At 48.2% G+C, this 1,035,315-nt stretch overlaps 5 protein-coding genes across 10 annotated transcripts; 4 read left to right on the top strand and 1 right to left on the bottom strand.

Moving 5' to 3' along the window:
• The first annotated feature begins 74,465 nt into the window (after window positions 1-74,465).
• Window positions 74,466-95,117, top strand: S1PR4 (sphingosine-1-phosphate receptor 4). The gene is made up of 2 exons (XM_086946760.1): window positions 74,466-74,595; window positions 93,535-95,117. Exon 2 carries the CDS (start codon window positions 93,614-93,616, stop codon window positions 94,745-94,747), a length of 1,134 nt encoding a protein of 377 aa, XP_086802886.1. The 5' UTR covers window positions 74,466-74,595; window positions 93,535-93,613; the 3' UTR covers window positions 94,748-95,117.
• Window positions 95,118-135,342: 40,225 nt separating this feature from the next.
• On the top strand, window positions 135,343-181,482 carry NCLN (nicalin). The gene is made up of 15 exons (XM_086946759.1): window positions 135,343-135,669; window positions 150,262-150,452; window positions 150,713-150,857; window positions 162,667-162,761; window positions 163,562-163,642; window positions 163,783-163,886; window positions 166,641-166,729; window positions 167,400-167,539; window positions 167,927-168,105; window positions 169,996-170,083; window positions 170,161-170,199; window positions 174,804-174,967; window positions 176,288-176,341; window positions 176,520-176,598; window positions 180,799-181,482. Exons 1-15 carry the CDS (start codon window positions 135,489-135,491, stop codon window positions 180,856-180,858), a joined length of 1,689 nt encoding a protein of 562 aa, XP_086802885.1. The 5' UTR covers window positions 135,343-135,488; the 3' UTR covers window positions 180,859-181,482.
• Window positions 181,483-216,500: 35,018 nt separating this feature from the next.
• LOC147673074 (activated RNA polymerase II transcriptional coactivator p15-like) lies at window positions 216,501-232,427 on the top strand. 4 transcript variants are annotated; one of them, XM_086946318.1, is made up of 6 exons: window positions 216,522-216,657; window positions 219,529-219,617; window positions 221,106-221,214; window positions 224,653-224,739; window positions 231,209-231,317; window positions 232,038-232,427. In XM_086946318.1, the coding sequence occupies exons 2-6, from the start codon at window positions 219,589-219,591 to the stop codon at window positions 232,115-232,117; spliced, it is 414 nt and encodes a 137-aa protein (XP_086802444.1). In that variant the 5' UTR covers window positions 216,522-216,657; window positions 219,529-219,588; the 3' UTR covers window positions 232,118-232,427. The 4 variants fall into 4 exon arrangements, with proteins under 4 accessions (XP_086802445.1, XP_086802444.1, XP_086802446.1 ...); XM_086946317.1 differs by having other exon boundaries at window positions 216,556-216,618; XM_086946319.1 differs by lacking the exon at window positions 221,106-221,214 and having other exon boundaries at window positions 216,501-216,618.
• Window positions 232,428-364,426: 131,999 nt separating this feature from the next.
• On the top strand, window positions 364,427-909,515 carry CELF5 (CUGBP Elav-like family member 5). Of its 3 annotated transcripts, none has more exons than XM_086946756.1 (13): window positions 364,427-364,674; window positions 420,881-420,963; window positions 592,834-592,882; window positions 765,422-765,550; window positions 767,114-767,193; window positions 769,495-769,641; window positions 774,752-774,896; window positions 793,360-793,506; window positions 819,971-820,036; window positions 823,457-823,540; window positions 855,578-855,721; window positions 856,127-856,295; window positions 903,049-909,515. In XM_086946756.1, the coding sequence occupies exons 1-12, from the start codon at window positions 364,443-364,445 to the stop codon at window positions 856,252-856,254; spliced, it is 1,434 nt and encodes a 477-aa protein (XP_086802882.1). In that variant the 5' UTR covers window positions 364,427-364,442; the 3' UTR covers window positions 856,255-856,295; window positions 903,049-909,515. The 3 variants fall into 3 exon arrangements, with proteins under 3 accessions (XP_086802882.1, XP_086802881.1, XP_086802883.1); XM_086946755.1 differs by having other exon boundaries at window positions 592,834-592,885; XM_086946757.1 differs by lacking the exon at window positions 765,422-765,550.
• A 657-nt stretch (window positions 909,516-910,172) lies between these two features.
• On the bottom strand, window positions 910,173-928,200 carry LOC147673072 (repulsive guidance molecule A-like). The gene is made up of 3 exons (XM_086946758.1): window positions 927,954-928,200; window positions 922,001-922,494; window positions 910,173-911,595 (listed from the first exon to the last, which is right to left on the bottom strand). The coding sequence occupies exons 1-3, from the start codon at window positions 928,030-928,032 to the stop codon at window positions 910,921-910,923; spliced, it is 1,248 nt and encodes a 415-aa protein (XP_086802884.1). The 5' UTR covers window positions 928,033-928,200; the 3' UTR covers window positions 910,173-910,920.
• Window positions 928,201-1,035,315: the final 107,115 nt, after the last annotated feature.

Raw genomic sequence — 1,035,315 nt, 5'->3', positions numbered from 1 at the left:
TCAAGGGGTGCTCAGAGTCAGACTCTCTCCTGTTATTAAGGGGTGCTCAAAGGCAAACTCTACCCTGTTATTAAGGGGTGCTCAAAGGCAGACTCTACCCTGTTATTAAGGGGTGCTCAGAGGCAGTCTAACCCCCGTTATTAAGGGGTGCTCATAGGCAGACTAACCTCCATTATTAAGGGGTGCTCAGAGGCAGACTCTCCCCGTTATTAAGGGGCACTCAGAGGCAGACTAACCCCCGTTATTAAGGGGGGTTCCGAGGCAGACTCTTTCCCGTTATTAGGGGTGCTCACAGGCAGACTCTTCCCTGTTATTAAGGGGTGCTCAAAGGCAGACTCTACCCTGTTATTAAGGGGTGCTCAAAGGCAGACTCTACCCGGTTATTAAGGGGTGCTCGGAGGCAGTCTAACCCCCGTTATTAAGGGGTGCTCATAGGCAGACTAACCTCCATTATTAAGGGGTGCTCAGAGGCAGACTCTCCCAGTTATTAAGGGGTGCTCAGAGGCAGACTAACCCCCTTATTAAGGGGCACTCAGAGGCAGACTCTCCCTGTTATAAGGGATGCTCAGAGGCAGACTAACCCCCGTTATTAAGGGGTGCACAGAGGCAGACTCTTCCCTGTTCTTAAGGGGTGCTCAGAGGCAGACTCTCCCTATTATTAAGGGGTGCTGAGAGGCAGACTAACCCCCGTTATTAAGGAGAGCTCAAAGGCAGACTAACCCCAGTTATTAAGGGGTGCTCAGAGGCAGACTAACCCCCGTTATTAAGGGGTGCTCAGAGGCAGACTAACCCCCGTTATTAAGGAGAGCTCAAAGGCAGACTAACCCCAGTTATTAAGGGGTGCTCAGAGGCAGACTAACCCCCGTTATTAAGGGGTGCTCAGAGGCAGACTAACCTCCATTATTAAGGGGTGCTCAGAGGCATACTAACCCCCTTATTAAGGGGCACTCAGAGGCAGACTAACCCCCTTTATTAAGGGGGGTTCCGAGGCAGACTCTTTCCCGTTATTAAGGGGTGCTCACAGGCAGACTCTTCCCTGTTATTAAGGGGTGCTCAAAGGCAGACTCTACCCTGTTATTAAGGGGTGCTCAAAGGCAGACTCTACCCGGTTATTAAGGGGTGCTCGGAGGCAGTCTAACCCCCGTTATTAAGGGGTGCTCATAGGCAGACTAACCTCCATTATTAAGGGGTGCTCAGAGGCAGACTCTCCCCGTTATTAAGGGGTGCTCAGAGGCAGACTAACCCCCTTATTAAGGGGCACTCAGAGGCAGACTAACCCCCGTTATTAAGGGGTGCTCAGAGGCAGACTCTCCACGTTTTTAAGGGGTGCTCAGAGGCAGACTAACCCCCGTTATTAAGGGGTGCTCAGAGGCAGACTCTCCCTGTTATAAGGGATGCTCAGAGGCAGACTAACCCCCGTTATTAAGGGGTGCTCAGAGGCTAACTCTGCCCCATTATTAAGGGGTGCTGAGAGGCAGACTAACCCCCGTTATTAAGGGGTGCTCAGAGGCAGACTCTCCCTGTTATAAGGGATGCTCAGAGGCAGACTAACCCCCGTTATTAAGGGGTGCACAGAGGCAGACTCTTCCCTGTTCTTAAGGGGTGCTCAGAGGCAGACTCTCCCTATTATTAAGGGGTGCTGAGAGGCAGACTAACCCCCGTTATTAAGGAGAGCTCAAAGGCAGACTAACCCCAGTTATTAAGGGGTGCTCAGAGGCAGACTAACCCCCGTTATTAAGGGGTGCTCAGAGGCAGACTAACCCCCGTTATTAAGGGGTGCTCAGAGGCAGACTAACCCCAGTTATTAAGGGGTGCTCAAAGGCAGACTCTCCCCCATTTTTAAGGGGTGCTGAGAGGCAGACCCTCCCCCGTTATTAAGGGGTGCTGAGAGGCAGACTCTCCCCCGTTATTAAGGGGTGCTGAGAGGCAGACTATCCCCCGTTATCAAGGGGTGCTGAGAGGCAGACTCTCCCCCGTTATTATGGGGTGATCAGAGACAGACTACCCACCGTTATTAAGGGGTGCTGAGAGGCAGACTAACCCCGTTATTAGGGGGTGCTCAGAGTCAGAGTAACCCCCTTTATTAAGGGGTGCTCAGAGGAAGACTCTCCCTGTTATTAAGGGGTGCTCAAAGGCAGACCCTCCCCGTTATTAAGTGGTGCTCAGAGGCAGACTAACCCCCGTTATTAAGGGGTGCTCAGAGGCAGACTAACCCCAGTTATTAAGGGGTACTCAGAGGCAGACTCTCCCCTGTTATTAAGGGGTGCTCAAAGGCAGACTCTCCCCCATTATTAAGAGGTGCTGAGAGGCAGACTATTCCCCGTTATTAGGGGTGCTCAAAAGCAGACTCTCCCCCGTTATTAAGGGGTGCTCGAAGGCAGACTCTCCCCCATTATTAAGGGGTGCTGAGAGGCAGACTATTCCCCGCTATTAAGGGGTGCTCAGAGGCAGACTCTCCCCCGTTATTAAGGGGTGCTGAGAGGCAGACTATCCCCCGTTATCAAGGGGTGCTGAGAGGCAGACTCTCCCCCGTTATTAAGGGGTGCTCAAAGGCAGACCCTCCCCGTTATTAAGTGGTGCTCAGAGGCATACTCTCCCCCATTATTAAGGGGTGCTGAGAGGCAGACTCTCCCCCGTTATTAAGGGGTGATCAGAGGCAGACTCTCCCCCGTTATTAAGGGGTGCTGAGAGGCAGACTAACCCCCGTTATTAAGGGGTGCTCAGAGGCAGACTCTCCCTTGTTATTAAGGGGTGATCAGAGGCAGACTAACCCCCGTTATTAAGGGGTGCTCAGAGGCAGACTAACCCCGTTATTAAGGGGTTCTCAGAGGCAGACTCTCCCCCGTTATTAAGGGGTGCTCAAAGGCAGACCCTCCCCGTTATTAAGTGGTGCTCAAAGGCAGACTCTCCCCCGTTATTAAGGGGTGATCAGAGGCAGACTCTCCCCCGTTATTAAGGGGTGCTGAGAGGCAGACTAACCCCCGTTATTAAGGGGTGCTCAGAGGCAGACTCTTCCCTGTTCTTAAGGGGTGCTGAGAGGCATACTCTCCCCCATTATTAAGGGGTGCTGAGAGGCAGACTCTCCCCCGTTATTAAGGGGTGCTCAAAGGCAGACTCTTCCCCGTTATTAAGGGGTGCTCAGAGGCAACTAACCCTGTTATTAAGGGGTGCTCAGAGGCAACTAACCCTGTTATTAAGGGGTGCTCAGAGGCAGACAAACCCCGTTATTAAGGGGTTCTCAGAGGCAGACTAACCCCCGTTATTAAGGGGTGCTGAGAGGCAGACTTACCCCCATTATTATTGGGTGCTAAGAGGCAGACTAACCCCGTTATTAAGGGGTGCTCAGAGGCAGACTAACCCCCGTTATTAAGGGGTGCTGAGAGGCAGACTTACCCCCATTATTATTGGGTGCTAAGAGGCAGACTAACCCCATTATTAAGGGGTGCTCAGATGCAGACTAACCCCGTTATTAAGGGGTGCTCAGAGGCAAACTTTCCCCCATTATTAAGGGGTGCTAAGAGGCAGACTAACCCCGTTATTAAGGAGTGCTGAGAGGCAGACTCTCCCTGTTATTAAGGGGTGCTCAAAGGCAGACTCTTCCCCGTTATTAAGGGGTGCTCAGAGGCAGACTCTCCCCCATTAATAAGGGGTGCTCAGAGGCAGACTAACCCCCGTTATTAAGGGGTGCTCAGAGGCAGACACTCCCGCATTATTAAGGGGTGCTGAGAGGCAGACTCTCCCCCGTTATTAAGGGGTGCTGAGAGGCAGACTCTCCCCCGTTATCAAGGGGGGCTCAGAGGCAGACTCTCCCTTGTTATTAAGGGGTGATCAAAGGCAGACTACCCACCGTTATTAAGGGGTGCTCAGAGGCAGACTAACCCCCGTTATTAAGGGGTGCTCAGAGGCAGACTAACCCCGTTATTAAGGGGTGCTCAGAGGCAAACTAACCCCGTTATTAAGGGGTTCTCAGACGCAGACAAACCCCCGTTATTAAGGGGTGCTCAGAGGCAGACTAACCCCCGTTATTAAGGGGTGCTCAAAGGCAGAGTAACCCCCGTTATTAAGGGGTGATCAGAGGCAGACTACCCACCGTTATTCAGGGGTGCTCAGAGACAACTAACCCTGTTATTAAGGGGTGCTCAGAGGCAACTAACCCTGTTATTAAGGGGTGCTCAGAGGCAGACAAACCCCGTTATTAAGGGGTGCTGAGAGGCAGACTTACCCCCATTATTATTGGGTGCTAAGAGGCAGACTAACCCCATTATTAAGGGGTGCTGAGTGGTAGACTCTCCCCCGTTATTAAGGGGTGCTCAAAGGCAGACTCTTCCCCGTTATTAAGGGGTGCTCAGAGGCAGACTCTCCCCCGTTATTAAGGGGTGCTCAGAGGCAGACTAACCCTCGTTATTAAGGGGTGCTGAGAGGCAGACTCTCCCCCCTTATTAAGGGGTGCTCAGAGGCAGACTAACCCCGTTATTAAGGGGTGCTCAGAGGCAGACTAACCCCGTTATTAAGGGGTGCTGAGAGGCAGACTCTCCCCCTTTATTAAGGGGTGCTCAAAGTCAGACTCTCCCCCGTTATTAAGGGGTGCTCAGAGACAGACAAACCCCCGTTATTAAGGGGTGCTGAGAGGCAGACTCTCCCCGTTATTAAGGGGTGCTGAGAGGCAGACCCTCCCCCGTTATTAAGGGGTGCTCAGAGGTAGACTCTCCCCGTTATTAAGAGGTGCTGAGAGGCAGACTCTCCCCGTTATTAAGGCGTGCTCAGAGGCAGACTCTCCCCCGTTATTAAGGGGTGCTCAAAGGCAGACTCTCCCCTGTTATTAAGGGGTGCTCAAAGCAGACTAACCCCCGTTATTAAGGGCTGCTCAGAGGCAGACTAACCCCGTTATTAAGGGGTGCTCAAAGGCAGACTCTCCCCCGTTATTAAGGGGTGCTCAGAGGCAGACTAACCCCGTTATTAGGGGGTGCTCAGAGTCAGAGTAACCCCCGTTATTAAGGGGTGCTCAGAGGCAGACTCTCCCCCGTTATTAAGGGGTGCTGAGAGGCAGACCCTCCCCCGTTATTAAGGGGTGCTCAGAGGTAGACTCTCCCCGTTATTAAGGGGTGCTGAGAGGCAGACTCTCCCCGTTATTAAGGCGTGCTCAGAGGCAGACTCTCCCCCGTTATTAAGGGGTGCTCAAAGGCAGACTCTCCCCTGTTATTAAGGGGTGCTCAAAGCAGACTAACCCCCGTTATTAAGGGGTGCTCAGAGGCTGACTAACCCCGTTATTAAGGGGTGCTCAAAGGCAGACTCTCCCCCGTTATTAAGGGGTGCTCAGAGGCAGACTAACCCCGTTATTAGGGGGTGCTCAGAGTCAGAGTAACCCCCGTTATTAAGGGGTGCTCAGAGGCAGACTCTCCCTTTTATTAAGGGGTGCTCAGAGGCAGACTCTCCCTTTTATTAAGGGGTGCTCAAAGGCAGACTAACCCCCGTTATTAAGGGGTGCTCAGAGGCAGACACTCCCCGTTATTAGGGGTGCTCAAAAGCAGACTCTCCCCCGTTATTAAGGGGTGCTCAAAGGCAGACTCTCCCCCATTATTAAGGGGTGCTGAGAGGCAGACTATTCCCCGTTAATAGGGGTGCTCAAAAGCAGACTCTCCCCCGTTATTAAGGGGTGCTCAAAGGCAGACTCTCCCCCATTATTAAGGGGTGATCAGAGGCAGACTAACCCCCGTTATTAAGGGGTGCTCAGAGGCAGACTAACCTCCGTTATTAAGGGGTTGTCAGAGGCAGACTAACCCCCGTTATTAAGGGGTGCTGAGAGGCAGACTCTCCCCCGTTATTAAGGGGTGCTCAGAGGCAGACTAACCCTGTTATTAAGGGGTGCTCAGAGGCAGACTCTGCCCCGTTATTAAGGGGTGCTCAAAGGCAGACTCTCCCCCATTATTACGGGGTGCTCAGAGGCAGACTAACCCCCGTTATTAAGGGGTGCTCAAAGGCAGACTCTCCCCCGTTATTAAGGGGTGCTCAGAGGCAGACTAACCCCGTTATTAGGGGGTGCTCACAGGCAGAGTAACCCCCGTTATTAAGGGGTGCTCAGAGGCAGACTCTCCCTGTTATTAGGGGGTTCTCAAAGGCAGACTCTCCCCCGTTATCAAGGGGGGCTCAGAGGCAGACTCTCCCTTGTTATTAAGGGGTGATCAAAGGCAGACTACCCACCGTTATTAAGGGGTGCTCAGAGGCAGACTAACCCCCGTTATTAAGGGGTGCTCAGAGGCAGACTAACCCCCGTTATTAAGGGGTGCTCAGACGCAGACACTCCCTGTTATTAGGGGTGCTCAAAGGCAGACTAACCCCCGTTATTAAGGGGTGCTGAGAGGCAGACTCTCCCCCGTTATTAAGGGGTGCTGAGAGGCAGACTCTCTCCGGTTATTAAGGGGTGCTCAAAGGCAGTCTCTCCCCCATTATTAAGGGGTGCTCAGAGGCAGACTAACCCCGTTATTAAGGGGTGCTGAGAGGCAGACTAACCTCCATTATTAAGGGGTGCTCAGAGGCTAACTCTGCCCCATTATTAAGGGGTGCTGAGAGGCAGACTCTCCCCTGTTATTAAGGGGTGCTCAGAGGCAGACTCTCCCCGTTATTAAAGGGTGCTCAGAGGCAGACACTCCCTGTTATTAAGGGGTGCTCAGAGGCAGACTCTCCCCGTTATTAAGGGGTGCTCAGAGGTAGACTCTCCCCGTTATTAAGGGGTGCTCAAAGGCAGACTCTCCCCGTTATTAAGGGGTGCTGAGAGGAAGCCTCTACCCCGTTATTAAGGGGTGCTCAGAGGCAGACTCTCCCCGTTATTAAAGGGTGCTCAGAGGCAGACTCTCCCCGTTATTAAAGGGTGCTCAGAGGCAGACTCTCCCCTGTTATTAAGGGGTGCTCAGAGGCAGACTCTCCCCGTTATTAAGGGGTGCTCAGAGGTAGACTCTCCCCGTTATTAAGGGGTGCTGAGAGGCAGACTCTCTCCGGTTATTAAGGGGTGCTCAAAGGCAGTCTCTCCCCCGTTATTAAGGCGTGCTCAGAGGCAGACTCTCCCCCGTTATTAAGGGGTGCTCAGAGGCAGACTAACCCCGTTATTAAGGGGTGCTGAGAGGCAGACTCTCCCCTGTTATTAAGGGGTGCTCAGAGGAAGACTCTCCCCTGTTATTAAGGGGTGCTCAGAGGAAGACTCTCCCCTGTTATTAAGGGGTGCTCAGAGGAAGACTCTCCCCTGTTATTAAGGGGTGCTCAGAGGCAGACTCTCCCCTGTTATTAAGGGTGCTCAGAGGAAGACTCTCCCCTGTTATTAAGGGGTGCTCAGAGGAAGACTCTCCCCTGTTATTAAGGGGTGCTCAGAGGCTGACTCTGCCCCATTATTAAGGGGTGCTCAGAGGAAGACTCTCCCCTGTTATTAAGGGGTGCTCAGAGGAAGACTCTCCCCTGTTATTAAGGGGTGCTCAGAGGAAGACTCTCCCCTGTTATTAAGGGGTGCTCAGAGGCAGACTCTCCCCTGTTATTAAGGGTGCTCAGAGGAAGACTCTCCCCTGTTATTAAGGGGTGCTCAGAGGAAGACTCTCCCCTGTTATTAAGGGGTGCTCAGAGGAAGACTCTCCCCTGTTATTAAGGGGTGCTCAGAGGCAGACTCTCCCCTGTTATTAAGGGTGCTCAGAGGAAGACTCTCCCCTGTTATTAAGGGGTGCTCAGAGGAAGACTCTCCCCTGTTATTAAGGGGTGCTCAGAGGCTGACTCTGCCCCATTATTAAGGGGTGCTCAGAGGAAGACTCTCCCCTGTTATTAAGGGGTGCTCAGAGGTAGACTCTCCCCGTTATTAAGGGGTGCTCAGAGGCAGACTCTCCCCTGGTATTAGGGTGCTCAGAGGAAGACTCTCCCCTGTTATTAAGGGGTGCTCAGAGGTAGACTCTCCCCGTTATTAAGGGGTGCTCAGAGGCAGACTCTCCCCTGTTATTAAGGGTGCTCAGAGGAAGACTCTCCCCTGTTATTAAGGGGTGCTCAGAGGCTGACTCTGCCCCATTATTAAGGGGTGCTCAGAGGAAGACTCTCCCCTGTTATTAAGGGGTGCTCAGAGGCAGACTCTCCCCTGTTATTAAGGGTGCTCAGAGGAAGACTCTCCCCTGTTATTAAGGGGTGCTCAGAGGAAGACTCTCCCCTGTTATTAAGGGGTGCTCAGAGGCTGACTCTGCCCCATTATTAAGGGGTGCTCAGAGGCAGACTCTCCCCTGGTATTAAGGGTGCTCAGAGGAAGACTCTCCCCTGTTATTAAGGGGTGCTCAGAGGTAGACACTCCCCGTTATTAAGGGGTGCTCAGAGGCAGACTCTCCCCGTTATTAAGGGGTGCTCAGAGGCAGACTCTCCCCTGGTATTAAGGGTGCTCAGAGGAAGACTCTCCCCTGTTATTAAGGGGTGCTCAGAGGTAGACTCTTCCCTGTTATTAAGGGGTGCTCAGAGGAAGACTCTCCCCTGTTATTAAGGGGTGCTCAGAGGTAGACTCTCCCCGTTATTAAGGGGTGCTCAGAGGCAGACTCTCCCCTGTTATTAAGGGTGCTCAGAGGAAGACTCTCCCCTGTTATTAAGGGGTGCTCAGAGGTAGACTCTCCCCGTTATTAAGGGGTGCTCAGAGGAAGACTCTCCCCTGTTATTAAGGGGTGCTCAGAGGTAGACTCTCCCCGTTATTAAGGGGTGCTCAGAGGCAGACTCTCCCCTGTTATTAAGGGTGCTCAGAGGAAGACTCTCCCCTGTTATTAAGGGGTGCTCAGAGGCAGACTCTCCCCTGTTATTAAGGGGTGCTCAGAGGTAGACTCTCCCCTGTTATTAAGGGGTGCTCAGAGGAAGACTCTCCCCTGTTATTAAGGGGTGCTCAGAGGCTGACTCTCCCCTGTTATTAAGGGGTGCTCAGAGGTAGACTCTCCCCTGTTATTAAGTGGTGCTCAGAGGTAGACTCTCCCCGTTATTAAGGGGTGCTCAGAGGCAGACTCTCCCCTGTTATTAAGGGGTGCTCAGAGGCAGACTCTCCCCTGTTATTAGGCGTGCTCAGAGGTAGACTCACCCCTGTTATTAAGGGTGCTCAGAGGAAGACTCTCCCCTGTTATTAAGGGGTGCTCAGAGGCAGACTCTCCCCTGTTATTAAGGGGTGCTCAGAGGTAGACTCTCCCCTGTTATTAAGGGGTGCTCAGAGGTAGACTCTCCCCTGTTATTAAGGGTGCTCAGAGGAAGACTCTCCCCTGTTATTAAGGGGTGCTCAGAGGCAGACTCTCCCCTGTTATTAAGGGGTGCTCAGAGGTAGACTCTCCCCGTTATTAAGGGGTGCTCTGAGGCAGACTCTCCCCTGTTATTAAGGGGTGCTCAGAGGTAGACTCTCTCCTGTTATTAAGGGTGCTCAGAGGAAGACTCTCCCCTGTTATTAAGGGGTGCTCAGAGGAAGACTCTCCCCTGTTATTAAGGGGTGCTCAGAGGTAGACTCTCCCCGTTATTAAGGGGTGCTCAGAGGCAGACTCTCCCCTGTTATTAAGGGGTGCTCAGAGGAAGACTCTCCCCTGTTATTAAGGGGTGCTCAGAGGCAGACTCTCCCCTGTTATTAAGGGTGCTCAGAGGAAGACTCTCCCCTGTTATTAAGGGATGCTCAGAGGCAGACTCTCCTCTGTTATTAAGGGGTGCTCAGAGGCTGACTCTCCCCTGTTATTAAGGGGTGCTCAGAGGAAGACTCTCCCCTGTTATTAAGGGGTGCTCAGAGGCTGACTCTGCCCCATTATTAAGGGGTGCTCAGAGGTAGACTCTCCCGTTATTAAGGGGTGCTCAGAGGTAGACTCTCCCCGTTATTAAGGGGTGCTGAGAGGCAGACTCTCCCGTGTTATTAAGGGGTGCTCAGAGGCAGACTCTCCCCTGTTATTAAGGGGTGCTCAGAGGCAGACTCTCCCCTGTTATTAAGGGGTGTTGAGAGGCAGACTCTCCCCTGTTATTAAGGGTGCTCAGAGGAAGACTCTCCCCTGTTATTAAGGGTGCTCAGAGGAAGACTCTACCCTGTTATTAAGGGGTGCTCAGAGGCAGACTCTCCCCTGTTATTAAGGGGTGCTCAGAGGCAGACACCCCCCCCCATTATTAAGCAGCAATTAAAAGTGGCCTACAGCCAGAGTGCTTAGAAGCAAATTTTTCTGGTGTCCAGGCAGGACTTGCGTGAATGGCATGCACAGTACCCACACTGGCATTGCCCAGTGCACCCCCAGTGTGGCTTTAATGCACGATAGCGGCCTGCACCCCTCTCTCTTCAGAGGCAGGCTCTCGGTTGATGCTGTCGGGTGTGTCCCACAGGTCTGAGCCAAAACTGATAAGGTCATTCGGAAGCTGCGTTTTTTGCTTTTCAACTGAATACTTTTGACATAACCAGCGACTTCTTTCCATGCACGAGAGATACTTTATGTAATACGTCCCTGTTTCTGCACCCCCAGGGCACTTTATGTAATACAACCCTGTTTCTGCACCCCTAGGGCACTTTATGTAATACGACCCTGTTTCTGCACCCCCAGGGCACTTTATGTAATACAGCCCTGTTTCTGCACCCCCAGGGCACTTTATGTAGTACGACCCTGTTTCTGCACCCCCAGGGCACTTTATGTAATACGACCCTGTTTCTGCACCCCCAGGGCACTTTATGTAATACAGCCCTGTTTCTGCGCCGCCAGGGCACTTTATGTAATAGGACCCTGTTTCTGCGCCCCACGGCACTTTATGTAATACGACCCTGTTTCTGTGCTCCCAGGGCACTTTATGTAATACGACCCTGTTTCTGCGCCCTCAGGGCACTTTATGTAATACGACCCTGTTTCTGCGCCCCCAGGGCACTTTATGTAATACAGCCCTGTTTCTGCGCCCCGAGGGCACTTTATGTAATACGACCCTGTTTCTGCGCCCCCAGGGCACTTTATGTAATACGACCCTGTTTCTGCGCCCCCAGGGCACTTTATGTAATACGACCCTGTTTCTGCGCCCCCAGGGCACTTTATGTAATACAGCCCTGTTTCTGCACCCCAGGGCACTTTATGTAATACGACCCTGTTTCTGCGCCCCGGGGCACTTTATGTAATACGACCCTGTTTCTGCGCCCCCAGGGCACTTTATGTAATACGACCCTGTTTCTGCGCCCCCAGGGCACTTTATGTAATACAGCCCTGTTTCTGCGCCCCGAGGGCACTTTATGTAATACGACCCTGTTTCTGCGCCCCCCAGGCACTTTATGTAATACGACCCTGTTTCTGCGCCCCCAGGGCACTTTATGTAATACGACCCTGTTTCTGCGCCCCCAGGGCACTGTAATACGACCCTGTTTCTGCGCCCCCAGGGCACTTTATGTAATACAACCCTGTTTCTGCGCCCCCAGGGCGCTTTATGTAATACAGCCCTGTTTCTGCACCCCAGGGCACTTTATGTAATATGACCCTGTTTCTGCGCCCCGGGGCACTTTATGTAATACGACCCTGTTTCTGCGCCCCCAGGGCACTTTATGTAATACGACCCTGTTTCTGCGCCCCAGGGCACTTTATGTAATACAGCCCTGTTTCTGCGCCCCCAAGGCACTTTATGTAATACAACCCTGTTTCTGCGCCCCCAGGGCACTTTATGTAATACAACCCTGTTTCTGCGCCCCCAGGGCACTTTATGTAATACGACCCTGTTTCTGGGCCCCCAGGGCACTTTATGTAATACGACCCTGTTTCTGCGCCCCCAGGGCGCTTTATGTAATACGACCCTGTTTCTGCGCCCCCAGGGCACTTTATGTAATACAGCCCTGTTTCTGCGCTGACAGGGCACTTTATGTAAAACGACCCTGTTTCTGCGCCCCCAGGGCACTTTATGTAATACAGCCCTGTTTCTGCGCCGACAGGGCACTTTATGTAATACGACCCTGTTTCTGCGCCGACAGGGCACTTTATGTAATACGATCCTGTTTCTGCGCCCCCAGGGCGCTTTATGTAATACGACCCTGTTTCTGCGCCCCCAGGTTACTTTATGTAATACAGCCCTGTTTCTGCGCCGACAGGGCACTTTATGTAATACTACCCTGTTTCTGCGCCCCCAGGGCGCTTTATGTAATACGACCCTGTTTCTGCGCCCCCAGGGCACTTTATGTAATACAGCCCTGTTTCTGCGCCGACAGGGCACTTTATGTAATACGACCCTGTTTCTACGCCCCCAGGGCACTTTATGTAATACAGCCCTGTTTCTGCGCCGACAGGGCACTTTATGTAATACGACCCTGTTTCTGCGCCCCCAGGGCACTTTATGTAATACAGCCCTGTTTCTGCGCCGACAGGGCACTTTATGTAATATGACCCTGTTTCTGCGCCCCCAGGGCACTTTATGTAATACAGCCCTGTTTCTGCACCCCCAGGGCACTTTATGTAAAACGACCCTGTTTCTGCGCCCCCAGGGCACTTTACGTAATACAGCCCTGTTTCTGCGCCCCAGGGCACTTTATGTAATACGACCCTGTTTCTGTGCCCCCGGGGCGCTTTATGTAATACGACCCTGTTTCTGCGCCCCCAGGGCACTTTATGTAATACAGCCCTGTTTCTGCGCCGACAGGGCACTTTATGTAATACAGCCCTGTTTCTGCGCCCCCAGGGCACTTTATGCAATACGACCCTGTTTCTGTGCCCCCGGGGCACTTTATGTAATACAGCCCTGTTTCTGCGCCGACAGGGCACTTTATGTAATACAGCCCTGTTTCTGCGCCCCAGGGCACTTTATGTAATACAGCCCTGTTTCTGCGCCCCCAGGGCAATTTATGTAATACGACCCTGTTTCTGCATCAGCAGGATCTGCAAGGGAATTTCTGCTTTAAGGATATGTCACAATAAGAGCGTCTTTCTATGTCCGGACCTTTGGAAGTAATTATATCTATATAACTCATAAATTAAATTAATTCCAAAGGTACGAATCAGGAAGACTTTTTTTATATAGTGGGATAGTCATAAAGTATAGGAGGCCGCTGTCCGTCCTCCCCAGCCCCCTGTCTAAGAGGCCGCTATCCCACCTCCTCTGCCCCCTTGCATAAATATGACGTATCCCTCTGCTCCGAAACCGAGACAGCGCAGCACAGACAAATGTTTTGCAGCAGTACACTGCGTTGCTTTGTTGAAAATAAGGCCCTGACCCCTGAGTATGAAACAACCACCAACGAGAAGGCCCCAACCGGAAATCTTTCGTTCACTGGCCCCTTACCTGCATATAAAAGGTATTTGCACCGCTGCTTTGGCGGGTCCGGTTCTGGGGGAGTAGTTTTGGTGTCCGAGGTCGGGCGCCATCTTGGGAGGGGCTATTGACGCTTTTCGGGCGCCACCTTGTGTGTCCTTGTGGTGGCGGCTCACACGTGGGGGCCCTATTTAAACCTGCACTTTACCGTGCAGCGGGTGTGCCTTCGCTGTGCCGGAGTCGTGCCAGAGTCCTGCCCGTCTGCGCCCGTCAGCGCCTCGGAGGCGGCCGGGGCGAGACGGCAGGACCATCTTCGCCGCTAACCGCTGCTCTAGTAAGTATGCTCTCCTATTCCTCGGATGACCTCTTTTCCCTGCATGGTGTACATGGCTCTTGTCATCATGTTTTCCCGGGTGGTCGGGCTCTCAGGAAGGGATGCACGGAGTGTGGTTGGCGTCTTCCAGATCTGCGGGGTCCCTTGTCGGATATTCCTCCGCTCCACTACCACTGTCTCCTTCTCAATACCAGATCACTGAGTTGTCACTCCCTTAACATTTGGAATCTCTTGAGGGAATCGAATACATCTTGCCTATTCCTCATTGAGACCTGGCTGGGGGAAGGCTCTGCCCCAGATTTGGCTAATGCCCTACCTCCTAATTATAATATCTTTAGGAGGGACAGAGTGACTGGTAGAGGAGGAGGTGTGGCTTTGATCGTGGACAATCGCTTTCCCTGCACGACCTTTCCTGTAAATAATATTCAGGGCTGTGAGTCTTTAGGTTTTATCCTTCACCTTTCTCCCTCACAAGCCTGTACTGGGATCCTTCTCTACAGAACGCCGGGGCCTCTTGGCTCTTTTTTTGATGACCTCCAAGCGGCACTCTCTGTGCCGTGTCTTAGATCAGAGCAGTGTATCCTACTAGGTGATTTTAATTTACACATGGATAACAATTTAGACCCAGAGGTTTTAAAACTTGTTGATATAACGGCTCCGTTAGGATTGGTACCTTTTGTTCAGGGGCCGACTCATAACAAAGGTCACACCCTGGACCAGGTCTTTTCTACTAGACCACTAAATGTGTCTCCTCCGCAGCCGGTTCTCTGGTCCGACCATTTTTTTATTAACTTTGTGCTGCCTTCTACTGCTACATCTCGGATGAGGCCTCTAAAAGACATCATGAGGACCTCTCGGCCTTTTCACTTGATCTCTGCTGATATGTTATCTGAAGCCCTCTTTAATTTCCCTTGCCAACTTTCTGGCAATTTGGAAGAGAATCTTTTTCTCTTCCAGAATTGGTTTACGGCCAGATTGGAGGTGCTGGCTCCCGAGAAGAGGACTAAATCCACTGAGAGACGCAGCTCTGCCCCATGGTTTACCCACCATCTGAAGGCCTTACGTCAGGAGTGTAAGAAGGTGGAAAGGGCCTGGCGACGAGCCTATGATCCTGCCGAGAGACTGCGATATAGAATGGCGACAAGATCTTACCACAGGCAAATCTGGGTCGGGAAAAAGGCGTATTTGGAACGTAGAATAGACGAGGCCGATAACGCTAGTAGAGAGATTTTCAGAATCGTAAAGGATTTTATCTCTCCTTCCCTAAACACTCCTTCTCACACGCATTCAGAGGCTTGGATAAATCAACTAGCCGAGTTCTTTGTTGATAAGATTAAGTCCATTCAGGTTTCTTTCCCTCCTGCCTGCCCCTCGATGGGCGTTAGTTGTCTGTCGTCCCTGCCTTCTTTGGATGACAATGGTCCTTTTTTTGTGAATTCCCTCCTATGTCCCTTACTACTTCTTTTGACCTTCTGTCCCAATTGAAGTCTGGTTCGCCGCTGGACCCTTGTCCAGCGAAGTGTCTGGGGAGAGTGGCGTCAGTGCTTAACACCTTACTGAACCCACTTCTTAATTCCTCCCTGTCCACTGGTGTGGTCCCTCAGGCCTGGAAATGTGCTTTGATACTACCGCTGATCAAAAAGCCAAATCTTGACCCTCTTATTCATGCAAACTACAGGCCGATCTCTCTCCTCCCGGCGCTGGCGAAAGTAACCGAGAAGCATGTACATTGGTCGATCTCCAATTTTATCGAGGAGAACGACCTTCTTCACATGTCTCAATCTGGCTTCCGTGCTAATTTTAGCACGGAGACTGCCCTTCTCGAGGTCACCGACGCCATTAGGGAGGTGTTAGATTCTGGAGGTAAGGCCATGTTGGTTATGCTTGATTTGTCGGCGGCGTTCGAACCGTGCCCCACGAAGCCCTCCTTTTAAGACTCTGGGAAATTGGCCTTCAGGGGACGGTGTTGAGCTGGTTTAAATCTTTTTTGACCGGCCGCCGGCAAATGATCTGGGCGGCCCCTTATTCTGCTGATATGCCGCCGCTAGAGGTGGGGGTACCCCAGGGTTCCATTCTTAGCCCCATGCTGTTTAACATCTTCATGGCACCTCTGGCGGTGGTTGCGGAATCTTTTGGCGCCCAGATCATATCCTATGCTGACGATACCCAGCTTCTGTTCACATGTGACAGAGGTGGGATCTTCGACGGCACACGGATTAGAGACTGTCTTGATGCTGTCTTCGAGTGGTTCCGGTGTCATGGCCTTAAATGCAACTCCGATAAATCGGAGCTGCTTTTTTTCGGCTGTACTCCCGATCCCAGCTGGAAGACCTGGTGGCCACAGGATATGTTTCCCCCGGACAGTGCCTCTGACAAGGCGAAAAATCTTGGAATTCTGATTGACTGTGACCTATCCTTCAGGCCCCATATCATCGGGCTTTCTGGGAAATGTTTTGGCATTCTCAGGATGCTTAAAAAATTCCTTCCTTTGCTGTCACTTCACCACAAAAAAACCATTGTGCAGGCTCTAATATGGTCGCGTTTGGATTATGCGAACGCCCTCTATTTGGGTCTACCCAAATATGTTTTGACCCACCTGCAAGTGGTGCAAAACTCTGCGGCTCGAGCCATTTTTGGGCTCCCGAGACGGGCCAGTGCTGCCGAGTTACTTAAAGCTTTGCATTGGCCGCCCATCTCTAAGAGAATCTTATTTAAAAGCCTAACTTTGGTTTTTAAAGCCCTTCACGGTATTGGCCCGAAGTACACCGGGAAACGCTTCTCTCTCTACCTGCCTAGCAGGGCTCTGCGATCTGCTTCTTTGGCTAAAGTGGCTGTGCCTGCCATCAAGCGTTCCAGAATTGGAGGCCGGGCTTTCCGGTATCTGGCTTCGCCGGGCTAGAATGAGCTACCTTTGTCTTTACGAAGGGCAAATAGCCTCCTTGCTTTTAGGAAGGAATTAAAAACTTGCCTTTTTTCTGCATAGGGTTTCTCTTTTGGTCTTTTTTTCTTTCAGTTTTTAGTTGTTGTGTTGTTACTCTGTATCAAGTTCTCTTCGCCAAAGCGCCGGGATGCTCTTCGGAGTAGCCGTGCGCTATAGAAGAAAATAAATAACATAACATAACTATGGTGACCGGCCAACCATGAGGTAATGGCAAAGAAGTAGAAACAAGGTCAACGGAGAGCATGATTTGTCCCAGATCAAATAATTTGGTCAAGAAGAATCATAAGTGCAACACTGGACTGGTTTTTCAAGACACATAACTTACTAATCATAGCACATGCTTTAATGTGTTCAAAATGTAACGGGCCTCATTTAGAACGCAGTGTAGTGGTAAGAAAGCCCCAGATGGAGCTCAGCCAGCTTTAGTAATCCTCATGCAAACAACTTCTTGGTGAAACCACAAGTGTGTTAAGGGTCCTGAGAAGTGAAAATGGAAAGTTGACCTCCATGCTATGAAGGGGGGGCATAGGTATAGGGTGGGTGATGGTGGTACCAGATCTTCCCTTTCAGAAGTTAGGGGCTGACTCCCAGCCATGGCTCAGTTCTGCGAGGCCTGGCGTGTAGGGGTGTGTTCTGCCAGTATGTTGTCATATATTCGTGTACGTTTGTTGAAGGAAACTTTGACAAGACTATTACATAGGAATGTTGTAAGGTGGATGTGGCAGCAGATTGTAGTTCGAATATAACCTGGAATCATTATTTCTACAGGGTCAAACACAAGCAGAGAAGAGGCTTTTCTTGGTTTTGACGATTTTAAATGTATAGGTGATACCTATGCTGATAGATTCAATTCTTGTTTGTATCAAAGAAATGCCAGTTCTGTTTAGACATGAACATGCGAGCCATACTGGTAAAATACTGGCCGGGTGGCAACCTGGAAGTCTGATCTCCCTCCCCTGCACAGTGCAGCCCTGTAAGGCCAAAGGAAACGGGTGGGGTAGGGACCTAGGCTGGCAGCACCATTGACTTATATTTGGACGTGGGCTTTCCATGTGTGCAGAATCACTGTATGTAGGTGAAAGGAGCTATATCTCAAAACTGTTAATTAAAATGGCCTTGTGCTAATTTACAATAGGAAATGCTTGAAGGAACCGCCTCGGCGTATACTGATAATTAGTATCAGAACTTTTAAAGCTGCAGAAGGTGTGATGACATTATACCCTTTTAGCTTACAGGTCATATTCTGATAGCTTCTGGTATTTTACAACGACTTGAGTTAATCTATTTTCAATTGCTATTTTATTTCACATCTTTCTTGCTCAAAGCTCTTCTGTTCCCACTAACCTTATCTCTTACTGGCTATATGAGAAACATCATTCATCTGGAAATAATTTGTTAAGATTTCATTAAAGATATAAGTTTTGGGTAAGCCTAAGCTAAACATTTCCTCCTACTGTGACTAAAATAATGCATTTCTACTTTAAAAAGTTCGAACATATATGTTACTAGGGTTATTATTTATGTTTTCACGGTTTTACTTATATCTACAACAGAAAAGTTGCTTCTTGCAAAGTTGCATCAAAATGACGGTGGAATAATTGTAAATTGATGACCCTTCCTGAGATGTCATTTACTGGGTTGTCGCGCATTTGCAAATTAGAGGGGCCTTGCACATTCCCTCTCTGTCCAGGGCCCCTCAAACACTAGAACCTTCCCTGCCCAGGGCACACTGGCAGACTACCCTAGCCCCTCTGCCTACACCAAACCACCCCTACCAGTGTTGGGAAACACTATAGACAGGAGGGACCTATTGGCTTTGCCAGTGATTGCTTCAGAGACGCTTCTGCTAGTTACTCCTTCACGGTGGTAATAAGAAGCCAATGGCATCGTGATTAAAAGGTGTAAATATATAACTGTCCACCAGGTGGCAGACTAATACAGGAAAGGAAAGCAGGGGACACAGACGGCTGTTGAGAGGACTCCGAGAAACCAAGAAACTGTGTTCATGTGGGCATCGCAACAGCTGCGGTAGCTGTTTAGAGATACAAGGCAATAACGAGTTCACCATGGATAGAAAGCATATTCCCTATCGAGCTGGCATCAGTGAATCTAAATCACAAGCGGATGTGGCATAAAGGTCAGAGCTGCCGACTTCGACAGTGGGGACCCAGGTTGTTAAGCGGCGCAAAAAGGAAACATAAAATGATAAACACACAATGTTATCCCGTAATGTTTCAGTGGAGCCAGTCCAGGGTGGGGTGGGGTGGGGTGGGGTGGGGTGGGGTGGGGCAGAGGGGTGGCGGGCACCTTAAATGCTTTTTTGGTCTGGCCAGGCGTCTTGGGCTAACCAAACTGACATTCACACGTAACATTTCTCCACCTGGTTGTGTTACACAGCCAGGTGGAGAACAGCCCCAAGCTCCCAGGCACTATCGGAGCGACAAACCAGGCAGCTCAGACCAATCACGACGCTGCTGTCATTTTGGTAATACTATTACCAGCATGATAGCAGTGTTGTGATCGGTTTAGGGAAGTCTGGGAACCTGTGTGCTGCCGGGAGTCAGGATCAGAAGAGAAGAGAGAAGAGGCGGTGAACAGCTGGGAAGTCATATTTTTTTTTGCACCCCATCCCTGAACCCCTCTCCCACCACAACTTCTGTTCCCTAGTGGCCGCCACTGGTAATGTAACTGGTGCTCATGTAAAGTGCTCCAATACCTGTAGGTCGAGTTTGCGCCATATAAAACTGGCCTAAAAACAAGTCCTGTCTGGGATGTCAACTTAGGGGCAGATTTACAAGACCCTTGTGACACTTTACTGTTGCGTCACTTTTTGTGATACTGCGGCGGCATAAACAATGTGCCACGTTGCGGCCAATTTACAACATGACGCATCCAGGAAGATGTGTCACCTTTTAAAGCCCTGCACCACATTATACCTACGTCAGGTACAATGTATGCAGGGTGGGCGTTCCCATGCAAAAAGCCATGTAGAACTGACGCAGCAAAATTTACATAATTTCACTGTGTCGCTCTACGCCTTCACTGCATCAAAATCCCTACGCCTGCTCAAAGCAGGCGAAAGGAATGATGCAGGGATCTTTGAAGGGGACTCACCTCTCTGTTGTGGCGCATTGCTAGAGATGCATCCCTTTCATGGGAACTCCAGCAATGCGTCACTTTTGTGCCAACAGATGTGTCAGAATTTCTGATGCTTCTGTCAATCCTTGCACCATTGTGCGCCGTATTGTAAATACAGCTCATCCATGGTGGCGCAAGGGTTTCGTATGGAGGCGCAGGGAAACTGACACATCTCTACATATGCGTCAGTTTCTTGTAAATCTGCCCCATTGTTCTAACTGCAGAAGAGCAGGGTCTTAATCACTTTTTACAAGTAACAGCAGAATCTACTGTGGTTTACCTCCGACCTAACAAACCCCCACCAACCTGAGCAGTTCAGAATCTCCTGGTTCTCCAAAAGCAGCAATCAGACACTAAATCACCAGCTCACCTCTCTGAAACAAACCTGGACATCATCACTCTTTCACAGCACATTCACCCTTCAAACCAATCATCTTTCGCAAAGTAAACTACACAGGAAAAACAAGAATGGATGGTGGTACTAGCTCTCCATCCGAAAGACCGTGAAAAAAGAAGCTCTTTCTAAGATTAAGTTCAGAAAAAAGCCTGAGACGTTGTTCTCTCACGCCGGGGCAGACGCAGTGCTCCGTTCGCAGACCCAAGAGAATCACAAACGCAGGGAGTCATTCGCGGCTTGGCTGAGGGGGGTTTGTGCATAAATTGACAGAACTATACGTTTTATGAGAGATGGGAAAACTGCTGACCGGCTGTCAATGGAGCCTTGACCGTCTCTACTGGTGGTCAATCCCAGGTGATGGCTCATATACCGCAGGGCCACCACGCTGTCTGCACTGGTCGTCCCGAGCTCTTTAGGGTGTCCTTCCAACACAGACTTGCCCCAACCTCTTAAATTTCTGTAACTAACTTCAAGACAAAAGTTTAACCGCTGGTACTGTGCAGAAGTCGTTAGGGGAACTCCCTTCCTGCAGGCGTGCACCTGGTCCACCAAGCCCCATCCAAGGGCTCTCCATTGCAGACCACCTCATCGCCAGCATGTTCCACTGTGACCATAGCAGCCAGGTTCTGCTCTACCTTAGCCTGTTCCCCATTGAAGGTCGGCGTATGTTCAAAACTTACCACAAAACCGGTGCACACGCATAAGTCTCAACAACAAGTAATATGTTCGTAAGGGCTTTAGAAGAAAAACAGAGAAGGGAAGTTGAATGTTGTTGAACGTGTTGCTTTTAATGCGCCAGCGGACACGCGTTTCATTGGAGTGCGATACACTCCAAATCTTCAGGGCTAAATCCTAATGGATAGATCCAGTCAATCTCCCACAACTGGTGACAATTCCAACCCAGTCAGGGTGTTGGTGGATTGTTCAGCCGGTTATGGCCAGAGGAGTCAATTTGGAAGCACTGTCGCATGAATATTCCCCACGTCGTCGAAGGCCGAAAGGAAAATATAAAACTGTAGCTCTAAAAGTAAAAGGTAGCTACGCCGATTATAGGCTGGGACAGACGATAGTGTATCTTCCAAGATTGCTAATCTTCAAAGATTGATATGTGGAGTTTAATATACGCTGAGTCACTTGGTTGATTCTACAAAAAAGTAAAGCGGTATTGTATGGGTTGAAATCCCTTTGATAGAACTGCATCCAGAATCGGAGCTGAGTTCAAATCTGTAGTCACTCGGTCTGTCCCGCGGCGAATAAGGCATTTGACTCGTGGCGATGGGTACATCGCCACGAGTCAAACGCCTTATGTTACAGTTCCTTTTTTATATTTTCCTTTCGACCTTCGACGACGTGGGGAATTTTCATGCGACAGTGCTTCCAAATTGACTCCTTTGGCCATAACCGGCTGAACAATCCACCGACACCCTGACTGGGTTGGAATTGTCACCAGTTGTGGGAAATTGACTGGATCTATCCATTTGGATTTAGCCCTGAAGATTTGGAGTGTATCGCACTCCAATGAAACACGTGTCGGCTGGGGCATTAAAAGCAACACGTTCAACAACCTTCAACTGCCCTTCTCTGTTTTTCTTCTAAAGCCCTTACGAACATATTACTTGTTGTTGATACTTATGTGTGTGCACAGGTTTTGTGGTATGAATTGTAAATGTATGCATAGCATAACATTGACAAGGGGTTATTAGGGTCACCCCTTTCCTAGTAGCACCACACTAATAGACCCAGATTAGCTACCTGGCCAATTATCCAGTGGAGCGCAATTATTCCCTCATACTAAGAACCCTTTTCCTCAGTAGCAGTAAGTTCAAAACTTGCTGCTTTGTTCAAGAAGTTCTTTACTCCCACTCCACTCATAAGGTAGCTCAGAAAATGAAACATTCATGGTCTGGGCCACACTGGGTTTCTACACCTAGAGACATCAGCTTTCTAACAGCACCCGCCTTGGACTCAGTCCTTTGTGGATGAGCTTCCAGAAACCAAAGCTCCTTGCCTTCTGGCTTCCATCTCACTTCTTCCAGGGACTTCCGGTGACAATACCCTACACTCCGCGTCCTCCTCCCCCGGCATCTTTTCCCAGCTGCCACTACTTTTTGAATATTAAGGGCCATATTATCAAGAACAGCGATAACATTATTGCCACTTTATCGGCAGGAAACTGCTGCTGAAGCGGCGATAATGGGCTTGATAATATGCCCTTGTGAATTCCCATTGAAGCCCAGGTTCTGGTGTGCAGGACATCACACCTGGGCGAAGTTGTTATCGCAGTTCTTGATCATATGGCCCTACATTCCTGGTCTGGAGCTATCACTGCAACTGCTATTCACTGATCAGGAAAGTGTGAAAAAGTTTGATTTGATAATTCCTCAAGAAAACTTTTAAAATGTTATAATTTTCAAGAAAGCCCCACATACAGTGTCCACTGTGACAACAAAACATGTTAGTTTCCCACTGAAACTAGTGTTTGCAGTTTTGTGTGATTTCTGGTTTTGCCTCATTCTTACAGACTGAGCCACAGCAGGACGAATGACCATGGTAAACACTGCGCCAAGTGAAACAGTGACCCCCAAGGGTGCTAGGCTCTTGTATATTAAAAAGGGTTTATTGTGGCAGAACAATACTCCTTCAGGGGAGCTCTGCGCACTGTAGAAAAACTGTACCATGGCGCTGCACTAGAATGCAATAACAGCTGCCAACAAGCTAGCATTGACCTGCGCTTCTCCTCATAGTGGACAAAGACCGCCATGACATGTGTGCGTGACCTCTGCCCTCTCATGCTCCCAACCATGGTTTCCAGAGAGGCTTTTCTTTTACAGCTCGTGTTGTTGCCTGTGTTAAACTGTTTTTTATTCAAAGTAATTGAATAATACAAACCACAGAAAGCACTTTGTTAAATGATAGTCCAGGATTAGAAACATGGGGGGATATTCTCAAGTACTGGCGATACCTACCGCAAACGCCACTTACCAGCAGTTTTTTTATCGCTGCCTAACCCTGAAAACTATTGCCAATGTAGTACCAAGCCATCGCTACACGGCGATAGTACCAGGGAACGGCGGTGAAAACTGCCACTAACATCAGCGCAATGGCGATAGGAAATCAGGCGTTATCGTGCGAAAACTACCGATAAGCCCATTAGCGGCAAAAAAACTCCCATTAGACTGCCCAACGTGAGCTTTTTTCTCTCTAATGCAAAAAATAGCCTATCAGTCAACCTCCATTATAAAATAGGCATAAAAACCAATAAAATGCTGAATGGAGCAGCCAGTGCCAAGTGCAGCACACATCAACAACCCCTGCAAGCCACCCGACATCCAGGATGACCAGGATGAGAGCCTGAATGCCTCGCTTGAGCTGCGCCTGGAGCCTGGATGCCTCGCTGGACCTGCATCTGGAGCCTGGATGCCTCGCTTGAGCTGCGCCTAGAGCCTGGATGCCTCGTTGGACCTGCGCCTGGAGCCTGGATGCCTCGCTGGACCTGCATCTGGAGCCTGGATGCCTCGTTGGACCTGCGCCTGGAGCCTGGATGCCTCGCTGGACCTGCATCTGGAGCCTGGATGCCTCGTTGGACCTGCGCCTGGAGCCTGGATGCCTCGCTGGACCTGCATCTGGAGCCTGGATGCCTCGCTTGAGCTGCGCCTGGAGCCTGGATGCCTCGTTGGACCTGCGACTGGAGCCTGGAGTGGGATGTGGAGGAGCTGTGGAGTCCATGAGCCGTGCCGGTAGACATTGAGGCGCGACCATCCCCCGTACCTTGTGGTAACATCTGGCAGGTCACATGGAGACACGTTGCTGACCTGTGTAAGAAGACCACCTTGCGCACCTTGGGGCTGTTAATAGTAGAGGCGCTCCTGCGCCCCAACGTAGGGAGGTTTGCATCGCGTACTACAATCCACCACTACACCGGGGTGCACGGAGGGGATTACCGACAGTGGGTGCCGCCTCTCTGCATCACAGGCCAGATAATGTTGGGCTGGCCGGACGCTGTGGAGGGTGAGGCCCCTGAGCTGCGGCAAACTTGTGTGGCTGAAGCGCTGCAATTTCACGACTAAGGGGGCCCTGCTGCATCAACTGCATTGGGAGGTTCATCAGCAGACATGGCGGCGCCTGCTGTACCCAGGCTTGTGAAATCTCTCCTGTCTGAGGCTCCTGCTGGCTGAGTCACAGATTTGGAGAGGGTGCAGCAGAATGCCCCTCAGTGTCACTGTCCAGGTAAGGAGAAGGTGGGACGTGTAGCGCAGGACGCCTGGGGGTGAGTCCCCCAGGCCTAGCAAATGTAGATGACGTACCCCCGTGGCGGCTAATCCACTATGGCGGAAGAGCATGGCCCCACAGCTTCCAAGCAGTGCAGAGGAGGAACAATCATCACATGATGTTTAACTTACTGATGGAACAGTGCTATGTTTCCTTTGCAAGGACTGCTCCAAGCACAGGGCAAGGCATGGGCGGATTGGCATGCCCACTCAAGTGGGCAGTGACTGTTTGGTCGGCCCACTCAGGCCGCCCAAAGCAGTCATGCGCACTTTCTAGTATGTAATGCAGGCTGCATTACAGCCTGCATGGAGAACATGTCCACCTTTCCAGCCCCTGGCTGCTTGCCTTGTCCCGTTGCCAAATACCAATCCCACCGCCGCATCGCAGCGTTGTGATTGGATCAGGGGAGGGAGCCTGGCTGCCTTCTTCCTGTTCCAGGAAGCAGACACAGGAGAGCAGGAGCAATGAAGACACGGGACCCGGCTTCGAGGTAAGACTTCCCTAATTAATATTTTTACAACACCCACTCACACACACATCCCCGCGTCCCCGCCCCATCCAGTGTTCTTTCCAGCGTTTACCACCTCACAGCTGTTAAGGCCCCCCCAGCACTTCTCAATGGTGGCCGCTGCGCGCCCATGCACAGCAGGCGTACCACCCTTGTGCCAAAGGCACATACGTGGTTGCGACGCATGCCATAACATCGCATTCCATTCCCATGCATGCTAATACTAGGCACATTGCAACAGTAGAGTAGGTGTTGCATAAGGGAGACACCAATATCACTATTCCCAAATCAGTGAGTGCAACCCAAAACTAACCTTTGCACCCCAAACCCATCCATGAACCCTGGAATTCCTTTTTGAGCCCCCAAAACACACCCAAAAATAATATTTTACCCCAAAACACACCCCACTTTTCATATCCGACATCCGAAACCCATACCCACAAAAATTACCCCATTACTGACCTCACAATGCGTTGTACTCAAATGAGATGTAACGGCACTGGCATTGTCAGAGTTGCATAGTTAATGATGTACTACCTGCATTGTTCTGGACGTCTCCCATGCCAAAGGTAACCCATAGGCTAGCCCGTTTGCATCCGTCTGCCCCTGGACCACGCTCGGCACCAAGGAGCCTTCCTCTTGGACACTCCGCCGCAACGACGCCAGCGCCCTCCTCGCCATCAACCTTGGACGCCACCTCGCCTGCCAGGACCAACCTCTGCTCCAGCACGGACATCGCCATCGCCGTCATTGACTGATGATGTATCACCCTCAAGGAGCTATCCGACTGTCAGGGAGGAGGCATTGCCATTAAATACCAGAGAACACTCCGCCGGACCACGCACTCTAATGCTCCAAGGGGGACCATGAACCACCTCAACTCCCAGATCCGGACCAAGCCCAAGCACATCCACTGCAGCACCTTCCTGTGCAGACCCCCCGGACTTTGGCCACCCATTTTCAAATACCACTGTTGACCTCATTGCACCCCAGGGTCTCCCATCCACCGACGACATCCTACTAGGTGATCTCAAGTTCCACCTAGACAACCCCAGTGACCAGGACACCACCGCCTTCTGGGGAAGGTCCCCAACATCAGACGCAAGCAGCAACTCACCTCAACAGGCCACATAGCAGGACACACTTTCAAGCACGTCACCGCTGCCAGCAGGAGCTTCAACTTCAGCCACAACACCGGACTCTTCTGAACCGACCATCATTAGATACATCATATCTTCACCTTGCCCACCGGATGCCAACGCCATTACCACAACCCCTCGCAGCTGGATCAAGGCCACCGTAGGATGTCTCGTCAACTCTCTCAGCTCCAACACTCCACCACTGCTTCCAACCAATGTCACCGCTGCACGTAACCGCCACTGATGGATCTTCAACAGCACAGACATTCGGGCACCCCTAATGAACGGGTCTGCGTCAGTACCTTCCGCCTGCCTCATGGCAGGCATGAGGGTGCCGCAGTGCCACAGGGATGGACTGGCCCCATGCATTGATGGAGTTGCGTCATGGTTGTGACACGACTGCAGCAAGGCGTGACTTTTGCCCAGACAGATATGTCAGGATTCCTGACGTATCTGTTACTATTTGTGCCATGGAGCGCTGTTCAGAGAATACAGCGCATCCAAGCTGTCGCAAAAAGGGCGAAGTGAGAAGTGTTGCAATGCTGTCTTGTCGCAGCGCTTCAACACTTTTCATGACTGGGGCCCAGGAATGCGCACTATCTCATTGATGGTGCGCATTCCTGCACTGAGGTTTTGTCGCAGGACAGCGCTGCAACAATGTCACACATTCACCCCAGTACAGAGATTTTGCATTCCGAGTAGGAAGGGTATGCTCAGACGTGAGTCCCGTGCTCTCCACACCACTGGAGTCAAGCTATCCTGGCTGAAGACGGCTGATAGTCCGGTCCAGGGAAGACATGGCTTGGCAGTTCGGGCTGGACTGTTCCCATGAGGTACAGGGTCAAGACTGATTTGCAAATGGCCATGTCTAAACTGGGGTGGTGTGGAGTGTAAAAAAACAATGGATTTAGGCCCAGGTCTCTGTACTGGGGTGAATGTATGACATTGTTCTGCATTCTGTCCATCAACTGTTGTTTTTGCATTTGTCACCCCGAGTGGGAAGGGTATGCTCAGACGTGAGTCCAGTGCTCTCCACACCACTGGAGTCGAACTATCCTGGCTGATGACGGCTGATAGCCAGAAACCGGTCCTAGGATGCTTGATTCCGGTCCAGGGAAGACATGGCTTGGCAGTTCGGGCTGGACTGTCCACATGAGGCACAAGGTCAAGGCTGATTTGCATATGGCCATGTCTGAACTGGGGTGGTGTGGAGTGCAAAAAAACGATGGATTTAGGCCCAGATCTCTGTACTGGGGTGAATGTATGACATTGTTCTGCATTCTGTCCATCAACTGTTGTTTTTGCATTTGTCACTCCGAGTGGGACGGGTATGTTCAGACGTGAGTCCCGTGCTTTCCACACCACTAGAGTCAAGCTATCCTGGCTGAAGACGGCTGATAGCCAGAAACCGGTCCTAGGATGTTTGCTTCCGGTCCAGGGTAGACATGGCTTGGCAGTTCGGGCTAGACTGGTCCCATGAGGCACAGGGTCAGACTGATTTGCATATGGCCATGTCTGAACTGGGGTGGTATGGAGTGCAAAAAAACAATGGATTTAGGCCCAGATCTCTGTACTGGGGTGAATGTATGACATTGTTTTGCATTCTGTCCATCAACTGTTGTTTTTGCAACATTGCTTGCAGCGCTGTCCAGCACCAAAACCTGCAGTGATGTGAGCCCAAGTGCTATCCCCATTTTTAAGATTAGCTATTTTCTGGTCTTAAGTAACAGGCTGTAACTGCAGTTAGAGCCAGTTTTTTGGGTCTTCAGAAGCCCACGAGTGGTAGTAGTGGTGTTTGCGGCCGTTTTTGCATGGGAACGCCTCTTCTGCATATAAGTATCGCTAACAGAAGTGGCAATCATTTAAACTGACGTTTTCACCTGAAAACTGTTGCTAACGGCTGTTAGCTACAGTTTGAGAATAGGGCGATAAAATTATTGCCGCTTTAGCAGCAGAAAAGTGCTGCTAACACGGTGATATCGCCTTGAGAATATGCCCCATGGTGTCTTGTCAACATGGATAGATCTGGTAATACCTACATGTAATACTGCCAAGCATGGGCACAGTAGTTACAAAGCGGAGTCCGCCCTGAGCGTCTATAGGACAGACCGATGGTGGGTAACCTGACCAACCTACGTATATATTCATGATTTCAAGGACCACGCGGCTACCCAACCAGGACTTCCCAGTGCTGAATTACCCTACTGAATTTCATTGCTGACCCAGTGTCGAATCAGAAAAACAGGGCTTGAGCTATTTTTTAAAAGATGGCTCACGAAGGAGCGGGACCAGCAGGGGGTCCATAGTTTGGATGCTGGGAGCCAGAATAGGCCTTCCTGCTCGAGGTCTTCTGACCCTGGCCACACATGCAACATTGCTCAGGTCTCAGAAAGGATACATATCAGACTAATGAACACATTTCTGGTATCCCCATTTTGTTCAGATGGGTTTCCTTTGAAGAGACACATTTAAATTCGGTCTTCAAAATCCTCCTAGAAAAATTGCTCGAAATGTGCAGATTTGCTGGGTTTTGAAGTTTTATAGCTGTCCATGTCACAAATTCTTTCATGAGTAAATTTCCTAGAGAGATCTGTTTCGGGGGAGGTTTTTCCCACAGGAGAACCTTTCTGCTGGGTTTTTCTTTCCCATTGTTTTCCAACTCTCAGTAGTCTTTCTTAAGTTTCTGAGGTTGAGTAAGTTTTAGAAAACAAGTCCTGAAGGTGGGGGTCGTGGGTCTTACAAACAGGGCAGATGCCTGACTTGAATGGAGGCGAGTCAGGTAGACAAGGACCATTGAGAGACCGACAGAGACCAACAGGCCAGCAAGAGACAGGCAGGGGATGGGGCTGGTAAGGCGTAGGACGTTGTCTCAGAAAAGGTTGGGCGTTGTCTGTTCCTGTCTAGTGTTGGCGCCTGGTCGCTCTGTGGTTTGGGTGTATCTTCTACGTTTTCCTGTTTTCAGTTTGCTGACATTCGGGGAGTTGAGCAGGTATTCTGCCACCGCAGCATGAAGCTCAGAAACAACCACTCCATTTGGGACGGGGCATCCCGCCCCTGGGCAGCATCCATAGGGACCATAGGCCGGGCTGGGCCTATGGTCACCTCTAAACCTCTCAATGAAAGCCGCACCCCGGATGTTTGACTTCACATGGCTGCAGAGTTTTTACTTTTGGGAATCCACAGAATATTTTCAGGTAGGGCGTGGGGACCAGCGATATGGCAGGTTTTTAAACGTACTGCCTGGAAAACCTTTGTGAAATCAATTATTGGATGTGAAAATAGGCAATGTTTTTTCATACAAAAAACGTTTTATTTATTGAAAAACATTTTTTTCACGCGGAGAACCCCCTTGATCTGCAACATTTCTGCTTTGCGTTCCTTCCGCTTTCCATACAGAAAGTGGAGTCTCGCGCCGTACCTAGACGGGCGAGGAACCGGCATCCCAGGGTTGATGTAATCGCGCGCTGAAAGATCTAATAGGGCGATTGGTTAACCTATCTAAGGATTGTTTCCTTTACTTTTCAAATCCAGCATTACAGCTGGTTCTGACTGGGTTTTGGATACCCCCCCCAGTCGATTAACTGTACCACACCGCAATTGCGATGCGGACTACCCACCCCCGGGAGCTGGGAACAGGGTCATCAAACAACAGGTGCCTGCAATGGGTTGCCTCCCACACCTTCCTCTGTCCTGAAGAAGACCCGCAAGCGGAGGATCAAAAATACCCTCTACGCATTAAGTCGTGTCGAAACGTCAACATTTATCCCCAGTACGGCCTGTACCATATGTCACTACTACCCTGTCCAAAAAACAGATGATATCCCTCTGTAATCATTGAAAACTGTCTAGATTATTGACAAAAAGATGTACTGTGGACAGGCCACAACTAACTGGTGTTAATTTTACTTATAAACAGTTTAGATTGTAAATGCTTAAATCTCTTTCACAAACCCTTTTTTGTAAAAGTAGAATGATGGAGGATAGAAGGACAGTGTACCCTATAGTCTGCCATTATGGGAGAGTAAAAACAGCGTCTGCGTCTTTAAGGGCCCAGAGCCCACCAGTATCCCATAATGCCCAGCTGGTGGCAGTCGCTTCAGTTCTTTTTTCCGGCTCCTGGTGACAGGATCTTGGAGCAATGAGGTCGGACTTTTTAGCTTTTTCTCTTCAAAAATCTCACAAAAGTTTTGTGGCAACTGTTTCACTCTATGGTTTTCGACTGTCCCTTTCATTTTCTGTCTTTTTCCGACAGGAATTTTAGGTATTTAGTCAGATAAAATGCCATCTTTATTTGACAAAAGTCCTACCTGTGGGAGAAAGAAAGCCAAGTCAAACCCTGATGATGTCTGCATGATCTCCCTTACTGAGAGCCATGTTCCTGACAAATGCCAACACTGCAGGAAGTTCTTCAGGCATACCCAGAGGGAAAGGTAAAAAATTAGCCTCCATGGCACAGAAGAACGATGCAGGCAGCAGGCGCAGTCTAACGATGGGACACCAGGAGAGCAAAGAGTGGGCAAGTCCTTTACCAGGGCTCTTCCACCTTCCTCTGAGCACTGCATGCGCGGGAGAGCCAAAAAAAGAAGCAAAGCCCCTAAATGATGCAGTCTCAGTTTGACGTTGAGACAGGGTACAATTCCAACTTCTTCACCATCGAGGGCTGGGTCAATGGTGAAGACGAGACAAAGGTTGACGTTGAGACGGGGTAGATCAAAGCAGAGAAGGAGTTCCACGTTGAGGAGTGTGTCGTTGTTGAGACAGAGAGGAAAGTCGGCATTGAGGAGTGTGTTGATGTCAAGAAGTAGCAGAAAGTCGACGTCGAGGAGTGTGTCAGCATTGAGACCATCTAGGCATGTAGATAACTCAAGGAAATCATGTCAGAGACGCATTTTGTCATCTCCGGACCCTGTATATTCCAGAGAGTACTCTCAGATAGTGCTACAAGACTGTCCCCCTCCTCCATCTCCTCAACCACCTCATCCTCTAGCACCACTTCCACTGGTGCCAAGTACTCCACCACAACCTGTGGTAGCCGCTCTTCCGAGGCCTAGAGTGTCTCTGCAATGATCGCATTCTCGATCTCGCCATTATTGGTGCCTCTCCAGACATCACCGAAGGTCCCAGCGCTCTTCTCGACCATCCTCCGGATGCTCTCATCACCATCATGCATCTAGGTCTAGATCCAGGTCACGTACAAGGTCAAGACACCATTCGACCCAGATTCTACCTCCTCTTCCAGGGCAGACAGAAACACTCCAATGCTGTTGGACTCTCCCCAACCATGGGTTTCTCCAGTGGATGATGTCCATACCTTTCAGGAGGTCCTGGTGAGAGGTGCTGCAAAATTAAGCATCCCGATGTCGGTTCCAACACCATCCACATCAGTCATCTTCTAAATGCTTCACCACAGATCAGCATCCAGGCCTCTCCTCCCTTTGGCTCTGGGTCTGTTGGCACCAGCGATGATTTGTTCCTTACTCCAGCTTCAGTTAACCCGGCTCCATCGAGATACCAATGGAAAATAGACCTCCAGAGCAGGACCCGCTCTTTCCACCCCGGATCCTGTAGTCATACTGCTGGCAAAAAAGCTTCATTCTACAACTCCTTTGTTTACTGTACCACCAGACAAGGAAAGTATGACGCTGGATTCTGTGGGCCGCACGGTATGTGGTACAGCTGTCACCACCATGAAGACAGCAAGTGCATTGGCTCTTCTAGGCAGGTAAGACAGGGCCTTATGGTATTCATTGCAGAAATTTGCAGACGACCTCCCCAGCGACAAAATGGAGGACATCCTCGAAGTTGTCAACGAGGGGATGATGATCTCCAACCAGATCATCGGTGCTGCAGCGATTCATCCTTGCCCGCAGCCCACGAGTACTGCCACAGGGTGGCATCACGAAAACATTTATGGCTTCATCTCAGGGCCCTCAAACATGAATTCCAACAACGGATCCTTAATCTTCCATTCTCTGGCTCCACACTTTTCAGTAGTCACACGGACGATGAGTTGGCCCAGATGAAGTCTGAAATGGAGACCCTCAAGGCAGCAGGTCTCAAAAAACAAGACGAACAACAAAGGCCTTTTAAGCCCTACCAAGGGCTTTTTTTCCCCTCAGAATGTTCAAACCCCTAACTGGTATCCAGGTCGCCAGCAAACCCAATAGCAGACACCTTACCAGCGACAACAGCAGCAGCAGCCTAGAGGGAAAGCCACTCAACAGTCTGCTCAGGGGGGATGCATACAGCAGGCTCCAAGCCAGGAATATTTACTTCCTCCTCTTCCGTTACCCACTCCAATAGAGGGAAGTATTTCCAGTTTTCTGACTGAGAGGCAATCTATCGCAAGAGACATCTGAGTAATGAATATTGTTTGGAATGGATATTGTCTCAAATTTACCGATCCTCCACTGAATATTCCACCAAAACCATCCAATCAGCATCTACAGTTGCTGTGCTAGGAAGTAAACATCCTTCTGCAGAAGCATGCGGTGGAGACATTTCCTCCCAAACATTGGGGAACAGGTATTTATTTCCACAATTTTCTGGTGAAAAAGAAAAGTCTCAGACATGAGTTCAGACTCATTTGCAATTTGAAACTGGGCAACAAGTGGATTTGACGAGAACATGTTTCAATGCTGGCACTTCATCAGATCTACCCACAGCTACACAAGGGAGACTGGCTCTACTCGAAAGGCCTCCAAGATGGGTACTTTCATATAGCAATAGCCGAAAAGCATCGCACATTTTGGGGATTTATCATGGGTCATGATCATTACCAGTACAAAGTGCTTCCATTTGGCCTCCAATCAGACCTCAGAACTTTCTTGAAGTGTATGGCAGTGGTAGCTGCTCACATCAGAATGCATTGAATTTCCGTCTACCCCTAGCTAGATGATTGGCTCATCAAGGCGCCAACTCCTCAGGAAGCCCAACTGCACTACCAGGGAACAAGGGATCTCCTCCAAAGATTAGTGCTGCATATTAGTCATGGCAAACCAATGTATACTCCAGTCCAAACATCACATTATTTGGGGTCTCTGCTGCCATCAGTCAAGCAAGAGTGTGTCCTTCAGAGGAGAGACTGTTATCAATCTGTCTGAAGTGTCACTCTCTCATGAAAGCCTCTCACCCCACAGTGAGGACAGTGTAATCTCTCCTCGGCTCAATGACTTCTTGTACCTTTCTAACTACGGTAACTCCGAACCACATGCTTCCTCTTCAATGATGTCTCAAGGATCAGTGTGACCAACTCATGGGCAATTGGGAGTCCATCTTCCTGGACTCCTCTGGGTTCTTGGATGGCTCCCAATATGGCTTTAGGAAATTCCACAGCACTGAGTCTGCTCTTACCAAGGTGGTAGATAACATTCACCGAAAAGTAGATCTTGGCCAAACTACTGTGCTAGTGCTGTTGGACCTTACGGTGGCGTTTGATACCCTGTCTCCCTCTACTTTGACATCTCGGTTAAGGGAGGCAGGGGTAACAGGGTCGGCTCTGAGTCTCCTGAACTCTTTCTTACATCAGAGAGAACAGCGAGTGATGCTCGGAGATTTCCTCTCCCCTGCTAAATCGTTGCAATGTGGGGTGCAACAGGGGTCGGCCTTGAGCCCGACCCTGTTTAATATCTACGTGGCCCCCCTCGCGAGATTAGTAAGATCACAGGGGATGGAGGTGGTGTCGTACGCCGACGACACTCAGATTATGGTGCCCCTGGCCCACTCTGTGAGTACATCCGCGTCCAACTTTAGGTCTTGCATGCAGCTTGTTGCAGAGTGGATGATCCTTAACTCCCTAAAGTTGAACGGTGACAAAACAGAGGTCCTGGTCTTTGGTAAGGACCAGGACGTGTGGTCGGGGGAATGGTGGCCCTCATCTCTTGGCACCTGCCCCACTCCCGCCCAATCTGCCAGGAATCTCGGCGTAATCTTCGCCACCTCGCTCTCTATGGAGCTCCAGGTAAATAGGACAGTTGCCACCTGTTGGGGAGTTATTAAGACCCTTAAAAGAATCCTTCATTACCTTTCCCCCCAGGCACGCAAGCAGATCGTGATCACTCTTGTTGGCTCCAGGCTTGACTATTGTAATTCACTCTATGCTGGGGCCAACAAGTGCCTTCTGCAATGCTTGCAGGTGGTGCAGAATGCTGCTGCGCGATTTGTGTTGGCCCTTCCATGGCTGTCATCCGCTACTTTGGCAAGGAAGAGCCTCCATTGGCTCCCTATTCCTTCTAGGGTTTCTTTCAAACTCCTTTGCCTCACTTACAGTGCCCTCATGGCAGGCCCTTCTGATGCTCTTGGGTCTCTGCTTACCCGCTATGTACCTAGCAGATGTCTTCGCTCTCTAGAGCTGAATCAACTGGTAGTCCCCCGTTTTAGGAAGGCCAGATGGGGGAGTAGGGCATTCTCCATCTTGGCACCCCAATTATGGAACACACTTCCGTTGGAGATCAAATCTCAGCCCTCACTGGATCTCTTCCGGAAAGCCCTTAAAACTTGGTGTTTCATTAAAGCCTACCAGTAAGTTCCCGTCACCTTGTTGACTCAGCTAGATATTGAGCTAGGCGCCTTGACGCCCACTGGGCTAAGTTGCGCAGTTATAAATCACATTTCATTCATTCATTCAGGATACACTCTCCGCCCATACAAAAACAGTCTCTGAAATGGTGGTGCTGTCCCATGAATCTGCTTCAAGGGATGCCATTTCATCAGGTTGTCCCATCCCAGATCATAGTAACAGATACTTCGTTACTAGGATGGGGAGCACATATGGATCACCTACAAATCAAGGGAACATGGTCTCAGAGGGAGATGACCTACCACATCAATCTCATCAAGCTATGCCCCGCTCATCTGTAGTTGAAATCTTTTCCCCCGTCATTCAAGACTCACTCCCTGCTTCTTCAGACAGACAACGCAACAACCATGTACTACCTCAACAAGCAGGGGGAATGAGGTCCAAACCTTTGTCCCTCTATGCCCAGAAAATGTGGAAGTGGCTGATAGCCAGAGACCTGCGGCTCACTACAACTCATCTGCCAGGTGTTCAAACTGTTCAGGCAAGAAAACCATGAATGGATCCTTCACATCAATTGTCGAGAAAAACATCTTCAGGCTGTAGGGAGTGCTCCGCACATTGAATTGTTTGCCACAGCAGAAGACAAAAAAATGTCAACGTTTCGCCTCAAGGTTCATCCAACCAGGGACACTGGGAAATGCCCTCTGGATCGATTGGTCTGGCAAATTTCTCTACGCCTTTCCTCCGATCCCCCTGATCCCATCAGTCCTCATCAAACTGTCAAACTCGAGAGGCAGCATTATTTGATTGCTCCAGAGCGGCCACCTCAATGGTGGTTCATGGACCTTCTTCACCGGTCCGAGCATCCATGCCCAGCGCGGCTGTGAATACCGGATCTTCTCATGAAATTCAGAGGCCAGATGGTTCACTCCAATCAATCCTTCCTGAATTTGGCATCATGGCGTCAGAGCCAGTTCAGTATGGACACCTGAACATTCCGCAAGAATGCATGAACATTCTCAAGGAGGCTGAATGACCATCAACTTGTTCAGCCAATTCATTCAAATGGAAGATATTTTTCATTTGGTGTTCTAACAAGAATGGGGACCCAACAACCTGCCAAGAAGATGCCATTCTTCCATACATACTGCACTTGGCAAAAGTCTGGCTTAAACTTCTGTTTCATAAAAGTTCATTTGGAAACTCTTACTGACTACAGAAAATGTCCATCACAAACCTCTTTATTCAAATTTACTGTTATGAGAGATTTTTGTAGAAGGGTTGAAAAGGTGTTCCCTCCCATTAGCCATATTTCTCCTCCATGAGAGCTCAATGTAGTTCTCTCATGCAAGACCCTTTTGAGACCATTCACAAATAGTCCTTGCAACATCTCACTTGGGAAACGGGTTTCCGCATAGTGATCACATCAGCATGAAGGGTTACCATAATCCAGGCATTGTGTTCTCACAAACCATGCACCGTTTTTCATTCCAATAAGGTAGTGATCAGGGCTCACACAAAAATGTCCTTACCTACTTTCTTTCAGCATCCCTCCACACCTGGAGAAAGGACTCTCCATTCCTTAGACAATAAGTGAGTTTTAAGTTGTATCTGGACAAAACAAGAGGCATACGTAAATCAGCCCAATTATTTGGAAACTATGGCCCAGTCCGTACAGGTCCAGCCACGTCCGAAAACAGTCCATCTCCCAATGGATAGTATCTTGCATCCTATTATGCTACCAGAAAGCTAATAAGGTTTTGACTAGTAGATCTAATGATCAATCTACCAGTGGGAAAGCGGCTACAGCCACTTTGATGAGAAGTGTTAGCTGAAATCTGTAAAGCGGCTACATGGTGGTCCGTTCACATGTTTACCAAAAATTATAGTTTGGACTCGGATGCTAGAACAGATGCTCAAGTAAGACAGGCCTCCCTGAGAAATGTGTCTGCTTGATTTGGTAGTTTGGTCATTCTTGCCTTTCCCGCCGCTCTTGGTGGGGATGGGCTTGCTATTCTATTCAGTGCTTATGATTATCAATGGAGATTCCCTGAGAGAGACGGAATCGTTTTTTGCCTGTAGTCCCAGTTCTCTGTCACTGAAATCGTCATTGAAGTCATAAGCAACCCTTCTGCCTCCCATTTGGAGATTACAGAGGAAAATTCGAACCTATCTGATACTGCCACATCTCGCCAAAAAGAACTGAAGCAACTGCCACCTGCAGGGCATTATGGGATACTGGTGGTCTCTGGGCCCTTAAAGGAGCAGATGCTGCTTTTACACTCACATAATGGCAGCCTATAGGGCTACACTGTCCTTCTATCCTTCACCTTTCCACTTTTACGAAAAAAGGGTTTGTGAAAGAGATTTAAGCATTCTACTAAAGCATTTGGCTTTAAATATGTATATACATGGGGTTTTTGTTTTACCATTTTTAAGTACAATATGAAGAATTTGGCCATTTTAGCCTCCATTATAGGCTACACAATGTTGTCTTAACTGTTTCTACAGGCCTTCCCGAGGAAAGGCGAACATCTACACTTAAGAAGACATAGTATGAAAACGGGCTCCAGGATCCTCGCAAATGGGCCGAACTATTCAGTGCTAATGAGTTCAATGGAGATTTCCCTGAGAGAGACCGGGATTACCATTCCTTCTGGACTAATGGTTGCTAACCTGTAGCCCGCAGTCAGGGGGTGTAAAGAGTAGTGCCCACCCACAATCACAGCTGGGTAAACAGCCTTCTTCCCCAGAAATGTGAGGAAACTTCTGATTACACTATAATAAAGGCATAAATTGGACAAAAGTGGAAAAATGAGATGGATGTGCATAAATGAGTTTTGTGCCTACAAAACCCAGCTGGGTCTTATTTTTTATTCTTTATTGAATTTTCATAGGCAATCAGCATACAATACTTTAGCAAGAAAGGCAGTTCAGCAAACCCTAAATCACCATACAAACAAGCACATCTGAGAGACATTGGGAACATGAAAAATAATGCATAAAAGAACGCCTCCAGATATAGGTGACGCAGTCCAGAAGATTCCCCTGGATGAGCAGGGACGAAGGGCCAGGGAGAACAAAAGATGGAGGGGCAAGGAAATAGGATAGAAATGTTTGGGCACCAGGTTCACTGGCTGCCCCCCCGAAAGCCAACTTCCACCCCCTGAAGCAGCCAAGGGCCGGATACAAAGTGCGGAACCAGGTACACAGGTGGCAGCATCCACAGCTACCCGTGCAGGAAGGGACCCCCACTGTAAGTGGGCATGTACTATGGAATAGCGGCGTGGAGGATTTCCAATGACGCATGATTTCCATCTTTGCCGCCATGACGGCCGTAGCCAGCCATGGCTAGCATGGCATGTTAAACCCGGGAATATGGACATGTCCTGATGCAAGGCTAGGAGGGCTGTCAATTGAGTGGCCACCCCCAGGCTGATCATCAAGGTATCCCAAACACAGACCCAGTAGCGCAAACATGCACAATATCGCAGTCCGGTGCACCACACCTCCAACACCTGTAATCCTCTGCCATATGTGCCTGATATAGCTGTTCCGGCATCCAGTGCCAGGGGCGCAGGACCTTGAAATAGCTCATTTCCAACCTGGTCTCCCAGAGGAAACCATCATGGTCTTCTAAAAGATCATTCCAGTCCTGCTCAGAGAGTGAGAGGACTCGCCTCTCCTCCCACTAACAACAAAAATTGTGTGTGGTTGCGCACAAAACAAGCATTTGCAATGCAATAGGTCTTGCATTAAGAAAGTTTGAGCTATTGGTATTGTAAATGAATTTTTTTAATTTATGTTTTGTTTTTGAAAGTAGCTAAATTAATAGCTTTGTCATTTACAATGCCAATAGTTATAACTTTCGCAAATGAGACACCTATAGCATTTGTAATGCAATATGTGTTGTATTTACGAGACTTACATTTATTGATATTACAAATAACAATGGCTTTTATTTTTTTTCCAATAATTAATACTTAAATAAAAGTTATTGTAATTTATAATGGCAATAACTTAAAGTTATATAAAAAACTTTTGTGAAGATTATGTTCAGTGTATTTTATTGTGACGATAATCCAAAAACACAAGTGAAATATTAAGTTCTTTTTGTTACATTTGTAATAAAGCTTGAAACATTGAGAGACCATATTTGAACCAGGTGTTGTTGAATGGGTGCACAGATTGATGCTGTGGTGGCACTGAGTGATGTTGTGATGGCGAACGAGTGATGCTGTGGCGTTCAGTGATGCTGTGGTAGCGCATAGTGATGTTGTGGTGCCCCTGAGTGATGCTGCAGTGGTGCGGAGTGATGCTGTATGCTATGCTATGTTTTGCTATCCTGTTTTGTTTTGTTATGCTATGCTATGTTTTGCTATACTATGCTTTGTTATGCTATGTTTTGTTATGCTATGCTCTGTTATGTTTTGTAATGATATGCTATGTTTTGTTATGCTATGCTATGTTTTGCTATGCTATGCTTTGTTATGATATGTTTTGTTATACTATGCTATATTTTGTTGTGTTTTATTATGCTATGCTTTGTTTTGCTATGCTATGTTTTGTTATGCTATGCTATGTTTTGTTGTGTTTGATATGCTATGTTTTGCTATTATATTATATGTTTTGTTTTGCTATGCTATATTTTGTTGTGTTTTGTTAAGCTATGCTATGTTTTGTTGTGTTTTGCTATGTTTTGTTATGCTATCTGTTCTTGTGTTTTGTTATGATATGTTTTGTTATGTTATGCTTTGTTTTGTTATGCTATGCTATGTTTTGTTGTGTTTTGTTATGCTATGTTGTGTTGTGTTTTGCTATGCTTTGTTATGCTATGTTTTGTTATGCAATGCTATGTTTTGTTATGTATGCTATGTTTTGTTGTGTTTTGTTATGCTATGCTCTGTTTTGTTGTGTTTTGCTGTTTTGTTATGCTATGCTTTATTTTATGTTATGTTATGCTATGTTTTGTTTTGTTATGCTATGTTTTGTTCTGCTATGTGTTGTTGTGTTTTGTTATACTATGTTATGTTATGCTATGTTTTGTTATGCTACGCAATGTTTTGTTTTGCTAATCTATCCTATGCTTTGTTTTTTTATGTTATGCTATGCTATGTTTAGTTTTGCTATCCTATGCTTTGTTTTGTTATGCTATGTTATGTTGTGGTTTGCTATGCTATGCTTTGTTATGCTATGTTTTGTTATGCTATGCTATGTTTTGTAGTGTTTTATTATGCTATGCTTTATTTTGCTATGCTATGTTGTGTTATGCTATGTTTTGTTATGCTATGCTTTGTTATTCTATGCTTTGTTATGCTATGTTTTGTTATGCTATGCTAAACTTTGTTTTGTTATGCTATGCTATGTTGTGTTTTGTTATGCTATGCTATGCTGTGTTGTATTTTTTATGCTATGCTATGCTTTGTTGTGTTTTGTTATGCTATGCTATGTTTTGCTATGCTTTGCAATGCTATGTTTTATTATGTATGCTATGTTTTGTTGTGTTTTGTTATGCTATGCTATGTTTTATTGTGTTTTGCTTTGTTTTGTTATGCTATGCTTTGTTTTATGTGATGTTATGCTATGTTTTGTTATGTTATGCTATGTTTTGTTCTGCTATGTGTTGTTGTATTTTGTTATGCTATGTTTTGTTATGTAATGCTATGTTTTGTTATGCTATGCTATGTTTTGTTTTGCTATCCTATGCTTTGCTTTGTTATGCTATGCTATGTTTAGTTTTGATATCCTATGCTTTGTTTTGTTATGCTATGCTATGTTTTGAGGTGTTTTGTTATGATATGCTATGTTTTGTTGTGTTTTGCTATGCTTTGTTATGCTATGCTATGTTTTGTTGTGTTTTATTATGCTATGCTTTGTTTTGCTATGCTATGTTTTGCTATGCTATGCTATGCTGGTGAGGGTGTGTGAGTGTGTGTGAGGGTGAGTGAGGGTGTGAGGGTGAGGGTGAGGGTGTGTGAGGGTGAGGGTGTATGAGGGTGATGGTGTGAGGGGGTGTGAGGGTGAAGGGATGTGAGGGTGAGGGGATGTGAGGGTGAGGGTGTGAGGGTGAGTGAGGGTTCGTGAGGGTGAGTGAGGGTGTGTAAGGGTGTGTGAGGGTGTGTGAGGGTGAGTGAGGGTGTGTGAGGGTGTGTGAGGGTGAGTGAGGGTGTGTGAGGGTGGGTGAGGGTGAGGGGGTGTGATGGTGAGGTGGTGTGAGGGTGAGGGTAAGGGGGTGTGAGGGTGAGTGTGTGTATGGGTGAGGGGGTGTGAGGGTGGGTGAGGGGAGTGGGGGTGAGGGGTGTGAGGGTGAGGGGTGTGAGGGTGAGGGTGAGGGGGTGTGAGGGTGAGGCAGTGCGGGGGTGAGAGGGTGTGTGAGGGAGAGGGAGGGGGAGGGAGGGTGAGGGTGTGTGAGAGCGAGGGGGTGTGAGGGTAAGGAGGTATGTGAGGGTGAAAGGGTATGAGGGGGGTGAGGGGGTGAGGGTGTGAGGGTGAGTGAGGGTGTGTGAGGGTGTGTGAGGGTGAGAGGGTGTGAGGGTGTGTGAGGGTGTGGGGCTGTGAGGTTGAGGGGGTGAGGGTTAGGGGGTGTGAGGGTGAGGTTATGTGAGGGTGAGAGGGTTGGGAGGGTGAGGGGCAGGGTGTGAGGGTGAGTGAGGGTGTGTCAGTGTGTGTGAGGGTGAGTGAGGGCGAGAGGGTGTGAGGATGTATTAGGGTGGGTGAGGGTGCAAGGGTGAGTGAGGGTGTGTGAGGGTGGGTGAGGGTGAGAGGGTGTGAGGGTGTGTGAGGGTGTGGGGCTGTGAGGTTGAGGGTATGTGAGGGTGAGTGAGGGTTAGAGGGTTGGGAGGGTGCGGGGGTGAGGGTGTGAGTGTGAGTGAGGGTGAGTGAGGGTGTGTGAGGGTGTGTCAGTGTGTGTGAGGGTGAGTGAGGGTGAGAGGGTGTGAGGATGTGTTAGGGTGGGTGAGGGTGTGAGGGTGAGTGAGGGTGTGTGAGGGTGGGTGAGGGTGTGAGGGTGGGTGAGGGTGGGTGAGAGGGTGAGCGAGGGTGAGGGTGTGTGAGGGTGAGGGGTGTGTGAGGGTGAGGGGGTGTGAGGGTGAGGGGGTGTGAGGGGGTGAAGGTGAGTGAGGGTGAGAGGGTTTTGAGGGTGAGGGTGTGAGGGTGAGTGAGGGTGAGTGAGGGTGTGAGGGTGAGTGAGGGTGTATGAGGGTGAGAGGGTGTGAGGGTGTGTGAGGGTGAGGGGGTGTGAGTGTGAGGGTGAGAGGGTGAGGGTGAGTGAGGGTGAGAGGGTTGTGAGGGTGAGGGTGTGAGAGTGGGTGAGGGTGAGAGTGTGTGAGGGTATGTGTGTGTATGGGATGGGGGTATGGGGTTGTGTGTGTGGGGGAGTTGTGTGTGGGGGTGTGTGTGTGGGGTGGTGTGGGAGAATGTGGGTTTGTGTGTGGGGGGTTGTGTGTGTGGGGGTTTGGGGGTATGTGGGGTGTGTGTGGGGGGGGGGGTTGTGTGTGTGGCTCAGCAAGACCTAAAAAAACTCTAATCTCAAGAGTTCAAGACATGCGGGAGACTAAAACAGTCAAAATTAGTCTCCATTCTGATATCCTTACGGATTCTAAATGGTTATCGTTGGACAGGCCTCGTGGAAGGCCCGCTCCCTCCCCGCATGGCGGGGTCCGGACCCCTGCTCTCCCTGTATCCAAGACAAGAACTATCCCGGCAACCTACCGGGGCAACCCACGGTCCGTCCCCGACGGAACCCCAGCTCCTGAACACTCCGGTATCGGCTGGCCCGGGCCCCCGTCAGTACCACTGCCCCGGACCAGCCGCCATTTTTGGACACTACACGACAAGGCCGCGTGGCCTCGGATCGACCCCAACCCTGGGCCTGGCCAGGCCCCGACATCGAGGCACCACCATCCACCCAGGAGGTGAAGAGACCACTTGGCAGGTCAATGGGAGAAGGAGTGTCAATGGCTCCCCTCCGCCAGGTGTCGATCGCCCCCGGCCTCCCCGGGCGCTGGCTCCACCCCCCTGCTGGGTGTCTGGACTCCCTCATCCCGGACCTCCCGACCTCCAAGTGCGAGGGTCTGGACATCAAAGGATGCCAGACCTATAACTGGGGCAGCTCAGGAGCAGGAAGGCAGTTGTATCCTGGAGTCGAGAGGCACCGAGACGAACTCTTCCTTGGAGGCCTGCTGGCGCTGCCGCGGCCCTTTCTTGTTAACCATCTTCGAAGCCTGCTGGCGCTGCCGCGGCCCTTTCTTGTGAACCATCTTCGAAGCCCGCTGGCGCTGCCGCGGCCCTTTCTTGTGAACCATCTTCGAAGCCTGCTGCCGCGGCCCTCGTCATCGTGAACCATCGTCCAGGCCTGCTGGCGCTGCCGCGGCCCTCGTCATCGTGAACCATCGTCCAGGCCTGCTGGCGCTGCCGCAGCCCTCCTCGTCGAGAACCATCTTCGTAGCTTGCTGGCGCTGCCGTGGCCCATCGTTGCCAACCCCCAAGCTCGAGGATTGTGAGCTTCACCTCTTGCTGTTCCAGTACCGGCCCGGTACTAAGACTGTCCCGCTACCCCTTTCCCCAAGAGACTAGAATTGGCAGGATCCTTGTATCCTGGTCCTGCTGTATCGTTGATTACCTTGCCTCAAGATTTCTATATAAAGTGTGCAGAACTCATCTTTGTGTGGTGTCCATCTGTGGGGGGGAGGTTACTTGTCTGTACGATCACCGGAGACGGCCCTCACCGGAGGCCTCTCCCCCTGTACTCGGCCGACCCTCCGGGTCTCCGTCTAACATTGGTGGCAGCGGTGGGATCCGAGCCGACGCATAATCGTACAGAGAGTAACTCACCCCACGACACACAGCCACTATGACGACAAAGGAAAGTGGAACAACTGAAAAATTCCTGATGGAAAAACTAGAAGAATATAGCCACAAAGAACTAAAACAATTCTGCATAGAACTGGGCATTGCTACCACAGGACTGAGCACGAAAGAGGACCTCAAACACGCCTTGGAATCTTGGGCGGAGGCGGGAACGACCGTACCCCAAGACCAAAACCCAGAGACCCCCAAAACAAGCACCGCTCCTACAGAAGAAAGAAGACCGGGTCTCTCGCCGGAGGAGGCCTGAGAACGGGAGAAGAGCCGGCTCCACGAGTTGGAACTGGCCCGACTTCGCTTAGACGGAGAACTCAAGTTGGCGGAACAAAATATAACTTTAGAACACTTACGGCTCCGAGAGGAGCGAGAAGAGAAAAAGAGTCAGAGAGAGCTGGATGAGAAAAGACTAGCCTACGAGCATGAGCGCAACTTGAAGGAACTAGAGATTCCGAGGCAGAACAAAGACCTCGGAGTTCCCGGGTACCAGAACCCCCCTACTCCTACGGACCCCAAGGTCCACATCCCCAAGGATGTCGTCAGAGAATATTACCGGAACGATGATATCCAGCAATGGTTCAAAGCCTACGAAGTAGCAATGACCTCCCACCGGATCCCACGAAGCGACTGGGGAGCCGGGTTATGGGGGAGGTTTGTCAACGAAGGGCGAGACGCCCTGCTGCAACTCCCGGACCATCAGATGACGTCCTACGACCACATGAAAGCCGCCCTTCTCACTCGATACGGACTCATGCCCGAGATGTACCGCCAGAGGTTCCGTGACTGCAAACGGATCCCGGGTACGACTTGGGTGGAGTACGTGAACTTCTTTAGCCGAGCCTTCGAGGGGTGGATCAAGGGCAGCAAGGTGACCACTTACGAGCAGCTCTTTGACCTTATTGTATGGGAGCACCTCTCTAATAACTGCTTCGTCGAGCTCAGGCAGCACCTCCTTGACAGTAAACTGACTGAACCTCGCCAACTCGCCATCGAGGCAGACCGATGGGAGAGCACCCGAGTTTCCCGAAACTGGCCCAGCGAACAGAACCGAGCCTCCCAAGGGCCCCATCGCCCCCGAGGAGGAGGAGGAGGCCAGGGTCGGGGCAGAGACACCGTCCCGGTGGCTCCCACCAGCAACACCCTGCCCCCGGCCGGAAGAGGAAGCCCTCTGACGCGACCAGGGTTCCGCGCCAACGTTACCTGCCACCGATGCCAACGACCCGGCCACTACGCCAATGATCCCAACTGCCCGAAAAACCAGAGTCCCATGACCCGCCAGGTCGCTGCCGCCGCCCTGGGAGAAGAACAAGCCCAAGAAAACACTGAAGTACGAGCCAGACCAACCCGAGTGGGAACCCGCCGCCATGTCCCTGGTCTGCCTAGGGGAAAGAGACCTGATTCCGCGGGCACCCCTTCCGGCCAACACGCAGAAGTACAGCCAGTGGGTCAACATTAATGGGCACCGGGCTGAAGCCCTCCGCGACACCGGGGCCAGTGTGACCGCCGTCCGCTGCCATCTGGTGAGCCCGGACCAGATCTTACCAAATATCCTTTGCCCAGTACGGTCGGCCGATAACTCCGAGAGCCTGTGTCGGATGGCCTGCGTTCCCTTCGAGTGGGGAGGGGTATCCGGCATGCTAAAAGTGACTGTCCCCGACGATGCCCCCGTGGACTGCCTCCTGGGGAACGACCTCGAAAGTTCACCCTGGTCAGCCGTTGAGCGAAGAGAGCACCTGGGGAAGCAGGGCCTCCCTGAATGGGCCTGCGTAACGACCCGATCCATGGCCGCCCGCGCTATCCCCAGTCCCGAAGAACAAGAATGGCTGGAACCCCCTCCACCGATCATCCAAGAAGGAGTAACCCTGGAAGCCAGTTCCCAGGAGTCCAGCGAAGAAGGACTTGATCGGCTCCGGGACCTTCCCGAACTAGCCCAGTGGCGTCAAGAGGGTGGCCCCACTCAGGAACAATTCCAACAGGAGCAGAGGACATGTCCCTCCCTCGAGGGACTCCGACAGCAAGCCCTCGCCCAGAGCGCAGGAGACACCTTGGGGGCCCACTGGATTTATTGGGACAATGACCTGCTCTACAGTGAGCAAAAGATTGCTGAGCTGGGGGCCAGCCGGGTGCTGGTGGTCAACCTCCGCTTCAGAGACTTCCTCTTGAACCTAGCACACGATGTGCCTCTTGCCGGACACCTGGGACAAGACAAAACGTACAGCCGCCTGGTGACCCACTTCTACTGGCCCAAAATGCGGAATGATGTAACGAACCACTGCCGGGCCTGCCCCACCTGCCAGGCCAGCGGGAAGAGCGGCCGAAAACTCAAAGCACCCTTGCAGCCTTTCCCCATCGTCACCACCCCGTTTGAACGGGTGGGAATAGACATCGTGGGGCCCCTAGAGCCCAGAACAGCAGAAGGACACCGGTTCACCCTGGTCCTGGTGGACCACGCCACCCGCTATCCCGAGGCCATTCCTCTTCGGACTGTGACGGCGCCCGTGGTAGGCCGAGCCCTGATGGGGATCTTCTCACGGGTGGGCTTCCCCCGGGAAGTCGTCAGCGACAGGGGAACGAACTTTATCTCTAAATACATGAAGTCCCTCTGGCAACAGTGCGGGGTCACCTACAAATTCACGACCCCCTATCACCCGCAAGGAAATGGGCTGGTAGAACGGTTTAACCGCACCCTCAAGGGGAGGATCATGGGCCTGGAAGAACCCCTACGTCGCCAATGGGATGTGCTGCTCCCGTGCCTCCTGTTCGCATACCGAGAAGTCCCCCAGAAATCCCTGGGCTTCAGCCCGTTCGAATTACTGTATGGACACCCCATCCGGGGTCCCCTCAGCCTGGTCAAAGAAGGATGGGAGGTGGCCCCTCAGAAAACTCTTCCGGACGTATACAAGTACCTCCTGACCCTCCGTAACCAAACCCGGCGATTCAGGGAACTCGCCAAGGCCAACCTTGAAGCCAGTCAGAAGGACATGAAGAGATGGTATGATCAGCATGCCTCCTCCATCGAGTTCGAGCCAGGACAACAGGTCTGGGTGATGTCCCCGGTTGAACCCTGCGCCCTACAGGACAAATGGACGGGGCCCTTCAAGGTGGTAGAGCGCAAGGGTCCAGTCACTTACCTGATCGACATGGAGTCACCCCGGAACCCCCTGCGGGTCCTCCACGCCAACAGACTCAAACCCCACTTCGTGCGCTCGGAACTCAGCCTCCTGATGGCTACCGACAGTGCGACTGAAGAAGACTCCGAGCCCCTTCCTGACCTGCTGAGAATGCTAGAAAAGGACGGCTCCGTGGAAGGGGTCAGACTCTCCGATGCCTTATCCTCAGAGCAACGCCAAGACTGTCGAGACCTTCTGCTCCAATTCGCAGACCTGTTCTCCCTCATCCCCGGGGTCACCCCCTGGTGCCTTCACGACGTAGATACCGGGGATAGCCCCCCTATTCGACACAGGGCGTACCGAGTGCCGGATCGAGTGCGCGCCTGCATCCAGACAGAAGTCTCCAAAATGCTGGCTCTGGGAGTGATCGAGCCATCTGACAGTCCCTGGGCCAGCCCAGTCGTGCTGGTCCCCAAGGCTGCCAACCCGGGCGTAGCCCCCGAGCTCAGGTTGTGTGTGGACTATCGGGCCTGAACGCCGTTACCAGAACCGACGCTCACCCCATCCCCCGGGCGGATGAGCTGATTGACCGCATGGGGGCCGCCCGCTACCTGAGCATCTTCGATCTAACAGCGGGCTACTGGCAGATCGGCCTCACCCCAGGGGCCCAAGAGCGATCCGCCTTCTCTACCCCGGATGGCCACTACCACTTCAAGGTGATGCCATTCGGCATGAAAAACGCCCCAGCTACCTTCCAGAGACTCGTGAACCAGGTACTGGCGGGCCTCGAAGAATTCAGCGCCGCCTATCTGGACGATATTGCTGTGTACAGTCGCCACTAGGCAGACCACCTCCACCACCTCCGGGAGGTCCTGCACGCCCTCCGGCAGGCCGGGCTCACCATCAAAGCCAGCAAATGCCAGATTGGCCAAGGGTCCGTGACCTATCTGGGACACCAAGTGGGGAGCGGTCTGGTGGCCCCCTGTATCCCGCTGTATCGTTGATTACCTTGCCTCAAGATTTCTGTATAAAGTGTGCAGAACTCATCTTTGTGTGGTGTCCATCTGTGGGGGGGAAGTTACTTGTCTGTACGATCACCGGAGACGGCCCTCACCGGAGGCCTCTCCCCCTGTACTCGGCCGACCCTCCGGGTCTCCGTCTAACAGTTATATATTAAAATGTACTGTGCAATGTTGCACCAAAACCAAAGTAGAATGATAAAAGGAAGAGGCACGAATCTCATGCACAGCTTGTTATAAATCTATTGTTTCAGTTTTGCTCTTACTGGCATCTGACTACAACATCCAGAATGCATCTGGGGGTAAAAATAATAGCTTCAGAGATAGGAAGTAGTCTAAAGTGGAAGATGCTAGGACTACAAGCACGGACAATGTGGAGAAAGAGGGGTGGGGTATAGGAAATAGACTTAGAGAGGAGAGGTTGGAGGGCAGTGGGAGAGGGATAGTGAGGACAGGACAAGAGGGGATTCAGCAGGAAGGTCTGGGAGGAGGGGAAGGTGAGGGGAGAGGAGTGGAGGCTAGTTAAACTTTAAGAGGGAGAGAAAGAGAAAGTTGTCAGAGAATGGGAAAGAAGGAAACAGGAGAGTGAAGAGAGATGTCAAAGAAGATTGGGGTAGGGTTAAAACGGATGGGGAGAGTCGTAAAATAAGAGTGGGGCAGAAAATAAAAGAGGGCGCAAAGAGTGGGCAGGAGGTGCACTAGTGTGAGGCAGAGGCAAGAGGTTTGAGGGCAGACGAAGGCGGGAGGGGAAGAGGGGTCTAGAAGGAGGGGTTCCGTTTAACACGAGAAGGGGGTCCGGGGAAGAGCCGCCGACTGTTGGAGGAGTAGGGGCCGTCTGAGGGCAGGACTGGAGAGGGAGCGAGCAGCTGCTCCGGAAAGAGTGAAGTGGGGGACCCTGGGGTACAGAAGCAGAAAGTGTCTGAACGGGGCTGCAAGACGGGGCTGAGAGAGAGGGAGGTGTCTGAGGCCAGGACTACAGGGAGGGGTGAGCAGCTTGGGACATGCGGAAGGGAAAGTAAGCACAAACAACACGAATATCCTACCAGAAAAAGCCTAGCTGGTGGTGGACATCGAGCGGAAGCCATGGTGGGGAGGCAGTAGTAAACAAGTGGGATGGGGTGGGGGGCGCAGGGGAGTGAGCGAGTGGGAGGGAAGCGGTGGCGAAGCATCGCGCTTCAAGAGCCTGGTGGGGGGGCAGGGCAGCAAGCGAGTGGAGCGCATTCCAATGAAGTCTGGTGCGAGACGTGGGGGCGGGGGAGGAGGCATATGGGGTGTGACTTAGGCCAAGCTCGCGCCTGGGGAAGCTTCTTGCTCCAGTACACAACATGCATTATGAGAAATCCGCTTGGTCAAAGAAGTTGTTTTCAACTCAATAGGTTCAGAGCAATAAATTGCTCGACCTAAAGAGGCAGTCAGTCGGGATAACAAACAGTCCTACCATAGTGCCCTTGTAACCTTTCCACTTCAGGATAATTTGCAACAGGAGGTCAATCTCAATATCGTAAGGGGGGACCCAGTGTGTGTTGTAGGCTATGCGTGAGATGCCGATACCGCCAGTGCTGTGATTGTGGCAGCCCATAATCACATATGAGAGCAGCAAAAGGGACCAACTCACTGACCCGTACCATATCGTCCACAGAATGTATCTATTTGGTCCTCCAAAATCAATCTTCCAAACAAACGGTATTTCCCTATTCTGTTGTAGCGGCTTGGTGAGTGGTAAGCATTCCTCCAAGAAAAATTTTGCGTAGTGTGTATTATCCGGTTACCCAGGTGGCCAGATTGCCAATGGCCTGCGTATAGAGATGTGAGGGGCCCCTTTGATTGCAGTAGGTGGCATTCTAGAAAGACCCACATGGCATTTTGTTAGCCATTAGCCGGCTTCAGCATCTGCACAATGTGTGTTAGTTGCAAGGCCAACCAGTAGGACTCCGCGTGCAGAAGTCACAGCCCTGCTGTAGTTGTCTTGGCATGCGGCTTAGAGGCCATGAGGCAAGGTCTGCGTCCTTCTCACACAAAGGTCAGGGCTATGGTGGTGGGGATCTCTCTGAACAGGTTGCCCAACAGAGGCCCTATCAGGGGTTTGGTGATTTAGTAGAAATCAATATGAGACCATCGTCACTCGAGGCCTTCAAAGTGGCTATCCCGTCAGTGGCCTGTGCAACTTCCTCATCACTGATTTCAGCACCGATTAACTGTGCTTGGTAAAGTGACAGCCAGATAGCAGGTCTCATCAGAAACAGCTGATCTGTGGCAGCATGATCTTACACGGACGAGGAGTAGAGGGCTTCGTAAAATGTGGCAAACTTCCACAACATTGCAAACTGATTAGTAAGGAGCACATCATGAGGGGATCTAAGGACGGTATCGTGTGCAACTGCGCCCAGCATTACTGCATGGCCAACAGACGTCCAGTTTTTTCCCCTTCTCTAAGTGCCACTGCTGCAAGCAAAAGAGTGCGACTCCACTTGCACAGTGTAATGGGAATTCAGATAGTATTCGGTCCCAAGTAGCAACTTAAGAAGTTTGGGGGTCTGCGACAAGTTATACGCCTGAGTCAGGCAAAGAGTGAGGACAGTCAACCAGCGGCATTCCACCTCACAGCGGCGTTTATCGGTAACCGAATCGCTCATCAAATTACCTCTCAAAGGCCTTCCTGACCGCCCATAGAACTTGTACAGAAGAGATGGGCCCAGGGTTCTCCTCCAAGTACTGGCTCTGATATTGGCACTGTCTGCGTTTGTCCTCAGGGGCCTTATACCACGTGGTGTTCATAAGCCGACGTGCCAGAGGGGGTACAATAGACGGAGGTCAATATCGAGTAGCACAAGATCATGATCAGAGGTGTTGCTCAGTAGAATTGAGATGGCCCACCTACGAGCAATTATTCGACCTCATTGTATGGGAGCACCTCTCCAATAATTGCTTCATCGAACTAAGACAGCACCTCCTTGATAGTAAGCTGACCGAACCTCGGAAACTCGCCATCGAAGCAGACCAATGGGAGAGCACCCGAGTCCCTCGGAGCTGGCCCAGCGAACAGAACAGAGCCTCCCAAGGACCCCACCGCCCACGGGGGGGAGGAGGAGGCCAGGGTCGGGGGTGTCCTCCACTAGCAACCCCCCGCCCCCGGCCGGAAGAGGAAGCCCTCCAACGCGACCGGGGTTCCGCTCCAACGTTACCTGCCACAAATGCCAGCGACCCCGCCACTACGCCAATGATCCCAACTGCCCGAAAAATCAGAGCCCCATGAACCGCCAGATCACCGCCACCGCCCTGGGAGAAGAGCCGGGCCAAGAAGACGCCGAAGAGTACGAGCAGTACCAGCCCGAGTGGGAACCAGCCGCCATGTCCCTGGTCTGTCTAGGGGAGAGGGACATGGTCCCGCGGGCGCCCATCCCCGCCAACATGCAGAAATACAGCCAGTGGGTCACCATCAATGGACGCCGGGCTGAAGCCCTCCGTGACACAGGGGCCAGTGTGACCGCAGTCCGCTGCCATCTGGTGACCCCTGACCAGATCCTACCCAATGTACTTTGTCCAGTGCGGTCGGCAGACAACTCCGAAAGCCTGTGCCAGATGGCCCGCGTCCCCTTCGAGTGGGGAGGGGTGTCCGGCATGCTAAAAGTAACTGTCCGCGACGATGCCCCGGTGGACTGCCTTCTGGGGAACGACCTCGAGAGCTCCCCCTGGTCAGCCATTGAGTGGAGGGAGCACCTGGGGATGCTTGGTCTCCCTGAATGGGTCTGTGTAACGACCCGATCCATGGCCGCCCGCGCCATCTCCAGCCCAGAGGAACAGGAGTGGCCCGAACCTCCTCCGCCGGTCGTCACAGAAGAAACCACCCCTGAGCCTGGTCCTCCGGGATCCGGCAACGAAGAACCGGATCAACTCCAAGATCTCCCGGAGCTGGCCCAGTGGCGTCAAGAAGGTGGCCCCACTCAGGAACAGTTCCGCCAGGAACAAAGAGCGTGTCCCTCCCTCGAGGGGCTCCGACAGCAAGCCATAGCCCAGAGCGCAGGGGATGCCTCGGGGGCCCACTGGATCTACTGGGACAACGAGCTGCTCTACAGTGAGCAAAAGATTGCCGAACTGGGAGCCAGCCGGGTGCTGGTGGTCCCCCTCCGATTCAGAGACTTCCTATTGAACCTGGCACACAATGTGCCTCTTGCCGGGCACCTGGGGCAGGACAAGATGTACAGCCGCCTGGTGACCCACTTCTATTGGCCGAAGATGCGGAACGATGTAGCGAACCACTGCCGGGCCTGCCCCACCTGCCAGGCCAGCGGGAAAAGCGGCCGAAAACTGAAAGTCCCCCTGCAACCCTTTCCCATCGTCACCACCCCCTTTGAGCGGGTGGGAATAGACATTGTAGGGCCCCTGGAGCTCCGGACAGCACAGGGACACCGGTTCATCCTTGTCCTGGTGGACCATGCCACCCGCTATCCCGAGGCCATACCTCTCCGGACCGTGACGGCGCCCGTGGTGGGCCGAGCCCTGATGGGGATCTTCTCGCGGGTGGGCTTCCCCCGAGAAGTCGTCAGTGACAGGGGCACGAACTTTATCTCCAGGTACATGAAGTCCCTATGGCAACAGTGCTGGGTCACCTACAAATTCACGACCCCCTATCACCCGCAAGGGAACGGACTAGTAGAACGATTTAACCGCACCCTCAAGGGGATGATCATGGTCCTGGAAGAACCCCTACGTCGCCAATGGGACGTGCTGCTCCCGTGCCTCCTGTTCGCTTACAGGGAGGTCCCCCAGAAATCCCTGGGCTTCAGTCCGTTCGAACTCTTGTATGGACACCCCGTCCGGGGCCCCCTCAGCCTGGTCAAAGAAGGGTGGGAGGTGGCCCCTCAGAAGGCTCCCCCTGATGTATACAAGTACCTCTTGACCCTCCGTAACCAGACCCGGCGGTTCAGGGAACTTGCCAAGGCCAACCTCGAAGCCAGCCAAGAAGACATGAAGCGCTGGTATGATCAGAATGCCTCATCCATCGAGTTCGAGCCTGGACAACAGGTCTGGGTGATGTCCCCGGTTGAACCTTGCGCCCTCCAGGACAAATGGACGGGACCCTTCAAGGTGGTGGAGCGCAAGGGCCCCGGCACCTACCTGGTAGACATGGAGTCACCCCAAAACCCCCTACGTGTCCTCCACGCCAACAGACTCAAGCCCCACTTTGTGCGCTCTGAACTTAGCCTCCTGATGGCTACCGACAGTGGGGCTGAAGAAGACTCCGAGCCCCTCCCCGATCTCCTGAAAACGCTCGAGAAAGACGGCTCCGTGGAGGGAGTCCACCTCTCCGATGCCCTGTCCCCAGCGCAACGCCAAGACTGCCAAGAACTGCTAATACAATTTGCCGACCTGTTCTCCCTCATCCCTGGGGTCACCCCCTGGTGCCTCCACGACGTTGACACCGGGGATAGCCCCCCTATCCGACACAGGGCGTACAGGGTGCCTGATCGAGCACGCGCCTGCATCCAGTCGGAAGTCTCCAAGATGCTAGCTCTGGGAGTGATCGAGCCGTCCGACAGCCCCTGGGCCAGCCCGGTCGTGCTGGTCCCCAAGGCCGCCGCCCCGGGTGTCGCCCCCAAGCTCAGGTTCTGTGTAGACTATCGGGGTCTGAACGCCATCACCAGGACCGACGCTCATCCCATTCCACGGGCAGATGAACTGATTGACCGCATGGGGTCGCCCGCTACCTGAGCATCTTTGATTTGACAGCAGGCTATTGGCAGATCGGCCTCACCCCAGGTGCCCAGGAGCGATCCGCCTTCTCCACCCCGGATGGCCACTACCACTTCAAGGTGATGCCATTTGGAATGAAAAACGCACCCGCCACCTTCCAGAGACTAGTGAACAAAGTCTTGGCGGGTCTGGAGGAATTCAGCGCCGCCTATCTGGACGGTATTGCTTTGTACAGCCGCCACTGGGCGGAACACCTCCACCACCTCCGGGAGGTCCTGAATGCCCTCCGGCAGGCCGGGCTAACCATCAAGGCCAGCAAGTGCCAGATCGGCCAAGGGTCCGTGACCTACCTGGGACACCAGGTGGGAAGTGGCCTGGTGGCCCCCCTCCAGCTCAAGATTGCCGCCATCCAGGCCTGGGAGCCCCCGGTCACCCAGACAGAGGTCCGAGCCTTCCTGGGGCTCACCGGGTACTACCGGCGCTTTGTAAAAGACTATGGCAGCGTTGTGGGGCCCCTCACAGAACTCACGTCCAAAAAGAACCCCCAGAAAGTCAACTGGACTCCTGAATGTCAGGCGGCCTTTGAGAACCTGAAGTCCGCCATGTGCACCACCCCCGTGGGGGCCGTCCTCTCCCAACTCAACACCGAGGGAGTCGATCAGCCAGTGGCCTTCATCAGCCAACGCCTGCTGGCCCGAGAACAGCGCTGGAGCACCATCGAGCGGGAGGCCTTCGCCGTAGTGTGGGCCCTCAAGAAGCTCCAGCCCTATCTCTTCGGTACCCACTTCCGGGTGCAAACAGATCACCGACCCCTGCAATGGCTGATGCAGATGCGGTGAGAAAACCCGAAGCTGTTGCGTTGGTCCATCTCCCTGCAGGGGATGGATTTCACTGTGGAGCATCGTCCCGGCCAAGACCACGCCAACGCCGACGGCCTGTCCCGCTTCTTCCGCCTCGGCGAGGAGAGTACCCAAGAGGATGGGTGACTCTCCCTGCCTTCAGCTGGGGGGGGACGCATGTTGGACAGGCCTCGTGGCCGGCCCGTCCCCTCCCCGCATGGCGGGTCGCGGACCCCTGCTCCTCCTGTTCCCCGGACAAAAACCACCCCTGCAACCCGCCGGGGCAACCCCCGGCCCTTCGCCGACGGAACCCTGGCTCCTGAACACCACCGTATCGGCTGGCCCGGGTCCCTTCCAGAACCCCTGTCTCCGGCCCAGCCGCCATTTTGGACACTACACGACCAGGCCTCGTGGCCTCGGGTCGACCTCGGCCCCAGCCAGGCCCCGACATCGAGGCACCACCATCCGCCCAGGGGGTGAAGAGACCACTTGGCAGGTCAATGGGAGAAGGAGTGTTGATGGCTCCCCTCCGACAGGTGTCGATCGCCCCCAGCCTCCCTGGGCGCTGGCTCCACCCCCCTGCTGGGTGTCTGGACTCCCTCATCCCGGACCTCCCGACCTCCAAGTGCGAGGGTCCGGACATCAAAGGGCGCCAGACCTATAACTGGGGCAGCTCCAGAGCAGGAAGGCAGTTGTATCCTGGAGTCGAGAGACACCGAGACAAACTCATCCTTGGAGGCCTGCTGGCGCTGCCGCGGCTCCTCTTCGTGAACCACCTTTGAATGCCTGCTGGCGCTGCCGTGGCTCATCCTCGTCGTGAATCATCTTCAAGGCCTGCTGGCGCTGCCGCGGCCCTCCTCGTCGTGAACCATCTCCAAAGCCTGCTGGCTTCCGCGGCCCTCCTCATCGTGAACCATCCTCAAGGCCTGCTGGCGCTGCCGCGGCCCTCCTCGTCGTGAACCATCTTCAAGGCCTGCTGGCACTGCCGCGGCCCCTCCTTGCGAACCCTCCAGCTCGAGGATTGTGAGCTCCATCTCTGCTGCTTCTGTACCGGACCGGTACTCAGACTGTCCCGCTACCCTTTTCCCCCAAAGAGACTAGAATTGACGGGATCCTCGTATCCTGGTCCTGCTGTATCGCCCGCCACCTTGCCTAAAGATATATATAAAAGTGTGCAGAACTCATCTTTGTGTGGTGTCTATCTGTGGGGGGGAAGTTACTTGTCTGTACGATTACCGGAGAGGGCCCTCACCGGAGGCCTCTCCCCCTGTACTCGGCCGACCCTCCGGGTCCCCGTCTAACAGGGTTTCTCCAACTTTAGGAACTAGGGCTGCGTGTCATGCTTCCTTATAGTAATGAGTAGTGCACGCATGAGACTGCGTGTGCATCCCTGTGGGAAGAGGCACTCCAGGTTGGTTCGTAAAAAGATTCCAAGCTTAATCAAGAATGTGGTTTGTCTTTATTTGCGTACGTTTTTTTTCATGATATTAGTAGCATATCATAATCACACTCAATGATGGACAACTAAGTACCGCAGTCAACAGAAAACCCACAGCCTGTAATAGCCTTTTCCTATACAGCAGCCACCATCCAAAAGCCCTGAAAGATAACCCTCAGTTTGGACAATTTTTACGGCTGCGCAATGCAGGACCGCGACCCCTCTCAGATGCATCAGGAACTAATATATGATCTAATCAAAGAGGATCTCAATTCTGATCCATCAGTTAAAACTGATGACTCTATTGCTGAAATGCTCATTGAAACATTAAACTGGAAGTAACTGTGATGGTGGTATTCTGAGTTCAATAGGTATAGCAATGTATAGCAGAAGATATATAGGTGTGTTTCCTGAATATCAAAGATAGAATATCGTGGTATGGAAATATTGAGAAAAAATATTGACTCTATAATATGGAAAGAGAAGTATACATTTTCAATACATAACTCCACATATATGTACCTTTACAGTATGTATATCATCAAGATACAGAGATGTGGATTTAGGAATAGTAAATCTAGGCTTGTGTCTACGTGCACTTACCATTTGACATTTTGGTCTTTGAAACTCCTGTTCTATGATGTTCTTGGATCACGACATTCCTAGGCTCGATATTCAGTAGCACAATCAATAAACAAGAAAGATCTGTTTTACTCCCATAACCCTGAGATCCGCTCAGCACTAGATCCACAGATTCAAGGTAAGAAGCACAGGTCTGGCCAATGGAGGACTGTTGGGGAGTGAGGCTACGCAGAGACCCTGAGAGGGACTGGATTGGGAGCTAACCTGGGAGGAAATTAGAATGCAAGCCATGGTCAAAGGGGAGCACAGCGTGCTCCACCCTGCCATCTTTTTTTAACGTAGGGTCCACAGCAGTGGGCTTGAACTCTGCAGAGCCCAGCAGGCTCCAGGAGACGCTATTGGAGTACTGGAATGCTTTGTCCACTACCCATGGCGTGAAGCTGGTCATGGGTGGAAGTCTCATAATGCCAGGCAGCGGCTAGAGGGTCCTGGGCATAGAATATATTAGATCATTGGAATGTTGGGAGCTCCATTGCAGACAATGGAGTGCTCCCTGCTTCTACGGGCCGGTAAAGGCCTGCAGAGCAACATTCCATTGTTTTCCAAAGGCCTCTCGGAGCTCGAGGGGATTCAAATCCCCTCGAGATTCGAGAAGTTTTTGTTTTATTTGTTAGAACATTCTGCCCTCTAGTGGCAGAATGTTCTAATAGCCTTATAGCCCTTCGTACCAGGGCTATACAACTATTAAAGTTCCGCTCCCTTGTTAAAATCCCTCGCCTTCGGCTCGGGCCTCTAACGTGGAAGTGGGCCTTTAATGGAGAAGTGTGGCGAAGTGTGGCTCAAATGGTTAGAGCGGCAGACCCTGATGCAGAGGTCTGGCCCGGGACCATGGTTCAATACCCGCCTTGGCGGGTCTTGGGCTCAATTTCCTCGGACCTGATAATTCTCGCCTCAGTGCCTATTCTAATCATGGGTCCCACTCTGCGACTCTGGGCAATAGCTTGCTTAATCTCCACAACGGCCGCAAAAGCGCTGGGATGCCTGGTTTTACCCTGGGGGTACCCAGGAGTGGACACTCACAGGGAAAACCAGGAAGGGTTCCTAAGCGGTATACGTACAGCGCCGGGACACTACCTCAGGGAAGTAGCTGTGCGCTCTATAAATGCCGGTACATTTACATTAATTTATTTACATTTAATAGCCGTATAGCCCGCTACGGCGGGCTATAAGGCTATATTATACTGCTTCCCACTTTTTAACACACAAAGGCATTATATGGGGCTATAAGGACAGGATGATGGCAGGTCTTATAGTAACTTTGGTGGTGGTCTTGGTGCACCATCTTTGTAAAGCCAGGAGAGCTGTTAGACTCCCATGGAAAGAGGAGACACATAAAGACAGAGGCAGGCTGCGGAGTGCAATATGGTATGAAGAGAAGGACATGGTTTGTGAGGAAGGGAGGGTGCTGTCTGTGAGGGAGGAGGGCGCCGTCTGTGAGGGAGGGAGAGCATCATCTGTCGCATGGGAGGGCGCTGTCTGTGAGGGAGAATGGACGTCATCTGATTCCTTCTACTCTTCTCTCGTGAGGCTGGGTCGGTCTGTGGTCGGTCTGTGGTCAGGGCGTGGGTTTCACCTGTTCCTGTTTTCAGACTCTCGAGGTTCAGACAGTTTAACAGGTCGCCTGCAACCGACAAGGGCAGCGCAGAAAACGAAACTTCACCAACGAACAGATGTGAGCCTTCCGGCGGCGCCTTACATGCAGCTGACTCTGTCCCAGCGCCAACAGACCTTACATTTAGACTATATTTACTTGCGATGCTAAGACACCAGTACAAGGATTCTTTTGCTGCACATTATTGCCACTTCAAGTGCTGGCGAATGTCTAAAAATTGAACAGAAGGCTTTAAACAGGCGCAGTGAGATAAAATCTTATGGCCTTATTCACAAAGATAACTTATACTTTTGAGTAATTTGTTATGTTATGTTATGTTATAGCCGTACTTTTTGAGCGCACGGCTACCCCAAGGGGTGTCCCGGCGCTTTAGCAAAGAGGCCTGATTAAACCCAGAAACAGAAAGGCAGAAACGCAGCGGTCACACTGATTACAAAGAGAAAAGCACGGTCTTCAGCTCCTTCCTAAAAGCTAGGAGGTTATTAGCTTTACGGAGGGAGAGAGGGAGCTCATTCCAAAAACGAGCTGCCACATATTGAAAAGACCGACCTCCCATCCGGACTCGTTTAACAGCAGGTACAACCATTGTGGCCAAATCGGCTGACCGCAACATCCTCCGCGGAACATAGAAAGCAGTGCGCTTCCTAATGTAGTTGGGGCCAACAGAGTGGAGGGCTTTGAAAGCCAGCGTGAGGATTTTAAACCTGATTCTGCTAGAAATAGGTAGCCAGTGCAACCTATTTAGCAGCAACGAGGCACTAGCTCTCCTTGGCAGGCCAAATATGGCTCTGGCCGCCGAATTTTGGACAATCTGCAATCTGGACAGAAGGTACTTTGGCAGGCCTGCGAAGAGCGCATTTGCGTAGTCTAAACGAGACCCCACAAGCGCCTGGACCACAGTCTTGCGATATTGCAAGGAGAGCAGTGGGAGGAATTTCCTGAGCATCTTGAGGATGCCAAAGCATTTCCCAGATAGCCCCAAAACATGGGGTCGAAAAGAGAGGGAGTCATCAAACACCACTCCAAGGTTTTTAACTTGGGAAGATGATTTCTCAGGAGGGAACATGTCCTGGGGCCACCACGACTTCCAGCCAGGATCAGGGGCACAGCCGAAAAAAAGCAGCTCAGACTTATCCGAGTTGCATTTCAGGCTGTGCCGCTGAAACCACGCAAAGACTGCACTCAGACAGCCTTTGATTCTGTCGCCGTCGAAGACCTCTCCCTTCCTGCAGGTAAACAGGAGCTGGGTGTCATCAGCGTATGAGATGACCCGGGCCCCAAACGCCTCCGCTACCCTCGCTAGAGGGGCCATGTAGATGTTAAAGATGGTGGGGCTCAGAATGGACCCTTGAGGCACCCCAACCTCTAGCGATGGCATTACAGCGGAGAACGGAGGAGCCCAGATCACCTGTCGACGGTCGGCTAGAAAGGATTGAAACCAATCCAACACCGTCCCCCGCAGTCCTATCTCCCTGAGTCTTAAAAGCAGACCTGCGTGTGGGACGGTGTCGAAAGCCGCCGACAAGTCCAGCATGACTAACATAGCCTTTCCCCCTTGATCGAGCGTCTCCCTGATGGCGTCGGACACCTCAACGAGGGCTGTCTCCGTGCTATAATTAGCACGGAAACCAGATGGAGAATCATGGAGCAAGTTGTTATTCTCAATAAAGGTGGTAAGAGTATGCTGAACATGTTTCTCAACCACCTTCGCCAGAGCAGGGAGGAGGGAGATCGGTCTATAGTTAGCCAGCTGCAAGGGATCTAGCAGAGGTTTTTGATCAGCGGCAGAATGAGTGCGTGTTTCCATTCTCGAGGTACCACCCCGGAGCTCAGTGACAAATTGAGCAAGGGATTCAGCAAGCTGTTTAATGCCGAAGCCACCCTGGCCAGACACTTAGCTGGACAGGTATCCAAAGGTGAGCCGGATTGAAGCCGGGATAGCAACTCAAGGGATGTTTCACAGGACAGCTGGGGGAAGACAGATAGCGTGGGCCCGGACTCTACCTCTAAAGATGGTGTCGACCTCCATTTGCAACCTGAGGCATCAGCATCTATGGGGGGATCCACAGGAGGGAAGGAGTCTTGAATCTTTATAATTTTTGTGACAAAAAAGTCGGCAAGCTGCCTAATCCACTCTTCAGTGTGAGAGTGTGAGAGGGCACCTGCAGCAGGATCAACAAACTCTTTCACAATTCTGAACAGTTCCCTACTCATGTTGTCAGCTTGGTCTATTCTATGCTCGAGATATTCCTTTTTGGCTTCAGCAATCTGTTTATGGTACAGCTTTATGACACCACGGTACTTGATTTTCTCCACAGGATCGTACTTACGACGCCAGAGTCCTTCCACCTTTTTACAGTCTTGGCGCGTTTTTCGTAGTGTGGAGGTAAACCAAGGAGCGGAGTCATGGCAGGGGGCTGTTCTAGCTGACTTCCGTGGGGCTAACTCCTCAAATCTTGCTTGCAACCAGTTCTGAACCAATGATAGGTCAGTATCAAGGTTCCCTGTCAGTGTACACGGATGTTGCCCTAGAGCATCAGAGAACATGTCTTCTGTCACTAAGTGAAATGCTCTGGACTGACGAGGCACATCCTTCTGTGTTCTTTGGCTAGTCCTAGACTCGTGTGATATAACAAAGTTTATTAAAAAATGGTCTGACCACAGGACTGGGAGCGGCGGGGACACCTCAATAGGCACCGTAGAAAAAATTAAATCTAACGTGTGGCCTTTAGCATGGGTGGGGCTGTCAATAAAAGGGGCAAGCCCCAGCAGTGCAGTGATATCCCGCAATTTGGACGCTTCGGCGTCAGTTGTAGAGTCCATGTGCAAGTTTAAGTCGCCCAGCAGCATACAATGCGCTGATCGCATGCAGGGTACGGACAGAGCCGACTGCAGGTCCTCAAAAAAAGAGCCAATGGGCCCAGGTGGTCTATAAATGAGAATCCCTGTACAAGTCTGCGAGGCCGATAGATGGAGAGTGAAGCCCAGGGCTTCACATCCTGCGATGTTATCCACAGGGAAAGAAGAACATTCCAGGGCCTTGTCCACTATCAGGGCCACACCTCCTCCTCTGCCCCCAATTCTATCTTTCCTGAGGATGGTGTAGTTGGAAGGAAGGGCACAGGCAATATCCGGTTCCGAACCCGCCCCCAACCAAGTCTCAGTTAAGAATAGACATGATAATTTGGAGTATGCAAGGAGATCCCAGATGTCAGAGGAGTGGCAGGCCAAGGATCTGGTGTTCAATAGGGCGCACTGACAGTGCCGAGGGGGGGCTGATGGAGCAGGAGATGGCGAAGGCGAAGAACGCCAACCACATGCAGGACAGCCTTTACCCAGAAGATGGCCTCCGGGGAAAAGATATTTGCAGCCCAGCCGGTGAGGACGCAGAGCAGACAGGGCAGCAGCGCTGTAGGTAATCATCCTGGGGCTGCCAATGACAAAGGCCAGCCACCGTAACGAAGAAGCCCCCTGCTTGATGGATGAGCCGGAGGCCAGAGTCCCGCCTCGCACGCCTCCGAGACGCTGACGAGCGCAGACGGGCAGAATTCTGGCACGACTCAGGCGCAGGGAGGGCGCGACCGCTGCGCGTCACCGCTGAACTCCACTGGCGAGCATTAAATAGCGTTGTCTCGGCGTCCCAGTTGACCTGGACGCTCCAAGATGGCGCTCGCGCTTCTTCCCCAATCAAAGATGGCGCTGACACCCACAACCTCCCGGTAACCCGGACCCGCCAAACAGCGGTGGTGTTTCCACAAATTACTGTGCAGGTAAGGGCCAGAACAAAATAAGAGCAGGGGAGAAGGCTGTAGTTTAAAAATAAACAGAAATCCAAAAACGGGGATTTTTAAAAGTTATTCAAGAGCAGACGAGCGCGCGACCAGCGCGACCAGCAGCGAGGCGCCGACGTGATTCACGGCCTCAGGAACCCTAAACAGGCTCACCTCAGGGCCAGCTCGCCCTAAATAGCGTCGTCTCGGCGTCCCAGGTGACCTGGACGCTCCAAGATGGCGCTCGCGCTTCTTCCCCAATCAAAGATGGCGCTGACACCCACAACCTCCCGGTAACCCGGACCCACCAAACAGCGGTGGTGTTTCCACAAATTACTTTGCAGGTAAGGGCCAGAACAAAATCTGGCACTTTGAGTAAGTTTACTACTTTTTGCTTATTCACAAAATCTGAGTACAAGCTACTACAGAAAAAAATCTGTCGTATTTCAGCACCACACATGGCCAACCACTGGAACACCCTCCCATAGAAAATAATGGAGGTAAGGAATAGGACAAAAACCCATAGGAAATGATGTTAAATTAAATTAAATGACTTAAAATAGTTAAAAATACTAATAAGTGAATATGAATGTAGGCATGTTAACATATGCCACAGGAGAGAATAAGTCTTTAGTCGGCTCTGGGATTTAATGGCTGGGTGTTTCTGAGTCCTTGGTCTACTTGAGAGGGGTCCTGCTTCTGAATACCCCGCTCAGTAGGAACAAATACACAGGACTCTCATTATGAAAACCAGCATCTCTGGAGGAGTGTCCGGGTCCCCGGGGACAGGCTGAAAGAGGTGCCGGCTGCAGTGGTGGACATGAGCGTGGGCCTCGGGCGATAATGGCAGAGTGAGCCATGTGCAATGCGGCCCAATAACCAGAACAAGCAGGGCTGCCCCCTGGGGCCAGACTGCCCTAACCCGGTGTGCGGTCCTGGTCTGTGATGGGCACTCTGGCAGCTTGCACCAGATTACAGAAGCATTCTGTTTCCATTGCAGGTAAAACTCCTGATGACGCACCTGAGCTGGTGAAAGCACAGCGGTGAAAGACAGCACGCGGGTTCAAGCCCTGGCCCAGTCTTTGCCTCACAGCAGGCACTCCCTGGTATTCAACAGGGGGGCAAAGATACCTCTGCAGGAAGGGGCAGTGTGTGCCTTTACCAGCCTGAGTATTCAAGGTGGTGAACTCCATGGCCCAGTTCAAAAGGCCACCTTAGGGCTGCTGTAGCTTCTTCGGTGGTACATGATTAGTGTGCCACCCAATGCCCTACTTTCCCCCACAACCCATGTCTGTAATGAGGCGCGGGCACAGAGGCAAAAGGGGTCCATCGTTTTCAAGGAGTGGCTCTTGAGGTCACATGTGGAATGCTCTCTTGAACCGAAGTGGGTGCAAAATGTGCACCCCGCAATCTGTGTAACACAAGGGGCCACTCAACCATCAGCGGCTTCTGTAATACGAAAGTGACACAGAAACGCCCCAAAAGTACCCGTTCTGCCCCCTCCCAGGCACCTATGTGTTTTGGCCACTTGCCCTTAAACAGTCCAGGCGCTGTGAACGTAACATACTACGCTTATTAAGCACCACAGATTTAGAGTATCATCTTCCACCTGTCTGGAGTCATATTACATACCCCCCAGAATGTTCACCTTCTTCTGGGCCGTATAAATACCTGCACCTACTTCAGGGCCAAAGCTATGAGAGCCGGAGGGCCCCTGGGTCACTGTGCTCTTTTTCATACGTGCTCCCCCTGCTGGCTACTCACGGTCCTTGCGACTACCTTAGAATGAGTTACCTTCATGGTCTAGAGGGCAGTGGTTCTTAACCTTTTGACTGGGGACCCCCTTTTAAGCATTGGTGTAATCCAGGGACCCCTACTGAATTACTATTGGAATCTGGGGACCACCTCTGAGTCCTTATTGAAACCCGGGGATTCCAGCCAAAGCAGTTTCGATGATTTTAACTGCAAAACGGAGCACAAAAATGCAGAAACAAGGATTCATGAAACAAATACACAAATTATGAAACATTTTAATTCACAAACGAATAAAGATTTTTTATTTTAATGGGAAGGTTGGAGCTCTTTGAATATATTCTATTTGATGCACTTGCGCTGTTCCCACGAACCAATAGAAGAACACCAACTAAATTGTTAGCCTCCAATTTCAACTTCCTTCCCATTTACAGAATGTTTTTCATTTTTCAATTTCACATCTTTCTTCTTTATTCGTATACACTTTATTAGTTTGTTAATAATGTTTAATTTCCTACGCAGGAATGGACCCCCTGCATAGGCGTCACACCCCCCAGGGGTCCCCGGACCACAGGTTAAGAACCACTGTCTAGAGCACGGGTACTCATAGTACGGCCCGCGGGCCAATGGCGGCCCGGCAAGCCTTCCTTTGCGGCCCGCGGACCTTGCTGACATTGTACCTGTGTTTTGGGAAAAAATGTTTAGAGTGTCTGCAAACACTGAGGGCCTTATTTATGAAGGCATTGCGCCGCCGGTGCGTCACTTTTAACATGGGAAAAAGTGACGCACCGGTGGCGCAAGGCCTTCATAAATAAGGCCCCGAGTGTTTTAGCAGCGCAACTCTGAGAGACTCTGAAAGACTCTGCTGCGGGGCCAGGGCGATTCCAGTGATTGAGTCGAGCTGCAGGGGCCTAAGAAGAGGTGAAATGCCAACAAAGCCCCATTAACATGCAAATGGTCTTTTAAAGACCTGTTAATTTCTCGAGTGCGGCTGTGTGTGTCCCGGAAGCTGCCTCAGCCAGGGCAGCTGGTAGGAGGGGTCCTTTGGGAGAAGATCGCCGTGCTCCCTTAAAGCCATAAAACTTTTTTCATTGAAATGACAAGTGTCTATGAACCCAGGTCACGTAATCAGCACCTACAAGGCACAGTCATAATTAATATATTCTGAGTGGCAGAAAACCACTCTACCTCATGTGAAAATACAAATGAAAATACATGCTACAAAACAATCACATATTATCATAAGAAATTAAAATGTATATGTGTGTTTATTTACAAGTTCTTAACTAAACATCGTATGACTCACTGGTATGCTTAGCTCCTAAAATATATTCAAAAAGTGTTAAGAGTAAGAAAAGTACATAGTTATGCATATTTTAAAAACAGACAATGAAAAATAAAATGTATTAAAGTTGCCAGTCCCGGTTAAAGTCACTTTGAGTTTAAGGGGCAATTCTTCCATCAGACCCAAGGAACCTCGATGGGCAGCACTTTTGCCCCGTCGGTGGCATGTCTGTATATGGCCGACTTCGAGGACAGATTCATCACCAAAAAAAGTTCCCAACAGACACTATGGAACCTGCCACCGGTTACCGGTCACTACCCATGCGGTAACTGTGGGGTTTGCAAATACACTACCCCCCAGAAAACATTACAGCTCACCGACACCTTTAAATGGGTCATCCAGGGCCACACGAACTGCAACACCACTCATTGCATCTATATGCTGACTTGCCCATGTGGTCTCAAGTACATTGGGATGACTACACGTACAATTAAGACAAGGATCACTGAACACCGCAGTAATTTCCGGTGCAAGAAATCGCACACGAAGATGTGCAAACACTATCTTGAGAAACAACACAGCGCCGACTGCATACGGTGGTGATTCTTGAGGCAAGTCCAAATTGCCCAAAAAATGCCCTGTTCCGCAAAGAACAAAGGTGGGTACACCGCCTCCCCACAGATAGACAAGGTCTGAATGAAGACATTCCCTGGCATTCCCTGTAAACATCCAACCCCTTGTCACTGTGTCAACCCACGTCAGGTCAAACAATAATTACACCACTCCATCATGGCCGGTATTACCTTGGTTACCACGTGACCCGCACTGAGGGCGTTAACTGACGCTACCTTATGACGAGTCTACCTATAAATAGCCCACGCCCCGCTAGTTCATTACCTATTCGAGCTCGGCGGTGATGGGTAGGTGACTCAGCACGGACACGGATAACTTGAGGTAAGATCAAACAACTCCATAGGTGCCCTATACGGAGGAAAAGACACCAAGAACTTCCATAACTTTAGGTCTCTTTCCTTAGCCTGAACTTTAGGCAACTTCTGTTGTACCGACCTGCCGACAACTCAGGTGGCTTTTAGTCCAAGACCTTTAGGTGAGTCTGTAATTAACCACGTCATGATTTGCCACCTCTTGATTCGAGTTCTCTCCCTGAGATAGCAGTTGCGTTTTTAACTACTGGTTTTAACTACTGTTTTTAATCACAACGCACCCACCACGGACATAGGTATATGAGTGTTCACTACACCACACACTCACTATACATCACAGGCATGTTCGTATGTGTGAAACAACACACACCACTTCCACTTCACTGCACTGAGATGCTAGATTGGCTGATACCAAAGACAATTGTTGATATTTAACATGATACCTGCTCTAATGTCTCCTTTTGTCTCCATACTTCAGGCACAGGATTTCCCCTGAGGTAAAGCACACGAGGTTCATGACACTAGCATGTCCCTGTTTTAACCCCCCACCCACATTTTCACCAGGTCCTGACGAATCGCGGGAAATCCCCTAGCGAGAAACATGTTGACCGACCTTCACATTAGTCTAGTTTGAAACACGGCACGTAACTCTCCGTGACCCAACAAGCTAAACTACACCTTTTAATGATAGTAGGAGGACCTCCAGAATAAAGTCTTTTCAAGGACCCTCTACTATATTTTAAACCTCACCTTCCATTTCAGGATACTATTGCCCTGGCCCACATACCCGCACTTCATCAACAGGCAGCTGGACAAAAAGATCTCCGCCAAAGAGCCCCTCTTTGAGGTGAGCCCGTCGGGGATTGCACCGCCTCCCCGACGAGGAGCAACCGCCGATGATGAAGCATGACATCCCTCGGGGTGTGTGAGGCAAACATGTCCAACTTAATGGATGCCCAAGGGTGTTAACGTACACCTTCGGCACAGCCAGTCTCCTCCTTTTTTACTAGGAACAGTTAAGCAACCCCCGCTTGATGTTTGAGTACTCTGCACACGGGCACACGCTGGAACTGGACCTTCCACCTCCCCCTTGAGGTGGTATTTGGTGCCCGTTCGATCAATAGATCACACTCCCTCTTGTTTGATGACGATCCATTTTGTGTACGGCAGCCATTTTGTGGTTGCCCTCACATAGGCCGATGACTACGGCCGAGCGAGTCTTTGGGACACGTATACCTTTAGCTGACTTTTGTGTGACCTGAACTAACTGATTCCTTTGCCCGAAGCTAACCTTGTTGAGCCAGTTCCTTGTTAGGCAGCTGGTCAGATAGAGATCAAAGAGCAGGACTTGCTGAGTTTATGGTACACGCACACACCCTTCTATCTTGCTTCTCATCTGTTTCTGTTCCTTGTTTTATGGCCTATTTATGGTTTGGGTTGAGGTCCTTTTATTATGGGTTTGTCCGGCCTGTCCGAGCAAGAATGTTGGGTTTTTGCCTTGTCATTAATGGTGGGCTGGACAACTGAAAGTGGGTTTTTCGTTATGCGATACCTTCTGAAATGTCACTGTATGATTGGACAGTTCGCAAATAATTGATGCTAGCCAGGAATGTGATTTTTGGCATAAAAGACGATGTCTCGCTCTATGAAATTGTGCAGTCTCTAGCGAACCACCCGTGTTGTGCTTCGTAGACCTCTGTTCCTGGTTGCAGCCAATAAATGCGGTCTTTGACGTCACCGAGAAGTGTCCCGTGTCTCTGTTTGCCAAGACAGGAGAACTCGAAGACTTCGGGCGTTTCCCCTGCGCCGCTGGGTTCTAAAACCCGGTTCTTCACAGCCAATGGCTGAAGTGGGCTGCTCCATGGCCCCACACTGTATGCTATGGTGGATGGGAACAGGCTGTAAAAAAACTCTGAATGAATGTATTATTTATTTTTTATCACATGAGGCTGGCGTGTCAACAAAACCTGCCAGTGTGCACACTTAAAAAGAATATACACTTTATTTCTGTATGTAGTCTCTAAAATAACGTAGTGATAATAAAACTGAAAAAATACAAAAAGCTTTGGGATCACTTATAATTCCGATATTGCATTATTTTAAAAATAACGTCCAGAAAGTAATGTGAGCTAATGATATTCCTGACCTCTTCTAATTAATTCCGTTGTAAGTGTTTTGATCTGAAACAATCTGGAGGCCTTCATCAGGACATGACAATATATATATATATATATATATATATATAGATATATATATATATATATATATATATATATATATATATATATATATATATACACACACATACACATGAAGAGCTCGCTGTGTCACTTGTGTTTTGTCCAGTGGATGTCAAGCTGTTTTCACCAGATCACTCTCTCTGGTCTGATCCCTCGTGAGGAAACATTACTTAAGACTGAGTTGAGTATGTCTTTGGGAAACATTTTCCCCTAATCTCACTAAGGTGAAAAAGTCCAGAAAAAGTATCATGAAACTGGAAATGGCTGAAAGACAAGAGCCATATAAAAATCCAACATCACAACAGCTTCATGGGAGGGTAAGGGAACTGTACTTTGTTTCTTACAGCACAGAGAGAATTATCTTGGAACTGTTCCACTGATGAATGAGACTTGTCAACCCATTGCATGCAAGTATTCAACCTGACTTAAAGACACCACCCACCACAAAAACTTCTAATTCTCAAGGGGATCAAGAATGCCAAACCCCTAATACGATCAATAAACCATCTCAGAGGAAACCTACTATTACATTCTTACCCTTCAAACCCTACAATTAATATTACATAAAACCAAACGAAATTCTTCTCATTATGAAAGGGATCAACACCCCTGAACCTTTAATATTATCATTACACCACAAAAGAGGCCCTCTGCATTATTACAGGGACCACTCTTACCACTGAAACATACTATTGATCTTACAGAACAACAGAGAAAACCTTCTCGTTGTACCTCCCCCAACAAGAATAATATTACTAGGTCATTATAACAATAATACTATTACACCCCAAAAGAAATCCTTTCATAATGACAGATGACAACATACTTCAAACCCTATTAATATGATTACACCAACCCGGAGGAACCCCACTCGTCTTCAAAGAAACCACCACAACCCCCCACACTTTTAATAGTATGATTCTTACTGTATCCGAGGAAAGACAGCTCATTTCTAGTTACTATTATTATTAGGCCTATCCCAAGAAAATCTACTCCTTGCCGAATAGTTTCTGGTTCAATATCACAGCTGGACTACTGATGCCAGCATCTGACATGTTACCATCTCTACAGAGGGGGACAACCCAGAAAAGGGGCAGACTCTCATGTCTCTGCTGGATGTAGCTTTCAGAACACGAACCTGAGAAACTGGAGCAGGATCTGAAAGGAGCACCCGCCCCTCACTCGATGCAGAGCTGGCATTTAAGCTCACTATGCTCGCTTTTGGAAGCTCTGAACTCCCTTCTGTTTCACAACAGAGACAGTCGTATTACTCATGGTGACACCGGCCAGCTATGAACCAAACACCATACACCAAGCGGTTTCCCTAGAGCTCAAATTGTGTGACACTCCCACAACTGTCAAGAGCACCTCATCCTTGGTGTGGACTTTAAGTTTGTGAGTAAAGCAGGAGGTGCAGAGGACGCCTCCTCCCCGGTGAGGGCTGTAGGGCTGTGAGTAAAGCAGGAGGTGCAGAGGACGCCTCCTCCCCGGTCAATCAATCAATCAAACAATTTATAAAGCGCGCTACTCACCTGGGAGGGTCTCAAGGCGCTGGGAGGGGGGGGGGGGTTGTTACTGCTCGAAAAGCCAGGTCTTGAGTTTCTTCCTGAAGGAGAGATGGTCGTGGGTCATCCGTAGGTGGCTGGGGAGAGAGTTCCATGTCTTGGCCGCCAGGTAGGAGAAGGATCTTCCTCCGACGGTGGCTCTGCGGATGCGTGGTACTGTGGCGAGGGCGAGGCTGGTTGATCTCAGCTGGCGGGTGGGCGCGTAGAAAGTGAGGCGGTTGTTGAGGTACTTGGGACCCAGGTTGTGGAGAGCCTTGTGTGCGTGGGTGAGGAGTCTGAACGTGATTCTCTTGCTGACGGGAAGCCAGTGCAGGTCTCTCAGGTGGACGGAGATGTGGTTGTGGCGGGGGATGACCAGGATGAGTCGTGCGGAGGCGTTCTGGATGCGCTGGAGTCTTTTCTGTTGTTTGGCTGTGGTTCCTGCGTAGAGGGTGTTCCCGTAGTCCAGACGGCTGGTGACAAGGGCCTGGGTGACCGTCTTCCTGGTTTCGGTGGGGATCCATCGGAAGATCTTTCGGAGCATGCACAGGGTGTTGAAACAGGATGACGAGACGGCGTTGACTTGTCGGGTCATCGAGAGGGAGGAGTCCAGGATGAAGCCCAGGTTCTGTGCGTGGTCCGTTGGCTTGGGGGTGGTGCCCAGGGCAGGGGGCCACCAGGAGTCGTCCCAGGCGGAGGGGGATGATCCCAGGATGAGGACTTCCGTCTTGTCTGAGTTCAGTTTCAGGCGGCTGTTCTTCATCCAATTGGCGACGTCTTTCATTCCTTCGTGTTGGCTGGCTCTGGCGGTGGAGGGGTCGTTGGTGAGGGAGAGGATCAGCTGGGTGTCGTCGGTGTAGGAGATGATGTTGAGGTTGAGTTGATGTGCGATGGCTGCGAGGGGGCTCATGTAGACGTTGAAGAGGGTGGGGCTGAGTGAGGATCCTTGTGGTATGCCGCAGATGACTTCGGTGGCCTTGGATCTGAACGGGGGAAGGCGGACTTTCTGGGTTCTACCGGTGAGGAATGAGATTCCACTCTAGTGCCTTCTCTTGGATTCCGATGTTGCTGAGGCGCTGTATTAGGGTGCGGTGGCAGACAGTATCGAACGCTGCGGAGAGGTCCAGGAGGATGAGGACAGCTGTTTCCCCGTTGTTGAGCAGGGATCTAATGTCGTCTGTACCTGCGATGAGGGCGGTCTCAGTGCTGTGGTTGGCTCAGAAACCGGACTGTGAGGGGTCGAGGGATCCGTTTGTCTCAAGGAAGGCGGCGAGCTGTTTGTTGACAGACTTCTCGATGACTTTGGCAGCCCGGTGAGGGCTGTAGGGCTGTGAGTAAAGCAGGATGGGTGCAGAGGACGCCTCCTCCCTGGTGAGGGCCGTAGGGCTGTGAGTAAAGCAGGGTCTGAGTGGCGGGAGGGACCTTTATAAGGCCTGCAGGTCCATGGGAGTCAGTGGAGCCGGAAGTGGGAGTTACCGTTCCCCATCTCTACAGACCGACAGACAGAGCTGGCGCTAGGCATGAGCAGGTGTCCAGGCCCCCCCCCCCCCCGCCCAGCCGACCAACATGGGCCTCACACCTGTGATGTAGCTCTGCGAGGCCCAAGGCCTCACAATCATTTGTAGGCAGCTCTGGAAATAATAAGTGAAGGGGCCACTTTCCTGGGCCTTGCCGCACGGTGGCCATGACTGCCAGGCACTGGGAAGGGGCGCCTCGTCCCTGGGCCTCGCAGCTCTACACCAGGGGAGCAAAGAGCCTCTCCCAGGCTAATCAGGGCCTGTAATTGACCATCAGCACTGCTCACACAAAGGCACTGCAGGATACCCACTGTCCAGCCCTTTCAACCCTTTCAACTCTCTTTGAGCCCTTGCTGAGCGGACAGGTAGGCCGTGCAGCACACCAGGAGTCAGGATCCAAGCAGCTTCGGTAGAGCCTTCAGCAACTGGGATACAAACAACCTTAATTGAATGAACGAAACCTGGACTCAGGACCTGTACTGAGAGTGTGCCCTGTAAGGTTATATTAAAGTGCTAAAACAAAAAACACACAAGTTGAGAGGAGGGTCAGAGGACATTTTTAAAGAGCATGGATATGTAGCGGATGTATGACGTTACAACGCATACTTTTACTCCGCATACCATTACAACGCGGTATTCACAACGCATACCATTACAACGCATAGCGCTTTGGGGTGCTGGATAGTGGTAAGTATAATTTACTATTCTAACTCCAGTCCCCGTGGACCTTAGGGAAGGTGTTGGATAGTAAATTAAACTTACCTCTTATCCTAGAGCACCCCCCAGCGCTATGCGTTGTAATGGTATGCGTTGTAATGCCTGCGTTGTAGTGGTAGTGCGTTGTAAAAAATGCGTTGTAACAGGTGCATACCATATGTAGCCCCAAAGTTATTTGTTGAGACTATCTGTTGCACTGTTTTAGTTTGAGTTATGAGACACATCAATAAAGTATAGGTATCTCATATATCAATTTTAACTTCACTCTTTTCACCAGAGCACTGCCCTTTAATTTCCCATCCAGGATCATCATTCTCATCTGTTAGGATCATCGACTCTAAACATCGTCGGGCTCCTTGGCCTTGAGATAAGGTTTCAGCCGCAAAGTGATGATAAAAGAGGAGTCCCAGATGACGAAATGCCACCTAGCTTGGTGACTGAGGGGAATCCGCAATTTGTTCATAAACTGTTGTTATAATTCTTCTCTAGCTTAGTGCTGTCTCTCTTTCCCAGCTGGGTTAATTCACAGACTCGTCCAGGTTACACAATTTGGTTTTTAGACCCATGGATATATTTACTTGTGTGTAGTATTGATATATTAAAGTGCTGTCACAATTATAAATCACTAAACGTGGCACAGGGAGATTATTATTTGCCCAGGAACAAGCAGGAGATTAAATTAGTAGAGCCAAGAGTGTAGCAGACGTCTTCTTGGTTCAAAGGCTATTCACAGGCCCACCGTAATTATGCAAAAGAGGACGGGCAAATTGTGCGGCAGAGTTCACTTGATTATGTGGTACAAATTAATTATGCAGTGTAATGCAGGACATTCTGTCTTAGTATTACTTCATTATTTTCTCATTTTACACTTGGTAACACTGTTGGTGCATAGGCTGCCCCTCGTTAGCATCAGTTTAACACCCAAATATAGAAATAAATAGGTCACCAGTGAACCTTGGAAATGGGCCTTTAATTGCATGGCAACACGTCTTGCTGGGTCTTAGTAACTTTTGAACCGGTTGAGCAAGAAACATTTTTGGGGATAAAATCTGTAGATTATGTAGCAGATGTTGGATTATGTGGCAAATGTGATAAATCCATAATTATGGGAAAACCACCCTGGCCGCACAATTGCATACTTTCAGTGGCCCGACTATACATTTACCACTGCATTGCATTTAGGAGAATATACCATGTGACTGGGCACTTCTCTCCCAGGTAATATTAAGGGCCTGGTTATGACTTTAACGTTATTCCATTGGAGCGCCACACCAGCGCTCCGCGGTAGGACCGCCAAAGCCGTCCTCACACCGCCTGCCATATTACAACTGTATTCCTCGGCAGGTGAATGCACTGCAGCAGCCCCACTGCGGGGCCTTTCCAAGGCTCATAGGAGAGCCTTAGAACGGCACCGCTGTGGGACCACCGCTATACGTTCCTGCACAGGAAGGAGCGCACCATGTTATTCATTCCTTCCTGTGCAGGAACTGGGAGTGTAAAAATACAGGGGGGCACAATATGTGCCCCCTACATGTACCCCCATGCACAGAGGCACAAGGGCTCCTCTGTTATCTCACCACCACCCTCTTCATGGCAGTCTCACCGCCATGTAAAGGACGGTGGTGAGGCTACTCTTAACCCCTTTGCTGCGGCGGCTATTCCGCCGCAGCGCTAAGGGGGTGGGGCTGGCGCGCGGCGGTTCCGTGCTTGTGACGGAACTGCTCCGTCATGGCTCGCGGGTGAGCTGTGCTTGTGACGGAGCGGTTCCGTCACGAACCTGTCCGCCCATTAAATCGTCAGCGCAGGGGCGGAATTCGCGCCACGCAGGCGCGGCGAGCGGGCCGTGACAGAACCATTCCGTCACAAGCACAGCTCACCCGAGGCTTGTGACGGAACGGTTCCGTCACAAGCACGCAAGGAGTTAATATGCTTGGCGGTGCTGCAGCGGCTCCGCCAGCATATTGCAGCCTCTGAACGCTGTGCAGCCGCCGCAGGCTCATGGATCCCCAGCAGCTGCAGCTGTCCTGAGGCAGTCGAACCCCCAAAGCTGTAATACAGCGGGTGGACGCCACCGTGACTGCGGCGTTCCAAAGGACCGCCATCGGCGTAATCAAGCCCCGAGTCCGTGTTGTTATCCTGCGCTTTGAAGCAGTTTCTTAAGCGAATCAAAATACTCCCAATCTTGTCAAAAAGGGAGCACAGCAACAAGTTCGGAAAAGTGATGGCCCAAGAGCACACAATGTGTCCAAGTGGGAGTCCGGTGCAAAAAAAAAATGAGATGAACAAGACGTTAATATCATTTTATTTTTGTATGCTGTTATCTGAGCTAGGCCGGGCGGGTCTGAGCTCACCAGAGCAGAGTGAGGAGTGGGTTGCACTCCCTAAGTGTGCATGACTGTTTGGGAGGCCCTCTTGGGGCGGCCAAAGAGTCATGTGCTCTTAGCATGTTCTCCACCTGGCTGTGTTGCACAGCTCAGTGGAGAACATGCCCAGGCTCCCAGGCACTGCCTGAGAGGCCAAACAAGCCGCTCTGACCAATCAAGAGGCGGTTCTTGCAGAGTTGTGATTGGCTGGGAGAAGCTAAGTTTATTTTACTTATTTTTGTCACCCCGCCACCCCCGTTCCGAGGCGGCCTCCACTGCACTTCTTAAGATGTCATTTTCTGTGATTGCACACTATATGCAAATTAGGGGGGCTTCACACATTTTCTTTCTGCCTGGGGCCCCAAAAGTCCCCGGACTGGCCCGGCAGGCAGAGGCACACGCCTATCTCCCAGTAATATCTGCTCTGTGCCCAGGCCCCTGGGCCTCCCGCCGGGTTCACCGGTTGTTTTCAGTGCTCCACCTGGCTCAGACCCCCCTGGGTGCCTGCCCGCACCCTCTGCCCCCGGGGCGTGTGCCCCCTCGGCTGCCCGCCCTCACAGGCACCCGAGCCTGTGGCTTCGGTTCAGTCCCTGCGGCGGGCGGGGTGTGTCCATCCTGTGAGGATGCGGCTGAACTCATACCCTCGTAACTTCCTTTTTTCTGCGCACAGTGACAGGAGCGGCCGGGGTTCAAGGACACCGACTCTCACCTCCACACACCGGCCACAAGCTGCTGCCTCGAGGCGCTGCACCGCCGCCCCCATCGCGGGGCACTGGGACCTCTCGGCGCTTCAGAACCAGGTGAGTCAACAAAACCCCCCTTCAGGAGAGAAAGATCAGGAATGGGGAATAACATTATTCTCGGTGCAGCTCGGGAGCCTGCAATCCGCAGCATCGTTGCGTGATAGGAGCTGGCATGGGCCAGTCTTACAGCAATGGAAGGAGATTGGAAGTAGGGAGGCCTCCGCAGCAGGTGCACAAACCTTCCCAGCTACGTAACTGGGAAAATATGCGAAAGGCATGTTGTGGGGCGAGACGGCTGATCCTCTGCACCCGAGATCCTGGCCAAGGGCACCTCTTTGAGACGTCTCTGCATCCTCTCTCCTACCTGCCTCCAGGGGTCTCCGGGCTTCTGGTTGGAGGATGAGAGAGTGGGCGCCTGGGAGGGGGAATGGATGGCTGCAGGGCTTTTAATGGGATGAAACAACTGGGAGGTCTCTCAAAGCAGCACGGCCGATGCAATTAAGGGCATGGCTTAAAAACACGTAAGCTAAAAATCTATGCTCGGCATAGTGCGCCGCCCGACTGGTATTTTGGCGTTTCTGGCATTGCCTCCAAATACAACCAGTAACACGACACATACAACAAGCAGGAATATTGGCTTTGCCAGTGGTTGTTAGTTGCACAAGATAAATAAGCAACGACTATGGCTTCGTTGTGTACAATACTGAAAATGCTTCAGTTCTGAAATGATGAGACTGAAAGACCTATAACGAGTCTCTTTGAAGCTACATCTGAGGCAGTGAAGGGGGCGCCGCTGCTCACCCCGAGGGCAGAAATGGAGAACCCGATAGAGACCCGTCTCAGCACCTGCTTTTTGGAACGAATGTATGATGGTACAACGCACACATTTACAACGCATGCACTTCCAACACAGTTTTAATATCGCAACATCCACTACAAAATATTCCATTACATCGCATGACACTACATTGCATTTTTTAAAACTACCTTTACGACGCATTCCATTCCATTGCATACTACCTTTACAACGCATACCATTACAACTTACACCATTACATTGCATTTAAGGTAAGTATTGGATAGTGTATGGGTAAAAATTACTATTCTAACTCCAGGGGGTGCAGCAGTAGGGTAAGTATTGGATAGTGTAGGGGTAAAAATTACTATTCTAGCTCCAATGGTATGTGTTGTAATGGTATGCGTTGTAATGCCTGCATTTTAGTGACATGCAATGTAGTGTCATGTGCTGTAATGGTATGCGTTGTAATGCCTGCGTTGTAGTGTCATGCGTTGTAAAGGATGTTGTGATGTTATGCCTGCGTTGTAAGTGTAGTGCGATGTAATGGTTGCGTTAAAAAGATTTTTTCCCTTTTAAGACTGCTGGCGCTGAGCATCGGCAGGACCTGGCCCACTTAAAGCCCTGGATGGGTGGGTTGTGGTGGGGGGAGAGGGGTGGTATGAAAGGGAAAGGATGAGAACAGGAAAGATGGGATAGAGGAAGAAAGGGAAAGGCAAGTGATGGGAGAGGGGAGGGATGAGAACAGCGATGATGTGAGAATCACAGGATGAGAGAAGGATAAAAGGAGGAAAGGATGGGACGAGGGAAGGAGCGAGAGAAGAGGCACAGTGCGGGAACGGTGTGAGGGAGGAAGGATGGGAGCTTGGATGGTGTGGGAAGAGAAGTATGGGAGAGGGAAGGCACAGGAGGATTTTAGAGAGGAAGGGTAAGGGGGTGGAAGTAGGGAAGGTGGAAGAAAGGAAGGGTAAGGAGGCGGAAGTAAGGATGGTAGAAGAAAGGAAGGGTAAGGGGTGGAAGCAGGGAAGGTAGAAGAGAGGAACAATGAGGGGGATGGAAGCAGGGAAGGTAGAAGAAATGAAGGGTAAGGGGGTATGGAAGGTCGAAGACAGGCAGGGTGAGGGGGATTGAAGCAGGGATGGTAGAAGAGAGGAAGGGTGAGGGAGTGGAATCAGAGAAAGTAGGAGAGAGGAAGGACGAGGGGATGAAAGCAGGGAAGGTAGAAGAGAGGAAGGGTGAGGGGGATGGAAGCAGGGAAGGTAGAAGAGAGGAAGGGCGAGGGAGATGGAAGCACAGAAGGTTGAAGAGAGTGAAGGTGAGGGTAGCATAATCGGTTGTTCGCTGTTCCGGGACCGGTCCCGAGGACAGGGTGGCCGGTCTCAGGCAGTAAGTCACCAAAGGCATCAGTGAAAAGAAATGTCCCCAGACTTTCGGAAACCCGAGGCAGTCAGGCTGGCTTCTTAAGGCCCCCAGACCTTCAGAAACCAGTGGCAGTTAAGCTGGCTTCTTAAGGTCCCCAGACCTTCAGAAACCAGAGGCAGTCAGGCTGGCTTATTAATGCCCCAGACCTTTTGAAACCTGAGGCAGTCAGACTGGCTTCTTAATGCCCCCAGACCTTCAGAAACTAGAGGCAGTCAGGCTGGTTTCTTAATGCCCCAGACCTTTTGAAACCTGAGGCAGTCAGACTGGCTTCTTAATGCCCCCAGACCTTCAGAAACTAGAGGCAGTCAGACTGGCTTCTTAAGGCCCCGAGACCTTCAGAAACCAGAGGCAGTCAGGCTGGCTTCTTAATGCCCCCAGACCTTCAGAAACTAGAGGCAGTCAGGCTGGCTTCTTAATGCCCCCAGACCTTCAGAAACTAGAGGCAGTCAGGCTGGCTTCTTAATGCCCCAGACCTTTTGAAACCTGAGGCAGTCAGACTGACTTTTTAATGCCCCCAGACCTTCAGAAACCAGAGGCAGTCAGACTGTCTTCTTTTTTCTTTATTTTTTTTGATAAACTTTATTGTGCAATACCAATATCATTACAAGTATGGGCCTACAACCACAGGGGCCGGCCGCTAAAACATAAAAAGCAATCATAAAACATCACAGAGCAGCGACTGATCCCCTTGGGGTCCAGCGCAATACAGAATACAGTTCTCTGCAACCCAGGATGGAATCAGGATATAGTTATTTTCGATTTTTTTAGACAGGAACAAAAAGAAAAAACAGACAAACAAATCTCAAGGCGGAAAGCGTCATGGACAAGGTCGAGCTCCAACGGGGGGGACCTGCAATACAGGATAGATAATCAGGAGGGAAATACAGATGACCAGGGGGGGGGAGTCAGTGGGGAAGTCAGACAATCAGGAAAAAGAGTAAATACTTCCAGGAATGTCAGGATCAGGGAGACAGAGAAATGTCCGGATTGTCCTCAAACGGGGGTGTACAGATGTTCCCTCGATAAGCGTTCCATTGACCCCAGATTTTATTCCACGCACCTAGGTTTACCCCAAGCCAAATACACAGTCTTCTCTCTAAACATACACAAGTCCATATTCACCTTCCATACGGACACAGTGGGGGGCCGTTGGGAACCCCACAGCTGCGCAATATCCCTCTTTGCGATCATGTTCCCAAGGGCCGCCCACCGGGCCTGAGCGACGTTGTAATCATTCGGCTCCCATACATTCAGCAAGCACCTCCGAGCCTCAGGCAGCAGAGCGCCCCGGTGACACACTCCATTACCGCATGCACACGATTCCAATACTCCGCCACCTCTCGGCATTCCCAAATGATATGGAGAAAGGTAGCACTCAATCCACACCCGCGCTTGCATAACCCATCCGTGGAGAAGCCCATAGCAACCAAACGAGGACCAGTAACATATACCCGATGAAGAATTTTGAGTTGGATGAGACGGAGACGGGCGGGAATGGCGACCTCTTTCGGGGAAGACAGTGCTGACTGGGCTTATATGGGATTTCACAAGGGCCTATTATCAAGCCCATTATCGCTGCTTTAGCGGCAGTTTCCTGCCCATAAAAGCGGCGATAATGTATCGCCCTTTCTTGATAATATGGCCCAGAGTGACAATCTTTGCCCATCGCATATATCTGGCCAGCGTCGGCTATGTGCAAGCTGACTCTAGGGACTTTTGGATTCCATTGTCGGCGTCTCAAGGGGGGACGAGCTCCCTTAGGTAAGGTGCTCCCTCAAATATGGCGCTGAACTGGAGCCCTGTGTCCTTACGATTTGAGCTACGATGGAGATTCTCTCTTGAGTGGATGGCTTTGCAGGAGCCTCCTGGGGAGGGGTGGTGGAATGAGCCCCCTTGCTTCTGGATGGGGGGCACTAGCCAGCTTATCCTACTCTGAATGTGTGTGTGGGGGGGTCTCCTTCGATGCTGCATGTAGATGGGGGCGCAAAGCCTTCATACTTTTCCTCATCTGGCAATGTGACTGGGCACGTGCGCCCTGGAACCACACATGGCGAAGCGATAGTGCTGTTTTCTGACATGAGCAGCATTACGAAAACAAACTCTCGCTGAATAACAAATTACATGATAAAACGTGACGCTGCGGTAAATAATGGGAAGTTACTCAAGAAACAACGAAACTGTAGGGTAGCTCAGTGAGTAAAGAGCCCCACTACTGAGATGTTGTGTCACCTGCATGTAAGAGGTTTCTCTCCTCAGGTTCCATCCTTTTGAGGTCGATAATATGATTCGTGCAGAGTTAAAGGTGCCTTGTAAGATGACAGGGGTTTAATTCGAGTTTGGCACACAGGCCACAGTACAACAATGGTGGCAGATCCCATGGGTACCAGACGGACAGGCCGCCTGCACTATTGAGAGTTGGATGCACCGTCGTCTTCCTGTCAGTCCAGCCCGCAGGCTTCGATGGTGGAAGCCTTGATTCAACTGTCCGGCAGACACCAGCCCTTTGGAGTAAAGGGTGGGAAATCATCCACTCAACTGAGGATGGACTTTCTGGTGCACTTTTTTCCTGTTCTGGGCAGCCACGAAAAGCCAGTGCTCAACAGAAATGAAAGTACCCTAACACCCTGGGAGAAGGCTCCCGGGGTCATTAGGTATTTGATTTTCACAAACAAACTCCAGCTTTAGGAGTTTAGTTTTGGAAAATAAAAAGGTTTGCTGGAGGGCTGAATGGAAGATGGTTGCTGCTCAGGAAACTCACAGTGACTGAGGGTGTAATGAGAGGCGCCCTTGGACACTGAGGATGAAATGAGAGGCTCCCTTGGACACTGAGGGTGAAATGAGAGGTTCCCTTGGACACTGAGGGTGAAATGAGAGGTGCCCTTGTAAACTGAGGGTAAAATGAGAGGTGCCCTTGTAGACTGAGGGTGAAATGAGAGGCGCCCTTGTAGACTGAGGGTGAAATGAGAGGTGTCCTTGTGAACTGAGGGTGAAATGAGAGGTGCCTTTGGACATTGAGGGTGAAATGAGAGGTGCCCTTGTAGGCTGAGGGTGAAATGAGAGGTGCCTTTGGACACTGAGGGTGAAATGAGAGGTGTCCTTGTAGACTGAGGGTGAAATGAGAGGTGTCCTTGTAGACTGAGGGTGAAATGAGAGGTGCCTTTGTAGACTGAGGGTGAAATGAGAGGTGCCTTTGTAGACTGAGGGTGAAATGAGAGGTGTCCTTGTAGACTGAGGGTGAAATGAGAGGTGCCCTTGTAGACTGAGGGTGGAATGAGAGGTGTCCTTGTAGACTGAGGGTGAAATGAGAGGTGCCCTTCTCGACTGACGGTGTAATGAGAGGTGCCCTTGTAGACTGAGGGTGAAATGAGAGGTGCCTTGTAGACTGAGGGTGAAATGAGAGGTGCCTTGTAGACTGAGGGTGAAATGAGAGGTGCCCTTGTAGACTGAGGGTGAAATGAGAGGTGCCTTGTAGACTGAGAGTGAAATGAGAGGTGCCTTGTAGACTGAGGGTGAAATGAGAGGTGCCCTTGGACACTGAGGGTGAAATGAGAGGTGCCCTTGTAGACTGAGGGTGGAATGAGAGGTGCCCTTCTCGACTGACAGTGTAATGAGAGGTGCCTTTGTAGACTGAGGGTGAAATGAGAGGTGCCCTTGTAGACTGAGGGTGAAATGAGAGGTGCCCTTGTAGACTGAGGGTGAAATGAAAGGTGCCCTTGTAGACTTAGGGTGAAATGAGAGGTGCCCTTGTGAACTGAGGGTGAAATGAGAGGTGCCTTTGGACACTGAGGGTGAAATGAGAGGTGCCTTTGGACACTGAGGGTGAAATGAGAGGTGCCCTTGTAGACTGAGGGTGAAATGAGAGGTGCCTTTGTAGACTGAGGGTGAAATGAGAGGTGTCCTTGTAGACTGAGGGTGAAATGAGAGGTGCCCTTGTAGACTGAGGGTGAAATGAAAGGCGCCCTTGTAGACTTAGGGTGAAATGAGAGGTGCCCTTGTGAACTGAGGGTGAAATGAGAGGTGCCTTTGGACACTGAGGGTGAAATGAGAGGTGCCTTTGGACACTGAGGGTGAAATGAGAGGTGCCCTTGTAGACTGAGGGTGAAATGAGAGGTGCCTTTGTAGACTGAGGGTGAAATGAGAGGTGTCCTTGTAGACTGAGGGTGAAATGAGAGGTGCCCTTGTAGACTGAGGGTGAAATAAGAGGTGCCCTTGTAGACTTAGGGTGAAATGAGAGGTGCCCTTGTAGACTGAGGGTGAAATGAGAGGTGCCCTTGTAGACTTAGGGTGAAATGAGAGGTGTCCTTGTAGACTGAGGGTGGAATGAGAGGTGCCTTGTAGACTGAGGGTGAAATGAGAGGTGCCCTTGTAGACTGAGGGTGAAATGAGAGGTGACTTTGGAGACTGAGGGTGAAATGAGAGGTGCCCTTGTAGACAGAGGGTGAAATGAGAGGTTCCCTTGCAGACTGAGGGTGCAATGAGAGGTGCCCTCGTAGACAGAGGGTGAAATGAGAGGTGCCTTTGGAGACTTACGGTGAAATGAGAGGTGCTGTTGTAGACTGAGGGGGAAATGAGAGGTGCCATTGTACACTGATGGTGTAATGAGAGGTGCCCATGTAGACTGATGGTGTAATGAGAGGCGTCCTTGTAGACTGAGGGTGAAATGAGAGGCGCCCTTGTAGACTGAGGGTGAAATGAGAGGCGCCCTTGTAGACTGAGGGTGAAATGAGAGGCGCCCTTGTAGACTGAGGGTGAAATAAGAGGTGCCCTTCTCGACTGACGGTGTAATGAGAGGTGCCTTTGGACACTGAGGGTGAAATGAGAGGTGCCCTTGTAGACTGAGGGTGAAATGAGAGGTGCCTTTGTAGACTGAGGGTGAAATGAGAGGTGCCGTTGTAGACTGAGGGTGAAATGAGAGGTGACTTTGGAGACTGAGGGTGAAATGAGAGGTGACTTTGGAGAATGAGGGTGAAATGAGAGGAGCCCTTGTAGACTGAGGGTGAAATGAGAGGAGCCCTTGTAGACTGAGGGTGAAATGAGAGACACCCTTGTAGACTGAGGGTGAAATGAGAGGCACCCTTGTAGACTGAGGGTGAAATGAGAGGCGCCCTTGTAGACTGAGGGTGAAATGAGAGGTGCCCTTCTACTGACGGTGTAATGAGAGGTGCCTTTGGAGACTTGGTGAAATGAGAGGTGCTGTTGTAGACTGAGGGGGAAATGAGAGGTGCCCTTGTAGACTGATGGTGTAATGAGAGGCGTCCTTGTAGACTGAGGGTGAAATGAGAGGCGCCCTTGTAGACTGAGGGTGAAATGAGAGGCGCCCTTGTAGACTGAGGGTGAAACGAGAGGCGCCCTTGTAGACTGAGGGTGAAACGAGAGGCACCCTTGTAGACTGAGGGTGGAATGAGAGGTTCCTTGTAGACTGAGGGTGAAATGAGAGGTGCCTTTGTAGACTGAGGGTGAAATGAGAGGTGCCCTTGTAGACTGAGGGTGAAATGAGAGGCGCCCTTGTAGACTGAGGGTGGAATGAGAGGTGCCCTTGTAGACTGAGGGTGGAATGAGAGGTGCCTTGTAGACTGAGGGTGAAATGAGAGGTGCCCTTGTAGACCCACGGTGAAATGAGAGGTGCCTTTGTAGACTGAGGGTGAAATGAGAGGTGTCCTTGTAGACTGAGGGTGAAATGAGAGGTGCCCTTGTAGACTGAGGGTGAAATGAGAGGTGCCCTTGCAGACTGAAGGTGCAATGAGAGGTGCCCTTGTAGACTGAGGGTGAAATGAGAGGCGCCCTTGTAGACTGAGGGTGAAATGAGAGGTGCCCTTGTAGACTGAGGGTGAAATGAGAGGTGACTTTGGAGACTGACTGTGAAAAGAGGGGTGCCCTTGTAGACTGAGGGTGAAATGAGGGGTGCCCTTGTAGACTGAGGGTGAAATGAGAGGTGTCCTTGTAGGCTGAGCGTTGAATGAGAGGTGCCTTGTAGACTGAGGGTGAAATGAGAGGTGCCCTTGTAGAATGGGGGTGAAATGAGAGGTGACTTTGGAGACTGACTGTGAAAAGAGGGGTGCCCTTGTAGACTGAGGGGGAAATGAGAGGTGCCCTTGTAGACTAATGGTGTAATGAGAGGCGTCCTTGTAGACTGAGGGTGAAATGAGAGGCGCCCTTGTAGACTGAGGGTGAAATGAGAGGTGCCTTTGTAGACTGAGGGTGAAATGAGAGGTGCCCTTGTAGACTGATGGTGTAATGAGAGGTGCCCTTGTAGACTGATGGTGTAATGAGAGGCGTCCTTGTAGACTGAGGGTGAAATGAGAGGCGCCCTTGTAGACTGAGGATGAAATGAGAGGCGCCCTTGTAGACTGAGGGTGAAATGAGAGGTGCCCTTGTAGACTGAGGGTGAAATGAGAGGTGCCCTTGTAGACTGAGGGTGAAATGAGAGGTGCCCTTGTAGACTGATGGTGTAATGAGAGGTGCCCTTGTAGACTGATGGTGTAATGAGAGGCGTCCTTGTAGACTGAGGGTAAAATGAGAGGTGTCCTTGTAGACTGAGGGTGAAATGAGAGGTGCCCTTGTAGACTGAGGGTGAAATGAGAGGTGCCCTTGTAGACTTAGGGTGAAATGAGAGGTGCCCTTGTAGACCGAGGGTGAAATGAGAGGTGCCCTTGTAGACCGATGGTGTAATGAGAGGTGTCCTTGTAGACTGATGGTGTAATGAGAGGCGTCCTTGTAGACTGAGGGTGAAATGAGAGGCGCCCTTGTAGACTGAGGGTGAAATGAGAGGTGTCCTTCTACTGACGGTGTAATGAGAGGTGCCTTTGGAGACTTTCGGTGAAATTAGAGGTGCTGTTGTAGACTGAGGGAGAAATGAGAGGTGCCCTTGTAGACTGATGGTGTAATGAGAGGCACCCTTGTAGACTGAGGGTGAAATGAGAGGCACCCTTGTAGACTGAGGGTGAAATGAGAGGTGTCCTTCTACTGACGCTGTAATGAGAGGTGCCTTTGGAGACTTACGGTGAAATGAGAGGTGCTGTTGTAGACTGAGGGAGAAATGAGAGGTGCCCTTGTAGACTGAGGGTGAAATAAGAGTCGCCCTTGTAGACTGAGGGTGAAATGAGAGGTGCCCTTGTAGACTGAGGGTGAAATGAGAGGTGCCCTTGTAGACCTAGGGTGAAATGAGAGGTGCCTTTGTAGACTGAGGGTGAAATGAGAGGTGACTTTGGAGACTGACTGTGAAAAGAGGGGTGCCCTTGTAGACTGAGGCTGAAATGAGGGGTGCCCTTGTAGACTGAGGGTGAAATGAGAGGTGTCCTTGTAGGCTGAGCGTGGAATGAGAGGTGCCTTGTAGACTGAGGGTGAAATGAGAGGTGCCCTTGTAGAATGGGGGTGAAATGAGAGGTGACTTTGGAGACTGACTGTGAAAAGAGGGGTGCCCTTGTAGACTGAGGGGGAAATGAGAGGTGCCCTTGTAGACTAATGGTGTAATGAGAGGCGTCCTTGTAGACTGAGGGTGAAATGAGAGGCGCCCTTGTAGACTGAGGGTGAAATGAGAGGTGCCTTTGTAGACTGAGGGTGAAATGAGAGGTGCCCTTGTAGACTGATGGTGTAATGAGAGGTGCCCTTGTAGACTGATGGTGTAATGAGAGGCGTCCTTGTAGACTGAGGGTGAAATGAGAGGCGCCCTTGTAGACTGAGGATGAAATGAGAGGCGCCCTTGTAGACTGAGGGTGAAATGAGAGGTGCCCTTGTAGACTGATGGTGTAATGAGAGGCGTCCTTGTAGACTGAGGGTGAAATGAGAGGCGCCCTTGTAGACTGAGGATGAAATGAGAGGCGCCCTTGTAGACTGAGGGTGAAATGAGAGGTGCCCTTGTAGACTGAGGGTGAAATGAGAGGTGCCCTTGTAGACTTAGGGTGAAATGAGAGGTGTCCTTGTAGACTGAGGGTGGAATGAGAGGTGCCTTGTAGACTGAGGGTGAAATGAGAGGTGCCCTTGTAGACTGAGGGTGAAATGAGAGGTGACTTTGGAGACTGAGGGTGAAATGAGAGGTTCCCTTGCAGACTGAGGGTGCAATGAGAGGTGCCCTCGTAGACAGAGGGTGAAATGAGAGGTGCCTTTGGAGACTTACGGTGAAATGAGAGGTGCTGTTGTAGACTGAGGGGGAAATGAGAGGTGCCCTTGTACACTGATGGTGTAATGAGAGGTGCCCATGTAGACTGATGGTGTAATGAGAGGCGTCCTTGTAGACTGAGGGTGAAATGAGAGGCGCCCTTGTAGACTGAGGGTGAAATGAGAGGCGCCCTTGTAGACTGAGGGTGAAATGAGAGGCGCCCTTGTAGACTGAGGGTGAAATGAGAGGCGCCCTTGTAGACTGAGGGTGAAATAAGAGGTGCCCTTCTCGACTGACGGTGTAATGAGAGGTGCCTTTGGACACTGAGGGTGAAATGAGAGGTGCCCTTGTAGACTGAGGGTGAAATGAGAGGTGCCTTTGTAGACTGAGGGTGAAATGAGAGGTGCCGTTGTAGACTGAGGGTGAAATGAGAGGTGACTTTGGAGACTGAGGGTGAAATGAGAGGTGACTTTGGAGAATGAGGGTGAAATGAGAGGAGCCCTTGTAGACTGAGGGTGAAATGAGAGGAGCCCTTGTAGACTGAGGGTGAAATGAGAGACACCCTTGTAGACTGAGGGTGAAATGAGAGGCGCCCTTGTAGACTGAGGGTGAAGTGAGAGGAGCCCTTGTAGACTGAGGGTGAAATGAGAGGCACCCTTGTAGACTGAGGGTGAAATGAGAGGCGCCCTTGTAGACTGAGGGTGAAATGAGAGGTGCCCTTCTACTGACGGTGTAATGAGAGGTGCCTTTGGAGACTTACGGTGAAATGAGAGGTGCTGTTGTAGACTGAGGGGGAAATGAGAGGTGCCCTTGTAGACTGATGGTGTAATGAGAGGCGTCCTTGTATACTGAGGGTGAAATGAGAGGCGCCCTTGTAGACTGAGGGTGAAATGAGAGGCGCCCTTGTAGACTGAGGGTGAAATGAGAGAAACCCTTGTAGACTGAGGGTGGAATGAGAGGTTCCTTGTAGACTGAGGGTGAAATGAGAGGTGCCTTTGTAGACTGAGGGTGAAATGAGAGGTGCCCTTGTAGACTGAGGGTGAAATGAGAGGCGCCCTTGTAGACTGAGGGTGGAATGAGAGGTGCCCTTGTAGACTGAGGGTGGAATGAGAGGTGCCTTGTAGACTGAGGGTGAAATGAGAGGTGCCCTTGTAGACCGACGGTGAAATGAGAGGTGCCTTTGTAGACTGAGGGTGAAATGAGAGGTGTCCTTGTAGACTGAGGGTGAAATGAGAGGTGCCCTTGTAGACTGAGGGTGAAATGAGAGGTGCCCTTGCAGACTGAAGGTGCAATGAGAGGTGCCCTTGTAGACTGAGGGTGAAATGAGAGGCGCCCTTGTAGACTGAGGGTGAAATGAGAGGTGCCCTTGTAGACTGAGGGTGAAATGAGAGGTGACTTTGGAGACTGACTGTGAAAAGAGGGGTGCCCTTGTAGACTGAGGGTGAAATGAGGGGTGCCCTTATAGACTGAGGGTGAAATGAGAGGTGTCCTTGTAGGCTGAGCGTTGAATGAGAGGTGCCTTGTAGACTGAGGGTGAAATGAGAGGTGCCCCGTTAGAATGGGGGTGAAATGAGAGGTGACTTTGGAGACTGACTGTGAAAAGAGGGGTGCCCTTGTAGACTGAGGGGGAAATGAGAGGTGCCCTTGTAGACTAATGGTGTAATGAGAGGCGTCCTTGTAGACTGAGGGTGAAATGAGAGGCGCCCTTGTAGACTGAGGGTGAAATGAGAGGTGCCTTTGTAGACTGAGGGTGAAATGAGAGGTGCCCTTGTAGACTGATGGTGTAATGAGAGGTGCCCTTGTAGACTGATGGTGTAATGAGAGGCGTCCTTGTAGACTGAGGGTGAAATGAGAGGCGCCCTTGTAGACTGAGGATGAAATGAGAGGCGCCCTTGTAGACTGAGGGTGAAATGAGAGGTGCCCTTGTAGACTGAGGGTGAAATGAGAGGTGCCCTTGTAGACTGAGGGTGAAATGAGAGGTGCCCTTGTAGACTGATGGTGTAATGAGAGGTGCCCTTGTAGACTGATGGTGTAATGAGAGGCGTCCTTGTAGACTGAGGGTAAAATGAGAGGTGTCCTTGTAGACTGAGGGTGAAATGAGAGGTGCCCTTGTAGACTGAGGGTGAAATGAGAGGTGCCCTTGTAGACTGAGGGTGAAATGAGAGGTGCCCTTGTAGACTGAGGGTGAAATGAGAGGTGCCCTTGTAGACATAGGGTGAAATGAGAGGTGCCCTTGTAGACCGAGGGTGAAATGAGAGGTGCCCTTGTAGACTGATGGTGTAATGAGAGGTGCCCTTGTAGACTGATGGTGTAATGAGAGGCGTCCTTGTAGACTGAGGGTGAAATGAGAGGCACCCTTGTAGACTGAGGGTGAAATGAGAGGCGCCCTTGTAGACTGAGGGTGAAATGAGAGGTGTCCTTCTACTGACGGTGTAATGAGAGGTGCCTTTGGAGACTTTCAGTGAAATTAGAGGTGCTGTTGTAGACTGAGGGAGAAATGAGAGGTGCCCTTGTAGACTGATGGTGTAATGAGAGGCACCCTTGTAGACTGAGGGTGAAATGAGAGGCACCCTTGTAGACTGAGGGTGAAATGAGAGGTGTCCTTCTACTGACGCTGTAATGAGAGGTGCCTTTGGAGACTTACGGTGAAATGAGAGGTGCTGTTGTAGACTGAGGGAGAAATGAGAGGTGCCCTTGTAGACTGAGGGTGAAATAAGAGTCGCCCTTGTAGACTGAGGGTGAAATGAGAGGTGCCCTTGTAGACTGAGGGTGAAATGAGAGGTGCCCTTGTAGACCTAGGGTGAAATGAGAGGTGCCTTTGTAGACTGAGGGTGAAATGAGAGGTGACTTTGGAGACTGACTGTGAAAAGAGGGGTGCCCTTGTAGACTGAGGCTGAAATGAGGGGTGCCCTTGTAGACTGAGGGTGAAATGAGAGGTGTCCTTGTAGGCTGAGCGTGGAATGAGAGGTGCCTTGTAGACTGAGGGTGAAATGAGAGGTGCCCTTGTAGAATGGGGGTGAAATGAGAGGTGACTTTGGAGACTGACTGTGAAAAGAGGGGTGCCCTTGTAGACTGAGGGGGAAATGAGAGGTGCCCTTGTAGACTAATGGTGTAATGAGAGGCGTCCTTGTAGACTGAGGGTGAAATGAGAGGCGCCCTTGTAGACTGAGGGTGAAATGAGAGGTGCCTTTGTAGACTGAGGGTGAAATGAGAGGTGCCCTTGTAGACTGATGGTGTAATGAGAGGTGCCCTTGTAGACTGATGGTGTAATGAGAGGCGTCCTTGTAGACTGAGGGTGAAATGAGAGGCGCCCTTGTAGACTGAGGATGAAATGAGAGGCGCCCTTGTAGACTGAGGGTGAAATGAGAGGTGCCCTTGTAGACTGAGGGTGAAATGAGAGGTGCCCTTGTAGACTGATGGTGTAATGAGAGGTGCCCTTGTAGACGGATGGTGTAATGAGAGGCGTCCTTGTAGACTGAGGGTAAAATGAGAGGTGTCCTTGTAGACTGAGGGTGAAATGAGAGGTGCCCTTGTAGACTGAGGGTGAAATGAGAGGTGCCCTTGTAGACCGAGGGTGAAATGAGAGGTGCCCTTGTAGACTGATGGTGTAATGAGAGGTGCCCTTGTAGACTGATGGTGTAATGAGAGGCGTCCTTGTAGACTGAGGGTGAAATGAGAGGCACCCTTGTAGACTGAGGGTGAAATGAGAGGCGCCCTTGTAGACTGAGGGTGAAATGAGAGGTGCCTTTGGAGACTGAGGGTGAAATTAGAGGTGCTGTTGTAGACTGAGGGAGAAATGAGAGGTGCCCTTGTAGACTGATGGTGTAATGAGAGGCACCCTTGTAGACTGAGGGTGAAATGAGAGGCACCCTTGTAGACTGAGGGTGAAATGAGAGGTGTCCTTCTACTGACGCTGTAATGAGAGGTGCCTTTGGAGACTTACGGTGAAATGAGAGGTGCTGTTGTAGACTGAGGGAGAAATGAGAGGTGCCCTTGTAGACTGAGGGTGAAATAAGAGTCGCCCTTGTAGACTGAGGGTGAAATGAGAGGTGCCCTTGTAGACTGAGGGTGAAATGAGAGGTGCCCTTGTAGACCTAGGGTGAAATGAGAGGTGCCTTTGTAGACTGAGGGTGAAATGAGAGGTGACTTTGGAGACTGACTGTGAAAAGAGGGGTGCCCTTGTAGACTGAGGGTGAAATGAGGGGTGCCCTTGTAGACTGAGGGTGAAATGAGAGGTGTCCTTGTAGGCTGAGCGTGGAATGAGAGGTGCCTTGTAGACTGAGGGTGAAATGAGAGGTGCCCTTGTAGACTTAGGGTGAAATGAGAGGCGCCCTTGTAGACTGAGGGTGAAATGAGAGGTAGCCTTGTAGACTGAGGGTGAAATGAGAGGTGTCCTTGTAGACTTAGGGTGAAATGAGAGGCCCCCTTGTAGACTGACGGTGTAATGAGAGGTGCCCTTGTCGACTGAGGCTGAAATGAGAGGTGCCTTTGGACACTGAGGGTGAAATGAGAGGTGCCTTTGGACACTGAGGGTGAAATGAGAGGTGTCCTTGTAGATTTAGGGGGAAATGAGAGGTGCCCTTGTAGACTGACGGTGTAATGAGAGGTGCCCTTGTCGACTGAGGCTGAAATGAGAGGTGCCTTTGGACACTGAGGGTGAAATGAGAGGTGCCTTTGGACACTGAGGGTGAAATGAGAGGTGACTTTGGAGACTTAGGGTGAAATGAGAGGTGCCCTTGTAGACTTAGGGTGAAATGAGAGGCGCCTTTGTAGATGGAGGGTGAAATGAGAGGCGCCCTTGTAGACTGATGGTGAAATGAGGTACTGTTGTAGACTGACGGTGTAATCAGAGGTGCCTTTGGAGACTGATGGTGAAATGAGGAGCGCCCTTGTAGAGTGAGGGTGAAATGAGAGGTGCCCTTGTAGACTGAGGGTGAAATGAGAGGTGTCCTTGTAGATTGAGGGTGAAATGAGAGGTGCCTTTTAGACTGAGGGTGAAATGAGAGGTGTCCTTGTAGACTGAGGGTGAAATGAGAGGTGCCCTTGTAGACTGAGGGTGAAATGAGAGGTGTCCTTGTAGATTGAGGGCGAAATGAGAGGTGCCTTGTAGACTGAGGGTGAAATGAGAGGTGTCCTTGTAGATTGAGGGTGAAATGAGAGGCTCCCTTGTAGACTGAGGGTGGAATGAGAGGTGCCCTTGTAGACTGAGGGTGAAATGAGAGGTGCCTTTGTAGACTGAGGGTGAAATGAGAGGTGCCCTTGTAGACTGAGGGTGAAATGAGAGGCGCCCTTGTAGACTGAGGGTGGAATGAGAGGTGCCTTTGGGCACTCAGGGTGAAATGAGAGGTGCCTTTGGACACTGAGGGTGAAATGAGAGGTGCCCTTGTAGACTGAGGGTGAAATGAGAGGTGCCCTTGTAGACTGAGGGTGAAATGAGAGGTGTCCTTGTAGATTGAGGGAGAAATGAGAGGCTCCCTTGTAGACTGAGGGTGGAATGAGAGGCTCCCTTGTAGACTGAGGGTGGAATGAGAGGTGCCTTTGGAGACTGAGGGTGAAATGAGAGGTGTCCTTGTAGACTGAGGGTGAAATGAGAGGCGCCCTTGTAGACTGAGGGTGAAATTAGAGGCTCCTTCGGACACTGAGGGTGAAATGAGAGGTGCCTTTGTAGACTGAGGGTGAAATGAGAGGTGCCCTTGTAGACTGACGGTGTAATGAGAGGTGCCTTTGGAGAGTGACGGTGAAATGAGAGGTGCCTTTGGACACTGAGGGTGAAATGAGAGGCGCCCTTGTAGACTGAGGGTGAAATGAGAGGTGCCTTTTAGACTGAGGGTGAAATGAGAGGCTCCCTTGTAGACTGAGGGTGGAATGAGAGGCTCCCTTGTAGACTGAGGGTGGAATGAGAGGTGCCTTGTAGACTGAGGGTGAAATGAGAGGCGCCCTTGTAGACTGAGGGTGAAATGAGAGGCTCCTTTGGACACTGAGGGTGAAATGAGAGGTGCCTTCGGACACTGAGGGTGAAATGAGAGGCGCCCTTGTAGACTGAGGGTGAAATGAGAGGTGCCTTTGTAGACTGAGGGTGAAATGAGAGGTGACCTTGTAGACTGACGGTGTAATGAGAGGTGCCTTTGGAGAGTGACGGTGAAATGAGAGGTGCCTTGTAGACTGAGGGTGAAATGAGAGGTGCCTTGTAGACTGAGGGTGAAATGAGAGGTGTCCTTGTAGACTGAGGGTGAAATGAGAGGTGCCTTGTAGACTGAGGGTGAAATGAGAGGTGCCCTTGTAGACTGAGGGTGAAATGAGAGGTGCCCTTGTAGACTGATGGTGAAATGAGGTACTGTTGTAGACTGACGGTGTAATCAGAGGTGCCTTTGGAGAGTGACGGTGAAATGAGAGGTGCCTTGTAGACTGAGGGTGAAATGAGAGGTGCCTTGTAGACTGAGGGTGAAATGAGGAGCGCCCTTGTAGACTGAGGGTGAAATGAGAGGTGCCTTGTAGACTGAGGGTGAAATGAGGAGCGCCCTTGTAGACTGAGGGTGAAATGAGAGGTGCCTTGTAGACTGAGGGTGAAATGAGAGGTGCCCTTGTAGCAGAGCCTCCTCTCAAAGCGTCTAGGTCCCTGTAAGGCAGGCAGAGCTATTTAAATGTGCCTTCCCTGCCCTGCAGGAGCAAAGTATAAATTGTCACACTCAAAAACGGCCTCATAGTTATTACATATGCACTGTGCAACAGTACTGATGATATATTCCAGAGTGCACGTGGGCACTCTCAAACTAGTTTAGACTATTACAAATCTGCAGCCCCCAGTGACAGACTAAAAGCCTCTCGCGCCGCAGAGAAGTTGGAACACCTCGACTGGGATTGAGTCAATTACGAGCCTCTGCCTTCAAAACAGGAACCCGACTTTGGGAGGGTTTGAAGCTCGCCCCTGATTTCTCGTGTAAGTCAGTGACATGTCATTGGCAAGACTTTTCCGTTTGTGCAGCAGGTGCAGGGCACCGGGGCCCAGAGAGGCTCCCTGAACCCTGCAGCGGCCAAGAGGCCCGTTTCCTTCCTGGCACCTGGGCCATGGCACTCTGGCCATGCCTCGATCCATTCCTTGTGTTGGACCTCGTGTGGGAGCCACAGTGTGATCAGGGGCTGAAGAGCTGCCGCTGCTCTGGGTTCATGGGCTCTGCTTCTGGAGCGCAGACCAAGTTAACGCCTTTTGCGCTTGACTGGCACGGCAGCCAGACGGGGTGGACCAAAGCTCAATCATGGATGCCAGGCATCTCCTGGCACAAGAGCTGGTGTCCTGGTGCTCTGGAGCAGTGTGGAACTCACCATGGTCTCACAGGTCCTTGCAAGCTGATGAGATGCGTTTCTCCTCTGCTGGACAGAGGAGTCAAGGACACCTCTTCACAGCAGGGGTGTCCTTCCCTCAAGGCCTCACAGCAGCACTAGGAGTGGTGCGATATGTCCAGGCTACGTCCCTGGGTTAGTAGGAAGGCAGGAGGGCGCGGACTCTGCTGCTGGATATCGGTAACAACTCCTAGAACACGGACTGCTCATGGAGAGTGGTTTGTATACACAGAACCGACCAATCAGCTCTTGAGCGTTGTCCCTTCACGATAATCTAGGCTGCCAGCTCCAGAAACTTGCTCAGAGAGAGGGTCCTTTCAGTGCCCGCTCGACCTCCGAGACAAGCTCTAGATTCTCAAGCTCGACCCCCAGTGGAGCTGATATTGGACATGCTCACTGAATCGAAAATCTAAATTTTAACTAGCCAGGAGATCAACATAGGGTAGAGCGCAGACCTTCCAGAGCCACCGGGCAGCATCATTGTGGAAGAATAAAAAGTAATAGGGGGGGTGCTTGAATCGACTTTAGCCGCCGGTAGTTGCATAGGCCCTTGTTTATTACACACCGTGCCACTCCAGAGGCCAGTCAGATGCAGACCAGCCTTGGCCCTGCTCCAGTAGGGACAGTCAACCCCACCTCCCAGGCCAAGTTCCCTCCACATGGGCACACAACCACCGCAGGCTGATTTTGGCAGCACCATGGCTGCCATTGTTGTTGGGTGTATCCTGATACTTGGATGCGATGCCTTGTAATGGAGACCAGGCAGATGACATGTGATCTTTTAGTTTATCCACAGGTCACCAAATTCTGGGCTGTCGGAAGGCGTCTATTACTCCTCTTTTGCCGAACGCCTCGTTCTTTTGTCATCCCCTTCCAACGCTTTTCTTTTACCAAGATGGTGCTGCCTTTTGAGCAAAGGGGACCGACCCTTCATACAACAGCAGGACTAAACTGTGTGGTGCTGCTGAAGGGATGGCGTTTTAGGACACTAACTTTAAAATATGTATAATAGAGGTTTCTTTTGAGTATGCCAAGTTTGAAATGTTCAGGAACGCCCAGACACAGAGATGCAATAGGAATGCTTAGTTTGGACCTCAGGTCCTTCTCAAGGCTTTTTGGTATAATGGAGGGTGTTTCTCTCATTGGTTATTTCAGCTGATAATTGGCGTGAAAAAGAAGTTCCTTGGTTAAAGTTTTAAAAATGAATGAATATATTCAAACTAATTGATCTGGTGGGAGGTCCCTAGCAGCCTGACACATGCTTTGCCGGTAGACTGACCCTCTCTGCTGCCAGCTCTCTTGTCTTTCTAAGCAGTGTCCCCTTTCACTGTCTCTGTCTCCACAGACTGCTGGTGACCTGCTGGGAGCCTGGAAGAACCAATCACCTCCCTGGTTGTGGCTCCTTTGGTGCACCTCCTACAACGATGGGATTGGACCACGGCCTGGACATCTGCCTTCAGTTTGTGGCCAAGAGGAATGTCAATATCATCCTCCTGCATTACAACGTGACGGGGAAGTTGGGCCGGCGCAAGCCACTGGCGGACGGTGGCATGGACATCATGAAGCTACTCTTCATCGCCATCAGCTGCCTGATCGTGCTGGAGAACCTGCTGGTCCTCTTGGCCATTGTCAAATACATGCGCTTCCGTCGCTGGGTCTCCTACTGCATCGCCAACATCACACTGAGCGACCTCTTGGCCGGCATTGCCTACCTCTTCAACCTCTGCATGTCTGGCAGCATGACCTTCCGGCTGAGCCTGAACATGTGGTTCTTCAGAGAAGGGGTCCTCTTTGTGGCCCTGGCTGCCTCCATCTTCAGCCTCCTCATCACCGCCATGGAGCGCTACACCACCATGGTTAGGCCCATTGCTGAGAAGGAGATCACCAAAACAATCCGGGTCTACGGTCTCATTGGCCTCTGCTGGCTGTTGGCCATCATCATCGGAATGCTGCCGCTGCTGGGGTGGAACTGCGTGTGTGACTTCCAGGAGTGCTCCAGCCTCCTGCCACTCTACTCCAAGAAGTACATTCTAGTCTGCGTCATAATGTTCAGCCTTATCTTGCTTGGAATCATTCTGCTGTATGGCTCCATCTACCACCTTGTGAAGGCCAGTGCCACGCGGGTAGCCATTACCAACCAGCGGAAAAAGTCCTTCAAGCTTCTGAAGACTGTTCTGATGGTCCTCGGAGCCTTCATCGTCTGCTGGAGCCCGCTCTTTGCCCTCCTACTCTTGGACGTTTTCTGTCAATCCCTGACTTGTGACCACCTTCGAGGGATGGACTGGGCTCTGGCCCTGGCTGTGCTCAACTCAGCAATTAACCCTCTTATCTACTCCTGTGGCAGCATGGAGGTGCGCAAGGCCGTCCTCAAACTCCTCTGCTGCATCTGCATACGAGCCGGTGTCCGGGGCCCGTCAGACTGCTTAGTGTTCAGTGACATCACCTCAGGGTCATCAGATTGCTCACGACGCCACCGTGACAGCGTGAGGCTCTCCAGAGCACTTAGCATCAGATCCAAGGAGCCACTGACCAGCATCTCCAGCGTTCCAAGTGCCTGAGCCTGGAACCTAACTTTTACTTGAATCAATCCATTAGGGCTCTGGTGCTTCTCATCGCAAAGGCAAAAGGCTTGTCTCAGGGAGTAGGTTTGTGATGGAAGTGAGACTGAATCAAACACAAGCCTTAGTTTTTATTCAGTCAGACATTAAGTGGAGGAGAAATGGGTGGCACTGGACAGAAGTGATGAAGGACAATCGCTGAAACTGACAACGGTTTGGCGGCAAGTGGACGGAAAGTGTATGTTCTTGATAAGTAGCCTACATGTGTACAGAGAAATATTGTTATAAACTTCTTGTATGTCTCATAACTCCTTAAATGACATAATTCAGTATATTTTTGGTTGAAAGTGATAAATGTATTTTGACTCTCGCTGCCCTCTTTCATGTCTGTATTTTGAAGTCACTTCGAGGTCACCCTTCCTTTCTTTGGTTTAAAGACCATCATATTGGGGCTGGTTTGATCTGGGATGTCTTAGATATTGTGTTCCATGAGCAGGTTAATAAGGATCCAGCTCAAGAGCAGTTTCTCTTGAAAAACTGCCCAGCAAGCTGTGAATCGCAGGCACCACCTCGTCCAACAAACATGCGGCTTAGCAGACATGTCTGATGACAGTGAATCCCTCATTGGCATACGCAACCGACAAGGAAATCAGAAATTGTAAATTGATACTTGTAAGAAAGAGGCCATTCCAGTGAAGGGCACCTTGCTTAGCCCTCTAGGTAAATGGTAACAGGTTCACAAGCTCAGATATAATGGTTTGTACAAACAGTTTAAAGGGGACATATAAAGTCGTGTTAAAAATAAGGTACTATTCACCTATTTTCTAACAAATATAAAAATATAATTTAAATCCTATACATTTAGGCCACAATTCACCCTAACCCTAAAACCAACCGTGACTCGAATATTATCACAACCATAAGCCTTAAACCCCGGTTTCAACCCTCAGAATAACCAAAACCCCCACCCATCGCTAAGCCCCAACCCCAACGCTAAACCAAACCCCTGCCGTTTGGGGAACCCTTCTACGTGCCTAACCTTCAGCCCCAAACCACAACTCTTGCCCTTACGTTGAAAGTATTACGTTTCAGTCCCTTACCTCTAACCAAAATCTCAATTTATGTTTACTAAATTTTTAGTATTCAATAAATATGTTGAAATATACAAAATTGTTAGCTCTCTTAACAAGCATTTGCAATGCAATAGGTCTTGCGTTTACGCGAGTTTGAGCTATTGACATTGCAAATGACAATGCCTTTTATTTTTGTTTTCGTTTTTAAAACGTAAATAAAAGGCATTGTCATTTGCAATGCCAATAGCTTAAACTCGTGTAAATGCGAGACCTATTGCACCTTTTTGTGTCTGATCCCACCCTGGTCCCTGGATAGTTGAGAGCAGTAACCTTTGCAAACGCACACTGCACTTGAAAGATCTACCTAGGTTTAATGCCATGAATTTGGTCCTTGCTTTATTTGTGGAAGCGCATTTTCTCTCTACAGAAGTGTGAAAAACGATTTAATAAACCCCACTAGTACTGTACAAATATGAGTTAATCTCCCCCTGGAATGGATCCGAGTGAACCTGGTTATAGAGGGCGGAATTCCCTTTTCTGGAGGGGATTAACTCACATGTTTACTACCTACCTCTGTGAGCTGGGGTGGGGTTTAGCGGGTGTTGGGTGCTTGGAGGGGTGATGAGATGGAATCGAAGGGTGCGGCTGATAGGGTTGGGTATGGGTAGGGAAGGGGAAAGGGTACCGGAGTGGTGGAGCGTGATGTCCCACCCCCCTTGCTGAAAAAATGGTGTTCGTTCCCCCGGGTAATCTGAGTGTGTGAACAAATTTCCACTCTTGACGGAGTGGAGTAAAATCCCATACAGTAATCCCACTCTGCTCGGCTAGTAAGTGACCCTCAAAGGTTCGTCGTGTCATTTAAACCATCTTGTAGCTATGCTACAATCTGATTTATGTCAATTGTAAACAAACAGGGGGGTTCGAATCTGAAGAATTCCGATTTTCACGTCCTTTGTCCACACACGTGGACCTGCCTTATGAAAAGCTTCTGGTAAGAACAACTGTGTTCTGACTTCTGGTGCAACGTTTCATTTCTTTGTTTGTAGTTAGCGTTTGATTTTAATAATTGGCGATTTGGAACTGCTGCCAAATAATTCTTCTTCTTTTGATGGCAGTGAAGTTCTAAACCATGCATCCGTATTCTGGCTCACAACACTGGCTTTGAAATCCTTGCGACGAGGCAACACGAAAAACAAGTTAGGTTATGAAAAAAACTCACCGCCGCAGCCCGGCTTGAACAGGAAGCCAGGCAACCTGTGTTGGGACGGGGCCCCAAAAATACAGGAAGCTGACGGGAGCCTACCCCGCAGGTGCGAGACCTAAAAATGGCCCTTACACAGATGTGCACAGGTCTAAGTAAGTGGTCAGATGCACACAGGGTTGTCTTAGGGCCCAGAGGTACACAGAGCTATGTAAGGAAGCAGATGCACACAGGGCTGTGTAAGGGACCAGGGCCTGACCCCCTGGCCCTCCAAAAGCAACATCAGGCAAAAAGGTAATATCCTACACAAGCTCTCAGCTTGTGGATCTAAACAACACCATCAACATCCATCACTGTCCCCATTTTAGCTTGGACGTATTAACTAACAGAACATCCTCCAGACGCCCCAACTGTTCGTTCAAACTAGCCCGAACTACTGTGTCCCTACTCTCCAGCGCTCATCCGCCTCACTTTAATCCCAAACCCATTTATTTCGCTCTCATAAATGCTCGTTATCTTCCCAAGCATACATTTTAAATACATGAACTACTTAATAACCACAATTTAGATATTTTATTCGTAACTGAAACGTGGGGTGATTCTTCAGCTGGTCCTGACTTCTGCGCTGCCACCCCCGAAGGATATTGCGTACTTAGACAGGATAGACTTCTAAAGAAGGGTGGTGGGTTGGAGATTATTTATTGAGATAAATATGCAATAAAAATTGATACAATTAACTCACCGGTCTGCGAAGCACTGACCTTCTCTATCATGCTGTCAAATACCCAATCGTTCAGAGGAACACTGCTCTACCGCCCACCAGGCTCTCGAGCGGACTTTATTAAAGCATTAGATAACCTAATAGAACCAACAGCAGAAATTCCCGACTATACCATCTTGGGAGATTTTAATTTTCATTTAGAATCCTTAAATTATAAGGAATCTTCTTCCCTTATAACAGACCTACTATCAGTAGGCTTACATCAGTTAGTCACAAAACCCACTCGTATGGCGGGTCACACAGTGGATGGACTTTTTACTAGCAATAGTAACATCTCTCTATCCTCTGTTTCACCCCAGACCTGGACAGACCACTCTGCAATAATTTGCACTATTCAGATCAGAAATCCCAACTTTAGGTACACGGGCTCTCGCACCCCTAAACAGCTTCGGGCATGGAGGAACATCAACGTCCATCTCTTGCAAACAACTCTCTCCTCCACCCAACAGAAAGCTACAGTAGATCCTGATATAGCGGCCAATAACTACTCCTCCTAGTTACATAATGCCTTTAGTACTATAATACCACTCAAGAATGTCTCCACCAATCGAAGTGCCCCTTCCGCCCCCTGGTTTTCAGAGGCTCTAGGACTCGAGAAACAATGGTGCAGAAATCTAGAGAAACAATGGCGCAAACATTATGATAACAATGCCAAAGAACTATATAAGGACGAATTGACCAAATATAAACATCTCATCATTGCAGAAAAAGCAAATACTATCTTACACAAATAGAGTCAGCCCAAAATTCCACCAAGCAGCTATCTAAGGTGGTCACCAAACGTTCTAGTCCACCCACAAGCACAGCCATAGATGTTTCGCCGGTCCTTTGTAATTCTCTTGCTAACTTTTTTGAAGACAAGGTTAATCAAATTTACTCAAACTTTTCAACCCAGGCTAATCTAGACCATTTCATCACAAATATTTTAACTAATGCCCCCGCCACAGGGTTTGTAGAATTTAGTCAGGTCTCATCCGAGCAGGTAAGAGAGCTTATCCTCTCCATTAAATCAGGATCCCCCTTGACCCTTGTCCTCCTTCAACTTTGAAACTTATCTCTGATTCCAAAGCCCCTATCCTTACCAACATCTGTAATTCAATGTTTCACATTGGGTCTTTGGAAAAAGACCATCATTAGACCCCTACTTAAAAAACTTTACCTTGACCCTTCAGAACCGAAAAATTACAGACCCATTGCATGCCACCCTTTTCCATCAAAGATTTTTGAAAAAATAATGAATACCCAATTAGCTCAATTCATCCACCATAACAATCTTCCGGATGACACTCAATGTGGGTTTAGGAAGGGTCACGACACTGAGACGGCCCTCATCCAGGTATCTGAAGAGAACAGGATGATTCTAGATCAAGGTGGTGCAGCAGTCCTGATTCTATTACATCTGTCCGCGGCATTTGACACGGTCGATCATTCTATTCTGATCGACCGTGCCTCTGCCATTGGCATCAAACAAAAGGCCAGAGCGCTATTAACTTCATCCACCAATCGTACTCAATCAGTTAAACTTGGCGAATATTACTCTCCTGTGTTCTCTCTTCCCTGTGGGGTGCCTCAAGGATCCTCCATAAGTCCGACCGTATTTAATATCTACTTGTCTGACTTGGCCCGGGTCATCAAAGATCGCGGTATGAGGCATACCAACTGGTGCTGGCAGTACACAATGACGGAATGGAAGTTCATTCACCATGCGAACTCGGTTGTTTCCTCATCCTTCTATACCCTCAAAATGATAAAGAAACTCCTTCCTTTCCTCCCTCCTAGTGCAGGAAAAACCATCATGTGCAGATTGGTTATGTCGAAGATCCACTACTGTAACGGCCTCCTCCTAAATGCTCAGGAGAAAGTCTTAAAACAAACTGCAACTGGTTCAGAATTCAGCTGCCAGAATTTTGCCTGGCACACCTAAATTCAAATCGATTTCTCCAGTCATTCGCCAACTCCACTGGCTGTCAATCAGAAGCCGAACCAAATTCAAAGCACTTTATGTCGCAATCAAAGCGATTAACAACTCTGGACCGAAGTTCCTAAAAAAGGCACTATGCCTGTATATGCCTAACAGATCCCTGCGTTCTTCCTCAGCTCGCTTCCTAACTATACCTCGTACAAAGAAATCCTCATGGGGAGATAGACGCTTTACAGTTGCTACGGCTAGACTGTGGAACACCCTCCCTTTTCACATCAAGGTCAGCCCCTCTCTCCTGATATTCAGGAAGCTAGTAAAAACGTGGCTCTTCAACCAGTAAGCACATCCTAACGGTCTGTTCTTTCATTTCTCAGCGCCGAGACACCTCCTGGAATTTGTGCGCTATATAAATTACATAAATAAATAAATACACAGAGGGCTGTGTAAGGCACCAGATGCACATAGAGTTTTGTAAGGGACCAGGTGCACACGGGGCTCTGTCGCTAACTCACATGACCAGAAGTAAAGAGGTTCGAAAGACATGTTGAAGACCGGCACATTTTTTATTACACTGAACCCCACCAACCCCCTCTGCACTCACTGAGCGGGGATGTGAGAACACAGTGTTGGAAACACTATTATTTTAATATTCTCCCTCTGTGCAGAGCAATAGTATCATTTCCTGCACCTCTAGCTATGTCTGCTCATACCACCGGTGCATCTGGCAAGCTTTAATTAAATAATGTCATCGTTTTTAACACTATGGAGACATGAAAGGCTTACTGGACCATTGGGGACATATACATTTGGTAAGGTATGACGTGTCATATTTTGGTTATGTCACATGGCCTTTTAATTGCTCAATGCTCACCAAGGACTTGGCCTGTGCACTCTGATGTGGTGTCTGATGAAGTGTTTTTCTGCAGTTAGTGCCCCAGTGTACAGCCACGCTCATTATGCACCCACAACAGAACGTATATATTTAAAGCGCACGTTCACACAAAAGGGTATCTTGGCGCTGAATAACAGATGTTTACTGTGACCCAACTCAAGTGTACTCATTTTATCGACCTCCGAAGGATAAAAGGCTGAGAGGTACCTGCCGCAATTTGAACCTGTGTCCATGAGGTCGAACACAGGCCCCTACAGTGGTCGCATTAGTCCAGTAAGCCACCAGCTCCTCAAGGCTGTCAAGTGTGCCATGGATTAGTTTATCCAGTGTTTCCATTAAAATAGTAAACCAACATCCCTAATTGTCCAAACTTTCTGTTACACCACCTGTGCTATTCCATATGCTTTAAATTGCATTCCCAAGTTTAAATTCCCCTCTAATTCCTTTCTGCACGTCTCTCTCCTCAGGCTCATTCCAAACATTAGCTTTTTGTTGACATGAACTAGTAATAATGTATGTGATGAACAAGATACTTACCTATGATATGCCTTGTCTGGCAGAGACATGATTGAGCTGCCAATTCCTTACCTTTAAGTTTCCCCAGGTGTCAGACTGGATCCAGAAGATTTTCCATGCGCAGTGCCCATGCACACCGGTAGGTGGCATTGATCGGGCCTGCGTCCGATGTTGGCATCGTTCACGCCAGAAGTGCCATTGCAGTACCTATGGAGGCGCCACCTTGGCACGTCGACATCAGTTTCTTTTCATGACTTTCCACGCCAGAAGTGGAGCGCCATGAAGAACACTAACATCTGGTGCGTAAACCTAGGGCCCTGACAGAGTTCATCCCTGTCCCTAGAAATCCATTCACAGAAGTGGTAGGATGGGTGGGTCAGTAAGTAATCTGCGGCTAGATATAGCCTCTACCAGATAAGGCGTAATCGAAGGTAAGTAACTTGTTCATCTGATAGAGACTTCTAGCCACAGATTTCATACCTTTGAATAGATACCCAAGGCATACCATCCCCGGAGGTGGGTCTGCAGACCAATTTCACACACAAGCAAGTCCTACAGGACCAAAATGCCCACCCCTACTGACCTGTGTGTCCAGGCAGTAGTGCTTTGTGAACGTGTGCAAGGAGGTCCACCTTGGTGCCTGGCAGATGTCCAGGAACGCAACACCACATGCTAAGGCAGTGGTCTCTGCTTGAGCTCTGGTGGAATGAGCTTGCAAACCTTCAGGAGGTTGCTTTATTGACAATGTATAGCAGATTTTGATGCAGAGCACGACCCAGCCAGAGATGGTTTGCTTCTGCACTGCCCGATCTTTCTTTGCACCAGCATACCCTCCGAAGAGTTGGTCATCCACCTAGAACTCTCGTTTGCGGTAAAGGAAGAACGACAATGCTCTATTTGGGTCCAGTTGGTGGAGTAGCTCCTCTTCTTTACAGGGATTTGGAGGAACATAACAAGTAGGCAAAGTTATAGATTGGCCAACATGAAAAGGGGTGACCCTTTTGGTAGAAAGGAGGCCCTTGTGCGAGGCATCAGTTCATCAAGATAAACTGAGAAGTAAGTCAGATTTGATGATACGATCAAAACAAGGGTTAACTCCTCTTATAAGACAATATTCATCACAACAAGAAACCCCTGGGTCTACATCGAACAGAACATACAAGGTCTGGTACTTGTGGAGTGTCCCTTTTAAAGGACGGATTCCCTCACCCACTCAAAGGTGGGGTGCTTCATCATGCTCTGTGAAACCTATTCACGATGCGGACTACAACCCTTCTCTCTGAGACGGTGGAGCTCAGGGATGTTTTAAGAAGAGGTATACTAAGTAAGTACTAAGTACCTTAGACGAGCTAGGTGTGATGACGGAAGCAGAGCAAAATAAACTTAAAATGTGATTTTTAAAACTAGCTCCAGGGTACCCAAAAACTTTATTTTTGCGTCTCTGGGCCAGGAATAAAAACCAAGCTAGAGCAAGACGAAATTCAACCAGCTTCAAGATGAAAATCAATGGTAGGTCGACATGTTTCAGCCTATTACCCTCAACATAGGTGTAGCGACCTTCTTCAGGTCCTGTTATTTAAACTTCTGCATGTTAGTTGGCTCATATATGAAAAAGTGAAAAACACAAGGTTATAAAGAACCAGGGGCCAGATGTAGGTATCCAAATACCGGTCGATAACGGCCGAAAATACAGATTTTCGGCCGTTACCGACCAGTATTTGGATATTGAGATGTAGGGCATCTTAAGATACAGATTTGGTAATTTTACCGAATCGGTAATTTTACCAAATAGGTAAAATTACCAATTCGGTAAAATTACCAAATCTGTATTTTGAGATGTAGGTGGCGCTGTCAACAGTGCCAGAGGGCTTTAAGGGTTCGTTATTTACCACCAACTATTAGTTGGTGGTAAATAACGAACACCTGTGTATATGCAAATCTGTGCATGTACACCTGTGCCATGTGGCACACATACATGCCCTTAGGGCATGTATGTGTGCCTCATGGCAGACAAGCCCTAATCAGGGGTGCAACAGGGTGTCAAAATGACACCCTGCCACCCTTGAATTATTCGGTATGATAGGCAATTACCGAATCTTACTGATTTAGTAAAAAATACCGAATATTTACCTACATAAGATTTACCGATTCTAAAATACCGAATCGGTAAAATTCGGTATTTTAGAATCGGTAAAAATTATTTACCTACATCTAGCCCCAGGTCTTTGTGGCAATCCACATAATTGAGGATCCACTGGCGGTTTACCAAAAAAGAAAAAATTATAATGTCTTTGTTAGAAATGGGATCCCCGGCTGGCCCGGGCTGAGCCAAAGTCAGTCAGAGACCACCACTCCTAAGTCAGGGCAAGGGAGTTAAACGCCAAGATAACCCCTGCTCACCCTCTAGGTAATGTGGCGCGAGCAGCAAGGCTAAACTTGGAGGCGATATGAGTTAAGTATTTGCGCACGCACCCCAGCAACAACACCCAAGGCCCACCACAAAGAAAACTCCACACAAGGTTATATATAAAAATAGCCTTTGTATTACACCAAAACACATTAGATAAAACACACACTTTACAATGTGCCAACAGGCACGGGCAGAATTTACAGGGGATATGTACAAGACAGGGCCACATGGACCACTGTCAGGAATCAGCACTTTTAGAACTTAGCACTAGGTAGAATTAGCACTTAGAACATAGAATGTAAAATCACTTTAGCACACAACCAGTAACTACTGGTAACCAGGACCTCACTAGCACCACCTGTACTAGGAGAAAAACCACCTAAGTATCACAATACCTGTAGGGGTGTAAACATATAACACATGATGCATAACATACATTCAGAGGTGTAAGGAACAAGGCACATGATGCATCAACAACACATTCAGAGGTGCAGGACAAGCAATTGCGCAAAACTCACATGAGCCACAACCCGTGGCAGTCCCTAGGCCCTCTGGCCTTGTTGGGGCTAAGACGTCCTGTGTTCCAGAGTCAGGGCCTAAACGTGGCAGCTGCCCACGAAGTGCTGGGCAGCTGATAGAACAATATGATGGGGCCAACACGATGGGGGGGGGGGCCTTGCAGGCTCTAAACAAAAGAAATATGCCTCCTTTTCAGCCTCACTGGGCGGTGGGGTCCCTCACGGGGGACCCGAGAACACTTGGGGCGCCTGGAGCCTCTCTGGGCTCAAGCAAACAACTGGGGCGTCGTCGGAGTCCTTCCTGGACTCGAGGACAGATGCGGCACCGTGAGCCTCGTGGGCTCGGCTCAGATATGGCCCCAACGTTGGAGTCCCCCCTCCGGGGACTCAGAATGAACAAATGCCCCTGGAGCCCTCTTAGGGCTTCCCAACAAAAATGCTGCAGTCGCTGGAGCCTCTCTGGGCTCTAAATCAACAATGGCCCCCGAGCCTCTCTGGGCTCTATCAAAGAATGCGGGGACCGAACCTTGCAGGCTCGTCGGGGCAAAGGTAGGCGGAGTCCATCTCGGGGGACTCGATATCACAGGGGGCCCCACGGGCCTCGGCAGCACAACAAAGGATTCCCTGGAGGGGAGGGGCGGGCACCGGCAATGTGCCCCGACGTCCCTCCTCTCCCTCTCACGCTCCAGCACTCACCGGTTCTGGTGCGCCGGTCTCTCCTTCTCCGCCGGCCTCCTCTCGCTCTCCGGGACTCTCCGGGACTCTCCAGGCTCCTTCTCGTCCTGTCCCGGGCCGGCAGCCAATCAGAGCGCGGCCCGGGGAATAAGGTCACGTGATGTCCCGCAGTCGTGCCCCCGGCCTGCCTGACTTCCTGGTCGCGGCCGGGCGGCAACAGCGGGGACAATTTCAGCGGGCAATGCCGGGTGGGCACCGGCCTTAAAGATACATAAAGCGCTCCCAAAGCGCTAGTGGCAGAGTACAGCGCAAGATCCTTGGCAGGGTGGGCACCTGCCAGGGGACTGTAAAATCGGCAAAAAGCGGCGTGGGCAGCCGCGAAAGAGAAAGTAAAGCGCTCCCAGCCCTCAAAGACGATTTGCAGCGCTCTCAGTGCTAGGGGTGAAAATAAAGTGCTCTCAATCGCTAAAGCGAAATAAAGCGCTTCCAGGCGCTCCAGGGAAAGTCCAAAGCGCTCCCAGGTGCTGGGAGCACAAGCACAGCGCTCCTAGGTGCTCTCAGCAGGGCAGAGTTCCAGCAAAGTCCTTAGGTAGGCAGGGGGGGCAAGGCTGGGCCCAGAGCCAGCTCACTGGGTCTCCAGGCATGGAGACAGTCCAAGTGGCGGTCCTCTGGCCCAGGAACAGCAGCAGCCCCCTCAGGTAGGATCCTGGAAGAGAACAACCTCTGTGGGGACACAGCCCCATTTTTATACACCACATTCCTTTGTCTAAGGGTGCAGGGTGGGGGAGAAACCAGTCGCAGCTGGTTTTGGAGCACTCTTGATGGCTCAACCACCCATTTCATTCACTGGCAGGGCTAGGGTCATCAGTCGCACCACAGGGGGCGGAGCCAGCATTGCCTGGGGAAAACCCAGCCTCATTCAGGACACAGGTACACTCCTCCCCAGCCATCAGCATGCTAATCTCCCACTCACCACCGGGCAGACCCATCCAGCCTTCCTGGAGCCAGGCTCACCAGCCAGCTCCAGCCAATCACACGCCAGGCATATTTTACACTAATATGCCAACTCCTAGAAGTGGCATTTGTACACTCATGCCACATACACCATTGCGAAGCATTCACTCTCACGAGTTCGCACATATCAAATTCGAAACTGTACACCCCACGCATCAGGAACTACCAGGGACACATACATTCCCCATGCATTCCTATGGGCGGGCAGGCCTATCTCATCACATGCACTCGGAGTGCGCACGCACTTTCCACTGGGACACAGTGAAAGTGCGCAGAACCCAAAAAAAAACATCACCAGGTCACCATTAAAAGCAAAAAGTCTAGGGGTGAACCTGCCAGAAGGACCAAGTCCAACAGTCTTCATTAAGTCCACCAATTAAATAAACAAAACGAACAGTACTTGGATGAGCAGTAGTATGTCCATTGTTGAGCCTACTGAGAGGTCCAGATATGTATCAGAGTTTCACCTGACTAGTGATAACCTTAACGTGTATATAATGCACCCACCCTGTAGATGAGGCATCCTCATAGTGATATTTTAACCATAAAAAAATCTTTCTTTGAAAAGAAAGTGTAGGCTTAACCGCTAACGTAGAGCACATTGCCTCAACTTTCACCCTGACGTAGTGCTCAAGGAATCATTGTGTCCTTCATAGTAGTGGGAGGACAGAGGCAAAACAGAAATTGTAGAATATATAAATATATATATATATATATATATATGCAATCCAACTTGTCTCCAGTGTGCCTCGTGCACAGACAGGTACGCAGACCACAATAATCACAAAATCGCCAGAGTCAGACTTCTTCTTTTCAATTGCTTTTATTTATGCATTAAAGTGGTCCATATCGTCAGACGCATTTCGGGCACGTCCGTGCCCTTGCTCACAGATATATATATATATATATATATATATATTCACTGAAAAAACCATAGGTTATAGACCATATATAGTTAGGAATTCGCATTTACAAAACCTTATTTTACTCACACAAAATCATTGAAATTCCATATATAGTTAGTTACACTAACTATATATCGCGCACCCGCAATCCACTGCTGATGATGTCACATATTACATCATTCATGACATGGTCAGTGACATCACTGATGACATCACTGATGACATCTCAAATGACATCACTGATGACATCACTGATGACAACATCCAGTGACTGTATGTTTCTGTAAAGTTAAAATATGTCTTACATATTGAAGAATGAGTGGATGTATAAGTGTCTGGATGAAGGATTTAGTAGGTGCATGACTGACTGTATGAGTGAGTGATTAAATGTGTCTCACTGAGTGCATGGGTTAGTGACTAAACTGTCTTAATTTGTGCATCATTATGTCTGTTGTTCTGTAAACTGTTGCATGTGTTGATAAGTAGCTATATGAGTAACTATATGGGTTATTGATTGGTTGCCCAAGTATTTGTATGGGAGACTGTGTGTGTGGGTGGCTGGGAGGTGTATGACTCTGTGCATAGATGTGTGAGCAGTTGATTCACTAGATGTATGGTTTCAAAAGTGCATGTGGAAACAGCTGTATGGGCGGTTGACTGTGTGCATGAGTGTATTGGTGAGTGAATGGATATCTCAGTGCTACATGTCAAAGTAAGTACATATGTAAAACACAGTACATGTGAGAGTTGACATATATAAATAACTGTGCATAAGAGCCAGTGAATGTGTGAGTGGCTGTATGGATCATTGTGAACTTGTATCAGGGATTGTATAAGAGAGTAAATATGTGTTAGTATATGTTTGAATAAGTAAAGTTTGTATAACTGTATAGTTGAGGAAATGGAGGTGTGATTGATTCTTTGCATGACTGACTAGGTGTGTGAGTAAGTCCATGGATGAGTGACAGTCTGTGAGTGTCTGTTTACACTGATTGTATCTAAGGTTATATTAGAGTCTGAAGAGGTTCATCGTATTATCACATGAATGATATCATCAGTGATGTGATCAGTAATGTCAAATGAGATGTCATCAGTGATGTCATCAGTGATGTCATTTGAGATGTCATCAGTAATGTCATTTGAGATGTCATCAGTGATGTCATCAGTGATGTCACTGACCATGTCATGAATGATGTAATATGTGACATCATCAGCAGTGGATTGCGGGTGCGCCATATATAGTTAGTGTAACTAACTATATATGGAATTTCAATGATTTTGTGTGAGTAAAATAAGGTTTTGTAAATGCGAATTCCTAACTATATATGGTCTATAACCTATGGTTTTTTCAGTGAATTTTCAAGGTTTTGTAAATGCTAATTCCTAACTATATATGGTCTATAACCTATGGTTTTTTCAGTGAATTTTCAAGGTTTTGTAAATGCTAATTCCTAACTATATATGGTCTATAGCCTATGGTTTTTTCAGTGAATATATATATATACATACATATATAAACATATATCATCTGTATATCTATATAAATACAAACATAAATGCATGCATACATATACTTATATGCATACAGATGCATGTTATTTACATGAAAGTTGAAAAAACACTAATAAAAGCAAAGCTAAAAAGCCACCTCATTACAAACAGAATGGCTTTAACTTAAACGAGGGCGCGATCTATTGCATTTTCAATGCTTGTTTACTTTGGTTCCATCAAGAAGGCATTCAGATGTGTCACACATTTGCCATAAATTCTGAATGTTAGCACTCTAGTTGCACATTAGATCACTGTAGTAAAGCTACTGCTCACCAGGGACGTCTGCTGCTGGTATTCAAAGTGCATGTTTCAGTCTGCATGTCAGATTTTTTTTAATGAAATAGAAGAGGATTTGAGAAGTCACTCAAAATGATCCCTAATTTTTCTTTCTGAAGCACTAATCATACTTTCTATGGCAAAATTAACCCCCTCATGTTGTTCCTTTTTAAATTGAGTGTTTTCAGACTTACCACTTCATTCCAATCAAGATGGCTTCTGGTGTGCCATACTTTTGTCATAAGTAAGACTGTTAGCGCTCTAGTTGTTCTTTAGAACACTCTGGGACATTCTGTCATTGGGCTATACTTGGGGTACATCTGGGTGATATTTGGGCTACATTTAGGCTCTTTTGTCTCTGGTGGCCATCTTGGGAGACTGTATGTCAGAATTTTTTAATGAAATTGAAGAGGGTTTGAGAAGTCACTCAAAATGTGCCCTAATTTTTCTTTCTGCAGCACTAATCATAATTCATATGGCAAAATATACCCCCTCATTTTGTTCCTTTTTAAATTAAATGTTTTAAGAGTTACCACTTTATTCCAATCAAGATGGCTTCAGGTGTGCCATACCTTTGTAATAAGTAGGACTGTTAGCGCTCTAGTTGTTCTTTAGAACACTCTGGGACATTCTGTCATTGGGCTATACTTGGGCTACATCTGGGTGATATTTGGGCTACATTTGGGCTCTTTTGTCTCTGGTGGCCATTTTGGGAGACTGCATGTCAGAATTTATTAATGAAATAGAAGAGGATTTGAAAAGTCACTCAAAATGTGCCCTAATTTTTCTTTCTGCAGCACTAATAATACCTTCTATTGCATAATATACCCCCTCATTTTGTTCCTTTTTAAATTAAATGTTTTAAGAGTTACCACTTTATTCCCATCACGATGGCTCCAGGTGTGCTATACCTTTGTAATAAGTAGGACTGTTAGCGCTCTAGTTGTTCTTTAGAACACTCTGGGACATTCTGTCATTGGGCTATACTTGGGCTACATCTGGGTGATATTTGGGCTACATTTGGGCTCTTTTGTCTCTGGTGGCCATTTTGGGAGACTGCATGTCAGAATGTTTTAATGAAATAGAAAAGGATTTGAGAAGTCACTCAAAATGTGCCCTAATTTTTCATTCTGCAGCACTAATCATACTTTCTATGGCAAAATATACCCCCTCATGTTGTTTCTTTTTAAATTAAATGTTTTAAGAGTTACCACTTTATTCCAATCAAGATGGCTTCAGGTGTGCCATACCTTTGTAATAAGTAGGACTGTTAGCGCTCTAGTTGTTCTTTAGAACACTCTAGAAGGCTGCAGTAGAACACAAAGGAATCAACTGACAGTCTCTGTCCTTGTTGGATGTACATGTTTTACTGAGAATGTCAGACTTCATTTTCACATGACTGAGAAAGATAATGTGAATTTACAGAAAATATGCTTTCAGTTTAGCTTAACGATCCCCTTCCAAACCACTGTGGGAAAATCATGAGATATTAGTTTTCTTTCAAACAATATTCATGATATCACAGCAGAAGGTTTTTTCACATGGTAAAATCCCCTTAGAACCCACCACAATTCCTAAAACGAGTATGGTACCATCAACAAATGATTTATAATGTAACTAAAGTCCTAAAACCCTCTATTAACTACAATGCTTTTTAATGAGGTGCTATCATGTATATTGGTCCCAAGATGGCTGCCAACACTTCTTGGATGAAGTGCTGACAGCCAATCAGATCAGATGTGTGGTTAGGCTCCGCCCAGATATATATCTTTTTTTTAACCTAAATTACTCAAAATCCACTGGAGCACATATATTGAGACCTAGCAAAGGCACATCGGGCTAACAGTCCCTACAATTTTGCCAAGTTTCATGCAAATCCATTCAGCCGTTCGAGCTAAAAGTGAGGCCAAACGCCCTATGGAAATTAACATGGGAAAAAAGTGTTTTGGGACCCCCCTTTTTTCTCGGCCCCCCCTTGATGAAACCCCCCCAAATTGTCAGGGGCTGCTCAGAAACAAAATGTTCCATTTTCCTGAAAATTTCAGCCAATTCCGTCCACAAACGCCAAAGTTATTAGACATAGAATTTTCAAAAATCCCATAGAGAAAAAATCCTAACTATATATACCTACTGGCGACCGCCAGTAGGTAATATATATATATATATATATATATATCCCACATAGTAGTTCACACATGGATTTCACTACATGCTTATCTCCCGTCTAAGGGAGACGGGTAGATGTCCACAAAAAAGAATTGTGTAGAGGAGTGGAGTTTTGGTTATGCTATGGTGTCCCCAAAGTGAAGACATCTTATTAAAAAACTGTATCGAAATAGTATTTTATCGCTTGAAGAAATGAAAACAGAAGTGTGGTCCTCTTCCTTCTAAACACGAGAAGAAGCAGCCCTCATCCTCCTAGACCTCTCGGCGGCCTTTGACACTGTCTGCCACCGTACACTAGTGAAGCGATTCAGCAACGTCGGAATCCAGGAGAAGGCGCTGGAGTGGATCATCTCCTTCCTCGCCGGAAGGACACAGAGAGTCCGCCTCCCCCCGTTCAGATCTGAAGCCACCGAAGTCATCTGCGGCGTTCCTCAAGGCTCCCCGCTCAGTCCAACCCTCTTCAACGTCTACATGAGCCCCCTCGCAGACATCGCACGCCAGCACAACCTCAACATCATCTCCTACGCCGACGACACCCAGCTGATTCTCTCCCTCACCAACGACCCCGCCAGAGCCAACCTTCACGAAGGGATGAAAGAGGTAGCCGAATGGATGAAGAACAGCCGCCTGAAACTGAACTCGGACAAGACGGAAGTCCTCATCCTGGGATCCTTACCCTCCGCCTGGGACGACTCCTGGTGGCCCCCCGCCCTAGGCAGCGCACCCAAACCAACAGACCACGCACGCAACCTGGGCTTCATCCTGGACTCCTCCCTCTCCATGACCAGACAAGTCAACGCCGTCTCCTCGTCGTGCTTCAACATCCTGCGCATGCTACGTAAGATCTTCCGGTGGATCCCCACCGAGACCAGGAAGACGGTCACCCAGGCCCTCGTCACCAGCCGTCTGGACTACGGCAACTCCCTCTACGCCGGAACCACCGCCAAACTCCAGAAGAAACTCCAGCGGATCCAGAATGCCTCAGCACGACTCATCCTGGACATCCCCCGTCGCAGCCACATCTCCGGACACCTGAGAGACCTGCACTGGCTCCCGGTCAACAAGAGAATCACCTTCCGACTCCTCACCCACGCACACAAAGCCCTACACAACCAAGGCCCAGGATACCTCAACAGCCGCCTCAACTTCTACGCTCCCAAACGCCAGCTTCGATCGACAGGCCACGCCCTCGCCGCTGTCCCCCGCATCCGAAGAGCCACCACAGGGGGACGGTCCTTCTCCTACCTCGCCGCCAAGACATGGAACTCCCTCCCGACCCACCTCCGCCTGACCCAGGACCACCTCGCCTTCAGGAAGCAACTCAAGACCTGGCTGTTCGAGCAGTAGCGGACCCCCCTCCCCTAGCGCCTTGAGACCCTCTGGGTGAGTAGTGCGCTATATAAATGCTTTGATTGATTGATTGATTGTTGGTGCAAAGCCTAGGGAAGTTAGTATAAATGTATTGGCAGTTACTGTATATTAAAACAAGGGTTTATCCGCCTTCATGTGCCATGCTGGCTGTGCGGACTCATATATAAGCAATACCCAACTCATGGAGACTGCTCATTGCTATTACTTAATCCAGAATAAAAAGGGGGAAGGAAACATGCAGAATTATGTAACGGGTCAGAAGGAATTGGCAAGAGGCTACGACGGGGCAAAGAAGGTTTCATTTTAAGGTAGCCGCGTTTTCGGCGATCTGCCAGTTTGAACATAAAAAAATGAGGCTTGGGGAAGAACAAAATAAACAAGTCGTCCTCTAGGATAGGTTCATGGTCCTTCCTTAATAATCAGGCAGAGGCAGAGAAAGGTGCTCCGGGATCCCCAAAAGAAAACAACAGCAGAAAGGTAGGGAGCAATATCACGTCCACTTGGTCAAATCTTACGAGGAAAGGGGGTGAGGAAAACACTCTGGTGCACTAGTGATTGACAAGAGAAGAAACGGGAGGTGGTGAGGAGTGGCAGTGAGGGGAATGGGTATGTACACTATACAACGAGGAGGCGGTGAGTGGCAATGTTGTTAACCCTCAGGCTTCTCCCGCCTCCCGACCCAGCCAGAGAATCGTTCCCATACCTTTATTTATTTATTTATGCATTTTTATATAGCGCGGACTTTACCCGAAGGTGTCAGAGCGCTTCACAATAGGAACAGAACTGATACATGAGAACATTACAAGTGAACAAAATACAAAAGCAAATGTTACATTAAATGAAGCAAAAATGACAATCGTGAGCTAACAAAATACAAGAGGTAGCAAACGGTGCATTACAGTAGGAAAACCTGAATACCTGAGTCAGCCACGCTCCTCCGGGGGCGTGGCTCGGCGAAGCGTCGTCCCGGCTCCTGGTTTCTCCTTCCAGTCTTGGCACTCGTCCTCTACCTCCAGGCTGGTTGTCTTCTACGGGTGTCTGGGTTGGTCTTCACGGTCTCGGTTCCTCGATCCTTCGGTTTCCTTCCACTCGAGCCTCTCTCTGGTGTCCATGCACACCTGGTTCCGATTTCCGAGGCTCCTTATTGGGTGCCAGTCGACGACGTCATCAGAGGGGGCGGGTCTTCTCTTAGCGTGTCCCAGTTAAAGGGACCTGTATCGGAATCAGATAGGTCCGTTTGCGACGTCTTTCACGAGTCCTCCTGGCGAGAAGAAAGCATAGGTGTTGTAATTTCACGGGCTTCCCACCAGTCACCCCTTTGTCCTGCGGCTTCCCCGCTGACCTTGTGACAAATTACTTAGCCGTATCGGGATTGAAGTGGGCTGATGTCATGGTACCACGGCATAGTTCCGCCCAGAACATGCTGGCCATTATCAAAGTAATTTCAGGAATGTAAAAATGTGCGTGCCTCGTTAAACACATAGGTAGCACAGATGCTCTTACCTTGTCGACGCAAGAAGTTTGCAGCTCACCACGACACAGGAATGGCAAAGCCCGAAGAGAGCAGCCAAGGTCCCCTTTTGGGGAAAAATCATTGGTTGGACGCGAGCCAGCATCTCGAACATGTCCCAAAGCAGTGTGTGTGTATGGTTGACTAGCATGCAGTTCAAACCTGATGGGAGTTGTAGTGTAAAGACTATAGGATTGTTTATGACTCAAATCAAAGGTTTTTAAAGGTTGAGGAAGTTTAAACATTTTTTTCCACTGACTTAGATGATAAGACCTGCAGCTCAGCTCACTTACTCTACGGGCAGACGTAATACCCACAAGGGAGGCCGTTTTCAGAGTGAGTAGCCTGAGGGGACAGTTATGAAGAGACTCGAAAGGAGCACACATTTTAGAAAAGTCAAAAACAATTTGAGGTCCCACTGAGACATAATGAATGTTGAAGGAGAGAAGAGATGGGTAAGACCTTTGAGAAACCTAGGCACAATAGGGAATTTAAATAATGAGGGCTGATCAGGAAACTGCAAGAAGGCAGAAAGAGCAGATTGATAACCCTTAAGAGTGCCCAGAGAAAAGCCCTTCTGAGCAAGAGAAAGAGTGATGAGTAAAACCTCAGAAAGGGGGCAGAAAGAGAGCTAAGGCTAAGCTTTTATCTGCACACCATGCCACAATTGTTTTCGAATGGTAGGCATATACCATCTTAGTGGAGGGACGGCTGGATGCCACGATGACGTTATAAACTTCGGGAGGAAGGTCACAGCTGTCAATTGTCACAGCTCAATCTCCACGCAATAAGGCAGAGAGTGGACAGGTTTGGGTGGAAAACCGTCCCCTGCTGCTACGATAGAAGATCTTCCAGAATGGGCAACCTTAATGGACGATCGATGGCCATGCACAGTAGCTCGGGATACCAAACTCTCTGTGCTCAGTCTGGAGCCACAAGAATGAACTTGGGCCTGGCTGTTCCTTCTCTTGAGAACTCTGGACCGGAGTGGTATAGGTGGAAAGGAATACCGGTCGGCCTGAGCTCCACTCAAGACAAAAAGCATCTCTGGGTGAGAGCCGCCTTTGAAACTCCAGGGCGTAAAATTGCTGACATTACGTATTCTCAGCAGAGATGAGCAGATCAAACTAAGGCTCCCCCCCACTGCTGAAAGAGACCTTTCAGCACCTTCCAGTGGAGATACCACTCGTGATTTGCTAGGAATTGACGGCTGAGTTTGTCAGCCCTGTCGTTCAGAGAGCCCACCAGGTGTTAAACCAATAGGGATATGCCCTGCAGTTCCAGCCATGTCCTGAGGCACAGGGCCTCCTGACAAAGAGTCCATGACCCCAACCCGCCCTGTTTGTTGTAGTACCACATGGCGGTGGTGTTGTCTGTGAACACCTGCACTAGCCTTCCCTTGATGGAAGGCAGAAAGGCTTTAAATGCCAGTCAGATCGCCCTGAGCATCAGCATGTTGATGTGGAGTCTGGATTCCACAGGACACCAGAGTTCTCTAATCTCCACCTCTCCCAGATGGCCGCCCCAGGAGCGACTCATCTGTCACTACTGTGAGATCTGGTTGGGGAAAGGAAAGGTGTCTGCCTCTGATCCAATCGCGGTCCGTTAGCCACCACTGCAGGCTTTTTGCAAATCCCTCCAAGACCAGGACCATGTCGGAGAGATGCCCCTGATGCTGCGCCCACTGCAACTTCAGGTCCCACTGCAGAGCCCGCATATGCCAAAGGGCATGAGTTACCAACAGGATGCAGGAGGCCATAAGTCCCAGCACCTCAGAGTCAGTCTCACCGAAATCCAGGATAGAGGCTAAAACATTAGTATCATAGCCTGAATATCCTGGACTCACCACTATGAAGACAGGCCCAAAACTGCACCGTGTCCAGAACAGCTCAGAAGAAAGGAAGCGTCTGAGAGGGAGTCAGGTGTGACTTCGGCCTGTTGATGGTGAACCCCAGCGAATGCAGGAGGTCCGCGGTAGTCTAGAGGGGGGAAATGAAAGCCTGGGAGGGGGGGAGGGGGGCTGCATTCATCTGCCAGTCATCGAGATAGGAAATGACTGGCACCCCTGATCTCCGCAGATAAGATGCAACCACTGCCATCACCTTGGCGAACACCCAAGGGGTGCCTGTAAGGCCAACGGGGAGCATGGTAAATTGAAAATGCTTGTGGCTTTCCAAAATAAACGCAGATATGGTTGATGGGCAGGCAGGATGGGAATGGGAAAATAGGCATCCTCCAAGCCCAACCCTATAATACAGGCTTCTGGGTCCACGGCAGACAAGACCTGAGCCAACCTGAGCATTTTGAATTGTTCCTTCTTGAGCAAGAGATTGAGGGCTCAAGGATCTAGAATAGGATGAAGACCTTTGTCCTTTTTGGGAACCAGAACGTAGCAGGAATAGCAAGCACAGCCTACTTCTGGCATCGGAACCCTCTCTATGGCTCATTTAGCAAAGAGAGCCATGACATTCTTGCGGAGAAGGGACCGATGATCTGCCGTCAGCCAGTCGAGAGTTGGTGGCATGGAGGGACGGAAGTCTCAAAGAGGAGGGAGTAGCCCCTTCGGGTAACCTGCAAAACCCACCTGTACGATCTTATGCACTGCCATTGGGGCAGATGATGGCAAATACCACTGCCAACTGGATGCTCACCTTGTATCCGAAAAGATGGATGCCATCAAAGGAAGGATTGGACATCTCCTGAAAAAACAGTCACCCTCAATCAGGCGTAGTGCCTCAAGGCCACCATCATGGAAACTTCTCTGCCCAGTGAGTGGGCCGTGTTGAGTCCGCAGCAAATGTTGAACTTTTCTGCATCCCTCCCATCAGTAACTGCCTGGGAGATTATGGCCCATGCCTGCTCCAAGACCTGTGGCAGCATTTGTACAACTATGCCCCACAGCGTCAAGGAGTAGGGACCCAAATGGCATGCGGTGTTCACCGACTGTAATGCCAGGCAGGCGGGAGAAAACATCTCCTTCCCAAAGGATTCCAGCCTTTTGGATTCCCTATCCGGGAGAGCAGAAGGGAATGCACCCTGGGATGTTGAGGCTATAACCACTAAGTTCTCAGGAGTAAGGTGTTGGGTGAGGAAATATGGGTCCCCAAGTGTATGTGATGGTGGCAGGCAATCAATCTGTTCCCAATGTAGGGTTTAGACCAGGTCACTAAGAGGACGTCAGTGAGAGAGTCAATGAAAGGTGGTAGGGTTTGGATGTGGAAACTCCAGGTTGCAACACCTCTGTCAAGATTTTAGTTTTGACTGCCACCAAGGGCAGCTGAAGGTAAAGGACCTCAGCTACCCTACGCACCACCACTGCATATGAGGCTCCCTTCTCCATAGCCACAGTAGGGGGAGAAACCATACCAGTATCTGGAGAAGAATCCAGTCCACTGGCTTCTCCCAGTTCCTCACATCAGTCCATATTTGGGTCTTCCTCATAAGGATGGTATTCTGAAGGGACTAATGGCCTCTCCCAGTCTTTCCCAAGGCCTAGCCAAGGGTATTGGGCTCAGGCTCCGATATAGGCGGCAAGGCTCCTGTCGGCAATGCTCATAAGGCTCCCTGTCAGAGTCAGGGATGACAATGGGGATGGCGCTGCTAGTGGACGCTGGTGGCGACGGAAGCATCGGCATAGGGACCGGCGCCAAGGAAGGTCGAGATAGTCTGACCCGCGTTGGGCCAGATCCAAGGATAGATCCTTGGGGACCCACTGGAACAGGGACCAGAGCAGCAGGCACGGACCAGATGGGGCCCCCTTTAACCCCACTGGGACTCGGAGGTGCGATACAGGGGTTGGGCAGCCCAAAGATGAGGCGCTTGGCCCAAATTCCTTGAGTTTGGTGGGGGTCGCACCAGCTCATGAAAAATCAAGGAGGCGCAGTGTCGGCCCAGGTGCGGGGTCCAAGGAACAAGGACTTGGATGTTGATGCTCCTTCATTACGTTGGCCGAGGAGAAGGCAAAGAGCGCTTTGACTTCTTGCTCTTTTTCTTGTGTCTTGACTTACCCGAATGTTCTCAGAACTTGGAGTGGGACAATAATGACTTCAGGCTCCACGACCGGTCCAGGGACCTTCCCCTCGACTTGCGCAGAATCGCAGGCCCAGGCCGCAAGCAGATTTAGGGACCGCTCCCTCTAAGCCTTCGGTGCATGGCCCGCCATCAGACCATGACTTCGGGTCGCGTTCCAAACATCACAGACTACTTGTGGATGCGACACCGATATCGGCTGGTGACAGGATCCGCAGGGCTTAAAATCTTTCTGGATGACATTGCTACACACCAGGAGGTAAACCTAAAAAAATTCTCAACAATACGGTGAAAAAAATCCAGTAAAAAAACGACTCTCTTATAGCCCTTATCTTAGATCAGCACTGACTGGCGCGTAAAGAAAGGAACTGACGTCAGCACGCCAAAGTGGTGCTAATATAATATAATAATAATAAATTAAATTTATAGAGCGCACGGCAACTTCAAAAGAGGTATCCCGGCGCTTGTGTAGCAGATTCATAGTGAGAGGGCACAAGAAGAGGAGCTACGCCAGGTTAAATAACCAGGTTTTTAGAGCTCTCTCCGGGAGGCCGGTTCTGGCTCCGTCATGCGGAGGTGGTGAGGCATAGCATTCCAGAGCTTTGCAGCTATAACCGCTGTGAGAAGTTGGCCTGTTATATGATGTTCGCTATTCTAGTGAGCACCTTGCACCAGTCCAAACAACCCTTATGGTGATGGTTGTAAAGTCAACCTTATAGACCAGCTATCCTAGGGGTAGCATGGACAAAGCAGTCTTAGGCTAAACTCAAGAGGGCATGTGAAGCCAGCTGTTTTACCATATGTAACCCCTTGAATACCAAATGAAAGGACACCACACAGAATATATATTCTAAATATATATGTATTTATTTCTAAAGAAATCCCATGAACTCTTTATGAGTACAGAAGCACAAGCGCATAACAAGTAACTTAATATAACACACAAAAGTTGCACAAATATGGATAGGCCTGGGTGGCCCGCTGAACCATATACTAAAAAAGTGGTATAAGAACCACGTCACGAACAATGGTAAGGCCTAGGGCCTTGGGAATCGCTGGGGCTACACTGGACTAACAATGGTTAGGAAGCAGGAGGCCCACGGGTTGCGTGTGCAGAGTCTAAAGGCACAAGTGTGCACACATAGAAGTCTATGGGTGCGTAAAAATGGAAAGTTATAGGTTTGGGAGTCTTCCGACTTGACTTGAACCTAACCACTTGAAACTAGGACACTAGGAGAGTTAATCTTTACAGGAGCACCCCAGTACTCGCGTTACCTAACCCACAGGAAGCGGGTGCATAGATCCCAAAGTGTGTCGGGTTTCTTCGTGGAGTTCTATGGAGCCTTGGAGAAAAGATGCTGCAGGCGGCCAGGAGAGAAGAGTCCGGGTGGATCGAAGATGTAGAGGACCTGAAAGCAGAGGAGACAGAGTCTGGGTCACTAGCCAGTGACAAGGATGGAACCAGGAAGGAACCAGGCGATGTTGCAAAGCAAGTAGGTGCTGATGGGAAGTTTGTCTCTGCAGCCACGTGTACCAGGAGGCGTCGATGACGACTTTGAGTCAGGCACGGACTGTCCCACGAAGGCACTCGATGTCGGCGGTGTCGGCTTCAGGATTGAAGTCAACAAGCCTTGGCAAAGGCAACCCACGCAGGATACGATGTAGGCTTCTTACTCAGACCAGCAAGGTCTGAGGGGCTGCTTCTTTTGAGGGAAGCAAGGGCCAGTCTGGAGCAACCAGACCAGCGGTGTAGTTTTAAAGGATCGTCGCCAAGATGGCCACTAGCCAACGGGCAAGTGACCGGGCAGACGCGTCGAGCAGGAAAATGCAAAAGGGCCCAACGCAGAACTTGTGGAGGGTGCAGGGCTGATCTTTGGTGCAGATGCTGCTCAGGGCTGGGGCTTCTCAATCCCCAATGCACAGCTTCGAGGAGGCCTCGGGGGCTGCACAGTTAGCAGGTCGCAGACTTTTCAAGATGGCCGGACCCATGTCTCTCGTCGCCTCCACGGGTCTCAGCTTTGCAGGGACTGTGGATCGGGCTGTTGGATGTCTGGGAATCCGGTTTGTGTCAGGCTCTGGGCTCGGGCTCCGGCCGCGGCAAAGCAAGTCGTCGATTGCTGGATGGTGCCTGCTTGTGCAGGGTGGTCACTCCTTGACCACAAGAGAGATGCTTCAGTCGTTTTCTTCAAGTAGATCGTCAAAGGTCCAGAGTTTCATTTCTGAGTTTCAGTCAGGATTAATCTAAAGTCTCTAGACTCAGCTCCTACCTATATACCAATCTTAGGGGCTGGATTACCTGCTAGGTCCCTCCTATGGGTGGGACCAGGGAAGGGGGTGGTTACACCCCTTTCCCTTTGTCCAGTTTCGTGCCAGAGCTGGGGCTGGAGTGCCCCAGCACCGGTTTGAACTGGACTATGCATGGGACACCTTGTGTGCCCCAGGCAGTGTCTCAATCCTTTCAGCCCTCCCTGTCCCAATACACAAAATCCTGTCAGGGGTGGTGCTAGCACCTCCCAAGGCAGGAAACCTATTGTCCAAGCCTCCCTCGCTGGAAGGACTCCCAGCAGCAGGAGGTCAGACTTGTGTCTGTGGCAGCAGCATCCATTTTGTGATGCTGAGACTCTGGTTAACTTTAACCGGGTATACTAAGAACAGCATGTCTTCTCCCTCTAGAAGGGTGGAATGCTACCCCCGTCGCCAGGACTGGCGAGGGGGTAGTATTCCAAATCATATGACACCTTACTCAACATGTTTTGATAAAGCCAAACCAGAGTTAGAATTTAACCGGGAGGTTCATAATGCACTTAAGAGTATATGGTATGGCAATATCCTAGAACAGCTATAAGGACATGGTTCCGAAAGCTGCAGACAGGCTCAGCTCATGCTAGAGCACCATCTCACATAAAACCAAGCACTCTGCCTCCAGGATTGTTAAGGCCTGCCATAGGAGTGACTTATAAGTGTATATGTGTCTAGATATAAGGTTAGATATAGGTATACTATATCTAAGCAAGGGGTGATTACACAACCTTGCCCCAGCTGAGTGATCAGCCAGTTGTGCCAATGTGAATGGCCAGCTAGGGGTGGCATAATACATACTGCAGCCCCTGGTAGGCCTTGGATGCACCTATGCCCTGGGTACCTATAGTACACTGTACAGGGACTCATAAGGTGACCCAGTATCCAATTGGTAATGCACCTAGAGTGCATTGTAATGAATTTAGAGAGAGAGCAGCTGGACTTTGGGTCTGATTAGCAGGCCCACAGCCACATTAAGTCGAAAACCAGTGAAGCAAAAAGTGGGGTGACCATAGGAAAGCAGACCCTACTCTCCTACAACTGCGAATGTATATACTGCAATGTCACTTCCAGCGCAGCCGATGCCGGATGCAGAGTCAATCAATGCTATATATGGGTGCACAGTTGTACTGCTCACGAAAAAAAATTCAGAGCCAGCCTGAGGCCTGGGGGAATTCAAAGGTAAGGAATCTGCAGCTAGAAGTCTCTATCAGATATACTGATATACTACCATACATGATTACTGTTTCCGATAGTTTCCCAATCAAGAGCTGGAAGTTATATAAAATTTGAGAAGGCTCTTGTTAGCCAGCATGGACAGTGTAACTGTATGTCATCATCTCTCCTTGGCTGGGATACAGGGTATGGGAAATGGTCAATACAGATTTTTTGGTCCAAGTCCACTGCTCTGTGCGGCTTGGGGTGTATGCCCCCAATCCTGGCCCAATCTGCAAATGAAAGATGCCATTGTCAGAGCATTTTAGCTTTCTATTCTTTCTCTTGGTTTTCATGTCAACAATAACTAGTGGCTTCTTTAGACATGCCGAGCATCCAACTATAGATATTTAACTTCTTCTTCACGGTGGGGTCTCAGCCACCGAGTTAGGATACATTGGGCCCAATTTCTCGAAGTTTTTTTATTCAAATTTTATAAAGTTCTACTGTTTTTCCAGTGTTTGAAACATCTTCCTATAGGATGGACAGATTGGACCATTCCTTCCTATCTTGAGGAGGTTTAAAGTGCACACCTTTACCCTTCTACGCTCAGTCAGCTCTGCTGACATATCTGATATCAATGTTGTCGTCCAGTAGAGATAGCCAAAGCACTTGATGTTCAAGTTGACTAGTGGAGTACTTGTATCAAACAGAACTCTGAGTGGATTTATAAGAAAGTCTCTATGGAATTTCTCTTTTAATGCTCTGAAGGCCCTCAAGGAGCTCACTGACCAAGTGGCCTAAAAGATTGTTATGGTTACATTTATTTCTCATGCAGGCCTTATAGTGTGGCCTCAGATGTCCATCCAAATAACTTATATTGAACACAATTGTGTTTCACCTGCATAGTGCCTAGGCCACTGCAGAGAGGTGGCAAGACCCAAGTAGCTGGGCAATTTTCAGGATCCATGCATCATTGTTCATTAAACATAAGGGCATTAGTCTCAAAGTCAGGCAAACGTTTTCCATTTTTGGAACAACATGCGTGTACTACATTCATGAGCGTTCGTGTACTATATTCATGAGCGTTCGTGTGGAGATGCAATGTTTTTCAAACTAAGTCACAGATGTTCAGACTCTTCCATCCTTCTTATGTCTGGTGCTCAGTTTTTATTTCTGCAGCTATTGTCACTCTGAATGTTCCCATCTAGTAGACAAGTATGGTGAGAGTCTGCAAATACCCAATATGCACAGAAGGGCTCAGGAGGACAACATGCTTATCTGACTGCACAGGGTGTACCTGTGTCTCCTCCACTGTACATAGAGCTGAAGTTGGTTCAGGTGTGCCTGTCTGTGTCTTGACCACAGTACACATACACAGGGGTGAAGAAGCTTCAGATGAATCCTTAGGTATCTGAACTTCTAGACACAGGTAGGGAGAACCTGAAAATGTTTTTCAAGGTACAGGAAGCTCTGTACCCATGTGTGGGGAAGCCTCAAATGTGCCCTTAGGTACAGAATATTCAGTACACATGTGAGTGATTGTCGCATGCGAGTCCCAGGGTATATGGAGCACTGTGTTAGGTGTGCTCGAGGTTGTTATAGGCAGGTGCAGTTTGTGAAGTTTCTGAATATTGGGCTACTTGTAGTTCTCTCAATTTCTGCTTTGTCCCATGACTGCACACTCCTGTCGTTTGTTTGTCTCACAAGTGTTAGATAGCAAAAGGGACTTGCAAGCCTATTGAATATCAGCACATACCTTTTTCTGGTCTTTTTTTACTAGTTAGTACTCTCAAAAAGCAGCATCACAGATGCTTGTGTGCACTTTGTACAACAGTGCATGCCATGACTAGTTCTTCCTTCTGAGACCCTCAATCTCAATTACGCCTGCGTATAAAATGAAATACTGCTGAAAGTCCCAATTTTCACACAAAAGCCCAACTCATGAGGAACTCACTAACGTCCGACTATTTTTTTGTAGGTTTTCTGAAAATCACCTGGTTTGCAAAGAAAAACAAAATAACATCTTTAACTTGCACATCCTTACAGTATAAACAAACTGGACCTGGTTCATGTGTACCTGCAGCAGCACTGGTTTTTTGCAGATATGGGTTGTCTATTATATGGATGCTGGTGAATATTTTAGGATGTGGGTTAAATTCCTGACATCTCAAGGAGGTGTCAGTGCTAGGAACTCTTTCTCTTAGTGAGAGAATATTGAGCAAGACAGCAATTGCGCCACATTAAACAAAGACATTAAGACATGACTCACTGTATTTTTTAAAAAAACTACAGCTGTTAGCTTCCTTCCAAAACCACTTCAAAATAACATCTGGATCGGCATGCAGCCCATAAACCAAACTTGACTGAAAATGAACCTTGAAGAGAGACATGGAGAGCCCGCTCCACTCTCAGAAAGATGGGTATGACTGGGAGCATTCAGATGCCACACATAGTGCATTGGAATGGTAGGAAGAAACTGAGGGCCTTGTGCGTACTGAAAAAGTTCATGAACCTTTTAAAGGGGCCTTTGAGTGAATGATGCCACAAGAGATGTCAACGTCCAAGCAGACATCATCAAACAAAAGAATGCTTATTGTTAGTGACTGTGAACGATGCTGGACTGGATTTCTTTTTCTCTACATTGGATGGCCCCTTTAAAAGCCAGTCACGTTCAAGGCTTTGGCTGTAGATATGATGAGGAGATCAGGGCTTAGATAGGGGATTGACTGCTACTCAATGGCTCCTGTCCGCCACAAACTTTCAAGACAATTCTTTTAACAACCTCTGCTGCCATTCCAGTAAGAAGAATCATCAACAATTCCTTAACTACTGGAATATTTCCAGAAGAACTCAAAGAGTCATACATACGCCCTTTACTGAAGAAAACAAACTTGGACGCCCTGAACCCTGACAACTACAGACCCAGTACCAATGGACCATTCCTGGGCAAACTGATAGAAAGAGCAGCGTTCGCCCAGATGTCACAATTCATTGAAGAGAATTACATAATTTCAGATTTCCAAACAAGATTCCGTCCGGGAAGAGGCAATGAATCTGCCCTCCTTGCCATCTGGGATGACCTAAAGAATACAGTTGACCGCAACGGGGTTGCTGCGCTACTCCTCTTGGACCTCTCAGCTGCCTTTGACACGGTTGACCATGACACTCTGAAACAAAGACTTTATGAAGCCGGCATAGAGGGAACTGCTCTAGACTGGATCACGTCCTACCTTCGAAACAGAACTAATGACATCCACACCCCACTTTTCTCGTCCAAACCGTACTCAACAAAAGCAGGGGTCCCTCAAGGTTCTATAATCTCGCCCATGCTTTTCAACATCTACATGAAGTCTTTACCAGTACAGATCAATAAATTTCACCTCACGTGCTACAACTATGCAGATGACACGCAAATACTCCTTCAACTGGAATGCCCTAAAGACATTGGAAAATCACCAATTTTCAGCTGTCTCATAGCCGTGGATCAGTGGATGACTTGGAGCCATCTCAAATTGAATGCTTCAAAAACTGAAATACTCACGTGTGGCGATTGGAAAAAATACAACCCGCTTGCCGCATGGCCTGATGAACTGGGATCCCTGCCTAAAGTATCGAAGGAAGTAAGAAACCTCGGAATGACCATGGACTCCAAGCTGTTGATGAATGCCCAAGTAGATAAACTAGCAAGATCAAGCTTTGCTACAATAAGAATGCTGCAACGAATTTTCCCTCATTTGGGATTTCCACACAAGGTCCAAGCTACCATCTCCCTTGTTCTGTCCAAACTCGATTACGCCAATAGCCTCTACCAAGGATCACCTTTAACGACCATGAAAAGACTACAAAGGATTCAGAACTCGGCTGCCAGACTACTCGGCAATATCAAACCACGAGACCACATCTCCCCTGCCTTGAAAGCCCTGCATTGGTTACCGGCTGCCAGAAGATCCACGTTCAAGCTGCTTTGTATTGCTCACAAAGCAATACATGGAATAGGACCACTCTTCATCAGGAATAAAATCACCAAACACATTCAACAAAGGAACCTACGCTCTAAAGGAGCATCTAGCCTCCAAATCCCACCATACAAGAAAAAAAACATGGGTGGCACATCCTTCTCTGTTCAAGCAGCCAAACTATGGAACTCTTTACCCCCCAACATAAGATCCACCGACAACCACCTTATCTTCAGAAAACTACTCAAGATTTGGCTCTTCCCCACATAAGCACCATACGGAAACAGAAATTTACAGCATATCCCTCTGTATACAAGCATTTGTTTTCACTGTAGATATGTACCTATCTTTGTGTATTACGTTATCAAATATGTAAAATAATTATGTTAAGAGAAAAAATAATAATAATAATAATAATAATATTAATCAATACATAAAAATCTTCTTTGATCTACATGTACATACTTCCATTGTGCATCTATGAACCTTCCATGTACCTGGATCTGTGTGTCTGTTACTTTTCTCCTGAAAAAGCATATCCAATGCACTACCCTATTTTTCATGCTGTGCCTCTATCAATATATTTAATCTAAATTTACTTACCTCCTTTATGTATATATATATATACTTTCAATGTACTTATGGATCTATATATTTACCACTTTCTTCTAATTTAGCATTTCCAATGCACTAGTCTATTTCTCAGCCTATACTTCATTCAATATATCTTCTAGCCCAACCTGCTGACTCATCTCAGACTTCTTTCTACTACTCCTTCCAATGCACTACCCTATCTCTCATCCTATACATATATCAATATATCCTCTACATCCACTCTCATTTATCCCAAACCCCATACCACTACTATGATCGCCAAAATAACCCTTTCTAGACTCTCTCCTGCACTACCCCTCCTTGCATCACCTGACACCCTTTTACTACACCGATCCCCTAAAACAAACCTTTCTAAACTCTCCCCTCTGACTCCTCCCCTCCAAAACTCCTTTTTACTCACCCAAAAGCCTCTTCCTACTGCTAAGACCTAAAAAAAAAACATCCTTCCCTCTTTTATCCCTCCAGTATCCTTTCCAATCAAAATTAACAGACCAACATGTTCACTTCTCAAATTCCATATTCAACTATACTAATATACTGCCCAAATAACTGAATAACATATCTACTACTCAAATTACTTCATATTTATACTATATTAATTTTCAACACTAATCCTTTATGGGTTCCGGAGTGGCGTGCTACTCGCCAGAAAAGCGCTTCAACACCCATCAGGGGTAACAAGTGCTATATGAATGCAAATCTTTCTTCCCCTTTTATCCCTCTGCTATCCTTCTCACTCCAAGTAACAGACTAATATCCACCACTGAAATTACCTAATATTTCACCTATTTAATTCACCACTAATCCTTTATAGGCTTCCTGAATGCGTCAGAAAGTGATAAATAAATACAAACCTTTGTCCTCCTCTATCCTTCTGCTATCATTCCAAATCCAAATAACTGACTAACCTATCCACCACTTAAAATGTACTTGCATGTTTCACTATACTAATTCAACACTAATCCTCTATGGGTCCCGGAGTAGCGTGCTACCCGCCAAAACAGTGCTTTGACGCCTCGTCAGGGGTAGTAAGCGCTATATAAATGCAATTACAATACAATACAATACAACGTATCTGGCAAGTGTAATGACAGAATGATGCAGTAAGTATAGTTGGTTTTGCAAAGGTGTGGATGAGATAGAACAGATTGATCTATGTTAGGACAGGCAGGGTTGTTTATGCTGTGTTTGGACAGTTCGAACAACAAATTATAGGCCACAGCAGGTGTTAGGGAAACACAGTCGGGGTTCACTTTGACATGCTGTGAGAAGTTGGCCTGATATGCAGTGCTCACTATTCTAGTGATCACTATGTATCATTCCAAACGGCCCTTATTGATGATTGGTTGTAAGTCAACCTGATAGACCAGCTATCCTAGTAGCATGGACAAGAGCAGTCTTTAGGCTAAACTCTAGAGGGCGTGTTAAGCCAGCTGTTATACCATCACATATACCCCTTGAACACCAAGTGAAAGGACACCACACAAGTTGTTATGAAAATAAAAGGATATTTATTTAGAACACAACAGCCCTGGACTCTTTATGAGGACAGGGCGCTAAGCACAATACAAAGCTCTTAAAGAATTTCTGAAAGTCGCACAATTTACACAAATGCCCGAGGGGCACGAAAAACCATATACTCTAAAAGTGGAATGCGAAATACTAGTAGGTAAGTAACTAGTCTCAAAGGCTTTAGGATCGCTAGGACTGGACTACTGAACCTTCAGATTACGAGCAGGAGGCCTAGGGAGATCGGGTGCAGAGTGTGCACTCTCACGTGGGATGCGGGACAAAGTCTATGGATGCTAGATTTCGTAAAGTTAGTGTTATCGGACGAATCCGACTAGGTAGAGCTGAAACGAAAAAGGATCTGGACACTTAGATAGTTAAGCTATGCTGGAGCACCGAAATGCTCAGGTTACCTAGCCCAGGGGCTGCGGCTGCATAGGGCTGAAAAGACGTCGGGAATCCTCGTTGCAGTCTATGGAGCCTGAAAGAAGAAGTTGCTGGCCGGCGACCAGTGATGAAGTTCGATGTGATCCAAGCCTGGATCGATGATGAAGGATACCTGTAAGCAGAGGGGACCAAGTTCTGAATCACTATCCAGTGATTAGATGGGCACCAGGATGGCACCGGACGAAGTCACCTCGACCAGGTGAGTGGGTGACGCTGGGCTCTGCAGTCTCTCGGACCAGGAGGCGTTGTCGGCGACCAGGATGGAGGTGCGAGCTGTCCCACGAAGGTATCTGCTGTCGACGTCGCTGGACCCAGGATTGGGGCAACAACTCTTGGCAAGTGCAAGCCCACGCGGTGGACTCAAAATGGCGTCTGGAGTGGACCAGGAGGGTCCGGGGTGCTCCTCTGTTGGAGGGGAGCAAGGGCCAGCCTGGAGCAACCAGACCAGCGATGGAGATGACGTCGTTCGTCGTCAAGAGGGCTACAAGCAGGCAGGCAAGTGGCCGGACAACGCGGTGAGCAGCAAAGAGCAGAAGGGCCCCACGCAGATCTCGTGGATGCTGGGGGCTGGACTTCGGTGCTGGAGCTGCTCAGGGTTAGGGCTTCTCGAACCCCAAAGCACTCACTCAAGGATCCCTCGGCGGTCGTGCTGGATAAGCGTCGTGCAGTTCTGAAGATGGCCGGTCCCTCGAGGTCTCGTCACACCCACGAATCTCAGCTGGGCTGATGATGTAGGTAGAGGTCAGAGGTGCCAGGGAAGCCGGGTCTCGTCGAGCTGGGCAGTCTTGATCCGGAGGATGGACTTGCAGCAAACCGCATGCGCTTAGATGGTGCCCGCTGGTGCAGGGTGGCTACTCCTTAGCCACAAGGGAGAGTCTTCAGAAGGTTCAAGAGTTCTTTCGTGGAAAGTAGTCAAGATTCAGAATTATCTAATTTGGGAAGGGGGCCCGCTCCTACCTTTATACTAAAGAAAGGGGCTGGCACGCGACTAGGTCCTGCCCATGGGTGGGACCAGGAAGGGGGGTGGTTACACCCATCTCCCTTTGTCCGGACTTTCCCCAGCTCAGGGGCTGGTGTGCCCCTGTAACTGGTTCAAGACGGCACAGATCCGATGAGGCCAATCCACTTCCTGGGAGCCTTGGAATTTTTCCTCCCATCCTTGACCTCACTCCTCAATCTCTCATTCGCCACGGCCACGGTACCCACCTGCTGGAAACAGGCCTGGGTTACTCCCATTATAAAAAAACCTTCCCTAGACCCCTCCAAACCGGAGAACTACCGGCCCGTCTCATTGCTCCCATGGGTGGCGAAACTAGCGGAAGCCCACGCGAACAAAATACTCAATGATCACATGGCGAAAAACAACATCCTGGACCCCTCCCAACATGGGTTCAGGCCGGGCCACAGCATGGAATCCGCGCTCCTTACCTCCACGGAAAACTTTCGGGAAATTATGGACACCGGTAAAAGTGCCGCGCTGATACTGCTCGATCTCAGCGCGGCCTTTGATACGGTCTCCCATGCCATCCTACTAAAACGCCTGGAAAACATCGGGATCGTAGATTCGGCACTACAATGGTTCCGGTCGTTTCTGACTAACAGATCCTTCCGGGTATCTGCCCCACCGTTCATTTCCTAACCCCAAGACATAGGACAAGGAGTCCCACAGGGCTCTGCCCTCAGTCCATCCCTGTTTAATCTATATATGCAACCCCTGGCGGAGGTTGCCAAAAAATGGGACCTCACAATGGTGTCATACGCCGACGACACACAGTTGGTCATCAGCCTCAACGAGGCTCCCTCTTCCGATGCCACTAGATTCAGGGAAGGACTGACCGCCGTCGCTAAATGGATGACAGCAAACTGCCTCCAACTCAACGGTGGCAAAACCGAGGTGCTGATCTTGGGGAAAAACCCTAACAGCTGGAGTGACCTCTGGTGGCCCCACTCTTTGGGCCCAGCCCCCCCCCGAAAACTCTGGCAAAAAACCTAGGAGTTTGGCTGGACTCTGCACTAGAAGGTGCTCCGCGAGAGCTACCATTCACAGACTACATTGGCTGCCCGTGGAAGCCCGCATCCAATTCAAGGCCCTCATCTTTGCCTTTAAAATTCTGAATACCGAGGGTCCAGAGCTCCTCCGCCCACTGCTGACGCCCTACAATCCACAATGCAACCTCCGGTCCAAGGGGCAACATCTAGTCATGGTACCCCACACGAAGTTCTGTCGCATCGGAGGACGCTCTTTCAAACTACTGGGGGCCAAGTTATGGAACTCCCTTCCCCTCCACATCCGTTGTATCGACAACCTACTAGCTTTCCGCAGTGCTATCAAAACTCATCTCTTCCCCCCCTGTAGGTCTCCCTCTGTTCTCTACTCAGCTGGTTGTGTTATGGTTCTAGCGCTGGGACGCCCCGTTGCTGGGGCAGCTGTCTGCGCTTTACAAAATGCTTAACATAACATAACATAACATATGCACAGTGAGCACCGGGGTGCCACTTGCAGTTACCTTCCTCTCAGCCCTGCCTACCTGGGATACACAAAACCCTGTCTGGGATGGTGCTAGCACCGCCCCTGACAGGAAACCCTTTATCCAAGCTCTCCTCGGTGGAAGGACTCCCAGCAGCAGGAGGTCAGACTTGTGTCTGTGGTGGCAGCATCCATTTTGTGATGCTGAGGCTCGAGTTAACTTTAACCGGGGTTCACAGTTACATACATGTCGTGTCCCTCTAGAAGGGTGGAATTCTAACCCCGTCGCCAGAATTGGCGAGGGGTTAGTATTCCAATTTGTATGACACCTTACTCGACATGTTTTGATAAAGCGATACCAAAGTTGGCAAATAATCGCGAGGATTATAATGCACTTAAGAGTATATGGTACGCGTTATCATGGAACAGCTATTAGGACTTGGTTTCGCAAGCTGCAAACGGGCTCAGCTCATGCCAGAGCACCATCTCACATAATTCCAAGCACTCTGCCTTCAGGATTGATAAGGCCTGCCATAGGAGTGACTGATAGGAATGCATGTGCCCATTTTAGGGTTAGATATAAGTATACTATATCTAAAGCAAAGGGTGATTACACCACCTTGCCCCAGCTGTCGTGCAGCCAGTTGTGTCAGATTTGGATGGCCAGCCAGGGGTGGCATAATACATGCTGCAGCCCCTGGTAGGCCCTGGGTACACCTATGCCCTGGGTACCTAAGGTACACTGTACAGGGACTGATAAGGTGACTCAGTACCCAATTAGATATGTACCTAAGGTACGTGATATCCATTTTACAGAGAGAGCAGTGGGCCTGGGGCCCTGAAAAGCAGGGTCCCAGGTCAACTAAGTCGAAAAACCAGCAAAACACCAGGCAAAAAGTTGGGGGTAACCATAGTCAGATATCCACCTTCCTACACATGCCTAATAAAACATCATTAAGAAGATAATATTCTGTGCCATGCCATGCTAGTCCGTCCTCTCCCGCATGCCATTGACTGATATGTCTATATCCTACAAATCGCTGTGTGTAGGAACAAATATAAGAGGGAGACTAAGAGGAGGAAATTAGCTCTACAGGGAGAAGCGTGGGCAGACCTAAGAGAAGCGGGGGAAAATAGGGACATGTCCGGGTTCTGGAGAATTATCAACCAACCAACTTTCCAGAAAAATAACACCCCGGAGATAGGATCAAACATCCTACCAGAACAGTGGTTCTCTCATTATAAGGGGCTGTACAACTATGAGCCAGGAACAACTGAAGAGCATGTAGGGACCTCACATCAGGGCACTACAGTAGTGTTCACCATTAAGGAGATCACCGCTGGAATAGAGGGATTGACAAAAAACAAAGCCCCTGGCCCCGACGGGATCCCCCCTGATTTGTTTTTGAGCTGTGTAGAACTGTGGGCTCCCATAATGACTGGGGTCATAAATACTGCCATTACTTGTAGTCTGCCGCCGTCCTGGTCAAAGGCCATAATCGTCCCTATTTTTAAGAAGGGCAATAGGGACAATCCCAAGTGTTATCGCCCGATTTCCTTGATTGATGTGTCTGCCAAACTTCTGGGAAGGGCGATCCTCAACAGATTGTCCGAGTGGACCGAGGAAAATAACATCTTTTCGGACACTCAATATGGATTTAGGACGGGGAGGTCCACCAGTGATCAATGCTTGAACCTCTATATGCTGACTGCCAAATACACCATGGCCAGCAATGAAGCCATCTATATGGGGTTCATGGATCTGGCAGCGGCATTCGATCATGTTAATAGGGAGAAACTCTGGGTCATGATGTCTCTTATGGGGATTGAGGTTTGCCTAATTAATATTTTAAGGGAACTTCACAGTGATACCTCTGCTAAAGTCCGTTTTAATAGGGAGGGTGGGCTGACCGATTCATTTCCTTGCAAGAGTGGGGTACGGCAAGGCTGTATTCTTGCCCCATTTTTATTTTCACTTTATATAAATAATTTGGAGCAGTTCTTGTTAAATTTAAAGACAGATTGTCCAAGGGTGGGGACGCGTCACATTCCCGTTCTGCTTTACGCAGATGACGCGGTCTTGCTCGCACGTACGCCTAGGAGCTTACAGATTTTGATTGATGGATTTGTTAAATTTATGGGCTCCTTAGACCTTTTTGTCAATTTGGGCATATCATATGTGTTGTTGGCTGGTAACAAACCTTGCACCAAATTTACGTATATGATAGGAAACCATAAAATAGAAGAGGTTAAAACATTTCCCTATCTAGGTCTAATTTTCGACGGGTCTTTACAATTTAACTCCCTGGTTGAGGAGCGCTGTTGCAAAATGATCGCTACTAATGGCGCTATTGCAAGTTATGGTAGGAGGGTAGGCAGATAGAGTCCTGAACAGGTGATGAACCTGTATAGCTCCATATGCTGCTCCAAAGTGATTTATGGGGCAGAGGTATGGTGCTTTGTTAATACTGTGAAAATACAGCGGGAAGAAAATAAATACTTAATAACCATCCTGAGAATACCCCCAAGCACCGCTGGTTTCATAGCACACAGGGAACTAGGGAGGCCTTACCTAGAAGATGTGGTAAAACTTAGGCCAATAGTGGCCTGGTTAAAAATTTGGGTCAACCCTGAGGCGTCTCTGAGCAGGGAAATTCTAAATGATTGCTTAGAAAGAGACAAATGTATGAGAATACCATGGCTCAACTATGTAAAGAGTACCTTAGAGGCCCTTGGCTACAGGAACCTCTTCACTGACCCGGTAGCAATTGTATCCCAGCACAAGGTGTTAGTAAAAAAAGCTTTTTTAGATCAAAAAGCACTACAGAGAGCTGAGGCTGAAGGGCCCAAAAAGACTGTGAGGGCTCATAACCTGGTTAAGAGCATCGAGGGAATGGAGCCATACTTGTATCTCATGCATAATGCTCAGGACAGATTTCTGATGTGTCGCTTTAGATTAAATCTACTTCCACACTTATTGGCATCACCAGCAGGGTTTTTAACCACAACTGAGCAGAAGGGAACCTGCGGCTGCGACAACAGGTCTTCGCAGGATTCCCTTCACTTTGTACTCCTGTATCCTTTTTACTCTATGCCCAGGCGTAGATTTTTAGTGAAAATCTTAAAACAAGCCAACCTGAAACATGCTAAAGAGGCCCTAACCTATCTACAGAAAGCATCTGACCCTTTAACATTGTGTTGCATAATGAATTTTATTAAAGTGGCGGTCCGATTAAGGGTAACCAGAGGAGAGGAATGATGCCTAAAATTGTTATTAATCTTTTTTAAAGTGTCAAATCCCCTTTTCCTTTTTTGCCATGTGTATAAATAATTATTATAATTAGGATCCTGATAATGATGTAATGAAATTTTTAATCATGTACATATGTATGTGCTTTTATGGTGATTTTTAATCATCGAATAAAGAATCCTTGAATTGAATTGACTGATATGTCTAACCTGGGCAGGCCATACATATGTGGATGACTCTCGTTTCACACATGTCCTACTCAGGTGCTCTCTGCGTGGCACAGACCAGCACTCTCCAGGCGCTCCATGTCACCCTCAGTGCTCTCAAGCTCCACAAGTGAGTAACTCATCAGTACGGATATACTGGCAAGCATTAAGAAAAATATCTGTACTGTCGCAAAGGTGTGGATTCATTGGGTTGTGTTAGGGTAGGTGGGGCTATAAAGGGGCTCTGTATGTAATAGGGTTCAACAGGGGCATGAGAGACTATGGAGACAAATATGCCTGCATCATGGTGTGTGTGTGCTGTGGAAGATGTGGTTATTTTGGGCAGCTGCTGCTGTGCTGTGGTACGCCGGCCTGTGTTTGGACAAGGAGCTCTGTGGTAGAGAGGGGTGTGTGGAAACACTACCCTTTCTTTTTTTAATCGATGCTGAGTGCCCCCGGGCGTCCGGCCAACATTACAATACCTCTTGTTGCACAAGACAGGACGCATGTCCCCATCGTTGGTAAAACATACAGTAATTCTGAGAAATGTTCAGTGAAATGTTACACGTTCACAGCAGCTTTCCGCATATGTTGTTAGAAATAACTAATTTCATCATAGCAGTTCAGTGCTGTCACCATTTTCACAAGTGTATGAAGAAGTCTTCATGAGTGACACAAGCCAAGTTACAAATCCAGCCACATTGCTACTTTATGCACACATTCATTTGTATGTCTACCAGTCTTGCACTCTGGGAATATTTGAAAGACAATTATCATATCTACTAAAAACATGACATCACCTAAAGGGAATTCCAATAAGATGGTGTCTTGACAGCCCCTTTACACATTTGTCAATGTAGTATTTTATCTTACAGTTCTTTCTTTCATGGGGGATTTTTGCACACAGGCCACAAAATGCTAAGTTTGACGCCTCAAATATCCAGGTGAATTTACAGAAGCTGCTAAAAGAAATTAGCGCTCTATACTTAATCTGCCTGAAGACTTTTTTTTTATTTTCTCTAAAAGAGAGATAGCTCAATGTAAAAACCAATATAGTGACCAATGGACCAACCGATAGCATAGTTGCCAACATTTGAAAAACAAATACCAGGATACTTTGCAGCACAGGACTACCGCAGATAGAAAGTTCTTGTTTACATACGTGTGTGTGATAAAGAGGAACAGTTTCTGCAAAAATAGTACGCTGAACAATCTCCATCTTGTCGAGACAGTCCCTGCAAATACGGGACAGACACAGGTATGCGGTAGAAAGACCAATGGGTAGCACAATGGAAAGGCTAATCGATCGACCAATAGATAGACCAAAGGAAAGATCGATAGATAGGCGAGTACAACAACCAATGGCTGGGCTAATTTACTGACCAAGGGAAAGAGCAATGAATAGACTGCGGTAACCCCAATGGCTAGACCACAGAAAAATCAATGGATAGACCAATGGAAAGACTAACGGATAAACAAATAGCAAGATCAATAGGCAGAGTAATGGATAAACGAAGTGAAAGACTAATGGATAAACCAATAGGTAAACCAATAGGAAGTTAGATAGGAAGAGCAATGGCTAGACCAATGGAAAGATTAACGGGTAAAGTAATGAACAGACCAATGGAAAGACTATTAGCATCATTTCTATGTATTTGACCCACCCGTCATACATGAGCTAAATAAAGAAAGAAAAAATATAACAAGTCAGCCTTCTACTTCGTCCAAGGTGTAAAAGTAGCAGCAGCAGCATGGCGCGCAGCGCGTGGACTCTCTTTCAGCCTGGTCAGCGTTCTAGTTGTAGTACCGCCTGTCGCCTGAAGGGTACGGCGGCGCGCGGCCCTGTGGGCGCCAGTAGGACCCCGCTCGGGCTGCCCACTGTGCGCCTGAAGGCCCCCGCGCGGCGTGCCCTGAGTGTGCCTGAAGGACCCCGCCCTCCCTCCAGCTGTCAGCCGTGCCGTGCCCCACTCCTCTCAGCCGTCGCCTCGTCCTCTCTCGCCCCCTTGAACCCACTCTCCGCCCCGCCATGCTGGAGGAGGCGGGCGCCGTGCTGGAGCAGCTGCTGCGGGCCGCCTGCCCGGCGCTGGGCTTCGTGCTCTTCCTGCCGGCCGTGCTGCTGCTCGTGTCCCCGCTGCCCGTCTGCGAGGCTGCGCACGAGTTCACCGTCTACCGCATGCAGCAGTACGAGCTGCAGGGCCAGGGCTACGGTGAGCACTGGAGGCAGGGGCTCGGGGTGAGGCTCCAGCCGTCTCCCATGAATTCTGGGACTTGTAGTTTTATGTTATGCCGTTAATAGGGCAGGATTAAAAGCCCCAGAATTCAGAGAAAACCTGGACTGGAGCGGCACGCCGCCATGGACTTGGGAATCATGGTGTGGCTGGCGTTTCCTCTGCGGAAAGCACTGGTTTCTGAAGGTCGAGGTCTAGGGGTGCAAGGGCAAAGGTTTGAGGGCGGGGAGTCACGATGCTGCTGTAAAGGACCTGGTGTGGACAGGGCAGAGTGCTAGGTGACAAGGCACAGAAGGAGCCAAGGGTCGGAGAGGCATAAAGCGCCCATACTTTATTTTAACAAGAATGGATCCCCTACTTCTTGGGATAAGGCACCCGTCCTGGATGGTTCATTCTGACAGCCGACATCTCTCAGCTGGAGTGGGCAGGAGGGGTGCCCTGTGCTGGGGAGCAGAGGGAGGGACAGGCAGCTACACAATGAAGGCGCTTCTCGCCAAGGCGCCTGCTGACTGGAAGAAATGTAAATGTGTGCGCTTGCAAACGTAAAGGCTAGGAGCAACCAAGTTTGGGCTTTAATTGATGGAGTCACTTGTATCGAGTGACCGCAAACATTTATTCTTTTTGACAGGTACCGTACGGGTGACAGCTGAGCTTTGGTGTGCCTGTATTTAGTATATTTGTGCACAATGTACCTTGTGCGTATCATTAGAATGTATAGTTTGAAAAGCACTTTTGTTTTTACCGTGAATCTAAACCTTTTTGCACATTTCCTGGTAGCCAACAAAATAGTTAACTTCATACTCTGACCCACCCCCTTGCTCACTGACCCCGCACTGAGGATCATAGCTTCTTTCCCATACTATGGTTTTTAAATGCACTTTGACCGCTGTCAGGAGCAAGGCATGGCAGTATCAGGTCACGAGGCGCAGTTTTTAGGGCTAAGGGTTGACCACTCACCCTGCTCTCTCGTTGGATACATAGTATGAGTCGTGTGGCTACAGAACAGGTGTTGAAAACCGGTGGGGCTGGAGGTTTCACGACCTGTTACAGTAAACTTTAATCTGGGGGGAGGATAGCACTGTAGTATACAGATGTACTATGGATATATGGGAGAGGGTAGACGATTACCAAAATACAGCAAACCGCAGCGGGAGGCAGAAGCTTTTCCTATTGCACCCCAAGTTCACCAACTCGCTTCCTTTTTCGCTAAGAGCAGAAACTGACTGTGGGCTTAAATGCTTATCCTTCACCTAGGCGTTTCAAGTGTAGAAAACCTCTTTTCAGTCAACCAACCAGCTAGCACCACGAAACCTCAGGGTGTGCATGTGCTTTAGAAATTGGTTTAACATAAAACACCTCCCAAATGGTCAGCTGCGCATAAAAGTAAACAAACATCATTCATTTCAAACATTGCAGAGTCGCACATCGCAAAGAGTGGAGTTTTAGAAGCACAGTACTCGGTAATGCATGATACCGAACATGTACCTGCCAAGCGACCTACTCATTGCAAACGCAAAGGCTAAAACAGTCTTTTAATCCTAAATTCAACTATTCTGTATATTTGTCTTGTGTGCTTTGTGGAAGTACTTCCTTGTCTGAATGATACCACCAAATTACAGAGAGATTACAAAATTAGAGCAGTAGAAATACAAGTGAATTATATTAAAAACAAAAAAGACACACTCCTAAATAATTTCCCAGGTAATTTCAAAACAAGACCAAGGACGTGAATTTCACAATCTTGCCCCTACCTTTCATGTGATTGAGTTGAAAGAAAGAGCAACCTAAATGGCTGTCAGGGATTCAAGTTCAAGTTCGGGCATTTATATAGCGCACTACTCACCCAGAGGGTCTCAAGGCGCTTGGGGGAGGGGTTTGTTATTTGTTGAATAGCCAGGTTTTAAGTTCTTTTCTGAAGGAGATGTGGTTTTGAGTGAGGTGAGTGGGGAGTGAGTTCCAGGTCTTGGCAGCAAGGAAGGAGAAGGATCTACCACCCATGGTGGATTTTCGTATGCGCGGGACTGCGGCGAGGGCTTGATTGGACGATCTTAGTTGGCGGGTGGGTTTGTAGAAGGACATTCGAGTGTTGAGGCATTCGGGTCCTAGCTTGTAGAGGGCCTTGTGTGCGTGGGTGAGAAGGCGGAAAGTAATTCTTTTGTTGACGGGAAGCCAGTGGAGGTCTTTTAGGTGTCCGGTGATGTGATCATGGCGAGGGATGTCTAATATGAGTCTCGCTGATGCGTTGGAGTTTTTTCTGTAATTTTGCTGTGATTCCGGCTTATAGTGTGTTACCATAATCCAGTCGACTCGTGACCAGTGCGTGGGTGACAGTCTTTCTTGTCTCGAGGGGGATCCAGCGGAAGATCTTTTTGAGAATGCGGAGTACGTTGAAGCAGGAGGATGAGACTGCGTTGACTTGTCTAGACATCGAGAGAGAGGAGTCTAGGATGAAGCCAAGGTTACGTGCATGGTCTGTGGGTGTGGGTGCTGTTCCCAGAGCGGAAGGCCACCAAGAGTCGTCCCAGGCCGAGGGGGAAGATCCTAGGATGAGCACCTCCGTTTTGTCCGAGTTGAGTCTTAGGCGGCTATGTTTCATCCATTCGGCTACTTCTTTCATGCCTTCGTGAAGATTGGTTTTGGCGGTGTTGGGGTCTTTGGTGAGGGAAAGGATTAACTGGGTGTCTTCTTCGTCCGAGATGATGTTGAGGTTGTGTTGACGCGCGATGGAGGCGAGTGGACTCATGTAAACGTTGAAGAGGGTGGGACTGAGTGAAGATCCTTGTGGTACGCCACAGATGACTTCAGTGGCCTCTGAGTTGAATGGGGGAAGTCGGACTCTTTGAGTTCTCCCAGTGAGGAATGAGATGATCCAGTCCAAGGCTTTTCCTTGTATGCCGATGTTGCTGAGGCGTTGTATAAGGGTGCTGTGGCAGACTGTGTCGAAAGCGGCGGAGAGGTCGAGTAGAATGAGGGCCACTGTTTCTCCGTTGTCCAGTAGTGTTCGGATGTCGTCAGTCGCTGCAATGAGGGCGGTTTCGGTGCTGTGTTTGGCTCGAAACCCGGATTGAGATGGATCGAGGGAGTTGTTGGATTCAAGGAAGGCGGCGAGCTGGCTGTTGACGGCTTTCTCAATGACTTTGGCCGGGAATGGAAGGAGGGCTATGGGTCGGTAATTTTTCAGTTCAGAGGGGTCTGCTGTGGGTTTCTTCAGAAGGGCGCTGAGTTCGGCGTGTTTCCAGCTTTCTGGAAAGTTGGCAGAGTTGAACGAGCAGTTGATGACATCGCGGAGATGGGGTGCGATGATGGAGTCAGCTTTGTTGAAGATGTGGTGGGGGCAGTTGTCGGTTGGCGAGCCAGAGTGGATTGAGTTCATTAGGCGGATGCTGTCTTCAGTGGTGATTGGGTTCCAGGCGTTAAGGTTGTTAGTTGGCGGAGTAGGAACTGAGGGGGGTGGGGAGGGTTGATCGCTGGGAGTATTCTTGAAGCTGTTGTGGATGTCGGCAATTTTGTTGTAGAAGGAGGATAGCGCATCGCAGAGGTCATGGGAGGGAGTGATGTTGTTAGATACTGCGGTGGGGTTGGTGAATTCTTTGACGATGTTGAAGAGTTCCTTGCTGTTGTGAGTGTTGTTGTCGAGACGATCCTTGAATGCTGATTTCTTGGCGGATCGAATCAGTTGGTGGTGTTTGCGGGTGGCTGTCTTGAGGGTGGCCATGTTGTCAGTGGTTGGGTTTTTTCTCCATGTTTTCTCCAGGATGCGGCATAGCTTCTTGGATTTTTTAATGTCATCGTTGAACCAGGGAGCCTTTTTGCTGGCTGACTTGATTTGGTGCTTTTTCAGGGGTGCTAATTCGTCAGCACTGTGGGTGATCCATTGCTTGAGATTGGTGGCCGCTTAGTTTGGGTCCAATGAGAGGGTGGGAGGGTTTTGGTTGAGTGAAGTGAGGAGTTGGTCGGAGGTGATTTTGTTCCAGTTTCTCCGAGGAATAGGTTGTGGGCGGTTGTGGTTCAGGGTGGTTTTGTAGCCGAAGAGAACACAGCTGTGGTCCGTCCAATGGAGAGCTGTGGTGCGATCGAAGGAGATATGCTTGCTGGAGGTGAAGATGGGGTCGAGCGTGTGTCCGGCTGCATGGGTGGGGGTGTCAACAAGTTGTTTGAGTCCAAGATTGGCCAGGTTGTCCAGAAGGGTGGTGGTGTTGCTGTCGTGTTTGTTTTCAAGGTGGTAGTTGATGTCTCCTAAGAGAATGTAGTTCTCGGAGGCTGGGCATGTGGGCTGACTAAGTCCGTGATGTCATCGCTGAATTGATTGCGGGTACCTAGAGGTCTGTAGATGAGGGTGCCTCTAAGTGTGGTCCTAGGGTCGGTGTGGATCTGAAAGTGGAGATGTTCGGCGTTAGCAAGATTATCGTCGGAGCTGGTTGTGATTTTGATGGTGTTCCTGTGGATGATGGCGATGCCTCCTCCTGTTTGATTGGTGCGGTCTTTTCGGATAATCTTGTAAGCGTCCGGTATGGCTATGGCGATGTCAGGTGCTGATGTTGTGTTCATCCATGTTTCTGTAAGGAAGGCGATGTCCGGTGACGCAGTGTCGAGTATGTCCCAGAGTTCAGTTGCGTGTCTGTGGACCGAGCGGGTGTTAAGCAGGATGCACTTCAGGCGGTTAGAGTCGGAGCTGTGTGTGGAGGAAGTGGGTTTGGTGAGGGTCCTGAAGCAGTTGAACTTGCAGGGGAGGCAGGCGAATGGGCCATGGGTACATCCTGGGGTGGCTTCGCAGCATTGTGGTGTGCGTCCGGGGTTGAGGGCAAGGAGAGTAGCGGCATCATATGTGATTATAGTGGGTTGGGTGTGGCGGGGGCCAGGGGGTCTGGCGCTGGGCGCGGTCCAGGCGCAGACGGGCGTAGACAGGCTTACCTTTGGCGCACCTTCGGCGCGCATGGGGCGCGACCGCTGCGCGTAAAAACATCTGTCATATATGGATGGTGGAGGGGGCGGGGGCGAGGGAGGGTCAGCCTGGAGACGGGGCGGGCTGTGGGGGACGGGCTCTGAGGCAGCACCAACAACAACAACAATGGCGGCAGCGCCAGAAACACGAGACTGGAGGTAGGCTGGGGCACAGACACTCGGTTAAATGTGTAAGGCTAGCATGCCAGTAATAGAGTGTAACTCAAGCGGTGCAAGTCGATCAAGATGTACAAATCGTGCTGCAGCTGTGAGTGCGCGAAATAAAGCACAGGGATTAGATTTAAATTACCCCAGAAGCGTTTGCAAATGTCTACGAAATTATACAATGGCGCTCGCAGTACAGCGCTATGCTGTGAAAGAGGCAGCAGCAATGTCAGTACAAGTACAACAATAGCGCAGTCAACAATACCAGGCAGGCAGGCAGGCAGGAGCTGGGGCGAAGGAAGCGACCGCTGCTGAAAGCATCAGGACGGTCACATAAGGGGCATATCAGAAAATCAGAACGCATCAATAGCTAGTTTTCTAACACCTCACTGTTGTAAGAAAGTGTGTATCTTGAAAATCCACATTAATATTAATCACTTGTGTAAAGTTAAGACTGTTTGCTGTTGACACAACTGAGTGCCAGAAGGGTTAGAGTAGAGCAGGGATATTGGTTTATTTATTTTATTTATATAATTTGTAGAGTGCCTGAATCACCCCGGGTGGGGTATCTCTGCGCTGAGGACGTGAAGAGGTAAGGACCAGGAGCTAGAAAAGTGATGTCTTGAGTTTTTTTCTGAATGCCAGGTAATTAGTGCATAGTCGAATATCTAGGGGAAGTTGGTTCCCGATGTGAGGGGCTAGGTAGGAGAATGCTTTGCCTCCTAGTCTGGTTAATTTTATACGTGGTATGGTGAGAAGACCTTTCCCTTCAGAGCGAAGGGAACGTGGAGGGGAGTGCCTGACCAGTTTATCTGACAGATATGTAGGACCCATTTGATGGCCTTTGAACACCATACAGCAAATTTTAAATTGTATTCTCTTGCGTATAGGGAGCCAGTGCAACTCGTGGAGAAGGGGGAGTGATTGGGTACGAGGAGGGGCACTGGTTACAGGGCGTGCTGTTGTGTTCTGTACCACTTGTGGACAATTTAACAATGTCTCTTTGACAGAGATCAGCAAGGCATTGCTGAAATCCAGGCGACTGAGTACCAGGGCGTGTACCAGGGTTTTGCGTGTGGAGGAAGGGAGGAAGTGGAAGACTTTCCGAAGCAGGCTGAGTGCATGGAAGCAGGCCCGTTTAATTGCAGTTATGTGTTCATCCAGGTTAAGTTTGTTATCTATTAGAACTCCGAGACTTTTGACCACTGTATTTGGAAGAGGAGGAGGCCCTAGTTCCTCTGGCCACCAGTTTGGTGACCAGCTGGTGGTGGCGTTTTTAAATAGCATTATTTTTGTTTTGTCAGCGTTCAATTGGAGGACGTTGCTACTCATGTGAGCAGAGGATTCTTTTAGTGGCCAGGGCTCATAGGTGTGCTACTGTATCTCGGTGCCCAGTTTCAATGGGAGATTCAGCGTTACATTCGCATTCTGCTGGTTGCTAAGAGTGAGGGAAACCCTTTCTCCGGTCCGTCCAAGAGAGAAGGAAAGTTAAAAGACTTTTAAAGAAACTGCTGTTCACATGGCACTCTAGTTATCCAAATGCAGCCAGTAGTTAAGACTACACCAGAGACGATTTAAAGGTATTTTGTGTTGCTTTTCTCTATGGTGGAAAGATATATTATCTGTCTCTTAGGGCTAATGCTGAAGGAGGACTGACAACTGCACAGAATAAAAAGCAAATATGTTATATGAGGGCATTTGGAAACAAGTCCATTGCAGCTTTGCCCTAATCTAAGTTCCGATTTAGTTTCATGGTTAGAAATGGCGCTTTAGAAGATCCCTGATTGAAGTGCTTTTTATCCTGTTTCGTAACGCCTTTGTACAGTTCCTAGTGGGTTCTTTGACTAGGCACGCCTAGCGCAACTATTGGGCAACCACAGTGCCTGCAGCATGTTTGTTTTCACTGACAGGCAATTCCTGTTTTAATTATGGCACTCCATGGCCCGTATCGTGGTGTTGCAATACCGCACTGATTAGGACAGTTCTTCACATTGCGTCTGCACCAACTGCAAGTTAACCACGCTAATGGACCTGCTTTCTCGTTAATCTTTTGAGTTGACCTGGCGTACACTGTTGGTCTCTAGGTACAGCTTCATGAAATCTCTAGTGCCAGAGCCAGCTCCATGGTCTTTGCTTCGGGCCCCAGAGCTGTACTCTGTGCCTATTGATTGTCATTTTATGTAGCCAAAAGGTAAATTGTTCATTACTAGGAACAAAACTAATAATAAAAAATAATCGTATACATTTCATTTTGATAGTAACCGAATACCTCATTAAATGTTTTATTCATTTGGGATTTTTGCAAAGCACTTCTAACTACCCCAGGTTTGCCTCGGAGCCCTAGATGCACTAACAGTGTAATATATTGCTTAGTCCAGGTGACGTGAGCAAATCAGTGAACCAAGATTTAGGAAACTGGGTTTTTGTTGCAATTGTTTCCCCACTTTTTGCCCCCTTTATAGCTACTGGATGTTTTTTTAACTGACAGTGCACTGAGGCCTGCTAACCAGAACTTGGGGACAGTACTCTTTCCTTAACGCCTTAATTGCAGCGGCAATTCCGGGCGTTCTAAAAGGTGGGCGGACCTGCAACGGCCAGTGGTCGTTCGCAGCACCATGTTTGTACACAATTGGCAAAGGCCTTTAGTACCCCTGTAAAACCCTAGTAAATGGTACTTCTGGTACCTAGAGGATGAGTACTAAAGAGTATCCCTAATGACTGCCGCATATCTTATGCCACCCTAAGGGACCCACACACAGATTCCACACAAACTGCCATTGCAGGCTGCCTGACAAGGTGCGAACCACGTTTGACAACATTGGCCTACTCCCTGCGTGCCATGCCAAAGACCCTGCATGTGCTATATGTAAGTCACCCCTAGAGCAGGCCTTGGAGCGTTAAGGCAGGGTGCATTATAGCATATATGAGGACATAGCGGCATGAGCAGGTATGCCCCTGTAATGTCTAGTTCTATTGCTGGATAGTAAAAGTGAGCTGGAAAGCCATCTTAAGTTATGTACTAGGCACTGGTTAAAACTAGTTTTCCAGCTACATAATGGTTTTATTGAAACACATGGTGTTTGGTTTCAAACACCTCATATTAGTATAACCACACTGATTCCCGTTATGGATTTATTAATACATGCACCCAGAGGGCACCTTAGCCCCTTCGCTGCTTCTGTCGGCCAACGGCCATCGCAAGCAAAACCTCCGTAGTGCTGCCCAAGTCTGTTGGCTGCAGCGGCCCCACCCACTCTGCTAAATCGCTGCACGGCGGCGTAATTGCCGCCGCGGTTAAAGGTGCCCCCTGAAACCTACTAGTCCTCTAGTGTGCTGGCTGACTGGTCCTCTCCAGCCTGCCACCACAGATGAGTTTCTGACCTCTGGAAAGTGAGAGCCCTGCTCTGGTAGGAGGTGTTTACACCTCCTCCAGCAGGATGGCTAGTAAATTAGCATGTCAAGGCAGGGAACTTCAAAGAGCTCACTGCCTTTGATAAGCAATACTGGTTTCCTCCAGACCTGGGAGATGCCATCCCCGAGGCCCATTTGGCACCAGGATATGTGGAAAATTAGCTATGCAAGGAGGTGTTGGTTGTGGTGAAATTATTAACTCTGGAACAGGGTGATGCCCACTCCCCACAGTAAGTGGTCATCTAGGGGGGTGTAGTGACCCCAGTGGTAAGTAGCCAATTGGCCTCTCCCCCCTCACTCTCCTTGACACCCTAAATTGAGTATTTAGGTGGCCCTGTGACACCAGGAAATTAGTCTGTTTGGAGAAGAAAGGAGTTCTAAGAAGAGCCCACAACACAAGAATTGAGGCGCAGCATCTAATTTGGGGCCAACCCTCATTGTCTGCCTGCTGCCTTCAACAACTACACAGACCCGGCTCGTCCAGAAAGCGGTGTCACCCCAGAAGCTGTGTCGGTGACCCACAACTTCACCTGGCTAGCAACATCTCCCCTGGAGCAGTACGTCAGCCGGCACCAAAAGGCCTGAAATGAGCCTCTGCCAGCGTGACCCCGCCGGACAAAATAGCACTGTACACAAGCCCTTGGCCCAAGTTGCCATTAGTCGATGGTGCCCATGAGGCACAGGGACCATTAAGAGTTGAGGGCCCTCCCCCCACCACCACCACCACCTGTCCACCGGGCTTGTCCACCAGTCCCCACCTGCCTCCTCTTTTGCCGAACGGCAGAAACTGCAAGAGCCGCAGGCTACTGAAAACTGAGCCCAAGAAGCACCACTGCACCGAGCCCCGCAGCCCAGGGAGAAGTGGACCAACAGTGCCAACCGGTTCGGAGACCTTCAAGAGCTGAGCTCACCTTTAGATTTAGCCCAACTGGTCCCTCCATCTCTGCCTGCAGCCTATTTGTGCAGGCCCCTCAACAACCGCGAGAGCCTACTGCAGTATGACCTCGCTGGAGAAATCGCCACTAGAGCTGAGCCCACCAGCCAGAGTTCCAGTGGACCAGCAGTGTCTCTGCATTCCAGAGGAGCTCAGGTGCTGAGCTACCCTGTGGGTTCACCCGGATTGGCCCCCCAGTCCATACTTGCTGCTTCTTTGCTAACTGGACTGTTCCCAGTTGACTTCAACGGGGCAGCCAATGCTGAATTGCACCACTTCACCTGGAAGCCCCAGAGATGAACGAGGTTATCTGTTAGTGGTACCTTTGACCTTGTACTGTCGAGGCCTGGGAACACCCAGGTCTGCGAAGCGCTCAGCCTCAGTCCCTAAGGTTTTGTTTTGTTTAGTGTTAATTTAACCTGTATGTAAACAATACCCAATACTTAATCAGGACTTTAAAACAGCATTGTCATTGTACTTCAATAAAGATATATTGTGAAAGGCTTTCAACTCCTAATCAACAAGCATTTGCAATGCAATAGGTCTCGCATTTACGCAAGTTTGAGCTATTGACATTGCAAATGACAATGCCTTTTTTATTTTTGTTTTTAAAACATAAATAAAAGGCATTGTCATTTGCAATGTCAATAGCTCAAACTCGCATAAATGCGAGACCTATTGCATTGCAAATGCTTGTTTTTCGTTGGCTCTGGGGAAAGAAGGGGTGGGCAGATCAGAGGGGAACTCCCAACTGACCACATTTGTTTCCACCGGTGCAAATTAATATAACAGATTTCTTAACTTAAGTTATGAATATATGTGGCGCCTCCGGGAGCTTTCCATTTCACTTCTCCTTAAGAATGGGATTTATACAGAAAGAAACACGTCATGTTGGTATTTTGCTTACGTGTGGTCATGCCAAGCCCCGCCTCTTTTCTCTCGCCAGACTTGTAGGGTGACTAGGCCACTAACGGGTTCGGGCAGGTTCAGCCTGCCTCTACTTTCACTTTGGGGAGAAGGGCTGGAGTAGCCCACATAGAGACGTCTTGGTTCTGGGGGGCAGTAGATTAACCGTGTGCTGCCCCGCTGCAACCCCATGACGAGTCCTGCTCCCAGTGGGGTTTCCTCTCCACCACCTCTTTTGGTGAAAGTTCCTGCTCCCTGGAGCGCTCTTACACAGAGGGCTGTAAAGACAAGTTATCTTCTCTGAACAAGGGAGATCCTAACATCAAACAAGCCCCTCAAACCTGCCCCTCCTCCCCACATCACAGGCCTTCAGAGTCGGCAGGAGGAGAGGCTCCCGCAGTGGAAATCCCAAAGCAGCAAATACACCCTGAATACAGTAAGTGACCACGTGCCAGATAGAGAATGGGGTACGGGTTCGCCCCAAAGAAGACGCAGCAAACGGTGAGGATAAATGAACATATGGAAGAGACATAATAATGCAGAGGGTGCAGTGCCAGATAACATAACACAGTGCATCATGCCATAAATAAAATGTTAAAAGCACACCGATTACTCACAGCTGTCGCTTAGACTGACTGCAGAATTAAACAAGCCGTGAGCGTGTACTTCAGAAACCGGAAGTTCTGGAGCGTCATGCCTGTCGTGGGGCGGGACTTACGTCTTCTGCAGGAAGCCCGCACCCACGAAGTGGCTGGCGCAGAGGAGCAGTGGTTTCGCGGGGCTCCCATGCCTGAGGGAGAGCCCTGCGGAGGCTGCAGAAGTCCGGAGTGGTGCTGATGCGATGAGTGGGGCTTAGTTGTACTGGGGGGAGGGGTGCGCGCGTGTGTGTCTGTGTGTTTCTGTATACGTGCGCTTGTGTGTGTGTGCGTTCATGTGTTTGTGTGTGTGCGCGTGTGTGTAACGCGAAGCGAAAGCAGTGGGGGGTGTGGCTGTGTGTGTGTGTTGGCCGTTACTGCATGCGAGAAGTGCATGAGGCTTGCAAGGGAGATGGGAGATGGGCACAGCTCGTAAGCTTGCAAGGGAGACAGGAGATGGGCCCAGCTTGTAACTGTACACGGGGAACGCGTGCGTGCCTCAGTCCAGCCTGCGTGTGCCCATCTCCGGTCTCCCTTTCAAGGCCCTGAAAAGCAGGGTCGACAGCTATAGGTCTCGCTGGCGACAGCGCTTTTGCGTTGTTGCTAGATGCGAGACCTAAAAAAGGTTAAATCTGAATGACTGACAGTTACAAATTCACTGTAGTTACATGTCTTTGGTTTTTACACATCATCCATGACATTTCCAACAAAACACAAAGCCCAATGCATTTCGGGTTCTTTTAGAAACCCTTCTTCAGGGGTTGATTTTCAAAGATGTGTATTTCACATAATTACAAAGTTCAGTTCCTTCCTGTAGGCGATACAACATAAAAGAAAATTACCAAGTAGTTATCTTAGAGGTTACCAATGAATTAGATACAGATTGATAATTGGATTTGCACATGAATTACCTTGACCCATACTTACCATAAGTCCTGAAGAACAGTCCCTGATATCGCAAAACAAAGTAGTTACCCAATTACAAAGCTATATGTGTTAAAAATATATATATCACAAATGTTATCTTTCGAAATTGGTGTGGATGTCCTTTTTGAGTTTGTGCATCTATTATTGACTGTGTGTATATTATGAGCAAGCACGTAAGCGCTGGATTATCCCTCTTCTTTGTCAAATGGGGTTGAGGACCTGTCGGCCAGCACTCCTGGCACTTCAGCTGTTAGATTCGCAATTTGTAGCTAAAAACGTAGCTCTTTTTCTAAAATCATGTTTGAAGGCACGTAGTAAAATTGGGCTACCGTCTCTCTGATCCCATGTTTATCTGAATCAACTCGTAAATTGGTTTTATGTAAAGTCTTTTAAATGATATTTCGTAATGTAATAATGTGTTTTTACGAAGATTGTATTTAAATTGTATGATGTACTTTTTATGATTTTCCAAGCGTTAATTGAATAAAAGTTTTGAAACGACTGTGTGTGTGTAACACATGTCTAACACTCCTCCTTGATAAGCCTAAGGGTGCTTGACAACTCTACCACAAAAAGTGCACCTTGGGATTGTTCAAGCAAGTCCAGTCCACTAATAAGGGATATCTGGACTTTATACACAATTTAACTCTTTTTGTTATATAAAGAGCCAGCTTCCTTCACAAGTTATGAAGTGTCAGAAGATACCCCCAACATGGTGGCAAAGTCCTGATAGTCTAGGCGAGATGGAAAACTACTGGTCTTGAGCGTCTGAATGGTTTATGAAGCCCTTGCTCATGCTTTACATTTTTCATTCCTAAATGTGTATGAACGTGTGCATTTTTTTTTTTTTTTTTACCAGTCCTGTAACATTTTTTTGTTAAAACCTTATTGGTTTAGTTGTGCCAATGCAGCAAGCTACAGAAAACACCAAATTGGCTGAAAATAAACAGATTTAAAACAGTAATACAAAGTGCAAGAGATGTAGGTACTTGAAGCAAATCATGATAGAATGAGCCATGCTTTTTCCATCAACTCTCGCTCCATAATCTAAAACCTCTGTCAGCACATGTGTGAGAGATCCTTGATTCATTTTGTTGTGAAAATGAATACAACGTTGATCTGAGGCTGCTTAGGTCCTGGACTCAAGTCTCTTCTGTATCCTAACAAACTTTTTAGGCCTGATCTTTTTGAATCCTTTTCAAATTAAATTCGAGCCAAAATTATAATAAGGGAAAGGTCTGAAAGATTAGTAATATCTAAAATTGCATGTGGGGCTCTTGACTTAATGCCCCATATTATTAGATCACCCACTATAATAGATTATCATGTTAATAAAACAGTAAAGTGCAGCAGCCAATTGGGACAAAATGTGTTACTGAGAGTACGGCAAGACTGTGGAGTGTGTGGTGACCAAGCATGACGACAGATGCGTAGTTAACATGTTTATGAAGTTAAGATAAGCAGCACTTACTTTCATACCAAAGCCAGTTTCCCTGTACTAAGACGCCATATCCTGAATCCTAATTGTTCTTAAGTTTGCTAGTATGATGCCATGTAGAGGAGGGAATATTAATTTGCTGGGAGGTGGGGTCATGTGGGTAGTTACAGTCCTCCGTTTCCTCGCAGAATGTTATTGGCAAGTACAGCTGCACGTTGCTTACCTAGAGGAGGATTTTTGTCCTTTAGGAGGGTCCTTGTAGACGGAATTCCAACAATGAAGTCTAGAAAGGACTATAAACTGCCAAAGTGCACTTTATCGGTATACATTTGAAATGGAAAAATCTGATTGGTTTACGCAAAGCACAGGGTCTATGATCAAAGCTTGTATTTCTTCGATCGCCCAGTGAACTCTTCCATTTTAGTCAACTATACTAAAAAAGATCTGGAGATCCATGGTATCCATTTGAAAGTGCAGCTCCTCTCTTGCCGGGGTCGGCTATTTGCTGCATGGGAAGATTCGATGTGTATATATATATATGAACGAAGTGATTTTATTAAATTAGAATGTTACTATGCTCCGATTTAAAAAAAAAAAAAAAAAAAAATGGAAGTTAAGCTATGTGTATTTTGATGTGTAATAACTTTTTTATACCGCTGTGTTATGTTTTACTTGTTTTTATCAGGATAAGAGGTAAATTGCACTTTTATGGTTGTAACAAACCAAATAAAGTTTTATTTTGACTTTGACTTTGAAGTCGGCTAAAGGACCTAAATGCACATCCAGAGATCAATGATCTGTCGGAACCATGTGTGAAGCGGTTTATGATTATTGATTGGTATTTAATGCATGAAAAAGAAGCCTGCTATATAGGGTCAAGGTTTCCAATATGCAGATTCCTGTTAGTAATCCCAGTCTTGTTCACATTTTGAAGAGATGTGAGGCACGCTCACTTTCCATCATCACTGCCAGCACTTGTGTTGAGTCATTGGGGGCGTGCACTGTTGGCAGCAATCTGAGTGCTGATTAGATCTTGGGCAAGGCAGGTGTGTACACTCTCATCAAGAGTTGCAAGGAATGTGAAGATCTGCTCTGCTGAGGCCTGTCAACATCTGGGATGCATCGATGGCGAGTTTCAGGTCTTGTCTTAGTAATACCTATGTTGCTTCCACTATGAATAACATCACGCCGCTCTCTTCCGTGTCTCACTGCAGGTACTCGGAATGCTGTACTCAACACAGAAGCGCGCACAGTGGAGGCAGATGTCCTCAGTCGACGCTGCGTTCTGATGCGTCTCATTGATTTCTCGTACGAGAAGTACCAGAATGCCCTTCGGCAGTCAGCTGGGGCTGTGGTCATCCTTTTGCCCCCAAACCTATCCACCATGCCACAGGACATCGTGAAGGTACATATATCTGGATAGCTTAACAGAAGGACTTGTTAGCAAAGCTAGGCTGTGTGCCTCCCCAGCGGCTATTGGCTGTTTCTAAAGTCTCGCTACCCTGTTGGGGGATCTCCTTTTAATCCTTGTGCTCTTCAGAGGTAGCAGCACGTTGACTGCTAACTGTTGGGAACCTTTCTTGGAATTGCATTGGGCCAGTGTAACATTTGACGCTATTCCAAAACAACAAGTAACATGTCACCTTGTTTTATTTTTGTTCTTAGCAATTTATGGCTATCGAGCCAGAAATGCTGCTTATGGAGACGGTTGTTCCGGTGTACTTTGCAGTGGAGGACGAAGAGCTCATTTCTATATATGAGCAAACCCTGAAGGCATCTGCATCTCAGGGCTCCGCCTCCGCGGCTGAAGGTCAGTTCAGCAACTTGATGGAAGCCATCCTTTAGTAGCCACTGTTGTGACTCCATGTGTCACTTTGTCAGAACACTCGGAGGCTGCTGTGGTGTAATGTAAGCAATATACAAAAACACCTGCAAATAACTGAGTTGGTATGTTAATGTTTTTTTCACTGATGGTTACCGCTCCCCCCTCTTTCCAAGTAACCCAAAAGCTGTAATTAGCCAGAAGATAAAATGTAAATAAAATGACTATTGGTAGGTACCCGTATTCGCAATATCTCATCAGCTGAAGGTAGGCTATTGCATTTCAATACATTTTGAAATTCCCAGTTTAGACTGGTCTCTTTCCTACGAGGAGTTGGTTTTAGTTGATTTCAATTTTGGAGTTGTTAAGTTAATCAAGTAGTAAAATGATATCTAGTTAAGAGTATCTTGTAGCTCACCCTGTGTAACTGCCTAACATTTGTCCATATAAGGTCATTAGTGTAAGTATAAGAAAATAAGTTAAGCTACCTTTCATAGATTCACATGCTTGAATCCAGATAAATAGCAGTTAAATAGTGCATCATATATGAACGTTAAATATACGTGTGTGTGTGTGTGTATATGTGTGTATGTATATATGTATATATGTATGTATATATGTATGTGTATATATATATATATATATATATATATATATATATATATATATATATATATATATATATATACACATACATACATACATGGCACATAATGTAGAATGTGCACAATACATTAGCGAATGGCGGGATATACCTTACTATAATGACTCACTTTTACTGTTAAAAACGCTGTTAAAAACCCCTGGCCCACTACCGCCTCTCTGTGGACTGTGGAATTCAAGCAGTAGTGCTGCGTAAAGGTTTGTCTATTTTTCCAGGTTGCTGCTCTGCAGATGTTTTGGATTCACACACGCAAACAACGCTGTCAAAGTTGATATACTTCTAGTAGAATGAGCCCTCACCTTAGTTTGTAATGGTGTGCCAGCTTTTTGATGACAGAAATGTATGGCGGTAGCAATCCACCTGGCTATACTTTGTTTAGAGAGTGGAGAACCTTTCCTAGGAGCACTGAATGCCACTAGCAATTGACTTGATTTACCAAATTGTTTTGCTTTGTTAAGTTAAAACTTCAAACATCTCTTGACATCTAAGGAATGTAATGTTCATTTTGCTAAATTTTTTGGTTCGGGAAAGGATATCTTTAAGACTATTGGTCCACTTAAATGGAAGTTTGATGGTACCTTTAGAATGAATTGTGGGTTCTTTTGCAGAATCGCTCCTAAACCCTAGAAAGGGTTCTTGAATGGTGAATACTTGTATTTCACCTACTCGCCTTGCTGATGTCAGTGTCAGTAGGAGTGCCATTTGCCAAAAAAGCATTTTAATGTCCACTTTGTGTACAGGCTCAAATTGGTTCTTCATTAATTGTGAGAGTACTGTTTTGCGTTGCCAGAGCGAAGGAGGACGTTTTACTTGCAGGTAAACCTCATACAGCGTTTTCAGAAATTGTCTGATAAGCCTGCTGGACCATAGCGATGGTGATGTTGATAATCATCTGAAGTGAGATCTGGCCGCGAAGTGTACCTTAATGGAGGTATGACCAAGACCTGACTGTGCCAGATGTAACAACTGTGAAAGAATTTCGTCCGGTGTAGATGACAGAGTCCAAGATTGTCCGTTGGCGTCAAAAGTAAAACTGCTTCCATTTAAGACTATAAGTCTTGTTCATAGTATCTGCTCCAGCTAGAATATCTCTTCATTCTCCTGGGACGTCCAAATGTGAAAACCCATTGAATTCAGGACCCAAGCTGAAAAGTGTAAGGATATTGGGTCCAGATGAAGTACTTGGCCTTGATTCATCAAAAGCAGACTTGGAAGTGGTTGCAGTTAGATGTGCTGTCTCTTTAATAGGAGACATAGCTAAGTGAACCAATGTTGCCATGGCCATCTCTGAACTATAGGATTAAATCCTGAAGGTATCCGTCCTTCATCTTTCTGAGAATCCTTGAGGGGAGTCTTGAGGAAAAGCGTATGCAAAGAATCCTGACCATGCGACCGAAAGAGCATTCCCCCACAATCCTGGTTGTGGATGCCAGCTTGCGTGGAATCAGTGATTACAATTTTGGGACGTTGTGAGCAGGTCTAGATGTGGCATGTCCCATCGATGAAAAATGTCCTCTTGGACTTCCTGATTGATCTCCCATTCATGGCTGTTTTTTTTTATTCTGCTTGCCATGTTTGCTAGAACATTTTGCTTCCCAGGTACATGTTCCACTTTGAGGTTTATCTATTGACTGCTCCCATATCCTCTGCGCCTCATGACAGTGCTTGGGATCTTGTACCCCCCTTTCTTGTTGATACATTGTGCATGGTTGTGATGTTGTCTGTGCGAATGAGCACTGCATACCTTAGTATTCTCTGCAGAAAAGCTTGTAAGGCTAGGTGTACTGCTTTGAGTTCCAGAAGGTTGATCTGTAGAAGTAACTGAGATGGACTTGCAAGTCTTGGAGATGAGCTCCCAGCCCTCTAAGGAAACATCTGTTTGATTACAAACTGGGAAACTTGGGGTATGAAGGTTAGGCTGCTGGAGAGATTTGCCTCAAAACCACCAAGAGTTCCATACATATTCCTGCAGTGACACAAACTATATCGTTGCAAAAACGTAGCGTATGGTTCCATTGTTTGCCCAGTTCTTCTTGCAACTGCCGCATTTCGGAGGCAGCAGAACGGTCCCAAAGGAATGCCTTTTTTCCTTACACTAAGCGGGTAAAGTGGATCAATCTTGTTAGTCTTTCTGGTGTTGTATATGCCTTGTTCTGCACTGTATCCAGTGTAGGTCCCAACAAACGTTATCCTTTTGGACGGCGAAAGGCTTATTTTTGTGGGTTCAATGTATAGCCTAATTTATCGAAAAGACGTAAGCATGCTTTGGTTGAACTCTGTGCAGTCTGATGGGAAGGTGCCTTGACCAACCAATCTTCAAGTTGTGGAAATACTTGGTGTTATGCCTGTCTTAGAAATGCAGCTACTGGAGCCAGGTACTTTTGTAAAAGTGTGGTGGGGGTCTATTTAGAGGACTTCAGGCCAAATGTGAGAACTTTGCACTGATAATGGCTGCCGGCTACTGTGAAACGTAAACATTTTCGATGGCATAGATGGATTGAAACCTGGAAATAAGCATCTTGGAGCTGAATTGTTGTCAAATAATCTCTCTGGTTTACAAGACGTCTTGAATTGTGACCATGAGAAATGTCTGTTTCCTGAGATATTTGTTCTCAAATCCAAGATGGGTCTCCATTCTCCTGACTGCTTCCTGACCAAGAAGAAATGGGAATAGAAACCTCTTCCCGTCTGGTTTCCAGGGAATCGTTCTATGGCCCCGTTGCTGAGAAAGGTCTAGACTTAAAACCTTAGAAGATGCAGATGTTTTGATGGGGACTTCTGGGGTGGAGTCAGGGGGTGGATTTTGAATGAATTCCAGTATTTGACCGAACCTAATTGGAGCCAACACCCGCTGATCTGTTATTTCCTTCCATTCGGAGAGGTGATTGGATTTTTTTTGTCTCCGAAGCATGCCGAAGGAGATGGAACTGTAGCCGGTGCCTGTAGTTCGTCACTGTTGCCTTCTGTGTCTTTTCCCTGCAAACCCAGCTTTCGTCTCTGTCACTGTTGCCTTCCTGTGTCTTTTCCCTGCAAACCCAGCTTTCGTCTCTGAGTTTGCCTTGTGTAGGCTGCTGGAGGAGGTTGTTGCTGCTGGTATTGAGGTTGAAACTGCTGCGATCAAAGTTGGTATGTTGTATACCTGTATGGTTGGTAACCAACCATGTCAGAAAATTTACCTCTTCCTCGTGCACCACGAAATGGAATTTCTCTGTATTGCAGAGTGCTCAAAGACTTTGTGGTATCCGTATCAGTTTTTATGGATTGGAGGGCCTCGTCATTGTGTTTATCGAAGAGAGGTTCACCATCATATGACCAGTCTGAAATTTTTCTTTGTACCTCTGGTCTAAAAGAAGTGGCCTTCAACCACACCTGGCTCCGTAGGATTGCTGCTTCTTTAGCTGTCTGAAACCTGTGGATGCAAAGTCCATTGCGGAGGCAGTGATTTGTGAGGGGGCTTGCTATCTGTCTTGCAGGATCTTTTTGGCTTCTGCTTTGACATCCAATGGCAAAAGATCTATATATAATGCATTGTCTGACCACAGCTATTGGTTATATTATCTGAGCCCTGTCAATGAATTTGGTGCTCGGACCGTCAACGCTGACATAGAGGAGAAGCGCTTACCAATGTTGTCTAAACGCCTTCCCTCCTTTTCAGGTGGTGCCGATTATTGACACGGATGAATTTTTTTAATATCTCTGAGCTGCTTGGGTGACCAGAGCGTCAGGTTTCTTGTATCCAATCAGGCAAGCTGGAGAATTTTCTGGTACCTTATACTTTTTGTCCGGACGTGGCAACACTGCCGTCACTGTTGCCGGATTGGGGCCTCTCGCTTCCATGGAAGATGTTCCATGAGGCCCTGTGAATCAGTCAACCAGTGAGGTTGTGCTTTGGTGAGCCTTTCCCTGCACCTGGTGCGCGGGCTGTGAAGGTTATCGATGGAGACACAATTCCTCAAATCTGGGAAATTTCGGACCTGTCCTCTTCAGCAGGAAGCGGGGGCTTTTTGTCTGATGCTACAGTACTCCTGCTGCTTTGGAGGGCCAATTTCCGATGAGCAGATTTTTTGGATTGTTTGAACGAATCGGGGGAGAGGGGAGGAGGCAGAATTTTCAGCCCATGAAGAGTGTCAGGTGTGCCACTGGGGTTTGCTGTAAGTGAACTGAACATACGAATCACCTGGGTGTATTTCTTTATTGACTTGGTGGCAAGTTTGTGCATAACTGACTGAGTTTTATGGTCATCTCAACCTTCTTTCCTTAAGTGCGTTGAATCTCTGGCTTCCGTCGCCCCGCATCTGCCTCGTTTTGGAACTATAGGGGTGCCTCCATTTGGAGGAGGCATTAAAAAATGTTGAAGAATGAAGTCCTTTCGATTGTGGGTGTGCCCCAGTAACTTGGGCAGAGGGACCTGGGTGCTATGTACCCGCTGGGGTCGGCCCGCTCCCTGGTCACTGTCCTTCACCCCCAGGGGTACGATCAGCCAACCCTTTCCTGGGGGATCAACAGCAGTGGGGTGCCCAGAACCCTGCAGGGACCCAGATGGCAAACTCAAGCTTGGGCTCCCAGTCGACATAGTAAGGCCATCCTTAAGGTAAGGAAATATGACTTGCAGTGGTATGAAGGGGCTAGGTCGTTGTAGGGGATGGCTTTGGACTTATGGCGTGTTTATCCCTTGTGATTGTGCTAGTGCATTGCCACCACAGGCAATCAGCCCACCTTGCCGTGGCTGTGGGTCCGGCCCCTGCTGGACTGAACTCCCTGTGCTCAGCCAACCACCTGGTGGGGTGGCAGCAGCATCCTGATTTCCTTGAAGCAGATTGTGTGATGCATGTACGTTGTTCTGAACTTGGTTTTGGGACGGATGCTCTTTGGGGGCTGTCTTCATACTATACCATTCTGGTGGTTGTACATTTTTAGATGGGACCGGTTAGCCGGGTGACCCATTTGTAACAGTATTGGCACTCTACAAGGACTGTTTGCACCCAATCTCCCTGACCCCAGCCACTAGGACTGGGGCAATACCTTCTGGGGTCCATCATTGGAGCTCCCCTTGAGACAGGTGCCATCTGGACGTTTGTGGCTAACGCGCCACCCTCAAAGGCGGTCTTTTTCAGCTTATTTATTTTTATTTAGTGTATTTTGATATCGCGCGCAGCTACCCCAAAGGGGTGTCCCGGCGCTCCTGTGTGACTACATACAGCCTAAGATGGTTATTTGAGGCGTAAGTCGATCAACAGAACAGGTGAGTTTTAAGTGCTCTCCGGAAAGGTTGTTCATCCTTGATCAACCGGATGGCATTAGGAAGTTTTATTCCAGAGGGCCGCTGTCAACACCGGGAAAGTTTTCCCACCTGAGCGGGTTTTCCTAAATCTAGGAACAGTAAGGAGATTTTTTGACGAGGAGCATAGAGTTCTGATGTTATTATAAGGGGTCAGGCAAGAGGACAAGTAGGCAGATCCTTTGCCTTGCATGGCTCGATGGGCTAAAACCAAAGCTTTGAATTCTGCCCTTTTGTGCAGTGGTAACCAGTGGAGTTCACGACGGTGGGGAGTAATGTGCTCACGTAGGGAGAGACCTGCAACCAGTCGCACAGCCGCATTCTTATGTTGGCTCAGTTTGACGTGTCTCCCTGGGCCTGCTGCTGCTTCTCTCTGTCCCTTCCGATAATATTGTAGTATATGGGCCCTGTATTACCCAACAAGATTGGGTGTCTAGTCCTACTACACTGTCAAATCTGGGATGGATCTCAGTGGGTAGTACCCTCTTGAAGATGTTGTAGAATAATGCAACATGGGGGACCCGTGTCGGTCCTGTCTCCTGCCCCCATCGTTCTCTCATCCTGTTTAAGAATTCAATCTGTCTTCCCAGTATTCATGCTCTCCTCCATTGGTCCTCCTATGTCTGAGTGGTCATGGGAACATCTGCCTTGGAGCTGTCCAGGTCTGATGTCTGAATGAATTTGATGCAGCTCGTCACGCTTAGTGTTGATAAGCGTGACTGCAGGGTTGCAGGCTCAGGAAAACACTTTATTGGGCTGCTCCCCAATTAGACTGCTGAGCAGACATTTGATGTCACCTAAAGCTAATTTTATACCCAAGGTGTTCTTTTCAAAGCACGAGGTCCATTTTCCTGTCCTGTCCTTCAATCTGGGCAGTTTATTCCTGAGCCCTTCTTTGTACCATCTGTTACCCGAGCACGTAGATGGTTCCTTCTGCACCTTTCTGCAGTAATGAACATATCCTGACTCGGGGCACCTCTGTCTGTTTCTCTGAGATGTAGCGCTCCGATAGTCTCAGGCACTCCTGCATGTACGGTTAGTTCCATTTCAGATCTTCCCCTCCATGCCGAATGCAGTCTGCAACAGCCCTGTTTTTGGTTTCAAAGGATCCCTCCTCTGGCCAAAGACTGTCACACTGGTGGCTCTTCCTTTCAGTTCACCAGGTGATAAAAAGGCCACACGAAGGCCTTGCCCTCTTCTCTAAATACTAGCTCTCTTGGGGTTGGCATGCCTGACCAGCACGTTCAGGGGGAGCGACTGACGTCCTCTTTCTTCTTGTGCACGCGCAAAGATTCCATGCTCCTCCTCTTGTGTCTCAAAAGCGTGTCCCTGTCAGTCTTACCTGGCTACTTATTTCCTGGTCAGCCTCTTCTCTTGCGCCAACAGCTAGGTGATGTGTGTTACTTTCTCCTGACTCATCCATGAGCTCATCTCTATATGGAGCCCGAGGCTTAGCTCCTGTGCCTTGCAGGGGAGTTGTTTCCCCTACTTGCTGGGCTTCCCAGGTGAGAGCTTGTTCTCTCTCCCCATTCTTAACTCTTGTCCTTACTCTAACTCCCACCTGGGTTGCCTTCTTGTCTCCGTTCTTCGTGCTGTTCTTCTAGGCAATGTCTTGGCATCAACCTCACTCCCTGACACTTCCTCCATGCGATTGGCATGTGTGGCGAGTGTACAAAAATAACAAGATTCCCCCATGGTCTAGTCTTAGTTTCTTGTATGGCGTTGCTCTCAAAATTCAAACATTAACCTTCAATTTAGTACAGGGACAACAATATCTTTTCTTTCATTAGTTATATATATATATTTTTTTTGGTAGGTTTATCAAAATTATTTAAAATATTTTTATCTTTTTTTAGAGTGAACATCAATTCATCAACATTGGTATTAATCCAATCAATCTTAAAAGTGTAAAAGTGACTGACATAATTTTTACAATCTGTTCAGAATGTACTATATATTTTACAAAATAGGTGAAGAAACAACAATTACCCTGTCTAACACACTGACTCACATACACACCACTCATTCATACAATACCACAATCTTGCAAACTCTAAAACAATTTCTAAGGTTGAGGTAACTCAGATCGTCAATGTTTTTTTTCACGCCAGGTCTACGCGCGTTTCGGTGGGTTCATACCACCTTCCTCAGGATAGTTTTACTCTTCCCTCATCTCGTGTGTGCAGGGTATCTTCAACTAAGTGAAGACCAGCCGATGTGTGGTTTTTCTCAAGTATAGATAATGGCTTTCCTTTTTAGAGATACATCAACGACACTGCTAATCTCTCATAGATGAACCTGTATGGACTGCTTCTTATCATTATTTGCTTGACAGATTCTTCTTATGGTTATTCCCAATTATCTTGTTGAATGCGCTACTTGGGGGCCTATTCTTTTCTCGGTGCAGGGGAGATGCAGGTTGAGATGATTCTGTTCTTGTAATTCTTTTTCTATTTATCCTTTATAAAACTTAGCCTGACCCTCTTTTCCATACATAACTTTCAGGGTTATAGCGTCGGCTTCGGAAGGGGAGAACAGGCAGGAGGACCGTGCATGTCGCACATTACACTGCAATCAGAAACTACAATAACCCTGAAAGTGATGTATGGGAAAGAGGGTCAGGCTGGATTATAGATGAAGCAGAAGAAAATTCAAGTCTATCTCTGCCACAAGTTTTATGAGAGATTAGCGGTGTCGTTGATGTATCTCTAAAAAAGGAAAGCCATTCTCTCTACTTGAGAAAAACCACACATTGGCTGGTCTTCACTTAGTTGAAGATACCCTGCACACACGAGATGAGGGAAGAGTAAAACTATTTCTAAGCTGGTCCTGAGGAAGGTGGTATGAACCCACCGAAACACGCGTAGACCTGGGGGGGGAAAACATTGACGATCTGTGTTACCTCAACCTTAGAAATTGTTTTAGAGTTTGCAAGATTGTGGTATTGTATGAATGAGTGGTGTGTATGTGAGTCAGTGTGTTAGACAGGGTAATTGTTGTTTCTTCACCTATTTTGTAAAATATATAGTACATTCTGGACAGATTGTAAAAATTATGTCAGTCACTTTTGCACTTTTAAGATTGATTGGATTAATACCAATGTTGATGAATTGATGTTCACTCTAAAAAAAGATTCAAAAAAGAAAAAACTGTTTTAAATAATTTTGATAAACCTACCAAAAAAAAAATATATATATATATCTAATGAAAGAAAATATATTGTTGTCCCTGTACTAAATTGAAGGTTAATTGTTGAATTTTGAGAGCAACGCCATACAAGAAACTAAGACTAGACCATGGGGGAATCTTGTTGTTTTTGTATATAAGTGTAGTCCCCTCTTTTCCCTGGTCATAAAAGTAACCATAGAGGGGGTCCTAAACTCTGTCAATGTGTGTCGAGTGTAGCCCGTGGCTCCCCCTTCAGAGTCTGATTTTGTGGGACTGGCGCACCTTTCTTCCCCTCCACTGGTAGAATCATCTTCCAGGAGGGCCACAAACCTCCCTTTGACCTTATGGCGCCTGGTGTGGGTTTGAGCAGAATGTGCTCCTTGTCTGGCTTGGACCTGATGGGTCGGAACTGATGGGTCAGGGGTCAAACCCAGAGGGAGCTTGGCAGTGGACTGCGCACCAGGGCTGATTGCGTCCAGGCTGGTGGTACCTGTGATCCTCTTCCCCGACTGGTGGCTTGCTGCCCTGGGAGAGGTCCAGCAGCCTCCTTAACTGGTGGATAGGTGTAACCCAGTGCAGCGGTGACTGGGATGGCCGGCATCAGCAAGAGCACATCCCTCCTGGTGTATAGTGGGGGAGGTACAGGTGCCTTACTTACGGGTTCGGGGATAGGTTTGTTGGCTGAGGCCCCCTCGAAGCTGGCCCACAGTTATAGTAGAACCTCCAACTAGGCTTTCTTATGTATTGTATTGTATACCTGGTCTGTATGTGATTCTTTGAATACTCTATGGTGCTGGTGTTGAAAGTTTCCCCCTCATGCCAGGGAAATGCGTGGGCTTTGGTATGGACGAACCACCCTCTGAAGTGTTTCTCTAGTTTCCTAGCCTGTATGGGGCACCTCACTTGCATATCGTTTAGTGGAGTCTCCATAATGCACCAGGGAACATGTTTTAAGGATTTTGCAAATTTGGATTGTCTCAAGATTCTTTAACTACAAATTATACTCTACTTTTGAGGAACGGTGTACCCTGGGTGGTAACAAAAACAATTGAATGGTTACAAACTCTATAAAACTCAATGCATTAGAAAAAGGACATTTAACACTAAACGAGACAAATGCAGTGAAATAGTAACAACCTGTAACAGAATGCAATCGTTAGTTCAGAGCAGTACGAGTTGATTTGTAGTAGTAAACAAGCAAACATCAAATTCTGATCTGTAAAAAAAAAATTTAATAAAGCATAGGCTAACATGACATAACATTTAAACTTGCAGCATATTGCAAAATATAACAGCAATACAACATTAGTAAATGCATAAACTGGATAATCTAGAGGAGACAGAGAAAAAGATTGACAGAAAAAATTATTACTTTATCCAAAAAACCTTAGCCCCCTCCTAGCACCTGCAGCCAGAGTAGAGTGGATTCTCTATGTAAAACGCAGAGCTACGTGAGCATGATAGTCTGACACTGTCGGCTCAGTGGACAAAGGGAGCAGTATTTTTTGTGGATAAAGAAATAACCTGACCACAATCGCCCCTCTGTGGCCAGACACAAGCTACACCTTATCTCACCAAAGTCTGACAGTACCCAATGTTCTGAATTACACCATATGTCACACCCAGGGGTAGTGCGTACTGACTGCCTGACACCGAGCAGTCCAAGCAAAAAAAATCACCTTTTAACTTATTTTCTATTCAGCAGAAATGATACGAGTTCATTGGAACTCCTGAAAATAATATGGCAGTGACTGGTATCATATGTTTCGACATTCTCCACATTGTGCATACAGTTGTCACAGCGTACATTGACCTTACTGATCTTGACAATTATGCTTGCCTAGGTGATAGCATACATCAACATTGTTTCTACTGATAACCTTGTAATTCGTGCATGGATTATGGCATACAGAGGCATAGTTACTTCCAGTATCGACATGGTTGTGCGGGCATAGATTATGGCTTACAATGACACTTCATTTGGGGGCATTGACATTGCTATGCAGGCACAGGGAACGGCATTGCATTTATTGGTAATGCCGTCATTGGGCCTGCACACATCCTGATATTCATTGACATCATATTTGCTCGTTCTAACAAGATTGCTGTGTGGATTAAAGTAGGGATAAAAGATGTTGTATTTGTGCTAATTAACAGCAGCTGAATTCAAAAGGAAAGCAGAGCAAGCCGGTTTTGTTAGCTAGGAAGGCGAACTAATGTCAGGGGATTATTACGGAGGAGCAGAACCTGCGAAATAGACAAGAGATGAGAATTGGGAGAATGGAAGGTCAGTTTGTAATCGCAGAGAATCCTCATTCAGCTGATGGCTACACTGTGGAACTGTAGAACTTTTAAATGGCTGAATTGCGGCCCGGTTATGCTTCATGTAACATTTTCAGTGATTCCTTCTATAGCATATTCTTGAAATGACAATGATTCATAAAACTGGCTTGCAATCTACAGTACTGTGGTATTTGAGGTGCGATTGCCTCTCATGGATTTTCTCAAATTGTATACGAGAGAGTATGAATGAGTTTCCATACAGGTTTGATAAATTCATGTCTATTTCAGTTGTCTGTTACTAGTGTCTTGCTGTGGTAGAAGCTGTCCCACCTAGCAATGTTTTGAAAAATTCAGAGATGGAAAAAATAAACCTTTATTTTTGACATCAGTCTTTTTGTTTGCAGTCCTCCTTCACACCGCTACGGCGAACGGTTTCCAAATGGTGACCAGTGGTGGTCAAAGCAAAGCAATCACTGATTGGCAGGTGACCAGTGTGGAGGTAAGTTTGGCCTGTTGGTGGCACTGCCATGGCCTTCTAAACTGCAATGTTAGTTTGCGCGCATTGTCAGCAGTGCCAGTAAAGTGTGTGCGTGATTGCTCTGGATAAGGGCTTGCACACAAAGCTATAGGTATTCTCTACCTGGCCCCCTATAGTACTTCATGAACCTCTATACATTGGCCTTTTGGTGGTGTGCAATGAGGCACTCCCAAGAACGAGCCATTTCCTGGTACGGTCTCTTGTTTTATTAATTCAAAGTATCACGCTTGTACAAAGTACTTGAAGTTGCTGTTCCTCTGTACTTGTCCCACAACATCCCCTCTGACTTTTGTCTGAGAACGTTTTGCCTGCAGCCTGACTTCATTTACACGCAGGCCACAACCTCCAGTATATTCTGAAGAACTACGATCCACCTTCACACCCTGCTCTATTCCACCAAAGGCAAGCCTTTGTCATTGAGAAGCGCATAGTGTCTCGCTGTATCCTCTTTACGTCACCTGACTTGCATAAAATATCTAGGTTGATGCTGTGCTGGTGATATCCTCAATAAATAAATACATCTTTCATCAAAACAGTCTGTAATAGGACTTTCTTTAATGGGTTGCCTGTATTAACCGAGCTTTTGTTTATTAGGTTATTACAGAGGGTATGGGGTAGAAACTACTCCAAGATGGTTTACTAGTTCAAGACTAGTCGGAATAATGAGTTGGGCTGATAAGGTTCGGCTCAAAAACCCTCTTAATGCATATAAGATGCCAATATCTGTCCTTCGTGTTGAGTACCTGTTGTTCTTGTTGTAGGGAAGACTAGCAGGCCTGGGTGCTGAGGACATTCCTACCATTGTGCTAGTTGCACATTATGACTCCTTTGGCGTAGCCCCGGTGAGTGACTTCTGCTTTTGTTTCTAGAATGAATCTTACCCTCCTGTGGTGGGCTCCTTCCCTTTTTCCACAACATTGGACCCTATACTGCCATAATCTGGGACTTCCTGGCTAACCTTCTCGTTCATGTCTTCCCACAGTGGCTCTCCTACGGGGCTGACTCTAACGGCAGTGGTGTCTCTATCCTCCTGGAGCTGGCGAGGCTCTTCTCTCGGCTCTACACATACAAAAGGACTCATGCAGGGTAAGAAAATGATAGAATCAGGACAGAAAGAGAAATGTGCATGCAGATGCTTCCCACTTTGCTCAGAGCCTGTTCTTTTTAAATACCCCCAACACTTTTAAAGATGCTTCATTAAGAGTTCTTCAGAGAGGCGTCCTTTCTATTGGCGGAGGACACGTTGAAGCATCTATACTATATGACAGATGGTTTTGGGAATTTGTCTAGTGACACTGTAATAAAGTCCTCATTTAGCGCTCAGTTTGCAATAGGCCTAGAAGTTCGCCTAATCTTTTCATAGGGGTTACTGGATGCTCTACCAGGTTCTGAATGAGCGTTTCGTGGACTTCTATAAGAACAGCTCTTCCAGTACTGATATGTAGAAGTTGGGGCCAGACCACTAACTCTGGGTGGTCCCTCATAAGCTGGAGTAAAACACTGAATCAATCAAGTATTTGTAAAGCACAGCAAATCCCCCGTGAGAGTCTCAAGGCGCTAGGTTTGCTGCTTGTTTTGTGGTGAGATGTTAATTCGGACAGCCACGTCTTGAGACCTTTACTGAAAAGCTGGAGCGAGGACGAAGTTCTGAGCTGCAGGGGAAGGGCGTTCCATGCTTTCGCTGGCAGATGTGAAAGGGAGTGTCCTCCAGCGTTAAGTCTGCAGATCCGTTGGGGGTCTCTGCAAGGAAGAGAGGCGGATCATAGCTGTCTGGCTGGTTGGTGGAAGGTCAAGCTTTTGTTGATGTACGCTGGTCCTTCGTTGAGCAGGGCTTTGTGTGCGTTGGTCAACATCTTGAACTGGCATCTCTTCTGGATCAGAAGCCAGTGTAACTTCTTGAGGTGGTGTGCGATGTGATTTCCTCTGGGGAGGTAGAGGATGAGTTTGGCAGCTGTGTTTTGTATAGCATGTAGTTTCTTCAGAAGGTGTGTGGCAATTCCAACGTAGAGTTAATTCCCTTAGTCCATCCTCCTGGTGATGAAGGCCTGCGTGATGTTCTGTTTGGTGTTGACTGGGAGCCTCCTGAAGATCTTGTAGAGCATGCAAAAGGTGTTGAAGCAGGCGGGGGAGACTGCGTTTATCCGTTTCTTCATGGAAAGTTTGCTTTTCAAGAGAATGCTGATGTGGGTTGTCGGGCGGAGGATGGGCCAAGTTCAGCAGGCAACCAAGCATGGTTCCATAGAGAGGTGTTCTTCCCAAATATGAGGACGTCTGTCTTAACTGTGTTGAGCTTGAGACATTGTCCTTAATTCACTCAGCGACAATAATCATAAAACTGTGTCAGTTGGCTTTGGTTGTGGAGGGGTTTTCTGACAACGAGATGATTGCTGCTGGCATAGGAGATGATGTAGAGTCTGACATCTGATGATGCTGCATCATGTACATGCTGAAGAGGGAAGATCTTTGGGGGACTCTGCAGATGATCTTCTTGGGTTCCGATGTGAATGGTGCATGACTGATCTCTGGGTTCTCCATGTGAAGTATGAGGAGATCCATTTGAGTGCGTGTACCTGGATTCCGATGTGGGGCAGTCTGTTGATCAATATGTGATAGAAGACTATGTTGAAGGTGGCTGATAGGTCCAGGAGGATGAGGCCTTTCATTTTGGCTCGGTCTAGGATGGCCCTGATGTCGGTGGCTGCGATCATGGCTGTCTCGTTGCTGTAGTTATCTTGGAATCCGTTTAGAGGGGTCCAGAATGTTGCAGCATTCTAGTTAGCTGCTGGTTCGTTGCCTTCTCTATTACCCTTGCTAGAAAGGGGAGTAGGGAGATTGGTCAGTAGTTCTAGGGTTCTGCTGGGTCGACAGAAGGTTTCTTCAGGAGAGGCCTCACTCACTTTGAGCTTCTACTGGTCCTAGTGATGATCTGTGGCAGAACCATGGGGTGTGCTAGTAGGAAGCAATATGTTGCTTCTAGAAAATTAAAGCAGCTAGGCACACTTTAAAGTGACGCATTCCTGGCTGAGGTTCAGGTACCAGAAATTGCCATTGGTCACCTATAACATTATCAAGTTATGGAACACCGAATGAGGCATCATTATAAAAACCTGTATAGATGGTTTAATTTTACAGTACTATCCTTTGCTGTCTCTTTTGGGTAAGGGATGGATGATAAAAACATAGGCCCAGAGGAATGCTAATGCAATCAAAAGTATTTGTACGCCTCAAGGCTTCTCACCATTAGCCAAGATCCAGGGATCTCAACCCTGCTGCTGGTACAAGGCATGTGAAGTGCTGGAGTCGTTCATAATTTGTGATGGTTTTGGGTCCACTCTCCTCCCCATAGCATGGAAGGAGGATTTATTTTCTAAACCATAGAAGATGTTTAGTGCAAACATTAAACAGGATAAATGGGTGGGGAGAGGGTGGCATGGAGGTACATCATTTGGGGAAAGGTACACAAGAAAGGGAAAATTTAAAAAAAGACTGTGATGGGTTTTTACCAGTTTACCAGTTTGACAGTGACAAGTTACCAAGTAAGTGACTGCTTCATTTTGTCCGTCTGCTGTGCACCCTGAAGTAGTTGGCTGGTCCTCTGTCAAATGCAGGAGAGGTGAAGAGGGAGCGGGATTGTAAAATGACTCTTCACTGTCGAAGACAAGCTTTTGTCCAAAACCTGTCACCAGGCTGCTACAGTCTAACGTACCAGTAGTACACACTACTGGATTGAGTTTGGAATTCTGACCAGTGCATCTGCTTGATTGATTCTGCGCAGCACCTTGGACTCGGGCAGCTTTCATGAACACTGCTCACTTCTCTTTACCCCTTAACTTTGTGCAGGTACAACTTGCTGTTCTTTGCATCCGGTGGTGGAAAGTTTAACTATCAGGGGACGAAGCGGTGGCTGGAAGACAACCTAGATCACACAGGTGAGTGTCTGAATGATGTCCAAGTTGGCAGAGATTGATTGCTTTGAGTGACGCTGTTCTAGATAGGATGTGGGACGTGTTCTGTGTTATACTACGTAGAGGAAGCTCTAGTAGAAAGGATGTGCATGAGTGCTCTGTAGAATACTATGGAGGGCCCTCTGCAGAGTATCCAGGACCCCTTGGGTTCTGTGGGGAGATGGTGGACAGGTTTTACAACAGGATATGATGTGGGCAAAAAGCACAAACATATCAAGAGATGGAGGCAAAGGCAAGTCAGTATTTCCTATTATTGCATGGTATCGTTTTCAAGAGTGACGGTGTTGTTTCCTAGTCGTGAAAGGGTATCTACCATTAGCCTCTTTTCAGGGCTCGTGTGTTGGACTGCACAGCTGGTATGTCTTGTGTTCCATCTTCTATAGGATTCAAGCGATCGCCATTTACACTGAATCACCCGATAGCATTACCCCAGTCATCAAAGCCCTTTTTTCATTCTTAGTCACTCCATCTCTTGGGAAAAGGTCATAATCCAGTGTATGTGCACGGCAGGGGGTTGGGAAGCCAGTGATGTACCCCATAACAAGTGCTGTTGGAGGTCATTTGAAAGCAGCTTTGTCCTTCCTGACTAGGTTGCTGATCTGACGCATTCATCAGTCTGTTCTTTCTGTTCCAGATTCCAGTCTCCTACAAGACAATGTGGCGTTTGTACTGTGCTTAGATACCCTAGGCCAAGGGGACACCCTTCACCTGCATGTCTCGAAGCCTCCTAAAGAAGGAACACTGCAGCATACCTTCCTGAAGGAGTTAGAAATGGTAAGAACTGGTAATGTGAGCTACACATGTATTTGTAGGTTACAGGTGGAATATTGGAACGGACCTGGTAGTACTGGTTAACCAAAGGATTTTTTGGGGGGGGATAGTTGAAGTGGGGTTTAATCAAAAACATGCTGACCATTCTCTACTGGACACTTAAGGAAATCATACAAAGGGGGGTGGGGGAGGGTGTTGTGTGGAAATTCAGTGCCACATTAGATTTGTCTTGAACTAACTATAAATGTGGGGCTGATGTTTTTTGCTCTCCTCGAATGGATAACATCTGCGAGTTCAGATTGTGGAGATAGAAGGAATTCTCTCGTCCACTGGCATGAAGCAAGGTTTCAGGCTGCATCTTAATGATCAGAGCTTGGGTTCCCTTTGCAGGTTGTGGCAAACCAGTTCCCAGAGGTGACGTTCTCCATGGTTCATAAGAAAATAAACCTTGCAGAGGACCTGCTTGCGTGGGAGCACGAGCGATTTGCTATCCGCCGCTTGCCAGCCTTTACCATGTCTCATCTGAAGAGTCCCAAGGAAGGTCTCCGGAACAGCATTATGGATGACAGGTTGGTGATGAGCACTGGCGAGTCCCAGCCCAATCTGTGAGTAGTTTAGGGTCTCTGCGTAGAGTGGCCAAATCTTTGCGTAATTGATGGTATCTGCATAGAATAATTGAAGTGGTTGCTGACTTTCTGTATATTATGGCGCTGGTATCGAAGACCACCGCTGCTACTGCAGATCTGGTACTTCCATTCTAGTCTTATTCCAATTGATGCAGTGGTCTGTTGTCTTTCTCAAAGTTTATTTTCTTTGTTGTTCCAGATGGTAAGTCAATGCATCAGTGAAAGGATGTAGCACCTGGTAGTGGTACAGTGGCTCTGAGGAATCGTAATCTCTCGCATAGTATTAGTCACCCCCTGTTCATAAATGGACTGCCTTGGGCGTTTTGTATGCTGTCTGGTACCTTCTGTAATAATATAAGCACTTGTTCTTGAGTGGAAAATAAGCTCCATGGAAGACTATAGGTCCTTTCACTCCAACTCAAGCTTGTGACGGAAGTAGGAGGCTGCTACATGGTACGCAAGTCTGCAATCCCAGATGCCTGCAGAGAAACCTTTGTGTTTACACGTGCAGCTTTAATCTCCTGAAACAAAGTTCTTGATTTCTTGGAGTGGTGGAATGGAGGAAGAGGATGACTGTGGATTATTTGAGGTGAAGGGCATAGCAAATGAAACCAGTCCATCTATGGGCAAGGCAACGATTTGCTACCTCAAATGTTTGGCGAAGTCTCATGAGGCTAGAACCACAGGAAAGATATTGTTACTGAGCCAAAAAGGACACAAGCCATCATTATTCCAAGATACCACCTACTGAAACACAGTGGGTGTGTTGTGTACTATTCACAGATTTAAAGTGGTACGTGGGGGACAGTACCATGCTGGTTTATCTTACTGTGTAATGGGGTCAGCAGTGACGCCAGAACAAAGAGCTAGCCTGCTCAAGGAGCTAATCAGTAATACTTGGTAATGGCGTAACGCTCCAGTCTTGAACCAAACGCATCAAATAAGAAGTCCAAAATTTAAACACTGAATGGGTACCTTATCAGTGCCCATATTCTCAAGAAACTCAACCCACAGTGATAGATGTTACTGGGGACAGAGCGGAACAGTTCATTTCATTGGTGGGGAAAGAAGTTATACTAGAGTGACCTTTTACAAATGTTTGGGTCCTGTTCACAAAGGTAAATTTGAATTTACATTTTTCATGCCTGACAAAATTTAATTCACAAAGCTCTTCCTGGCAGTTGTAAAAACATTTACGGGCGTGGAGCCACAAGTGGGAATTCTCTGCGGTTGCATATCCAGCTCGAGGTGCAGAAGGGGCATTTCAAGATGTGATCTGCCTTGTAAGTTTAAGAATGCCCACAAACGTGTATGTTTGTGGGCATTCCTAAAATCTATGACCCTTTTTCACACTGGACATGGTCTGAAATATACTTTAACAGAGGACCTGAGTAACTTCCTTTCCAGGGTGTGAAGGAGAACTGATCACTCCCAGGTTTGCTGTGGGTGTAGAGTAAGGGGTTTCTTCATGGAGAAAAATATTTTCCGAGAAGAGCAGGGAAAGAAATGTGCATTTGAACAGGGCATCCTAGTTGTCTCCCTGCCACTCTTTCTATCTTGTACGAAACTCCACTCAGTGGAAATCGGATACCGCACAAGACGGCGCATGAACTTCTGAGAAGCACACCTGGAAGCTCGTTGCCCAGTGCAGTTTTCCAGGCATACTCCTGGAATTCAATTCCAAATGATGTGTAGGAAAGAGTGGCTCCTAATTATCTCTTAATCCTTTAAGTATAATGCATGATTGCACTTTATATATGGGGCGTTGTTTAGTAATCCCTTCTTTTGTTCTCCTCATGGTTATGGTGAAGGTTTGCCTCCCTTGTTTTACAGGTCACGAGTGAACATATCTATATTAACCCGAAACACCAGGATCATAGCAGAGGCTCTGACCAGAGTGATCTATAACCTCACAGGAAAGGTACGTGGACAGTTCTCCTCTACTGTGCCAAATATCCTACCCTGGGCATTATGCAATAATCCTTTCTCTCTTTCTAGGGGGCCCCTGAACAACTGCAGATCTTCACTGAGCAGATGGTAAGAACGAGAGAGCAGAGGGTGTGTAATGTCTTTGCAAAGGGTACTCGACTTCTCAGCTTGTGAGGAATGATGCAGCTACAATACAGGAGCTTAGGTTTAATATGAGAATGCAGATTCCACTCCAGGCCAGCCATGTAACTTCTCTTTCCCCCAATTCCACTGATACCCTGGTGAGAACTCTAGATACTGTGGAAAAGGCTAGTGTATTTTTTACCAGCCCTTCTTGGGGGTTGGCTTTCTTTCACCTGTAGAGCTACGCTTGAATACACTTGGGCTGAGATGAACCCCTCCTGCTGCATTGTGGAGTTATGCTCCATGACACTTGGGTTGAGATGGAACCCCTCCTGCTGCACTGTGGAGTTATGCTCCATGACACTTGGGCTGAGATGGACCCCTCCTGCTGCATTGTGGAGTTATGCTCCATGACACTTGGGCTGAGATGGAACCCCTCCTGCTGCATTGCTTTATCACTGGCGCTAGGACTTGTTGCATCTTTATTTCCGCTGTTCAGATGCTGGCATGCATGTAGCTTTCCTGGTCTGTTTTATTAGTTACCTACTGTTCCAAAGAGACGATTGTACTTCGCCCCACTGATGATCAGTGTTCATTCAGAAGGTGAAGTCTGCAGCCTCCTGTTGCTCTGTGTGGTGTGCTTTTCACATTTAGCTTGTCACTGACCGCAACCCCGTACTGTGAGGTTTTGTGCCCCTGGCTGTTCAGAAGAAGCTACGGGCAGGTAAAATTGTTCTCAGCACAGTGACCTCACACTGGCATATAACAAATACCTGTTTCCACTGGTGTTCTGTACCCTCGGCACTGCTGCACTTTGGTTGATTCACGACTGTCTCTCTCCTCTCTCGGACAGTTTCTTACAGTAGGAAGCTGCAGTCTGACCTCTGCCCTCCTGAGGCTAACCATATTGCCTCACCGATCTGGTCATGGAGGGCTTGAAATGCGTAGAAAGATGAGAAAGAGCAGACTTGTGTGGAAAATACAGAGATTAGGATGAAACCCAATCCCTTTTTGACACTTTTGTGTGGGGCAGACGAGATTTGTAGTCTTTGAAGGCCACGTCTCATCCTTGAACATGAAATATTTATTACGTTTTTGTATTAGATTGAATCAAATTATACATCCCACTTTTGTGAAAAGTACCAAAAGATATAAAAGCAATATGTGATAATTGCTTATTCACATTACAAGCTTCCACACTAGATGACCATTGCCCACATATCTGATAATGACAAAATGCATTTGACATGACTGATGATCGAATTCACAATTATTTTATAGCATGAAATATCCTTTTTTATGTAACATTCCGAAATGATGAACTGCTGATTCTGCAGCGATAGCCACCTATATTCAATCCGAAATGATGGGTCTTGGCAGCACGCAGTTTTTTCTCTCAGAAAATGTTTTCTGCACCCTGTTAATATTCTCATTGTAACACCATACCAATGGCCTCGTAGCTTTACAGAATTTGCCACAGCCCTAGAAAAATAATTAAAATGTTATTAGACCACAGGTCTAGTAACTTGAATAATCTACTTGACCCATCTGTAATGTACCTGACCCGTAAACTGGTCTCAAATTTTGTGACCCAAGGCAAGTATTTTATGGAGTTTCCTTTTTCTTCATTTTCACATAAGAGTACCTTCAATATGCACTTTAGCATTTCTGCTGTACTAAAGTTTTTACATTTTTATTACTGGTCTAAACGTTTGCTCAGTGTATAATAAGAATCATGCTGACATATAGGGTAGTCATGACCCTTGACTTGCCTCTTAATTCACTGATAGGATTGTTATCGGGAGTATTTCTCAGTTGTTTAAAATCTCACTTTTAATAAAAAAACATTACTAAAGCGTTATGTGGTAGTGCGCTGTCATTTACAGGCGGCACACTTTCCATTGAAATGGCCACACTCTTTCCCACCAACATGCAGTTCCTAAAAAAAAACTACATAGTGTGCAAACAATTTTTGGAAATTGGGTTTCAGTAAAAATATTTGATTTGCACATCATCAAGTAAAGTGTTCTGATTTGTTTTTATCCTATAAAATTCTTTTTTTATCACACAAATACAAAAATGTTCCTTCCTACCTACTGAAATATATTTTGAAATGTTTGTACAGTTCACTTATTAGGTATTTCAATATTAGAAAAAAAAGCCTGGTATCTTATTTGCACAGCACGATTGTCACACAGTTCACTTTACAAAATCCTATAACTTCATAGTCCGAGAAAGAAAGGTAAATGTAGGAATACTAACTGACTTTTCACCTCTGCCACTGAATGCAGAGCAAATGTAGCATAGAAATTGTATTGGTTAACACCCTGCAGTCCGTGAAAATGTGCGATTCTTGGTGCTAACCCATCCTGCTCGAAGCAGGGTATTGTCATCCTTGTGGTGTTGGGGAAAGGCTTGCATGGCTATTGATAACTCCAGCTGTGCTTTGGTTCTGTGAAGCATGACAACCAGCTCCGAGGATTAGCCAGAGTTCTTTAACGGTGCTGTAAGGCGCTTCAAAAGTGCTGTATTTGGTTTTTGTTGTTGCTTTTTGCAGTCTCTTTTTAGGTGTACTCCTTGAGCTGTCTGTCCTCCAGACTGACCATATTTACACTCTCCCTGAGATGTTGAACAGGGTTCTCTTCTTTGAAGAATGAATGTGCGGTTCCGTAGATACTGGTTTGTAGTTGAAGGCAGTGCCGTGGCACGTTCCACCACTATTCAAGCATATTCGAGGCACTCCAGTTCCAGCTCAAGTTCTCGTTCACCTTGGGTGGGATTGTTGGGAAGAAGCATCTGCTCTGCGTTCACATTGTCTTCCTGCTTTGAGAGTTTTCTCTTTTATTTGGAATGCCGCTGGGATGTAGGTCGATGTCGACTTTCACAGGGTTCGTTTTCTTTTCTCTTACTGTACCTGTTTGCATTGCTTATGGTTTACTTCATTTTTACTTTCACTGTTTAACTCTTGCATAATGTCAGCCTTTTGGTTTCTCTTTTGACTTATTGACATACCCTTCTTGCTTGCTGTTCTGTATGCTTTCAGTGTATTACTTTGCACATTTTTAAGGTTCCTCTCTTCTATGTGCTTTGCTCTGGTGGTAACATTTACCTGTACACCAGGCTTTTTTTAACCTATTTTTAACTGTGGTGGTTATTTTTGTGGCCCAGGCCTTGATTCTTAATTCACTGGGATAGGTTTAAACCTTAGTCTTAAGCGCCAGATGCTGGTTTTGGGTGCTTAAGACACACTTTTTATTGTATATTCTTTTGCCACCTTAATTTACATAAATACTTGCAATTGTGAGACCTCCAAAACGGGGATTATAGATTTGACCATGAAAACGATTTGAAATACAAATGTACTCTTATTTCAGGGTATACATGTGCTATTGTAAATCTTGATAGCAGTACGTATGACTTTGCATACCCTGCTTTCAGAAACCAATGCACTCTTTAAACCCTGAAGTCAGGGTATTTATTACACAGATGCGCCCCAAATGTCATGTATATTTCCTTCATTAAGCCCTGATTTACTGTGATGTCATTTCATTGCAATATGTTTCATATAAACCATTTCAAAGAAAGCATTTAAGTAAAAGGCAAAATACAGCTACTTGTTGAAATCGGGATGGTATTGAGTAGCAGATTCAGTTAAGGTAGGTAAACACTAGAGTAACATTTCGACTCCAGGATAGCCATGGATTGGAGCTTAGGTAAGGGAGAGGGCTTTTATTTAGGATTCGGGTTATGTTGGGGTCAAGGAAAGGTACGGTTTGCAGTTTGGGTTAAAGTCTGAGATCTGGACACATTTAGGGCTGGGGGAGAGTCTGGATAAAAGTCAAAGCTACAGGGGGCATACGAGGCTGTTTAGTTTTGGGTAAGCATCAGGCATAGTGCTATGTTGCAGTCATTGTTACAGTTAGTGGGGAGGTTGGGGCATACTTGGTGCAATTTAAGTCTGAATTGGTTATAAACAGTGTTGGAGCAAGGAACACAGTTTAGCAAGAGAAGGAGTGCAGTCATGGTTCAGATCACTAGATTAGGTCCTTGTGCTAAGATCAAAGTTTTAGGCAGGACTCTGTATCCGGTTTAGTGTTATGTTTTCAGAAAAAACCATTTCTAATGTTCAAAAAACATTTTGGCCAAAGAAGGGGAATATTGCAATAAAAGTAGATACTATTTTTCAGTGAAAACATTTCCAATCAAGTGATCTTAACTCAAGCGTCCATTATAGCCCTACAAGTGCAGGAAACGCAAAATCTCACCTTTCATTGAAATGATTTTAATGAAATATTTTCCAGGATGGTATTTCTCTGAAATGAACAGAGCAAATGGCACAGACCACTCTGTTCAGAGTGTGAGTGCACTCTGTGGTCCTTCAATTTAAAGCGCTCTTTAGATTCAACATAAATATAGGGGCGTTAATGAGACCCTGGCTCCAGGATATAAATTGCATGCATGAGATTTTAATTTAGTTTAGATATGCTCTGAATATCTTGACATATGTTTGAGATGTTTACCAGTGAACAGAGTTTTCACCCCACTCTCTCCTCCTTTGATCGCCCCCTTTAATCCCCACTTTTTTGTAGAAAATCCAGCAGGAACAGTTGGACTCGGTTATGCACTGGCTCACCAGTCAGCCCCGAGCTGCGCAACTGGTGGACAAGGACAGCACGTTCTTCAACACTCTGGAGTACTACATGAGCCGCTACTTGAAAGATGTCAAGCTGCACCATGTGAAGGCGGATAAGCGGTAATGAAAGCTTGGCCCAAGGGTTTTATGTCAACTAGCTCGCAGTAACATTGGGTTCACCTGCAGATTATGCATGTGCTCTCCGAGACAGTTACGGTGTAATTTAGGCATAGTTTAAGGGTTTTATGTCCACTAACACGCATTAGGTTGATTATGCATGTTTCCTCCGTGCCAGATAAGTGGTAACAAAGGCTGGGCTGCAGGGTTATGTATCGGCTAGCTCATCATAACATCCGGTAGAGCTGCGGCCATGCGCTCACATTTTTTGTGACAGGAATTCATGTTTTATTCAGGTGAGCTGGTATTTGCCTATTGTAGCAGGAGTCAGAGCAGTGGCAGCTTTGCCTTACTTTAAAAGTATGTGTCACATGTGGCTCTCAGACTTACATTGTTTTTAGTTACTCAAGTCCTATTTTATTAAGACTGAAGTTGCTGCTTCAACTTTCCGATTAGTGTTTGATTAGAAGGAAAAGTAACCCAACCTATGCTTTAATTGGGGGATTTATTTTTTTATTCCACCTTCTAAGTGGGATATGCCTTGAAACTGTTGCTGCTTTGTGCTGTCCATCCAGACTGAAACATCATCTGCCTCCCATCAGCTTGTCTTTATCTCTGACCTTTCCTAGAAAGAATTGTAAGCAGGCTTTATATTTTTATCTGTGAAGTCCTCACAGGCCAAATAACACTTTAGCTTGCAAACTGCTAGTTATGTTTTGGTATTGAGGCTTGTTATTTTGCACCTGAAGGCTTATTTGTCTATTTCATCCTCTTGGATTATCCATCACGGTGGAAGACCACCTGAGCCTAACTTTGAGATAACCATTGTGAGTAGTGAGAGTCTACCCACTCTCCTCTGCCCAGCATAGCCGGTATGTTCCCGAATCCATTCCTACAGTGCTCTTACATTTTTTGCCAAAAGATAAAAGCCAACTGATCATAGTGAAGATCAGGTATACACATGTGGAGCAATTCATCTTTTTTTATGCAGGACCAGCCGATCTAGAACCTGTTGTAGGCGGTGCACTCTGGCAAAAGTTACAAAAATATTAACAGCCCAATTCACAAATGCTATTTTATGGTTGAGATAATCCCGTCTGGAATGCCACAGACCGGGAAAACCTTTTTAGGCATGCTCTTCCCTTATTGTTTGCAAGGCCCCACTGGCAACAACGTTTGCAAACCCGTTATTTAAGAAAGTTGAACACTGAGTGACTGCATGTAATGGGGATTGAACTTGCTTGGCGTGGGTTAAGAGGAGCAAAGGTGGGTAGGTGTGCCACTGTTGTGACAAGTTCTTCAGAGCCCAATTCTCTCTTTCAGTGATCCAGAGTTCGTCTTTTACGACCAGCTGAAGCAGACCATGAACGCCTATAGGTAAGTTCTGTACCTTCATTTTTAAACTTTTTTTAATGACTTTCAGTGATGTGTACTTTTAACTGCCTGAACCGCAGTCTCTAAATTTTGCCTAATCCTATTTTTCCATGGCCTTTTTTTTGTGGTTTTCTGTTTCCGCAGAATCGGTTGATAAATGATTTTGCTTTTCCCCCTCCAGAGTGAAGCCTGCAGTCTTTGATCTCCTTCTGGCTCTCTGCATAGCTGCATATCTGGGAGTAACCTATCTTGCAGTCCAGGTGAGCAAGTGTATGAGCAAACCATAGACCGCTTGTGGAAGCCATTAGCTTTTCTCAAGTAGACTAATGTGACATTTATTCAAATTTTTCATTTAGATTTTTCTTATTAATCATTTTCACAGAATAAAACCTTTACATACATTTCCCTGTAGGTTAATGATACTCAAAACTCTGGGCCTGATTCACAAAGGTAGACTTACACTTTAGTGTAAGTTGACTTTTTTTTTTTTTTTTTTTTTAATATTCCTAGTCCCTCCCTGTCTTTGTGCTGAGACTAAAATCCATCGACGGTAGCTTAACCAGTGTGGGTGAAATATGCAAAATTGTAAGAACTGCTTGAAACTAGTTTCAGAACTGGCCCGTTGGAAGCCATAAACGATGGTCTGAAAATGTAGAATAAATCTGGGGTACTGGTCCAGGAATTCCTCAGCGAACATTGCCCTGGTAATAAATACCCTGGAGTGTGTTGGAGAAAGACCTTTGTGATCTTGAGCTGGTGTCCTTCACAGCCTTTGTCCTGTCCATGTTAGGGGACGTAACTAGGAGTCAAAGGAACGCAGCTGTTGAGGAACTGCTGCGAGTGGGGTTCCTGCCCTTCCTGCGGAGAGAAGTACTGAAGCGCCCTATGTAAACCAACTGTGTGCAGGAGGTCGTAGCCCCGTTCCATGGAAGAGAAAGGAGCTAACTAAAGCACTAGAGCCCCGGTCACCTGAAAACTACTCTGATCCACAACAGCAGAAACTGCGCTGCAAAACAAAGTGGCGAGCCTGTGTGCATTCAGTGTGCACCTGGCTGCTCTCCTCTGTGCCTAGTGTGTGCTTGGCCCTTCTACCTAGCCTGTGAGTGCTCTGTGGTGTCAACAGGTCGGTTTCAAGCATTTCATCCCTCAAGAATGAGCTGTTTTGCTCAGTGCTGTGACTACACCTGTGGATGGAAGAGTCTGCTATTCTGAAGAACTTTAGGAGCCCATAGGTTTCATAAAGTGTGCAGCACTTAAACTAAAATTGAGATCCGCGTTTTTCCCATTTACCAAACGTCCACGTAGGAAGCTGCAAATGCGCCTTTGTGCTGTGAACTGCGCCTCGATCATCACTGCGACATATGGATCCTGCACGAGCTCAAAGGGAAAGGGCTTCCCTCCTATGGACTCTCGCCGCACCTGACATGAGGCGTCCTCTTTGAACTAACTCCTGGGTGGAGGCCAAATGGGCCTGTGGCAGCTGCTGAACGCCGTAGCACCTGACTCCAGCGGTGCCTCCCTCTAAGATTGTTGAGCCATGCACATAAAAAGGTGGGCTAGGGATAAGGAGACCACAAGCCGTATCTCTAAGAGCAGATCCACATACGAGGGAATGTAAGGTTATGGCTTCCAAGAGACTTCACCCAAATGGACTAGTGAGACCCTGGCTCTAACCCTCATTATTCCTGACGGGCACAATAGGACTAAAATATATGGACAAACCTCAAAGTCAGCAGGCAGAATGCGTGGCTATTGCAAGTGCACTGTGGAACATGGCCTGTTATTTCCTAGTCCATAAAAAGGTAGTAGTTAATGCTATCATACTATATTTCTCTGTAATATTCTGTTGTGTGCGTAAAACAATGCAATTGTTCTTTAAGACGGACATTGATATAGTAAGTCTGTTCTGCAGTAGACTGAATCATGAGCCTCCGGCCCTCACCGCCTCGCATTGGTCTCCTCCGTCTCACCCTGTGAGTCCCTTGGTTTGTCCCACAGTAGGAAGCGCAGGGTGCAGCCGGGGGTAAAGTATTCTATTGATACAAATGAGACCCAGCAACCTCTTTGTCCTGTGACTTTGTTCCCACTCCTTGTTTCCCTTGGAATTTGGAATCTTCCCCCTGTAGCTGGTGTTGGAAGGCTAGCTAGGTTAGCATCTCTGCACAGGTTATTTAGCCTGGCCTGTGGTGGAGGATGGAGTCCACCGTGAGCTACTGAACAGCAGTAGAATTTGAATCGCAGTGGCTGTTTTCCACCCTTTATTCCTTGCTAGTGGTTGCAATCTCCATGTCCTCTCGATTGGTTTCTATCTGAGTGATCCTGGAGCAAAGTCTTAGGTTCTCCTCATTGCCTTTTCAGAATGTGCCCTCCTCCCTGTTCCCCGTTTTGCAATTCGCCAGTTACATTCCGTTTCAGTGCTCCACAGTTTATTCTCTTACTAATGACTGATCTATGCTACTTGCCTGTCTATGCCACACTGAGCTTGTTTATTCTTCTTATCAAGAGGGATGAATAAAAATGAATGGGCCTCAGTCCAGGGGTCCCTGATATCCGACCCACAGGTTTATGTCTGGTATCTGCCCGAGTAGCATTCTGCAGTTGCAAAGTATGTGTGGCACTTACTATCCATGCTGCAGACAAACTCGTAGGCACTCTGTAGATTTGCCACTTTAATCTTTAACTCGGAGGCGGGCACTGTGTCCTAGTACCACATTTTCTAGATACAAAAATAAAGACTTATGTGCAGTATTGTCCTGCTAAGGCAACCGATGCACGTCTTGTCAGGCTGGATAACCTTAGACTGGCATGGATAATTCCTATGGTCTTGGCATGGTAGAGGATCGCAGGGATGGCCCACGGTCCAAGCCTGCTCTACTCTCGTCTATCTAGGCAGTTGCTTCTCAAATACTAGATGGTTCGCTCATACAGTCGCCTGCATATACGGCCAGCCAATAAAACAGCAGCTCTAATTTAAGTTATACCAGAACCTATTACCTCATCAGCTCTTGCTTCATCCATCCTTCTATCCGACCCGGAGGAGGTATATTGTTAGCTTCCCCCTAGAGGCAGTGCTTTGCTGCTGCTCAAATACAGGACACATGTTGCAGTCCTGCAGTATTTGAATGTAGGCCTGCACATGTAGGCCTGTAAGCGATTAGCCCAAATATTTGAGAAATAATATTTGCATATTTGACAAATCTGGCAACCAAGTAAAATAGAAGTAGAAAGCGAGGAGCCACCTCCCTGCTCTGTGAGTCAGCCATGAAGAGGAATGGGATACACAGTGGAGTAGTAGCATAGGCTATTAGTTCGACTCTCTCTGAGATGGATCGAGTGATTCCCACTCTGCTCCTGGAGTTGCAGTGCTGCATCACTTGCTGGTATCACACTATGCAAGAAGGGCCCGTTTGTTAAAGCCCTCTATGGCCTCGGATCTTTGAAAGAGCGGTTTTTACTGTACTAAGATGTCTCCACTAGTGTCTGCGGTAGTGGAATTTGACCTGTGTGCCACAAGCTAGAGCATATTAAAATAAGAATCCAGTGCACTCCATACTGGGCCCTTTAAGCATACCCTTTCAGTCGTTGCTGTACGCGGGCACCATCTCTTTGGGATTTTGATCCTGGTGCTTATTTGCCAGTCTTTATGATAAAGATTTCAAGCTTGTGCTGGGTGCTTGGCCTTTGAAAGTGGTTTATCTTAAAGTTGTATGCAGGGAAAGGGATTTAACCCCTTCAGTGCTCATGACAAAGCCAGCTCGTCATGGGTGTTACCTGCGCTGCGCGCATGACGAGCTGGCTTTGTCATGTAAAGTGTTTTTTTTTCATTTTCAGCGCACAGCGGGAAAAGCTGCAGCACTCATGCAGTTAATATTTGTGCAGATCATTGGCCCTTGTAAATTGAGTTGATGAAATCCTTGTAAATGAAGATTAATGTTCTGATGGATGCCTGAGCACACGAATTGTGTAGGAATTTGACTTGTTGCAGGTGGTGAGGCCATGTGGTGATTGTTTTTAATGTGTGATGCGTACTGAACTGTTAATGCACACTCTGTAAGAAACAAGTTTGAGGAAACGCCTTCTTACCTGGAGTGCTGTTTTGAGGATGTGATGTTTAGTAATGAGCAAAGGTAGGTAGATTCAAGAAAATGAATGAGTGCAAATATTGTGAGCATTTATCTGTTAAAAAAACCAAACCTGAACAAGAGCTGTGTTTTGACACTTATAATTGGTGAAAAATGGCCTTGTGGGTTCTCTTCTGCCTTTTGCGCAAATTGCATTCGCTTCCTTTACCTTCGCCTATTAAAGCATCTCCTTTCCCTTTATGTGATTTAAATTTCAGGTCTAGGTACATTGTCTCTTAGAATGAAGTATAACCAGCCGGCTTGCAATAAAAGGTGAAAATAGACCGGCAGAATAGTGTGCAGAAGTGTGACTAACTCTTTCTTTCTCCTCCTGTTTAGAATTTTGGTCTTCTTTACAAGTCTGTGCAGAGGCTATCCATTCGACCAAAACAGCAGTAGCCACACCTTTCCTCCTCCTCCTCCCATCTCTGTGACTCGAACTGTTTTTCCAAGGGGCCTGAAGAAGTCCAAATCCGAGAGATTGAGGAGCGCTGCTGAGTTTGGGTGGCATCTTTCCGAAGACAATGTAGAAAGCAAGGAGAAGGAAGGTTGAGCCAGTCGCCTTTTTTAATGGCTTCCCTCATCATTGCATCACCGCATGGAAGATTGAGGCTCTGAATTATTAAAGGCTCATCGCCAACAAAACTACAAACTTACATAATCTGGGCTTCCTCGGTATCAGATATGTTTTGAAGAGAAGTCTGAGTCCTTTTCCATTTTATTGTGCCATACTTCTTAGTTCTACGTAGTCATCCATCGCCATTCATTTCCAATGAACCTCATGTTTCTGTAGGAAGCGACTCCTCGAGGTGTAGGTATCCTACATCATCTTTGTGTGCTATGATCAAAATGTCAGGGATTTCTTTTTTTATGTTTTTAATTACTGCACTGACCTTGTTTGTTGCCTCCCCTTTTCTTACTCAGAAGCGATAAATGCTGTGTGTCAGGGATGGGGTGGATTTTGAGATAAAGACTATAAATCTAACTTCCCCAGGAAAAATAAAATATTATTTAAGACAATAAGAATGAAAAGGCTTGTGTTTTTCTTTCACAATAGTTGATGGTGAAGCGAGGTGGCGACCTCCGACTGCTGTTGAAGGAAGCTGTGCACAGGACCAAATAAAAACTGAACAATAGAGGCATCTTGATTAGGGGTGGTAAATGGATTGAAAATAAACTGAATTACACCTCACTCAGCCCACTGCAGGTGCCTTCCACCTCAAATGCCAAATCCATCTTAGATGCAGGAGTCGCTATGCCCCCATCTTTCCAAAATCAAATCCGAGTTCTCTGTATAAGATGGATTCAACGCATGTTCCATGATCTAACACAAGCTGTTCTGGTGGATATATTATGGCGCAGATTGCTTGCCGCATCAAAATCCCTCCAGGTGCCAGACTAGATGTGGAAACGTTCTACGCAACAAAAGCTCTCCAGCATCACTAGGGCGAGCATGGAGGCTTCAGCCTGCCCGCTGAACATGACAATACTGGAATATATGATGCAGTTGTCATGTTGGGGTCACTCTTTGTTTTGACACAGATCTTACAATCTTCCCCTTCACTTTCTAGATCTCTACCACCTTCCAGGGAGGCATTTGTAAAGTCTGTCCTTTATGTTTGGTGAAAAACCTTCTTTGGTCTGGCAATCCACAAAAGATGGGTAAATGGCACAGGCCTGCTCTCTGACAAGTTCTGAGCGTGGCATCCTTCACTGGAAAAACGTGTTGTTCAAGTTGCCTCTTCAAAATTGAACCCATATGCATTTCTAAGGCCCCCCAGGTTTAGTCTACATACTGAGTTCTACTGAAAACATGCTTCTGGCAACCCTCGCCCTCTGCATGGAGAAGGCCATGTGCCTCATGGGCCGCTATGTCCATTCCCTGTAGAACTAGCAAAACCGTTATCAGTCTTCTGAACCACATGAAAAACACTTCTCTGCATTGATCCATTTTGGTCTTGACACTTTAAGAAGAAAAAATATCTTCAAGTGCCGCTTAAATTCAACTGAGACAGTGCTTTGATCCATAAGCATGGCTGCCCACCTAGGCCATCGAGCTTAGATATTTTCCACAGACTTCTCAGGAAATTTACAAGCTACACTGTTGGACATCTCCTTTGATGAAATTTTACAACGCTACACTGATGGAAGTGTCCTTTGATGGCCAGCAGCTATCCATCTACAAGGCTGACTCGCCCCTGGAATTTCAAGAATAGAGCTATGGCTCACTACCATTACCTAGCCTTCATAGCTTGGCTGTTCAATCAAGAGTATATGACGTTTTGAGTCTATTCAGTGGACAACTGTTTTGGCAGAAAAAGAGTCCTTTCTCACCCAATTCAGATGCTCCCACAAATATATTGCTCCTCTCAGGACAGGGGTGACCTAGGGGCGCAGTAACCAGCAGCAGCCAGTAGCTCTAGTTGCTTGACGTCTTCTGCTGGCTGTTACATCTATTGCTCTTTTGTGCCCTGCTGGCTGCACTTTTAACCCACCGGCTACAAGTGGGAGCTCTCCTATTTCAACCTAATGAAAGAACGATCTTCATAGAATACTGGACCATCCATGAGGGCGATGCCTTACCTTTCCTGTTCCTCACTCTGGACAGCTCCACTCCACTCCAGATGCCTGCCCTTTGGTAGTGCCTGCTGTCAAAGTGGCCGCAGAATCAGGACAGTCTTGCAGCTCACGTGCATATTCTGTTCATCCAGATCCACACTGGTGGATGAACCCCCTCGAGTCTTTTGGTGCATCACCCCGTCAGCCCCTCCACAGGTGAAGACTACAGTGTTTATGGACACCTTGTCACTGGACTGGGGTGCCCATCTGGGCGACATGATGGCATGGGACATTTGGTCTGCGTCAGACCAGCACCTGCTCATAAAGTGCTACAGCAGCAGGTGGTCTTACCTTGCTGTGAAAACCTGCCTTCCTTTTATCTTAGGGAGCGCTGTTCATGTTTGTCCGTCAACACGACCAATGGTCATACCCATAAAAAAAGCAGTGTCTCTTGTGGACCATCTTTGTTTCCCCAGGGGGGACACCCCACTGACTCCCTCATTGTGAGTGAGGAACTTTTCAGTCACCTGTCGCAAGATGACGAATGGGAAATTCACCCTGATGAGATGGATATGATCAACTTCAGAATGAGTTTCCACTTCTGGATCTCTTTGATACAGCCCATATAAGATGTCCTCAATTTTGTGCCATACACGTACCTCGGAGTGGTTCTTTGGAGGGTATACCTTTCACTTGGCCTGCTATATGCCTTTCCTCTCTCATATGGGGTGAACCTGCTATTATAGCAGTATGGTCAGGTCCTCCCCCCCCCATCTGCCAGCTCTGCAACTGTATGGGTGTAGATTCCACCATCTGAGGTTGTGGATGCCATCTTAGCTGCTGGGAAAATTGTTTAAAAAAATCCATTGACGCTTGTTGCTGGAATAAGTTTGTTCAAATGGGAGAGTCGCTGGGTCTGAATTAATTTCAGCACCTTTCCACTGTTCTCCATTTCGCACTGTTGGCTGCCCATCAGTGTCTAGCAGTAACTACTATCCGCCTTCATGTGGTTTTCTGTCCAACCTTCAGTTTAAATCACCACAGATTACACATTTTGTGAAGTTGCATCTCTTTCTCCAATGATTCTTCCCCGTTGGGATTTTAATCTTGTGTTGACTTTTCCTACAGCATCCCAGTTTGAGCCAGTGCACAGTTGCCTGGTTGTACTTCTAACTCTGAAGTATTTTTAGGTCGAGCGTATCGAAGGACCTATTGTCGGCGGTTTTGGGGGAATCCGAGACAGCGTTCGTGCACGCGCCTCTGCTGTCTCAGATTCCTCCTCGAGGGCGCGCACGGCGCCGTGCACATTCCCTGCCTCGCATTCGCAGCCTCTCTCAATCACACACAGCCACACTCACGCATGCGCGCACACACACATACACCCACGCAGGCACAATGCATCGGGACACACATATACACACGCACAGCTAACAGACACACAGCCACACATATACATACACATGCACAGCTACACACACGCGCACCCCCCCAAACCCCACTTACAGCATCGGTGCAACTCTGGAGTTCAGCCCCCACCGCGGGGCTCTCCCTCGGGCATGGGAGCCCCGCGTCACCACTGCTCCTCTCCTAGCCAGCCAATCCGTGGGCGCGGGCTTCCAACAGGAAACGGAAGTCCCGCCCCACGGCAGTTTTCCGCACGCACCCGTCACAGTGCTCAATTGGTTCATTAGTTTGTACACTGAGGGCTTGCTTGCCCTTCCTCACAACCGAACAGTAACAATTCCAGGGAGAACGTGCAGATCTCACTAACACCTGTCAAGCTAAACACAGCTTTCGGGGGAATCAGCCTGCCAACTTCATGAAGGGAATCTGGGGGCCGGAAAGCAGGTCTCCAGCTCAAGCTGTTAGGAGCCAAAATCAGATTAACGGGTTTCAGAAAACGACTGAGGTGAGAGAGATCTCACGCCGGAGGTGAAGTGATAACACACAATCATCCAGCACTGGAAGAAATGTGTTCACGTTGCTGTAGCATGCGGCCGCCAACGTGTGCCTGATAGAGATACTGGCTTCTTTGGGGGTTGTAGTTTAAATGGAGCCCTGGGACAGAGACGTGGGGGCTGTGATCCAATCCGTATCAACAACAGTCACCAAGAGAGATTATAAAAGCGCAATGCCTCTTTGAAAGCCAAACTGTAGAGCATTTTTCGGGGATGTATATAGACTGAGGGGGGAAGCAATGATCTTCTGTACAGATAGTAGCAGGTTTGCTTGTGTGTATACTGCGTACGTGTGGTGCAACTGTGCTTCTGTGTGTGACCACCCATATGCGTTTGGTACGCTTCCACACTATAATTAAAACAAATCCCTCTACCTAAAGTGCTTGCTGCCACAGCCTACTACTTCTAGGCATGGAGAATCACTAGGTGACTCTAGCCACCATGGAACATTCGGTGGATCTTGAGAGATGAAAGTAAGAGTCAGCCTGCCTGCCATGCCTCGTAGCTGTAAACTGCATGCAGCGCAAAAATGTCAGCAGCAGCTGCCATAACACCCTGAGCTGTCTTATCTTCTCACCAACGTGCACCGATGAATTAGTGTATATGCCTATTTGATACTTCATCTATAAAGACCTGTGTGATTTTGGTCTATGCTGTGTGGCTTGTGTGTGTGCTGTATGGCCGCGTGTACAGATGTCACTGCCTCTGTGTGGGTGCATGGGCTTGTGTTCAGTGGTCCACCCTTGCCTTTCCTTTCTCTACAGAGAGAGCTCCTGAAAGCCATTGCTTTAGAACACTGCCATGTGAGATGGACCCTGCTTGCAAATAGAGATGTGTGCAACTAGCAGCGCCGAAAAAATTGGGTGTTTGACGAAGCGGCGATGTCTTTGACATACTCACTCGACAGGGCTTAAGCACACCTGGTTGTTGTAATGCCCTTTTGTTTTTAAATGATAGGTTTGGAGGTACCCAGCTGACAAGTTGCACAAGTCATCGTTATAAGATGGGCTCCCAGTTATCTGCCGGTGTCATGCCGAGCCCTTCTTCAGCTCTCTGAACCTCTGGTGCTGTGTCCCTGAAGAATTGTTTCCTGCAACACACACTGTGGAATTCACCAGTTCTTGCAGCAGGCAGGCCTAGCACACCTGCTCTCAACCCTGCCACTAACAGGATAAGCTCCCCTTGGTGGTCCTGTCCATCGTTAGACATGGCAATACACTGCCTCACCAAGGCCTTCCTCCTACTGCAGAACAATGCAAGCCTGAGCCTGCAGCTTCTGGTCGAGCACCTGAGTATTTACTCCTGTGGCAGCCCTCCGCATTATTAAAGTTTGAGCTATTGGTGTTGCATTATTTAGCAATGCCAATAGCTCAAACTTGTTTAAATGGCTACTGCATCATGACGTACACGTCATCGCACTGGTGTCACTGGAGTGTCATGACAGATACATGCACATGTGAGATGCTAACGCCAGATACATGCACATGCGAGATGGGCATGTGCTTATTTTCTTTGTTTTTTGGAAATGCCTCTCGTCATTGGAAAACAAGCACTTACCCCCACACCCCCTTGCACCCCTCACACCCTTACGCCCCCTCACCCCCCCTCACCCATCCCCACAAACCACACCCCCTCACGCCTCCTCACCCTCACACCCCCTCACCCTCACACCCCCTCATCCTCCCTCACATCCCTCACCCACCCCCTCACTCACCCTCTCACCCATGCTCACCCACCCTTTCACCCTCACTCACCATCACCTTCACACAACCTCTCACCCACCCCTTCACCCTCACACACACCCTCGCTCTCACACACCCTCGCTCTCACACACTCTCACTCTCACACACCCTCGCTCTCACACACTCTCACTCTCACACACCCTCGCTCTCACACACCCTCGCTCTCACACCCTCGCTCTCACACACCCTCGCTCTCACACACCCTCGCTCTCACACCCTCGCTCTCACACACCCTCACTCACCCTCACTCACGCACCCTCACTCACCCTCACACACCCTCACCCTCTCACACACCCTCACCCTCTCACACACCCTCACCCTCTCACATACCCTCACCCTCTCACATACCCTCACCCTCTCACATACCCTCACCCTCTCACATACCTCTACCACTCTATCGCCCTCACTCTACCACTCTATCGCCCTCACTCTACCACTCTACCACCCTCACTCACTCTCGCCCTCACTCACTCTACCGCCCTCACTCACTCTACCGCCCTCACTCACTCTACCTATCTATCTATCGCCCTCCCTCACTCTTATCTATCGCCCTCACTCGATCTATCTATCGCCCTCCCTCACTCTATCTATCGCCCTCACTCACTCTATGTAGCGCACCACCACAGCATCACTCAGGTGTACCACAGCATCACTCAGCACCACCACAGCATCACTCAGGGGCACCACAGCATCACTCAGGGGCACCACAGCATCACTCAGGGGCACCACAGCATCAATATGCGCTACCACAGCATCACTGAACGCCACAGCATCACTCGTCGCCACCACAGTGTCAATCTGTGCAACCATTCAACATCAACTGGTTCAAATATGTTCTCTCAATGTTTCAAGCTTTATTACAAATGTCACAAAGATGTTAATATTTCACTTCTGTTCTTGGATTTTCGTCACAATAAAATACACTGAACATAATCCTCACAAAAGTTATTTACAAAAGTTTAAGCTATTGCCATTATAAATTACAATAACTTTTATTTAAGTATTATGTATTTTAAAAAAATAAAAGCCATTGTTATTTGTAATATCAATACATCTAAGTCACGTAAATACAAAACATGTTGCATTACAAATGCTATAGGTGTTACATTTGCAAAAGATAAAAGTATTGGCATTGTAAATGACAAAGCTATTAATTTCGCTATTTTCAAAACCAACACATAAATAACAAGCATTTACAATGCAACGGTCTCGCCTTTGCAAAAGTTAGCGCTTTTGGCATTGTAAATGACAAATGTTTTATTTATGTGTTGGTTTTGGAAACAGATAAATAAATGGCATTGTCATGAGCAGTAGAGAGTGAGTAGTAGAGAGTGAGTAGTAGAGAGTGAGTAGTAGAGAGAGTAGTAGAGAGAGTAGTAGAGAGAGTAGTAGAGAGAGTAGTAGTGAGTAGTAGAGAGTGAGTAGAGAGTAGTAAGTGAGTAGTAGAGTGTGTAGTAGAGAGTAGTGAGTGTGTAGTAGAGAGTAGTGAGTGTGTAGTAGAGAGTAGTGAGTGTGTAGTAGAGAGTGTGTAGTAGAGAGTGTGTAGTAGAGAGTGAGCAGTAGAGACTAGTGAGTGTGTAGTAGAGTGGTGAGTGTGTAGTAGAGTGGTGAGTGTGTAGTAGAGTGTGTAGTAGAGTGTAGTAGAGTGTGTAGGAGAATGTGTAGTAGAGTGTGTAGTAGAGAGTGTGTAGTAGAGAGTAGTGAGTGTGTAGTAGAGAGTGTGTAATACAGAATGTGAAGTAGAGAGATTGAAGTAGAGAGATTGAAGTAGAGAGATTGAAGTAGAGAGATTGAAGTAGAGAGATTGAGGTAGAGAGATTGAGGTAGAGAGATTGAATTAGAGAGATTGAGGTAGAGAGATTGAAGTAGAGAGTGTGGAGTAGAGTGTGGAGTAGAGAGTGGAGAGTCTGTAGTAGAGTGTAGTAGAAAGTAGTGAGTGTGTAGTAGAGTAGTAGAGAATGTGTAGTAGAGTAGTAGAGAGTAGTAGAGGGTGTGTAGTAGAGTAGTAGAGAGTAGTAGAGGGTGTGTAGTAGAGCGTGTGTGTAGCAGAGTGTGTAGTAGAGTGTAGTAGAGTGTGTAGTGTAGAGTGTGTAGTAGAGAGTGTGTAGTAGAGAGTGTGTAATGTAGAGTGTGTAATGTAGAGTAGAGTGTGTAGTAGAGTGTGTAGTAAGTAGTGACTGTAGTAGATAGTGTGTAGTAGAGAGTGTCTAGTATAGAGTGTGTCGAAGAGAGTAGTGGCTGTAGTAGTGAGTGTGTAGTGAGTGTGTAGTAGAGTGTGTAGTAGAGAGTAGTGACTAGTAGAGTGTGTAGTACAGTGTGTAGTAGAGTAGTGACTGTAGTAGATAGTGTGTAGTAGAGAGTGTCTAGTATAGAGTGTGTCGAAGAGAGTAGTGGCTGTAGTAGTGAGTGTGTAGTGAGTGTGTAGTAGAGAGTAGTGACTGTAGTAGAGAGTGTGTAGTAGTGTGTAGTACAGAGTAGTGACTGTAGTAGAGTGTGTAGTACAGTGTGTAGTAGAGAGTAGCGACTGTAGTAGAGAGTGTGTAGTAGAGTGTGTAGTAGAGTGTGTAGTAGAGAGTAGAGTGCGTAGCAGAGAGTAGTGACTGTAGTAGAGAGTGTGTAGTAGAGTGTGTAGTAGAGAGTGTGTAGTAGAGTGTAGTAGAGAGTAGAGTGCGTAGCAGAGAGTAGTGACTGTAGTAGAGAGTGTAGCAGAATGTGTAGTAGAGAGTAGTGACTGTAGTAGGGAGTGTGTAGTAGAGAGTAGTGACTGTAGTAGAAAGTGTGTAGTAGAGAGTGTGCAGTGATTTGAGTTTTACATCAAATTAAAAACGGGAACGGAACAAACTCATCCTATACATTATTGTGGTAGGTGCCCACGCATATAGGGTTAAATGATGCGTTAGATGCCACAGGTCCCACCAACACGCTTCCTTTATGATAGGAGAATGCCCAACATCGCGGAGATTTGCTCTCTGCTCTTCCCGGATATTTGTATTTTCAAATGTATAATGTTATCCTGCTAAACGAAGACGATGCTCAAACTATAAAAGAAGAGGGTTTCACAGATATGTTAGTCCTTCCGGGCAAACGAAATGACCCAAAGAAAGATCAAGTGACAGTTTAGAGCTCCAAGTGAGTCTTAATAAAATCAGTGTCTGGAACGCATAGCATCAAAAAACGAGCGGGGCATCAAACTGCAGTGTCATTCAATCAAAGCTTCAAGGCTTCTGAGCGCTAGCCGAGAATTATTTTTTGTGAAGCACTAATCACTGTGGAAGATGCCCCTGCTATCCCAGATGTGAGAAGTCAGTCTGATATGAAAATAAGCAGTATTTGGAATGAATGTATTTGGCAGGGGGAAGGTGGGGCGGCGCAAGACCGTACTGACGAGTGAACAGGAGCCATTTTGTACCGAGTGATTCTGCCTGTGTGCATGTAGACAAACCAGGCAGCAGCATGAGCATGTGATTCGGTAAAATAACAAGCATTTACAATGCAATGCTTTTGCCTTTGTTAAAGTTAGAGCTATTGGCATTGCTCTTGACACTCTGAAGCTCCACTCTGCACTCTGAAGCTCCACTCTGCACTCTGAAGCTCCACTCTGCACTCTGAAGCTCCACTCTGAAGCTCCACTCTGAAGCTCCACTCTGAAGCTCCACTCTGCACTCTGAAGCTCCACTCTGAATCTGAACTCTGAAGCTCCACTCTGAATCTGCACTCTGAAGCTCCACTCTGCACTCTGAAGCTCCACTCTGAATCTGCACTCTGAAGCTCCACTCTGCACTCTGACGCTCCACTCTGAATCTGAACTCTGAAGCTCCACTCTGAATCTGCACTCTGAATCTCCACTCTGCACTCTGAATCTCCACTCTGCACTCTGAAGCTCCACTCTGCACTCTGAAGCTCCACTCTGAATCTCCACTCTGCACTCTGAATCTCCACTCTGCACTCTGAATCTCCACTCTGCACTCTGAAGCTCCACTCTGCACTCTGAAGCTCCACTCTGCACTCTGAATCTCAACTCTGAAGCTCCACTCTGCACTCTGAATCTCAACTCTGAAGCTCCACTCTCCACTCTATATCTCCACTCTGAAGCTCCACTCTCCACTCTGAATCTCCACTCTGAATCTCCACTCTCCACTCTGAAGCTCCACTCTGAAGCTCCACTCTGAAGCTCCACTCTGAAGCTCCACTCCACTCTGAAGCTCCACTCTGAAGCTCCACTCTGAAGCTCCACTCTGCACTCTGAATCTGCACTCTGAAGCTCCACTCTCAATCTGCACTCTGAAGCTCCACTCTGAAGCTCCACTCTGAAGCTCCACTCTGAAGCTCCACTCTGAAGCTCCACTCTGAAGCTCCACTCTGAAGCTCCACTCTGAAGCTCCACTCTGAAGCTCCACTCTGAAGCTCCACTCTGAATCTCCACTCTGCACTCTGAATCTCCACTCTGCACTCTGAATCTCCACTCTGCACTCTGAATCTCCACTCTGCACTCTGAATCTCCACTCTGCACTCTGAAGCTCCACTCTGCACTCTGAAGCTCCACTCTGCACTCTGAAGCTCCACTCTGCACTCTGAAGCTCCACTCTGCACTCTGAAGCTCCACTCTGAATCTGCACTCTGAATCTGCACTCTGAATCTGCACTCTGAATCTGCACTCTGAATCTGCACTCTGAAGCTCCACTCTGAAGCTCCACTCTGAAGCTCCACTCTCCACTCTGAAGCTCCACTCTGAAGCTCCACTCTGAAGCTCCACTCTGAAGCTCCACTCTGAAGCTCCACTCTGAAGCTCCACTCTGAAGCTCCGCTCTGCACTCTGAAGCTCCGCTCTGAAGCTCCGCTCTGAAGCTCCACTCTGAAGCTCCACTCTGAAGCTCCACTCTGCACTCTGAAGCTCCACTCTGAAGCTCCACTCTGAAGCTCCACTCTGAAGCTCCACTCTGAAGCTCCACTCTGAAGCTCCACTCTGAAGCTCCACTCTGAAGCTCCGCTCTGAAGCTCCACTCTGAAGCTCCGCTCTGAAGCTCCGCTCTGCACTCTGAAGCTCCGCTCTGAAGCTCCGCTCTGAAGCTCCACTCTGAAGCTCCACTCTGCACTCTGAAGCTCCACTCTGAAGCTCCACTCTGCACTCTGAAGCTCCACTCTGAAGCTCCACTCTGAAGCTCCACTCTGCACTCTGAAGCTCCACTCTGAAGCTCCACTCTCCACTCTGAATCTCCACTCTCCACTCTGAAGCTCCACTCTCCACTCTGAAGCTCCACTCTGAAGCTCCACTCCACTCTGAAGCTCCACTCTGAAGCTCCACTCTGAAGCTCCACTCTGCACTCTGATTCTGCACTCTGAAGCTCCACTCTCCACTCTGAATCTGCACTCTGAATCTGCACTCTGAAGCTCCACTCTCCACTCTGAATCTGCACTCTGAATCTGCACTCTGAAGCTCCACTCTGAAGCTCCACTCTGAAGCTCCACTCTGAAGCTCCACTCTGAGGCTCCACTCTGAGGCTCCACTCTGAGGCTCCACTCTGAGGCTCCACTCTGAGGCTCCACTCTGAGGCTCCACTCTGAGGCTCCACTCTGAGGCTCCACTCTGAGGCTCCACTCTGAGGCTCCACTCTGAAGCTCCACTCTGAAGCTCCACTCTGAAGCTCCACTCTGAAGCTCCACTCTGAAGCTCCACTCTGAAGCTCCACTCTGAAGCTCCACTCTGCACTCTGAATCTCCACTCTGCACTCTGAATCTCCACTCTGCACTCTGAATCTCCACTCTGCACTCTGAATCTCCACTCTGCACTCTGAAGCTCCACTCTGCACTCTGAAGCTCCACTCTGCACTCTGAAGCTCCACTCTGAATCTGCACTCTGAATCTGCACTCTGAATCTGCACTCTGAATCTGCACTCTGAATCTGCACTCTGAATCTGCACTCTGAATCTGCACTCTGAATCTGCACTCTGAATCTGCACTCTGAATCTGCACTCTGAATCTGCACTCTGAATCTGCACTCTGAATCTGCACTCTGAATCTCCACTCTGAATCTCCACTCTGAAGCTCCACTCTGCACTCTGAAGCTCCGCTCTGAAGCTCCGCTCTGAAGCTCCGCTCTGAAGCTCCGCTCTGAAGCTCCGCTCTGAAGCTCCACTCTGAAGCTCCACTCTGAAGCTCCACTCTGAAGCTCCACTCTGAAGCTCCACTCTGCACTCTGAAGCTCCACTCTGAATCTGCACTCTGAATCTGCACTCTGAAGCTCCACTCTGAAGCTCCACTCTGAAGCTCCACTCTGCACTCTGAAGCTCCACTCTGAAGCTCCACTCTGCACTCTGAAGCTCCACTCTGAAGCTCCACTCTGCACTCTGAAGCTCCACTCTGAAGCTCCACTCTGAAGCTCCACTCTGAAGCTCCACTCTGAAGCTCCACTCTGAAGCTCCACTCTGAAGCTCCACTCTGAAGCTCCACTCTGAAGCTCCACTCTGAAGCTCCACTCTGAAGCTCCACTCGGAAGCTCCACTCTGAAGCTCCACTCGGAAGCTCCACTCTGCACTCTGAAGCTCCACTCTGCACTCTGAAGCTCCACTCTGAAGCTCCACTCTGCACTCTGAAGCTCCACTCTGAATCTGCACTCTGCACTCTGAAGCTCCACTCTGAAGCTCCACTCTCCACTCTGCACTCTGAAGCTCCACTCTGAAGCTCCACTCTCCACTCTGCACTCTGAAGCTCCACTCTGAAGCTCCACTCTGCACTCTGAAGCTCCACTCTGAAGCTCCACTCTGCACTCTGAAGCTCCACTCTGAAGCTCCACTCTGAAGCTCCACTCGGAAGCTCCACTCTGCACTCTGAAGCTCCACTCTGAAGCTCCACTCTGCACTCTGAAGCTCCACTCTGAATCTGCACTCTGAAGCTCCACTCTGCACTCTGAAGCTCCACTCTGAATCTGCACTCTGAAGCTCCACTCTGCACTCTGAAGCTCCACTCTGAAGCTCCACTCTGCACTCTGAAGCTCCACTCTGAAGCTCCACTCTGCACTCTGAAGCTCCACTCTGCACTCTGAAGCTCCACTCTGCACTCTGAAGCTCCACTCTGCACTCTGAAGCTCCACTCTGAAGCTCCACTCTGAAGCTCCACTCTGAAGCTCCACTCTGAAGCTCCACTCTGAAGCTCCACTCTGAAGCTCCACTCTGAAGCTCCACTCTGCACTCTGAAGCTCCACTCTGCACTCTGCACTCTGAAGCTCCACTCTGCACTCTGAAGCTCCACTCTGCACTCTGAAGCTCTACTCCGAAGCTCCACTCTGCACTCTGAAGCTCCACTCTGAAGCTCTACTCTGCACTCTGAAGCTCCACTCTGAAGCTCTACTCTGAAGCTCCACTCTGCACTCTGAAGCTCCACTCTGAAGCTCCACTCTGCACTCTGAAGCTCCACTCTGCACTCTGAAGCTCCACTCGGAAGCTCCACTCTGCACTCTGAAGCTCCACTCTGAAGCTCCACTCTGCACTCTGAAGCTCCACTCTGAAGCTCCACTCTGCACTCTGAAGCTCCACTCTGAAGCTCCACTCTGCACTCGGAAGCTCCACTCTGAAGCTCCACTCTGCACTCTGAAGCTCCACTCTGCACTCTGAAGCTCCACTCTGAAGCTCCACTCTGCACTCTGAAGCTCCACTCTGAAGCTCCACTCTGCACTCTGAAGCTCCACTCTGAAGCTCCACTCTGCACTCTGAAGCTCCACTCTGAAGCTCCACTCTGAAGCTCCACTCTGAAGCTCCACTCTGAAGCTCCACTCTGAAGCTCCACTCTGAAGCTCCACTCTGAAGCTCCACTCTGAAGCTCCACTCTGCACTCTGAAGCTCCACTCTGCACTCTGAAGCTCCACTCTGCACTCTGAAGCTCCACTCTGCACTCTGAAGCTCCACTCTGCACTCTGAAGCTCCACTCTGCACTCTGAAGCTCCACTCTGCACTCTGAAGCTCCACTCTGAAGCTCCACTCTGAAGCTCCACTCTGAAGCTCCACTCTGAAGCTCCACTCTGAAGCTCCACTCTGAAGCTCCACTCTGAAGCTGCACTCTGAAGCTGCACTCTGAAGCTGCACTCTGAAGCTCCACTCTGCACTCTGAAGCTCCACTCTGAAGCTCCACTCTGCACTCTGAAGCTCCACTCTGAAGCTCCACTCTGCACTCTGAAGCTCCACTCTGAAGCTCCACTCTGCACTCTGAACGGTCAGACTCCAAAAATCGGCCCTAATCACAATAGTATTATTTCACCTGCATGAATATAAGTCTTTGAAATTCTGGCCAGTGGTAATACACACAAGTAATATAAAATTGTTGTTCCAAAGAGCATTAAATGGAAATAAAACAAGTACCAGACCCATTGACACCTGCACCTTAAAAGCGAAACTGACTGAAGCAAGCGCCCGGGCCACGTTGAAAAAAAAAGCCACACACATTAGATGCAGTCAAGGCGCGCTCACGAACTCAGAAGGCACTCCACATGAACAACTACCAGACACATTGACGCCTGCACTTTGAAATGAAACAAAGTGAAACTGACTAAAGGAAGCACACGGCCCATTAGATGCAGTCAAGGCGCGCTCACGAGGTCAAATCTCCAAAGGAGAAGCTCGTGACAGCCTGACTACAGCAGAAAAAGCTCGTAACAGTCTGATGTCCACAATATTCCCAGAAAAGTGGCAACATAAGTTGTCTCGCATAGACAGCAAAAGCTTCGCTTTTGCTTTCGTCTAGGCGAGACCTAAAAAATGTGTCATCTACAAGACCAATAGCTCAAACTTTCATAATGCGAGACCTATTGCATTGCAAATGCTTGTTGGTGGCAATGACTTCACTCTGCAGGTAGGGAAGCTTCATGTCCTTTCAGCTGAATTTTTCTTTCTACTGAACACTGATAATTCCCTCAGAATACTGAACATATTTACACCAAATCATAAATTTACAAAAGTTATTTTGTAAGTGGCATTAACATTGTGCTTTTGCAAAGCACACACACTTCCCTTGGGATATGTCGGCACTAATAAACAAGTGTTACCAATTCAATCCAAACTGTCGACAAGTGGGCTTAGAAAGGGTCCTCCATCATAAATCCTGATATGAACTTGAAGAGAATAAGCTCAGTAAAAAGTCGGGAAAAGAGAGGGAGAAACCGAAATGTCAACAGCTTTGTGCAGGGCTCTCCTCAGAAGAGAAAAAGCCAGAGAGGTGGTGAATGGCAAGAAACAAACCATGAGAAGTGAGAAACTTGAGCCATATAAGAGCATTCAAGAGAGTTTTGGGAAAACTATAGATCTTGGAAATAAACAGTTTAGTGATGAATGAAATGTAGATGAGGACATATGCAGGTGAGGTAGTCATAGTTGCCGAGTTTACCAATTGCTTATGTGTGACATTTTCATAATTTGAGTGTAATTATGAGTGACATTCAACGACTGAGTAACACTTCCTCACGAGCAAAAGCAAGCAATGAAGAGGAGGAAACACATAAATATCAGTAATTAGACCCATTTGAGCAATGAGAAACTATAGTAGGGTGCAGACTTCACCACCCCTTCAGCCAACACCTTACAAATGCTGTTTCGCTTATGGAAAATGTATGCTCCCATAGTAACATCTTAGAGCAATCATTTTATGAATCTATTTCTTCAGAACAGAGTACAGCAATGTATCCACACTTTCCCTAGCATCAGCAATGAAAAAATGGCTGCCTGTTGAGTTCTCCAGCCACTGCTGTAGGAGGTGCGTGTCAGGCTGCCACAGATCCACTGAATGGTGTGTTTTAATAAAGTTCCTGTTTTTGACAGGAATTATGTGATTCTTATGTTTTGGAAAAGTTTGTGCATGTGCAGTGTAATTCCATGTATGAATGTATCGGAATTAACAGGTGCGATAAAATCACATGCATCTCCAGAATTATGACATTAGGATTTTTTTTGCAGCGCACTGTGAAGCTACGGCCAGCTGACAACTTGCTGCCTGTCTGTGTGCCCACCCTCACTCTGTAGTGTACATCATGTTGGGCGTACGTTCACTTCATGGGGGCTTGTGAAGGCTGATGGCTTACAGTTCCCCAATGAATAGACAATAGGTGCTAGCATTGTGTGATAAATAACGAAAACACTAAGTTAAGTGATAGCTACTTGAAGTCTCTCTCTGACTCTAGTGCTCGGTAACGTTCCAGGAGGAGAGGGGTCCCAGGGTGGCCAGGAGTACTCACCCCTGTCCCCCAGCGACCTCCCCCCTCCAATATATATATATATATATATATATATATATATATATATATCTACCTAGAAAGGGTCCCGGCACTGCTGATCACTTCCACCAACCGGGGCCGGTGCGAGATACGGAAGCCGGAGCCCAAAAATGATTAGCCATCTGCCATTGAATAATTTAGCCCCCCATAGCGCGGGTGGCCGGGCTGCAGTTGCGAGCTGCAGTCAGTAGTGCTGGGGGAGCACCGTGACCTAGGAGCCAGCCTGAGCTGATCATGGTGCAGCTCCATGATTACCGCGGTCGTCCCGGTGCCAACAGGCAGCCATTGTGCTGCTGGCCAGTCCGGACAAGACTTGGTTGTGAGAAAGTGCCCTCTTTCTTGCATGGTATGCCCCCACGCTTTTTGCTGAATTGTTGATGTGCTTTGACTGAGTGTGCCCTGGGCTCCTGCCTGTGCTCCTTCCCTAAAACTGTGTTGAAGCTAAAACCCAATTGGCATCTCTGGCCACATGTCAGCCCCTGTTAAATGGTACCCTAGATACCCAGGCCATTGTGACCAGAGAAGATCCCTATGGGCTGCAGCACTTATTGTGCCACGCTTAGGGGCCCTGCACCCTGACACGCACACACTGCCTTTGCCGGCTGAGTGTCCTGGTGCAGAACAAACCAAATAGTCAACACGGCACACATCCCTGTGTGCCATGCCCACAAACACACTGCCTTGGCATACCTCAGTCACCCCTCTAGTTGGGTAACCTATGCCAGTGGTGTGGGCACAGGTGCATGAGCCCTGTGCCCCAACAGTACCCAGGGCCAATTATGGGCACTCTAAGTGCAGTGATGCCATTAAGAGTATATGGTGCTGGGAGGTTATCATTATGAACTCCACAGCACCATAATGGCTCCACTGAAGACTGACAAGTTTGATATCAAACTTCTCAGCACGTTAAACCCACATTAAACCCACACTGATGCCAGTGTGGGATTTATTGTAAAATGCACTACAGAGGGCATCTTAGAGATGCCCCTGAAACCTAACCTACAGTCCATGTCTTGTCTGAGTGGCTGCCACACAGCAGACATGTTGCTGGACCCCTGGGTAGAGAGCCATCCGCTCTCCTGGGCCTGCAACAATGCACGTCCTGGGCGAGGTGCTAGGTCTCCTCCCCCAGGATGGGCAGGGGAAGCTTCACAGGCATGCCCCCTTTGCGAGCTTCTCCAGGCCGCTTGCTGTACTCAGCAACTGGCTCCCACCAGTTCTGTCCCCACTCTGGCGGGAAGACTGGCGGGAAACCCTCAGTGAGGAAATGGGGTGTGCCAGCCTGTGCCAACTCCACCCCTCAGGTGAGAGAGGCGAGGTGAAGAACAACTCCGGGCTACATTCATCTTAAGGATGGGGAGCGCTGCCCAATCAGAGATAGGTTCCTGCCCCCCTCCCACAGGAGAGGAGCTGGATAGGGGGTCTACTCACCCTTGAACAGGGACCTATTGATCCCTGCCCTTGCCCTACCTGTTACGCCCCTAAATTTAGTATTCAGGGGCACCCTAAACCTGCCTTCATCAGATCCTGATTTGAAAACAGGAATGAAGATCAAGAAGGCCCGTTGTGCAGCTGCTAACAAGTGGATGACACAAACTGACTTGGCCCCAGCCCTACAGGCCTGTTGATCCTTGAACCTGCTCCTGCTAAATCCCGGCGACTCCTGCGGACAGCAACCTTGAAACCCCCGGAGGACCTGCCTGCCTTGAACCTCTTAAAGCCTGGGACTCCCATGAGCAGTGGTTCTGCTCAAACAGCAATACACCTGGTGCCAACCACGAACCGCAAATCCAGCACCATCTGCACCCGCCGAACCCGACCTGTGCCTGCGTGGACAAAGACCCTGAGGACGTCCCCCCGGCGATTCTGACCTGGAATCCAGTGCCCGAGGACCCTCCTCGATGACCCAGACGACGCCTACAGCCTCGGAACAAGGGACCGCGACCAGCAGAGGGTAAGATTTCCTGACTTCAAAAGACACCCCTGCATCCAGCGCCCAACCCCCCCTGTCCCCTGGCCCTCTGTGCCCAACTCCGGGATGCTTACATATCCTTCAAGATCCCAACTTACCTCTCTGAGTGTTGGTCGCTCCTGAAGAATCTCCGTCCCCGATCCGGCAGCCTTTGTCCACTTTCCAAGATCTCCATTGAATAACATTGAGCGCCCGACGGCTCAAAAGCACCCTGCACCCAGCCGCCGGAGTGCCCCTGGCAGTGCAACCTTGGTCCTAACCTACTTCCCCATTTGCCCTGAGCAAGTGACCAGGAGCCAAGCTCCCACAGCTGTGTGGCCTGCTTGCTAGCCGCCACCAACCGAAGGCCCCCTGCCTCTCAATGGATAACATTGGGCCTAACTACCTCTGCACCCGGCTGCCCCTGTACCGCTGAGGGTGCACCAACTGTACCTACCTGACCCTGGAAAAACCCTGAGTCTATGCCCAGAACCCTAACTCTGCCAGTCGAGTAATTACCTAAAAGCCGATATCTCACTTTTCAACCATAAGCTAACATTGACTGGTTTCACTTAGAAATTCTTTTAAGTGTGGAGTTTTGGAACTTTAAAATATTCATCTAAAATCAGCAGAACAACGAATTCTGATTTACTCACCTGTTATAAGGAGAGAACCCAGTGATTCATCTTTTAGTCCAGCACTGACCCTGAAAAGTAATCCTAACCGTACTTACCAGTAACTTGAATTTCCTTCCATAGGGATCCATTGTCTGGTTTTAATCAGAAAAGTTTGTGTCGATTTTTAGAAACTACAAATATTCCTTAAAAATCGCCTGTATGACTTAAATACATTCTTTCAACTGTTTACAGGAGATGCACCAGATCCAGGATCCAACCCTGAGTAAGAAAAAGTAATCATAACACTACTTAACCTGCTAAGTGAATTTCCTCCCATAGGATAACATTGGGGATTCTATGTGAAAAAGTTTCTCAACTTTTAAAACACAATAATATTTCTTAAAAATCACTACTGTAACCAAAACGCTTTTACTTAACTGTTTACAGTAAATGTCTCAGGACTGAATCTAGGATCCAGTCCTGTGGTTAGTAAAGTAATCTACAAAGTAACTAATTGCATTTAACTAGACATTTCCATTAAGCTCAATGTTGCATTGTTTGAAATTGTGTTGCCTATTGAAACAACTGTAACTATTGTAATCAAAAAGTATATTGCCTATTTGAAAAGTATTTAACTACAGTAACTCATTCTGAGAAAGTATATTTTGATACCTTGTTGGTTCTAAAATAAAACCACTATATCTTTTGATACAAAACAATTGGCCTAGTGTTCAGTTCTTGAGTGTGTGAGACCGTTTGCTCACTGTGTACAACAAATGCTTTACACTGTCCTCTGATGCTGATTTACTGCTCGACCAAGCTACCACTTTAGAGAGTAAGGTTATATCTAACTTTAGCCTCTGCCAAACCTCTGGGGACCGTTGACTGGCCACTCACCTCCATTTCCTACATCACTCCCCACGCTCTCAGACTTGCTGTCATGTCTGTCCACCCCCCCTCCATCCTGAAGTGCCACAGTAACACAAAACCTGACTGGGGCAGGAGGCCTCTGTAGTGTAGCTATTGGCTGTGATGTCACGCCAGGCTTTGTAGTGACTCAGCAGCTGCCTGGAGCACCCCAAGCCTGCTGGAGCAGCTGGTGCAGGCCAAAGGCAGGCGCTGCCTGGCGTGGCCACACACAATTTGTTTCAGCTGCAGTGCTTGTGTGCGACAGCTGAGACTATGCATTAATATGCTTCAGTGCAGTGAAGCAGAGCACCACACTGAAATGCGTTACTCCAACACCAGATGCATGGTACTTGGCAGGACTGGGTAGTCACGGACATTCTGACTATCTTTTAATGGAAAACTGAGCGGGCCAGAGGAGATTTTAAGACCTACAAGGTTTGGCTCCCTTATTCAGTAACCAAAAACACAAACCAAACCCCTGGGTCTGTGAAAGAAAATGAAGGAACTATTGCTAGTGGAGTGTCCCTTTTTAAAGGACTGTTTCCCTCACCTACCCGAAGGTGGCATGCTTCATCATAGGGTAACCGCTTCACATTATGAACCTAGTCATGATTTGGGCTACAACCCCCTCACTGAGAGGGAGGAGCTATGGGATGTTTTGAAGAGAGAGGTATACTAATTACCTTGGATGAGCTAGGTATGGTGAGAAGTGCAGGGCAAAAGTGAAAAATTGAAAAAGAGACTAAAACTAGCTCCAGGGTACGCAATAAGATTTATCTGAGTGTCCCTGGACTAGGGTTAAAAATCAAGCTACTACAGTAGGGAATTCAACCTGCCACAGAGTGAATAATAGGTCTATGTGTTTCAGCCTAGTCCCCTCAACAGGGGTGTGGCGGCCTTCTTCAGAACTTTGTATGGAAGCTTCTGCAAGGTAATGTGCAAGAAAAAATTATGTATAAATGCAGTGAAACAAAACAAGTAGTTATATACAGTACCAGTGGTCGGAGAGGTAGTCCACATTATCAAGGATCCACTGTAGGTTTACCCGCAGACATCTGGTATCATGCCTCAACTTTAGGCATGGCGCAGAGCTCGAGGAGTTATCAAGTCCTAATTGGAGTGTGGATGCGGCCGCTCGACTCTTAAATCATGACATGAACTTGAAAAGAAGAATTGGAGCGAAGAGTCTGGAAAGGAGGGAGAAACTGAAATGTGAACAGCTTTGTGCAGGGTTCTCATAGAAGAGGAGAAAGTCAGAGAGGCTGTTAATGGCAGGAAACAATCTAATCTGTGTTAGCTGAAAAACTTGAGCATTCATCAGAATTTTGGGAAAACCATAGATCCTGGAAATAAAACTGATTAGCCAATGCCAAGAAGGAAATGAAGACTAGGACATCTGGACACTGGTGAGGTAGCCAGAGACATTCTGCTTCTCTTTTAAGGCACAGTACCTGACCTAAGCCCTGTCAGAATAGCAGAAGAAAAACAGGGTTGATTAATGTTGACCTATCCAGAGAAGAACAATGAGGTACACTAAGAAAAGAGTAGGGCCGGCTGCGATATGAGCGGAAGGTATCTAGTGGTGGGAGTTAGGATGTTTTAGCTGGTCAGCTTGGAGATCAAGGATACGAGAAGAGTACCATGCAGAACAAAGACATTTGGAATTAAACTGCATGTAAAATATGTCTGGTAAAACAAAAAAGGCATCCTAAGTATTGTCACTGCTCAAAGGCATAGTCTCAGTAGAGGGGTTTCCTCCTCCTCATCATCCTCTGATTTAAGTCTCAGGTGGTCTCGGCCTTCTCTGAAATGCCTTGCCAGGCATTTGTTAATGATTTTTACCAGAAACTGATGCCCCCTTGGCCCTGGGGAAGGGCTCTTGTATGTGCTTTATTTTCAAGCATCTTTTCCAATTTGCTGGCCTACCGGGAGACAAAAAAAAGAATGGGATGGGTATCAGATAAGGAGAGATGTCAAGACGGAGGTTAGTTCTGTAGTAGCAGTGCCTAGCGATGACAGAGTGGCGAAAATGTCATTGCTGTTCCATAAAGGAAACAGAGCCACACATTACAATAGGCACTCAATTGTAATACGCATTGGCAAAGCTTGAGGATTGGGGAGAGGATGTAGCCTTACGGCTAGAGCGATCGACCTCGAAGCTGGGCAACCAGATTCGAGTCCAGGTATCAATGCTCAACATCCTGTGATTCTGGGCAAATCATGTAATCTCCCCTTGCCTATAAAAATTAAGGCCATCTGTAACTTAACTGGTGCTCATGTAAAGCGCTCTGATACCCTATTTCTTGGGTCTAGTCAATAGGTCTCGCCCATGGGAGACCTATTAACTTTGTCAGTTGGGTGGGGGAGTTTAACAAGGGTGGCCAAGAAACAGATGAGGTGGGTGGGAGGGGGGAGAAAGAGACAGCGTTGAAAAAACAGGGAGCAGGCAGGAATAAGTAAAGCACCACATTTATAATGATTTGCTGGTGTGTTTTTAAGCAGAATTAACGGACTCACGTGCAGCCCCTCTGCTTTAGAAGTATTGGTGGCTTAGGCAGCCTCAAGTGTCAAGCGTCCCACTGTCCGCTATCGGAACTGTTGTGTAGTTCCTAAAGATACATAGGATCTGCGTGTTTGTAGGTAACAAACTCCAGGGATTGGTGTGTAAACTGATTCCGGACCCCCACCCCCCCCCCACAGGATATGTCAGCCTGTAGACCAGCTAGCTCACAGTGCCACTATAAGCCCCTGAACCTTACCAAGGAGCGAATAGTTTCTGGCAAACATTGAACATGATAATCCTTGACCTGTCAGTACTTCTCTCTCAGTGAACTGTGCTCACTTAGTCTCAGAGAGATACATAGAATAAACTCTGGGAACGTTTTCAACAAGCATTTATTGAACCAGCGCCATCTAGTATAAAACAAGTTTGCTGCGACAATCACTAGACAGAAGCCAATGTAAACAATTACAAGCACCAACAGAGTAAATAGAAGGTAGACCTCTACCATGGTGCTATTACAGTGAATATATGCAGGCATATAAACATGACCATAATTAAGCGTACTCCTCTGATGCGGACGCTACCTAAGTGTACTTAGCATGTATCTGGATGTAAAGCCAAGAAACCCCTAGGAAAGAGCCTACCCCATTACCTGATGTGAGAGAATGAAGAGCTCTGTCTTGGTCATGAGTTGGACACCCCGCAAGGGATGTCAGACTGCTGCGCATTGATGCTTCAACGTGCAGAGACCGCAGCTCCTCCTCTAGCTTCCTAGTGAAAGTGCAGTTCTTTTAAACCCCAAAGATAGCCTCTGGGTTCCTACCACAATGGATATGTTGGGAGTATGTTTATGGAAATGAGCCTGAATCAATAATTGCAACTATGCAAAGTAGTTGTCATGTGCAGGGGACTTGACTAAGAATCCTCAACCATAATAATGGGGGCTAGTTTCAAGGAACCCAATCGACATTTATTTAGCACATAACTGGGTAAAAGGTCAGTGCTAGAACAGTTATACAGAGCAAGGTAGGACCAATGTAAGTAAACGCTCGTTTTGCTACTTAGGCCTTGGTTGGGGGAACATAACACCTACTCCTCATCTGAAGGTCGACAAATTCAACTAATGTTAAAATACGCCTACCAAAAAGCATAAAAACAGATTCTAAAAACATTTTCTATGTAAAAAGGGTGCTATTAAAATTCAAAAGCTCTACAAGTCCACTAAAGAGTCAATATATGATCAGGATTACTGAAAGCCATGGTGCTTAGTGAGAGCAGAAAAATAAAAGAACAATGTTTTTCATTCCAATTTGGCTTGTTTTGGAAAAAAAAGCTGAATTGTTCCCATCACAAGGAGAGCCAAATGTTTGTGTCCTGTGTGGGAGACGCAACATAACTGTTGCTCGCATCCCTCCTCCATGCACAGATCGATATCCTGAACATTTTCTATGACTACTACACGCGCATCTATCAAAGCAGGATATACATAGGGAAATATCCCAATTCCTGCGCCCCAACCCAATGCCTTGCATCTAGAAAGCGGACAAGGATGCCTTGGGAGGACAAAATTAAATCCCCAGAGATCGTACAGGCCATTAGAGCATTAGCACGTAACAAAGTGCCCGGAATGGACGGTTTACCCTTAGAATACTAAGCTACCTTTTCAACACACTTGACCCCTCGCATAGTACTGATGTACAACACAGCATTAGAGAAGGGTGAACTCCCAGGCTCGCTCAGGGAATCCATCCTAGTCACCTTCCCAAAACCGCACAGAGAACCCACACTCCCAGCCTCTTACTGACCCATAACACTGTTAAATGCAGACTGTATGATTCTGGGGAAAATATTGGCGGACCGCTATGTCCAGGTGCTGTCATTTGAGATGTCATCAGTGATGTCACTGACCATGTCATGAATGATGTAATATGTGACATCATCAGCAGTGGATTGCGGGTGCGTGAAATATAGTTAGTACAACTAACTATATAGGACCAATTTCAATGGTTTTTTATGAGTGAAATATCCAGCTAACTAGAACACCCCTCAAACTTATAGTTTTTTGAGTGAATTTCTAAGGTTTTTTAAATACTAATTCCTAACTATATAAGGCCTGAAACCTATGTTTTTTTCAGTGAATTTTAAAGGTTTTTTAAATGCTAATTCCTAACTATATAAGGCCTGAAACCTATGGTTTTTTCCAGTGAATTTGCAAGGTTTTTTAAATGCTAATTCCTAACTATATAAGGCTTGAAACCTATGGTTTTTTTCAGTGAATTTCAAAGGTTTTTTAAATGCTAATTCCTATCTATATAAGGCCTGAAACCTAGGTTTTTGCAGTGAATTTCAATGTTTTTTTTAAATGCTAATTCCTAATTATATCAGGAATGAAACCTTTGGTTTTTTCATTGAATTTCGTAGGTTTTTTTAAATGACAATTTTTAAATGTATTAATTATTTTTTTATACTGATTTACTACATTTTTACATGCAGGTGTTCAGAGGGCATGCCCCCTTTTTACAATACTCTGAAGCGCAGCTCCATGGCGCTTACTGGAGACACCTGTTGGACTAGTTCCCTCTAGGGGACCTCTGGATTGAACAGGAATTAATTCCCCAACTTAAAATGTGCAAACGCACCCTGTAGAGTGTTCTAAACTGGGGGATCAAGTTCCCTTGCATACTGGGGGTCCCTGGGGACCAACTAGCCCACCATGAGCCTCCATTATGGGCAAGTGGGCTTCGTTGCTTTTCCCCGGGGGTGGCGGTCCCCGGGGCAGTGTAGGGCAAGATTCGGGCCCTCCCACACTTCTTTATCACTATGCCCCCGCGATTTTGTCCCCCCGGGGGGGTAATTTGACAAAATAACGCGTTTTTAAAAAAAAAATTGGGGCCTTGGGGGTCCTTGTGGGACCACCTGAGCAGGCCTAGGGGGTCAAGGTGCTTCTACCCTGCCCCCTTTTTGAGTTCTACACGTTTGTTTTTCTGCTTTCTTGTGCCTCAGTCTACCGAGGCACAAGATGGCTGCCATCAATTTCTGTTTTGGAGTGTTGACACAGTGGCAGCCAATCAGCATGCAGCTCGTGCACGGGAAGGTGCGCGCCTATAGATATATACATTTTTTCTCTTGATTTTCTCAGGAACTACTGGAGGGATTCACACCATTTAAGCAAAAGGGTGATCTTCGAATCACTCTACCATTTTGTCGAATTTCTTGCTATTCCGTTCAGCCTGTAGCCGTTTCTAATCGTCCTATGGAAAATAACATGGGGAAAACACGTTTTGGGACCCCCCTTTTTTCTCTGCCCCCACTTCACGAATCACCCCAAAACTTTCAGGGAAGGAGCGGAGTGGGCCATCTTCTTTGAGAAATTCGCAAAGATTCATCAATCTGCGCCAAAGTTATTCCCAATAGAATGTTGCGGATTTCCTATGGGAACTAGGTCCTAACTATATCTACCTACTGGCGACTGCCAGTAGGTAATCTATATATATATATATATATATATATACATATACACATATACATATATATATATATATACATCACACAAAGAACGCCCATTAGAGGAGCCTCAGCGGAAAGTTGACAGCCTTTATTTGAAGGATTGCAGCAGTACGGCACAAACAGAATGTCTCTCCAATTAATGTCAACGCCCAACGCGTTTCGAACAGCGAGTGTTCTTGTTCACGGGCACAGGAAGCAGTGATGGCAGCATTACTGGGGAACACACCTTGATAAGTAAAACTGGCTCCTCCTCCGTCATGAAGTGCTGCTAAGCATGCTGGAGCTGGTAGTTCCACATAGTGTTACCCTTGTCGGTGCTGTTCACCATCTGCAAAGTAATCCAAATAAAATCCTTAGTAGGCAGAAGATAAAGTCTTTGTTTGCCGCACTGTTGAATTACACATCCTTCAAATGCCCTTTCCGCTCCAACGCGCTCTGAGGTTTCGAAGCGCTGGATCTGCCAGGAAGGTAGCGGGCTTCCTCGCGACCAGGCATAGACGCTTTTTATACATTACACAAAGAACGCCCATTAGAGGAGCCTCAGCGGAAAGTTGACGGCCCCTATTTGTACGATTGCAGCAGTACGGCACAAACAGAATGTCTCTCCAATTAATGTCAACGCCCAACGCGTTTCGAACAGCGAGTGTTCTTGTTCACGGGCACAGGAAGCAATGATGGCAGCATTACTGGGGAACACACCTTGATAAGTAAAACTGGCTCCTCCTCCGTCATGAAGTGCTGCTAAGCATGCTGGAGCTGGTAGTTCCACATAGTGTTACCCTTGTGGGTGCTGTTCACCATCTGCAAAGTAATCCAAATAAAATCCTTAGTAGGCAGAAGATAAAGTCTTTGTTTGCCGCAGTGTTGAATTACACATCCTTCAAATGCCCTTTCCGCTCCAACGCGCTCCGAGGTTTCACGAAGCGGAACTACAGGCTCCAGCATGCCGAGCAGCACTCATTAAGGAGGCGGAGCCAGGTACACCTATCAGGGAGTTCCAATTCAACAATTGCCTTTGCACTGCCTAAGCCCGTGAACAAGAACTTTCCAGTTCGAAACGCGTTGGGTTTTATTTGAAGAGCGACTCTGTTTGCTGCACTGCGCTGTTATTCCCTGCATTAAAGACATTCAACCTTCCTCCGAGGCTCCACAAATGGGCAGTTCTTTGTGTGTGGAGATATATATATATATATATATATATATATATATATATATATATATATATATATATATATATATATATGTGTGTGTGTGTGTTTTACGTAAGCAAACAATATAGACGTAAATTGTTTTGTATTTTTCATGGTGACTGCAAGAGAAAGGGTTTATTTCTAGGAATTGTTTGGTCTTAAGCATACTATTTCCTGGTAAAGTGTGGTTGGTTTTTTTAGGTGTTGTGTGGTTTCTTTTTCTAGAAAGGTTTTTAGTTCTTCTGGTATATAACTAGTTTCTTAAATGTTCTAGTTTATCTCGTGCTTCTTATCTCCACAGGATGGAAGTTAAGGGTTCTGAAAACAAGACCAGTTTGTTTTTGGTCTGTGATTCATTAGAATCATAATTAGAAGAGATTTTAGTCTGTTTTGTATGACAAGCATAGCTCCCTTCCAACACATGAGTGTATTGATTCAACACATGAGTGTATTGATTCACTGAGAAGCATGAGACCAAGATTTGAGTAGATGTTAGAGGCCAAGATGGCAAGAGCATAGCAAAAGGAACTGAAGCGCTGATTTGGATGGCAGGATGGAGTTACAAAAGCAAACTGTGAGTATAGATTTTTGAAAAGAGGTACATGTAGGAGGATCAGGGTAATGGAAACGAGCTCTAGAGTGAAAAATATGCAAGTAAAAAATGGATAAACCTGGAATAGGTGACAGAGAATGGGATGCTAGTAAAGATGGAGAAGCGGGTGAGAAGGCTGTAGCATGTGTGGAATTACAGTAGGGAGAGCTAGATAGGTTGCAAGGAAAATAATTATATGTAGGAAGAAGGGAACACAAAGAATAGAGAGGGAGACAACCATATAAAAAGATTTGATATTTTTTACTATATGTTTTGTTGTATAAAACACTTTTTTTAATAAATATCCTGCATTACGGATAAGCAATTGAGCTAAGAATGAGAGGATCAGAGCATGCATGGCAAAGAGAGAAACGTTTATTCATCCGAAGGAACCTGGGAGTAGGGACAGAAGGACTGCACATTTGAGTATATTAACTATTGCGTATACTGTGGTTATAAGGTGGGATATTATAAATCCCCCATCTCCAAACTTTAGTAGCTGTCCTAGTTTATGAATGGCAACCTCTGACAGAGACAATCTTACTGTTGGGAAATCAAAATGTAACTATCTGTAGTGGTTCCCACACTGCAGGTGCTTAATGTATTTCAGCACCTCTCCAATGTTAATTGACACTTCAGAAAAACAATAAAAAGCGTGGCATAGGTGCAAAAATGCAAAGCAAGTAGAAGCAAAACAGATGAGAAGGAACAGTGTTATGTGGCAATAATGTAATGGGCTCACCCATCTTGTCCCCACCTGTGCACTGTATATAGCTTTGTTTAATATGATTTGTTGTATTTCCTAGGGTTTTTGGCTCCCTTGGAAGTTTTTTATTTTAATTGCCAATTTTGTGAATAATTTTAGGTATCATTGACTTCACTTATGAGTTTTTGGCCTTGATAGATTGTTTATGTAATTTAACTCATTCACAATAGTCATGAAACTAAAGCTGCAAAAAAAAAAATAATAATAATAAATAAATAAACGGGATTATACAAATTGACCTAGTTGTGGCAGAGGAAAATATGACACCCTTCCTTGAGAGATAGGGTGTTTCGTGTGTGGATTTAGTAAATACAAAAGTGCCTAAAAATGTGAGTATATGTTTAATTTTCACCTAAGTTGTATTTGAAAATGGTGAAGCATTTTAATCATTTCAACACTAAAATCGTCATTAAAACTAAGATGTAAATATCTGGTAGGATTGCGACCTGACCACTATTTCAGCAGCTTAGCCAGTGTTCTGAAGCTAATGCCAGTAAAACATTAGCAATGTTTGTAAAAACTAGTATTTTCCCTTTAAAAATATAAGATTAGTATGACAAAAAGCTGGAAACAGACTGAAAGGTGCCTTGTTAAAACGTAAGATAAAGTGACATGTTGCTTGGAACAGCTTCTGGTAATTCTAAACATGAATAAAAGTGCCCTATTTTTAGGTTTTGACCTGGCGAGGGGCAGTGCCCCTCCCAGTTTGAAAACTTTTGTTTTCAGTAGCGATGTTCAGACCGCCTCTGTTTCCAATTGGCTAGCTCCATAAATGGAGGCTAGCCATTGGGAGACAGAGGCTGTCAATCGCGCTTTCTCTTGAAAACGCGATTCGGGGGCGTTTCTGGTGCTTTTTTAAGCCCCGCCCCTTTGTCCCGGGCCGCGCTGCGATTGGCTGCCGGCCCGGGACACCCCCGTGACGTCATTCCCGGGCCGCGCTGTGATTGGCTGCCGGCTCGGGACACCCCCACACCCCCACACCCCCGTGATGTCATTCCCCGGGCCGCGCTGTGATTGGCTGGCCGGCCCGTGACCTGACTTGTTTTTCTTTGTATTTGATGTATGGCCTACCTCGGCAATATGAAGTATTAATATTTGCTATTAGTACAAGACATATTGTCATACTGTGAGGGTCAACACAGTGATGGTCAAATACTTTTTCCTATTGCTTAACCAATGAAAAAAGTCAATTGTTTTACTTTTTTTGTATATGAAGCATATTAAAATAAATATGCTAGATAGCATGACATGAAGACCATGTCGGAAATGAATCCTTTTAACGATTCCCTCATTGAGCAGAACCGATCTACCAAAGTCAAATTGTAGATCAGATAAAATGTGCGCATATGACAGAATAGAAGCTTACTTCAAGCCCTATAGCTTTGGAGGGCTGATGGTTCTGAACAGGTTAAACCGGACAGCCTCACGCAGCAGATGCCAGCCCTGCCACATTTGTATTTTTTACCTCTTTCAGACCACAGTGGAAGACCGCTACAGACTCACCCAGAAAATCAAATACAGCGAAGTTGTTTTAAGGAGCAAAGAATGAAAAATGCAGTTCCTCTCTCTCGTTGCAATTCCAGAACCAAGTAGAATTTACTTAAAAAGCGCAAATGGTGCATTTTGTTTAAAACAAACAACGCGCAAACCCGCAAGCCCAGTGCATGGATTGGTCTCTAGTAGAAGGTACAGTTAATGTCCCCGCCGACTGGTTGATTCGATTCCTAGGAACACGGTAAGTTTCCGCACGATTTATCTTGGGCTTCGGGTACCAGTAAACTGGCCTATTATAAAAAAAATGATAAAATTGGTTGATTTTTCAATTGCTTGCTTTTTTATTTTTGCATTATCCGTTAATCTCAGAAGTGGAGTCTGTTTGGTCAGGACTCCGAGTGAATATATTTTTTTCTTCCTCATGTCTTTCATTAGTAGAAAATACGATATGGCTTGTGTTTGCCACATTTGAATAATCCACTGCCGTCACTACTGAATATTAACGGTGGCGAATGGAATGGGCGGGAAATGGGTGTAACCTTTCCTCCCCTTCCGACACCCTTCCCACCCGGCATTAGATTGTAAACGGGTTTCTGTCTCCACCTCATTTGTTAAATGCTGGGTTCACCCCCACCTTCCTGACACATGGAGGTTTAATCTTCGCGCTTTCACCCCATGTCCTGAGGACACCCTCGCTGCTTTAAGCACGGCATTACGTCTAATTTTAGAGTAATTTATGATGTTGTGGCACGGGCCGCTAGGTGGCTAATATTACAGTGCGCCACTCGCTGAGGTGGTAAACAGCCGGGCTTGGCCCCCTGCCCGCTCGCTCCTGTCGAACTGGAGAGGATTGCCCACTCGCGCTGTCTGCAAAGCCCGGTTGTTTCTGTACACACATTTGAGCTGGCAGCGAGGCGGGCATAGTTTGGTGCCCGTAAACATGTCTAGTTTGTGGCAGGGCTTTAGTTGATTAAAAATGTGTGTGTGTGGGCTCTCCAGAACGGACGCGGCGTAAGAAACAAAACTAGGAATCCTTTGCTACGTAGTTAAGAGTATGATTACAAATTAAAACCTGTACATTAAAACCCCGAGCTTCCCATTGCAGCTACCCGACGACTATTATGGTGTCTCTGTGAGCTTTCGGTTATCACATCCGGCCATATAACAACTGACATAAGCCTAAAATAACCTGCATCTATTGGCTTTGCCAATGCTTAATAGCTGTATTAGATAAATAAGTGACAATGATCGATCTTGTGATTAATTAGAATTGCGAATATTTCTATTCTGAAGTTCGAATGTGTGAATTAAACATTACTAAGGTCTGTGTAAGGGTAGAGGTCTTCGGAGTCTTAATCACTTCCTTTCACATCTCTTTTCTTTAGTCTCTGTTTGAACAGTTTATACCCTTTTTCTAGCCACATCTTTCTGAAACACTCCACCTGTAAATCTCACACCTCATCTCTTTCCTCGTCAGCATTATTTCCACTGACTGCACATACTTCCTTGCACTTGCTTCTCCTTCACTTCACAATCGGCCTGCAAACACCCACTCACCTGTAAGCAATGCCTTTTTTGCCTTTTCTTTTACTTTCTCCCTATTTGTATTTTGATTGCTCTGTACCTCCTTTATGCACTTTTAATAGATTTGTTATTACTCTTTGCGCTCTGCAAAGAGGCCAAGGATTGAATGATTATAAACACTTTTTGTGAACCTCTAACAGGCAGAAGGAGAAACTTGCACTTGCTTCAGCACTCAATTGTGCCCCATCATAAACAGCCACCCATCCCTTGAACCAGAGGTTTTCAAACTTTTTTGCTGTGCTCCCCTAAGCAAATTGTTTTGAAGTCAGCCCCTCTCCAAAAATGTAAGGCAAGAATAGGGAGAGTGAGAGGGGCAGGAATGAGCTCAAGAACGCCGCTTAGGAAATCTTTCCGGCCTATTATTCTGTTGCTCATAATCCACACTATATGTGAGACATAAAAGTAAAAATATATCAAACTAAAACCGAAATTGATCAAAAACTGAAGGCCCCATAATTGAGGTGTTATGAGCCTGGGTACCAATGCAAGTGTACCTGCTGCACTAAAAGCCCTCACCCCTTCTTCAAGGTATCTCTGGGGAAGCTATCACTATCATTTGTAATCTAAAAATATAGAGCCAGTTCCTCTGGGCTATCTCTTTGATGCTATCCAAGGATTTCACTACGTTCCACTTTCTCCTAGACGTTACTCTGAAGCTCAAGAGGTCCGGACATTCCGAGCGCTTCTAACGTGACCCTGCTGGCCTCCTCTCTGTCATCCACTCGACTCACTTTAAAGTACATCTGCATTTAACAGGTCGAAGTGGACCGGATCTATGTGTACCCATATACTTCATGCTTTTTTAGGTTTCGCCTCGCGATCCGCTGCGCAGCAGCGTTCGCGCAGGACGAAAACTTTTGTTTACCAGTATGGCTGTTCGTCCCGCCTCTGTTTCCCATTGGCTAGCTTGATAAATGGAGGCTAGCCATTGGAAAACAGAGGCGTCAGTCATTTTGTGAGGCGACTCGTGGGCGTTTCTGAGAATTTTTCTCATCCGGCCCCTTTTGTCACGTCAGTGCGGTGGTGGGCGGGGTTTATTTTTTTGTTCGTAGAAGTTTTTTTTCATCATTCCGCGGCCGACCGCCGCCGGGGGAAGTCCAGGTGAGTGCTTTGCATGTGCCCATTCGTTCCCACACCCCCCTCCCGCTGTCCGTCTTCCCGTTCCGGCCCCCCCCCTCCCGCTGTTCGTGTCCCCGTTCCCGCCCCCCCTCCGGTTGTCCGTTCCCGCCCCCCCTCCCGCTGTCCGTGTGCCCGTAGGTGCTTGTTCATCCTTGTCTTTTTTTGCCCACGGCCTTTTGCCCCATTCTGCACTCCACCCTAACGTCCCCGTATTTTCCCCTCTTTAAAAGCAGCTGATGGCTTTATAGTTTTCTGCTTAAAGAGAGCCTCAGACTAGATAACCACCATCTTCACTCCCTCCTATCCCCCCCCACCCCCCTCCCTCCCTGATCACCGAGCAAGGCAAATTCCGAAGTCTCCTGGTGTGTGACGCTTGGCCAGCACTCCATCACAACAGAATATTGGGACGTGTGGTGTGTCTGCCCGCCCCCCTCCCGCTGTCCGTGTGTCTGCCCGCCCCCCTCCCGCTGTCCGTGTGTCTGCCCGCCCCCCTCCCGCTGTCCGTGTGCCTGCCCGCCCCCCCTCCCACTGTCCGTGTGCCCGCCCCTCTCCTGCTGTCCGTGTGTCCATGGGCATCTGGCTTCACTTTCACATGAGTGCACTGTGTGATTCAGGACTGCTCTGTAAGATTATCACGGAAGGCACTGGGTGTATTCTGTGAACATTTGAATCACTTAGAAATGGCACTTCCTTATAACGTATGTAAATTGATGACAACCATTGTCAAAGTTAACACTAGTCCGGACTGTTGTAAAGTCGGAACTCTGAAGATTTTATCACACTTCACCAGCGCTCAAAGAACAGGTACAGCGAAGAGGTGCAAGCTTCCCACCCTTGGAAAAGGTTAGGCAGAAGGAGCTTGCTTTACGTGGGCCCACCTATTGCAAACATCAAGCAAGCTTCCCTCAGGCACACTGAACACGCGCAGGCTCAGCTGTCCACGGTACAAGCTTCTCTCAGGACACATACGAGTGGACAAGACAGAAAGTTCACAGAGAGAGCAGAGGCAGAGCCAGGGGGCTGGCTTGACTCTATAAGCCAAAACACGAGCCGAGTCATAAAAGGTTATGCATGTAAAATACACAGCAAAAGTCTTGTAAAAACGCGATAAAGACTTTCAGGTTAACATTTTAATTCTACGAGCGAACCGAGGTGTCAATTTATCATGTGCACTGTATACATGGCCACCGCTGTTATATGTCGAACATTATCTATCAAACCACACGCGTGTGTTTTTTATATAGCATGCACCCAAGTTTCAAGTTTAAGTTTGTTTAGTTATTTAAAACCATAAAATTTGTGTCAAAGAAAACCGCTCTCAACTACATTTATCAGATAGAACAGATTACTTTGAATGCACATGATCCTGACTGGCCTTAACACAATATATTCAGACCTTTCATTCTTGATTTCGCATTCCTACATAACTAAAGTGCCATTGTGCATTATAAAAATAGTTAGTTCCTAATCCTTAGAAACACCTAATACTTCACAATCAATTGTACGACCTATTAAACCTTATTTAAACCTGAAAACAATCGGAAGCTTTCTTCAGCAAAGGAGACAAAAGAATGTGCAATAGGAGACATTTCGACCGCCTGAATATATTGCATTGGAGTAAAGGCTGGGCATACAATTAAAATCTGACATTTTGCTAAAGTGCCTTTGTGCATTACATAACATAACTCATCCTGCTGTTTCAATGTTCTTGGCCGAGTACTTTCTTGCCCTTACAGAACGTTTTAAAATACACAGTCAGCATTAAAGCCTTAGTTACGGGAGCGGGTGTGGCATAACGGCTAGAGCGGTGGACCACGAAGCTGGGGAACCCGGTTCGAGGCTCAGCAGAGAGGATCAACATTTTGTCCACCTCTCTCTGCATGCTACAGAATATCGTTGTGTACATTTACACGCCTGGGGTATAAGGGGTGGTTGACGAGAGTCTCTCACTACTTCAAGCATTAAATATTGGAGCGAACGGGACGCTCTGCAGCCCTCTTCTTCGGCAGCAGTTTACATTTTCTAGAAAAACCTTCTTTGGAGACTTGCATGTGCCGACAATCATTACGTTTTATATTTGAAATTCTTTGAGGTCAGATGTCATTCGGTGCTGTAAAGATATAAGATAAGCTTTCTCCACAGTACTGTAATCACCAGTACAAACGCAATGCTTAATAGTGCCTAATAATTCCGTCTGCCCGTTTGTCTATAATGCTTGCATTTGATTATGGGGCCTTCACGTTTCTCACTTCCTGCGAGGATCCTTTAACTTAAGGTCCGAGAGAGCTTCTAAATGACAGGAACACTTTGGCATATTAAGCGTCTGCTGCTTGTTTATTTTTCATGTGTGCTTATTTGCATAGTGCGATAAACCTTCAAGTGCACATCTTAACGTTTTTGAGTTATGTTGCTAGCTGGTGAAGGCTTCTTCCTCGGTAACTCCTTGTAGATCATGGAAATATGTGCTGTGGTCTGTAAAACTACGCAGGTTCTAATCCCTGTAGCAATTCAGGTGATCAGTGAAATTTGCCTGCAGGTTGCATGTTTACATCTGCGAGTTAATGCGCCTGCTGCAAAGATCTGCTTGCTACCCTGAGGTAGCTGATTCAGGCTTTCATCCTTCAGCAGTGGATAACTTGTATCATAAGTTAGGTAATAATAACAAACTATCTGTAAAACATTGCACAGCTCTACAAATCATTACGTTTTATATTTGAAATTCTTTGAGGTCGGATGTCATTCGGTGTGTGGCTCAGGGTGTGTGTATGTGGCTCAGGGTGTGTGTATGTGGCTAAGGATGTGTGTGTGTGGCTCTTAGTGTATGTGTGTGTGTGGCTGACTGGGTGTGTGTGTGGCTGTAATTGCTGTCTGCTGAGCTCATTTATAGGGTACAATAGGTCTCACATTTGCAAGAGATTAAGCTAATGGCAATGTAAAAAACAATGCCATTTATTTATATGTTTTCAAAACCAACACATAAATAATAATTTTGTCATTTACAATGCCAATAGATCAAACTTTTCAAAAGGCGAAACCATTGCATTGCAAATGCTTGTTGTCAGATGCTGTCAAAGAGTCATTAAAGCGCTGCGAAGCGTTACCTTTTTGGCGCAACGGCCCCTTCGACGCGCTGCAGTTTTTACCGCAGGAAAAAATGGCGGCGCTGGGCAGGCACGTGCTCCTCCTGTTCGGTCACGTGTGACGCAGAACGGTCCCGGGCGGTCCTATTACGTTGCTGATTGGTTAACACTTCGTCGAACGTGGTAGGTATTTAAGCGTGTATTGCGACGTCGCTCTTCTGTTTGGCTATAGCAGTAGCGTGGCGCTTGTCCGCGAGGTGTACGTCTGATCTGTGATTGGTCGGTTCATTGGCGGTCGTTTGGTGGTTCCGGCAGTTAGCTGCGCCTGGCTCTGAGGTGATTCCCGCGGAGGCGTCAGGAGGGCAGGGGGCACCGGTGAGGCCGGGAGAGGAGGGAGGAGCCGCCGGGCCACGAGAGAGTCCACCACGACGCTCTTCGGAGGGGAATGGGGAGCGGGGGGTGTCTGGAAGGCCCAACGGGCCCCTGAGAAGTGTAACCAGCCCGGGGACGAGGGGGTACGGAAGGGCCTGGGGTTGGAGGGGCCCGCGGCGGCCTCCTGAAAAAGGGGCTTTGAGGGGTGATAGCGAGGGTGTTTGGCGTGGCCTTCTATGCTGACACGCAGTGCATGCTGGGACTTGTAGTCCTGCTGTTCTAGCACGTGCCTGGGCCTCGTCGCCCCCACAGCCTCCCTCGGGGTGGCGGTGCTCGCACAGATGGACGCTGGGTCGCGGGTGAGGGAGTCACCATGGGGGCCTCTGGAAGGGAGGGGACGTTGGAACCGGTCCACGTGAACCCAGAATCCTTTGCTAAGAGATTCGTTTAGAAGACGACCTCTTGCCCTGGGAAATGCAGCGGTGAGGCCTTAGGAACGGAGGAGCGGTACGTTTATGGGGAGTTTTCGATTGAATCATGGAGGCCATTCACGTGAACCCCAGCCGGTGGCCTGAAGACTGATTGATTGCGGAGTAATAGACTTTTCTACAGAACAAATATATATATATATATATATTTTTGTTTAATAAGCTGTGAGGCGAAACGCGTCTGTTAGAGGGGTAGAGGGTTAGCAATAAACACTTGTAATCGGAGACCCGAGTGCTTTCCTTTTTCAATTTATCGGGTGCTGATTTGTTCTGGGGGGGAAAATATATATTTCTTTTTCCAGAACAAGCATACGTTTTGATGAGATATATCTATATATATATATATCATCAAAACGTATGCTTACGTTTACAAACCCGAAGAACGATCAATAAATGAAACTTCTTCCCATCTGGTCGCTAAATTAGTGACTTTATTATCACTCCCTCTTCCCTTAGCTTTGCTCAACATCCGTCCTTTCGCCATGTTTGCTCGACATATCACCATTCGAAACCTACAGCTGCGTGTTAACGAAAGCTGACACTGGCAGGGAGTCGCCTATAGGCCTCACAGAGGTGGGCTGGGACTCTGCAGGCTTTATAGATGTCCTTTTGAAGGTCATGGGCACATCCAGGCAGTTCTGGAATTGCAGTACGGCCATGTCTCTAGCCGAATTAGCCCTACCTAATCGGATCCTTTCCAGTCACGGCCGTTTTCAGACTCCTTGCAGACCAGCCTGTTGAAACGAATTCTTGAAAAAGTGGTTGTCAATGGCCTTCAGTTTAGTTGCGCAAGAGTCGATGGTGTTTGTGGCGTCCATCGGATTCGTCCAGTTTAGCTTGGACCTGGCTGCATGTGTATGTGTCCCTTCACCTGCGTGCCCGCAGTTGAAGTCGCTGCTATGGTGTATCTTTCCCAGTACTCTGAGCGTCTGCTAATCTGTAAACCGAGCTGCCCCTGTTTTGGGAGCGCCCGTGCGCCCCTGTTTAACACTGCAGACCTTTCCTGCGGGGTCGACACACCCCGTGTCTGGGCGAACAGCCAGTGCAACCCGTGCATGCGAAACTGTGCCAGGCTGCGTTTCTTCTCGTGGGAAGCGCTTCAAGTGTCCCAAAGCTTGTCCTTGGACCTTGGTCGCCGGGTCCCTTGCTGCAGCACCGGTCTCCCAAGTCTGCCTCATCACGAAGCTTCAGCTATGCTGCCATCTATCAGCGGGACGAAGAATTTCTGTTGATAGCGCAGTTCACGAGGAAATGCCGTGGGATCTGCTGAACAAGTGTCCCCGTTCTCCAGTAGATGAACACAGGCCGTAGCGACACTGAGACGCTGCTTCATCCAGACTACAAGTGGCGGGGTCTAGGACAGGATATGCACCTTTCAAGCGAGCTCGGTTCACTCACAAGAGGAACTGTTATCCATCTGACAAACTGAGTTAATAATAATTCGGGGGCGGGTAGTGGGAGTCATAGAGATGCACATACAAACTAAAAATCAATCATACAAGGTAAGTACTTTTTTTTATATTGTACCTGTATTTTTTCAGTTAGTATACATCTTCATCCCGTTTGTATCATACTCCCCAGTTTAATTCTAAATATCTCCCAAAATCAAGAGCAAAGTTTTGAAGTCGTATTACATAGAATTTTATCAGTGAAGACTGATAAGCAGACGCTGGAAATGCTAGCAATACATAGTTGTAAAGCAAAGGATGCTTAAGATGCCAGCACCTCAGATGGGACTTGATCCCACAATTGTCAACTCATCCACTATTCCTTTCTGTAGCTTGTTTACATTATGCAATCAAAATAAGACCATTGATGGATTTTTACATATTTTAACTATTATTGCACACTCTTTTGGCTTTTATGATTTTCGTTGTAAAAATCGAAATAAAGAGATTGATGTACTTTGGTGTGGTGTAAAATGTTTCCTTGCTTTTATCAGTTAGACAAATGCTGCCACAATGGGTACTTTAAGGAGCAGAGAGATGGTACTTTTTTCCTCTTTTAGGTCCTCCTATAAATACCGATTGTTTATGTTCTCGCTCTTCTGACATGCCAAAAGCTCTCCCATTGCTGGCTTTCAACCATGGCCTGCGTCACCATCTTTTCCCAGAACAAATGCACGTGCACAGTGCAGCGTAGATTTCATCTGCCAGCCCACCCTTTAATCACCAGATGACTCCTATCTCCTGCTTTGTCACGATGGTGCTTAATTTTTCTGTGCACTATTTTTGAGAGTAGAGTACTGCTCAATTGATGGGGGAAATGGTGGTATCTGATTGTTTGCTTTCTACTAACCCCCAGTTAGCGCTTAAGCATTCTGTATGTTGGCACATCAAACGTGTATTGCATTGTTAACAATGTTCTCATTTACATTATTTTCTAGCATTGGTTTTCACCACCATGTCCAAGAGCAAGGGGAAAATTCAGAGCTCTGAAAGCTCTGATGAGTCTTCGGAGGAGAAGGATGTTCAGGTACATTTTAGGTTGTGTATGCGTTCTGTGATTTCTAGAACAATCAACAAATAGCTTTTGGTTATTTTTGTCTATCCGTTTAGGTTGCTTGGTGCTTAGTAGAGGCGAAGTGGAGGGTGCTGATGAAAGGTTATTCAAATTGGAGCTTAGTGACTCAAGTCTGGTCACTGTCCACCAAGCCATGTGACCGTGTTCTTAATTTCTCCCTTCAAGTACTCTAACCATATGAAGTCAACCTCTGTGCTCCTGATCTTATGGAGTATTAAATCCCGTTTTGTCCTGTATTTTTTTCACTTTTCCCACATAGTCGGTGTGTTTAGGGAATTACATTTGAAAGAATTCCATAAATTTGTCATTGGTTCCCATGCTACTCTTAAAAAAATTTACGCTGCAACTTAAGACTCCTAGGCTTAATACTCCCCCCTCCCCCCACAAGGCTAAATCTGGTACCTTAAGGCAGTTAATTTTTCCAGTTTTTGATTTTCACTGTATCTTATTTGTTTAAAATAGCTCATTTTTTGCCGTCCTTATAAGACCGCTTTCCCCTGTTATTTGATTTTTTTTTTCCATGGATAAGATTTTATTGCTCTTTAACTTTCATAACTCCTTCCTCGCTCTCTTCAGTTATGTTTTTTCACTCTCTTGGTGAATGCCTGCTTTATTTCCTGTCAACATCTCAGTTATTGTTTCTCTTACTTATCATGGTGAGTAAAGACTGCAAGAGGGTAAATGTGGGACTTTTATCAATGCTATTCATTATTCTCCGCTTTGGGAAAGGATACGATTTAGGACTTAACCGGTGTTTGCTACCCATACTCTTGTGGGAACATCAGTCTTTGTTGCAGTTGTCGCAGTTCAAGCTGACTAGCACATTTAGGTGTCTTTTCTCCCAAAGATGAAAATACAGAAGATGCTCTTGCGACCCAGCATATTTGTATCTGTTTGCCTAAAAGGATCTTTCAGTTTGAAAGACTTTCGATTTGTTATTTCTAGCTTGAGATAACTGACATAACAATTCTTTATACGAGGTTGGTATGATTAGATTTAGCTTTTTGCGAGTTTATTCTTCCTTTGGGCAGTGCATCATGTAATCTCTTAAACAAACTTGAGATTTCTGGAAGCTGTCCTATTGATTAAACTAACCCCAGAGAAATGTAAGGTCTTCTGAACAGCTTTTCCTGTGAGTTACTTCTACTCAGCTAAACATTTGTCGAAGGCCTGGCAACGCTGTTCAGAATCCCCTCTACGAATTTGATTAAAGATCTTTAGTTTCTATCCTTTTTTGGTAAACCACCCTTTGAGTGTTCTTTGGTATAGTAACTCGCATCCTTTTTGACCCTGGAGTAATAATGCCTATGGGCCAAGTGGGATACAAGAATATCCTGAAATTAAAATAATGTTGACATTAGTTTTTTTTAAACGAATCTAAGGATTTGCAACTTTTAAAAGTATATGAAAGCTTTTTTCTTTTTTTCTTCACTTTGACAGACTGACAATCGCCATTTGCAATTGGGTATCCTGTAGACTGCTTCACAGCTTCAGTAACCAAGTTTGTTTCTTTAGTCACTGCAAAAAAGACCGCATTTTCCCCGCCGAGGTATCCTTTCACGTTTGTAATCGTTTCTGCTCTTAAATTGTGAAGTGTAAATTGATACTTATATAGCGCACTACTCACCCACAAGGGTCTCAAGGCGCTTGTACGAATACCGCTGTGGAACCCATCCTGGCTTTCCCTGTGAGGCGTCCACTCCTGGGTACCCCCAAGGTGGAGGCCAGGCATCCTTAGGGTTGTGGAGATTAAGCAAGCTATTGCCCAGAGTTGCAGAGTGGGACTCCATGATTGGAATAGGCATAGAGGCGAGAATTATCAGGTCCCTGGAATTTTGAGTCCAAGACCCGCCGAGGCGGGGAATTGAACGCTGGTCCCGGGTTAGACCTCTGCATCAGGGTCTGCCGCTCTAATCATTGAGCCACACTTTTCCACTGTGGGAATTTGAGTAAGGAGGATAGCCTTGCAATCAGTGGTTTCTTTTTTTCATCCACTCGCAATTCTCTACCCTATGTGGACAATTGAGATCTTAGGCAGTCCATGCTTTACATGACTATTGCTAAAAATCCTCAGTATTGCCCTCCCGCACAATGGCAGAATTGTAGGAGGTGCCTTAATCCTGCCTTTGCTTTTGACCGTTTCCTTCATGTAACCTGAGAATATGATTTTGTGACTGCCTACCTCCTTGACATTAAAGTAGACTGCATCAGCTCCACCGCGGATACCATGTTTGAATTAGGCCTAGATTAGCACCTGCCTAGTTATTATTGCGACATGTTCAGCTGTGAAGAATTTACTTCTGCCATCAGTTCCGAGAGCTTTGTCAATCCGTTCTTTGTGATGAAACCAAGTTCATGTCGGACAGGAGTTCATTGATGGCCTCTAGTCCTGCACCCTACCAGCTGTGCGTTCTCCTGAGCTGATTCTAGAGATGCCCACTGAACACATGCCTAGTCTTTGAGGGTGTGCACAGGATTTAGGTTTGGGCTTCTCTTCAAATATTGATCTCAAAAGGGAGTCTCTCCCCCATAAGGTAGATTGTGTTTGGAATAGTGCTCGCAACCTTTTATCTGGCATTGACTACAGGTTAGCATTGCTAAACTCCTTCGGAAGTGTAGGTATCTGGCTCCTTTTACACATGCTGCTCATAGAAGGCTGCTGAAAGGTAACCTACTTGGATGGAGGTCATCGCTGTCATTTTCCTACCATCGGAATAACCAGATCGGTTACGTTGAAATTTTGAAGGGAGCATCTGCACCTAACTAGTTGTTGCTGATCTATGACCTGGCAGACTCTGGAGCTGGGATTGTTGCAGTGAGTCCCGAACAGCCTCATTGACCAACTAGGTCTTGCCTGCAGAGGCAAGAAGGGACCTGTAAAGCCCTTCCAGTGAATCGGCTCCTTTTTATTTTTAAATCTAGTACATGCATATTTGGTCATTGTGTTGGCTGACAAGAGCTGGATGGCTTTAATTCAGATAGATATCTTTCTACCTAAAATGTTTTGAAACCAGATAGCCTTAAAATAAAACTTGTGCTAATGTTGCAGCTTCTGGGGCATCATGGGATACATCTTTAAAACAGGTTGGCAGGAGTACTCCATTATCCAACCATGCAATTGAGACTGCAGATTAACTTAAATGGATGATTTTAACGCAGTGCCTCCCGAGTCTCATGTTGCTCGTGAGTAGCATGATTGTGTGTGGTTTTTTTTTTTGACAGATGATGTAGATGTCTTAAGCTTGAGTCTGTCTTTAAAAGCATAAAATGAATTTGCCTCGAAATTGGAAGGATTCATAAAGCCTTTAAACATTACATTAAGCGGTCTCTTTAGAAGTGGAATATTGTTGGCTCTTTGCAACAACACAGAAGATGCCACTGGGCTAAATATGCCCCAAAACTACGTATACAGGCCTGAGCAAAGTCTTAACATTTTTTTCCTGAGATTTTTACTTTTACGTTTTTGACTCCCTGCATCTTCCGTCTGAAGGTGAAAACAGGTTTTCCACTTTCCACTAGGGTTGGAAGGAAATGTAACAAACTCTTTCAGATTTTTGACATTATGGGCTATTTGAGGTCTTAGAGCAATTACTTTTATTTTGGATCAAAAAAGTTAATACATTTTGAATTGATTATTTTTTTTCTTCCACAAAGGCAATTGGTTTTGCACAGTAGACCTCCAGGCTGCAGGTTTTTTTATAAACATATGGTGAGCTTGAAATTTAGGCTTAAGTGATCCTTGAGGATTTTTGTTTCCATGTCTGAACTGTTAACCCCTTGGGTGCTCATGACGAGGTCAGCTCGTCATGAGCCACGGTGCTCATGACGAGCTGAGCTAGTCATGACCGTGCCCATTCCCTGGAACGCTCGCATGCTGGGCTGATTCCCCTGCTTTGCTGAGCGTTCCATTGGAACGGGTGTGGCCGTGACAAGCTCAGCTAGTCATGAGCACCGGGGTAGCTCATGGCGAGCTGACCTCGTCATGAGCACCGGGGCGCTGTACGCGCCCCGGTGCACAGAGGGGGAATGTGCCCTGCACGAAAGGGGTAAACTGGAGGCGCCAATAGATAAACTGCCAGTAACCTTCACTTATAAACTTGCCCCCCATTCCCCACACTCGCACAAAAAAAGATTAGCGATGTTGGAGGATCTTTTCAGTGAAAAGCAGGCCAGGTGCTTCCTTTTTTTGCGATAGGAACTCTGCTGCAAAAAAGTAATATATATACTATACCGTTTGGGTATTTGGGAGGGACAACCTAAACCTGCCCCTTCTAAATACCAAATCACAAATTCAAAATGCGTTTCGCATTTAAAAAAAGGCATTGTTCCGGTCGCAAGTGGCCAGATTATGTGAATTGGACCATTTGCTACTGGAAAAATACTTTGCCTGTCTGTCCCTTAATATATAAACCAGTTGGTGCAGAGTCCTGTCCATAAAATAGTATAGGCTTTTCCGCCCCTGATGGAGAGAGAACTTGTGCAACTTGAGAGGAATGTCTGCTGGCTGTTCTGGGAAGAGCACAGGCAAGTTTAAAAAAAGTGCGTGTTTTAATTCATATTCTTGCCTCGGTTGAACATGAATTGTTGTTAAATTTAGATGTTTTTAGATGCCTGAGTACCTTACCATCAAAATAAGCACTCCTCTGACTGTCGCTTTCTGAGGTAGTGAGGGCCTTGGTGTTGCAGTGGCCAATATTAGCCCTTTTCAGATTCCTCTCCTCCCCCACCCCTCTTTAAACATGGTAGGATCTCTTGCAGTCTGAGCAGTATTTATTGTCAATATAAATTTGATCTAATTAAAAAAAAATGCAGAATGTGCTTTCAATTTAAATGTGTAAAGGGATCTTGAATCGAGCTCTCAATTGTTATATTTGTGAATTCCAGTATGGTAGCCATTATGGATAACTGAGATTACACTTGGATGACGCCCAGTTACACAAGTAGTAGAGCTAGAATGAGCTTTTACTGTGTTTTTTCTTCCCATCAGAAGAGAAAGCGAGAAGAGCCAAAAGGTAAAAAGGAAGCAAAGTCTGTGTCAACAGACAACGGAGACTCAAATGAAAAAATGTTTCAGGTAACGGATTCATAGATTTGATGTATTTCTTTATAAAACTTTTACCTAAATCCTCTAAGATTTGCAATTATGTGGAGCCTGCACAATCTTTGCAAATGTGCACATATGAGATACTTGGTTTAATTTAGAGCTTATTACATGGCATTCACGCCTCATCTGCTGATTCGTGCCACTTACATTGAATGCTGGCGCCTTAACCACTGCTCTTGAATTTTGAAGTGCGTTATTAATGAGGTAAAAAAAACATTGTTTCAGAATAAACCTGCTGTTAGCATCCATTTGTAGAATATTAGATTGCCCAGCATATGTGCTGTACTGAGAGCATCCTACATTTATGATTAGCTGCTTAAGAAGCAGTTGGTAACTTTTAGTGCAGAAGCACAGTATCGGCTTGTTAGATTTGGGAGTCTCTAGTTGGCACAGGTAGGTACTTGTGACAAATGGGGACCCTTGCTTCTAGTCAGGGAAAGGGGATACACTCCTAAAATACCCCCTGCCCACCCCTTAGTAGCTTGGCACGAGCAGACAGGCTTATCTCAGAGGCTGTAGTGTATTTTCTATATTCCCATAGGCTCTGCGCATTAGAATAACATAAACAATAGTTTAGACGTAGGACTGAAGTCGACTAGGTCTCTATTGAATATGTTAGACATAATTGTGATTGCCAGCTAGCTCAGAGGTCACTAGAAACTTACTTGAATAAACAAGAAGGGGTTAGTTTCTGACAACCATATAACTTTACAACTTTGTTCCCCAAGAATAAGAAATATATCTTCAGAGTCGCAGAAACAATAGATGGCTATTTCACTCAGTCAATCGTGCATGCTTCGTTTCACCAGGGTTTTTGCAGAGAAATAGAGAGACAGGCGTTTTCAATAAAAAGGTTATTTATTGAGCAGTCTTCTTTCTCATGCAAGAGAAGTGAATTGCTACAATCGTAATACTTGCTATGAAGTAAAGTGCGTACAGTAAAAGGAGTATTATGAAATAATACTGTAAAAGCATGATATAGTTTCTAAGCCATAAGATACATTAAATAGAGAAAATACATACAATGATAAATAATGACTAAAAGTACTCAACTGGTGCATCTAAAATATGCCTACCCGGTGTACCTAACCTAAGTCTAGTACAAGGGAAGAAGTGAGGTGTAGCTTGAGTTAAATAGTTTCTGCCAAGAATCTATCCAAGAATTCTCTACGGGTCTTATCAGCTCCGTACCTTGGTTATAAAATGAAGGAGGCCTTGTATCACTCTCTCAGGATTCGATCTCCCAGTAACCCGCATGGGTAGCAGGGAAACACTGGAGCTGGATTTCTCGGCAGGAGAAAAGAAAGCGTCTCTCAGTGCGTCAGCTGGAGGGTCGGCTTTCTTCGGCACTCGCTACAGCAGGGTGTTGGGCAAGTAGTTAGTTGATCTGCTCCAAACCACCGTGTGTTTGCTATGGCAGATGTGGTTATATTTATACCTGGAAGGTGCCGAGTTTGACGTAAGGGTGGACATAACGTCACTAAGAACTCTAAGTTCTTTACACTCTCCAGCAGTTCTGGGACAAATCTGAAGCAGGGTGTAGTCCTGTACTGCTGAAGGCTGGTTGTCTTCAAGAACTCGTTGTACTCTAGGAGCTTAGTGGAAGTAGCCATGCCGTATTTGTACTGCATTGGCTGTGTTTAAATGTGGTTAAGATTCTTATGCCTATATAAGGATATGATAAGTTATACCTATATAAGGGCATGAATCGGGAATATTACACTAGAGCCCTAGATTCGTTTACAACAAGGCAGTGTGTAAAACATTTGTGACCACATACAGTAACACTACAGATGGACACCACACAAGGTTGTATATCAAAAATAAGTATACTTTTTACCACAAGACCATAAACAACAATACTGTTTAAGATTGTAGTTTTAGTTTAGTACAATTCTTAAGATGCAACACTTTGCGTCAATGTACCTTACGATGCGTTGTGCTTCCACAACAAGCAATGTCGCAGAGAGGGAAATGCGACAAAGTTCAGGTGCAAAAAAATAAAGACGTGAAGATTTTCCAGATGCGGCATGCTTCTCCGGGGATGCGATAAGTTCTCGGTTCGATGCGTGGACTGCAGCGGTGACACCCTTGTCCAGAAGTGTGACGGCAACCGCTTCAGCTGCGATACTTTTCTCCCACGTTTGAGTGAAGCTTCTGCACGATGTGACAACTACAGCGGTGACATCCTTGTTCAGAAATGCGACTGCAGCAGCCCCGACGGCGGTGCGCTTCTTGAGGGATGCGAGTCGCTTTCCCCTATGCGGTGCCATGCAACAACTCCAGCGGCAACACCCTTGTTCAGAAGGGCGACGGCGACTAGCTTCTTCCTCCTTGCGAGACTCTTCTCTCGGTGCAGTGCGACAACTCAACCGGCGACACCCTTGTTCAGAAGTGAGACTGCAACACACTTCGTTTTCGTTGAGTCGTGCTTCCAGCTCCTTGCGGCACGCAGTTCCTCAAAAGGCCCAAAACAGCAACAGGCACTTCCAAAGAACTCTAGGGGGTTAAGGCTGCTCTCCTGAAAAATCAGCAGGAGGCACGTTCTTTTCCCCTAAGCAGCACTTCATCTTAGGAATAGTCTCTCCTCAGGTTCCTCTCCTCAGCAGAGGTTTCTTGTAATCCAAAAGTGATCTCATTTCTTGGGACCAGGGTCCCAATACTTATACCCCAAAATCCTTTGTTCTCTGAGGGGAGAGGGGCCTTTGCCCAGTCCAAACCAGTTCCTGAGCACTCTGTTTACAAGACTCCTTTTCTTTCACAGTGCAGGGCAGAAACATCAGCCGCCCCACAGGAGGTGGAGCCAGCATTGTGGAAGGAAAGTACAGCCCTGGAGCAGTTTGTTGAAAGGATTCCTTCTCTTCTTTCAGTGGGCTGGGTAGAGACATCAGCTGCACCTCAGGAGGTGGAGCCAGCATTGTGGAAGGCAGGCACAGCCCTATTTAAGGTTCAGGTGCAACTCCTCCCTCCCATGTAGGTCTCTCTATTCACCACTGAGCCGACCCATCCTGTCTCTTGGAATCCCCCAGCCCTGTCACTCAAACTCCAGACAAGGAGTACACAACCTAGCAGAGGCAGGCTTGACAGGTTAGACAAGAAAAAACCTACGTTCTAAAAGTGTTATTTTCAAACACAGAATGTTAAAATCAACTTCACTGAAAGATGTAGTTTATCATTCTAAGTCCAGGCATACTAAACTCAAATTTCTACCATGTTCTCTGGGTCAGTTAGGATTATAAGAATGTAACCATCTAACTGCCCATTCTGGCCTATGGAGAACAGGTAGCCTTGCAATAGTGAAACACGAAAAATGGCTGTACTTAACTATTAGGACATGCCACACACACCAGGGGATGTCCTACCTTATACTTACAATGCACCCTGCCCATGGGCCTACCATAGGGGTCCTTGATATGAAGAAAAGGGAAGGTTTAGGGACTGGCAAGTGGGTGCACTTGTCCAGTCAGCTTGACAGTACCAGACTGCACGCAGGTTCTGCCATGGCAGACCTTAGACACATTTTACAAGGCGGCTTCTGTGGGTGGCACACCCAGTGCTGCAGGCCCACCAGCATCATTTGGATTTACACGCCCTGGGCACACTCGGTTCACTAGACTAGGGTCTGACAAGTAAACCAAATAGCCAAACATGGAACCACTGATTAATACATCAATTTACAATGGGGAGCACTCACTGGACCGCAGTGGCACAGTGGTCAAGGCATCTAACACCAGCGAAAATACATGAGGCAACAGCAAAAAAATGGAAGGGAGACCCACGCCAATGTTGCCAGGTCTAACACTGCTCTACAAGGATCTAGTGTTTACAAAGCTGTATTTCAGAGGTGACTTTGTCATCTTTGTGTTTTGGTAAAGCCTTCCACTGCATTGTTACTTTATTGTTTCTACCAGGCACTGTTTGAATGCTAATTACAATTCTGTAATGAGTCCTGACTTCAGCATATGTGATATTTTAGTCTATAACTTCCCAGTTGGACCTAACAATCCTATTATCATCTGTAATTATGGTAAAGTTGTTTGATTTCAGGGAAGGTGGTCATTCTTTTATGCTGGGCCTCTTATCCTTAACAGGGACATTATGTGCTACTTGGCTGATCAGAGAAGTTATCACGTGTCTTATGGGTAGAGTGTGGGTTTATAACTTGGCTAGTGTATAAAGTGTTAGGGTTTAGTGCGTGAGTGGGGGTGCTGCAGTTATGTAGTCATGCACTATTGGCTTCTCTTAAGCATGAAGTGCTCCCAAAAGTAAAATGTTGTTGCCTTTTGCAGATGAGCATGACATCTAAGGCCTCTTTAATAAAATTTGAATTTCTTTATAGGAAATCTGTCTAAATGGTTTGGTAAGCTGTCCAATCATGAACTGAGATAATTACAGTTCCCTTTGCTAGACCGCTTGTAGACTATGCAAAAATTGTAACTTTGATAATGTAGGGTTTAATTTACTTTTGATTTTGCAGTACCATCGTTCGGCTGGGAAAGAAGCACCGATTGGAATGCTCGAGTGTGCGTCTTTCCCTATTGGAAAAGAAACAATGACTCTTTCCCTTTTGGGTCCCTTTCCGTCTGCACCGTTAGAACGTTGGTTGATTTGCAATTCCCGTTCTGCACAATTAGAAGATTACACCCTAATGCCTGGTGTCCATATTTTTATTTCTCCCTCAGTGGAAGAAGATGGTTTAACTGATCCAAAGTGGGCAGCATGGCTGGGAGCAGAGATACAGCCTTGGAAGAGATTGGTGGAACGAGTGGAGGCAAAAACATTAATATGAGATCTGGCAGCTCATCCCAGATAACCGTGCAGTCCTAACTTGGGCAACCAGTGAGTTAGTGTTATCCGTGCTGTGAACTGTCTGCAGTTGCAGACAACAGCAATGACTGGCTCTCCTTTTCCTTCATTGCTCAAGTGCCTATACTCAATGGCTGTGCGGTCCAAAGAAGAGAGTAGAAAAAGAAATGCTCTGTTGGAGAGAAGTACAATTAAAAGCAGATACAAAAACTCTAGTTCATCTTTCAAGTCCTGGAAGGCTGACTCTTGTGGCCTCTGAAGGTGCAGGATCTCGAGGGGAGGAGCCTCCTCGCAGGAGCGAAGAATGTTCTCTGAGGAAGATGGAGTACCAGGGACAGATGGCAGAGGGAAACAAGTACACACTACTTCTTTGAGAGTCCCACAACTTGGTACAGTCTCTCCTAATGGTTGTGTCTCTAACCCTGCTGCATGTCTCAATAATACGGAATAGAGATTACTTAATTGACCGGATGGCCAGCTTCCATTGCAGGTTTCACCCTTTGCACACCCGATGTCAGACGGCAAATTGTGAAGTCTTATTTGCAGGTTGCACTCATTGACTTTAACAGTTGTGCACAAGTGATTTTGGGCCCAAACTCCTCTAAGCATGGTGGTCATACCTAGTGCCTGCAAACCATGGGATTACTTTCAGACAGTGGGCAGGATTCAAGCGCAGCAGGACCAGTATTGGGATTTTAACACCTTGGTTGTAGGGATCAGTGCAAAAAGGAGTGATTTTAGCTGATTGAAGACCAAGGTAGACTGAGGGTGGCAGGCAGAATACAACTTAAAACCACACAACATGGCTGGAGTAATGAGCGGTAGATTAAGAACGAGGAAAGGAGCATGCTCGCCAACTACAGTGAAGGAAGCATCTTTGAGTTGTGGCACTTGGTTGGTAAGTGCAAGGTGTAGCATAACTTGTGTAATGAAGATGCAGCTGTCCTGTGCTTCTAGATTCTGGCAACACGTTCTCAACCTTGGGGTTGTTGGGCAGGGGACTGTTCTCAATTGTAACCCTTTTTTGATCATCACAGAAGACTCTCTTGCAGTGCAGAAGGAGATCTGATCACACTGGCTTCAGTGAAGTGTTAAATGCTGTAGTATTTCCTAGGACCCTGCCACACTTTGTATGGTGGTGGCACTAGTCACTCATTCAACGGAGCATTGTTCTTTTTCAGCCTTCTTTGCGCCCTTCAGATGTGTTAATCACCTTTTGTTCTTGTTTACAAAGGATGTGGTAAGAGTTAAATCGACCCAAATGTAATTTTCTAAATGTAATTTTAATACTGTTTTAAAAGAAAGTTGCCTGCAGCTGAGACATATTGTATTTCCCACCCCCCCACTCCCAAGGGGGAACAGTTTGCAAAAGGGCTTTTAATCACCCTGTTGGATGGGGTGTTCAGTGTTTGACTTTTACTGTCCCATGATCCAGAATTAAGATTTTTCTGGAACAGTTAAAATTGTATGGCTATTCAAAGGAGCAGAGTTAAAATTGTATGGATATTCAAAGGAGCAGAGTTAAAATTGTATGGATATTCAAAGGATGCTGTGCTTTAAAATACCTTTTAATGATGGGTGACAATCATTTTGTACTCTCTGTAAGCATTGGTGATTGCTTTCCCCCCCTCAGATTGGGAAGCTGCGTTATGTACGTGTATCTTCTTTCAAAAAGAAAACCCTGATAGACATCCGGGAATTCTACGTGGATAAGAATTGTGATACTAAACCTGGGAGGAAAGGTACTTTTGGTGTTAAGTCTTAAAAGATGTTGTTAAATGCTACATATTGCACTTCTAGAGCAGTGGCCGTGTGTCTTTGATTAAATGATTTATTGTAGCGTAGGGCTCGAAGCAGGACTCGAGTCGGGGTGCCATGTGGGTGGACGGCGTCCTTCCCCCTACCCCCCTTATTTTAACGGGGGGGGGGGGGGGCACCGTCCCCCCTGCCAAACAGCTGGACTTAACTCTTTGGCCTCTCTAGGACGAGATCAGAGCTCACAGCACACTGCTCACGCGTGCACAATCAGGGCCACAGCTCAGCTCCTGCAATTCTTCACACAGTGGAAATCCCCTTGTGCATCACAGCTACAGGAAAGTCATGCCTTCCGCATCTATGGGGTGAGCAATGAGCCCTATTGTGCAAGCCACCTTTCGTGACGTCACTTCCTGTCCTGACGTCACTTCCTGTGACAGTGTCCCTCCGCTTCTTTTAAGGCTTGTGCCCTGGCTGTAAGGATTACCATCTTCCTTCAAGATTGTCGATTTCCTAATGGCTGCAGTCTCTAGGAGAAACATGTACTACAATCTTTCTATTTTATAATTGATGGTCATTTTCCTTATCAAAGCTAAGGGTGGGCCTGACTTCGGTCTATTCCGTCATGGGAGTTAGTCCTAATCATTGTGTGTAATCATGTCTGCTGCAAGGACCAGTCTAATACTTGTCTGTTGGTTTTGTTTTAGGCATTTCTTTATTTCCCGAACAGTGGCAGAGCCTGAAGGAGCAAATTCCAAACATTGACGCTGCCATAAGGAAGTTTTGAACAGTTGTTCACAAGTATTTTATTTTTTGATCTTTCTGGCGTATTCTACTTTGGACTGGGATAGTTATCATGGTGTAGATCTGTGGGCTCTTTGAACATTGCATTTTGAAGAGCTATATAAAGCTGCATGAGCCTGTTATCTGTGTGCAGTCAGTTGAGCAAGCTGGAGTTCATTGCTTGTCTACCTCAGTTGTATGAAAAAATCTGTAATTAGTATTTTGTCTTTTTTTTGTTGCTAGATATGTAAAATTAGCGACATCAAATCTTGTTATTCACACTGATTTACAGGGCACTTATTAAAAATTGTTAATATCCAAGTGCTGATTTTATTTTGTTTGCATTCAATAGGTATCCTATAGGTTGGTGATGAACCTGTGTTAACAGGTTTAATTCAAATGTTGGGACCCTGCTGCACCATTACTACGTCTCAACTCTCAAACAGCTCGAGCTGTCGGCTTGCGAAATTCTTTTTGTGGGCTACCGAAAAACGTACAGTAGGTTTACAGCCTGCCCATTGGTTGGTTTTATCGCACTATTTGCTTACTCGCTAATTCAATGGGGTTTCTTCCTCTTACCCTCACCTAGAGCATAGCTTCATTGCCATTATTTTGATTGGCTGACTTGTATCCTTCAGTAGCTCACTCCTAAAGAATAATTTTTAAAAATTTCGTTTTGGTAAGCACTCCATGAGGGTAAATGTCTGACTCTCCCCTCTTGTGCTTCTTTCCCCACCAAATTGCTGTCCTTGCACCCCCTGATATTCTCTCTCCCAAGTGCATCACTCCTGGTCCCTGTGTTGCTCTTTCCCTTGTGTGCTGCTTTTCTCCATCCTGCTGCTTTTTTTTGGTCACCAAACCCACCTACTCACCATTTTGTTCCCCACCTGCTCCTCTTAAGAGGTACGGGTGTGGTTTTTTTTTGTTTGTTTTGCTTCTTTCTTGGAGTGGGTTTAAGCAAACTGGTGCTGGGCCCTCCGTTTTATAATAATAGGATTTTCTTGTATTACATTTCAATATCTTACCTTCCATCTAGGATCAGTAAATTGATTCTGCATCACATTTTGTAGGCATATGCTTGCCTCATCGGATTTTATTTATATTTGACGTTTTTGCAGATGCTGCCAAATATTTGACCAAAACGAGTTTTGCAGATGCTGTATAGCATTGGCAATAAACATTAGCAATGCCAATAAGTCACTCTGCCGCAACCTATTGTCAATGTTTGGTTTCTTTTTGATTTTCGGTTGCAAGGATTTTAAACACATTTTTGCATGTTTAGGGGACCTTCAGCCCTATTCCAGTATGGTACAGGAACAAGTATCTGAGCATTTCATTGCTGTACGTTACTAGAGGTCAAGCGCAAGTAGCTTCTACCTTCCAGGATCTATCCTGTTCTCCTGCTATTATATTGTAGTTGTCTTTTAATTTTTTTATTTTTTATTTTTTTGTCCTCATATATGCCACACGAAGATATAAACTCTAGAAGGGACCTCTCTGTGCCTTCCACACAAACATACTTGATTGCCACCCAGGTGTCTGTGCCCGGCATATTGTAGTTGTCTTGCTGTCTTCTCCTGTTCCTCTTTCATAAGTGGTTTGTGGTTCTCTACGCAGCAGGCAGATCCTGCTAGTGCTTAAAAACACAGCAATTGCATTGCTTGAGACACTTTGCAAGATGAATTTTTTTAACCTGACTCCTCTCCTTTACCCAGACTCCTCTCCTTTACCCCCTCCCTTCATCTCTGCCTTTTCCCCCCCAAAAAGATTGCTTTCTTCCCCCTCCCACCCCCAAAATTAAAGCTCTAGCAGTATTTCTTATTTTGAAGTAGGAGTTGTTTGATTTATTCCTCTGCCGACTAAAGAGAAGATCTGTTTGGGATTCTCTCTGATATTCGTACACAAGCAGAATCACAGATTCATTTTTAAAATTTTATAATGAAAATGACAGGCAGGTTTGTAGTAAGGGTGGGCGGAGCTCGCATAGTTGAACTACATGGAGTTGCAGTGAAACTCTGAAGTTCTGCAAGTGGGTGGAGTTGCTCCACTCACCCACACATGATAAATCACAGCCAAAAAGCAACTTCAGCGTCCACCCCTTCCTCTGTAGTGCGTGAATTCAGACAGGTGTAGATGAGACACCAACAAGAGTGGTTTTGAGCCTGCTGTTTGTCAGCCAGACAAGAGCGTTGTCTAATCTTCTCAAGGGCGTGTACCTGCACAGTTTACCTTCACAATCCACCGCATTTACTAGCATGGGACTTTTTAAAATGAGAGGTCTGTTTTTACCACAGGTTCTGCCTGTCGTCCTCTTTCCCTTAGCCATGGTGCGTGTCTATGCAGAGATGCCATCGAACTGTTTGGATAGAGTTCAGCCAGGAGGAAGAAAATGAAGCGGCTCACCCAGCATTCACATTAGACGATTAGACGCCGCCATGACTTTTTTTTTCCTTAGCTCACTCCCCTTTTCAGATGAATGAAAAGCTAGCGCCCTATCCCATCCAGATATTAGGAGTGTCTGTGCAAGATACTGGGTGTTAGACCTGGCACCATTGGCGTGGGTATCCCTTCCATTTTTTGCTGTTGCCCCCTGTGTGTTTGCTATGTTTTTGCTGGTCTAGATGCTTTGGGCACTTTGCCACTGCTGTTCAGTGCCAAAGTGCAAGTGCTCTCTATTGTAAATTGTTGTAATGGATTAGAGACTCAATGATTGGCAGTTTGATTTACTTGTTAGACCCTAGTACTGTGCACCATGTGTGCCCAGGGCCTGTAAATCAAATGCTGCTGATGGGCTCGCAGCACTGATAGTGCCACACACAGAAGCAGCTTGTGAAGTGTGGCTTGGGCCTGCCATTGCAGCGCCAGGGTGCAGTCTGTGACTCCCATGTTGCCTTGGCAAGTGCACCCACTTTCCAGTCCCTAAACCTTCCCGTTTCAACATACTAGTCACCCCTATGGGCCGGGTGCATTGTATGTGATTTCCCTATTGCAAGGCTACCAGTTCCCATAGGCCAGAATGGGCAGTTTTGACTATAACAACATCTTATAATTCTAACTGACGCAGGGAACAAGCTTATAATTCTAACTGACGCAGGGAACAAGGTAGATCAATACGTTTAGTATGCCTAAACTCAGAATGTTAAAATACATCTTTTAGTATGGGTGATTTTTAACCGCGCAAAGCGCGGTCTCGCCAGAGACCATTGGTATGGATTCTTCTTTCCAGGAGGGGGGGGGACAGGAGCTGGCCGCGCGCTCTGAATTGAGCCGGCCACACGCTCGCTGTGGCCAGCTCCTGTCTCCTCTCCTGGAAAGCTGTACCACACAGCCACACCTGCCCCTGCACGCATGCGCACAAACAGACGCACATACATACAGAGACCCCTGCTGCCGCACACATACACACACAAGCGCGCACACACACTCCCCCCCCCCCCCCCCCCCCCCCTCCCTCCAACTAAGCCCCACTTACCGGCATTCTGGACTTCTGAAGACTCAGCGGGGCTCTCCCTCTGGCATGGGAGCCCCGCGTCACCAGCACTGCTTCTCTGGCCATCCGTGGGCGCGTGCGCGGGCTTTCGAAGGCGGAAGTGCCGCCCCACGTAAGGTTTGTTAGGGCTCGCTGCGATAGCGTCTCGTTTCACTTTCAGGCGAAAAAGAACTGCTTTAAAACTCCTTCAGCCGCTATGGAAAGAAAACTGCACTCGCAGGGGCAGTTTACCGATGTTTTTATTACCAGCGCAACAAACTCGTTTGGAAGACTCCTTCAGTAAGGAAGCTGTATGGGAAAATGATTTCTTTTTTTAAAATAGAGATGTAATCACAATGTTGTTGCCGATACTCGGCTTGTTAAGGATTTCTATAGCGCCCACGAAAAGCGGAGCTGTCCATTGGCGCTTTAAAAGGCACCTATTCTCTCTCAGAAGAAGCTCTCGGGCGCAGGAGCGCTCACTCTCTAGACTGATCGCCTCGGCCGGCATAAGAGGAGGTAGCCCCCTCCACGCACACTCACGCCCCCGTCCTGGTTGCCCATCACTGCCAGGGAAGCTGCCGGTGATTAATGGTGGCGCTGCCACTCTGACCGAGCGAGCAGATCCTGGCATCAGCCCCCCCTAGGAGCCTTCGGGGCACCCGCTGCCCCAGCAGCAGCCCCCTTCCCGCTGCAGCAAAGCACCCCCTGCTGCCCCAGCCCCCACCCCTTCCTTGAGCCCCAGCACTTACCCTCCCCATACCATAACACCCCCACGGCTTCAACCTTGCCCCCAAGGGACCTCGTTTGTCCTAGAAATTACCTTTCCCTGGCCCCCCTGTATCCTCTTACAGCTTCTCCCCCCCCCCCCCCCCCCGCAGCCCAGCATCCTTTTACAGCTTCTGCCCTCCCCGCAGCCCAGCATCCGAAACCACCATCCGCTGACACCCACCCACTGGGGCACCCGCTGCCCCTTCATCTGTCCTCGCTAGCCCCCAGTGCTGCAGCCCTGACACCCCCTTCCCCAGTATCCACCATTCCCAATAGCACAACACCCACTTGTTGCCTCAGCAACCCCCCTTCCGCCGCTGCATAGAGCCCTCCCCTGACCTCTGTGACCCACCCCCTTGTCACCCCCCTCCACAATACCACCCCCATCCGCCTCGACTGAGTAAGTGCCCAGGAACGCACTCCCACCAGTGACCTGCAGGGGCCCCCCCAGATGTGCACTTGCAGGCCCTGTGCTCATTCAGCTGTTTTACTGGAATTCGAACCTAGGACTGGCCTATTAAACAGATCTGCGCAGTCCGTGCATCAACCCGCTCAGCTATCTGAATTGGAATTTTCTACCAGTAGTTCGCAAACAGAGGGCCGCATCGGGTGCAGAACGCACTCTGCTATCTTACCAGGACCGGCATTAATTTACAGGTTGCATTCAGACCTCTGCGGTGAACAGCTGTGCAATCTGACTGTAGTGGAAGCCTGGTAGCTGTTACTGCAAGCTCCAAACCTGCCGAACTACCCTGCTTGCCCTGGGCCTGCAAATGGTGCACCACTTCTGCAGCTGGCACTCTCGATTTGCACCGACGCTGTTGAACCCCCTCAGGGCACTCAAAGCTAAGACCTGCACATTGCACTCGGACCTTCCAGTGGCAGGTGCATTAACCCACTAGCCTTTCATATTGGAATTTGAACTGCATGTCGCTTTGATTTCCCCTCTGGTGCATTCCCCCACTGGACCAACATCATCGTAAAACTGGACCCCCTGATCCCGGGTCGCCGCCCCAGTGCATAACCCACTGATCTAGCTTCCCAGGAGCCAAGCCTGTGACCCGCGGTCTGCACCCGGATCTCCGCTGCAGGAGCCAGGACCCCCTGAAGATGTTGCCCGGCTCCATCGAGATCTCCGGGGAGAGCCAGTCCAGTGCGAATATATGATTTTTCCACGATTACAAGTTCCACGCATGGCATTACCACGCGAATTTTACATCGCAAGTGGCTTTACCACGCTGGAATTTACAACGAAGTATTATACCACGCGTACAAACGTCTTACCTGCACGTCTTTCACCAGCAGCCCTTACTTCCATCCACCATGGAAACAAGCGTCAAAACACGTCTTCCAAAATAAAAAAAGGACTGTTTTTTTGACGTACACTGCACGTCTTTGGGGGAGGCTCTTTCCTTTTACTTTAAAAATACTAAAGAGCGTTTTTTTTTATTTATGTAACTCGCTCCATAATTGTTGTTATTTTTGGGGGGGAGACCCCAGCCCCCCCCTCCCTCAACCCTCTCCCAGCCCCCCCAGCACGACTGGACGGAATACCACGTCTCCCCCCAACCCACGCAGAACGTACTTGCGTGGTAAAGACGGTCGTGGAAGGCACCCACGTTGAAAAAACGTTTGCGTGGTAAATGTACAGTGGTAAACGTTATGCGTGGGGATGCCTTCGTAGTAAATGATGTTTCCCGTCCAGCGCAGAGGTAAAGGACGTGGTGGACAGCCTGCGGGAGAACTCTGTGCGCCTGCTCTCGCTGAGGGGCTGCCACATCTCCGACCGGGACTTCGGGCACGTCTGCCGGGGCCTGTCCGAGCCCCACTCCCTGACCCAGCTCAACCTCAACCTGGGGGTGGTGGGCAGCCTGGAGCGGCTGCTGGCCGAGGCCCTGCGGACCAACCGCTCGGTGCAGTCCCTCTTGTGAGTATGAGTGACTCTGATTACCTCTACAACAGATGTGTATGTATCTATAGCGCCTAGTGCTGCCAGCTGCATTCATTACAACAGGCTCGTAGTATGTGCAGACCAATCGCTCTGTGCAATCCCTCTTGTGAGTATGAGTGACTCTGATTACAACAGATGTGTGTGTCCTGCTCATGCTCACCTGTAGCGTCCACCCCCTCCCCGCACGGAACTCAGCCTCTTCATCCCGGTGCACGTTCCCTCCACTGTCACCTCCAGTCCCCTCTAGAGGTCCTCCGAGACCTCCCTAATGATCCCCGGGCTCCTCTCGTCCTGACGGAGCCATGAAGGTGACAGTCGCCTTCGGGAGGACGCTGATCGTGGTGCCCTGCAGGGATGGCCAGCTCACGGTAGGGGACTTCACGCAGCAGGCTGCCCAGAGGTACCTGAAAAACAAGGATAAGGTGAGAGATCACCCCGCCCAAAAAATGACAAGTGTGTTTTTGTTGTAAGCCGGCTGCTTCTGAAGTGCCTGAGACCAAAGGGATAAAGACACAGGCGCGTTTCTGTGCACAGGCACTTTACCGTGGGAAATGTCCCAAAGATGCTTGTTTTTCGATACATCTTAGTAAATATTTCACTATTGTCAGCCGACTTTCTAAAAACAAAAGAAAGACAGTCCTGCATAGATTAAGAGACTTTTAATCACAAGAGTAACATAACCTGCTCCTGCTGAAGTATGCTCCGCAGACTACCTTTACTGTTTTCATGCTACATATGATCACTGTACTCCTATTCAACAGGTGTTTTTTTGTGTTGAAATTTTTTATTGGAGATTTTTCAGATAAAAGTACAGATACAAAAGATAAAGCAACAGGTGTTTTCATGGTCCAGTAAGATAATGAAATCACGAGTCACGTGTTTTTGATGTAGTAACACCAGAAAACCACCACTGCGTCTCTTCTTTTCCGGCGTGTTATATTGTATCTAGCCAGGCGTTTCAAGACACCTGTTGCGCAAAGCAAGCAAGCCCTAAATGGCCCAGCATGCAAAGTGCTCCTGGCTAACCTGCAATGCTCGTGGACAAGCATACCTATGTTTAATAAAAAATAAATTGCTTTAGCTTTACTTAAATTTAGAATTCAATATCTACTCGCCCCTAAGAATCCTTGTGCAGGGCTAGTACCTTATAGGATATGCCTATTTCACGTGGAATATATATTTGCAGAATATTCGTGACATTGTTGCACATGTAATGTCTGAATCGCCAGCCCGCGAATTAACAGAAACCGTGGAAACGTTTATTAAATCTACTCTGGTTACCGGCTGTTTTTCAAAACATAAACACTAATTTAATGTTTCTGCACAGCACGTCGTCCATTCTGTGTCCTCTCATCCGCTGAACATGTAAGGGGAACATTTACATGTTCTTTCCACAATAACGTCAGGAGACTTGATTGGCCAAGGTTCAGGAACCTCCTGTGTTTTTTTTTTTACTCTGGATGTGCTGTCCTCTCATTTTTAGGTCTCGTGGCGTTTACAGCTTACTTAACATATGACAAACTTTCTTCAGAGTTCAAAAAGTGTATTTCTTTAACTCGTGGAAGTTTTGCTGGTAATAGGGCACTTTATAGCACTGTACTGAGATGTACTTTGAAAGTGGTCGTTTTTTAGGTCTAGACGAGCAATGCTGTTGGGGCTAATTGAGCACTTGATCCTTCTTATGTCGATGGACTGCGCTCCACCTCTTCTTTAGATAGTGCAGGCGGCAGGGAGGGTTCTTACTATCCCTGCTACCTCGAGACTCAATTGGCTATCGTTTGTGTCTACATATCCGCCTACCAACAAATGTCAGTGCACACTTTTCCACCACGCAAACACACCAACAGCCTGCAGTGCACGCTTCCAGACACCCACACCATCAGCCTTCAGTGCACACTTTCGCGGGGCACAAACACCACCAGCGATCAATGCACGCTTCCACCACACACACAGCACCAGACGCCAGTGCACACTTTCACCAGGCACACCTCATCAGCCGTCAGTGCACGCTTTCACCAGGCACACACACACACACACACCACAAGTCGTCAGTACACGCTTCCGCCAGGCACACACGCCACCAGCTGGCAGTGCACACTTCCACCAGGCACACACACCATCAGCGCACATTTTCTACAGGCACACACACCACCAGCCATCAGTGCACACTTTCAACAGGCGCACACACACAACACCAGCCGTCAGTGCACACTTTCACCAGGCACAGACACCATAAGTTGTTGGTGGTGTTTGTGCCCGGTGAAATCGTGCACTGACAGATGGTGGTGTTTATGCCCGGTGAAAGCGTGCACTATCTGTCAGTGCACGATTTCACCGGGCACAAACCCCACCAGCCAATACAGAGTTTGCAAAAAAAGTCATGCATTACATTGTCATATACAATGCCAATAACTCAAACTTGAATGCTGCGAGACCTATTGCATTGCAAATGCTTGTTACATTCTGTGATTGAAAATACAACTTTTAGTAAGTAACTATTTTCTTGCCTAACCAGCCAGTATGCTTCTGCTAGGTTTGTGTATTCCATGTCTGGTTTGTGAGTGACTGAGCTAGAGAGGGCCATGGCTCAACCAGTCTTATGGGTCAGGGCTGGGCTGAATAGGCCCTGCATTGAATAGAGAGAAGGGGGGGGAGGGGATTTTCCTTTCACTTGCCTGAGCCTTCATAGAATAGAGAGTTGGGGGGAGTAGTTTTCCTTTCAGCTACCTGTGCCAGATCTGCTTAAAACAATGATTTCTCCACCCCCTGCCAGGAAACTGCACCAAGGAGGACAGAACTATTTTTAACTAGGTAGATACACAATGCCTTCAGAGAACAAAGGCTTTTGCAGTATAAATATTGGGGCCCAGACCTTTAGATCACTTCTGGAAATCAAGATGAACCTTTGTCAAGGAGAGAAACCTAGGAAGCTGAAGGAGGAGACTGCCCTCGTGGTGTTTGAGGTTGGCCAGCAGTGGTTATTTATTGCTAAGAAAAGGAACTTTGTGTGTACTTTAACTATCTTGAGGTAGATCTCCGAGGTCTAGGAAGTTGAGCTTGCCTCCTGTTCTGAGGTCTCTGTGCTACAGTAGTTACTTGTTGCTAAGAAAAGGAACTTTATGTGTACTTTAACTATCTTGAGGTAGATCTTCAAGGGCTTGAAGTTGAGCTTGCCTCCTGTACTGAAGTCTCGGTGCCACAGTGGTTACTTGTTGCTAAGAAAAGGAACTTTGTGTGTACTTTAACTATCTTGAGGTAGATCTCTGAGGGCTTGGAAGTTTAGCTTACCTCCTGTTCTGAGGTCTCTGTGCTACAGTAGTTACTTGTTGCTAAGAAAAGGAACTTTATGTGTACTTTAACTATCTTGAGGTAGATCTTCAAGGGCTTGAAGTTGAGCTTGCCTCCTGTTCTGAAGTCTCAGGGCCACGGATACTTTTGCACCAGCTTCCTGAATTCCCTTGCTGGGAATTCTACCTGTAGAGAGGAGCCTGCTGTTGATCTGGGTCCTCTGGAGACAGTGTGTCGCTGGAAGCATGATGTAACGAGGAAGAAGCCTCAGCTGTTTGCTGACGCATTGCCAAAGAAATGTTGCATCACCAAAGAAGCATGTTGCAGGGCTTGTTGTGGCTCGAGTTTACAGAGTTCGCCGCACGGCCGTTGGGTGTACACGCATCGCTTTCAAGTTGTCGCATTGCTTCAAAGACTCCATTTTATTGCATCGAGGCGCCATCTTGTGGCACCGTAACTGGAACGCAGTAAGAAACTGATGCATCACCACCTCTCCAGGAAGGAACCAACGCACACGCATTACTTCCCCGATGCAAGGAACAAACACATCACCTTCCCTGCTACCCTTTTGTTTGTTTTGTGTGACACATCCAAAGTACTTTGACAGTAAAGCGTCATTTACCATTTATCTCGAACTAAGCTATTTCTGCCATTTTAAAGTCATATTCTTGATAGTGTATTGTGGGTTTTTGTCATTTGGTCTGGTAAGTCTAGTCAAGATTACTTATTTTTATAAACTGGTGTGGTGTCCATTTGTAGTGTTTGTACTGTATGTGTTCACAAATGCTTTACACACTGCCTCTGAGTAAGCCTGTCTGCTCGTGCCAAGCTACCATGGGGGTGAGCAGGGGTTATTTTAGGAGTGTATCCCCTTTCTCTGACTAGAAGCAAGGGTCCCTATTTAGTCAAAGGTGCAAACCTTTGCTAACTAGAGACCCCCATTTCTAACACTGGGTGTGCATGTGTACAGAGGCGGGCTACCTGTACCTGACTCTGACTGCACATGACGCCCTGTAGCAATTTAACGTGATATCAGTATAAGAGAAGAGTGGGGAAAGACTGAAAAGTGCAGAGTGCGTAAGGTTCGATGCAGTTCCGGTCTGCCATTGTTGGGTGTGGGGAATTTTCTTTTTAAGAAGAGCAGCAAGGAACAAGGCACAGTGCAAGTAGAGGTCTACAGAGATGCAAGGGCCGAGCACTTGAGGTGCAAGGATGCCAACCGGATATCAAAACTAGCTCCAGATCAGCCTTCCAGCAGAGATGCTCATAGATGGGACTGGCAGATGGGAAGGGGGAAGAAAAAGCATGTTATTAGTCACATGAGCAGGTTGAAGAGCTTTCGGGGTGAACTCTGTGCAGCGCTGTAAAATTCATCTGTGGAGGGGAGTTAACTGCCCACCCTTAGTAGTAAGTCAACCTCGTAAGAAATGGTCTTTTAAAATAAAGGAAAATACATCCAGCCATATCGAGTGGAACAGTGAGTCCTCATTATTCTTATTCATTCATTTATCACAAATCGTTCCAGACTGGGCCTGCACATTTCAGAGTCCCACAACAGGAGGCCTTCTCATATTTTTGCAATAGGGGGTGGCAGGAGATTTCTCTATGGACTAGGAGAGAAAAGCCATGAATTAAGGGTTGCACCCAAGTACGTTTTCTTTCTGTCAAGGAAGTGGTGGAGAGCGAGCCATAAACTAGTATAGGTAAGCAAGATAAATAAACTTACCTGGGCAAAGTCATCTAAAACCATAGACCGAAGGAGTTGCCCTAACGTGGGCAAGCAAATTACAGAGGTCTGACTCACAAAAGTATCCTTGTAAGTGCAATTGTTATTCTGTGTTTGTACTGCTCTCCTGGGAGGTGCGGGGAGGGGTGCCGTATCCTACAAATTTCAATATTGGGAACAAAGCTCATGACTGCAGCAGGGTTGGCTTCTCGAGTGTAATAGGCATTAAGCGTCCCCATTCTTGGTCTTGGCTTTTTTATATCCTTTGATAATGCAGATGATAACCCATCTAGGTATGATATGTGAAGTGTCCCCATAATTAAATTATATTCCTTTACATTATTTGTCTTTCCTCAATATGGTATGGTTGGTCTTTCCTCAATATGACCTGTAGGAAATAGTCTATGCTATATCATCTCGTCGGTTCAGCAAAAGCACCAGTCTGCTCTTTCAGGTTGTTATTTTGGGGTTGGTGGCTCCCGGTCCCTCATAGCCCCATTTGGACACAGGCAACCATACTCTGGGAGGGACATCCTATAGACGGACACTCTGTAGCATGATCTAGGAAAGAAACAAGTGGAACTTCTTGAAAACAACATTTTTGCGAAAGCACATGTTCTTCCTTTCCTGGCTTTGGTCTGATGACAAAGTGTTCTCTTTTCCGTCTGCAGTTATCTCTACTGGTTCTGGGAAATGATTTGAGGATTCTACCCACATTTTGACCTTTGTTTTCCAGGACTTGGAAAATCCTCTCGATCTGACTGCAACCTACCTGACCTCTGTCGCTGAAAACGTAGCAAAGGTGACAAGATTTAAAGGCATCTTTATTGCTCATTCCCTTTATGAGCAATAAAAATGCCTTTAAATCTTGTTACCTAGTCACTTTTGCTCCGTTTTCAAAGACTTTAGTTTGTCTTCCTACTCGCCAGAAAGGGCGAGTAGGACCTAAAAATAGCTCGCCCTCATCAATTCTCCCTTGCAAATGCGAGCGGGCGAGTGGATTTGTCGAGCCCTGTGTTCTTGTTTATGGAGCCAAAGCCTCCTTCCCCACGCACAGTAAGGACTTGGGCAGTCCCTTTCCTGACTATCCCTCTATGCACTGCTGAATAACTACACCCATGACTATTTGGCATACACCCAATGTCATTAATCTGCCATATCAGTGCTGGTAATTTTCCTTTCTCCAACTGGCCCTCACCACTTGTGGAACTGATCGAACTACAGTTCTAATTAGGTCTGGGGAATATGCATCCCTTTATTCTCTGTCCACCTGTTAGTGGCATTCTCTTCCAGGTGACCACATTTTTGGTGTGTCCACCTCGCCATTGCCTCCGAATCCTGCGTTGTCACCTCTGCAAATTTATTTATTTATTTATTTATTTTGTCAGCAAGGGAATTAAACCAGCATACTAGTGAAGTAGTTGTGGGATACGGAGCATGTACATGATGCACAGTAACTGTGCTTTACGGTAGCGTTTCCCATATCTCTTGCCACAACTCCTTACCCGACTCAGACACTTCCTGTAACACCTCTGTATTTTCCACTGGGACGTGTGCCCTTTGTTCAAGGGCCACTGCAGTTTCTGCCTGTATGTACCACTTCCATTTGATCACATTTGCTTCTTGTGCATACCCCATTCTGTGTGACTTAGGGGAACTCATCACCCACTGCATTAGAGAAATTTCAGTATCAAAATCACATTGTGCTTTATTGTTGTCTTCCCAGTGTCTATCAGAGCACAGTAACACCAGCAACTGTTTTTCAAAGGGTGTATACCACCTTCTGCAAAAGGTTTAGTCCAAATTCCCCTGAGCACCCTTTTTTTATTTTTTCCTGTTTTTGCCACATACTCCAGTTGGCATACTGTACCTGGACTGTCACATGTAACTTAATGTCTCCGTCCTGTATTGCTTCAAAAAAAGAGGCGAGGTAGAGGAAAAGGTAACAGGAGCTTGTACTCCAAATAAACACGTTACTCTTGCCTCTTTCTCATTTTAATATTCCAGCTCTTCCTGACACTGATAACATATATGAAGCAATAAGGCTTTTGAACAGGCCATAACATCCACTCTGAATATAGTAGCGCCTATGTCAAGAGTTAAGACCAAGAGTAAACCATCCCCTTGATTTACCGCAGCACAAAAAGGTGAGAAATCGTTCAATAGGGCGGCAGAACGTCTCTGGAGAAAACCACAAACTGCCAGCGATCAAATTAAATATAAAGAAAGTCACCGCTCATATCTAAATAATATTAAACAGGCTAAAAAGCTGTATTTGAATGGAAGGATAGAGAATGCTGCAAGAAACACAGTTGATGGACAGAATGCAGAACAATGTCTTACATTCACCCCAGTACAAACATCTGGGCCTAAATCCATCGTTTTTTTGCACTCCACACCACCCTAGGTCAGACAATGGCTATATGCAAATTAGCCTTGACCATGTGCCTCATGGGAACAGTCCATCCCGAACTACCAAGCTGTGTCTTTCCTAGACCGGAATCAAGCATCCAAGGACCGGTTTCTGGCTATCAGCCTTCTTCAGCCATATAGCTTGACAATGAAATGTTAATAAGGCTAATCTCGCCTCACTTGTAGACCAAATTTTCCTCTTTACTAAATCCTCCGTTCCATAACCGTCTGCTAACTTCCTGCTACCTGATGTCAAATGTTCACCGTGACATCATTTCATGGCTGATCTACTAGAACAGATACGAGATTGATGGTACGTTTGGATTTCTACCTTTCATCATCGTAGATACTCACTGGAGACTAAAGGATAGACAAGACCTTTGATTGCAGTATTATTGGCTTTCAGCACCGTTTTTCACTACTCAAGAAGATTTCACACCGGTTTATTCGTGTTCAGGAAATTGCCCCTGATGAAGGGAAATCAGTTTCCCGAAATGCATTGGGCTCCGGACTCTATGAAAGTTACTATTCTATGAATACAAAGATCTTGTATATACGGGATTTCTTCAGCAACATGTTATTTGATTACTGATATGGCGAACTACTAAAAAATGTATCCATGTACATAGATAATTGACATTATGGATATAAGTGAATACTTTGAGATGTATATTTAGAAATAATGATGTAATTGTTTCTCAATTATGAAATATGATGGATTTTTCAGATAAAGACATTTTTGAAGCTACAATGAAATAGCTGTTTACCTTTATTGATTTTAAGTGGAAAACAGTTTCCCAGGGTACAGTGCACACTGCATGCAGACTGCTGTCTGCATCCCTTTTCATGATTAACACTGTCAGCCAACACCAGTATGTAGTGTAGCACCCCACATATAATTTGAGTAATTTGTATATAATTTGAGTACATATTAGAATAGAATGTGCACCTCTCTTCATCACAATTCATCTCCAAAACAAACCATCTGCAATTTGGGAATTACTATCGACAATAAACTTTCCATGAAAGCCCATGTTAACCGAGTACTGGGCACCTGCTATGGCATCCTACAGAAATTAAGAAAAATCTTCAAGTGGCTACCAATTGAAGCCTGGAAGCCTCTGGTGCAGGGCCTAATCGTAAGTCGCATGGACTACGGAAATGCCCCTTTGGCCTCTATAAACAAAGATCTTTGCTCCAAACTACAGATTCTACAGAACACTGCAGCCAGATTAATCTTGGACCTGCCTCCTAGATCACCATCCTGTCCCAACCTGAAACTCCTTCATTGGCTTCCAATTAGGAAGAGAGGGCAGTATAAAATCCTGTGCTTCACACATAAAAGCTTCTGTGGCATGGCCCTGGTTATTTTGAAAAACAAAAAACTGAAAAAATACCAGCCTGTCAGAACCCTGAGATCTAGCTCCAAACCTCTCCTAATTCCTCTGCGGTTTTGCACTATGCGAAACGGAGGCTGCTCCTTTTCCTATCTTGCCCCCCACCTTTGGAACTAGCTCCCGTCCCACCTCTCTTCTATCCCAGACAACCTACGCTTTCATAGAGAATTAAAAACATGGCTGTTCTCTAAATGATATGGGATAAAACACATGTAATGAAATTGTCCGGAAGCGCCATGAGACCTAACAGTGATATGTGCACTATACAAGACTCTCTGACTTTGACTATAATCCCTTCTTTCTGAAGAAAAGTTTTTTTTTCTTTCCACTTTGATGTTTGTTGGAAAACTGTGTTTTCCTTCGATAACCCTCACCCACCAAGGTTTCCTCTTGGTGGCATGCTTCATCATCGGGTTCTTCCGTTCCATTGTGGAACGGGCGTGCTTCGACCTATGAGTTGCGTTGGAGCACCTATTGTTGGTACACTGTTTGGATGAAGTGTTAAAGGTGTGGGGAGGGGAAATTAAAAATACTTGGCTAGTAGGAAAAGATTCTTTACTAATAGCTCTATATAGGAATTTAAAGGGGACATTGTGCCTTCGTTTCGCTTGTCGACATGTTTCTAGCCCTAACCCATGGCTATTCTTCAGGACCAAGAGTTCCCTGGTACCACCTTTATATCTCATTTCAGTCAGGAGGAAAAACATTGTTTAAAAAAGAAATGTAATGAATATATACAGCACCGGTAGGTGTTAATAGCACAATAGATCTGTATCAAATATTAGTTGCCTCGTAATTAACATGAGACTGTACTGGTGAAGGGACGCCTCTAGTCCCACTTGCCTCAAGGCTATTCCCTTTCTTAAGGGTTCGCACCCGCCATGTCTCCGTAGGTGTTAGCATCTTGTATAGGCTCTGTTGTCAACTCCAAAGTACATTGCAGCTGCTACTCTTTAAAAATAAAAGAAATGTCATTTCTTTCATAAGTCTCTGCTTAGCATCCCTCAATGTAAACCAAGGTTTATCATATACTTGCCAGTTTGACTTTTTAGGATACTTGTGACTACATCCAGCAACTGCTAATTGTAACGGGCTGATTTGATTATCTTTTCTATAATTCCTAAAATGTTCCTGCACAATGGAGTCAATGCTAAGCGTACAAAACTTTGCTGTATTTTCTCAGTTTAACATCACTTCAGAGACTCCTAAATCAAACAAACGCACTATAGCAAAGCCTCCCCTGGCTTCTGTTGAAATTGGTCTAAAGTACCATTAATCTCTTGCTGTAAAGTCCTCCAAAGAATTCATCAAAAACCTCCTGTGAGAATTGTGTATTAACCTGCAGTTTTCAGTGAAACACTGGCTGTGCATGAACAACATTTCTTTCTTCCGACTCACTCTGGTTGTCTGAACAGTCCGGTAAATTATACTGTTACACACAACAACCATCTCACTCTTGCACTGTCTGGTATATCTGCAGTTTATATTGTAATGATTTGTTTACACACATTAACATATTAGAATTTTATTTTAACTTCAACTAACTGCTGTTATATTTGATCACCGTCCTTTTCTAACTGCACATTTTTCATACATGCTATAAAAAGCACTCAAATATTCTAAGCTTTTTCCTCTTTGAAGGAATCTTTCCGCAAACATTTATATATCTGCTTGCTGCTCGTCTTTACACATGCATAAGGGGCATCTTTCCACCTCAATAGCTCAGTTGGCATGTGGGAGGCGGCAACTGAAAATAGTATTTTTGGAAAACCTTTTTCCCTTTCTCTTTTAAAATCATACCACATTCCTGGTACCAAAATGTCATGCTTTACACTCCCAAATAAAATAAATTTAGTGCTCCCAAGATGAGGCACTTGGTAAAGGAGGAAAAGGCATCTGGAAAGGAGGATCGCCACTCTCAAAATGAGGCAAATCAAAAGGCAGTTTCAAAATAAAGCATGGAGTTTTACTAATGCCACACTCTGTAACAGAAAGACTTTCCCAGATGTTCAATTAATGAGGTAAAACAATGTTACACTTGGAATCTTTTGGCGTGTTTCCCCTGAGTTTTTTGCTTTCTGTCCTCCCGGTTCTGACAGTTTGTGCTGGCTTCGTGTTTCTGCGCACTTTTCCCACTGCTAATCCGTGGTAAAGTGCAAGTGCTCCTGTGGTAAAATGTGTAATGGATTGGTGTTTCCATGATTGGCCTGTTTGATTAATGTGTCAGTCCCTAGTAAAGTGTGCTGCATGTGCCAGGGCCTGTGAATCAAATGCTGTTGGTGGGCTGCAGCACGGGATTGTGCCACCCACAGGAACGGCCCATCAAAGGTAACTCAAACCCACCATTGTGGAGTCTGCGCGCAGTTTGTAACTGCCATGTCGACTTGGCCAGTGCACACACTTGCCAGTCCCTCACCTTCCCTTTTCTTACATGTCAGCCACCCCTAAGGTACCCCTGTGGGCCGGGTGCGGTGTATGTGAAAGATAGGACATGCCCTGGTGTGTGTGGCATGTCCTGATAGTGAACTGTGGCCAATTACGTTTTTCGCTATTGCGATGCTACCTGTTCCCCATAGGACAGAATGGGGAGTTTGATTATAACATCTTATAAATAGAACTGGCCCGGGGAATTAGGTAGGACAATAAAGTTTAGTATGCCTGATCTCAGAACTTAAAGATGCATCTTTTAGTAAAGGTGACTTTTACATTCTGTGTTTGAAAATACCACTTTTAGAAAGTAGGTATTTTCTTGCTCAGTCATCCCATGTGCCTCTGCTGGAATGTGGATTGCCTGTCTTGGATGACCAAAGGCTGGGGAGCAGGAGTGGCACCAGATAGTCTAGGTGGGTCAGGAAAGGGCCGAATAGACATGGGCTGCAATTAGGGAAGGGGAGGAGTTTTCCACCTCAAGGGGCCTGGTCTGCCCCTGACCATGCCGCCTCCACCTCCTGCCAGGATGTCACACTAGAGAAAGCATAACTGGTTCGGACTGGGCACAGACACTCTCTGCCTAAGAGATCAAAGGATTTTGGGATATTAATACTGGGGACCAGACCCCTGAACTTTAGAACTCTTTTGGATCAAGAAGACTGCCAAGAAGAGCTGGAGAAGCTGTGAGGAGGAACTACCACTTTGCTGTGTGCTTTGTTGTGTTGGCCTGCAGTGGCTGCTTCTGTCTTGGGCAGTGAAAGGACTGGACTGAACTTTCTTCAATCTACTTTTGTGAGTTTCTCCAAGAGCTTGCCCCCTGTTCGAGAAGTCTCAGGAACAGCAAAGACTTCAAGCTCTTTTGCCCTCAGCACTGGGGACTGTGTGTTTTGTGCTGCAACAGAGGAAAGAGCAACCCAACACAGTCTATGACGCCTCTGCCGATTCCGTGTCCTGAAGGCACCGCAGAGGGCACATCCACAATGCCGCACCGCGACCTTGGGCTCAACGACGACGCCTGCTGATGCCGCCATTGAGTCGCTGCTCGCACCGCGACCTGTGGGAACCACACCGCCTTGCTTCACGACGAGACATTGGTATCCCCGACGCTGCTGCTCCATGCCAAAATCTACACCTCTGTTTGCACCGTGGTTCAAGGGCACTGCTCGTAAAGTTACTCGACACATCGCCCTCATCCCGCACCGCAGCCTTGGCCTACCAATGCCGACATCGACGATTCCATTTCGTCAGCTGACGCCAGAGCTTCAGACACGACGATGCTGTTGCTTGCACCGTGACCTGCCTGTTAAGGAACTATTTTTCAAGCATATTTTGATAAGTGATGATTTTTTTAAAGTATTGTATTGTGGATTTTTATTGTTTTTGGTCTTGTCTTAAATATATAAAGATATTGGACATTTTTAGGTCGAGCCTGGGAACACGCATCCGAAGGATGCGGTCCAGGTGGAGAACTATAGCTAGCTGACTCGGGGGAATGAAGGACAAGAAACTGCCACGCGCTTCTCTCCGGCTGGATTCAGCTGCGTGCACGCGCACCCACACTCACGCATGCGCACATCACAGCCACGCGCATACACAGGCACACCCCCCCCGCCCCGCACCTACACACACACTAGCGCACCTACACGCACACACAGAGACCCCCCACACACACACCAGCGCACCTACACACACACGCACGCACGCACACATACAAAGACCCCACTCCCCCCGCCGCCATCGTACACATACACACACACACACCAGCACCGGACCCCACTCACCGGCTACGCAGGATTTCTCTTCTCTGGGGCGGCCCCGGGGCTCTCCGTAGCTCACGGGAGCCCCAGGCCGCGGGAGGACTCGGCTTCTTTGCTCCATCCCGGCGGGCAGCCAATCATAGCCCAGCAGCAGGCGGGACTTCCTTCTTTCTTCTGGCCCGGCCTACGTCTTCTCTCCTGTTGCCTGGCTTCCTGCCTCAGGGGTCCGCCAATGGCAGCGCGGCCCCGAGCAGGGAGGCGGGCACAGCGTTTCCTCTGGAATCCCGCTTTGTCAGTGATAAATATATTTATACTTCTTTGAGTCTCTGGTGAAATAACATTTTTATCAAGAAGAAGAAACAGCAGTTTTTCCCTTCACCCAGAGCCTACTCAGTGCCAAGTCTTTGTTATTATCGCGGAAATGTTGCATTTGATGAGTAACATGCAAGATACTTTTAAATAGAATTACATCAGCAAGCTTTGCTTTCATTTCCGTGTTTCAGTGCTGGCGTTTTTTGAGCTTGAATTTAACATGTAAGAGACTTTTAAATAGAATTACATCATCAAGCTTTCGTGTTATAGTGCTGGCGTTCTGTTTTTTTGGGCGCGCTGAAAGCTTGCATTTTATAAGTAACATGTAAGAAACTTTTGAACCGATCTTGTAGCTTGCATTTTCGGAAAGTAGTTTTACGACATGCAAACATGCGAGAGGCAAGATAGTGTCATGCCCTATGACAGTTTCCTGCAAAAAGCACGCGCATGCATTGATTTAAAGCACGTTTGTTTAGTTGAAGGAAACAGGTATATTAGTTACTTTTTTTCTCTGTACTCGCAATCTAAATAAATGTTTTTACAGCGCTTTTACTCATCTGGTGTTTGCCGAAGTATAAGCACGTGCATGCATTGTTTTAAAACGCGTTTGTTTAGCTTAAGGAACAAGTTTATTAGTTAGTTTTTCTCCTGTACTCGCAATCTAAATGGACGCTTTTACAGCACTTTTACTCTAGTGGTCTTTGACAAAGTGTCAGTGCAGCTTCTATTATGTGCCTCTAACATTTATGAGCAAGCACACGCATCTGAAACCTTTTATGACAATGCAGTTTTAAAAAATTACAAGTTTCAATAAGATATGCACCCTTTGTTGTAATCACAATCTAAATAAGAGTTTTTACAGCAACGTTACTCATCCAGTGTTTGGCAGAGTGTCAGTGAAGCTTCTATTATGTGCCTCTAACATTCATGAGCAAGCAGGCGATGCACGCTTTACTGTACTCGCAATACAAAAAAAACGTTTACGTCAGCCTTACTCACAGCACCACTACATTATCCTTCAACGCCGCCACTGCACCAAGACAACACAACTGCGCATCACTACTGCAGTACTAGCACAGTACTACCACAATACAGCCACAGCACTGCCACAACATGACTTAACATCACTACAACACTACTCAATACCACCACATCACCACTCACCACAACATCACTCAGCACCACAGCATCATCACTAGTCCAAATATATTGTTTCTATATTACAAGAAAGTACATTACAAATGCTATAAGTGTCACATTTTAAATGACAAACCTATAAACTTTCCTATTTTTTAAACAAACAACTTAGTTAGAAATATTGTTATTTACAAGACCAATAGCTCAAAACTTTCTAATGCGAGACCTATTGCATTGCAAATGCTTGTTCTAAACTGGTGTTGTATCCTTTTGTAGTGATTACACTGTATTACTGTTGATTATGTGCTAATGCTTTACACACTGCCTTTAAGTTAAACCTGACTGCTCGTGCCAAGCTACCAAGGTGAGGAGCAGGGGTTATTTTAGGAGTGTAACTCCATTTTCCTGATTAGAGTGGTGGTTTCTGCCCGACTTTGGCACATGCCCTAGCCGACCAAAAATCCAATTTCTAACAAACAACATGCTAATATGCATAAATATATGTCTGTGCACATGCGAATAATATTAAAACACTCACACGTAATCAAATGCATGGGGTAAAATACAAGCAGATAATTGTAAAACACTTGCAAATAATAATGATTGGACACAAGTTGAATGCAAGGGAGCAAAGAATAAGCATATAATAATAATGGAATATTCATAAGTAAAATGCAAGGGAGCAAAACATAACCATATAATAATAATGGATGTCCAATGTAAGCAACGAGCACGGTCAAATACCAGGAATTACCAGTGTCACAAGCAAGTACCACATATAAAGAGCACAACATCAAAACATCACAGAGCAATTAACCTTTTGGCTTATATATACAAAATAAGCCAAACTAATAAATCACTGGACGATCTGTTAAAATTCTGGCAAGCTCGACTGGAGGAGTCCTTGACAGTCAGGAAAAAGTCTTGATTGGGACCATCAAAGTTACCTGCTGCAACACGTCTGGTAAATTATACTGTGTCACATACACAGCATCTCGCTCTTACACTGGTATATCTGCAGTTTATCTTTTGATGAATTGTTACACACATTAACATATTAGATTTTTTTTTTACTTCAACTAACTGCTGTTATATTTGATCACCTTCCTTTTCTAACTGTACACATTTTTCATACATGCTACAAAAAGTACTCCAAAGTTCTAAGCTCTTTTTACTCTTTAAAGAAAACTTTCTGCAAACATTTATATATCTATGCTTGCCTCTCATCTTTACACATGCGTGAGGGGCGTCTTTCCACCCCGATAGCTCAGTTGGCATGTGGGAGGTGGCAACTGAAAACATAGTCTTTTTGGAAAACCTTTTTCTCCTTTCCCTTTTAAAATTGTACCACATTCCTGGTACCAAAATGTCATGCTTTACACTCCCAAATAAAAGAAATTCAGTACTCCCAAGATGAGGCACTTGGTAGAGGAGGAAAAGGCACCTGGAAAGGAGGCTCAGCACTCCCAAAATGAGGGAAGTCGAAAGGCAGTTTTAAAATAAAGCGTGGGGTTTTATTAATGCAACACTCTAATAGAAAGACTTTCCCAGATGTCAAATTTTTCAGGTAAAACAACATGCAAATATACATAAATATATATATATGTGCACATGTGAATAATAATAAAACTCAAATAATCAAATGCATGAGCTGAAATACAAGCAGATAATAGTAAAACACTTGCAAATAATAATAATGGAACACACAAACGCATATAATAATAATGGATGCCCAGTGCAAGAAACAAGCACTGTCTAATACCAGGAATTACCAGTGTCAAAAGCAAGAACCAAAGATAAAGAGCACAACATGAAAACATCACAGAGCAATGAAACTTCTGGCTTGTACACACAAAATCAAACACATCACCGAACGATGTGTTAAATGGAGGCTGTCTGTCCAAGAAAACACAATAACAAATACACAGACAATTCAATAGGTGACTGTGGTGACATATAGTGGAAATGGATGACCTTCCAAATTCAAACAATAAACAAGACAATAACAAATTCTCCGTCCTTTTCTGGTCTTTCACTTTATCTATCTATCACTTTATTTTAAAAGATTCAAACCTGGTTGTTCCCTAGAAACTAACTCTGTTGGGCTTCAGTAATGCTCATTTTAGACCGCATCCCATCTTTAGTCATCCTTCTTGCTCCTGCTGGTCTGTATTTCACGTATCTTCTTTAGCGTCGGGGTACCCGTGGGGTGTTTGTTGCGCTCTATAAATGCTATATACATGCATGCATACATACATTCCTATTTCCTAAATTAATTGCTGTAGTGAGCCAGGACTTGCAATGGTTGTACGTCGATGTTTCGACCGGTAAACAGACAAAATAACGACTACAAAATATCAAATGGACATAATATCGAGAACAAAATATAGGCTGGACAGAATATCGAATGGACAATATAGACATCAAAAATATCGTTTTGAAGGCAAGTAATGTAATATCGAATTTTTAAATATAGATAGTCAAAATATCGAAGTACATAATATAGTTTAATAAAAATATCGAACATTTAATAATATCGAATTTTTTATAGTGTATTTTATGTGTTAAAAGTGTTTATGTTATAATGTAATTTAATTTTTGAATTTAATGTTATTTAAATTTTGCGTAATTTAATTCTGTAGCAGGTTGTGGGTTTATAGGGGAATAGGGTGGGAAGTAATTTAATTATAATTAAATATGTAAATTATTTATTGGGATTTGTTTATAATTAATTGTTAATTCATTTTTATTTTGTAATTAATTAAATTTTAATTGCCAATTATTTTTATTTAATTTATTAATTGATAATTATGTTATTTTAGTTAATTTAATTTCTGTAGCGGGTTGTGGGTTTATTGGGAAATAGGGTGGGAAGTAATTTAATTATAATTAATTAAATATGTTAATTTATGTAGTGTTATTTATTTATAATTAATTGTTAAATAATTATTTGGTAATTCATAAAATTTTAATTGAGAATTAATTTTATTAAATTGATTACTTGATAATTGTTAATTTTACTAATTTATTTTCTGTAGTGGGTTTATAGGGGAATAGGGTGGGAAGTAATTTAATTATAACTAATTACATATGTATTTATTAGATTTTAATTGTTAAGTAACTTTTTAATTACTAATTATTTAATTGTTAATTTGTAATGAATTATTATTAATAGATAACTAATTGTAATCATTAATTTAAATTAGTATTTTATTAATTATTATATTAAATTGGTAATTACTTTAAATAATTCTTTTAATAGATATTAATATATATATATTTTTAAATAATATATGAAGTATCTACTTTCCCTACTGTTGCACTCACTGGAGTGGGAATAGTAATTTTTACCCCTACGCTATCCAACGCTTTCCCTACTGTTGCACTCTTTGGAGTGGGAATAGTAATTTTTACCCCTACGCTATCCAACGCTTTTCCTACTGTTGCACTCTCTGGAGTGGGAATAGTAATTTTTACCCCTACGCTATCCAACCCTTTCTCTACTGTTGCACTCTCTGGAGTGGGAATAGTAATTTGTACCCCTACGCTATCCAACGCTTTTCCTACTGTTGCACTTTCTGGAGTGGGAATAGTAATTTTTACCTCTACGCTATCCAACGCTTTCCCTACTGTTGCACTCTCTGGAGTGGGAATAGTAATTTGTACCCCTACGCTATCCAACGCTTTCCCTACTGTTGCACTCCCTGGAGAGGGAATAGTAATTTGTACCCCTAAGCTATCCAACGCTTTCCCTACTGTTGCACTCTCTGGAGTGGGAATAGTAATGTTTACCTCTACGCTATCCAACCCCTTACCTACTGTTGCACTTTCTGGAGTGGGAATAGTAATTTTTACCTCTACGCTATCCAACGCCTTACCTACTGTTGCACTTTCTGGAGTGGGAATAGTAATTTTTACCCCTACGCTATCCAACGCTTTCCCTACTGTTGCACTCTTTGGAGTGGGAATAGTAATTTTTACCCCTACGCTATCCAACGCTTTCCCTACTGTTGCACTCTCTGGACTGGGAATAGTAATTTTTACCCCTACGCTATCCAACGCTTTCCCTACTGTTGCACTCTCTGGAGTGGGAATAGTAATTTTTACCCCTACGCTATCCAACCCTTTCTCTACTGTTGCACTCTCTGGAGTGGGATTATTAATTTGTACCCCTACGCTATCCAACGCTTTCCCTACTGTTGCACTCTCTGGAGTGGGAATAGTAATTTTGACCTCTACGCTATCCTACGCCTTAGCTACTGTTGCACTCTCTGGAGTGGGAATAGTAATTTTTACACTTTCGCTACCCTACCATAATAATATTGGATATTTTTTAATTATATTATGTTACTATATATATATATGTTTTAACAAATATGATTGTAAAACATTTTTTTATAACTTTAGTTAAATATTTAATCATTATAAGGTAATGTAAGTATTTTTAAGTATATTTTAGTAATTAATTTTTAATATTAATTTAATTTAACATTGTTTTTAATAAAGTAGATATTTTTATAAACTATATTTTTGTAAACGATATTTTTTACTCGATATTTTTGTACTTACCTGTTTCTAGATACAAAGTCGATATTCTGTCTGTCGATATTTTTTCGCCGATATTTTTGCTAGTCGATATGTCACTCGATATTATGTCAGTGACCCATTTCGACCATGTGTGTGTGTTTTTGTATGTGTGTGTTTGTAGATGCATCAAATATGATCTTCAGGACAAAAGAAGAAAGTGTGACAGGCTATTTAAAGGAAAGACATTTAAGTCCAGTTAACGTACCAGCAACTCAGAAACTGGTTTAAAGGCGCCCTCCCACAGACATCTGCTGTGAGACTCGTTCTGCTCAGCATAGAAAAGCGACTTGTCTGGTCTTAGTGACGTACACTCCACATCCCAAGATAGATGCACTACCAGTGGGTAAAGTCCGTGCAATATACAAAGACATAGTCAGGCTATACACATTGTCCATTTCATCATGAAAACATTAACAGTCCAACCTGTGAGAAATGCTCCAGTTGGTCTACACCAGACCACACTATAATTAACCCCCAGACACTGAAATCAATAATAGGACAATTCCTTCCAAACAACAGCAATTTCAGTTCTGGATAGCACAAAACATTGCACAGCTGGATGCAGAATTTCCCCATACGGGTCCGCAGGAAAAACAGAATGCTAACCATTTGGTTGTCACCCCTGGATTGAGGATTGTACCACTTGAGAAACAATCTTTGCTGCTGTTTACGTCAGAGTACACAGTACCCCTTCCTTAGCAGTTGTTCCTGATGTATTGAAACAGGACCTGCCCTGGACTTGTGAATGAAATTGAAGTGTAATTTTGCCTAAGTCTCCGCAATCATGCTGAGCAACATAAAGGGGGAGGCTACAGTAGTGGCCATGCACAGCCGCCTAAGGGAAATAGCTCCTATCAATAGGGGGCGAGAATTACCAAAAATGATTAAACAAACCTAGGCTGCATTAGGTACAGCTAATTTGGAAACCAAAGCTGGGAAGCCACAAACGGCAGGAAGTCCCAACAAAGACAACTAGAAGCAAACACCCTCTTCCTTTAAAAAGAAATGGGAAAATATAAATTATAAAAGTAATAATTCAGAAAAGAATTCACGATCACGGGGTGTGTCTCCCCAATGGGAGTCATCTGAAAAGGGGAATCGTGATAACATTAGAAAATCTGATACATGTCCCTTTTGTTCCTCTCAGGGTTCATAAAAAACTCGGAGAGGGACAGATGATCAGATCAAAAGCAAGAAGCTCGACCAAGGACAAAAATGTAACCACATCTAAATTCAGATTATATTATCAAACAGGAAGAGCAACCTAAAGCAAAACCTCAATTTAAAAAGAAGAAAGTAGCTGGCTTAAAAATTAGACCTGCCCAGGTCACGGAGGACTCCGTTTCTTAACGGGGAATGGGATCTGACGATGCTAGACAGTGAGGCAGAAGTAGAAGTAGCTCGCCAGAACCTGAAGGATTTTCTGGTGACAGCTGTATTGAATGAACAAATCATGGTGGAAACAACTGATACTAGTGTTTGTGCCAGATGTACAACAACCCAATTTGCGACTCGCGAATGACTTCACAATTGTGAGTCGCAATTTGCGAGTCACAAATTGGGATGTATAACCGTGTCAGAGACACTTAGCGATTCCCAATGAGGGCTCAAAATGTGAGGCTCGTGAACATTAATGAGACACTCGGAATTTGCGACCCCTTTGGGAATGGCAGGCCCTCCCAGGTCTGATCGCCTGCTGGGCTCAGCAGACCACCATGTCGGGGACTGCTTTTAAGTAAAGCAGTTTTTTTTATGCAGCATGTTCTCCTTAAAGGAAAACGGGATGCATTTGAAAATAAATATGAAACGGGAACCACTGCCTGCCCTTAAAAAATATTTTCAGAGCCAGTCAGTCAAATTTACTTTATTCGGTTTATGTGCAAACCATAAAAGCATACTAAAAGACATATAATGTCAAAAGAGATATAAAACCATGATTAACATGTAAAAGACATTTAATTTTTTTTTAAAGAATATGAGAATATTTACATACATAAAATAGCTACAAAGGCAGTTTGGGTAAATTTCATCAGGACATGACAATAGGTCAAAACATATGCAATCTGTACTTAACTTATTTTCCTTATGGTTCTTACAACAGCGGAAAGAAAATGGGCAATACTAAAAATTTCCCATACATTTGTCAACATCGGCAGATAGACTAGAGCTGGCTTGACTTGCACAAATCCCTTATTAACTAGAATGGGAAGAATAAAGCGCTTCCGAATACCAGTAAGATGCTCGCAAAAAAAATAAAGCGCATGATATCCTGCCCAGAGAAATTGTCACAAGTGCAGGCCCCAAGATCTTCAACCCTCTTCCAGCCTGGCAAATCACCAAGGAGAAAATGAAATTGATTTAATCTGAACCTAGTCAATAAAAATCGGTGGTTAGGGTTTGTGACAAATCCAAATATGGTTCCATGGACAGGGTAGTTTTCTGTAATTGATGAGCCCTTACTGTTGGCTTTTCCAGCTCTCTCTCTTCTCTTGCCATGCTGGCTACTTGCCGGTATGCGTCTTTAGTCCATTTTACATCTCCCCTCTGTAACTTTCCTGGTTAATTATATAATTCCGGTCTACCCAGCTTTTCTGATAGATTATGGACATATTTGAGCCAGGGAATACAATGCCCACGATCAAGTGCCATACAATCGTTCAGGATTTCGTGGTTTAGCAGTAATTCAGGGTTTAACCAGGTCACTATCCATTTTAACAAGGGTGCCACAGCAATTGAATCTTCAACAAAGCCTATTCCACATTCCTGATGGACAATGTAATTGGCTGTTGATTGCGGGACGGATAGAATGTTCCTAAGGAACCTATCTTCAACCATCTGGACTACCTTCGCGTTCTTAATGCCCCACAGATCGGCCCCATACATTGCAAGGGAAACACATTTAGCTTTATATATTTGAAAAAGGGCCTACGTTGGTCTGGCTCCAAGTTTGTGAGCAAAACCTAGGACAGCCGATGTTGCTCTGGACAAAGCAGTTTTCTTTGCTAAAATTTGAGTTCCCCAGGATCCCTGATCGTCAAATAGGACTCCTAAATAGGGGAACGTCAAGACCCTGGTTAATATATTCCCCTCACAATGAAGAGTTTTGACTCTTGTGGTTCTCTGGCCAATCGCCATCACATGGGATTTGGAAAAGTTTACACTCAGGTCCAGTGATCTCATGAAGGCCGCGAAAGAGTTTAAAAGCAATTGAAGTCCTACCGCTGTTCTAGCTAAAAGATTAAAGAGCGGCATTGTTGGCATAAATGTAAATGTGTTTGTATTTATATAGCGCCTTCGACCCAGAGGTCTCATAGCGCTGTATTCATACCACTGTGGAACCCTTCCTGGCTTTCCTGTGAGATGTCCCCTCCTGGGCACCCCCAAGGTGAAGCCAGGCATCCAAGCGCTGCTGGGGCCCTTGTGGAGATTAAGCAAACCATTGCCCAGAGTCACAGAGTGGGACCCAGGATTAGACTAGGTACCGAGGCGAAAATGATCAGGCCCGGGGAGATTGAGTCCAAGAGCTGCCGGGAATTGAACCCTGGTCCCGGGCCAGACCTCTGCATCAGGGTCTGCCGCTCTAACCATTGAGCCACGCTTCTCCGGGTGGCGGGATCATACGTTTTCCAGAACAGGGGATATCTTTACATGAGGCTCGTAAAATGGGATCAAAATTGTTAATATATAGTGTAAAAAGCAGGGGCGCCAAGATACACGCTGCCTAACACCATTAACAATGGATATTCTTTCGGTGCAGTTGTCCATCTGATCGTACCTCACAGTGGCGGACAAGTCCCTGTGTAGATCTGCTAAGAAGTGGACGATGTTTTTGTCGACTCCAAGGGTCAGGAGCATAGTCCACAATTTGGACCTGTTCACTCGGTCAAAAGCCGAGGACAGGTCCATAAAGGCCCGGAAAAGTGCACCCTTCCTAGCGACTGTATATTTCCCAATCAATAATTGCAAGTTTAGGCATTGATCTATCGTGCCCATCCCCTTTCTAAAACCATACTGCACGACAGAAGGTGTTCCCGTCTCTTCTAGCCAACCAGTTAGTTGGCTTAACACCACCCTTCCTAATACCTTAACTGAGGAATCGATGAGAGATATGAGGCGGTAGCAGCTAGGATCCCATCTATTACCTTTTTTAAAGATTGGGACTATAATGGATTTTGCCCATGTTTTTAGGCAGACCCAGTTTACAGGCATTGACAAAGACGATTATACAATAGATCTGAAAGAGACACGTTAGTGATAGATTCCTTACCTTAGAATATCCCCAGGCGTCAGACTGGATCCGGAAATTTTTGCGTAGCAATACCACTGCGCGTCGGTAGGCGTCGTCCGCGGCTCCGCGTCAGTCGTCTGCGTCGTTAGCGCCGGAATGACGTCGTCTGAGTACTTAGACGCCGCCCATGCGTGCTGACGTCAGTTCTTTTTTCCGCACCAGCTAGCCCAGATTCGGAGAAGCTCTACCCCTAGTCATTTTTTGACTAAACTTTTTGATCATTTCTTTCCTCGAGTCTTCGACTCTAACGGTGCCGGTAGGGATGCCTGGGTTCAAACCCTGTTCGAAGTGTGACCGACTGAGGTCGGTTACGGACCCCCATCGCCGGTGCCTGAAGTGTTTAGGCTCGCCCACGACGACCACACCTGCTCCGACTGCCGGGCCCTGATGTCTAAAGCTAGGCGGGAGCGGTCCCGCAAGCGACTCGAGCTCCGACAGTCGGCCCGCGCCGTTCCAGGTCCCGGTCCCACGGGAGGTCGAGGGACCGGTCACGGGGTCTGAGTCATCGCAGCTCCGGGAGTGGACATCGGTCATCAGGATCCAAGTCCTCAGGTAAGAGGCATGAGAGGTCGGAGAGATGTCAATGTTCCTCCGACCCACCCCGACGCTCACACGATGCGGCCGGGGGGTCGGGCGACACCGCCCATGCGGCTCCGAGGGAGTCGCAAGCGTCGCCGCCTGCCCCACACCTTCGGGTCCCTGGGCACGGCGCGACGCCGGTTGAGATAGAGTGGTACCTCATGGCCATGAGGTCCCTCCCTCCTCAGTCGGGTTCTGTGGCGCCTCCGGGCCAAACGGTCCCGGCTGGAGGCCCTAGCGGGTCGGGTGCTTTGGCCCCGACGCCGTCGGGTGCTTCGGCCCCCGACGCCACCGGCGACTTCGGTCCCGGCGCCGCAGGACCTCACCGGATCCGCTTCCCGATCCGGGTCGTCGCCGGTCGACCTCACAACCTCACCGGCGCCGGCCCCAGGGGTGTCGCCCCCGGCGCCCACTGTGGACGCCATCCCCAATGTTCTCTTCGGTCCGACTCTGGCGCCGGAACGGCGCCGCTTCTGACAGCCTTTGGAGATTTTTATTTCCATGAAGAGGCCCCGTCTGTTAATCCTGTTTTACAGGAGACGGGTCACGAGGGAGATTGGGAGGGGTCTGAGGACCCTCTGGCACTGGAGTGCCAGTCTCAACAGGACTGGACATATGAGCTTGGGGAGGCCAGTGGTATTGACACTTCGCCAGACACTGGATTTGTCTCCCCTCCAACCGTGGCTTCGGAGGAGGGGTCTACTTACAGTGTAGTGTTGACGAGGGCGGCCAAGGCCTTAAACCTTGAGCTCCCCATCGCGGCCGTGAGGACTAATTTCCTCACTGAGGTCCTCAAACCGCAGTCAAGCTCCAGCGAGCCTCTGCTGCTGTTCAATGAGGCCATGTGTGACGTTCTTGTGGGCACTTGGTCCAAGCCCGCCACAGGTCTGCCTGTGGATAGGAACGTGGCCAGACGCTACCGCCCGGCCCCGGGCGACCCTTGCTTTTTGTCCACCCATCCCACCCCCGAGAGCCTGGTTATCCAGGCCTCCACTTCCCAGACCGCATTCCCGTCGGCTCCGCCCGATCGAGAATCCAAGAGATATGAACAGTTCGAGAAGAAAGTTTTCTCGTCCCTAAGCTTAGGGCTGCGGTCTGTCAATACCGCCTGTCTCTTGGGCCGCTACACCCACACCCTGTGGGACGCGGTCGCGGACGTGCTGCAACAATGTCCGGAGGAGGTCCGGGCTAAACTCGCCCGAACCCTGGTGGAGGGCGGAGATGCAGCGCGATATTCCATCCGGTGTGGGCTGGATACCACTGATTCACTGGGCAGGGCGATGGCAACAACAGTGGCGGTTCGACGCCACGCCTGGTTGAGGTCCGCCAACTTTTCGGCCGATGTCCAGGCCTCACTTCTGGACATGCCGTTCGATGGCCGCCGCCTCTTTGGCGACAAGGCAGACCATGCGCTTGAGCGTTTTAAGGACTCCAGGGCTACGGCCAAGTCCTTGGGCCTCTCGGCCACACGCCAGCAATCGGGTGCCTTTCGCTCCTTTCGTGGCCAAGGAAGGGGCGCCCCCACACGTGCTGCCAGCCACGCACCGCAGAATGTTCAACAGCGAGGTGGCGGCCGTGGAAACCGCCATGGCGGCGGTCGGGGACAACGGCGATGCCAGCTCACACCTCCCTCCGCAGCACCTGCCTCAAAACCTTCCTAGTCCGAGTTTTCAGGCCCATGTGACGCCAGTGGGAGGCAGGGTTCGCCATCACCTCTCCCACTGGCGCACTGTCACGTCGGACAGGTGGGTGCTGCAGATCGTCCGAAGGGGCTACTCCCTCCCCTTCGAGGCGACCCCTCCAGCCATGCCACCGCAATTCTAGCGCGTGTCGGAGGATCACTTGCAACTTCTGCAAGAGGAAGTCACGGCCCTCTTGGCCAAGGGGGCCATCGAGCGCGTTCCTGGGCCAGAAGTAGGGTGTGGTTGTTACTTCCACTTCTTTCTGGTACCCAAGAAAGGCAAAGGGGCCTACGCCCTATCTTGGACCTACGGAACATCAACGGCTTCCTCTGGAAGGAGAAGTTCAAGATGCTGACTTTGGCTCAGGTCTTAGCTGCCCTGGACCCTGGAGACTGGCTGGTAGCATTGGACTTGCAGGACGCTTATTTTTCCTGCCGGGCCACCGGCGTTACCTGCGGTTCACGGTAGGCCACGAGCACTTTCAGTTTACCGTGCTCTCCTTCGGCCTTACCAGCGCCCCACGGGTGTTCACAAAGGTGATGGCGGTGGTCGCAGCTCATCTGCGCAGGTTAGGGGTGTCAGTCTTCCCCTACCTCGAAGACTGGTTGTTGAAGGCGGGCTCGCCCCAGATAGTCGTCAGCCACCTCCAGACTACGCCCGAAATCCTGCACTTGCTGAGTTCTCCATCAACGTGCCGAAGTCGCACCTGTATCCCTCTCAGAAGCTCCTCTTCATTGGAGCAGTTCTAGACTCTGCGCAGTTTCGGGTTTATCCACCCGAACAGCGGGTTCGGGATATTCAGGCTCTGATTCCGATCTTTCAGCCTTTATCCCGAGTCTTGGTCAGGTTGACGCTGCGGCTTCTGGGGCTGATGGCCTCCTGCATCCTTCTGGTGCATCACGCCCGGTGGCGGATGCGGGCTCTGCAGTGGGACCTGAAGTTTTAGTGGGCCCAGCATCAGGGCAACTTGTCCGATCATGTCTTGATCCCGGAGGGCACTGCAAGACAGTTGCAGTGGTGGCTCACGGACCGCGATTGGGTCAGTGGCAGATCCCTCTCCCTACCCCACCCGGAGCACGTGGTTGTGACGGACGCGTCCCTCCAGGGCTGGGGAGGCCACATGGGAGAGGCGGATATCAGAGGCCTCTGGTCTCCGGCGGAGTCCCGGCTCCATATCAACCTTTTGGAGCTGCGGGCGATCCGACTAGCACTGAAGGCATTTCTCCCCTCTGTACGGGGGAGTGTAGTGCAGGTGTTCACGGACAACACCACCGCCATGTGGTACTGCAACAAACAGGGCGGGGTGGGGTCGTGGCGCTATGCCAGGAGGCTCTGCCCCTCTGGCAGTGGCTGGAACATCAGGGCGTGACCCTGGTGGTTCAACACCTGGCAGGTTCTCTGAATGCCAGGGCGGACAAACTCAGCCGACGGTGCATGATGGATCACGAATGGCGTCTGAACTCTTTCAGCAATGGGGAGAGCCTTGGTTAGATCTATTCGCCACAGAAGAGAACGCGCAATGTCATCAGTTCTGCGCGTTGGAATTTCCAATGCGGCACTCGCTCGGAGACGCTTTTTGTCACGAGTGGACTTGCGGTCTATTGTATGCCTTTCCGCCTATACCACTTCTGCCCAGAGTGCTGAAGAAGATCAGGCGCGACCGGGCCCAGGTTATTCTTGTGGCTCCGGACTGGGCACGAAGATACTGGTATCCGGAGCTACTCTGCATGTCAGTCGATCCCCCGATTCGTCTGCCTCTTCGGGAGGACCTTCTGTCGCAGCAGCAGGGGACGGTTCTGCACCCGAACCTGTCCGGTCTCCACCTACAAGCTTGGAGATTGAGCGGCGGCAGTTGAGGCCATTTGACTTGCCTCCCGAAGTCTGTAATGTCATTCTGGCAGCCAGGCGTCCCTCCACAAAGTCGGTATACGCCTGCAGGTGGAACAGATTTGTGGCATGGTGCACAGCAAAGGCTGTGGACCTACTCTCTGCACCCCTTTCTGAGGTTCTCCTCTTTCTTCTTTCTCTTGCCCAGCAGGGCTCTGCTCTGGGCACTCTCAAGGGGTACCTTTCTGCCCTTTCTGCCTTCTTACGGCTACCTGATCAGCCTTCCTTGTTCAAGTCCCCCATTGTAAATAGGTTTTTGAAGGGCATCACACACATGTTCCCTTCGTGATGCCCCAGTGGGACTTGAATCTTGTACTTACTTACCTAATGTGTGCTCCCTTTGAGCCGCTCCATAACTGTCCTCTCCGTCTTCTTACTTTGAAGACTGCTTTCCTGGTGGCCATCACCTCTGCCAGGAGAGTGAGTGAGCTCCAGGCTCTTTCTTCTATACCTACTTTCCTCTCTGTCCATCCGGACAAGGTTGTGTTGCGGACGAGACCCTCTTTCCTGCCCAAGGTTGTCACGGCCTTCCACATCGGGCAGTCCATTACCTTGCCCACCTTCTTTCCGCCTCCGCATCCCTCGAAAGAGGAAGAGAGGCTCCACCGTCTGGACCCAAAACGTGCGCTCTCTTACTAACTGGATCGCACACGCCAGTTCCGGGTAGATGACCAACTCTTTGTTGGTTACGTGGGCGCTAAGAAGGGAAAGGCAGTGCACAAGCGGACCATTTGTGGTGGATCATCTTGTGTATCCAGGCATGTTACTCCATGGCTAAAAAGGAGCCCCCTGCTGGATTCCGGGCTCATTCTACTCGGGCCACAACGACTACAACTGCCCTGTGCCAAGGAGTGCCCTTGCAGGACATTTGCCAGGCAGCTACGTGGGCCTTGCTGCACACGTTTGCAAGACACTACTGCCTGGACAGCCAAGTCCGGAGGGATGGCTTCTTTGGCCGTTCCGTCCTCCAGGACTTTCTGGTGTGATTATTGGTTCGCAGACCCACCACCGGGGTTGGTATTGCTGGGGTATCTATTCTAAGGTAAGGAATCTATCACTAACGTGTCTCTTTCAGATGCACAAGTTACTACTTGTGTAACGATATATCTGTAAGAGACATTAGTTAGTGATAGATTCCTTACCGACCCACCCATCCTCCCCGTTGTGTGAACCGATATCTAGGGTTAAGGTCATCCCCTTTCAGGGCCCTAGTTTCAATGGCACCAGTGTTGGTTCTATCATGGCTCTGCGTATCTGGCGCGGAAAAGCTGTGTATCAGAACTGACGTCAGCGCGCATGGGCGGCGTCTAAGTACTCAGACAACGTCATTCCGGCGCTAACGACGACGGACGCGGACGACGCCTACCGACGCGCAGGGGTTTTGCTACGCAAAAATTTCCGGACCCAGTCTGACGCCTGGGGATATTCTAAGGTAAGGAATCTATCACTTACTAATGTCTCTTACAGATATATTGTTACACAAGTAGTAACTTGTGCCTTTGACCATGTCTTAATGTCGGATTTGAAAAGGTCTGCAGGCACTCCGTCCGATCCAGGGGCCTTATTGCTCGTCATTTGGATTATTGCCTCCGTTACCTTTAGCTCATTAAAGGATAGGGTATATTCATCAATATTAGGGTCCTGGTTAGCACACCTGTCATCCCCATCATCCCCATCATAGACTTGTTTAAAGTGACTATACCAACCCTGTTCTTGGATACCACAGTGAAGTTCGCTATTACAGGTTTCATGGAAAAAGGGCGTATTGACCACCGCCCAAACTTTTGCGCTATTATTGACAACATCAATAGATAAAAGCTCATTCCAGGCCTCCTCCCCAATTTCCTTCTTCTGGTTCCTTAAGGCCATTTTGTATGTTTGCCTTAGGCTGGCTTTAGCTGGTTTATCCGGGAGGGTAGATTTCAATGCTGAAAAATAACTTCTGGTGGGCTATGGAACAGTTGTGGTCAAACCATCTCTCCCCTACCCTTTCATGACCCTTATATGGCAGTTTGAGCACAAATTTTAGCATAGGCCACCAAGACCTCCTCATCCACCCTGCCCTCTGTCAGACAGATGGACATTTCATGACCAACCTTAGCTACTAAGTTGTCATGAAACTCAAGAGGTACAAAAGGGGGTGGTGATGGACGGAGCATCTGAATCAATCAAACACTCACACCCAGTCAAAAGATCTGGGTTTAATCCATCACCGTTCTTTAGCCCACTCTGCCACCCCAGTTCAGACATGGCTATATGCAAATCAGTCTGACCCTGTGCCTCATGGGAACAGTCCAGCCCGAACTGCCAAGCCATGTCTTTCCTGGACCGGAAACAAGCTTACGAGGACCGGTTTCTGGCATTCCAGCCGTCTTCAGCCCGGCTTGCTTGAATCCAGTGGCAAAGTGAGCAAGGGACTCACGTCTGAGCATACCCTGCCACACTTATGGTGGCCAAAAGCGGTACAAAAGGGGGTGGTGATGGACGGAGCATCTGAATCAATCAAACATTCACACCCAGTCAAAAGATCTGGGTTTAATCCATCACCGTTCTTAAGCCCACTCTGCCACCCCAGTTCAGACATGGCTATATGCAAATCAGTCTGACCCTGTGCCTCATGGGAACAGTCCAGCCCGGACTGCCAAGCCATGTCTTCCCTGGACCGGAAACTAGCTTCCGAGGAACGGTTTCTGGCATTCCAGCTGTCTTCAGCCCGGCTTGCTTGAATCCAGTGGCTAAGAGCCCTGATATTGAGACTACAGTATACAGATCGGGAATTCCCCACACTGATAGTATGCGATTCGTTTTACTGTGTGCAGTCATTCAATGAATATCTTCATTACTGGATCAGATTGAATTTAGAGATTCTAAAGGATTGCACAATTAAACATAAATTGTTATGGGAACAAGTGGCAAAGCTGAAAGCATGCCTGCTACAGTTTCAAGTTATTCACACCTTGAGTCACCAGCATGTTGGCATTCACGCTGAAGGGAATTCACTGGCTGATGAAGCCGCTATGGTGACAGTGCGAACTGCTGCCGTTGCTGCAATTACTCGTTCTAGCACGAGGATAGACAGAGACATACTGATAGCTGTTAGTGCCTCAAAAAACGGCTCTTCTGTTTCAAAGGATTTTCCACTCAACTATTCCTATAATTTAGATGCTCAAAACACCCAGTATACTCAAATTTGAGGAGCGGGGAATAGAGTTATACCAAACACTGATTGCAAATTAGGTTTAATGCTAGCTGCACACAAGGGTCTGGGCTCTGCATACGCAGGTGTTACCGCTACAGTTTCATTACTAAAGCAGGTATTCTGGTGGCCAAGTTTGTCTAAGCAAACCAATGCTTATGTCTTGAAGTGTGACATTTCTCAGCAGGAGGAAAGGTTCAACGGTAGCACGACCAACACAAACACAATTACTCAGACAGAACTCTTGCATGTCTATTTGAACCACTGCAGCCTTTAAATTCAGGCGGACTTACAAATACTTCTTGGTGGCACTAGATTCATGCTCTAGATTTCTACGGGTTTGGCCTCAGCGCTCGGCTTACACTCAAGCTATTATTAAGAATTTGCAATTCTCCAGTATTAGGGGTGTCTTTCATAGATTCACATGCTTGAATATTCCCCGTCGTCAAAGTGGGAGTCCCACGGTACATAAAATAGTAGTAAAATATATATATATACATATACACATAGAAAATTAAATAATTATACATATACATAAGAAATGTAATACATATAAAATATAAATATACGTAAAGTTAAAAGTACCATAGAACTGAAAGAAAACCCATAGAGGCTTTAAAGGGAGAATTCACTTTAGTAACATATCCTAGTCATTATAATAGTCCACATTCCAGCCAATCAGGCAACAGCACCCTCTAGAACCTTCTCAGAAGCTCAAGCCCTCAGATTTTCTCTCGCACGTCGTGTGAAGGGAGTCTCCCTGACCTCTGCTCAGTTTCTTCAACTCTTTTGCTTACTTCATCTCTGAAGATGTCTACAACTAAAAAATCTTTATTTAGACCTTGTTCATCCTGTGGAAAGCTTCGCCTTTTTCATGAAGATCCTCACAGTAAGTGTATTTACTGTCTTTATCCGGACCATGAAGTTAAGAACTGCAAGTTCTGTAGGACCTTCGCCGCTAAGACACTGAAAGATAGAGAGGCCCGTCTCCTTCTCTGGCTACAGAAGTTGAAGATTTCCGAAGACCCTGTTTCTGACGTGGAAAGCGTGTCTTCTTTTCATTCCAAAGCCTCTCTTAAGCGTGGGTCAGAGACTGAGATGCCATCTCCTTTTCTGAAGAGAAAAAAGCTTGTTGACGCTTCAAAATCTGTCTCCCCATGAGATTTGCAAGTCTCCACGCCTACGGGACCTGGTTCTCTGGCGTCGCAATCCCAAGCTGTGGCCTCGTCATCTAAGTCGGGCGCCAGCTCGTCGACGGGACCGTCGACACGTCCGTCGACGACCACGAGATCCGTCGACGCTGTGCCAACGTTGACGACATGTTCGATGTCTACGAGGACTGCGATGACGACAAGACCTCGTCGACGGCCAAGACCTCGTCGACGGCCAAGACCTCGTCGACGACCAAGACCTCGTCGACGACCAAGACCTCGTCGACGGCCAAGACCTCGTCGACGGCCAAGATATCGTCGGCGGGTACACCTTTGTCGACGGTTACGTTGACGGCAAGATCCTCGTTGACGGTGCCGTCTACGCCGACGATTCCTCCTGTGTCAACGGCTTCATCTTCGTTGACGACTCCGTTGACGGCACGGAAATCTACGTCGACTAAAGAGAAGATATTATCTCCGTCGAGGGCTCCATTGCCATCTGCAGCTATCTCGTCGACGGGACCGTCGACGACGCAACATTCACTCGCTACAGCGACTACTTTCACGGTGGTTACAGCTTCAGTGGTGAAACGGCCTGTTCCTTTGAGTCCTATGACGGAAACTCTGCCAACGAAAATATTTGAGTCTGCAGGAGACTATTCTGATGACGGTTCCTATGTCAATGAGGTTTTTCGTCCTGCAAATAGTCCATCTGAAGTCAATATCATGTGCCAGGAGGAAAATGATGAGTATGAGGAGGAAGCATGCGCTCTCTTTCCTGTCCACGTTGCTCATTCTGAGGCACTGCATGTGCATGGTACGACTCAAATACCGTCTTCTCGGGTGACAAACTTGCAAAATATGTTGGACGATTATAATCGCAGGTTCCCTCCATCTGCGACTACCTCACCAACTCTTCAACCTGCGGCGCCAACACCCGTACATATGGAGATGCCGCAGTCGCCAGTCCAACAACAGCAAGATACTGATGATGACACGGATGTAAATCAAGACACTGATCAAGATGATGTCCTCGCGGATTGGGACGATTATAGTGCTCAAACGGCATCTACGCCACCGACGTCGCCTTTGCCTTCCCCGCCGGTGGACATTGGAAGCTTCCATAACTTAATGGTGTGTGCTGCCAAACGCTTCCAGTTAACCTTAGAGATGCAGCAAACGGATTGCTTCCTCTACGACTTCAAAGATCAGCCTCTTAAACAGACTCATACTATCCCAATCATTGATTTTATTTGGCAGGAAGGCCTTAAACTTATGGCACGTCCAAACTCCATCCCAGCTGTATTGCCACGTCTAGACAAAAAGTACAAGGCCCCTACAGACTCTCCAATATGCCTTGTCTCTCACCCCAAGGCGGACTCCGTTGTAACGCAGGCTGCCCAGAAACGTTCAAGGAATCCGGCCACTCCTCTCACCTCCCCTCCAGACCAAGAGGGACGCCGGTCGGACTCTATTGGTAAGAAGTTTACCACCATGGCTGCCACAATGGTCAGAGCGGCGAACTTCCTGGCCATCCTCGGGAGATATGACCGCCAGATGTAGTCTGAGATCGCGGCCTTGATTAATCAGCTCCCAGATTCCATCCGAACCGAGGCCCAGATGATAGTCCAGGAGGGAGACTGTGCTGTCGACATCTCGTCAACAGGCTTCAGACAACTTGCTGGAGCCGCCGTTTTACGACACCAGGGCTGGCTCAAATCAACAGCTTTTCGGCCCGAGGTGCAGGCGAGAATTCTTGATTTGCCATATGATGGTGATTCACTCTTTGGCAAGAATGTTGACGACGCTCTTGAATCCATTAAAAAGGACACAGATACAGCTCGTTCCTTAGGAAGCCTCCAGTACAGGAAACTGCCTTTTCGTGGAGCATGTGGCAGAGATGGCTCCTCAACTTTTTGTGGCTCCTCCCAGTATCGCTCCTATAGCGACAACAAACAAAGGTACACCTATCAATCTCAGAATCGCCAGTCCAATTCAAGGCCTTATCGGAGGAAAAATAATTACAGAGGCGGAAACACCTCCAAAAAGCAGTGACTTCCCCATCAAGTGTTCTCCGACTCTGAAAATTGGAGGTCGAATCTCCCAAAACTTCTCCAACTAGTCTCATATCACCTCGGATCGTTGGGTCCTGGATGTCATCTCGAAAGGACATGTTCTCGAGTTTACAAAATTTCCACCCACCCGTCGACCTTCTGGTCCCCCACCACCTCATTTCAAAGATCTGTTGGCTCAAGTCAAGATCATGATAAAAAAAAGGGGCTGTCGAAGTGGTTCCTCGAGCTCAACAGGGCAGGGGCTTTTATTCCCGCTTCTTTGTAATCAAGAAGAAATTGGGAGAATGGTGCCCCATTCTGGACTTACGAGCCCTCAACAAATTCATCAAATCCCAAACTTTCCGAATGTTGACCTTCCTGGAAATTTTGCAATACCTCAATCCCGGAGAGTTCCTCTCCACTATCGACCTCCAAGATGCATATTTCCATGTGCCAATACATCACAAACACAGGAAATATCTTCGCTTCACTGTCGGATCGAAGCACTTCCAGTTCAAGGTGGTGCCTTTCGGCCTTCGTTCAGCGCCAAGAGTCTTCATGAAGATCATGGCTCCAGTCGCGGCATTCCTTCGCCTACAAGGCGTTCAATTTTACCCTTATCTAGACGATTGTCTAATAAAAGCTCAGACACGTCGAACAGCAAGACAGCATACTCAGATCTGTCTGTCACTTTTTCACGAATTAGACCTTTCCGTGAATCAGGAGAATTCTCATCTTCGCCCATCACAACAGAGAATCTTTCTAGGAGCCTTAATCGATTCTCGTCTGGCGCAGGTGTTTGTGTCCCAGGAGCGACAACTTCGCATACTCAAGATGGTCGCTTTTCTCAAATCTAAAAAGTCAGTTTCTGTCTGGATCTTGAAATCTATTCTGGGCATGGCCTCCTCTTGCATACATCTGATCCCACACTGCAGACTTCACGAGAGTCATACAGGAGGAGGTGGACAAACAATGGAAACAAGTGTCGGGGTCGGTTAATGACAAACTCTTCCTGACCCCCCCACATTCAATCAGCTTTGGAATGGTGGGCTCATCTTCCGAATATCGCCGGGGGTCGGCCCTTCCAGGAAACACCTCCTTCACTCATCCTCACGACTGATGCTTCCTTAGAGGGCTGGGGGGCACACCTCGAAGGCATGTCAGTCAAGGGCAAGTGGACGACAGCTCAACGCAGATGGCATATAAATCGTCTAGAACTCTTGGCCATCATCCTTGCCCTGAAGTCTTTCCGGATTCTGATACAAGGCCAATCACTGCTGGTGCGGACAGACAACACCACCAGCATGCACTACCCTCAACAAGCAGGGAGGTACGAGGTCTCTTCTGCTTTCCAAGCAGGCGCAAGAAATCTGGAATTGGGCGATTCAACACCAAGTTCACCTGACCACAGTTCACGTAGCGGGCATCTCCAACACTCTTGCCGACTGTCTCAGCAGATCTTTGGCGGACAATCACGAGTGGGAACTCCACCAACCCACTCGTGTACATCTTTCGCCATTCGGGACATCCACTGATGGATCTGTTTGCGACTCCAACCAACCGCAAATGTCTACGCTTTGCAAGTCGGCATCCCCACAGAGAGTCGAGCGGGAATGCGCTTTCGATCAATTGGTCGAGCGAATTCGTCTACTCTTTTCGCCCGCTCCCTCTCGTTCCGCGCCTTCTGCACAGGATAAAGCTCCAACCGTGCCACCTCATTCTGATTGCGCCCAGGTGGCCACGTCGCCCGTGGTTCTCGGACCTCCTACTGTTGCCTCAGTGCAATCCGATACCTCTTCGCCCTCTGCCTCACCTGCTCACCATGAACAAGGGGCCTATTTGCCATCCGGATCCGGCTTATCTCCAACTGCATGCTTGGAACCTGAACACAACGAGTTTGCACGTCTGAATATCACTCAGGAGTGCAGGAAGGTGCTGGCTCATGCACGTGCTCCTTCCACCATCAAAACATATCAATTGAAATGGAAGCGTTTTTGTGTCTGGTGTCACAAGGAAGCCCTTGATCCAATGCACGCCAAGCCGGAGCAAATCCTGCCTTTCTTCTTATCTCTAGCGAAGTCAGGACTTTCTCATTCCACTCTTAAAGTTTTTCTAGCAGCGATTTCCCGCTTTCGGCATGATGGCACCACCTCTTTGTATTCCTCTCGGATCATTCGACAGTTCTTCAGAGGCCTCTTTCGAATGTATCCGCCCATACGTCGTCCTCCGCCTTCTTGGCGCCTGAATCTGGTTTTATCTCAGCTCCTCCTACCTCCTTTTGAGCCCATACATTCAGCTGACTTAAAATTCCTTACGTGGAAGGTAGCTCTTCTACTTGCGCTTACGTCATCAAGGCGAGTAAGTGACATCCAAGCATTCACGATACAACCTCCATTTCTTCAATTCTCTAAAGACACTGTTACTTTACGGACAAATCCAAAATTCATTCCCAAAGTTCCTTCGGATTTTCACCTGAATGAGCCCGTCATTTTCAGAACTTTCTTCCCCAACCCTCAGTCTCCTGCTGAGTGTTCTCTCCATTCCTTGGATTTAAAACTTTGCCTGAAATTCTACATCCAGCGCACTGATCCTTTTCAAAAGTCAGACCAGCTCTTTGTAGCTTATGGCAGAGTTTGTAAAGGACAGGCAGTCACTAAACAATCTATTACGAGATGGATCTTTTCTGCCATTTCTTTTTGCCATTGCCGGGCAGGAAAGCCTCTCTCTGCTCAGGTGCGAGCACACTCGACAAGGGCTGTGGCATCATCTACCGCCCTCTTTGCTGGAGTGCCTCTGCGCCAGATCTGCAGAGCTGCAACGTGGTCGAGCAGACACACGTTTACGAGACACTACTGTCTGGAATCAGCGAATGCTGCAGATGCTGCTGTGGGCCAATCTGTGTTGCGAAATCTTTTTAACTAAGGTGAGCCTCTGTTGCTTCACGCCTCCTGTCATAAAAGGTTTTACCATATGTCTAATGTATGCTATCTAAATCATGTTATGGTTGTACTTACTTGGTTTTAAAATGCCTTTTATGACATATATGTATATTATTTTACTGCTTTCTACTCTTATTCAAGAATGTGAATCTATGAAAGACACCCCTAATACTGGAGAAGAACATTAGTTACTTACCTGTAAACTGTGGTTCTCCAGTATTGGTGTCTTTCATAGATTCACATGCGACCCACCCTTCCTCCCCTCAGAGGCTCTCTTCTCCTCATGCACTCTTGGTCACTTTGGTGCTATGAATATCTGAGGGCTTGAGCTTCTGAGGAGAAGGGTCTAGAGGGTGCTGTTGCCTGATTGGCTGGAATGTGGACTATTATAATGACTAGGATATGTTACTAAAGTGAATTCTCCCTTTAAAGCCTCTATGGGTTTTCTTTCAGTTCTATGGTACTTTTAACTTTACGTATGTTTATATTTTATATGTATTACATTTCTTATGTATATGTATAATTATATAATTTTCTATATGTATATATATATATATATATATATATATATATATATATATATATATATATATATATATATATATATATATATATATATATATATATTTTACTACTATTTTATATCCCTTGGGACTCCCACTTCGACAACGGGGAATATTCAAGCATGTGAATCTATGAAAGACACCAATACTGGAGAACCACAGTTTACAGTTAAGTAACTAATGTTCATCTTCATTAGGACATAAGCAATTGGCATGTTACATTCTGACCGTGGCCCTGCAATTAGCTCTCAGGCTTACAAGGAAGCCATGGAAAGTATGGGCGTGGCCTTGCAGTACTCCTTTCCCCTATCCTCCCGAGGGAAATTCGGTGGTGGAGAGGCAAATCTGGGACCTAAAGCAATCATTAACAGCAAAGGTTTTAGGAACGGGCAGTAGTTGTGTCAATCACCTACATGGGTCCAGAGGGCACTGAATACTGGGCCAAGAAAATCCTTGGTAGGACATTCCCCCATGAGATCCTGTTTGGGACAAGAATGTGGGTACCTGACCTCGATTGTGCCAGCACAGTGGCGGATGTAAAACCATTTGAATTGAATGATCGTTTGGCTGTTTTACATGAACTCAATGAATTCCTGTCATTACAAAGAAACGTCCAGGTAAAATGTAGCATGACTGGGGATGTGAAACGGGTTCCGGCAAGACCTATCTGGGTCCTGAAGGTTGGGGACCTAGTCCGAGAAAACTTCCTGGACAAGAAGGAGTTTGGGCCATCTTACAGAACACCTGTAACTGTCCTGGTGGTTCAAGGAACAAGAACAGTACTTCTTCTGCCTCTTGCAGGCCGAAAAGAAAAAAGATTTGTCTAAAATATGACCTTACGTTTAGATGTTTTTAAATATTTTTAGCCTTTATTCATTTTTGCCTTACTCTCTGCTGTGCCTTTTAAAATCTGTTCCTGCTACTTTTGCACCATTCTGCCTAATACCATCATGTGGAATAGTATTTTGCAGATTGTGTCATTTACCTTTTCCTGCTTGCTTTGTGTACTTTGTTCACTATCTCTGAGGTTTCCTTGCCTGGTTTCTGCCCTGTTCCACCATGGCTGTGTGCCGTTTGCACAGAGGGCGTCCTAAACCAGTCAGGCCAATCAGTCAGGCCACCCCCACCCACTTACGGCATTTCTAATGGTGCACGGTTGAGCGCCTGCCGGCACCACACTATTTAAATCCATGCCGTGGAGGACGCGTGCAGCGGTCGCGCCGCTGGCGCGCCAAAGGCAAGCCCGTCTGCACCTGTCGCCATTCGGCCGGGGCCAAGGGCCAGAATCCCTGCTGATTTTCCTCCACAACCACGTACTACCTATTCCTCTAAAGCCCTTTTTAGACTTAAATCCACCCCTAATAACCTGTTGTCAGGTCCTAGCTCCAGATACATGCATTATGCACTGTTCTAGCTGCCAGTTTGATGGTATTTTTTCCTCTCACCTACTGTCTGGTACGGAGGCTCCTTACACTCCGGTACAAATTAAGACAGATTCTTGTCTACCCAAGCAATTGAGCTGTTTTAGCCTTATTTGTCGCTCTCTCCCTAAACTTCCGCTGCATTTGTTTCACTTCCTTTCTGACACTGATCCTGTTGTGTTTTTTTTAACAGAAGCCCGGCTTCTGGCAATGGTTGAGCATTTGCGGATTGTGCTCGATGCAGGTCAAACGGCAGCGCTTATTTTATTAGACCTGAGCGCTGCCTTTGACACTGTTTCCCATCGCATCCTGCTACACCGCCTACAGGACATTGGCATTTGTGGTTCAGCTCTGCAGTGGTTCCGCTCCTTCCTCAGTGATCGCTCCTTCTGCGTTGCCACCCCTCCATTTCAGTCCAAGTACCATCCTTTGGACCTGGGGGTCCCTCAGGGCTCCTCGCTGAGTCCTACGCTTTTTAACCTGTACGTGCAGCCGCTGGCTGAGGTCGCCAGGCAATGGGGCCTAACCATGGTCTCCTATGCTGACGACACTCAGTTGGCGGTTACGATCAGCGGGGATGCCAAGCAGGATGCCCTCAGGTTCCGAAGTGGACTGAGAGAGGTGGCCAGCTGGATGAATAACAACTGTCTCCAGCTGAACGCGACAAAAACGGAGGTGATGATCGTTGGAAGGGAAGCGGATCACTGGGGGGACGGATGGTGGCCCCCGGAGCTGGGATCAGCGCCGGCCCCTGTCCTGGAACTCAGGAATCTGGGAGTATGGCTTGACCACACGCTAAGCTTTGTGACTCACACGAAGAGAGTGGCGGCCTGCTGTTTTGGAGTATTACGCGGGCTAAGACCCCTGCTCAGATTTTTTGATGCTCCTACAAGACAGCTGGTCATTCAAGCAATGATTATCTCTCGGCTGGACTACGCCAGTTCACTCCTTTTAGGAGCGAACCAAGCCGAGATTCTTCGTTTACAGCGAGTCCAGAACGCTGCGGCTAGGGCGGTGGTAGGTTTGCCCCGAACCTGCCCCACCTCTAACACTCTACGGTCCCTGCACTGGCTCCCGATAAGCAAGCGAATACAATTCAAGGCTCTTTGCCTGGTTTTTAAAATTCTTAGAGAGTTGGCACCCGTGATTCTTAACGAACTGCTCTCTCCCTACGTTCCCACCCGCTCACTCCGATCCCTTGGACAAGCCTTGGTGGTTGTCCCCCGTTTTAGACTTAGTTGGATGGGGGGTCGCTCCTTCCGCGTGAAAGCTGCAACCCTCTGGAATGCGCTCCCCTTGGAAATCCGCCTCTTGAATGATTTAATATCCTTTCGTAGGGCTTTGAAAACCTTCCTGTTTTAAATGTTCCCTGTTTTTAATGCTTCTGCTTTTTGTTACTGGATTTTGTGTTGTGTTGTGTTTACCTTTCCCTGCGCCAGGACGCTCCTTCGCTGGAGCAGCTGTGCGCATTAAAATGCAAATGCAAATAACATAACATGATGGGTCCTTGCTGGATGTGATTGCAGCGCTCCCTGAAAACTTTGGGCTGCTAGGTATCAATAGACCTAAAGAAATTAGCGGTGGTATTCTATTGTTTTTAAAAACGTAATAATTGTAAAATTGAGCAACGTATGATTTCAAACTGCGAAGCCTTGCTTTTTTCGATTCCCTTTTCTCCCAAATTCCCCTTTTCTGGTGTTCTTATCTATCACCCCCCCTGGACCATCCAACAACTGGGGCTCTATCCTTGCCAAATCACTATCCCCCCACATTCTTTGGGCAGCACATTTTTCAGTGCTTGCTGATTTAAATTTTCATCTTGATGATCCTAATAACAAATCAGCACTGACCCTTATGGATGATTTGAAGACCCTTAATCTTTTGCTTATTAATTCACTACCTACTCATTCAGCGGGGCATCTCCATGAGACCTCCTATTCTGCTTGGTTGGTCTGACCACGTTGCTGGTCCTTTTCTCATTAATTTTTCTGCCCCTCCTCTTTGACCATCCATCACGCTAAAATTGAGGAACTGATCTAAACTTGATATGGAAGTGCTTAATAAGCAGCTCTTGAACACAATCCCTAATTTTACATCTCAACCTGACCCGGATCAAATTTCAGTGCATCACTGGCTGTCTGAGGCTATTGATTCTACTCTTTCTCTCTCTGCCAATCCCCAACTTAGAGCAGACACACCAGCCCCATGGTTTACCAACTCCCTCAAGCTTGATAAAAAACACTGCAAAGTCTTGGAGAGACAGTGATGAAGGCACTACGCACCAGAGGCGAAGGCTGCCTATTTGGCGGCACTGAAAAAATACCATGTTCCATGCAGATCTGCAAGTGCTTCTTTTTATATGGCCAAGATAAAAAATGCTCAAAACCGAGAAAACTTTATTCAAAGTTGTGAAAGAACTTTCTGCAACTAGCACGTTTCTGCCATCTCCTTCGCTCTTGCTACATCAATGCAGTAAACTTGTGTTGTTCTTTCACAATGAAGTAGAGTCTATCCACCGTCAGCTTTACTCTGACTCTTCCCTTCAAGACAACTTTATCTTCCCTAACATGCCCTCTTCTGCTCAGGTCAATACTTTCTCTCAGGCCTCATCATTTGTTAGGTCTCATCAGATTTAGACCAGGCTCCCATTGGACTTGACCTCTTCATTGTTTGTTGGGAATAATCAAGTCCGGCTCTCCACTCGACCCTCTCCCCCATCCAAGCTCAGACTTTTGGACGAGTCAGCCTTTGGCGTGATTCTTACTCCTTAATTCCTCCCTAGGTTTAGGTCAGGTGCCCCGGAATTGAAAGCACGCTCTGGTGCTTCCTCTGCTGAAAAAGACCAACCTTGACCCCCTCTGTTGTTCAAAATACCATCCTATATCTCTTCTTTTAACCTTTTCCAAAGTTTTGGAACGACACATCAATTCCCAACTCTCCTCACATGTGGCATTGCACAAGTTATTTCAGCCGTCACTGTTGGGTTTTCGTCCTGGGCAAAGTACCGAATTGCCTCTGCTTGGTGTTACGGAGTATCTTAGGCAGGAGCTTGACTGCAGTGGTACGGCAGCGCTCATCTTATTGGCCTTGAGAGTGGCCTTCAACATGGTCTCACACTGGCTGTGAAGCACTTTGTTTTAAAAGAAATAAAATTTGGAATTTGTCTACACTACGTGATGCTTTTGGATTAAGAAGACGTGTCTGCGCATGCTGAATGCACATGGATCATAGAGACTATACATGATGTGCACTGGTGTTTTCTTGGTACATGGTCTCACACTCCATCTTGGTGGATCATCTTGAAGCCTCAGGTATTGTAGGAGTGGCTGATCTAGTTTTTAAAGGATCACAAATTCCAAGTCTTCTCACATACCACTAAATCAAACTCAGTAGCTCTAACATTGGGAGTACCACAGTGTCCTCTGGTTTTTAATCTTTACGTTCGCCCTTTGGCGGACATTGCAGAAAAGTCTGGGTTGACCATTTTCTCTTACGCAGATGATACTCTGATCATTTTGTCTCTTTCATCCTCTCCGCATCACGACTCTACCTTGCTCAAGCTCGGACTGCATAATATCTCTCTGTGATGTCCAGTAATGCTTTAAAGCTGAACGGCTCTAAAACTGAGGTCCTCATTCTGGGAAACAGGTCTGATCTCTGGGGAGCAAATCATTGGCCTCACTCTCTGGGGCCTCTACCTGCTCTGGTTTCCGAAGGTTAAGAACTTGGGTTTTATCATTAATAATAATCTCTCTCTCAGAGCCCAAGTGTCTAAAGTCAACGCAACTTGCTTTGCAGTTCTCAACTGTCTAAAACAAATCCTTTGGTTAATTCATCCCACAGCCCAAATAATCGTATTGCAGGCATTGGTGATCTTCAAACTAGACTATGTCAATGTATTGTACTTGGGGGCAGACAAGGGCGCCGTTTACCGTTTACAGCTCATTCAAAATGCTGCTGCTCGCCTGTTTTTTTGGTTGCCTCGACAAGCCTCTATCTCTCCTCTGCGCCATCAACCTCATTGGCTTAAGGTAAACAAATGCATCGAGTTCAAAGCTTTATATGTTTCGAGCTAAGTACGACTTGGCTCCCTCGTACATACAAAGCCTGGTCAAATTTTACCCACCTACCCGTCAGTTGAGATCGGCCAGCCTCTTTCTTTTTTCTGTTCCCAGATTGTGGCTGACCCATATGAGAGGCTGCTTGATCTCCTACCTTGGACATAACAGTGGATTTCCCTTCATTTGGAACTTAGGAACTGTCAGCCTCTTTAAGCCTTCTGTAAAAAGCTAAAAACCTTTCTTTATTACCAGGTTTAATACCTCTGTTTTAGCTATCTGCAATCTCACCTGCTCTGTTTAGCGCCGGGAAACCCATTTGGGTGGCTGTGCGCCTTATAAATCTTTTAAATAAATAAATATGGTTACCAGCAGTATGGTCATCACTTTTTGCACCGAGCTAGTGTATAGCACACTGTAAGTACTTAGCATCAATGGGAACATTGCCCACACCACTGAAAGGTAGTTTTGCCACATTCCCACAGAAATGTGCATAATTTTCAAGGTTTAATACTTCAGAGCCAATGTCATACTATTATAAGCTAGTGCAAACTAATGCAACTGCGAAGAAAATGATGCTGGCAAATACCAAGCTAATATATTCAGCACCTTTTATCTCCCAACTGTCTATACAAGGTTTACAATACTATTGGAGGGACACAATAGATACAAAATCAATCTGGGGGATGAAAGATTGGGAGGTTCAGGGAACAGAGGCTTTATTTAGAGCTTGCCTCATACCGTTACAGATGATATTCCTGAACAGAAAGTGCAACAGACTTACCTGTTCCGGGTTTGCAAAAATAAAAGACCTGAGCACACCACATATCCCCTCACCCATACCTATTGAATGTATATTGAATGAGACACTGATAAGTAAGGAGGTGCAGGGTGCAATAATACACAATGGTTCATACAATTCAACAGCTCCCAATTGGAAGGGATGGTTGGTTTGGGCTATCAACACAAATAGGTGTCAATCAAGATTCAAGGTTACCCCAGAGGGTTTAGTATCCATCGGCCAGACCCACGCTCTGTACACACTGTCGACCTAGGGGTAGTGAATTTTTATAGTGTTGGGAAGTTGGGCCTAGAATGGCTAAAAACCTCAACACTCCAACAGGTGAAACAGCACTTGTCCCTTCAAGCGGAACATGGATCTTAGGGATTTCTTGTTAGGCCCCAAGAAAGCGCACAAGAAGCGCTTCTTGCATGCCATCTACGATGAACTGTGGAAAGTCTCCCAACAGGAAGCTGCTGAGAGATTACGTGAAATTGATAGGATTAACCCAGAAAAGACCCTGGCTGTGGTAGACAATGGCATGACCACACTTTCTTCACATATTTATATTCACTGGGCAACATTGTGTCCTTGGCAATTGACATAATGGAACAAGATTAGTCTATTCTATAACATATTCCTCCATCCTCCCTAGATTGGCAGATTCAGTGGCACCCAATATTCGAATATTGTTCCTTCTAGATCTAGCCTCCAAATCTTTGTTCTTTGCTGCTATTACTTTCAAGAGGCATTCTATCTTTTTCATTTGTGCGTTACTTTGGGTGGTTTTGTCTTCCAATTCCGAGAGCCTATTCTCCGCCACGCCTATCCTCCCGTCCTGCTTCTCAAGTTTTTGGGTAATTAAATCCCTGCGTTTGCACATGGTGTCCATTTTCAATTCAATTGAGTTGAGTCCGCGTTTCATCATAGCCAAAAGTGATTTCATATCTTTCTCCTCCACTTGCTGGGTGGGTTCAGCTTCTTCTGCCCTCGTTGGGTCACACTTCTGCACCTGTACCCTTCCCGATTTACGGGGCTCAAAGGGCAATTTGGTGTGTTTGCCATCTGTTTTGCCCATCTTCCCAGCTTTACAAGTAGTTGTTTGTTTTTACCCAGTGCAATCTTCGCGTTAGATATCTGGTTTAACTCCTTTAGATGAGGAGGTTTTGCTTTAAATTCGAGAAGCGGAGCATTCCAGTTCGTGACTGTGTCTTTTTAGGAGGAACTATGTCGGAACTTGCACTAATTTCCCCCCCATTGGGCAGCCGTGCGATTATCTGTGTTTCTGCTTTCCACATTGATGAAAAGAAAATGTTTTGCTACCTTGCTTGTGCTTTGTTCCTACGTTGAGTTAGCATTCGCTGCACCATTTTATGTTTAGCCGCTATTTCAAATCATGCTGTCAGCCATGTATTCCCTGACTCGAGAAAGCAGGCTGTGGAAGTTTGTTTCTCCAAAGTTAGGCCTTGCTCTGCTACTGAATACACTGCTCTTATTAACGCATTCCTTTCCCATTTATAGAAGCCCTCTCTCACTAGTCTAATGGTAGGCATTAACAGAATGACCTTGGCACAGGGATAGTGTGTGCCCAGCCTCAGAGTCTAACTCATCTTTCTGTCCTCCTTTGTTTTAGCTGCACCTGCTAGTAGATTTCCATTATGGGCGGGGCTTTCTTGGTTTAGACATGTACATAATGTATGTCTAGGTTAGCTGAAGCCAGTCCCTCTGCAGCAATCCTAGGAGGCTGGTCAGACTGGACGCTGCTCGAGTGTACCTGAATAAAATATATTTGGTTTGTATTCTCTAATGACTGACCGACTCTTCATTTGTATGGAAGGCTGAGAGGTGGTCATGAGTAACCCAGGTGGCCCAAATTGTGTCACTTCCTTCAATATTTCTCTCAACACATGCTACCTTAACATTGATCCCAGTGCTCGCGAGTTGCACACCCTCACCTGTGGCCACCGACTGTCCAAATGTTTGTCTTTTGATTTCACCTTTCGCTTGAAGCCATAGTTGGTTAAAGGGCGCCACTTTCTATTATCCGCTTAGGCAGAGTGTGAGTGCTTGGCACTGGAACTGTAAACCACTTAATATGCTCTTGCCTGGCCTTAACTGGTCTCAGAGCACTTTACTTGAAGGAGAGTGTAAGATGTAATGAAGTCAACTCTGCGAGCTCCGCTCATCTTTTAGGGTTAGAAGGCTTAACCATTGATGATTGCGTGAGAGGGATTGCATTTGAAATCTGGCATAGATCAAATAAGTGCAGAAAATCCCTGGCCCCCACACTAAGTTCTCACGTTTGGTATCAGCCTTTTCCCGTTTGCTCTCCAGTGGCTTTGGCTGTCTGGACTCGTATGTATGTATGTATGTATAGGCATTTATATAGCGCACTACTTACCCGGAGGGTCCCAAGGCGCTTCGACCGCTGCGAAACCCTTCCTGGCTTCCCTGAGAGATGGTCCCTTAATGGGTATCTCCAGGGTGAGACCAGGCATCCCCGGCGGTCTGGTGGGGCCGTTAGTGAAGATGAGGCAAGCTAATGCCCAGAGTTGCCGAGTGTGAACACTGATCAGAGTGGGCACCGAGGCGAGAGAATTATCGAGTCCGCTGACCCTGGTCCAGAAACCTGCCGCGCCGGGAATCGAACCCTGGTCCCGGGCCGTCCTCTGCTCTCGGGTCTGCCGCCTCTAACCAGTGAGCCACACTGGTTAGACACCTTTCTCGCTGGTTCCTTGATGAGTGTTGCGGCGGCACAGATATTATGGCCTGTGGGCCTCAGCTCCGCTCCGGGGCCTCTCACGTTTGATTTCTGCTAGAGGGCTGCCACTCTATCACGCCAGTTCAGGCATCCTCCCGTGCTGCCCTTTGTCAGCCGCAGCATGACCGTCTGTGCTGTATGGGCTGTGCCGGATGGCTTGCAAGGGCAGCTCTGCAGATCCCCTGTCTCCCTGGGCTTTAGCCCTAATTATGCCAAGCTCTGTGCCCACATGTTGTGTGTCAACAAATGATGTTATCCCGAGCACTCTTTAAAACATATTCAACTGTTTTTGGAATTTGATGGTGGGTGCCCTTGTCGTCGCACGTAGCCTGAACGTGCCTTTACAAATCAAGCGAATGTTGAGGTTAGAAGCACTAGCCTCCAGACAGAGCTCTCCAATCACAACGAAAACAACGTTTTCTCTTTGAAGATCGTCAATGTTTATTCAGTTCAGAACTATTTTAAATCCATTCAGCTCTGCAACGTTATATTTTCTTTTTTGCCAACATAATAATCGTCTTATGTCGCATTACAATTAGTACATTAATCCACTTTATGGTAACACCCAATGCATTTCGGGTCAAACAACAACCATGACCCTTCGTCAGGGGTCTGAAAAAGGAAATCAAACAGGACCAAATTAGTCACCCTTCATAATCACCAACTGTACAATGCTATATTTCATCATCTCACAAACAACCACAGGGGAAAGGAAAAACGGAAAAGACGTGATAAAAGAAAGTTCCAAAAACACCAACAGATGAAATCGTCACACCAGCTATTGAGTTGAAGTTTGACGAGCAGAAGCATGCTCCACCTTCATGATGTGTAAACCCAATATACCGCTAGCTCACCTCCCACATAAACTTCTCATACTAATCAATATCCCACTGGGTGGCAATGAAACAACTTACGAGCTTTCACACGCATTCGCGCTTCCGTGGATTCTGAAGTTTACAACATCCTAGCTACAACAGTTCTAATAGGATGAGAAATCAGTCACATGACCGCGATCGCAACCAATGGTGTTGCGGTGCCCCGGTCATGTGAGATGGGTACTATGTACTATGTGGGCTGAAATATATAATAAAAGGAAATGGCAACCACAATCTCAGCAAAAACAATCAGCAACCACATCCTCACAAGAAAGCGTGGTATCCGACGCAGATATCGCGCAAAACAGACCACCATTAACAAAAACCAGCAAACAAACAGTGGTACCATCAACCAGTCAAACAGATGTTCAACAACCGACTTTTTTAGATATAAGTCCAGCAGCAAACGCTCCGCCCATTACACCACAACAAGAAGGGCAAAGAGGAAAAGAAACCGAGGAGGAAATCGCCAAGCGAACACGGAGTCAAGTACAGAAAACAACTTAGTGTTTAACATTTCTGCTAAACAGTTAACTCCTATGCAGCTGGCAGTATTAAATAAAGGGACCACATTTGTTCCAACTTATAGATCTAATGCTGGAGAGACGGAAATCTCACTGTTCAAGTTCTTCAGAAACTTAAAATTAAGGTATTTCTTTAAGGACATGAGTCAAACAAACGCTATCCCTACATGGGATCAAGAGTTCAAACCACCAAGTACTTTTTGTGCACCCACCACGCATAAGACCTTAGAGGCATTTGAAAGATCAGTAATGTCAGACATTCAAAAAAATTCCTTTCAGTAAACCCAAGAGGAACAACTTGAACTCCAAAGAATGGAATACTCTCAAAAATCTCAGTAACGATAAAGACTTAACCTTTCAGAAAGCAGATAAGGGCGGCGCCCTTATAGTAATGGACACAGAGTTTTACATTTCAAGTGTCAACAATCATGTTCAAAATCAAGAAATCTATCTACCATTAACCTCAGATCCCACACCAGAGTATCAAAAGGTTCTATATCAGATTTTGGATCATGCTCTTACCATGAAATGGATAAGCCAGAAAACACACGCTTTCTTTCATTTAAAATACCCAAGGAGACCGCAACTCTATATGTTGCCTAAAATACACAAGGACCCTATTAGACCACCATTCAGACCCATTGTCTCGGCCTGTGGATCTATCTCGGAACCAATAGGTAAATTTGTAGATAAATTCTTACAACCTCTCGTCCAGAAGAGTGAGACATATATCAAGGACACAACAGCTTTTCTGAACATGTTAGACAAGGTGAACCTGTTACAAGGTGAAACGTACTGGTTATGCACCATTGACGTCGTTGCATTGTACACTTCCATCCCACACAGGGAAGGCATTGAAGCACTCGAATGGAGCTTATTACATAGCGACCTTGAGGAACATCAGAGAATTTTGATATTGGAATTAATGCAGTACGCATTATACCACAGTTACTTCGAATGGAATGGAGAATTTTTCAACCAATCAAACGGAACATCGATGGGTTTTGGGGGTCCCCCTCATATGCTAATATTTTTATGCAAAAATTTGAAAGGGATCATATCCTGGAGAATCAAACATGGACAGAAGGTCTTACCATTCGATGATGTTTTTTTGATTTGGTGTGGATCAAGAGAAAAACTGGAAGACAACATCAAGATGCTCAATTGCCAAAATGAAAGGATCAAATTCACACATACCATTTCTTAAAGATACTATATCATTTCTCGATGTGCAAATCGTCATATGTAATCATTAAATCAGCACGAAAGTGTTCCAGAAGCCGACCGATAGAAACTCGGGTCTTCTCTTTCAGAGTTTCCATCCTGAGCCATTGAAAAAGCATTTGCCTGTGTCACAATACACACGACTCAAGAGAATCACATCAGATGGAGAGCAAGCCAAAAAATCCATTTTGCAACAAACCGTTAAGTACAAACAGAGAGGTTATCCTGATGATATCCTTCAACAAGCCATGACGAAAGTAGAAAAAATGAAGAGGATTGATTTATTGGCACCTAAAATCAAACCAACTGCTCAAAAAACCGTATGCGTATTAAAATATTCATCAGATTCAGAAAAAATCAAAAGAACCATCAATAAGCATTGGCATCTGGTACAATCTGAACCTGATTTGAAGGATTTATATAATGAACGCATCACGTTTGCCTACCAAAGATCGAAAAATTTGAAAGAAGTACTCAACACTCCTACCAAGGAGAAAAAAGTATGGAAAGGAATGTCTAAATGTTTTAATTGCACTCACTGCAACAATGTTATCTGTGGTAAAACATTGATGCATCCCACCAAAGGCTTTCCGATTGAACTACAACATTCAAGCAATTGCGACACCGCGAATTGTGTGTACTTGATCAAGTGCCCGTGTGGCAAGATATATATTGGGCAAACTGAACGCAAATTGAAAGTCCGTATCACGGAACACAAAAGTAACATCAGACTTAACAATCTTAAATCAGCAGTGGCATGCCATTGGAAAGAGATGAATCATCAAATATCACAGTTAAAATTCATGGTGATCGAGGCGATCCAACAGCGTCCTGACATGGATCCCACCAAACAAAGACTGAAAGCGGAGTTCTATTGGATCAAAAAACTGAATTCTACCCACCCCTTGGGCTTGAACGATCGTATTGAACATGCGTGGGTCTTATAACTCGCTTATCCCTCACATTGACTTGTGCAACATCCTGTTCCCCATGAACGCGGGACAATCCAAGGCTTAAAGTGTATTTCGTATATTCATTTCCATGAGAGTTGGGACTTAGCAGATCGATGCTTTGCTATCATTTCCTTTCCCTTACTGTTTATTTATATGTTTTCCGTTATGTGCACTTCGTGAAGTTTTTGACATCATGTGGTTTGTTGTATGCTTATTTCATAACGTAATCACACTCTTTGTTTTGAAGCCATAGTACCCGTCTCACATGACCGGGGCACCGCAACACCATTGGTTGCGATCGCGGTCATGTGACTGATTTCTCATCCTATTAGAACTGTTGTAGCTAGGATGTTGTAAACTTCAGAATCCACGGAAGCGCGAATGCGTGTGAAAGCTCGTAAGTTGTTTCATTGCCACCCAGTGGGATATTGATTAGTATGAGAAGTTTATTTGGGAGGTGAGCTAGCGGTATACTGGGTTTACACATCATGAAGGTGGAGCATGCTTCTGCTCGTCAAACTTCAACTCAATAGCTGGTGTGACGATTTCATCTGTTGGTGTTTTTGGAACTTTCTTTTATCACGTCTTTTCCGTTTTTCCTTTACCCTGTGGTTGTTTGTGAGATGATGAAATATAGCATTGTACAGTTGGTGATTATGAAGGGTGACTAATTTGGTCCTGTTTGATTTCCTTTTTCAGACCCCTGACGAAGGGTCATGGTTGTTGTTTGACCCGAAATGCATTGGGTGTTACCATAAAGTGGATTAATGTACTAATTGTAATGCGACATAAGACGATTATTATGTTGGCAAAAAAGAAAATATAACGTTGCAGAGCTGAATGGATTTAAAATAGTTCTGAACTGAATAAACATTGACGATCTTCAAAGAGAAAACGTTGCTTTCGTTGTGATTGGAGAGCCCTGTCTGGAGGCTAGTGCTTCTAACCTCAACATTCGCTTGATTTACACATGTTGTGTGTCCCCACCAGCGGTTCGTCTGCCAATATGCTGTAGAGGGGGGGAGCGTCTGTTGTGCACCCTGGGACTACCACCACCCAAAGTGGGTCCACGCTTGATAGTACTGTTGTTCCTTGAGACTACAGCTACTGCGGAGATGGCACATACAAATAAATAATGACATACGACATTGCAAAGAGTTGGTGCTAGCCAAATAAAGTCAGGCACCACAAAACAATTACCCTTCAGAAAGGAGAATTCCCAAATCAGTGAAATGTGTTGGTTATGGACGCTTTTGATACTAGTGGAAACAAAGCAAATATGTGTTTAATGTTTGTGGAAGTCTTACACCAAATTAAAAATAAAATATTTTGGTGTTAAAAAAAAGCAAAAAACCTTTTGAGTGCTTACAAATTGAAAGGTTTTGTTGTTTACAAATGTCACAGTGCTCGGTAAGAGGTGCACTTCTATGAATCTTTAGTGCTCGGCCAGTTTGCTAATTTCCATTACAGTACAGTCCTCTATAAACTGTTGACAGTGTACATCACGGTCGTGACTGAAGCGGTGCTCTTCTGCAATTCATGTTTACTGTGGTTGACATTTGGGTGTTGTTGCTGCTGCCTCAGTGATCAGCACATATGCAGCGCTACTGGTCCCAGTTGCCACTTGGTGCTTTATATAGTGCTAGTGCTTTTAGTCGCTGATACCATAGCCCGTGCTCAGCGCTGTAGTTTTCAGTAGCTGACACTAGGGGTGCCTGTATGCAAATTTCTAGTGCTTCTGTACTCATACTCTGGCAGCAGGTGGCGTGCTTCAGCACAGTCCCATGACTGCTGTACACAGACTCTGGCAGAAGGTTGTGCTCCTCAGCCGTTTCACAGTGGTAGTTCCCAGACTTTGACAGCAAGTGGCGCACCTCAGCACTGTCCCATAGCTGCAATACCCAGACAAGTGTAGAAGGCGGCGCTCCTGAGCAGTCACATGGCTGCAGTTTCCAGTCTTTGGTAGCAGCACAGTCCCATGACTTCAATACCCAGACTCAGGGACTAGGTAACATGCCTCAGCACAACCCCATGGCAGCAGTTCCCTGGCTCAGTCAGAAGGTGGTGTGTTTCAGTACAGTCCCATGACTGCAGCAGCCAGACTCGGGTACCAGGTACCAGGTGGCGTGCCTCAGCACAGTCACAGCTGCAGTTCCCAGGTGGTGTTATGTGCCCAGGTTAAGCCCAAGTAATGGAGCTACACACTTTTCTTACACTGTCCTAATTTTGCACAATAACATTTTTGCTGTGACATTTTGCACATATTTGCGTGCCCAACAATGTTCGATTCGTTTCTCTGAAACTACTTTGTTTTCACAGCTAGCTTCGCATAACATTATGATGATGCTTAGAACACCATGTACAAAGCCTCTTGACACACTATGTACAAAGGGTCGTTCTATCTTCATCCACGGGGTGACGGGGCTATCTACATATCCATAGCATCATTAATCTATCCGTACATCGGAAGGATGTTTTCTATTATAAATAATGAGCATATAAAAGATTGGTACAATAGACGCCTCAGCTGACACCAAGGGTCCCTGCATGCTGAGACTTCACCACGCAGCGGTCTGCCATCTCCGTGAGGAGGTGTCAAGTTTGTGACCACGACAGGCTCCTACATTCTTTCCCGCCAGGTAATGGGATTGGATCGTCTCTTGGGGTATTCTTGGCTTCACAACTACACACACTCTAGGTACACTCAGAGTAGAGTTGTATAGTAGGACTATGCCTGATTACTGCCTTGTTTATATGCCTGCATATATACACTGTTTAACACCATGATAGAACTATATCTACTATTTACACTTTGGTGATTGTAATCCCTTTCATCTGCTTCTGTCTACTGTTAAGTTCAAGATATTTGTTTGTTAATTAAAACCACTTCTGTCTACTGATTATCACAGCACATGTATTCTATACAAGGATAACGTTGGTTCAATAAATATATTGAAAATGTCCGAGTGTGTATTGTCTGAGCATGAGTAAGCACGAGTGACAGAGTGAAAGGTTCTGATCTGTTTCCACGATCCCTGAGGGGTCAGTGTTGTCATGTTCAGTAGTTGCCTGAAACTATTTGCTCTCTGGTAAGGTTAGGGGCGTTTATGATGGGACTGTGAGCTAGCCGGTCTCTAGACCAACGTATCCTACGGGTATGTCCGGCATCAGTGTAGGCACCTCACCCAAAGTTTATGTTGTTCAATAAACACGCAGATCTTACAAATTAGTAGGAACTACATGACATTATTGTATGACATGTATAATTCTAAAATCCAATAAATAAGTTTTGCAAAAAAAAAACATGACATGGCGCCGCCAACGTTGGTTGGGTTCTTATTTAATGGTCTATCTGAATAGTTCAATTGTGCTTTTCTCAGAGACCCCATCTCACCGCCAAACCGGAGATGTCTGTGGTGGGAAGGGCAATCCGCCTCAGTTGAGTAGGTATAACCTATGTAAGGCTGTAGGTGATTCAAGCTCGTTGGATAAAATTGTTCCCACATTGTGCTAACCCTATCGCCACAAATTAATGTAATACATTTCTTCTAACTTCACACAATCTCCAAACACATAGGTAATGGTGAAATGACACCACACAGGTTGTTATGAAAATAAACAATATATTTATTACTAACAAACACCTCTGAACTCTTTATGAGGTCAGAGGGCTAAGCACATAACAAGACTCTTAAGATAAATACAAAAAGTCGCACAATTTACAATGGTGCCCTAGGGGCACGGCAAACCATATACTAAGTAAATGGTATAAATATCACGATAGGAAACGTGAGTCTGCCCAGAGGCTCTACAATCGCTGGGGCTACACTACCCTAACCTTAGGTAAGGAGCAGGAGGCCCACGGGACGCGTGTGCAGTACTTGAACACACACGCGGGTTTCAATTCAAAGTCAATGGGCGCAAACAAATTACAAAGTGTTGGATTAAGGACAGTTCCAGCTAGTTACAACTGAAGCTAAAGGAGAACTGGACACTAGGATAGTCACCCCCTACAGGAGCACCGAAATGCTCACGTTACCTAACCCACGGGCTGCGGGTGCATAGGTGTGGAAGTGTGTCGGGTTTCTTCGCTGAAGTCAATGGAGCCTTGAAGAAAGATGCTGCAGGCGACCAGGATGGAGGTGTCCGGATGAATTCAAGGGCGGATCGAAGAAGATGGAGACCTGAAAGCAGAGGGGACAGTGTTCACAGCCACTAGCCAGTGACCGGGTGGAACCAGGATGGAACCAGATGATGTCGCACGCAATCAGGTGAAGAGGAGATGCTTGACTCTGCAGCCACGTGGACCAGGAGGCGTCGACGGCGACCAGGAGGTGGGCACGAGCTGTCCCACGAAGGCTCTCGCTGTTGGCAGTGTCAGCTCCCAGCTCGGAGACAACAGGCCTTGGCAAAGGCAACCCACGCGGGAAGTGAAGAAGGCGTCTGGTGAGGACCAGAAGGGTCTGGGGTACTTCTCTTTTGGAAGGAAGCGAGGGCCAGTCTGGAGCAACTAGACCAGCGGTGTAGATTTCAAGGTTCGTCGTCTAGGAGGCCACTAGCCAGCCGGCAAGTGACCAGACAACGCGCCGAGTAGCAATCAAGCAGAAGGGCCCCACGCAGATCTCGTGGATGCTGGAGGGCTGGTCTTCGGTGCAGGGGCTGCTCGGGGCTGGGGCTTCTCAATCCCCAAAGCACTCACTCGAGGGTGCTTCAAAGGTCGTGATGGAAGCGAAGTGCAGTTCTTCAAAGATGGCCGGTCCACGTGTCTCGTCGCACCCACAGGTCTCAGCTGTGCTGCAGGTGTGGGTAGAGGTCGGAGAGGTCTGGGAGTCCGGGTCTCGTCGTGCTCTGAGGTCTGGTTCCGGCAGGAAGGACGACAAAGTTAACCAGCCAGCTGTGTGTTTAGATGGCCAGCCAGGGGTGGCATAATACATGCTGCAGCCCCTGGTAGGCCTTGGGTGCACTTATGCCCTGGGTACCTATGGTACACTGTACAAGGACTTATAAGAGTGTCCCAATACCAATTGGTAAATGCACTTAAAGTACATGTGTGTCAATTTAGAGAGAGAGAACAGCTAGGCTGTGGGTCTGATTAGCAGGCCCACAGCCAGGGAAAGTCGTAAACCAGTGAAGCAAAAAGCAAATATTTGGGGTGACCATAGGATTGCAGACCCTACTCTCCTACATAACCCCCCCTCCCCAAACTTAGGGACATTAAACTAACCTTGACCAGGTGAGCCTTCCTGTTCTAAGTGGAAATACCTGGAGAGCCCATCTGCATTGCCATGGTCCGTGCCAGGTCTGTGTTCCACTGTAAAGTCAATCCCCTGTAGGGAAATGGACCACCTAAGAAGTTTGGGGTTTTCACCCTTCATTTGATTTAGCCACAAGAGGGGCTTATGGTCTGTCTGAATTTTGAAGTGAGTTCCAAACAAGTATGGCCTCAACTTCTTCAGGGCCCAAACCACAGCAAAGGCCTCACTCTCAATAGCTGACCAACGTTTCTCTCTAGGGGTCAGCCTTCTACTTATAAAAGCAATGGGCTGGTCATGACCATCAATATTCAGCAGAGATAGAACAGCTCCCACACCCAACTCAGAAGCATCTCTTTGGACAATGAATGTTTTGGAGTAGTCTGGACTCTTGAGAATAGGTGCAGTACACATGGCCTGCTTCAGGTCATTGAATGCCTTTTGACAGCTAACTGTCCACTGAACTTTCTTTGGCATTTTCTTGCTTGTCAGGTCATAAAGTGGGGTCACAATGATCTCATAATTTCTGACAAATTTCCTATAGTAACCAGACAGGCCCAAGAAAGCTCTGACCTGTGTCTGTGTGGTTGGAGGAGCCCAGTCCTTTATGGCCTGTATCTTGCTCTCCAATGGTTGAACCTGGCCTCCACCCACAAGGTGGCCCTGGTACACAACCTGACTCTGCCCTATCTGGCACTTGGTGGCCTTGATAGTGAGGCCTGCCTTCTGCAGGGCCTCCAAAACCTTCCTCAGGTGGATCAGGTGATCCTCCCAGGTGGAGCTGAAGACAGCAATATCATCTAGATATGCTGCACAAAAGTCATCCAACCCAGTGAGAACTTGGTTCACCAACCTTTGAAATGTGGCAGGTGCATTTTTCAAACCAAAGGGCATCACCACAAATTGTTAATGACCTCCTGGGGTAGAAAATGCTGCTTTGGCCTTGGCCTCCTCAGCTAACCTGATTTGCCAATAACCAGCTGTCAGGTCAAATGTACTCAAGAATTTGGCAGAAGCCAATTTATCTATGAGTTCATCTGCCCTAGGTATTGGATGGGCATCTGTTTTAGTAGCAGCATTGAGACCCCTGTAATCTACGCACAACCTTATCTCTCTCTTACCATCCTGGGTGTGAGGCTTTAGCACTAGAACTACAGGACTAGCCCAAGGGCTTTCTTAGGGTTCAATGACTCCCAATTCCAACATCTTCTGTACTTCTTTCTTGATACAGTCCCTGACGTAGTCTGGTTGCCTGTAGATTTTACTCTTTATAGGCAGACTGTCACCAGTGTCCACCTCATGGGTGCACCAGTTTGTCTGACTGGGGGTCAGAGAGAACATATGTCTGAAGGATTGAAGAACCTGTTTGCAATCCTTCTGTTGATGTTCAGAGAGGCTGTCAGAAAATACCACACCATCTACTGACCCATCATCAGGGTTCTGAGTGAGCAGGTCTGGGAGAGGGTCACTCTCTTCCTCCTGTCCCTCATCTGTGTCCATGAGAAAGCCCATGTCCGCCCTGTCAACATATGCCTTGAGCCTGTTAACATGAAGCACCCTGTGGGGGCTCCTGGGAGTTCCAAGGTCCACCAGGTAGGTGACCTCTCCCTTTAGCTCAATGATGGTGTGGGGTCCAGACCATTTGTCTTGGAGAGCTTCTGAGGCCACTGGCTCCAACACCCACACCTTATGTCATGGCTGGTAAACAGTTTGGACAGCCTTTTGGTCATGCCAAGCTTTTTGAAGTTCTTGGCTGGCCTCAAGGTTTTTGGTTGCCTTCTCCATGTACTCTGACATCCTGGAGCGGAGACCAAGTACATAGTCCACTATGTCAAGCTTAGGCTTTTTGAGAGGTAACTCCCATCCTTCCTTCACAATACATAGGGGTCCTCTTACAGGATGCCTAAGCAGAAGCTCAAAAGGGCTGTAGCCAACCCCCTTCTGTGGGACCTCTCTGTAAGCAAACAGGAGGCAGGGTAAAAGGATGTCCCATCTTCGCCTAAGCTTTTCAGCTAACCCTTTTATCATCCCTTTCAGGGGCTTGTTGAATCTCTCCACAAGCCCATTGCACTGTGGGTGATAGGGTGTGGTAAATGTGTAATTTACACCACACTCCTTCCACATTGCAGTCAAGTATCCTGACATGAATTTTGCACCTCTGTCAGAGACAACCTCCGTAGGAAACCCCACTCTAGAGAAAACTCCAAGTAGGGCCCTGTCCACAACAGGAGCTGTAGTGGTCCTAAGGCGAATAGCTTCTGGATACCTGGTGGCTTTGATCCACTACCACCAGTATAAATCTGTGCCCAGATGCTGTTGGGGGGTCCATTGGTCCAACAATGTCAATCCCCACTCTTTCAAAGGGTACCCCCACCACAGGTAGTGGTATAAAGGGGGCCTTTGTTGTGCCACCTGATTTACCACTGGCTTGACAGGTGACACAGGAGCGACAACACTCTTTTTTGTCCTCAGACATGTGTGGCCAGTGGAAGTGAGGGACAAGCCTGTCCCAAGTCTTGTTCTGGCCTACGTGTCCTACAAGGGGAATCTCATGGGCTAAGGTAAGAAGGAAACCTCTTAGAGACAAGGGGATGACCAGCTTCCTGGTAGCACAAGGCTTGGGGTCTCTTGCCTCAGAGTATAGGAGTCCTTCATCCCAGTACACCTTGTGAGTACCAGTAGCATTCCCTACAGCCTCAGCAGCAGCTTGCTGTCTGAGGGGTTCAAGGGAGGAACAGTCTAACTGTGCCTGTCTCAAGTCTGCCCTGGAAGGTCCTCCTGTCCCAAGAAACTCAACCTGTTTGGGTTCAAGTTCTTCTAGGACAGTTCCTTCTGGGGTCTTTGGGTCAGCCTCCTGAGAGGGCTGGTCCTCAACCTGAGGCAGGGGGGAAGGCACTGCCTTAACCCTACTGCTCTTCCTCTTGGGTGGTGTCTGGTCCATTGTTCCAGGATCCAGCACCTGTTCAGCTGGGTATTTTCTGGCCTGTGACCTGGTCACAGCAAGGACTTGTGCTGACAAACCTAACATTTCCACATGAGTCCTATACTCCACTTCTGACCATAAGGAGGATTCCAAATCATTGGACAAAAGACATTCCACTGGGAGGTCTGAACTAACTACAACCCTTTTGAGGCCAGTTACCCCTCCCCAGGAGAAGGTAACAACTGCCATACTGTGATTGGTAGTGACGTTGCTAGCATTGATCACTAGGTAGTCTGAACCTAGTATGATCTGATCAGGGTCCACAAAGGCTGATGTCACCGTAGTGACACTGGCACAAGTGTCTCTGTAGGCCTGAGCCATTTTTCCATTGATCAAAGGTGTTTGCCTGCACTTGCCTAGAGTACTGGGACTTACAGTAGGGGTCATATCCATGTCCCCACTACAAACAAGAACAGCCAGAGTGGGTATTCTGACTAAGTCAGAACCCACCTCAGTTCCCAGGGTTAACCCAACTATAGCCTTGGGGGGTACACTACCACTACTAACTGTACTAGGGGGTGGAGGTGCCTTAGGGGCAGTAGTGGTAGGAGCTGAGCCTTTCTTTGTGCACTCACTAAACCAGTGAGTCTTACTTTTACAGTATTGGCACCATGGTTTCTTCTGACCATCATTCTTCTTCTTTTGGGAATTCTGGGACCCACCCTCCTTAGATTGTTGCGGCCCTGTTGAAGACTTCTGGTCATTTTGTTGATTCTGATTACTACCCTTTTGGTCTGCTTTCTTCTGGCCACCACCCTGGTTCTGGTTCTGCTGCTTAACCCTGGTCCGACCCATCTGTCTGCCTTCTTTCCCAATTCTTGGGGAGAGATCAGATCTGAGTCAATCAGGTGCTGATGCAACAACTGGTTCTGACAATTATTTAAGATTTGTTCTCTCATTATAAGATTGTACAATCCTGTATAATCAGTAACTTTACTTCCCAGTAACCAGCCTTCCAAAGCCTTAGTGGCACAATCAACAAAGTCAGTCCAATCCTGAGCCTGAGTTTTCTGGGTATCTCTGAACATCAACCTGTACTGTTCAGTTGTTAGGCCAAACCCATCAATCAGTGCACTTTTCAGGACTTGGTAGTCATTAGCATCCTCATCTCTAACAGTGAGGAGCTTATCTCTGCCTTTACCTTCAAAGGAGAGCCACAATATAGCTGCCCACTGACCCTGGGGTATCTGCTGTATTTTGCAGGCCCTCTCCAGAGCAGTCATCCATTTGTGGATGTCATCCCCTGTCTTATAGGGGAGAACTATTTTACTCAGGTGTCTATTATCAAAACTCCCGTCTTTATCCATAGGGATACTGCTGCCACCAGTGGGTTCTACCCCACTCAATTTCTGCTCTCTGGCAAAAGCAAGTTTTTCCTTGGCAAGGGCAAGTTCTTCCCTTTGGATCCTCAGATTAACTTCCTTCATCTTTGCCTCGTGCTCTCTCCTGTGAGGGGTAGTCATCCTCCTCTGAGCAGATGCATGAGAGACATGGGAGTGAATAGAACTGATGGAGTCTCTGGCTTGAGACCTATCTCTTCTATTCCCAAGGTTAGGCCTGCCTGTGGCTGGGTCTGGGGCTCCCCCAAACCCATCCCCATGTAGGCTTAAGTTGGCCCTTGTGAGTCTGCTGAATACAGCTTGGCCATTATCTACCTCTCCATCAGATAAGTTTCCATCTTCCCTACCATCTACATTTTCAGTTTCAGGGAGGTTAGAGTCATCTTCTAAGGGGGGTATGTTTCCATCTGCTGGGTCTGAGGGGCCTGGGTTAGAGGCCCTTCTGGCATCATAGGTCTCTAAGAGTCCTAACAGAAAAGGAAGGGTAGGGTTGGAACCCTGTTTTAGTTTCCTGGAGGTACACAATTGTCTCATCTCCTGAAAACTGAGTGCTGCATATCTGGAAAGGACCTGTGGAGGGTCACTAATCACAAGGGGAGTCACTGTGGCCTCTCCTGTGATAGACATGCTTTGTAGTGAGGTGTGGTGTGTGCATCTACCTACACTATGGGTTTTCCTACTGATCCCTTGCTAAGAGTTGTAGTCAGGGTGTGCTAGGCCCTTTCTACTACAACAGCTGGTTCAGTAGAACTCAGAGTATTTCTAAGCTTGTTATATGTACCTATGGTACCTTATGTGATCTTTCAAATGATATCAAGATTATATTTGGTAAAAACAACAGCTGGGCACGAGCTGTCCCACAAAGGCTCTCGCTGTTGGCGGTATCAGCTCCCAGCTCAGAGACAACAGGCCATGGCAAAGGCAACTCACGCGGGAAGTGAAGATGGCGTCTGGTGCGGACCAGGAGGGTCCGGGGTACTTCTCTTTTGGAAGGAAGCAAGGGCCAGTCTGGAGCAACCAGACCAGCGGTGTAGATTTCAAGGTTCGTCGTCTAGGAGGCCACTATAGAGCCGGCAAGTGACCAGACAACGCGTCGAGTAGCAATCAAGCAGAAGGGCCCCACGCAGATCTCGTGGATGCTGGAGGGCTAGTCTTCGGTGCAGGGGCTGCGCGGGGCTGGGGCTTCTCAATCCCCAAAGCACACACTCGAGGGTGCCTCAGAGGTCGTGCTGGAAGCGAAGTGCAGTTCTTCAAAGATGGCCGGTCCCACGTGTCTCGTCGCACCCACGGGTCTCAGCTGTGCTGCAGATGTGGGTAGAGGTCGGAGAGGTCTGGGAGTCCGGGTCTCGTTGAGCTCTGAGGTCTGGTTCCAGCAGGAAGAACGACAAAGTGAACTGCTAGGACGCTTGATGGTGCCTGCTTGTGCAGGGTGGTCACTCCTTGGCCACAAGGGAGATTTCTTCTGTGGAGCAGAACGTCGAAGTCCAGAGTTTCTTCTTGTAAAGTTTCAATTCAGGATAATCTAATTTGAAATGGGACCAGCTCCTACCTTTATTCTGCTAAAGGGGGCTGTACTAGCGACTAGGTCCCTCCCATTGGTGGGACCAGGAAGGGGGGTGGTTACACCCCCTATCCTTTGTCCGGTTTCGCACCAGAACTGGGGCTGGAGTGCCCCAGCAACTGGTTTGAACCGGGTTATGCACAGGGACACCTTGTGTGCCCCAGGCATGTCTCATTCCTTTCAGCCCTGCCTATCTGGATACACAAAGTCCTGTCAGGGGTGGTGCTGGCACCTCCCCAGGCAGGAAACCCTTTGTCCACACCTCCCTTTCTGGATGGACTCCCAGCAGCAGGAGGTCAGACTTGTGTCTGTGGCAGCAGCATCCATTTTGTGATGCTGAGGCTCGGGTTAACTTTAACCGGGGTTACAGTTACATACATATCTTATCCCTCTAGAAGGGTGGAATGCTACCCCCGTCGCCAGAACTGGCGAGGGGGTAGTTTTCCAAAGCGTATGACACCTTACATGACATGTTTCGATAATGCTATGCCAAAGTTAGCAATAACCGCGAGGATTATAATGCACTTAAGAGTATATGGTATAGCGTTATCATGGAACAGCTATACAAGGACTTATAAGAGTGACCCAATACCAATTGGTAAATGCACCTAAAGTACATGTGTGTCAATTTAGAGAGAGAACAGCTAGGCTGTGGGTCTGATTAGCAGGCCCACAGCCAGGGAAAGTCGTAAACCAGTGAAGCAAAAAGCAAAAATCTGGGGTGACCATAGGATTGCAGACCCTACTCTCCTACAGTCGAGGCACAAAAAGCATTCAGAACAGATGTATTCTATTCTTGGGTAAAGTTCCCGGCTGCGGATGCATGTGCATAATTGTTTCACACTGACATTGAAGATGAAACACCAGGAACACATAAATTGGTTTAAAGGCGCCCGCCCGTATACTATAGAAAATGTAAGACTCAGTCCTCTCAGTAAAGAAGGAGCGACTTGGCCGGTCCTAGCGGCTTATCGCACCCTAATATTGCTAATTTAGAATCAGCAGAATTAGCAACACTGTGTGAAGATCTAGTAAAAATGTACAGGAACCTTACACAGTTCATAATGTGAACACTCACTGTTAACACTGCGTGGATTACTCGCTCTGCACAACCTCAATTGGCTACCACAGGTATCGGCCTGCAAATGCTGAAAGATTCCCACCAATTGGTAGCAAATTCCGTTCTGGATAGCACAAAAAACAATTCTGCTTTAAGCAGTTTTTTTCCCATTTGTGCCCACAGGAAAAACACAGAATTTTAACAATTTGCTTGCCAATGGGGAAGGCTCCCTCGGTGGATGATTGTAACACTTGGGGTAGAGTTTTTGCTGCCATTTACACCAGAACTTGTGGTATCCCTTCAATAGCAGTTTTACCTGAAATACTGAAACAAGTACAGAATGAGTACGGGTAAGCACCTGCCCTGGACTTGGGGATCAAACTGATGGGCAATTCTGCCACGGTATCAGCCATTATGTTAAGTATCATAAAGAGGGAACCAGTAGCATTGGCTATACACCAATGCCTGAGGGAGTTCACTCCTGCACAGCCGGAGCGGGCATTGCCTAAAATTATCAAAGAAACCTAGGCTACAAAATAATTTGGGAGCCAGACCTAGGACACCGCAGGTTAAGAGTAATTCTGAAAAGGAGACTCAAAGCAAGCACCAGATTCTTCAAAAAAGAAATGGGACAATAAACAAAGAAATAAGCCAAACAAGACACAATCACTGGGTGGGTCTCCTCAGCAGGAAACCGCTGACATAAAATATAATTTAAGAAAGCGTGATAATATTAGAAAGGCGGACGGGTATCAGGATACTTATACACGTTCCTCTCGTTCATTTCAGGATTTATCTGATACACGTTCGGTGAGAGCTGGACAGTCAGAGTGCTGATAAGAAGAGCGTGTTAAGCTGAAAAGGGAAGCACATCACACTTCAGACTAAATCCTTAAACAAGCAGACAAATAAAAGACTCCTAAACCTCAATTCAAAAAGATGACGTAGCAGGGATCAAAATAAGACATGCTCAGGCTTCTAGGACTCTGCTTCGGAACCGAGAATGGGCAGTGAGGATGCTGAACAGCCCAGAAGAAGTCACAAAACCTCGCCAGAACCTGATGGATTATCTGGTGGTAGTAGTGCTAAATGAGCATATAATGGTGGAAACACCTAATGCAAGGGTAAGTGTCCCACATCATTTATATGTGTAACTGGTCTCTGAGGCGGAAAGCCGGAGACATAGGATCCTGCTTTTATAATATTGATTGCTATTCTGCATTTTAACTGGAAGCTGGTATCTGAGTCGGTTAGCCGGCGACGTAGGTACCCGTTTAATTTAAAAAAAATACTGTTTGCCACTTTGCACATTGTTTTTAAACCGCATTTAACATCGCCTGCCTTATGATTGGATGCTCACCTAACTGGAGGTCTCCGTCCCCTCAGCCGACTTGACTCTGACGAGGGAAGCACAGCGGCCATATTGGAGGTAGGCTGGGGGTAGAGGTCTGGTTGTTTACCTCCCCCGCCCTCCTCAGCACAAAAAGACGAGCTCTGGTACTCGCGCACAGATTGTTTTGTGTAACTGGTCTCTGAGGCGGAAAGCCGGAGACATAGGATCCTGCTTTTATAATATTGCTTGCTATTCTGCATTTTAACTGGAAACTGGTATCTGAGTCGGTTAGCTGGCGACGTAGGTACCCGTTTAATTTTTAACCCCTTCCATGCTCATGACGAGCTGAGCTCGTCATGAGGCACAGTTGAGCTGTGCTGATGACTAGCTGAGCTCGTCATGAATACAGCAGAATGGCAATTTCCAGCACAGGGGAAAAATAACCACAGCAGCGATGTGGTTAAAACATACTGTTTGCCACTTTGCACATTGTTCTTAAACCGCATTTAACATCGACTGCCTAATAATTGGACGCTCACCTAACTGGAGGTATCCGTCCCCTCAGCCGACTTGACGCTGACGAGGGAAGCACAGCGGCCATATTGGAGGTAGGCTGGGGGTAGAGGTCTAGTTGTTTACCTCCCCCGCCCTCCTCAGCATAAAATGGTCCCATCCACTCGGCCGCGCAGCGGACGAGCGCAGCGGGCGCGCCGATGGCGCGTCGAAGGGAAGCTAAAGGGATGCCCGTCTGCGCCCGTCCGCAACCATAACGCGGCCAGGGCCAGGTATGCTGCTCGTTGTTCCAGTCAGATTAGATACACTTACTCCCAGGGGGAAATTTTCGCCCTTCGCCCTGTGGCCTGCTCTCATAGCCGGGTTGATCTCACCACTCCTCAAGGAACGCATATTACTTGTGGGCACTGTGGGTTCGCATTTATGAATCCTCGGGATCCCCTGCCCCTTACACGTGGCCCTACCTTGACTGTACCCATTAAGGGTGCCCTCATAAACTGTAGGTCATTGGTCAAGCATTCTCTCGATATACAGCACTCCCTTATAGATAATAATTGGGACTTTTTGTTCCTAACGGAAACATGGCAGAATGAGGAGAGTAACCCCGCTATTACCTTGGCGATCCCGAAAGGTTTTAGGATCATCTGTGCAAATCGTCACAGTGGGAAAAGAGGAGGAGGAGTGGCAATTATTTATAAAAATAAGTGGACCATTAACTCTCCCCATTTTGATCCCATTGATAATATCGAGGGTCTCCCTTTCTGTATTAATCTCTCAGCTTCTGTCTCACTTGCAGGCTTGCTGCTGTACCGTCCACCTAATTCCAGCCCTACTCACCTTCAGGCCTTGTTAGATTACATTACTCTAGCCAGTACTCGCTATGCTAATTACACTGTTCTTGGAGACTGTAATCTTCATGCAGAAGACCCCACTTGCTCTATGAGCTCGAATTTTTTATCAACTCTCTCTGCCTGCGACATGTCCCAGCTAGTGGCCCATCCTACCCACAGTGCCGGACATACATTGGACCTAATCTGTTCAAATCTCACGAGCATGAGAATTATTGATCCAATCCCAGTCCCATGGTCAGACCATTTCTTAATTCCTTTATTCGCCCTTATTTCTCGCCAAGACAGACCCTCTTCCACCCCTAGGGAATTCGGCAGAAACTGGAGTAAAATTACATCTTCGACTCTTGAAGACCACCTTAAAGACAGTCACCCAGATTTGGGCGTGGATTTGGATTCACGTATTGCTAATTTTAATCAGTGGGTCAGTAAGGCTATTAATTGTCTGGCACCCCTTAGACCGATAAAAACTTTCAGATCCGCCCCAACGGCCCCGTGGTTCTCAGACGAACTAGGTCAATTAAAGTCCGCCTGTAAAGTGTTAAAGAGACGCTGGAGATGAGACTACTCTAATGACAGTAAAACTAACTATCGTAAAGCCCTAAAGGAGTACCGGAAACAGATTATAAAACATAAAAGAGATTTTCTAGCCGAAAAAATTGACAAAGCCAGCAATGCTCCTAAGGAAATCTTTTCGATTGTCAGATCATTTACGGATCCTCAAGCTCTGATTCGTAAGCAGCCAGTCTCTCAAGAACTCTGTTCTCAACTTTCAGAGTTCTTTGAGGACAAGATTGCTCCGATCCATGCCTCCTTTCCGATTAGAGATGATCCGGATTTCCCTGTGGCTCGGATAGTACCTCATTCTGCTGGCCCTGCTCTTACTGAATTTACTGAAATCTCTATCGAGTCCTCCCTTCAAGAGCTACTCAGATGCAGATCAGGCTCTCCTGGGGACCCATGGCCCGCTAAACATTACAAAGCGTTAGCCTCCTTTTTAAATCCTTTCCTCAACTCTATTAGGAACACTTCCTTAAGCTCGGGGATTTACCCAGAGGCATGGAAACATGCGTTCTTGATCCCTATATTAAAAAAGGTCAATGCGGACCCGGAGGACACGGCTAACTACAGACCGATATCTCTCCTCCCAGCCCCTGCCAAAATCTTAGAATAGCTTGCCCACCAGCAAATCGCCCGTTACATCGAGAGGAATGGCCTCTATCATGATTCCCAACACGGTTTTCGCAAGGGCTGCAGTACGAAATCGGCCCTCATTGAGATGGCTGATTCAGTGCGTTGGACAATAGATCAGGGATCTAGGGCAGTGTTGGTGCTGCTGGATTTATCAGCAGCATTCAACACCGTCTCTCACCCCTTGTTGCTAAATAGATTGCAGGACATTGGTATTCAAGGTAAGGTCCTTAAATGGATCAGCTCGTTCTTGTCTAACGGTACACAACAGGTTCACACCCCTCCCTTTACTTCAACACCAAGACTACTGAAATGGGGTGTCCCCCAGGGCTCCTCTCTTAGCCCACTTTTATTTAATGTGTATTTCTCCCCATTGGCAGATCTGATCTCTCGCACAGGAATAAAAACTACGTCCTATGCGGACGACATTCAGCTGCTTTTTACGTTTAAAGAGCCATCTCCCAGTGCCTTTGACCCCCTTAAAACATGTTTGAGAGACATTGCTAAACGGATGGACCTTAACTTTCTGAGACTTAACGCCGGTAAAGCAGAGGTGCTCTTCTTTAATCAGCCATCCCCTCTCAGCTCGAACCTGTGGTGGCCGGAAGATCTGAGCCTAGCCCCGACTCTGAAGGACTCTGTGAGAAACTTAGGAGTTCGCTGGGACGATAAATTATCCTTTGGTAGTCAGGTTCAATCAGTCTCAGCTGCCTGTTTCTCTAAGATAAGGATCTTAAAAAAATTAATTAACTATTTACCATATGATAACAGGAAAACCATTCTCCATGCCCTTATCATTTCCCATCTGGATTACGCCAATGGGCTGTATTTGGGTCTCAACAAATACCTCTGTCAGAAACTGCAAATGGTTCAAAACGCTGCAGCACGATTAATTGGTGGCCTTACCCGCAGACAGCATATTTCCCCATACTTAAGGGAACTACATTGGCTCCCCATGTGCAGGCGAATTGAGTTTAAGGCGATGATACTTGCCTTCCGAACCACTAAGGGCCTCGGTTCCGCCCACTTACAATCAATCCTGCTACCCTACAGCAATCCGAGAGCCCTTTGTTCTAATACCAAACTTTTGCTGGCCACCCCTAGATTTAGGAGAGCCCGAGCGGGAGGAAAGACCTTTGAGCTAGGAGCCGCTCAAAGATGGAATAAACTCCCTCTGGATCTCCGCAGGAGTAACTCGGAACGAGAATTCCGCAGATCCTTGAAAACTTTCCTGTTCCGTCTGTAACTTCCTGCCCTCTGAGCTGGTTCCCATTCAATCAGCGCCGGGTCACCCCGTTGGGGTATCTGCGCGCTTTACAAAAGACACTATAATAATAATAATAACAACGCTCTAACTGGAGGGGGACATACCCAGACACATCAAGGCTTTTAGCTGAAAAGGATCGGCCACCTGAGTTCGTAATGGAGTGCCTACTGGGAGAAACTGTAATTTTACCTGCTTTCTCTGACCTTGTTCCAGAATCAGTTAAACATGAATGTGCCAAGGAGTGTTTTTTAGCTCTATCTCCTGCATTATACTGAAATCATGTTGGGTGGGATGATGAGTCACTTCGTCATGAAATTCCTTTGAAATCAGTTCCTGAACCCCAGAGACAGTAGCCGATAAAGTATGAAGCTAAAAACAAGTTTGGGAAATCCTAGAACAACTTGAATACCAGGGTGTAATAGAAAAATGCATCTCCTCCATGAATAATCCCTTGTTTCCTGTAATGAAACTGGACAATTCATACCATCTAATCTTAGACTACAGACCTTTAAACACATCCACATGCACGTTTGCAGTACAAAATGCACATAGTGCCACACTGATAAATAACTTGTGTGGAAAAAATTCAAAACTACACTAGACATTTTAAATGGATTCTTCTGCCAGAATATAGCCCCTGAAAGCCGATATTTGACAGCGTTTTCAGCGCTAGGTTCATAGCGTCAATTTTGGCATTTACCTCAAGGGTATAAGAACGGTCGCAGGCTGTTCTCGGCCAAGGTAGCAGAGTTACTTCAAAATGTTGATGAGGAGACATTGTCCTATGTAGATGATATTTATCTGACTAACAATGAGTTAATGGAACCCTTGGCTAGAGTAAACCACATAATCCTAGCGTTTGCTCACCTGGGTTACAAATTTAATTTAAAAAAATCAAAAATTACCCACATCAATGTCCTTTTTGGGAAAAATGCTTACTGCTCTAACGTCCAACAACTCTGAAAAGACTACAATCCATTTTAGGATTTTAAAATGTTGACAGAAGGTGGCGTGGCTTGACTGGCGGCGATGGCGGTCGTGTAGAGCGCTAGCTCCGACCAGCCGTCCTTGATCCTGATTTATTATCCTGGCCCTGGGCATCGGAAGTGGCCGCAAACGACTCCAGTGGTGCCCCGGACCGGGGGGTATACTCCGGTGGCGGCAGTGGTGCGTGGCTGGGCCAGGGGTGGCAGGGATGCCCCGACGAGTGGTGTCGGCCTGCGTCACCCGGTGGGGCCTAAAAGCCGGGACCTCAATTTTCACGCCGCCGACCCCGGGCGAGACATTGGCGGACCCCCGGTGGGCGGCGCAGCGGACCCGGACCGGGAGTGGACTGCCCGGCTGCCTGCGGCGGGCACGCATATCGCCCGAGTAGGGGCCTGATATCCTGGCGACTGGAGAGCTGGCACGGGCGGCACGGCGCCCATAGACAGCGGGGGCAGCCTATTTACGAAGAACGTTGCGGAGTGGCCGCCATTTCGCGCCGCTGGTGCATCCGTCATTGGATCTGGCGTGAGGAGGAGGCCAGGACAGTGCAGCGTGGCAATCCTTGCGAGGGACAGCAGTGGTGGTCTGGAGAGGCCGGAGGGTCCCCGGAGCTGCGGTGAGTCAAGGAGACGGGGAGCGGCGGGGCGTAGGGGAAAGGCCCCCCTCATCCTCCCCTTCCCTCCTGCATTGGGTCTCCTGGCCAGTGGCCCTTCTCAGTGATAGCTGGGGGCCAGATCGGGCCCCGGTGGAAAGTTGGCTGATCCTTGGCGCCCGTGTGGTGGGTGCGTGCCAGTGGTGTGTCAGAGATGCTGCCTGGGCTGGTCGTGTGGGCCCATCAAGGGGGGGACCGGATACCCTGATAAGCGGCCCCTGGTGCACTGCACCCTGTGGAGCGGCAGGGAATCTGCTGTCTGCGGACATTGGGGCTGAGTCTCCTGCTGCCCTCTGTGGTTGGATTTTCCTGCTGGGAGCACCATTCCTGCTTACGCCCGCGAGGCGGATGTCTGAGAGGGGTACACACAGCCCGGTGCGACCCATAGTAGTACAATGACGCGGGGCATTGCTGGAGGTGGACACACTAAACAGGGGACCCTGGACAAGTTTACAGAGGTTGGCCAAGGGGCTGGTGGCGGCGGAGGGAGTTCGCAAGTGGCCGCACCTGACAACGCGGCCTTGTTGGCAGCTATAACGCAGTCCCGAGACATGCTGGATGCCAAGATAGGGGCTGTTGGGGCGGATGTCACCCTGCTCCGTCAGGATCTGCGGAACGCGGTGGAGAGGATTACTGGCGCGGAGTCCCGAATATCCGAAGTGGAAGACGACGTGTCCGCCTTGAAGAAGAAAGTGGCAGCCATGGAGAAGGTACAAAAGGGCCTGGCAATGAGGGTGGAGGACGCGGAAGGGCGCGCCCGACGGAATAACCTCCGCTTTGTGGTGTTTCCGGAAGGCTGTGAGGGGGACACTGTGGAACGCTTCCTGGCCCAATGGTTGGGGGGCTGGCTGCCCCCGGACTTGCTGTCGCGTTGCTTTGTCGTGGAGAGGGCCCATCGAGCGCTCATGCCAAAACCCCCAGTTGGTGCTCGCCCGCGACCGATAATTGCTAAGTTTCTGAATTACGCTGATCGAGACGTTATCCTGCGGCAGGCGCGGGTAAGGGACTCTCTCCAGTGCAACAATGCCACCATCCTCATTTTTCCGGAATACACGCAAATGGTGCAGCAGCAGCGTCAATCCTTCTTGGCTGCCAAGGCTCGTCTTCGCAGCCTCAAGCTACAGTATGCATTGCTTTACCCGGCGCGGCTCCGTGCCATCTACAAATCCCGTACCCTGTTCTTCGATACACCGGAGGAGGTGTTTCACTAGACGGACGAAACAGTGAAAATCCGAGTCAATGAGGCTCGGGGGGGAGAATCCGACTCCTCTTCGAGCGGGAAGGCCCGTGAGGGGCTCCGGAGTCCGCAGAGTCATCGCAGGCGGTCGAGGTCCTGGCTCGGCGCCTTGCCGGGAGGACCCAGTGTCGACACAGCAATCAGACGAATCATAAAGTTTGGGACTGTCCCGTAAAACTGTGTGCATGATGTTGATTGATGCTCAGGTGCTCAGCTCTATTGGCTGGGAGCCTGCCCCCATAGGTGTGGGTGGGAGGGATTGAGAGCCCTGATCCATGGGCAATCACTGGGGGATCCATTGGAGGGTGTCGTGCTTGCTCCTCTGTTGGGGGCTGGGCCGCGATCCGACCGCAACAGGTGCTTCCATGTTTGGGAGGTACAGGGTGGTGGGTTGGGGGGATGGTTGGGGTTGGAGTTGGGGATGGGGGTTTATTTATTTATTTATTTATATGCTTCTATAGCGCAAGAATCGAGCCCGAAAGGGTTATCTCCGCGCTTTGACAACAACAGGCTACGAAGGTACTGTATAGGCAGCAATCCTAAAATTATTTCTCCATAAACAGATTCGTTTTTAGCATTTTTCTAAAAGTGAGGTGATTGGAGATCTGTCTTAGGCTAAGGGGCAGGTTGTTCCACAAGGCCGGCCCCACTGATGAGAGGGCTCGGCCGCCTTGTCTGGCTTTTTTAATGAAAGGTGGTTTGAGCAGGAGTAGGTTACTTGACCGTAATTCTCGTTCTGGTTTGTAGGGCTGGAGTAGTTTGGCTAGGTATTTAGGGCCATTTCCAAATAAACACTTATGTACAGTGCAGCAAATTTTGAATTTTACCCGTTGGCGTATTGGGAGACAGTGAAGTTTTTTCAACAGGGGTCCAGAAGATGTTCTGGGGGGGGCATTCAGAATCAATCTCGCTGCCGTGTTCTGGACCACCTGCAGGCGATTGATGGCATCCTCATTGGCCTGTATCAGAAGCCCATTGCAATAGTCAAGGCGACTTATTACAAGGGCTTGAACCAGAGTCTTTCTGTAGGTGTCAGGTAGCAGGTTGGGAAGTTTGGTTGCGCTATGTATGCTGCTGTGTATCTACTATTATTTTCACATGCCACGTCGTAGGGGCATTGGTGGTCTGCATTGTCATGTTATGCTATGTCTGCTGCTGCGACGGGAGGGCCGGTAGGCCCGGGTGCACTGCGTGTCTTGAGTTGGAATGTGCGGGGGTGTTGGACAAGGTGAAGCGGGGGGCGGTTCTTCAATATGCCAAGAGGGCGGGGGCTGACGTCTTACTGCTTCAAGAGACTCATTTGTTAGGTACCAAGGCCTTATGTCTCCAATGGTTTGGGTTTGCTTAAGTTTACCACTCTGGATTCACGAGGGGATCGAGGGGGGTTGCTATCCTTATCCACCGGAGGGTGTTCAATGTTCATGACAGGCTGTGGGCGGACCCGCAGGGCAGGTATGTTTTTGTGCAGGGTAGGGTGGGGGAAGACAGAATTACCCTGGGATGTGTGTACGCCCCACTGCCATTACAGTGGCCGTTAGTGGAGAAACTCCTGTCCCTCTGGTGCGCCATACCTGATGCCCTATCGATAGTAGGAGGGGACTGGAACGACGTCATGGATCTGGATAGCAACAGGTGGCGGGGTGGGGCGGCGGGAGGAAGGGGGAGTGGGGGAGGGGGGAGTCCCTCCACCAAACTGCATGTCCTGGTGATGGGCCTCGACTGGACTGACGCTTGGCGCTATAACCATGGTTCGCGTAGGGGATTCACATATCTCTCTTCTGTCCATGACTCCTTTTCTAGGCTGGACTATATCTTTGTCCCGCGGGGATTGGCCTGTAGAGTGATGTAAGCTAATATCCTGCCACGAGCCCTGTTTGATCACTCCCCGGTTGCTCTCACCTTTAGCGTTGGCCCGGCCAGACAGCCATTTCGGTGGCGGATGTCTTGGTTGCACCTACTGCAGGAGGGTTACAGGGACAATAGGGCCAAAGAAATAAATAGCTACCTGTCCCTCAATACAGGCTCGGTGGATTTCCCGACTACCCTTTGGGAGGCTATGAAGTCCACCCTGCGGGGGTGGACATCTCCTGGTGTGTGGCAGCCGGTAGAGAGCGGCATCGGGCGTTAGTGCAGCGCGAATCGGCCCTAGAGGAGCTGGAACGAAGGAGCCGCGAGGAGGAGGGGGGCCCTGTTAGGAGACAGTTGGTACTGGCCCAGCAGCAATACAGGGCAGCATTGATGGAGGAGGCTAGGCAGGCTTGGCTGGCCACGCGCAGTCGAGTGTACCAGTGGGGGGACAAATTGTGTAAGATGCTACACCGCCTGTGTCAGGGTGCTCTCCATGCTCAGCCGCTGCCTCGTATTTTGGATCCTGGGGGAACACCCATACTTGACCCCCCAGCGATAGTGGAGAGCTTTGCGGTATATTATGAGGGTCCCTATGCCTCCCAAGAAATCCTAGCGGCAGACGTAGTCCAGCGCTTTATAGATGATCTTCCTCCGCGGAGGGTCTCGGACGAGGTGCGCAATAGCTTGAATGTCCGTCTAACTGACGAAGAATTGGGCGCAGCACTGGGTGAGTTGAACCCTGGGAAGGCACCCGGCCCAAATGGGTTCCTGTTTGAATTCTTCCAGAGATTTCAGGTGCAGCTGGGTCCTCTCCTTCGTCCGGTCATTGAGGAGGCGTGTGAGAGTGGAGCTCTTCCTCCGGATTGGCGACACACGGAGGTAGTGGTTTTCTTGAAGCCGGGCAGACCTCCGGAGGCCCACGCGTCATATAGGCCGATCTTTCTGCTTAATGCGGAGGCCAAGGTCTTGGCAAAGGCCTTGGACAATCGACCCAAACCCCATATCACTGATCTAGTCCACCCGGATCAGGTGGGCTTTATGCCTCGGCGAGCCACTCAACATAATATTCGGCCTGGAGGAGGCTGGGGGAGCGGGCCACCCTTTTTTTGGCGGACATGGACCGCGCGTTCGATTCCCTGAGCTGGACCTACTTGTACCAAACAACGCTCTTGCTGTCCTGACGCCTCTTCGAACTGTTGGAGCCATCCGGATACTGGTGCTTGCCCTCCCGCCTCCCGCTGCCCGCCTCCCCTGCCATCTCGGAGTACGGTGGTAGCCGAGAGGAGTGCGGTCGAGGGGGTACAAAACTACCATACCCAGAATCCCAAGCGGCGCACGCCGCGTCACCTGCGCGCCTGGAGGCGCTGAAATAGCGCGTCACCCCGGTCGAGGGGGGAACCTCTGTACCAAACAACGCTCTTGCTGTCCTGACGCCTCTTCGAACTGTTGGAGCCATCCGGATACTGGTGCTTGCCCTCCCACCTCCCGCTGCCCGACTCCCCTGCCATCTCGGAGTACGGTGGTAGCCGAGAGGAGTGCGGTCGAGGGGGTACAAAACTACCATACCCAGAATCCCAAGCGGCGCACGCCGCGTCACCTGCGCGCCTGGAGGCGCTGAAATAGCGCGTCACCCCGAACGAGGGGGAACCTCTGTACCAAACAACGCTCTTGCTGTCCTGACGCCTCTTCGAACTGTTGGAGCCATCCGGATACTGGTGCTTGCCCTCCCGCCTCCCGACTCCCCTGCCATCTCGGAGTACGGTGGTAGCCGAGAGGAGTGCGGTCGAGGGGGTACAAAACTACCATACCCAGAATCCCAAGCGGCGCACGCCGCGTCAACTGCGCGCCTGGAGGCGCTGAAATAGCGCGTCACCCTGGTCGAGGGGGGAACCTCTGTACCAAACAACTTATGGACTCTCCACCTTGTGCCCAAATTGAACCACTAGGTGTAACCCAATCTGTCTATGATGATACAAACACTATTGACCTTATTGAGGAAACTAATGATTGTTCAATGACAAATGTTTCTACGGCATCTATTGCTCTACAACCCGATACTATTGCCGACTTATTAACTGTAGAAGAGTTAAATATTTCTGGTAACGGTGTAGAGTTAGACACTGAGAGTATTTCTCCACCTACTCCTGTCCCCGCACCAAGAGCTAAAAGAGGGACCACTAAGGTTCCTCCTAAAAGAGATGGATTGCGGTCCAGTAAGAACAAACCAGCAACCCCTCCTAGACTCCCCTGCCATCTCGGAGTACGGTGGTAGCCGAGAGGAGTGCGGTCGAGGGGGTACAAAACTACCATACCCAGAATCCCAAGCGGCGCACGCCGCGTCACCTGCGCGCCTGGAGGCGCTGAAATAGCGCGTCACCCCGGTCGAGGGGGGAACCTCTGTACCAAACAACGCTCTTGCTGTCCTGACGCCTCTTCGAGCTGTTGGAGCCATCCGGATACTGGTGCTTGCCCTCCCGCCTCCCGCTGCCTGACTCCCCTGCCATCTCGGAGTACGGTGGTAGCCGAGAGGAGTGCGGTCGAGGGGGTACAAAACTACCATACCCAGAATCCCAAGCGGCGCACGCCGCGTCACCTGCGCGCCTGGAGGCGCTGAAATAGCGCGTCACCCCGGTCGAGGGGGGAACCTCTGTACCAAACAACGCTCTTGCTGTCCTGACGCCTCTTCGAACTGTTGGAGCCATCCGGATACTGGTGCTTGCCCTCCCGCCTCCCGCTGCCCGACTCCCCTGCCATCTCGGAGTACGGTGGTAGCCGAGAGGAGTGCGGTCGAGGGGGTACAAAACTACCATACCCAGAATCCCAAGCGGCGCACGCCGCGTCACCTGCGCGCCTGGAGGCGCTGAAATAGCGCGTCACCCCTGCCTCGCGAAGCCCGGGCCAAGGGCGGGCCCATTTTAGCCCGTTCTAGACTGTGAAAGACTGGACTGGGCCACCCCTCTTGGCCCCCGACCCCAAGTGAGACTGTGGTAAGGCGAGATATATATCTTCGGGCTCCACATAAGTCTGTCTATTACTCTTGTTGCATTTCAATTTAGCTGCTGTATTGTACTGGGCTTGATTGGTTAACATGTCGAGACAGAAAACCCCGTCACTCCAGCTAATACCATGGACAACTATTTAGTCCAGGTGGTGGCTAAAATTAATAGCGATCGGAGGTCTTCGTTGGGACTTATGGACTCTCCACCTTGTGCCCAAATTGAACCACTAGGTGTAACCCAATCTGTCTGTGATGATACAAACACTATTGACCTTATTGAGGAAACTAATGATTGTTCAATGACATGTTTCTACGGCATCTATTGCTCTACAACCCGATACTATTGCCGACTTATTAACTGTAGAAGAGTTAAATATTTCTGGTAACGGTGTAGAGTTAGACACTGAGAGTATTTCTCCACCTACTCCTGTCCCCGCACCAAGAGCTAAAAGAGGGACCACTAAGGTTCCTCCTAAAAGAGATGGATTGCGGTCCAGTAAGAACAAACCAGCAACCCCTCCTAGAAGAACACATAGAAGGGCTGTAGAAGGAATAAGGGAGGAAGGGAATGGCAGTACAGGTTGGGAGGATATGTTATCAAATAAGCTTATGGGTATGCTGGAGTCTAAGATATCTGGGTTAATAAAACCTCTTATATCCAAAATAGACCACCTTACCAATAAAGTCAATAAATTAGAGACCCTCCTGAAAAAAACAAACGATGGTGTGGGGGAAATTCCAAATCTAATAATAAATAAACTTGAGGAAAAGCAAGACACAGGACACATACCCGGGGGGAACACGAATGAAGGTGCAGAAGACATACTAGCCCCAATTCAGCTAATTAGCTCCAGACCTGGTGATAATCCCAATAACCCCTCAACCATAGAACCTGTGCAAATTCTAGGCAACACCACAACCGTCGATTTCAATACAGAAACCAGACCTGTCGAATTAATTGTAGAGGCCTCACCACTGATCTTAGTGCTTGCTAATGTTCCACCACTGAAATTAGGGCAGATTGAGTCTCCAGATTCTCTACTAAATAAGGCACTGCAGTGGCTGAGTAATAATATGCATATATCTCCCTGGAGCAAAGAAAAGCTATCAGATGATCTGCTAACAGCGAGACGGGTAAAGTGGATAGGGACTAAAACAAAGAAATTCCAAGGGGATTGTGTGGTTTTAAACTTCAAGGGCCCTGAAGTATTACCAGATGTCTTGCGAACTATTTTTCCTCCTCAGCACAGAACAGTGGAAATTATACCACTAACGTTGGATTTCTTTTATAGTAGAAGAGGACTTGTAGCAAAACCAAGTATATTGAGAACCAAGTGGACAGTTGTGGGAAACAGAAGGGCTAGGAATGGCCCCATATGTGAGTGGGGGCTAAACTTGGAAAATCATTATTCTGCCTTATCCGACCTAAACGAATGCGACTGACTCGTAAGCTGTGACCCTGCCCCTCCTAAAAGACAGTTGCCCCTTAAGAATGGAAGGACAGGAAACTTAAATGAGCACTTAGCAGGAAAGCAGACAATAGGTCCTAGGGAATCCCAAACTCCCGCTCCTGAAGATCCAAATACAGACATAGAGGGTTCAAATAGAGCAACAGAGGTGACCGAGAGGATCTCAATATTGAGCGATGGAGTAATAGTAAACGTAGAAACTGAAGAAGTTGCAAATGCACCTGAAAAGGGCCAGACACAACACCAACAAGAGACATTATTAATGTCCCTTGTCTCTTGGAATATAGCCGGCATAGTAAACAAGATAAATACTCCGGAATGGGTTGATTTCATTGATCAATACGATATTATTATGCTGCAAGAAACTTGGTCACTGACCCCAACCTTCCGGCAGGGGTATTTGAATTTCCATATGCCTGCAATTAGAAATCGAGTGGGTCGTCCCTCTGGGGGCCTGTTAATTTGGATACGTCAGACATTGAATTGTACAATTAAACAAAGGTCCATACCTTCCAATGACATCATAGCCCTTGATATCAGTTGGGAAAATGGCCAACAACTTGCCCTGTTTAATGTCTATGCCAGGGGAGTTGGTGGTGGTAAATCCTCAGAGGTCATAACAACTCTAGAGCAACACATCGAAATGTTATCACTAACACCTCACGTAATAGTAGGCGGGGATTTTAATACCACCTTCGAACCCTTGGGTGAAGAGGATAGGATCCTGGCCGAAGAGGAGGATGCTAAATGGGGAATACCTCACCTGGAGGTGCCTGCTATCAGGAAATGGAGTACAGTGGCAATTCAGCTAAAGAGTCTCTGTCTTTCAAGAGGGTTGAGAGCAGTAAATGGACGGTCACCCTCTGATCTAATAGGGAAAAACACATTTGACAATGGCCGAGCAGCTAGCAGAATTGCCTACTTATTATTGGATGTAAGGGCTTGGAGCAAACTGGTAGATATGGTAGTGAAAGACAAACTAGAAAGTGACCATAATCCCCTATGCCTGACCCTTCACTCCTACCAAGATGCCATGGAGCTCTCCAGCAAAAATGAAATGGTGACGCAAGATGTTGTGTGCTCAAACAATCATCGCCACCTGAAGTGGAGTATGTTACTAGAAGATGTATCTAAATTGGAGGTCCTCAAACAACTAGTAGCGGATGAAGTTAACAAGATCAAGTCCCACTGTGGGAAGTTTGACTTCAAACACTACATGATGGAGGCCCATGAGAAGCTATTCTGTAAAATCCAAAGTTTCTTTATTAAAACTGTAGTACCCAATAAAAAGAAAAAGGATCAAAATAGTCAAGGATGGTACGACAAGAGTTGTAGGATAGCACAACATAACCTAAGTACGGAATTGAAAACTGGAAATGCAATAACAGTTAGGTTGGCAAGAAATCATTATAGACAGACCCAAAAACAGGCCAAGAAACGCTGGGATGAGGATTGCTGGCATGAACTAAAGGAGGCCTGTGCTGCCAAGGATTCTAAACGTTTCTGGGCCTCAGTAAAATGGGAGAAGGGAGGGATAGCTGCCTAGCCTCTGAACCATGTTGCGAAAAATAATTGGATAGAGTTTTTCCAACCACAGTATGCCCGAAATCCAGCCTTCATCCATGACCAACCCCCCCCACATGTTTATTTCAAAAATCCAATATTTGTTGAAAAGGATGTAAGTAATGTATTGGATTGTGTAGCGGGGGAAAAGCGCCGGGCATGGAGGGAATTCCGGCTGACATATTTCTATCGGACCGGAATTCCTGGTGTAGTTATTTTACAATGTTGGCCAATGCTGTGGCAATGGGAGGGGAAGTACCTGCCTCATGGAAGGGAGCTGAAATTATCCCTATATTCAAAAAAGGCGATAAAACTCTGGCTAAAAATTATAGACCCATTAGTCTGATTGACACAGCCCAAAAACTGATGGGCCGCCTAGTCCAGAATAAACTGCAACAATGGATCGATGAAAAGAACATACTGTCATCATACCAGGCAGGGTTTCGCCCCTTAACCAGTAGCGTAGACCAAGTCTTACACTTCCTAACCATCTATTGGAGAAACGTTACACTAAAGAAGGGGACATTGTATGCAGTTTTTGTGGACCTAAAAGCAGCTTTCGACCTGGTCCCCAGAGAAAAACTGTGGCAGACCCTGGCTGATGCAGGCCTAAGTCAGGAACTCCTTACTCTCCTTGTTCGTCTCCATGAAAATAATTTTGCCAAAATCAGATGGGGCAAGCAAGGAGAAGTAACAGATCCCTTTCCAGTAGAGCGTGGGGTGAGACAAGGGTGCGTCCTAGCGCCGACACTATTTTCAATTTATATAAACGGCATTGTCGAATACCTACAGAAAACCCCTAGCGACGCCCCAATTATAGCAGGTTCCCACGTCCCCGTCCTGATGTTCGCGGACGACACGCTCTTACTTTCACGCACCCCCAGCGGTCTCCAAAAAGTGGTTGATGCCTTTGGCGAATTTTGTGATGGCAGGGGCCTTGAATTGAATACTACCAAAACCAAATTCATGTGCCTTAACCAACAGTCCACCTTCAAAGGTGTAATAAAATATAAAGGTATTCCCCTAGAAAGGGTGGACTCTTTTTCCTACTTAGGCATCATCCTACAGGAAAATATGAATTGGAAATCGCACATTAATACAACAGTACTGAAGTTTAGACAGCTAGCAGGCGCAATTGCTTTAAAACATCGAGCCTCGCTAACTAAGCCGGTAAATTGTGCACTTGAAATTTACAACATGAAAGTACTGGGGGCCTGTTTATATGGATCCGAACTATGGGGGTTTTCAAACCTGGGAGAACTGGGACGTGCAGAAAATAGATTTTTGCGAGGGCTTGTAATGGTCCCACAAAGCACACCCATATCTCCTTTAAAATTGGATCTTGGTAGGAAAAGTATAGAGGACATAGCTAGGCTACGGCCTCTTTTATACTGGAGACGTCTTATGGTGACCCCTGAACTAAGCCACTATGCCGCACCCCCGACGGATGTTGTTAAGTTCGATTGTTTTCATTGTATTCCATGGCTAAAGGAACTCCGGGGACTTCTTGTAAAGCTGAAATTGGAACATCTATGGGATACTAAAGACGTGGCTAGTTTCCCCTCGAAAGCAAAGTTGAAAGAACTATATTGGGAAATGGTGTATCTTACAATGCTTTGTAATGGATCCAGATCAAAACTAACAACTCGCTTTCTGGATATAAAAATGTACCCCTCATGCGAACTATTTTGGGACGTAATTGAACGACCGCATGATAGAAAATTATATTTCCAATTTCGCATAGGTACACTACCAGTGAATGCTTTTAAGAAACACTGGTCCCCAGCTTGGGATGAACATTGTCACCATTGTAAAGATCAAACTGAGCACATCTCCCATTTGTTGTTCTGTTGTCCACTGTATTTGAGTCCAAGACGCAAATGGCTAAAGCCAGTGTGCCTAAACATGGGCACTCGTAGCCAATCGGTAGCCCTCAGGATACTTGAATCCGATTGTTCCACTCTGTTTGTGGTTGGTGTAGCAAAATTTCTGGCTTGGGCATAGACAATCCGTACTCGTTCGCTAATGTCAATCACATCATAATGAATTATGTCTATTACTATTCCTCCATTTCGTCATATGAATTACTATATTTTTTAGAATAATATCTTATATGAATTGTGGAAATCTTTTTGTATTTTAATATGTATTTTATTCGACTATCTATGTTTAATATGTATTTTAGAAAGTATTTTATCTGTAGTATTTATTGTATTAGGGCTAGGTGAATGCTTTTATGACAAATGTCGAATAAAGCTTTGAAACTTGAACCTACTTGTTCGCCCTGCTACGGAGGCTTAACCTGGGCCCACGATTCTTTGCATATGTGCAGCTGCTGTACACTGAGCTCACGGCTTCGGTGCGAGTGGGGGGTGCGGCGTCCCGATCCTTTTCGGTGCGGCGGGGGACGCGTCAGGGCTGTCCCCTCTCCCCCTACTTGTTCGCGCTCGCTATGGAGCCCTTGGCGGCGTGGGTGCGCATTGATGCTCAACTCAAGGGCTTTCTATGGTCGGCGGACTTGACCGACAAAATTGCGTTGTACACGGACGATGTCCTTTTCTTTCTAACAGACCTGGAGCGCTCGGGCTGAGGCTGCTGCGTATACTGCAGATATTCGGTGAAACGTCTGGCCTCTTTATGAATCCGGGTAAGTCCACACTCTGGATACTCGGGGACAAGTGGCAGGTGGGAGAGTGGGCGTCTGGTCTGACTGAAACTCGCGACTGAGGGAGTGAAATATCTGGGGGTCTACGTGTCCGAATCTGCGGCTGCATCCCGAGAGCGCAATCTTGCCCCGGTCTGGGATCGCACGCGGGAAGACATGAGGGTGTGGACCCATATGCCACTGTCCATCTATGGCAAGTACGCAATCTTCAAAAGGTGGCGCTCCCACGTCTGGTCTATCAACTCTAAAATCATCCGTACCGGATTCCACCCCGCTGGTTTCAGCAGGTTAATTCGGCTCTGGGGGGGTTTCTGTGGGCCGGGGGACAGGAGCGCGAGGCGCTGCGAACGTGCTTTCTGTCCTCCTATACAGGTGGGCTGGCTAGGTCCGATGTGCTCTCCTACTACCAAGCGGCACACCTGATGGTCCTCAATGATTGGTGGTGTGGCGATAGGAATGACCCGGCCTATGCGGTTGAGCGGTTTCTCATGGGCTCTGCGTCCGTACATACTCTGCTGTATTCGGCACCGCTGAAAGGGTGCCTCCCTGCGGCCACCCTGGTGGTGTTTCATGTTTGGTGGGCTGCGCTGCGCAGAATGGGATGGTAGAATGTGCTTACACAGGAGACCCCCCTCTGGCGCAATGGTCGCTTACCCCACCTGGACGCTCTGTTGGGCTTCGGAGGGTGGGATGCGATAGGTATCTCTACGCTGGGGGACGTGAAGTCCGGCCTTTCCCTGAAGTCGTTCCAGAATTTCCAGGTTGAATTTGGGATGCCCCGCTCGCTGTTTAAATACCTTCAGTTCCGGCATGCTTTGACACCTCACTTGGCTGCTCTGGAGAGCCTCCCTGAGTTCAGTCCCCTAGAGGCCAAGTTATTTATGGGGGAGCTGCCGGATAGGAAGCTCTCCCGTATTTACCAGTGATTAGTGCACCACTGCTCTTCTGACTTACACAGACTTAAGGCTGCGTGGGAAGGGAACGTGGGGGACTTGGAGGGAGAAGATTGGGCAGAGGCCTTGGCAAGCCCAAGGGGAGCTGCGATTTCTACGCGCTTGCGGCTTATTCAGTTTAAGTACTTACATCGCACATACTTCACCCGGCAGAGATTGTGGAGGTCCAGAATGATTGGTTCCCCTGACTGTCTCCGTTGTGGATCGGAGGTGGGTACCTTGTTACACACTGTCTGGGGGTGCACTGCGCTATCCAGATTCTAGGTCGGAGTATTTAGCTGCTTATCTGAGGTGCTGGCCTGGGAGCTTCCCCGGGACCCCAAATTGGCTTTGCTGCATGTTATGGTGGGGATTGGGGGCAACCTGTATAAACGTCACCTTTTACTCTTGGGACTTACCCTGGCCAAGCGAGACTTTGCCAGGGCTTGGAAGCCGTCCAGCGCCCCGCCGCTGGCAGCCTGGAGGAACGGCATGGACTTCTGCATGAGATTGGAGCAGCCAGTGTTTGTGGCCAGAGGGTGCCCTCTCAAACACTTTAAAATTTGGAAGAGGTGGGCAGATTACCGGGGGCTGGACTTGGATCCCCCGCCTGCGAGGGATGCCCTCCCGATGCTTTGATAATTGGAACAATGGTCAACCTGAGAAGTGTCCTCCTGAACTTGCCATGTTTTGCATAGATTCTTTCCTGTGTATATGCATTGGCAGTGGCGCAGAACATACATTTTGGTTCACGAAGAACAAGTAAAACTATACTTAGATTTAATTAGACCTGATTTTTCAATCAACCATTGGACACAGAAACATACAAACATTTTACATTCCATATCCGCTGATATGATAGCTTCCAAACATTTGTCCACACATGTAAACACAAGTAACCTGGTAATCCGCGTAGTCACTGGACCCACCGGGTACACCTATATCACTTTCAAGGAAGGTGATACAGAACCCATTGTATACTAATCTTATTTATATACAAATGCTCTAATGTGCTGTACACCCACAGAGAAAATTCTCACAGCAGTACAGACTGCTGTAGAGAGAGAGCACACCAGCTCAGGGAAAACGCATAATTGTTGTCACCCCTGTACCAAGCTTAGAGGCCATCACCAAAGTGAGCGTTCCAAATGCCAAAGCTTTACACCCAAGATGGATACAATGGGCTCTCTTCCTGCAACAGACATAGATTACAGATTTAGTTCTACACTACAAGCACAAGCATTCCTGCAGTACAAACAAGAATATCCTCTGCCAAATCAAATAATGCCTCTAGATCGATAGGGTTGCATAATTTATACTGATGGATCTGCTCAGCCTGCCGTAGGTACACAAGACCAACATTCTGCGACGTGCGCAATAGTAAAAAGGCGCATATATGATGTATATCACACCACTAGCTAGACTAATAGAAGATCATGGTCTTACGCTAGTGTCGTATGCGGACGACACCCAGTTAGTGGTGTCGGTTACGCAAAGTGTAGACAGGACGGCTGTTCGGTTCCACAATCGTCTCACGGCTGTGATTGTATGGATGAATTAAAATTTTATGCAGCTTAACACTAAAAAAATTGAGGTCGTCGAGTTTGGTCAGAAACCTTCGGTATGGAGCCAACTATGGTGGACCCCTGAGGCTGGAACATGTCCTATCCCTGTGCCCAAGGCCAAGAACCTAGGCTTTTTGATTGATAAAGATCTAACGCCCGCTCCACAATAAAATCAAGTCTCCTCTGCTAGCTTCTTTACGCTGAAAGTTCTGTGAAAAATTCTTCCATTTATCCCATTTCCACTAAGAACAAGCATTTGCAATGCAATAGGTCTCGCATTAGGAAAGTTTGAGCTATTGGTATTGTAAATGACAAATTTGTTATTTATGTGTTGGTTTTGAAAATAGCGAAATTAGTAGCTTTGTCATTTACAATGCCAATAGTTTTAAGTTTCGCAAATGTGACACCTATAGCATTTGTATTGAAATATGTATTGTAATTACGTGACTTAGATGTATTGATATTACAAATAACAATGGCTTTTATTTTTTTAAATAATTAATACTTAAATAAAAGCTATTGTAATTTATAATGGCAATAGCTTAAACTTTTGTAAATAACTTTTGTAAAGATTATGTTCAGTGTATTTTATTGTGCCGAAAATCAGAAGTGAAATATTAACATCTTTTTGTGACATTTGTAATAAAGGTTGAAACATTGAGAGAACATATTTGAACCAGTTGTTGCTGAATGGTTGCACAGATTGATGCTGTGGTGGCGCTGAGTGATGTTGTGGTGGCGACGAGTGATGCTGTGGCGTTCAGTGACGCTGTGGCAGCGCGTAGTGATGTTGTTGTGCCCCTGAGTGATGCTGTGGTGGTGCTGAGTGATGCTGTGGTGATGCAATAGAGTTAGTGCAATAGATAGAGTGAGTGCGATAGATAGAGGGAGAGAGGGCGATTTATAGATGGAGGGCGATAGATAGATATGTAGATATATAGATAGATAGATAAATAGATAGAGTGAGGGCGATAGAGAGATAGATAGAGTGAGGGTGATCGATAGATAGATAGAGTGATGGCGATAGATAGAGTGAGCGCGATAGATAGTTAGAGTGAGGGCGATAGATAGATAGAGTAAGGGCGATAGATAGAGTGAGGGCGATAGATAGATAGAGTGAGGGCGATAGATACATAGAGTGATGGCGATAGATACATAGAGTGAGGGCGATAGATAGAGTGAGGGCGATAGATAGAGTGAGGGCGATAGATAGAGTGAGGGCGATAGATAGATAGAGTGAGGGCGATAGATAGAGTGAGGGTGATAGATAGATAGAGTGAGGGCGATAGATAGATAGAGTGAGGGCGATAGATAATAGAGTGAGGGCGATAGATAGAGTGAGGGCGATAGATAGAGTGAGGGCGATAGATAGAGTGAGGGCGATAGATAGATAGAGTGAGGGCAATAGATAATAGAGTGAGGGCGATAGATAGATAGAGTGAGGGCGATAGATAATAGAGTGAGGGCAATAGATAATAGAGTGAGGGCAATAGATAAATAGAGTGAGGGCGATAGATAAATAGAGTGAGGGCGATAGATAAATAGAGTGAGGGCGATAGATATATAGAGTGAGGGCGATAGATAGATAGAGTGAGGGCGATAGATAGAGTGAGGGCAATAGATAGATAGATAGAGTGAGGGCGATAGATAGATAGAGTGAGGGCGATAGCTAGAGAGAGGGCGATAGATAGAGTGAGGGCGATAGATAGAGAGAGGGCGATAGATAGAGAGAGGGCGATAGATAGAGTCAGGGCGATAAAGTGAGGGCGATAGATAGATAGAGTGAGGGCGACAGCCAGATAGAGTGAGGGCGACAGCTAGATAGAGTGAGGGCGACAGCTAGATAGAGTGAGGGCGACTGATAGAGTGAGGTCGATAGATAGATAGAGTGAGGTGGCCTCGTGGTGAACGTGGTGGTGGCCGTGGTGGTGTACGTGGTGGTGGATGTGGTGGACATAGTGGTGGTGGGCATGGTGGTTGTGGACATGGTGGTGGTGGCGGTGGGTGTGGTGGTGGATGTGGTGGAGGTGGTGGGTGTGGTGGTGGTGGACGTGGTGGTGATGGTGGTGGGTGTGGTGGTGGTGGACGTGGTGTTGGTGGACGTGATGGTGGAGGACGTGGTGGTGAAGGACGTGGTGGTGCAGGACGGGGTGGTGGTGGACGGGGTGGTGGTGGACGGGGTGGTGGTGGACGCAGTGGTGGTGGATGTGGTGGTGGTGAATGTGGTGGTGGTGGACGTGGTGGTGGTGGACGTGGTGGTGGTGGACATGGTGGTGTTGGTCATGGTGGCGGTGGACATGGTGGTGATGGACGTGGTGGTGATGGACGTGGTGGTGGTGGATGGCGCAAGGCGACCGGGGTGGAAAACAGGAGGGCGGTGTTTTTTTACCGCCGCCATCCCCCCCTCCATCCTAATATGGCGGGGGGCATTTGTGCTTGCGATGTCGGGCGGATTGCCTCCGCCAGGCCGGCGGTGGCCACCACCAGCCTGGCGGAGGCAATCCGCCTGACATCGTAATGGACCCCTAGGTGTGTAGCAACGTGATCCTCAGGAGATTAGGTACAGCTTCACAGTAGTAGGCCCTGCCTAAGTGATGTGGAACTACAATTCAACTTAGACACCACATTACTATCAATGAAAAATGGCGTGTTGTTGCCTGTTGCGAGTCTCACATTCAAGCCCAGCAAGGGGGTGGAGAATACGTTTGTTATAGTGAACCTGCAGTAGCATCTACTTTACGATTTAAGTTTAACTTTCTTTAGGTTTTAAAGTGTTCATGCAATTTGTGACTGAAATTTTTAATTTTGTTTTATTGATTTCAAAGGCAAAGGCAGGCAATACATTGTAATAGGAAGGCAACATGCAAAGGAAGCATTAGAGACAGACATAGAAGGCTTCTCTACAAATCGAAATGCAAGCTAGACACATGAGCCAGGTCGCATGTATGATGCGAGAAACGTATTTGTGCAACGTAAGAGAAAAGTAGAATTTCAGAACAGGAACCACCCAACACCCACCCCCCCCTCTTCCCTCCCCCACCCCAGCCGGTGTGTCAAAACAGAAGAGCGGTCGTCAAGCCGCTCGTATTAGACAAAGTGCGCCTCGTGAAGAGGTCACGGAGGATCATGAGGGACCTCTGTGAGGCGTAGTAAGCATAGATACCTGGGGCATGTGATCTCATTGAATTCAGTGGAGAGGAGGGACAATAGTGGGGACCACACTTTCCGGAACGTGGCTGCGGACTGTGTGAGTGTAGCCTGGATGCGTTCCATGCCCAATGTAAACCAAAGTTTGTGTAGCCATCTCGTATGGTGCGGTTTAGTGGAGGACCCCCAGAGGGACAGAATGTGTTGTGTCGCCGCCTGTATAGCGATCCCCATTTGACGCCCTCGGACTGATTTTAATGGGGAGGTGAGTGCATTGGGAAGACCTAAGACAGCGTAGGCAGGGAATCGTGGGATTTCAGTGTCGAAAGTCTTATCAATATCATCTAAGACCGCAGTCCAGTAGTCCTTGACTTCCCAACAGTCCCAGAGGAGATGAGTCATGGTGCCTTGTTCCCCGTAGCCCCTCCAGCAGAGCGCACTACGAGCCGGATTCCCTTTGTTGAGCCTAACAGGGGTAAGATGCCAGTACAGGGCCAGTTTCACCGTCGCCTCCCTACCTATTGTGTTGCGTGTGGTGTGGGAAGCCTTAAAGTATATAGAGCTCCATTCCCGGGTCATCAGGGTCCTTCCCAGCTCCGCCTTCCATCGCCTCTGTCCCGCCGCTCGATCTGGGGCACTCGGGGTGTAAGCATCTTGTAAAGGTCCGAAATAAGGTGCTTGTCCGATTCCTTTGTCACCAGCCACCGCTCAAAACATGTCATGTGTCTGCTCACGAAGGGAGCATAATCTGGGCGCGTGAGCCAGTGCCGGAGTTGAAAGTATTGGAATCGGTGGGGGGAGATAACATCATAACCCTCCGTCACCTCGGATAGAGGGAGAAAACCCCTCAGGTCACAAAGATGGCCCGCTGACCTACAGCTCGTGCCGCGCCATTGCGGGAAGGCATGAGGGTCGGTACCCGGTGGAAATTCAGGGTTGTCCAGGAGGTGGGTGAGCGGGGAAGGGAAGGTAGTCAATTCTCTCTTAACGGCAACCGTGTCCCACACGCGCAGGATGGTGCGAGTGATGGGAGATTTCTGGAGATATTGCGGTCGGTCCTGGCGGCGAAGGAACGGGATTTTTCAAAGAGATGTCCGGGCCATGGCCCTGTCTTGAAACAACCACCTCTTTTCGGAGTCCGGTCTGTACCACTCCACCAGGTAACAGAGTTGGAAAGCTTGATAATACTGTTGTAAATTGGGGATCCCGAGCCTCCCTCGTCCAAGCCCCGGTACGCCAGCTGTTTGTGCAAGCGCGGGCGTTTCCCCCCCCCCCCCAGATGAAATGATGAAGGGCAGTCTGCAGACCAGCGAGAGCGCCCGCCGGAGGGGTAACCGGAATGGTCTGGAAGAAGTATAAAATCCTAGGAAGGGCCGACATTTTCACAGCTGCGACGCGGCCCAGCAAAGAGAGCGGTTGTTTAGACCACCGGGCAAGGTCGGCTCGAATCCGCGAGGCGAGGGACGCATAGTTGAGGGTGACCGTCGACTCTGTGGAGGAGGTAAGTGTAATGCCTAGGTAAGGGAGTCGCATTGTCAACTGCAGACCTCCCTCATACCGCAGATCGCCTTCTAGAGCTTGGGCATTCCGGCCTAGAGGCAATATCAACGACTTCCCCCTGTTAATTTTGAAGCCCTATATGACGCTAAAGGTGTCAATCTCCTTCAGAAAAGCAGGGATCGAGCACTCAGGGTGGTCGAGAGCTGCTATAATGTCATTGGCATAAAGGCCAATCGTATGGGGCTCCCCTCCGAAAGTGATGCCTTGGATATTGAGGTTGTCACGAATTTTCTGCGCCAGCGGTTCCACATAGAGAGCAAAGAGAAGGGGCGAGAGTGGGCACCCCTGCCTCGTGCCCCGCTGGATTTCGAAAGGGCCCACGCTGAGGGATGATAATAGCAACTCGCAACCCATGATTGAAAGCGCTCACCGAATCGAGACCAAGCCAAGACCTGTTGCAGAAAGGTCCAGTCGATGCGATCAAATGCTTTTTCAGCGTCGATGGCGACAAGAGCCGAGTCTGATTGTTGAAAGTGGGCTTTGTCGATTAGGTGGAGGATCCGCTTGGTGTTATCACTGCATTGGCGGCTCGGGACAAAACCAGATTGAGCGGGCTCTAGAATCCCAAGCAAGCACGGCCCGAGGCGAGCGGCCAGCAGTCCGGTAAAAAGTTTCAGGTCTAAATTGAGGAGGGAGATGGGGCGAAACGCCGAACAGTGGGTGGGCTCCTTACCAGGTTTGGGCAGCACCACGATTTCGGCTGTCAGTATGTCCGGGGGGATGGAGCCCGGACCAGTGAATGAATTGAAGAGCCGAGTGAGGATAGGAGCAAGTATCGAGCCGAATGTCTTATAAAAGCCGGCTGAGAAGCCATCAGGCCCCGGGGACTTAAGGGGGCGGAGGCGAGAGATAGCCGCCACCACCTCCTCCAGTCAGATGGGGGTTTCCAAGGCGTCCGCGGCGGCCGGGGAGAGTGCGGTAATCTCCACCGTCTCCAGATAACTATCAATATCCCCGCTCGGGACATTGTCGGCGCGTTATAAGGAGGCATAGAAGTCCCTGAACGTTTCCGTGACCCTCTCTTCCCCCTCGACAGCAATACCATTATCATCCCGGAGACCAGAAATTTTTGAATGTTGGGATTTGGCCTTCAACGTGCTGGCCAGGAGACGGCCTGTCTTATTCCCCCCAACATAGTACGAGTGGCGCAGTCGGAGAGCAGCGAACTCTGCCCTGTCTATATCCAGGCTGGCCAATTGAGCTCTAGCTGCTCTCAACTGCCTCCACACCCTCGGAGCCCTGGTGTGGATGTGGACTCTCTCTAGTTCAGAAACCTGGGCGGAGAGGTCTTCCCGCTTCGCCTTGTGAGTTTTAGCCTCTGCTGCCGCTATGGCGATGAGGTCACCGCGAACAACCGATTTCAGGGCCCCCTACAAAGCCGAGATCGACGTCTGTTGTGTCGTTGGTGGCTAAATAATCGACAATACATGTATGGAGTTGTTTAACAACCTCCAGGCTCTGCAATAGGGTCTCGCGCAGTCTCCACGCCACGTGGGGACGGCAAGGGCTGGGGAGCTCGAGGGATATCTCCACGGCATTGTGATCAGGTAGAGCGGCGGGGACTATGCTGACGTCCGCGATGGCAGTGGCGAGATCGGCGGAGCCGAGAAAGTAGTCTAGTCTGGCGTAGGTGTGGTGGACGTGGGAGTAAAAGGTAAATTGGGATGTAGTGGGGTGGTTAGCGCTCCATAAGTCCACCAGACCCCGCTCGTGCAGCCAAGCCTTGCCTGCGGAGGTATGGGTGCCCGTGTCCCTGTATCTATGCCCGGACCTGTCCCGTTGAGTGTCCAAAACCACATTGATATCCCCCGAGTAGCAAGAGAGTCTGGTGATTTAAGTGTCTCTGGGACGGCGCCCTTCAGAAAGGCCTCCTGACCTGTGTTAGGAGCGTAAAGGGAACCGATGGTCAGATGTTGGTTGCCAATTTGAAAGCTGTGAGCGTGGAGCCTGCCCTTGATCTCCCCTACTTTGTCCCCCACTCGCCCCTCGAAATGTCTAGAAACCAGGATGGCCACTCCCACTTTCTTAGATGGAAAAGAGGAAAAGAACTGTTGGGGAAAGGCGCGGGAGCGCATCCTATGCCAGTCCCTACATAGCAGATGGGTCTCTTGGAGTAAGCAGACCGCAGCCCCCGAGTTCTCTAGCTATGAGATCACTACCCTCCATTTGATAGGATTGTTCAAGCCCTTCACATTGAGAGTTAGCACCTTCAGGCCAGAGTTAGCCATCACGAGTCAGATAGAAGAGAGGCATTGTGCGAGGCTGACAGCGCTGCGCTCCGAGGCGAAGGCGGCAGGCGACTTGCTCAGCCCATTGAACCCCCCGTGACACACTGGCTCCCACCCTCTGTCCCCCCGCTTCTCCTGGCCCCCCCAACTGTGCCCCCCGCCACCCCTCCCCAACCCCCCATCCCGCCCTCCACCCTCAACATTCCCCTCCCTAACCCCAACCTCGAACACCCAGCAAACAGTCATAGTCCCAGGCCTATTCACACATTCCAGGCCCGTGGTAAAGTCACGAGATAAGGGAATAGGTGGCAATGGCGGCACCGGCGGCCCCCCGTCCCTCCCCCCTCCCCCCAACCCTATGCACTGGAAATGCAAAAGAAACCCCCACACTTGCTGCGTCTGGAGGTGAGTTAGTCCGCCGCATCCTTGGACACCTCCTGAATAGCAGACGCTTGTTCATGTGCAACCGTAGCTGGGTCCGGTTTAAGAGACGCTTTGGGGGAGTGCCTGGGGGGCCCACTTGTTGCCAACTGTCTCGTGGTGCACGCGGCGTGCCGTCGCGCAGGGAGAGTTGAGCTGCATCTTCTTTCGGCATGTCTTCGTCTGGCTCGATGCCTAGCAATGTGCAGGTATCCCGGAGTGACCTGAGCTGCTGTAGGGCCCTGTTCCACTTAAAGATTAACCTGAAAGGATGTCCCCAGAAGTAAGGGATGCCTTTGTCTCGCAGGAACGTGGTGGCCGGTCTGAAGGCCCTCCTCTTCTGCAGGGTGATTACCGACAAGTCCTGGAACAGCGCCACAGGTGCGCCGCGGTATTGGAAAGGCTGTTTCCGGCGTGCCTCTTTTAGGATTCTCTCTTTTAAGGGAAAGTTCGGCAGAAATGCAAGGATATCCGGGGGAGGGGCGGGTGCCCGCCGCGCAAGGCCCACCCTGTGCGCCCTGTCAATGCGGATTACGCAATCGTCTGTGTCCCCTAGGATCTCCCGAAAGAGGCCTTGTAAGAAATGAGATATGTCGCTCCCTTCTGCCTGGGAAGGCACACCCCGGACCCGTATGTTATTCCTTCGGGAGCGGTTTTCCAGGTCCTCCGCGTGGGCCTGCTGGTCAACCTGTTGTTCACGGAGGCAGACCACTTCTTGCTGGAGTTGCTCAATTTCTTCGCTCCTATTCTGGTCCGCCTCATCCACCGCAGCCACGCGTTCCCCTAGCCCATCAACGTCTCGGCGTAACTCTCTGAAGTCTCCCGCCATTTCTTGCTTTAAAATTTGAAAGTCTTCCCGGAGGGAGTTGAAAAGGGTCTCCAGGAACATTTTCGTGATGGGGGCCCCCCGTCGTCTCGGCCCGCTGCGTCATTCCCCGCTGCAGGAGGGGACGGGCTTTTCTCACTTTTAGGGGCGCTTTTCGTTAGCGTGTCCGATATTGTGCGCCCTCCAGTCGCCATGATGCCTCCAACCTCTGCCTCCAAAGGTATCCCAAGTGACCGGTTATCCAAAGGGAGTGGCGCAGCTGGTCAAGTGCTCTCCCCTGCTTGAGTTGGTGACTAAGTATGCCTGGCTGCCCCTCGCTTGGATGCACCACCCCGACGTAGAGATGCCTGTAGTGAAGTGGCTCTCAGCTTGTGTGTGGGGTCCTGTGAGCTCGCAGTCTCTCTGCCCGTGGGGCGATTGAGCCACCTCCGGCCTGGCGCACTGCGCCCCACCGCCGCACCCGGCTCCTTCTTAATGTCCCTTGTCCTTTCCGTACGCCCGTGCAGGTTGGAGCACTGCTGAGGAGGCTAGGATCTGGCCCCGGGCCCCGCCACCACGTCAGGTGCTGTGTGGTCGCCCACCGCGCCGCCGCGCGGATCCAATATAGCAGGCCCTCCACCGGCTGGTGGTGGTAGGCCCCACGCCGGGGACTCAATTGCTTCGCTGTCTGCTCCTTGCCGCCTCACCTCCCGGCCCTCCGGCGCCTCCGCTGCTTCTCGCGGGCTTTCGCTGTGGTGGTTTGGGCCCCCCGCCTCTGTGTGTGCTCTGCCTTTTGCACCAGAGCGCTGGCGCTGCCTGAGGGGGGACCGGAGCAGGCCCTCATCCCGGGCCTCGATTGCACAGCTCAGCGGGCGCCGTCACCTCCAGCAGTTCGCTCCGCTCACTGCCGCCTATAGCAGGTGCCCTCGTACCTCTTCTTTCGCCTGATCCAGGCGGGATGCACCAGGCAGCAGCCGGCCGTTGTCTGTGTCCTGGCAGGGCCGGGCGGAGCGGTTCAGTGCCAACGGTCGGCGGGGATCGCCGCCATTTTCTCAGGGCCGGACCTCGGATGGACGCGTGGAAGGCTCTCCGGCAGCTGCCGCCCAGTGTTTGTCGTCCCGTCGACTCCTGCGGCTGGTCCCTCGGCAGCGGCGGTCTAGGTATGGATCAATCGGGGGGTCTGTAGGCTATTTCACAGGCTTACTGGGGTTCAGGACGGGGAGCCTCCGGAGCGCACGTCCGCTCAGGCCGCCATCCAAGCCACGCTCCTCTGTGACTGTATTTAAATGGTGTTCTGAGATGCACAGCTGCTAAGATGATTCACATCATGTGTGCAGTGTTGTAGGAGTTGTGGGGGTGCGACACGAGGAGATTAAGTGTCGACAAAGGTGTAAAATAAAAAACAAAAAGCAGTGTTGTGGTAGGGGGTGTTAGCAACAATGTGCTCCGGACGAAGTGCCAACAAATGTTGCATACACCGGCCCTAGTGCACGAGTGCATGCTTAGACAGCCGCTTGCACCTGCCGCAGTACATCTTCTTACTCTTGGGATGATCAAAAACCTGCATTTACTGAAATGTGCCAGTGAAATAAAAAAGCATTTGTTATTTCAGACTGTAAAAACATTGTTGTGCTTAAACTTTCTTAGGCTGTTGCTTTAAGGCTCATAGCTGCATTGAATACTATATTATCACTTTTTAGAAATATTGTGTGTGTCCACTGTTTGCCAAATAACAACAAGCATTGGCAAATGATGAGTGAGGTGTGCCTAGATTGAGTGACCACATGAGGAGGAGGAAAGAGGGAGGAACAGGAGAGGAGGGATGCAGCGGCCGGATGTGGCGTAGCAGCCAAAGCAGCCGACCGTGAAGCTGGGGTACCATGTTCGAATCTCGGCGGTGGCTCAAGCATCCTGTGATTGTGTACAAATCACCTAATCTCCCTGTACCTGAAAAAGGAATGTGTCCATCTGTAATGTAACTGGTGATCATATAAAGCGCTCTGATCCCTTCGGGTCGAGTTGGTGCCATATAACACTGCAAAGAAATATAATTTTAAATAAGAGTGTGGTGAGTGGTATGGGGATGTGGCTTGGTGGAGGTGGCACAGGGATATTAAGTGGCGGCAAAGGTGCAAAAAACAACTGTGTTGGCTCAGGGGTCAGCACGAGGAGATTGTGGTGGCAGAAGCTTAATAAACACAGAAGCAAAGAGCATGGTAATTGAAACTGCAGCTGTAAGCCTTTCATGAAGCCACTGCAGGAAGTAAACAGTCCACTGAGCAGCGGTTACAACAGCAAAGGTGCACCACCACATTTAGTATTCAATGATAATAATTCATGAAGGATAACGTTCTTCAATTTGATATTCTTTATTTCACAAAACAGTTGAGGCACCATACAGCCAACGCGTTTCGTCCCAACGGGGGGACTTCTTCAGGGTTGTGAAGCAAATGTACAAAAAATAAACAATATTGTAAAAACTTAATATAATACACACAATTGGACACTTACAGATTTGTACATATAGACACATACAAAACAACAATGGGAGAGGTAGGGAGATTCAAGGACACTCTCTCAGTCCCCGGTTAGATACAAATAAACAATAAAAGAGAGGTCAGATCGGTCTAAAAAAAGCCACAGAGACGGAGCGAGATAGATAAGAATCACACTCCCACTTTGGGTGGATAGGAAAGCCCTCACACACCGACCTAGTCAGTGTCATGCTTCATCACCGGGCCCCACCAAAGAGGCCGAGTGCCTCTTCGGTGTGCTGCGACGCCAGAAAGACTGCGGAGCTGGTTGTGTGAGAAGGGCGTGCTGTGAGGGTAGCTAAAATTAAAAGTGCCTGAAAGGGTATCAGTAAAAAAAAGTTTAATGCGTGATCCCTAAGACACAAGTGAAGAGTATTATGTATCTGAATTTAGCTGCCAAGGTTTAAGGATTGGTTAAATTCAGAAAAAATACTTAAGTCAGTCAACATGTTTCTGCCATATGGGTGGTTTCAATTTACCAAGGCATTCGTCAGGACTAAACCCCGGCGGTATGGACTCTCTAATCGTCCACCCTGACCTGGGGACGTGAAAGTGAAAATCTTAAAAAAGGTGAAAAAAGTGCTTAGAAAAGGTGGAAGCGCGGGTCGCTCATTCCGAAAAATGCTCCAAATTATGGAGTATCTCAGCACCTGTAAAGTAAAATACACATACAAACACAAAAAGACATACACACAATTAGTATAAGCCATTGCGTTTGATCATGGTGCTCCATAGTTTGTGGCATAAATAGTGTTCCCAAAATAGACACTAGTTTTAACACCATCCAAGTAGCCCTGTGGGGATGATATTGTTAACTCTGGGAAGTGAAGTGGTAAGAGTGTCTTTAAAAACGAAAGCAGTGGATAGAAGGGTTAAAAACACTATGTGTGTACTCCTTATGAAGGGATCAATGGACCAAAGGTCTGTGACCCCCTAAGATGGTAACTTAGACTTATATCTCACTTTAAAACAGGGCGCTACTTGCACTGTGGGTCTCGGGAGGGGGGTTGGAGCGTGCCTGGCACATCCTGTAAAAGAAAGGGTTTGCTTTAAATCCCCGTAAAACGGGTGTACACTTAGCTCGTTTGTGTAGAATGCCAGCGATCCTGTAGCTGAAGTGCACTCACGCCCTCAACGCTCTCAGCCCGCTGTGAACCTGGGTTTCGCCTCAAAACCGGACCCCGACGATGGAGAGCGGGGCCGGTAACTGAGTCTTAAAGCGTTCGTGCTGCACGTCGCGCTCTTCCGGGTGGGCGTGTCCAGCCAAACCGAGGCTTGGAACGCACCCGCCCAGTGTGGAGCGGCGCGGCCGGAATCCAAATGGAGGCTTGGAAAAGTGAGCCAATAGAGATCCTGACCGGCGTCGATGCCGGTGTGAAGCTTTTTTGGGCTCATGCACAGACGGCGTTAACTTTCATATAGACACATAGACATTTTAAAAGTTTAAAAACAACACTTCGTAAAGGGTTTATCTATACATTTCATTATAAGCAAAAATAACGCGTAACAGACAGCTTGAGACAGAGTTTAGCAAATACATTTTATACGAGTAATCACAGTCTATTTACATTTTCGAAAAGATTTTTTGGGACGGTTTTTTGTTTTGATGCGCAAGAGGTAATTAACCCTGTATCTGAGAATATGATGTCCATACAAAGTTGGGAGCCAAAGTCTCAAGGAGATAGAGAAGGAATAATAGAGAGAGGAGGAATAAAGATAGGAAGATAAGTGAGTGAGCAGTACGGACGAGAATTTAGTAAGATACATCATGCAATAGGAATAATGATAAGAGTTCATATAATTATATATACCTTATCACAAACAATGTTTTTGGATATATGATCTATATAGATCAGACAAGATGGAAACTGAGGCCCATTGGACGACCGTATCTATCCTAGTATATAAACTATAAATGATAAAGACAATGTTTTAATAAGTTAGATGACCCTAGCAGTCTCACACATAGAATCTGTAAATGAATGAAAGCGAAACTCTTAGCCATACTACTCAAAAACTCTCCAATGCCAATCCGTCCCAAAGCAACTAACCTTGGATTGTGATTCTGTTTGTGTACACATAGAATCTGTCAATAAATGAGAGCGAAACTCATAGCCATACTACTCCAAAAATCTCCAATGCAAAACAATTCCAAAGCAAATAATCTCGGATTATGATTCTGTTTGTGTACAGGTTTATATCCAATTGTATAGAAAAGACGTGACTTACTGCCAAGGTTCGGATCAAAATGGGAAGGTTCCCTAGTGGGAAGTAATGCAATTGGTTAGATCTGTGAATATAAATCAATGTTAAAGATCACTACCATAAATAAATGGAATATATGCATTTAAAAGTGTACAACTAAGAGGTGAAATGCAACCCTCAAGACTCTTAATGTCCACTGTCAATGATTAACAGGAAGTACACCCTAATGTAATATTATACCATAATCTTTCCAGCATTTATGAGCCTATATTAATATAACTGTTTCGCGAAAGGAGTAATGTATTTTTACGGGGCAACAAATAAATACCGACCTTGAATCAATAATAGATGGGCGATCAAAATTAATGGAGAGAATATGTCCCACGATGCTAGGGAGTTGATTACGGATGAAACGCTTACTGTGAAAGATATAAATGGACAGCTATGAGTTGAGTGTGAACAAAATTATAGACCGTCTACTTAGATGTCCATCAATATAAACGGGCCAAAGGAGAGAAAGCCTTTATCTAATGGCCTTGTATCGTCTTGTTCATAGGTGAGTAAGGTAGAAAGACAAACAATAAAACACTAACAAAACCTGTAAGGGACTCACCCGTAAAGCTCTAGACATGTCAGAAAGGAGAGAAAGCCTTAATCTAAAGGCCTTGTATCATCTTGGTCATAGCTAAGTAAGGTGGATTTGATATGGTAAAGTCATATCTCATAAAGTTTAAAGACATGCAATAACACACTAACATAACCTGTAAGGGATTAACCTATAAAACTCTACACGTATCAGAAAGGGGATGCCAATCTAATAGGCTATACCCAATCAAAGGAAAGTATACAAAACAATTATTAAACCCAAAACATAACTTCCTAAGCTCACATCTATTACAAAGAAGGAGCAAGTCTCGCCAATGCTCCCAAGAGATCCAAACAAAACAAACAGCATAGGGGCAGCACAGCACGTCACTTACCGGTCTGTAATAGGACCGTGAAGAAATTCTCCCGAACCTCCAACCGCAATGCGTTCTTCAGCAGCATAATTGGTTCTGCTGAAGGCGCTGCTTATATATCTGAAAGAAACAGATTAGTATTAGATTCCTTACCTTAGAATATCCCCAGGCGTCAGTCTGGATCCGGAAACCTTTGCGTAGCAGTACCCCTGCGCGTCGGTAGGCTTCGTCTGCAGGCGTCCCCTGCGGCTCCGCGTCCGTCGTCGGCGTTGTGTGCTGTGATGACGTCGCTGGAGTATATATGACATAGCTTTAGCCAAGCTGAATGAATCTATTAAAAAAACCATCGACACTATTGCTCCCTTAAAAAGACATAAACAACATCCAGTGTCAAAACAAGAACAATGGTATACAAAGGAATTGAGAGCAAAGAAACAAAAATGTAGACGTACTGAGAAAGCCTGGAGAAAAACTAAAACCGAAAACAGCCGATTGATCTTTCTAAAGGCTCAATCAGAATACTACAAAAATATAAAGTTGGCGAGAAAACAACAATTAACACAACAAATAGCAGAAGCAGGCAACAGCCCTAAGGAACTCTTTAATATTCTGCAAAACTTTATAAAGCCTACGGCTTGTGAAAGCTCAGATGACTTCTCGCAGGATTTGTGCAACAAAGTCTCGTTGTTTTTTGAGGATAAAATCAACATCATCTATGAAAAAATAGTAGCTGCCAACAATATCAGCAAAAATAAAACTAAAATCTGCCCCACCATAGACAATAAACCCTCTTTGACGTCTTTCCCTTTTATTACTCACACAGAGCTTCTTACTCTCTGTAACCATATAAAAACAGGATCCCCCAATGACCTCGTTCCAGCTAAAATGGTTGGTCCTTTGATCCCTTTATTAGGTCCCTATATACTTGAAATGGTCAACATCTCCCTTAGGACAGGCCAGGTCCCGGTCCCGGTAGATTGGAAAAAGGCAGTGGTGAACCCGATAAGAAAAAAGGCATCATCTCCCTGGACAGACCTATCCAACCTACGTCCCATCTCTCTCCTACCCTACTTGGGCAAGATCACGGAGAAGCACGTGAACACCTATCTTTCCCAACATCTCGAAGCGACGGAAGGCCTGGACCATTCTCAATCTGGGTTCAGGCCGAACCACAGCACAGAATCAGCACTTCAAACAGTGACCAATAACATCAAAATGGCACTGGATGATGGTTGCTCTATGATTCTGGTGCTGCTGGATCTCTCCGCCGCTTTTGATACGGTGTCTCACAAGGTGCTTCTCCATTGCCTAAAGGAGGTGGGAATAGAGGGAGAGGCTTTGGCATGGTTGGAGAGTTTCCTGTCCGGACGTTCCCAAGAGGTTAGGCTGGGCTCCCATATATCCACACACAGGGAGCTCAATAAGGGGGTGCCACAGGGCTCCTGTCTGAGCCCCACACTTTTCAACATATATGTGGCCCCCCTTGCCAACCTAGCAAGATCTTTCGGGTTCACCCCCGTGTCGTACGCTGACGACACCCAACTCCTTTTTCCCTTTAAAAATCTTACACCTGCAATAAAAAGATCTTTTGCAGATGGCATGAGAGCCATTGCAGACTGGATGTCATCAAACTGTCTGCAGTGTAATGTCGGGAAAACCGAAGTTATGTTGTTCGGTCAAGCGACGACACACTGGTCATCAGACTGGTGGCCTCAAGAACTGGGTCCTGTCCTCACCCCCAAAAGTAAGGTCAGAAACTTGGGAGTATTATTTGACCAACAACTCACTTTCAAGGACCACGTCAATCAAGTAGCCGGCACCTGTTTCCGGGCTATAGGGATGCTAAGGCGTGTCTTCCCCTATCTTCCGGATCACCACAGAAAAACTCTGGTGCAGGCTCTTGTTATCAGTAGGGTTGACTACTGCAATGGATTGCTCCATGGAGCCAACGAGGAGCAACTCAAGAAATTGCAGGTTATTCAAAACACCGCTGCAAGGATCGTCATGAATGTTCCACCCAGGACACCATCCTGCCCCCTACTGTCTCAGCTTCACTGGCTTCCAGTGAAGAAGCGAGTTCAGTTCAAGACCCTGTGTACCATACACAAGAGCCTAACGGGGATGGGCCCCAAGTATTTCATTGACATCTTTCAGCCCTACATCCCAGGACGCTCTCTGCGTTCCAGTAACCAGCAACTACTTAAAATTCCCAGAATTAAGAAAACCAGACAAGGTGGCCGTGCACTGGCCTACACCGGACCCACACTATGGAACTCACTGCCGCTTGAACTGAGGTCAATCACCAACCATATGATGTTTAGAAAAAATCTAAAAACCTACCTGTTTCCCAGCTACTAATGTCACTTTATCCCTGGACACACTTTTACTCTCATTTCCATCTGCAGTTATAGCGCGGAGATACCCCTTTGGGGGTCTAGTCTGGCGCTTTATAAGCATATAAAATAAAATAAAATAAAATAAAATAGACGCCGCCTCCGCGCGCTGACGTCAGTTCTTCTTTTTTCCGCGCCAGTTAGCGCAGATCCGGGAAGTGCAGTACTCCGGTCTTTTGACCAAGTTTTTTCTTGATTCCTTGAATCTTCTAGTGCCAGTAGAATGCCTGGTTTTAAGAACTGTGACGACTGTGACCGCACGATGTCGGTCACGGACCAACACCGACTCTGCCTCCAGTGCCTGGGCCCCGACCACGACGTGGACGCCTGCGTCGATTGCCAGGCCTTGACGAATAAAGCTAGACGCGAGCGGTCCTGCAAGCTGCTCGAGCTCCGGGTGTCGGCCCCGCGTCGAGAGCGATCCCGGTCCGGCCGGAGGTCAAGGGAGCGATCGAGGGAGCGGTCGCGGAGCCGTCACGAGCGCTCCGGGAGTCGTCACCATTCCTCTGGTTCCTCAGGTAGGAAGCACAAGAAGTCGGGGCGTCGTCATTGTACCCCTGACTCCCCCCGACGCTCGCGCGATGCGGCCGGGGGTTCTGGTGGCCCCACCCCCGCGGCTCCGCGTGAGTTGCCGGCGCGGCCTGCTCCATACCCTGCGGTCCCTGGGCAAGGCGCGTCGCCCGAGGAGATAGAGGCGTTCCTCATGGCCATGAGGGCACTGTCTCCTCCGGCGGGGTCTACGGTGCCTTCGGGCCCTGTGGTCCCTTCCGAGGGCCCTAGCGGTTCGGGTGCTCCTCCCTCGACGCCGTCGGGTGCTCCGGCCCCGGCGCCGCCGATGGCGCCGGCGCCGCAGGGGCCTTCAGGGTCGACGCCGGCTGGTCAACCGGTCTCTCCGGCGCCGATTCCATCGGGGCTGCCCCTGGCGCCGCCCCCGTGCGGCGCCGGGTCTCCGGCGCCGGCTCCGGGCGGCGCCGCCCCCATTCCCTCTCCGACTCCGGACGCGGAGTCGAACCGGCGTCGCCCGACGCCGAGTCCGACGCCGATGGGGCCTGTGGACCCCGGGGAGCCGGTCTACATTGTTGACTCCGAATATGGTGAGGATGTAGATTACGGAGAGGAGTGGGAGGGGTCTGAGGACCCTCTGACCCGCGAGTGTCAGTACAATGTGGACTGGACGGGTGACTTGGGTGACGCCAGTGGTCTGGATGACTCCCCCAACCCTGGCTTTGTCTCGCCTCCTACCGTGGCTTCGGAGGAGGGGGCAGCTTATTCAGTGGTGTTGATGAGGGCTGCCAAGGCCTTAAACCTTGAGCTCCCCGTCGCGGCCGTGAGGACTAACATCCTCACTGAGGTCCTCAAACCGCAGTCATGCCCACAGGAGCCACTGCTGCCGTTCAACGAGGCCTTAACTGACGTTCTTTTGGTCACGTGGTCCAGGCCCGCTTCAGGCTCGCCTGTTGATAGGAACGTGGCCAGACGCCACCGTCCGTGTACGGATGACCCCAAGTTCTTGTCCACCCATCTCACCCCTGAGAGCCTGGTGATCCAGGCCTCGACTTCCCAGACCGCATTCCCGTTGGCCCCGCCCGACCGGGAATCTAAGAGGTACGACCAGTATGGTAAGAAGGTCTTCTCGTCCCTGAGTCTGGGACTGCTGTCTTGCAACACCGCATGCCTCTTGGGCCGCTACACCCACTCTCTGTGGGATACGGTCGCGGACCTGCTGCCTGAATGCCCGCCGGAGGTACGGGCTAAGCTCGGCAAGGCTATGATTGAAGGCCGAGAGGCAGCAAGATACTCCATCAGGTGTGGTCTTGATACGACCGACTCGCTGGGCAGAGCGATGTCCACGACGGTGGCGATTCGTCGCCACGCCTGGCTGAGATCCGCCAACTTCTCGGCAGATGTCCAGAATGCATTGATGGACATGCCGTTTGATGGCAGTCGCCTGTTTGGCAACAAAGCGGACCACGCGCTGGAGCGCTTCAAGGACTCCAGGGTCACGGCCAAGTCCTTGGGTCTCACGACCCAGCGCCAGCAAACGGGTTCGTTTCGCTCCTTTCGTGGCCAAGGAAGGGGCGGTCCCACACGTGCTGCCAGCCACGCGCCGCAACAGACTTATCAACGCGGTGGCGGCCGGCGAAACCGCCGTGGTGGCGGTCGGGGACAGCGGCGAGGTCAGGCCACACCTCCCCCCGCAGCATCCGCCACTAAATCCTCCTAGTCCATGCTTTCAGGCCCATGTGACGCCGGTGGGTGGCAGGGTTCGCCATCACCTCTCCCACTGGCGCACAATAACATCGGACAGGTGGGTGCTGCAGCTCGTCCGAAGGGGCTACTCCCTCCCCTTCGAGACCACTCCTCCAGCCATGCCACCGCAGAACAACCGTGTGTCGGGGACCACTTGGCACTTCTGAGGGAGGAAGTTACGGCCCTCTTGGCCAAGGGGGCCATCGAGCGCGTTCCTGGGCCAGAAGTAGGATGTGGTTGCTATTCCCACTACTTTCTGGTTCCCCAAGAAGGACAAAGGGGGCCTACATCCTATCTTGGACCTAAGGAACGTCAACGGCTTCCTCCGGAAGGAGAAGTTCAAGATGTTGACATTAGCTCAGGTCTTGGCTGCTCTAGACCCGCAAGACTGGATGGTAGCGTTGGACTTGCAGGATGCGTATTTTTACATCCCCGTCCTGCCGGCCCACCGGCGTTACCTGCGGTTCACGGTAGGCCAAGAGCACTTTCAGTTTATCGTGCTCCCCTTCGGCCTTACCAGCGCCCCACGGGTGTTCACAAAGGTGATGGCGGTGGTCGCAGCCCATCTGCGCAGACTAGGGGTTTCAGTCTTCCCCTATCTAGAAGACTGGTTGTTGAAGGCTGGCTCGCCCCAGACAGTCGTCCACCACCTTCAGATGACGGCAGACCTCCTGCACGAGCTGGGGTTCTCCATCAATGTGCCGAAATCACACCTGTGTCCCTCTCAAAAGCTCCTTTTCATCGGAGCGGTTCTCGACTCGGCGCAGTTTCGAGTCTATCCTCCGGAACGGCGAGTCTAGGATATACAGGCTTTGATTCCCATCTTTCAGCCGTTATCCTGGGTTTCGGTCAGGTTGACGCTACGGCTACTGGGGCTGATGGCTTCCTGCATCCTTCTGGTGCATCACGCCCGGTGGCGGATGCGGGTTCTGCAGTGGGACCTGAAGTTTCAGTGGGCCCAGCATCGGGGCAACTTGTCCGACCATGTCTTGATCTCGGAGGGCACTGCGAGACAACTGCAGTGGTGGCTTATGGTCCGCGACCGGAGCACGTTGTTGTGACGGACGCGTCCCTCCAGGGCTGGGGAGGCCACTTGGGAGAGGCAGAGATCAGAGGCATCTGGTCTCCGGCGGAGTCCCGGCTCCATATAAACCTGTTGGAGCTACGGGCGATTCGTTTGGCACTGAAAGCATTCCTCCCCTTTGTCAGCGGGAGTGTGGTGCAGGTGTTCACAGACAACACCACCGCCATGTGGTACTGCAACAAGCAGGGCGGGGTGGGGTCGTGGACCCTTTGCCAAGAGGCTCTGCGCCTCTGGCAATGGCTGGAACGTCAGGGCGTGACTCTGACGGTTCAACACCTGGCAGGTTCTCTGAACGCCAGGGCGGACGAACTCAGCCGTCGGTGCTCGATGGATCACGAATGGCGTCTGAACTCGGACGTGGCTCAAGGCCTCTTTCTAAAATGGGGAGAGCCTTGGTTAGATCTATTCGCCACAGAAGAGAACGCGCAATGTCATCAGTTCTGCGCGTTGGAGTTTCCAAGACGGCACTCGCACGGCGACGCCTTTCGGCGTGAGTGAAGTTGCGGTCTGTTATACGCCTTTCCGCCTATACCACTTCTGCCCAGAGTGCTGAAGAAGATCAGGCGCGACCGGGCCCAAGTCATCCTTGTGGCTCCGGACTGGGCTCGAAGGTACTGGTATCCCGAGCTACTCAGCATGTCAGTCAGTCCCCCGATCCGCCTGACCCTTCAGGAGGACCTTCTGTCGCAGCAGCAGGGGACGGTCCTCCACCCGAACCTGTCCAGCCTCCACCTCCATGCGTGGAGATTAAGCGGCGGCAGTTGAGGCCATTTGACTTGCCTCCTGAAGTTTGTGATGTGATTCTGGCAGCCAGGCGTCCCTCCACAAAGTCGGTATACGCCTGCCGGTGGAACAGATTTGTTGCATGGTGCACAGCAAAGGCTGTGGACCCTCTTTCTGCCCCTCTTTCCGAGGTTCTCCTCTTTCTTCTCTCTCTTGCCCAGCAGGGCTCTGCTCTGGGCACTATCGAGGGCTACCTTTCTGCCCTTTCGGCCTTTCTGAGGCTACCTGATCAACCTTCTTTGTTCAAGTCCCCTATTGTAACAAGGTTCTTGAAGGGCATCACACACATGTATCCTCCTGTTCCGTTTGTGATGCCTCAGTGGGACTTGAACCTGGTTCTAACCTTCTTGATGTGTGCTCCCTTTGAGCCACTTCATTCCTGTCCTCTCCGTCTCCTGACTTTAAAGACGGCCTTCCTGGTTGCCATCACCTCTGCCAGGAGAGTGAGTGAGCTCCAGGCTCTTTCTGTCAAACCTCCTTTCCTGTCCATTCATCCAGACAAGGTGGTTTTGAGAACTAGACCTTCTTTCCTGCCCAAAGTTGTCTCTGCTTTTCACATCGGGCAGTCCATCACCCTCCCCTCCTTCCCGCCTCCGCATCCTTCAAAGGATGAAGAGCGGCTCCATCGTCTGGACCCAAAACGTGCGCTTTCATTTTATATGGATCGCACACGCCAGTTCCGGGTGGATGACCAACTGTTTGTTGGCTACGTGGATGCGAAGAAGGGACGGGCGGTACATAAACGGACCATCTCTCGGTGGGTCGTTCTGTGCATCAAAGCGTGCTACTCTTTGGCTCGGAGGAGCCCCCTGTTGGGCTGGATGCCCATTCCACTCGGGCCACGGCGGCTACTACTGCCCTGGGCCGGGGAGTCCCTTTGCAGGACATTTGCCAGGCGGCTACATGGGCCTCGCTGCACACTTTTGCGAGGCACTACTGCCTGGACAGTCAAGTCCGGAGGGATGGCTTCCTTGGCCGTTCTGTCCTCCAGGACTTTCTGGTGTAGGATTGTATTAGTTTGCAGACCAACCACCGGGGTTGGTATTGCTGGGGTATCTATTCTAAGGTAAGGAATCTAATACTAACCTGTTTCTTTCAGATGAACAAGTTACTTACCTTCGGTAACGATATATCTGTAAGAAACAGTAGTTAGTATTAGATTCCTTACCGCCCCACCCATCCTCCCCGTTCTGCGAACTGATACCTAGGGTTAAGGACATCCCTTTCAGGGCCCTAGTTTCAAATGGCACCAGTGTTGGTTCTCACATGGCTCTGCGTGTTCTGGCGCGGAAAAGCTGTGTACAAAGAACTGACGTCAGCGCGCGGAGGCGGAGTCTATATACTCCAGCGACGTCATCACGGCGCACGACGCCGACGACGGACGCGGAGCCGCAGTAGACGCCTACCGACGCGCAGGGGTACTGCTACGCAAAAGTTTCCGGATCCAGACTGACGCCTGGGGATATTCTAAGGTAAGGAATCTAATACTAACTACTGTTTCTTACAGATATATCGTTACCGAAGGTAAGTAACTTGTTCATCTGGTTTGATACATCTAATCGGCAACACCTGTATGGAATCGAAACAGAGTTGCGCGTAACCCGTACTGAAAGCGCAAAAATATTGCGGCCATCTTGTACTTCTCAATATGTACCGTTCATAAACAAAGGGTCAGTTGAGAATCATGCTCTGAAGCTGTAGTCGAAGTGGGAATGTTTAAAATTTTGGTGTGACTCATAATGTCATCAGCGGAATTGTATCAAGCCCAATCTTAAATAAAACGTAAATGTAAATCCTTAAGTTTAACAATTGTTCATTAAGGAACACGCCTTTTGATCAATTAATAATAATGATGATATGGAAACCAAAACAATTGACATAAGTGCCTGTAAAAAAGAAGAGTATATATAATTAAGTCGGTCTGAGAGGCATGACCTATGTGTCACAAGAGTACCTTTGTAAATGTCCCGGTCATAGTACGCGATAATATCGCGGCCATCTTGTAAGGGTCGATATCTACAGTTCTTGTGAGGGTAGTTGGTACAGTTTCAAGTTTTCACAAATACAAAGGACCCTTAAGCTATAACTAAGCTGGGTTTTTCAGAAGATAGGTATAGGTCCTCGTAAACATGAATCCCTCAAGTTTGATGAGTATTCATAAGAAAACACGCCTTTTAATCTATTAATAATAAGGATAGAGGGACCAAAACGATTGGCATAAGAACATCTAAACGGGAGATCGTATACAGTTTTATATAATTTTATGGGTCTAGGAGGCACAACTTATATGACCAGAGAACACCTCTCCAAGTGTCCCAGTCATAGTTCGCGATAGTATAGCGGCCATCTTATAATGGTCAATATATACAGATCTTCTGTCGGTGGTTAATAAACTTTCAAGTATTCACAAATACAAACGTGTGAGAGTTCTAATGCAACGCAAAGCGCAAGGATAGCAACCAAATTGGAAAGTCATGGTTATATGATAATATACAGGTTGTAGCGCAACTCGTTGCCTATTAGAACCGCTATAATGAAACCGCTATCTGTCCTGTCAAAGTGAGAAGGGAGAGCTCAATGGGTATGTCACAAATGACATCCAAAGTCAAGCGTGGTCCATAATTTTATAAAAGATATAATTACAGGAACATGGAGATCACGAGAAAGGAACAAGTAACATAGAAGTATATAGACAAAGAGAGAAAATTCTAATCAAACCTTGTGATCAACAAATTCACAAATGCAAGATTGGCGGTCACTTTCACTAGGCCAGTATCTCAACAGGTCCTTGCATGAGGTGCTGTTTAGAAAGAAGGTTCCACTGCTAGGCCTCTGAGTCCACTGAGCAGCGGTCAGGTGTGGGATAATGGCCAGAGCAGCCTACCTTCAAGATGGAGAACCAGGTTCGAGTATCGGCTCAGGCATCCTGTGATTGGTGCAAATCATTTAATCTCCCCATGCCTGAAAATGTAATGCGTCCATCTGTAATGCTGTTTATGTAAAGCGCTCTGATCACTTCGGGTCCAGTTTACGCTTTATAATTTTCCACAAAAAAATATATATACAAAAGCAGTGTTGTAGGAGCTGTGGGGGGGGGGGGGGGCACATGAGAAGATTAAGTGGCGTCAAAGGTGTAACAAGTTGCCAGATGCCTGTGTGCTGGGAGGGGGAGGGCTATTAAATGAAGTGGGATGAAGCGCTCTGATCCCTTCAGGTCGAGTTGGTGCTATATAACACTGCAAAGAAATATAGGGGGATATTACCAAGGGACTTATCGCCGCTTTAGCTGGACTTTTTCCCGCTAAAGCGGCGATAATTTTATCGCCCAATTACCAAGCTGTCGCTAACACCAGTTAGCGACAGCTTGTAGGAGATAGCGAGTGTTTTGGGGCCCGCTTTGCATGTCAGCGATATTTATCGCCAATGACATGCAAAGTGGGCGTGCCAAACTGTTAGCGACTGAAAACAGTCACTAACATCGCTATCGCCTATTACCTAGAAAGGCAAAGATATGGAATTATTCGCTCTAAGTGCGAATATCGCCAATCGCTAACGCCTGCAAATACCAGTTCTTAGCCATGTTATCCAATGGAAGGTGGATAACATGGCTAACAGCATTTTGCAAGCTAATGCGTGAACATCGCTGGTTTTCCAGAGATATTCACGCTAACGCTTGCAATATTATCGCTTTTGAGAGAAACCTTGGTGATAGGACCTTATCCCAGCGATAATATTGGGCGAAGCGCGGCGTTAAAAAAACTAACGCTAAGCTCAGTTAGCGATAAATATTGCTAACTGTTGGAAATATGCCCCTCAATTTTTTAAATAAGCAGTGTGGTGAGCGGTATGAAGGGGTGGCTCTTGTGGCATGCGTTTTTCACTGTAAGTATTTAATTGTGGCATGCGTTTTTCACTGTGGGTATTTCGGGCTGTTTTATAGTTTAATGTGGCTCTGTGGAGCTGTGGAAGAGACTGCAGGCATTTGTGGCGGTGACCGCGCACAGGAAGGAAGACTCGTCAAAGATAAAGATCGAAATGCAGATACCCATAAAAAGGAAGGGGGCGGAGAGGAGCCGGCTGGCGCACGAAGTGGCTCACAGATGTAGATCAAAAGACCATGAAAGGAAGGGGGCGAAGAGGAGCCATCTCGCGCACGAAGTGGCTCACAGATGCATGGTGGCAAATGGAAGCATGTGCACAAAGCGCGTGATTGTGCCCGTAAGCGACACACAATCAGTTGGCAGCACTTTCAAATGCCCCTCTTACTAAATCTCTTGCCATTACGATCGCTTACGCGATAGGCAAGGCAAGACCTAACAAGAAGAGCTAGTAAATATGGGAATGGGGTGGCAGATGACCAAGAGCCATTGGTGATAAAAGTAGCGCGTGAATGGGAAGAGCGGCCGTGGGAGGTGGGAGGGAAGTAGGAGAGTGGTGGGGGGCGTGGAGCGGCAGACCTTGAAGTGTGATTGGGGACAGACAAATGGTGGTGTGACGTGGCTGGTTCATTGAAGTCTGGTGCGAGGCTGATGGGTTTGCCGTGCACCCGCGTCTCACACGGGTGCACCACATGAACTGGACGCTATCCGCTTGTTCAAGAAGTTTGTTTCCCCTGCTTTAGGTTTGAGCTATTAATCCCTGTGGGATATAATAGTCAAGACCTAAAAACGGTAGTCTTAGCCTTAGTTCTCTCTAGAGTTAATTATTGCAACGCTCCATACTTAGGAGCTGACACAGGGCAGATCACCAAGCTCCAGTCACTTCAATCAATCAATCAATCAGTGACACTTATAAAGCGCGCTACATACCCGTGGGGTCTCAAGGCGCTGGGGGGGGGGGGAGCCGCTACTGCTCGAACAGCCAGGTCTTCAGCTTCTTCCTGAAGGAGAGGTGGTCTTGGGTCAGGCGCAGGTCGGTCGGGAGGGAGTTCCAGGTCTTGGCGGCCAGGTGGGAGAAGGACCTTCCTCCTGTAGTCGCTCTTCGGATGCGGGGGACGGCGGCGAGGGCGTGGTTGGCTGATCGGAGGTGGCGTTTGGGAGCGTAGAAGTTGACTCGGCTGTTGAGGTAGCTCGGGCCTTGGTCGTGTAGGGCTTTGTGTGCGTGGGTGAGGAGGCGGAAGGTGATTCTTTTGTTGACGGGGAGCCAGTGAAGGTCTCGCAGATGTCCGGAGATGTGGCTGGTTCGTGGGATGTCGAGGATGAGTCTGGCTGAGGCGTTCTGGATCCGCTGGAGTCTCTTCTGGAGCTTGGCGGTGGTCCCGGCGTAGAGGGCGTTGCCGTAGTCCAGTCGGCTGGTGACGAGGGCCTGGGTGACGGTCTTCCTGGTCTCGGTGGGGATCCACCAGAAGATCTTCCGTAGCATGCGTAGGATGTTGAAGCATGCCGAGGAGACGTTGTTGACTTGCCTGGTCATGGAGAGGGAGGAGTCCAGGATGAAGCCCAGGTTGCGTGCATGGTCTGTCGGTTTGGGTGCGGTGCCCAGGGCGGGAGGCCACCAGGAGTCGTCCCAGGCGGAGGGAGAGGAGCCCAGGATGAGGACCTCCGTCTTGTCCGAGTTCAGTTTCAGGCGGCTGGTCGTCATCCACTCGGCTACCTCTTTCATCCCTTCGTGCAGGTTGGCTCTGGCGGCGGCGGGGTCGTTGGTCAGGGAGAGGATCAGCTGGGTGTCGTCGGCGTAGGAGATTATGCTGAGGTTGTGTTTGCGTACGATGGCCGCGAGGGGGCTCATGTAGACGTTGAAGAGGGTGGGGCTCAGAGAGGATCCTTGGGGGACGCCGCAGATGACTTCGGTGGCCTCTGACTTGTACGGTGGTAGGCGGACTCTCTGTGTTCTCCCGTCGAGGAAGGAGGTGATCCACTCCAGCGCCTTGTCCTGGATTCCGACGTTGCTGAGGCGCCGTACTAGGGTGCGGTGGCAGACCGTGTCGAATGCCGCGGAGAGGTCTAGGAGGATGAGGGCCGCTGTTTCTCCATTGTCCATCAGGGCTCGGATGTCGTCGGTGGCGGCGATGAGGGCGGTCTCGGTGCTGTGGTTGGCTCGGAAGCCGGACTGTGAGGGGTCGAGGGATCCGTTCGTCTCGAGGAAAGCGGCCATCTGCTTGTTGACGGTCTTCTCGATGACTTTGGCTGGAAACGGGAGGAGCGAGATGGGGCGGTAATTCTTGAGGTCGGTGGGGTCCGCTGTTGGTTTCTTGAGTAGGGCGCTGAGTTCGGCGTGTTTCCAGCTCTCGGGGAAGATGGTGGTGTCGAGGGATGTGTTGATGATGTCTCGCAGGTGGGGTGCGATGACAGCGTCGGCTTTGTTGAAGACGTGGTGAGGGCAGGGGTCGGTCGGTGATCCGGAGTGGATGGAGTTCATCGTGCGGATGGTGTCTTCGGTGCTGATCGGGGTCCAGGCGTGGAGGGTGGTGGTGGGGGGTGGTTGTTCGGTCATGGTGTGCGTTGGTTGGTTGTTGAAGCTGTTGTGTATGTCCGCGATCTTGTTGTGGAAGTATGAAGCCAGGGAGTTGCAGAGGTCTTGCGATGGGGTGATGTCGTTGTTTCCTGCGCTGGGGTTGGAAAGCTCTTTGACGATGTTGAAGAGTTCCTTGCAGTTGTGTGCGTTGTTGTCCAACCGGTCCTTGAATGCTGTTTTCTTGGCGGCGCGGATCAGCTGGTGGTGTTTCCGGGTGGCAAGTTTGAAGGAGGTCCTGTTGTCCGGTGTCGGTTCCCTTCTCCAGACTTTCTCGAGGGCTCGGCAGTTCTTCTTGGAGCTCTTGAGTTCGTCGGTGAACCATGGGGCTTTCTTGCTGCCGGGTCTGCTGGGCGGGGTCCTCAGTGGGGCGAGTTCGTCCGCGCAGTTGCTGATCCACTTCGTGAGGTTGTCGGCGGCCTGGCTGGGGTTCGCTGAGCTGGCAGGAGGGTGCTGGCTCAGGGAGGTGGCGAGCTGGTCTGCTGTGATCTTGTTCCAGCTTCTGCGGGCGGTCTGTTGCTGGTGGTGGTGGGTCGTTGTTTTCTTGAAGGTGAAGTGGACGCAGCTGTGGTCCGTCCATTGAAGCTCTGTGGTGTGGCTGAAGTTGATGTCCTTGCTGGATGAGAAGACAGCGTCGAGTGTGTGTCCGGCGAGGTGGGTGGGGGTGGACACCAGTTGCTTGAGTCCCAGGTTGGTGAGGTTGTCGAGCAGGGTGCTGGTGTTGCGGTCGTTGTTGTTCTCCAGATGGAAGTTGAGGTCTCCCAGGAGGATGTAGTCAGCGGAGGGGAGGGCATGTGGGCTGACGAAGTCGGCGATGTCCTCGCTGAATTGTGTGCGTGGTCCAGGGGGTCGGTAGATCAGGGTGCCTCTGAGGGTGGTGTTCGGGTTGGTGTGGATCTGGAAATGCAGGTGTTCGGCGGTGGTCAGGGAGTTGTTGGTGCTGGTCGTGAGACGGATGGTGCTCCTGTGGATGATGGCGATGCCTCCTCCCATCTGGTTGGCGTTTCGGTCCCTCCGGACGATCTTGTAGCCCTCTGGGATGGCGATGGCGATGTCGGGAGCTGAAGAGGCGTTCATCCAGGTCTCCGTGAGGAAGGCAACATCTGGAGCTGTGGTGTCGAGGAGGTTCCAGAGTTCGATGGCATGTCTGTGGATGGAGCGGGTGTTGAGCAGGATGCACTTGAGGTGGGTACTGCTGGTGTTCGGCTTGGTGGGTGCTGGTGCGAGGCAGGTCCGGATGCAGGTGAACTTGCAGGCGTGGCAGCTGAAGGGTCCGTGGGTACGTCGTGGAGAGGCTTGATGGCATTCTGGGAGTCGGCCGGTGTTGAGAGCGGTGAGGGTGGCGGCGGAGTACGTCAGGCGGGTCGGTCGGGGTCTTCGTGGGCCAGGGGTCCTGGCGCTGGTCGCGATCCGGTCGCGGACGGGCGTAGACGGGCTTACCTTCGGCGCACAATCGGCGCGCCCGCTGCGCGTGACCGCTGCGCGTCCGCACGGTCGCCATTTAAGGCGAAGTGCGCGGGTGGGCGGAGCAGCTGGGAGGCGGGAGCGGGGAGGGAACAGAAGAGAAAAAGGGGCGGGGCCAATGGCGGTGGCGGGAAGCGAGAGCGGAGGGCGGCGAGGTAGGCGGCCAATCAGGAAGGAAACTGGACACGGCACAGGGGATACAAAGAAATTAACAGGCACAAATTTAGGGCAAAACAAATAAAAACGGCAAAATACGCGAGCAGACGGCAGAAACAGACAAGCACAAATTTAGGGCAAAACAAGGAAAAACAGCAAAATACGCGAGCAGACGGCAGAAACAGACAAGCACAAATTTAGGGCAAAACAAGGAAAAACAGCAAAATACGCGAGCAGACGGCAGAAACAGACAAGCACAAATTTAGGGCAAAACAACTGGGAAACCAGAGGGGAGCGACCACGGCGTCAGCGAGGCCGGCGGCGAGGCAGAAGGCAGGCAGAGGGGGAACACACGCAGCAGCTGGTGGCCGTGCGGCGCGGGGGTGTCCCACTTCAGAATGCGACTGCTCGGGGACTGCTTGATTTACCCAAACATTCCACATCCGCTAGTATTTTATTTTATTTTATTTTTTGGAAAACCTTTATTTATGATTCATAGTACACCGCTATTCAGCCATACATCCCGGAGGCTAGGCAGCATTAAAAAGCAACTTGGAAGTGTGCACAAAACAGTAGGAGGAGCAATCCGGTTTAATTTTGTAGTTTTGAAAGTGAACTCAATGAACAAAGTGAAACCAAGAGGGACAAGGATAGAAGGAAAAGGGAAGAAAGAAGGGGAGAAGGAGAAGAAGATGGCAAGGCGAAGGAGCATAGAATATCGGTAAGGCAAATATCCAGGGGGAGAGGCGGGAACCTCAGCATCATGAAATAACCATTTCGAATAAGCAAACATGTGTAAGGGGAGCAAAAGACAGGATCGCATCACGTGAAACCTGGGTGGAGGGAGTGGCTATGGTGAGAGACGAATTTCCGGTTGGACTTCCTCTGGAGGCACACAAATGTCACCTCTATACGAATTCCAGGCACCCCAGACCAGCCCCCACATCTTGGGCTTACCCCGGGCTAAGTAGACAGTTTTCTCCCGGAGCATGCACCAGTCCATGTTGGTTTTCCAAAGACTCACAGTGGGGGGGGCCGGAGCACCCCATCTCTGGGCAATGTCCCTCTTGGCCACCATATTACCCAGGGTGACCCAGCGGGTCTGAGCGATATTGTAGTCGGTCGGACCCCACACATTCAGCAAGCAGCGTCGAGCCTCCGCAGGCAAATTCACACCAGTCACGACCCGCATAACAGCATGCACTCGCTCCCAATAAGAGGCTATGCCATGGCACTCCCAAATGGTATGCATGAAAGTGGTCATCGCACCACAACCCCTCCTGCAAAGGCCATCTTGGGAAAGCCCCATACGAATCAATCTGGGGCCAGTGACATACACCCTGTGGAGCACTTTCAGCTGGACCAAGCGCAGTCTGGCCGAAATAGCCACCTCCTTAGGGGAGGAAACCGCAGACTGCCAGTCCTCGTCATCCATCTCAATCCCATCATTCATCCAGAAGTCTCATACTTTCACCAACGGGTCCGTCCGAACATTAATAAGTTTTTTGTAGGTCAGGGAGATGTCGCTGTCCGGCATGTAGCCGTCCAGAACTCTGTCCTCTAGCGGGGATGACTCGGGGACTTTTTCACCAACGGGCAAGGAGGACGTAAGGGCATGTCTCAATTGTGCATATCGAAAATACTCCGTGGCCCCCAATTGAAATTCCGCCTGTAAAACAGCAAACGATTTAATTTCCCCCCTGGCCATCACATCCGCCACCTTGGATATACCAATGAGGTCCCATCGGTCAAATCCCTTGGAATGCCACAATTTCCCCAGCAAGTCAGAGTCATAAAGGGGAGTAGCCATGGTGAGCCTATCCTTCCACCCCAGTGCCTTTGTAACCGCCCTCCACAAGTGCACCGCGGTCCTGGTGGGACCAGACAATTTCCGGTCCAGAGATCTAGAATACAGCGCTCTATAGTACATCCCGTCGTTCATGAGCCAGCGATCCATGGCATACCCCGGATTGACCACCGGTCCGTAGAAGCCATGATTGATGGCCGCCAATTGAGAAGCCCAGTAGTACCGGCGCACGTCAGGCAAAGCAATACCACCGTCATACCACGGAATGGTCAGTTTGACTACGGCAATGCGCGGCCTACCATCCCACAAGAGGGTACGCTGCAAGCCCTCAATCTCCCCGAAATATTTAGAAGGTACTGGGTCCTGCGTGTTTTGAAGCGCATATAGGAATCTCGGCAGGGACATCATTTTGAACAACGCCGCACGGCCCAACAGGGACAGCGGCAATCGTTTCCAACCCTCCACGTCACGCCGAAGGTATGTCAGAGGAGGGAGCAGGTTGTTTGCGTATCGTGCCCTGGCATCCGTTGAAATATAGATGCCCAGGTACTTGAAGCCCTGTTGCGAGACCTGTATTGCACAGCCCCTAGGGAGACGCGGAGTGTCTCCGCGTAGCACGTAGAGGTAGGACTTGGACCAGTTGATGACCAGGCCCGAGTAGCTACCAAAGGTACCCAGTACATCAACCACCACAATCAAGGACCGACAGGGGGAGGTGAGGTAAAGAAGAATATCGTCCGCGTATAGCGAAACACGATCTTCAAACCCCGGTGACCAATTGATACCAGTAATATCTGGGTGAGTGCGGATCCAAGCAGCCAGTGGCTCCAGCGCAAGGGCGAAAAGGAGCGGCGATAACGGGCAACCCTGTCTGGTACCCCTGCGCAAGGCAAAGGAAGCTGACATGCGGCCGTTGACCGTTATGTTGGCCATCGGGGAGGAATAGAGAAGCCGAACCCATCTGATGAAGTCAGGGCCGAACCCAAACTTAGACAGCACCGCCCAGAGATAGTTCCATTCAAGCGAGTCAAACGCCATTGTCGCGTCCAGCGAGGCCAGGACGGTTGACTCACAGAGCCTGTGCGCCCGCGCCATGACAGCGTGAAGTCGTCTAAGATTAAGATTAAGGGCTGTGTTACGGTGGGGTATGAAACCAGACTGGTCCGGGTGGACCAAGTCCGCGATCACGCCCACGAGCCGATTGGCCAGCAACTTAGCCAGGATTTTGGGCTCGGCGTTTAGCAAGGAAATAGGGCGATACGACCTACAAAGGTCTCTAGGCTTCCCCTCCTTGTGGATGACCACAATGGTAGCCAAGCGTTGATCCAGTGGGAGTTCACCGGCGTCTCGGGCTTCCAGGAACATATTCCGCAGGGGCGCGGCAATAGTGTCCGCTTTGATTTTATACAGCTCCACCGGGAGACCGTTGGGACCCGGAGCTTTCCCGGAGCGCAAAGACCCTATCGCCAGCGCCACCTCATCAACCGTGATGCCGCGGTCCATGTTATCGCGCTCAGTATCAGACAGGCAAGGGAGCTCAACCCCCTCTAAGAAGGAGGCCGAATCCGATTCAGTCAGAGCGGAGACTGATGTATAAACCATCTCAAAGTAGTCGGCAAAAGCCGCGGCAATAGCAGTGGGGCCAGTAACAACCAGACCATCTTCGCCCAGGATCTCAGGCACCACACGAGAAGCCAGCTCTTTCTTGTCCAGCCAGGCAAGGAGCTTGCCCGCCTTGTCTCTGGCGTCGTAAATCCTCCCTCGCTGTTCCCTGCCCATCGCCTTGGCCGCGTCAGTGGCAGTGGCACTATACTCCGACTGCTTCAGGGAGAGAGCATGTAACAGTTCAGGTGTCGGTCCCAGCGCTAATTGGGAGTCCAGGTATGCAATATCCGACTCCAACCGTACCATGTCTTCATCCCGTCGTCTGCGCACCTCGGCTATCAAGGAGAAAGCCTCTCCTCTAAGGACAGTCTTAAAGGCCTCCCAGAGGGAAAGGGCCGACGTTACCGTACCAGTATTCTCCGTGAAATACAGATCGATAGCTTTAGCAAGGAGGCCACGAGTCTTGGGGTTGCGGAAATACCAGGGATTGACCGGCGCCACCCTAGTCGCCGCCGCGATGCCAAAGTCAAAGGACACCCAAACTGGAGAGTGGTCCGATATACCCCTGGCCATGAGGCGAGCCCCAGAGACGGTCTGTGCCTGAGCCGCGGGTGTCAGGATATCAATTCGGGAAAGACTACCGTGAGCCCCCGAATGGAAAGTGTACTGTCGTTGGGCGGGATGTAAGAGTCGCCAACAATCAATGAGGCCCATGGTGCTCATGAAGTCCGGGAGCCATGATTGTGCGCTGCGTAGATCTCTAGACGGAAAACGATCCATCGTGCCCGAAACCACAGAGTTAAAGTCCCCACCCAGTATTAACAGCCCCTCCGGGAGACCCAAAATGGCGCCTCCAAGATCCTGGAAGGTAGCCGCTTGCAACCCCGGGGGGACATAAACAGAAACCAAAACCAGGGTACGTCCCTCCCATCTGCTCACCACGGCAACATAGCGGCCCCTATCATCAACCACTGTGGACTCCACCTCCAGGAGAAGAGACATGCGCATCATTATCCCCACCCCTCGGGATCCCGTAGAGAACCCGGAATGGGCCACCATTTTGAACCCCTTTCTATTCAGAGCCTTACAAGTATTACCAACGAGATGAGTTTCTTGCAGGAGAACAATATCTGGAACACAACGTTTAAACATTTGTATCACAACACCACGTTTAATACGATCCCCCAACCCATTCACGTTCCAAATGAGTACATTCAAGGTCTTACCCCCCATCGTCAAAGGTGCCCGGTCCCAGCCACCCCCCCCAGAAAGCAGCCACCGAAACGGTGTATTCAAGACAGTAGTTCCCTCGCCATGAGAAAAGTAGGAAAGAAGAGATAAAGAAGAACACAGAACCCAACTGACCCCCCACCCTGCACCCCTGCATTAGACTAGAAGCCACCCCAACTAGCAGTGTGCCTGTCGCCCCTTATAAACTAACCTACAAAAAGCCCCCAGAGGAGAAAGGAGACATCCTATCACCCCCCGTTACCCTCCAAAGTTGAGAAAACAGGAAAAATAAAAATAAAAAGGAAACAAAAGTCAATGAATGATGCCGTCCGCAGAACCCTTCGCAGAAAGAAGGCCAACATTTTTAAAGTTTATTCCTGGGAACCTGGACCTCCCGACGCCCATTCCGACAGATCCTCCGGAGTATTCCGACGCTGAGGCAAAGTGTCCAACCAGTCCCTTGCAGCATCCGGCAAATCAAAGAACAGCGTCCGATCACCATGTTCTATTCGCAGTTTCGCTGGGTAAAGCATGGAGTATCTCAACCCCATCTCCCTCAGTCTTCGTTTCACACCCATAAAACTTTGGCGGCGTTTCTGGACAGCCTGAGTGAAATCGGAGAAGAAATTAATGTCCACATTCTGAAACCGCAGCGGGCCGCCACTTCTCGACGCTTGTAGGATTGCGTCTCGGTCCCTGTAGTTGAACAGTCTGGCAATGATGGGGCGCGGGGACGCACCCAACTTTGGTTGGCCACCAGGCAGTCTGTGAGCTCTCTCGACTGAAAAGAATTTACTCAGGCCTCCCGGCGCCAAGTGCTTCACCACCAGGTCCTCCGCAAACAAGTCCGCAGCATCCTCCTCCGCACCCTCCGGCACACCTGTAATACGGACGTTCTGGCGCTGTGCCCGTCCCTCAAAATCATCAAGCCGGCGCGCAAGCATCACATTAGCAGCCTTCAAGTCCCGTACCTCGGTCTGCACGTCCGACACATCAGAAGTCAGGCTCGACGTCTTAATGTCGAGTGACTTGACCCTGTCGTTTGTTTTCCCGAGGTCGGCCCTGATGAGGTTAAGCTCGATCTTGAGGGTATCAACCTTAACAGACAGCGCTTTGTGTTGGCTGTGCATCTTGGCCTTCACGCCAGCAATGGCTCCCATCACATCCCGGAGGGTGGGTTCGGTATCTTCTGGGGACATGTCCCGCTGTGGGTCCTTGGTATGACCCGATGCACCCGGCGAACCTCTGGAGTGAGAGAATCGTTCAGGGATGGTGGACTGCGAGTGGAGGGGTTTCCTGCTGACCCTCGGGGGCTTCCCTTTGTCTGGATCTCCTCTGCCCGCCATGTTGGGCGACAGGAATCGTACGATCCAAGAGGGGGCAAGCCAATAACACCACCTCCACTCGATCAAAGCCAACAAGTCCCTCCACCGTCCCCAGGGAACAGGAAGCCTCCTGGGAGGTCAGCAGGGCCGCCGGACCTAGCAATTCAATTAGTCCCACTCGAAGTGCCACCGCACAGGGGCTCCGTCACCGCCCCAACAATGCCAGGCAGCTATGGCGTCGTCGTCATCAGGCTTTACGACGGTGTAACTCGGTCCAGGAAACTCGGATCTTCAATCTGAGACCAGGCGCCGGGTCAGCATCAACACCGCAACTGATTCCCACCGTCGTGGGACAGGATAGTTGGCAGGATCAATACGGAGGATCGGAGGGTCTTCGGAGCTCCGAGCTTACGCGGCCATCTTGGTTGCCCGCGAAGCTCCTCCCACATCCGCTAGTATTAAGCAGCTCCACTGGCTTGCAGGTCGGTGGTGAGTGGATTTCAAGGCCCTCTGCCTAGTGCATAAAGCTTTGTATGGAGGAGGAGCTGCGGATATTCAACTCCTCCTTCTCCGGTATGTGCTACCACGCTGTCTCAGGTCCACCGATGCTGGACTGGTACGTACCCCTAAGATAAGAAAAGCCAGACTGGGAGGAAAGGGTTTCGGGTTTCTCATATCAAGCTGCCAAACTGTGGAACTCCCTCCCCGTACAGTTCCAACTACAGTCCAACAGGACTCTTTTCAGAAAAATGATAAAAACATGGCTCTTCGCCAAGCTCTAGATATGTCAGCGTATGCCTGGTTTTCACTCCCTTCAGCGCCAAGACGCCTCGGCAATAGTGTTCGTTATAAATATGTCAGTCAGTCAGGAAAGGTCCATCCTGAAAAAACACACATGCAGTCCCTAGGGGACTGGGAACTGTCCAGCGCAGCTTGCAGAGCCTAAAGCCCTAATGCTGGCACTACGAAGTACGACTCAAGGATTCTCCACACTTACAGTGTGTGATTCATATTACTGTGTCCAAACCTATAATAAATATTTTCACTAGTGGGGCAAAATGGATTTTGAGATTCCAAAAGTTGCACAATTAAGCACAAGCTGCTTTGGAAACAGGTGGCAAAGCAGAAAGAATGCTTGCCAAGGGCTTATCATTTTATCCACACATTGAGTTATCAACATGTTGACGTTGAAGGGAATTCCATGGCTGATGTAGCCACTAAGGCAACAGGCCGCACTACTTCAGTTCCTGCAATCATTCAAGCACGAGATTAGACAGAGACATCTTGGGGCTGTGAAATGAAAGGAAAATGAAAAAAAGGCTTAATTAAGCGCACTGCGGCCAAGCGGCTTCCTGGCGCTGAGGGTTAGACCAGACTCACAGAGGGGACTCAGTAAAACTAACAGGGGAAGGCCTGGGAGAACAGAAAAGTTTTAAGGGCTTTGCGGAAGTGGGTATAAATAGGGATGGAACGGATGGACAAAGGAAGGCTGTTCCAGACTTGGGGGGCCAAAACCGAGAATCGGGTGCCTCCCGTTCTGGATTTACGAAAGCGGGGAACATGGAGAAGGGAGAGAGAGGAGGAATGCTGCCCACTATTGCACCCTACTGCTGAAAGGCTTTCCACTCATGTACTCCTACAAGACAAATCATTCTGTATGCTCAGATTCCAGAAGTGGGGGATAGAGCTATACCACACACTGATCGCAGATTGGGTCTTATACTAGCTGCACATGAGGGTCTGAGTTCAGCACACGCACGGGCTACTACTACAGTCTCTTTACTAAAGCAGTGCTATTGGTGGCCAGGTTTCACTAAGCAGACCAAGGAATTTGTCCTTAAATGTGACATCTGTCAACAGATGAAAGGCTCAACTGTAGCACATCCACCTCAGACACCTCTATTGATCTCTGAAAAGCCTCTGGCTGTTGTTTATTTAGATCATGGTGGTCTCTTAAACTCATATGGGGCCTACAAGTACATCTTGGTGGCAGTGGATTGATGCTCCAGATTCCATGTGTGTTTGGCCACAGTGCTCCGCTGATGCTTAAACTGTTATAAAGGACTTGTGAGTCTTCATCTGGACATACACAATTGACATACTATATTCCGACCAGGCCCGGCGTTTAGCTCTCGGGCTTACAAATTAGTCATGGGAAGTTTGGGTGTGGCCTTGCGGTACTTTTTCGATAGTTGAGAGTAAAAACCATGACTTAAAGCAGTCCTTAACAGCAATGGTATTAGGCTCAGGTCGCAGTTGGGTCAATCACCTATATGAGGTCCAGAGGGCACTCAATAACATCCCAAGAAAATCCCTGCGAGACGTACTCCATATGAAATCCTGTTTGGTGTGAGAATGTGGGTATTAGAGCTAGATAATGTCAGCGCTGTGGAAATACCATTTCACATCAATGAATGTTTAGCTGTTTTACAGGAACTCAATGAATTCAGGGGCGCTCCAAAATACCATCCAAGTAAAATGCACCACCACTGGAGAAGTGAAGGTCCGTACCGGCAAAAACCAGCTGGTTCCTGAAGATTGGGGTCTTGGTCAGGAAAAGATTGTGAATAAGAAAGAATTTAGGTCATCTTACATAGTGACTGTACCTGCCCAGGCTGTCGAAGATACCAGAACTGTACTTCTTCCGCTTCTTGTCAGTCACAGAGACAAATGGTTTGTCTTCATTGATCTGATCAAACCACACTATGTGGCCGATTCTCAACAGTAGGCCGCGTGGGCTCCTGGGTAGCCGCCGCACTCTTCTTCTTACTGTTCAGGAAGTTCAGATGCAATGTTTTATAAGTACAGAATATTCCTCACTCCAAAGAGAAGCTGTAAATCAATCAATCAATCAATCAGTGACACTTGTAAAGCGCGCTACATACCCGTAGGGTCTCAAGGCGCTGGGGGGGGGGGGGGGGGGGGGTGCCGCTACCGCTCGAACAGCCAGGTCTTCAGCTTCTTCCTGAAGGAGAGGTGGTCTTGGGTCAGGCGCAGGTCGGGAGGGAGGGAGTTCCAGGTCTTGGCGGCCAGGTAGGAGAAGGACCTTCCTCCTGTAGTCGCTCTTCGGATGCGGGGGACGGCGGCGAGGGCGTGGTTGGCTGATCGGAGGTGGCGTTTGGGAGCGTAGAAGTTGACTCTGCTGTTGAGGTAGCTCGGGCCTTGGTCGTGTAGGGCTTTGTGTGCGTGGGTGAGGAGGTGGAAGGTGATTCTTTTGTTGACGGGGAGCCAGTGAAGGTCTCTCAGATGTCCGGAGATGTGGCTGGTTCGTGGGATGTCGAGGATGAGTCTGGCTGAGGCGTTCTGGATCCGCTGGAGTCTCTTCTGGAGCTTGGCGGTGGTACCAGCGTAGAGGGCGTTGCCGTAGTCCAGTCGGCTGGTGACGAGGGCCTGGGTGACGGTCTTCCTGGTCTCGGTAGGGATCCACCAGAAGATCTTCCGTAGCATGCGTAGGATGTTGAAGCACGCCGAGGAGACGTTGTTGACTTGCCTGGTCATGGAGAGGGAGGAGTCCAGGATGAAGCCCAGGTTGCGTGCATGGTCTGTTGGTTTGGGTGCGGTGCCCAGGGCGGGAGGCCACCAGGAGTCGTCCCAGGCGGAGGGTGAGGAGCCCAGGATGAGGACCTCCGTCTTGTCCGAGTTCAGTTTCAGGCGGCTGGTCGTCATCCACTCGGCTACCTCTTTCATCCCTTCGTGCAGGTTGGCTCTGGCGGCGGCGGGGTCGTTGGTCAGGGAGAGGATCAGCTGGGTGTCGTCGGCGTAGGAGATTATGCTGAGGTTGTGTTTGCGTACGATGGCCGCGAGGGGGCTCATGTAAAACAATGAAGTACTACTTTTTCCTGTTGAAGCAACCAGAACTGTACAGTCAACAAGTACAGAAACTCAAATTTCAATGAGAAAAATTGACGACATTATGTGAATATACCACGGATCGAGTCGTCTCACAGTTATACAAAACCTGCTGAGCTGCCAAAAATAGGCCGGACGGTGTCTGGCTATTTCGTGCATTATGACGATTTCTCATCTGATTCCGGGGAACCTGAGCTACCACCAATGCCTCTCTGTTTCAAACTACGAGTGTGTGCTCTCATTCTTTGGCTGAAAAAAGACAGTTTGTTGGTCCTTGGGTACATCTCTGGATTACAACTAGTCCTCTGGATTGGTTTGGTAACTGTCTTATTCCTCCTTCTGTATGGACACTATCTCCCAGAATCCTCTGCAGTACAACTTTTGATCTTGGTTCTGAAACCAATGCATCATCACACCGTGAACCAAGTGACCTGTCCCTGGTGAACATTACTGCATTTCCAGTTCTGGAAGGAATAGTGTGGAATAGGGTATTGAATGATGTGTATGGTCCTACTGAACTTTTACAAATACCATATGTGTTTAAAATTTCCTTAAATTATATTATAACCTCTAGTACTTTCTTTGATGATTGGGACATTAAATCTGTACAAGTTTTGCTTGCAGATCTAGATCAATCAGCTGCTTTTTCTTTTTTAAATAATACTTTTTATTGATTTTGTTTAAAGACCTTACAAGGGATGGATGTGACAGAAAGCAATATATCACAACACAGAATTGTCAGGGTACCTCAATTATTATTTAACTTTAATACACCCTCCCTCCCGAGGCCAAGAACAGAGAAAAGATGATGGTTGTCTAATACCAACATTGTCCCATTCAAATTGAGCAAGCAAAATGGTTTCATCTAATGCAGTTATTTCCACCTCTAAACACGCATAACAACTTTACTTCTTGAATGTTCTGATCTCAGCATCTAATAGGTTCACGGCACCTTCATGTGTAATCAGCTGCATTTTCTAATGATGAATTGTATGAAGGTATATCTAACTTTGGTGACATATTTTGCTATCAATATTATGGCCCCTATTTTTTACACAAAGCTAGTATCCCACGCAATGTCCACAATTACACTCAATGGGAACACTGCCCAATGCCGCCAAAACGTAGTTCAAAAACATTTGCATGAACGTTTGCTTATTTTACTGGTTTTGACACATCAGACTCAGCCTCTTATTGTTATAGGGCTACACCTAAACCAGCAAAGAAAAATATGCTAGCAAACACCAAGCTGTTATACTCTGTTTCCTTTATTTCCCAACTGTCTGTACAGGGTTTCGACTTTTGGAAAGACACCATAGACACAAAATCTGTCTGGGGGACAAAGGTTTCGCAGGTTCAGGGAACTGAGGCTTTATTCCGAGCATGCTTCATAACACATCAAATGATTTTCCTGAATAAAACAGTGCAACAAACTTCCTGTCTTGGAATATCCAAGAGGAAGGATTTTAACACACTTCGTATTCCCGCATTCTCATGCTTCGAGAACTGGCAGCATTTAACACACTTCGGTGAGGATTCACTTGATACCATGATACTTAAAGTTTTCTTTTAATTCATCAGACCCCCAATTGGAAGAGATGGTTGGTTTGGCCTGTGGACACATGGTTGTCAATCTAGATTCCTGGACAACACCGAAGGGTTTAGGATCAATAGGCATGATCAGCGATATGCACAGTCAAAACCCTTCGGGTGTTCATATAGTGTTGGGAACTTGTGACTTGATTGGCTAAAAACCTCAACACTTTCTCAAGTGAAGCAAGACTTGTCCCTTCTTTCTGATGACATCGATCTCAGGGGTTTTCTATTAGGTCCCCAGAACCCACGTCAAAAGTGATTCTTGTATGGAATATACGAGCTGTGCAATGTTTCTCAACAGGAAACTGCTGAAAGACTGCACAAGATTGATAGGGTTAATTTAGAAAAGGCTTTGCTGTGGTTGAGACCGGAATGACAACATAGTATCTTATGCTGTTGACATAATACAGCAAGATATGTCTATTTTACAACATGGACAATCAAGTCTGTTTTTTCTGCCTGTGATGTAACGGAAACACAGATATAAATGGCACGAAGAGATGTGAAATATACCACGTTGAACATTGAAAAATTAGACCAGTTACCTTCCACCGTGGCTGAGACACCATCCACAGACTGGATAATTTATGGTTACATCAACATGCCAGTTATGACTTTCCAATTCCAATATTGTCTACATTACCAACAAGTAGGCAGATATGAAACTCTTGGGGAAGGTTATGTTCATGAGTCCTGGGAATTACCGTCCAGGTTTAGATGCAGGAATGGGGACACAGAAGTTTTCTTTAGTGATTCCGACAGTTTGGGTGCTTTAAGCGGGTCCCTTTTTTGCAAGGACATTTCACTTCATGGGCATGCAATACTTCAGTTGTGAATGTGTCCTGTTATCTGAATGGCTCGCCAGCTTTCGTCATTCATCCAGTTTTGCAACAGCTCTCAGATGGGAGCTATTTGATGGTGAATGATCAAGGTTGCTTCAGAATGGAGCAGGGCTTTGCTTATCTGGTAATGGTTATTTCCACAGTCATTTGTTTATACAAAAGTACTGTTTCCACCTGCTCGCACAGTAAGTGAGGCAACACTATGGCCTTCGATAAAAGTTTCCAACATATGTTTTGATTCTCTGAGTAAACTGAAATCCATGCTTTTTCAAAAAAACTTGGTCTCAACCTCAGCCAGAGTCGTTTAATCTCCAGGTTGCAAGGTCCTCGTCCGAGATACAGGCTTTACTCCACATTAACTTCACGCTGCATTTTGGGGAAATTGTCACCCGTATCTTTAATATGTCTGATGCAAATGGAATAGTGCACTTTTTAAAATGTATTGGCTCTGGACTGGTTAGCACCTTTTAGATGATTTTTGGAGTTATACCATCATTCATACACTCCATGTTGGAAAGTGTTTTTGGATGTCTCCCACTAGTCCTGCTACTTGTGGCGTGAATTCTGTTTTTAATTGTTCTGCGCCGAAAATGCGGTCCCAGTTCATCCTGGAATGGAGACACCACTGCTTGTGCTGCGATGCTGTGAGCGCAGGGTACTTTGCTTCGGCACGCCTCTGCTTCGTGAATTAAACGAGCACTGGTTATTGTCTTTCAGGCCTGTTTGGCTTCACTGCATTCAACCTATTTTCCGCTGTCTGCTGTGCAGCCATAAATGCGTATTGGATCAATGCCTCTAATCACAATCGGTTTCGCCACTAGACATTGATGTACTGATGGATTGTTGATATGCCTGCATATATACAATGTTTTAGCACCATGGTAGAACTATAGCTACAATTTACTTTTGGTGCTTGTAATCCCTTCCATCTGCTGCTGTCTTCTGGTTATCAAAGCACATATATTCTATACAAGAATAACTTTGGTTCATTAAATATATTGAAAATGTCCCAGTGTGTATTCTCTGTATAGTTCGCTGAGCACGAATAAGCACGAGTGACTGAGCAAAAGGTTCTGATCGGTTTCCACGATCCCTGAGGGGTCAGGGTTGTTATGTTCAGTGGTTGCCAGAAACCGTTCGCTCCTTGGTAAGGTTAGGGGGGCTTATGGTGGCACTGTGAGCTAGCCGGTCTCTAGGCCAATGTACCCTAGGGGTGTGCCTGAAATCAGTCTACGCACCTCACCCAAAGTTTATGTTGTCCAACAAACGCGCAGATACTTTGGATTAGAAGGAACTGCACAACAGTTTGCCTCAGCACAGTCCCTTGGCAGCAGTACCCAGACTCCGGTACTAGGTGGTGTGCCTCAGCACAGTGCCATGGCTGCAGTTCCCCGTCTCTGGCAGCAGGTGGCACTCCTCAGCACAGTCCCATTCCTGCAGTACCCAGATTCAGGTACTAGGTGGTGTGTCTCAGCACAGTCAGAGCTGTGGACAGCAGGTGGTGTGCCTCAGCAAAGTCCCATGACTGCAGTACCCAGATTCAGGTACTAGGTGGCGTGTCTCAGCACAGTCAGAGCTGTGGACAGCAGGTGGTGTCCTCAGCAAAGTCCCATGACTGCAGTACCCAGATTCAGGTACTAGGTGGCGTGTCTCAGCACAGTCAGAGCTGTGGACAGCAGGTGGTGTCCTCGGCAAAGTCCCATTCCTGCAGTACCCAGATTCAGATACTAGGTGGCGTGTCTCAGCACAGTCAGAGCTGTGGACAGCAGGTGGTGTGCGTCAGCAAAGTCTCATGCCTGCAGTACCCAGATTCAGATACTAGGTGGCGTGTCTCAGCACAGTCAGAGCTGTGGACAGCAGGTGGTGTGCGTCAGCAAAGTCTCATGCCTGCAGTACCCAGATTCAGATACTAGGTGGCGTGTCTCAGCACAGTCAGAGCTGTGGACAGCAGGTGATGTGCCTCAGCAAAGTCTCATGCCTGCAGTACCCAGATTCAGGTACTAGGTGGCGTGTCTCAGCACAGTCAGAGCTGTGGACAGCAGGTGGTGTGCCTCAGCAAAGTCCCATGCCTGCAGTACCCATACTCAGGCGGCAGATGGAGCCGCCTCGCTCCTCTTTGTGGTCCTGATGCTGCCGTGATGCTCTTTCCAGCTGAGAGCTCTGCCTCCGCCTCCTAATCCAGCCTGCGCTGGGGCTGGTGATGGCCAGACTGACGGAGAGCGAGGCGAGAAGGCAGCTGCAGCCCCGAGCCTCCTCCATGAGCGGCCCCGAGCCCCCCCAGGACACCATGAAGGATCTGGATGCCATCAAGCTCTTCGTGGGGCAGATCCCACGCAACCTGGAGGAGAAAGACCTGAAGCCGCTCTTCGAGCAGTTCGGCAAGATCTACGAGCTGACCGTGCTGAAGGACAGGTACACGGGCATGCACAAAGGTAAGGGAGCCGGGGGGGCTGGGCCGCGGTGACCCCTACCCGAGATGCAGCTGCGCGTGATCCCCGAGGCAGAGCATCCCAAACGCCACAGAGGCGGCCGCGCCTGCGACCCTGAGCCACCGCGGCCACGGCATGGGACATTCCCTGTGTCCTACCGGGCGCTGCTGCCCTGGTGTCCGCGGGGAGACCGCCACCTGCCTGGGAACTGCGACCACAGCACCCCGAGGCAGGACACATCCGACCAGGTCCAGCTGCCCTCGCATCCCTGGAGAGCAACGGGCCCAGGGATGGGGCTGCTCCGTCGCTGCCCCGCCCCCCGAAACACTGCCGCCGAGGCACCCCTGAGAAGCAACTGTCCCCAAGACCCTCTGAGAACCATATCCCCCCGCCCCGAGGGAAGCTACCCTAGAGGTGTGACCGGTAGCTGCCGCCTTAAAGGTGGCCCTCCTCCTGTACGAGCGCGAGCCCCCTCAACCTGTGAGAGACAGCTGAGCCTCCTCCTGTGAGGGGCACCAGTCCCCTCAAGCTCTGAGAGACAGCTTCCCCTTCATCCGGTGAGAGACAGATGCCCCTCTACCCCCTGTGATGAATCTACCTTACAGCAGCTCCCTCGTCCTCTTAGGGGGACCAACAGTCTCATTCTGTGAGAGACAGCTGCCCCCTCCTCCTGTGAGAGACAGCTGCCCCTCCGCCTGCGAGAGACAGCTCCCTTCCTCCTGTGAGAGACAGTTCCTCCTTCATCCTGTGAGAGACAGCTGCCCCCTCCTCCTGTGAGAGACAGCTGCCCCAGTACCCCCTGTGATGAATCTACCTTACAGCTGCCCCCTCGTCCTCTTAAGGGGACCAACAGTCTCATTCTGTGAGAGGTAGCTGTCCCCTCCTCCTGCGAGAGACAGCTGCCCCTCCTCCTGCGAGAGACAGCTCCCCCTCCTCCTGAGAGACTCCTCCTGTGAGAGACAGTTCCTCCTTCATCTTGTGAGAGACAGCTGCCCTCTCCTCCTGTGAGAGACAGTTGCTCCCTCATCCTGTGAGGCCGCCGCCCCCTCGCCCTGAGATGCACCTAATGGATTTTTGGTGCAGGTGTAACTGCTCCTCGTCCCCCCCCCCTCCCCTCCAGAGAGGTGAAAGGTCCAGATTCAGCGTCAGTGATAGGCGGGTGTCTGTCACCGACCCTTCACACAGCCATCATTGCCAACAACACGGATACTTTACAGCGCCTTGAAGGTAACACAGGCGTGTTTTCAGCACTTTACAAACACGCCAATATGTGTCCAATTCTAATCACGTACTTAACAAAAACTGGCGCAAATCGAAGCCCCTTCTGCATTTTAATCATCACTTACAAATTACGTCCTGCCCCATCCCGCCCCCACACTTACACACCCTAAGCATGTCATGCTGTCAACCAGAGCCGTGCTAACGATGCAACCGTGACAGGCACAAAACAGGGCTGGGGGCAGAGCCCTCCTCCATCCGTACCGCTCTCACCCCAGCATACCTGCTCCCACCCCCGCCCGCGCTGGGGTGTGTGTGGGAGGCACCCTCAGTACAGACACTGCCCCCCCTACCCCCCCCCCCCCCCCCCCAGGCCTGCAGGTAGAGGCCGTGCAGACGAGGGGCTGGGTGGAGGGGAGGCAGCAGGGAGCCCCCTGCCTTCCACCCCACCACTACACAGCCCGTGCCGCTCCCAGTACACCTGCTCTCCCTCCCATCCCCCCGCTACCGAGCCACGCATTCGCATGAATGGTGGAAGGTGGGGGTGGGCACGGCAGACTCCCCCATCAAATCTCTAGAATAAAGTCCCTTCGCCCCCATCCTCTGGCTTCACCGGCCCCTCGCGTCCGCTGTACGGAGACAGATCGGCGCACAAAGAGACCCCAAACATCCTGGCTGGGTGGGTGTGGGGGTACAACAAAAGCCCCCGAATCTGTTTACCCCTCGCTCCCCCGGCCCCGATAGACTGTGGGTCGAAGGGGCGGGCGCGGGTGCCTCCGCCGAGGCTGGGATCAGCACCGCGGAGAGCTCCCCTCGCGCCTGATGACGGCCTGTGGGGTCTTCCGGGGCACCTCCCACAACCTGGCTCCGTGCCCTGTGCGTGTACCCCCGTTTCCCCTCTGCATCGCCTTTTATTTCTTTACCTCACCCACTACACCCTTCCATCTCCCCCTCCTTATTTTACCTCACCCACTGCCAACCATCTGACACCCCCCATATTATATCTCACCAGCTGTCTCCCTCCCCCGCCCCAGATACATATGAATTTTACCCCCCTATACTGCCGCCCCATGTTCTTATCTCGCCGTGGCTTCACCCCTCCACTGCTCTACGCCCGTGGCCCCCCGTCACCCCATCTCATTCAGTGTATCCACACGCGACTCGCCCCCCAGCACTTTACCCCACTCACATTCTCACCTGGCATGCTCCATGTGCCCTCACCCCGCCCACTGCCGGCGCTCCAATGGGTCCCTCCGCCACCATATCTGTCCACCACAGCCACCATCGCAGCTTCACCCTGGCTCAATCCCTTATGCTACACTCCGCCACCATGTCTGCATCAGGCCCGGTTCCAGGAATTTTTATTTGGGTGGGCCAAGGGTGCATTCGGGTAGGCCACTGCGAGCTCGATTTTTCGCATATATGTCTAGGCAGACCTGCTTCAGGGCCCTCCTTTATCTCTTCTTAGTCTTACAAGGCCCAGTAAAACGCACTCTTTCCCAAATCTCTTTCTAAATATGATCACTCTCAAAAAGTGTTTTTTCCATGTAATGTCCCTTTGATGGGAAGATGAGGTTTTTGAGGTGGGAGTATCAGGCAAGTGACACTTCTCGGGCTCCCTCTGTGCGAGCCTTCAGGAAGAATCCCTTTTCATTACTACCTGCACCTGACCACAGACTCTGCAACACACTCCCTTACAGGCTTGATTATCCACTACTCCTCTCTAGTGCACCTTATTTCACAGATGACCTTGGGTCCCAGCCCCATATCAGGCACCATCAGGCTCCACTTTCATTTTTCCAGGTAAAAACATTAGGAAAATCACCTTCAAACTGAAAACATTGAATATAGCAGTAAATATAATTAGCACACACTTTAAAGTATTTTCAGCAGTAGCCCTTATGACCCGACTGCTAATTAAATAAACAAAAACAGAAAGGCCGGCTTCAGCACTGATGCGAAAGTCTTTTTTGGCGCTGCGCCAATAACCTCTTTCTCCGTAAATACTTTTACTCCCACCTTCCAACAGTGCCCCTAATCTCCCAATGCCCCCCTCTATTGACCTCCTCCTCAGATTCCCTCAAAGCCACACATCACAATTGCCCCTCATCTCCCCATAGCCCCTCCCCCTATTGACCTCCTCCTCGGATTGCCTCAATGCCACTCTCCACCAGTGCCCCTCATCTCTCCCTAACTCCGCCCTGCACCCCATGACATCTTCCTCGGATTCCCTCAATGCCATCCTCCACCCGTGCCCCTCATTGCTCCATAGCCCCTCCCACTACCTCCTCCTCGGATTTCCTCACTGCCACCCTCCAACAGTGCCCCCTATCTTTACGTAGCCCCTCTCTCATATGCATTTCATTTGTCGCATATTGCTACTCATATCAGTGTAGTGTGTGTGAGTACTTTACACAAAGCACACATTATACAGCTACAATGAATCATACAAGTATGTAAATCAGTCTATTGGAATGTCACATAAGCCAATGAGGATTACAAGGTGTATGAATCACACTTCATCCATACTGGTGGGCGGGATATTTTAAGAGGGTTTGGTCTGGGGAAACACAACCTTAGGATTTAAAGAGTATTCCATGGGGGTCAGCTTTACTGATAAAAATGTATATCTGCCCAAACATACTCATTTTAACGACAATAATGAATAATGAAAGACTGAAAACTATATCACACAACCAAAAAAGCGAAGTTCTAACTATACCATTCATGTTTGTATGTAGCTCTTTGATGACAGTTCATTGGTTACTGTCGTATGTTAGGATTGTAACTTCTGAACTGCAAGTAACACAAGGATCTCTGTGACAAAGGTAGTAACCCACTGAGCTATCCAGGGCTTTAAGTGAGCCGGGTCTCACTGGGTCTGAGCACCGGCAGTTTTTTTAAAGGGGCCTCGAAACGGGTCTCTATCGGGCTCTGTTTTGTGCGCTGGTCACAGGTAGTCCTTTTTTCCCGAACTGCAGTGACAGCAGTCTGCTTTCACTGCAGTCTGGAAAAAAGTGCCACGACACAAAACATAGCCCGATAGAAACCCGTTTCGAGACAGCAGGCACATCGGTGTACCCTGCTCACACTACTCACAAGTGGAATGTTATGGCATGATATCATGCCAGGTGAGCGTTGTAGGTGGAAGGGAAATCCTTTAAAGGGAGTCATTTTCTCTCTGGATTTCCCTTCTCTTTTTTGAAACTCAGAAGCAGCAACATTGTTTTGATGTCACCAGTGCTTTAAGTGCAAGCTTTTGCAATATTATATACAAGCCATAGTTGCTGTTATTTATGTTATGCAACTAACAACCATTGACAAAGCCAATAGTCCTGACTTGTAGGTTTGATGTTACTTGTTGTATTAAATACCTGGATGCAATGACAGAAACAGCAAAATACAAGTTGGGCCTCACACTGCTAAACACAGATTTTTAACGTACAGTTTTTAAGCCACGTTCTCAATTACATTGGCCACGCCCCTTTGAGAGACCCCCCCCCCCCCAGTTTTTTCATCCCACTCTACTAACAGACAAATGATTGCTCTCCAGCAGGATTATTAATCACCAGTGTTATCTGGGCATTTTGTATTCTTATTGTTGTCCTGCATCGTCCATGATAATGATAAAAACTGCTTTAATGAAGCACACGAAGTATGTGTCCTTCTGGGCCTGTGTAGATTTTAAAAAGAAAAATATATAGAAACACATTATCTCACCTACTACATTAGTCAAACTTTGTGTCACGGCCTGATGTGAGAAGCCGCTGCGGGGGTCAGGAAAGGTGAATATGAATAAACAAACCTCTTTTCTCCTGGCTGCACTGAAAAAGAAATATAAATGCAGCAGGGCCGTAGGCAAAGGTTACCAAAGGTTACCCTTGTCAAAGAAAGGATTTGTCGACTTTCACCATGCAGAGATGAAGGGGTGAAAAAATGAACAAAGCCTCGTTAACATTTAAATGGTCTTTTAAAGACCTGTGAGGTACTCGGGTGCGGCTGCGATCATCTCTAAAACTGTTTGTGTGTGTGTGCGCCCCTCAGCCCGGGCTGAGAAACGCGAAGGGGGAGGGTTGAAGCACTTAGATCCCAAAGACGCCTGCCTTCAAGCCCTCACTGCGAGGGCCAAGGATCCTGTTTGGGTGGGCCAGGCTCATGTTTGGGTGGGCCTGGCCCACCCGGCCCACCCTCTAGAACCGGGCCTGGTCTGCATCCCCCCCCCCACCCCACCCAGCCTGGCTTTGTAGTACTGCCCCCCTCCCTACCCACGTTAGTCTGTTTCTTCCACTTCTGTTGGTTGTAGGCACTCTGCCCAGGGTCACAGGTGAAGCTGCGCCTTCTGACTGCGAGCCAGGACCGCGGAGCCTCTTTGACTCTCGGGTGGTGGCAGTGGGGGCGCGCAGGCCTGTGGAGCTCATGGGTGGCGGGTGGAGGTGGGCACCTCCCAGATATACCCCAGCTTATGAAAGGCGATGCCCGTCAGGTGGTAGGTGGCCGCGCAGGCCTGTGTGGCTCATGGTGGCGGGTGGAGGTGGGCACCTCCCAGATATACCCCAGCTTATGAAAGGTAATGCCCGTCAGGTGGTAGGTGGCTGAGCAGGCCTGTGGAGCTCATGGATGGCGGGTGAAGGCGGGCACCTCCCAGATATACCCCAGCTTATGAAAGGCGATGCCCGTCAGGTGGTAGGTGGCCGCGCAGGCCTGTGTGGCTCATGGTGGCGGGTGGAGGTGGGCACCTCCCAGATATACCACAGCTTATGAAAGGCGATGCCCGTCAGGTGGTAGGTGGCCGCGCAGGCCTGTGTGGCTCATGGTGGCGGGTGGAGGTGGGCACCTCCCAGATATACCCCAGCTTATGAAAGGTAATGCCCGTCAGGTGGTAGGTGGCTGAGCAGGCCTGTGGAGCTCATGGGTGGCGGGTGAAGGCGGGCACCTCCCAGATATACCCCAGCTTATGAAAGGCGATGCCCGTCAGGTGGTAGGTGGCCGCGCAGGCCTGTGTGGCTCATGGTGGCGGGTGGAGGCGGGCACCTCCCAGATATACCCCAGCTTATGAAAGGCGATGCCCGTCAGGTGGTAGGTGGCCGCGCAGACCTGTGTGGCTCATGGTGGCGGGGGGAGGCGGGCACCTCCCAGATATACCCCAGCTTATGAAAGGCGATGCCCGTAAGGTGGTAGGTGGCCGCGCAAGCCTGTGTGGCTCACGGTGGCGGGTGAAGGCGGGCACCTCCCAGATATACCCCAGCTTATGAAAGGCGATGCCCGTCAGGTGGTAGGTGGCCGCGGAGGCCTGTGTGGCTCATGGTGGCGGGTGAAGGTGGGCACCTCCCAGATATACCCCAGTTCATGAAAGGCGATGCCCGTCAGGTGGTAGGTGGCCGCGCAGGCCTGTGTGGCTCATGGGTGGCGGGTGAAGGTGGGCACCTCCCAGATATACCCCAGCTTATGAAAGGCGATGCCCGTCAGGTGGTAGGTGGCCGCGCAGGCCTGTGTTGCTCATGAGTGGCGGGTGGAGGCGGGCACCTCCCAGATATACCCCAGCTTATGAAAGGCGATGCCCGTCAGGTGGTAGGTGGCCGCGCAGGCCTGTGTGGCTCATGGTGGCGGGTGGAGGTGGGCACCTCCCAGATATACCCCAGCTTATGAAAGGCGATGCCCGTCAGGTGGTAGGTGGCCGCGCAGGCCTGTGTGGCTCATGGTGGCGGGTGGAGGTGGGCACCTCCCAGATAAACCCCAGCTTATGAAAGGCAATGCCCGTCAGGTGGTAGGTGGCTGAGCAGGCCTGTGGAGCTCATGAGTGGCGGGTGAAGGCGGGCACCTCCCAGATATACCGCAGCTTATGAAAGGCGATGCCCGTCAGCTGGTAGGTGGCCGCGCAGGCCTGTGTGGCTCATGGGTGGCGGGTGAAGGCGGGCACCTCCCAGATATACCCCAGCTTATGAAAGGCGATGCCCCTCAGGTGGTAGGTGGCCGCGCAGGCCTGTGTGGCTCATGGTGGCGGGTGGGGGTGGGCACCTCCCAGATATACCCCAGCTTATGAAAGGCGATGCCCGTCAGGTGGTAGGTGGCCGCGCAGGCCTGTGTGGCTCATGGTGGTGGGTGAAGGCGGGCACCTCCCAGATATACCCCAGCTTATGAAAGGCGATGCCCGTCAGGTGGTAGGTGGCTGAGCAGGCCTGTGGAGCTCATGAATGGCGGGTGAAGGCGGGCACCTCCCCGATATACCCCAGCTTATGAAAGGCGATGCCCGTCAGGTGGTAGGTGGCCGCGCAGGCCTGTGTGGCTCATGGGTGGCGGGTGAAGGTGGGCACCTCCCAGATATACCCCAGCTTATGAAAGGCGATGCCCGTCAGGTGGTAGGTGGCCGCGCAGGCCTGTGTGGCTCATGGTGGCGGGTCGGGGTGGGCACGTCCCAGATATACCCCAGCTTTTGAAAGGCGATGCCCGTCAGGTGGTAGGTGGCCGCGCAGGCCTGTGTGGCTCATGGTGGTGGGTGAAGGCGGGCACCTCCCAGATATACCCCAGCTTATGAAAGGCGATGCCCGTCAGGTGGTAGGTGGCTGAGCAGGCCTGTGGAGCTCATGGATGGCGGGTGAAGGCGGGCACCTCCCAGATATACCCCAGCTTATGAAAGGCGATGCCCGTCAGGTGGTAGGTGGCCATCAGGCCTGTGGAGCCCATGGTGGCAGGTGGAGGTGGGCACCTCCCAGATATACCCCAGCTTATGAAAGGCGATGCCCGTCAGGTGGTAGGTGGCCGCGCAGGCCTGTGTGGCTCATGGGTGGCGAGGGGCACCTCCCAGATATACCCCAGCTTATGAAAGGCGATGCCCGTCAGGTGGTAGGTGGCTGAGCAGGCCTGTGTGGCTCATGGTGGCGGGTGAAGGCGGGCACCTCCCAGATTTACCCCAGCTTATGAAAGGCGATGCCCGTCCGGATGTAGGTGGCCGCGCAGGCCTGTGTGGCTCATGGTGGCGGCTGAAGGCGGGCACCTCCCAGATATACCCCAGCTTATGAAAGGCGATGCCCGTCAGGTGGTAGGTGGCCACGCGGGCCTGTGTGGCTCATGGTGGCGGGGGAGGTGGGCACCTCCCAGATATACCCCAGCTTATGAAAGGCGATGCCCGTCAGGTGGTAGGTGGCCGCGCAGGCCTGTGTGGCTCATGGGTGGCGGGTGAAGGCGGGCACCTCCCAGATATACCCCAGCCTTTGAAAGGCGACGCCCGTTAGGTGGTAGGTGGCCGCGCAGGCCTGTGTGGCTCATGGGTGGCGGGTGGAGGCGGGCACCTCCCAGATATACCCCAGCTTATGAAAGGCGATGCCCGTCAGGTGGTAGGTGGCCGCGCAGGCCTGTGTGTCTCATGCTGGCGGGTGAAGTTGGGGACCTCCCAGATATACCCCAGCTTATGAAAGGCGATGCCCGTCAGGTGGTAGGTGGCCGCGCAGGCCTGTGTGGCTCATGGTGGCGGGTGGAGGCGGGCAGCTCCCAGATATACCCCAGCTTATGAAAGGCGATGCCCGTCAGGTGGTAGGGGTGCCGCGCAGGCCTGTGTGGCTCATGGTGGCGGGTGAAGGCGGGCACCTTCCAGATATACCCCAGCTTATGAAAGGCGATGCCCGTCAGGTGGTAGGTGGCCGCGCAGGCCTGTGTGGCTCATGGTGTCGGGGGGAGGCGGCCACCTCCCAGACATACCCCAGCTTATGAAAGGCGATGCCCGTCAGGTGGTAGGTGGCCGCGGAGGCCTGTGTGGCTCATGGGTGGCGGGTGAAGGCGGGCACCTCCCAGACATACCCCAGCTTATGAAAGGCGATGCCCGTCAGGTGGTAGGTGGCTGAGCAGGCCTGTGGAGCTCATGGATGGCGGGTGAAGGCGGGCACCTCCCAGATATACCCCAGCTTATGAAAGGCGATGCCCGTCAGGTGGTAGGTGGCCGCGCAGGCCTGTGTGTCTCATGGTGGCGGGTGGAGGCGGGCACCTCCCAGATATACCCCAGCTTATGAAAGGGGATGCCCGTCAGGTGGTAGGTGGCCGCGCAGGCCTGTGTGGCTCATGGTGGCGGGGGAGGTGGGCACCTCCCAGATATACCCCAGCTTATGAAAGGCGATGCCCGTCAGGTGGTAGGTGGCCGCGCAGGCCTGTGTGGCTCAGGGTGGCGGGTGAAGGCGGGCACCTCCCAGATATACCCCAGCCTTTGAAAGGCGATGCCCGTCAGGTGGTAGGTGGCCGCGCAGGCCTGTGTGGCTCATGGGTGGCGGGTGGAGGCGGGCACCTCCCAGATATACCCCAGCTTATGAAAGGCGATGCTCGTCAGGTGGTAGGTGGCAGCGCAGGCCTGTGTGTCTCATGGTGGCGGGTGAAGGTGGGGACCTCCCAGATATACCCCAGCTTATGAAAGGCGATGCCCGTCAGGTGGTAGGTGGCCGCGCAGGCCTGTGTGGCTCATGGTGGCGGGTGGAGGCGGGCACCTCCCAGATATACCCCAGCTTATGAAAGGCGATGCCCGTCAGGTGGTAGGGGGCCGCGCAGGCCTGTGTGGCTCATGGTGGCGGGTGAAGGCGGGCACCTTCCAGATATACCCCAGCTTATGAAAGGCGATGCCCGTCAGGTGGTAGGTGGCCGCGCAGGCCTGTGTGGCTCATGGTGGCGGGGGGAGGCGGCCACCTCCCAGACATACCCCAGCTTATGAAAGGCGATGCCCGTCAGGTGGTAGGTGGCCGCGGAGGCCTGTGTGGCTCATGGGTGGCGGGTGAAGGCGGGCACCTCCCAGACATACCCCAGCTTATGAAAGGCGATGCCTGTCAGGTGGTAGGTGGCTGAGCAGGCCTGTGGAGCTCATGGATGGCGGGTGAAGGCGGGCACCTCCAGATATACCCCAGCTTATGAAAGGCGATGCCCGCCAGGTGGTAGGTGGCCGCGCAGGCCTGTGGAGCTCATGGTGGCAGGTGGAGGTGGGCACCTCCCAGATATACCCCAGCTTATGAAAGGCGATGCCCGTCAGGTGGTAGGTGGCCGCGCAGGCCTGTGTGGCTCATGGGTGGCGGGGGCACCTCCCAGATATACCCCAGCTTATGAAAGGCGATGCCCGTCAGGTGGTAGGTGGCTGAGCAGACCTGTGTGGCTCATGGTGGCGGGTGGAGGCGGGCACCTCCCAGATATACCCCAGCTTATGAAAGGCGATGCCCGTCAGGTGGTAGGTGGCCGCGCAGGCCTGTGTGGCTCATGGTGGCGGCTGAAGGCGGGCACCTCCAGATATACCCCAGCTTATGAAAGGCGATGCCCGTCAGGTGGTAGGTGGCTGAGCAGGCCTGTGTGGCTCATGGTGGCGGGTGAAGGTAGGCAACTCCCAGATATACCCCAGCTTATGAAAGGCGATGCCCGTCAGGTGGTAGGTGGCCGCGCGGGCCTGTGTGGCTCATGGTGGCGGGGGAGGTGGGCACCTCCCAGATATACCCCGGCTTTTGAAAGGCGATGCCCGTCAGGTGGTAGGTGGCCGCGCATGCCTGTGTGGCTCAGGGTGGCGGGTGAAGGCGGGCACCTCCCAGATATACCCCAGCCTTTGAAAGGCGATGCCCGTCAGGTGGTAGGTGGCCGCGCAGGCCTGTGTGGCTCATGGGTGGCGGCGGGCACCTCCCAGATATACCCCAGCTTATGAAAGGCGATGCCCGTCAGGTGGTAGGTGGCCGTGCAGGCCTGTGTGTCTCATGGTGGCGGGTGAAGGTGGGGACCTCCCAGATATACCCCAGCTTATGAAAGGCGATGCCCGTCAGGTGGTAGGTGGCCGCGCAGGCCTATGTGGCTCATGGTGGCGGGTGGAGGCGGGCACCTCCCAGACATACCCCAGCTTATGAAAGGCGATGCCCGTCAGGTGGTAGGTGGCCGCGGAGGCCTGTGTGGCTCATGGGTGGCGGGTGAAGGCGGGCACCTCCCAGACATACCCCAGCCTATGAAAGGCGATGCCCGTCAGGTGGTAGGTGGCTGAGCAGGCCTGTGGAGCTCATGGATGGCGGGTGAAGGCGGGCACCTCCCAGATATACCCCAGCTTATGAAAGACGATGCCCGTCAGGTGGTAGGGGGCCGCGCAGGCCTGTGTGGCTCATGGTGGCGGGTGAAGGCGGGCACCTCCCAGATATACCCCAGCTTATGAAAGGCGATGCCCGTCAGGTGGTAGGTGGCCGCGGAGGCCTGTGTGGCTCATGGTTGGTGGGTGAAGGCGGGCACCTCCCAGACATACCCCAGCTTATGAAAGGCGATGCCCGTCAGGTGGTAGGTGGCCGCACAGGCCTGAGGAGCTCATGGGTGGCGGGTGAAGGCGGGCACCTCCCAGACATACCCCAGCTTATGAAAGGCGATGCCCGTCAGGTGGTAGGTGGCCGCGGAGGCCTGTGTGGCTCATGGGTGGCGGGTGAAGGCGGGCACCTCCCAGACATACTCCAGCTTATGAAAGGCGATGCCCGTCAGGTGGTAGGTGGCTGAGCAGGCCTGTGGAGCTCATGGATGGCGGGTGAAGGCGGGCACCTCCCAGATATACCCCAGCTTATGAAAGGCGATGCCCGTCAGGTGGTAGGGGGCCGCGCAGACCTGTGTGGCTCATGGTGGCGGGTGAAGGTGGGCACCTCCCAGATATACCCCAGCTTATGAAAGGCGATGCCCGTCAGGTGGTAGGTGGCCGCGCAGGCCTGTGTGGCTCATGGTGGCGGGGGGAGGCGGGCACCTCCCAGACATACCCCAGCTTATGAAAGGCGATGCCCGTCAGGTGGTAGGTGGCCGCACAGGCCTGAGGAGCTCATGGGTGGTCACCTCCCAAATCTAACACAGTTGATTATGGCTCTCAGATGGAATTGTTTTTGAAACAATTGGGCCAGTGGCGCTGATGCCCTGGGGTAAGAAGCAGGACTCGCTGCTCATGAGTTTTAAGTGTCAGGAGCCCGAGGAGGTCTACTGAGCCGCGGTTCTTGAGGGTGCAGGGGGGGGGGGGGGCTTGATGCCAGGGTGAAGAAAGCGGGGCCTTCTCTCGGCCTCTGTCTGTCCTGGGTCAAACGGCGCGGGGCCCCGTTGCTGCCACAGCGTCGGCCACGGTAGGTCAGTACACAGCGGCTATGGGCCTGTCCTGTCCAGACAAACCGTGGGAGTTCGTGATTTGCAGCTTAAAGGCTCCGGGGCGGAGGGGGTGTTCGTAGTGGCGTGAGCTGGGGCGGTCTGTTTATGGGACAGTTACGTGCCCTGTAGCCTAGAACCCCTCAGAGCAAGTCTCATGAAATGATTCGTGCAGGGGGAGGAGGTGTGGGGGACAGCCCGGCCCCCTCCTGCTGCCCACGTGACCCTTTCGCCGCTGGTACGCGCCCTCCGGCTCCCTGTACGGTACACCATCGGTGGAAGAGTGGGCGCAGGAGGTGTCTCCCCTTCTCTCCCCAACTCAACAGGCGATCCCGCCCCCACTTCCCCTTTGTCCAACCTGTGGCTTTCATCTGGTGCATCCCTTCCGCTTCCACCACCCCTCGCCTGTCCCCTCTGCTGTGCCTCCCCCGCACCCTTCCTTCTTTCCGCTCCACTTTCACCCCTTCTCCTCTCGTGCACTCCCCGCCCCTCCTCGTTTAACCTGTCTAGTTTCCACAGCCCCGCCGTCTCCTTAATGCGTGCCTCACTTACAGATTCCCCCCAAAACCCCACAAGCATCTACTGCTCACTCGCTCTCTCGGCCTCCCCGCCCTTTTATCCGCCCGCTTCCCACCCACGCACAGGAGCGTGTGTGGGAGGTGCGGGGTGGAGAGCCATTGAAGCAAACGTCACGGGCGAGAGATTACCCGCCCCTCCCCTCCCATGGAAAGCCCTCTCTTGGGGTGTCTCCTCTGCACCCCCTCTGGGCTCTACCTGGACAGGAGGCCGGGCCTGGTCCCTACAATCATGATTCGAGGGGGATCGGTTACCATGACAGCATGAAGAGGGATGACTTGCACATGAATCTCTGAATGCCAGCAGAGTCCATGCCCGGGCCGAGGCCGGCGCCCTGGTGTGCCCGGGGGGCGCCTGGCTGGCCCTGCAGTGCGGCGAGGGTTCCGGCTGTAGCTCCTGATGCCGTAAAGCGTGTCATGAGGGCGGGCACGCGCCTGGCTTCTTGTACGGGCGCCTTCATTAGAGGGTTCCTTGACCCCAAGTGTTCAGCGGTACAAAGTCAGCCAGCGAGGCTGTTGTGCCCCTTGGTGGCTGTGTGTGTGATTACCTGTGTAGATGTATGAACATAGCAAGGAGGCACTGTGGACACAGGTGACTTCAGGCGGTCCCTTACCCTCCCAGGAGGGAGGTGTGTTACACACCGTGACACCACATAGCTCCCTTCAGATGCACAAGTCCACCCCCGGTGACCCGGCCGCATCTCTTGTGGGCGCTTCTGTGGCACCTGTAATGTCGACACTGCCCTAGACTAGACACCCCTTCTCTAATCCTACTGATTCGAGAACTAGCAACATCTCTTCCTAGTAATGGTCCTTTGTAGAGTCTGGGCACACCTCACAAAGCAATCACCAAAACATAAAGACCCGAGAACGAAGACGGCTCTGACGTCTAATATGAAATGTGTAAAAACATAAAATACTGCATCACTATATGCGGTAACTACTCGCACCGAAACAGATGTCAAAATCCGTCTCCATATTGGAAATTCTGAGCAAATACAACGTAGGACACAGCATTACAGGAACCTGTTTATGCTGCAGTCTGTGTAGCCTATCCATCTCATTGTTTGGGCCTTTTCTCAGACTAATGTAGGTAGGTTTGAAGGCCATACTTGGGGGACATCTTCAATTTTTTACCTCTTCAAATGCCTGCTCTACTCTTCTAAGCATTGCTATAGATTTAAACAGAAGGGCTTGATGAAATATTTTTTTTCTGTGTTTTGTGAGGGCTGGTGGGGACGGGGCTTTGCCTCGGCCTTCCTTGCACAGAGGATGCCGTTCCTGTGAGAGTGAAAACCAGGCACACTTTGTATGTAATCCATGAAACGCCCCCAGAGACCCCTTCCCAAAGCAGGGCTAGTAAAGCGCCTAAGTGGGCTTGTAGCGGGAGGCTCTGTGAATGCTGCTGAAAGGCCACAAAGCAGGAAAGTGTGAAGAAGCCACTTCAATCTCAGGCACCCCATTTAGAGAATAAATCAGTGGATGGTGGCTTTTTTTATATTCACATTTCTAAATCAATTTTTCGCAAAACAGTTCTTCGCAGGGATCACCCTGCCAAGCGTTTACCAAGTTTGTAAGGTCCTAACTTTCATGCGCCGCTGTTTCCTGGATTCATAGTTACCAGAAGCAGTAATACTTCCACGCCCTCCAATTCGGACTGAAATGCCCTGAAGAATTTGCAGCCATTGCAGGGTTGTGGCGGCTGCACACATCCGAGGGGAGAGGACCTACTTCTTTTGACCCATAGGCGAGTGGATCCCGCATGCCACCCTCGGAGGGATGTGCTGGGTCTCTCCTCCTCTCTGTGGGCCTGTCAGGGAGCACCAGGGAGTTGAGACTGGCCCTGGAGCGTCTTGTGTCTGTGGAGCGGAGCTTGAAGGAGAGCTGCTGTTGAGGCAAGGACGCGCCTGCTAGTGATAGTGCGACGAGCATGGGTTGGGCGATCTCCTGCAGTGGCCCCTTGGTCCTCAGTGCTAGCCCGAACAGAAGGGCTGTCGCGGGGCAGGGGAAGGACGCCCTGAAGCTCTGAGCTGATGGGACCATCGAAGGAGTCTGAGGGCAGAGCTTCCTCCTAATGGTCCAGGCCTCCAGTCTCCTCTGTAGATTCATCACATGCTGCTGGTGGTGGGAACCCAGCGAGCCTACGTATGAGGTTAACGGGTTAAAACACATGCATGTGCACTCTGCGTGGCTCTTCAAGCCTTCATGACAAGCAGAGTTCTGGTTGACTTCACAATTTCAATTTAGAGTTTTGGGAACATCTCTGACCTTTTCCTTAAAAGCACAAATCCTACAGAACCGAGCTAGCCAGAGGGTCAAACTGATCCCGACTGAGCGCCTCCCATGTACGATGCGTTAATCAAAGTAAGACCAGTGTGCCACAAGTGTCAACAAAGGATGCCCTTTGCGGCCTGGTTTGGGCCTCAGGTGGATCTATTCGCTGGCGCAGACCTGAAAACACAGTGTCTTCTCCAGTAGGTAATTGTGGCCTTAGAGTTTGAAGAGCTAAGGGTTGTGGATTGCCTGGTCAGGGTCATTTGTGACCCTCCAGTCCTCCAGTTCAGGTGGTTTGTAGAATCGTGGCGCAGCCGGACCAGGAGAGATGCCCAATGAGCCCAGTAGCCTCCACCCTGGACCAGGCCCGTCTGTTACTAGAAGTAGGGTTCAAGCCTCGCGAGCGTCCTCCCATGACCAAATACGAGGGGCGCCCGACTCCGCCAATGTTCGCCCTTTCTGGCGCTGCATGAATGGGGCATCGACTCCTCAAATATGGCCTACTCGACAGATCTGTTAAAACAATCGCGCATTCTGCACAGCACTGTCAACATGACTGAGCCCTTCCATGAGATCCGGGGACATGGCCTTGGCCTACCTTGCTGCACAATGAGCTGTTATCCAGCCCTTTTCAGAGAGGTACTTAGTTGTGGTACCAGAGTACAGGAGATATTGCAATAAAACATTAGAAATGATGCCACAAAAATGGCGGGATTCATGAAAAAACTATTTTAAAAGTTTTCACTTCTCCACTTGCAATACTACCCCCCACCCCCCTAAAAAAACACACACACACAGAAAACGAGAGATATCCACGCGTATCCAGGCTGGTGGTTCCCTTTGAACTGATACATTGAGTGAGGTAGAATTGGTGACTGTAGCTGTTTCCGCCTTGGACGCTCCCCTATGTTATGGGAATTGTGCTAATGTTGACAAAAAGTGAAAGAATATTGTTCAGTGGACACGGTGACAAGACTTTAGAACTGCAACTAGGCACAGAAGGATATAAAGACTTACGGCAGCAGTGCCTGGCCCCTGCGCTAGGGGGCGCAGTACCCACAGGTTGAGAATGGTAGAGAGAGCCGGTACCATCTGCGCCAGGGGGACTTCACCCTTTCTTTCATCTTACAATACAGACACACAGACCGCCTTCGGGGCCCCTACCGTCCACCCTCGCCTCACCTGCCTGCCAGTGTGTCCGGCGCGGTGGGGCAGGGTAAGGGGGGAGTTAAGGCGGGACATGGCCCTTGTAAGAGAGAAAATTGTTTCTCGTGCCCTCAGTGTCCGGTAAGGGGCTGCTTCACCCTGTGCATGATGGACACACGTTTCCAGCGCCTGGAGGCCTCCCGTGGAGGCGGAGCTCATCGCTTTCACACTCGTCCTGCTGCCCCCTTTATTTTACAGCCAGGCACCCCCCCCCCGTGGCCACGCCTCCATTCACCCCTAGAGATGAATTTTGTTTGGGGTACTGAGCAGTGCTTGTTCCAGAGGAGTCAGTGGGTGGTGGTGGTGGGGGGAGGGAGGGGGGGGGGGGATGATGTGAGCGTTGCATCGGAGCAGGTCATTCGTCGTGTACCATGTGAGGACAGGTGTGGGGCCTAGAGGTGACAGTCAGTACCGTGGAGAGGAAGGCTTCTCTCGTGTTCAGCACAGCCTGCTGTGCCAGAGGGAGTCAACCGTCTATGTGACCCCTTGCACTCGTGAGTGTTCACACGAGTGTGCCGGAGCAGTCTCTATACCCAGTTCACGCTGTCTAAAGTGGGTAGAATTCGAGGCGGAGTGGTCTCTGAGGGGCAGAGCTCGGCCTGGGCACAGGGGCTGTGATGTCTGCATGCTTTTCTTTTTATCTCGGACTTCGTTGCTGCCTGTGTTTGGCGAATCTTACATGGTCATTTCGTTGTTAGTTTTAAAGCACAGTCCTTGTGAGAAGATGAGCACCACCCACCGCAGCCATCTCAAAACAAGCAACTTCACCCAAGGGAACACCTGAGGCTGAGCATGCTCACTGCCAGCCGCCTCCCTACAGAGTCAACCCCATCATCACTCACCTGATGACGCCAGGGTTCTTCGTGCTTGGAGAACAGAGCCCAAGAAAGTGAAGATGGCATGGTGGCCTAAATCCCAAGAAAATGCTGCACGCTACCCTTCCACCGACATCCTAAAGTAAACATATTACCTAGACAACCATAAGACGACACTCCACCTACAAGCATCCCATCTCCCATAAGAGTTCTCTCACCGGCCAACATGCAAGCCATAAAGATTGTCCAGGTGGTTGACGGAAGCCTTTTGCTGATTCTATGTGACTTCAACTCCTGGGCCAACTCCACCAGCTCTCCTGCCCTAGACCTTCACCAGCTTATCAACACGTGTGCCAAATAAATACTTGAACGCTCGCACTACCTCCTCGCCAGAGCTCCCCGTCACAGTCTTTACACACATCCGCGATAGTTCCTCCCCGCAGACATCCAAGCTGAAACACCTCATCTCCCATCCCTACCCTCCAGGCCACTCCCACGTCCTGTGGCACAAAACTCCTGACCTTGTCTCTCAACGCGCTGTTGTTTTTTTCGGCAACTCTGAAGACTTGCTGGAACTCTCCTGTGTACTAATGTCCCCCAAGAACGGTTGGTTCTGACGACGGATGCCAGCAAGCTGGGTTGGGGGGCGGTGATTGCTCAGGATTCAGTTCAAGCGATCTGGTTGGTCCAGGAGGCTCGGATGTCTTCGAACTGGAGGGAGTAAAAGGCTGTGTAGTTGGGCCTGGTTTATTATCTTCCTTGGGCTCTGCAGAGTGATGCTCTGTTGAGGACAGACAATACTATGGTGGTGTGCTATGTCAACCACCAAGAGAGTGCAAAAGTGGCTTCACTGAACTTGTTAGCTCAGCAGATTTATCAGTGGACCGAAATGAATTTGTTGTCACTGAGGGCGTTGCATCTACCTCGGGTGTTGCACTCGGAGGCGGATCATTTGAGCAGGTTGTTTCTCTCACTGCCGGAAATGTGTTTGGATCGCACAGTGTTTGGGGTGCTCATGCAGAAGTTTGGGGTGCCCAAGGTGGATCTGTTCACGACCCTGGAGAATGTCTTGAGGGAGAGGTTTTGCTCTCTGTGCCAGTCGGATACTGTTTTGAGGGTGGATGCTCTCCTTTCTGCGGAGGACGGGCTTGAAGTATGCCTTTTCTCTGATTGCTTTAACTTAGAGGGTTCTTCTGAAGGTCAAGTTGGACAGGGCTTCTGTGCTCCTGGTGGCTCCAGTCTGGAGCAGGCGGCCTTGGTTTCCTCTGTTGTTACAGTTGGCTGTGGGGCCTTGCTGGAGACTTCCTGTGGACCCCTGTCCTCTGTTGTTTCCAGCTCTGTCTCTGGAGTGTCTGGTCTGGTTGCAACGGGGGCTGGCTGTTGAAAGGATGAACCTTGTGGCTCTGGGGTGTTCTCCTGCAGTGGCTCTTTATTCAGCAGTCTCGTAGGCCTTCTACCCTTAAATCGTATGCTTGCCATTGGGTGTCCTTTCAGGGTTGGTGTGCAGATAGGGCTGGTCTGCCTTGACTGTGGATCCTGTGCATGTCTTGGACTTTCTGAACAATGGTTAGGTCCTTGACTCTGGGTTGGGACCTCCTGTTGGTGTTGCAGGCGTGGCAGTCGGCTCCTCTTGTGCCACAGGGGGAGGTTTCCCTGAGGTTTTTAACTAACAAAGTGGTTTTCCTGGTGGCTATTACCTCGGCCAGAAGGGTTGAGGAATTGGGCTTGTTGCTTTGTGCAGAGCCTTTTTAGGTCTCGGTAATATCCGGTCGAAGACCGGAAGTCCGAGAATTATTGTGACTTAGTAGGCTGCTTTAGCCCCGCCTCGGTTTTCGTCTCTCCTTCATTGGCTGGCTTCCTAAACAGAGGCCAGCCATTGGAGGAGAGAGCCGTCCCTCGAAAGAAGCTCCGTCTTTTTCGGATTTGGGGGCGTGATTTTTTGCGTTCTTTAGACAGTGACGTTGTCTGTCAGTCAGAACCACAAAACCACGCCCCCAATTCCGAAAAAAATCAGACGCTTCCAGCCGCCATTTTGCAACTGTCCCTCCGAGCACCTACAGGCTCGCACGCAAGTCCGCTCCCCAAAAACTTGGTAATGGAATGTTGGGGTGCTGCAGGCAAGGAGCGGGGTGCACAGTTCAGCCTGTGTGGGCCCTCAGTGCTGGAACAGTACGGCCTTGCAGTATCGGCGGATGGCGGTCCGGGGCTCTGGGCTTCCCGACGAGCTGCCTTCCTCCATCCTCCGCCGCTCGGAGCAGGTACCTCCCCCTCTCAGCGAAGCTTGCACTAGTTGGGTTTTTTTTTCAGTGGAGGTCTGCAGCTGTTTCTTGCGAGCGCCCCTTTTGGCATGTCTTTTAAACAATCTGGAGCGGACCAGGCCAGAGATCAGCACCAGCGGGGGCTCTCCTGTGTAAAAAGAGCCCCGCTCCCCGCCTGCAGCTTAAGCGCCGTCCATCTGCCCTCTGCCCCACCCCCCGCTCTTCCTCCGGTGACCGAGCGCTCTGTCCCCCTGCTGATGTCTCCGGCCCTGGAGCTGCCGCCGCCCCTCAGGTAAGAGTTTGTTGGGGGTACGGGAGGGCCGGCTGGGACAAAGAAGAGCCTCGTGGGCTCCATTTCCGCTTACCCCAGGTGGGGGGAAGCTGTTCTACAGCTCGCAGGCAGCGATGCGCAGCTCCGGTCTCAGGAGCGGACCAGGCCAGAGATCCGCACCAGCGGGGGCTCTCCTGTGTAAAAAGAGCCCCGGGGGTCGGAAGGGGCACGTGGCAGCAGATGCCATGTGTATGCCATGTGTAACTCAGAGGTGTATCGGGCGCGCTAGGTCTCGAGGGCTAAATCGAGTCAAGGCGCTAGAGCAGATCTTGGGTATTGTGCCCCGCTCCTTACTGATGGTATAGAGCTTCATGTGGTTGTGATACCGTAGGCAACATGGTGGTGGCTGATGTCCTTCGAGCCGCATTTAGTAATATGGTAGGAAAGATTCCAGTGTGCTGGTGGACTCTGCGAGTAAGGTAACCTGGACATGGGTTCATTTAAAGTCATAAACCACTGGCGCTACTAAAGACGACATGCTTAGCCCACTCGTTAAACTAAAACAATTGTGTGACAGTAGGACTTTGAAGTAAAACGAATTGTACCTGGAAAGACGAGCTTTCCATCCCCGGCATCTTTGTCAATATTGGGTTTATTAGCGCAGCACGAGTGAACATCGGGCCCGTCCCGGATTAAGAGCTTCTCTATGGCTCACTTATTCACGCAATTACCGGCCGCATGCGAGCGGGGGCCGAGGCCAGAGTGCGGCCCTCCGCTTCCACGGGTCACCTTTAACAGGCGCGTGCCGTCCTCAGGTCACCCAGGCGCGTGCTGTAGGGAAAGTGAGTCCTTTGCGCATTTGGGAAGGGGACTTGATATGCTGTAAAGCTGGCTGATATGCTGTAATGCTTTAAAGACGGATGTCCGCACCGGCGCCAGTGTGATATCACTGGATGCGGCCTCCCTTCCGTGCCTGCGCCTATTTTTTTAAGACCCTGCCCGGTGGTTGGAGCTCCTCAATACAGTGAGTATGGTTACCCCGAGATTGGTGGGTGAAGCGCTGCTGCTACTGGACTTTGCTTCCCGTTACCGCATGTCGAGGCGCTCACGTGTATTAGTTTGATGCCAGAACCATTGCGGGTATTTTGAACTCCAGTCCGCTGCCCCGCCACGAAAGCCCATTGCTATTAATGCTGACGTAACTGATGCTGTTCTATTGGTCAAGAGCTGCGAGCGCCGTGAAACTTAGCCTGCGGTCGGCGCCCCTCGCCACCCCCCCTTTTTGTAATCATATCGCTGTATATAAAGTCTGTGCTGACACTGGCTAACCGGTGATTTGTTCCCAGTGCTATGTGTGTCAGCCCGCAGCTCCATGCCTCACATTTTTCATGATCGTATTGGCAGAGGCCCCTCTAATACCGCTCTCTTTGGCCCATGGATGGCAAATATATTGTCAGAACAGCGTCTTGATGCAGTCTATTGCTGACAGCTAGAGCAGTGCTCGAGGCCTCCCACTTCTGGCCTCTGGCTATGCCTCTGACCACGGCCCTCAGGTAAGAGTTTGTTGGGGGTACGGGGGTGGCATCTGTCAGTGATGTTGACCGGGGGAGCGTAGGCTGCAGGGTGTGACGTGAAGGGTTGTGTGTGCATGTGTGTGGGGAGGGATGCATGTGTGTGTGTGTGTGTGAGGAGGGATGCATGGTGTCCCCGGCGAGCTGGCATGTGTTTAATGTGGACCCAGGAGGCTCGAACAGCATTTTCACTTGGCCACATTGAGTGATCGTGGGCAAATCTCTTCATCCATTGTGGCTCACTTCCTTTATCTGCCAACACAGAGCGCTTGGAGTCAGTATTGAGCGCTTTATTGCACTAAACTGGATATATTCGCAATCCGGAGGGCTTACTCTATCGCAGTGTTAAGTAAGAGAGTGCAGTACACGGCACATGCTGTTTCTCGTGCTTTTAAAAGCACTACGGCTCGGGTGCCTTCTTTTACCTGTATCTTGGTCTGTGTTACTTTTATGTGCGTTTCGAGTGGCCACGGAGTCCAGCGAGAGTAGTTGGGGGGGGGGGGGGGGGGTCGGAAGGGGCACGTGGCAGCAGATGCCATGTGTATGCCATGTGTAACTCAGAGGTGTATCGGGCGCGCTAGGTCTCGAGGGCTAAATCGAGTCAAGGCGCTAGAGCAGATCTTGGGTATTGTGCCCCGCTCCTTACTGCCTTCATTGACGCTATAGCATGCCTCATTGTGTCCGCTTGAGCATCCTCGGGTATAGAGTTTGTCACACACCTTCGTCTCTTCGCTGCAAAGACACAGGCTTACATAACAGATACTATATAGAAACATGTCACTGTTGTGCCCCTTATTGTTAAGTAATGCACAGGGCAGATTTGCCGCAGACCTGACACCTCCGCCCCATTGGCTTGTACAGCGCGCGCAGGTGTCAGGGGTGAAATATCAGGCATGATGATATGCGATCACGTGCCATATGTCGCACCCTGAGCTTCCAGCACGATTTCAGGTTAGGGCTTATAACTACTGTCCCTCTGCACGCTTGGACTTGTTGCCCATGGCGGAAAGGAGAAAAGCGAGACTACATGTTCCAGAATGCACTTTGCCGTACATAGATCTCTAGTTCTCCAGGTTCTCTCTTCCTTCTCTCTTCACTTCTTCTCTCCTGTCTTCCTTCTCTCTCTCTTGCTTCTCTCCCTTCTCTTTTCTCTTCCTTCTCTTTTTTCTTCCTTCTCCTCCGTCTTCCTTCTCTCCACTATCCCCTCTCTCTTCTCTCTCTTCCTTCTCTCTTCTCTTCCTTCTCTTTTCTCTCCTCTCTCTTCCTTCTCTATTCGCTCTCTTCTCTCCACTATCCCTTCTCCCTTGTTTCTTACTTATCTTCCTTCTTTCTTCCTTCTCCCTTCTCCCTTTACTTCCTTCTCTCCTCTCTTACTTCTCCCCCCTCTTACTTCTTTCCCCTCTCTTCCTTCTCCCTTCTCTTCCTTCTCCTTCTCTCCGCTCTTCCTTCTCTCTTCTCTCCCTTCTCTTACTTCTTCTCTTTTCTTCCTTCTCCCTTCTCTTCCTTCTCTCTTCACTTCCTTCTTTATTCATTCTCTCTCTCTCTCCCTTCCCTTCTTTCTACTCTTCTTCTCTCTTCTCTCTCTTTTCTCTGTATCTGTCTCGAGACCGAGCGGGCACCTAGCCGGAAGTGCTGTCTGGAGCCTGCCACACTAAGCCCCGGCATGGCGTGTCGGATTATGGAGCCTTGTTAGACCACCAGGGTTAGAGGCCCAAGGGTACACAGGTCTAGGGGGTTACTGCAGGGCTCAAGTTGAGGTACCACGCGGGTGGACAGCGTCCCACCACTTATTTTAAAGGGGGGATGGCATCCCTCCTGCCAAACAGCTGGACTTCACTCTTTGGCCTCTCTGGGACGAGGAGCTCGGCACCTCTCACTACCTCACTTTCTCACTTTTCTCTCTCAAAACATCACTACCTCACTCTCTCACTACCTCACAACTTCACTCTATCTCACTATCTCAATCACTCTCTATCTCACTACCTCACTCTTTCTATCTCACTAACTCACTTTCACTCTCTTTCACTATGGGACTGGCCATCTTGGGGAAACTGCACTTCGCTTCCAGCACGACTTCTGAGGTATCCTCGACCAAGTGCTTTGGGGACTGAGAAGCCCCAGCCCCACGCAGCTCCTGCACCGAAGACCAGCCCTCCAGCATCTACGAGATCTGCGTGGGGCCCTTCTGCCTGTTTGCTGCTCGACGCGTTGTCTGGTCACTTGCCGGCTGGCTAGTGATCTCCTAGACGACGATCCATGACAACAACGCTACTGGTCTGGTTGCTCCAGACTGGCCCTTGCTTCCTTCCAAAAGAGAGGCATCCCGGACCCTCCTGGTCCGCACCAGACGTCTTTTCCACTCACCGCGTGGGTTGCCTTTGCCAAGGCCTGTTGACTCCAAATCCGGATCCAACACCGCCGACAGCGAGAGCTTGCGTGGGACAGCTCCTGCCTCCATCCTGGTCGTCGAAGACACCACCTGGTCCACGTGGCTGCAGAGTCAAGCGTCCACTCTTCACCCGTTCGCGACGACAGCCTCTGGTTCCTTCCTGGTTCCACTCCAGTCACTGGTTAGTGACTTTGAACATTGTCCCCTCTGCTTTCAGGTCTTCAGCATCACTGATACACCCTTGGATCACACCGGACATCTTCCTCCTGGTCGCCTGCAGCATCTTTTCTTTCAGGCTCCATAGACTTCAACGCCGGAACCCGACACGACTTTGCACCTATGCACCCTGGGCCTGTGGGTGAGGTAACAAGAGCATTTCGGTGCTCAGGGGTAGATTGACTCTCCTAGTGTCCAGTTTCACAGTCGCTTTAGTCCTAACTAGTCAGGATTGTCCGTACTCACCTTTTTCTTGAACTGTACTGTCCATAGACGTTGTTACGCATCTCGCGTGTGAGCTCACACCCTGCACACGCGTTCCGTGGGCCTCCTATTACTTACCTAAAGTTAGGATAGTGTAGTCCCAGCGATCCTACAGCCTCTGGACAGCTCCATTCCTTTAATCGACTTCCTTATACCATTTACTTTGTATATGGTTTGTTGCGCCCCTAGGGCAACATTGTAACTTGTGCAACTTAACGTATTTTTCTTAAGAGTCTTGTCATGCGCTTAGCCCTCTGACCTCATAAAGAGTTCAGGGGTGTTTTGTTAGTAATAAATATCTTGTTTATTTTCATAACAACCTGTGTGGTGTTCTTTCATTTGGTATTCAAGGGGTTATATGTGGTAAAACAGCTGGCTTCACATGCCAAAAGAGTTTAGCCTAAGACTGCTTTGTCCATGCTACCATTAGGATAGCTGGTCTATAAGGTTGACTTACAACCAATCGTATCGTATCGTAAGGGGTGCTTATAGAGCGCACTGACACCATGGGTTTCCTGGCACCTTAAGGGTTGTTTGGACTGATACAAGGTGATCACTAGAATTAGTGAGCATCATATATCAGGCCAACTTCTCACAGCGGTGTCTTAAGCCTTCTATTGCTACTCTCAGTAGGTGGCTGAGGTGAGCTATCTTGACGGCTTATGAGTCCAGTGATGTGCTGGTGCCACCTTTATATCCCATTATTGCCTGGTGGTGGGTGGTGCTCGGTCTGCCAGCTTTGGGGAGGCTGTGTTGCGCTCTGTTCATGGGGAGTAACTTTGCTGCTTGTTGTTCTAATAAAGTCAGTCTGCAGCTCTGTTGTTGAAGCTTATTCTTGCTTGGGTATCTGCTCATGTATGTAAGGACTGTGATGGGGAGGTCAAGTGAGAAGGTAATGACCGGTTACTTACCGGTAATACTGCTTACTCTAAGTCTTAGACCTCCCCATCACAGTCCTGGGTCTCATCCCTCCCTCCCTGTTTCGGCTTCTTGTGTTTTGTGGTACAGGAAGGTAAAGTTGGGGGTTATGTGCCACAGGATGTTGGCATGGCCTGAAGGATAGGGATGGGAGCAGGGGAGTTTCAGCTTGGGACGTCTCCGGGGAGGAGCTATCGCTCATGTGCGTAAGGACTATAACGGACCAATCTCACCATGCTGACCAAGTTTCCGGCTGCCCCTGTGGAGTAGGTTGAGGGCCTTATTGGTCAAATTAAGAGTGGTTGTCCATCAGATCTCATTCCAGCCAGAGTTATGCCAGTGGTTGGCGGTGGGTGGGTGCTCGGTTTTGTGATCCAGTCCCTGGTCAACCTCTCGCTGTCCGAGGGCCGAGTTCCACAGGATTGGAAGAAGGCATTAGTGAGACCTATCCGGAAGAATACCACCATATCCTGGACTGATTTGTCCAACCTCAGGCCAATATCTCTTCTTCCTTACCTGAGTAAACTAACGGAAAAGCACGTCAATAAACATCTGTCGAGCTTTATCGAACGAACAGGGAGTTTGGAATATTCTCAGTCCGGCTTCAGGCCAAATCATAGCACTGAATCCGCGCTTTTGTCTGTTACAGACGATCTTTGTATGTCCTTGGATAAGGGACATTCAGTGGTTCTGGTGCTATTAGATTTATCGGCTGCGTTCAATACCATATCCCATGACATCCTACTCAGACGTTTGGCAGAGGTTGGGCTTGAGGGTTCAGCATTGGCCTGGTTGAGGAGCTTCTTATCTGGCCGCACACAGTGCGTTAACATGGGTGCATTTCGATCTGCCCCAGTAAAAATCACAAAGGGGTTGCCTCTGGGCTCATGTTTGAGCCCTACACTCTTTAATATCTACGTGGCCCCCCTAGCCAGGATTATGAGAGCTTTTGGTTTCATCCCAGTGTCATATGCTGATACTCAGCTCCTCTTCCCACTTAAATCACTCACCCCGCGGTTAAACAGACCTTCTCCGAAGGCATGAAGGCGGTCTCAGAGTGGATGACCTCGAATTTCCTACAGTGCAATGTAGGAAAGACGGAGGTTATGCTCTTTGGGGAAGCCAAAATGCTGTGGACTCCGGATTGGTGGCCTTCTGATCTAGGTTCTGCCCCTAGCCCTAAACAGGTGGTGAAGAACTTGGGGGTTCGATTGGATCAAGACCTATCCCTGAAGGACCATGCGAATTATACAGCAGGGTCCTGCTTTCACGTTATCGGATTACTCTGTAAAATGTTCCCCCTACATCCAGACAGTACCAGAAAAACTTTGGTCCAGGCTCTGGTGCTCAGTCGCCTGGACTATTGTAACGGTCTGCTGGTATCGGCCAATGAGGGTGTACTTAGCAGGCTTCAAGTTGTACAAAACACTGCTGCAAGGTTGGTTCTAAATGCCCCGCCCAGATCCCCCTCACGTCCCTTGCTGGAAAAATTACACTGGCTACCAATCCGCCAAAGGGTCAAATTTAAGACCTGTTGTGTGGTCCATAAGGGCTTGCATGGGCTATGTCCTTCGTATCTGACCGAAAAATGTGTTCCTTATAACCCAGCTCGCACCCTTCGTTCCAGCAACCAGTTGCTCTTGCAAGTCCTTTTGGTAAAAAAGGTAAGACAGGGAGGCAAAGCCCTGTCCTCCATTGGCCCAGGACTATGGAACAACCTCCCTATCTTTCTTAGGCATTGTACAGACCACTTAACGTTCAGGAAAAGGCTGAAAACGTTTCTGTTTCAGTCTTAGTATCTCATCTAGGTCTTAGCTCTCTATTCCATCTGTCACGGGCGCTGGGCGCAGAGATACTCCTTCGGTAGTCGATTCAAGCGCGGTATAAACCCACAAATAAAACGGGAAGGTCTAAGTAACCAGTCATATACATACAACCATGTGCGCGTTGACTAAAATCACGCCATGATGAGCTTACTCAGAGCTCCTCCCACCGGCAGCCATCGAATCTACATTGTGGGCTGCATAGAGACAAACATTCTTCTGTCCAGGTGACTGCTTTTGAAGAATATCAATGATAAAACAAGGCTGGTCTCAACTAAAACAAGGCTGGTCTCAACTAAAGCAAGGCTTGTCTCAACTAAAACAACGCTGGTCTCAACTAAAACAACAAGGCTGTTCTTAACTAAAACAGCACTGAAACACCTCACTTCCACCCTCTTACTGGAGCAACGGGACACACTATAAACCGAAAGTGTCTAAAACTACATCCTTGCCTCAAAGCATTTATTTACAGAGAAAAATCAATGTGAAATAACCTTATTTAGTAAGACCTCCATAACAGCCTGCTTTAAGTCCGTTAATACTTTCACAAACTAAAATATATGAAAGTGGGCACAGACGATTAAGTCTAATTTCCACACCTTAACCCTGATTTCATCCACCCACTTGCACCTCCGCTCTAAAATGATGCCACCCTTTTTCAAATTATTTATTCTAAGAAGGCAACTAACCACAGCAGAGTTAACAGCCTCTACATGAAGCCAGTAGCATCTTGAATGGTCAAAAAACGACTTGAAGTTAAACAGAGATGAGAGGAAGGTATTGCTCTTTGGAGGTCAAGCCTTGATCTGGAATGGCAGCTGGAGGCTGGACACACTTGGCATTTTACCCACTCCTTTGACACTGCTAAAAACCTAGGAGCCCTTTTGGACATCGAATTGTCAAAGGACCGTCAGGTCAATCGTACAGTGTCAACCTGCTTCTGGCCGATCAGATTGTCGAGGAAGATATTTCTGTTTATGTCCCTTCCGGCTCGTAGACATGTCGCTCATGCTTTGGTCTTCTCAAGGATGGACTACTGTAATGCGCACTAGCTTGAGACCAACAGGTCAACACTAGCAAAGCTGCAACTCATACAGAATTTAACGGCAAGGCATATTCCTAAAATATTCCTAAGCAGCATCTGGTGTAGAAAGGACTATGAGAACTGCTCTGGCTTCCGGTAGAGAAGCGTATCCTTTTGAAGAACTTATGCACTGTTCATAAAGCTCTCTACATGGCAAGCCCAGTTGACATCAAAGCCATGTTCCAATGGTATGTTCCTGCTATAAATCTCTGCTCCTCACACAAAAACTGGGTAATGTTCCTTAGAGCCCGGAAGAAGAAATGGGAGGCAGAGCCTTCTCAGTCGCAGTGGCAAGACTCTGGAACACTCTTCCCTTCCATCTCAAATCCATGAAGCTGTATCTCACTTTTAGAAAGGCCCTGAACCTGTAGGTGGGCACAGCACAATTAGAAGTTCTCTAACAGTTTATTGTGCGGCATTGCAAGACTACAGCACCTATACGCCCACAGGCCGTTTTTGGTCATTCCCAAACCCTCAGGTGACTCCCACCCAAACAGCTACTTCCAGTAGCAAAACAATCAGACTCCCACATTTTTCTCAATATCCACCATCTGTGCTGCTGTGGCCGGCCTCTGTCATCAACTAGAAGAACGTATGACGTTATCTGCACCACGTGTCCAAAGATGGCGGCGATAATCCAGGCTCTCCCCCTCTGGCTGGTGCAGTTCCTCATGACCTTTAGTCTGTAGTCGTCACGGCCCTATGAAAAAGATGGACACCTTCCTTCCTCTAACAGCATGTGGCTACAGACCACTAGCAACCCTACCTCCCCCATCACCCATCACTTCTGCGGACATTGGCCAAATCTATATCCAATGACAAAATATTTTTGCAAACGATTATTAGGTCGTGATGTATCTGTCGGTAGATATGTCTATCGACTCCTAGGGCTATGTCCTGAAACAGAAGCTGCACTCTGGAGAGTGGTCTGTGGGCATTCTCCGAATTAAAAAAAAATATTCACAGTGTCAACAGGAAATTAATATCAAAAATGGGAAACATAGCCAAAGAGGGAGGGTGAAAGCGTGGATCGGCAGAGAAAAAGAAGAGCAGATGGAAGAACAAGGAGGGTTAGGGAAAAATGGTATGCGAGATTAATAAAAAAATAAGTAGGAACAACTATTGAAGAGATATACCAGGGCCACTGGAAGTATACAGCAGGTGAGGACCAAATTATGAGGCAAGATGAGTATATTTTGGTGCAAAAAAGGCAAATGATATGAGGCCTAATGCTGCACATTTTGTGATAGTATTACTTCGTTATTTTGTCGTTTTTACACGCCATTGCACTGCCCAGGCAATGTTTCATCTCATTAATACCAGTTTAAAAACCAAATGCAGCGACTGGCAACTGGAAGAGCCGCCAGTCATCCTTGGCAGAGGGCCTCTCGCTGCGAGGGAGCCCTTGTCGCAGGTTCTTAATGTCGTCCCATCTATGTGAGCCAGAGACACTTTTTTGGTTACAATCTGCAGATTCTGCAGCAGATGGTGATGGATTATGTGCCGAATGCAGCAAATGAATAACTATGTGAAAAGCACCAGGGCCGCAGATTCACATCATCCAAGGGTCCTGCTTTTACGCCATAACCCCTTACCAGTCAGCGCCCCCTGCAGCGTGGGCTGCTTTGACCTTTTTGTGATGGGGGCTGTTTTTGGTTTCAATCCCAGCCTTGTAGATGGTGACAAGTGGCCCCCTGCACATCTCTCCTACGTCATCCGCTACGGGGTTGCCAAGCAACAGTGCTCGAGGGTTGCATATGGATACCGCCTCGGCGGAACTTCATGTGTGTTCAGCATTCATTACATGTATGTGGTGAGCTCGCCTTGGAATGTTTGAACTGTGGCAGGTTTCCAAGAGGAGTGATTCGTATGTTTGCTCCACTAACACCAGAAGCAACATCTAATGACTCTTTCCCCTGAAGCGGGGGTGGAGGAAGGGTTGAACTCTACAATTACTTGTGGGGGGGTCGAAAATCAATGGCATCCCCCGACCACCCCCACCCCGTGGCGGCGGCCTTCGTCGCCACATGTCGAAGCCAGGGGGGAGTCGGAGCAGAGGGGAGATATTTATATCTGTAGATTTCTGTGTTTGAGAGCAGGTTTGTGTCTCCATGGAAACAGGCTGCACACATACCCTCGGTGCAACAAAAACTATCTGCTGTCAGATCCACCGCAAAAACGGGGGTTCTGGAAAACTATGCGGAGAGGATGGAGGGGGTTTTCCTGCCCAGCCCACGCGCGTGCAGCCGCTGACGTCATAATAAACCAATAGGCCAAAGGTCGAGAGGTTCTGATATGGCATACAGCGCCCGCAGCCCTACAGTATTAGGATAATGCAAGTCACAGAGGAGGCCTGTGACCATGCAAGGAAAGGAGGCCGAAGGGCGAGCTGCATTATAAGAAAGGCTCTCAGTTTTCGATTTTTACAGATAAATACCGACAGAAAATGTGTTTCCCTTCTGCATTTTTAAAAGCGGAAAACTGTGCTTCATGTGGGGGACTCTCTGTGCTGTCTTCGTGATTTCCAGGACACCAGATGAGCAGATACACAGCGTGGGGAGTTAAAAAAAATATCAAATACATACTTTATTCGGCATCAACGAAAACAACACCATAAAAGTACAGCTTAAAAACAGTTCATAGAAATACATTTTTACATATTCCCTCCGGTGTTCCTCAGTCGCATTGCAACTCCTAAAAAGTTTATAGTATAACACAAACTTAAAAACAATTCATGACTGTACAATTCACACATTCCCTCTGGTGTTCCTGAGACGCATTGCCACTCTTAAAAAGTTTACAGTACAGTACAAGGTTAAAATCTCAGAGGAGAGTTTCAAATACAATAAAGTCACTTTAGCCGGTCTAAACCCTGCTTTTTTAAAAATTCTTTAAAAAAAATGCTTCCTAGGGTGCATGTAATACGGCATAGCAGTACAAAATGAAGAGTGTCCTGCGGAGATCGTTGATCGCAGCCGCAGGGACCCTTCTGCTCCACCGTTTTAGTAAAACCTGCTGGCACCATAAGGCTTTGATGTAAGGAATCCAACCTAAAACGCGTCATTAGAAACCTATCTTGGGCACTGTGAATAAGATACAAATAAGGTTCAATGCCCAGGCAGGATTTGATCAGGATATGCCTTCTCACTGCAGGTTTTTTTTAATCTCCTGATCTTCCCTGCTGGAACCCAATAATTTCAAAAGCTCCCGCTTGACCATAACCTTGTCCTTGGCCAACAATTTCAAAGGGTGAGTAAAGAATTCCGGGCAACCCAGGTCCTCAAAGGATTCCCTAACATGTTTAAGCCATGGAATATTCATCCCCTTATCACGTGCCATGCAATCCTTTATGATTTCTCTTGTCAGAGTGGCCTCTGGATTTGTCCAGATTTTGACCCAGCAACTACCTGGTTTTAGTTTTATCCTGTCATTAATATAGGCGGCGCCCAATTCCTCATGCACAATGAAGCCCGGGGTACTTTGTGGCACTTTCAATAATCTTCTAAAAAATTTATTCTCCTCAATGTGAAGAGGCTTAGCGTCCACAAAGCCCCAAACGTCACTGCCATAGAGTACTTTAGCAGAACATATTGAATTATAAAGATTCAGGATCTGATCAGAAGACCAGCGACCCAACCTATACGCATAGTTCATGATCGCTCGTGCTTCTAATTAGGGTGCGACATTTTTCCTCCATCAAGGGTTTAAAATTAAGTCTAAAGTCGACTAGTATCCCCAAATAGGAAAAAAACTGGACTTTTTCTATGCAATGTGCCCCGATCGTAGATCTGTATTTCTTTTTGGGCACCTTCCATACCTCCATTACATATGATTTAGCAAGATTTGCTGACAGGTCCAGCCTCTCCATAAAATCGACAAAGCCATCCAACAATGACTGAAGGCCCGGGGGGTACGGGCCAGCAATACTGCTTCATCTGCATAAAGCAGAACCTGAACCCCCCTGGTACCTTTCCTTGGCGAGTCCACTCCCAGCCCGGCCAGCACTTTCTCCAAACCATTAATGTACAGGGTGAATAGGAAGGGTGCCAATATACAACCCTGTCTAACTCCCCCTGTGCAAGGGAACTGGGAACTGGTGAATCATGCTGCCCTCCTCGTTATACCTGACCTGGGCTATGGTGTTCGTATGCAGGGATCTCAAGATGTTTACTAGGCCCAGGTCCCCTCCCAGCTCCTGCGTGGGGAGTTAAAAACAGGTTGAGATTTCCCTAAATACCGACATACGTTAACATATATTTGTACTATAATGCTTATATTTACCATTGGTTTTAGTGTTTCGCTATATTTGGCTGTTTAATTTGCTAAAACGCGTCATGCTGAAAATTCTGAGTGCATAGTAAATTAAATGTGTAAATTCACCACTTTTCGACTCCATTCATTCTCAAAACACAATTTATATATGGATAAATACCAATACGGTGGCTAAAAAATAAATATGGATCAATAGAGACAGAAATGTTAAAAAATAAATACCCTAAAACCAGAAACTCTAATTGTAAGGGCAAAGAACTCTGAGGTGACCAGTGATATCTTCAAAGGAATGACGGGGAGTAATCTGTTCTTATAAATTCCTGGTCACACAAATACCCTCCCCCGAAGAGCATACATTCTTCTACTGTTCCTCTTTCATGTCGAGTATAGTTGCAAATATGTGGACTATCTTTGCAATCTGCAGTCCCAAATTAAACATACCAATACTTTACTAGTAAATTGTTGCAACAAAAATATTATATGCAGCTTACTGTAAGCCACTTGCAACATACTTATAGTTCATAGAATGCAGGATCAAGAGATTTGTGCTTTTTTATGGCGTATAACCTTCCCCCCATAATGGATCTTCTCCACGACTTGCCTTTCATTTCCGAAAACATGTGAGGAGTTAAAAAGTTAGTACTCGTTACAGTGTTTCGCAGTTGTATTTCTGCTCCTTGATCGGCTTTTCACCCACACCGGCTTTTGAATTGTGACATCACAACTCAACTGTAATACGTTATTACAATAAAGTGGCCACCTCAGGTTATGATTAAAGGTCATTAGTGATGTCACTATCAAGCTGTAATCAGAAAATTAAAGAGAGAGAGAGAGAAACTTGTTTATTTAGACCTTGGTCTTTTAAACAGTACATAACACACGCAATTAGGCTCAAAAAGTACAGACAAAATTCTACTACATCTTAAATAGGTAAAATTCAATACTTGTTAAAATTAAATTAAAAGAGGGTGACGCCCTCAGAAACACTACATACAATACGCCCTATTTTACAGAAATCTCACAATCACTAAAAGGATAAGAAGAATATTTTTGTTTTATAAAACATTAAAACAATTTAAAATCAGTGCCCCTCTTTCAAAATCACCCTTCCATATTCTTTTAAACTCTTCAAAAATGTACCCAATCCAATTGCAATTTCTAACGTGGGCATATCGGTAAGTAAACATATCGCCTGGGCACGTGAAGTTATCTTATGTGATAAAAATATCGGACGTAAAAACAGTTTCCTTATATCCTGTACAAATAAGCAATCAAGTAAAATATGTGGCATATCATGTCTTAGTCCACGTCCACAGTTACAATTATCTTCTGGGCCGATCAGTGTAGATTTTAATTTTCCATCTATCTTCCATGGGTTAACCCCAACCCGAGTCCTAAGAATTTCATATCTCAGCACTCGATTGGGCAGAATGCCCAAATACAGGAACCAGCCATCATTAACCCATGACTTTTTTAACCACTGGACCGATTTTTTCTCTGACATATAATCTTGGTCTTGCGCCCTGGAGAGCGACTGGCCTTGTTCCCTAAGGGTTTTCTTAGTAAACTCGGCTATCAAGGCGTCCTGAGAGAATTTCACATTAAGGCACCCAGTTACTTTCTGGAGGGTTTTATTCACATCTTTTGCCCAGGCACGATTACTTATTTGGATCTCATCCCTACACCACTGTGAGACCTTTAGTGTCACTCCTGGGTCTTGGCGCTTCCAGCATCTTACCAGGGCCATTTGAGATTGTACGGTCCATGAAGTTAGCCCAAGCTCCATTCTTATTGCTTGAACCATAGTACAGTTTGGTAAGGACAATAACATTTTTAAGATTTTTCCCACTTCCTGGTCCCACTCATGTTTACCGCTCAGGTATAACACCTCTGCGCCATACAATACTTGGGGGGGGGGGGGGGGGGATCATTGCACCAAATGCCTTTATCATTGGTTTATGAGTCATGTTGCCATATTCTTTATTAAACTTTTTCAGCCCACATGTGGATGAAAAAGCTTTGGCTCTTTGCGCCTCCAAATGGGTGCGCCAATTTAGCGCACTGTCGAACCAGAGGCCTAGATATCTATACTCCTTAACTGCCTCTAATTTGTTATTACCCAAAAACCAATGAAAATTCTTCTTGCTCTTTCCAAAACATAAGACCTTGGTTTTTTCCATATTTACAGTCAAAATTTTTCTATCACAATAACCTTTAAAAGCATTTAGTCACTCACCGCCCGCCAAACCTCTACGCCTCTTTTATCACCCGGGTTCCGCTGAGAGCGTGGGACGCGGTGTGCGAGCTTCGCGAGCTCACCACTTTTCCATCGCCGTTCACCCCCATTGCTGGCAATCCGGACTTCACTCCGGGCCTGGAACCGGGAGCCTTTTCCCACTGGGTGAGCGCGGGCTGCAGGGCGCTTTTCCAGATCTACGGGCCGGAGGGCGTAGTCCCCTTCCAGCAGCTCCGACAGGAGTTTGGCCTGACGGAGGGGGACAGACTGCGCTATATGCAAGTCCGCCACTGGGCTCTACAACCCCCAGTGCGCGACGTCGCTGCCCGCTCGATTACGCCCTATGAGCGTTGGCTGGTTACCCGGACCTCGGATGCCAAGCTTATCACCGACTTGTACAAGTTTCTCCAACCCCCGCCGTTTCATTACCATAACCCAGGGAGGGAGCGCTGGCACAGGGAATTGGGCAGGACCTTGAGCCACCAAGAGTGGGACAGGATTGCGTATCGGGCGAGGCATTCGGCGTACCACACTGGGCTGACGGAGACCTTTACTAAGGTGTCCACCTATTGGTATTACACCCCGGAGCGGCTTTACGAGATGCGCAAAATCGGCGATAGAGGTTGCTGGCGCGGCTGCGGACAGGAGGGTACCCTCACGCACATTCTCTGGGAGTGCCCGGTGCTGTCGGCCTATTGGAAAGAGGTCTTGGATGAGGTGGACAGGCATTTTGAGATTGAGCTCCCGCGCTTCCTTGCGTATGTCTTGCTAGGCCTCCCCAATGACCTGATGTACCCGCTGAAGTCCCGCAGGGGTAGGCAGATTGCGATTGCGCTGGGCTCCGCGGTTCAAAACATCCTGGTACTCTGGCGTACCCCCACTGCCCCCTCTGTCACTGGCTGGTTACACAGGCTCTGGCAGGTACTGGGCATGGAGAAGATGTCGCTGACGGTGGCTGGGAATGTTGACCAGTTTGAAGAACTCTGGCACCCCTTTTTGGCACTGCTATCCACGGAATTCCGCGAGCTCACATGCCCACGGTACCTGCGACTTCTTAGGCTGACGTCGCCGGCGGCTCCAGCGGAGTGAATGTGCGGGGTCAGGGGTTTGGGGCGGGGTTATATGCTTCTAATGCTGACCTTCGGACGGGGATGTTGGGGTATTGTTTTCTTCCTTTTCTTCCTTTGCTTCTCTTTCTCCTAATTTTCCGGGGTTGGGGGGCCGGAGGGATGGTGTGTTTTTTGACTGTGTTGCGGGACGCTATTTCAGCTCGGCCTTGCTAAGAGAATGGGGGTCTCCTGGGGGGTCATTCGCGATGCCTTATTGCCTTAAGACTTCTGCCTTGTTACCCTCTGGAGCTTCCTGTCTCCCTACTTTCCTTCTGAACCGCTGCAACATCTCGCTTTTTGTACTGTATGTTCGCTTGACCTCCTATTCCCTTCCCCATGTTTTTTATACCTTAATAAAATACTTTAAACCTAAAAGCATTTAGTTTCCTTTGAAGTCCTATTTCTGTTTGATCTAGGATCACTAGGTCATCTGCGTATAATAGGCAAGGAACTTTGTTCCCGCTCATTCTAGGGCTTGCACTTCTTTCTACTTCGAGTGTCGCAGGGAGATCTGCCAGAAAGATTGAAAATAACAGGGGTGCCAGAACGCACCCCTGTCTAAGGCCATTCCCTGTCAATATCTCTGGGTTAGTGACCCATGCGAATCTCTAATAACCTGGGCCCAGTTCCCTCTATGGAGATCTTTCAAGATCATCAACAAGCCATCCGGAATTCCGTATCCTATCAAATCCTCCCAGAGTTTGATCCGGTCCACAGAGTCAAACGCGGCCCGAAAGTCAACAAAACAACAATGCAACTTCCCATTTTGTTCTATTGACTTCCGGGCCAACGCCCATAGGGCAAAGCAGTGGTCTATTGTAGAATGGCCTTCCTTGAAGCCGCCCTGTTCCACTGGAATAATTACTCTCTCCTCTGCCCAAGTCTTTAACCTACCTAATATAATTTTCGCAAATATTTTTTCTCCTATATCGAGTAGGTTGAATGATCTATAGTTCCTTGGTGCGTTGACGTCCCCTTTTTTATGGATCAGTCGTATTATCGCACCCTTCCAGCTACTCAGAACTCTCCCTGATTCTAGGATTACTAAGAACATTTGGGAGAAGAATTTAGCCCACCAAGATGTCTGTGTCTTGATTATCAGGGCAGGCAGGTTATCTGGGCTGGAGGCTCTTGTTAAAATGAAAGTTTTGTTTGTATCAAGTACATTTCTTTCTGAGAAGTCTGGTTTTAGGTCATCTACTAGGCCACTCCAGTCCCCTTGTACTTCCTCTTCAGACTCACCCCCCAGCGGGTATAGCTCTTTCAAATAATCCGCCCAGGCACCCTCTTCAACCGCGCAGATCATTGACCCCGCTGAGGCTTCTGTTACTGAGCGAACTAGATTCCAGAATAAACGTATATTCTTGCATTCTATTGCCTCCAGCAATTTCTTCCAGCAATTATCCTCATGGGCTCTTCTTGTGCTATCAAGAAGCATGGTATACTCTTTCTTTAATTTTACAAGATGTTCAGCTCTAGATTTATCAAATTTATTACCCAGACTGCGCTGTTCTCGCCTTAGTTCTCTTTTCTTCTTTAAACAGGCTATGTTATACCAGTTTCCCTTCCTAACTTGGGTGGTTTGTATACTCTTGGTGTTCTTTACGTCTATTCTAAGTTCGACCTTGATACTTTGTACCACTTGGTTTAATTTTTCAATGTACCAGGCCAGATCTAGACCAACTGTGCATCCTAGAACGATTTTATGTTGGAGCCTGGTTAATTTCTCTATATTTTCTTCGGTTAACCGTGTTGTGATGCGTCTGGGATAGTCCATCTGTGGTATAATTACTTTTTCAGCAATGAATTGATGGGAAAATGCCAGTTCCACTTCTAGAATATTGTGGTCACTTTCTTCTATATGGTTAACCATAAAGCCCTTTATTATATCAAAGTTCCATGCTGGGATAAAGACATAATCTATGGGGCAATTTTGTGTACCTTGTTTAAAGGTTTTTTTGCCAGACGATCTTGTGGGTACCTACCGTTCAAACAAAAGAAACATTTATTCGCTAGGTAATTCCCCAAGTTTACGTCATTCATTGTACACAGACTTTCTGGAAAATTTGCTTGAATTATATCATAAGATTCTAAAAAATCCTGATACATGAGATCCTGCCGCATAGGATTAAGTTTATGGTTAAAATCTCCTACTAACAAAAACAAATCTGAAACGTACTTTTCACACAATAAATCCAAATCATTTTTAAAGTGCCCCCATTTCGACTCGATACTCCTCCTTGCCCCCCCATTGCATATATACATTTACAATCAACACATTTTCTTTCTTGTTACTGGCTGTAATTAATGTTATTCTACAGCAGAGCAGCCATTTACATGTTACAGTGAGCCTGGAGAAGTTTTTCACCAAGTTTGTAGATAGTAAAGTCAATAAACCCCTTGCCGGGCGACCTGATCTAGATTTTACTGCCGGTCGATAGGCTTGACAGAAGCCATCCACTACAGGGGGCTCGCCACATAGCCAGGTCTCCTGGATACAGATGATCGCATTATTTTTTGCTAGATCTTTTAGCAGTTCACGTTTTATTTGGTTACCTAGCCCATTTATATTCCAGGAGACCATTTTTAAGCCGTGTGGCTGCCCCTTTACCTATTCCACATCACTAAGCGGCCCAAACCTATTGGATTCTTCTAGGTACCGCTGTGAAGGACCTGGGAGGCTACTATTAAGGCTCCAATTCTTCCAAGAGTCATCCGAAACAGAATTATTTATTATAATATTAAAGTTTCCCGGGCCTTGCCCTAAGCCTCTTTCTATGAATCTTACTTGCCTTTTACCAAGTCCTGCATGGTACTTTAAGAACTCCTTTCCTTGCTGGACAATTTCTTCAGTCCCTACTTCTTCATTAGGTACTAACCAAATTCCTGCTTATAATATCTCACTATCAGCTCGTTCAATGGCTATTTTTACCAGCTCAGAATAAACTAGTACCTTAGTAAGCTCTTTTCCATCAAGGTTTGTTTGAAAACCCACCTGTCGGAGATCTTTTGTGCAGATTCCTTTCAAGTTAGGGCAATGGGCAAAAGCATTAAGAAGATGTTCTCTGTTTAGGTACGAGCGCTTCTTCGCTTTTTTCCCTCCCCTTTCCATTTTTACTTGCTCAAAGTATAGCCATTGGTTTCCTTTAGACTTCATACTATGTGTTTTTAATCCCCTTTGTGGATGTTGTATTTTAGTTTTATCCTCATAGGCTTTCTCATTAAATTGCATCCCCGTATTATTTTGTTTCTTACTGCCATTATCATTTATTACTCGATTCATTGCTAGCTTCTCTGTGTTTCCCATTCTTGTATTGCTTGCTCTCACTCTCTTATTATTTGGAGGTTTACGTTTTGACTCTTGTTCCATTAAATCTGATGATTCCTCCACCTCGGACCTTTTTCTCACTACTCTACCTTTACTCTTACTTTGTATGAGAAAATTAGAGAGTTTTGTACTAACATTGCATATTTGACTTGCCAAACAATTCAGTGCTTAAAATTCATGCACACTAACCCTTCTGGGTTTTAACAACAAAAGATGAACAACGCCAGACTATAAAAATGTTGTTTTTATCACACCGTCAATGCAAAACAAGGTGAACGCATAATTCACATTAACTTAAGTGGTGATTTACAATCACCCCTCCCCCGTCCGAGACTGAATGGACTCTATTTGGAAAAGCAGTAAATAAAGATTGTATGTGTTGAAATCCTGGCTCCTGCTTTGCCAGGTTCCTTTGGTAAATATGAATCTCTGTGTTGGTGACTTGAATGTAGAGTAGATCCTGCTTGAAGCGTTCTACCATTGAGCCTCCTAGGCTTCAATGCTCTCTTGCAACTCCCTCTCTTAAGGCAAATGATTATTCCACTAATGAGACAGAAATATGGTTGGATAATTAAGGGTAAGAGGGTAGGCCGAGTCAGCGAATTATGGAGATGAAGACATTGCTGTTATCCAATATTGGATCTTTCATAAATTCACATGCTTGAATCATTCCCTTTCGTTCAAGTGGAAATCCCACTAAACTATAATAAAGAAGTAAGTATAACTAACATAGGCTATAATGCACTGGACCATGTCTATGTCCTTTTTAAAAAAGGACCACACTTTGAGCAATGGCCAATCAGGTCGTAGCGTTTGAAAAGACGAATATTCAGGAACATGGATTTCAAATGGACGCTGACTGATAACAAAGAATACTGACTGTGGAATGACGGTACACACTAGAATATGTCAAAAAAGAGGGGGGTACTTTATTCAATAATATAATTGTTAGGGATCTGACTTTTTAACATTCATTGTCGATCCAACATTGATTATTACAGTATGCACTTTATATTTATCATGTGTCACAATACATTTTTTATATAGGAATATACATTTCATAGATAGATCCAAGGATTCTAATACATAAATAGATATATAAAAAACATATAAAAAAACATGGCTAAAGATAGTTTAACATTGCTACGCGCGTTTCGGCTATGAGCCTTCATCAGGAAGCCATGGTATATGTTTCGAGTGTACCTGCGTAGGATAGCGGTAATGCGTGACGTGGAGAGATCCGGGACTTATCACCGGAAGCGGGATATCTTGATTGAGGCTGTTATTGTACGGGTCACAGTGTAATATTTCCTTACTCCAGTTAAGAAAAGGTGGCGTGGAGATTTCCGGGACTTATCACCGGGAACGGGACATCTTGTGTAGGGCTGATAGTATGCGGTTCACTGTGATGTATTTCCCCGCTTCAGTAGGAAGAAGAGGGGGTGGAACAGGACGTTACTGTAGATAACGCGAATATCGTCCTCCAATGATGGGGTCTGGCTCTCCGGCGTCTTGACAGCAGTCGTAGCACCATCTAGAACCTTCCCAAAAGAAGCTGACTTCCTCAGATTTTCACCCCACGTCGTGTGTGAAGGGAGTCTCCGTGAGCTCTGTTCAATTTTCTCTTCTAAAAAGCTATTTCCAACTACTGTTCTACTATGTCTGACAGAAAATGCCTTTTTCATCCATGTGGGAAAAAGACAGTGGATGTGGATGACCCAGATAAGGGCTGAATTTATTGCCTTAATCCAAAACATGAGGTAAGAATGCAAGATATGTTGCACTTTCTCCTCAAAGACTCTGAGGGACAGAGAAGGGAGGCTACTTCTGTGGCTTCAGAAAACAAAAGCCCAGAAATCATCTTCTGAGGAGGATAGTGACCCCTCTTCAAGGTCTAACAAAAGGGCTGGATCCCATTATGGAGCGTCAGAGGTGCCCAGAAAATCTGTGAAGGCTTCTCGCCAGCCTCACAGCTCCAATAAAAAGGAGAAGAAAAAACATTTGTCCTCGGAAACATTCTTACCTGTCTCATCAACACCAGCTGGCAAGGATAGAGATCACCCTCATGCCTCTTCTGCTTAGCCATACACGAGGCAGAAATCCTCTTCCACATCCCTCTTGACTAAGCCTTCAACGTCAACACGAGATCGTCAATAACCACAAGTACCACCACCTCGTTGTGGAGACTGTCACCGGCCAAAACGACAATGACAGCTGCCATCAGCGCACCCATCACATCAACGAAGATTCAGGCATCATAGAAGTCCCTGCCGATGCTTCCATCAACAACGAGCCAGTTGTTGACACTGCCGCCAATGATGGTTTCATCGACGCTCTCGTCGAGGGCAGCCCCCTCGACGTTTATCTTGTTGCAGATTGTTCCGTCAACGGCGGTCCCATCAACGGCGGCCCCATTGACAACGTCGACCACAACACCAGAGAAGTACACCTGTATCCCTGTGACCACGACACTGACGATGTCTCAGTCAATGACGATTAAGATTTCTAAGGTTTCCAGAACCTGTCTGTATCCTGAAGTCACCTCACCCGGCAAAATCTCTTCTCTACGACCAAGCCACCTGCTGGGCATTGAGGAATCTGATTTTTTATTTTATTTTATTTTTAGAGTTTTATATATTGCAAAATAGACCCGAGACATCGGGTATCAGAGTGCTTTACATAGCACCAGTTTCGATGATGATGGTGGCCTGTTTGGACTAGCTCACAGTCCGTCAGAACTGAAAGTTAAATGTCAGGAGGAAGATGAGGATTATGAGGAGAAAGGGCATTATTGTCAACATTACTTCTCTCCACCTCCAAGACATTATGAGCCCAGAGGTTCTTATTCTGAGCCTCAACCTCAGCGAGATACAGCGCATCTTCCAGCTTCTTTGATACACGACCTCCTGGCCATGCTTACAGATTTTCAGAGGCTTTTCCCACAACCCCCTCAACAGCAGCCTGCTGTGCCATCACAACCTGTCACCCCTCTTGCTCCAGCACCTCTCCCTCCTCCAGCTTCTCCTAAAATGATGCCTGCCTCCCATCTGCCTGCGCCACTAAGGGATTATCCATCATCATCATCTTATGATGAAAGAGAAGAGGGTGAGATTCCTGACACACAGGCAGGGGTATCAGCAACAGTCCTACCTTCAATCTTTTTTGGCGGGTTTCTCTAAACAAGGGCCTCGCTGAAGACCACCTTGTGAGAGCCGCGACAGAGGCCACAAACAGTGACCATCTCCGGGTACCAGAAACTCCACCTTCTCATGGTATACAACGTTTAGCACGCATTTTTTACCACGCACTACCCTTACAACGCAGGCATTACCACGCATACCATTACAACGCATTGCGCTGGGGGGCGCTCTAGGATAGGGAATACGTTTAATTTAATATCCAACACCTTCCCTAGTGTCCACGGGGACTGGAGTTGGAATATAAAATTATACTTATCACTATCCAGCACCTCAAAGCGCTATGCGTTGTAACGGTATGCGTTGTAAATACTGCGTTGTAATGGTATGCGTGGTAAAAGTATGCGTTGTAACGTCATACATCCCCTTCTCATCCCATAAGTACGAAGATATTCAATTACCTCCATCAATGGCAAACCATCACTTCAGACAGATGGGTATTGGACCTTGTCACCTATGGCCATACCCTAGAGTTTACGGAGAAACCACCAATCAATCCACCAAGGGGAGTGCACCCCCCTTATCTTCAATTTCTATATAAGGAAGCTTTCTTAAGTGTTTTAGAAACAGACTTAAACAAGAATGAAAATGTAAAAGCAAGTGTAGGCGTACAAAAGTTAAACTAACAGATGATCTGTACAATAACATTTAAACAGGTAATAATAGAAAAACACATCTATTAATAGCACAAAATATATTTTAAAATTTTATATTTGAAATAAGTTATTTAGAATACAGTATATAAAATTGCTTAAGACTGTTTCTTAAACATTTGAATGTTGTCTGCTGGGGCCCCTGTTTTCTAAAATGACGAAGCTTTCTTAATACTTGCCAAAGCAGCAATAAAGAAAGTCCTTGTTGCCCGCAAATAATTTTACTCCTGTTTTTTCCTTATTCATAAGAAATCAGGGGAGTGGAGACCTATCCTGGATCTCAAAAAGTTCAACAAATACCTCCTCAAGCAATCTTTCTGGATTATAACAGACTGTGACATTCTTCATCGTCTCAACAGAGGAGATTTCATGACATCTCTAGACCCAGAAGATGCTTACTTCGATAGCCCCACCCATCCCAGACACCGTAAATATCTTCGATTCATGGTAGCTAGTACCCATTACATATTCAAGGTCCTTGCCTTTGTCCTCAAGTTAGCCCCTCTCATATTCACCAAGCTCATGGCCCCGGAAGCAGCAGCACTCAGTAAGCCAGGTTATCAGGTAGTCCCCTACCTAGATGACTGGCTGCTAAAAGCATCAACTTGAGGACAAACTGCCTGAGCGACAAAGGCCTGTCTCTTGCTTTTTCTAAAATTGGGCCTCATTATAAATTGGCAAAAGTCCTCCACCAGTCTCCGGCAGACTATGACATTTCTCGTAGCCGATCTGGACACTATGCAAAACAAAGCCTTCCTCTCCCAGGAGAGACAAGGGAGACTAGCACAAGTAGCTCAAAAAATTGCAAGAAAACAGTATGTTTCTGTGAGACAAGTCGCTCCTAGGCATGATCTCTTCTGTCATAAACTTGGTACCGTTGGCACGCCTCAAGATGAGGCTGTTATAAGAGGAGCTATAACTCCAATGAATACAGTCGGAAGGATCCTTCGAGGACATTGGTTTCGATTACCCCATGAATTGTACCCGTGGTGGCATGGTGGTCTTATAAACCACATCTTTCTTAAGGCCTCACATTCCTGCCCCTTGTACAAGATTTAATCATCACCGCTGATGTTTCCATGGAGGGCTGGTGAGGCCATTTGCAAGACCTGTCTATCCACATCAACAGTTCGGAGCTCAAGCCTATTTTTCTTACCCTACAAGCTTTGCCATGGATTGCAAAATCCTCGGTGCTGGTCCGTACCGACAATATATCTAGCATGCATTATATCAACAAACAGGGAGGAACTCGATCTCTAACACTATCTCAAGAAGCCCAAGAGCTGTGGGATTGGCTCTCACCCCACTGCATTTCCTTAAAAGCCGAACATGTTTCTGGAGTCCACAACATGCTAGTGGACTCTCTCAGCAGGACCAAGGACAGCAGCCACGAGTGGGAACTGGATCAACACCAGATAAACAAAATATTCTCAATGTGGGGGAAGACAGCGCTGAACCCCTGCGTGATGGACAGCAGTGCCAAATGCCAGTTCTACTCCAGTCAGTTTCCTCTCCCAGGGTCATGGAGAAATGCCCTTTTGATGTGCTGGTCTGGGATTTATGCATTCGCTTTTCCCTCCTGCCCACTAATTCTCAAGGTCTTCTCCAAGATGAAGATTGGAACGTTGCTGTTTCCTATTGATTGCTCCCAAGTGGCCCAGGCAGCACTCTTTTTCGGAGCTCTTCCTCCTGTCGGAAACAAAGGCCATTTGCCTGTAGTGTTTTTATCCACCGTCCTCTAAGGGCATTTCATTTACCTACAATACTGTTTGCTTTTCTGATTCAAGCTTGTGAATCTATGAAAGATCCAATACTGGATAAGAAAATAAGTTATAGACCTGTAACCTCAGTTATCCAGTATTGGTATCTATCATAGATTCACATGCGACCCACCCTTCTCTCTTGAGTGGCTTCCCTTCTCACTAGGGATATTATTCCCACTTGTGCTTGAAAATCTGAGGGAGTCAGCCTTTCTTGAGAAGGTTCTAGAGGGTGCTCCAACCTGATTGGTCATAGTTTAAAGTTTGGTCCTTTTTTAAAAAAGGACATAGATAGGCTATTAAAAAGGACATAGATAGGCTATTAAGTTTATGGCCTGGTGCCATTATAGCCTATGTTAGATATACTTACTGCTTTAATATAGTACTGTGGGACCCCCACTTTGAAGACAGGGAATGATTCAAGCTTGTGAATCTATGAAAGATATCAATACTGGATAACTGTAGTTAAAGGTAAGTAATTATTTTCTCCCACAGACTTAAGGTTCTGTTCACTAACAGTAGGATAAAAGGGAAGTCCTGGGAGCTGAGACTCAAAATGTGTCTGTTCTAGGCGTGTGGCTGCTGTTAAATTGCAATTTGTGAGCTTTGGGATCTTGTAACCCTGAGGCTGATTGAAAGTGATAATAGAATTCCCTTTTGGGGCAGTTATTTAACAAGGTAGGGTTTCTAAACAAGACATATATGTGTTTACAAATATCAAATACACATCCATGAAACACCCACCACAAATGTTCTTCAAAGGCAATGAGTGCTGTGTGATTGCGATGCTCGTCAATCGTGAAATCACGCATTCGTACTTGGTGAGAAATTGAGGAGGCGGAGTGTAAAAAAACTGAGAACAGAAAAAAATATCTTGGAAAGGACTGAAGTCAAAGACACATGCACAGAGACACACATTGCTCACCCTCACAGGAACATTCAAACAGAATCATTATATTTGTTTATGTATGGTTCTTTTTCAAAACTTTAAATTCAAGCTGATTCCATTCCAGAACTATGTTGCGTTGTCTTCTGTCAACAAAACTGAGTGGGGTCTTTAAAAAGCTGCTAAAACCAGCCAAGGGTAAGAGAGACCAAGTACCAGCCATGGCCCTGCATGAAAACGAGGATTTTTGCATCAGTAGATGGACTGCATATTGTGTTCCTCTCTGGTCACCTCTGGAATCAAACCTCCAAGAAGCAGTATCTTCTTGAACAAGTGATTTTGTTGCCCATTGTAGAACCTTCACATTTTGTAACAACTTTTTATCCTCTGCAACCAGATATCTTGAATAGTATCCCTGGTATCAGGGAGGTTTCCATCTCGTGGGAAGGGTCAGTCAGATAGTCAACCAAGGAATCATAGACTTCCACAGCAGTCGTACCCTGTGATCTGGCGCCTTTTCTGTGGTGAATGTAGATCACAAGACTGGGCTGTACCCCGTCTCGTTCCCTGGTCCATTGGCGTTTGTGCTGGCTGTTCATGAATCCACTCTTTAAGAACTTGCCAGACTAAATCTGTTCATGCATGAGGCAAATAATGTATCTTTAGCTGGTATTAAAGGTAGAATTACTTGTACACCCCAGCTTTTATGCTATTTTGGTAGTCACCTTATACTGGTTCGCATTCATTATTTCTCCAGTATTGGGGTGTCTTTCATAGATTCACATGCTTGAATATTCCCCGTCGTCGGAGTGGGAGTCCCACGGTAAATAAAATAGCAATAAATACTAAATATATAATAATATATAATAAATATATATATGCATAATAAGGAAAAACCCAAAAAATGCATACAGGAAGCATCTGGTACCTAACCAAAAATTTCCACATAGGAATGCATGGGGAAAAAGAAGTTCCAATGCAGCCTATCCTTGTCATTATGTTAGTCCAAACTGCAGCCAATCAGGCGTCAGCAGCCCTCTAGAACCTTCTCCTCAGAGCTCAAGCCCTCAGATTTTCTACCGCACGTCGTGTGTAAGGGAGTCTCCCTGAGCTCTGCTCAGTTTTCTTTCTTCAAGTGTTCCAGTTTCTACCAAAATGTCTTCAAGTAAGAAGTCTCTCTTCAGAGCTTGTTCCTCTTGTGGAAAGCTGAGATTATTTCATGATGACCCACACAGTAAGTGTATTTACTGCCTTTACCCGGACCATGAAGTGGGTACCTGTAAACTCTGTAGGAAATTCTCAGAGAAAACTCTAAAGGACAGAGAAGGCCGTTTACTTGTCTGGCTTCAGAGGCTTAAAGACAAAGACAATGTACTTTCTGACGCTGAAAGTCTTGGGTCAGGCCGTTCTAAAGCAGCTTTTAAACGTGGTAGTGTGCAGGAGGTTCCTTCACCATTTCTTAAAAAGAGGAAAGTTTCCCTCACTTTGACCCCTGCGGTGTCTTCACCTTTGCCTACCACGTCTGGGCCCACGAGACAAAGCTCTCAGGCTCCTTCTGCTTCAAAGTCCAGTTTTTCTGTGAGGAAAACGGATCTTCCGTCGACGACGGTAGTTTCAGCTCCGTCGACGAGAATGGCTGTCTCTGGTTCCAAATCGACGACGACAGTCACAACGACGCTGGCCTCTGGATCGTCGTCGGCTTTGGCGTCGACGTCTTCATCGTCGATGAGAGTGGTTCTCAGTTCTAAGACAGTATCTTCTGTAATTCCTATTTCATCTTCAACGACGAAGAAAGTTCACTCGTCGACGACCCGGTCGTCGTCGACTAGAAGTGTGAAGGCTTTGACTCCGTCGACGCCCTCGTCGACGAGCGCACCGTCGACGTCTGTCCCGTCGACGAGGGGGCCTGTGCCATCTGCTCCGTCGACGACCGCTCCGTCGACGACCGCTCCGTCGACGATGACTCCGTCGACGATGACTCCGTCGACGAAGACATTGAAAGTGAAGGCTCCGTCGACGATGGCTCCATCGATACCAATGAAGACTGCTCCGTCGACGGTCTCCTCGTCGACGATGGCATCCAAGTCGATCCCATCGCAGAAGTCAATTGATGTCATGCCGTCGACGCGTACGCAGGACACAATTTCGACGCCGGCCTCTTCATTTGCTACAATGCCTCTATTGCCTTTACAGTCCAGCAAACCACAGTTCGAGACTCTTACAGAGCAAGAGATGATTAATCCTCCATCTCCGCTGTTTGCTACTGATTCTGATCAAGAATCTGATGACCAAGCTCACAGTCTTTCGGATCTAAATATTAAGTGCCAAGACTTCAGTAACGACGAGGAAGATCATTATGGTCAACATCAAACGACTCACACTCAAGTGCCAACTGCGATGTTGCCTATCTCAATGATATCAAACCTCCAAAGTATGTTGGAAGATTACAATCGGCGTTTCCCACCTACGCCACAGGTTACAACGGTCCCTTCGGTGCTGAATCCAGTTTCTAACCCGGTTCTGGCTCCTCCTCAACCAACGTCGCCTGTAACTGTTCACCGAACTACCTCAGTTCGTGTTCACACTACCATCTATCCGGAGGATGATGAGGACGAGAATCCTCCAGAGCGTGAAGATGGTGAAGTTTCTGAAGTAGATGAGGATGGTGAAGAACATTTGGCGGAGTGGGATGACTATCGTGCTCAAACACCATCTCCCTCTCAGGTCCCGACAGCGGATTCTCCTCCAGTAGACATCGCGGGCTTCCACCAGTTAATGGACAGGGCAGCGCAGCGCTTCAAATTGCCACGAGCACACCGAGAGGAAGATTGCTTCCTATACGATTTCAAGAACCAGCCCTTGAAACAGATCCACACAGTCCCGATTATAGATTTCATCTGGTCTGAAGGGGAGAAAATAATGAAGACGCCAAACTCTCTACCAGCACAACTGCCAAGGTTAGAGAAGAAATACAAAGCTCCTGCAGGATCTCCAGCATGCCTTACAGGTCAACCTAAGCCCGACTCTGTCGTCACGCAGGCAGCTCAACGGGGTTCAAAGAATCCGGCGTCTACAATCACTGCTCCTCCGGACCGTGAGGGCCGTCGCCTAGATGCTATTGGGCGAAAATTTTCCTCCATGTCCTCTACAACAGTTCGAGTGGCTAACGCAATGGCCATATTAGGCCGTTATGACCGTCAGGCTTGGGCTGACATGTCCGCCTATGTAGCGTTACTCCCAGATGCTTCCAAGGCAGAAGCACAGAAAATTCTGCAAGAAGGAGAAAGGACGGCAGAAGAGCTTATAGATTGCGCAGTGGATGTAGCCTGCACTGGTTTTCGCCAGCTCGCTGGAGCGGCTGTCCTGCGCCGCCAGGGTTGGTTACGCTCAACTTCGTTTCGACAGGAAGTTCAGGCACGAATCCTAGATATGCCATATGACGGCGGGTCATTATTTGGATCGCATATTGATGAAGCGCTACAATCCATTAAAAAGGACACGGACACTGCACGTGCTTTGGGTACCCTTCAGTTTAAGAAGCAGCCCTTTCGGGGTGCTCGAGGACGTGGCACTACATCCACTTTTCGTGGAGGAAGCAGTCAATATCGGTCCTTCAACCAAGGTAACCAGCGTTACACCGGTAACCGCCAGCAGTCTTCCCGTCAGCAGCCTGCCAGAACTTACAGAGGGAAGTCTAATTTCAGAGGACAATCCAACAAACGTCAATGACTCCTCTATCGAACGGAGAATTGGAGGTCAAATCTCTCTGTTTGGTTCTCAATGGTCCTCCATTACTACGGACCGTTGGGCACTCGACATTGTGAAGAGAGGCCATGCATTGGAATTTGTCGAGGTACCTCCTCCAACGCCACCTTCCGGACCGCCACCTCCGCACCTCAAAGAACTATTTCATCAGGTTCGCCTTCTCATTCACAAAGGTGCGGTGGAAGTTGTGCCAAAGTCGCAGAGAGGGAAGGGGTTTTATTCCCGTTTTTTCCTCGTCATCAAAAAGAACGGAGAATGGAGACCAATACTGGACTTGAGAGCACTCAATCATTATCTCAAGGACCAGACCTTCCGTATGCTAACGCTTACAGAGATCTTGCGTTTGCTCTCAGTCGGAGATTTCATGACTACCATCGATCTCCGGGACGCTTACTTCCATGTCCCGATTCTAGCGGCTCATCGCAAGTTCCTGCGCTTCAAGGTGGGGCACCTTCATCTCCAATTCAGGGTCCTTCCATTTGGCCTCCGTTCAGCCCCCCGAGTCTTTACAAAAATGTTGGCTCCAGTCATGGCTTATCTTCGTCTCCAAGGCATACAGATATTCCCATATCTCGACGACTGCCTCCTGAAATCACAATCCCGCGCACAACTTATACACCATACTGCAGTCTGTCAGACAGTATTCCGTTCCTTGGGTCTGTCCATCAATCTGGAGAAATCTCAATTGCAGCCAACAACTCGCAAGGATTTCCTAGGAGCAACTCTGGACACCAAACTAGCCAAGGCATTTGTCTCCCGGGAACGTCAGCAGAGGATCCTCCGACTAGTTTCGCTACTTCTCGCAAAGAAGTGCGTTTCAGTCCGCTTGTTGAAGTCTTTTCTAGGGATGGCTTCGTCATGCATCGCTCTTGTCCCTCATTGCCGTCTACGAGCACGACCTATCCAACAGGCTCTGGACAAGCAGTGGCGTCAAGTCACCGGTTCCTTCAACGATCAAGTCTCCATCACCATTCCCATGAAGAAGGCGCTCAAATGGTGGGCACAACCACACCAGCTAGCAGCAGGCACGTCTTTTCTGTCCAACACCCCAGATCTGACACTGACGACGGATGCCTCTCTGGAGGGCTGGGGAGCTCATCTCCAAGACCTGTCCGTGAAAGGGAAATGGACTTTCCATCAAAAGACCTGGCACATCAACAAGTTGGAGCTTATGGCTATCTTTTTGGCCCTGAAATCATTTCAACCAGTGCTGCAGGGAGAGTCAGTTCTCATACAAACGGACAACACGACCTGCATGCATTATATAAACAAGCAGGGCGGAACGAAGTCTCCGGTGTTATCCCGCCTGGCAGAGGCGATTTGGGACTGGTCCATCAATCATCAAATCCAAATCACTGCAGTTCATCTTCCGGGGTTGTCCAACCTCCTGGCGGATTCCCTAAGCAGATCCCGATCATCCAACCACGAGTGGGAACTCCACCAGCCAACACTCGATATAGTCTTTCAACGTTGGGGATTCCCTGCAATCGACCTCTTTGCGACTCCAGAGAACCGCAAATGCCCCGCTTACGCAAGCTGGCATCCCCACAAAGGATCCCAAGGCAATGCCCTTTTGATGGGTTGGTCGAATCTCTTCGCCTACGCTTTTCCTCCGATCCCTCTAGTGCCTCGAGTACTTTGGAAGATGCGGAGAGAGCCTTGCCACATCCTTCTGATTGCTCCCAGGTGGCCACGACAGGCGTGGTTCTCAGAGCTGCTACTCCTGTCTCAATGCAAACCCATTCTTCTTCATCCTCGAATGGATCTTCTCTCCATGAACAGGGGTCAAATCTACCATCCGGACCCCTCTTCCCTGAGCTTGTCAGCCTGGAACCTGAGCACTGTGAATTTGCACATCTAAGCATCCCTCAGGAGTGTCGGAACATCCTCGCTCAGGCCAGGGCTCCATCAACTATAAAGACTTATAAGTTGAAATGGAAACGTTTTTGCCACTGGTGTGCAGACGCCGGAGTACATCCTTTGCGTGCCACGCCCGCTGAGCTCCTCCCTTTCTTTCTCCATCTGGCTCAGTCGGGTTTGTCACATGCTACTTTAAGAGTTTTTCTGGCGGCAATATCACGCTTCCGCCATGATGGCTCCGCCTCCTTATGCTCATCCAGATTGATACGTCAATTCTTCAAAGGACTTCTTCGGACTTTTCCTCCAGTTCGGCGTCCTCCTCCAGAGTGGCGCCTCAACATTGTCCTGTCACAATTAATGACTGCTCCGTTTGAACCAATCCATAAAGCAGACCTCAAGTATGTCACCTGGAAGGTTGCGCTTTTACTTGCTCTGACGTCCTCACGTCGAGTGAGTGATATACATGCTTTTACGATTAAACAACCATTTCTACAGTTCAAACCGGATTCTGTGCTTTTACGCACTAACCCTACTTTCCTTCCAAAAGTGCCGTCAGACTTCCATATTAATGAGCCTGTTATACTGAAGTCTTTCTTTGCCAACCCGCAATCACCTGCGGAACAGCGCTTGCACTCTTTGGACATTAAAAGATGTTTAAAGTTCTACATCAGCAGAACAGCCCAGTTCCGAAAATCGGATCAGCTCTTCGTGGCCTATGGCCGTTTTCAAAAAGGGCGACCAGTCACCAAACCTACAGTAGCCCGCTGGGTGGCTTCGGCGATTGCTTTCTGCCATCAGAAAGCGGGAAAGCCTTTACAGTCTACAGTCAGAGCCCACTCTACCAGGTCTGTGGCCTCTTCGACTGCACTCTTTGCCGGAGTTCCATTGCATCAGATTTGCAGAGCAGCCACGTGGTCCAGCAGGCACACGTTCACAAAGCACTACAATCTGGGTGCCATGGCTGAAGGAGATACCGCAGTGGGACAAGCTGTGCTCCGTAATCTTTTTCAATAAGGTGAGCCTCTGTTCTTCCCTCCTCCTATGGTTTCCAGTCTTATGCATGTCTTCCCTATGTATACATATAGTTTTATAACTTCTATGGCATGGGTTTACACCTGTTGATTCCAACCTTTTTGTGTATACATTGCATCCTGGAAACTTTGTGTTCGGATACGGACTGCTTACTATTCTATATTCAAGCATGTGAATCTATGAAAGACACCCCAATACTGGAGAAGAACAATTGTTACTTACCTGTAAACAGGTGGTTCTCCAGTATTGGTGTCTTTCATAGATTCACATGCGACCCTCCCATCCTCCCCTCAGAGGCTCGCTTCTCCTCATAGACTCTGTGGTCACTCTTGTGCTACGAAAATCTGAGGGCTTGAGCTCTGAGGAGAAGGTTCTAGAGGGCTGCTGACGCCTGATTGGCTGCAGTTTGGACTAACATAATGACAAGGATAGGCTGCATTGGAACTTCTTTTTCCCCATGCATTCCTATGTGGAAATTTTTGGTTAGGTACCAGATGCTTCCTGTATGCATTTTTTGGGTTTTTCCTTATTATGCATATATATATTTATTATATATTATTATATATTTAGTATTTATTGCTATTTTATTTACCGTGGGACTCCCACTCCGACGACGGGGAATATTCAAGCATGTGAATCTATGAAAGACACCAATACTGGAGAACCACCTGTTTACAGGTAAGTAACAATTGTTCTTAGTCGACTCGTTTGAAGGCAATGTTTTTGTTTTTTGATAATATTGCAAGATATTTCTGTTTGCACAAGATCACACTGTGAGATAACTTGCATGACTTTCTGAGGCTCTTGTACTAATGGAGGAAGCTGAGTACGCCATCAGTGATCAACAGTTTGAGTCGCGCGATCTGATCTCAGTGACGAGGTAGGGCTTGAACCTGGTGTCAATGCTGGGGGCAAGGTGGCTTGGTTGATAACTGGATTAGTATGGGCTCTACCTTTGAGTACCAAATTATAGTCTGGTTTAATTAGAATCCTATCACACCTGAAACAGATGTACTCTCAGGAGGTCACATCCAAAGCTTGAATAAGAATGCGAGACCCCCAAAAAGGATCCTGTCTTCTTGATGGATAAACCATTAGTGAGCGGTCGTGCCATTTTATGTGCTTTGGCCAAAATGCACTAACCTCCTGCTCTTGTGTTCAGACATCGAAGTAAACTGTCCAAAATGTCGCAGGACATACCACCTTGTGATGGCCACAGGCAGACTGAATACGCGAGACGAGATGGACAGCTAATCAGAACTCGCCCAATGAATGCCACTTGATAAGCATAGATGGCGAGACGGCGGGTGTGCAATGGAATCTAATGTCCAGGGGCCGCCTTGACTTCCTTCAAGGATCATCGGGCCCCCATGAACTGGCACCACACCAAGCCACGCTACTCTTCTCTAAACATAGAATGGGCAGCAAGAGGTCATTGGTCTGTCTTTCTTGGGACAGTTCAATCTTTTTAACCTTCAGTTTAAGACAGAGCATCTAAACATTTACTGCTATTCAGATAAAGCGATATATATATACACACACACACACATATAGTTATAGTGACTCTACTGCACCAGAACAGCTGCACCACAGTGGGAGACAACAATTCAAGTAAGCCGGGCACAACAGGATGTGAACATTTTGTTTATTGAATCCTATGCAGGCAAAAGAACAGGACGCCTACGCGTTTCGGCTTACGCCTTCAACTGGGCAACCCGTATTTCACCACCATTGGGGATTAAGAACAGTCCTTCCTCGATAGCACTGCCCTTGATTTTTTCAGACTAGACCGCTGCCTTATTTTCAGTTTGAACCCAAGTCAGACGCCATGATAGTTTTCCAGCTTCATTCCCTCTCACAGTTAATGCACTTGAAATATCGACCCAGGTGTTCCATTGGGAAATTATATTAATAAACTTTATTCCACTACCAAAAGCAACCATAATCACATTCATATTAATACTGATGTCTCATGTTGAACGTCAGTGCATGAAGGTATTCAATTAATATTGAATTAGTATTACCGTTCTGTGTAGTGCAATGAAGTAAAAATATGAAATAACATAATATATTGAAATTCATTCAAAGTAATGAGATAAAAATGTTTGAAAGAACATGACTTAATATCAATGATGTGCACCACAAGGAGAACATCACACTTCGTTTATCTCTACGCAGTGCAGAAATAAGATAGAAATGTGTGAAACAAGACGACTTCAATCAAATGCCCTGGTGTAGGTGCCTGAAAATCTGAACATAAGCCAACATTCAAAACCCTTGCATCATTGCCACTATATGTACCTTCACTTATGTCCAACCAACAGATGGAACTAGAGGCCATCCATTAGACAAAAGATGAGAAACTTCGCATGCAGGTGCATTGTGGCAGCAACTTGACATTTACAGTTCCAGTGATTAGGATCCTCAAAGGCAAATCATCAGTCCTCAAATGTGGCCCACCTCCCAGATATAAGAGTACAAAGACGAAGAAAAGCAAATATTGAGACACCATAAAAGCCAGAATCGCAATTAAAGCAGCGTATTTTAAATGAAAGGGTCAATGTGCAAGAACGTGATCAACAAATTGTCAGGCCAAGAGTATAGGCCACTAATTTTCCTATATTGTTTGTAGCGGAGGCCTGACAATTCAAGTACCTGATATACTGTGCCATAAAGTGATAACTATCAGGCCCATGTCGTACTGGGTTCAATGTATCCTGATCCTCAGCCTAATTGGAGACCCAAACTCAAATTCTCAAATTGCGGATGGCGATAAAGGAACAACCTGGATCGTACACCTCACAATCGCTGCCCGCTGACACTGCATAATGTTGCATGTCTGAGATAGTGAATGCACTAAATAAAGCATTTATCATCTACCCACCAATGATCAACAGTTGAGTCGCATGATCAGACCTCAGCTCTAAGGCGTCACGTTACCTGTCCCCTCGATTCTTACCCCCAGCGCTTGGACGCCTCCGGGCAGCAATCGCGCTCAATAAATCTATTTCCATTCCATTCCATTCAGTGCTGTGGTAAGGCTTGAACCTGGTGTCAGTACTGGGTTCAAGGGGGCTTGATTGATAACTGGATTGGTAAGGGGCTCTACATTTGGGAACCAAATTATAAATCTGTTCCACTCGCACCTCAACACTTTAAAACTGCTGGTCTTAAATGTGTGCTTTTCTAGTAGAGGTTTTAAGCATAGAATTATCATAGTGGTCCACGCTGAGCTATAAAAGTGACAAAGTCTTTTGCCGTTCTTGCAGCAACATCTTTAATCATAGGCTGGTGCCATCCACGCCGAGCTGAAAAATGACAAAAGCCTTCTAGCACTCCACACACAGTATTACAGCTTTAGATTGGTAAATTACCATCCAAGTCAACATCTCTCTCCCCAAATTTAGTACTGACCCTGATCATCTATTCCTATGAGAGGTTTCTCTCCAGATTGTGTATTATTTCACATCATATACCACATATTTTGGGAAGGTTTCGTGGGCACCCCTTAGTTTGTAAATGTCTTTCTCTGCAAGCATGCACCAGCCAATGCCACACAACCATTCTCTACAGGTAGGAACCCTGTGTCCACTCCACAGTTTTGTTATCTCTCATCTGGCCCGCACCAAGCCTGTGTAACAGAGTAACGTTTGGTATGCTGGGGCAAATTGTTCACCCCATATTCCCAGCAACATAATTTTGGGGTCCTCCTCTATGTGTGCTCCCATTGCTTAAGTCCGTTGCACACCCATTTTATGGCAGTATTTCAAGATTTGTGGTATTTCCCACCATGTGTGGAAAAAGGTTCTCGGGTGACCACGTTCGCACAGGTTGACAGTATATGCCCAAATGTATTGAGCCGGGCCCATGTGTGGTATATGTGGTATAGTAGTTTGTTACTAACTCTAGTTTTTACTTCACGAATATCGTAAATTTAACATTTGAGAAAGTAGTGCAAAAAACATGATTGTATCACTTGCTTTAAAATGTTAACATGCCTTGGCTTAGAGCTGTGCCAAACTTGATTTTTTGCATATAAAACCAAAGCTAAAGTCTGAGATTTCTTGCCAATTTGTCTTGCTTCTCTTGTGGCGTGTTCCTAAACCTTTCTCCTCTGTTTGTCCTTTTTCTGCAGGCTGTGCGTTTCTCACATACTGTGCCAGGGACTCTGCTATCAAAGCCCAAACTGCACTGCATGAACAGAAGACTCTGCCTGGGGTGAGTAGAAATCCAGCGCTGTAGACCGCGACCGCCAAGAAGGGTATTTCAAGGGGTTGCCGCTTAAATGCGAGGATGAGTGGTCTTCCTGCAAGGCTGCTCCTCACCTGAGGTCAAGCTCCAGGGGGGATTTAGAATGAGAAGGACATCCCCACTGTCCAGTGTGTACTAAGTCATGTTCATTGCCAGAAGGACGTACCCACCATCCAGTGGGCAGCAAGGCTGTTCATGACCAGAAGGACGTATCCACTGTCCAGTGGGCGCTATGGCTGTTCATGACCTTGTAATGGACAGACATTGAGCTGGTGTGATGTGAAATTAAGTAAATGTACCCCCTTCCACCTGCTTGTATTAGGGTTATACTCTATGCCTCTTTTTTTTCAGACTGCCTTTCTGGTATCACTTACAGATGGTTTGAAGGGTGGTTGGACCTGATGATTTATACATCTTGATATGTGTCTGGCAAAGTCTTTTAAATATTTTGTCTAATCCAGCTGATCTACACTCATCTCAGCTGAATAGCTTTAAAAATGTCCATAAGGAATTTATGATAAAGTACTAAGATATGACTGAGCGCGCGGACAAACTGCGATCTCCCTCCAGCCCAAGCACTCCAGGCCCGCTGACATGTTAATTTTGTCACCTGTCACATTGTTTTAACTCACGTTCCAATAAAAGACAGCACACACGTATGGAGGTGGAAGGCTGCGGCTGTCTAATATTATCACATGAAATACTGAATTAATAAGGATGCGTGTCACCAGTCATTGGTAGCAGACACAGTATCGGAGGGCGCGTGGTAGGAGTAGCCATACCAGTAATGTTGCTGTTAGGAAGGAAACGTGAAGGAGGTATATGAAAGCCCGCTGTCTAGTCACACAGAGCAGGCAAGGTGTAGCACTTTAAGTTAATGCTTTTTAGTTATCATCTATAGATAGCTTTAGCTGTTGTTTTGGATTTATTGTGTCTAAGATATTAAATAATTCATATAGACAAATATTTATGTATTTGGATCAGTCCCTTGCTCTTGATTGGATGAATTTCTTCTCTGTTTAATTTCCCTACTTCTTCATTGGGTTCCTCCCTTTCCTTTGTTTGTTTTTCCTCTGAAGCATTGCTTCTTCACCGTGTCCTGATTGGGTGACTTGTATCATTCCTTTGCTTGCATTCAGAACTACTTTTTTATTGCACTCCCTGGGAGGGCATGTGTGTTCATGCTCTTTACCTGGTGTGGTGCTTCTTTCTACAAATCCTCCCCTTCCTCTCTGTTGCGTGCCCCCCCCTGCCCCCACAGATATTCCCTTGCTCCCCCCTTCCTGTTTCTTTCATTGCCTCAGTCTGTCCCCCGCCGCCCTGCTGCCCCCACTGCTTGGCAGTGTAAATACTGTTTTTTTCAATCATTTGCAGAAACCTTTGGTCCAGCCAATAGATTTTCATTGGCAAAGCCAACAGGCGAATCGATGGTCTCTGTCAGTGCTTGTTCTAGACAGGTTTTTCGTACCTCGGCCCGTGTGGGGTGATGGTTTCGTTTTGCAGAATGGTGCCTCTGACGAGGTGTCGAGCAGACGCGTCGCCCCTGTGCCCTGGATCGGCCGTTCAGAAGCAGTCACCCCTCACTCACCCCAGCAGGTCTTTCAAGCCCTTCCCTGCGAGGGGTTCATGCGCGAAGCCTGAACCCCTCGCAGGGATGCAATGAGCAGCCGCACGGCTGCTGCTGTCAGAGCCACAAATAGAGCTCGTGAACACGGCGGCAGGCGCAGGGAAGCGGTAGTGTGTCAGGGCGTGACTGCCAGATGTGAGTGACGCGGACGTGTCTGTCTGTCTGTCCGCCCTGCACCCGGTTCACAAGGCTTCCTCGCTCTCTAGTTGCACCGGATTCCGAACGCCGTAGAACATGCCAGAGTCGTAACGTAGGCCCCCGCAGTGAGGGGGTACGAGCTGCAGGGCCCCCCCTCAGCACAGTACCCTGTGGGGCCCCCTCTATGTACCTATCAGGGAGGTCCCCCTGAAGTTTCGATACCTCACTGGAAGATGACACCGTAGCACCCCCCAAAAAAAACCCGACTAAATTGAACTAAACTTTGGATGCAGGGAAAGCCTTCAAAACATAACACTTAACGCCTGTAATTTGATGCTGATTGGTCAAAGACAGATCCCAAACGAGGGAGTTTTCCACACAACGTAGGAAAGCCACAAATGTGACTTTTCTGCCGGACTCCAGAAACAATGAACCAAAGTACACCAAATGTTTCGAGCATAAAGCTCTTGGTTCCATCCGTTGCCTTTTCTTGGTTTGGTTACTTTTGTTCATTCATTTTTAGGTCGAGCTGGCGTAAGCAGCGCTAAGCGCTGCTGTCTCCACCGAGCTCTTTTGTTAGGGACTTGCTTTGGAAGTGGGACAGGAGATGGGCCCGCACAGAGCCCTCGGCGATTTCAGCAGGTGTACGCGTACGTACAGCCATGCGCCGTGCACATCTCCTGTCCCCCTTCCTTCAAGCCAGCATGCAGTTTCACTTGCAGTTATTTCTTATGAAAACATTCTTTCCCCATCGTTGGAGCGGCCCACAATGGCGGGTACGCTCAGGAAATAAATCTCTGCACTGTGCCTTCATCAGCACAACCATTAGATTAATGGAGAATCCCCCACTGACCCAGTCTGCGGGGGCACTCCTCAACAGCAGCTGCCTGCGGCGCTTCTCCAGAGCACTCCAGCTCCTCTGCCAGCACGACGCGGGGCTCTCCCCTTAGGCATGGGAGCCCCGCAGTGCTATCAGCTGGTCTTCACTCGGGCCCCTTCCTGGGACCCGGGACTTCAGCTCCCGAACTTCGCTTTGTCACCGGGGCTCCCTCTCCACCACGCAAGTTAGAAATGGCGCGCATGCGCGGGCAGCCCCCGCTGTCCCAGGTCTCCTCCCAGCTCGGATACTGAGCTGCTTTCTGTTTCGCTTATCTCCCTGCCTCAGCTTGTTGTCCATAGTAGGCTTCCATGCTCGCTGCGGTGGCTGCTGTCTCTTATTTTTTTTTAATTTCTTTATTTAATGCGTTTTTATATAGCGCAGACTTTACCCGAAGGTGTCAGAGCGCTTGTTTATTAAAATGTATCCATGCTGCCTGCATTGAACATAGGATTGCTGCCATCTTTTTTACATGGCCTCCATTTTAAGAACACTGATAAAAAGCGGCGAAGGTGGGAAACCTATAATATGAGCAAAAGGAATGGAGCGTTTTGGGAGAAGCAGCAGAGCAGCACTCTTACTGGGCGACTCTCTGCGACTAGGCCTTAGGGTGAGTCTAAGTGGCAAATGTAGCCCTAATCTGAGTGCTTCTCCTAGCTACTGGCCGCTTTGGATAGGTCCAGCTTTCGCTTAAAGTCGGCAGCTCCGAGCACACTGTCCCCGTCCTAAACCGCTAGACCGGTGCCGCCATTCCACCCCTGCGGGCCAATGACTCCTGAACCATGCCGAGACCCACCTCCCCCACCCCTCCAAGGTCGGCTGTTCCTTAGAAACCCCACCATCACCCACTGTCTCTTTGCACCACCCCCTGCGCTCCCAAGCCCTAGTTCCCATCCTAAAACTGTTTTTCACTTGCGTCGCTTCCTTGCGTGAGCGCGTGATGCTCCTTGAGACTGCAACCCCCAGCCAGATGCACGCCGACCCGATGCTGGCCTTTGTCACCCTCTGCCAGCAAAACCTGGCTGTGCTAAGGAGGCCTGAACTCCACTTATTTGAGCAGTGGATTAAAAGGTGAGAGGGTTTTCGCGGACACACCAGTTTAGTGGGTGTACTGGCCGCGTTTAAGACATACATTTAGTATCAGCGCCGGTGAATAGAGGCACATAGAGGCAAATGGGGACTACAGATTTGGTGGAACATCTTCAAAACTACGACTACCTACCAACTTTAAAAGTTACTGATGGACTGGACCCCTCCGAGCCCCCTCTCTTCACTCTTCTACAACCCTCCCTCGGCCCCCACCTTCCGTCTTTCTCCCCTTGCCTTCCATGTCAGTATCCTCTCACCCTCCCACCACCTTGGGGTGCCTCTACACTCTGGTTCACTCAGCAGTCTCTCTCCCCTGCTTGGGCCTCTCTCCAACCGTCTCATCACCGCCTTCATTCTACTTCTTCCCTCCATTAAACCCCCACTCCTGCTTTTCATTCTCTTCCTCCCCTCCCTTGTCCTGACTCTCTCCTCGTTTCCTTCTCTGCCCCCCTCCCCGAGGCAATCTCTCCTTTCTGTTCACCCCATCTCTAGACTGACACCTCTGCCATGTGGCCTCATCTGCCCCTATCTTTGTGTCTAAGTCCATTGTCACTTTCACAAGCTCTCTTGCGTCACTCTTTAGTCCCTCATGTGCCCCCTATTCCTCCTCTGAGCTCCCAAAGTAACCTATTTCTCCTTCTTCCTCCATCCTCTTCCTCCTGCACCTCTCCCCCTCCAACCCCTTCCAGTTCCCTCCTCCTCGCTTCCTCCCTTACTCTGAACTACACATCTCCTTCGGTCTCCCTCTTCTATCCACTCCCAACCCCCCCTGCCCTCCAGTTCAGTCTCTCCTCTCTCTTGCTTCAGATCTCACTTGCATCTTTACTTTCAACTCTCTCTATTTTCCCTCAGTCACCCCATCTCACCTCTCTTGGTCGCTCTCCCTTCTCCACCTGCCTACCACCACCTCTCTATGTTACTCTATTTACTACATATAATAGCACACCACATGTCCATTAATTAACATGCTGCGGTCAATAAATGGTGCATATACATTTAGAATCGGTAGCAAGTAAACAGGATGTGGCTGGCCACTCTTTCTAGGAGGACAGTTCCAGATCCTGGGAGGAGAGAGCATGTGCGCGTCACCCAAGCCCGGCTCTAAATATCAGCTATCAGACGTGGTACCCTACTATGGAGGAGCTGGCCCCTCAAAATGGAGCGTCACAATGCAGACCATGCTGAGGCATGGGTGTTCGTGACAACACCCCATTCCGACTCCCTCGGCTTCTCATGAAAATAACTTGGTAACTTTTCCGAGATACCACCTCCCCGCATGCCGCTCACTGTACGTAAAACCCAATCCGCTTTCTGTATACACAGACCTGACTGGTAGTGCTGTTTACACACTCACCCCCTGTACGTGTTGCTACTGAAATGATTTATCCTGATTTTCCTTACCACAAATGCCTATGTAAATTTTGTGCTTCTGCAGCCCTCTATCATTGAGGACACCTTTCACGTAGGTTTATTTGGGAAGACTGGTTCTTTGTAAATTCATACCCTTTACCCACCAGACTTTGTTTGGTTATTGGCTCTGATAATTAGGCTATGCAAGATCTTTCTTGATGCTTCTAGTTGCATGTAAACGAGCATAGGTAGTGTAAACACTTATTGTGCTAGAGGTAGCAAACTTAGAAGTATAACAGATTTAGGATCAGGTGGCATATTTGGAGGAACAGCAAAGTGTCTATTACTTTTCTGAATAATCCGGTGGTTGCTGATTATCCGTATTGTCTTGGGAAGGGGTTGACAGAATTTTAAGGGTTGTATGAAAAAGGAGCTTTCACTTCTGTGGGTTCTCCTGAAAGGGGCGCCACGAGGAGCAGTGCTGTTCTCGATTCCTTCTTTGAGTCTACACTCTAAATTTAGACTGTTGAAAAACCGCCTTTAGTGTATGACTGATCTATTTCATTGGGCCAGGCTAATAACTTATGTGGCAGAGGCATTCTTGATTTCATGGTAGTGCATTGACTAAACACTTTATACGTGTGAAGTACAGTCCATTGGCTTAGTCAAGGCGTGATAGCACCAGGACCCCCAAGGGGTTAACCCAATATACAAGCAAAATCTGCATACCCCAGTGTGTTGCTGAAATGCCTATTTCTCTTGGTGTCCCGAGTAAATCTTCCTGCCCTCACAAGTTGTTTATACCGCTCTCTGAGTCCCATGCATCCTGTGTTTTCAAATGCCTTTTATTAATTTGCATCGCTGCGTAAACAAGCACTTTGTACTTATAGTCCATGCTTATGAGAAGCAAGGCTGGCAGTCTCTTTTACTTCCAGCCTTGCTCATCGTAAGTAAGGACTATATTTCCAAAGTGCGTGTTTATGCACAGATTGCTTTCAATGTATTTGGTGTGTTAATGAATAGTGCACAGTCTGCTCGTCAGTGTTTAAACAGCTTAAAAAAGCCTGCAATATAAATTTCACACACTCAGAACATTAAACCAATTGCCACACACACAGCCCCACACACACAAACACAACCCCCCACACAACCCCCCACACACACAACCCCACACATTATCTATCTATCGCCCTCTATCTATCTATCTATCTATCTATCTATCTATCTATCTATCTATCTATCTATCTATCTATCTATCTATCTATCTATCTATCTATCTATCTATCTATCTATCTATCTATCTATCTATCTATCTGACTCACTCTATCTATATATCTATCGCCCTCACTCTATCTATCGCCCTCACTCTATCTATCGCCCTCACTCTATCTATCGCCCTCACTCTATCTATCGCCCTCACTCTATCTATCGCCCTCACTCTATCTATCGCCCTCTCTCTATCTATCACCCTCACTCTATCTATCTATCGCCCTCACTCTATCTATCACCCTCACTCTATCTATCTATCACCCTCACTCTATCTATCGCCCTCTATCTATTGCTCGCCCTCACTCTATCTATCTGTCGCCCTCACTCTATCTATCGCCCTCACTCTATCTATCTATCTATCTATCTATCTATCTATCTATCTATCTATCTATCTATCTATCTATCTATCTATCTATCTATCTATCTATCTATCTATCTATCTATCTATCGGCCTCACACTATCTATCTATTGCCCTCACTCTATCTATCTATCGCCCTCACTCTATCGCCCTCACTTTATCTATCTGTCTATCTATCGCCCTCACTCTGTCTATCTATTGCACTCACTCTATCTATCGCCATCACTCTATCTATCTATCGATAGATCGCCCACACTATATCTATCTGTCTATCTATCTATCGCCCTCACTCTATCTATCTATCTATCTATCTATCTATGTATCTATCTATCTATCTATCTATCTATCTATCTATCTATCTATCTTTCTATCTATCTATCGCCCTCACTCTATCTATCTATCACTCTATCTATCACTCTACCTCTATCTATCTGTCGCCCTCACTCTGTCTATCGCACTCACTCTATCTATCTATCGCACCACCACAGCATCACTCAGGGGCACCACAACAACACTATGCGCTACCACAGCATCCTTGAACGCTACAGCATCACTCGTCGCCACCACAACATCACTCAGCGTCACCACAGTATCAATCTGTGCAACCATTCAACAACAACTGGTTCAAATATGTTCTCTCAATGTTTCAAGCTTTATTACAAATGTCACAAAAAGATGTTAATATTTAATTTCTGTTCTTGGATTTTCGTCACAATAAAATACACTGAACATAATCTTCACAAAAGTTGTTTACAAAAGTTAAAACTATTGCCATTATAAATTACAATAACTTTTATTCGAGTATTAATTATTAAAAAAAATTAAAAGACATTGTTATTTGTAATATCAATACATCTAAGTCACATAAATACAACACATATTGCAATACAAATGCTATAGGTGTCACATTTGCGAAACTTAAAAAAAGTTATAACTATTGTCATTGTAAATGACAAAGCCATTAATTTTGCTATTTTCAAAACCAACACACAAATAAAAAAATTGTCATTTACAATACCAATAGCTCAAAGGTTCCTAATGCGAGACCTATTGCATTGCAAATGCTTGTTTAGTTATTAATGGAAAAACGAGTTTCCAGTTGCACGGCCCAGTGCTATGTATGTTAAGAGATGAAAACAACGGATAATTGTGCTGCAAGAACGAACATTCAGGAATGGTGCATGCAGCTTGCGCGTGCTACCTGGACCTTAAAACACCTCCTGAAGTTGGTCAACATTGGCAGGAAGCGATAACCCTCGAGCAGAAGGGCTGATAATGAACACATGGCCTGGCTCCTGGTTTGCCGCTCTCTGCCTGATGTGGTTGGTTTGTTAGCCAGGTACGGAGGTGAGACATTTTTTCATGGCCCTGAAGGTAGTGCAGCTGGTCCTGAAGACGACGCAGGACTAGAGAGTGAGAGAATATAAATAGCCTTAAGGTTGGGGAAATATTGTCTAATGTCTTGAAGCCTTTTGTGAGGTACCCAGTTGTGTGTGGGATGTGTTTCAGGGTCGCCACATTGGTGTCTGATGGGCTGTTGAACATGGCATTGACTGCACTGGGGTGAGAGAGGAGAAACACTTGTGCCATCTTACAAAAGTTGTTTTCGAGTCGGGAAGGTCTAATATTTTTAAGAGGCAGAGTTCGTACTATGCTGCCTTGGTTTTATTTATATCTCTATGCTTCACTTAAATTGCATGTCTGCATTTTAAAGGTCTTAGAAATGGGTCTCATTTTGGTATTAAACAGTTGGTAGGACACTGGATACACACCTTTACTTCTACAGCATTTGTTGCTGGGCCTTTATGTGCTCTTTTTTCAGGAGTGAGCAGTTTCTCCCAGCCACTCTGCACCAGGGTGAGCGAAAGGCAGCCCTATGTCCTGCTTTAGGTGATGATGATTGTGTCCCCAGTGGTGGTCATGGGAGCTGGGACCGAAGGATGCTCCTTGGACCCTTTAGAACTGGTCACACTCCCTGAAAACTCATCACCCCTGCGGACAGAGGCCATTCCATGGGGTCACAAAAAGATGAGGGCAGATCTGGCCACGATTGCTGAAGGTCAGGATGCTGCACTTAACAGACTTGAATTGGCGTTGGGATGCAGGCAGCCTTAACATGCGTGGATGAGGGGCTGGACCATCCCTTGCTCAATGCAGATCTCTTTGAGGCGTTTCATGCCGTGGGCCACCAGGCATTGCTGGACCGGCTGGCCTCAGCCTCACAGGGATCCCTCTGACCATTGAATGGCTTGACTCTTTCCTAAGTCAACCCTCGCAGAGAGTTAACCTACTCTCCGTCATGTTCACTCCTACCTCGCTTGTCTGTATATGCCACAGGGTTCACCGTTATCCCCTGCGGTATCCGGTGCATACATCGACCCCTGATGGACCTCTTTAAGAAGACGCATGTGGGGGTCAGTCCTGTGCAGACAATACTCAGGTGGATGTCGGAAGGATTCCTACTGCAATCTAGTGCTACTACGTTCACCCCATTTAGGCCAAAGATGTGCCAATGTTTATCACTAGTAGTAATTATGTATTCCTAAAGCAGAGGTCTTTCTGCTAGGAGACAAAAGCCAGGTCATTACCCATGGGCATTCTGGGCCCCTCTAAAGTCAAACACAAAACTGGACTTTGCATTAAAGCGGAATTATCGTTTGATACCTGGGTGGGAAGTTGCCTCCATGAACTAAATCATATTAAATCTTTGTTTCCCCTACTTTTCCACGAATAAAAATTTGGTTTTGGTGTGAGTCAATGTCAGCCAAGATTATTCTAGCTGCTTACACCGGCTTCCGTCCTACGAACTCACCCGCTTACAGAGATCTGAGAACGCAGGAGTAGGCAATAGAGTAGTACTTAAGAGATCATATCATATAGGTTGGAAAAGCTTTACGCCGACTTTAGATCAAGGAATGTACATGCTTTAAATTGGGGGACTTGATATGCAAATGCTACTACAAATTAGCACCAATTCACCCAGCTAAGCCCAGCTAAGCCCAGACACTACTCACCATCGAGTATTGCGTAGTCAGTATGAAAATCTGATGGACAACCCTAAAGCGCAGCTGAAGCCTGGAGGGTCAGATTCTCTCTCTAGCAGATCTCGCTTTGGAATCCACTGTCTGAGCAGTTAAGGCCCACAGCCTCCTCTGCCAGCTTTGGATCAGACGTGAAGTCACGCCTGTTCATAAGTCCTACGCAAGACCAATACCAATGGACCTGCTTGAAGGGTGTGTGCAGCTTACTAATGCCATGATTGTTTGACTCTCATCTGTCCCAGGTACACGGATTGTTGCCAGGCTGCGCATATACTGGTGTGTGCAGCAGTATAGAGCTTTCGGTTGGTACTTCTTGGTTTAAGGGCTTTGAGTAGGATGCTTGCAGCTGTGTCGCACTCATCAACGCTTAACACTTAGCAAACATGTTGGTGTATTGCTTAGATCTAATGTTACTGCTGTAAAGTCAGCATAAAACGGGTAGGGTACGTAGGAGTGCTCTCTTTTTTCCTCCCTGTTACCTTTTTTTCGTTATGAGGTTCTGCAGACTTCCAGCACTTCCTTTTGATTCCTATTTCCCTTTTTACTCCGACTATATCGCACACAATTTCCCCATCCTTTTTAGAGGCCAGAAAGAACCTGTGCACGCGTCTCGCTTGTGAGACACTGTTGTATACATAGAAGCGCTTGTAGCCCGCCTGTTGCTTACCATTGATTGACTTGCATGGCACTCTTCTTTACGTAATTCGTCAAGGCAGGCCAACATAACTTCCGTTACTCTCTGTGGAGCCGGGACCAAACACTGATTGATTCAACTTAATCATTGCCTGTCTGCTGCTCTCAATGTGATTGAGGCACTATTTTGTTCTGTTTAACTTTTAGTGCCCTACAAATAGTAGGCGTGTGACTGGCGAATAACCAGCAGGGCAAACAAAATTGCAAACATTTACTTTTCTATAGGCAAGTATCTTTTTTTGCCATGTGTTCTGTTCTCACTCTGTACTTATGTATTCTTTTATTTTTGCTCGTGGGCGCTGTTCTCAAATATGAGGATTATTTTATTGCAAACCAACTGTTTCTTTCTTACGTGTAATTTCTGAAATGATGCTTTAACACATAATCGTAGAGTACACCACAATCAACTTCTCTCCAGTCCATGCCACCTCACCGCACACAAATCTGCCCCACTCAGTCAGATCCACCCCACACCAAGCCATCCCATTCCAGTCCTCCTAACCTACCCCACCCCACTCCAATTTGCAACACTCCAATCCAAAACAGTCTGCCCCATTTCAATTTTCCACGCTCCAATCTGTTCCCCTCCAATCCAAAACAATCTGCCCCACTTTAATCCAAAACAATCTACCCCACTCCAATCAAAAACAATTTGCCCCACTCCAAACCAAAATAATCTGCCCCATTCCAATCTAAAACAATTTGCCGCACTCCAGTCTGCCCCACTCCAATCCAAAACAATCTGCCCCACACCAATTTGCCCAACTTCAATTAACCTCACCCCAATCCACTCACTCCATCCCAATTCACCCCTCTCCAATATAACCAACTCCAATCCACCCCACACCAATCCATTCCACTCCAATCCAGCCCAATCCAATCTACACCACTTCAGTCCAATCCACCCCACCCCACTTGAACCCAAAACAATCTGCCACACTCCAATCCAAAACAACCTGCCCACTCCCATCCAAAACAATTGTCCCACACCAATCTGACCCACTCCACTACAGTCCAAGCCACCCCACTCCACCTTAAAACAATAGACCCCACCACATTAAACTCCACTCTGCTCAATCCAATCCATCCAGCCCACCACACTCCAATCCACCCCACTCCAGTTCAATCCAACCCAGTCCAATCCAGTCCACCCTAATCCAATTCACCCCACTTCAATCCACTCCCCTCCAGTCCAGTCCAATACACCCCTCCACTCTAATTCACCCCACTAGAAACTCTACTCTAATCCAATCAAACCCACCCCAAAACAAATTCACTGCAATTCTATCTACCCGACCCCAATCCAATCCACCCCCTCCATTCCACTCTCAAATCCAACCCACTGATTCCAACCCACCCTACCCCAATCCACCCCAATCTACTCCAATCCAATCTACCCCACTCCACCACCTCAATCCACTCCAATCCATTCCACCCTATTCCACCCCACTCCATTCTATTCCACGCCACTCTACGCCAACACCACTGTACACCACTCTGACACTGCACTCTACAACACTCTCTGCCACTGAGCCACTGAACTCTACTCCCCTCGACTCCACTTTACTCCCCCTACTCCACTCCACAACACTCTACTACCACAAATCCAGTCTACAATACTCTACTCCCCCCTACTCCACTCTAGGACACCCCATGCCTCTAACCTTTAGCCATGCTGAACAGCAGCCACACTGCTGCACAACATGGCAGAAACACATTGCCAAACTCAATAGCTTTGGTATAGGCGAGACCTATTGGCTTTGCCAATGCGTGTTAGTTTAGCAGCAAAATCACTGATTTATCTTGTTGCTGCCGCTCTGTGGGAGATTTCTGACCCAAAAGAATTCTAAATTAAAAACACAAGACAGGTTTTCTGTCGCAGTTCAATTCAGAATTATTTTTCCAATCATACTTTGACTTGCTGTCTAGAAAGTGGTCCTATTGTGGGATTTTGCTTTGAATAAGAGGTTGCAATGCTTACAGTGCTCCTTGAAGGGCACTGGCAATGATATCCGTTTTGTCACAGGTGATGCGATCTCATGCTGGGAAGAAATCAATACGCACTATGGGGGACAGTTCCTCAGTTGTAACCATGCTTTGGATGCAATTTAGTTTAATAGTCGCTGCGAGCGATATGTTCTGTGGTGTAAGGAATGGAATCCAGCACTGGTGATAAATCCCTAAGCTCTTTGAGTGATGTCTTCCGACCTAAGGGTTGTCACTCTCTCGGTAATGTAACAGGACCTCTGAGAAATGTCTCATTAAAATGCCATTTCACGCTGGGAATTGTTCGATGTTCGATGTATCCTGTGGTGAGAGGCGGTTGTTGGAACTGGCACTGTTTGCTAAGGCGATGCCCCAGCCAGGCAGATCCCACCACTCCCAACTAGGGCAGGTGATTACCCTCCTGTATAACCTGCGCTCACACTTGGGTAGCTTGGCACTGAGCAGTCAGGCTTATGACAGAGGCAATATGTAAAGCATTGGCACAGCACTCACTTGCGATTAATACACTGAGCGTCACAAAAGAGACTTCACACATATGTAAATAACGCTTGTATTCAAAACACACAATAATCAACACAATGTGATCATCATGTATTTCTGGGCATAAATCACACCTGGAATTATTAATAGCAGTACTAGGCGCACCTGTGTTTAAAATTACATCAGTAATATGCACACTTGGGAAGGATCTTATTTTACACCCCCCGCCCCAGCACTATTATGCGGTGCAATTCTTATAATTCAATACCGTACAGTTATAGGGTGCAACCCGGGTCACAACTATATCAGAAATTTGTACATACAAGGAATTATAAAACTTTTTTGCAGCACCGCAAGAAATCAACTTGTAAGTCAACACCGTTGGCCAGTGTTGTGAATCACAGGCAGTCCGCAGACTGTAACTCTCACACACATACTCAAGCCACACCGATAAGCGGCTCAACTGATATCTGGCAGGTCTGTACAGAATGCTCTTGCACACATACGCACTCAACACCCTAATGCAGTGCAACTGATACCTAGCAGGCCAATTTAGAACATACTGCAGAGCCCTTGCCTAAGCCTCCCTCCACTCTCCAAATCACTCTGACTATCCTACATCCACAGATTGGAAATAACCTGTCCCCCCCCCCCCCCCCCTCCCCCCCGGACACTACGCCGCACATGGCCAAAGTTACACTTAGGGTCCCAGGGAAGCAGGTGGGGGTAGGTGGCAGGATTAATTAGGAGGCAGCTGTCAAACTGGGGTAGGCCACCACTCGGGAAGTTCACCCACTGGATGTTGAGCAGTAGCGCGCTGAGGGCAATAGCCAGTCATTCAAAAGAGTTCCACAAGGGCCTTCTGGCACCAGCCCAGTTCTGCAAAGCACAGGGGGCACTCAGTCTCTGAGTCTTGACACACTTCCAATCATTCTCAGAAGCGTTCCTCAAGCCCAGTCAATCACTCTCACCACCCAGGCCGAGCCCAGCAATACTACCTGTCAACATGAGGTCGTCAGGGGTGGACTCGTGAAGAGAGGACAGTTGGTCCCCCACGCTGAGGGCCAAAAGTGGAACAATCGATTAATGGAGAATGAAGCAGGTAGCCTCTCGAAAAAGAAGGCACCCCGTCAGGTACATGTCGATCAGAGTCACACTCAGGCAATCTAGGCACAACGTCGGGTGCGTGCTAATACAGGTCGCACCAGACCGTTCCAGTCACTCAACAAAGAGTTGCAAATTCCGCACCTTCCTGGAAAGGAGGCACAACGTCTGGTGCGTGTTGATTTTGGTCGCACCAGACACTTCATGTCACACACAAAGGCGCAAGTTTAGCCATGCTTCATAAGGTAGAATGAGGCACTACTACGGTTACGCCCCCACCTCCGAGGGTCGCAACCTGTGACACCGCATGCAATGAGTATGCAGTGTGCATGTTGCCTGAGAGTTGCGGCACGATCCATGTTGCATGCCACACTACATCACGCAACCTTGAATCCACTCACCATCGACAAGACGCTTATGCGTGCCAAAGTCCCCATGATGCGGGGGCCACACGCCTTTGATGCGGGCAACACTTCAGGGCTCTGTACAAGTTGATCCGGTCTACAACACAATTAGTTCCATGCTACACTTCCTGTTGGGATCTAGCAGAAGATGTGGGCACTTAAGAGGTCACCGCTCTCCTGCTGTCACAAGTAGATGCTGTGGGTCCCTCTTAGGAGATCTTTGATGTCCCTGAGACCTCCGAAAGAATAGGGGTAGCCAACTAGCACTTGGAGAGCACACTTCAGGGTGCCACACATCAGCAGTCAGCCCAAGCCAGCCACTATCCAGGAAGGGCACGCAGTCCTTTTCAATGGTAGTAATCCTTCTTGTGCACAACAGATTCCTCTGGCAGTGTGCACCACGCAGGTTCGGGATCTCCAGTCCCATGTCCCCACACATGTATGTCAGCTCTGCTGAAGTATGGCACTGGTAGTAATGCTGTAGTATCCCTTTGAAGTTGGGGGGGTTCCGAGGGTTTCCCTTTGAACCACAGATGTCTCCACTAAATTTCAGTCCTGTCTGCTATGAAGCCGTGTAATGCATATCTTAATCTTTAGTGGGGCCATGATCTGGATCCAAAGACAAAATGTCAAAACCTCTTCCCCCAATCTATCCAGTCAGGCCCGCAAATGGTAGAGGTCTCATTCCAGTTGCATGCCCAATATTTTATAACTGTCTCTCGGGAATGCCCAGATGTGCTCCCTCAGCCTCCAGTGTGGACTGGAGCCTACCAAAAAGGCACACATAGTTTTAAAGCATAAAAATGCATACTCTCTAGAAGTGGCAGTTATCCACTACTGGGGTATCTTTCATAGATTCACATGCTTGAATCATTATCTGTCGTCGAAATGGGAGTCCCACGGTACCATAATCAAGCAGTATGATAAAAGTATTATAGGCTATAATGGCCCTATGCTATCAGAGTAAGAGCCTATCTATGTCCTTTTTAAAGAGGAACAAAGTTTAAAATATAGCAAATCAGCTGTTAGCACCCTTTAGAAGACTCCAAAGAGAAGCTTAGTCCCTCAGATTTTCACCACACGTTTTGTGTGAAGGGAGTCTCCCCGAGCTCTGCTCGTTTTTTTTCTTTTTCAATACAGCTTTTTTTGTTTTTCAACTTTAAATAAATTATGTCTGATAAGAAAGACCTTTTGTATCCCTGCCAGACATGTAGGAAGAAAAAGGTTTATGTGGATGACCCACATAGAGACTGCTTCTACTGCCTCCATCCCCAGCATGAGGTTAAACAGTGCAAAACGTGTCACACTTTCTCATCTAAGACTCTAAGGTATAGAAAGATCAGACTACCCTTGTGGCTTCATAAGATAAGGTCACAGACAACATGATCAGAAGAAGACAGTGACACCTCTTCCAGGTCACCCAAGAGAGCCAGGTCCCGTGATGGGACGTCTGAGGAGGCCAAGAAATGTTCCAAAACCTCCCAGCATGCTAAAAACTTTCATAAGAAGGAGAAGCTGACAATATTCTCCTCAGAGTCAGCTTTGTGTTTGCCATCTACTCCTTCGGCTAAAGAGGGAAAGCATTCTGCTGCCTCGTCGTCAGATCTGGTGAGGCACAAATCCTCTCGGAAATCCCTGTCCATGGAGATATCACCATCAATGCCGCATTCATCGATGACAACAATTACCACCCTCCTATTGTCAAGGCTATTGAAGGTACCAACGACGACTATGATGGCCATTGGTGCTCCCATCCTGGCTACGAGAATTCTGCCATCGACGGAGATCTCATCGACGCAGAAACCATCCACGAGACCATCGATGATAACATCGTTGACAACTGAACCAGCAACACGGTCAACAATGACTCCATCAACGATTGTCCCGACTATGAATTCGACAATGGTCCCATCTACTATGACATCGATGATTGTCCCATCGACGAGTACTTCTAGTGAAGGCGATTCCATCTTGCTGACGACGGCACTTTTGACACCTTTGTCTACAAGGCGTATTATCAAACTGTCCAAAACATTTCTGCATCCTGAGGTCACTTTCCCAAACAAGGTCTCATGTTGCCCCCAAGGTACTTGCTGGACATGGAGGAATTGGATGAGAATGGTCCTCTTGCGGACAGCTCATAGCCCTTCAGAGCCGCATGTTAAGTGTCAGGAAGAGGACAAGGACTATGTTGACAAGGCACAACCAAAATTATTACCTGCCTTCTCCAAGGCAATTTTAGCCTTTTAGATAATAGTTGAACCCTCCTAGAGAGGATACTACGCACCTACCAACCTTCTTGATCCAGGACTTACAGACTATGATGTTGGATTAAAGGAAGCCTTTCCTTCAACCTCAAAAAGAACGTACTGAGGCACCACCACCGCAGCCCACTGCCCATTTTAATTCACCTGTGCTTCCGCTGCCAACTCTTAGGCTGACGCCTTGCCTCTTGGCAGTACCTCCTAGAGACAAACCACCCTCTTCTGATGAGAAAACGTAAGAGGGCGTTTCATGACCCTCCACTGCTGGCAGATGACTGGGATGACTATGTCATTCTTGCACTGTCCCCACTTCCGCATCAACCTGTAGACTCTACTCCAGAGGCTATCGGAGGTTTTCACAGTCTAATGGAGAAAGTGACCACCAGATTCCACCTTCCTATAGCAGTGAAGCAACCATACTGCTTCCCCTGCGACTTTTAAGAACAGACAAGGAAGTCAGTACAATCCATTCCGTTTATCTATTATAATTGGCAGGAGGGGCCTAAAGTCATGAAAACTCTAACTACAGTAGTAGCAAAGTGACACAAAGTATAGGGCCCGGAGGAGTCCCCTTCATGCCTCAAAGGACACCCCAAGACTGAGTCAGTCATATCTCAGGCGGCGCAGAGGAGATCAAAAAATCCCTTGACCCCTATTACAACAACATCTGACAAGCAGGGGCGTTGCTTGGATAATATCGGCAATCGCTTCTCCACCTTGTCTGCCATAACTATACGAGCAGCTAACACTTTGGCTATTCTTGGCCGTTAAAATCACCAGATGTGGTCCGATATAAGTGCCATGTTGGACCTCCTCCCAGAGGACAAGAGACACGAAGCCAAGAAAATATTGTTGGAATAAGAGGTGCAGCCTCGGATGTGTTTGACTGTGCCATGGATATATTCACTAAAGGCTTTAGACAACAAGCTGGCAAAGCGGTCTTATGGTGCTAAAGATGGCTTAAGGTGCTCTCATTCAGACCTGTAGTCCAATCTAAGAGCCTGGACATGGCTTATGATGGTGATACTTTTTTCGGAAAGCATGTTGATGACGCCTTGCTCACCATTAAGAGGGGCACTGAGTTCGCCAAATCTCTTGGCACCCTACAATATCGGAAGATGCCCTTTCGAGAAGCACGTGGATGGGGTTTTTCAAGCAATAGAGATGCATACCAATGCACCCAGCAGTTTCAGCCATACCAGCCACATTATAGACAGAGTTGCCAGCAGCCAGCATATCACCAACCATGTACAGCGGGTTTCTCCCAACAGGGGTTTGTCAGAAGACCACTATCCCAAAGCCGCGACACAAGTGCAAGCAGTGACCTTAGACAGGTACCAGCTATTACCCCCTGCCGTCCAGTTGGTGCGAAAATTTCCAACCATGTCTATCTATGGCAGAACATCAAAACGGATGGATGGGTATTGGATTTAGTCACCTATGGCCATACCTTGGGGTTTACAGAATCACCACCAAACACTCTGCCCAGGGGAGTGCACCCCCCTCGTCTTCACTTACTAAAAAAAGAGGCCAGAATAATGCTCTCCGTGGAGCATAGAGAAGGCTCCTGTAGCTCAAAGGGGAAGAGGATTCCACTCCCGTTTTTTCCTCATATGCAAGAAATCAGGAGTGGATACCTATTTTAGATCTCAGGAAACTCAATAAATTCCTCAGGAAGCAAACTTTCAGGATGATTCCACCACTCACAAACATCCTTCAGCACCTCAAAAGTGAAGATTGCATGACATCTCTAGCTCTGGAAGATGCCTATTTTTATATCCTCATCCACCCCAAGCATCGAAGATACGCCAGATTCACCATAGCTGGTACCTATTAACAATTCAAGGTACTTTCCTTCCACCTGAAATCTGCTCCTCTGATATTCACCAAGTGCATGGCCCCAGTAGCAGCAACCCTGAGAAAGCAAGGTCAGAAAGTCGCCAACGTGGATGACTGGCTGTTAAAAGCACCAACCTCTCTGAAGGCAACCAACGCTACAGTAGCCTGCCTGGCACTTTTCACAACCTTGGCCTTACCATAAACCAACAGAAGTTTTCTGTCTTTGCCAGCCAAGCAATGACATCACTTGGAGCCGACCCGGACACAATCCAGAACAAGGCTTTCCTCTCTCAAGACTGACAAGAGCGATTGGCAAACTTAGCACGAAACATTGCAAGAAAACAGTATGTTTCTGTGAGAATATTCAAATCGTTTCTAATAATGCTTTCTTTGGCAATCGAATTAATTCCACTGGTTTCCATCAAGATGAGACTACTGCAAGAAGAGCTTCAACTTCAGAGGGTCCAGGTGATGAGGTCCTTCAAAGACGTAATCTCCATCACCCCACGCACGAGGGAAGCTTCTCAGACCCCTTCTTTCAGAAGGCTCACCTTTTTACCATTGGTTCCAGATTTCCACGTCACAACGGACGCCTCTATGGAAGGCTGGGAGGCCATTTGCATGACCTCCAAATCCAAGGGAAACGGTTCTTATATCAACGACTAATGCACATCAACAGCCTGGAGTTCAAAGCCATATTCCTTTCCCTGTAGACTTTCCTCCCAAGGATCTCCGGATCCGTGGTGCTAGTTCATACAGACAACACAACCAGCATGTATTACATCAACAAACAGGGAGGAACAGGGAGGAACAAAATCTCTAACACTCTCCCAAGAAGCCCAAGAGCTTTGGCTCATGGATCACAGGACATCCCTAAGAGCCGAACGTGTTCCGGGACTTCGCAATACTCTAGCAATTGCTCTCAGCAGGACAAAGGACAGTTGCCACGAGTGGGCACTGGACTACCATCAGCTAGACTAGGTGTTCTCGAGATGGGATAAACTAGCGCTGGACCCCTTCGCTACAGACAGCAACACCGAATGCCAGTTTTATGCCAGCAGATTCCCTCTCCCAAGATCATGGGGGATTGCCCTTTCAAATCGATGGTCCGGAATATATGCATACTCTTTTCTCCCCATCCCACTGATTACCAAGGTCCTCACCAAGTTGAAGGCAGAACACTGTTGTCTCCTTGAGGGGCGCCCTCAAGTGGCCCAGGCAGCACTGGTTTTCGAAGCTTCTCCTCCTCTCAGAGGTCAAAACCACATTCGCCTTCCACCAACGACATCTCTTCTTACCATGGACAGGTGCCAAATATGTCACCCAGAGCCAGCATCTTTCCAATTGCATGCATGGCTCCTGAATTCTATGAATTTCAGGATCTAAAGATTGCGCAGTACTGCAGAGATATTCTCTGCAAGTCTAGAGTGGATGGCACCAACAAGACATAGAGGTTAAATTGGAAAAGATTATGCCTTTGGTGCCAACAGAACAATCTGCATCCCTTCCACTCTTCTCCAGAGCAGATCGTACCTTATCTACTCTCCCATGCTAAGTCAGGCCTAGTCTGTGCATCAGTAAATGTACACCTTGCTGCAATTTCTCAATATGGACGTTCTTCTATGAATTTGTCTCTCTGTTCTACAAGACTCATTAGGTAATTCATTAAAGGATTATTCCAAACTTTTCCTCCAGTGAGAGCTCCTCCACCAGAATGGCATCTTAACGTGGTTCTCTTGCTACTCATGAAGCAACCTTTAGAGCCCATTCATTGAGCTGTCCTCCTATTTCTCATATGGAAAGTTGCTATTCCCCTCGCTCTCACATCTACCAAATGAGTCAGTGAAATACAGGCTTTTACCACTAAAGAACCTTTCCTTCACTTCACGGTTGACTCTGTGTTTCTCAAGACAAATCCTAAAGTCATCCCAAAAATTCCTTCACAGTTTCACCTCAATGAGCCTGTTGTCCTTAGGTCTTTCTTTTCCAATCTGGTAGACTACCTGAACAGGCTCTGCACTCTTTGGACATTAACCGATGTCTCAAATTCTACCTGCAAAGAACTAAGAACATCCGCAAAACGGACCAGCTATTGGTGGCCGATGGTTAATGTCGTCAAGGCACCGCAGTGAAAAACCAACCATTGCCACATGGATCACGGCAGAAGTTAACTTTTGCCATCTCAAAGCGGGCAAACCTTTGGCGATAAGGACTAAATCGCAATTAACAAGAGCAGTTCCCACTTTGGCTGCTCTGTTTGCAGGCATTCCACTTGAGAAAATATGCTGCCTCGATGTGGAAGAGGACCCACACGTTCCCGCAGCACTACTGCCTCAAATCAGTGCAGCGTACTGACACAGCCCTGGGCCAGGCGATATTGCGTCATCTATTCCAATTAGATGGGCCTCTTTAAGTAGAGGCTTTTCTTCATTATGTTCAAGATGTTAAATATGTCCTTGGTATATAACTGCTTAACAGTTCTCTCAATTTTACTAAGTAGACTTTTTTACACATAAATGCTTATTATCTCAGTGTAGATAATGAAGATGTTTGCATGTCATTTTTTAAATGCCCTTTCTGCAACCCACCATCCACTAAGGATAATTACATTTCACATGATACTGCTTGCTACTCTGATTCAAGCATATAAATGTATGAAAGATACCCCAATAATGGATAAGAAAATACCTTAATTACCTGTAACTACAGTTATCCAGTATTGGTATCTTTCATAGATTTACATGCAACCCACCCTCCTCCCCGGAGAGGCTCCCCTTGTTCCTGTGATATTACTCACTCTTGTGCTGGAAAATCAGAGGCACTCAGCCTCTCTTGGGGGTGTTCTAAAGGGTGCTAGCAGCTGATTGGTTATATTTTAAACGTTGGTCCTTTTTTAAAGAGGACATAGATAGGTTATTAATCTGATGGCCTAGGGCCATTATAGCCTATAATACTTTTATCATACTGCTTAATTAAGGTACCTCTGAACTCCCACTGCCATGAAGTGGAATGATTCAAGCACGTGAATCTATGAAAGATAGTAATATTGGATAACTGCAGTTACCGGTAAGTAACTTGTTTTTATCTACACTAGTCGTGACAAAACCACTCTTTGCCACATGTGTGAGTTTGTCATTGTGAATCCAATGATAGGAAACATTATGAGGCTGCTCCACTGCAAGTCATTACTGCAGCTTGAAGTATTTTTAACTTTTCCCCCATGTTAACCTATAGGAAGTGCAACCCTCATAGATAGTGAAAACACACATGGGTATTCTTCACTACCTGAGCAGGGAACACACATGTGTACCTGCCCTGCCTTTCGCCCACCACTCACATCATCCCTTAAGAGTTGCCCTTGGGCTACTCTTGTAGTAGTGAATGGTCCTCTCAGGGTGGCTAATGATTTTGAAAAGGCCCACCTGAATGGCTGTGCAACGGCACACACAGAGACCTGCAATGGCAGGCTAAATACATGTTTAGACACACCATAGGTGCAAATCCGCACACTGGCTTGCAGTGGCAGGCTGGACACATGTTCAAGACCATCTTCTGTGCAAGAGAGCAGACCATCCTGCAGTTGCAGGTGGGTCACTGGTTTTAAACGTCTTAGGCGCAAATGCGCACACTGGCCTGCAGTGGCAGGCTGGACACCGGTTTACAACCAAAATAGATGTGACTGCTCGCACACAAGGCCTTCAGTGACAGACCTGACCAACGTTTAGAAACCTCAGGTAAGCATCACTTCCTAAGATGGGTAGGAAGGCTGCGCGCAGTTACACACTGCAGTTACAGTGGGAGAGTACCCCATGCCCTAAGGCCACTGAAAAGGAATTAGCCACCCTTGAGAGGTGTCCCATGGGGCGAGCCGACCCCTAGGTAGGGAAACCGACATGGGGGTGCGTCTCTACCCGGGCAGTGAACACACAGGTGTACCTACCCGGCACTCGCCTATTCCGAGCTCCAACCCTCAGAATCTAGGTCTGCTCTGCTGGTAGTGAAAGGCCCCCTCAGGCTTGGCTGATGAGTGAGAAAGGCCACCCTGAGCATGACACATGTTTGACAGGGTATTCCAGTGGATGGCACAATCAGTGTGGCTTCCCACTACCAGGTAGTGCAGTACCCACCCTGGGTATGTAGTGTACCCTTTTACAGGGCACTCTCAGTTACGACGCCTAAACCAAGCAAGTAAGCACCCCTTCCTGACATGTTTAGGAAGAGCGCACCCTCTTTCCCGCTGCAGTACAGTGGGAAAGTCCCCAGAGTCCCAAAGTCATGAAAAGAGAGTTGGCAAGAACCAGGAAGACAAAAAGCTGTAGGGCGTGTCATCTCACACTGATTATACAATAATAGGTGCTAAATGTGATATGGTACACCAGGCATCATACACTGATTATACCATAACATAGGCACTGGTTGATGTGGAGGGGTCGGAGGCAGCGGGGGTGGGTGTGAAACACTGCTGAAGCCTTTGTTACAGGGGGTCGATATTGCAGCACATTTGCAAAACTGGCCCCTAGTAACAAAAACCATCCCCACCGGTCCAAATTTGGCCTTCGCCCTTTCTGCTCACTCGGAAAACGTCTAGTGCCCACTACGTCCAGTCTGGCCTTGTCTGGCATATATTTCCAACAGTAAACCTCTGGGTTTCAGTGAATTCCTGGAATGCATCTCTTCATATTAGGGTCCGCTTTTTTTGGAATGAAGCTGCTAATTTGGGATGTGATTCTTAATTTCAGTAGCTTAAACTCAGCTGATGAGTATCTTTGTTAACTCTGTCTTCAGTGAAGACATTCATATAGTGCAGCTTCTGCAAATCATATACTGTCTGAAAGATCATACCTTGAGAGCAACATGCGAGGAGACCCCATATAGTGGACAGACCAAAACAAAATAGGGGCATTTTGTTTTTTTAAAACACATTTTATTGTTTTAGAACAATATCATAGTCATTACAAACCAGTGCCCAATTTGATACCAACAATACAAAAACTAGAGACATGACCAAAGGTTTTCTTTGAGAGCCTCCTGCCAGTGCTGCCTATTGGTGAGGTGGATCAATACTATGGCTGCCTGGTCTTGATTGCGCCTTGTGCGTCTTTCTTCCACCCCTACACTTCCTGTCTCTTTATCTCATGAATACCGAGGCTGCCTTGTCTTGATTCCACCTCCCGCCTCTTTCTTCCACCCCTACACTTCCTGTCTCTTTATCTCATGAATACTGAGGCTGCCTGGTCTTGATTCCACCTCACACCTCTTTCTTCCACCACCCTACACTTCCTGTCTCTTTATCTCATGAATACCGAGGCTGCCTGGTCTTGATTGCGCCTCGTGCGTCTTTCTTCCACCCCTACACTTCCTGTCTCTTTATCTCATGAATACCGAGGCTGCCTTGTCTTGATTCCACCTCATGCCTCTTTCTTCCCCCTCCTACAGTTCCTGTCTCTCTTTATCTCTTGAATACTGAGGCCGTCTGGTCTTGATTCCACCTCACACCTCTTTCTTCCCCCACCCTACACTTCCTGTCTCTTTATCTCATGAATACCGAGGCTGCCTGGTCTTGATCCCACCTCACACCTCTTTCTTCCACCACCCTACACTTCCTGTCTCTTTATCTCATGAATACCGAGGCTGCCTGGTCTTGATTGCGCCTCGTGCGTCTTTCTTCCACCCCTACACTTCCTGTCTCTTTATCTCATGAATACCGAGGCCGCCTTGTCATGATTCCACCTCACGCCTTTTTCTTCCACCCCTACACTTCCTGTCTCTTTATCTCATGAATACCGAGGCCGCCTTGTCATGATTCCACCTCATGCCTCTTTCTTCCACCCCTTCACTTCCTGTCTCTTTATCTCATGAATACCGAGTCTGCCTGGTCTGGATTCCACCTCATGCCTCTTTCTTCCACCCCTTCACTTCCTGTCTCATGAATACCGAGGCCGCCTTGTCATGATTCCACCTCATGCCTCTTTCTTCCACCCCTTCACTTCCTGTCTCTTTATCTCATGAATACCGAGTCTGCCTGGTCAGGATTCCACCTCATGCCTCTTTCTTCCACCCCTACACTTCCTGTCTCTATCTCGTGAATACCGAGGCTGCCTGGTCTTGATTCCACCTCATGCCTCTTTCTTCCACCCCCTACACTTCCTGTCTCTTTATCTCATGAATACCGAGGCTGCCTGGTCTTGATTCCACCTCATGCCTCTTCCTTCCACCCCTACACTTCCTGTCTCTTTATCTCATGAATACCGAGGCTGCCTGGTCTTGATTGCGCCTCGTGCGTCTTTCTTCCACCCCTACACTTCCTGTCTCTTTATCTCATGAATACCGAGGCCGCCTTGTCATGATTCCACCTCACGCCTTTTTCTTCCACCCCTACACTTCCTGTCTCTTTATCTCATGAATACCGAGGCTGCCTGGTCTTGATTGCGCCTCGTGCGTCTTTCTTCCACCCCTACACTTCCTGTCTCTTTATCTCATGAATACCGAGGCTGCCTGGTCTTGATCCCACCTCACACCTCTTTCTTCCACCACCCTACACTTCCTGTCTCTTTATCTCATGAATACCGAGGCTGCCTGGTCTTGATCCCACCTCACACCTCTTTCTTCCACCACCCTACACTTCCTGTCTCTTTATCTCATGAATACCGAGGCTGCCTGGTCTTGATTGCGCCTCGTGCGTCTTTCTTCCACCCCTACACTTCCTGTCTCTTTATCTCATGAATACCGAGGCTGCCTGGTCTTGATCCCACCTCACACCTCTTTCTTCCACCACCCTACACTTCCTGTCTCTTTATCTCATGAATACCGAGGCTGCCTGGTCTTGATTGCGCCTCGTGCGTCTTTCTTCCACCACCCTACACTTCCTGTCTCTTTATCTCATGAATACCGAGGCCGCCTTGTCATGATTCCACCTCATGCCTCTTTCTTCCACCCCTACACTTCCTGTCTCTTTATCTCATGAATACCGAGGCCGCCTTGTCATGATTCCACCTCACTCCTCTTTCTTCCACCCCCCTTCACTTTCTGTCTCTTTATCTCATGAATACCGAGTCTGCCTTGTCTTGATTCCACCTCACGCCTCTTTCTTCCTCCACCCTACACTTCCTGTCTCTTTATCTCATGAATACTGTGGCTGCCTTGTCTTGATTCCACCTCACGCCTCTTTCTTCCCCCTCCTACACTTCCTGTCTCTTTATCTCATGAATACTGTGGCTGCCTTGTCTTGATTCCACCTCATGCCTCTTTCTTCCCCCTCCTACACTTCCTGCCTCTTTATCTCATGTATACCGAGTCTGCCTGGTCTGGATTCCACCTCATGCCTCTTTCTTCCACCATCCTACACTTCCTGTCTCTTTATCTCATGAATACCGAGGCTGCCTTGTCTTGATTCCACCTCACGCCTCTTTCTTCCTCCACCCTACACTTCCTGTCTCTTTATCTCATGAATACTGTGGCTGCCTTGTCTTGATTCCACCTCACGCCTCTTTCTTCCCCCTCCTACACTTCCTGTCTCTTTATCTCATGAATACTGTGGCTGCCTTGTCTTGATTCCACCTCATGCCTCTTTCTTCCCCCTCCTACACTTCCTGCCTCTTTATCTCATGTATACCGAGTCTGCCTGGTCTGGATTCCACCTCACACCTCTTTCTCCACCCCTACACTTCCTGTCTCTTTATCTCATGAATAGAGGCTGCCTGGTCTTGATTCCACCTCATGCCTCTTTCTTCCCCCTCCTACACTTCCTGCCTCTTTATCTCATGTATACCGAGTCTGCCTGGTCTGGATTCCACCTCATGCCTCTTTCTTCCACCATCCTACACTTCCTGTCTCTTTATCTCATGAATACCGAGGCTGCCTTGTCTTGATTCCACCTCATGCCTCTTTCTTCCCCCTCCTACACTTCCTGCCTCTTTATCTCATGTATACCGAGGCTGTCTGGTCTTGATTCCACCTCATGCCTCTTTCTTCCCCCTCCTACACTTCCTGCCTCTTTATCTCATGTATACCGAGGCTGCCTGGTCTTGATTCCACCTCATGCCTCTTTCTTCCCCCTCCTACACTTCCTGCCTCTTTATCTCATGTATACCGAGGCTGCCTGGTCTTGATTCCACCTCATGCCTCTTTCTTCCCCCTCCTACACTTCCTGCCTCTTTATCTCATGTATACCGAGGCTGTCTGGTCTTGATTCCACCTCATGCCTCTTTCTTCCACCCCCTACACTTCCTGCCTCTTTATCTCGTGAATACTGAGGCTTTTTCATCCTTGTTTTCTCCTGTTGTCCCTGTTTTCCTATCTTTATCTTCCTTGTCTATGTCCCTTTTCTTCCTTTCTCACTAAGTTGAAGTCTGATCATTAAAAATAAGTTGGAGCCCACAAAAATGAGCACTGACTCCTTCACCTACAACCACCTGCACACATTATTCACTGTGTGGTTTTAATATCACCTTTTATTTGCATTGTCAGGGCGCTTGCAATAATGTAATGACAGAAAGATTAGCCGTCAGTGTGAGATCCTCTTCCACAATCTGAGTGGTCTGTTTGCTGAACCCAGAGCCAGGGTTTGCCACCATATTTAGCAATAAGAGTGGGATCAGGCGGTTCAGGTCCCCTATAGGTTTGACCTTAAGAGCGCCTCTGCTATGTTCCTAACTCTGCTTCATCCGCATAATTTGTCAAACACTTGAAGGCCCTGCTTGTAAAGAAGGGAACCACCGCTTTATGAAACAATGCCCCAAACCCATGGGGTCCTAAACTTTTCCCAGGTTGGAGCTGCGGGGCTGTCCTTTTCATTTCCAGCATGTGTGTACAGCTCTGATATTGCCTCCTCGTCGGACGTAGTGAATGGGACCCTCTGATCCTCTGCATCTTGTCCCTGTTTTGAAGCGCACTGCCTGCTTTGGAGTTTGGGAATCTCCCCATTGGTGGTTTCTGTTCAAGCCCTGCTCTTGGTGCAGTAACGCAGCATGTGTCGCCTCTTGTTTTGCTCGCAGTTGGCTGCCTGATCCCCTGATCCTCTGCATCTTGTCCCTGTTTTGAAGCGCACTGCCTGCTTTGGAGTTTGGGAATCTCCCCATTGGTGGTTTCTGTTCAAGCCCTGCTCTTGGTGCAGTAACGCAGCATGTGTCGCCTCCTTGTTTTGCTCGCAGTTGGCTGCCTGATTCCCTGATCCTCTGCATCTTGTCCCTGTTTTGAAGCGCACTGCCTGCTTTGGAGTTTGGGAATCTCCCCATTGGTGGTTTCTGTTCAAGCCCTGCTCTTGGTGCAGTAACGCAGCATGCGTCGCCTCCTTGTTTTGCTCGCAGTTGGCTGCCTGATTCCCTGATCCTCTGCATCTTGTCCCTGTTTTGAAGCGCACTGCCTGCTTTGGAGTTTGGGAATCTCCCCATTGGTGGTTTCTGTTCAAGCCCTGCTCTTGGTGCAGTAACGCAGCATGCGTCGCCTCCTTGTTTTGCTCGCAGTTGGCTGCCTGATTCCCTGATCCTCTGCATCTTGTCCCTGTTTTGAAGCGCACTGCCTGCTTTGGAGTTTGGGAATCTCCCCATTGGTGGTTTCTGTTCAAGCCCTGCTCTTGGTGCAGTAACGCAGCATGTGTCGCCTCCTTGTTTTGCTCGCAGTTGGCTGCCTGATTCCCTGATCCTCTGCATCTTGTCCCTGTTTTGAAGCGCACTGCCTGCTTTGGAGTTTGGGAATCTCCCCATTGGTGGTTTCTGTTCAAGCCCTGCTCTTGGTGCAGTAACGCAGCATGTGTCGCCTCTTGTTTTGCTCGCAGTTGGCTGCCTGATTCCCTGATCCTCTGCATCTTGTCCCTGTTTTGAAGCGCACTGCCTGCTTTGGAGTTTGGGAATCTCCCCATTGGTGGTTTCTGTTCAAGCCCTGCTCTTGGTGCAGTAACGCAGCATGTGTCGCCTCCTTGTTTTGCTCGCAGTTGGCTGCCTGATTCCCTGATCCTCTGCATCTTGTCCCTGTTTTGAAGCGCACTGCCTGCTTTGGAGTTTGGGAATCTCCCCATTGGTGTTTTCTGTTCAAGCCCTGCTCTTGGTGCAGTAACGCAGCATGCGTCGCCTCTTGTTTGCTGCCTGATCCCATATTCATGTCAAAGCTGCATCCTTCGCTTGACTTCTTCCATCGTTTCTCATCTATCCTCCTCTTTGCGTCGGTCCCCCCGAGGGTCTTGTCATCACCCCCCTCCTCGGCTCGTGTGCTCTCTCTTTCATTCTGCCCTGCAGCGGCCTCTGCGCTGCTCTCTGGAGGAGGCGGCGCTGCCCCCGAGGAGGGCTCTGTGCGCCCCCCAGCGCTGGCATTAGCCTCTAAATATGATTCTGTCTTCAGCACTGAGGGATCGGAGTCAGCCAAGTGGAATGGATGTAGCCCCCAACCCCCTGAGGTTTTACACTTCTACCCCCCCACACACACACACACTTCTACCCACCACCTTCGATATCTGCCGAGAGGGTCTCTCAAAACGTCTGTCTCTCCCTTTACCGCCCAGTCTAAGGCACAAAAATAGTCAATGTGGGGAAAGTGACAGAGAAGGGGCTAGGAAATGTAAATTCACGAGCTCGTGGTTGTTGCTCACTCGAGAGGTGCAAGCCATGGAGACCACCCCTAGCCTGGAGGGGTCAAGCACGTGACCCCGAAGGTTAGGAGTTTTACCCCCGTTTTACAGTGGACCTTCTGAGACCCCCAGTGCCTGGTCAAGCGAGGGTCTTGGTCTTACGGTGCTTGTAGGTGCATTAACATTCATGCCATAGACGCTTCTCCTTGTCACCTTAATGCTCAGAATGCAGAGCTGTGTCCTAAATGTGTTGCTCTCTTGATTACCCTTGATGTTCGTTTTAAAGGTCAAAGCATTTTTTTAAAAATTACAACCACCGGTTCTCATGAGACTTGTCATTTCCATTAACTTTCCAGAGAGAGAGAGACCCTGAATATGGCAGCCGGGTCCCTCGCTTGCCCGGACGGATAGACCCCGTGCATATGAGCCCTCTCTGTTTAGCAGCTCGAACCATCCATCCATCCTCCTCCCGTCTGCTGCTCCTGACACTCGCTCAGTCACCCGCAGGAAGCGTCCTGATGGATCGGGGTGACTTCCGCACATGGCTGCCTTGATGAGCAGAGAAAGGCGCGGGGTTATTTGACGACCATATTAATGACGTCCTGGGAGAAGAGGACCCCGGTGCTGTGTCACACTACTCCTGACCAGAGAGAAAACCGGGAGGCCGCTCCTCACCGCTGACTGGAGGATAAATGTGAACCTGGTGCCACAACCCTTATTTCTGACCAGAGGGCCCTGGTGCCACATAGGCCTGGGCGGTAAATTCCGTTCCACTTGCGAATTTTTCAAAATTTGTGTAATTTCGTGTTTGGCGGAGATCACCGAATTGCCCAAAATTCCCCGATCCACGGCTTCGCAGAATTTTTTGCTTGTTCGTGCTTTCAAAATGCGTGTTCGCAAGATATTTTCCCCCGAGCACGCAAACAGCGTTCGCGAACAGGAAAAAAGCTTTGCGAACGGGCAGAACAAGCAATTCCGCATGTTTGCGGAAATCTGTGTGCTCACAGAGATTTTTTACTGTTTCGCAGAGCATTGCATAGCGCGACTACGCAAATTCCACCCACCCCTAGTGCCACATCCCCCACCTCTTTTTTTTTTAACTGAGTTTTATATAGCACAAACTTGACTCGGTTTCGGGTATCAGAGCACTTTACATAGCACCAGTTTCGTTACATGAGGACACATTCATCATTTTTGGTAGGCACAGGAGATTAAGTGATTTGCCCAGATTCACAGGATGTTCAGCATCATTGCCGGGACTCGAACCCGGTTCCCCAGATTCGAGGTCGACTGCCCTAGCCGTTAGGCCAACTTCTCTCCCTCTAACCAGACAGATGGATTGTGCCACACCCCTTACCTCTGACCCGAAGACCATGGGGCCACACCCCCCACCTGTGACCAGAGGACCATGGGGCCATACCCCCCACCTCTGACCAGAGTTCCATGGTGCGACCCCCTCCCCACATCTGACCAAAGGACCATGGTGCCACATTAAATTACCCATGACCAGAGCGATAACGAGGACCCCTATAGGCACACCACACTACTCCTGAGTATGGAGAGAGCGAGGAAGCCTGTGGTTCCCGTTGAGAGAGGTAAAGTAGACCTCATCTCAAGCCTTCCCCCGGCACCCTTGCAGCCTCCCAGAGCCAAACAGGAGAACCAGTGCTGGAGCAGTTGAACCAGTCAGTGATGCTCCTACAGGGGGAGGAGAGAGGTTTCAATCAGGGGTTTATATTGCGCACTACTCACCTGTGAGGGTCTCAAGGCGCTGGGGGAGGGAGCTCCGAATCGGTCGAAGAGTCAGGTCTTGAGGTCCTTCCTGAAGGTGTGCAGGGTTGGAGAGCATCTGATTTTTTTTGAAAATATTTTTTTATTGCAGATTTGTATAGTACATAATCTTTCTTTTCGACAGTCCTGCTTCCGACAGTAGCAATGCACAGGTCGTTAAACAAAACATTACACAGCCAGTGAACCCACATTCCGGAGGTCGGGTGGCGTTAACCGGAAAAGCGCTAGAAGCATAAAAACAAAAGACAATTGCAACTGTTCAGCAGGAAGTTCTTGCATCTGCTTTTCTTTTTCCCCCTTCCACCCATTCCCCAACGTATAAACTGTTATAACCCCAAGAGGCAATAGCAAATTGTCAGTACAATCTTAACTCGATAGCCCTTATCTAGCCTCTCTCCCTCTCCTTTATGAATCTCCTCGTGTACTAATCTCAGTGTGCCTTACCCAAGTTGCTAACAGGTTATCCCTTGTCCCTCCCCGGGTCCTCATCCTCTAACTGCAGGTGGTATCATCTCAGACAATGTGAGTGAGCAGGAGTCGCTGGAAAGTATGTCAAGTGATGCAATGTCACTGGCGTGTTACGGGGAAGCCCCGCCTCCTGAGTGCTGCTCTGCCTGGTCATCCTGCATATCATAGTCGCGCAACGCTTGTGCCAGGGCGTCCCATGCTTGAGCTGATTCTAATGCCTTTTCGTTATGTTTTCGCTGCTCGGTTTGGAATCTGATCGAACTCTCTCCATTAGCCCATTTGAGAAACTCGTTCCTCCATCTCATGCTATTCGGACCTATCGCCGCCATGCAGTGTTGTGTAATTTCTCGCTTGGCTAATACGAGCCCCATGTCTATAAATTTACTGGTAATCTTATTTTTGGGGGTGTGGGGGAACCAGTGTAGCACACCTACTGCTATGTCGAACACTATACTTCGTTCTGTGATCGCGTTCAGGGTGTCTCCCACCTCCTTCCAATATAGCTCCAGTGCCGGACACGTCCACAGCATATGGCCCAGCTCTGCTCCAACTAGTGCACATCTGGGACAGGCCGCCCCATCGGCATTGAAGTATTTTCGGATCCTTCCCGATGTAAGGTACGCGCAATGGAGGACAAAAAAGTGCACCAGCTGAAATCTGGCATTGCGTGTGCTCTTCTGGGCCCTCCGCACAATCTGCGCCCAAGTTGTCTCAGGTATAGGTCTTCCTATCTCTGTTTCCCACTTCCCCTTCAATGTCATTAGAGGAGGTAAATCCTCATTAACCATTCTGAAGTAAAGACAGGTCACTGCCTTGTAGGTTCCAGCAGAACTCATGGCATATTGGCACGCCATTGTCGTTTTCGGTTCAGTCAGGCATTCTTTCCAGTGTTTCTGTATCGCTTGTGTTAACGCGGCGTGGAGCAGGAAGTCCCCCCTAGGTAAGTCGTACTGTTCTAGTAGCGTCGGGTAGGGCACAAGGGCCCCATCCTCATATTAGTCTCCTACCATCTGTATTCTCGCCTCCTCCCAAACCTGCAGTCTCGACCAGTCGCCACCGTGCGGGAGCGCTGTCACCATTCCCAAAGGCATCTCAGGGGAGTATGGATGTATCACCCCTGCCTTGCGTTGAGTGCGGTTCCAGCATAGCCTTATCGTATTTTCTTCAAGAGATAAGACGCGTATTACTAGTTTTTGCTGTAGTGCTATGAAGGAAAGAACATGACGAGGGATGCCTTGATCTCTGGTTTGTTCCGGGCCTCTAAATTCCCGAGCCACCTCTTGAGTGTAAATCTGTAGCTGCGCTGCTAAGTAATATAGTTCCAAATCGGGGACCGCCACCCCCCCCTCTGATTTGGGTCTTAACAGAGTCCTCAGAGCCACTCTTCGCCGACCCGTCCCCCAAAGGAAGGACACTATCATGGATCTCAGGAGTCGGAAGGTGGCAGCTGGAATCCACACAGGGAGTGTCCTAAAGTAGTATAGAAATTGTGGTAGTGCCACCATTTTTAGTAGTGCCACTCGACCTGCTATGGATAGTGGAAGCGTGGCCCAAGAGGCCATGCTACTCTTCAGTGCTCTCATTCTGCGCCCTATATTCCCTTCCAGCACGTCGGTCGGTGTGTGATATGTGTGCACGCCCAGATATTTTAAGCAGGTGGGCTCCCAGCGCACTGGTCTGGCCGTAGGCGGTTGTGGTTCACCGTGGCGTACTGGGAATAAGCATGTCTTGTCCCAATTTACTTTGAGGCCCGAGATCATACCGAACCGCTGTAGCAAGCTGTCAGCGCCCTCCAACGCCCCATCGGCATCCTCAAGGAAGAGCAGGAGGTCGTCCGCGTATAGCGTTATATAGTGACGTCCTGTCCTGTCGCTCAGCCCAGTGTAGTGAACTCCAGATCGGATCGATATTGTCAAAGGCTCTATCGCTAGAGCGAATAATAGTGGTGATAACGAGCACCCCTGCCTCGTACCTCTCTCGACCGGGTATTGCTGTGATATTATCACGCCCGTTTTTACTCTAGCTACCGCCGATGTGTATAGCACTGAGGTTCACTTCAGGTATTCTTCGCCGACGCCGAAGCGCCGTAGTACTGCGTAGAGGTATTCCCACTCGAGGCTGTCAAACGCCTTCTCAATGTCTACGGACAATACCACCGGGTGACGGGCTTCAGGGTGGCTCTCCTCCAGCAGTCGGATCAGTCGGCGTACGTTTGAGGTCGTATTTCGCGTCGGGATAAATCCAGCCTGGTCTACATGCACTAGTGTGGTCATGTTGCTCAGTAGGCGAGATGCTAAAATACTGCTCAGTATTTTATAGTCAGTGGTGAGCATCAAGAGCGGTCTGTATCCTCACTCTCCCTTCCTGGTTTCAGTAGGGGTATGATTAGTGCTTCCCACATGGAAGGCGGTAGCCCTCCCAACCGCTTCGCCTCCCTGTAGACCTCCAGCAATCTTGGCGCCAGGAGGTCAACATGCTTGCTATAAAATTCTATTGGTATGTTATCCAACCCTGGGGTTTTGTTCTGCGCCATACTTTTAATGGCACCCCGAATTTCCTTCACTGTTATATCTCTGCCCAGCACCTCGGCCTGGTCCCGGTCTAACTCCGGAAAGCAGAGTCCCTCCAGAAAGGCTTCCTCAGCCGGGGCCCCCACCTCCAGCATGCTTCTATATAGGGACGCATAATAGCTCTCGAAGCACTGCAGAACCTCGGTCTGGGTGTAGACCTCCCTCCCGTCAGAGGTACGCATCGATACTATAGGGGTGCTCCTTTTAGTGGGGTTAGCAAGCCAGGCCAACAAGGGCCCAGCCTGATCGCACTCTGCATGCGTCCTGGCCGTGTATGCCTTACAGTCGTAACTACGCAAGCGCTCCGTTTCCGCCGCCACTAGTTCTTTGGCTGTAGTGACCGTGTCTTGTAGCTCCGGGTGGCTGGGCCTCCAAAGTTCTGCTTCTCGAAACGCCCTGTCTGCTCTGTCCAGATCATCTAGGAGAACCCTACGCATTTCTACCTGTGCTCCTATGCAGAACCCTCTCAAGACTACCTTGAAGGCATCCCATTCCCTCGCCTCGGTCGTGCCGGCATTATCTTCGAAGTATTGTGTGATTCTCTCTTCTAACGCCCCCTTAAACACAGGATCATCGAGCAATTCCGGATGAAGTTTTTTAAGTGGGAACACATGATACACTAGGGAGCCATCGCAAGGCCAATAGCATAGGGTTATGATCCGACACCGTTCGTGGTAAATATTCAGTTCGCACCACTACGGTACTAGGTCTGGGGAACAAAGTATCGCGTCCAGCCGCACATGGAGCTCTGAAAAATAAGAGTAGTCCCGGTCGTGCGGGTGCTGTGCGCGCCATATGTCCGTCAGGCCCCACCTCTCCTTACATTCCAATCTACCTTTAGTGGTACGGTGTATCTGGGAGTCCGTTAACGGTGGGTGCGATCTATCTATTGAGGTATCTAATACCGACTTAAAGTCCCCCCCCATTAACAGTGGTCCTGTCAGTAAGTGTGCTAGGGACCCAGACAGCCTCGCTAGGAAAGCCATCTGTTCAACATTGGGTGCATAAACACTGCAAATAGTTATATCTTTACCTCCCAGTCTGCCACTCACCGCCACGAACCTGCCCTCTGGGTCAATACCTGTTGGGTCACCTGAAATGGAACACCGGCCCTGATCCAAACCAATGTACCTCTTGCGAATGCTGAATATGTCGTATTAAAAACTTGTCCCCTCCACCTACGCTGCAGCGCTATACCATCAACTTGTGTTAGGTGTGTCTCTTGCAGCAACGCTACCTGCACTCCTCTGCGCACCAGATAGGCATGGATTTTATGGCGCCTTATCATGCTGTGAAGACCTCGCACATTCCATGTGATGCATCTTAGGTTAGTCTGATAACCCATTGTCCCTCAGCGCACCACACACTCCACCATCGTTACAATCTGATTCCCCAGAGCCTGGGAAGGTGTTAGTATCGAGGATGAGTCCCCCCGCCCAAATCCCAAAACTATAACTAAACAGTCCCCTCTTCCCCCCAGAACAGGACCCAGTGATCTCCAACTAGCACCCGTCCAAACAATCCCTTTGAAAACCATGGAATTAACCCAACAGGAGTCGCCAACGGGCAGCCGCCCGAACCCCAGGTTCGTCTTCGAGCGATCGAGCCTCGAACAGTGTAGTGCCCTACCGACAATCTCCCTCCCCAACCGCATGCAAGTCCCCTCCCCCACCAACCTCAGCCAAATGTCCCCTGTAGGCCACGTCTGGAACCCATACAGCTCACCAGTTGTCTTTAGCCTTCGTCCATCATTTCTTCCGCCGTGGCCGGGGTGACCACTGGTAGCGGCATGCTGTCCGTTTCAGAACGTTCAGTGTCAGAGTGTCCATCGCCTTTCTCGGATTCTTCTTCTTCCTGCGATGCGTGCCTTGTGTACCCGAGATGACCGATACAAGGTCCAGGATCTCCTTTCGCTCCGCTGTGGTTACGGATTGCGGGGGCTTCCTCTATCCCCTTTGTCTGTTCTGAATGCCTCGCGATTTCCGTTGCGGCAGGCCTTCGGGGTAATTGCTGGGTCGATGTCCAAGGACATCTTTGCCGGACTTGTATAACTCCAGCCAGGTGCAGGCATCCTCTGGAGTGTCGAAGAACCTGGTGGAGTCGTCAGCAATTACTCGGAGCCGGGCCGGGAAGAGCAAGGAGTATTGTAAGCCCTCAGATCTTACAGCCTGATTCATCATAGTGCCGTTTTGCAAGTTTGAAATAGCGAATCATAAGGAATCGCTATTCCAGACTCGCAAAACGGCATTCATGTAGGAATCGCAAAAACAAAAGCGATTCCTACATATTCCTTATTTGCGATTAGCAAATTGCTAATCGCAAATAAGGAATAACTCCCCATTCATTCCTATGGGCCAAAAGGCCCATAGGAATGAATGGCGAGTATTCCTTATTTGCGATTAGCAATTTGCTAATCGCAAATAAGCTAGCGATTTAAAGGGTGCCAGGGGTGTCCAAAGGACACCCTGTAGCACCCCTTAAAAGTAAATACGAACAGGTGTTGCGCACACACATGTCCATGTGTGTGCAACATGCAACTTAGAAAAATGCTTTTAAAAGCATTTTTCTAAGTTTTCGCTATTTACCACGAGGTTTGACCTCGTGGTAAATAGCGGGCCGAAATTGCGAATTCGCAATTTTAAAATGGATGATGAATTGCATTTAAGGAACCTCAAATTGAGATTCCTTAAATGTAATCCATCGCAAAATAGCGAAATCGCTATTACCGATTTTTGCATTTGGGATGATGAATCCCAAATGCAAAAATAGAGCTCGCAAAGGGCCAGATTCTCAGAATCTGGCCCTTTGCGAGCCCATTTCGGCTTGATGAATCAGGCTGTTAGTTCCCTTTTGACCGCTAGGAAGGAGTTCCGCCGTCTCTGCGTTTCGTATGTGTAATCCGGGAAGATGTTAACTCCGCTATTCTCCACCTGGAAGGGGCCGTTTGTTCTTGCTTTTTGAAGCAACAGGTCTCTGTCCCGATAGTGCAGCAGTCGGGCGACCACTGGACGCGGCGGACGGCCCTGCTGAGGAGGCCTGGCCGGGACTCTGTGAGCTCTTTCTAGCGTGTAGAAGGTGGATAATCCCTCCGGTGCCACCGTTTGCCTGAGCCAATCCTCAAGGTATTGCACCATGTCCGTCCCTTCCACTTTCTCCGGCAGTCCCACTATCCGGATGTTATTTCGGCGATTGCGCCCTTCTGCCTCCTCCGCTCTTCTCTCCAGCATGTCCATACGGTCCATCATATTAGTCATGGTTGCTCGAATTTCCTTTTGTGCCGGTTCTAGGGTGTGGACCACATCTTCCACCAATTTAACTCTATCGGCCAATTTGTCGTGATCAGCTCGGAGCAGCCCCAGGCTCGTGGTCACCTGTGCGATATCTTGCTGGAGCTCCGATCGTGTATCAGTCAGCGCTGCCAAGATTTTGTCTAGATGAACCTGCAATTGGGGATCCTGCAGCTGTCTGGGGCCTGTCTGATCCCCAGTGTCTGTTGGCTCAGTATCCCCCAGGGGCGGAGCACCACTTTTAGCTCCTTTGGGTTTCCCCATTGCCGGGGTGTGTGGGTAGCCTCCTCAGTGATAATCTGGTTATAATGTCTCAAAACTGGGGGTCCTTCGCAATATCTGCCCTCAGGCGTGGTCACCAGGGAACCGCTAGACCGCTCCGGCAGCCTACGGGGTTGAAGTGCCTCCACCTGCAGCACCGTAGTATCTGGCTATAAGGAGGTGTTTGTGCCACAGGGTTAGGAACTTCAGATTCAGGGAAGTGTGAGGGTGTAGGGTTCTTATCAGCGCCGCCAGCCGGCGCGAACCTCAGGCCCAAGGCAGCAGGCCCCGGTGATCTTCCGAGCAGCAGCCGTGTGGTTCAGCCACAAACCCCCATCTGTACCTTGTCGACGAGTGGGTGTCGCCGCGATGGTCCAACCTGTGGCCGTTCTGCACCTCAGCCACGCTCCTGCGCTCGTTGCAGTTCGTAAGATAGTCCCCCTCTGTGGCTGAGCCACGCGTTCGCCTTCTGAGTGCAAATGTGGTGCTCACTCCGCCAAGGTCTCAGTCACCCAGAGGGAAGGTGGGCTCGTGTATGGACTGCCCTTGTGGGGTTTGAGTGTCCGTGGTGCCCCCTGTGTACCTCGACCCAATGGACACCTCTCTTTCCACCTTGAGGTTTCCAGCAGCCGCTCCTGCGATCCGTGGCCACTGAGGGGGGGGGGGAAAGGCGTCGTGCCTCCCAATTAACGATCGGGTAATCCTCGTGCCTGTGTCCACTAGAGGGTCCCCCGTTATGGCGCCTCCTTCCTTTCCAATCCCCACTAGAGCGGTGTGTGGTGGCCGCCCTTCCCCCCTCACCTCTGTCAAACTTGTGCCCAGCAGCGTAGGTCACAGGAGCGGGATCGTCCTGCGCGTAAGCCGTTCTGCCGGCGTGGCCTCCTCAGGTAGCGTGCTCACCGCTGGGTCTCCTTGCGGGGTCGGGGCTGGATGCTGCCGACCCGCAGGCCGGTAGTGCTTTTCCCTGCTCCTGGTTCGTCGGAGTTTAAGCCAGTCCCGTGGCCGCCATTTTACGCGTTGCCCAGGGGCCTGCAAGCTGGGTGGTTGGTCGTTTATGCCCCGCAACGGCCAGCAAGTCGGGTCGGTTCCACCCGATCTCGATTTAGGGGGCGTTTCACTCCCTATGGGTCCGCCGGGCTGTAGGCCAGAGCCGCGAGCGCCCTCCGTGCAATAGCTTCTTCCCTGCTGGTCCTTAGCCGGACGTATAGCCGCCGATCAAATCCGCGTGGCAGGCGTGTGTGGGAGCCGCCACGCGGGTTTTTCCGAGCGTCGATTGTGGTCTGGGCAGCCACCTCACTCCTCGTCAGCGGTCAGGGGGGTCATGTCCAGGACTCAGGTCCCGTGTGTTCGCCGCTTGCTCGGGAATCATCACTCCCGCATGGCCGCCATCTTGGCCGCAGCTCTGCCCGGGGCAGCCGAACTGCGTTCAGGTCAGTTAGTCAGCAGCTGGCTTTGCAGGGACAGCCATCTGTGGGTCCGCCGGCTGAGAGACCCTTCCCACCCGATCTCAAGTAGGTTAGGGGTTGGCAGTGTCGATTTGTCAGGATTATTGGAGGCTCGATCGCCGAGCTGAGCGCTCAGGCGACCTCCTCCATCGGCGCTCAAGCCACGCCTTCTCGTTGGAGAGCATCTGATGTTCACGGGGAGCTCGTTCCAGGTCTGGACAGCGATGTAGGACAAGGTTTTTTAAGACCAGGATCTCGAGGACGGATACTTGACGTACACAAGGGTGGACCTCCTTCTGTCTCACCACCAGCGACCAAAGACTTAGGACCTCGGTGCCCGGCCTGAGAGCCTTCAGTCGAGATTGCTTGTCACCACCACCAAGTATTTCTCCACCATCTTTGTCGCAGAGGGGAAAGTGTGGGGAGTTTGGAAGGTTTTATAGAATATCAAAGAGCCATTTTGAGAAGGGGTGCTTCCGGCCCCCACTTTAGGGATAATGATGGTCTCCTGATTGTATTTAAGGATGAAGTACCTTCTTTTGTTAGAAGGGACTGGTATATGAGATAGCCTGGTGTGCAAGAGTGAGTGTGTGACTCAGCGGATATGCACGAGTGAGTACATGAACGTCTTAGTATGAGAGGGAGTGTGTCTTAGTGAGTGTCACCAAGTGCATCAGTGTGTCAAGGAGTTTCGGAGGCACGAGATGCTGCAGAGAAACCATCTACGTACAGGAGAATGTTTTAAATGCTGTATTGAAGTTAGCTCTTTATAGAAAGAAGAGTGCAGGCCACAGCCATACAAATTATACAAAGATTATGTCGCAAAAAAGGAGTTCTCAAGAAGCTGATATGATGTCATTTTCCTTGGAGAGGATCCATAGGCGTTGCACTTCAAGGTTTTTGACTCAGCACTGAAAAAAGTCATTAAGCAACTTTGTTCTTGTCAAGAAATGTAAGTCTGTGCTCACACTGGTGAGTGTTGTCCCTAAGGTCATTAGACAGGTCCTCATTTCTTTATTTTAAGGTTTCTTGGAATCTGAATCCGTTTCTTAGGGAACATCGATGGTCCTTTGTGCCAGGTGCTGAAGGCAAATGCATAAATAGGTAAGTTAGATATGGGGCTCTGACTGTCCGTTGCACCCAAGCGAAGCAGGCTTTAGACCCATGCAAGGAACAAGTCTGCCCTGCTGGCGTTGCCTGATGACATTTGAGGGAGTCTAGAGGGTGTTGATGTCTGCTCTCCCTTTATTGGTCTTGGTCTCAGCAGCCATTTTCAACAGGTGGACCATACAAGCCTTCTGGCCCGGCTGGACACAAGGTTGTCCGTGGCACCGCATTACATTGGATTTCATGGTATCTGTCAGTTCGGTGGCAGGCGATGAGACTTTCCGTGTTTAGCTGATCTTACAAACCTCTTGCGTGTGGAGGATTTCACTCCTCTTCTTCTGTCCATGGCTGTTCGGGCCCATTGTTTGTTTTATCCTTCCAGATTATTGTAATTTTTTGGTCACCTTTACACCGGTGCTAATTATACCAGGATTGTGTTGAAAGTGACACATCGTCCAGCGATTGCCACCTGCTTCTGAGTGCATGTCCTTAGTTTGTGTCTGGATGCTTGTCAGTGCCCTAAAAACTCATCTTATACCAACACTGATTGTGAGGAGACCGTCTGGCATTATGTGCTCACTTTGGTGACCAACATTGCAACCGTTCGCAGCTTGGATATTGGGTGTGACCCAAGTCGAAGTTTGATTTCAAAAGTCAGTGCGACTGCTGGGGCTTGGTGTTTTGCATTGTAGATTCTTTTTTTTTAATCACTCCTTTCTAAGACTATTCAGTCAATGGTGGACAATCCACAAATATTTCCTAAATTTAATTAGGGAAATAATTTATATTTGAGCTTCTTCAGCCTCTGCAGACAGATCACACCGTGGATAGCAGGAAGCTTTTAGGAAACTACTAACGCAACCATGTTCAGTAGCTGGATGGTATGTGTTTATTGATTCATAAAAAGTGGCCTTTATTTCTCTTTTTCTACAACAGGACTTCTTGTTCTCAGTATTGGTGTATCTTTCATAGATTCACAAGCTTAAATAATCCCTGTCATTGAGGTGGGAGTCCCACAGTAGATTCTAAAGCAGTTGCAGTAATTAACATAGATCACAATGGCATAAAGGCATCGAATTTAATAGCGTAACCATTTCATTTAGAAAGAACCAAACTCTAGCCAATCAGGCGACAGCGCCCTTAGAACACTCCCAACAGAGGTATCTTCTTTCAGATTTTCACAGCAGCTCTGCTCAGTTCTTCTGATTTGGTGATTCCAGATTACTTCAGCTGTGTTCCAGTATGTCAGAACTTATGAAGAAAGGACTTTGTAGACCTTGTGGGACCTGTAGTAAGAAAAGGCTACACTCTGAAGAGCTCCATAGAGAGTGTATCGACTGCCTTCACCCCACTTGCAAGGTGAGAGACTTTAAAACGGCAGGACTTTTTCAACCAAAACCGCCTGAGGGAAGGCTTTTTATTTGGCATTAGAAACTAAAAGCAAAAACTGCTGTCATTTCTGAGAAGGATAGTGAGAGTTCTACTAACTCACAAAAATCCAGGAAGAGAGAGAGGTCACGCCATGAGTTGCTTTAGGGATACAGATAATCCTTGTAAAAGACCCACCATAGGTCTGCAAAAAGCTCCTCTCATGAGGAAAAGAGCAATTGGGCTTCTAAAAACTCTAAATCTGAGCCTACTACTCCATTTGTACCCCTCCCGTAAAACCAGCATCCTCCTCTGAACCAAGGTCTGGAAAGCACAAACTGATTGTAAAAACATTGTTGACGGTGTCAACACAGTCGAAATCATCGTTGACGGCAGCTAAAACTAAGATGCAGTAGACAAGCAGCTTAGCATCTATGATCACACCGTTTACGATCACCATCCCTCCGACAACTACCACGTTAACGACAGCATTCGCGCCGGCGAAGACTACCTCCTCAACAATGAACACCACCTCATCGACGGCAATCGGCTCGTCGATGACGACAGTGACATTGACAGGAACAATTCCGACACCGTTGATGCCACAATGCAACTCACAGAAAAATGCTCCTCATCATTGTCGAAACTAAAACATAAGAAGCCAATTATGCTGATTTTGACCACACTGTTGTCGCTACCATTGATAACTGTGTCTACTAGACTTTTATCATCACCAGATAATATTCGTCCTGAATTTACAACACCTACCAAGGTGATACCACTACCACCCAACCACTTGCTTGATGTTGAGGGATCAGAGGAAGATGATCAGGGACCTTTTGGTGCAGCTCACAGTCCTTCTGAGTTGCATGAAAAATACCACGATGAAGAAGAAGACTATTATTTTGTGCCAATTTATCAAGGGCAACAATATGTAGAGCAGGACCATCACTTGGCTCCTCCTCCAACACCACAAGGAATGGTTCAAGTTCCTGCTACTTTAGACAAAGACTTACAAAGCATGCTCCAGGACTATTACAAGCATTTGCCAACAGCAGCCGGAGCACCACAGTATGTACAGGTGTACCAACTCCTGCACCAAGGTCACCAGACCCTATGCTGCCTCCACTTTCTCCAAGGATGACCCCACAGTCTCATATTGCCATGCCTCCTTGAGACGATCCATCATCTACATATGATGATGATAGAAATAGGGAGGAAGTTGAGATTCCAGACAGCCAAACAGTCACCAACGAATGGGATGAATATCTTATCCCTCCACCTTCACGCTGAGCATCACAACCAGTGGATCCTCAGCTGGAAGATATTAGTGGATTTCATACTCTCATGGAAACAGCGGACAAGCTTTTTCAGCTCCCAATCACTGTCAAGCAGTCAGACTGTTTTCTGTATGACTTTAAAGAACAGTCCAGAAAAATGGTACGGGCAATCCCTATTGTGGACTGTATTAGGGAGTAAGGAGTTAAAATACTCAGCGGTACTCAGACGCTAGAGCTGGCTCAAAGCTACATCATTCCGGTCGGAGGTTCAGATGAAGATTTTGAATATGCCCTTCAACGGCGATGCTCTATTTGGGAAGCACGTTGATAACGCCTTGCAGACTTTTAAATCAGATACTGAGACAGCTAGTTCCCTGGGAAACCTCCAGTTCCTTAAGTCACTCTTTAGCGTGGTTCGTGGGTGACGTTACCAGAGGTATCAACCACAATCCTTCCAGTAGCCCTTTTGCCCCGCCTAACAGCAACACCGGTCGTATTGAGCACCACCACAAGCAGCTAACTCCAAGCAGCAACCACAGAGAAAGCAGACTGCTTCAGCCAGAGACACCAGCAGAAAGTAATGACAGGCTCACACTGCCAGTTACACCATGTCCAGAACATCATTCGGCGTGAGAGAGAATTTCACAATACATACATCAATGTAGGAAGATCACTACAGACAAGTGGGTCCTGTATCTCATCACATATTGCTATACCCTGGATTTCATTCAGATTCCACCTCATACTCCACCAACACAATCCTTGCCATGTCATCTTCATCTACTTTGCAAGAAAGAATTGGCTATGATAGCCAAGGAGGCCATAGAAAGAAATGAGATTTTACTCCTGTTCTTTCCTAGTGATGAAGAAATAAGAGGAGTGGCATCCCATTCAGGATCTCAGGAAGCTTAACAAGTACCTAAAAAAGTCATCTTTCTGTATTATTACCCTCCAGGAGATCTTTCACCTCCTCAATCACAGAGATATCCTAACCAGTCTTAATCTCCATGAGGCCTATATCCATATCCCCATCCATCCCAGGCATCGCAAATTTCTAAAATTCACAGTAGCTGGCACTCATTACCAATCCGCTCCCCGGATATTTACAAAATGTATAGCCCCAGTGGCAGCCTACCTGTGACAGAAAGGCATGAAAGTTTTCCCATACCTCGACGACTGACTGATAAAGGCACCGTCCATTCATCAAGCATTGATGGATACAACAATGTTTCTACAAATATTTAAAACTTTGGGGCTTACTGTGAACTACCAAAAGACTCCCTCAATGACAATACATTCTCTAGGAGCCACTTTAGACACATTACTGGATAAGGCATTCTTGCCCGTAGATGGCAAATTAAGCTTTCTGCACTAGCCCGCTCTCTTTTTAAAAAAAACGTCCATTTCAGTTTGCCTCCTCAAGTCTCTTTTCAGCATGATGCAATCTGCCATCCTCCTAGAGTCTCACGCTTGTCTCAAAATGCATCCTTTCCGAGAGGAACTAGATGCACAATGGATTCAAGTTTAAGGACAATTCAACAACATCATTCAGATCACACCAGTGTAAAAAGCTCTTCCTAGGTGTACAACCTCTGACAATCTTTCAGCAGGATTGACGTTCCTCCCTCCCCTTCCGTATTATGTCATTACAACAGATGTTTCTCTAGAAGGATGGGGAGCTCATTTGCAAGATCTTCAGATTCAGGGAAATGGAGACTAGAACAGTCATGGATGTATATCAACTTTCTGTAGCTCTGAGCGATCTCACTGGGTCTCCATTCCTTCTTACCAAGACTACACAGATCATCGGTGTCGATAAGAACAGACATGACTACAAGTATGCGTTACCTCAACAAGCAAGGAGGTACAAGATCCCAGGTTCTATCCCAGAAAGCACAGAAATCTGGCAATGGGTATTAGATCATCAAGTGACTACAAGAGCAGAACATCTGCCGGGAATCAATAACTCTCTAGCAGAAACCTTGAGCAGAACAGCCCAGAGTTGTCACAAATGGGAATTAAACCAACTAATTCTGGACACCATATTCCAATAATGGGGCAAGCCAAAACTGGATCTCTTCGCATCTCAAGAGAACAAGAAATGCCCGTTTTACAACAGCTGGTACTCTCAAGAAGAGTCCTGGGGGAATGCCTTTTTGATAAGATAGTCACGAATTTATGCGTACCCTTTTCCCCTGATCCCTCTTATTCCCAGGCTTCTTAGGAAAATGGAAAGGGAACAATACTGGTTAATACTCATTGCTCCACAAGGGCCCAGGCAACACCGGTTCACAGAGCTTCTAATGTTATCGGAGGACAACCACATCCAGCTGAAGCTCCAGAAGGACTTGCTGTCAATGAAAAACGAGCAGGTCCTTCATCTGGATCTGATTTCTCTGCATTTAGCAGCCTGGCGCCTGAACACCATGAGCTCCAACACCTAGCTATTCCAGAGGACAGTAGAAATATCCTCGCAAGAGCCAGAACTGACTCCACCAACAAAAAGATTGTCTGAAGTGAAAGCTTTTCTATGTTGCAAGAAATCTAATGTTCATCCTATCACATCACCTTCAGAAAAAGGTGTTGCCATATCTACTACTTCGAGCCAAATCCGGTCTGGCACACTTGTCTATTAAAGTTCACTTAGCTGCTATTTTAAGACATAGATGATCTTTGGAATCTCATTTCCTGTGGTCTAACCGACTAATCATGCCATTTTTTAAAGGATTATTCTGGGTTGTTTCCCTAACAAAGTCACCCCCACCTGCATGACAGCTCAACGCGGTTATTATCCCAATTGATGAAAAGCCCTTTCAAACCTATCCAAAGGGCAGAACGTAAGTTCCTGACATGGAAGGTGCCTTTACTCTTAGGTCTATTTCCACAAGAAGAGTGAGTGAACTCCAGACATTCACTATAAGGGAACCATTCTTATAATTAAAAGATAGCATGGTAATTCTTCAAACTAATCCCAAATTCGTACCTAAGACTCCCACAGATTTCCATCTGAATCAACCTGTAATGCAAACGACTTTCTTTCTCAATCCTCAAACACCAATAGAACCAAAAGGAGGACCGGTCTCCAATCCCACCATAGCAAGATGGATTGTAACAGCCATACAATTCTGCCATTCTAAGGCCGATAGGCCTTTAAGACAAGAAAGTAAAGCGCATTCTACAAGAGCAGTGTCTACAACGGCGGCCTTGTTTGCTGGAGCGCCTATTGAAAGTATATGCTGTGCTATAACCTGGAAGTGCAGGCACACTTTCACCCAACATTACTGCCTAGATTTGGCACAGAGCAGTGATACAGCCGTGGGTCAAGCGGTACTCGGTCATCTTTTTCAAAAAGATGAGCCTGGCATCATAAAATGTATAATGGTGTACCCACAATCCACTGTGGTATTTATGTCTTTTTTTTATTACTTGTGCATTTAGCTGCTAGCTATTCTGAATCAAGCATGTGAATCTACGAAAGATACTCCAATACTGGAGAAAAAAATTGTTACTTACTTGTAACTCTCGTTCTCCGGTATTAGTATCTTTCATAGATTCACATGCATCCCACCCTCCTCCCCTTAGAGGTTCTCCTTCTTCACAGGTGGGGTCTATTCCCACTAGTGCTTGAAAATCTCAGAGTAAAGGCCTCTGTTGGTAGTCTAAGGGTGCTGTTGCCTGATTGGCTGGAGTTTGATTGTTTTTAAATAAAATGGATACGCTATTAAATTCAATGCCTTTATGCCATTGTAAGCTATGTTAATTACTGCTACTGCTTTAGAATGTACTGTGAGACTCCCACCTCGACGACGGGGATGATTCAAGCATGTAAATCTATGAAAGATACCAATCCATGAGAACGAGAGTTACAGGTTAGTAACAATTTTTTTCAGCAAAAACACTTTCATTTTTCTATGTGACTGTGCTTCAAATCAAGTCCCATGGACCAGTAAAATCAGAATGGAAGAATTTTTCATACTTTTTTCCCAGATTTGGGGGGAATTTATGTTCACTTTATAATACAAAAGTGACTACCTAACTTTTCTGAAAGGCTCCAAGACTTGACTTTTCCTCTAAAGCTGTTAATCATTTTTGCACCATGTACAGCCGTCAGCATCAACACTCATATTTAGGCTAGCATTTTTTTTTTAAAATCTTTATTGTCATTAAGGCATCAGTGACATATACAATCTTTCACAAGGATTCAACTTTGTTCTATTTAATAATAGATTGGTAACACAGTATGGCAATGCGTGTTTAAACATGTAGTAAAGATAGTCCCAACAGGTACATGGATTTGTAGCAGTGATCGTCCTTAGTACAGTAGTTGGAGCGTAACTATTCTGTCTCATTTATACGTAATGTGTACCCCTCTAACCCTCAATGTCCTGTTCAACAATGCGTGAAAGTTTTAATGATAATAATAAAGAAAAGAAAAGAAAATCTAACTCTTTGTCATCATGTGTAGTATATCTTCTTGTACACTTCAATAGTTATCAGCCATTCAGTGTAATTACAATTCGGCACATGAATAAGCCACAATCGTGCATCAGCCCGGTGTATGAAGAACTAAACACCCACCCTTCTAATCATCCTCCTCCTCAGAATCTGGATCATCGTTCTCTGGCAAAGGTTCACAGATCTCTCCTCTATACGTGTTCCAGGGAGCCCAGATCTTGTTCCATTTCCGGGGGAAAGCCCTAAGCACATACACCGCCCTTTCTGTTACCATCAACAAGTCCATATTTTTGGCCCATCGAGTTGCTGTAGGTAGTTCCGGAACACCCCATTTTTGTGCTATGTCCCTTTTGGATACTGTAATGGCTAGCGTGACCCACAACAGTCCATACCTGTCCAAATCATTGGGTTCCCAAATATTCAGAAGACACTTTCGAGGTTCAGGCAAGACAGAAATCTTAAGTGCTTGAGAGACAGTGCGCATAATTTGTTTCCAGTATTCCTGTATCAGCGGGCATTCCCACAGGGTGTGATACAGAGTCCCTTCCTCCCCGCATCCCCTGAGGCATAATGGGTGTGGTGTCCTTTGTATCCTGTGAAGTAATGTTTTAGTGTAGTAAACTCTGTGCAGAATTTTGAGTTGCACTAATCTGAATTTCGCCGATATGCCTACTTCCCTCGGTGAGGCTAGCGCTTCATTCCATTCTGTTTCATCAACCTCTCCTATTTCCCTTACCCATTTCTCCTTAAGGTGTAGTGTGGGGTCCGCCAGGTTGTTGACTAACTTTTTATATGTAAGAGAAGTTGCACTCTGGGGCATAAAATCCGTCAGCAATCTATCTTCTAGTGGTGAAGACTCTGGTAGCTCAGTGTCTGGTGGAATTGCTTGGAGTAGTGTGTGGCGTATCTGTACGTACCTAAACGTCTCGTTGGGGCCTAAACCGTATTGTTGTTGGAGTTGCGGTAATGCAATCACTGTGCCTTTCTCCCATAGGTCCCCTATCGTGGAGATTCCTATGCGGTCCCATTGTGTAAAACCTTTGCACAATCTGAGGTTCCCCAATGATTTTGTATCCCACAGTGGCGTTAGCTTGGTGAGTTTCCCCGCCCAACCCAGTTGTGTTTGTGCTTTATGCCACAATGCTGCTGTGTGTTGCGTCGGGCCAATCAGTTTTCCAACCTGGGAATTGTTGTATAGGACGGAGAGCATGCCGTCTGTCCCCAGTTGAGACCAGTCCGCTTTATATGCCGGGTCCTCTCGTGGGGCGTGGACCCATTGATTGATTATTTTAAGTTGGGCCGCCCAGTAGTATAATTGGACATTGGGTAGTGCAATCCCCCCCTCATACCAACTCTTCACCAGTTTATCATGTGCAATACGTGCCGGGCCATTATTCCAGAGTAAGCTGGAGACCAGCGCTGCAATCTGCTTAAAATAGTGCGGTGCAACCAAATAAGGGGTATTTTCCAACACATATAGGAACCTAGGGAGTGCCATCCTTTTATACAAAGCCGCCCTTCCCAGGAGGGTCAGGGGCAAAGTCGCCCAGTGCTTAACGTCAGCACGTAGACGTTCCATAGGTGGCTTTAAGTTTGTGTCAAAGAAGTCAGTGGCATTACCCGTAATGAAAATACCCAAGTATTTAAAGGAGGTTGTCGTTAAGGCCAAGGGGCAATCCTCCCGCAACAATGGCTCCGGTCCTTTGAGTACATACACCACTGATTTTGACCAGTTCAGGGTATAGCCTGATGACTCTCCGTGTGTGTTACAGAGGCGCAACAGGGCAGGGATCCCGTCGTCAGGGTCAACCATGTAGATGAGCATATCGTCAGCATATAGGGAGATCTTATCTTCCCACCCCTCCTCCCACCTGATACCTCGAAACAGTGGCGTTGTTCTAATCAGGATTGCCAGTGGTTCAAGCACCAGGGCGAAGAGCAAAGGAGACAACGGGCATCCCTGTCTAGTCCCCCAATTCAGTGGGAACGACGCTGAAATGTGTCCGTTCGCCACCACCTGCGCTACTGGTAGCGTGTACAGCAGGCGCACCCATGCTCTAAATTTTGGTCCAAAGCCCATACGAGTAAGCACTGCAAATAGATATTCCCATTCCACTAGGTCGAAAGCCATTTTGGCATCGAGGGAAAGGATCACCGCCTGCTCAGCAATAAGGTGTGCACGTGCCATCACCCCATGGACCCTCCTGAGATTCATTGCTGTGCTTCTGTGAGGCATGAAGCCCGACTGATCAGGGTGGATCAGCGTGTGCAGGTGCTGTGTCAAACGACCGGCCAGGATTTTCGCCAGGATTTTAGCCTCCACGTTAAGCAATGATATGGGGCGATAGGAGGTGCATGCAGTCGGTGGTTTATCCGGCTTAGGTATAGCCACTATGGTGGCAGTACGCTGGTCAAGCGGTAGTACCGCCCTTTCAAGACTGTTGGTATACATATTTAGCAACGGTTTACTTAGGATAGGGGCCATCGCTTTATACCACTCCACAGGCAATCCGTTGCGGCCTAATACCTTACCGGATTGCAAATTTTGTATCGCCAATTGAATTTCTTCTTCAGAAAGGTCAGTTTCCAATTCTTGCTGTGCCTCTTGTGTGAGCGCGGGGATGGTAATGTTCTCTAGTGAAGTTGTCGCCGTCTGTGTAGTGACGTCACGTTCTGGGGTATATATGTCCTGAAAGTGACGTGCCAGGGTGTGTACTATTTGTTCAGGGTGTGTCTGTAGTTGACCATCATGCGTGTAAAGTCTCTGTATGCCTCTGTTACTGCCCCCTCTCCTGTCCAGCCATGCTAGCATTTTCCCTGCCTTGTCTCCCACATCGTATATTCTATGTAACGTGTTTGCCTGATAACTTTTGACGGTTGTTGTGAGATGATCCCGGTATTGCTGTTGGCAAAGCTGTAAGAAGTGTGTTGTTTCCGTTGTGGGATTTGACATGTGTGCAACGTTCGCGTTGTGGAGTGCTAGTTCTAGTTCCGTGAGTTCACGTCTGGAATCCCGTTTGTGTCCCGTTATCGCTGCTATCGCTTCCCGCCTGAGGACTGTTTTATAGGCTTCCCAGAGTACTGAGGGCAAGGAGACGGTCCCTTCATTTTCTGTGAAATATTGCGTGGTTGCCAGTTTAAGTTTCTTCCTGATCTTAGGGATTTTCAAATAGTTGGGATATATTGGGTATGTTCTAGCACATTTCTTCCCTTTGGTGGTGAGTGATAGAGATATCGGGGAGTGGTCAGATACACCCCTAGGCAGGATATCTATTTTACCTATCGATCCCAGACCCACCCCCAGAAACAGAAAATAGTCTATTCGTGAAAGGCTATTGTGAACTGCAGAATAGTACGTGTAGTGGGTAGCCGCTGGGTTCAACTGTCCCCATACATCCGTAAGGCCCATCGCCTCTATAAAACCAGGAAGTGCGGCAGAACCCCTCGGGCGGTCTCTCACAGGGAAGGTGTCTAGCGCGGGGTCTATTATTGCATTGAAGTCCCCTCCAAGGATTGTGTCACCCTCCGGGAGGTCTAGGAGAAATTTACCAAGCGCTGGTAGTGCCGTTGAGTGAAGTGCCGGGGGGGATATACACGGAGACCACATTTAAAGGTCTTCCTTCCCATTGTCCGTGCAATGCCGCAAAGCGTCCCTGATCGTCCTTCCTGCGGCACTCCACCAGAAATGGTGATGAGTTTTTCATAAGTATCCCCGTTCCCCTGGATCCCGTTGTGAATTCTGCATGTACTGCCATAACATACCCACGTCTGTTAAGTGCTTTACACGTTGATCCTGCAAGGTGTGTCTCCTGGAGCAGCACTAGGTCAGGTCCCTGACGTTTAACTGCTTGAATGACCAGACCTCTTTTAATTTTATCCCCTAAGCCCCGAACATTCCAAGTTAGCATACGCAGGGGGGGCACATCAGCCGTTGCAGGCGCGTCCTCAACAGGTACTACGTTTAACTGTTGGGCCATTGGGTCGTGTAATCATTGTCGCAAGCGATCGTTGGCCGACATCAACACAGATGCTGCGCCGTGTGGTAGTGTACCATAATCGTGTGGCTTTTGGCATTGTAGCGTACCATAGAGTATAAGTGATGACAAATAACGATAACATTAACATTTGAACTCCCCCCCATCCCCCCTCCCTGCTCCCCTGCTCCACGGACCGCTCCCTGCCCGCTTCCCCAACTTGGCAGAGTGCTTTTCCCCATTCCCTACTATCTTACTTGCTCGTGGGGTTGGTGAGTCCCCTACAGGCACCGGCTAATGCCCACCCTACTCAGCTTAACCAACCTCAGGTCCCTGTAGTTCGTACGTGTTGTCTCTTATGAAGTCCACCTCTAGATCGGGGCCGGCCGCCCAGAGTCAAGAGGGTCCCGCTCCAAGTCAGATTCCAGTCCCGCAGCATCAGTGTGTTGTGAAGGACAATCGCTCTGGCTGTCCGTATGCTTATCGTTACGATGGTTTGGCCGATTTCTGTGTGGACGCCGCTGCTGCCCCGCCTGTCTCCATCCGTCAAGCCAGTCTCGCGCCACTTCCGGCTTATCAAAGAACCATGCTTTTCCATCGGTTACAATTCGTAATTTGGCGGGGAATAGCATTGAATATTGCAGGCCTTTGTCTCGCAGTGTCTTCTTTACCTCCGTAAAAGACTTCCGGCGCCTAGCCACCTCCGCCGTGTAGTCTGGAAAGAAGGCCAAAGTGGAGTTTTGGAGCTTGACTGGCGGTGAAACTCTTGCCGCCTGCAAGATTGCATCCCTGTCTCTGAAGTTAAACAGTCTAGCCAGTACAGGCCGCGGCGTCGCTCCCGGTTTGGGCGTCCCACCTGGCACCCGGTGCGCCCTCTCCACAGAGAAAAAATGGGACAGACCTTTAGGCTGCAGTTTATTTTTGATGAGGTCTTCGACATAGAGGTCCATTGCACCCTTCCCTTCTGTTTCCGGTAGGCCAGAATGCGTATGTTGTTCCTGCGGGAACGCCCTTCCTGGTCGTCCAGCTTTTCTTGTAGCATCCTGGTAGCTTTTTCCATACGTTCCATCGCTATTTGCAGTTCGAAAGTGTCTTCAATAAGTGATTTTGTAACCACTTCGACCTGAGATACCCTCTCGGTCATCTTCTGAAAGTCCGCCCGCAGCAGAGTTACTTCAGAGGAAATGGAGCCCACCGTTGTTTGCACCTCTGAGAGGGTCTTCATAATATCTTCCAGCGTCACTTTTTTGGTACCATCCATGTCCGGAGTAGCGCCTGAGGAGTTTCGCCCACTGACTTGTGAGTGGCCGTGTTGGCTATAGGCAAATTTATCCAATTTTGCCTGCGTCGAAGCGCTTCTGGTCCCTTTGCCCGCCATGACTCGAGGCAGAGCAGCCTCGTGTCCCACTGTCCCGTAAGCTTAGGAGTCGGCTGGGCGGCAGCAATGCCCGCTTCAAGTCTCTACGATTGCAGCCTCAGGAGCACGATCGGCATCTGACCGTTGCGAGGTCCAAAATGGCGCCTGATGGGGTCTCAAGGTGCCGCCCTCCGTGTGGAAACTTTCACTGTTCAGGCACCGCCGCGGTTTCTCTACGGGTGCTTGCCGCCCTGAGCAGCCCCCCTCGTCCACAGGTCTCAACGGCCCCACCAGAGACTCTCACCAGTAGTGCTTGCACTGGAGCGTCTATCACCACGTTTCGTTCCGCGGGGGCCGGCAGTCGCTACTGAGTTCAATCTGGGCAGATCACACTTCCGCCGGGGTTCGATGAATACGTCAGGCCGATGTTGCCGGTCCGCCGTAGGCCTCACTGCGCACAAGTTGAAAAGTGCAGTTCCCGGCACTCGATTTTCACCGGAGTCGGATCAGGTGGTACTGTTTCGGTTCCTGAGCAGGTACCGCCGCTTCGGGCAGGTGATGTGGCGGATTATATTATCGGATTTTACGAAAGGCCGTTATGCCGTGAGGAGCTCCCACTTCACGCTGCCGCCATGCTTGGCTGCTAGCCACGCCCCCAGGCTAGCATTTTTTTGAGAGCTATGCCATCAGTAGGCAATGGCTCTCCGGTGAATCTTCAACTCTTTGCCCATCACAAGAAGCCGTCTTCAGACCTTAGTTGAAGGTGATGGAATTTCCGACGATGGAATCTTTTGTGTTGTGAGATCTCCTCTCTGAACTTCTTGTATATAATCAGTTGGAGAGCATGTCATTTCGGGGATACCGACCTGAGGCTTGTGATTGGGTTGTAGGGTGCTGAATACCGTAGTCAAGATATTCGGGTGGTCCCTACAATGCTCTACCTTATGTGTAAGACCGAATATTTGAGTGAATGGTCCTTGATCAGCAGACTGTGCAAGGTTATAAGAGCCAAGGTGATGTGGTCAAAACGACAGTCGGAGGATGATGCAGGCATAGTAGTTATGGGCATGTGGTAGTTTGTTAATAGCCTTGATCAGGAGTGTCTTGTAAAGGGCATTACAGTAGCCGACGTATGAATAATGTGTCCTTGAGGGGTAGCATTAGAAGGCGACGAATCTCGTCATTGTTGCAGACTACTGAAAACAGTTTTGCACATTGCATTGACTTGTAAGATTGAGTTTGTTCTATGGTCAATGGTACCTAGGGTTTTCCAGAATCCAAAGACATCCCCTTACCACATTGGGTACTTATGGTGCGTGTTAAGTGCAGTTTGGTTTTCCATTTTCCATATATATATATTTTGTGTTAACAGTCGGGTTTGTTAAATTGTGTGGACTTCATACATCAAGGTTGGGTAAGTGCCGCCTACTTTATATCCTGCAAAATACGCCATACCCGATACCTCTAGGGGTGTTCAAGCAAATAATGCAAGAGATACGAGTCCTGCTCTGGGAGGGTGGCAACCCTAGGATAGCACTGCCTAAGCTAACGAGAGGGGTCTATGACGGGAGGCTGGCCCTACCGGACGTCAAGCTGTACTACTGGGCCTCCCAGTTGCAGGTGGTAAACGACTGGGTGTACGCAGATCTGTCAGGACCGGCTTACAGGGTAGACCGATGAGCTATGCTGGCTGGGAACTGCGAGCCCCTGCTTTACGCTCGGAAACAGGGAAACGATTGGCCGTCCCATACCGGGGTGGTGGTTCAATGCTGGAGGGAGGCCAATCAATTCTTGGGGTGGTCGGGCTCCCTGACGGGTAGAACCCCTCTGTGGCACGGAGACCAGTTGAGGGATGTGACCCGCTTGACAGGGTTCCGGGGCTGGAAAATTATAGGTGTAGAATACCTGGGAGACGTCTGCAAAGGGGAAAACCTGCAATCCTTTGCCTACCTCAAACAGGAGTATGACCTGCATGACTCCCAGCAATACCACTACATACGACTTGTCCATGCACTACGGGCTCATATAGTGAGCGACACGTCTCACCCAAAGTACTCCCCCATGGAAAATAGGCTACTCCTGGACCCGATAGTTGAGAAGCCCACCTCCACAATATATTGCAAACTCATAAACTCATAAACAACAGGGCGGACCCACTGGTGACACTGCGGGAGAGATGGATGGGGGACATTGGGGACTTGGAAGACGAAGACTGGAAGGACGCCCTACAGAGCCCACGGGAGATAGCAATCCGATGCAGGTTCCGGTTAGTGCAGCTTAAAATCCTGCACAGAGTATACTATCCCCGCACCCTTCTGTACGCTTGGGGGAGGAGTCAGTCGGCCCTTTGTGCACGGGGATGTGGGGAAGAGGGCACCTTCTATCATATCTTATGGGAATGCCCGGAGATAGTTCCCTTCTGGACTAAGGTTGTTGATATGATGAAGGCAGTGGTGGGTTCACCGGTCCCCCTAGAGCCCCGATGGCTACTTTTAATGATTAGAAGTGACTCAGACTGGACTAGGTACAAGGAGATCTGGCTGGCACTGGCGGCTGGGGTGGCGAAAAGGAATAAGGGCCTGGGGCTCGCGGACGTCGCCTCAGTGGGACCAATGGGTGTGAGACATGGACTGGTGCCAGAGGGCAGAGGAAACCATCTACAAAAGTAGGGGTTGCGCCAAGAAATGGCGGAAAATTTGGGGGCCATGGCGGAAATACAGGGAGAGGAGGGATGAATTGGGACTGGAATGTCAATTGTCATCTGTCTTATTTGTGCAATTAAATGTCCGTCATTGTCCTGTAAACTGCGATTTCACTGCATGCACTGTGCTAAATGTCCTGCATTGTTTGATGTAATGAGCAATGTTAATAAAAAGATTCCACAAAAAATGAAAAAGATTGGGTAAGTGCATGGATTAAGGTACCCTGCTTTGAATATGGTCACTAAAACTTTATTGGGGCAATGCATGTGCCTTTAATTACTCCAATCACACAAGGTGGCAGTAGGCTGCCTGTCAATAGCACCATAACATATTATGCCATCTCACTCCTCTTATTACTATAAGAAAGTAACTTAAGCTCATAACTGTATTTATTTAAACCTGTGCTAAAATTTTAATTTATTGTTATCTAAATAGTCTATTAATATCTGTATTTGATTCATACAGTGATTAGCTCTGTGACGTTGGTAATGCGGTAACAAGAATGTTTAACATAATATCTTGCATTAATCACATTAAATATGGAATGTCTTCTTGTGATATGTCCTGCCCTGAAGAAGGGTGTGTCAGAAGGAATTTCAACAGGGCTGAAACATAAAAGATGTTGATCATTAGCAGAAATAACTTTCTTATGAGGCATAATACATTCAAGAACCATAAATGGAACCTTCTGGTGGGGACACCTATTGGCTGTGTGTCAAGGTACTGTCAGTATTGTATGTAACACCTTCCAATGAGGCACTTGGAACACAGGAACCCGAATGACCAGCATTGTATATAGATTTTTGTTTCCAACCTTCTACACCAGAGGAAGTAGCGTAGGGTAATGGAGGCCTCTTCTGTCCGAATAGAGGATGCCATTTTAGTGTAGAAATTAATTATTGGTGCAGGAGCGATGCTTGTTGTACATCATGCCATCTTACATTATCCATTATGCAATCTTCTTTTACATTTGTAAACATTGCACATCTCTGCCTCTCTGAGCTATAGCAGGTGTGATTCCTGGCTATTGGTGGCTGCATACCATTTGCATTAATATTATGGCCTAAATGTTGTCCACAAAAACGTAATAATAACTTAGTAATAGAAAACATATACCCGGTGGGATGATGTGTTTGAAACTGATATTAAGGAAACAATATGTATGTAAAACGGGGAACATCCTTTACAACGGAACTTTTACAATGCTGTACCGTTACCACGCAGGTTTTACAACGAAAGTCGTAACAACGACTTGCACTGGAGGGCGCTGTAGGATAGGGAACAGTTTAATTTACTATCCAAAACCTTCCCTACTATCCACGGGGACTGTAGTTGGAATAGTAAATTAAACTATTCCACTATCCAGCACCCCCAACTCAAGTTGTTGTAACGACTTGCGTTGTAAAACCTGCGTGGTAACGGTACGCGTGGTAATACCACGCGTTGTACCGTCATACATCCATGTAAAATGATGCTTCTCTATATAATATTTTGGCATAACGCTGGATAGCAGAGCAGTTTAGCAAGATAGAGAAAAATAAACAATCTTCAACATACACATTTCCCTTTTTCAGCCTTTTATCAAACATGTTTTTAAATCTAAATTGTTACGCTAGAATAAGATTTGAATCTAATTTTAATCTCAGTTCATAAAATACAGAAAGAAGAGAAATTAGGAAGGAAGACATGTAGCACATAACAACGAGATTTGAATAAGTTCCTTTGGAACAGAGAGGAATTTTCCTAAATAGACTAATTGATATTACAAGCACAGTTCAAGAAGTTATTCCCTTTCCAAGCATACATTTGTTTCTCGCTGCTGTTTTGTTTTCCATATGAACATCGAGTAAAAAGCTGAGTGCCCCTTTAAGGCTGCTCTGGAGCTCTACCGTCCCACATATATCCTTGATTCCTTGTCTTTGCTCGGCTATCTTTTCTAAAAATAAAAACGATATTTTCAAAAGTTTTCTTTCAGACACCGATCAACATTCCTTTCTCGATTTTCTTAAAGTCTCGCACTTTGTGTCTGATTTTGATCTGGGCGAACAGACTACTCGATCACAACGGTGACTGATATCCCATTTGCCGAAATATAAGTCCCATAGGATATAATGGGATTTTCATTTCGGTGGATGGGAAATGCACGTTTAGGGGTTGTGAGGAATGTGCTGCAGGAAGTGTCTCCCCGGCAGAGAGTTTTTTGCTGTTCATTCTAGATTAGTTATCTCCTGGATTGCTGGGAGGTCTTTCGAGGTTCAGTGGTATTAGATTCAATTAAATCGCAGAAAGCAATATCCTGTAGCCATTGACTCTCCACCTTTCTGGACGTGTGAGAGGTTTGCAGGCGAGTCTACGTGTACCTGCAATAACCAACTAGATGATATCACCTAATAGAGGGATGATGGATGTCTATTGACTTAAAGAGTTTGATGTTGGAAGGAATCCTCCAGTTCCATAGACATGATAAAGCTGGGGTTTGATAATACTCCTTGCATTGTTTTGATCAGGGTAACTCTTGCTTCGGGCGATTACTGTACCTACAAGATTCAATCTGAAAAAGTGGTGTCATCTGCAAGAGGATTTCTGGTATGAGGCCATGCTTTGCTCTTCCAAGGCCTGTTGATTGCAGAGATACGTCTCCCAGCTATAGGAAAAACAAGTAGAAGATGTAAGCAGGTTATTGCAAAAAGTCAAGACTGTGTCATTAACCAAGAGCTCTCATAAGCACCTTTGTAAATCAGAGGGATTTTAATAAGCAAATGTATTGCCATGTCAGAAAAATCTGGCAGTTGATTCCACGCATGTGGATATGACACAAACAATTAAAGAAAGAGTGAAGTCCCTGGAAATACTCGGATTTGTCCTCAATTTCCATTCACATCAAATGGTAGACATGCGAATCTAGCTTTCTCTCCTTGAATTCAAGGTGGCCTCTGCAATTTGAAATTCCGGGCCGTCTTCATTTATTTTCTGTGATCCGCGATTCGTGACACATTTCTGCACATTGCAAATATCTAACTGTCGAGCTTGACTAGCTCGCGTTGGACATCTGCAGTGCGGCTGCAAAGCACTCTTTTGATAAAAAGCAACGGAAAAGATGGAGTGCACAGATTTTTGTTTGATCTTTGTCTTCACTCTCGGTTTATGTGTGACAAAGGATATGCATTTGATCTCTGTAGATGTGCAATAGGCCTTCCTTCCAACCTCCATACCAACACGTCTCAATAATACACCCACATGTCCAGCAAAGGTAGGCTCAGATGTTACCTGCATCAGTTTTTTGTGGCTTACAGAATGGTCTGCTCACAGTTCCAGTTTATTTTTGATTCTAATATTAATAGGCTTTGTAAAGAACTACAAAAACCATCTATCCCTAAAGAGGCGTCCTCCAACAGCGGCATGAATAAAGAACCTTCTCATTGCATGTGTTCTCCTTGGACCCCAGACACACATTCACCAGGCACTTCCACAGACAGAATTTGAACATATTGTTTCTGCTGTTTTCTCGTCTCTTAGAGGGCCAGGCCCTGGGTTCACTGGAAATTTATTTTTCTCCTTTGGGTTAGACTGGCGCAGCTTTGGGGAAAAATAATTGAAAAACGAACTTTATTTTAGCAAAAAGTGTATTTTGGATTTCCATGTTCATTATATTCTGATCTACTTATTTTGTTACGTTCTAGTCTTTTTCAAGGAGGGTTTCACCTAATGTATTTCTCATTGTAAGAGTTCTTCCTAATTATCTCCGTAAGATTAGAATGATACTTCTTAACTAAGACTTCTCTCTACTGGTGGTGATTCTCTTCTTTCTTTAGGTAGGTACACCCTTCCATGTGCCACATTATGTTTCTGTGGTGGGCACATCTGGCTTCTGGTGCAGTCTTTAGCAACATTTCTGTGGTTGTTATTAACCGAATACTTATATATAGGTTGCCTGTACCCTTGTGAATTATTATTACAAGTGACTTACTTTGAGGACAGATTCCCGAGAGGTCTTGCCTTTTTGGGGAACCTAGTTTGTTATTTGACTGTTTATCTTTTTTCATTTCCTGTATTTTCCATTACCCCTGGCTGTTCCACTTATTGGGGCAGGGAACTCGTTTGCTATTCTATTCAGTGTTTATGACTATTACCAAAAAATTCCATGATTGACTAGAAAAGGTTCTCCATCTTGGTTATCTTCTATGAAATCATAGATAACCCACCTGCCATTCTGCAGACAGTCATTAGTAATGGCTGAAGATCACTCTTTCCATAAGGAACAGTCAAAAGGAAGTGGCTTTGAACAGCAGCTAAACTGCATTCTGGGAGAGTGGAGTTGGCTGGCTGTATTAATGATACGGTGCGGGGGTTCACCCCAACCTGTGCTCTCGTTCGCCCAGTTCCTGTCAGTTCTAGCATCTTCTTTTTCAAAAATAAGATAAAGATTCATTTCACAGTGTTTCCTTGCTAAACCTGCCATATTTATTCTGTATTCGTTTAAAAAAAGTAGGGAAAGAAATGTGTCATATCATAGATTGCTGTCTTAAAAAGAGTCTGTATCTTTCTGAACAAAGGTGAAGATATTTACTATTTATAAATTTAAGAAATCTATCCATGATGGAGAAGAAGGATTACAGGCAAGAAACTTTTCCATGCTCTTTTACTTGTCGTGTACGGTTGGGAGCAAGTCATGTCCCACTGATTGGTATTACATACTTTGTCGCTGATGTCGCAGCTAGTAGACAGCGCGTCACCTCGGTCTGGCTGACGTTTATTTGGTCTGTCAGTGTTGTCACCTGTGATACAGGGCATGTCATCTCATGGTCCTAAGCTTTTTAATGTCACTGAGGCAGCAGGCGATGCAGGCCTCGCCCTCCCATGCTGTTTGCTGTCGCTCTTGTCACATACAGGACTGGGCATGTCGCCTCCTGCTCATAATCCATCATTTACTGTCACCGACACTATATATGAAAGAGGGTACGTGGTGCCTGCTGGCTGAAAGAGATCTGCCCTGTCACTGATGTCACATGGGTTACAGTGCACGCCATCTCATGCTCACCTCAAGTTATTTTCTCTGTCACTGTTATGGTGCAGGACATATAATCTCTCAGGGGTTCAATGGTAATTTTTTCAGTCTCTCTGTCGTACCTAGCTTGTCATCTGATGCTGCTACAAGTATTCGCTCGCTGTGTGGTGTCAGTTATGGTGCCTAGCATCTGTCACCAGTGTCAGGTATGGTGCACAGCATCTCTCACCAGTATCAGCTGTGGTGCACAACATCTCTCACCAGTGTAATTTATGGTGCACAGCATCTCTCACCAGTGTCACTTATGGTGCTTAGCATCTGTCACCAGTGTCAGGTATGGTGCCTAGCATCTGCCACCAGTGTCAGGTATGGTGCCTAGTGTCACCAGTGCCAGGTATGGTGCACAGAATCTCTCACCAGTATCAGTTATGGTGCACAGCATTTCTCACCAGTGTCACTTATGGTGCATAGTGTGAGAAGTTAGCCTGGTATATGATGTCCACTATTCTAGTGGGCACCTTGCACCAGTCTAATCGACCCTTATTAAAGGTAGGTTATAAAGTCAACCTTATAGTAAGCTATCCTAGTGGTAGCTGGGGAGAGCAGCCTTCAGGCTAAGACTTGGAGACGAGTTAAGCAAGTTGTTTTACCTTTTATAATCTCTTGAGTACCAAATGAAAGCACACCACACAAGGTATATATAAAATATATATGTATTTATTCTAAACACAACCCCTCTGCACTCTTTATGAGGTCAGAGGTAAAAGTACAATACAAGGAACTTAATTAGCATACGATAAGTTGCACAGTATACGTTTTGCCCTGGGGGCCTCACAAACCATATACTAAAATAGTGGTATAAGAACCACGTGAGGAATAGAAAGCAGGCCTAGGGCCTGTGGAATCGCTGGGGCTACTCTAAACAACCAAAGGTTAGGATTTAGTAGGCCCACAGGAGACGCGTGCAGTGTCTAAACACAGCCGCGGGTTACCATTGACTTTCTATGGGGAACGAACAAGTTACAATTTTAAAGATAAAGGGTACAAGGAGGTGAACTGCGATGGAACCCTTTTAGACTAGGACACTTGGAGAGTCAATACCCACGGGAGTACCAGAGTACTCGTGTTACCTCACCCAGGGAAGCCGGGTGCATAGGTGTCTTTTCGGGTCGGGTTTCGTCATCGATTCCAATGGAGAGCTGCGAAGAAGTGCTGCAGGCGACCAGAGGAAAAGTGTCCGGGTGGATCCAAGGGTGGATCGGAGATGTGAAGAACCTGAAAGCAGAGGAGACAGAGTCTGGGCCACTAGCCAGTGACCAGGACAGCAATAGGAAAATGCCACCGGATGTCGGGTGATTTCAGGTAAAAAGGTGAAGTTTGTCTCTTCAGCCATGAGGTCCAGGAGGCGTTGACGATGACCAGGAGCTGGATTCGAGCTGTGCCACGAAGGATCTAGTTGACTGCGGTGTCGGTATCCGGATTGGACCCAATAAGCCTTGGCAAACGCAGCCCACGCAGGACGTCAAGATAGGCTTCAATGCAGACCAGCAAGGTCTGTGGAACTTCTCCTTTGCAGGGAAGTTGGAGCAAGCCTGGAGCAACTAGGAAAGCAAGTTAAATCAAAGGTTGGTTTTCTTGGGGGCTCACTAGCCAACAGACTAGGAACCGCGAAGACACATCGAGCTGAAATGCATAAAGCGGGCCCACGGGACACTCGTGGAGTGTGGGCCTCTGAGCTTCGGTGCAAAAGGGGCTCGGGCTGGGGCTTCAAGCACCCCAATGCACAACTTTGGGATACCTCGGGAAGTTGGTGCAGGTAGCAAAATGCAGGATGTCCAGGAGTTCCGGTCCCACGTCTCTCATGTCCGCCACGGGTCTCAGCTTTGCTGGGAGAGAAGGTCGGGGTCAGAGATGTCTGGAAGTCCATGTCTTGTGTCGCAGATTCTTTGGGATCCGGCGGGAGCCTCGAAAATGCAGACCAGCAAAGATGATGTTGGTGCCTGTTTGAACAGGGTGGTCACTCCTTGACCACAAGGGAGATTTCTTCCATCTTCCAGTCGAAATGGAATGTTGAAGATCCAGGATGTATGTTGAAGAGTTTCGTCCAGGGTAATCTAAAGTCCTAGGGACTGGGGTTCTATACTTATAGTAAGTTTAGGGGTTGGACTAACTCTAAGGTCCCTCCTATGGGTGGATCTGGGGAGGGGGTGGTTACACCCCTTCCCCTTTCTCCAGTTTCACGCCAGAGCTGGGGCTGAGTGCCCCAGCAACCGGTTTGAACTGGAAAATGCATGGAGCACCTTTGTGCCCCAGGCAGTGTCTGGAAAGCATTCACTGAATGCAGCCCTCCCTGCCCCAATACACTAAGATCCTGTCTGAGGAGGTGCCAGCACCTCCCTGGACAGGAAACCTATTGTCCAGGCCTCCCCTGCCGGAGTTTCCTCCAGCAGCAGGAGGGCAGACTCGTGTCTGTGGCAGCAGCATCCATTTTGTAATGCTGAGGCTCTGTTTAACTTTAACCGGGTAAACCAGCAACTACATGTCTTCTCCCTCTAGAAGGGTGGAATGCTACCCCCGCCACCAGGACTGGCGGGGGGGGGGGGGTAGTATTCCAAAGTGTTTGACACCTTACACAACATGTTTTGATAAAGCCAATCCAAAGTTAGCATTAACCGCGAGGATTATAATGCACTTAAGAGTATATGGTATGGCTATATCATAGAACAGCTATAAGGAGATGGTTCCGAAAGCTGCAGAGGGGCTCAGCTCATGCTAGGGCACCCTCTCACATAAAACCAAGCACTCTACCTCCAGGATTGCCGAGGTCTGCCATAGGAGTGGCTTATAGGTGACTATGTGTCTATATAGGTATACTATATCTAAGTAAAAGGTGCTTACACCATGTTACCCAGGCTGTAAGAACAGACCTGTGGTGTCAGTTTGGAAGGCTAACCAGGGGTGGCATAATACATGCTGCAGCCCCTGGTAGGCCTAGGGTACACCTATGCCCTGGGTACCTATGGTACACTATACAGGGGCTCACAGGGGTGACCCAGTAACCAATTTGGTATGTACCTAAAGTACATGGTATCAATTTAGAGAGAGAACAGCTGAGCTGTGGGCCTGATTAGCAGGTCCACAGCCACACTAAAGTCGAAAAACCAGAGACTCACAGCAAAAAGTGGGGGTAACCATAGGAAGCAGACCCTACTCCCCCCCCCCCCCCCCAACGAAGGGACATTAAACTAACCTTGACCAGTTGAGTCTTCATGTTCTAAGTGGAAATATCTGAAGAGTCCATCTGCATTGGCATGGTTACTCCCAGGTCTATGTTCCACTGTATAGTCCATCCCCTATAGGGAAATGGACCACCTGAACAGTTTGGGATTTTCACCCTTCATCTGTTTTAGCCACAAGAGGGGCTTATGGTCTGTCTGAACTGTGTAGTGAGTACCAAACAAGTATGGCCTCAGCTTCTTCAGGGCCCAAACCAGAGCAAAGGCCTCCCTCTCAATAGCTGACCAACGTTTCTCTCTAGGGGTCAGCCTTCTGCTAATAAAAGCTCCTGGCTGGTCCTGACCTTCTTCGTTCAATTGTGATAGCACAGCCCCTACCCGCAACTTAGAAGCATCTGTTTGAACAATGAATTCTTTGGAGTAGTTAGGACTTTGCAGAATGGGTGCAGTAAACATGGCCTGCTTCAGGTCATCAAATGCCTTTTGACAGCGGACTGTCCACTGAACTTTCTTAGGCATTCTTTTAGAAGTTAAGTCATTCAGGGGTGTCACAATGGAACCATACCCTTGATAAATCTCCTATCGTACCCAGTCAGGCCCAAGAAAACTCTGACTTGAGTCTGGGTGGTTGGAGCAACCCAGGCCATTATGGTTTGGATTTTGCTCTGCAATGGTTGAACCTGGCCTCCACCTACAAGGTGGCCCAGGTACACAACCTGACTCTGCCCTATCTGGCACTTAGTAGCCTTGATAGTTAGGCCTGCCTTTTGCAGGGCCTCCCAAAAAATGTTCAGGTGGATCAGGTGCTCTTCCCGGGTGGAACTAAAGACAGCAATATCGTCAAGATAAGCTGCACAGTAGTCATCCAGGCCTGAGAGGACTTTTTTCACCATCCTTTGAAATGTGGCAGGTGCATTTTTCAGACCAAAGGGAATCACCACAAATTGATAATGCCCACTACGGGTTGAAAATGCTGTCTTGGGCTTGGCCTCATCAGCTAACCTGATTTGCCAGTAGCCAGCTGTCAGATCAAATGTGCTCAGATATTTGGCAGAGGCCAACTTATCTATAAGCTCATCTGCTCTAGGTATTGGATGGGCATCTGTCTTAGTGACAGCATTGAGACCTCTATAGTCTACACAAAACCTAATCTCTCTCTTACCATCTTGGGTGTGAGGTTTTGGCACCCGGACTACTGGACTAGCCCAAGGGCTATCTGAAGGTTCAATAACTCCCAATTCCAACATTTTCTGGACTTCTGTCCTGATAATCAATCAATCAATCAATCCATTTGTAAAGCGCGCTACATACCCGCGAGGGTCTCAAGGCACTGGGGGTGGGGGGAGGGAGAAATGGGGGGCTGCTACTGATCGAAGAGCCAGGTCTTGAGAAGTCTTCCGAAGGCCAGTTGGTCCTGGGTCTGTCGTAGGCCGGTAGGGAGAGTGTTCCAGGTCTTGGCGGCGAGGCAGGAAAAGGATCTGCCGCCCGTGGTGGTTTTCCAGATGCGTAGAACTGTGGCGAGGGCGAGGTTGGCCGAGCGGAGGCTGCGGTGGGGGTGGAGAAGCTGAGTCGGTTGTTGAGGTATGCTGGTCCGGAGTTGTGTAGGGCCTTGTGTGCGTGGATGAGGAGTTTGAAGGTGATCCTGTTGTTGACGGGGAGCCAATGCAGGCCTCTCAGGTGGGGTGTGATGTGGCTGCGTCGGGGGACTTGAGGATCAGTCGTGCAGAGGCGTTCTGAATGCGTTGCAGCCGTCTCAGGAGCTTGGTTGTAGTTCCTGCGTAGAGGGCGTTCCCATAGTCCAGTCTGCTGGTGACTAGGGCCTGGGTGATGGTTTTCCTTGTGTCGGAGGGGATCCATTTGAAGATCCTGCGGAGCATTCGAAGGGTTTTGAAGCAGGAAGCAGATACGGCGGTGACCTGCTTGGTAATGGAGAGGGCGGAGTCGAGGATGACCCCCAAGTTGCGTGCGTGGTCGGTGGGTTCTGGGGCTGTCCCCAGTGATGTTGGCCACCAGGTATCGTCCCAGGTTGAGGGGGTGGGGCCGAGGATGAGGACCTCCGTCTTGTCTGAGTTCAGCTTCAGCATGCTGTCTTTCATCCATTCGGCGACAGCCTTCATTCCTTTGTGGAGGTTGGCTTTGGCGGTGTGGGGTGTCACACAATCAGTGCAATCTCAAATCAACTGCTATTCCATAAAGTAAGGGTGAGCACATTTAAGACTAAACTTGAGTGTGTGGCGTTCTACATAGACACCATCTGAGGTCAGGGATTTTAACACATGATTAAAACTAACGAAGTACATTACCCCTATAAATATAAACATTTGATTCTCCATGTAGAGTGGGTGTATATGGCGTTCCAAATGGCCAACATCTTAGGATGGGGGTTTAAATCAGAGGTTGGAAAACGCCACACCCCTGTGGCATTATACTTTAGCTCCATCTGGGATAAAGGAGTGATAACCTTACTATTTCATACTCATCAAAACAAAGTTGTTACATTGGAGCAGGCAAGTCTTGTTCTGTCACCCTGAACTGAAAAAAATGTTTCCTGAAACCTGGCATCACCTCGACTCTCCCATCCATCCACCCTACCTTTACCCCACCCCACCCCGCAACCCTCGACTCTCTCACCTCCTCCTAAGACAGTGAGAGGTCTGCTGGTCTCCAGTGACGAGATCTCTTGTTCTCATGCAGGAGCAGAAGGAGGCGCCCCACATGTTGAGGCTGCTCCGACGGGTCCATTGTCATTCTTTATAAGACAAATGACAATGGACTGGTTAACAGCCTCTAAAAGCCTTAAAAGTAGGCGAGGAAAAACAGCTTACTGGCCTCAACCAATAGGCCTCTGTGCTGATCGAAAGATCAAGTTGCCTGTAAATCTTACTTTTAACAGGCAGACTGTACTCAGTGTCCACTTCATGAGTGCACCAGGTAGTCTGACTTGGAGTCAGTGAAAACATATGTCTGTTTGCCTATAGAACTTGTCTGCAGTCACTCTGCTGCTGGTCAGTGAGGCTGCCTGCCAAGGCTACACCATCAACTGAACCATCATCAGGGTTCTGAGAGAGCAGGTCTGGGAGAGGGTCACTCTCTTCCTCCTGTCATTCATCAGTATCCATGAGCAAGCCCATTTCTGCCCTGTCAACATATGGTTTCAGTCTGTTGACATGAAGCACCCTGTGGGGGCTCCTGGGAGTTTCAAGGGCAACCAAATAGGTGACTTCTCCATTCTGTTCGACAATAGTGTGGGTTCCACTCCACTTGTCTTGGAGAGCTGCTGGTGCCACTGGCTCCAACACCCACACTTTCTGTTCTGGCTGGTAAACAGTCAGTACAGCATTTTGGTCATGCCAGGCCTTTTGCAATTCCTGACTAGCCTCAAGGTTTTTGGATGCCTTTTTCATGTACTCAACCATCCTGGAGTGGAGACCAAGTACATAGTCCACAATGTCTTGTTTGGGAAGTTTGAGAGGTAACTCCCATCCTTTCTTCACCAGACAAATGGGTCCTCTTACAGGATGTCCAAACAAGTTCAAAAGGGCTGTAGCCAGCCCCATTCTGAGGAACCTCTCTGTAAGCAAACAAAAGGCAGGGTAGCAGGATATCCCATCTCCACCTGAGCTTTTCTGGGAGACCCTTAATCATACCCTTTACGGTCTTGTTGAACCTTTCAACTAGACCATTGAACTGTGGGCGATAGGGTGTGGTGATCTTATAGTTCACTCCACACTCCTTCCACATTGCAGTCAAGTAACTAGACATGAAGTTTGCACCTCTACCCGATACAACCTCCCTAGGGAAACCCACCCTTGAGAAAACTCCCAAGAGGGCTCTTGCCACAACAGGTGCTATAGTAGTCATAAGTGGTATAGCTTCTGGGTATCTGGTGGCATGATCTACTACCACCAGAATAAACCTGTTGCCAGAGGCTGTTTGGGGATCCATTGGTCCAACAATGTCAATCCCAACTCTTTCAAAGGGAACCCCTACCACAGGTAGTCGTATAAGGGGGGCCTTTGTAGTGCCACCGGCTTTGCCACTTACTTGGCAGGTTACACAGGAGCGACGAAACTCCTTGGTGTCTTCTGACATGTGGGGCCAGTGAAAATGAGGGACAAGCCTGTCCCAAGTTTTGTTCTAGCCAAGATGTCCTGCTAATTGAATATCATGGGCTAGTGTCAAAAGGAAGCCCCTGAATTCCAAAGGTATGACCAAACTCCTGGAAGCACCAGGCTTGGGGTCTCTACCCTCTGAATACAGTAGCCCTTCATCCCAGTAAACGTTATGGGTTCCACTAGCATTCCCTGCAGCCTCAGCAGCAGCTTGCTGTCTGAGGGGTTCAAGAGAAGGGCAGTCCAACTGCGCCTGCCTCAGATCTACCCTGTATGGTCCCCCTGTCCCAAGAAACTCAACCTGATCAGGTTCAAGCTCTTCTAGGACAGTTCCTTCTTCGGGCTCACAATCAGCTTCCTCAGAAGGCCGATCCTCATCCTGAGGCAGGGGGTAAGGCACAGCCTTAACCCTACTGCTCCTTTTCCTTGTAGGCATCTGGTCCATTATTCCAGAATCCAGTGCCTGTTCAGTGTTGCAATTTTTGACCTGTGACCTAGTCACAGCAAGAACATGTGCTGATATGCCTTACATTTCTGTATGTGTCCTAAACTCCACTTCAGACCAGACTGAAGTAACTAGGTCATTGCCAAGCAAACATTCTACAGGGAGGTCTGAGCTAACAACAACCCCCCCCCCCCCCCCCCCCCCCTCCCCACTTCACCCGTGGATGGAGGCGATGGGGCTGCCAACCCATTCTTACTTCTGCTGCCTTCAGATGGAGAGGGTTTCCGTTTTTGGAGAAAAAAAAACATGGAAACCCGATTGAGTCAGTGCACGAGAACTCCTCTCCCCTCCTCCACCCCTTCCAAAACAAGGCCCTCCCACCCTCCTGCTTGAAGCAGCGCAGAGGCAGTGGTACCCTCTTGCTGCATGGTTACAGGTTGCCATGGCGACGGGAGTTAATTAAGGCCTGCACTCCTAGGCCTGGGTGGGGTAGGCCTCCATCATGCCTCCGTCTTCAATCACAGGGTGTAGGGGAGCGTGCACCCCGGCTTCACGCCCCTCACAAAAGAACGTGAAATTAGCAGGGACCGGGCTTGTCAGAGAATAACTGTAATTAGGCAGAGAGAGAAAGGGGGCGCATGGCGCTGCCAGGTGCAGTTCAACTTCACAGCCCCTCTCAGGGGAGGGCTCTGGACTCCGCAGGGGGCTGCAGATGAACCACAGTCTAAGGACGCGGCCTTCACGCATGGGGCGAATACTCTCTTCCCTGTAGGCCTTCTCGTCCACTGCGCCTGTAGAGCGCCTAATTCGGTTTCTAAGCACACCACACGTTGGCCGGTGAGACCCCGAGGCGCTGCGGTACATCGGGATCTGTGCAGTGTAAAATCACTTGGTCTAGAGGGGATAATGGGGTTAGACTCGTGTTTTTATTTTTTTACATCTTCATTTTTGCAGTTTTCTGTAGTGCAAAAGATGCCCGCGGGCTACTCAGCGCTTGACAAAAGATCAGGATTGAGGTTCAGCCAATCAGTCAGCATGTGTATAGCGCAGCAATGTTACCCCGGGGGGGGGGGGGGGGGGCGCTCTCAAATGGGTGTGGCTGATGTAAGTAGGGCGTGGCTTAAAACACACAAGCTACACATCTGTACTTAGCATAATGTGCCGCCTGACCTGAATGTTGCTGCTTCAGTCACTGCGTCCATAATGTATAAATCAACAAGCAGCATTACACCTACGACAGGCATTGTGGCTTTGTCTATGGTCGTTAGTTGCATAAGATAAATAAACAACAACTATGGCTTCATTGTATAGAATATTGAAAATGCTTGAGTTCTGAAATGATGAGACTGCTGATAGAACTACGACGAGTTTAACTTATCTCAAAGGCAGTGAAGGGTGGTACTGCTGCAGAGTGAAGATGTTGGTTTCATCCTGAGGGTGAGGGCAGAAATGGCGAGCCTGATAGGGACCCGTCTCAGCACCTGCTTCTTAGAACTGCCGGCACTGAACACAGGAGGACCCAGCCCACTTAAAGCCAAGCCCTTAGAGGTACCCGGGCGCTGTTGGGTTAATAATCAGCAGTATGGTCATCCTCAGAGATCTGAATTACGGTGATGGATCTGAGAAAGGCGAATGGTCAGCAGAGTTCAGGGGGCGTGTTCAGCAGAGTTCAGGGGGCGTGGTCAGCAGAGTTCAGGCTCAAGTGAAGTGTATTTGAAGCAGGAGGGCTTTGAGCCTTTTTAGAACTTGCAAGATGGGGTGTTGCGAAAAGCCGATGCAAATGAACCTTGGGTCCTTGGGGTACTGCCAGTGAAGGACTGCTTCATACACCACTCTTGTTTACATATTGGGGGCCTCAAGAGGACCCCGTTGGCCACCTAAGATGTTCAGTTCCTCGGCCGGAGAGGAAGATGCTGGGGTGTGTAGGATTTTGCGACTGATGCAAGGGGTCTTGAATTCTGCTCTTGTGTGAGTGGGAGCCATTAGATAGCAGAAAGGATAGGGGGAGTTGTGTTCTCATTTCTTATACTCAGAAACAAAGTGAGCTGCTGTCTGAAGCCCAGCTCTGAATTTGGCCCGATGGAATTTTGGGAAACAGGTGAGAAGTGAATTCCCACAGACCAGTCTAGAGACAAGGATCACATGAATCTCAGACCTCAAGTCCTGAGCAGGAATGAACTCCCCGGTTTCCCTAAAGTAGCTCATGTTGGTTGGGTGTACTCTTGGCTAGGGCAGAAGTAAGCCAGTTGTCAAGGGCGGATCCATTGGATTTAGCTTTATCCCAGACAGCGGCTTTACAATCCAGGGTAGAACATGAGTCAGTCTACAACTGGACAGGAAGGTTGAGTTTTTAGAAGGAGTTGAACATAAATTTGATTTTCTTTGGGTTGAATTTTAGTTGGTGGTTTGACATTCATTTTTAGGTCGAAGCCTACCAGACAGCTCAGCTGTCTGGTTTGCTAAAGACATCGTGGGGACATTCACAAAGCTTCCCTGGGAATCCATTCTGCCCATTGCTTACTATTGGCTTTGTTGATTGTAACTCACATTTTCTGTCTTTCTATGTGCTGGCTTTATTTGTTTTAGGCTGCCCAAGTTTAGGTTGTCCCTTCCCTGAAGCAAAGCCTTTTCTCACTACCTCCTTATATTCTTACACTACTGCTCCTTTCTGTAAACAGGCCTGTAAATCGTGTTCGTATCTTGTTATATTTGCTGTGCATTTAAAGACAAGATCAAATGTGAGGTGCTTGTACTCTGAGGGAGCTGGGTGTTTACTTTTCTTTCTCCGACTTCCCTCTGCACTCTATGCCACTCTACTCTGCATCACTCAACACTACACTACTGCACTCTACGCCACTCCACTCTACATTACTATACTCTACTCTGCGCCACTTTACTCGGTACCATTCAACTCTGCATCACTCCACTCTGCACCACTGCACTCTGCAGCACTATACTCTACTGTGCTCCACTCTACATGGCCCATTTCGGGACACATGTCTTGTCCACTAACAACACCTTCATGGAGAACATCATTGTATGGAAGCAATAAATTGATGACATCCTGGTCCTCTGGAAGGGGGGCGAGACTAGAAGCGGTGAATTTGGAAATCGGATCAACACCTTGAACCTTTACCTTAGTTTCACATTATCATCATCCAGAAAATAGATACTGTTCTTGGACCCACTCATCTTTCTTGAGGATGGAAACCTCACCTCAAAAACCTAAAATAAAGCACATACTATCACAGTTTATTATTTGATAGTCACCATCCGAATGCTCTACGGGAGAACCAGCCATTCGGGCAGTTCCTGCGCTTGAGAAGAAATTGTAGCTCACTAAAGGATTATGACACTCAAGCCCAGACACTCAGTAGGAACTTATCAGTCAGACACTACCTGACTAAAGTAATAAAACAAGCTGAGAAAAGAGCCCACAACAATCATCAAGCACCCTGTTAGACGGGGACCCGGAGGGTCGGCCGAGCAAAGGGGGAGAGGCCTCCTGGCAAGGGCCCTCTCCGGTAATCGTACGGACGAGTAACTTCCCCCCCACAGATGGACACCACACCAAGATAGGTTACGTATACTTTTATAGGTATTCTTGAGCAGGTTAACTTGACGATACAGTGGGGACCAGGATTCGAGGATCCCGTCAATTCTAGTCTCTTTGGGGAAAGGGGTAGCGGGACAGTCTGAGTACCGGTCCGGTACGGGGGTAGCAGGGGTAGAGCTCACAATCCTCGAGCTGGAGGGTTCGCAAGGAGGGGCCGCGGCAGCGCCAGCAGGCCTTCAAGATGGTTCACGACAAGGATCGGCCGCAGCAGCGCCAGCAGGCCTTCAAGATGGTTCACGAAGAGGACGAGCCGCGGCAGCGCCAGCAGGCCTTCACGATGGTTCACGACGAGGATGGGCAGCGGCAGCACCAGCAGGCCTTGAGGGTTGGTCACGACGAGGATGAGCCGCGGCAGCACCAGCAGGCCTTCAAGATGGTTTACGACGAGGATGGGCCGCGGCAGCACCAGCAGGCCTTGAGGGTTGGTCACGACGAGGATGAGCCGCGGCAGCGCCAGCAGGCCTTCAAGATGGTTTACGACGAGGATGAGCCGCGGCAGCGCCAGCAGGCCTTCAAAGGTGGTTCACGAAGAGGAGCCGCGGCAGCGCCAGCAGGCCTCCAAGGATGAGTTCGTCTCGGTGTCTCTCGACTTCAGGATACAACTGCCTTCCTGCTCTGGAGCTTCCCCAGTTATAGGTCTGGCGCCCTTTGATGTCCAGACTCTCGCACTTGGAGGTCGGGAGGTCCGAGATGAGGGAGTCCAGACACCCAGCAGGGGGGTGGAGCCAGCGCCCAGGGAGGCCGAGGGTGATGGAAACCGGGCGGAGGGGAGCCATCGACACTCCTTCGCTCATTGACTTGCCAAGTGGTCTCTCTACCCCCTGGGTGGATGGTGGTGCCTCAATGTCGGGGCCTGGCTGGGCCCGAGGTCGACCCGAGGCCACGAGGCCTGGTCGTGGAGTGTCCAAAATGGCGGCTGGGCCGGAAACAGTGGTTCGGGAAGGGACCCGGGCCAGCCGAGACTGTTGTGTTCATGAGCCAGGGTTCCGTCGGGGAAGGGCCGTGGGTTGACCCGGCGGGTTGCAGGGGTTGTTCTTGTCCGAGGAACAGGGGTAGCAGGGGTCCGCGACCCGCCATGCGGGGAGGGGTCGGGCATGCCACGAGGCCTGTCCAACACACCCCTTTTGGAGACCCAATGAAGACGTCATGATGTGTGTGACCACCTTCACCCCAAATTCACACAAAATCAAACACATTCTCATGAACACTGGGGCATTCTCAACACAGGCTTAATGCAAATTTCCCAGCCACGGTTTCTCTTTAGGCGTACGCACAACCTAAAGGATCTCCTGGTACATACCAGACCACGGAGCAAGAAGAAGCCCACACAGAACACCCTATTGGCCCTTCCATCAGTCAAAGGGCACCGCCTATGTCGATCCCGTGGTGCATGCTGCTCCACTCAATATTCACAGGAAATCAGACTGGCCCACGATTTACTTGGGTACAAAAGCAACATAACAACTGCAACAATAAAAAAAACATTTATTTAATCACACGCCCATGCAATCTCTGACGAGCAGTAAAGACAAGGATCACAGAACATCGATTCACAATGCGCTGCAGACGCAGTGCCACTAGGATGTGCATCCCCCTCAGTAACCTCAGACATTTACCTGATGACCTAAGGTTGACCATTGTGGAGGCCAATTCCATGTGGAACACAACAAATCCCTTCAAGAAAGAACATCGCTGGGTCTTCCGCCTCCACACTAATAGCGGGTGTTGAATGACGAGATCCCATGGTGTGAGATATAATCCACATCTTAGGTTCTCGCTTGTATTGACTGATCATTTCCATTTACACCTTAATTTATGACACTAGCACATAGGCTAGCATAATTAATCATCGCCGTGGGGATATATACACTTCACATCTTTTGATGAACATCTTTTTCCTACTACTTTTCATCGAATGCCATGCCTTTCCCTGTCCCTGTGAATCTATATGTGTCCCTTTGTCCACAATGACACATATGCAGCAGACAACCTAACCATGCCTTTCTCATTCAACAATCCAGATAATTCCAACACTAGTGATTAGGGGTTTTATCTACCCACATGGTCACTTCACCCCTGTCTGTAATTTGGCACGTCACCAGGTACCACTTAATTGGACATTCCATGGACACCTAACATTACAAGATGGCCACCATGATAAGATAAGTAACCTATACATATTTCCTTGTTTTGAACAAACTTTGCTCTATATTTCAATCCGGTTACCCTAACTTATATGTGGTTTGCACCTCCTCTCCTTCATGCCACATAATAGAGCACGTACACCATAACATGTTATGGCTACTGGTGGACGCCCAATATACTGGGATTCTTTTAACGTGCTGTTACACTCTTTATGACAGATAATCATTTTGATATTTATATAGTGCAGCAGTCACCCGAGGGTATCAAGGTGCTAGAGAGAGGCCGTACATACCACGTAGTCCAGAAGCAAAGCTAAAGAACTTCAGCTCACCGTTTAGCTGTGAACAGCCAGGTCTTGAGGGCTTTTCTGAATGGGAGCAGAAGAGGGATAGATCTAAGCGCCAGGGGTAGGGAATTCCAAAGCTTACTCCCTGCCACTGAGAATGCCTTATCCCCCCACTTCCTCATCTTGGTTCTTGGTACCAGTAGTTGCATTTGAACTGAAGAGCGAAGTAATCGGCTGGGGGAATGCCATTTGAACATGGTCTTCAGCCTCAAGGGGTTGGAAGTGTGCAATGACTTATGGACCATACACAGTGATTTAAAACTGATGCGTTGTTCGATGGGGAGCCAATGTACGTGTTCTAGTCCCTTCATGGCGGATTGTTTTTTGGGTATGTCAAGAATGAGTCTTGCCAATGCATTCTGCAGTACCTTCATTTTATGTTGCAAGCTCTTATTAGCAGCCAGGTAAAGGGCATTGCAATTATCACGTCTGGACATTACCAGGGCCAGGGCTACCTGGATCCTAGCTGAAAGCTGGTTAAAAGGGAAGTTTTTTTTTAACATCCTTATGAGCCAGGAGCATGTAGAAATGGTATGATTCACTTGAGCCTTGAAGCTGAGTTCAGTGTCCATCAGGACTCTCAGATTCTTAGCCTTTTTTCTCGGAACAGGACATCATCCCAAAGATTGAGGCCAGCAGCTACTGTTCCATTTGGTTGCCCCTGATCCGAATATCATCACCTCAGTTTTTTCCCCGTTAAGTTTAAGGAAGTTAGCAGACATCCAGTCTGCCACCCCGGACATGCATCCACAGACATTCTCTGACCATGTGCCCAGCCCCTTGGGGATGGTAACCATAATTTGTGTATCATCTGCATATGAAACCACCTCTAATCCAAAAGAATGGATTACCGTTGAGAGGGGTGTCAAATACAGATTACATAGGGTGGGACTCAAGGAAGACCCCTGCGAGACTCCACAAGGTAGAGAATAGGAGTCTGAGTGAAAAGATTTTAGATTCACCCTTTGGGATCTCCCGGTCAGGAATGAGGACAGAAGGGCAAGTGCTTGATGAGAAATACCAAGACTCCGGAGTCTGTCCAGCAGCAGCGTAGGAGAGATGGTGTCAAATGCTGCTGACAGATCCAAGAGAATTAGCACTCTTGCTGCCCTTCATCCACCGTACGCCTGATGTGATCCGAGGCTGAAACCAAGGCAGTTTCTGTACCGTGATGCCTTCTGAATCCGAATTGCGACTCATTGAGCCAAGATTGCCGATCTGCAGTTTCCATGAGCTGCTTGTGGAGATGCAGTTCCAGGATTTTTGCTGGAACACGGAGTAGGGAGATTGGACAATAGTTTTTACAGTGTCTAGAGTCCAGATTGGGTTTTTTCAAAAGAGGTCTTATGATGGCTTGTTTCCAAGAGTGAGGATAGATTCCAGAATGGATAATGATATTCATTAATTTACAGAGGGGTTCTGCTATGGTATCAGCAGCCATATGTAGAATTGCTGGTGGGCATGCCTCCATAGGAGAGCCTGAATGTGTTCTCATAAGATAATGTACAAGAAGAGGTGGTGTGAGGTCACAAAATTGTGAAAGACCTCTGTGCTCACTGTTGGGCATCAGTGGAGCATCTTTGATAGGACTGTTGACTGTCGGATTTATAATGGGCATTTTTTAGTCTGACTCTAAACCAGTGTATATGTCCGTGATCTTATTTTGAAAAAAAGTTAGCTAATTGATTGCAGAATGTTTGTGACGTGTCAGGTTCTGCCAAGGATTGGGAAGATGAAAACTGTTGTACCAACTGAAACAGTTCTTTTGTAGATCTTGAATTATCAACTACGTGCGCGCAGTACATAGATTTTACTTCCGGAAGAGCGCATTTATATTTCTGAACCCTAGCTTTATATATAATTCTGTCCCGATCCTCTAGTGTTTGTCTCTAAGCTCTCTCAGCACGACAACAGCATTGTTTTAAATGCCTAAGTTTGTCATTGTACCATGGAGCTGAGGGGCGGCATTTTTTCTGAGTACATAATTTAAGAGGTGCCACTATATCCGCTGCCGATTTAAGCCATGTAGCGAACGCCTCAGCTCCCAGATTAGAGTTCTCTTGGATAGTACAGGACATATTTTCTAAGGAGTTAATCAGAATGGCGGCTGAAATACCTTTCCACTTTCCAAATTTACTAGGACATTGGGGGGGTTTCTATTCTCTGCTCGATGCTGGAGACAGGAAATCAAACTGAACTGCCCTGTGGTCTGATCAACAGATAGCTATTATGTGTTGGAATGTAATTCGCAAATCATTGGAAAAGATACCATCCAATGTGTGTCCTGCCTTATGGGTCGGGGCTGTTACTGGTTGGGCCAAGCCCATACTATCAAGTGTTTCTATAAGGGTATTTGAGTCTGTATTTAACATATACCATGGCGCATGATCAATTACTTATTTTACACACACCAACATTGAGCACATCACTACATTGTCGAGCACATCAGCTTGTTCAGTAGGTCGCGTGCACATCGTATGGCCGACGGCATTGCACTGAAATTGAACAGACGGGAGCCAGAGCCGCCTCCTCTTGTGTCAGCTCCAGAGTCAGCCTATCAACACACTTCATGGCAGTACACTGAAACAGCTGAAGGTGTTTTTTTTGGGTGAACAGCATTTAAAAGTTGAACACCCCCTCTGCTTAGTCTTGATCCGGGCGAGCAGAGGTGTGTAGGTCGTGTGCATCTCACGCATGAATCATGTAAGTACTTGAGTCCCTGGTGCCTGTCTGGAGTTTTGCCCACTAATGTTGGTGCTAGCACTACAGCCACCTTATGATACAATTACCTTTTTTATGTTGTAGTTAGCAGCTACGTGCTAACCTCTGTCTTGACCTATGAGACTAGACTGGTCGATCTAAAGGGTAAGATCAACTAGTCACTACGATAATGACTTGCCACACTATTAGTAATTGTGGGACACCTACACAGGTTTTTATGATGCAGTATATATATATTATGTCTGTCCACCTGCCTGTTTTGTATGTGTCTATGTCTCACTTTTTGTCACAATTTGGCAATGATCTTGCGCCAAACAACAGAAGGCATGTGTCCTTTGGATACATTCTGGTATTAGGAAAAGTGATGACACAATATACCAGATACGAAAATATGCAGAATTAAATCTGTCTGTTTTAAAAAAAAAATATTTTTTCTCTTTTCTGCCTCTGAGATTTGGATGACTGTTTTAAAATTTGAACCATGTATTTTTCCTGACACGGGGGATACCTTATCGACACATCATGACATAGCTGTGTGGTAGGTTCTTTACCTCCTTTTTTGGTCCTGAAGAAGCGCCATAGATCATTTTCACACTGTAGGGCATGAAACATGTTGATCTGATTACACTACACCCACAATCTTGCAGCTACTTGGGTACATCGTGCCCCCATAGTAGGACCAACCTCGTCTATGGCTTTTTAACCTTGCCAGGAGGAGCCTCACATTAAAAATTCTTTTGATATCTTCTAATCTGATAGAGACTACTAGCAGCAGATTCCTTAATGCAGAATTATCCCCAGGCATGAGACTGGATCCGTAAAACTTTTTGCCAAAGCATTCCTTGCGCGTTAGGGGGAAAGCCCCACGTGACTTCGCCCTGACGTCGTCCGCGCTCGTGACGTCAGCGGGGATACATAAGTCCCACCCCGGCGCGCCTATGTCAGTTTTTTCTCTTTTCAGCGTGCAACGCGGATCCGAATTGTGTCCTGGCCTGTTTACTTCTTTTCTTTTTCACGCTTTGGCAATAGTGGAACAGTGTGTGAATGCCGTTGGGCTTCAAGACGTGTACCTCTTGTGCACGTCCTATGTCAGCGACTGACTCTCTCCCGATTTGCATGTGGTGCCTGGGCGAGCACCACGACTCGAAGGTGTCAGCACCTTAAGCCTAAGTCACGGTGGGAGCGCTGGATAAAATTTCTGTTGGCCCGCTTGTACAGGTCGTTGTCGTCCCAGGGTCCGCCCCCTGCCTCGGAAGCAAGGAGCCGCTGGTTCCATCTGCAAAACAACATTTGATGGACATAATGCAGAACAATGTCATACATTCACCCCAGTACAGAGATCTGGGCCTAAATCCATCGTTTTTTTGCTCATCACACCACACCCCAGTTCTGACATGGCCATATGCAAATCAGCCTTGACCCTGTGCCTCATTGGAACAGTCCAGCCCGAACTGCCAAGCCATGTCTTTCCTGGACCAGAATCAAGCATCCTAGGACCGGTTTCTGGCTATCAGCCATCTTAAGCCAGGATAGCTTGACTCCAGTGGCGTGGAGAGCACGGGACTCACGTCTGAGCATACCGGTCCCACTCGGGGTGACAAATGCAAAACAACAGTAGATGGACAGAATGCAGAACAATGTCATACATTCACCCTAGTGCAGAGATCTGGGCCTAAATCCATCGTTTTTTGCTCATCACACCACCCCAGTTCTGACATGGCCAGATGCAAATCAGACTTGACCCTGTGCCTCATGGGAATAGTCCAGCCCGAACTGCCAAGCCATGTCTTTCCTGGACCAGAATCAAGCATCCTAGGACCGGTTTCTGGCTATCTGCCGTCTTCAGTCAGGATAGCTTGACTCCAGTGGCGTGGAGAGCACGGGACTCACGTCTGAGCATACCCGTCCCACTCGGGGTGACAAATGCAAAACAACAGTTGATGGACAGAATGCAGAACAATATCATACATTCACCCTAGTACAGAGATCTGGGCCTAAATCCATCGTTTTTTGCTCATCACACCACCCCAGTTCTGACATGGCCATATGCAAATCAGCCTTGACCCTGTGCCTCATGGGAACAGTCCAGCCCTAACTGCCAAGCCATGTCTTTCCTGGACCAGAATCAAGCATCCTAGGACCGTTTCTGGCTATCAGCCGTCTTCAGCCAGGATAGCTTGTCTCCAGTGGCGTGGAGAGCACGGGACTCACATCTGAGCATACCCGTTGAAGAACCGGGTTTTAGAACCCAGCGGCGCCAGGGATAACGCCCGATGTCTTCGGATTCCCCTGCCTTGGCAAACAGAGACACGGGTCACTTCTTGGTAATGTCAAAGACCAAATTTATTGGCTGCAACCAGGAACAGAGGTCTACGAAGCACAACACGGGTGGTTCGCTAGAGACTGCACAAATTCATAGAGCGGAGCATCGTCTTTTATGCTAAAATTCACATTCCTGGCTAGCATCAATTACATACAAACTGACCAATCGTAGGGTGACATTTCAAACATATCGCATGCCGACAATCCCAGTTTCCGTTGTCCAGCCCACCAGAAATGACCAAGCAAAATCCAACATTCCTGTTCGAACAGGCCGGACAAACCCATCGTAAAGACCTCAACCCAATCAATAATTAAGCCATAAAAGAAGGAACAGAAGCAGATGAGAAGCAGGATAGAAGGGTGTGTGCATGTACCATAAACTCAGCAATGTCCTGCTCTTTGATCTCTATCTGACCAGCTGCTTAACCCCTTCCATGCTCATGACGAGCTCAGCTCGTCATGAGGTAGCCTGGAGCTGTGCTCATGACGAGCTGAGCTCGTCATGACACCAGCAAAATGGCAATTCCCAGCACAGGAGGGGAATTGCCTTAGCAGCCATAGTGTTAACAAGGAACTAGCTCAACGAGGTCAGCCTTGGGCAAGGGAGTCAGTTTGTTCAGGTCACTCAGGAGTCAACTAAGGTGTACGTGTCCCAAAGACTCGTTCGGCCGTAGTCATCGGCCTATGTGAGGGCAACCACACAAAATGGCTGCCGCACACAAAATGGAACCCGAAGGTTCGAACGAAATCCATGAATACACAGTGTTCTCATTGATCGGTTATGACGAAAACACTCGTACATACCGCACTCGTCATTTACGGTCCTCTGACACCAAAATCATCTATATCCGACGACTTTCATTGAACGGGTTCAGAACCTACGGAACCACAGGACCGCAGAACCACAGACCCTCCTTTTGCCCTTACATAGGCAACAAACCCAAACCCATGTCAGTCTGAATCCAGGTCTATATTCATCAGATCATCAAGATGTTGCTGTAGCATCATCCTAGTACTTAGCAACTCTCTCCGGACAGGTCTCCTCGCACACGAAGTAGCACAGAGGCCACATATAGCAGGAGCACACTGTACACAAAGACAGAACAGGAAAAGGATAGCTAAGATCATCCCAACGACCATCAGAATCTTCCATCCCCACGTGGATAACAATCCCCAGAACCATCCCATCAACGACCAATCTCCCTCGTCTATATGTACAGACTCGGAGATCTTATGTAGCTTGGAAATGGCCTGGAAAACTGTTGGAGCGTTGTCTGGAATGAAAACGCACCAGCTCGATTGAATCAGTTTACACACTCCACCTCTATCTGCAAGTATGACATCAAGCGCAACTCTGTTCTGAAGAGTCATAAGTCGATCCGACTGGAGCTCAGCAGTCAAGTCACTAAGGGCACCGGCTGTTTCGACTATGGTGGACTCAACCACTCTCATGAACTTTCGAATGTTCCTGCTATTAGCCATAGGTCCCCAGAACGGCAGAAAACCCTTAAAGAAATCTCCCAATTCTTGTCCTGCGGTATCTTCCTTACTGAAGACACCTCTAGCAACTCTCGTCTTATGGTAATCTGCCGCAGCTGTAAAAGTGGGAGGCAACAGGAACAAGAAGAAACATGTGCCCGAAAAGTCAGGGGGCAACCATGTGTACGCTTTATCGTAACAGATGGAATAGGTACCCTTAGCTGCTAGGAACGCTGGGGAAGTCTGAGACGCAAATACATAAGTCTCAGTGCAAACACTCTTCCCTAACTGAGCTCTCTGATTCTTGCCATTACCTTGCAGACAATAGTGACCCTGATGGGGCACTATCCAAATCGGTGGAGAGCTTTTCGCTCGCTGGTTAACACTCAGACTAACTCCATATCCAGTAACATTCCAACCAATGTATGCTTGTGTCTCATCTCTCGGAATAGTCTCATAGGAACTAATTCCTCTAATCATGTCGACTATACCCTTGACCAGAGCACTAGTCTTCGGACTATCTTTCACGGATCGTTGGGGATAGACTCCATGAGCATAAATGAACATCGTTTTGTATGCCCAAATTGAACCATTGTAGCTAAAAGGCAAAACCAGGTAAGGAATACCTTTATCTGTAGTATGGGGCATAAGGCCACAAACCCAACAATTAGTCATGTTCATTACTAGCTGGTGTTGATGCAGGAGTTGAACAAAGGAATTATTAGCAAATTCCAATCTTCTAACAACTTCATGTTCGGGCAGAGGGTGAAAAGAATGAGAAGAAACAGTAGGAGGAGGCATAGGTTGTGTAGTGGGCATGAACGTCACTTGAAAAGAGAATGTCACATATCCAATTAAAAACATCATTAAGCTAAGCAATATAAGCAAACACAATATTAAAAAACGTTTTCTGCTCATTAATTTACACATTTTGCTCTTAAAGCTTATTCTTTCAACTGGTTTCTCCATCTCGAAAAACTCCATCCTCTCTAATTGCTGCTCGCGGCGGTAGGGTGTTCTGTGCTAAGGAACGCGTCTGTCAGTCCAGGGCAACTCCCTTAGACCAACCAGAACCGTCGACCTAACGTCTTTGGCTTGCACTCCAAAGACTTGACAACCGCGACCGTACAGCTGAACCCGGATGGCGGTTCGAAAAACAAAAATCAAAGTTGTTCCTCGGAGGAGAGCTAACCTTCAAAATCAGAAAAAGAAAAACTTCACTTTTTTATTTGTCCAGCGACTCTCGGTCGCAAATTATAACGCTCTTTGCCAGGCAATGTCTTTTCTCGGAATAGTAAATCAGGTTCAACAGTGTTCAAACGGTTCAATGGAGGCACAGCTTCTTGAAGAAGATCGTCACTTTCTTGCTCAGTGTTCGTCCCAATCAAACGAGCATCGCTAAAAGGCAGAAAACGAGGCACGGTTTCAGTTTCAGAATCAGGAAGTCCTTTCTGGACCCACCGGTCGTACGGCAGAGGCAAAGGAGCCCTCTTACAATGTACGCTGTGGATCCAGTTCTTTTTACCGTGCACTCGAACTGCAGAACAGGTAGACAACAACACCAGATATGGTCCAGCCCAGCGGGGCTGCTCGTTCTTGGTCCGCTGAAAGTTCTTCACCAGGACCCAGGTGCCAGGTTCGATGGCATGTCCTGGATCTTCAGAAGCTTGTGGCAGTGTATCGTGAACCTGTTGATGCAAAACACTCAATTTAGCCGTTATTTCATACAGGTAGTCAAGCAACACAGGATGTTCTATTTCGCGAAACTTTGTCGGCCGCGGCACACCCCAAATGTTTGCTGGGCAACCAAACACTACCTCGTATGGACTCAGACCCATTCGTGAATGCACAGTCATTCTAGTGGACAAAAGGGCTAAAGGCAAGGCATCTGGCCATTGTAAACCAGAGCTCGCTTGAATTTTGGCCAATTTCAGTTTAAGAGTGCCATTATAGCACTCGACTAGACCAGCTGATTGGGGGTGATTTGCAGCGTGGAACTTCTGCTTAATTCCTAATCCATCACATACTCTCTTCATCACTTGACCCACAAATTCACTCCCATTGTGACTCCAGATCATTCTCGGCAAACCATACCTAGGGAAGAATTCCTTAATAAGGGCTTTCGCTGTGGACAAGGCAGTGTTATCTTTCAAAGGGTAGGCTTCCACCCATCTAGAAAAAGAGCAAACAACCACTAACACGTATTTTAGGTTGTTGTACCTGTCCATGTGGATGAAATCTAGCTGCAAAGCCTCAAACGGATACGTTGGAGGAGCAAAATGACCAGCTGGAGTTGGAATTCCCTTACCAGGATTGTACATCAAACACACCATACAATTCCTAACCAGATTCTCTGCACACTTAGGAATTCCAACATTCTGCCATATTGGAGCTAACAACTTACAAATCCCTTTCACGCTGATATGAGCCAATCCATGAGCCATTGTAACCACTGGAAGCACATACGCATCGGGTAACAACCATCTCTGATGCTCTGACAAATCAATCCAACAACCATTCGAATCCAATTTACCCTTGCTCTCTCTCCATTCATTCAACTCTTTCTCTGTAGCTTCAGCTTGGATGGATTTCACACTCTTAATCGTATCTTCACTTCCATCCTGAACCCATCTCGCCGGACCCGCAACATACATTCGACTCATCACATCTCTTGCAGTTTCTTTCGCGACCTCATCTGCAAACGCATTACCACGACGAACATCAACCGTAACTTTCTTATGCGCACTGCATTTCACAATCGCAACTTGCAACGGCAAAGTAAGTGATTCAAGAAGTTCATTCACCAGCTGACCATGCTGCATCTTGGTTCCATGCGAAGTCAGGAACCCACTCTCTTTCCACAAACGTCCAAAACTATGAGCCACACCGAACGCATACTGGCTATCGGTATACACAGTCACTCGTTTTCCTTTCGCCAACACACACGCTCTCATTAATGCAATCAACTCTGCTGCTTGCGCTGAATTATGTGGGATACGTGCAGCTTCAACAATCGTATGCAAAGTCGACACAGCATATGCCACAGTCGTATCACCATTCGGAAGCTTAAAGCACGAACCATCAACCCATAAGGTACCATCACACTCTGGAAGAGGAGTATCCCTAAGATCTATCCTCTCTTTTGTTTCTTCCTCTGTCCTAAGGAAGCAATCATGCTGTTCAGTAATATCTGATTCAGTCAAAATCGGCAACAACATAGCTGGATTCAGTGTGTTGCATCTCTTTATAGGCACGTGACTCGCTAACAAGGTCAATTCGTAACCCGACAACCGAGCACTAGTTAAGTGATGTGTCTTGGTGCGATTCAACAGGGTATCCACTGCATGTGGAACCATCACAATCAGTGTATTATCCATCACTAAACCCGCAGACTGTCGAATCGAAACAGCCGCTGCCGATGTAGCTCTCAAACAACTCGGCAACGCTCTAGCTACCGGATCCAAGGTCGACGAAAAATAAGCACATGGACGCTGCTTATCGCCAAACTGTTGAGTTAAAACTGACAATACACATCCCTCTCTCTTGTGGACATACAATGTGAAAGGCTTACTGTAGTTGGGGGTACCCAACACAGGAGCCGAACGCAACGCATCACGTAATTCTGAAAAGCTCCTCTGACATTCGTTAGTCCAAGGAATAGGATTTGGAGTATCCTTAACAGTAAGAGCTATCAAAGGCTTCGCAAGCAACTAAAAATTAGGGATCCACTGTCTACAATACAACGCAATACCTAGAAAAGCACGTACTTCTCTCTGTGTCGTAGGCACACTCATTTTCGCAATCGCTTGAATTCTTTCTGGGGTCAGTTTCCTTCCCTCCTTCGGTAAGAGGTGACCTAAGTAGGTAACTTCTTGTCGACAATATTGCAACTTCGAAAGAGAAACCTTATGATGGAAATCAGACAAATGATGTAGCAACGACAAAGTAACCTCTCTACAAATCTCTTCATTGTCAGCAGCAACTAACAGATCGTCGACATACTGAATAAGAGCAGCACCATCAGGTAAAACCAACAAATCAAGTTGAGTCTTCAAAGCTTGACTATAGATCGATGGACTCTCACAATAGCCTTGAGGAGCGCGCTTAAACTGAAAACTTCGTCCTCCTAAAGAGAAGCCAAAAATATCTCTACTTTCCACGGCAATCGGGATGCTGAAGAAAGCATTCTTCAAGTCAATCACCGAAAACCATGTGGCTGTAGCCGGGATCAAAGTCAGTAAATCGGTGATATCAGGCACAACAGGAAATTGCGGAACTACAATCTTATTCACCTCGCGGAGATCGATCATGAACCTATACACAGGAGGCTGTGAAGAACCAGTCCTTTTCAGAACAGGCAAAACAGGACTATTGCACACATTACCTCTCGTTTTCTCAATCACACCTTTCTCAATCAGATCATAGATGATCGCCAGAAGTGCTCTTTCACCATCACTGGAAATTCGATATTGCGGAATGCGTGGCAATCTAGCATTCGCTTTCAATGTCACAACATATGGCGGAATCTCTAAGAGACCCACATCGTTCGGACCAGTAGCCCAAAGAGAATCAGGGAGAGAAGACAATTCAGGTGGAAGTCGATCTCTAGACAAATACATCAGAGAGATCACTATCTTACCCAATGTAAGATGTACTCCCGAAGGAGAACAATATAGCGTTGCATACAATCTCTTCAACAAATCCAATCCCAACAAGTTTTCACCACAACCTGTCGTCAGAATGAGGGGTGCTTCGAATTCACAAGGACCTACAGAAATAGACAACGGACTAGAAATTGGATTTGTAACCGGGGCGCCAGAAAAACCTACTGAAATATTCGTTAAGCCAGACAAAGGTGCGCCAGGGAGTTTAGAGTGCATAATAGAACTATTCGCAGCACCAGTATCCAACAGAAAAGGCTCTGACACACCTGATGCAATCACTTCAACATAAGGTCCACTCTGATCTACTGGAACTGAAACAACTCCCTCTCTTTGTCTACGGCTGTCCTAGCAATCATTACCATCCACATTCTCACCTTCGACATAGTAATCGTCCGCATAGTACTGTGCCGTCCTACCAGACGCACCATTCTGCTGATCAAAGCTATTCATAGAATTCTGTGGAGGCAAAGGACGCGCATTTTGGCTACGACCTCTACCTCTAGGAGCTTGTTGAACACCTCGGCCTCTCACACCAGAAGCACCATTTGTGCGCTGTAACAGAACCGGACAACTACTCTTGAAATGGCCCTCTTCTTTGCAATACGCACACTGATTAGGACCTACGGGAAAACGCTGTTGAAAAGACTCGAACCTTTGTGAGTTTCTCTGATATTGCTGAGGTTGCTGATAATCGCGCTGATTATTACGAGGCCGATAAGCTTGCTGTAGAAGAACTTTAGTCTTCAATTCCTTATTCTTCCTATCTGCTTTCTCTATCTCATCCTTATTTCTATTCTCATAGTACTGGGCAGTAGCCAAAATCTGCGCTGACGTGGAAACAGCCCAAGCACTCTCAGAATCCTTCAACCTATTGCACAATTCGGTAAGCAAATTATGAACAAATTTGTCAACGAACAACCGTTGACCACCTTCTGTACTCATGTCCTGACCACTGTGGTCTACAAAGGTCTCTTTGAACCGTGTGAAAAAGTCGGACACAGTCTCGTCTTTCTTCTGCTTGCATGCAGACAACTTGTCCCAATTGACACGCAACGCAGGCATCAAAGTCTTCATATAATCAATAATTCTACCAGGGAGTTCAGCAATCACATCCTCGGGTTTAGCACCACCTACTTGTCTATCATCTGCAGCTCTAAGATTATTCTATGTATCACCTAATTCATGCGCATGATCCGTATGACGAATCTTACCCCATATAGGCTGTGGAACAACATTCCTAAACAACATGTCTATGTCGGCTAGATTCATGATACATGAATCCGCAGTTTGAGATAGCTCCTTATAGTACCCTGCTGGTTTTTACGTGGATAAGGCAAAGTCTGTTTTAGGGCTAAGACTTCAGCACGTTTCCATGGAACATGTACCCAGACACGCTGAAAATGTGGCGGAATAATTGGAACAGCATTGGTATCACCAGGTCTCCAAACTGGGGGAACCTCACGCATCGGATATTGACGCGCCTTTCTCCTAACTGAAGAATCAGGCTCGAACAATCGCTGAGAAGGAGATTCACTCCTAAACGACAACAACGTCGCAACTGCTTTCTCAACCCCAAGACCCACAACAGTCCCTTTCGCAAATTCGGAACGTATGCGGTACAACTCAGGCGGAGTTTGTCCTACATCACCATCTTCCCATTGTTTGCGAAGGAAAGAACACATCATATTGAAAACATACCTTTGTTTCGGTGCTTCCCATTGATGGAAAACATCCATAACACCCTCGAGACCATAAAGCGAAGGATACGTAACCCATTTACGCGCTAAGTGATCTAACACTGTCCGTTCATCAGGACTAGGCAACTGACTACGCAATTGCTTACGCTCGACAACAGGAGACATACCCAATGAACCCAAAAGAGGAGAAAAGAGACCAGCAACTGCATCGGTCATTCTCTGTCGAGCAAAAGGAGAAGTTGACAAAAGAACAGGAGACGGAGCAGAATGAGAAGTAACCAAAGTCGGGACAGTAACAGGAGGAGTAAACAAGACAGGCGTAGGAGTAGCAGACGAAGGAGGTAGCAAATTTGGCGGCCCTTGAGAAGGCTGCACCAAAGGAATAGGAGTCAACGGAAGAGGGGTCGGCTGTTGAGGAATCACAGGGGCAAAGCAACTTGGAGGTTGTGCAACTACAACTTGCGGAGGTGCCGTAGCACTCTGCACATAAGGGGGTGGCTAACTCAATAGATGCGACATTAAAGGATCTTTCACAAGATCTTTCTTCTCTTCTTGCTGTTGAGGCGGCAGAGCTGGATAGCACTTGTCTACCGCAAGTTTACGCTGCCTAAGCATCTGTTCGCTTTCGTGTTATTCTTCGTTATCCCTAAACTGTATAGCAGCTTGCACCATTGACATACCTCGTTCTCGTTTATTTCGCTTAGCTAACTTAATTTCTTTGTGTTTGGCTTCCTTTCGCCATAAGCGGAAAGAGTCAAACATCTCCGGCCGGGCTTTCTTCTTAAACAGTTTCACTTCGAGATTGTCTAAAATCTCTGTTTCAAAGCTACCATAACGGGGCCACTGTAGGACACCGTCTTTCCTGGTATATTTGATCCATACTTCATTATACGCGATAGGGCCCACTCCATGTTTTACGTAGAGCTCATAGGTCGGAGTTCCAATCGGAGGAACCGGACACGAATCCTCCAATCGGGAATCCCTAGTACAACCACAACCAAATATCTTTCCAAGTCTGCTAAGACCAGGCATCTTTACTCACTAGTCTAGCTTCAAACTTCAAGGGAAATCTCAAAACGATAGTCTCGTGAATACACGAGTCCCTCGGCTTTGGGGCCTGCGGGTACCAAATCAAAGCGATCCCAAAGGATACCAAAACAAAACTAAGGACTGGGAGACGCTTCACTCATACTTAACTGAAATGTCGATGGCGTCACCAGAAGACCCGTCTATCGTCTTGCTCTACAAATCGTCTAATGGCTCCAAGACAGGGCGACAGTCAGGGCAGCAGTCCTTCGTAGCCGTCGGAAAGCGGGGAACCTCGTAGCAAAGACTTTCGGACCACGACGACATACAGGGGTCGATGAAGTGGCAGGCCTTCCTTCAGTATTTTCACACAAAGCTCCTCACGATCTTCAGGCTTGGACAGGTACCGCTGAAGTCGCCCAACGTTGGGCACCAACTGAAGAACCGGGTTTTAGAACCCAGCGGCGACAGGGATAACGCCCGATGTCTTCGGATTCCCCTGCCTTGGCAAACAGAGACACGGGTCACTTCTTGGTGACGTCAAAGACCAAATTTATTGGCTGCAACCAGGAACAGAGGTCTACGAAGCACAACACGGGTGGTTCGCTAGAGACTGCACAAATTCATAGAGCGGAGCATCGTCTTTTATGCTAAAATTCACATTCCTGGCTAGCATCAATTACATACAAACTGACGAATTGTAGGGTGACATTTCAAACATATCGCATGCCGAGAATCCCACTTTCCGTTGTCCAGCCCACCAGAAATGACCAAGCAAAATCCAACATTCCTGTTTGAACAGGCCGGACAAACCCATTGTAAAGACCTCAACCCAATCAATAATTAAGCCATAAAGGAAGGAACAGAAGCAGATGAGAAACAAGATAGAAGGGTGTGTGCATGTACCATAAACTCAGCAATGTCCTGCTCTTTGATCTCTATCTGACCAGCTGCTTAACAAGGAACTGGCTCAACGAGGTCAGCCTCGGGCAAGGGAGTCAGTTCGTTCAGGTCACTCAGGAGTCAACTAAGGTGCACGTGTCCCAAAGACTCGTTCGGCCGTAGTCATCGGCCTATGTGAGGGCAACCACACAAAATGGCTTCCGCACACAAAATGGAACCCGAAGGTTCGAACTAAATCCATGAATACACAGTGTTCTCATTGATCGGTTATGACGAAAACACTCGTACATACCGCACTCGTCATTGCGGTCTGCTGACACCAAAATCGTCTATATCCGACGACTTTCATTGAACGGGTTCAGAACCTACGGAACCACAGGACCACAGAACCACACCGTCCCACTCGGGGTGACGAAATGCAAAACAACAGTTGATGGACAGAGTGCAGAACAATGTAATACATTCACCCCAGGACAGAGATCTGGGCCTAAATCCATCGGTTTTTTGCTCATTACACCACCCCAGTTCTGACATGGCCATATGCAAATCAGACTTGACCCTGTGCCTCATGGGAACAGTCCAGCCCGAACTGCCAAGCCATGTCTTTCCTGGACCAGAATCAAGCATCCTAGGACCGGTTTCTGGCTATCTGCCGTCTTCAGCCAGGATAGCTTGACTCCAGTGGCGTGGAGAGCACGGGACTCACGTCTGAGCATACCCGTCCCACTCGGGGTGACAAATGCAAAACAACAGTTGATGGACAGAATGCAGAACAATATCATACATTCACCCTAGTACAGAGATCTGGGCCTAAATCCATCGTTTTTTGCTCATCACACCACCCCAGTTCTGACATGGCCATATGCAAATCAGCCTTGACCCTGTGCCTCATGGGAACAGTCCAGCCCTAACTGCCAAGCCATGTCTTTCCTGGACCAGAATCAAGCATCCTAGGACCGTTTCTGGCTATCAGCCGTCTTCAGCCAGGATAGCTTGTCTCCAGTGGCGTGGAGAGCACGGGACTCACATCTGAGCATACCCGTTGAAGAACCGGGTTTTAGAACCCAGCGGCGCCAGGGATAACGCCCGATGTCTTCGGATTCCCCTGCCTTGGCAAACAGAGACACGGGTCACTTCTTGGTAATGTCAAAGACCAAATTTATTGGCTGCAACCAGGAACAGAGGTCTACGAAGCACAACACGGGTGGTTCGCTAGAGACTGCACAAATTCATAGAGCGGAGCATCGTCTTTTATGCTAAAATTCACATTCCTGGCTAGCATCAATTACATACAAACTGACCAATCGTAGGGTGACATTTCAAACATATCGCATGCCGACAATCCCAGTTTCCGTTGTCCAGCCCACCAGAAATGACCAAGCAAAATCCAACATTCCTGTTCGAACAGGCCGGACAAACCCATCGTAAAGACCTCAACCCAATCAATAATTAAGCCATAAAAGAAGGAACAGAAGCAGATGAGAAGCAGGATAGAAGGGTGTGTGCATGTACCATAAACTCAGCAATGTCCTGCTCTTTGATCTCTATCTGACCAGCTGCTTAACCCCTTCCATGCTCATGACGAGCTCAGCTCGTCATGAGGTAGCCTGGAGCTGTGCTCATGACGAGCTGAGCTCGTCATGACACCAGCAAAATGGCAATTCCCAGCACAGGAGGGGAATTGCCTTAGCAGCCATAGTGTTAACAAGGAACTAGCTCAACGAGGTCAGCCTTGGGCAAGGGAGTCAGTTTGTTCAGGTCACTCAGGAGTCAACTAAGGTGTACGTGTCCCAAAGACTCGTTCGGCCGTAGTCATCGGCCTATGTGAGGGCAACCACACAAAATGGCTGCCGCACACAAAATGGAACCCGAAGGTTCGAACGAAATCCATGAATACACAGTGTTCTCATTGATCGGTTATGACGAAAACACTCGTACATACCGCACTCGTCATTTACGGTCCTCTGACACCAAAATCATCTATATCCGACGACTTTCATTGAACGGGTTCAGAACCTACGGAACCACAGGACCGCAGAACCACAGACCCTCCTTTTGCCCTTACATAGGCAACAAACCCAAACCCATGTCAGTCTGAATCCAGGTCTATATTCATCAGATCATCAAGATGTTGCTGTAGCATCATCCTAGTACTTAGCAACTCTCTCCGGACAGGTCTCCTCGCACACGAAGTAGCACAGAGGCCACATATAGCAGGAGCACACTGTACACAAAGACAGAACAGGAAAAAGATAGCTAAGATCATCCCAACGACCATCAGAATCTTCCATCCCCACGTGGATAACAATCCCCAGAACCATCCCATCAACGACCAATCTCCCTCGTCTATATGTACAGACTCGGAGATCTTATGTAGCTTGGAAATGGCCTGGAAAACTGTTGGAGCGTTGTCTGGAATGAAAACGCACCAGCTCGATTGAATCAGTTTACACACTCCTCCTCTATCTGCAAGTATGACATCAAGCGCAACTCTGTTCTGAAGAGTCATAAGTCGATCCGACTGGAGCTCAGCAGTCAAGTCACTAAGGGCACCGGCTGTTTCGACTATGGTGGACTCAACCACTCTCATGAACTTTCGAATGTTCCTGCTATTAGCCATAGGTCCCCAGAACGGCAGAAAACCCTTAAAGAAATCTCCCAATTCTTGTCCTGCGGTATCTTCCTTACTGAAGACACCTCTAGCAACTCTCGTCTTATGGTAATCTGCCGCAGCTGTAAAAGTGGGAGGCAACAGGAACAAGAAGAAACATGTGCCCGAAAAGTCAGGGGGCAACCATGTGTACGCTTTATCGTAACAGATGGAATAGGTACCCTTAGCTGCTAGGAACGCTGGGGAAGTCTGAGACGCAAATACATAAGTCTCAGTGCAAACACTCTTCCCTAACTGAGCTCTCTGATTCTTGCCATTACCTTGCAGACAATAGTGACCCTGATGGGGCACTATCCAAATCGGTGGAGAGCTTTTCGCTCGCTGGTTAACACTCAGACTAACTCCATATCCAGTAACATTCCAACCAATGTATGCTTGTGTCTCATCTCTCGGAATAGTCTCATAGGAACTAATTCCTCTAATCATGTCGACTATACCCTTGACCAGAGCACTAGTCTTCGGACTATCTTTCACGGATCGTTGGGGATAGACTCCATGAGCATAAATGAACATCGTTTTGTATGCCCAAATTGAACCATTGTAGCTAAAAGGCAAAACCAGGTAAGGAATACCTTTATCTGTAGTATGGGGCATAAGGCCACAAACCCAACAATTAGTCATGTTCATTACTAGCTGGTGTTGATGCAGGAGTTGAACAAAGGAATTATTAGCAAATTCCAATCTTCTAACAACTTCATGTTCGGGCAGAGGGTGAAAAGAATGAGAAGAAACAGTAGGAGGAGGCATAGGTTGTGTAGTGGGCATGAACGTCACTTGAAAAGAGAATGTCACATATCCAATTAAAAACATCATTAAGCTAAGCAATATAAGCAAACACAATATTAAAAAACGTTTTCTGCTCATTAATTTACACATTTTGCTCTTAAAGCTTATTCTTTCAACAGGTTTCTCCATCTCGAAAAACTCCATCCTCTCTAATTGCTGCTCGCGGCGGTAGGGTGTTCTGTGCTAAGGAACGCGTCTGTCAGTCCAGGGCAACTCCCTTAGACCAACCAGAACCGTCGACCTAACGTCTTTGGCTTGCACTCCAAAGACTTGACAACTGCGACCGTACAGCTGAACCCGGATGGCGGTTCGAAAAACAAAAATCAAAGTTGTTCCTCGGAGGAGAGCTAACCTTCAAAATCAGAAAAAGAAAAACTTCACTTTTTTATTTGTCCAGCGACTCTCGGTCGCAAATTATAACGCTCTTTGCCAGGCAATGTCTTTTCTCGGATTAGTAAATCAGGTTCAACAGTGTTCAAACGGTTCAATGGAGGCACAGCTTCTTGAAGAAGATCGTCACTTTCTTGCTCAGTGTTCGTCCCAATCAAACGAGCATCGCTAAAAGGCAGAAAACGAGGCACGGTTTCAGTTTCAGAATCAGGAAGTCCTTTCTGGACCCACCGGTCGTACGGCAGAGGCAAAGGAGCCCTCTTACAATGTACGCTGTGGATCCAGTTCTTTTTACCGTGCACTCGAACTGCAGAACAGGTAGACAACAACACCAGATATGGTCCAGCCCAGCGGGGCTGCTCGTTCTTGGTCTGCTGAAAGTTCTTCACCAGGACCCAGGTGCCAGGTTCGATGGCATGTCCTGGATCTTCAGAAGCTTGTGGCAGTGTATCGTGAACCTGTTGATGCAAAACACTCAATTTAGCCGTTATTTCATACAGGTAGTCAAGCAACACAGGATGTTCTATTTCGCGAAACTTTGTCGGCCGCGGCACACCCCAAATGTTTGCTGGGCAACCAAACACTACCTCGTATGGACTCAGACCCATTCGTGAATGCACAGTCATTCTAGTGGACAAAAGGGCTAAAGGCAAGGCATCTGGCCATTGTAAACCAGAGCTCGCTTGAATTTTGGCCAATTTCAGTTTAAGAGTGCCATTATAGCACTCGACTAGACCAGCTGATTGGGGGTGATTTGCAGCGTGGAACTTCTGCTTAATTCCTAATCCATCACATACTCTCTTCATCACTTGACCCACAAATTCACTCCCATTGTGACTCCAGATCATTCTCGGCAAACCATACCTAGGGAAGAATTCCTTAATAAGGGCTTTCGCTGTGGACAAGGCAGTGTTATCTTTCAAAGGGTAGGCTTCCACCCATCTAGAAAAAGAGCAAACAACCACTAACACGTATTTTAGGTTGTTGTACCTGTCCATGTGGATGAAATCTAGCTGCAAAGCCTCAAACGGATACGTTGGAGGAGCAAAATGACCAGCTGGAGTTGGAATTCCCTTACCAGGATTGTACATCAAACACACCATACAATTCCTAACCAGATTCTCTGCACACTTAGGAATTCCAACATTCTGCCATATTGGAGCTAACAACTTACAAATCCCTTTCACGCTGATATGAGCCAATCCATGAGCCATTGTAACCACTGGAAGCACATACGCATCGGGTAACAACCATCTCTGATGCTCTGACAAATCAATCCAACAACCATTCGAATCCAATTTACCCTTGCTCTCTCTCCATTCATTCAACTCTTTCTCTGTAGCTTCAGCTTGGATGGATTTCACACTCTTAATCGTATCTTCACTTCCATCCTGAACCCATCTCGCCGGACCCGCAACATACATTCGACTCATCACATCTCTTGCAGTTTCTTTCGCGACCTCATCTGCAAACGCATTACCACGACGAACATCAACCGTAACTTTCTTATGCGCACTGCATTTCACAATCGCAACTTGCAACGGCAAAGTAAGTGATTCAAGAAGTTCATTCACCAGCTGACCATGCTGCATCTTGGTTCCATGCGAAGTCAGGAACCCACTCTCTTTCCACAAACGTCCAAAACTATGAGCCACACCGAACGCATACTGGCTATCGGTATACACAGTCACTCGTTTTCCTTTCGCCAACACACACGCTCTCATTAATGCAATCAACTCTGCTGCTTGCGCTGAATTATGTGGGATACGTGCAGCTTCAACAATCGTATGCAAAGTCGACACAGCATATGCCACAGTCGTATCACCATTCGGAAGCTTAAAGCACGAACCATCAACCCATAAGGTACCATCACACTCTGGAAGAGGAGTATCCCTAAGATCTATCCTCTCTTTCGTTTCTTCCTCTGTCCTAAGGAAGCAATCATGCTGTTCAGTAACATCTGATTCAGTCAAAATCGGCAACAACATAGCTGGATTCAGTGTGTTGCATCTCTTTATAGGCACGTGACTCGCTAACAAGGTCAATTCGTAACCCGACAACCGAGCACTAGTTAAGTGATGTGTCTTGGTGCGATTCAACAGGGTATCCACTGCATGTGGAACCATCACAATCAGTGTATTATCCATCACTAAACCCGCAGACTGTCGAATCGAAACAGCCGCTGCCGCTGTAGCTCTCAAACAACTCGGCAACGCTCTAGCTACCGGATCCAAGGTCGACGAAAAATAAGCACATGGACGCTGCTTATCGCCAAACTGTTGAGTTAAAACTGACAATACACATCCCTCTCTCTTGTGGACATACAATGTGAAAGGCTTACTGTAGTTGGGGGTACCCAACACAGGAGCCGAACGCAACGCATCACGTAATTCTGAAAAGGTCCTCTGACATTCGTTAGTCCAAGGAATAGGATTTGGAGTATCCTTAACAGTAAGAGCTATCAAAGGCTTCGCAAGCAACTAAAAATTAGGGATCCACTGTCTACAATACAACGCAATACCTAGAAAAGCACGTACTTCTCTCTGTGTCGTAGGCACACTCATTTTCGCAATCGCTTGAATTCTTTCTGGGGTCAGTTTCCTTCCCTCCTTCGGTAAGAGGTGACCTAAGTAGGTAACTTCTTGTCGACAATATTGCAACTTCGAAAGAGAAACCTTATGATGGAAATCAGACAAATGATGTAGCAACGACAAAGTAACCTCTCTACAAATCTCTTCATTGTCAGCAGCAACTAACAGATCGTCGACATACTGAATAAGAGCAGCACCATCAGGTAAAACCAACAAATCAAGTTGAGTCTTCAAAGCTTGACTATAGATCGATGGACTCTCACAATAGCCTTGAGGAGCGCGCTTAAACTGAAAACTTCGTCCTCCTAAAGAGAAGCCAAAAATATCTCTACTTTCCACGGCAATCGGGATGCTGAAGAAAGCATTCTTCAAGTCAATCACCGAAAACCATGTGGCTGTAGCCGGGATCAAAGTCAGTAAATCGGTGATATCAGGCACAACAGGAAATTGCGGAACTACAATCTTATTCACCTCGCGGAGATCGATCATGAACCTATACACAGGAGGCTGTGAAGAACCAGTCCTTTTCAGAACAGGCAAAACAGGACTATTGCACACATTACCTCTCGTTTTCTCAATCACACCTTTCTCAATCAGATCATAGATGATCGCCAGAAGTGCTCTTTCACCATCACTGGAAATTCGATATTGCGGAATGCGTGGCAATCTAGCATTCGCTTTCAACGTCACAACATATGGCGGAATCTCTAAGAGACCCACATCGTTCGGACCAGTAGCCCAAAGAGAATCAGGGAGAGAAGACAATTCAGGTGGAAGTCGATCTCTAGACAAATACATCAGAGAGATCACTATCTTACCCAATGTAAGATGTACTCCCGAAGGAGAACAATATAGCGTTGCATACAATCTCTTCAACAAATCCAATCCCAACAAGTTTTCACCACAACCTGTCGTCAGAATGAGGGGTGCTTCGAATTCACAAGGACCTACAGAAATAGACAACGGACTAGAAATTGGATTTGTAACCGGGGCGCCAGAAAAACCTACTGAAATATTCGTTAAGCCAGACAAAGGTGCGCCAGGGAGTTTAGAGTGCATAATAGAACTATTCGCAGCACCAGTATCCAACAGAAAAGGCTCTGACACACCTGATGCAATCACTTCAACATAAGGTCCACTCTGATCTACTGGAACTGAAACAACTCCCTCTCTTTGTCTACGGCTGTCCTAGCAATCATTACCATCCACATTCTCACCTTCGACATAGTAATCGTCCGCATAGTACTGTGCCGTCCTACCAGACGCACCATTCTGCTGATCAAAGCTATTCATAGAATTCTGTGGAGGCAAAGGACGCGCATTTTGGCTACGACCTCTACCTCTAGGAGCTTGTTGAACACCTCGGCCTCTCACACCAGAAGCACCATTTGTGCGCTGTAACAGAACCGGACAACTACTCTTGAAATGGCCCTCTTCTTTGCAATACGCACACTGATTAGGACCTACGGGAAAACGCTGTTGAAAAGACTCGAACCTTTGTGAGTTTCTCTGATATTGCTGAGGTTGCTGATAATCGCGCTGATTATTACGAGGCCGATAAGCTTGCTGTAGAAGAACTTTAGTCTTCAATTCCTTATTCTTCCTATCTGCTTTCTCTATCTCATCCTTATTTCTATTCTCATAGTACTGGGCAGTAGCCAAAATCTGCGCTGACGTGGAAACAGCCCAAGCACTCTCAGAATCCTTCAACCTATTGCACAATTCGGTAAGCAAATTATGAACAAATTTGTCAACGAACAACCGTTGACCACCTTCTGTACTCATGTCCTGACCACTGTGGTCTACAAAGGTCTCTTTGAACCGTGTGAAAAAGTCGGACACAGTCTCGTCTTTCTTCTGCTTGCATGCAGACAACTTGTCCCAATTGACACGCAACGCAGGCATCAAAGTCTTCATATAATCAATAATTCTACCAGGGAGTTCAGCAATCACATCCTCGGGTTTAGCACCACCTACTTGTCTATCATCTGCAGCTCTAAGATTATTCTATGTATCACCTAATTCATGCGCATGATCCGTATGACGAATCTTACCCCATATAGGCTGTGGAACAACATTCCTAAACAACATGTCTATGTCGGCTAGATTCATGATACATGAATCCGCAGTTTGAGATAGCTCCTTATAGTACCCTGCTGGTTTTTACGTGGATAAGGCAAAGTCTGTTTTAGGGCTAAGACTTCAGCACGTTTCCATGGAACATGTACCCAGACACGCTGAAAATGTGGCGGAATAATTGGAACAGTATTGGTATCACCAGGTCTCCAAACTGGGGGAACCTCACGCATCGGATATTGACGCGCCTTTCTCCTAACTGAAGAATCAGGCTCGAACAATCGCTGAGAAGGAGATTCACTCCTAAACGACAACAACGTCGCAACTGCTTTCTCAACCCCAAGACCCACAACAGTCCCTTTCGCAAATTCGGAACGTATGCGGTACAACTCAGGCGGAGTTTGTCCTACATCACCATCTTCCCATTGTTTGCGAAGGAAAGAACACATCATATTGAAAACATACCTTTGTTTCGGTGCTTCCCATTGATGGAAAACATCCATAACACCCTCGAGACCATAAAGCGAAGGATACGTAACCCATTTACGCGCTAAGTGATCTAACACTGTCCGTTCATCAGGACTAGGCAACTGACTACGCAATTGCTTACGCTCGACAACAGGAGACATACCCAATGAACCCAAAAGAGGAGAAAAGAGACCAGCAACTGCATCGGTCATTCTCTGTCGAGCAAAAGGAGAAGTTGACAAAAGAACAGGAGACGGAGCAGAATGAGAAGAAACCAAAGTCGGGACAGTAACAGGAGGAGTAAACAAGACAGGCGTAGGAGTAGCAGACGAAGGAGGTAGCAAATTTGGCGGCCCTTGAGAAGGCTGCACCAAAGGAATAGGAGTCAACGGAAGAGGGGTCGGCTGTTGAGGAATCACAGGGGCAAAGCAACTTGGAGGTTGTGCAACTACAACTTGCGGAGGTGCCGTAGCACTCTGCACATAAGGGGGTGGCTAACTCAATAGATGCAACATTAAAGGATCTTTCACAAGATCTTTCTTCTCTTCTTGCTGTTGAGGCGGCAGAGCTGGATAGCACTTGTCTACCGCAAGTTTACGCTGCCTAAGCATCTGTTCGCTTTCGTGTTATTCTTCGTTATCCCTAAACTGTATAGCAGCTTGCACCATTGACATACCTCGTTCTCGTTTATTTCGCTTCGCTAACTTAATTTCTTTGTGTTTGGCTTCCTTTCGCCATAAGCGGAAAGAGTCAAACATCTCCGGCCGGGCTTTCTTCTTAAACAGTTTCACTTCGAGATTGTCTAAAATCTCTGTTTCAAAGCTACCATAACGGGGCCACTGTAGGACACCGTCTTTCCTGGTATATTTGATCCATACTTCATTATACGCGATAGGGCCCACTCCATGTTTTACGTAGAGCTCATAGGTCGGAGTTCCAATCGGAGGAACCGGACACGAATCCTCCAATCGGGAATCCCTAGTACAACCACAACCAAATATCTTTCCAAGTCTGCTAAGACCAGGCATCTTTACTCACTAGTCTAGCTTCAAACTTCAAGGGAAATCTCAAAACGATAGTCTCGTGAATACACGAGTCCCTCGGCTTTGGGGCCTGCGGGTACCAAATCAAAGCGATCCCGAAGGATACCAAAACAAAACTAAGGACTGGGAGACGCTTCACTCATACTTAACTGAAATGTCGATGGCGTCACCAGAAGACCCGTCTATCGTCTTGCTCTACAAATCGTCTAATGGCTCCAAGACAGGGCGACAGTCAGGGCAGCAGTCCTTCGTAGCCGTCGGAAAGCGGGGAACCTCGTAGCAAAGACTTTCGGACCACGACGACATACAGGGGTCGATGAAGTGGCAGGCCTTCCTTCAGTATTTTCACACAAAGCTCCTCACGATCTTCAGGCTTGGACAGGTACCGCTGAAGTCGCCCAACGTTGGGCACCAACTGAAGAACCGGGTTTTAGAACCCAGCGGCGACAGGGATAACGCCCGATGTCTTCGGATTCCCCTGCCTTGGCAAACAGAGACACGGGTCACTTCTTGGTGACGTCAAAGACCAAATTTATTGGCTGCAACCAGGAACAGAGGTCTACGAAGCACAACACGGGTGGTTCGCTAGAGACTGCACAAATTCATAGAGCGTAGCATCGTCTTTTATGCTAAAATTCACATTCCTGGCTAGCATCAATTACATACAAACTGACGAATCGTAGGGTGACATTTCAAACATATCGCATGCCGAGAATCCCACTTTCCGTTGTCCAGCCCACCAGAAATGACCAAGCAAAATCCAACATTCCTGTTTGAACAGGCCGGACAAACCCATTGTAAAGACCTCAACCCAATCAATAATTAAGCCATAAAGGAAGGAACAGAAGCAGATGAGAAACAAGATAGAAGGGTGTGTGCATGTACCATAAACTCAGCAATGTCCTGCTCTTTGATCTCTATCTGACCAGCTGCTTAACAAGGAACTGGCTCAACGAGGTCAGCCTCGGGCAAGGGAGTCAGTTCGTTCAGGTCACTCAGGAGTCAACTAAGGTGCACGTGTCCCAAAGACTCGTTCGGCCGTAGTCATCGGCCTATGTGAGGGCAACCACACAAAATGGCTTCCGCACACAAAATGGAACCCGAAGGTTCGAACTAAATCCATGAATACACAGTGTTCTCATTGATCGGTTATGACGAAAACACTCGTACATACCGCACTCGTCATTGCGGTCTGCTGACACCAAAATCGTCTATATCCGACGACTTTCATTGAACGGGTTCAGAACCTACGGAACCACAGGACCACAGAACCACACCGTCCCACTCGGGGTGACGAAATGCAAAACAACAGTTGATGGACAGAGTGCAGAACAATGTAATACATTCACCCCAGGACAGAGATCTGGGCCTAAATCCATCGGTTTTTTGCTCATTACACCACCCCAGTTCTGACATGGCCATATGCAAATCAGACTTGACCCTGTGCCTCATGGGAACAGTCCAGCCCGAACTGCCAAGCCATGTCTTTCCTGGACCAGAATCAAGCATCCTAGGACCGGTTTCTGGCTATCAGCCGTCTTCAGCCAGGATAGCTTGACTCCAGTGGCGTGGACAGCACGGGACTCACGTCTGAGCATACCCGTTCCACTCGGGGTGACAAATGCAAAACAACAGTTGATGGACAGAATGCAAAACAATGTCATAGATTCACACCAGCACAGAGATCTGGGCCTAAATCCATCGTTGTTTTGCTCATCACACCACCCCAGTTCTGACATGGCCATATGCTAATCAGCCTTGACCCTGTGCCTCATGGGAACAGTCCAGCACGAACTGCCAAGCCATGTCTTTCCTGGACCAGAATTAAGCATCCTAGAACCGGTTTCTGGCTACCAGCCATCTTCAGCCAGGATAGCTTGACTCCATTGGCGTGGAGAGCACGGGGCTCACGTCTGAGCATACCCGTCCCACTCGGGGTGACAAATGCAAAACAACAGTTGATGGACAGAATGCAGAACAATGTCATCCATTCACCCCAGTACAGAGATCTGGGCCTAAATCCATCGTTTTTTTGCTCATCACACCACCCCAGTTCTGACATGGCCATATGCAAATCAGCCTTGACCCTGTGCCTCAGGGGAACAGTCCAGCCCGAACTGCCAAGCCATGTCTTTCCTGGACCAGAATCAAGCATCCTAGGACCGGTTTCTGGCTATCAGCCGTCTTCAGCCAGGATAGCTTGACTCCAGTGGCATGGAGAGCACGGGACTCACGTCTGAGCATACCCGTCCCACTCGGGGTGACAATTGCAAAGCAACAGTTGATGGATAGAATGCAGAACAATGTCATACATTCACCCCAGTACAGAGAGGCATGGCTTGGCAGTTCAGGCTGGACTGTTCCCATGAGGCACAGGGTCAGACTGATTTGCATATGGCCATGTCTGAACTGGGGTGGTGTGGAGTGCAAAAAAACGATGGATTTAGGCCCAGATCTCTGTACTGGGGTGAATGTATGACATTGTTCTGAATTCTGTCCATCAACTGTGTTTTTTGCATTTGTCACCCCGAGTGGGATGGGTATGCTCAGACTTGAGTCCTATGCACTCCACACCACTGGATTCAAGCAAGCCGGGCTGAAGACGGCTGGAATGCCAGAAACCGGTCCTCGGAAACTTGTTTCCGGTCCAGGTAAGGCATGGCTTGGCAGTTCGGGCTGGACTGTTCCCATGAGGCACAGGGTCAGACTGATTTGCATATGGCCATGTCTGAACTGGGGTGGTGTGGAGTGCAAAAAAACGATGGATTTATGCCCAGATCTCTGTACTGGGGTGAATGTATGACATTGTTCTGCATTCTGTCCATCAACTGTGGTTTTTGCATTTGTCACCCCGAGTGGGATGGGTATGCTCAGAAGTGTGTCCCATGCACTCCACACCACTGGATTCAAGCAAGCCGGGCTGAAGACGGCTGGAATGCCAGAAACTGGTCCTCGGAAGCTTGTTTCCGGTCCAGGGAAGGCATGGCTTGGCAGTTCGGGCTGGACTGTTCCCATGAGCCACAGGGTCAGACTGTTTTGCATATGGCCATGTCTGAACTGGGGTGGTGTGGAGTGCAAAAAAACAATGGATTTAGGCCCAGATCTCTGTACTGGGGTGAATGTATGACATTGTTCTGCATTCTGTCCATCAACTGTGGGTTTTGCAGCTGGTTCCATCTGCAACATCGTCCCTCGCCATGCATGGCCCCAAGGGAGTTGCTCGCCGGCTGGTAGGTCCTTCAGCTTGTCTCCGAGGCCCTGTCCTCCTTCAGCGGTGGGCGCCGGCTCCCCTCGGGACATGCGCCCCCACCTGTCGTCTTCCTACCTGCCGTTTCCTGCTGTCGGGGCAACTAGGGCATAAATGACAGCCTATGCTGCAGCTCTGCAGGCTTCTTTGGCCCCTCCTCCACCTCCTGAGCCATCCGCGGATCCCTTGCCTCTCGCGGGGACTTCCGCTGCGTCGCTGGCGACTCCGGCCCCAGTGCCGAAGGTTTTGGATTCAGGTCATAGGAGGGTGGTCTTGTTGAGGTGTAGTCCTTCGGGGCTCCCCTCTGCGGCGCCTGGCGTCCCTGCCTCACCACAAATCCCTACGGGGCTCCCTGTGGTGTCGCAGGAGATCTCCTGGGGAGCACGTGGTGGCAGAGGTCGACCCGGCGCCCAAAATGCCCACGCTGGCGCCGATCGACGTTGATCAGGTGCCTCTGGCGGATTCCATGGGGCCCTGCCGGCGTCGGGTTCTTGATTCATCTCCTGAGGTTCCTTCCTCTCCAGAGGTCTGTCTTCTGTTGGTGTCTTCCTCCCCAGAGACAAGGCGCCGCATTGTTTCCTTATCACCGGCATCTTCCAGGGAGGGCTCCTCGCCGTCCCCACTGCCTAAATCCTCGAACCCTCCTTTCCGTGACTCACGGGTGGCTTTTCCACAGCCTCTCCGCTTTCCCCTGGGCCCCCTCAGGTTCCCTACTCATCTGTGGATCCCCCACTATTCCGGGGCTGGTCGCTTCCCTCCTGGATTTGGGGACGGACGGCTCAGTCTGCAGCTGTCGCCCACGAGGAATTACTTTATCCTCTGCGGCGCCCTACTGAGGCCAGTGTTGCCTTTGTTCGGGCTATTTTTACAGCTGCTGGCCTTCTGCGGATGGGTAAACCTGTCACTCCATTTCCGACAGATAACCTTTTGGAGGTTCTCCACCAGGGCTCTGGTGGATGGAAGCTGTTCCATCCTTTTGAAGCGTCGCTCCATAATTCTCTTCTAGGGGCTTGGGGGCACCCTGCCACGAGTGATCCGGTGCCTCAGCCTCTCCTGCATCATCACCGTCCGGCTCCGCACGGCCCTGTCTGCCCTTCCATCTGCCTTTCTACTCAAGGTTCTCTTCTACGGACGGCTTTTCCGTCCTTGCCTGTGGTGTTGTTTCCTCTGTCTCAGGAGGCCCGGTGGTTGGATTCATGGGGGCGTAACATCTTCACTTCTTCCAGTGCTGCCTTGCGGGCACTCAACACTGTGTGTGTTGGCTAGGGCTACTTCCAGCCTGTGTGATTATGTGGAGTCCCTTCTTTCTCATGTCTCCCATGATGGTGCCCGTGCTGATCTGCGGAGCCACGTGTTAGATGGTAGGGAGTTGGCCGCATTTATTCTTTGTGCGGCCTTGGATGTTGCCGATGCTCTAGGCCATGCTATGGCCACTTCTGTGGCTCTCCGTCGCCATGCTTGGCTACGTGATGCTGTTTTTCCTGAAAATATTAAGGACCATCTGGTTGACCTGCCCTTTGACGGGGTCCTCCTGTTTAACACTCACGCGGACTCCGCCATTCAGGGTCTTCTTGCGGGGCTCCGTCCACCTCCTCCTCCTCAGTAGGCTGTTTGGAGGTGTTATCCCACTTGCCCCTGGAATCTGGTGTTTGGAGTGGCCATTACACTTTCTGTGTGGTTTGCTGTGCCCTCGGGGTCCCTTGGTTGGCCCCTCTCTTCAGTTGGCTGCTGGTTCCGCCCCTTTTTGGCGGGAATTTACTTTTTGGCTGATTACTAAGCCTTCTATGGTTTCTGCCGCAGGTTTTATGGTTTTGTTCTCTGATGCAGGATTTTTTTCCCTAAGAATGGTTCCCATAATTTCTTTGGGACGTGTCATTCCCTAAGTGGGAACTTGTAGCTGTTGTATAGCTCTGTCTTACACTGGGAGGGTGTGGACTCCCCCTTGTGGGTTCCTCACCTTTCATGGTGTCGCTGTATTCCGCTGGTGCAGTTTCTTGGTCATTACCTGGCATGGCTTGGCCATCTACGGCATTGTGCAGCAGTGTTTTTGCCCTTTGTCCGCCGTTCGGCCTGGTCCTCTGTCTGGTGTTCCAGAAGGGATAATTTCCTGTGTTGACGGCTTGGTCCGTCCTACTTGTTTCTCCTTTTATCTTCCGGCTGGTCGCACTTCTTCGTGGATCAGTTCTGTCGGGAGCGGTCTCCTTCTAGAGGTCGTTCGGGATTTTTTCTGGCCTTGCCCTTGTTTTGAGCCCGGCGTGGCCTGGACGTTCGGTTTTGTGGTGCTTGTCAGTGGCCAGCTGCTTCCGCCTGCTCTACTGGTCTGCGGCCAGGGGCCCTGGCGCTCCTGCTTCTTGTTCTGCAGGGGCTTTGTGAGACTACGTCTTTCTTCTCCCGCCAACCTTTATTGCTGAGGCGCCGTTCTGTCTTGTCTGTTGACTTCAAGCTGTGATAGGTTCGGCTGCCCTCTTCACTGGGTGTGTTTTCCGGTGGAGGGCTTTGTCTTAGTTTCTACCTCTTCTCCTTAGAGTCTTAGGGTGGTTCTTCTTTCTCGGTACTCCTCTGCATTGCCTGTACCTCTTGGGCTTCTGGTGGAGGTCCCTGGTACCTTGGCTGGGCTTGGGGTGCACTGGCCTCCTTTCGCATTGCCCTTGCATCCTCCAAGATGATGAGGTTCTCTTCTGCCTGCGGGGCAACTGGGCTATTATCCCTGTGACTCATCCCCTGTTGGGACCCTACGTTTGACCAGGCTGGGGAGGTCCTCTCGCAGACCCTCCTTCCCCTTGGGTATGGCTAGGGTATCTATTCTACGTTAAGAAATCTGCGGCTAGTAGTCTCTATCAGATGTACGAGTTACTTACCTTCGGTAACGATGTATTTGGGAGAGACGATTCTAGCCGCAGATTCCTTCATGACCCACCCTTCTTCCCCATTCTGCGAGGACCCTTCGTTGGTCTTCTGCACTTGCCTGCCTCCTGGTGGTTGTCCTCTGCGAGTGCCTTTTCCTACTCCCTCCCTAGGGGGATGCTCATCCTGTTGTTTACTCCATTCCTTCTTTTCTGTTGATTGGTTGATGGTTTCATGGGTACTTCTGTGCCCCTGCACCCTGATCTCCAGTGTGGGATTTGCTCCTGCCCTTCTGCCTTTCATTGCTTGCACTTCTGACTCCTTGAAGTCCTTGGGGTTAAGGTCCCTTGGCTGGGTCTTGAACCTTAGCAATTTTCAGAAGATGTCTCTCTCTGCTGGTGTTCTCTGGGGATGAATTGTCATTGCTCTTCTGTTCTGGCCTTGGTGCCCTTCTCTGTTCTGAGCGGTGGTTGCAGACTTCTTCGTCTGTAGTGCAGTTTTTCACATGCTACTGCCCTCGGGAGGTTGTTGTATTTGTTTGCAGGCTTGTTTTGCAGTAGCTGTCATCTGTTCTTTCATTCCATTTCTTTTGTTGCCATAGTGCCTGGCACTGTTCTGGGTGGTGCTGTTCCTCACCATTCGTTTCTTCCCTTTTTGTTTAGCTGTTTTTTTTGTGCACTGTTCCAGTATTCTCACACTTTTTGTTTTGTGGTGGCCCTGCGTTGTGGCGTGGAAAAGTTCTCAGAAGAAAACTGACATAGGCGCGCCGGACTGGGGCTTATGTATCCTTGCTAACATCACAAGCGTGGACGACATCAGGGCGGAGTCACGTGGTGCCGTCCCCCCGGCGCGCAGGGATCCTGTGGCAAAAAGTTTTCCGGATCCAGTCTCACGCCTGGGGATAATTCTACATTAAGGAATCTGCGGCTAGAATCGTCTCTACCAGATACATTGTTACCGAAGGTAAGTAACTCGTACGATAGTTCTAAATGAGTCACTTTCACACACATGATCACCCCACACACATAGGACACCCTCAAACTTGCACTTTTCACCATACAGGTTAAAAATAAAAATGTCCACTAAAGTGATCCTTGTGGCGCTGGTCCTTCGAGGAGCAAACAGTCCAATGATGAAGCATGGCATGCCCCAAAGATGTGTGAGGGCTACAAGAAAAAGCTCTTAGGGATTCCCCCCAGGGCTCGTCCACCCTCTTTCTTCTTTCTCTCATCTTCTGACTTTCGGAGCCCAGGTACTGAACCTTCATTGGCTCCCATTCCACCCCACCCTCTTTATGTGTTTTTGTGTAACATTATATGTCACTGTGATTGTTGTAAAATCTGAAGCTCACCCCATCCCAAACTTACTGATCAAGCTACGCTCCGGCTTTAGTGTTGACTGGGCGGGGAGTAGGAGCTAGAAGCCAAGCGGTCGAGGGGTTGCCTCAGCACACCCAGCTTGCAGTGCTTGAGGAGCTGCCTGGGCTGAGTTCTAATTTGAAAACGATCATTATTTTAACATAAGCATTCATAAAGTTGTTAAAACTTCCTGCTCCTCTCACTGTCCCTCCTTTGAAGGCCAGACACCCCAGCCAAGGCAGCAGAGCAGATCACCCAGGGTGCCCCACACCTGCTTAGATGAGCCGAGCACAGGCTCTTCCTTGGTTCTGGATTTGGGGACAATTGAGGACAAGTAAAGGAAGCAGCTCTGGTGGTAATAGATGAACTAGGGTAGTACAGTCTTTTTTCGATAGCAAGGGACGAATCTGGGCACAGTACGTGCACTCTACAAGCGCAGCGCACGTAACCGGATTTCATTGCGGGAAGGCTCTGAATTAAATGCTTTTTTTTATCGCATCCGAGGAGCTCTTCACCCCAGAGGCAGGCAGATGGCACTTCTGTTTTGAGTAAACATTTTTCCATCTCCATCTGATACGCCAAGATGTTCCTCCTCGCGTCCACTTGGCTTTACCGGAGGGTCCAGGAGCTATCTTGATAATGCAAATAGTATCTTGGGTTAACATGAATGTATTATGTACATTAAAATGTCATGAGCCTCTCCCTCGGGCTTTGTGGGTAAAAAAGGAACCATTGGTAGGCCAGGCATCATGTGTAGTTGGAATCGGAGAAGCTTCTACGTGGAGATGCCAAAGCGCGGCCTTGCATCACGATGCCGCACAGCCCCCTTCTCCTTGGCAAACCTTAAAATCCTTTGACACTATGAGTCCTATCTGATGTGGGACACACAACTCACCTAACACACAAGAGTCAAAGATTCCAGCCTAATTTACATGATGTACCCAGAATGCACTGCAGAAAGATAACGTTTTTGTATGCTGATAATCATGCCTGTCAGCTGTCACAGTAAAAACAGTTCTTGTGTGGCGGAAATGAATAGATATGCAATAGTCTTTTGTTGGTAAACTGGAGGAGCAAAAGCGAGGTTCAAACAGTCTTCCATCAGTAAAAGGAGAGAGCTGTTGCTCTGGACACTCATGGTCATAGAGGTTTGGTAAGGCATTAGATCTCAAGACTGGCGAGGAGGAGGGCAACTCGCGTAATTCTGTGTAGCGTAATCAAGCGTATTGCAGGATTACACTAGAAGCGTGAGTTATATTTTAGCGTCTTGCGCTTGCTAAATGTGTGTTTGAGGTAGTATTTTCCCCCAATTTACTTCTGTCATTTAGCACTATTTTCTTAATCCAAAATGGATATGAGGACGCATTTTGCGCTAAGAAATAATGCTAAATGCACCAGAACACAGCAAATGCGAGCGGCTGCCTGTACTCGCTAAATGTGCTCTCGCGCTAGGATTTTATCCATCAAATTATGCAATAAGGAGTAAATGCGTAATTATCAGTAATTCTGCATCAAAGAGTAACACAGATTTATCGAAGTTGTTCTGGTGTCGTTTAAATTATGCCTGGGCCTTCTGAAGAGCACGTCTAGGCAAGAAACAAGAGGGGTCCACTTACTTTGTAGAGCATGCGCTGGGCAGAGTTAGAACTTCAAAACTGCCAATGGGTGCATCATTGGGTTCTTTTTTCATGCTCAATTTTCAGTGGTAACACATCCTTCTCTTCCAGAGAATACTCATCAATAGCCATAAGCACTAAAAAATCCCTGCCCACGTGCGGGCCCCAGAGAATATACAAAAATACATATATACGTCTAGGCATACTACTTCTGCCTCGAAGTATGTTGGTCACGAAAGACCTTGATTGACGTCAAAGTCTGGGCTGACATCGAGGAAACATCTGTCGTCGTCGAGACACCAGTCGACGTCTAGATCTCAGCTGCCGTCACGATGGTCAGCGTCGAGAAGATCAACATCAAAGACTCTGGTGCTGGCTCGCAGGCGGTCAACGTCAAGTACTTCATTGCAGTCCCGCAGACAGTCAATGTCGAGGGAACAGACATCAAGGGCATCGGCATCTTCTCACAGACGGAATTCCTCGAATACCTCGCCTCAGAAGCGGTCGACGGAGAAGATGGCTCAATGTGTGTCGTCGGCGAGAGGTAATCGTTCGACTTCGGGGAAAGAAATCCTACGGTGCCATCTGTGGAAGTGTTAGACAGGCCGAGTTCAACGTAGAGATCCATAAGGTCGACGTCAATGTCATATTCTCCTGGCATTAACATTGTACAAATCACACAGGAGGGCTTTTCTGTTCCGGGAGAGCAAACTCCACCTGCCAACCCTTCTCCAAGGTGTCTAGAGAGTACCCAACAGAAGGCTCTACGCAGAAGTCCGGCTCAAATTTCTCCCAAATATACTCTCTTTCTAGAGCATCTACTGGGCCTCCTCCTACAGCATCCATGAGGGCATCTACATGCAGGTCCTCAAGGAAAGCTAGGTCTCTATCGGCTCGACGTTCACGCTCACGAACACCACTTGGACGATCTGGATCTTGTCATTCTTCTACTCCAAGAAGGAGGAGACGGAGGTTTCCCTCATAGTCCTCATCCTCAAGATCATCTATGAGGGACTATCCACCAACATTGTCTGCAACACCCCCTGCCGGAGTGTCTCCTATTGATGATATCGGGACTTTTAATGAGGTTCTATGGGTGCCAACAAACTGAACATTGACATATCAGCTCCAACTGTTTCTTCATTAGTCATATTCGAAACACTCCACCACTGAGCTTCGGCAAGGCCTCTACTTCCTTTGGTGCAGGGTCTGCTTGAACCAGCGATGCAGACGTTCCTGACTCCGGCCACAGTGGGGTCAGCCCCCCACGTATTTCTAAGAAGTATAAGGTCCCGGATCAGAAACCCCTGTTCCTTTGATTGGATCCTTCTCCAGATTCGGTTATAGTGGCGGCAGCCAGGAACATGCATCCAGCAGCGACATCCTCCACAGTCCCTCCGGAAAAGGACAGTAAAAACATGGACTGGCCGGGCAAAAGGATATGCAGCACATCTGTCTGCATCCGCGATGAAGGTGGGTAGTGCCTCTGCTCTTTTGGGGAGGTATGATAAGTCTCTTTAGGACTATTTGGCCCAATTCACAGAGAAGCTGCCTAAGGAGGACCAGCAAGATTTTCAGGAAGTCCTGCATGAAGAGGGATTGGTCGCAAACCAGGTCATCAGTGCAGCTGCGGACTCATGGGATCTAGCAGTGCATGGTAACTCCAATGGCATTTTTGCAAGATGCTCAGCCTGGTTGCGTCTCACTTGTCTGAGACCTGATGCGCAGAGGAGGATTTTCAATCCTCCATTCAATGGCACGTCTCTCTTTGGGTCTCATGCAGATGATGAGATGTCAAAAATGAAAATGGAATTGGACAATCTAAAGGTTGTCGGCCTGGAAAAAAGCAAGGAGTTTCGGCGCAAGTACCGACTCTACGACCGTCGCTACTTCCAACAGGGAGTTCAAACCCCTCACTGGTCGACACAGCTACATCAATCCAGCTCTCACTACCATCAGTGAAGACTTGGTCGCGAAAGGGGAGCTTCAACACAAGCACCTTCCACAGCGAAACAATCTTCAAAGAAATTAGCTCTGGCTTCCTCCATCCCCGTTACCCACTCCAGTGGGGGGGAAGTATTATGTTTCACCTGGACAAGTGGAAGAAAATAACAAAAGACAAGTGGGTACTGAATATTGTGCAGAATGGCTACTTGCTCAGATTCAAATCCCCACCTCCATCAGTACCTCCTTGAGAAGGTTTTCTCAAGAAACACCACTTGTTGCAAGCGGAGTTAAAGAGACTGCTACTGAAAGATGCCATAGAAGCAGTCTCTTCTCTACAATGAAGGCATGGAATCTACTCATGTTACTTTCTCATACAGAAAAGAGGTCCTACCAGAGAGTACAGACAAATACTAGATCTGAGACTTTTGAACAAATTTATCCTCAAAGAGAAATTTTGGATGCTAGAGCTGCACCAAATAGTTCCTTCACTGCACCAAGGTGACTGGATGTGCACCATAGATCTGCAGGTCGCCTATTTTCACGTACCGATCTCCAGAAAACATCGGAATTTCCTATGTTTTCAGGTAGCTCTCCAGCATTGTCAGTTCAAAGTTCTCCCTTTTGGACTTAAGTCAGCCACATGCACGTTCTTTAAGTGCTGAGCAATCTGGGTCTGCAAGTCAACTACAAGAAATTGATCTTCAATCCGACTAAAAAAATCCACTATCTTAGTGCGTCTCTGGACACGGTAGAAGCATGTGTCCTTCGGAGAAGAGATTATCCTCAATCTGCCAGAAGTGCTGCAATCTTCTCCAGTCTCAACATCCCACAGTCAGAAGGGTATCTCTGTGCTTGGCTCAATGGCATCCTGCATCTTCATCGTGCCGAACTCCAGACTGCACATGCACCCTCTACAGCAAGCTCTGGATGACCAGTGGAACCAGATATCAAGTCGCTGGGAGGACCACGTGTTTCGTCCTCAGTCAGCCAAGGATTCCATCAGATGGTGGATGAAACGTTCACATCTGCGGAAGGCAGTCCCTTTTCACCAGGACTTGCCTACTCAGACAAACGTCACAGATGCTTCTCTACAGGGTTGGGGGGCTCATAAGGGCCCTCTTCAGGTTCAAGGACTCTGGTCAGAGACAGAGCAAGGGTACCAAATCAACCTATTGGAACTGAAAGCGGTGCACCTCGCGCTCAAATCACTGCTCCCGTCTTTTCACTCAAGTTTTCTGTTGGTTCAGATGGACAATACCACAACAATGCATCATCTGAACAAACAGGGGGGAACCCAGTTGAGACCTCTCTCTCTAGAGGCTCAGACCATCTGGTAATGGCTGCTCGCAAGAAATCTGACTATCACAGCGATCCATCTTCCAGGCACTCTCAACGTCCACGCAGACTCCCTAAGTCGGGATTTTGTTGAGGCTCACGACTAGGTCCTACACGACGACATAGAGCAGGACATCTTCCACCAATGTGGAGTTCCAGGCATCGACCTGTTTGCAGACGCGGCAAATGCAAAATGCCCTGTCTTTGCCTCCAGGTTTCACCAACCAGTGTTCTAAGGGAATGCGTTTTTGATAAAATGGTCTAAGACATTCCTTTACGCTTTTTCTCCAATCCCACTGATACCCATGGTGATCAACAAGTTCTACAAGGCCAACACCAGAATTATACTAATAGCACCAGAATGGCCTCGTCATTGGTGGTACCCAGACCTTCTGCAAGTATCAGAGGTACCGCAAAGGAGGTTACCATGCCGACCAGACCTACTATCCAAGAACGGGGGGAAGGTGTTCCATCCCAACCTCTCATCTCTACAATTGACGGTATGGCTCCTTAAGTCCTTCAATACGGGCACTTAGACTTGCCTTCTGACTGTATGAACATACTTAAAGAAGCCAGAAGGCCTTCCTCCAGACAGTCGTACGGATTCAAATGGAAGCGATTTTACTTATGGTGCATTGATAATGGTCATGATCCCGTTCGAGGTCAAGAGCAGGTGATTTTACCTTATTTTCTGTACCTGGCCAAATCAGGCCTCAATTTTCCTCTATAAAGGTCCATCTAGCAGCTATAACAGCATACAGAAAGTCTCCTATGCAGGTTTCCTTTTCCAGATTCCAGTTGTTAAGGATTTTCTCGAGGGGGTGAAAAAGGTCTACCCACCGATCAGAGCTCCTTCTCCTCCTTGGGAGCTTAATGTAGTCCTAGCTAGATTAATGAGTGCCCCTTTTGAACCTATTCACAAAGCTTCTCTGCAGCATCTTTCATGGAAGACCGCTTTTTTAGTAGCCATCACGTCTGCTTGCAGAGTTAGTGAGATCCAAGCTTTGAGAGCCCTACACTGTTTTTCATGCAAACAAAGTGGTTCTTAGCACCCATCCGAGATTTCTACCTAAAGTAGTCTCGGAATTCCATATTAATCAGAACCATCACTCTGCCTATGTTTTTTCCTAATCCCTCGAATCCTCCGGAGAGGTCTCTCCATTCACTAGACCTTAATAGGGTTCTGAAATTCTTCTTAGACAAAACCAAGGCGTTGAGAAAATCAGACCTTCTGTTTGTAAATTATGGTTCCATTAATACAGCTGTGCTACTTCCAAACATTCCATCTCTAGATGGATAGTCTCTTGTATAACTTTGTTTTACCAGTTAGCGAATAAGTCTCTTCCAGGCAAACCAAGGGCTCATTCTACCAGGGGAAAGGCCATGACCACGGCTCTCCTTAGAAATATACCTATTGCAGAGATTTGCAAACACAGCCACATAGCGATCTGTACACACTTTCCCTCACCATTACTGTTTGGACTCTGACACACAGGCGGATGCCCAGTTTGGGCAAGTCTCGTTAAGAAATGTGTTTGGATAATTCATCCTGAAGGTGTTATATTTCCTGTAATTATGCTGTTACTCGTCCGTGGGAAAGTGGGTATAGGCTTGCTATTCTATTCAGTGCTTATGACTATTGATGAGGATCCCCTGGAAAAGAAGGATAAGTTACTTACCTGTAATCCTAGTTCTCTTCCAGGGGTATCCTTGTCAAAGTCATAAGCAACCCTCCCTCCTCCCCGGACGAGTATTGACAGCATACTAGTGTGTTGTCTGCACCTTATGTCCTGGTTCCTACTGGTTAGTGCACTGTAAACAAGAACTGACCTAACTGTCACCTGTGGTGAATGATGGGAGCAGGGGGCTCCTGGGGGTCTTAAAGGCACAGTGTTCCAGGTGCTGGGAAGTATTAAAGGCAAGGTGCCAAGTGTTTTTTGCACTGTGATGTTCTCTCATCTATGCAGCCTATGGGCTAATTGCCTGCTATTACTTATTGTTTCTCTGAAAATAAAGGGCTGTCTTGGAACATTATTAGAGTGTATGTTCTCTATTACAGTATTTGTATGAAAAATCATTTTCTTATAGAGAAATCCATGTAATTTGGGCAGATTAGCCTATTTGAGGTATAATAGGCTGTATGTCTGTATATGTATACATGACTATATGTATATTTTTTGGAGGTACTCCGTATTTCTATCCTCAAATATGCACATTTATATGTATTTTTGTATATGCTCCGGGGTCCCGCACGTGGGCGGGGATTATTCAGTGCATATGACTTTGATGAATATACCCCTGGAAGAGAACTAGAATTACAGGTAAGTAACTTCTTCTTTTTCATTGTCGAAAAAACGATTTTTCCCATACTCTTATTTTATTTTGGAACATGGCAATGCCTGTGATCAAATGTACGGGAACAAGACATCTCTTCTTCGCTAATATTGTGTAGGGATTACAGCCAATCGCAGGCCTTAATGTATACGAACAAGCACAGTTCAGCCAATCAGCACGCTTCTCTAGTTTAAAATATTTTCCTGGTGTTTGCCCGGGTTTATTAAAGTTTGTACGTGCATGCCTAAGGACAGCTATGTGTTTTTACGTACAATTTCATACCAGATTAAATAAAACACACCAGGCTGTGGGAAGGTACCAGAGCGGAGCTGGGTACTCTGCGCCTGCCACGTCTGGTGTAGTTTCCTTCAACCACTGGTGGTATGTCTGGGATAAAGCTGCTTATGGGGATTCCCCTGTACAATTAAAGAGACGCTTGTAGGGGCCCTCTTATAACTTTTCACCCCTTTTTTCCAAATTTGCACCGTACTTAATATGGTGCAACCCTCAATTGTGAACAGTGGCCCTCTTCTGTTTGGTACAAATAAGTTGAGGGAGCAAAGTTATTAAGAAGGAAATGTGGCTTTCCTGTGACGTGCTGTGTCAACCTTAGCTTCTCAGGCATGAATGCTGGCTTTACTGTGACGGGTTATGCCAACCATAACTTCTCAGGCATGAATGCTGGCTTTCGTCTGACTTGCTGTGACAACCTTAACTTCTCAGTTATGAAAAACAGTTGGTCCTTCAAACGTTACAATTTAATTGACGATAAATATAGACCTGAATCAGTGCTATATTACAAACACGGTGTCCAGCCGTACACTTATTTAATGAATCAAAGTTATTCAGTGGTAATCAAACAAGGAGTGATCGACTGGGACACAATCCTGTATCCTTCGAAAACAACCAAAGTAACAAACAAGCATTTACAAATAAACATACATTTTTCAGGCAAAACAAGAAAAAGCTTTTAGCCAATACATTTGATTACGGCAAGCTTTTTCAGAAAAACAGCTGTTGCACTGGTTTTAACAAATCAGTTTAACGTGTGAGCTGTTACAAAAGTCGACGACGTCCATTAATTGATACTTGGATCATCATCAGGACAGGGAGATTTGCAAGCCTGAAGTGGTGATCTGCCTGGTTAGGCGGCGCGAACTGAGAAAAAAAGCGAGGAGCAGGAATAGTGACGATTACTTTATACACCGCTTGTCATTGCTTGTCAATGCATTCCTTAATGGTGCGGTTGCAGTCACCAGAAACATTTAGTGAAGGTAGGCGCCGCCATAAATGGATGGCTGGTTGGCGTCTGATTAGTTCATTCCCGGCTGGGTGCCGATCACACTTACGGCCGGTAGAATGAGTTGAACGCAGCACTTTTTCTCCGTTCACACTGGTGCACAAATAAACACAGGACAGAGCCCAGAAGATGCCACTGAATGGTCTTTTCCGGGGTGGTAAACACGGGCATGCAGTTCTCCACAGGCAGTCCTTGTTCCTCCTACCTTGTGGCAGCCAGGAAGTTCCCTTTCGAATACACGAGCGAGAACTCTACATTAAACCCTCACTAGGCGCTTTATTTGTTAATACAGATGCGTTAAGTTGTTGAGTTGGAAACCAGGGGCGGCGGTGTGGAACGGAAGCCTTCCAGAGTGTTTGTGGACAGTAGGGAAACTGAGCGGATGTGACACTTCTGCGCCCTGCAAAACAGAGTGATAGGTGGCACAGATAGTGCCAACTCTTTTTAAAGCGTTGTGGGGCAGATTTACAAGCCTCTTGCAACACTTTTAGGCCGCTATTGCATACCTTTTTGTGAAGCAAAGGCGGCATAAATAATGCTGTGTGGGTTGGTAGACAAGTGCACAGCAGGTTTGACAAAAGATAGAATGAATAGTTCAATCTTTAAAGTAGGTGCTCCTAAGGTGTCGTCCTCTCCCCGAGGGACGAGTAGGAATACAAGAAACGAGGTGCTGTCAATTGAGAATTGATTGCATCCTTAGGGCACACTGGTATCAGAGGATTGGGTACCTCCACACTCTTGAAAAAACAATCTTCACGAATTTTTTCAAATTTTGTAGGTAATGTTTTAATTCAATACAGTCATCGAAGTATGTTTCCCCACATACTCATTGTGAATCATAAATATCAGTAATTATTTCCTCCAGCTCCAATGCATTTCGGGCTGCTGCCCTTCATCTGGGAGCATCTAAAGAAAACGACATAAGAAAACACCTATGTATATTCCTCCTAAATGTTAAACAAATATACCATCATACATACAATAATAATACATATCTTGAAAATACGATAACTTTTGTATGATATCAATGGGCGGGTGCACAATAAAAACTAAAACGTGCTGTTAACTGATTACCGTTCGTGTACGTGAAAAGAGCAACTCTATAACAGGTGAGACACAGGCAGTGGTGTTACACGGTTGAATAATGCCGAGTTTACTTTGGTAAAGCAAAGGTTTCTAAAGCAATGCTGCTCGATGTACCTCTATGTTTAAAATCGGGCGCTGAACGCTGCCTATGCTAAATGTAACGGGGTCCGTGCAAGCGTGCTCGGCTCTTGTTAGTGATCCAAAGCGGTGCAGTGGTAACTTGCGTTTAAAGAAGATAATCAATGGGGAATTCCAAACGTGTTCGCCCTGGATCGAGGAACGCTCGGCAGTGGCGTGTAAAGTTAATGCGGAAGTGTGAATCTAACCCGATGTGCCGGTCACATGATCAGAAACATGGAGTTAAAAATAGGACTGTGAGTGGAAACAATAAGTGCTTACGAATATGTACGGAAATGAACACACAAATAATAAATATTAAATGTGATAAATGCAACTTAAGCAAAGGGTATAATAAGGTATGGGAAAAGCATAATGGGTGCATTAATGCTACAAAAAGGAGACTGTCCAGAACTAATGTCCCCGACCAGGGGGTTCATCAAAGGTTTTATAGGTAGCAGGAAAATTTGATCTGTTCATTTAACACATGAGGTTTCATGGATTGAAGTCTATTGATCCAGTAGTTCTCTCTTTGGAGTAAGTATTTATTGTTTTCACGTCCCTCAAAATAATGCGCCACATTTCGGCTGATTTACAATGTGACGCATCTAGGGAGATGCGTCATATTGTAAAGCCCTGTGTCACATTATACCTGTGTCAAGTATAATGTATGCAGGGTGGGCGTTCCCACGCAAAAAAGCCATGTAGAACTGACACAATGAAATTCACAACATTTCACTGCGTCACTCTACACCTTCACTGCATCAAAATCCCTTCATTTATTTATTTATTTTATTTGAAAAGTTTTATATAGTGCTACTAGACCCGGAGGTATCAGAGCGCTTTACATGAGTTACAGCGAGTTATAAGTTACATCACTTAAATCAAAGAGGCACAGGGGGAGGAGAATGGGGAGGGAGGCAATACACAATGGGAAAAACGAGGAAAACAATAACAGATGTCCGGCTGGGTAGGTGACGCCGAGGGGGTGAAACCTGGGACAGACTCCTCAATAGCTTCATATGACTGCTCCACCGGGCATCGGCCAAGGTTGCTCGTGTAACCAGGTGAGTACAAACAGTTTTGACGCCCATGGGGCATCATCAGAGGTCCATCAAAAGTTCAGAGGAATATTATTTAACCCCTCCCCTGCTGATGACGGAACCGCTCTGTCATCAGCCGCGGTGGCACTGTGCTGATGACAGAGCGGTTCCGTCATGGCCCGCCCGACGCTCCTGCGCGGTGCGAATTCCACGCCTGCACTGAGCGTTCTATTGAGCGGGCGGGGCCATGACGGACCCGCTCCGTCATAAACACAGCGCAACCGACGCTGGTGATGGAGCGGTTCCGTCATCAGCAGGGGAGGGGTTAAATAATATTCCTCTGAACTTCTGATGGACCTCTGATGATGCCCCATGGGCGTCAAAACTGTTTGTACTCACCTGGTTACACGAGCAACCTTGGCCGATGCCCGGTGGAGTTGTCATATGCAGTTCCGTCACCAGCATGCGCCCGCCGCATTTCCGCCCCACCCCCTTAGCACTGCGGCGGAATAGCCGCCGCAGTGAAGGGGTTAAGAGTTATATATAGTGCTGGCTAAACCCATAGGTATCAGAGCACTTTACATTAGGCTACACAATGTTATTGAGAATGAAAACAAATACACATTACGTCAAAAAATAAGCAACAAATTGGGAGAGGAAAAAAAGGTGAGACAAAGAGAGAGGAGGGAGGGGAAGTGTGAAGGGTAAGGATGAAGGAAAAGACAGCAGGAGAGACGAAAGGAAGTCTGCCCAAAGACCGACTGGGTAGGTGACGTCCGAGGAGGGAATCCACAGCCCATCACCCCAATAGCTAAACAGGTCTCACATATCTGTGGTGGCGCAGTGCTGGAATTATGTCACTTTCATGAGCAACTCCAGCAATGCATCACTTTTGCACCAACAGATGCGTCAGAATTTCTGATGCATCTGTCAATCCTTGCCCCCTGGTGCGCCGTATTGTAAATCCATGGTGGCACAAGGGTTTTGTATGGAGGTGCAGGGAATCTGACACATCTGTACAGATTCGTCAGTTTCTTGTAAATCTGCTCCTGTATGTTTTGGGGGTTCGGGTAATAGACATTAATAGAAGGGTACAGGGTGTCTTGGCATATGCGGCATTGCCTTGGGGTTCGAAGGAAAGATTAGCAGGGTGCATTATTAAAAGGGTACAGGGTGTCTTGGCGCATACGGTGTTGCTTGGGGGTTCGGAGGGATGGACAGGGTGTCTTGGCACATGCAGCGTTGCTTTGGGGTTCGGAGGTATGGACAGGGCGTCTTGGCGCATGCGGCGTTGCCATGGGGTTCGAAGGGATGGTTCGTATGGGGCATTATTAGAAGGGTATAGGGTGTCTTGCTGCACGTGGCGTTACTTTGGGGTTCGGAGGGATGGACAAGGCGTCAGCACACGCGGCAATGCTTTGGGGTTTGGAGGGATGGACGGCATCTTGGTGCATGTGGTGTTGCCATGGGGTTCTAAGGGATGGTTAGCACAGGGCATTACTAGAAGGGTACAGGGCGTCTTGGCGCATGCAGCGTTGCCATGGGGTTCGAAGGGATGGTTCGTATGGGGCATTATTAGAAGGGTATAGGGCGTCTTGACGCATGTGGCGTTGCTTTGGGGTTCGGAGGGATGGACAAGGCGTCAGCACACGCGGCAATGCTTTGGGGTTTGGAGGGATGGACGGCATCTTGGTGCATGTGGTGTTGCCTTGGGGTTCAAAGGGATGGTTAGCACAGGGCATTACTAGAAGGGTACAGGGCGTCTTGGCGCATGCGGAGTTGCCATGGGGTTCGAAGGAATGGTTCGTATGGGGCATTACTAGAAGGGTACATGGTGTCTTGCCGCACGTGGCGTTACTTTGGGGTTCGGAGGGATGGACAAGGCGTCAGCACACGCGGCAATGCTTTGGGGTTTGGAGGGATGGACGGCATCTTGGTGCATGTGGTGTTGCCTTGGGGTTCGAAGGGATGGTTAGCACAGGGCATTACTAGAAGGGTACAGGGTGTCTTGGCGCACGCTGCGTTGCGTTGGAGTTCAGAGGGGTGGACAGGGCGTCTTGGCGCACATGGTGTTGCTTTGGGGTGCAGAGGGATGGTTAGCCCAGGGCACGCTGTATTATTGCAGGGGTAGAGAGGGATGCAGGCCACAGGACACAGTCAATCAATCAGGATTTGTAGAGCGTGGCTCCTTCACCCATGAGGGTCTTGAGGCGCTATCACATGATGCTGCTAGTTCTCCTTTTGGTTGAAGTTTTGAGGTCCTTCCTGAACTGCTGGAGCAATGTCGAGGCTCTGAGGTAGAGGTCGTTCCAGGTCTGAGAAGGAGCGGCCTCCTCTTTTGGTCTGCTGGGTGTGAGGGTGGCAGCTAGGGCCAGCAGTCCGGAATGGAGTTTCCTGGTGGGCTGGTGAAAGGTCCTTCGTTGTGTAATGCCTTGTATGCATGGGTGGGTAGCTTGTACTGGCATCTCTTCATGACTGGCAGCCTGTGGAGTTTCCTGAGGTGAGGGCTAACGGGCATCCATCTGGGAAGGTCTTGGCACACGCGGCCTTGCCTTAGGTTTGGAGGGAAGGTTGGCACAGGGCATTAATTGAAGGATACTGGGCTTTTTGGTCCATGTGGCGTTGCCTTGGGTTTGCAGGTAAGGTTAGCACAGGGCATTAATTGAAGGGTACATGGCGTCTTGGCGCACGCGGCGTTGCCTTGGGTTTGGAGTGAGGGTTAGCACAGGGCATTAATTGAAGGGTACAAGGCATCTGGGCGCACGCAGCATTGCCTCGGGGCTCGGAGGGCTGTGTAGCACAGAGCATTAATGGCTTCCTGGTGAACGCTGTATTACTGCAGGGAGAGATAGGGGTGCATGCCACGGGGCATTAATAGAAGGACACTGGGCGCCTTGGCGCACACGGCCTTGCCCTGGGCTTCGGAGGGATGGTTGGCACAGGGCAGTAATCAGTGCTTTAAATGGGCCGGCACTCACCGGTACTGAGTACCGGCACTTTTTCCTTTTCTCCCCTTGAGTACCGGCACTTTTTCCGAGCAGGAAGAGAGTACCGGTACTCATGGGACCGGACTTCAGCCCAGGCAGCGCGCCCAGCAGCGCCTCCTTTATCACCTCCACTACCTTTAACAAGCACTGTCTGCATGGAATTAATCACGGAGCGCTTGTCACCAGGAACCAGCGTGAGGTGCTTTTGAAGTCTTCAGAGCGGGGAGGGAGGGGGGTTTGCAGAGTGCTTATCGGATCCATTGTTCTTTCACAGTGGGGCTGAGAGGGGCTGTAAAATCTAATGGGTGGCAGCGGGATGCACTGTTCTGGATTGAATATTCCGTGAACAGAACAGATGAAAAGTGGGTTTAAGTGTTATCTATCAGTGGCACGTTAAGGGCTCCTGGGGACAGGCGCCAGCTGGCCAGCCCCTCTCGGCCTTGGACCCCTCCCGGTCTGCCCTGGGTGTATGATCCAAGGGGGTGGGAGAGGGGGCACCGTTCTTCAGCACTTGTTAAATGAGTGCGTCCCTGGCTGAAAATTACAACACTTGATCGATATTTTCTAAAACTCTATCTTGTTTTGAACCGTGTTTCCGTATATTGGATACGTGACAAGTGTTTGTGTACCTTGGTTGAGAAAACAAGCTGGGGGAAGGCACTGAACTCTGGCTGCGTGAGTACAGGAATGAACGCAGCTCACTCAGAAGAACACACTCTTCGGATACCCTTCTATTTATAATTTTTTTTTTTAAAAACAAATGTTCATGAGATGCTTGATTTCACTGTTGCACAAATAAAACACACATTCCACAAATAGACAAGCACCATAGGCAAACACAGTAGTGAGTGACGCACACAACAGTAGCGGATACATGCACACAAACGATAATGGCAATTCACGGACATAGATGAGTGCATACTGCTGATGTAAATGCACCAAACATTCATGCCCAAGCATGCACATGCAAACATTTGCGAAAACCACAAGCACGGACACACAGCACACACATTCCATCGGTAGACACACACATACAACATGCACACATACAATTAAACACATACCAAACGCATACCAACTCACAAAATAAACTATGGAGCTTCTACTGGTCACCTTACAGTATCTTGCTGCGCCTTTCTTCACAGGATAACATTTGATGAAGTCACATTTCCTTTATGGTTATCTTGATAAATAACTACCATGTATAGTGTGTGCTGCACAAACTGAGCAAAAGACACACAATTGATGGACGGAATGCAGAACAAATCAAAACATTACAGTTTTTGTCGCATAGAGCCTTGTGTTGCCTGCAGGTCAAAAGTTAAGATCCTTGTAAAATAGCTTAGTGAGTTATGACCCTGTAGCAACGACATGCCTGCAAACAAGAAGGCATATATTTAGAACCTCGCTGTTATTTCCTCCATCTTTTCTTATTTCAAGGATGCTAAAAAAGCCTACTTTGGGTAGTAATAAACACTTATAATTAAGTGCCATATATATAGTTATTAGTGAGATAACTAATGGACAGATACATCCGACATTCTAACAATGCATGCAGGTTTTGTGCATACAACCTTGGCAAAGTCAAAAAGCTAACCCCGCCCCTTGTCCCACCTTAGCCCCTCCCTTAACTCCGCCCACTGCTCTTTTTGGTGAGTACCTGCACTTATTTTTTTCCATTTAAAGCACTGGCAGTAATAGACGTATACGGGGTGTCTTGAGGGACGCAGGCTGAGGGGCGGGGGCGGGGGCGGTCCAGCTGCCCAGCGGTGTTCTGGGGTATTTTGCAACGCTTTTTTCCTGGATTCCAGCAGGGCCCGAAGTAAGATTGGCAGGAGTCCAAGGCCTGGCACCGAGAGGGGGACGATAGGCGGAATGGTGGTGGATAAATGTGCACCTGGATGGACGGACGCAGGGAGTGACGGAGGTGAACGCGGATGGATGGACACGTGGGGTGCACACGGGGAGAGATGGAGGTGTCGAGGGCGACGCCCTCTTCTCTTCCCTCATTATGGGGTTTAGGGACACCTGTACCGTGCTGGCAGATGGATGCCATGGACGACGTGAATCTGGGGGTGGGGGCGCCTGGGCGGGGGAGGAAGCACCTGAGATACCCCCACCCCAGCAGCCCTGTCACTCCAACTATCAGAGCCTTGTGTAGAAGAGGGGTTGCCTTGGAAACGGGTTTTCGCCACATGGAAGCTGACATTTGCGGTTGTCATGGTAACTGGCTCTTCAGGGCATTCCGCTCTCCCGCTTTGTACCAGAGGGATGTTCCGCCGTGGTCTGTGCAGATGGACAATATTTGTGTCTGTTTGTGTGTGCTGGGGGGGGCGTGGATCGAGTTGGGATTAAGGGGGCGGGGGGGGGGGGGGGGGCAGGGATCGGTGCTGCTAGAGATTAGCACGCCCCCGTGCGATATGAGAAGGGACAGCCTCAGCGCGGCCTGTACTGTTATTTTATTGTCGTCTTTATAGCGCCTTGTACCATTAATATAGCGCTCTTGCTCCTTCCTAGCCGGGGCCTCATTTCAGTGCAGATCTGGATTGCCATCATCTGCGCGTGCTGTGCCTGCTCAGCGAGGTTGTTTAAACTGCTAGTAATGAGCATTTAGGTTGATGTGCGAGTGTTACTTTGCGTTTCCCGTTGTGCAGAGTGGTAGCGGGGGCTTTCCCTGAGGCAGCTCAGCATCCGACCACAGACCCCACGCCAGCAGGGCCCGCACACAGACCGCCATCATGTGCCGTTCAGAGCCAGCGGGTCCGGCTGGCCAGCTGCGCTCCGCCGACTACATGCCCGCACCCACCCCGCTGATGGCATCACCACCGGAATCTGCAAGCCGTGCCTGCTGAGAGGAAGTTCTTCTGTCACAGGCAGGCCCCCCAGTGCCAGGTATGAGTCTGTGGCCTACGAGAGGCGCGTTCAGATACTATAACTGCTATAGCATATGTATTTGTAAAGCGCACACGTACCCAAGGGTATCTTGGCGCTGGATAACAGATGTTTATTGCTACCCAACTCAATCATACTCGTTTTATCGACCTCAGAAGGATAAAAGGCTGAGTGGACCGGCCGAGATTTGAACCTGTGACCATGAGCGGAAACACAAGCCTCTACGGTGGGCGCATTAGTCCACTGAGCCACCAGACCCGGCACTCACATGTCACCAGTGCCAGACATGTTACCCTGGACGTTGGTCTGGCACAGGCTAACCCGCCACTGCTAGGTATGTACTGACGGTGCACTCTGAGGGGGAGGCTCGGGTGAGATGGTGTCACAGGCTGGGCTGTAGTGCCAGGTACGTGTCTTCAGTGCTCTCAGAGGGGAGGCTCTGGTGTGTACAGGCTGAACCACCGGTGCCAGGCATGTGTCCTCAGTGCCCTGTGAGGGGAGTGCGTCGGGTTGATGTGGTGGACAGTGCTGCACATGTATCTATCAGCTTAGCATTCCTAACATCCACTGATGCAAGCGAAGGAGAAACTGACCAATCTGGAGAAAGAACTAAAATAACTTTTTAGGAGACATGCGACCGGTACTCCCACCAACGCCAGTGGGAGCAAAATATGATCAGCCAGCGGCAGGGATATCGAGGAGGGAGAAGAGGCCATCCCCGGGGACAATGAGGAAACAAGCGAGAAGAGGAAAAAGTAGCAGAGGGGACGGAAAAAGGGGTCGCTTTGACGAGAAGCATGAGACAGAAGAGGATGTAGAAAGCGAGATACAAGATCTTACCATAGTCAACTTATCAAAGAGGTGTATGTCACACGCAGAAATATTGCTATTGGTCAAATGGGTATAGCACAGATAAGAATTGATTTATATCAATACATAAGGAAGATCAATTTGGCAAAAGCGTTTGCGGAAAATAAACAAATGTGAGAATATAAGAAAAAAATTGAAAAACCATCTTCGGACCTCACAGTAAAAGACTCAGTTGCTTTACTCACACTTTTAAATTTAGATGAAACAAGGGATGAAAACAGTATTGACCTTAATACAGCATGCCTTCAATTGTGGCAGGCCTAAGTGGTAAAAAAACAAAAGCACGCTTTTATCCGCAATTAAGGGCTGGTAATAAAATCAATACCTTTCATGAGTATACGCCTGCAGGTGGAACACATTTGTGGCATGGTGCACAGCAAAGGCTGTGGATACCCTTTCTGCCCCTCTTTCAGAGGTTCTCCTCTTTCTTCTTTCTCTTGCCCAGCAGGGCTCTGCTCTGGGCACTCTAAAGGGCTACCTCTCTGCCATTTCCGCCTTCTTAACCGCATCGCTGCTGCGGTGATTTTTGCGCTGTGCGGCAAATTGCCAATTTGCTGGTGTCATGACGAGCTCAGCTCGTCATCAGCACACGACACCCGTGGGTGATGACGAGCTGAGCTCGTCATCAGCATCGAACGGGTTAAGGCTCCCTGATCAGCCCTCTTTGTTCAAGTCCCCTGTTGTAAGTAAGCTTTTGAAGGGCATCACTCATATGTTCCCTCCTGTTCCTTTCGTGATGCCTCAGTGGGACTTGAACCTTGTTCTGACTTTTCTGATGTGCGCTCCCTTCGAGACACTTCATAACTGTCTTCTTCGCCTCCTTACTCTTAAGACTGCATTCCTGGTTGCCATCACCTCTGCCAGGAGAGTGAGTGAGCTCCAGGCGCTTTCTTCTAAACCTCCTTTCCTTTCTGTCCATCCGGAGAAAGTTGTGTTGCAGATGCGACCCTCTTTCCTGCCCAAGGTAGTCACAGCCTTCCACATCGGGCAGTCCATCACCTTGCCCACCTTCTTTACGCCTCCGCATCCCTCGAAAGAGGAAGAGAGGTTCCTCCGTCTGGAGCCAAAACGTGCGCTCTCATTCTATCTGGATCGCACACTCCAGTTACGGGTGAATGACCAACTCTTTGTTGGTTACGTGGGCGCTAAGAAGGGACGGGCGGTGCACAAATGGACCATTTCTCGATAGGTCATCTTGTGCATCAAGGCTTGTTACTCTCTGGCTTGAAAGGAGCCTCCTGTGGGGCTACGTGTCCATTCCACTTGGGCCACGGCAGCTACTACTGCCCTGAGTCGGGGAGTCCCCTTGCAGGACATCTATCAGGCAGCTACGTGGGCCTCGCTGCACACGTTTGCTAGACACTACTGCCTGGACAGCCAAGTCCGGAGAGATTCGTTTTTTCGTCGGGTCCGTTCTCCAGGACTTTCTGGTGTGATCATTGGTTCGCAGACCCACCACCGGGGTTGGTATTGCTCGGGTATCTATTCCAAGGTAAGGAATCTAATACTAACCTGTTTCTTTCAGATGCACAAGTTACTTACCTTCTGTAACGATATATCTGTAAGAAACAGTAGTTAGTATTAGATTCCTTTCCTCCCCACCCATCCTCCCCGTTCTGCGAACCGATATCTAGGGTTAAGGTCATCCCCTTACAGGGCCCTAGTTTTATGGCACCAGTGTTAGTTTTTATCATGGCTCTGCGTTTCTGGCGCGGAAAAGGTGTGTATAAGAACTGATGTCAGCGCGCAAGGGCGGCGTCTAAGTACTCCGGCGTCGTCATCTAGGCGCCAACGACGCCGACTACGGACGCGGAGCCGCAGACGACGCCTACCGACGCACAAGGGTACTTCTACGCAAAAGTTTCCGGATCCAGTCTAACGCCTGGGGATATTCTAAGGAAAGGAATCTAATACTAACTACTGTTTCGTACAGATATATCGTTACCGAAGGTAAGTAACTTGTGCGATACGACTATGACGAACTCATAATGTTTTCCCGTTTGGTGAAGAAATTTACATGCAAACAAATGGCACAGCTATGGGTTTTTCATTTACTCCAAGCTACGCCTGCCCTGCAATGGGCTGGTGGGTGCAGCAACTGGCTTGGCAACCAGACAACGACCAATTTGTAAACAAAATAATCATCTGGTTATGGTTTATTGATGACCTTTTTATTATCTAGGATGGGTCAAAAGAAGAGTTCAGAGAATATTTCAAAATCCTCAACTCCATGATAGCAAATTTCAAATTCACTTAAAATATCAGTCAATGGCGAGTGACATTTCTTGATACTGAAATGTACTTACATGATAATAAAATACGTACGCCGCTACATCGTAAGGAAAAAGCCACAAATGCAGTGCTACATGCTGGTAGCTTCCATCAAAATACTCTGATCCAAAATATCCCATATGGCGAGTTCTTGAGAATTCGGAGAATCTGCTCTGAAGAAGAAGAATGGGATAAACACAGTGGATTGACGTCACAGACATTAAGACAGAGAGGATATTCAGCTGGAATAATCAAAATAGGTCGTGAGAGGACCCAAAAGAAAACGAGAAAAGAAATCATTAAAGTAAAACACTGATTACCGATCGATCATGACATTTTCAAAGGAATCCAAAACAATCCAGGGAATCCTTGAAAAGAATTGGAAAATACTTCAATTAGAGCCAACTGTAGCAACAATAATTGGAAAACATCTTAACCCGTTCTGTGCTCATGACGGAGCCGCTCCGTCATGAGCCTCGGTTGAGTTGTGCTCATGACGGAGCGGTTCAGTCACGGCCCGCTCGGCGCGTCTGCGTGGCGCGATTTTTCGCGCCTGCGCGGCGCGTTCGATTGAGCGGGCGCGTTCGTGACGGAACCGCTCCGTCACGAGCACAGCTCAACCGCGGCTCGTGACGGAGCGGCTCCGTCACGAGCATGCGAGCGATGCTCGACCCCCCCGCCCCCTTAGCGCTGCGGCGGAATTACCGCCACAGCGAAGGGGTTAATGTGACATACAGAAGAGCAAAAATCTGAAGGACAAATTGGTTCAGAGCCATTTTCGGAAAGGAAATAACAAACAAACGCAATCGATGGACATAACAGGATTTATGAAATGTCATAATTGTACAGTTTGCCAAACTGCAAAAAATACAAAAGAAATCAGATTGGCAGACAATAAAATTTGGAAAATCCATAAGTTAATTAGATGCAAAACTCAATACTTAGTATACGTAAATGAATGTTTTTGTACTCTTAAATATGTTAGAAGCACCATCTGTGAGCTACAAAAACAGATACTAGAACTAGAACACTACTAGGGACCAATGCGGTGGCAAAACACATTGAATCTCAACATGGTGGATATTGGAAATTATTTAAATTCTATGGTATTGAAAGTGCGGACCGCCATGAGTTGAGTCGGAACAGAGAAAGCACATTGAGACAAAGGGAATCACGTCAGATATTGGCTCTTCGTACGTACACACCGTCTGGCTTAAATTCAAGATGAGGAACTATATGTACATTTAGAATAAATGAATTTATCACTTCGCGCTGCTTCTCAAATGAAACATATTTAATCACAAATACTTCACAATTTCACTTTTTTGCACATTTTTTCACATATAAATTGAAGAATTTGGGTCAGACTTCACTTTGAAGTTTAATAGGATGAGACCAACATTAGTCAATAGATAAAGATATCCATAAAAAAAGGAAATGTAAGCTAGAGACTACAGCAATGGTAACAACCCACTGGAGGGTTCCATCACACCAATTGCTGCTCTTAAGAGTTACCTCACACAATCAAGGTGGGAGATGAAGTTTGAAAATTGTCTCTATAATTAGCCCACTGGAGGGTTATATCGCACTGCATGGTCAATACCCACTGGAGGGTTTGACTTTGCTCTTTTGAGCGTTACCTCACAATCAGAGTGTGAGATTAAGTTTGAGAATTGTCTCTAAAATTGCATAAAATACCTTATCAATTGATGTATAATATACGAGTATACTATTAAAGATGTCTCGTTCCAATCCGGAAGTTACCCTTGGATGAAAATTAATTGAAACATATAATGTTTGTTTTGCACAATGTCACCTTTTTTCATCATTTTTCACGATTGAAATCATCATGTTTTTTCTTAAACTACATATCCCATGAAGCTTAGCGATGTATGGACAGGAAATGTCTACGAAGTTGTAATGCGCATCACTATATTTAATTGGTCCAAATAATTCGCTGAGTGTGAGCCATGAACAAGGTCTCAGGAAAACCGAAACGCGTTGGTTTGAGGTATTTGCTCGTAATGAATTGAAAAGTGCTGAGGATTAATACTTTTCAAATCTCCCCGTGAGTGCGATCCATTTTCCCGTTGTGGAAGGTTGTTTGATGCGACACGGCGTGGCTCAGCCGTTGGATGACGCACCGGCGAGTGCACCGAGGATGCCAGCATGAATGAGATGGAGTGTAAAAAAAATAAATATATGTATATACATACATACTGCTGCAACAAATGATGGACGGAATGCTGAATAAATCAAACATTCACCCCCCCAGTCAAGAGATGTGGGTTAAATCCATCGTTCTTTTGCTCACTACACCACCCCAGTTCAGACCCCAGCCATATGCAAATCCGTCTTGACCCTGTTCCTCATGGGAACAGTCCAGCCCGAACTGCCAAGCCATGTCTTTCCTGGACCGGAAACAAGCATCCTGGGACCGTTTTCGCGGTATTGCCCCTCATCAGCCAGGCTAGCTTGAATCCAGTGGCACAGTGAGCACAGAACCCACGTCTGGGCATACCCTTCCCACTTAGGGTGAAAATTCAGTGGCAACAAATGATGGATGGAATGCTGTGCCTTTTGTTCCATCTTCCCGGCACTACTGATTTGTTCAGTTCTGCCACCAACATTCGCTCCACCAACTCACACCAGTGCATGGCATGACCCCTCCCTCTACTTCGCAGCATGAGCCACTGGCCCCTGCGTGCAGGTTGCCCACTCCCCCACATTTGCCCAAATCCTTGGAAACTTGACACAGCCCTGTAAATGGTCCCATACTTGCCCCTTTTTCTTGCCATAATGCTTCACACTAGCCACAGGTGCATACATTTGTGCTAGCCTGGCACTTTGGAACGAGTCCTACTCTCTTATTTCTCCCATAGACACTTAAACTCTAATCCTGCGCAATAACCAGAGTCCTGCACATGTGTTTCAGGCATACACTTTTGTACTAGACATGCACTTTTACCACTTTCCTACATGCTTGTCTCAGCCATGCACTTTCTCTCTAGACCTGTACAATTACCTCAGTACTGAATGCTTGTCTCAGCCGTGCCCTTTCTCTCTAGACCTGTACAATTACCACAGTACTGAATGCTTGTCTCAGCCGTGCCCTTTATCTCTAGACCTGTACAATTACCACAGTACTGAATGCTTGTCTCAGCCGTGTGCTTTCTCTCTAGACCTGTACAATTACCACAGTACTGAATGCTTGTTTTAGCCGTATGCTTTCTTTCTAGACCTGTACATTTACCACAGTACTGAATGCTTGTCTCAGCCGCGCGCGTTCTCTCTAGACCTGTACAATTACCACAGTACTGAATGCTTGTCTCAGCCGTGCCCTTTCTCTCTAGACCTGTACAATTACCACAGTACTGAATGCTTGTCTCAGCCGTATGCTTTCTTTCTAGTCCTGTACATTTACCACAGTACTGAATGCTTGTCTCAGCCGTGCGCTTTCTCTCTAGACCTGTACAATTACCACAGTGCTGCATGCTTGTCTCAGCCGTGCCCTTTCTCTCTAGACCTGTACAATTACCACAGTACTATATGCTTGCCTCAGCAGTGCGCTTTCTCTCTAGACCTGTACACTTACCATAGTACTGAATGCTTGTCTCAGCTGTGCACTTTCTCTCTAGACCTGAACAATTACCACAGTGCTGCATGCTTGTCTCAGCCGTGCCATTTCTCTCTAGACCTGTACAATTACCACAGTGCTGCATGTTTGTCTCAGCCGTGCCCTTTCTCTCTAGACCTGTATAATTATTACAGTGTTGCCTGCTTGTCTCTAGACCTGTACAATTACCACAGTACTGAATGCTTGTCTCAGTCATGCGCTTTCTCTCTAGACCTGTACAATTACCACAGTATTGAATGCTTGTCTCAGCCGCGCCCTTTTTCTCTAGACCGGTACAATTACCACAGTGCTGCATGCTTGTCTCAGCTGTGCGCTTTCTCTCTAGACATGTACAATTACCAAAGTACTGAATGCCTGTCTCAGCCGCACGCTTTCTCTCCAGACCTATACAATTACCACAGTACTGAATGCTTGTCTCAGCTGTGCGCTTCGTCTCTAGACCGGTACAATTACCACAATGCTGCATGCTTGTCTCAGCTGTGCGCTTTCTCGCTAGACCTGTACAATTACCACAGTACGGAATGCTTGTCTCAGCTGTGCGCTTTCTCTCTAGACCTGTACAATTACCACAGTACTAAATGCTTGTCTCAGCCGTACGCTTTCTCTCTAGACCTGTACAATTACCATAGTACTGAATGCTTGTCTCAGCCGTGCGCTTTGTCTCTAGACCGGTACAATTACCACAGCACTGAATGATTGTCGCAGCCGTACGCTTTCTCTCTAGACCACTACAATTACCACAGTACTGAATGCTTGTCTCAGCCGTGTGCTTTCTCTCTAGACCAGTACAATTACCACAGTACTAAATGCTTGTCTCAGCCGTACGCTTTCTCTCTAGACTAGTACAATTACCACAGTACTAAATGTTTGTCTCAGCCGTACGCTTTCTCTCTAGACATGTAGAATTACCGCAGTACTGAATGCTTGTCTCAGCCGTGTGCTTTCTCTCTAGACCAGTAAAATTACCACAGTACTAAATGCTTGTCTCAGCCGTACGCTTTCTGTCTAGACCAGTACAATTACCACAGTACTAAATGCTTGTCTCAGTCGTACGCTTTCTCTCTAGACCTATATAATTACCACAGTACTGAATGCTTGTCTCAGCCGTGAGCTTTGTCTCTAGACCGGTACAATTACTACAGTACTGAATGCTTGTCTCAGCCGTGCCCTTTCTCTCTAGACCTGTACAATTAGCACAGTACTGAATGCTTGTCTCAGCCGTATGCTTTCTCTCTAGATCTGTACATTTACCTCAGTACTGAATGCTTGTCTCAGCCGTGCGCTTTCTCTCTAGACCGGTACAATTACTACAGTACTGAATGCTTGTCTCAGCCGTGCCCTTTCTCTCTAGACCTGTACAATTAGCACAGTACTGAATGCTTGTCTCAGCCGTATGCTTTCTCTCTAGATCTGTACATTTACCTCAGTACTGAATGCTTGTCTCAGCCGTGCGCTTTCTCTCTAGACCTGTACAATTACCACAGTGCTGGCTGCTTGTCTCAGCCACGCCCTTTATCTCTAGACCTGTACAATTACCACAGTACTAAATGCTTGTTTCAGCCTTGTGCTTTTTCTATAGACCTGTACAATTAGAACTGTGCTGCAGGCTCGTCTCAGCTGTGCGCTTTTTCTTTAGACCTGTACAATTACCACAGTGCTGCATGCTTGTCTCAGCCGTGCCCTTTCTCTCTAGACCTGTACAATTACCACAGTACTGAATGCTTGTCTCAGCCATGCAGTTTCTCTCTAGACCTGTACAATTACCACAGTGCTGCATGCCGTCTCAGCCGTGCCCTTTCTCTCTAGATCTGTACAATTACCACAGTGCTGCATGCTTGTCTCAGCCAGTACTGAATGCTTGTCTCATCCATGCAGTTTCTCTCTAGACCTGTACAATTACCACAGTGCTGCATGCCGTCTCAGCCGTGCCCTTTCTCTCTAGACCTGTACAATTACCACAGTGCTGCATGCTTGTCTCAGCCGTGCCCTTTCTCTCTAGACCTGTACAATTACCACAGTACTGAATGATTGTCTCAGCTGTGCACTTTCTCTCTAGACCTGTACAATTACAACAGTGCTGCATGCTTGTCTCAGCCGTGCCCTTTCTCTCTAGACCTGTACAATTACCACAGTGCTGCATGTTTGTCTCAGTCGTGCCCTTTCTCTCTAGACCTGTACAATTACCACAGTGCTGCATGCTTGTCTCAGTCGTGCCCTTTCTCTCTAGACCTGTACAATTACCACAGTGCTGCATGCTTGTCTCTAGACCTGTACAATTACCACAGTACTGAATGGTTGTCTCAGCTGTGCGCTTTCTCTCTAGACCTGTACAATTACCACAGTGCTGCATGCTTGTCTCAGCCGTGCCCTTTTTCTCTGTAGACCTGTACAATTACCACAGTGCTGCATGCTTGTCTCTAGACCTGTACAATTACCACAGTACTGAATGCTTGTCTCAGCTGTGCGCTTTCTCTCTAGACCTGTACAATTACCACAGTACTGAATGCTTGTCTCAGCCGCGCCCTTTTTCTCTGGACCGGTACAATTACCACAGTACTGAATTCTTGTCTCAGCCGTGCGCTTTCTCTCTAGACCAGTACAATTACCACAGTACTGAATGCTTGTCTCAGCCGTCCGCTTTGTCTCTAGACCTGTACAATTACCACAGTGCTGCATGCTTGTCTCAGCTGTGCTCTTTCTCTCTAGACCAGTACAATTACCACAGTACTACATGCTTGTCTCAGCCGTACGCTTTCTCTCTAGACATGCACAATATCCACAGTACTGAATGCTTCTCTCAGCCATGCGCTTTCTCTCTAGACCAGTACAATTACCACAGTACTAATTGCTTGTCTCAGTCGTACGCTTTCTCTCTAGACTTGTACAATTACCACAGTACTGAATGCTTGTCTCAGCCGCATGCTTTCTCTCTAGACCAGTACAATTACCACAGTACTGAATGCTTGTCTCAGCCGTGCGCTTTGTCTCTAGACCGGTACAATTACCACAGTACTGAATGCTTGTCTCAGCTGTAAGCTTTCTCTTGAGACCTATACAATTACCACAGTACTGAATGCTTGTCTCAGCCGTGCGCTTTGTCTCTAGACTGGTACAATTACCACAGTGCTGCATGCTTGTCTCAGCAGTGCGCTTTCTCTCTAGACCTATACAATTACCTCAGTACTGAATGCCTGTCTCAGCCCTGCGCTTTGTCTCTAGACCGGTACAATTACCACAGTACTGAATGCTTGTCTCAGCCGCACGCTTTCTCTCTAGACCGGTACAATTACCACAGTACGGAATGCTTGTCTCAGCCGTACGCTTTCTCTCTAGACCAGTACAATTACCACAGTACTGAATGCTTGTCTCAGTCGTGCGCTTTGTCTCTAGACCAGTACAATTACCACAGTGCTGCATGCTTGTCTCAGCAGTGCGCTTTCTCTCTAGACCTGTACAATTACCACAGTACTGAATGCTTGTCTCAGTCGTGCGCTTTGTCTCTAGACCAGTACAATTACCACAGTGCTGCATGCTTGTCTCAGCAGTGCGCTTTCTCTCTAGACCTGTACAATTACCACAGTACTAAATGCTTGTCTCAGCCGTAAGCTTTCTCTCTAGACCTGTAGAATTACCACAGTACTGAATGCTTGTCTCAGCCGTACGCTTTCTCTCTAGACCAGTACAATTACCACAGTGCTGCATGCTTGTCTCAGCTGTGCGCTTTCTCTCTAGACCTGTACAATTACCACAGTACTGAATGCTTGTCTCAGCCGTACGCTTTCTCTTTAGACCAGTACAATTACCAAAATACTGAATGCTTGTCTCAGCAGCACGCTTTCTCTCTAGACCGGTACAATTACCACAGTACGGAATGCTTGTCTCAGCCGTACGCTTTCTCTCTAGACCAGTACAATTACCACAGTACTAAATGCTTGTCTCAGCCGTACGCTTTCTCTCTAGACATGTACAATATCCACAGTACTGAATGCTTCTCTCAGCCATGCGCTTTCTCTCTAGACCAGTACAATTACCACAGTACTAATTGCTTGTCTCAGTCGTACGCTTTCTCTCTAGACCTGTACAATTACCACAGTACTGAATGCTTGTCTCAGCCGCATGCTTTCTCTCTAGACCAGTACAATTACCACAGTACTGAATGCTTGTCTCAGCCGTGCGCTTTGTCTCTAGACCGGTACAATTACCACAGTACTGAATGCTTGTCTCAGCTGTAAGCTTTCTCTCGAGACCTATACAATTACCACAGTACTGAATGCTTGTCTCAGCCGTGCGCTTTGTCTCTAGACTGGTACAATTACCACAGTGCTGCATGCTTGTCTCAGCAGTGCGCTTTCTCTCTAGACCTATACAATTACCACAGCACTGAATGCTTGTCTCAGCCGTGCGCTTTGTCTCTAGACCGGTACAATTACCACAGTACTGAATGCTTGTCTCAGCCGCACGCTTTCTCTCTAGACCTGTACAATTACCACAGTACGGAATGCTTGTCTCAGCCGTACGCTTTCTCTTTAGACCAGTACAATTACCACAGTACTAAATGCTTGTCTCAGCCGTACGCTTTCTCTCTAGACCCGTACAATTACCACAGTACTGAATTCTTGTCTCAGTCGTGCGCTTTGTCTCTAGACCAGTACAATTACCACAGTGCTGCATGCTTGTCTCAGCAGTGCGCTTTCTCTCTAGACCTGTAAAATTACCACAGTACTGAATGCTTGTCTCAGTCGTGCGCTTTGTCTCTAGACAGGTACAATTACCACAGTGCTGCATGCTTGTCTCAGCAGTGCGCTTTCTCTCTAGACCTGTACAATTACCACAGTACTAAATGCTTGTCTCAGCCGTAAGCTTTCTCTCTAGACCTGTAGAATTACCACAGTACTGAATGCTTGTCTCAGCCGTACGCTTTTTCTCTAGACCAGTACAATTACCACAGTGCTGCATGCTTGTCTCAGCTGTGCGCTTTCTCTCTAGACCTGTACAATTACCACAGTACTGAATGCTTGTCTCAGCCGTACGCTTTCTCTTTAGACCAGTACAATTACCACAATACTGAATGCTTGTCTCAGCCGCACGCTTTCTCTCTAGACCGGTACAATTACCACAGTACGGAATGCTTGTCTCAGCCGTACGCTTTCTCTCTAGACCAGTACAATTACCACAGTACTAAATGCTTGTCTCAGCCGTACGCTTTCTCTCTAGACCTGTACAATTACCACAGTACTGAATGCTTGTCTCAGTCGTGCGCTTTGTCTCTAGACCAGTACAATTACCACAGTGCTGCATGCTTGTCTCAGCCGTGCGCTTTCTCTCTAGACCTGTACAATTACCACAGTGCTGCATGCTTGTCTCAGCCGTGCCCTTTCTCTCTAGACCTGTGCAATTACCACAGTACTGAATGCTTGCCTCAGGCATGCTCTTTCTGTCTAGACCTGTATAATTACCACTGTACTGAATGCTTGTCTCAGCCATGCACTTTCTCTCTAGACCTGTATAATTACCACAGTGCTGCATGCTTGTCTCAGCCGTGCCCTTTCTCTCTAGACCTGTACAATTACCACAGTACTATATGCTTGCCTCAGCAGTGCGCTTTCTCTCTAGACCTGTACAATTACCATAGTACTGAATGCTTGTCTCAGCTGTGCACTTTCTCTCTAGACCTGAACAATTACCACAGTGCTGCATGCTTGTCTCAGCCGTGCCATTTCTCTCTAGACCTGTACAATTACCACAGTGCTGCATGTTTGTCTCAGCCGTGCCCTTTCTCTCTAGACCTGTATAATTATTACAGTGCTGCATGCTTGTCTCAGCCGTGCCCTTTCTCTCTAGACCTGTACAATTACCACAGTGTTGCATGCTTGTCTCTAGACCTGTACAATACCACAGTACTGAATGCTTGTCTCAGCCATGCGCTTTCTCTCTAGACCTGTACAATTACCACGGTATTGAATGCTTGTCTCAGCCGCGCCCTTTTTCTCTAGACCGGTACAATTACCACAGTACTGAATGCTTGTCTCAGCTGTGCGCTTCGTCTCTAGACCGGTACAATTACCACAATGCTGCATGCTTGTCTCAGCTGTGCGCTTTCTCGCTAGACCTGTACAATTACCACAGTACGGAATGCTTGTCTCAGCTGTGCGCTTTCTCTCTAGACCTGTACAATTACCACAGTACTAAATGCTTGTCTCAGCCGTACGCTTTCTCTCTAGACCTGTACAATTACCACAGTACTGAATGCTTGTCTCAGCCGTGCGCTTTGTCTCTAGACCGGTACAATTACCACAGCACTGAATGATTGTCTCAGCCGTACGCTTTCTCTCTAGACCACTACAATTACCACAGTACTGAATGCTTGTCTCAGCCATGTGCTTTCTCTCTAGACCAGTACAATTACCACAGTACTAAATGCTTGTCTCAGCCGTACGCTTTCTCTCTAGACCAGTACAATTACCACAGTACTAAATGTTTGTCTCAGCCGTACGCTTTCTCTCTAGACTTGTAGAATTACCGCAGTACTGAATGCTTGTCTCAGCCGTGTGCTTTCTCTCTAGACCAGTAAAATTACCACAGTACTAAATGCTTGTCTCAGCCGTACGCTTTCTGTCTAGACCAGTACAATTACCACAGTACTAAATGCTTGTCCCAGTCGTACGCTTTCTCTCTAGACCTATATAATTACCACAGTACTGAATGCTTGTCTCAGCCGCACGCTTTCTCTATAGACCAGTACAATTACCACAGTACTGAATGCTTGTCTCAGCCGTGAGCTCTGTCTCTAGACCGGTACAATTACTACAGTACTGAATGCTTGTCTCAGCCGTGCCCTTTCTCTCTAGACCTGTACAATTAGCACAGTACTGAATGCTTGTCTCAGCCGTATGCTTTCTCTCTGGATCTGTACATTTACCTCAGTACTGAATGCTTGTCTCAGCCGTGCGCTTTCTCTCTAGACCTGTACAATTACCACAGTGCTGAATGCTTGTCTCAGCCACGCCCTTTATCTCTAGACCCGTACAATTACCACAGTACTAAATGCTTGTTTCAGCCTTGTGCTTTTTCTATAGACCTGTACAATTAGAACTGTGCTGCATGCTCGTCTCAGCTGTGCGCTTTTTCTTTAGACCTGTACAATTACCACAGTGCTGCATGCTTGTCTCAGCCGTGCCCTTTCTCTCTAGACCTGTACAATTACCACAGTACAGAATGCTTGCCTCAGCCGTGCTCTTTCTCTCTAGACCTGTACAATTCCCACAGTACTGAATACTTGTCTCAGCCATGCAGTTTCTCTCTAGACCTGTACAATTACCACAGTGCTGCATGCCGTCTCAGCCGTGCCCTTTCTCTCTAGACCTGTACAATTACCACAGTGCTGCATGCTTGTCTCAGCCAGTACTGAATGCTTGTCTCATCCATGCAGTTTCTCTCTAGACCTGTACAATTACCACAGTGCTGCATGCCGTCTCAGCCGTGCCCTTTCTCTCTAGACCTGTACAATTACCACAGTGCTGCATGCTTGTCTCAGCCGTGCCCTTTCTCTCTAGACCTGTACAATTACCACAGTACTGAATGCTTGCCTCAGCAGTGCGCTTTCTCTCTAGACCTGTACAATAACCACAGTACTGAATGATTGTCTCAGCTGTGCACTTTCTCTCTAGACCTGTACAATTACAACAGTGCTGCATGCTTGTCTCAGCCGTGCCCTTTCTCTCTAGACCTGTACAATTACCAAAGTGCTGCATGTTTGTCTCAGTCGTGCCCGTTCTCTCTAGACCTGTACAATTACCACAGTGCTGCATGCTTGTCTCAGCCGTGCCCTTTCTCTCTAGACCTGTACAATTACCACAGTGCTGCATGCTTGTCTCAGCCGTGCCCTTTCTCTCTAGACCTGTACAATTACCACAGTGCTGCATGCTTGTCTCTAGACCTGTACAATTACCACAGTACTGAATGCTTGTCTCAGCTGTGCGCTTTCTCTCTAGACCTGTACAATTACCACAGTACTGAATGCTTGTCTCAGCCGCGTCCTTTTTCTCTGGACCGGTACAATTACCACAGTACTGAATTCTTGTCTCAGCCGTGCGCTTTCTCTCTAGACCAGTACAATTACCACAGTACTGAATGCTTGTCTCAGCCGTCTGCTTTGTCTCTAGACCTGTACAATTACCACAGTGCTGCATGCTTGTCTCAGCTGTGCGCTTTCTCTCTAGACCTGTACAATTACCACAGTACTGAATGCTTGTCTCAGCCGTACGCTTTCTCTCTAGACCTATACAATTATAAAAAAAAAAAATAAAAAAAATTATGAGATCCTAAACAAATTTCTGGATGAATTTGAGGAAGATATTATCCAAAGAAAAAATCGGAAATTTAGACGTGACCTGCAGGACTATCAACAAGGGAGGGTGTACACCTTTGCACAAAAATATGATAACATCAATACCTCAACAACAAGCAACATGGTTAGCGAATCCATACAGACACCATCGTCATCTGAGGCAGGGTCAGTAGAAAATCTATCCATATCATCCAATCTGAGACCGCAGGTAAATTTTCGGGAGGAGGTTCAACGACACCGCCTAGGAAACATACAAGACAACCGATCACGACCACCAAACCTGGGTACACCAAAACCAAATACACTGGGTGTACAAACCAGAGCAAGGAAAAGAGAACAACATCTGATCAAAACATAACCAATAACCTGGTACTCAATCTGTCTACTACTACTTTGTCGGAAACACACAATCAAATCCTAAATAAAGGTCTGTCCTTCTGTCCAACTGCTCAATGGGATCTAGTGAAAACCAAAATAGACCTCTTCAAATTCACTAGGAGATTAAAACTACATTCCTTTTTCCAGGAAAATCCGAGAAGACGGATGACGACCAACCACAATAATCAAACCAGTGACCTGTCTGCACAAGACTTGGAAAACAGTAATCTCCTACTTCACCTATCCTCTGAAGAAATACCGGATGACTTGGAATCACTCACTACAACTGCAGATGAACTAGGCATTGACATTTTCCATACTAAACCGAATCCCTTGAAGAAAAAATCAAGATTCACCCCGTCACTACCACCTGGAAACTCGATTGATATGTTTTTCTCTAAAGTAACTGAAGATCTAAATAAGGAATTTGAAAGGTACAAAGTCAAGCAAAAATATACCCCAAAAAACATCACAGCCAAAGAAAGACTTGCCTTGGCTGAAATACGACAAAATAAGGATTTGACAATAAAGGAAGCGGACAAAGGGGGAAATGTAGTTATTTTAAATACCTCAGATTACCTCCTAGAAGCACAACGACAATTGGATGACAATACATGTTACCAGGTTTTGGAAAAGAATCCCACGCAACAAATCCAAGAAAGACTATCTGCATTCAAGGCACTTCTCTGGTGCCACAGGATCATTCATCAAAAAGCCCCCTCCTACTTGTCTGACTTAGCCTCACTCTACGAACCCCATAGATCCCTACGTTCTAAGGGAACAGGACTGCTTAAAACAACGTGCCCTAAAAAGGCCAGACTAGGAGGCAGGTCCTTTCGTACTCTCGCAGCCAAAAAGTGGAACACCCTCCCCATGAATATCAGACAGGAAAAAAGCGAGACATCTTTTAGGAAACAGCTAAAAACTCATCTTTTCACTATCTAATTGTTGCCCGCTGCCTCTCCACCTTAGCAACACTCTCTCCTCAGCGCGGGGACACGCCGGGAGGCATCACCAGGCGCTTTATAAACTCCTATAAAAATAATAATAATAATAATAATTACTTGACCTATGGTATGAAAAAGGCCTCCTCAGCATTGAAGAAAAGAATCTCTTATACATCAAAAACCCAGTGGTACCAACTCTGTACCTATTACCTAAGGTGCATAAACCAGGACGAATACCGAAAGGAAGACCTATAATCGCTGGCATTGATTCTGTCTGCTCCAACTTAGGAGCTTTCATTGACGCAGAGCTACAGCCACTAATGAAATCTCTTCCGTCCTTTATCAGGGACACAAAGGATGTACTCCAAAAACTCGAAAATATAACATGGCAAGAAGACTTTTTCTTAATTGCAATTGACATTACCAGTCTATATACCTCAATTAAACACTCAGATGGTATAGCTGCTACTAGAAAATACCTGCAAACTCGCTCAGTTCATCTAACGGCGCGCAACAGAATGATCCTTGACTTTCTTGAGTTCTGCCTATTTAACAACTACTTCCTCTTCAATGGGAAATACTATTTACAACTGCGGGGGACTGCAATGGGGGCAACATTTGCACTCCCATATGCCTGCCTCCTGATGGGAATGGTTGAACAACATTGGCTGTGGCAAGAAAGATCGGAAGATGTGACAGACAACATAATAATGTGGGGTCGTTACATAGACGACATTTTAAGGATCTGGCAAGAAACCGAGGACAAACTCAGATCATTTATCAAGTCTATGTCACCGAATCAATGGGGTATTGAAATCACACATAACATCTCGAAAACAGAAATTGAATTTTTGGACCTGTCCATTTACATTTCAGAGAATCAGCTACACACCAAAATCTACAGAAAACCGAGCTCTGCAAACTCCATCTTACATGCCACCAGCAGCCACCCTGCCCACACCATTACAAACATCCCAGGAGGGGAATATAGAAGAGCACGCATGAACTGTAGCTCTGTGGAAGAGTATGAAACGCATTCAGTAAACATAACCGAACGTCTGAGACAAAGAGGTTACAAAGAACAACCACTGACTAAAGCACTCACCAAATTTAAAACATCTGATAGACAGAGCGTATTGCACAACAACCAAATACAAGAGAAGAAACAAACGATTCGCTTTACAACTGAATACAATAGCGGTCAACAACATATCCGTAAGACTCTACAAAAACACTGGCACCTGTTGAAAGATAACCCAACCCTGTCCGATACAATACAAGATAAACCTCAGATGGGTTTCTCGCGAAGCAGGAACTTAAGAGATATCATTTGTCCATCCTTTCTAGACATCCAACCAAAACCCAGAGCATTTCCACCGCAGACCATTGGTTTTTACACTTGCATGAACTGTTCAATCTGCAAATTGGGCAAATCCAGAACTAAAGAGGTCCTAATCAATGGCAACAAATATAAGATCAAGGATCTCATCAACTGTGAAAGTACCTATGTTATCTATCTAATAACATGCCCCTGTGGACAACATTACATTGGCAGTTCTAAAAGACCTTTGAAAGTCCGAATACAGGAACACTATCGGAATATCCATGGTACAGACACTAGACAGTCCCTTGTAGAGCACTTTCTACAGCATCATAAGAACAACTTGAGCTTCACCTTTGTTGGCCTAAAAAGACTAAAAATCCCCAAACGAGGAGGAGATTTTGACCAGATGCTTCGTCGAGAAGAGAGCTCATTAATCATTGGAATGGAAACTGTAACAAAAGGGCTTAACCAGGAATATGAGTGGCATCACTGGCTGTAACTGATCTCACGCTTCTTACTGTGAGATGATGCAATAACCAAATGGACATAGACACAGGTCTACAACAGTTGAGAGAAACTATAGACTATGATTTTTTCTCACTCTCCCGTATGCGAGATATTGAAATAATGCCATGGAAAAAATTACATGTATAACAGATGAGATGTACAACTACATCTGGGTTTGTAAAATTGTGCACTTTGTCTAGAAATAGCCACTATGTTTGATTACTTTTCTGACAAAATCCATTCAGTTTTTTTCTGTGTGAAAATGCTGAGACCTAATGTAGCAATACATTCTAAGTGAGATATTAAGGATGTTACAAAACGATAATAGTTTAAACCACTCTTATAAAAACGATCATTAGATGTGGACCCAGCCTGATGCACTCCTAGGTGCTCAAAAATGTGTGCTCATATCCCTGCTCTTGCATGCCTTGAGGCTAAACCATAACTGCCATTTGACAGATGATGCTAATGTAACTCAGAACTGAAAGGTCACATCTGTTATTCAGAACAAATCAGCTCATTATTTTTCCTGTGCTTTGAATGAGTACAAGATAATACATAAGCTGTTAAAACTTGACATTATGCTCAGCAGGTATCTATACCTCTTATAAATGGCGCCCGCTTTATCGAGCCGATTGGGACACCATTTCGAACAAATGCCGTAGCTAATTACTTCTTTCCTTTCGCTTAAACGTTTTTGTTGTTAAAAGCCAAACTAGCACGGTGTACCTTTCGCACGTTTATCTTGCTCCTTTAACCACAATAAATAAATAAACACTCCAAAATAAAGATTGTTCAAAGACTAACCCGTTCTTGAAGTTACTACTTCCGGGTCGTTTTCTTTAAGTACCGGGTTCCCGCGACTGTGGGAAGCGCTGGGATTCAACCCAAGACCCGCCATGCCGGAAGAACCTTAGGACCAGGGGCATCAGCCTAACAAGTAAGTCCCATGTGCATGCTGTTTTAATTCGCTCCATACATCTCCTGTAATTACGCATGCATACCATCCCCCTCCCTTGTGGACGGAAACGTCCGAAATCACGGTATACATCAACAACACGCCAACTTGGGTTGTTGTGTACACTTGTTTTAATTACCGCTGCACGCCGTCCCGTTTTTCCGCGCGCTATCAGCCCATAAAATTGTTCACGTCCCTCGTCCATTTCTCGTATAAACCCTAACACGACGAACGGCACTTCTACCCTTCTATTAATAACTATCTGTACAAACAGACGTACTTATCAGGGCGACAATGCCTTTTACATACAACTTTAATATTTGTACAGAGATGTGGCTTAGTACTTACCACATGTCTATTCTTTTATGCCGCAATAACAGCAACAAAATAACTGCACTGCTATGTAAATATTGTATGTTTTTGAGAAATGAACAAAATACAGGAATGTCTTTCCGTTTTAAAATAATGCCAAAAAATATATAATGAAGATGTATGGATCAGCTAATATTTTTTAATCATGTGCCTTCTGAAAATAGAAACTAAGCAAACCCTTTTTAATAGAGGTAACTAATGACTCTGCTATATGCACAGTATAACCCAATGTAAGTCACTAGGATCATCACCATTTTGAACCAATCGCTAATATATGATCCTTTGGATGGCAGTGCTCGAGATGCAGGCACAATAGCCACGCTTAAAACAAATTGAACAATAGCCACTACCGCCAATGGGTTAGATAAATCTCATGTAAGATATCACGAACCCGGATATTTACGTTTGCAAAAAATTGTTTCATAGACAGATGTTTTTATATAGTGCAAGTTTGTCTGGACTTCTTACAATGTTTTATCTAAACATGCTATATATCGGATGTTAAAACATTCGTACTTATGAATTGTTTTGTTTGAATTGGCAGAAATTGTTTTACCTTGAGGAATTATATTTTCGTATTTGGGACACTGTTAATATATGGAAACGACAACTGTCTACGTGATTTAGCCAACCTAGGTATTATGATTGTATTCCATTTATTAATTGCACTTTTTCTACCGATTTACCCTTCTTTGTTCTGGCACTTTGGGATCTTTTTCTTGATTGACCATTTGAATATCATGACACTTTTCTTCTACGCTTACTAGATCTTGCCGTCTTTTTAAAATAATTCTAAAAACACGTATATCGTTTCTCTCTGAATTTTCTTCTGCGCGGCTCTGGACCTTTCAAAATCACTACATTTGACTTAAGAATCATCACCTCTCTTTGAGCATGAAGATAAGCTTTTTTCTTACTATGGTATCACAAAATTATGTTAACCACTTCTCACACTAGGTGTTTCCTCTGTTTTCTCTTGGGGTCAACTGCTCTCAGACCACACAACTAAAACATTCTCTCTTATCCCCTTCAACAGCCTTGAGAAAGCCCCGGCGCAAATCGCCAAGAGGGGGCGAAACACGTGTCGGCTGTCCTTGTTCTATGAATAAAAATACAGAAACTTCACTGCAAACAAAAATGTCTCTGTCCACCATTTCATGATCTGGAAAGAATGGATATTAATCTTGGAAAACTGATGTAACTTTATGTGGAGAACACACTTACCACTTTTCAAAACAATTACAACAGTACTGAATGCTTGTCTCAGCTGTGCGCTTCGTCTGTAGACCGGTACAATTACCACAGTGCTGCATGCTTGTCTCAGCTGTGCGCTTTCTCTCTAGACCTGTACAAATACCACAGTACTGAATGCTTGTCTCAGCTGTGCGCTTTCTCTCTAGACCTGTACAATTACCACAGTACTAAATGCTTGTCTCAGCCGTACTCTTTCTCTGTAGACCTGTACAATTACCACAGTACTGAATGCTTGTCTCAGCCGTGCGCTTTGTCTCTAGACCGGTACAATTACCACAGCACTGAATGCTTGTCTCAGCCGTACGCTTTCTCTCTAGACCACTACAATTACCACAGTACTGAATGCTTGTCTCAGCTGTGTGCTTTCTCTCTAGACCAGTACAATTACCACAGTACTAAATGCTTGTCTCAGCTGTACGCTTTCTCTCTAGACCAGTACAATTACCACAGTACTACATGCTTGTCTCAGCCGTACGCTTTCTCTCTAGACATGTACAATATCCACAGTACTGAATGCTTCTCTCAGCCATGCGCTTTCTCTCTAGACCAGTACAATTACCACAGTACTAATTGCTTGTCTCAGTCGTACGCTTTCTCTCTAGACCTGTACAATTACCACAGTACTGAATGCTTGTCTCAGCCGCATGCTTTCTCTCTAGACCAGTACAATTACCACAGTACTGAATGCTTGTCTCAGCCGTGCGCTTTGTCTCTAGACTCGTACAATTACCACAGTGCTGCATGCTTGTCTCAGCAGTGGGCTTTCTCTCTAGACCTATACAATTACCACAGTACTGAATGCTTGTCTCAGCCGTGCGCTTTGTCTCTAGACCGGTACAATTACCACAGTACTGAATGCTTGTCTCAGCCGCACGCTTTCTCTCTAGACCGGTACAATTACCACAGTACGGAATGCTTGTCTCAGCCGTACGCTTTCTCTCTAGACCAGTACAATTACCACAGTACTAAATGCTTGTCTCAGCCGTACGCTTTCTCTCTAGACCTGTACAATTACCACAGTACTGAATGCTTGTCTCAGTCGTGCGCTTTGTCTCTAGACCCGTACAATTACCACAGTGCTGCTCGATTGTCTCAGCAGTGCCCTTTCTCTCTAGACCTGTACAATTACCACAGTACTGAATGCTTGTCTCAGTCGTGCGCTTTGTCTCTATACCAGTACAATTACCACAGTGCTGCATGCTTGTCTCAGCAGTGCGCTTTCTCTCTAGACCTGTACAATTACCACAGTACTAAATGCTTGTCTCAGCCGTAAGCTTTCTCTCTAGACCTGTAGAATTACCACAGTACTGAATGCTTGTCTCAGCCGTACGCTTTCTCTCTAGACCAGTACAATTACCACAGTGCTGCATGCTTGTCTCAGCTGTGCGCTTTCTCTCTAGACCTGTACAATTACCACAGTACTGAATGCTTGTCTCAGCCGTACGCTTTCTCTTTAGACCAGTACAATTACCACAATACTGAATGCTTGTCTCAGCCGCATGCTTTCTCTCTAGACCGGTACAATTACCACAGTACGGAATGCTTGTCTCAGCCGTACGCTTTCTCTCTAGACCAGTACAATTACCACAGTACTAAATGCTTGTCTCAGCCGTACGCTTTCTCTCTAGACCTGTACAATTACCACAGTACTGAATGCTTGTCTCAGTCGTGCGCTTTGTCTCTAGACCAGTACAATTACCACAGTGCTGCATGCTTGTCTCAGCAGTGCGCTTTCTCTCTAGACCTGTACAATTACCACAGTACTGAATGCTTGTCTCAGTCGTGCGCTTTGTCTCTAGACCAGTACAATTACCACAGTGCTGCATGCTTGTCTCAGCAGTGCGCTTTCTCTCTAGACATGTACAATTACCACAGTACTAAATGCTTGTCTCAGCCGTATGCTTTCTCTCTAGACCTGTACAATTACCACAGTACTGAATGCTTGTCTCAGCCGTACGCTTTCTCTCTGGACCAGTACAATTACCACAGTGCTGCATGCTTGTCTCAGCTGTGCGCTTTCTCCCTAGACCTGTACAATTACCACAGTACTGAATGCTTGTCTCAGCTGTGCGCTTTCTGTCTAGACCTGTACAATTACCACAGTACGGAATGCTTGTCTCAGCCGTACGCTTTCTCTCTAGACCTGTACAATTACCACAGTACTGAATGCTTGTCTCAGCTGTGCGCTTTCTCTCTATACCTGTACAATTACCACAGTACTGAATGCTTGTCTCAGCAGTACGCTTTCTCTCTAGACCTGTACAATTACCACAGTACTGAATGCTTCTCTCTAGACCTGTACAATTACCACAGTACCACAATACTAAATGCTTGTCTCAGCTGTCCGCTTTCTCTCTAGACCTATACAATTACCACAATACTGAATGCTTGTCTCAGCCAGCAGTTTTTCTCTAGACCTGTACAATTACCACAGTACTGAATGCTTGTCTTAGCCGTGCTCTTGCTCTCTAGACCTGTACAATTTCCACAGTACTGAATGCTTGTCTCAGCCGTATGCTTTCTCTCTAGACCTGTACAATTACCACTGTACTGAATGCTCGTTTCAGCCGTGCGCTTTCTCTCTAGACCTGTACAATTACCACAGTACTGATTGCTTGTCTCAGCTGTGCGCTTTCTCTCTAGACCTTTACAATTACCACAGTACTGAATGCTTGCCTCAGCTGTGTGCTTTCTCTCTAGACCGGTACAATTACCACAGTACTGAATGCTTCTCTGTAGACCTGTACAATTACCACAGTACCACAGTACTGAATGTCTGTCTCAGCTGTGCGCTTTCTCTCTAGACCTATACAATTACCACAGTACTGAATGCTTGTCTCAGCCGGGCGCTTTCTTTCTAGACCTGTACTATTACCACAGTACTGAATGCTTATCTCAGGCAGCACTTTCTCTCTAAACCTGTACTATTACCACAGTACTGAATTTAATTTAATTTAATTTAATTTAATTGCAGGTTTATATAGCGCTAGGAATCGACTCCCGGAGGAGTATCTCCGCGCTTCGACCGCTGGGGAACCCGTCCTGGCTCACCCTGAGAGATGATCCCTAATGGGTATCTCTAAGGTGCGACCAAGCATCCTCGGCGGCTTGGGGGGGCCGTTGTGAAGATAAGGCAAGCTAATGCCCAGAGTTGCCGAGTGTGGTCCCTGACTGGAGTAGGCACCGAGGCGAGAATTATCGAGCCCGCTGACCCTGGTCCACGACCCTGCCGCGTCGGGAATCGAACCCTGGTCCCGGGCCGTCCTCTGCTTACGGGTCTGCCACCTCTAACCAGTGAGCCACACCACTCCACTAATGAATGCTTGTCTCAGCCGTGCGCTTTCTCTCTAGACCTGTACAATTACCACAGTACTGAATGCTTGTCTCAGCCGTGCGCTTTGTCTCTAGACCGGTACAATTACCACAGTACTGAATGCTTGTCTCAGCCGTGTGCTTTCTGTACAATTAGCACAGTACTGAATGCTTGTCTCAGCCGTGCGCTTTCTCTCTAGACCTGTACAATTACCACAGTACTGAATGCGTGTCTCAGCCGTGCGCTTTCTCTCTAGACCTGTACAATTACCACAGTACTGAATGCGTGTCTCAGCCGTGCGCTTTCTCTCTAGACCTGTACAATTACCACAGTACTGAATGCTTGTCTCAGCTGTGCGCTTTCTCTCTAGACCTCTACAATTTCAAGTCCTGCTTGCTTGCCTCAGCCGTGCGCTTTCTCTCTAGACCTCTACAATTTCAAGTCCTGCTTGCTTGCCTCAGCGGTGCGCTTTCTCTTTAGGCCTGTACAGTTACCACAGTACTGAATGCTTGCCTCATCCGTACGCTTTCTTTCTAGACCTGTACAATTACAAGTCCTGCTTGCTTGCCTCAACCGTACGCTTTCTCTCTAGACCTCTACAATTACAAGTCCTGCTTGCTTGCCTCAGCCGTGTCCTTTTTGTTTCAGCCTGCACAATTACCACGCTACAGCTTGCTTGTTTCAGCCATGCAATTCATCTCTAGGCCTGCACAGCTACCTCAGCCATACACTTTTCTTCTAGACCTGCACAATGACCACAGTCCTGTGCTCTTGTTTCAGCTGTACACTATTATTCTAGGCCTGCACAAATACCATAGACCTGCACATTTGTCTTAGCGGTACACTTTTATTCTAGAACTTCACAATTACCGCATCAGCTTTGCTCCTGTGGCCGAGCCGTCCACTTTTATTCTAGGCCTGCAGAATTACCATACTCCTGCCAATATAACTGTAGGTTGATACTTTGGGGGTCGATATTGTGAGATACAGCTCCTGGAACCATAGTGCATTAAAAAGCAGCTATAGAGGAGAAGAGGTTGGGCTCCTAGGTATGGTGTCCTAATGAAGACACAATGATTTCAAGTACACAAGCCTTCATACCAGTCACTTGGCTCCTGTGTGGCATACCAACAAACAGTTCAATGTGATGCTGCACCACATTGGCACTGTGTGCGACAGTCGCATTCTCTGCATGTTTCCAGAGGAGAGAGGCACCTATGTCCTGAAGCTGCCAGTCTGGGCACCTTGTTGGTAAAACCTACCACCACCCAAGACCAGTTGAATGCACTTCACCCTTTCAGAGAAGTACCTCGAAAGTGGTGACACCAATGCTAAAAACATACACAGAAATCATAAGTACTACAAGTGGCGCGAATGAGATGGCGGACTACTCACAGTTGATCTTGTGCGATCATGCCTCAAGGCGCTCTCAAGCGCACACCTTTTTTTACATCACAGCAAGTTGTGACTCTCTGTCAGAATACCTTGCACAGATTATGAGAGAGGCATGAGCGTAGTTTTTGGTAAGGGTGGATGGAACTCTCTGAGTTTAACTCTGCAGAATTCAAGGGAGTTAGAGAAAAACTGTGTGAGATTCCATGGAATTCCACCAGTGGGCCGAAAATATGCAGGTCGCACCGCAATTTAGCGCCAGTAGCACGAGCAGTGCTAAAAATCAGCATGAACGTGATGTTCATGATGATACATTCTGCAAGAGCTCGCGACCATTCAAGTTGATTTTGCTGCCGCTCGAATAGAAAATCTTCTCGAGTGGCAGCAAATCTACTCAAGCCGCTGCCCTCTGCCCGCGACTCCTTGTGAACGGCTGCGTTAGAAAATCACGCTAGAGGACGCCAAATCTTGCTCGCACTCACCAGTTTGCATAGTCTATAGCCTCGCGGGAGAAAAATTCCACCACGTGGTGACTTGCTGAATTTGCAAGAACTCTGCATTGAAGAGTAACTCAGAGTGGCCAAAATTCCACCAGTTTCACAGGCGGAACAGAAAATACTGCCCACCCCTAGTTTTTGGCAATAGCTGATGGCGGAGGTGGAAGGAAATGCATGAAAAGAAAAGGAAATGCATGAAAAGAAAGGGTTAACATAATGCAACCCAGTACTGAAATCGTCACAAATGCTAATTGACACGACAGCCAAATGGCCGTCTGTGTTTCAGTAGTTTTCGAAATATTTGTCCGAAAATGGATTTGACTAGTTTGACTAGTGAATTATGCCATTTGCATTGTTGCTCTCTGATATTTTGCATGGACCACAGCAAGAAACTACTGAATCCATCTTCTGTTTCCTAACTTTAGGCCAATTTTAAATTCCTTTATTTATGTATATATTTTAATAAAATACCCTACCTTTGTGGCATGCGAATTTACATGCTGATATAGTATTCGTGAAACATTGTATTGATAAAGTACAATATAGTATCCTTCACAGTCTCAGCACATATTTCTAGAATGTGTCCAAGTGATCTGCTTAGGGGTCCGTGGAAGTTCATGGCATGAAACAGCATTATATCAAGTGATCAGGTATACCTATACTTGTAATCCACTCAAATACATATATTCATCTTAGAACTGGCTCCGGATGCTCACAGCATTGTATCACAACAAAAGGTCACAACATCTCCAAACCACAAAGTAAATAACCGCAGTAGAAACCATGTGTAAATGTTAACGTGGTCTCCCAACCCTGGTAGCTCATGAAACATTTATTAAACATGACATCTTTGTAATAACCATGAGATCAGGTTGTTTAAATACAGATGAGCGTTGATCTCGAACAAGCTGTACTATATTTTGATTTTATTTTAATTGTGGTCGAAGGTATACATCTTATTCATCCAGTCACGTTTTCTTATTCAGACATCTTGTAGAAAACGAAATTATCTTTAAAATTGTATAAAAAAAAACACAAAAAATGTTTTTGAAGAGGGTGCGGGGGCAATTGAAAAAAGATAGATTTGTAAAATGCATACTTGGCATCCGGTTAGCCACTCTGGGTGGTGCATTGATTTGGAGGGTTCGGGAGGTAGAGGTGTTCGTTGGGCCAGGAGGATGGGTCTGAGAGCGCGCCCTGTCATAAATGGTCAAGGAGGCTGCACAATGTACCTCACAAGATGCGCCCTATCAAGTGGGTGTGGATTGGTTCTTCCCAGAAAGAAAATGGTATAATATTGGACAGTGTATGTTAGACCACAATTTGCCGAAAATGATGGGTGAAAGCCACATCATTTCTACGCAGCTCTGAATAGTAAGTTATGAGATGTTACAATATTTCAGGGGCCTTCATGGCTGGGTAATGGAACACCAGGCAGTCACCCATCAACGTACACCGTAGGGTGGCGGCCCAACAAGAAACGCTCTAATGACCAGTACCTAGATGGAAGGCCGCGTAACGCCTGAAACCAAAATCCCACTGCGCGTCTCTGCGCTATCCGACTCAGCGCATTACTGTCGCTATCCAAGCGTTTAGAAGAATGTGTCACACTGAAGATGTGGCATCAGGACCTGCACGCACACATATTGCTCTCAGCACGTGCCGCCATCACCTCACTCTCTTCATCACTTCCTAGGGCAAAAGGTTTGAATCCGAGAATCCATCTAATGAACTATTAATCAATATCAAAATGACAGCAGCTGGAGCCCTGGAGAATGCCTCATCAGAGGCAACGCTAATTGTGTCCCCTCGTTAATGTCACCGTAATTGTTGGAAGTGTGTAGTAAGTGCGCCCCACCGTTCTGTGTCCAAAATGCCTTAATTAATGGAGCCATACCTTTCAGTGCATGTCATTAATTAAAAAACAGCTTCATGGGGCATGCTTACTGTAAACGAATGCACTTGCTGAAAGCTCCCACTGGCCACGCTAATATTTACTCTTCACAGCAGCAAAAAAAAAACACACCTGTGAAATATGTGGGTGAATACATACTACTCACTGCACATGTCATAAGGTATGTACCTATGTTAGCATGCTTGATGTATCTTCTGAGCCTACAAACCCCGGTAAACAACCAATGAAAGGTGGTTGTGTTGTATGCTTCTGAGTGTTCCTCGTTTGACCTATGTGTTCGCCCCTCCCCCGTATGCTGCTTGTCTCTTGTCACGTGATTGGACTTGGGGCAAGGATGGTCCTGGGAAGTAACTTGTCCTCCATTATTGTCAATACGTTGTTAGTAAAGAAAGAATATTGATTGTCTTATCACTCGCGCTGGTCGCACACATCTTGTATATATATGATTGGACACCAAATTCAAGAGGATTCTGGCAGGTCAGCCATCTTGTATCATGGACCTGAAGTGTTCGGTAGTGAAAGCCTTTTACTGGCTCTCCCGGTGTCTCCCGTGTCTGTTTTATGCCTTTGATAAGGTGCTTGGACATGAAGCACAGGTGGTTCTTGAAAGCCAGCCCTCTTGTGTTCTGGTGATTGATGTCATGTGTGATGGGAGGCAGGGGGTTCTTCCCGTGCCTGTCCCGTGATTGATGCCATGTGTGATGGAAGGCAAGGGTTTCTTCCTGTGCCTGTCCCATGATTGATGTCATCTGTGATGGGAGGCAGGGGGTTCATCCTGTGTCTGTCCCGTGATTGATGCCATGTGTGATGGAAGGCAAGGGTTTCTTCCTGTGCCTGTCCCATGATTGATGTCATCTGTGATGGGAGGCAGGGGGTTCATCCTGTGTCTGTCCCATGATTGATGTCATGTGTGAAGGGAGGCAGGGGGTTCTTCCTGTGTCTGTCCCGTGATTGATGTCATGTGTGATGGGAGGCAGGGGGTTCTTCCTGTGTCTGTCCCGTGATTGATGTTGATGTCATGTGTGATGGGAGGCAGGGGGTTCTTCCCGTGCCTGTCCCGTGATTGGTGTCATGTGTGATGGGAGGCAGGGGGTTCTTCCTCTGCCTGTCCCGTGATTGATGTCATGTGTGATGGGAGGCAGGGGGTTCTTCCCGTGCCTGTCCCGTGATTGATGTCATGTGTGATGGGAGGCAGGGGGTTCTTCCCGTGCCTGTCCCGTGATTGATGCCATGTGTGATGGGAGGCAGGGGGTTCTTCCTGTGTCTGTCCCGTGATTGATGTCATGTGTGATGGGAGGCAAGGGGTTCTTCCTGTGCCTGTCCCGTGATTGATGTCATGTGTGATGGGAGGCAAGGGGTTCTTCCTGTGCCTGTCCCGTGATTGATGTCATGTGTGATGGGAGGCAGGGGGTTCTTCCCGTGCCTGTCCCGTGATTGATGTCATGTGTGATGGGAGGCAGGGGGTTCTTCCTGTGCCTGTCCCGTGATTGATGTTGATGTCATGTGTGATGGGAGGCAGGGGGTTCTTCCTGTGCCTGTCCCGTGATTGATGCCATGTGTGATGGGAGCAGGGGGTTCTTTCTCTGCCTGTCCCGTGATTGATGTCATGTGTGATGGGAGGCAGGGGGTTCTTCCCGTGCCTGTCCCGTGATTGGTGCCATGTGTGATGGGAGGCAGGGGGTTCTTCCCGTGCCTGTCCCGTGATTCGTGCCATGTGTGATGGGAGGCAGGGGGTTCTTCCTGTGTCTGTCCCGTGATTGATGTCATGTGTGATGGGAGGCAGGGGGTTCTTCCTGTGCCTGTCCCGTGATTGATGTTGATGTCATGTGTGATGGGAGGCAGGGGGTTCTTCCTGTGCCTGTCCCATGATTGATGTCATCTGTGATGGGAGGCAGGGGGTTCTTCCTGTGTCTGTCCCGTGATTGATGTCATGTGTGATGGGAGGCAGGGGGTTCTTCCCGTGCCTGTCCCGTGATTAGTTTCATGTGTGATGGGAGGCAGGGGGTTCTTCCCGTGCCTGTCCCGTGATTGGTGTCATGTGTGATGGGAGGCAGGGGGTTCTTCCTGTGCCTGTCCTGTGATTGATGTCATGTGTGATGGGAGGCAGGGGGTTCTTCCTGTGCCTGTCCCGTGATTGATGCCATGTGTGATGGGAGGCAGGGGGTTCTACCTGTGTCTGTCCCGTGATTGATGTCATGTGTGAAGGGAGGCAGGGGGTTCTTCCTGTGCCTCTCCCGTGATTGATGTCATGGAGGCAGGGGGTTCTTCCTGTGCCTGTCCCGTGATTGATGCCATGTGTGATGGGAGGCAGGGGGTTCTTCCTGTGCCTGTCCCGTGATTGATGTCATGTGTGAAGGGAGGCAGGGGGTTCTTCCTGTGCCTGTCCCGTGATTGATGTCATATGTGATGGGAGGCAGGGGGTTCTTCCTGTGCCTGTCCCGTGATTGATGTCATGTGTGATGGGAGGCAGGGGGTTCTTCCTGTGCCTGTCCCGTGATTGATGCCATGTGTGAAGGGAGGCAGGGGGTTCTTCCTGTGCCTGTCCCGTGATTGATGCCATGTGTGATGGGAGGCAGGGGGTTCTTATCCAGTATTTGGGTGTCTTTCAATCAATCAATCAATCAGTGACACTTATAGAGCGCGCTACATACCCGTAGGGTCTCAAGGCGCTGGGGGGGGGGTGCCGCTACTGCTCGAACAGCCAGGTCTTCAGCTTCTTCCTGAAGGAGAGGTGGTCTTGGGTCAGGCGCAGGTCGGGAGGGAGGGAGTTCCAGGTCTTGGCGGCCAGGTAGGAGAAGGACCTTCCTCCTGTAGTCGCTCTTCGGATGCGGGGGACGGCGGCGAGGGCGTGGTTGGCTGATCGGAGGTGGCTTTTGGGAGCGTAGAAGTTGATCCGGCTGTTGAGGTAGCTCGGGCCTTGGTCGTGTAGGGCTTTGTGTGCGTGGGTGAGGAGGCGGAAGGTGATTCTTTTGTTGACGGGGAGCCATTGAAGGTCTCTCAGATGTCTGGTGATGTGGCTGGTTCGTGGGATGTCGAGGATGAGTCTGGCTGAGGCGTTCTGGATCCGCTGGAGTCTCTTCTGGAGCTTGGCGGTGGTACCGGCGTAGAGGGCGTTGCCGTAGTCCAGTCGGCTGGTGACGAGGGCCTGGGTGACGGTCTTCCTGGTCTCGGTGGGGATCCACCAGAAGATCTTCCGTAGCATGCGTAGGATGTTGAAGCACGCCGAGGAGACATTGTTGACTTGCCTGGTCATGGAGAGGGAGGAGTCCAGGATGAAGCCCAGGTTGCGTGCATGGTCTGTCGGTTTGGGTGCGGTGCCCAGGGCCGGAGGCCACCAGGAGTCGTCCCAGGCGGAGGGTGAGGAGCCCAGGATGAGGACCTCCGTCTTGTCCGAGTTCAGTTTCAGGCGGCTGGTCGTCATCCACTCGGCTACCTCTTTCATCCCTTCGTGCAGGTTGGCTCTGGCGGAGGCGGGGTCGTTGGTCAGGGAGAGGATCAGCTGGGTGTCGTCGGCGTAGGAGATTATGCTGAGGTTGTGTTTGCGTACGATGGCCGCGAGGGGGCTCATGTAGACGTTGAAGAGGGTGGGGCTCAGAGATGATCCTTGAGGGACGCCGCAGATGACTTCGGAGGCCTCTGATTTGTACTGTGGTAGGCGGACTCTCTGTGTTCTTCCGTCGAGGAAGGAGATGATCCAATCCAGCGCCTAGTCCTGGATTCCGATGTTGCTGAGGCGCTGTACTAGGGTGCGGTGGCAGACCGTGTCGAATGCCGCGGAGAGGTCTAGGAGGATGAGGGCCGCTGTTTCTCCATTGTCCATCAGGGCTCGGATGTCATCGGTGGCGGCGATGAGGGCGGTCTCGGTGCTGTTATTGGCTCGGAAGCCGGACTGTGAGGGGTCGAGGGATCCGTTCGTCTCGAGGAAGGCGGCCATCTGCTTGTTGACGGTCTTCTCGATAGATTCACATGCCTGAATCATTCCCCGTCGTCGAGACGAGAGCCTCCGGTACATAAAAAAGTAATGTCCTAAGACATACATGAAGAGATTAGGTCTAAGGGACTCACCTTAGTGACCTATCTAGGTCCTTATGCAGGAAGGACCAAATAGAGTAGGCTCCAGGGTCCCACCTTGGTAGCCTATCTGTGTCCTTTTGTAAAAAAGGACCAAAGTAAAAGGAACAACCAATCAGCTACTACCTCCCTCTAGAACCTTCCTGTGAGGAGCCTCAGTCTCTCAGATTTTCTACCGCACGTTGTGCTAGGGAGTCTCCACCTGAGTTCTCCTCAGGAATCTTGGATTTTCATCTAAACACGACAGTTTTTCGACTTTCTTTGCTATGGCTGATAGCAAAAAGAGAGGACTTTTTCGACCCTGTGCCTCCTGTGGCAAGTTGAGGCTTCACGTGGACGACGAACATGAGACCTGCCTATACTGTCTCTATCCTCACCACCAGTCCATAGACTGCAGGATTTGCCGTAAATTCTCCCACAAGACCCAGAAAGACTGGGAAGGGAGACTTCTAATATGGCTGAACAGGCTTAAGGACAAATCAGAAGGCGACTTGGTTTCTGAAGGTGAGAGCATGTCTGGCGCCTCACAGTTTTCCTTGAAGAGGCCTAGGGCTTCCTCGCCTGGCCCCTCAGACACCCCTCCTAAGAAGTCCAAAAGGTCTTCAGAGGGCAAGCCTACCGTGTCTAGCAAGGACCTTCCTGTCCCCAGGAAGCAGCCACTGCGTACTACGACGACGGCGACATCGACGACCACCTCATCGCTGAAAACCGTCTCTACGTCGACGACGACAGTGTCGACGACGACGGCATCGTCGGTGTCTTCCTCGTCGATGAGAATAACACCCTCATCGTCGACGGGTAGACCGCTTTCATCCTCCGCTCCGTCGACGACTAGGAGCACGCCGTCGACGACACGACCGCCGACGAAGACGTCGACGCCAACACCGTCGACGAAAGCCACACCGTCGACGAAGCCCCCACCGTCGACGAAGAGCACTCCGTCGACGACGGTGCCGACGACGAAGCAGTCGACGGCAGAAAAGTTATCAAAGGCAAAATCGCCGTCGACGAGAGCGTCGTCGACGGACATACCGTCGACGAAGACTAAAGTTCAACCAATGACGGAGAGCTCCTTGATGAAGCCATCGTCACAGGCGTCGACGGCGACTGGTGCCTGGAAGGAGTCTGAGCTCCTATCACATGCTATGGACGCCCAAACATCCCATGTTACCATCAGAATTACCAAAAAACCGATTACACCGGAAATGACATCACCTAGTAAGGTCCAGCAGCTAACGCCATCCTGCTTCTTACAGGACCAAGACATGGAGGAGGAAATGTTTACCCAGGCCACTAGCCCTTCAGACCTGATTGTCAAGTGCCAAAGTACTGACGAGGAGCAGGAGGTTGAAGAACCTGTGACTCCAGTTGTAAATACCCAGGTTCACACTCAAGTGACTCCAATGGTGTGCCTGCCAGCCTCCTTAGTTTCAGACTTGCGTTTCCTCATTCAGGACTACAAAGAGCGGTTTCCACAAAAGGCCACTCCTGTTGTTCCGCCAACCCCGCAGCCAACTGTGTCCGTTCCTGCGCCCGTGCCACGGCATAAGCCCCCTCCACTGGTTCTTCCTAGGACACAGGACCCAGCACAAGACCCCATCTCGTCCGATGATGAGGGAAGGGAACATGAAGAAGGGGAAGTCCGAGACGATGATACAGACGTGGACGCTGACGCTGACCAAGACTACGTCACTCACTCTCCAGCCTCTCCGGAGCCACAATCCTCGGAGTCTCCGCCCGCAGACATTGGAGGTTTTCATAACCTCATGGAAAGGGCAGCCAAAAGGTTCCATATGTCCATGGAAACACAGGAAACTGACTGTTTCCTCTATGATTTCAAGGAACCAACGAAGAAAACAACAAGATCGATCCCGATCATTGATTACCTACTAAAACAGGGCAAACAACTCATGCAGTCTCCAGCTTCCCTGCAGGTAGTAGTACCCAGACTGGACAAAAAATATAAAGCTACATCGTCGGCTCCAGCATGCCTCACGGGTCACCCCAAGGCGGACTCCGTGGTCACCCAGGCGGCGCAGAAGAATTCGCGCAACCCTGCATCCCCTTTATCAACTCCACCCGATAAAGAAGGCAGGAAGCTGGATGCCGTCGGAATGCGCTTTTCCACTACGTCTGCGAGGACGGTGAAGATCGACAACTCCATTGCCCTTCTCGGACGTTACAACCGTCAACTCTGGGCGGACATCGCGCCCTACCTTGCTGACCTTCCAGAAGATCTGAAAGCGGAGGCACACTCGCTCCTCCTCGAGGGCCAAACTTCGGCTTCCGAACTGATCGACTGTGCCATTGACGTGGCCATGACTGGCTTCAGACAGTTGGCAGGCGCCGCTGTCCTAAGACGCCAAGGCTGGCTTAAGGCCACCTCTTTCAGACAGGAGATCCAAACCAAAATACTCGATATGCCTTATGACGGCGATCATCTTTTCGGCGAGAAGATAGACGAAGCCCTCACCACAATCAAGAAGGACACCGACATAGCCAGAGCCCTAGGTACTCTACAATCTCGCAATCAGTCCTTTCGTACCAACAGAGGAAGAGGACAATCCTCCTATAGGGGTTCTTATCAAAACAAGTCCTCCTACTCGTACTCACAGGGCAAGACGCAGTTTCAACAGCGCCAAAACCAGTCGGGACGTCAGACCTCCTTCAACAAATCGTCCTACAGAGGAAAAGGACAGAAGAGACCCGCAGGCAATCGCCAATGACTCTATCAATTGGCCAGCCCCTCCACCATCACATTTTTTACGACTTGGAGGAAAACTTTCTTTTTACCTACAAAATTGGCGACAAATAACAACGGACCGGTGGGTTCTACAACTTCTTCAATTCGGCCACTCGCTGGAATTCCTCTCAAATCCTCCACAGACACCACCTGTCAAGCGCCCTCACAGACACCTACGGCTGCTTCTCCAAGAACTAGCTTCCATGCTTCAGAAGGGCGCAATAGAAAAAGTTCCACACGCCCAAAAGGGGGAGGGATTCTATTCCCACTTCTTCCTAATTCACAAAAAGGGAAAGCAATGGCGACCGATCCTCGACTTGAGAGCTCTCAATGTGTTCTTAAAGAAACAGTCGTTCCGTATGGTCACGCTACAAGAGATCCTGGGACTTCTGGAAAAAGGCGACTACATGACATCACTAGACCTACAGGACGCCTATTACCACATCCCTATCCTAAAGGGACACAGGAAGTACCTCAGATTTGCAGTCGCAGGTGTACACTACCAATTCCGTGTCCTCCCCTTCGGCCTCAAATCTGCCCCACGGATCTTTACGAAATGCCTTTCTCCTGTCGCAGCCTTTCTTCGCCAGCAGGGACACCAGGTCTTCCCATACCTGGACGACTGGCTGGTAAAGGCTCCGTCAAAAGAAGCCGCAGCCGCATCTTCCAGCGCCTGTCTGCATCTTTTCCGCCGACTAGGCTTGACCCTCAACAAAGAAAAGTAATCACTAATACCAACCAAAGTTATCACTTTCCTTGGAGCGACCCTAGACACGGAATGAACAAAAGCCTTCCCATCACAGGAGAGAAAATCGAAACTTATCTCCTTGGCCAAGTCAGTAGCATCCAAAAAGACTCTGACCGTCCGTATCTTCAAATCGCTCCTCGGCATGATGTCGTCATGCATTCTGCTCATCCCGCACTGCCGCCTAAAAATGCGTCCCCTTCAGGAAGAACTGACAAAACAGTGGATGCAAGCTGCGGGATCCTTCGAGGACCGCATACGAGTCACCCAACCTATGATCAACAATCTACAATGGTGGAGGTCAACCAAACACCTGTCGCAAGGACTGCCGTTCCTGCTTCCGGCGCAACCACATATAATCACCACGGACGCATCCTTGGAAGGCTGGGGTGCAGTCCTGCAAGAACTACAGACCAACGGAAAATGGACGCCACAGGAATCCAAACTCCACATCAACATTCTGGAGCTAAGGGCAGTTTTTCTGGCGCTCCAATCGTTCCTCCCGCGCATCCGAAACTCCCCAGTGCTCGTCAGGACGGACAACACCACGACGATGCACTACCTGAACAAACAGGGAGGGACGCGCTCTCTCTCCCTCTCTCGAGAATCTCAGAGAGTCTGGAACTGGCTCCTCCAACATGGCATAACACTCAAAGCCGAATACGTTCCGGGCAAAGACAACGTCCTAGCGGACGCCCTGAGCAGAGAACAGTCTCTATCCCACGAATGGGAGTTGGATGCGGGAGCGATGGACTACATCTTCGCGAAGTGGGGGACACCACAGATAGACCTCTTTGCCACCAGGGAGAACGCCAAATGCCCAAGCTTCGCAAGCAGGCTTCCCCAACCAGGAACACTAGGGAATGCATTTTCCATAGCTTGGCAGAACGTGTTTGCTTACGCCTTTCAGCCATTCCCACTGATACCCAGAGTAATCAGGAAGATGAAATCGGAGCCCTGCACCCTGATCCTCATCGCCCCATCCTGGCCGAGGCAGCACTGGTACACGGAACTTCATCGTCTATCTATCCATCCGCCTCTTCGCCTACACAGTCACCCGACCCTACTCACGATGTCTCAAGGACAGGTTCTCCAACTGCAGTTATCCAGTATTAGTGTCTTTCATAGATTCACATGCACCCTCCTGCCTCCCCTGGTAGGACTCACCTCTCTCTAACAGGTTTACACCTAACCAACTTGGTGCGTACGAAAATCTGAGAGACTGAGGCTCCTCACAGGAAGGTTCTAGAGGGAGGTAGTAGCTGATTGGTTGTTCCTTTTACTTCGGTCCTTTTTTACAAAAGGACACAGATAGGCTACCAAGGTGGGACCCTGGAGCCTACTCTATTTGGTCCTTCCTGCATAAGGACCTCGATAGGTCACTAAGGTGAGTCCCTTAGACCTAATCTCTTCATGTATGTCTTAGGACATTACTTTTTTATGTACCGTAGGCTCCCGTCTCGACGACGGGGAATGATTCAGGCATGTGAATCTATGAAAGACACTAATACTGGATAACTGCAGTTACAGGTAAGTAACGCATTTCTTCCTGTGCCTGTCCCGTGATTGATGTCATGTATGATGGGAGGCAGGGGGTTCTTCCTGTGTCTGTCCCGTGATTGATGTCATGTGTGATGGGAGGCAGGGGGTTCTTCCTGTGCCTGTCCCGTGATTGGTGTCATGTGTGATGGGAGGCAGGGGGTTCTTCCTGTGTCTGTCCCGTGATTGATGTCATGTGTGATGGGAGGCAGGGGGTTCTTCCTGTGCCTGTCCCGTGATTGATGTCATGTGTGATGGGAGGCAGGGTGTTCTTCCTGTGCCTGTCCCGTGATTGATGTCATGTGTGATGGGAGGCAAGGGTTTCTTCCTGTGCCTGTCCCATGATTGATGTCATCTGTGATGGTAGGCAGGGGGTTCATCCTGTGTCTGTCCCATGATTGATGTCATGTGTGAAGGGAGGCAGGGGGTTCTTCCTGTGTCTGTCCCGTGATTGATGTCATGTGTGATGGGAGGCAGGGGGTTCTGCCCTTGCCTGTCCCGTGATTGATGTCATGTGTGATGGGAGGCAGGGGGTTCTTCCCGTGCCTGTCCCGTGATTGTTGCCATGTGTGATGGGAGGCAGGGAGTTCTTCCTGTGCCTGTCCCGTGATTGATGCCATGTGTGATGGGAGGCAGGGGGTTCTTCCCGTGCCTGTCCCGTGATTGATGTCATGTGTGATGGGAGGCAGGGGGTTCTTCCTGTGCCTGTCCCATGATTGATGTCATGGAGGCAAGGGGTTCATCCTGTGCCTGTCCCATGATTGATGCCATTTGTGATGGGAGGCAGGGGGTTCTTCCTGTGTCTGTCCCGTGATTCACGTCATGTGTGATGGGAGGCAGGGGGTTCTTCCTGTGCCTCTCCCGTGATTGATGTCATGGAGGCAGGGGGTTCTTCCTGTGCCTGTCCCGTGATTGATGCCATGTATGATGGGAGACAGGGGGTTCTTCCTGTGCCTGTCCCGTGATTGATGTCATGTGTGATGGGAAGCAGGGGGTTCTTCCTGTGCCTGTGCCTGTCCCGTGATTGATGTCATGTGTGATGGGAAGCAGGGGGTTCTTCCTGTGCCTGTCCCGTGATTGATGCCATGTGTGATGGGAGGCAGGCGGTTCTTCCTGTGCCTGTCCCGTGATTGATGTCATGTGTGATGGGAGGCAAGGGTTTCTTCCTGTGCCTGTCCCATGATTGATGTCATCTGTGATGGGAGGCAGGGGGTTCATCCTGTGTCTGTCCCATGATTGATGTCATGTGTGAAGGGAGGCAGGGGGTTCTTCCTGTGCCTGTCCCTTGATTGATGTCATGTATGATGGGAGGCAGGGGGTTCTTCCTGTGCTTGTCCATGCTTTTCGGGATGTGTTAGCCACAGCAGTGTGGTTAGTTCTGGGAGGCCAGTTAGCTTTTATCAGGGTTCGTGATGTCATAAGTAATTAATTACTTTGATTGGCTCTTCCTGCTGTGTGCACCACGCATTCTGTAATGTAATTGGGCGGAGGTCGATCAGTAAGTTCCTCTTAGATATGGTACACTCTGGGTATCACCCAGTATCCGTCAAGTAATCCTTGCTTGACTCTAAGGCCTTCCGCTTTGCGTTCTGTGTTATTCTTTCTCGAGCTTGGGTACTGTGACTCCACTCGGCATTAGGCAGGCGATTTCATGCCTTGTCATGTATGAAATGTCAAGTAGAACCGACTCTACCAGGCCTTGGTCTAGTGGAAGTGGGCAGTCCACTGCCCGCTCTCCCTCAAGCATGCCGCCTAAGACTACCCCACAGATCAGGGAAGGGCAGAGGGGAAGCCCCCCACTGTGGGAGGCCTGTGCAAACTCGGTGCCTTCAGAAGGACGGTGTCAGCTCTTAGATTCATGCAAGGGGGTCGAAATAACTCTCTGAAAGTAAACATAGAAGTGCCTTTTCTCCAGTGTTTCAATCTCCGAAGAAAGAAAATAAACCATCTCCCAAACATGACAGGAAGGCACCCCGGGGCCATAAAACTCCCCCGTCTCATCAGCTGTTTTGAGACACAATCGGTATATTGACAAATACCTAATGCTTTTTCCAAATTGACAACCCCATTTAGTGCCAGTTACAATGCTAATTTTTTTTAATGCTGATGAGGAAATGTGTCAATTAGGTTTGTCCCATCGCAGTTAATCTGTTAACGCCATTATAAGTCGCTGGTAGGTGGCAAAAGACTTCTGCTGTACTGCTGTGGTCAATCGATGGACAGCTAATGGCGCGGTGTCTCCTCGCAGATTACGCGCTCCCTGATTGCAAGCAGCAGATGCGATATCTAAACTTTACCTGCATTACCATCGAACTTAAAATCAGATTTGGGTATTTTCTCTTCTTTGTCGAAGTCTCAAAATGGGACCTGGTTGTAATTGCTCAGAGCCTGTTTCGAAAAGACACACATGTCGGCTGTCCTCTGTGTGTATATATAGATATGTCAATATAAAGCGCGGCTAATCACCCGGTAGAGTATCCAGGCCTTTGCAGGCCCCGGATGCTTATTTGAATAGCCAGATCTTGAGGGCCATTGGGAATTCCGGAAGTGAGGTGATGGTCCAGAGGTGCGTGGGGAGGAGGTTCCAGGTCTTTTCTGCAATGGTGAAGAAGGAGCGTCCCCCACTTCTGCTTCGGTAGATGCCTACAGTATGGGCAATCGAGAGAGAGGGAGGCGGCAAGTACTCTTCTCAATGGTTGGTGGAAGTTCAGGCGGTAGTTAATGTAGGTTTGTCCTTGGTTGTGTAGAGCCTTGTGTGTATGTATTCATGGAAATTGACCTAAACAGCACAAACCCAGCTATAAAGGAAGGGAGTGGTGTACAGAAAGTGGAAGGAGAGGCAGTACAGGCCGGATATGGCAGAGTACCAGCTGAGGTCCCTCACTGCGAGTGATCCACTTGGAGGCGGCGCTACTTGGAGTGGAAGAGCTCCTCTTACTTTTAGAAGATCTGGAGTGAGCAAGCTTGATGGATCTGGGGGCAGAGGGAGTTCCCCGGGCTAGGAGCTCAACATGAGAATGCTGGTTGTGTGTCATCTCTTGACTTTTGTACATGTTCTTGTCTTGCATCTGAGGAGGTTGCTGTGAGTCTTATGTTATCCACCAGAGATCTTGGCTTGGCAGTGCATGGAGCTCGCTTGTGTGATTGCGATACATGTCACATGAATGTTCACATGACTGCACATTGAGTTGACTGTGTTGTAGCCCCAGGACATCACAGTTTACCGTACGTGTATAGTTGACGTAAATCTACCTTTACAACAATACAAACCAGGAATCTGGGAGGCTCATTTTAATCATAAAAGAGGCTGAAAAGAGGTTAATGTTCCTTGTATGTCAGATACATTTAGGTTGTCACACTGGATTATTATATTCACTGGATAACGTAGACAGAAAGGTCGATACTTAGCGAGGATGCTAGATACATTTTGAAAGTAACAGTGCTTGTGGGGACACTAGGTGGTTTAATTGGTGTGAAGACGTCATACTCTGACACATTCGATTTTGTCATTTAACCCATTGGTGGGTCAATAGCTGCTGGACCCGAGTTTAGGTCTCGCCTAGCAGACAGCGCAAACCCTATTGTGGGCTTACCAAGAACATACAGTGGTCTTTTAGACCATCACCCGGAGCACAACATGTATACCATCCCCTCGGTTTGACTGACTTGTTTCCTTCCACAGCTCACTTTTAGGGAACTACTTTTCTTGTTTTTGATTAGCACTCATGAGAGTGCATGTGTTTCTCAGCTCTCTCTCTCATGTGTTTTCCCGCAAATATCCAACCCCCAGCACTCCATGTTTTCTCTTGTTTACTTCTCCCCCTCTCTATTTTATTCTCTCACTCGTGTGTTCCTTCTCCTGCTCCCCGTGTTGCTGTCTCCCTCATGTGCTGCTCACGCTCTTGTGCGTTACACCCCCTTCCTTCAGCGTACTTCACTCCACCTTGTACTGCTCCCCCACCTCTGTGTTGCTCTCTCCTTTGTGTGCGTCCTTTCCCCTCCTCCCCCAACTGCTCCCCGACCACCCTCATCTGCTTTGCCCCCCACCCCGGTGGTCCTTTTTTAGGTCTCATTTCCTGGACAGCTCATACACTCTCTATTGCAGGATGTATTGTTAGCTTACAGTAGGTTTTGAGCCCTCCCCTCGCTTTCCATTGTATGGCTTCATTATCACTCTTTTTTTCTTGCTTCTTCCTCGTTAGCTTATGTGGGCTTTCCTTCCTCTTGTTGTGGTTGTCCCTCCCCTGGAGCATGGACGCATTACTTGTGTTCTTCCACTACTCGCATAAGCACTACCTTTTTCTTTAAGCACTCCACGTGAATGTGTTTTCTAACTGTCTTTCTTGTGTACTTCTCTCCACACCCCCCACAGCTCTCTGGTGTTCCTCTCTCACCCCATGTGCTTCTCCCCCTTTCCCTCCATTACTGTCTTGCCTGTGTGCTTCTCCCCACCAGCTTTGGCTCCGAATTTGCCAGTTGCTCGCCCCACTCTTGTTTGCTCTTTCTTTCATTTGCCCCACCACATCTGCACTCTGAGTGTTGCTTCCCCCACCCATGCCCCCATGTTACATTCACCCACCTCCCACCCACCCATGTTGCTTCTGCTCCTGACCGTGTCCCTGTACTGCTTCAGCCCTCTCCCATCCCCTGTGCTGCTTCCCCCACACTTCTGCAGCCTTGTTTAGGTCGAGCCTAAACAGCGCTTGCGCTGTAGGCAATCTGTTATCTTTACTTTGTAGGGCCTGACTCCTCCCATGCTCTGGATTGGCTTGTCTGGTTGTCCTTTAAAAACGTAGCCTGCAAATGGCTAATGGTGGCTGTTTATCCCACCTTTTTTCGTGAGTTCACTCCCCTGGAGTATTACCTCGGAAGCGAGTAGGGACGCGCACACTGCTTGCGTGCGGCCACCCTCTCCCCTTCTTTATTGGTTGGCAGCTCGTCTACTTTCATCTCAGTGCTGTCATCATTGCCCTGGGCGCCGCGCTAAACTGTCACTATTAGCAACACGGGCGCCATACTTAATATTTTGGCAGTCTCCCGCTTGACTTGCCGAGTTTGCCAATGCTTGTCTTTTTAGCTACTGACCTGGAAATCAAGGAGAGGGGGTTCTATGTACCATAGGGATGGGGCTCCCAATAACCATAAATTTAAAAAAGGTTTCCCTTTGGCCAGGACCTATTACATACCATTCATGCCTCCAAGACACTCAACCAACCAACACGTCTCAAATTTCACTCTGAACGTATTAAAGCACTTATAAAAACCAGATTTATACAAAATATATGTTTTTTAATCGATAAAAACCTGTCTAATCATACACGTTATATCATTGCAAAAGTTTTAAATACACGTTTTAAAAACACATACATCAAAAGACACAATTCTCAATGACTACAATGTTCCTAAAGGAGAATGAACATAGACATTAAACTCTGTCATATGCACGTTAATTTGGATCCATAATAAACAGCAGAGGGCACGGGTCTTGATTACCTGTCACTGTTTGACTGCTGAATTGTCCAAATTTAACAACAAAGTGGGGCGTCAACGCGTTTCAGTGGTACATTCTCAATAGGATCACCTTCATCAGGACAAGTAAAGATTTTTTCTCCTTAACACGACTTTTAATCTCACCTAATATGAGATAAAACAAGACATACCAATCTTTTTAGTGGGTTCATCCTTATAAATTATCCCAAACATAGCTCTAAAGCTTGCTTGATATAAGTTAAACAATAAACAACAACAACAATAATAATCCCATTATAAATTCCAACCCACCACTAAATTATATACATATATAATGTAGTGGTGGGTGCAAGTGCCTACAAAATGACGTGGCTGCATTCTTTTCTTTTTTGTCCGTGTCAAAAGTATGGTACACAGTCAAAATATCGAATTTTTAATTTCGACTTACACTTATATCGAGTTGCTAATATCGATGGGACAGAATATCGATGTCCAGAATATCGATGGCCAGAATATCGACCCTAAGGTAAGTAATATCGAAATTACTTATATCGATAGCATATATATCGATGTAAGTAATTTCGATTTACTAATATGTGTTAGAAATTTTAGTTAAGTATTTAAATTAATTGTTATAATATGTGTTTAATATGTTTTTATAAATAAAAAATATATAAAAGTAAATAATATGTTTTACTACCAGAGCGGGTTGTGGGTTTTTAGAGGAATAGGGTGGGAAGTAATTTATTTGTAATTAAATAATTATTTTTTAATGATTAATTTATTTTGCAATTACATATTAATTGGCAATGAATTATTTTAATTGATTAATTGATTAATTAATTGATAATTTATGTATATTTTAAGTAAATTATATGTTTTACTACTGGAGCGGGTTGTGGGTTTATAGGGGAATAGGGTGGGAAGTAATTTATTTGTAATTAAATAATTATTTTTTAATGATTAATTTTTTTTGCAATTAAATATTAATTGGCAATGAATTCTTTTAATTGATTAATTGATTAATTTATTGATAATTTATGTATATTTTCAAGTAAATTATATGTTTTACTACTGGAGCGGGTTGTGGGTTTATAGGGGAATAGGGTGGGAAGTAATTTATTTGTAATTAAATATTTTTTAATGATTAATTTATTTTGCTATTAAATATTAATTGGCAATGAATTATTTTAATTGATTAATTGAATAATTAATTTATAATTTATGTATATTTTTAACTAAATTATATGTTTTACTACTGGAGCGGGTTGTGGGTTTATAGGGGAATAGGGTGGGAAGTAATTTAATTGTAATATTAATTAATTTTGGGTAAAGGTGTATTTTTAGGTTTCAGGGTCAGTTTTGGTATTTTGGGTAAAGGGGTATTTTTAGGGTTCTGGGTCAGTTTTGGTTTTTGGGGTAAAGGGGTATTTTTAGGATTCAGGGTCAGTTTTCAGTTTTTGGGTAAAGGGGTATTTTTAGGGTTCAGGGTCAGTTTTCAGTTTTTGGGTAAAGGGGTATTTTTTGGGTTCAGGGTCAGTTTTCAGTTTTTGGGTAAAGGGGTATTTTTAGGGTTCAGGGTCAGTTTTTATTTTTTGGGTAAAGGGGTATTTTTAGGGTTCAGGGTCAGTTTTCAGTTTATGGGTAAAGGGGTATTTTTAGGGTTCAGGGTCAGTTTTCAGTTTTTGGGTAAAGGGGTATTTTTAGGGTTCAGGGTCAGTTTTCAGTTTTTGGGTAAAGGGGTATTTTTAGGGTTCAGGGTCAGTTTTCAGTTTTTGGGTAAAGGGGTATTTTTTGCGTTCAGGGTCAGTTTTCAGTTCTTGGGTAAAGGGGTATTTTTTGGGTTCAGGGTCAGTTTTCAGTTTTTGGGTAAAGGGGTATTTTTAGGGTTCAGGGTCAGTTTTAGGTTTTTGGGTAAAGGGGTATTTTTAGGGTTCAGGGTCAGTTTTCCCTACTGTTGCACCCACTGGAGTGGGAATAGTAATTATTGTTAAGTAAGTATATATTATATATGATTTTTCATTTTTTTTTATTAAATATGTATTATTATTTTTTTTATCATTATTACATATATTTAAATATGTTTAAGTAATTAATAAGTATTATTTACAGTATTTTTTATGTTATTTTAAATCCCCAAAAAATCGATATATTTGACAACGATATTTTTAACATCGATATTATTTTTTCGATATTTTGGTACTTACCATGTTGTACATAGGGCGTCAATATTTTTGCTATCGATATAATTACGCCGATATTTGTGTAGGTCGAAATTCTGTCTGTCGAAATTCTGTCATAGATCCCAAAAGTATATATATGTGTATATATATATATATATATATATATATATATATATATATATATATATATATATATATATATATATATATATATATATATATATATATATATATATATATATTATTTTTCATCTTTAGCCATGCAATATTGCATTGGGATGCTGTGCAGCATGGCTAAAAACTATTGACAAAGTGAACTGGTCCCAAAGGTGTGACCTATTTGCTTTGCCAAAACGTGTTTATTTGTGCTCTTTCACATTTTCTTTAGATTTACTGATCTAAGTGATGTCTACCATTTTTGATCAGTAAATAAGAAACTAAGAAAATGGCAGCCGCATAATTCTGCTGGCATGTGCATGCATTGTAACACATGCATTTGCCAGCAGAATGACATGACCGCCAGTAGCGGTTGCGTCATCCAGCCTTTTAAAAATATTTTTTTTTAACCCACGCTGTGCAGCATCAGGAAAAAGCAGTTTGCTTTTGCTCCCTACACTGCACAGAATCACCAAAAGGCATTTCTAAAACCAATAGAGCCTAGGGGAGAGACCTATTGACTTTGCCAATCCTTGTTCTTCCTTAAAAGGAAGGACGCTTGTACTTTGATCACAGGAGTTTCGTTCACCAGTCCATTCAATCACAGTCCATGTCTGGTCAGTTTCGGAATGCCCCATTTCTTTATAATCTGCCACTAATTTAATGGTCCGAGTACCAGACCGGCTGCTGCGAGGTGGTTTTGATTTTTACCTTGTGTGTTGTCTTGGCTGTGTACCTAGGGTTACAGGGGCATGGGGTATCCCAGTTGATGCTCCACTTGCCTCGAGGGTGTATTAAGCCCCAACTCTACTACTTTTGAGGGGGCTGTGAACCAGCAGGCTCCATAGTTCCCACAAGGCTAATGTCTTACTACCCCGATGAGTTAACAAAGCTTTGTTTGCGTGTGTGTGTGTGTGTTCAGTCAGAGGTTTGGGACTCGAATCTATAAAAGTCTCCTACACTTCTATATGTTTAGGCAAATAGTTGTTTCCCATGATTCATGAAGCCAGCATGCAATATTTCCGATGCTTGTATACACTCTTCTTGAGTCTGTTCCAGATCAATGTGTACATTGCTCTCAGAGGTATCTTCTTGTTTGAGTGCCTCAGTTTGTATTCCTGGCTCCCTCCCTGCAGTTCTTAATATTTTCTTAGGATATTTTCTGTCTGCAAAATTAGTAGTTAGGGTTCCTGCTTTCACAAGACCTGTCGAGAACAGTAGGTTTTCTTTCAAAGTTCAAGGATGCTGTCTGTCGAAGAGCAGTAATATTTTTTTGTAAGTGGTTTGGTAGAAAGCTTAACTAGTCCATCCACCCTCAATCCCTGTCATCATCAACTCAAGAAAGAAAGTTCCATGTCTGCTGCTGCTTGGTGTGAAATGGAACAAAAGAACAAAAAGAGTGGTGGAGGGTCCTAGGGGAGTTTGTTTATAGACCGAGAAAGTACCTTGTCCCCCAACTTAACAGCAACAAAACACGAGAGGTACTCAAAGTCTGGAAATGAAAAATCTACTGGAACCTAATTGTGTCCCGTATTCGTGTTCAGACCACACCGTTGATCTAAACAAATGACCATATTATGTCATAGAGGTGAGACAGAGAAGATACAGAGTCTAGAGGGCTAGAAAAAGTACCCATCAGCCCACTCGAAATGGAAGTCTGAATCCCATTGGTTGACCCATCCCTGGATCTGGTTCAGTTCTTCCGCTCTTCCTTTTGCGATCATTAGGATGTCACAAATGGATTTATTGATGTACAACACCAACTTCCGGGAGCTCCCGGGCTAGGGATCGCTGTTTTGGCGAAATATCCCTGAAAGTGGCTCATCTCGATTCCAACACACCCAGGGATTGGTTTGCTGTAGCACTGCGATTCCCCAGTGCCACCTGGCTGCCGTCCCCGCCGGTAATGAAGAGGGACCGCAGATGGCATCGGCAGAGCTACGCCATCCACCAACACTGCTGCCGGAGGCTGATCCACTGCCCGTGGCTGCCGGCACCTCCCCACACTACACACGGTGAGCTCGAGCGCTCTCGGAGACCTCCAGCACTTCAGCGTGCCTCGCCTAGCCACTCGCGGTCCGGGAGATCGGAGCGGAATTGGCGGCTGACGATGTGCTTCTTGAGGGGTTAACGCTCCGCTGTATGGTAGACGGTGAGCGGGGGCACTGCTGATCAAACTGTTCTGGTATTGACGGTGGGGTGCTCCGATGACCTGTCCCCCCACCCGCCTTAAACTCGCCAGGTCAAATGCGCGCTTGCTGAGCACAAGATGGCAGCGCTAGCTGTTTAACAATTGCTCCAGCTTCCCTCCTCGTTCATGGATTTTAGCTGGAATTTGTCACTGTTCCCAGCGAGGCAGGCAACGTGTGGGACGCTCTTCTATTTCGGTCTCTGTGGTCCCTACCTACTCTGAGACTCGCTCCAGTTCTCGGCTCTCCTTGATGCCTGTGCACGCAAACAGCAGACTTTCTACTGCCCTCCCTTGGTGCTGTGACTGCGTCCCCCGTCCGACACCACTTAATGAAACTCTGCTCTCCTGGTTTCCTGGATCTTGACCTGGGTGCATCTTGCCATTTTGAGATGGTTTCCATCGATGCCCACGACTCAGGTCCACCATTTTGTTGATTCTTGTCCTTTCCTTTGCTCCATTAGATTCCATCATGCAGACTTTCAGACATTTCTCTTAGCTGGACTGTCTTATCTCTTTCTCCCCCCAGGCCCCCTCCCTCCTCTCACCAATCTCAGCCTCCGACTCTTCTCCCCCACCTACCGCTCTCTACCCCTTTTGATTTAATTTTTATTTCTCCGTTCACTCTGTAAATATGTGATATATACTTGTCCAAGCCTAATCGCTGGCAAAATGTAATCCAGAGAAAATCTACTATTTGTATATATGTATATAGAGATAACTGTAACCACTAGTATATGTAGTAGACCTTTGTACTCAGTGCCATTCCTATGTGATTCTTAGAGTTTCTCCATTTGTATCCCTTACTTGAGTGACTTTACAACTTGTACATTTGCAATTTTTTCTGTTTGTATCTCTTCCTTGTGTGACTTTATAACTTGTACATTTGCAATTTTTTTCTGTTTGCATCTTATATGTAACTCATGTAATCCTAAGTCCTTATGTATTGCAACTAGTTCTTTTGTAAAGGGCTCTGACACCTTCGGGTAATGTTCGCGCTATAGAAAATCGCATTAAATAAATAAATAAATAAAAGTTTCCACAGGAGGATGTGATGTTGGAGGAATGATTACTTGTCTCAAAAATAAAATGTAATACAAAATTGTGAAAATAAAGAAAGGCTCAGCTGGGAGCATAGGTACAGCCCACCTGGTGGTAGATGTCCTTCTCATAATGGAAAGGTTTTTTGTGTGTGTGTGAGGGATACTTCTTTAAGATCCATGATACAGGAGCTTGGTGTCTCTTATTGCCACTCTGGTTTACTAAGCATGTCTTCTGCGACATGATGGGAGGATTTCTGTACAATATTCGTGTACATGACTTCTGTGTCTCCACTGTCCATTGATGCCCACCCTGTGCCTCTGTTCCACTAGTGCTGCGCCATGCTCCGCATGGTATTCTGGGGTGAACCCCAGACAGCCTCTGTTCTCCCATGAGTGCCCGCCCTGGAACATGGTGTCCTGGAATAGCCACGGTTCTCTCACTGGTGCCCACCCTGGTGCCGCTTCTGGTGTTCTGGGAGTGAAACCTCTACAGCATCAGTTCTCTCACTAGGGCCTGCCCTGTGCTCCTCATGGTATTTTTGGGGGTGAACGCTTGGCAGCCGCTGTTCTCCCATGAGTGCCACCCATGGGGTTCTCCTCAGAAGCCTCTTTGTGTCTGTATCTCATCAGAGTTGGGGTCTCTGACTCCTGAGTGCTTTGTTGAGTCATAAGCATCTTATTTACTTTCTCTCCTCTTCCTTTCCAGATGGCGCGACCCATCCAGGTGAAGCCGGCGGACAGTGAGAGCCGTGGAGGTAGTTGTCATCTGTCTTTGTCGTTCTTTACCGCCTTGAGGTGGGCTGTGGGTATGGGCAGAGGGTCTGGTGAGTGGGGCCTTCAGGGTTGCCACTGGGATGGGTATGGGGGTTGGGTGTATGGGGTCCGTCTTCATGGCATCCACTGAGGTGGGTGTGGTTTTAGTTAAAAGGAGCCCTGTTGGCTGCTGTTGGTGTGAGGGCCGGGGTCCTGTCAGTGGAGTCTTGATGGCAGACAATGAAGTTTTCCTGGTAGGCTTTTACCACCTACATCTGAGGAGTGTGGTGAGTCGTTAACAATAAGACTGGTGCATCTATCCTTGGATAGCCACACACTCTTTTTAGTTACCCAAGCCTGTTATTTCCGAGGTCGGTTCTGAATGTTCACTATTTACCGTAGTTATTGTGTTGCCGCTGTGGTTGGCGTAGGGGCAGGTGAGCGGAGTATCTTCATCTGCGACCTGCTTCTACCGCTGGCTTGATCTTCTGCAATGGTTTGCACTGGACCAAAGAGGCAGGAAATCGATTTTGGACCATGATAGATAGCAACATTCGATTTGGTGCCATTTTGTCACAAGACCCCTAACATGGGATGTTGAAAAACGTATTTTTTTCTTACCCCCCATTTTACTTGTAATATATGGGACAAATCTGTCTGCTGCATTCTGGATTAGTTTGTGGCAAAAAGGATGCAAAAGCAGTTTACTTAATTTTAGCCCATGTAAATGTGAAAAATATTTAGAGCAGGCCTTAAAGGGTCACAACAACCTTTCTATACAGTACAGTTTGGCTAAACCTCGTACACAGAGGCCCCTCTGTGTCTTCCTCCATATATGGTGTCCTGGGTAGAAGACCTCTCCACTACTGAGACCGTGGAAAGACTGGGGCAAAGGTGTTTTCTTGTGATAAAGCCTGCCCCTGCTTTTCAGCCCTTTCAAGGGCAGCAACAGTCTGGCATCCCCTTCATTTTCCAGTTGTAAGTGCTCCTCTGAGTTTCTTATAAATGTCATTGGTCACCCCATACAAGATTTTTGGCTAATTTGGTAACAGCCAACATGAAACTGGTGATTTACTGTTGATTCCACAAGATTTTGGTGACTTGCCACTAAGCACCAAGAGACATGAGTAATTTGGTAACAGATTCTACTAGAGTTTGGTTTTTTGGCCCCAGATGCCACAAGACCTGGGGAAGGGTACTAAGTACCAGAAATTCTCCAACATTGGATCTTTTATATATTCACATGCTTGAGTCCTTCACCGTCATCAGGCTGGGAATCCCCAGTACCTTATAACAAACAGTACATAATGAAGAATTGCCATAGGCCTTGAAACAACACATTATGTTTAGTAGCACATCTACCTCATTTGACAGAACTCAAACTCCAGTTAATGAGGTGGAAGCTTAAGCTCTCCTACTCCCCCTAGAGGCCACCATAGCTCAGAATTCTACTGCATGTCATTTGTGAGGGAGTCCCCTGACAAAACTCTGCTCTAACCTTTCAGTGAACCTGAAAATGTGTCAATTTTGGTCTGCCTTGGAGTTGAACCAGCTCTGTCTTTGGCACTACTGTACTGTGAGTTGTTTTAGGGAAGATTGTTACAATGTTTGGACTGGGGAGACCATGTTGGTCTGACAAGCAACTGTCAGCATGGCTGACAAAGAGAAGAGATCTCTTTTTAAAACCCGTTTATCTTGTGGCAGCATGATAATTTACCCTGTTGATTCACACTCTCATTGTTTTTATTGTCTTTATCCTAAGCGTAAGTCAGTGAATTGCAAGATCTGCAAGTCTTTATTCACTGAGACTCTTAAAGTCATAGAAAAAGAAGTTGGCTTTAATCTTTATGAAGAAAGATAATTTTACTCCTTCTAAGGGAGATACCCCCTCTTCGGGGGAAGATCTGTGAGAAGTGCCTACCAAGCACTTCCATGAATGCAGCGCACAAGAGGAGATTTTTATAGTTTCCTGAGCATGATCTCTTTGGTACAGAGCTTGCAGGCACCTCTTCTACTGACAAACCAGAGACTAAGCGCTATAGAGACTCACCTGTGACAAAAAAGCTGTCTTCAAAGGAACCCACGTCGATGACGAGACCGTCGACATCACAGACTTTAACTGCTTTGTTGACGACCAAGATGCTGTCGATGATGACACCTCCGTCAACGTCGAGCATTCCATTGACAACAGCACGGTCGACGTCGAACATGCCGCCGATGGTGAAAAGACCGTTCACCTCAAACGTGCCATCACCAATAACAATACCATTAAATCCATACCTATTCTTGATTAAGTCTGGTCATCATCTAGTACGCCAGAAAAGGATAACAAACATATTGACAATCTGGGCTGGAGAATTTCCTCTATGGCAGCAACCTCAGTTAGGGCAGCCAAATCCCTGGCGATTCTAGGACGGTACAATCACCAGATGTGGCATGGCATGGCATAGCTCCATTACTGTTGTGCGACCATTTCATTTTTGGAGTCTCTAATAGTGATTTTTTTGTGACTCGCAATTAGGAACTTGCAAAATGCAAGGTACTAATGTGTCTCAGACACATTTAGTGATGGCTAATGGGGTCACAAATGACCTACCTCATCAATATTCATGAAGCAGGTTGAAATTTGCGACCCATTGAGAATGGCCTGTAATCAGCAGACCACAACCATGTATGTGACTTCTTTTTAAATAAAGCAATTTTTAAAATTGAAATGCAGCCATTGTCTTAGAAGGAAAATGGGATGCATTTATAAAAGAAAATGAAAAGTTTCCTTTTAATTTTTTAAGAGTAGCTAGTGGTCTGCAAGACCACTACCTGCTCTTAAAAAACACGTTTTTGCTACCATTCACAAAGGGTAAGGATTCCCCTGGGGTCTCCTTCCCAGTTGCGACTGTCTTACCACCTACTTGAAGTAGGCAATAAACTGCAATTGTTTTGTGACCACATTCTGTTAGCAAAACAATCGTACATCTCCCTCTGACTCGCTATTAGGAAGGGACGTCCTTGGCACGCCCCTTCCTAATAGCGACTCGCAAACCCTATTTTGCAAGTTGGTAATAGCTTACCAACTTGCAAAATGGAGTTGGTACATGTGCCCCCTTATCCCGGAGTAAAAGAAGAAAATGCTGAAAGCTATCCTAAAAGAAGGAGAACTAACCTCTTCTTTCATTATTGATGAGACAATGGATGCTTCTAGCATAGGTTTTTGCCAGTTGTTGGGAGGGGTTGTTCTAAAGACGCAAGGCTGGTTGAAATCCTCTGCTTTCCGTATGGCTGTCCAATCTAAAATCTGAGACATGCCTTTTGAAGTGATGACTCTTTTTGGAAAACATATTGATGAAGCTTCGCAAGGCCTTAAAACGACAAGGCGTTAGGGCTGTTTCAGGATCGCAAATTTAGAACATTGACTTTTCATGGTTCACAAAGATTGCAACATTTCAGAGCAACATTCATCAAGTAAGGAGGTCAAGGACATCCTTATTATCCTCAAAGGCAGTCTTGATATGATCAAGGATATGCCTTTAATCGAAACTAAAGCACACCTACAGGTGTTCTGCTGAAAGGAAGAGAGATACCCCACAAGTATGAACTAAAGATAATCATAAGAGAGCCTGACTCCCAGCTTGTTTCACCTTTCCCGTCGGGTCATCAGAAGTGGCGGAGGAGAATTTTCCTTTTTGCTCCCACATGGAAGAATATAACATTATACAAATGGGTGTTAATTGTCCAGTACATTGTACATTGGAGTCCAGCCTGAGTCCCCCAGTTTGCCCACCTAGAAAGTAACCTCATCTTCATTTAAAGGAGCTGCAAATAGAAACTCTCATGCTTCTATCCAAAGGAGCCATAAAAATTGTCCAGAAGTCGCAAAGTAATCAGGGCTTCTATACCAGGTACTTTCTAATAAAAAGGAAGACAGATCAATAGAGGTTTATACTGGACCACAGAGAGCAGAACAAGTTTTTAAATAAACAGTCATTTGGGATGCTTACTCTGCAAGAAGTTCTCCTGATGATGTAGGAAGGGACTTTTTCATCTCCCTGGGCCTTTGGGATACTTACCTCCACATACCCATTCATCGAAAACACAGAAAGTACCTCTGTTTCTCAGTAGTGGGTCAGCAATACCAGTACAAGATGCTCCCATTTGGGCTCAAATCTATGCTGAGAATATTCACAAAATGTCTCACTCCAGTTGCTGCTTTTTGTCAGGAGAGAAGGTCACCAGGTGTTCCCATACCTGGACGACGGGTTAATCAAAGAGCCATCCAGAGAAAAAGAAAAAGCTTTCATGAATGTTGCATTAATCTCTTCCAGAGACTAGGCTTCACTTTGAACAGGGAGAAACCTTTGATGGTGCCACAAACAGAGATCCAATTTCAAAGAGCAACACTCGATATTCAGTTGGGAAAGCCTTTCCATCAGTAGAGAGAATAATAAAATTACAGACAATGTCAATCGGATGCAGAGAGGGAGCTCCACATCAATATGTTGGGACTCCGTGCCATAAGACTGGCGTTTACAAGCGTTACCTCCCAGACTGGCAGGCAGGCTGGTCGTAGTCAGAACAAACAAGACAACATCCATGTTCTACATAGGCAAGCAGGGAGGGACACGATCCAGGATTCTTTCGGAAGAAGCTCAGCTGCTGTGGAACCGTGCCATTTCTCACAGGCTAGACATTGCTATGGAACATCTGCCAGGCTGAATGATCAGGTGGATGTACTTATCTGGTAAATAATGGATTCTCACACGTGGGAACTATAACAGAAACAGGTGGATTATGTTTTCAATTAATAGAGTCCCCCTACAATCAATCTATTTGGCACTCCGAACAGGAATTGCTGGTGCTATGCAAGCAGGTTTTGGCGTCCAGAGATGATGGGCAATGTTCTTTGGATCAGTTGGTTCAAGATATTCACCTACGCCTTTCATCCTTTTCTCCTGATCCCCACGGTGTTGACGAAGGCAAAGATAGACCATTGCACTCTAATCCTCATTGCTCCAGCCTGGCCTCGCCAGTACTGGTGCAGCGAGCTGCTACATTTGGCAGTACGTCCGTCCATTCCTTTGATATTGAGTATCCCAGGATATTGTTCAGACATCAAGAGGGATTCTTCACCATGATCCCAAGTCTCTGAACTTGGCAGCATGGCACCTGACCACCTAGAATTTGTCCATTGTACAAGAGTGTAAACAGAGTCTACTGCAGGCTGATTCTCTAGCGACCAATAAGACTTACAACATTATATGGAAACTTTCCTGTGTCAGGTGCAGGAGTAAGGGTCATCATCCGCTTCAAATAAAGCCTTCTCAGATCCTGCAGTATTTGGTAAGTTTGGCCAAAAGTAACCTCAAATATTCTTCAGTCAGGGTCCATCTGGTTGCAATATCCAGATTCAGAAGGACCTACAGTTCGACATATACTTTGTTTTCCCAAATGGTCATTAAACAGTTAATGAAAGGGCCTTTTAGAACATTTCCACCTCTTTGGCATCCTCCGGTTCCATGGGAACTTAATACAGACTTCAGTCAGCTGATGCCACCTCCTTTAGAGCGATACATAGAGTGTTTTTTTTTAAAAAAATCATGGAAGACAGCGCTACCCCAGGCTCAGACATCAGCTAGGAGATTGTGAGAGATTCAGGCATTCACCATCAGAGAACCTTTTCTCTGGTTCACAGAGGACAAAGTGATACTCTGAACCAACCCATAATTCATTCCTAAGGTTCCTACTGACTTCCATCTGAATGAGCCTATCATTCTTAGATGTTCTTTCACAATCCATCTTCACCAGGAGAAAGATCGTTACATTCTTTAGACGTGCGTAGATGTGTGAAATTCTGTATAGACAAAAAAAAAGGACATATGCACATCAGATCATCTATTTGTATCATTTGCACAAACACGAAAAAGGCCAAGTCCTGTCCAAACAGGGGATAGCACGTTGGCCCTCAGCCTGTATTGCTTTCTGTCATGCCAAAACCAATCGTTCTCTTGAGGTAAGACTGGGGGTGCATCCCACCAGCGCATGGCTTCAACTGCAGCACTCTATGCGGGGGTGCAGCCACCTGGAGGAGCAGGCATACGTTCACGAAGCATCAGTGCCTAGATGTGGACGCAGAAGCTGACACAGCTGTGGGACAGACAGTACTGAGAAGCCTCTTTCACTAATGGTAAGCCTGCTTCCCGGTTTGTTGTATTTCAGAATGTGTACTACTTTCTATTCTGATTCAAGCACGTGAATATATAAAAGATAGAATGTTGGTGAACAGAATTAGTTACTTAACTGTAACTCCGGTTCGCCAACATTGGTATCTTTCATATATTCACATGCGACCCTCCTTCCACCCGGGTCAGAGATTTATTGTATACTATTCTCACACTGTGGTTTGAAATCTAAGCTATACTGGCCTCTAGGCGGAGGAGGAGTGCTTAAGCTTCCACCTCAGTGGCTGAAATTTCAGTTGTTTGAAATGAGGTGGATGTGTTACTAGACATACTAAGTTGTTTCTGGCCTCTGGACTTTTTACATTACATACCGTATATTGTATATTTTTACTATGTATACTCCTAATTTAATGTAGCGGGGATTCCCAGCCTGATGATGGGGAATGATCCAAACATGTGAATATATTTAAATATACCAATGATGGAGAGCTGGCATTACAGGTAAGTAACTAATTTAATGTAGGGGCTGATTTAATATTTGACGGACGGAATTGTACTCCATCAGGGTGATGGAGTAAATTACTCTGTCGCACTGACGGAGTACCTGCCTGCCAAATTTGGAAATATCCATCAGCGCCACTGACATTTCTTCCAATCAAAGGAAGCACCGGTGGAGCCTTTGAATGTATTGGAACTTTGCTGTAAGGCTCCATCAAATATAACATGAACATAATGTAAAGTTGCAAAAAAAAATTATTTTCAAAAACAAAACCTCAAAGTGGATTTTTGTCTGAAGATAAATTATAAATTCCCCCTTCCCTTGGCTGTCATCTCCATTGGCGAGGGGGCATTTTTAGTTTTGTTACTGCCCCTTGCTGTTGGGATGGGCAGTAAAAAAATCTGCTCTATGCCCACCCCTCTAAATTGGCTGGGCAGACATTTAACCTTTTCTCAGATAACCCTTACTCCATTAGGCTGTTGGAAAAGTCTGGCCGCAGTGGAGACAGAGAGCGTGGCTCAATGATTAGAGCGGCAGACCCTGATGCAGAGGTCTGGCCCGGGACCAGGGTTCAATTCCCCGCCTCGGCGGGTCTTGGGCTCAAAATTCCACGGACCTGATAATTCTCGCCTCTGTGCCTATTCCAAACATGGAGTTCCACTCTGCACTCTGCAACTCTGGGCAATAGCTTGCTTAATCTCCTCAACGGCCCCCACAACGCTAAGGATGCCTGGCCTCCACCTTGGGGTTGCCCAGGAGTGGATGCCTCACAGGGAAAGCCAGGATGGGTTCCACAGTGGTATTCGTACAAGCGCCTTGAGACCCTTGCGGGTGAGTAATGCGCTTTACAAGTATCAATTTACAATTTATTTTTTTTACAGAGTAGCCTCCGCCATTGCCGAACTTTGGTCTGCCTGCATATACATTTGGCAGGCAAACCATTATATTGGCAGTAAGGATAGTCTGTCGCCATTTCGATGGAGTAAACTTACCACCAATATATAAATCTGGCTATTAGTGATTCACACCAAACTTTGTTGCAGATCTGAAAGCTATGGTGAGTCCAGCTCCAAGTTCTGCACACGTCAGCACAAGCACTGTCTGCAGCGGCATTGTCAGGCATGGCTGGGACAGTGAGCATGTTTTCTATGCATTCCAGGGCAGGAGATTGGGGCATAGTGACAGATACAAAGAGAGCTTTAGAGGTGTAAAATAATCACAGCATATTCACTCGAAAGGGATTCTGCCCCTGGGTAACAGATGAACTTCCACATTAACATTTGAGTTTCTCTTTGAAAAGAAGGAGTGTTAAGTTCCACCTGTCCTTTATGTTGCAGCAATCACGTATGTCACAGCAGGTGTCTAAACTGCAGCTGGCCCATATGTTGTAACGGTCCTGTATTTTGCGGTTGCTACATGTGTTGCAGTCGGCCGACACTCTGCTTCAGGCCAGTTTGCCGTATGTGTCGCAGCACGGCCGTGCACAGCAACCAGCCGACATGCTACTTACGGATGGCCACATTGCTGCAGTATGCCATTCATTGCACTATGCCCTTATATTTGCAGTAGAACCATATGTGGCTTGCACATAGCGGCTGGCCGGGACAGTGATGCAGGTGTCATGCTTCTCTCACCACTGAACTCTGTGTTTCTCTCAGCACTTGCTTGGTTGCTTCTGCAGCACAAAACACGCTAGTGCCTCCGCTGCAGAGTCCAGCTCTGCCCCAATATTGGAATAAAGTGTAAAGGACTGCTCCCTGAGAAGGTATGTTGAGTCCATTTCTTGACTGCCCCGAGGAAAGTGTGACTCCTCAAGGTAACCACGGTGGCGCCCGACATTTAATGTGCACAAGAAAGATGGTAAGTGTCTCTGTAGGACCATACCTACCAGGAGGACAAACCGCGAAGAGTAGAACACCTTCTTTGCACTGCTGTAGCTCTTGATTGTAGATAAAGATTCATGTAGACGCGAGTAGCAAGTCAGAACCTTGAATCGATTGTACAGGATCAAAGCAGATCATACTCAAGGCTATGCATCCTTTACTCCTGATAGGGATACTTTGGAATCAGTTTGCAGAGCATGAGTTTTGCCAAAGCTTGGTTGTTTTTCGGGGAGCTTATCATTTGTAATGAATAAAGGAAAGGACCAAGTATTAAACAGCCTTTCTCACCCCATCTGGACTTTTTGAATCTTATATTATGCATTTAGGTTGTGTAATATTGACTTTTCCCAACAATCCATCTGTTCAGTGTTCCCTGATGTCTTGCATCAGTTTGTTTTGCTCTGTTTGGATAACATCTTTGTGTTTTCAAAGACTGATGCTGAACTTGTGAGTTTAGTACTGTCAAGATTTCAACAATATAAATTGCATTGCAAGCAGGAAAGTGTAAATTTAATAAGGATGAACGTAAATATATTGGATGTAGATTGGAGGCTTCTGGCATTCCTAGAGATCCCAAGAATGTTTATGCTACTTTGAATTTGCCTTCACTTTCTAATACAAAAGGAAACTGAAGGTCTCCTGTGATATTCAAGCGTTTGTCATCAATTCATTGGGAACTTTACTAAGATAACTAATGATATCGCTCGTGTTAATGTAGGGGAAGTTGAAGAAAGGTTTTGTTTGAATTAATAAGAAGAAAACGCTTTTTGTACACTCAAACAGATATCCACTCAGGCTCCAATTCTATGTCATCATGATGCTTCAAAACAGTTAACGCGGAAATTGGATCCGTTTTATTACAAAAGCAAGAAAATGATGTGCGAGAACACCTTTCCTTTTATCCGTCTCCCATTTTATCAGAACCAGAAGAGAACGATTCAGAGCACAATCCCTCAGCTCCTCAAAGAGAATGCATAGCCGTGGAAATGGCCTGCACTGAATGGAGAGATTTTTGAATGGCACTAGAGAACTGCTTTGAGTTTGAGCTAACCATCGGAATTTACAGTGTCTGACACCTTCGATGCGGGAATCATTGCCAGGGGACACAGTCTCTTTTTTGCACAGCATGATTTCACTATTATTTATATTTCTGTTCCAATAATCTGTCGTTCTCCAGAGACATCACTCACTTATGATAACCCTGTCATTTCTTCCCAGTGTGTGGTTGGAGTAGTTCTGTCTTTGTATATCAAGTAAAGATGGTTGAAAAACAGATGGATCCAAAAGAGCTAAAAAAGTTTCAACTAAAGATTCCTTTTTGTTTGACAGCATGAGTTTTATTGTAGCCAGTAAACCATATTTGTGCCAACTAAGGAGCTACAGTTGGATGTGATGAGAATGTGTCATGACTCAGCCATATCTGGTCACAGAGTTTGGGCCACATTGGATTTAGTATTATGAGCTTTTTGGTGGCCAACTGATGTTCAAGAATATGTTCTTGCTTGTCCAATTTGTGCTCAGTTGAAATCATTGCTCCCACTGTCTTTGGCTATTTACAGCTGTTTGCCCTTCACCAGTGGCTCCAGCACAATGGCATACAATTTCTATTGTAGACACCTTTTTAATGGTGGCTCATTTTTCAACGTTGTCCAAGTTACTAATAGCTGACGAAATGGCCCTTTGTTTTTTCACTGATATTTTTCGACTCTGGATTACCCTTTACTCTCATATCTAATAGAGGAACTCAGATTCTTTCTCGTTTGGGAGAGCCTTGTGTAAGGCTTTGGGAATTGAGCAAGCGTTTTCTTTTGGTTTTAGCCCCAGTTAAATAGTCAGACAGAGTCAACTAATTAAACCCAAGCTCAATATCTGTAATGTAACTGCCATGAAATGTATGATAATTGGTTTTGGAGTGGCCACTGGGTATTGGGAGCAGTTTCAGATGCATTAGCCGCATCATTGCTACAGCACATTCCCGTGCTGCGCTGCAATTTTAAAAATCCCTTGTTATGTGACAAGGTCAACTCGTCATAAGCACAGCGCAGGTAACACCCATGACAAGTTGACCTTGTCACAAGCATCGAAGGGGTTAACAGCTTGTTTCTTAAAGTTTAGACTATTTCAAAGTCAAGATGAAGCAAAATGCTGATAAAGCAAGATCAAATTCGTCTTGCTTTGTTCCTTTGAAGAAAGTTTGACTATCTTCTTGTTTTCCTACTTCTTAATTCACTGCCAGTTTCAAACATGATTTTGTAGCCCATATGTTATGAACTCCTCATATTCATTCTGCTCTTCCAACTAAAATTGCCTCATACTTGGAAGATTCATCCTGTCTTTCATTCATCTCATCTGAAACCATTTATTCTTGACTATCGTTGGTTTCCCTTTGTACTTCCAACAATTAAGGTACAAGGACAACTAGAATATGATGATGAAGAAATTTCTGATTCTTAAAAATGTTGAGGCCGCCTTCGATTTCTCATCCTTCTAATCTTCCAGTGAGTGTTCTTGGGGAGATGCTTCTATCGTCCACGGTCCTTTGTTAGTTTGTCCTTTCTTTCAATGACAACTCAACAAACCTGGAGCATCTAGAAGGGTCTCTACTGTTCCATCTGTACAGAGAATGCTAAGAGCATGAAGCGCTTCCAGCAGTTGCAGGCATGCAGGTGGCACACTCCATGAGTGCTTGGGTGGCCTTGCTGCAGAATGGCATGCTCCCACAGAAAAGACTTGATTAGCGTTGCCGCACTCGCAGTCACTGAGAAGTGTTCCGTAAGCTGTCTTGAGCGCCGGGTGGGAAGGGCAGCAAGGGTTCAATCCTTAATGGAGGATGTCAAGCTTGGACTTCTTCATATGCCTAATTGTGTTTTGGGAAGTCTTATAATCTGCCTTTGCAAGATGGCGATCCGACATGGCAAGCCTTATGATCTGCCTTTCCAAGATGAAGATTCTTCCAAAAATGCTGTGTGAGCTTCCGACTCAAGATGGAAGAGGTTTTTCTTGTGATGTCTGATCTTTTTTAAATCGCATATAAGGAGTCATCTGCAAGAGATGAATGAATCGCCACAAAATGTGATGCTATATTTTTTCATCACCTGTTTGCTAATATTTTGTCTCCGAAATGTTATCCTTTGTGACTGCAAAGTCTACTGGAATCCTTCTGCAGTCTTTCCTGCTTGGGTATTGTAGGGAAAGCTTGGGGCCTTGCTAATCACCTCTACACTATTCTATATCTACAATCAATGGCTACAATATTGCCAAAGAGGTTCTTTTGTCCTTTGTGGTTTTTCCTTCTTTTTGGGTTTTTCGTTAACAGACACTTGACACTTTTGTATGTGATGTTGAGTGAACGGTTGCGCCGTGGTGAGAGGGAGCATTCACTTTTTCCTCATACATCACTGCAGGCCCATATAGAGAGACATTCAGGAGATGTAAGCACTACAGTCTGATTTCCATCAATACTAGTGTACCCTCAGGCGGATGTACCCAATCCCCCTCCCCCCAGAACTACATGGTGCATGGGACTGTCACATTTATCCATACATGGGCCCCACCTGTTCATCTCCTAACCTTGCATCATCCATCTCTAGAGTTACAGAAGTGATGGTTCCCATATCCTTACATGGCGTCCTCCTCACCTTCTCACATCCTGATCTCTATGCTCAACATTTAGAAGTAGGTTTGGTGTGGTCCTTCCCTCCAGCCAGGGTCACTGTTTTCCCTGGTTTACATCAAAGTGAAACCCTGGGTCTGGCCGTGGAAACGCTACACTAGGCCTGGGGCCTACCTTTCGGCCTCATCTTCTGTCACTGGGTGCAAGCACCCTCTTTTTAGTTACAGAAGCATGGCCATCAGCTATAACCCTGAGTATCTAGTGCTTCGGTTTTAAAAAGAATGGTGGGTTATAATTTTAACAAGAAAGCAAGTAAATTTAACATAAATTAATTTCTCCCCTGCATAAAGCCCTTACTGATCTGAAGCGTCATGCTGATTAATGTTATCTTCTTCAACTCTCCACCAAGGAAAATGATAAAGCCGCTGAAATACTGGAGCATTTTGGGTAATTTGTGGTGTCCACCCATGATGCTTTGCCATGAAGTCCCTGAAGGGGGCAGCAGCTCCAGCCTTTACATGGTGGATCCCCAGAGCCTCAGCTGCTGCTGCCCCCTAGAGCCACTTCACTGCAAGAGCTCCTACTGGTCAAGATTCTAGCCGAGGTGACATCATAGATTGGCCATAATGCACCAGGCAGCGCCTAGCTGGAGGCAGGCGGGGCACCGACCTACTTGGATTAGTGAAATAAAACGCCTCCTAAAGGTCTGTCTGATAAGAAAAGGTGGTTGTTCGGATGAGTACCAGTTTCTTTCTAAGGGGAGAGAGTTTATTCTCTCTTCTTTGTTTCCCACAGCAGTTTGGTGCAGCTCAAGGTTCAGATTTGATTCTATTGACCTCATATCTGAGTCAAACTTCTACTGAGTGTTATTCAGTATTCAATTTTGCAATAGGGACTAGAGCAACAAAAGCACATTTTCTGAGGGGTTAGCCTGAGCGGAAACAATGCAATTGTCTGTTGTCCTTTTTGCCACTTACCTATCAAGGACTGAAGCAGACAGATTGAATTCTAGCTGTATCAAATATTGTTTTGATGTTGAAACCCTGTCAGAGGTATTCGATAGCTGTAAATAAAATGGAATGCGCTGCTTTAACAGAACTGCATGATACTCATTTTATCAACCTCAGAAGGATGAGTAGCTCACTTCTCACAACCAGTCCTCAACTCTGTGGCCTACGAGGTCCTTTTACCCATACTTCTTCATCAGTAATGTGCTGGGCCTTCTGAGTGGCTCGACCTGTTTGTTACCTCTGAACAACTCGCTCTTGTCAATTTGGTTCAATATCTTTGGTGATACTTACGTTGTACATCATTAATTTGCTTCAAACCTTTCAAAATCACCTACTCTCATTCAATGCCTATCTTTTCTCTGCTGTCCCATACTTCCATTAGTGTTACGTGCTCAACAAAAATGTTTTTCTGTCTATTTTGGGTTTTCAATTGTAGTTGTGTGGAAAATGGTACTGACTTTCCTGTGTACCATAGATAATGTGCTGAAGATATTGGGGCAATTAAGAAAGCTCTGGAATACTCGTATTATTTGTTCGAGGCATGTGTGACTGTAGATACACATGCTTTGCATACTCCTGTCATATAGTGTTTGGTCCGGATGTGTGAAAGTTATTATTCTTTGAAGAAGTCTTTCGAGTCACAAGGTAAGGTGACTCCTACTCTTGGTAATAGTGCGCATGGACATCGAATCCATATTTAGATTGTTTTCTTTCCGCCGGTGGGTTCGGACATGTATTATGGCACTGCAGTTAGAGATATTTTCAGGATCCTTTTGGTGCATAATTCACTCCACCCTCGTCTGTATTGTTTCGAATGCATTTTCCCTCTACTCTTATCGAAGTTCGGAAACCTCACGTTCGTCGGGTCGGACCTTTCCGATTGCGGCCTTCGGGCCTCTTCCGTCCGGGCTAGGCCCACTGGGCAGAAAAAGGTAGGGATGGGAAATAGAACACATGTCCGATATCTTCGGGCAGGTAGCTAGCGAGCCAGAAGAAGAAGAAGATCTAGAGGCCTCTGTAGCCACAGAAAAGGGGGCTTTTTGATTGGAGATTCGGACTCCGAATTGGAAATCCACTTGAAGTCACACGATCTGCCGCCATGTCAAGTTGACATGAGTACTCCAACCCCTCACCTGCCCACAAAAAATCACATGACCGACACTGCCACCTGGCCATGGTCGGCAATAAGATTCAGCTGCAGCTGCCCCGCCCATGGTCTCGGCACTGAAGCACATGTGAAGCCTGCTGGCTTCACACCGAGCAGAGCCTCCATCTCTTCGGCTCCAGCTGCTCCAGCTCGGAAAGTCAAAGCTAGTTCAGTTCCGAAAACCTTCAGCACCAAAATTGACTCCCGCTACATTCCCGTAGCCCACTTTAGAGGCCATGGAGGAAAGCCTTGATCCGAAACAAAAACGGATCCATAAACAACCAGAGACGGTCCCCATTATTACAAAGTCTGCGTTAGTGCCTTCTGCCAAGTGTCAAACCTCTTTCCAAAAAACCATTGATTTGCGGATACCTATCAAGAAGGAGAAAAAGAATAAGGCTTCCAATCCCTTGCACCCTGTTCCTCCTTCTCCATCTCACATTCCACCACCTGTACCTTCTGTACCTCACACACCACAGAATCCCTTAAATATTACACTTCAGGGGTCTCCACATACAGACCCAGATGGGAGAATGATGACACTTATGGGGCACCACCACCACCAGACCACTGGCAGGATTATACAATTGACCTCCAGGGGATACAGACACAGGCCTATACCCTGCCAAAATCCCACCTTCTGATGGTACTGCATCATACCAGAAGCTCATTGATAGGGCAGCAGCATACCATGGGGTTACACTTACACTACATAAAGAATCCATGGAAAAAGATGTTTTATTTGAGACATTATGCACTACACACAGCGTGGCTCAATCTCTTCCCGTGCTAAAAGGCAGATTGCGCCATACAGATGATATTTTTAACAATCCTGCACGGGCTCGCATTATCACCCCTAGGGTAGATAAGAAATATGAAGCTGCATCCTCTCACCCAAATTTTATTCAAGGCCAGCTTCCACTAGACTCCCTAGTTGTTTAAAATACCCGTAAACGGGTTAACTCACAAACTAAAGCTGACGCACCACCTCCTGATAAGGAAGCCAAACGTATAGATGCAACAATCCACCAATCATTGGCGAATTGCAATCACACAGGGATTGTTAGACAGCTATGACAGAGCTCAATGGGATGAGTTGATAGAACACCCCCAATAACGCCCAGAGGAACATAAAAAGAAAGGGCAAGGATTGGTTCAGGAAGGAAAGTTGATTTCCAACTCCTCCATTAGATCCGCACTCGACTCTACAGATACCGCCGCCAGAGACATCACTACAAGTGGCCTCCTACGGAGGCATGCCTGGCTGCCTATCTCTGGATTTAAGCCAGAAGTCCAGCAAACTTTACTTAATGTCCCATTTGATAAGTTGCATCTCTTCATCTCACAAATAGATGAGACCTTGGAGAAAATGAAAAAAGAAACTGAAGTTGCCAAATCCATGGGGGCATATCAAACACCCACTCCACAGGGCTCCTTTTGTTGCTCCTCTTATAGAGCGGGTTTCAAAGCTATGTCTGCAGATGCTTCCGCATCCTCCTACAGGTCACAAACCCAATCCGCTCCATCTTGAGGATATTTTAGAGGCAACTACAGGGCTAGCAATGTCAAAGGTCGGAGTAAAGGTGCACCAACCTGTAGCGCCCCATCCCATAACAAACAGTGACTCACTTGTCCTTCCCCCCCAAAATATTCTATGCCTGTTGGGGGTCGATTGTGGCAGTTTCTTCCCACCTGGCAGTCCATAACATTGGACCAGTGGGTGTTGAACATTATCCAACATGGTTATTGCCTGAAACTCACCAGCACTCCTCCCAATATTTCACCTCACACCCACAGACTCTCTGGAACATCAACAACTGCTCAAACAGAAAGTGCAAGTTTTTTTACTCAAAGGAGATATAGAGGCAGTTCCACAACAACATCAAGGGTCAGGAGTTTATTTTCTGTACTTCCTTATTCCCAAAAAGGACGGCTCCCTACAGCCTCTAAATCACTACATACTATCATAGCAATTCCATAAGGTCACACTTCAACAGGTGCTTCCACTTCTACAGCAAGGTGACTATATGTTAGCCCTAGACTTAAAGGATGCATACTTTCACATCACCAATTACCCAGCACATCGCAAAAACATTACCAATTCAAAGTCCTTCCATTCGGAGTCACCACTACACTCAGTGTCCACCAAATGCTTAGCGCTGGTAGCAGTGAATTTACACAGACAGAACATTCATGTCTTCCTGTATCTAGACGACTGGCTACATCAACTGGGGTTTACTATCAATGTTCCAAAGTCCCATCTTTGACCTTCACAGCTGCAACCATATCTAGGGGCTGTGCTCAATTGGCTTTAGCCTACCCAAATGCAGCCAGAGTTTAACATTTTCAAACACTGCTACCACAATTTCAAGCCAATCAACACTTAACCGTCAAACCTTTCATGCGTCTTTTGGGAATGATGGCCTCATGCATCACCACAGTGCCTCCTGCTACCCTGAACATATGTCCTTTACAGGAATGCTTAGCACAACAGTGGACTTAGTCACAGGGTCGACTGGACGGCTAGAGTTGGTAGACAGCCACAATCCTCACTCTCTGCAGTAATGGAACACACACAACCTGTTAGGTTAGCCGTTCATCAACCCTCTTCCACAGGTCATGCTAACAGCAGAGGCATCACCCATAGCGTGAGGTGCTCATCTAGTCTCTGGGACACTAGACATCAGAATTTCCACATCACCTACCTAGAGCTTCAAGCTGTTCACCTAGTGATGAAAGCATTTCGACCTCACATTATAGGCAAGGTTGCCCTAGTCTAGATGGACAATATGACAGCCATGTGCAGTTTACAAAAACAGGGGGAGGGGGACACTTTACCGTTGTCACGCCTAGGGGTGGGGGTGAACTCCGCTCTGCCGACGGAGGTCACAGAGTTTTTGGCACTCTGCACTCCACTTGGAGCGCGAAGTTCAGCAAACTCCACCAAGGAGCGGTGGAGCGGAGATCACTGGCGCACAGGGCTCACTGACCCCTGAAACAATAGTGAACCCACATAGCTGCATGAGTGTCAGTCGGGGTAACACATCATGAGCGGCGCGGTCCGCATCACTTCACTTACATCTCGGCAGACCAGCCGTGCGAACTCCTGTGTGCGGTGCAGGCATTCATCCTCGTGCCCCTCGTCATGCAGTTGGCGCCCGAGCTACCTTTCATAACTCTCATGAAGGCGGCCACCATGTGTTTGCTGGGTACCGGGGAAAGTTTGAATACTCTTGCTTTGGAGGGGGCGGTGGGTCACTCAAGACAGCCTTTCGCATAACATTTTGTGTTGTAGCTGGTGGGCCATATATATTGTTGCGCTGAGACCTGTCTTTGGGTGACGGTTAAAGTGGTTAGAGGCGTTGCAAGGGAGTGAAAAAACTTGCAAGGGACCCACCAGCTTGAGTCGTGGGATGAGAAATGGCCTCCTGCTGTCTCTGTGGACTCCACCCGCATCCTTTTATTTTCAGGCTCATCAGACAGTAAAGTAAATGAATGCACCGCTCTAACCCTATACACCCAGAAGAGAAGTGCTGGGAGTCGAAGACAGGTATTCAGGGTTTGCAATTTTAAGGTTTTTCCTGCATTTATCTGACAGGTATTGAAAATTACATTAAGGCAAACATTTTGTTGACAAATTATTGTGTTTTCTTCACACATTTCATTATGGACTACGTGGTTCCGCACTAACTGGGCAATTCACATTCAATAACTTATTTCTGTCTGTGGAGTAAATTGTGCAATGTGTTTCATAGCCAGAGAGAAAGGCACTGATTGTGGGCATCTGTTCATCGGTTGAAAAAGGAAGCAAAGAGCTGGGTTTGATGGGGGTTTCCCGCGAGTGACTCTGTGGATGATTCAAATACTGTTGATGGCCTCACTGCAGAGTGATAACCACCCAGTATGTTTATATGGCCATGTCTGTCTCGGACACCCAACATTGTAAAACAGCACTCACCAAGACACCTTTTTCCGTTGTCACTTATTATTTGCTCGTTTACTGCTTCTGTCCTAACAAGCTACTGCCAAGAAAAATCGGAAGGGCTGCTTATCTGGTGAAAAGGAAACTATGCAGAAGCACCCCTATGTAAACAGATCTAATGTGATGGAGGACCCAGTGATTGAAGTTTCTAAGTATGTGGTTTTTTTCTCACATTTGTTCCTGTTGTGCATAGGTCTCATGTAGAGTTCGTAAAAGCTGCTTTTATTGGCTACCGAGTTTATCATTTATTAAGTGTGATGATGAGAGCACTATCGAATACCACCACCGGGGGCACACTTTGTTTCCTGAGTTGTGGCCATCATACTTGATATCTTAAAATACTAGGGGTGGCCGAGCAATCCCTTCCCACTCGCAGAACTCTGCAGAATGTGGCGCCGTTTTTCAGCAACTCAGCAGAATTCCACAGAGTGAAACTCCATGAGCTCCGGCCAGGCCTAGTCACCACTCTCTCAGATCATTTGGCATTGCTCTCTGCATTACAGTATTCATCGCTTTGTAGAACACCTCCCAGAATGGACAATTACTTTGCCGATATCCTCAGCGGGATGCGGCAACAAGTCTATGAGTGGGAACTCCACCCCCAAGTCCTCCTCCCATACTTCCACAAGTGGGGGTTTCCACAAATAGACCTCTTTGCGACCACAGAGAACGCAAAATGCCAAAACTTCGCCTCCACATTCCCAAACCCCCTATCCAAATGCAGTGCACTATGGATGAGTTGGTCAAGGATATTTGCCTATGATTTTCTTTCTCTTCCTCTTCTTCCATTTCGGGTTCGGAGGCTCAAGCAAACGACTCTCATCCTCATTCTCGTGGCCCCCACATGGGCTTGTCAGCTGTGGGTCACCGCACTACTTGAACTTTCAGTAGTTCCACACAAGAATCTTCACCTCAACCCAAAACCTTCTCATTCAGAATGATGGCGAAATCAGACCTCCAAACCCAAAGGAGCTAAACCTTTGGCTCATGAAATCATAGAATTTGGGTATCTAAATTTGTCACCAGAATGCATGACCATCCTAAGGAAGCACGTAAGCCTGCCACTAGAGCTTGTTATGCAACCAAGTGGAAAAAATTTGTTTTTTACTGTCATAACCAACTAATTGATTCACTCAATGCATCTGTACAAAACATTATTTGTTCCCTCTTGCATTTACAGCACTCTGGCCTTGCTTACACTTCAGTACGTCTACATCTTACAGCAGTGGCTGCCTACCTTCAAAACAGAGAACACTTATTCTTGTTCAGAGTGGCAGACATTAATGCTTTCATGGCAGCCCTTCAAAGAGTGATCCCACTAAAGGTCCTACCTGCACCTCCGTGGAATCTCAATATTGTTCTAACAAGACGTATGCGCCCACCTTTTAAATAATTGTATAATTGCCCCCTCCAGTTTCTATCTTGGAAGGTTGCTTTCTTAATTGAAGAAGTAGTGTGGCTCACTGGTTAGAGGCGGCAGACCCGAGAGCAGAGGACGGCCCGGGACCAGGGTTCGATTCCCGGCGCGGCAGGTTTCTGGACCAGGGTCAGCGGACTCGATAATTCTCTCGCCTCGGTGCCCACTCTGATCAGCGATCACACTCGGCAACTCTGGGCATTAGCTTGCCTCATCTTCACTAACGGCCCCACCAGACCGCCGGGGATGCCTGGTCTCACCCTGGAGATACCCATTAAGGGACCATCTCTCAGGGAAGCCAGGAAGGGTTTCGCAGCGGTCGAAGCGCCTTGGGACCCTACGGGTAAGTAGTGCGCTATATAAATGCCTATACATTTACATTTACAATTGCCTTCACCTCACTAAGGCGTGCCACTGAGCTCCAGGCACTGACTTTGGAAGAACCTTTCTTCCAGCTTTACAGGAATAGTGTGGTTTGTTGTACCAAACCAAAATTCCTTTGAAAGGTAGTGTCCCCTTTCCACATTAACCAATCGGTTGAGCTGCCTGCTTTCTTCCCTCAATCAGATTCTGTGGCAGAAAGAGCTCTTCATAGGCTAGATGTCAAAAGAGTATTAATGCATTATATTGACAGGACAGAAGACTTTTTCTAAACAAAACAACTCTTTGTTGCTGTTCAACCCCCTCATAACGGAAAGCGCATTTCAAAATCAGCCGTTTACAGATGGATCATTAAATGTATTTAAACATTCTTGGTCAAAGCCTACAAACGTTTCTATACCCCGTAGAGCATATTCTACTCGTTAAATACGGGTATCTATGGCTTTCTTGGGCAAAATTCCCATAGCTGACATTTGTAAAGCAGCTACATGATCTATACCACGCAATATCACTGAGCACTATTATGTGAATGTACTAGCACGCCAAGAAGCTAATGTATGACAGGCGGTGCTACGTACACTTTTTCAAACAACTGCAACGTCTACTGGTTAGCCACTTCTTTTGGAGGACACTGCTGTGCAGTCTATGCAAAGCATGTTTATCTACAACCACACATGCCTTGAACAGATTATGTTACTTACCTTGTAAGCATCTGGTCTTGGCTCGTAGTACTGTAGATTCACATGTGCCCACTCTCCTCCCCAGTCACCTATGGTCATTGCAGTTCTTAGCTCTACTTTCATATGCATGGGAATCTCTTTACTAATACTTACTTATATTCCATTTTCACTCTCTTGCGGGAAAACAATCTAACAATGGAGTTGATGCCCATGCGCACTATTACCAAGGGGAGGGAGGAGTCACCTTACCTCGTGACTCCAAAAACATCTTCGTAGAAGAACAACTTTCCCACATCCGGACCCAGCATTAGATGGCAGGAGTATGCAAAGCATGGGAATTTACAGCACTATATGCCAAGAACAGATGCTTCCAGTGTAAGTAACATAATCCTTATATTTTTGCTTGCATTGCCTACTAATGTGTTTTTTCATTGGAAAGAAAAACAATCATAAGTGTAAACATTATCAGTGGAGGCTCCTCCAGAATGGCGGAGGAGCGTCGACCAACTGCTTTTAAGTAGTGCGAAGAAGAAGCATAAATGATAATAACTTTAAGTTATTAGAATTTTATGCTTTCTGCTGCTTTGCGAGTGTGCAAGTGGGTGGGGCTGCTCTTCTCTCGGAATAGGGCAGGGGAAGAATGGTTTGTCTACTCCTAAGTGCGCAATGACTGTTTGGTTCGAGCACTCTGGCCACCCAAACAAGTCATGCGCACTTTTCCCGTTCTCCATGCAGGCTGCATTACAGCCTGAATGGAGAACAAGCCCAGGCTCCTATTGCCTGGTTGAGCGTCCAACCAGGACGCTCAAAACCAATCACCACGCTGCATTGCAGCGTGGTGATTGGTCAGTGTGGCCTGGTTGTGCTTCCGTCTGAGACGGAGAAGAGCAGGAGCGGAGACGTGGGACCCGGCGCAAAGCTAAGGTTATTTATTTATTGAATATCAGCGTAATCCCCACGTACCCCCCCCCCGCCCCCACCACCACCACCACCCGCTCGACTCTCCCGCCCCGCCACACCACCCACAAGCCTTGCCGGCCACCGCTGAATATTTCTTTTTTTACTGGTTTTGGGAATTTTTACCTTTTCTGTTCCTGGTTTCTTTTTTGCTGCTTTGGGGGCATGCTCTTACATCTCTGAACATTGCTATAGTTGGGGCGATAGGGATGCTGGGGTCCATGTCACGCACGCTTCCTGGCTCTGAAAGCTATAAACTTTGCTCGCAGGAAGCCAAACGAATCAAACCTCTTAGAGGAGAGAGGGTGCGAGCAAGGGCGGCCGGTGGTTCCAGTGAGACAAGTTAGTGTAACTAACAGGCCTTTCATTAAATTAAAATAACACTGCAAAGCATAAAATAGAAGATTGGTTGAAATGGATGAAAGGTAGAGATAAGCCTTGGAATCATTAAAAAAAAATCTAGAGCTAGCAGTGGACGGCTTCAGTAGACATGGGGCCAAAATACTAGGAAGAAAAGTGCAGCCCAGGTGCTACAGCAGTCTCTTTCTAGAAACTCCTCTTTTCATTAATAATGTGAATTACGAGCCACAAACAGGAGTGGTAGTGTTCAGGTGGCATCTAGGTTATTAATCTCACACTATATTGCCCCCTCTCCTTGACCACAAAGGTGGACCGTGAGGGCGTGGAGGTCTTTCCAGTGCTTGTAAACTGTTCTCCTCTTTGACTTACATGCAACGCCCTTCAAGTGACCCCACCCTACTCGCCGAGACAGCCTCATTTATTTCCACCTGATCGTTGTTGTAGCACGTGCCTGCAGGATGGTGCTTGTCACTGTCGGCCATTTTTTTTCATCATGGATGGCGGGTGTTTATGCAGGACGGTAGCCATTGAAGTGATGGTGATTTGTATTTTAGCAGAGGACAAAGCTGCTCTGTGGAGACACTCCAAATGAGTTCGGTGGGCGGTCACTAGTACTTTGGAGAACCCCCTTCCTGAAGGCCTCGTTAGCCAGTGTTTCTTCTCTAGTCTCTTACTAAATGCAAGTAAAGCCCACTGCACCATGTGCCTAGAGGTCCTATCCAGCCGAAGACACGTCAGTGCCCTCCAGGCACACTACACTGTTCATGCACTGGCAGATCAGACCACCTTTTGCACTAAGATGCAGGGAGGGCAGGGGATCCAGCCAAGAATACACCGAGCGTCAGAGGGATGAGCGGTATCTCATCCTGGACACTGGCTAAAATGAGAAACCGGCATTGAGAAGGGTGAAGGTGAGGCTTTTAAAATGTATTCCCCCACAGAAACCTGCCTTTGCTCGACAGGGTGTGCAAAAAATTATCAACTCTCAAAACTGGCAACCAGAGAAGGAGGCGCCCACACAACCATAGGGCCTGGCAACTGATCCCCCGCAGCTACGTGCCTAGGACTCTATTCGCTATGACTGACGTCCTCTCTGCGCAGTTTGCCTGGCGAGCTGCTAGCAGAAAGCATGGCGCTGCCTTGGAACATGCATGCCTCCACAGGCAGCGTGCATTGCCAGGCTGCAGAGAGGACTGGTTTGGTTCTCTATCAAGGAGAACTGGTTCTACAACCGGGCTCTGGCCTCAGGGCCGGTAGGCAAGGTTCTCCTACTGAACCCGGAGTCTTATGCAGAGGCGTTGACTTCTTACAGTGGGCTGGGCCCAGTGCAGGTAGGGTTGGTTCTCCCACTGAACCTGGAGTCTTATGCAGAGGCGTTGACTTCATACAGTGGTCAAGCTCTTCACGGATCTTGGTTCTCCTTCAGGGCTCTGGTTCTCCGCAAGTAAGCACTGGCTACTCATACAGGGGCCTGGTTCTCAGACTGTTGACTTGTTCTCCCGTAGGGCCTGGTTTACCTGCAAAGAGATCTTGTTGTCCCTTGGAGTACTGCTTGAGAAGCAGTGGCTTGGTCTTCCTGCACAGAGCTCCAAGGCCCACCTACCCAGACACACATGTGTGGTTCCTGTTCTCCTGAAAGAATCACAGATGTCTGGTTCTTTGCATATGACTGCTTCTTTTGCAGGGCCTGGTTCTCCTGCAGAGAAGCCTAGTTCTCCCCAGAAACCTTGTTTGCAATCATATGTTCAAGCCCTCGCACCTTTGTATCTGGATAATGGTAGTGACCTCCCCCCACTGCCTTCAGGACTCCACCCTGGGCCCCATTAAGGGCATCCTACACTTCTCACCCAGGGCCAGAAGAAATATGATCACATCTCCCCCATCCTGCTGGAACTCCACCAGCTTCTCTTGCCAGCCGCACAGTCCTCAAAACCAGTTGCATCATTTACAAAGCTATCAGGACCGGCATCCCCGTTTATCCGACTGACAGGCTCACCATCTCTGGTGGCTCTCAGCACACCATCAGACTGTAGGCAAAGAAGTGTTAAAAAAGAAAAAAGCAGGAGGCTTTTTCCATATATGCATCGATGATCTGGAGCAAAATCCCTGTATCCTTAATTAATGGAACCCCAACAACGTTGCTCCAATGTACGAAAGAGCCGAAGACATACTTCTTTAAAGAAAGTTTAAATGTTGATTGTATCTGTGCCTATGATGCTGCTCAGAGCTGCCCTCCCTCTTGGCTATGTTAGTGCTATAGAAATACCACATACATAACATTCATAGCACGTAGACAGTGAATATTACAGTCCTGCAGTGGTTGGTTCCCTTTATAGCTGTTTTGAAGCCTCTGTATTATGCCTGGTCTTTTTTGTGCAGAGATAGACATGTGGATGTTATCTCTGCTTTTTCTGGTAGGTTACCTGGACGATACTGTAGGTCTGGCTGAAAGACCATTTTAGCTTTTGCACCGGAGTCATGTTTGCTAAAAGAGTTCATCCAAAAAAAGATTCTAACTTACGGGACCTTTTGGCAAGGACTCTTCATCCATTTGTCTGTTCAAGTGTCATTCACATTTTGCTTCCACCCACCTCAGCATACAGCGTGGAGCAGTGGGCAGCCTATTAAATCCTCTGGCTCTTTCATTGTAAGGAACTTTATTTTGCCTGAGCACATGCAGGAGATGCCGTATTTAGGCACTCGCTGCCTTGTTTATTCGGTTTATTATTTGGTTGACTTCCTCGCTTTTCTTTTAATTATTCTTACATTGCCAGTATTCCAGCAGTACAGGGGGCCCTGTTCTACATGAAAAGGATTGCTGGACCTTTTTTTGTGTTTTTATTTCGCCACATTGTTTTTAGCAAAGGCGCTCTAGCACATCTTCTCACAGCGGCACTAACCTGACACGCCTCCTCATCACGGCTCTCTTTAGTGGCTCAAATGCACGTCCACGTTGATGGCACGCCAAAGGCAAGCTCGGCTGCACCCTTTTACGACTGGACAGCACCAAGACCCCTGCCTCTTCAAATTCCCCCGCCAAAACTATACCTGAGCTGAACTCCTGGACATAGGCAATCTTGGTAAGTCTTGTTTCTGCTCCCCCCCCCCCCCAAAACAATTCATTTAGAAACGACTCATTATTGCTGCAACAAATGTCATTTCTCCAAGCTAACCTCCCCATGTATGCAACAAGCCATTGTTAACGGTCAATCCCAAACACACGCACAGATCATAGTCATGGGAGCAAAGACCGAGCTGAAGTGCCTACTCCTAAATACTCAGTCCTTCATCAAACACTATACGGAGTTTGCTGATTTGATGGAAGCCAAAAAAACAGATGTCTTCTTTGCCCCAGTATTGGAACTTTCATAGATTCCCATGCTTTGTATCATTCCCCCGTCGTCAGCCTGGGAGCCTCGGTAAATAGAAAATACCATAGCAGTATGTACCAAAGAGAAAGTAAGGCCTAGGCCTCATCTCATTTTGTAGCCTAACTACCTCTTTGTATAAAAGAGACCAAAACTTTTCAACAACCAATCAGATTAGCCTCATCCCATAGAACCCTCAGGAGAGAGCCTCAGAGCCCCAGATTTTCTACTGCACGTTTATGCTAAGGGAGTCTCCTCTGAGCTCTGCTCAGTTTTCTCTTCAGTGGATTTCTACAACCTTTTTTCTCTTCAGGATGTCTGAAAAGAAAGCTTTATTCAAAGACTGTGCCACATGTTCGAAGAAAAGACTTAGGGCTCCATTAGGATGACGGGCGGACTTGGCCCGCCCGTCATCCCATCGCAAATGGGGACCGCACGCCTAAAGGGCGGGGGTCCCGACATTGGCATTAGGATGCGCCCGCCACAGTGGCGGGCGCATTCCTCAAATTAACATTGTGGCGGGCGGTGCTCACTGCACCTCCCGGAACAATGTTAATAACAAATGCACGCATTTGCATAATCGAAGCGGCAGGCACCGCGCGGTGCCTGCCGCTGCGATTATGCAAATGCAGGGGGGTACCACAGGTACCCTCCGTGTGCCACCCCCCTTTGGCCGTCACTCTCTGAACACCGCATGCCTTTCCGTGGCGGCATTGCCGCCACGGACAGGCATTGAAAAATGCCTATTCTAATATGGCTGGCGGTGTCTGATAGACACCGCCACTATGTTATCCCTTCTCCGCCCCGGCCGCAAGGCGACCGGGGCGGAAAACAGGCGGACGGTGTTTCCCACCGCTGCGGTCCCCTCCGTCATCGTAATATGGCGGGAGGGAATGCAGGGAAGGATGTCGGGCGGATTGCCTCCGCCAGGGTGGCGTTGGCCACCGCTACCCTGGCGGAGGAAATCCGCCCGACATCCTAATGGAGCCCTTAATGTGGAAGATAAGCATAAAGATTGTATTTATTGCTTATATCCAGATCATAAGGCCACTGAGTGCAAGGTCTGCAGAACCTTCTCAATTAAGACTCTGAGAGACCAGGAAGGAAGACTTCTGACTTGGCTACAGAAGATGAAGTCTCGGAAAGAGGTTCTGTCCAGTGACAGTGGGGATTCTTCCTCAGCTGCATCTTCGAGGAGGTTGATCCAGCAGGCCTAAAGAAATTCTGTCTCAAAAGCATTAACCTACACCACGATACTCACCATTATTCATAAAATCATCACAAGGCCCATAAATGTCTGTGACAAGAATTGGCCAACTGAATCATGTGACCTAATTAATCAGAACTATTCACAAGACTATTTATATTTATATACAACTGCAGTTTATTATTATCATTTTTATAGAAATGTACATTTAATTAAGTCACCTAGGCAATGGATTAACTAATGGTAACTAGACTTAAAATAACCAAGACCAGCTTGTCATTTCAAAATCTATTTTATTAACTTTATTATCAAGTAAAGAGCATTTTCAAAATATTAAATCTTTTATTAGGATTTAATAAGCATCATTTTATTAAGTAAAGGCACATTAGACTGTCAGTTTTTAAACGAAATCGGCATGAAAAGTATTTTAGCAGAAAGAATCTCATTCCCTAAACCTTGCTTCCCTGACTAAACTAAATGGAACCTAGAAGGAAAAGCATAAGTTCATTCTCTATCTAAAACTAGCTAAAAGAATACTTTTAGAAAGCCATCCTGCGATTTCATTGGCTGACAGCCGCCAGTCCACATGAAGTCATTGTCTCTTCATTCCAAAATCATGCTCTTCTATAAGGACATTGTTCATTGTCTACAAGTGACATTAGCTTCCGAGGACCTTTGCAACATTTTATTGAATAACAGTTCGTTGCTTCCTCAGCTTTGGCTTTTCTGCCATATCTTGTCCTTGGAAAAGTTATACAACACGGAGCACATCCCGCACAGTTCCTCGTATTTTGTTTTCCGAAGATTATGAACGACAAACTTTTTTTTTTTACTCTTTGCTGTGCACGGCTCATCATGACAGGACTCCAAAACATCCATCTTAAAACTAGGCCTCAGGCCTCTTTTTCGTAGCACTAGTATGCAAGGAAACACAAAACATTATTTAATTTGAGTAATGAAAGTCATTCTGTTACCCAACCCCTTCACTAATGTTACCCCATTAGTTTATGTTACCTAGCTTTAAGCACAGAGAAAGCAGCAAACATAGAGACTTTTCACACGAGCCTCAGGATTCTCCACGAGCCTCAGGATTCTCCACAAGCTTTTGCCACATAAAAGACACAACATAAACGAAAACACATTTAAAAATAAGCACATGACATTACTTAAACAGCCGCAATTAATGTTGACAAAACAGAGAGACAAAGTTAATTTATTATTTTTGAACGAACTGGCAAATGCAACAAGAGCACATAATGTTAATTCCCTCGTGTTCATGTAAATGCACATTATTCTAGGTTGAATTAATATAAATCATGCAAAAACTCATTAATATTATTATTTATTATGGAAGTTCAACTCAGCAAGTGAAAACAAAATTAATTTTAAAAACTCGCTTCATCAACTCCCTCATCTGGTGATTTTAAAATCACCAAACAATACCAAAAATTTTACCAAAATTTTAACTTTTTGTAGACTTCGCATTTTGAACACTCTCTGTGTTAGTAATTCTAAACCCCTGTCTCAGCAGTTTGTCTGGAGCTCTCATATTGAGCTCTACGAAACTCTTCCATTTCTATCTCCTTCTCCTGAGCCTTTCTGAGTTTGTAGATTCTTCTTTTTTCCCTCACATGCTTCTTTCTCTTGTGAATCATGCAACTAATTTTTAACAAAAGTGTCACTATAACAATGATTATTACAGGATAAAGTACTTTGCCAATGATAGAACTGCCAATTTCTCCAAACCACTTCCCAATTGCCTCAAACCTTTTACTCAAACATTCTGAAAAGTTGTCGCTTTCCATGGGTTCTATTTCTGAGTGAAATTCAGTGATATTTTTTATAAGCATCTCTATATTCTGGCTCTTATCTGGGATATAAGTACAGCAATGCTGGACATGTAAAATCCCACAGACTCCTCCTTCTTTTGCTAACAGAATGTCTAATGCAAGACGGTTCTGCATAACCATACTTCTGGTGGCGACAAGTTCAGTGTTAACTAATTGGAAACCACTTGCAGTATCCGTGGACAATCTGTCAACAATTGTGGGGACCTTTCTGATTTTAATTGCATTCAGAGTTATTCCCACCATAGGAATTATTGCACCAAATATGTCACCCATGATCTCAGAGAAACTTTCTTGTATCTGTTTAGGTGTTCGCCAATTTCGAATGAACCTTCTCCATTTCTGTCCACATGAAAATTTTTGGAAAAAAGTAAACCAAGGTAACATGTCCCATACCAATGGTTCGGAAGACTAAAGTAAGCTTTGTTCCCACAAACAAAATAAATTCCAGGAAAAATTGGATCTTTGCCACCTTTAAATCCCCATGCCCCTATGATGCGATAAGTATCCTCACACTGGCTAGCACCGACAAAATAATTGCCGTATAAAGTGTTATCTCTCCTAATACAGAATTTCCCACTAACAGGATCATCTATGTGAATAGCAGCATAACTATTTCCACCATTGAGCCTCTCATCCTCGAGCTGCCAAAATTTGGATTTCGTCTGTTTCAGCATCTCATTTCTCTTATAAATCGCCCTTCTCTCCTCAACCATCTTTCTTCATCTCTCATTTTGCAAGTTAAATTGTTTTTGTAAGCATATTCATAAGTAAGTCCATTACTCACCAAAAAGAATTCCCTCATCTGCTTAGCAGGTCTAACTTTGTTTAAGCTATTTACAACTTTCAGATTAGCAAAAATTTCTTCGTAGTCTGAGTAATAGTACTCCAGACGACCTGTTTGATAGAACAAGCTAGCTATAACACTGCATGTAATGCCATAAGTAAGGGGAAGCATGTTATATTTGACCCCTTCTGAAACTGAAGAAGGAAGCTTCACACAAACATAACAACACTTCACATCCATAACTTTTACATATTCTGACAAGAGTCTTGAAAAAGAATTAGTAGAAAAATCACCAACAGATCTATCTTGGTGGATCTCTGGTTTGTGCTCTATAACTCTATTAGTTTTGCCTGCAACATCATGAACAGCTTGTTTAGATTCAGCTTTGCTTGTCATGTTAGCTTTATAGTCTTCCTTGTCTATGCCAAAAGGAAAGATGACTGCCAGAATTAACCAAACCAGGATAATTAGAATCACACAAATAGAAGACATTTTACAACATCTTCTTAAAATAGCACACCTCGAATTGTCCGTATTAGGCATCTTTTTTTTCCTTTACAAAGTTTTACTTAAAACAAAAATTTAAAAATATTAAAAATAGTACTATATACACCTCCCCTTTTTAATTTTTTTTTTAGTAACCCTCTAACAGCTTTTCTTCGACCTTGCGTCTTACAACAAAGTGTTTTTCCAGCTAACACAATTTCTTCGACCTTGTGTCACCTGACACAATTTCTTCACCCTTAAGCCAAAAATAAACCTCAACTTAAGAAAAATTACTCTTAATCAATGTCACTGGTTTCTTCCAGATCTTCCTGACTACTGCTACTGATTTCCACTACTGGTGGGATAATTATGTAGGTCCACTCAGGGGACTTGTACTTTTGATTTGGCTTCAATGGTCTTTTGCCTCTACTGCTAATTACTTCAATTTTCTTTCCTGCTTGACCTTTCTTATCAGAATCACCCTTTTGACTTGATATTTCGTTAATCTGTTCTTTTGATTTTTTCACCAATTTAAACTTTAAATTTTCTCTTGGCCAATTATCTCCTTTTCTTAAGAATTTCTTCTTAGGCTCAGTTTTGTTACATTCAGCTTTCCAAGCCATTTTTCTGAATTTTCTTATTCCAGACTCTTCATCACTCTCATACGAATCTGTTTCAGAGATTTCAATTCTATATCTAGGAACTTCTTCACTCGGCAGCTTCTCTCCGTTAGGAACATCATCCTTGTAGCTGGTACTCAGTAATTTGTCTTCTTCTTCTTCTGGAATTACTTCTAACTTCCCAGTTTCAGAATTTTTGTTCCTGCTTTCAGAGCTTTCAATCTGCTTTTCAATACTCTCCTGATCTTGAATCTCCTTTGACTTAGATTCTTTTTCTGTTTCTAGAACATTTTCATCATTTTCTGAATCTAGAATCACAATCTCTAGATCTTTCTTCTTGTCGATCTTCAGAATCTGGATTCTCAGGTTCTTCAGAGTCTGAATCACTTGTTGTGTCGTCACTATCCTCATCAGGATTATCAGGAGGTGGTACAGAAATGGTATGACTTGCATGCACCCACCTCTTCAAACCTTTGCATTTAACTGCATTTGTTGTGACTAATATCACCTGTCTTGCTTTCTGCCACCTGGGTACTAAACAGTTTCTTCTCCGGTGAACTTTTGTTCTGACCCAGTCTCCTGGTAACAGATCATGAGCTTGCTCCTTTTCTTTTGAAATCCCATCTGTTCCCACCTGATGGAATACAGAAGTTACCACATCAGAGAGATTTTTACAATAATCCATAATTGCACTTTCATTAATGCTCAAAATCTTCCAGACTGGAGTAAATGCTTGTCTCATTACTCTTCCCATGAGAATATCATGAGGGCTTAGACCTGTCTTTTTATCTGGTGTGCTTCTCAAAGACATTAAGAGAAGTGGAAGTGCATCTGTCCACTTCATTCCTGTAGCTAGGCACATTTTTCCAATTCTATTTTTAATTGTTCCATTAATTTGCTCAACAACGCCTGATGCTTCTGGTCTGTATGCACAGTGTAGCTTTTGCTTTATGTTGAAGGCTTCACAAATCAATGTTAGCAATCTGTTTTCAAAATGTGTGCCACGATCACTTTCAACAGTAACTGGAAATCCATACCTTGGTATGATCTCCCTTAAGAGCAATTTTGCCACAGTAATTGAATCATTGTGACGAGTTGGGAACACTTCCACCCATCTTGAAAACAGACAGACAATCACAAGGACATATCTCAGTTTATTATGAGGTGGCATGTCAATGAAATCCATTTGCAACCTGGTAAAAGGACCATCCTCCCGTCCTATGGTTACCATGCTTACAACTGTTTTTCTGTTTGGATTGATTTGCTGGCAGATCAAGCATCTCTGGCAAAGTGACTCCGCAATAATCCTAAATTTGGGATTATACCATGTCTGCCTGAACATTCTTATCATAGAGTCTCTTCCTAAATGCCCTGGACCATGGTACATCCGTGCCCTGTCAGCAAACATACAATTTGGCATTACAGGTCTGCCGTCTTTGTAGACCCAAATCTCATCTTCCTCCCTCTGTCTGCAACCTTCTTTCAGCCATGTGTTTTTCTCCTCATCATCTGCCTCATCTTGAAGATCTTTCATTCCCTGCCATGTTTCAACTACAGATATTAGCATGAGAGTTCAAAATGTGGTCATTGTCTTTTTCCCGATTAATTGAAAAATTGTTTTTCGCACAATAATGTGCAGTTTCATCTGCAAAAGAATTACCTTTAGTAAGATAGTCTTCACCTTTTTTGTGAGCTCCGCATTTCACAACAGCAATTTTCTTTTGATCAATTTTGCATTTCTGATCGGTGTTCCCGCAGAAGTTAAATAACTTCTTTGAGACCAGAGCTAGCCATAGTCATGGACTACACCATATCCATACTGACTATCAGTCACTATGGTAACCTTTTTTCCCTTAGCTCTTTCACATGCACAAATTAAAGCAATTAATTCTGCCACTTGAGCTGAACGAATTCCTTCAAGAGTTGAACCTTCAACTACTTCTGCAACTGTGCAAACTGAATATTCTCCTCTCAGAATGCCTTCATCTGTTCTTAGACAGGAGCCATCAAAAAGTAAACAATGTCTGACTCTGGTAAAGGCACATCTTTTATGTCCTTTCTAGGGTTGGTACAGTATTCCAAAACATCCAAGCACTCATGATCAACATCAGTTTCATTTTTGATTTCAGTAATAACACCATCTGGCAATAGTGTAGAAGGGTTAAGATTAACACACCTTGCAATCGATACATTATCCGATCCTAGAATAACCATTTCATATTTGGTCAGCCTGTTACTCGATAAGTGTTGTGTTTTACTTCTGGTAAGGAGAGTTTCCACTGAATGAGGTACATACACTTTCACAGGAGACCTCATTATGATCCCCTCACTTTGCTCAAGGCTTACACGTGTTGCAGCCACTGCTTTTAAGCAACCTGGCAATGCTTTTGCAACAGGGTCTAGAACAGCTGAAAAGTAAGCTATTGGCTTTCTCATTTTTCCATGTCTCTGAATCAGAACTGATAATGCACAACCCACCCTTTCACTGCAATACAGCTCAAATTCCTTGTCATAGTCTGGCATCCCAAAATGCTGGAGCTTCACACAGACTTTTCTTTAGCTTTTCAAAAGCTTCTAACTCAGTTTTTGTCAAAACAATCGGGTCTTTTATGTCTGCTTTTGTCAGTCTTTGTAGTGGTTTCGCAATTACTGACAATCCACTAATCCATTGACGACAATAACCTACCATTCCTAGAAACATTCTGACCTGTCTCTGTGTTGTTGGGGGTTGTATTGCTCGAATCATTTTTTTTTCTCTCAATTGTCACTTGTCTGATTCCCTTTGCAATTCTGTGACCAAGGTATTTTACCTCTTGTTTGCAAAACTGTAACTTTGCAGGTGACACTTTATGCCCCTCATCTGCCAATCGGTTTAAAAGTGTAATGGTGTCTGTTACACAATTTTCTCGTGTTTTTGCAGCCACTAAGAGATCGTCAATATACTGCACCAATGTTGATTTTCCAGGCAAATCTAGATCTTCCAAAGATGTCTTAAACAACTGATTAAAGATAGATGGACTCTCTGTATACCCTAGAGGGATATAACACCATGCTAAAATAAGATCTTGGAATCTGGACGCAAACATTTGTTGGCTCTCTGGATGCAGTGGAACTGTAAAGAAGGCATTACACAGGTCTATGACTGTGTACCATTCTGCATCATGCGGAATCTGATATAGAATTACCGCTGGGTTTGGTACAACTGGGCAACAAGGAACAACAATTTGGTTAACCTTTCTCAGGTCCTGAACTATTCTGTAAGTTCCGTTTGGCTTTTTGATTCCCATAATCGGTGAATTACATGGGCTGCTCTCGATTTCTTTTAAAACACTTGTTTTATGAATTTCTCAATCACAGGAATGACACCCTCAATAGTTTCAGCTTTCATTTTGTACTGGGGAATGTTTGGAAAATCTATTCCTTGCTTAACAGTAATTTTTACTGGGTCCACATGTTTCATTAAACTTATTTCATCTCCAGTCAAATCCCAAATTTTTGGATTAACTGCTTCTTTCAGTTCCTCGGGCAAATTGTTTTTATCAAAAGCAGGAAACAATTTATTTTCTTCCTCAACCATTAACATTGTTAATTTGTACAGACCATCTTCTTCTAAGGTTTGGAGCTCAATACCATCTGGTGAGCAATATATTTTGCAGTTCATCTTACACAATATGTCCCTCCCTGACAGGTTAACAGGACTGCTGTTACAGACAACAAATCTGTGTTTGTCTTTGTAATTTCCAATCTCTATTTTGACTGGCTCCGTCAAGTCTGTTTTAATCTGCTGATTTGCTACACCTACTACTTGGATGGACTCACCTGAGATAGGAAGGTTCTCAATTTCTACTGATCTAACAGTAGAACGGGTAGTACCAGTGTCCACAAGAAAAGTGATTTCTACATCATTCACTTTACCATTTACAAATGGACCTGACTGATCTACCTCAAGAGTGGCTCCAAGCACACACTCTTCCTCCTCTCTCAGGCACCGTCATGAGTAATCCTCTGAGTCACTGCTTTCATTTTCTTTCAGCCAAAATTGTTGAGAGACATTGGACACATTCACTCTTTGCGATCTATTTACCTGCTCAGCACCGCAGAATCCCGTCTCAGGACTGAACCTTTGTGCATTCATACAATTTGGAAGTGGTGGCTGTGGAATTTGGCTCTGCTGATTTAATTGGCTCTGCTGATTCACTAACTGTCGCTGTAGCTGTTGCTGCTGACTTATTTCATTTAACTGTCGCTGTAGCTGTTGCTGCTGATTTATCTCATTCTGCATCTGTGGATTTAATGATGATTTATTTAAAATTTCTGGGCGGATTCTTACACTCTCGCTTCCAGTGTTCAATCTCACCGCGATTAAAACATGGGAGCTTCTGTTTAAGCTCTTCAATATTTACATTAAATTTTGGTTTGTTAACAAAGTTCCCCTTAAATTTGCCTTGATTCTGCTGAACATTTTTATTTTCTAAGGTTGCTATTTGCTGTTCAGCTACCTTCACTTGTGCCCACATTGCCTTTTCCTTAAGCTTTTTCTGCTTAGCGCCTATCTCGTCACTGCAGTATTTTGCCTTTCTCAGGATGTCGTCAACTGTAAGTGATTGCCAGCCGACAATCCCATTTCTAATCATCTCACCAATTTCAGGTCTCAAGCCATAAACATATCTGTAAATGAAATGGCTCATATCCTTTTCACTTAATTTTTTGTATCCACTGTATTGTTTAAATACCAGCAGTAATCTTTCATAAAATGAATGTACTGACTCTTTTGGTTCTTGGTTTGTTCTGTCAATTTTAACCCAATCTACTTCTTTTGGAGGAATTTTGTTTTTCAGCCACACAATTACTTTGTCATAAAAATCCATGACATCAGCTGAAGGAGCATCTGTTATTTTATTTCGAGCTGGTTCTTCTCTGGGCCAACCTACAGAAATTTTACATTCTGTCCAAAGATCTGATGGGACAACAATGTCAAAGAATCCATCAAGATCAATCCACAGAACTTTGGAAACCTTTATAAATCTGTCTACCTGACGATACCATTCTACTGGTTTTTCTCTCATCCGAGGGAAATCATTTGTAAAGAGCAAAATATCCTGCCTTATCCATGGAACATGAACATAACCTCTGCCAGCTATTTCCCTCATAGGAAACTCATTTACAACTTCCACTCTTTCTCTTTTTTCTTCTTCTCTTTTCTTTGTCCATTTCACTCTCCATTTACTTAATTCACCTAATCTTTTCAGGAACACAATTAATTCTTTTACATGGGTTATCCTGCCTGTGGTATTCAGGTTTTCAATGTCTTTCTCTGAGAAATCCACTCTGTAATGTTTTTGCAATTGTTTCTGTCTGCTCAAATCTATGTCTAATTCAGCAGCCACTTCTTCAAATTGATCATATTTATTTTTCGTTTTCCATTGTATACTCTTACAGATAAACAACAATTCATCATCCTGATATTGTTTCAAACAGTCAGTTCCAATAATTAATTCTTCTAAATCTGCTTTTAATTTCGCAACATCAAGCTGTTTAGACTCAGGAACTTATGGAATTAATGGGGTCTGTGTCAAATCTGTTTTATTCATGCTTTTTTCTGAAGATCCAGAATCGGATCCTGCAGCTGATGGTGTCTGACCATTTGACAAACTTTGATTAAAAGTTAAATTTGGCATTGTTTTTTCTCGATGGATTTCTGATAATTCTGAATACAAATTTTCAGCCACTTTCTGAATTTCTGCATTTGATGGAACAGTCAGAGCTGAATGTCTATTTTCACTTTGCTCAAAAACTGGTACAACAGGACCAATTGTTACTGGTACTGTTACTGCTTCCATCCCTTTCGTTAATTGCTGTATTAATTCCCCTTTTGCTCTTAAATATTCTGAAATATTTGGTATATTTTCAGGTACTTCTGCTCTCTTTTCATTTCTCGGGAATTCATTTCTCTGCTCTGGAATTTCTGGATAATTTCTGTTTTCTATTGGAGTATTAGATTTACTTCTTGACCTTACTCTCTCAGGTAATCTTAAAAATCTGGGTGAATTTTCATCAGCTTCTCTAGGAGGTGCACTAGGAGAGGTTCCTGAAGAAACTCTCGGGGTAGACTGTGAACAACTTGGCTGACATGGTGGTGGATTAATAAAAATTTCTTCTAAAACTGCATCATCTAATTCTTCATCAAGATGACCTTTCTTCCGGGTATTCTTTTGACCTGAAGTTTCAACAACCATCTCCCTAACTGGGTACAAACCATCATACATGTCTGCTTTTCTCCAACGACGCACTCTATCTTGATGAGTTTCCCTGTTTATGTCTAATTTTGGGCCTCTTGCTATTCCCCTGCTTTCTCGTTCGATAATCTCAAAGATTGTAATGGTAAAACAACAGCAAGCTCAGATCCCAATCCGCTGCTCACCAATGTGAGAAGTTGGCCTGGTGTATAATGCTCACTAATTCTTAGTGATCACTTTGTACCATGCCAAGCAACCCTTATGATGATGGTTGTAATTCAACCTTGTAGACCAGTTATCCTAGTGGTAACGTGGACAAAGCAGTCTTAGGCTAAACTCTGAAAGGCATGTGAAGCCAGCTGTTATACCATACACAACCCCCTTGAATACCAAATGAAAGGGACACCACACAGATATATATTGAAAATATATATTGATTTATTAACTATAAAATCCCCTGGACTCTTTATGAGCACAGAAGCACAAGCGTTAAATCACAAGACAGTTTAAAATACACAAAAGTTGCACAATATGGATGAGCCCTAGGGGCCACCTAAACCATATACTAAGAAAGTGGTATAAGAGATACCAATAGGAAAGGGAACAGGCCTAGGGCCTTGGGAATTGCTGGAGCTATTCGAGACTAGCAGTGACTAAGTCGGGAAAGGCCCGCGGGATTCGGGTGCAGTGTTCAAAGTGCACGCACTTTCCAATGCAAAGTCTATGGTGCGTAAAAAGTACAAAGTTAGAAAGTTAGGAACCTTCCGAGTGACCTACGGAGCTGAGACTTAAGACACAGGCCCTTGAGATGTGTACCAGTGCAGGAGCACCGGCGGAGCTGAGTTACCTCACCCACAGGAAGCGGGTGCACAGGGTCGAAGTAGTGTCGGGTTTCGTCACACTGGTCGATGGTGCTTGGAGCTGAAGATGCTGCAGGCGGCTCGATGTGAAGAGTTCCGGTGGATCCAAGGGTGGATCTGAAGATGTGAAGACCTGAAAGCAGAGGGGACAATGTTCAAAGTCACTAGCCAGTGACTACCGTGGAGCCAGATTGGAACCAGGCGATGTCGGGTGCAAACAGGCGTTGTTGGGTAGCTTCTCTCTGCAGCCACGTGGACACCCGGGGTCGAGGACGTCCAGGAGTCGGTCACGAGCTGTCCCACGCAGGCTTCTCGCTGTTGGCGGTGTCGGCAACTTGATCGGAGCAAACAGGCCTTGGCAAATGCAAGCCACGCAGAAGTTGAAAGATGCTTAACACTCGAACCAGCAAGGTCAGAGCGGGTGCTCCTTTTTACAGGAGCTTGGGTAGGTCTGGAGCAACCAGACCTGCTGTGTAAATCGTTGGTTTCATCGCCAAGATGGCCGCTGACCACGTGGCTAGTGGCCGGGATGGCGCGTCGAGTGGCACAATGCAAAAGAGCCCCACGCAGATCGTGGAGATGCTGGAGGGCTGATCTTCGGTGCAAAGGCTGCTCGGTGGTGGGGGTTCTCAGTCCCCAAAGCACAACGTCGAGGATGCCTCAGAAGCTGCGCAGTCAGCTTTTCGAGTGTCTTCCAAGAGGTCCGGTCCCACGTCACTCGGTGCCTCCACGGGTCCCTTCTTTGCAGGGACTGTGGATCGGGCTCTGAGAGGTCTGGGAGTCTGGTTTTTGTCGGGCTCTGGGCTCGGGCTCCGGCGGGAGGCGGCGGCAAGCAGACGTCGAGTTGCTGGTTGGTACCTGTGTTCACAGGGTGGCCACTCCTAGGCCATAAGGGAGATTCTCTTCAGTCTTCTGAGCAGCAGAATGTCGAAGTCCAGTCTTCTTCTTTGTTTAAAGTTGATTTCAGGATGATCTGCTGTGCAATGGCACTGCTCCCACTCTTATTCCCAATCTGAGGGGTGGATCACCTACTAGGTCCCTCTTCTGGGAGGAACCAGGAAGGTGGGCGGTTACACCCCCTTTCCTTTGTCCAGTTCCGCGCCAAGCCTGGGTCTGGAAAGTCCCAGGACCGGTTTGGACTGGCCTATGCACGGGGACACCTTGTGTGCCCCGGGCATGTCTGATTCTATTCAGCCCTGTCCTACCCAATACACAAAACCCTGTCTGGGGTGGTGCTCGCACCTCCCAAGGCAGGAAACCCTTTGTCCAGGCCACCATCTGCCGAGTTTCGGTCAGCAGCAGGAGGCCAGACTCGTGTCTGTGGTGGCAGCATCCATTTTGTGATGCTGAGGCTCTGTTTAACTTTAACCGGGGTTAAGGCTACACACATGTCGTGTCCCTCTAGAAGGGTGGAATGCTATCCCCGTCGCCAGAACTGGCGAGGGGATAGTATTCCAATTCGTATGACACCTTACTCAACATGTTTTGATAAAGCCAAACCAAAGATAGCATATAACCGCGAGGATTATAATGCACTTAAGAGTATATGGTATGGCAATATCCCGGAACAGCTTAGGGAGTGGTTCCCGACCGCTGCAGACAGGCTCAGCTCATGCTAGAGCACCATCTCACATATTTCCAAGCACTCTGCCTCCAGGATTGATGAGGCCTTCCATAGGAGTGGCTGATAGGAACATATGTGTCCAGTTTAGGGTTAGGCACAGGCATACTGTACCTAAGTAAGAGGTGATTACACCAACTTACCCCAGCTGAGTGATCAGCCAGTTGTGTCAAATATGGAGGCCAGGCCAGGGGTGGCATAATACATGCTGCAGCCCCTGGTAGGCCTTGGATACACCTATGCCCTGGGTACCTAGGGTACACTACTACAGGGGCTCTTAAGGTGAACCAGTTCCAATTCGTAATGCACCTAAAGTGCATTGGCAGTAATATAGAGAGAGAACAGCAGGCTGTGGGTCTGATTAGCAGGCCCACAGCCACATTAAGTCAGAAACCAGTGAAGCAAAAAGCAAAAATTTGGGGTGACCATAGGATAGCAGACCCTACTCTCCTACATAACCCCCCCCCCCAAACGCAGGGACATTAGACTAACCTTGACCAGTTGTGTCTTCATGTTCTAAGTGGAAGTACCTGGAGAGACCATCTGCGTTGCCATGGTCAGTCCCTGGGTGGTACTCCACTGTGAAGTCCATCCCCTGTAGGGAAATGGACTACCTGAGTAGTTTGGGGTTTTCACCCTTCATCTGATTAAGCCATAGGAGGGGCTTATGGTCGGTCTGAATCTTGAAGTGAGTGCCAAACAAGTATGCTCTCAACTTCTTCAGGGCCCACACCACAGCAAAGGCCTCCCTCTCTAGAGCTGACCAACGTTTCTCTCTGGGGGTCAGCCTTCTGCTAATGAAAGCAATGGGCTGGTCCTGGCCATCTACATTAAGCTGTGAAAGCACTGCTCCCACTCCCAACTCAGAAGCATCTGTTTGGACAATGAACTCTCTTGAGTAGTCAGGACTCTTCAGGATAGGTGCAGAGCACATGGCCTTCTTCAGGTCATCAAATGCCTTTTGACAGATTTCTGTCCACTGAACCTTTTTGGGCATCTTCTTGGATGTCAGATCATTAAGAGGAGTCACAATGGACCCATAGTTCTTAACAAACTTCCTGTAGTACCCAGTCAGGCCCAAGAAAGCTCTGACCTGAGTCTGGGTGGTTGGAGGGGACCAGTCCTTGATGGTCTGGATCTTACTCTCCAGTGGTTGAACTTGGCCTCTACCTACAAGGTGGCCCAGGTATACAACCTTACTCTGCCCTATCTGGCACTTTTTTGCCTTGATAGTGAGGCCTGCCTTCTGCAGAGCCTCAAGCACTTCTTCAGGTGGACCAGGTGATCCTCCCAGGTGGAGCTAAAGACAGCAATATCATCCAGATAAGCTGCACAAAAGTCATCCAACCCAGTAAGGACTTGATTCACCAACCTTTGGAAGGTGGCAGGTGCATTTTTCAAACCAAAGGGCATCACCACAAACTGATAATGCCCACTAGGGGTAGAAAATGCTGTTTTGGCTTTAGACTCCTCAGCTAACCTGATTTGCCAGTAGCCAGCTGTCAAGTCAAATGTGCTCAAATATTTGTCAGAAGCCAACTTGTCAATGAGCTCATCTGCCCTTGGAATATGGTGTGCATCTGTCCTGGTGACAGCATTGAGTCCTCTGTAATCCACACAGAACCTCATCTCTCTCTTGCCATCTTTGGTGTGAGGTTTGGGGACCAGAACCACTGGGCTAGCCCAGGGGCTCTCTGAAGGCTCAATAACACCTAATTCCAGCATCTTTTGCACCTCAGTCTTTATACAGTCCCTGACGTGGTCAGGTTGCCTGTAAATCTTGCTCTTTACAGGAAGACTGTCACCAGTGTCCACCACATGGGTACACCAGTTAGTCTGACTGGGTGTCAAGGAGAACATATGTCTGTATGCCTGTAGAACTTGTCTGCAGTCATGTTGCTGATGCTCAGTGAGGCTGCCACCTAAGGCCACACCATCAACTGAACCATCCTCAGGGTTCTGAGTGAGCAGGTCTGGGAGAGGGTCACTCTCTTCCTCCTGTCCCTCATCTGTAGCCATGAGCAAGCCCATGTCTTCCCTGCTGACATATGCCTTCAATCTGTTTACATGGAGCACCTTGTGGGGGCTCCTGGGAGTTCCTAGGTCAACCAAGTAGGTAACCTCTCCCTCCTTCTCCAGAATTGTATGGGGTCCAGACCACTTGTCTTGGAGTGCTGCTGGGGCCACTGGCTCCAACACCCATACCTTCTGTCCAGGCTGAAATTCAACAAGGACAGCCTTTTGGTCATGCCAAGCTTTCTGTAATTCTTGGCTAGCCTCAAGGTTTTTGGATGCCTTTTCCATGTACTCTGCCATCCTGGAGCGGAGACCAAGTACATAGTCCACTATGTCTTGTTTAGGCTTTTTGAGAGGTAACTCCCATCCTTCCTTCACTAGACACAGGGGTCCTCTTACAAGGTGCCCAAACAACAATTCAAAGGGGCTGAAGCCAACCCCCTTTTGAGGGACCTCTCTGTAAGCAAACAAAAGGCAGGGCAGTAGGATGTCCCATCTTCGCCTGAGCTTTTCAGGTAATCCTTTAATCATGCCCTTCAGGGTCTTGTTAAATCTCTCAACAAGCCCATTGCATTGTGGGTGATAAGGAGTGGTGAACTTGTAGTTGACACCACATTCCTTCCACATAGCTGTCAAATATCCTGACATGAAGTTGGCACCTCTATCAGATATTACCTCCTTAGGAAACCCCACTCTGGAGAAAACTCCAAGTAAGGCCCTGGCCACAACAGGAGCTGTTGTGGTCCTAAGTGGAATTGCCTCTGGGTACCTGGTGGCATGATCCACTACCACCAGTATGAATCTGTGCCCAGATGCTGTAGGGGGATCCATTGGACCAACAATATCAATCCCCACTCTTTCAAAGGGAACCCCCACCACAGGTAGTGGTATCAGGGGGGCCTTTGTTGTTCCACCTGCTTTACCACTGGCTTGGCAGGTTTCACAGGAGCGACAAAACTCCTTGGTGTCTTCAGACATGTGAGGCCAGTGAAAGTGAGGGACAAGCCTGTCCCAGGTCTTGTTCTGGCCTAAGTGTCCTGCTAAAGGAATATCATGGGCCAAGGTGAGAAGGAAACCCCTAAATTGCAGAGGTATAACCAACCTCCTGGTTGCACCAGGCTTGGGGTCTCTACCCTCTGTGTAAAGGAGTCCTTCATCCCAATAAACTTTATGGGCACCTTGAGCATTCCCAGCAGCCTCAGCAGCAGCCTGCTGTCTGAGGGGTTCAAGAGAAGGACAGGTTAACTGAGCCTGCCCCAAGTCTGCCCTAGAAGGTCCCCCTGTCCCCAGAAACTCAACCTGATCAGGTTCAAGTTCTTCAGAGACAGTTCCTTCAGGGGTCTCAAGATCAGTTTCCTGTGAAGCCTGATCCTCACTTGTAGGCAGTTGGGAAGGCGCAGCCTTAACCCTCCTGTTCTTCTTCTTGGAAGGTGCTTGGTCCATTGTTCCAGGATCCAAGACCTGAGGTTCAGAGAGGCACTTTTTGGCCTGTGACCTGGTCACAGCAAGGACATGTGATGATATCCCTAACATCTCTGCATGAGTCCCGTACTCAACTTCTGACCATAGAGAGTTCTCCAGGTCATTGCCCAACAAACATTCTACTGGGAGATCAGCACTAACCACAACTCTTTTTAGGCCAGTTACCCCTCCCCAGGAAAAGTTAACAAGTGCCACACTATGTGTAGTAGTGACATTGCTGGCATTGGTCACCAGGTAATTATCACCTGGCATGTATTGTCCAGGGTCCACAAAGTTAGGTGTCACCATAGTGACACTGGCACATGTGTCCCTGTAAGCTTGAGCCACTTTATTGTTGATCAAAGGCGTCTGTCTGTATTTGCCCAGATTACTGGGACTTATGTCAGGGGTCAAATCTATGTCCCCTTCACAAATCAGAACAGCCTGTGTAAGGGTTCTGACTAGGTCAGAATCTCCTTCAGTTCCCAAAGTGATACCCACTACCCCCTTGGTTTGAGGACCAGCACTGCTAGCTGTACTAGTGGGTGCAGTTGCCTTAGGGGCTGCAGTGCTGGGGGCTCCACCCTTTTTACACTCACTTGTCCAGTGAGAGGTGTTCTTACAAGTTTTACACCAGGGTTTCTTCTGACCTTCTTTCTTCTTCTTCTTGGAAGTTTGGGACCCACCCTCTGTCTCAGTTTGGGGCCCTGTTGAAGACTTCTGGTCTTTAGATTTCTGCTCCCCACCCTTCTGGTCTGTTTTCTTCTGGTCACCGCCCTGGTTCTGGTTCTGGTTCTTTTGCTTAACTCTGGTTCTTACCCATTTATCTGCCCTCTTTCCCAATTCTTGGGGAGAGGTCAAATCTGAGTCAACCAAATGTTGATGCAACTGCTGGTTCTGACAATTATTTAAAATTTGTTCTCTCATCAGCAAATTATACAATCCTTCATAGTCTGTAACCTTGCTTCCCAGCAACCATCCCTCCAGAGCCTTAGTGGCACACTCAACAAATTCAGACCAGTCCTGAGTCTGTGTCGTCTGGGTATCTCTGAACATTAACCTGTACTGTTCAGTGGTTAAGCCTAACCCATCAATCAGAGCACTCTTCAGGACCAGGTAGTTTCTAGAATCCCCATCACTAACTGTGAGGAGTCTGTCTCGGCCTCTATCTTCAAAGGAGAGCCACAAGATTGCTGCCCACTGCTCCTGAGGGATCTGCTGTACTCTGCAGGCTCTCTCCATTGCAGTAATCCATTTATGGATGTCATCCCCAGCTTTGTAGGGGGGCACAATCTTACTCAGGTTTCTGTTATCAAAAGACCTGTCTTTATCCTTGTGGATATTGCTGCCACCAGTGGGTTTTAGTACCCCACTCTCTCTAGGCTGTCTTGCTCTAGCAAGTTTCTCTTGGGCCAGGGCAACCTCTAGTTCTTGCCTCTGAATCCTAAGCTCAGCCTCTCTCATCTTGGCCTCATGTTCCCTTCTCTGAGGGCTAGTCATCTCCTTCCTGGAGTGACCATGAGAGCCTCTAGAGACATGGGAGGTATTGGATTCACCTGAGTGATTCCTCCTCCTCCTATGCCCCCTGGTTAAGTCCATTTGGGTGGCTGGGCAAGGTCAGCCTTGCTTCAGTCCCAAACACACTTAAGTTAGCCTGGTTCAGTCTACTGACCAGCACCTGACTATTTCTGTCATCATCTGACTCACTGCTTTCCACCTCCTCCTCCTCTTCTTCCTCTTCCTCTTCCTCCTCATCTACCTGAGGAGCTCCAGTGGTGGATGCTTCCTCATCTACCAGGATGATAGGACCAGGGGTGTCTACAGTGTCATCCTCTGAAGGAGGGCCTCCTTCAGCATTCCCTGTGGGGTTTGCCTTAGAGGGCTTTAGAGTCTCAGACTGGTCTAAGAGCTCTCTTAGGTGACCTGTAGTAGGGGAAGGCCCTGTCTTCAGACCCCTTAAGACACAAAGCTGTCTTAATTCCTTAAAGGAAAAAATAGCAAATTTGGATGGTGCCCTTGGAGGGTCACTTTCAACAGAGACATTCCCAGTGGAACCCTCTGCTCCAGACATTGCTCTAGTGTGGGTGGATGTGTTGCAATCTACCTACACTGGTGTTTACCTACTAAACCTATCTAGTAGTTGTAGCTAGGGTGTGCTACTCCCTTTGCTCTACAACAACTAAGTTCAGTAGAACTTAAGTATACTAGTCTTGTTTTATATGTACCTAGCAGGTACCTGTATGATCTTTCAAATGATAATCTCAAAGATTGTAATGGTAAAACAACAGCAAGCTCAGATCCCAATCCGCTGCTCACCAATGTGAGAAGTTGGCCTGGTATATCATGCTCACTAATTCTTAGTGATCACTTTGTACCGTGCCAAGCAACCCTTATGATGATGGTTGTAATTCAACCTTGTAGACCAGTTATCCTAGTGGTAACGTGGACAAAGCAGTCTTAGGCTAAACTCTGAAAGGCATGTGAAGCCAGCTGTTATACCATACACAACCCCCTTGAATACCAAATGAAAGGGACACCACACAGATATATATTGAAAATATATATTGATTTATTAACTATAAAATCCCCTGGACTCTTTATGAGCACAGAAGCACAAGCGTTAAATCACAAGACAGTTTAAAATACACAAAAGTTGCACAATATGGATGAGCCCTAGGGGCCACCTAAACCATATACTAAGAAAGTGGTATAAGAGATACCAATAGGAAAGGGAACAGGCCTAGGGCCTTGGGAATCGCTGGAGCTATTCGAGACTAGCAGTGACTAAGTCGGGAAAGGCCCGCGGGACTCGGGTGCAGTGTTCAAAGTGCACGCACTTTCCAATGCAAAGTTTATGGTGCGTAAAAAGTACAAAGTTAGAAAGTTAGGAACCTTCCGAGTGACCTACGGAGCTGAGACTTAAGACACAGGCCCTTGAGATGTGTACCAGTGCAGGAGCACCGGCGGAGCTGAGTTACCTCACCCACAGGAAGCGGGTGCACAGGGTCGAAGTAGTGTCGGGTTTCGTCACGCTGGTCGATGGTGCTTGGAGCTGAAGATGCTGCAGGCGGCTCGATGTGAAGAGTTCCGGTGGATCCAAGGGTGGATCTGAAGATGTGAAGACCTGAAAGCAGAGGGGACAATGTTCAAAGTCACTAGCCAGTGACTACCGTGGAGCCAGATTGGAACCAGGCGATGTCGGGTGCAAACAGGCGTTGTCGGGTAGATTCTCTCTGCAGCCACGTGGACACCCGGGGTCGAGGACGTCCAGGAGTCGGTCACGAGCTGTCCCACGCAGGCTTCTCGCTGTTGGCGGTGTCGGCAACTTGATCGGAGCAAACAGGCCTTGGCAAATGCAAGCCACGCAGAAGTTGAAAGATGCTTAACACTCGGACCAGCAAGGTCAGAGCGGGTGCTCCTTTTTACAGGAGCTTGGGTAGGTCTGGAGCAACCAGACCTGCTGTGTAAATTGTCGGTTTCATCACCAAGATGGCCGCTGACCACGTGGCTAGTGGCCGGGATGGCGCGTCGAGTGGCACAATGCAAAAGGGCCCCACGCAGATCGTGGAGATGCTGGAGGGCTGATCTTCGGTGCAAAGGCTGCTCGGTGGTAGGGGTTCTCAGTCCCCAAAGCACAACGTCGAGGATGCCTCAGAAGCTGCGCAGTCAGCTTTTCGAGTGTCTTCCAAGAGGTCCGGTCCCACGTCACTCGGTGCCTCCACGGGTCCCTTCTTTGCAGGGACTGTGGATCGGGCTCTGAGAGGTCTGGGAGTCTGGTTCTTGTTGGGCTCTGGGCTCCGGCTCCGGTGGGAGGCGGCGGCAAAGCAGACTTCGAGTTGCTGGTTGGTACCTCTGTTCACAGGGTGGCCACTCCTAGGCCACAAGGGAGATTCTCTTCAGTCTTCTGAGCAGCAGAATGTCGAAGTCCAGTCTTCTTTTTTGTTTAAAGTTGATTTCAGGATGATCTGCTGTGCAATGGCACTGCTCCCACTCTTATTCCCAATCTGAGGGGTGGATCACCTACTAGGTCCCTCCTCTGGGAGGAACCAGGAAGGGGGGCAGTTACACCCCCTTTCCTTTGTCCAGTTCCGCGCCAAGCCTGGGTCTGGAAAGTCCCAGGACCGGTTTGGACTGGCCTATGCACGGGGACACCTTGTGTGCCCCGGGCATGTCTGATTCTATTCAGCCCTGTCCTACCCAATACACAAAACCCTGTCTGGGGTGGTGCTCGCACCTCCCAAGGCAGGAAACCCTTTGTCCAGGCCACCATCTGCCGAGTTTCGGTCAGCAGCAGGAGGCCAGACTCGTGTCTGTGGTGGCAGCATCCATTTTGTGATGCTGAGGCTCTGTTTAACTTTAACCGGGGTTAAGGCTACACACATGTCGTGTCCCTCTAGAAGGGTGGAATGCTATCCCCGTCGCCAGAACTGGCGAGGAGATAGTATTCCAATTCGTATGACACCTTACTCGACATGTTTTGATAAAGCCAAACCAAAGATAGCATATAACCGCGAGGATTATAATGCACTTAAGAGTATATGGTATGGCAATATCCCGGAACAGCTTAGGGAGTGGTTCCCGACCGCTGCAGACAGGCTCAGCTCATGCTAGAGCACCATCTCATATATTTCCAAGCACTCTGCCTCCAGGATTGATGAGGCCTTCCATAGGAGTGGCTGATAGAAACATATGTGTCCAGTTTAGGGTTAGGCACAGGCATACTGTACCTAAGTAAGAGGTGATTACACCAACTTACCCCAGCTGAGTGATCAGCCAGTTGTGTCAAATATGAAGGCCAGGCCAGGGGTGGCATCATACATGCTGCAGCCCCTGGTAGGCCTTGGATACACCTATGCCCTGGGTACCTAGGGTACACTACTACAGGGGCTCATAAGGTGAACCAGTTCCAATTCGTAATGCACCTAAAGTGCATTGGCAGTAATTTAGAGAGAGACCAGCAGGCTGTGGGTCTGATTAGCAGGCCCACAGCCACATTAAGTCAGAAACCAGTGAAGCAAAAAGCAAAAAAATGGGGTGACCATAGGATAGCAGACCCTACTCTCCTACATCGGGGTTGAATACATTTTTAAATTTCTGAAACCATGAAGGCTTCTTTTCCTCCTTATCGTACCAATAACTCATGATTTAAAACTATTCCGCTTAATTTAGAAAAGATCGTAAGTATTTCCTAGTTGTTCCGCTACTCTGACCAATCTGTGCGCGAAACTCACCAACAAGCCAATCAGGTTAAGCCACGTCACTACTTTGCTCAACAAATGGAAGTACTGTTTTCAGAAAAGACCAATCAGCTAACAGCTCGTTTTGGTCACATGAACCAATCAGTGCGCTTGCTGTGACGTATGTCAACCAATCACAGCGCGAACCCTGTGACGTATACTGCCGCTGCAGCTTCGCTGTCTCCGCTCCCCAAACTCACCCCTTCTTTACAACATATTTTCACAGCGCCATTTTAAAACAATTCTTTTCAATGAAATTCAGTTAGTAACTACAGAAAAACAAACCATTTGTCTGTTTCACTAAACAAAGTGATAGTTTTTATCAATCATTCGAGTACACACTCTCGTGAAATAGACGACGCTATTTTCATAAAATCATTTTTACGCATTCAAACAGAAAAACCTGAGCATGTATACATGAAATCTTCGGCAGGACTTTAACCAACCAATAGAAATCCTCAATCGCCAGTAAGAATAGACGACGCTTCCTTACCCTTCACTTAAGCTTGGAAAAATCCTATTACTCTTTTCACAACGAGTTTTAAAACCGGCTCCTAGTCCCTATACTCAAAGCTACGATTTCATAGGCAATCCTCACTATACATACAACCTGTCATACCTAAAAATCCCTAAACTTGTGCTGTACGTCCACAACACTAGTGATATGTCAATACCACTAATTTCAAACAGAACAAATGAACTGTGTAACTTCACCTGTCACACTACTCTGCCGGCAACTTAACCAGGAATTTTCACACTTATGGAAAAACCTTTCGACTACATATAACAACTAAACAAACTTAACATGTATCCTATGTATTTATCATGTAACATGTCAGTTACCATAGTAACCAAACTCTGCTACCAGAGAATTGATCCAGCGGTCCTAAAGAAATTCTGTCTCAAAAGCATTAACCTACACCACGATACTCACCATTATTCATAAAATCATCACAAGGCCCAGTTTATTATTATCATTTTTATAGAAATGTAAATTTAATTAAGTCACCTAGGCAATGGATTAACTAATGGTAACTAGACTTAAAATAACCAAGATCAGCTTGTCATTTAAAAATCTATTTTATTAACTTTATTATCAAGTAAAGAGCATTTTCAAAATATTAAATCTTTTATTAGCATTTAATAAGCATCATTTTATTAAGTAAAGGCACATTAGACTGTCAGTTTTTAAAAGAAATCAGCATGAAAAGTATTTTAGCAGAAAGAATCTCATTCCCTAAACCTTGCTTCCCTGACTAAACTAAATGGAACCTAGAAGGAGAAGCATAAGTTCATTCTCCCTTACGTGAGTCAAAAGTCCGTCAGCATCTCACGCTCTCAGGAATCATGAACGAGCCAGCAGAGCTCCTCCCAAGGGGCCAGGTTTTATACCCTTTCTCTATCTAAAACTAGCTAAAATAATACTTTTAGAAAGCCATCCTGCGATTCCATTAGCTGACAGCCGTCCGTCCACATGAAGTCATTGTCTCTTCATTCCGAAATCATGCTCTTCTATAAGGACATTGTTCATTGTCTACAAGTGACATTAGCTTCCGAGGGCCTTTGCAACATTTTATTGAATAACAGTTCCTTGCTTCCTCAGCTTTGGATTTTCTGCCATATCTTGTCCTTGGAAAAGTTATACAACACGGAGCACATCCTGCACAGTTCCTCGTATTTTGTTTTCTGAAGATTATGAACGACAAACTTTTTTTTTTACTCTTTGCTGTGCACGGCTCATCATGACAGGACTCCAAAACATCCATCTTAAAACTAGGCCTCAGGCCTCTTTTTCGTAGCACTAGTATGCAAGGAAACACAAAACATTAATTAATTTGAGTAATGAAAGTCATTCTGTTACCCACCCCCTTCACTAATGTTAACCCATTAGTTTATGTTACCTAGCTTTAAGCACAGAGAAAGCAGCAGACATAGAGACTTTTCACACGAGCCTCAGGATTCTCCACGAGCCTCAGGATTCTCCATGAGCTTTTGCCACATAAAAGACACGACATAAACAAAAGCACATTTAAAAATAAGCACATGCCATTACTTAAACAGCCGCAATTAATGTTGATAAAACAGAAAGACAAAGTTCATTTATTATTTTTGAACGAACTGGCAAATGCAACAAGAGCACATAATGTTATTTCCCTCGTGTTCATGTAAATGCACATTATTCTAGGTTGAATTAATACAAATCATGCAAGAACTCATTAATATTATTATTTATTATGGAAGTTCAACTCAGCAAGTGAAAACAAAATTAATTTTAAACCCTCGCTTCATCAAGGTCTACAAAAAGGGGTAGGTCTTCCCCCTCTAAATCTGCTGAACCTCCTACTAAAGCCTCTCAAAAGACCACTGAAAGGTCTAAAAGGCTAAGGGCCAGATGTAGGTGCCCTAATACCGGTCGGTAACGGCTGAATTCGGCCGTTTCAAATGTAGGGGACCTATATTTTACCGATTCTGTAAATTTACCGAATCGTTAAATTTACAGAATCTGTAAAATACCGAATCGATATATTTACTGATTCGGTAAAATACCGAATCGGTATATTTACCAATTCGGTAAAATACCGAATCGGTATATTTACCGATTCGGTAAATCCACATGTAGGTGGCACTCCTAAGAGTGCCACAGGCCCTTAAGAATCGGTATTTTGCCACCCAATCCTATTGGGTGGTAAAATACCGAATTCAGGTGTGCATGCACATCTGTGCATGTACACCTGTGCAATGTGACACACAGACATGCCCTTAGGGCATGTCTGTGTGCCACATGGCACACAAGTCCGGAATTGGGGTGCTAGGGGGTGTCAAAGTGACACCCCCTGCACCCTTGCAGGATTCGGTATTTACCGATTCGGTAAATACCGAATCGGTATTGCCCATTGATTCCTATGGGCTTCAAGGCCCATAGGAATCAATGGGCAATACCGATTCGGTATTTACCGAATCGGTAAATACCGAATGTTAACGATTCGGTAATTCACATTTAAAAATTAGCTACATCTCCCTCCTTCTAATTTACTGATTCATAAATACAGAATCAGTAAAATTCGGTATTTATGAGTCGGTAAATCAGAATTACCTACATCTAGCCCTAAGTCCCAAAAAATCTCCTCATCATTCAAAGGAGAAAGAGGGACTCCTCCCTTAGGTGCCATCTGGAAAAAAGGCAAGCCAAGGCCTTTCTGTGGCTTCTTCTCCATCAGAAAAAGAGAAGATATTAAAAAAACCTTCAAGCACGCCTCAGGAAGCAAAAAAAGAGAAGAAAATCCGTCCATCGTCGACGACGATCTCCTATGGCACGTCGACGACAACGACAAGAACTTCATTGGCCGGCGGGGAAAAAAGAAGTTGCACTCTTCTATTGGCATATTATAGAGGATGGAGAGCGAGACTTTAACCTTCCGGAAAAACTTTGGGGTGCGGAGGGAGAACCAGATAGGGGAGATATTTGGGAGGAATCTTTTATCCTCCTCTATAAAATCGTCAAGCCAGCATGGCTGAGGCGCAATCATTTCTTCACACTTCATAGAGCATATTACTCCCCCAAACGGTTGTCGAAATTCCAAACAGGGAAGTGCTGTAGTAAATGTTCCTTACCAGCAGCGTCAGACCTGCATATGTTTTGTGACTGTCCGAGTATTGCCACCTTTTGGCATGAAGTTAGAACAACACTCGAATCTATTCTTAGTGTCACTATCCCGTGGTCATGGTCTTTGGTCATCTTCGGATTAAATTATAACATCAAGGGATCAGAGAGAGATTTTTTGTTTTATGCCATCTTACTGGCTAGAAGAGAGATCTGTAAAAACTGGATTAACATAAATCCCCCAACACATGCAGAGTGGCTGTCTTCATTATACGCAACTTCAAAGCTGGACTTAATGAGAACATGCAGCCCTCGATCTCTTACATTTTGGCACCTTTTGATCGATTGGAGGAGGGATAGTTAGCCTACCCGGGGTTTTTTTTTTTTTTTTTTTCCCCGGGTCCGATGATTAGGCCTAAAATCTCTCTGTCCAAAAGGGTGGTATCGTACAGCAACTGGACAACTGGCCGAACTGGTCTGAAGGGAGTACGTCTATTCAAGCTCTGCTGGAAGCATAGGGGCCGGCTCTCTGGGCACCTGGAGCTCAGCATTGGGCTCCTTGGTGCTATGGGGGGGACGGTCCTCGTGTCTGAGAGGTTAAGAGCATAGTTGGATCGACTTTATGGCTAATGAGGACAAAAAAAAAGAAAAAAAAAAGAACTTCATTGGCTTCGGCCCGTCGACGAGAGTTTCGCTGACGAAATAGTCGACGATGACTTCGCCGTCTACAGTTCCTGCCTTGGTTTCGTCACCGAGGGTCTCAGCCTCGCCGTCGACGGTGATGTCGTCGATGATGACTTCGACGGCGGGGACGACGACTACTACGGTGACGACGGCGACGACAGTGATCCTGACATCCACCTCGTCGATGATCAGCCCTCCGTCGACGGCTGCTCCACCGTCAACGACAGGTCTTTCTCCAGCGACGACGATCCCCTCGTCGACGACACCATCGAGGACACCGTCCACGATCCAAAAAGTAAGGATTTCAATAAGGAAAAGCCTGATTACAACGGAGATGACATCACCCTGTAGGGTAACTCCATTGCCTCCACCTCTTCTACCGGAGTAGGAATATTCAGATGACGACGAAAGTCCATATGGGGATGCATATAGTCCTTCACAGCTTCAAGTGAAGTATCAAGATTCAGATTCAGACGAATATTACCCGGATCAACATCATCCAGAATCGCAATTCACTCCTCAGGACGCACATCAACAAAAATCTGGCCAGGATATGGTGGCCATGCCATCTTCATTGATAAATGATCTGCAGTTGATGCTGTTGGATAACAAAAAGAGGTTCCCATCTCAAACCTCAGAAACCAATCCACCTTCTCCGCCACCGTCGCAGCAAACTTCATTTACTCCTGTGGCTTCAACCTCTCAGACACAAGGTGAACAGCCTGGGACGGAAGGACGTAATGTGATGACAGTGCCTGATAATGATGATGATGATTCTTCTGATGAAGACCAAGATAGAGAGCATGTTCAAAAACCTGACACTGAATGGAACGACTATGTTATCCCTGATCCGGCATCACCATCTCCGGATCCTGTGGATTCGCCTCCAGCGGACATAGGGGGCTTCGATAATCTTATGGAAAGGGCATCCAAACAATTTGAACTTCTAGTTCCTGTCTTGCAGTAAGACTGTTTCTTATACGACTTCAAAGAGCCCTACAAGAAATCAATCCGTTCCATACCAATTGTGGAGTATGTTTGGAAGGAGGGAAAGAGAGTGATGCAGAATCCAGTACTGTAACTCCGGTTCTACCGTGGCTGGAAAAGAAATATAAGGCCCCGGAGGACAGTCTAGCATGTCTTATTGGTCAATCTAAACCGGACTCAGTTATTTCCCGGGCGGCACAAAGAAAATCAAGGAACCCTGCAGCACCCCTAACAGCTCCGCCTGACAGAGAAAGCAGACGCTTAGATAATGTTGGGAAGAGGTTTTCTTCGATGTCTAGCCTCCTGGTTCGGGCCTTGAACGCACTCGCAATCTTGGGACGATATGATCGCCAGATGTGGTGCAATCTCTCTCCTTTCATTGATCAGCTTCCAGAGAGTGCCAAGACGGAAGCGAGAAAGATTTTAGAAGGGGAAAGATCTTCATCAGAAAATATAGATTGTGCAATGGACATTGCTACAACGGCTTTTAGGGCCTTAGCGGGATCAGCGGTCCTGAGGCGTCATGGTTGGCTGAGATGTACCTGGTTTCGCCCGGAGGTGCAGAACAAAAACCTGGATCTGCCTTTTGACGGAGACATGCTGTTTGGCAAGCATGTAGATGATGCTTTACAGGACATTAAAAAAGACACCGAAACTGCAAAATCCTTGTGCACGCTCCAATACTGAAAAGTGCCTTTCCGGGGAGCAAGAGGCAGGGGATTTTCGACATACAGGGGAGGCTACCAGCAACGATACTCCTCCTATTCGCAATCCTCTTAATCATATAAGCCTCAGTATTCTTAGCGACAAAATCAATCGACATCTTACTCTCGCCAATCGTCTAGAGGCAAACATGGGTGTCAAGGTAGAGACACCTCTAAACGCCAATAGCAGCTTCCTTGCTCTGCCTACTGGTCATTCTCCTCTTGTTTCAAAGATAGGGGGAAGGATAACACATTTTCTCGATTGCTGGAAGATCATAACAACAGATCAGTGGGTCCTACAAATTGTTCGTTTCGGCCATACCTTAGAATTCCAAAATTTTACCACCTCCAAGAGCCCCTTGCGCCACAGAATCAAAACATCTGCACCTTCTCCGTCTCGAAGTCTCTCATCTGCTCGCCAAGGGAGCAATAGAACCAGTGCCTCCCACAAAAAGAGGAAAAGGGTTCTATTCCAGATTTTTCCTCATTCAGAAGACGGAAGACAAATGGCGCCCAATCTTGGACCTGAGGGAGCTCAACACCTAAATGGAAGCGTTTCTGTCTGTTGTGTCTTTGGGAGCACAGCCATCCATTTTCTTCAGCTCCTCATCAAATACTGCCTTACATTCTATCACTGGCTAAATCAGGCCTTTCTCATTCTTCCATCAAAGTTCATCTGGCGGCTATTTCAAGGTACAGGAGGTCAGCTGCGGGTCCATCACTTTGATCAGCTAGGATTATCAAACAATTCCTGAAAGGTCTGTTCAGAGTTTTTCCACCAGTGCGGCCGTCACCTCCATCCTGGAATCCTAATCTGGTTTTGGCTCATCTGATGAGACTTCCATTTGAGCCAATTCACAGAGCGGATTTGAAATTCTTATCGTGGAAATTAACTCTCCTTCTGGCTCTTACCTCAGCTAGGATGGTAGGAGAATTGCAAGCTCTCTCCATCCTAGAACCTTTTCTACAATTGAAGAAGGATTCTATGTTTTTAAGAACCAATCCAAAGTTTATCCCGAAAGTCCCTTCAGATTTCCATTTGAATGAGCCAGTGGTTCTAAAGTCATTTTTTCCGCGTCCTACGACGCCAGCAGAACATTCTCTTCATTCCTTAGATGTCCAGAGATGCCTCAAATTTGAACTTGAAAGGATAAAAGATTTTAGGAAATGATCCCAGCTTTTTGTGGCTTTTAGTGCACCCCAGAAAGGACTTCCTATCTCAAAGCAAGGGATTTCATGCTGGATTACAAGCGCAATTGATTACTGCCACAAAACGGCAGGAAAGCCATTGGAGAGGCATGTTTGAGCTCACTCCACAAGATCTGTCTCATCTTCAGCAGCTCTCTTCACTGGAGTCCCTATAAAGGACATTTGTAGGGCGGCCACATGGAGCAGCGCCCATACTTCACGACTCTTTCATGAAGAGCGAAGCGGCAGTAGGACAAGCTGTACGGAGGAATCTTTTCCAATGAGACGTGAGCTTTCCCTTCTATCCCTCCTTCCTATGATTGCACATTTTGTATCGCATAAGTTTTCTACATGTACTGTTACAAAGTATAGATGCTTATGTAAGTATGCTTATGCTGAAATGTTGGTATACGCTTGTAACAAAATGTGCAGGGATTTTTTACTGCTAGCTAATCTGATACAAAGCATGGGAATCTATGAAAGTTCCAATACTGGGGCAAGAAAACAAGTTACTTACCTGTAACTTTGGTTCCCCAGTATTGGTAACTTTCATAGATTCCCATGCGCCCACCCTCCTCCCCGGGGAAAGCTCAGCCTGCAGCAGAAGTGGTTATTGTTACACAACCGCTACGAAAATCTGAGGCTCTGAGGCTCTCTCTTGAGGGTTCTATGGGGTATGGGTAATCTGATTGGTTGTTGCAAAGTTTTGGTCTCTTTTACACAAAAAGGTAGTTAGGCTACAAAATGAGATGAGGCCTAGGCCTTACTTTCACTTTTGTACATACTGCTATGGTATTTTTTATTTACCGAGGCTCCCAGGCTGACGACGGGGGAATGATACAAAGCATGGGAATCTGTGAAAGTTACCAATACTGGGGAACCAAAGTTACAGGTAAGTAACTTGTTTTCATCTAAGGGAGACCTGGACAAGTGCAGCATCTGACCCAGATTTTAATGCAGGCATCCCTGATGGATACACTATAATTAGATTGCATAGACCGCTCGAAAGAGGCGGTGGAATTGTCATTGCGCATCGTAACCATAATCAATGTTACTCACCAACCCCCCAGTACATTTAAACTGAGAAGCACTTCTCTTTCATTTAAGAATACGCAACACCTTTACTTATAACGGCCTCCTTATTTACCGCCTGTCGGGCCCAAAGGTAGGCTTCATTCAGTCCTTAGTAGGATTCATGAAATCATGTATTGTTTACTCAAATTTCATGATTTTAGGAGTCTTTAATTTATACTTAGAACACACAGATGATAAAAATTCAGAGCTCTTAATTGATAATCTGCTTGGCTTTGAAGAATTACAACAGGTTAATAATCCTACTCATGATGGTTCAAGTTCTAAGAGTCCCTTGGACGTCCCTCCTCGTCTTGTGTTCTCCCTATTCCTGAAAGGAGGGGTTGGCTACTTGGCCTTTCAGAACTTGGTAGTGGAGAGCATTTAGTTGACTCTCCTTGATAAGATTACATTAACATAGGGTGAAAGTTGAAACAGGAGTTAGTCCTCCGGGAGCCTTATCATCTCCCAGCTTACAGTTCATACTAAAGGGATAAGGTACTGTTATACTTGGAGATTGTCATGAAATGACCCTGGAAGGTCCAGAAATTACACTGCATAACCCTAGCTCTGTTGTGTTGAGTGTTGGGCATCCTTTGTGTTGTTGCTGTACTCGTGTTTAGCTCAGGGGGTGTCCCATCCTTTTCTCAAACAAGGCGATCTCCCATATTTATTCTAAAGGATTTTTTCTAAGGGATCTATTGTAAGGGATGGGGAGCACGTCATTAAATAACTTGTGGGTACCTAATGCGAAAGGGAGCGCTCTCGTTCATATGGAACCCTTGAGGGCTCTCACCTACTGTTGCGTGGGAGAACGCGGTTTATGAACCTAAATTGACCAGTATATTGTGCCTTGTCACCTTTTAGGTTGTTTTGTGATAGAATTATATGCATATTGTATCTTTTGAATAATTAATATATCTCTTCCAATCTTAATCGTCTTTCAAGTTCTATATGAACAAGGGTTCCCTGTCCTAGCGGATAATCTTGCTCACTGCCACAAGCTTTTGAAGAAGTCCCTTACCCAGCACTTCTCTCCCTTTATAGAGGGCTCTTGACACCTTAGAACCTGTACAGCAGGACTTTGTTCAAGACGGACCACTGACACCAGCCTAGTCTTGGTTCCTGATGGCGCAAGTAGAATAATGGAGGTTGGCCATGTCGTTGGCACGGTACTGCTGGACTCATTGGCAACATTCGATGCCGGTGACCACGCCGTCCTCACTCCTCACCTGAACAATATTGGTATCTGTGGAAATATTCTTACATGAATTGCATCATTTTTCCAGGTCCTGATCGTTTGTTAAAAAGCAAAATAGTTCAAATATATATTTAGGAGATCTTACACTGCACCCTCACCTTCAGGAAAGGCCACTCTGTGTGGGATCTAGAACTTGTTTTGAGTGTGTGTCTAAATCAATATTTATCTGTACAATCTTAACTGATGCCAAACTGGCAGTCTGGGAATCTAATTTCTCCTTAGTAATCACTTTATCTTGTTGCCTCCAGGAGCGCTGGCTTGTGTCTGCTGGGGAGTTAAGGTCACTTAAATCAGGACTGGAAACATGGTCGTAATCTGGAGGGAGGTGTCCCGAATCTAGTTAAAGGCTGGCTCTGACTATTGTACCATCATATACTCTGGTCTTCCAAAGAATGACCCCAGCACACTGGAAAGAGTGCAAAAACAGACTGGCACACATTGTCTCCACTTCAGGAAACAAGACCATGTACAACTGACCCCGGGCAGAATAAAGAACTGCATTTAACGATTTTTGAGCAGCTCATGAGGCCTATTGGAGCAAAGTTCCATAATCCATACAAAAACTGAGCCCTCGTTGCATTCAAGAAACTTCTGCAAGAAGCTGAAAACATGGTTGCCCCAGTATTGGAACTTTCATAGATTCCCATGCTTTGTATCATTCCCCGTCGTCGGAATGGGAGCCTCGGTAAATAGTAAAAAACTATAGTAGTAAGCACAAAGTGAAAAAATAGGCCTAGGCCTCATCTCATTTTGTAGCTTATCCACCTCTTTTTGTAAAAGAGACCAAATTTCTGCAGCAGCCAATCAGAGCAGCCTCACCCCATAGAACCTTCCTGAGAGAAGCTCAGAGCCTCAGATTTTCTACCGCACGTTGTGCAAGGGAGTCTCCATTGAGCTCTGCTCAGTTTTCTTCAGTTTTTTCTTCAACTACTTGGATTTTTTCTCAGCATGTCGGAGAGGAAAGCCCTTTTTAGAGCCTGTGCCACCTGCTCTAAGAAGAGGTTGTTTGTCGAAGACAAACATGAGGATTGTATCTACTGTTTATATCCGGACCATAAACCAACAGGCTGTCCGATTTGCAGATCCTTCTCAGCCAAGACCCAGAGGGACAGGGAAGGACGTCTCCTCACATGGCTTCAGAAGATGAAAGACCGGAAAGACGACATCTCTTCGGACAGTGAGGGCTCCTCGTCTATGGTGTCTTCCAGAAGGTCTCAAAAGAGGGGTAGGTCCCCCCTTTCTGCTTCAGACGAGTCCCGTCACAAGGCCTTACCAGGGACCTCTGACAGGTCCGACAGGCCGGCTGCCCAAAAATCTCCTCACCGAGGTGAAAAGGAGAGGCAGGGTAAGCCTGAGGAACTTCCGGCCTCAAAAAAGGTGAGAAAGGCTTCTACAGTCTCTTCGCCTTCCTCAGAGAAAGATCGTGGGGTCAACAAGCCTTCAACCCCGACTCAGGAGGTCGCTTCAGACAAGAAGCAGAAACCGTCGACGACTAAACTCCCAGGTACGTCGTCTACGAGTGTTAAAAAGGACAGCTCTACCAAGGTTGCCTCGTCGACGGGCTCGTCGACGACGGCTGCGTCGACGCCTACACTGTCGACTGTTTTCAAGGCTCCGGAATCCTGCTCGTCGTCGACGAGGGTGACCACCTCCATGTCGACGACAATGTCTGCAAAGCTGCCGTCGACGGCGGTGTCGTCGACGGGAACGACTTCGACGACGACGATGTCGACGACGCCGGTTGCCATGTTGATGACGACGAGCTCGTCGACGGTCCCGTCGACGATTCCACCATCGTCGACGATGAGCTTCACCTCGTCGACGACGCTATCCTCGTCGACGAAGACACTTTCTATGTCTACACTTCCACTGTCGACACAGACACAGAAGACCTTCCCGTCGACGACGGCCTCGTCGACGACGGCCTCGTCGACGACGGCCTCGTCGACGACGGCCTCGTCGACGATGGAAATGGCGGGAAAACATGTTTTTTCACGGAAAAGGAATCAGATCACGCCAGAGATGACGTCTCCTCGCCAGGTTCAAAAGCTACCACCAACACTACTATTGGAGGATGACTCTGAGGAAGAGACTTTCAGTGAATTTGGGCAGGCCTATAGCCCTTCTGACCTCCAGGTTAAGGTGCAGGAGTTTAGCTCTGAGGAGGAGCAGATGGAACGACAGCACTATGCTCCAGAGCATTATTATGAGGAGGAACGTACTGCTACCAGGCGCGTGCCTCCACAACAACCGAGGCGTCAGTTGCCTGAGGGTATGGTGGCAATACCATCCACTTTAGTGACGGATTTACAACTTATGTTGCGGGATTACAAGCAACGTTTCCCGGCGCCTCCGGAAACCCAACATGTGCGCCCCACGACTCCTCCGCCTCAGACATTACGTCCGGTGGCAGACCATTCTTTACCCCCAAGGGAAGTGCGCCCTCAAGAGGTAGTACAGGTGCCCGATACTGATGATGATGACGCTGCGTCTTCTGATGCAGACCAGCAAGCGGATCCTGATCAAGATCAACAGGCGCCATGGAATACTGCTGACCCTATAGATCCGGACAACACCGACCCGGATAATATTACTTCGCCTCCAGCGGACGTTGGAGGGTTTCACAACTTAATGGACAGGGCATCCAAAAGATTTGGTCTCCCAGTGACCACAGTGCAATCGGATTGCTTTTTGTATGACTTTAAAGAACCATTCAGAAAGTCAGTGAGGTCCATTCCAATCATTGAGCATGTCTGGTCTGAGGGCTTGAAGGCTATGCATAATCCGGCCACAGTCCTCCCGGTACTTCCGAGACTAGAAAAGAAGTATAAGGCACCGGATGGCAGTCCAGCATGTTTACTTGGCCAACCGAAACCGGATTCGGTCATTTCGCAGGCTGCCCAGAGCAAGTCTAAGAATCCTTCTACGCCGATGACTACGCCGCCGGATAAGGAGGGCAGGCGCCTAGACAATGTGGGCAAGAGGTTTTCAGCTATGGCCAGTCTCCTGGTTAGGGCAGCCAATGCGTTAGCGATTCTGGGACGCTATGATCGACAAATGTGGTGCGATCTTGCCCCATTTGTAGACGAACTGCAGGATTCGTCTAAGGAGGATGTGAAGAAGATTTTGCTCGAAGGGGAGCGGGCCTCTTCGGAAGTCATTGATGTGGCAATGGATATTGCAACCACCGCATTCCGAGCACTAGCCGGCTCGGCGGTTCTGCGACGCCAAGGGTGGCTAAAGGCCACATGGTTCAGGCAGGAGGTGCAGAATAAGATCTTGGATCTACCATATGACGGTGAGATGCTATTTGGCAAGCATGTCGATGAGGCCCTGCAAGGAATCAAAAAGGACACAGATACAGCTAAGTCCTTGGGTACATTGCAGTATCGTAAGGTGCCCTTCAGAGGAGCTAGAGGAAGAGGTTTTTCTTCTTATCGTGGAGGTAATCAAAATCGCTACTCTTCTGGATCTCAGTCCAGCCAGTCGTATAAGCCTCAATACTCTCAAAGGGGTTCTTTCTCTCGCCAGCAGCCTAAAGGACGTCAGGGGCAGCAAAGGAGAGACAACACCAGGAAACAATAGCGGCCAGGTGGCTCTTTCCACTGTTCCTGTTCCCTCATTCACATCTGTGGGGGGCAGGATTTCCCATTGCCTACACAACTGGATGATTATTACATCGGATCAGTGGGTCCTCCAGATTGTCAGAGAAGGACACACATTGGAGTTTCAAGACCTTCCTCCAACAAGAGCGCCGGATGCCTTCCCTCCAAAACATCTCAGGCTCCTTCATCTCGAAGCCCACCAGCTTTTCACCAAGGGGGCGGTAGAGCCTGTACCCCTTTCGCAGAAGGGGAAAGGGTTCTATTCCAGGTTCTTCCTGGTTCGGAAGACAAGGAACAAGTGGCGTCCAATTTTAGATCTACGGCAGCTCAACACTTATCTCGTGAAGTTGTCCTTCAGGATGGTCACTCTTCAGGACATCCTTCGTCTGCTCAATCCGGGGGATTGTATGGCGACCCTCGATTTGGAGGACGCCTACTTCCACGTTCCTATCCATCCAGCTCACAGGCAATATCTGCGCTTTACAGTGGGCAAGAGTCACTTTCAATTCAAGGTACTGCCATTTGGTCTCCGGTCCGCCCCACGGATCTTCACAAAGGTTCTAGCTCCGGTGGCAGCTTTTCTCAGAAAACAAGCTATTCAGGTGTTTCCATACCTGGACGATTGGCTGCTGAAAGCTCCATCTGTTCAAGAAGCGTCCAGTGCAGTCCGGACGTGCAGGGATCTGTTCGAGCGACTAGGTCTTCGACTCAACAGGGAGAAATCGGTTTTATACCCATCCAGGTCAGCAAGGTTCCTAGGAGCCATCCTGAACACGGACAGTTGCTTAGCCCTTCCATCGGAGGAGCGCCAGACCAAACTAATGTGTTCAGCTCGTCTTCTCCAATCTCGAAAGACACTGACAGTTCGCAAGTACAAATCACTTCTCGGATCGATTTCATCTTGCATTCCTTTAGTTCCGCACTGCAGGCTCAGGATGCGTCCACTACAAGAGCAACTGGACAGACAGTGGCGGCAGGTCACAGGATCCTTCGACGACAAGGTTGTCATTACCAAGGAAATGAGAAAAGCAGGCGGCTGGTGGCTGGAAAAAGACAATCTTTCCAAGGGCTTATCGTTTCTCATTCCTCCATCTCCCCTGATTGTAACAACGGACGCTTCCATGGAAGGATGGGGAGCGGTCCTTCAGGAGCTGAAGGTCAGCGGTCACTGGAGTCCAGTGCAACGCAAGTTCCATATCAACCTCCTGGAACTTCTCGCGATCCGCTTGGCTCTTCAAGCTTTTCTTCCGAGGATCCAAAACAGGGCAGTGCTGGTTCGTACGGACAACACTACAGCCATGCACTACATAAACAAACAGGGTGGCACAAGATCCTCCACCCTCTCCAAGGAAGCCCAAACGATATGGAATTGGTTAATACAGAACAACGTCTCCCTCTCAGCGGAACATCTAGCGGGGACACTCAATGTCAGGGCGGACGCTTTGAGTCGTCAGAGGACAGTCTCTCACGAGTGGGAACTGGATCAGACCGTTCTGGAGGAACTCTTTGCTCGATGGGGGACACCATCAATCGACCTGTTTGCGACTCCCCAGAACGCCAAATGCCTGTCCTTCGCAAGCAGGGTTCACCATCGGGAATCCTTGGGGAATGCGCTTTTGATTGCCTGGTCAGGCGCCTTTGTTTACGCCTTTCCTCCCATTCCACTGATTCCGAGGTTGGTCAGCAAACTCAAGGTGGAACCGTGCAGGATGATTTTGATCGCTCCAGCATGGCCCAGACAAGTTTGGTACTCGGAGCTTCTTCTCCTCTCTCAGGACCAGCCAGTTCTCCTGCAGCCTGTTCCAACTTTGCTAACAATGTCTCACGGTCAGGTTCTACATCCGGACTTGAAGTCCCTGCGATTGACAGCGTGGCTCCTGAGTTCAGAGAGTTCCAGGGTTTAGATCTCTCAAATGAGTGTAGAGACATTCTAGCTCAGGCTCGAGCCCCTAGTACCAACAAGACCTATCGAGCCAAATGGAAGAGATTCTGTGTTTGGTGCCAGAAGGAAGGTTTACACCCGTATACTTCTTCTCCACACAAGCTCTTGCCTTACATTCTTTCACTGGCAAAATCGGGATTGGCTCCATCGTCGATAAAGGTCCATCTGGCAGCCATATCTAGATTCAGACGTTCATCTTCAGGGCCTTCCCTATGGTCGGCCAGGATTGTCAAGCAATTCCTGAAAGGTTTATTCAGGGTTTTTCCTCCAGTCCGGCCACCTCCTCCGACCTGGCACTTGAATCTAGTTTTGTCATCCCTCATGAAAGCGCCTTTTGAACCTGTGCATAAGTCTGACCTTAAGTTTCTTTCCTGGAAGGTGGCTCTTCTCTTGGCCCTGACATCGGCTCGCAGAGTAAGCGAGGTCCAGGCTTTCACGATTGAGGAACCATTCCTCCAGTTTAAAAATAATGTGCTGATTCTACGGACGAATCCTAAATTTATCCCGAAAGTTCCTTCGGAATTCCACCTTAATGAACCCGTGGTCTTGAAACCATTTTTTCCAAAACCTTCTTCACCTGCGGAAAGAACTCTGCACTCTCTGGATATTCACAGATGCCTGAAATTCTACTTGGAGCGAACGAAGCAGTTCAGGAAATCTTCACAGCTCTTTGTTTCCTTCAGTGCTCCACGCAAGGGTTGTGCAGTTTCTAAGGCTTGTATTTCCCGTTGGATTTCCAGTGCTATACAATTTTGTCACCAGGCGGCTGGGAAACCTCTGCAGCGAGCAGTTCGTGCTCACTCTACCAGATCCATGGCTTCCTCTGCGGCGTTATTCGCAGGAGTCCCTATCAAGGACATTTGCAGGGCGGCAACGTGGAGCAGTGTCCACACCTTCACCCGCCACTATTGCCTGGATTCTTCTGTGAAGGAGGATGCAGCAGTGGGCCAAGCAGTCCTGAGGAATCTTTTCCAATAAGTCGGTGAGCTTTCCTTTCTATCCCGCCTTCCTTTGCATATTTTGTATACTGCATTATTGTCATATTTCATGATCCTATGTGTTCTGCTGTTTTTTACAGATATGTGTCACATTTTCAGGTTCAGGTATGACAAAATATGTTTTCTTTACTGCTAGTTACTCTGATACAAAGCATGGGAATCTATGAAAGTTCCAATACTGGGGCAAGAAAACAAGTTACTTACCTGTAACTTTGGTTCCCCAGTATTGGTAACTTTCATAGATTCCCATGCGCCCACCCACCTCCCCTGGGAAAGCTCACTCTTCTGATCTTTGTGGATAGCTGTATACAACGGCTACGAAAATCTGAGGCTCTGAGCTTCTCTCAGGAAGGTTCTATGGGGTGAGGCTGCTCTGATTGGCTGCTGCAGAAATTTGGTCTCTTTTACAAAAAGAGGTGGATAAGCTACAAAATGAGATGAGGCCTAGGCCTATTTTTTCACTTTGTGCTTACTACTATAGTTTTTTACTATTTACCGAGGCTCCCATTCCGACGACGGGGAATGATACAAAGCATGGGAATCTATGAAAGTTACCAATACTGGGGAACCAAAGTTACAGGTAAGTAACTTGTTTTCATCTTTATATAAACTGCGACAAGGCTGAAGAACCCTTTTTATAGGCCCCGGGATACCCTTTTGGGTGATATGGGCCCAAACACATAAACATAACATAGTGTAACATCCAGGAATATATGGAAGATATGTGGTCTGACGGCCAGAGCTGGTGTTTTTGGAACTGCAGAACCAGGTTCAGGTCTCTGCCTCGGCTCAGCTCTCTCTGATTTTGAGCAAACCCCTTAATCCCACTTTGCCTAAAAAAATGTGTAGTGTAATCCGGTGCTCGTGTAAAGCACTCCAATGCCCTTGGGCCACTTTTGTGCTATGTAAAATGTCCCCAAAAAATCCCAGGTAAACACTAGACAGTCACCCCCAGTCTGATCTATCAAAGAGACTTCAGTCTGCTAAAACAGGGAGAAAGATTCCTGGGCGTGTAAGGACTCAAAGTCTGGAACAAGATGAACCTCCTCTTAGGGTTGAATCCTCTAGTCAACAGCACATCAGAAAATAAAGGAACACTGAAGTATTCAGACTGACCTTTACCCTCATAATCTCTCAGGCGTAGGTGGATGCAGAGTATAAGAGAGGGATAGCTTGCACCGCATTGGGCTCTCACGGCTCCTCACATCGTCTATGTGCCATACTGTCCTACTTCGTGTTCTCATTTTTTCTCACTGACCACGAGTTGAAGTTGTTCCACCTTCACAAAACTCTGTAAATAAATAAATATATTATTTCCTAGGTTTTTCCATGAAATGGAAAAACCATCCTCAGTATGATTGGTAAAAGAAGGCTGTTTCATGCGGACCACACTAACATTTGGTTTCTGATAGAATTAGTGTTATTTAGAAAGGTACTAATTTAGGCTTAGAGAAGCCTCTGGGTTCTGCCGCCTGTTGATGTTTATGTTCTTTTTAGAATGCTAAACTATTCAGAGCTCTTTGCCATTTGCAAGTGTTCATTCTCTGGATTAAGCACCAATGCAGCTTCCTTGGCTTTACATGGAAATGGCTCAGTTGATATCACCTGCAGGGCAGTAACATGGGCTCCGGGGCATGCTTTCCCTTAGTACTGCGCACCAGAAGTCTGCCCTAAACCCAGTATCTGCTTTAGCAAAGCTATAATGAAGAGCGTATATTTACAGAATATTCCAGTAGCCACAGCTGCCATCGCCACAGAGATGCTTAACTCTAGGGAATCTTCCTGCAACTCGAGTCGGAGGAAAGAAGATTGTAAGAATACAAAGCAAGTCACCTGCTATAGGAATTTCAGAGGTGTGGTATGTTTAGTCTTAGACTCTCAATGAAATGTGGGAGCAATACAATGAATGAGAACTAAAATGGACCCCCACAAACAAGCCCTGGTGCACTCTCTGCACACCTCAGAGACTTAAAAAAGCAGCATTGGCCAAGCCACTGCATCTCTCCTTTGGGTGTCAGTGCAGGCCTTTTGGCTTTGACAATGCTTTTTCCGATGCTGTTAGCATCACTAAAATGAAATGTTTTTTGCTGATGCAAAAGAAGTGCAATGATGTGTGCACAGCACTCATGAGTCATTACGCATGTTTGCAAATGCATCATGACGCTATAATAGCCCAGCATGATGATGTATGCATGCGCATAAAACATCACGTGCCTACAATTTTGTTAAAAATAAAAATTGATTGCAGCTGAAGCGGCGAAGGAGAAGCATTGGAGTGGGTGTGAAGACAATTCAACATGGGGTAGAATTTGGGAGTGGGAGGTCGGTAGAGAAATCGAGGAGCTTGATGTGGGAGAGGTTAAAATATATATCAAAATAAAGCTGGGCAGTAGATTTAGGGGAATCATTGTGCGAACTGGGGTAAGAAGCAGGAAGCAGCAACATGAAGCGTGCAGTCAGGAAAGGTATTTAATGGGAAAAGCACAGTACACAAAGTAGAAAGCAAGAAGATGAATGCACTGCCATTAATTGCTGAAAGAAAGAGAAAAAAGTTGTTTCAAGTAGAAGGACACAAGGAATCCAATTAAACAGTGGTGGCTGGCACTGATCAGAGGTAGGGGATCGGGAAGGGGAGAGGACGCGGGGGTAGTAGGTATAAGAAAATAATAAAACAACAAGCATTGGCATAGCCAATAGGTCTCGCCTTTAGGACCTTATAAGTATTTAGTTATGCAGCACAATATCCTTGGTGCAACAACATCAACTGTTGCATGGCTAAACACTTAGAAGGTCCCAAAGGCAAGACCTATTGGCTATGCCAATGCTTGTTATTGTCTCTGGGTTCTCCTGTCCTCAACACGGCTAGTAAATCAGACAGTAACCCGATTGAGAGGAGTTACAAAGTGTTAATAACTGACAAGAGCTACTTATGCCATTGAATGAAATGCAAGAGCAGCAAGGTCAATAAACAACTGAATACTGCACTGGCTGTAGGATGTATAACAGAGCAGCATAGAGGCCAGTTCACTCTTAGATTGAGGTATAAACAAAAAAATACATATGTACAATGTTTGGTCACCTCAAGTTAATATTTAACCACTTTGGTTTTCAAGAGATGGGCGTTTACTGTTGTTGAAAAATCTCTTAGTGTTGGACTGGCTGTGGTGTTTAGTAGGACATCTAGCGCATGGGTCCCAGAAGGCAGAAGGATCAGAATATGGACAGTGTGCAGGGTGGTTTTAGTGAGACAAGGGGGTGTTGACTGACTGATCTTAAGTTGCATGAGGCAATATATCGGAATAGGGCATTAAAGAGGTAATTTGGAGCTGACCCAAGATTAGCTTTGAAGGCTAGTATTAAAAGCTGTCCAAAGGCCTCGTTTTTAGCGTAAAGCCAGCAAGATTGATGGCAATAGTGTGAAGTGTGGGTGTTTCAAGGGAGTTAGAATACTATCTTCATGACAAATGTTAAGACTTTGTTGAGGGAGCTCAAGGCATGATGAGGATGGTCCACTAAAACTTTTGTAGTTGTACATTTGTTAATAGCCAATGAGCTAATCATTGCTTTGCCTTAAAGAGGTAATACGAGGTTGGATCGTGTCTATATTTAGGATTTCTTATCCTGTTGCAGTATTGTGAGTGGTGATAAAAGATTCCAGCCACATGGAAGGGTTTTAGAATATGTAGGTACAGTAGATGTAGCAAGACTTAGTGTGCCGAGCAGGAACCAGGTAGAGTAGGTAGCAGAACTAGTCCTGGAGAAGGGAAACTATTGGACCTCCATCTTGAATCATTTCAAATGAATAGCAGCAAGCTAATCTGCTTTAGGGGACTTCTGAAAGCATGAGAAAGTTGGGAAAGAGAAGTATTTTGGGGTGCAACCTCTGTGTGCGTGGTAGGAAAATCCAAAATAGGGGATGATGTGGAGGTTATGTGCCAATAACTGAGGGTAGAGTTAAAATAGGTGGAAAAACAGAAGCAGCAAAGAAAGATCTAGAAAAAAGGCCAGCATTAGTAGATAGAAGCTGACACTTGAAGGTGTAGGCAAAGTGTTGGACAGTAAACCTCCTCTTTATCTAGACATGTCAATGAATCTCGGCACTTGAAAAGACATTATGCTATAGCTTCTAAATTTAGGGGCCTAAAATTGATATAATCACAAGAAATCACGCAAGCTCACATAAAATGTCTAAAAGGTAGGCTTTGCCGAAAAGTGTAGGCCTGCACCGTAGTGCCTCGTGTTACATTTTGATGTCGTGCTATTCTAAGCGCAACTATATTCTGAAATGTCAATAACACAACGGAAAAATAATTATATTAAGTATAATGCTGCTGAGGAGGAATAGGTCTTTAGTCGGCTAGTGCTATGGAGAGATTTTTGGCAAAGAACACAACATCACGAATTAGCAAAATTGCTGCGTGCGTTAACTTGCTCTAGCAGAACACCAACCTGTGTCTGTCCTTTACAAGTTCAAAACCAGTAGTATTATTAATTGAAAGCCCAGCAGCGCGAATGAAAATAAGGCAGGCTTCACGCGCCAGGCTCCTGCGCCATTCTCCTGACACGTGGGCGCCATACACACGTTTAGGAAGGAAAATCCACGGGCTGTGAAACCAAATCAGGCATATGACCAGAATTAAATGTACATGCTCTCTCAAGGAATGCGGAGCAGAAACAGGGGATCTCATTGTACTTTTCGGTATGAAATTTGTTTTCTCTTTCATAGGCTTTAGGAAGAAACAAGCGCGCGCGCCTTTCACTGAAAGTTTTAAATAAAAGGTGTGCAGGCTGCAGCGGGAGAGAGAGGTTGAGGGGTGCACCCGCGAGTGGTGCGTGCACGCGCGCTTGGAAGAGCAGTCGGCTCATTTTCAAGCACTGCACTCGTGCTTGTGGCGCGCCCCTGCTCGCTCCCGCAAGGTGGATGCCGCCACAAGCACGAGTGTGTGCTTGAAAATGACCAGAGCGACGGCTAACGGTCCTCCTATCCAGCGCGTGCATGTTGCGTAGGCGAGACCTAAAACGGTACCTACTCGCTACGTCGCTCCTCTGTAGTCCTACCTCGCTCCGCCATAGAAAGCACACCCAGGCTACCAGTCAGCCAAGGACAATGCTGCCTTAGCAGCATTGTGATTGGTCTGAGCACTGTGTTATGGCGCTGAGACGCTGACTGGGAGCCTTGGCATGTTCTCCACTCATGCTGCGATGCAGCCGGCATGGCGAACATGCGAAGTGCAGAAGACTGTTTTGGGTGGCCTGAGAGGCCGGCCAAGCAGTCACTGAGCCCTTTAGGAGGGCACTACCACTCCTCCCCTGCCCCCTCACGCAAAGCTGCGTAAGTAGGAGAAAATAAAAGTATAATAACATGAGTTAAAAAACACACTGGGACAACGGCCCTCTGCCTTAGCGGAGGAGCTTTCACTGCAATCAAACTAACAAACAAAACAATTCCCAGAGCCTGGGAGAGTGTGTCTGCACACCTCACTGATAGGAGCTTCTCACTAAAAAAAGAAACTCATGACAGGACCTAACTAGTGCATGTCTGCCCACTTCAGAGGCAAGAATTCCTCTCACTAGAAAAGATCACCAGAGCCTAAGGCAGTGTCTGCACACCTCAGAGTAAACAAGAACAATTTCCCAACAGGTATCATGCAAAGGCAATTTTAACAATGTATGCAGTTTGCATTACAAGAATAAGGAACAAGGAGTCACTAGAGTTTTTTGAAAAAAAGGCGGTATTATTCACCAATAGAAACAGGAAGAGGTCTTTCACATGGCAATACAGTTAAACAGCACGGTACAGAACAGATCATGTGACAACCCAGTGGCACTTGGTGCGTAGTGATATATACAATTGGTGATTGTGAAGGTGCAAGTGCTAAAGTGAACAGCGTGATCGGCGCATAAACACAAGTTATATATCAATAATGGCTCCACAAGAACAAGTTGTAGTCACTTAAAACAAGATTGCATAAATTTAAACAGGAGCACAAAACGTAATATGCGTCATATAGTTATGCTGTGGAGTCGACGGCGTTTCGATCCCCGTTAGTCGGGATCGTCATCAGGACAGGGTTGTCGATGGAATCAGTGCTGTGGGGGAAGAGAAGGGCAATTGAGAAGGGGACTGGGGAGGAAAGCGCGGGGAAAGGGGGGGGTTGTGAAGGTAAAGGGGTGTGCACTAATAATGAGTAGATAGTGCTGGTGTGACATGAGTTACAGCTAGGGCAGTGAGCAAATGGAGTTGGATGTGACGTGATTTGAGCGTGGCGCGCAGGGTGACAAGGGGGGTGATTGGGGTGTGTACCAAGAGGAAGAGGCTACTTATGTGGCATGAGTTACAGCTAAAACATTGGGAGATTACCAATGGCCAGTGAGTCACTGTGGTAGGGGTGGCTAAGTGGCTGGTACAAAGCATGCACCGGGGCGTGAAAGGGTACAAATGTTGATTAAGAGGAGGGGTGGTGAGGGAGCGCGGAAAGAAATTGATAACTTACGGTGTCACCCAAGCGGAGGCGCGTGGGTGGCCGAGGTCCATGCGGTCGCTCAAAAGTCGATAGCTGCAGGGGAACAACAGGAGGGGGAGTGAGTAAGGGCCTCGGGCGTTAGGGAAAGAAGGCGTCTCAGTGCCAAGTGATTTACCTGATCGTAGATTGAATCTGACCAGCGGGTGGGGCGTGCGGCGCCTGTGAGGAAGGAAAAGCAGCGGGGGTAAGAAACCGGCCGTAGCGTGAGAGACCTATAAACTACATGGAAAGGAGATCGCACCAGTTGTGCGTGTCCTAGGCGTACCTGTAAGAATCAGGGCGGCGGAGGGCGATTAGGGCTCTTCTGGTTTCGGAATGCTCGCAATGAATGCTGGAGCTAAGTGGGGGTCCGAAGCCTCAGTCTAAATCAGGAAGCCGAAGGCCGGGGGCGGGATCGGATCGGCAGGGGAGGCGGGGTTAGGGGCGTGTCCCGGTGATGCCGAGGCAGCACTGGCAAACATGGAGTGGCGCGATAGGAGAAAAGGATACGGGCGTGTCAGAATGTTGTCAAGGCAACATTGACAAACAGGAGGCATCAGGGATAGTATAGGGGAGGGCTTACCAACAGGTCGGAGCCTGAAGGTTGGAGCAGTCAAAGCAGTCAGCGAGAAGGAACAGGGGTGGCATTGGATGTAAAAAGCATGGCAATAGGTTACAGCAAAACGATTTGCAGGACAAAAAGAGGCAATATGAACTACAAAATTCACAATATTGCGAAGTCAGTAAACATAACATTAGAGTCCCCTGTTTAGACAAAAAGGTATTGTTAAAGTGTCGGTCACACAAGGGCAAGAGTTACGGTGTGTTTACGAGGGGTTGATACATAGATGACATTTTACTGATCTGGAACGGAACAGCCGACACCCTCCCACCCTTCATTGATTGGCTCAATACCGCACAGCAACCGCACAGCAACACCTTAAATTCACTAGTGAGTCTAAGTCCAATGATCTTCCATTCCTTGATGTCACTATTCATGCAGAAGAAGGTGCCCTTGGAACATCCCTTTTCCGCAAACCAACGGAGCGTAACACCCTGTTACATTACTCAAGCCACCACCCAAGAGGCCTACATGATTGTCTTCCCTTTGGCCAGTTCTTGCGGATCCGCCGCAATTGCAAGTGGCGAAAAGACTACTTCAGGGAGGCAGAGATTTTGGTCTCCAAACTCATCAATAGAGGCTACCCACGACGCTTGGTCACGAAAGCAAAGAAACAGGCTTGGTACAATCACCGCGAGGACCTACTTGTGCCGAATAACAACAAAAAACCAATGACTAGAATTCCATTTGTCTCCGTTTTCAGCCCTGACAGCAATAAAATTGCCAAAATAATCAAGAAAAATTGGCCTATTTTACGCTTTGATGAACAATTTCACGAACCACCCCTATTTTCATATCAAAGAGGTAACAACATCGCCAACCATCTTGTACATGCGATTACCTGGCCGACCCCAGCAACGGAAAAACACACTATCACAGCCGCCTGGGGCTTGAGCCCAGTGATCGGACATTTTAAATGCCAATCTTGCAGTGTCTGTGAGCTCACAACTAATACCAAAGAATTCATCTACAATGGACACACTCATCAACTCTCCCACTACTCGAACTGTAAAACGCAAAATGTCATCTATGCCATCCGTTGTCCGTGTGACCTCATTTACATTGGCCAAACCACCCAAATGGTCAAACAACGGATAATTCAACACAAGAGCAGAATTAACTGCAAAGTACTCACTGCTCCTTTGGTCACCCATTTCCTGGAAAAATCACATGCCGACACAGATCTGAGATGGATGGTCATTGAAAAACCCACACTACCCATCAGAGGGGGGAACATGGCTACTCTACTAAATAGGGCAGAATGTAAATGGATCTCACGTGTTGACTCGGTTAACCATGGGCTGAACACTCTTGATGAGTGGACCAACACAATTACTGTTTAAGTTTACTCCCATAAACCGTCCACTTTTTATCTTGATGTAAATAACCCTCCGGTTTCAGACCATATGCCCAGTTGCACTTCAATTTCATGTAAACTCCATTGCTGTGCAAAATTACCTCCCCGGACCAATATATTTTGATGTTAAATACCCTACCGGTTTCAAACCAAGCATCCAACTGGGCATCAACCCCTTGTAAACACACCGTAACTCTTGCCCTTGTGTGACCGACACTTTAACAATACCTTTTTGTCTAAACAGGGGACTCTAATGTTATGTTTATTGACTTCGCAATATTGTGAATTTTGTAGTTCATATTGCCTCTTTTTGTCCTGCAAATCATTTTGCTGTAACCTATTGCCATGCTTTTTACATCCAATGCCACCCCTGTTCCTTCTCGCTGACTGCTTTGACTGCTCCAACCTTCAGGCTCCGACCTGTTGGTAAGCCCTCCCTTATACTATCCCTGATGCTTCCTGTTTGTCAATGTTGCCTTGACAACATTCTGACACGACCGCATCCTTTTCTCCTATCGCGCCACTCCATGTTTGCCAGTGCTGCCTCGGCATCACCGGGACATGCCCCTAACCCCGCCTCCCCTGCTGATCCGATCCCGCCCCCGGCCTTCGGCTTCCTGATTTAGACTGAGGCTTCGGACCCTCACTTAGCTCCAGCATTCATTGCGAGCATTCCGAAACCAGAAGAGCCCTAATCGCCCTCCGCCGCCCTGATTCTTACAGGTACGCCTAGGACACGCACAACTGGTGCGATCTCCTTTCTATGTAGTTTATAGGTCTCTCACGCTACGGCCGGTTTCTTACCCCCGCTGCTTTTCCTTCCTCACAGGCGCCGCATGCCCCACCCGCTGGTCAGATTCAATCTACGATCAGGTAAATCACTTGGCACTGAGACGCCTTCTTTCCCTAACGCCCGAGGCCCTTTCTCACTCCCCCTCCTGTTGTTCCCCTGCAGCTATTGACTTTTGAGCGACCGCATGGACCTCGGCCACCCACGCGCCTCCGCTTGGGTGACACCGTAAGTTATCAATTTCTTCACGCGCTCCCTCACCACCCCTCCTCTTAATCAACATTTGTACCCTTTCACGCCCCGGTGCATGCTTTGTACCAGCCACTTAGCCACCCCTACCACAGTGACTCACTGGCCATTGGTAATCTCCCAATGTTTTTTCTGTAACTCATGCCACATAAGTAGCCTCTTCCCCTTGGTACACACCCCAATCACCCCCCTTGGCACCCCGCGCGCCACGCTCAAATCACGTCACATCCAACTCCATTTGCTCACTGCCCTAGCTGTAACTCATGTCACACCAGCACTATCTACTCATTATTAGTGCACACCGCTTTACCTTCACAACCCCCCTCCTTTCCCCGCGCTTTCCTCCCCAGTCCCCTTCTCAATTGCCCTTCTCTTCCCCCACAGCACTGAATCCATCGACAACCCTGTCCTGATGACGATCCCGACTAACGGGGATCGAAACGCCGTCGACTCCACAGCATAACTATATGACGCATATTACGTTTTGTGCTCCTGTTTAAATTTATGCAATCTTGTTTTAAGTGACTACAACTTGTTCTTGTGGAGCCATTATTGATATATAACTTGTGTTTATGCGCCGATCACGCTGTTCACTTTAGCACTTGCACCTTCACAATCACCAATTGTATATATCACTACGCACCAAGTGCCACTGGGTTGTCACATGATCTGTTCTGTACAGTGCTGTTTAACTGTATTGCCATGTGAAAGACCTCTTCCTGTTTCTATTGGTGAATAATACCGCCTTGTTTTAAAAAAACTCTAGTGACTCCTTGTTCCTTATTCTTGTAATGCAAACTGCATACATTGTTAAAATTGCCTTTGCATGATACCTGTTGGGAAATTGTTCTTGTTTACACGACACAACCATCCCAACGTGGTCTATGGGTTTCCTCCTGTTGCTCTTATACATGCACACCTCAGAGGCAGGAAGCTTCTCTCACTAACAAACTATCACCAGTGACAGAACCTAACAAGTGCATGTCTGCACACCTCAGAGGCAGGGAGTTTCCCTCAATAACCCTTGCACTGCGCCCATTCCGTGGAAGACATACATATGCCCCCCACCCCGCCGACCTGCCATCAACCCAATAAAGTTAGCCAACAATGAGTGTATATGTTGTGGTCATTGTTGGCCACAGTTTTATTAGGATTGTACACATGCTGGTTATACATTTATCATTTGCGAGCTGCCGTATGTTGGTCATAAATCATACATGTCATAAACCATCCTGGTCCGATACTATTGTGGTACATTTCAGTTCTTAAATGGCACGCCCAAACCAGTTCCTTTTGTTAGTCCTTGGTAATCCTCTTTGTCTGGGTATTTCTGGGACCACCATTTGGTTGGTCACCCACGCCCTCTGCGTGTAGTGGAGGGGTAGCTTCTCACTCTGGAGTTAGGCTCCCAACTCGCTATCTTTGGCGCCCTGCCGTCCGGCCAGGTCTGGGCCGCGAGCCCCGTCTCCTTTTGCAACTGCCCTCCTTGGCGCAGCCACCTCACCCTGCCAGGCGGCATCCAAAAGTGAGTGGCCCTCATCCTACACATCGCCCGTCGGTGTGTCTCCCTAGCCAATCATTGTACCAATTTCCGCTAAACACCTGTGTTACTGTCCAGCACTAAGACACTGATGTTTCTTAGGTGTGGGTGGGTGGGTCTGCAGAACTCCGGTACTGTGCTCCGCTTTCCCTGCTCCACGAAGTTAGGAGCTACCTGGCAGGGCGGCGACTTATATCCCTAATTTTCTCACCTTAGCGCTCCGGTGGTGCTCCCTGATTGGGGGGTTTAAACCTAGTGCTGACCGCCCATTGGCCCTCTTTTGGCACCACTGGGCGCTCTTTTTGGCAAAGTGGGCATTTCTTTCGGACTGGCTTCTGCGCGCTTTAGGGCGCCCAGAACCAGTTTTTCCACTGGGGCTTGGCGCGGGTTATGGCGCCGGCCCCTGAGCCTCCCCCTTCCCCTTCGGGGGGTGAGGCGGCCTCTGCAACAACAAACCATCCTGGTGCCAAAGCCCAAAGCAGTGTGTCTGCACACCGAAGAGATGGGGAGTTTCTACAACAAACCATCCCAGCACCAGAGTCTAAGGCATTGTGTCTGCACACCTCAGGGTTAGAGAGCTTCTCTCAACAACATTTGTGGCACACATACAGAATCATATTTAAGCCCTGAAGAAGTTCAGTACATGAACGAAACTTGTTGGCTGTGGTTTTTTTCTGTATGACAATAAAGTAACAAAATAAAAAGAAAGAAGATTTTTGTTATTCCTGCTAGCCCCTGTGAGGCCCTTCTTCTCTTAATTTATACTGACCCCACACACCGTCAGATTTCCTTCTCAGTGGCCACCCCTGACCCCGCCTGTGACCTGGCAGCTGGGGCATGTCAGAGTGAAGTGCCAGACCTGTCAGGCAGTGAGTATTTGAGAGGAGAGGCCCGTCCAGCTCACACCAGCGAGGCTGCCAGGGTGAGACAGGCGTGACCCCTCACGAGCTGCCAGGGGGAGACAGGCGTGACCCCTCAGGAGCTGCAAGGGGGAGGCAGAGGCAGGTGTGACCCCTCACGAGCTGCCAGGGGGAGACAGGCGTGACCCCTCACGAGCTGCCATGCAGACAGGCGTGACCCCTCATGAGCTGCCAGGGGGAGACAGGCGTGACCCCTCACGAGCTGCCAGGGGGAGACAGGCGTGACCCCTCACAAGCTGCCAGGGGGAGGCAGAGGCAGGCATGACCCCTCACGAGCTGACAGGGAGAGGCAGAGGCAGGCGTGACCCCTCACGAGCTGCCAGGGGGAGACAGGCGTGACCCCTCACGAGCTGCCAGGGAGAGACAGGCGTGACCCCATACGAGCTGCCAGGGGGAGGCAGAGGCAGGCGTGACGCCTCACGAGCTGCCAGGGAGAGACAGGCGTGACTCCTCACGAGCTGCCAGGGAGAGACAGGCGTGACCCCATACGAGCTGTCAGGGGAGGCAGAGGCAGGCGTGACCCCTCACGAGCTGCCAGGGGGAGATAGGCGTGACCCCTCACGAGCTGCCAGGGGGAGATAGGCGTGACCCCTCACGAGCTGCCATGCAGACAGGCGTGACCCCTCACGAGCTGCCAGGGGGAGACAGGCGTGACCCCTCACTAGCTGCCAGGGAGAGACAGGCGTGACCCCATACGAGCTGTCAGGGGAGGCAGAGGCAGGCGTGACGCCTCACGAGCTGCCAGGGAGAGACATGCGTGACCCCTCACGAGCTGCCAGGGGGAGACAGAGGCAGGCGTGATCTCGTCCTCGCCCTCACCTGCCTCTACACAGAGGCCGGACTGAAGGTATCGGGTTTTTTCTGTTCGGATGTACATGGTGCTTTTCCCGTCGCGGCCGGCACCGCTAGAGAGTGGAGTCCCTCCTCTTGGGGGGTCGTCTCCCCCGAAGCTTATCACGGTCCACGACAGTGAACGGCGGCGAGAGCTCATGCAAGCCGGTCCTCTTTGCAGCGGCTCTTTAGTGTCCCTCCGCCCACACAAAGGAGGCTGGAAAGTTGAGCCTGAGTGACAGATGCATCCCTGGCTCGAAGTGTCTGCACTCTCCGCTCCCTGGGGTGGGGGCACCGTTGCCCCTGCCCAGGGGTGTAGGAGACACTAAATTTCTGGGGGGGACAGGGACAACCTTTTGGACTTTCCAGTGCCCCGATTCAAATCGACCATTGTCTGGGAACCGTACACTCCGTTAAAAGAATACAATCGCATAGTTTTGTAGTGTAACATTGATAAAGGCAGGCATGTAGTCACAGTTTGCAAGTATGCTTCGATTCACAAAATAATTAGACCAAATGTGAAAAAACATGTTTTTGAATCTTACATCTTCATGCACACAGTAAACAAAGATGGGATGAAAAAGGAAAAATAAACTGAATGCTCTTACGACATGTGCATGATTGTGAGGGACTGCACAATTTACTTGTGAGGAAGCCCATCTTTAACAACTGTCAAAATCAGCAACTGCACCAGTACATGGTGGACTCAGATCTGACCTCTCCCCAAGTATTGGTAAAGAAGGCAAACTAGTGGGTCTGTATCAGAGTGCAACACATATCTCATGGTAGTGCCGACCAGAAGAAGCAAGATTATTCTAAGGTCCACAAGAAAGGTGGGGACAAATCTAAAACCTCTTCCTACTCTAACAAGAAACCTTGGCGCTATTTGTGTAAGGAAAAAGGTAAAAGGGCAAAGGATGCTGATTGCTCTAAGTCTAGCACCAATACTGCTACTACTACTCCTAAACCTCCTAGTGCCCCTAGCAATAGCACTGGTAGGGCCCCCAAGAGTTTAGCTGGGTTAACCTTGTGTACTAAAGTGGGCTCTGTCCTAGTCAGGACACCCACTCAGGCTGTTTTAGTTTGTGATGGTGGCACTGAGCTCGCCACCCTTATTGTAAAGTCCCACTAACTTAGGCAAATGCAGACAACAGCCTCTCATCAATGGTCAGGAAGCTGTGGCATACATGGAAACATTGGGCCAGTGTCATTATGGTGACAGAAAGACTTGTCTCTACTGAGCAAATTCTATTTGGACAGATTTACCAAGTGACCAATGCTAACAATAGCAGGACAGATCATTCCCTGGCAGATGTCGATCTCAGCTGGGGAGGGGTAACTGACCCAAAGAGAGTTGTGGCATCCCCTGACCAACCTGTGGACTGTCTACCGGGCAATCATTTGGAAACTTCAGCCTGGTCTAAAGTGAAGTTCATGACTCATGTAGAAATGATGGGAATTTTAGCCAGTGTATTTGCTGCCACTAGGGCTGCGGCCAAGAAGTTAGGCACAGTGGGAGCCCTGGATCCTGAAGAAATGGACCAGCCAGCTCCCAACAGATGGAGCAAGAAGGTTAAAGATGTATCCTCCTCTCAGACTTACGATGAGAATCAGCCTCCTCAGGGAGATGTTCTCAGTACTTGTGTAGGAGCTGTACTAGAGGAGCTTGGGCCAGACAAGGCAGAGCAAATAGGGTCAGGGGTCCTTCAAGGGAAGACTTCAATCTGGAGCAGAAGGCCTGTCTCTCTCGTGAACAACTCAGTCATCAAGCTGCTGCTGAGGAAGCAGGACATTTCAGCAGGTCCCACAGGACTTATCAGGTAGAAGGGCTCCTGTTTTCTGTAAGTAGAGACCCCAAGCCTGGTGCTACCAGGAGGTTGGTCATACCTACGAAGTTCAGGGGGTTCTTATTGGCCCTGGCACACAACATTCCCCTTTCAGAACATCTTGGGCAAAGCAAGATGTGGTGGGGGCTTGTCTCTTACTTTCATTGGCCCCACATGTCTGAGGCACCAGGGAGTTTTGCCAGTCCGGTGTCACCTGCCAAGCCAGTGGTAAGTCAGGTGGCACTACACAGGCCCCCCTAATCCCTCTGCCAGTGGTTATGGTTCTCTATGAGAGGGTAGGGATAGACATTGCAGGTCCCTTAAACCCTCCAACAGCATCTGGAGATAGTTTTATCTTAGTGGTGGTAGACCATGCTACAAGATATTCAGAGGCTATTCCCCCTAGGACCACTACAGCTCCTGCAGCGGCCAGGGCTCTCCTGGGAATCTTTTTCAGAGTTGGGTTCCCTAAGGAGGTCTTATCAGATAGAAGTACTAACTTCATGTCTAGTTACATCACTGCTATGTTGAAAGAGTGCGGTGTAAACTATAAGCTTTCTACACCCTACCATCCACAGACCAATGGGGTTTTTGAAAGGTTCAACAAGACCCTCAAAGGTATGATCATGTGACTCCTAGAAAAGCTGAAAAGAAAATGGGATGCCTTACTACCTGCCTTCTCTTTCCCTACAGAGTGGTTCCTCAGAAGGGGTGGGCTACAACCCATTTGAACTTCTGTTTGGACATCCAGTTAGGGGTCCATTATGTATGGTCAAAGAAGGATGGGAGTAACCTCTCAAGCCTCCTAAAGACAGTAGACTATGTTCTGAGCCTGCGTTCTCACATGGCTGAGCATATGAAGGTGGCCAGCAAAAAACCTTGAGGCCAGACAGGAGCTTCAGAAAGCTTGACATGACCTAAAAGCTGTACTTACTGTTTACTGGCCAGGACAGAAAGTGTGGGTGTTGTGGCCTGTGGCCCCAGCAGCCCTCTAAGACAAGTGGAGTTGACCCCAGTTGACCTAGATACTCCAAGAAGTCCCCACAGGGTACTTCATGTGATACGCCTGAAACCTTTTGTTAACAGGGCTGACATGAGCTTGCTCATGGCCACTGATGAGAGACAGGAGGAAGAGAGTGATCTTCTCCCTAATCTCCTCTCTCAGGAGCCTGTTGACAGATCAGTTGAAGGAGTAGCCTCGGCAGACAGCCTCATTGATCAAAACCAAGCTGATTGTAGACAGTTTTTCAGATTTCTGGTCCCTTTTCTCAGACACCCAGTCAAACCACCTGGTGTACCCATGAAGTGGACACAGGTGACAGCATGCCTGTGAAAAGTAAAATATACAGACAGCCTGACCATGTCAGAGACTGCATCAGGACAGAGGTCCAAAAGATGCCAGAGTTGGGAGTCATTGAGGCTTGAGATAGCCCTTGGGCTAGTCTTGCAGTTCTTGTACCAAAATCTCACAGCAGGATGGTAAGATAGAGATGAGTTTTTGTGAGGACTATAGAGGCCTCAAGGGCTAATGCCAATCCAATTCCAAGGGCAAATGAACTGATTGATACTTTGGCCACAGCCAAATATCTCAGTACATTTGACCTGGCTGCTGGTTATTTGCAAATCAGACTCAAACCTAAAACAGCATTTTCAACCCCCAATGGACATTATCAATTTATTGTGATTACTTTTGGTTTAAAAAATGTACCTACCACATTTCAGAGGCTGGTGAATAAAGTCTTAACATGTCTACAAGCTTGTAGTGCAGCATATCTAGCATTTAGCTGTCAGAAGGCATTTGATAACCTAAAGCAAGAAACGTGCTCTGCTCCAATTCTGCAAAGTCTAGACTACTCAAAACCATTCATTGTCCATATAGATGCTTCTGAGATAGGGATAGGTGCAATAGTGTCACTATTTAATGCAGAGGGCCAGGATCAACCTCAGCTTTTATAAGCAGAAAGTTGAGCACCAAGGAGAAACGTTGGTCAGCTATTGAGATGGAGGTCTTTGCTGTGGTCTGGACCTTGAAGAAGTTGAGGCCATACCTGTTTGGCACTCACTTCATTTTTCAGAAAGACCATACACCCCTCTTATGGCTGAAACCGATGAAGGGTGAAAAACTAAAACTTTTGAGGTGGTCCATTTCCCTACAGGGGATGGACTTTTCAGTGGAACATAGACTTGGGAGTAAAAATGCCAACAAAGATGGACTTTCCAGCTATTTCCACTATGACAATGAAGCCTCAAATGGGAAAGGTTAGCCTCATCCTTATGTTTGGGGCAGGGGGTATGGGAAAGCAGGATCTGCTTTCATTGTTTTTTCCTGGGGTCAGTGTGTTTTGACTGTAGTCTGCTGGGATACTACTAATCAGGACGCCAGCAACTGTGCTCTATGCCCAAAATTGGCTCTGGTAAGTACTTTGGTACATCCACAATTTGCTACTGGTGTAACATTATACATCGCAAGTATATGCCACTAAGGTACCCAGGACATAGGTACACCAGAGGCTCCAATGGGCTGCAGCATGTATTTTATCACATTGGATAGTCCACTTAAACTTGACTACAGGCCTGCCCTTACAGCCTGTGTGAGATAGTACTTGCACCTCTCACAATAGCTATAAGTTACTTATATCTGAGGTCACTGCACTTAAAAACTATGTCACCCCTAAGGTAGGCAGGATGCTTGGTTCAAAATGTGAGGGTGCCCCTACATGAGAAAGACACCCATACAGGCCCCGGAGTTGATTCTACAGGCTTTGGAAGAGCAATCAGCCATTTTAAGGTATATAGTGGACATCAGTTATTATGAGATGTCTAATTAAATAACGGCTGCACTGGACCGGGTCATGTTTTGTATCAAACGTGTTGGAATCATACCCCAACACTGACTCTGGTGCTAGAAGAATGATCCCAAGTACTGGAGGCTCTTAAGATGACTTCCCTGTACTCCAAGTAGCAGCCTTTCAGGGTCTGCCAGCAACCTAGTGCTGCTGACCACAGACACGATTCTGCCCTCCTTCTCCTGGGCTGAACTTGAGCAAGGGAAGGTAGAGCAATAGGTTTCCTGTCACAGGGAGGTGTGACCACCTCCCAGAGAGGATTTATTGTATTGGCCTGGGGTGGGGCGCTTCCCAGTGGCACCAGACTACTTTGAAGGGCCATATTTGTGCCTGCCTTGCATACTTCTATTTGAGACAGTCCAGGAACCCCTGGTTTCCACTCTGGTGCAAAACTGGACAAAGAAAAGGGAAGTATCTTCCCCTCTGTCCAGCCCCTCCTCTGGGAGGACCCCCGAGTCATTCCAACCCTTTCCCTAGGGTACTTAAGGGTGCCCCCGTGGGTAGGTCCTCAGATTCTTTGCGGAACAAGACTCACCTCTGAAACCAAGACATTCTTGTACCGTTTGGGCACTTGGACTTCGTCGGACTTTGACTGGACCCGAGACTGCATCAAGGAAGACTCCTGCTGTTCCTGGTCTCACTAAGTCTTCTGCGTCGTCTGTGTCTGTGCATAACTAAAGTTCTCCAGAAGGCCTTTGGGCATCAAGGACATCCGATTTAATCTCCCTTGGCGTGAAGGAGTCACTCCACTGCATCTGCAGGTACCGCAACAAAGCTGACCGGTCTGCTGCTCCTGGCATCCAACGGACTTCCCGCAGCCCAGCAACACAGGTGGTGGTTCTACAGCCCCTAGAGGCCTGACCTGTATTCTCTGCAATTTTGGGGACTCATGTGCACTGCGATGAATTGCTGTTGCCAAGGCTTGTTGGCTATGCACTCTGGAGATATTTGGGCTACAAGACGATTTACCCTCTAGCACTTCATCCCTCAAAGATCAACATCCTCACTGCATCCTCTGCACCGTGGGCCTCCATCTTTTGTGAGCTACCTGAGGACTTCTTGCAACTCCTGTGCCTTTGGCATGTGGGTCCTTTCAAGGGTCTTCCTTTGCTTCAGTGGGCTACCCTGCTTGCTCAGGGCTTGCTCTGACTCTCCTGCACTTGGTGAGTCGCTAGGATCTCACTGGTCCCAATGTTTGCATCTTTTTGCTTTCTGCGTCATTTGCGGCTACCAAGGCTTGTTCGTCCTCCCGCTAGACACCGACCACGTGAACACCGACACCCAATATGGGACAGCTAGTGCATGGTTCATTTCCTGGTCCTTGCAGCTGCAGAAACACGGTCACCGTCTTCACTCTTGAACCTCCCACCATCGGTAGGGATTGTGCTTCTGTGCCTCCTGGTCACTTCTGAGTGGCGTAGACTCTATCCCCTCTGCTTTCAGGTTCTCTTCTTCAAGAATCCATTATTGGATTCCACCAGACTCCTTCACATGCTTCTTCAGAGGGGTCTTATTTGAAGTCTTCCTTTGTCATCTATGGCAGGTTCCGACATCAATCCACCCCTATGCACCCGGCTTCCCTGGTGCAGATAACCTGGTTCCTGTGCATCCATGGGTGGGATGACTCTCCAACCTCCCGAACTTCAAAAGGGTTTCTTTGGGGTCCTCTGGGAAGGGTCCTTCTTCTGTAAAACTACAACCGCGACTTCTCCATTGACTTCCATCAGGCATGTGGCTGTGTTTCTACTCTGCACACAGCCCCTGAGGTTCCTGGGTACTTACCTTGGGTAGTTCCTTGCGTCTCCATCTCCTATGAGTTTTCTGGTCCAAGTCCTGTTCTCCTGGAAGTTTGCATACCACTTTCTTCGCATATGGTTTGGTCTTCCCCTGGACACCAGTGTAGATTTGTGCTACTTGCCTCATTATTTTGAAGTATTCTTGTGTGTATTGTTGATATCTCTGGGTAGGAGATATACCAATGTGTTAGTGATTGTGTTGCATAATAAATAGCCTTATTTTTATAACCATGTATGGTTCTTCTTCATCAAATCTACACAGTTGATTAATTGTGGTAAAACAAGCTGCTTTACACTCCTTCAAGATAAGCCTGAATGCTTCTCTCCACAGCTACCACTTGGAGAGCTTTATATGGTTATCAAAGACCACTAAAATCACTATAAGGGTTGCCTGCATTAGTGCATGGTGCATCACTCCAGAGACTGTGCACCATATCCTAAACCTGCCTCCCACAACCGCCAACACCAGTTCTCTAATATACATCTCCCAACAGGGCACAAGTCCTAAAAAAAAGTGGTGGACTCGAGGCCCAGCAGCTAGTCTAAGCAGCCGTGCACCCTTGGGCTTCTGACAACAAGTCCGAGGGCCCTCGAAGGAGCAACCCTCAGATACAGGAGAGGAACAGCACGGGCCTTCACCAGAGCATCCTTCACAGGAAATTGAGGCAAAGCACTGTGGCTAAAAACAAACACAGCTCCTGTCTTTTGGTTTGAACAAGCCTTCCTTGTCTTGCCGTTTTTCATGCCTTTACGTTTTATTGTGAACAGTCTGCTTGTCAATGTTTTTACTTAACAGCCTGCCCCCTTTACACCGCTATTCTGATCCATACTATCTTACTTTACAGTGGTAGACAGTCTGCCTGTGCCTATTTACACTGCTCTCCTGCTACCAGAGGCCTATCGGTGTGTCATGGACCCCAGTGAAAGAAAGGAAATGGGCCCTTCAGGCCAGTGGGTCCTAGCAACCCTGTGTGCTGTGTACAGTATGCCCTCATCTCTCTTTACACTACTCTTCTGGTTTACAGCCTACTTGTGGGTCTACACTGCTATCCCTTATATGCAGTCTATTTTTTGACCCTCTTTACACTGATGTGGCTTGTCTTCATTTAGACTGCTGCTCTGGTGTGTACAGTCTGCCCTGTATCATTTTTCCGCTACTGTCATGGTGTGTACAGTCTGGTATGGACTTTTTTTATGCCGCTTTCATGCATATAGTCTGCCATCCAACAAATTCAAGTGGCCAGGATACCAGATGTGGCCTAACGTATAGAGCTTCTGACTTTCCAACTGGGCACTCAGGTTAAAAGCATATTTGTACATCTTTGGCAACATTGTATCGAGTTGAGGTCCGGCTGTGCCCCAGTTTCGGTTTATTACCGGGCGGCCATTTCAGAGTGTGTTTACCTCCACCCGTGTCTCCTCCCAGACCCCGCCTCCCAGCTGACCCTCCCACACACTGTCGACTACACCAGCCCCGTCCTCTCCTATCCTGTGACCGTCTGGATTCCTTCCATCACGGTCGCTCCCCCTGCTCCCTGCTCTCACGACGGAAGGCTCTCCTTGCTGCCTGCTTTGCCTGACCTGATTCCTGCAGCCTGCCACCCTGCTACAGCGCTCCACTCAGCGCCTGGTATCGTTATTAGCCCACATTAATTTAATCTAACTTGCACACAGCCACGAACTGCATAGCGGCTGAGAGATTTAACTTAAAAGCATTTTTGTACATCTTTGGCAACATTGTATCGAGTTGAGCTCCGGCTGTGCCCCAGTTTCGGTTTATTACCGGGCGGCCATTTCAGAGTGTGTTTACCTCCACCCGTGTCTCCTCCCAGACCCTGCCTCCCAGCTGACCCTCCCACACACTGTCGACTACACCAGCCCCGTCCTCTCCTATCCTGTGACCGTCTGGATTCCTTCCATCACGGTCGCTCCCCCTGCTCCCTGCTCTCACGACGGAAGGCTCTCCTTGCTGCCTGCTTTGCCTGACCTGATTCCTGCAGCCTGCCACCCCGCTACAGCGCTCCACTCAGCGCCTGGTATCGTTATTAGCCCACATTAATTTAATCTAACTTGCACACAGCCACGAACTGCATAGCGGCTGAGAGATTTAACTTATAAGCATTTTTGTACATCTTTGGCAACATTGTATCGAGTTGAGCTCCGGCTGTGCCCCAGTTTCGGTTTATTACCGGGCGGCCATTTCAGAGTGTGTTTACCTCCACCCGTGTCTCCTCCCAGACCCCGCCTCCCAGCTGACCCTCCCACACACTGTCGACTACACCAGCCCCGTCCTCTCCTATCCTGTGACCGTCTGGATTCCTTCCATTACGGTCGCTCCCCCTGCTCCCTGCTCTCACGACGGAAGGCTCTCCTTGCTGCCTGCTTTGCCTGACCTGATTCCTGCAGCCTGCCACCCCGCTACAGCGCTCCACTCAGCGCCTGGTATCGTTATTAGCCCACATTAATTTAATCTAACTTGCACACAGCCACGAACTGCATAGCGGCTGAGAGATTTAACTTAAAAGCATTTTTGTACATCTTTGGCAACATTGTATCGAGTTGAGCTCCGGCTGTGCCCCAGTTTCGGTTTATTACCGGACGGCCATTTCAGAGTGTGTTTACCTCCACCCGTGTCTCCTCCCAGACCCCGCCTCCCAGCTGACCCTCCCACACACTGTCGACTACACCAGCCCCATCCTCTCCTATCCTGTGACCGTCTGGATTCCTTCCATCACGGTCGCTCCCCCTGCTCCCTGCTCTCACGACGGAAGGCTCTCCTTGCTGCCTGCTTTGCCTGACCTGATTCCTGCAGCCTGCCACCCCGCTACAGCGCTCCACTCAGCGCCTGGTATCGTTATTAGCCCACATTAATTTAATCTAACTTGCACACAGCCACGAACTGCATAGCGGCTGAGAGATTTAATTTAAACGCATTTTTGTACGTCTTTGGCAACATTGTATCGAGTTGAGCTCCGGCTGTGCCCCAGTTTCGGTTTATTACCGGGCGGCCATTTCAGAGTGTGTTTACCTCCACCCGTGTCTCCTCCCAGACCCCGCCTCCCAGCTGACCCTCCCACGCTCCGCCCCCTCCACCATCCATTTATGGCCAATGCCCCCACGCGCAGCGTCCACGCGCTACGGCCACGCCAAAGGTGCGCCAAAGGTAAGCCCGTCTACGCCCGTCCGCGCCTGGACCGCGCCCAGTGCCATACCCCCTGGTCCTCGTAATGCCCACCCTCCCCGCATTACTTACGATGCCACCACCCTCCTAGCCCTTAACCCTGGCCGTTCCCCCAACTGCGTCCAAGCCGCTCCTGGACACACCCATGGACCCTTCTCCTGCAACTCCTGCAAGTTCGACGGCACCAAGAACAACTCCTCATCTACGATCACACAACAGACATCCGACCCCAACCACCTACAATGCATCCTACTCAACACCTGCTCGGTCCACAGGCACGCCTCTGGAATCTACTAGACACCATCTCTCCGGACGTCGCCTTCCTAACAGAAACATGGATGAACGCCTCCTCAGCCCCAGACATCACCATTGCCATCCCGGAAGGCTATAAGATCATTCGCAAGGACCGCACCGGCCACACAGGAGGAGGCATCGCAATCGTCCATAAGAAATCCATCTGCATCTCAACCAGCTCAGACGTCAATCTCGCCAACTCTGAACACCTTCACTTCCAGATCCACATCGACCCCAAGACCACACTCAGAGGCACCCTTCTTTACAGGCCACCAGGTCCCCGCGCACAATTTAGCGAAGACATCACGGACTTCATCACTCCACACGCGCTCCCCTCCGAGGATTACATACTTTTGGGAGACCTCAACTTTCACCTTGAAAAGAACAACGACCGCAACACCATCACCCTTTTGGACAACCTCGCCAACCTCGGACTTAAACAACTTGTCACAACCCCCACCCACATCGCAGGTCACACACTCAACCCTATCTTCACCTCCAGTAAACATATCTCCTTCAGCCGCACCACAGCTCTCCTTTGGACTGATCACAGCTGCGTTCACTTTACCTACAACAAGCCCACATCCAACAACCACCCCCAACCCACTCTGCAAAGAAACTGGAACAAAATCACCATCGACCAGATCTCCTCATCGCTTCTTCAAAAGCCCCCAGCCCACTCCTCAAACCCAGACCAAGCAGCCACCAACCTCACCCAATGGTTATCCAACAGCGCCGACATCCTAGCACCACTGAAAAAACGACAAATCAAACTAGGAAGCAAGAAGGCCTCCTGGTTCAACGATGATCTTAAGAAATCCAAGAAACTCTGTCGCTCCCTTGAGAAGGCCTGGAAAAAAGACCCAACCACCAGCACCAAGGACGCCTTCAAAAACGCCACCCGCACTCACCACCAACTGATCCGGAATGCCAAGAAAGCCGCTTTCAAGGACCGACTAGATAACAACGCCCACAACAGCAAGGAACTATTCAACATCGTCAAAGAATTTACCAACCCCGCAGCCATCTCCAACGACATCACCCCCTCTCAAGCCCTCTGCGACTCCCTAGCCTCATTCTTCCACAACAAAATTGCAGACATCCACAACAGCTTTGACAACCGACCCGTAGACCAACCCACCCAACCCCCTGCAGGACCCCCACCCCCCTTGAACATCCTCAATGACTGGAAGCCAATCTCCACTGAGGACACCATCCGTCTGATGAACTCTATCCACTCAGGATCCCCCACAGACCCATGCCCTCACCACATCTTCAACAAAGCAGACTCTATTATAGCACCGCACCTCCGAGACGTCATCAACTGCTCCCTCAACTCTGGAACCTTCCCGGAAAGCTGGAAACATGCCGAACTCAGCGCCCTCCTGAAGAAACCCACTGCTGACCCCACCGAACTCAAAAACTACCGCCCTATCTCACTCCTTCCATTCCCGGCCAAAGTCATCGAGAAAGCGGTCAACAACCAGCTCGCCGCATTCCTTGAAACCAACAAATCCCTCGACTCCTCACAATCTGGCTTCCGAGCCAAGCACAGCACTGAAACCGCCCTCATCGCAGCAACAGACGACATTCGAACTCTACTGGACAATGGAGACACAGTCGCCCTCATCCTCCTTGACCTCTCCGCAGCCTTCGACACGGTCTGTCCTAGAACCCTTTTACAACGCCTCAGAAACGTCGGAATCCAAGGAAAAGCACTGGATTGGATCACCTCGTTCCTTGCCGGAAGAACCCAGAGAGTCCGCCTCCCACCATTCAAGTCAGAGGCCACTGAAGTCATCTGCGGCGTACCACAAGGTTCTTCTCTCAGCTCCACCCTCTTCAACATATACATGAGCCCCCTCGCAACCATCGCACGCCAACACAACCTCAAGATCATCTCCTACGCCGACGACACTCAACTGATCCTATCACTCACCAGAGACCCTAACACTGCCAAAACCAACCTGCATGAAGGAATGAAAGAAGTAGCCGAATGGATGAAGCACAGCCGTCTGAAACTGAACTCAGACAAAACAGAAGTCCTCATCCTAGGCACCTCCCCCTCCGCCTGGGATGACTCTTGGTGGCCAGAGGCCCTTGGAAAAGCACCCATCCCGACGAACCACGCACGCAACCTGGGCGTCATCCTGGACTCCTCACTCTCGATGACCAGACAAGTCAACGCTGTTTCTTCATCTTGCTTCAACATTCTGCGCATGCTCAAAAAAACATTTCGCTGGATCCCAACTGAAACTAGAAAAACAGTCACCCACGCTCTGATCACGAGCCGACTGGACTACGGAAACACCCTCTACGCCGGTACCACCGCAAAACTCCAGAAAAAACTCCAACGCATCCAGAACGCTTCAGCCAGGCTCATATTAGACATCCCGCGTAAAGAACACATCTCTGGTCACCTGAAAAACCTCCACTGGCTCCCCATCAATAAGAGGATTACTTTCCGGCTCCTAACCCACGCACACAAAGCACTTTACGAAATCGGACCCGAATGCCTCAACACACGACTGTCCTTCTACACCCCCACCCGCCAATTACGATCCTCCAACCAAGCCCTTGCCACTGTGCCTCGCATCAACAAAACCACCATGGGAGGTAGATCCTTCTCCTACCTGGCAGCTAAAACCTGGAACTCACTTCCCACTCACCTTCGCCTTACTCAGAACCACCTAGCATTCAGAAAGCAACTTAAAACGTGGATATTTGACAAGTAATTCCCCACCCTTCCTCAAGCGCCTTGAGACCCTCTGGGTATGTAGCGCGCTATATAAATTTATTGACTTGACTTGACTACTATAATCTAGTGTTCACATGAAGCACTGTGATCCCCATCGGCCAGGTTTGCGCAATAAGAAAACTACAAAAGTGGATAAAATGATGGGTGGACACCCTGGGACATGTCTGAGTGCGCAGACTTCCCCTCGCAAGCCAGGACCTTCGTAATACAATATAGCCTTTCTAGCCACCAGTAACAGGCCTGCCACCCAGGCATCGTCTAAGCAGGCAGACTGTTAGGCTATTAGGCAAAATGTTACTGCTAAGAAATCATAGCAACCGAACATATCCTCCCACTCAAGAAGCCACTCTCCATCCATTTCACCACTGGGTATCTGTGCTCCTTTGCTTCGTGAAGGTCTGATAGATACACAAGGGCCTAACCTGCTAATCTTTGTCTTTGTGTCTTACAGAGCATCAGATGTCATTTTTTTGCCTTTCATTCTAGAATTCTCATTGGTTTAAGTACAGTGCACTAGCTGTGCTTCATGTAGCCTTGCACCTGTCACTGTGTGTGCCCCACAATGCCTTTCAGCAGTGTGCGCCTATTGCATTCTGGGCACCTCTTCATATTCCTTTACTTTGTGTGCCTCTAGCCCAAATACCTTTCTTGTTTTCAGGAATGCAGTAAATAGCACATTTTAAATCTCATGTGCTCAGAGCGCCATGAATCTGAGTCCCTTAATAAGCATTACACCACCTTTGTTCTCCTGCATAACTCAAAATAAAAAAGTTTGTTGAGGCAACCAACTCTAAAGCCAGCTCTGCAGTCAGCAATAAACAAACTACCTCTTCCTTGAACTGGAAATGAAGACTGCAAGCAGCGGTGGCGGCTAGGGAGAGGTGTGAAAACATTCCTGATGCTTTTGCTGAATAACAAAAGGGAAGGTCAGAACTCGCCCTTTGACATATTAATGGCCCTGCCACAGACAGGGGAGAGAGGGGAAATTCTTTCGCCCCCTCACCCTTGTCCCCCGCGTCCCCCCCACTACAAAATCTGGGGGGATATGTCCCCCGCATCCCCCACACTTCCTACGCCCATGCCCCTGCCCCCACCCTTCACTAGGAGGACTCCTGCCTCGTCCTCCCCCCCCCCCTCTCCCGTGATGGAGGACGTGAGAGGCTGTCAGTGTGAGTGGTCACCCCGTGACCTGAAGACCAGTTAAAGTGACACCACGCCCGGCAGTGATGAACAGCCCCGCGACCTCCCCGGGGGCTCATTGCCGCACAAGAGCCCCCAGGGCCGGTGGTGGCACGATGGACACCGAGGCCTCCCGGATCGACTCCCGCGCGCACTTCATTGGTTAAACCCCACAGGGGGTGCGGGTGGGGAAGTACTCTCCGATACCCGCATGTAGACTTTTATACAAATCATAAAATAAAATTTTAAAAAAACAATGCCGTACTCTTTTGCTGTTCTGCAGCTGAAGCGACCTGGCATGCGTTGTTTCCTAGAGCCGCGTTTTATGCTTCCCAGCGCTACACCGGAAAGCAAGGATTCTGAAATACAGAACGACATTGCTCTCAAGGTCTGAACATCACCCGGTGAGCCCCTCTCCACCACGGTGTCGTCTCTACTGTTTCCCACCAGAGGCCAAGGCAGGGTCACTGCTCCCACGCAGTGAAGGGACAGCAGAGCGTGTCCGTGCTGGCGTGACCCCGGCTCTCCTATGCGTGACATGCCTCGTTGAACTCTGGATGCTTGTATGCAGGGCTGAGCCTGTGCGCGGGACCCTCGCACGCGCCTCCCTGGGTACGTCCAGCCTTGCATGAGAGTCGGTCGGTCCTGCCTGCCCACTCCAGACAGTGCCCTTTCAGTGTGCACTGCAGCCCCCCCCCCCTTATCCCCCAACAGGTACCCAGTTAAGCCCTGAAGAAAAACCCGCCAACTTGAAAAAGGGTTTGGAAACGCGTCCGCTGTTTCACAATTTCCACATCCACAAACGGTTATAAGTGTTTATAAGTCATGATTAAAAATAACAATCCCTTGTGTGACCAGTCCTAAAATATTAACCAAACAAAAAGGGTATAGGATTGTTAGAAAAGAAGTACTAGGGTACTATTCAATTTGTTTGTAAATTGTGTCATTTGTTATGTATATCATTTGTTTGTATAGTAATGTTATATAAGTTTGTGAATTAGAAATGTACAGCAATGTGTAACACTTGGAAAACTTTCAATTGTAAATGTATAAATTGAACTAATTTGAACATTTGATGAACAATACATTGATACCCACAAATTAATTTAAAAGGGTATTAAGTCTGCTTTGAATAAAGAGCAGCTTGAAGGGCACTGGAGGGCACTGTGCTTAAATGGTTTGCTTCCTTCCTCTCTGATAGATCCCAAATGATCAAAATAGCGAACAGTCTTTCATCTCCTGTGACGGTAGGTCAAGGTGTTCCTCAAGGCTCTATACTTGCACCCACATTGTTCAATCTCTACCTAGAACCACTGGGAAATCTCCTAAGTAAATCCGGGATCCACTAGCATCTCTACGCAGATGACACTCAAATCTACCTCAAGGTTGCCTCCACTCATGATCTCGCCATCCTAAGCTCGACTCTCGACTCCATTCAAAACTGGATGTCAACTCATCAACTGATTCTGAATCCCTCCAAAACTGAATTCCTCCTCCTCTCTTCCTCACTTTCTCCTCCCCCGGTTCAATCATGGATGGATCAGATTAATCTGCTTAACAATAAACCCATCATTGTCGACAGCGCAAAATCCCTTGGTGTCATACTCTACAACAAACTCAATCTAATCCCCCACATCAACTCCATTGCAAAATCTGCACGATACCAACTGCGCCTTCTTTGGGGAATTCGTTGCTTTTTCCCTGAACAAGACCTTAAAACACTGGTGCAATTTCTGGTCCTCTCCAGACTGGACTACTGCAATTCTCTTCTTACTGGCCTCCCCAAATCCCACCTGTCCCCCCTTAAATCTGTCCTCCACTCAGCAGCCCGTTTCATTTGTGGGGCAAAAAGAAGCTACCACATCACACCGTTGTTATCCACCCTTCGCTGGCTTCCCATCGAGGCTAGAGCTATCTACAAGACTTCCTGTATCACCCACAAAGCCTTGCACTCCTCCTCTCCTCTCTACCTGTTGAATAAACTGAAACTGTCTCGAGGCTCTAGACCATCTCGTAATGCGGAAAATCTACTGCTTGAACCCCCCACTTTCAAGAAGGAAAGATCGATGGCCCAATCCTTTTCGGGCAACGCAGTGAGAATCTGGAACTCACTTCCGCCTCAGCTCCGGACCACCTCCTCCTCCCAGGCCTTCAAAATGGACCTCAAAGTTCTCCTCCTCCAAAGACACCTCCAAATCTAATTCACGCCCTCTCTATCATCTGAAGGAAGACCTCCCAATATTGAAAATTCTATTGTCCATGACTATTGAAGTGCCTTCCTAGTGTGTTCTGGCAATTTGAGTGTTTACCATTTATTGCAGTATTATCCTTGTACCTGTGTATGATACCCTTTTGTAACTTGCACACGTCACTTTTCTCTTGTAACACACTGTATGCTACCTCTCACTTTTTGTTTGCTTTAGATACTTGCACAAGTGCCACCATTGCCTACGTAACGTTTGTTCTTGTGCTTGAGTGTCTGCCATTTATTGCAGTATTATACCTCTACTTGTACTTTGTACGCTTGTGTAACCTGCACACATATCACTTTTTCCTCCTGTAATGTACCAATTGCTACCTCATGTATTTTGGTTGCTCACTATTGTCACTTTTGATTCATGCTTTTGTAATTTGTTCACTTGTAATTTTTCTCCTCATGTATCATTGCTGTTCCTATTGTGAAGCGCTCTGACACCTTCGGGTAAGGTCCGCGCTATATAAAATCGCATAAATAAATAAATAAAAATCGAGACGGAGTCGCCTTATTGTCAATAGTATTACATTGTCCTACTCGGTCCCGATAGGACAAACCCCCACTTGTTTCTAACTGCAGAGGGGTGCAGCAGTCTGCAGAGCTCCCCTAGTGGAGCCAGACGCCAGGGGGCACTGGGAGAGCACGCAGGTTGACCTTTGAACTCGCGTGGCGCCCTCCTCAAACAGCAGACTTGGGAGAACAAGCATGGAAACGCTCATCGAGAGTCCAGAAAACAAAACATGTTTCACACATTATAGTCGAATATATGCAATTAGTCCACTGAATAAACTTCGTCTTAGGTTTATTTAAATCAGATTATCGTAAATATTTCGTTGAAAAAAGCCCATAGATTTCACCTTACGGTTTGTGTTCTGTATAAAGTGCATCGAATTTCAGGTTTTTATCCAACAATAAAATGTAACGGACGATACATACAGCAGTTTCAAAGGATATTGAATGTCACTCCCCCAATTACACGTAGTATTACAGAGGGTTCTATTGGAAAAGTTACGTGAAGGACGCCTGCCCCCCTGCCCCTCCCCTGGCCCCCTCCCAGGGGCGGCCTTAGGCATGTGCAAGCTGTGCACCTGCACAGGGCCACCAAACCACAGGGGCCACCATGCCAAAATATATCCTTAATATAATAATCCTCTGAAGATGGATACATATTTGCGTGGCGGCCCCTGGCAGGGATTTGGCAGCCTCCGGCTCTGTTCCACTTCCAAACACCCTGGACCCCCCCTCTTCACTGGCCTCCGCGCTCCGCCCCGCCCGGACCCCCTCTTCCGGGGCCCCTTACCTACCCTCCCTGCCCAGGGCCACCATGAGCCTAGAGCCTCCCCTGCCCCTCCTCTTACAAGGATAGCAGCATTTCAGAAAAGGCAATTTGAGGGAGACCAGAGGGGTGGCATGGACTGCTCCTTCATTTGCATAATTTATTCTGTCTAGAAGGCACCTGTGCACTTGGTGAGAGGGGGATGGTCTCCCATTGCCGTCCTTTCCCACATATTTTATTCATGGCTTGGGCACTGGTGAAATAAATCTGTGGAGTGCGTTGCATCGAAGAAAGAAGCATGGAGGCCGAGGGGTGGGGGCGGGGTATCGGCCTCACCGTAGGTCTTCAAACATCTTCCTAGAATGGGGCCGGAGGTGTCCAGAGGGAACGAGATGTCTTCTTTTTGTGATTTCGTAGCTTCAAAGTGTTAGAGTGATTGTGCATTAGAGGGTCCTCCGGAGTGCCCAGTAAATCTGGGCTTTTACAAATATCATTGTTTTGGTGAAGTCGGTGTGGCTGAGGAGGAGTCAGTCTCATAGGTGTCCATACACCAAGGCAACCAATGAGCACACAGAACAACAAAACCTTTCAGCTCAAACCCCCCCATGCATCAAATTCCCTGTGTTGTCCATAGGGCATGAAATATGTTGTTCCTCACTCCTGCCACGTTTTCGTCCCCCGTCCATCTGCCCTCACACCTGTCTGGCCCTCTTCACACCCTCCTTCCTCCCCTCATGCGTGCATGACTCTCTTCACCTCTCCTTTCCCCCCCAGCCCCCGCCCCAGATCTCCCTGTCTTTCCTCTGTGCCTTCTTCCTCCATGCTTGCCTCTCACTTCTGTCATTACTCCCTCACACCTGTTCTTCAGTCATCCCTCCCTCCACCCCTCCTCCTCTGTCATCTTTATTTATTTTATTTTATTGTAGAGTTTTTATATAGCGCTAGCTTGACCCAGGGGTATCAGAGCGCTTGCAAGGCGACAATCAATGGAACAGGTTACATACGAAATGGCAAAGGAAGTGAAAGATTAGCGCAGATTTTGGAGCAAGGCAATAAACTTAAGACCCATGGTTACATACGCTTAACAATAAGGGAAATGTAACAGAGAAGGAACAGACATCAAATCAGTACAAATAACGATTTGTAGGGACATGGGGGATGAAGTTGCTGAAAATGAGGTCCAAACATTTAACAATTTAGGGGACATGAAGTGTTGGCTCGGCAAGAGCCAGCGGAATCAGAGCGATGAACAGACAAATGACAGAAATGAGGTTAGAACAAAAATAAATGGGGTTAGATTCAGGGGCTCCAGTATTTATTGAGGAGATGGCGTTTCAGGTCTCCTTTGAAGCCTGGGTAGGAAGGGTTGCAGTGAAGGTCCCTATGGGACACTCTCTTGTATTCCCTCTCACACATGCTAGTCTCGCTACCCTTTGTCCCTTCTTATCCTTGCACCCCTTCTCCCCTGGCATGCCCCACTCTCTTGTTTTCCTTCTCATGCCCTCCCGCCTCGCTACCTTCTATCCTTTCTCACCTGACACTTGCTTTCGTCTCACCCTCCTCTGCTCACACTTGCTCTCCCTCTACACAATAGTGGATCCAGTGATCCAGCGAGAACTCCAATGATGCTCTACCCTGGAGTAGTGTCACCCACTCGCACTGGCTTATCTTCCCGCACCAATGACCAAAAGTGTTCATCAAATGTCCAGCCCCCCCACCTGCCACTCTCCGTGCCGGGCAATGGCCGGCCCGGGTCGTGGTCACCTTGGTGGGGTGTACGGTGTCTGGAGGACCTGGGCTTTCTACAGGTTATGCTCTGTGTATGCAGGGCCTGAACCAAAGACATTTGGTAGTTGAAGTCCTCTTTGCCCTTACATCACACAGCCACATCCAAAAAGAACCCTAGAGATTAGGGACCACAGGTCAATAATGTTTCAGCATCAAGGAGTGGTTTTCAAAGTATCTTGTAATGATATTTCCCTAGTAGGTAGGTTTTTTGCCACAAACTGGTCTGCTGTTAGCAGTATAGCTCTGGACATCAAAATATTAAGGGCCTGATTTAGATCTTGATTCAAAAAAAGACAACTGCAGCTGACCAGGGCTTTGCACTTAAATTTCGAATCTCGGCAAGTCCGCAAGACACTGTGCACAAAGAACATCCAGAGCTAGCCGCAGAGAAGCTCCACTGTTGAAACAGATACAAATTCTTATGGGTAGGGATGGTGCACAAAAAGTAGAATTCCAAGAGAGTTGTAGTATTTGAAAAAATTTATTTTATTGTTCCAATTCTTTAAACGGTCTCAGCCAACGCGTTTCGTTCTCGTAGGAACCTCGTCAGGGCTAAAAAGTCTTATAGGGAGTCCCGTATGAAAGCCAAGTATATTCAACCAACATGTAATCTCCAAGTTGCTGGTTGATTAGGTTTCTAGAAAGTCTTATAGGGGAGTCCCATATGAATGCCAAGTGTTCTCAACACAAAAACCAAAACGAGCACCACTATTGCCAATTATTCATGTAAGGGTTTAGGAAGACCTACTGAACTAAACAGTAACTCTCAGGACACTTTTTGTCCAGAATCAATCAAATGACTTTAATCAGATTATTTTTTGAACACATTTTTAGAAAAAATTCACATTAATTAGAACAACATATTTCACTCCATATAAAACTTACAACAACAATTCTCTCATTCTCAATCTCTCATTCACGCACTCATCCAAACTATACTACACAACAGAAAAACGACTTTACATCAGTTAATACAGGGTCACTATTTACATCAGTTAACACAACAAACCAGCATCGGAAATTATTTTTTCAATGTTAAGCAAGCATTAAAATTTTTGCAACATAATCCTAATGCTGTATGAGGAAGATCTACGCGTTTCGATAACCCCTAATTTGGGGGAAATCTCGTCAGGACCACGTGGCAAAAACGTCAGACAGCCTCCGTGTCTTTCCTCAGAAGACTCACGTTTTTGCCACATTGATTGAGCTTCAGGCGGAAAAACGTGACCGCCCTTCACCATCCAAACGCTGGATCGTGTACACACCACAATACAAAGTTTCACTCCCCTTGAATTATAGACTACCATTGAGAGCGAAGCCTTTTCCAGTCAAGAAAAACAAGCACTTTTGAGCTACGTGGTCCTGACGAGATTTCCCCCAAATTAGGGGTTATCAAAACGCGTAGATCTTCCTCATACAGCATTAGGATTATGTTGCAAAAATGTTAATGCTTGCTTAACATTGAAAAAATTATTTCCGATGCTGGTTTGTTGTGTTAACTGATGTAAATAGTGACCCTGTATTAACTGATGTAAAGTCGTTTTTCTGTTGTGTAGTATAGTTTGGATGAGTGCGTGAATGAGAGATTGAGAATGAGAGAATTGTTTTTGTAAGTTTAATGTGGAGTGAAATATGTTGTTCTAATTAATGTGAATTTTTTCTAAAAATGTGTTAAAAAAATAATCTGATTAAAGTCATTTGATTGATTCTGGACAAAAAGTGTCCTGAGAGTTACTGTTTAGTTCAGTAGGTCTTCCTAAACCCTTACATGAATAATTGGTAATAGTGGTGCTCGTTTTGTTTTTTGTGATTAGTAGTGAGGCTTGGCCTTATTGCCCGTGAGCCCAGACCCAGTTTTGGTTACGGAAGTGTTCTCAACAAACACAAAGTCTTCAAGTTGCTGGTTGATACATTTCTTACAGCCTGCAGGGGAGACATAATCTGTAGGATTACGTTAACTATATTGTATCAATAGAAGACAAGGGTAGTCAAACTACGGACAGGCATAGATGACGTAGGAGATGGATCTGTTTATGTAGAGTAAAGTACTCAGTCAAAGCTGTGGTAATCGGATGCAGAACTGGGGGTAGAAACTGCAGATTAAGCAGATGGGCAGAAGAGCAGGGGCATCTATAACCCCACAACAACAAGTAAATATAATATAATCCCCGTCTGAAAAGGGACTTTCCACCTCCTACAGCTGTCTTGGCGTCAGTGCATTCGCACTTCGAAGAAAAAAAAGGCTCTTCTGCCCATCTGCTTAATCTTTATTAACCAGTGACTTGAAGACTTTGTGTTTGTTGAGAACAGTTGGCGGTGTCCCTGACGAAGTTCCTACAAGAACGAAACGCGTTGGCTGAGGCCGTTTAAAGAATTGCAACAATAAAAGAAATTTTTTAAAATACTACAACTCTCTTGGACTTCTACTTTTTGTGCACCATCCCTACCTGATTTAGATCTTGGCAGGACTACCGTCGTCCCGTCACGGCGGTTCCAAGTACTCCGTCGAGGTGACTATGTTCCTTCAACCATATTTAGATGTGGCATCAACAGACTGTTTCCCATCGCGTCGGTAGTCTTCTCTGCTGGCTAACAGTACTTCATCGTCGTCAGGCCGGCGAGTTTGCGCCAAGTCAATTTAGATTTCCCTGTTGTGTTGGCCGTGTCCTGGCGACGTATTCCTGATGGAGTAAGTCCCATGTGGTGTGGAGACAGGTAAGTACTACCACTATTGCCTCACTACACATATATGTTGTGATTGGGTCAAAATGTAAATGTAGGTTATGAGTAATGCCCTTTTTTAAACAAATAGCATAGTACTCCAACAACGTACACACACTATAGAATGTACACCCACAGGCATCACATGCACAACACCCAAAACCCCCACTACCAAATAAATATTTTTTTAAGTGTCAATACAGGTTGGTACATTTTACTACGATAAGTTGTAAGATGAACACTTATGTATGACACATAAAAAAATAGCATGTGAGAGCTATGTAAAAATACACAAGCCTAAAGCAAATGTTAACACACGATTCATAGTGAGTCAAGTGACACAAAGGCCTACCTTAGATTACGGCAGTAACAGGGTTGCTTAGCGTTGTGGTTAAGTAGAAGCAGCACAAAAAAACACCTGTACAATATGGTACAAGACAGAAATGGAAGTGGGAAACTGAAAAAAGGTACATTTTCACTTCTTTTTCTTCAGTTTCGCCAAGTTGAGTTTGGAGGTTTCTCTGCCGCAGTTGCCTCGACGGAAAGGCACATCATTATCGGCACAGCAGTAATGTTGTCGGGACTCCCTCCAACAGCCATTTTGCCTATGACGCTGTCGATTCCATAGACTCGCCAACATCTAAACACAGCGGGTGGACCGCCAAGCGGGCAGGAACCATCAGAAAAGCGACGGCGGGACTAGAGCCACCAACATCTAAATCAGGCCCTTTGTCTGTGGTGCCCGACTGTGGAATAATAGGCCTGCGAGGATCCAAGGTCTTGGGGTCACCAGAAGAAAATTCCTGGCAGGCCAGTTTAAAAACACTGGCTTATAGTGTACAACTGGTCACTCATCCTGTTACCTATGAAGCTAATTAAGTGAGAGTGTCCTGGGATAACTGGTGGGCCTCTGGAAAATATTATTTGGCAAAACTGTGAAAAATCCACATTTCCATATCAAACTTTGATTTTCTCCTTCATTTGGCTTATACTGTGTTTTCCTCTTAGTCAGGGGAAGTACCCTAAGCAGTTTAATCCCCTTGAACTAAAGTAAATACAAATTGTTTGCCTCAAGTGGATTTGCACCTCTTGCTTCTGTGTATCTTTTTTTAGTGTCTTGAAATGTAAATTCCGTTGCACCAAAAGGCGTGAATCCTTGTGGCATGCACAGAAAGCAAGTCCCCCCCTTTGAGTTGTGTTAATAATTTGTAGCTCCATTCACACAAGTTTACCAACTTGCTTTTTACTCTTCTGAATATTTCTGAAATGGCCCAAATAGTGTTTAAGCGTCTGATTTATTTTCCTTACAATTTTCTCTGTTGTTTTGGGCTCTGATTCAGTCAGTTCCATGAAAGACTCTCGACCTCTCCAAAGCAGGAGCTTAAATAAGTCTCTAGTCTCGCCTTCATCTCTCATCTCCATTACGGTACAACCCTGTTCAAAAGCAGGGAGCTAGGCCAGCTCATATGTTCCCTCAATGGATGTCCCATTTAGGTCTTTTGGGATGTGTCGTGTCAGTCACCACTCGAGGGGCCACGTGACAGACATGGCTCTGGGCCTCAATCATGGGGCTAGATGTCATTTAAACTGGTGTCTCATGGTCTGTCCTTTTATGGCTCTGCAAACTGGGCCAAGTTCAACCCTTCTGCACATGACTCTCAGGGTAGTGAGGGCGAACAGTCACAGGCTTCTCTGGAGGTATTGTAGGGGTGTTCGAGCTCAGCACTCACCAATCACACACCAGCATAATAAATGAATGCCTAAACCAGTACTTACCTTCAGGGCCGGACTGGCCATAGCGGGCATCAGGCGTTTCCCCGGTGGACCACTAGGGTGGGGGCTGGTTTTGGGCCCCTGGGGTGCCTTTTTTGTTACCTGGAGCCAGCAATGTCGGCCCCCTGTAACAAAATCGGCTGAAATCGGCTCAAGCAAACAGATCGTCGAACTCTGGGACCTCCTCGATACAACAGCACCGGACATCGCCTTCCTCACGGAAACCTGGATGAACGCCTTCTCAGCCCCCGACATCGCCATAGCTATCCCGGACGGCTACAAGATCACCCGTAAGGACCGCGTCAACCGAACCGGAGGAGGAATCGCCATCATCTACAGGAACACCATCAGCGTCACGACCAACACCGAAGACACCCTAACCACTGCCGAGCACCTACACTTCCAGATCCACACCGACCCCAAGACCACCCTAAGAGGAACCCTCATCTACAGACCCCCGGGCTCATGCACACACTCCAGCGAAACCATCGCCAACTTCATCAGCCCGCATGACCTCGCCACATCAGAATACATCCTCCCAGGGGACCTGAATTTCCACATGGAGAACAATAACGACAACAACACCACCACCCTGCTCGACAACCTCGCCAATCTTGGACTCAAGCAACTGGTGAACACCCCCACCCACCACGCCGGCCACACGCTCGACCCCATCTTCTCCGCCAGCAACCACGTCTCCTTCAGCCACTCCACCGGCCTACACTGGACCGACCACAGCTGCATCCATTTCACCTTCAAGAAGACTACCTCCCACCACTGCCCACAACAGATCCCCCGCAGAGTCACCACAGATCAGCTAACCACATCACTGAGCCAGAACCCACCAACCAACACCTCTGACACCAACGACGCAACCCGCAACCTCGCACAGTGGATCACCAACTGCGCCGATGCCCTTGCTGAACTGAAGAACCCCCCAGGCAAGACCGGCAACAGGAAAACCACATGGTTCGCCAACGCCCTAAAAAAAATCAAAGAAATCCTGCCGAACTCTCGTGAAAACCTGGCGCCACGAGCAAAAAACAGAAAACATGACAGCTCTCAAGAACGCCACTTGCAAACACCATCAGCTGATCCGCACCACCAAAAGGACATTGTTCAAAGAGCGGCTGGACAACAACACTCACAACAGCAAGGAACTCTTCAGCATAGTAAAAGAGCTCTCCAACCCCAACGTCAGCAGCAATGACATCATACCATCACAAGACCTCTGCAACTCCCTCGCCACGCTCTTCTACAGCAAGATCACTGATATACACGACAGCTTCGGCGCCCGGCAAGATCACCGATATACACGACAGCTTCGGCGCCCAGACTTCGCCTCCACTCACCAAACCAACGCCCCCCAGCCCCCACCAGCACCCTCAGCGCCTGGACCCCCATCAGCACTGAAGACACCACCCACGCCCTGAACACCATCCACTCTGGCTCCCCCTCTGACCCATGCCCTCACCACATCTTCAACAAAGCCGACGCAATCATCGCACCCCACCTCCGGAGCGTCATAAACAACTCCTTCACGTCCGCCACCTTCCCAGAAAGCTGGAAACACGCCGAGATCAACACCATCCTGAAGAAACCCACAGCGGACCCTAAAGACCTCAAGAACTTCTGCCCCATCTCTCTCCTTCCCTTCCCAGCAAAAGTCATCGAAAAGACCGTCAATAAACAGCTGACTACATTCCTCGAGGCTAACAACTCTCTCGACCCGTCCTAGTCTGGATTTCGAGCCAACCACAGCACCGTGACCGCCCTCATCGCAGCCACCGACGACATCAGGACCCAGCTTGACAACGGGGAAACAACCGCTCTCATCCTCCTAGACCTCTCAACCGCCTTTGATACTGTCTGCCACCACACCCTTATAACCCGCTTCCATGACACGGGGATCCAAGGAAAAGCCCTGGGCTGGATCACCTCGATCCTCTCCAACAGAACCCAGAGAGTCCGCCTCCCTCCCGCTCGCTCTGCGGCCACTGAGATCATCTGCGGCGTACCCCAAGGCTCCTCGCTCAGCCCAACCCTCTTCAATATCTACATGATCCCCCTCGCCGCCATCGCACGCAAACACAACCTCAACATCATCTCTTACGCCGACGACACCCAGCTGATACTCTCCCTCACCCAGCCACTGCCAAAACCAACCTCCAGGAAGGGATGAAAGACGTTGCGGAATGAATGAAGCTCAGTCGTCTGAAACTGAACTCAGACAAGACGGAGGTCCTCATCCTCGACATTCCCCATCCGCCTGGGATGTCTCCTGGTGGGCCACAGCAATGGGCACCGCACCGATACCCATGGACCACGCACGCAACCTGGGATTCATCCTGGACTCCTCACTCTCAATGACCAAACAAGTCAACGCCATCTCATCCTCATGCTTCAACACCCTGCGCATGCTCCGAAAAATCTTCTGGTGGATCCCCACCGAAACCAGAAAGACGGTCACCCAGGCCCTCGTCACCAGCCGACTGGACTACGGGAACGCCTATACGCAGGAACCACAGCCAAACTTCAGGAACGACTTCTGCGCATACAGAACGCCTCCGCATGACTCATCCTCGACATCCCTCGCCACAGCCACATATCCGCCCTCCTGAGAAACCTGCACTGGCTCCCCGTCAGCAAAAGGATCATGTTCAGACTCCTCACCCACACACACAAAGCGCTCCACGACATGGGCCCCGAATACCTCAACAACCGCCTCTCCTTCTACACGCCCACCCGCCAGCTCCGCTCCGTCAGCCTCGCCCTCACCACCGTCCCACGAATTTGCAGAACGACCGCCGGAGGTAAATCGTTCTCCTACCTGGCCGCCAAGACATGGAACTCCCTCCCCGCACATCTACGAATGACCCAGGACCACCTCACTTTCAGGAAGCACATCAAGACCTGGCTATTCGAGCAGTAGCAGTTCCTCCCTTCTGCGCCTTGAGACCGTCACGGGTGAGTAGCGCGCTCTATAAATGGATTGATTGATTGATTGATTGATCGCCTGCACCCCCAAGCAGTTTGGGCCAGTTTTGGTTCCCAGTCCAGCTCTGCTTACCTCAGTAAGAAAACAATTACTTTAATCATACAGTTGTACTAAATACTACACACTTCAATGAACATACACATGCCACTGACTCTGAGCGCTATCTCTTTTAGGTGCTGCACCCATCTCCATCCCAGGAGATCTCCCCATATTCCGAGTTTGTCGGTCTCTAAGAGCGATCATGTATAGTGTGGATTAGGCTCATGTGCCGTTCTGGTTAGTCGTTGATCAAAAATATGCTCGTTCTTTCTTACCCCTTCCTTGAGATAGGTAAGTTCTTGTTAGTCCTTTCTTCTGCTGCTGTGCACCCAGGGCTGCTCTTCCGTGCACTCGAGGGATATGGAGAACTGGCAAGTCCTTGCCAGAGTTTGTCAGAGCCTGGGGCGGGCCACGTGCAGCTGCGTGCCTGCTCAGCCTCCTCTTCAGAGGTTACAGTGCCAGGTCTGGTGGGGGTGAGATTGAGGACCTGGCCGTAGGGGTCTTGAAGGTGTGACTCCATTATAGCAGGTGCAGCCTGAGGGTTGGCTGACCGGCAGTCCTGAAGGTTTGCAGTTCTGATCGTAGCAAAGGCAGCTCAGTCCAGAGGGGGCCTTAACAATCACCAGTTGCAGCCCCTTCTGGAACTACTATATTCAGCAGATGCAGCATGGACTGAGATTTAGGTCAGCAGCAGTTGCAGCCTCCATCCAGGCCTACTTCAGTCAGCAGATGCAGCCCGGATCGGGCAGCGTCGTGATTGTGTCTAGGGGGGCCACAGACACAAGGTTCCCTCCATATTGTTATTGTGGAGTCTCCTTTTTTCCTGGGTGCCCCACACCCACTGGAGACCTTCCTCTCAGCAGTGCCAGGTATCCTCATTCCTTCTCCTAGAAAGCAGGCATGCTTCTAGGCCCTTCAAGGCAGGTACACCGAGCCACCAGCAGGAAATCCAAACTTCAGGCGATGTTCCCTCATCTCTGGGAGACTGACTGTCCGCCCTGGTTGCACAGCAGTCTTTCTAATTGTCTGTAGAGTACTCCTTTCCATGGTCATAAATGACTGCCAAATGGAACAAAGTGGGATGGGTTTTGGTCCCACTTTGAAACATCCTTTTTCAGACAGTGGATGCGGTCCCTCTGTCTCAGACAGTAGTACCTGTGCGGGCTCCTCTTTCAAGTGTCCTAATCATACTGCTCTCCTGACACAGCCTTTATGTAGAGTGATGCTCCTCGCAGCAGGTAGCACTGGCTGTCTAGGACTATCTGCAGCCTGGAGCACCTACAACCGAGGCACATGAAGGTGTGAGGTTTCTGCACTTGGCTTCATTAGCCCACCTGACAGATTATTTGGGGATCAACAAAAGAGCAGGCTTTACCTAGCACCTTCCTCATCTTTCAAAATCGTGTCTACAGTCCTGAAGTCCTACAGCTACTGGAATGCAAGCAATGCTCTTCCTCTGTCTGTGTGAGTACAGGCCTCCCCTTCCATCTTGTGTTACACCAGGGCTCGAGTATTCAAAATGGAAGCCACTGGACACCAATATTCTGGCTCACTTACACCATGCATGTGTTACACTTGCTACCCACACAAACTTGCTTAATATGCACTCAGGATGCAGGTTCGGACTGGGATAAAAATTAGGCCTGAGCTCCAAAATAAAAGTGGGTCCCCTTAGCGAACAAGATAGCTAATAAAGTGGCCCACATTTTAAATCAGGCCAAATTTGAACTTTTAAGTATAAGCTTTATGGGTATTTTGCATGATATGTGAGCCTGCCATGCATTTTTGTTTGCTGCAGCCAATGTTTGTGGTAATATCGGGGAAATCAACAGAAATAAAAACAGCCCACCGTGCCATAAAACCGTCCCACAAACTGTTATGAAACCAGCCCACACATTAATCCCTCAGACAAGCCCATCGGGCGCTGCCTGATTGCCCTATAGGTCAGTCCGACTCTGTCAGGATGTCAGCGCAAGGGTAGGAACATACACATTGGAGCAGAACTTTACACAGGCGGGCGAGAAGGCCTAAGCCCAAATGACCCAGATAAAAAGGTCTGGTTACTCTATTAATTCTCTTAACCGCGCTATGCTGCCAACATTGCTTTACGCTCTGTTCTCATGCGTGACACAAAAGTTCACTGTTGCTTCTGAGGGCGTGTTTGGTGATTTCCTCCAGAAAATTGCAAAAAACACAGTTGATGGACAGAATGCAGAACAATGTCTTACATTCACCCCAGTACAAAGATCTGGGCCTAAATCCATCGTTTTTTTGCACTCCACACCACCCTAGGTCAGACAATGGCTATATGCAAATCAGCCTTGTCCCTGTGCCTCATGGGAACAGTCCAGCCCGAACTACCAAGCCATGTCTTTCCTAGACCGGAATCAAGCATCCAAGGACCGGTTTCTGGCTATCAGCCTTCTTCAGCATGGATAGCTTGACTCCAGTGATGTGGAGAGCCTGGGACTCACGTCTGAGCATACCCAGCCCAGCCCACTCGGGGTGAAAATTGCAAACAAGCATTTACAATGCAATGGTCTCGGCATTATTAAAGGTAGAGCTATTGGCATTGCTCATGACATTTTTTTTCTTTTTTTTTTTAAACATAAATAAATGGTATTGTCTTTTACAATGGCAATAGGTGAGCATTAGAGAGTAGTAGAGAGTATTCACAGAGCCACCCACACTCACAGAGCTACACACACACACACACACACAGAGCCACCCACCCACACCCAGAGAGCCACCCACACACACAGAGCCACCCACACACACGCAGCCACCCACACACACACAACCACCCACACAGAGAGCCACCCACACACATAGAGCCACCCACACAGAGAGCCGCCCAGACACAGCCACCCACACACAGCCACACACACACCCACCCACCCACACACACAGCCACCCACACACACATCCACCCACACAGAGCCACCCACCCACACACAGAGCCACCCACCCACACACAGAGCCACCCACCCACACACAGATCCACCCACCCACACACAGAGCCACCCACCCACACACAGAGCCACCCACCCACACACAGCCACCCACCCAAAAACAGAGCCACCCACACACACACAGCCACCCACACACACACACAGCCACCCACACACACACACACAGCCACCCACACATACACAGAGCCACACACACACACTTAAACACCTCTAGCTAACACAAAGCCTTTCCACTTAGCATACATTTGCACGGACAGTGCACAGCCACAAACTGTCTCATCCTGCAGTAGATCAATGATACATGCCGCATCTGGAGCACCTTTCCATTCAACATGCAGGCACGCAGAATGCAACTGGGGAATTTCAAGTGCAGCAAAGCATTGTACTGTACAGTACTAACGTATCGTCCATGTTGAGTACTAAAACATACACATTCCAGCCATCATCTGGCTACTGTATGCTCCACCAGTGCCCCCTGCTGTAGAATTCAGAACACTGTCCCCAATGAATAGCGTGCACTGCACTAGAGACGAACCCATAGTCACAAGTGTTCACTATTCCGCACAAGCTTTCTTCTGTCAGGTGAGCCCTGACCCCCCCCCCCCCACCATACACACATACCCGTCGTGCAGGCACCAACAACAGCATGTCAGTGATGTGCGTGCAGAGCGTCAGAAGCAGTAAGAAAACCCTAGTGACAGGAGTGCACTGCATAAGAGACAACCTCCGTTACCAGTTCACAGCACCAGCACATCAGTGACAGGAGAGCACTGCAATATAAGCAGCACCCAGCTTACAGGCGTGCACGGGACACCGCACTAGAAATAATCCCCCCTCCCCCAGTGTCAGTCGTGATCTGCACCAGAGGCAAGCCTCGAGCACGGGCATGCACTGCACGATAAAAGATCATCATTGGCAGTCGAACACTATATCCGAGATAATCGACCCCGCCCCCAGTGGTTGTCCTGCACAGCACCAGAGACAGCACCTCACTGTATCACAGCCAAATCAACTCTTGCCTCAAGTGACTGAAGTGCACTGCACTATAGATACCCCCACAGTCATAGGATTGCACTCTACCATACAAGCCTCCCCGTGTCAGGCGAGCCCTGGATCAGCGACAACAGAAGCAAAAGGGCAGTGACAGACGTTCAGAGCCCCCAGTGGTTGTCGTGCACTCACCAGACAAAGAACCTCAGTGACTGCACTGCACAGCGCCAAGAAGCCCTTAAACCGAATCACAGGCAGGGCAGCACAGAGGCACAAAAACGGAATCACGGACAGGGGAGCACAGAGGCACAAAAACCGGGATCACGGACAAGGGAGCACATAGGCACAAAAACCGGGATCACGGACAGGGGAGCACAGAGGCACAAAAACGGAATCACGGACAGGGGAGCACAGAGGCACAAAAACCGGGATCACGGACAAGGGAGCACATAGGCACAAAAACCGGGATCACGGACAGGGGAGCACAGAGGCACAACAACGGCATCACGGACAGGGGAGCACAGAGGCACAAAAACGGGATCACGGACAGGGGAGCACAGAGGCACAACAACGGCATCACGGACAGGGGAGCACAGAGGCACAAAAACGGGATCACGGACAGGGGAGCACAGAGGCACAAAAACCGGGATCACGGACAGGGGAGCACAGAGGCACAACAACGGCATCACGGACAGGGGAGCACAGAGGCACAAAAACGGGATCACGGACAGGGGAGCACAGAGGCACAAAAACCGGGAGGATCCAGCGTCTCCGGTGCGTGCTGATGACGGAACCGGGAATCCAGCGCTAGCTGAGACAGATAGAGCGTCCTCCGCTCAAATGCTGACTGCGGTGTATGCCCTACGCTGGAGCCCCGTTTCTTATGACTTTAGAAGATAAACCAGGCAGGGAAAGAACAGAAGGAACGAGCCGTGTGCACGTGCGCACCTAGCTCAGGTTTCGTCAAAATCCTGCGACAATGCGTGCGTGGTGCAAGTGCTGTGACAGTGTTTGAATTGAAACAGTAAAGGATCGAGGTCTCGAGATGACTAGATTGTGTCGCCATGTTTGGTGAGGCAAGTGCGCATACCATTTCCAACTAAATTGGGTTTTCTGTTAAGCCGTGGCAGGGCCGTTGTCTACAATTTGAACAGGTTAAAGTTGTGCAATACCAGTGCTGGCATAGTATACTGGGCAGCAGGTAACTGTTACACCTCCGAAAGCTTTTCACAGAGGTTGACGGCTGTGCCTGGCTTTTAAGAGCCTGCTTCTCTCCGTCACATGACACTGACCAACTCGAGATGAAGCTATAACAAGCATTATCATAACTCGTACCATGATGCGGGTATCTGCTCTGAAATGCACACACGAGCGGGAGGGGGGCGGGAAACACACACACGGACAGCAAAAATACACGGAGAGCGGGAGGGGGGGCGGGAAACAAACAGGGGGCGGGAAACACACACGGACAGCGAAAATACACGGCGAGCGGGAGGGGGGCGGGAAACAGACGCTCTGAAATGCACACACGAGCGGGAGGGGGCGGGAAACACACACACGGACAGCAAAAATACACGGAGAGCGGGAGGGGGCGGGAAACAAACAGGGGGCGGGAAACACACACGGACAGCGAAAATACACGGCGAGCGGGAGGGGGGCGGGAAACAGACGCTCTGAAATGCACACACGAGCGGGAGGGGGCGGGAAACACACACACGGACAGCAAAAATACACGGAGAGCGGGAGGGGGCGGGAAACAAACAGGGGGCGGGAAACACACACACGGACAGCGAAAATACACGGAGAGCGGGAGGGGGGCGGGAAACAGACAGGGGGAAGAAGGCACGGAGGGAAACAGCCACGATCTTACCTTCACTGCGAAGGATCGAAAATGGCGGACACAAGCTCCGAGATTTTTTCCGATTTGGGGGCGTGGTTTTGATGTTCTGAGTGACGGACAACGTCACTGTCTAAAGAACATCAAAAATTACGCCCCCAAATCCGAAAAGGACGGAGCTTGTTTGGAGTGACGCATCTCTCCTCCAATGGCTGGCCTCCGTTTAGGAAGCCAGCCAATGAAGGAGAGATGGGGCACGGAGGCGGGACCTTCGCCGCTACTCAGACTCATTAAATCTCCGGCCTAAGACTGCGCAAGCGCAGCCTTTTAGGCCTTCGACCTAAAAACACAGTTGATGGACAGAATGCAGAACAATGTCTTACATTCACCCCAGTACAAAGATCTGGGCCTAAATCCATCGTTTTATTTGCACTCCACACCACCCTAGGTCAGACAATGGCTATATGCAAATCAGCCTTGACCCTGTGCCTCATGGGAACAGTCCAGCCCGAACTACCAAGCCATGTCTTTCCTAGACCGAAATCAAGCATCCAAGGACCGGTTTCTGGCTATCAGCCTTCTTCAGCCTGGATAGCTTGACTCCATCAACTGATGTTTTGCATTTTGTCACCCCGAGTGGGATGGGTATGCTCAGACGTGAGTCCCATGCTCTCCACACCACTGGAGTCAAGCTATCCTGGCTGAAGACGGCTGATAGCCAGAAACTGGTCCTAGGATGCTTGATTCCGGTCCAGGAAAGACATGGCTTGGCAGTTCGGGCTGGACTGTTCCCATGAGGCACAGGGTCAAGGCTGATTTGCATATGGCCATGTCTGAACTGGGATGGTGTGGAGTGCAAAAAAACGATGTATTTAGGCCCAGATCTCTGTACTGGGGTGAATGTATGACATTGTTCTGCATTCTGTCCATCAACTGTTGTTTTGTGATTTCCTCCAGACACAGGACAAGTCCAGGACCTCTCGTAGTGAGGGAAGAATCTAGGCCTCTGTGCACACGCATACCCTATCGTGACTTGGGGCCTAAAACAAGAGTTCGTTTACCAGATATACATGCAGTAGGACACTGATTCCTATCCCAACATATATTCTTTACTATGGTGTCTCCAGAACACAAATGGCGAGGAGGAAAATGTACGGTGGAGTCTCATCATCTCAGGCAGATCAACCAAGGAAGGTCCTTCTCCAGCTGAACAATGGATATTTCTTTCCCTTTTCCAAAGAATCTGCTTCCTCAAAAACCCTCTGGGGTTTATAAAAGGGTGTTTGAGGACCCTTTAACAAACCCATGAAGTTTTTTGAGCAAAAACAATATAATGCAATTAATCACTAAAACCAATAAAAACGGAGCAGCCAATCAATTGTCTTTGAAGTTGCTGTCTGGTACTCCGTAAATAGGAATACATATATGTAGGGTGAACATCTAGCATAAAGTAATCATGTATGCTATAAAGTCATGAACCCTCATAGGTTATGGAAAGGCTAGAGGTTATGAAGCGTTATAAAGGTGTGTATATGAGGCCAGGGAAAGGGAATAAAATGCAGAAAACTGAGCCCTGAACTTCCTGTAGGACATGCACCATTGCACTTTAGCATCTCTTCCCTCCATGCTCCTCTCCATTCCTTTCACGCGTACACCTCCTGTTTTTAGGTCTCACCTAACCTACCAGACAGCTTTCAACTGCCTCCACAAAATATCTCTTGTAGACCACAGCAACAACTGCCAATGGGCCTGGAGCCCGCCCAGAGCTTCCCTTTGGTTGGGTTTACTGTCAGGCAGGCTCACTTGCCTGCTTCTCGGTCTCTTCCTGCGTTTGGCCCTCTCATGGAGCATAGACTCTTGTTCATCCTTTTAATTGTTCTACTTGTATTGTTCCTCTTCTCACATTTCAGCAGTCTGAGAGCATGTGTTTTCCAGCCTCTCCCTCGAGTGCTGCTCCCCATGAACCCCTCCCTCCACGCACTCTGCGCTGCTCGCCCATGCCTGCCAAGCTCATCCATTGCTTTCTCCACCGACTTTTCTTCTTCTTCTTTTTGTGGCCACCCGGGGGGGAGCTCCAGCGCCTTCATTGTGCTGTCACCCCCTCACCACTCCCCGATGCTTCCCACCCACCTGGTCCCCCCACCAACTCCTCCCTTGCTCTGTAAGGCCCCCTCCCCAGTGGTCCTTTCCAAGTGTGTTTTATTTTTAGGGCGGCCATCAGCTGTCATTTGCTGGGACGTTGCTCTGCGGTACAAAAAGGGCTTTTGTGCAAATATGTTTTTGTTGTATTTACCACAAAAATTGGCAACCGCTATCTTGGATCAGTAAATATAAAAAATGGTGGCTAGAGAATAGCACACTTTTTTTTTACACACGGCCCTCTTCCCTCATCTTGTTTCCTTTCACACTCAGTCCTCTTATCTCCAGCTCTCTTCCTTGCACGCTTGCCTGCCTCTATTCCCTCAGCCCTTCTCCCTTCACATCTGCCTCTTCGCCCCTTTCCTCCTCCACTGACACCTGTCTCCTCTTTCCTCCTGCCGCCCCCTACAGGTCTGCGTCTTGCCCCTCCACACCTGTCACACACCACTCCATCCCATTCCCCACCTGTCGTCTCTCTTCCCTCAGCACTCGCCCCTCACACCGTTGTTTTCTCTTCAAATCCATCCCTACGTGTTTATATCTACACCAATTTCCCCCACGCTCTTGCCCCCTCCCCAGTCCCTCATTCTCTCCTATCGTTCTTACATCTCCCTCCCCGCTCCTCGTTTTCCCTTTCCTGTTTCCTCTCTTTCTTCTTCCCCTGTCCTCTCTTCCACACTCGCACCCACTCCTTTCTCTGCCCTCTTTCTCCTTTCCACGCACCTTCTCTTGCCCTCGCTCTCCTCCCCTCGCACCTTCTCTTGCCCTCGCTCTCCTTCCCTCGCAGCTTCTCTTGCCCTCTCACCTTTCCACGCACCTTCTCTTGCCCTCTCTCTCTCTTCCCTCGCAGCTTCTCTTGCCCTCTCTCTCCTTCCCTCGCAGCTTCTCTTGCCCTCTCTCCTTTCCACGCACCTTCTCTTGCCCTCTCTCTCCTTTCCACGCAGCTTCTCTTGCCCTCTCTCTCCTTCCCTCGCAGCTTCTCTTGCCCTCTCTCTCCTTCCCTCGCACCTTCTCTTGCCCTCGCTCTCCTCCCCTCGCACCTTCTCTTGCCCTCGCTCTCCTCCCCTCGCACCTTCTCTTGCCCTCGCTCTCCTTCCCTCGCAGCTTCTCTTGCCCTCTCTCCTTTCCACGCACCTTCTCTTGCCCTCGCTCTCCTTCCCTCGCAGCTTCTCTTGCCCTCTCTCCTTTCCACGCACCTTCTCTTGCCCTCTCTCTCCTTTCCACGCAGCTTCTCTTGCCCTCTCTCTCCTTCCCTCGCAGCTTCTCTTGCCCTCTCTCTCCTTCCCTCGCACCTTCTCTTGCCCTCGCTCTCCTCCCCTCGCACCTTCTCTTGCCCTCGCACCTTCTCTTGCCCTCTCTCTCCTTCCCTCGCAGCTTCTCTTGCCCTCTCTCTCCTTCCCTCGCAGCTTCTCTTGCCCTCTCTCCTTTCCACGCACCTTCTCTTGCCCTCTCTCTCCTTTCCACGCAGCTTCTCTTGCCCTCTCTCTCCTTCCCTCGCAGCTTCTCTTGCCCTCTCTCTCCTTCCCTCGCACCTTCTCTTGCCCTCGCTCTCCTCCCCTCGCACCTTCTCTTGCCCTCTCTCTCCTTTCCACGCAGCTTCTCTTGCCCTCTCTCTCCTTCCCTCGCAGCTTCTCTTGCCCTCTCTCTCCTTCCCTCGCACCTTCTCTTGCCCTCGCTCTCCTCCCCTCGCACCTTCTCTTGCCCTCGCTCTCCTCCCCTCGCACCTTCTCTTGCCCTCGCTCTCCTTCCCTCGCAGCTTCTCTTGCCCTCTCTCCTTTCCACGCACCTTCTCTTGCCCTCGCTCTCCTTCCCTCGCAGCTTCTCTTGCCCTCTCTCCTTTCCACGCACCTTCTCTTGCCCTCTCTCTCCTTTCCACGCAGCTTCTCTTGCCCTCTCTCTCCTTCCCTCGCAGCTTCTCTTGCCCTCTCTCTCCTTCCCTCGCACCTTCTCTTGCCCTCGCTCTCCTCCCCTCGCACCTTCTCTTGCCCTCGCACCTTCTCTTGCCCTCTCTCTCCTTCCCTCGCAGCTTCTCTTGCCCTCTCTCTCCTTCCCTCGCACCTTCTCTTGCCCTCGCTCTCCTCCCCTCCCACCTTCTCTTGCCCTCACTCTCCTTCCCTCGCACCTTCTCTTGCCCTCTCTCTCCTTTCCACGCACCTTCTCTTGCCCTCTCTCTCTCTTCCCTCGCAGCTTCTCTTGCCCTCTCTCTCCTTCCCTCGCAGCTTCTCTTGCCCTCTCTCCTTTCCACGCACCTTCTCTTGCCCTCTCTCTCCTTTCCACGCAGCTTCTCTTGCCCTCTCTCTCCTTCCCTCGCAGCTTCTCCTGCCCTCTCTCTCCTTCCCTCGCACCTTCTGTTGCCCTCGCTCTCCTCCCCTCGCACCTTCTCTTGCCCTCGTCTCCTCCCCTCGCACCTTCTCTTGCCCTCGCTCTCCTTCCCTCGCAGCTTCTCTTGCCCTCTCTCCTTTCCACGCACCTTCTCTTGCCCTCTCTCTCCTTTCCACGCACCTTCTCTTGCCCTCGCTCTCCTTCCCTCCAGCTTCTCTTGCCCTCTCTCTCCTTCCCACGCACCTTCTCTTGCCCTCTCTCTCCTTCCCTCGCAGCTTCTCTTGCCCTCTCTCCTTTCCACGCAGCTTCTCTTGCCCTCTCTCTCCTTCCCTCGCAGCTTCTCTTGCCCTCTCTCTCCTTCCCTCGCACCTTCTCTTGCCCTCGCTCTCCTCCCCTCGCACCTTCTCTTGCCCTCACTCTCCTTCCCTCGCAGCTTCTCTTGCCCTCTCTCTCCTTTCCACGCACCTTCTCTTGCCCTCTCTCTCCTTTCCACGCACCTTCTCTTGCCCTCTCTCTCCTTCCCTCGCGGCTTCTATTGCCCTCACTCTCCTCCCCTCGCACCTTCTCTTGCCCTCCCCCTCCTTCCCTCGCAGCTTCTCTTGCCCTCTCTCTCCTTTCCACGCACCTTCTCTTGCCCTCTCTCTCCTTCCCTCGCAGCTTCTCTTGCCCTCTCTCCTTTCCACGCAGCTTCTCTTGCCCTCTCTCTCCTTCCCTCGCAGCTTCTCTTGCCCTCTCTCTCCTTCCCTCGCACCTTCTCTTGCCCTCACTCTCCTCCCCTCGCAGCTTCTCTTGCCCTCTCTCTCCTTTCCACGCACCTTCTCTTGCCCTCTCTCTCCTTTCCACGCACCTTCTCTTGCCCTCTCTCTCCTTCCCTCGCGGCTTCTATTGCCCTCACTCTCCTCCCCTCGCACCTTCTCTTGCCCCCGCCCGCTCCATCCTTTCCTCGCACCTTCTCTTGCCCCTGTGCCCTCTCTCTTTCCTCGCACCTTCTCTTGCCCCTGACTTCTCTTTCCTCGCACCTTCTCTTGCCCCCGCCCGCTCCATCCTTTCCTCGCACCTTCTCTTGCCCCTGACTTCTCTTTCCTCGCACCTTCTCTTGCCCCTGCCTTCTTTCCTCGCACCTTCTCTTGCCCCTGCCCTTCTCTCTCCATCTCTCACGATAGCCTGTGTGCCTCCGAACGCCGAAGGATCTCTCCCTTCCAGGACATTTCTCGTCCAACCTCAGCGCTCTGCCTGTAAAAGCCACAGCAGCCCGAGGGCTGGCACCGCAGTGCCCCCTCCCCCAAAGCACACCCCCTTCCAGCTGCTGGCCATCTGACCTAATTCCCCGCTCTTGCCACGGGAGGCTGTCACACTGGCGTATGAGCCCCCGATGGCTGGCCCTGGAGTGGGCCTCAGCGCCATCAGGCGGCGTGCCTGGGAGAAGGCGTTGCCATGGCGACGCAACTCAACATCCAAGGATGCTACCCGGACATCATGAAATTAGCAAGCGGAGGGTGAAAGGGGCGGTAGGGGCACGAGCAGAGGGGGGATGCCTGGGCAACCGCACAAGGGGGACGTGGATTAGGAGGGGGTGAGTAGCTAGAACATGGAGGAAGAGGCTGTGAGAGAGACGTATGAGCAGGGTAGGGGTGGCGAGAGTTACGAAGAAGAGGTGCCTGGCACGTGTAAGGGGGGGGGGGCTCCCGACGGCCAGAGAGAGTGACAGGGGTCTTAGGAGGAGGAGGGGTTAGGGAGGGGGCGAGACCGCAGGAAGAGAGGCTGCCTGACTCTTAGGGAGGCACTAGGCTAGGGCGTAGGATGGAGAGGGCGTGCAACAAGAGCGGGTAGAACCTATGGAGACAGGTGCTGCCTAGCTAGCAGAAACATGCCAGTTTTTTTAGGGGGGGGGGCGGAGGTGGGTCAGCAGGGCTCACAGGAAGAGCTGCAAAAAGAAGGGCGACCCGAGTGTCAGTGGAAGAGAGACTGAAAGAAGATTGCCCAACAAGGGGAGGTCGTGAGACTTACAGGGAGTGGGATTTATTTATTTATTTATTTATTTTATTTGTGCGATTTTATATAGTGTGAACTTTACCCGAAGGTGTCAGAGCGCTTTACATAAGAGCCAGTTGAAAACATAAGGATTTAGGATTACATGTGTTACATAAAGGATACAAACAGACAAAATTGCAAATGTACAAGAGGTAAAGTCACAGAAGGAGGAGATACAAATGGATATACTCTAGGAGTCACATAGGAATGGTAGAGAGTACAAAGGTCTACTGCATATACTAGTGATTAGAGTTATCTCTATCTACATAGGGAAGGGATACACATGGATATACTCTAAGAGTCACATAGGAATGGTAGAGAGCACAGCGGACTACTGCATATTCTAGTGATTAGAGTTATCTCTATATACATAGGGAAGGGATAAGACTGGATATACACTAAGAGTCACATAGGAATGATAGATATTATAAAGGTCTACTACATATACTAGTGATTAGAGTTATCTCTATATACATAGGGAAGGGACACACATGGATATACTCTAAAAGTCACATAGGAGACTAGTCGTTAGAGTTATCTCTATATACATAGGGGGGATAAGACTGGATATACTCTAGGAGTCACATAGGAATGGTAGAGTACAAAGGTCACTGCATATACTAGTGATTAGAGTTATCTCTATCTACATAGGGAAGGGATACACATGGATATACCCTAAGAGTCACATATGAATGGTAGAGAGCACAGCGGACTACTGCATATACTAGTGATTAGAGTTATCTCTATATACATAGGGAAGGGATAAGACTGGATATACTCTAAGAGTCACATAAGAATGGTAGATATTACAAAGGTCTACTACATATACTAGTGATTAGAGTTATCTCTATATACATAGGGAAGGGATACACATGGATATACTCTAAAAGTCACATAGGAGACTAGTCGTTAGAGTTATCTCTATATACATAGGGAAGGGATACACATGGATATACTCTAAAAGTCACATAGGAGACTAGTCGTTAGAGTTATCTCTATATTCATAGGGAAGGGATACGTGTGGATATACTCTAAGGGTCACATAGGAATGGTAGAGAGTCTAAAGGTCTACTGCATATACTAGTGATTAGAGTTATCTCTATATACATAGGGAAGGGATATGACTGGATATACTCTAAGAGTCACATAGGAATGGTAGATACTGCATATACTAGTGATTAGAGTTATTTCAATATGCAAAAAAGCAGAGTTCCATAAGTGTGGATGCAGTCACAGCACAAAGGGAGGGTGGGAGGGATGCAAGGGTATGGAGAGAAGGCAAAGCAGAAAAGGGAAGAAACATTTGAGGATCATCAACGGGGAAAAGGGTTAAAGGACGAGGGAATGGATGGAGGGTCAGAGTCCAGAGAAAACTGTCCGAAATCAGCAGCAAAATGTCGGCCAGGACAGAACAAAAATTAAAGAAGTCCAGGAGAGAAGGTGGGAGCCCAGGTGGGAGATGAAACTGGAGGCCAGCCGCAGGCGCGTCACCATCTTGGAGAGAATGAGGTCAGCCGGCTCAGTGGGGGTGAGGGTGCGCAAGGTGGTGAAGGCCGTGTTGAAGCTGTTGGTGCGGTCACGCGTTGGCCGTGAGGCGCTGGCACAGCAGCCGGTGGGTTGTGTGTGTTTTCAACCGCCCTGGAAGATGTGTGGGAATCAGCGACGGGCTGGCAGGGGGGCAAGCAGTGTGGACTCCGGGAGCAATGCAGCCTTGCACGGCAAATTCACAACACTGGTGCTATGCGGGGGTGGGGGGGAGGGGTGAGTGATTTGGAGATCCGGCCCGTGTTGCAGGACTGCAGGGAATTCCGGTAATGGCAGTGGCCCCAAACCGGCAGCAGGTCGGGATGCAGGCCAGAAAATCCGAGAGAGGGCCGCAGGATTAACAGGAGGCCGGAGAGAAGTTGGGGCGAGCCAGTGGAAGCGGCGATCGCCATCTGAAGGTCACCGCCGGCCGCCATCTTGGAGTCAGGCAGGCGCTGGGAGGATTCCCTCGGTGGGGGTTGCCGCCAAAGTGAAGCTAGATAATATTATGTCCCGTCAGCTGCTGCGAAAATCGGCGAAAGTCTCGGCAGGCTGGGGGAGCGCAGGTCGTAATCCTACCTCCCAGCGGCGGCCGCAGTCGGTGGAGTCCACGGCGAGGAGCCGCCCGCCATTTGAGGTCACGCCTACCCCCTCTATAACGGCGTATGATACTCTTGTTTATTCCAGGAAGGCCAGGCTCAACAAAAGTGAGGTATTGCCCCTGCCGGCAAAATACGCGCAAGACCACGTGCGCACCATGCTAACGCTCCACGCGAGCGCACCTTAACTTTATCTCTCTATCTAAGCCCCATCTACCCCGCCTTGCCCCGGGTTCGACGGCGGGCTCCGAACCCCACTGTCAGAAGCTGTGATCCATAGCAAGCGAGGGCTCACATGAAAACATGCGGCAAGTTTCACCAGAGAAAGAGGGGGGCAGAGGATGAGGAGTGGTGCCTCAGAGAGGGGGTGAGGCCTGGAGAAAGTAAAACTGCCTCTCTGTCAGAGAAACAATTGGTTCTCTTCCAGGGGATACCCATCAATAGCCATAAGCACTGAATAGTCCCCTCCACGTGCGGGATCCCGGAACAATAGCCAATAATATGCATATATCTACATATATACACATATAAATACCCATATATATAGATAATATGCATATACATATACATATGCAGCCTGAAAAACACTATATTAGGCTCCAAAACTGCCATTATTGCATGTAAAACGTTTACATTTGACCAAATAAAGACATATAAATCACCATATATGATATATGTAAAGAAGAAAATTGGCCGAAGTATTTTTGACATAACAACAAAATTTCAGGGCTCCTTCGCCCCAAGAAACCATGGCGACAGCCTCTTCTTAGAATGCAGTTGCAACCTATCATTTTAATATTTTACTTCTTCTTCCTTTTTAAATTCCTTCTAATTCTCAAATGTGCCATTTTCAATTGTTTCCGCTTTTTTATCCATCTCGACATCATGCAAGGTAAAGTGCCATATTTTCATAGTTTCTTATATTCAGGCGGGCTGTTCACGCCCCTCTTCATGAATACGTACAAAAGACACCATGCCTCTCTTCTGTCATGTAGCAGTTTATTCATGGCCCAATGCATTTCGGACCACCCAGGGTCCTTCGTCAGGGGAAACTAGAAATAACATAAACAAAAGTTTTCTGTAAATGCTCGACTTAACATTTTAGTCACTGTTTAAACAAGAAACTTGTAATATGTGTATCTATTCATAGCTAGCATTCATTCTAGGCTCAGTCGTGATCGTTCTGAGGCAATCACGTTTACGTAACCGTTCCTAACCCTCACCTTCGTTCCATTCCTTCTAATTCCATTACATTTCTCCAACCCCTACTTCACCCTCCTCCCCTCTCCTAACGTCGTGACACTTTCTCATCCAATATTTCATGAAACATGCAATCCCTTCCCAACAGTAACTGCGTTTCCAATTCTCCCATTTTTCATCCATGCGTACCTGCTAAAACGATGACATCCTCACATCTCTAATCTTTCCACAGGATCTACTCCATCCAGTAGCCACTCCCTTTCCTTTAGCCAGCATCACCCGCCTTTTCTCATTATATCCACCCACCCTCTCCATGGGATTATTCACACCTGAGCCTACCGAACATCACCTGAAATACTACGATTCCCAGAATCCTGTTCTCTGGCCTAAATAACTTGTTCCGTAGTGTCCTAAGCTTGCTACACTCTAATGGCAGTATAACTAAACCTCATATCACATTTCAAGCGCTTACAATAAAAACATGATTAAAAATGTACTAAAATGTATTCAAAAATAGTTCCCACATGTTTCTTTAAAAAAACGTCCATCCAAACAAAATTCAATGAACGAGCTGCATCGACGAAGATATATCCTTCCTTGCATGAGAAAACGTCCAGATTTACGAAAAAAGTTCATCAAACATGTAAACTCGTGGGTGCCTACCCATTAGGGCTTTGGGGTACAAATTCACATGTTCGTGGGTAGCACTCCGATCTTTTAAACTTCATATTTTTATACAATTTTAACCATCTTTGTTTAAACGGGTGGCGTGCTCACATTAACGCGCTAAGCCCAAACAGCACGTGCTTAGACATAACAACAACATTTCAGGGCTCCTTCGCCCTAAGAAACCGTGGCGACAACCTCTTCTTAGAATGCAGTTGCAACCTATCATTTTAATGTTTTACTTCTTCTTCCTTTTTAAATTCCTTCTATTTCTCAAATGTGCCATTTTCAATTGTTTCCGCTTTTTTATCCATCTCGACATCATGCAAGGTAAAGTGCCATATTTTCATAGTTTCTTATATTCAGGCGGGCTGTTCACACCCCTCTTCATGAATACGTACAAAAGACACCATGCCTCTCTTCTGTCATGTAGCAGTTTATTCATGGCCCAATGCATTTCGGACCACCCAGGGTCCTTCGTCAGGGGAAACTAGAAATAACATAAACAAACGTTTTCTGTAAATGCTCGACTTAACATTTTAGTCACTGTTTAACGTCGTCGAGAACAGGATTCTGGGAATCGTAGTATTTCAGGTGATGTTCGGTAGGCTCAGGTGTGAATAATCCCATGGAGAGGGTGGGTGGATATAATGAGAAAATGCGGGTGATGCTGGCTAAAGGAAAGGGAGTGGCTACTGGATGGAGTAGATCCTGTGGAAAGATTAGAGATGTGAGGATGTCATCGTTTTAGCAGGTACGCATGGATGAAAAATGGGAGAATTGGAAACGCTTTTACTGTTGGGAAAGGATTGCATGTTTCATGAAATATTGGATGAGAAAGTGTCACGACGTTAGGAGAGGGGAGGAGGGTGAAGTAGGGGTTGGAGAAATGTAATGGAATTAGAAGGAATGGAACGAAGGTGAGGGTTAGGAACGGTTACGTAAACGTGATTGCCTCAGAACGATCACGACTGAGCCTAGAATGAATGCTAGCTATGAATAGATACACATATTACAAGTTTCTTGTTTAAACAGTGACTAAAATGTTAAGTCGAGCATTTACAGAAAACGTTTGTTTATGTTATTTCTAGTTTCCCCTGACGAAGGACCCTGGGTGGTCCGAAATGCATTGGGCCATGAATAACCTGCTACATGACAGAAGAGAGGCATGGTGTCTTTTGTACATATTCATGAAGAGGGGCGTGAACAGCCCGCCTGAATATAAGAAACTATGAAAATATGGCACTTTACCTTGCATGATGTCGAGATGGATAAAAAAGCGGAAACAATTGAAAATGGCACATTTGAGAAATAGAAGGAATTTAAAAAGGAAGAAGAAGTAAAACATTAAAATGATAGGTTGCAACTGCATTCTAAGAAGAGGTTGTCGCCACGGTTTCTTGGGGCGAAGGAGCCCTGAAATTTTGTTGTTATGTCTAAGCACGTGCTGTTTGGGCTTAGCGCGTTAATGTGAGCATGCCACCCGTTTAAACAAAGATGGTTAAAATTGTATAAAAATATGAAGTTTAAAAGATCGGAGTGCTACCCACGAACATGTGAAGTTTTTTTGAAACACACAACCTTTATTTTCAAAGGGAAAAACAGGCAGGATCTAGAGGCAGGTTTAGCCTAGACAGGCTGCATGGAAAACCATTGGAAAAATTGGCACCATGCCTTTAAGACCTCCAGGAACCCCCAGGCTCCCATCATGCACCACAGGTGACAGTTAGGTCAGCTATTTTTTCCGGCAGCATTGAGCTCGCCAGTTGGTGACATTTATCACTTTTTTCTGGTAGAAACTTTTTTTTTTTTTTTACTTCACTCGACGTCTTTAGTCTCTATCTGACTAATTGTACAATTTTTTCAGACTTTTGCCTATTTTTTCCAGTCAAAATGCCGGCCTTATTTAGTAAGTGCCCGGCCTGTGGTAAAAAGATGGCCAAGTCAGACCCTCATTCGGTCTGTATTGCTTGTTTGCCTTCATCCCACAAGCCAGACCAATGCTACCACTGTAGCAAGTTTTCCAAGAGAACCCTTAGAGAGAGGGAGAAGATCAAGATGCAGTCACTTCATGAGAGAGGAGAAACAGTGAGTGGGCGAGAAAAGCATCATTCCAGAAAGCCCTCTTCTCATCCTAAAAAACGCAAGGAAAGAGGTGAAAAAAGAAGGCATCGGTCTCCTTCTCCGCCAAGAGACAGATCTTCATCCAAGGTACCTCTGTGCTCAGAGTCGGCATCGAAATCGCAGTTGAGACGTCTGTTGACGTCGAAACAAGTTGAGAAGAGACAGAGGAGGAGGTCTCCATCCATGCTTAGGCGGTCCAAGTCCGGCTCGCCTACGACAGCAGGAGGTCGAGACTCAACGTTGTCCCATCGATGTCGAAGTTCGCTGCCGAGAGGCGCTGGACTGACGTCGGGATCGCCATCGACGGCGAGAGGTCCATGGGCATCGACGTCGACCCGAACACCAAGGGCTTCGATGCCGAAGAGAACCAGCCATTCGACGTTGAGACGCATGCCGTCGACGTCGTCATCGAAGAGATTGCCGTCGAGGAGATCGACGTCGAGATCAAGAAAAAGGCCTTCTGGGTCTATGAGGTCGAGATCCCGGTCGACGTCGAGGAGGTCGACATTGAGGAGGTCGCCGTCGAGGAGATCTAAATCGGCTTCTCCTCCAGCGAAGAGACCTAGGGCTGCGTCGAAGGAACGTTCGACTTGTGACGCCCCGGTGGTGACTTCAGGGAGTGCTTCTTCCTCCCCAGGGCTGCAGATCATTCAAGTATCTCCAGAGCCCTCACCAGCACTGTCTCCAGTCCGACCAACCAATATCTTGCCAAGATAGCTAGGAGATATTAGAGAGTGGAAGATCCGCAGAATTAACCTACCACGATCTTCTTCAAGATCATGGTCACCTCTGATACAGTCGGTTCATTCTTCGGGGCGATGCGAGCGTACCACGCCGAGAAGGTCCCCATCGGTGAGGAGGCAATCATCACGCTCTCCCAGGAGTAGAACATCATGCCACTGATCTTCTAGAAGGTGAAGCTATAGGTCTTCCACAGGGTCGTCGGATTCCAAGGGGGACTATTCTCTGACTCTTTCCTCATCTCCTTCAAGCAGAATATCATCCATTGATGATGTTCTAACCTTTAATGAGGTTCTCTGCCATGGGGCTGCTAAACTCCACATTGAAATGCCGGTCATTGATCAGTGATATTTGAAACTCTGCACCAAAAGTCCTCCTCCAGACCTTTGCTTCCTCTAGTACCTGGATTGCTGGAGTCTGTGTTACACAAGTTTCTTACTCCAGCAGCAGTGGGGGCTGTACCATCCTGGATCGCAAAGAAATATAAGGCTCCTGATATTGATCCCTTCTTTCTGAGGGCTGACCCTCCACCGAACTCTGTTATTGTGTCGGCGACAAGAAAGAACCAGACAGGGGCAGCATCATCATCTGTGCCCCCTGATAAAGACAGTAAGACTATGGACTTTGTCGGGAAGAGAATGTGTACTACCTCGGCTTCCTACATGAAAGTATCCAGCACCTCTGCTCTGCTGGGTCGATATGATCGCTCATTATGGGACTCCCTGTCACGCTTCAGAGAGAAGCTCCCTAAAGAGGACAAACAGGATTTTCTTGAAATCTTGCATGAAGGTAGTCTAGTAGCCAATCAAGTGATCATTACAGCGGAGGATGCCTCGGATCTAGCTGCACATGGCTACTCGCATGGGATTTGTGCTCGACTCTCAGCTTGGCTGAGGCTCACAGGACTGAAACCTGAAGTACAGCATCAGATTCTTAATCTTCCTTTCAATGGGTCATCCCTCTTTGGGTTTCAGGGTTCAAACCCCTCAATGGTTCTCGCAACAAAACCAAGGAAGGCCACAATTCTCCCAGCATCGTCCTGGTAGAGGAAGAGGTGGCAATTCAAGACAGTCCACACCTGCTGCCAAGGAACAGCAACATAAGCAGTGAGTGCTTGCTTCCCCTATCTCCGTTACCCACTCCGGTGGGGGAAAGTGTACGTTTTTACCTGGATCGTATAAATCTCTTGAGGGAAGAGGTGTCTGCTCTACCCCTAAAGAACGCCATCGAAGAGGTCCCATGGCAACAGCGTCGACAAGGGATCTACTCCCGATATTTTCTGGTCCCAAAGAAAGGTCCAAACAAGGAGTTCAGGCCTATATAGATCTCAGACTTCATTGGATACATCTGCCAGTGGATTCCTCACCTTGTGAATATCTCCCTGCGTCAGCAACGTTTGTAAAATTCTTTTGTAGCACGCCGGCGTGGATGACGTCACAGGAGCACGGCATCGCGCGCGACTCCGACTGACGTCACTGATTTCTTATTAGGCCTACGTCGGCGTGATAGCATCAGTTCCCTTTTTTCCGCGTCGTCAACGCTAACGGTTTCGAGGGATCTTCTGTTGAGTTAAACCTGCCTCTATGATCCTGCCTGTTTTTACATTTGAAAATAAAGGTTATGTGTTTCAAAGAAACTCAGGGCAGTTTTCTTCTTTAAATATATCATATATGGTGATTTATATGTCTTTATTTGCTCAAATGTAAAAGTTTTACATGCAATAATGGCAGTTTTGGAGCCTAATATGGTGTTTTTCAGGCTGCATATGTATATGTATACAAAAAACAAGAGAGGTACTGAGAGTCTGTGAAATGAAGAAATGACAGGACCAGGTTGTGTCCAGTATAAGTGTTCAGATCAAACCATTGATCTTGAGCACATGACACTATTATGTCATAGAGGTGAGGATAGGAAGATACAGGGTTTAGAAAGTAAGAACATAGTACCCATCCGCCCACTCATCAGTGGAATTTCGTCATCTGGGTTGGTGAAAAGAAAGGTGTCCTATGGGCTTCTCCTCAGGGAGAGTCTGAGGTAGCCAGATGTTGGACCCTTAAGAACCACATCCAACCAGCAGAGGATAGTGTGTGAGTGGAAGGGGCAAATAAATTTGCAGTGCTCAGAAAAGAAAAAGGAAACTAATCCTAGTGATTAAAAATACCTACTTTGATGACATAAGAAGACTTTTATTCGGTGTGACCATCAAAGTGGTATCGTTAAAAACAGTAAGCTGATAGCATGTAAGGAATTGCTATCTATCACGTGTATTAATCGGTCGACATGTTTCAGCCTATACCGGCTTTCTTCAGGACCTATGATAAGCTACTGCAACATATACTTATCGTGAGTTGGAGCTTGAACATGAACAATCTCCAACAATTGAAGGTGTATCTCCTCCTGTGCATAGAAATGTGGGAAACAAAAAGACACAGTGTTAAATATATACAAACTATGTAGTGTTTACCTCAACCTCTTGAAATGCAAAGAAAACATAGTCTTCACTCACCCCAATTGTAGGGAGAAAAAACCTCACCTCGCCTGGCAACAGCTCAGGTTGGAAGGAGGCCACGCACTAAAAAGATAAGTGCGAGAAAAGGAATTAGTAATGCAGTAACTAGATAAGTCCTGCATTTTGTTGTAGACTTTTACAAACAGTGACACCAAAAGGCATAAGGAGGCGGCTGGATTGAGAAGCTGATGTGAAATTCATCTCTAAAAATTATATCAAACCCCTTAATGTTTCAAGGTTGTACTATCAGTAGAGTTATTCAAGGGTGGCAAAAACCGCCATATTATGTTGTTAGCGTTAAGTTAAATCAAAGGGAGATGGAGTCTTCCTATTCAGAGCCCTCTCAGAAAGAAGCGCAGCATAGAGCGCTAAAGAACTCACCTCTCCGTCGTTACCTCGGGTAGAATCCTGAGCCGAGGGGGAGGTGACTGGCTCACTGAGAATGGCTGTTAATAACCGCCGGTGGCGGACCTGAGAGAGAACTCTCAGTATATGCGTTGTGATAGGTTGTGAGAAATCGACCAATGGTGGCGATGCAAGTTAAGCCTGCAAAGGCACAGACCTCTTGGCGTGTTCTCATTGGTTGAGACTTAAACCAATGACAGCGGATGTAGGCTATTTTGCGGAGCTGTGTAAAATGCGTACCGCTAGTCTTTTTATCAGTAATTTATGGTGATCATAAGTCTGTTTAGGCGAACGACCTCATCTTAGGACTGCATGTAGAGCATTCAGCATGGAAAACGTATATCACCCAATGACTCTGAGAATATCAGGGAAATGTCTAAATGGGCTTTGGCACAAGGTGCGTGATTGGTAAGCTTGCAACCAATCACGCAATAACAGCCGGTGGCGGACCTGAGAGAGAACTCTCAGTATATGCGTTGTGATAGGTTGTGAGAAATCGACCAATGGTGGCGATGCAAGTTAAGCCTGCAAAGGCACAGACCTCTTGGCGCGTTCTCATTGGTTGAGACTTAAACCAATGACAGCGGATGTAGGCTATTTTGCGGAGTTGTGTAAAATGCGTACCGCTAGTCTTTTTATCAGTCATTTATGGTGATCATAAGTCTGTTTAGGCGAACGACCTCATCTTAGGACTGCATGTAGAGCATTCAGCATGGAAAACGTATATCGCCCAATGACTCTGAGAATATCAGGGAAATGTCTAAATGGGCTTTGGCACAAGGTGCGTGATTGGTGAGCTTGCAACCAATCACGCACTGTTTAGTAAAAAAGGGGTTTTTGTTTTGTTTACTTTACGTAATGCCAGTGTAATATGTTACAGACCAAGTCCGCTTTCAATAAGAGCTCCGCAGTTGCAGAGAAGTGATAGAAAGCAAGGTGATGTTGATCTGCACTCCGTGGTTACATCAGGTGGTGTGTAACAAAAGAAGTTATCATGTCTAACCGGTCGTATCCGAGTGTGAACAAATGAATAGACAGATCGACCGGTAAATTGCAACCAAGTCGTGTATACCAAAGGGAAGGCAGTATGTCGGAGGCTTGTCCAATATTATGTGCAATCCCTAGGTTACGGCTGCGTGTGACAGTAAAGTTGGGCAAGATTAAATTAACGTGGTGTCAATACCAAATGGGAAGTCAATTCTATGGACCAAAGGGAGCGGGCCTAGACGCTGACAACCTCCCGTGTGGGACCAATGAGGTGGAGGTGGTGTGCACCCATGTTTGAGATGTTAGCCCCAGGTGCCCAAAAGCCAAGGTGAACTGTAAATCTGATGATGTTTAAGATGGATGCTCACAGTTGCATCCAGGGTATATCATCGTTGAGCCCTTGTGTGTCGCTTCGCAGTTTGTAGACCCACCTTTGCTCTTTTCTTAGAAGGAACAATGAAAATTGGAACCCCCATCCATTTTATAATGGAACTGGCAAGGATTGCCATGACCGAAAACTTTTTCGCCTTCGAGGACTCTCTGTATTTACAGATCTCGGGGACATCTATGGGCAGCAAATTCGCACCCAGCTTAGCGAATCTTTATGTCCATCATTTTGAGACCCAACAGGTACTGAACAACATCAATCCACATCTTCATCATTTGAAGATGTGGAAACGGTACATTGATGACATCATAGTGGTCTGGCAAGGAGATACACAATCCCTTTTGCTTTTTCAAGACTGGTTGAATGGACAAAATCCTTACCTTCGGTTCACTGTAGAGCATAGTAAAACCGAACTACCCTTTCTTGATTTAACAATCTTTCCACAAGAAGGGCACTTGGCCAGTTCTCTATATCGAAAACCTATGGCACGGAACTCTTTGCTCAGATTCGACAGCCATCATCCCCGCTCCCTGAGGGAAAACCTTCCTTTTGGCCAGTTCCTCAGGGTCCGGAGGAACTGCTCTGACACTGCAGACTTCCGTGCAAAAGCTAAGGATCTTACTAGCAAACTGAGAATGCGACGATATCCTAAATCTCTGGTTCACAAGTCTTTCAAACGTGCTGCCAACAATCATCGTGAGGCCCTACTTGAACCACCAGTTGCTAAACCACCCCTCGACAGAATAGTGTGTGTCACCACATACAACACCTCTTCGTCTAAAATACAGAAAATAATTAGACAGAAATGGCGCATTTTAAATAGCTCTGGTGAACACATTTCTCTACCACTGTTCTCTTTTAAGAGAGGGGCTAATCTTAGAGATGCTCTTGTACACACAAGACCTCGTGATGACATTGCAGAATCCACTCCTAACCTTTGGAATCTTCCTCCAGTGCAGGGCCATTATCCCTGTGGCAACTGCTCAGTGTGTGCCCAAACCAGCAAAATCCTGGAAGTTGATATTGGCACCACTACACCCTGGAAACTAAAACGTCACACAAACTGTAATAGTGACAAAGTCATCTATCAGATCACCTGTCCTTGTGGCTTAAGGTACATAGGGATGACAACAAGAAAAATCAAACTGCGCATCCAAGAGCACAAAAGTACAATCAGACGCACAAAACAGGCTACCCGCCTTACCTCACATTTTCTGGAGAAAAAACATCATCCTGATGAACTGAGGTGGCTAATCCTGGAACAACCACACATACCCAGTCACATCACAGACATTTCATTGTTCCTTCTAAGAAAAGAGCAAAGGTGGGTCTACAAACTGCGAAGCGACACACAAGGGCTCAACGATGATATACCCTGGATGCAACTGTGAGCATCCATCTTAAACATCATCAGATTTACAGTTCACCTTGGCTTTTGGGCACCTGGGGCTAACATCTCAAACATGGGTGCACACCACCTCCACCTCATTGGTCCCACACGGGAGGTTGTCAGCGTCTAGGCCCGCTCCCTTTGGTCCATAGAATTGACTTCCCATTTGGTATTGACACCACGTTAATTTAATCTTGCCCAACTTTACTGTCACACGCAGCCGTAACCTAGGGATTGCACATAATATTGGACAAGCCTCCGACATACTGCCTTCCCTTTGGTATACACGACTTGGTTGCAATTTACCGGTCGATATGTCTATTCATTTGTTCACACTCGGATACGACCGGTTAGACATGATAACTTCTTTTGTTATACACCACTTGAGGTAACCACGGAGTGCAGATCAACATCACCTTGCTTTCTATCACTTCTCTGCAACTGCGGAGCTCTTATTGAAAGCGGACTTGGTCTGTAACATATTACACTGGCATTACGTAAAGTAAACAAAACAAAAACCCCTTTTTTACTAAACAGTGCGTGATTGGTTGCAAGCTCACCAATCACGCACCTTGTGCCAAAGCCCATTTAGACATTTCCCTGATATTCTCAGAGTCATTGGGCGATATACGTTTTCCATGCTGAATGCTCTACATGCAGTCCTAAGATGAGGTCGTTCGCCTAAACAGACTTATGATCACCATAAATGACTGATAAAAAGACTAGCGGTACGCATTTTACACAACTCCGCAAAATAGCCTACATCCGCTGTCATTGGTTTAAGTCTCAACCAATGAGAACGCGCCAAGAGGTCTGTGCCTTTGCAGGCTTAACTTGCATCGCCACCATTGGTCGATTTCTCACAACCTATCACAACGCATATACTGAGAGTTCTCTCTCAGGTCCGCCACCGGCTGTTATTGCGTGATTGGTTGCAAGCTCACCAATCACGCACCTTGTGCCAAAGCCCATTTAGACATTTCCCTGATATTCTCAGAGTCATTGGGTGATATACGTTTTCCATGCTGAATGCTCTACATGCAGTCCTAAGATGAGGTCGTTCGCCTAAACAGACTTATGATCACCATAAATTACTGATAAAAAGACTAGCGGTACGCATTTTACACAGCTCCGCAAAATAGCCTACATCCGCTGTCATTGGTTTAAGTCTCAACCAATGAGAACGCGCCAAGAGGTCTGTGCCTTTGCAGGCTTAACTTGCATCGCCACCATTGGTCGATTTCTCACAACCTATCACAACGCATATACTGAGAGTTCTCTCTCAGGTCCGCCACCGGCTGTTATTAACAGCCATTCTCAGTGAGCCAGTCACCTCCCCCTCGGCTCAGGATTCTACCCGAGGTAACGACGGAGAGGTGAGTTCTTTAGCGCTCTATGCTGCGCTTCTTTCTGAGAGGGCTCTGAATAGGAAGACTCCATCTCCCTTTGATTTAACTTAACGCTAACAACATAATATGGCGGTTTTTGCCACCCTTGAATAACTCTACTGATAGTACAACCTTGAAACATTAAGGGGTTTGATATAATTTTTAGAGATGAATTTCACATCAGCTTCTCAATCCAGCCGCCTCCTTATGCCTTTTGGTGTCACTGTTTGTAAAAGTCTACAACAAAATGCAGGACTTATCTAGTTACTGCATTACTAATTCCTTTTCTCGCACTTATCTTTTTAGTGCGTGGCCTCCTTCCAACCTGAGCTGTTGCCAGGCGAGGTGAGGTTTTTTCTCCCTACAATTGGGGTGAGTGAAGACTATGTTTTCTTTGCATTTCAAGAGGTTGAGGTAAACACTACATAGTTTGTATATATTTAACACTGTGTCTTTTTGTTTCCCACATTTCTATGCACAGGAGGAGATACACCTTCAATTGTTGGAGATTGTTCATGTTCAAGCTCCAACTCACGATAAGTATATGTTGAAGTAGCTTATCATAGGTCCTGAAGAAAGCCGGTATAGGCTGAAACATGTCGACCGATTAATACACGTGATAGATAGCAATTCCTTACATGCTATCAGCTTACTGTTTTTAACGATACCACTTTGATGGTCACACCGAATAAAAGTCTTCTTATGTCATCAAAGTAGGTATTTTTAATCACTAGGATTAGTTTCCTTTTTCTTTTCTGAGCACTGCAAATTTATTTGCCCCTTCCACTCACACACTATCCTCTGCTGGTTGGATGTGGTTCTTAAGGGTCCAACATCTGGCTACCTCAGACTCTCCCTGAGGAGAAGCCCATAGGACACCTTTCTTTTCACCAACCCAGATGACGAAATTCCACTGATGAGTGGGCGGATGGGTACTATGTTCTTACTTTCTAAACCCTGTATCTTCCTATCCTCACCTCTATGACATAATAGTGTCATGTGCTCAAGATCAATGGTTTGATCTGAACACTTATACTGGACACAACCTGGTCCTGTCATTTCTTCATTTCACAGACTCTCAGTACCTCTCTTGTTTTTTGTAGTAGTAGTTGGGGGACAAGGTACTCACATTGTCTATAAACTAACTCCCCTAGGACCCCCCAATACTCTGTTGTATTTTTGTTTATGTATATGTATATGCATATTAGCTATATATATGGGTATTTATAAGTGTATATATGTAGATATATGCTTAACACCTTGGATGCTGAACTTTTAGAATTTCCATTATATGTGACGAGCTCAGCTCGTCATGAGCATGGAAGGTGTTAATATTGGCTATTGCTACGGGATCCTGCATTATTCATTGCTTACGACTTTGATGAGTATACCCCTGGAAGAGAACTAGGATTACAGGTAAGTAACTTATCCTTTCTGGGGTCCATATTCATCAGGGTGTCCCTGGAAAGTAGTCTACTACCAAGATATTGCCGGGGAATGTGGCATAGTAATAGCCATTCCCCATTCCAAAGGGGAACATTCGAAATACCGGGTTAATTTCACTTCCCATGTTTATCATTCCCTGCAGTATTGGTAATTCAGGGGACTACATTAGAGCATTCTAATTCCTGCTTATCTTGGAATTAGTGCCTCAGAGTAAGCATTACTTCTTCATCCTCCAGCCCTGGACTATTTAAGGATTTCGGGGAGCCTCAGGCTAAATATAACTCAGGCCCCCCTGCACGTAATGCATCATCCATTTTCATCTCAGTCATGCCCTTGGTAACTATGGTCGCATGAGTGACAGCCCTCTTCGTAGGCTGGCCCGTATGTGAGCCCAACCATGGACAGTCCCTCTCTGGCTGGCCAGCACCAGAGAAACAGAACAAGCATTTGTAAGGCAATAGGACTAGCATTTACGCGAGACCTACTATATTGGAAACGGGAGTGTAGGGGGCAAGACGGCGAAGCAGGAGTGGGGGGATGGGGAGGGCAGAGAAGTCATGGATTGCAGTAGGGGCAGGGGGGAGGTGGGGAAGAAAATAGTGTTAGGAGTAAAGGGGCAGTAGCCATGGAAGGATACTAATGACGACATGGCTGTCATGAGTAGGGACTAACAAGCCTAAAACCAATCAGAAGGCAGCATTTAGGACCTAAGCCAATGAAAAAGATGGGCGGAGAGTGGGCAGAGCTTCCACAAAGCTTCCACGCTATACTGAATATTGCATGCATCGCAAAGCGAGCAGCGCATGTGCTGCAATGCTAGGCTCGACCTAAAAACGAGCCCCTGGCGGTGCAGTAGAGTGGTCCCTCATCTTTTGTCCTAATGAAGGGTGTTTTATTTTGCTTTTGTTTACTATGCTCCGAGTGAGGAACAAGGATTCTTTGTCAGGTGGCATTCTTCTGTGATTGTACCAGCCCAGCAGTTCCATGTGGCCAAGGCCAATGGAACCTTAGAGGCAGCATATAATGCAGCTCTGCGCCGCACACTGACACCTAACTTACCCTCTGGTCCTTTCTTGGTGCAAGTTGTGTCCAGCTGTACTGTTACAGAAAAGCAGAAATACCAGTGTTCCAACCATGCCTTGTATCCACAATGTGTGGTGCAACTTGTCTGTGAACGGTGCTTTTGTTTATTGCGCTGCCTGAGCTGCGTTGCTTAGGATTGGTATTCAGCAACTGCAGCCCGTGCAGGTAAGAGCAGTGGAGCAGGTGGGAGAGTAGGGGGATTTCGGCAAACGATGATGAGGGAAAATGAAACAAATAATTAATTTTTCCTTGTTATCGTCCGTCGAAACCCCCCCACCCTGCCCCACCGTTCTTACCTGCACAGGCCGCAGCTGGTATTCATAGTCACGTAGCAGCAGGCTATTGTGACAACAGTCTGGCAGCAGCTCTAAAAGGACGATGCAGTCACAGAGGTACCACACAATGGCAGTCTTTACTGCACAGTAAGTGGCACATGCTGCATAAAGGCCTGTGGAGTTGGGCTCAGGTGTATGCACTTTTAAAAGGTTAAAGCACTTGCTGAATCTACCCAGAATCTCACAGGTATTTTTCTCTATCCCCACTATCTCTCTGTTGGGTGCGGTGCTGGCCGGACAGCCTAGGCTGGCCCCCCAAAAAAGCCTGAACCACATTTAAGTATTGGGAGACTATCTTTCATACACAAATAATCCTTTGACAAAGGCCCATCTCGGCCGAAATGCATTGGGATGATGGAAGTGTGAATCATGCTGTTTGTTGTAAAAAGCATTTGTTGATTAACGAAGGAATTGAATTCATGTTGTGAAGCAACAATATATGAATACCAGCAACTTAGCTCTTTGAGCATCGTATTTATTGAAAATACCTCCGCTGTTATTAACCTCATTTGAGGTCTCTACACCAGTGCCCTGGGGACACACCCCAATAGATATGGGGATGCAGCCAGTATAAAAAAAAGAACACAAACAAACAGGCTATTTTAAAACTCATAACAGTCCGGTACTGTCCCGAAAGCTTAATGATGGGGCCCCTTTACCAGAGCACACTTTGCCCGAGCCTTGAAATATCTCTGTGCTTGCTGGGGGTATCCCCTAGTGATGTGCTGGGACTTGAGCCAGGACCAAGAAGTGAGGTTTGAGGTCTAAGAAGCCATCACATTGTTATGTGTTACGTTATCTGTGTTTTTATAGCTCGTTAATCACCAGCGAGGGTATTCAGGCGCTCTGTAGCAGGTGTGCGAGGCCAGCCCTAGGGGCTTACTCGAAAAGCTAGGTCTTCAGCTTCTTACGGAAATGAAGACGTGAGGAAGAGGTTCTGGTGTGTTGTGGGAGGTCGTTCTAGGCATTAGGGGCCAGGTATGAGAAGGCGCAGCCACCTGCTCTTCTTTTGTGAACGTGTGAGGTGTGTGCTAGAGAGTGATAGCAGAACAAAGGCGTCTGGATATTTTGTGGAAGTGAATGCGACTGATCAGGTAGGGAGGGTCAGTGTTGTGGAGAGCTTTGCAGATGTCGGTGAGGAGTGTAAAGCATACACACATATATCTGGAGCCAGTTGAGTTCCCTAAATTGTGATGTGATGTTGACTTGTCATAAGAGGTTGAGGACTAGCCTGGCTGCTGTGTTTTAGACAGTTTGCAGTCTTTGTGTGAACTGGTTGGTAATCCCTGCGCACAGTGTTTTTCCATAGTCTTGTCTCAGGTGATGAGGGCTTTGGGTGATGGTTTTCCTGGTGTTGACTGGTAGCCACTTGAAGATTTTCTTCAGCATTCTTAGTGTGTTGAAGCAGGCGAGACCACTGTGTGTGCAAGGGAGGGGCTATACTTGGTAATATTTCAGCCCTCGCCTGAGTGTGCCAGGGAGAGACTGTACCTGGTGATACTCCAGCCCTCGCCTGAGTAAGCCAGGGAGAGGCTGTTCCTGGTGATACTCCAGCCCTTGTCCGAGTGAGCCAGGGAGAGGCTGTACCTGGTGATACTCCAGCCCATGCCTGAATGAGCCAGGGAGAGGCTGTACCTGGTGATACTCCAACCTCACCTGAGTGTGCGTGTTAGAAGGGGCGGCCCCAGAGGTCAGGTTATGTCTACCCGACTGCTCCGTGACCCACCTCTCCCGTCAATAACGCCAAGCCTGGACGAGAGGTCCCCACTCTGAAAGGACTTCAAGTAATGAATCGTACACACTGAGATCACACCACACTTACGAACAGACACCACATTGCAGGTTTTCAGTAACATGTTCTTTATGAACAGGAAAACAAATTAGCACTCTTATTTACAGGTGATCGAGGGATCGTAAAGTCTCAGAGATTCGGGTAACAGGGAAGCGGGACAGTCTTAGTTGTTTGGTCAGTACGATGCGTACCCTGCGCACAGCTCTCAATCCTCGAGCCGGGGGGATACGGGGGCTGATAGTCGTACTGGATGTCCTACTCACTTCAGGTTGACTCAGTTCGTGTTGGTAGCGTCGATGGTCTAGCCAGACCAGAGTACTCCTCGAGCCGCGACGAAGTCAGCAGGGCTCGGTTCCGTAGATAGTTCTTGAGGAGCCGCCACCACGTCAGCAGGGCTCAGGATGTTCGATGAAGATCTTTGAGGTTCAAGATCGAGCCGCAACGAGGTCAGCAGGGCTCCGATGTTCCGGTTCCGTAGGTACGAGGAAGAGCCGCGACAGCGTCAGCAGGGCTCGAAGAGTTCCAATGTTCAGTTTTCCCCAAGGGTCAGCAGCGATCAGATCAGCAGGGCTTTCTTGTCCAGGATACAACTGCCCGCTAGTTCTTGGGCGGGCCTTGATATGGTCCAGTGGCCCTTTGATGTCTGGACCCTCGCAGGAGGAGGTCTTAGGCCTTGGGGGCTGGTCGTTGGTGAGGTCCGGCAGTTGGCCCTTTGATCTCTTTGAGGATGCATCCGGGAATTCCCAGATGCCCAGCAAGGTTTGGAGCCAGCACTCGGGGAGGCCAGAGGTGCGATCGAAACCGGCTCCCAGGGGATGGCCAGAGGTGTGACAGAAACCAGTCTCTCAGGGGAGGCCGGAAGTGCAATCAAAACTCCCTGTCTTATCTCACTCGGGGAGCTCTCACCCTCCCAGCGGGGGCTGGCGTGTCTGGAGCCTGAGTGTTGCTGGGGCTGGGGGTCATGCTAGGCCCAGGGAGTCGGGATTTTGGGAAGGGAAAATGGCTGCCGGTGGGCCATGCAGGATCTGGCGCGCATGGCCGGGGAGGAGTACGGGGGTATGCTGGGGCTGGTCGTCGGCTTTTGGGCGGACAGGGACAGGATGTCCAGGGATTTCGGGGCGCGTGGCTAAGCTAACGGGGCGCTGAGGATCGGGGGGAACCACGCCACGAGGCCAGGTCCAACACGCGTCCCCACCAGCTGAAAGGCGGAGAGAACTACCCATCCCCTTGGGGGTTCTCTTCACTGAGGCGGAAGAATCGGGACAGGCCGTCTGCGTTGGCGTGGTCAACACCAGGCCGGTGCTCAACAGTGAAGTCCATCCCCTGGAGGGAGATGGACCATCGCAACAATTTGGGGTTCTCCCATCTCATTTGCATTAGCCACCGGAGGGGTCGGTGGTCGGTTTGGACCCGGAAGTGAGTACCGAACAGGTAGGGCCTCAGCTTCTTCAGGGCCCAAACCACCGCAAATGCCTCCCGCTCGATGGTGCTCCACCTTTGCTCTCGAGGGAGTAACCTCCGGCTAATGAAGGCCACTGGCTGATCCAGGCCTTTCTCGTTCATCTGGGACAGGACGGCTCCGATGCCATGCTTGGATGCGTCCGTTTGGACCACGAACTCTTGGGAGTAGTCGGGGACCTGTAACACAGGGGCAGTACACATAGCGTGTTTCAACTCTTCGAACGCCTCTTGTCAGGCGGGGGTCCAGCTAACTTTCTTCGGCTGGTTTTTGGAGGTCAACTCTGTGAGGGGAACTACGATGCTGCCATACCCCATTATGAATCTTCGGTAATATCCTGTGAGTCCTAGGAACGCCCGCACATCCGTCTGGGTGGTGGGGGTCTCCCAGGCCACGATTGCAACGATCTTGGGTTGAAGGGGGGCCACGAGGCCGCTCCCGACCTGGTGCCCCAGGTATACCACGGGCCCTTGTCCGATTTGACATTTGCTGGCTTTGATGGTGAGACCCGCCCTCTGCAGGGCTAACAAGACCTCCGGGAGGTGGAGGAGATGTTCGGTCCAGTGGGAGCTGAATACCGCAATATCGTCCAGATAAGCAGCACTGAATTCCTCCAACCCAGCCAGTACCTGGTTAACCAGCCTCTGGAAGGTGGCGGGGGCATTTTTCATTCCGAAGGGCATCACCCGGAAATGGTAGTGGAGAAGGCGGATCTCTCTCTGGCTCCCTCTGTCAGGGCGATCTGCCAGTATCCGCTGGTCAAGTCGAAGGTGCTGAGATAGCAAGCAGACCCTAGACGGTCAATGAGCTCGTCTGCTCGGGGAATGGGGTGAGCGTCGGTTCTGGTGACTGCGTTGAGCCCTCGGTAGTCCACACAGAACCTCAGCTCGGGGACAGCGCCAGGGGCGGCGGCCTTCGGAACCAGAACCACGGGGCTGGCCCATTGGCTGTCGGAGGCTTCGACCACCCCCAGGGCTAGCATCTTAGGGACTTCTGCCTTGATGCAGGCTCGCACTCGGTCGGGAACGCGGTAGGCTCTGTGCCGTACCGGAGGGCTGTCCCCGGTATCCCTCTACGGAGCCATCTTTTTCTTTCGCACACAAGAGATCGGGGAGAGGATCCGTGTCCTCTTGCGCTCCGACGTCGGTGGCGAGGAGCAAACTCAACTCGAACCGCACAAAGTGGGGTTTAAGGCGGTTCACATGAAGGACCCGCAAGGGGTTCCTGGAGGACTGCACATCAATGAGGTAGGTAACCTGGCTTTTTCGTTCTACCACCTTGAAGGGCCCTGTCCACTTGTCCTGCAGGGCGCAAGGTTCCACAGGGGCCATCACCCAGACCTGTTGTCTGGGTTGAAACTCGACCAGAGTGGCATTCTGGTCATACCACCTTTTCATCTCTTCTTGACTGGCCTCGAGGTTTGCCTCGGCCAGCTCTCGGAACTTCCGAGTCTGGTTTCGCAGGGGGGTCCAGAGACGCCGTCTCCCATCCTTCCTTGACCAGGCTGAGGGGCCCCCGTACGGGGTGTCCATATAGCAGCTTGAAAGGGCTAAACCCGAAGGACTTCTGGGGAACTTCTCGGTATGAGAACAGGAGGTAGGGAAGGAGGACGTCCCATTTGCGCCTCAGGGGTTCCTCGAGACCTATAATCATTCCCTTGAGGGTGCAGTTGAACCGCTCAACCAGGCCGTTACCTTGGGGATGGTATGGGGTGGTGAACTTGTACGTCACCCCACACTGTTGCCAGAGGGACTTCATGTACTTGGAGATGAAGTTCGTCCATCGGTCGCTCGCTACTTCTCGCGGGAATCCCACCCGGGAGGCCGTCACCGTTCGAAGGGGAATGGCCTCCGGATAGCGGGTGGCATGGTCTACCAGGACAAGGATGAATCGGTGGCCTAAGGAGGTCCTGGGGTCAAGGGGCCCCACAATGTCTATTCCCACCCATTCAAAGGGGGTACTGACCACGGGGAAGGGTTGGAGGGGAGCTTTGCCCCTCCCGCCGCTCTTTCCGCTGGCCTGACATGTGGGGCAGGACTTGCAGTGGGCCTCCACATCGGAGCGCATGTGGGGCCAGTAGAAATGTGTGACCAGACGGTGGTACGTTTTGTCTTGTCCCAAGTGGCCAAGGGCACATCATGGGCGAGGTTCAGGAGAAAGCCGCGGAAACGTAGGGGTACCACCAGCACCCGGGCTGATCCTAGTTCGGCGGACTTTTGTTCGCTATACAGTAGGCCGTTTTCCCAATATACGTGGTGGGAGCCGGACTGGTCACCGGCGGCCTATGCGGCGGCCTGCTGCCGCAGCCCCACTAGAGAGGGACAGGAGGTCTGTTCCAGGCACAACTCTTCTCGAGAGGGCCCCCACTCCTAGCGCCACTGGGCTAGCTCGGGGAGGTCGTCCGGGTCCGGGGTTGATTCACCGGCAGGGCCCGGAAATCCCGGGTCGGGGTTACTGCTCTCGCCGGGAAAAAGATCTAGGCCTTTGGTTCGCCCGCTGCCCTCTGGCTCGGCGGGGACAGGGCGAGGGTTCTCGGGTTCCACCCCCTCGGGGGCGGACGCTCGGGCGTCATGGATCGTGTGTTCACGCAGGCCCACCATCTCTAGGTGAGTTCTCCGTTCTACCTGCTTCCACGGAGAGCTCTCCAGGTCGTTACCCAGTAGACAGTCCACGGGCATGTCGGTGCGGACTGCTACTCGTAATTCCCCGGAGACGCCCTCCCACTCGAATGGGACCTGAGCTATTCGGCAGGTGCGGACAGAGTTGTCAGCTGAGATCACCCTGCAGGAGGCGTGGGGTATAATTTGGTCTTCAGTAACTAGGTGCCCCCTTACTGCAGTAATGCTGGCCCTGTGTCTCGGAGGGCCCCTATGCGGTGTCCGTTGACGGTTACCTGCTGTCGGTACTTTTCAGTGTTATCGGGCAGGAGAGCTCCGGGAACCATCTCTCTATCCCCCAGGGATACTAAGGTCATGGCTGCTGGTTCCCACCCCTCTGCATCTTCTCCCTCTTCCTCTTCTAGTGCTACTGTGGCTAGCTGGCGCGGGTGGCTCGCAGCAGCGGGTTTTCTGAGCATGGGGCAGTTAGGGTCACTGGCATAACGCCCTGTCTGTTGACATCGGTAGCAGGCGGTGCTTATTCTAGGTCCCTGTCTAGCTGGGGGGAACCCTGCCCTCGTGGCAGGAGGAGAGGTCCCGGACTGGTTTCTGGGGGGGCTTCGGGGAGGCCCTGTCTGGGGTCCCCTCTGTCTACTGTTGTATTCTCTGCACTTATGTTTCTCTGTACCTCTTTAAGTCCTGCATTCCATTTTCCCTGATGTCATCTTCTCCTGTGTTCTGCCCTGTCAGTTAGCTCCCTGCTTTCTGATGGGAACACCAGTTATTCTCTATGGTGCTTAATAAATAAGTATTAAGCCTTACTTCTGTCTACTAGCTTCATTTACAACACATGGCGACGAGGAGCAGAAGGAGCTGAACAACCATAGAGGGAGGAGAACTCCACTGGTGAAAAGAACCACGCGTATTTTTGAAGAAAAAGGAAAAAAAAAAAGCTCTCTCATTTCAAAGAACCACGCAAGTTTTGGAACAAAGAAGAACCTTTTATCCATATCAAAAGTACTGTAATAGAGATATCTTTGCTACCTTGAAGAAGAAGAAACGTTTTGAACTGAAGCCTGCAAAAGTTTACGTTTTGAACTGAAGCCTGCAACGTTTCCAAAACAACTGGTGAGTTTGGGAGAACATTTGCCTATTTATACCGTGTATCTGATTGTGACTTTGTCGAGTTGGGATTATAAAGAGGTGCACCTTGCTAAAGGAACCCTATTCAACGTTATATTTCAAAAATTGAACTAAAAAGAAATTCCTGTGCACGTTTAAAATTAAAGAGAATGAGAGCGCAACTTCTTGAAAGAAAACGGAGCGACTTGTGTTGTATTTATGCCATTCAGTAAATATTTGACTTTTCCCTCGTCTGAACCGACTTCACCAGTACAAACACACAGGGTGCATCTTTCAAAAGTCTCCTCGAGCAGAGAGACACACGAGCACACTCCTCGAGCGGAGAGGCACAAGAGCTGACTCACCGTTCGATTTCCCTGCCATTGTTTTCCTTTAACGGAGCCGCGTCAAGAAGGAAGCACTCGAACAAGAAAGGAACAAGCGTCACTGACGGAGGAAGTGACGTGCCGGCAGTGACGCGACTGCGCAATGCAACGTACGCGGCGGCCATCTTAGGATTGTCTGGTATCCTAGCAACTGACATCGCTCATTGAACATCGCACCGAGTTGAAACCGATACTTCAAACAACATACCGAGTGACTGAAAAATGCCTCTTTAAACAGAAACGAGTGTCAGCAAGAGAAATCAAAGGGTGAGAGTGCCATTTACTGATCGAATTTATATATATTTTTTTCTCTCTTTTGTTTTTGGGACTTTAAACAGCGCACATTGAAAAGTCACCACAGACACTATTCCCTACATTGGGGAAGCAGGTGTTAATGAGGAAAAATTGACATTTCATTCGAGTTTGACCATCTCTCTGTCAAAGAGAATAGTGCTTCTTTAAGAATGGAAAATCTGAATATTATTGCACCTCCATTGTTCTTACAAGCTACTGGGGATCCACCCATTGAGTGGGATGAATGGATAGACATTTTTGAGAATTATATCGAGGCACTTGATGGGAAAGATTTCAGTGCAATTAGGAAGAAAGCCCTCTTGTGAAGTGCATTGGGCAAGGAGGGTCAACATTCCTTTAAATATCTTCCCGTAGCAGTGAACCAAGATGGTAGGGCAATAACCAATGTATACACAGAAGCCAAAGCTCGGATGAAAAAACAATATGCTAAAGAAGTAAATATTGTTATGGCGAGGCACAAATTTTACACCCAACCCCAAAGGAATGAGGAATCAGTAGACCAGTTTGTAGCTAGGTTACGCGAGTTGTCAATAAAATGTAATTTTGGAGAGATAAGGGACGAAATGATAAGAGACCAGCTGATAGTACAGTGCCGAAACAAAAAGATGCAAGAAAAACTGTGGGCAGCAAAAAACCCTACCCTACAAATGGCCATTGACATAGCAAAAGTAGTTGAGGAATCAAATGCATGCATGAAAGAGATGGAAAAGAAAGATAACACAAAAGAAAATGTTCAAGGCAATGGTGTTTCTTGTGTTGATCATGATGAAGTTGCTGTTGTGAATAAGAAAAGTGTAGATCAGGGAGGAAGTGGTCAGAGGAGATTTAACAATGCGTTCTCAGGCAATGACAGGAATAGATTTCAAGGAAGAATGTGCAGTAGGTGTGGGAGTACTTTTCACAGTTCGGACTTCAGGAGATGTTTTGCAATTGACAAGATGTGTAGGAAATGTGGGCGGAAAGGACATTTTGCGAAGAAGTGTAGGGGTACAAACGTTGATAAAGTAGCTGTTGTTGAAAACAGGGATGAAGTAAGAGACATCGTTAGTATTGAGGGTGCCAACAAAATATTGTGTTTAGGTGGGGATGGTGTGAATGAGGGTGAGCCTGGAAGGAGATTCAGACCAAAAGCCCTGTTCCTTATTGATAAAATTGAGGTCCAGCTGATGGTTGACCCTGGATCCTTATGGACCATCATTCCCAAGGATATGTTTTTAGCAAATTGGAAGGATGTGCAGCTATCTGCTAGTGACATTAATGCCTGTGGTTATCAGGGTGAAAGTATAGATGTGATTGGGTTTATGGTGTGTGTAATATCATTCAAGGATCGCTCAGCCGAAGGAAAGGTGTATGTAGCCAAATCTGGTCCTGCAATTTTGGGATGGGGGCAACAGTATGACCTCGGAATAATAATAAATCCTAGAGCAGCACAACAAGTGATGGTGGTAGATAGCATAACCACAGATGCGATAGTTGAAGGGATGAATGGTCTGTTTGATGAGCATATAGGAGAGTTAAGGGGTTATGTGCATAAAATTGTTTTGCGGGATGATGCCATACCCATGCAACACAAAGTGAGAAAGGTTCCATTCATTGCACGTGAGGAAGTGAAGAAGATGTTGGAAGAAATGCTAGATCAGGGTGTGATAGAGCAGATCGAAACGTCACCCTGGATTTCCCCCGTAGTTATTACGACCAAATCCGATGGAAAATTTCGTTTTTGTGTGGACCTTCGCACCCTGAACCAAAACATTGTAGTAGACAACTTCCCCTTACCGAACATCAATGAGTTGGTCCTGTCACTAAAAGGTGGAAAGTATTTTTCCAAGTTGGACCTTCGCAGCGCCTATCATCAAATAAAACTACACCAGGACTCAAAAGCACTGACAGCGTTCATAACAACCGAAGGAATATACCAATTTACACGAATGCCTTTTGGACTCGCCTCTGCAGCTGGGGTATTTCAAAGGACGATGGGTGCTGTACTAAAAGGCGTGAACAATGTAGTGTATTTTCAGGACGATGTCCTGATATTTGGAGCGACTGTTGAAGAACACAATGTGATCTTGAAGACCGTTTTGGAGAGGATGGAACAGGCAGGATTGACTCTCAAGAAAGAGAAATGTAAATTTGCAGTGGAGGAGGTTGAATATCTTGGGTATACATTGTCTGTTGACGGGGTAAAACCCAAGAGAGACTTATTAGACTCCATTAGAAATGCACCACCTACGTGCGATAAAGATCAGTTGAGGTCTTTCCTCGGCCTCATCGAGTACTACGCTAAGTTTGTAAGGGATTTTGCAGAGAAAACCGAAAAGATCAAGGTGCTGTTGAGGAGTGGATGCAAGTTTGTGTGGGGTGTGGAACAAGACGAGTGTTTTAAAAGAATCAAGGTGGAAATCTGCGAGGCAGGCATTTTGACACCGTTCGACACCAACCGCAGGTCAGTTTTGACAGTAGACGCGAGTGCTGTGGGTGTTGGTGCGGTTCTGGCTCAAGTACACGATTCTGGTCTTAAAACTGTAGCGTTTGCCTCAAGAACACTCACTACAGCTGAGAGGAATTACTCTATAATCGAGCGCGAAGCTCTAGCCGCAGCATGGGGTTGCGAGTATTATAGGATGTATCTGTGGGGGTTCAAGTTCACGTTATTGACAGATCACAAACCCCTAGTTAAAATACTTTCGCCTGGCGGCGCTGGCAAGGGTTCTGCCAGGTTAGCTAGACTCGCTGCCAGGATCCAAGAGTACTTGTACACTGTGGAATATATTCCCGGTTGGAAGAATTGCCAGGCGGATGGACTCTCTAGACTTCCACTACCTTGGGAGAGGGTGGACAAGTTAGGAGTAGAATCTCTCAACTCAGAGGGCTCTGTTGCCGCTGTGGATGAAGTTGTAGATATGTGTGCTGGGGCAATTAGTAGAAGTTTGTGGAATACATCTATGGCTAAAGATGTGGTGTTGTGTGAAGTCAAAGACCTGATAGCGAAGGGTCCAAGGAGAGAGAGTTGCTTATCTCCTGCACTTCGTCCTTATTTAAAGGTTCTGGAACAATTGTCTATCTTGGACAAAGATGGATTCATGATTTTGATGGACGACAAATTCATTCCTCCACAAGAAGTGCGATTTACTTTATTTAAGCTGGCCCATGAGGGTCATTTAGGGCAGTCCCTTACCAAGAGGAGAATTAGGGAGAATTTTTGGTGGCCCGGAATGGACTCCGAAATCTCGCAGTGGGTGGAGAGATGTACCGATTGCTTGGAAAGCGAGAAGAGACTTAAAGTGGGTAGCCATACTGGTTGTGGCTCAATAGTAGATCCCGGGTGTCCTTGGCACACCATATGTCTTGATTTTATTGGCCCGTTCTACCAGTTGAATCAAGATATGAGGTTTGGGTTGGTAGTAGTTGATGTCTCTTCCAAGTGGTTGGTAGTCAAATTCATGAAGGAGATCACTACGAGCAACACTATTGCTGTGCTGAGTGAGATCTTTAGAGAGGAAGGTTTTCCCACAAGGATCATTACCGATAATGGGACGCAGCTCACCTCCCTAGAGATGGCTAATTTCTTGGGAAGGTGCGGTATTGTTCACTCAAGGACCTCACTTTACAACCCCCAGGGAAATGGCATAGTGGAGAGGGCAAACCGCATGGTTAAAGGTGCCATTCAAATGGCGATTTCTTCCAGAATGGATGTGAAGAGTTTGGTTAATGACCTGGTTTGGGCCTACAGGACTACTGAAAATGGTGTGACCGGTTTGATCCCGTTTTCTGTCATGAGGGGACGTTCAGCGGGTACTAAACTAGTGGCTGCGTGGATGAAAGAATATCTGAACGCTGACCTTCCTGCTGGTCCTGGTGAGCCTGACACCGTACGTGAATCAGATGGCGCGTGTAAATTTGCTGTGAATGATTGGGTGAAAGTCAAACCGGGTCGAGTGGGTGTCGGACTAACGAAGTTCAGGGGACCATTTAAGGTCAAGTCTGTCCATAAAAGATTTGTCACTTTATTTAACGGTGAGAGTTGGAACTTGAGGCGTGTGGCACTGTATAAAAAAGCCGAGCGAGAACCGGTGAGAACCAATGAGCCTAGTGCCAGTAGTACCAATGAGTCTTGTGCTAGTAGAATTCAGAGAGTGAGAAGACCTCCAGGTTATTTACGTGACTTTGTTTGTAAGTAAGGTCTCTCTCTGTAACGAAGAGCATGTTCTTATCATGTTTTTTTTTAGACTCACTTTCGTTTTTTTTGTGTTTCTCCATATGAAGGGAAGAGGATATGTTGTATTCTCTGCACTTATGTTTCTCTGTACCTCTTTAAGTCCTGCATTCCATTTTCCCTGATGTCATCTTCTCCTGTGTTCTGCCCTGTCAGTTAGCTCCCTGCTTTCTGATGGGAACACCAGTTATTCTCTATGGTGCTTAATAAATAAGTATTAAGCCTTACTTCTGTCTACTGGCTTCATTTACAACATCTACCCTGGCCCCTCTGGCGGGGAGACCCTTGCTCGTTTCGGCCATAATCCCCCACGGGGCCCCGGAGGACTCTGGTGCTCACCCATCGATCGGGTGAGCACTAAAATAGTTACTAAGTTAGCTTCAGCAGGAAGCACTAATAGATAAAATAAAGCAGGTGCTCGAGCACCTGCTTTATTTTATCTATTAGTGCTTCCTGATGAAGCTAATTTAGTAACTATTTTAGGATGGCGCTGGCAGCTTGCCGGCACCATCCTAAAATAGTTACAGGAAGATGGACAGCTCACTCAAGGGACCCCTGCGCACATCGGTGCGATTGCATAGTAACACACACATGGCCACTGGAACTAGTTGAAGCTTAAATTCAGTGACTCATTCATCAGCCCAAAAACAATCGTGAGCGTCGTTGAGGGTGGGCAGGTGTGCCTTCTTCCCAAATCTACAGTTGAAAATCAGCTGTGATGCTGGATAGAGGCCTTTGTATCCTTGACTTTCACGAGCGCAATCCTTGTGCTGTTCCTGTGACCAGGAGCTTCTTTCTCTTCATCTGCTGCTCTGATCGGTCTCTGACCATTTATACACACAAGAGGCACTTGAACTCGGTGCGATTGCATAGTAACACACACATGGTCGCTGGAACTAGTTGAAGCTCAAATTCAGTGACGCATTCATCAGCCCAAAAACAATCGTGAGCGTCGTCGAGGCTGGGCAGGTGTGCCTTCTTCCCAAATCTACCATCGAAAATCAGCTGTGATGCTGGATAGAGGCCTTTGTATCCTTGACTTTCACGAGCGCAATCCTCGTGCTGTTCCTGTGACTAGGAGCTTCTTTCTCTTCATCTGCTGCTCTGATCGGTCTCTGACATTTATACACACAAGAGGCACTTGAACTCGCACAGAAGACCCCCCCCCCATTTAAAAAATCCGCAAAATCCGCGAATCCGCATATTTGCGGATTTTGCTGATCCACGAATACGCAAATCTGCAAATTCGCGGATCGTGAATCCGTGAAATCGGCCCATGCTTAATAAGTGTGCAAGGGAGGGACTCTACCTGGTGATACTCAAGCCCACGCCTGCCAGGAAGGGTCTGTACCTAGTGAAACTCCAGCCCTCGCAAGCCAGGGACAGGCTGCACCTGGTGATACTTCGGCCCTCACCTGAATGTGCCAGGGAGAGGCTGCACTTGGTGATTCTCCAGTGCATCAGGTTAGGGAGTAACAGTGTTTACTACCCGCTCCACTAAGATTCTCCAGCCCATGCCTGAGTGAGCCAAGGAGAGGCTGTACTTGGTCCCATTAAGGATCTTTCCGACACGAGTAGAGATCAGGCGCTTTTTGAAGCTCCATATCAGGATACCTATCGTTGTCCATGTGACGTACCTCTTGACTCTTGGATTCCCCAAAGTCATAAATGAAATATCTGCTGCAAAATTGTTGTTGTGCTATATAAGAATCCTGTTCGAATATCCATTACACTTGTACCTCCTTATAAAATTACCTGTTGCTATCTCTAGACATAAGGAACCTAGAGCCTTTATGAAATACAAGATCTATGATGCCCACTCAGACATCTTATGAACTTCATCTCCTTGATGTTTATTGATCATCAAATTGCCATTGACCTTCACCCCAAGAGTGGATGTATGAAGAGCTTCAATGACATCTTAAAGATGTAGATTCTGACCCTTAGTGTCCATTAGAATACTATAGATTCCCCCAAACAGAAGGATTATCTGTTCAACGTCTTTCTAGGCTCCATGTCTTCATAGATACAGGAATCTCTGGCTTGATTTCCTGACGAAGGTTTCTCCACACGCCGAAACGCGGGTCAAATTATATTAAGTTTTGCCATACTGTTAATTATTGGATTATAGAAATAAACTGTTTTAACCAATTGTTATAATTGTGTACTGTATACTTTTTTCGCAAAAATTAATTGTCTTACCTTGATTTCACACTGTTGATATTTGCTACATTTTAAATAAAACAGATCATTTTGTACTGCCCTTACTTGCTTGATATTTTATGTATATAATTTCTGAATAACACATTCTTCATTCACCTATAGCGACTCTTACTGTCCAGGATGTTACCCACATTGTGTACTTGGTGATACTCCAGCCCATGACTGAGTGAGCCTGGGAGACGCTGTACCTGGTGATACTCCAGCCCATGCCTGAGTGAGCCAGGGAGAGGCTGTACCTGGTGATACTCCAGCCCATGCCTGAGTGAGCCAGGGAGAGGCTATACCTGGTGATACTCCAGCTCACGCCTAAGTGTGCCAGGGAGAGACTGCACCTGGTGATACTCCAGCCCATGCCTGAGTGAGCCAGGGAGAGGCTATACCTGGTGATACTCCAGCCCATGCCTGAGTGAGCCAGGGAGAGGCTATACCTGGTGATACTCCAGCCCATGCCTGAGTGAGCCAGGGAGAGGCTGTACCTGGTGATACTCCAGCCCATGCCTGAGTGAGCCAGGGAGAGGCTATACCTGGTGATACTCCAGCTCTCGCCTAAGTGTGCCAGGGAGAGACTGCACCTGGTGATACTACAGCTCTCGCCTGAGTGTGCCAGGGAGGGGCTGCACCTGGTGATTCTCCAGCCCATCCCTGAGTGAGCCCCGGAGAGGCTGTACTTGGTGATTCTCCAGCCCATGCCTGAGTGAGCCAGGGAGAGGCTGTACCTGGTGATACTCCAGACCATGCATGAGTGAGCCAGGGAGAGGCTATACCTGGTGATACTCCAGCTCTCGTCTGAGTGTGCCAGGGAGGGGCTGCACCTGGTGATACTCCAGCCCTCGCGAGCCAGGGAGAGGCTGTACCTGGTGATACTCCAGTCCTCGCCTGAGTGAGCCAGGGAGAGGTTGTTCCTGGTGATACTCCAGCCCATGCCTGAGTGAGCCAGGGAGAGGCTATAACTGGTGATACTCCAGCTCTCGCCTGAGTGTGCCAGGGAGGGGCTGCACCTGGTGATATTCCAGATCTCGCCAGAGTGTGCCAGGGAGGGCCTGCACCTGGTGATTCTCTAGCCCTCGCTTGCCATGAATGGGCTGTACCTGGTGATACTCCAGCCCTCCGCTGCCAGGAAGGCACTGTATGCAGTGACACTCCAGCACCCACCTGAATGTGCCAGGGTGGGTTGTACCTGGTGACCCCGCAGCCCTGGCCTGAGTGTACCTGGTGATACTTCAGCCCTGACCAGTGCATGCCAGGGATGGACTCCATGCACTGAGCCCATCAGCCCTGGCCTGTACGTGCCAGGGAGGCACTGTATGTGTCAAGCCCTCGCCTGAGTGTGCCAGGGAGGGGCTGCACCTGGAGACCCCGCAGCTCTTGCATGAGTGTACCTGGTGATACTTCAGCCCTGACCTGTGCTTGCCAGGGATGGACTGCATGCACTGAGCCCATCAGCCCTGGCCTGTGCGTGCCAGGGATGGACTGCATGCACTGAGCCCATCAGCCCTGGCCTGTGCGTGCCAGGGATGGACTCATCAGCCCTAGCCTGTGCCTGCCAGGGATGGACTGCATGCACTGAGCCCATCAGCCCTGACCTGTGCGTGCCAGGGATGGACTGCATGCACTGAGCCCATCAGCCCCGGCCTGTGCCTGCCAGGGATGGACTGCGTGCACTGAGCCCATCAGCCCTGGCCTGTGCCTGCCAGGGATGGACTGCATCCACTGAGCCCATCAGCCCTGGCCTGTGCCTGCCAGGGATGGATTGCATGCACTGAGCCCATCAGCCCTGGCCTGTGCGTGCCAGGGATGGACTGGATGCACTGAGCCCATCAGCCCTGGCCTGTGCGTGCCAGGGATGGACTGCATGCACTGAGCCGATCAGCCCTGGCCTGTGCCTGCCAGGGATGGACTCATCAGCCCTGGCCTGTGCGTGCCAGGGATGGACTGCATGCATTGAGCCCATCAGCCCCGGCCTGTGCGTGCCAGGGATGGACTGCATGCACTGAGCCCATCAGCACCGGCCTGTGCTTGCCAGGGATGGACTGCATGCACTGAGCCCATCAGCCCTGGCCTGTGCCTGCCAGGGATGGACTGCATGCACTGAGCCCATCAGCCCTGGCCTGTGCCTGCCAGGGATGGACTGCATGCATTGAGCCCATCAGCCCCGGCCTGTGCGTGCCAGGGATGGACTGCATGCACTGAGCCCATCAGCACCGGCCTGTGCCTGCCACGGATGGACTCATCAGCCCTGGCCTGTGCGTGCCAGGGATGGACTGCATGCACTGAGCCGATCAGCCCTGGCCTGTGCCTGCCAGGGATGGGCTGCATGCACTGAGCCCATCAGCCCCGGCCTGTGCGTGCCAGGGATGGACTGCATGCACTGAGCCCATCAGCCCTGGCCTGTGCGTGCCAGGGATGGACTGCATGCACTGAGCCAATCAGCCCTGGCCTGTGCCTGCCAGGGATGGACTGCATACACTGAGCCCATCAGCCCTGGCCTGTGCCTGCCAGGGATGGACTGCATGCACTGAACCCATCAGCCCTGGCCTGTGCCTGCCACGGATGGACTCATCAGCCCTGGCCTGTGCGTGCCAGGGATGGACTGCATGCACTGAGCCGATCAGCCCTGGCCTGTGCCTGCCAGGGATGGACTGCATGCACTGAGCCCATCAGCCCTAGCCTGTGCCTGCCAGGGATGGACTGCGTGCATTGAGCCCATCAGCCCCGGCCTGTGCCTGCCAGGGATGGACTGCATGCACTGAGCCCATCAGCCCTGGCCTGTGCCTGCCAGGGATGGACTGCATGCACTGAGCCCATCAGCCCTGGCCTGTGCCTGCCAGGGATGGACTGCATGCATTGAGCCCATCAGCCCTGGCCTGTACGTGCCAGGGATGGACTGCATGCACTGAGCCCATCAGCCCCGGCCTGTGCCTGCCAGGGATGGACTGCATGCACTGAGGCCATCAGCCCTGGTCTGTGCCTGCCAGGGATGGACTGCATGCACTGAGCCCATCAGCCCTGGCCTGTGCGTGCCAGGGATGGACTGCGTGCATTGAGCCCATCAGCCCCGGCCTGTGCCTGCCAGGGATGGACTGCATGCACTGAGCCCATCAGCCCTGGCCTGTGCGTGCCAAGGAGGCGCTGTATGTGCCGAGCCCTCGCCTGTGTGTGGTTGGAAGGGGCTGCACATGCTTACCCTCAGCCCTCGCCTGAGTGTGCCAGGAGGAGACGTGCCCTTGTTTCCAGGCTGCTCACAGATGCCAGTAAGGCTCTCGCTTGTAGACCTGTTGCCTTTCAGGTCACTGCACTCTCAAGCACGAGGCAGGCAGACACACGTCTCATGATTCCGCCTTGATTTGTAGCGAACAGCTTCGCATCCTGTCACTTGCAATAAGGGACATCTCCCGCCCACTCACCACGAGCCTTGTCACGACATGTGCTGTGCCTTAAAGGGGCCGGGGAGCCTGAGCACCGCCTCATTGCCTGCCTGGTTCTTGGTGTGGGGTCCTGTCAAGTGCATCTGTGCACACAGCTGAGAAGTGCCTGTATCCAGAGGCCGAGCCCTGCCTCATGGCTGTACAATGGCAGAGACCACTCTGAAGGTAAACACTGCAGCAACAGAGCCCTTCCTGTGTCTCTGAATGCGACAGGACCCTGCATAATGACAGAGTGGGAACAGTGCACACACCAGTATGCCTGTGCAACACAAAGCCCTGTGTGTATCTCTGTGAAGTGACAGCGCCCGGTCTGTAACGTGTTTGTGAGCAGGGACAGAGCACCCAGGGGCATATTACCAAGGGCCATTATCGCCGCATTAGCGGGTTTTTTTCCCGCTAATGCGGCGATAATTTCATCGCCCTATTACCAAGCTGTCGCTAACACCAGTTAGCGACAGCTTGTAGGTGATAGCGGGCATTTAGGGGCCCACTTTGCATGTCAGCGATAATTATCGCTAATGACATGCAAAGTGGGCGTGCCAAGATGTTAGCGACTGAAAACAGTCGCCAACATCGCTATCTCCGATTACCAACTTTTGGAAATATTTGCGCTAAGCGTGAATATCTCCAAAAGTTAACGCCTGCCCTGAGCAGTTCTTAGCCATGTTATCCAATGGTAGGTGGATAACATGGCTAAGAGCATTAGCTCGGTAATGCATGAATATTGCTGACTTTTCAGCGATATTCATGCATTTCGGCCGATTTTTATCGCTTAGGAGATAAACCTTGATAATAGCAAGGCTCCTAAGCGATAAAAATCGGCGAAGCACAGCGATAAAATTATTGCCGCTAACCAAGCATAGCGATAATTATCGCTTATGCTTGGTAATATGCCCCCCAATCTTTATCTTTGAGCAGTAACAACAAACATCTCTGTATCTCTGCACATGAGCAGTGTGATATATATATATATATATATATATATATATATATATATATATATATATATATATATATATATATATATATATATATATATATATATATATATATATATAACAAAATAAAGGTTACTGGGGCGTTATAGTTGGGCTCAGATTTCACTCATACAAGCCAGTGAAATGCAGCAATCATAGTTATCTGATCTAACTATAACTTAGGCCCGACACTGCACTGCTTATGACCTCACTTATTACATTATTCATGACATGGTCAGTGATTCAGTGATTACATCACTAATGACATCTCAAATGACAACACTGATGACCTCTCAAGTGAGTGTGTTTTTAAGAGTTTCTGGGTGTTATATAGTAACCCACTACAAATGTTACATTAGTATACCAGGTGCACTACTGCTCCCTGGTGCTACTAGTAACATATATTATGTGAGTGGCTGTGTGAATGTATGTATCCTTGTGTGTATGGTGTGTACGTGGCTGAATGGGTGTATAAGTGGGTGTGTGAGAAGCTGTGTGGGTGAGTGAGATGCTGTGTGAATGGCTGTGTTGGTGAGTGAGTGGGTGTGAGTGACTAAGTGGTAGTGTGAGTTGGTCTATGGGTGGGTATGTGGGTGTGTAGTGACTGTATGCGTGAGTGAGTGGGTGTCTGAATGGCTGTGTGGGTGAGTGACTCAGTGTGCAAGTGGCTGAATGGGTGAGTGAGAAAATATTTGAGCAGGTGCTTGCTTAAGTGAGTTGGTGGGGGTGGCTGTATTAGTGAGTAAGTGTCTGTGTGAATGTCTCTATGGGTGAGCGGATGTGTGAGGGCTTGTATTGATGAACCATTTGGTATGTAAGTGGTTTTGTGGGTGTTTGAGTAAGTGTGGGAGTGCTTGTATGGGTGAATGAGTGACTGTTTTGTGAGGCTGTATGGGTGAGTGAGTGGATGTGTGAGTGAATGTGTAGGTAAATAAGTGGGTGTGTGAGTAGCTGTATGGTTGAGTGACTGGCTCTATGAGTGGCTCTATGGGTGAGTGAATGGTTGTGTGAATGGCTGTACAAGTGAGTGGGTTGTGAGTGCCTCTATGGTGGAGTGTGGCTGTGCGTGAGTACTGGTATGGATTTGTGAAAGGGTATGCGAGTGGTTGTGTGGGAGTTGGTGTACGAGAGGTTGTATGAGGATGTAAGTGGGTGTGTGAGTGGTCCTGTGGATGATGTCTTCAATGATTTGTGGCCCCTCTTTCCTGAGTGATTTGGGCTCCACAGACCCCATCCCCAAGACCATGCCTTTTTGAAAGGGCGGAGGAGGGCTAAATATGCAGCTCCCTCTCTGTAAAAGCAATATGACTCCGCTTCCAAACGAGACCATATTTCATGACCTCGCTTGCTGGACACAGAGCAGAGTTTGCTGTGGCTTGGCACAAGTGGTAAAGCTCCCGCCAAGCCATAGCAAACAGCATTGTCCTAGGGGTGGGTTTCCCAGGACAAAGTAGGGGAGTGGCGGTCCCCAGGGCCATCTTTGGCTCCCGGAGGGGTGCCGCACGGCCCCTCGCCTTTCTTGATGTTGGGACAGCCCCAGGATGGCGGCAAACCCCTGGGCCGAGAATGTCCCGGGGGGGGGGGGCGCACGCCCCCCGTCCCATCTTTTGAAGAAAGTTGGCCCCAGGGGTGAGGTGGTCCCCAGGGCGGGGGGACCTTGAGGCCCCCAACGCAAATTGATTGTGCCCAGGGAGGTGGTGGTCCCGGGGCACAGGCGGGGGGTCCAAACCAGCCCCCAAATAATTGGTGACATGTGGCCCGAGAGCGGTGCTGGTGGTGCAGGGTATTTCTACCCTGACCCCTTTTCTTTTTTTAAAATGTTTTTTCTGGGACTCGTTAAAGTCAAGTCTAAAGATGGCTGCCAACAATTCCTGCTTTGAAGTGTTGGCAGCCAATCAGATCTCAGCATGAGATCGGAAGGGGTCGCTGATCCTCCAGATCCCTATATATACAAATTTGGATTTTATTTAATATTTCAAAAACTACTGAATGGATTTACACCAATTTACAAAAAGGTTGCTTTCTGGACCAAAAGCTACCTTTCTGCCAAATGTGATGTAATTCTGTTCTGCAGTTCCGGCTGTAGCCGTGTCTAAAGTTTCCCATTGAAATTAACATGGGGAAAAGGCGTTTTGGGACCCCCACTTTTCCTGTCCCCCGCTTGACGGATCACCCTGACACTTTCAAAACAGCAGAAGAATTAAGCGTGGAACTAGTATTGAAAAAGTTGCGAGGATTTGTGAAATGACGGCAAAGTTATTGGCAAATGAAAAAATGAAAATATGCTCTTTGTTTGAAAATTAGTTCCTAACTATAACTACCCACTGGTGACCACCAGTAGATATATATATATATATATATATATATATATATATATATATATATACATATATATATATTAAAGCTCTGTGGCCTGAAAACCCGCAAGAATCAGCACTCGTAGTAGGTTAAACCTTTTCCTTGGTTTATTGCACACAAATCGTAAACAACAGACGCGTTTCAGCACTTGCCTTCGTCACTGTCAGCTGGCGACGGCAAGGCGGAAGTTAAATAAGGCATTACAAGTGAAACAAAAAACGGATAACTCTACAATTCATGAGCGCCATCTTTGAATGGTGAATAGCTCGAACAATGAAAAAAAAACAAATGAAGGCAATGTTCATAATGTTGACTAAAACGGCGTATATCTACTGACTAACAATGTATAAATAGTCTGATGCTAACAATTAAGCCCATAGATGGGCTAAATTCATAGGGGTTCTCAATTATAGAACCAAAATTCAGTTAAATCAACATGATTCACAATGCACTAATAATCAATATATCCAGTGGTAACAGGTTTCAAAGGAAAAATTGTGTTCAATGTGACCCCTGATAAATTAATTAATCATTAAGGCCTGAATGGCCAACTAAGTGAAACTACAACTCATAATCACCAATATCCCTGTGCTACACTATCAAATTAACTGCTAAACATTAAATTCATCATAAAGGGTCAAAACTAGCTACCAACTAGATTTCTTAAAGCATTTGTAAAGGTAGATCAATTCTCAAGCAGTGACAAAGTTCAACACATGTACTTTCAATTGCTGTTATTATAAATGCGATAATAATTCCTCCCCTGCATTGAGTCCCTCTGGTGACTTCATTTGGAGATCTATGATGTACCTTGACTCTAATCTCCTGAGCTTCCGTTTCAGATCCCCACCTCTTATATCTTGTGGGACACAATCCAAACTAAAGAAGCTGAGTAATGTCCTATCACTATTATGGTGAGTGGCAAAATGCCGAGCCATCGGGTAGTTTTCATCCTTGTTCATGATGGCCCTCTGATGCTCAAGGATTCTCAACTTGACTGCCTTGGTGGTACTTCCTACGTACCGAAGTTCGCAGGGACAATTTAGACAGTACACCACAAATGTGGTGGAACAGGTGATAAACTTGTTGATTTTAATCTTAGAGTCCTTATGTGGTACCTGGTAAGCAAGTACCCTATGGCTGTTGCTGCAGGCCTTGCATTTCCCACATGGGTATGACCCATGCATGGCGTGCAGGTCTCCTTTAGGTTTCTCACTAGATAGATGGCTTGTGACTAGCCTGTCTTTCAGTGATCTTATTTTCCTGAATGTTATCATTGGACGTTTTTACAAATCTTTACCAATTATGGAATCAGATTTTAGAATCCCCCAATTTTTGGACATTATGGCTCTGACTTTATTTGCTGCCACCGAATATTTTTGTTAGTCTAATAATGCCACTACCACCTTTGGTTGGTTCCGTTTTTTTCTCAGTCAATAGGGTTTTCCTATCAATGGCTTACGCCTTCTCTTCTGCCAGTCGGAGTACAGTACCAGAATAACCCCGGGATTTGAAGCGTTTTACGCTTCTGCCTGCGGCCTCTGTAAAATCTTTCTCCAGGGAACTGTTGCGCTTTATCCTCAACAGTTCCCCATAGGGGATACTCTTAACTGCTTCGTCCATGTAAGACGGAGTTTCCTGCCGTCTCTTTTCTAAAGAGAGCGGTCTGTATGGTGCCTGAATCAACGAAAACCCTTAGGTCTAGAAAGCTGACTTCTTTCTTGCTCATATGATAAGTAAATTGCAGATTCAGATCATTCTGATTAAGGGCCTTTATATATTCCATTGCTGAGGATTCCGACCCTCTCCAGATAAGGAAGAGGTCGTCGATATACCTTCTCCAGCATATCACCTTATCGACCCAATCGATTTTATCATCCGCCCAGGCCACCTGCTTCTCCCACCAGCCTATGAATAAATTCGCATAGCTGGGGGCGAAGCAGGTGCCCATGGCGGTCCCCCTGACCTGTCTATACCGTTGATTCTGGAAAATAAAGATGTTATTATTAAAACAGAAAGACATAAAGTCCAAGATCATTCTGCTATGCTCCAGGTAGTGGGCCGGTCGTAGGTTCAAGAATGTTTTTACTGCTGTGATCCCATCAAGATGTCTGATGCTCATATAGAGACTGGAGATATCCATTGTTACCATCACCAGATCGTCCTCCCATTCCACGTCTTGTATCTGCCTGAGGAAGTCCTTTGTATCTTTTGTATAAGAGCTTAACTGATTCACCCATGGGGCCAGAAATGAGTCAATAAGTTTTGACATCTTTTCGGTTATTCCTCCAATGGATGACACAATTGGTCTCCCTGGTGGCTGTGTGGCGTCCTTATGTACTTTTGGGAGATGGTAAAAACTGGGCAGTCTCGGCTGCTTATTCTGCAAGAATAGATATTCCTCCCTTCCCAGTATTCCCTTTCCACACCAGTATTCAATAAGGGAATGATATTTACGAATGCTTTCCTGATATTCATATTCCGTTGTTGGCATGTAGTTGTCGCGGTCCTGTAGCTGTCGTAGGGCTTCTTTGCTGTAGTTTTCACGGCTCTGGATGACTACGTTTCCGCCTTTATCCGAAGGCTTAATAACGATTGAGTCATCTTGTTCGAGATTCGACACAGCGACCCGCTGTTGAAATGAGAGATTCCACTTAATGTCCCCCTTTCGGGACTCTTCTTTTTTGGATAACTCTTGCAAGTCATGGCTAACTGCGTCTGAGAAAACATCCACTGCATCTGTTGGTGTTTGCGGGAGGAAACGAGAGGTTGGTTTGAAGGCACTGTGCTCCCCTATTTGGATTATACCTATAGATGTACCTCTCCCTACTACATCTACTGGTGGTACCACCTGTGATCCAGGGCCCGATGTAGGTAGGGCGTTACCGATCGGTAACGGCCGAAAATACCGATTTTTGGCCCTTACCGATCGGTAAACAGCCATCGAGATGTAGGGAACCAAAAACATAAAGAATCGGATAGAAAACCGAATCGGAATGAGTACCGAATGGGAAAGAATCCGATACGTACATACCGAAAATCGGATATGTATCGAATCGGAAAAACACCGAATCGGATGCAAAGGCCGAATCGGTCCATGTACCGAATCGTTAGTGACACCGAATCGGAAAATCACCGATTCGGTCCATGTACCGAATCGTTAGTGACACCGAATCGGAAAATCACCGATTCGGTCCATGTACCGAATCGTTAGTGACACCGAATCGGAAAATCACCGAATCGGTCCATGTACCGAATCGGTAGAAAGACCGATTCGGACATGAGCCGATTCGGAAAACATGCCGATTCGTATGAATCGCCGATCGGGAAATTCCCCGATTCCGACAGTTGGGGAGATGTAGGGAGGCACAGAAACACCGAAATCGGCTCAAAATCGGTAGAAATCACTCGGTATTTACCATGGATTGCAATCAGGTGGTAACCAACTCCAACCCATATAAACAGTCCCAAAATGCATTGCAACTTGCAGGATGGCAGCTTTCTATGTCATTGCGAGGCGGCTACGGCTACAGCAGGAAGGACAGAGGGAATGGCTACGAAATGAACAGGTCTACAGACAGAGGATAACCCTGTTCATGCTCACAGAGGCAGAAATACTACAGAGATACAGGCTGGACTCTGACACCATACTTGAGCTCATCAGGGATCTCAAGCCATTCTTGGACCACCACACCCCAAGGGCACACGCCATCCCTGCGCACATCCAGGTGCTATGCAGCCTACACCTTCTAGCGTCTGGCAGCTATCAAAGTGGTGTAGCAGCAGCAGGAGGGGTGAGCCAGAGAAGCCTGTCAAGGTTCTTCCACACATTCCTTGACGCCATGATACACAGGATGGACCAATGCATCTCTTTCCCTGCAACCCACGCAGAACTGCTACAAACCAAAGCTGACTTCTACCAGATGGCACAATTTCCCCAAATCATCGGTTGCATAGATGGCACGCACATTCCGATTTGCCCACCAGCGGACACCGAATACATATACCGCAATCGCAAGTCTACACACACCATCAACGTGCAGGTGATCTGCAATGCAAAGTGCACCATCACAGACCTGGTAGCAAAATTTCCAGGGAGTACCCATGACTCCTATATTTTCCAACAGAGTGGCATATATGCACGGCTGATGGCTGGCGAATTTGGAGAAGGATACCTCCTAGGTGAGACACATCATCAGACCCCCATAACACTTAGTAGGTAGGTGGAATACATGTATGCATGGGTCTAATGTGACCCCTTTCTCTTCCAGGCGACAGTGCATATGCCCTCCGCTCTTTCATACTCACCCCCTACCTCAACCCCTCCACACCCAGCCAAAGGAGGTATAACCGGGCCCACATACGCACAAGGAATGTTGTTGAACGGACCTTTGGCATCTGGAAAAGTAGATTTAGATGCCTGCACAAGAGTGGAGGTGCAAGGCAGTATACCCCCATCACCTGCTGCAAGATCATAGCAGTATGTGCAATGTTACACAACCTTGCGGTGAAGAAGGGCACTGAGGTGGAGTTGTCTGACTACGAGGACCATGACGACGACGAAGCTGTGCCACTGACACAGCCAGCTGGGGTGTGTACGCCAAGTGATGGCAGATACAGACGTGAGGAGATAACTGAGAACTATTTCTGACTGAGTACAGATGCAAAGACAGCAAAATGTTGATTGGAAAAAAGCAAATTTTAATTGTGTTGCAACACAGTTACGGCACTGATGTGCAACAAAAAATGGTGTATGGGAAATAAAATAAAGTCCAAGGTTCAGGTTGCCTCACCCGCCCTTGCAAGGCTATTTCTTTGCCCGCTTGCCAGACCCACTGGGGTGTCCCTCAGCCCCCTCTGAATGCCCAGCAGCATCAGCGGAGCGCCTGGTGCTCCTCCGTGGCTCAGACGCAGCGCTGGCCGGGCTGCTGCGGCTGCTGCTGTCCCCAGCATCACCCAGGTCCAGGGCAGGATTGGAGGCGGTGTTTGAAATAATCATGGCCTCCATAGCAGTGGTGATCCGGGCCATCCCCCTCGTGAGCTCAGCTGTATGCTGACTAAGGACAGATTCCTGGTTGGCGCTGCGATGGCACAGTTGTGCCGTCGCCGCAGCAAGGCGGCCCATGGCGCGGTTCAGCACCCGGGCATCCCGCCTGCGCACCAGCTCATGCTCCTCCTGTCTGCTAGTTGAGTGGGTGATGGCAGTGGTTAGCCTGCCTAACCCTGCTGCCACCTCCTTGTTCGATTCCACGACGGACTGGAATCCCTTGACCAACTCTCCCATCTGCATGTTGTGCTGCAGGAGCTGGCGTTGGCAGGCCATAGTGGATCTTGCCTGTTGCCTCTGAATCTTCACCATCTGTCCCTCGAGGCCCAGGAATACACTGCCCTCCCGTGCTGGTGTAGCAGTGGTGGTGATGGTACGGCGCCAGGCACTGCTGCTTCCGGGCTGCTGAGTGGGCTGGGGTGCCACTGGTGGGGGTGTGGAGCTGGCCGGTCCCTGAGCCCCTGCTCCCAGGACAGGTTGAACAGGTGGCAAGGCCATGGTTGTGGCAGGAGCTGGTGTAGGCGGAATGGTGTCCCTTGTAGGGGAGTTCTCTGGGGAGAACTGCAAGGGGGGTGTGCTGGCCATTTCTGGGGAGTGCAGTGCATCGAAGTCAATGACCAGGACTCCCTCCATACCTAGCCCTGGGGTGTCTCCTTCCTCCTCCTCCTCCTGGCCAGCCTGGCTGGTGCTCGGCCCTGCGACTGCAGTGTCGGACGCTGCTGCTCCCGCTGATGTCACTGTTGTTCCGCCTGATGGGGCCCCTAGGTACAAAGAAGCATTTGTAAACTGAGTGCCGATGTATTACAGTCAGTACAATTATAGCATTCCACATGTCCTTGCATCTCCTTACACTGTGTCACACTGTTTCCTGTCTTGTGATTCTGCACTGCCATATTTAGCTAACTTCTGCTGACTACATGTACCATGATGCTTGTCTCTTGTATGTTGGTGACAGTACTGTGCTGGGGTTTGCCTATGCATTGTGTCTAATGGGGAGGTGTCTGGTAGGGTGTGTCATGATGCGCATGCTTCTTACCTGTAGCTGTAGCCCTCGCAGAGCTGTCCAGGGTCCCGATTCCACTGACACTCTCCCTCTCAATGGTGCTGGAGACCAGTTCCTCCAGCTCGGTGAGGGGTGGCGCCGGGTTCTTGCCTCCTCCAGTGCCTCCAGCCTGCCTCTGTATCTCAGCCATCTTCCTTTTTGTGAGGCTGCGGATGTCATAGAATCTCTTTTTTAGTTCTTCTACGGACCTGGGGGTGACACCCGCAGCATTCACCTTCTGGGCGATGTCGGCCCAGATCCTCCTCTTGGTGCTGTCTGGCACGTTGAGGGACAGCTTGCCAAACAGCTGGCGGTGCACCCTCACCACCTCCTCGACCAGCACCTGAAGTTCGGTGGTGGTGAACTTCGGCTTCCTCTTCTGGGAGGACTTCTGGCTTTCTGACTGCTCTGCCATGTTCCTCAGTTCAGTTCAGTTGGCAACCTCCTACTCCCACTGCTGCTAACTGTGAGTGTTGAGCTCAGGCTGGCTCTCCAGAAACTTCTTAATTAGCTGCACCTGCCAGGGTTGCCACTCCCTGTTTGGGTGGGGGAGGGGGAGCCACCTCATTGGCTGAATCGGCTTTAGCCGAATCGGCTTTTACCGAATCGGTAATATCCGATTCGGTAAAATCCGAATCGGTATTATCCGAATCGGTAAAAGCCGATTCGGTTCCTTCAATGCATTCCTATGGGCTTTTTCGCCATGGGTGTGTTTTCATGGCTACGAATCTCTGATTGCCGAATCGGATTTTACCGAATCGGCTTTTACCGATTCGGTGATCGCCGATTCGGGACTATCCGATTCGGTGTTAGCCGAATCGGTAAATTCCGATTCGTTGTTAGCCGATTCGGTACTTTCCTATTCGGACCGTGCCGATTCGGAACGTACCGATTCTCATTACCGATGCCGACCGATTCGGTTTTCATTCGCTTTTTTTCCCCTACATCTCGTTTTCCGATTTCAGAATACCGATTCGGCCCGCCTCGGTATTTTGAAATCGGAAAATCGCGTTTACCTACATCGGGCCCCCACTTTCTTCCAGTAGGTCCTCCAATACGGCCATACTTTCAAGATCTCTGATACTCATATCCATAGGGTCTAGTTGTGTTGTACTGCCCACCAACATTGGCCTTTGTTTGTTTGAAATACTTCCAGAGCTTGAGTTTCCGGATAAATAAAAACAAGTCTATGCGAGTTTGTGCATACTCGTAGTGGCCTGTTGGGCAGAATGTGAGTCCCAATTTCAGAACATTTTCTTCATCTGCTGTAGGAGTTCTTTGTGTGAGGTTGGTTATGTTCAAATCCTCTGTTAGTTCCTCTTGTTCCTGGCCTGTCGGTTCCTCAGTTTTCTGGTGCCTCTCCCTATGCCTTCTCCCTCCGCGCCTCGTGATGCGTCTCCGCTTGCGTTTGTGGATTGGTCCGGAGGGCGTTTTTTCCCATCCGTCAGCCAGTTCTTGCGGATTAGATCGCATTCCTCGCGAAAAGAAGGCGGCTCGCATCTTGGCCCCGTTTGTTGGCCCCCGCTTGTTAGTTCTTCTTCAGACTGCTCAGCGCTCGTTATCTCAGATTCTGAGGTCTCTCTTGAAGCCTCTGGCTTCTGTCGCCTTGCCCTCAGATCCCGGCGCGGTGAGTCGTACTTGCGGGCAAATGTCAGTATCCTTCCTTGCTCGTAATCGCGAGCGTCGCGTTCAAACTTCTGTTGTTTCCTCTGTTGTATCTTTTTCTCGTAGCCAGTCAATCTCTTCTTCATAGACTCCTTCTCCGTGTCCAGTTGCCCCTGATCAGTCAATTCCACGATCTCCTTTTCCAGCACCTCAATGTCCTGTAATGCCTTCTCACTGTCTTTCCACGCAAACTTAATGAGAAGCCTCAGCATGCCTTCTGAAGAGTCTGCAGTGTACGCTGCCCACTCGCTGAGTAATTCAGGGTCCGGGTTTTTGTAGGCTGGGATTGTATAAATGCGGAGACCGCGTGGGACCCGCTTCACCTCTACATAGTGCTGCAGCGAGGTGGCCTCCCACCACTTTCTCGTTTCGCGCTCATATAGTCTTTCAAGCTGATAGTATTTGCTTTTGAGCGCAGATTGTGCTGTGTCAACTGCCTGTGTGGCGTCTCGTGCCTGTGGCCCCGGTCGCCCTTTAAAAATGCCACTTGCCGCCTCCCGGCGTGCTGTGTCGCGGAACATTTATTACGTTAATCTAGTTCTTTAAACTTGGTTGCGCGTCCTACTTCACTCGTGCCCGTAGATTCAAAGTAAGTCGGGCGTCTCCTACCTCCCTCAGTCCGTCTTCGTCACACGCAGTTGCAATCGCGGTCCGTGTTCCTCGGGACTGGTCCAGGTCTGCCGACTCCTCTTGGCGGTGCGCTCTCCTTCTCCTTAGTTTCTCAGGTCCCGTGTCGCCATATGGAGTCCGCACTCAGCCGAGTGGGTGCCGATACAAACGGCGGCGTGCCGTTTAATATATTAAAGCTCTGTGGTCCGAAAACCCGCAAGAATCAGCACTCGTAGTAGGTTAAACCTTTTCCTCGGTTTATTGCACACAAATCGTAAACAACAGACGCGTTTCAGCACTTGCCTTCGTCAGTGTCAGCTGGCGACGGCAAGGCGGAAGTTAAATAAGGCATTACAAATGAAACAAAAAACGGATAACTCTACAATTCATGAGCGCCATCTTTGAATGGTGAATAGCTCCAACAATGAAAAAAACCCAAATTTAGGCAATGTTCATAATGTTGACTAAAACGGCATATATCTACTGACTAACAATGTATAAATAGTCTGATGCTATAACTATATATATATTCCAACAAATTGCCCCAAGCATTTTAAAGGGTCACTCGGCAGCGCCCCATACCAGCAGGTATTGTCAAGCCTCACGCAGCCTGCCTCTCAGCAGCCATTCGTTTTCTTCATGCAGCCGACGCGTTTCGAGGCTAATACGCCTCTTCTTCATGGGCTTCGAAGTAACAGACATCAGGTTTTCACTTCAGCCAGGTGTGTTTTTATTTGACAGTGTCCTCAGTGGGTTGGGCAGCAATTATCGGTGTGGCATTTCCTGCTCTGTTTTGAAATAAAGGTTTGGAAAAATCACTGGCTGGAGGAGTGCGTTCCTAAATGCAGGGCATTTTTGAGGAAGATTTATACACGGCAGGTCCAGCCGTGAGGAAGACGCACCGCCCTTCAAAATTAAATGGGATCCGTTTTTCCTGAACTATTTGGGGATGTCATGACGGCGCAGCCAGCTCGAAATTTTATAACAGGAAATGCCACTCTGAGGCTCACTGGAGGGCAGCTATCGGTCCTGTACAGATTGAATCACACACAACCCACTGGAGGGCAGAAAATGGCGTGAGTGAAACCACAAGTTCCAGTGTGCATCATAATGACATTCACTAAGAAAGGCACACCGGAGGCCAAAAAAAATGCAGAAGCACACAGGGAACTGTGGCAGCCTGAATAATGTGTGTTTTCAAATGCCTCTGAAGAAATAGCACAAAGCTCTGAAACGCGTCAGGCAGGAGGACAGCAATTATTGGTGTGACATTTCCTGTCTGTTTTGAAATAAAGGTTTGGAAAAATCACTGGCTGGAGGAGTGTGTTCCTAAATGCAGGGCATTTTTGAGGAAGATATATATATATATAGATAGATAGATAGATAGATAGATAGATAGATAGATAGATATTTCATTCAGTAGTAGTCAGCACTGCGTAGTTGTGGTGCACTTTTCATTGAAAAGTGTGTTTCTGATTTGCCTTTAACTTTTGACCCCTATGCATGAGTCTGCACTTTGGCAGTTCCTTGGTCTACTTAGATAAAAAGGTAAGTGAGGCAAAGGTTAAAAAGACAATGTATTTCCCCTTTTTAGCTCCAATAGGGAATATTGCTTGTGCCTGTAGCCAAAACAGCTGAAAGCAATTACAGAAAACCTGGCAAGAAAACAGAACTTTAGTCACAAAGCATGCTTATGTTGGCTTGATGTAAATCTGTACATCTGTTTTTGAGATATAAGTCTTTAAATAAGTTGGCTAGCAGACTTTAAAGATGTATTACTTTTGTGTCTCTTGGCCGTTGTAATTGCATAAGGTCAATCAGAGATTATCAGCAAATCATTTTTTTTTACATAATAAGCAAATCAGATTGGATGAGGGGGGCTCCCCCGCCCCCTAATATCCCTATCAGGTCCAAGGACTCTCACTTGTTGGCCACAAGAAAAAAACATCTCTTGTGACTGCCATTTCAGAATATGGTGGGTCCTGCTATTTATTTTAACAGATTAAGGGGCCAATAAACGTACTTTATCTTAGTCCTGGCTATTTTTGCCATTACTCAAAAATCTTTTTTACTTATTTCATGACATTTAAATGCATGCCAAAACATAAATAGATACACTTGTTAATCATAACAGATGAATACATAAAATGAAAACAAATATTTGTGTAAACCAGTACAATAAATCACATGAATCAAAGTTCTATGAATAAGTACAATAAATCACATTAATCGAAAAGTGAAGTGCAACAGTCACATTACACCTAAACTTTGTCAAAATCCATATCTTATAGGAACTCTCTTTTAGCATCTATTTAGCTGACTTTTTTAGAGTTTCTTGAACCATGGGCCTAAGCTCAAGGTCTTTGTGGGATATACTTTTAGTTCATTATCCCTAACATGCCTAAGGGCTACATTTTATGCATAGCCTTCATGGTGTCCTAAAAAGTGCTGATGCGTTTCTAATCCCTGTATCACCAAGAGATTATCTTCAGGGCAAATTGACTTGGTGTAATCTGAACCATTATTTGTGGTTGTGTTTCAAAAAGTTTTCTTCTGGTGGTGGTATTTACAATTACTCCAGTATTGGAGCTTTCATAGATTCACATACCTGAATCATTTCCCCGCCCTCGAGACGGGAGTCTCCGGTATATAAAAAAGCAATGGTTAGCAGTATAGCTAACTGAAAAAAGGCCTTAGGCCCATTCCCTTTTGCAACCCATAACCTTTGTCCAATCAGAGCCAATCACCCTCTAGAACCCTCCTGAGAGAACCTTCTGCCCCTCAGTTTTCTACCGGCACGTTGTGCTAGGGAGTCTCCTTTGAGCTCTGCTCAAACTCTGGATTTCCAACTTTGTAGAAGCTTTATTTTCATTCTACTTCTTGTGGATTTGAGAATGTTATCATCAATTTCTCATCTACATCCTTGAGAATGTCTGGAAAGGAGAAAAGGGGTCTTTTTAGAGCATGTGCCACCTGCTCTAAAAAAAGACTATACACTGATGATCCACATGAAGACTGCATTTACTGTCTTTATCCGGATCACCAAGCAAAGGATTGCAAGGTATGTCGCACTTTCTCTAGCAAGACCCTTAGAGATTGTGAGGGAAGCCTTTTTATTTGGCTTCAGAAGTTTAAGGCCAGAAAGGAGGTAGTTTCTAGTGATATCCTCCTCTTCGTCAAGGAGATCTCAGAAAAGATCAAGATCTCCTCAGGCTCATTCCTCAGAGGACCATCCTGACAAGGCCCTAAAAAAGACCACTCAAGGGTCTTCAGGGCGTAGTCCTTCCAAATCTCCTCAACCAAAACCAAAGGAGAGCAAAGGACACACTTTGAGAGGAAAAGAATCAAAAAGAGCCTCTTCTGAGCCTTCAAAGACACCACCTTTGGCTCCAGCATCATTCAAGAAGCCATCCTCTAGTATTCCTGAGGGGAAAGTGAAAAAATCGACATCGTCAACGGTATCGTCGACGAGGCCGTCGACGAAGAAGTCATCGTCTACGGCGACGACCACAGAAGGTACAGAAGCTACCTTTGATTGCATTAGAGTCAACGCCGGTAACATCGAAGACGACATCGTCGACGACGGTGGTGATGATGGTAATGTCGATGACGGGATCGTCGTCGACGATGATGACAACGGGGTCGTCGACCTGAACGTCGGCGACGATTACTATGTTGACGGCGAGGAGTGGTTCTTCAGCACTGTCGATGACGACAATAGCTTCGTCGATGAGACAAACTCCAGAAAAGCAGAAGAAGAAAATCACGCCAGCAGTGACTTCCCCAAGCAAGAGTACTCCTCTGGTCCCGTCGCACCTTTTAAAGGAGGAAGAGTCGGATGAGGATGAGGATGATGGACCCTTCGGGTATGCCACAAGCCCATCTGAACTCCACGTAAAATGTCAAGAAGATGACGATGAAGAGGGGTATGAAGAACACCACGTCCTCTCACACAAACGCTACCAACAAGAGCCTCAAGAAGAGATGGTCGCGATGCCATCTTCAATGATGATGGATATGCAATTCATGTTGGCGGATTATAAGAAGAGGTTTCCTCCATCAGGGCTCCCTCAGGACGTTCCACCTTCACGTCCTCGTTCTATTCCAGCTACTCCAGTCCGCAGTAGGGAAGCCTACTAGACACTGCTCTGCAGACATCTCAGGTCCAACAGCAGCAGGATCCTGTGACAACAGATGATGATGACCACGAAGAAGGGGAGCTAACGGAGCCCCCAAGAGAAAGGAATGACTATCTAATTCCCTCTCCACCATCACCCACCCAAGTACCAGCGGATTCTCCACCAGTGGATATTGGTGGATTCCACAACTTAATGGAGAGAGCTGCAAAGAGATTTCAGCTACCAATGAAAACAACTCAAGCAGGGTATTTTCTTTATGACTTTAAAGAGCCCTATAAAAAGTCAATCAGGTCCATACCAATCATTGACCACGTATGGAAGGAAGGGTTACAAGTAATGATGACTCCAGCGATAGTTACACCGGTACTAGCGAGGCTGGACAAGAAATATAAGGCGCCTGCGGACGCTCCGGTGTGTTTACTGGGCCATCCTAAACCAGACTCTATCATTTCGCAGGCAGCGCAACAAAAGTAAAAAGTCAAAAAATCCATCAGCACCTATTTCTGCACCTCCGGATAGAGAGGGATGGCGTTTAGACAACACAGGTAAACGATTCTCCGCAATGTCATTTCTCCTGGTCAGAGCAGCTAATGCCCTTGCCATCCTGGGCAGATATGACTGACAGCAGTGGTGCGATATAGCTCTATATGTCGACCTCCTTCCGGAAGACAGCAAGCAGGAGGCGAAGAAAGTTCTGCAGGAAGGGGAGAGAACTTCCGCTGAAGTTATTGATTGTGCTATGGACATAGCTACCACAGCCTTTCGTTCCCTAGGAGGAGCAGCAGTTTTAAGGCGCCAGGGTTGGCTGAGGGCCACCGCCTTTAGACCGGAGGTCCAAAATAAGATTTTAGACCTACCTTTTGATGGGGAAGATCTGTTTGGACGTCTAGTGGATGAGACCCTTCAAAGTATTAAGAAGGACACTGATACGGCGAAAACCTTGGGTGCGTTACAGTACAGAAAGTTGCCCTTTCGAGGCGCCCGTGGAAGAGGACAACCTTCGTATAGAGGTGGCTACCAGCAAGGAAGATACACATCCTATTATTCCTCTTCGCAGCCCTACCGGCAGCATTATGACCAGAAGCATTCTGGGAGCTACTCTAAGTCCACGCCCAGAGGTCGAGGAGGTCGTTCTGGGACGGATAACAATAAAAGACAATGACAACCTACAAGTTCCGGAAGCTTATCCTCCTACCCTGTCAAATGTTCCCCTGGGTGGAAGAGTAACTTATTATTTACAGCACAGGCAGAAAATAACATCGGACAAATGGGTCCTCCACGTAATAAAATTCGAGCATACATTTGAATTCGTCCAATTTCCCTCCTCCCACGTCACCTACATATCAAGAAGTAAAACACCTCAGATGCGTCGGAAGATTCGGGTAATGCTCCGAAAGGGAGCAATAGAACCGGTGCCAAACTCCTAAAAAAGACGAGGATTTTATTCCAGATTCTTCTTGATCAAAAAGGATGCTATCAGGTGGCGTCCAATCTTGGACCTACTGTCCCTAAATGTTTATCTCAAGAAACAGTCATTCAGAATGGTGACCCTCCAAGATATTATGTTGCTCTTAAACCCAGGAGATCAGATGACCTCCCTAGATTTACAGCATGCATATTTTCATATCCCCATCCATCCGTCCCACAGAAAGTTCCTTCGTTTTACAGTGTCCAAAGACCATTACCAATTCAAAGTGCTGCCATTCGGCCTCAAATCTGCACCGAGAATATTTACAAAATGTCTGGCGCCAGTGGCAGCCTATCTAAGAAGAAAAAAACATCAAATATTCTCATACCTGGACGACTGGTTGGGAAAGGCACCATTGCAGGAGGCAGCTCACGCTTCGACTTCGGCTTGCATGGAGTTGTTTGTGAATCTGGGCCTGACCTTAAATGTGGAAAAATCATCTCTGCAGCCATACAGAACGATCAAGTTTCAAGGTGCGATCCTAGATACATCTCAAAACAAGGCATTCCCATCCATAGAGAGGCAATTGGGTCTAGTATCTCTAGCCAAAGAATTCAGCAGAAGAAAGTCTCTTTCAGTCCGAAAATACAAATCGCTTCTGGGGGTAATGTCTTCGTGTATTCCACTCATTCCCCTATGTCGTTTGAGAATGCGGCCGTTACAAGAAGAGTTAGACCTTCAGCGGTGCCAATCAAAGGGATCCTTTGAGGACAAAATCAAAGTCACGCAACCAATGTTGCTGGCGGTAAAGTGGTGGACTCGCAGGAACAATATCTTGGTGGGTCTGTCCTTCCTGACCGAACCAGCTCCGTTAGTAGTTACCACGGACACTTCTCTCGAAGGAGGGGGAGCAGTCCTACAGGAGTTACAAGTCAGCGGCCGGTGGAACAAACAAGAACAACACCTTCACATAAACCTTTTGGAATTAAGGGCAATAGGATTGGCATTGTTGGCCTTCCTGCCAAGAATAGAAGGGAGATCAGTACTAGTGCGAACTGGCAACACAACGGCAATGCACTACATAAACAAACAGGGGGGCACAAGATCTCTCTCTCTCTGTCAAAGGAAGCTCAAAAAATGTGGAAATGGGCGATAGATCACGGAGTGACTCTGACGGCCATACATCTTCCAGGATATCAAAACACGACAGCGAACACCCTCAGCATGCTAAAAAAATGACCTGTCATGAGTGGGAGCTGGATCAGGACATGCTGAGGACCATCTTTGCCAAGTGGGGGATACCAACGGTGGATCTGTTTGCCACAGCCCAGAACAAGAAATGCCAGTTCTTTGCAAGCTGGCGTCACCAAAGGGGATCATGGGGGAATGCGTTTTCCATGGTATGGTCAGGTGTCTTTGCCTACGCCTTTCCGCTGATTCCCCTTCTGCCACGAGTTCTCACGAAGATGAAAAAGGAACCATGCAGGATGATACTAATAGCCCCTTGCTGGCCCAGGCAGCATTGGTTCACAGAGCTGCTCCTTTTGTCAGAGACAGAGCCAATACGTCTACAGCCAATACCAGCACTATTGGCCATGGAGAAGGGACAAGTGTGGCATCCAGACCCGACATCACGGCAATTAGCGGCCTGGCTCCTGACTACGGAGAATTTCATAGCTTAAACATTCCGGCAGAATGCAGAGAAATCCTGGCAAGAGCTGAAAGCCCTAATAGGACGTACAGGATGAAATGGAAAAGAATCTGCTTCTGGTGTCAGGAGAATGCATTGCATCCTCTGCGAGCAGAGGCACATCAAATCATCCCATATATACTAAAGCTGGCAAACTCTGGATTAGCCCATGCCTCATTTAAAGTGCATTTGGCGGCGATTTCTAGATACATGAGAAGCTCAGTAGATCCATCTCTGTGGTCGGAAAGAATTGCGAAACAATTCATGAAGGGGTTGTTTCGAGTTTATCCACCCATTAGGCCTGCACCGCCTCTATGGCAACTGAATATTGTCTTATCACTACTGATGAAACCACCATTTGAGCCAGTTCACAAAACTGATCTAAAATTCCTATCCTGGAAGGGGGCTCTATTAATAGCTCTAACATCAGCCAGAAGGGTGGGAGAAATACATGCCCTTACGACGCAAGAACCTTTTCTGCAATTCAGGGAAGACCGATTGGTGCTCAGAACGAATCCCAAGTTTATTCCAAAAGTACCAACGGATTTCCACTTAAATGAGCCATTAATCCTGAAAAGATTCTTTCCTCAACCATCTACGGCGGCGGAGAGGACTCTCCACTCTCTGGATGTCTAACGTTGCCTGAAATTTTATTTGCAAATGACAAGACCTTTCAGAAAATCTACACAATTGTTTGTGGCTTTTAGTGCCCCCAGGAAAGGTTTACCGTTATCAAAACGGGGAATTGCACGATAGATCTCAAATGGCATTCAATTCTGTCATCAGGCGGCGGGAAGCCATTACCAGCACGTGTTAATGCACATTCCACAAGAGCGGTATCAACCTCTACTGCTCTATTTTCAGGCATCTCTATTCAGGACATCTGCAGAGCAGCTTCCTGGAGGAGTACGCATACCTTCACCAGGCATTACTGCCTGGATGCACATGCAAGAAGCGATGTAGCAGTAGCACAAGCGGTGCAGAGGTACATTTTCCAATAACGGTGAGCCTCCTTTCTCATCCCTCCTTCCTTTGGTTGGTAAGAAAAGCACATTTTATTGTTGTATGATATTGGATGTGTCATATATGGGCAATATGTCTCTGTGTATTTTGAAACAGTTACTACTATGTGCATGTATCATGTGTTGCCTATTTGTGAAAAGCAGGTGACAAAAACAAAATGTAATATAATTTACGGCTCGCTATTCTGATTCAGGTATGTGAATCTATGAAAGCTCCAATACTGGAGTAAGAAAACAAGTTACTTACCTGTAACTGTAGTTCTCCAGTATTGGAAGCTTTCATAGATTCACATACGCCCACCCTCCTCCCCTGAGAGGCTCACCTCGGATTTGGCACGAAAGGTATTATAGCACAAGTGCCCAAAAATCTGAGGAGCAGAAGGTTCTCTCAGGAGGGTTATAGAGGGTGAGTGGCTCTGATTGGCTAAGAGAAAAGTTTGGTCCTTTTTTACATAACAAAGGTTATGGGTTGCAAAAGGGAATGGGCCTAAGGCCTTTTTTCATTTCGCTATACTGCTAACCATTGCTTTTTATATACCGGAGACTCCTGTCTCGACGACGGGGAAATGATTCAGGTATGTGAATCTATGAAAGCTTCCAATACTGGAGAACTACAGTTACAGGTAAGTAACTTGTTTTCTTTTGTGTGATCATTTGTGCTTGGGGAACTCGATCTTACTCATTATTTGGTTTGATCCCTCTACTGCCTGCTGCATATTTTTACTGCCTTCGTGCTGATGACCATTTCTTCACTTGATGCAGCGTGATGAATGGCGTGGAAGTGTAGGTATTTTCCGCTGTCTTTATCGCCAGCTGATTCAAAAGTTTCGTTGAATAAGGCAGTGGCATGAACTTGGCTCTGTCTTCTCGGCTTGGCTTCCGGAGGACTTCTACACTTCCGCGCCATTCATTGCGCTGCAACAAGTCATTTCTACACCTTGTAATCCTCATTGTCTTATGTAACATAGACTAACACGTATGATTTTTTGTATAATGTGTGTGTGTGATGTAAAGTGCTGTGACACCTTACACTGGTATGAGTAGTGCTGTAAAACAACTGAAATGCATGTGAGAGAGGGCTATGGAGAGAAAAGGGGCACTGCTGGAGGGTGGCAGTGAGGGAATCCATGAAGAAGGAGGTTAGTGGTGGGGGCGACAAAGATTGTCGTACCAGGCGCCACCAGCGCTAAAGCCGGCCCCGCTATCTCTCAGTAGTGACTGATCACTCACTGTCTGCATCTCTGAACATTTTTGCGCCCTGTCTGTGTCTCTGGACAGGTCCCTGCCTGTGGGCCGATTTATATTTTGGCAGACGGGTTTCTCCGTGCTGGATATCCCGCCTGCCGAAATATAAATTCCATTATATCCTATGGGATTTATATTTCGGCGGACGGGTTTCTCTGTGCTGGGTATCCCTTCTGCCGAACTATACATTCCATTATATCCTATGGGATTTATATTTCGGCGGACGGGTTTCTCCGTGCTGGATGTCCCTTCTGCCAAACTATACATTCCATTATATCCTATGGGATTTATATTTCGGCGGACGAGATATCTGTCACCGTTGTGATAGAGTAACCCGTCCACTGAATATAAATCAGGCCCTGTGTCTTTGCGCAGTGACAGAGCTCAGGGGTCTCTCTTGGCTTTGAAGTCATCAGTGCTTGAAACAATGAAGAGCTCATTTGTGTAACTTCTAATATACATTTTACTCCCTCCGCCCCATAGTTCCCCCATTATGGAACTACTTGTAATATATTTGTCACATGATGCCCATACAATTGCGCTCTTTTAGACAAACACATTTCATCCCTTTCTGTTTGAATCATTTGTGTTGCACTATTTCCTCCATGATTTCTTCTCTTCCTCAGGGCAGAAGTCTGGTTCCTTTCTACAGTACCCTCCCCCCTTTCCTCCTCTCTCCAGCCCCTACTCTTCCCTCCAACTGTCTTTGTTTTGCCTTTTCTTGGAGAGTACACCTCTAACCTTTCTCCTTATAACCAACACATACTCATGCTTGCCTCCCCCTTCCTGGGCATCATATCTCCATTTCGTAAATCTAAAAGGCACCTTCAAGGGTTTATTTTTTCTTCCCCTTTTCTACCCCCGTTTCCTTGCCCCTTTTCATTACCTGTTCCACTTTTGCTTCTGTCTTGCTACCTGTGCTCCTCCTGTGTTAGGGCTACAGTATATATAGAAAACAGATTACAACACCTCTTTCCTGTTTCCCCATTTTTTTTTCAAAATAATAAATAGTCTGAAATTCCAGCATTTTAAGAATCTTTGGAAGTTGTGTTTATTTTGCTGGCTTGGAATTTGATACCAGGTCTTCGTGTTTTTTATGTGTTTTTCTAATTTTTGGCCATTCTCATTATCAGAATTTATAAAAAATCATTTTCGACATTTCGGATTTTCATACCTTGTATTCTCATGACTGGTTTTTTTCGATTAAACCACATATCAGAGCGCGCCACAGCCAGAATACTGTCGAATATTGCCCTGATCCGAGATTTACAGAAGATTGATGGTTCTATGTTTAACTGTAGGAGACAGGAAGTTGTTTGTGGGCATGCTCAGTAAGCATCAGTCCGAGGATGACGTGCTGCACCTCTTTGAGCCTTTTGGGGTGATTGACGAATGTACAGTTCTGCGCGGACCGGATGGAAGCAGTAAAGGTGTGAGTTTCATCTCTATTTCTCACCTGTCTGTAGCTTAAACCTCCCCGGGCTGCACTCTGGAGGGGCGTCCAGCGGGGTCAACGTGAAGCGTGTGCGCCCCACCTGGACCACATAGATGGCCCAGCGGGCAGTGTGACTAGCGGTGGATTGTTCTGTGTTGCCAGTCTAGACCTCATTGTCCTAGAAAGTCAGATGAGGAGGGTGGGAGATGTTTTCCAGAAGGATCCGAGTCGGTAGGGACACCTTTGTCACCTGCTTGTGTGATTGGCTGTCCTTGTTGCTCCTCACAGACCTTTAGAGTGCAGATTTTTCTTTAAAAAGTACTGCCGCCCCCTTAACAGTCTGTATTGATAGATAATAATTTGTAGACCTGAAACACCATATTTATTTTATAAACTAAACACTTTCTGAGTGGTTCACTTGTATGTTTCTTGGAAACAGGAAGATGGAAGTGCCTCTGCCCGGCGCCATCTTTATTAGCCCCATATTCACTCTGGGTAATCTTCCAAGCCGCACTCTCTGTCCCTCGATTTGCCCTCTCTGTGAGGTTTTGCCAGGAAGGGCCTCTAGGGGGCAGCAGCGATTGAGGCTCTGGGGATCCACTCTGTACAGAAAGTGACTGCTGCCACCTATTGCTCTTTATGGTCAAACCTGCCACATGCTTCAGGGCTGCACCTGGCATTACCCACAATGCACTAGTGAGCCATACAAAATGGCGCCGGTCAGAGGCTCCTCCTACTTCCTGGTTATGAGAATCAAAGAAAGTAAAGGGAACACATGAAAAAATCCATTGAAATATATAAATATAGTGGTTCGAGTTTATTAAGGTTTGACTTTCAGTAGAGACAATATCCTGGTGAGTCTTAGGGGTGACAGAAGGCAGTTTTCCAACCAAGAGCCTTCTGGAAACCCTGGCCCTTCCAAGCTGTTAAAGGCCACTTTGTGCACAGGAGACATCTGGGACAGGGTTATGTACTTGTGTGTAGTTGCATCACTTAAGTGCAATGGGAATGCCACCTACGCCTCGCTCCCCTTGTCATTTACCACCTGGGACTACCCTAAAATCATCAGCCCGTGTCCAAGATATTGGAAGATGTTGCAAGATTCCCATACTTCATGGTTCCCGGGACACCTACTCAGCTTTGAAATATATCCTCTTTTTTCATTAAAAAGGAAAAAAAACTCTATTTAAGTGCCAAACTGAGCAGTCATGGGGAAGCAAGGCATACACACACACGCATAGATGTTTCCTTTGCACAAGGTGAGGTCTATAAATGTTGAGGCGCCCTTAGCTTGAGGACAAGTCCATCTCATCCGCATCTTGTCAAGTGGAGCGTTGCTCTGTTGGTGGAAAGTGGTGTGTAGGTTACTCATCTGTCTGTCTGAATTAGACTAAATTGCCTGTGCTTGCAGACGCCTGCCCGAGAGAGCACTTCTCCCTGTTGTCTGTCTACCATTTTTGTAAGTTTGTTGCTTGGTTTCCTTGCTGGTTATTGTAGTCTCACTACAATCTTTCTTTTTTTCTCTTCTCTTTGTCTCCTATTTGTTTCTTTTGTCCAGGCTGTGCCTTTGTAAAGTTTTCTTCTCACACGGAGGCCCAAGCAGCTATCCAGGCTCTCCACGGCAGCCAAACGATGCCAGTGAGTATCTCGCCGAGATGACTTGCATGAAGTATTGAGCACAGTGCCGCAGGGTGAGCTTTGGGTGGGTCGGTTCAGAGCTGCAAGAAGCTGCTTCATCTCTACGAGTGCACGACCCGAAGAACGAGCAAGGCCTCTGGACCGAAGCCTCCTGAATTGAATTTGGACTTGTATAGCGCTAGCCACCCAGAGGCCTCCTAGCGCTTGCGGAGCGGAGAGACAGAGGTGCGAGTGATGCTAGTGTGCCATAGTGAAAAGATAGCTTTTGAGACGTTTACGGAATGCTCGCAGATTGGGTTCCGGCCAGACAGAGGGGTTCAAGGACTGAGTGCCCTACTCATTGGCCTGAGTGTCCCCTTGGGTGAGTAGCCCCAAGGATGCAGAGTCTTCCATTCCTATGGCCTGATGGCTGTGGGATTTGTGTTGGTATCTACAGCCTTTTACTTCAAGAGCCAGATGAACCGGGGAGATTGCCTCAGGTGTAAGGAGTCTTCCGCCTAAAAGGCTGGATGTGCTGCTGAAAGGACCATGGTCCCACGTCCCTCCGCTGAGCCCTAAAACCTTCCCACATCAAGAGTACTTTAAGAAAAGCAGCATCCTCAGAAATGCCACAGAGCTCACGAGCGGGATCCCCGCTGACAGGCCGCAAACAGTGAGTGCGAACCAATCAATGCCGCCAACCTGGGCCGCCTCTCGACTTCCGGCACCCACCGTCACAATAGCACGTGTACCCGAGTTCAAAGTCGAGGGAGGCGAAACCACACCCCTGAATCTAAGGCAAACTGAAAGCCTGTAAAATAATTACATGGAAGAATAGTCCATGAAAAGAAAGATGTCGATATTTCTGAAGATAACCAGAAAAAAAACGAGATTGCCGGAACCATGGAATACAGAAACAGTGTGAGTCGAGAGGGTGCTTTTATTTAGGGTAAAAATGCCAGAACTTGGCCTTCCTTGCAAGGAGCACAAACCCTGGGGCGGCAGACAGGCCGGGAGTGGAGCAGCACTGCCCCCCTGTGGCAGAGTCTGGTGTTGCAGTGGCTTCATTTCTGGGGGTTCTTTGTAACACTGTGACAGCAGCGACACCCACTGCTGCTGGCAACACAATCGGGCATTGGCTGCGAGTCTGGCAGGTGGTCACACACTGGCAGTGCCTGCCTCGCTTCTTAAATTCAGCTCATTTGAAGTCACTTAAGGGACCCCCCATCCTAGAGAAGGAGGTGCTTGGAGACAGTGGGCACAGCCCCCTCCTCGAGCGCCTCTCTTCTGTCTCCTCCAGCAGTGCTGTCACAGGTTTGCACCCAGGCTGGCCCTTCCAGCATTTCATCCTTGAGAGCTCAATACAATGAGCAGTAGCACCAAGACACCACTCACAGTAACTTACTACGAGGTGCTACCCTCAAGAGGAGGGTGGCAGTGAAGTGGGTCTCTTGTGCGAAGAGTGATGCCCAGTGCTGAGGTGTGGGGCGGGGGCAGGGGACACAGCTTCATCGGTGGATGGTGCCATCGTCACTCTAGTGTGTGGCTCGTGTGGGGCTCTATGTGTGTGAGTTTACACGTGAGCGCCGTCGAATCTTCTTGTGAATACACTAGTGGTGAATGAGCGGGCCAGGGCATCCACTGCAGGGATCTGCGTTTGATCTGATGCTCACAGGTGCAAATCTCAGAGGATCCACTCACTCTTTCATCCTTCCAAGGTTGATAGATTGACTACCATTGAGTTGGGTAGCAATAACCTTCTGCTGTTGAGAGCAAAGTTTCCCTTCGAGATGAACATGCGGTTTACAGATACACCTTGTGTTGTATACTAGAGTCATTGTGGCCTTGAAAATGCATGTCCGGGCTCACAAATCTGTTTATTTCTTTCTCTCTGTCTTTTTGTGTTTTATAAAGTATGGGATGGTTGTACACAATGGTGTTTTGTAATATCACAGCTGACACAGCTCACTCTCTGTTGTTTAACTGTATAGATAAGCTACTCCTCCTGCATCCCTCTGTTCATTCTCCTAAGTCCCTGTTGCCTGCACTTCTATTTTATTTTTTTAACGTTCACCGCCTTGTGCTCGTATGTGTATTTGCCCCCCCTTCCTTCCTACACACACTGTCCGTTCTATGATTCAAGTTCCCATCTTACTCTCTATTGCATTTTTGTTGCCACTTGTCTTCTGTTTCTTCTTTACCCTCTCACTCCTGTCCACCGTTCTTGTCCCACCTTCCCTCTTTCTCTCGTCCTCTTCTTCCTCTCACTGCTTCCAAAGTCGCCTGACTCCCACTAACGCTGTCACCTCCCTTTTCACACAGGGTGCCTCCTCCAGCCTGGTGGTGAAGTTCGCAGACACGGACAAGGAGCGCACTCTCCGGCGGATGCAGCAGATGGTGGGTCAACTGGGCATCTTTACGCCATCCCTCACTCTGCCCTTCAGTCCGTACAGTGCATACGCACAAGCTGTGAGTACCTGACGCCTCTTTCTAGGCAGTAAGCGCTAGTGTGGTGTCATAGTGTGTGACCTCTACAAATGTGTGGTGACCTTGGGGTTGGGAGTCCCATCCAGGGGTAGTTCATTCTCTTTAAGGCTGAGGTCTTATTTATATATTGCCACCCAAACATCTGAACATAAAGATGCCTCGCAGAGCCAGAAGGTGTGACCTTGCAAACATAATGGAATGGAATGGAATGGAAATGGAATGGAAATGGATTTATTAAGCGCGGTTGCTGCCCAAGGGCGTCCAAGCGCTGATATAATATCAAGCTGGGGCTACTCCTGCATCAGCAAACCATGGTGCCTGGCAACAAATGCCTGGATACCTTATCCAGTGCTGTTCTCTTGCAGGCCACAAGGTGTCACTGGAGGTCACAGTCTGTTCTCAGTGCTAACTCTGGCCACTGGAGGTCACTGCAGCACTACTTTGGTATAATCAGCCATGAACTAAGTAAAACTTTAGATTACAGGGGGCAGATTTACAATTACTGGCGCATCCCTGCAAATTAGCAGGGATGCGCCAGTAATTGTGCGCTGCAGCTCCCCCACCCATGATGCGCCGCATTTACAATGCTGACACAATGAGGCGCGAAACCCAATATACCCTTATGGGCCTGGGTAAGAACTAATGTTGACAGGTAATATGTGCCTACAAGGGATTTCACTTCTTTTACTTATTTCTAGCTGTAGATCAGTAGGGAATTCCTTTATCACTGATTTTAAATCTTAATTTCATGAAGAAGCTGTTAACCAATCATGCTTCTAAAAATAGTTAATATGCAATAATGGTGAAAAAACACGGGGATATCGTATATTCAAAAGGATATATTTTCATTTTAAAAAGGGTACATACATGATGAAAAATCAATCTCATATAGACATCTAAACAAGGCACTTCATTGTGAACCTAAATTTCAAATGTCCAATAACAACCAATCCAGAGAATATATGTATATTACGCGCTGTGTTGCAAAAATCTATCTACCAATACACTTAAAATATCTCTTGTCCGAAGTGCAGTTTCTAAGAACGATCTAATAGAAGGGTCTTTTGTTACATTTTCTCATAGTACTGAAGATGGTCTGAAGGAGTCATACCGAAAAGATCGAAACGACGACTGTATCTCCCTAATCCTTGTTCTCAAGAGATATTTTAAGTGTATTGGTAGATATGAAAGTGTATTGAAATATAGGTTCACAATGAAGTGCCTTGTGTAGATGTCTATATGAGATTGATTTTTCATCATGTATGTACCCTTTTTAGAATGAAAATATATCCTTTTGAATATACGATATCCCCATGTTTTTTCACCATTATTGCATATTAACTATTTTTAGAAGCATGATTGGTTAACAGCTTCTTCATGAAATTAAGATTTAAAATCAGTGACGAATGAATTCCCTACTGATCTACAGCTAGAAATAATTAAGTGAAGTGAAATGCCTTGTCAGCACATATTACCTGTCAGCATTTAGAATGCGGCGCACCATGGGGCAAAAACGGCACAGATGCGTCACACATCTGTGCCGTAAAAGCGGCGCATTGCTGGAGTTGCATTGCAAGCGCGACGCAGCTCCAGCAATGCTTTGGGGGGCCCTATCTGGACAATGGTGCGTCAAGCCTTACGCCTGCTTGAAGCAGGCGCAGGGTTTTGACACAGCATTGGCCTAAAAGTGACTGAGTGAAATCTTGTATATTTCACTCAGCCACTTTTAGGAGGCGTTCCTGCGCCGGAACGCCTCCTTATGGCGCAGGGCTTTACAACGTGACGCATCTCCCAGATGCGTCACATTGTTAATACCCCGCACCATGGCGCATGTTTTGCGCCGCTGCTGCGTCACAAAAGTGACGCAACAGCGGCGCAAAAGAGGCGCAAGGGGCTTGTAAATCTGCCCCTCAGAATTTTCAGGGTCTGCCTGAAAGACCACGTGGTATCCCTCTCTTTGGGAAAGAATATATGGAATTGAAGGTTCAAGAGAGAGAATAACAGAACTAATTAGCTCACATAGCAGCACGGCATAAAACAATGTGATATAATTCTGACCTCACTATGCCATGCCAGTTCTCTCCTTTCTATCAGTTTCTCTTCACCCACTCGTTCTCAGTGTATTTCTCCCCCTCCCTTCCCTGACTCTCTCCAGTTCCCTCTCCTTTCCCAGTCTCTTCCTCCACCTCTTCCGTACGTTCATCCTGCTCTATTGCTCACTTGTGCTCCTTGTTCTCACCCTCTTTGATCTGTCACGCGCTCTCTTGTGAACACCAACCAGTGCCACAGCAGCATCAGACTCTAGAGGGTTGCTGCCATGCTTGCCTTGGCCTCTAGGGGTCACTCCCGTGCCCATCCCTGCACTCTCCCAGTGGGACTTCAGAATGTGCAACACCCTGTGCCACTAGGTGGCGCTGCTGCTCCATTGCATGGGCACTAGCTATAGGTTTTATTCTAATGTCCCACTCTGGGCTCTAGGTGTCGCTTTTTCCCTATTGCCTTACTGAGGGGATGGATTGTAGGCGGTGCTGCATGCATGGCTCGAGTCGGGGTACCACGAGGGTGGACAGCACCCCCCCACTTATTTTACTGGGAGCTCGATACCTGGAGCAAATGGAGCCACACATTCACTCTTTGGCCTCTCTGGGTGGAGATCGGAGCTCATTCAGAACGCTGCTCACGCGCTGGCTTCTGTGATGCAAGGGGAGGCAATGAGCCTGATGGTGCAAGCCACCTTTCGTGACGTCACTTCATGTTGTGACGTCAGCGTCCCCCCACTTCTTTTTTTAGGACTTGAGCGCTGGCTGCATGTAGGGGCCTCGTCTGCTTCCCCAGGCATAAGGCCTGCCCGTGGCGGTGCCAGTTCTCTTTCTCGTCACTGACCCTGCCCCACCCCACCCTGCTTCCACGTGTTTCTCTCTTCGGTTGGGTGATAAGGTGGTTTTCCACAGAGTTGTGTCTGCCTGACGCATCCTGTTACATTTCACTGCTAAAGCAGACCTCGGGGTGTATGTGTTTTAAATCACACATGTGTAAGGCTCGGATGGTTGATAGATGATTGTAGCCCCCCCCCCACATGTAGAGTCTGGCACGCGCCATCAGGTTACAGGGGCGTGCCACGTACGTGATGCTCTCTGGGGACAGTGCTGTGTGCTACACAACACCCCGAGTGCTGCAGCCTGACCTAGAAAGCTGTGTGTGCTCCGGGGGTGAAAGGCCCCGAGCGGGAGCAGAGCTGCTAAAAATAAACCGCACGTGCGCGCGTGGACGTGTGCTTCACACACTAATAATAATAATAAACCAGCCAGGCTCAGAGCGGTGCGTGTGTTTTACTAGCGCTGTTGGGGGGAGGGGTGCCTGTGTTCTACCCCTCATAAAAACAACATAAAGGCTAACGTGTCAGCGGAGGAATGTGCGGCGCTGTCCATATGTGTCTGTGCATGCATACATGGACACATGCGTATTACGTGTGTGCGAATGCAAACGTGCATCGCTTACCTATGACTGTGCATGTTTATGTGTGTGTCTTTGTACGCATGCGTGAATTGTGTCGAAGGAGTACAACTTGTACTTGCAGCTTTTCTGCACTTTTATTCAGGTGGGTTTGACTGAGAGCTCACTCCCCCCCCCCCCCCCCCCCTTGCTTACCTATGGCACTAGCTAGTGAGCTTGTAGGCTAGAGCTTGCCCCCCCCCCCCCCCCCCCCCCCTTGTCCCCAGAGGGCGCCAGTGGGCCACCCCTCCCACCTCGAGTGAGTGGCAGGAAGAGATTGCCACCTTCATGATGAATTTGCCAAAGTGCGGGACCGTCATGACCCGTGAACCCTGGGGGTCACCCCTCAGGTTGGGAGCGCCATCTTTTCTTCTTGCATGGTCATATCCTCAGCCGCGCGTGCGCCCTTGTATACGCTCCAGTCTGAGGCAAGAAGTGATGGTTGGAAACACTTGAATCCATCTGAATCGCTTGTACGTCATCTGGGAGCATTCCATTCTATCGCATTTAACTCACATGTGCCATTACTGAAAGGGCCAACCATTTGCAAATAAATAATGCTCCTGATCAAAAAGGGTGTGCCCAGCTCGAAGTGCTGGTCTGTGTCCTGCCTGGACAGAAGGCTCCAGCCTTGGCCCCCCTCGCCCATGAGGCGCAGGGTCAGGCCTGTGGAGCAGCAGCTCAGAACCCACATCTCAACACACCAATGGCATCGGAGGGGACTCACTTTCAAAGCAAAAGGGAATAGATGGAAATGCTTGGATTCATCTGAACCAGTAGTAATCTCTCTAGGAGCATTCCACTCCATGGCTTTGCAGCTCCCCTTTTACATGACAGGCAGGCGGCAGTGTGTGCAGAAAGGGCTGGAGACAGTTGAGCTGCTCTCTTGGTGCCCCCGGAGATATTCTGGGAGGTCACTCAGTGCCTCTGAAGGCCAGCAAAGCTGCAACAAACACTCACAATGGTTTTGAGTGGAATCAGGCACACATTCTCTACTGTAAAGCTACTACACAACAGGAAGGTATTTCATTACAGGCCACGTGCAAAACGTAATCATGAGCTGGAAACCTGTCCTTTCATTTTTACTGGTGTGATGTTTGGCAGGGGGCAATAGGCATGAAGAGATGAGATGGAGACACAGGGAGAAGGGCAGGCAAGGCGAGATGGGGTGGAGACGTATGGGCAGTGTGGCAGACATGTACAAGGGGCATGGGGAGGAGACATCTGGGCAGGGTGGCAGACATAGAAAGGGCAGACATGGACAGAGAGGCACAAATGGAAGATGGGGAGGAGACATCTGGGCAGGGTGGCAGACCGGGACAGGGCAGACATGGACAGAGCCGCAGAAATTGAAGATGGGGTGGAGACATCTGGGCAGGGTGGCAGACATGGACAGGGCAGACATTGACAGGGCCGCAGGTAGAGGAAGATGGGGTGGAGACGCATGGGCTGGGTGGCAAACACAAACAGGGCAGATATCAACAGGGCGGCAGGCAGGGAAAGTTAGGGTGGAGACGCGTGGACAGGGTGGCGCAGGCATGGAGAGGGAAGGACACGGACACCCATTGTACTGAAGCAAGCTTTTCTATCGTTCTTTCAGCTGATGCAGCAGCAAACAACAGTCCTTTCCACCTCTCATGGGAGCTACCTGAGCCCCGGCGTGGCCTTTCCCCCCTGCCACATCCAGCAGATTGGAGCAGTGAGTTTGAATGGACTTCCTGCCACCTCTTTAACACCAGCATCAGGTTAGTACCCCACTGCTGTTCATGGGCTGGTTTGCGCGCTGACATTTTGGTTGGGCTCCAATTATGATGGATTGTTTGGCCTACTAAAAGTATTTGGTGGGCTCCACTGTGGTAGATTGTTTGGGATTCAGCTTTGATATGATTTGAAAAAACAAGAATTTAGGAACATGGATTTCAAATGGACACAGACTGGCAACAGGAAGTGCTGACTATGGATTAACAATACACATTATAGCATATGGTTTAAAAGATGCTTTATTTAATAATATTATTGAGGATCTAACTTTTTAACATTCATTGATTTAGATCCAGCAATGAATCTCATGCTGTGCACTTTATACTTTTTATGCGTCACAATACATTTCAGTGTAAATATACAATTCATAAATAGATCCAAAAGATACAGAGATACAAGAATACTTAATATCAATCAGAAAACATGACTAGAAATAAATTATAATTGCTACGCGCGTTTCGGCTATTAGCCTTCATCAGGAAGCCATGGTGTATGTTCCAAATGTACCAATGTTGTATTGCAGCCGCAATACGAAGGGGTGGACTCTAGATGCACATTTAGAATTGTGCTAAGGCCAAGGATATGACACAGTCCGGGGTGCAGAGGTTCACTCTTCTCTGCTGGTTAGGTATTGGTCGTGTAGAATTTGATACGATGCTACCCTGTGGTCTATATACTTGAAAACTTGGCGATGTGTCAGCATAAAGTGACGCAGGGTAGTCCGTAAGATATCAAGGAGAGCGGGACATCTTGGTTAAGACTTTTTTCGTGATGGCGCAAAGTTTGTGATTCCTCGCTCCGGGTGATGGATGGGAACAATTCGTCTCTGAAGACGGAGTCGGTAGCGTCCTCCGATGGGGGAGTTTGGCTCTCCGGCGTCTCGAATCGGGGTTCAGCTTTGATACAGTAGTTTGTTTTGACACTAAGTTGATCTGCCTGGGTTTTGGCTACGGTGATCTGATTGGGTTTGGACTTCTGTTTGGGGTTTGAAGAACATAGATTAGTTGTCATCCGGTTGGGTTATGGGTATGATGGATTGTTGTATGGATTACAGCGACGGTGGGTAGGGTGGGTTACAGCTGGGGACTGGTTGACGTCTCCCCTATGATCAGTGCTTTAAATGGAAAAAAAGAAGTGCAGGTACTTACCTAAAGGAGCAGTGGGCGGAGTTTAGGGCGGGCACAAGGGCGGGGCTAAGGAGGAACAAGGGCTGTGGTTCGCTTTTTGACCGTGCCAACGTTGTATGCACAAAATCTGCATGCTTTGTTTGAATGCGGGATGTATCTGTCCATTAGTTATCTCACAATTAACTAAATATATGGCACTTACTAATAAGTGTTTATTACTATCCAAAGAAACTTTTCTTTTTTAGCAACTTTAAAATAAGAAAGGATTGAGGAAAAAACAGCAAGTTCTAAATATATGCTGTCTTGTTTGCAGTCAGGTCCTTGCTGCAGGTTTATAACTCACTAAGCCATAATACAGGGATGTTAACTTTTGACCTGCAGGTAACACAAGGCTCTATGCAACAAAAACAGTAATCAACTAAGCTATCTACACAAAACAGCTAATCTGTGATTTACATGTTGCATGCTGTGCTGTCCAGCAGACACTTTGATCCCCTACGCAATATTATGGTGAGTTGAACCTTTGATTAGAATGTACGCAGATCTTTCAAGCAAGTGCAGTAACCTCCAGAGTTATCCACTTCATTGTCACCTATGAAGCCCCAAGCTCACTTATTTATGCTTTCTGGTTCTCGTGATTGGTACTACTGAGTGTTCTCTTCCAGGGGATCCTCGTCAATAGTCAAAGCACTGAATATTCCCGCCCATGTGCGGGACCCAGGAAACAATATAAAAATATATATGTAAAAACACATATATCTCGCTCCACATATATGTATGAACATATATTATTTTTCTCACACCAATGCAGCTCCAAAACTGAGGCTAAAACAATGTAAACACATGTACATGTACTGCAATTAGTAAGGAAACAAAAAACACATTAGGTCAAATATCCCTTGAACTTTGTGTTTTAATGAGTAAAACCACTCAAAATCCTGAAAATTGCTTATAAATAGACATTGTTAGCCCTCAGGCTGCATTGTAAAACAATAGCATAGAAAATGAAACCATTTAAAAAAAAACTGGCACCGTGCCTTTAAGGCAGCCATGACCCCAGGCTTCCCATCATGCCTCAGGGGTGACAGTTAGGTCAGTTGTTGTTTCCGGCTCCTTCAGTCAGAACCCTGGTGAAACAGCTCCCTTTCTTTTTGACTTTCTGTCAAAAAATATTCCAATTAATCTACAATTTTTGCTTTCACTCGACGTCTTTTAGACTTAGGGTGTTACTACTACCTTTTTAGGCTTAAAAAAGGTGATTTTTCTGTCAAAATGCCTTCCTTCTTTGACAAATGCCCTTCACGTGGAAGGAAGATGGCCAGGACTGACACTCATTCAGTGTGTATCCTGTGCCTACCAGACTCTCATTCTTCAAAAACCTGTGAACACTGCCAGGTTTTAACTTCCAGAACTCTCAAAGGCAGAGAGAGAATTTGCATTTATGGACTTTCTGAGAGAGGAAGATCTCCCAAGAAGCAGAAAAGTCGGGGGGCGCGGTTGACATCGAAAGAAGTCCCGACTTGTTCACCTTCGGCGTCGGGACCGGCGTCGAAGAAGCAGTCGACGGCGACGAAGAAGACGTCTTCAGCGTCGAAAGGCAAGGTACCTCCGCTACAGGCAGCGTCGAGGGGTAGGTCGCCGTTGAAGCAGAGCAGCTCGACGGCGAGCCAACCGGCGTCGAAGCAGCATCGTCATGCTGTGACATCAAGGCATTCTCCATCGATGCCTGGCCACCAGCGTTCGACGTCGAGACAACCTCCGTCGATGACTAGTCGTGGTCGTACGACGTCGAGGGAGCCTCTGCCGACACATCGTCGATCGACGTCGAAGCAGCCCACGTCGACGCCTAGTCAACGGCGTTCGACGTCGAGGCAGCCTCCGTCGCAGTCAGTCCAGCGGCATTCGACGTCGAGGCACCCTCCGTCGCCGCCAGAGCATCGGCGGTCGACATCGAAGCAACCTCCGTCGTCATCGAGCAGGCACCCTTCAACGGGGAGACGCCCTATGTCAAAGGACAGTCATCGACACTCGAGGTTGAGAAGATCGAGGAGATCACGGTCGACGTCAAGAGAGCGTCTAACTGCTCGGCGTTTGACGTCGAAGCAGCCACCGTCGACCGGTCAGCGGAGATCCAGGGAGTGGGGCGACTCGCATTCAGCGAATGTCTCTCCTACAAGAATACAGGAGATGTCACCCTTGAGGCAGGTGGTGCAAGAGAAGGAGAGTGAGTCATTGGACCAGCCTCAAGCCCTAAGGTCTCAACAGGGTTCCCCAAGATCAGCATCGGTTGCGGAGGTGGAACAATCACCGATACAGGATCCTCCCATCAAAAGGAGAAGGGTCTCGGATGAGAGAGGTCGGTCGAGGTCTTCCTCTAGACGGTCTCTGGTGAGCCTGTCCTCATCCTCCTCGGCATCTCGAAGTGACAGATCTTCGGATGGGGAAATCAGCTCTTCGGATAGGGAGAGGTCCAAGCCCCCTGCAAGGTCGCAGCAGGAACAAGCGGATCAACCTCCTCCTACACGTTCGCCAGTGAGGGATCGCACCCAGAAATCTCCTCCTGTTCGTCTTTCTCCAAGGTGGTATAGACCTCTTCACCACTGGGCCAAGGACAAGGAGACGGCGGATCGGTTGAGGGCGTATCGAGATCAAGCCTCCCGCCGCAAAGAGCAGTCTCGTTCTAGAGTACACTCAAGTAAGAGAAGATCTAGCCACAGGGAGCGATCTCGTTCTAGAGCACGCTCAAGTAGGAGAAGATCTAGGTCCAGGCGGACTCATAGTTCTTCAAGTTCATCGAGGACCCGCTCTCACAGGAATTACTCTCCGAGTCTAACAGACAGCCCACACTCGAGAATATCTCCAACTGAGGATATCTTCTTGGGCAGGGGAGCCCTGAAGCGAGGAGTGCCTATGACAGCTCCGCAGGTCAAGACGACGGTCATCTTCGAAACCCTGCAGCACAGATCGGCACCCAAACCTTTATTGCCATTGGTCCCGGGTATCATGGATCCGGTGAATTAAGTCTTCCTGACTCCGGCTACAGTGAAATCAGTCCCAGCGAGGATTCTCAAGAAATATCGCTCTCCTGAAGAGGATCCTCTGTTCCTCAAGACCGACCCACCTCCAGATTCGCTAATCATTGCGGCGGCTAAAAAATCCAATGCGGTGGCCTCCTCATCCACGGTACCGCCGGATAAGGACAGCAAGTTACAGAACTCATGAGGGAGACGAGTGTGTAACACCTCAGCCTCTTTCCTCAAGGTCTCCAATGCGGAAGCTCTACTGGGCAGATATGATAGATTTCTGTGGGACTCGCTTCAGAGGTTTTCTACAAAACTGCCTCAGGAACATAGAAAGGACTTTGAGGAGATTCTGATCAGATTATAGGGGCGGCGACAGATGGAGCTACTCTGGCTGCGCATGGTTATGCGCATGGAATCAGAGCGAGGAGATCCTCGTGGTTGCGCCTAACAGGATTGAAACCCGAGGCTCAAGCCAGAATATTAAACCTTTCTTTTTCGGGCACATCTCTCTTTGGGGCAAGTGCTGATGAGGAGATGCAACGGATGAAAACGGAGTTAGACACCCTTAAAGCGGTAGGGCTTGAAAAGAAAAAGGAATTCCGGAAGAAGTTCCGTTCTGACAACAAGGGCTCTTCGAAGCAGAGGGTTCAAACCCCTCACTGGCAGAAGGGCCAGAACCAGCAAGGCCAACAAAAATCGCAATATAAAGGCATGCGCAATTCTAAAGGAAACGGGAATCAGCGCCAAGGCAACAGCTTCAATAAGCCTCAGCAGAAGCAATGAGTCTTCGCTTCCCCCAGCGCCGTTGTCCACTCCAGTGGGGGGAAGCATTGCACATCACAGGACAGAGTGGCAGGCCAATTCAAAAGATCAATGGGTGTTGTCTACGCTGCAGAATGGGTACTGTCTTCGTTTTCATCGTCTACCTCCACTCATTCCTCCGATGCCAATGTCAAGCCACCAGCTACAAACAAATGCTAAAGAAGGAAGTAGCGACGATCCTCGAAAAATCAGCCATTGAGAGGGTGCCGGTGGCTCAAAGGGGGAAAGGAGTCTATTCGAGGTATTTTCTGGTAAGAAAAAAGGGCCAAAAGGCGGTTCACAGGCCCATTCTGGACTTGAGAACACTCAATCTACACGTCAGAAAAGAAAAGTTTCGCATGTTGGCGCTTCACCAAATATATCCACATCTCAGGAAGGTGGATTGGATGTGTTCGCTGGACCTTCAAGATGCATACTTTCATGTCCCGATACGGCCCAATCACAGGAGATTCCTTCGATTCCGGGTGGGGACCTCCCACTACCAGTTCAAAGTCCTACCGTTTGGGTTGAAGTCGGCCCCCAGGGTGTTCACGAAGTGTGTCACAGTGGTGGCGGCAGCTCTACGCCGCAGGGGGGTCTTAGTATACCCATACCTAGACGATTGGCTGTTGAAAGGTCCTTCTCCAGACAACGTAAGGAATCAATTCCAGACATGCATAGAACTCTGTTAGCGTCTAGGCCTGCATGTCAACTACAGCAAGTCTGTCTCCCAACCCACTCAGAAGATTCACTTCCTAGGAGCTCTGCTAGACTCCGAGGTAGGAAAAGTGTTCCTTCAGAGGAGAGACAGTTTTCGATAACGCTCAAGTGAGAGCAAGTTCCTCGCAACAGGACTCAGAAAGTGCGAAAGATAGCCTCCCTCTTAGGGTCGATGGCTTCATGCATCTTCTTATCGAACGCCAGACTTCGGATGCGTCCTCTTCAGCAGGATCTGGAGGACAAATGGGACCAGCAATCAGATCGCTGGGACGATCAGATAACTTTGTCAGAGGTACCTCGAGCTTCTATCCCCTGGTGGACAAAGAAGCAGAACATGCAGGTGGGAGTTCTCTTCCATCAACCTCCTCCTGCACAAACGATCATCACAGACGCGTCTTTACAAGGCTGGGGGGCGCACATGGGGCCTCTCCAAGTGCAGGGTCTGTGGTCGTCCAAAGAAAGCACCTACCACATCAACTTGCTGGAATTGAGAGCAGTCCACCTGGCTCTCAAAGCGTTCCTTCCCTCGCTTCAGGAGGAAATGGTTATAGTACAAACGGACAACACCACCACGATGTACTATTTGAACAAGCAGGGAGGAAGACGCTCAAGGACTCTATCACTGGAAGCTCAGCGCATCTGGCATTGGCTTCTGGCTCGCAAGTTGTTTGTTCAAGCAGTCCACCTCCCAGGAGAGCAGAACGTGAGGGCGGACGCACTAAGTCGGCACTTCGAAGACAGAGAGGACTGGGTTCTCAACAACGAAGTGCTAGAAGACATTTTCCAGTCTTGGGGGTCGTCCTTCCATAGACCTCTTCGCAGACGACGTAAACAGCAAATGCCCAAGCTTCGCCTCAAGGTACTACCGACCAGGAACGAGAGGGAATGCCCTTTTGATCGACTGGTCAGGGCAATTTGTGTACGCCTTTCCACCCCTTCCGCTGATCCCGAAGGTGGTGGTGCAAGCTGAACCACTCGTGCACAACAATGATCCTGATTGCCCCCGACTGGCCGAGACAATGCCTTTGTTTCACTGGTTTACGACTTTCTCTGGCTGTGGGCCTGCCAATCAGACCCACAGCCTGGCTGTTCTCTCTCTAAATTACAACGTGTACCCTAGGTGCATTTACCAATTGGTACTGGGCCACCTTATCAGACCCTGTAACTCAGGGCATAGGTGTACCCAGGGCCTACCAGGGGCTGAAGCATGTATTATGCCACCCCTGGCTGGCCTCCTAAATTTGACACAACTGGCTGCATGACAGCTGGGGCAAAGTTGTGTAATCACCCTTTGCTGTAGATATAGTATACCTATATCTAACCCTAAAATGGACACACAGATTCCTATCAGTCACTCCTATGGCAGGCCTTGACAATCCTGAAGGCAGAGTGCTGGGAATCGTGTGAGATGGTGCTCTGGCATGAGCTGAGCCTGCCTGCAGCTTGCGGAACCAAGTCCTAATAGCTGTTCCATGATATTGCATACCATATACTCTTAAGTGCATTATAATCATCGCGGTTAAATGCTATCTTTGGTATTGCTTTATCAAAACATGTCGAGTAAGGTGTCATACGAATTGGAATACTAACCCCTCGCCAATTCTGGCGACGGGGTTAGCATTCCACCCTTCTAGAGGGACACGACGTGTATGTAACTGTGAACCCCGGTTAAAGTTAAACGAAGCCTCAGCTCCACAAAATGGATGCTGCCACCACAGACACAAGTCTGACCTCCTGCTGCTGGGAGTCCTTCCAGCGAGGAGAGCTCGGACAAAGGGTTTCCTGTCCGGGGCGGTGCTAGCACCATCCCAGACAGGGTTTTGTGTATCCTGGGTAGGCAGGGCTTTACAGGAAGGTGACTGCTGAGTGGCACCCCGGTGCTCACTACGCATAGGCCGGTCAGAACCAGTTCCAGGGGCACACCAGCCCCTGGCCTGGGGAAAGTCCGGCATGGGAGAGGGGTGTAACCACCCCCCTCCTAGTCCCACCCATAGGCAGGACCTAGTCACCGGGTCAGCCCCCTTTTTTAGTATAAAGATAGGAGCGGGCCCCCTGTTCAAATTAGATCATCTTTGGAATCAAGACACGACTTTCTGCGAAAGACATCAAGATTTCTTCTTCAAGATTCTCCCTTGTGGCTAAGGAGTAGTCACCCTGCATCAAGCGGGCACCATCCTAAGAACACTGCGGTCTGCTGCAAGTCCTTCCTCCGGAATCCGACGACCCAGCTCGACGAGACCCGGCTTCCCTGGCACCTCTGACCTCTACTCACCTCTACAGCAAAGCTGAGAACCGTGAGTGTGACGAGACCTCGAGGGACCGACGATCGCCAAGACTGCACGACTTCTTTGCAACAAGCCCACCGTGTGCTCCACTGGTGAGTGCTTTGGGGTCCGAGAAGCCCCAACCCTGAGCAGCTCCAGCACCGAAGATCAGCCCTCCAGCATCTCCACGATCTGCGTGGGGCCCTTCTGCTTTTGCCTGCTCACCGCGTTGTTTGGCTACTAGCCGGCTGGCTTGTGGCCTTCCTAACGACGCCCGACAACATCACTGCTGCTGGTCTGGTTGCTCCAGACTGGCCCTTGCTTCCTTCTTCAAGAGAAGCACCCCGGACCCTCCTGGTCCACTCCAGACGCCATTTTGAGTCCACCGCGTGGGCTTGAATTTGCCAAGGCTGTGTTGCCCAATCCTGGGTCCAGCGACGCCGACAGCTTCATCCATCGTGGGACAGCTCGCTCCTCCATCCTGGTCACCGACAACGCCTCCTGGTCCGTGAGATCTGCAGAGCACAGCGTCACCCACTCACCTAGTCGAGGTGACTACCATCCGGTGCCCTCCTGGTGCCACCTGACTACTGGCTAGTAGTCACGAACTTGGTCCCCTCTGCTTTCAGGTGTCATCCATCTTCGAGATCCAGGCTTGGATCACTTCGAACTCTCTTCACTGGTCGCCTGCCAGCATCTTTCTTCCAGGCTCCTGTTCCGTCTACGAGGATTCCCAACGTCTTTTGAGACATATGCAGCTGCAGCCCCTGGGCTAGGTAACTTCGGCATTTCGGTGCCCCAGCATAGCCTCACTATCCAAGGGTCAGAATCCACTTTCGTTTTCCTCCTACCAGGTCGGGTTCGCCCGAGAACACTAACTCTGTGAAATCTAGATACCATAGACTTTGTCCCGCATCCCGCGTGAGAGTGCACACTCTGCACCCGAGCCCCCTAGGCCTCCTAGAAGTAATCTGAAGATTCTATAGTCAAGACCTAGCGATTCCAAAGCCTGTTAGTACTGTACTTACCTGCTAGTAATTTCGCATTCCACTTTCAGAGTATATGGTTTTCCGTGCCCTTCGGGCATTTGTATATACTGTGCTAACTTAAGTATTTTCGTAAGAGTTTTGTTTTGTGCTTAGTACCCTGTCCTCATAAAGAGTACAGGGCTGTTGTGATTTTAATAAATACACTGTTTATTTTCATAACACTTGTGTGGTGTCCTTTCACTGGGTATTCAAGGGGTACATGTGTGGTATAACAGCTGGCTTAACACGCCCTCTCGAGTCTTTAGCCTTAGACTGCTCGTATCCATGCTACTAGGATAGCTGGTCTATAAGGTTGACTTACAACCAATCATCAATAAGGGTTGTTTGGACTGATACAAAGTGTTCACTAGAATAGTGAACATTATATATCAGACCAACTTCTCACAGCCGCTATAACTGCTTATAGGCGATCACCTTCACAAACCTCTTTTTTCCAGTTGCCAGCGGTAAAAGATTTCCTGCAGGGTCTGAAAAAGGTGTACCCTCCTGTACGTCCTCCTTCTCCTCCCTGGGAGCTGAACCTAGTACTATCAAAGTTGATGGGCCCTCCTTTTGAGCCCATTCATAAAGCTACTTTACAGCATATTTCCTGGAAAGTGGCTTTTTTGGTAGCGATTACGTCAGCCCGTAGGGTGAGCGAGATTCAGACTCTTTGTACCAAGGAACCATATACAGTGTTTCATTTGAATAGAGTAGTGCTGAGAACGCACCCTTCTTTCCTGCCGAAAGTGGTGTCAGATTTTCATGTCAATCAGTCAATCTCTCTGCCCACTTTCTTTCCCAATCCCTCTACTCCAGCTGAGAGGGCTTTACACTCTTTGGACCTGAAAAGGGTTTTAAAGTTCTATGTGGACAGGTCCAAGTCTATTCGGCATTCTGATCAGTTATTTATTAATTATGGATCGATCAGAACTGGTCATGCAGCATCGAAACGTTCCATTTCCAGATGGATCGTTTCGTGTATCAAACTTGCTTACCAATTGGCGCAAAAACCTCTGGGGTTTACCCCTAAAGCGCATTCCACTAGAGGTAGAGCTGCCACGGCAGCTTACCTGCATAATGTGCCCATGTCTGTCCATACATTTACCAGACATTACTGTCTAGATTCTGACACGAGAGCAGATACCCAGGTGGGCCAGGCCTCCCTGAGGAATCTGATTAACAGCTGAGTTATTGGCTGTTATGATTTGTTTGGGTCATGTACTTCTCATTTACCTGCAGGTGGTTGATGGGCTTGCTATTCTATTCAGTGCTTATGACTATTGATGAGGATCCCCTGGAAGAGAAGGATAAGTTACTTACTTGTAATCCTAGTTCTCTTCCAGGGGTATCCTCATCAAATTCATAAGCAACCCACCCGCCTCCCCAGGTAAATGAGATTCGGTACTATTACAATCTTATGGTTGAGCCCTGTCTTCAGGGTTATGCAAAGAACAACTGACCTAACTGTCACCCCTGAGGCACAATGGGAAGCCTGGGGTCATGGCTGCCTTAAAGGCACGGTGCCAGTTTTTGTTGAAAATGGTTTCATTTTCTATGCTATTGTTTTACAATGCAGCCTGAGGGCTAACAATGTCTATTTATAAGCAATTTTCAGGATTTATGAGTGGTTTTACTCATTAAAACACAAAGTTCAAGGGATATTTGACCTAATGTGTTTTTTGTTTCCTTACTAATTGCAGTACATGTACATGTGTTTACATTGTTTTAGCCTCAGTTTTGGAGCCGCATTGGTGTGAGAAAAATTATATATGTACGTACATATATGTGGAGCGAGATATATGTGTTTTTACATATATATTTTTATATTGTTTCCGGGATCCCGCACATGGGTGGGAATATTCAGTGCTTATGACTTTGATGAGGATACTCCTGGAAGAGAACTAGGATTACAGGTAAGTAACTTATCCTTTCTGTCAGAACCTGGAAACCAGAGTTGCTTTCCAAGGGACATGGTTTGTACAACTTTAATGAGCCGCATATTTTCTCTCTCTGCCACTGGATGAGAAAGGCGGATACACAGACAATAGCGATATTGCTGTTGGTGGTTCAGCCTTTCATCATTCCATTTAATGTGGTTGAAAGGAGTGGTGGAAGGAGTAAATACGCTGCAGATGTGATATCAGAAAGAATAAAGTAACTACTGGGCTCATCTAGCTGCACTATGTGTAATAAAAATACACATCATTATCTCACTTGTGTGAATTCAGCTAATAATTGATATTCTATGCCTTATATACTTACTATAATAAATGTCAAATGCATTCTTGCATTTGCAATTGTCAAATAAATAAATATTAAAAAGAACTATAAATAGTGTTCATACGCTGCTCACGCTATGGTTCAGGTGCTATTTCTTTTACGATATGACTCAGTGAATGCTGGCCATGTCACAGCTCTTTTTTAACCTTCCCCACCCTCCTCCATCTTGTTTCTTCTCCCCTCCACCTCTCCCCATGCTGTTTCTTCTACCCCCTCACACTGCCATTCCTTGCATGTTTCTTCTGGCCGCTTCATTAAGCTTCTTTTTAACTGTCCCATTACAAGACCTATTCGCCAATGCTGGTCTTACTTCATTCTTAGTTTATTTGTTTTTTTGCCAACTCAATAACCCCTTTATCTCCGCTGTTAAACCGTTGCACACTCCAATTTCCTTCAGGCTGGTAGGCAGATTTACCCACTCCTGTCCATGTACTGTTAGAAGGTTTCAACTTTAAATTGCCTCCACTGTCACTTACTATGACTTTCAGTAAACCTTCCTTTCTGAATACAGCATCCACAAAGTTCAACTCACCAAATATTTCCCATTTACTTCGATTTTGTAATCCACACATAAAAGTAGTACTTTTTAAACTAAACCACTCGTGCTTTGCACCGGTTTGAAATAAAGTTTGTAATGTGAAGTTTTTCAAAGAAATGAGGACAGTTTATGTATCAAACCTCAAGATCTGAATACTAATGAGGCCATTGCATAACAGATTTTCAATAATCTAACTAAAATGCATTCATTTTATCAACCGCCTAAGGATGACATGCTGCTTCAATCTGCCTTAAATCGAGCCAATGGCCTACAGCCCACTGAGCCATCTGTCTAGTACACAGGTCTCTCCTGGAACATTTGCAAACCTGAGGGGCCAGAGCTGACAACGGCTTTACTGGGGAACATGGTGCCAATCCCACATTTTTGATTGGTCTTAAGGACTGTCTAAGGTCGATAAAATAGGGATCTGCGAGTGTGGTAACAAGATCCCTTCCTATTTAAACATGCAAGAAAGCAATTCAGATGCGTGGCGATAATAAAAGCATTCCTGTACGTTCTTTTGTTATGTCCTGAACAGTGCCTCCCACCGCCAGCCATTAGATTTTACAGCCCCCCTCTCAGCCCCACTGTGAAAGATCTATGGATAAGCAAATTACTCTGCAGACACATCCCTGCCCTGATGACTTACAAAGCAGCTCATGCTGTGTCCTGGTGACGAGCTCTATTAATTGATTCTGTGTAGTGCTTGGTAAAGGTGCTGCCTTGGTATAAGTTGAAGGATGAAGGGCGCGCTGCCTCGGTTCAAGTAAGGTCCCCATATACCGGTACTCTTCTAGAAAAAGTGCCGGTACTCAAGGGGAGAAAATGAAGAAGTGCTGGTACTCAGTACCGGTGAGTACCGGCCCATTTAAAGCACTGCCTATGATGGATTAGATGAGTTCCAGCTAGAATAGACTGTTTGGGTTCAATTCATCATAGACTCAACAGTATCCAACTATGATGATCATTTGAGTTCCCGTAATGATGGACTGGTTTGGTTCCAGCTCTATCATTGGTTGTGTTCCCATGTTGTATCAGTTGGGCTCCATCTGTGTCATTGGTTACAGCTAACATTGATTGGTTGAGCTCTAGCTCCGTCATTGGTTACAGCCAATATTGATTGGTTGGGCTCCACTGTAATATACTGGTTGGGCTGCAGGTATTCTACTGTGGTTTGGTTGAAGCGTCAATGATTTGGTTGAATTTCAGTTACGCTGGATTGGTTGGGTTCCAGCAATAATTGACTGCTAGATTCCAGGACTTACTGAGACCAGGACTGGAATACCCAATATGCAGAGCTTACTCTCTGCAAGGACAGCGGAGTCTGGAGAATGGAGTTGTACCACATCCAAAGAAGTACCTGAGCCTGGAAGAGTAGGTATAGGTAAGAGTAGCTATAGGCTAGGTAGGAACTGCATAAGATCTGAAGGCTGGAGCCGACTGTGGTCTAAAAACTAGACAGGGATGAGATACTGGATGCAGAAGACAAAACGAAAAAGAAGAAATGCCCTATACAGGCCAGATGAAATGGTGAAAGGAGAAGTAAGAGGAGAAAAAGACCTTTGATAGCTCATAGGCACAAGTAGTGGGTTTGCTCAGTTTGATCTGCACATCTACTGACTATCTAAGTCCATAGAGAAATCCTTTTCGTTCAAGGCATGTGGTGTGCTGAATTCAAATCTGTGCATAGATCGCCGCCTAGTGTTGGGTCCGGATGATTGCACTTTGTTGTCTTGAAAGAGTCTTCGAAGTATCACGAGATAGGTGACTCCTCCCCTGGACTACAGTGCGCATGGGCATCTTCTTCATCCTCAGATTGTTTTTTTCCGCCATTGGGTTCAGATGCTAACTCCTATATTCCAACTTCGGAATCGAAAACAAAACTTTTCTAAAGGCTAAAAGGCCTTCGACTTCGACTGTATTGTTCTCGTTCGGTACCTCTCTACTCGATCCAACCTTCCACCTCGAATCTGTCGACAACGCGGGCCGTTGGGCCTTTCCGACGCCACGTGAGCCGACCGTCGATAGAAAGAAGCCCATTTAAAAGGTGCCCACAATGCCGCCAAGTTCCCACATACTGATAAACACTCAGTATGCAACAAGTGCCTTTCCCGAGACCATAGGGAAAAAACCTGCCCAGCCTGCGCCCAGTTTCTATCCAAGAAAACTATTCGAAACCGACGGGCCGCTAGGCAAGAAATGCAGCAAAAGGCACCGTAACCGGACAACATCTTCGATGATGACCAGGATCTCCAAGAAGCTCCAGACTCGGACCTAGAAATCGTCACCGTTGAGGACTACTCGGACTCCGATGACGAGATCCCACCGGGGCAAATCGTGAGTACCCTGCCCCTGACACCAATTAGCCCGTTACCAAAGGCTCCGGTCGAGGCATCACCAAAAGGCCTTAGCCAAGATCATAAAAAAGTTTTGCCAGCCCAGCCGTCCGGCTCGGCTCTGTAATCGAAACCAAAACCGAAACCTTCAGAGACCCCAGGGCCCAGTACCATCATCCCAAAGAAGGTTCCAGAGCCAAAGAAGGTCGTCGACCCGAAGGGCGTCGATCCCAAAAAGGCCATACAGCCAAAGAGCGTCGAGCCAAAGAAGACTGTCGACTCCAAAAAGGCCGTTCAGCCAAAAACTATCGACCCTAATAAAGTCGGCGAACCGAACAAAGGCACACAGCCGAAGGGCGCCAAACCGAAAAAGGTCGCCGACCCGAACAAGCCTACTGTTCCGAAATCCGTCGACCCGGCACACGGGGCCGTACCGAAGCCCGTAGCAAGGCCGGAAAAACCTGTCGACCCAAAGATAAATGCTCCAAAGACACCAGTCGATCCAAAAAAGAACATCGACTCGGAAAAAGACACTCATCCAAAGAAGCGTACGGAGCACAAAAAACGTGTCGAACCGAAAGTTCCGGTCGACCCGAAGACACCCGTCGACCCGAAAAAAGGGCCCGAGCCGAAAAAGTCTGACAAAACACCAAAAGGTGTCCACAAACCAGGTGTTACCGACCCCAAAAAGTCTAACACTCAACCCTTGACTGTAGAGTAAGAACTATTCCACCCAGATCCATCAGACGACCAGGCAAAGATATATATTAATCCACAGACTGGTAAAGTTACCATCCTGCATAAGAAAAAGAGGCCTTTGGACGTTGAACCTCATTCCCCTATTCCACTGAAGAAAAAGGACTTTGGGACTTCTCCCTCTAGACCCTTCATCCCTTTTTAACCTATCATGCCTACTACACCTTTTGCTCCTTACTCTCCTTCTCACCACGGGGACAATGAGGGGGACACAGGGGATGAGCCACAGCTACTATATGATTTCCCACAGGAACCTGAACCACAAGAGGAACCTTGGGATGAGTCAACAGACCCTTACAACACCCATCCCATCCCTGATGTACCCACTTATCCTACCAAGCCGTCACCTACTGATGACACCGTAGTCTTCAATCAACTCATAGACAGGGCAGCACAATTCCACAATGTGGACATGCATAATGACCCTGTGGAAGAAGACTTCTTATTTGACATATTCCCTACTGCAGAAAAAAGTGTCAGAACACTTCCCATGTTAAAGGGAGTTCTAAAACACGCAACTGACATATTTAAGGATACAGCCAGGGCACGGGTAATCAATCCCAGAATAGAGAAAAAGTATAGGGCAGCTCCTACAGACCCTACTTACATCAAAGGGCAGTTGCCACTAGACTCACTGGTGGTGGCTAACGCACGTAAAAGAGCCAACTCCCAGACAACAGGGGAAGCACCTCCCCCTGACAAAGAGTCAAAAATACTAGAGGCATCAGGTAAAAGGGTAGCAGCACAAGCCTCAAACTCATGGAGGATTGCTAATACACAAGCCCTACTGGCTCGTTACGACAGGGCGAACTATGACCAGCTCGAAAGCCTAATGCAACACCTACCTGAGCCTTTTAAAGCACAAGCTAATGATCTCATACAAGAGGGAAAATTCATATCAAACGCCTCCATCAAATGTGCGCTTGACGCAGCAGACACACAGCTAGGTCAATTAACACTAGCGTCTTACTACGCAGACATGCATGGCTGCGTATTTCCGGGTGTAAGAATGAGGTGCAGTCCACCATTCTTAACCAACCTGTCAATCAGGACTTTCTATTTGGCCCTGGTGTCGACACCATTTTGGATAAAATGAAAAAAGACACAGAAACCGCAAAATCAATGGGTGCATTGCAATATCTGCAACATAGGTGCTCCTTTCGACGTTCCTCATACAGAGCAAATACACGAGGAACTACCTCGCAAACATCTGCCTCATACAAAAGTAACACACAAGGTTCCTTCAACAAGAACACAACCAGAGGAGGTTACAGAGGTAACAATAATAAGGGAAGAGGATGTGGAGGCAATACCACCAGAGCCTCCACTGCCACAAAACAGTGACTTTATTACGCTACCTCCAGACCACTTAACACCGGTCGGAGGCAGACTACAACAGTTCCTACCTGTCTGGCACACACAATTACCACGGACAGGTGGGTGAGAGAAATTATCCAGTCTGGTTATTGCCTACAACTGACTTCTCCACCACCAAATATACCACCCAGACATCGTCCTATGTCCACGGAACACATCACCCTGCTACAACAAGAGGTGAAATGCATGCTGGAAAAGGGGGCCATAGAGCAAGTCCCTTTCCACCAACAAGGGACAGGATTATACTCCCTATACTTCCTTATTCCAAAGAAGGACGGTTCCCTCAGACCAATATTGGACCTCAGACCCCTAAATCAATATATACTATCGGAGCACTTCCATATGATCACATTACAACAAGTGCTCTCGCTGCTACAGCAAGGAGATTTCCTAGCAACATTAGACCTCAAAGATGCGTATTTCCACATACCCATCCGTCAAGTTCAAGTTCAAGTTCAGTAATTTGTATAGCGCACTACTCACCCATAGGGTCTCAAGGCGCTTGTGTGAAGGGGTGTTTTATTTATCGAATAGCCAGGTTTTAAGTTCCTTTCTGAAGGAAATGTGGTTCTGTGTGAGGCGGAGGTGAGTGGGGAGAGAGTTCCAGGGCTTGGCCGCCAGGTAGGAGAAGGATCTTCCTCCCATGGTGGATCTGTGGATGCGCGGAACTGCGGCAAGCGCTTGGTTGGAGGATCTTAGTTGTCGGGTGGGTGTGTAGAAGGACAGTCGTGTGTTAAGGCATTCGGGTCCTAGTTTGTAGAGGGCCTTGTGAGCGTGGGTGAGGAGGCGGAACGTTATTCTCTTGTTGACGGGAAGCCAGTGGAGGTCTTTCAGGTGGCCGGTAATGTGAGCTTGGCGAGGGATGTCTAATATGAGTCTGGCAGATGCGTTTTGGATGCGTTGAAGTTTTTTCTGTAATTTGGTTGTGGTTCCGGCGTAGAGGGCGTTTCCATAGTCCAGTCGGCTAGTGACCAGTGCGTGGGTGACTGTCCTGCATTTATTCTCAACCACGTCTCAACTGAGAAAATTAAACCTGTGCTTCTATATGGGAAAAAAGATTTTTTTAGAAAAAAACGTTGCTACAATTTACCAAACTTTATTCTGGCAGTCATAACCACAATTTCTGATAAACTATTCGTTTTTGATCCTTGAAAAAGCCATGTGGGCGAAACGCGCGTTGGCTGCTGCTGTGTCAACATACATGTTATTTGAAATAAAACACACAAGACCTGATTGAAAAGTGTGATTGAAGTACTTCTTTGAAGCTGAATTTCGGGAAATTGGACAAAAAACCTCTTTGGGTCTTGTACTATGTTATGAAAATACTTTTTCTGCTATATTTCATTCGGTGATACATGCCAAAACTGGATTATAGAAATAATGATTGGGTGTACTCAGGTGGAGTGTATATAACCTTTGATATGCTCCTTGAAAAGTGATCTGTCAGTGACAGCTGGAAGAGCTTTTAATAAGACACAAAAAAGTTATTTGAAAGCCACAGAACGCACAGAGAGGGCAAAAGTACAGGGAAGGTAGGACCAGAATCCTGGAATAGGGCACTTGGGGATTGGAAGGAACGGGGAAACGACCAAGAGTGACAGAAAACAGGAAGAGGACTCTGGAAAAGTCAAGACATAGATCCCTCCCCCTGAGTAAACTTAGCTCAGACATTCTACAGCATGCTCAGATTTTAAGAAGTCCACTTTAAAGGAAGATCCATTCTATGCGTGTTTTAAGATTAACACTACAACACCGATTCATGTAGTGCCAGTCGATCTCGTAGGGTGATAGATCACTGCAATACAGCAAATAGTAACATAACCTGGCCGACTGACCTGATGCCGATCACTCTCTGTTCTTCGTCGCTGCTCTTTACATAGCAGCTTCCGCTAGGGTCTGGACTTCAATGCAGCATGGGCACTGGACTACAAAGATTTTGGATTCACCCGAGTCACAAGTGTTTACAATCTAACAGCGGAATTTGGGGGTTCATTTCTGGATTGTCTTCCTCTAGGAATCATCACATAGGGTGCTTACGGTGAAGCAATGGGGTTCCTACTAGAATGACATTGTTATCCTTTTTTTCCTGTAATGTTGAATTTGACCTTGAGATATGATGAGTATTTCTGCATTGATTGATTAACCTGCATTCCTGTTATGGCTATCACCTCTGTACGTCTTCATTTATCCACAGGTTTACATTCGCCTCCAGTCATCGGCACAGCATCGGTCCCTGGACTCGTGGCACCGTTGACAAATGGGTTTACCGGGGTGATGCCTTTTCCCAACGGACATCCTGCTCTAGAGACAATATACTCCAATGGCCTTGTGCCTTACCCAGGTACCTGCCAGCCTCAGCAGAAAAATACAGACACTGCTAATCTGTTAGTGCTAGCACGAAAATCTCTCCTTCCAACCTTTTCAACTTGAATGCAGAAGTGAATTGTGTTCAAATAGTGTGATGTTGTTTCTCGTTAAACAGCATTATTTGGGGTTTCATGATTACAGTGGGGCTTCATAATTTAATATGGATTGCTGTATAGATTCATGCCACTACCATATATTGGCTTCTCTCTTTGTCTGGCAGATGGGTACAAGATTCCACAACTGTAAATCTTGAAACTCCTCTTGCTGCTGAATGTGCAAACCCAGGGGACCCAATTCATATGCAAAGTCATAGAGACATGGTTTAATACCTCACACTTTTTCTTGTTTACATCTTTCTGGAATTTTCTAAACTTTTGTAGATTAAACCTGGTAATCTTGCAATAATCCTAGCTTTTCAGGTGCAATGCGTAAACAGGTTTCTGATAGATACATCTGCCAGTGGATTCCTCACTTTGTGAATATCCCCTTGCGTCAGCAACATTCGGAAATTCTTTTTGTAGCTTTGCACCGACGTGGACGTGGACGACGTCATAGAGGCACGGCATCGCACGCGACTACGCTGACGTCACCGACACTACAATAGGCCCACGCCGGCGTGATGATGTTAGTTCCTTTTTTTCCGCGTCGTCGATGCTAGCGGTTTCGGGGAATCTCTGTAGCCTCTTAGTAACTTTGTTGCTATTTTCTTCGCTTTTATGTTTCCTTGTTTCCTTCACAATGTCGACAAAGAAGACCGGCTTTAAGCCTTGCAGAGAGTGTGGGAAAATGATGTCAATCACGGACCCACACGAAGATTGCATCTGGTGTCTGAGTTCAGATCATGATGTTGAAGAATGTTCTTCATGTCGGAAGATGAACCCAAAGGCTCTGCGAGAGAGAGAGACCAAACTTCTGGTGGCGAAGTTGAGAGGTGACAAAGGAAAAAAGTCTTCGAGGTCTCGTTCGAGAAGGGCGAGGTCGAGGTCGAGATCGGCGTCGAGATCAAGGCCTCGAGAAGAGTCGTCTTCGAAGTCACCATCTGACCACGCTTCGAAAGTCAAGGAAGAAGCATAAGAAAAGAAGACACGAGTCCCGAAGTCACTCCGGTAGGGATTCGGACTCGAGGTCGAAGTCACCTAAGAAGGTACGTTCGAAGGTGGTGCCTCGGGAGGAGGACTTGGATCCCGAAGGTGAGGCTTCGCCTTCGGAGTCGCAGGTTCCGGCTCCGTCTCCGGTTCAATCTCCGGCGTCATCCCCGGCCCGTGAGGATGAGGAGGAAGTTCTGGTTGGTGAGAATTCTGCGCCTTTGGAAGAGCCGAATTCGGAACCACCTCAAAGCCAGCCCGAGGGTCTTCAGCCACCATTTTCGGCCCCGGGCCAGGATCCATCAGCGTTTTTGAACGCTATGTAAGGTGTATTTTCAAGGGCATGGTACCCCTCTGGTGCGCCTTCGGGTCCCATGGGTCCAATAGCCTTCAATTTATGAATTCCACACTCCTATGCTCTGGCTCAATTTTTGCCATTCATGCCGGCTCAGACACCTCCGTGGCAATACCCGGCTCCGCCGAGGCCATCGACGCCGATACCAACGTCGTCTGCTCTGAGTCGGCCTCAGGGCCAAGCCACTTTGCCATCGGATTTGATACCAACGTCGGTTCCGGCTCCGTCGGAGTCGTTGGTGGATCGGACGGCGTGGCGTGTGAAGGAAAGGTCCAGGAGGGACGCTCAGCGCCTCATAGAAGAGCAGAGATATACAGAAGCTCAAGCTGAAATGGAAGAAGGTGAGCTTGAGGATGACAGTTTCGATAAACTGGCGGAGGCTAGTGGCCTGGAGTTTTCTCCCGAGTGGGAGCTACCTTCTGTATCTGATGCCCCTTCAAAAGACGTTCAGCCTTATCACATGGTTATGAGGAAGGCAGCTGAACTTTTGAATTTGACTCTTCCTACAGTAGAATTTAAATCTAATCTACTAACTGAGGTTCTGCATTCACCCAGTTCTGTGGTGGAACCGTTACTCCCCTTTAATGAGGCTTTAACGGAGCCTATTATGGAAGTTTGGAAAAAGCCACTTACAGCACCAGCAGTTTCCTGGAGTGTGGCAAGAAGGTACAGGGTCGCACCAGAAGACCCTGCTTTTCTGACTTCTCATCCTTCACCTGAAAGTTTAGTAATCCAGGCAACCTGTTCCAAAAAGACTGTGAGTGCATTTCCTCAAGTGCCTGGAGATAAGGATGCAAAGAAGCAAGATCAGGTTGCTAAAAAGACCTTTTCTTCTGCGAGTATGGCATTAAAGTCAACCAATGGCACTTGCCTTATGGGGAGATATGTACATGCTCTCATGGATACACTGCGTCTTCTGGCACCTAAGATCCCTGATGACAGCAGAAAAGATTTTGAAGAAGTACTAACGGATGCGCAGGCAGCTGCTCGTCAGGTGATACAAAGTGGACTAGACAGTGCGGATTCTGTGGCACGCATCATGGGTACTGCGGTTGCCACAAGAAGATCAGCTTGGCTGAAATCTTCGGACTTTTCAGCGGATGTTCAGGCTGCTTTGTAAGATTTGCCGTTTGATGGTGCTGGACTCTTTGGTAAGAAAGCTGATACGGCGTTAGAAAGATTTAAGGACAGTAGGGCTACTGTCAAATCTTTAGGGCTTCAGACCAGGGGTTCTTCTACCAGAAGATTCAGAGGATTTGGTCGCTCTTCCTTTCGCAACTATCGGCAAGGTCAACAGCAGCAGCAGCAGCAGTAGCAGAATCCCTTGTACAAGTCGTACAGAGGAAAATAAAGAGCTCGTCCAAGAGGTCGCCAGGCCTCCTCCTCTTCCACTTCTTCCAACCCCCCAGCCTCAGAAAAGCAGCCCTAGATCCGCCATTCAGGATCATGCGAGTCCGGTGGGAGGTCGGCTTATCCACTTTCTACAGGATTGGGAATCGGTTACATCAGATCTTTGGGTTCTCAATCTCGTAGAAAATGGGTATGCTCTTCCCTTTCGGGAATTTCCTCCCAATTACCCTCCTTGCCAAGGTTTTTGCACGGAGAAACACCTCTTACTTCTGCAGGAGGAAGTGCAGACACTTTTAAGAAAGAGTGCGATAGAGGTGGTGCCAGAGCAGGAAAGGGGTCAGGGATGCTACTCCCGGTATTTCCTGATTCCCAAGAAGGATGGCAGACTTCGTCCAATCCTGGATCTTAGGATCTTGAATCTTTATCTGAAACAAGAGAAGTTCAAGATGCTCACCCTTGCGCAGGTTCTTCAGGCGCTGCTGGAAGAAGACTGGATGGTGTCGCTCAACTTGCAGGATGCGTATTTTCACATCCCAATCCTGAAGTCGCACAGGAAGTATCTCCGTTTTACGGTGGGATCGCAACATTATCAGTTTGCGCTCCTTCCTTTTGGAATTACTACTGCGCCTCGAGTCTTCACCAAGGTGATGGCGGTGGTGGCTGTACATCTCAGAAGGTCGCGGATTTCAGTATTCCCAAATTTGGACGACTGGCTGATCAAAGCAGAGTCGTAAGAGAGAGTGCTCCAGCATCTGCAGAAGACAACTCAGTTGTTGTACCGGTTGGGTTTTTCAATAAATGTACCCAAGTCTCACCTGATGCCCTCCCAGCGCAACCTGTTCATAGGTGCTGTACTGGACACAACTGTATGTCGTGCATTCCCTCCTCCTCAAAGGATTCGCGACATACAGGAAATGATTCCTTTATTTCACAATGGAGCAGTCGCTCCAGTCCTGAAGGTCCTTCGCCTGCTCGGTCTGATGGCTTCTTGCATTCTGTTGGTCAACCATGCACGCTGGCACATGAGGGCGCTCCAGTGGTGCCTCTGCAGGCAGTGGTATCAACACAACGGAGATCTCAGGGAGTCTGTGAGGATCTCCAGAGAAACTGCGGCGGATCTATCTTGGTGGGGCGTGGAAGGCAATCTGTCTCAGGGAAAGCCTTTTCATCTGCCTCCCCCGGTGGCCACAGTGATTACAGATGCATCCACTCTAGGGTGGGGTGCTCATCTGGGGGATCCGGAGGTCAAAGGTCTTTGGTCTCCAGAGGAAAGGTTGCTTCACATCAACCTTCTAGAGTTACGGGCGATTCATTTGGCGCTCAAGGCCTTCCTCCCTTCCCTTCGCGGTCGGTCAGTTCAAGTCCTGACGGACAATACGACCACGATGTGGTATGTCAACAAGCAGGGAGGAGTGGGGTCGCAGTGTCTCTGCAGAGAGGCTCTGCACCTCTGGTCCTGGGTTCAGGACCATCAAATTTGTCTGATGGCAAATCATCTGGCCGGAGTTCTGAACGTGCGTGCAGACAGTCTCAGTCGGCAGTTTTCGGCCAACCACAAGTGGAGGCTTCACCCGGAGGTGGTTTGTCATGTTTTTCGGACGTGAGGAACTCCTCAGGTGGACCTGTTTACCACTCGCGAGAATGCTCACTGCCCGTCATTCTCCAGTCTCCAGTATCCGATGCAAGGAGCCTTGGAGGAAACGTTTCAGTTGAGTTGGGGAAGTCAACTCCTTTATGTGTTTCCTCCCATACCTTTGATTCCTCGGGTTCTAAGGATGATTCGCCAAGACCGGGCCCAAGTTATTCTGATCGCCCCGGATTGGCCAAGAAGGGTGTGGTACACGGATCTTCTCCACCTCTCCTCTCGCCGCTGCTCCGTCTCCGGTTCAGGGCAGATCCCCTCTCCCAGATGGAGGGGCAGGTTCTACACCCCCACCTCCAGACATTACACCTTCATGCCTGGAGATTGAACGGGGCAACCTGAATTCCTTTTCTCTCCCACACGATGTGGTGGATGTCATTCTTTCGGCTAGACGTGACTCCACTAAATCCATTTATTCATATAGATGGTCTAAATTTGTCTCTTGGTGTGGGGAGAAGTCTGTTGACCCTTTGAAGGCTCGTTTGTGTGATATTTTACAGTTTGCTCTTTCTTTAGCTCTGCAGGGTTTTGCTGTTGCCACAGTGAAGGGTTATCTTTCGGCATTGTCGGCATTTCTCTGTTTGCCGGATCAGCCGTCTGTCTTCAAGTCTCCTGTGGTTTTAAGGTTTTTGAAGGGCCTCACAAATAAGTTCCCTCCTACTCCCTTTATTGTGCCTCAATGGGATTTAAATCTTGTTTTAACCTACTTGATGGGTTATCCCTTCGAACCCTTACACAAGTGTCCCACGAGGCTTTTGTCTTTTAAGACGGTCTTCCTGGTTGCGATCACCTCGGCAAGGAGGGTAAGTGAGCTTCAAGCTCTTAGTTCCAAGCCCCCATTCTTAACCATTCATGCTGAACGAATGGTTCTTAGGACCAGGGCTGCTTTTCTCCCTAAGGTGGTAACAATCTTCCATCTAGGACAATCTATTACCCTTCCTACCTTTTATCCTCCCCCTCACCCTTCCAAGGAGGAGGAGAGACTACACCGTCTGGACCCCAAGAGGGCGGTGACTTTTATCTTGATAGGACTAGAGACTATTGAGTGGATGACCAGCTCTTCATTGGATTTGGTGGCTGCAAGAAAGGAAGAGCAGTGCACACGTGCACTCTTTCAAGATGGATCATTCTCTGTATAAAGATCTGCTACTCTTTGGCCGGTAATGAACCTCCAAAGGGTATAAGAGCTCATTCTACAAGAGCAAAGTCGTCAACTTGTGCTTTGTCTAGGGGTGTACCTGTAGAGGATATTTGTAGGGCCGCAACTTGGACCTCCCTCCACACTTTCGCGAAGCTTTACTGCTTAGATGCCGAGGTGAGGAGGAAGGTCACTTTGCGTGCTCTGTCCTCCAGGATTTTCTGGTATAGGAGAGTGAACACCCTCCTCCGGGAGTGGGGACTGCTGTGGGACTCTATTCACAAGGTGAGGAATCCACTGGCAGATGTATCTATCAGAAGAACAAGTTACTTACCTTTGGTAACGCTTTTTCTGGAAGATACAGTATCTGCCTGTGGATTCCTCACTGACCCACCTGCCTCCCCGTTGTCCACTCTTCTATACCAGAGTTACTGTGATGTATCTACTTTATTATCAAGGAGTTGTTTATTTCAAATGTTTTATTGCATTTGTTTTACAATGTGTGTGTCACTTTGACATTTGTGTACTGTGTATACTGTGTATATTTCTACTGTCGTTGGTCCGTCCGTGTGCCTCGAAGGCACGGAAAAAAGGGCGGAACTGACGTCATCACGCCGGCGTGGGCCTATTGTAGTGTCGGTGACGTCAGCGGAGTCGCGTGCGATGCCGTGCATCTATTTTTTTTTTAAATATATCTTTTATTGATTTCACAGGATAAAAGACAACTGTATTGTTACATCATGCATTTGTCTACATCTCAAGGATGTCTGTCGTAGTTGTGGGACGTATCACAATTTGCAGTAGTACAGCGCTGTATACAGCTTAACAACGATGCAATACAAGTGTTCCAGCCGTGTCAGTGCAGTAATCAAGATGACATCAAAAAGTGAACAACAAGGGATAGAAACAAAACCTAAAGGAGACCTAAGAGGGGGGTGTGGTCATCTAATGTGAGGGTGTGGTGTGTGGTCCGGAGCAAGGATCTGCCAGTGCATTGCGGGTTCATGGTTGCCCTTTGGTAGTGACTGCAGGTTATCTCTGGGTGTCGGGGAGGGCCGAGGGCCGGTGGCAGGAGGTGTGTTGTGTGCTCGGGAAGTTAGGTGTGGCATCACTGTGGCGAGCACGGTTGGGCATCGTCGGTAGGTGCATCAGTGGCGTCATGTGGTTGGTGGAAGGAGCCCAGCATCTCGTCTCACAATGTTGCGATCGGGAACTTCCGCAATCCCGCGGTTTCCTCATTGTGTAGGGTGATGCTTTCTGCCTTCGCCCAATTGTCCAGGGAGGTGCACCAGTGATCTGCTAGGGGTGGGGTGGGTCGTTTCCAGTGTTTCGTGATCAGCTGTTTGGCCTGAGGAGGCCAAGGTCCCAGAAACGAGAGGGGACTTTATTATGCTTGGTCCGCTTGTATATGCCCAGTATGCATGCTTCCCATGTGTGTGGTACCTGCATGGCGGTGCAGCGCTCCAATGCTGGCCGCACTGTCTGCCAATATGTCTGAAGTTGTGGGCATCGCCATAGCATATGCAGTAGGTCCGCGCCCTCCAGTGTACATCTCGGGCAGCCAGCTGTGGCGCCCGGGAAGTACAGGTTAATTTTATCTGGCGAGAGATACGCACGATGTAGTATGTAGAACTGGATCAGCTTAAAGCGCGCATTTCGTGGGATGTTCTTGGGGCCCGATAATATCATCGTCCACTCTCCATCTGTCCAGTCCCTCCCCCTGTCATCCGCCCATTTGTCTCGCAGCGGCTGCAGGGTATGTTGCGTGTGTGACAGCAGTGCTTGGGTCAGCCAGTGCACCACATGTGTACCGTTCCCCATGACGTGTAGGTGCTGTATCAGTTGGTGTGTGGGTGGTTCCTCCGCGATGCTCCCCCATCGTTGCGTGTATGCCATGACTATGGAGGTATGCTGTAAGAACTGCCCCGCTGGAAGACCAGTGTCATCGGCCAGTGTCCCGAAAGGTATCAGTGCGCCATCGGCATATAGGTCTGCCATGGTGTCCACTCCTGTGCGTGTCCAGTGTGCCAGTGCTGCTTCCGTGACGACAGATGAGGCTTTGGGGGTGCCCAGGAGTGGTAACGCGGGGGCGTATGGTTTTGTGTGTTTAGTTAGTTTTAAGCTCCTGGCGTAGCAGGTGACAGCTACGGCTGCATGTAGTTGTGATGTGCTCCTCGTGGGCGCCAGGGGGTGGAAGAGGGAATGTATTTGTGTATGAGACAGCATATCTGTGGCCGTTGCTGTATCCTCTAGGTTCCTAGGCGCGAGCCAGGCTGTTACCCACTGTAATTGTGCTGCTAGATAATAAAGTTCTAGATTCGGCACTGCGAGGCCTCCGTCGCTGACCGGGGTGTAAAGTTTGCGCAGGGCCACTCTGGGCCTTCCAGTATTCCAGATCAGGTCCCGGATCATGGTGTCCAGCTCTTTGAAAGTGCGGACCTGGACATATGTTGGGATATTAGCAAAATAATATAGGAGTCTGGGCAAGACGATCATTTTCGTCAATGTCACTCTACTCGGCACATTGAGTGGGAGCGTTTTCCAAAAGGAGATCTGGGATCTTATGGACGTTATGGCGCGCGTCAGGTTGCCATCTAGGATGTCCGGGGGTGTTCTGTATATGTATATGCCTAGATACTTGAACGTGGTGTGGTGCCATGGTAGCCGCTTGCCGTGGATTGCGATCTCGGGGTCAGGAGTATCCGGAGCGAATGCATATGCCCCCGATTTGGCCCAGTTGACTTTAAGGCCTGACATGGACTCGAAGGATCGGAAGATTTCTGACAGCTCCGGCGGTATGAGGGTGAGGTCTTTGATATACAAGAGTAGGTCATCCGCATATAGCGACACTATGTGCACGCCTTCTGCCATTGGGATGCCCCAGTGTGTGCCTCTGGCGCGCAATACCTTGGAAAGGGGCTCTATTGCCAGTGAGAATAGTAGTGGGGATAGTGGGCAGCCCTGTCTGGTGCCGCGTCGGACTCTGATGGAGTCAGACATCAATTTGCCGGTGTGGAATCGTACTTCTGCGCGGTCATAGAGCAGTCCGACCAGCTCAATATAGTTGTCTCCTAATTCGAATTTGCGCAACACTGATAGCAAGTAAGGCCATTCGACCGAATTAAATGCCTTTTCAAGGTCTAGAACCAGGCAACCCGAACGCGGCCACTCCCGCACTGCGTAGGTCTGCACGCGGAACAGCCTCCGTATATTGTGGGAGGTACACCTAGCAGGCACAAAGCCGTTCTGGTCAGCGTGCACCAAGGCAGGCACTAGGGCTGCCAGGCGTCTGGCTAGGGTCGACGCCAAGATCTTATAGTCTGTGTTCAGCAGCGCCAATGGCCTATATGATCCAAGGAGCATGCCATCTCGGCCTGGTTTAAGGAGGGACACCAGCGTCGATGCCGTGCATCTATGACGTCGTCCCCGTCGCCGCGAAGCTATAAAAAAAATAATTTCCGAATGTTGCTGACACAAGGGGATATTCACAAGGTGAGGAATCCACAGGCAGATACTGTATCTACCAGAAAAAGCGTTACCGAAGGTAAGTAACTTGTTCTTTAGAATTCACCATTATTGGTATCTCTTTATAGATTCACATCCTTGAATCATTCCCCGTCGTCGAAGTGGGAGTCCAACGGTATCATAACAAAGCAATGTGCAACAGTATAATAGGAATAGCACTGAACCTTTGGTCATACCTATGCTCTTTTTAAAAAAAATAACTAAATGCCAACCTTTAGCCAATCAGGGTACGGTACCCTGTAGAAGAAACCCAAGAGAGGCTATGTTTCTCCGATTTTTTTACCGCATATCATGTGATGGGAGTCTCTGCTCAGTTTTCATCATTTTCCACAATTTGTAAGAATATTTCTCTTCTTAACTACATCATGTCAGACCAACCTAAAAAAGGATTTTTTAGATCCTGAGACACCTGTGGGAAAAACGACTCCAAATTGATGACTCACATAAGCAGTGTTTATATTGTCTTCATTCGGAGCATAAGGTGAGGTATTGCAAAATTTGCACCACCGTTTCCCCAAAAAGGCTCAAAGATAGGGGAAGGTAGATTGTTGTTGTGGCTCCGGACACTTAAAACTGAAGAATACCCTCTTTCAGATAAGGACAGCGAGGGGTCTTCAAAAACAGTAACACCCAAAAAAAGGCACAGATCTTGTGAAGGGCGCTCACCCCCTCGCAAACTTCAAAATCTCCTCTGTATCAGTGTCAGCGGTCACCTCATCGTCGTCGATGGATTCGACGATGAGTACAATGCCAACAGTGACATTTACTTCAGTGGCTTCACCCATCATTCTTTCATCAACTTTGTTGTTGATGACAACTTTGATAACGGCTAAGATACTTAAAAACAAGCTGTCTTCACAATCGTCATCGCTTGCAACCCGTTCAGTCAGCCTAGCGATGAAGATAGCATCGGCAAAACTACAGTCTTCTATTAATCCCTCAGTGAAGCACCCAGCGGAGAAGAATTTGCCCTTGAAGGACTCAACGACGAAGGACTCATCGAGGACAACAGTATCACACTTGACGAAACGTTCGGTGATGAAGGACCCAGCGACGAAGAACCCATCGACGAAGAACCCTTCGACAAAGGACCCATCCAATACAGACCAGTCGACGTTGGACATGTCCAGAAGAGGGCACTTGATGCAGGATTCGCCGACAAGTGAGTCGTTGACGGACAAGTCAGCTGCAATAAGACTTGTGTCATCCACAAACACGTAATTTCTACCGCTGATATTCATCACTCCTAGGAAGGAGATCTTTCCAACCCACACCTTGCCATCTAAGGTCTCCTTACTTCCACCTGCACATCTCTTCGATGAAGATTCAGAAGATGACGATTGTTTCAGTGTAGCTCACAGTCCATCCGAGCTTGATGGAAAGTGCCAGGATGACGATGAGGAGGACCAATACTACGAGGAATGCCATTACACTGGGGGCGAACAAGCTGAGCAATATCAGCAGGTATATTCACGCAGCACGTCCGCCAGAACCAGTCTATCCAAATGCCCCTGTCTTAAGTCAGCAACCTACAACATATGCTGCAAGACCATTATAGTAGGTTCCCTCAACCAGCAGGGGGAGCCACAGCACAGCAGCCATCCACTCCACTGTCTTCTCCTCCACCCCGAATTCCACTTACACCACAATCAAGGCCACTCACAGCTTCTTCTACTCCATCTCCTCCGGTGCCTTCTTTCATAGCTGACCCTCCTGCTGAGGATCAACTTTCCACAGACGAGGAGAGAGAGGAAGGTGAAATAAGGGACACCGCATCACGCCCTAATGAGTGAGATGATTATTTGGTACCAATTCCATCCCCTCCACGGCCACCAGCCTCAGAATCCCCTCCAGAGGATATTGGCGGGTTCCACAGTTTGATGGATAGAGCTGCCATTAAGTATGGCCCTCCACTATTTTCCAAACAATTGGATTGTGTCCATTATGATTTTCAAGAGCCTACAAAAAGTCTCATTGGTTGATCCCTAAGATTGATTACACTTGGCAGGAAGGATTAAAGATAATGAAAAGGTCAGTCTCAACAGTCATTCCCAGAGAGGATAAGAAATATGAAGCCCCTGAGGACTTTCCAGCATGTATGACTGGCCAACAAAAACTGGATTCAGTGATTTCCCAGGCAGCCCAACGTCGCTTCAAAAATTCATCCAATCCAGTTTCAGCACCTCCCAACAAGGATGGTCGTAAGCTTGATAACATCTGCAAGAGATTTACCTCTATAGCAGCCACAACAGTAAGAGCTGCTAACTCTCTGGCAATACAGGGCCATTACAACCACCAAATTTGGTCAAACCTTTCTACCTACATCGACCTGTTACCTGAGGACACTAAGGTAAATTTGTAAGATTCTACAAGAGGGAGAGAACATTTCAGCTAAGATTATAGATTGTGCTATCGATATCTCAACCACAGGTTTCAGGCAGCTTGCAAAGACAGCGGTTCCTCTTTCTGTCTTGAGGTACAAAGTCAAATTTTAGGTTTACCCTTCAACAGGGAATCTTAATTCAGTAAACAAGTGGATGAGGTGCTTCAGTCCATCAAAGCTGATAGACACTGCTTGGTCTCTCAGAACGTTACAGTATAGGAAACAGAGCTGTCGAGGAGCCAGAGGCAGCTGGAATTACTCACATAGAGGAGGTTTTCAACCCTATAGAAGCCAATACTTGCCCGGTCAACCTCAGTATCATCTGCAATACCAGAATCAACCGTAACAACCTTACAGGCAACAATTGGCTGCACCGTACAAACATACCAATAGAGGCAAATTTTCGACCCGTGGAAGGAATTCCAGCAGAAAACAGTGACCCTTTTATAGTGCTAGCTGCCCCTCCCTACTCACCTACTCAATTAGTGGGCCGCATTTCCCATCATCTCCATCAATGGTCCCTCATAACATCGGATAAATGAGTCCTCAATGTCATTGCACAGGGTCATACTCTGGAGCTCATCAATGCACTTCCAAACAGTCCGCCAAAGGGACCACTCGCTCCGCACCTCAAACAACTGCTCAGCGAACTATCCATAATGTTACAGAAGGGAGCAATAGAAGTTGCCTCAAAATGTCAGAGAGAAATGGGATTCTATTCTTATTTCTTCCTGATTCGCAAGCAGTAAGAATGGTGCCCTATTTTGAACCTTCGCAAATTGCACACGATTCTGAAAAAACAATCTTTCCACATGGTAACACTCCAGGAAATTCTTCACCTTCTCAATTCTGGAGATCATAGGATGGCCTTGGATCTTCAGGAAACTAACGTTCATGTACCAATCCACCAGAAAATCTGCAACTTTCTGACGTTCAAGGTAGCCAGCACACACTACCAGTTTACCGGCCTTCTCTTCGGACTAAAATTGGCTCTGTGTATCTTCACAAAGGCCTTAGCACCGGTAGCTGCTTATCTCAGACAGCGGGAAGTAAAGTTATTTCCATACTTAGACAAGTGGACAAGGGCACATCACCAAATTGCCAAGGCCACGTTTACCTGCTTCATACTCTTTCACGGTCTACTCCTTTCAGTCAACTATCAAAAATCTCATTTGAATCCCACCCAAAGTATAACATTCTTAGGGGCATTCGTAGACACCGATCATAACAAGGCCTTTGCGTCAAAGGACAGACATCTAAATATTCAGCATCTAGCAAAAATATTAGCCAGCAAAAAGTCAGTTTCTTTCTGGATGTACAAATCTCTACTAGGAATGCTTTCTTCATGCATTCACATCATTCCCAATTGCCATCTATACACGAGACAGCTCCAAGAAGACTTGGACAAACAATGGTTTCAAGCCAAAGGCTTGTTCGAGGACATTGTTCAAATCACCCCTCACATGTCCAAAAAGATGGGCTGATGGGCACAGACATCCAATCTTTTCAAGGCCTTTTCATTTCTGGCATTAATTCCAGATTCTACTATCACAACAGATGCATCTCTGAAAGGATGGGGTGGTCACCTCCAAGACCTGACCATCAGCCGAAAAGGGCGACCAGAGCAGAACAATCCACACATAAATCTTCTGGAGCTGAAAGCCATTGCTTTGGCATTCAAAGCTTTTCTCCTCAAGATTACACACTCCTCAGTTCTCATTTGAATGGACAATACCACCAGCATGTTCTACTTGTGGAGAAGTGTGGCTCACGGTGTAGAGCAGGCAGACCCGGAAGCTGAGGTCAGACCCGGGACCAGGGTTCAATTCCCGACGCGGCAGGGTCTTGAGCTCAAATGTCCACGGACTCGATAATTCTCGCTTCGGTGCCTGCTCTAATCATGGGTTCTCACTCTGCAACTCTGGGCATTAAGCTTGCTTAATCTCCACAACGGCCCCCTGTGGCGGGATGCCTGGCTTTCACCTTGGGGATGCCCTGTAGGGGCTATCTCACAGGGAAAAGCCAGGACGGGTTCCCAAGGCAAGCGCCGGGAAACCTTCGGGTAGCTGTGCGCTCAATAAATGCAATAATAATAATAATAATAATAAGCAGGGAGTAACACGCTCACTAGCACTATCTGTTCAGGCACTGCACATTTGGACCTGGCACTCCAGCACCACATAACATTCAAAGCAGAACATGTTCCAGGAGTATCCAACATCCTCGCAGGCTCATTAAGCAGGACCAACATCGCCGGCCACAAGTGGGAACTTGACCAGCACATTCTGCACAACCTATTCCATCTTTGGGGCAAACGAATGCTAGACCTATTTGCCATGAAGGAGAACAAGAAATGCCAGTACTTTGTAAGTTGGCATCACCAAGAGGGGTCGAGGGGAAATGTGTTTCGATGAGATGTTCAGGAATCTATGATTATGTTTTTCCCCCGATCCCTCTCATTCCATGATTTCTCATGAAGATGAATAAAAAATTAGCTAGCTATCGCGCCAAGAATTTTCAATTCTATTAAGAACACGGAGGCGAGGAATATGCTTCTCTTTCTTTTAATGCTACACACAGCAGCCAATGAAATTAGTATTATGTATCAAAAAAACTACATTTCCCATGATGCAAAACACCACATCACATCTTGTAATAGCCCATAAGAGCCAGTCAATACCGGATATCCTCCTCTTTCTTTGCTTCGAACAATAAGTCCATAAATAACTAAAAGTCCAACAGAAACATCCTCCAACGTGGAAGAACAGCCAACTGGAATGAAACTTCTTCAACCAGAAACGTATTTAGTCCATCTTCTTTTCAGAACCTGGAAGAATGAGAAATAAAGCCCGTAAATTCTGCTTAAACAGACCATCAAATCATGGGTGGGCCAATTTAGTTCAATAGATGTAATATAACCGGGTGGGATAATCCTCGCCTCCGTGTCCTTAAAAGAATTGAAAATTCTTGGTGCGATAGCTAGCTAATTTTTTATTCTATTACAGGACCGAAGGCTTCGTATTATGCTAGTTTAACGCTGTTAAAACACTACAGAGGAAATATCACCCACCGGTTTGTAATAAACAGTTTGAAAGTAGATTCTGAAGACCAATCAGCAGAATGCATAATGTCTTGAACAGTAGACCCTAACATACAGCTCTTAGAAGCCATGGCGCCCCGAACTAAGGTATCAATACCCGCCTCCAGCATAACATATTTCAGTCATCTGGCTATAGTAGCCTCAGTAACAAATTTGAATGACTTCTGCAAAGCAAGCAATAATTGTGTTACACCTGGAGGCCGAATAGACCTCGTACTTTCCTCATAGGCCTTAAGGCATTGCACCACACAAAGCTTAACATTACTTGGAAAAGCATGATAATCAACACTTCTAGACATTGTCTTGGTCCTGGTAGTAATATTAGAAGAGACTCCTTCTGGAGTATATACTCTACCTGTAATGTCCAAGGCCTTGACATTCGATGATCTTCTACATGCCGCCAGACATAGCAGCATAGCTAACTTGGCTGAGAGTCAACAAATCATTTTGGGGCCAAAGATTGAACAGGGAAAGAATGAGAGAGACATCCCATAATGAAGTATATTTAGGTTTGGGCGGATTCACTACCCTAATACCTTTCAGAAGCTTGCAAACAAGCGGATGCATACCTACAGGTTTACCTTCAATTTGAGAATGACCTGCCGAGATCACGGAACGGAAATTAATAATGGAATGATACGCCAAACCTTCCGAAGCTTTCAGGAAAAGGAAGTTCACAAAGCAGGGTAATCCCGCCCCCACGGGATCCACATGTTGTTCTACGCACCAACGAACCCAGCCTTTCCAGGCTTAAGTGGATCTCTTTCTAGTGGAAGGAGCCCAAGCTTGATTGATAAAGGCTGAAGCTTGCTCTGAAAATCCTGGCATTTGCCAACGTTGCCGGAATGTCTTCAGGCCATCAGGGACAGACGCCCCGACATTACCATCAGGCACGTCTCTCCATGAGGGCCCTGGAGCATCATCAGGGACTCCGAAAATCTTCCTGGGAAGGTCGCAACTCACCTCCAGAAGACTCAGAAACCAGGGCTGCGACTTCCAAGGGGGAGTCACTAAGATCACTTCCGCCCTCTGTCGCATTATCTGTGAATACACTTGAGGGATCAATATGAACGGGGGAAAGGCATAATTCAGAGACTGAGACCAGTCCTGAGTGAAAGCGTCCTTTGCCAGAGCTAAGGGATCCGGTTTCCAACTGAAGAAATGAGACATCTGCCGATTCAACCTGGACGCAAAGAGGCCGATCTGGCATGTTCCCCAAATCACTTGTAACCAATGAACTACCTGCGGCTGGAGTTGCCAGTCACTGTAGTCCTTCAGGTGTCATGAATGCCAGTCTGCCACCACGTTCGACTGGCCCAGAATGTATTCGGCTATAACCGATATCTGGTGACTTGGGCAATAGTGCCAGAAGTTCTTCGCTATTTCTACTAACATGGAGGATCTTGTGCCTCCCAGTTTGTTGATGTAGCGGACTGCCGAGATGTTGTCCATCCTTAAAAGGATGCAACATGAGACTTTCTTGGGTGATAGAGTCTTGATCGCGAATGAGCCGGCGAGCAGCTCTAGGCAGTTGATATGGAGGTCTAGTTCTTGAAGGGACCACCGTCCTCCTGTGGAAATATTTCTGCAACGCGCCCCCCCAGCCCCAACGGCTGGCGCCGGACTCTATGACAACCTCTGGAAGGGAGCCGAAAATGGCCCGACCGTTCCATGCTTCCACGTGACTGAGCCACCACTAAAGCTCCTGGTGGACCTCCCAGGACAGAGGAACCAGGTCAATTTTCGAGAGACCCTTCTGTAGGTGTTGAATCTTCAATCTCTGAAGGGCCGATAATGAAGGGGGCCCATGAAGACCGCCTGAGTAGATGACGCCAGGAGACCCACTATCCTGCAATGGCTCTCAGTGAGACTGTTTGTTTGGACAACAGAGCACGTAGTTCCTTCTGTATGTCGCGCAATTTGGAACAGGGAAGGCTCAACTGAGCCGCGTGACAATCTATGACAAACCCCAGAAAATCTATTATTTGTGACGGAGACAGTACGGATTTGGTTTAGTTGACCACAAACCCGAGATCTTGCAGCGTAGCAATGGTCATGCGCAGATGTTGTGCTGCCATCTCCTGCGTCTGTTGCATGATCAGTAAATCGTCTAAATACACTATAATGCGAATCCCCTGCTCTCTGAGGTAGGCAACCACTGGTTTCAACACCTTGGTGAAACACCACGTAGCCGAGGAAAGACCAAAAGAAAGAACCAAATATTCGTACCATCGGTCTCTACACTGGAATTGCAGAAGCTTCCGATGTGGAGGAAAAATCGGAACAGATATGTAGGCATCCTTCAGATCCAGATGGACCATCCAGTTCCCCTGTTTCAGAAGATCCGCCTAGAGATGGATACCTTCCATCTTGAAGTGTTTGTAAACCATGTAGTGATAGAAATCTTTCAAATTGAGTACCAACTTGTAACCTCCGCCCTTCTTCTGAACCAGAAAAATATTGCTGCAGAAACCGTGAGGGCCCTCGTTGCAACGTGCTATCACATGTTTCTGCAGCAATTCTTCTATTTCTGAATCTATGAAAACGCATTCTGTTTGGGAAAAAGACAGCTGCCGGGGACGCCTGTCCTGAACGGGGACCGGAAAGAAATTTAGATGAAAACCCTGAATTGTTTCTAAAATCCAAGCATCCTGAGACAATTGAGCCCAATTTTTCGAAGAAGTAATGAATACGACCCCCCAAAGGGAGTGAGGAAGTGTCTGAAGCACTCACCTGAAGATTCTGTGGCCTGGAAGCCACCATGGTCGGCTCCCCTGTAGAAAAGTCACTTGTTGACGCGCTGCCTGGTAGGGTAGAACGTTCCCCCACAGGTGGAATCCCAATCGCCTCCACCCCGGCCAAAGTCGCCTCTCTGTGAGCCTTGGAAAGACTGGCGGCCAAACGAGCGTCCCCGGCCTCGTCTGGCCCCGTTAAAAACACCAGCCTGAAAGGCTCTCTTTATTCCCGACTGGGCTTTGTCGAGAGTCGTGAAGGTACCCAAGTACTTAGCCACGTCCTTCACAAAACGCTCAGCGAATAAATTGCCATCCGCCAAGGGCCCATTCTTGGACTTCTTAGATTTCTTCCTGGGAGGAGACTTGTCAGGGGTGTCAGTGGAGGTTGTGTCAGTGTCAGTATCCGTGTCCGGAACCTTGGCCTTACTGGGATCAGGGACAGGCATTGAGGACAAGGCATAGGACTGGGGCCAGGAGTCAGCCTGAGAACCAGAAGATGCATTGTCCTTAGGGGCTGTAGGCGAAGTGAACCCATGATGCTTATCAAATTTCTCCAACTGCTTAGTGATAGGTTTTAAAGCAGTTGCCAATGCTTGAACAGTTCCTGGAACTGTCTTCTCCAGGGCCTTGTTGACGGAATCCTGGACGGAGGCTTCCAGGGCCTCAACAATATTATCCTCAATGAAGGGTTAACCACTTCCTCGTCATAAACATCATCCTCCTCATAGGTAACCCAATCCTCCATGGTGGTGACAAATTTATAGATGAACCTGCTCATGAGGTAACCAATAATAAATATTGAGAGGAGTAAATGGGGGAGCCAACCCACAGCACAAACCAATCACCAGGTACCTAGCGCCTCAGCCAAAGCTGTAGCCAAGTTTTTGCAGCCCTCAGGGCGTGAAATGGAGCCAAGAGCAGTGAAAATAATACACAGGAGGTGTGCTCCCTCCAGGCCCAGCGTGTTTGCAGCCAGCCAAGCGTGGGGGTTCTGCTCAGCAAAGACTCCGAAATGGAATGGCCAGAAAACCTGTAAAAAACAGGCAGTAGCGATGTGCGTAGCCCAATCCTACTAAAAACCAGCCCAATTGGGCTACGCACATCGAAACCTACTAAAAGTGAAAGTAAATGCTCCGAGTGCTTCCGGCCAATGAGGGGGGCCTCCGCGCTCCAAAATATATAAATATTACCCCCGCCGTTGGCGGATCGGTACTGGTGATGTTAAACCTTTGTAATCGGCCCGCAGCGGCCGCTGTATGTAATAGACACGCTGCGCGGGTAAATCAAACGGGGAAATGCCGCAGAAGGAGTGTCACGCTCCCCTCTCGCCTAGCGAGAGAGACGCGGTCGAGGAAACCCTGTGCGTGATGCTCGCGCTGCTCATTAACCCCGGGGCCCCGCAAGGACGCATCGGCAAGACGTGCGTACACCCACGTTAACAGCGGGGTGTCGCGGTCGGCCGAATGCCACAGAATAAAGCTGCTGGAAACAGAACATGTCAAAAACAATAACACAGTACAAGCACAGCAATTAGCAACGCGACAACGCGTGAAATAACGCTCATGCAGTATACATCCCATACATCAGCATAACCATTAAGTATCAAATAAAGGCACTTAACTGGAGGAGGATATCCAGTATTGACTGGCTCTTATGGGCTATTACAGGATGTGATGTGGTGTTTTGCATCATGGGAAATGTAGTTTTTTTGATACATGATACTAATTTCATTGGCTGCTGTGTGTAGCATTAAAAGAAAGAGAAGCATAATACGAAGCCTCCGGTCCTGTAATAGAATCGAGAACCATGGGGAGCTCTCCTCATTACCCCACACTGGCCCAGACAGGTCTGGTCCATGGAACTTCTCCTCCTGTCCAAACAACCTCACATTCAACTCAAACCAATACCAATGTTGCTCACCAGGAACCAGGGCCAGGGCCATCATCCCAACCTGACATCGCTGCACTTATTCAAAGGTCTTTTGAGGATATTTCCCCTAGTGAGAAGACCACACCATCATGGTTCCTCAACATCGTTCTAGGCCAACTTATGAAAGCCCCATTCGAGCCAATTAACAGATCTGAAATGAAATACCTTATGTGCAAAACACAGTGGAGAAGTGTGGCTCAGGGGTTAGAGGCGGCAGACCCGGAAGCTGAGATCGGCCCTGGACCAGGGTTCAATTCCCCGCCTCGACGGGGGTTGGGCTCAATAATTCCACGGACTCGATAATTCTCGCCCCGGTGCCTACTCGACTCACGGGTTCACACTCTGCGACTCTGGGCAATAGCTTGCTTAATCTCCACAACGGCCCCTCGCGGCGGGATGCCTGGCTTTCACCTTGTGGAGACCCTGCCGGGGTTATCTCACAGGGGACTACCAGGACGGGTTCCCTAAGCAAGCGCATAGATGCCTGCGATGTGGGTGATTTGCGCTATATAAATACATGTACATTTACATTTACATTTACACTTCTACTGGCCCTTATGTCTGCTAAAAGGGGAAGCGACATTCAAGCTTTTACCATAAAGGAGCCTTTCATTCAGTTCAAGTCCAACAAGGTAATTCTGGCAGCAGTCCCAGATTTATCCCCAAGGTACCTTCGGACTTCCATTTAAATGAGCCCATTGTACTTCACACCTTCTTCCCAAATCCGACGAGAGTTGCAGAAAGGTCTTTACATTCTCTGGATATCAAGAGATGCCTCAAGTTCTTTTTAAACAGAACATGTCAGATCTGCACAGGAGATCAGCATCCACCATTCACTTTTGCCACTGACAGGCTGGAAAGTAATTGCAAGATGAGGTTAAAGCCCATTCCGCAAGAGCTGTCGCTACTTCCACAGCTCTGTTTCCTGCTGTGCCACTTCAATACATCTGAAGATCAGCAACATAGTCCAGCAGGCACATCTTCACGAAACACTACTGCCATCATGAGACACACAAGACAGATGCAACTGTGGTCAAGCAGTACGGAGACACCAATTTCAATAAGGTAAGCCTCTCATGATTTCAATCCCACCGTCCACTGTTTGATGTATGCATGCATGTTTATAGTTCTTTTCTACAAATGTTCATATGTATCCATGTTTAGTATAAGTATCTAAACATATTATTTGTCTTTGTTTTTTAACTGTTAGGTAAAACAAAGTTTTCCTTTTGGGAGGTAAAAGTAATTATCAATTCAAACACTCACTTCACTCAGTCAAGGACTCTCACTCAATTATATATTGTCAACTAGTTTGGGAAATGCTCAACAACGAAAAACAAAAAACAATTATCATACTAAATATACAATTTTATTTTCCATAAAAAACATAAATCGATATACAATTTCATTAAAACCTTACACAATACATGTTAAAACCACCTAATGTGGACTGGGAGAAATATAAGCCAAAACAGTAAACTTTGTCTTGGTATTTGTTAATTCGGACACTTTGTTGGCAACATTGGGAAGTTTTCCATTTCTTATACCCAACTATTGGTTGACAACTCCAAATTTAAACCTTTTTTAATGCGTCAACGCGTTTCGGAGACCCTTGATGATTGTGGCCTCCTTCCTCAGGACAGTATTTTTTAATTTCTCCAAATTGCGATATTTCACCTAATGTATATAAAATATTACTATTAGCAAACATATCTTAACTAAAACCTATGTTAAAAAGCTTGTACACCATATCTGAGCAGTTTAGAGCTAAAAACAATCATTTTACTGTATTCTGTTAAAAAAACATATATATTCTCAGGTAGCGCCATCACAGTTATATTGATATTTTTCTCATATCAATTCGGACATTTACCTAACATTTATGATATTCTGTAAACAGCCATACACAAAGCCGGATACTGTTATTATCTTCATGTTTCTCCTAGAGAACGCTAAGCATGTCGAACGTTTGATAACACAAGATCAGAATATACCAGATTTAAAAAAGAACAATACTGTTTTTTTCCTTTTCATTGGTTACAGCATTTCCCAACATGATGGTAACCTTACATTCAACTCACAGGCAACATTTGTACATCATTAAATGACGGATCGTTAGATTTAAACATAACTCACCTATGCAAAAGCATCTGGGTGAACGAGGATATATTCAAATTGTATCCTATTTGGGGTCTAATTTATCTTCATTTTTAAACTCCCAAACTATTAGTGGATATAAATAAATAAATACAGCCTGTTAGTAAATCGTCCTTCATATTGATATGAACGGTTTAACATCTCATACATTTAGGTCATTGGCTGTTACCTGAAAAACGCTTATTATCGGCTCAGAACGCGCTGTTTCATAACAATGTATTTGTATCTTTATTAAGGTGCCCTTGTTCTGCTCCTATTTAGAGAAAATAACAGTATCTTATTATCTGTTCTTAGTGCGAACTTTCGTGGCTTCATCTCGCGCCCGGATTACAGATAATTACCTTAATACTCTCTTCTCTCCGATATCTTTTCAAAGTCCCTTCTGTTTTTTATGCATTACGATTTCACCATGTTATTCTACAGAAAGGGAAACAGTAACTGTTTAGCTCTTATTTCGGTTTGTACCAGCGGATGAGATATTATGAAATTGTGTGAGCTCTCACCTGTTAGGTGGGACTTTAATTCATTTATGATTCTCTTGCATCCGGGTATTTAGCGCACACGGCTGCATGTTCATAAAATACAAAGAGACAAGTTTTCCCAAAGTTATTGTTAAGTTGCTTCAATGGACTAAACATTATTTTTGAAAAAATGTTTTTTGGTATTCATTAAAATCACCCGTCTCAGTCGCGGTTCAGTTAGGCTTATTTAACTATATCCATTCGGGTTTCTCCCACAGATGTTAATTTATAAACCTCACAGTTTTATCAAGCGGCATTTTATTTGTCTCTCTCTACTACCCGACTTCATTTCAAAAGTTATATAAAGCCTTTAGGGCTACAGTGTTTACATCACGGATATAACCAACAATGCGCCAGATTCTAAACGTACCTCATGCAGTAACCTGGCAGACTTCCCCGGGATGTTTCTTGCGTCTGAGCGATCGCTTTTTTTAATTTGATAAACAACCTGGAGAAACCTGAATGGATATAGTTAAATAGGCCTAACTGAGACGGGTGATTTTAATGAATACCAAAAAAGATTTTTTCAAAAATAATGTTTAGTCCATTGAAGCAACTTAACAATAACTTTGGGAAAACTTGTCTCTTTGTATTTTATGAACATGCAGCCGTGAGCGCTAAATACCCGGATGCAAGAGAATCATAAATTAATTAAAGTCCCACCTAACAGGTGAGAGCTCGCACAATTTCATAATATCTCATCCGCTGGTACAAACCGAAATAAGAGCAAAACAGTTACTGTTTCCCTTTCTGTAGAATAACATGGTGAAATAGTAATGCATAAAAAACAGAAGGGACTTTGAAAAGATATCGGAGAGAAGAGAGTATTAAGGTAATTATCTGTAATCCGGGCGCGAGATGAAGCCACGAAAGTTCGCACTAAGAACAGATAATAAGATACTGGTATTTTCTCTAAATAGGAGCAGAACAAGGGCACCTTAATAAAGATACAAATACATTGTTATGAAACAGCACGTTCTGAGCCGATAATAACCGTTTTTCAGGTAACAGCCAATGACCTAAATGTATGAGATGTTAAACCGTTCATATCAATATGAAGGACGATTTACTAACAGGCTGTATTTATTTATTTATATCCACTAATAGTTTGGGAGTTTAAAAATGAAGATAAATTAGACCCCAAATAGGATACAATTTGAATATATCCTCGTTCACCCAGATGCTTTTGCATAGGTGAGTTATGTTTAAATCTAACGATCCGTCATTTAATGATGTACAAATGTTGCCTGTGAGTTGAATGTAAGGTTACCATCATGTTGGGAAATGCTGTAACCAATGAAAAGGAAAAAAACAGTATTGTTCTTTTTTAAATCTGGTATATTCTGATCTTGTGTTATCAAACGTTCGACATGCTTAGCGTTCTCTAGGAGAAACATGAAGATAATAACAGTATCCGGCTTTGTGTATGGCTGTTTACAGAATATCATAAATGTTAGGTAATGTCCGAATTGATATGAGAAAAATATCAATATAACTGTGATGGCGCTACCTGAGAATATATATGTTTGTTTAACAGAATACAGTAAAATGATTGTTTTTAGCTCTAAACTGCTCAGATATGGTGTACAAGCTTTTTAACATAGGTTTTAGTTAAGATATGTTTGCTAATAGTAATATTTTATATACATTAGGTGAAATATCGCAATTTGGAGAAATTAAAAAATACTGTCCTGAAGAAGGAGGCCACAATCATCAAGGGTCTCCGAAACGCGTCAACGCATTACAAAAGGTTTAAATTTGGAGTTGTCAACCAATAGTTAGGTATAAGAAATGGAAAACTTCCCAATGTTGCCAACAAAGTGTCCGAATTAACAAATACCAAGACAAAGTTTACTGTTTTGGCTTATATTTCTCCCAGTCCACATTAGGTGGTTTTAACATGTATTGTGTAAGGTTTTAATGAAATTGTATATCGATTTATGTTTTTTATGGAATATAAAATTGTATATTTAGTATGATTGTTTTTTGTTTTTCGTTGTTGAGCATTTCCCAAACTAGTTGACAATATATAATTGAGTGAGAGTCCTTGACTGAGTGAAGTGAGTGTTTGAATTGGTAATTACTTTTACCTCCCAAAAGGAAAACTTTGTTTTACCTAACAGTTATTTGGAGCTCTATTTCCCTTTGGGTTATACGGAGCCCCTCTCTTTGGTTTAAGACTTTGTTTTTTAACTGCTAACTATTCTGATTTAAGTATGTGAATCTATAAAAGATCCAATACTGGAGAAGACCCACTCTTCTCTCCTGAGTAAAATCTGAGGAACTCAGCCTCTCTTGGGAGTATTCTAGAGGGTACTGTAGCCTGATTGGCTAGAAGTTTGCAATTAGTTATTTTTTAAAAAGGACATAGATAGTCTATAGAACCAATGGTTCAGTGTTATTCCTACCTATTATACTGTTGTCCATTGCTTTATTTATGATACTGTGGTACTCCCACTTCGACAACAGGAAATGATTCAAGCATGGAATCTATGAAAGATACCAATAGTGGAGAACTACAGTTACAGGTAAGTAACTTCCTTATTCTATTGTAGCAAGTGAAGATATGCCTGTGTATATTAAAATTTTGCATGAGTGAAAAAAAGGGGCGCAGAAGAACTTGCTAACTATTTTTCACTGTATTTCACCATGGGGAAAATATTTTTTATGGTGAAAACCCCTGTTTCCCACACCCCCACCAATTTTGGGTGTGTTCCCTTTCACTTCCTGCCCTGAAAAGGGTTTACTTCTGTTGTGTCAGGAATAAATCTCCAAAACTCTGCTAGGCAAGAAATGCTGTGCCCACCGACGTTTATGTTTTTTGGGTGGGCACAAACTTACAGAGCACTCCCACCCTGGAACAAGCATTTTTGTCACTGAAGGAGATTTACTAATATTGAAACCAATCTTAATGCATGTTTTAATATAAGTGCCATGCTGACATCTGTGAATTACAAAGACATCCTGAATTCATAAAAGAAGTATTTGCACATGCAAGTTAACCATACAAGTAGCCACTGTGAATGGACTCCTGAACATCCCACCCTCCGCGCAGGTTGCTTTTGGTTCTGCCCTGTCCGTTATGTGGGTGTTGGAGGGCGAGTGGCTCCTGTTTCTGGTACATTTTCATGATGAGATTAATGAGTTAGTTTGTGGAGCAGAGTTAAGATGGGGTAATGCAAAAATTCTAGGCTACTCTTTTCTACAGTAGGATATTTTGGTTCAGGGGCGCAGTGCTCTTGCCAGAGAAGGGTAATTTCTCTCTAGGAGATTTATATGTATACTCATAGGCTCTTCAATAGTCCAGCCCATGTGCGGGGACTCCGGAGCACTTCTTCTCGATATATCTTCTTAAATGGATATTCTTCACCTCTCTTCAGGAAGGCCTGTAAAGACACTTGAGAGAGATAGAGACAATAATGCAGCCTAATTGCACAGGCTACATTGGCCAAAGTCTTCATCCTGCAGTGAAAAAGGAGCCAGTGCACTATAGTTGAAGGAATTTGAAATGTTTTGCGGACAGAATGACTCTCCTACACAAAACCCTTTTTCATGATAGAGCTAAATGAGAGTGGGGCAGAGTTGCCTCATAGGCTGCCATTATATGGCTCAAAAATAGAGGCTGTGCCTTTAAGAATCCATAGACCACCAGTATCCCATCATGCACAGGGGGTGGCAGTTACTTCAGTTCTTTTTGAAGGCAATGTGAGACCTATGCAGACTGTCTGGACACCTCTGTCTATTCCACCGGGGAGGAGGGGAATACGCCTACGAGAGAACTGGAGTTACAGGTAAGAAACGGTTCCTTCTGGTATAGCCAACCCTTAGGAAGATTTAGGGGCAAGGTGTGGTTTTGTACGTTCAAGTATCATTATGCGCATTGAAGTACTGCATATTAAAATGACTAACCATCTTTACATGGGTTTGGTTGTTTTACAAGTAAACCGCAGAGGGGTGCAGATGGACGCTGAAAAGCACCCAAGCGAGCATGGAACGGGGGGGGGCCTTAGGAAAGCAAAAAGAAGTGGGGAGCCTTCATTTGGAATCTTTATAAAAGAGAGAACCAAACAGAGCGTCTAATAGTGCGATAGAGAGCTACATGGACTTACAGAAGGGGACCCACTTTATGCAAATCAGTCTTCACCCTGCTCCAAGGGTAACAAGTGCAGCCTGAAATGGTAGGTCAGGTCCTCTTTGGAAAGGCGACACAAGCAACTTCAGGCTTGGTCTGGCCCTGTTGGGCCTTTCCAGTATAGTTGAGTTCTGTGACACCGCACGTGTGGGGCTTTCACCTGTGGACAAACTCCTACCATTTAGGGTAACTCACTTAGGAGCAGAAAACCTCTTGAAAACATTGGAGATGCAGTAATATAAGTAAGAACTGGATCAGCACTGTTTCAGAGTTTTATTGTCTCAATTTGATATCGATAAGGATGTGGATACGCGAACTCGTAGCCGCTGTCAATACATTTTACAATTCCATTCTCTAACTCTTATTTCTCCTCTCCCTTCTTTCAGCTCAAAGTCCCTCATTAACAGCAGAGACGATACATCCAGCGTTTGCGGGCTTGCAGCAGTACGCAGGTACCATTAGCACTTTCATGCAGGGTTTTCCTACTGATGGGTGTAGAATTGTCTAGGCCCTAGTGGCTGCAGGGCATGTGCTATCACAAAGAGGCTGATTTCTAATTGAAATTAGGATGCAGTTATGGATAGACTGAGTGTTGAGCACCGAGCTGAGTCTAAAAGCAGTTAAATGCGACTCGGCCATTATGGAGCACACATGATCGACAGATTAAGCAACTAGGAATGTAATATCATCTTGAACAATGCTGAAACCTTGACCAAACTTGGAGGGCATGCCCCTGACACAGTGATAGAGAATGCAGTAGCTCCTAAAACACTACCCAAAGTGGAACCATTGACAGAGTGTCATTGGATATTCAATAGCATCTCCATCCGCTGGCAAAGATACTGGTTCAACAGGAAGGAAGAGCCATGAATAGGCATGTCTAATGTGTACCACTTGGATGTAATGTTTAAAAAACAATATATATTGTTTTTTCATGAAACGGCGTCTCTGTCACCTGACAGATACTGATACAGGATGGAGGATGAGCCATGAAGAGGTTGCCATGACATGCAATGGCCTCTCTGTCTCCTGACAGATACTGATCCAAGATGGAGGATGGGCCATGAAGAGGTTCTCATGGGACATGTAAAGGCGCCTCTGTCTCCGGACAGGTACTGATCCAATATTGAGGATGGGCCATGTAGAGGTCGCCATGACATGCAGAGGCAGCTCTGCCTCCTGGAAGATACTGATCCAAGATGGAGGATGGGCCATGAAGCAGTTGTCATAGGACATGCAGTGGCTGCTCCGTCACCTCATGGATACTGATCCAATATGGAGGATGAGCCATGAAGAGGTTGTCATGGGACAACCGTCGCTCGGCCTCCTGACAGATACTGATCCAAGATTGAGGATGAGCCATTAAAAGGTTGCCTTGACATGCAGTGGCCGCTCTGTCTCCTGACAGATACTGATCCAAGATGGAGGATGGGCCATGTAGAGGTTGCCATGACATGCAGTGGCTGCTCTGTCTCCTGGCAGATACTGCTCCAAGATGGAGGTTGGGTCATGAAGCGGTTGTCATAGCAAATGCAGTGGCCGCTCTGTCTCCTGACGGATTATGATCTAAGATGGAGGATGTGCAATGAGGAGGCTGCCATGACATGCAGTGCCCGCTCTGCTTCCTGACCGATACTGACCCAAGATGGAGGATGTGCCATGTAGATGTTGCCATGGGACATGCAATGGCCGCTCTGCCTCTTGACAGATACTTATCCAAGATGGAGGATGTGCAATGAAGAGGCTGCCATGACATGCAGTGTCCGCTCTGCCTCCTGACAGATACTGACCCATGATGGATGATGGGCCATGAAGAGGTTGTCATGAGACATGCAATGGCCTCTCCGTCGCCTGACGGATACTGATCCAAGATGGAGGATGAGCCATGAAGAGGTTGTCATGGGACATGCAATGGCCGCTCTGCCTCATGACAGATACTGATCCAAGATGGAGGGTGTGCAATGTAGATGTTGCCATGACATGCAGTGGCTCCTCTGTCTCCTGGCAGATACTGATCCAAGATGGAGGATGGGCCATGAAGCGGTTGTCATGGGACATGTAATGGCCACTCTGTCTCCTGACTGATACTGATCCAAAATGGAGGATGTGCAATGAAGAGGCTGCCATGACATGCAGTGGCCGCTCTGCCTCCTGACAGATACTGATCCAAGATGGAGGATGGGCCATGAAGAGGTTGCCATGACATGCAGTGGCTCCTCTGTCTCCTGACGGATACTGATCTAAGATGGAGGATGGCCCATGAAGAGTTTGACATGGGACATGCAATGGCCTCTCCGTCGCCTGACGGATACTGATCCAAGATGGAGGATGAGCCATGAAGAGGTTGTCATGGGACATGCAATGGCCTCTCAGGCACTTGACGGATACTGATCAAAGAAAGAGGATGAGCTATGAATAGGTTGTCAAGGGACATGCAATGGCCGCTCTGCCTCCTGACAGATACTGATCCAAGATGGAGGTTGAGCCATGAAGATGTTGCCATGACGTGCAATGGCCTCTCTGTCCCCTGACGGAAACTGATCCAAGGTGGAGGATGAGCCATGGAGAGGTTGTCATCGGACATGCAATGGCTGCTCTGTCTCCGGAAGGATACTGATCCAAGGTGGAGGATGAGCCATGAAGGGGTTTTCATGGGTCATGCAATGGCCTCTCTGACTACTGACGGATACCGATCCAAGATGGAGATGAGCCTTTGGAGGATCTTCATGGAATGTCCAAGAGCCTCATTATCCATTGAGAGACCTTCTGGTCCAAGAAGGAGAACAGGACATTGGGAGATTATCGTGGGACATGCAGCTGCCTCTCCATCTGCTGATGTGGAGATTGCTCCCATACGGACTAAACTATTGACGGTTGTAGCCAGTTTTGTGAATTGATGAAAGCACTGTGAAAAACCTCAAAAGTCATGGGTCAAATGGGTTTCCCACATACAAGTACCTCATGCAATTTGTAATCGTTCTGAAACATTTCCTTAAAGGCCCTGAATATTTCACCCGCTTTTCTAATGTAACAGCCAGGTGGCTACCATAAGAATGACAGATGCTCTAAAGAGTTGGACTTTCAGAACTGTGAAATACACCTTTCTTCTCAGAGTACAGTCAGCACGTGAGAGGGACAGTGGATAGTGTGACTGTAGCTGGGTCTACTTGCTGACTGAGATTCCTACAAAGATACTGCTGGAACACAAGCTGCATGTTAAAAAAGATAAGGGGGCTTATTTACAAAGACTTAACGCCACCAGAACATCACATTTTGCGACGTTTGGTGGCGTTAAGTCCTTCGCCTTATTTACAAGGTGGCATTGAGCCACTTAATGTGGATTAACACTGCTGTGTAAATAATACTCCTATGCACTAAGCGTGATCGCAGCATGCAATGGGTGTTACAGTAGGTATTCCACTGCACACCCCATTGCTTTTTGACACTGCCCCAGATTTACAAGACTGGAGCAACGCCAAAAATAAGACTAGAAAATTCCTACTTTAAACAGCCAATACGAGGATAAATGTTTTATTTCTCCTCATATACTGTTCTTTCCATGTGTGCTGCACTCTTCTGCACACATGGATAGAGCAAATCGCCTGTTAAGGTTGTTTATGTGCAGGAAGATGTACCTTCCTGCACATAAACACTCGCCCCTGCAGCACATGCACCCTTGCAACAAGGCACTTGGGGAAATGCAGGGGTGGCCCATATTTTTGGTAAATACGGCGCATCCCTGCATTTTAAAACTGTCGGAGCGAGGCATACCAATTTTGGAGTAACACCGCACTCCTCCAGTTTATTGTAAAAATGTCCCAAGGTGCGAGAGCTCTTCCAATGATGTTTGTTTCTTCTCCATTCTTGCACAGCCATTTATCCGACCGCTGCCCTGACGCCGGTGGCCCAGGCCGTCCCACAAGGCCCCCCCGTCCTTCAGCATCAGCAGAGAGAAGGTGAGTCTCACACAAGTCACCTCCCATTCCAAACTCCGAATGCATTGATACACACATTTATTTGGAATGAAAAGACCCTCTAGTTCCTAGCAGGAAACCTGGCTAATAGACCAAGTGTGGTGACTTATTGTGGACAGATATTTGGATCTTTTTAGGGGTCCACGTGATTACACTCAGACGTGTCAAGCCTTGGTGTTGAAGATTATCCAATCCAACAGTTGATGGACACTCTGTGTTAAAGAGTTTCAAACGCCTTTCAAAGGCTTTCCTTTCTTTTTCTGCTGGTTACTTTGTATCCTTTTTCTTAAGCGAAATTCAGAATTTCTATAGTGAGGCACTTCAGTCTCAGCTACCTGCATGCTTGCTACTTCTGATAGATACATCTGACAGTAGATTCCTCACCTTGTGAATATCCCCCTTGCGTCAGCAACGTTTGGAAAATTCTTTGTAGCACGCCGGCGTGGACGACGTCATAGGAGCACGGCATCGCGCGCGACTCCGTTTGACACCACCGACCCTGTAATAGGCCTACGTCGGCGTGATGACATCAGTTCCCTTTTTTCCGCGTCGTCGACGCTAGCGGTTTCTGGGATCTTCTGTGATTCAGATAGTGACTTTGTTACCATTTGTCTGTTACTGTGTTTCTGTTCTTCGTCGAAGATGTCGTCGAAGAAGAGGGGGTTTAAGCAGTGCGGCTCGTGTGCCCGGATGATGTCTATGACAGATCCTCATGACGATTGTTTGTGGTGTCTGGGTTCAGACCATGATGTCAAAGGCTGTCGATCCTGCTTTAAGATGAACCCTAAGGCTCTGCGAGAACGAGAGGCAAAACTTCTGTTGGCAAAGGTGAAAGGTAAAGAAGCCAAGAGATCTTCGAGGTCAAGGTCTAGGCGCTCGAGATCGAAGCAGAAGTCAAGATCGAAGTCACGATCGAGTTTGAGATCGAGGTCGAGGGCCAGGTCGGAGTCGGGATCGAGGTCGGCTTCGGGACATGCTTCGGGTTCCTCGAAGAAAAAACACAAGAGGAAGAAGCATAGTTCAAGGCAGCATTCTAGGTCATCGGACTCGAAGAGGAAGTCTTCATCTCGAAGACATAAAAAGGATTTTGTGTCTCCTCCTGTTTGTGAGCTTGAAGGTGGTGCGTCGCCTGTACGATCTTGAGAGAATTCTCCGGATCCGGAGCTGGTACCGAATCCGGATTCGTGTCAGTCTTCGGAGCATGAAGAAGTCGTGGAGATTCCTCGGGCACCGACTCCGGTGGATAACCCAGAGGGTCAAGAGGAGCCGAATCCGGAACAGCCTCCTTCGGAGCAGCCATTGGGTTCGTACGCTCCCTTTCCTGGCCCCGGTCAGGACCCTTCGCATTTCCTTAATGCCATGTTTGGCGTATATGCGAGGGCAATGTACCCCCCTGGAGCACCTGCTTGTCCCATGGGTCCATTATCGTTTAACTTGGGTGTCCCTCAAGCTTATGCTCCGGCGCCTTTTCTGCCGTCTATGCCGACGCCATATCCACCTTGGCTCGGTACGGCGCAGCCGAGGTCATCGAATCCGCACACGGCTTCACCGGCTCCGGAGCGACCTCGTGATTTGGATTGGGGTTCGACGCCGGTTCCCACTTCCCAACCGCCAACAGTTCCGGTACCTCGTTCGACTCCATCGGAGTCATTACCGGATCCGACGACTTCGGTTCGTATGGAGTGGTTGAGGCATAGAGCCCAGAGTCTCCTGGAGGAGAAGAAATATGAGGACCCTGATGTGGAGGAAGGAGAACTTCAGGAGCAGGAGGATTTTTTTGTGGATCTCCATTGTGCAAGTGAACTACAACTTTCTCCAGAATGGGGGTTGCCTGCAGTTTCGGATGCACCCTCTAAGGATGTTTCGCCATACCATGTGGTAATTAAAAAGGCTGCTGATCTGCAAAATTTGACTTTACCTACAGTGGAGTTCAAATCTAATATCCTCACGGAGGTTTTACATTCTCCTTCTTCAGTTGTTGAGCCGACTCTGCCATTCACTGAGGCTCTAACTGAACCAATTTTGGAAGTCTGGAAAAAACAGTATCTGCTCCTGCGGTGTCCAGATCAGTGGTGAGGCGATATAGGGTGGCACCTGGTGACCCGGATTTCTTGACTTCCCATCCTTCGCCGGAGAGTCTGGTGGTGCAAGCCGCTTGTTCGAACAGGTCAGCAGGCTCTTTTCCCCAGGTACCTGGAGATAAAGACTCAAAGAAATTGGATCAAACTGCTAAAAAGGTTTTGTCATCAGGTAGCATGGCTCTGAAGTCTACGAATGCTACTTGCCTGCTGGGCAGATACGTGCATGCCTTAATGGATTCGGTTAAGCAATTGTCATCTAAGCTTCCGGAGGAAGATCGAAAGAACTTTAATGAGGTTGTCTCTGACTTTCAGACAGCAGCCCGCCAGGTTATTCCGAGTGGCATGGACACGGCGGACTCTGTGGCTTGGATAATGGGTTCTTCAGTGGCCACCAGAAGAGCCGCTTGGCTAAAATCCTCTGAGTTTTCGGCAGATGTTCAGGCTACTCTTATGGATTTGCCTTTTGACGGCACTGGCCTCTTTGGAAAGAAAGCGGATGCGGCATTGGAGAGGTTCAAAGATAGCCGGGTGACGGCTAGATCTTTGGGCCTGCAAACTAGAGGCTCTACCACCAGGAAGTACAGGGGCTATGGGAGGTCCACTTTCCGTCCCTATAAACACGGCTAACAACAGCAACAACAACAGAACCCTTTGTATAAGTCATACAGAGGTAGACAAAGGGGTCGTACCCATGGACGTCAGGCCTCCTCCTCCTAACTTCCTCCTCTAATACCCACCCCCCACCTACAACAGCAAAGCAGCCCTAGATCTACCATTCCGGATCATGCGGTTACATCAGATCTTTGGGTTCTCAATCTCTTAGAAAATGGGTATGCACTTCCTTTTCAGGAGTTCCCTCCCAATTACCCTCCTTGCCAAGGTTATTGTTCGGAGGACCACCTGCTTCTCCTTCAGGAAGAAGTCCTGGCACTGTTCAGAAAGGGTGCGATAGAGGTGGTTCCGGAGCAGGAGAGGGGTCAGGGGTGCTTCTCCCGGTATTTCCTGATCCCCAAAAAGGATGGCAGACTTCGACCAATCCTGGATCTCAGGATCTTGAACTTGTATCTGAAACAGGAAAAGTTCAAGATACTCACTCTTGCGCAGTTTCTTCAAGCGCTGTTGGAAGAAGACTGGATGGCGTCGATCGACTTGCAGGATGCTTATTTCCACATCCCCATCCTGAAGTCGCACAGGGAAGTATCTCCGTTTTACGGTGGGGTCGCAACACTACCAGCTTGCGGTCGTTCCGTTTGGACTTACTACTGCGCCTCAAGTTTTCACCAAGGTGATGGCAGTGGTGGCAGCACATCTCAGGAGGTCGGGAATACCTGTATTCCCGTATCTGGACGGCTGGCTGATCAAAGCGGAGTCGCCAGAGAAGGTGCTCCATCATCTGCAAGAGACAACTCAGTTGTTGCACAGGTTCGGTTTTTCGATAAATGTACCCAAGTCTCACCTGGTGCCCTCCCAGCGCAACCTGTTCATAGGTGCGTTACTGGACACTACTGTATGCCGTGAATTCCCTCCTCCTCAAAGGATTCGCGACATACAGAAATGATTCCTTTATTTTACAATGGAGCGGTTGTTCCAGTCCTGAAGGTCCTTCGTCTGCTCGGTCTGATGGCTTCTTGCATTCTGTTGGTCAACCGTGCACGCTGGCACATGAGGGTACGCCAGTGGTGCCTCCACAGGCAGTGGTATCAGCACAACGGAGATCTCAGGGAGTCAGTGAGGATCTCCAGAGAAACTGCAGCGGATCTGTCTTGGTGGAGCGTGGAAGACAATCTGTCACAAGGAAAGTCTTTTCAACTACCTCCATCGGTGGCCACAGTGATAACGGATGCATCCACTCTAGGGTGGGGTGCTCATCTGGGGGATCTGGATGTCAAAGGTCTTTGGTCTCCAGAGAAAAGGTTGCTTCACATCAACCTTCTAGAGTTGCAGGAGATACGTCTGCGCTCAAGGCCTTCCTCCCTTCCCTTCGCGGTCAGTCGGTTCAAGTCCTGATGGACAACACGACCGCGATGTGGTATGTCAACAAGCAGGGAGGAGTAGGGTCACAGTGTCTCTGCAGTGAGGCTCTGCGTCTCTGGTCCTGACCACCAGATTTGTCTGATGGCTAATCATCTGGCCGGAGTTCTGAACGTACGTGCAGACATTCTCAGTCGGCAGTTCTCTGCTGACCACGAGTGGAGGCTCCATCCGGAGGTTGTACACGACATCTTTCAGATGTGGGGGACTCCTCGGGTGGACCTGTTCGCCACTCGCGAGAATGCTCACTGCCTGTCGTCATTCTGCAGTCTCCAGTATCCGATGCAAGGAGCTTTGGGGGACGCGTTTCAGTTGAGTTGGGGAAGTCAACTCCTTTACGCATTTCCTCCCATACCCTTGATTCCTCGGGTTCTGAGGAAGATTCGCCAGGACCGGGCCCAAGTCATATTGGTCGCCCCGGATTGGCCAAGAAGGGTGTGGTACACGGACCTACTCCACCTCTCCTCTCACCCGCCTCTCTGTCTCCCTTTCAGGGCAGATCTCCTCTCTCAGATGGAGGGGTAGGTTCTACACCCCCACCTCCAGACATTACACCTGCATGCCTGGAGATTGAACGGGGCAACCTGAATTCCTCTTCTCTCCCTCACAATGTGGTGGATGTCATTCTTTCGGCCAGGCGTGACTCCACCAAGTCCATCTATTCGTATAGGTGGTCTAAATTTGTTGTTTGGTGTAGGGAGAAGGCTATTGACCCTTTGAGGGCTCATTTGTCCGATATTTTGCAGTTTGCTCTTTCTTTGGTGCAGCAAGGATTTGCTGTTGCCACAGTCAAAGGTTACCTTTCGGTGTTGTCGGCATTTCTCTGTTTGCCGGATCAGCTGTCTCTTTTTAGATCTCCAGTGGTTTTGAGGTTTCTGAAGGGCCTCACTAATAGGTTCCCTCCTTCTCCATTTATCGTGCTTCAATGGGACTTAAATCTTGTCTTAACATTCTTGATGGGTTCTCACTTCGAACCCTTACACAAGTGTCCTGTGAGGCTTTTGTCTTTTAAGACGGTCTTCCTAGTTGCGATCACCTCGGCAAGGAGGGTGAGTGAGCTTCAAGCTCTTAGTTCTAAGCCCCCATTCCTGACCATTCATGCTGATCAAATGGTTCTTAGGACCAGGGCTGCTTTTCTGCCTAAGGTGGTAACTCCCTTCCATCTAGGACAGTCCATTACCCTTCCCACCTTCTATCCTCCCCCTCACCCTTCCACGGAGGAAGAGAGACTGCACCGTCTGGACCCTAAGAGGGCGGTGTCCTTTTATCTTGATAGAACAAGAGACTTTCGACTGGATGACCAGCTGTTTGTTGGTTTTGCTGGCTGCCGGAAGGGTAGAGCGGTGCACAAGCGCACACTTTCCAGGTGGATAATTCTGTGCATCAAGATCTGCTACTCTCTGGCGGGTAAGGACCCTCCTGAGGGTATAAGAGCTCATTCTACCAGGGCACGGTCTGCTACTTCTGCATTGTCTAGAGGTGTACCTGTTGAGGACATTTGCAGAGCCACGACTTGGGCCTCCCTCCACACTTTCGCGAAGCATTACTGCTTGGATACCGAAGTGAGGAGGGACGGCCACTTTGCGCGCTCTGTCCTCCAAGATTTCTTGGTATAGCAGGGTGAACACCCTCCTCCGGGAGTAGGGACTGCTGTGGGACTCTATTCACAAGGTGAGGAACCACTGGCAGATGTATCTATCAGAAGAACAAGTTTATGGCAACAAAGGACAGGGTTTTAGGTGTGAGGGAAATACTGGGCGCACTGCTTGGGTTGACGCACAGGAGAATGCAGTGAGGCAGAAGGTGCATGCAGGTGAGGGGCAAGTCCCTGAAACCCCTCCAAGTGTGCCTGGAGGTCACACTATATACAATAGAAACAAAAGCTGTTGCACACTAAAAATAAAGTTTAAAGCAATACAGATGTCGCAATGGACATAAAGTTCATATGTTATAGGCGAAGGATTGGATCATCAGTGTTTCAGATTTTCTTTTATTGATCCCAGAGAGCCAGCCGACACGTGTTTCGTCGCAAGAAAAACACACTTTTCCGCGACTCCTCAGGGCTGTAGGTTAGAGAATTATACCTACAGGTCGCGGTGCCGGTGATAATTCCGACCCGGCTCCGCTCAGGACCGGGTTGACAGTATCTGTAGGGTAATGATTCGTTGTTTCAATTGAGGTATTCTCACATTAGTAGTGGAGATTCTCTACTCAGTAGTAATGCTGAGTTTTAAGAAGCCTCAGGGTTTAGGAGACTGTTTAAAATCCTCATATTTTAGGATGAAGGTAGTGTAGCGATTTTCGTAATAGAAAAGAAGAATTCCCGTAATGCAGGGAGTTGTTCGGCGGTGGTGCCGTTCAGGTTTGCGTTCTGGTTCCGGGTGCGGTCACCCGGAACCAGAACGCAAACCTGAACGGAGTAGAGTAGAGAATCTCGGTAATATGCCCCAAGGTTTCCCAACTGCACCTACTGTGGCACAGTCCAGTGGCATCCAGTGGTCGCAGTCCTGTAGATTTAAGCTTCGGTGAAGATTGTATTTCCTATTAACTTAATAAGACGTCTCCTGCTTGCTGAGACCACTTCAGATGAGCAGTCTCCAGACCAGGTCTTCCGGCGCCATCATCTCTGCAGCCTACAGCCTTTAGGAATGGCCCTTACAGAGGGTCCCACTCAACTCTAAGGAGGGACATATCCTCACCTGTGTATCAGCTGTACAGCAGAGGCTAGGGTGCTGGTTCAGTTTCTGCATGCAAGAGGGCTAGGTGGTCTGCCGAGGTGCCACCAGCCCTACTCACCGTCCTTTCCCAGGCATCTCCATGGCCTGCTCTCTTGGGGTCAACACATATCTTCTGTTTTGCCAGGGGTCATGTTCTGGGAGCATCAAATTAAAACCCAGGTCATGTTATGTTAATAAGCTATCTGAAAGAAACAGGTTAGTATTAGATTCCTTACCTCAGAATATCCGGCAGAAGTTTCATTGTCGGTGCTGCTAAAGCATGGAACAATCTGCCATCCCAGGAGTCATAGGGAGCGCCTCTTCTTTAGGAGGGGGCTCAAAACGTAACTGTTTTCCCAATAATTTTTTTTTCTGGTAACCAGTTAGGCATCAGCTAGGGCCAGGACACCTTTGGGTAGAAGTGCGCTTTAAAGAACAAGTTACTTACCTTCAGTAACAATATATCTGTAAGAAACAGTAGTTAGAATTAGATTCCTTACCTTAGAATATCCCCAGGCGTCAGACTGGATCCGGAAATTTTTACGTAGCAGTACCCTTGCGCGTCGGTAGGCATCGTCTGCGGCTCCGCGTCCGTCGTCGGCGTCGTGGGCGCCGTAATGACGTCATCCGACTACTTAGACGCCACCTCCGCCTGCTGGCGTCAGTTCTTCTTTTTTCCGCGCCAGAAGCGCAGATCCGGAAAAAGTGGTACCTTAGTCACTTTTTGACTAAACTTTTTTGAGATGTTTTTTGATCATTCTTCGAGTCTTCGACTCCGATCGGTGCCGGTAGGGATGCCAGGTTTTAAACCTTGTGAGGACTTCGACCGGCTGATGTCGGTCACCGACCCTCACCGACAGTGCCTCCACTGTCTCGGCGTCGATCATGACGACAAGACCTGCTCCGACTGTCGGGCTTAACATCGAAAGCTAGGCAGGAGTGGTCCTGCAAGCGGCTCGAGCTCCGGCAGTCGGCCCCGCGCCGTGAGAGGTCCCGGTCCGGACGGAGGTCGAGGGACCGGTCGCGGGGGCGGAGCCATCATAGCTCCGGGAGTCAACATCACTCCTCAGGTTCGTAGTCGTCAGGTAAGCACAAGAAGTCAAAGAGACGTCATCGCTCTTCCTATCCCCCCCAACGCTTGCATAATGCGGCCGGGGGTTCGGGTGACACCGCCCTCGCGGCTCCGTCGGAGTCGCGGGTGTTGCGACCTGCCCCATACCCTCCGGTCCCTGGGCAGCAAGCGTCGCCGGAGGAGATCGAGCGCATCCTCATGGCCATGAGGTCCCTCACTCCTCCGGCGGGCTCCGCGGCGCCTTCGGGCCCAGCGGACCCGTCTGGGGGCCCTAGCGGGTCGGGTGCTTCGGCCCAGATGCCGGCGGGTGCTTCGGCCCGACGCCGCCGGTGCCTTCGGTCCCGGACCCTTCGGGCCCCACTGGATCCGCTTCTGGATCCGGATCGTCGCCGGCCGACCTGACGACCTCACCGGCGCCGGTCCCACAGGTGTCACCTCCGGCGCAGTCCTCGGGTGGCGCCGTCCCCGATACCTCCCTCGACCCGGTTCCGGCGTCGGAGCGGCGGCGCTTTGGGAGTTTTACTTCAATGAACCGGCCCCATCATTTAACAACCCTGATTATCAGGGGATGGGTGATGAGGAGTATTGGGGGGGGTCTGAGGACCCTCTGACACACGAGTGTCGGTCCCAGGAGGACTGGACAGGTGGACTTGGGGATGCCAGTGGTCTGGACACTTTGCCAGACACTGGCTTTGTCTCACCTCCTACCGTGGCTTCGGAGGAGGGGGCCACCTTCAGTGTGGTGTTGACGAGGGCGGCCAAGGCCTTGGGCCTTGAGCTCCCCGTCGCGGCCGTGAGGACTAACCTCCTCACTGAGGTCCTTAAACCGAAGTCAAGCTCGGCTGAGCCTCTGCTGCCGTTTAATGAGGCCTTGACTGACGTTCTTTTGGGCACTTGGTCCAGGCCCGCTACAGGCCAGCCTGTAGATAGGAACGTGGCCAGACGCCTCTGCCCGGCCCCAGGTGACCCATGTTTCCTGTTCACCCACGCCACCCCCGAGAGCCTGGTCATCCAGGCCTCAAACTCCCAGACCGCATTCCCGTCAGCGCCGCCTGATCAGGAATCCAAGAGGTATGAGAATTACGGAAAGAAAATATTCTCCTCCCTTAGTCTGGGACTGCGGTCTTCCAACACTGCATGCCTCTTGGGCCCCTACACCCACTCCCAGTGGGACACGGTTGCGGACGTGCTGCCACAATGCCCGGCGGAGGTCAAGGCTAAACTCGCCCAAGCCCTTGCAGAGGGTAGAGATGCAGCACGTTTTTCCATCCGGTGTGGGCTGGATACCACCGACTCACTGGGCAGAGCGATGGCAACGACGGTGGCGATTCGTCTTCACGCCTGGTTGAGGTCCCCCAACTTTTCAGCGGATGTCCAGAATACCCTCATGGACATGCCGTTTGATGGCCGTCGCCTTTTTGGCGACAAGGCAGACCATGCCCTTGAGCGCTTTAAGGACTCCAGGGCTACGGCCAAGTCCTTGGGCCTCTCGGCCCGCCCCAGCAAACGGGTGCCTTTCGCTCCTTTCGTGGCCAAGGAAGGGGCGCCCCCACATGCACTGCCAGCCTCGCACCGCAGACTAACATCCAACGCGGTGGTGGCCGTGGAAACCGCCGTGGAGGCGGCCGGGGACAACGGCAAGGCCAGTCCACACCTTCCCCCGCAGCATCCACCTCAAAACCTTCCTAGTCCGTGCTTTCGGGCCCATGTGACGCCAGTGGGGGGCAGGGTTCGCCATCACCACTCCCACTGGCGCACTGTCACATCAGACAGGTGGGTGCTGCAAATCGTCCGAAGGGGCTACTCCCTCCCCTTCGAGACAACCCCTCCAGCCATGCCACCGCAATACCACCGCGTATCGGGGGATCATTTGCGGCTTCTGCAGGAGGAAGTTACGGCCCTCTTGGCCAAGGCGGCCATCGAGAGCGTTCCTGGACCAGAAGTAGGGTGTGGTTGCTAATCCCACTACTTTCTGGTACCCAAGAAGGGCAAAGGGGGCCTACGCCCTATCTTGGACCTACGGGACGTCAACGGCTTCAGGTTAGGGGTTTCAGTCTTCCCCTACCTCGACGACTGGTTGTTGAAGGCGGGCTCGCCCCAGACAGTCGTCAGCCACCTCCAGGCGACGGCGGATATCCTGCACCTGCTGGGGTTCTCCATCAACGTGCCGAAGTCACACCTGTGTCCCTCTCAAAAGCTCCTCTTCATCGGAGCGGTTCTCGACTCGGCGCAGTTTCGGGTTTATCCCCCCGAGCAGCGGGTTCGGGATATTCAGGCTCTGATTCCGATCTTTCAGCCTTTATCCTGAGTCTCGGTCAGGTTGACGCTGCGGCTTCTGGGGCTGATGGCTTCCTGCATCCTTCTGGTGCATCATGCCCGTTGGCGGATGTGGGCTCTGCAGTGGGACCTGAAGTTTCAGTGGGCCCAGCATCAGGGCAACCTGTCCGACCATGTCCTGATCTCAGAGGGCACTGCGTGACAGCTGCAGTGGTGGCTCACGGACCGCGATTGGGTCAGCGGCAGATCCCTCTCCCTTCCCCAACCGGAGCACGTAGTTGTGACGGACGTGTCCCTCCAGGGCTGGGGAGGCCACATGGGGGAGGCGGAGATCAGAGGCCTCTGGTCTCCGGCGGAGTCCCGGCTCCATATCAACCTTTTGGAGCTGCGGGCGATTAGTCTTGCACTGAAGGCATTCCTCCCCTCTGTCCAGGGGAGAGTAGTGCAGGTGTTCACAGACCGCCTTGTTGTACTGCAACAAACAGGGCGGGTGGGGTCGTGGACCCTCTGCCAGGAGGCTCGCGTCTTTGGCAGTTGCTGGAACATCAGGGCGTGGCCCTGGTGGTTCAACACCTGGCAGGTTCTCTGAACGCCAGGGCGGACAAACTCAGCCGCCGGTGCATGATGGATCACAAATGGCGTCTGAACTTGGACGTGACGCAAGGTCTCTTTCTGCAGTGGGGAGAGCCTTGGTTAGATCTATTCGCCACAGAAGAGAATGTGCAATGTCATCAGTTCTGCGCGTTGGAATTTCCAAGGCGGCACTCGCTCGGAGACGCTTTTCGTCGCGAGTGGAGTTGCGGTCTGTTGTACACCTTTCCGCCTATACCACTTCTGCCCAGAGTGCTGAAGAAGATCAAACGCGACTGGGCCCAAGTCATCCTTGTGGCTCTGGACTGGGCACGAAGGTACTGGTATCCCGAGCTACTCAGTATGTCAGTCGATCCCCCCGTTCGTCTGCCTCTTCAGGAGGATCTTCTGTCACAGCAGCAGGGGACGGTCCTCCACCCGAACCTGTCCAGTCTCCACCTCCATGCTTGGAGATTGAGCGGCGACAGTTGAGGCCATTTGACTTGCCTCCTGAAATCTGTAATATCATTCTGGCAGCCAGGCGTCCCTCCACAAGTAGGTATACGCCTGCAGGTGGAACAGATTTGTGGAATGGTGCACAGCAAAGGCTGTGGATCCTCTCTCTGCCCCCCTTTCTGAGGTTCTTCTCTTCCTTCTTTCTCGTGCCTAGCAGGGCTCTGCTCTGGGCACTATCAAGGGCTACTTTTCCGCCCTTTCGGCCTTTCTAAGGCTGCCTGATCAACCATCTTTGTTCAAGTCCCCTATTGTAACTCGTTTTCTGAAAGGCACCACACACACATTTCCACCTGTTCCATTCGTGATGCCTCAGTGGGACTTGAACCTGGCACATATCTGATGTGTGCTCCCTTTGAGCCACTTCACAACTGTCCTATCCGCCTTCTTACTCTGAAGACTGCTTTCCTGGTTGAAATCACCTCTGCCAGGAGTGTGAGTGAGCTCCAGGCTCTTTCATCCAAACCTCCTTTCCTTTCTGTCCATCCGGACAAGGTTGTGTTGCGGACTAGACCCTCTTTCCTGCCCAAGGTTGTCACGGCCTTCAACATCGGGCAGTCTATCACCTTGCCCACATTCTTTCCGCCTCCGCATCCCTCAAAGGAGGAAGAGCGGCTCCACCGTCTGGACCCAAAACGTGCGCTCTAATTCTATCTGGATCGCACGCGCCAGTTCCGGGTGGATGACCAACTCTTTGTTGTTTACGTGGGCGCTAAGAAGGGATGGGCGGTACACAAGCGGACTATCTCTCGGTGGGTCGTCTTGTGTATCAAGGCTTGTTACTCCTTGGCAAAGAAGGAGCCTCCTGTTGGGCTGAGGGCCCATTCCACTCGGGCCACGGCGGCTAATACTGCCCTGGGTCGGGGAGTCCCCTTGCAGGACATCTGTCAGGCAGCTACGTGGGCCTCGCTGCACACGTTCGCAAGACACTACTGCCTGGACAGCCAAGTCCGGAGGCATGGCTTCTTTGGCCGTTCCGTCCTCCAGGACTTTCTGGTGTGATCATTGGTTCGCAGAACCACCACCTGGGTTGGTATTGCTGGGGTATCTATTCTAATGTAAGGAATCTAATACTAACCTGTTTCTTTCAGATGCACAAGTTACTTACCTTCGGTAACGATATATCTGTAAGAAACAGTAGTTAGTATTAGATTCCTTACCTCCCCACCCATCCTCCCCGTTCTGCGAACTGATATCTAGGGTTAAGGTCATCCCCTTTCAGGGCCCTAGTTTCAATGGCACCAGTGTTGGTTTTTAACATGGCTCTGCGTTTCTGGCGCGGAAAAGCTGTGTCTAAGAACTGACGTCAGCACGCGGAGGCGGCGTCTAAGTACTCTGACGACGTCATCACGGCGCCTACGATGCCGACGACGAACGCGGAGTCGCAGACGACGCCTACTGACGCGCAAGGGTACTGCTACGCAAAAATTTCCGGATCCAGTCTGACGCCTGGGGATATTCTAAGGTAAGGAATCTAATTCTAACTACTGTTTCTTACAGATATAACGTTACTGAAGGTAAGTAACTTGTTCTTTAAAGTGCACTTCTACCCAAAGGTGTCCTGGCCCTAGCTGATGCCTAACTGGTTACAAGAAAAAAAATTATTGGGAAAACAGTTACGTTTTGAGCCCCCTCCTAAAGAAGAGGGATGTGGGATGTGATGGCAGATTGTTCCATGCTTTAGCAGCACCGACAATGAAACTTCTGCCGCCCCAGGTGGCTTTTTTAACTCTAGGGACGACCACTTGCTTCACCTCTGCAGATCTCAGTATTCTCCCGGGGACATACTATTGAAGACGTTGCATGAAATAATCAGGGCCCCTGCCTGTCAGTGATTTAAACACTGTGCAAAGCACTTTAAATTGAGCAGGTTGTTTCACTGGAAGGCAGTGAAGGTGCTTAAGTTCCTTCCTGACAGAGACAAACCAAGGCGTATTAGTAAGCAACCTGGCTGCCGCATTTTGCACCAGCTGGAGTCTATTAAGATGTTTCTTTTGAATGTTCGCATAAAGACTGTTGCAATAGTCCAGCCGAGACAAAATGAGCGCCGTGACTGCCGTCCTAAAGCTTTCCTCCAGCAGAAAGAATTTTATTTTCCTCAAGCCTATGAGGAGATAGAAGCTTTCTGAAACCACTCCACTGACCTGTTCTCCAAACGTTAATTTATTTTCCATAATCACCCCTAAACTCTTGGCTTTCCTAGGAGGGGCTGGGGGGATTCCCAGTTCTACAAGCATGGCCCTTGGTGAGAAGACCAGGTGCCAGGCTTCAGTTCAGCTTCAGAGATGCAGGCTGGAGGCCTAGCACCTCTATTACAAGGTGCAGCAGGGTACCAAGATCTGACATTTTCATCTTCTGTATTACTGTGTTAAACATTTTATGTCGGGGACAGAAATTCTGCAACCAGAAATTGTTCATGTTAGGAAAAGGAACCACTGAATCCTCCTTTGAAGCATCATCTCACATCTGATCTACAGGCTCCTGCATTATTGGTTTATCTTTGCATTGAGAAGTGACTGCTTTTATTCAATCAAAGAATTTCCAAGGAAGTATTTTCTTAGCAGGCTTAAAAAACAGAACAGAAGCTTCTCTGTGAAATTATAGTAGCCATACACAACTTGCAGGAAGCTAGATATTTGCATTGTTAGGAGAAAAGGTTTCCAACATGAAAAGTCCTTTATCTTCTGGTAAAAATCAAGATTTTTGTCGGCACAGCATTTGTCCAGATACATCTTGGCGCTAAGACTAAAAGAAACCCCAGAAGAGAAAGAAACAGTACCAACTGAGACAGGTGAACATACAGGAACTCTGCTAACTGACATGATGGTGCTCGCAGGGCAGAACATTCTTAGAGGGACGGGTGGGAGATTCCAACAGCGGCGTCACTAGAGTTGGTGTCACCCAGTGCGGTAACTCATGGTGACGTGCGGTCCTAGTGACGCCACTGCGCCTTACTGTGCACCGTTTTTCCAAGGCACCTTACCTGATCTGGAACCTTGCTCCTTGATGTCTGCTCGATGTCTGCTTTTATCCAGGCCTCCTCTCTTCTCCTTCTTTCAGGTCAGTTGGCCTCAGTTTGCCACTCCAAGTTCCGGCTGATCTCCGTGCAGAGCTCAGAGCAAAGCCCATGTCTAGGCTGACGTAGCTTTGGGCTTTTCTGGTGCGGATCTGCCTGCTCTGCACGCAGTGGCTGCGGCCCCCCTGTGGGCGCAAGCTGCACCGGTCTAGCACCCGACCCTCCCCTGCCGACTTCCATGCCTGCCTTGCCGTGCACACAATTTCTGATGGCGAGGCACTCTGCTCTGTGCCCCTTGTCGGATCTCCCAGGTCTCCGACTGCCACAGTGGAAGATCACCTAGTAGTTGGCAGTCAGAGACGGCCGGCACCGTTAGGGTGAGCCGTGGCCGCAGACACAGGGACACATAGCTCGGGTCGCCTGCTTTGGAGCTCGTCTGTACCAACGTGCGATCAGGCGAATGAACCGGAAAGACAAGTACACACGGAGGCAATGCTGGTCGCCCCCCAGGGTTTGGCTCGCTCTGTGCATGGGTGTGTGGTTCATTGCGCCTCTGTTGGGTGTCTGCCTGTCATTCACCCTGTCTGGGGGCTCCACGGTCAGAGTCTCCACCTGACTGCTTTTCTGTCACCCCGTCTTTCTGTGAAGCAGATTGTCCGTGACCCTGTCTGCATCTCTGTGACCCTTCCACTGCCTGTCTGTGTGTCTGTCTGCGACTGTCTCCTAGTGTGGGCCTGCGGAAGTGTCACTGTGTCTGCTTGCTTTGGTGTCACGGTGTCACCCCATGTGATGGTGTCACCTGGGGCGGTCCACACCCCCTTAGTGACGCCACTGGATTGCAAAGCTGTGGGGTCAGTGCCAAGGAAGCCCAGCATCCCAGTGGAAGACTGGTAGGAGATTACAAAGCTGTGGAAACACAGCCTCCCATGGGAAGATTGGTAGGAGATTACAAAGCTGTGGGGCCAGGGCCAAGGAAGCCCATCCTCCCAGGGAAAGATTGGTAGGAGATTACAAAACTGTGGAAGCCCAGCCTCCCATGGGAAGATTGGTAGGAGATTACAAAGCTGTGGGGCCAGGGCCAAGGAAGCCCATCCTCCCAGGGAAAGATTGGTAGGAGATTACAAAGCTGTGGAAACACAGCCTCCCATGGGAAGATTGGTAGGAGATTACAAAGCAGTGTGGTCAGTGCCAAGGAAGCCCATCCTCCCAGGGAAAGATTGGTAGGAGATTACAAAGCTGTGGAAACCCAGCCTCCCATGGGAAGATTGGTAGGAGATTACAAAGCAGTGTGGTCAGTGCCAAGGAAGCCCATCCTCCCTGGGAAAGATTGGTAGGAGATTACAAGGCTGTGGAAGCCCAGCCTCCCAGGGGAAGACTGGTAGGAGATTACAAAGCTGTGGAAACACAGCCTCCCATGGGAAGATTGGTAGGATATTACAAAGCTGTGGAAGCCCAGCCTCCCAGGGGAAGACTGGTAGGAGATTACAAAGCAGTGTGGTCAGTGCCAAGGAAGCCCATCCTCCCAGGGAAAGATTGGTAGGATATTGCAAAGCTGTGGAAGCCCAGCCTCCCAGGGGAAGACTGGTAGGAGATTACAAAGCAGTGTGGTCAGTGCCAAGGAAGCCCATCCTCCCAGGGAAAGATTGGTAGGAGATTACAAGGTTGTGGAAGCCCAGCCTCCCAGGGGAAGACTGGTAGGAGATTACAAAGCAGTGGGGTCAGTGCCAAGGAAGCCCATCCTCCCAGGGAAAGATTGGTAGGAGATTACAAAGCTGTGGATGCCCAGCCTGCCATGGGAAGATTGGTAGGAGATTACAAAGCTGTGGAAGCCCAGCCTCCCAGGGGAAGACTGGTAGGAGATTACAAAGCTGTGTGGTCAGTGCCAAGGAAGCCCATCCTCCCAGGGAAAGATTGGTAGGAGATTACAAAGCTGTGGAAGCCCAGCCTCCCAGGGGAAGACTGGTAGGAGATTACAAAGCAGTGGGGTCAGTGCCAAGGAAGCCCATCCTCCCAGGGAAAGATTGGTAGGAGATTACAAAGCTATGGAAACACAGCCTCCCATGGGAAGATTGGTAGGATATTACAAAGCTGTGGAAGCCCAGCCTCCCAGGGGAAGACTGGTAGGAGATTACAAAGCAGTGTGGTCAGTGCCAAGGAAGCCCATCCTCCCAGGGAAAGATTGGTAGGATATTACAAAGCTGTGGATGCCCAGCCTCCCAGGGGAAGACTGGTAGGAGATTACAAAGCAGTGTGGTCAGTGCCAAGGAAGCCCATCCTCCCAGGGAAAGATTGGTAGGAGATTACAAGGCTGTGGAAGCCCAGCCTCCCAGGGGAAGACTGGTAGGAGATTACAAAGCAGTGGGGTCAGTGCCAAGGAAGCCCATCCTCCCAGGGAAAGATTGGTAGGAGATTACAAAGCTGTGGATGCCCAGCCTCCCAGGGGAAGACTGGTAGGAGATTACAAAGCAGTGGGGTCAGTGCCAAGGAAGCCCATCCTCCCAGGGAAAGAGTGGTAGGATATTACAAAGCTGTGGAAGCCCAGCCTCCCAGGGGAAGACTGGTAGGAGATTACAAAGCAGTGTGGTCAGTGCCAAGGAAGCTCATCCTCCCAGGGAAAGATTGGTAGGAGATTACAAGGCTGTGGAAGCCCAGCCTCCCAGGGGAAGACTGGTAGGAGATTACAAAGCAGTGGGGTCAGTGCCAAGGAAGCCCATCCTCCCATGGAAAGATTGGTAGGAGATTACAAAGCTGTGGATGCCCAGCCTGCCATGGGAAGATTGGTAGGGGATTACAAAGCTGTGGAAGCCCAGCCTCCCAGGGGAAGACTGGTCAGTGCCAAGGAAGCCCATCCTCCCAGGGAAAGATTGGTAGGAGATTACAAAGCTGTGGAAGCCCAGCCTCCCAGGGGAAGACTGGTAGGAGATTACAAAGCAGTGGGGTCAGTGCCAAGGAAGCCCATCCTCCCAGGGAAAGATTGGTAGGAGATTACAAAGCTGTGGAAACACAGCCTCTCATGGGAAGATTGGTAGGATATTACAAAGCTGTGGAAGCCCAGCCTCCCAGGGGAAGACTGGTAGGAGATTACAAAGCAGTGTGGTCAGTGCCAAGGAAGCCCATCCTCCCAGGGAAAGATTGGTAGGAGATTACAAAGCTGTGGAAGCCCAGCCTCCCAGGGGAAGACTGGTAGGAGATTACAAAGAAGTGGGGTCAGTGCCAAGGAAGCCCATCCTCCCAGGGAAAGATTGGTAGGAGATTACAAAGCTGTGGATGCCCAGCCTGCCATGGGAAGATTGGTAGGAGATTACAAAGCTGTGGAAGCCCAGCCTCCCAGGGGAAGACTGGTAGGAGATTACAAAGCAGTGGGGTCAGTGCCAAGGAAGCCCATCCTCCCAGGGAAAGATTGGTAGGAGATTACAAAGCTGTGGATGCCCAGCCTGCCATGGGAAGATTGGTAGGAGATTACAAAGCTGTGGAAGCCCATCCTCCCAGGGAAAGATTGGTAGGAGATTACAAAGCTGTGGAAGCCCAGCCTCCCAGGGGAAGACTGGTAGGAGATTACAAAGCAGTGGGGTCAGTGCCAAGGAAGCCCATCCTCCCAGGGAAAGATTGGTAGGAGATTACAAAGCTGTGGATGCCCAGCCTGCCATGGGAAGATTGGTAGGAGATTACAAAGCTGTGGAAGCCCAGCCTCCCAGGGGAAGACTGGTAGGAGATTACAAAGCTGTGTGGTCAGTGCCAAGGAAGCCCATCCTCCCAGGGGAAGACTGGTAGGAGATTACAAAGCTGTGGAAGCCCAGCCTCCCAGGGGAAGACTGGTAGGAGATTACAAAGCAGTGGGGTCAGTGCCAAGGAAGCCCATCCTCCCAGGGAAAGATTGGTAGGAGATTACAAAGCTGTGGATGCCCAGCCTGCCATGGGAAGATTGGTAGGAGATTACAAAGCTGTGGAAGCCCAGCCTCCCAGGGGAAGACTGGTAGGAGATTACAAAGCTGTGTGGTCAGTGCCAAGGAAGCCCATCCTCCCAGGGGAAGACTGGTAGGAGATTACAAAGCAGTGTGGTCAGTGCCAAGGAAGCCCATCCTCCCAGGGAAAGATTGGTAGGAGATTACAAGGCTGTGGAAGCCCAGCCTCCCAGGGGAAGACTGGTAGGAGATTACAAAGCAGTGGGGTCAGTGCCAAGGAAGCCCATCCTCCCAGGGAAAGATTGGTAGGAGATTACAAAGCTGTGGATGCCCAGCCTGCCATGGGAAGATTGGTAGGAGATTACAAAGCTGTGGAAGCCCAGCCTCCCAGGGGAAGACTGGTAGGAGATTACAAAGCTGTGTGGTCAGTGCCAAGGAAGCCCATCCTCCCAGGGAAAGATTGGTAGGAGATTACAAAGCTGTGGAAGCCCAGCCTCCCAGGGGAAGACTGGTAGGAGATTACAAAGCAGTGGGGTCAGTGCCAAGGAAGCCCATCCTCCCAGGGAAAGATTGGTAGGAGATTACAAAGCTATGGAAACGCAGCCTCCCATGGGAAGATTGGTAGGATATTACAAAGCTGTGGAAGCCCAGCCTCCCAGGGGAAGACTGGTAGGAGATTACAAAGCAGTGTGGTCAGTGCCAAGGAAGCCCATCCTCCCAGGGAAAGATTGGTAGGATATTACAAAGCTGTGGAAGCCCAGCCTCCCAGGGGAAGACTGGTAGGAGATTACAAAGCAGTGTGGTCAGTGCCAAGGAAGCCCATCCTCCCAGGGAAAGATTGGTAGGAGATTACAAGGCTGTGGAAGCCCAGCCTCCCAGGGGAAGACTGGTAGGAGATTACAAAGCAGTGGGGTCAGTGCCAAGGAAGCCCATCCTCCCAGGGAAAGATTGGTAGGAGATTACAAAGCTGTGGATACCCAGCCTCCCAGGGGAAGACTGGTAGGAGATTACAAAGCAGTGGGGTCAGTGCCAAGGAAGCTCATCCTCCCAGGGAAAGATTGGTAGGATATTACAAAGCTGTGGAAGCCCAGCCTCCCAGGGGAAGACTGGTAGGAGATTACAAAGCAGTGTGGTCAGTGCCAAGGAAGCTCATCCTCCCAGGGAAAGATTGGTAGGAGATTACAAGGCTGTGGAAGCCCAGCCTCCCAGGGGAAGACTGGTAGGAGATTACAAAGCAGTGGGGTCAGTGCCAAGGAAGCCCATCCTCCCATGGAAAGATTGGTAGGAGATTACAAAGCTGTGGATGCCCAGCCTGCCATGGGAAGATTGGTAGGAGATTACAAAGCTGTGGAAGCCCAGCCTCCCAGGGGAAGACTGGTCAGTGCCAAGGAAGCCCATCCTCCCAGGGAAAGATTGGTAGGAGATTACAAAGCTGTGGAAGCCCAGCCTCCCAGGGGAAGACTGGTAGGAGATTACAAAGCAGTGGGGTCAGTGCCAAGGAAGCCCATCCTCCCAGGGAAAGATTGGTAGGAGATTACAAAGCTGTGGAAACACAGCCTCTCATGGGAAGATTGGTAGGATATTACAAAGCTGTGGAAGCCCAGCCTCCCAGGGGAAGACTGGTAGGAGATTACAAAGCAGTGTGGTCAGTGCCAAGGAAGCCCATCCTCCCAGGGAAAGATTGGTAGGAGATTACAAAGCTGTGGAAGCCCAGCCTCCCAGGGGAAGACTGGTAGGAGATTACAAAGCAGTGGGGTCAGTGCCAAGGAAGCCCATCCTCCCAGGGAAAGATTGGTAGGAGATTACAAAGCTATGGAAACACAGCCTCCCATGGGAAGATTGGTAGGATATTACAAAGCTGTGGAAGCCCAGCCTCCCAGGGGAAGACTGGTAGGAGATTACAAAGCAGTGTGGTCAGTGCCAAGGAAGCCCATCCTCCCAGGGAAAGATTGGTAGGATATTACCAAGCTGTGGAAGCCCAGCCTCCCAGGGGAAGACTGGTAGGAGATTACAAAGCAGTGTGGTCAGTGCCAAGGAAGCCCATCCTCCCAGGGAAAGATTGGTAGGAGATTACAAGGCTGTGGAAGCCCAGCCTCCCAGGGGAAGACTGGTAGGAGATTACAAAGCAGTGGGGTCAGTGCCAAGGAAGCCCATCCTCCCAGGGAAAGATTGGTAGGAGATTACAAAGCTGTGGATACCCAGCCTCCCAGGGGAAGACTGGTAGGAGATTACAAAGCAGTGGGGTCAGTGCCAAGGAAGCCCATCCTCCCAGGGAAAGATTGGTAGGATATTACAAAGCTGTGGAAGCCCAGCCTCCCAGGGGAAGACTGGTAGGAGATTACAAAGCAGTGTGGTCAGTGCCAAGGAAGCTCATCCTCCCAGGGAAAGATTGGTAGGAGATTACAAGGCTGTGGAAGCCCAGCCTCCCAGGGGAAGACTGGTAGGAGATTACAAAGCAGTGGGGTCAGTGCCAAGGAAGCCCATCCTCCCATGGAAAGATTGGTAGGAGATTACAAAGCTGTGGATGCCCAGCCTGCCATGGGAAGATTGGTAGGAGATTACAAAGCTGTGGAAGCCCAGCCTCCCAGGGGAAGACTGGTCAGTGCCAAGGAAGCCCATCCTCCCAGGGAAAGATTGGTAGGAGATTACAAAGCTGTGGAAGCCCAGCCTCCCAGGGGAAGACTGGTAGGAGATTACAAAGCAGTGGGGTCAGTGCCAAGGAAGCCCATCCTCCCAGGGAAAGATTGGTAGGAGATTACAAAGCTGTGGAAACACAGCCTCTCATGGGAAGATTGGTAGGATATTACAAAGCTGTGGAAGCCCAGCCTCCCAGGGGAAGACTGGTAGGAGATTACAAAGCAGTGTGGTCAGTGCCAAGGAAGCCCATCCTCCCAGGGAAAGATTGGTAGGAGATTACAAAGCTGTGGAAGCCCAGCCTCCCAGGGGAAGACTGGTAGGAGATTACAAAGAAGTGGGGTCAGTGCCAAGGAAGCCCATCCTCCCAGGGAAAGATTGGTAGGAGATTACAAAGCTGTGGATGCCCAGCCTGCCATGGGAAAATTGGTAGGAGATTACAAAGCTGTGGAAGCCCAGCCTCCCAGGGGAAGACTGGTAGGAGATTACAAAGCAGTGGGGTCAGTGCCAAGGAAGCCCATCCTCCCAGGGAAAGATTGGTAGGAGATTACAAAGCTGTGGATGCCCAGCCTGCCATGGGAAGATTGGTAGGAGATTACAAAGCTGTGGAAGCCCATCCTCCCAGGGAAAGATTGGTAGGAGATTACAAAGCTGTGGAAGCCCAGCCTCCCAGGGGAAGACTGGTAGGAGATTACAAAGCAGTGGGGTCAGTGCCAAGGAAGCCCATCCTCCCAGGGAAAGATTGGTAGGAGATTACAAAGCTGTGGATGCCCAGCCTGCCATGGGAAGATTGGTAGGAGATTACAAAGCTGTGGAAGCCCAGCCTCCCAGGGGAAGACTGGTAGGAGATTACAAAGCTGTGTGGTCAGTGCCAAGGAAGCCCATCCTCCCAGGGGAAGACTGGTAGGAGATTACAAAGCTGTGTGGTCAGTGCCAAGGAAGCCCATCCTCCCAGACGCAGGCTGGCAGCACCGAATAGGAAACATAAGTCGAGAAGAAAGTACATTACCGGAGCGGAGGCCAGGGAAGTTCTGAATGAGCACACATAGGACCACCCATAGAAAGGCAGGAGACCTTAACTCCGGTTAGGTCTGTCAAAGAGAGCCAATACAAGTGAAGTCAAGTTTCAGGAACCTGGATGAATGTTTGCAAGTTCATTTAAGTCTAACTCCAATATTTTGGAACAGCTGCAACCTCTGGACACTAAAACCTTTATGTTGCTGCTGGAAGGGCCATCTGCTGTGATCACACATTTGGCGTCTGAGGCAGAAGGGCTACTTGGCCTGACACCCCTCCTGGAGGATCATACGTCTGCTTCCTGTGATACTGCAGAGGACCCAATGGCTGAATCCTGTGGAAAGTAAATTAGTGCTTGGCAAGTACTTATCTTTAAATTCAGAAAATTACTTACTCTTTTTTTTTTATAACCAGATTTGATTGATTTTTGCATATAGAAAAACAATAAGACACACAAGTAGCTTGTCAAGGAAAGTTATACAGCACTTGCTCGAGGCATTGGCATGCAGATGACATAATATGATAGTATAAAACAACAGTAGCATTCCTGTCGCTAGTCAGGACCATAGGCTAATTGGCCCAGCCATTTCCCCCAAACTCGACCATGTTTAAGAGGACAGCGTCTGGCATCTTAGACCAGTTTTCCTTGTTGTACACACCATTCCACCCTCCCCCCCCCGGTGCTACTGTGAAAGGGTAGGAGGGGTAGGGGACTTAAGGTGAATGGTAATGTCACTCTTGGCGACCAAAACGGCTGTTCCCAAGAAAGAAGGATCGGCCCTCGTGCTCCCAGAGACCTCAAGAATACTCAGCAGAAGCACTAAACGGGAGAGGGTAACCTCCAACCCCAGCACTTCGGTCAGCTCTCCCATCACCGCAGGCCAGAACACTTGAATCTCTTGGTATAGCCGGACCATATGATAGAAATCGGCAGTAGCGTCACCACAGCGCGGGCAAGCAGGCTCAGGAAGGAGTACCCCACTCAGTGAAATCTAGCCAGGGAGAGGTAAGCACTATAGAGGCAGTATGTTTGGATCAGGCGGAGTCTGGAAGAAATTGTTATAGCCCTGGGTATCATCAGTGTGTCCCGCTAATCGTCATCCTCAAAGGGGGCCTAACCTTTACTCCCACTGGGTTTCTGAGATGTTCTAGAGTGCCTGTGGCATTGACAATCAAAGAACAATATATTTTGGAGATTCCACCTTTTCCCAAATCACCGATCAGAAGTGTAGCCTCCAATGGGCGTTGGTCTTCGGGGCGCGAGACTCAAGAGCGCGTTTCAATTGGAGGTATTTATAGAACTGCATATTGGTCAGTGCATAAGTGGTTTGAAGGTCCTGAAAAGACTGCATATGTGTCACTGACCACACGTCGCCAAGCTGCGAAATCCCAATGGGGTATCATCTCCCAAAGCCCTGCAGCGCCGCCACCTCCCTCAACCAATTGCCATGCCAAAGAGGTGTTAGTTATGCGAGTTTGGTGTTCGAGCGGGTATGGCGTAAGGCTGCCCTCCAAGCTAGAAGAGCAGTTTTGGTCACTAGAGATGTGAAGTTGGAGATGGGGGAACCACAAAGCGTGGGTAGAATTCGAAGAAACCCTAGAAGGTATAGATCCAACCAGGGGAAGACTGGTAGGCGGGATCCGACCAACCCCCATTAAACCAGTCGTGAAGTCCTAGCAGATGTGAGGCTAAACAGGTAAAGGTAGAGGTTGGCCATCCCCAGGCCACCGTCATATGTGGCTCGTTGACAACAAGCATAGCAAGGCACAGCCTGGAGCTGTGTCACAGGAAGGAGGCTGCTATACTGTCCAGGGCCCAAAACCATGGCCGTGGAATGAGGAGTGGCAGATTTTGAACGATGGAGAGAAACTGCGGAAGGATCATCATTTTATATAGAGCTATGCAACCCATTATGTTCAGCAGGGGGATTTCCATTTCGCATGGTTGGCATTAAATTTCCATGTCAGGAATTCGAGGTTCTTCGACCTTGTAAGTTCAGGGTGTAATGCAACCTAGATGCCCAGGTATTTGGCGCTGAGATGGCAGATGGGAATAGTATCTTATCTCGCCAGTCAAAACAAACCTGGGATAGGACTAGGGGCAACAACACTGATTTAAAGGGTTTCAACCAACTGAAGTAACATTGACGTACTGAATCCCCATCCCCTAGCTCCCCCCCATCCACATACTTGCACCCCAGAAGCATATGTCACCCTAAAAAGTAAAAAATAGGAAGTAAAACCGCATATATAAAGGGGGAAAAAGGGGTGGTTGACACCTCCACAGTTTAGGGATAAGTGACTGCCATCCGAGTAGGTTGAACAACGTTCAGCTGAATATGCGCTAGTGTCCGGTAGACACTAGGTAGTGTAAGGGTTACAGTGCGGGACTCTGAGAGAGATCTGTGTCCGCTTAGTTCTCTGTAGGTATTGAGGACGCTACATCCAGGGCTTCTTGATCCAATCTCTGCACCCCTTTACCGGAGGCCTGGGGTGTTGAAACAAGAGTGTCCTCATGCTTGGGGAGACCGCAAGGGACATTTGGAGCAAGTGATGTGGTGCCTTTTATGGGAGCGAGTGCGATATCTGCGAGGCGTGGGTGTCAGTGTGTTCGCAGCAGGTTCAGTGGCTCTGGATCCTCGCCATGAGGCCTCCGCAAGGGTCTGAAGGGGGCATTCCTCCGTGAGCCACAGTCAGGCAGACTCTGGATTTTCGAAGAAGTAAGCATGGGTTACTCCGAGCAGTGCGGGAAACAGGAGGCTGTATTGGATGACCATGGCTCTCAGTTTCTGCTTAGCCTTGAAGTAGGAGCAGCGTTGTTGTTGCACTTCTAGGTTGTAGTCGGGGAAAAAGGTGGGCCCTGGCATCTCCACAGCCGAGCTCCGGCGGGGAGCGGGCCTCCCTCTGGATAGCAGCCCTGTCTCTGAAGTTAAGGACAGGTGCGATCACCAGTCTGAGAGGGGCACCTAGGAAGGTTTAGGGGTCAGAGCCTGGTGGTCCCTTTCTATTAGAAACCAGGAGGACAGTTGGTCTTTGGGCATCCAGGATTTAATTCACGCTTGTAGAAAGTCCGCAACTTGCTGAGGTTCAGTGCCTTCAGGGATGCCATTCGCGCACATTATTGCACCAGGAACGGTTCTCGCCGTCTTCGGCGTGGCCGTGCAGTTCTGATGTGCGCATGACAAGGCTGGAGACCTTGGGATTTAGGAGATGTGATTTTATCCTCCACTGTGGATATCTGAGACTTCGCTTCGGTGAGCCGGGCCGTGACGTTTCCGAGGTCTAGGAGGAGCAATGCCATACTGTACCGTCTGGATTTTTGGACCAGATGGGATCAGCTCCTGAGAGCCCCTCTAACCCAGCCGGAACGTAACCACCTCCCTCCTCAGGACCATCTATCCAGGCACCTGGGTACCTACCTGAGGATGGGGAACTCGCAATATACAAGCTCATATTATCAGAAACACCACTAAATCTATAGGGATACTAAGAATACTCACTGATTACTAAGGATATCCATGCCCTACACCACACTCATACCTTATAGTCTCGCGACCACATGGGTCCAGACTAATCTACCCTGGGGCAGTTCTGATTATCTACCATTATACACTGCATTACACGCCAGTGTCCTCCCTGGTGCTCTCATTAACATGCCACAATCCTGTGGGTATACACACATGGGTCTGCAGCCCCAGTGCTCTCATTTACACACGGTCCGCAATCCAGCAGACCTACACACCCCTCTGTCTTAGGTGCTCTCATTTACACACGGCCCGCAATCCGGCAGGCCTCCACGCTGGTCTCCTCCCCAGCGCTCTCATTAACGCCACTTACCAATGACGACCACTTTCCTATGAATACCTTCAGTTTTCTCTCTATATGTTGGGAAGTCTCTCTCCCTATTCACTAAGGGTTCGCTACTACAATAATATTATGGGATGACCGAATTACTTAGTGTCAACAATTCCCTAGCTCAAGGGCTCCTTGTTCTCCCTATTTATTCAGACTTACCGGATCAGGGGCAGCATCTGTTCTGGCTGTAACATCTGACTAGAAGAAAAAGGTTACCTATGCTCTGAAAATAGAAGACGCTGTTTACAGGAGTCTCTCTCCCTATTCACTAAGGGCTTGCTACTACAATATTAGGAGTTAGCCAATTAATAATATGTACCTTCTGCTCCTGGCATCAAAGGTCCCCTCGCTTCCTATTTGTTTGGTCACTCCTTACCTGATCGGGATTTCACATCCGTTCATGCAAACAATGCTCAACTAGAAGAGTAAGTTACCATGATTGAACAAGAATACAAGGCACATGTCGGTTCACTAAGAACTGGGGAAGTTTTTATTTTAACAATGATAAAATACACATACACAAATCTATGGGGTCTCTATAACTAGCAGTAACTTTAACACACCGCTGAAAGAAAAGGATTAGACATACAATTTATCTGCGGGGTAGCAGGAACTTTTAACACACCGCTGAAAGGGAAAAGATTAGACATATAATAGCCTAGGGAATAAGGACAAGATTAAGGTATAATTATAAAAGATGGATATCACCTTGTGAGTGTGAAGTCTTGCTCTAGCTGTCATCTGGGCTCCTCTCTCGTCTGTGTCTTGGCTCATCTCAGACTCTCTCTCTCCTGCCCTCTTGGATACACATTTGCGCTGATCACTTTGCACTGGATTTCTCTCCCTCACGGACTCTCTCTCCACATTCCAACTTCAATCTAATGGTTCCTGCCGCTCTGATCACCGTTCATTCCACTAGCTTGTTCACTCTGTTTCAAGGTTTCTGTGCCAATGTCCAATTAACTCCAGCTGCTCCCACAGGTTAATCCACGATATAGATAAATAACTTCTTCTGACTGCTTCCTTCAGTTCCAGCTCACTGACTGTCTGTTTGTCTTCTCTCTGTTCCAAGCATTTTCTGTCTCTTCTCCTCTTGCAATTCCACTCCTCCAACTCTACCAACACTCTCTGCTCCTCCAATTCAACTAACTGCAACTTCAGCTCAGCTCTCTCTAGCTCGAACTCTCTCTTCTACCACTCCAGCTCAACTAACTGACTCCGCTTCTGCACTTCACTGATATAGAATGCTGTTTCCTCATGGAAAGTTCCAGCCAGCAGCTTCCTCCCACCAATCCCATGCACCAGGCTCCTTGCACTAGACGCTCCCACAGTGACCAGCTGCTTGTTTCGTCTAGAGACCTGAGCCCAGGGACACTTCCTGATTAGATTCAGCTCTGGCCGGTTCTCTCCGGTTCGCTTAGGGCGAACAACAGCTTTAACTATAAACGTTACCTTTTCCCTTGAAGCCTCTCAGCTCCATCAACATGGAGTCTGTCTAGTTCTGGGCCTATACGCCTGAGAAGGATGAAATAACCCTTAGCTCTGTCAGAGTACCTACATAAACCATACCAATGTGTAATATAAAGTCAGGACCACAGGATCCAACCTCTGCTATAAGCAAAAATAACAGGCCAAAGCCAATAGGCAATAGATGGCCTCTTCTATGTCTGAAAGAAAGGGCCTAAAAGGGCCAACACAAGCCAGGAATACATATCCTAGATGTGAGCAAGATTAAAGTCTATATCACTGCTAAATAGAGCCAAAAAGCCTGTCTAGACACATACCCATGCTCACCTCCCCAATTTTGGTCTACACGGCCGCTTGTGAGATTTGACTGGCCTGAAGGATCATGGCAAGTTCCCTGTCTGTTGAGGGGGCTTTGTCCTCCCCCCCCCCCCCCCCCAGTGCTTCTAGGATGTCTGTTTGTGAGTCCGGTGGTGTATTGTTCCATTCGAGTCTGTGAGAACACTGGGCAGGCAGACTTATCTTTATCCATGGTGCTGGCACAGGGACTTTATACAGCACCTCCTGCGATGGAGATTCAGCCGCTTGCCACTGCTCTGTGGCTGCTCCAGGAGCCGACCTCATGGTGGTAGAGTGTGTTCTCCGGGACTAAGAGAGGGGGCGGAGGCAGCGATTAAGGTGATCATCGGGGGTCACCATGGTCAGCATGGATGGTCTCACAGGGTCTCCCCTAAGCCAGGGCAAGAGCGGAGCAAAGAGAGAAGGCGGTCCGTATCTCCCCAGCCCTTGCTTAGGAAAGGAGAAGGTATAGTGCAGTAGCGCAGAGTGTAACGTTAGGTATTATGGGGGGTAAGCCGAGGTATAACAGCAGGGAGTCCAAGCAGGCACAGTGGGAGGGCCAGGCCAAAGAGTTGGTCTCTCGGGTAATCAAACAAAAGCAGGCTGATGTGGAGCTCAGCAGAGGCGACGCAAGACCATGAGCCACCACCACGTGTAAATAAATGGCAGGTAGAGCGCAGGATCTGCCAACCACTTCCAAAGTACTATGTGTTGTGGAAATAAAGTGAAGCAGAGTGGTATGTACAGATGCTGCTCGTGTCTAGTGGGCAGTGTGGCACTGCATCACTGGGTGTGGAAGGGGAACAGTCGCACCGTCCTTGAAGGTGGATCTAAGCCCCCTCCGCTAACCATCCATGCCAGGGGGAGAAGCCTCGAGGAGCAAATAGACTAATCAGGAAGGCTCTGCAGCTTCTCACTCACCCCTGCGGCCCAAGCCTCAGCAGCTGTACTCACCTGGTGTGTCGCAGGACCACGTGGCAGGAGGCTCTAGAAGATCGCTGGGGGAAGATAGCTCCGCTATCGTAGCCGGCTGGGCCCAGGCAAGCCCAAACAGTTGGGTCACCGCAGCGGGTGCTTCCCAGGTCACTGTCCCTCCCAAGGCGAGCGACTGTGAGCGAGACGTGTCACAGACTCACTCAGGTAGGACTGCAGGTCGTACCACCTCCCTGCACGGGCACCTACACCTGCGGTGGCAACATGGCACAGGCCTCTCCTCCGGGACCTCTCTGGGCGGCACCGCAGCCGGTTCAAAGGCCCAGGGGGTCTCCCCATCATCAGGGTCAAGTCACAGGCAGTAGGGTGGTGAGGAGGGAATTGGAGCAGATCCTACCATCGGAGCGCCAACGCTGACCAATTGGCCTGCACCTTATGGCGCTGCCAGCCAGCGTGGGAGGTCAGATCACCTCCCCAGCAGCGTCTTAGTGCAGGGTAGTTGGGGGGGAAACGATGCCATCAACGCTCCACCTCTTTCGGGCACAGCAAATGTTGCTCACGACAAGGGACTCCACTATGGAGCGACATCTCCCTCCTGGTCATCATGGCCCAGCAGCGACGCAGCCCGCAAGCCGGTTCTTCATAGTGTTCCAAAGCCGCAGGATGTGACTGCAACCCTGTCTCGCAGTATTGGGCACTGGGACTGCAGATCAATATCAGGTATTACACCAGATAAATGCCAGATTAGAGGGGTTCAGTTGGGAGCTCCGTTAGAGAGCGTTCGCCATGTTGGCCTGTAGTATTTACTATTTTTACATTTCTGTTCAGTATTTCCGGAGTAAAAAGTATTGAAAAATAAACCGTCATTTATAAAGATTGAAAACATTGAATTCAGGGTTTTTTTTTTACTGTTTTAAACAGTAGTTAAAAAAGTAAAATTCAACCATGTTCAAAGCCAGGAGCTCAGCACCCATAATATACAAGCAAGACTTATTGGCTTTGCTAATGCTTGTTAGAAATGAGAGGAAGAGTTTCCTGACTGCAGTGCCCAGATTCGCCCGTTACGGTACATCTAGGCAGTTATGAGGGACAAGACTTCTCAGGTACCATCGTAAATCGATTGGATTTAAGTGGAGACGAAAAAAGAAAGCGGGTCACAATGTCGATGGGGGCGGGGAGCAGGACTGATGGTACACTGCCACCCTGAACTATTCCCTCGCTCTGTATGATTGATGAAGGTTTTTTTCATAGGGTTTGGGCTATTTTTGGGGTCAGGTATTCCTACCTTAGATTCTAATTTTTACATTACCTGTTCCATTTGTTTGCCCGTATTTTACAAAATTATTGAGGACAGTCTGTTTTTTTCCAAGATTGCTAAAATGGTTCATCATTATTAAATCAGCAGTGCACAGTATTTCAGACTAACAAGATTGGTTTTTTTGGTTTTTTAAACTGAGTGTTCTGTTGTCATTGGGAAGGCTGTCCCTCGGCAGATAACGAAATGTATTGGGCTGCCTATGAACTACTGAATCGTATTAGCCATCGGTTGCTGTCATCCTCCAACACATTTACAAGCAGAAAGCCTTGCAAATAATCTGTCGTAATAATAAAACAATGTTTTATTGCTTTATAGTTCTGTGACTACTTTTTCACAACTCAATAGTACTTAATGTGGAGCATTCCAGTGGTGCAAATGAACATGTTACACTACATGGAGGTCCGATTGTATGAGATATATACTCATGCTTTTCAGCATGTCTTCCACAGCTACCCCATACCTTGTAAACTCTTCCCTTACTGGCTTAAAGCTCGATGTTGTAGTCTATCTAGCTTAGTAATCTGTCAGTGTGAAGAACATTACTGACCTGTAAACACTTTTCCAACTTTGGAATTTCCCATCAATTTACAAGGGCTCTTATATTAACATTCCCCTGATAATCAACCCAAGAGCACTTGTCATTGGCTTAGAGAAACAAATGAACTGATACCTCAATGACCGGCTCCGCAACCACCAGCTCCCTGACGATGTGCAGTCCAGATTCAAGCAGTACAGAAACACCCATCACTGCAGCCCTCCTTCTCCTGGACCTCTCTTCCGCATTTGACACAATCTCACACCCCATCCTCATCAGGCACCTGCATGAGATTGGTGTCCAAGGACGCCCTCTGCTGCACCTGCTCCTTCTTAATGGATACAACACAAGCTGTCAGCCTGGCACCTCACTCCTCGGAAGCTCGCAAACTTATCTGCAACGTGCCTCAAGGTTCATCACTCCGCCCCAGCCTCTTCAGCACATACATGATCTCTCTGGCCAATGTCGTCAATGCACAATATATCAACATGATCTCCTACGCAGGCTACATGAAACTCATACTCATCTTCTCGTACAAGACCCTCTACACAAGAAAAAAGGTTCCCCAAATGCATGACAGAAGTCTCTAACGGGATGAAACCCAACTCGGTCAAGCTCAACACAGACAAGACAAAAGTAGTGATCTTCGGCAATAACACCTCACAATGGGACTCCATCTGGTGGCCGGTCGAACTCGGACCCACACCAGGAATCTAGAAATAATCGACAACAAACTAGATATGGCCACATACGTCAACACTGTCACTGTATCCTGGTTCCACACCCTGAAGATGCAGAGGAAGATCTTCAAATGCCTCCAAAGAAACACTAGAAAAAATTGCCACTCATGCCCTAGTCACCAGCATGTTGGGCGGTTGGAACACCCTCCATGCTGGGATCACCAAGCAACTCATTAGAAGACTACAAACCACCCAACTCAGCAGCCAGACTCATCCTCAACCTCCCACACAGAACTCACATCACATCACACCTCATCGAACGACAGCGACTCCCGATATACAAATGTGCTCAATTCAAACTCCTTACAAACAAGTTTAAGGCACTACACAACTCAGGTCCCACCAATCACACAGACACTGCCACTCCACAAGACTTATACTCGCCAACATCCCATCCATACACAGAAGCAGGTAAGGAGGACCGGCCTTCTCTTACATCACTCCTAAAGCGTGGACCAACCTCCCACTCCACATCAGAGCCCCCTCCTCTCTTCATGAATTCTGCAAGGAGCCGAAGACCTGGCTTTTCAAGTAACCAACCTACCACAGGCAGGGCAAGGCACACACCTGCTCAGCGCCAGGATACCCTTGTGTGTGATGGTGCACTTTATTAATAAATATCCAAAACATAGGCATGGCTTATCATAGCTGGTGTGACATCACCGAGACACACCTCTAAAACAATCCTTAACCCACGCTAGCATATGCTTGAAAACATCTTGAAAACGCTGGGATTCTCACATGACTTGAGGAATTATTCACTCAATCAATCTAGAGTCATTGCTAAAGGGTAATCATTTCCTGCTATAAGGGTCATGTGAGCTCTTACCCAAGGATGGGCTAAATAATAGTTGCATTTATTTATATGTTACATTGCTGTGGTGAACATTATGCCACTATTTTCTCTTGGGTATTCCTCTCTACAATGACAACAAATTACAATTTGCACACAATTTTGTCATCTTCCTGTTTCAACCTCTGCCCATCCTTTTTGTCAACCACCAGGTCCTGAGGGATGTAACCTGTTTATCTACCACCTCCCTCAAGAATTTGGGGACAACGAGTTGATGCAGATGTTCCTCCCTTTTGGGAACATTATCTCCTCTAAAGTGTTCATGGACCGAGCCACCAATCAGAGCAAGTGCTTTGGTAAGTGTGTGCATGCTTTTTGGAGCATAATGGGTGATGCTCCGGGGCAGAAGCAAAATGCCCGTTGCATTACACAAGGCCAGACTGCGTCATGCACTCTGATACAGTTATCATGAAACACAAGTTATGCCACAAATCCAACTTACACTTCTCTAGATCCATTCTTGTACTTGTTCTCCGGCTCATGCATGCACATGTGATCCTCTCAGCCTATGTGCACATAACCAATACTATCATTTGCTCTTCCTTAGATGTCCCACTGTTCCCTTCTGTGGTGTAAATGAGAATACCATTCTACTCGTGTTCTTTACCATTGCAATGCCTCCACTTTTTTGATATTTTTCGACTCTTGCCTTTGTTGCGGATGATGACTACGTTAACCCCGCTGCCTGCTCTCCTCTACAGGCTTTGTTAGTTTTGACAACCCATCCAGTGCTCAGACTGCCATACAGGCCATGAACGGGTTCCAGATTGGGATGAAGCGATTGAAAGTGCAGCTGAAGCGGCCGAAGGATGCGAGCCATCCTTACTGACAGGCTGCACACTGCCGATCAGCACAGCTATGGCGAAGCAGGTGAGTGTGCTTCCTGAAGGGCATATACTAGCTGGGAGTTCAAACAACCTGCCTACACCATACATGAGACTCAAACATCCTATGATAGGCCCACATGGACCATGCCCAGCCACCCCACATGGCATTACACCCCACTGACCCAGCTCAATCATGGGCAAACATGCCAAGGAAGTCCTTGGCCAAATTACTAGCCCATCTAACCTACGCGGATAACAGGGGCCTAAACTAATTAACCCCCACCACATCATGAAGCTTAGACATTCTACCCAGTGAGAAGCGCACACGTCAATACTGGGAACTTTAACTTGTGTACTCGCGGACAGAGGATTCTCACAACTTGACCCACAATCCATAGAGAACAATCATAACTCACCATCTGCCACACCCATTCAGTGTACTCCTACAACATATTCTGACACCACTGACTACGAGATGGGAAGGGGGTATAAGGAAGCTTGAGGCTGGTTTCTTCTTGTATAAAATAGCGGCCAAGACCAATAACAGTCTAGTAAGCCTTCTAATAAGTGACAAGCTCACACAGAGAGTTGGAGACATATGAAGCATAAGCTAAAGAGCAGGGTGTTTGCAGTATTTGAGCATTGAAAAAGGTAACTCTGCCCGTTGGTTACTGAGAAAGCAAAGCTTGGGCAGGAGAATAAGTATAACTAAGCTACTATTCAATATACATATTGGGAACTTCAATGTTTTTAAACAGGACCCTGGCCCACATTGTTCAGAGAGAAATATAAATATCTGTCAATATATATGTGCAAATATTATAAATTACTTATTTCTCTACCAAAAGTAAACATCACCTTTTGAGGGTCTTGTTCGATCAATCATCAGCTCAGATCAGTACAGTGCGGCTATCAGCCGTGGGGTATCCAGGCACTAGGTTTGGGTTGCGCTCAGACGAAAAGCCAGTTCTTGAGTCCTTTTCTGAATTCTGGGAGGGGGGATAGTGTTCAGAGGTGAAAGGGAAGGTTGTTCCAGGACTTGGCGATGCGGCAGGAGAAGGAAGGTCCTCCACTGTGGCTTTGGCAGATGGGGGGAGTGCAGCGAGGGAGGCAGAGCGCAGGTGCCTGGATGGTTGGTGGTTGATGTGTGCTGGTAGTGGAGGGCCTTGTAGGCCTGTCAGTATCTTGAATAGGCATCTTTTCTGGGTTGGGAGCCAGTGGAGGTTCCTGAGGTGGGGGTGATGTGGGTCCATTTGGGGAGGTTGAGTATGAGTCTGTTGGCTAAGTTCTGTACCATCTGGAGTTTTTTCAGAGGTTGGGTGGGGATTCCAGTGTAGAGTGCGTTGCCGCAGTCCAGTCAGCTGGTGACTAGGGCTTGGGTGACGGTTTTTCTGGTGCTGACGGGGAGTCTCTGAAGATCTTACAGAGCTTGCGACGGTGTGGAAGCAGGTGGAGGAGACTGCATTGATCTGACGTTTCATGGTGAGTTTGGCATCCAGGATGATGCCAAGGTTGTGGGCATGGTCCGTTAGGGTGGGGCTGAGTTCGGAGGGCCACCACATGTCGTTCCATGGGAAGGTATTGTTCCTAAAGATTAGCACTTCCATCTTGTCCGTATTGAGCTTTAGGCAATTGGTCTTCATCCAGTACACAACACTTCATGGAGTTGCAGAAGTTGGTTCTAATGGTGGAGGGGTCTTCTGATAGCAAGAGAATGAGCTGGGTGTTGTCTGCGTTGGATATGATGTTGAGGGCATATGTTCTGACTGTATTGGCCAGGGGCATAACGTTGGTGATGAACAGGGAAGGGCCAAGGGATAAACCTTGAGGGGGGCGTGGCTTGAGCGCCGAGGGAGATGGCGGCGTGAGCTCGGAGCTCCGTGCCTCTCCCCCACGAAAATCCTGAAAGAGGGGCCGGAGAGCTATGTGGTGGTGGAGGGGAAGCTGGAAGGTAGAGATATTGTGCTGGCCAGTATATATGCCCCAAATACGGACCAATTGGCTTTCCTAGCGACACTGTCAGGGACGCTGGCCCACTCCCTAGCAGGCCCGGTCCTGCTGGGGGGCGACTTTAATTCCATTGCCGACCCCTTGCTGGATAGATCCCACCCCCCCCCTACGTGACTCCCCAGTTCATAGACTATCTAGAGGGAGGAGGGAATGGCAGGAGAGCTGGGAGCTGATAGATATCTGGAGAGGGCAACACCCGACTGACCGGGATTATTCATTTTTCTCCGGGCTCCATGATTTACATGTCCGTCTGGACACGATGCTCTGCTCCCGGGGGGTGCTACCAAGCGTCACCGGATCAGAGTATCTCTCGAGAACAATTTCGGACGATAACCCGCTCCTGATCCGGCTAGCGTGGATAGCGGAGAAGCCCAGGATCCCGCTCTGGAAACTGAGGCCGGAGACCCTAGAGGACCCCCTCTTCGGGGAGGCCCTAGCGGAAGGAGTGGATTTGTATTTCGCGGAGAATGAAGGGACGGCGACCTTTAGAGCGACGGAATGGGACGCCTTTAAGGTAGTGGTGAGGGGTATCTGCATTAAGGATTATGTAGGCGTGCGGAAAGTATTGTTGGGCGACTTGACTAAGGCGGACACTAAGCTTAGAGAGGCGGAGAAAAGGCGGCCCGGACACCCAGAACTCCAGGAGGCTCTGTGTGCGCAGGTGGCGTCGGGGCTGGGTTTGCTTCGAGCGGACCACGACAAACTGAAAGACAGGGTCAAGGATGCTGAAGTGGCGCTGAATGACCTGGCGCCGGCTCACAAGGCAATGGAGAATAAACTAACGGAGGCCCTGGACCGCATACGCACCCTGGAACGGCGAGCAGAGGACACGGAAAATAGAAGCCGACGCAGCAATGTGCGGATCGTGGGCGTGCCAGAGACGGAGGGGACGGGGAACTTGGTTGCCTACATGGAGGAATGGCTGAAGTCAGTGGTGGCGCCGGAGGGGCTCTCGCCGTTCTTCACTCTGGAGCGAGCGCACAGGGTCCCCTCGGGACCGCCCAAGCCAGGGCTCCCGCCTAGACCGATTATAGCCAAGTTGCTGCACCACAAGGACAGAGATTTGCTCCTACGGAAAGCTCGAGAGGATGGCCCTTTCCAGATAGCGAACAGCGGAGTCACACTTTTCCCGGATTTCACCTTTGAGACGCAGAAGCAACGGGCCTCCTTCCTCACAATCAAGAAGGAACTGCGGACTGAAGGGATTGCCTACTCCTTGCTTTTCCCAGCTAGGCTCAGAATAGTGGTGGACGACAAGGCGATCTTCTTCGCAACGTCAGCGGAAGCCTGGGAGTGGTGGGAGACGTACAAGGCCGGGACTGATGGCGCCAAGGCAAGAGAAGAGCGGGAAAAGGAACGAGAGCGCTCGCCCAAACGGCTGCGGAAATCGAGGAGACTATGGAAACGAGGGCGGGGGAAGCTGGGACCAACGGCCTCCCAGACTGAGGCGGAACGGCAGGCCGCGCTACTGGAGGTCGAGAAGCTCGGTCGAGCGGAGGGCCCTGAATCCAGGGGGGCCACGGACTCGGACACTCACGTGTCGGCCTCTGGTTCAGAGTCGGACCTATCGGGGATTCACCGCACAGAGGGGCCGCTGGTGACACCGCAAACGGCGGACGAGATCCTGAACATTTGAACTTCTGTCGATGCAGCATGGGTAATGTTTGAATGACTGGGAGAGGAACCATTGCCTATGCACATAGTGGGGGCCGGGGCACACCGCAGGGTTCAGGGCAGGGCGATCATGTGGAATGGGGGAGGAGACGGGGAGCAAGGCGCAGCCCCCCTCTGGACGAGGCCGCGCTCCGAAGGCCCTTAAGGCACCCACGGCTACGGCTGTGTAGTTGAGACCTGGGTCATCAGGTATGGGCGTTTGGATGGGGACTGATATTTCAATATTGGGGCCTGTTCTGGGGGAGGGGGGGGGTCCCACAGTCGGGGATTGTTTACTTTTCTTGAAGTTGTTGACCCTGGGTGTACCATGGATAGGGCTGTTGAAATGTTTTGTTTTGTTCAGGGGGGGCACCACCACCGTCGAAGGGCAGAATCTGGGGGGAGTGTTTCGACTAGACCACTGGGACAATGGCTAATGTGAATGGGTTGAACTGTATTACCTGGAATGTCCGGGGCCTACACACCATGCAGTGTAGACATAAAGTGCATGCCTATTTAGTGCGAAGGGGAGTACACATCGCAATGCTGCAGGAGACGCATCTTACACGACAAGAGGGGGTGGCGTTACAGAGGAGATGGCGGGGACAGGTTTTTCACACCAGCTACTCGGCCTATGCGCGGGGAGTGCTCATATTGGTTAGAGCGGGCACCCCTTTCCAACTAACGCGCCAATGGGTAGACCGGGACGGGAGGTATGTGGTGGTGGAGGGGAAGCTGGAAGGTAGAGATATTGTGCTTGCCAGTATATATGCCCCAAATACGGACCAATTGGCTTTCCTAGCGACACTGTCAGGGACGCTGGCCCACTCCCTAGCGGGCCCGGTCCTGCTGGGGGGCGACTTTAATTCCATTGCCGACCCCTTGCTGGATAGATCCCACCCCCCCTACGTGACTCCCCAGTTCATAGACTATCTAGAGGGAGGAGGGAATGGCAGGAGAGCTGGGAGCTGATAGATATCTGGAGAGGGCAACACCCGACTGACCGGGATTATTCATTTTTCTCCGGGCTCCATGATTTACATGTCCGTCTGGACACGATGCTCTGCTCCCGGGGGGTGCTACCAAGCGTCACCGGATCAGAGTATCTCTCGAGAACAATTTCGGACGATAACCCGCTCCTGATCCGGCTAGCGTGGATAGCGGAGAAGCCCAGGATCCCGCTCTGGAAACTGAGGCCGGAGACCCTAGAGGACCCCCTCTTCGGGGAGGCCCTAGCGGAAGGAGTGGATTTGTATTTCGCGGAGAATGAAGGGACGGCGACCTTTAGAGCGACGGAATGGGACGCCTTTAAGGTAGTGGTGAGGGGTATCTGCATTAAGGATTATGTAGGCGTGCGGAAAGTATTGTTGGGCGACTTGACTAAGGCGGACACTAAGCTTAGAGAGGCGGAGAAAAGGCGGCCCGGACACCCAGAACTCCAGGAGGCTCTGTGTGCGGCCAAGGAGGCAGTGGCCGTTGAAGTGGAGAGACTCCGAGCCTTCGACTACAAGCGATATGTACTGCGCTCCCATGTTGACGGCGATAAGGCGGGCACCCTCCTGGCATGGCTCTCGAACCCCACAAGACGTAGCGCTCCCATACTCCAACTGAGGGACACGGCGGGCGTGGTGCAACACACACAACTGGGCATAGTCAACGGCTTCCAGCAATATTACGAGGGCCTATACCAGAGTACCCCGGGAGACAGGACGGGGCTGGTGGAACCCTTCCTGGCTGACCTGCCCCTACACCGGCTGGAGGCTGACCAGGCGAAAGACTTAGGGTCGGACATTGACGTGGGGGAGATACGGTCGGCGGTGCGGCGCATGGCAAGGAACAAATCGCCGGGAATAGATGGACTCCCCATAGAGTTCTATAACAAGTACCTGGACGCACTGGCACCACGGCTCCTGACCGTCTATAGAGAGGCCAAGGCGACGGGCCGGCTACCGCAGTCAATGCGGGAGGCATTAGTGGTCCCACTATTGAAGCCCGGTAGGGAGGGTGGCGACCCTGCGTCCTACCGACCACTCTCCATGCTCACCGCGGATTATAAGATCCTGAGCTCCATACTAGCGGCGAGGCTCCTGCCTCACATGACGGGGCTTGTACACGGCGACCAGAACGGTTTTATACCACAGCGCAACACCTCACTGAATATCAGAAGGCTTGTCCGTATCATGGACGGGCTGGACGGCGAGGCAGGGACGGAGCTGGTCCTCTCGGTCGACATTGAAAAGGCCTTCGACAGCCTCGAGTGGGACTACCTCTATGCTGTAATGGAGCGCCTCGGGCTGGGTGCTGGTTATATTCACTGGACGAAGGTCCTTTATGCGGGGGCGATGGCAAGAGTGAAGGTGGGTTCGACTGTATCCCTCCGCTACCCAGTGGAGCGGGGCACTCGTCAGGGCTGTTCCCTCTCGCCGCTATTATTTGCGCTGGCTATTGAGCCGCTGGCGGCTGCGACCCGCACAGGGAGGCATACTCGCGGAGTACGGGCCCGAGACGGACTCCATTTCATCTCGCTATATGCCGATGACTTACTGTTGTTCCTCAGCGACGGTGTGGAGGACTTGCAGAGAGCGGAAGCCCTGCTGGGGAGCTTGTCGGGCCTAAGGGTTAACTGGCCCAAAACGAGCTTGTTCCCGCTCCTGGAGGGCACTGCCCAGCCACAGCACCAATCGGAGGCGGCCTGGAACCCTACCTGTATAAAATACCTGGGGGTCCACGTTTATCATAAGCCAGAGGACTTGCTTGAGGGCAACCTGGGGCGCTGCATACGCGGACTGAAGGGCTGTATGGCCTTCTGGGCCACGTTACCACTGTCGGTGGCGGGCCGGATTTCACTACTTAAGATGGTTGCCCTGCCGAGATTATTGTATTATTTCCGGATGCTCCCAATCTGGCTACCCGGCTCTTTCTTTAGACAACTTAAATCTCAGATTACGGCGTTCATTTGGGGAGCAGGAAGGTGCAGAGTAGCGCTGGCCACGCTTTCTCGCCCGAAAGATGAGGGGGGGCTTGCGGTTCCGGACTTTGAGCTCTATTACCTAGCGGCCCAACTGCAAGTCTTCACGCAGGACGTAGCGAGGGTGTTCCGGGGCCCAGAGGACGAAAGCTTACGAGGGACGCCCAGACATGTCCTAGCATATATAACCCTCCAACAGCGGCTGGACAGTCGGGATTTGTCGCTGGAGCAGCGCACATACCGACAATGCTGGAACCGGGCCCAAAAGAGAGCGGGTATCCAGCGCCCGTATGCGCCTGAGATCCCCCTGGGCATGCTTACGGCCTTACCACATGGCGGCGACTGGTCGCACCTACAGGAATGGGAGGAAGCGGGAATACAGGTGGTTGGGGACCTGTTTGAAAATGGCGCACTGCTCCCATTCCAGGAGTTGATAGAACGCTTCGGCATCCCGAGAGGGGGATTTCTGCTGCACGCAGCCGTAACCAGGGCGATGCAGGCCCACTGGGGCACGGGACTGGAGGAACCTGGGACGGCAGCGGCGTGCCAGTACACCATGATGGCGGCGGGCACGATCAAGGCGGTAACGTGCCTCTATAATCGAATGCTCAGAGAGAATATCCCTCCACTCGCGTCCCTCAAAGCCAAATGGGAAGCGGACCTAGGAAGGGAAATACCTGACACTACGTGGGAGCAAATTGTCCGTAGGGCTCGCAACAGCACAAGGAACGCTAGGTTTCAGCTAATCCACTACTATGTGTTGCACAGGGCGTACATGACCCCGGGCAGAATCAGGCGGTATTTTGGAGATGAGACAGCGGCCTGCCCTCGGTGCCCGGAAGAGGGGGCTGAACTAGTGCACATGCTGTGGGCATGCCCGGCCCTGCGGGATTATTGGCAGGACATAGGAGAGGTGCTGAATGAGGTGACTGAAAGATCCATAGAATACGGTCCAGCGGAATGTCTTTTGCACTGGTTCCCCCACACCCCCAAGAATAAACTCACGAGTAAGTTTATAGACATGGGTCTGATGGTGGCCAAGAGGGAGATCACGAAGAACTGGAAGGCGAGAGTGGGGCCAACTCCACGGAGGTGGCGGCAGGAATTTCTGAAATGGGCCACGGCTGACAGCACACATAGGTACCAGCATGCGCGTAGGACCCCTAGCCCAACAGCAGCTGACACTGCGACCTCATGGGAAGTAATGGTGCAGGCACTTAGGGACAGCGAGGATGATGATGAGGGGGAGGCTCCCGGGGCGGATGGGACGGAGGAGGCGGGCTGAGGCCCTAGGAACAGCAGGTATGCAGGGGGGATGACACTAGCAATCCAGGAATGGTCGCAATGGGACCTCAGGCAGGTGGTGGTGGGTGGGATTGGTTGGGGGGGGAGTTTTTTGGGCTTTGCGCAGGGAAGGGGAGTTGGGGATTAGCGCGTAGTTAAGTAGGACTATAAAAGTAGGCATGCACAATAATCCGGACATTGACCACTCCTCCATATAGAACGTCAGGTATGGACGAGCAGAGACATCATCGCCGCCCAACCCCCGGGTTGTGGGCATGAAGGCTGTGTACAGATTGACGAAGCAAGTTGAAGGTCTGCTACATTTTATGATGATACTGCTATGTGTAATGACCTGTACGGGTATGACTACAATAAAAATTATTTTAAAAAAAAGAAAAGGGATAAACCTTGAGGGATGCTGCAGAAGATGCTCTTGTGTTCCTAGTTGAAGGGGAGAAGGCAGATTCTCTGGGTACGTCCTGTGAGGAAGGATGTAATCCATTTGAGGGCGTCTTCTTAGATCCCACTGTTGGTGTGGTGGGATACGGCACTGAATGCGGCTGAGAGGTCGAGGAGGATCAGGACCACTGTTTCACCCCGGCCGAGGAAGGTTCTGATGTCATCAGTGGAAGCCTCGGAGCTGTGGTTGGCATGGCAACTGGATTGAGGTGTCCAGCATATTGTTTCTCCCCAGTTTTTCAGTGAGCTGGTTCAATACAGGGTCACAGAATATCGGGGATGACTACTCTGCGCATCAACTTTACATTACGCAATTGTTCATGTGGTAGATAATATAGGTCTTTTAGACATTTTTTACTTCCGTTTCAAATGCATGTAGTAATCCTGCTACCATGTGTAATGCAGGTGTACATGCAATTGACGAGTTCAAGACAGGGAAGCCAGATGGAATGGCTTTGCCAATGTTTTTTTTCCATTTAAAAAACACATTTGAAAGAATAATATCAAAAGAAAAATCAGTACGAAACGGTGCTAATAGCATTCTCTTCCAGGGGATCCTCACCAATATTCACGTGTGCAGAATAGTCACACACATGTGCAGTGACCCGTGAAACATCTATAAAACAGATGTACGTATGTATATATACATCAGTCTAAAAATTAGTTACACGCTCACAACAATTGCAGCCTATAAACAGGCTAAGGAGTCCAAATGTTATTTTCATTTTAAAAAGAAAAACATTTACTTTCATATAAGTCACCATAGAGTAAAGGTGAACATATCAAACCTTTCACAAGCTTTGTTTTAATGTGAAGCTGTGGGGTGTGTTATATGGTTTAATTGTGCATCCTCGCCGTGTGACACACTTACCAACCCCTTTAATACCCTTGGGTTTCATCATCTGTCAAATCCTCAGCTCAACCCTGGGTAGCTTTAGCACTGAGCAGCAAGGCTTATACAGAGAAACAAGTGTTAAGCATTTAAACAGCACCAAAACAATTGAAGAAGAAATTGACACAACTCTCAAGAAATCCAACACCAATTTGTGAACATAGACTGCATTTTATAAGAATGTAGACACTAGAATGAAAAAGATCTATCAGAGGGTTCTGGAGATATACAAGCAATAATAAATTAATGCAATTTCACTCAAATGTGAACTAGCCATGGCAAAGTCAACAAATTGAACACTTAGAAACTTTTTTTTAAAAAACATAAGTTTCAGTGCAGTCAGTAATAAGTACCTCGGGCAGACAACTCCGATATGGAGCTAGTCAAGGGGACCAGCAAGGTCCTCAAGAACAGTTAACTTCACAGGAGGAGCAGTCCTTCAACAGTTCCTGGCACTTTACCTCCATTGCAGTGCATGCCTATGGTGTGGTCCTGATACAAGGGATGAAGGATGCTGAACATACTGTGGATGCAACGAGATTGACGGGGTCTTCCTGCAGGCATTCCTCGGTCCGCGAAGATGATGATGGGTTTCTGTTTGCACAGTGAACATCCCACGAAGTCCACTCTGATCTGGCTAAAGTCCAGTCGCCACTGGACTACCAGTCACTTGTTGTCACAATCACAGGCCAATGCTTCCTGGGTTGATAACTTTCCTTCTGAGGGTTCCAGAAACTCTCCAATAGCACCCCGGGCTCAGCGAACTTGGGTGCAACTCTGTGCATCAGTCTTAGTCCTCGTGTTGCATGGCGGCTGTGGTAGCAGCTGAAACCTTTGGGCTACCAATTGCCCCAGCAGGCTTTTTCAGCTGTGCTGTGAACAGAAGGCCAGTTGGCTGGCCCTCGGAGTTCTCTTGGTTTGACTGGGCTCTGGAGATGGCTTCTCCTTGAGCAGTGACGTGGTGGTGGTATGCACACCGTTTTTATCCTTTTTTACTCCAGTATATTTCATGCACGCATTCTCCTTGAGCAGGACATGGCAGGCACAGTTCCACTCTTCACTAGCCAGCAGGTGCAGTCCTCATCAGTGCAGCCTATCTTTGCTGGTCCCTCTGTGCAGCAGGCCAGTACTTCTTTGGTCCTTCTTCTGAATCAGTCAAAATCTGAGTTCTGGGTGCCCTATTTATCTGCAGAAAATGCACTCAGGGTAGGAGGCACTTCGTGGCCAATGAGCTGCTAGGTTCTCTCCCTCCTGATGACCACTTCCTGGGAAGTGTGTCTTCAGGCCATCACAGGATGCACCATTCTGCCCACTCCCAAGATGGCGAGACCCCTCTCTCAGCACTTAGAGCTCCTTAGCCCACCCCCAGGGTGTGGCTACCTCAGGGATACATGCCCCAGAAAAAATCGGGTTGACAACTGGCTCCTCTCCTGTCCCCAGTGTCAGCCTGTTTAAACAATGGAGCAGCACGTCTCCCAAGTTACCCATTTGCCCTTCAAAGTGCGGCTTCTCCTTTGAAGCTCGCCTTTTGGGCTAACACCCATGTAGCTTCAGCAGGAGGGAGGTAACACCTCCTCCAGTGGCAGGTCTCTATTGTCATCTTTTCTGGGAGTCGTTAGCACGTCTCCCAGGGAGGGCAGAAAGCTGTCTGCAGGCAAGCCTCGAGTACATCAGTAACCGGGCGCTGGAAACCTTGAGCATCCAAAGTGGCAACCTATAAAGTTGCACTTTGCATGCACAGATTCTTTTGATGCCAAACGGTACTAACCCTAGTAGTCCCATTCTGAAGTTAGGAGGGCCTTTCCACAGTAAAAACAACCATTTATGGTTTTTACTGCTGGAATATGTACAAGTAGATGTTTCACTTTCTAACAAACAGCACCCTGTGTTAGGGCTTGTTAGGCCTGCTTACACATATTAAAATGTGAGATTTGGGCTTTGCCCTTACTTTCGAAGTCGAGTTAGCAGGTTTAAACTGCTCTTCCAGTATGCAGTTGCAGACTGTGAGCAATGTGTCACCTTGTCCCACTCAGGGTGGCGCAAAATCGGTCCGGGGTACCCCATGTACTATATTCTAGGGACTTACAAGTTAGATAGGCTTTGCCAATTGGGGACAAGCCACTTAAACATACACCTTTTTAAGGGTCAGAGCACTTGCACAGAGTCCTGTTTAGCAGGGTTCTGGGCATTTCAAAGTCATTACACCAGTACCTAGTAGTCAAAGTGGGGGCAAAAAGGTGGGGTAAACATGCAAAAGCCTCTTTCCTTAAAATTAATATTTTAAGGCTCTATCTTTAACTGACCAATCAGAATGAACTGCCTGGGGTGCTGCAATCCGTCATTAGAGCAGTGTGCTGTCATCAAATGACAACACCAACTTCGCCTCCATCAACCATGCTTATTTGTCCAATTATTTGTGTTTTCCTAATAGAGACTTCTAGCTGCAAATTCTTCACCTTTTGAATATTTCCCAGGTGTAAGCTGGATCCTGAAATTGTTCGGCAGTACCTCTGCGCACCAGAACGTGGCGCCATGCGGCTCCACACCAACGCCACTCCACTCCTGAAAGGATATGCAGCACTTATATAGGTACCACTCCCGCACGCTGACATCAGTTCCTATCACACCACTAGACAAATGTCCTGAGCTCTCTTTCATCTCGGACACTTACCTTCATATTTTTCACAATTAGTTTTTCAGTTTGCAAGGGATGTCACCCCCTAAAATGACAGGTTGCAAGCCCTGTAAGGACTGTCGGTAACAAATGTCTGTAGCGGATCCTCATCAGGCAAATGAACCCGAAGCTCATCAAGGAATGCGAGGCAAAACTTTACATTCTGCATCGTAGGATCTTCATTGATAGTCATAAACGTTGAATAATTCCCCGCAGCTAAACTCTGAAGCATCTCTGCCGATTCCGGGAACGAGATTGAGATAGAACCTTGGACAGTGAGTGAGACTTGGAACGGTCCCTTCTTATGTTTGATCTACAGTCCTAGTTCTGCATCGTAGGTATCTTCATTGAGGCCATAAACATTGAATAATTCTTCGCAGCCTGTGGGGACCCCCGAACACTTATATATATATATATATATATATATTTATATATTACATCCAACCTTAGTTTTATAGCAATCCTGCTTTCCATAGAAAAAACAAATGTGAACCCCAAGTTTACTAGTGCAGTTAAGTATTTATTGTCACATATATATATATATATGTGTGTGTGTGTATTTATAGATATACATACATAGATATAAACTTTAGGGAAATAAAATTGAAGAATGTTAATCACTGAAAAATAATTTCCATAAAGTCTCAGTGTAGTTTGTCAGCGATTAATTTTCCTTCTGAATGCTGTCGAATTGTTGATAGAAACTCTAGCCTTTGAATGCTCCACCCTTTGTCATGGAAAAAATTCTGCCAGTGAACAAACAATATGAGAAAATGAAGCCAGTTAGGCTACCACCGATAGAAGCTACAAAAGAAGCTTGTACCTATAAGATCCTGAGACGCACCCTATCCCACAATGCACTGTAGTGGCAAGTTGCCTGTGAGTGTCCGCTCTTTTTTCCAGCTCCTTCAAGCAGGATCTCTGAATACCTCAGGTGTTTTTTCACACTTCTAAAATATTGCTCTTAATATTCAGAACTTGTAATCAAAATATTGCATTCGACAAGTTGACACCCCTTTTGTCGAGTAATTACATTTTATTTTGCTATTTTTACAGGAGTTTTTTAGTCAGAATGCCTTCTCTTTTGGCCAAATGCCCATCATGTGGGAGAAAGAAGGTGAGCACAGATGCTGATAATGTCTATGTGGCGTGTCTTTCACCTTTACACCTCACAAAAGGATGTAACATTTGTCAAGAAATTGTCAAAAGAGGACGCTTAAGGACCGAGAGGGCATCAGGCTTATGGTTTGATACAAGACCTGAATGCAGAACTACAAAGAAAGAAAAGGAAGAGAATGGAAAGGTCCTACTCTCACAATTCTGAGAAGTGTCAAAATTCAGGTATAGACTCCCACAGGGGGAAAGCTAAAGACAGAAAATCTCTTTCTCAACATCGGTGCCATTCTGATAAGCGCCATTTACCGACGTCAATAACATCAACATTGCCATCAAGAGGTTTGGACCAGTCTTGTTCACCATCCAAGGAAGGGTCAACTCCGACGCGTCATCATCACTGGTCGGAGTACAAATGGGCGGCGAGAATCTCATCACTGCTGTCGATGCTAAAGACTACGACAGCGACATCTTCACACTCTTGATGAGCATCAAAAAGTCACTGATTGACATAGAGATCCCAGAGGTCTGTGTCGAAGTCGGAGCAGTCGAAAACAAAGACTCGTTCGGTGTCAAGAAGGCACCTTTCCCCTTCAAGGACGCCGGTTCAGGCAAAGAAGGCTTGCATGACATCAATCACACCTTCCTCAACATCAACCTCAAGTCAGCTTATCCCCTTCTCTTGAATGGTCCAATCTCCCTCTACACATTCATCTGGGTCTCAGCATTCAGAGGTTCTACTGGATCAATCAGAGACCACGCCTCTTTATACAGTGCCAATAATACCTGCAGACAATCCTTTACAGATTCCTTTGAATCTGTCTCCGGTGGAAAGGTTTTCAACAAGCACTGGCGTTGCCAATAGGTTTCACATTTGGAAAGTTGGAGCTATTGGTTTTGTAAATGACATTTTATATTTATATATTGTTATTGACAATGCCAATAACGATATATAAATATAAAATGTCATTTACAAAACCATTAGCTCCAACTTTCCAAATGCGAACGTATTGTAGCGATAGGAGTTTACATTGTCAAGCTGCGGGCGGGGGAGAGCTCCTGGCAAATGGCCTCGCAATGCTGGCAAATGGCCGGAGGGAAGCCGGATGGGGGCGGGAGAGCCTGGTGGGAGGGCAGGAATGCGAGCGAGGGGAGGAGAAGTGTGGCAGGCGGATTAGGAAGATGCGCGGAGGGAAGCCGGATGGGGGCGGGAGAGCCTGGTGGGGGGGCGGGAATGCGAGCGAGGGGAGGAGAAGTGTGGCAGGCGGATTAGGGAGATGCGCGTGCTTGTGTGGTCACGTGACCCGCTTTTGTGGTCACGTGACACACATGCACTGTGAAAAAACCGCAGTGGTTTGACGAGTCGATGGAGCACTTGAATTCTCGCCTATTACATTCGCAAGCGAATGATAATAGGCGAAACCTAAAGAATTACTATTATATATTTGGGAAGCACCTAAAATTGCAATTGTTTACTTATCAGTTCGGTCACATTAAATTAGTGACCTAGGAATGCATGCTAGCCAATTTAGCGCCAATAAGCACCTGGGTGAACATAAGAACAAATGTTTTTCACGTCTGGGTTCCGTGTGATATCATAGACAACTCAAAGTTTGCTCCTGTTGTCTATTTGGTGTCACTCAGAAACGCTTGGTTTAAAACATCAGCATTACTGACTGTCACCCATCTATAAATCCATATATTTGCATTCAAAGCGAACAATACGGACACAAAATATAACTATTTCTTTAGTAGTCTTTTAGTATTTCTCACAGTCTATTAGTAATCAAATTAGCAATTAAAGGTTTGTGTTTCTGGGTTGCAATGGAAGACTACAAGATTAAAGCATGAGTATTAGATTAGTATTCTATTAGTCTTAAAAGATTATTCATTATATTTTAGTAGTCTTAATGTACTAGTTTTCACACAAAAAAATACTACTGAATACTTAAAATATCATAATGTACTCTTCATATACAATTAAAAGTTAAATAAAATGTGAAGTATTCAAGTTTGGGAAGAGAATCGTCAGACGAAATGCAGTTACACAGAGCATGCTACATATGAAAATAAACACTGGGCACCTGCTTGGTGCTAAGAGTTTGAAATAGTCTGACTCAGAGATCGATATCTTAAAATGCAGACGGAGGACTTAGAGAAGCAATTAGGTGGTTTAACAGCAGAATTTTTGGTGGGTTGAAGACTTGACAAAATATATGATTCATCATTTTAGGAGTAACAATTTATGCTGTGGACAAAACAAAGAAGGAATAAACTGAGGGTCCAGTTGCTTTTCGGACAACAATTCCTGCCGAGGCAATTTTTGGAATGAAGTATTGCTGTTTGCATAATTGCTGCTGCTTAGTTAATTCCCAAACCGATTAATAATGGGAGCAATTTCAGTTGAGGTTAAAAGACTGAATACGTAAGTGTGTTACTTGCTCAGTTAGGCGAGCTGAGGCAATCCATGCACAAATCTTATATCAGCAGTTTTAGATATTAGAACTCCACGCGATGCATAGACATACCCATATCAATTTATATTGGATTCACCCATAATCGTTTGAGAGCTCTGGGTTATTTGGACTGTATTTTAACAATTTGATCTATCTTCCTCCTTTAATCTACTACATTAACTCGTAAAGTCTGACTGATGTAAATTTAGAATAAACGAGATGCTGCATACACATAATACATTTCGCTGATCTCGCACCCAATCTAATTTGTCGCGATTCCATCCTATTATCGAGCAGACCTAAAATACAGTTAGAATGGGTCAGTCATTTTAGCCTACCTGTGAAGATGCACAGCTCGTTTGCCTCGGTTTTCCAAATAGTTGTCAAATGAAGCGAATACAGACAGGAGTAGAACGAACATGGGGAATAACAGCAGTCCGTAGACATACAGCTCCTTTCTCCTAGCTCCGGACTGCGAACAGCACAGAGCCTATACAATACCGCCAAGAACAGACAAAAGAGGGCGGTGACAGTTGCCATGAAACCGGAAGTGCCAGATGGCTGCAGAAAGCTGCTCATGCGCTTTTCTTCCAGCGCTTGTAAGATCGGAAAGCTAAAATGCAAATTTACTGTAAAACAAACGTAAATAAAAAGAAGAGGTAGAGATTACAAGATGTAGAGCTTATATCACCCAGCCATGTCAACGTCTCCGTTATGCGATGCGCGGAGGGAAGCCGGATGGGGGTGGGAGAGCCTGGTGGGACGGAAGTGCCAGATGGCTGCAGAAAGCTGCTCATGCGCTTTTCTTCCAGCGCTTGTAAGATCGGAAAGCTAAAATGCAAATTTACTGTAAAACAAACGTAAATAAAAAAAGAAGAGGTAGAGATTACAAAATTTAGAGCTTGTATCACCCAGCCATGTCAACGTCTCCGTTATGCGATGCGCGGAGGGAAGCCGGATGGGGGCAGGAGAGCCTGGTGGGGGGCGGGAATGCAAGCGAGGGGAGGAGAAGTGTGGCAGGCGGATTAGGGAGATGCGCGTGCCTGTGTGGTCACGTGACCCGCTTTTGTGGTCACGTGACTCCCATGCACTGTGAGAAAACCGCAGTGGTTTGACGAGTCGATGGAGCACTTGAATTCTCGCCTATTACATTCGCAAGCGAACGATAATCCCCTAAAAAGCAACCTTCCCCGGTTAGAACTCCGCCACCAAGGACGCCTTCTGACTGAGAATCCATGACCCAATCACAGTCCAGATCAAGGTCAAGATCACCTTATTACACATCAACACATTTGTCCTATATTCCTTCTTCTCCTCAGTCTCACGCTGCAATTTCATCTATCGACAAATATCACTTTTCAGGAGTTAGTAAGAGGAGTTATAAAGCTAAATATTACTGTCGCCACACCTCAACCAACAGTATCAGTGATCTTTGAAACTCTGCAGCCAAGAACAATGCCAAGATCTTTTCTTCCCAATCTTTTGAACATTGTAGAGGAAATGCTCCATACTTCCACCACACAAAAGTCTGCTACGCCAATGCTTCTAAAAAAGTACAGACCTTCACAACAGGATCCGAATTTTCTACGGACGGATCCGAAACCGGATCCAATAATTGCAGTGAGGTGAATACATGCTTCTGCTGTGGATTCCACAGCCCTACCAAAAAGGGAGAGTAAACGAATAGATGACATTGGTAAGAAAGTCTGTGGAAAAGCCTCCACCCATTTAAAGAATGCCAATGCTGCTGCCCTGTTAGGCAGATGTCACAGAGAAATCTGGGATTGAATGAAGGCCTTTATGTCTATCTACCAACTCACAGACAAAAAGACTTCCTAGAAATGGTGAATGAGGGTTCCTTCATTTCCAACTAATTGCTTAGTGCATTGGTGGACTCTGAGCTCTCGGCCACATCATAGTGGAATGGCATTTCTCCAGTATTGGGGTGTCTTTCATAGATTCACATGCCTGAATCATTCCCCGTCGTCGGAGTGGGAGTCTTATCAAACTCCCACTCCGACGACTGGGAATGATTCAGGCATGTGCATCTATGAAAGACACCAATACTGGAGAACCACAGATTACAGGTAAGTAACTATTGTTCTTTTCTAGTATTGGGGTGTCTTTCATAGATTCACATGCCTGAATCATTCCCCGTCGTCGGAATGGGAGTCTCATGAGACTCCCACTCCGACGACTGGGAATGATTCAGGCATGTGAATCTAGGAAAGACACCAATAGTGGAGAACCACAGATTACAGGTAAGTAACTATTGTTCTTCCTTGTGACGAACACCCTGGCTTAGACTATTCTCACTAAAGCCCGATGCCCAGTTCAACATCGATAATTTGACATTCTCAGGTTCCTCTTTATTTGGCCCACATACTGAGGAAAAGATGTTAAGAATGAAAAATTAGGCTGAAACATTAAAGGGGCATATTAACAAGGGATTTATCTCCGCTTTTTTGGCTTTAAAAGCCAAAAAAGCAGAGATAAAACTATCGCACTATTTACAAGAGGGTGCTAACATGCATAAATGCATGTTAGCACCCTTTTTCCAGACGCCTCCCTTTGCATCTCTAATGAGATGCAAAGTGGGCATCACTGGGCAGTACAGCCTTGCAAATATCGCTGATGTTCACATCGCGATATTTACAAGGCTGCCCGAGCATTTTAGCAGACGTTAGTTTTTTGAGAAAACTGCTGTTTTCTCTAAAAACTAACGTCTGCTAAAATCCTGACTTACCTATCCCTAACAAAGGGGGTGGATTATGCTGCTACAACCAAAGGGTCGTATCAGCAATGTTATCGCCCTTTTGCAGGGAACATCGCTGGAAAACCAGCGATGTTCCCTGCAAAATGGTGATTTCCCCCACTATCTCTGGAATTTTCATCGCCCTGGAGCAACGCGTTGTTGATAACACGCTACCAGGGCGATAAATTCCAGAGATAGACGGCGATGAATAACAAAGCGCAAAGCACGCTTTGTGTTATTCATCGTCATTCCTTGCTGATATGCCCCAAAGATGGTTTGTCTTGAACAGCAAAATAAAGCCTTCAAACAACACTACAGATATAGATAGGGCAGGGATGTTTTATTACGATAGGGTTCATATCCCATGGTGGCCTTAACAGTGTTTGCAGCAAAAGCAGCAACCTCAGAGACCATATCAAAATGTGTATCAAAGAAGGAGGTCCACCCCAACTAAGCCCTCTCAACTCAAGGGCATAAACTCATCACACAATAATAAGAATCAGACACCCCTTCAGGTTCCTACTCCTGTGGGGGGGAGCAGTAAAATTCTTCCCTTGAAGAGTGTAAAGCCATAAGCTCGGACAGGTGTGTGCTATACATCATATAAAAAGGGTATGCACTTCTTTACAAGAACACTCCATCATCGTTTCGTCCACTGCCAGTTACAATGCCGCATCTAGACAACCTAAACAAGAGATGCATGTTCTACTGCAGAAAACAGCAATAGAAAAGGTACTTTCTAGTCCAAAAGAAAAGTCTTTCCAAACTGTTTTGGGCAATTCTGGATATCTGACTCCTCAACAGATATATAAAGAAGGAAACATTCAGAATGCTATCCCTCCATCAAGCATTCCCTCACATAAGAAAAAGTGATTTGCTCTGTGCAGTAGACCTACAAGATGCATATTTACATATTCCAGTAGCTCATTATCACATACCATCCATTTCTAAGATACCTAGTGGGAACAGATCATTATCAATAAGCTGTGCTTCCTTTCAAACTCAAGTAAGATTTCCTTCCACACCCACACCCCCCCAACCATCTCCAAATGCACGGCTGTGGGAGGATTGCATCTAAGAAAGAGAGGTATTTTCTGTATCCATGTCTGGACGACTGGCCTCACGTTTCTAGGGGCAATAGATAACACAAGGCAAAAGTGTTTCCCTTGGAGGAGAGAGCATCATCAATTCAAATGAAATGTCTACAGTTAATAATGCAGCAAGTCAAACCAACTGTCAATCAGATAGCATCCCTTCTGGAATCAATGGCACCCTGCATAATCATAGTCCTGAATGCACAATATTTAATGAGACCTCTACAGATTTGCCCAGAGGATCAGTGGTCGCAGAGAATTGGTTATTGGGAAGATGAATCTGACAGAGTGCACTTCAGTCACTCACCCAGTGGACTAAAACCCAGAAATCAGAAGGAAACGCCCTCACAGGCTATCATCGCAAACACCTCACTGTCAGGAGGGGGCGCACATAAGGACCACCTTTCGATTCAAGGGCGTTTGTCTCAAAAGAAGAAATCTTATCACATAAATGTGTTCCGGTGTACATCCAGCTCTCAAGTCTTTTCTTTCCTCTCTCGCTTCCAAAGATCTGATTGTTCAAATCGACAATACCACTACAATGTACTACATCAACAAACAAGGTGGAACTGAATCAAGACAATTGCCTCTCCAATCTCAGACGATGTGGCATTGGGCACTAGCAAGAGGGCAATCAATAACAGCCGTACACATTCTTGGAATCCAAAATGTAGAAGCAGACTTCCTCAAGCAGTTTCATGCCTCGAGCAGGTTCTCACTGATGAGGTACTAAACAAGATCTTCATGGAATGAGGTGCTCCAACGTTTGATTTGTTCTTCACAATGCAACACAAACAATGTCAAGACTTTTGCGTCAAGGATTTCCCCAACCACAGTCTCTGGGCAGTGCCCTTTTGATCAACCGGTCGATTATTTGTCTACACTTTTCCACTGATACCACTTGTACCACCAATAATCCAGAAATAACAAAAATTTATAATCAGAATGATTTGAATTGCACTGGATTGGCCGAGACAGTGGTGGTACACAGATCTTCTCCAAATATCCGTAGCACGTCACAGGTGCTTTCCACCCAGGCCGGATCTCCTATACAGGCCTCAGAGCCAATTTTGTACATCCAACGATTGATTCCTGAAATTTGCCAGCATTGCACCTGAATTCATTCAATACGGTCATCTAAACCTTCCTGAAGATTGTATGGCTATTCTTGAATAACCGTCTTTACAATCATATTATGCCCTTAAGTAAAAAGGCATTTTTTAAGTGGTATCGAAACAATGGGCATCTTCCTTTTATTGTACAATGTCATCCTCCCGCACTTACTGCACTTGGCTTGGTTAGGTCTAAAGTTCTTTTCCATTAAGGCCCACTAAGCAGCTATTACCGCATACAGAAAATCTCAAACGCAACCATCTTTCTTCAAAAGCCCTGTGGTCAAAACGTTTTGGGAAGGAATTAAAGTTTTCCCTCCAATTAGGAGACCACCTTCTCTTTGAGAATTACACGTAACGCTATCAAAGCTGAAAGGCCAACAATTAAAACCCATCCATAAATCAACATTGCAACATTGGTCATGGTAAACAGCATTGTTAATAGCTGCTACCTCTGCACAGAGTTATTGAGTTATAGCATTTGTCATCTTCAGAACCTTTCACAATTTTCCATCATCATATAGTTCTGTGTGCACACCGTTCTTTTTTACGGAACGTGGTCTCAGATTTTCATATTGAGCAATCTATCACATGTCCTACATTTTTTCCTAACCCCACTACAGCAGCAGAGAGATGTCTGCATTCTCTTGATGTTAAGAGTGCTCCCTCTCTATTTGGATAAGTCGAAATATATAAGGAAGTCAAACCATCTTCTCATAAACTATGGCTCTTTAAGGCTTAGCTGCTTCTAAACAATCTATAGCTAGATGGCTAGTTTATTCTATTTCTATTTGGATCTGTACCGGTTCCCAAGGAGCAGAGAGGCCTTCCACCATGCCTATTGTGCCTCTGGCTCATGTTCCGACTCCGCTTCTGGCGCCACCACCCACAGCAGGTCTGGGCACGCTAACACAGACATGCCTGATGAGGTGGCCCCATTTGTTCTCTTCTATACAGCTTCTACGCAGGTACCACCTCAACTGATGTTTCACCCAAATCCGCCCAATGTGCTACTTCCACATCTTGAATTGCCACAAGGCTGACAACACACTCTGCATTTCCTTTTTGGAATTGATTTGGATAATGAATGTGACCTGGGTGATGAGTTCACTCAGTCCTACCAGGATGAAAGTTGGTACAATGACTTACTGGAGGCTAGTGGTCTCGATATCTCCATGGAGAAAGGCTTTTTTTTGCCCCAGACCAGCCACTGAGAAATTGGCTCCCTACACCGTGGTGACGCAAAGGGCGTCTGAAGTGTTCATCCTTAGCTCCCCACATTGGCGTTTAAAAGCAGTGTCTTGACAGAAGTCTTCGAGGGCAAACATCTTCTGAGCCCTTTTTTCCATTTAATGAGGAACCGATGGATGCTTTATTGGGGGCTTGGGCCAAACCTTGTTTTGCGCCCCCCTCCCCCAACCAAGCCCTCCCCATTCAGTTAACTCATTGCCTAGCGGCATCTCCCTGCTACTCATCTTTTCTTTCCCATTACACCTAACCAAGCAAAGCCTAGTGGCGCAGTATTCCATCAACCGCTCAAATGCAAACACATTTTCTACCACTCCCCCTGATAAGGAATGAAAGTGAGTGGAAATGTTCGGCAAATGTGTCTTTTCTTCTGCCAGCTTGGCCCTCCAATCTGTTAACACCAGCCATTTGTTCAGCCACTACTCACACACCACTTGGGATTCAGTGGCATAAGTCCTTCTGGGTATTTCCTAAGACTTGCCCTCTATGCTCACTCAGGCAATTCAAGATGATTGTGATGCAGCCAAGTTCATAATTTATAATCAGAATGATTTGAATTTCACTGGATTGGCCGAGACAGTGGTGGTACACAGATCTTCTCCTAATATCCGTAGCACGTCACAGGTGCCTTCCACTCAGGCCGGATCTCCTATACAGGCCTCAGGGCCAATTTTGTACATCCAACGATTGATTCCTGAAATTTGCCAGTATTGCACCTGAATTCATTCAATACAGTCATCTAAACCTTCCTGAAGATTGTATGGCTATTCTTGAATAACCGTCTTTACAATCATATTATTCCCTTAAGTAAAAAGGCTTTTTTAAGTGGTATCGAAACAATGGGCATCTTCCTTTTAGTGTACAATGTCATCCTCCCGCAATTACTGCACTTGGCTTGGTTAGGTCTAAAGTTCTTTTCCATTAAGGTCCACTAAGCAGCTATTACCGCCTACAGAAAATCTCCAACGCAACCATCTTTCTTCAAAAGCCCTGTGGTCAAAACATTTTGGGAAGGAATTAAAGTGTTCCCTCCAATTAGGAGACCACCTTCTCTTTGAGAATTACACGTAACGCTATCAAAGCTGAAGGGCCAACCATTAAAACCCATCCATAAATCAACATTGCAACATTGGTCATGGTAAACAGCATTGTTAATAGCTGTTACCTCTGTACAGAGTTAGTGAGTTATAGGCTTTGTCATCTTCAGAACCTTTCACAATTTTCCATCATCATATAGTTCTATGTGCACACCGTTCCTTTTTACGGAACGTGGTCTCAGACCACTGATTAATTCAGGTGGGCCATAGGCACCAGTGTTGCCATTCGCCAACATGCGTGACTGTGATTGACTGGGTTTTCTGGTAATGTCCAGGCCTCCCTAACGGATATGCTCTTTGATAAGACTCACCTATTTTGGCACAAAGCTGACTTCACTCTCACGAAGCGTCCCTTACCGCAAACATGTCTAACCCCCACTGGGAACAGCCATTGTCAGCATATTGCCAAGCCTACCAACCTCTTTAGCGGTCCCTTGCAGGGACACAGCCACCTGATGGGAGGCAGAATCCACTGATTTGTAAAGGGCTTGCAAGCGATCACGTCAGACTTGAGTCCTAAAGATTTTTTGCGTGGGATATGCTTTACCCTTTATTTCTTTTCCACCGCACCTTTCACATCCTCTCAGCCACTGACAAAAGACCATCTCTCCATTTTGTGGCAGACCGTGCAAGCACTTTTGGCCAAAGGGGCTGTCGAGAGGGTGCCAGTGTCACAAGCAGGACATGGTTGTTATACCCGCTACTATCTGGAACCAATGCAGGGCGGAGGTCTTCGGCCTATTCTAGACCTGTGCCCTCTCAAGGACTTCCTCTGGAAGGAGAAATGTCAAATGCTCATTCTGGCCCAGGGTTGATCTGCCCTCCACCCTAGAGGCTGAATGATGGCATTGGACCTGCAAAACGCCCATGTCATACACACGTTCTGTCAACCCATCGGCGCTACCTGCGGTTTGTGGTAGAACAGGAGCATTTTCAGTTCACGCCAGCACCTATTGAGTATTGGCAGCACACCTTCTATGGTCAGGGGTGCCAGTGTTACTCTACCTCGATGACTGGCTGTTAAACATTCAAAACTCCGCAGCCAGACTGGTCCTCGAAATCCATCATCGCAGCCACATCTATGAACAACTCTGAAAACTCCACTGGTTCCCAGTCAACAAAAGGATTAACTTCAAGCTCCTCACGCACGCCTACGAAGCCCTCCACGATGTAAATGTAAATTGATACTTGTATAGCGCACTACTCACCCGCAAGGGTCTCAAGGCGCTTGTACGAATACCGCTGTGGAACCCATCCTGGCTTTCCCTGTGAGGTGTCCACTCTTGGGCACCCCAAGGTGGAGGCCAGGCATCCTTAGCGTTGTGGGGGCCGTTGTGGAGATTAAGCAAGCTATTGCCCAGAGTTGCAGAGTGGGACTCCATGATTGGAATAGGCACCGAGGCGAGAATTATCAGGTCTGTGGAATTTTGAGCCCAAGACCCACCGAGGCGGGGAATTGAACCCTGGCCCGGGCTAGAGCTCTGCAACAGGGTCTGCCGCTCTAACCATTGAGCCACACTTCTCCACGATACAGGATGAGCATACCTGAACCACCTCCTCTCATCCCACGTCCCCCAAAAGAAACCTCCGCTCAGCTAGCCCTGGCCACCGTCCCTCGGATCCACAAGACGAGAACCAGGGAAGATCCTTCTCCTACCTCGCCTCCAAGACCTGGAAAACCCTGCCGACCCACCTCAAACAATACCGGTCACTGACCAAATTCAGGAAGGAACTCAAGACCTGCTTCTCCAGTATTAGGGGTGTCTTTCATAGATTCACATGCCTGAATCATTCCCCGTCGTCGGAGTGGGAGTCCCACGGTATATATAAAAGCAATAAAATGCGAAAATACATATAGCAAATATCAGAAATACCCAACCAGGAAGTAAAGTAGCACCAGCTACAGTAGAAAAAACCTTCACAATCGTGACTATCCTAGTCATTATGTCTTAGTCCAAACTGCAGCCAATCAGGCGACAGCACCCACCAGAATGTTCTCCCCAGAGGCTCAGGCTCTCAGATTTTCTACCGCACGTCGTGTGAAGGGAGTCTCCCTGAGCTCTGCTCAGTTTTTCTTCTAGATCAGTTAGTTTCTTCAAGTTTACAGATGTCTTCTTCAAAATCCCTGTTCAGGGCCTGTGATTCTTGTAGGAAGCAAAGACTATTCAAAGAAGATCCCCACAAAAAATGTTTATATTGCCTTTATCCTGACCATAAGGCAAAGGAGTGCAAGATCTGCCGGACCTTCCCCCCTAAGACCATCAGGGATAGAGAAGGACGACTGCTGTTGTGGCTTAACAGACTCAAGGACAAGGAGGACCCTTTGTCTGAGGTAGGAAGCATTGCCTCTGGGTCTTCATTTCTTTCTACTAAGAGGAAGGCTGAAACTGAAGTTTCATCTCCAAGGGCGAAGGTGGCGAAGAAGGCCCATCCTCTCTGGATACTCCTGGGCCTAGTGATTCAAAAAAGACTCTTCCACCTAGTAAGGTGGATAGTACGCCCTCTAAGAAGTCTGAGAAATCTGCAGTTCCCAAGAAATCTTCAAAATCTGTGCCTCCTCAGTTGCCACCTTTGACAATTTCAACGTCAAAAAAGGACTGTGTTTCCTCTCATGTGGCCACGTCTACCACCTGCACCATGACTTTCTCCTCTCCAAAGCCGACTCTTGTCATGTCTTCGGCCTCATCGCCTACGCTGGTTCATGTACAGATCAGGCCTATCTCGTCGTCGACAATTGTCCCGTCGACGACGGCTAAGGTACCGTCGACGAGTTCCTCGTCTACGATTATGATGTCGACGGTTGGCTCCCCGTCGACGAAGAAAATTGTACCGTCGACGAAGCTCTCGCCGACAACGTTACCATCGACGATGAAATCCACGTCGACGACGAAGTCCACGTCGACGAAGCTACCGTCGACGACCTCGACGGCGTCCCCGTCGACGATGTTACCGTCGACGACCTCGTCGATGAAGAAATCCTCGTCGACGATGAAAACCACGTCAACAAAGTTACCGTCGACGTTGGTACCGTCGACGAGACCACCAATTCAACAGCAAACGGAGATCCCATCGACGCCGCCTCTATCAAGCTGCACTACCTTACAAGTCTGGTCAGCACAGACATCAGGGATTCTGTTACCATCACCTGCAACTACAGCTACGCTGTTGAAGAAAGGGGCTACTACTGAGGCGATTTCTTCTACGCTAGTAGTGCCAGAGAAACTTTTGGATTCCGATGAGGAAGGATCCTATGAAGATGAAAACTTTGGAGCAGCCAGAAGTCCATCTGACTTCCGAATTAAGGTTCAAGATGATATGGAGGAAGAAATGGATGAAACAAATGACGTAAATAATTAATTTACTCTCTTAATTTCTATGCAGGTAAGTACTTAATCAATAATAACTCAATCAGAATGAAGGAAAACAGAGTCCGTGGTGTAAGAGTTTCTAAGGGTTTTATTCCTCATAAAGGAATCAGGATATCATGTTCTGACCACCACACAGGGTGTCAGAAGGGATAGATGAGCGCGCTCTCGTTTATTGACAATACATAGCTTATATACTTGATTTACATCATAATGTTCAATGTAAGAGGCGTAACAGCTGAGAGAAAACGAGATAACAGTATACACGTGGTATTAGTACATCATCAAGAGGCGTAAACTAGGCGTAAACTAGAGGTGTGTGCTAGAAACGTCACTGATAGGTGACGCAAGTGGGTGGCACCAAGGGGTGGTGCTAACAGAATGTTGCAATGTCAGCAGAAATCGGAAGCTTGGATGCGCGCGCAGCTGCATGACGTGTGATTGACGGGGTGCAGGGGACTTGACATTTACACTGACGGAAAGAGACAGAAGTCTGGCATGTCAGATCAACTTGTGCTTCTATCATATCTGATATCCGATGTTTAGGAACTAAGCTATCTGGGCAGAAAGGTCTCTAGAGCAGAAGCTATTCTATACTTGCTGTGAGTGCGTGTATAAGCGCCTGAGTGTCTGTATGAGAAGCGTGGGGCATGGGGCCTTCCATGGAAGCATGGCAACAGAGGCTATGAATTACTTGCATAGAAACAGGTCGGCCCTTTAGCCCTGTAGCTGAGGAAGGATGTTTACTGAAGCTAGCAGGCTGGAATGTATTTTCGGGGAGGAAAACAGATAACTCGAAGGTTATAGTCAATCTTGGCAGGCAGCAGGCTGAGCTGAGCACGGAGGGCCGCGCTAGAAGTAAGTCAGAGTTCACGGGTACGGGGGCTACTTGGGCAGGGGCCCTCGCAGTCAGAAGCCAGAAAAGAGGCTCGGTGGCAGAGATTCAGGGCCTACTTTCAGCCAGGCTGAAAAACGTAGGAGTGCACTTCAAAAAGACGTTGGCATAGCATACTTAGGAACGGACCATCTAACCCATTCATGGTGGGTCTGAAAGAGGACAAGTTAACGTTAGACGCAAATGTATTTGCGTCTTCATAGCTGGTACAGGAGGGAAGTTACATGCACTTTAACTCGTACATGGAGTCGGTGGGGTACTCGCTAGGGAACACAATATGGCCAAAATTTAATTTTCCTCATTCCCTCCTTGTTCCCTACGGCCCCTTCATGATATATCGATCCTCATAAATCGATCGGTTTGTTCTTGTAACATTATATGTTCGTCTTTCTTTCTTTGACTGTTTGAGAGGCAACTGGAATGCTCAATGCAGGATGTGGCACACAGTCCACATATCGCTGGCCCACACTGCAGGCACAGGCAGCAGCTGAATACTATGACAAGGCCAATGCCTAGGAAGGATAAGATCTTCCATCCCCAAGCTGTTAACGTAGTCCAGAACCAACCGGACCAAGTCCAGGTGCCTGGATTCTGATGTATCTGATTTGCAATTTTATGTAGACGGGTAATAGCTTGATAGACAGATGGTGCATTTTGTGGAATGAAAACACAGCAACTTGACCCGATGACCTTACAGGCTCCACCTCTATCTGCCAAGATGACGTCAATCACAAGACGATTTTGAAGGACAACAGTCTGTATAGCAGACTGCTCCTCTGTTAAGTTACCTAGAGCGGAGGCAGTTTCATTCACTACTGCTTCAAGAGTTCTAGTTAATCTGCGTATCAATTTACTGTTTTGGACAGGTCCTAGGAAGAAAAAGAATCCTTTATTAAAATCAGTGTACTGTTCCCATGCCGTTTCTGTGTAGTCGACAAGGGGAATATCTCTTTTGGGTCTATTCGGTGCTAGATTCGTATTTCTATGGTAATCAGGGGGAGCTAGAAAAACAGGTGGCAGAAGGAATGCAATGTAACAGGTACCATCCCAATCTGGAGGCAAACGTATGTATGCGGTATGACCACAAACAAAGTAGGAATGACTGGTAGCTTTAAAGGACGATTTACCATGGTCACTGAACTCGACCACAGTAGTGCATTTGCTATGACCTACGTGTACTGAACCTTTCTTGCTAACACATAATTCACCTGTGACTGGTAATACTAACATATGGGGCAGAACTGGAGCAGCTTCAGATTCAACAGTAAGGATCATAAGGCTAATTGTATAATTACCTAATCCATATACTTCATTTTCTAGATCAGTTCCTATTCGAGTGGGAAGTCCCTCTTTATCAGGATAACAGACGTTGAGCAGGACTAAGTTCAAGTTTCCCCAAACCCAGCCCCCATCAAAAACAGCAATATCGGGATCTAAGGAATTAATTATTTTAAACCAGGCTCCACAGGAGCCATTGTGAGTGAACGGGTACGGAAAAAGAGGCAGAGCTCCCTTGTAATTCTGGTAGGGAGGGAGTCGACCACATATCCAACAGTCTGTAGCATTATTTGTCTGATGGGAATGGTGTAACATACTAATGAATGTATTGTTGCGCAGCGCAAGTCTGTAAGAGAGTTCATGTGCAGGAAGTTCACTAAAAGTGTGTTCAGCAGAGACATTGTAAGCAGATTGTTCACGCCTGAAAATAGGCCAATATATAGGTAGCAGAATGCTGGCAATAATAATTAAAATACTTAAAAAAAACATTATTAACAACGTCACTATACAGTGACTACGCAGTGATTTACAGTATGTACGTTTCTTTGCTTCTCTCTCTCTCTCTCTATCTCGATCTAGGGGATACATGTCAGAAACTATTTAACCGATTCACCTAGGGGAGGACTTAAACAATTAAACTGTCTGACTTGCTAGATCGGAGCTTCATACGGTAAAGTTCTTGGGGAGTCTTTTCTCGTTCGGCAACGGTAAAATCCTTCGTCTCAACACAGTCTTTGGAGGGGGTGGACGAGTCAGAGTCCTGTTTCAGTCCGTTTTTTAGTTCATTGCATAGTTTGATGTGACTCGTGTGGACCCACCCCTTTCTCCCCTCGATCTTCACAGCGGTCCTTGTGGTAAGGAGGACGGTCTTCGGAGACTTCCAGCGGGGCTCCAGCGGGCTTTTCCGGTCGAAATTCCGGACGAGTACCAGGTCCCCTGGACGGACCTCATGCGCCTTTACATCGGTGTTGTCAGGGAAAGCTGCGGCAACCTGTGAACGACATGATTGGAGTGCAGACATCAAGGAGGCAAGGTAATCTGTCAACATGTTACAATCAACATCAGTGATCTTTTTCGGAATGGGCGTCCCCCACATATTCGGTGGTCTACCAAAAACCACTTCGTACGGAGATAGCCCTGATCTTGAGTGGGCGACCATTCTCATATAGAATAGTGCCACGGGCAGGGCGACTATCCAGTCGACTCCTTTTTCCTGACAGATCTTGGCAAGACGGATTTTTAGTGTCTGATTATGCCTTTCTACAAGGCCAGCTGCTTCGGGATGTCGGACACAGTGGAACTTCCACTGATATCCTAGCAAGAGGGAAACTTGTCTCATCAACTCGGACGAGAACGGCTGTCCGTTATCTGAATACACGACACGGGGCAAACCGTACCGTGGGAAGAATTCACGAACCAACTGTCTGGCAGTGGTCAGAGCAGTGTAGTCTGGGACTGGGTATGCTTCGGTCCAACGGGACAGAGCACAAACAATTACAAGGACATATTTAAAACCTCTACAGCTATTCATCTGGATATAATCCATCTGGAGGACTTCAAAAGGGTGATCGGGAGGATGAAATCCACCTTGCTCAACAGGGACGCTTTTACCTGGATTGAACTGACAACAGATCATGCAAGTGCGCACTTTCTGTTTTGCTGCTGCTCGTAAGTGTTTGTTGTACCAGAGATTCTGTAAACTGTCTAACATCGCCTTCTCTCCTAGATGGGCCGGGCTATGTGCTGTATTTATCATGACCTGAACCATTGAGTCGGGGAGAAACCATATAGATTTTCCCTTCGTCACCCAACCTTGATCTGTCTGAATCCCTCCTAGTTCAGTCCATTTCTTTATCTCCTCTGGAGTAGCATGTGTCTGGATATCGATTACGTCTAGGGCGGGATCTCTAACTGCCATACACTTTGTTGGTATTGTTTTTGTTATGTCAGTAATCTGGGTGTGAGTTAGTGCTGTATGTTTTGCTGTCTGGTCTGCCAGGTCGTTACCCTGGGAAACAGAATCTGTGACTTTAGTATGTGCCTTACACTTCATGACTGATATGCCCGAGGGCAAATGTATTGCTTCTAACAGTGCTTGAATGAGGGGGCCATGTTGTATCTTGGCCCCATGGGAAGTCAGAAAACCTCGTTCTCGCCAGAGGACTCCGAAGTCATGTACAACTCCGAAGGCATAGCGGGAATCTGTGTATATGTTAACATTTCTGTTCTTGGCTAGAATACAAGCTCGGGTCAGAGCGATGAGCTCTGCTGCTTGAGCAGACAGTGTGTCAATACGATGTGTTTCTTTAATTTCAGTTTCAGTGGTCACGGCATACGCGGCCACTAATTCTCCTGTACTTGTTCTCATGCATGAACCGTCCACATAAAGTGTCAGGTCTGGATTTGTCAATGGGACATCTGTTAAGTCTCGTCTAGGCTTAGTTACTGCATTAATTATTTCTATACAATCATGTGGAGCTGGATCTGTCATAACTGTAGGTAACAGTGTTGCTGGGTTCAGGATGCTGCAACGTCTGATTTCTATGTGTGGCTGGAATAGTGTTAATTCATAACCTGTCAGTCGTGCTATAGTTAAGTGTTGAGTCTGGGTTCTGTTTAACAAAACCTCTACAGAATGTGGTACTTGAACTGTTAACTGATGACCTAAAACAATTGAATCACTTTGTCTTATTGCTAACGCTGTTGCTGCTACTGACTTTAAGCACGCAGGGAGTGCTTGAGCTACTGAATCCAATGTACTAGAAAAATAAGCACAAGGCTTATGTGAACCTGCTTGATCTTGAGTGAGGACAGACAACGCTGTGCCATCACGTTCTGTAACAAAAAGTGTAAACGGTTTGCTGTAACATGGTGTTGCTAAAACTGGTGCTTGGCATAAGGCTTTCTTTAAGTCTTCAAAAGCTTGTGTATGTTTCTGAGTCCAAGGGAGGGCAGTCGAAGTCGCTGCCCCCTGTGTCGTTAACTGGATGAGTGGTTTAGCTAGAAATGCATACTGGGGAATCCATTGTCTGCAGTACGAGGTGAGGCCTATGAAGGCCCGCACTTCCTTTTGTGTCTTGGGTTGCGGCATGTTCACAATTAACTGAATGCGATCGGGAGTGAGCTGTCTCCCCACTTTGGACAGCAAGTGACCCAAGTACACAACTTGCTGAACACAGAATTGTAGCTTCGAAGGAGACACCTTGTGTCCCTTGTCGGCCAGAAAATGTAAAACTGTTAGTGATGCTTGTTCACATTCGGGCCCACTTCGTGCGGTGATCAGCAGATCATCGACGTATTGTAGTAAAGCGGTGTTGACTGGCATTTGAATACAATCTAGTTGTCTCTTCAGTGCTTGACTATAGATGCTGGGGCTTTCTGTGAATCCTTGAGGTGCGCGCGAAAATTTGAAACTGCGTCCATTTAAACAGAATCCGAAGAGATATTGGCTCTCTGGATCAATAGGCACGCTGAAGAAGGCGTTCTTGAGATCAATTACAGTAAAGAACGTTGCTTCTGAATCAATAGCAGTCAATAGAGATGATATATCGGGGACCACAGGGTACTGTGGGATAATGCATTTATTCAATTCTCGAAGATCAATCACCAGCCGATATACTGGCGGGGCATTAGGATCAGTACGTTTAAGAATCGGAATGATGGGTGAATTACAGATATTGGAGTCGGTTTCGACGACCACTCCTTGGGCAATGAGCTCTTCAATGATTTTCAGTAAAGCCACTACAGCATCGGGTGGTAACTTGTATTGTCTGATTCTGGGTAATACAACACCTGCCTTGAGTGTTACGCGGTATGGTGTAATGTGCATACATCCTACATCAGTTGGGCCTTTTGCCCACAAGTAATCAGGTACATTTTTCAATCTGACGTCAAACTCACGAAGAACGTAATGACCCTTGAAATCCCGCAGAAAGAGTCTAACTCCCTCCGGGGAACAGCATATTATAGCTCCTAGAGCCTTCAATGTTTTAATTCCTAACAGATTTTCCGGACATGATTTTGTGAGTAACAGGTCTGTAACGCGTGATAATGGACCCACAGCCAGGGGAACTGGTTCTGATACTTCATTTACAATAGGCTGTCCTGAAAAACCAAGGGAAACATTTTGTGAGCCTGAGAGGGGTGCCCCTGGAACTTCGTCATGACTTATTGTAGTGCGACTTGCCCCTGTGTCAATTAAAAACTTTCTGTCTTTCCCCAATACTTGACTGTGTACATAAGGACCTTCTTGATCTACGGGAATCTCAATAAGAGGCAAGCCACCTTCCCTCTCTAGGCTGTTTCATGTATATCGGGAATATTCGGGGTAAGCAGACTGGGCATACTGGTACATCTGTTGTGAGACTTGCTGTGTTGCAGCAATGGGCTGTGGCTGTGGTACTGCTACGGTCTGTGCTGTCTGTGCGGATGCATGCATAGGCTGTGTATTCTGTGTAGACTGATGCTGGTTATGGTCTTGTCTAGGCGGATGCGGTCTTTCTTTAGTTTTACCTGTCGCTATGTTATGTTTCAGAACTGGACATTCATGTACGTAGTGACCTGGCTGCTTGCAATAATTGCATGTCCCTTTAACAGGAGCTGCAGTGTGACTTGTCTGGGTCGTACCTTTTCTGTGACTGTCGGATGGGACCGTCTGAGCTACTAACATTTTCATTTTCGTGTCTTTCATACGTTTCTGTTCCTGATCTTGTTCTTCCCTAATTCTATTCTGGTGATATTGTAACATTTGTAACATCTGGGATGGCGTATTTGCTTGCCATGTACTCTCGACTTTATACACTCTATTTTTAACTAACGGTAGGGAATTCTCGACTAACTTTGATACAAAAAGATGTGGGTACGACTCGCTACTTGGCTGGAGGCCACTATTGATAATAAAACATTTCTCGAATCTTGAATAGAAGTCGCTAGTATCTTCATCTTGTTTCTGTTTGCAGGACGAGATTGCGTCCCAATCCTCTTTTCTAGTTGTCAACAATCTGGGCAAGACCTGTACTATCAAACCTGGTAATGCTTTAGTTTTGTCCCCAAGGCCTAACCCTGGGACCCGTTTCTTTTCCTCTTCCTCTATTTCTGCCCAGGCAATCTTTGTGTCTCCCACCTCCCATTCCTTTTCCTTTAATTTCTCGAATATACCCGTGGGCAATAACACTTTCAACATTTTCATGATATCATCATACGTGTAATCTCCCATCAGTAACATGTCTTTAAGCTCTCTATGGAAACCTGCAGGGTCTTTATCATGGCATGGTACTAGTTTCTTCATTTCTAACAGTTCTAATTTAGTCAGAGGCGTGTGTACATACACGCGTTTCAACACTTTATCCTCACCCATAACAGGGTGCACTTCTCGTAAGGGGTTCTGACTTTCAATACCACCCCCGCACTGCATATGGTACATTTTCCTCTCTGGAGGTGGGGCGGGAACATATTCAGAGCTTACAAAGGTATCATATCTGCGTCGTTGTTCTAGAATTATTTGAATTAATTTGGTACTTAAGCCTCTCCATCTATCCATCAGTAGTGCTTCGAGTGTCTCGTGTAAGGGACCTGGATCGGAATAATGTTTTCTGTATTTAATGAGAAGGTGCTGTATCATGTATACACCTGCTAATTTCTGTTCGTCGGGGGAGAGGTTCAGAAATGTCTGTGCTACGGTATCATCATTATATATGTCTGCATTTTCGGCCCATGATACAGCTGATCGGGCTAGTTCTTGTTCATCCATAGAATTGAGTACATGGTACCCAACTCGATCTCGAAGCCGTTTATCAGTTTCCTGGAACTGATGCTCAGCAGAATTCGGATTTGTTAAGGCAGAGAAGAAAACTCTCTTGCTCTCCGGACGGACACCTTTCCTAAGGTAGTTTCCCCTACCTACATATGCTATAATGTCTGTAGACTTTCCTGATGTCTCATCTTCATTTTCTTCCTCGGAGGAAGTTTTATCAGTTTCTTCCTGGTGTGCAGTTAATACTGCCTTTCTTATTTTCTGGGACATAGCGGCTATGCAAGTCCCCTTGTCATGTTTTGCTTCTGCTATATTTTGGCCCCACTTGTTCAATGCGTCTAATTCACTCTGATCTGTCCCGGGCCTGTCTCGTTCTCTTATTACACAATTAATGAAGAATCGTAATATCTGTTTTTGAATGTCAACTTTCTGTTTATACATGGCAGCTTGGACACTGTCGGGGTCTTTCCCTGTCTGTATGAATTTGTATAGTCTGTCGAGGGCTTCCTGCATTCCCACACAGCATAACAAGCTATCGGTGGCAGATCTTAAGCGCAGTGATGCTAATACCATTAGATCGTCTGTTCCGGGTACTGGATCATATCTGCAGAATGACATCCTATCTTTCAATGCCTCAAGCCGGGATGAGTAGTGGGGAGACTGGAAAGGATTCTGTGTGTCTTTTAAATGCAATCTGTGTGTCGGTGGCGGGGTCTGTAGACCCGCTGTCGCACCTCCTGAGGCGGATGCTTGGGCATTATCTCTCCGCGGAGTCTGTATCTGAACGTGAACTTGTCGTTTAGGTGGATCAGGCAAACGTTGTTTCGGTAGGTCAGTTTTGAGTAGGGGAAGTGGCGGGGCTGGCGGAACAGGAGAAGTCTGTTGCGGTACCGGCGGAACGTGACCTGGGGGTGGAGTACCACCCCCGTCCCTGTCTGTAGGCAGGGCACGAACAGGCAGATTGGTGTAAGCTGGTGCTGCATCATCTAGATAGGAATTTAGGAATATGTCTTTAGTAGTCTTGTGCATTACTTTAGTTGGAACCAATGGTGACGGCAAATTTTTCGGTATTTCTGAAATGGCGTCAGTGGTACCTTCGGCCAAAAGATACATGTTGTTCACTTGGCTATTTTGGGTACGATCTATTTGTTCTAATTTTACTCGAATTCCCTCAGTAACTAATTCGTTTTCTTGGGCCTTTTCTGATTCTTGAAGTCTGTCTTCTCTACGGAGTGCTCTTTCAGCACGCTTACGTGATTCCTTACGCCAAAATTCTATGGCGTCTTTCTGAGATTGTCTAGCTTTCTTTTTCCGTAATATTTCTTCTACCTTTATGATGCACTCGGCATCCCATGTTCCGTTAACTGGCCATCGGTATCTTTCCTCTAGGTGCTTGGTGTAATCGGTCCATAACTCTAGATACAGGATGGCGTCTATGCCATGTTTATTGTACATAAAATTACCTGGAGTGTCCCTAGGGGGGATTGGAATCTCTTCCTCTAACATCCCTTTCCTAGTCCCTATCTGCTTTAACTTGTTGAAAAACGGCATTGTGCCTACTTGATACTGAAATGCTTGATCCTTGATACTCAAATGTCGACTATAACTATTTATACAAGAAAACACAATAATGCACAAAAACAATCACATTCATACCACAACATTAACCACATGGAAACATAAAGACATAGCTAACTACCCCCTACACTGAATGTACCGCTCAACGATACGGATACACTGCTGTAACAGTGCAGAAATTCGGAATACTTTATATACTGCTAAACAGTACAGATACACTGCCTAAAAACAGTGCAGACCGGACTTGCGTACCCAAACCCGTCTAGATACGACCCAGCAATGGTACTCACCGGGAAGCACGGAAAACAGAAGGCCTCGGAAAACTCGACTGGACTCGACTCGGAACTTCGGAAAACTTCGGAATGACTTCCGAAAACTTCGGAAAACTTCGGAAAACTGGTGGGCCTCTTCACACCTCGGACCTTGCTTCTTTCGGCTGGGCTCTGGTCGGGATCCTCCGCACTCCTCACCGCCTCGTCTGGGCACTGATTGCAGTCTTCGTCACCTCCGTGTGTCAGAGGGGGATGCAGGAAATCCTGCCAGTACACGTGTAGTCCGTCTAACTGATGGCAGGGGACACGGATTGCAACGCACCTTCCGGCGCGTGAGGTGGGGGAGGGGTCCCTGTTCGGGCGCCAAAATGACGTAAATAATTAATTTACTCTCTTAATTTCTATGCAGGTAAGTACTTAATCAATAATAACTCAATCAGAATGAAGGAAAACAGAGTCCGTGGTGTAAGAGTTTCTAAGGGTTTTATTCCTCATAAAGGAATCAGGATATCATGTTCTGACCACCACACAGGGTGTCAGAAGGGATAGATGAGCGCGCTCTCGTTTATTGACAATACATAGCTTATATACTTGATTTACATCATAATGTTCAATGTAAGAGGCGTAACAGCTGAGAGAAAACGAGATAACAGTATACACGTGGTATTAGTACATCATCAAGAGGCGTAAACTAGGCGTAAACTAGAGGTGTGTGCTAGAAACGTCACTGATAGGTGACGCAAGTGGGTGGCACCAAGGGGTGGTGCTAACAGAATGTTGCAATGTCAGCAGAAATCGGAAGCTTGGATGCGCGCGCAGCTGCATGACGTGTGATTGACGGGGTGCAGGGGACTTGACATTTACACTGACGGAAAGAGACAGAAGTCTGGCATGTCAGATCAACTTGTGCTTCTATCATATCTGATATCCGATGTTTAGGAACTAAGCTATCTGGGCAGAAAGGTCTCTAGAGCAGAAGCTATTCTATACTTGCTGTGAGTGCGTGTATAAGCGCCTGAGTGTCTGTATGAGAAGCGTGGGGCATGGGGCCTTCCATGGAAGCATGGCAACAGAGGCTATGAATTACTTGCATAGAAACAGGTCGGCCCTTTAGCCCTGTAGCTGAGGAAGGATGTTTACTGAAGCTAGCAGGCTGGAATGTATTTTCGGGGAGGAAAACAGATAACTCGAAGGTTATAGTCAATCTTGGCAGGCAGCAGGCTGAGCTGAGCACGGAGGGCCGCGCTAGAAGTAAGTCAGAGTTCACGGGTACGGGGGCTACTTGGGCAGGGGCCCTCGCAGTCAGAAGCCAGAAAAGAGGCTCGGTGGCAGAGATTCAGGGCCTACTTTCAGCCAGGCTGAAAAACGTAGGAGTGCACTTCAAAAAGACGTTGGCATAGCATACTTAGGAACGGACCATCTAACCCATTCATGGTGGGTCTGAAAGAGGACAAGTTAACGTTAGACGCAAATGTATTTGCGTCTTCATAGCTGGTACAGGAGGGAAGTTACATGCACTTTAACTCGTACATGGAGTCGGTGGGGTACTCGCTAGGGAACACAATATGGCCAAAATTTAATTTTCCTCACAGAGCCTACGTCACATGAGGACAGGCCTACTCCCGGCATGCAGATGCCTGAGGAATTGTTTTGCAATCTACAGTATATGCTCAGTGACTATTATAGGCGTTTCCCACCTTCAGAGTCAGGTGAATCTCAGGTATCTACGCCAAGACCTAAAACAGCGACACCGCTTTCTAAGCAGACACAGCCAGTGGTTTCTGTGACGGTGGAGGAAGGACGTCCAGCATTATCTGCATCGCAAGTCACAGCTCCTCAAACAGGAGATGAAGAATTCTCAGATCATGAGGCGCAAGAAGAAGGGGAATTGGACAATAGGTCAGAATCGTCGGAGTATGAAGATTATAATGCAAACACGCCCTCTCCGGCAGAACCTACTACATCTGAGTCACCACCTGTGGACATTGCCTCATTCCACAAGATCATGGATAGAGCAACAAAGAGGTTCATGATAACCATGGAGTCAAAACAAGAAGACTGCTTATTGTATGATTTCAAATCTACACCACAAAAACAGAGTTGGACCATACCAATCATAGAATTCATCTGGAAGGAAGGACTGAAGATCATGTCCAAGCCAAATTCTTTGCCAGCAGTGCTCCCGAGAGTAGATAAGAAATATAGGGCACCAAATTCATCTCCAGCATGCCTTATTGGACAAGCTAAAGCAGACTCTGTGGTAGCGCAGGCAGCGCAAAAGAGGTCTTCTAACCCAACATCTCAGGTCTCTGTTCCACCAGACAAGGACGGAAGACGCCTAGATTCTATCGGGAAGAAAGTTTCTACTATTGCAGCCACGACCATTAGGGCCGCAAACTCCCTAGCCATATTGGGGAGAAACGATAGGCAGATGTGGTCGGACATCTCGCCGTATGTGGACAAACTTCCCGAGCCAGATCGAGCTGAAGCGAAGAAGATCCTTCAGGAAGGAGAGTGCGTCTCGTCTGAGATGATTGATGCTGTAGTGGACGTTGCTGCCACAGGATTTCGTCAACTAGCGGGTGCAGCTGTTCTCAGGAGGCAAGGATGGTTGAAGGCAACATCCTTTCGGCAGGAGGTCCAAACAAGGATTATAGTTATGGCATTTGATGGAGAATACTTATTTGGAAAGCATGTTGACGATGCTCTTGAGGCCATCAAAAAGGATACTGAGACAGCACGTTCGCTGGGCACCCTACAATACGGAAGTCTTCCTTTCGTGGAGCAAGAGGAAGAGGGAATTTCTCTAATAGAGGAGGCTATAACCAACAGCGCTCCTATACTTCCGCCCAGGGAAACCAAAGATTCCAGCGATATCGGCAACAGACTTACGGACAGAGAAAAGGAAATTTCTCTCAGCCTCGAGGAAAATCTAACTATCGAGGAACAGACAATAAGAAGTGAGGAACGCCTCCTGCCACAACTTTGTCCCAACCCGAACCAAATTGGAGGAAAAATATCCCAAAATTACTTAAATTGGTCCAAAATTACCACAGACAAATGGGTTCTGGATGTGGTAGCCAGAGGTCACATTTTGGAATTCGTAAAAACTCCCCCAAATTGCCCCCCAAGAGGACCGCCTCCAGCGCACCTCAAGGAGCTGTTTGCCCAGATCAACACTATGATTCGGAAGGGAGTAATAGAAAGGGTACCTCATCATCAGAAAGGAAAAGGCTTCTACTCGAGATTTGTCCTTATTCGCAAGAAGTCGGGGGAATGGCGTCCCATCCTCGACCTGCGTGCCCTAAACAAATTCCTCAAAAAGTTGTCATTCAGGATGCTGACACTTCAAGAAATCCTCCAATTTCTTTCGGCGGGAGAGTATATGGCAACACTCGACCTTCAGGATGCATACTTCCACGTACCAATTTTTCCCAGGCACCGGAAGTTTCTAAGGTTCAGAGTGGCTGGCAGGGACTTCCAGTTCAAAGTTCTTCCATTTGGACTGCGCTCAGCCCCCAGAGTGTTTACGAAGATACTGGCCCCGGTGGCAGCCCATCTTCGGTTGCAATCGATACAGATATATCCATATCTAGACGATTGCCTTATCATGGCCAGTTCTTTCGACATGGTGCAAGCTCACATTCAAACAACTATGTCACTGATGCAAAGCCTGGGTTTCTCAGTGAACTTCGAGAAATCGCACCTCACGCCAGCAAGGAGAAAGACTTTCTTGGGAGCGACACTGGACACCAAGCTCGCCCAAGTATTTATCTCAAAGGAAAGACAGGAAAAGATAAAACGGTTGGCTGCGGCACTGTTATTAAAAAGGTGCGCATGTTCAAGTCCTTCATCGGAATGATTTCTTCCTGTATTCTTCTCACCCCCAACTGTCGTCTTCGGATGAGGCCCTTGCAAGAGGAGCTCATTCGCCAGTGGATTCAGGTGTCGGGGTCCTTCGAGGATATCATCCAAATAATGCCTCGAATGCGAGAAGCGATACAATGGTGGAGTCAAGGATCCAACATACAAGTGGGATGCTCTTTCCTCACGGAAGTGCCCAGGTTCATAGTAACGACGGACGCTTCGATGAAAGGCTGGGGTGCACACCTCCAAGGCATGACGGTCAGCGGAAAATGGAACAAGATCCAAATGAGATGGCACATAAACAGGCTAGAATTGCACGCCATCTTTCTAGCCCTGAAGTCCTTTCAAGCGACCCTAGAAGGCGCCACAGTTTTGATTCGGACAGACAACACCACCTGCATGCATTATCTAAACAAGCAGGGAGGCACGAGATCAGCCCGGTTGTCGCAGCAAGCACAAGAGATTTGGAGTTGGGCCCTGACTCACAATATCCATCTGTCAGCGATCCATGTCCCGGGAATCGCAAATGTGTTAGCGGACTCTCTCAGCAGGTCCACGGGCTGCACTCACGAGTGGGAATTATATCAACCATCTCTAGACCGCATCTTTCAGATATGGGGGCATCCGGATCTGGACTTGTTTGCGACGCACCAGAACCGGAAATGCCCATGCTTTGCAAGTTGGGTTCCCCACAAGGACTCGTGCGGGGATGCCCTTTCGCTGAATTGGAATCAAATATTCGCATACGCTTTTCCACCGATACCTCTGATCCCGAAAGTCATCAAGAAGATGAAGAAGCAGCCATGTGGGTTGATACTGATTGCTCCACGATGGCCCCGGCAATACTGGTTCACCGAGCTACTCCTTCTCTCGGAATGCAACCCTATCCAACTTCCTCGCATTCCGAATCTTCTCTCCACCCAGAAAGGCAGGGTGTACCATCCGGACCCGTACTCGCTGAAACGGTCAGCTTGGCTCCTCAGCACATGGAATTTGCACACTTAAACATTCCACAGGATTGCCAGGAGGTACTGGCGAAGGCCAGAGCTCCATCCACGATCAAGACCTACAAACTTAAGTGGAGGCGTTTCTGTGCATGGTGCCAATCTAATGGTCTTCATCCCATTCATGCCAAACCAGAGCAAATCCTTCCTTTCTTTTTGCATTTAGCCAGATTGGGTTTGGCACATTCTACTCTTAAAGTCTTCCTGGCTGCCATTTCTAGATTTCGTCAAGATGGATCAAATTCTTTTTTTTTTTTATGCGGATCATACAACAATTTTTCAAAGGATTGTTTCGTATGTTTCCGCCTGTACGAAAACCTCCTCCTGCATGGCATCTGAATGTCGTACTAACTCAGCTCATGCGTCACCCTCTCGAGCCGATCCATAAGGTGGACCTGAAATTTTTGACATGGAAAGTGTCATTGTTACTAGCCTTAACATCTGCTAGAAGGGTTAGAGATATTCAGGCATTTACATCTAAAGCGCCTTTCATCCAATTCACCACGGACTCAGTAGTGCTGCGTACTAATCCAACGTACATGCCAAAAGTGCCTTTGGATTTTCATCTGAATGAGCCGGTTGTCCTAAAGACATTCTTTCCAACCCCACAGTCTCCGGCTGAAAGAGCACTACATTCGTTAGACATTAGAAGATGTCTTAAGTTTTACTTATCAAGAACCTCTGCCATCCGCAAGACAGACCAACTGTTCGTGGCTTATGGGCGGCAGCGCCAGGGCTGTGCAGTTTCAAAACAGACCATTGCTAGATGGGTCTTCTCTACGATTGGACTTTTTCATCAGCAGGCCGGTAGACCCTTACAGGCCTTGCCAAGAGCACATTCTACAAGGGCGGTTAGCTCTTCCACTGCCCTTTTTGCTGGTGTGCCTCTTCGACAGATCTGCAGAGCTGCTACATGGTCTAGCAGACACACCTTTACTAGACACTACTGTCTAGATTCAGCAGACGACGCAGATGCTTCGGTTGGAAGAGCAGTGCTGCGCAATCTTTTCAAGTAAGGTGAGCCTCTGTTCCACCTCCTCCTCTATGCTCTTTAGACGTTATTCAGATGTTGATGATTATTATCATTCTTTTATACTGTTGTTTATATATATATATATAGGTACCATTTGGCCATAATTTGGATGCTGGGTTACATGTACATTTATAAGAGTTTATTAAAGTATAGACAATATCCAGAACAGCACATGGAATTGAGTGACAATGTACATCATGGAATATAAGATGTTGGACTAAAAACATACCCGAAACGATTATGAAATCAGTAAACTATAGAAATTCAATCAGATCATAGTAGCAAAAAACTTTTGAATGAACAAGACGAGAAGTAACAAATTAAGAAATATCAAAAGAACATTAATTTAAGAGGACTTGTTAAAACATAGTACTTCACAGTAACAGGCATCTCTAATACTATAAGTGGGAATAGAATGGTTGGAAATGGCGATGAATGAACTGGAAATGTATATATTTGTAAATATCAGGCTGCAGACCTATTGTAAATTGATATGTTATACATCAACCTAGAATAGATTTTCACCATCTTTATACTTCATACTTTAAATAGTGGCCACTACCATTCCCCTTTAGTAGTGATTTAAAATGCAGAAGCCCAATAATTAATTTTGGTAAATATGTTTATAATAAGTCCCTCTTTCCCTCTTCTGTCTTGTTTTGGTTATAAAACTAATGGGAGTACTTCACTGAAATGAGTTTAAAAAAATGACAGTCAAAGAATGACATTTATTCACTGTATATAGAAGAAACTTGATTGTAAATACTTCATTTAAGATACAGAGTCAAAATTTGTACTTTACGTAAATTGTCTTAATTTCGTTTATACAGTTTAACGGGAGTACTTTACTGAGATGTGTTCAGATAATGATTTGACAAATACTCACTGTATATAGAAGAAACCTGATCTGATTATAAATACTTTATTTAGGATATAGGGTTAAATTGTACTTCACGTAAATTGTAATCACCCACGTAAAATGACTACGAGTATGTACTGGCCATACGTTTACTATGCAGGGTTGGAGGTCTAGATGACCATGGAAACAGTAGAGGGTACTTTCACATATCACCATATATAAGTAAGGTCTAGATCAAGAGACTCTATGGTCCAGTTGAAGGCAGGAGCCGAAACGCGTAGACCGTCTATTTGATGCACTTTCTTTTGCACATGGTGTGTAAATAAAACTGTGAGGAAAATCAACTGTTGCTGTGCCGTGTCTTTATCTACGAACTCGTAGGAGAAGAAGCTAAGGTGATATATATATATATATATATGTATATATATGTGTGTGTGGATGTATGTATAATTTGGATACTCTGACGTCTATGAGCATTATGTTAGGAGTACTGCTTACTATTCTGATTCAGGCATGTGAATCTATGAAAGACACCCCTAATACTGGAGAAGAACAATAGTTACTTACCTGTAAACATGTGGTTCTCCAGTATTGGTGTCTTTCATAGATTCACATACAACCCGCCCGCCTCCCCCCAGAGACTCACTCAGGCACTATGGGGTTTCACTCCTGTGCGAGAAAATCTGAGAGCCTGAGCCTCTGGGGAGAACATTCTGGTGGGTGCTGTCGCCTGATTGGCTGCAGTTTGGACTAAGACATAATGACTAGGATAGTCACGATTGTGAAGGTTTTTTCTACTGTAGCTGATGCTACTTTACTTCCTGGTTGGGTATTTCTGATATTTGCTATATGTATTATGGCATTTTTTTGCTTTTATATATACCGTGGGACTCCCACTCCGACGACGGGGAATGATTCAGGCATGTGAATCTATGAAAGACACCAATACTGGAGAACCACCTGTTTACAGGTAAGTAACTATTGTTCTTCTTCAACTGAACATCATAGCACAGATGGATCAGCCCCCGTCGGGTACCATCGCTATCCCCAGCACTTTGAAACCCTCAAGGGCGAGTAGCCACGCTTTACAATCCCTGATTAATTGATTGACTTATCCCAGTTAGTCGTCAAACCACCTCCTGACTATGGCAAACCTACAGTCATCTTTGGGGTTCACTATCAACATGGCAAACTCACACCTGACTCCTTCACAAGCACTCCTCTTCATTTGAGCTGTTCTGGACATAGTTCTCTTTTATGCCTTTTCTCTGGGAAGAAGAGTCCAGGACATTCAGGCTATGATCGTGATCTTTCATCTGCGGTCTTGGATTTCAGTGACGTCAACACTAAGGCTGCTGGGACCGATGGTCTCCTGCATCCTGCTGGTCGAGCATGCCAGGTGGCAAATAAAGGCACTGCAGTGGGACATAAACTCTTAGTTGACCCAACATCAAGGTGACCTCACCAAACATGTTCAGAATTTGTAGGAGACAGCAAAAGATTTGCCGTATTGATTGCTAGATCGAGATTGGATCTGATTAGAGCTGGCAGTAGTGACCAATGCATCACTTCTGGGTTGGGACTGCCATCTAAGAAAGGTGGGGAACAGATGCCTCTGGTAACGTCCCAGCTCCACATCAACCTTCTAGAGAGGAGGACCATTCGTTTGACGTTCAAATCCTTCTTTTCATCCATCAAATGGAGGCTGGTACAAGTGCTCATGGACAACACCACCGCCATGTAGTACTTCAACAAACAGGACAGGATGTGAAGGGGGTGGGAGGTCACAGACCCTGTGCCGTGAGGCCTTATGTCCCTGAAAATGCTAGACCACCAAGGAATTTGCTTGCTGGTGAATCACCTGGAAGGTTCATTACATACCAGGGCAGATGAGCTCAGCAGTCCATGCCTAGCAAATTACAGACAGCAGTTACACCAGGTGGCAAAAGGTCTCATTCGCGAATGGGAAGAACCATGGCTCGATCTCTTTGCCACCACCGAGAGCACACAATGTCGGCACTTCTGCGCATTGGAGTTTCCAAGGAGTCTCCTGCTCCACCTAGAGTAGAACGGAGTCCTGTATGCCTTTCCTTCAATACCACTCCTGCCCAGAGTTCTCAAGATCAGAACAGACCAGTCACAAGTAATCGTGGCTCCAAACGGGGCGCACACAGTATGGGATCCAGAACTCCAGGACCTGAGCATATGTCCTCCGACCGGGCTGGCCCTCCTGGAGGACCTTTTATCGCAGTAATATGTCAGCGTTCTGCACCCAGGCCTTCACACTCTCCAACTCCATGCTTGGAGATTGAGCAACAACCGATCAACTTTTCTCCGGGGGTGGTGGTTCATGTCATCTTGGCAGCCAAGCGTCCCTTCAACAAAAACTAGACACCTGTTGTGACAAATTTGTGAGTTGGTGTGGCACATGCCGGATTGACCCTCTCCAAGCCAAGTTATCTAACATTCTGCGATTTGTTGTCTCTCTTGCCCAGCAAGGCTTTGGGCACAGTTGAGGGTTATTTTTCAGCCACCTTATAGTTGCCAGATCAGCCCTTGTTGTTTAGATGACCTGATGTGATCCCATTTTTGAAAAGGCTACAACAGGTTTCCCTCTTCTCCCTTTCTCATGCCCTAATGGAACCTAAATCTGGTCCAGACTTCTCTGCAGTGCCCCTGTTTGTGCTACTTCACAGCTATCCTTTACAGCTTCTAACAAGACTGTGTTCATCTCCATCACCTCGGCTCAGAGCGTGGGTAAGCTTCAGGCTCTGTGTCAGTACTCCATACACTTCCTTCTTCCCATTCAACCTGGTTCTGCAAACTTTGGCACCCTTCCTGTCATAAGTTGTAATGCTGTTTCACACCAGTACCATCACTTTGCCAGGAAATATGCTCCGCCTTGCCCTTCTAAGGAGGTGAGACTCCTTTGCTTGGACCCCAAGAGAGAGCTGAACTTCTACTTAGATCCTACTAAAGAACACCGGGTGGGTGATCAGCTCTTTGTGGGGCACCCTGGAGCAAAAAGTGGCAAGGCAGTGCAGAAGAGAACCATCTCTCGCTGTATCATGCTCTGCATTCAAATCTGCAGCGCACAGGCCATAGAGCAGGATCCGGAAGGGCTGCATGCTCATTGCACCAGGGACAAACCTGCTACCGCTGCATTGTCATGCAGAGTCCCAGTCTGTCTATCCAGGCGTCCCTCCAAACGTTCACAAAGCACTATTGCCTGTAAAGTCGGGTTTGCCAGGAGGGGCATTTTGCGTGCTCGATCCTGCAGGGCCTCCTGATTTGAGTCTATTCACAAACCTACCTCCGAATAGGTATTGCTTTGGTATCTACTTAAAAGGTGAGGCAGTCTTTATCAGAAAAACAAATGACTTCTCTTGGTAACGCTCTTTCTGGTAGAGACCATCTTGCCGCAGATTCCTTTACGACTCTCCCATCCTCACCATCTTGTGATCTGCCTTTAACCATTAATAGGAACCCAAGTCTAGGAATCTGAACACTGTCCATTTGCTTTTGGGGCTCTGTGGGGGGCAGTCTCAAAAGCAAATGACGTCATTATGTGGGAGTGGCACTTATATAGGCCCTCCATGTACTTTCTGGAGCAGAATGTTATCAGCACTGAACCGAACAATGCCACCTGCCTGCATGCATGACGAGGGATTTCTGAAAGAGTCGAGATCCAGTCCGACGCCTAGAGAGTAAGCAAAAGGTTAGGAATCTGTGACTAGATAGTCTCTATGAGAAAGAGCATTACAGAGGGTAAGTATCCTGTTCTTTTTTTCCTTTTAAATAGAGGCATTGTATTTTTATTTAAAAAATAAGTTTTGTACAAGTGCATTTCGTAAAACATTAACATATTTATAGGTGTGCTAAAGTCCTGCAAATAAAAGTACATATAAACGGGAACCAAGACTAAAGGTAGCTTTTCACTCCATAAAAAGTTCTGCCACTGTGTTCCATTGTATACCCCCCTTTGTACCAGAGATTCTAGGTTGGTGCTGCTGAGGCAGATATACACAACATTTCATATGTATTAAACTCTTTCTTTCTCTTGTCCTTCTCACTGCAGGTAAAGGGAACATTTCTAACTAACGACCAATGTAAAATCGATCTTTTCAAAAGAAGATCCTGTGAAATGCAAGGGAAGAAGAAGAAAAAAAGACTTTGTATCGCAACTGCTACCCGTCTACCCTACCATCTCAAGTCCCTTTACCATGCTCCTTCCCAAGCCAGCGCCTTCCAAGGAGGCGTGTTAAAGAAGGCCTCTCGCTTCTCCGGATAAGGCTCTCTCACACCTGCTGTACACCTGGTCCAGAGCACCTCACCTGGGAGCCTTCACCTAGAGAAAACTTGGAACAGAACTAGAGAACTCGCAGGGACCAGAACAAGGACAGAATTTCATTCTTTTTTCCTCAATATATATTTATTTCAATTTAATTTATTTTTTGAGGCAATTAAGGGACCAAGATTTTTCAAGTCGGTTATTCTATAGAGGTTGTGCTGCAAGAGGGGCTAGCTTTGTCAAAACTGGAATTTTTTTGCTTGGCTTCCGCATACCCAGGTGTTGCTGGATTGTACAGCTGGTCAGGCGGATGTCACGGGTGTAGACTTAGTATGAGGGAAATATTGGGTTTGAGGTTAACATTTTACACAAAATGCCTACAGAAATTAGTGACAATAGATTAATTCAGAAATGAAAGATGAAAGAGCTTTTATGCAACACCTTCAGAGCACAAACGCCTTGCACTCTCTCCTAGGACACGAGTACTTTATCACTCAACTACCAAGATTGGTAACAATGCCCTTGTCTCTTGGGGTGGAGCAACTGAGAAAGCACAGCATTATGCGTAAAGCTTAAATTACAGGACATGCCAACCTTACAGCAAGTCATCATCCTGTACGCCTCCAGTCACCTCCTGATGGAGGCCATTCAAAGGATCCTTTCAACCAGTCATGTCAGGCTGGGACCCGCATGGCTTCCAACTTCTTATTGGCATCACAGGACTAAAGCATTGAAGAATCTATAACTACGTGTGCAGCTCAAACACATGGCAAGCTAATGCCCATCAAAAATCTGCAACTAGAGCGCGGATCTGGCCGTCGAGGGCACGTGTGCAGCTCAACCACAGGGTAAACATGTGCCTCAATAATTCGCAGCAAAAGCAGGAGCGTGGCTGTCTGGAAAATGGAAAAGCGAGTAGTTCAGACACTCGGCAAGCAGGTGCCCTTCAAGGATCCTCAACTAGAGCCCAGACCTCGCAGTGTGGAAAAAAGAGGCAAGCACACGCTCAAACACAAAGCCTACTATTTGTATATTTTTTGTTGTTCCCATTTTTACATTAGTTTGTAAAAGAGGTGAAAACATGTGCCCTCAAGGAACTTTAACGTCGCTCCTGGATTAGAAAGCCGAAGAACGCCATGCCTGAGAAGAAAGGTGAGCTATGGAGGTCTCGATTGAAGCAAGTTTGTCTGATGTAGGAGCTCCAATTCTTCCCCACGTGCTGTAGCTTTGCATAAGCCTTGTAGCTCGCGCCAGTCTTGTGCCAAAATAGGTGCTCTTATTTCTTTTGAAGCACACTTGTGTGTCGCAGAAGCAGTTACTCTTCCATGGTGCCCTAAGGAGCATTCGCTTAAGAGACCGTGCCCTCAACACTTTACTAACCGAACAGAGCTGCCAACGAGCACCACCAAGGAAAGACCAAAGCAACTAGCTGCAGAGGCCTCTTTTCAACACAGTTCTGGCATCTCCATCATAGTACCACCACCTACACAGATTGACCCCTTTCTTCTCACAGAGGCCTGCACCAGCTCCAAAACGATGCTTTGGGCCCATACACCAATGAGTACGCCAGGTAACGAAGAGGCATGGCTTGGTTGCAACACAGTAGTGTCCTTCCCACAGAACAGGTCAGAACTCTAAGCCGACTCACTCAAACAGTGACCGGTCTGCCACAGTGTAGCCCTCGGTGAACAGACCGCATTGGAAACATCTCAATTCTAAAGCGGTCTGAGGTTGATCAACCCATAAACCAGGATGGTCTTTAGGTATTAGGGATATGGCTGGACACATTACTTTATCCTAGTGACAAAACGAGCAGTCTTTTATTAAAATGATCGCCAGTTATGTGCCAAACACCAGAGTCTTGTCTGCCTACAAAGAGTCCCCGCCAATCTAGTGTTATGACTGCACGTATACTGCTCAGGGGTATCAGGAGTAGAAAGCAATCCTAAAATTGCCTTGGTTTGTTACTTTGGATAGGTCAGTGGCTGCACAACCCAGGCCGTCTCCAACAGCAGCACTAAGCCCAGAAACAGAAGATAAGGCACCTGGTATGATTCACGCCTGAAATGTCACCAGACTAAGCTCCCGGGCACCTGCAATAGCACAAGTCACCTACACCGTCCTACCGGCCTGGGGGATGAAGAGGAAGGAGAGCGCTGGCAGGTACCTTTGACAATCCCCACCGGTCCACTTCCTGGCTGGACCGGTGTTCTGGACTCTCTGCAGGTGTTGTACAGGAACTGCCTGAAACCTAAACACGCGAGAACGATGTTGGGTGAGCCTTAACGCAAGAGCCAGACTGCTGCAAAACTCTTCTTCCCTCGACCAGTGGCTCACCGGACCTCACCAAGATCAAAACCGCTGGACCTGAACTCCTCGACTTCTGCGGATTGGTGTAAATATTACTTGTTATGAACAGCGCACATGCTGCTTGGGGGCGGTGGGTAGAGACGACTCCATTTCTCATCTTCTTAAACATTCCTTATTCCAACTGTGTTCAAACAGACACAGGGACTTTTAAAAAGTGACCTTTTTATCTTTTTCATGACACTGCCTTCTCTTTGGGTAACCCAAAGCCAGCATCCTCTCCTTCCTTGCATCCCTCCAAAGCAGAGACAGCAGCCCTCACCTGCACTACAGCCCAGCACCCTCGTCAGCCTCTGAGCGACTGCTACATGTGTAACAAAAATAGAGGCAGGAAGGTTTCTAAAGGAAACAGAGGTGCAACAACTGTTTCAATTACGTTTCTCCACGCATGCGTTACACACACGTGGCCTGACGGTGGCCCCATGTCCTGCTAAGAGGTCTACTTCTTTGTGCTATGGTAGAAGCCTTTTCCAAAGGGTGCGCTGTGAGGCTTTACCGAAAGCTTTAGGCCTGGACTGAAGCCATCCCCTCCCTTCATCCGAATGCCTGCTCAGCCAAAAGGGGTTCATGAAACGTTTCAACACCGAACTGCAACAAAAGTCGGACAAACTCTAAAGGCAGCGCACCTCCTCAAACAGGGTGGCCATCTTTGTTGTATATACATTCTTTTGTTTCAAGTATTTCTGCAACCCTTTCTTTCTCCAGGCAAGAGAATGGCAGAAACTAGTTTCCTGATTATGAACCAGAAAATATGTGCCATTTACAAGGTGTTTTCAAAGCAACGTTTACAGGTAGCGTGGGTCACCTCCATGGACTGACCGGAGTGCTGCTCACAGACTTGAAGGGGTGAGGGCCATGGGGTGGGTGAGTCGGTACACTCCATTACATTCGTCGCCCTCCTGCCCCCTGGTGTAAAGCCTGGCATCCTTACTGATTGGGTGCAGTGGTTGTCCGCATGGCACTAGGGGCACACGGGGTGATGTTGTGTTCTTGGACCGACTCCCACCAAGCAGGTTTTCAGGAGCAACCTTCAGATTTCAGGGAACAAGGAGACCCTCTCTGCAGAGCTATGGACATGAACCTCGACACGCTCAACAAGAGACGCAAGAGGCCAGGCGGCATTTTTACGAACAGTGACATTTAACATGCCCTTTGCCCATGGACTTTGGAAACGGAGAGTTTATTCTCGTTTCAAGCTTTAGGTGACCCCCAACCAGTCCTTCCCCATACATAACCCCAAGTAACTCCTTCCCTTCCACTGGTGTGCATACGTGGATGAGTGTGCTAGGACTTGCGCGCGTCTGTGTGCTGCTGGGTGACAAACATCCTGTTCCATCACGGGGGGGAAGTGAGCTCTGAACTGTGTTTCTTTGCAGAGTGTAAATATCATTTTTATACTTCACATCTGTTACGTATGTGATTTGTACGATGTAAGAGATTTCTTGACAAAAAACTATTTAAAAAAAATACTGAAATGCAGCACGCCATGAAGTCTGTTTTAGGGGAGTTCTCTGTGGCACTTGCACTGCTGGGGGCTTATTGGGTGTATTCGGCCATTCCTGGTCTCTTCGGGATCACAGAGCACCAAGACACAGGCTAAAGCCCTGCATCACCCCGTTACACACAACTTACTTTTGGAGCATACGTGATCCTTTCCATGTTACATATGCTCCCCTTCCTATTTATTGTGTTCTGACTTTATTCCACTCATATTCTGATCTTACCTCTCGCTGCTTTCATATTTATCTCCTCGGCCTCCTATAAAGTTGTGAAGAAATCTGTTTCTTTAACCATTACTAGAAAGTGTATTCCCATCCCAGGACTGGAGTTTTTACAACCTAAAGATGACAGTCTGCTAATTTTCATAATTCCCAATACCATAAGTTTCCTACTGCATAGGACACCAAGGTAAAAACCATTGCGGGATACCAGTCTGTGTCCTAGAATTTGCTCTTTAATGCCACACCTAGGTTAATTTTATATAAGTTTCACCAGATTCTCGGTCCAGCCAGTGGTTGAGTGGACAGCACAGATATATAAACCTGCAAGCTCTACGTGTCATCAGTCTGCCCCCTGTCCCACTGTGCTAACATACCAACTCTTGAGGAACTGTTTTCCTGGCCTTATATCCGCTCTCCGGGACAAACCTACTAAAAGTTTACATTTTTTGCCCATTTCCTAGCTGCGAAATAACAGAGGTCCTGGTGTCCACTGCAGAGATAAACCGGTTGCAGACCTAAAACCCAGCAATGTAACCTGGTTCTTTATTTTGATGACTGAAAAAAATTATACACATCTGATCATTCTTTTATAGTTGATAAAACAGTCTCAAATTGCTTAGAATAAAAGCAGATTGCCTTGCACCCTGTTTTTTGCACCAAAGAATTTTTCAGTTTTTGATTAGAACCACCATTTACTTAATACTCGATACTTGCGCCTTATAGGACTGTATTGCTGCTTTAACAAAGTTAACAGAGGGTAACTTTCCCCAACAATTATATAGCTGTACTTGGCAGTGTGTGCTGATATAAAAAAAAACACAAAAGACCATCCTGTGGCACACTTTTTGCTTTTGATCCTATCCTACCCCAAATTAAGTCCAGGAATTAAAGCACATTACAATTAAGGCTCCATGTTTTGCATTTTTACTGACAGAAAACATTTATTTTCTTGTCTGTATTTATTTTTAAATATGGATAAAAACGGAAATTAGGTTGCTTTTTGAGTAATTCTAAATACTGTCTGCCATGACTGCCAGGTCAATGGCTGTGTGGATTGATAGATAAGGTGGCTACAAAAAAAATAATTTTAGTAAAAACTTAAAACAGAAGTAGATATGCACAAGGTTGATAATGAAATCTGCATATTCTCTTATAAGTGCATTGATTTAACTTTTGCAGTTGTAGGCATTCAAGCATGAGTGCATATTTACTGGTTAAATAAATGTGGAAATATACTAATTTTAGCTTCATTTTTCCCCAAACCCAAAATAAATATGGATCAATAAGATAAAATTAGCCAAAAAGAAATATGGATAAATACACACGGAATTGTCAAAAAAATAAATATAAAACCAGGAGCCCTAATTACAAATATGCAAAACTACTACTGATTTTGTAAAATTTCAAGCCCAGAAAATGCAATCTAAGGTACCATTTATTGAGCCAAGCCTCCACATTTGCTGTTCATTGCTCATCACTGCTCAGGTTCAGCAAGGAGTGTTGTGGTGCACTGTAGGTAATCTGCCGCCACCCCTGAAGCTTTTTCAAATCGAGACAGTGATCCCCTGTAGTGTAGAGGTGAATACCTGTATGTCCTTCATTACCACACGGCTTGCAAGGGCCAGCGGTCTCTCCCAAAGTTACATTACAATGACGCGCAGGCAAATTCTTTTTTTCCTTCAAAAAGGAGCTGGTAGTAATGGTCACTACACAACAGATCTTATTTAAAATCCTTAGCGGATTGTTTGAGTGGACGGGCTCTTTCTGGAATGTTACAGGTTAAGTTTAGAGGTATGTGCTTTTATTTCAAAAGGGCAAACCTGGCTCTAAAGCAGCAAATCGCAGATCATAATAAAGGCGATACACACCGCTGCCCTCCAGCAGATGCGGGGCCACAAAAATCCAGACCAACGGGGTCCATAGACCGCTAATACAGACTCCAAAGGCTGATTAAATGAAGTGTGAATAATTTAATAAAAAGTATAAAAAAATTACAATAATTTTTAGAAGGATCTTATACGCGGTATGAAATTTAAGAATGTGACGTATCCATTCCACTTTTCTGAAGCAACTGCAGAGTGTTGAAATGTGAGACTGTCAGGACTAATGTGAAAACTCCTGTGAGCTGAGGATCCCAACACTTATTTAATAATAAAAGGTTTTACTTGATAATTCATTTGTCTAGTCGTGTTCGTTTCGCGGAACTCAAGTTTGAAAAAACTGGGGCTCAAAGTTGCCCCCTGTATCCTGTATGGGAGGGCCTTGAACGGGTGTGAAGACATCTTAATGTTACCAACATTTGTTTGAACCTGCAACATCTTAAGAATTTGGGCACCCCTTTCATCCTGGGATGGTCACTGACCAGTCAAGTTGTCTATACACTGCATCTTACCTATACAATATGGCATTGGACAAACACAGCCTGGCCATCCCCCCACTCCCTCCTCCCAGCCCTCGGCCTACCGTAATCCTGAATCGCAATAGGTGGGAGATTTTTCAGCACTTTGCAACTCTGGATGTTTATGGATGTTAATAATGGGCACAAGAAAAAAATGTAGCAAAGCGATTAAAATAACCCCTTTTTGTGAAGTCTGCTAGTCAACCGCATCTCCCTGGCATAATCACCATGTCTTCTTGCACCCCAAAAGAACACTATACAATCCCTGTATTGAATACTAGAATACAAACCGCTAAACAACCAGCTAGCATCCTCTTCGTAAGTGTTCCACCAGTGCACATCTTGTAAGGATGCATCCTCCACACGCATCAAATCAACATCCATAGGAGGGTGAAGCGGGAACATAATTGTGAACTGCAGACAGATTAAATATGAATAATTTTACTCTGTTCATATCACTGTTTGAACATTACCAATGCAATGAAAAAACATATTACATACAAGTCTTAATGTACAAACACTTTCAGATTTTGAGTGTCCAGGTCGGAGTGTTTTCAGGGCAATGCAGGCAGAACCAGGTGTTCCAGTAGCTCTACAGATATCTGGGATAGAGGGGGGCAGTCCACGCAGTCTCCACTCTACATATTGCGGTTGCAGTCAACCCAAGTGTTGGGCATTTAGGAAGAAAGGACAGTCTGTGCTTTCACCTTTCCATGTGCCAGCTCGTTCACTTCAACTGTAGTGATGGAAACCATGGCACACAGCGCCCACGCCTTTCCATAGCAGGGGGGGGTGGCACATAGACCTATCGGGCCTCTGAAGAAGCAAAGGGAGTACACAAAACCATATCATGTCCGAATGCTAGTTTTTGATTTCAATAAATCTCTCTGGCTGACTAGTAAATTAAGGAAATAAGTCAGGATAGTCTCCAGCAGCATAAGACCATGGTTAGGTTTTGCCTTCAGGTTACGAAGGCGGCAGCATGATGTGGTGGAGTAACATTCTGGCTTCTTCAGGGATTACTTTCTGTCGATCAGAAACTTGGTGGTGACTTGCCTTTGGCACCATAGCAGCAGAGGTGAGAAGTAAGCGGTTGGCCATCCTACCCTGCGCCTCCAGTGATGGTCTTATGCCAAACCAGAGATGTGTACAGTACATCACTTCTTTTAGGCCTTATCCACAACAGAGCACAGCAAGAAGAAAAAGGACAGAGCAAAGCAGAAAGGTGGAAGACTGTCCCTTCGCTGCCAGCGATCCGACCGGCAAGATGACGGTCTTTGGGGCAGCACTAAGCTTCAGCCTACTTGGATACAGTGCCTTGAGGTCTTCAAGTGCCCCATGTGCCGCCTTGGAAAACTCTGGGTCACCCGTAGTGAGAAGGTCAAAGACGCAAGAATGGAAGTACACGTCCTCTACCTGCAGAATGTCCCGACACTGCTCGGTGGCTGCCTCCACGGTGTAGGCTTTACGGGATACTGGCCAGAGTGGACTGGCCCGCTCCAGGCTCAGCCGGTGCTCCTGGATGAGTTCGTCCCTGGGGCACCCGTGCAGGCAGAGCTGCAGGCTGCTGCTGCTCTCCTCCGACAGGTTCAGAGTGTCCTCTGGCACCCGGATGGCGAAGGTGAGGTAGCGGCCCACTTGGCGGATGAGGATAGTGCTGCCAATGTAAAGCGCTTGGATTTCTACTTGGCCAAACGCTGGCTTTTCAGTGATGTGCAGGCTGCCAGCTCCTTCAGCAAGCCCACCGTTCCTTGTCCCATCGTTGAAGGCCAGAGGGAGGTCCCCTGTGGACGCTTGGTAGACCTTCTGTTCAACACAGCCAGGATAACTCTTGAATATCACAGTGATCTGAAAGAAGGAAAAGCAACAGTTGGAATGAGTTGAACCAACAGGATGGAAGAGAACCATATGTCCTGGATGAGGGTGAACGAGGGAGCATCACCAGGTTATACAATCGGTTGTGCAGGACATACCTTGCAATCTACCATATTCTGGAACAAAATGAAGTTTTACTTTAACTGCTTCCATGCGGCGCACATTTCCCCGCTCTGCGGGCGAATTAATAAGCGTGCGCAAATTGGACGGCTGGGGGGCTGTCCGACGCATGGAAGAGGTTAGGCAGTGTAGTAAACCCACTCAACACCTGTAAGACTGCGATCAGTCCTCCCTCTGAAGACAGCAGGCAGGCCTATCTTGCACTTTCTACTCCCAAAGGTGCCTTCTTCCCCGCTTGGCATTATGACCGGTGTTCAATAATGAAACTCCACACAGGGCCCATGCTTTATATTTAAAACATGACCCCTCTCACCCCCTTCAAGGCTCTACATGGAGATTCGCCTCTCTTGCTTCACCTGTAGAAATGGGTTCGTTTGCCTGCTGCATGGTCCACCGATGGGACACTTTCGTAGTACAAGGACTTATTCAGGTTACTCAAAGGTAACCAAGCAGTTATTTCTCCTTCTGTGCAATGTGTTACCTGTGCCCGTGTAACGTGTTACTGTAAGCGCTACAGAGCTGGGCGCTCCTGTGCCTGTCTCACACTCTGAATGTGCTGGCAGGGAGCTACGGCTCACTCGCATCCCATGTCTGTGTTACTGTAAATTCTGCAGAAGGTGCTCTCACCTCAGCCTGTATGACTTGCATTACTGTTGATTCGGCTGCACGTGTTCTCACCCCTCCGCCTTTAAGACTTGTGTGACCGTGAGCTCTGGAGGGAGCGGCCATCTTAGTATGATAAAACAATGATACCCTATGAACAAAACCCTTCAAGATGGATGACGGGTTGTAGCAGCGGACCCATGGGATTCGGTGCACGGCAGATGAAATGAGCAATAAACGAGTGGCCAGGTGGTGTGGTCTAGGAAGCTGCCAGGGGCTGTAAAGAAATAACTTAAAAAGGAGAAAATATGAAACTAAAATGATTGCTGCAAAAGTCAAGGAACGGAAGCTCACACTACTTCAAGTGGATGTGCACGTGATCAGGCAAATGCAATCTATCAAATGGCAACACAGCTAACACGTCAAAGTTGTCTGATCCACTCTTCCACGCTACAGGCCGTCATGTGCAGGAACAAAATGTGAATGACACTTAAATAGACCAATGGCTGACTCAGAGACCCTCAACGTATGTATGTGTATGCATGATTTTTATGTTGGGCCAGATCTACAACAACAACAACAAAAATACTTTAATACACACACCGCCTAAGCGCTATACAGAAAAATGACAAACCTCTAAAAAATTCGGTTAGCAAAATATAAAATCCTAATCCCGAGAGGCCTCCCAAGGGCTGTCAAATGGAAGCCAGAACATGTCCCAGAGGGATCTACACCACAGTATTCTAGGCAGACTCCATGTGACAGAGCTCCTTTGTCTGCATGCGTGAACTATCCATCTTTAGGGGCGGACTGTCCAGCAACTGTTTCACTACAAATAAGTCCACTTTTGGTAATAAACAGAACAGACACGAGGCCTCAGACAGTCTTTTCGCATTAGCCAATTAAGTGCTTAGCCTTTATTACTGACTTGGCAGCATAACCGATGCTGGCATACTGTGCAGAGCAAAAGCTTTGCCGCAAGGCAACCACCCGGCATACATACATGACACAAACCTGTCCCAAACTACAGTTTGCTAAACAATGCACAATTTGTCCTAACGGCCCAAACCAGGATCCTCGCAGTGCAAATCTCCTACCATGAGGGTTACAACTATGAAACCCCTCATGCCCCACGGCAATCTGTGCTTACATGCAACAGAATACCTGTGTACAGCTTTTGGCACAGAACACTAGTACACTTAAAAGGGCTGACTGGTATTGACTGGCGCTTTTCACAACCGGCCTAGGACATCTGACACAATGTTTGCAATCCAGCTTATGTTCAGCTCTTAGCCATGGCCAACTCAGGCCTACTGTACTCTACAAAAACAGCATGAACTTCACTACAAACCAGCCATCGTCCGTCAGAAAAGAATATGTAACCAGATTACATATGGCAAAAATATACACAGTCCCTCCTAAGAGAGGCAAACCAAGCATCTCAGAGGTGTCAGAGAGAGGGTAGCCAACACCGAAAGCCTTGCCTACTTCAACATGATTTTTACAATAAATAACTCGGGGCCATTGCCTTGGTCACAAGTTTTCAAAATAACGCTTCAAACCTATGACAATTCAGGCCAACTGTTTTAGCATTAGCTTTCTAGGGAGGCAAAACGTCTAATACAAGCACTCTCTTTGTAAAAGACGCACACTCTTACCGCTGAACAACATGCGATAGTTGGGCAAATCCGCATGTAGGAGCCAGGGCCCTCTCGGGGGGCTCTCAAAGCTTTTTGTTCCTATTGATCACAAAAGGAAAACACTACTGCAGTCAACCCAGACCCCCCCCCAAAAAAAAAGACAGGTACAAATGGAGGGTGACTGGAGAATGAAAGTTCAAGCTTTGCATCCTGAGAGTTCCAACCTTAAGAGGCTAGACTATGCACATCCACCAGATGGCGCCATCCCACTGTGAATGGGCCAAACCCCACCCCAGGCACCGATTCAATGTAGTTCTTTATCTTGAACACATGCATGGTGATGGGGAATGCTCGCCAATGGCCCAAACCACTAGACAGAGAACCGACTTCTGTAATCAGTACCGACCCTACTCCTCAAATGAGTAGTGCACCCCCACCTACCACTCGAGGCATTTGGCAGTAGCTGCTGCATCCCTCCCCCAGCTGAAGAGGGAAGGGGCTTCCGCCAGCAGGCACAGGGACAAGCAACCTTTGCCAAGAGCCTCTGAGCACTGGAAGCCCCGTGGCAGGCGAGTGTGAGCAGCCGGTCAGATACACAACGGGGGGTGGGGGTGGGCTTTTAAATCTAAATGTTAATGCCAATCTGTCCTAGTCGCTACCGCGACTATTCGCCTGCGCCCCCCCTACCGACTGCTCTTTCAGAGACTGCTCCAAATTGACCATTTGTCGGAGGGGAGAAGGTTTTTTCGAAACCAAAAAGCAAGACGTGCGTGGATATTTGGGAGGTAAATAATTAACTTAAGTCAAAGATTACCTTTTTTAACGATGCTAAAAATGAACCTTAAATTGTAAAACAACCAGTTGATTTCCTAGCTGTGACACTTTGCCTCAACACATTTTTAAGTGTTCAAATGATACAGCTGTAGGAGTTCAAGCTTAATTATTATATATAATCTTGTAAGGCGCCTAGTTATCCAAAAAGTGTTTCCTGGTGCCAGTGGCGTAGGAAGGGGGGGGGGGGTGCGGTGGGTGCGGGCCGCCCTGGGTGACATCACTGAGGGGTGGACAAAATGGCAAACATATGTGTTTTAAACACATTTTGCCAAGCCGGGGTTGACCAGAAGTGTTCCGCACCGGGACCACTTGACCTTGCCACGCCACTGCCTGGCGCTTAGCAACGGGAGAGATGTCAGACCAACGCTTTAAAGCAGCCAGCACTTCAGGCCTTTAAGGAGTGCAAGTGCAGAAGTGCACTTTCTTGTGGGCTCTGGTAGTGAGTGCCACAGTTTCAGACCCAGAACTGAGAAGGCGCGCCCACGCCCTCCCTTTCGGGCCAAGCGAAACCGAGGCACCGGGCTCAAGGCCAGGTTCAGGGACCTCAGCATCCGCGTGGGCTGATAATGCACCACCAGACCCTGTATGCAACGTGGGCTCTGAACATATAGCACAGCGCTTTGAAGCTCTTGGAAAAGGTGAGCCCGAAGCCGGCTTTGGGAGCCGATACAGAAGCCTGGCCGCTGAGTTCTGAACTGTCTGTAAACCTCGCCCCTTTAAAGGAAATGCCCTATTCAGGAAGGGAAATAAAAAGCTTGGAGTCATTTCTCCACCAGCGTCAACTTGACCCCGCGGAAGCCAATGCTTTCTTAAGAGGCACAGTGACAGTTTGCAAACTATGCAACGAGTAAGCATCACAGCAGAGGTATGTAATGTGGGCTGCGGCGTGCTCCAATGGGTCAACTCCACACCTACAAAGGTAAAGCACACTCTCCGGGAGCATAGTACACTCACTCGACACTGGCAAAGTTCTGACCACCGCTGAAGCCGCAGCCTCGGAGCCCAAAGTGTCACCCTGCTGCACGGGAAAAGGGGCTTGTGTGCTGCATTCTTAATGACATAGAGCTATCTCGAGATACTGGCTTTGCCAATGCTTTTTATTTATTTTCCTCACAGGGATCAGGCAGCTAAGTGCCATCAACTGCAGCCTCTTGTTTTAGGGTCTCCTTTTCAATTTATTTTTGTATTTTTACTGTTCTGAAATGGCAGTCGGCCATCTTTAAAAGATTTAATTGGGGTGGGGGTGAGGGGGGGCTAAAATGGCCACCAGTGTTTCAAAGTTGGATATAAGCACTTGAAGAAAAAAAAGTTGCCGACCAAGTAGTACCTGCCATACCCTCAGGGAGAAAAGATATTTAAAGAGGGGGCGAGACGGGGAAGGACCAGACAAGTTTAACGATGATAGGCTCGTACATTGGCAGTACGCATGGGCTCCTCTTTTAAGGGTGCTCATGTCCGCATAATGTAGTGGGCGGATACCAAAGCTGATGGACATCCCTCTTAGCAGAACTCCACAAAGTGGAGTTCTGCAAGCGGCGCAGTGCTTTAAGCCACGCCGTTCGGGCTGATTTTTAGCGCAGGGTGTTTGTCCTGCGTTGTAAAAGTGCGAACACCACAAGAGGGCGCTGCTTCTGCCATTCGAGTAGATACTGTACTCCAGCTGCAGCTTCCTCAACGCGAACAGGTTTCTCAACATGAGCGGTAGCACCCACCTGTGACCGCACACGTAGAGAAATGTAGCCAGGAGGTGGTCTGGAGTAAGATTAGGGCTAAAGGACCAAGCACTGGGATGGGTTCAGTCGTAACTGTCACAAAGAACACAGAAGGTGGCATTGGGTCATATTGTGGCTAAACCCACCAAGATAAAATGCGGTGTTCCCCAGGGGTCGGCTCTGAGCCCGGTACTATTTAATGTTTACTTGGCACCTCTGTTTACACTCATTGCAAACTGGGGAGTCAAGGCAATATCCTATGCTGACGACACCCAGCTGGTGTTCCCATACCCGGAGGTGTCGGAAGGCGCTTTTGCAAATTTTAAGGGGTGCCTCCGAGATGTGGCCAGATGGATGAACGCAAACAAACTCAAATTGAATGCTGAGAAGACAGAGGTCATCTTCTTTGGCAAGGGATCACCCCCCCTGCAGAGTTCTGGTGGCCGGTGGAAATGGGGATGCCCCCGTCGCAGAGCCAGAGTGTAAAAAACTTGGGAGTCCGCTGGGATAGCAGTCTTTCCTTTGCTTCTCATATTCAGCAGGTAGCAGGATGCTGTCTATCCAAGCTGAGGAACCTGCGCAAGATCCTGAGACTTCTACCAGAAGAGTGCCTTAAGACTGTAGTCCATGCCACAGTAACACCGAGGCTGGACTACGCCAACGGACTTTATCTGGGTCTTCCCCAATACTTAATCCAGCACCTACAGACGGTGCAGAATGAGGCTGCGAGACTGTTGAGGTGTATTCCTTTTAAGCACCCAGTCTCTCCGCATCTTCGAGCACTGCACTGGCTTCCAGTGGCCAGTAGGATCAAGTTCAAAACCTTGACGCTGGCCTTCAGGTCCCTGTATGGCACCTGTCCCAATTATTTGAGAGCCAGGCTACCCAGGTATCATCAGTCGAGGACCCTCCGCTCCAATGGGCGGGGGCAGCTCGTGGTCCCTCGAGCGCGAAGAGCGCGGTTGGGTGGAAGAACCTTCTCGGCCAATGTGGCGGGGTTATGGAACTCTCTCCCTCCTGCCCTACAACAGGCCCCTTCTGAAACTTGCTTTAAACGACTGGTAAAAACCTGGCTTTTCACTCCACTACGCTAAGATTTGTCACCTGGCATATGGTTAGTCTGTTCTCACAGCGCCGGGACACCTCCATGTGAGGTAGCTGTTCGCGCCCTACAAAACTCATTATTATTATTTTCCTCGCTCGTGCTCCACTCCGCAGAGTTCTTCAGAACTCTACGCTCCACGCAGAGCGGGAAAAACGTGATGAGCAGAGCGGTATTTCACGCCCAGGAATAGTCCAAACGTCCCTTTCTGTATGTACATGTGTGTTTACAATAGCTCTCGACAGGCAGCTAGCTATCTGTAGGCAAGATACAAAAGGTAACTCACCCAACAAATCACCCAGAGCACTCATACTCCTGTCACCAGACCTCATCTGAGGAACCCCTGCTCCAACTCTTTGGGACAGGTGTGCACTACCACGGCCCCACATCTGTGGTCCACTGTTTCAGATGTGTGTTTTGTTTTCTCCCTTGTCTAGCAGCAAGGACTTTTAAACAGCCTGCTGTGGGCACAGTTACGTACTGCGTGACGCGGTTTGATTTAGTATAGGTAGCCATTATTTGCTTTAATGTGGTCGTTTGGACATACGCTTAGCGCATGTAAGATTTATATAAAAATATATTTTGAAAAATCACAGCTAGGCTAGGTTAACCAGAGGAGAAGATGTGGGCCAACAGCAACGCGCCACAGACACGCAAATACACAAAGAGGCCAGTCTACCGGGATACTCCAGCGCAGCACCACGCTCCGCCCCAGCACCAGCAAAGGGAAACAAAATCATGAAATACTCAAACTTTTCAGTGTCCAATCTCAAGGAAAGAAGCCATCAACGCAAACACCCGAGAGAAAACCGCGACACAGCGCAGCACCTAAGCTGGAACTAGATCACCTCCAGCCTGCTCTCCGAGTGCTGTGCATGCAGCACCCCACAAGGGTTCAGGGATCGCTTACCGCAGGCTGCACCACAAGGTTTGTTACCACCTGAAGAAGAGTCTACCATGGGTCAAGGCTGTGTCCTCTTGCGCCTTCACTCTCACCACAAAGAATTGAAGGAATATGGCCGGCTGACTATTCCCGATGCATGTTACAAGAGTGAAGAGGAGACTGAAGGTGCTAAAAAGAGGTGGATGAGAGACTGAATATACTCAAGAGTTTTGAATCCAAATAAAAGGATAACAAACTCTGATGTGGGCTCTCAGAGGGGCGCTAGGGGCTTGCAATGCACCCAAGACAACCACTCTTGAAACACAGCCAAGCACCACTCACAGGTTCAGCTCAGATGTGGACATCCCTACAGACCTACCAAGATTAAATGCAAACACCGTCTGAATGGGATAGACAGCTCAGATACTTTGGGTTTGACTTTATTTATACGCTTTTCGAGTCATTTATTTTTGTAAACACAGGGACACTGAGCACACTTTAGTATATTATTTTATGTATATGTACATTAAGAAGGTATTTTTTTTCAAGTCTGAACTCAGTTTTAACTCCTTCCTACTCAGTCAGAGGCCATCATTCAGTTTATGGACACAATTTGGCAATGTGTTTTCTGATCTATTATACATTTTACGTGTTGCCACTTCTTGAAATATGTCCCTGGAGAACCACGGTTTCTTTTATAACAAGACACTGGCACCAGTGCAAACGATGTGCCCTCACTGTAATGTTTCATACTACCAACGCGTCCCATTTTAACACCACAGGCGTGCTTACCCTCACAAAGGAATCTAGATTAAAAGACAAATTAAGTTCGAAAAGTCAAAAGTTTGTAACTTTACATTCAATACATTTACTGTAGTCCATGTAGTTTCTTCTAACTTCAAAACTTGGAAAAAGTTATTTTTTCCTTATTAAAAAGGTATGGCACATGTCATCAAGATCACAAAGATATGTTAACTAGCCATAATCTGTTCACCAATAATAAGCTGTCAACTTTTCCAACCCGAAATATAACCCTCACAGGCTGCTAAAGGCCCTAACCGTAACCCGACATTGTCACTTTCTCATTCTATTACTCAGCCTAACTCTTAGTTTAATCTTTAAAAATTTACGCCAACCATTCAGCGATCCGAATATAGGCATTACCTTTTTCCTTGATATCCTTTTTACAGACTCTTAAATATGTGTTTTTAGACAATTAGCTTTCAGGCTTTTAATTTTGCACTTGTGCTCTTTCAAGCTTTTGATTTCAAACGGTTAATTAATAACCTCAGAGATGGTGTCAGTGACGAGGCAATGATTGGCTAGAGCAGGCTAGCCTCACAAGGAGAATCCATCTTAACAAGTATTTGCAATACAATCGGTCTCGCCTTTGGGACCTTATATGTATTTAGCTATGCAGCACATTAGCCTGGGTGCTGAAGCATCTACTGTTGCTTAACATGGAGGAAAAGTAAGCATTAAACTGCGTGACACGCCAGGTTAGAACACTTTGAGAGAAACAGTGCCTTTCAGCAGGAAATGGTATAGTCCAAAGCTCTGTTTTTAATATAAAATCAGGGCCTTCGTTGGTTGTATCACTGAAAATACAAGATTTGAAAAAAACATTGTCTACAGGTGCTCGTGGAAGACCATTTCTAAGGACTGGAATCTAAAGAATGAAAGAACCTAAGTAGAAAGCAATTCTGGTATTTTACTGACCTCTATTGGTCGTTTTCTATCAAGACAGTTAAATAGAGGCAGTTGAACAGAAAAAAAAAGTCCCTAAGCGGAACAGACCTGTCCTAGGGCTCATCTCCAGAGCCCACAAAGTACATACAAGTATAAACTAAAGTGTATACAAGAGGTCTCGAATGATCGACCTAAAAAGTTTAATACTGACATTGTTGTGATGAGGTAGATCGTTTCAATGATATTAATTGATCGAATTAGGCCAATATCTTCTGATGAGGTTCAGAAAGGTCTTGAATAAACTAATATTGGACTAACTATAAAAAGCTGCATCACTGGTCCATCCAATGCATCAGGCTGCGCATCCAACTTTAGAGAACAGGAGACTGGTGGAAATCATACTCCTTGCAAAGCTGTGCTATTTACGCAACAACCTAGAAATCCTGATCTTCCAAAGGAGGTCAGCAAGGGATGGTTCAGTGAGAAAGGAGGTGGACAGTACAAACTTATGATAAATGTCAATCCATTGCATTTCACCTATCGCCAGGGCAACAGACAACCATCGCTGTCCAATGAACCAAGGGCAGTGGAGCAACATGTTTTTATGATAGCCTCTACATATGCCTAATCTTGAATCAAAAAAGTTTTTTTTCTCGAAGCGCTTCACCATATTTAAGTAACCCTCATCACTTCTCTGCACCTTTTGGGTTGCCATCAGTCTAGAGATACCCCCACTCCATCCTCTAGGACTCTCCACTGCGGACCAGACACTATAGCGACAGACATCAGATCAGGAATATCGGTGCAAGACCTCTGCAGGGGGGGGTAATACAAGATGGATCGCTTAGGGGACGGGCGACAGGAATATCGGAGGGCCCTGGATGTTCGGGTAGGGCTACGGAAGGGAGTATAGGAGGGCTACAGCAAGCTGCATTGCGGGCAAGAGTCAGGTTTATTGGGGGCCTGCAGTGGGTGTAAAAAATAAAAATAAAAATAAAACAACAAGGTGCCTGATGGTCTGTAGGAGAGGCTACGATAATCTGGCATTAATAACCGACAGTCTGGTGGATGCAACAGCCTACTGTCGGGTCTGCTGGGCGGTGTTTTTGTGGTGACAAGCTGCAGAAGATCAGGATGAGAATCGGTGTGGTGAAATAGTAACAAATAAGCCTTGGCAAAATCTTAATTACTCCTGAGTAATAGCAGTAATTAAGTGTTACTCTTGTGATGCAAAATTACCAAAAATTACGAACGTTCTTGTAATTGGTCGTATTTTCACTAACAAATTCCTACCCAAGAGGATAAGTCTAGACCCTGCGTGGCTACTGCTTCTCCTGTTCTGTTGTATTGTATTTATCACTGTTTTCTTAACGCAGAATGCATCCCTGGGTCCATTTTGGATGCAATGGGGCATTTTGCGCTATGAAAATAGTAGTAAATGCTAGTATTGTTCCTTGCGTTAGTCTGTTCATTGTGACATCCTGTTGGGTTGCTTGTAAGGAGGAAAGGCAGGCTGTGTGTTTTGGCAGACATGGAGGGATTGTCTGTAGGAGTCACTTGAGAAGATCCCTGTGTGAGGCATCGCAGGCAGCTGAGGTGGTAGATGGGCATAGTAGTGGGACAGACCCTACCACAGAAGTAAAGGAGCGGCAAGGGGACACAACAGGAACCTGTGGAAGTAAAAGGGGCTCAAAGAGGAGCCATGAGACGGCCAGGTTGGGATACTGAAGGAAAGGCCATGATCTAGTTAGTGTAGATGAGGCAAACCTTGCTTCTCCACTACACAGTCAGTTACCTTGTTGGTGGCTGTTGCGCTGGATCCGGGTGCGACAGCGACATTCGTGACTTGCACGGAGAGGTACTGATTGTCAATAAGAGGCCAGGCCCCTTGCACTTTACAAGTCTGAAACTCATCCTTGAACGTCCTCAGATGAGGGTCCCCAAACAATCCGCAGTGGGCAAAGCGCCTCTGAATGTTAGCCCTGGTCACATAGTTGCAAGCCTCTGTGCGTGAAGGGCCCGCGGGGTCCCGGGTTCTGGCTGCAGAGGTGGGCCCATCGCTGGAGCAGTTGTGCTGCGAGAAGAGTTCCCGGATGCGAAAGACAGCCGAGTGATACACCAGGTCCCCCCGACAGGCTTTGGCAGTCTTTCTGGTACACTGAGAGTAGGCCCGCAGTGCTGCGCAGTAATCCGCGTCTGCATGTGTGTCCTCGGGCGCAGCATGGCTGGGCGAATAGGCAGAGAGGTATTCACCGTTGCACCACTGGATCCGGCACTGCTGGCAATGCACTGGAAGAGAAGAAAGCAAGCTGTAAGCACGCAAAAGAACTGCGGTCACCAACCCACACCTGACATCACCTCCCTGGGCACACCTGCTGACCAGACTACAGCCTGTGGCAGGCCTAAAGCAACCACGTGGCTCCATGTCAACGCTGACCGGTGTACAGCCTGTGGCAGACCTACAGCGCCACCACCCACAGACACCACGAGGCTCCATGTCAACGCTGACCGGTGTACAGCCTGTGGACGACCTACAGCTCCACCACCCACAGACACCACGTGGCTCCATGTCAACGCTGACCGGTGTTTAGCCTGTGGCAGACCTACAGCGCCACCACCCACAGACACCACGTGGCTCCATATCACTGCTGACCGGTGTCCAGCCTGTGGACGACCTACAGCTCCACCACCCACAGACACCACGTGGCTCCATGTCAACGCTGACCGGTGTTTAGCCTGTGGCAGACCTGCAGCGCCACCACCCACAGACACCACATGGCTCCATATCACCGCTGACCGGTGTACAGCCTGTGGCAGACCTACAGCGCCACCACCCACAGACACCACGTGGCTCCATGTCAACGCTGACCGGTGTACAGCCTGTGGACGACCTACAGCTCCACCACCCACATTCACCATGTGGCTCCATGTCAACGCTGACCGGTGTTTAGCCTGTGGCAGACCTACAGCGCCACCATCCACAGACACCACGTGGCTCCATATCACCGCTGACCGGTGTCCAGCCTGTGGACGACCTACAGCTCCACCACCCACAGACACCACGTGGCTCCATATCACAGCTGACCAGTGTCCAGCCTGTGGACGACCTACAGCTCCACCACCCACAGACACCACGTGGCTCCATATCACCGCTGACCAGTGTCCAGCCTGTGGACGACCTACAGGGCCACCACCCACAGACACCACGTGGCTCCATGTCAACGCTGACCGGTGTACAGCCCGTGGCAGACCTACAGCGCCACCACCCACAGACACCACGTGGCTCCATGTCACTACTGACCGGTGTACAGCCTGTGGCAGACCTACAGCGCCGCCACCTATAGACACCATGTGGCTCCATGTCACTACTGAAAGGTGTACAGCCTGTAGCAGACCTACAGCGCCACCACCCACAGAGACCACGTGGATCCATGTCACTACTGACCGGTGCACAGCCTGTGGCAGAGCTACAGCGCCACCACTTACAGAAAGACCTACAGCGCCACCACTTACAGAAAGACCTACAGCGCCACCACTTACAGAAAGACCTACAGCGCTGCCACCTACAGAAAGACCTACAGCGCCACCACCTACAGAAAGACCTACAGCGCTGCCACCTACAGAAAGACCTACAGCGCCACCACCTACAGAAAGACCTACAGCGCCACCACCTACAGAAAGACCTACAGCGCCTACAGCGCTGCCACCTACAGAAAGACCTACAGCGCCTACAGCGCTGCCACCTACAGAAAGACCTACAGCGCTGCCACCTACAGACACTACGTAGCTCCGTCAGCACAGGCGTGGGTTGTGTTATCTATGGGCGGAGTTCGAGGGTGCAGGTATAAGGCATGGCCTCCCCTTGGAGTGGGCACCGATTTTAGCCCCCCCCCCCCACATATGGAGTGTGCACAGGAGGTACCAGCACCCCCGGGGATGGCCAGTAAGAGAGGAGCCTTACAGTGGAGACACACTTGATAAACTCTCCCAAGCCCCACAAATTCCCTTAGGCCCTCCACCCCTCTTCAGGACACTAAATCCTCGTCCAGAATGACCCAGTCTGAGCCGAAAAACACTCCGACCACTTCTATGGAAGGATGCCCCACCGGATCGGAAAGGAGGGGGCCAACGCGCACCCCAAAACACGTGTACTCAGAGTTGGGGGTACGCCCCTCCAGACCTGCATGGAGAGCGCCCCACCCTCCCCAGGCCTGGAGCAGAGCCCCCTCCCCCCGGACCCGGCGCTGGGGGTGAATGGCGCCTCTGTGCTCCGCCGCCGAGGCTTGTTTTCTTTGGCAGGGGCGCGGGCAGCGCTGCGCGTGGGGGAAGGGCGGAAGGAAAGTTGTGCAACACCCCAAAAACAACGCTAGTGGCTGCAAACACGGGCTGAAAAGAGGGGTACCACCGGCCTAAACACGGGCGGAGGGAAAAGGGGTCCCACAATCCCACAAGACCCCCGATTGAGAGCAGGGAACCGAGGGCCCCCGTCGCTCGAGACCCGAGACTGCGGGTGGGACTTTAGTGAGATGGGGGCTACTTTTATTCATTCAGTAACACCCACAACCGGGTGTGCCGGTGAAGGGGGGTGGGGAGGGGGGGCGCGCTAGGGCACCGACCCGGTTTACGGTTAATCACTCCTCCCCAACAAACAAACCGGTCACGTGCACCATTATTAATGAAACCCTGGACACCCCCTTAAAACAGGATCTGCACCTCACCCTACATCTTGCAATGTCGACTCGTGCTCAAATGTATTCGCCCCCCCCTTACCCCGCCACAAAAAAGTATATATCACCCCCGGGCGTGCACTGTCCTCATTTGCATACACCCGAGCACCAGACCCCAGGCGTGCACTGTCCACTCATCCGCATATACGTCAGCACCCTACTATCAACACAACATGTGCACTGTCCTCGCCTGCCTGCATGCACCGCACTATCAAAACCGGGTGTGCACCGTTTACACATCTGCATAAACCCAGCATCCCACTTCCAGACTCAAGTGTACTCTATGGGTTCCATAGTAGCGTGCTACTCGCCCAAAAAGCCCACATCAAGGGTAACAAGAGCTATATAAATACAAACTTTTTCTCCTCTTTCATTCTTCTGCTATTATTCTGAATCCAAATAACTGACCAACCTATCCACCACTCAAATTATTTTCAAAATTCACAATACTAATTCAACACCAATCCTTTATGGGTTCCGGAGTAGCGTGCTACCCGCCAAAAAAGCGCATTGACGCATCGTCAGGGGTAGTAAGAGCTATATAAATGCAATTACAATACACTGCCCTGATCTGCATACACCCGAGCACCCCACTATCGACCGGACGTGCACTGTCCCCAGTGGGCCCTGCTCTGCAAACACACCCCAGCTGTGCACTGTGCAGGGAGCCCTGATCTGCACAGACCCTGCACCCTATCAGACCACAGGTTTTGCACTGTCCCAAGTGCGCCCTGATCTGCACAGACACACCAGCACCCTATCACCAGACCCCAGTTGTGCACTGTCCCCAGTGGGCCCCGATCTGCAAACACACCCCAGCACCCTATCATCAGACCACAGATGTACACTTTGCCCGGTGAGCCATGATCTGCAAACACACCCCTACACCCTATCAGACCCCAGATGTGCACTCTGCCCAGTGAGCCATGATCTGCAAACACACCCTGGCACCCTATCAGACCCCAGATGTGCACTGTTCCCAGATCTGCACACACACCCCAGCACCCTATCATCAGACCACAGATGTGCCCTCTGCCCAGGGAGCCCCGATCTGCACGCACACCACAGCACCCTATCATCACACTCCAGATGTGCACTCTGCCCGATGGGCCCTGATCTGCAAACACACCCCAGCACCCTATCAGACCCCAGATGTGCACTGGGCCCAGGTCTGCACACACACCCCAGCACCCTATCATCAGACCACAGATGTGCCCTCTGCCCAGGGAGCCCTGATCTGCAAACACACCCCAGCACCCTATCAGACCCCAGATGTGCACTGTTCACAGATCTGCGCACACACCCCTGCACCCTATCACCAGACCCCAGATGTGCACTCAGCCCAGTGGGCCCTGATCTGCAAACACACCCCAGCACCCTATCATCAGACCCCAGATGTGCACTGTGCCCAGATCTACACACACACCCTGCACCCACCACCAGACCATGGTCAGATTGGGAATGTAGGCGCTAGGGCAGTGGACGATGGGCCAGTATCTGAGGTGCAGCTATGGGCCACTTTTCTGGGCAGCATGGAGGAGGATGTGGGCTGTGTCTGTGCTGTTGAAATGCTGCCAGCGGCCCAGTGGGGGCCGGAGTGGCCTCCCCGGAGGCAGATGGTCATCTATTACCTCCCTTGTGCCAAAGGAGTGGAGGTGTCATTCCCAGGCTCTGGCTGGGCCCATCCATTAATGTATGCAGATTGAGCAGAGCCAGGGGGCCTGAGCACTTCTATTCAGGTGCGGGTCACCAGTGTGAACTAATCCGTGCACAAAGAGTCCTGGCAACAATTGCAGTGAAGTTACGAAAACATGCCTCTTTTAAAGAACCCCCCCTCCCCCCACACACACTTCTTTTCATGATAACCAAACCACTGAAGCAGTGTTTTGGGAAAAGGCGCGATCTGCAAATGTGGTGATCCTTTTTTAAGGGGCCTATTTTTCATCCCAAGCCAATCCTGCACCAGACCCCAGGAGTGCACTGTCCCCTACGAGTCCTGATCTGCACACACAACCCACCATCGGACCCCGGGTGTGCACTGACCCTGTGAGCTCTAATGTGCACACACCCCTGCACCCGACCACCCGCCCGTTACTGTGCCCTGTTCCTTTAACCAGAGAGACCATAAAAGAGGGGGGGGCGAATCCGGGAGATGAGAGAGGAGTGGGAATGTTGGGGGCAGTGTGGTTGTAAGAAATGAATGGCCTGAGAGGGAAGGCAATGGTGGAGATGCAGAGTCAGGACAGTGGCAGAGGACCTGCCGATGTCAACAACAGGATAACTGTGGGGTTTGACTGTCACTGCAGAATGCGGGGGGGGGGGGGGGGGGAGAGGGGCAGGTGGACTGAGAGCTTTGGCTGCAAACGCTGGACAGTGCGAGAGAAGCAGGGCAGTTTGTGGAGGGAAAGGGGCAGGGCAGTGTGAGACTGTGCAGGACAGTGAGAGAGTGAGACTGACGGACAGTGAGTGAGACTGTGCAGGACTGTGCAGGACAGTGCGAGACAGTGCAGGACAGTGTGAGACAGTGCGAGACAGTGCAGGACAGTGCAGGACAGTGCAGGACAGTGTGAGAGTGAGACTGGCGGACAGTGAGTGAGACAGTGCAGGACAGTGGGAGTGTGTGCAGGGCAGTGGGAGAGTGTGCATGGCAGTGGGAGAGTGTGCAGGGCAGTGGGAGACTCTGCATGGCAGTTAAAGTGGATCAGGGCAGTGTGCGAGGGGTAGGAGTCGAGAAGGACAGTGTGGGGGCAGTAATGAGGAGGGAGCAGAGTAAGGGGAACGGGGGCAGTGTGTGAGGTACACCGGGGCAGCGTGGGGGGGGGGGCAGAGGCGCCCTCTCTCCAGTGATATCTGCCCCTTTCAGGGCCCCCATCTCTCCCTCCTGAGGCCCCTGCCCTTCCCCGTCTCGCCCCTTCCACCTCCTTGCCCGTCCCTCCCTGCTTCCGTGCGGGTGCTTCCCCCTCCGGCCCCCGGGCAGCGGCGCCCTGCCCCCTCCCTGCCCCCTCCCTGCCCCGTCTGTACCTGCCGGGACGACGCATGCGCAGACGGCCAGGAGCATGATTCCGCGCAGCCGCAGTCGGAGCGCCTCCCCCATGCCCATCCATCCGGCTCAGCCTGCGGGAGCCGCGCGCCTCCAGTGCGCACCGTCTGCGGAGCGACGTACGACTGAGCGCGCGAAGAGCGTACGGGCCTGCGGCACTGCGCGCACGGCGAGCCCCCAGCGTGGGCACGGCCAATCCGGAGCGCCGAGCACGCCCCCGTCCAATCCGGGGCTCCGACCACGCCAACGTCCAATCCGGAACGCAGAGCACGCCCACGTCCAATCCGGAGCGCTGAGCACGCCCTCGTGAACCGCCCATAGCCCATTCAGACAATCCCGGCGCCTACCCAGATGTATGACCCGCCCATGTTTTATGTCAATCATATGCATGGAGGTTGCCACACCCCTACCAGTGCCCAATCGTTGCTGCTAACATAGTGAGTGACCGCTGCAGTGTCCAACCAAAGAGCAATAGTAAGCTTGTAGGGGATTTTGAAACAAAGATCAAGGAACTTTATTTTCCCCATTGAATTAAATTGAAGCAAAGCAATTTAAGGTGGGAGACTGATAAAGTATAGTCACTTTTTGTTGAAAAATCTGAAGTCTCCCACCTGAATCGGGTTAGTTGGTCTGTACGCATACTTAAATGCTAAAACTCAGTATTTATGTTTGCGAATCACAATTTTTTTTTTTCAAAAGGGTTTTCAGCCTCTTGTGCTTGAAAGTTCCACAATTCCTATTCAAATTAAAGTGAAGATGACCCCTTCCAAGGCATTTTTAATGTTTCAAGAGTCCGTCGTAGAGGTTGCCATCTTGCATATCCATAGCTGCCAAGGTTTCAGATTACTATGTGTGACATTTTCATAATTTCAGTGTAATTATGATTGACATTTCAACAACTATGAGTGACACTTTCTCTCGAGCGAAAATCAAGCAATGAAGATGAGGGAAACATATGAATATCAGAAATTACACTCATTAGAGCAACAAGAAACTCTAAGAAGATCTTAAACCTGCTGCAAAGCACCAGAAATGGAATGACAGTAACCGGAGACTCAGAGTGACACTTTTCATGAGTAGAGAAAGCAGTCATGTCCATTTAACTAGTTCAATTCACAAATGACTTTTTGTTTGCACTGTTGTGGTCTATGAGCAGTCTTAAAACAGCTGCAACACACCCATAGTGTTTATCATACTGAACATTTTTGCATGAATTACCTCATAAGCAGTGAAAAGTATTTACTTTATGATGGAATAATTGAGGTGTTGGGTGACAGTTTGAGAAGTAATCTGCAGTGCTTACAAATGGAAGGTGAGCGTTACAAATCACTCTATAAAAAATAAGTTCTAAAGAGTGGATTATTTTCCACATTGCAGAGTACGTCAGTTTGAGGCAATGAGATAAAAATACACAGCCTGATGCGCCCATCAATTGAAAGTTTACATGACACAGCCAACTGTGACACACCTATTTGCTACAGCTAGAGCTGTGGAAGAGGGACAAACTTTTATTTTATTCTTCCCAGACACTTTATGTTTACACGACTGTGACTGAAGTTCCAGGCCTAAATTGTATGTATTTAAATCTCAGACAATAGAGTCATATTAATTAAAGCCTAATCAGCGTGATTGAAAAAATAAGTGTAATAATGTATAGTGAAAATTTCATGTCGTGGCATTATATGAACTGTTAGACAAATCTTGGATTTTGAAAGTAGTTAATAACAGGAAATGCAAGTTCGGGTCACCTGCTGCTTAACAGGTCACAGGCTTCGGCAGCAGTATGGAAAACAAGTTAATTACTGTTCCAACCTGTCTTTAATTATTTGGTGTGTTTTACCTTTTTCATGGTAGTATAGTCTGAGTTCAGCCAATGCGATTGTCCCATGTGCTCTGTGTGCTGCTCTTCACTCCGACACTGTGAAGCCCGGGGAGGAGTCGGCAGCATGTGCTGCACGTGTGAGCATAGGACAGTGCAGTGACTGTGGCACTGGCAGGCACTACTGTCTCTCTGAGCCCCGGGACCGCAGTGGTGGACCCAGCCGCACATGGTCGTCGGTGGCCACGGTACTTTGCACACTTCAGAAACTCATCAAAATAATTTTTACAGCCATTAGGCAGAGAAGGACATGAACGTTCTGATTATTATTATCGCGGCTGGACAGCTATTTAATACATATTTTTATTTTATCTTGGGTCGTTTCATATAGACTTAATATTTCGGGGTCTCGCAGGTTACACGTTTTAATTCTGTTCTTTTCGCTTCTCTTATTTACTGCGATTAATCGTATTGATTTTAATTGAGACAATTCATTCATAATTCATTCAGAGCCCCGTTTCTGTTGTATGACATATAAATCAGGAATATGAATATTAAAGAGGACTCCGCTCGCGCACACATTCAGTCCCCTGCCTTGCAGCTTACCACCGGCCGCAGACCACTAAATGCAGCAGTCTCCTCGCAGCGCCCGATGCCTCTGATGCCACGTGGCCAGGATGATGAGACAGACAGTGCTGCAGGACAATGCTGCACTGAGTGCCCAGTCCCACTGTGGTGGTCCGGCAACGCCGGCCAGGTAATACTGCGCACTCAGGACAGCGCACCGTCTTCCAAGTTACCTCAAGTCTGCGGGGAGCTGAGCAGCAGGCACACAGGTGTCAGAGGCGGCAGCACGCTCACTAGCACCCTGACATTACGTTGCTAGTTTCAGCTGGCGCTGTCAGCAGAGTGGAGTCAGTGGAAATGAGTGACAATGCATTTCAGTGCAGTGAAGCGGAACACCGCACTGAAATGCGTTAGTGTCACGTCAATTGCGTGATACTTGGCAGAACTGCATATCTGGTGTGGCTCGGTCAGTTGGTATTTATGTTAGGGCCCGCTTTTAATTAGTTTATGTATACTGCTGTTTAATGTTGTGCTGAAATGGGACAACATAGGATGTATGTCAGCAGCTGGAACATGAGGCCAATGTACAAGATAACAGTGTAAGTTCCAAAATCTATTCATTCCTGAGAGATCGGAAGATCTTAAGAATAGCTAGTCCTTTGTTTTTGGACTCTTTTAAAGCAATCCACTTGTGTCTACATTAATTTTCATATAGTTTAGCATTCGTTAATGCCACAACCCCTCCCCAACTCCATTCATCCACAACAATCATTAGAATTGAAGGTTTTACTCTCCATGGGACAGGAGTCTAGTGAGGAAAATAAACCATGAAGAAAGATGCAGTCAACCCTGTTAACTACACATAAAACCCTATGCTGACCATCCAACCTTAAAGCTTATGGAAATAACACTGGAAAATATTTGTACCTGGTTATGACAAAGCTAGCCGACCTGACTTACTTATTGTAAAAAGCGTGTTTTAAAGACAATAGGCTTTTACAGGTTGACTGTTATTCCTTTTAGCTAAAGCCTATAGCAAGGACCACTATAAGTATGTGATTGTGCGGCTGTGGGGATTTTCATATAATTATAGATTTGACAAATTTGACACATAATCCATCATCTGCTGCATAATCTGCAGATTTTAACAAACAAAAATTGTTTCTAGCTTAAATGGTTCAAAAGCTACTAAAAATGCAGTGAAACGTGTTGCTGTGCAGTGAAAGGCCCTTTGCGAAGCTGGACTTGTCATCTTTTTGCTCCTTATTGCTATATTTGGGTGTTAAAATTGTGCTAATGAGGTGCAACTAATGTCCAGACAGTGATACTAAGTTTAAAAAGGATAAATTTATGAAGTAATACTATTATAAAATGTGCTGCATTATGCCGCATAATTTGTTTTTTCTTGCTGCATAATTTACTCCACCTTGCCCCATGATTCGTCCCTCTACAATCGCATAATTCCAGTGGCCCTGCCTATAGCCAATTATTTTATTTCTTGCAATATCACAAATTACCATGAAAAGCAAGTGTTTTGATGTTGGCAATCCACATGAACAAACAGTGGGATAGAAGATTTGAACAACGATATCCCTTGTTAGTCCCTCTTAGGAGGGAATTTGGGGCATATTGTCAAGGGTGGCGATAGTGACTTATCGCCCCTTTAGCGGCCGTTTTCGGCCGCTAAGCGGCGATAATTCTATCGCCCTATTAGCAAGCTGTTGCTAACAGCAGTTAGCGACAGCTTATAGGCGATAGCGAGCGGTTTGGGGCCCGCTTTGCATGTCAGCGATATTTATCGCTAATGACATGCAAAGTGGGCGTACCCAACCTGTTAGCGCCTGAAAGCAGTCGCTAACGTCGCTATCGCCTATTAGCAAGGCAGGCGTAGCAATGGAAATATTCGCGCTAAACGCGAATATCTCCAAAAACTAACACCTGCCCCGACCAGTTCTTAGCCATGTTATCCAATGGGAGGTGGATAAAATGGCTAAGAGCATTTAGTCGCTAATGCGTGAATATCACTGTATTCTCAGCGATATACACACATTTCGCCGCCATCACCAGAAAATATATCACTTTGGAGATAAACGTTGCTAATAGCGCATTATCTCAGCAATATATTCCGGCGATGCTCAGCAATAAAAAAATCGTCGCTAAGCCTATTTAGCGATAAATATCGCTACTTGTTGTGAATATGCCCCTTTTATTTTTATCAACTGTGTTTTGTGTATATTTGTAATTTACTATAGTATACTTGAAGGCTGAGGTAGATGTGGTAATGGTGCCATAGGTCTGATCTGTTTATTGTAAAAACATACAACAAAGGCAGTAGGGCTGATTCAATTATTATGCAAGGCATTTGTTAAAGCCTATAGGCCTTTTAATGTGGATTGCTTTTGCACTGTTTTAAAGCAAGCAGACAGGTATTTCAAACATTACATTTCAAAGATGCCTTTTGTAGGCAAGGATTTCAGGGTTGACTACCCCTTTGACAAACCTTAGTGGCAGAAAATGAGCACTTTCATAAATATTGCTAGAAACTCGTTGAAAGGCCTGACAGGCTTGGTTCTCTGCAAGGATCTTACATTTAAAATAAAAATAATTAAGAATACATAAATTCTTACAAATAAGTGTGTATAATATACTTACATAGCGAGGCACAGAGTGTCAGATACACTCTGCCTCTATCCGTGGCAGCCCAAAGCTTGGTGTAGTGTGTCCGCCCATCTAGCAATGGTCTTTCATGCCCTGTGATTGATGACATGTTTCTGATCATATGTGCACACATCACTTAAAATGAGTGTGTTTGAGTGCCAGGGCTGGTGGATCAGTCCTTTAATTTTCCACTTTATTCTTTCACAAGTCACCATTCATTTCTTTACTTCTCATCTTTTCTTTTTCTTTCTCTTTTTTAGTATACTTCAACTCCTCGGACAGTGCTAATGGACCACTTGCTTTCAGCTTATGTCCTGTGCAGTCTGTCACATCCTGTACTGTCATTGCCTTTTACCCAAGCACCCTTTATGGTGTGGTATTGTCCATACTGTATCATTTGTTTACCATTTCAAGATGGTCCGCACATGTCTTCTCTAAAAAACATCTTTGCAGTTTCACTCCTGTCCAAGAGCAGTTGCAGCTCATCCTGAGCACAGCTGGTGCTGAAGGCCATGCCTATCAGTAGACAACATGAGCTGAATTTTTTTGTACACTTTCACAAGCTAAAGCCTTAAAGAAAGGTGTTCAAAAAAGGAGCTAGAAGGTAAAGTTTGTTTTGTAAAAAGACTAAGTACATGCACATCTTTGCCGTGAATACAAACACCCGTAAAAAAAACTATATGACTATGACAGCTAAGTATTATAGAATATCCATAATCTGTTGTACGGATAGACAAAAGAAACCCTTTTCCATTTCCAGCAATGCCCATTTCCAGTTATGACAGGCTACAAAAAACTTTAGCAGAAGTCAGAGTACATGAGGCTTGTAAAAAAACACCTTTATTCAATGTACTTAATCAAACAGCAAACCACAAGCAATCGAAGGTGCCTGGAACCGTACAATAAATAAATGCCTCAGATCAGAAAAGCACCATGGTGCAAAACAAGTGGTGAACAGAGGTGAACAGGTCCTGATAACATAATCTGATGACGCCACATCAATAAAACAGCTTTCCATAACCTTTTAAATTCTGTTGACCCCCACTGAATCATTATTGTAATCCAGGGACCCCTGGTGAATCATTACTGTAATCCAGAGACTCCCAGTGAATCATTACTGTAATCCAGGGGCCCCGGTGAATCATTACTGTAATTCAGGGACCCCCGGTGAATCATTACTGTAATCCAGGGACCCCCGATGAATCATTACTGTAATCCGGGGGCCCCCGGTGAATCATTACTGTAATCCAGAGACCCCCGGTGAATCATTGCTGTAATCCAGGGACCCCCAGTAAATCATTACTGGAATCCAGGGACCCCCGGTTAGTCATTACTGTTCTACAGGGACCCCCGGTGAATCATTACTGTAATCCAGGGACCCCCGGTGAATCATTACTGTAATTCAGGGACCCCCGGTGAATCATTACTGTAATCCAGGGACCCCCGATGAATCATTACTGTAATCCGGGGGCCCCCGGTGAATCATTACTGTAATCCAGGGGCCCCGGTGAATCATTACTGTAATCTAGAGACCTCCGGTGAATCATTACTGTAATCCAGGGACCCCCGATGATCATTACTGTAATCCGGGGGCCCCCCGGTGAATCATTACTGTAATCCAGAGACACCCGGTGAATCATTACTGTAATCCAGGGACTCCCGGTGAATCATTACTGTAATTCAGGGACCCCCGGGGAATCATTACTATAATCCAGGGACCCCGATGAATCATTACTGTAATCCGGGGGCCCCCGGTGAATCATTACTGTAATCCAGAGACTCCCAGTGAATCATTACTGTAATCCAGAGGCCCCGGTGAATCATTACTGTAATTCAGGGACCCCCGGTGAATCATTACTGTAATCCAGGGACCCCCGATGAATCATTACTGTAATCCGGGGGCCCCCGGTGAATCATTACTGTAATCCAGAGACCCCCGGTGAATCATTACTGTAATCCAGGGACCCCCAGTAAATCATTACTGGAATCCAGGGACCCCCACTGAATCATTACTGGAATCCAGGGACCCCCGGTTAGTCATTACTGTTCTGCACGGAACCCCGGTGAATCATTACTGTAATCCAGGGACCCCCGGTGAATCATTACTGTAATCCGGGGGCCCCCAGTGAATCATTACTGTAATCCAGAGACCCCCGGTGAATCATTACTGTAATCCAGGGACCCCCAGTAAATCATTACTGGAATCCAGGGACCCCCACTGAATCATTAATGGAATCCGGGGACCCCCAGTGAATCATTACTGGAATCCAGGGATCCCCGGTTAGTCATTACGGTTCTACAGGGACCCCCGGTGAATCATTACTGTAATCCAGGGACCCCCGGTGAATCATTACTGTAATCCAGGGACCCTCACTGAATCATTAATGGAATCCGGGGACCCCCAGTGAATCATTACTGGAATCCAGGGACCCCCGGTGAATCATTACTGGAATCCGGAGACCCCCGATGAATCATTACTGGAATCCGGGGACCCCAGGTGAATCATTACTGGAATCCAGGGACCCCCGGTGAATCATTACTGTAATCAAGGGACCCCCAGTGAATCATTACTGGAATCCGGAGACCCCCGGTGAATCATTACTGTAATCCGGGGACCCCCGGTGAATCATTATTGGAATCCAGGGACCCCCGGTGAATCATTACTGTAATCCAGGGACCCCTGGTGAATCATTACTGTAATCCAGGGACCCCTGGTGAATCATTACTGTAATCCAGGGACCCCGGTGAATCATTACTGGAATCTGGGGACCCCCGGTGAAACATTACTGGAATCCAGGGACCCCCGGTGAATCATTACTGTAATCCAGGGACCCCCGGTGAATCATTACTGGAATCCGGGGACCCCTGGTGAATCATAACTGTAATCCGGGGACCCCTGGTGAATCATTATTGGAATCCAGGGACCCCCGGTGAATCATTACTGTAATCCAGGGACCCCTGGTGAATCATTACTGTAATCCAGGGACCCCCGGTGAATCATTACTGGAATCTGGGGACCCCCGGTGAATCATTACTGGCATCCGGGGACCCCTGGTGAATCATTACTATAACCCAGGGACCCCGGTGAATCATTACTGGAATCTGGGGATCCCCGGTGAATCATTACTGTAATCCCGGGACCCCTGGTGAATCATAACTGTAATCCGGGGACCCCTGGTGAATCATTACTGTAACCCAGGGACCCCCGGTGAATCATTACTGGAATCCAGGGACCCCGGGGAATCATTACTGTAATCCGGGGATCCCCGGTGAATAATTACTGTAATCCAGGGACCCCCGGTAAATCATTACTGTAATCCGGGGACCCCAGGTGAATCATTACTGTAATCGAGAGACTGCTGGTGAATCATTACTGGAATCCGGGGACCCCCGGTGAATCATTACGGGAATCCGGAGACCCCGGTGAATCATTACTGTAATCCGGGGACGCCCAGTGAATCATTATTGGAATCCAGGGACCCTCGGTGAATCATTATTGAAATCAGGGACCCCCGGTGAATCATTACTGTAATCCAGGGACCCCTGGTGAATCATTACTGTAATCCAGGGACCCACTGTGAATCATTACTGTAATCCTGGGACCCCCGGTGAATCATTACTGGAATTCGGGTACCCCAGGTGAATCATTATTGGAATCCAGGGACCCCCGGTGAATCATTACTGTAATCCAGGGACCCCTGGTGAATCATTACTGTAATCCAGGGACCCCCCTTGAATCATTACTGTAATCCAGTGACCCCCGGTGAATCATTACTGTAATCCAGGGACCCCTGGTGAATCATTACTGTAATCCAGGGACCCCCGTGAATCATAACTGTAATCCAGGGACCCCCGGTGAATCAGTACTGTAATCCGGGGACCCCCGGTGAATCATTACTGGAATCCGGGGACCTCCGGTGAATCATTACTAGAATCCGGGGTCCCACGGTGAATCATTACTGGAATCCGGGGACCCCTGGTGAATCATTACTGTAATCCGGAGACCCCGGTGAATCATTACTGTAATCCGGGGATGCCCAGTGAATCATTATTGGAATCCAGGGACCCTCGGTGAATCATTACTGGAATCCGGGGACCCCTGGTGAATCATTACTGTAATCCGGGGACCCCCAGTGAATCATTACTGTAATCCAGGGACCCATGGTGAATCATTACTGTAATCCAGGGACCCCCGGTGAATCATTACTGGAATTTGGGGACCCCCGGTGAATCATTACTGGAATCCCGGGACCCGTGGTGAATCATAACTGTAATCCGGGGATCCCTGGTGAATCATTACTGGAATCCGGGGACCCCTGGTGAATCATTACTGTAATCCAGGGACCCCCGGTGAATCATTACTGTAATTAAGGGACGCCCGGGGAATCATTACTTTAATTCAGGGTCCCGGATGAATCATTACTGTAATCCGGGGGCCCCCGGTGAATCATTACTGTAATCCAGAGACTCCCAGTGAATCATTACTGTAACCCAGGGCCCCCCGTGAATCATTACTGTAATTCAGGGACCCCCGGTGAATCATTACTGTAATCCAGGGACCCCGATGAATCATTACTGTAATCCGGGGGCCCCCGGTGAATCATTACTGTAAACCAGAGACCCCCGGTGAATCATTACTGTAATCCAGGGACCCCCAGTAAATCATTACTGGAATCCAGGGACCCCCACTGAATCATTACTGGAATCCAGGGATCCCCGGTTAGTCATTACTGTTCTACAGGGACCCCCGGTGAATCATTACTGTAATCCAGGGACCCCCGGTGAATCATTACTGTAATCCAGGGACCCTCACTGAATCATTAATGGAATCCGGGGACCCCCAGTGAATCATTACTGGAATCCAGGGACCCCCGGTGAATCATTACTGGAATCCGGAGACCCCCGATGAATCATTACTGGAATCCGGGGACCCCAGGTGAATCATTACTGGAATCCAGGGACCCCCGGTGATTCATTACTGTAATCGAGGGACCCCCAGTGAATCATTACTGGAATCCGGAGACCCCCGGTGAATCATTACTGTAATCCGGGGACCCCCGGTGAATCATTATTGGAATCCAGGGACCCCCGGTGAATCATTACTGTAATCCAGGGACCCCTGGTGAATCATTACTGTAATCCAGGGACCCCTGGTGAATCATTACTGTAATCCAGGGACCCCCGGTGAATCATTACTGGAATCCGGGGACCCCCGGTGAATCATTACTGGAATCCAGGGACCCCCGGTGAATCATTACTGTAATCCAGGGACCCCCGGTGAATCATTACTGGAATCCGGGGACCCCCGGTGAATCATTACTGGAATCCAGGGACCCCCAGTGAATCATTACTGTAATCCAGGGACCCCCGGTGAATCATTACTGGAATCCGGGGACCCCCGGTGAATCATTACTGGAATCCGGGGACCCCTGGTGAATCATTACTATAACCCAGGGACCCCGGTGAATCATTACTGGAATCCGGGGACCCCCGGTGAATCATTACTGTAATCCCGGGACCCCTGGTGAATCATAACTGTAATCCGGGGACCCCTGGTGAATCATTACTATAACCCAGGGACCCCCGGTGAATCATTACTGGAATCCAGGGACCCCGGGGAATCATTACTGTAATCCAGGGATCCCCGGTGAATCATTACTGTAATCCAGGGACCCCCGGTAAATCATTACTGTAATCCGGGGACCCCAGGTGAATCATTACTGTAATCCAGAAACCGCTGGTGAATCATTACTGGAATCCGGGGACCCCCGGTGAATCATTACAGGAATCCGGAGACCCGGTATATCATTACTGTAATCCGGGGACGCCCAGTGAATCATTATTGGAATCCAGGGACCCTCGGTGAATCATTATTGAAATCAGGGACCCCCGGTGAATCATTACTGTAATCCAGGGACCCCTGGTGAATCATTACTGTAATCCAGGGACCCCCTGTGAATCATTACTGTAATCCTGGGACCCCCGGTGAATCATTACTGGAATTCGGGGACCCCAGGTGAATCATTATTGGAATCGAGGGACCCCCGGTGAATCATTACTGTAATCCAGGGACCCCTGGTGAATCATTACTGTAATCCAGGGACCCCCCTTGAATCATTACTGTAATCCAGTGACCCCCGGTGAATTATTACTGTAATCCAGGGACCCCTGGTGAATCATTACTGTAATCCAGGGACCCCCGTGAATCATTACTGTAATCCAGGGACCCCCGGTGAATCAGGACTGTAATCCGGGGACCCCCGGGGAATCATTACTGGAATCCGGGGACCCCCGGTGAATCATTACTAGAATCCGGGGTCCCACGGTGAATCATTACTGGAATCCGGGGACCCCTGGTGAATCATTACTGGAATCCGGAGACCCCGGTGAATCATTACTGTAATCCGGGGATGCCCAGTGAATCATTATTGGAATCCAGGGACCCTCAGTGAATCATTACTGGAATCCGGGGACCCCTGGTGAATCATTACTGTAATCCGGGGACCCCCAGTGAATCATTACTGTAATCGAGGGACCCATGGTGAATCATTACTGTAATCCAGGGACCCCCTGTGAATCATTACTGGAATCCGGGGACCCCCGGTGAATCATTACTGTAATCCAGGGACCCCCGGTGATTCATTACTGGAATCCGGGGACCCCCGGTGAATCATTACTGGAACCCAGGGACCCCGGTGAATCATTACTGTAATCCAGGGACCCCTGGTGAATCATTACTGTAATCCAGGGACCCCCGATGAATCATTACTGTAATCCGGGGGCCCCCGGTGAATCATTACTGTAATCCAGAGACCCCCGGTGAATCATTACTGTAATCCAGGGACCCCCAGTAAATCATTACTGGAATCCAGGGACCCCCACTGAATCATTACTGGAATCCAGGGACGCCAGGTTAGTCATTACTGTTCTGCAGGGAACCCTGGTGAATCATTACTGTAATCCAGGGACCCCCGTGGAATCCAGGGACCCCGGTGAATCATTACTGTAATCCAGGGACCCCTGGTGAATCATTACTGGAATCCGGGGACCCCCGGTGAATCATTACTGGAATCCGGGGACCCCTGGTGAACCATTACTGGAATCCGGGGACCCCCGGTGAATCATTACTGGAATTTGGGGACCCCCGGTGAATCATTACTGTAATCCCGGGACCCCTGGTGAATCATAACTGTAATCCGGGGATCCCTGGTGAATCATTACTGGAATCCGGGGACCCCTGGTGAATCATTACTGTAATCCAGGGACCCCCGGTGAATCATTACTGTAATTCAGGGACCCCCGGTGAATCATTACTGTAATCCAGGGACCCTCACTGAATCATTAATGGAATCCGGGGACCCCCAGTGAATCATTACTGGAATCCAGGGACCCCCGGTGAATCATTACTGGAATCGGGAGACCCCCGATGAATCATTACTGGAATCCGGGGACCCCAGGTGAATCATTACTGGAATCCAGGGACCCCCGGTGATTCATTACTGTAATCAAGGGACCCCCAGTGAATCATTACTGTAATCCGGAGACCCCCAGTGAATCATTACTGTAATCCGGGGACCCCCGGTGAATCATTACTGTAATCCAGGGACCCCCGGTGAATCATTACTGGAATCCGGGGACCCCCGGTGAATCATTACTGGAATCCAGGGACCCCCGGTGAATCATTACTGTAATCCAGGGACCCCCGGTGAATCATTACTGGAATCCGGGGACCCCCGGTGAATCATTACTGGAATCCAGGGACCCCCAGTGAATCATTACTGTAATCCAGGGACCCCCGGTGAATCATTACTGGAATCCGGGGACCACCGGTGAATCATTACTGGAATCCGGGGACCCCTGGTGAATCATTACTATAACCCAGGGACCCCGGTGAATCATTACTGGAATCCGGGGACCCCCGGTGAATCATTACTGTAATCCCGGGACCCCTGGTGAATCATAACTGTAATCCGGGGACCCCTGGTGAATCATTACTGTAACCCAGGGGCCCCCGGTGAATCATTACTGGAATCCAGGGACCCCGGGGAATCATTACTGTAATCCAGGGATCCCCGGTGAATCATTACTGTAATCCAGGGACCCCCGGTAAATCATTACTGTAATCCGGGGACCCCAGGTGAATCATTACTGTAATCCAGAGACCGCTGGTGAATCATTACTGGAATCCGAGGACCCCCGGTGAATCATTACGGGAATCCGGAGACCCCGGTATATCATTACTGTAATCCGGGGACGCCCAGTGAATCATTATTGGAATCCAGGGACCCTCGGTGAATCATTATTGAAATCAGGGACCCCCGGTGAATCATTACTGTAATCCAGGGGACCCTGGTGAATCATTACTGTAATCCAGAGACCCCCTGTGAATCATTACAGTAATCCTGGGACCCCCGGTGAATCATTACTGGAATTCGGGGACCCCAGGTGAATCATTATTGGAATCCAGGGACCCCCGGTGAATCATTACTGTAATCCAGGGACCCCTGGTGAATCATTACTGTAATCCAGGGACCCCCCTTGAATCATTACTGTAATCCAGTGACCCCCGGTGAATCATTACTGTAATCCAGGGACCCCTGGTGAATCATTACTGTAATCCAGGGACCCCCGTGAATCATTACTGTAATCCAGGGACCCCCGGTGAATCAGGACTGTAATCCGGGGACCCCCGGTGAATCATTACTGGAATCCGGGGACCCCAGGTGAATCATTACTAGAATCCGGGGTCCCACGGTGAATCATTACTGAAATCCGGGGACCCCTGGTGAATCATTACTGTAATCCGGAGACCCCGGTGAATCATTACTGTAATCCGGGGATGCCCAGTGAATCATTATTGGAATCCAGGGACCCTCGGTGAATCATTACTGGAATCCGGGGACCCCTGGTGAATCATTACTGTAATCCGGGGACCCCCAGTGAATCATTACTGTAATGCAGGGACCCATGGTGAATCATTACTGTAATCCAGGGACCCCCTGTGAATCATTACTGGAATCCGGGGACCCCCGGTGAATCATTACTGTAATCCAGGGACCCCCGGTGATTCATTACTGGAATCCGGGGACCCCCGGTGAATCATTACTGGAATCCAGGGACCCCGGTGAATCATTACTGTAATCCAGGGACCCCTGGTGAATCATTACTGTAATCCAGGGACCCCCGATGAATCATTACTGTAATCCGGGGGCCCCCGGTGAATCATTACTGTAATCCAGAGACCCCCGGTGAATCATTACTGTAATCCAGGGACCCCCGATTAATCATTTCTGGAATCCAGGGACCCCCACTGAATCATTACTGGAATCCAGGGACCCCCGGTTAGTCATTACTGTTCTGCAGGGAACCCCGGTGAATCATTACTGTAATCCAGGGACCCCCGTGGAATCCAGGGACCCCGGTGAATCATTACTGTAATCCAGGGACCCCTGGTGAATCATTACTGGAATCCGGGGACCCCCGGTGAATCATTACTGGAATCCGGGGACCCCTGGTGAATCATTACTGGAATCCGGGGACCCCCGGTGAATCATTACTGGAATTTGGGGACCCCCGGTGAATCATTACTGTAATCCCGGGACCCCTGGTGAATCATAACTGTAATCCGGGGATCCCTGGTGAATCATTACTGGAATCCGGGGACCCCTGGTGAATCATTACTGTAATCCAGGGACCCCCGGTGAATCATTACTGTAATTCAGGGATGCCCGGGGAATCATTACTTTAATCCAGGGACCCCGATGAATCATGACTGTAATCCGGGGGCCCCCGGTGAATCATTACTGTAATCCAGAGACTCCCAGTGAATCATTACTGTAATCCAGGGGCCCCGCTGAATCATTACTGTAATTCAGGGACCCCCGGTGAATCATTACTGTAATCCAGGGACCCCCGATGAATCATTACTGTAATCCGGGGGCCCCCGGTGAATCATTACTGTAATCCAGAGACCCCCAGTGAATCATTACTGTAATCCAGGGACCCCCAGTAAATCATTACTGGAATCCAGGGACCCCCACTGAATCATTACTGGAATCCAGGGACCCCCGGTTAGTCATTACTGTTCTGCAGGGACCCCCGGTGAATCATTACTGTAATCCAGGGACCCCCGGTGAATCATTACTGTAATCCGGGGGCCCCCAGTGAATCATTACTGTAATCCAGAGACCCCCGGTGAATCATTACTGTAATCCAGGGACCCCCGTAAATCATTACTGGAATCCAGGGACCCCCACTGAATCATTAATGGAATCCGGGGACCCCCAGTGAATCATTACTGGAATCCAGGGATCCCCGGTTAGTCATTACTGTTCTACAGGGACCCCCGGTATATCATTACTGTAATCCAGGGACCCCCGGTGAATCATTACTGTAATCCAGGGACTCTCACTGAATCATTAATGGAATCGGGGACCCCCAGTGAATCATTACTGGAATCCAGGGACCCCCGGTGAATCATTACTGGAATCCGGAGACCCCCGATGAATCATTACTGGAATCCGGGGACCCCAGGTGAATCATTACTGGAATCCAGGGACCCCGGTGATTCATTACTGTAATCAAGGGACCCCCAGTGAATCATTACTGGAATCCGGAGACCCCCGGTGAATCATTACTGTAATCCGGGGACCCCCGGTGAATCATTATTGGAATCCAGGGACCCCCGGTGAATCATTACTGTAATCCAGGGACCCCTGGTGAATCATTACTGTAATCCAGGGACCCCTGGTGAATCATTACTGTAATCCAGGGACCCCCGGTGAATCATTACTGGAATCCGGGGACCCCGGTGAATCATTACTGGAATCCAGGGACCCCCGGTGAATCATTACTGTAATCCAGGGACCCCCGGTAAATCATTACTGGAATCCGGGGACCCCCGGTGAATCATTACTGGAATCCAGGGACCCCCAGTGAATCATTACTGTAATCCAGGGACCCCCGGTGAATCATTACTGGAATCCGGGGACCCCCGGTGAATCATTACTGGAATCCGGGGACCCCTGGTGAATCATTACTGTAATCCAGGGACCCCTGGTGAATCATTACTGTAATCCAGGGACCCCCGTGAATCATTACTGTAATCCAGGGACCCCCGGTGAATCAGGACTGTAATCCGGGGACCCCCGGTGAATCATTACTGGAATTCGGGGACCCCCGGTGAATCATTACTAGAATCCGGGATCCCACAGTGAATCATTACTGTAATCCGGGGACCCCTGGTGAATCATTACTGTAATCCGGAGACCCCGGTGAATCATTACTGTAATCCGGGGATGCCCAGTGAATCATTATTGGAATCCAGGGACCCTCGGTGAATCATTACTGGAATCCGGGGACCCCTGGTGAATCATTACTGTAATCCGGGGACCCCCAGTGAATCATTACTGTAATCCAGGGACCCATGGTGAATCATTACTGTAATCCAGGGACCCCCTGTGAATCATTACTGGAATCCGGGGACCCCCGGTGAATCATTACTGTAATCCAGGGACCCCCGGTGATTCATTACTGGAATCCGGGGACCCCCGGTGAATCATTACTGGAATCCAGGGACCCCGGTGAATCATTACTGTAATCCAGGGACCCCTGGTGAATCATTACTGTGATCCAGGGACCCCCGATGAATCATTACTGTAATCCGGGGGCCCCCGTTGAATCATTACTGTAATCCAGAGACCCCTGGTGAATCATTACTGTAATCCAGGGACCCCCAGTAAATCATTACTGGAATCCAGGGACCCCCACTGAATCATTACTGGAATCCAGGGACCCCTGGTTAGTCATTACTGTTCTGCAGGGAACCCCGGTGAATCATTACTGTAATCCAGGGACCCCCGGTGAATCATTACTGTAATCTGGGGGCCCCCAGTGAATCATTACTGTAATCCAGAGACCCCCGGTGAATCATTACTGTAATCCAGGGACCCCCAGTAAATCATTACTGGAATCCAGGGACCCCCACTGAATCATTAATGGAATCCGGGGACCCCCAGTGAATCATTACTGGAATCCAGGGATCCCCGGTTAGTCATTACTGTTCTACAGGGACCCCCGGTGAATCATTACTGTAATCCAGGGACCCCCGGTGAATCATTACTGTAATCCAGGGACCCTCACTGAATCATGAATGGAATCCGGGGACCCCCAGTGAATCATTACTGGAATCCAGGGACCCCCGGTGAATCATTACTGGAATCCGGAGACCCCCGATGAATCATTACTGGAATCCGGGGACCCCAGGTGAATCATTACTGGAATCCAGGGACCCCCGGTGAATCATTACTGTAATCAAGGGACCCCCAGTGAATCATTACTGGAATCCGGAGACCCCCGGTGAATCATTACTGTAATCCGGGGACCCCCGGTGAATCATTATTGGAATCCAGGGACCCCCGGTGAATCATTACTGTAATCCAGGGACCCCTGGTGAATCATTACTGTAATCCAGGGACCCCCGGTGAATCATTACTGGAATCTGGGGACCCCCGGTGAATAATTACTGGAATCCAGGGACCCCCGGTGAATAATTACTGTAATCCAGGGACCCCCGGTGAATCATTACTGGAATCCGGGGACCCCTGGTGAATCATAACTGTAATCCGGGGACCCCTGGTGAATCATTATTGGAATCCAGGGACCCCCGGTGAATCATTACTGTAATCCAGGGACCCCTGGTGAATCATTACTGTAATCCAGGGACCCCCGGTGAATCATTACTGGAATCCGGGGACCCCCGGTGAATCATTACTGGAATCCGGGGACCCCTGGTGAATCATTACTATAACCCAGGGACCCTGGTGAATCATTACTGGAATCTGGGGACCCCCGGTAAATCATTACTGTAATCCCGGGACCCCTGGTGAATCATAACTGTAATCCGGGGACCCCTGGTGAATCATTACTGGAATCCAGGGACCCCGGGGAATCATTACTGTAATCCAGGGATCCCCGGTGAATAAGTACTGTAATCCAGGGACCCCCGGTAAATCATTACTGTAATCCGGGGACCCCAGGTGAATCATTACTGTAATCGAGAGACCGCTGGTGAATCATTACTGGAATCCGGGGACCCCCGGTGAATCATTACGGGAATCCGGAGACCCCGGTGAATCATTACTGTAATCCGGGGACGCCCAGTGAATCATTATTGGAATCCAGGGACCCTCGGTGAATCATTATTGAAATCAGGGACCCCCGGTGAATCATTACTGTAATCCAGGGACCCCTGTTGAATCATTACTGTAATCCAGGGACCCCCTGTGAATCATTACTGTAATCCTGGGACCCCCGGTGAATCATTACTGGAATTCGGGTACCCCAGGTGAATCATTATTGGAATCCAGGGACCCCCGGTGAATCATTACTGTAATCCAGGGACCCCTGGTGAATCATTACTGTAATCCAGGGACCCCCCTTGAATCATTACTGTAATCCAGTGACCCCCGGTGAATCATTACTGTAATCCAGGGACCCCTGGTGAATCATTACTGTAATCCAGGGACCCCCGTGAATCATTACTGTAATCCAGGGACCCCCGGTGAATCAGTACTGTAATCTGGGGACCCTCGGTGAATCATTACTGGAATCCGGGGACCCCCGGTGAATCATTACTAGAATCCGGGGTCCCACGGTGAATCATTACTGGAATCCGGGGACCCCTGGTGAATCATTACTGTAATCCGGAGACCCCGGTGAATCATTACTGTAATCCGGGGATGCCCAGTGAATCATTATTGGAATCCAGGGACCCTCGGTGAATCATTACTGGAATCCGGGGACCCCTGGTGAATCATTACTGTAATCCGGGGACCCCCAGTGAATCATTACTGTAATCCAGGGACCCATGGTGAATCATTACTGTAATCCAGGGACCCCCTGTGAATCATTACTGGAATCCGGGGACCCCTGGTGAATCATTACTGTAATCCAGGGACCCCCGGTGAATCATTACTGGAATCCAGGGACCCCTGGTGAATCATTACTGGAATCCGGGGACCCCCGGTGAATCATTACTGGAATCCGGGGACCCCTGGTGAATCATTACTGGAATCCGGGGACCCCCGGTGAATCATTACTGGAATTTGGGGACCCCCGGTGAATCATTACTGTAATCCCGGGACCCCTGGTGAATCATAACTGTAATCCGGGGATCGCTGGTGAATCATTACTGGAATCCGGGGACCCCCGGTGAATCATTACTGTAATCCAGGGACCCCCGGTGAATCATTACTGTAATTCAGGGACGCCCGGGGAATCATTACTTTAATCCAGGGACCCCGATGAATCATTACTGTAATTCCGGGGCCCCCGGTGAATCATTACTGTAATCCAGAGACTCCCAGTGAATCATTACTGTAATCCAGGGGCCCCGGTGAATCATTACTGTAATTCAGGGACCCCCGGTAAATCATTACTGTAATCCAGGGACCCCCGATGAATCACTACTGTAATCCGGGGGCCCCCGGTGAATCATTACTGTAATCCAGAGACCCCCGGTGAATCATTACTGTAATCCAGGGACCCCCAGTAAATCATTACTGGAATCCAGGGACCCCCACTGAATCATTACTGGAATCTAGGGACCCCCGGTTAGTCATTACTGTTCTGCAGGGACCCCCGGTGAATCATTACTGTAATCCAGGGACCCCCGGTGAATCATTACTGTAATCCGGGGGCCCCCAGTGAATCATTACTGTAATCCAGAGACCCCCGGTGAATCATTACTGTAATCCAGGGACCCCCAGTAAATCATTACTGGAATCCAGGGACCCCCACTGAATCATTAATGGAATCCGGGGACCCCCAGTGAATCATTACTGGAATCCAGGGATCCCCGGTTAGTCATTACTGTTCTACACGGACCCCCGGTGAATCATTACTGTAATCCAGGGACCCCCGGTGAATCATTACTGTAATCCAGGGACCCTCACTGAATCATTAATGGAATCCGGGGACCCCCAGTGAATCATTACTGGAATCCAGGGACCCCCGGTGAATCATTACTGGAATCCGGAGACCCCCAATGAATCATTACTGGAATCCGGGGACCCCAGGTGAATCATTACTGGAATCCAGGGACCCCCGGTGATTCATTACTGTAATCAAGTGACCCCCAGTGAATCATTACTGGAATCCGGAGACCCCCGGTGAATCATTACTGTAATCCGGGGACCCCCGGTGAATCATTATTGGAATCCAGGGACCCCCGGTGAATCATTACTGTAATCCAGGGACCCCTGGTGAATCATTACTGTAATCCAGGGACCCCTGGTGAATCATTACTGTAATCCAGGGACCCCCGGTGAATCATTACTGGAATCCGGGGACCCCCGGTGAATCATTACTGTAATCCAGGGACCCCCAGTGAATCATTACTGGAATCCGGGGACCCCCGGTGAATCATTACTGGAATCCAGGGACCCCCAGTGAATCATTACTGTAATCCAGGGACCCCGGGTGAATCATTACTGGAATCCGGGGACCCCCGGTGAATCATTACTGGAATCCGGGGACCCCTGGTGAATCATTACTATAACCCAGGGACCCCGGTGAATCATTACTGTAATCCCGGGACCCCTGGTGAATCATAACTGTAATCCGGGGACCCCTTGTGAATCATTACTGTAACCCAGGGACCCCCGGTGAATCATTACTGGAATCCAGGGACTCCGGGGAATCATTACTGGAATCCAGGGATCCCCGGTGAATCATTACTGTAATCCAGGGACCCCCGGTAAATCATTACTGTAATCCGGGGACCCCAGGTGAATCATTACTGTAATCCAGAGACCGCTGGTGAATCATTACTGGAATCCGGGGACCCCCGGTGAATCATTACGGGAATCCGGAGACCCCGGTGAATCATTACTGTAATCCGGGGACGCCCAGTGAATCATTATTGGAATCCAGGGACCCTCGGTGAATCATTATTGAAATCAGGGACCCCCGGTGAATCATTTCTGTAATCCAGGGACCCCTGGTGAATCATTACTGTAATCCAGGGACCCCCTGTGAATCATTACTGTAATCCTGGGACCCCCGGTGAATCATTACTGGAATTCGGGGACCCCAGGTGAATCATTATTGGAATCCATGGACCCCAGGTGAATCATTACTGTAATCCAGGGACCCCTGGTGAATCATTACTGTAATCCAGGGACCCCCTGTGAATCATTACTGTAATCCTGGGACCCCCGGTGAATCATTACTGGAATTCGGGGACCCCAGGTGAATCATTATTGGAATCCATGGACCCCCGGTGAATCATTACTGTAATCCAGGGACCCCTGGTGAATCATTACTGTAATCCGGAGACCCCGGTGAATCATTACTGTAATCCGGAGACCCCGGTGAATCATTACTGTAATCCGGGGATGCCCAGTGAATCATTATTGGAATCCAGGGACCCTCGGTGAATCATTACTGGAATCCGGGGACCCCTGGTGAATCATTACTGTAATCCGGGGACCCCCAGTGAATCATTACTGTAATCCAGGGACCCATGGTGAATCATTACTGTAATCCAGGGACCCCCTGTGAATCATTACTGGAATCCGGGGACCCCCGGTGAATCATTACTGTAATCCAGGGACCCCCGGTGATTCATTACTGGAAACCAGGGACCCCGGTGAATCATTACTGTAATCCAGGGACCCCTGGTGAATCATTACTGTGATCCAGGGACCCCCGATGAATCATTACTGTAATCCGGGGGCCCCCGTTGAATCATTACTGTAATCCAGAGACCCCTGGTGAATCATTACTGTAATCCAGGGACCCCCAGTAAATCATTACTGGAATCCAGGGACCCCCACTGAATCATTACTGGAATCCAGGGACCCCTGGTTAGTCATTACTGTTCTGCAGGGAACCCCGGTGAATCATTACTGTAATCCAGGGACCCCCGGTGAATCATTACTGTAATCCGGGGGCCCCCAGTGAATCATTACTGTAATCGAGAGACCCCCGGTGAATCATTACTGTAATCCAGGGACCCCCAGTAAATCATTACTGGAATCCAGGGACCCCCACTGAATCATTAATGGAATCCGGGGACCCCCAGTGAATTATTACTGGAATCCAGGGATCCCCGGTTAGTCATTACTGTTCTACAGGGACCCCCGGTGAATCATTACTGTAATCCAGGGACCCCCGGTGAATCATTACTGTAATCCAGGGACCCTCACTGAATCATTAATGGAATCCGGGGACCCCCAGTGAATCATTACTGGAATCCAGGGACCCCCGGTGAATCATTACTGGAATCCGGAGACCCCCGATGAATCATTACTGGAATCCGGGGACCCCAGGTGAATCATTACTGGAATCCAGGGACCCCGGGGAATCATTACTGTAATCAAGGGACCCCCAGTGAATCATTACTGGAATCCGGAGACCCCCGGTGAATCATTACTGTAATCCGGGGACCCCCGGTGAATCATTATTGGAATCCAGGGACCCCCGGTGAATCATTACTGTAATCCAGGGACCCCTGGTGAATCATTACTGTAATCCAGAGACCCCCGGTGAATCATTACTGGAATCTGGGGACCCCCGGTGAATCATTACTGGAATCCAGGGACCCCCGGTGAATCATTACTGTAATCCAGGGACCCCCGGTGAATCATTACTGGAATCCGGGGACCCCTGGTGAATCATAACTGTAATCCGGGGACCCCTGGTGAATCATTATTGGAATCCAGGGACCCCCGGTGAATCATTACTGTAATCCAGGGACCCCTGGTGAATTATTACTGTAATCCAGGGACCCCCGGTGAATCATTACTGGAATCCGGGGACCCCCGGTGAATCATTACTGGAATCCGGGGACCCCTGGTGAATCATTACTATAACCCAGGGACCCCGGTGAATCATTACTGTAATCCCGGGACCCCTGGTGAATCATAACTGTAATCCGGGGACCCCTGGTGAATCATTACTGTAACCCAGGGACCCCCGGTGAATCATTACTGGAATCCAGGGACCCCGGGGAATCATTACTGTAATCCAGGGATCCCCGGTGAATAATTACTGTAATCCAGGGACCCCCGGTAAATCATTACTGTAATCCGGGGACCCCAGGTGAATCATTACTGTAACCGAGAGACCGCTGGTGAATCATTACTGGAATCCGGGGACCCCCGGTGAATCATTACGGGAATCCGGAGACCCCGGTGAATCATTACTGTAATCCGGGGACGCTCAGTGAATCATTATTGGAATCCAGGGACCCTCGGTGAATCATTATTGAAATCAGGGACCCCCGGTGAATCATTACTGTAATCCAGGGACCCCTGGTGAATCATTACTGTAATCCAGGGACCCCCTGTGAATCATTACTGTAATCCTGGGACCCCCGGTGAATCATTACTGGAATTCGGGTACCCCAGGTGAATCATTATTGGAATCCAGGGACCCCCGGTGAATCATTACTGTAATCCAGGGACCCCTGGTGAATCATTACTGTAATCCAGGGACCCCCCTTGAATCATTACTGTAATCCAGTGACCCCCGGTGAATCATTACTGTAATCCAGGGACCCCTGGTGAATCATTACTGTAATCCAGGGACCCCCGTGAATCATTACTGTAATCCAGGGACCCCCGGTGAATCAGTACTGTAATCCGGGGACCCTCGGTGAATCATTACTGGAATCCGGGGACCCCCGGTGAATCATTACTAGAATCCGGGGTCCCACGGTGAATCATTACTGGAATCCGGGGACCCCTGGTGAATCATTACTGTAATCCGGAGACCCCAGTGAATCATTACTGTAATCCGGGGATGCCCAGTGAATCAATATTGGAATCCAGGGACCCTCGGTGAATCATTACTGGAATCCGGGGACCCCTGGTGAATCATTACTGTAATCCGGGGACCCCCAGTGAATCATTACTGTAATCCAGGGACCCATGGTGAATCATTACTGTAATCCAGGGACCCCCTGTGAATCATTACTGGAATCCGGGGACCCCTGGTGAATCATTACTGTAATCCAGGGACCCCCGGTGAATCATTACTGGAATCCAGGGACCCCTGGTGAATCATTACTGGAATCCGGGGACCCCCGGTGAATCATTACTGGAATCCGGGGACCCCTGGTGAATCATTACTGGAATCCGGGGACCCCGGGTGAATCATTACTGGAATTTTGGGACCCCCGGTGAATCATTACTGTAATCCCGGGACCCCTGGTGAATCATAACTGTAATCCAGGGACCCCCGGTGAATCATTACTGTAATTCAGGGACGCCCGGGGAATCATTACTTTAATCCAGGGACCCCGATGAATCATTACTGTAATTCCGGGGCCCCCGGTGAATCATTACTGTAATCCAGAGACTCCCAGTGAACCATTACTGTAATCCAGGGGCCCCGGTGAATCATTACTGTAATTCAGGGACCCCCGGTAAATCATTACTGTAATCCAGGGACCCCCGATGAATCACTACTGTAATCCGGGGGCCCCCGGTGAATCATTACTGTAATCCAGAGACCCCCGGTGAATCATTACTGTAATCCAGGGACCCCCAGTAAATCATTACTGGAATCCAGAGACCCCCACTGAATCATTACTGGAATCTAGGGACCCCCGGTTAGTCATTACTGTTCTGCAGGGACCCCCGGTGAATCATTACTGTAATCCAGGGACCCCCGGTGAATCATTACTGTAATCCGGGGGCCCCCAGTGAATCATTACTGTAATCCAGAGACCCCCGGTGAATCATTACTGTAATCCAGGGACCCCCAGTAAATCATTACTGGAATCCAGGGACCCCCACTGAATCATTAATGGAATCCGGGGACCCCCAGTGAATCATTACTGGAATCCAGGGATCCCCGGTTAGTCATTACTGTTCTACACGGACCCCCGGTGAATCATTACTGTAATCCAGGGACCCCCGGTGAATCATTACTGTAATCCAGGGACCCTCACTGAATCATTAATGGAATCCGGGGACCCCCAGTGAATCATTACTGGAATCCGGGGACCCCCGGTGAATCATTATTGGAATCCAGGGACCCCCGGTGAATCATTACTGTAATCCAGGGACCCCTGGTGAATCATTACTGTAATCCAGGGACCCCTGGTGAATCATTACTGTAATCCAGGGACCCCCGGTGAATCATTACTGGAATCCGGGGACCCCCGGTGAATCATTACTGTAATCCAGGGACCCCCGGTGAATCATTACTGGAATCCGGGGACCCCCGGTGAATCATTACTGGAATCCAGGGACCCCCAGTGAATCATTACTGTAATCCAGGGACCCCCGGTGAATCATTACTGGAATCCGGGGACCCCCGGTGAATCATTACTGGAATCCGGGGACCCCTGGTGAATCATTACTATAACCCAGGGACCCCGGTGAATCATTACTGGAATCCGGGGACCCCCGGTGAATCATTACTGTAATCCCGGGACCCCTGGTGAATCATAACTGTAATCCGGGGACCCCTTGTGAATCATTACTGTAACCCAGGGACCCCCGGTGAATGATTACTGGAATCCAGGGACCCCGGGGAATCATTACTGGAATCCAGGGATCCCCGGTGAATCATTACTGTAATCCAGGGACCCCCGGTAAATCATTACTGTAATCCGGGGACCCCAGGTGAATCATTACTGTAATCCAGAGACCGCTGGTGAATCATTACTGGAATCCGGGGACCCCCGGTGAATCATTACGGGAATCCGGAGACCCCGGTGAATCATTACTGTAATCCGGGGACGCCCAGTGAATCATTATTGGAATCCAGGGACCCTCGGTGAATCATTATTGAAATCAGGGACCCCCGGTGAATCATTTCTGTAATCCAGGGACCCCTGGTGAATCATTACTGTAATCCAGGGACCCCCTGTGAATCATTACTGTAATCCTGGGACCCCCGGTGAATCATTACTGGAATTCGGGGACCCCAGGTGAATCATTATTGGAATCCATGGACCCCCGGTGAATCATTACTGTAATCCAGGGACCCCTGGTGAATCATTACTGTAATCCAGGGACCCCCCTTGAATCATTACTGTAATCCAGTGACCCCCGGTGAATCATTACTGTAATCCAGGGACCCCTGGTGAATCATTACTGTAATCCAGGGACCCCCATGAATCATTACTGTAATCCAGGGACCCCCGGTGAATCAGGACTGTAATCCGGGGACCCCCGGTAAATCATTACTGGAATCCGGGGACCCCCGGTGAATCATTACTAGAATCCGGGGTCCCACGGTGAATCATTACTGGAATCCGGGGACCCCTGGTGAATCATTACTGTAATCCGGAGACCCCGGTGAATCATTACTGTAATCCGGGGATGCCCAGTGAATCATTATTGGAATCCAGGGACCCTCGGTGAATCATTACTGGAATCCGGGGACCCCTGGTGAATCATTACTGTAATCCGGGGACCCCCAGTGAATCATTACTGTAATCCAGGGACCCATGGTGAATCATTACAGTAATCCAGGGACCCCCTGTGAATCATTACTGGAATCCGGGGACCCCCGGTGAATTATTACTGTAATCCAGGGACCCCCGGTGAATCATTACTGGAATCCGGGGACTCCCGGTGAAACATTACTGGAATTTGGGGACCCCCGGTGAATCATTACTGTAATCCCGGGACCCCTGGTGAATCATAACTGTAATCCGGGGATCCCTGGTGAATCATTACTGGAATCCGGGGACCCCTGGTGAATCATTACTGTAATCCAGGGACCCCCGGTGAATCATTACTGTAATTCAGGGACGCCCAGGGAATCATTACTGTAATCCAGGGACCCCTGGTGAATCATTACTGTAATCCAGAGACTCCCAGTGAATCATTACTGTAATCCAGGGGCCCCGGTGAATCATTACTGTAATTCAGGGACCCCGGTGAATCATTACTGTAATCCAGGGACCCCTGGTGAATCATTACTGTAATCCGGGGACCCCCGGTGAATCATTACTGGAATCCGGGGACCCCTGGTGAATCATTACTGGAATCCGGGGACCCCCGGTGAATCATTACTGGAATTTGGGGACCTCCGGTGAATCATTACTGTAATCCCGGGACCCCTGCTGAATCATAACTGTAATCCGGGGATCCCTGGTGAATCATTACTGGAATCCGGGGACCCCTGGTGAATCATTACTGTAATCCAGGGACCCCCGGTGAATCATTACTGTAATTCAGGGACGCCCGGGGAATCATTACTGTAATCCAGGGACCCCTGGTGAATCATTACTGTAATCCAGAGACTCCCAGTGAATCATTACTGGAATCCGGGGACCCCCGGTGAATCATTACTGTAACCCAGGGACCCCCGGTGAATCATTACTGCAATCCAGGGACCCCGGTGAATCATTACTGTAATCCAGGGATCCCCGGTGAATCATTACTGTAATCCAGGGACCCCCGGTAAATCATTACTGTAATCCGGGGACCCCTGGTGAATTATTACTGTAATCCAGAGACCGCTGGTGAATCATTACTGGAATCCGGGGACCCCCGGTGAATCATTACGGGAATCCGGAGACCCCGGTGAATCATTACTGTAATCCGGGGACGCCAGGTGAATCATTATTGGAATCCAGGGACCCTCGGTGAATCATTATTGGAATCAGGGACCCCCGGTGAATCATTACTGTAATCCAGGGACCCCTGGTGAATCATTACTGTAATCCAGGGACCCCCTGTGAATCATTACTGTAATCCTGGGAACCCCGGTGAATCATTACTGGAATCTGGGGACCCCAGGTGAATCATTATTGGAATCCAGGGACCCCCGGTGAATCATTACTGTAATCCAGGGACCCCTGGTGAATCATTACTGTAATCCAGGGACCCCCCGTGAATCATTACTGTAATCCAGTGACCCCTGGTGAATCATTACTGTAATCCAGGGACCCCTGGTGAATCATTACTGTAATCCAGGGACCCCCGTGAATCATTACTGTAATCCAGGGACCCCCGGTGAATCAGTACTGTAATCCGGGGACCCCCGGTGAATCATTACTGGAATCCGGGGACCCCCGGTGAATCATTACTAGAATCCGGGGTCCCACGGTGAATCATTACTGGAATCCGGGGACCCCTGGTGAATCATTACTGTAATCCGGAGACCCCAGTGAATCATTACTGTAATCCGGGGACGCCCAGTGAATCATTATTGGAATCCAGGGACCCTCAGTGAATCATTACTGGAATCCGGGGACCCCTGGTGAATCATTACTGTAATCCGGGGACCCCCAGTGAATCATTACTGTAATCCAGGGACCCATGGTGAATCATTACTGTAATCCAGGGACCCCCTGTGAATCATTACTGGAATCCGGGGACCCCCGGTGAATCATTACTGTAATCCAGGGACCCCGGTGAATCATTACTGGAATCCGGGGACCCCCGGTGAATCATTACTGTAATCCAGGGACCCCGGTGAATAATTACTGTAATCCAGGGACCCCTGGTGAATCATTACTGGAATCCGGGGACCCCCGGTGAATCATAACTGGAATCCGGGGACCCCTGGTGAATCATTACTGGAATCCGGGGACCCCCGGTGAATCATTACTGGAATTTGGGGACCCCCGGTGAATCATTACTGTAATCCCGGGACCCCTGGTGAATCATAACTGTAATCCGGGGACCCCTGGTGAATCATTACTGGAATCCGGGGACCCCTGGTGAATCATTACTGTAACCCAGGGACCCCAGGTGAATCATTACGGGAATCCGGGGACCCCCGGTGAATCATTACTGTAATCCCGGGTCACCTGGTGAATCATAACTGTAATCCGGGGACCCCTGGTGAATCATTACTGTAACCCAGGGACCCCCGGTGAATCATTACTGTAATCCAGGGACCCCGGTGAATCATTACTGTAATCCAGGGATCTCCGGTGAATCATTACTGTAATCCAGGGACTCCCGGTGAATCATTACTGGAATCCGGGGACCCCCGGTGAATCATTACTGGAATCCAGGGACCCCTGGTGAATCATTACTGTAATCCAGGGACCCCCGGTGAATCATTACTGGAATCCGGGGACCCCTGGTGAATCATTACTGGAATCCAGGGACCCCTGGTGAATCATTACTGGAATCCGGGGACCCCTGGTGAATCATTACTGGAATCCAGGGACCCCTGGTGAATCATTACTGTAACCCAGGGACCCCCGGTGAATCATTACTGGAATCCGGGGACCCCCGGTGAATCATTACTGTAATCCCGGGACCCCTGGTGAATCATTACTGGAATTCGGGGACCCCCGGTGAATCATTACTGGAATTTGGGGACCCCCGGTGAATCAATACTGTAATCCCGGGACCCCTGGTGAATCATAACTGTAATCCGGGGACCCCTGGTGAATCATTACTGGAATCCGGGGACCCCTGGTGAATCATTACTGTAACCCAGGGACCCCAGGTGAATCATTACGGGAATCCGGGGACCCCCGGTGAATCATTACTGTAATCCCGGGACACCTGGTGAATCATAACTGTAATCCGGGGACCCCTGGTGAATCATTACTGTAACCCAGGGACCCCCGGTGGATCATTACTGTAATCCAGGGACCCCGGTGAATCATTACTGTAATCCAGGGATCTCCGGTGAATCATTACTGTAATCCAGGGAGCCCTGGTGAATCATTACTGGAATCCGGGGACCCCCGGTGAATCATTACTGGAATCCAGGGACCCCCGGTGAATCATTACTGTAATCCAGGGACCCCCGGTGAATCATTACTGGAATCCGGGGACCCCCGGTGAATCATTACTGGAATCCAGGAACCCCTGGTGAATCATTACTGGAATCCGGGGACCCCCGGTAAATCATTACTGGAATCCAGGGACCCCTGGTGAATCATTACTGTAACCCAGGGACCCCCGGTGAATCATTACTGGAATCCGGGGACCCCAGGTGAATCATTACTGTAATCCAGAGACCGCTGGTGAATCATTACTGGAATCCGGGGACCCCCGGTGAATCATTACGGGAATCCGGAGACCCCGGTGAATCATTACTGTAATCCGGGGATGCCCAGTGAATCATTATTGGAATCCAGGGACCCTCGGTGAATCATTATTGAAATCAGGGACCCCCGGTGAATCATTTCTGTAATCCAGGGACCCCTGGTGAATCATTACTGTAATCCAGGGACCCCCTGTGAATCATTACTGTAATCCTGGGACCCCCGGTGAATCATTACTGGAATTCGGGGACCCCAGGTGAATCATTATTGGAATCCATGGACCCCCGGTGAATCATTACTGTAATCCAGGGACCCCTGGTGAATCATTACTGTAATCCAGGGACCCCCCTTGAATCATTACTGTAATCCAGTGACCCCCGGTGAATCATTACTGTAATCCAGGGACCCCTGGTGAATCATTACTGTAATCCAGGGACCCCCATGAATCATTACTGTAATCCAGGGACCCCCGGTGAATCAGGACTGTAATCCGGGGACCCCCGGTGAATCATTACTGGAATCCGGGGACCCCCGGTGAATCATTACTAGAATCCGGAGACCCCGGTGAATCATTACTGTAATCCGGGGATGCCCAGTGAATCATTATTGGAATCCAGGGACCCTCGGTGAATCAGTACTGGAATCCGGGGACCCCTGGTGAATCATTACTGTAATCCGGGGACCCCCAGTGAATCATTACTGTAATCCAGGGACCCATGGTGAATCATTACAGTAATCCAGGGACCCCCTGTGAATCATTACTGGAATCCGGGGACCCCCGGTGAATTATTACTGTAATCCAGGGACCCCCGGTGAATCATTACTGGAATCCGGGGACTCCCGGTGAAACATTACTGGAATTTGGGGACCCCCGGTGAATCATTACTGTAATCCCGGGACCCCTGGTGAATCATAACTGTAATCCGGGGATCCCTGGTGAATCATTACTGGAATCCGGGGACCCCTGGTGAATCATTACTGTAATCCAGGGACCCCCGGTGAATCATTACTGTAATTCAGGGACGCCCGGGGAATCATTACTGTAATCCAGGGACCCCTGGTGAATCATTACTGTAATCCAGAGACTCCCAGTGAATCATTACTGTAATCCAGGGGCCCCGGTGAATCATTACTGTAATCCGGGGGCCCCCGGTGAATCATTACTGTAATCCAGAGACCCCCCGTGAATCATTACTGTAATCCAGGGACCCCCAGTAAATCATTACTGGAATCCAGGGACCCCCACTGAATCATTACTGGAATCCAGGGACCCCCGGGTAGTCATTACTGTTCTGCAGGGACCCCCGTGAATCATTACTGTAATCCAGGGACCCCCAGTAAATCATTACTGGAATCCAGGGACCCCCACTGAATCATTAATGGAATCCGGGGACCCCCAGTGAATCATTACTGGAATCCAGGGATCCCCGGTTAGTCATTACTGTTCTACAGGGACCCCCGCTGAATCATTACTGTAATCCAGGGACCCCCGGTGAATCATTACTGTAATCCAGGGACCCTCACTGAATCATTAATGGAATCCGGGGACCCCCAGTGAATCATTACTGGAATCCAGGGACCCCCGGTGAATCATTACTGGAATCCGGAGACCCCCGATGAATCATTACTGGAATCCGGGGACCCCAGGTGAATCATTACTGGAATCCAGGGACCCCCGGTGATTCATTACTGTAACCAAGGGACCCCCAGTGAATCATTACTGGAATCCGGAGACCCCCGGTGAATCATTACTGTAATCCGGGGACCCCCGGTGAATCATTATTGGAATCCAGGGACCCCAGGTGAATCATTACTGTAATCCAGGGACCCCTGGTGAATCATTACTGTAATCCAGGGACCCCTGGTGAATCATTACTGTAATCCAGGGGCCCCGGTGAATCATTACTGTAATTCAGGGACCCCCGGTAAATCATTACTGTAATCCAGGGACCCCCGATGAATCACTACTGTAATCCGGGGGCCCCCGGTGAATCATTACTGTAATCCAGAGACCCCCGGTGAATCATTACTGTAATCCAGGGACCCCCAGTAAATCATTACTGGAATCCAGAGACCCCCACTGAATCATTACTGGAATCTAGGGACCCCCGGTTAGTCATTACTGTTCTGCAGGGACCCCCGGTGAATCATTACTGTAATCCAGGGACCCCCGGTGAATCATTACTGTAATCCGGGGGCCCCCAGTGAATCATTACTGTAATCCAGAGACCCCCGGTGAATCATTACTGTAATCCAGGGACCCCCAGTAAATCATTACTGGAATCCAGGGACCCCCACTGAATCATTAATGGAATCCGGGGACCCCCAGTGAATCATTACTGGAATCCAGGGATCCCCGGTTAGTCATTACTGTTCTACACGGACCCCCGGTGAATCATTACTGTAATCCAGGGACCCCCGGTGAATCATTACTGTAATCCAGGGACCCTCACTGAATCATTAATGGAATCCGGGGACCCCCAGTGAATCATTACTGGAATCCGGGGACCCCCGGTGAATCATTATTGGAATCCAGGGACCCCCGGTGAATCATTACTGTAATCCAGGGACCCCTGGTGAATCATTACTGTAATCCAGGGACCCCTGGTGAATCATTACTGTAATCCAGGGACCCCCGGTGAATCATTACTGGAATCCGGGGACCCCCGGTGAATCATTACTGTAATCCAGGGACCCCCGGTGAATCATTACTGGAATCCGGGGACCCCCGGTGAATCATTACTGGAATCCAGGGACCCCCAGTGAATCATTACTGTAATCCAGGGACCCCCGGTGAATCATTACTGGAATCCGGGGACCCCCGGTGAATCATTACTGGAATCCGGGGACCCCTGGTGAATCATTACTATAACCCAGGGACCCCGGTGAATCATTACTGGAATCCGGGGACCCCCGGTGAATCATTACTGTAATCCCGGGACCCCTGGCGAATCATAACTGTAATCCGGGGACCCCTTGTGAATCATTACTGTAACCCAGGGACCCCCGGTGAATGATTACTGGAATCCAGGGACCCCGGGGAATCATTACTGGAATCCAGGGATCCCCGGTGAATCATTACTGTAATCCAGGGACCCCCGGTAAATCATTACTGTAATCCGGGGACCCCAGGTGAATCATTACTGTAATCCAGAGACCGCTGGTGAATCATTACTGGAATCCGGGGACCCCCGGTGAATCATTACGGGAATCCGGAGACCCCGGTGAATCATTACTGTAATCCGGGGACGCCCAGTGAATCATTATTGGAATCCAGGGACCCTCGGTGAATCATTATTGAAATCAGGGACCCCCGGTGAATCATTTCTGTAATCCAGGGACCCCTGGTGAATCATTACTGTAATCCAGGGACCCCCTGTGAATCATTACTGTAATCCTGGGACCCCCGGTGAATCATTACTGGAATTCGGGGACCCCAGGTGAATCATTATTGGAATCCATGGACCCCCGGTGAATCATTACTGTAATCCAGGGACCCCTGGTGAATCATTACTGTAATCCAGGGACCCCCCTTGAATCATTACTGTAATCCAGTGACCCCCGGTGAATCATTACTGTAATCCAGGGACCCCTGGTGAATCATTACTGTAATCCAGGGACCCCCATGAATCATTACTGTAATCCAGGGACCCCCGGTGAATCAGGACTGTAATCCGGGGACCCCCGGTGAATCATTACTGGAATCCGGGGACCCCCGGTGAATCATTACTAGAATCCGGGGTCCCACGGTGAATCATTACTGGAATCCGGGGACCCCTGGTGAATCATTACTGTAATCCGGAGACCCCGGTGAATCATTACTGTAATCCGGGGATGCCCAGTGAATCATTATTGGAATCCAGGGACCCTCGGTGAATCATTACTGGAATCCGGGGACCCCTGGTGAATCATTACTGTAATCCGGGGACCCCCAGTGAATCATTACTGTAATCCAGGGACCCATGGTGAATCATTACAGTAATCCAGGGACCCCCTGTGAATCATTACTGGAATCCGGGGACCCCCGGTGAATTATTACTGTAATCCAGGGACCCCCGGTGAATCATTACTGGAATCCGGGGACTCCCGGTGAAACATTACTGGAATTTGGGGACCCCCGGTGAATCATTACTGTAATCCCGGGACCCCTGGTGAATCATAACTGTAATCCGGGGATCCCTGGTGAATCATTACTGGAATCCGGGGACCCCTGGTGAATCATTACTGTAATCCAGGGACCCCCGGTGAATCATTACTGTAATTCAGGGACGCCCAGGGAATCATTACTGTAATCCAGGGACCCCTGGTGAATCATTACTGTAATCCAGAGACTCCCAGTGAATCATTACTGTAATCCAGGGGCCCCGGTGAATCATTACTGTAATTCAGGGACCCCGGTGAATCATTACTGTAATCCAGGGACCCCTGGTGAATCATTACTGTAATCCGGGGACCCCCGGTGAATCATTACTGGAATCCGGGGACCCCTGGTGAATCATTACTGGAATCCGGGGACCCCCGGTGAATCATTACTGGAATTTGGGGACCTCCGGTGAATCATTACTGTAATCCCGGGACCCCTGCTGAATCATAACTGTAATCCGGGGATCCCTGGTGAATCATTACTGGAATCCGGGGACCCCTGGTGAATCATTACTGTAATCCAGGGACCCCCGGTGAATCATTACTGTAATTCAGGGACGCCCGGGGAATCATTACTGTAATCCAGGGACCCCTGGTGAATCATTACTGTAATCCAGAGACTCCCAGTGAATCATTACTGGAATCCGGGGACCCCCGGTGAATCATTACTGTAACCCAGGGACCCCCGGTGAATCATTACTGCAATCCAGGGACCCCGGTGAATCATTACTGTAATCCAGGGATCCCCGGTGAATCATTACTGTAATCCAGGGACCCCCGGTAAATCATTACTGTAATCCGGGGACCCCTGGTGAATTATTACTGTAATCCAGAGACCGCTGGTGAATCATTACTGGAATCCGGGGACCCCCGGTGAATCATTACGGGAATCCGGAGACCCCGGTGAATCATTACTGTAATCCGGGGACGCCAGGTGAATCATTATTGGAATCCAGGGACCCTCGGTGAATCATTATTGGAATCAGGGACCCCCGGTGAATCATTACTGTAATCCAGGGACCCCTGGTGAATCATTACTGTAATCCAGGGACCCCCTGTGAATCATTACTGTAATCCTGGGAACCCCGGTGAATCATTACTGGAATCTGGGGACCCCAGGTGAATCATTATTGGAATCCAGGGACCCCCGGTGAATCATTACTGTAATCCAGGGACCCCTGGTGAATCATTACTGTAATCCAGGGACCCCCCGTGAATCATTACTGTAATCCAGTGACCCCTGGTGAATCATTACTGTAATCCAGGGACCCCTGGTGAATCATTACTGTAATCCAGGGACCCCCGTGAATCATTACTGTAATCCAGGGACCCCCGGTGAATCAGTACTGTAATCCGGGGACCCCCGGTGAATCATTACTGGAATCCGGGGACCCCCGGTGAATCATTACTAGAATCCGGGGTCCCACGGTGAATCATTACTGGAATCCGGGGACCCCTGGTGAATCATTACTGTAATCCGGAGACCCCAGTGAATCATTACTGTAATCCGGGGACGCCCAGTGAATCATTATTGGAATCCAGGGACCCTCAGTGAATCATTACTGGAATCCGGGGACCCCTGGTGAATCATTACTGTAATCCGGGGACCCCCAGTGAATCATTACTGTAATCCAGGGACCCATGGTGAATCATTACTGTAATCCAGGGACCCCCTGTGAATCATTACTGGAATCCGGGGACCCCCGGTGAATCATTACTGTAATCCAGGGACCCCGGTGAATCATTACTGGAATCCGGGGACCCCCGGTGAATCATTACTGTAATCCAGGGACCCCGGTGAATAATTACTGTAATCCAGGGACCCCTGGTGAATCATTACTGGAATCCGGGGACCCCCGGTGAATCATAACTGGAATCCGGGGACCCCTGGTGAATCATTACTGGCATCCGGGGACCCCCGGTGAATCATTACTGGAATTTGGGGACCCCCGGTGAATCATTACTGTAATCCCGGGACCCCTGGTGAATCATAACTGTAATCCGGGGACCCCTGGTGAATCATTACTGGAATCCGGGGACCCCTGGTGAATCATTACTGTAACCCAGGGACCCCAGGTGAATCATTACGGGAATCCGGGGACCCCCGGTGAATCATTACTGTAATCCCGGGTCACCTGGTGAATCATAACTGTAATCCGGGGACCCCTGGTGAATCATTACTGTAACCCAGGGACCCCCGGTGAATCATTACTGTAATCCAGGGACCCCGGTGAATCATTACTGTAATCCAGGGATCTCCGGTGAATCATTACTGTAATCCAGGGACTCCCGGTGAATCATTACTGGAATCCGGGGACCCCCGGTGAATCATTACTGGAATCCAGGGACCCCTGGTGAATCATTACTGTAATCCAGGGACCCCCGGTGAATCATTACTGGAATCCGGGGACCCCTGGTGAATCATTACTGGAATCCAGGGACCCCTGGTGAATCATTACTGGAATCCGGGGACCCCTGGTGAATCATTACTGGAATCCAGGGACCCCTGGTGAATCATTACTGTAACCCAGGGACCCCCGGTGAATCATTACTGGAATCCGGGGACCCCCGGTGAATCATTACTGTAATCCCGGGACCCCTGGTGAATCATTACTGGAATTCGGGGACCCCCGGTGAATCATTACTGGAATTTGGGGACCCCCGGTGAATCAATACTGTAATCCCGGGACCCCTGGTGAATCATAACTGTAATCCGGGGACCCCTGGTGAATCATTACTGGAATCCGGGGACCCCTGGTGAATCATTACTGTAACCCAGGGACCCCAGGTGAATCATTACGGGAATCCGGGGACCCCCGGTGAATCATTACTGTAATCCCGGGACACCTGGTAAATCATAACTGTAATCCGGGGACCCCTGGTGAATCATTACTGTAACCCAGGGACCCCCGGTGGATCATTACTGTAATCCAGGGACCCCGGTGAATCATTACTGTAATCCAGGGATCTCCGGTGAATCATTACTGTAATCCAGGGAGCCCTGGTGAATCATTACTGGAATCCGGGGACCCCCGGTGAATCATTACTGGAATCCAGGGACCCCCGGTGAATCATTACTGTAATCCAGGGACCCCCGGTGAATCATTACTGGAATCCGGGGACCCCCGGTGAATCATTACTGGAATCCAGGAACCCCTGGTGAATCATTACTGGAATCCGGGGACCCCCGGTAAATCATTACTGGAATCCAGGGACCCCTGGTGAATCATTACTGTAACCCAGGGACCCCCGGTGAATCATTACTGGAATCCGGGGACCCCAGGTGAATCATTACTGTAATCCAGAGACCGCTGGTGAATCATTACTGGAATCCGGGGACCCCCGGTGAATCATTACGGGAATCCGGAGACCCCGGTGAATCATTACTGTAATCCGGGGATGCCCAGTGAATCATTATTGGAATCCAGGGACCCTCGGTGAATCATTATTGAAATCAGGGACCCCCGGTGAATCATTTCTGTAATCCAGGGACCCCTGGTGAATCATTACTGTAATCCAGGGACCCCCTGTGAATCATTACTGTAATCCTGGGACCCCCGGTGAATCATTACTGGAATTCGGGGACCCCAGGTGAATCATTATTGGAATCCATGGACCCCCGGTGAATCATTACTGTAATCCAGGGACCCCTGGTGAATCATTACTGTAATCCAGGGACCCCCCTTGAATCATTACTGTAATCCAGTGACCCCCGGTGAATCATTACTGTAATCCAGGGACCCCTGGTGAATCATTACTGTAATCCAGGGACCCCCATGAATCATTACTGTAATCCAGGGACCCCCGGTGAATCAGGACTGTAATCCGGGGACCCCCGGTGAATCATTACTGGAATCCGGGGACCCCCGGTGAATCATTACTAGAATCCGGAGACCCCGGTAAATCATTACTGTAATCCGGGGATGCCCAGTGAATCATTATTGGAATCCAGGGACCCTCGGTGAATCAGTACTGGAATCCGGGGACCCCTGGTGAATCATTACTGTAATCCGGGGACCCCCAGTGAATCATTACTGTAATCCAGGGACCCATGGTGAATCATTACAGTAATCCAGGGACCCCCTGTGAATCATTACTGGAATCCGGGGACCCCCGGTGAATTATTACTGTAATCCAGGGACCCCCGGTGAATCATTACTGGAATCCGGGGACTCCCGGTGAAACATTACTGGAATTTGGGGACCCCCGGTGAATCATTACTGTAATCCCGGGACCCCTGGTGAATCATAACTGTAATCCGGGGATCCCTGGTGAATCATTACTGGAATCCGGGGACCCCTGGTGAATCATTACTGTAATCCAGGGACCCCCGGTGAATCATTACTGTAATTCAGGGACGCCCGGGGAATCATTACTGTAATCCAGGGACCCCTGGTGAATCATTACTGTAATCCAGAGACTCCCAGTGAATCATTACTGTAATCCAGGGGCCCCGGTGAATCATTACTGTAATTCAGGGACCCCCGGTGAATCATTACTGTAATCCAGGGACCCCCGATGAATCATTACTGTAATCCGGGGGCCCCCGGTGAATCATTACTGTAATCCAGAGACCCCCCGTGAATCATTACTGTAATCCAGGGACCCCCAGTAAATCATTACTGGAATCCAGGGACCCCCACTGAATCATTACTGGAATCCAGGGACCCCCGGGTAGTCATTACTGTTCTGCAGGGACCCCCGTGAATCATTACTGTAATCCAGGGACCCCCGGTGAATCATTACTGTAATCCGGGGGCCCCCAGTGAATCATTACTGTAATCCAGAGACCCCCGGTGAATCATTACTGTAATCCAGGGACCCCCAGTAAATCATTACTGGAATCCAGGGACCCCCACTGAATCATTAATGGAATCCGGGGACCCCCAGTGAATCATTACTGGAATCCAGGGATCCCCGGTTAGTCATTACTGTTCTACAGGGACCCCCGCTGAATCATTACTGTAATCCAGGGACCCCCGGTGAATCATTACTGTAATCCAGGGACCCTCACTGAATCATTAATGGAATCCGGGGACCCCCAGTGAATCATTACTGGAATCCAGGGACCCCCGGTGAATCATTACTGGAATCCGGAGACCCCCGATGAATCATTACTGGAATCCGGGGACCCCAGGTGAATCATTACTGGAATCCAGGGACCCCCGGTGATTCATTACTGTAACCAAGGGACCCCCAGTGAATCATTACTGGAATCCGGAGACCCCCGGTGAATCATTACTGTAATCCGGGGACCCCCGGTGAATCATTATTGGAATCCAGGGACCCCAGGTGAATCATTACTGTAATCCAGGGACCCCTGGTGAATCATTACTGTAATCCAGGGACCCCTGGTGAATCATTACTGTAATCCAGGGACCCCCGATGAATCATTACTGGAATCCGGGGACCCCCGGTGAATCATTACTGGAATCCAGGGACCCCCGGCGAATCATTACTGTAATCCAGGGACCCCCGGTGAATCATTACTGGAATCCGGGGACCCCCGGTGAATCATTACTGGAATCCAGGGACCCCCAGTGAATCATTACTGTAATCCAGGGACCCCCGGTGAATCGTTACTGGAATCCGGGGACCCCCGGTGAATCATTACTGGAATCAGGGGACCCCTGGTGAATCATTACTATAACCAAGGGACCCCGGTGAATCATTACTGGAATCCGGGGACCCCCGGTGAATCATTACTGGAATCCCGGGACCCCTGGTGAATCATAACTGTAATCCGGGGACCCCTGGTGAATCATTACTGTAACCCAGGGACCCACGGTGATTCATTACTGGAATCCAGGGACCCCGGGGAATCATTACTGTAATCCAGGGATCCCCGGTGAATCATTACTGTAATCCAGGGACCCCCGGTAAATCATTACTGTAATCCGGGGACCCCAGGTGAATCATTACTTTAATCCAGAGACCGCTGGTGAATCATTACTGGAATCCGGGGACCCCCGGTGAATCATTACGGGAATCCGGAGACCCCGGTGAATCATTACTGTAATCCGGGGACGCCCAGTGAATCATTATTGGAATCCAGGGACCCTCGGTGAATCATTATTGAAATCAGGGACCCCCGGTGAATCATTATTGAAATCAGGGACCCCCGGTGAATCATTACTGTAATCCAGGGACCCCTGGTGAATCATTACTGTAATCCAGGGACCCCCTGTGAATCATTACTGTAATCCTGGGACCCCCGGTGAATCATTACTGGAATTCGGGGACCCCAGTTGAATCATTATTGGAATCCAGGGACCCCCGGTGAATCATTACTGTAATCCAGGGACCCCTGGTGAATCATTACTGTAATCCAGGGACCCCCGTGAATCATTACTGTAATCCAGGGACCCCCGGTGAATCAGGACTGTAATCCGGGGACCCCCGGTGAATCATTACTGGAATCCGGGGACCCCCGGTGAATCATTACTAGAATCCGGGGTCCCACGGTGAATCATTACTGGAATCCGGGGACCCCTGGTGAATCATTACTGTAATCCGGAGACCCCGGTGAATCATTACTGTAATCCGGGGATGCCCAGTGAATCATTATTGGAATCCAGGGACCCTCGGTGAATCATTACTGGAATCCGGGGACCCCTGGTGAATCATTACTGTAATCCGGGGACCCCCAGTGAATCATTACTGTAATCCAGGGACCCATGGTGAATCATTACTGTAATCCAGGGACCCCCTGTGAATCATTACTGGAATCCGGGGACCCCCGGTGAATCATTACTGTAATCCATGGACCCCCGGTGAATCATTACTGGAATCCGGGGACCCCCGGTGAATCATTACTGGAATCCAGGGACCCCGGTGAATCATTACTGTAATCCAGGGACCCCTGGTGAATCATTACTGGAATCCGGGGACCCCCGGTGAATCATTACTGCAATCCAGGGACCCCGGTGAATCATTACTGTAATCCAGGGACCCCTGGTGAATCATTACTGGAATCCGGGGACCCCCGGTGAATCATTACTGGAATCCAGGGACCCCCGGTGAAACATTACTATAATCCAGGGACCCCCGGTGAATCATTACTGGAATCCGGGGACCCCCGGTGAATCATTACTGGAATCCAGGGACCCCTGGTGAATCATTACTGTAACCCAGGGACCCCCGGTGAATCATTACTGGAATCCGGGGACCCCCGGTGAATCATTACTGTAACCCAGGGACCCCCGGTGAATCATTACTGCAATCCAGGGACCCCGGTGAATCATTACTGTAATCCAGGGATCCCCGGTGAATCATTACTGTAATCCAGGGACCCCCGGTAAATCATTACTGTAATCCGGGGACCCCTGGTGAATCATTACTGTAATCCAGAGACCGCTGGTGAATCATTACTGGAATCCGGGGACCCCCGGTGAATCATTACGGGAATCCGGAGACCCCGGTGAATCATTACTGTAATCCGGGGACGCCAGGTGAATCATTATTGGAATCCAGGGACCCTCGGTGAATCATTATTGGAATCAGGGACCCCCGGTGAATCATTACTGTAATCCAGGGACCCCTGGTGAATCATTACTGTAATCCAGGGACCCCCTGTGAATCATTACTGTAATCCTGGGAACCCCGGTGAATCATTACTGGAATCTGGGGACCCCAGGTGAATCATTATTGGAATCCAGGGACCCCCGGTGAATCATTACTGTAATCCAGGGACCCCTGGTGAATCATTACTGTAATCCAGTGACCCCTGGTGAATCATTACTGTAATCCAGGGACCCCTGGTGAATCATTACTGTAATCCAGGGACCCCCGTGAATCATTACTGTAATCCAGGGACCCCCGGTGAATCAGTACTGTAATCCGGGGACCCCCGGTGAATCATTACTGGAATCCGGGGACCCCCGGTGAATCATTACTAGAATCCGGGGTCCCACGGTGAATCATTACTGGAATCCGGGGACCCCTGGTGAATCTTTACTGTAATCCGGAGACCCCAGTGAATCATTACTGTAATCCGGGGACGCCCAGTGAATCATTATTGGAATCCAGGGACCCTCAGTGAATCATTACTGGAATCCGGGGACCCCTGGTGAATCATTACTGTAATCCGGGGACCCCCAGTGAATCATTACTGTAATCCAGGGACCCATGGTGAATCATTACTGTAATCCAGGGACCCCCTGTGAATCATTACTGGAATCCGGGGACCCCCGGTGAATCATTACTGTAATCCAGGGACCCCGGTGAATCATTACTGGAATCCGGGGACCCCCGGTGAATCATTACTGTAATCTAGGGACCCCGGTGAATCATTACTGTAATCCAGGGACCCCTGGTGAATCATTCCTGGAATCCGGGGACCCCCGGTGAATCATAACTGGAATCCGGGGACCCCTGGTGAATCATTACTGGAATCCGGGGACCCCCGGTGAATCATTACTGGAATTTGGGGACCCCCGGTGAATCATTACTGTAATCCCGGGACCCCTGGTGAATCATAACTGTAATCCGGGGACCCCTGGTGAATCATTACTGGAATCCGGGGACCCCTGGTGAATCATTACTGTAACCCAGGGACCCCAGGTGAATCATTACGGGAATCCGGGGACCCCCGGTGAATCATTACTGTAATCCCGGGTCACCTGGTGAATCATAACTGTAATCCGGGGACCCCTGGTGAATCATTACTGTAACCCAGGGACCCCCGGTGAATCATTACTGTAATCCAGGGACCCCGGTGAATCATTACTGTAATCCAGGGATCTCCGGTGAATCATTCCTGTAATCCAGGGACTCCCGGTGAATCATTACTGGAATCCGGGGACCCCTGGTGAATCATTACTGTAATCCAGGGACCCCCGGTGAATCATTACTGGAATCCGGGGACCCCTGGTGAATCATTACTGGAATCCAGGGACCCCTGGTGAATCATTACTGGAATCCGGGGACCCCTGGTGAATCATTACTGGAATCCAGGGACCCCTGGTGAATCATTACTGTAACCCAGGGACCCCCGGTGAATCATTACTGGAATCCGGGGACCCCCGGTGAATCATTACTGTAATCCCGGGACCCCTGGTGAATCATTACTGGAATTCGGGGACCCCCGGTGAATCATTACTGGAATTTGGGGACCCCCGGTGAATCAATACTGTAATCCCGGGACCCCTGGTGAATCATAACTGTAATCCGGGGACCCCTGGTGAATCATTACTGGAATCCGGGGACCCCTGGTGAATCATTACTGTAACCCAGGGACCCCAGGTGAATCATTACGGGAATCCGGGGACCCCCGGTGAATCATTACTGTAATCCCGGGACACCTGGTGAATCATAACTGTAATCCGGGGACCCCTGGTGAATCATTACTGTAACCCAGGGACCCCCGGTGAATCATTACTGTAATCCAGGGACCCCGGTGAATCATTACTGTAATCCAGGGATCTCCGGTGAATCATTACTGTAATCCAGGGACCCCCGGTGAATCATTACTGGAATCCGGGGACCCCCGGTGAATCATTACTGGAATCCAGGGACCCCCGGTGAATCATTACTGTAATCCAGGGACCCCCGGTGAATCATTACTGGAATCCGGGGAACCCCGGTGAATCATTACTGGAATCCAGGGACCCCTGGTGAATCATTACTGGAATCCGGGGACCCCCGGTGAATCATTACTGGAATCCAGGGACCCCTGGTGAATCATTACTGTAACCCAGGGACCCCCGGTGAATCATTACTGGAATCCGGGGACCCCGGTGAATCATTACTGTAATCCCGGGACCCCTGGTGAATCATAACTGTAATCCGGGGACCCCTGGTGAATCATTACTGTAACCCAGGGACCCCCGGTGAATCATTACTGGAATCCAGGGACCCCGGTGAATCATTACTGTAATCCAGGGATCCCCGGTGAATCATTACTGTAATCCAGGGACCCCCGGTAAATCATTACTGTAATCCGGGGACCCCTGGTGAATCATTACTGTAATCCAGAGACCGCTGGTGAATCATTACTGGAATCCGGGGACCCCCGGTGAATCATTACGGGAATCCGGAGACCCGGGTGAATCATTACTGTAATCCGGGGACGCCCAGTGAATCATTATTGGAATCCAGGGACCCTCGGTGAATCATTATTGGAATCAGGGACCCCCGGTGAATCATTACTGTAATCCAGGGACCCCTGGTGAATCATTACTGTAATCCAGGGACCCCCTGTGAATCATTACTGTAATCCTGGGACCCCCGGTGAATCATTACTGGAATCCGGGGACCCCAGGTGAATCATTATTGGAATCCAGGAACCCCCGGTGAATCATTAATGTAATCCAGGGACCCCTGGTTAATCATTACTGTAATCCAGGGACCCCCCGTGAATCATTACTGTAATCCAGTGACCCCTGGTGAATCATTACTGTAATCCAGGGACCCCTGGTGAATCATTACTGTAATCCAGGGACCCCCGTGAATCATTACTGTAATCCAGGGACCCCCGTGAATCTTTACTGTAATCCAGGGACCCCCGGTGAATCATTACTGTAATCCGGGGACCCCCGTGAATCATTACAGGAATCCGGGGACCCCCGGTGAATCATTACTAGAATCCGGGGTCCCACGGTGAATCATTACTGTAATCCGGGGACCCCTGGTGAATCATTACTGTAATCCGGGGACCTCCGGTGAATCATTACTGGAATCCGGAGACCCCGGTGAATCATTACTGTAATCCGGGGACGCCCAGTGAATCATTATTGGAATCCAGGGACCCTCGGTGAATCATTACTGGAATCCGGGGACCTCTGGTGAATCATTACTGTAATCCGGGGACCCCCGGTGAATCATTACTGTAATCCAGGGTCCCTTGGTGAATCATTACTGTAATCCAGGGTTCCCCTGTGAATCATTACTGGAATCCGGGGACCCCCCGTGAATCATTACTGGAATCCGGGGACCCCAGGTGAATCATTACTGGAATCCAGGGACCCCCAGTGAATCATTACTGGAATCCGGAGACCCCCGTTGAATCATTACTGTAATCCAGGGACCCCCAGTGAATAATTACTGGAATCCAGGGACCCCCGGTGAATCACTTTTCGAACCAGGGGACCCCCGGTGAATCATTACTGTAATCCAGGGACCCCTGGTGAATCATTACTGTAATCCGAAGACGCCCAGTGAATCATTATTGGAATCCAGGGACCCTCGGTGAATCATTATTGGAATCAGGGACCCCCGGTAAATCATTACTGTAACTCAGGGACCCCCGGTGAATCATTACTGGAATCCAGGGACCCCGGTGAATCATTACTGTAATCCAGGGTCCCTTGGTGAATCATTACTGTAATCCAGGGACCCCCTGTGAATCATTACTGGAATCCGGGGACCCCAGTGAATCATTACTGGAATCTGGGGACCCCAGGTGAATCATTACTGTAATCCAGGGACTCCCAGTGAATAATTACTGGAATCTGGAGACCCCCGTTGAATCATTACTGTAATCCAGGGACCTCCAGTGAATCATTACTGGAATCCAGGGACCCCCGGTGAATCACTTTTGGAACCAGGGGACCCCCGGTGAATCATTACTGTAATCCAGGGACCCCTGGTGAATCATTACTGTAATCCGGGGACGCCCAGTGAATCATTATTGGAATCCATGGACCCCCGGTGAATAATTACTGTAATCCAGGGACCCCCGGTGAATCATTACTGTAATCCAGGGACCCCCGGTGAATCATTACTGGAATCCATGGACCCCCGGTGAATCATTACTGTAACCCAGGGACCCCCGGTGAATCATTACTGGAATCCAGGGACCGCGGTGAATCATTACTGCAATCCAGGGATCCCCGGTGAATCATTACTGTAATCCAGGGACCCCCGGTGAATTATTACTGGAATCCGGGGACCCCAGGTGAATCATTACTGTAATCCAGAGACCGCTGGTGAATCATTACTGGAATCCGGGGACCCCCGGTGAATCATTACTGAAATCCGGAGACCCCGGTGAATCATTACTGTAATCCGGGGACCCCAGGTGAATCATTATTTTAAACCAGGGACCCCCGGTGAATCATTACGGGAATCCGGAGACCCCGGTGAATCATTACTGTAATCCGGGGACGCCCAGTGAATCATTATTGGAATCCAGGGACCCTCGGTGAATCATTATTGGAATAAGGGACCCCTGGTGAATCATTACTGTAATCCAGGGACCCCTGGTGAATCATTACTGTAATCCAGGGACCCCCCGTGAATCATTACTGTAATCCTGGGACCCCCGGTGAATCATTACTGTAATCCGGGGACAACCGGTGAATCATTACTGTAATCCAGGGTCCCTTGGTGAATCATTACTGGAATCCGGGGACCCCTGGTGAATCATTACTGGAATCCAGGGACCCCCGGTGAATCATTACTGGAATCTGGAGACCCCAGGTGAATCATTACTGGAATCCAGGGACCCCCGGTGAATCATTACTGGAATCCGGAGACCCCCCGTGAATCATTACTAGAATCCGGGGTCCCACGGTGAATCATTACTGTAATCCGGGGACCCCTGGTGAATCATTACTGTAATCCGGGGACCTCCGGTGAATCATTACTGGAATCCGGAGACCCCGGTGAATCATTACTGTAATCCGGGGACGCCCAGTGAATCATTATTGGAATCCAGGGACCCTCGGTGAATCATTACTGGAATCCGGGGACCTCTGGTGAATCATTACTGTAATCCGGGGACCCCCGGTGAATCATTACTGTAATCCAGGGTCCCTTGGTGAATCATTACTGTAATCCAGGGACCCCCTGTGAATCATTACTGGAATCCGGGGACCCCCCGTGAATCATTACTGGAATCCGGGGACCCCAGGTGAATCATTACTGGAATCCAGGGACCCCCAGTGAATCATTACTGGAATCCGGAGACCCCCGTTGAATCATTACTGAAATCCAGGGACCCCCAGTGAATAATTACTGGAATCCAGGGACCCCCGGTGAATCACTTTTCGAACCAGGGGACCCCCGGTGAATCATTACTGTAATCCAGGGACCCCTGGTGAATCATTACTGTAATCCGGGGACGCCCAGTGAATCATTATTGGAATCCATGGACCCCCGGTGAATAATTACTGTAATCCAGGGACCCCCGGTGAATCATTACTGTAATCCAGGGACCCCCGGTGAATCATTACTGGAATCCATGGACCCCTGGTGAATCATTACTGTAATCCGAAGACGCCCAGTGAATCATTATTGGAATCCAGGGACCCCCGGTGAATCATTACTGTAACTCAGGGACCCCCGGTGAATCATTACTGGAATCCAGGGACCCCGGTGAATCATTACTGTAATCCAGGGTCCCTTGGTGAATCATTACTGTAATCCAGGGACCCCCTGTGAATCATTACTGGAATCCGGGGACCCCCGTGAATCATTACTGGAATCTGGGGACCCCAGGTGAATCATTACTGTAATCCAGGGACTCCCAGTGAATAATTACTGGAATCTGGAGACCCCCGTTGAATCATTACTGTAATCCAGGGACCTCCAGTGAATCATTACTGGAATCCAGGGACCCCCGGTGAATCACTTTTGGAACCAGGGGACCCCCGGTGAATCATTACTGTAATCCAGGGACCCCTGGTGAATCATTACTGTAATCCGGGGACGCCCAGTGAATCATTATTGGAATCCATGGACCCCCGGTGAATAATTACTGTAATCCAGGGACCCCCGGTGAATCATTACTGTAATCCAGGGACCCCCGGTGAATCATTACTGGAATCCATGGACCCCCGGTGAATCATTACTGTAACCCAGGGACCCCCGGTGAATCATTACTGGAATCCAGGGACCGCGGTGAATCATTACTGCAATCCAGGGATCCCCGGTGAATCATTACTGTAATCCAGGGACCCCCGGTGAATTATTACTGGAATCCGGGGACCCCAGGTGAATCATTACTGTAATCCAGAGACCGCTGGTGAATCATTACTGGAATCCGGGGACCCCCGGTGAATCATTACTGAAATCCGGAGACCCCGGTGAATCATTACTGTAATCCGGGGACCCCAGGTGAATCATTATTTTAAACCAGGGACCCCCGGTGAATCATTACGGGAATCCGGAGACCCCGGTGAATCATTACTGTAATCCGGGGACGCCCAGTGAATCATTATTGGAATCCAGGGACCCTCGGTGAATCATTATTGGAATAAGGGACCCCTGGTGAATCATTACTGTAATCCAGGGACCCCTGGTGAATCATTACTGTAATCCAGGGACCCCCCGTGAATCATTACTGTAATCCTGGGACCCCGGGTGAATCATTACTGTAATCCGGGGACCACCGGTGAATCATTACTGTAATCCAGGGACCCCTGGTGAATCATTACTGTAATCCAGGGACCCCCCGTGAATCATTACTGTAATCCTGGGACCCCCGGTGAATCATTACTGTAATCCGGGGACAACCGGTGAATCATTACTGTAATCCAGGGTCCCTTGGTGAATCATTACTGGAATCCGGGGACCCCTGGTGAATCATTACTGGAATCCAGGGACCCCCGGTGAATCATTACTGGAATCTGGAGACCCCAGGTGAATCATTACTGGAATCCAGGGACCCCCGGTGAATCATTACTGGAATCCGGAGACCCCCCGTGAATCATTACTGGAATCCGGAGACCCCAGGTGAATCATTACTGGAATCCAGAGACGGCTGATGAATCATTACTGGAATCCGGGGACCCCCGGTGAATCATTACTGTAATCCGGGGACGTCCAGTGAATCATTATTGGAATCCAGGGACCCCCGGTGAATCATTACTGTAATCCAGGGACCCCAGGTGAATCATTACTGTAATCAAGGGACCCCCAGTGAATCATTACTGTAATCCAGGGACCCCCGGTGAATCATTACTGGAAGCCGGGGACCCCTGGTAAATCATTACTGGAATCCGGGGACCCCTGGTGAATCATTACTATAACCCAGGGACCCCGGTGAATCATTACTGGAATCCGGGGACCCCCGGTGAATCATTACTGTAATCCCGGGACCCCTGGTGAATCATAACTGTAATCCGGGGACCCCTGGTGAATCATTACTGTAGCCCAGGGACCCCCGGTGAATCATTACTGGAATCCAGGGACCCCGGGGAATCATTACTTTTAATCCAGGGATCCCCGATGAATCATTACTGTAATCCAGGGACCCCCGGTAAATCATTACCGTAATCCTGGGACCCCAGGTGAATCATTACTGTAATCCAGAGACCGCTGGTGAATCATTACTGGAATCCGGGGACCCCCGGTGAATCATTATTGGAATCCAGGGACCCTCGGTGAATCATTATTGAAATCAGGGACCCCCGGTGAATCATTACTGTAATCCAGGGACCCCTGGTGAATCATTACTGTAATCCAGGGACCCCCTGTGAATCATTACTGTAATCCTGGGACCCCCGGTGAATCATTACTGGAATTCGGGGACCCCAGGTGAATCATTATTGGAATCCAGGGACCCCCGGTGAATCATTACTGTAATCCAGGGACCCCCGGTGAATCATTACTGGAATCCGGGGACCCCAGGTGAATCATTATTGGAATCCAGGGACCCCCGGTGAATCATTACTGTAATCCAGGGACCCCTGGTGAATCATTACTGTAATCCAGGGACCCCCCGTGAATCATTACTGTAATCCAGTGACCCCCGGTGAATCATTACTGTAATCCAGGGACCCCTGGTGAATCATTACTGTAATCCAGGGACCCCCGTGAATCATTACTGTAATCCAGGGACCCCCGGTGAATCATTACTGGAATCCGGGGACCCCCGGTAAATCATTACTGTAATCCGGGGACCCCAGGTGAATCATTACTTTAATCCAGAGACCGCTGGTGAATCATTACTGGAATCCGGGGACCCCCGGTGAATCATTACGGGAATCCGGAGACCCCGGTGAATCATTACTGTAATCCGGGGACGCCCAGTGAATCATTTTTGGAATCCAGGGACCCTCGGTAAATCATTATTGAAATCAGGGACCCCCGGTGAATCATTATTGAAATCAGGGACCCCCGGTGAATCATTACTGTAATCCAGGGACCCCTGGTGAATCATTACTGTAATCCAGGGACCCCCTGTGAATCATTACTGTAATCCTGGGACCCCCGGTGAATCATTACTGGAATTCGGGGACCCCAGGTGAATCATTATTGGAATCCAGGGACCCCCGGTGAATCATTACTGTAATCCAGGGACCCCTGGTGAATCATTACTGTAATCCAGGGACCCCGTGAATCATTACTGTAATCCAGGGACCCCCGGTGAATCAGGACTGTAATCCGGGGACCCCCGGTGAATCATTACTGGAATCCGGGGACCCCCGGTGAATCATTACTAGAATCCGGGGTCCCACGGTGAATCATTACTGGAATCCGGGGACCCCTGGTGAATCATTACTGTAATCCGGAGACCCCGGTGAATCATTACTGTAATCCGGGGATGCCCAGTGAATCATTATTGGAATCCAGGGACCCTCGGTGAATCATTACTGGAATCCGGGGACCCCTGGTGAATCATTACTGTAATCCGGGGACCCCCAGTGAATCATTACTGTAATCCAGGGACCCATGGTGAATCATTACTGTAATCCAGGGACCCCCTGTGAATCATTACTGGAATCCGGGGACCCCCGGTGAATCATTACTGTAATCCATGGACCCCCGGTGAATCATTACTGGAATCCGGGGACCCCCGGTAAATCATTACTGGAATCCAGGGACCCCGGTGAATCATTACTGTAATCCAGGGACCCCTGGTGAATCATTACTGGAATCCGGGGACCCCCGGTGAATCATTACTGCAATCCAGGGACCCCGGTGAATCATTACTGTAATCCAGGGACCCCTGGTGAATCATTACTGGAATCCGGGGACCCCCGGTGAATCATTACTGGAATCCAGGGACCCCCGGTGAAACATTACTGTAATCCAGGGACCCCCGGTGAATCATTACTGGAATCCGGGGACCCCCGGTGAATCATTACTGGAATCCAGGGACCCCTGGTGAATCATTACTGTAACCCAGGGACCCCCGGTGAATCATTACTGGAATCCGGGGACCCCCGGTGAATCATTACTGTAACCCAGGGACCCCCGGTGAATCATTACTGCAATCCAGGGACCCCGGTGAATCATTACTGTAATCCAGGGATCCCCGGTGAATCATTACTGTAATCCAGGGACCCCCGGTAAATCATTACTGTAATCCGGGGACCCCTGGTGAATCATTACTGTAATCCAGAGACCGCTGGTGAATCATTACTGGAATCCGGGGACCCCCCGGTGAATCATTACGGGAATCCGGAGACCCCGGTGAATCATTACTGTAATCCGGGGACGCCAGGTGAATCATTATTGGAATCCAGGGACCCTCGGTGAATCATTATTGGAATCAGGGACCCCCGGTGAATCATTACTGTAATCCAGGGACCCCTGGTGAATCATTACTGTAATCCAGGGACCCCCTGTGAATCATTACTGTAATCCTGGGAACCCCGGTGAATCATTACTGGAATCTGGGGACCCCAGGTGAATCATTATTGGAATCCAGGGACCCCCGGTGAATCATTACTGTAATCCAGGGACCCCTGGTGAATCATTACTGTAATCCAGGGACCCCCCGTGAATCATTACTGTAATCCAGTGACCCCTGGTGAATCATTACTGTAATCCAGGGACCCCTGGTGAATCATTACTGTAATCCAGGGACCCCCGTGAATCATTACTGTAATCAAGGGACCCCCAGTGAATCATTACTGGAATCCGGAGACCCCCGGTGAATCATTACTGGAATCCGGGGACCCCCGGTGAATCATTACTAGAATCCGGGGTCCCACGGTGAATCATTACTGGAATCCGGGGACCCCCGGTGAATCATTACTAGAATCCGGGGTTGTGAAGTAGTGTGGCTCACTGGTTAGAGGCGGCAGACCCGAGAGCAGAGGACGGCCCGGGACCAGGGTTCGATTCCCGACGCGGCAGGTTTCTGGACCAGGGTCAGCGGGTTCGATAATTCTCTCGCCTCGGTGCCCACTCTGATCAGCGATCACACTCGGCAACTCTGGGCATTAGCTTGCCTCATCTTCACTAACGGCCCCACCAGACCGCCGGGGATGCCTGGTCTCACCCTGGAGATACCCACTAAGGGACCATCTCTCAGGGAAGCCAGGAAGGGTTTCGCAGCGGTCGAAGCGCGGAGATACTCCTCCGGGAGTCGATCCTAGCGCTATATAAACTTGCAATTAATATGCTACATTACTGGAATCCGGGGACCCCTGGTGAATCATTACTGTAATCCGGAGACCCCAGTGAATCATTACTGTAATCCGGGGACGCCCAGTGAATCATTATTGGAATCCAGGGACCCTCAGTGAATCATTACTGGAATCCGGGGACCCCTGGTGAATCATTACTGTAATCCGGGGACCCCCAGTGAATCATTACTGTAATCCAGGGACCCATGGTGAATCATTACTGTAATCCAGGGACCCCCTGTGAATCATTACTGGAATCCGGGGACCCCCGGTGAATCATTACTGTAATCCAGGGACCCCGGTGAATCATTCCTGGAATCCGGGGACCCCCGGTGAATCATTACTGTAATCCAGGGACCCCGGTGAATCATTACTGTAATCCAGGGACCCCTGGTGAATCATTACTGGAATCCGGGGACCCCCGGTGAATCATAACTGGAATTCGGGGACCCCTGGTGAATCATTACTGGAATCCGGGGACCCCCGGTGAATCATTACTGGAATTTGGGGACCCCCAGTGAATCATTACTATAATCCCGGGACCCCTGGTGAATCATAACTGTAATCCGGGGACCCCTGGTGAATCATTACTGGAATCCGGGGACCCCTGGTGAATCATTACTGTAACCCAGGGACCCCAGGTGAATCATTACGGGAATCCGGGGACCCCCGGTGAATCATTACTGTAATCCCGGGTCACCTGGTGAATCATAACTGTAATCCGGGGACCCCTGGTGAATCATTACTGTAACCCAGGGACCCCCGGTGAATCATTACTGTAATCCAGGGACCCCGGTGAATCATTACTGTAATCCAGGGATCTCCGGTGAATCATTACTGTAATCCAGGGACTCCCGGTGAATCATTACTGGAATCCGGGGACCCCCGGTGAATCATTACTGGAATCCAGGGACCCCTGGTGAATCATTACTGTAATCCAGGGACCCCCGGTGAATCATTACTGGAATCCGGGGACCCCTGGTGAATCATTACTGGAATCCAGGGACCCCTGGTGAATCATTACTGGAATCCGGGGACCCCTGGTGAATCATTACTGGAATCCAGGGACCCCTGGTGAATCATTACTGTAACCCAGGGACCCCCGGTGAATCATTACTGGAATCCGGGGACCCCCGGTGAATCATTACTGTAATCCCGGGACCCCCGGTGAATCATTACTGGAATTCGGGGACCCCCGGTGAATCATTACTGGAATTTGGGGACCCCCGGTGAATCAATACTGTAATCCCGGGACCCCTGGTGAATCATAACTGTAATCCGGGGACCCCTGGTGAATCATTACTGGAATCCGGGGACCCCTGGTGAATCATTACTGTAACCCAGGGACCCCAGGTGAATCATTACGGGAATCCGGGGACCCCCGGTGAATCATTACTGTAATCCCGGGACACCTGGTGAATCATAACTGTAATCCGGGGACCCCTGGTGAATCATTACTGTAACCCAGGGACCCCCGGTGAATCATTACTGTAATCCAGGGACCCCGGTGAATCATTACTGTAATCCAGGGATCTCCGGTGAATCATTACTGTAATCCAGGGACCCCCGGTGAATCATTACTGGAATCCGGGGACCCCCGGTGAATCATTACTGGAATCCAGGGACCCCCGGTGAATCATTACTGTAATCCAGGGACCCCCGGTGAATCATTACTGGAATCCGGGGACCCCCGGTGAATCATTACTGGAATCCAGGGACCCCTGGTGAATCATTACTGGAATCCGGGGACCCCCGGTGAATCATTACTGGAATCCAGGGACCCCTGGTGAATCATTACTGTAACCCAGGGACCCCCGGTGAATCATTACTGGAATCCGGGGACCCCCGGTGAATCATTACTGTAATCCCGGGACCCCTGGTAAATCATAACTGTAATCCGGGGACCCCTGGTGAATCATTACTGTAACCCAGGGACCCCCGGTGAATCATTACTGGAATCCAGGGACCCCGGTGAATCATTACTGTAATCCAGGGATCCCCGGTGAATCATTACTGTAATCCAGGGACCCCCGGTAAATCATTACTGTAATCCGGGGACCCCTGGTGAATCATTACTGTAATCCAGAGACCGCTGGTGAATCATTACTGGAATCCGGGGACCCCCGGTGAATCATTACGGGAATCCGGAGACCCCGGTGAATCATTACTGTAATCCGGGGACGCCCAGTGAATCATTATTGGAATCCAGGGACCCTCGGTGAATCAATATTGGAATCAGGGACCCCCGGTGAATCATTACTGTAATCCAGGGACCCCTGGTGAATCATTACTGTAATCCTGGGACCCCCTGTGAATCATTACTGTAATCCTGGGACCCCCGGTGAATCATTACTGGAATCCGGGGACCCCAGGTGAATCATTATTGGAATCCAGGAACCCCCGGTGAATCATTAATGTAATCCAGGGACCCCTGGTGAATCATTACTGTAATCCAGGGACCCCCCGTGAATCATTACTGTAATCCAGTGACCCCTGGTGAATCATTACTGTAATCCAGGGACCCCTGGTGAATCATTACTGTAATCCAGGGACCCCCGTGAATCATTACTGTAATCCAGGGACCCCCGTGAATCTTTACTGTAATCCAGGGACCCCCGGTGAATCATTACTGTAATCCGGGGACCCCCGGTGAATCATTACAGGAATCCGGGGACCCCCGGTGAATCATTACTAGAATCCGGGGTCCCACGGTGAATCATTACTGTAATCCGGGGACCCCTGGTGAATCATTACTGTAATCCGGGGACCTCCGGTGAATCATTACTGGAATCCGGAGACCCCGGTGAATCATTACTGTAATCCGGAGACGCCCAGTGAATCATTATTGGAATCCAGGGACCCTCGGTGAATCATTACTGGAATCCGGGGACCTCTGGTGAATCATTACTGTAATCCGGGGACCCCCGGTGAATCATTACTGTAATCCAGGGTCCCTTGGTGAATCATTACTGTAATCCAGGGACCCCCTGTGAATCATTACTGGAATCCGGGGACCCCCCGTGAATCATTACTGGAATCCGGGGACCCCAGGTGAATCATTACTGGAATCCAGGGACCCCCAGTGAATCATTACTGGAATCCGGAGACCCCCGTTGAATCATTACTGTAATCCAGGGACCCCCAGTGAATAATTACTGGAATCCAGGGACCCCCGGTGAATCACTTTTCGAACCAGGGGACCCCCAGTGAATCATTACTGTAATCCAGGGACCCCTGGTGAATCATTACTGTAATCCGAAGACGCCCAGTGAATCATTATTGGAATCCAGGGACCCTCAGTGAATCATTATTGGAATCAGGGACCCCCGGTGAATCATTACTGTAACTCAGGGACCCCCGGTGAATCATTACTGGAATCCAGGGACCCCGGTGAATCATTACTGTAATCCAGGGTCCCTTGGTGAATCATTACTGTAATCCAGGGACCCCCTGTGAATCATTACTGGAATCCGGGGACCCCCGTGAATCATTACTGGAATCTGGGGACCCCAGGTGAATCATTACTGTAATCCAGGGACTCCCAGTGAATAATTACTGGAATCTGGAGACCCCCGTTGAATCATTACTGTAATCCAGGGACCTCCAGTGAATCATTACTGGAATCCAGGGACCCCCGGTGAATCACTTTTGGAACCAGGGGACCCCCGGTGAATCATTACTGTAATCCAGGGACCCCTGGTGAATCATTACTGTAATCCGGGGACGCCCAGTGAATCATTATTGGAATCCATGGACCCCCGGTGAATAATTACTGTAATCCAGGGACCCCCGGTGAATCATTACTGTAATCCAGGGACCCCCGGTGAATCATTACTGGAATCCATGGACCCCCGGTGAATCATTACTGTAACCCAGGGACCCCCGGTGAATCATTACTGGAATCCAGGGACCGCTGTGAATCATTACTGCAATCCAGGGATCCCCGGTGAATCATTACTGTAATCCAGGGACCCCCGGTGAATTATTACTGGAATCCGGGGACCCCAGGTGAATCATTACTGTAATCCAGAGACCGCTGGTGAATCATTACTGGAATCCGGGGACCCCCGGTGAATCATTACTGAAATCCGGAGACCCCGGTGAATCATTACTGTAATCCGGGGACCCCAGGTGAATCATTATTTTAAACCAGGGACCCCCGGTGAATCATTACGGGAATCCGGAGACCCCGGTGAATCATTACTGTAATCCGGGGACGCCCAGTGAATCATTATTGGAATCCAGGGACCCTTGGTTAATCATTATTGGAATAAGGGACCCCTGGTGAATCATTACTGTAATCCAGGGACCCCTGGTGAATCATTACTGTAATCCAGGGACCCCCCGTGAATCATTACTGTAATCCTGGGACCCCGGGTGAATCATTACTGTAATCCGGGGACCACCGGTGAATCATTACTGTAATCCAGGGACCCCTGGTGAATCATTACTGTAATCCAGGGACCCCCTGTGAATCATTACTGTAATCCTGGGACCCCCGGTGAATCATTACTGTAATCCGGGGACAACCGGTGAATCATTACTGTAATCCAGGGTCCCTTGGTGAATCATTACTGGAATCCGGGGACCCCTGGTGAATCATTACTGGAATCCAGGGACCCCCGGTGAATCATTACTGGAATCTGGAGACCCCAGGTGAATCATTACTGGAATCCAGGGACCCCCGGTGAATCATTACTGGAATCCGGAGACCCCCCGTGAATCATTACTGGAATCCATAGACCCCAGGTGAATCATTACTGGAATCCAGAGACGGCTGATGAATCATTACTGGAATCCGGGGACCCCCGGTGAATCATTACTGTAATCCGGGGACGTCCAGTGAATCATTATTGGAATCCAGGGACCCCCGGTGAATCATTACTGTAATCCAGGGACCCCAGGTGAATCATTACTGTAATCAAGGGACCCCCAGTGAATCATTACTGTAATTCAGGGACCCCCGGTGAATCATTACTGGAAGCCGGGGACCCCTGGTAAATCATTACTGGAATCCGGGGACCCCTGGTGAATCATTACTATAACCCAGGGACCCCGGTGAATCATTACTGGAATCCGGGGACCCCCGGTGAATCATTACTGTAATCCCGGGACCCCTGGTGAATCATAACTGTAATCCGGGGACCCCTGGTGAATCATTACTGTAGCCCAGGGACCCCCGGTGAATCATTACTGGAATCCAGGGACCCCGGGGAATCATTACTGTAATCCAGGGATCCCCGGTGAATCATTACTGTAATCCAGGGACCCCCGGTAAATCATTACCGTAATCCTGGGACCCCAGGTGAATCATTACTGTAATCCAGAGACCGCTGGTGAATCATTACTGGAATCCGGGGACCCCCGGTGAATCATTACGGGAATCCGGAGAGCCCGGTGAATCATTACTGTAATCCGGGGACGCCCAGTGAATCATTATTAGAATCCAGGGACCCTCGGTGAATCATTATTGAAATCAGGGACCCCCGGTGAATCATTACTGTAATCCAGGGACCCCTGGTGAATCATTACTGTAATCCAGGGACCCCCTGTGAATCATTACTGTAATCCTGGGACCCCCGGTGAATCATTACTGGAATTCGGGGACCCCAGGTGAATCATTATTGGAATCCAGGGACCCCCGGTGAATCATTACTGTAATCCAGGGACCCCCGGTGAATCATTACTGGAATCCGGGGACCCCAGGTGAATCATTATTGGAATCCAGGGACCCCCGGTGAATCATTACTGTAATCCAGGGACCCCTGGTGAATCATTACTGTAATCCAGGGACCCCCCGTGAATCATTACTGTAATCCAGTGACCCCCGGTGAATCATTACTGTAATCCAGGGACCCCTGGTGAATCATTACTGTAATCCAGGGACCCCCGTGAATCATTACTGTAATCCAGGGACCCCCGGTGAATCATTACTGGAATCCGGGGACCCCTGGTGAATCATTACTGTAATCCGGAGACCCCGGTGAATCATTACTGTAATCCGGGGACGCCCAGTGAATCATTATTGGAATCCAGGGACCCTCGGTGAATCATTACTAGAATCCGGGGACCCCTGGTGAATCATTACTGTAATCCGGGGACCCCCAGTGAATCATTACTGTAATCCAGGGACCCATGGTTAATCATTACTGTAATCCAGGGACCCCCTGTGAATCATTACTGGAATCCGGGGACCCCCGGTGAATCATTACTGTAATCCAGGGACCCCCGGTGAATCATTACTGGAATCCGGGGACCCCCGGTGAATCATTACTGGAATCCAGGGACCCCGGTGAATCATTACTGTAATCCAGGGACCCCTGGTAAATCATTACTGGAATCGAGGGACTCCCGGTGAATCATTACTGGAATCCGGGGACCCCTGGTGAATCATTACTGTAACCCAGGGACCCCCGGTGAATTATTACTGGAATTTGGGGACCCCCGGTGAATCATTACTGTAATCCCGGGACCCCTGGTGAATCATAACTGTAATCCGGGGACCCCTGGTGAATCATTACTGGAATCCGGGGACCCCTGGTGAATCATTACTGTAACCCAGGGACCACCGGTGAATCATTCCGGGAATCCGGGGACCCCCGGTGAATCATTACTGTAATCCCAAGACACCTGGTGAATCATAACTGTAATCCGGGGACCCCTGGTGAATCATTACTGTAACCCAGGTACCCCCGGTGAATCATTACTGTAATCCAGGGACCCCAGTGAATCATTACTGTAATCCATGGATCTCGGGGGAATCATTACTGTAATCCAGGGACCCCCGGTGAATCATTACTGGAATCCGGGGACCCCCGGTGAATCATTACTGGAATCCAGGGACCCCCGGTGAATCATTACTGTAATCCAGGGACCCATGGTGAATCATTACTGGAATCCGGGGACCCCCAGTGAATCATTACTGGAATCCAGGGACCCCTGGTGAATCATTACTGTAACCCAGGGACCCCCAGTGAATCATTACTGGAATCCGGGGACCCCCGGTGAATCATTACTGTAATTTCGGGACCCCTGGTGAATCATAACTGTAATCCGGGGACCCCTGGTGAATCATTACTGTAACCCAGGGACCCCCGGTGAATCATTACTGGAATCCAGGGACCCCGGTGAATCATTACTGTAATCCAGGGATCCCCGGTGAATCATTACTGTAATCCAGGGACCCCCGGTAAATCATTACTGTAATCCGGGGACCCCTGGTGAATCATTACTGTAATCCAGAGACCGCTGGTAAATCATTACTGGAATCCGGGGACCCCCGGTGAATCATTACGGGAATCTGGAGACCCAGGTGAATCATTACTGTAATCCGGGGACGCCCAGTGAATCATTATTGGAATCCAGGGACCCTCGGTGAATCATTATTGGAATCAGGGACCCCCGGTGAATCATTACTGGAATCCGGAGACCCCGGTGAATAATTACTGTAATCCGGGGACCCCAGGTGAATCATTATTTTAAACCAGGGACCCCCGGTGAATCATTACGGGAATCCGGAGACCCCGGTGAATCATTACTGTAATCCGGGGACACCCAGTGAATCATTATTGGAATCCAGGGACCCTCGGTGAATCATTACTGTAATCCAGGGACCCCTGGTGAATCATTACTGTAATCCAGGGACCCCCCCGTGAATCATTACTGTAATCCTGGGACCCCCAGTGAATCATTACTGTAATCCGGGGACCACCGGTGAATCATTACTGTAATCCAGGGTCCCTTGGTGAATCATTACTGTAATCCAGAACCCCCTGTGAATCAGTACTGGAATCCGGGGACCCCCCGTGAATCATTACTGGAATCTGGGGACCCCAGGTGAATCATTACTGTAATCCAGGGACTCCCAGTGAATCATTACTGGAATCCGGAGACCCCCGTTGAATAATTACTGTAATCCAGGGACCCCCAGTGAATCATTACTGGAATCCAGGGACCCCCGGCGAATCACTTTTGGAACCAGGGGACCCCCGGTGAATCATTACTGTAATCCAGGGACCCCTGGTGAATCATTACTGTAATCCGGGGAGGCCCAGTGAATCATTATTGGAATCCATGGACCCCCGGTGAATCATTACTGTAATCCAGGGACCCCCGGTGAATCATTACTGGAATCCAGGGACCCCCGGTGAATCATTACTGGAATCCATGGACCCCCCGGTGAATCATTACTGTAACCCAGGGACCCCCAGTGAATCATTACTGGAATCCAGGGACCCCGGTGAATCATTACTGTAATCCAGGGATCCCCGGTGAATCATTACTGTAATCCAGGGACCCCCGGTAAATTATTACTGGAATCCGGGGACCCCAGGTGAATCATTACTGTAATCCAGAGACCGCTGGTGAATCATTACTGGAATCCGGGGACCCCCGGTGAATCATTACTGGATTCCGGAGACCCCGGTGAATCATTACTGTAATCCGGGGACCCCAGGTGAATCATTATTTTAAACCAGGGACCCCCGGTGAATCATTACGGGAATCCGGAGACCCCGGTGAATCATTACTGTAATCCGGGGACGCCCAGTGAATCATTATTGGAATCCAGGGACCCTCGGTGAATCATTATTGGAATCAGGGACCCCCGTTGAATCATTACTGTAATCCAGGGACCCCCCGTGAATCATTACTGTAATCCTGGGACCCCCGGTGAATCATTACTTGAATCCGGGGACCCCAGGTGAATCATTATCGGAATCCAGGGACCCCCGGTGAATCATTACTGTAATCCAGGGACCCCCCGTGAATCATTACTGTAATCCAGTGACCCCCAGTGAATCATTACTGTAATCCGGGGACCCCTGGTGAATCATTACTGTAATCCGGGGACCCCCGGTGAATCATTACTGTAATCCGGGGACCCCCAGTGAATCATTACTAGAATCCGGGGACCCCTGGTGAATCATTACTGTAATCCGGGGACCCCTGGTGAATCATTACTGTAATCCAGGGACCCCCCGTGAATCATTACTGGAATCCGGGAACCCCCCGTGAATCATTACTGGAATCCGGGGACCCCAGGTGAATCATTACTGTAATCCGGGGACCCCCGATGAATCATTACTGTAATCCGGGGACCCCCGGTGAATAATTACTGGAATCCGGGGACCCCTGGTGAATTATTACTAGAATCCAGGGACCCCCGGTGAATCATTACTGTAATCCAGGCACTCCCAGTGAATCATTACTGGAATCCATGGACCCCCGGTGAATCATTACTGTAATCCAGGGACCCCCGGTGAATTATTACTGTAATCCAGGGACCCCCGTGAATCATTACTGGAATCCATGGACCCCCGGTGAATCATTACTGGAATCCAGGGACCCCCAGTGAATCATTACTGGAATCCATGGACTCCCAGTGAATCATTACTGGAATCCATGGACCCCCGGTGAATCATTACTGGAATCCGGGGACCCCCGGTGAATCATTACTGGAATCCGGGGACCCCCAGTGAATCATTACTGGAATCCATGGACCCCCGGTGAATCATTACTGGAATCCATGGACCCCCGGTGAATCATTACTGGAATCCGGGGACCCCCGTGAATCATTACTGGAATCCATGGACCCCCGGTGAATCATTACTGGAATCCATGGACCCCCGGTGAATCATTACTGTAATCCGGGGACCCCCGGTGAATCATTACTGGAATCCGGGGACCCCTGGTGAATCATTACTGTAATCTGGGGACCCCCAGTGAATCATTACTGGAATCCAGGGACCCATGGTGAATCATTACTGTAATCCAGGGACCCCCTGTGAATCATTACTGGAATCCGGGGACCCCCGGTGAATCATTACTGTAATCCAGGGACCCCCGGTGAATCATTACTGGAATCCGGGGACCCCCGGTGAATCATTACTGGAATCCAGGGACCCCGGTGAATCATTACTGTAATCCAGGGACCCCTGGTGAATCATTACTGGAATCCGGGGACCCCGGTGAATCATTACTGGAATCTGGGGACCCCTGGTGAATCATTACTGTAACCCAGGGACCCCCGGTGAATTATTACTGGAATTTGGGGACCCTTCGGTGAATCATTACTGTAATCCCGGGACCCCTGGTGAATCATAACTGTAATCCGGGGACCCCTGGTGAATCATTACTGGAATCCGGGGACCCCTGGTGAATTATTACTGTAACCCAGGAACCACCGGTGAATCATTATGGGAATCCGGGGACCCCCGGTGAATCATTACTGTAATCCCGGGACACCTGGTGAATCATAACTGTAATCCGGGGACCCCTAGTGAATCATTACTGTAACCCAGGGACCCCCGGTGAATCATTACTGTAATCCAGGGACCCCGGTGAATCATTACTGTAATCCATGGATCTCCGGTGAATCATTACTGTAATCCAGGGACCCCCGGTGAATCATTACTGGAATCCGGGGACCCCCGGTGAATCATTACTGGAATCCAGGGACCCCCGGTGAATCATTACTGGAATCCGGGGACCCCCGGTGAATCATTACTGGAATCCAGGGACCCCTGGTGAATCATTACTGTAACCCAGGGACCCCCAGTGAATCATTACTGGAATCCGGGGACCCCCGGTGAATCATTACTGTAATTCCTTGACCCCTGGTGAATCATAACTGTAATCCGGGGACCCCTGGTGAATCATTACTATAACCCAGGGACCCCCGGTGAATCATTACTGGAATCCAGGGACCCCGGTGAATCATTACTGTAATCCAGGGATCCCCGGTGAATCATTACTGTAATCCAGGGACCCCCGGTAAATCATTACTGTAATCCAGAGACCGCTGGTGAATCATTACTGGAATCTGGGGACCCCCGGTGAATCATTACGGGAATCCGGAGACCCCGGTGAATCATTACTGTAATCCGGGGACGCCCAGTGAATCATTATTGGAATCCAGGGACCCTCGGTGAATCATTATTGGAATCAGGCACCCCCGGTGAATCATTACTGTAATCCAGGGACCCCTGGTGAATCATTACTGTAATCCAGGGACCCCCCGTGAATCATTACTGTAATCCAGTGACCCCTGGTGAATCATTACTTTAATCCAGAGACCGCTGGTGAATCATTACTGGAATCCGGGGACCCCCGGTGAATCATTACGGGAGTCCGGAGACCCCGGTGAATCATTACTGTAATCCGGGGACGCCCAGTGAATCATTATTGGAATCCAGGGACCCTCGGTGAATCATTATTGGAATCAGGGACCCCCGGTGAATCATTACTGTAATCCAGGGACCCCTGGTGAATCATTACTGTAATCCAGGGACCCCCTGTGAATCATTACTGTAATCCTGGGACCCCCGGTGAATCATTACTGGAATCCGGGGACCCCAGGTGAATCATTATTGGAATCCAGGGACCCCCGGTGAATCATTACTGTAATCCAGGGACCCCTGGTGAATCATTACTGTAATCCAGGGACCCCCCGTGAATCATTACTGTAATCCAGTGACCCCTGGTGAATCATTACTGTAATCCAGGGACCCCTGGTGAATCATTACTGTAATCCAGGGACCCCCGTGAATCATTACTGTAATCCAGGGACCCCCGGTGAATCATTACTGTAATCCGGGGACCCCCGGTGAATCATTACTAAAATCCGGGGACCCCCGGTGAATCATTACTAGAATCCGGGGTCCCACGGTGAATCATTACTGTAATCCGGGGACCCCTGGTGAATCATTACTGTAATCCGGGGACCCCCGGTGAATCATTACTGGAATCCGGGGACGCCCAGTGAATCATTATTGGAATCCAGGCACCCTCGGTGAATCATTACTGGAATCCGGGGACCCCTGGTGAATCATTACTGTAATCTAGGGACCCCCGGTGAATCAATACTGTAATCCAGGGTCCCTTGGTGAATCATTACTGTAATCCAGGGACCCCCTGTGAATCATTACTGGAATCCGGGGACCCCCCGTGAATCATTACTGGAATCCGGGGACCCCAGGTGAATCATTACTGGAATCCATGGACCCCCAGTGAATCATTACTGGAATCCGGAGACCCCCGTTGAATCATTACTGTAATCCAGGGACCCTCAGTGAATCATTACTGGAATCCAGGGACCCCCGGTGAATCACTTTTGGAACCAGGGGGCCCCCGGTGAATCATTACTGTAATCCAGGGACCCCTGGTGAATCATTACTGTAATCCAGGGACGCCCAGTGAATCATTATTGGAATCCAGGGACCCTCGGTGAATCATTATTGGAATCAGGGACCCCCGGTGAATCATTACTGTAACCCAGGGACCCCCGGTGAATCATTACTGGAATCCAGGGACCCCGGTGAATCATTACTGTAATCCAGGGATCCCCGGTGAATCATTACTGTAATCCAGGGACCCCCGGTGAATCATTACTGGAATCGGGGGACCCCAGGTGAATCATTACTGGAATCCAGAGACTGCTGGTGAATCATTACTGGAATCCGGGGACCCCCGGTGAATCATTACTGGAATCCGGAGACCCCGGTATATCATTACTGTAATCCGGGGACCCCCGGTGAATCATTACTGTAATCCAGGGTCCCTTGGTGAATCATTACTATAATCCAGGGACCCCCTGTGAATCATTACTGGAATCCGGGGACCCCCCGTGAATCATTACTGGAATCTGGGGACCCCAGGTGAATCATTACTGTAATCCAGGGACTCCCAGTGAATCATTACTGGAATCCGGAGACCCCCGTTGAATCATTACTGTAATCCAGGGACCCCCAGTGAATCATTACTGGAATCCAGGGACCCCCGGTGAATCACTTTTGGAACCAGGGGACCCCGGTGAATCATTACTGTAATCCATGGACCCCTGGTGAATCATTACTGTAATCCGGGGACGCCCAGTGAATCATTATTGGAATCCATGGACCCCCGGTGAATCATTACTGTAATCCAGGGACCCCCGGTGAATCATTACTGTAATCCAGGGACCCCCGGTGAATCATTACTGGAATCCATGGACCCCCGGTGAATCATTACTGTAACCCAGGGACCCCCGGTGAATCATTACTGGAATCCAGGGACCCCAGTGAATCATTACTGTAATCCAGGGATCCCCGGTGAATCATTACTGTAATCCAGGGACCCCCGGTGAATTATTACTGGAATCCGGGGACCCCAGGTGAATCATTACTGTAATCCAGAGACCGCTGGTGAATCATTACTGGAATCCGGGGACCCCCGGTGAATCATTACTGTAATCCAGAGACCCCGGTGAATCATTACTGTAATCCGGGGACCCGAGGTGAATCATTATTTTAAACCAGGGACCCCCGGTGAATCATTACGGGAATCCGGAGACCCCGGTGAATCATTACTGTAATCCGGGGACACCCAGTGAATCATTATTGGAATCCAGGGACCCTCTGTGAATCATTATTGGAATCAGGGACCCCCGTTAAATCATTACTGTAATCCAGGGACCCCTGGTGAATCATTACTGTAATCCAGGGACCCCCCGTGAATCATTACTGTAATCCTGGGACCCCCGGTGAATCATTACTTGAATCCGGGGACCCCAGGTGAATAATTATTGGAATCCAGGGACCCCCGGTGAATCATTACTGTAATCCAGGGACCCCTGGTGAATCATTACTGTAATCCAGGGACCCCCCGTGAATCATTACTGTAATCCAGTGACCCCCAGTGAATCATTACTGTAATCCGGGGACCCCTGGTGAATCATTACTGTAATCCGGGGACCCCCGGTGAATCATTACTGTAATCCAGGGACCCCCAGTGAATCATTACTGGAATCCGGGGACCCCTGGTGAATCATTACTGTAATCCGGGGACCCCTGGTGAATCATTACTGTAATCCAGGGACCCCCCGTGAATCATTACTGTAATCCAGTGACCCCCAGTGAATCATTACTGTAATCCGGGGACCCCTGGTGAATCATTACTGTAATCCGGGGACCCCCGGTGAATCATTACTGTAATCCGGGGACCCCCAGTGAATCATTACTAGAATCCGGGGACCCCTGGTGAATCATTACTGTAATCCGGGGACCCCTGGTGAATCATTACTGTAATCCAGGGACCCCCCGTGAATCATTACTGGAATCCGGGAACCCCCCGTGAATCATTACTGGAATCCGGGGACCCCAGGTGAATCATTACTGTAATCCGGGGACCCCCGATGAATCATTACTGTAATCCGGGGACCCCCGGTGAATATTTACTGGAATCCGGGGACCCCCGGTGAATCATTACTGTAATCCAGGCACTCCCAGTGAATCATTACTGGAATCCATGGACCCCCGGTGAATCATTACTGTAATCCAGGGACCCCCGGTGAATTATTACTGTAATCCAGGGACCCCCGGTGAATCATTACTGGAATCCATGGACCCCCGGTGAATCATTACTGGAATCCAGGGACCCCCAGTGAATCATTACTGGAATCCATGGACCCCCAGTGAATCATTACTGGAATCCATGGACCCCCGGTGAATCATTACTGGAATCCGGGGACCCCCGGTGAATCATTACTGGAATCCGGGGACCCCCAGTGAATCATTACTGGAATCCATGGACCCCCGGTGAATCATTACTGGAATCCATGGACCCCCGGTGAATCATTACTGGAATCCGGGGACCCCCGTGAATCATTACTGGAATCCATGGACCCCCGGTGAATCATTACTGGAATCCATGGACCCTCGGTGAATCATTATTGAAATCAGGGACCCCCGGTGAATCATTACTGTAATCCAGGGACCCCTGGTGAATCATTACTGTAATCCAGGGACCCCCTGTGAATCATTACTGTAATCCTGGGACCCCCGGTGAATCATTACTGGAATTCGGGGACCCCAGGTGAATCATTATTGGAATCCAGGGACCCCCGGTGAATCATTACTGTAATCCAGGGACCCCCGGTGAATCATTACTGGAATCCGGGGACCCCAGGTGAATCATTATTGGAATCCAGGGACCCCCGGTGAATCATTACTGTAATCCAGGGACCCCTGGTGAATCATTACTGTAATCCAGGGACCCCCCGTGAATCATTACTGTAATCCAGTGACCCCCGGTGAATCATTACTGTAATCCAGGGACCCCTGGTGAATCATTACTGTAATCCAGGGACCCCCGTGAATCATTACTGTAATCCAGGGACCCCCGGTGAATCATTACTGGAATCCGGGGACCCCTGGTGAATCATTACTGTAATCCGGAGACCCCGGTGAATCATTACTGTAATCCGGGGACGCCCAGTGAATCATTATTGGAATCCAGGGACCCTCGGTGAATCATTACTAGAATCCGGGGACCCCTGGTGAATCATTACTGTAATCCGGGGACCCCCAGTGAATCATTACTGTAATCCAGGGACCCATGGTGAATCATTACTGTAATCCAGGGACCCCCTGTGAATCATTACTGGAATCCGGGGACCCCCGGTGAATCATTACTGTAATCCAGGGACCCCCGGTGAATCATTACTGGAATCCGGGGACCCCCGGTGAATCATTACTGGAATCCAGGGACCCCGGTGAATCATTACTGTAATCCAGGGACCCCTGGTGAATCATTACTGGAATCGAGGGACTCCCGGTGAATCATTACTGGAATCCGGGGACCCCTGGTGAATCATTACTGTAACCCAGGGACCCCCGGTGAATTATTACTGGAATTTGGGGACCCCCGGTGAATCATTACTGTAATCCCGGGACCCCTGGTGAATCATAACTGTAATCCGGGGACCCCTGGTGAATCATTACTGGAATCCGGGGACCCCTGGTGAATCATTACTGTAACCCAGGGACCACCGGTGAATCATTACGGGAATCCGGGGACCCCCAGTGAATCATTACTGTAATCCCAAGACACCTGGTGAATCATAACTGTAATCCGGGGACCCCTGGTGAATCATTACTGTAACCCAGGTACCCCCGGTGAATCATTACTGTAATCCAGGGACCCCAGTGAATCATTACTGGAATCCGGGAACCCCCCGTGAATCATTACTGGAATCCGGGGACCCCAGGTGAATCATTACTGTAATCCGGGGACCCCCGATGAATCATTACTGTAATCCGGGGACCCCCGGTGAATAATTACTGGAATCCGGGGACCCCTGGTGAATTATTACTAGAATCCGGGGACCCCCGGTGAATCATTACTGTAATCCAGGCACTCCCAGTGAATCATTACTGGAATCCATGGACCCCCGGTGAATCATTACTGTAATCCAGGGACCCCCGGTGAATTATTACTGTAATCCAGGGACCCCCGTGAATCATTACTGGAATCCATGGACCCCCGGTGAATCATTACTGGAATCCAGGGACCCCCAGTGAATCATTACTGGAATCCATGGACTCCCAGTGAATCATTACTGGAATCCATGGACCCCCGGTGAATCATTACTGGAATCCGGGGACCCCCGGTGAATCATTACTGGAATCCGGGGACCCCCAGTGAATCATTACTGGAATCCATGGACCCCCGGTGAATCATTACTGGAATCCATGGACCCCCGGTGAATCATTACTGGAATCCGGGGACCCCCGTGAATCATTACTGGAATCCATGGACCCCCGGTGAATCATTACTGGAATCCATGGACCCCCGGTGAATCATTACTGTAATCCGGGGACCCCCGGTGAATCATTACTGGAATCCGGGGACCCCTGGTGAATCATTACTGTAATCTGGGGACCCCCAGTGAATCATTACTGGAATCCAGGGACCCATGGTGAATCATTACTGTAATCCAGGGACCCCCTGTGAATCATTACTGGAATCCGGGGACCCCCGGTGAATCATTACTGTAATCCAGGGACCCCCGGTGAATCATTACTGGAATCCGGGGACCCCCGGTGAATCATTACTGGAATCCAGGGACCCCGGTGAATCATTACTGTAATCCAGGGACCCCTGGTGAATCATTACTGGAATCCGGGGACCCCGGTGAATCATTACTGGAATCTGGGGACCCCTGGTGAATCATTACTGTAACCCAGGGACCCCCGGTGAATTATTACTGGAATTTGGGGACCCTTCGGTGAATCATTACTGTAATCCCGGGACCCCTGGTGAATCATAACTGTAATCCGGGGACCCCTGGTGAATCATTACTGGAATCCGGGGACCCCTGGTGAATTATTACTGTAACCCAGGAACCACCGGTGAATCATTATGGGAATCCGGGGACCCCCGGTGAATCATTACTGTAATCCCGGGACACCTGGTGAATCATAACTGTAATCCGGGGACCCCTAGTGAATCATTACTGTAACCCAGGGACCCCCGGTGAATCATTACTGTAATCCAGGGACCCCGGTGAATCATTACTGTAATCCATGGATCTCCGGTGAATCATTACTGTAATCCAGGGACCCCCGGTGAATCATTACTGGAATCCGGGGACCCCCGGTGAATCATTACTGGAATCCAGGGACCCCCGGTGAATCATTACTGGAATCCGGGGACCCCCGGTGAATCATTACTGGAATCCAGGGACCCCTGGTGAATCATTACTGTAACCCAGGGACCCCCAGTGAATCATTACTGGAATCCGGGGACCCCCGGTGAATCATTACTGTATATCCTTGACCCCTGGTGAATCATAACTGTAATCCGGGGACCCCTGGTGAATCATTACTATAACCCAGGGACCCCCGGTGAATCATTACTGTAATCCAGGGACCCCGGTGAATCATTACTGTAATCCAGGGATCCCCGGTGAATCATTACTGTAATCCAGGGACCCCCGGTAAATCATTACTGTAATCCAGAGACCGCTGGTGAATCATTACTGGAATCTGGGGACCCCCGGTGAATCATTACGGGAATCCGGAGACCCCGGTGAATCATTACTGTAATCCGGGGACGCCCAGTGAATCATTATTGGAATCCAGGGACCCTCGGTGAATCATTATTGGAATCAGGCACCCCCGGTGAATCATTACTGTAATCCAGGGACCCCTGGTGAATCATTACTGTAATCCAGGGACCCCCCGTGAATCATTACTGTAATCCAGTGACCCCTGGTGAATCATTACTTTAATCCAGAGACCGCTGGTGAATCATTACTGGAATCCGGGGACCCCCGGTGAATCATTACGGGAGTCCGGAGACCCCGGTGAATCATTACTGTAATCCGGGGACGCCCAGTGAATCATTATTGGAATCCAGGGACCCTCGGTGAATCATTATTGGAATCAGGGACCCCCGGTGAATCATTACTGTAATCCAGGGACCCCTGGTGAATCATTACTGTAATCCAGGGACCCCCTGTGAATCATTACTGTAATCCTGGGACCCCCGGTGAATCATTACTGGAATCCGGGGACCCCAGGTGAATCATTATTGGAATCCAGGGACCCCCGGTGAATCATTACTGTAATCCAGGGACCCCTGGTGAATCATTACTGTAATCCAGGGACCCCCCGTGAATCATTACTGTAATCCAGTGACCCCTGGTGAATCATTACTGTAATCCAGGGACCCCTGGTGAATCATTACTGTAATCCAGGGACCCCCGTGAATCATTACTGTAATCCAGGGACCCCCGGTGAATCATTACTGTAATCCGGGGACCCCCGGTGAATCATTACTAAAATCCGGGGACCCCCGGTGAATCATTACTAGAATCCGGGGTCCCACGGTGAATCATTACTGTAATCCGGGGACCCCTGGTGAATCATTACTGTAATCCGGGGACCCCCGGTGAATCATTACTGGAATCCGGGGACGCCCAGTGAATCATTATTGGAATCCAGGCACCCTCGGTGAATCATTACTGGAATCCGGGGACCCCTGGTGAATCATTACTGTAATCTAGGGACCCCCGGTGAATCAATACTGTAATCCAGGGTCCCTTGGTGAATCATTACTGTAATCCAGGGACCCCCTGTGAATCATTACTGGAATCCGGGGACCCCCCGTGAATCATTACTGGAATCCGGGGACCCCAGGTGAATCATTACTGGAATCCATGGACCCCCAGTGAATCATTACTGGAATCCGGAGACCCCCGTTGAATCATTACTGTAATCCAGGGACCCTCAGTGAATCATTACTGGAATCCAGGGACCCCCGGTGAATCACTTTTGGAACCAGGGGGCCCCCGGTGAATCATTACTGTAATCCAGGGACCCCTGGTGAATCATTACTGTAATCCAGGGACGCCCAGTGAATCATTATTGGAATCCAGGGACCCTCAGTGAATCATTATTGGAATCAGGGACCCCCGGTGAATCAGTACTGTAACCCAGGGACCCCCGGTGAATCATTACTGGAATCCAGGGACCCCGGTGAATCATTACTGTAATCCAGGGATCCCCGGTGAATCATTACTGTAATCCAGGGACCCCCGGTGAATCATTACTGGAATCGGGGGACCCCAGGTGAATCATTACTGGAATCCAGAGACTGCTGGTGAATCATTACTGGAATCCGGGGACCCCCGGTGAATCATTACTGGAATCCGGAGACCCCGGTATATCATTACTGTAATCCGGGGACCCCCGGTGAATCATTACTGTAATCCAGGGTCCCTTGGTGAATCATTACTATAATCCAGGGACCCCCTGTGAATCATTACTGGAATCCGGGGACCCCCCGTGAATCATTACTGGAATCTGGGGACCCCAGGTGAATCATTACTGTAATCCAGGGACTCCCAGTGAATCATTACTGGAATCCGGAGACCCCCGTTGAATCATTACTGTAATCCAGGGACCCCCAGTGAATCATTACTGGAATCCAGGGACCCCCGGTGAATCACTTTTGGAACCAGGGGACCCCGGTGAATCATTACTGTAATCCAGGGACCCCTGGTGAATCATTACTGTAATCCGGGGACGCCCAGTGAATCATTATTGGAATCCATGGACCCCCGGTGAATCATTACTGTAATCCAGGGACCCCCGGTGAATCATTACTGTAATCCAGGGACCCCCGGTGAATCATTACTGGAATCCATGGACCCCCGGTGAATCATTACTGTAACCCAGGGACCCCCGGTGAATCATTACTGGAATCCAGGGACCCCAGTGAATCATTACTGTAATCCAGGGATCCCCGGTGAATCATTACTGTAATCCAGGGACCCCCGGTGAATTATTACTGGAATCCGGGGACCCCAGGTGAATCATTACTGTAATCCAGAGACCGCAGGTGAATCATTACTGGAATCCGGGGACCCCCGGTGAATCATTACTGTAATCCAGAGACCCCGGTGAATCATTACTGTAATCCGGGGACCCGAGGTGAATCATTATTTTAAACCAGGGACCCCCGGTGAATCATTACGGGAATCCGGAGACCCCGGTGAATCATTACTGTAATCCGGGGACACCCAGTGAATCATTATTGGAATCCAGGGACCCTCTGTGAATCATTATTGGAATCAGGGACCCCCGTTAAATCATTACTGTAATCCAGGGACCCCTGGTGAATCATTACTGTAATCCAGGGACCCCCCGTGAATCATTACTGTAATCCTGGGACCCCCGGTGAATCATTACTTGAATCCGGGGACCCCAGGTGAATAATTATTGGAATCCAGGGACCCCCGGTGAATCATTACTGTAATCCAGGGACCCCTGGTGAATCATTACTGTAATCCAGGGACCCCCGTGAATCATTACTGTAATCCAGTGACCCCCAGTGAATCATTACTGTAATCCGGGGACCCCTGGTGAATCATTACTGTAATCCGGGGACCCCCGGTGAATCATTACTGTAATCCAGGGACCCCCAGTGAATCATTACTGGAATCCGGGGACCCCTGGTGAATCATTACTGTAATCCGGGGACCCCTGGTGAATCATTACTGTAATCCAGGGACCCCCCGTGAATCATTACTGTAATCCAGTGACCCCCAGTGAATCATTACTGTAATCCGGGGACCCCTGGTGAATCATTACTGTAATCCGGGGACCCCCGGTGAATCATTACTGTAATCCGGGGACCCCCAGTGAATCATTACTAGAATCCGGGGACCCCTGGTGAATCATTACTGTAATCCGGGGACCCCTGGTGAATCATTACTGTAATCCAGGGACCCCCCGTGAATCATTACTGGAATCCGGGAACCCCCCGTGAATCATTACTGGAATCCGGGGACCCCAGGTTAATCATTACTGTAATCCGGGGACCCCCGATGAATCATTACTGTAATCCGGGGACCCCCGGTGAATAATTACTGGAATCCGGGGACCCCTGGTGAATTATTACTAGAATCCGGGGACCCCCGGTGAATCATTACTGTAATCCAGGCACTCCCAGTGAATCATTACTGGAATCCATGGACCCGCGGTGAATCATTACTGTAATCCAGGGACCCCCGGTGAATTATTACTGTAATCCAGGGACCCCCGGTGAATCATTACTGGAATCCATGGACCCCCGGTGAATCATTACTGGAATCCAGGGACCCCCAGTGAATCATTACTGGAATCCATGGACCCCCAGTGAATCATTACTGGAATCCATGGACCCCCGGTGAATCATTACTGGAATCCGGGGACCCCCGGTGAATCATTACTGGAATCCGGGGACCCCCAGTGAATCATTACTGGAATCCATGGACCCCCGGTGAATCATTACTGGAATCCATGGACCCCCGGTGAATCATTACTGGAATCCGGGGACCCCCGTGAATCATTACTGGAATCCATGGACCCCCGGTGAATCATTACTGGAATCCATGGACCCTCGGTGAATCATTATTGAAATCAGGGACCCCCGGTGAATCATTACTGTAATCCAGGGACCCCTGGTGAATCATTACTGTAATCCAGGGACCCCCTGTGAATCATTACTGTAATCCTGGGACCCCCGGTGAATCATTACTGGAATTCGGGGACCCCAGGTGAATCATTATTGGAATCCAGGGACCCCCGGTGAATCATTACTGTAATCCAGGGACCCCCGGTGAATCATTACTGGAATCCGGGGACCCCAGGTGAATCATTATTGGAATCCAGGGACCCCCGGTGAATCATTACTGTAATCCAGGGACCCCTGGTGAATCATTACTGTAATCCAGGGACCCCCCGTGAATCATTACTGTAATCCAGTGACCCCCGGTGAATCATTACTGTAATCCAGGGACCCCTGGTGAATCATTACTGTAATCCAGGGACCCCCGTGAATCATTACTGTAATCCAGGGACCCCCGGTGAATCATTACTGGAATCCGGGGACCCCTGGTGAATCATTACTGTAATCCGGAGACCCCGGTGAATCATTACTGTAATCCGGGGACGCCCAGTGAATCATTATTGGAATCCAGGGACCCTCGGTGAATCATTACTAGAATCCGGGGACCCCTGGTGAATCATTACTGTAATCCGGGGACCCCCAGTGAATCATTACTGTAATCCAGGGACCCATGGTGAATCATTACTGTAATCCAGGGACCCCCTGTGAATCATTACTGGAATCCGGGGACCCCCGGTGAATCATTACTGTAATCCAGGGACCCCCGGTGAATCATTACTGGAATCCGGGGACCCCCGGTGAATCATTACTGGAATCCAGGGACCCCGGTGAATCATTACTGTAATCCAGGGACCCCTGGTGAATCATTACTGGAATCGAGGGACTCCCGGTGAATCATTACTGGAATCCGGGGACCCCTGGTGAATCATTACTGTAACCCAGGGACCCCCGGTGAATTATTACTGGAATTTGGGGACCCCCGGTGAATCATTACTGTAATCCCGGGACCCCTGGTGAATCATAACTGTAATCCGGGGACCCCTGGTGAATCATTACTGGAATCCGGGGACCCCTGGTGAATCATTACTGTAACCCAGGGACCACCGGTGAATCATTACGGGAATCCGGGGACCCCCAGTGAATCATTACTGTAATCCCAAGACACCTGGTGAATCATAACTGTAATCCGGGGACCCCTGGTGAATCATTACTGTAACCCAGGTACCCCCGGTGAATCATTACTGTAATCCAGGGACCCCAGTGAATCATTACTGTAATCCATGGATCTCGGGGGAATCATTACTGTAATCCAGGGACCCCCGGTGAATCATTACTGGAATCCGGGGACCCCCGGTGAATCATTACTGGAATCCAGGGACCCCCGGTGAATCATTACTGTAATCCAGGGACCCACGGTGAATCATTACTGGAATCCGGGGACCCCCAGTGAATCATTACTGGAATCCAGGGACCCCTGGTGAATCATTACTGTAACCCAGGGACCCCCAGTGAATCATTACTGGAATCCGGGGACCCCCGGTGAATCATTACTGTAATTTCGGGACCCCTGGTGAATCATAACTGTAATCCGGGGACCCCTGGTGAATCATTACTGTAACCCAGGGACCCCCGGTGAATCATTACTGGAATCCAGGGACCCCGGTGAATCATTACTGTAATCCAGGGATCCCCGGTGAATCATTACTGTAATCCAGGGACCCCCGGTAAATCATTACTGTAATCCGGGGACCCCTGGTGAATCATTACTGTAATCCAGAGACCGCTGGTAAATCATTACTGGAATCCGGGGACCCCCGGTGAATCATTACGGGAATCTGGAGACCCAGGTGAATCATTACTGTAATCCGGGGACGCCCAGTGAATCATTATTGGAATCCAGGGACCCTCGGTGAATCATTATTGGAATCAGGGACCCCCGGTGAATCATTACTGGAATCCGGAGACCCCGGTGAATAATTACTGTAATCCGGGGACCCCAGGTGAATCATTATTTTAAACCAGGGACCCCCGGTGAATCATTACGGGAATCCGGAGACCCCGGTGAATCATTACTGTAATCCGGGGACACCCAGTGAATCATTATTGGAATCCAGGGACCCTCGGTGAATCATTACTGTAATCCAGGGACCCCTGGTGAATCATTACTGTAATCCAGGGACCCCCCGTGAATCATTACTGTAATCCTGGGACCCCCAGTGAATCATTACTGTAATCCGGGGACCACCGGTGAATCATTACTGTAATCCAGGGTCCCTTGGTGAATCATTACTGTAATCCAGAACCCCCTGTGAATCAGTACTGGAATCCGGGGACCCCCCGTGAATCATTACTGGAATCTGGGGACCCCAGGTGAATCATTACTGTAATCCAGGGACTCCCAGTGAATCATTACTGGAATCCGGAGACCCCCGTTGAATAATTACTGTAATCCAGGGACCCCCAGTGAATCATTACTGGAATCCAGGGACCCCCGGCGAATCACTTTTGGAACCAGGGGACCCCCGGTGAATCATTACTGTAATCCAGGGACCCCTGGTGAATCATTACTGTAATCCGGGGAGGCCCAGTGAATCATTATTGGAATCCATGGACCCCCGGTGAATCATTACTGTAATCCAGGGACCCCCGGTGAATCATTACTGGAATCCAGGGACCCCCGGTGAATCATTACTGGAATCCATGGACCCCCCGGTGAATCATTACTGTAACCCAGGGACCCCCAGTGAATCATTACTGGAATCCAGGGACCCCGGTGAATCATTACTGTAATCCAGGGATCCCCGGTGAATCATTACTGTAATCCAGGGACCCCCGGTAAATTATTACTGGAATCCAAGGACCCCAGGTGAATCATTACTGTAATCCAGAGACCGCTGGTGAATCATTACTGGAATCCGGGGACCCCCGGTGAATCATTACTGGATTCCGGAGACCCCGGTGAATCATTACTGTAATCCGGGGACCCCAGGTGAATCATTATTTTAAACCAGGGACCCCCGGTGAATCATTACGGGAATCCGGAGACCCCGGTGAATCATTACTGTAATCCGGGGACGCCCAGTGAATCATTATTGGAATCCAGGGACCCTCGGTGAATCATTATTGGAATCAGGGACCCCCGTTGAATCATTACTGTAATCCAGGGACCCCTGGTGAATCATTACTGTAATCCAGGGACCCCCCGTGAATCATTACTGTAATCCTGGGACCCCCGGTGAATCATTACTTGAATCCGGGGACCCCAGGTGAATCATTATTGGGATCCAGGGACCCCAGGTGAATCATTACTGTAATCCAGGGACCCCCGTGAATCATTACTGTAATCCAGTGACCCCCAGTGAATCATTACTGTAATCCGGGGACCCCTGGTGAATCATTACTGTAATCCGGGGACCCCCGGTGAATCATTACTGTAATCCGGGGACCCCCAGTGAATCATTACTAGAATCCGGGGACCCCTGGTGAATCATTACTGTAATCCGGGGACCCCTGGTGAATCATTACTGTAATCCAGGGACCCCCCGTGAATCATTACTGGAATCCGGGAACCCCCCGTGAATCATTACTGGAATCCGGGGACCCCAGGTGAATCATTACTGTAATCCGGGGACCCCCGATGAATCATTACTGTAATCCGGGGACCCCCGGTGAATAATTACTGGAATCCGGGGACCCCTGGTGAATTATTACTAGAATCCGGGGACCCCCGGTGAATCATTACTGTAATCCAGGCACTCCCAGTGAATCATTACTGGAATCCATGGACCCCCGGTGAATCATTACTGTAATCCAGGGACCCCCGGTGAATTATTACTGTAATCCAGGGACCCCCGTGAATCATTACTGGAATCCATGGACCCCCGGTGAATCATTACTGGAATCCAGGGACCCCCAGTGAATCATTACTGGAATCCATGGACTCCCAGTGAATCATTACTGGAATCCATGGACCCCCGGTGAATCATTACTGGAATCCGGGGACCCCCGGTGAATCATTACTGGAATCCGGGGACCCCCAGTGAATCATTACTGGAATCCATGGACCCCCGGTGAATCATTACTGGAATCCATGGACCCCCGGTGAATCATTACTGGAATCCGGGGACCCCCGTGAATCATTACTGTAATCCAGGGACCCCCAGTGAATCATTACTGGAATCCAGGGACCCCCGGTGAATCACTTTTGGAACCAGGGGACCCCGGTGAATCATTACTGTAATCCAGGGACCCCTGGTGAATCATTACTGTAACCCAGGGACCCCCAGTGAATCATTACTGGAATCCGGGGACCCCCGGTGAATCATTACTGTAATTTCGGGACCCCTGGTGAATCATAACTGTAATCCGGGGACCCCTGGTGAATCATTACTGTAACCCAGGGACCCCCGGTGAATCATTACTGGAATCCAGGGACCCCGGTGAATCATTACTGTAATCCAGGGATCCCCGGTGAATCATTACTGTAATCCAGGGACCCCCGGTAAATCATTACTGTAATCCGGGGACCCCTGGTGAATCATTACTGTAATCCAGAGACCGCTGGTAAATCATTACTGGAATCCGGGGACCCCCGGTGAATCATTACGGGAATCTGGAGACCCAGGTGAATCATTACTGTAATCCGGGGACGCCCAGTGAATCATTATTGGAATCCAGGGACCCTCGGTGAATCATTATTGGAATCAGGGACCCCCGGTGAATCATTACTGGAATCCGGAGACCCCGGTGAATAATTACTGTAATCCGGGGACCCCAGGTGAATCATTATTTTAAACCAGGGACCCCCGGTGAATCATTACGGGAATCCGGAGACCCCGGTGAATCATTACTGTAATCCGGGGACACCCAGTGAATCATTATTGGAATCCAGGGACCCTCGGTGAATCATTACTGTAATCCAGGGACCCCTGGTGAATCATTACTGTAATCCAGGGACCCCCCGTGAATCATTACTGTAATCCTGGGACCCCCAGTGAATCATTACTGTAATCCGGGGACCACCGGTGAATCATTACTGTAATCCAGGGTCCCTTGGTGAATCATTACTGTAATCCAGAACCCCCTGTGAATCAGTACTGGAATCCGGGGACCCCCCGTGAATCATTACTGGAATCTGGGGACCCCAGGTGAATGATTACTGTAATCCAGGGACTCCCAGTGAATCATTACTGGAATCCGGAGACTCCCGTTGAATAATTACTGTAATCCAGGGACCCCCAGTGAATCATTACTGGAATCCAGGGACCCCCGGCGAATCACTTTTGGAACCAGGGGACCCCCGGTGAATCATTACTGTAATCCAGGGACCCCTGGTGAATCATTACTGTAATCCGGGGAGGCCCAGTGAATCATTATTGGAATCCATGGACCCCCGGTGAATCATTACTGTAATCCAGGGACCCCCGGTGAATCATTACTGGAATCCAGGGACCCCCGGTGAATCATTACTGGAATCCATGGACCCCCCGGTGAATCATTACTGTAACCCAGGGACCCCCAGTGAATCATTACTGGAATCCAGGGACCCCGGTGAATCATTACTGTAATCCAGGGATCCCCGGTGAATCATTACTGTAATCCAGGGACCCCCGGTAAATTATTACTGGAATCCGGGGACCCCAGGTGAATCATTACTGTAATCCAGAGACCGCTGGTGAATCATTACTGGAATCCGGGGACCCCCGGTGAATCATTACTGGATTCCGGAGACCCCGGTGAATCATTACTGTAATCCGGGGACCCCAGGTGAATCATTATTTTAAACCAGGGACCCCCGGTGAATCATTACGGGAATCCGGAGACCCCGGTGAATCATTACTGTAATCCGGGGACGCCCAGTGAATCATTATTGGAATCCAGGGACCCTCGGTGAATCATTATTGGAATCAGGGACCCCCGTTGAATCATTACTGTAATCCAGGGACCCCTGGTGAATCATTACTGTAATCCAGGGACCCCCCGTGAATCATTACTGTAATCCTGGGACCCCCGGTGAATCATTACTTGAATCCGGGGACCCCAGGTGAATCATTATTGGGATCCAGGGACCCCAGGTGAATCATTACTGTAATCCAGGGACCCCCCGTGAATCATTACTGTAATCCAGTGACCCCCAGTGAATCATTACTGTAATCCGGGGACCCCTGGTGAATCATTACTGTAATCCGGGGACCCCCGGTGAATCATTACTGTAATCCGGGGACCCCCCGTGAATCATTACTGGAATCCGGGAACCCCCCGTGAATCATTACTGGAATCCGGGGACCCCAGGTGAATCATTACTGTAATCCGGGGACCCCCGATGAATCATTACTGTAATCCGGGGACCCCCGGTGAATAATTACTGGAATCCGGGGACCCCTGGTGAATTATTACTAGAATCCGGGGACCCCCGGTGAATCATTACTGTAATCCAGGCACTCCCAGTGAATCATTACTGGAATCCATGGACCCCCGGTGAATAATTACTGTAATCCAGGGACCCCCGGTGAATTATTACTGTAATCCAGGGACCCCCGTGAATCATTACTGGAATCCATGGACCCCCGGTGAATCATTACTGGAATCCAGGGACCCCCAGTGAATCATTACTGGAATCCATGGACTCCCAGTGAATCATTACTGGAATCCATGGACCCCCGGTGAATCATTACTGGAATCCGGGGACCCCCGGTGAATCATTACTGGAATCCGGGGACCCCCAGTGAATCATTACTGGAATCCATGGACCCCCGGTGAATCATTACTGGAATCCATGGACCCCCGGTGAATCATTACTGGAATCCGGGGACCCCCGTGAATCATTACTGTAATCCAGGGACCCCCAGTGAATCATTACTGGAATCCAGGGACCCCCGGTGAATCACTTTTGGAACCAGGGGACCCCGGTGAATCATTACTGTAATCCAGGGACCCCTGGTGAATCATTACTGTAATCCGGGGACGCCCAGTGAATCATTATTGGAATCCATGGACCCCCGGTGAATCATTACTGTAATCCAGGGACCCCCGGTGAATCATTACTGTAATCCAGGGACCCCCGGTGAATCATTACTGGAATCCATGGACCCCCGGTGAATCATTACTGTAACCCAGGGACCCCCGGTGAATCATTACTGGAATCCAGGGACCCCAGTGAATCATTACTGTAATCCAGGGATCCCCGGTGAATCATTACTGTAATCCAGGGACCCCCGGTGAATTATTACTGGAATCCGGGGACCCCAGGTGAATCATTACTGTAATCCAGAGACCGCTGGTGAATCATTACTGGAATCCGGGGACCCCCGGTGAATCATTACTGTAATCCAGAGACCCCGGTGAATCATTACTGTAATCCGGGGACCCGAGGTGAATCATTATTTTAAACCAGGGACCCCCGGTGAATCATTACGGGAATCCGGAGACCCCGGTGAATCATTACTGTAATCCGGGGACACCCAGTGAATCATTATTGGAATCCAGGGACCCTCTGTGAATCATTATTGGAATCAGGGACCCCCGTTAAATCATTACTGTAATCCAGGGACCCCTGGTGAATCATTACTGTAATCCAGGGACCCCCCGTGAATCATTACTGTAATCCTGGGACCCCCGGTGAATCATTACTTGAATCCGGGGACCCCAGGTGAATAATTATTGGAATCCAGGGACCCCCGGTGCATCATTACTGTAATCCAGGGACCCCTGGTGAATCATTACTGTAATCCAGGGACCCCCCGTGAATCATTACTGTAATCCAGTGACCCCCAGTGAATCATTACTGTAATCCGGGGACCCCTGGTGAATCATTACTGTAATCCGGGGACCCCCGGTGAATCATTACTGTAATCCAGGGACCCCCAGTGAATCATTACTGGAATCCGGGGACCCCTGGTGAATCATTACTGTAATCCGGGGACCCCTGGTGAATCATTACTGTAATCCAGGGACCCCCCGTGAATCATTACTGTAATCCAGTGACCCCCAGTGAATCATTACTGTAATCCGGGGACCCCTGGTGAATCATTACTGTAATCCGGGGACCCCCGGTGAATCATTACTGTAATCCGGGGACCCCCAGTGAATCATTACTAGAATCCGGGGACCCCTGGTGAATCATTACTGTAATCCGGGGACCCCTGGTGAATCATTACTGTAATCCAGGGACCCCCCGTGAATCATTACTGGAATCCGGGAACCCTCCGTGAATCATTACTGGAATCCGGGGACCCCAGGTGAATCATTACTGTAATCCGGGGACCCCCGATGAATCATTACTGTAATCCGGGGACCCCCGGTGAATAATTACTGGAATCCGGGGACCCCTGGTGAATTATTACTAGAATCCGGGGACCCCCGGTGAATCATTACTGTAATCCAGGCACTCCCAGTGAATCATTACTGGAATCCATGGACCCCCGGTGAATCATTACTGTAATCCAGGGACCCCCGGTGAATTATTACTGTAATCCAGGGACCCCCGGTGAATCATTACTGGAATCCATGGACCCCCGGTGAATCATTACTGGAATCCAGGGACCCCCAGTGAATCATTACTGGAATCCATGGACCCCCAGTGAATCATTACTGGAATCCATGGACCCCCGGTGAATCATTACTGGAATCCGGGGACCCCCGGTGAATCATTACTGGAATCCGGGGACCCCCAGTGAATCATTACTGGAATCCATGGACCCCCGGTGAATCATTACTGGAATCCATGGACCCCCGGTGAATCATTACTGGAATCCGGGGACCCCCGTGAATCATTACTGGAATCCATGGACCCCCGGTGAATCATTACTGGAATCCATGGACCCCCGGTGAATCATTACTGTAATCCGGGGACCCCCGGTGAATCATTACTGGAATCCGGGGACCCCTGGTGAATCATTACTGTAATCTGGGGCCCCCCAGTGAATCATTACTGTAATCCAGGGACCCATGGTGAATCATTACTGTAATCCAGGGACCCCCTGTGAATCATTACTGGAATCCGGGGACCCCCGGTGAATCATTACTGTAATCCAGGGACCCCCGGTGAATCATTACTGGAATCCGGGGACCCCCGGTGAATCATTACTGGAATCCAGGGACCCCGGTGAATCATTACTGTAATCCAGGGACCCCTGGTGAATCATTACTGGAATCCGGGGACCCCGGTGAATCATTACTGGAATCCGGGGACCCCTGGTGAATCATTACTGTAACCCAGGGACCCCCGGTGAATTATTACTGGAATTTGGGGACCCTTCGGTGAATCATTACTGTAATCCCGGGACCCCTGGTGAATCATAACTGTAATCCGGGGACCCCTGGTGAATCATTACTGGAATCCGGGGACCCCTGGTGAATTATTACTGTAACCCAGGAACCACCGGTGAATCATTATGGGAATCCGGGGACCCCCGGTGAATCATTACTGTAATCCCGGGACACCTGGTGAATCATAACTGTAATCCGGGGACCCCTAGTGAATCATTACTGTAACCCAGGGACCCCCGGTGAATCATTACTGTAATCCAGGGACCCCGGTGAATCATTACTGTAATCCATGGATCTCCGGTGAATCATTACTGTAATCCAGGGACCCCCGGTGAATCATTACTGGAATCCGGGGACCCCCGGTGAATCATTACTGGAATCCAGGGACCCCCGGTGAATCATTACTGGAATCCGGGGACCCCCGGTGAATCATTACTGGAATCCAGGGACCCCTGGTGAATCATTACTGTAACCCAGGGACCCCCAGTGAATCATTACTGGAATCCGGGGACCCCCGGTGAATCATTACTGTAATTCCTTGACCCCTGGTGAATCATAACTGTAATCCGGGGACCCCTGGTGAATCATTACTATAACCCAGGGACCCCCGGTGAATCATTACTGGAATCCAGGGAACCCGGTGAATCATTACTGTAATCCAGGGATCCCCGGTGAATCATTACTGTAATCCAGGGACCCCCGGTAAATCATTACTGTAATCCGGGGACCCCTGGTGAATCATTACTGTAATCCAGAGACCGCTGGTGAATCATTACTGGAATCTGGGGACCCCCGGTGAATCATTACGGGAATCCGGAGACCCCGGTGAATCATTACTGTAATCCGGGGACGCCCAGTGAATCATTATTGGAATCCAGGGACCCTCGGTGAATCATTATTGGAATCAGGCACCCCCGGTGAATCATTACTGTAATCCAGGGACCCCTGGTGAATCATTACTGTAATCATCCAGGGACCCCCCGTGAATCATTACTGTAATCCAGTGACCCCTGGTGAATCATTACTTTAATCCAGAGACCGCTGGTGAATCATTACTGGAATCCGGGGACCCCCGGTGAATCATTACGGGAGTCCGGAGACCCCGGTGAATCATTACTGTAATCCGGGGACGCCCAGTGAATCATTATTGGAATCCAGGGACCCTCGGTGAATCATTATTGGAATCAGGGACCCCCGGTGAATCATTACTGTAATCCAGGGACCCCTGGTGAATCATTACTGTAATCCAGGGACCCCCTGTGAATCATTACTGTAATCCTGGGACCCCCGGTGAATCATTACTGGAATCCGGGGACCCCAGGTGAATCATTATTGGAATCCAGGGACCCCCGGTGAATCATTACTGTAATCCAGGGACCCCTGGTGAATCATTACTGTAATCCAGGGACCCCCCGTGAATCATTACTGTAATCCAGTGACCCCTGGTGAATCATTACTGTAATCCAGGGACCCCTGGTGAATCATTACTGTAATCCAGGGACCCCCGTGAATCATTACTGTAATCCAGGGACCCCCGGTGAATCATTACTGTAATCCGGGGACCCCCGGTGAATCATTACTAAAATCCGGGGACCCCCGGTGAATCATTACTAGAATCCGGGGTCCCACGGTGAATCATTACTGTAATCCGGGGACCCCTGGTGAATCATTACTGTAATCCGGGGACCCCCGGTGAATCATTACTGGAATCCGGGGACGCCCAGTGAATCATTATTGGAATCCAGGCACCCTCGGTGAATCATTACTGGAATCCGGGGACCCCTGGTGAATCATTACTGTAATCTAGGGACCCCCGGTGAATCAATACTGTAATCCAGGGTCCCTTGGTGAATCATTACTGTAATCCAGGGACCCCCTGTGAATCATTACTGGAATCCGGGGACCCCCCGTGAATCATTACTGGAATCCGGGGACCCCAGGTGAATCATTACTGGAATCCATGGACCCCCAGTGAATCATTACTGGAATCCGGAGACCCCCGTTGAATCATTACTGTAATCCAGGGACCCTCAGTGAATCATTACTGGAATCCAGGGACCCCCGGTGAATCACTTTTGGAACCAGGGGGCCCCCGGTGAATCATTACTGTAATCCAGGGACCCCTGGTGAATCATTACTGTAATCCAGGGACGCCCAGTGAATCATTATTGGAATCCAGGGACCCTCGGTGAATCATTATTGGAATCAGGGACCCCCGGTGAATCATTACTGTAACCCAGGGACCCCCGGTGAATCATTACTGGAATCCAGGGACCCCGGTGAATCATTACTGTAATCCAGGGATCCCCGGTGAATCATTACTGTAATCCAGGGACCCCCGGTGAATCATTACTGGAATCGGGGGACCCCAGGTGAATCATTACTGGAATCCAGAGACTGCTGGTGAATCATTACTGGAATCCGGGGACCCCCGGTGAATCATTACTGGAATCCGGAGACCCCGGTATATCATTACTGTAATCCGGGGACCCCCGGTGAATCATTACTGTAATCCAGGGTCCCTTGGTGAATCATTACTATAATCCAGGGACCCCCTGTGAATCATTACTGGAATCCGGGGACCCCCCGTGAATCATTACTGGAATCTGGGGACCCCAGGTGAATCATTACTGTAATCCAGGGACTCCCAGTGAATCATTACTGGAATCCGGAGACCCCCGTTGAATCATTACTGTAATCCAGGGACCCCCAGTGAATCATTACTGGAATCCAGGGACCCCCGGTGAATCACTTTTGGAACCAGGGGACCCCGGTGAATCATTACTGTAATCCAGGGACCCCTGGTGAATCATTACTGTAATCCGGGGACGCCCAGTGAATCATTATTGGAATCCATGGACCCCCGGTGAATCATTACTGTAATCCAGGGACCCCCGGTGAATCATTACTGTAATCCAGGGACCCCCGGTGAATCATTACTGGAATCCATGGACCCCCGGTGAATCATTACTGTAACCCAGGGACCCCCGGTGAATCATTACTGGAATCCAGGGACCCCAGTGAATCATTACTGTAATCCAGGGATCCCCGGTGAATCATTACTGTAATCCAGGGACCCCCGGTGAATTATTACTGGAATCCGGGGACCCCAGGTGAATCATTACTGTAATCCAGAGACCGCTGGTGAATCATTACTGGAATCCGGGGACCCCCGGTGAATCATTACTGTAATCCGGAGACCCCGGTGAATCATTACTGTAATCCGGGGACCCGAGGTGAATCATTATTTTAAACCAGGGACCCCCGGTGAATCATTACGGGAATCCGGAGACCCCGGTGAATCATTACTGTAATCCGGGGACACCCAGTGAATCATTATTGGAGTCCAGGGACCCTCTGTGAATCATTATTGGAATCAGGGACCCCCGTTAAATCATTACTGTAATCCAGGGACCCCTGGTGAATCATTACTGTAATCCAGGGACCCCCCGTGAATCATTACTGTAATCCTGGGACCCCCGGTGAATCATTACTTGAATCCGGGGACCCCAGGTGAATAATTATTGGAATCCAGGGACCCCCGGTGAATCATTACTGTAATCCAGGGACCCCTGGTGAATCATTACTGTAATCCAGGGACCCCCCGTGAATCATTACTGTAATCCAGTGACCCCCAGTGAATCATTACTGTAATCCGGGGACCCCTGGTGAATCATTACTGTAATCCGGGGACCCCCGGTGAATCATTACTTGAATCCGGGGACCCCCGGTGAATAATTACTGGAATCCGGGGACCCCTGGTGAATCATTACTAGAATCCGGGGACTCCCGGTGAATCATTACTGTAATCCAGGCACCCCCAGTGAATCATTACTGGAATCCATGGACCCCCGGTGAATCATTACTGTAATCCAGGGACCCCCGGTGAATCATTACTGTAATCCAGGGACCCCCGGTGAATCATTACTGGAATCCATGGACCCCCGGTGAATCATTACTGGAATCCAGGGACCCCCAGTGAATCATTACTGGAATCCATGGACCCCCAGTGAATCATTACTGGAATCCATGGACCCCCGGTGAATCATTACTGGAATCCGGGGACCCCCGGTGAATCATTACTGGAATCCGGGGACCCCCAGTGAATCATTACTGGAATCCATGGACCCCCGGTGAATCATTACTGGAATCCATGGACCCCCGGTGAATCATTACTGGAATCCGGGGACCCCCGTGAATCATGACTGGAATCCATGGACCCCCGGTGAATCATTACTGGAATCCATGGACCCCCGGTGAATCATTACTGGAATCCGGGGACCCCCGGTGAATCATTACTGTAATCTGGGAACCCCCGGTGAATCATTACTGGAATCCGGGAATCCCCCGTGAATCATTACTGGAATACGGGGACCCCCGGTGAATCATTACTGTAATCCGGGGACCCCCGGTGAATCATTATTTTAAACCAGGGACCCCCGGTGAATCATTACTGGAATCCAGGGACCCCTGGTGAATCATTACTGTAATCCAGGGACCCCCGGTGAATCATTACTGTAATCCAGGGACCCCCGGTGAATCATTACTGTAATCCAGGGACCCCCAGGGAATCATTACTGGAGTCCGGGGACCCCCGGTGAATCATTACTGGAATCCATGGACCCCCGGTGAATCATTACTGTAATCCGGGGACCCCCGGTGAATCATTACTGTCATGCGGGGACCCCCGGTGAATCATTATTTTAAACCAGGGACCCCCGGTGAATCATTACTGGAATCCAGGGATCCCTGGTGAATCATTACTGTAATCCGGGGACCCCCGGTGAATCATTATTTTAAACCAGGGACCCCCGGTGAATCATTACTGGAATCCAGGGACCCCTGGTGAATCATTACTGAATCCAGGGACCCCCTGTGAATCATTACTGTAATCCAGGGACCCCCGGTTAATCATTACTGGAATCCGGGGACCTCCGGTGAATCATTACTGTAATCCGGGGACCGCCGGTGAATCATTACTGGAATCCGGGGACCCCCAGTGAATCATTACTGGAATCCATGGACCCCCGGTGAATCATTACTGGAATCCGGGGACCCCCGGTGAATCATTACTGGAATCCAGGGACCCCAGTGAATCATTACTGGAATCCGGGGACCCCCGGTGAATCATTACTGGAATCCGGGGACCCCCGGTGAATCATTACTGGAATCCAGGGACCCCCAGTGAATCATTACTGGAATCCGGAGACCCCAGGTGAATCATTATTGGAATCCAGGGACCCCCGGTGAATCATTACTGTAATCCGGGGACCCCAGGTGAATCATTACTGTAATCCAAGGACCCCCGGTGAATCATTACTGTAATCCGGGGACCCCAGGTGAATCATTACTGTAATCCAAGGCCCCCCGGTGAATCATTACTGTAATCCAAGGACCCCCGGTGAATCATTACTGTAATCCGGGGACCCCCGGTGAATCATTACTGGAATCCAGGGACCCTCGGTGAATCATTACTGGAATCCGGGGACCCCTGGTGAATCATTACTGGAATCCATGGACCCCCAGTGAATCATTACTGTAATCCAGGGACCCCAGGTGAATCATTATTGGAATCCAGGGACCCCCAGTGAATCATTACTGGAATCCAGGGACCCCGGTGAATCATTATTGGAATCCAGGGACCCCCGGTGAATCATTACTGGAATCCAGGGACCCCCGGTGAATCATTACTGTAATCCAGGGACCCCCGGTGAATCATTACTGTAATCCATGGACCCCCAGTGAATCACTTTTGGAACCAGGGGACCCCAGGTGAATCATTACTGTAATCCATGGACCCCCAGTGAATCACTTTTGGAACCAGGGGACCCCCGGTGAATCATTACTGGAATCCGGGGACCCCCTGTGAATCATCACTGGAATCCGGGGACCCCCGGTGAATCATTACTGGAATCCAGGGACCCCGGTGAATCATTACTGTAATCCAGGGACCTCCAGTGAATCATTACTGTAATCCGGGGACCCCAGGTAAATCATTATTGGAATCCAGGGACCCCCGGTGAATCATTACTGTAATCCGGGTACCCCAGGTGAATCATTACTGTAATACAAGGACCCCCGGTGAATCATTACTGTAATCCGGGGACCCCAGGTGAATCATTACTGTAATCCAAGGACCCCCGGTGAATCATTACTGTAATCCAAGGACCCCCGGTGAATCATTACTGTAATCCGGGGACCCCCGGTGAATCATTACTGGAATCCAGGGATCCCCAGTGAATCATTACTGTAATCCAGGGACCCCAGGTGAATCATTATTGGAATCCAGGGACCCCCGGTGAATCATTACTGGAATCCAGGGACCCCCGGTGAATCATTATTGGAATCCAGGGACCCCCGGTGAATCATTACTGGAATCCAGGGACCCCCGGTGAATCATTACTGGAATCCAGGGACCCCAGGTGAATCATTATTGGAATCCAGGGACCCCCGGTGAATCATTACTGGAATCCAGGGACCCCCGGTGAATCATTATTGGAATCCAGGGACCCCCGGTGAATCATTACTGAATCATTACTGTAATCCAGGGACCCCCAGTGAATCATTACTGTAATCCAGTGACCCCCGGTGAATCATTACTGTAATCCGGGGACCCCAGGTGAATCATTACTGTAATCCAAGGACCCCCGGTGAATCATTACTGGAATCCAGGGACCCCCGTGAATCATTACTGGAATCCAGGGACCCCCCGTGAATCATTACTGTAATCCAAGGACCCCCGGTGAATCATTACTGTAATCCGGGGACCCCAGGTGAATCATTACTGTAATCCAAGGACCCCCGGTGAATCATTACTGTAATCCAGGGACCCCCGGTGAATCATTACTGTAATCCATGGACCCCCAGTGAATCACTTTTGGAACCAGGGGACCCCAGGTGAATCATTACTGTAATCCGGAGACCCCCGGTGAATCATTACTGGAATCCGGGGACCCCCGGTGAATCATTACTGTAATCCAGGGACCCCCGGTGAATCATTACTGTAATCCGGGGACCCCAGGTGAATCATTACTGTAATCCAAGGACCCCCGGTGAATCATTACTGTAATCCGGGGATCCCAGGTGAACCATTACTTAATCCAAGGACCCCCGGTGAATCATTACTGTAATCCAAGGACCCCCGGTGAATCATTACTGTAATCCAGGGACCCCTGGTGAATCATTACTGTAATCCATGGACCCCCAGTGAATCAATTTTGGAACCAGGGGACCCCAGGTGAATCATTACTGTAATCCGGAGACCCCCGGTGAATCATTGCTGGAATCCGGGGACCCCCGGTGAATCATTACTGTAATCCAGGGACCCCCGGTGAATCATTACTGTAATCCGGGGACCCCAGGTGAATCATTACTGTAATCCAAGGACCCCCGGTGAATCATTACTGTAATCCGGGGACCCCAGGTGAATCATTACTGTAATCCAAGGACCCCCGGTGAATCATTACTGTAATCCAAGGACCCCCGGTGAATCATTACTGTAATCCAGGGACCCCCGGTGAATCATTACTGTAATCCATGGACCCCCAGTGAATCAATTTTGGAACCAGGGGACCCCAGGTGAATCATTACTGTAATCCGGGGACCCCTGGTGAATCATTACTGTAATCCAGGGACCCCCGGTGAATCATTACTGTAATCCATGGACCCCCAGTGAATCACTTTTGGAACCAGGGGACCCCAGGTGAATCATTACTGTAATCCATGGACCCCCAGTGAATCACTTTTGGAACCAGGGGACCCCCGGTGAATCATTACTGGAATCCGGGGACCCCCTGTGAATCATCACTGGAATCCGGGGACCCCCGGTGAATCATTACTGTAATCCAGGGACCCCCGGTGAATCATTACTGTAATCCAAGGACCCCCGGTGAATCATTACTGTAATCCGGGGACCCCAGGTGAATCATTACTGTAATCCAAGGACCCCCGGTGAATCATTACTGTAATCCAAGGACCCCCGGTGAACCATTACTGTAATCCAGGGACCCCCGGTGAATCATTACTGTAATCCATGGACCCCCAGTGAATCACTTTTGGAACCAGGGGACCCCAGGTGAATCATTACTGTAATCCGGAGACCCCCGGTGAATCATTACTGGAATCCGGGGACCCCCGGTGAATCATTACTGTAATCCAGGGACCCCCGGTGAATCATTACTGTAATCCGGGGACCCCAGGTGAATCATTACTGTAATCCAAGGACCCCCGGTGAATCATTACTGTAATCCAAGGACCCCCGGTGAATCATTACTGTAATCCAGGGACCCCCGGTGAATCATTACTGTAATCCATGGACCCCCAGTGAATCACTTTTGGAACCAGGGGACCCCAGGTGAATCATTACTGTAATCCGGGGACCCCTGGTGAATCATTACTGTAATCCAGGGACCCCCGGTGAATCATTACTGTAATCCATGGACCCCAGGTGAATCATTACTGTAATCCAAGGACCCCCGGTGAATCATCACTGTAATCCAAGGACCCCCGATGAATCATTACTGTAATCCAAGGACCCCCGGTGAATCATTACTGTAATCCAGGGACCCCCGGTGAATCATTACTGTAATCCATGGACCCCCAGTGAATCTCTTTTGGAACCAGGGGACCCCCGGTGAATCATTACTGGAATCCGGGGACCCCCTGTGAATCATCACTGGAATCCGGGGACCCCCGGTGAATCATTACTGTAATCCGGGGACCCCAGGTGAATCATTACTGTAATCCAAGGGCCCCCGGTGAATCATTACTGTAATCCGGGGCCCCCGGTGAATCATTACTGTAATCCATGGACCCCCAGTGAATCTCTTTTGGAACCAGGGGACCCCCGGTGAATCATTACTGGAATCCAGGGACCCCCTGTGAATCATCACTGGAATCCGGGGACCCCCGGTGAATCATTACTGGAATCCAGGGACCCCCCGTGAATCATTACTGGAATCCAGGGACCCCCCGTGAATCATTACTGTAATCCGGGGATCCCAGGTGAATCATTACTGTAATCCGGGGACCCCCGGTGAATCATTACTGTAATCCGGGGACCCCCGGTGAAACATTACTGTAATCCGGGGACCCCCGGTGAAACATTACTGTAATCCAGGGACCCCCACTGAGTCACTTTTGGAACCAGGGGACCCCCGGCTCTAAGCAATTTCTGCGATTTGAACTCAAACAAAACAGCTTCATTTTTGAAATTCTTTAAGGTTTAGAGAATGTTTTACATTTTTCAGTTTGGCTTCTTTGTTTATCTATACTTTATTAAGTGCAGCATTGTTTTTTCTTTCTAAACCGTCTCGGACACCCTTAGTGGGTATTTCGGCCCCCCGGGGGCCCACTGAGTACAGATTTAGAACCGAACATGTCGCCGGACTTTATTTGACAAACTGATGCATTCTGGGAGTTACGTCTTCAGTTCAATGTAACTTATTGGACCCTCGCATCGGTGCGCCCCTCGCCCGCGCCTCTTCACCGTCGCACGAGGCTCCTTTCCTCCTCCCCCGGCCCCCGGGAGCCGCTCTTTGTCCGTGTGGAGTCACCCTGATCCGGCCTGCTCCCTGCACCTGAGGCCGGCTCTCACCCCCGGGCCTGCCGAGGCTTCATCCGGGATTATGAGGACAACAAAAGCGGCCTGTCTGTAAAAGCTGCCCCCCCCACCCCCCAACCACTTCTGGGCGCCCTGAGCACCGACCCCCCCCCCCACTTCCCCCCTTCCAAGCCCCGGAGTTATTGCTTCCAGTGTGCACCGCAGGTGCGCCCCATGGCCACCTCCTGACCCTGCCTCATCAGAACAGGGGCTGTCAATCAAACATCTGGGCAAACTTTGCACCTCGGTGTGTCTGGGCCAGTCCAATGCGTGAACGAGCGGCACGCGTGGGCAGAGCGGAGCGGGACCGCCGGGGCTGTGAGGACTGTACATCAAAGAAGCGCCTCCAGAAGCTGTGCTTAAAGACAACTCGTCCACTTCCTCCCACGGCCCACCTCTACACAGCCTGGAAGCAGGGCCGGCCTTAGGCATGTGCAAGCTGTGCACCTGCACAGGGCCACCAAACCCCAGGGGCCACCACGCCAATATATATCCTTAATATAATAATCCTCTGAGGATGGATACATATTTGCGAGGCGGCCCCTGGCAGGGATTTGGCGGCCTCCAGCTCTATTCCACTTCCAAACACCCTGAACCCCTTCCTGAGCTCAAGGGGCTCCGCCCTAACCGGACTCCCTCTTCCAGGGCTCCCTACCACCGCTCCCTGCCCAGGGCCCCCATGAGCCTAGAGCCGCACCTGCAGGAAGGGCCGCCTCAGGGCGCCTCCTTGCCGAGCCTTCACAGTGGTTTGCTTCAAAGTGATTGTCCTCAGGATGGCTCGCCTCCAAAGGACATGCTTTGCACCAGAGAGGCCAAAGTGTGAATGTGTGGCTCCATTTGCTCCACTTATCAAGCTTCCAGTAAAATAAGTGGGGGACGCCATCCACCCGCGTGGTACCCTTGCTCGAGCTCTGCTTTTGTCTCACGTTTGTTTTGAGTAGAAACATCCTCTTGTCACTGAGGGTCAGAGGGTGAAATGCAGCGTCTCACAATGAAACGCGTCGCAAGCCTCGCTTGTGGGGCTATGGGTTAGCCCACTTGTTCTGGAGTACACACTGCACAGGAAGCGAGAACGCAGCAGCAGTGCAAGCTTTTCTGACTGATAATACCAATGTTCGATCTGTTATTGGTGTATGTCAGAGAAGCTTGCACTGCTGCTGGGTTCTCGCTTCTGTGCAGTGTGTACTTCAAGAGTGCTGTGCTGCTGCCTGAGGCCCACCTTGTGTGCCTGTAAAGGGACTTGTATTGGTAATACCAATGTTGTATCTTAATGGTGTATGTCAGAGAAGCTTGCAATGCTGCCACGTTCTCGCTTCTGTGCAGTGCGTGCTATAAGTGATCATTTGAGAAGCTTGCACTGCTGCTGCCTTCACTGTTCTATAGGTAAGGATAGCTTGCATATTACTGTGAATGCTGTACAGCTGTCTGCGTGAAGGGCGCTTACACTGTAGCTTTTCATGCTGTTTTTCTTCTGTATCTGAAGGAAGCTTGCACAGCTGCTGCCTCCACTGTTCTATAGGTAAGGATAGCTTGCATATTACTGTGAATGAGTTACAGCTGTCTGCGTGAAGGATGCTTTCACTATTGTTTTCATTCTGTATATCTTCCGTATCGGAAGGAAGCTCGCACAGCTGCTGCCTTCACTGTTCTATAGGTAAGGATAGCTTGCATATTACTGTGAATGCTTTACAGCTGTCTGCGTGAAGGATGCTTTCACCATTGTTTTCATTCTGTATATCTTCCGTATCGGAAGGAAGCTTGCACAGCTGCTGCCTTCACTGTTCTATTGGTAATGTTAGCTTGCATAATACTGTGAATGCTGTACAGCTGTCTGTGTGAAGGAAGCTTGCACTGCTGCTTTTCATGCAGTACCTCTTCCGTATCGGAAGGAAGCTTGCACAGCTGCTGCCTTCACTGTTCTATTGGTAATGTTAGCTTGCATAATACTGTGAATGCTGTGAGCTGTCTGCGTGAGGTACACTTACACTGTTGCTTCTTTTGCTGTACCATGTCTGTGTGTGAAGGAAGCTTGCGCTGCTGCTGCCTTCACTGTTCTGCAGGTGAGGTTAGCTTGCATAATACTGTGAATGCTGTGAGCTGTCTGCATGAGGGACACTTACACTGTTGTTTTCATGCTGTATCTCTTCTGTATGTGAAGGAAGCTTGCACTGTTGCTTTTCATGCAGTACCTCTTCCGTATCTGAAGGAAGCTTGCACTGCTGCTGCCTTCACTGTTCTATTGGTAATGTTAGCTTGCATAATACTGTGAATGCTGTGAGCTGTCTGCGTGAGGTACACTTACACTGTTGCTTCTTTTGCTGTACCATGTCTGTGTGTGAAGGAAGCTTGCGCTGCTGCTGCCTTCACTGTTCTGCAGGTGAGGTTAGCTTGCATAATACTGTGAATGCTGTGAGCTGTCTGCATGAGGGACACTTACACTGTTGTTTTCATGCTGTATCTCTTCTGTGTGTGAAGGAAGCTTGCACTGCTGCTTTTCATGCAGTACCTCTTCCGTATCTGAAGGAAGCTTGCACTGCTGCTGCCTTCACTGTTCTGCAGGTGAGGTTAGCTTGCATAATACTGTGAATGCTGTGAGCTGTCTGCGTGAGGTACACTTACACTGTTGCTTCTTTTGCTGTACCATGTCTGTGTGTGAAGGAAGCTTGCACTGTTGCTTTTCATGCAGTACCTCTTCCGTATCTGAAGGAAGCTTGCACTGCTGCTGCCTTCACTGTTCTGCAGGTGAGGTTAGCTTGCATAATACTGTGAATGCTGTGAGCTGTCTGCATGAGGGACACTTACACTGTTGTTTTCATGCTGTATCTCTTCTGTGTGGGAAGGAAGCTTGCACTGCTGCTTTTCATGCAGTACCTCTTCCGTATCTGAAGGAAGCTTGCACTGCTGCTGCCTTCACTGTTCTGCAGGTGAGGTTAGCTTGCATAATACTGTGAATGCTGTGAGCTGTCTGCGTGAGGTACACTTACACTGTTGCTTCTTTTGCTGTACCATGTCTGTGTGTGAAGGAAGCTTGCACTGTTGCTTTTCATGCAGTACCTCTTCCGTATCTGAAGGAAGCTTGCACTGCTGCTGCCTTCACTGTTCTGCAGGTGAGGTTAGCTTGCATAATACTGTGAATGCTGTGAGCTGTCTGCATGAGGGACACTTACACTGGCGTTTTCATGCTGTATCTCTTCTGTATGTGAAGGAAGCTTGCACTGCTGCTTTTCATGCAGTACCTCTTCCGTATCTGAAGGAAGCTTGCACTGCTGCTGCCTTCACTGTTCTGCAGGTGAGGTTAGCTTGCATAATACTGTGAATGCTGTGAGCTGTCTGCGTGAGGTACACTTACACTGTTGCTTCTTTTGCTGTACCATGTCTGTGTGTGAAGGAAGCTTGCACTGTTGCTGCCTTCACTGTTCTGCAGGTGAGGTTAGCTTGCATAATACTGTGAATGCTGTGAGCTGTCTGCATGAGGGACACTTACACTGTTGTTTTCATGCTGTATCTCTTCTGTGTGTGAAGGAAGCTTGCACTGTTGCTTTTCATGCAGTACTTCTTCTGTATCTGAAAGAAGCTTGCGCTGCTGTTGCCTTCACTGTTCTGCAGGGGTTGTTAGCTTGCATATTACTGTTAATACTGTACAGCTGTATGCGTGAGGTACACTTACACAGTTGCTTCTTTTGCTGTAACATGTCTGTGTGTGAAGGAAGCTTGCGCTGCTGCTGCCTCACTGTTCTGCAGGTGAGGTTAGCTTGCATATTACTGTGCATGCTTTACAACTGTCTGCATGAGGTACACTTACACCGTTGCTTCTTTTGCTGTAACATGTCTGTGTGTGAAGGAAGCTTGCGCTGCTGCTGCCTCACTGTTCTGCAGGTGAAGATAACTCTATAATACTGGGGATGCTGCGCCGCTGTCTGTGCAAGGGGCACTTACATTGTTTCTTTTTATGCTGTACCTCTTCCGTATCTGAAGGAAGCTTGCACTGCTGCTGCCAGAGGTGTACCTGTGTTCTGTGTATGCTGGTTACGTTTGCACTTCCGCCTCCCTTGCTGTACAGGTGAGGGAAGCTTGCACATTAGTGTGACCGCTGTATGTGCATGTGTGAAAGGTGCAGCATGTGTCGTGCATGTGTGTGTATGTGTCCTCGTGCTGCCAGGCCTGCACCGCAGTGCCCGGGGGTGTGTAAATGCCATGGGGCACTATTCCCAAAGGTCTTTACGTACCTATGTGAAGCCAATGTACAGCTATCCGGCCAGGGTGTTCCTTTGTGCTTTTACAGCGTGTGCTAAATATTTCACATCTCTTCAGTTTCACTGACCATGTATGTGTATTCACTCTTTAAAGTGGTGTCAATTGTTTATATCCAGGGCCACTGTAATTATGTGGTGGGGAGAATCAAAGTATGCAGTAGGTTTTACTAAATTCTGTGGAAGAATAGGCAAATTAAGCGCGGTAATGGGCATTTTGGAACAGTTTTACTCCATTGTGTTGTGTTTTTTTACACATTAGCACTGCCCGGACAACGCTCCACCTTTTACTATCAGTTTAGCACTAAGATGGGTGGCAGCTGAGAGTCGACTTTTGCTGCACGCAGCACCCCTCACCGCATCTCAAGTAACTTTTGAAATGTTTGAGCTACAAACAATGTTTGGGGTCAAATATGCAAAGTATACAGATGGTGCATTGTGTGGAAAATCCACAATTATGCGGAGAGCGCTGCAGCACCGCAGCAAGAGCCCGAACTCGCAGCAGGAAGTCGCGGGGCGAAGGGGCAGAGTAACATTCCCTTGCAGAGACTACCGAACACTGTAGGCCTCATTATTATGCTTTGCTTACATCTTTATGCAGCCTTAAGTCCTGCTATGTAATGCTATGTTATTTCCTGTGTGAATGTAAAGCGCTCTGATACCCACGGGTCAAGCTAGCGCTGTATAAAACTTTTAAAATAAAAATAAATACAAAAAACCCCAATAAAAGGCACATTTGTCAGTCAGTGGGTCAACGATCCCACGTGCGCGAGGGAAGTGTGCAGACATGGGGTGGCGGGGAGGGGGCCCAGCCTCCCGGGGGTGTTGGAGGGATAAAGCGCACAGCTGCACAGATTAAGAAGCTGGAATTCCTGCGGCCTGCATTTCCTGAGGGAGGGGGTAGGGGGGTCCCGAAACCCTCCCAACTTCCACCGGATAATCCGTGATGTCATCACGCGCCGGGCTGCGCCCCGTTCCCACAGTTAAACGCTAGCAGGTGGCCCCTGTCTGGTGGGGTGGGCTTCAGATCTCTGGGTGGGGTCCCTGAGGGGCCGACTGGGCTCCAGGGAGCCGGGGTGTTCCCAGGAGTGGAGTGTGTGATAATGGTGGCCAGGTTGGGTCGGGTCACTCGCCCATACATGCCAACATTTAGGAACAGGGACGTATGAGATTTAAAATAAAAAATCGGGAAAATGAAAATTCCTCTTTGTCTTCTATTGTAGAAAATGCAATTTCAGGCTGGAGACAGAATCGGGTCTATATTAATATTAAAATTTCACCATATTAATTCACCACTAATCCTTTGAAGGCTTCCTGAATAGCGTGCGTCAACAGGCGCTAAATAAATACAAACCTTTGTCCTCCTCTATCCTTCTGCTATCATTCCAAATCCAAATAACTGACTAACCTATCCACCACTTAAAATGTACTTGCATGTTTCACTATACTAATTCAACACTAATCCTCTATGGGTCCCGGAGTAGCGTGCTACCCGCCGAAAAAGCGCTTTGACGCCTCGTCAGGGGTAGTAAGCGCTATATAAATGCAATTACAATACAATACAATGTGTGCTAGCCGACAACTTGTGCCAAATAACCATTGCTGCAAACACACGGCTCCTAACTGTGGCCCTAATAGAGCCTCAAATTGGCGACCCTTGGGGTCGATCTGTCTGAGGCTTCGTCCTCTGAGAAATGTTTCCTCTGGAATCGATCAGCACATCACTGCATTTGATCCCATCCCATCAAGGGTTTAAACAAAAATATACGACCTTTTCGTCAAAAATAAATGGCCCTTTTCTGCAAATGACTCAGGCCTTCCTGGTGGACTTGTGATTCTCGGACACGCCATGGCTTTCTTGATGGGCCACCGTTTTCGCGTTAACCAATGTTTTCTGATTGGTTTGTTCTGTTCCATTCGAGCCAGTGTTTAATGGCTAGGATTTCTTTCCCTTCAGCTGGACTAGTGTCTTCCGGTTGGACCCGCGTTTTACACTAGGCCTGTCTTGTCAAACTGGGAGCATATTATTTCCGGTTGGGCAAGTGTTTTCCAACTCAGCAAATATTTTCCGCGTGATCCAATGTTTCTCTTTGGCCAAATGTTTTCCAATTGGGTCCATCGTTTTCTCACTAGACTAATGTATTATTCTTTGGCAAGTGATTTTTGATTGGCCCGTTGTTTCCTGTTGGGGCCATTGTTTCTGGCTGGACTAACGTTTTGTGGTTGGGCCAGTGTTTCTAGTGGGGCCAGTGCGTCCCAGCATGTAGCACTGTTTCCAGATCAGCAACTCTTTTCAGGTTGGGACAAGTTTTTGGGCCAATGATTTTTGCCTGATCAGGCGTCTATGCTTGGATTTAAGTTTTGTGATTGGCTCATTCTTTTTTGGTTGGGCTAGCATTTTTCCGCTCTACCCCTCTTGTCTACCTATGATTATATTTTCCGGCTCTTCAAGCATCTTGCATTGCAGCATATACTTTAGATGTAGGGCATTACTATCTGCTTGTGGCAAATGTTCCAGGCTTGGGCTAGTGTTTTCCAGTTGACTCAATGTTCTCTAGTTGGGCCGGTAGTTTCCGGTCAGGGCAGTGATTTTTGTTTCTGGCAAATTACCAATATTTTCTGGCCCGGCTGGTGTTTTCTGGTTGAGCCTTGGTTTTTCTGTCAACTCAGTGTGTTCTGGTCAGCCCATTTTCTGGTTGCGCCAGTTAATGGTTGGACCAATAACCTTTCGCCTCGTGTCCCATAGTAGGGTGTGGGCAGATTCAGGTAGTCGCCCAAGAAAATTTTAAAGCGCAAAAGGCCTCATGAAGAACTTCTAAAATAGGAGCAAAGGCCTCGCTTTCCAGGTGGAGAACTGGAAACATGGAGGGTGCGAGCCAACTTTTATATAACTAGTTATTTTACACAACAATGGTCCCTAGAAGAGAGTAGGGATGAACAAGCAATCAATGAATACAGACCCAATCAGTGCTGTATTGGTCAGACATGTCCAGCCAGACAAAGGTTCAATGTTTAATTTATCAACAATTCTTTGAGATATGCACAAACAAAGATACTGAAAGTGGGACACAATCCTGCATCCTACTACAGAAACATAGAACCATACAAACATACATTTTGGGGAACATTTAAGGGAGGCTCAGGCAACACTCACGGTTTGTTCTCAAGAAAAAAATTGTAACATCACAGTTTATGTATGAGGCGTTTTAGGTTGTCGACGGCGTTTCAATCCAAGTGAGTAATGCATGGATCTTCTTCAGGACATTAAATAAGCATGCCTGATTTATAAGTGCCTTTAAATATACAGCGGATTTTGCGAAGATTACAGTTGGTCGGTCAAAATCTAAAATATCCTCAAGGGGAATGGCGTGGAAGCCCACAAGTGACACAGCGGTGTTTATTGCCACAATCGGTAGGTCAAAAGCATAGAAATCCACGGAAGCTGATCCCTCTTCACAGCACACCGCATTCTTCAGCCCTTTGAGCACACGCCCGTGGCTCCTTCCCAGAGACTCTATCAACATGCAATTCACGTAGGCTACAGTGTTTAGAACATGCAACTGGCCACCACGCCATTCCCACTGAGGATTTCTATGCTTTTGACCTACCGATTGTGGCGATAAACATCGCTGTGTCACTTGTGGGCTTCCACCCCATTCAGTGATTGTTTGTTCATCCCTACTCTCTTCTGGGGACCACTGTTGTGTAAAATAATTGATTCCCAAGGTCCCTGGCTGACTTTATTTGGATCCCCCTTGTTTTATAAAAATATTTTTTCTAACTAAGGCACAATAGAGCAGCAAGTGCAGGGGCACCAGGGCCCTGGTGTAAGGGGCCCCCTGCATCCAAGTTATGGTTGCCTTTTACTGTACAATCATGGCGCCAGGGCCCACGTTCCTTGCTTGCATTATGGCCAATGGCACTGGCCATGGAGGAGGACTTCATTAGAGTGTTCTCTCCTAATAAAATCCATGGTGCATCATGGGAGCTGTAATTGTAATAACATTTATATAGCACTTACTACTGACGAGGCGTGGATGCGTTTTTTTGGCAAGTTGCACACTACTCTGGAAACCATAAAGGATTAGTGGTGAATTAGTATAGTGAAATACGAAAGTAATTTGAGAGGTGGATATATTAGTCTGCTGTATGGATTGCAAATTATAGTGGAGGGATGGAGGAGTGAAGGGTTTGCATTTATATGGCGCTTGCTACCCCTGATGAGGTGTAGCACTCTTCTGTGAGTGGCAAGCTACTGTGGCACCCAAAAAGGATTAGTGGTGAATTAGTGTAGGGAAATATGAAATTAATTTGATTTGAGCGGTGGACATGTTAGTCTGTTATTTGGATTGTAAAAGGAATAGTGGAGGGATAGAAGAGGGAAGGGTCTAGAAAGTTTTTTTTTTAGTTCATAGCAGTTGGAAGTGGTTTGGAATGAGTAAAGGGGAGGTGGATGAGGAAGAGTCAGCGGGAAAGGTTTAGAAATGTTCGTTTGGGGGAGCTGAATAGTAAAAGAGGTATGAGATGACGCAAGGAGGGGTAGAGGAGGGAAGAGTCTAGAAAGGGTTTCTCTGGGGATCATAGTAGTGGCACGGGGTCTGGGATGAATGAGAGAGTTGAGGTAGAGGATATATTGAGAGAGATATAGGGTGAGATATAGAGTAGTGCATGGGATTTGCTGAATTAGAAGTAAAGTAATAAATATAAAGATACATAAGTACATGGAAGTTATTTATGTATGAGGAAGGTAGTATATGTAGATAAACGTTGCATTTAATAAACTCAGACTTTCAAGTGTTGCTGTACTTTAAATTCATTTATTTGTTTTTTAATATCAATAGTGAAGCAAATGTAGATAAATAGTTTTGATAAAAGATTTACTTATTTATGCAGTCACTTAAATACATGTTAAACATAGAATAATGCAAGTATAAGTAATATGTGCATTTGTTAAGCAGAACTAATGAAGATCTATATCTTTACAAACATAAATATTACACATGTTTATACAAAGCAATACACATATGTAGGTACACATCTATTTTCCAAATAAATGCTTATATACACAGGCATTTGCTACATATTTAAGTTTGAGTATGGTGGTTATGTGGGGAAGAGCAGTAGAACTTAAGCATCTTTTAAAACCCAGTTCAGCAGCACGCAAACGCTTTCTCTTAAAATATTGAATGAAAGTGTGCACATTCACAAATGATAACGGATGAGGAGGGAAGGTAGCAGGGGGCGTGGGCTTTGGGGGGCTGTCGCTTACGGGGGATACACTTGACATTGACTGACTGTGTGTATGACGCAAAAAATGTTGCAGTGTGCAAGCCTGGCGTGCAGTTGTTTAGTATAGAAACCTTACATATATGTCCAGCACAGTAAAAATAATCACTGCATGAGAGTGGGGGGCTTTTTTCCCCCAGAATTCAAATTGCCCCAATAGCTCCTCGTACAGTTGTTGCCCCCCCATAGACAAGGAACTCTGTCGCGAATGCGGTGAGCACCCTGTCTACCAAACCCTCTGTCCGTCCTCCTCAATGGGGAATGGGCGACCATGAGCGTGCCGTCGGCAGAGGCCCCGTTGGCGATGCGGGTTACAGTCGGTGTTTTTTTCTAATTGATAACCATAACTTGCAAATTTGCTCAGTTTCATGCATTTGAGCCAGAACCATAATTCAGTTTTTAACTGTGTATTTCAGTGAAAAAATATATATGTGTAAATTTGAAAAACCCTGGAAAAAGCAGATTTTAAATATATACATTTATTTATTTATTTTATTTATTAAGCTTATAGAGAGCGACAGCTACCCAAAAGGGTTTCCCGGCGCTACGAGACAGTGTACTAGAAGACCGAAAGGTTAATACCGTGAAAAACAGAGGGCTTTATTGATTGAAGAACCAGGTCTTAATGACTCTGCGAAAACTGACATAACTTGTTTTGTTGCGAATAATCAAAGGGAGAGAATTCCATTTATACATTTATCATTTTCTACATTTATCTGTAAATATGGCAAAATCTTATCCAGTTGTATCAAAGGTTTTTGAATATAGAGCCCCACAGAATCCTATAGGATAAAACAAAACACCGTATAAAACTTCAAAAAAACAGGTCTGCAGATGAAGTTTTCAGCTGTGCCAGGCCAGGCTGGACGACGGGGCTCCTCAGAAAGTCTGCGATGATGGGTTAAACACAAGGCCTCTGTTTTTTCTTGTTTTCCAGAAAAAAATGCGCGTCTCTCCCTGAATCTGACAGTGGGCCCCTCCGACCTGTCTGTGCACATGTCTGGGCCTCGGGATCCGCATGTGGCAGTGGGTCAGAGCTGGGGGCGGGGGTGTCCGCACCGCTGGCTTTAATTCTGCAATTAGCCCGGGCCTTCTCTCCAGTGGTGGGGGGAGAGGGGGGGGTCCGGCCACATGTGCTCACAGAGCCCGGGCATCCAGTCGACTCCACCCCTCCCTGCTCTCAAAAACACTACAATTGCACCAATTCCCCCTCTTCCGGTTTGGACCCGGAGATATGTAAAAGCAGGTGAGAGGAAACGGGGAGAAAAGGGAGGGGGGGGGGGAAGAGGCAGGAGAGAGAGGCAGGAGAAAGGGAGCAGAGAGGAAAAGCATTTATTTATGCGTTTTTATATAGCGCGGACTTTACCCGAAGGTGTCAGAGCGCTTCACAATAGGAACAGTAATGACACATGAGAACATTACAAGTGAACAAATTACAAAAGCAAACGCTAAATTACATGAGACAAAAGTGACAATTGTGAGCAACCAAAATACAAGAGGTAGCAATCGGTGCATTACAGGAGGAAAAAGTGACATGTGTGCAAGTTACAAAAGCGTACAAAGTACAAATAGAGGTATACTACTGCAATAAATGGAGGACACTCCAGCACAACAACAAACGTTACGTAGTCAATGGTGGCACTTGTGCAAGTATCTAAAGCAAACAAAACGTGAGAGGTAGCAAACATTGTGTTACAAGAGAAAAGTGATGTGTGCAAGTTACAAAAGGGTACCAAACACCGGGACAAGGATAATACTGCAATAAATGGTAAACACTCCAACCACAAGAACACACTGGGAAGGCACGTCCATAGTCATGGAGAATAGAATTTTCAATAATGGGAGGTCTTCCTTCAGATGATAGAGAGGGCATGAATTAAATTTGGAGGTGTCTTTGGAGGAGGAGAACTTTGAGGTCCGTTTTGAAGGCCTGGGAGGAGGTGGTGGTCCAGAGCTGAGGCGGAAGGGAGTTCCAGATTCTCACTGCGTTGTGGGGCAGGGAAGATGAAAAGGGTGAAGGAGATCTGGGGGTGTGGGGAAGAGAGGACAGAAGGAAGTGAGAGGGTAAGACAGGCTCATTTTTTTTAATCTAGGTGCGGGAGCCTAAAGTTTTCCTTAGAGTCTGCTGCGTCCAAATGTCAGGGTGCCTCAAAACCAAGGCTGCCCAATCCTAACTCCACCTCAAACTTCTTTCTTCCACCCCACTACACTTCCTGTCTCTTTATCTCATGAATACCGAGGCTGCCTGGTCTTGATTCCACCTCACGCCTCTTTCTTCCACCATCCTACACTTCCTTTCTCCCATGAGTACCAAGGCAGCGGATTCTTGACTGTGTAGTAAGAACAAATTCCAACAAGCAACAGACATTATCCCCTACATTATCAAACAATGGTTCTTTCAGAGACATACCACCACTGGCTAGGTGTGGGCGGAAAATCCGTTCCGCTCGCGGATTTTGCGGATTTTCGGGAAATCCGCAATCCGCGAGATTTGCGAATTTCCCGCAAAATCCGCAAATCCGCGAGCAGCGGATTTTGCTCGCGCTGCTCGCACTGTTAGCGTGAGTTCGCGCCCCGCGAATAAGTGCGAAATTGCAGAAATACGATCTTGGCAAAACTGAAAGTAACTACTTACCAGGTTCAAAAGTTCAGGCACATCATTAGTAGCCATTTCCTGTAGGGCTTCCTGAGGGGCCCCTCCAGAGTTCAGTTGCCAGTTGAAACTATTATGTGACCCTGCTCTGAACCTCAGAATAGTTACACATATGCCACAAAGGTCCTGAATTACAGCTAAGGGAGACAAGCAGGAGCCAGGCTGGAAGTTAAAATCCATTAATCAGCCCCTAATTCATTATTGTCAGTTGGGGCAGGGCAGGTGTTGTAACTAATTTTGCAACAATGAAAGCACTTAGCAAGTGCAAAAGATCACTAATCAGGGCGCACTAAGGAAGCAGGTGCCAGCTAAAAAAATATTCTGTGACACATTAATCAGCCCCAAATTAATTCAGGTCACTTGAGGCAGGGAAGGTGTGCTTTGCTTTGCCGAAAATAATGTACACTGGACAACCAGAGGGTGTAGTGATGAAACAGAGGGTGGCATGGGTGGGCCAGAGGGTGGCATGAGTAGTCAGAGAGTGGCAGTGGTGACAGAGAGTGGCAGTGATGAAGAAGAGTGTCCCAAACAGGCTGGACACGTAGAAACAACAAGTTCGCAAAACTTGCGACCCGACAGGTAAGTTCGCAAATTGCGAAATTGTAAAAACCCTCGCGAACTGGCAGAAACACGGGCGAACACAAAAAAAAAAAAATCCGCAAATTCGCGGGAATTCGCGGATTTTGCGGATTGCGAATCCGCAAATCCGCAAAATTCGCGGATTGCCAATCCGCAAAATCCGCTCATGCTTACCACTGGCCCACACGTTTACATGAGCTGCACCTCCATTCAGGGGCTGAAGCAAAGTTTGGCAGACAAGGAACTCTGTTGCAAACCCTCTGAAACCCTCTGTCCGTTCTCCTAATTGAGGAACGGGTAGCCTTAAGCACTCCATCAGCAGAGGCGTTGCGGGTTATGGTCGGTGTTTTTTTACTTGATAACCATAGCTTGCAAATTTTGACTGTTTCATGCATTTCAGCCAGAACTATAATTCAGTTTTTAACAGTTTTTTTCAGTGAAAAAATATATGGGTACATTTTTTACAAAATCAGGAAAGAGCAAATTTTAAATATATACATGTATCTTTAAATATGGCACAATCTTATCCAGTTGTGTCAAAGGGTTTTGAATAGAGCGCTCCACAGAACCCTGTAGGATAAAACAAACCATCATATACAACTTAAAAAAACAGGTTTTGCAAATGAAGTTTTCAGCTGTGCTAGGCCAAGCTACTCGTATCCCTTGAACGACGGCCTCTTCAGAAAGTCTGCGATGATGGGTTAAACACAAGTCCTCTGTTTTTTTATTGTTTTCCGGAAAAAAAATATGAGTCTCTCCCTGAATCTGACAGTGGGCCCCTCCAACCTGTCTGTGCACATGTCTGGGGCCTCAGTAGCCCCCATGTGGAAATGGGTCTGAGCGGCGTACGCACCTCATGAATTCCAAGGCTGCCTATTCTTGATTCCATCTCATGCCTCTTTAAAAAAAATTATTAAATAGAGTTATATTTAGCGCGAACTAGACCCAAACCGTTACAGAAGGACACATTCATTTTTGTTAGGCACGGGGAGATTGAGTGATTTGCCCAGAATCACAGGATGTTGAGCGTCGTTGCCGAGACTCGAACCTGGTTCCCCAGCTTCAAGGTCGCCCGCTCTAGCCGTAAGACTACATCCTCTCTTCTTTCCACCCCTACACACCCTGCCTCTAACCTCATGAATACAAAGGCTGTCTGGTCTTGATTCCACCCCATGCCTCTTTCTTCCTTCACCCTGCATTTCAAGTATCTTTATCTCATGAATACCGAGGCTGCCTAGTCTTGATTCCACCTCACGCCTCTTTCTTCTACCCCCTAAGCTTCCTGTCTCTTTATCTAATGAATACCGAAGAGCACCTTAATGCAGCCCTCAGCCGCACTCCTCCATCTACCATGACCGATGCCAACTCTGCAGCCAACGAACTCCATAGATTCCTAAATACCTCTCCAGGCACTTTCCCCACTACACCCCCAGCCGTTCCCTCCACTCGTCTCGTGACAATCTCATCCTCCCTGCCAAATATAACCTAAAGACTAAGGGCGGTAAAACCTTAAGCTCTC

The sequence above is a fragment of the Lissotriton vulgaris genome, chromosome 12, assembly GCF_964263255.1.
Source record: "Lissotriton vulgaris chromosome 12, aLisVul1.2, whole genome shotgun sequence".
NCBI lineage: Eukaryota > Metazoa > Chordata > Amphibia > Caudata > Salamandridae > Lissotriton > Lissotriton vulgaris.
This window is presented reverse-complemented; position numbering and strand designations above follow the sequence as displayed.

What these genes read in the sequence shown, in the direction of transcription:
- S1PR4 (XM_086946760.1), top strand. Translation starts at nt 93,614, where the DNA reads ATGGGATTGGACCACGGCCTGGACATCTGCCTTCAGTTTGTGGCCAAG.
- NCLN (XM_086946759.1), top strand. Translation starts at nt 135,489, where the DNA reads ATGCTGGAGGAGGCGGGCGCCGTGCTGGAGCAGCTGCTGCGGGCCGCC. An exon ending in TGCCACAGGACATCGTGAAG is followed by an intron (nt 150,453 to 150,712) that starts GTACATATATCT and finishes TTTTGTTCTTAG; the next exon opens with CAATTTATGGCTATCGAGCC. An exon ending in CATGTGAAGGCGGATAAGCG is followed by an intron (nt 174,968 to 176,287) that starts GTAATGAAAGCT and finishes TCTCTCTTTCAG; the next exon opens with TGATCCAGAGTTCGTCTTTT.
- LOC147673074 (XM_086946318.1), top strand. Translation starts at nt 219,589, where the DNA reads ATGAGTCTTCGGAGGAGAAGGATGTTCAG. An exon ending in CAAATGAAAAAATGTTTCAG is followed by an intron (nt 224,740 to 231,208) that starts GTAACGGATTCA and finishes TCCCCCCCTCAG; the next exon opens with ATTGGGAAGCTGCGTTATGT. An exon ending in TACTAAACCTGGGAGGAAAG is followed by an intron (nt 231,318 to 232,037) that starts GTACTTTTGGTG and finishes GTTTTGTTTTAG; the next exon opens with GCATTTCTTTATTTCCCGAA.
- CELF5 (XM_086946755.1), top strand. Translation starts at nt 364,443, where the DNA reads ATGGCCAGACTGACGGAGAGCGAGGCGAGAAGGCAGCTGCAGCCCCGA. An exon ending in GTACACGGGCATGCACAAAG is followed by an intron (nt 364,675 to 420,880) that starts GTAAGGGAGCCG and finishes CTTTTTCTGCAG; the next exon opens with GCTGTGCGTTTCTCACATAC. An exon ending in CTCTTTAACACCAGCATCAG is followed by an intron (nt 774,897 to 793,359) that starts GTTAGTACCCCA and finishes ATTTATCCACAG; the next exon opens with GTTTACATTCGCCTCCAGTC.
- LOC147673072 (XM_086946758.1), bottom strand. Translation starts at nt 928,032, where the DNA reads ATGGGCATGGGGGAGGCGCTCCGACTGCGGCTGCGCGGAATCATGCTC. An exon ending in CGCATGCGTCGTCCCGGCAG is followed by an intron (nt 922,495 to 927,953) that starts GTACAGACGGGG and finishes CTTCTCTTCCAG; the next exon opens with TGCATTGCCAGCAGTGCCGG. An exon ending in GCGCAACAGCCACCAACAAG is followed by an intron (nt 911,596 to 922,000) that starts GTAACTGACTGT and finishes TCCTTCTTTCAG; the next exon opens with ATCACTGTGATATTCAAGAG.